At 43.7% G+C, this 1153433-nt stretch overlaps 8 protein-coding genes, 1 long non-coding RNA gene, 2 other non-coding genes and 1 pseudogene across 22 annotated transcripts; 7 read left to right on the top strand and 5 right to left on the bottom strand.

Moving 5' to 3' along the window:
* Positions 1-17979: 17979 nt before the first annotated feature.
* Positions 17980-25160, top strand: SLC30A1 (solute carrier family 30 member 1). The gene is made up of 2 exons (XM_040985630.1): positions 17980-19152; positions 20634-25160. Exons 1-2 carry the CDS (start codon positions 18537-18539, stop codon positions 21536-21538), a joined length of 1521 nt encoding a protein of 506 aa, XP_040841564.1. The 5' UTR covers positions 17980-18536; the 3' UTR covers positions 21539-25160.
* Positions 25161-75603: 50443 nt separating this feature from the next.
* RD3 (RD3 regulator of GUCY2D) lies at positions 75604-77908 on the top strand. Its single transcript, XM_040985295.1, has 2 exons — positions 75604-75899; positions 77617-77908. Exons 1-2 carry the CDS (start codon positions 75604-75606, stop codon positions 77906-77908), a joined length of 588 nt encoding a protein of 195 aa, XP_040841229.1.
* Positions 77909-93394: 15486 nt separating this feature from the next.
* On the bottom strand, positions 93395-111652 carry TRAF5 (TNF receptor associated factor 5). Its single transcript, XM_040985629.1, has 10 exons — positions 110948-111652; positions 109934-109991; positions 108100-108201; positions 106320-106484; positions 105669-105746; positions 105268-105342; positions 103142-103234; positions 99019-99159; positions 97174-97342; positions 93395-95845 (listed from the first exon to the last, which is right to left on the bottom strand). The coding sequence occupies exons 1-10, from the start codon at positions 111163-111165 to the stop codon at positions 95268-95270; spliced, it is 1677 nt and encodes a 558-aa protein (XP_040841563.1). The 5' UTR covers positions 111166-111652; the 3' UTR covers positions 93395-95267.
* A 30775-nt stretch (positions 111653-142427) lies between these two features.
* On the bottom strand, positions 142428-201586 carry RCOR3 (REST corepressor 3). Of its 9 annotated transcripts, none has more exons than XM_040985620.1 (12): positions 201292-201586; positions 200842-200898; positions 189775-189852; positions 186856-186908; positions 182291-182452; positions 180880-181004; positions 180180-180258; positions 170646-170864; positions 164503-164580; positions 154138-154195; positions 145445-145686; positions 142428-144981 (listed from the first exon to the last, which is right to left on the bottom strand). In XM_040985620.1, exons 1-12 carry the CDS (start codon positions 201452-201454, stop codon positions 144637-144639), a joined length of 1659 nt encoding a protein of 552 aa, XP_040841554.1. In that variant the 5' UTR covers positions 201455-201586; the 3' UTR covers positions 142428-144636. The 9 variants fall into 9 exon arrangements, with proteins under 9 accessions (XP_040841554.1, XP_040841553.1, XP_040841555.1 ...); XM_040985619.1 differs by having other exon boundaries at positions 201289-201526; XM_040985621.1 differs by lacking the exon at positions 182291-182452 and having other exon boundaries at positions 201292-201529.
* Positions 201587-201746: 160 nt separating this feature from the next.
* On the top strand, positions 201747-205644 carry LOC121159866. Of its 2 annotated transcripts, XR_005884456.1 has the most exons (4): positions 201747-201812; positions 202449-202579; positions 205077-205229; positions 205618-205644. It is a non-coding gene; the product is annotated as an uncharacterized LOC121159866 (long non-coding RNA). The 2 variants fall into 2 exon arrangements; XR_005884455.1 differs by lacking the exon at positions 201747-201812 and having other exon boundaries at positions 202219-202579.
* A 67543-nt stretch (positions 205645-273187) lies between these two features.
* Positions 273188-585528, top strand: KCNH1 (potassium voltage-gated channel subfamily H member 1). Of its 2 annotated transcripts, none has more exons than XM_040985617.1 (11): positions 273188-273436; positions 292089-292212; positions 296361-296467; positions 307861-307989; positions 314958-315076; positions 337363-337755; positions 400455-400884; positions 495706-495905; positions 501552-501804; positions 518737-518933; positions 584497-585528. In XM_040985617.1, the coding sequence occupies exons 1-11, from the start codon at positions 273358-273360 to the stop codon at positions 585352-585354; spliced, it is 2889 nt and encodes a 962-aa protein (XP_040841551.1). In that variant the 5' UTR covers positions 273188-273357; the 3' UTR covers positions 585355-585528. The 2 variants fall into 2 exon arrangements, with proteins under 2 accessions (XP_040841551.1, XP_040841550.1); XM_040985616.1 differs by having other exon boundaries at positions 273215-273436; positions 337363-337836.
* Positions 486910-487011, top strand: LOC121160133. Its single transcript, XR_005884494.1, has one exon. It is a non-coding gene; the product is annotated as a U6 spliceosomal RNA (small nuclear RNA).
* A 3120-nt stretch (positions 585529-588648) lies between the features above and the next one.
* Positions 588649-846279, bottom strand: HHAT (hedgehog acyltransferase). The gene is made up of 13 exons (XM_040985615.1): positions 846200-846279; positions 831031-831164; positions 824681-824748; positions 814898-815011; positions 803250-803444; positions 798392-798607; positions 789465-789636; positions 753315-753465; positions 706186-706221; positions 650350-650551; positions 633513-633657; positions 591613-593694; positions 588649-589855 (listed from the first exon to the last, which is right to left on the bottom strand). Exons 2-12 carry the CDS (start codon positions 831119-831121, stop codon positions 593603-593605), a joined length of 1482 nt encoding a protein of 493 aa, XP_040841549.1. The 5' UTR covers positions 831122-831164; positions 846200-846279; the 3' UTR covers positions 588649-589855; positions 591613-593602.
* LOC121160019 lies at positions 770868-771133 on the top strand (annotated as a pseudogene).
* On the top strand, positions 822736-822851 carry LOC121160127. Its single transcript, XR_005884488.1, has one exon. It is a non-coding gene; the product is annotated as a U5 spliceosomal RNA (small nuclear RNA).
* Positions 846280-920369: 74090 nt separating the features above from the next.
* Positions 920370-926384, bottom strand: SERTAD4 (SERTA domain containing 4). The gene is made up of 3 exons (XM_040985294.1): positions 926210-926384; positions 924958-925073; positions 920370-922853 (listed from the first exon to the last, which is right to left on the bottom strand). The coding sequence occupies exons 1-3, from the start codon at positions 926382-926384 to the stop codon at positions 922116-922118; spliced, it is 1029 nt and encodes a 342-aa protein (XP_040841228.1). The 3' UTR covers positions 920370-922115.
* A 53501-nt stretch (positions 926385-979885) lies between these two features.
* On the bottom strand, positions 979886-1141925 carry SYT14 (synaptotagmin 14). 2 transcript variants are annotated; one of them, XM_040985292.1, is made up of 9 exons: positions 1141879-1141925; positions 1127528-1127575; positions 1079738-1079902; positions 1070295-1070510; positions 1026672-1026943; positions 1021715-1022164; positions 985144-985333; positions 982639-982695; positions 980976-981410 (listed from the first exon to the last, which is right to left on the bottom strand). In XM_040985292.1, the coding sequence occupies exons 1-9, from the start codon at positions 1141889-1141891 to the stop codon at positions 981097-981099; spliced, it is 1725 nt and encodes a 574-aa protein (XP_040841226.1). In that variant the 5' UTR covers positions 1141892-1141925; the 3' UTR covers positions 980976-981096. The 2 variants fall into 2 exon arrangements, with proteins under 2 accessions (XP_040841227.1, XP_040841226.1); XM_040985293.1 differs by lacking the exon at positions 982639-982695 and having other exon boundaries at positions 979886-981410.
* Positions 1141926-1153433: the final 11508 nt, after the last annotated feature.

The raw sequence follows: 1153433 nt of genomic DNA, 5'->3' as shown, positions 1-1153433 counted from the left end.
ATCCAGCCCCCTGCTTATGCTCCCGGAAAAGCAGCAGCAGTTTCCCTGCTCTCCACATGGGAAAATCTGAACGAAATCCAGGCTCCTAGCTTCGGCCTGGTCCTCATCACCATTTGTGGAATGAATCAGCAGATGAAGCTTCCTTTCTTTCTGTCTGTCCTTCTCTTTTTATAACTCTTTCAAAGTAATGAAATAAATCTGGGGGCCAGTGCTACGGCATAGAAGCTAAACCTGTGGTGCTAGCATTCCACATGGTTGCCGATTTGAGTCCTGGCTGCTCCATTTTGGATCCAGCTCTCTGTGAGTGTACCTAGAAAAGCAATGCAGGATAACCCAAATGCCTGGGCCCCTGCAGCCATGTGAGAGCCCTGGAAAAAAGCTCTTGTCTCCTGGCTTCTGATCAGCTCAGTTCTGGCTATTACAGCCATTTGGTGAATGACTCAGCAGATGAAAGATCTTTCTCTCCATCTCCTCTTCTCTCTGTAACGCTGCCTTTCAAATTAAAATACAATAAACCTTTAATAAATAAATAAATAAAACATTGGAAAAAAAATACATCCAGGAGCCCAATGTTATAGCCCAATGGCTAAAGTCCTCGCCTTGCCTGCACCAGGATCCCATATGGGCACTGGTTTGTGTCCATGCTGCTCCGCTTCCCTTCCAGCTCCCTATTTGTGGCCTGGGAAAGCAGTCAGGGATGGCCCAAAGCCTTCGGAGCCTGTACCCATGTAGGGGACACAGAACAAGCTCCTAGTTCCATCTTCTTGGTTTCCTCCCTGGCCAAACGTTATCTTAGTTTTACCACCATTCTCAAGCCACAGGTGTCTATGAGACCTTCTAGAGAGCGAGCACAGGATGAGAGAAGCACTGTGGGTGGAACCTTCTTAATAAGCCCAGCCCAGCCAGGTGCTCTCTCAGATACTCCCCTTGGAGATTCTCTCAAGCTGGAGATGCTATCATGAAAAAGAGAAAATAGGCACCTTCAGCAGATTCCACTAGAGTAAGGATAACCCATGAGGTCATGTCTGGTGATTATAGAATTATCTTCATTATTTATTCATGTATTCCAGGCTTGAGAGCACTGGTATTCACATTTTACAGGATAAACTTGCAGAATCAAGCCCAAACGACTCGGTGAAACCACGTGATGAGGCTGCGAGCCCCAGACCACACCTGAGATGGAGGGTCTAAACTGGGAGCGGTGGTGGACTGACTACCCACTGCACAGAGAGGAGGCGCCTGAGTAGAGAGGAGAACCCAGCGCCTCTTTGGGGTGCACAGCAGCAGCCCCTGGGGTGCCTTGGCTAACCTTACCAGTCCAGTCCTCATCATTGGACACTGATTCAGGAGGTAGCAGACCTATCACACCAGTTAAAGCTGGTGCCTAATTGGCTGATGGGGATTGAGATCCAAGCAGAGAAAGTGAAAGCAGCTTGCTTAAGGTGACAATGATCATTTGTCAAAGACCTGGGACTAGAACCTGGGTTTCCTCATCAATCCAGTGCACTTTTTGCTTTATGAGTGAAAGAGCAAATAAATAATTATTCTTGCCCCAGCTACCAATGTCCTGATGGTCCAGGTGCCCACCTTGGAGATCGGGCTGGGTGCAGGCTGCACCTGGGGACATGGCCTAAGGTTTAGGAGCCACTGCCCACATGCCTACCACTGAGTGTGTGACGGCTGCAGACAATGTCTGTGTACCATTTGCCCTGTGTGTTCCACAGTAGGAGACAGGAGAGAGGGAAAGGTGTGATCCACGTGACTCTGCTGCACCCGCACTCTTCATGCTCTGGGGTTTGTGATTGGGACAGAACTTGGCTCTCAAAGTCATGGTCAGCCCAAAGCCTTTGTTGAAAAAACAAAAAAACACTTCACCATTTGTGATCTAGCTTCCCAGGAGGGGACACTGCTATTGTCAGTTCCTCCCCAAGCCACCTCATTTTCACTGAGCTCAACTTTCTTGGTTGAGCCATCTGCTATCATCAGCCACCTCAAAGGTGTTCCTTGCCTCAGCAGAGATCTGCAAATCTCCTAGAGTCCTGGCCCTGTGGACTTGCTACCCATTACAGCTATCTCTGATTTATAGCTGAGGAAATCTAGCTGGAGTGATGAAAGCTGGGCCTAGGTCACTCCCCTGGAGTTCAGAGTACAATCAGAGTGGAAGGGACATTTGTTGGGTTTCTAGAATCAAAGGATACTACAGTTGAAAGGGATTTCAAGAGCTCCTTTGGTTTGCTTGCTTTCCTGCAGCTGACCAATAAAACCATCCCCAGCTAATGAGAGTCTGGGAGGTAAAGTCTCCACTATGCTCCCACCTCTTGCTTCAAGTTATCACTTTTGCATAGCTCTTTCTCAAGCCTAAGTCAACTGCTCCGGCCAGTTACTCTTCCTAAGATCCCAACCAGGGCTGTCTCGGTCCTGGGGCTGTCCTTGTTCTGTTTCAGAGTGAGCTCCAGAGGGGTCTCTCCCACTGAGGGAGGCTCTGCCATGGCCAGCCAAGCCCACTGCTCATGCTCTGTCTGTATGCCAGATAGTTCTATTACCTCGACTCACTCTCCACCAGGGTTGTTTTCCATGCATAAGGAAGTCTGAAAGACAATCCAACAGAACCGAAACAGTATTCCTGATCATGGTAAGCAGTGGGATCAAGGGTTTCAGGGTAGGCTGTGGATAGATTTTTCTCATTCTGATGGTTGTTACTTAAATGGAACCTGACCCTGCAGGGGCTGTTTTTTGTGCTTCCCAGGAAGACTCACAGATGGTGGGGGAAGCTTTCAGCACAGGCACAGGTTCAGTGGGCTCCCCAATGGGAAGAGAAAAATGGAGAAACTTCTTAATTCTCTCCAACTTGATGGCGGTTGGCCTGAAAAGCACCAGTTGCACGTTTCGAAAGATGAGAGTGATTAAGGAAACTAACAAGCAAACTACAGCTAAATGAGATCGCCTTTGAATTTGGCTCTCACCCTGCATTAAACCAGCATGGGCAAGCCTAAAATGAGATGGTTCTTCCATGGCTCCCCAGGCAAAAATTTGGAAACTAACAACTGACATTTTCTCCTTGATATTTTCCCACCCTACTGCTGCCTTCAATTAGATCGTGCAGTGGGAAGAGAGATACAGAGCTCCAAGATGATTCCCACGTCCAGGGTTTTATGTGGTTGAAATCTCCTTTGGGAGTATGCTGTGCACTGGCATTTGCATCCAGTGTTCTCAAACTGCTTCCTAATAGGAAGCACTTCAGTCAGAAGTGTTTCTTCTTATGTTAGTTCTCCCTCCAGGTAAAATGAGCCAGCTCAGATGCTATGTCCAAAAGCTTTAAATAAAAAAACAGAGCAAGTCAACAACCTGTTCTTGATACTGTCAGAACTCTGTCATCCATCTGCCTATCCCCCAGCAAGTGTGTCTACCGCTAGAAGCACAGGGTTCAGCTCTATGCCAGCCAGTGTAGGGTTTACCCCAAAGCTTAACATGCCTAGGTGAGTGGAGCTACAAGGCAAACTCCCAGGAGACCAAGGGGAATGCAAGGAAATACACATTGAGGATCCAAGTGGTGTGCAGCAAGACCCACAATAATTAGAAATTCTGTGATTACAGGTTAATGAAAGCAGTTAGGCAGCTTCTAGTAGCGGAAATGCAAAAAAACTGAGCTGGCTTTCAAGAAAGGGCACATCTGGACAGTAAAAAGCAAACAGAGGGAAACCAGAGAGGAGAAAAGAGATCCTAGAATTGTGACTGTTTAAGCTAGCACTGAAAGCACTTGCTTCAGCTGTGCAGAAGATTCTGTGGCCACAGATAGAATCTGCTGCCCCACCCCATCCACTCTGGACTAATCTGGCTTCATCTCTGCTCTCACTCTCTCCCTCCCCCTCACCTCCTGGATGATTTGGAAGCAAATCCCAGACACCATATCATTCCATCTGTAAATATTTTCAGTATTTTACTAGCATTTTGATGTAAGCAAGGTCAAATTATACAGGTCAGAACGTGTTGCAAAAAATTACGCGAAACTGAAAACCTTGGCACAATTAACTGATTCCCCTAAGACTCACCTGAAAAAAAAAAAGGCACGTACATTTCCAGGTCTATTTATTTTAGATTTATTTTTATTTTGCTTTTTATTTGAAAGACAGAGTGACAGAGAAAAAGATCTTCCATCTGCTGGTTCACTCCCCAAATAACTGTAACAGCTGGGCTGATCTGAAACTGCTGGAGCTTCTGAGTCTCCCATGTAGGTGCAGGAGCCCAAGGACGTGGGTCAACCTTTGCTGCTTTTCCAGATCACAAGCAGGGAGCTGTTTGTGGAGCAGCCAGGACATGAATCGGCACTCGTGCGGGATGTTGACACTGTATGTAGGTGGAGGCTTAGCCTACCATGCCACAGAACCAACCCCCAACAGGTCCATTTTGTACAACAATATTGCCGACACTTAGAACAATTTCTAACATTTTCTTGGAGGATATTAAATATATATATATATTATTTTTCTGGATATATATATATATTCAGAAGCTCATGGTTTTGCTGTTTTCATGGAATGCCCGTGGCATATGGACATACACTGGTGCCTGTACATCTGCTATAAGTGAAGCATATTTCTCCGTGCTATTTTCAACACAGAACAGAGTGATATTTCGAGAAGACACGCCTTCCTCCAGAGTTTTCCCCCTCCAAATAGTGACTGTGGAATCTGGGGGTGGTGGGACAGTCTGGGGCAAGGGAGTAGAAGCACAGCTGGGGACACAGACGGGGGCAGGAGTCGGGGGGCAGATGGGACTCAGAGATTCCTGAGGCTGTGGTGGCATGCGAAACTGAGTAGGAGGCGAAGAATGAAAGTGGAGCATGTTAATCCTGGAATGAGGATGAGTCATGCAGAAAATGAGATGCTTTCCCACTGATGCTCTGAATAACACTCCTGGATTGGCAAAGGAAATCACGCAAATGTCACTCTTGATGGCAGATGAGATAGGCTACAGCAGCAGACGAGGGGGCTGCTAAAAGTCTGTGGGAAATGCCGATCGTCAAACAACGGCGCATGGAGTTCGAGCATTGTTGGCACCAAACTAAAGTTACATTTTAGTTCCACAAACGGAAGTGCCCAAGTACAAAGCACAGAGTGGAAGATTCCGTGGCACCTCTGCCATCTCTTTCTCCCAGCTGAACCCAGAGGGCAGCCAGGCTGGAGGATCAATGGGTGCCTTGACACCTACAACAACCAACACTGCAGTTCATCTAAGTGCGTGGTCAAGGGCAGGCAGATGTGAATGTGGAGTGACTTCTGGATAACGTTTGAAACAAATGTGCTTTCATTAGGTTCACTAAGCCATGCATCAGCAGTACAGTGGGAAACCAATATAACGCCTCCCCCCATGGGTTCAAGTACTTCTCTCTCAGTCTGCTGAGCAGTTTATATCATCTAACTCCTTCCAACAATGGGGTGGGTTCTAATGTTGTACTGCTGTCAGGTTCCAGAAACACGAACAGGCAAATCATCAACTCAAGAAACATTCCAATACAGAGCAAAACCAAGAGTGAATGTAGATGGGCCAGGGTGCTCAAAAAACTATTAGCATCTTGTACTTTATCCTGCAATCAAAATCCAGAAGCATTCTTTAGGCAGCAATTTTTTTTTTTTAAAGATTTACTCACTTTTATTGGAAGGGCAAATATACAGAGAAAAAGAGAGACAAAGATCTCCCATCTGTTTGTTAGCTCCCCAGGTGACCACATGGCCAGAACTGAGCTGATCAGAAGCCAGGGGCTTCTTCTGGGTCTCCCATAGGGGTGCAGGGTTCCAAGACTTTGGGGTATCTTCTACTGCTTTCCCGGGCCACAAGCAGGAAGTTTTTTGGAAAGTGAAACTGCTCAGACACAAACTGGCACCCATATGGGATGCTGGCATAACAAGAAAGAGGATTGGCCATTGAGCTAGTGCAGCCTTAGATAGCAATTTGACAGCTTGAAGGGGTACCCTTGGCCAAGTCTGGGGCAAATTCAACCTCAAAACTAAGTTCACTAATGAATTATCAACATCTGGAGAAATAGGAAATGTTCTTGCTGGTAATAGGTACAAAACACTCAAAACTGTCTAGTAAGCGTGCATTGGAGATAGAAAACCATCGTTTGGCAATCACAGTAAGGGTAGAGTGGGAGGGAATCATCATTTCTGAGGAGAAATATTGGCCAACAAGATGTTTGCATGGTTCTCCCCAGAAACTGCTTATTAACTTAAAGGTGAAAAATTATTTAGAGGCAATTGTTGTGACACAAGGACTAATCCATTGCTTGAGATGCCTGCAACCCATATTGGAGTGCTGGTCAAGTCCTGGGTTCTCCACTTCAGATCCAACTTCCTGCTAATTCTCATTTTGACAGATATTCCATGTCATCCACATGGGAGACCCAGTTTGAGTTCTGGGCTCCTGGATTTTCAGGAGTTGGTGCAATGGCTCAACTAGCTAATCCTCCGCCTGTAAGTGCTGGCATCCCATATTGCTGCTGGCTTGTGTCCCTTCTGCTCCCTGTCTATGGCCTGGGAAAGCATCAGAGGAGGATGGCTCAAATCCTTGGGATCCTGGCTCACCTCTGGCTCTTGAGACCATTTGGGGAGTGGAATCAGTGGATGAAAGATCTCTCTATTGCACTTTCAAGTAAGTAAACATTTTTTAAAAGATTTATTTATTTATTTTTATTACAAAGTCAGATATACAGAGAGGAGGAGAGACAGAGAGGAAGATCTTCTGTCCACTTACTCACTCCCCAAGTGAGCGCAATAGCCAGTGCTTGCGCCGATCCAAAACTGGGAACCAGGAACCTCTTCCGGGTCTTCCACATGGGTGCAGGGTCCCAAAGCCTTGGACCATCCTTGACTGCTTTCCCAGGCCACAAGCAGGGAGCTGGATGGGAAGAGGAGTTGCCGGGATTAGAACCGTGCCCATACGGGATCCTGGCGCGTTCAAGGCAAGGACTTAAGCCGCTAGTTCACGCCACCGAGCTCGTAAGTAAACATTTTTAAAAGTTCATAGAAAATGGATATTATGAAAAAATGATGGATTTCAAAAATTTTTAAAAAGATTTATTTATTTTTATTGCTAAGTCAGATATACAGAGAGGAGGAGAGACAGATAGAAAGATCTTCCATCGGATGATTCACTCCCCCAGGTGACCTCAATGGCTAGAGTTGTGCTGATCCGAAGACAGGAGCCCAGATCCTCTTCTAGGTCTCCCAAGTAGGTGCAAGGTCTCAAGGCTTTGGGCCATGACTGCTTTCCCAGGTCACAAGCAGGGAGCTGGATGAGAAGCAAGGCTGTCGGGATTACAGCCGGCGCCCACATGGGACCCCTGTGAGTTCAAGGTGAGGATATTAGCTGCTAGGCCACGGCGCCAGACCCAGATTTCAAATTTTTTAAATTGTGGGCTAATATGCTGCAGTAGGTTAAGCTGCCACCTCAAAGTTGGATCCTATATGGGTGCTGGTTCAAGTCCTGGGTGCTCTTTTTCTGATCCTTCTTCCTGCTAATGTGCCTGGGAAAGCAACAGAAGATGGCCCAAGTTCTTGGACCCCTGTCACTCATGTGAGAGACTAGATGAAGTTCCTAGCCTTTGTGGCTATCGGACAGTGAACCAGCAGATTGAAAATCTCTTTTTCTCAGTCTCCCATTCTCGCTTTGGAAATCTACCTTTCAAATAAATAAGTTCATCTTTGAAAAAATTAATTATATAGTAGGGAAATTGGGCAATACCTTTGACAGTGCAGTAAAAGTTTATATTGCCAGGAAGGGCCAGATGGCCACTTTGTGCTTCCATTTGTGACAACCTTAGAAGGACATGCTGCTAATTTTGCAATATTCCAGCCAAGAGTACTAGACGAAACATCTCATGAATGCAAAATAGGAATCTTCTATTAAAAACAATGGTATTCTTAACAAATGTCAACACTATGGAAATGTTCCAAATGGAAGGAGGTAAAAGCAACAAGACAAACGAATGTAATCGTGGGACCCTAGACTTGATGCTGTACAGCAGGAGGGAGGAGTGGACAAGTCTGGAAGAGATATTATTAGATCAACTCTCAATGATGGAATATGGGCAGTACCAATGTAAAGTTATAATTGATGAATTTAGTACAGTTATATGAGAGAATATTCTCATGTTTAGAAACTGTATAACAAGTTATATAAAGGGAAAGAGTCATGACACAGGCAAGTTATCTTCACATGATTCAAAAGAGAGGAGTGAACATTGAGCCTACAGGCTAAGACATGCGCCTCATTGGAGTATTCAGGTTTATTTCCCAGCTCTGAGTCTTAACCTCAGCTTTCCAGGGCAAATCCTATGAAACAGTAGTGATGCCTTAGGTAGTTGGATTCTTGTTACTTACATAGAAAGCCTTGGCTGAATTCTTGGCTTTGGCTTGGCCCAGCCCTAGCAATTGTAGAGTATCTGGGGCCTGACTCAATAGATGGGGCTTTCTTTCTCTTTGCCCCTGAAAGAAAATAAATAGATAGATAGATAGATAGATAGATAGATAGATAGATAGATAAAATTTCAGGGGCTGATGCAATGGCTCAACTAGCTAATCCTCCACCTGTAAGTGCTGGCATCCCATATTGCTGCTGGCTTGTGTCCCTTCTGCTTCCTGTCTATGGCCTGGGAAAGCATCAGAGGAGGATGGCTCAAATCCTTGGGATCCTGACCCACATAGGAGACTGAGAAGTTCCTGACTTTAGATTGGCTCAGCTTTGGCCATTGTGGTCATTTAGGGAGTGAATCAGATCTTTCTCCTTGTCTCACCTTCCCTCTGTAAATCGACCTTTTCAATAAAAGTAAATAAATCTTTTTTAAAAATTAAAAAGTGAAGGAACGCAAAAGCTAAAGTAAATGAGATAAAATGTTAAAAGCAAATTAATTCAGGCGAAGGGTACATGGATATTCCTTGCAATGTTTTGTTATTAGAGAATACAGATGCTCTTTGGTGATAGATTTTGTCTCACTGTAAGTTAAAAAATATTGAATTGAAAATGCATGTGATCCGCTTAACTCACTGCCCTTCCCAGCTACCTGCAGTGTGGCTCATTTCCCCTCTGTGACTACAGGGCTGACTGGGAACTGTGGTTCCTGCTGTGCCAGCATCTAGAGAGAGATCTTAATGCATATCTCCACCCAATTTTTAAAACTGGAATTATCACTTCTATTCAATAAGGACTGAGTTTGTACCACTATAAAGCCAAAAACTGTTTTAAGACCAACTAGCCTAAGTTAGGGACTATCTATAAGTTCCATTAAGACTTTCTGTTTGTAAGTCAAGTTGCTAACTCCTGATCCCATGGATACCACACTCCAAGTTCCTTGCACCCTGTGATGGGGGAGGTGGCCCTCGCTGAGCCACGAGAACCATCTTGATACTGAACACTGGCTCCCTGCAACTTAGGGGTTCACCATCCCACATAGGAAGAGTTGCAAAGAAAGAACAGACTCACACATAAATAATTAACAGAGTCATTCCACTGTGAGGAACTCTAGGAAAATCAGCCTTTCTGTGTGAGTGAAGACAGGCTCTCCAGGCAGGAGACTCGAGTTCACGGCACACCCACCCGGCAGAAAAACCCTCCTGTTCAAGCTCACTGTCCATTTGCAGTTTATATTTGCAATCTAGTGGGACTGGAAGGCTCAGTGGCTGCCGGGAAGAGCACAAGGAGCAAACATCCTGCCTTTGACAAGGACACCATGTATATCCCAGCTTGGCAATGAGAATCAAACTAGTGAATAACTTCTGACATTAGGATATTAGTATTAGCCACAGACTTGAGTCACTACTATGCACTGGGGCCTATATCAAAACGGATTATCAAAAGAAAAAGGAAATGTTCCCTGTCCTGAAGAAGGCTTGGGAGGGGGAGAGAAACCTACCAAAGGAGTATATACCACAGGGCAGCGAAGGCAAAGTGGCCCTCATGAGTGCTCCTGTCACGCCATGTTAGAGTTTGTGGAATAGGATATGTGGCACCAAGACAAATCACCCAGCATTGATTCAGTAATTTTTTTCAATAAGTACTCCCCTTTTTAAGTTGCAATGGGCTATGGCAGTCCCTTAAAGAGAAAAAAATGAGATTAAAAAAAGTACAAAGGGAAAAACAATAAGCTATGTCGGGGATTCACTAATCATAATAGCTGAATGCAATAGGCCCTATTTTATATTCCTAGGGTTGCTGTAGCTACTTACCACAAACCTGATGGTTAAAAGCATAGTAACCTATTTCCTCCTATTCTGGGGACCAGAAATCTAAAGTCAAGGTATTGGCAGGGCCCTGCTCCCCTCAGAGGCCTGGCCACAAACCTGTCTTTGCCTCTTCCACCCTCCAGAGGCTGTTGGCCTTCCTTGGCTTCTTTTTGCATCACTGTAATTTCTGCGTTGCTCTCCCCATAGTCTTCTGTGTAATCTTCCCACGCATCTCCTGTAAGGACACTGTCCTTGGATTTAGGATCAACCTCCAAAAGTTCTGGGAAAACAGAACAAAAGACAAGTTTATTTTTGATGCAAAAACAGTTGAAATTCACGCATGCATATGAGAAATCTTCAAAAAGTTCCTGGGAAATGTGTGTATTTCACCTTTTCTTGTGCCCAAATAAATCTGTCTTCTCATCTCCCTTCCACCCCCAACATATTTCAAAGGCAGAGAGCCTATTCGCTGGCTCACTTCCTGAATGCTTGCAACAGCCAGGGCTCCGGTCAGCTCAAGCAGGAGCCTGAACTCAGTTTGAGTCTCTCACCCAAACACTTAAACCATTACTAGATGCCTCGGAGGATACATATTAGCAGGAAAATAGAATTGAAAGCAGAGCATCACTGAATCCCTATCACTCCAACATGGGATGTGGGTGTCCTAGGTGATATCCACTGCTGTGCCAACCACCCTCCCCACTTTTCATTCCACTTTACCACAAACTTCTAGAATAGCTTCATCGGAATATTAATCAGAAAGCAATATGTGCAGTTGATTGAAAGAGGGGAGAATGATGGCCTTCTTAGAAAATGCTACATTGGTGCCTGGAGGTGTGGACTAGTACCTAAAGTCCTCGGCTTGAACGTGCCAGGATATGGGCACTGGTTCTAATCCCGGCAGCTCCTCTTCCCATCCAGCTCCCTGCTTGTGGCCTGGGAAAGCAGTCGAGGACGGCCCAAAGCTTTGGGACCCTGCACCCATGTGGGATACCCAGAGGAAGTTCCTGGCTCCTGGCTTTGGATCGGCATAGCATTGGCCGTTGCGCTCACTTGGGGAGTGAATCATTGGACAGAAGATCTTCCTCTCTGTCTCTCCTCCTCTCTGTATATCTGACTTTCCAATAAATGAATAAATCTAAAAACAAAAAAAAAAGAAAGAAAGAAAATGCTCACATTGGACCTGGTGTGATGGCTCAATAGCCAAATCCTCGCCTTGCAAGCATCAGGATGCCATATAGGGGCCAGTCTATGTCCAGACTGCTCCACTTCCCATCCAGTTCCCTGCTTGTGGCCTGGGAAAGCAGCAGAGCCTGCACCTGCGTGAGAGACCCAGAAGAGGCCCCTGGCTTCGGATTGGCTCAGTTCTAACTGTTGCAGCCATTTGGGGAGTGAACCAGCAGATGAAAGATCTTTCTTTCTGACTCTTCTCTAAATCTGATTTATCTTTCCAATAAGAAAAAAGTTGACACTATTGCTATGTATGAAAATGTGTATCTGGGCAGGAGCCCAGCCCCTGGAAACAGACAGGAATACTTCATAACTTCTTTTTCTCCCAACAGGTGGAGCCAGATTCTTTCCCATTAGACTTACCTCTCCTCTATGTCTCACTTGCATCCCAGGAGGCAATGGAGGGATAAGACAATCTCCTCTCCGCCCAGGTGAGCAGACACCAGTTTCTCCATTAAATCTGGAAGCACTTGTGTGAACAGTGGCTAGAAGCACACTTCCCCATTATCTCAATTGTGATCACTTTGAAGGCCTTAGCTCCCAGAGGGTCAACGCTGACCTAATGAAGGAGTGCACCTTGAAGTCAAAGGAAGCATAAAGGCAACCAGCGTGAAGGACTTCCAGGAATCGGTCTCCAGAGGTAACCTTCTGAAAGTTGGAGTTTTTCTCTGTGTCCAGAATTAGTAGACAGAGAAAGCAAACTTTCCTTCTCACCTCTTGTCTGCCCTGCCATGAGGGATATTGCTGCTACTCCTAGGACAGCGGCAGTACCAAACACCCCTCGCTCATTTTGCCTTTTAGATCACCAGGAAGAGTTAATGAGTAAGGCCTAACAGGAAAGGCATTTCCTGTTGGATAAGGGAAGGTTTGAGAACAAGGGTCTCCCTGCCGCCCAACCCCCACCCCATGACTGGTTTTCTGAGTCCTCAGCCCAGTCTATTTGTCAGCCTCAGAGGCCATGGATGCTGTGGTGGGAATAATAAGATATTTCCAGAAGCCATAGAGGAACTATTTTTCTCCAACATGATGTGCACAAAAACAAAGGCTTGCTTGTACCTGGAGTTGGATTAATTCTAAGGAGTGCTTCCCTACAAGAATATGACATCTGACTTCTTGAAATAATTATCTGCTAATTTCAAAATAAAACTCAAATGTGCCAGAAGAATATAAAATAAAAATTAAAATGAATGAATGTTTAAGCTTCAGGATATTTGCATTTTCTGTGAAGATCCAAACTGCATTTAGCCTTCAGGGTTAAAGCATGTGGGTATGGAGTGTGCCCAGGAACATGCTCTGAATGGGGTCTGGGGAGTCGCAGCCCCAGTGTTAAGCAGGAGCTTGTTGGCAATGCAGAACTGCGGGTCTCGCTGCGGACTTACTGAATCAAGGCCTGCATGTTCACATGTTTTGCCGGTGACTTTTGGGAGCACCGTTGAGCCAAGATTTTCACTGATGTTGGTAGTCGTATGGCAGATGGCCAGGTTGTTGAAACACAAGGCAAGGGGGAAAAAATAAACTAAAACAGTGGGCAGAAATGTTAACTAAATCATGCCACAGCATTATGTGTGACTAGGACCCACATTTAGAACACATCCCTGGAGACTCAGACCTTGGAAGTGACCTGTTAGAGGTAGTCACTGACAAGTAGGCCACTTCCCCTTGGTCCTTAGAGTAATTACAAAGCGATAAGAACAGCACAGAATGAGCGACTTGGGGTAATACTCAGGACCTGTGAGACCCCAACCTCAGTGTGGGGTGGGTTGCTGGTCCAATCGGAGCTCACACAAACTGCGGAGTCTTGAGCAAATTTCTGAACTTCTTGGAGCCTTCGTCCATCATCTGTACACTCCATCCCGCAAACCTTGTAGGGTCATCGTGAAACTCAAATATTCTGAAAACTGTGTGAGAACCTAGATCATAGAGTTATCCTGGTGGACTTCAAGGGTGGGGTCCTTGGCCCATCCAATTATTTGCATCTTTTAACATGATATCACAACAGGAGGGCCACAGCCTGCCTGCAGTAAAGCAGGTGAGCTAATGAGTGAGAATCTGGCTAACAAATAAAACTGTTTTCTGCTTCTACTTTGTCCAGAGGAAATGGAATGACTGCATGGATTACCGAGTTGAGAAAGGCAATTTATGGGTTTTCATTCATTCAGTGAAATTTACTGATGTTCCAGAGTCACACAGTAACTTTTAAGGGCCAGTTCCCTGAACTTTCCAGGATTCTTACAAAACGCTCTCCCAGCCAACGTCATCTTTATGGACAAGTAAGGGAAAATGTCATTAAAAACATGCTTTTGGATTTCGTTTTACTGTTTTGAGCTCCTTTGCTTTGTGTTTTTATTAGGATCTCCGGTCCCCTAAAAAGGGCTAATGAATGAGTAGGAACTGACTCCATCTGACCACTTGTGCCTTCCACAGTTTCTGCCATTAAGTGACATGGTGCCCAAGGACTCCGCAAGTGCTGTTCATGAGCCTTTTTGGAAAGGTGTGGGTCCCTGTTCAGGTGCCACTTGTTGCTGTCCTGCAGCAATGGACTTGATGCATAGAGCCTATAATAACACGTGTGGACTCTGACTGATGGTCGAAGTTAATTAGTGGCATCAGACTTCATAGATCAAGGGTCATTTGGGATAAGGGACTAGGTACTGAGCTTATAAACAAAATCCATCAACTATTTCTATACTTTTGTTTGGAACTCTTTAGTTTTGTATATCCCACCAAGTCTTCTCATTCACATGCTGTCCACCCAGCTGTTCTCACATAAAAGATATCCATTTAGTTAATGGTACACACTCAGTTGTTTTCATACAAATATTATCCTATCAATTGTAATCCAATGCTCACTGACCATCTAGGGTTGCAATGTCTCTCTATACCTTTAGTTATCTGCATTTCCAAGCATGACTGCAGTTTTCAGTTCAGTTTCTAGTCTCCAAGAAAGATGAGTTCTCATTGCTGCTGGCCCTGGCCTGCCGCTCTGTAGCTTTAACCAACAAACAGAAAGAGCTCAGTGGCAATGCTGCCACTCCCCACACTGCCCTCCCCACACTGTTCCTGTTTGTTCTCTGCTTCCACATGGGCTTCCTGCCCTGACCCTCTCTTTCATATGGTCCCTCCTGTTCCTCTGAGAGCTTTCACCTGATTCTGGCCTTTATTACTGCATTGTTCCTTGTTTATTCTTTATCCTGCAGACTGTTCCTCTGGGAGGAGCTTAAAAATCAAACCTTGGCGCTTGTGTTGTTATGAAAGATTTTGGCCCATATTTTTAATAATGATTCGAGTACATTCCCAGAGACAAACAGAATCCAAATGAAATCTGATTTCCCCCACTATTTTTGCTTTAAAATGGAAGAGCAGGAGCAATTTATGAGCAACTGAATTTGACTGCAGCCTGGTTGTCCCATCGTGTCTTTCATTTGCCTTTCCAAGCAGAGATGAAATTTTGGGCATTCCTGGTGGCTGATGACCTGGACTAGGGGGTGAGTTTGTGTTGTACAGCTTTTACAAAGATCTTTCAGGATTCTTTTTAAACTGTCACTGAGAGCAAGAAGAAAGCTCCTGAGACCTTTAAGATTGCAGGGTTTGTGTTCAGCCCTTGACTTTCATTCAAATTGGCAGTCTCTTTTCAAAAAAAGAGCATAATTCTCTCATCTTTAAAGTATGCCGGGCTCAGTCCATTTGAATACTCAGCAAGTTATCAGGGGACTTCTCAAAAGTCAGAAGGAAGAAGTCAAACCCTATGACGCAACCTGAGGCCACCACCCCCCGGGGTGTTGGTCAATCATGGAGAGGTTCCTTTCATTTGAATCTACTCCTGGAGGTGTTTAAGCCCTGTTAGCACAACCAGCCGAAAAGGGAAAGGATTTGAATCAAGGCACCACATCATTTTGCCTCCCTAAGGCGAGGGGGAAGAGAAGTTTGACTGAAACATTTCACTATTATGGGTCTGGAAAAAAATGTCACCCCCCCCCCCGCCTCCCCGCTCTATCTCCACGGGTTATGAGAGAATAAAACACATCATCTAGGCCTTAAGGGTGAGTTCTCTTAAGATTTGAACATAGAAGCCCATTTTAACACACCTCTCAACATCTTCCAATCAGTTGTTAAGTGATGGCTAGTCTATATGAAGCATACCTGCTTTCTCCATTGGTCCTTTGGTTATCAAACTCTGACACTGGAAAGAATCTATCTTTTCAGTAAAGGGACCCAGCAACTTCCAGGAGGAGGCAAAAATGCATGAAACCTCACCAATCCAGAGTTCACCTCAAATTCGGCACATTAGGAGAGGGAACTCAGGAGGTAGGCGTTGTGGTGGAGCAGGTGAAGTTACCATCTGCAATGGCTGCATCCATTTGGCTCCTCTACCAGGGAGCACATTCGAGTCCCAGCTGCTCAGTCCCACACTAACACATCTGGGAAGCAGCTGATGATGGCTCTCTGACACCCACATGGGAAACACAGATGGGGTCCTCGGATTTGGCCTGGTCCAACCCTGGTTGTTGTGGTCATTTGAGAATTGAACCAGTATATATGGAAGATCCTTCTCTGTCATGCTACCTTTAGAATTAAAAATCTTCTTAAAAAGTGGAACTCAGAGGCACATGTTTGGCACAGTGGTTAAGCATGGTTTGAGACACCTGCATTGCATGTTGGCGTCCCCAGGTTCACTTCCCAGCTCCTCTTGCAATTCAGCTTCCCACAGATGCACGTCTGGGGAGTAAGCAGGTAACGGCTCAAGCACTGGGGTCCCCAACTTCCAAGGCAAGACCTGGAAGGAGTTCCAGGCGCCTGTCTTCAGCCTGGCCCAGCCCTGGCTGTTACAGGCATTTGGGGAGTCAACCAGCAGATGGACGAGCTCTCTCTTTCTGTGTCTCCTTCCCTTCTAATAAAGGGTGGTAGGGGGATGAGCTTAGTGTTTTCCCCTTTAAAATAAGCTCCTTGGCCCTCTTCCCAGCCTCTTTACCTATTAAAGGAAGTATTTTCCTTGCCACATTAGGAACACCGTGACTATCTTGAATTCTGCTACAGTCGTCTTCCTCCTGATACCCTATTAATCACACAGTTCTGTCGATTCTTCCTTAATAACATCTTGGAAACTTTCCATTCTTTCCTATCCCAGCAGAATAAAACCAGAAAACAAGGATCTGGCTCTCCAGACTGGGACATGAGAAACACATCCAAGTGTGTGTGTGTGTGTGGGCGGGGTGGGGTGGGGATGTACTGATGAAATAATACAAAACCAGGTTAATGCCTGTGCAGCTCTGAGGGCAAGGGGCGGGCGCTGCGTGGGGCTGGGGCAGCTGGGTGTCTCCCCTCCGAGGGGCAGCTGCTAGGGAGAGGCCAACGGGGCAATTCCAGCCCCTGGCTGAACCTGCTTGGATCCCAAGTCCTTCATTTCCAGATGAGCTAACCTCCTCCCATAGTGCCCCCGCGTGTTTCTCCAATGTGAACCAGCGTGAGCAGGACGCGTGGTGGACTTGATCATGATTTTAAACTTGCCAGTGTGTATTTCACCCCCGACCTGGACAGAAGCTCAGCTTTTCCTAGACTCTCTGCCCCTCCCCCTCCCCTAGCAACCACCCCAGGGTTCATAAACACCATTCGGCATCACAGAAGCCTCGGAACGCGGCTGGAATGCTGTGAAGGAATCCCGAGTTTCACTCGTCCAATCCTGCACTTGGCCAACGAACACCCGCCAGGGTCTGGAGGGAGTGCACCCATCTGCCTAAACTCACAGGGCCACCAGCAGGGACAAGGCAAGGGCCAGGACCCAGGGTGCTGCTCCCACCCCCCAAGTCTGAACCGTCAGTTGTCCTTGGGTAATGAGTGACAGAAACACCCTACTTTTTACACAAGGCCTCCTGAGGGCGACGGTGACAGGGGGCATTTCACGGTCCTAAAATACGTGCGGAGATTCCCTCCACGGCCACTTGCTAAACTGCCCGGGGTGGGGACGAACTCCTCGGCTCGGGCAGAGTCCCAAATGACGGAGTGGCACTTGTTGTCTGAGGAGTCCGGCGGCTCTGACAGGGCCCCGCTGGCAGCGGCTCCCTGGGCCGCCGGGCTGTCACCCAGCCGCGGCGCGGCCCGCCCCCACGTGGACCCGGCTAGCCCGATCAAAGTCTGTTTGCAGCCCGGCCCCGGCAGGTGTGCGCGGGGGGCTGGTGAGGACCCTCAGCCCGCGACGCCGACCCGGCCACGCCCGACACGGCCCCACCCGTTGCACGCGGCCCGCGCCCCCGCCCCTCCCCCACGCCGCCCGCCGCTGCACCCGGCCGCGGCCCCCGGCCCACGCCCGGCTCCCGGAGCGAGAGGCCCCGCCTCCAGCGGTTGGAGCCCCGCGGCCCCGCCTTCTCCCGCCCCTCGGAGCTGCCGTCCAATGACCAGCGCGGGGGGCGGGGCGGGGCAGCTGTCGTGAGGGAGTCCTGGCCAATGGGGAAGCGTTCCGGGTCCTATGGGCGTGGCGGCAGGGCCTTGTCACGCTCGGGTCCGTGTGAAAACGGGGGTTCCGAGTGCAAAGCAAAGTTTTTTTGTAAACCGTCTGCAAAGGCGGGGGGGCGAAGAAGGCGCCGGAGCCCGGGCCGAGTGCAGCTGCCTCGGCCGCCGCCTCTTGAGCTCCTTGTGCGGTGGGCTTCCTCAGTCCACCCTCCGCGGAGGCCGGCGAGGAGAGCCCTCAGATGCTCGGAGCCTTCCCGGCGCGGAGCTGCCGGTCACCTTCGCCCGCCGCCCGCCTGCTCCTGCTCCTGCTCCGGCTGCTCTTCCCCCGGCTCCGGGAGCCCCAGCTCCCCGCCGCCGCCGCCGCCGCCTCCGCCCCGCCGAGGCTGTGGGGGCTGCCGGCGTTGCGCCGGGCCTGGGCGCCGGCTCGGACGACCGACGCCTGAAGAGCTGTGCGCCGCCGCGCCGCCGGCCGGCCGAGGACGCCCGCAGACCCGGGGCTCGCCGGCTTGACCCCGGGCTCGCCCCCGTGCGGCTGTGGGACTCGGGCGGCGTGAGCCCCGCGCCGGCCTCCCCGCGCCCCACGCCGCCGCCTCCTCCTCCTCCCGGGTCGCCCGGCCGCGCTCGGCGGGCCGCTCCGCCGCAGCCATGGGGTGCTGGGGTCGGAAACGGGGCCGGCTGCTCTGCATGCTCATGTTGACCTTCATGTTCATGGTGCTGGAGGTGGTGGTGAGCCGGGTGACCGCGTCGCTGGCGATGCTGTCCGACTCCTTCCACATGCTGTCGGACGTGCTGGCGCTGGTGGTGGCGCTGGTGGCCGAGCGCTTCGCCCGGCGGACCCACGCCACCCAGAAGAACACGTTCGGCTGGATCCGGGCCGAGGTGATGGGGGCCCTGGTGAACGCCATCTTCCTGACCGGCCTCTGCTTCGCCATCCTGCTCGAGGCCATCGAGCGCTTCATCGAGCCGCACGAGATGCAGCAGCCGCTCGTGGTGCTCGGGGTCGGCTTGGCCGGGCTGCTGGTCAACGTGCTGGGACTCTGCCTCTTCCACCACCACAGCGGCTTCGGCCACGACTCCGGCCACGGCCACTCGCACGGGGGCCACGGCCACGGCCTCCCCAAGGGGGCCCGCGGCAAGAGCCACCGCGCGGGGGGCAGCGACGGCAGCGCGGCCCCTGGCGAGCAGGGCCCGGAGCAGGAGGAGACCAACACCCTGGTGGCTAACAGCAGCAACTCCAACGGGCTCAAGGCGGACCCGGCAGGTGTGCGGGGCCGGGGGAAGGGAGCGGGTAGGTCGGCGGCAGGTGGTTGCTTGGGTTTGGGGCGCCCTGGCCCCCGGGTGGCCCGCACGCCCCCTGGCGCCCGCGAACCTGGCCTCCCCGCAGCTCCGGGACGCGGGACCCGCTGGGAGCCGGGGAGTCCGGGGCGGGAGCCTGCCTGCTGCTGGCGGGAGGGGGCGGCATCCCAGTGCTGTTCGCGCGCGCACTGGGCTTGGGTACCCTGATTTCCTTGGGGAGCGCCCCCGCCCCCCGCCCCCAGTGCGTCCTCAGGTGGGGGTCGAGCCGGTGCCCCTGTCCGAGTGGTGTCTGCCCCCACGGCCCAAGTTTCATAAGCCTGGCTACAGAGCGCATGACCCCGTGGTTAAAGGTTTCGTTTATGAACCATAGTGTATGTTTCAGTTCATGGATCGCCAGTCCTGAAAATCCCAGGCTCAGGATTTGTCTGAGCATGTTAAGCGGGCACTTTGCATAGGACTTGCAGTGGTGGTACCAAAATGAAAGTGGCTGTCATTTATTCAGCGTGTGTGATAATGGATGCTGTTCCCTTTTCTAACATAGTGCTCTGGAAGAAAACTGAGAAAAATAAGGGTTGAAAGAAAATGGAAAGAAAAAAAAAATGCTCTGCTCCCCAAGCTCAGAGATGGGGCAGTTTGGTGTATCCCCTCCCTTACCTCCCATTTATATTTTATCTGATTGCATCGTGGTATATTTTTGCCTTTTTAGTTCAGTAAATAACATAAGATTCAAGCTTATAATTGGGTTTCCCCTCCTCCACCAGGTAGGCTGATATTCCAATTAATCTATACACTGGTGTGTAATTCTGAAAGAACATTTTTGCCTTAAGAGCTTGTGGGACTGATAGTAATAATTGCGTTGCAATTTTTAATGTGTGTTGATTTACATTGTTGATCTGTTCATTTTTAAACCCTTTGGTACCATAGGATTACCATTTTTATTCATGATAAATGTAAATGTCAACAGTTAGGTTTTTTCTGGAGCTGTTGCCCTTGGAGTGAGGAGAGCTAGTGTCAGATCAGATGTGTTGTCTAGGAGACTTGCCCGTGGCTGCATTTGTTGGGTGATAGCATTCCTTTTGGTGTTTTCTTTGTTGTATATGCTAAAAGCTAAAGCAGAAAGTTTACAGGGCCCCACCCCATAGGAGAAGAAAATGTGGCTTGGTTTGGTTTTGTTTTTTTGTTTTTTTTTTTCTGGAGGAGAGGAGGTGGTTGGGCTGTGATTGGAAGACTGAGTGGGAAGCGGTACTCTAAGGACTTGATTTAGCCCTGGCCATTAGATCTTGGCTTGTTCCCAGAATGTTGATTTATGTTAAATTGCTCCTAGCACACTTTTGTTGTGCTTTATGAAAAGATTCTCACTTTCTTCATAAGTTGAAGAAAGAAAGATCTGTTATATATATAAACAGTTTAAATGCATTTGATAACTGAGTTTCTTTTTCTCTGTAGATCCAGAAAAATCTAGAAACGAGGATGCAGTGGATGTACAAGTGAATGGGAATCTTATCAGAGAACCTGAGCATGTGAAGCTGGAAGAAGATGACAGTGCTGGACAACTTAACATGCGTGGAGTTTTTTTGCATGTCCTTGGAGATGCCTTGGGTTCAGTAATTGTAGTAGTAAATGCCTTGGTCTTCTATTTCTCTTGGAAAGGTTGTTCTGAAAGAGAATTCTGTGTGAACCCATGTACCCTTGACCCCTGCAAAGCATTTGTAGAAATTATCAATAGTACTCAGGCATCAGTTCATGAGGCTGGTCCTTGCTGGGTGCTGTATTTAGACCCAACACTTTGTATTGTAATGGTTTGTATACTTCTTTACACAACTTACCCACTACTTAAGGAATCTGCTCTTATCCTTCTACAAACCGTTCCTAAGCAAATTGATATCACAAATTTGATAAAAGAACTTCGAGCTGTTGAAGGAGTTGAGGAAGTTCATGAATTACATGTCTGGCAGCTTGCTGGAAGCAGAATCATCGCCACCGCTCACATAAAATGTGAGGACCCCACATCCTACATGCAGGTGGCTAAAACCATTAAGGACGTTTTTCATAATCACGGAATCCATGCTACCACCATTCAGCCTGAATTTGCTAGCGTAGGCTCTAAGTCCAGTGTAGTCCCGTGTGAACTTGCCTGCAGGACTCAGTGTGCTTTGAAGCAATGTTGTGGGACCCGGCCCTTGGCCCATACTGGAAAGGATGCAGAAAAGGCCCCCACAGTTAGCATTTCTTGTCTAGAACTTAGTGACCATCTAGAGAAGAAGCCCAAGAGGACTAAAGGTGAAAACGTCCCTGCTGTTGTGATAGAGATTAAAAAAATGCCAAACAAACAACCTGAATCATCTTTGTGAGTCTTGAAAAAGATGTGATATTTGACTTTTGCTTTAAACTGCAAGAGGAAAAGACTCCATTGACATTCTAAGTTTGCCAAGTAGCATAATTGAAGTCCTTGTCTGGTCACACAGTTTAACTCTATTTTTGTAAGAACATAATGGGACTGCCTACCAGAGTTCTATATTACAATTTTGTGATGATTAGCACAGAGTACAGCTATGCTGTAACAATTTTGGAAAGCCAGTTTTAACACTATGTTACATTTTTGTTTAAGTATGAACTTTATATAACATAATGACCTTTGATTTCCGGTTTTCCCGTGATAAAAAATTAGGGGGATAAATAAAATTGTTACTGGAATTTCTCTGCTTTTCTTTGCCCCATTGTTACACTTAGAACTCTAAAAAGCGACCAGTTTGTTTCCTTTGACATTTTAGTTCATATTGACCTGTTCTTTGAGATCATCATATGGCATAATGGCAGCATGCTTTTTGAAGTCTCAAGACCAGTGGTTGTTCTTTAAATTGCTGGGTATTCATCTATACAGTGAAGTAATTAGCAAATGGAACTGTACACGTAATAGCATGTGCAGAGTAAGAGCAGGGAAGAATATTTATCAAACCATTTCGATTTTTGTATGTTGGTTTTCAGACTACATTTCTAAATTATTTCAGAGAATTTCAATTCTTTCAGCCAGAGTTAGTCTGAAACATGGATATGATCACCAGCATTACTTTCCGGGAGAGATTGGTGATAGAAATATAGCTGAAAATTGACTGACATGCCTCAGATTTTCATTTAGTCTTAATTTTTCACTAAATACAAGCTATTAATGCAGCCTTTTAGATTGTTGATGTTTTGAAAAAGCTTTTCAAAATGACGCTCGTTTCCTGGTGACCAATCATGAACGGATTTCAGCAGCTTTCCCCACAGCCAGCAGTGCTCGGGCTTTGCCAGGAGCCGCTGACTCGAGAGAGGAAAGATGCTTAAGTCCATTTGGATATTAAATTCTTAGAAAGCAAAATTAATAATTTAGGCAAAATCGGAATTCTGCGAGTGACTCTTCCTCAACACTGGTGAGATCTTCCAACAGCATCTTCTTTTGCAAGATGCCACAATTCACGCAGGAACCTGTTCTTGGCTATCTCATTCTTGCTAGAGAGATCAAATCCAACAGAACATTACTTAAGGATATTCTTAAGTTACATTTTTCTTGATAAAGTTGTGCTTTGTGAAGAAAATGTAGGGTTTGTCCTCAAAAGGATGAATTATTAATATCAGTTATCACGTATAGCTCTATTTTTCTAGAAACAAGGTATTCTGACTACTTCAGTAACTTTTATAGCTGACTACTTTTGGGATGGCTACCTTTTGAGATTTGAAATAATTCATTGTTTAATAGGTCTTAAGGTGAAAGGTTGGAATTTGACAGTGGATTTTTAAAGGGATGATCTTTTGTGGTAGACGGTGTATCTTTTTCGTAGTATAAGCCTGTTGCGGGCAATGGGCCTATTTAAGAACAGCTGATTTTTCCAAGGAGAATGAGATAATTTTAGGAACATAGTTTGTAAGTTCACATTCACTATAATGGGCCAAAACCATTACCTGCCAATTTGTAATACATCTTGATCTTTTAATACTATTACCTACTATTGTGTAACTCAATTCCTTAGCAGTAGTTATTTTGATTTTTGCAAAATAGCTTGAGTTTTGTTTCTTTAAACATGAAATTGAAGAATCTCATTATCTGGGTAAACAAGAAAGCAAGCTTCAAATTGTACTGTATCATGTACATTCCGGAGTTGCCCGTTTGTTAAACACTTCAGCAATGTTACAGCAGGACGACTGGGAAGGTAACGTTGCATTCAGTGGAGTGTTCTTTACAAATACGCTAGCAGGGTCTGTATCTTAAGACAGATGTGTAGAATAGAACCCGGATGAGGATTTTGTTCAGGTGGTGTGCAAGCATTGGGACAAGGGCTATGTTTTATTTTTCAAAAGTGCTTTGAAGAGAACAGCTTTCAGGCTTCAGATATTTCACTTTTCATGATTTATAGGTAGCTTCTACGTAACAGTGGTACCCTGGAACCTTCTGTTTTCAAAGGACTTCATAGCAGAATCAGTGGCACGGACTCACCTTTTTGGGTTATAGCAGCAATTTATTTATTTCTTTACAAATGCACTTTCTAACCCATTTTTTTTTTTTAGCTACATTAGTAATATCTTTTTTGAACCAAGACATGCTTTTCTATTTAAATATTGTGGAATTTGTGTCATTTCCAAAATAGCTTATTCCTTCCTGAGAGAAAATGAGGGAAATATTCTGAATTACTCAGAGAGTTAAACCTGCTATTTAAATCTGCTGTTTTATAACACTGCATCAGTTTTAGGACTTGTGTCTCTCCTGCTGGCTCTCTCCTCTTCCAGCAAGCTCAGTGTACAGTGATGTGTTTAGCAACTGGTTTGCCACCTCAGTTTAGTGAGAAGGAGGTGTTCCAGGTCCCTGAATTAAAGCCAGCCAGCAGCTTTTCCTGATCCAGCCTCGGCAGTGGGAGGTTTAATCCTCAGTTGCCACCTTTCAAAAAGAAAATGTTGAATGGCTAAGGTATGTAATTTGAACAGGAGAAGTTTCTGTCAGGACACCTTGGAGCATCTCAGTCTGTAAACACCCTGTATTTCTGTTAATATCCTTGGTTGGAATTGTTTAAGTTTTGAGGGAAAAATTCCTATGGGACATAATGTGAAGTATTTAAGTAGGTTGGCTGGTATCAAATTCGAGATTTTTTACTTTAATAAGCAAATATTTGATTACTATGTCATGAACCTGCTGTCTTAACGTGTTCACACATACACAGATATGGAGAGTGATTCTATACAACATAAAAATATTTATTTTAATACTGAGTTTCAGTTAAGTCATAAAACAGTGTTAAAACTCGGGAAGGTGGAGAGGTCTTTTTTTGTGTGTGTGTGTGTGTGTTGCTTTTTTCTTTAAGTTGAATCTGTCTTAACAGTGTTTATAGGCTCTGCAGTGGGAAATGTTGATGGCACTATTTTCATGTGGCTCTGCCGAACCACAGCGCTGTTCTTCTGTTGTACTAACAAGCTCTGGAACAATTCACAGTCGTTTTCACTGGCACAAGAGCCTTGGGTATGTTTTTCAATTTAAACTTTGAAACCAAAAATTTTATTGTCCAGCGTCTTTGGCAAAAAGATGCTGAAGGGAATGTAATATACAATTAACATGTGGTTATATATAAAATGACATAAATGGCCATGTTATGGTTCTGCCTTGAAACAGCACAATGAAGTGTATCAGTGTATCCTGTGATTCTTTATGAAACTTAGATATTGTGTTGTTTTTGTGTCTGCTGTTGCCTGTCTTTTGTGCCAGATGTGGCACAGTGAAATGCTGTTATCATCTCATTAAGTGCAGATGCAGATAAAATGTCTTTAGTGCTGCAACATTTTACCTTTTTGTATGTTTTATGACTCTGTTATTTTCCAAAGCTGTTCCTACCTCACCATGAGGCTTTATGGATTGTTATGTATTATAAATGTTCTATATGAGACAGACTACTGTGTTTTCTTCTCATTTATTAAAAGTTAAGTAGAAAAATAAACTAATTTTAATATCTATTTTGTTTCGTGCGTATGGTCGCTTCTCCTTTGAACCAGGTGGGTTATCTGGATAACAGGTAGAAGTGCAGTGTTGGTCACAGGTCACAGGTTGGTGGTGTGGAAGAAAGCAAACATTAGCAGAAGCTGCAACAGAAATTGAGAGGGTAACTAACTTAATGCAAACACTAAGACCAGATGATCTCCCTGCGAACTTTTTTTTTGTAAGCTTTGTCATGGCTAATGTGCTTCTGATACTTGGCTATTTATTTAATAGTTTACTAATAAGGATTACTAAATATTTTAAACCTCTACAGTTATCTGGAAGTACAAACTCAGAAAATGTTAGTAAGTTTAGTGTGGTATGTGAGTCTCAGGAATAGCACAAATGCATTCTCAAAATTTTTTTCTTTAGAGTACTGACACTGTTGTTGAAAAATCAATTGACAGTAAATGAAAGTGTATAAACAGTTAAGAGAACTGATAAATGCAGTGGGTGCTCTAACCACAGGGGGAAGAAATGTCTTTGGAATAGAATTTGTGAGTTAAAATGCAAAAGACAGAGGAGCAGGGAGTGGAGAGGGTAAAGTGTGCCCTGCCAAGCAAGGTGAAGTTGGTTTCATGGAAAAGGAGGAAGCAATCTATTTCATCTATGGCTAGATGAAATGGGGGAAAAAACAAACAAACCAAAAACCTGTATAGACTAGTATGGGAATAGTATTGTAGATAAAGTGAGACAGGAAGACAATCAGTTTACCAGATGTCAATGCGAAGAGCCTGAAATAGTCTCTAAATATGCATCTCCACATCTGCATAGAACATTTCCGCTAGCCACGCACACCCTTTTTATTTTAACATAGATGAAATCAATCAATAGTACCTGACAAATGCTGTTAACCAACTTTTTTTCTTATCTGCATGTATTAGAAAAGAGTTACCTACTGGCAATATGATTTTTCAAAAAGTATTTGTCAACATTCCTTAATATGCATTGCATATTTGCATGACAGCTGTTTTTGAATCAGATGAAAATAAATTTACTAAACATGGTTTTTAAAGAAATTTCAGACATATGTGAACCCTCCACATATGTATTGTAAACCTCCACAACCTTTTTTCTTTTTAAATCAGATAATTTATGAAGCTTTATTGCATTTGTTTATTTAAAAAGTTGTTCCTTTCTAGATTATAAATTCTAAAGACAATGTCCTTTTTTTTTTTCTTTAGGATTTACTTATTTTTGTTGGAAAGGCAAGTTTTACAGAGAGAAGTAGAGACAGAAAGATCTTCCATTTACTTGTCCACTCCCCCAATGGCCACAACAGCCAGAGCTGGGCCAATCTGAAGTCAGGAGCCAGAAACTTCTGAGTCTCCCATGCAAGTGCAAGGTAGGCTTTGGGCCATCCTCTACTGCTTTCCAGGCCACAAGCAGGGAGCTGGATGGAAAGTGGAGCTGCTGGGAAATGAAGCAGCACTCTTGAGGGATCCCAGCATGTGCAATGTGAGGGTTTAGCCACTGAGCCATTGTGCCAGGCTGGTCCATCTTTATTTCTTCAGGATAGAGCACATGGACCTATACCCACCCTAGGTATTTAAAGGTGTTTTAAGGAATGGCAGGAGAGGGAAAGAATAAGTCTGCTATTAACACTTAAAATATGCTGAGTACTTGTGTGACAGACATGTTTTCATTTAATCCCTACCTAGCATTTGTTAGGCATTATTACGGTTCAGACGATAGTTTGAATGCCTCCCCCAAACTTGATCCCCAAATTCTAATGTTAATGGCTAATGGATTATATTAAGGGTGGAGGCTTGATTTAATTGGAGTGTTGACATGGATCCTTGCAGGTAAGGAGGCCCTGAACAGGGCCTGCACAAGGGGTGCTCACTGGACATCAGCCAGCTATTTCGTTCCCTCCCTCGTTTCTCAGCTCATGCTTGTTCCCTGGGCTGCTTCTGCTCCTTCCTAGGCTTTACACTCATCTGCCTTTTATCAGTATCCTTAGTCTCTGCCCCTCCCTCCAGGGAGCTTCCACTGCAAACAAGCCGCTTGGGGGTCGGCAGGGATCCACCAGTGACCCCTTCTCGCTATGGGAAAGGGCGCCAGGGAGGAGGCGCTCGTTGCTCTGGAGAAATGCTGAGACAGTTCCAGCACTCCGAAGAGGCTTGGGGAGGCATGGGATGGGGGTTGGGGGCTGACCCCACTGAAGGGCTTGGGGCACTCACTGATGGCCCTCTTGTTGCTGGAGGGACTTCTGCCAAGGGCAAAGGTGACTCCAGATGAAGGTACGAGACTTGTCCAGCTAGGATGCAGGCTTGACTTTTTGTTTGTTCTTAAGTATTTCTTTATTTTAATTGTAAAGGCAGATCAGATTTACAGAGAGGAGACAGAGATCTTTCATCTGCTGATTCACTCTCCAGATGGCCGCACAGCCAGAGATGGGTCAATCCAAAGCCAAGAGTCAGGAGCTTCTTCTGAGTCTCCCACATGGGTGCAGGATCCTAAGGCTTTGGGCCATCCTCTACTGCTTTCCCAGACCACAAGCATGGAACTGAGACATGAACTGGCAGCAATATGGGATCTTCTTGCTTGCAAGGGGAGGATTTAGCCATTGAGCCATCATGCTAGGTCCTGGGATGCAGGCTTGTTAAGGGAAGTCCTCGGAGAGATGTCCTAGATTGGGCACCTTGCTGATCGGTTCTGATCCTTGCCCTTTGCCTGTCCAGTTATCACCAGGGATCCAAGTTGGCTTTCCTATCAGACTTAGTTTCTGCATTCTCAACATGAGAGAATGGACTGTGTTGTAGTCAGGAAAACTCATCTGTTCTCTCTTAGCAGCCTGTACCATCCAGGAGCAGTCCATCTGCAAAAAGAGGCCAGACCAGACTGCCATGTTGAGGACCGGGTAGGGTAGATCCATAGGACTAGTTGCTAAGAGCCCCAACTCTCGTGTGTACCAGTGGGTGCTGTGGCCTGATTGGGGCAATCCCCAACAACCTCAACCAGACCTGTACCCAGACCTGGCCACTGTGTATGCCTATGGGTGCTGGCCTAGCCCTCCCTCAGATCCAACCGCTACTGTACCAGTAGGTCCTGCAGCCTGAGGACCCATTCCAGGCCCACCTCCCACAGAACCAGTTTTCAAGGATGTTGACAGGTGTTGCAGTCTTGCCCGCCCTGTCCAACCCCTAGCTCTGATTGTCGTGTGTGCCGACAGGCTAACAGCATTCTTTTAAGAAATTAGCACTCTGCTTGGCTTCTGCCTCTAGGAATGATGTAACTGTGTGTGCCTGTGGGTCATGATTCACTGTGCACACGTTGTGGCCTGGGCTATGAGCCTTCCTATATCTAACTGCCTGAATTTGCCTTGAGATATTTTGCACTGTGCATCTTCTAATCTCTCGATTGGATCACCCACCTGAGCCAGTCTCCTGCCTCCTACAGTCCATCCTTCAGAATCCCGCCATGCAGTTTTCCTAGGGCACTGACCTGATTCACTCTTCCAGAAGTGTTTCTTGAGGGGCTACTTTGTGCCAGGCACTGTTCCAGGTTCTGGGTTCTAACCTTTGGGTTAGTAAGATCCTGGTGACAACTGAGTTCTTTCAGCTCTTGTCACTCAGTTTCTCTCTTCCTTCAGTGAGCTCTGGCACCCATTCTGCATTCTGTTCCTTCCACCCTGACCCACATGTGACTCACAGAGTGGCCATGCCATGCCCTGCTCTATTTCATCCCATGGGCTGCTTTTCTATGGGCACTTTTCACATTGCCCCACTCAGACCTCAGCTGATTCCTACTCATCCTTAAAGAATGAGTTTATCTGGGGGTAGGGGAGAACAGAGTGTAGGGTAGCAGACTTGGGGGAGGGGGTTAAGGGAGATTCCAGCATCAACTAAATTGTATTTAAAAAAATGTGTTTACCATGGCAGGTATTGGGGCATGAATTAATCCACCACCTGGCTTGTCTGTAGCCCATAGTGGAGTGCCTGGTTCAAGTTCTGACTACTCGGCTTATCTGGCTTCCTGCTAATATGTCCTGGGAAGCAGCAGCAGATGACCTAATGCTGAAGCCTCTGCTCTGCCACTATGCAGGAGACCCAGACAGGGTTCCAGCCTCTTGGCTTTGACTGACCCAGTCTTAGCTCTTGTGAGCATCTTTCTCTCTCTCTCATCCACCCCCCTCATCTCTACCTGTCACTTCAAATCAAGCCAATAGATTTTTGAAGAGTGAGAAAAAGACAGGAAGGAGAAAGAAGAGAAGAAAAAAAGAGGAGGAGAAAAACGGGGCTGATATGTTGGCTCAATTGGCCAGGATCCCATATGGGTGCTGATTGTGTCCTGGCTATTCCACTGCCCATCCAGCTCCCCGCTTGTGGCCTGGGAAAGCAGTGAGGGACGGCCCAAAGCCTTGGGGCCCCTGCACCTGCACAGGAGACCAGAAGCTCCTGGCTCATGAATTTGGATTGGCTCAACTCTGGCCATTGTGGTCATCTGGAGAGTGAACCAATGGATGCAAGCTCTTTCTCTCTGTCTCTCCTTTTTTTCTGTAAATCTGCCTTTCCAACAAAAATAAATATATCTCTAAGTGATAGAAGAAGAAGAAGAAGATAGGGCAGCCCAAGGGACAAAAATATGGGCAGACATGGATGGCCTTGCTCCAGTCATGTGGCAAAGGTGATCACCTACTCTACTTCCATCCTGAGTCCATAAACAAAGCTCACTTCTGCTTCCATTAAAATTCCAGGAATACTTTCTTACTTCCTTTCCCTCTGGAACCACAGTGGGAACCTGGCTCCTGTTTGGGTTCTTCTGCCACATCCCCACTTTGTCTATATTTGCTTACAAGTTCTCCTCCTCCTCGTGATCCTTCCCTCTTTCCCCCTTTCTCTCTTCTACCCTCTTCCTTTCTCCCTCTCTCTCGTCTTCCAATATTTGCTGAGCCCATGTCTTAGGCTAACTATGGCTATACAAGGGTACTTCAAAAAGCTTGTAGAAAAATCGAATTAGAAGATAAGCTTATTTTTGTAACTCACACATAGAGGTTTTTTGTTTGGCTTCTCTCCCTCCCCCTTTGGTGTAAGAAAACTTGTGCCTTCACAGCTTTCAGTATAGCAGAAACTCCAGCAAGCGTTTCCAAGCAGCAATGCCCAGAGTCTGGGAGCCTCAGAGCAACCACTTCAGCTCACCCCTCCTTTCTCCTCTAGGGTCCTGCCACCTTCATTGCCTTCCTGGGAGCATTGGGTCCAGAGGGTAACAGGAATGAGCAGGGAGGGCTTGTCTGGGGAAGGAGGATGTCTGGGAAGGGATGTGATTCTCCCTCCACCCCTGCCACCTGTAATTCCATAGAGGAGGTCCCACAGAAATAAAGACAGCCACTGTATTGTTTTCTAAAATATTTGCATTTCAAAGAGAAACTGGAAAAGAAAGAAAGAAAAAAGCGCTTCCAAGCCTTGCAACGGCCAAGGCTAGGCTAACCCAAAGCCAGGCGCCAGGAATTCCATCCACGTCTTCCTCATAGATGGCAAGGACTTGAGCCATTACCTGCTGCCTCCCTAGGCAGGAAGATGGAAGCAGAAGTGGAGCTAGGATATGAAACCCAGCACTGCGATATGGGGCACAATGGTCTTAGCCACTGCACCAAATGCCTCACCATTATTAAACAAAAACAAACAAGCAAATGTAATTTCTATGCAAGTTTTCATTGTTGAGACCTCTTGCATGTGCAGGGAGTGTGTGAGCTCCTAGTACATGAGCTGGGTGTGCAGTCTTGAGCTGGCTGCTCAGACTTGACCACACTACACCAGCTGCCCTGGCTGCTTTGACTACCTCCCCAGCTCCAGTGGCTTCTCCTCTTGCCCCATGATGACTTCAAGGCAAGCTAACTCTAAGTTAATGAGTAGCGCAAAAATAAATAATGATTCTGCAGAATCCTCCCCAGCCTGCTGTCCAGGCTCGCTGCGCAGCGTGCACTTGAGAACCGCTAGTTTTGAGGACTTGAAAGAATCAGTGCTCGCCCCACATCCGCCGTTTCCAGGGAGACGCGGGTGCGGGCTCCATCCCATTCGGATTTCCACTTGTTGGCTGCAAACACAGCTCCTGCCTTGTGCCGGATTGCTGGAGCACCCTGAAGGCTTCTCTTTTCCCTCCCTCCTCATTTAAGGCAAAACACTAACATTTTGTAGGTTTGTTGCTGTTGTGTGTGTGTTTTATGCCAGCTCATATGTTGAATGTATTAGGTCTGGGGCTGGTGTTGTAGCACAGCGAGTTATGCTGCAACCTGCAAAGCTGGCATCTCATCTGATCACTGATTTGAATCCTTGCTTCTCCACTCCTGGTCACCTTCCTACTAATGGTTTGGGCTCCTGCACCCACATGGGAGACCCCAAAAAAGTTCCTGGCTCCTGGTTTCAGACTGGCCCAATTCCGGCATCATTTGGGGGAGTGAACCAGTAGATGGAAGATTCTCTCCCTCCGTCTCTGTAACTCTGACTTGGAATAAATCTTAAAAAAAAAAAAAAAAAAAAAGTATGGGGCCTGGCGGCGTGGCCTAGTGGCTAAAGTCCTCGCCTTGAACGCACCAGGATCCCATATGGGCACAGGTTCTAATCCTGGCAGCTCCACTTCCCATCCAGCTCCCTGCTTGTGGCCTGGGAAAGCAATTGAGGACAGCCCAAAACTTTGGGACCCTGCACCCGTGTGGGAGACTTGGAGGAGGTTCCTGGTTCCCAGCTTCGGATTGGCATAGCATGGCCGTTGCGCTCACTTGGGGAGTGAATCATCGGACAGAAGATCTTCCTCTCTTGTCTCTCTTCCTCTCTGTATGTCTGACTTTGTAATAAAAATAAACAAATCTTTAAAAAAAAAAAGTATGAGCTGATTTTGGTGCAAAAAAACTTGTTTCATAATATGTGGAAAATGTATATATTATGAAAAACCTAATCATGTATTTCAAAATTGTTTTTGCACCAAAATAAAGTCATACATTTAATTCTGTGTTTCCATGAGCTTTTTGAAGTGCCTTCATACATGATCTGAGTATATGTTTTCTTGTTCAGCTAAGTGCAGGTTAGTTGAACAAAGATGGAACTGGGCACCTTTGAAAAGTTGGAAAGTGAGATTATGTCAAAAGGGAGCTGAGAGAATAATTTTAATGATTTTTGGACTAACACAAAAAATATTGTTTCCTTATGAATCACTCATTGTATTTGTAACATGGTATCCCATTCCAAGATCAGGCAAAATCCTGAGTTATGGAATCAAAATGTTGGAGCAAAACTTTTGTGCAAAGGGCTGCTGTGGGTGAGGCCGGGCTGGGACGACAGACAAGAGAAGTCCTGCATGGGGTGCATGGCTGCCCCCAAGTCACGGCCAGCTCTACCGGAGGCCAGGTGAGAGCAGGTGTCGATGCGGCATTTTGGTGTCACCATTTCTCCACCCGGGACCTTACTTACATAAGATGTACACACTCACTGTGTGTCCAGGGCAGTGGGCTGGGCATGAGTTTTGGAGACCACCCACTGAGAAAGGGCTGTCTGTCCTGCCTCCTGCCTCCTGTGAATCACCAAGGGCATGTCCCTTAGGTCTCCTTAGGGTCAGCAGTTGAGTATGCGCCGTGCGATTGTTATTTATAACTGGTGCCTTTGCTTCAGTTCCAGGAGACGAATGTTATTCTTCCTTGACCAGTAACGAACTTTAATGTGCTCACATGGCTAGGCTTAGAGTCAAACGTAGATCCCCAAAGCTTTCCTTCTTTCCTTTAATGCTAAACTTAAGCCCAGCGGTTGGGATTGAAGGAGGGGGCATTGCCCAGGCTGTCCCTGTTCTCCTTGTGAGTATAGATGAACACATTCAATCAGCAAACATTTGCCAGTGCCTAGTAGGCAGTCCCTGGCCTGGTGCTGGGATCCATCTGCGGCCCTGGGCCCAAGAGCTGTGCTGGTGAACAGAGCATTCTACGCGTTCTCACAGGGCAGAACAAGACAGGAAGAGCAAGCAATGTGTGGACTAGGTTAGTGATGAAATTCAAGGAGAAACTAACAAAGCAAGGAAAGGGGATAAGTGTGTGTGTGCGCGTGCACACGAGGGGTGCAGGGAGGGGCTTGCTGTTAGTTTAGAGGTACCAACCAGGAAGACTTCAGAGACCAGAACTTTTCTTTCTAAAGATTTGCTTTTATTTACTATTTTTATTGGAGAGGCAGATTTGCAGAGAGGTGAAACAAAGAGGAAGATGGTCCATCTGCTGGTTTACTGCCTCACAACAGCCAGAGTTAAGCCATTCCGAAGGCAGGAGCCAGGAGCGTCCTCCGTGTCTCCCACATATGTGCAGGAATCCAAGGACTTGAGCCATCCTCTGCTGCTTTGTCAAGCCGTAAGCGGAGAGGTAGCGGGGAAGTGGGGCAGCAAGGACACAAACCAATGCCCACAAGGAATTCTGGCACTCGCAGGTAGAGGATTAGCCAGTTGAGCCATTTCACCAGCTCCTAAACAAGACATTTGAACAGGTAGCTTAAGGAGGTCACTGGTAAGGAGCATTCCAGACTGGCCCCCACAGGGGCAAAGATCCTGGGGTCAGAACCCACCAGCTCTTTGAGAACAGAAGTAGACATTGCCAGGAAAGGCCCAAATTCCCTGAAACAAATTTCCCATCCTTTGGTTAGACTTCAAAGTGCTTTCGCCCCCTTCCTCCTTGGTCCCAGAAGAAAATGCTAAGATTCAGATTTCCCCAAAGAGAACAGCCACCAGTCCTGTGTGTTGCCATCAAAACCTGGGCTTGAAGCCCCCTTGAGGGGCTGGGCTGACTTTGCTGCACTGTGGTCAGTGTAGAAACAGCTACTGCTAATGCAAAATCAGTCCCCACCACCTCCCCTGGCAAGGGCAGGCTCTAGTCACAAGGCCTGCAGGTCCCTCGGTGTGCCTGGGGTGCAAGGAGTGCCCAATCCTCACAGCCTGACCTTGATGTCCACATCTGTCTGTCGACCTCCTGGAGCTCTGACACCAGGATGAAGCTCACCCAGCTTGATTTTGCCTCCCTGGAAACATGAAAGGCCACTGAATACAGTAAGAGAGTCTGGGTGCTTGCTCATTCCAGCATGTGTGGGTGATGCAATTGTGAGCAAGATAGTGTCCATCCAGGGCCAGGCAGGTGGTTAGCCTGCATCACCTGGAAGGGTGGTTAAGACATCCACCTGCCACACTGGAGAGCCTGGGTTCTCTCCCCACTTGGGGCCCTGATTCCAGCTTCCCTGGGAAAGTGCACATCCTGGGAGAGAGCAATGATGGCTCAAGTCATTGGGTTCCTGCTTCCTATGACGGAGGCCAGAGTGGAGCTCCAGGCTCCTGGCTTCAGTCTGGCCCAGCTACACCTGCTACAGACATTTAGCAGAGGTGAATCTGTGAGCACAAATTCTCTCTGACTTTGTGGCACAGCAGCTTAAATTTCCAGGTGACGCCAGCATCCCATACTGGAGTGCCAATTCAAGTCCAGGCTGCTCCACGCTCCCCATCCAGCTTCCTGCCAATGCACTTGACAGGGCAACCGAGGATGGCCCGAATACCTGTGCCCCTGTCACCCAGGTGGGAGACAGGCAGGGAGCTCCTGCTTCCTGACCCCTCAAACCCAGTCCACCCAGTCCTGGCTGCAGCCATTGGGGGATTGATCGAAAGACCACTCTCTCTCTCTCTCCCCCTTTTTTTTAAAGATTTATTCATTTATTGGAAAGTCAGATATAGAGTGGAGGAGAGACAAGAGAGGAAGATCTTCCGTCCGATGATTTACTCCCCAAGTGACTGCAACGGCCATGCTATGCCACTCCGAAGCCAGGATCCAGGAACTTCTTCCGGGTATCCCACACGGGTGCAGGGTCTCAAAGCTTTGGGCCGTCCTCAACTGCTTTCCCAGGCCACAAGCAGAGAGCTGGATGGGAAGTGGAGCTGCCGGGATCAGAACCTGTGCCCATGTGGGATCCTGGTGCGTTTAACGTGAGGACTTTAGCCGTGAGGACTTTAGCCGCTAGGCCATGCCGCCAGGCCCCAGATCACACTTCTTTATCTCTCCCTTTCTGTTGCTCTGCATTTTAAAGCAAATAAACGAAGAAATGCATAAACCTTTTTGAAAAAAAACATCACTCTATTTCCTCCCTCTGGTACTCTCCTGTGGGAGGGGGGCCAATGTCTGGGCGAGCGCCCCAGACCCCTGCCATGGCGCCTGTAGGGCACGAATTAAACTTAACCTTCCCGTAATCTGAGGCGCAGCTTTCAGACCCTCTTCTGGAGTGTGACCTCCAACAAGGCCACAAGGTCAAGGGGAGTACACCTAGAATATGACCTCTGACATGACTGGAAGATCTAGAGAGATAGACATGTCACGCAGCCAATTACAGCGTCTTTGGTGGGCGTGGTGTCTGCCGGAAGGCTCCCTCCCGCCCTCCCCTTCCTTACTCTTTTAAACCTGTATAATGAAGCGGACATTCCTCACCAGCTTGTCTCCGGTGGTTCTTGTGGTCGAAGGCCACCGTCTGCCTTACCCTTGGTGACCTCGGGGCCTGCTGGCAGGCCTACACCCCGAGACCATTGCACTGTCCTGCCAATTCCAAATCTTCAGTGACACGTTGCTGTCGTTGTGGTCCTCGGAGTCAGGTGGGTCAGACCATCTCCGTACTCACTGACGGTGAGGGTGGCCGTGCAGCCACAGGGCAAGCTGGTGGAAGGCGGTCCACCCCCTGAAGCAGCAGGGCCCTTCTTTGGGAGACTACCTTCCCTTCGCACCATTCCTTGGATGCCTCACTGCGTATGAACCCTGCTGAGCGGAAATGTGTTGGGAAGGTGGCGCGGAAGCGCCCGATGCCAAGGAAGCCTGTTTTGTGTGTTTGAAGAACTGCTCAGCAATTGACCATTGCCTAGCAGTTTGGTTCACTAAGCGAGGGTTCCAGATTTTGGTGTGTATAATTCTGTGCTAGCAGAATCACTTGCTTCCTACCAGATGCTTCTATGGCTACCCAAAAACTCCGAATCAAAAGCTTTTCATAAGTCTGACTTTTTCTGGTGTTGAGGTTTGTGGGGCCAGAGGGACCCTTGCTGGCCTGGAACCGAACTTTTGCTGGGAAAACCCCGTGTGTGGGATCTGCGCTCTTCTGCTTCTCAGTGTGGTTTAAGCAATTTTCTTTTTGAGTATAGTGAGAAACTATCAGGGCTGGCATTGTGGCACAGCAGGTAAGCTGCCACCTGTGATGCCAGCATCCCATAGAGGTGATGGTTTGTCTCAGCTGTTCCACGTCTAATCCTGAATCCTGTTAATATGTCCAGAAATACAATGGAAGATAGCCCACCCCTATAGATGACCCGGATGAAGCTCTCTGCTCCTGGCTCTGGCCTGGCCAGACCTGGTCATTTTGGTCACCTGCGGAGTGAATCAGAAGCTGAAAGATCCCTGGCTGTGTCTTTCTGTGTTACTCTGCCTTTCAAATAATGAGGCCTGGTGCCATGGTTTAATTGGCAAATCCTCCCCCTGCAAGTGCTGGGATCCTATATGGGCTCTGATTCGTGTCTGGGCTGCTCCACTTCCCATGCAGCGCCCTCCCTGTGACTTGGAAAAACAGCTGAGGATGGTCCAGAGCCTTGGGGCTCCAGTACCTGCATGGGAGACCTGGAGGAAGCTCCTAGCTCTTGGCTTTGGATCAGCTTGGCTCTGGCTGTTATGGCCACTTGGGGAGTAAGTCAGCAGGCAAATCTTTCTCTCTGTCTCTCGTTCTCTTTATAAATCTGCCTTTCCAATAAAAATAAATAAATCTTAAAAAACAACCATGGAAAATGTATGCCTACACAAACATCCATTTGCAAATGCTTATAGTCGTTTTACCTATTTAAAATGTTAATATTGGGCCCAGCACGGTAGCATAGTGGTTAAAGTCCTCGCCTTGCATGCCCTGGGATCGCATATGGTTGCCGGGCGACAGCCCTGCTTCCCATGCAGCTCCCTGCTTGTGGCCTGGGAAAGAAGTCGAGGACAGTCCAAGGCCTTGGGACCCTGTGCCCACGTGGGAGATCCAGAAGAGCTCCTGGTTTCCAGCTTCAGATTGGCATAGCATGGCTGTTGCAGTCACTTGAGGTGTGAACCATTAGATGGAAGATCTTCCTCTCTGTCTCTCCTCTTCTCTGTATATCTGCCTTTCCAATAAAAATAAATAAATCTTAAAAAAATGTTAACCTCTATTATTTTAAAAAAAATTATCTATTTATTTGAGAAGAGACTAAATTAGAAAGAAATTTCCATCTAGTGTTTCGAATAACCGCAACAGCTGGGAGTCACGCACTCAACCCAGCTCTCCTGTGAGAGAGGCAACATCCAATTAGTTGAGCCACCACCACCACTGTCTCCTGGGGCAGATATCAGCAAGAAACTGAGTCAGAAACTGGGGCTAGGAATCCAACCTAAGCATTCTGGTTTAGGGTGCAGGTATTTCAACCAGTGTGTTAGCCACTGAACTAAATACTGTTTTACTATAACCAACAAAAACCGGAAGCAAGCACACACCCATCAGCCAGGGGAGAGACGAACAAATCAGGACACTTTCACGCCATGAGATATGAATTAGACAAAGATAAACAACGCCGCCCAGCCCATGATGCAGCTCACAGACTTTATGCCAAGTGAAAATGTAAAAGGTGCCCCTTTTAGGAGGGTACTTGAAAAAATTCATGGAAAATGGACTCAAAAGATAAGCTTGTTTTGTATACACGTTGAAAAGAAATCCACACATAGTGTCCTACTAATTTGTATTAATGTTTTAGAAAACTGTAAGACTTGCGGTTGCTGCTAGCTGAGGAGAGTTGAGGGGAAGGAACGGGCTGCTCAGGACCACAGAGCACTTTGGGGGTGATGTTGGGTGATTCCCTGTATGCATTTGTCAAAAGTTACAAGTTGCTATTTAAGGAAAGGAGTGATTATACCAAAGTTATGCCTCAGTCAAGTCTGACATTTGCCAGTGTCTCTCCTCACACTCTGATGTGTGGATTTGAGGTGCAGGGGAGAGCCACGCTGTGCCCAGTTGTGCTGGGCCGCCAGCCCGAGATTTCCAAGCAGCTCACAAAGGCCAGGTTCGAGTTCTATTGGCAGGAGCCTCATGCAGTGTTCCCTCAGAGCAATTGGTCTCAAGCTGGCATTCCTAGACAGATTGTGAACTCTGAGGGGGGTAAGGCCTGGGTCATTCTGACTAGCCAGGTTGGCTCCAGCCTGAGTACAGGGGACTCCTGGCATGGGAACTTTCATTGGTGAAACGGTGGAAGTCCTGTGCAAACTGGGCTGAGGTGGCCACCCCTAGCTTAGGACTTTTTAAGAAATTTTTATTTGAGAGAAAGAAACTCTCCTATATCCTGGTTCATTCCTAAAGTATTGGTGACAACTGGGGTTGGGCCAGGCCCAAGCCAGCAGCAGGGAACTCAGTCTAGGTGAGTGGCGGGGATCCATGCACTTGAGCTGTTATCTGCTGCTTTGCAGGGTGCGGGTGAACAGGAAGCTGGAATCAGCAGCAGGGCTGGCCCTTGGACCCCGGAGGTACAACACGGTGGAGGGTGAGGATGGGACCCTCCCAAACTGTCAGTCCTCCTACACACAGGGTCTGGCAGAAGAATAGGCCCAACCCTGGCAACTGATGCATTATTGAAGACGGGTCCAACCTGCTGGTCACCAAGGTTTTGTGTAGCCCAAACCTCCCCACGAGTCAGGACCCACCTTAGCAAACCCCAGATTGCTGGGTAAAGCTGGAGGCTCACTCTGCAGGGCCCAGCTTGGGCAGTCCCTGTATTTTGCTCAGTTTAACATCTTTGAAGTTCAGTTTCTTCTCTTGTTCACGTGGCAACCACAGCTTCTATATTTGATGAAGACAAAGGATGCTAATGGTGTTAAGTCTTCACTATAAAGACTGTAAGGATTAAGTGGCGGCTTCCTTGTTGGGCTCTGCAGAAGCCTGAAAGGAAGGTACCCTCTCTCTATTTTAGTGATGTAGTTCAGGAGACTTGGGGAAGTAAAGTAGCTCGTGTAGAGCCATATGGTCATCACAGGACATGTCAAATTCAAGCCAAGACCTTTTCCTTCCAAGCTCAGGTGCTGGGGTGCTGGAAGGCAGTTTCCAAAACCCCAGGTTGACCCACATAGCACAGTGGATGGAAGGAACTCTCGTGTCAGCTTTGTGCTGTTATATCTCCCTCTTTTTATCTCTTCCCAGAAATGGACAGAGCGCGTTGTCCCCACAAGTGAATTCATCAGCCAATGAATGGAGTTGATGGTGCCGGTTTTCATGAATGGAAAGTGGTCGGGCGAGTGGAATTGCTGGGCTGGGAAGGGGCCTGCTTTCTGCTTGGAATTGCTGATTCTTGTGCCTGTCTGTGACCTCCCTGGGATTGCTCACCTATCCAGCTTCCTCTGTTACTGCCAGCCTCATTCTTGTTGGACGCCTAGTACCCTGTGGCAGATGGCCCAGCAAATCATGCTGCCCCTGCCCTGGGCAGCCCTGCAGCCAGTGCATGCTGGTCAAGGCCCCCCAAAACAGCCTGAGTGGGTAGGGGAGTCAGTGGCTGGCAGGAATTGCACAAGCCAACAGTGAGAAGGCAGGATGGAATTCTTAATTCCCAAGTGCCTGGAAATGGGCATTCTTCTCCGCTAGCTACACTTTTCCCAGCTCTCCACTCCCTTCTGTGGCAAGGCTAAATAATTAGGTACATCTGGGCAACGAAGCCAACATTAATTTTGCTTCTCCATGCAATGAAAGCCCGGCTGAGCTGGGAAGGGAGGGGCCCTTGAAAGGTATTTCCACCTTGGCTTGACTTGTTAGGTTAGCAGAAATGGATTGGTTGTTCACTCTGCTCGCTTATTAAACCCCTCAAGGAATGCGCAGAAGGCAAATTATTTTGAGGAGCCCAGTAGGCCAAGGAGACACTGAATAAATAGTCTAGTTGTTTGGATAGCTGGAGTGCTGGTGAGAGGCAGCTTTTGACTAACCGTTGCCCCTCCATCCCCAGGGAGCTCCCTGCCTTACAGAATACGCTCACTGCTTTGTGGCTGGTGGGGAGAACTGGCCTGGCTCCTCGCACCTTGACCTTGGTTAGTTTCCTCAGGTTGAAGCAGCAGGAGGAAAAAGAGGGATTGAGCAGAGGGGTGACAAGGGCCAAGACAGTGGTACAAGGGGCGTGTTTTAATGCTGGTGGGAGTTAGGGGGAGGAGGCAGGGCTGCAGTCCGGTCCTGTCAGGGCCTTGACTGAGCTACTGCATCAGAAGCGCAGGCTTGGTAACCGGTAAATGCAGCCCTGTGAAGGTCTGAGGTCCCAGAGCGCCTCCTGTGGGTCTCTTCTAAGGAGGAGGGGGCTATCCAAAACACAAATCCCTCCCACCTCGACCTCCCAGAGGCAAGGATCACCTTTCTAGAAGACGGTCCTCCCTCCAGCAAACTTGACTGCAGTCACGGCAACCTGCCCCCAGAGCTTTAGCAAGACCGACAGGGCCTGCTGGACTGGCTCCTGCCCACCTCTGGGCCTCCTCTTGCAGCTGTGACCTCCACACCTAACTGAATAAACGCAACACTTGGTAATGAACAAATGCAATATGTTGGAACTGCTCTGGGCACAGAGGAAACGCCGTGAGCCCTTGTGGCAAATGCATACAAGGAGGAGAGACCGGTCCGGTCCGGTTGACAGATGGCAGTAAGCGAGAGGGAGAAAAGTGAAACTTGGAGCAGCAGGGGCCTTGTGATGTTGATAGGGATGAGAAAAGAACCGAGAGAAGAAAAGCCAGCCATGCACTTGGGGAGAGCACGCGGGAGAATAATGTCCCTAGGCCTGCCAAAGCTGCTCTCCGGGGTCCAGAATGAGGAGGCCAGTGGGAAGCAAGGTGGGATCCCGTGGAGAAGATGGCCAGGGTACTCTCGCAGTCGCTTCTGTTCTGAGCAAGGAGGGGCGAGTAAGTGTTTCTGAGTGCAGTGATAGGTACCATCATCTGTCCTATTTGAAATCAGTCTTCAGACTGCTTTGTTGAGAACATTGGGCAGGGCTGGGGAGACCAGAGGTAAGCTCTGACAGTGACCCAAGATGGGGCGAGAGAGACTCAGGGCAGGGCCAGCAGTGGAGGCAGTGGGACGTGGCTGAAAAAAAAAAGCCACAGGGAGCAACAAGTGCATGGTGCGCGGGAGTTTGATTTGAGATGACTGTTAAGGCTTCCAGAGAAGATTTTTTTAAAGCATGTAATTGAAATTTTGACTTATATGTAATACTTGTACATGTTTAAGGGGTAAAGTGTGAAACTTCAATTCATATTTGTGGTATACATAAAGCAGTCAGAGTGGAGCATGATCACATTAGCGTCTCCACGTCCTCATCTTCTTGCATCTGGAGCCTCCTGGCTCTTCATAAAGCATCTGTCTCGTGGCCGTGAACCCCAGCTAGCCCACTAGACCTAACTCATGGCTGTGAACCCTGGCTGACCCACTTGGTCATGGAGCAACACAACATGTTGCTTCCTGTTTACTGCTTTGGTACTATGTACCCATCCTCCCTCTATCCCCGCTCCTGCAACCCTTCCCAGCCTCTAGCAACCACTGTTCAGATCAGGAAGACTTTCTGTTTGTTTTTAGCTCCCACATGTGAGAGAGAACACGGCGTATTCATCTTTCTGTTTCAGGTTGATTTCACTTAACATAAGGGTTCCTGGTGACATTAATTTTGCCACAAAGGACAGCATTTTGTTCCTTTTCATGGTTAAAGGATATTGCATTGTGATTTCCTTCTTTTAAATATTTATTACTTATTTGGAAGGCAGAGCATCAGAGAGAGAAGAAGAGACAAACAGAGAAAGAGAAAGATCTCTTACCCCTTAATTTGCTCCCCAAATGGCTGCAACAGTCAGGTCTGGGCCAGGTTAAACCCAGGAGCCAAAAACTCTGTCTGGGTCCCCCGGATGGGTCACAGAGACTCAAGTACACAGGCCTTCATCTTCTGCCCTCCCAGGCCTGTTAGCAGGAAGCTAGATGGGAACTGGAGCAACAGGCACTGAGCTGACAGTTTAGCCTGGGGGTGCCGACATCTCGAGCAGAGGCTTAACCCATATGCCACAATGGCAGCACCACCACATTTTCTTCATTCATCAATCCATAAGTGGACAGCAAGGAACTGACTCAGCACCTGGGCTATTGGGAATACTTCTGTAATGAGCATGGGAGGGTGGGAGTCTGTGCCATGCCGATTTCTTTTCCTCAGATGTGTATTCAGACATGGGACTGCTAGATCATAAGATCTTTTTGGAGTTAGTCCCGGGGTGAGCGCTCAGGGAGTGCTTGTGGTTGGGTTAGCATTGCCTGACCTGGGGGCAGGTGCAGCACTGGGTCCTCTGCCAGCCCATCTCCTGTCCTCCCTGTGGCCCTCAGAGCCTGTGTTATTTCCTTCCTTCCTGTTGAGGAAGTGAAAGGGGTGGGGACACAGTACAGCACAGTTGTCTTGGCTCACAAAGCTGGCGAGGGAGGAGTCAGGATTTGAAGGGCATCAATCTGCCTTCCCAGCATGTTGGAGGGAGTGTGTGTGTGTGTGTGTGTGTGTGTGTGTGTGTGCGCATACACCCACTTTCGTGCACACATGCTGGGAATACTCAGGCTGCGGATGCCCAGTGGTAAGGACGGTCAGAAGAAGCGAGCGTTCTCTGTGTGTGTGTGTATGCGGGATGCTGGGGAGGCGCGTGTCTTCCATGGAGCTGCTGGGAGAAGTTACACCAGAAGTGAATGAGAGGAACAGGTCAGGGCAGTAGGTGGGGCCCTCCGCAGGCTCCTGATGTGGGCAGGTTTGGTGACAAGTTTAACTGGGCCCCTGGGGTTTTGGATAAGAGGGCAATGCAGGAGGGGCCACCAAATGCAGAAGTCCTTCTCCCACCGTGAGCAGTGCAGTGGATTATTGTGTTTTTGTTTTTGGCTAGACCAGCCAAACTTGTTCCAGTAGTCTCCTGGCTTTCTAAAGCCTTCCCTTCCTTGTTCCCAGGTCAGTGGGGTAAGAAAATACAGCACATCCACCTGGCCAGTGTCCCAGACAGAACCTCATGGAGAAGTGAGAGGAGAAGGGATTGAGCCGAGTCCGCTTGCATGTCGAGTTTTTCAAGGACCTGTGTGTGTGTGTGAGAGAGAGAGAGAGAGAGAGAGACAGAGAGAGGAAGAGAGAGAGAGAGAGAGGTCATCACGGGCACTTGGGAGACTGCAGTGAACTCAAAAGACAAAGACCTTTGACCTTAGGTTACTTCCAGGGTAGGGTGGGGAGACAGTAAGTAGCACCAGCAGATCAGTGGATGAGACTGGGAAGGCTGTGGGTGGAGCTGGGAAAGAAGGAGACTGATCTGAGAGCAGAGGAGGTGGGAGGGGCCTCCAGGGGCATTCACTACTTCACCAGGGTTAATTTTTCAAGGGCACGAGATTGTGAGATTGTAGATGTGGGAGCAGAGAAGTGATCACAGTGAAGGGGGAATTGAAGAACTCAGCAAGGTCCCCAGGCCAGAGGCTGGAGGACACAGGCAGCCTGGAGGTGGGGCAGATCTCCCCCAGAGCTGCACTCCAGGCGGTGTCTGACCCCAGCAGCTGCAGGGAGGGAGTGGCTGAGATCCAGAAGACAAGGGAGGAGCAGGTTTCAGAAGTGCAGGAAGTCACCTGTGGGTGATGTTGGTGAGACAGAAGCTGCTGAGTCAAGTGGACAGGTGGGTAGAGGAGGCTGGGCTAGCAAAGTCCTGGCCTGGGAATGGAGGTGTGAAGTGTAGGCCTTAGGATATCACTATGAGGTTCCAAGGGCCTGAGGGCGGTGGCAAGGCAAGGTGTGTGGTGGTGAGGGTGGAGGATAGAGGGGGGCTCCTTCCCCAGGGAAGAGAAGCAAGCTGGGCAGGAAGACCATCCAAGGCTGATGCCCTGCAAGCCATACAAAGAGCCAGGAGCAAGAGGAAGAGGGAGAGGCCAAACCAGGCCAAAGGATATGAACCTGGTTGTGCCATCTTTGTTGCTTGAGCTACAGTGCCCCTCCGCTCTGCATGGTACATGGTCCAGCTACAATGGGGTCTTGCCTTGAGGATGCAAGCCCACTGCACATTCTCACCCAGGATGGGGAAGAATCCACACAGACAGTAAATAAATAAACAGAGGCTCAGTATCTGGGTGAGGGAAGGGAAGACACAGGAGACACACTCTTGCCCTTTGATTCTTGCCCACAGGCTGGGGCAGGCCAGAGGGGCCAGGACTGGCTGGGGTAAGGTGGGTAACTTCCCAGAGGCAGGTAGGGGGCTCTGCTTGCAACAAGGAGATGTTCTGCTGAGTTGGGGCTCGACAAGGGTGTGGGTTTTAGAAGAGGGGCACAGTGCTGGTTTTAAGAGGACATTTTTGTCGGAGCCCCACAGAGGAGAATCAGGAGCCAGTGACCTTGCATTTGACCCCATCTGGGCCCTTAGCTTGGGGAAGGAATTCAGGTACATGGAGTAGGGGCAACAAAACACCATCCACTGTATTCAGTGCACTAACATTTATGGAGGACCTGTTTGTTCTCACTAGGCTCAGGGGCTAACCAGAATGAGCAAAGCACAGGTCACCGCTATTGAAGTTCACCATCTGAAGGGTGTGTGTCGCTTGTACTGATGATAACAACAATAGCTGACACAGGCAGTGCTCCTGGGGCTGGTGTGGTGGCACAGCGGGCTAAGCCACATAGCCTACCAGGAGTGCCGGTTCGACTCCCGACTGTGCTTCTCATCTACCTTCTTGCTACTACATTTAGGGAGGCAGCAGCAGAAAGTTCAAGATCCCTGCTGCTCACGTGAGACCTGACTGTTGAACCGGTGGATGTGATGTCCCCACTGTGCCAGGCCCTGTCCTAAGCCACTGCCAATGGTGGCAGGGACCTTGAGGGGCCTCCTTGGTTCCTTTTCCAACCAGCTTTGTGGCAGTGGCCTCTGCCACTGGGCCCCAGTGAGGTTTGGACTCCAGGTCAGCAGGGAGTCAGACCCACGCATTCCATGCAGCTCCAGGGGCTGCCTAGGCTACGAGGCATCTAGGTGTACATCTGAAACTCCAATTATAGCTCACCCTGTTTATTTGATTTCGGTAACTCTGGCAACAGTTCTGACAGCATGGGGGCTTTGAAGCCCCTTCCCCCCACCTCTCACTGAGGTGCACCTGCCTTTCTTCCTGTCTGCATCCTTGGCCTAGTGGCAGGATTAACACTGTAGCGTCTGGCATGAGGACAACTGATATTACTGTCCCTGGCTTGCATCTTACTGCTGGATGACACGGGGCTGGTGTGCCTCCTGCAACCTCTAGCTGGGGGCCCTCCCTGGTCTTGAGGACCCTTGACCCTACAGCTGCCTCCTTGAAGCCAGAGCGAGTGAGTGATTCCCAGTCTGTGAGGCGTGCCTGCCAGGTGTGCTTTAAAGCAAACAGGATGCAAAGCAGTGTATATTTAGTCTGTGGTGGTTGTTGCGGTGTGTGTATGGGTGGGCGGTGGGGGAGTGGAGTGTAGGGAGGTTGTTGGCCCCGTCTCTCCCTGCAGGGGAACCCTCGTGGGGAATGCTTTCCTCTTCCTGGGGAATGTGCCCCCACCCTCCCCGCCCCAGGGAGTGGGTGGAGGTGGGTTGCCATACACAGGAAACCTGGAAACTTCTAGCTTGGCCAGAGCAGGGCACAAGTTCCGTGCATCCTGGCTGGAAGCAGAAGGCCTCATGTCTGTCCTCGAAGGCGTCCCCAGCAGGTTTCATGGACAGATTTATGACAGAGCCTGAGAGAGGAGGGGAGAGGTGGTATTCCTTGATGTATTCATTCATTCATTCATTCATTCATTCATTCAACAAGGACTTATGCTTAGTGCACTAGCTGCTGCGAATACATTGCGGGGAGCGACATGCTTGCTGGCCCTCACCGAACCCAGAGCTTAAAGGGGAGGATAAGCAGGAAGGGACCCCGGCTGCCACTGAGTTATTTTTAGCTGTTTATGCTCTGAAGGCAAAGGCCCTAGACTGTCTAGGAAGGGACAATAAGGAAACAATTTCAGTTCAGGAATTGAGAAAGGCTTTCTGGAGGAAGAGGTGAGTCCTAGAGGGAACCTGAGTCCACCTGGGTGCAACACGTTAGGTCGTGGCCTGCATCACATCAAACAGCACGAGCACTGGGCTCAAGTCCAGCTGTTCCACTTCAAGTCAGCTTCCCGCTAAAGCACCTGGGAAAGCAACAGGAAATGGCACAACGTTTGGCCCCCTGCCAGCTGTGTAAGCGAACCAGTGTTCCTGCCCTGGTTGGTGAAGCCACTTGAGGAGTGCCCCAGCACGCAGACCTTCTCCCTCTCTTCCTCGCCACCCCCAGCTTTTAAACTACATATATGTATATGTTTTATTTCTTTGAAAGGCAGTACAGGGACACAGAACACGAGCTTCCATCTGCTGGTTCACTCCCCAAATGTCCATAATGGCCAGGGCACCAGGCTGAGTTTCTTGGTCAGAAGCTTCTTCTGGATCTCCCATGTGGGCTCAGCGGCCACACACTTGGGTCATCTCCTGCTGATTTCCTAGGTGCATTAGCAGACAGTTGGATCAGAAGTGGAGCAGCCAGGACTCAAACTGGCATCCATATGGGATGCTGGCATTGCAGGCAATGACTTAACCCACTATGCCACAACACCAACCCCAAAACTTCATTATTATTATTGTTGTTATTGTTATTATTATCATTCATTTGGCCACTTTCTGGAATGGGAGGGTCAGAGGGGCTGTAGTCCCAGAGAGTCACACAGGCAAAGAGCTTGAGGAGGAAGGGTGTGTGTGTGTGTGTGTGTGTGTGTGTGTGTGTGTGTGTGGCTCATTGGGAAACACAGCCTACTCATGTCTGCTGGAGAAGACAACATGCTGTCACCGTGACGGTAGCAGCAATGAGCTGCAGGCACGGAGGCTGACACAGACGGGTTCTGGAAGGCACACTCGGGTCTTGAAGGTGGGAGGTGTTCTGATTTGGAGGAGGGTGTAGGGGTTTGCAGAGCCATGCACAAGACTGCAGATGTGGAATGAACATGCTTCGCAGGCAGGGAGTGACTCATTTTGCAGGTGTGTGTCCTGCCTGCCCAAACACTTGTTTCTTTTGTTTGTTTGTTTTTAAACATTTATTTATTTTTATTGCAAAGTCAGATATACAGAGAGGAGGAGAGACAGAGAGGAAGATCCTCTGACCGTCTGACCGATGATTCACTCCCCAAGTGACTTCAAAAGCCGGTGCTGTGCCGATCCAAAGCCAGGAACTTCCTCCAGGTCTCCCACATGGGTACAGGGTCCCAAAGCTTTGGGCCATCCTCAGCTGCTTTCCCAGGCCACAAGCAGGAAAGTGGAGCTGCCGGGATTAGAACAGTGCCCATATGGGATCCCAGCACGTTCAAGGTAAGGACTTTAGCTGCTAGGCCATTGCACCGGGCCCCCAATCACTTGTAATCATGATTATTTATTTCAGAGCTGCCATGTGCTAGGCAATGCGGATCTACTTCATTGAACCCCTCTGATAGCTGTGGGGGACAGAGATGCCCTCTGATTTTATAGATAGGAAGTAACTCAGGGGACAGAGTGACCTCACAGTGACACAGAAGGGACGGAGGGCCAGAGGTACAACATGCCCCCCTCCACCGCAACTCGTCCAACCTCCATCGTGCTAGCCATACCGGGGCCCTGGGCGCTCGGGGACGTGCCCTGCCTTGTGCCGTGGCATTGGAGGTGCTGTGGAGCCCTCGCACCAGCCACACAGAGGAATGGGAGGTGAGAGCAGAAGTGCCACACCAAGGCCAGCATCCTGAGGTGAGCAGGTGAGGAAGATGGCCTTAGACCCACCTGTGAGCACCAGCCCCAGGCCTTGGTGGCTGTCCCTAGACCCTGAGCTCCAAGGCTGCAGGAATTTGTCTGTTCTGTTGTCCCTGGCCCCAGCGTGGGGCTCAGCACTCGTGTGTGGTGGGTGTGGAGGGAGTAAATCTCTGACCGACTCAGAGGGAAGGGGGGGAGCGTCCTACAACTCATGGGAACTTGGAACTGAAACACAAGTCTACCATGATGCAAACTACGTTTGAAACCCACATATCGTTTTTTGGTTTTTGTTTTTGTTTTTTTAGCACATGCATTTTTCAGGAACTTTAAACAATTTTTTTTTAAGATTTACTTATTTTTGAGCCTAGTGCGGTGACCTAATGGCTAAAGTCCTCACCCTGAATGCACCAGGATCCCATTTAGGCATCAGTTCTAATCTCGGCAGCCCTGCTTCCCTTCCAGCTCCCTGCTTGTGGCCTGGGAAAGCAGACGAAGATGGCCCAAAGCCTTGGGACCCTGCACCCACGTGGGAGACCTGGAAGAAGTTCCTGGATCCTGGCTTTGTATCGGCGCAGCACTGGTCATTGCTCTCACTTGGGGAGTGAATCATCGGATGGAAGATCTTCCTCTCTGTCTCTCCTTCTCTCTGTATATCTGACTTTGCAATAAAAATAAAACAAATCTTTTTTTAAAAAATTTACTCATTTTTATTGGCAGGGCAGATTTAGAGAGAGGAGGAGAGAGAGAAAGATCTTCCATCCACTGGTTCAATATCCAAGTGGCTGCAACAGGGCTGAACCAATTTGAAGTCAGGAGCTTCTTCTGGGTCTCCCATGCGGGTGCAGGGTCCCAAAGCTTTGGGCCATCCTTGACTGCTTTCCCAGGCCACAAGCAGGGAGCTGGAAGGAAAGTGGAGCAACCAGGATATGAGTCGGTGCCAATATAGGATCCTGTCACATACAAGGCAAGGATTTAGTCACTGAGCCACCACACCTGTCCTTTCATGAACTTCTGAAGGCCTCTCATATGCACAGATTTCAATCTTTCTGTACCAAAATTAAATTTATCTTGTAATGTCACTTCCCACAAACTTAAAAAAAAAGATTTATTTATTTTTATTGGAAAGACACATCTACAGAGAGAAGGACACACACACACAGATCTTCTAGCTCCCCAAACGGCCACAATGGCAAGAGCTGAGGTAAACCAAATTTAGGAGCCAGCAACTTCTTCATGTAGGTTTCCCACAGGAGTGTAGGGGCCCAAGGACTTGAGTTATCCTCTGCTGCTTTCCCAGGCCACAGGCAGAGAGCTGGAAGTGGAGCAACTGGGATAGCAGAGCCTTGGGGCTGATGCAATGGCTCAGCTGGTTAATCCTTAGCCTACAAGCACCAGCATCCCATATGGGTGCTGGTTCATGTCCCAGCTGCTCCACTCTCCATCCAGCCCTCTGCTTTTGGCCTGGGAAAACACCAGAGGAGGATGGCCTAAGTCCCTGAGACCCTGCACCTATAAGGGATACCTAGAAAAACTCCTGATCAGCTCAGCTCCGGCTGGCCATTGTGACCGTTTTGGGAGTGAACCAGCAGATGGATGGTCTTTCTGTCTCACTTTCTCTTTGTATTGATATGACTTTCCAATAAACATAAGTAACGCTTTAAAAGAGAGAGAGAGAGTGAGTGAGAGCATCTCCTTGCCTCTCCAGGAAACCCTGCTGACCCAACACGTGCCCAAATAGGCACCAAGGGCACAGGGTGAACATTCAGAAGTCATTGTCACAGTCATTGCTACTGTTATCCTGACAAGGTGACATCAGGGAAGGCAGGTGTGGGAAGAGCCCTGAGGTCACTGGGACGCCCTGTCAGAGTTGACCTGGAAAAGGATCAGTGTGTCCTATGGGAGAGACTACTCACCTGGCATTGTCACCTGGCGTTCTCAGCATTGCTGCTGGGCTTAGGGTTCCACGCTATGTGAGTCTGCAAGGAACACCAAGTACCACCATGGGGCTGGCGGTAGGGTCCTTGTGGTGTCTGAGAACTGCCATCTGGGGAGTGGTCACTCGGAGACACTTATTTCCTGTCCATGACAGGCAGAGCCGTTCAGAAGGCATGGCTGATGTGACAGTGGCCACATACATGTGCATACATGCTGGATTAGTAGCTGCCCGGGTCCTGCTCCCTGCTACCCTGGACTCTGTATTCAGCTATAGGTACAATCTGCAGCTCTCTCTACCTAGAGCTCTGGAAGGCCTTGGCTTGCCCAAGGGACACGCCCCAAGTAGCTTCCTTCCCTCGGTTCCTGTGCCTTTGAAACTGGCCGGAGCATTTCCGGTTCCAGTGGAGCCAGGCCCAGGCATCCTTGCACATTTGCTCAGGAGCTGCTGCCAAGCCTGTTGAGTCAGGGCCAAGTCTGAGACTGCAGTGGGTGTGGAGGCCTTCCTTCCAGCCCAGGGCTGGGGCCAAGCTGAGCCATGACACAGACCACGCACAGAAAGGGACAAAGCTCCAGTTCTGACCCATAGTGGGACAGCTAGAGCTATCTCAGGTAAGCCTGGGTTAGCTCCTAGGAAAATAATCAGCTTATAGGAAACAAGTCCAGGTGGTTTTGGGCCCTCTGCCATGTCTCCCAAGGCTACCCCAACCCCTTGGCTTGGTGCAGTCAGTCAGACTCTTGCCCTGCTTCCAGGTTAAAAACAGTAATAGCAGGGACCAGCACAGTAGCATAACAGGTTAATCCTCCACCTGCAGCTTTGGCATACCATACAGGTAACAGTTTGTATCCTGGAGGCTCTACTTCCCATCCAGCTCTCTGCTTGTAGCCTGGGAAGGCAGTCAAGGATGGCCCAAGGCCTTGGGCCCCTGCACCCATGTGGGAGACCTGGAAGAAGCTCCTGGCTTCAGCTCAGCTCAGCTCTGGCTGTTGCACCCATTCAGGAAGTGAACCAACAGATAGAAAATATTTCTATATGTAACTCTGCATTTGCAATAAGAATAAATGATTTATAGCAGCAACAATTCCTACTGTAGTGGTGTGGCCAGGCGACTGGCCAGAGGTAGAGCACACTGTTGCCATTTGGAGCTTCTACCACGGTGCTGACGAGTCGAAGACCTGGAATGGGGTCCCAAGCTAGCCCTCTTTTCCACCCCACCTTCTCTTCCTATTTTCTGGTCTGGACCAGAAAAACAACGGGCCCTCTAGAAGGGGCTGCAGCCAAGACAGCCAAATGCAGAGGGTTAAGCAGTAGGTGGAGATCAGAGAGAGGCTGAGGCTGAGTAAGGCCTGGGGCGAGGGTGGCAGGGTGGGCAGGGAAAGGACCCATGTTGCTAAGTAGGAGCGTGTGCATAATGATTCCTTTTATTTACTTGACAGTTACAAAAACAGAGGGAGGAACAGAGATTTTCCATCCACAAGTTTACTGCCGAGCTGGCTACAAGTCAGGCCAAAGACAGGAGTGAGAAGCTCCCTCCAGGTCTCCCCCATGGGTGGCGGGAGCCCAAATACTGGGACGATTTTCAGCAGTTTTACCGGGAGCATTAGCAGGGAGCTGAGTTAGAAGTGGAGCAGCTGGGACAGGAACCAGTGCTTCTGTGTGATGCCAACACAGCAGGTGGTAGCCCCTACTTGGAGGGAAGAATTAGAAAGCCTTTCCCTCGGTTTGTTGTGGGGTATGGGCCTAAAGCCCGGGTGGGGAATGCCCAACCCACAGGCCATATAAGGCCCAGGAAATCCTTTGGCCTGGCCTTGCTGAGGCAACTAACTGCAGAAAGGATTCAAAAATCATTAAACCTATCCCAGGCTAATTTTTAAGCGGAAATTTTGTAATGGCCTGTGATTGACGTCATAAATAGCCAAATAGCCCTTGGTAGAAAAGAGGTTCCTTATCCCTGGCCCAGAGGATCATGGGACCTTATGGAGAGGAGAGCCACTTAAGTGCCTGCCACAGCCCACAACCTGCACGTGGGATCCTCCCTGCCCCACCTCCTCATCCTTCCTCTCTGAAGGCGGAGTTCCACTCCACCCCGGCTCTGCCAGGGTGGGGGCTGTCAAGGTAGGGAGGGGACCCTGTACCCCGAGTCTCAGCCAAGGAGGCCAGTGTGCCGACAGGCTGGGAGGAGCTTTCCGGCTCTAGGCTGTTTTCTGTCCCAGGCCTCCCACAGGAAGGAAGTCAGCCCAGTTGCCTACTCCGAATCCCTGCAAAGCGGTGCTTCCCGGAGCGCTTCGCATTTCTAAGGGTGCTGCACCCCGGCCCAGCCCGCGGGGCCAGTCCCAGCTTGACACCTGCCTCACAGGCTAAGCCAGGAAGGAGGGCCCTATCGGCCCACGACCTCTCTCAGTGGCTGGCTGGGCTCACAGGGGTCCCCACAGGGATGGGGGGCGGGGGACTCCTGGATAGAAGCTTAGACAGGCCTAAGGGCTGAAGCCTGAGCTCCAGTTGGGGGGCGTCCTTCCTCACCGCCCCCGGGCTGGGCGCCAGGCCTGGGCTATGGAGCTGCCACTCTGCACCTGTTCTTCTGACTCGATTTTCCTTTTGCACTCTCACGCCACCCTGTGTGCTGTTATCATCAACATCATTACCAACTGAAGATGATGCCTCCCTAGCCTTGCAGGTTCCTCCTCCCGTTCTCCCACCCTTCTCCACTATGGGTGCTGACAAGGTCCATTTTTACCTTAACTTCCTGGAAATGTCTTTCCCACGTAAGACCGGGACTAGAGCGGGGGGGTTAGCTGCAGAAAGCGAAAGGGCGCAGCGTGGGGAAGCTGGGAAACCTGGGCACTCTGGCCTGCTGCCTGGGCCCTCCTCATGACAGGTAGCCCACAGACAGGTGATTGCACTGCTGGGAGTGACGTCTCCCCTGGGGGCGGGGCCAGCTGCCGGCACTCCTGTGGGCTTGGCACCCACGAGCTCTTGACTCATCCGCAAAGCACTGCAAAGCACAGGGCACAGCCCCGGCCCTGGGGTGTGGGGTCTGAGTATTCACATAGGTCAACCCTGCGCAGGCCCTGGGCTCAGACCCCAAGAGGACACCCCTGCAGGCTCCCAGATGTGCCTTCCTCTGCTGGGGGCTGGGAGGGTGGACTAGCTGCAAATAGCCTGAGCCCACCCCAGTATCCTCACTGTGCAACCCAGCTCACTGGTCCTAGCATGGGCCTAAGCAGAGAGCCAGATTGAGAACTTGGATATGGTTTCTGCTAAATGGAGTTAGAGAATCATTTAGTTGAATTGCCACCAGCTAGGCACCATCCTTGCATTCATTTTCCAGTGGCACTTTCTTTTCTTGATATACATAGAGGAGGAGAGACAGAGAGAAAGATCTTCCGTCCGATGATTCACTCCCCAAGTGAGCGCAATAGCCAGTGCTGTGCCGATCCAAAGCCAGGAACCTGGAACTTTTTCTGTGTCTCCCACGCAGGTGCAGGGTCTCAAGGCTTTGGGCCGTCCTTGACTGCTTTCCCAGGACACAAGCAGGGAGCTAAATGGGAAGTGTAGCTGCCGGGATTAGAACCTGTGCTCATATGGGATCCTGGTGCATTCAGGGCGAGGACTTTAGCCACTAGGCCACACCGCCAGGCCCTCTGTTCTTTTAAAGGCAAAGCTCCTGAGGCTGGCACCATGGTGGTGTAGCAAGCTAATCCTCTGCCTTTGACACCAGTGTCCCATGTGGATGCAGGTTGGAGTCCTGGCTGCTCCACTTTGAATCTAGCCCCTCTGATAATGGCCTGGAAAAGCAACAAAGATGGCCTTAGTCCTTGGGCGCCTGCACTCACATGGGAGACCCGGAAGAAGCTCCTGGCTGCCAGCTCTGGACTAGCCCGGCTTTGGCTCTTGTGGCCATTTGGAGAATGAACCAGAGGGTGGAAAAATCTCTGTCTTACCCCTAACACCCACGAATTCTTTTACGTAATAATAATTTTTTAAAAAAAGCTATACTCTTTGGGCCCAGCGCGGTGGCGCAAGTGGTTAAAGGTCCTCGCCTTGCACGCACGGGATCCCATATGGGCGCCGGTTCTAATCCCGGCAGCCCCGCTTCCCTTCCAGCTCCCTGCCTGTGGCCTGGGAAAGCAGTTGAGGATGGCCCAAAGCTTTGGGACTCTGCACCCGCGTGGGAGACCCGGAAGAGGCTCCTGGCTTCGGATCGGCATAGTATCAGCCCGTTGCGCTCACTTGGGGAGGAAGATCTTCCTCTCTGTCTCTCCTCTCTGTATATCCGCCTTTCCAATAAAAAAATAATAAAAATAAATCTTTTAAAAAAAAAAAGCTATACTCTTGTAATAATATAAGGAAAACCAATGGGGGGAGAGAAAATGGTGTGTGTGAGGAACTCTCTGAGCCTATGAAATTGTATCATTAAAAAATTAAAAATAGGAACCAGGCCAGTAGCCTAGCAGCTTAAGTCCTAGCCTTACATGCATCCCATATGGGTGCTGGTTCTAATCCTGGCAGCCCTGCTTCCCATCCAGCTCCCTGCTTGTGACCTGGGAAAGCAGTCAAGGACAGCCCAATGCTTTGGGACCCTGCACCCATGTGGGAGACCTGGAGGAGGCTCCTGGCTCCTAGCTTCGGATCGGCGCAGCTCTGACCATTGCGGCCACTTGGGGACTGAATGAGTGGACAGAAGAAGTTCCTCTCTGTCTCTCCTCCTCCTCTCTGTATGTCTGACTTTCCAATAAAAATAAAATGAATACTAAAAAAATTAAAAATAAGGAGTTTAAAAAATGGGCAGCAAAGCTCCTAGTTGGTGCAATGACGTCACCTTTGTGTTCCCACATCCCACCCCTTCTTCTTTTACCTTTGATGAAACTGAAACCAAATGAGGTCAAGTAACTTATCTAACTAAGGCCCGGCACCCACAAAGCTGACTTCCTTTTGAACTGCCTTGTGTGGAATTTAGAGGTGAAGCTATCTGGGGAGTTTGGGGGCATTGGAAGGGAGGGTTTGGCATCCTACGAGCTCAGTCTCTCTCTGAATGTGTGTCCTTGGACGAGGTACCAGGCGCTCTGACTTCACACCTCTATCTTGAGAGTGGCAGTGAAGAACCTTGTCCTCGAGGCTGATACTCGACTTAATCACCGTGAGCACCAGTGACCTGGCACACAGTAGCTGCTTGACCCATGACTGCAGCCAGTCCATGTGGTGGAGGAGCAGTCACCGTGACACCACGTCATGAGGCTTGCCCTGCTGGGAGCTGGAGAGACTTTGGACAACTGGGTGACTTGGCGGAAGGAATGTGGGCTAAAGACAAGATGAGGCAACTGTCTTATGTTCCTGGTGGTATTAAAATGCAGAGGAAGGCATAGAACCCAGATGATGTGTGTGTCTGTGTAAGTGTGTGTGTGTGTGTGTGTGTGTGTAATGGGTGGGGCCAGCAAAAGCATGTAAGACTTCTAGAATCTGAAGAATGAATCTACTTTCTGCATTCAGAAAGAAATGATTTAACCTACTGATAAAGACCCAGAGACTAGGGAGAGAGGGTTTGGAACTGTGTGTGTATGTGTAAGAGAAATATGTCCTTAATTCCTTTCCAATAAAAATAAATAAATCTTAAAAAAAAAAAAAAAGTATGTCCTTGAACCTAAATGTTTAGGAGCCACGGAATACAGCCCTGCTAACACCTGCCAAGTACAGTCAGGAAATGATGGACTTTGCTTCAATTGATTCATGTCTGGTCAAAAGTAATCGCCTCAGTGTTTGCTAGAAAACCTTTGACATCATTAAAGGCCCCTGGCAGTGGACTAGGTGGCACAGGACTAGGTTCTTCAACTAGGTGGGGGCTGGGGTGCAATGGGTTAAGCTGCTGCTTGGGATGCCCTTATGAGAGAGGCTGGGTTTGAGTCCTGTCCCAGATCCCGCTGCCTGCTAATGCGCACCTGGGGAGGCCATTTATGATGCAGGCATCCCATATCTGAGCACCCATGCTTTGCTACCAGCTCCCTGGTAATGCTCCTGGGCAGCACTGGAGGCTGGCCCTGTCAGCCATATGGGAGACCAGACGAAGTTGTGGGCCGCTGACTCCAGCCTGGCCCAGCCTCAGCCATTGCCATTGCCACCGTTTGTCAAGTGAACTAGGGGATGGAAGACTTCTTCCTCCACTTCCACTTCTGCTTGTTTACTTTCTGTTAACTCTGCCTTTTACATAAAAGTAAGCAAACTTTTAAGAAGTGTTTGAGGCAACTCGAAAGCTAAATGAGTGAGCAGAAAGAATCTTATCGGTGATATCGAATGTAAAACCAACCCTCTGGGTCACTCTTCAGAACTGTCGCTGTCGCTAGAGCTGGAGTTGCATTTTGCTTTTTGCTTTTTTTTTTTTTTTTTTCTTTTTAAAAGACTTATTGGGCCCCGGCGCGGTGGCGCAAGTGGTTAAGGTCCTCGCCTTGCACGCCCGGGATCCCATATGGGCGCTGGTTCTATCCCGGCGGCCCCGCTTCCCATCCAGCTCCCTGCCTGTGGCCTGGGAAGGCAGTCAAGGATGGCCCAAAGCTTTGGGAACCTGCACCCGCGTGGGAGACCCGGAAGAGGCTCCTGGCTTCGGATCGGCATAGTATCAGCCATTGCACTCACTTGGGGAGTGAATCATTGGATGGAAGATCTTCCTCTCTTTCTCTCCTCTCTGTATATCTGCCTTTCCAATAAAAAAATAATAAAAATAAATCTTAAAAAAAAAAGACTTATTTATTTTTATTGCAAAGTCAGATATATAGTGAGGAGGAGAGACAGAGAGGAAGATTTTCCTTCCATTTATTCACTTCCCAAGTGACCTCAACAGCTGAAGCTGTGCCAGGAGCCAGGAACTTCCTCCAGGTCTCCCACATAGGTGCAGGGTCCCAAGGCATTGGGCCATCCTCAACTGCCTTCCCAGGTCACAAGCAGGGAGCTGGATGGGAAGCAGGGCTGTCGAGATACGAACCGGCACCCATATGGGATCCTGGCACATGTAAGGTGAGGACTTTAGCTGCTAGGCCACCAGGCCAGGCCCAAGATTTACTTATTTTTATTGGAAAGTCAGATATACAGAGAGAAAGAAAGACAAAGATCTCCCATCTGCTGGTTCACCCCCCAAATGGCTGCAATGGCCTGAGCTGAGCTGATCTGATGTTAGGAACCAGGAGCCTCCTCCATGTCTCCCATGAGGGTGCAGGGTCCCAGGGACTTGGGCCATCCTCTGTTGCCTTCTGAGGCCACAAGCATGGAGATAAATGGCAAGTGGAGCAGCCAGAACATGAACAGGTGCCCATATGGTATCCTGGCACTTGCAAGGAGAGGATTAGCTAGTTGAGCCATTGTGCCAGGCCCACTGGGTTTTGTGCGTGATACCCGTGTGGTGTCTGCCATATTGTAGGTCCTATCAATGAGCCCTGCCTGAGTGACTCTTTGCTCTCGTCCACTGCTCAGGACATGGACTGACGCTCACTCACACTGGTCCATGGCCCACTGTGGCTGAGAAAGATCGGTGGAAGTAGAACTTGGGACATCATCAGGAACTGGGTCATTTGTGAAATAAACAAATACAATGTGGACATGTGGCCATATGGTCTAGGAAGGAGAACTGAGAACAGAAAGTTCCAGAAAGAATAGGCTAGGGGCCGAGAGGTAGCGAGTCATTCTGCAAAGGGAAATCCTTGGGGAAAGTGCCTGTGCCAGCCTGTGGCAAGAAACCTCCATCCCACAGGCCAAACCCTTAGCTTCAACCTCCCTGCCATGCGCCCCACGGCTAGCCGCCTGCAATAGCTCCCCTCGGATGAGGGTGAGGGGTCTGGGTTTCCCTCCCAAGAAGAAGAACCTAGGATGCTGAGGTCAGTCAGGACCCTATAAGGGAAAGGAGAGAGCCAGAGTCAGGACTAGGATGCTTCAAGGGCCAATCTAACATAACCTAGAACACTCCTAACATTAGTGTATGTGTGATGGGGAGGGCTTCCGTCCCCTGCTTTTGGAGAGAAGTCAGGCCTGATTGGGCAACACTTCACTGTGCTTGCAGAGCCATGCTCCAACCTGCTTCCTGGACATTTGAGGACCTGGGAGACATTCGAGGACCTGGGTGACATGGGGAGCTGGGACCAGATCTACCCAACAGGGTGACTCACGAGCACCTAATGGCTGCTGACTCACACATACACATTTTGAGCGCCTCACCGAGAATCCAACTAAGCATTGACATCACAATGGGTCTCTCTCCTGCCTGGCACATGCAAAGCTGGACACCTCTTTTCAGCCTGCTCGTTCTGTCAGAGTGTTTCCTGGTTCCATGCCACGTGGGGCCACCTACACAGTTGAGCCAAGGAGGAAAGCAACAATCTCCTTTGACACACACTTTCTCCCACCTTCCTCCCTGCCCCCATAGCCAATCTGCTACCAAAGTTCTGCTTATTTTGTTGCCTAAATGCAACTCCACTCCCTCTTTTGCTGCATCCTGTATCAACACCCCATGGCAAGCCAAGCCCACCTGTCATATCTTGACTGTCGCCACTGGTCTTTCTGTCATGCCCAAATCCTCCTGGGGCCTATGCAATGCATTCCTCCCAACGCACTGCGTGCTCTTGACAGAACACAAATGTAGTCCCATTGCACATGTGCTGGGGGAACCTCCATGGCTCCCACGTGTCCTGAGGATAAAGACAAGGTTTACCACTGTGACGTCTAGGGCTCTGCACCATTTGGCCCCCACACTGCCACTGGCTCTCACGTTGTACATGATGCCGCCTTTCACCTCCCAGCCACACTGGTCCTCTCTTTCTTCCTCCCTCCCATCTCTGCGGCCACAGTGCCTTTGCCTATAATGTTTTCCTCCTGGCTTGGCCGTCAGATTCCAGCTCAACCCTCATCTCCACAGGAATGCCCACCTCTGTGGCTAGGCCCAGTCTCCTAGGTTCTGCTCTTACGGCACCTGCTACAGCTCATGACTTAGCCTGGTTAGGGCGGGATTTGGTGAATGACTCAGCCTGTGGGAGAGTGAAGCACATGTCTGGTTTGCTCATCACACCTTGAGCACATGGCACAGCACCTGATGTGTGGGAGGTGCTTCTTGCTTACTGGACGAGAGGAGGAATGGAGGCCCCACTTTTTAACTACTCCTTCTATGGGTGACCTAGGGAGAACAGTTGTCATCTCTATCACAGGTAGCCTCATATGTTAGGGACACACATGAGCTGGGTGGTCTCTGGTGATTTCCTCCGTGCGTTCCTAGACAGGATCAATTTGTATGGAGGAGTGTGGAGAGCCACAGACCACAGGGAGCTGCATGGGGTGTCCCCTCTGAGAAAAAGGAACATTAGGGAATACATGTGACCTTCCTCCTGTTTATTCTTTTTTTTTTTCAAGATTTTCTTGCCTTTTAATTTAAAGATAGATTTACAGAGAAGAAAGGAGGAAAAGAAAGAGAGAGACCTTGCATATGCGATTATTACCCTAAATGGCTGTAACAGACAGAGCTAAGTTTAAGGCAGGTTGGTGTTAGGTCAGTACATAGCTGGTGGTGTTTGGGGTGAGGACTTCCCTGGCCCCCACTTTCTGGATTTTGTTTATACTGGCCTGGAGAAGAGGAATAGTCAACATTTAACACAAGAATAGATTCATGAACAAGCACCTGTCAGCGGAGGTAACTCCCGGGGACGCCCCAGTTACTGTTAGTTCCACTTCCAGCTGGAGAGCTGGAGAGCGGAAATGCTGTGCTGGGGCTGGCATTGTAGCATGGTGATGGTGGCATCCCACAAGAGCTCCAATCTGAGTCCTGGCTGCTCCGCTTTGGATCCAGCTCCCTGCTAATGTGCCAAGGAAAGCAGCAAAAGATGGCTCAAGTGCCTGGACTCCTGCCACCCACATGGGGAGCCTGGGTGGAGCTCCTGGCTCCTGGCTTCAGCATGGTTTAGCCCTGGCTATTATGGCTGTTTAAGGAGTGAACCAAGAGGTGGAAGCTTGCTTTCTCTCTTTCTCTAGTCTCTCTCTCTCTTTTTTAAATCAGTACACCAGCTGGCACCAGAACCCTGCTCTCTCCACACCCACCACCACCCCAGGTCTGCACTAAAGCCCACTGCTATTTCTTCTTCCACCTGCACCCTAACAACTACTCCTGGGGTTGCGAGAGATCGGATGGGGCGAGGCCCTGGGATCACTGCTCTGGGCTGAGGACACATCAGGTTCTGGCTGCTATGAGCCCTGTCCACACATCACTAGGCACAGACAGCACCTGGGACCAGGCTGCCCAGGGTAGTGACTGCAGTTGAAGAGAAGCCTGGAAGGTGGGCCACGGGCAGTAACCTTTGACCCACGGGCAAACGGGTACCAAATGAAATGTGAAGTGACACCCCGTCCCACCCCCCCAGCCACATGGCTATGAATTCCCTGGGGACCAGAAGAGGGCAGATGCCCAAACCTCCACCAGGGTTAACAGCACAGAGCTCTGGGAAGGCACCTGCTGCCCTGGGCCCTCTGGGGCACTACCCACCCCCTCCCTGGCTGCTGCCCCGTTACCCAGGGGGTTAATGATTAACGCCTCTTGTGGCAGGAGGAGAGTGGGGCGCGTGGGCCTGCCAGCAGGGGCTGTACTGGTGAGAGTTGGGGGAGAGGGGGAACGGCCTCACGCCGGGCTCCTGGTGGCGCCTGGGCTGGGGAGGCAGGTGGCAAGGAGGGCTTTCTGATCCTCCCTCGGCGCCCTTATCCCCTGCCCTTTTTGGGTGTTCGGTGTGCCTGCAGGTTCCTGTGGTGACGGGTCCCGTCTCGAGCGCTTACAAGAGAGGATCTGAGTGGGGCTGGACCTTCCCCGAAATGAGCTCGAATTTGCCTATATCCAGGGTCACTGAACACGCGGGATTCCTCTGCCCGCCCCCCCACCCCACCCCTGCCAGCCGCTGGCTCCATCCCGAGGCGGTCCCAGCTGGTGTGGGGGCGGCCAGGGTTCCCTCCAGTCCCCACCACCACAAGATGTCGCCGCAGCTCACGGTTAGAGGACAGCGGGTAAGCCCGGCGCCTGAGCCAAAGTGCAAGTGACTCCTACAATTCTCCGGAGCAGGTGGCCAAAGCAACTGCCGTACGTCTGGAATGCCAGCGCTGATGCCTGGCTGGGCAGTGATGCCGCGGGAATTACACAGCTGGCTCGGGGTCCCACCTGCACGCTCCTGCTCCAGTTGGGGCTACACAGAGCTGCCTCCAGTAAGGCCGGTTTCCGAGACCCCCTACTGGGTGGGAAGCAGCGGGGCAGCAGCCTGGTTGTCGTCTGGAGTTTATCCCTTAACGTCTCTGCTGTGGATACGCAGAGTGGTTTCCTTGAGCAATGAAGACAACAAAATACCGTTCAGAGCAGTATGCTTGGAGACAATGAGTTCACCACCCTCCCCTCTAGAAGATGATCCTGGGATCCAGAGAAACAAATGTGCTTGCCCCACCCCCATAAGTACCATAATATCCCTGAGAAGTTGGGATGAGGCTGGAGCCTCCGGGCCAGCAGGCAGGTTCCTATCCTGGCCCCGGTTCCCTGCACCACGCCCCCCATCCCCACACCCAGGACCCTGCCTGTCATCCAGGGGTCCCCGCTTGTGATAGCTTAGCAGCTGTTTCCATCTCAGTAGCCTGGGACTCATGGAGCTGTCCAGAGAGGCTTGGCTGGACCTCCTGGGTAGCTTTCATGCCAAGGCCCACACTGCCTACCTGTGCTCAGCTGTGACTCACACACAGAGCCGAGGCCCCGAGCCCTGGCCAGGGCCCTCGCTGGCATCGGGAGTGTAGTGCAGACACAAGCAATGCTTCTCAGAAGCTGGACTTGGAGTAAGTTCCACTGATGGGCCTTATCTGGTCACTGGGAGTTGTCTATGAACTTGTTTTAAAGGTTTATCTACTTATTGGAAGGCAGAGAAACAGAGAAAGGAAGAAATCCTCCATCTACTAGATCACTCTGCAAGTGCCTATGACTGCCATGACTGGGCCAGGACAATGCCAGATCATCTGCATTGGTGGCAGGGGCCCAAGAGTTTGAGCCACTTTCTGCTGCTTTCCCAGGTGCATTAGCAGGAAGCTGGATTGGGAGTGGAGAAGCTAGGACTAGAACCAGTGCCCGTATAGGAGGCTTAGCCTACTGTACCACAGCACCGAAGACCAAAAGATTTATTTAATTATTTATTTGAAAGGCAGAGTTACAGCTGAGAGAGAGAGAGGAGAGAGCTCCCATTCGTTGGTTCACTCCCCAGATGGCTGCAGTGGCTGAAGCCAGAAGCCAGGAGATTCCTCCAAGCCACCTACATGGGCACAGGGACCCAAGGAATTGGGTCATCCTTCACTGCTTTCCCAGATCAGTAACAGAGAGCTGGATCAGAAGGGGAGAAGCCAGGACTAGAACCAGTGCCCCACAGGTTGCTGACGACAGGCGGAGTCTTAACTTGCTGCATCGTGGTGTTAGCACCTCATTTTTAAAAAGCGGATTTATTTATTTTTATTGCAAAGTCAGTTATACAGAGAGGAGGAGGAGAGACAGAGAGGAAGATCTTCCGTCCGATGATTCACTTCCCAAGTGACCACAATGGCTGGTAATGCGCCGATCCAAAGCCAGGAACCAGGAGCTCTTCTGTGTCTCCCACATGGGTGCAGGGTCCCAAAGCTTTGGGCCATCCTCGACTGCTTTCCCAGGCCACAAGCAGGGAGCTGGATGGGAAGTGGGGCTGCCGGGATTAGAACCGGCGACCATATGGGATCCCAGTGTGTTCAAGGTGAGGACTTTAGCCACTAGGCCACACTGCCAGCCCCCGCCCCCCCCCCCCTTTTTTTTTAAAGAAGCAAGCAAGCACTTTCTATTTTAGAGGAATATAGGAAAGTCATTTGGATTTCCATCTTCTTCATTCATGGTTGATTTGAATTCAGCTCTGCCCTAGAGCCTCTGTCCAGAGGAAGGCCCAACACCTTTGCCTCCAACTGCCCCTTCCAGAGGTGTGTGAGCTATGGACATAACCTTACCATGACCTGAGCCCCCCAAAAGGACAGAGCCATCATGCTCACCTAAACCAACAATTGTGCTGTCTGCCTTGCTCTGTCCAAACAGCAGCATCCCCGGGGACCAGAGGCTCAATCACCCCGCCCAGGCCTTAGGCCCAGCCTGGTTAGCGAGCATCCAGCCATGGAGTTGCACATTGATCAAGACCATGAACATGGGTAATGCTCAGCAGGAAATAAGCCCCAGGCACTAAGAGAAGTACATGGCCATAGGGAAGGGCTGTGACCCTCATGCAGAAAGGCCCAGGCTCAGGTTGGTGTGGCCCCACATGGCTCCACCTCCTGGTGCTCACCCCTGGGCTCTGCAGGTGAGGGTCTCTTCTCTGGGGCAAGCACACAGAGGGGCCTTCTGTCAGCAGCATATCCAGACAAAGGAGCAATGCTCACGGACCATACCTCAGGGCAGGAGGACCAAGCGAGTGTGGCGATGAGACGTTAGCAGGGAGTCTGGTCAAGAAGGATAGGGGAGTTTTAATAATTTACACTTTTTCTTTTCATTTGAAAATTTTTTTTAAAGATATATTTATTTTGGGGGCTGAAACCGTGGCTCAGTTGCTAATCCTTTGCCTGCAAGTGCCAGAATCCTTTTTGGGCAGCAGTTTGTGTCCTGGCTGTTCCACTTCGCATCCAGTTCCCTGCTGGTGGCCTGGGAAAGCAGGGGAGTATGGCCCAAGTCTTTGGACTCCTGCACCCATGTGGGGGACTTGGAATAAGTTCCTGGCTCCTGGCTTTGGATTAACTCAGCTCCAGTGGTTGCGGCCTTTTGGGGAGTGAATGAATGATCTTTCTCTTTGTCCCTCCTGCTTTCTACAAATTTGCCTTTCCAATAAAAATAAATAGATTTTTAAAAATTGAGCAAGCAAAGGCCATACAAGATAATATGCAGTGTGGTTATATTTATATGAGTTTCTAGAACTGGTACAACCAATTTATGATGATGGAAGTCAGAATTGTGCGATTATTAAAGTGCAGAAAACATGCTGAAAATACATGCACTCCACCACGTATATGGCAGGTCTCAATTAAAAAGGAAATGGGGAACATGCATCCAATAGGAAAACATGGCTAGAATTGGGTCCTTGAAAAGAACAGAAGAGGGCTTGGCATGGTAGCGTAGCGGTTAAAGTCCTCGCCTTGAACGTGCCAGGATCCCATATGGGCACCATTCTAATCCCAGTGGCTCCACTTCCCATCCAGCTCCCTGCTTGTGGCCTGGGAAGGCAGTCGAGGACGGCCCAAAGCTTTGGGACCCTGCACCCGCGTGGGAGACCCGGAAGAGGCTTCTGGCTTCGGATCGGCTCAGCTCAGCGGTTGTAGCCGCTTGGGGAGTGAATCATCGGGCGGGAGATCTTCCTCTCTGTCTCTCCTCCTATCTTTATATCTGATTTTGCAATTAAAAAATTAAATAAAATAAATCTTTAAAAAATAAAAACGAAACAACAAACCTCTGTTAATAATGATCATGACAGGTCTCCTACCAAACTGACAGCCCATATCAGAAATTTAAACACATTCCTAGATAAAGCTGAAGATAATAAAAGATTGCTGGTTTTATGCACTTGTGTTATATGTTATAAATTACAATAAAATATTTTGTTTAGGTGGAGAAGAGAGCAGGACAAAGGAACAATAACGGTAAAGTGACAATGATACAGCCACGGGGGAGTTTGGGCAGCCAGTGCGAGAAAGGACTGTGTGTGACAAGTCAGTGTGCTGTGGCCTGGTGGCTGGGAACCTCAGGGTTGTTAACTGTCTGGTGTGCTGTGCTAGGTGCTTGGGGAACAACTATGATACAGGCAAGATGTGAGCTGGCATTCCAGAGCAGATGAAGACAAACACCACACGTGCCGCAGTTTGCGGACAATGCGATGAGAAGATCAACTTCTCTTGGTGCAAAGGATCTTGAAATCGAGGTGGACAATGGGTCTTCACAAAAATCCTGGAAAATCCCTACTGTGAGAAAACGTTGTATGGATTTCAAAATTCTTCACACCAAAGGAGCTTATCTTTTACTCTCATGATTTGGAATGTATCTATAATACCTATCCATTATTTGGTAGCTATCTATAATAAATAGGACCAAAGAGAGATGAGTAATAATACACAAATAGCAATTTTAGATGATGGTGTTAGGAAGAAAATAAGATGTGAGGATAAAGATGTTTGGGAGGCAGATGGCAGAGGGGTCCTGGATTAGGGGGACAAACCAGGCCCCTCAGGGAGATGGCTTCTTCCCTGTGTTGTATAGGGAGCCTGGGACAGGCTAGTGATATCCTGGGTTACAGAGGCAGTAAGAGCAGAGGCCCTCAGGCAGAGCCCATCATGGTACATCATAGCAAAGGCAGGAGACAGAGAAACTCCTGGAGCCCAAGAGGGAGCCAGCAGGTGCAGCTCCCTGGCAGTCCAAACTCAAGCAAATGCATCCTTCCTCCCCAAGCTCCCCTCTGGGTCTAGGCTACAACCCTAGAGAACCCCTCCTTGGAACAAGGTTTTATATGTCCTGAAAGCCTCATAAGTCTTGACTTGGAAGAGGGGCCTGGGTGCCTTCTCATCTCCTCCCTTAAGTCCTTGGGGCCAGATTCTGGCCCAGGGCTCCAGCTTGGTAGGGAGTGTCTTGTTGGAACAAGGCTGGAACAGAGGGAGGCAGGGCTGCTCGCCCTGCTCTGAAGCCCGGGACTACAGTGGCAGAGTTCCCATCTGCACCCGGCGTCTTGTGCTCTGTGACTGCTGGAACAGCACAAGGGCATTCTTAATTTTGGGTCCCAGCTTGGCTGGCTCCTGGTTGAGAGGCTCTCGGGCTGCCCTCAGTGTCAGCTGGGGTGTGTCCTGGAAGCAGCTAGACTGTGAGACAGTCAGCTTCGCAGCTCAGCGAGGGACCAACAGGATTTACTTCCTAGAGGTGGTGGCTCTGCTGCTGCTTTATAACCAAGTTCTATTTATTTGAGTAACAGAGTGACACAGAGAGAGAGAGAGCATCTTCATCTGCTGGTTGACTCCCCAAATAGCTGCAACAGCCAGGGTTGGGCCAGGCTGCAGCCGAGAGCCAGGAGTTCCAGCTGTATCTCCCATGTGGCTAACAGTAGCCCAAGGACTGGGATCGCCTTCCCTTTCTTTCCTAGGTGCATTAGCGGGAAGCTGAATTAGAAGCAGAGCAGCTAGCACTCAAATCAGGCAGAACAGCCAGGACTCAAACCAGCGCTCTGATGAGAGATACTGGCATGGCAAGTGGAGGGTTAACCTACTGTGCCTCAACAGAGGTCCCGCACCCCGGCTTCTTGAGCTGGCTGGAGGCAGGAAGCCACTACCAGCTCCACATTGCTTTTTGTTTGTCTTGACACAAACAAAAAGGTGCAGTACCATGTGAGGTTTCAACATACGCATACGCATGCGGTGTTCTCATCAGGGCCAGCACAGCTGTCTCCAAAAGCACTTACCACTATTTCCATGTGAGAGAACATTGAAAATCCCTTCTTCTAGCCATTTTTTGGGAATACACAAGTACAGTGCATTGGTGTCCACTACAGTCACCCTACTGTACAACGGAACGTGAGAGCTTCTCTCCTGCCTGCCCCTCTGTGCCCTGTCCACATCTTCGAGAGAACACACGCAGTCCCTTCCTGGATGCCACCCCCACACCGCTGGCCACTTATCCTCCCAGCAAGCAGAGTGCACAGGGTGGGCAGGCTAACACTGCGAGGGCTCACATGACAAGGTAACCCAGGAAGGGAGCTGCAAAGTACCCCCACAGTATGCGCTCACCCCCAAACTGTTAAATGCCATCACAAAATGGAGTCACTTTGGTTCAGGCCTGTTCTTTAGGCTTCTGTACAAGATGCTTTGCCAGCTTCCTGGTTTGGGGGCTAAATCATAGGTGTAACATACCCTGGCAGTAGCCGTCGGTTTCATGAATTAATATTGTAAGGTTTACTTCACCCGTTGTTCTCATGGCTGCTTCTTGTGGCTGCCCAACTCACCTGGTTCCCATTGCTACATAACTCACTCTTTCTAGAAAAACTCAGGTAACCCTCACCTCAGGGTCACTCTGAAGGAAAGAAGAGCTGACCCCAGCCAGTTGGTCTGCTTACCTGCCTCCTCGATAAATTGTGGTGTTTTGCAGAGCTGTCTAGGCTGCACTCCCCTGGAGAGGCTTGGGTTGGATGCAACAAGAACATTTGCTTGCCAGACCACAGGCAACAGAACCCTCCAGGCTAAGAAATCACGGGGCCTTGACCTTGCCACCAGCCTTGTCTTGGAAGCGCGCCTGGCTGTTTGCCAGGCAATGGGCTAGGTTTTTCTTACACATTTCTGACCAGACTTGAACTCAGCATCTCTTCCAAGAAGCTTTGAATCCTATTGGAGTGAGTGGCCTTGCAAGAGCACAGCCTGGCTCTCAACACCCTTTTTTTTTTTTTTAAAGCCTTTTACTTATTTTTATTGGAAAATCAGATTACAGAGAGAAGGAGGGACAAAGCGGACGATCTTCTGTCCATTCATTCACTCTCCAAGTGGCCGCAACAGCTGCAGCAAGCTGATCTGAAACCAGGAGCCCAGAGCCTCTTCCAGGTCTCCCACGCAAGAACAGGGTCCCAAGGCTTTGGGCCATCCTTGAGTGCTTTCCCAGGTCAGAAGCAGGGAGCTGGATGGAAAGCAGTGCTGCCAGGACATGAACCGGCACCCATATGGGATCCTGGTGCATGTTAGGTGAGGACTTTAGCTGCTAGGCTACCATGCTGGGCCCTCAGCATCCATTTTTAGAGAGCCAATTTGACCTCATAACGCATGAATGACACCGTGTAAGTGGAGGCTGGATATTTGATACAGTAGGTAAGACACCACTTGAGACGCCCACCTCTCATATCAAGGTACCTGGGCTCAGGACCTGCTTCCAGTTCCTGCTTCCTGGGAGTGCACACCATGGGATGGAGTTCCCATGCGCTAGAACACAAGAATGTCTATCTCCTGTGTGAGGGTTGCTTAGCATGCACCCACGTCTTTGAGAGGCTGCCTGAAGGCCCTCATTGGGGACCCCAATGACATGGCAGTCATTCATCAGACCTGCCTGAAGAGTGTAGGCCAGGTATTGCAGGCAGGTAGGGAATGAAACAACAATGGAAGATCTCTTTCTCTTTGCCTTTTAAATAATTAAATAATAAACTGCATAGGGAAATCACATCATTAGATCATGTAGTGTGATGCAACCAGCCATTTCGGGAAGACGCTATCTATGAACAATTGTTAATTTAATACCAGTGCATCTAGAAATAAAAAAAAACAAGAAGTGGGAGAAGTCTACCAGGGCACTTGAGCAGTGAACCCATCAGGTCAGAGTGGCTGCTGGCTGCTTTCCCTCTCAGCTGGCACCCGGTGCCCCGATGTTTGGCTGGCTGGCAAAGGAGATGAGGAGGCAGGTGACTCTTGTTACCATGGCTGCCAGCTCAGTGTCCCTGGTTACTGAGGGCAGGGCAGGAGGAGTCCAGTTGGGCAGTGGGTGCAAACTCATTTGTCAGCTCTTCAGCAGTGCCTCCCTGGCACCTAATTGGTGCCTAAGTACACACGTATCTCAGGGGTCAGCAGAGGATTCTAAGTGTGCGTGCTATTGACCCTGCCCTGCCCCCAGTTGCTCAAAGGAGCTGAGGTGGCTGACCTGGCCTCCATGGATGAAGGTCAAGGCCAAGCATAGAGGCAGGCAGTGAAGGTTGGACAGTAGCCTAGGAGGCTGTACCCTGAGTCCACGCCAGCCTGGCTCGGGCAGCCTATGGGGCAGTTGCCTAGGCAATGGGACTCCAGTGCTTAGGGATAAGGGATGGCTGCATTGCTTTGAAGAGTGGGAATGAGGCCGGGCCAAGGTTCAGATGCCACAGCAGCCTGCTCCTTCCTGTCTTCCATCAGCCTGAGGCACGTGTCCCCACCAGCTGTCCCTGAGTCCCAGGCCATGGTCGGGGGCCCTGGGGTACCATGAAAGGTCCGAACTCAGCCCGATTTAGTTAGCTCTAAAACAGCTGCCCTTTTGACAACATGGGGGCACTGACGGGGATGCTGAAAGAGCAAAGAGGGTGGAGGCTCCCTAGTGGCAAGAGCTAGGGGTCTAGGGGCAAGAGACCCTCTGTTCTGGTTTCACCTGTTTGTCTCATCCCAGACACTGGGTATGTCTGCACCTCACAAGGAACTGTGCTGAAGCTGGGAACTCTAGCACAATCCGCCCAGTCCCTCCAACCCCAGAGCCGGCAAGTCCCCACAGGCGTGAAGCAGCCGGTAGGGGGCATCCCCAAGCAGAGTCCATAGCCCTGCACTGTCACGTGGGCCTGCACAGGCTGACTAGGGCGACTGGGTTATGAGCCAAGGATAAGGGCAGGACTTGCAAGAAGGCCAAGTCTTACCAACCCCCTAGAACCCCCAGGCTGGGGCCGCGAGGCGGCATTTCTCCATCTGTGGAACAAAGCCTCCAGTGTCTCAGGGTTTAGCCTGAGAATTTGGTTATGGGTATGAGCAGCGAGGCTTCTGGGTAGAACAAGATGGGGGTCTGGCTGCAGCCTGTCAGCAGCCTGCCCCAGGTCTGCTTTGGGGGCATGCTGGTGTTCCACTGGCCCAGGCAGAGGCTGGGGGTGGGGTGCAGCTGTCTCACACCTCCCACACACATACATCCCTATACTTCCACTGACTTCCCCTGTGAGCGAGGGTCTTTGTCACTTGGGTGGAGCCTGAGCAGTGGGGGCAGGGACACATCTCTCTAACTGTTGTTGGGTGATGGGCTACTCATTGCAGGGTAGAGAGCACCATGCCAGAGAGACCTGCATGGCTAAACTTCCACTAAGAGATATTTCCCAACTTTAAATTCCAGAAGGGCCTTTGTGCCCCCAGATTTAATAGTTAAGAGTGCTCCGTTTGGCCTGTTAAGTACACCAAGGAGTGGCTAAGATGCCTGCATCCCATGTCAGAGTGTCAGGGCTCAGGTTCCAGCTCTGCTTCCGATTCCAGCTTCCTGCGAATGCACACCCTGGGAGGCAGTAGGGGAGGGTTCAGGTAGCTGAGTCCCTGCCACACATGTGCGAGACCCCCTTGGTTCTGGCCCAGCACTGACTGCTGCCCGGTGTTTAGGACTCAAAGTAGCAAATGAGAGATGTCACAGTCTGTCTCTTTGCCTTCACGCACGCACGCGCTCGCGCGCACACACACACATACACTTTTTGAGTAAAAAAGCAAAAAAGCAAGATCTCTCTCTCAGTCTATTTTTTTTCTTCAAAGATTTATTTATTTATTTATTTGAAAGTCAAATTCACAGGCAGAGGAATATTTTATTGGCTGACTTACTCCTCAGATGGTTGCAACTGCCAGAACTGAGCCGGACTGAATCCAGGAGTCAGGAGCTTCTTCAGAATCCCCCATATAAGTGCAGGGGCCCAAGTATTTGGGCCATCTTCTACTGCTTTCCCAGGCACATTAGCAGGGAGCTGGTTGGGAAGTGGAACAACCAGGATATGAGTGGTGCCCTCATGTCATACTATGTCACAGTTCTGGCCTCCCTCTCTCTGCTTTTCAAATAAATAATATAAATACATGAAAAATGCTAATGAACAGTTCATGTTTCAGGTTCTCCTTTCCCAAAGGCTTATTTCCTGAACCTAGCTTCTACTTCAGAAAGTCAAGCAGGGCTTCCTACACTGGAGCCCGCCTTGCAGAGAGGAAAGGAGGGCATCTAGGGATGTGGCAGAGCAGATGGGACGGTGTCTGTCTCTGGCCCCCATCCTCAGCACGAGGAGCCGTGTACCTGGGAGCCGGAAGCTCTGTCCACAGCAGGTGTGTGGAGGCCCTATTTAGGTGAGCACTGGTTGGGCGGGAGGATTCCCAGGGTTATCTAGGAGCACAGCTCTCGCCTCATGCGGGTCTTCACCTGCTGCCTGTGTCTCCATCCACAGAAAGGCAGCTCTGGGAAAGAGGATTAGGTGGGTCGCCTGGCAACCAGAGCTGGCCTCACCTCCCCCAGGACTTACATACACACCCCACAAACACCAGCTCAGGCTCCAGTCCTTTCTCTTGTCTGTGATGTTTTCTCTCCAAGAAACTTCTCAGGGGTGGAAAGTGCATTCAAAGAGGAGGGCAGGGAGAGCTGTGGAGGGTCGTCTTTCATCTCTGCCCTGCCCACCTTAGTGCCTTTCCGGAAATGCTTCTGCTTCAGGCGCTCTCATTCCTGGCCAGCAGGATCCCAGCTACAACCACTACCACGGTGTGCTCCAGCAGGGGCTGACCCCAGAAAGCCAGGTAAGAGGGAAGCATGGGCAGCGACTCTTCAGGAGCCCAGGCTAGGCTGGGTTAGCCCTGCTCGTCGCCTGGACCTGGGAGGGCTGGCAGGCCAGGAGCTAGGGAGTACCTGGGGCCAGGGAAGCTTCTTCAGGCCTCATTAGGTGGGCCCTGTAGGGTCCTTGACATCACAAGCTGCTCTTTGTTCATGAACTTCTGAGAAGCCAAGGCTTCCGTCTACTTGGGGACCAATAAGACCCTCAGGGACGAACCAGGCTCCAGCATCCGTTGTAGTGCAGGAAGAAGGAAAGGGAGCCCTAAGCTGCGACTCTGTCATTGGTTTGAGAACCACAGTCTGAGCTCCTCTGAGTGACCTGGCCCTGTTAGAGGCAGGGCACAGGGGCAGGGCTGGGCTGCAGCAGCCACCACGATGTGCAGGTGATGGGGGAGGGACATCCCTTTGACTGGTAAGACTGTGACTCTCCAGTAACATGTTGAGGAACACAGCCAGGTCAGGGCTGTGCAGGCTGGAGCTCCAGAAGGAAGGTGTGCCCAGATTTGTGACCCTCCCCCCCCCAGAAAATCAACAGGAGTCTGAAGTCATGCAAGTGCATAAGGGCAGTTTATTCAGGTTAACCTAGGCTCCCCCATTCCCCCGCCCTGCCCAGCCCAGCAGAGCTGGGGGACAGGGGCAGCTGTAACCAAAGCTGCCGCAGAAACAGCAGGACAGGAGGAAAAGAAAGTGAGGTTGAACAGAACAGAGTTCTTATACATTTCAGGCAAATTCAACACAATTACACAGTCATGATTGGTCAATTTATCTCTTAACTTTTGAAAAGAGCAAGTTGGCAGGCTTCTGTTGTTGGGTCTGAAGCAAGCAACTTCCAAAAAGTACAAACTGGTGGGCTATAGGGCAGTGAGCAACTTATCTAACAAGCAAAATAGGGGTCTCCTTCCTGAGGAATGCTCTGTCTGCGTGACCTGCCAGGTGTCACGTACAGACTGCCAGGCCTGGGGTTCACACAGCTCCCAGCCAAGCAAGCAAGGCAGAAATCACAAAAGCAGAAAACACCTAGGTTCTTCACAGCTAGACTGGGACAGCAAGTCTGGGCTGGGACTATGGGATCAGGCTTGGGTTTCTTGGGGACCAGCTGCTCTCACCCCTCCCGATTTCTCCTCTTCATCACAGTGATAAGGACTGCCATTTTTCCATCCATCCATCCATCCATCCATCCATCCATCCACCCATCCATCCATCTTATTAAATGCACCCTCTGTGCCAGCAGATTCAACAGAGTTCACAGCCTAGCCTAGTTGAGCAGGTGGGGGTGGGGAGTGCAGGGAGGGGAGTTGGGAGAGTGATACAATATCGTGTTGTCCTGATGACAGGCTCTGTGCTGGCCCTGGTGACCGTAGAGGTGAGTGCCACTCCAGTGGGGGCAGATGCAGGGAGGAGTGGGTCCTTGCGATGGGTCCTGGGAGGTGAGCAGGGGTGTCAGGCAGCCAAAGGACCCAGATCAGCCCTAGGGGATGTGGGGCAGGGGGTGGGGATGAGTCAGACCAGGCTTGTAGGATTATAGGGTTTCCTTGATGCTGAAGAGAAATAAGGCTGATTTATAACCTGTGAAGTTAGCCGTGGAGCTTGGAAAACAGGGCGGGGAGGAAGATTAGAAAGACAGGGCAGAGTGGGGGGCACCTACTGTGAGGCCTCTTCCCAGCCAGCCCCCCTGCCCAGGGAAACCTGGAGCAGGTGTGGACCAGCCCAGAAGTCACGTAGGCCACTGGGGCAGTCCCATGCAGACACCAGGCTCCCAGCCCAGCTGTTGGAGCCAACTCCACAGGAGGGTGAGGTGAGAGGGGGGTCCCCTGGGTGTGGGTCCCTTTATACAGAAACATCAGCCACTGCAGGCTGCACCTGTCCCTCAGTTGCTGGCTGGTGCTCGGGCAGGGCCTGGTTGCTCATTAGAGGCGCCACCACTCTCATTCCTCCTGTGGGCATCACAGCTTTGCTTCCAACTCCAGTGGCAACCGCACTTCCTCCCCCACCCCTTATTCCCACCACTGAGACACCTGGTGCCTCTCTGTCCCTGACTGCCTGGAGCCAGGGACACCTTGTCCCTTGGGCCCGGGAGGCTTCCTAGTGTGTGTCTAATGAGCCACAGCTGCTGGGGTGTCACCGGGGGCAATGCACAGGACAGGGATGATCAAAAATAGCTCAAAGTGGGGATGTGAGGCAGGAGGGGGAGGATTGAAGAGGAAGTGGTGGAGGAGAGAGAGCGGCTGAGGGAACAAAGAACAGAGGACCTAGGTTGGAAAGATAGTAAGCAGAGAGGGGAGAAGATGGCCTCATCCTGATCCCTGAGTGGATCTGCACCCCCTCTTGAGATGGGGGACCCGGCTGTCCCCAGGCCGGGACCAGAAGCCTGGGTTGAGGCACCAGGCCAGGCAGGTGGAGCTTTCCCTTTTGCGCTCCAGGTCTCCCTGTGGGACTGTGAAAGCTGACCCTGTTCTCTGACGACACAGCGCAGTTCAGTGAACATAAAGGAACCGGGTTCTGTTGAGATTCAGGGGCGGGGGTGGGGAGGGGTGGTCTAGTCCTCTTTGTTCTTCTGTATCAACATGGAAGATGATAACAGCTCCTGGCAGATCTATCAGTCATCATGATTGTATCTTAGTGAGCAGCACACGTGGTGCTTTAAGGATAACAAGTTCAAAGACAATGATGTGATCTTGGCTGGAGATAAGGGCTCAGGTGCTGGGAGGGCGTGGCCACACCACTGCTGGCTCTGTGGCCCTCCCTCACCTCTGGGGAAACGTAAGTTACAGGTTAGTGAAAGTACAGGTGATATCGCTGCCCCGTGCAAGTTCATAAATCTGAATTCTCCCCAGGACTCCTGGGAATCTGTGCCCAGGCTGCCTGGGGGCCATGCACCATGTTGACTGCACCCAGCACACCCTGGTCCCAATCAAGGGTCAGGGCCTGGGTGCTCTGGGCCGAGTCACTGCCTCTAGAATCCATGTGTCTCACCTTTGCTGCCTCTCGGTGCCTACTGGCCCTCTCTACTCCTCCCTGCCACCATCGCTCCCCCTTCTTTGCCCTTAAGAACTTAATCAGACTGTCTGAGAGCCTCCGGGGGGGAGCAGCTGGCACCAGGGACAGAAATAGCTGCAGCATGCCCTGGCAGGGTGGCAGAAGGGGGGCGGACACGGTTCAGAATGTTTTCCTGATTCTCTGGCAGGGGGAGGGGGAAGGCAGGGATGAGGTCAGTGCTTCTGCCCGCCCCCCACACCCAGGATGCCCGTGGCACTGTCTCCTGGCCTCACCCCCGCTTCATGGCAAGGAGTTCGCCTAAGGAGACTTGTTCACTTTCGGAGGGTTGTCAGTCTTTGCCCATCGCCCCTCCCCCTGCTGGGTAGACAGGGATTAACACCACTCATATACCCCCCCACACACCCAGTGCCCACGCAGGCACTACACCCAGCCTCCTTATGCGGGGCTGACACATCCTCCAAGCCACGCTGGACAGGAAGGGTTCCAACAGCCAGTGGGAGGGGGCGCACCTTGAAGACCCACTCTGGTGTCAGCTGGGGACTGTTGCATCCCTTCCTTTCCTTGAAGTCATCAGTCAGTCACAATTGCATTTCTGAAAGCCAGCCACCAGGGCATGCCGGCCATGGCAGCTCATTCACATATTCATTCATTCATTCACTCATTCATTCACCTGGTCACTCAGGCATTCATGACACCTGCTTGAGCAAGATCCTATGGAGTACGACAACACTCACACCTGATGCTCTCCTGTGTGCATCTCACCTGCTCTCGCCTGGCCCACAGCAGGTCCCCCCACACATACCTGAACCCCTCATTTCTCCCGCTGTCACCCACACAGCTTCTCTGGCCACTCCTGCTCTTCACCCATCAATCCTGACTCTAAGTCCGCAGTCTTCCTCTTCCCCCACCCCAGCCACAGTCCCTTCTGTCCCTCCCACTCGCTTTTCCTCTTTTACAACATGAATGAGTGTTGATAGATGAAGGAGGAGTAGGTTGGGGTTTCCAGGATAGCACTGACCCTGCCCAGCACGAAGTTCAGCAGCGGGCTGGAGGCAGGCCGAGAGCATCTGTTCTATGTGGTGTGTGTGCCCAAGTCACAGGGCTGTGTGCAGTGCTTCCTGCCTTGTTTGCACTTGGTGCTTTTCAATCATCAGATGTTTCTTCATTGCCTTGATGGAGTGCTTGGAGGGCACCACACTTAGCCCCACTGCTTTTGTTCTTCCTACAGTCCTGTGCTGTCTCACAATTAGACACGGTTGCTCAGAGAGGTTAAGCCACCTACCAGAGGCCGCCCAGCTCTGAGGACAAACGTGGATCTCCCCACCTGGATCCTAGTTCTCTTCCAGCCTTAATCTCGAGAGGTCCTGGGAAGAACCCCCTTCCGCCCCAAGGGTCATGTCCCTCCTCGCGTGGCTGGGGTGGAGCGAGGCCCCTTCGCGCCTGTCGTCACGGAGCCCGGCTGACATGGTGCTAGAGACGCTCATGATGGAGCTGGCCGGGCAGATGCGCGAGGCCGAGAAACAGCAGCGCGAGCGCAAGCAGGCGGTACGCAAGGTGTGCACGGGCGTGGACTACAGCTGGCTGGCCAGCGCACCGCGGCCCTCCTATGACCTCAGCCCCGGCGAGCGGCTGCAGCTGGAGGACGTGTGCGCCAAGATCCACCCGTCCTACTGCGGGCCCGCCATCCTCCGGTAAGCCGATTGCAACCCGCGTGCTCACTCGCTTGCTGAGGCGAGGATGGCTGCGGAGGCGCAGACTAGAGGCCTCCAGAACCCGAGTCAGGGGCGTGCGAGGAAAGAGACAGGAAAACGAATTACAAAGAGGTCCCAGGTCTGGGATACCGGTTCTGAGGGAGGCACTGGGCAGCTCCAGGAGACTGGTGAGTTTGGGTGTGTCTGTCCATTGTCCCTTGCACATCCATTTGAAAGGCAGAACTACACACACACTGATCCTCCAGCTACTGGATCACCCTGCAAATATCTGTAACAGCCAGAGTTGGGCCGGACTGAAGGGGGCAGGGAGGAGGGGAGCGGAACTCTATCTGGGTCTCTACATGGGTAGCAGGGACACAAACACTTGGGCCATCATATGTTGCGTCCCCAGCACATTAGAAAGAAGCTGGATTGGAAGTGGAGTAGCTGGGACTCAAACCCATTTTCTAACAAGGAATGTCCACCCTGCAGGTAGATCTTCACCCTCTGTGCCACAACAACAGCCCCTCCTCAGTTAGCATAGCTCCCCCCTTCAGTTCCATCTTATCATCTTAGATCTTCCGTGGCATCTCTCCTCCACTGCTTTCATGTCCCTGTTCCACACAAGGAGTGAATGTGAAAGGCTCAGAAACACCATCCCACACTGGGAGTCAGAGCATTCTCACCTGGGATGCAACCCTGCTCCTGCACTTTACCGTGACCATGACCTTACCATGGCCTGGGCCCCTGTCACCCAGGCTCAGCTAGAGCGACATTCAAGTTGGGGAAGCACCCAAGCAAGCCAGAGTAATTCCTAACCCACCGCAGGCCTCTGTGCACATGCCTCTTTGTAAAGGGGCACAAGGCAGTGTGCACAAGCCCTGCCCAGCCCTGCCCTTGAGCCCTGGCCTGTGCCTACCACCCACTGTGTACCTGAGAGCGCCCGGCCGTTATTCTCCAGCCCCATCCACGCTCCTCAGGGCTTCTCTTGCCTTCTCTTCCTTCTTCCTCTGAGCCGAGACTCCTCCCCTCCCCCATTTGTCTGCTCATTCCCCGTGAAAACCTCCCAGAACCCTGCTGGGGGGAGAGGGGGAAGGGGCGTGTCCGGGGGGGCAGTGTAGAGGGTTTCTTAGCCATCTGCCAGACCTGCTAAGTGAGGGGGCAGGCTGGGCACAGGCTGTAATGCCCCCATGGTCACACTTCCTGCCATGCGTGACCCTCCTGAACACGAATAGATAGACATTCATTCCTCAGCTCTGGGCAGACATCCCAGGACAGGGAAACAGCTTGGGGGCATCCAGGAGAAGTTGGTGCCTGAGGGCTGCCAGGTTTCTGGAGGGGTATAAGCAAGGGGTCCCTGTGCATGGCCCAACAGCTCACCCTCACCCAGAGGGTGGGGGGGTATGGAAGGAAAGGACCCAGAGACCACAGGACCAGCAGGTGGAGAGGTCAGGGGAGGGCCAGCCACAAGGCCTGCCAGGGACCGAGGAGGCTGCCAGACAGCGCACTGCCTCTGCCAAGTGTAGCTGTGACCCCAGATGCAGATGGGAAAGCCGAGGTCCCTGGAAAGCGGAAGACAGTGCAGAATTTGAGGTCCTGGCAAGCTTTTGCAGAAGCTAGGCAGGAGACTGACTCGGGAGCAGGAAGGGAGAGGACGCACACGGAGGGGCCCTCAGGGTGGCCGCGGCCCCACACAGCCCGCTCTCTGCTTGCCCAGGTTCCGCCAGCTGCTGGCCGAGCGGGAGCCTGAGGTGCAGGAGGTGGCCCGGCTCTTCCGCACCGTGCTGCAGGAGGTCCTGGAGAGAATGAAGCAGGAGGAGGAGGCCCATAGGCTGACCCGTCAGTGGAGCTTGCGTCCACGCGGCAATCTGGGCACCTTCAAGACGCGCGCGCGCATCGCCCCCTTCGCCAGCGACATCCGCACCATCTCGGAGGACGTGGAGCGCGACGCGCCGCCGCCGCCCCGCACCTGGAGCATGCCTGAGTTCCGGGATCCCAAAGCCGACTGACTGGGAGACTCCAGAGGGCTCCCTCCTAGAAACCGTGAGGTGCAGCAACCTGGGCCCTCTCCAGGGGCGCTTCCTCTGGATCCTTACCCATCCTCCAGTCCTGCCTTGTTTGACAAGCCCTGGCGCCTCACCCCAATTTCAGGACTGTCTCGCTCACCTCCTCCTCTCCCCAGGGACCTGTGGGATGGTGTCGTTTCTCTGCAGGTGACTTGGCTGACCCACTACTGTAGGTGGCTCCCAGTCCCGTGGGCCCGCAGGGCTGAGAGGGATCCTGGCAACTGTGGGATCAACTGTCCGCACCTAGGGAACAGGGAACCCGAGCCTCAGCCCTGGAGGACATGTTCCTCCAGCTGCACCAAGCAGGACGGGGTGGATCCTGTACCCACAGTCTCCGCCCCAGGCTTTGAAGCCCAGCTGTGCTGGGACAGGGCGGCCCTGCCGAGGGGTGGAGGGCTGATGGGGTGGAGCCAACCTGCCCACTGCCCCACCCACAGCCTCATCACCTGGGCTCTGACCAGCCCTCCCAGGTTCTTCCCAGCCACCTTCTAGACCTGCTGTGCTAGACGCCTGGCTGCACTCCAAGGCTGCCCCTCTCTCTGGTCACACTTGCTCTCTGGCTTTCTACAGAAAGCGATGCCCAAACCTCTAACTGACCTTGTAGCTGGGTGAAATGTTCTAGAAATGGATCCTACAAGCACCACAGAGCCTTCATTTTCTTTCTTTGCTTCCATCCTTTTTCATTCCTTCCTTCTTTCAGAATTATTTTTTTTTTTCTATTGGAAAGGCAGATTTACAGAGAGAAGGAAAGACAGAGAGCAATCTTCCACCGCTGATTCACTCCCCACTGGCCGCAATGACTGGAGCTGAGTTGATCCGTAGCCAGGAACCAGGAGCGTCTATGGGTCTCCCACATGGGAGCAGGAGCCCAAGGACCTGAGCCTTCCTACACTGCTTTTCCAGGTTGTTAGCAGGGAGCTGGATTGGAAGTGAAGCATCTGGGTCTAGAATTAGTGCTGATATGGAATGCTGGTACTGTGGTAGAAGGTTAGCCTACTATGCCGCAGTGTAAGTGGATCTCAATAGCCATCTCAAAAAAGTGTCAGAAGGAGGGTGAATGACAGGGGAAACTTCATATATTCACTGACCGTGGCTAGAGGAGAAAACATCCTTCTATATCGAATTGGTTTTGGATTCCTTTCACTGAGTCTGGATGGAGAATCAGGCAATGGCAGAAACTTCCTACCTGCCACTGTCAGGATGAGTTGATGAACTTGTGAACATAACTGGTGGGAGCTGAGAACCACATAAATAAAAACATACAGCTTAAACATCCTATGTATTTTATTTGAAAACATGAGAGTTCATTTCATCGCCAAGCTTTGGCTGGTGCTCTGAGCTGGCCTCACTTTATGTGGCAGGTCGTTTGATGCGGCTCCTACATTTGAGTTGTATTGCTTCATGTATGTTTTGGAACAATAAGAACAGAGGCATAAACAAGTAACAGAAATCGCTGTTAGGTGACAGGGGACGAGGACAACAGGGGCCTCTAACACGCGCCAGGAGGGTGTGTCAGGGAGGCCGGCAAAGAGGCCCCTGTTGTCCTCGCCCCCTGTCACCTTTCCTGCCCTACAGCAAGTTCACGGGAAATGTGGATCATGGAAAAACCCATGCATGGACTTCAAAACTGCTTTGTACCTAAATAATCCTATATTTAAAATGAATTCTTTGAGAGGCAGAGGGAGAGAAACAGAGCAAGAGAGAGCAAGTGAATATTCACCTGCTGTTTCTCTCCCCAGATGCTGGCAACAGCTAGGGCTGGGCTGGGGCCACAGGCAGGAGCCAGGAGTTCAATCCAGGAGTTCAGTGGCCTCCCACGTGGATGGCCATTATTGACGCCTCATTGGGATACACTGTTACAAGCAGTGGCTTAGCTCACAGCACCACAACACTGGATCCAGACATTTCTCACACACAGCTGCTCTGTCTTCCACTGTTAATCCTAAAAACAATTAAAAGTAATTCATACCATCTGGTACCTAGTCCACACTCACATTTTCTTAACTATTCCGAACACACGATTCTCCCCAACTTATTTTTAAAAGATTTATTTTTATTGGAAAGTCAGATTTACAGAGAGAAGGAAAGAGAAAGATCTTCCATCTGCTGGTTCATTCCCCAAGTGACTGCAATGGCCGGAGCTAAGCCGATCAGAAGCCAGGAGCCGCTTTCAGGTCTCCCTCTTAGGTACAGGGTCCCAAGGTTTTAGCCCATGTTCTGACACTTTCCAGGGCCACAAGCAGGGAGCTGGATTGGGAGCAGAGCAGCTAGCATACAAACTGGCACCCATGTGGGATCTCGGCGAGTGAGGGGTGGGGGGACTTTAGCCACTAAGTCATCGTGCTGGGCCCTGAATAAAGATTTAATTGAACCCCCACTTATAGGCAAGAAAGATGCAATTTGGTCATAGAGTGTTAGTTAAACAATGAAGGATTGTTTAGACAGAGAGCTCATGGCACATGCCATATTATGCTTGTGTTAACAACATGCAGGAAGCTAAAGGCTGCACACCAACCATATGCAGATTAACCTAAAATTGCTGCCATCAGCGTCACTTAATTAGAACTCTCCCACAGCAACCGCAACCCTCTAATACTTTGAAAAAATGTAAAAAAGGGATGATGACAATTGTCTAATTTGATGCTTCAGTTGATGAAGCTACTTGCCACTCATGTTTTATTTTCCGACACATCCTTGCAATGAGTGACCTTTAACCTTCTTCCCTTTTATCAACATTTCCAAATAAAACACTAAAACTTAGGGAAAAAAATAAGTCAGGGGAACTCTCAAGAATTCCAACAACTGGTAATGAAAAATATTTATGTCTATTTCCCATGCCATCCCTCCTCCTCCTCTTCTCATCTCCCCTGCCCTCCCTACCCACCCTCGACTCTCAAGCTCCACCTCCTGTGTGGTGGAGTTGATTATTTTTAGTGTGGTCTCAGCTCCCTACCACTAGGAAAGATAACTGCCGGGGCTCCCAAGTGACCCCAGTTTGGTCCTCCCGACCCATATACATTAAGCCCAGAGAAAGACCTGGTAGGAGGGCATGGTTATGAGTTCACAGAACCTTCTTCATGCTCCTGGGCTCACAACTAGATGGAATTCATGACGATGGCCACGAGACTGAGTGAGGTTGCTGGAAGTTCCACTTCTAAACTTGGCTTATTAAAAACCTCCCCAGAGTGAGTACCTGTCCTCTCTCCCCAGGTGCTGGCTGAATGGGGGGGGGGGGCTCCAAGGTCTGGGAATCGGGGAGGAGAACCCCAAGAGAGAAGTAGCCAGGGTCTGGAATGACCGCCTGTAGGGCCACGTTGACTGAGGTGAAGTCCTGCTGCAGTTCTGTTTGTCTCACAACTTCGACAGCTGCTGGTCTGTAAGCAGCACATCCTTTGCCCTATCCAGGGTGTCTGCCGCCGCTGGAACAGGGGCTGTTGCTGGGGATGTGCACCATGACTGGCCTAGCTTAGGTCATGTGGACTTCTCAGGGCCTGGGGCACCAGAGCACAGACGCAGCGGGATCTCTACAAGAGAAAAGGGAGGTTCTGCTATAGGAAAATGAATGAGACAGTACAAGAGGCAGTGCCTGCTCCCCAAATCAGCTTCCGGAAACACTGAGAACCTCTGAAGCCTGCGTGGTTTACCTTGTGAAGTTCTTGGGAGCTTCCTACTAAGTAAGATAGTTCTTTTTCTTATTGACAGTTGCAGCTTCAACAACCTGAAGTTGCCTTTGCTCCGGTACCAAGGCAGTTCATAGAAGTTTCCACCCCACCTTTCTTCTTGTCAAGGGTCACACAGAAAGCTCCAGGCATAGAACGACTAGAAATTTCCCACAGCTGCCTAACCCCCTGGGCCATCTCATCCTCCACCCACACATAGATACACAGGGAGAAATACAAGCAGTCCCCCTGGTCCCAGGATGCAGTCACTCACTGTCACCTGCTCTCTGGAGGACTTGTCACTTTGAATTTTCTCCCTCTGCCACCCTGTCTTCTCTACCTGGAGAGAAAGAGTTTAACAGTACAGATAAAAATGGCTGCACATGCTGTACTATGTTCTACAAAACATTTCTCCCACTTAGGTCTTCACAAATCATTCCCTCGTATCCGAGATAAGCATGGCCACTCCGTCGACCAGCCAGTATTGTGGGGAGGTCAAAATAACACCAAAGACAAGCTCAAAGGAGCCCTCAGGTGAAGGTCTTCTGGCTGTGCGGGACAGTCTTCCCTTCTGCTGGTCACACTGAGGGTCTTCTTCACCCTCCTTCTGCAGGAGGCCCTGTATTTTTTATTTAATTCCTGTTCTTCACCCCAGTATTTTAGCTCTGATGCTCTCAACATGATGAGATCATCTGGGAATTTTTGTATCTGCAGGCACCCAGAGCTCTACATGGCATCCTGACTTGAGTTTTGCTAAAGTTTTCTGAAGGATTCCGCTGTGCAGCAGAGGCTGAAAGCCATGTTGTTGTTTTTTTTTTTTCTTAAAGACAAATAGAAATTTACAATGCCATGAAGTTGAATAGCATGTTATTAGATATGACAGTCTCCGTTACACAGCTACTATACACTCCCTTAAATGAAAAGCCACAAAACAAAATCAATATCAGGAAGAAAAAAGAAATTAACAACACCATGAAGTTAAATAACATGCTTTTAAATAACTGATGTGTAGCTGAAGAAATGAAAATCAATAACCTTCTTGCAAAAAATGATGCTATTGTATGATCTATGAGTCATTGAAGAATTTAATCAGAAGAAAGCGTTTTGAAGAGGTGAAACTAACTGAAGACATCAAAACCCATGCGATATAGCTGCTACTGATTTTTGTTGGTGAAATGTGTCTCCTGTAGGCAACAAACAGATGGGTTTAATTTTTTAATCCAATGTACTAATCTATGATGTTTGATTGAGCTTAAGCCGTTTACATTCAGGGTTAATATGTATGGATGGTGCTTTGGTCTTGTCATTTTAGGAATGGGTTGTTCATTGGTTTAATCTTCTGTTGTCATTTTGTTGGGATGTTCTTCCCGTTTGCCTTTGGTTTTGTTGGGTGCTATTCCTCTTCTCTGTCAACAGAACATCTTGAAGTATCATTTGTAGGGCAGGTTTGGAAGAGGCATGTTCTTTTAACTTTTCTTTACCGTGGAAGAATTTTATTTCATTTTCAAAGACAAAAGAAAGCTTTGCTGGATATGTTATCCTAGGCCGACACTTTTTTTTTTCTTTTAGAATCTAAAATATGTTACTCCATTCTCTTCTTGCCTGTAGAGTTTTCTGTGAGAGATCTCCTGTGAGCTTAATTGGCATTCTTCTATATGTCAATTGATTTTTTTCATGTGCACATTTAAGGATCTTTTCCTTATGTTCAATTGAAGAGAGCTTGATGATTATGTGTCGTGGTGAAGATCGCTTTTGATCAAGCCTGTTGGGAGTTCTGTGCCCCTCCTGGATCTTGTTTCCCAATTCTTTCTCCAGATTAGGGAAATTTTCCTTTATTATTTCATCAAATACATTTGTAAAATTAGTTTCTCTTTCTGCACTTTCTGGGACTCCCATAACTTTTATATTAGGCTTCTTAATAGTGTCTTTCAATTCTTGAATACTTTTTTTGGCCTGATCCAGCTCTGCTTCCAGCTTTTTGTTTGCTTCCCCCTGGTGACAGGAAATATCTTCCAATTCTGCGATTCCTTCTTCTGCTTGCTTCATTCTATTTTGGAAAATCTCCACTGTACTTTTAATTTGCTTTTCTGTATTCTTGATTTCTGATATATCAGCCTTGATTTGCCTTATTGCTGCTGTTGTTTGTATAAAATATTCCTTAAATTCTTTGAACTATTGTATGTGCTTCTCATTGTTGATCAGAAGCTTTAAAATGAGTTTTCTAAATTCTATATTCCCATTTTCTTGATGTCTTCCTAAGTTAACTCTGAGGTTGGCATAGGGTTTTTTTTTTTTTTTTTTTTTGCTCCTTTGCAAAGGAGTCTTCAGTAATATTCATTGTGCCTTTGTCTCTTCTTTTGCTCTTGATCATTGTACTTCTGGTTAGCAGAGTCTTCTCCTAGGGGCAGGTTTCTAAGCTGTGTCACCCACAGGTCTACTGTTTGATTTTACCTATTGCAGTTGGTACACAGCTCTTTGCTTGTAGCCAATTGTGCTACTCCCTCCAGCGAGTTCCAGGTCTGGGTTCTTATATTAGATTTCCACCATGGTCTCCACAGCCCCAACTCCTGGCTCACCACTCTCCACCTCCTGTGATACCATGCTGAGGCCCGCACCGTTGTCTGTACAACCTTTCTCCCACTTTCGGTTGGAGCAGGTCCCAGGATTAGGGAGACACCAGGTGTCCTATCTAGTTAGGTTGTTGGTGGCGCTGATCTTGCCGGAACCTTCGGACGTTAGGTCTGAGTGGGACACGGACCTATTTTAACCCATACTATGCCACAGTCGGTATTGTGTTCCTGCAGAACCAGTGCAATTCATTGAACTCAGCGAGTTCTCGTGAGCTCAGCACATGCGCAGTTCACTGTTGTCCCCTGTAGTCCTAAAGCTTTTACCACAGTGTACAAAATGGCATCTGACGTACCACTGCTAGAGTTTTTGATCTGCTGGCCATCAGGTCTGAGGGCTACCCAGACCTATTTTGGGTGGGACCTGTAGAATGCCACGTTGATGCAGTTCACTGAGTCAGAAATGAGTTCACTCGCAGCTCAGCATATGCTCAGTTCTTTCCCTTGCCTTTGCTTCCTTACGCAAAATGGCACCCAATTCTATTCTAGGGGGCTGACTGGGCTGTGAAATCCACTCTGTTCTTGCACTGCCCATCTGTGATCTGCTGCTCTGTCTCTGCTCCTGGTCAAATCAAACACACCAGCAGGATGAGCAGTTCTTTGGGCTCACCTCCCAAGCTCCCAGTGAAAGTCCCTTCCCACCTTGTTGTTGGTGGAGTTCAGGCAGCTGGTGGAGCTCAGATCGCTGTTAGCTGAATGCCGCTGGAGTATCCGTCACTGCAACATTACACCGTCGTGTCTACTGCTTTCCTGTGTCTGTCATTCTCCAGGTACCCCTCTGCTGTTATTCTGTCCTTTCCTATTTCCTGGAATGTGTCCTCTCTGCTTCATCCTGATTAAATGTTTTTCTGTCCGTTTAAACGTGTCCTTACCCTATTCCACCATCTTGATTTCTCAAAAGCCATGGTTTTAGATGACGGTTACTGAAGGACTCAGGAATTTTCTGTGGGCACCCCAGAATCTAACACATTCCCAAATGATTCCACTTCACTAGGAGATGATGCAATCTGTAGCCCCTACCATGGCCTTCAGTGATCTTATTCTAGAGAAGGATGACTGCAAGGTGATCACATACATGTTTATTACCTCTGATAGGTGTGTCATCTTCGCAGCAGTCAGATGGCTAGAGATGGCATGTATCCTGTAGAGAAGGCTTCAAATTCCTTTTTATAGCAGCTAGAAAGCTGGAGAGGAGTCTTTGGTCTGAGCTGTTTCCTGTAAACTGCAAGAACACAATTATCTGATGTCTGAGTGAACACTCTTTCGAAAGCACTTGGAGAGATAAAGAGAGCGAAGGAGACAGAATGGTAGGCAGAGGGAGGGGTGGGAAGGAGGGATAAGAAGGGGAAAGTGAAAGTTGGAATTCAGCAGGTACATGTGGCCAACATGGGTTACCTGTATTTTCTTCCGCCAAGTGGCCTCACTGTGAGGCAGCTGGTAAAGGAGAGTGGAGAGTGTGGGTGCTGCCCTTGCACTCATTACAGGTCACTGGCCACGTGCTCAGATCTGCTGGGTCTCAGATCACCGGCAACATGCTGGGCAGAAAGCCATCTTCAAACACAAACCAGTCCTGGCAATTTGCAGAGGCCCGTGGACGCCCCCTGGTGGTCGTGTGCGGCTCAGTCCAAGAGTCCATGTGGCACCCTTATGGACCAGCACCAGTGAAGCCAGCGCCAACTCTGGGCACATCCTGCCTTCCTAGCCAGAGAGAGCCTCCTCTGCTGGTGTGCCCAGCATGGCTGTCGTTGGGATGAGAGGCTCGGGCAGTAGCTGCCACAGCGTCCTTTCCAAGTCACCAACGTAGTGCAACTGCTTGACATCTACAAGTTGTATAACCTGGCCATTTAGCTTTTTTTTTTTTTAAATTGTATTTATTTTTATTGGAAAGTCAGATATACAGAGAGGAAGAGAGACAGAGAGGAAGATCTTCTATCTGATGGTTTACTCCCCAAGTGACCACAAGTGAGCTGAGCTGATCCAAAGCTGGGAGCCAGGAGATTCTTCTGGGTCTCCTACATGGGTGCAGGGTCCCAAGGTACTGGGTTGTCCTCAACTGCTTTCCCAGGCCACAAGCAGGGAGCTGGATGGGAAGTGGGGCTGCCGGGATTAGAACTGATGCCTATATGGGATCCTGGTGCATCCAGGTCCAGTCCAGCTTCCTGCTAACACACCTGGGAAAGTAATAGAAGATGGCTTAGGTGCTTGGGCTCCTGTCACCCACAGAAAAAGCTCCTGGCTTCAGACTAGCCTAGCCAACGCCATTGCAGCATTTGGGGAGTGAACCAGCAGATGGAAGATCTCCCTTCCTCTTTCTATCTCCCTCTCTCTTTGTAACTTTCCTTTTTTCCCCCAGTCTACTTTATGTATTTGAGGGAGCCAGGGGCACTGCAGGGAGGGTGGGCAGTATCATGATGTGCCACAGGAAATCCAGGAAGGTGGTCACCTGCCGCTTCCGGCTAAGCCGCTGGAAGAGCCACTCTGGGCAGTGCAGAGAGAGCAGAGTTCCGTGTGCCTGGGCGCTGTCCCCGCCTGCCCTGTGCACGTTTACCAGTGTAGGGCTGCAACTCTTTTCAGGAAATATCTTTTTTTTTTTTTTTTTAAGATTGTGTAAGAGGTTTGTTATCAACCTGCACTATCATAAACTCTTTAAATTTGGGGGGGTTTTTCTCTAGCTGATCTATTACAGTTTCATATCCCAAGGCCAGTAAATTTTGGTTGCTATTGTGAATTTTTTCCATTTTGATTCATCTTTTAATATCTTAAGGTGCTCTTGGGGAGTGTGTGTGAGAGGTCTCACCTGTGCTGCTGTAATGGCTAAGATAAGATTCCATCCCCCCCCCCCCATCACCCTGGGGAGGCAGCAGGTGGTGGCTCAAGCAGCCACACCCTCCTGCTCGCCCGGGGGACCTGGCCTTGCCTCCTGGCTCCTGGGCATTTGGGGAGATGGTATCCTGCCCATCACCTCTCAAATAAAACAAGAAAAAATTTGAAAACAAAACAGAGAAAACATATGATCTGTTTTTCCAATAAAAAAATAAGTAAATCTTTTTTTAAAAAGGAAAAAAAAAGCTATGAAAACCTGAGTTTTAAATGGTTAGTGATACAGGTCAGCTAAAACAGGCAACAACGACAGGACCAATCCTGAACTCTGCGAAGATGCCGGCTGGGCTGAGGCTCTCGGAGGGCTGGGAGCCCCTGGCCTGATTAGTGCTGTCTGTTTGAAGGCTGGGATGTTATCGCTTTTAGGATGAACAGCTTGCTACCAGTGACCACCGTGCTATTGCACACGTAGCATGATTTTTGTACATTTAACTACAAAAGCCTTGCTTTGCCTCCCCTTTGGCACATTATCCTGGAGATGGTCGCCGCCCTGCTCCACATGAACTCGTTTTCCTTGAAAGGTTGCAGACTCTGCGCTCTGATTCACAACAGGTTGGACTTGGAGACGGACGACAGAAATAAGGATTTATAAAGGATGGGTAGAAAGCACTGGACGTGGGAATAACTAACAGCAAATTGCCTGGATTTGCAACTTGTGAATATTTATTATGAAGGCAAGAGTGTTCAGCAACTTCCAAATCATTTAATATCAGTTAATTAATTATTAGTAGTAATTTTACATCAATGTTGTAATAGTTGAGGCTTATTTGTGAGTTTCCAATCCCCCCAAAAACAAAACCCTGTGAAATTTTTGGTTATCTCTGACTGCATAGTGGACCACATATCTTAGTGGGGTAGAACAGCTTACAATGAGATACAACACTTTGTGCATATTAAATATTAATTCCTATTCTTTCTTTACTTTTTCTCCTTAAGCATGCCTAACTTATTCAGACTTTATTAGTTTTAAAATTTCTACTAGAAACCAACAAGACATGATGGTGTAGTGTTTAGCCTGTAAGTGTATTTCTTCTCCGGCAGAGTTACTGAGCCCAGTTGCCTCTCCCGCTGTCCTGCGGTGGCCTTTGCCGTCTAGACTGGCACCGCTCGCTGCAGCCGGACAGGGAGTTGGACGAGGCGCCTTCCGGGCCCCAGCAGGAAGCAGGGAGAGGGCGCTGCCATTACAGGTGCCCGACTAAAGCCAGGCAGAGCGGAAGCTTTAACTCTGCGTTCAGAACACGCATTGTTACAACCAGAAGGAGAATACTCAAAACTAGGAAATCAGGTTAAGTGGTTAAGGAGTGGCCGCACAACCTCCTAACGTCACGCAAGAGCAGCCTTAAACTTGCTCAGCCGTCAGTTAGCTCCCCGGAAGGTGATGCGTGCCGGAGTGAGGACTGCCAGGGCTTGCTCGCCTGCGTTACTGCCCCATTGGCCTTGAATCAACAATATGTCTAACTTAACAACTTACCTCAGTATTTCTCCCTCTCCCCCAAACTACAAAAAGCAGCCAATTCTTTAATCTGATTACTTGATTTTTTTTGTCTTCCTGGTTCCCTCACTGCATACATCTTTGCCAGAATTGTGTTTTTTTAAGTTGATGTCAATTTTCAGTCTTTGTAAGCCAAGAAGGAAGACATTTCCAGTCAGTAAGTCACTAATTGAATCTGCGTGTCCTGCGGAGTGTGAAGAGAAGAATGAGCAGCGACTCCCAGGACAGGCTGGCCTTGCCACTTTACTAACATGAGGAAATCGGAGGAAAACCCTGCTTTACCCCCTATCTAAGAGCTGCCAAGTCAGAAGCTTTGTTCTTTCACATGACACCGTGGACTCATCCCTGATACTGTGTGTGACTGGAGATTTTAAAGGAAGACAAGTCATTGGGATCATCTAAATCCTTGTGTTCAGTAGGTAGCAAATCTCAGCTTCTCAACTAACAGAGAAGCACACAGAATAAATAACAATTTGTGACAGAATGTTTGTATTGGATTCATGCTGTTTAAGAAAAATTTCCAGGAAAATGACTCTGTCTTGAACTTATTACAAAACAAACATACATGTGTTGTAGGGATTATTCAGAATTTGAAGTGCATACTGAAAAAAAATGTTTTATGGAATATATAAGAATTATAAAATTATATCTCTGCAAATACTGCAAATCTTATGAATACTATTAGAAACAACCTTACCTTTTATCTAGGAAATAGATTCTCTATTTTTAAACCCTTTATCAGACATTAATTATATAATTTGATAAAATTTAATTATTTATTAACTTTTTTCCTGGACTTTGTTAGTTGATTATGTGGCAAATGACACCAATTATATCAGGGAAGTCAATGGTAGGTCACTATCGGTTACTTCCGATTCATCAGAGATTTCTGCTGAGTAAGATAACTTGTGTCTTGCCAAGACTGCCTGAAATCTACCCCTCTCAGTCATCCTGGTGGGGCCTGGGGCTAAGATCCAGACTGAATTCCAGGCTTTGACCTTGCCTAACTTCTAATGTAAATAAATTAATTGTAAAAATAAATGTATGGGGCTAGAGCGGTAGCATAACATGCTAATCTTCTGCTTGTGATATCCCCACTTCTGGTCCAGCTCCCTGCTTGTGGCCTGGGAAAGCAGTGGAGAATGACCCGAAGCCTCGGGACCCTGCACCCACGCAGAAGATCTGAAAGAAGCTCCTGGACATTTGAGGAATGAATCAGCAGATGGACGAGCTCTCCCTGTCTCTCCTTCCTCTCTGTAAATCTGCCTTTCAAATAAAAATAAATAAATCTTTTAAAAAGTGGTGAAATTTAGAAGTGGGTTTTTGGGACTGCACCCGTGGCCTAGCGGCTTAAGCTCTTGCTTGGGGTTCAGAATCATACACGGAATGCCGACTGGATTCCCAGTTGCTTCACTTCCCATCCAGCATCCCTCCGCTCGTGCAGAGCCACACAGGCAGAAGCGCAGCCGCGGTCCCCTGGTCCCAGGATGCAGTCACTCACCGTCACCTGCTCTCTGGAGAACTTGTTTACTTTGCTTGTCTTTTTCCCCTGATCAAAGGTCTCTGCTTCTCTTTTATGGGCAGTACTTTCTCATCTAACCTAAACCTTATGCTTTATAGCTGAGGAAACAAATCGAGCACTTAACCCTTCTGGCCAAAGTCACTCTTGTACAATCTGTTCTCTATACTACCAAGTTGGAATTTACCTGCTATGTCATGTGGTCTGTGACAGACAGCGTGGCTGTTCCTCCAGGCCAGGAACCCTAATCCTGCTCAGAGGTCTCTGACATCCCAATTGCCTTTATTGTGTTATAGAACCTAGCCACCCTCTGCTTGCTGAGACACAGTGACGGTGGCATTGGGGGCTGGTTAGTGAGTGTCAGGGTAGGGGAGTGTTTTTATGGAAACATAAGCATACCTTGGAGATATAAAATATTACTAAGTTCAGAACCACATACATTTAAAAAAATCATTTATTTTTATTGGAAAGGCAGATCTACCGAGAGAAGGAGAGACAAAGATTTTCTGTCTGCTGGTACACTCCCCAAGTGGCCACAACAGCTAGAGCGAAACCGATTCAAAGCCAGGAGCCAGAAAGTTCCTCCAGGTCTCCCACACAAGTGCAGGGTCCCATGGCTTTGGGCCATCCTCGACTGCTTTCCCAGGCCATAAGCAGGGAGCTGGATGGGAAGTGGAGTTGCTGGGATTAGAACCAGCACCCATATGGGATCCTGGTGCATTCAAGGCAAGGACTTTAGCCACTAGGCCACGGCGCCGGGGCCAAATCTTTTTCCTTGTCAAGCTAGGTTCTTGAAGGACAAGAATTCACCAAGCAGAGGAATGGATGAGGATGCAGAAGAGCATCTCAGGTCAACAGATAGGACAAATTCAGATAACTGTCCATGCAAAGTTGGAGGAACGCCAGGAAGGGAGGCTTGCGGGGAGGGCAAGGCTGATTCTTCCTAAGAAACCTCAGCAGGAGACAGTGTGGAGGCTGGACTTAAGGCAAAACTAAAAATCTAACAGCTGTGAGTTTAAAAATAAGGTAGGCCTGAAATAGGACAGAAATAGTACTCAGGAGACATAAGTAGTAGAAATAATTTTCAGAAATTATTTGACACCCAGATGAGTGACGTGTTTTGAAGGTGGGATGGATTCTCAGAATCATGCATAAACTGGCTTAGATGATGTCACACTCTGAGGTAGAAGAGAAGTAAGCAGAGCAGGGAGATTTGTACTTGAGTTATGGTAAAGCCAATCTTTAAGCACCTGAGTTTAAAGATTGGTGCTTTACTGTAAGACTCTATAGCTTAAAACCAAAGCCAGGGCCAGCGAGACTGAGGAGGGAACAGTGGGGGGTGATCCACCTGAGGAGGAGTGGGAGGTGATGGCTGCTCCCAGGGTTGACCCCATCTTCCCACCTTCCCTGGGACTGCTCCCACTTCCGACCCTTCCATCTCCAAACATTAGGCAGGTCTTTCTTTTTCCTCCCATAAACTGTGCCCTGCCCCTGGTGATGTCTCCCCTGGGGTCTCCCACTGTGTGCCTGCATCAAGCCTTGACCTCCAGCTCAGAGTTGAGTAAGATTGAGACCCATGTCTCCAGCAATGTTTTTTTCAAGAGTTTCATCAAGATTTTTTTGAAGATTTATTTATTTCAAAAGCCAAGTTATACAAACACATCACACACACACACACACACACACACACACACACACACACACACACACACACCATCTAGGTGAACAGAAAATGTCAAGTGCCTTGTCAGAGGATGGAAAGCAGGGCAGATTGAACCACTCTCCTGACCAAGCTTTGCAGCATGTTCCTGAGCCCGTGGATGCCCTAAGGTGGACTTGGTCAACTAACAGAGCTTAGATTTTTTTCAACCCTGGTGCAACAAAGCTGACAATGTCTAGGAACTATCAAAATCACTCAAGCAACACCCTTGGAACACTCTTCCCATCAGGGTCTCTAAGACATCATCAGATGACTGTCCTCCCATCCCCAGGTGCCGATGTAACCTAACAGCAAGGAGCAATGTCCTCCCCCTCTTCCCCTGCAGACACAGGAGAAAAAGAAAAAGAAAAAAAAAAACTGAAATATTTGTCCCACCCACCTTCCTCCATCCTCCCATCCTCACAGGAGACCTGCATGGGTGTGATTTCTCTCAACTATGAAACAACGTTAAGAAGTAAATTAACGCACACTCACATGAGACAGACACAGAGAAATCTCTTCCATCCATTAGTCCACTACCCCAGGCTGAGCTGCACTGAAGACAGTAGCCCGGGACTCCATCTATATCGTCCATGCAGGTGACAGGGCCTCAAGTGCCTGGGCCTTCATCTGCTGCCTTTCCAAGCACAGTATCGGGACGCTGGGGGCTCCCACTGGCACTCACATATGGGAAACAAAAGTCCCAAGCCAGAGTTTAATTCACTGTGCCACGGCCACTTTTTTAAGAGCAAAGAGGCAGTTGACAGTTGGTAATACAACAGTTGTTCAGGGACCATGTGACAGAATCGTGCCTTGCTGTTCCATTTACACTCAGGACTGGCACTGTGAACTTAACATAACTTGTTTCTCTGAAAATGTCAAATTTGGAGATCAGACATCAAAATACTGATCTATTAATGTACATGATCTTGCATTCACTACGGCCCTTAAATGCCTTGCTCATGGATAGTAATTCCCCCTTTGTACCTACTGCATTGTTTTCTTTCTCACTTAGACCAAAATGGAAATTAAAATGTAAATCATGTTGCTGCAGAATAACTTCAGATCCTAAAAGAGAAAACAGTTTACATGGACCCAGCATGTGTATGTGTATATATTTTTTTTACAGAAAGGAAGAGAAAGACAGAGATCTCCCATCTGCTGGTTTACTCCCCCGAAGTCAGGAGCTTCTTCCCACATGGTGCAGAGGCCCAAGGACTTGAGCCATCCTCCAGTGCTTTCCCAGCACATAAGCAGGTAGCTGGATCAGAAGCTGAGCAGTTGGGTCTCAAATTAGTGCCCAGCACTGCAGACAGAGGACTAGCATGCTACTACACTGTGCCAGCTAAAGGGATATACTTTTAAAAAAACTCCTTTTTATGTGTGTTAAAGACAAATGGTTCTACTCTAGAAAGTCATAGTCTGTGTGCTTATTTCATCACTAATTTTCATGCTTAAGGGACTCAGAACTCTTAAGCAAACCATGGCATGACACACACCTATGTGCAAAGTTGGTTAAAACATAGTCTTTATTTTGACAGGTTCATTTTAAAAAAAATCAAAACCTAAAGACTCATTACAACAATATGATCTTCCACTCAAAGCAGAACATAAAGAGTGACCTTGAACATGACAAGAAATACACAGAACGTGTGGCCATGTAGGCTGGAGTTATGCTTGCTGAGTTGGTCTGCATTGGCATGTTGACCTCCAACTGTGCAACCGAGTGCACCAGCAGCTCCAGCACAGCCCTGGTGGTCTCTGTCCACTGAGCACTGCACCTCTGAATCCAATGCTCAACATGATTCCTGTGGTCTCAGTCTGTACGCCCTGGAGAGTCCAAGCCAAGAGAAGGCTGCTGTCCATCTTAGAAGCCACTCCTGCACCCCATGGTCCTCCTAAACTAGGGATATGATTGTGACCCCAAAGAGCCACTCTACAGTGACCCTTGAACCATGACCCTTCATGGCATGTTCAGGGGAATCGGGTCACTCATGAACAGTGGCAGATGGCACAACAGGGCATAAGGTCTCTGGAAAAGTTGGTGTTTTTTGGCTTTTGGTTTATTATTCGGCTTTGGCTTCTCAGAGCCTTAGGCCCTCATCTTGACTGCCCACACACGCTTGGACCAGTTCAGACAGACAATTAGAACAGGATCTATTTTTGTTCTTTACATGTACTTGGGACTGGCAAAAAACCTGAAAATGTCCATTTTTAGACCAGCTTATGAATTCAAAACGTTTCTCAAAAAGAGGAGAGTAGCTAGCATTGGCACGTCAAGCTGCTACCTACAAAGTTAGCACCTAGCATCAGATCACGTTCAAGTTCCAGCTGTTCCACCTGTGACCTAGCTCTAAACTTACATGCCTGGGAAGGCCACAGAAGCTGGCCCATCACCCCTGTGGAAGGCCCCAGTGGAGTTCTAGGCTCCTGGCTTTGGTCTGAACCACACTTAGCTGCTACAGTCATTTGGGGTCGGGGTGACCCAATGAATGAAACACTCTCTGTTTCTCCCTCCCTGTGTCACAGTGCCCTTCAAATAAATACATCTTTAAAAACAACAACAAAAAAAAAGGAGATATTGCTTGGAGCAATTTCAGTTTTGAAATTGTAACAGTTCTCTTCTTAGGAGGTTTTAGGGACTCTTTGTCCATTTATGGTGTTTTCTCTATCATACACTAAATTCTGCCCATATTCCTCTCAATTTACTGTTATTAACAAACACCTTCAAGCTATTTATGTACATGTATGTACATGTACATTTATTCCATTAAGTCTTATGGAACTGCTATACCTGACCACTGCTAGTCTTTGAAAACAGGTTTTCACATGGTTGCAGTTAGCAGAATCTAAACTTCAGTTAGCTGGATGTAACTCCTTAGAGGTATGGTAATTTAACATCTAACAACAAGAACAACAAGAACAAAAATGTGGCCCCAACCAGGCATATTGTCTCAGTGACTGCATTGCCTCCTACTTAACCGGGGCAGCCTAACTTGTAAAAGATGACTTCGCTCAGTCTAGACTCATCAAGCCAAACAGCAAAATACCAGAGTGTTTTCAGCTGGAAATTCTACAGCCTCCGTGTCCCCAGTAACATGTACTCTTATCCAGCACCCGAGACACTGTGCGGAGCACCAATGAAAGACAGAGTCCCAGCCCCTGCTGTCAAGAAACTCGCCACTTTCCATGACACCAAAATATATAAATAACAAAATACTTAGGGTTAAGTTTCACACTGGGGCAGAGGAAAATGTTAGAAGACATTTCTAAAGCCCTTCTGAAGTCTTAAACTGATTTCTAATCGTAAGGGCAAAAAAGCCAAATACAAATGTGCATTGAGTCTAAACCAGATCAACGGGATTATCCAGTGTATCCTCCATGGTTCTGGATACAAGCTCCCTTTTCTCCCCCTACAAACAGGAGCTACAGGTCTTCCAGGTCAGTTAAATCGACGGCCACTTTGAAGAACAAGGTATCATCTTTGATGTAGGTGTTCTTGGCATGCTCCAAAGTGGAGTGAGCCACAAAGCGGGGACAGCCAGTGGCGATGTTCATCTCCCCATCAGGTCTTTTAAAGCTGCTGCTGTTGGGGTCAGCTTTGAAGGTCTCCATAATATGGTTTTTTTGGCCACTCTGGTCTAAGAGCATCAAGGTCACCCTCTGCCTGAATGGCCACTGCAACAGTGAGTCAAACTCCCCACGCATCACCACAAAGTACAGAGACAGGTGTGTCCCCTTGCCAGACCCGTCCCCGTTCAGGTATGCTCTGGCACACAGCCGGTAGCCACAGCGGCTGGTGTAGAAGGGCTGGCTGAAGATGGACACCGTGTGCCCGTCCACTGCCTCCTTCTTCTTCATCCTGTAGTCGGTCACCTTCCAGATGAGCTTCCCGTTGTAGCAGGCACCCTCCAGGAGCTTGAAGCGCTCTTCATTCTTATTCAGCTGGGCTTTGTGGATATTAATGTGGGCATCGTGTTTACTGGTCTCCCCTTCTAAAACAACTGCGAGACAAGAAAATGAGATCTCATGAGCCTGGAGATGTGTCCATACGGTTTCCCCTGGTGGAATTTCACTGCGTGAAGAGATCCCACACAACCGTGACGTCCTAAAGGTGAACTGAATTCAGCGTCCACGGACAGACGGACTCAGTGGATATCAGGACTTGGCAAGTTGGCATCAAGGCAGCTCGAAGGTGTACTCTAAGAGGAGGGTCCCTCAAGCACAGAAAGGGAAAACACACCGGGCACTCATCGAGTGGGAACCAGCAGGAGACTATGGTTTTCCAACCAGAATGCTTTTAAATATTGAAACATACATATCTCAAATAATGGATTCCACTGCACCTCTTCCTTTAGCTTTCTTATTATTTACCCCTCTGCTTAAAAGTTTTTACTCCTTGGGCCCGGCACAATAGCTTAGTGGCTAAATCCTCACCTTGCATGTGCCAGGATCCCATATGGGTGTTGGTTTGTGTCCCAGCTGCTCCACTTCCCTTCCAGCTCTGTTTCTGGCCTAAAAAAGCAATAGAAGATAGCCCAAACCTTTGGGATCCTGTACCTGCGTGGGAAACCCAAAAGAAGCTCCTGGCTCCTGGCTTCAGATTGGCACCTGGCTCCTGGTTTTTGCAGCCACTAGGGGAGTGAATCAGGGAATGAAAGATCTTTCTCTTTGTCTCTCCTTCTTTCAATAAATATGCCTTTGCAATGAAAATAAATAAATCTTTTTTTTTCAAAGATTTATTTTTTTTTAATTGGAAAGTCAGATATACAGAGAGGAGAGAGATACAGAGAGGAAGATCTTCCGTCCGATGATTCACTCCCCAAGTGACTGCAATGGCTGGTGCTGCGACGGTCCAAAGCCAAGATCCAGGAACTTCCTCCAGGTCCCCCACACGGGTGCAGGATCCCAAGGCTTTGGGCCGTCCTTGACTGCTTTCCCATGCCACAAGCAGGGAGCTGGATGGGAAGTGGAGCTGCCGGGATTAGAACCAGCACCTCTACGGGATCCTGGCACATTCAAGGCAAGGACTTTAGCCATTAGGCCACATTGCCAGGCCCAAAAATAAATAAATCTTAAAAAGAAAAAGTTTCCACTCCCCTTTCTCAGAATTTCCTGGCCTGTCTCTAGCCCTGGATCAAGACCCTCCCTCAGCCTCTCCACTCCCAACCTGCCAGAGCAGCCAAACTCCTGCTGTTTTTTCAAAAACAACAATTGCAGCCATTATTCATTCTGGAGAGAAGTGATGCTCCACTTGGCCGGGTGTTTGCTGGCCTCATAAACACGTGCAGACTCCCGAGTCACCAAGAGACAAGCAAAATATCAGACATACCTAATCTTTGGTCATGGGCTTCTAGCAGGGTTATCTTCTGCTTCACTGTGTCAATGGCTTCCACCAAAGATCTCAGGTCAAATTTGTTTTGTTGCTGGTTAACCATTTGTAACAACTGACGCACCTGAGCTTCCATCCAAGCGGACTTGTCAATGTGACTGGTAAGAACCTTTCAGTACCAAAACAATTATAATGGAAAAAAAAATTTTTAAAGGCATTTTAGTAATTCATTGAGATTAGTTTTTCAACTCAAAACATTTCAGATGTAATCAATGAAAAGTACATATCCAGAATGGGAAAATCAATGAGGACAGTCGAGGTCCTTTGTTGCTCTTGTTCGAAATCTTTGAACTTGTCTTTATCTGATTTTAATCTCTTACTCTAGTTTTCTTCACTTGGACCTCTATCTTGATGTATCTATTCTCTGACTGATGTTCCTCTTATCACTTGCTTCTCTTCTTTGAAGCTGCTCTTATCCATCCCTACTCTGTTGCAATAACAGATTCACCTGTTCAGGCCTGAGCATGTGACAGGTGTGTGACAGACGTCACAGGCCTAACCTTACCATGGCCCTCTTAGGTGGCTCCAGCTTGCCCCAAGGGCCTTCATGCTAACTGGCTGGTCTTATTAGAAAAAGGTCAGAGTTGAGCGGGTAACATGCAAGGTCAAAATTTCATGGGAAATGAAATTAAAATACATTAACTTTCTGGGTTGATATTGGGTGGCCGTTCTCCATGCCCTGATACTGGGTGCAGCTTCTCTCGTTATCTTCCCGCCTCCCGCAAAAAAACAGGAAGCAGAAATAGAAAATTGGGAAATTTTAACACCCACTTTTTCCTAACTTTTGATCCTTCCACCCTGATCAACTATCTAAGCATCATCTAAAATTAAAAAAGAAAAGATACATTAATTTTGGTTGCTAACATTCTTGAAATCCATACAACTCTTTTATTATGCACATTTCCACGAACTTTTTGAGGACTCCTTATGTGCATGGATTTTCAGTGTTTTTTGTACCAAAATAAGCTTATCATTTAATTTAATTTTTCATTTGGATTTTGAGGTACCCTCATATGGTAATTTTTCTTCCTGGATATACATATTCAGCTATATATAAACAACTATACATTTTATATATACAAATACACACAAATATATATATATACACAATGAATTGACCAAATATGGAAATTATATGGCCTAAATTACTAAATTATCTGGATTAATCTAAATTTCAAATATGTTGCCCACACCACATGTCTTGAAATCCTTCTCACTATACATTTTACAATCATGATATATTATTCATCAGGAATTTATTTATGATTATTTAATGTTCATGATTTACAAAGTAAGTCCTTGCCACCTTTTAGTGATGTTTAAAGCATTTTCCTTCTAAAACAATATAACAGTCTTATTTGTTGGCTACAAAATGCAGAACTATAGATGTGCTCAATGAATCTGAAAGTAAAACTGACTCCCTAGTAATTAAAACCCTGAATTCCATAAATTATGTGAAAGTTCGAGATCAGCATTAGAATCGCTGGTACTGTTAAATGTACTAAGTCATCCTAGGCAATACACACCTGCGTGTGCAGAGGCGGAGGACTGAAATCCACGCAGTAGACTGCAGCAGTTCAGCAAGAACACACTCTTACACTCCCACGGCCCAAAATGCTGACAGTGGGCAAATCTGGGGGGAGGATACACTGGTATTCTTTGCACCAACTTATTCTTACAGCTTTTCTATATATTTGCAATATTTCCATTTTATAAAATCAGAGAAAACTCCCTACTGCCAACTGCAAGCAGATCCTAGCTTTGATGAGAAAGGCCACTTCTCACCTGGATGTTGGAGAGGAAGCTTCCATTTTTACCAAACAACTGTGCAAACTGCTTAAATTCCTTTTCAAATTTCTTCACTGTTTCTGCTAGCTGCTGGATTTTACTTTCTTTCTGCTCCAGGCTCTTATACAACTCAGAAATCTAATAACAGAAATGTGGAGAAGGAACAGTGAGATCACCACAGTGCATGCATACAAGTGAGTCCTGCCTTGGTGGGTAAAACATTTCAAGAGGGTTTCCAGGAAAATGTCTGCAAGCAGATTCCTATATAATTCTAGTGAAATATCTGCAGGTGCACTGAAAATACCAGATCCAGAGAAGTTGCCCTCAGCCTTTCCTACACCTGAGCCACCACGAGTGTCCCTGTAACCAGAGTGGCAGCGCTTGAGTGAAATGCTGCATTGGCTCTCTGCATCCACTCAGACTGCACCTGTTAAACTACCACGAGCACTGACCACCGTACCACATGAGATGTTCTATGTAAAAATGTGCTGAATATCTAACATTCCTTTCATCTACTAGTGCTTCTCAGCCCCAAAGAACAGACTGAGTGCTATGTGAGTAGGAATCCCCACTTTGCAGGTAAGGAAACAGAGTGAAGTAACCTGCCCAGCACAGAGGGATAGGCACAGCTCGTGGTAGTCTGCCGCTCGGAGTCTGTAGCCTACTTAAAGGGAACAACCAGAAAGCTAAGCATGAAGCTAGACAACTCTCATAGTCCCACATCCGTCCAACCTGTAACACTGACTGCCCTTAACGCCTAATATACAAAACAGCAACCTCTCCCCATCTCGCCTAGTTTTCATGCCAGTTTCCATCTTCCTTACTTCTCTTCTGGGCAGCAACAATAGCTCCCGATCTGGTCCTACTCAGTCTGGTCCTACACTACACTTTTCTTTTTAGCCAGTTGACTGTTGGCTTTATTGCTGTTGAGCTAGATGGTTTCTTTGCATTTAATTCAGAGGCCCATACCTTGGAAGGAAAAAATTATATCAACAAACGATGACAAATAATGTGGCCGGCACTCCACTGGTTTATGCTAATACAGCCCCTGCCACTGAAAGATCTTTATTTGTATTTTTTATGATACAGTTCCATAGGTATAGGGATCCCCCCCTTCTACTCCACATTATTCCCCCTGCCCCAGCTGTTGTCCACCATGTAATAGTAAGTCCTTCAGCAAGTCACAAGTCTAGCATTCTGCTGTTTAGGCACATCATGGCACTGCAGGTATAGACAATGGCAGAAAGTTTAGTATCCTATTGTCGGGATATATTTACACAGCTTCACTGGGGGAGTCCTTTTCGTAGAGATGCCTACTGCAATGTGTCTTCACTTCCTGGTATGCTAGTCTCCATTATACAGTTCACCTGTGAGAATATACATATTTACCTACGCCACACTTTCTTTTTTCTTTGCTTCTTGCTTTAGTCTTCATCCTCTACTAAGCTGCTTTCTGAGGCTGCACCTCACTTTATTCTTTATTCTGAGTCCAACATGGTGCCTGCTCACGGCGTTAGAGGCAGGGGGAGGGGCACATGTGGTATCTACCTTATCACTGAATGCAAAAATGGCTACAACAATCACGTGATCTCCGGCTCCAGATCTCTCCATGTATACCCCTGTCACCAACTTTCATTTATATCCAACCAAAAGCAAACTCATGCTCCCTGCCCTCCCCTCACCTCTAACCTGCACCATTCTCTCCGCCTCCAGGCTTATTGTATGCCATCACTATCTCCCTTTTAAAATATTTATTTGAAAGACAGAATTACAAAAAGAGAGAGAGGGAGAGTATGCGTGAGAGAATGAATCTTCCATCTGCTGGTCATTCCTCAAACAGAGACATCAGTCAGAGCTTAGCTAGGCCAAAGCCAGGAGCCAGGAGCTCCATCTCCCACTTGAGTGACAGGGACTCAGGTATTTGATCCATCATCTGCTGCTGCACAGGCACAGAAAGCCGGATCAAAGTGGGGTATTCTGGCCTCGAACTGATGCTCCGATAGGGGATGCAGGTGTCACAGGCAGTGGCTTAATGCACTCCGCCACAACTGCATGCCTTTTCTACCTCAAAATCTACTGTGAAGCCCTCTCCCCTTCCTCTTGACCTGGCACGGGTGGAGCCCTCGCCTTCAGCACCACCACCTCCAGCATCGCCCTTCCACCTGAAGCTGGAACGCTCTCAGTGTGCCTGGGCCAAGCTGAGAATGAACTACATGGAAGAGCGGGGAAGGGGTGTGCATCCTCTCCCAGGCAAGCGCGCGGCCGTCCACCTCCAGAGCCTTCTCCCTCAGCAAGGCCCAGTCTGTCCCCCGTGCTCTTGCATTCCACACCAAGCGGCAGCTGGGTAAGGAGCTTCCTCCCGACACACCTCTACGTGGCTCCCTATTACTCAAAACAGTAGCTCAAACTTCTAATCTTTCAATCCTTTTGGACACAAACCAGAGTGTAAACGAATATAACAGTAACTCACGGGATGGACACTGCTTGAAATTTCATGGCTCACATGGAAGCCTGCCGCTCGCTAGCAGGACCTGGCTCCAGCCACTGTTAGTCTCGCCTCGCCCTGGCACTGGATTCATGCTAAAATCCCACCTCCTTGAGCCCACAGGGCCTTGCGCCTTCCTGGTGGCACACAGAGCCCCTGCCGATGGCCTCCCCAACCCAACCTCCTGATGGGTTTGCCTTTCCAACGCGATACTGCTTGAATGCCTGCCCATGAGCAGCCCTCCCACCATGGCGAGAGCCACCTGCCATGGCCTCTGGGCCCCACGCTAAGCTATAGCACATCTGTGGGTTCTCCAAGAGCAGAAAGGCTGTGTCCTTGCTTCAGAGGCCCCAGCAACACACACAGTCCCTGATACATGGTAGGATTTTATAAAGGAATAATTGGACAAATCAGGTAACTGATAAACCAAAAACTCAAGAACGGCTTCTCAACAGGATGCTTTCTACCAAGTGACTGTTTACATTTTATGATTTTCTTTTTAAAGATTTATTTTCTTTTTATTTGAAAGGTAGAGTTACAGAGAGAAGTAGAGACAGAGAGATCTTCCATCTGCTGCTTCACTCTCCAAATGGCTGTCATGGTCAGAGCCGGGCCAACCCAAAGCCAGGGGCCTCCTCTGGGTCTCGCACTTGGGTTCAGGGACCCAAGGACTTGAGACATGCTCTGCTGTCTTCCCTGGCCATAGGCAGGGAGCTGCATCAGAAGTGGAGCAGCTGGGACCCAAACTGGCACATATATAGGATGTTGGCATCACAGACAGAGGCTTAGCCTATCATCCTACGACACTGGCCTCTACTTTCTCTAATTTTATAATCTTCTCCAAGATGTGACTCTGGACCCCAACACACCTATACCCTGTAATATGGAATCAGATGCCATGCACTAGGCCACGGTGGTCAAATTCAGCTTCCTGTCTGAATGGCTATTTTTCTTCCCTATGTAGACTTGAAAAGTTGTGTGCTCTGAGAAGTTCTAACATACCAACTAAGTCCCATAATAACTGCTCAGCAGAATTGGGGCAGGTCTACTCCCCCGCACCATGGCAGGAGCTGCACTTTTCATGTCCCTAGCTGATCACCACCTGGTGATGCACCCACACACTAGCAGCAGGTGGCAAAAGCTTCTCAAAGACAACAGTTCAGACTTTATCACAAAGTGCATCAAACCTGAACTCAGACTTAATTGCAACAAATCAATCCTAAGGTGCCTAGAGCAGGTAGCCAATGACCATTTCAAGACTGACTTTAAGGATACAGAATGCCAGCTAGGCTCCAGGAGCAGCTGAAAAGCACAAAGCTGGGCTGAGACAGGTCGTTCTGGAAAAACCTGGAGAATGCTGGATGAGAAGGACTCCACAGGCTGGCACTGAATTCCTCTGCTTACAACTTAAACATGTCAGAATTTCTTTAAGGGAGGGGCAGGGTCCAAAGACTTCAAAGGCGCTCTCCAGCCGTAATGTTTACAAGTTCCGGGACCTGGGGGGGCCATCTGGGAGGGAAACACCTGCCTGCAATTGACTTATGCTGAAACCAGAGAAAGCTAAAGACAGCCAGGCTTGCTGAAGACACCAGCAAGCCTGTATCCTGCCTCCGTTCCGGGACTCTGGAGCTTTACCTGTTCTTCCAGCTGGAAGTTCTTCTCTAGCACCAGAAGCATGTGTTCCCGCAAGGCCATGTGCTCGTGTTCATGCAAGCTCCCACGCTTCTCCTGCAGGGCCCAGAGAAACACGCCACTGGTGACAGGTTCCCGGGCATGACAGAAGTCATGGGGCAGAGGCCGACGCCCAAGCATAACCACAATGCGGCTCGCATGGCTGACATGCGCACCTGGCTCTGGCTGGTTGCACCCCCCACCACCCCCGACCATGTTCTCTCGGCAGCCGGAGCCACCTGCAATACTTCGTTCAGCGGCCAGAAGGCCAGCAGCAGGAGCCTCAGAGCTGACTCCGCCCTGGTCCAGCAAGTCCACGCACACGGTTGGGAGTGGTCCGGGTCATCTCTCAGCTCCTCCCTGCTTGTGTGGCCTCCAGCTCGATGAAGTCTACACGGTGCTAACAAGCACGTTTCTGTGGTATGGCCCTCATCGTTAGTCACTCTACTGACACAAGCAGAAGGTAGGAAACCTGACTGTAACTTTAGCACTTGCTAATTTGTGGCCTTCAAAATGACAGGATTGGGGTGGGAGTAGTGGCACAGCACATTAAGTCACCTCTTACGACGCTCATATCCCATACTGAAGCACCTGCAATGGGATTCTGCTTCTGCCGCTCTCTTTTTGTTTGTTTAAAATTGCATTTAGCTAGTTATTTGAGAGGCAGAGCTACAAAAAGAGAGAGGGATAGCAATAAAAGACAGAGAGACAGAGATCCTCAACCTGCTGGTTCACTCTGCAAATGGTGGCTATGGCTAGAGCCAGACTGAAGCCAGGAGCCGGGAGCTTCCTCTAGGACTCCCACACAGGTATAGGGGTGCAAGCACTCAGGTCATCCCCAGCTGTTTTCCCAAGTGCACCAGAAGGGTGCTGGATTGGAAGCAGAACAGCTGGGACTCAAATCAGTGCCTACATGTGATACCAGTGTCACAGCTGCAGCCTCACCCACTGTGCCACAACAGTGGCCCCGCCTCTGCTTCTGATCCAGCTCCCTGCTAACGCACGCTCTGGTAGGCAGCAGCAGGTGACCTGAGTGCTTGCGGCCCTGTGAGCTACTTAGGAGATGTGGATGCAGTTCTGGGCTCCTGGCTTCAGCTGGCCTAACCCTAGATAGTGTGGGCATTTGGGAGAATGAACCAGCAGGCAGAAGAGCTCTATCTCTATCTCTCCATCTCTCTCTCTCTCTCTGTCTTTTAAATAAGCAAATAAAATCATAACATTTATTTACAAGAAGCACAGGCTACTTTTCCCCTGGGCATTACACTTTTGGACAGTTGGTGAATAGAACTTAAACTAGTTGAGCTTAGGTAAATGGCCCACTCTTCACAACATAAGTCAGGCCTCATCCAATCACCTGAAGACCTTAAGAGCAAAGACGAAACTTTGCCAAAGAAGTGGCCTTCCTTAAAATGCAGCGCAGACGGGCCGGCATTGTGGAGAGGAGGGTTAAGCTGCTGCCTGCCACATCTGCATCCACATCCACCTGCTGGTTCAAGCTTTACCCACTACATTTGCTTCCTGCTGAATGTGCCTGGGAAGGCAGCAGAGGAAGGCCCAAGTCTGTGGGTCCCTGCCACCTAGGTGGGAGACCAGGAAGAAGCTCCTGGCTTTGGCCCGACCTGGCTCCAGCGATTGGAGGTATCTGGGGAGCAAACCAGTAGAGGAAAGCTCTTTCTCTCCCTCTGTGTTCAGATAAATAAGTCATTTTTTGTTTGTTTTTTTGTTTTGTTTGTTCTAATTGAGCAACGCAGAGACTCTACACGGATAGCCTGAACTCCCAGGCTGCTGGCCTGCCTCTCAGACTCTGGACTTGCCAGCACTCACAACTGTACAAGCCACTTCCTCAAAATCCTTCTCTCCCTGTCTGTCCATTTCTCCTGATAGACATCACCTAAACATCACAGATTTGTTTCATACACACACAGGCACACACCCTTGGTTCCGTTTTTCTGGTGGCTTCTAGTAATTACAGTTCCACACCAGGACAACACAATCACAATCCTCCCAGCTCTCAGAGCCACGTGGCCTTCTTCGTCACCCAATGAGGGACACAGTGAAACGGACAGGCAGAACCAAGGGGCGTTCCTCACCTTCACGGGGCAGCCATACTGCTTAAACGGACAGTCTTGTTCAGCCTCAGGACACACAGCCAGATGTTGGTTCACCTACAAAATGCACAACCACAAGCTCGAGAGATTCAACACTGCTTCTTCAGCCTGCCTGCTGTAACCACAGCAGGTGGGGCACCAGGGTGGCATGGGGAAAAGGGAGGGACTAGAGAGAGAGCTGGATGGCAGGGTGCAGCATTCAAGGGGAGGGGAAGGAAGGGGAGAGGAGAGGAGGGAAGGGTAGAGAAGGGAAGGGAAGACAGACACAGTTCACCTGGGCATCATTTATGCCTTGGGCTGTGCAAATCTATCAAACACACCTTGATGACTACAAAAGTTTTATCTGACAAGAAATCAACATGGATCTTTCTATTTATAGATACCTTTGTTCTTGGGATAATCTGCAAGCACTTATTGGGACATGACACCGGGTACTCAGGACACAGATTTTCCTCATGATTCTAAAACAGAAAGCACAATGAAACACAGCCCCAACACCCTGTCTGGGCCTCTCCAAGCCCACCCAGACATGTCTTATGTGGCCGCCCCCAGTGGGAAATCACAGCCTCTTTCCAAGAAGGATCAAGAGTCTCTGCTTACTTAGGGCCAATGAATTCAACTGCAGTACTAAATTTCCCAGAAATTCCCCATAAGATCAGAGGACACAGGCCTCAAAAGGGGTGATGGTGGGGGCCCAGAAGAAGGTAGACCAGTTAGCTGGCTCCTCCACACACACTCTCTTCCTACACTGAGGTCTGCCTGTCTCCCTGGATGGACAGCAGGAGCCAAGGGCACCTGTTACAGCTGCCTCCTTGAAACTCAGCACGGCCTCTTCTACATCCACAGCAGGTGCACCAAAAGTGCTGTTACCAATGACAACCAAACAAGCCTACTAACAAGAAGGCTTCGTGCTTTCCACAGAACTTCAAGCTGCTTCTTTAGACTTGATTCTGCATGCAAATTAGGTACCCAGCAGCCTGGCTGTGACTGCCAGGGCAGAATTCAGTCCCGTGAAGTTGTGAGTCCTCTTTTACCTGAAGGTTGGTGACCACCACAGCCTTTTTGCAATAGAGGCATTTTTCCTCCCGAAACTGACAGTAGGCACTCAGGTGTTCTTTCAGATCCTTCCGGAGGACGGGCTCCCGACAGGGGTCATGAGAACACGGCACAATCTGGAACTGGCACTGCTGAAGGTGCTCCTACAACAGAGGCTCAGGTCAGTGGAATGCCGAGCGGGGCTCCCTATTGCTTCTCAGTAATGACCTAGGACGGTATTCACATTCTCAGGTCAGTTCTTGGATATTCTCCTGAGGCTTTAGCTGCCATGAACTTACAGTTCCAACTTGCCACTCTCCATCCTCCCCCCAACCACCTGCCAGTACCCAGCAGGACAGAGGTTCCAAGATGGGGCAGACGAGAGAAATAGAAGGAAGAACAGCACCTCCTAACTCAAGGAAAGGAAGGGAGGGGCTGTTCCTGAAGCCTAAAGAGAGAAAGAGAGAGAGTGAGAGCAAGAGTGAGAGAGAGAGGAACTACAGGTTCACAAGTTTAAGAGAAGCCGCAAATGGTCAGGCTGTGAGAACCAGAGATGCCCTGAATTGGAGGATGTGTGGGTTTGCTTGGCCGCACCTGCACGGTGCAAAGGCCAGCCTCAACTTCTAAGAACAGACAAATCTGTGTGGAAAAATAAACAAGCAAACTTTCTGATCACCCAAGTTATCATGAAACTGACCAGCTTGCCAAATGTTAACAAATCTATTGCCCCGAAAGACCCAGGGCTGTTTTCCTCCAGGCCTGCTGGTATGGGCAAGCCATGAGAAACAGAGACCCAGACCAGTGGAGAGAGGGCCGCCCTGTACTCCGGGATCCTCCCACCCGGCCTCCTCAGAGACCCAAGGTCTTCTTCTGACACTTCCTTCTCAGGCTCTTGAACAACAAAGATGGAAAACAGACCATGCTCCCAGCCCGACTGCCTAAAACCAGTGGCAAAGGACTGCCACCTGAGAACACAGAAAATACTCAGACCCCCCAGAAAAGCCCTGGGCAAAGAGGGATGTGAAAAGGGCAGGAAGAGAAGGTTGACTCAGCTGAAAACCGCTGTGCATATCGCGTGGGTTTGAGGTGACCCTCTCAGACACCTCCGAGCCGTTCCCTGGAAGCCAGCACCGCCTGAGTCCCCCTCATTTCCAGGGAGATCACACCCGGCAGGGAGGCGCCTGCGCACTGCCAGCTTTGCCCTTAGCCACTTCTGCCCCTGCCCGGAAGGCGGCTGGAGCAGCTTCAGCTGAGCAGAACAAAACCGCCTGCACCAGCACTTCCCCTACACCTGTTAGCGATGCGAGTCAGAGCTTCACCTTGAAACCACATCCTCTGTCTATGCCCAGTTGTCTGAAATCAGGAGCCCGGGAGGTCAGGGGCCCTGACTACAGCAAACACACACCCACTGCATCCACAGGGACAGCAAGCACCCTGGTGACGGTGTCTTCTGGTATCAGACTCTGGCTCCACCCTGTCCTTGCTTGAGTGCTCTTTTGCCAGCATGTCCCAACCCCCACTTCTGGCTCTAGCTCCCTAGTCCACAGCTGAAGGTAAGGTGCGGGGTGTATGGCTCAGCCTCCACTCCCAAGTTCCTCTTCCCCACCCCAGCCCCCTGTGCTGTGGCACCATCACTAACCAGGCAGCCACATGGGCACCCTCAGAGGGCAACCCTGGGATGCCCTGCAGCAAGCTCAGCCCAGCAGGAGGCACACAGGGGTTTACCACACGTCACTGGACACATGACCACGGCAGATGTCCACCCTGTGCAACACCAACCTGATACCGTCCCAGAATGACTTTGGCGTTACATCCAGGAGCGTTTGCGCAATAGACATATAAATTGAGGACTTCCCTTTTGCAGCAGTTGTCCTTGAACACCTAAAAGATAAATAAGACAGATCTCACACGTTCTAAAGCTTTACAGCAATGCCAGTGCTATTATTAGATCTTAAAAGTCAGTGGAAAATTCCACATAGTGGTAGGAATGGAAATGTCACATTCATCAGTGCACTGAAAGAAAAGTCTGTCACTGACGAACGGCCAAGCACGTGAGCTGTGCGCTCAACACCGGGTGCAGTGGATGGCAGTTAGGAAACCTCAGGGTGAACTTGACCCCACATACCTAAAGGTCAAGGAGGTGGGGCTGCAGCCAAGGGTGATGCAATATGATCAAAAAGTGATACAAAAGCTGTGACTGCATGCTTATGGGGTTCAGTGTGACAAATTTATAGGGCGCAGGGTGAACTGATCAAATCAGGTTTTTAAACAAATTTTGAAATAGCTTAAGTGACATGAGAAACTGCAAAAGTGGCGTTCCTAGGTACTCTTTCTTGGATTTTTTTTCAACCATTTAAAAATAGTAAACTGTTTTCTTAGCTCACAGGCTTTACAAAGGTGGCTGGCTGGCTGGATGTGTCCCATGACAGTAGTGTGCCAACCCCTGGTCTTGCAAGTGAGACAGACACCAAGTCAGCCGAGCCTGTGGGTGTGTATTTGCCAAAGGCAGCATAAGGAGTGCATAGAAGGGGTGAGTCCATCAGGCTGGCTGCCCAGGAGGCTCCCTGGAGGAGGCATGCTTAAACCTCCTGAAGCAGAGGCTTAGAGGAAAAAAAGGGAAATGAAAGGAGGGTTTTAAAAAGAGGTTAGAAAATGGTTTCCTAGATACAGCATCAAAAGAACAAGCAACCAAAAAAAAAAAAAAAAAAACCAACCCTGAACTTCACCAAAATCAACAACTTTCATGTTTCATTAGGAAAGTGAAGACAACCCACAGAATGCGGGGAAAGTACGAGTAAACCATGCATCTCGTAAAAGACGTGTGGACGGCACGCACACGGGAGGAATGCTCACTGTTCAAGAGTTAAGGACAAACTACACAATTCTAAAAATAGGGAAAAGGGGACAGGCCTTCAGCCTCGTGGTTCAGAACCCAGGCCCCATGTCAGAGGGTCTGGGAAACAAACACCTCTGTTTCAACCTCAGCTGCCTGCTGATGTGGCTCCTTGGGACTGAGGGTGGTGAAGATTCAAGTCACTGGCTTCCTGTCACCCAGGACACTTGGGTTGGGTCTCCAGTTCCCCATTTTGCCTTCAGCCTAACCTCAGTCATTGCTGGTGTTCAGGGGTGAACCAGTGGGTACAGGGTCACTTCCTGGGTTAATGACCCTGACAGCAGATGGCCTACTGGCTGTATACTGCTATGAACCTGTGAGAATTCACTTTGTGCAATTGTACATTTTCGAAGGTGAGTTTCACAGTCTAGGAGTTATGGCCCAATCAAGTCACTACGAGACACGCTAATGACAGGGATGCACCTGACAAGAAGGCGAGCTCCAGGAAAGAGGAGGCTGTACTTCTCCCGGCAGCTCGAGCTGGCTGGAGCACGCCTGAGCAGGGACGGAAGGCAAGGCCAGCAGACCGGGGTGCGGAGCAGGTGTGGTCAGTAGAGAGCCAAGCAAAACTCTCAAACCAGAGGAGGAGCAGGGTGAGAATGGCGCCCCGGCACAAAGAGCACAAACTCCAAGAAAGGTTCCCCAGCCTCACTGCTGCTCAGCCCAGGACAGGGACTCCTCATCACCCAGCGCCTGGAGACCAAAGAGGGACGTCCTTACCTCCTGGGGTCTGATAACCTCCTTGTCTACAGGGCAGGTCGGTGCTGCGTTTAATTCTCTAGAGACAAAGAGGAAAGTAAACCCAAAGTCAGGGATTGACCTTGAACAGCCAAGCATTCTCAGGCTTATTAAACACCTGCCTCTGTACACACTACTTCCTCTGTTTACACAGTACACCCAGCTCCTCCTTCTGCACCTCCCCGAGCATACCAGGGATCTGAAAATGCCCCATTCATTCACCAGGACACACAGTCCACTGCTGGCTACCCAGGCAGGCTTCTGAGTCCCCAGTCTTCGCTTGTCATCTGATGCTGTAACGGGTCTCCTTTCCTAATCTGGGACATTATGGAGAGCAGACACCGGGTGCTGTTCCAAGTTATTCCTCCAGTTCTTCACTGCTATAGACCGGAGGGCTTAGCTGAGCCAAGTGTCAGGAGCACATGGGGCCAAGTGCAGGAGCACGCCCACAGGCAAGAGCATGCAGCAACAGCTCACGTTCAAGGCTTGGCAGGGAATGGCATTTGCCTCACTGCCTCTCTACAGAAAACTGACTCTGCGTCCCTCTCAGCTACCTCCTCCCTTAAAGTGACAGCCCAAACAGCATCTGTGGCAGGCAAGTGCCTTCCAGGTGCAATGTCCTTCCCACCTTGAGGCAAGGCCGCTACAACACAGAGCCCATGAGATACAGGCTCTCCCCACCAGGCCACATGCCCAGGTGTCCAGCACTGCTCTCCCACACAAAACAGGTGTCATCTGAATTCTCAGGAACAGTGAGTATCTATAACTGGGTGGCAAAAAAAAAAAAAAAAAAAAAAAAAGAAGTGTTCTTCTAAGGCTCTGTGCAAGGGACCCTGGGTGAGGCCCTCCTCCTATGTGTGGTTCTGTGGCCAACCACAGCAATTCCCAAAACCATGATTACAGTTAAGTGGTCGCGGCTGCCACTCAAGAGTGCCAAGCACACCTCCACGTGGCTCCAGCCTGTGGTGGCCAGGGCCACAGACCCCGCCCACTCACCTCAGGGACAGGATGCAGTGCTGGCAGAAGCGGTGGCCACACCCAGTCTGGTGGGGGTTGTGCAACACTGAGTGGCAGAAGGCACATTTGTAGCGCTCTTCCAATTGCTCCACGAAGTGGTACTCAGTGTTGGGCTCAAAGTCCAAGGAGATGGAATTGCCCGAATTCTGGCGGATGAAACCAAAGGGGATGCCCCCCTGTTCCTCTGGATAAGCCATCCCGAGGCACTACTGGAAGAGAAGGACAGTTACAGGTACTAGCAACTACAGTCAGCAGCGTTAACTACTTGTCTTAAATGAGTGAACACCCACAGTAACCTGGTTATATAACAACCTATTGCCACCAGAGGGCGCCCGCAGAGGTGGGGAAGGCAGGACAGGATGACCTCCAGGGGGACCGACTGCTTCCTCCTATGGCATCATTGCCTTTTGTTGGATGCTAAGCCATCCTGTTAGGTTGGTCATCTTATGACTAGACAACATGTAGCCAGGTGTTAACCACATGATAAGCACATTATTACAGTTTTCTTCCACTTGAAAGAATTGAAACAACTGTTCAATTGCAATTCTTCAGAAAAAAACTTACAAATAACATTTCACTCTCCACACACCCACACGGATACTTAAAGAAATTAACAGAAAACATGGAATAAAAAAGACATCTATTTGGCTGCTGGTGTTGTGGTGCACTGAATAAAGCTAGCATCCCGCGTGGGTGCCAGTTTGAATCCCGGCTGTTCCAATTGCAATCTAGCTCCCTGCTAATGGCCCAAGAAAAGCAGAAGATGGTCCAAGGGCGCGGACTCCTGCCATCTACATGGGAGAGCTGGAGGAAGCTCCTGGCTCCTGGCTTTGGCCTGTCGTAGCCCCAGCTGTTGCCATCTGGGGAGTGAACCAGTGAATTGGAAGATATCTCTCTCTCTCTCTCTCTCTCTCTCTTACTCTGAAGCTCTGACTTCCAAATAAATAAACTATCTCCACATACTACAAGGTAAAATTTATCCTCCATGTTTGAAGTTTCATTGAAAGTAGAAACTAGTCTTCATTTACACATTTGAATGTATTAGATGAAGTGGATTGGAAACGTGCGAAGAGCAGCTTTGAACCTAAATTTTTCCATATAGAATAGTGAATGGAGACCGGCATATAAGATAACTTGGGATCTAAGGAACTTCATTTTTGCGAGTTTGATTCAGTTGTTTCTGTGTTTGAAATACAATTTTTCCATAGGTGGGAAATTTTGAAGTTGTCATGATATAATTCAAGTGAAGATTAACAAAAGCTAGTAAAGTGTAGATTAAGCATCAGTTTATTCAAAAGGGCCTGAAGATGTAAAAAGTGAAGTAGATGGTTTTGAACAGTGGAAGGAATGGCAATATATGGAATCCCTCAAACAAAAATGTATTAACTTGAAATAATTTTGTCTTATGTTAAACAGTGTATATATAAAAAACCTTTGGTACCTGCACCATGGCACATCGGGCTAATCCCCTGGAGCACTGGCATTCCCTATGGCTACAGGGCCTAGCCCAGCTATTCCACTTCCCATCCAGCTCCCTGCTAATGGCCTGGGAAAGCAGCAGAGGACGGCCCGAGTCCTTGACCCTCTGTACCTGCATGGCAGACCTGGAGGAAGCTCTTGGCTCCCAGATTTGCACAGGCCCAGTTCTGTGAGTCAACCATCAAATGGAAGATCTCTCTCTCTGCTTTCCTTCCTCCCCTTCTTCTTTCTCTCTTTCAAATAAAAATAGATCTTTATGCATATATAAATAAATCTTTTAAAAAATAAACTTCCCACTGGTTTGTAAAATAAAATATTTATTTTGGTGCAAAACAGTTTTGAAATCCATGCATGGCTATTTCATATGTGTTTTCCAGGAACCTTCTGGAGCACCCCCGACACAGGCTGGACAGCCGTGTCCCCCCAGGCCTCCCCAGGCCGTTCCAAGCCTGATGTGATGCAAAGAGGAGGGCCTCGGCAGGTGACATGCTCACGTGGTGCAGCCCTCGTGGGTGGCACCCATGCCATTGCACAGGAGCTCTTGTGACAACACAGAACCCTGCCCAGCTCCCGTGACAGTGGGAAACAGGTCCCTGCATCTGCTGTAGCAGTGTGAACTGACTCAGCAAGCACCCAGCCACGTCATTTCTAACCTGAACTAAGCACTGGCCCTCCGACTACTTCCGCCTGCACTCTGCACTATGAGGGCTCTCTGAAAGTCTGCGGGAAACACAATTCAAGGTTACCTAGGCTCTGTTCTGAAAACTTGATGGATTGATTGATTGGAAAGGCAGTGACAGAACAACAGGAAGAGGGAGACAGCCAGAGGTCTCCCATCCTCTGCTTCACTTCCCAACAGGCTCTAACAGCTGGGGCCAGGCCAGGACAAAGCCAGCAGCTAGCAACACCATCTGAGTCTCCCAACAGGGACAATGGGGGTCCAACTACTCGAACTACCTTCCACTGCTCTCCAAGGCATATTATGTGATAACTGGATGCGAAGCAGAACAGCCAGGAAATGAACCAGGGCTGTCATTTGGGGTGTAGGCATCACAAACAGTAGTTTGACCCACTTAGCCTTTTTCCAGTAAGGACTTCCCACTCCCTTTGTATGCGTGACCTTCACTTCCAGGGCTCCACCCCATCAGATTCTGGGACATGTCTCAGGACCCTCTGCACCCACCGCTGGCCCCTCTCTGTGGGCGTGGAGGGGACAGCACCTGCAGGCTTGCCTCAGGGCACAGAGCACAGTCAACTGCCTCTTTTCAGCAAAGCAGCTTTGACCCGGCAGGGCTTGGCAGACAAGGGCATTTGTTTTTTAATCCTGAGGATTGAGACCCCTTGTGCATGTGTTTCCTGTCAAACCTCAGGGGCAGGTGAGTGCTGTGGCACACGAGTGTTCCCCTTAGCGGACTACTTAAAGCTAAGGGGAAGATGCATAGCCCATGATTCACACACACAGCCCTGACACCCAAGGCTGGAGAGCTCTCAGGGAACCCAAAGGTCCGACGTCGGGTGGTCCCAGGCTGCCCCCATTCCCTTCTCACGTGCTCCGTGCTCCTCTAGTCTCCCTGTGGCCAGGTCCAAGTCTGTTTGACACAGTCGTATGCAGTGGGCAAGTCTGGGTGCTCAGAGCATGATGCAGTGGCCTCCCTCCATTCTAACCTCTTCCACCACAAGCAGCTACTGCACTCCTGTGCGTGTGTGTGTGTGTGTGCGTGTGTGTGTGTGTGTGCGTGTGTGTGTGTGCTGCTGTCTAGAACAACAGCTTCACACCTGTAGTCCAGGCCTTGCCCCCACCCAACGCTAGTTGCTGTGATCAAAACTCATGTCTTGACCTCAAACGCCTTCGCTGAGATCTAAGGTCCAGTTTTAAGAAGAGGTAGGGCGTTGGGGTTGGCGCAACAGCTCAACTAGTTAATCTCCACCTCCAAGCACAGGGATCCCATATATAGGCACTGGTTCAAGTCCCAGCTTTCCCACTTCCCATCCAGCTTCCTGCTTGTGGCCTGGGAAAGCAGCAGAGGATACTCCAACGCTTTTGGACCCTGTACCCATGTGGGAGACCAGAAGTAGCTCCTGGCTTCAGATCAGCTCAGCTCTGGTCCTTGTGGCCATTTCGGGAGTGAACCAGCAAATGGAAGATCTTCCTCTTTCTTTCCTTCTCTCTGTAAATCTGCCTTTCCAATAAAAATTAATATTTTTTTAAAAGAAGAAGAGGTAGGGCTTTTAGGAGATGACTAGGCTGTGAGGCTGGGGTCCTCACCAGCGGGATTGGAAACCTTATGAAAGAGCTGAAGGCACTTGTGCAGGCTGTCCCCTTGTGTGGTCCCATCACATGCGGAGCCAGTAACGAGATGCCATCCTGGAAACAGATGGCCACTCTCACCAGATCGGCTCCTGCTTGGCCCTCATCTTGGACTTCCCAGACTAGAACTCAGAAATAAAAATCCCCCCTTCTTTACAAATTACCTAGTCTGTGGCAATTTTGCTATTGCAGCACAAATAAACTAAGACAACGCCCTTCAAAACTGAAGGCCCAGTAACCCAGAACAGACAACATGAGGACTGAGTTCAAAAAAAGGCATCATAGGTGCTAGCTAGCATTGTGGTGCAGTGGGTTCAGCTGTAGCCTGTGGCGCTGACATTCCATGTGGGCACTGGAGTAGGTCCCAGCTGCTTCACTTTCAGTCCAGCTCCCTAGTACTGCGCCTGGAAAATAGCAGAAGACAGCCCGGATGCGTGGGCCCCTGCCAGCCAATGGGAGATCCGGATGCAGTTCCAGGTTCCTGACTTGTGCCCAGCCCAGCTAGGACTGTTGTGGTTAGTGACCCAGTGGCTGGAATCTCTCTCTCTTTTTTCTCTAACTCAGCCTTTCAAATAATAAATCTTTAAGATAAAAGCAGGAGGGGGGGGGGGACGGTGCCGTGGAGCATTAGGCTAAGCCTCCATGTGTGACACTGGTTCATGTCCAGGCTTCTCCACTTCCCATTTCAGCTCCCTGCTTGTGGCCTGGAAAAACAGCAGCGGTTGGCCCAAGTACTTGAGCCTCTGCACCCATATGGGAGACCTGGAAGAAGCTCCTGCCTTCAGATTGGCCCAATTCTGGCCATTAGAACCATTTCAGGAGTGAACCAGCAGATGCAAGATTTCTCTCTCTGTGTATATGTGTGTCTGTAACTTCAGCTTTCAACTACAAATAAAACAAATCAGAAAAAAAAAAAAAACCCGGGTGCCCCAGTTTTTGTTCATGTGAGCCTATCCATCAATATTTATGATCTTTCAGAGTAAAATAGAACTTGATTTCTGCATTTTAAAGTAATAACCTTTTGTGGGAATATAAATACCATTATAAAAAACAGCTACTTTCCAAAACAGCGTATCAGAGAGGCAGTGTCCCTCCTGCCAGCCCAGCTCAGGGGAAGACTGTGGCTGCTCCAGCACTTGCGGGAGGGAGGGGCTGTGCTGTCACGGGCAGGCAGCTTCTAGAAAACACCCCCGAGCCTCGTCAGAGGGCAGAACCAAGGGAACAATACCAATGACTATTAAGGAAATCAGCTGTGGTGAAGCAGAAACCCTGCAAACCCCCAGGCGGTGCCAGCTGGTAAACATTTGCCACCTGCTGGGCTGAGGGGTTACACGGTTTGATGCAAGAGGCCAGGGAGCTCCCCTCAGGGAGAGACACAGCTAGCTCAGCCAGCTCCTTCTGGAACCTTCCCAGAGTAGGTTGGAGCTGTGGGTGGCCTTCCCAGCACCAGGCTCCCCAGGCACTCTCTGGGAACCCCTGTGCTGGCAGGTGGCCTAAACCTAACCTGCCCCAGGCCCAACCCCTCAGGGGCTTCACCACCTCCTCAGAGGGGGCCTGTAGACTAAATGCCTGTGTGTGCCTTGCTAACACACCCAAGTCATCCACTGAGCCCAGTCAACTCACTAAGTGGTTGCCATCTTGCCCAGTACCTTGAGTCTGTCTCCTTATGCATTGTGGGGGACAAGCACGTAACCTGGCAGTTCCGACTCTTACAGTCCCTGTCTGAGTGGCTGGGTTCAAGTCCAGCACCACTCCTGATCCCAGTGTCCTGCAGATACACACTCCAGGAGGCAGCGGGCAGAGGGCAGTGGGTGGTGGCTCTTGAGTTCCCAGCTCCTAGCTTTGGCCTAGCCCAGTAGGCATTGGGGGAGTGAATGAGCAGATGCATGCTCTCTCAAATAAACAAAACCACACAAATGAGTAAATCACCTACTCTTGGGTGCCGCTGTAAGCTAGGCACTTGGGACATTTTGTATCTCCCCAGAGCTGTGACATCTCCCTCAGACCTGCAACCCTTGTGCCCACTGCCGGAGTGGACACAGCCACACAACCATACTGGCTGATCGCTCACCATCTAATAAACATGCTTCTCCAATTAACTGGATTCTTCCAGCTGTGCCTGCACTGTGTCATTCCTAGCCAGGCAGCTAGTTAGTGGAACTCAGTAATCACTCCACTGCAGGAAAATCTTCCCTCTCTGGAACAGCAAAGCATTTCAGTGCTTGCAAAGAAGAAGAAGAAAAAGCCACCGAGGCTAGGAACAACAGAGCCTGTATGTCGTGCAGAACAGTTAATGCAAAGCAAAGCTGGAAAAGGTGACTCTCAGCCCATGTGCCCTCCCAGAATGAGGAGTTTCTCCCCAACATCATCTTGTCACATCACGAACTTTCTGGATCCTTTCATCCTTTCATGGAAAGCTTTCTGGATTCCTAAGGAAAGCTGTCAAATCCAGGATTTAAATTCTTTCCTCACTGGTCTCTTCTGACCCGTTTATTTCTAGGGAGCCCCTAACACACAGCCTTCACACGCCGAAGCAGCGTGCAGTTAGTCACCAGTCACCACGCAAACGACAGCGCAGTCTTCACCCACACCTCCCTGGCACCTGTTGGATTAATGAAGTTTTGCAGAATTAGGGGATGGTTTTATATAGTACAGCATCATACTTGTGAAAATCTAAGCCCAGGAACTTCCTCTCCAGTTTTCCAATTCAGATGCTCGGGAGTTACTGGTCACCACAGAGCCAATGTCAGTGAAAAGGGCTCCGTGCCAGCTCTGCCAACCACCAGCAACAGGGCCCTGGGTTAAGCTTGAGAATGCAGACGCCTGCAACGCTGCACCTGCCACTGACTTCCAATGGTAGTTACCCCAGAGGCAAGTCACAAAGAAGGATGGAGACCTACATGATCAGACGGGTAGCCACACCTCCTGAGGCAGCTGTGCTGATGTCACAGGAAGGAAAGGCACTCAGCTGGTCTCAGGTAAGGGAAATGAAAGAATTTCTCCAAGAGCATCGTAAAAGTTCTAGACTGGTAACAGTGGGTCAGAGCTGACTGGAACAAAGGGAATGGGCCTGATACTTGCCTGTTGGTTTAGAGCTGCCGCCCACTCTTGGTCACTATGGTCGGCCCAATGAGAAGCGGTGAGGGCCAGGCCCCCTTGGTTTTTGATGCAGGTCATCCAAGGGAAGTCTCCCCACCCCAGGGTGATGAGCAGCATCTTAACTGCACCTGGGGCTCCTCCACAGCCTTCTTCCCCATCCACACAGGGCCCTCACCATGGCCGGTTCCCAAGAGGGTGGTTCCCCAGCTCTAAAAACACCTTGTCCTCTGGCTTCAGTGGGTGGGACGGCTTCCTGCTAGGGTCCTCATTAGCTTCTCAGTTCTTCCTGCGACACTAAATGCCTGGGGTGACCCGCATAGGAAGGTCTACGGACCAATGTGCAGATGGAGAGGCACCGAGGGAATGCTTGGGCAGGAATTTCACTTCTTACGTTCCAGCTCGGGTCCTTCTGGGATGATGGACAGTGAAACCAGGTCCGCCCTGGGTGTTGAGGGGAACAGAGCCCTGCCCTGACCTAGAAGACAGAGATCCAATGGGAGGGCTGAGGATGTCTGCAGAGGTCCAGTGAAGATGGCGCTGATGAGGCAAATGAGCAAGCAAGGCCCCAGAGGCCAAGGGTGTGGGACAAAGGCCGTGGGGCCTTAGGGACAGTCTCAGAGGAATGAGGTGGGTCAGCCCAGCTGACATCTCACATCTCTTCTTTCATATAAATGATGCAACTTTATCAGAATCACCTAATTCCTAGGAACAGCCACATCTCCTATAGCGCCACAGATTTATTGCAAGGTGTGGGCCTGCAGTGTGAATACCCGGCGTGCTGATTTCTGGATGCCCTGCCCTCCTCCTTGGCCACCCCAATGGGACACGTCAGTGCAGCTGCCACTCTGCTGGAGCCCTTGATAACAGCTTTGACCAGTATCCTCCTCTACCCCAGAAAGCTGGCAGGCATGATGGGGAACAGACAAGGAAAACGTGGGGGAGACGCTAGAAGAGGAGCCAGAGGAATGTGTGGTGTGGTGGAAAAAGTTCTTGGCCTCCAAGTTTTAAAGAGCAAGGAGGAGTCCACTTCCTTTGGTGGTAGGCCCACACATGAAACCCAGAAGAGAATGTGGATGGTCTTGACCTTGGTGCTCGCTCTTTCTTTCTTTCTTTTTCTTTGTTTCTTTGTTTCTTTCTTTCTTTCATTTTTATTACAAAGCCAGATACACAGAGAAGAGGAGAGATAGAGAGGAAGTGGAGCTGCTGGGATTACAACTGGCAACCATATTGGATCCTGGCAAGGATTAAGGCATTCAAGGCGAGGACCTTAGCCACTAGGCCACGCCGCCAGGCCCGCTGATGCTGTTTCCACAGTCACAGGAAACAGCATGCAGGACAGAAAAGTTGGAGGGAAGCAACTTGATTCTGATTCTGGGTAAGAGAGAGGAGAGCAAACCAAAGCAGAAAGAAGGGTTGAAAAAGCTGCAAGCCTCTGTCCGGGTTTGGGGCCCTGCAGAGAGCTCTCGTTCCTGACAGAATGGGACAATTCTGATTAGGCAGATCTCACCAGAGGGCAATGTCAAGGGCCCAGAGGTTGCCATTTCCTTCTCTAAGTGAAGGCTGACCTGGCATTCTCCCCTCTTGGAGGACGATGGCAAATAAGATGACAACAGTGACATCTCCTGAGTACCAACCCTTGTCACACACTACCGTGGGTTGCAAATGGCAAAGGAAGTAGTTTAGTTTGTTTCAACATTTGAAAAGATGCCGCTCGAAGAGCTGGCCATGTCTGTGCCCTGCAGTAGTGTTCCCAGCTGTAGAGTTTGTACACCCACCCCAGTGGAAGGGACGAGGGGGGATAAGTTTGAAGGCACCCCACTCTGCACTTTGCTGAGACCAGCAAAAGGCCTCTATGAAGGACAAAGCTTGCAGGAGTGGGTGTATGAGACAACTAAAACATGCTGTTGGTCCTCAAAGAGCATCTCAGCCCACAGCCTTCTGCCCAATAGTGTTAACTCTGCATTTTTCAGTGTGCTATTGTGTGCAGTTTTGACTATGACTGATGCATTATTCTGGGGTGAGGGGGTGGGACAGATAGATGGAAAGGCAGATGAGCTGGATCATCTGGATTAAAATTTGGGGCCTGGTTGGAAAAATGATGAATTTGTAGAAAGAACAACTAACTCATGGCTTGGGTTTACACCCAGGATGTTTCACCTCTGCAAAACACACACACAACTGTCACTGAAGACTGTGAGTGACTGTTTAAAAGCTGTGCATGGGGCCCGGCACAGTAGCCTAGTGGCTAAGTAAGCCCTTGCCTTGCATGCACTAGGATCCCATATGGACTATGGATACTAATTCATGTCCTGGCTGCTCTATTTCCCATCCAGCTCCCTGCCTATGGCCTGGGAAAGCAATAGAGGATGGCTCAAAGCCTTGGGACCCTGCACCTGCATGAGAGACCCAGAGAAAGCTCCTGACTCCTGGCTTTGAATTGGCTTAGCTCCAGCCCTTGCAGCTACTTGGAGAGTGAATCAGGGGAGCAGATGGAAGATCCTTCTGTCTGTATCTCCTTTTTTTCTGTATATCTGCTGTCCCAATAAAAATGCATTTTAAACTATATATATAAGCTGTGAATGCCTGAAACTTGTGAACCAAGCTGTCCTCTGCCCAAGCTTAATGCTCTTCCCCTCCAAAGACCAGTTCCTGAGTTACAACAGCTGCCATGTTGGAGATGGGAACTGGGGAGGGACAGTCTTTATCGGAGAGGTCACACAGCGGCAGATCACTCTGTCTTAGAGATTGGACAAGATCCTATCTCTTCCAGTAATGAAGTTCTATCCACTTAGCATGCCGACCTGGGATGCCAGGTGAGAAGAGAATGGTACAGGAGATGTGAGAGTAGGGTGAGAATGAGCCCATGCCCCCAAGGTAGCGACCTCTTCAAGCCTCAGGGGTTGTTTTTTGTGTGTTTGGTTTCCTCATTTTGATTATGAAAGTAGCAGGGATCCATCACCAAAAGCACAGTGTTCCCGAGGTTCTTCAAGGGGACGATGGTTTCAGCATTACTGGTCTCAGGAGGAGGCTAAGCATCCATACCGGGCAGCGGGTCACTTCTGAGTACCAACAAGCCTTTGTTGTTGTTGTTTTAAGTCCTGAGAACTAACGGATACCCAGATGTTCCACCTGAGATCCATAGGTCCTTGACATGGTACAGATCGGCACCTACACCTACATGGTAACACCTCTTTAGGCAGGCATTAGGTTCTGTGAAAACTTCATCTCCATGTAAACTGCTGCTCACACTACCAGTTTTTATTTTAATACACATACATACACACACAAAGATTCATTTAGAAACACACACACACATATACACAAGATTCATTTAGAAACCGCCCAAGGTTTATACAACATTGTGCACATTCTAAACACCACTGAGTTGAATGTTTTCACAGGGTTAGATGTGTGTTTTATGACTTTCAACTCAACTAAACAAAATGAAACAGTACATTATGCCCATGAACGCAAGTCCTATGGTAGGAGCAGAATCTGCTAACTAAAAGCCAAAGTGTCCAGGCTCTTAAACGATTTTTCCAATATGCGCCTATTGTTTTAGTAATGGAGTTTGATACGATATACCAAGAAGCTAAGATCTGGAGTGAGAAGACACCCAAATAGAGAACACACAAAACTCCTTGGAGCTAGGACCATGCTCTCTAGCCTGTGGCATGCCCCAGCTCCCCCTTAGCCTTCTAAAATCCTTCGCTCTTTGCCAGGTCCACGATGCCCATGAGGAATGACTAGATTACACAAAAACTCACAGGTCCAGGCTGCTTCGGAAGGCAGAAGCACTAAGGGTGGGGACCGGGTCAGAGACACCGTTCTCTCTGGGAGACAAATCAGAGCCCAGGTGATGAGGTGGGTGTGAAAAAGCTGACCAGGTAATCCTAGATGGTCCCGGAGCCAGGGGCAACTGAGAGGCCACCCTAGGGTGGCCAGTGACAGCTGCCCAGTCACAGCATGGGCTGCTAGAGGGTAACTGCCCATCTCTCAGCTCTGCTTAGGGCTGGAGGAAGAGTCAGGAGCCCATTCCCTAACACCCACATTTAGCAGCAGGAAGAAGGAGCAAACAGGTGGCTCCCCAGGGCCTGACTTGGGGTCCTGGGTTCACAAGAGCAGAATGTGGCATGAGCCGGATAAAAGGCAGAATGCCAACCCTGAGGTGTGTTGCCTGGAGGAATGTTCAGAGGAGGATGCCTGATGACCATCTTCCTAGGGATGGGCAGTTCCTGGTCCCAGGTTATGTGTGGGCTTGGATTCCATGACTGTTTCTTGCTTTTTCTACCAGGAAAGCAAAGACAGAAGGAGGAGGGAGCAAGAAAAGCACTTTATTCCCCAACTTGTCCCTGGAGCCTTTGGCAGAGCTAAAACAGGTACCAAGGTGGCGCAAAGCTTTTGGTCCAGCCCTGAGCAAGGCGACCTCGGCAAAAACACAACTCCATCCAAACCATGATTCTCACCAGCCACTGAGGACTGCTACAGCCTGACACAATGACAACAAACCCTTTGCGGCTTCTCTGAGACACCGGTTTTGTTCCCCTTTAGCCGGGCAGATTAGACCAAGAGTAGGGGCCTTTCAGAAATGCAGAAGTGGGGAGGCCACCGCGTTGAGCACAGGCGCCAGCAGCACAGCGGCAGACATGACCGCGGAATGCTGTCTGGCTTCACTGTCCCTAGGGCACACAGGGTGGGGTGGGCCTGGTGGTCTTCACCCTTTTACAGAACAGGATCTTCTTGGAAACTGGACCAAGAATGGCATGGGTGTGATTTGCATTCCTCTGAAAAAAAGTAATTTCTCTCCCGAAACCTCTGGTTCCTCATTCTGGCAAAGAGGGGGCGGGTGTGGAAGGCTTTGGGCTACAGGCCACCCTTTATCTGGCTACCACCTCAAATCTCTCTCACAGGGGAGTCCTGGCGACGTCCACCCATGTCCCCCAACCATTCAAAGATCACTTGGCTCCAGCTGACATCTTTAAAGAAGCCAAGGCACCTCTCCAATTTACTCTCACAACCCAACCAAATGTGAAGGAAAGGCAAAAGTGAAAAGCAAGCCATGCCTCCTGATCTTGCCACACAAAAGTTTTCACTACCAGCTTGCCTTCCTTGGATGCCTCTAGTACCCTCAGCTCCTCCTCCGCTCCAGCTCTGGCCTTGCCCCCACTGCAACATGGGGACCGCCTGGCCATCCTCAGCCAACATTTGGCAAGCAGGAAAGGAGACTGAGGCCCAGTGTGAGGCCACCATGCTGGCATGGTGTGGGGCGGTTCAGACAGAGGCCGGGGCGGGGCATGGAAAGGGTGGATGGGAGAGTAAGGCTGGAATGGGATATGGGTCAGGACACCACTGCCAGGCGTGCTGTGAATTTAGGCTGCATGCCAGCTCCATTTTCATTCTTAAAATAACCCTAGGACACATCCATTATCACTGAAGCCATTCACACAAGGACAGGTCCCATGGCCAGCACTGGTGGAGGTCCTTGGGGTTAGGGGACAGGGAGTCTCCCTGCTGCTTAAGGGTTCATGGCGAGAGTCTGTGGTGCTTTGCAGTGCACCTGCCTGAATCTCAATTGGTGCTCTAAGCCTTCATAGCCATGGGATATCAGCATAATGTCCCCATGTCTCCCTCTCTCCATTTGTAAAATGGTGACCATGAGAATAATAGTCCTTGCATAGCAGTTCTGAAAATGAAGCAAATTAAAACTCCAGCAAGGTTGGGTGGATGGACACTTGGCTTTTTAAAGTTTTATTGGCATGCTGTCACATTCGTTGGCCTGTCCCGTGTCCATGGGTGGCACATTCACTTGATTCTACAGTGTGCAGAGCAGAGCTGAGGAGCTGGGCCCGTAGGCCTAATGGCTCATAAAGCCTGAGGTGGTTAGCTGCTGGTTCCTTACAGAGAGCTTGCTGACTGCGTCCTCACCTGCTTGTCTGGAGAAGCAGCAGGGGTGGTCAGGTATCCAGGTTTCTGCCATCATCGGAGAGACCTGGCTGAGCTCCTGGCTCTCGCCCAGTCAAGTGCTAATCATTGAGGGCACTGAGTCAGCAGATGGGAGCTTTCTGCCTCTCAGATAAAACCAATAAACACCAGTGCAGGACACTGCATGGCAAATGGACCGTGGGGGTCAAGGGCAGCATGGGAGATAGCAAGGAGGTGTACGCATAGCAAACCAGGACTGTGGTGGGGGAGATGACGGCAGATGGGCAAACCAGCTGGATTTAGGACAAGTTTTCACAGCACAGAGGCCTTGGTGATCACAATTAAAGAGAATGGGGAGAGGACTGGCTGACTCGGGAGGAGCCGAGGCTGACCCTCAGGCTTAGGTTCCACACGGGAGCACGTGCAATGGGATGGGGAGAACCAGGGGCAAGGAGAAAGTTGAGTCCTATTCCAGCAGGCTCCCTTCAGTGAGAAAGCCCCCACAGACCCCTTCCCAGCCAGGTGCTGAGCTGTGTTCCTCACCCACTGAGCTGCTTCTGGATCTCTAGCCCCTGACCGGGTCACACAGGTAAGTCCTGTGCCTGATGCACCCAGCAACCGCGTACTCAGCACTTCTGTGGCGCTCATAGTCACAAGGATAAGCTTACAGGAAGCACGACTCTGCTGACTTTTACTCATTTGTGCCCACTGAGCTGGATGTGGCTCAGTGGGCTTTCCAGGTGTACGTGTGTGAGCTTTTTCATCAGACACCTGCCACTCCCAAGCTCCCGCCATGCAGCAGAGCTGCACCTGGGAGTCCCGCACCTGGGACTCCCTCACCGAGCAAGCTGCTTTCCTTCAGTCCAGAACCACCTGGCCATCACCTGTCTTCTTCTTTCTGTCTTCTCCTGGCACATTTTCCTCCTTATTTCGCTCATTTCGCTTATTTCAATGTATTGTACTGAATCCAGGGTTACTCTAGACAAGTTGACTCCAAACATAGATTTACGTGGTCCATCACTCTATGTAAGTCATGTCTTCAATGACAAGCCATCACGTGCGGAGACACTGATAGGGAAGCAGCCCTGTGGGCCCTGGCCACCTTCCACCTTAGCTTAGCATCCTCTCCCTCCTCCGCCTTCCCAGCACTGGCTGCTTACAGCCTTCCTCAGACTGCTGCATGCACCTGACCATCCAATGCTCCAGCAAGGGTGGGGAGCATCCATCCGCAAGATCACCGGTGGGACTCACAATTCACTGGCTAACTTTTCAGCGGACCATCACATACGACCTGCAAATGATGCTACAAAATCCAAACAGCTCCTAGCAAAACAAAGGTTCTCCAACCCCCTGAGTAAAGCACAATCACTTCGGCGGATTTGCCGAGGAGTCTCTGCCAGCCTTCCTTGCGGCATCTGCCACTTCCCTCCTTGAAACTCCCTGAGCCCTGGGCTTTCGGTTCTCCTCTGGCCCTGACCACACCTGCTGGTGACCCTGCTCTCTGCGGGGCTCCCCGCTGGATCGGCCCTCTGCCCTTTCTTCTGACCACAGCTCCCACTTCTCCTCATTGGGAGGGCTCCCTCCCTGCCACCAGACTGCACATCTGATGGCGAGTGTGGGTGGGGGTGGCCCCACCACAGCCAGTTTGGGGGCTATAATCTCACCCACAGCTCCCCTTCCCAGCCATCCCTGGTGCTGTCTCACACACACAGAATACATGCACTAGGCCAGAGTTTGCTCACCCTGGAAACACGGGGACATTGGAGCCTGGGAGCACACCAGACACATGGCCATTCAGGCCAAGCCCAGAATTCAGGCACCATTTCACATGAGGGCTGGTCCTTGGCTGGTCCTGCTGCTGAGAAAAGGGAGAGACCTCAGACCACCCTAGAAAGGCTTCAGCACAGAACTTCCCATGAGTTCAACATTACCCTGCATCCTTGGCACTGCTTTCTGTGGCTTAAATTATGTGCAGGCAATGCTTGTCCAAAAAAATTCAATGAAAACTTCCAGAAACGTGGACACCTTCAATGTTCATCTGTACCCCACTGTGTGAGAAGGGCACAAAGGATACCCCTTTGCCTGGCATATCCACACTGTGTACACTACCTGCCCACCACTTCTCTTGTATCTCAATGCTTGTGTTCAAATAATCTTAATGGCCTAACTTAATAACGGCCTAAAACGCAGGAGTAGTGCCACTGGCAGCTTCAGTACAGCACATTCTAAAAATGCTTCTATTTTAGCATTGTTAGGTGTCTTTCATTGTGCCTAATGAGATGTACCTGTATATAGGAAAAGACAGGGTCTGCAGGGTCCATATTATGGAGGTCTCAGGCACATCCGGGGAGTCCTGGGACACACCCCTCACAGATTGGAGGTGGCTGCTGTACTCAGAAGCCTCAGCTTGACCTTTTGGGGACTTTTAGCTCCCAAAGGTCACCCTCACACTAGCTGTGTGTCTCTGCCCACAGATGCGCATCCACAGCTGCCTGTGTGTTAGGTTTCTATTTCCAAGACTGACCACAGACGGGTGACATACTAACAGCTGCCAGGAATGGTGTGAGTCTATGACGGGAGGGAGCATGCCCCCAGGTTTTGTGAGAGGCAGTGAGGCCAGCTCTGGCAGTGGCCCACAGAGAAGCAGATCAGCAGGCTTTGGGAGGTCCACCCACCAGCGCCGGGCACCACCCCCTTCAGATCCACAAGCCCTCACACAGGCAGCCTGTTGGGGCCGCACCTGTTGCCAGCAGTTGAAACTGAGGGGTTTCACCAGCGAGTCCAGGGTTTCACACTAAACACCAAAACAAAACACATTCTTCAAAACCAAATCTCCCACTGAAACAGCAGCAAGTCAAGCCCAAAGGAAGCAGGGGAACCGCTCTGTTGAAGCAGGGCCTGGTGGCTGGCCGTGATCACCACCCTGCTGGCACTTCTTCTGGGTAACCCTAGGGGATTCACCCTCTGCTTTTTCAAGAAGATGATGATGATGCTGTCACCGCCTTCTGTGTTTCCTGGTCCTTCCCAGCTTGCACCTGTACATCACTGCATCCCCACACTGAACTAGCGGCATTGTTATCAGCATCGTATTGCCAATGAACTATTTCAGCCCTGAGTTGTTAACCAACTTGTCCTAAATCCTGTGGTCTGCCCTGGTGGAGCCGAGTTTTGAATACTATAGTCACCTCGCACTGTCTTCTCACTGGGGTGGAGAAGGATGTTCCAAGACTCCCGGCGGGTGTTTGCAATCTCACTAACACAGAGCCCTGTGGATGTTGCTTCTTGAACCTACATATGTATAAGCTTAATTTCCTTTAAAAATATTTATTTTACTTAAAAGAGTTATAGAGAGATACAGGGACAAAGAGAAAGAGAGGAGGGAAGAGGAAAGAGAGATCTTCCATCTGCTGGTTCAACCCTCAAATAACCACAATGGCCAGAGCTGAGCCAGGCCAAAGTCAGGAGCTTCTTCTTGGTTTCCCACATGGGTACAGAGGCCCAAGGCTTTTGGCCATCCCCTGCTTTCCCAGGCCATTAGCAGGGAGCTATATCAGAAGCAGAGCAGCCGGCACTCAAATATACGCCCATATGGGAGGCTTGTGCTACAGGCAATGAATTGGTATGCTAGGCCACCATGCAGGCTCCAACAAAGCTTAATTTCTATACTAGGCACAGTAAGAGATTAACAACAATAACCAATAGCAACACAAGAGAATATTGACAATGTATGTACAAAAGCAATCTGAATGTGATCTCGTCCTCTTAAAAAATGAGGACCCAGCGCAATAGTCTAGTGGCTAAAGTTCTCACCTTGAAGGCACCAGGATCCCATATGGGCGCCGGCTCTAATCCTGGCGACCCCACTTCCCATCCAGCTCCCTGCTTGTAGCCTGGGAATGCAGTCAAAGACAGCCTAAAGCCTTGGGATCCTACACCAGTGTGGGAGACCCAGAAGAGGCTTCTGGCTCCTGGCTTCGGATCAACTCAGTTCCAGCCATTTCAACCACTTGGGGAGTGAATCAACAGATGGAAGATCTTTCTCCAGTCTCTCCTCCTCACTATATATCTGCCTTTCCAATAAAAATAAACTCACCTACTCTTCTTGTGACAACACAATGATATTTAAAACAAGTACATTGTGGCTTCTCTTTGGTATATCTGAACAGCTGGGACCACTCCCTTACACCGCTGGGCCACTACCAAGCAAAACAACAATCTCTTGAACACAAGCACTTCAGCCACCTGACAGTCACTCTGATTGCTGGGATGGCTACTAAGGGACTAAATGGGTGGGTGGACCAAGAGATGACTTAAGGCCAACACAGGATGGAAAGGGACTGGGCATGCCCTTCAGAATGGGGTGCAATTGAAAACCTGTGAATTGTTTATTTCTGGAGTTTCCATTTATTATTTTCAGAGTGTGGTTGACCACAAGTAACCGAAACTGTGGAGAGTGAAACCACACATAATGGGACGCTACTCTACAGGCGTTCTACCTCCAGATCCAGTGTGCTGGCTCTGTTATGGCTAACAGAAAATGAAACACTTTCTAACCTACATCCAGGAGGGGGTGGTGGTTAGAGACCTGCTCCAGGACTGGACTGCTGGGGCCCATTCCATTACCTGTGTCCCCTTTCCACACCTGGAAAATGGGACAGTAAAAGCACCTGCCTCTGAGCCAAGACATGGTCACCCACATCAGTTAGCAGCACCCAGTGCCTGGCACCTAAATGTGCACCTCACAGCCACGTGTGTCCACTTGTTCCTCCAGCCCACTGACTCTATGCGTGTTCCACATGCAGAGGCCTGAGCTGTACTCTAGAACAGAAGGGGCGCACATGAGCCATCAGAGAGCTCCCGTGCCCCAGGTGGGGACCGTGCTTCTGCACACCCAGAAGTGAGTCACAGCAGTTGGGTCCCAGGACACTCTGCTGAAGAATCTGCTGGTTTGGTGGCTTCAGCCCAGAGGGGCAGACCTGCCTTTTGGGGGACGGGGAGAGCTATTAACTATTTGTCAGGATAGTTTAACTCACCCTAACCAACACACCACAGCAACAGATCTCTCAGCAGCAATTGCAAGTCTGACCTTGTAGCAAGCTCCTAGGACTGGGACAGCAGGAGAAGCCCCAAGCAGATCACTGACACCCCAGGCCTCTTCTCCCAGGCTGCTGGTGGCTGTCCTGCCTCTTGGCCTAGTAAGCGCTTCCAGCTCCTGGCCCCACCTCCCTCGCAGCCTCTGACTGCTCTCTGCACTCTGGGCCTCTTTCCTGAACCCCAGACTCATCCCTCCTACCTAGCTCACACCTCCATGTTCAAGGCACCCCCGTTAGCCAACCTTTGCCTCATCTCGCTCCTCCCACAGTGGTCCTCCACTGCTGATCACCCTGCTGTTGGGCCCAGACCTTAGAGCCACACTCGGCTCCTCTCTTCCTCTCCACATCACAGCCCTTACTGGTTCTTCCTTCCCCACATGTCCCCAATCAACAATTTCTCACTGTTCTCCCGATCACCTGGACCGAGTCTCACCATGTCCCTAGCAGGTGCAACAGCAGCCTTTGTTTGCCTTGCCCACTTCTCACCTGCAACCTAGAAGTCAGATCCGTCCCCTGCCCCTGTGGTCCTCTGAGGTTTCTGCTGTGGCTTTGTGCTGTCTGTCCTCAGGTCCTGGGGCGTTCCCCTCATGCTCTCAGAGCACAGCTGTCTTCTATGCGCTATTCCCCATCCCCTGCCCTGAAATAGGATGGGCCTGCTTCTGTGCTTCTGGAATCTGCTCAGATGTTCCTTCAAGAGCGCTGACCGCCCTGGGGGAAACCCAACATCGCTGGCACCCTCACCCTTCTCAGGAACAGAGGTGGCTCCTTTTGTTTGCCAAGGTCCTGCTGCCTGGCACAGGACATGGGAGAAGTGCTTGGTAAACCCTGAATGGCTGAATTCTAGGTAGTCCATGCTCAGCCTTCTGACCTCCATTTTCCCACATCACCTCCGCGCAAGTCCTGAGACTCTACATCTTCAGCCGGAGAGGACAAGGCTGGCTCACAACAGCTCACCTGGGACAGGGCAGGAGGGTAGGCTAACAGGGGGGAGGATCTAGCTCTGGGAACTGGGACTGTGAAGTTTAGAGTCCCCTATTCAGCAAGTGCCCAGTGGGGGACTCTGGCCTGAGGGTACCTGGGAAAGAGGGAGACATGCTAAGCATGTTATAGACAGTCCAACTCCATTGAATAAACATTTAGGAAACCCTCTGCTAGGTGCAAACACCTCCCCACCACCACAGCAACGGTGCCTGAGATAGAAAATTCCATTGCCCCAAATCCCCTGCTGGAGATGTCAAGAAGCCACATGGTCTAACAGGGCTAGGTGGGATTTCTCCCCCTCCCCCACGCTTGTTTTCTCAGAGCTTTCTCTTCTCACCAGGACTCTTCACTTCCTCCCACAATGGAGATCATAAGTCTGCAGACTGGAACGACCTCCACTTCCTGCCAGGTCTCCCCAGAGTGGGCAAGGGGCAAGCTCTGGCTGAGGTCACTATCCTTCCCTGTCCCCCACCTGACCCGAGCCCTGCCTCCATCCACACACACAGTGGATCCTCTCCCTGTGACTTCCCTGAAACCACGCCATGTTGGCTGGGAAGCAACTCAAGATCACCTTTCTCCCCAGCCTTACAGCCAGCTCCACTGGCTCCTGCCTCCCAGAGGCACTGCCTAGAGCCTCTGCCAAGCCAGCGCATCCGGAACGGGAGTCCCAGCTGCTCTCTCCACTGCACCTGTTTGGTCCAGACTCATTCCCCACGTGGCTGCTGGTCACCATTTGTAGCGATGATGTCTCTTTCCCCACATTCCATTGGTCATTGAGGTTCCCTGACTGTACTGCACACCCTCTACCTACCCCTTCACCCCAGAGCCCACTCCACCCAATTTTCCAGCTGCACCCATTCTGCATCCCCAAGTAGCCACTTCTTGGAATTCCAACATCCCAAGGGCAGAGGCAGGACCTTCAGGGCTTCTGTTTGGTTTAACTGCACTTGCCTGCCTCCGCTCTCCAGGGTCAAGGGTCTCCCAGAAGAGGAGGGGCTCAGGACCCAGCCTGGTGCTTCTAAGCCATCGCTTAGTACAGGAGAATGGAAAAGGCTCTGGCTGGTGACTGAAGCCAAGTCACCTCGCCCTGCTCTGACATCATAGCTGGGCCCCTCCCACCATATGTTCTGCCCATGCTGATAGAGCCAGAGCCAGATTTGCTCCCCAAAAACCTTCTATTTCTCCTGCCCGGTCTCATTGTTGGCTCCCTGCCAAGCTCTGCTTTGCTCCGAAGCCTACACATCTTTCTGAGAATTAGAATACTGCTCTTGAAACAAGAGCCCCGGGCCACCAGCCCTGATGTGGCCCTCCCTCCTCTGCCCACCAAGGGCTCATGACAGTCTCTCCCCACCACACTCGACCTCATCTCAGCTCAGGGCTAACAGGGCTGAAAGTAGCCAAGCAAGAGCAGGAGGTGAGTTTACATGACAAACTTCTCTGGTACATGGAGTTCTCTTGCTTGTTATCAATGTGAAATTCAAATGCCTGAAGCAAGGCATGTTTTTTTTTCCAGTTCCCCAAGAATCTCACAGCTCTCTATTGCCACTAAACATATGGAAGAAAAAAAAAATCCAAAACATCACTGAATATCCAAAAGATGCTAGGCTCCATATGCAAGTTGGCTCATGTCATCCTTCCAGCAGCCTCACATAGGAGATATTAGTACCTCTGTACATCAGTGGGAACACAGACGCTCCTGGAGGTTGGGCAATCTGCTCAAAGCAGGCAACTCCAACCAGCATCCACTCTGGGCTGGCCAGATGCAGAGCACCACATGAGATCTGCTTTGCCGTGAGTAGGAAAAGAACCATGTCTAGACTATAAATTAAGGAGGCCCTTCTGTAGAAGCATGGAGAAAGAAAAGAACACGGGTGCACCCAAGAAGAGCATGGACAACCAGGTCACCTGGGCAAGTACCCACATGGCCCACAGCTGGAACAGGATTGATCAAGATTACAGGCTCAGAGAGGCAGGGCAGTGGGCCTCCTGTAACATGTAGGGAGAGGAAGAGGAGGCATTGAGGGCTCCTTGTGATGAAGCTTGGTAAGCCACCGCATGCAGTACCACCACCCCACATGAGGATGGTTCAAGTCTTGGCTGCTCCACTTCCTATCCAGCTTCTTGCTAACGGCCTGGGAAAGCAGTGGAAGGCAGAGTCCAAGTCCTTGGGCTTCTGCACCCACGTCCTAGCTCCTGGCTTCAGCCTGGCTCAGTCCTTGCTGTTGTGGTCAAATGGAAAATCTTTTTCTGTCTCACCTTCTCTCTCTGTCTGGCTCTGCTTTTCAAATAAATCTTAACAAAGAGAAAGTTTGGGCCGAGTGTCCAAGGGGCCTGAGATTCTGCAGTGAGGAGTCTGAACATCACAAATCAAAGCAACCAAGGAGAGCGCCAGGTGAGAGCAGAGGCGGGAAGGACCTTCCTCGGGAGTGAAACAGCTCAGTGGAGAGGACACAGCCTGGCGCCATGCCAGTCCCTGCAGAGCAGGGGGAGGGCAGGGCAGGGAATGCCCATGGGGACAGACTGGCGGCCTCCAGGAGCCGGGCGACAGCTGCAGCAGGGCTGGCGACAGTGGATTAGCAGGGTAATCTGAGCCGTGTGGCAGGTGTGCAGTGCTGCATGAGGGAGAGGCCAAGAGCTGGCTACTCCTTCCAGAAACTTGTCCCTGAAAGACAAGACGAGCTGGGGTTTAGGGAGGCAGGGACAAGACAGTAGTAAGCTAGGAAGGGGTCACCTGTCTTGGACAGGGAGGGAAGACTTCTTACAGGGGTTGGAAGAGGATACCTTCTCCTTAAAAAACAAAAAAAAGACTGGGGACATTTGGGGGTGGTCTGAATTGACTGGGAGGTAGGTAACAGAGTCCATGCTCCCAGCATCATGCCGATCTGCTGAAAGCCGCTGAGAGAGTAGCTCCTGTCCCCAGTCCCTGGGAGGGACCCTCACTGGACTGGGCCATTCAGTGTTGGGTCCACAGGATGTGCCCATCAGGTGCGTACTGCCCAGCACCTCATCACACGGATGCATCTGCTACAGCACGGCCCGAGCACACCCCACCGCCTGCCTGCAGACACCAACATGCAAACTGGGCTCACCACTGTCACTGTAAATAGACTTTGAGTCTGTCAGGCCCGTGTGGGTTTTCACTTTTATCTCTCTCTTGGCCCTCCACCCCACTTCCTCACAAGAAAAGGTTCCCTGCGGGGGGTGGAGGGAAGGGACGAGGTGAGGCTGTTGTCTGACCACTCCTGGGCAGAGGGTTCAAGGAGGGGGTCTGTCCAGGTATGGCTGATAGAGCAGCACAATGTACCCCGCTTGATGGGAAGAGAATCAGGGTTCCTTCTGATTGATGGGCAGATCTGGCTGGGAGTACAGGGCAGAGACCATGGGAGTCACGTGCCTGGCCCAGGGCAGGGGCTCAAGGGGCAACAGCCACAAGGGGGCTTGCCCCTCACCATGTGGACTGCTTTGGCCTCCCTCAGGAAGGTGTAAGAAGGACAGAAGAAAAATAAGAGTGAGGGGAAAAAATGCTTTACCACGAAAAGAGCTCTGCAAACAAGGAAATGATTTGTTTTTCTCCTATCTGTCCCCCAGTGAAGCAGAAACAATCACAGCAGGTTTGTCTAAGTGCCCAGGCCCCTTCTCCATCCCCAGCCCAAAAGGGCCGAGGCAGGCCGATGACCCCAGCCAACGCGCACTGAAAGGCCCAGGCACCAAGTGAGTACTTACAGGGTCCACCTCTTCCCCAGGTTCTTTTGCCCCTCACCCCAGACACCCCCAACCAGCAGGTCCACGGGCAAAGCTTGTTGATTCAAGGGAATCCAGCCCACCCTGCCCAGCACAGGCCTCAGCTCAGCTCAGCGTGTCTCTTGGGCTGCAGAAGAGAACCCGGGTCCCAACAACAGAGGCAGCACTCTCTAGCATCATCACAATACACATGACATAAAACCCCAAACCCTCCACAGGGGCTGGCTGGGCACTCAACACCTGCTTCTCACAGCCCTCCACAGCGCATTTACTTTCTGCTATTTCCCCAGGCTGGCTGGGCTGGGAGGCCAGGGTTAGTCAGGCTTCCACCCACACCACCTGGGACCATTCACAACCCTGTCTTCCTGCTTTGGGATGCTTTGACAAGCGCACACTCCACCTTTGGCTGATCTCTCTCAGCCTCTGTGTCTCTCACACACACTCCTCGAAGCGTGGAACCCATGCCAGCGCCCGGGATGCCCTCAGAGAGTGTCCCACTACAGGAAGGGATTCTGTAAGTCCTTAGGCCTCCGCCCAGCCCAGGACTCATTTGGCACCTGCACCCTCACCCCTAGAGCAGCCTGGCCCGCCAAGGCGAGACACTCCAGTTCTCATGAAAGTAAATCTGAAATAGCCAAATATGGAAACTCTGAAGGAGGCAGCCCAAGAAGCAGCGAGAAAAGTCTCCCGCCGCGGGCCGGGCGGCTCTACATCCCCGACACATCCCTCAGAGGCCCCGCCAGCCAAAAACCGGGCAGCGACTCGGCTGGGTTCAAGACCCTTGGGGGCGCGCCTTCAGACCAGAACCCGAACGCAGACCAGCTGCCCAGCTCGGGACCCCGCTCTCCGTCTCCCACACCTCTCCCCTGCTTCGAGCACCCGCTCGCCCCGCACCCACCTGCCCCGCGCGCCTCCCCGCGCCGCGGCGGAGTCAGGGGTGAGGGGACGGGCTGGGCGCCCGCCAGACCCAAGCAGGACGGCGCTTTCGGTTTCATAGTCTGGCTCTCACAGGTCCCCCGCTCCCCGCCCCTCCTGAGACTCACGTGTGCTCCGCCGGCTCCGGTGGGCGAGGCGCCCAGCTGCTCGCGCCGCGCCCGGGGCAGAGGGAGGATCCGGCGAGGATACCGGCCCCGGAGCTGGGCCCCGCGGGCAGGCGGCGGGGTGGGCGGGGCCGGCCCAGGAGGGGCGGGGCCGGCCCAGGAGGGGCGGGGCCGGCCCAGGAGGGGCGGGGCCGGCCCAGGAGGGGCGGGGCCGGCCCAGGAGGGGCGGGGCCGGCCCAGGAGGGGCGGGGCCGGCCCAGGAGGGGCGGGGCGGAGAGCTCGGGGGGCGGGGCCGGTCCAGGGGGCGGGGCCGAAGTGCTTGGAGGGCGGACCGGGCGTGGCGGAGAGCTCAGAGGGCGGGGCTAAGCGGGACGGAGAGTTCGGGGCGGGGCCAGAGGGCTAAGGGGGCGGGGCCAGTCCTGGAGCCCTAGGCACTGGGGGACCACTGATGACATTTCCAGTCCATCATTACCTGCGGGGAAAGGGCAGTGCCCCTCTAGCTGCTCCAGCGTGTTTGATAGCCCTGGCTCTCCTTGACCCACTACATCAAACTCCGAAGTCCGGGTTCAGTTGCTCAGCTCCACTGTCTGGCTGTGGATCTAACACCAGCAGTTATGGAGTTGACCCCTGTAGCAGGGCCTTGCTAAGCATCCCAGGCGTCCCTTGCGGCCATCTGGTGAAACAGGTCGTCTGCAGTGCAGAGAAGGGGCATGATGGGCGGTGTCTGGGCTGTGCACACTCAGGAAATGTCTTAGCTAGGACTTGAACCTGGGTCTCCTCACACCTCAATACAGTGGGCTCTTGTGGTCCTTTCTCTCCACGAGCCTATGTTCTGGGTGATATCTATATTCTGGATCAATGGATCAGGACTCCCATTCTAGCTCCTCTGCTTTCAGGCAGCACGGGACAGGCTCTTAGCTTCCAGCTACTCATCAGTATAGGAGAGGATGATATTTACCTGGAGGAGTGAACCACGCAGATGTGTGCCTCACAGCTGGCAGGAGGGGGGCCCAGGCTGGGGTCACAGAAAGAGGCAGCTCTCACATGCACGCATGGGGTCTGGAAGAGCAGCCTGGCTTTGTCTGCTTCTTCAGCAGCAGTCACAAATCCAGATGTAAAAGTGAAGGTTAGCGTGCCCGCTGCACTGGGGAGATGGCACTGCTGGGGACTGTTTTGAAATCCTAGATCCAGCTCATAATCTTCCAGCGAGGCTGGGATTGAGGCATGGTTGTGTGGTTGGCAACGTGGGTGTCCACAGGTGCCCAGGGACCCTCACTCCTTCCTGTCCCTCAAGCCAATACACCTTTCCCATTGGGTGGCACCATCCCCGTCCTGTGGAGTAGGAGTCGGTGTGTTTGGTTGAGGGTCTGTCTCCTGCTGGCTGGAGACTCCGTGTGGTACAGGCAGGCACGGAGGTGTGCCCGGGGTTCTGGACCTAACGGTGACTGTGTTTTCCTTGTCTGCTCCTCCATCAACTGGGGAAAAAGTTTGTTCCAACCATGGTCTTCAAGCTTCAAGTATGATGAAAGCAGGTTTCTGGGAGGAAGCAGGGGCTGTGTGACTGCAGGACTGGAGATCTCGCGTGGAGAAACAGAGGGTATTAGATGGGTGTTAGACTGCAAGAGCCAGCCCTCAGAGTCCTGGGCTCGGTGACTTCCTGTATCCCTTATGGGCGCCATGCCCTGCGTTCACCCCTGTGCTCAGTGTTGAAGCCACATTAATCCATTTAGTTATCAGCCCTCTTGTAAAGATGAGAAAACCGTGTGTTAGACAGTTTTTCCCCAAATTTCAAGCTCTCCGTGTGGGCAAGGTGGAATTGGCATTTGGGAAGTCTGGTTTTGTCGCCCTCTGTGACTGTCCCACCTTCCCCCTCGCCCACCCGTGGTCGGTGTGGACGACAGCAGAACAACTCCAAAGCTGAGATGAATTCTAGCCATGTGCACGTTTAGACCTATTTGGTATTTAGTTCCGCATTACTCCTAACATGACACACAATCCCATCTTCAAACTGAATTCGTCTACAAAATAGTATTTTCGGCCGGACCATCCACTAAATTTTTGCAAAAAGGACTGATGCCTTCATCTGTTTCCTCCCAGCATTGCAGGTGGATTTCTGTCTGCTGGGTAAGCCTGAGGGGATGCGCCCGCGGTGCTGATGGGGGCAGCGCCACCTGCTGGAACAGCCGGCGGATGCATCTCCCCGCTCACACTGCTCCAGAGTGACCGGCCCCTTAGCAGAGCAGAGCTGGGGGTCGGACTTTCCACCACCTCGAGATCCGTGAGATCAGGCGACGAGGGGAAAAAATTCTTCTCCTTGGGTTTTCGTTTACACTGCTAAGTCACAGGGGGTGGAAATTCTTTGCCCACAGTTGCACCCCCCCCCCGGCGTGGAAAATGTGATTGAGCAGGAAACGGCAGAAATCAAACCTCAAGTTCTTGCGCTCCCAGAAGGCTCACTCACTCCCCAAGGTGAAGTTCCATGGAGAAAATAAAGGCTATTTCACTTCCTGACACACTGTCATGTGGTTTCTTTGCTTCCAGCAGATAACCTTGACCCGCACTTTGCCTGCCGATGTTCAGAACGCCACAAGAAGAGAAGCAGGGAGTCCCAGGAAATGGAGAGCTTCTCCTTGGACTGGCATGCATTGAAGGGAGAAAAGGCTTCCTTTCCAGAACTCACATGTGTACGTGTGTGCCTGGCGGCTGGGCTGTCAGCTGACAAGGCTTTCCACCTTGCTTCACGTTCCGTTAACTATTGTTTAGGATCAGCCCTAACTCAAAAATTTTACAAGCATAACTTTATGTAGGCACTTGTAGCTGTTTTCCCTGTTTGTTCTGGGGAGCCCTGCTCCCACCCCCAATAAATACATACACAGTCTTTCTTCTCTACCTAGTTCCACGTAGTCTGTCCATTTGGACAATTCCTTCAGTAACTCAGACATGCCATTCCTATCACTGTTTAGAGAACATCTTGATGAATTAATTTTGCATCATTGACAGGCAATAAAATACCAAGTTATTATTTAGTCTTAAGAATTTCAAGGTAAGGGCCTGGTGCGGTAGCCTAGCCGCTTAAGTCCTTTCCTTGCATGCACCAGGATCCTGTTTGGGCTCCGGTTCATGTCCTGGCAGCCCTGCTTCTCATCCAGCTCCCTGCTTGTGGCCTGGAAAAGCAGTAAAGGATGGCCCAAAGCCTTGGGACCCTGCACCCACATGAAAGACCCAGAAGAGGCTCTGGGCTCCTGACTTTGGATTGGCTCAGCTCTGGCCATTGTGGTCATTTGTGGAGTGAAATCAGTGGACAGAAGATTTTCTTCTCTGTCTCTCTTCCTCTCTGTATATCTGACTTTCCAATAAAAATTAAAACAAAAACAAATCTTCAAAAAAACATTACAAGGTAATATCACATGTTGGATTGGCACTGGTTGATCTTGTAACATTTTGTAATAGGTTGGCGTCTTTTTGGGAGAATGGTGTTTATTCTGTTTGAAGAAGTATCCAGCACTGCTCTGGCAGCCCTGCTAAGTCACAGGCTCTGTCTCAAGGGAAACAAGATCCAAGGAAGGTACAAACAAGGAAGAACGCATCCTGACACCACCTGACAGGTCTAACCAATGTCTGACTCCAGCCACACCTTGCCATGCCATGACTGCTCCTTTTCGCCTCAGAAATCCCATCTCACTGCTACTTTCTGGTGATGCAATGATAGGTTCTCGCTGTGGTGCAGCTGCTGAGGTTGCTAATGGCATTCTTAGCACAACACCTCTGGTTTGATGCCTTTTTTTCCCCTTCACAAACAATTTTTTTTTAATAAAGATTTTATTTTTATTATTTTTTTATTTGAAAGGCGGATATACAGAGAGGAGAGACAGAGAGGAAGATCTTCCGTCCGATGATTCACTCCCCAACTGAGCACAATGGCTGATACTATGCTGGTCCGAAGCCAGGAGCCTCTTCCGGGTCTCCCACGCGGGTGCAGGGTCCCAAAGCTTTGGGCTGTCCTCGACTGCTTTCCCGGGCCACAGGCAGGGAGCTGGAAGGGAAGCGGGGCTGCCGGGATTAGAACCAGCGCCCATATGGGATCCCGAGCGTGCAAAGCGAGGACCTTAACCACTGCGCCACCGTGCTGGGCCCCACAATGTTTATTTAAATATTTTTATTCATCTGCAAGACGGAGTGACAGAGTGGAGAGGGGAGGAGGACTGTCCAATCCTCTGGTTCCCTCTCCAGATGCACACAACAGCTGGGACAAGCAGAGAACTCCGCCCGGGTCTCCCACTTGTGGTAGGAATCTGATCCAAGTGCTCCAGCTACCACGTGCTTCCTTTGATGTGGACACAGGAGCAGGAACTCAAAGCAGGTGTGGGATGCGTGCATCCCAAAGTGCCCAAAGTTTAATTTCATCTGTCTTCCATTCAGACTGTCTTACACCATGCGTGTGGAGAAGTGGTTTTTCCCTCTGTGTTTTCCGAGAGTTTGTGTAGGCGTGGTTTTCTCCTTGTAAGGGATTGAGGGAATTTACCTATAGGGTGAACTGAGCCAGGAGTTTGCAAGTGGGTAAAGATTTCAGCCATAAGCATTCTCAAATGTGCTGGCATTAAATTTCACAGTTTAAACCTAATTTCTGTAGATTATATAGTGATGATTTTTTCAGTCTGTGTTTTTGATAACGTGTGCATTCACTTGTGCTTTTGTGGTCATTTTATCCAGCCAGGTTTTGATTTTCTTTACAGATTTCAGTGATTTTCTGTATTATTTTTGTGGCCTAGTTCATCTCCACTGTGATCTTTATTATCTTTCTCCTGAGTTGGGTAGCTTTCTACGAAGAAAGCAGTTCATTGAATTTAGTCTTTTTACGTAAGAGTTGGATTTCACTTTAAAGCTATAAATTGGTTCCTACGCACTGCCCTGTGGCACCTATAGATTTTAGCATATCGTTCTCATGTTCAGTTCAAGATGTTTTCTAATTTGCGTTGTAATTTCTTTTCTGACTCATAGGTCTCTTACAAGTCCTTCAGTTTCCAAATATTTAAGAACTTCTCTCTCTCTCTCTCTTTTTTTTAACTCATTGATGTCTAGCTTCATTTTACTCAGAGAACATACGTAGGGTGGTTTGAATCCTTTCTTATTGAAACTTGTTTGTGCCACAAAATATGATTTATGTCTGAAACAATTTACATACACATGAAAAGATTGCTTATTCTGCTTTTGTTGTAAGGAATGCTTTATAATTTCAAAGGAGGAAAAGTGGTTATGAGCATTTCCAAGCCTTTTTTTTTCTTACCGATTTCTGGTTTACGCGCTGTACCCAGTCACGGAGAGATGAGTGTCGGTGTCACCGACTGATAGTGAACTTGCCCGTTCCTTTTTGCGTTTCTGTTGGGGATCTTGATGAACTCACTTATCACTACTCAGTGAACAGTTTTATTCCTGATATTGTTTTGAAATCTTTGATGTTAGTATAATTACACATTTCTTTTGATTGTGTTCACATGTTCTAGTGTTGTATAACAGATCACCTACACCTGAGCAGCTTAGTTCCTGTAAGGTGCCTGGATACAAGTTAACTGAGTTCTCCCTCCAGGGTCTCTCAGGGGCTGCATGCAGTCATAGTGGATGTGGGCTCCAGGCATCACAGGGCCTGACTGGGGAAGGATGGATTTCCACGTGTTGTTGGCGGGATTCAGTACCTGGCAGGTTGCTGAATCACAGGCCTGAGCTCTTGGCTGGGTGGCACCAGAAAGCCTGCTTCCCAAAGCCTGCAAAGAAGGCCGAGTCTGCTGGCAGGACAGAAGTCATGAAGCCATAGGACATGATCGCAGAAGTGCCAACCTGTCGCCCTGGTGGTTAGGAATCTGGGCAGCTCACAAGTGCATGAATACCAGGAAGTAGAAACCACCGGGCGCTCCACACCCACATCCTCTATCAGTTATTATGGCATCCTTTTAAGTTTCCTTTCTGCCTTTTGTCTGTATGGTGTTAAAAGGACTGTTTCCATTTTTACACTCTAATACTTCAGCAGTTTGTGGAGGGAATGAAACAAGTAAATGTTCAGTTTGTCTTTTTGAACTGGAATTCAACTTTTATTTTTTTGTACTACCCTTTAAATCTTCTGAAGTATGTCAAAACACACAGTTATTAGGAAGGTGATGATGTTACAGGGACAAAGGCTTCCAGCATTCAGTGGGAAGATGTACTCCTAGTTTATTAATTTTACAAAGCTGAGGCTCAGAGAAGTTGTTTAGTCAGGTGGAACAGACTCATCAAATGAAAGTTTGTGGCAAGTCCAGTTGCCACCTGACCCCAGCATCCCATAGTGGGTTAGAGTTGGAGCCCCAGCTGCTCCCATTCCCATCCAGCTCCCTGCTCATGGCCTTGAAAAGCAGCAGCAGATGGCCACGTCCTTGGATCCCTGCACCCATGTGGAGCACCCAGATGAAGCTCCTGGCTCCTAGTTTCAGCCCGGCTCAGCCCCAGCTGTTGAGGTCATCTGAGGAATGACCCAATGGATGCTAGATCTTTGTCTCCCTCTCTGTAACCCTTTCAAATAAGTAAGTACAGCAACCTTTAAAAAAAGATTTTATTTGAAATGCAGTTATAGAAGAGAGGCAGAGACAAAAAAAGAGACATTTTCCATGTGCTGTTTCAGTCCCAAAATGGCTTCAACAGGTACGAAGTCGAGTTTCATCTTATGTGGGTCTTAGATGTGGGTGCAGTGACCCAAGAACTTGTGCCACCTGATGGCATTCTGGGCCATTAGCAGGGAGCAAGAACATCAATTATTTAAAAAAAAAAATTTTTTTTTTAGGGCAACTATTTTGTTATTTCCCGAGCCCAATAACAAAGGCCTTCAGTGATCCTGTCTCCCAATTTTGGGATAAGTTGAACAGCCAGCACGTCAACAAATGTGGTCTTGGGGGTGAAGCTGTCTTCAAGCCAGCTCATGTCAAACAAGAGAGCTGGTTGGTAACTGAGCTAGACAAACGCCTCGAGAAAAACTCCTTGTTTGTACACTGAACATTGAAGTGCACAGGAAAGAAGCTGGTGTTGTGGCACAGCAGACATCCCTTATGGGCACTGGTTCAAATCTCAGCTGCTCCATTTCCTAGCTGGTTCCCTGCTAATGTGCCGGGGAAGGCAGACAGTTCCTCTCATCCATGTGAGCTCCGATGGGAGATCCTGGCTCCTGGTTTTAGCTTGCCTAGCCTGACCATTTGAGGAATTCCAAGATTATTCTTTTTGAGACTTTGACACCCATATTAACTAGCTAGCTATGAATACTTATGGATAATATTCTTTTGATAACAGGAATGAACATTAAATTAACACAGCTTATTTAATCATTTTGCATTTTAAACAAAGTGTTTGCAACATTCTTAATGCTTTTTTTTTTCTTGTTAATAACAACTACTCAGTTTTTAGATTGTTCTTTATCTGTTCCGAAAAAAGAATGCAGGTCTATGTTAGGACAAATTTTATATTCCTTCCTTTATTTTATATTCTACTTCACTCCTTTGATGTAAACTGATTAAGGACAAGTTTTGATCAGTAACTTACCTTTACCTCATCCATATTATACTGGAATAAAAATATAATTTTACCAGATGCATTATCAGGGATTTGTTATATAATAAGGCCAGTGCAGATTTCTTAGAAACTAACCCTGAAACCGATCAAAGTGATCATTGAAACATTTCTAGCTTTTGCTTTCTTATGAAATATCTAGATTTTTCACAGCGAGGAGGTCCTAAGTTACTCACACAACATGAAATTATATAAAATAGAAGACATAGACATCGTTAAATCTTTAATCCTTTGATAAGCAGCAAGCATTTCAATCTTTCAGGCCAAACACTGCTTAAACAAAAAGTAAAATAATGACGTGCAAAATATTTACAAAATATGTAAAGCACACAATAAAGACATCTCACTATATACATGTGTCATATTCCTAATGAAGCTAAGGTTTTTCTACTGTGTGCTCTGACATACGTAAACCAAGTGACAGCACACCCTTCAGATGCAGCACCTTGGCCCATGTCTGGGATAGAAAAGATTTTTAAATGAATCACAACGTCCTGATTAGCTGTCCGAGATGCTGGTGCTGACCAACCTGACATTCCACGTACTGTGTACTGAAGGTCTACTGACAAGAGACAAGACATTAAAAGCTGTAAAGATATAGTTTGCACAATGCAAGACAATCTAAGTGCTTCAAAAAAATGCTTTAAATATTTTAAGATATGCCAATGTCTCTTGTGGCCTTTAAAGGAAAAATAAGTATAAATTCTTGAATATTATTAATTTTAATCCTTATATTTCATCTGGTTTTAATCCAGGGTGGGAACCATTTAGGATGATCAGATGAGAACGGAAAGGCCCAGGACCCACCCTGGTCATGTTTTAGATTATGCCAGAACTTGAGGTCCATTTGGAAGGAAGATCTTGAAAACTACAGCTCATCAGTGAACTGAATCTACAGCTCTTTAAAGCTATTGAGCCAATGGTGACCAGTTTCCACGACAGTTGGGAATGTATGATCTCTCAGATACACTGAATTAGGGTTTTAGATGATGACTCGTTCACAAAGCAGTTCTGACGAGAATGTGAATGTGCAAACATTCAGCCTTCTATCCAGTAGTAAGGCAAGCCAACTGATCTCTGCATAAATCATGATTCTAATACGAAATTAATCATCAATCATAAAATATAAAAAATATTAGTAACACATTGTTGAAATATCACTTACAAAATACTTTTTGTTGGTATTTAATGGTTGGTCATGTGTTGAATTAAGAAGTCTTGAAACACCTGTTTCTTAATAAAAAGGGGCCTTGCATTTTGCATTAGCAGGACAAGTGTGTCAATATGCTGATACATGTCAGATAACAGATTCTTAAATTTATTTTATGGAATAATGTTGATGAGTTAACCCTAAACCAAACCCAAAAGTACAGGCTGGCTACAAGGAATACAGAAATGTATCCAAACAGTAAAATAGATTTATCAAGAAAACACCCTTCATATTAAATGCAGATCATTTTAATAAGCATGAGGGTAATTTTAAGTTCAGAATCTAAAACATAAAAAAGTACTGTAAATAAATGTTTCCATAACCATCATTGCTACATAACTGACAAAATATAATAACTCTAATGTCCTCAAATGTAGGCAACTACTAGTTAAAAGCAGATTATCATTTAGAAAACATTTAAAAAAATTCCAAAGTAACTCTTTCAAGGAACTTAAAGACATTCTATTTCAACACATTGAGTTCTCATTGGTGTGTAAAAGCATTATTCCAATCCTCTTATCACTGATAGATGAAGGGCCAATGACCTTTAAACAAGGACTTTTCACTCGGACCCTACACTGCACGTTAAAGGGTCAGTGGATTCAGTACATTCTTTGTGGTTTCATACAATTGCTTTGCAATTGATTAAATTGCTTTCTTTTAAAGGAATGTATTTAAATTCCTTTAAGAAAAAAAGCATTTTTTTGGAAAAAAAAAAAAAAGAAAAAGGGATATGTAGCTATAGTTAAATATGCATAAAACAAATGCCAAAATCTGAAATGCAGGCTATTTATTCTTGCTCTCCTAACATAGGAAAATGTTTTTAAAAATTAAATTAAAAAAGCGCCAAATATCCTTAAGAAACTTTCATAACTCCTAAGTCAATGTTCCTGTCCTAAGAGCCTTGACTATGAAGAGGCAAGAATGTGACAAACCTCAATAAATACAGTAAAAACAAAATAAAACCCCGTGGTCTACAGAATACTTTTTTCCTCCTTTCACGCGTGTTCACATTGGTGGACACACACACACCCCAGCAGGGAGGCTAACGGAAGGCTTTCGGCCGAGTAACCTTTTCATCTAGTGCACCTGCCATAGAACTAGTCCGCAGCCTCGGGATCTAGGAAGAGTGTTAGCTCTCTTGCATCAGCCAGATGAGCACTGGTGTAATGATGGGGTGGAGAGTGACTGCAGCTTTGTCCAATTAATCTTTAGTGCAGTGAGGACTGTGAATCTGTCTGAATTCCAATAAGTGATGGTGGCTGCTGACCACCTACTGTGGACAACACCGGTCTTGGGTTTAGACGGGGCGGCATAGAATTAGCAGGGCGAATGAGAGGTGGTGGAGGCTGATTTAAAGTTGGCCGCGGCTGGATGAACCGGGCCTGCTGCTGGAGTGGAGGAGGCTGCCGGTGAAGAGCGGGGGCGGCAGGCAGTGTTGGACGAAGAAGAGGTGGAGGCTGGTTCAGAGTGGCAATGGGGGCTGTTGGTGTTGGAGTGGATGATGGGGCAGGAGGTGATGGACCCAGAGTCCGAGGAGCCTGTGGCGTCTGTGCCTAGAGGTGAGGAAACAAAAATACAGGTATGAGATGTCAATCCTAATGTACTTCACACAATATAGTTCGGGCTGTCACAGGAAAAACAAATCAAAACAAAACAAAAACATAACACCAGTGTTTATTGGAAGCACAAGCTTCTTTTATTTTAAACAAAACAAAACAAAAAACAAAAGAAAAAAAAACAACTGAGAAAGCAATGAGGCTACCAAACAGGCATCTTTATTAGTAAACAGCTTAATACTGGAAATAAAAGTAAGACTATGATGAAAGAACAATACACTCTCCATTCTGCCAGGATCAGAAATTAGCGTGTCATTATGACTTAAGAGTCACGAGACGCACCACGAAGTGTATTGTCAACCTTTCATGCTCATTTAGCTAGTCCTCTGACACATTAGCCTTAGAGAATACCACACAGAATGGTCATTCCTCAGCTCATAAATTCCATACACAAACACACCTCCTCTTCTTCATCAGTGCTCTTCCCTGATGGCACATTAGAAGCACTTTTTGTCTCCTCCCCTAAAGCAGAAGCATCACCATTAGAAGCCTGGGTTCCTTGTTCTGCTTCCCACTCCTGCAATACCTCCTCTAAGTTAAACCGACGCCTGTAGTTTACAAAGAAGTTCTTCACTTGGCCAACAGTCTTGTTGCCAATTACATCTGCAATAGCTTGAAAATCTTTACCATATTTGCGGACACCTGGAAGGCAAAGTAAATAATACACCTGTGAAGGATCAGTAAGGAGAGCCGTGTGTACTACACATCATGCACACACACAAGATAGCAGCAGTGAAAATCCTTTCTGATAATCTGCTCACTTCTGAGATGCAGGCTAAGACATCAGGATCACAGACGAACACTATCAATTATGTCATTTTATTGAGCCCGTCACTTGCCTTCAGCTGAACAATCAGAAACTTACCATGTTTTTACATACTCAGTTATTCTCTCCAATCCTTTCTGGAACTCTCAAATACAGTCCATTATTGTAAAGCTTTGAATTCTTTGTTCCATCCTCAATTCCATATTCATTTATTTCCCTAGTAGCCAGTCACCTAAATTTGAGCAACACCGTTTGTAAACAAAACTGGATGGGAATGAGCCATCTCTCTTATCCCCTCAATGGTCTGAGCGAGTAGCCTTAGAGCTCCCCCATTAAGAAAAGCAGTCCAATTTTGGTCTTAATACTAACTTCAACATGAGTTCTTGCCTACCCACCAGGTTACCAACACACAGAAATAAGAATTTTCATGTAAAAAGCAGGAGAATCTCTACAGTCTGAAGGATCAAAACTGGGAAGGTTTTTTTTCAGTCATTTGGGTATTTAAACTCCAACAGACCTGAGCTATGCTTCACTGCCTTAAGAATAAGGGGAGAGTAGTGACCATTCAAACAGCACTTGTGCACACCATCTTAAGAATGGTTATTTGAAATTCTAAATTTTCACAGAGATGGCATTGTAAATGAAGGATCATGGTTAATGAAGTTAAGACTATCAATTATGCTACAGAATTTAAAATGAGCAATTTTCACTGCAGAGAATGTGAAAAGAAGTTCACCAATTCGTTCTAGGAAGAAATGTACTTAGGGCAAAACAGAAAGTTGTGAGACATTTTCATTTTATAATTTGTTTTAAAAAATACTATTAAACAGCTAATTCTGTCCTTAGTTTAAAATGGGAATTTGGAAACAGGTATTTCTGATTACAAATAAGTTCAATTATGGGGAGTTCCTTTATCTTAGAGGCTTTTGGACAGGAGGTCCAAAACTATAACCCTATGATCATATTTTATTTCTTTATGTAGTTTGGTATTCATAAGTTTTATCCATTTGCTCTGTCTTCAAAAGACATGCAAGACAACAAAGCAAAAGACATTGTTTGCAATGGTTTGTATTCATGAACTGGTCTCCAGTTTGAACTTTAAAGTATACGTTGTCTCTATATTCCAGTAAGGGTTAATTTGGCAATACAATGCTAAAATTATTTCATAGGCGTTCCTGTTAGATATTTAAGCATTTTTCTACTACTTATATTTCCAGATAATACTAGTCTTGGGATGGCCACTATAGCACAGCAGGCTAAACTGGCACTTGTAATACCCACATTCCATACTGGAGTATTGGTACAAGGCTTCCAATATAGCTGTCAGCTAATCTATCTTGGAAGGCAGCAGATGCTGCTGCAAATGCCTGGGTCCCTGTCGCCCACATGGGAGATCTGGGATCCTGGATTCAGGCTGACGCAGGCCTGGTCACTGTGGACATCTGGGGAGTGGACCAGTGGATGGGGACTTGGCTCTCTGTTGTTCCACCTTTTCAGTAAATAAAAGACAACTTATCTATAAAGAAAACGTTAACACACAAAAGAGTTATGTCTGTGCCATTTCTAAGTCTGAAACTGCTGCACTGAAAAAAACGACAAACCAGACAGCATTCTACTGTGTACCGATTTCTGCACTGGGATATTTAATTCAAATTCTAAAAATGCCCCCAATCTACTGAATACATGAGTTTAAAATTAAAATTTTAATTAAGTCTGGGATTAGATCCTAGTAAGAGGTCACACTCTAGATCTGAAGTCAGAATAACCCTCAGGACATATGCCTTTGAAAATATCTTTCCAAACCCTAAGTTGTCCCCAAGTCTGATCCAATATGTAACTGTTCCTTCTTTTACCTTCTTACTTCTTAATTTTCTCTAGCTAAATGGATTTTTACCTTGTTATCAGTATTCTAACATTTTCAAAAATTATAGATTCTAACTCAAAATGATTTCTCATGAGCACTCTAGTTTTCCTTGGGACTTTGACTGCCACCCAGCAATGTTATTGTTAACTCATGGATGCCAGTGTGGAGTCATCAAGGCTCAGAGCTCCACAGTAGCCTGTCCTACTGCTGAGGACACCAACGAGTGTCCTGCAAAGAGCTGTGCCCAGGTAGGAATCCCCTGAGCCTTCAGGCTGCCTCACAGGATCTTGGGTAGCTGAGTTCCTTGGCAGGCCCTCCTGGACAAGAGCAACCTAATCTGCTTGCTCCAATGCACTGTGACAAGTTTCCTAATTTTCTCTGCATAGCATGTTAAAAAAGATATCCATCAACACCAGCACAAACACAACCTATGAAGTTCTCGGCAACTCTGATTTTTCTTCCTATAATCACACAGGTGTATATGGCAGATTTCTTTATCACCTTCCATCCCCAGTGTCACAGCGTGTTTGGGTTAGAACACAATGATCCTTAAGCTTGACGCTAGACTAGCAGGCAGCTAAGCTCCAGTGAAATGCTACTGAATGGAACTTTTCCTTCAGGAGACTGTCCAGCCTGGCTTCTGGAGGATGGGCAGTGGGGCAGGCAGAGGAAACAGCTAGCTTGAAGAACTGACAGCATCATAGCAACCTTATTTTTAATCTGTACCTGGAGGGAAAGGCGGTCCATTTTTTAAATAGTTTATAATAAGCATTGCAATCTGATAGCCTTTTCCAGCAAGAAAATTAAATATTGTGATTGGATTAGTTTCTTCCTGAGGAAGTTAAAGGCTCAGGTGTAATAGTTGCTAAATTAAAGGCTCAACTGTAGGGCAAGAGATCAATTTTTAGGGATTAGGGAATAACCATTCAGACAACCCTGGAAGAGGCAAATCATAAATCTCACAGGGAAAGGTAAAAATTGTTTTTCAAATATCTAAATTTAATTCAAAAGTTATAATGACATACTTTGGATTTCTATGCTTGCAGATGATACCATCTTTAACAATATTTACATTTAAAGTTTATTTGGGAACACAAAACTGTAACTCAGTATGGTCTTCTGTTGCTGTGGCCTATGAAAGACCACATTTTCCAACCAGTGTTCTACACTGCCTGATATAAAACATCCATTTGTATTCTTGCTTACACTTTTTAATTTATATGTCTAAATTGTTCAATGAAATATTTTGTATCAAATGGAAGGATTTTACCATAGGCACTAAACTATCAGAGATTGTGAATTTGTGAAGTTGGTTTAATGCATCATTTTGAACTTTATGCACTATGAAGAAGGGCAAAATATGAACATAAAACCTCAAGGTATTCTTTTCCTGCCCTTTATATAGATATTTCCTCAAGTTAGGATGCATTTTAGCATAATTAGGAAATATTAGTTCTTTCAAGCTCTACTTTTGAAACAGGAATGTGATTCAATCAATAAGACATGAAAAACCATTTGGAGATAAACATTTTTTCAGCCCATGTAAATCTCTTCAGTAATTCAGCATTAAAAGTAGGAAGATACTGGGACAGGTATTTGGCCCAATAGTGAGCCTGCTGGCCAGGATGCCCGTCTTCTGGAATGTCTGGGTTTGAGTTCTGGCTCCCTCTCCTGATTTTAGCTTCCTGCTAATGAGTACCCTGGCAGTACGCAGAGATGGCTCCAACAGCCAGGTCCTTAGTCCTCACTGCTCTAGTCATTTAGGGAGCAAGTCTGTGGACGGGAGCTCTGTCTCTCAAAGAAGAAATATCAAGTGGTAGAAAGATATCAATTCCAGTGGACAGTAAATGGTGCACAAAGGTGAGGACTACATCAGAGCCATGTATTCTCTTTCCAGTATACACCCTCTCCCTTCTGGGTCTTACATTCTCTACTTGACTAAGTTAAATTTCATTACAAAACCCTGGAAATATTGAATTGCTAATTATTTGAAGTAAGTGGACCAGAGGGCTGAGGGTTATACTCTTACCTCCATTCTTATGGCCGTCAGTTAAAATAGAAGAACTCCAGAGCAAAAGGCTGCCTTCCAGATGCAAAGGCAGAATCTCCCTAGCCATTCTAGTTTGTTTGCTTAGTATTTGACAAAACTAAAAAGAGGGCAATTTCTAGACCTGCAACTTAATTTCTCTTAAAGCAATGAATGTAAACTACAGACACATTTTACTATATGCAAGCATAACCTACTACATTTCTACCATTTTGTGTTGTGTGAGATGGCGGTAACAAGAACAAAACAAATTTTGGGCCCAGCGGCATGGCCTTGCGGCTAAAGTCCTCACCTTGAATGCACCGGGATCCCATATAGGGACCAATTCTAATCCTGGCAGCTCCACTTACCATCCAGCTCCCTGCTTATGGCCTGGGAAAGCAGTCGAGGACGCCCAAAGCCTTGGGACCCTGCACCCATGTGGGAGACCCGGAAGAAGTTCCTGGTTCCCGGCTTCGGATTGGCATACCACTGGCTGTTGCGCTCACTTGGGGAATGAATCATCAGATGGAAGATCTTCCTCTCTGCCTCTCCTCCTCTCAGTATATCTGACTTTGTAATAAGAATAAATAAATCTTTTTTAAAAAAACAAACAAAAAAGCAAATTAAAGTTTGATGTCTTTATAAAGACAGAAAACCTATTTTGTTTGGCTTTAATGCAGATTTTAGTTAGGGAACATACTGGGGTTTTTTAGTATCAGTGGCTGAGAAACAAATACATTTAAGAGGGAAACTAAGAATGACAAATATTACAAACCATGCTTCTGCCCTCTATACACTTAAAGAGTGTTCTGTTCTGACATTTAAAGGTATTTCTATTAAAACAGTTAATAACTGTTCTATTTTACATGAGAAAAACAAGACACATACCTAGAATCCAACTCCTTTCTTTTCTTGCTCAACAAAGAATGTTCCTTATTTGATTATGATCTTAGGCTAACTTGCAAAAGCATGTAGATGAGCAAAATTTTACATATGACAAGCTACAAACAGGATGATATGGTACTATCAACACAAATACATGAAGGTAATACTTGGCTTCACTTTTACCTAGCTTGTTACGACAGAAGTCAAGTACCATTCTTTGGTAAATATTTTAAGAGGATTAAACTAGTTGCATTGATGATGTCCCACTTGAAGAATGTTACTGAAATTATAATATAGACAGAAGAACAATTAACATAAAGCGTTAAATTACAAAATATAAAGACATTCTTATTTGATCCGAGTACAATTTTTCCTCCTTCCACGTAAGAAAGAGAGGAAAATGGGTACTTAAATGCTTAGCATGTAGTAAACAACATGAGTAGATGGGATAGAAAAGTTTAGGCCCTGGGACAGGAAATGATCTTGATAGGTTCATTCGGTTTTAAAAGAGTTACAACACAAAACGTACTTGTGAAGCTCAACTGTCACTAGGCCATGACTTCTTTCTCCAGGACACTGTAATACTCTATTACGAGCAAGAAAAAATAGGGCATTCAATAAAGGAAAGGCAAATCAGAATATGGCTAAAATGTGTTAATGTAATGTGCTATACAAGTTAAAACATGTATCAAAATATGACTTATTATTATCTTGTAATAATGTGCATTAGAACAATACCACATAAGGGTGTGCCATAAAGAAAGAATTGAAAAAGAACAAAAAAATCTTTGCCCTCTAAGAGTCTTACTTCTGGAGAAACAATTACACATGTTAAAGCAGGCACTGCAATTACGAACTTTTAACCATGTTGGCTCTTGGGCACAGGTGACATGTCAATACAGTTATAGTGATTGTAAGAATCACTTCTGAGCATTATATAAACATGAAACCAAATGGCATCTTGTAATTCTAAAATAACTATCTTGGACACAATTATCTTTATATTTTTATTTTATGGAAGAATAACAAAATGAAAATCCTCAAAAGGAAAAAAAAATCCAAATAATCAAAATAAATAAGACACGAATGTATTACTAAGAAAGCGCCTTTGAAATGCTGTCAGGACATCATGCATACTGCCATACAAACTGCTACCAGTGTGACTTATTTAAGGGATTTCTTATAAATGTATATAACATGCTTTACTTTAGAAGAAATATTTGGTTCTATGTATTAATATTCTATTTTTAATCTTAATATTTATAAGTTATGTCACATTTGTAACTCAAGCTCAAAGCACAAATCTTAACACTACTTTTCCTCTGCCTACAGCTTTGTATCATACCCAACCAGACCCTAAGAGTCACAGGAAAAACTGTAGAACTGACCCTTAATGCTGTAGACAGAACAGTTGCCCAGTATCCAAGTTGCTCTTCAGCTAACCCTTTCATTGGGTAACTCATTACATTAGAGTCCAGGTTGAATACACTAACCCTTAACCAACTGCTTACTGCAAACCAGAGCTCAAGTCTTGGCAGGATCTCTATTAGGATGGAAGAAGACACAGGCTCTACACAAACAGGAGTAATACCTACTCCAAATAGCCATGTTAGCACTACAAGCAGCAGCTCTAAATGAGTAGGAAGCAATTACTGACAATCCTAATTTTAAAACAAAGGTTAAATGCACCATAGTCCAATTTTAACATTAACTTACGCTATAAATCGACAATTTTGTTCTGATTTACTCAGAAACTTAGTTCTACAAAGGTGGACCTTGCCTATATAGTATCAAGCATTTCCCTGTATGAAACGACTGTATTATGCTCTAAGAGCACAAGAGAAAGATTAACATCCTGCTGGCACCTTCCTATGGTATTTTGAAAGCTTGATAACCAGCTAAATCTTATTTTCTTTAAACTGCAGAACTGTGGCCAGTGTCATGACATAGTAAGTTAAGCCTCCATGTGTTATGCACCAGTATTCCATATGGGTACTGGTTCAAGTCCCAGCTGCTCTGCTTCCAATCTGGCTCTTTGCTATTGTGCCTGGAAAAGCAGTAGAGAAGATGGTTCAAGTGGGAGCCCCAGAACAAGCTCCAAGCTACTGGTTTTGGACTGGCCCGGCTCTGGTCATTGTGGCCATTTGAGGAGTGAAACAGAAGATGAGAAGATCTTGCTCTGTCTTTGCTTCTCTCTTAAATCTGGCTTTCAAATAGAAATAAATCAATCTTCAAGACAAAACAAAATAAAAACTTACAGAGCCATCTATCAACCATTTATGAGAATTATTCTATCAGCCACTTTTATTTGCAAAAGTGAATAAGGCTTCTTCCTATTGTTTGTACTAACATTTCTTAATGAATATTTGAAAATATTTTCAAAAGCGTGTTCAGATATTTTACTAGGGCCTCCCTCCTGTCTCAGAATTGTTAATCTTGAAAAAAAGCTAATAGTTGGTAGCCATAAAGACATTGTTTGGGGTCCCACATCCCACATTACAGTGCCATATATATTAATAATATTCTTATTAATATACACTGTAGGAGGCAACCGGTGATGGCTCAAGACAATGGGGACCTTTCACCTGTGTAGAAGACACAGCTCCGGCTCCTGGCAGCAGCCTGGTCTGCCCTTAGCTGCTGCAGACATGCAGGAATGAACCAGCATTTGGGAAATCAATCTGTTCCTCTATCTCTCAAATAAATCAAATACATAAATCCAATTTTTAAAAGCTATTGGTACTTAACACAAAGAGCACTCAGTCAAGAAACAACATCAAAAAAAGTTGAGACTACACTTTGTTACAAAATCAGCCTTGCTGATAGTTTGAGAAAAAAAAAAAAACCACAACCCTGAATATACAATTTGTCTTTCTTCAAAACATTCAGATGTGTAAAAAAAAATATCAGAATCTAGAATGCTTCCAAGTTGTCTACTTATTTTGGGTATTCAGAATACAAAATATCTTTTGCCAGATAACTCAACAAAGGATTCTTATAAATGATGCATTTAAAGTGCTGTTTGCATATCTTTCAATGTGAATCTTAAGTTTCTTTTCAAAAATATAGTCAGGTTCCTAAGCATTCAGTGCTACATCTCTGGGAAACCAAGTATTGACTAAGTTAAATTTTCAGTACCTGACATTTGCCAAAGCAGAAACACTGTTACACAAAGTGGAGAAACCAGAAAGTATCACAGTATTATCATATACTTGTGCTTTTGACTCTGATCAATGTGCAATATGGTAGGAATGAACCCAACATCAGGAGACAGGCACTGTGAGCCCATGGAGCTGGGTCGTGCTGCCATCACCACCAGTGATCTGGTGCTGAGAAGGCACGACGTGCTGTTCGGGACCCCCAAAGGCACATCAGGCTCAGCAGTCGATCCCATCCACACACAGCCCGATCCTGGTCCCTGGGGCCTGTGGGGTGAACAGGAGAGCCCTTTCTTGATCCACTTCTAAACAAAGGGAAGAACTACGGTCGTCATCTTTCATGACAAGTTCAATCATTAGTAACAACAATAACTGCTTATCTTTAATATACCTTGCACTGCTAGAAGTTGCTCCTCTGTGGTCCAACGGGCATTAATTTTCTGATTTGACTACAAAATTAAAGAGAAGTTTCCTAATGAGGATATGAAGACAGACATTTTACCAAAGTGTTTTTTTTTTTTAACTTTTCACCACATCACAGACATGAGACTACTAAAAGTCCAATTACGAAGATTTCATTTTCAGAAGGATTAAAAATATATATATATTCTGAGTTAGCTTTTACCCCACAAAGACAATGAAATGGATATTGACTTGGGAGAGTAAACAACATAAGTATTTATGCTGACCACAGATTTTAAAAAACCTGAGAAAATCTGTAGCCCATTTTCTGACCACAATGTTCCTCTCACACACCATAGACAGCAACTTTAACTTAGTTTTAAACATTTAAGAATATTTTCTTTAGAATGCATCTCCATATCTAAACTTTTTCTCTTTCAATTTCTGAAGCAGAAAAGTGACCTGCTGACAATACATTTTTTTCTCCCCAAACCTATCAATGTTGTTGATAAGAACAATTCCCAGGCTTAGGATTTTATTATTATTATAGCACAATAGCAAATACCTAAACAGATTTTATTAGTATATACCAGTTGACCTAATAAACTTAAGGATGGGGGCACAGGGGTATAGAAGTAAGTATGCCCGCACTTAGAGGTTTGTGGAAGGAGTTGCCAAGGGGAAGTGGCTTTGTGCAATACTGGGCTACACAAAAGGCTTCTACAGGACACAAATGTTCTGGGGAATGCCAACTTTTACACCATGAGTGAAGAGGTAGAAGTGAGCATTTGTGAAGAAGTAAAACCAAAAATTCAAAGTTAAGAAATATTTCATTAAAGAAAAAGGACAGAGTGAAAGAAGGAAAAACCTAAGCAAGAAATTGCTGAAGCCCAGATGAAATTAAAATTGGACAGAAAGGCAGGGAAGGTGGTGGAAGGCAGATAATTGTCAAGATTAGGATTTTGGCAATGAGGCAAAGGAACAATAGTAACAAGGAGAAAAGAGAGAGAAAATAGAAAAAAAATTATGAGACACACTTCACAAATTAAAGAAACTAGCCAAAGTTTAAAATATTAACATGAGTCTTCAGGAGATTCTCATCTCGTGTCCAAGTGCCTGGGTCTGACCTGGGGCTCTTGTCCCGGACCTGGCTTCTTGCAGCACTGAGAGGCAAGCACTGAAGGTCTGTGTCATTGCCTCCAGGTCACCCAGGAGGACCTGCTTGACTTGTCTGACTTTGGCAGGCTGTTGCAGCCACTGGGAAGTGAACTAACAGTAGTTCTCTTGTCTTTCAGTCAGGCACAAATCTTCACAGTAGTTTTCACAGTACATAGTGAAAAAATAAAGGCTGATTCCGAGTTAATTTAAAATATGAAAATAAAATAGATGAAAATTAGTTCATCACAAGAGATGGGGGCTGGTGTTGTGGTGTGCTTGGGGAAGCTGCCGTTGGATAGGCCTGCATCCCTCATCTAAGCACCATTCTCAATCCTGGCTGGTTCACTTCTGATCTGGCTTCTTGTTAGGACAGCAGTGGAAAATGTCCCAAGTGCTTGGGCCTCCACCACCCACATGGGAAACCAGGATGGAATCTTGGCTCCTGGCTTTGGCCTGGCCCAGACCTGGCTGTGGCAGGCATTTGGGGAGTGTACCAGCGCATGAAAGATGTGTCTGTCTGATGGAAGATTTCTCTGTTTCTTTCACTTTGCTGCTTTTGCCTTTCAAATAAATACATAACATCTCAAAAAAGAACAAAATCATTCAGTTAGTATGCCTTATTATTTTTTTTTTGGCATGCGTTTTTTTTCATCATATACTGATGTAAATCTTCGGGCTCTGAAATTTACAACATGGTCATGAAACTGGGGACTTCATTTTGAAGGTTTCAATATTCTGTTTGAATGATTCCTCTTTTAAGCACGTGCCTATGAATTATCATCTTTTTTCTTCAACTCTTTACCCTGCCAGATAGACATCTGCAACAATTATTTAGGTGACTGAACTTTCCACGCACTTTAACAGTTAACATTGTTCACATTGTACAAAGTTTATTATTTTGACTTAGTTTGTGCTGTAGTTACATTGTATTAGCAAGAATGAAGAGAAGGATATAGAGATGAAATTTAGGAAACAGCCAAAACTAATCAGTCAGAGTTGGTGAACAGAGCCTAACTTTACAATTGTCAGTTTAACAGGCAATGTACTCTTGCTTGGAAACTTTCGCTTCTCAAGCATTCTTTGGATCAGGGGTGGATAATGTCCGGCCTGTGGGTCTTATTGGTTCTGCCAAGGCAACCACAGATGGGATGTGAAGTTCAAAAAATCTATATTAAGCTAGTTTTTAAGTTAATAATTTTGTAGGCTCATGAATGGTGTTATAAATATCCAAATGGCTTCAGCAGAACAAATCCTAGTGCGCGTTCAGATACTGAGGAACTCCTACATGTCTAAATTGCAATATACTTATGTTGCAGATTGTGCTGAGGATTAAACATAATTAAATATGATGATATATTTAGCATATGTTTTTTAAAAAGCAGTACAGTGCTTAGGCAAACACAAAATTGAATCTGAAACGCAGAAATGGGATGGAGAAATATTGCTAATGAAAAGGAAGCAAAAAAAATGAAGGTGATCGGGCCCGGCGCAGTGGCGCAGTGGCGCAGTGGCGTAGTGGCGCAGTGGTTAAGGTCCTCGCCTTGCACGCCCGGGATCCCATATGGGTGCCGGTTCTAATCCCGGCAGCCCTGCTTCCCTTCCAGCTCCCTGCCTGTGGCCCGGGAAAGCAGTCAAGGACGGCCCAAAGCTTTGGGACCCTGCACCCGCGTGGGAGACCCGGAAGAGGCTCCTGGCTTCGGATCGGCATAGTATCGGCCCGTTGCGCTCACTTGGGGAGTGAATCATCGGATGGAAGATCTTCCTCTCTGTCTCTCCTCTCTGTATATCCGCCTTTCCAATAAAAAATAATAAAAATAAATCTTTAAAAAAAAATGAAGGTGATAATGTGTGTTAAGAAAATTTAAAAAGCTTCCCAGAAAGCCAGAAGGTTGGATAAACAAACAACTTCAATAAAAACTTCAAAGTACAGATATAATGGTAAATTAAAGATAATTCTGAAGACAAGAAGAAGACATTCTATGTGCAGGCAACAACACAATTTGTACCAGGAAGCAGAAACAAACAAACTTGAAATCCTGGGAGCACTTAAACTAAAAAATGCAAGCAGGATTGCTTTTAGAAAGACAGAAAAAAATCAACAGTCTTGGTACACTCACACCCAATCCAACAAAGCAGTAACTGTGCTTGTTCTGTGGGGGCCAGGGAGCAAGGCACATCATAAGAAGCAGAACAAGACCATTAGGCCAGGACACCTGAGAAAAGAGACATTGTGGAGAACCTGGGAAGCTAATAAATGCTAATTTGGTAGATGCAGGAAGGCAAATCTAAGATGAATTTAACTTGGAACACACTGAGAACATGGAGTAAGGCAGGAAAGGAAGGGGAATTTGGGGATTCACGGGAGCCTGAAATACACGCATTGATTCAAACACATTCCTGCAGAGCCTGGGAAATCTTCCTAAGGGAAAATAAGAGAGCTGTATCTTACTAATGTAAGGTTATAAAACAGGCCTATTCTTTTAAATGTTAGGTTTTTTAAAAAGATTTATTTATTAATATTACAAAGTCAGATATACAGAGAAGAGGAGAGACAGGGAGGAAGATCTTCTGTCCAATGATTCACTCCCCAAGTGAATGCAACGGCCAGTGCTGTGCCGATCCGAAGCCAGGAGCCGGGAACTTCTGGTTCTCCCACGCGGGTGCAGGATCCCAAGGCTTTGGGCCATCCTCAACTGTTTTCCCAGGCCACAAGCAGGGAGCTGGATGGGAAGTGGAGCTGCCGGGATTAGAACCGGCGCCCATATGGGATCCTGGCGTGTTCAAGGTGAGGACTTAAGCTGCTAGGCCATGCTGCTGGGCCCTAAATGTTAGTTTTTAAAAATTATTCTTGAAATGTTTGCATAAAGGTAGCCATGGAGATAGGCACAAAATGGCTGAATACATCCCCACAGCCAAGCATACTTCCAGCACTGCAATGGACCACTGGTTTTACAGCTGGATTCCAAATAAAACTGTTTCTTTAAATTTAAGGGAGTGTTGTAAAAAGACAGAAAGCAATAAAGGAAAGAAGAAAGGAAGGAAAGAAGGGAGGAAGCAAGGAAAGAAGGGAGGGAGGGAAGGAGGGAGAGAGAGAAAAAAAGAAAGATCTAGATATATCTAGACATTACAATTTCCTTCATCCCAAAGAGACACTTGTCCTCGAAAGCAGAGTGACCTGAGTTACCAGGCCCGAGTGCCCACCTTAGGACACACAGCCCATAGATGGTGCTCAGTAAGGACTGTCAGAACTACCGCCCTTGCTATTAATATCACCCACTCGGCCCAGCTGAATTCAATGTCTAGATTGAACTTCTGTCATTTGAATGTACATGTGATGTGACTTTAGTACAACAAAGTGATGAGGTTGTACTTTTCCAAAAGAAATGGAGACAGAAACAAAATCTGAGGCCAAAAAACTCACAGAATACATGTATTTATGACCAGAAAGAAAAATTACTGCTGAGAAGGTAATGTAAGTTATATAAAAAAAGAGTATTACCTCTTGAAAGTTGAAGAAAGGTAGAGGCAGTAAACCCTGGCTCAAGGGAGCAAAAGGAATTGGAAGTTACAAGTTGTGAAATTAGGACAAATTCACTGCTTTAATGGAAAAATGTCAGAAGTTGCAACTGTCAGTTTATGTAACAGAACAGGGGCAATGGAAGAGGGTTAAGGCAGAAAGGGAAACAGGATGAAATTTTTAACCATACAGAATTTTTTTTTGTATCTTAGGAGGTTTGTTCCAGCGGGGCAGGAACGGGGGTGGGGGGAAGTTGAGGGAGGGAAAGGTGGTGGAGATCAGTGGGAAAAGGGGAAGGGAAGCCGGAAGAAGAGAGAGAACAGAGGAGAGAGAGAGCTGTTGGAGAGGCAAGGAGGAAAAGAGGAAGGGGAGAGAGGCTGGAAGAAGAGAGAGAGAGCTGCACCTGGGGGCCTTTTCATATAGGATTTTTATAAGCTGAGTTTTATAGTATTTATTTTTATGAGATTAACTTAAAGAAAGGACAACTGGAATATACTTATCCTTGAAAAACTGAACTGAACAGTAGTTGAAGTTGGATATGTGGTACTATCTAGTATAGTCTTCCATGGTAAGTTCCAAACTGAAATGATATTGTTTTAACAAGGTAAAAACAATGTAACAATAATAGAAAGGTCAAAAAGAGTCTTCTAGAACAAAGAATTCGGGAGATAGCATGACAGCTCTGTAGCACCAGCGTATCATATGGGCACAGGATCCCATCCTGGCTGCTCCACTTCCCATCCAGCTCCCTGCTTGTGGCCTGGGAAAGCAGTGAGGACAGCCCAAAGCCTTGAGACCCTGCACCCTTGTGGGAGACCAAGAGGCAGCTCCTGGCTCCTGGCTTTGGGTTGGTTCTGCTCTGTTATGGCCATCTGGAGAGTGAATCACAGATGGAAGCTCTCTTTGACTCTCCTCTCTCTGTAAAAATAAATAAATAAATATTAAGAGAATAAGAGTTTGCTTGGCATTGCTAATGAATGTGGCATTTTATTTGTACTCTGTCCCAGACAAATTAATCTGTCTCCACATCTCTCCCAAATTTTTGGTGAATAAATTCATGCCACCTCTGAGCTGGAAATCAGAAAAGGTTTACCAGGTTAAAACTTCTACTTGATGCTGAAATCTCTTCTAATATATTTAATGAAAAAGGATGCCATTCTACGTCACATGAAAACATGCATGTATGGGAAATTCTCAGCTTCAAAAACACTCCTGGGGCCTACCCAATGGCTCAATAGGCTAATCCTCCACCTGCAAATGCTGGCATCCCATATGGGTGCCAGTTTGTGTCCCAGCTGCTCCACCTCCCATCCAGCTCCTTGCTTATGGCCTGGGAAAGCAGAGCAGGATGACCCAAGTCTTTGGGCCCCTGTACCTGAGGGGGCAACGTGGAAGAGGCTCCTGGTTCCTGGCTCTGGAGTGGTTTGGATTTGGCCATTGTGGCCACATTAGGAATGAGCCAGTAGATGGAAGATCTTTTTCTCTGTCTCTCCTTTTCTGTCTGTATAAATCTGTCTTTCCAATAAAAACCTTTATTTTTTTAAAGGAAAAAAAAGGCACTCTTTCTTCCAAAATAAAAAAAGCGTAACAAAGCACCACAACCATCCCCAGTGTTCTCATCTATTTTCAAGGAAACACACTATTTACTATTATGCAAATTTCTGTGGATTTATCACCTGGTACCACTTCCACAGCTACTACCCAACCCTGCCCACAGCCCTTGGCCGTTCATCGTCCACACACTGAGTATGTTAGTACTTAGTTTCCCTAGCTTTAATTTAACCTGCTTCAGGCTACCAGCACATTTCTACAATCAGACGTTTCCACTACATCCTTCCTATGTGGAAGGCAGACTTCTTTGAGCTTCCACGTTACTTCTTGCCATTGGTCCCTGCCCACTATTCCTGTCCCTGCTCAGTCTCATCAGCATTCATGCATTATGCTCATCCCTTTGCCTTTCTAAGTAGACCGTATGTCCTTGAGAAAAGATGACTTCAAACCGCCCCTAATTCCTGCTCAGGAAATCCTTGCTGACTGTATTTTAGAAGTGCTTTTAACTGTCCCCAAGGGACTTCTTTTTTGAATGTGCAGCCCAACAGTAAACCACTGCTCTTATTCCCTCCATCTGTGATGTCCTGCCATGCTTTTTTTTTTTTCTTCACTATTTGCAAAAGTCCCACTGATCCCTCAAACCTCAGATGTAGCAGCCCACCCTCCAAGAGGTCTTCCCTGGTGGTCCTAACTAAAATAAACAACGCCCATCTGTTTCTTTGTAATACTCTGCACACAAATCTATCATTAAACTTTTCTTACAACACCTAGACTCTTCACAAACTTCATCTTTATGCTTTCTCCCTCCCCGTAGCACTCCACCAGTATCTAAAATAGCACCTGACATGAAATGGGTAATAAATACTGGAAAGTGAATGGACTTTCTTCACCAAATTATTCCCTAAACAAAAAATAACAAGTACAGCCAAATGATATATAAAGCTCTTCAGCAACTATTGATTTCCAGTGCAATTACCTCATATAGGTCTATTCAAACTATTCCAAAGATGATTATTATTTTTTGTTTAGGTATAATCTAACTTAAAGGTAGCAAGATGATTTTTTGGGCCCGGCTTGGTGACCTAGTGGCTAAAGTCCTCGCCTGGAACACACCGGGATCCCATATGGGCGCCGGTTCTAATCCCGGCAGCTCCTCTTCCCATCCAGCTCTCAGCTCTCTGCTTGTGGCCTGGGAAAGCAGTCTAGGATGGCCCAAAGCCTTGGGATCCTGCACTCACCCGCATGGGAGACCTGGAGGAAGTTCCTGGCTCCTGGCTTCAGATTGGCACAGCACTGGCCATTGTGCTCACTTGGGGAGTGAATCATCAGATGGAAGATTTTTCTCTCTGTCTCCCCTCATCACTATATATCTTACTTTGCAATAAAAATAAATAAATCTTCAAAACTCTGTTCTAATTTTGTGATGCACTCTATTAAAACTGCTCTACTCCTGAAAGCACTAGGAATAGTAAGAAAAATACACCCTGGGGAATCTTCTAGATGATAAAAAAACATACAAATTCTTCAAATCATGTGAGTTTAATTAATCATCCTAAAATAACACTGGAATTTCAATATACAGACATTAGTGTTAAGATTTGGGGTGGTTTGGGGCTGGCATTATGGTGCCACTCTGTATCCCAGCTTCTTTGCTTTCAATACAGCTCCTTCTTAATGCTTCTAAGAAAGCAGAAGATAACCCAAGTACCTGGGCCCCTGCACCCACGAGGGAGACATGGGTGAAACTTCTGTTTCTAGCTTAGCCATTGTGGACATCTGGGGAATGAGCCAGCAGACAGAAGACTCTCTCTCCCTAACTCTGCTTTTCAAATAAATAAATTTCAAAAGAAAGGTTTGGCGTTCACTTTCGTGGGGTAGCAGGTTTGAGACCTGGCTGCTCCAGCCCCGCTAAGGTTCCCAGAAAAGCAGGGGAAAATGGCCCAAGTGTGTGGGCCTTACACCCATGTTTGGGAGATCAGGAAGAAGCTTCTGGTTTCAGCTTGGCTCATCCATGGCTATTAACAGCCCATCTGGGGAGTGAGTCAGCGAAAGGAGATCTCTTTCTGTCACTTTGCCTTTCAAATAAATAAATCAATTTTGGAAAAAAAAAAAGTGTGGGGGTGTTTTCCAGCCAGAGTTCTATTATTTCTTGAAATGAGTTAAGCTCTTTGGACTCTAGTTTCCTCATGTGAAATAACAGCATCCACTTCCTCCACTTGTACAGGTTTATGGACAGATCACATGAGCTGGTATTTAAGAGGTTACAAAACACTAACATCCTATCTCATCTTCCTTTATATAATATTAATGAGGAATTATTCTATAATTTTATGGAAATTTTGAGTTTTCTGTTCCTTGAAGAATCCTGTAGCCTTTTTCTGTCAAATTGCCTGGATCTGGAGTCTTCATGTGAGAGAAAAATTTTAATTATTCTTCATTTTATTTAGGCTTTCTTTCGCATAGAATTTTGATAAGACAATTTTCCTAGAAGATTTTATATTTTGTCAAAATTCTCTTACTAGTCTAAACTTCTTCCTATCTCCTATATTTTTAATATCTGCTGTGAATTTTTAAATTTATTTTTGAACTATAAATTACAGGCAATTTGCATTTTTTCTCCTACACATTTTAATGCATAAAAAATCTAAATAGCTTAAGTACAATGTTGAATTTGTTGCAATAGTAAAATAGGCTCACCTTTTGTATTATTACACTGCCCTTACATGTACTTGAATGTTTATCAGTTCAGTGGCACCATAGCTTGATAGGCTAATCCTTCACGTGCAAGCGGTGGCATCCCCTAAGGGTGCTGGTTCATGTCCTGGCTGCTCCACTTCCCATCCAATTCCCTGCTTGTGGCCTGCAAAGGCTGCAGAGGATGGCCCAAGTCCTTGGGCCCCTGAACTCACATGGGAGACCCAGAGGAGGTTCCTGGCTCCTGGCTTTGCATCAGTTCGGCTCTGGCCTTTGCAGCCATTGAGGAGTGAACCAGTGCATGGAAGATATTTCTCTGTCTTGCCTTTTCTCTGTAAATCTGTCTTTCCAGTAAAAAATAAATACACCTTTCAAAAATATTAAAATAACTTTCATTATAATAAATTTTCCCTTCTGAAGCAGTCTAATGATTAAGAAGAAACAGTGAGATTTCTGTAGTTTTATTCTCTTGCCTCCCACCCAGCTCCTCTGTAGACATTTTAGTCAACCTGTAAGTGGGGGAGGGAAGTCCTATTAGGACCTAATGAGACAATTTTATTATCACATACAAACCCAGGGTAGGAATAAGAACACAAGAATCTTAAAAAAAGCTTCTTGCTTGGAATTCTTCAGCACTTAAGTCTGCTTGCAGTTACATCGCAAATATCAAAGTCTATTTAAGTTTCAGCTGAAATATAAGTTAGGTTTGAGAAAATGATTTATCAATAGCTTGTTTTTAGTTTTTGATAGATAAAAACATATGAATTTAAGTTTATATCCTAAAAACCCTAGTTGGGAACCCGAGCCAAAAGATGGCATACTAAAAACAAAAATTCTGGAATATAATCCTTTTCCTGTGTTGTTTCTTGATATTTTTTCCAATTGACAAAAGCACAGAGAGCTAGGGCAAGCCACTGCAGCCCCTGGAGTACACTGGGCACTCACTGGTGACCCTCCACTGTCACACGTCGTGCCTACTCCTACAAGTATCTCCCTATCCACTTTGACAGGGGTGACTCAAGACAAGAAAGTTTTACTTATGTACAAAATTAGTCAAGCCTCAAAAGATTAATTATCTAAATCAGGGGAGGGGAACCTTTTTTCTGCCAAGGGCCATTTGGATATTTTTAATATCATTTGAAGTCACCCAGAATCATCAACTTAGAAATTACCTTGCTATAGATTTATTAAAATTTGAGTCCCACCTGCAGTTGCCTTGGCAGGGCCACACCAAACGATTTTGCGGGCCTTATCTGGCCCACAAGCCAGCTGTTCCCCACCCCTGATCTAAACAAAGAAAAAAAAATAGAGATGCAACAAATTATACCACAACTAGTAACATACTTGATCAAAAGAGTAGCTGAACACTGTACAACCTAATGAACAAAGTTTTTTTATTCTGCACTTAATCCCATGTACTCTTCAACAACATACCTCAGGAGGTTTGAATTCTTCAATTCCACCTTCCATTTTCTGTTTAAGTGCACTGTTTACTTGCTTAGCATTCTGAACCTTCAAGAAAATAATCCAAAGAGTGAATCAGATGAGGGACTTAGGTAAATCATTCTGGACTCAACAAATGAGAAAGATATATTCTAAAACTCTTTTAAATTTTATTTCAGGAGACTAAATATACTTATCCCAGGATGTGATACACCACTCACTCAACCATTACACATATTAGCCGGCATTATATACACTTACTAAACTCATGGACATTGAGACTCTGTGAACGTAATAAACCACAGTCTGGATATCTTTGAATAGTGTTTCTTATATCCAAAGACAACATTTACATCAACAGATTAAATTTCATTAACTGTTCTCATTACTATATGTTTAAACTAAATAATAACTTATCTATTAACATGGTGATGATGGTAGTTAATATTTCTTATATATTTATTATGCCAAAAATATCATTCTTAGTGCTTTATTTTCAAGTATGCTTTGCACAGCCACTCAGTGCAGAAAGGACAATCAGTTCTGCTTTAACACAATATATGTGTTCACAACAGTAACCGTTTCATGTGAAGACTCAAATAAAAACCCCAGGTCTTACGGGGCAAAAGATGAGACATAACATTCATACACTTTCACCAGTAAATATGTAAGAAAAAAACAAGAAACTAAAATAAGTATGTATGGGAGCACAATTTCACATATTCTAAATGGTTAATAAATCCATAGATGCTATAAAAAGGTGATAATTTACCTTACGAAACACCTGAGGTTGCTTGTGGAAGAAGACATCAAAATTGTTGCAGCTTGTGAGTTATTATAAAGTGCCAGGAGGAAGGTTATTTGAAGACAGATGAAAAGTTTTATCACCACATGTGTGTGGCTCCTAACACGCAAAGCACTGATGTAGGTGTGTATGCCTGAGGTAGGGGGTAGTGTGGTGTGGTGTGTGTGCACACACACAAGTGTTCACACGGTTCAGCTGGATGTAATTTATTCCTGATTGCTCCTAGTGTATTAACTGCATTAGAACAAATTCCTATTTGCTTAAAGTTACTGCAGAACTTTTTTTTTTAAAATTATTATAACCATTTTATAGATGAGGAACACAAGATAAGAGATGTTAAGGAACTTTTCTAAAATCACAAAGAAAAAACAGGAGGTTCAGACCACAGTATGCCAACTTAAATCATGCTAATTTTTAAACTACTAGTAATACTGTCACTCTCCGTCTGGAATATACAGGGCAGGATTATTTGTTTACATTTTTCCAAGTATGTTCTTTTCCCTTTCTGGATAAATAAAAAACCTAATACATGAATTAAAAATTTTTCTCTTTACCAAAATCTTAAAAACACAGAAATCCAGGGTGGTTCAGAGGCAGTAAGGTGGCCATGTTAGAAAGACATACAGAAATGGAGAAATTAACAAGTTTGATAAATCCTAAAACAGCTAATAAACTTGGCAAGAAAAAGACTGAGACTCAAAGAATGAACACGCTGGTATGTAGTTTAAGGATTTACAGACCAAGGCTCAGAGCCTAGGGCTAGGTAAGGTATTCCAGTAGAACATTCAGGAAGACAAGAATACATTATGTTGTGACAAGAAGTTAAACTGGAATCAGACCAAGGAATTTGAGTTTTGCCTACAAACTGAAAACTTCACAGACTTTTTAAAGAGGCTTGAGCTATGGCATATCAGGCTAATCCGCCACCTGTAGCATTGTCATCCCATATGGACACTGGCTTATTATGTTCCAGCTGGTCCACTCCCAACTCAGCTCATGGCTTATGACCTGCAAAAGAGTGAAGGATGGTGCATGTCTTTGGGACTCTGCACTCACATTGGGGAACCAGGAGAAGCTCCTAGCTTCAGATTGGCTTAGCTCCCACCACTGCAGCCATATGGGGAGTGAATCAGAGGGTGGAAGCTCTTCCTGTCTCTCATCTCTATAAAACTGCCTTTCAAATAAAAATATAGAAAAATAAAAAAAATTTTAAATCTCTCTATGTATGCATGCATGTATGTATGTATGTATCTATCTATCTATCTATTTATCTATCTATCTAAGCAATCTCTAGAGACAATCTTCCATCATCTAGTTCACTCCACAAGTAGCTACAAAAGCCAGGTATGGGTCAGGCTGAAGATAAGAACCAAGAATTCTCTTGGGCATCTCACATGGGGGGCAGGGACCGAAGGTGCTGCCTTACTGGGTGCATTACAAGGACGTTGCTTTGGAAGCACAGTAGCTGGGACTCAAATCAGAATCACAAGCAGAGACTTAACTCACTGTGCCACAATGCTGGCCCCAATTTGAAATTTTTTAAAGCAAAGGAACAACATGACCATATCTACTTTTTTTGAAAGATACTTCCAATACTACGATGTGGAGAACAGAATGGGGTGAAGAAGATGGTTAGTAAGTCAGGCCAGAAATACTGAATACTTAAGAACACTTTCATTAACAAAATGAGACTAATGAAATGGTATGGTGGTACGCACAAACAGTTTAAGAAAAAATCTGGGGGTTGGTGTGATGCCTCAATCAGGTAAGTCTCCACTTCCAAGTTCTGGGATCACATAAGAGCACTGGCTCATGTCCTGGCTACTCCACTTTCCATCTAGCTCCCCGATTATGGCCTGGGAAAGCAGTGGAAGATGGCTCAAAGCCTTGGGATCCTGCACCTGCTTTGGAGACCTGAAGAAGCTCCTGGATCGGCACAGTTTTGGCCATTACAGCCATACAGGGAGTGGACCATTGGACGGAAGATCTTTCTCTCGGTCTCTCCTTCTCTTTGTAAATCTGCCTTTCCAATAAAATAAATAAATCTGAGAGCTGGGCAGAGCAAGAAAACCCAACATCTGCAAGACTGGCATCCCTTCTGGGTGCCAGTTCATGTGCTGGCTGCTCCATTTCCCATCCAGCAATCTGTGAAAAGCAACAGAAGATGGTCTAAGTGTTTGGGGCCTTGCCACTCATGTGAGAGATCCAGAAGCTACTGGCTTTGGCCTGGCCCATCCCTCACTGTTGCAGCCATATGAGGAGTGACCCGGCTAACAGAAAATTCTCCTCTCCTCATCTCCCTGTCTATTCCTTCTCATTTTTAGCGCTGATTTTAAAAAAATAAATAAATACTTTTTTAAAAAGTTTATTTTTATTTGAAAGGCTCAGTTGCAGAGTGAGAAGGAGAGAGATTGTTTTACTTTCCAAATGGCCACAAGGGCTGGAGCTGGGCCAGTCTGAAGCCAGGAGCCTCCTCAGGCCATTAGAAGAGAGGTGGACCAGAAGTGGAGCCACCAGCACTCAAACCAGTGGCCATATGACATGCTGGTGCTGCAGGTGGAGGGTCAGCCTGATACACCTAAGTAAGTAAATCTTTTAAATAATGTTTTAAAATTCATTCTGAATTAGGAAAACACTGAGGAATTATAAGAGGCATATCATGGTCATATTTGCAGCTTACCATTATAAACTTAGAAGTAATATTACCACCTTATGTAAAAGTATAAGAACTTTGCAACAGTGTAATGTAGGAGTAAAATTCTCTAAATCATGTGCAATTTTTTATTCTAGTTATTTGTTTACATCATCCTTCTAGTTCTCTTTTCTTCCCTAGAAATCATCCTGAAATAAACCTATATACATTACTTTTCTCTGCTTCCTTTTAAAAAAAAAGATTTATTTTATTTTTATTGGAAAGTCAGATATACAGAGAGGAGAAACAGAGAGGAAGATCTCTGTCCAATGATTCACTCCCCAAGTGACTGCAACAGCTGGAGCTGAGCCGATCTGAGCCAGAAGCTCAGAACCTCTTTCGGGTCTCCCACATGGGTGCAGGGTCCCAAGGCTCTGGACCGTCCTTGACTGTTTTCCCAAGCCACAAGCAGGGAGCTGGACGGGAAGCAGGGCTGCCAGGATGAGAACCAGTGCCCAAATGGGAACCCAGTGTGTGCAAGGCAAAGACTTTAGCCACTAGGCTACTGTACCAGGCCTCCTTTGTTTCTTCAACACCACTTACTCCCTTCCCAAGCTAATTTCTTTTTTTTTTATTGTTAATAACATTGTATTATGTGATACAGTTTTATAGGTGCTTGGATTTCCCCCGCTTCTCCCACAACCCTCCCCCCATGGTGGATTCCTCCACCTCCCAAGCTAATTTCTGTCCCAGCCCTGTCACTGAAAACTTGATGGTAAGATTATTCATCAGTACTTTACCTGGACTAATACTTCCCCCTGGGTTCTTGCCTCCCTGATTTCTAAGTTGTTTAATATAATCAACTGGTTTCTTGAATTTTCTTTCCCTTGCCTCTTATAATGTCGGTTCTTCAAGAGTTCATTCATATAGGAAAAGTTCAACGAGTTTGTGGAAAATTGGCATTAAAGGTAAATTTTTTTGTTTAAAAAAATGGAAATCTATAGTTTTTCATAATACATATTTCCCCCCAAACTTCTGAACACACCCAGAAGGGAGGCCAGCATTGCAGATGGAGGCTTTTCCTCTATGCCACAATGTTAGATCTCAGAATGTCAAATATCACAACATGATCTTCATATAAATCCTTATCTACCTCTACTGTACCTTGCTGAAGGCAAGCAAAAACTAACAAAGAGCTTTAAAATGCATGACCTTGACCAGACCAGCATTTTAAAAAATAACATGGCAATTGTATACGACATGGGGCTAAATAGAAATAGACAAAAAGAATCAACAAGATAATTTCTGTCAGACAAAAGGTGATTATGACATAAGCAAAAGTGTTAGGAAATTTCAGCTACTAAATTAATTTAACTCAGCTACCATTTGAGTTTACACGTCATTGCGGGAGGGATAATCAGGAAGAGTATAGGAGAGTTGATTTTGATGTTTCAGTACACAAGGAGCAGAGGACAAAGATCTTTTCGGGGAAGCTCTAGTTGGTAGCTGGAAGTATAAATAGGGGATTTGGAGAAATAACACAACTTGAAAAAAAATGACCCAGAAGTTGCTATATTATAATATAGGACTTGATTGATGTGGACCAGGAAAATACAGAGTTAAAAACTTGTCTTATTTGAAAAATAAGAAAAAACAATAATGAAAACTAAAATAAACCAAGCCATAGAGAGAAAAAATAAAAAAGAAAAGACTAAGAAAAACAGACCAAAGACCCAACACTCATCCTCACACGGTTACCACATCAGGCACTGTTTAAAGCACTTACATGTTATCTAGTTTAATTCCTCCCAACAACTATATTATTATCCTCATTTTCACATGAAGAAATGGGATGAAAAGTGAAACAGTTGCCCAAAGGTTATACAAGGAGAAGAGATACCCAAATTCAGAACCTACAGGTTCACTGGCTCTAGGTCCTGACTGAATCACTAATTGATTCTGGTGACAATACTTATAAAATATCATTGCCATTATTACTGCTGATGATGTTGCTGAAGACAGCAGTCCCTAATCACTATGTATTCAAAATGTGACAAACACTACTAAGAAATCAATTCCCAACAACCCACTACAAAAGCTCTTTTAAAATTATTTTCTTCATTATAGATAGAAAATTGAAGCCTAGTGGCTGGGTTTGTGGTATACTGGGCTAAACTGTTGCTTTCAGAGCTGACATCCCACATGGGTGCTGGTTTGAGTACTTGTTGCTCCAATTGTGATCCAACTCCCGGCTAATGCATATGGGAAAGCAGCAGAGGATGGCTCAAGTTCTTAGGCCCCTGCACCCATGTGGGAGATTGGGAAGAAGCTCCTAGTTTCTGGCTTCCACAGCTTCCATCTGTGCCAGCCCTGAACTATAGCAGACTGAAAAATCTGTCTTTTCCTCTTTCTCTGTAACTCTGACTTGCAAACAAGTAAGTCTAAGAAAGAAAGAGGAGAAAAAAAAAGAAGAAAATTTAAGCCTATAGAGCCTACATAATTTACTCTCTATTGCTGAGCTAACAGGCAGCTACACTGGAATTCAAATTTACAACAGGCATCCCATAAATAAGAAACAAGATAAACATTAAAAAATAAAACAATAAAAGGTGGCTGAGAAATTCCACAAGAACTAGGGGTAAAAAGTGGAAAAGCAAAATGGACAGAACTATTACGAACACTGTTGTTATAGAATACCTGACGTTTCAGAGAAATCAACTCCATGTCCAGCTGCCTCAGGATGGTGTTGGCTGCATTGGGACTACAGGACACGGCCACCACATCTTCCTGGGTTAGATACATGCCCTTGGGTGGACGGCACTTGGAGCGCTGAGAATGGTGGCGATGTTGTAAACTTTGATACTCTCTCCTTCCCAGTCCGATCTTGCTGCTTTGCACAGGCTGTTCAGCATTACCCTGAGAGAATACAGGTAAAACAACAGGCCACTGTGTTGGTACACACGGATAAGCTAAAACAGTTTATCATAAGCAGATTAACATCCTGTACAAGTCCAAACACACAAATACAGAGAGAACTCTTCAGAGGGAAAGTACACTATATAATGTGTCCCTGATTAATCCACCTACCCAAGCTTTCAGGCTCAGAGGATAATGAATAAATTAAAAAGTAAGTTGACTATTCCTACTTATTTCAAGATGGGATATGTTTTCTTTGGCAATAAAGTGAGGGTGGGGAAGTATTATCAAATACAAAGTTGTCTTCAAAAAGCAAAAATAAAAAAGGCACATTAGAAATTATGCTATGTGGCAGTTTAGACAGCTGATAAATAAGATAACACTGTATCTTTAAAAATATATTCTTTATTTTCATCTACATGGAAGGGCATAGAGGGAGGGAGACAGAAAAGGGGATAAAGAGATGGATCTTCTATCTACTGGTTTACTCCCCAAACGACCACAGCTGGAGCTGGACCAGGCCGAAGTCAGGAACTTAACACAAATCTCCCACAAGGCTTGCAGGGACCCAAGCACCTGAGCTATCACCTGCCTCCCAGGATACACTAGCAGGAAGCTATATTCAGAGCACAAGGACTTAACACTCAGGCACAGCAAAAATCACAAGTAGTGGCTTAACCTACTACACTCTAACACCCACTCCCATTTTCACTATTGAAAGAACGGGAACTGTGATGCCAGTGTTTAAAAAGGGCAGATAATTAGTTTATCTCTGACATTTCTAAATTCCAGATCTATAAATACAGTAAAATGTTCATTAAGAGATTAAGAAAAAAAGAGATTAAGAAAAAAAATGTTATAGGAAAGCTTAGATCACACTTTATATAGCAGTGTGTGCATGTAATAAGTTCAGCTGCTGAATAATGCCAGACTATGGTTTGAAAAGTGGGCCAATAGAGAAGAGAGATCTTCCATCTGCTGATTCATTCCACAAATGTCCAGGAACAGTCAACACCGGGCCCAGCTGAAACCAGAAGCCAAGAACATCAGCCTGGTCTCCCACGTGGGTGGCAGAGGCTCAAGGTGGCAGAGACTCAAGTTCTTCAGCCATCATCTGTTGCCTCACAGGGTGTATACTAGCACAAAATTGGATCAGAAGTGGAGGTGAGCCTCAAACCCAGACATTTCCATATGGGAAACAGGAAAGCAGCAACTTAACCCACTATACCATAAAGTCTACCCCAGGCAAATTCCAAAAAAGTGACCAGGAAATCTTAAATAGTGTATCATTAAAATGTGCAATATACAACAGCAAAGGATGGCTTAAGTCCTTGGGTCCCTGCACCCATGTGGGTCTCCCACATGGTCCTAGCTTTGGATAGGCTCAGCTCCAGCTGTGATCATATGGGGAGTATACCAGTGGACAGAGGATCTCTTTCTGTCTCTCCTTCTCTCTGTAATTCTACCTTTCAAATAAAAGCATATATTACATATACATATGAATATGTTATATATGTATAAAATTCACACTATTCCTAAAATATGATTTAAAATGCAATGTTTTTATCCCTCTGAGATAGGCATCCATTAGAAATTATGTCTACTAGGTTGAATATAGTTAGCCATCTGATTCTTTGAAAATGGGACTCTGAATAAAACTCCTGAAAACAACTGTATAATGAAGCATAATTTACTCTGCTTAAAACACAGTTTCAAGCAACCAACAATAGGTTTGAGGTTCACAGAAATTTCAGCCAGTATTATCACTTCTAAAATTGCTGGATCAAATATTTTTTAAAGAATCCTTTAAAAATTCATTACTATGACCCGGCGGTGCGGTGGCCCAGCAGCTAAAGACCTCGCCTTGAACACACTGGGATCCCATATGGGCGCCGGTTCTAATCCCGGCAGCTTCTCTTCCCATCCAGCTCTCAGCTCTCTGCTTGTGGCCTAGGAAAGCAGTCAAGGATGGCCCAATGCTTTGGGACCTGCACCCCTGTGGGATACCTGGAGGAGGTTCCTGGATCCTGGCTTCAGATTGGCACAGTGCCAGCCATTGCGCTCACTTGGGGAGTGAATCATCAGATGGAAGATCTTCTTCTCTGTCTTTTCTCCTCCCTGTATATCTAACTTTCCAATAAATAAACAAATCTTTAAAAAAATCATTACTAAATTGATAGGGAGATTCCTCAGAGGCCAGAAACAATGAGAAAGCATAATTTGGGGATAATTATGCAGCAGTTGGCATCTACCTAAAGCCAAGGTTTGAATGGACAACAGGTACAGGGCGCAGGGGACAAAGCCAGGGTCAAGCTAGCGAACTCCATCACTGTATGAAGCAGAAAAAATACCCCTGCTCTGCAGAGGGAGAGAACTACTAAACTGAGTCACACATGTTTTACCCTTGGTTGGCGGAAAGGAAAGACTCTCCTCCCCCCACAAAAAAGTCTTTCCTGAGAATCTCTAACTATAGACCTACACCAACAGGTTTGAACCCAAAATCTTTATATGATCTGTCTAATGTAAAAATCCCCAACCGCAAAATTCAAAATGTTTGAAGTTAACAGTAGTTACAGACTTAGCAGATACAAATGCAAACTGCTCTCTACAAAAACACACTTAACACCCAGGCCTCAGAAAAGTGAATGACAGCTGTTGAAATGAACTTCCAGCAGGGGTTAAGGACATCCAGTCTCCACACCGCAGGAGGCTGGTGGCATCATCTGGTTTAACCCTGTCAGGGAATGCACAAGTGGGCTCAAAAGTCAACAAATCTACAACAGGCTAGTGTGTAAGCTGATGACTTTGTATGGCCTGCAAATTGCTAATATAAATACTCAAATGGTCGTTGGCAGAATAAAAGTTTGCCAGTTCTGGTTCTACAGGATATATTACAGGAAGAAGAGGAATTATTTTCAAAGAAAGGTCTAAGAGTCAAGAAAGACGGGTGAGCAAAGTTAAGTTAATATGTGAGTAAATATAAATAAATGCAGAATATGATTGATTATAAAATATATAAAACCTCCAAGGTATATATCAAAACCAAAAATACATAAAGAACTCAAACAAGTAGAGAGGGAAGAAACTGTATAGAAGATATATTCTTAATTCTAACCAGTCAGCCACTGAAGGAGAGGAAAATTACAAAAACCACATCAAATAAAAGGTAGAAATAACAAAAACCAAAAAACCAAACAGATCAGTGATAATGGCCCATATAAAAAGGTTAAAACTCTTCAAGGTAAATCCCAGCTATATCCTTATATGACACATATTTAAAATGTGAGCAAAATCATAAAAATCATAAAAATATAAATACTTAACAGAAGAAAGATGGTAGAACTACAGCATATAAGACAAAAGAATCTTTAAGGCAAAAGTCATTACAAGAGATGAGAAGGTCACTCAATTTGGTGGCAAGATGTACGAATTCCAGTCTCGTATGCCTAAAAGTGTTACTCCTCAATAATTAATTGGTCTAAATAACTGATCTGATTTAAATGCAATAAAAACCAAGCTAAACAAGCAAGCGAGTTGTAAAAATACATATTTCAAACACAAGACTGACAGGTTTAACTTAACACATATAAAACCATGTGACCAACAGCATTTTATCCTTCTCAAGCATGTGTGTTAGAGCATTTACAAAATTTCATATTCCAGGCTTGGAAGTTAAAACACGGCAGCCAATTTCCTATTATTTTTGTCATGAAAAGTAAGGGTCCACTTCCCCTTATCTTGATTTTGGAGCAATTTCAGTGATGAAACCAACAACATATAGAAGAAGTGACACTGAGTAATTCACAACATTGGGCCAGAAGCAGCTGGGTGGCTCCATTTGGATCCTGATTCCCTGGATGACTGATTCCTTGGGAGGAAATGAGCTGGCAAGGTAAGCAGGTAAATTCCTCAGAGCCCATGAGGCTGGCCGTGTGGAATGACTCACTGATGCTAGTTAGCATCAGCCACCGGCACTGCAACTGAACCAGGAACTCGGTAACATCCAACCTAATGCTGAAACATAAAAATCACTCTCTTTGAAGGTTTCACCTTGCCCCAGGTTACACACAGACTGCTAGGAGTGTGGAACAGGGCCATCCTAGGATCCAGACAAGCTGAAAAACCACCAAACTGTGGAATGTGTCCTTGCAGCTCTCACATCACACTATAAAATTAGAGTGACTCAGATAATACAGGATGGATGAAGGATATCTAACCACCAAAAGGAGCAGAGCTGAGAGCTCCACATTCATGGAAGCCTCAAGTATGATAAAGTAGACACTCAGGGACCAGGTAACAAAGAGGCAACCAGTTCCACAAGAATAATAAACAATGGATTCCACCTTATAATATGAACAAAATTTACTGCTAGATTAAGACCTTAAACACAAATCTTCGGGAACAACAGTTGGTGAGGCTGTGGGGGAAAAGGCACCCTAATCCAGGGTTGGTGGAAATGTAAAATAGTACAACCACTATGGAATTCAGTGTGGAGAGTGCTTAGACAGCCGACAACTGATCTGTCATATGATCTAGCCATCCACCTTTTGGGGATATAACCGAATAAAACTAAATCTGCATTCAAGAGAGCAATCTGCAAGCCTGTGTTTACAGCAGCACAATTTACAATAGCCATGACATAAGAACAGCCCAGACGCCCATCAACAAAGGAATGGATAAAGAAACTCCATCACATTTACTCTATGGAATACGACTCAGCCATAAAAAAGAATGAAATCTTAAAAGAACAAATATCATGTTTTAAGATAGCTAATACACAAAGCATTATACATATTTATACATATACACATATATTAACTGTTTACGGGAAATTAGCACATCAGGAAGTAAAGATACTATACAGTATGCATCTCTACTCCCAAATGAAAGTAGTACTCCCAATGGGACTTATAAATATACCTTTACAATATGCTAGTAGGTTTTCTACTTTTTCTTATACTTATTATGTCATAACACATTTAAAGATCAGAAAGTTAAGATAAAGTTTTCTTTACATTGTGATAAGTAATTTGCACTAAGGTCCTATACTACTGTGAAAACAGGGAGACAAACAGCAGAAGGAGAAAATGAAGAGAGAGAAAGGAGAGGGATAAATCCCTACAATAATAATTTTAAAAAGAACTTAAATATAAAGGCCAGCACAGTGGCTTTTCAGGCTAATCCTCCAACTGCAGTACCAGTATCCCATATGGGTGCAGATTTGAGTCCTGGCATTCAGCTTCGGAACCAAATCCCTGCTAATAGCCCGTGGAAGCAACTGAAGAAGACCCAAGTCCTTGGGCTCCCCAGCACTCAGGTGGGAGACTGGGAAGAAGCCCTAGGCTCTCGGCTTCAGACAGGCCCAGTTCTGGCCTTTGTGCTTATTTGGGAAGTAAGCCAGCAGATAAAAGATTTTCCCCCTCTCTCTGTATTTCTGACTTTGAAGTAAAACAAGTAAGTCTTTAATAATAATAATAATAGAAATCTTAAACAAAATTTTACACACTTTAAGAAAAAAGATAAACATGCAATGAAAAGTAGGTTAAAAAAATACAAACAAGTACTTAAAAGGGATACCATAATACCCCATAAACAAATGGAGCAGCCAGTTAACTGCTACTGCCTGCAATCCCAGAATCCCATATCGGCACTCGTTCAAATTCTAGCCATTCCTTCCATCCAGCTCCCTGCCAATGCTTGGGAAAAGCAGAAGATAGCCCAAGTGTTCGGGATCCTACCACCCGTGTGCAAGACTGGGTGAAACCCTTCGTTTTGGGCTGGCCCAATTCCTGCCATAGAAGCCATCTAGAGAGTGAACCAACAGACTCTCCCACCCTCTCTGTAACTCAAACAAAATAAACAGCACTGTGAAGAATTTCCTAGATAGAGCTGGGAAGAAAGAATTCCAGCAAAAGGAACCAACCAAACCAAAGGGTAAGGCAGGGAACTAGTAAAAAAAACATCTAAAACTGTTCTTACTACAAAAACAAAACAGAAAAACAGGCTGGAGCATGGAGCACCCAGAGCACCCGGCTAGAGAAGTCTGCAAGCAGGGTTTTTTTTTTTCTCCCTAAGAGGATTGTTTCAAGAGTGTGTGTTGTGGTGCAGCAGGTTAAGACATGGCTTGGGATGACAACATCCCATATCAGAGCAATTGAGATGAATCCCTTCCTTTGCTTCCAATCCACCTTTCCTTTGCTTCCAATCCACCTTTCCAATCAAGGAAGCATCTGATGGCCCAATTACTTGGGTGCCACTTACTTGGCCAAATTACATGGATTCCTCCAGGTGGGTAACCAGAATGGAGCTCCTGGCTCTGGCCTGGCCCAGCTCTGGCTCTCAAGGATGTTTGATAAGTGAACAAGCATATGGAAGATCTCCGTCTCTGTTATCGGTTTTTTTTTTTTTTTAAGATTTATTTATTTATTATTGGAAAGTCAGATATACAGAGAGGAAGGTCTTCCGTCCAATGATTCACTCCCCAAGTGAGCGCAAAGGCCAATGCTATGCCGATCCGAAGGCAGGAGCCAGGAACTTCTTCAGAGTCTCCCACGCGGATGCAGGGTCCCAAGGCTTTGGGCCGTCCTCGACTACTTTCCCAGGCCACAAGCAGGGAGCTGGATGGGAAGTGGAGCTTCCGGGATTAGAACCGGTGCCCATATGGGATCCCGGGGCGTTCAAGGTGAGGACTTTAGCCACTAGACCATGCCGCCGGGCCCCCTGTCTGTTATCTTTCAAGAAAATAATCTTCTAAAAGATTGTTTTAGTAGCAAGGTAATCAACGCCCAGAGAAAGGGAGCATTAAGAAGTCTGGAGGCATGGAGAGAGGACAGAAAACACTGTGGCAATTCAGAGGCGAGAACCTAAAAGTAAGGCAGTCAAAAGGAGACATTAAAAAAAACTTATTTGACAGAATTAAAAACAGTAATAAAAAGGAATATACTAATAGAGAAAACTGGTACACAATGGCTAAAAACAGAAATCAAAGGCAGATTTTCACCAAGAATGGAGAATGACAATGGCTTGAGAGTAGAGACCCGTCAAAAAGTGACCTCTGGATGTGGCGGTGAGGGGACTGGTAACCTCTCCCGGCAGCTTCACTGAAGTTGGAGGACAGAAGCCAACTGACTCAGACTCAAGAATGATTCACGCTAAGTAATACAGTGTTCTTTTTTTCTAGGCTAACTAAGACATGATTTTGCTTTCAAATCAAAAGGCTTACTCATTTTGGGATTGTAGTGGACAGACTGAAAATATAGGAGAAGGGATAATGATGGATAAAGTTTCAAAACAGATGTGAAGGAATGGACAGGATCAAACAAGCAGTGCCACGCACAGAACCAGAGCATGAACTTTGCTTGCAATGGGATAGAGGCGTGAGACTGTTCATTCAACAAACACGTACTGAGTATCTGCCATATACTAGCTACCGTGCAAAGTGCTGGAAGACACAGAATACATCATTCAGTCCCTGACTTCAAAGAGCTCACAGCTTAGTGAGCAAAAAATGCAGCAACTGTGATACAATGTTCTAGAGCACACACACTAAGAAGAAAAGGGCAGGGAGGTGGGTGGAGAAGCTGGAATTTCAGGGAGCTGCTGCCTGATATTTTTTCTGTGAAGCAGATGAGTTCATCTGCCAAGAATTCTAGGTGAGGTACTGTCAGGTGATGTGTAGAAAAGAAATAATATTCAAAACAGTCTCCCAGAAAACAAAACAGCAAGTACATTTAAGACTTAACTGGTACAGTAGTAAGTACTTTTACATAAATTTCCTCTTTGATTCTCCAAAAAAAAAAAAAAATCCTAGACTTTTTATTTTATTGATGAAAACACCGAGACTTAGAGGTTAAAAACTGAAAAACACCAAGGACTAGCTGAGATTGGAAACGACAGCAGCCATGACTTCCATAATGATACCATCTTTTCCCTGCTGTGCCTCTCCGACCAAGAACAATGACTGGCCAACATTATGGATTTATAGAGCTCTGAAAGTTTTAGTAGAAGGGGAATGGGTAAAAAATCAACTCAAGTCATTTGTCACTGGGTCCATGGCTTCCAGAAGCTAAGGTAAGACAAGTTGGGGGTGGGAGGCAGGGAGGAAGATTCAAGGACTTTCAGGAACTTTAGCAGTAGAAATACATTGAATATAAAGTTGATGCAGAGTTAGATCTTTAAAACATGATTTATGGAAGAGTTTAAGGTGGTGACACAGACCAGAACAGGCCATGACACTGAGCTTCCTAAGAGGAAAGTACCATGAAGCTGAATGAGGTCACACACACAGTAAATTCATACTTTAGATAAACTCACATCTGTTGCCTCCCATTTCGATGTTATTTTCACTATCCCCCAGCTACCTATACTTCAGAGGCCTCTAGCCATTACCATTCTGCTTGTTACAATTACGCTCATTCCTTGCCTTATTAAATAAAGCATATATAGCAATTTAAAGTTCTAATGACTTTAAGTCATTATTTTCATCACATTGAGGAATATGAATGCCTTTCTCTTTGAGATTCTTCCATCTTGTTCTTTGCAGCAGTGTTCAATTTTCACTGCTGTGCAGACACCTGTTATTACTTTCGAAATGTGGTACAACATATAAGAAATAAAACATTTTCATGAAAAACTGGGTAACAAAACCAGAAAGCTTCATTTCACACCTAACACTGTATCATTAAGGGATGGCTTTACTTCATTTCAATGGATTAACTATCAGGGGTCACAGCAGGACTTAAAACTTCTGAGTAGAATAGTTAAGTAGAAACTTACTTAACCACTGCAAACAGAGGATCCAGGTATTACATTTTCAAAAACATCTAATTAGCACTGGTATTTACTGCATCCTAAATCATTATATAAAGAAGTTTTTCAGGGTTGGCACTGTGGCACACTGGGTGTCATCTGTGATGCTCACTTCCCATAGGAGCACCAGTTCCAAGCTTCTCCATTTTCCAATCAGCTCTCTGCTCAAGTCCCTGGGAAATCAGTGAAAGACAGTCCAAGTCATTGGATACTTATCACCCAGGAAGGGAGGACCAGATGGCATTTCGGACTCCAGGTTTTGGCCTGGCCCAGCCCTGACCACTGCAGCGATCTGGAGATAATTAACAGGAAGATCTCGTACGCTCTCTCTCCCTCTCCCCCACAACCCACTCATCATTTCTACTTCTCTCTATAACTGCCTGTTAAACAGTGAAGAAACAAAACCAAACCAAAACACCAGAGATTAAAAAAAAACTTTTTTAAAATCAAGCATCATTTGTTAATTCTCCGTTTTGTCAAAACATTACAAGTACTTCTTATCCTTACCTCCTTTTTGGCTTCTTTCTTGGGATCATAATCGCTGTCATTCCCATCCATTGGGTGTGCTTCCTCTACATCATCATCACTGCAAAAAGACAAAGATCAGTAATGTTAATTCCCTTCTTTTCAATTCACGCAACTGCTCTCACAAACTGTAACCTATCTTCTAATAATTTTACTGAACAGTCTTCAACAGAATCACAGTTGTTGGGAAGAGGAGTTTTGCAATTTGGATTTCTACAGTATATAGAAATATTTACCCTTCTAGGCACATAAAAGCTTGTTAGATATTCAGTGGGAAAAGGGTTTTAGAAAGAAACATCATTTAGGAAAAAGAAAAAACTTCTATTTTCAATAATAATTGGATGATAAAAACAGACAAAATCATAAAACTAAATGACATATAACCAGAAAGATACAACCACAGTAATGAGGACTTCAGTTAATCAGGTAATTAAAGAAAAATCGTATTCCATAGAATATAATATTTGTGTGGGATATGAAAAGAATCCATTTATGATTAGTTAAAAGGGTTGAAGAGGAGTCTTACTTCTGGCCACTTGGTTCTCCCTGTCAGAGCAGAAACATGAATGGAAGGAATTTACAATGTGTTATGATATATCACAAATCACTGTGCCTTAGGAAATGTAAGCTGTTCAACACAACATCCCTGCAAGTGTAACTATTACAGAGGCATCCAACCTACCTGTCTCCCTGGTTGTGTCTATTGGCTAGTTTACGAGCCTGGCGATCCATCAGACTTGTCCGGGAGCGAGTTTTTTTCCAGGAATAGTAATACTTTACAAGACTTGCAATGGTCTTATCTGGAAGCTTTAAAAAAATCATGTTAATATTAGCAACTGTAAACTCCAATTAACTCCACATATTTTGTCATTAATCTGTGATAAAGGAATGAACAAAATCTCATACATACCTTTATAAATTACAGGGTTGAAAAGTGCTGGCAGTTACAGTAGCCTACCATGCTAACGTCATTCTGAATGAGTATTCCTATTTGTTCTGTGGTGAGGAGGGGCTATTGCTAACTACGAGAATGTCCTCATTCAATGTGTTTTCTTTAAAGAGCCACTCAGTTCTTTTATTTTATTTTGCTCTGTAAATTGGATGCTTTTGAGATACAATGCAAATCATTAAAAAATTCAGCTGTTAAATATACAAGATATTGATTTTCAATACATTCACTAAGCTAATGAGCTGGTACAGCTGCCACTCCTCTCTAATTCCGGAACATGTTCAACCTCAGAAAGAAACCCTACCCCTTCCAGCAGGCACTCTCCATTTCTCCTTTCCCCTGGTCCCTGGCAGCCATTAACCTACCTGTCTCTATGTATCCATTCTGGACACTTCAAACAAAAGGAGCCACATGTTTTGGCATTTTTCATTTTGCAGCATGATTTTAGGAGGAGCCAATCACACTTAAACACTGAATTTTTTTTGTTAGTTTTAAAAACTAAGTTTTAAGATGGCAAATAATGCAAACAAATGCTATCCACTTTTAAGTATTAAAACAACCCATGATCATGCACTGATCCATCATGCCACTAAACAAGGATGCAAATTGCTCATCAAAAATATTCCTTTCAATTATTGAAGTCATATAGATGTATTTGCAAATATCACCTAATTTCTTCCATATATTTAAAGTGGTTTACATGAAGAAACTTTCTAGATTTCTATCATTCTGACATAATACTAAAAGACTAAAAACTAGACATAGCAGTTTTTTTTTGAAAACAAAAAACAGCATATCTGCCAATACTGAAACAATTCAGAAATGTTAAAAAGTAGTTTTCATATCCAAAAAAGTATGAGATAGGAAATAAGATTTTAATTTCAAAAAAATAAAACATTTAAAAGTAAAGTTGCAAGTATGCTTTTTCCCTAAGTACTAATAACTCAATTACAAACTAGCTTGTTATTACAATAAAACAGCACATAACTCTCATGCAGTGGTGACTACATACAAATATACCAATTTCAAAATATTTCTAAGATTAAAACCAAATTGAAATACTTTTATATTTAATTGATAGGGTATATTTGATAACAACTTAACATGTCTTTCATGTATGAATTACAGACCAAAATGACCATACCATTTGCTGGATCCTGTGAAAGCTCTTCCCGTGGAAACTAAACGCTTGTTCAAACAGGACTTTATCTTCCACTGTCCACTCATCCGGGAAGGGAGTGAAATTAGGGAGATCAGCGAGGGACTTCTCAATGTTATGTTTATGCCAGAACAACATGCCAAGTGCCTTGGAAGAGAAATAGCCCTCTTTGGTTTTAATGGACTTATGATCCATCACACTTAAGAAAGTTAAACACAAATTAGATTATAATCTTAAATCTATGACGCTAACCCAGATAAACACAGTTTAAAGAGGACTGCTCATGCAGCATACCTCATTTAACTACTGGCTTAAACCAGGGCCTCAGCACATGTTCATACATGCTGTATTTGTTGCAGAAAGGAAAACCATTCAGCTGAGTACAGTGACTAATTTCTAAAGCATGCTTCTAGGTTACTATCAAGACTTCTAACCATGTCTTATGGTGAAGTTTGTCAATGGGTACAGGGAAACAGGCTACCAAGAAAATATCCAAGGGCCTGGTGCAGTAGCCTAGCGGCTAAACTCCTCGCATTGCATGGGCTGGTATCTCATACGGCGCTTGGTTCTAATCCCAGTGGCCCCACTTCTCATCTAGCTCCCTGCCTGTGGCCTGGGAAAGTAGTTGAGGATGGCACAAAGCCTTGGAACCCTGCACCTATGGGAGACCTGGAAGAGGATCTGGGCTCCTGGCTACAGATTGGCACAGCTCCAGCTGATGGGACAACTTGGGGAGTGAATCAATGGATGGAAGATCTTCCTCTCTGTCTCTCCTCCTCTCTGTATGTCTGAATTTCCAACAACAACAATTCAGTATATCAATATTTGTAGAACACTACCAGTCATAAGAAGCAGCAAAAATGTTCAGTCACTCCTGAATAGACACATTTACAGTTTAATCTATGTTGTAAGTATATTACAAGCTAAGCACTCTCAAGAAGTAATAATACCTTCACTGCAACTTATTTTGTATTTGAAAGACAAATACACAGACAAAGCGAGACAGATCCTCCGTCCATTGGCTCACTCCCTAGAGCGAGGATGGCTTGAGTGGGGAGCCAGGGTCTTCTTCTGGGTCTCCCATGAGGGTACAGGGGCCCAAGGACGTAGGCCAGCCCTTGCTGCTTTCCCAGGTCATTAGCAGCAGGCTAAACTGTTAGTGCAGCAGCCAGGACACAAACCGGTGCTGTTACGGGATGCCAGGGCCACAGGCAGAGGATTAGCTTGCAATGTCAGCATGCCAGCTGCATTCCAACATATATTTTTAAGAGTTCCTTATTGTCACAACATACACAGTTATCACAATAAATATATACAACTTCAAAGACTTGATTATGAATCAAGTCTTAAGAAATGGAGTCTCCAAAATTTTATAACTTGCCCCTCTATAGTAACCAACGCAATTGCAGGTACTGAGTATCATTTAGAGGATAAACTTGCTTTTAGAGAGACATTAACAGTGAGCTTTAATGCTATTTTATAAACTTTGATGCTAGTCCTTTAAAATAAAAATGAAGGTGTCACCTGTGGGCCTCATGTGGACTAGATCAGGGAAAAACCAGGCTGGGTTGATTGTTCCTACTAGTTCAAATTACAATTAGAGTGGGTGAGGGTTGTCTAGATTTAGCCACAGCATCAGCTGGCAGAAGCTGGCACTGGGGGCTAATTTTGTCAAGTCAAACCACAGAACCACCTGGAGAGTGCATAATCCGGGAGTGAGAGAGACCTGGGAGGGAAATAGTGGGCTCTTCCCTCTTGGGTTACCACTCCAACAGGAGGGAACAAAAACTAGGACGGGGCTGGGTGGCTAGACAGAGAGACACCCAACAACCTCCATGAGGACTGGATAGTTGAGCTGGTTAAATGGAACTAGGCTTTAATAACCCACTGACATGTACGAGAGCTGAATGGGATGTGGGACAGACTGGCCTAGTCTGCTACACATACTGGCAAACCAGGGTATGGGGGCAAGCCTGGTGGGGGGTTATTGTGGGTCACCCTGACTAGGCTGCAGCTCCCACTGGTTTATGTGAGGGCTGAGTGTGTGCTAGGCAGAACTAGGCTGAGCTGCAACACCCATTGGTTCCAGTGGAGGACAGGGCTGGAGATGGGTCCAATCCAGCAATTGCAACTACCAGCTGATCCGAGCGATGGATTGTGCCGGGCCCTGTACTTGCTAGTACGTACAAGAATCTCGTCTGGGAACATCTCAGACAAAGTTTCTTTGGGGATTTCCCCAATTGAACTGCCAGACTCAGAACCCTAACAATGAAAGGACAGAGGACGGAATAAGTCAGTCAACCACCTCAGCTATATGTTGGCAATGAAAATACTGGGCAAATGGAGACTCTGTGATGGACTATGTCAATCGGTGGATTCTTCAATGAGTTTGTGGCGAGACTGGCAGCAATTCAGAACTGTTGAACTACCAAAACCACTTGAGCAAGACCCTTGGAGCATGCCCCACATCTGGGACCTGGGGTGGGTAGGAGACTGGGTGGGGCTTCTCCCTTAAAATCCCCCTTTACCTCAGATATATGAAGGAAACAATATGGAAATAATAGTCTTACCCATTTTCCTATAGCCCTTGAATCTTTTTACCCTAATTAACTATGTAAAGATGGTAAAAAATATTATAAAAAAATGGAAAAAAATTTAAAAATAAAAATGAAGGTGTCAGTATTGTGGCATAACAAGTTAAGCCACCACTTACAATGCTAGCATCCAATATAGAAGTGCTGGTTAGAGTTTGGGCTACTGTGCTTCTGATCTAGCTTTGCACTAAAATGTCTGGGAAGGCAGAAAACTGGGACCCTGCCTCCCATGTGGGAAACCAGGATGGAGCTCCAGGATCCTGGCTTAGGGCTAGCCCAGTCCTGGTTACTGCAACTGTTTGGAGGGTGAACAAGTAGATGGAAGATCTCTCACCATTCTCTCTCCTACTCTACCTTTCAAATTTATATATACATATATATATATTTTACATTTGTTATAAATGAACATATGTGCAATCACATCTTTAAAGAATTAATTCTATCAATTTTAAATAGAAAGGACAAAATTTAAAGCAAAAATAGGCAGAGTAGCAGAGTACCCTGGCACGGTAGCCTAGTCCTTGCCTTGGGCACACAAAGATGCCATATGGAGGACAGTTTCTTTCCTAACTGCTCCACTTCCCATCCAGCTCCTTGCCTGTGGCTTGGGAAAGCAGTTGAAGACGGCCCAAAGCCTTGGGACCCTGCACCCACATGGGAGACCCTGAAGAAGCTCCTGGCTCCTGGCTTCAGATTGGCACAGCTCCAGCCATCGTGGCCATTTGGGGAATGAATCAGCAGATGAAAGAGCTTCTCTCTGTCTCTGCTCCTCTCTATATATCTGACTTTACAATAAAAATAAATAAATATTAGCTCCCTGCCAAATAAAATTGACAAAAAAGTTAATTATGTTTACATCCAAAAAAATAAACATCTCAATTTAACAAAAAACAATACTTTATTATGTTACTGACTATAAAATTAGCTCATGGTAACTTAGCTTACAGGTGTTTTCATCTTTTTTATTTCTCTAATCTAATCTTTTATTAATTCCTGCAAAGGTTGACATAATATTTAACTGAAATAAAATTTAAGAATTTTGTTTCATTTTCATTTTTCCATAGTCTCCATTTTCACATGACTAGAGATAAAGAACATTAAGATGGTTCACTTTACATGAAGACTATACTTGAATACATTCTTTCAAAGTTATTTAGCAAAAAAAAAACCCTTTCTGAAATATCTGAAATTTGTCATAAACATTTTTTCATATTTAACTTTCAAATAAAAGATACTCTTAATTTTTCTATAAATTTTAGAATAAAAAAAAATCCTATCCATGTGTATTTACTCCACAATACACCAAAAAAAAAAAACTGCTTTTCATTTTGGTAATACTTAAAACTCAAACTTTGAGAACTCAAAGCAGAACAGGAAATAGGAATAAGAGAAAAAAAGAGGTCAATACTGATAAAAGGAAAATTCTTTGAAAACAAATCCTATTGATCCTATCTTTTTCTTAGCTCTTGGATGTTATTTTATCTATTTGCTTACTTTTCTCCTTTTTATCTCCTGAATCTTGTTTTCCCTTATCTATTTATTTAATTATTCTCTAAAAAGCAGAGGCAGAGAGATCGTACACAGAGGCTCACTCCCCACCTGCTCAGTGCAGTCAGGCCTGAGCTAGGCTGAAGTCAGGAGCCCATAACTCAATCTAGGCTTCCTACAGGGATGGCAGGAACCCGGTGCACTGGCCGTCACATGCTGCTGGGGGGCGAGGAGGAGACTGACCTGAAGCAGAGGGGCAGGGGCTGGAAGCAGGCAACCTGACGTGGAGAGAGGTCCCAAGCTGCACCTACTACGCCGAAGATCTCCCCTAGCACAATGCTGAAGTCAGACTTCGCTGGTTCTGTTAAGCCAGCCAAACTTACGCAGTTTCTTAGAGCAAAAACAATGCTGAGGGCTCTTTAAATGTGATAAGTAATGAAACCAACCTCTTAAAGTTTCAGTACATACCTGTTCCACATTGTAGCCATGTTTCTCCTTCGCAATGGCAATATACTCATCCACTGTAATGAAACAACATGACTATTCTCATTTACTTCAATGTCTGAGGTCTATTTTGTATTAACATCACAAAATAGTTTATAATCAAGCTTTTTTTTGAGTTAAAGCAACATTCCATGAAATGCTATCAAGAAGGGATTTACATGAATAGAATTAGAAACCATCTCATCTAAAATTTTACTTGACATGGTTTATCTCTGTGATCATCTATCACATATTTATTAAAGCTAGTGAAAGGACTATAATTATTTTTGTATGCAGATAAAGGTCAATTGATGGGCAGCCATTAGAACCTAACTGTAGTAGAAAATATTAAGATGTTTTGATTTTTTGTTACAATATTTATCTGAAGAGACACAGCTGTTGAGGATCCTTTGTCATATTTAAACTTGATCTAAAGTCTTACCATCCCATTTCTGGCTGACGCATAAAAAATAGATTTATCTGTAATTGTTCCAGCTACACATAAAAATAACACAGTCAAGTACGCTTCAATATCCCTAAGATTTTCTTCACTTATTCCTCTTTAATATACAAAGGATATTTTTATTTTCATGTACTCTCCATATATAGATAAAGCCAACAGGATAATTTAATGATAATTCTGCTATTCCCAGGCCTCATTGCTGAAAATCTGCCTGCCACATTCAGCAAGACTGCTTTATGTGAAGTTCCTATAAACATTCCTTCTTGATCCTTCAGTCATTTTTACACATAATTAATTCTTCAAACTTGTTTCTGAGATGCAGTGGTTAAGGTTATGGTCAAGATGCTGGCACAGCTAGTCTAATTGGGTTTGACTCTCAACTTATTGCTAGTTTTTTGACCGTGATTAAGTAATCTGACCTTTTCATACCTTGGTTTCTTCACTCCAAATTAGTGATAAAAACAGTTAGCTTCCTATGATTAAATGAGTTCATATTTGCGAAGTGCTCAGAATATCACCTGGCACATTTTAAGTACTTTACAAATATTTGCTGTTTCCTGTAAGGACAGTTTAATATAAGAACATGCTATAACAATAATACAACTTTTAAGTTTTTGGCACTAAAAAAAATAAATCCAACTATTACTGCTTTCTCTGTACGTGTGTTTAAGAATCCTTAACACTTAAATAGATGACAGGTCCAAATACATGTTGATAACATTTAACAAAATTTACCTAAATAGTCCTACAGATAGAAAGAGAATACTAACTGACCTATGGTTTTCAACCCAGGCTGTACATTGGAATCAGTGCAGGAGCTTTTCAAACGGCATGCATCTAGGTTCTATCCCTGGAGATTCAGATTTTATTGGTAGAGAGTAGACTGACATGGAACTCTCCAATTTTTAAAAATGTTTTCATTTTAAAAGTCTTTCTTTCCTTCTTTTCCTTCCTTCCTTTTCTTTTCTTTCTTTCTTTCTTTTTTCTTTTCTTTTTTAAAAGAGTGCCACAGAGAGAGGAGAAGACAAGGACAGAGGTTTTCCATCCACTACTTCACTTGTAAAATGGTTACAAGAAACGGCAGGCTGAAGCCAGGGGCTAGAATTATTTCCATCTTAGTCTCCCACATGGGTGATAGGGACCCAGGTACTTAGAGCATCAAGTGCTCTTTATCAGGTGCTCAAGTAGAGAGGTGCCTGGGAACAGAGCAGCTGGCACTTGAACCAACATTCTGATACAGGATGCTGGTGTCTCAAGCAGTGGCTTGACTTACCAGTCCCCACAAGACTTTTCTGAAAAGGCTTCCTTAGTGAAGTTAACAGAGGCAGGGTTAAATGCCACTGATCTAAACTTTCAATTGGATATTTCAAGTGGATACCACACTTTGAGGAATCACTGGCTTTCTTAATTTTGCTTTCCACTTGGCTAAGATGTGTACTGCCATTACAAAACAAGGCCAACATAACAAATGCAATCAACGGTCCTTGCTTTGTGAATGGAAACTTCTGCCTGTAAGAATTGAACCACAAAAGCTGACAGTCTCTTTCACATTCTTAGTATAGAGTCCTAGGCCAAATGATCAATTTCATATTTTCTGTTAAGAGTGCTTTAAGAGCTCACAATTCCTACATTACCAGCTGAATCTTTTGGTGAGGTTCTACAAGAACTACCACATGTGCAACAGCATTTTTCAAGTTTTAATCTTTAGTTCTCTTTCTGCATCAATAAGAACGATTAGACTTGCTATATACATTTTCATGGACTAAAGAAACCATAATGGGACATCTTAAAGATCTTAATGAATATTTTAAAAGACAAGCTATTTTACAGCTGTTTGGTATTTAATAAAGTCAATGAAAACCAAATGGAGGGATGGGGATCTTAGTGTTGTTACCTGCACGTTTCCTATATCTGATGTGCCGCAAAGGATCAGGTCCGCTACATCACACTGAAGTCTAAAGCCACACATGATTCAAGAAGTGCATGGTCATTGATCCAGAAGGTCTCCGTCCAGAAATGGAGAGCACAGAGATGACCTGGTGGCTGCTGAAGTCAGTTCTTTCCCCTTTCCTCTTTAAAATGGTAATGACTGTGGGCTCTCTGGAGTTTGAAGGCATGTCTTTACAGCTCCACATACTGAGGAAAGGCCTGTACAGAAGTCTACATAGTAACTCCCTCCCCTGATTGAGGATTTAAGCAGCAATGCCATCAGATCCTAGGTTTTCCATTCTTCATGAGCCTGACACAAGTTGGCAAGATCAACCCACTATTTTTCAAAAGGAAAAACATTCTAATAAAACAACCCTCCATTAAAAAAACACAACAAAGTCCCCATCATTTTCTTAGGAGAGTCCAAAAGACTCTAAAAAACAAGTATGTTGCACTTTGAGTTGGCTAACAAATTACTGTCAACAGCAAACATTGAATCTTAGAAAACTTACATTTGGCATCTGGGATACTGTGATATGGAGACCATACAAGCATTCCTCCATTGTCTTTATCTGTGTACTTTGTGGCACCTGAGGGAAAAATTCAGTTACTTTGAATATGACAGATTTTGTTTATATTCAAAACAAAGTATTAACAAAATATGCTTTATTTTTGTTATTGTATAGTTCCTGTAAAGAGAAGTAGGAAAAGCACAGGGGGAAAAATAGAAGACAAATAGATTTACATTAAAGATAGCAAATACTTTGTTTATAAAAATTGTCAATCCTCAGCACAGACTGAGAGTGAGAGCCAGGATGAGTGCAGACCAAGCCAGGTTGGACCTCAATGACCAACAGTTCACATGAGGTCTTGGGGTAGGCCAGGCTGGGCCAGGAATGGACAACAGCTGGACTGGGACAGGCTGGGCTAAGCCAGACTGTAGCAACTACCAAGACTGGGTGGTGGTCATCTCAGGCTGAGTTTCAGCAACTGCTAGAACTGTGGCTGGGAGCTAGCATTGTAGGGGAATACTGGGGACTCCCTTGCTGAGTCACTGCTTCTACTGGTGAGCATGAGAGCTGGAACTGGGGGCAGGCTAGTCTGTCACACCCACCAGCATGCACAAAAGCCAGAACGGGTGCAAGTCAGCCAGGCTAGGCTGCAGCACCAGCTGGAAAGTACAGACACTGAGTGCAAGTCTTGTCAGGCTGGACCTCAATACTCCCCAGCAGGCACAAGGATCAGGGCTGGGAGCAGGCTTGGTAGGAGAACTGTGGGCACTTCCTTACTGGTGTGTGCAATGCCTGTTGGTGAGCATGAAAGCCAGGTCTGGGGATGGGTCAGACTAAACAAGGCAGCAGTACCTATTAGCATATGTATGGGCTGGATCTGGGAGCAGGTTGGGTTGACCTTAGCCATAATACATGCAAAAAACCAGTGCTGCAGGTCAACGGGAGCAGGGAGCTCTCGGGGCTATTGGAGGTCACTCCAACTAGCCTAGGACACCTGCTGGTGTTTGTGAAGACTAGGCCTGTGGTGCACTGGTCTAGGCCAAAGCACCCATCAGTTCACATGAAAGAACTAACTAGATGGCTGTATCTACTGGCATGTGCACAGCACTAGCAGCATTAGCTGCACTAGCTGGAACACACAAGATTCAAGTTTGAGGTCATCTCCAGTAAAGTTTCCTGGTAGACTCCTCAACAAGACCGCTCTAACACCTGCCGCAGGGAAAAATCATCATGTAAATGGTTTGGTCTTAGAGTTCATGCATTGGGACTGGAACTGCTCAGTTGCTGATGCCTGTGCAGTAGACAACATGCCTGGATGTACACAGGGTACTTGACAGCCAGTTCATCTAGGCCAACAGAGAATGCTGTTTCTTGTCAGAGGTTGGAGAGCAAAACAGGTTGGACTACTCTCCTGGACTACTCTCATGTTCCTGGGTCTGTGGATGCACTAAGGTAGACTTTAGCAGCTAACAGCTTTTGGAAAGATTTTCCTCAACTCTGATGCACAACAAAGTCAATGAAGTCTCAGAACTATCAAAAAATCACTCAAGTCTCAGAACTATCAAAAAATCACTTGGAACACCCTTCCCCACACTGGGGTCTCTAAGGCATCATTAAATGACTGTCCCCCATCTCCAGGTGCTGATGTAGCTTGACAGCAAGGAGCAGCCATGTTCTTCTCCTCCCCTGTGGACACAGGAGAAAAAAACTGAAACATCTGCCCCACTCAACTTTCTCCAAGCCTCAGCCCTCCTCACCCTGAGAGACCCATATGCGTGTGCATCCCTCTCAACCATGTAAGCAATATTTAAAAGGAAGTTCAAAAAAGAAAAATGAGGTAATTTTGAAGATAACTGACAGCCTTTAAACTTTCTAAAGTATATCACTGACAAAGTAATAAATCTGATTTAACCTTCTACGTATTACTAAAGATCATCATTAGAAACTTATTTTGGAAGCTGACCTCATGCTCTAGTTGTTAAGCTGATGTCTGCGACACTTGCATCCTATACTAGTGCCAGTTCAAGGCTCAATTGTTTCATGTCCTATCCAGCTCCTTGCTGATGCACCTAGCAAAGCAACAGAAGATGGTTCAAGTCCTTGGGCTCCCATACTCACATGAAAGAGCCAGATGAAGCACCGGCTTTGCCTGGCACACTCCTGGCTCCTGCAGTCATTTGGAAGAGTGAACCAATGGGTAAGAGGTCTGTGAGTGTCTCCTCTCTGGAACTTTTTCAAATAATGATAATAATAATAACATGATTCTTTTTTTTTAAGCCAAAGAACACATCATCTAACTTTTTATTTAATTACTTTGAAGGCAGAGATATAGAGATTTCCCATCTGTTGGCTCACTGCCCGAATGCCCTTAGTAGCTGGAACTGGGCCATGTTACAACCAGAGTCAAGAACTTAACTCAGGGGTTCCCTTTTCAGTGTCAGGGACTTACTTAATCCATCACCTCAGTTCTCTTAGAGTACACAACAGCAGAAAGTGGGACCAGGACTCAAACCTAGGCACTTGGTTAGGAAACGTAGGTGTCCCAAGTGGCCTGTGCCCAATCCCCCTTATGTTCTATATCTATGCCAACCAATACTGTTATAATTTCTAAGTTTTTGTGACTTTTTATTGTTTGGGTTTTCTTAAAATTGTTTATTTAATTATCTGAAAAGAAGAACAGAGAGGGAGGAAGAGAACACTACACCTTCTCAGTCAGTTCAAATGCAGGCAACAGGTCTAGCCAGCCAGAAGTAGAAGCTAGGAGCCAGAAACCCAACACAGGTTTCCTATGTAGATGGCAGAAACCTAACCACTTGACTCATCACTGCTGCCTCCCAGCAATCAAGCCAGGAACTGGTACTTTGGCTCAGCTAGCTAATCTTCCACCTCAAGAGCCAGCGTCCCATATGAACGCCGGTTTGTGTCAAGGCTGCTCCACTTCTGATGGAGTTCTCTGCCTGTGGCCTGGGAAAGCAGTAGAGGACGGCCCAAAGACTTGGCACCCTGCACCAACATGGGAGAACTGGAAGAAGGTCCTGGCTCCTGGCCTGAGAACATCTCAGCTTGGAGGTTAAAGTCATTTGGAGAGTGAACCAGTGGATGCAAGAGTTTCCTCTCTGTCTCTCTTTCTCTCTGTAAGTATGCCTTTCAAGAGAAGTAAGCTTTTAAAAAAATAAATCAAGCTAAGGTATTTAAGTAAAGGACATGGGCATCCAAAACAATGGCATCTTAATTGCTGTGCCAAATGTCCATCCCTCTTTTTTTTAAGTCTTATTCTTTGCAAAGAGCCTGTTAGCTATTCATTTTAAGCATAATTCTACTTACTACATTTTATATTAATATCCACACTAAAATAAAAAGCATAAATGCTAAATAATTTCTTCTTAATGTAATCTGAAAGTCTATTTCTAATCTAGAAGCATAGTAATCTGATTTATTTCTAATCAGTTATAATCAAGAATGAAAGGTCAAGCCTTTTAGTAAATATGTGTAAACTAAGAATTAGTAGAGGGGCTGGCACTGTGGCACACTCAGTTAAGCCACAATCTATAATGCCATTATCCCACAATGACTTGAGTCCAGCCCTCTGCTAATGTGCCTGGGAAAGCAGCAGAAGGTAGACCAAGTCCTTGGACCCTAGCACCCAAGTGAGAGACTCAGATGAATCTCATTTCCTGGCTTCAGCCTGGCCTGGAACAGACTGTTTTGGTCATTTGAAGAGTAAACGGTATCAGATGGAAGATCTCTAACTCTGCCTTTCAAATAAAAAAATCTTATGATAAAAATGAGTAGAATGAGGGCAGGTACTGAGTTAAGCCCCTGCCTGCATGCCCTCACTCTTTGGGAGCGTGCCAGTCAGGAGTCCAGAATCCTATGCTTCCAATCCAGTCCCCTGCTAATCCACCTGAAAAACAGCAGGCGATGTCACCAGTGCTTGGGCTGGCCACCCACACCCCCATGGAGACCCAGACAGGGTCACAGCTTGCTGGGCGCAGCCTGGCCCAACCCGGTGGCTGTGGACATTGAAAGTGAATCAAAGGGTGTACCACCCTCCCGACCCTGTCTTCAACTATATGAAAATAAAAAGTTGGACACAGCTACCAAGACACATATTCTGTCTCTTCATTACTTTAATGGCCCTTACTGGCTTCTACCTAATTCTCAGCTTCATTCAAGTTAATCAAAACTACCAACAAAGCTTTGCCACTACATTGCAAGATAATTTATCTATGAATAAATAGCTGATGTTCATGAAGTAGTTATCTATCAACAGTCAGAATTGCCCAAATTCAACATTAAACTGCAGTCACCAGTCAAAAAAACATTCATTTCCAGGAGTAGGGGACTTATAACCATAATTTCCATTTGGAGATGCTATCTATCAGCCAATAATTTATCGTCATCCAATAGTTTTTACTTTGGAAAAATCATAAATGGGGCCAGTGCTGTGGCATAGTGCATACAGACACCACCTGTGGCATCAGCATCCCATAAGGGCACCAATTTCAGTCCTGGCTACTCCACTTCTGACCCAGCTCCCTGATAATGTGCCTGGGAATGCAGTAAAGGATGGCCAAAGATTTGTAGGCGCCTGAATCCACATGGGAGGCCCAGAAGCTCCTGGCTTCAGACCAGCACAGCTCTGGCCACTGCAGCCATTCAGTTAGATCTCTCGGTGTAACTCCGCCTTTAAATAAGTAAGTCTACTTTAAAATTATTATAAATATTCAACCAAAAAGCAATTCTGTATAGCAAGTAAAACATGAAGCTAAAAATCACTGTATAATTTTACATTTTGCAGTAAGGAAAATCTAAAGCTGGAAAAAAAGATAGACACTATCAAAGGACTTGAAAAACCAAAGCTACAAAATAAAACTTCAAAATTTTATCTTTAATATCATAAAACAGAATTTTTTAAAAATTTGGAAGTTGTTTACCTCAAAACTTACATTCACTGAAGAGACTTTGGAATGTTAGTTTCAGTGAAATAAATCTTTCATTTCTATCCTGTAACATGAAACTTATTCTCTTTTGCACAATGGGTTGAGGCAGTAAGATCTTAAATCCTACTCACAGAACATCTAATGCAACAAATTAGGTCTCAATACTTAGAACATCATGCTTATCAGTTACATGTCGTTCCTTGTATATCACTCTTGTGTTACAGAAATCTGAATTAAAAGGCATCCCCTAATTATGTCTTCCCAATTAAATATTAAATTTTTGTGTATTTCCTCCCAGGAATAACATCAACCACACTTCCCCCAAAATTCTCAGCTTTGTAACTAAGAGCTGATCTGACAGAAACTGGCATCTGAGTTGTGTAGACAAGAGCTCTTCCACTGTGGGGGCCGGAGGGAAGCACTGGGTGTGGGGTGCAATCCTGACAGCAGGGAATGCCTAATTAAGCATTTCAAGGTTCGCTGCCCAACTCTGAACTGAACTCCACTATGTCTGATGATCTGTATGTCATCTAAACTGAAGAAATGACTGACATTGTCCGAAACCGAGGGCGATTTCAGGGTCACGGTTCTGTCACCTGGGAGCTGACTCACCTTGGGTACTCTACTTGAAGGGTCTGTGTCTCAGTTTTCCTCATCTCCAAAAACAGGGATAAGAGAATCCACCTCAAAGAGCTGCTCAAAATCTAAATACTAAACACAGAACCATTATATAGAACTTTAATGTAACTGCTATATGATATGGAAGGCAATTCTTTAAGCTGGGTTCTTTCCTTATTTTAGAAAGGCTTCATCTTCCTGTATCAAAAAACAAATTAAAAAGAGATGAACAGAAATCTCATGGGGCCTTAACTCAAATGACCTCTTTTATCTACCCCCTGAAGATAGTAAATGGCTAAAATGACCTTTTAGTTTTTCTGACCTGATTCATCTCACATAAAAGGAAAAGACAACCTATCTATTAAAAATAAACATCCTCCCTGGGATGAATACAATAGTTTTCCCCTTGCCATTATAAAAAAAATGGACAAAACATATTTAAAGGATATAAACTAAATGGACAATATTTACATTTTTACCTCAAATGGTCTGATATTTTGAAATAATACTGAGACTCAAATCTGACTCACCAACAAAAGAACCGAACCTTAGAAGTATATTAACTTCTGAACAGCTGAGAAACAAAGCAAAACTTAGGCAACAAGTTACTAGATTTTAAAAGGCCACAGTAGGGTGTCAGTTGTGAAAAGGAAATAATTAGTCTTTAATTGTTAAACCATTTAAAAAGCTTAATTCCTATGAAATAATTTATTTAGAAAAATCTGCAGTTGGCAAAGTACATTATAAGATGCTGGTACAAAACTAACAAATAAGAAAAATATATATAATTTGATACACTGCCCTAAGTGAAATGCCTGGCAGATATATAGTAAGCATAGTGTAAGAATAACTGCTGGTGGTTTAAGCTTGTTGGAGACAATTCCTTTCTTCAATTCTTTTTTCTACCCTGGAAGGGTTTCTACTTACCTTCAGATATTTCTATATCAATAGAAAATTCCAAAAATTTCAATAAAAATACGGTACATTTTATATTCTTTTTATTGAAAGTCAGGACTCTGGTGGAGAACATGGAATACATAAAAAAACTTAAATAACTTGAGAATATTAAATTTGCCACCCAGTATTTTTAATTATATGACTTATATTCTAAATCTGAAATCATATAGTTAACAGCAAATTCAAACTAGGAATAGAGAAGACTTTCTTAGAGTCCTGGGCATGACAGCATTCTAGGGGAATTCAGTTCTGATACCTTCAATCTTCCAGGTGATACTGTTCCTATCCTTGTAAGCTATACAGGGTCCACTTTACTCATGGTTTTGCTTTCTGAAGTCCACTATGGCCAGGAAAAATTATATATTAACTGGAAAATTCCTGAAGTAAACAATTCTAAAGTTTTAAACTTCAGACCTTGCTGAGCAGTGTCACGAAGTCTTGTTCCACTGGGGACTCTGTTATCAGACCTTGGAGAACAGCAGTGCCTTGTGTTCAAATAACCCTTCCCAATGGCCCCAAAGCTCAAGCACAGCGATGTTAGCAATTCAGCCATGCCAGAGAGAAGCTATCAGTCAACAAGGAAATATTTTTTGACTTGAGAAAAAATAAAATGTATGCAGGGATGGCTAAGATCTACTGTAGCTACTGCTGTTGATATTTCTGTGTGTAATTTATAAATCAAACTTTATTGTAAGTATGTACACCAGAAAAAAGAAACACTGTGTATATAACATGGTTTGGTCTTATCCACTTTAGGACTGAAATGCATTCTCTTTGGGCATGGGGCACTACGGAATGCTCGCTCTACTTCCACCAGCCCTCTTCACAAACACTTTTCCCTCACTTCAGAAAGCCTTGCCTCTCATCATCCCAATACATGACTCCGAATTTGTAAACCTCCAGGGTTCCAGCCAGGAGGTCACTGCAGTTCACCTCTACCCAGGGCTGAAACCACCAAATGCTAATAAACTATGCATTAATTCAAGCCAGAGAAAATATAGCAACTCGAGGCTTACAGTTACAGCCACACACATGAGGAACAGTATAGAAGTAGAGAAGCAGATCATGGGAAAAAATACTTTTCAAGCACAAAAATGTATTTTGGAAGAGAAAGCTCCATGGGAGAAATGTATGGAAATGATTTCAAAGACAAGACAGAGTGTAAACTTTTGGTCTTTAGGAGATGGCCTGTGTCTCCCAGGTACTAGAACATCACAGTAGTATCTGTATTTAGTTGGCTACATTAGTAAGGGCAAAGTAACTATGTTAAAGTGTTCACATTCTCAATATACCAAAGATCACATTCTTTAGTTATTTAAACTAACAAATAATACAAGGTACATCAAAAAGTTCATGGAAAAATGGAATCGGAAGGTTAAGTTTCTTTTGGTGCTAAAAATGCTTTAAATCAGACCAGTTTTTTTTCTAATCATATCTTCATAGTGTGCATTTTCTACAAACTCACTATTGTATATTATTTTTCACTTCATCTTCTGTCCCTTTTACAAAGAAACTGAGGACTGTAGCGGTCAGGCCATTCTAAGTCACCAGGCCAGGCTGACGTGCAGTCCTGTGAGGTGACTCTTCACCACAACCCCACACAGTCAAGGTCTAGGAGACATTCACAATGCCAGTCAGTAAATGACAAACATATTGCTAGAAGCAATGATGCCTTAATTATGGCAAACTGTCCCTGATCTCCTGACTTCAGAAATTCCAATAAACTCCAATCCTGACATTTTCCAAGGTAATCAGTTGAGCCTTCCATAATTTATGCATTTCATTTCTATTATCACCACCATCATGTCTTCAATAGAAATATCCTCCATAAGGATCTTCTTTTAATTTTTCTCCTGATCATAACAGCATCTAAGAAATTTCTCATCCAAATGACTTGCAGGAATATGGACAGATAATCTCTACAAAGCTCAGCCAAAGTGCTGACACAAGGATGACAAAATGAGGCACAAGAAAGGAAAGCTAAAGCCATTGTTTTCTATCACTAATAAATATTTCTTTTCCACTACTGTCACAAGGCAATGTGTTTTAAATTCTCAGTTACCCACACAGAACTGATGTGAAATAAAAGCTACACAACAACAGTACAACATTTGGAATAAAAGAGCAGCTGTACTAAGCTAAACGGTACAGGGGTTCACTATTTGGAAAAAAGTCTAGTAGCTGATAATCAAGTTACCTAACAAGTCTGACCTACAAAAATATAAAAAGTCTATCTAAGTTTAAGTAGTAACTGGTTTTAGTCATGTCCTTCCACCATTTGGTATGCTTTGGGAGATTATTAAACACAGAGTGAACAAGTGAATTTAAAGAATATTTTTATTCTTATTGTGGTAACAAATATCAATTATAGCCTGACTAGTTAGAGAATCTGACCATTTTAAAAATAGCATTTCCATTCTTTATCCTCTACAAATACACTACTTATTTCATTAAAATGAGCTATGTTTTAAATTTTGAAATATGTTTTATATTTGACTCCGATTATTAAAAGCTGGTCAGGCATGGGTAAGTATTTTGAGACAAAGTAACTCTAAGGCCCCTATCAATCTGCCTGTAACTACCTATGAAGTAAATACATTGTCTAATGGGATCAAGTGTTGTAACCAAGAGGGTGAATCAAGGCCAGTAGGCCCTATGAGCATTGGCTCTTGTCTCGGCCGCTCCACTTCCTATTTAGCGCCCTGCTAGAGACCTGGGAAAAGCACTGGAATATGGCCCAGTACTTGGCCCCTGCCACCACCACAGGAGACCCAGATGAAGGTCTTCTCTTCCTCTGTCTCTGTAACTCTTTCAAATAAATAAAATCTTAAAAAATAAATAAGAGACAGGTATGTCTACAAAATCAGGAAAAAGTCCTGGTTTCTGAGTTCTAACGTGGAAGTAATTTTATCAACACGCCCCAAAAGCGTGCACGGTACTCAGCGAGAATCAGGTGATAATTATCATCAGGATCATTATTTGTAGTGATGAAATTCAATCTTTCCCGAAAAACTGCCACACGCTCATTCATTCCTGATTCAAACTCCACGAAATACTACCTACAGATAGGAAAACTGAGGCTCCGGGAAGGCCAGAAGCGAGCTCAGAGTGCAAAAATAAAAGAGCTTGGGAATGGAATCTGGCCTATCTTAGAGCCAAAGTGTTCTTTCTGAATGTCAAGCTCAACCCTGAGGCAGGACAGATAATGTGGAAGTGCCGCTCGCCTAGCAGCTACATCAGTAAAGAAAATGAGTTTCACAGAACATGTAAAAAGTATCTGAGGCCCAGCGGGACACAGGGCTAGCTTCCATCCACGCATATTCATAGGCATGTCACTTGCAGGGCAGCCCGAATCCGGAATGCTTCCCTGCAACATGGTTCCTTCTGCTCCCAAGGACTAGCTGCTACATTCACAAACTCTTTAGCAGAACTCTGCAGCTGCCTTAATGTGGAGAGCAGAAGCCCGAACAGTCATCTACACCCTAACCATTACATAAGCAAGCTGTGCCCCACCCCGAACAAATGCCGAGTGGCAAGCGCCCCCCCACCCCATTAAAATCTGACAGTGAATTGAAGGATCCTGCAGACACACTGTCTTCAAGAGGGGTCACTGGAGAAAAAAAGAAAAAAAAACTGTCCACTGAAAGGAAAAGGCGGGGGGCCTTTCAAAGCCCGTCTGTCCACAGCCTGAACCGAGCAGGGTGGTCTGGGCCAGGGAGGAGGAAGCGCGCCGCTCCGAGAGGCTCCAGCAAGGGCGCCTCCATATGCGGGAACTCTCGCCCAATCCCTGCGCAGCCTGCGATCCCGTGACCGCCGGGGGAGCCTGTTTGGAGAAAAGTAGACAGGGAACCCGCAAGCTGGCTTGGCAGAGGCCGCTGGAACCTGGCTGCTCCGGGAGAAAATGTCTCCTTGGCAGCCGCGGCCACTGTCCTGTGGCCTCACTACCCGGGGCGGGCGAGGCGCGCCGCCCCGCGTCTGCCCCGCCGGTCCCCACCCCTTCTGCACAGCGCCCACATTGCGCCAGGGATGCCACCGCTGCCGAAGCCACCCCACCCGGGCAAGAAGGAAAAGGAGAGGAGCCCTGGGTCCGCGCGTGGGGCGGCTTCTGTGGCCATGGACATCTTAAGGTCCATCCGCACACAGCCCACACAGCCTTCTCCTGCAGCCCTCGGCCCCCTCCCCCCTCCCGCAGCCAATCCTCCCCGCCCTGGCCTCGGACCCCCGACCCTACACGGCAGGTCGCCTCCCTCCACTCTCCCCGCTCCGGGCTCGGGATGGAGGTGGCGGTGCAGACAGGCGATGCCACCGGCGGGCAAGTGGCCTCCAAAGGAAACCATGTTAACCTTGCAAAGCACACATCTGCCCACACGCCCTGTGTCACAGCCCGGCCAAGCCTGACAGCCTTCCCGGCCAGAGATGCATGCCCAAGCCCGGCCCCCGTTCCCCCGTCCCAGCCCCACTCCACGGACACCCCGACCCAGCTCAGACAGGGAGGGGTGAGGGGAGGGGGGGGAAGGAGACAGGAATTTGCTTAAGCAAATGTATCTACCTGGATCAAATTCAGGGATCCGAGCTTGGTATTCAGCCCCGACTCTCATCCCAACATCTGCAAAGCAATGCCAAAAATATATATATAAAAAAGGAAAAAGGAAGGGAGGAGATTTAAAAAAAAAAAGGCACACTTAATAAAAAATAAAAATCGCAGGAGGGAAGAGAAGAAGGAGCGGCGGGCGGATGGGAGAGATACTAACTCCGGGCGCTCCAGGAGGTGGCAGCGGTGGGGGCGGGGAGCGGGGTGGGGGGAGGCGCGGAGGGCTGGGCGCGGGCGAGGGGCGGGGGTCGCGGGGGTTGCTGCTGCACTGCACCGGGAGTTCGCGGCTACCGCAGCGCCCGGGCTCCGAGGGGAGGGAGGGCGCGAGCGCGGCGCGGGGAGGGGGCTGGGGGAGGGGTGGAGGGAGGGGGGCAGGCGGGCTGGCGGGGAGGAGTTCGAGGCTACCACCGTGCTCGTCGTCGCTGCTGCAGCCGCTCTCGGGCTCCGAGTAGTGCAGCCCGCCGTTAGTGGCCGAGGCGCCGCCACCGCCGCCCGCCGGGCTCTTGGCGCTGCCGTTGGCCGACCGGTTCTTCCCCAGTAACTCGGGCCCTTTCTCCATCATGCCGGGCATGGCAGAGCAGGGGAGAGGGGAGCGGGGGAGGGGGGTCACTGAGGGGCAGAGGTAGGCGTCAGGGTGAAGGGGGCGAGGGCTCGCGAGCGCGGGCGGGAGGGAGAGGAGGAGGAGACGGCGGCGGCGAAGGAGGAGGAGGAGGAGGGTGTTAATATGGAGCCGCCATGACCGCCCCGGTCCGGCGGTAGCGCAGTCGCCTCACAACAACCCGCCCGGGCCCCGCCCCTCTCCCCTCCTCCCTGCGCCGCCGCCGCCGCCCGCCCCGCGCAGTCCCGGGCGCCCCCCGCGGCCGCGCCGCGCTCTACGCCGCCGCCGCCGGGATCACTCCGCCCCGCAGGGAGGTTCCGGCCGCCGGGAGGTGGGGAGGCGGCGGCTGAGGGGACTGAGGGGGCGGCGGGCCGAGGGGGAGGGCCGGGGAAGCCCGGCTCGCCGCCTGCCCCGAGCGCGTCTGCCATGGCCTCCGCGGCGGGGGCCCGGGCGGCCTGCCTGCCTGCCTGCCTGCCTGCCTGCCTGCCTGCCTAGGGGGCCCCGGGGGCTGCGGGACTCTTTGCCCGCGCCGGGCGGAAGCAACGCGGGCAGCCTGGAGCAGGGAGAGCCCTTGGCCACCCGGGCGCCGAGTCGGGGCACGTGGGGGCTGCGGGCGCGGCTGCAGGGCTCGGGTGGCCTGCCCGGGCTTGGGCGGCGCGCGGCTCTCCGTCAGGCGCTGCGGCAGCCCGGCTGCGTGGAGCTGGGTGCGCGCAGCCCGCAGGGGCGGTCGACGGGGTTCTGAGGGCCAGAGCAGGAAACGCGGCCCTGATACCCTGGGCGTTTCTGCCCCAGGGTCCCGGGGCACACACGCCTTCTTCCTCTTCTCCCACCTTCCTTTCCTTCCCTTTTCTCGCTGCCTTGGAGCCTGTGGCTCTTCTCGGAGTGCGTGGCCCGCCCGGCAGACAGCGGTGCTGACCCGGAGGCCACGGGCGATCAGCTCCCGAGATGCTTTACTGAATTGCTTTAGGACTCAAGGAACTGGGGGCTGCATTTATTTATTCCGGATTTTGTCTGGCCTTGAGGGGTGATTGAAGCTCTCCTGCGTGAGGACGAAACCAGAGAGGCAAACAGTGGAAATGGAGCATCCTCCCTGCCCAGGTGCAAGAATTGTCTGGTCCTGGAGGTGGAGATGAGCTGTCACAGCTTGATGTGGTTTTGTAAAATATGGGCTTCTTACAACTTCCATTCTGTTTCTCCACAAATAATCTTATTATTTTAATTCAATCTAGTTTTTCTGCAAGGAAATGAATAGCCAGTTCCTTCCACATTAGGTTTTCCATTGTAAATGAATACGTTGGGTAAGCCTTTATTATTTATTCTGATTGGAGAAGCAGATTTACAGGGAGTAGAAGAGACAGAACTTCCATCTGCTGGTTCACTCCCCAGAGGCCACAATGGCCAGAGCTGAGTTAATCCGAAACCAGGAATCAGGAGCTGCTTCAGAGTGTCCCACTTGGATGCAGAGTCCCAAGATTTTGGGCTGTCCTGAACTGCTTTCCCAGGCCATAATAGGCAGGGAATTCGAAGGGAAGTGGAACAGCCAGGACATGAACTGGTGTCCATATGAGATGCCAGCACTTGCAGGTGGGGGATTAACCAGCCCCCTGGGTAAGTTTTTTTTTTTTTTTTTAAGATTTATTTGATAGGCCTGAGATGGATCTCAAGTGGATCTCCTAAAGGGGTGGCAGGGGCTCAAGTGCCTACGCCATCTTTTGCTGCTTTCCCAGGCACACTGCCAGGGAACTGCAGTGGAAGTGGAATAGCCATGGTGAGAACCTGGATGTTGGATGCCAGCATTGCTACTGGCAGCTTAACATGCTATGCCACAATGCTGGCTGTGGTCATTTGTTTTTCATACACAAGCTTCTAATTAGCATAATTCAGCTTCTCTGGTCCTTGACATAAAAATCAGATCCTGAACTGAGGAAATTCATCAAGGTAAATTTATTTCTAGGGCCACTGCTGTGGCACAGTAAGCTGTTTTCAACTTTGGCAACACGATCCTGTGTGAGTGCCAATTTTGTGTCTGAGCTGCTCTGTTTCCCATCCAACTTCCCGATGATGGCCTGGAAAACAGCTGAGAATGACCTAAGTTCTTGGGACCCTGTATCCAGATAAAATACAGGCGGAGGCTCCTAGCTGCTGTCTTCACATTGGCTCAGCTCTGGCTGTTGAGGCCATTTGGGTAGTCAATGAGGATGGAAGATTCATTCTCTTTCTCCCCTTCCCTGTCTCTCATTCTCTCTGTAGCTCTGCCTTTCAAATAAAAAATAAATCTTAAAAATTTTTTTTTCCTTCACTGAAGTGTCCCAACCAACCTACTTTCTTTTTTCTTTTTTTAAGATTTATTTATTTTTATTGGGAAGTCAGATATACAGAGAGGAGAGGCAGAGAGGAAGATCTTATATCCGATGATTCACTTCCCAAGTGACTGCAATGGCCAGAGCTGAACTGATCTGAATCCAGAAGCTGGAGCTTCTTCCAGGTCTCCCACGCGGGTGCAGGGTCCTAAGGCTTTAGGCATCCTCAGCTGATTTTCCAGGCCACAAGCAGGGAGCTGGAAGGGAAACGGGGCTACTGGGATTAGAACCGGCGCCATATGGGATCCTGGTGTATTCAAGGCGAGGACTTTAAGCTGTTACAGCGCTGGGTCTCACCAACACACTTTCTAATGATCCAACTTGACAACAACTGCCCATTGTCATTTCTACAAAAAGAAATCTGCTCCACAGATCAGGAAGGAAAACATTGTAAAGATTCAGGGACTTTTGTTACTTGTTTCTATATTGTCTTTTTTCTTTTATAAGACCTTAAAGGTCTTATAAAAAGTGTGGAGATGGGAGTGGAGGGACTTTAAGGGGTGCAGTATAGGTCTCTTAAAATTTTGTCTGTTTGAAAGGCAGAGTTACAGAAAGGGAGACAGAATCCTCCATCTTCTGATTCGCTCTCCCAAGTAACCACAACAGCCAGGGCTGGGCCAGGCTGAAGCCAGGAGCTCCATGCAGGTCTCCCACGTGGGTATGGGCGTGGGCGGCTAAGCGCTTAGGGCGGCTAAGCCTCTGCTGCTGCTGTTCTCAGGCCATTACCAGGGGCCTGGATTGGAAGCGAAGTTGCTGGATATGAACCAGTGCATATGTATATGATGCTGGAGCCCCAGGCAGCAGCTTTATCCACTATGCAACAAGACTGGCCCCAAAGTACAGCTTAAAGGAAAAAAAAAACACTTTAAAAAAGGCTTCTGTTTTGCTTCTGAAGGAAGTTCCTGAAGCTGGCCTGGCTCTGAAGAATGAGCCTTAGGTGGTTTTCCAATGGGTAAGAAGGACATCAGAGAGGTCTAAGCAGACACTCTTGGGAGTGCCTTTCTCTGAGGAGGGAGAGAGGAAGCAGGCAAGGGAAAGCTTCAAGAAAGACTAAGAAGCAACATCAGGTGATGCAGTCACAAGAAGGGGTTAAGAAAAAGCTTTTGAAATGTTACCTAGAAGGATGCTGTTTTGAATGTGGGTGTTTTTGTTTACTGTATTAGCAACAGTTTTTTTTTTTGTGGGGTTTTTTGCATTTTCATCACTTTATTTATTTTTCTTTCCTTGCCTTCTAGCCACCAAATTTCCATCACATTTTAAATAAGGAACAAAGAATTCTTTCTCCTAGTTACCAAGTCAAAAGATACAAGAAGATATAATTCAATATTGTACTACAGATTGCAGAAATTGTAAAAAAAAAAAGGCCAGGAAAAAATATATAAGGATTGGTAAGAAATAAATCCCGGAGGTGGGGGAGGGCATGATGGTACAATTGGCTAATCAATCCTCTGCCTGCAAACACAAGCACTCATATAGGCACGGGTTCATGTCCGTAATTGTAATTGTCACATAAAGTTCAAGTAATCTACAGACTGTTAGTACATTCAATAAGTTGTTATATATAGTAAGTATATAAAAATCAAGTTTTTTGTTTTTGTATATTAGCCTTAAATAATTAGAATATGAGTTTCTAGAAAAGTGATGCCATATACAAAATGCATTAACACTAAGCTCTGGGGCCAGCCTGGTGCCTCAGTAGGCTAATTCTCCACCTACAAGTGCCAGAAACTCATATGGGCATTGGTTCATATCCCAGCTGCTCCACTTGCCTCCCAGCTCCCTGCTGTGGCCTGGGAGAGCAGCTGAGAGTGATACAAAGCCTTGGAACCCTGCACCTGCATGGGAGACCCGAAGAAGCTCCTAGACCCTAGCTTTGGATCAACTTAGCTCTGGCTGTTGTGGCAACTTAGGGAGTGAACCAGTGGATGGAAGATTGCTGTGTCATCTTCTCTCTGTAAATCTGCCTTTCCAATAACAATAGATAATTGTTAAAAACAACAAATAGCATCAAGCTCTTAATGTTGTTCATTTTCTCTGGTTGCTACGGCACATTACTGTAAAGTGGACAATTAGGCATGAATGACTGGGGAGTGGCTGTGAGCCCCTGCGCCAGAAGAGAATCCAGGGATCCTGTCATGTGCCAGGCCCCATCTGAGACTGCTCATTGGTTTAACTTACATGTGATCCTAGCCCGGGCAGTGCTGCCAGTACTGCCCAGGGCCTTGGACCTGGAGCCTCTAGGGTGACTGGGCCTACCAGCCCTTAGCCTTACCCCTGCCAATCTCACCCATCAACCAGGTGTTATGGGTTCCAAAATGCTGCCAGCCTGCCTTGCTGGGTGGACTCTGCCTACCTGTATATTTTCTCCAGTCTTCAAGCCTAACTGGAAAAGTCTAGTTTGCAGCCAGCAGCACAAGGAGCTCAAAGGAATGCAATTTGCAGCTGACACAGCAGGTTAAGCCACCTTCTCAAAGCCAGGCATCCCATGTCAGATTAATATACTCAAGTCCCTCTAGCTCTGCTTCCAAAGCAATTCTTTGCTTAATGTGCCTACAGAGGAAGCAAAAGATGGTCCAAGCACTTGGGTAATCGGGATGGAAAATGGTCTCTTAGCTACAACCTGGTCCGTGGCCATTCTAGGAGCGAATCAGTGCATGGGAGACTTCTGTCTCTGTTTGTCTTTCAAATAAATAAACAGATCTTGTTTTTTAATAATCACCACGTGCCAGTTATAAACGTAGCAATCATTGCAAGTCAGTGCCCCTTCATGTTTTAGGGATGTAAGTCCCAATCCACAGAGAAAGGTTGCCATGTTTTTTTCTTTTTTCCCAACTGACCCCTTCTCCCTTGGGACAGCCTTCCCTTTACTCTCCTTGCAGGAGGCCCTGTGCTCTTTTCAAGGCCTTTTCTTCCTTTGCAATGTGTTATTATAATAAACTTTTCCTTTATTACCCTTAACTTTCATCTCTCTAAACTGTAATTTATTACTCCATCAGAGGAAAGGAATCAGGGCGAGCCAGCCACTGCTGGTGACATTACCACAGCCAGTGTTTTCCATCCCAGTTCCAAAGGCCCCGGTCTGATGGTCAAGGAGTCCGTGAGGTTGTGCACCCTCCAGAGGTTGTTCCTGCCCTTTGCCACTTCCTGCTGTCTCCTGGCACTTTTTTGGCTTGAAGCTGCATCACTTTGGCGTGTTTCTCATTGCCTGCCCTTCAACCAGTCTCCAGGAAGGATAACCCAAAGACATTTAGATCCACCTAGATAATCCAGGATTATTTTCTGTCTCAGGATCCTTTTATCTGCAAAGACCCCTTTTCCAAATAAGGTAGCCTTTGGAAGTTCTAAGGATTAAGACCTGTTAACTGTGGTAGTATGACTCAGCCTACTGCACCTAGGAATACATTTTATAAAATATGCATAAGAATTCAGTAGCGAAAGTACTCATGGATTGGAAGATTGAATATCATACAGATAGTTCTATCCAAAGTAATATGTAATTTAATCGAAATTACAATCACAATGGGCTTCTTGTGGGTGTTGACTAATTTTGAAAATCACATGGAAATCAAAAAGGTCAATGGAAGTCCAGTCTGTAAGAACAAAGCTGGAGGATTTATCTTGCCAGATACTATTTTAAAAGCTGCGGAGATTATTTCATCATGATAGTGTCATAAAAAAAGTATATAATGAAACTGATTAGAGTTCCCAAGCAGATACTTATGTGGATGTTTTGTTTACACATGAGGGACACTGTTGCAATGTGGACAAAAATGGATGTTGCAATATGTGGTGTTAGGGCAATGAAATATCCATGTTGGGAAAAAGGCTTTGATCCCTACTATAGCAAAACATGTAAACAAGCACAAACCAGTTTCAAATAGGCTGCAATGTAAAAGAGCAGTAGTGCTTTTAACTTTGAATAGTCAAACATTTCCTAAACATTTATAAAAGTACTGAGTATCGCAGATACAGGAATTAGTCTAGGAAAGGCAAAGAACTTCCAATGAAGATGTTGTGCCAAAGAAATAAAAATTGTTCTGTATTCCCAGAGCATGAAATGAACTCAGGTGGACAAGGTCTGAGCCACATAAAGTCTTTGCTTTTACTCAACAGCTTAGACAACTAATATGCAAAGAGAAAAGGATCAAAGAAATCTAAGTAGGACAGTGATTTGGTCCAGATGGTATTTTAGGTGGAAATAGAATTTGGCAAAGAAATAGGCTTCTGAAGCAGCCAAGAAATGATGAGGCTTAAGTCATAGCAGTGGTAGCAAGTCTAGAGGCAAATAGAAATATTTAGTAGGGAATATTAGCAAAATCTGGAAATTGATTTTATATAAAGTAAAATGTTTGGGGCAGAATTGTAGCATAGTGGATTAAGCTGCTTGAAGTGCCAATTTACATATGGACACCAATTCAATGTATGGTGGCTGCTACACCACTGATCCAGCTCCTTGGGAATGTGCCTGGGAAAGCAACAGAAGATGGCCCAAGTGCTTGAGCCTCTGCCACCCACATGGGAGACCCAGATGAAGCTCCCTGCTCCTGCTCGAGCCTAGTCCTGCCTGGCCATTGCAGCAATTTGGGGAGTGAACCAGCAGATGGAAGATCTCTTTCTCTGTCTTCCTCTTTGTGTAACTCTGTTTTTCATGTAAGTAAATAAATACATACATATATATATTTTTTTAATAAAGACAGTAAAACCAAGGGAAGGAATGTAAGCCAGTGTTGGAAATTTGGCTCGAGTATTGAGGTGGATGATTGTGTCAACAATTGAGATGATTTATATTGCAGAGTTAGTAAGTTGAAAGATAAGGGGGAATAAAATCATTTCTGGATGTATTGGATACTCTGGGGGGAGATTATAAGCAGCAAACATGTGGATGTACAATTACTGTCAGAGTTGCACTGGCTTGATGGCTAAATTGGCAAATTCTCTGTCGTATAGCATTGGTACCCTATGTGGGCCCCAGTTCCTGTCTGGCTGCTCCACTTCCCATCTAGCTCCCTGCTTGTGGCCTGGGAAAGCAGTGAAGGAAGGCCCAAAGCCTTGGGGCTCTGCAACCACGTGGGAGACCCAGAAGAAGCTCTTGGCTCCTGGTTTCTAATCGCCTCAGCTCCAGACATCACAAACATTTGGGGAGTGAACGAGTGGATACAAGATCTTGCTGTCTTTCCCTCTCCCTGAATTCCCCTTTCCAATAAAAATAAATTTAAAAAATCTTTTAGAAGTCAGAGCTAGAGAAGGCTTTGTTAGTGATTGCTGTTTACAAAGGTCACGAGAGTTGTCTTAGTCTGTTCTGGCTGCTATAGCAAAGTAACCTGCTGCTGGATCACCTAAGCAACAGAAATGTGTGTGTTCGAGTGCTAGAAGGTGGGCAGCTGAAGTCCAGGTCCCAGCAGGTTGTTGTCTAGTAAGGGCTCTTTGCTTCACCAGTGGTGCCTTATCGCTGATCCCTCATCAGATGGAAAGGGCATAAACACCCCTCCCATCCACTGCCAGGAGCTTTATTCATCTCCTCCCATTCGTGACCCTCACGACTTTGTCACTTGCCTGAAGGGCCCCACACACTTTTCTTCCCTTAAGATTTACTTCCTTGTTTGAAATGCAAAATTGGAGAGAGGGAAAGAGAAAGATCTTCCATCATTGTTTCATTCTCCAAATGATTGCAGTAGCTGGGGCTGGCCGAAGCCTGGAGCCCATAACTGAGTCTCTCACATAGGTGAAGGGTCTCCAGCACTTGGACCACTTTCTGCACTTTCTGATGCTTTCTCTGCTGGCTTAGTGTGGAGCTAGATTTCTAGCAGAGCAGGAGTACAAACCTGTACTCCAGTATGGGATGCCAGCCTTACAGGCAGTGGATCAACTTGCTGTGCTACATACTGGCCCAGGCCTCACTTTGAGTATTAAATTCCACATTATGAATTTAGGGAGGAAATATACCTTAAGATCATGGCAAGACCAAGCTAGGCCAGGAAGAGCATGCAAACTGAAAATCTGGGGAAAACACATTGGAGGGCTGAACAGAGGAAAATCTTTTAAAAAGCAAGAAAAGAAATAGAAAATCAGGGGGGCCAGCACTGTAGTCTAGTGGCTAAATCTTCACTTTGCATGTGCTAGGATGCCATATGGGTGCCAGCCAGTTCATGTCCTGGCTGCTCCACTTCCAATCTGACTCCCTGCTTGTGGCCTGGGAAAGCAATGGAGGATGGCTCAAAGCCTTGGGACCCTACACCTGTGTGGGTGACCTGGAAGATCCTGGCTCCTGGCTTTGCTTTGGCTCAGCTTTGGCCATTGTGGCCACTAGGGAAGTGAACCAATGGACAGATTTTTCTGTCCTCTCTCTGTAAATCTTCCTTCCAAAAACAAACAAACTAAGAGAACTAGTGATTTTAGCTTACTAAAGCCAAGGTTATGCAGAGGTTCAATGATGAGCCATCACCAAGGGTCCAGAAAAGTCAAGGAAGGTAAGAGTCAAATGCTTATGCAATTAAGAGGTAAAGAAAAATTCTGGTGGGTTAAGCACTGTGGTGTAACAGGTGAAAGCTGCCACCTGTCATGCTGGTGTCCGATATGGATAGCAGATCGAGTCTCAGTACCCCCACTTCCAACCCAGCTGTCTGCTAAGGGTCTGGGAAAGCAGTGGAGAATGGCCCAGGTATTTAGGCACCTACACTCACGTAGGAGACCCCAAAGAGACCTCTGGCTCTTGGCTGGGATAGCTTCCACTTCTGTGGCCATTTGGGGAGTGAGAACCAGAGGCTGGAAAATCTTGCTGTGCATCCTTCAATCAGTAACTCTGCTTTTCAAATAGATAAATCTTTTATAAAAAGTGATCCTGGTAACAGCAGTTTTACTTGGTTTGATGGGCTCAAAAGCCCAACTGCAGCAGACTGAGAAGTAAAATAAGGAAATGGATCAAAGGGAGACAAGGGAGCCTTCTCTAGGGAAGTAACTCATGGATGAGCTAAAGGAGAAATGGGACTGCATTTAGTGTTGTCAAGTAATGCAACTATGCAGCTACAGCCAATATGTATACCTATAACATTTAAGAGTTGGAATACAAAAAGCTATTGTTTCTGCCTATAGCCAGATGCTTATTTAAAGCTGTAGCTTCATGCAAAAAAAAAAAAAAAAAAAAAAAGAGAGAGAGAGAGAATGAAAGTAATCTGGGTCTATGTATATAGTGGATACTTGCAAATGCTGAATTAAACAAAATTGTAAATTCTCAATTAAGCTCTTAAGACTTTTTCTCTCTGTGAAAGATACACTCTGTATTGAAATGAGTTTTTTCCCCCTCCCTTCTGCCTTCTGCTAGTGCTGTTAACGGTGCTTTAACTCAACACACATATGTACATGTAATGGAATATTTGCAAGAATGAAACATGAACTTGTACCAATGTAGAGAGATCTTGAAGATAACTTTCAAAAGTGGAAAAAGTCAATATGCAAGCAGTTAATGCATTCATGAATATTTGTATATTTTTGTGAGTTTTTCACATCTATATACATGTATATATTAGGGAACTTCAAGATGTTAATAGAAAACGAAATTAAAAGTTAAGCTTATTTATGTGCACAGAATTTTCAAATCCGTGCATAATTGTTTCATAATGTTCATTTTTCATAAGTGTTTTTAAGATACCTCATATGCATGAATTTCAGTGTTTTCCCCTATTTAAAAATTTTTTTCTTTTTAAAAAAGATTTATTTTTTTTTTTATGAAAGGCAGATTTACAGAGAGAGAGAGAGAGAGAGAGAGAGAGAGAGAGAGAGAGAGAAATCTTCTATTACTGGTTCACTCCCCTAGTGGCTGCAGTTGCTGGAGCTGACCCAATCCAAAGCCAGGAGCCTCCTCCAGGTCTCCCATTTAGGTACAGGGTCCCAAGGCTTTTGCTATCTTCTGCTGCTTTCCCAGGCCTCCAACAGGGAGCTTATGGGAAGTGGAGCAACTGTGATGCTCCATATGGGATCCTGGCGCTTGAAGGGGGAGGATTAGCCAATCAAGCCATTGTGCTAGACCATTCTGAAAACTTTTTGAAGCATCCTTGTATATATCCTTTATAATGTAATACCCATGTAAACCATGTTTATATATGTATAAACATATATAGCTGCTGCCTATACATGATCAGAATAGTTCTCAAAGAATACATAAAGGGGTTGGGATTGTGGTACCGTAAATTAATCCACTGCCTGTACCATCAACCTATGTGAGTGCTGAATGGAGTTTTGCTTGCTCTATTTCTGATTCAGCTCCCTGCTAGTGTGCCTGGGAAAGCAGCAGAAGATGTCCCCAAGTGCTTGATTCCTGACACCCAGGGGAGGCCTGGATGAAGTTCCTGGCTCCTGGCTTCTCTCTTGGCCAGCCCTTGTGGCCATCTGGGTAGCGAACAAGTAGGTGGAAGATCTCTCTGTCTCTCTTCCTGTCTCAGTCTGCATTTTCAATAAGCAAATACGTTTTTAAAAAGAGTACATAAAAGATAGTTATGTCTGGGAGGAGGCATGAGAGTCTGAGATGGAAGGGAGGTTGTTATCTTCCTGTGGAAGCATAAACCCAGCAAGGGAGTCCCCAGAGTTCCCCTAGCAGGCCCAGTCCCAGCTCTGGGTCTTGTGTGAGCCAGGAGGTGCTGTGGCTCAGTCTCAGATGGCTGGACCCAGTCTTGGCTTTCACCAGCAGGTACTAGAGCCTGGATAAGCCTGGTCTGTCCTCAGTCCCAGCTTTAGCCAGTGGGTGCACAGCCTAGCCCAGCCTGGCCCACCCCCAGACCTGGCTCATACCTGTACCAACAGGTGCTGCAGTCCAGTCTGGTCTAACCTGCTCTCCAAGCCCTGGTTCTCATACTCATGCTCACCAGTGGGATCTGTGCCTAGAAAGGGAGTTCCCCAAGCTCCCCTATCAGGCCTGCTCCCAGCAAAGGATCTCATGTGTCAATAGATGCTGTTATCCAGACTGACATAGCTAGCTTCCAGGCCAGGGATTCACCAGTGGGTGAGGGTTAGGCTTAGCAGCCTGGCACGACTGGCCTGCACCCATTCCAGCTATCATTGGTGGATACTATAGTCTAAGCTAGCCTGGCCTACCCTCAGATATGGCTCTCATATGACCCAGCAGGTGCTGCAGCATATCCTGGCCTGTCCCATACCCATTCTGGCTCTCTTGGGTGCTGCAGCCTAGCCCAGTGTGGCTGCTCCCTGACCCAGCCAACACACATGCAAATAGGTACTGCAGCCTTGCCTGGCCTCACTTGTCCCCAGCCTTGGGATCTGGATCTTGTGCTCTCCAGTGGGAGCTGTGGTCAAGTAGAGAAGTACCGCAAGTTCTCCTACCAGGCCTGTTCTAGCACCAGATCTCACATGTGTCAGTGGGGGCAGCGGCGCTGCTTGACATGGTCTGCCCTCAATCCTGACCCTTGCGTGTGCTTGCAGGTGCTGCAGTATGCCTCTGCCCTGCCCCAGGCCCAGAGGCTGGGAGAAGTCAGATGGGTTCCTGACAGGAGAGTTCTGTGTCCAACCTGGCTTAGCCTTTCACTGCCCACAGCTCACCGCAAAAAACCAGCAGATGCTGCAGTCCCACAAAGGTGAGACCACAAATCACCTACAGAATCTGCCTCCAGATCCAGTTTTGTCTCATTCTGGTGCATGCTGTGGCCCAGCCCAGCCTGACATGGCCCAGCCCCTGCTTTGACACTCAAGGCAGGTACCGAGACCTAGCACAGCCAGGCATGCCCATAAACCGAGCTTTTGCATGTGTCATTGGGTGGCATTTAATGGTATTCAGCCCAGCCCAGGTTTCTCACATGGGCAGGTGCCTTGGCCTGACCTAGACATGGCCCTCTGGGGTCCCCTCTCTAAAGCTCTCCTTCTCACTGCCTTGCCTATTTGTGAGTGCAGTTGTCCTATCCATGTAAGACCCCAGAAATCATTTCTTGCCTGTCAAATATACCCTCAGCCACTCCCACTGTGATATCCCCCCCCCCCGGATTTCTTCCCCAGACAATCTGCAGCGCCCTCACCTGGAGGCCAGGGTGGCATGTTCTGGCTTGTAATAAGCAACTCTGCTGTCACTTTACTATAGTTAACACAGATATGGCATTCAGAATGCTCAGAATGCCTGCCAGCTGCTGGCTGCTCTTCTCTCAGCAGTGTAACACTTGCCTAGGTACGAGGCAACCTAAGCAGTTGCCTATGGCTAGGGTAGAGTAAATTAAACTCCAAAACAGAGAAGTGATTCTAGAGGCCTTCCCTGATGTTAATGCAGTTCATATTGAGTCCAAACTGGTACTGAGAGCTTCAGCATATTTTTGATAGAATTTTTGAGGCTTTTTCTTAAAAGGAGGGGGGAAAAAGCTGGTTTTTGTTGTTGTTGTTGTTTGTTGTTTTTGTTTTTTGGTTTTTTTTTGTTGTTTTTAAACACAGACAGAGAATTCATTCACCCATTGGTTTACTTTCCAGATGCCCACAACAAGCAGGGATGGGGCAGGCTGAAGTCAAGGAGCCAGGAGCTTCTTTTAGTTCTCCCATCTGGGTGCAGAGGTCCAAGCACTCTTCTATCCTTTGCTGCTTTACTCAGATTATTAGCAGGGAGTTGGATTGGAAATGGATCAACTAGGACATAAACTGGCACTCGTAGAAAATACTGGTTTCACCACACTGCCAGACCCCATATAATTTGATTTTTTTAAGATGTAATTTTTAGAAAAATCTATCTCCTTTTGTTCTCAAAACTATAAGACATTTAGATACAACAGAAACTCTATCAAATAGTTGCATCTTAAGCAAAATGAAAATTCATTTCTCTTTGTGTAGGGAATAGCCGGAGGTAGCCAAACTGAGCTGAAATGGCAAGGGCCATGGATTTAACAGGGACCTAGCCCCCCCGACCTCACCCTCTACCCCCAGAGCATCCCTTATGCCCTAGCAAGGAGGGTGGCTGTTGGAGTGTCAGCTGTGATCATGCCACTTGCAGCAGCACAGGGAAACAGGCAGAAGGGCAGAGCTGTCTCTGGAAGCCGACTCTGAAAGTGCAACACTCCATGTATAGCCATCTATCCATGTCCCAAACTTGTCACATGGGTGCCTTAACCTCAGAGGGGGCTGTAAATTGTCACAATGCCCTGCTGAAAACAATGCTTCCATTGCTAAGGGCAGAGAAGGGAATGAGTGCTGAAAAGACAGCAATTACTGCTACACTAGCTCTTTAATATTTCAAAACAGCAATCACAGCCCACTTAGACTCCTTTTGCAGACTCAACATCGTTATTCCTTTTGACAAATCTTGAATGATACACTTTCAGATCCTTCACCTTTCTGATTGTCCTGTGAATATACTCTAATTTGTACATAAAATCAGACCCCTTCAACTCTAAGAGCTCTGATTTGTGGAATATGCCCCCTTCTTTGCATATTTTATTAGTCTATCCTAAAATAAGCACTCTTGGCATCAGCTGCACATGGTTACTAAATTTTGAAATCAAATGGATTCTCTGATCTGTTTTATATCTGTTTTGTCTGGCCTGGTCACTCCCACTTACACTCTAGCGGGTTTTTCATCTCCTCCCCACCTTTATCATCTTCTGAGTGTGAATGTATTGCTATGTCATTTCACCTGGCTTGCTTTAAACTTCTCTGAATCTTCTGGGAATTAAAAAAAATTCTAGCTTTTTAAAACCACTGTATTTTATATCTTACTTGTGGGTGTCATCCGAATTTCTATTTGAGGGCAAGGAGGGACATATTCTTAATGTGTATGCTCAGTGTCAGGTACAATATGGAATGCAGTGTAGTTGCTTGGTGTTTGCTAATTAGATAAATACTTTAATTAGAAATAAAAGAAATATAGGACCAGCACCAAGGTATAGTAGGCTCAACTTGGGACAGCATACCATATGATCATCAATTTGAGTCCCAGTTGCTCCACTCCTAATTCAGCTCTGCTTATGGACTGGAAAAGCAGTGAAGGATGGCTCAGGCCGTTGGGCCCCACACCTGTGTGGAAGATCCAGCCAAAGCTTCCAGATTCTGGTATTGGATCAGCTTAGCTGTGGTCATTATGGCCATTTGGGGAGTGAACAAGTGGATGGAAGATCTTTGTCTCTTCTTTTCTCTATAACTCTGCCTTTCAAAATAAAATAAAATAAATCTTCAAAAAATAAAGGACATTTAACAGAATATATTTTTAAAATTCTAGAATTACTTAGGACAGATAACTGAAGTTAACTCTTCAAAAGCATTTACTTTATTAAAAAATTTTTTTAAAAATAAAATATTGCTGATTCACTCTCCAAACGCCCACAGCAGCCAAGGCTGGGCCAGATGGAAACCAGGAGTGGGGAATTCAGTCTGCATGAGCAGCAGCAACTCAACTACTGGAGACATCATCACCTGTTGTCTCTCAGGGTGTGCACCTGCAGGAAGCTGTGCTGGAAACCAAGGAGCAGGAGCTGCCAAGGCAGAATCCTAACTCTTGGCCAAATATACACCTTTCCTCATCTCTCTCTTTTTTTTCCCATTAAGGTTTATTTATTTTCATTGGAAAGGCAGATATACAAAAAGGAGAGACAGAGAGGGAGATCTTCAGTCCGATGATTCACTCCCCAAGCAGCCACAATGGTTGAAGCTGAGCCAATCCAAAGCCAGAAGCCAGGAGCTTCTTCCAGGTCTCCCACACAGGTGCAGGGTCAAAGCTTTGAGCTGTCCTTGACTGCTTTCCCAGGCCACAGGCAGGGACCTGGATGAGAAGCAGGGCTGCCGGGATTAGAACCAGCACCCATATGGGAACCTGGCATGTTCAAGGCAAGGACTTTAACTGCTATGCTATCATGCTGGGCCCTCCCCATCTCTTACATAATGAAGATATGTACCTACCTGGAGAGAATTATCTTGACATATGTATATAGTCTTCTAAAGAGGTGGTTTAACTGTCTTTGATAATTTGTTCCCATTGTATCATTTTAAAAAATGATTTTTCTGGCCCGGCAGCGTGGCCTAGCAGCTAAAGTCCTCTCCTCAAACGCCCTGGGATCCCATATGGGCGCCAGTGCTAATCCCAGTAGCTCTACTTTCCATCCAGCTCCCTGCTTGTGCCCTGGGAAAGCAGTCGAGGAGAGTCCAAAGCCTTGGGACCCTTCACCTGTGTGGGAGACCCGGAAGAGGCTCCTGGCTTCGGATCAGCATAGTACTGGCCGTTGCGCTCACTTGAGGAGTGAATCATCGGACGGAAGATCTTCCTCTCTGTCTCTCCTCTCTGTGTATCTGACTTTCCAATAAAAATAAAAAAAATCTTTAAAAAATAAAAAAGATTTGTCTAAGTATAGAGAGAGATTAGTTGATGAAAATCTTATACTTGTCTCTTCTTCCTATGGCTTACTGTATCCTTTGCTCACGCGCCCTCTTCTTTCCCATCAGTTTCACACATCAAATAGGATTTGGGCCAGCATTGTGGTGTAGTTGAATTAAGCTACCACAAGTGATGCCAGCATCCCATTCCAAAGTATCTGCAATTAAATCTTACCTCCACTTTTGATCCACTTCCTGCTAGTGTGCCTGGGTCCCTGATCCCCACATGGGAGACCAGGATGGAGTTCCTGGCTTCTGGCATTGGCTTAGCCTAGCCTTGGCTGTTGTAGCCATCTGAGCAATGAACCAGTGTATGAAAGTTCCCCCTTGGGCCCAGCACGATAGCATAGCAGTTAAAGTCCTCGCCTTGAACACACCGGGATCCTATTTGGGTGCTGGTTCTAATCCCGGCAGCCCTGCTTCCCATCCAGCTTCCTGCTTGTGGCCTGGGAAAGCAGTCAAGGACAGCTCAAAGCTCTGGGACCCTGCACCTGTGTGGGTACCCAGAAGAGCTCCTGGCTTCTGGCTTTAGACTGGCTCAGCTCCAGCCATTGCAGTCACTTGGGGTGTGAACCATCGGACAGAGGATCTTCCTCTCTGTCTCTCCTTTTTGTAATCTGACTTTGCACTAAAAATAAATAATTTTTTTTTAAAAAAAGTTTTCTCCCGTCTCTCTCTCTCTCTTTCTCCAGCTTTCCCCACTCTCCATCTTTCAAATAAGGAAAATATTAAAAATTACAGGCAAACAGATAGCTCCATTCTGATCCTCTGAGTGGGATACTTCTTCCTCTTTCCATGCCAGGACAGGCTTCCTAGGCCAATCTTTGGCTGCTCAGACCTGATTTAGATTTCTGAATTTTTAGAAAGACAGAGTGTGGTTTGTTCACTTTTGTTCTTTTTCTTGTGGCATTAACTTGATCATGCTACTGTTGTCAGTGGCTTTCCTTTGAAAGCATGGAAAGTTAGTTTCAAACTTATTTTAAATAACAGAGAACACTTAGCACTCCCACCCTCTAAACATACACAAGTAATACTGTGACAAATTTTAAGTCTGAGAAAACCAATATATATATTTAATTTATATTTAAATATGAAGAAGGGCTTTATTACTCACCAGTAAAAGTTGTTTCCAGACCTCAGAAACCCTGTAGGTACAAATTTAACTTGTTTACAGTTGGAACTTAAAGAGTGTTTGTGTAACCTAATTCCTGAATTTCCCTTTTGTAAAGATGCTAAGTCAATATCCTAGTAGCAGTTAGTCTTTTGGTAGACCACTTTACAGAGATTGGTTCTTGGTCTACTCACTGTCATTGCATCTCCTGGAGAGTAGTACCACATATCTAAAAAACGAAAAGCTAGAGAAAAGGTTTTCTTTCAAAATTATGCTAATTATTGGAGTTTAAGCTGATCACCTTGATTTCTACACAGATAACCGAACAATCAAAAAGTTGATTGATCAAATCTCATGATTAAGGTTCTCCCACAGCAAATATGGATTGTGCCATGTATTTTTCACTTAACAGCAAGTATTTATGGGCTGTTCACTACAGCACACAGAAGGTGCTGTGAAGACAGAGCCAGTGTGGCTGACTGGCAGACTGGGGCTGGGAGGGTGAGGCAAGCAGTGGAATCAGAAGTGATTCCAGGCTGTTTATTCTGCGCAGGTGGAAACATGAAAATGTTATCAAAAGGAGATGGGGACCACAGATTTGGGGAAGGAACTTAAGGAGTCCAATCTTGGCTTTTGTGACACTCAGGTTGGGATGTGTAATGGACAGATGAGTGCACAAGTGTGGAGAGACATTTGGGAGAAGGGTAAACACGTAGTTCCCAGGGACCAAAGAAAAATGGAAATGAAGGCCTCTTGTTTCCAAACTATTAGGGATTCCAAATTGGTGCCAACTGAGCATTAAGCCAAGAGCAGGACTCTTCTGGGGGACCCTGGACCTCACAGGTCACATGCCCATGAAGTTGGTCTTGTTTGGAGTCATCAGCATTAGCATACACATGATATTTAAAGCCAAGAAGTTGGACAGGATTGTAAGGTTAGTGGATGTTGAAGGAGAAGAGGACCAGGCACTCCCCTTAGGGGGACTCTGACTTTAAAATACTGAGAAGATTAGAAGAGTCAAAAAGAAGGCTGAAAAGTTAGCAGACAATCCAGAAATTACAATGTTCTGGAAACCCAGAGTCAGAAGAAGGTGGGGCTTTTGTCTGCCTGTAGTGTTGCTGTTTCCTTAGCAAAGATGAGCATGAGGAATTTACCATTACTTTTAGTAACTTACAGACTTCTGGCAATAATATATTTTAAGGTATTTTATCATTGAAAAGGTTTGTAAGCATTTCTATTTGAGAAGCAGAGAGCGCACGCTCCCATCTGCTTGCTCACAACCCAAATGCCCACAATGGGAGGGGCTGGGCCAGGCTAAAGATGGAAGCCAGAAACTCAATTCAGGTCTCCCATGTAGGTAGCACAAACCTGACCATTTGGGCTGCCACCACTGCCCACTAGGATCTGAGTTAACAGTAAGCTAGAGTTACAACCTGAAGCTAGGAATCAAACTCCAGTACCATGATGTAGGTTAAATGCAATCCAGTATCTTACCTGTTAGCATGCTTCTATTTATTTTTAAAGGTTTGTTTTATTTTTATTTGAAAGGCAGAGTTACAAGAAAGGGGGGAGAGAGGGGGAAATAGAAAGAGAATGAGAGAAAGAGAGAGAGACAGACAGACAGACATAGATTTTGGATTTGCTGGTACATTCCCCAAATCGCTAAAATGGCTGGAGCTGGGCTGACCAGAAGCCAGAGCCAGGAGTTTCTTCCGGTGTCCCATGTGGGTGTCCAAGGCACTGGACCATCTTGTGCTGTTTTCCCAGACCATAAGCAGGGAGCTGTATTGAAACTGGAACAGCTGAGGTGGGGCCTATATATGATGTTAACACTTCAGGCTGAAGCTTAGCCTACATGCCATAGCACCAACCCCTAATTTATTTTTTGTAAAAATCTACGTAAAGCTAGTGAGGAGATACTGTAAACTCAAAATTTGTAATCACTGAAAATGACATCTTGTGATTATGGTAGTAACAAAGAGAGTGGGCCATATCTGAAATATATCATATATTCCTGTAATCTCTGTTATATGAATGGCATTCTTATTTTTAAATTTATTTACTTTTTAAGATTTATTTTATTTTTATTGCAAAATCAGATACACAGAGAGGACGAGAGACAGAGAGGAAGATCTTCCGTCCAATGATTCACTCCCCAAGTGAGCGCAACGTCCAGTGCTATGCTGATCCGAAGCCAGGATACAGGAACTTCTTCCAGGTCTCCCACGCAGGTGCAGGGTCCCAAGGCTTAAGGCCATCTTCAACTGCTTTCCCAGGCCACAAGCAGGGAGCTGGATGGGAAGCGGGGCTATTGGGATTATAACTGGCACCCATATGGGATCCCAGCGTGTTCAGGGTGAGGACTTTAGCCACTAGACTACACTGCCAGGCCCCTGAATGACATTTTTAAATCATAGGTGATTTGGAGCATATAAAATAATATGCTTTAAGTGAGGTCAGAGGAGAATTTTCTTTTTTTTTTTTTATTGTTGTTTACATTGTATTATGTGGTACAGTTTTATAGGCGCTGGGGATTCCCCCCACCCCTCCCATACCCCTCCCCCCATGGTGGATTCCTCCACCTTGTTGCATAACCATAGTTCAAGTTCAGTTGAGATTCATTCCTTGCAAACACATGCCTAGCATGAAGTTCAGCGTCTTATTGTCCAGATAAGTTCAGTGGCCTCTTGGGGAGACCTTCTCTGGTCTGAAGGTAGGGCTAACAGAGTAAAGATCCGGTCAGTTAAAAGCCCCAACAAAACCTCAGTATCAATATACAACATTATGGAATTAATTGACATAGTATTGGGTAAACAATATGTTAAAAATAATGCAAGTTCCATTCTTTGAAACATCTGGGTTGAGACAGTATCAATGACAGGTTCAAAAAAATAACAAACAACCAAACAAAAATTACAGGTTAAATCAAGGCAAACATGTGGTATCTAACCTTTTGGGATTCGCTCATTTCCCTTAGCATTATAGTTTCCAGTTGGGCCCATTTAGCCACAAAGAACTGCATTTTGTTTTTTTTAATAGCTGAGTAGTATTCCATGGAGTAGATGAACCAAAGCTTTCTTATCCAATCTTCTGCTGATGGGCATTTCGGTTGCTTCCATGTTTTTGCAATTACTGATTGTGCTGCAATGAACATAGGGATGCATGTTGGTTTGTCGTAAAACAGGTGTTTTGGATATATTCCTAGGAGTGCTATTGCTGGGTCATATGGTATGCAGATTTTGAGTTGTTTGAGTGTTCTCCAGACTGATTTCCATAAAGGCTGTACCAATTTGCAGCTCCACCAGCAGTGGAGTAGGGTTCCCTTTTCCCCGCATCCTCGCCAGCAAGCGTCGTTGGTGTTCTTGTTTATGTGGGCCAATCTTACTGGTGTTAGGTGGTACAGAGGAGAATTTTCTAAAATTTTCTCCCTATTTTTGGAAGTAACTTTCTTATTCAATATCAATTATTTATGAGGTCTAGATAAAGTGCCTTAAAATAATGTTTTACAGAATGCTAAATCTCTAAAAAAGTAATTACTTCAGATATACCAGGCACACCTCCTTTTCTCAGTTTGCATTTCTCATCCTATTATCTTAAGGTGCTATGAGTGGGCATTAAAACAAGAAGAAAAGTCCTTCCCAACTTGAACTTGAATCTACAGGTGTCCAGGGTGTTGTTTCAGAACAAAGCTTCATCTGTTGCCTGTTCTTCAGCATTTCAGTGTGCTGCATTGTAAGTGTACAGGAAGAGAAAAAAAAGGCTTAACAAGCTTCTGACTTTGATTAAAACTCTATTGGAGAGCTTTTCACATAAACATTTTATAATCCAGGAGTTAAAGAAAGATGTTGTTTTTATAAGAATGAACTAAGCTTTGAAAAGCATTCCCCCAGTATCCTCAAGTTCTGCCAGCTACTTCCAGGTTTTAATCCATTTCTGCAGTTAGCAGGATGTCACAGTAGGGGGTATCAAAGAGATGGAAAGTTTGCACCTAGAAAACAATGGCATTTTTGTGTTGAATATTGAATGTGCTCTCACTAAGAGAATGCATTTACATTTCAATGAGCAATCAAAATTCTGTTAAGGACCTCTTCCACTCTCCGACTCGGATGGGGATGGTTGTAGCCCATCACCTCCAGTGACTCTTCCTTCAGTTATGCTGTCTGTGTTGGGGATCCTCTTACCGGGCCATTTCTAGGGTCACAAGAAATACCTGGTTAGCGTTAGAGACGTGCGGTCTAGAATATGACAATTGTGGATTATGCCCCTGAGATACCTTTGCATTGAGCAGAGATTGTGGCCATGAGAATGACATGAACGAAAACAAAGAGGGGAGGGAAAGGGGAAGGAGCCCAGCAAACGAGGGACTGAAGCCATGGTCACTGGCTCCCACCTGCCTTGGAAACCTTGGCTCATGTCACCCTCTCCTTTGCTCACTGGGTCCAGAACTGAGTGCAGTTTCTGTTCTCTGGTATCCCAACTGATTTCCTTGGAAGCCCTCTCTGTTACTCTATCTAAAGGACACCTCTACAATCAACCCTCCTTTGTACATTAGAACATTGTTTTCTTCATTTAAAATTTTTAAAAAATTCAATTGGAGGCAGTGGGAGCAGAAAGAGAGATTCAACTCACTGATTCACTCCTCACATGTCTGCAGCGACACACTAGTACTGAAATTGAAAACCTGAAAACTTAATCCAGGCATCCCTCATGGAAATGGATGGCAGAAAACCCCACTAATTGAGCCTTTACCATTGCCTTTCAGGGTCGACACTTACAGGAAGCTGGGGTCAGAAGCTGGGACTGAGAGTCAAAGTCAGGTTCTTAATTGGGAAACATGGGTGTCTTTAAAAAAAAAATGGAAAGGCAGATTTGCAGAGAGAAGGAGAGACAAAGAAAATGATCTTTCTTCTACTGGTTCACTCCCCAAATGGCCACAATGCCTGGGACTGAGCTGATCTGAAACCAGGAACCAGAAGCTTCTTCTGGGTTTCCCATGTGGGTGCAGGGTCCCAAGACTTTGGACCATTTTCTGCTGCTTTCTCAGGCCACTGGCAGGGAGATGGGTGAGAAGTGGAATGACAGGGTCTCGAACAGCGCACATATGGGTTGCCAGTGCTTGCAAGGCGAGGATTTAGCCATTGAACAATTACACCAGGCCCTGAAACATGGATATCTTAACTACCAGATCCATTACAACGTTTGTGTAGAATTCAGTTGCAGGACACAGTCCACTCTGCAGGCACCTCGTGCATTTGCTTCTCAGTTGCATAGCCTTCCAATCAGAACCTGTAGCCTTGGGAACGTGATGTGTATTCAATTGTGTGAAACGTCTGCCCACTGCCTTGAGTGGCAGCATTCTTTGCTTTGTTCAGGAAGAGCTGCATCCAAGTTTGCAGAGTTTCTTTAGAGGTTGTTCCCCAGTCATTTCAAGGCCCTCTTCAAAAGACTTTCTAGACTTTATGGTTAGCTGGCTTCAGTGACCATGGAAAATGTAAAAAAGGCTAAACTGCCTGAATCTTTGTCACTGGAAACTCATGGTGGGGAAAAGAAAAACCTGTTTGGAAACATCTTAGTCCATCGTCTCTAGTCTGAGTCAGAATTTGCTGATAGGGGTAAATGGGAACTTACATTCCTTTATTGATCCACTGTGGAACCAGAAGGGAGGGTGCTAGAATTCTTTTAGCTTCTTCTAGATTCACTGTTGCAACCTTGGCAAGTAGGGGTGACTTTTTGGACTTTCATTGTATTATCTATGGTTATGAATTTATAGGAAATATTTTCTTGAGTTTTATAGTAAATTGTTCCATATAAGTAGAATCTTACTAAGAGAAATCAAAATTTTACTAATATCACAGCATTTAGAGCTTGTCCTGATTATAAAAATAAAGCTCGTACCAGAGTAAAAGTTTTGAAAAGACAAAGGGAAAAGGAAAGAATAGATTGCTTTAACTTAACCCTCTCCCCATTTTCATGTAGGGTTTCCTTTTCTTTTAAACCAGGTTAATCATTTATTATTTTTATTAATCCCTTTCTTCCTCCCTTCCTTCTTCCTTCTCTATCAATTTTTTCTCTCCTGAAAACCCATTATTTATGTAATCACCAAAACCAATATTATTTGCACCCACTTTTTTCTGGGTTCATCTTCATTTTGCCAAAGATCATCATTTAGTTACTTCTTCGTTAAGAGATTATTAGTACTAGATTTTCATATTTTATCTATGATTAAAATGTCTTTATTTTACTTTCATTCTTGAAAAAGTATACTTCTCCCAGCACACATATCCACCTTTATTGGTGTCAGTATCATACATTTTATGTATTTCTTCAATCTTTGTACCTTGTGTTGCTGAGTTCAGTCAGGTGCTATGCAAGTATTTCTTAAGCTCTACTGAAATTAAATTTTCCCCAAGTTTTGTGTGTATGCAGTTTTTAAAATTTCACTTTTACCTTTGAAATGTTTTACTGGATATAGCTTCTAGGTTCTTAGCACTTTGCAGATTTCACTATATTGTCTGTTGGTGTCTATTTTCTACTGAAATGATAGCTAGCAATTTCATTGCTACTCTTTTTGAATCATGTATCTCTCTTTCTCAGCCTCCTTTAAGATTTTTTTCAAATTACTGTTTGTTTAACACTTATTTTAATATGTCCTTTTTTGTGTTCATTGCTATTTGGATCTTTAGAGCTTCTTAGTTTAGGATCTTTCCCTAATTTTGGAAAATTCTCAAGCACTTTACTTTGAAATACTATTTTGCCCATTCTCTTTCTTCTCCTTTTATGACATCATTTATCATTTACTCTTAAGCTGAACTTTTTTTTTTAAAACCATGTCTTATAAGTTTGACAATTTTTTTTTCAGTGCTTTTTCTTTTAGTGTTTCACTCTAATGACCTATTTTTCAGTTCACAGGTCACGTTTTTTGCAGTTAGACTCTCTGTTAACACTATATTGAGTACTTTTTTCTGGAATTTTATTGTTAATTTCTGTGAATTCTACTTAGTGTTATTTATTTATATGAAAAGGTGGCGTTAGAGGAGAGAGAGAGAGAGAGAGAGAGAGAGCTCCCATCTACTGGTTTAATTTCTAGCTGCTCATGATAGTTGGAACTGGGTCTGGAAGTTGCTGGGGATAGGAACTTAATTCAGGTGTCTCACATGGATAGCAGGAATCTAATTACTTGAGCCATCACTGCTACTTCCCAAGGTCTGCTTTAACAAGAAGCTGAAAGTAGGAGCCAGGTCTGAGTGTCTGGGATGTGGGATCTTAACCCGTATCCTAATGACTAGGTTAAATATGCTCCCCAGCACAGCATCTTTTTTTTTTTTTAAATCAATTGCTATACATTGTATATAAGGCTATTTAAAAGCAGTGAATGATGTGTCCTTCTTTCAGAGAGATTTGTATTTTCTTCGTGTCACCATTTAAAGAAGCAGATGGCATTGGTTCCCATCAGCCAGTGTGATGATTAGAGATTAGACTATACGCTCTATAAAGGTTTATGCATTGCTTTTCTGCCTTTCAGACCAGGTGAGATTCACCTAAAGATTGCTACCAAAGACCTCACATATTGTCTGTAGCTCCCTATCCACTACAGATACTAAACTTCAGTTTTTCTGTTTAGCTTCATGATTTCCTAAATCTCTCATCTTTAAACATCCTGAAAATCATGGGTTTTGTTTATTTTCACGGTAACTGTTCCTGTTCCTCTTTTTCCTCTTCACCAGAGATTTAGGATTCAGAAAATTCCTTCAGTTAAAATCCTTACAAAATGCCATAGTCATTTTGCCACAAGTCTCTTATAGGATCCTGGCTGCTCTAATCCTCACTGGTCCTCATGTCTGACACCCCAGTGCTTGTCTTTTCACCCACATGAGATTCTTTTTTTTTTTTAATTTATTTTTTTTATTGTTATTAACATTGTATTATGTGATACAGTTTTATAGGCACTGGGGATTCCCCCCACCCCTCCCATACCCCTCCCCCCATAGTGGATTCCTCCACCTTGCTGCATAACCACAGTTCAAGTTCAGTTGAGATTCCTTCATTGCAAGCATATACCTAGCATGAAGTTCAGCGTCTTATTGTCCAGATAAGTTCAGTGGCCTCTTGGGGAGACCTTCTCTGGTCTGAAGGTAGAGCTAACAGAGTAAAGTTCCAGTCAGTTAAAAGCCCCAACAAAACCTCAGTATCAATATACAACATTATGGAATTAATTGACATAGTATTGAGTAAACAATATGTTAAAAATAATGCAAGTTCCATTCTTTGAAACATCTGGGTTGAGACAGTATCAATGACAGGTTCAAAAAATAACAAACAACAAACAAAAATTACAGGTTAAATCAAGGCAAACATGCACCCACATGAGATTCTAAGCCTCTGAACCGCTGCTTCTGTGTGGCCCTCATCTCTCAGTTATGAAATGGCAAATACTCTGGCAGCAAACACTGTGAAGAATGTTAGATGGATTCCAATGGTCACCCTTCCTTGTAGGATCTTGACTTCCCTTGGCCTGGCTCCCACGGTTATCCTTCAATCACCTTTTGTATTTTTCATCCAGCTTTATGAGAGTACTTGATGATAAAATTATAGTTTATTTTTGTAAAGACTTTATTTATCTATTTATTTATTTGAAAGACAGAGTTCCAGAGAGAGAAATCTGGCTCACTCTCCAAATGGCCACAAAGGCTGGGAGGGGCTAGGCCAAAGTGAGAAGCCTGGAACCCATGCGGGTCTCCTTCATGGCTGGCAGGGTCCAGGCACTTGTGCCATCTTAAACTGCTTTTCTAGAGGCACTAGCAGGGAGCTGGAGCAGAAGCAGAGTGGCCATGACTCAACCAGCACTCACATGAAATGAGAGCATCCCAGTCAGTGGCTTGGTGTGCTGAACCACACACTGGCCTTTAGAAAAGCTTATGTTAAAAAACCCAGCCTTGGGCTTAAAAGTGAAAGTTTAAAGACTATGCCTTTTAATGATCAAAGAACTATTTTAATTTTAGTTTCCACATGTTAGGCTCTCTTAAGTTGTCAGTATTCTCTAGAGTCACACCAAAGAATAGATGGCTTTTATAATTGTTCTTTGTAAAGTAGATTTATATGAAAGGCATGGGGTGGGGGGGGGAGGAGAGAGAGAGAGAGAGAGAGAAAATGTCAGAGAAAGAGAGAGATCTTCCATCTGCTGATTCATTCTCCAAATGGTAGCAATGGTCAGGGTTGGGCAAGATGAAGACCTGAGTCTAAAACTTCATCCTGGTCTCCCACATCAGTATTCGGGCCATTCTCTGCTGCTTTCCCGGGCTAGTAGGGAGCTAGCTTGGGAGAACATCAACTGGGACTTAAATTAGCACTCTAATTAGGGATGCCAGCCTTGTAAGTGGCACCTTAGCTTGATGAGTCACAATGCAGACCCCCAAATTGTTCTTAAGCCATCTCATCTTCCCATTCCATTTGTGAGAGGTTCATTCGATGGTTCATTACGTTTCTGTCTTTTCCACCACATCAGTTCCAGCAGAAGGGTCTTTGATCATCAATGAAACAAAAACTACCAAATACCTTAGTTGAGAAGAAAAAAAAATACAATTCCTTTTTAAATAAACATTGTTAAGCCAAATCCTGACTTTTTGCCTACTGGGACTCATTGCATCAGTGCATTTATGTTTGTAAGGAAGTAAGTCTCTGATCCTACCTTCCATAGCCACGCCTTCAAATAGAGCTTCTTGTAGCAAGGACCTTTCTTAATGTAATTAGTTTATCCCTGCATTGCCCTTGGAATATGTTGGTCATCATTTTTAATACTTTCTGTAATTTGGCATCAAAGTGGTTATGTATGATTCAGTGATTGAACATCTCTCTTATTCCGGGTACTGAGCATGCGGTGCTGAACAGATGCTTGAGTGTTCAAGCCTATGATAAAAATGACAGGCTGCATTATGATAAGGCAGGTGGAATTTAATCCGTCTTTCTTCTGAACTGCCAGGCTGCTGTACTCTCTTGTTCCACAGCTGTGCTGTCTTCCCCCTGACCAACACCTCTGAATTCATGTGCTTTGCAGGGCTGGGTGCCTTCGTGTTGCATGGTGTTACGCTGTTTTCAATTGTGATAGCGTCTCCTTTCTGGTTGATATCTGTCTTTTCTCATGGTTACTTCTTAAAGCTGCAGAATGATGTAGCTGCTTCTTCTCTGCCTCTCTGCTCTGCTACTCCTGCACTGTTGCTAAGGGAAACCAGATAAGTAAGTATTAAATGTAATATTAATTTAAATGATTTGTGTTTAAAGTGCATGGCTTTTATAACTTCAGGCTCTTCCTACATTTACCTTGTGCTTTTTATCAGGGTCACAGATATTCCAGAGTTGAGGTTCCTGCAGTTTAAGCACCAGAGGAAAGAATCCAGATAACCCTCTTAGAAAACTTGGGGGAAGGGCATGAATTATGGCATATCTAAGAGTTCTATTGAAAAAAAAAGCAAGCAGTGTGCCTATGAGGCTGGCATTGTGTTATGATGGGTCAACCCACTGTTTGTAAAACAGGCAATCCATATAAGCACCAATTGAGTCCTGGTTACTCTGCTTCCTATCCAGCTTCCTCTAGTGGGCCAGGGAAAGCAATGGAAGTGACCCTAAATCCTTGTGCTCCTGCCACCCACGTGGGAAACATGGATGAAGCTCTTGATTTCAGTTTGTTACAACCCTGGCTGTCACAGCCATCTGGGGTGGGAACCAGAAGATGGAAGATATTCTCAAGCATATGCTCTCTCTCTCTCACTATACCTTTCAAACATCTAAGTAAATCCTTTTTTTTAAAAAAGATTTATTTTTATTTTTTATTGGAAAGCGGATATACAGAGAGAGGAGAGACAGAGAGGAAGATCTTCTGTCTGATGATTCACTCCTCAAGTGAACGCAACAGCTGATGCTATGCCGATCCGAAGCCAGGAGCCTCTTCCGGGTCTCCCACGCGGGTGCAGGGTCCCAAAGCTTTGGGCCGTCCTCGACTGTTTTCCCGGACCACAGGCAGGGAGCTGGAAGGGAAGCAGGTCTGCTGGGATTAGAACCGGCGCCCAAATGGGATCCCGGGCGTGCAAGGCGAGGACCTTAACCAGTGCACCATCGCGCCAGGCCCATTCTTTTTTAAAAGTGAGTGGAAAGGAAAGATGAGCAGTATAGTGAGTGGAGTTTACACAGTGAGTGATCAGAGCTTCTAATTCTCGTTGTCTCTACCTGGGTAGCTTTGGTTTGCTTTTTCATGTTGTGATTGTTGTTTACTGATTTCTGTCCTAAACCCATCATTCTCTTTCATGCTTTGAGTGGTTGGACTCTTGCATACCACCTGTTTTTCTTTGCTTGCTGCTCACTGACAGTAAGTGATGCTGGAAAGATGGATATTAAAGGGGCTTGCTTCTCCTCTTTACTGTCTTTGCCTTCAGAGCAATGGATCTTCACTTTGGCAGTGACAGTTAATTGCTGTAGTGCCACTTGGTTTCTGTTTGCAGATTCCGCACACTTTTAGTACCAACTAAAAGTTGGTACTTTTTAGTGCTGCACAAACTCTGAGGACTGACACCTGCTGATTGGTGTCCTTCTCAAAGGACTGTCCTACTCCAGGGACTCTTTTGATCCTGTACATTTTAATAATCCCAGTATGTTGTCTCCTTGCCAAGCTCTAGTAGCAGTAATTGCTTCCTGCAGTTACTGTCTTTGTGATATCTCTGATTCCACTTTTGCCTTTTCAGTTTTCTACCAATGACTCACAATTGACTATGTTAAATTTCTTTTTTGAGATTATTAGGGTAGTTTCTTTCTATCTTTAAAAGATTTATTTATCTATTTGAAAGGCAGAGTTAGAGAGAGTAAGAGAAAGAGAGAGAGAGAGAGAGAGAGAGAGAGCAAGAGACACACAGAAATAGAACTTAACATCTTCTGACTTATTTCCCCAAATGGCAACTACAGCTGGAGCTGGGCAGATATGAAGCCAAGGTCCAGCAGCTTCTTCCAGGAGCTATACTGTTTTCCAGACGGGAAATGGAGCAGCCCCTATGGGATGCTGGTGCTGCCGGCAGTAACTTTGCTTGCTGTACTACAGTGCCAGCCCCAGTTTCTCTTTTTTGAACTAGACTCAAACTGATGCACAAGTGCTTCCTCGCTTCCTCTGTAGGGGTGTGTAGCTCCTGTGTTTCAGCAGGGTGGTAGTGGGAGAAGTGGCAGGGGGAGGTTGTGCTAGTGCAGGAGCACAAGGCTCTGCCCTCTGTTGTCCAGACAAGATTAGTGCTTAGTTGAACATTTCTTTTCATTTGAAAGTGTTTACTTTTATTTATTTGAAAGTCAGAATGACAGTGGGAGGGATGAAAAGAGATCTTCCATATGCTGGTTCTACACCCTAAATGGATGCAGTGGCCAGGAATGGGCCAAGCTGAAACCAGGAGCCCAGGACTCCATCTGGGTCTCCACATGGGTGGCAAGGGCCCAAGCACTGGGTCTGTCTTTGTGAGGAAAGCAGTTAAAAATTATATATATATGTATATATATATGTGTGTGTGTGTAAAATCATATATATAATTTTGAATTTTATGGTACAATTCCAAAGGATCTGAGAGTTCCCCACCCAACCCCCAAATTCCCACCCTCTGACTAATTTTCTCCATACCATTACAATAGTATAGTCCTTCATAAGCAATCATAAGTCCATCAGTCTGTATTTTAAGTGTGCCCCAACATTGCTGGTACAGGCAATGTCAGACAGTTCAGCACCCATTGTCTAGATTTGTCCCACAGTTTCATTGGGAGTCCATCCTTGATTTGAAAGTAAGGATGCATACTGCATTGTATCTTCACATCTGAATATAATAGTCTCTATTTGCCAACTCTATACATTCCCTTAAATGAGAAGCCATGAAATGAAGTCAACTATGCTACACATTTTGCAATAGCTTCTAATCATTTTTCTCCAGAGATTACAATACGTGTCATTAGCTTTTCACAGACTATCCATAGTTAACATATCATATTGGATAAAATGTCTAAACCTTATTTATCTGGTTCTTTTTAATACTCTGCCATAAGTTGCTATATTTACCATTTGTATCACATACCTATATTATAAATTTTAAAAGGTAATGCTGTATTTTTTTTTTTTTGCTTTAAAGAATTACAAGTAGGGCCCGGCGCGGTGGCGCAAGTGGTTAAGTCCTCGCCTTGCACGCCCGGGATCCCATATGGGCGCCGGTTCTAATCCCGGCAGCCCCGCTTCCCTTCCAGCTCCCTGCCTGTGGCCTGGGAAAGCAGTCGAGGACGGCCCAAGGCTTTGGGACCCTGCACCCGCGTGGGAGACCCGGAAGAGGCTCCTGGCTTCGGATCGGCATAGTATCGGCCCGTTGCGGCTCACTTGGGGAGTGAATCATCGGATGGAAGATCTTCCTCTCTGTATCTCCTCTCTGTATATCCGCCTTTCCAATAAAAAATAATAAAAATAAATCTTTAAAGAATTACAAGTAAATTCAATAAATTATCAGGAAATATAAGCATATGTAATTATCCAGATACTTACCACTCCTGATGATTTAAATTTATTCCTGAAAGTCTGAGTTTACCTTTGGTGTCACATTTTGTTCAATGTAATGAATTTCCTGTAGCATTTCTTGTAACGCACAATTAATTCTCTTAAAGTGCCTTTGTTTGAAAATTTATTTAGTTTTCTTTCACTTTTATAGATTATCTTGGTTGGGCATAGAATGCTGAATTGATGATTTAATTATTTCAACACTTGAAAAGATTGTCCCCCAGTAATTCGTAGGCAATGGCCTAGGTTGTGTTGTACCTAGGTAAGTGTTACACTTCTGGGAAAAAAGCAGCTAATAGCTAATGGGTATTCTGGGCTTGAATAATGCCAACGTTGTGTTAACTATACCAGTGTTCCAGCATAGATATCACTTTTCTTCTTCTTTTTAAAAGATACGTGGTAGGTAGATGCCGCGGCAGATAGGGTCTGGGGCTGCACACCTGAGCATATGTGGACCCTGGGCAGGTGGACAGGGCCCCAGGCCAGCAACACACACCATCAGACACCTGGCCTTTGGGATCTGCATGCTCAGGGTTCAGGGAAAGGGTCTGGGAATGCATGGTAGGGAGGACTGCTGAGGGAGAATGTGAGAGGTAAGGAATGGCTTCTGGGGGACTTCACCAATCAGTTTACTGTACTTGCAGGTAGATGAGGGGGCTGAGATCAAGTGGTCCAGAGGAGGGAAACCAGAGGATCTTTTCATAACCATACCAATACATATGCCCATGTGAGATTGGAGCTGTGGTTGTTGGTATCAACCACCATGTACTGGTACATGTGAACGCCATGGCTGGTGGGGTAAGGGACCTGCCTAGCAGAGCTTGACCACAGTGCCTGCATGTAGGTATCAGGGTAAGGTGTTTACCACAGCATGCTGTGAACTAGTCAACCTGTGAGAGAATGACTCTGGGAGCAGATTCTGTGAGGGATTTGTGTGCTCAGGCCATTAAGACTGCCATACCAGCTAGTTTGTTTGAGGGCTGCTGGTGGTGACAGACTGAGGTGAGCTACACATGACATGGAACTCACCAGCACTCATGGGTACTGGAGGTGGGAACAGGCAGGGTTGGTCCAGGCTGTAGTACCTACAGGTGCACCCAAGAACTGGATGTGGGGTGGGCCAAGCTGTAATACCCATCAGCACACAAAGGCTGACATTGGGGGGCAGACTATGCTGGGTAAGGGTCTAGCGTCCACTATCATGCATGAGATCTGGGTCTGGGAGTGAGCCTGGTGGAGAAACTTGGGGAATTTTGCTGGTGGGCTGTTGCTCCCATTGGTCAGTATGTGAGTCAGCTGGGTGTTGATCAAGCCAGGCAAAGCTGCTTCACTTGTCAGCAGGTGGTGGGTTGGTTCTGAGGCAGTGGACTGAGCAGGGCCAGGCCAAACCATAGTACATTGGCTTGTGTGGAAGCCAGGATGGGGTTTGGGTCATGCTGGACTAGGCTAGGCTCTCACACCTGTCACACCTACTGGTTTGCATGAAAGCCATTGATGGGAGCAGGTTGGGCAGGGCTAGGCTGTAGCACCCACCAGCAAGAATTGGAACTGGAGGTGGGCCAGCCAACCTAGGCTGCAACATCTGATGACAAAGGCCAAGTCAGGGGATGGGTGATGCCTGGCTGGGTTGAGGCAACCACCAACACACATGCAGGATCTGTGGCTGGGAATAAGCCTGGTCATAGAGCTAAACGGATGCCCCAGCTAGACTGCAGTTCCTGTTGGTGAGCTTGAGGGTCAGAATGAGGGCAGTGAACTGGATTGGACATGGCTGCAACATCTTTCTGCATGGGTGTGGACTGGGCCTGGGTGTACTAGACTGGGCTAGGCTCCAGTATCCACTGATGCTGCAGGAGCCAGCGAGGATGTAAGACAAGCTGGGTTAGGTCTTGGTACCTGCTGAACCACTTGAGAGCTGGGTCTAGGGGTGGATTGGGTAGAGTTGTGCTGTAGCACCCAACAACAAAAGACAAATAGGTGTGGACTATTCAGGCAAGGCAGTTGTCCCTGCCAGGCAGAAGGTGGGCCAAGTCAGGCTGGGCCAAGAGCCCACCAGAATTCATGAGATCTGTGAGTGGAAGGTGACCTGCTAGAGGAGCTTGGGGAACTCCTCTGTCAGGATGGAGTCCATGTAGGTGAATGAAAGAACTAAGGCTGGAATTGGCACAAACCAGGCTAATTATACTACCCACAGTTATAGTACCCACTGGCATATGTGTGGGTCAGGTATGGGTTGTGGGCCATGATATGCCAGGTTAGCACCCACTGGCAGATGTGAGAACCATGATGGGTGCAGGACAGCCTGGGTTGGGCCACACAGCAGCTGATTCACATTAGGGCTAGGACTAGGAGCAGGCTGGCTTGAGCCAGGCTGCAGAACCACAGGTGAACACAGAAGTGGGGTGGGCCATGCCAGATTGGGCCTCAGCACCCACCTGCACCCATAAGATCCTGGATGTGAGAGTGTGAACCCAGTAGTGGATCTTCAGGGTCTCCCCTGTTGGGCTACTGCCCCTGCTGATGAGCTTGAGGACTAGGACTAGAGGCTGACCAGGCTGGGCAGGGATATAGATAGAGCCTGTTTGGCCTGCATGTGAGCTGGATTAGGGGAGAGCCAAGCTGGGCTAAGTGACCATATCCACTGGTGCATGCATGAGCCAGGGTATGTGTTGGCTTGTCAGGCTTTGTTACTGCATTGACTAGCAGGTGCTGGGACTGAGGGCAAGTCCTGTTAGGCTAGGCCACAGAACTACCTGAAAAGTATAAGATCTGGGGTTGAAATAGGCCTCGTATTGAAATTGTTGCCATTACTCTGATGGGCTGTAGCTCCCACCAGTGAGCATGAAAACCAGTGTCAGGTCTGGGGAGGTCTGGCTGGACAGCCTGTAATATCTGCCAGCAAGAGTGCAGGCTTGAGGGGGTGTTGGTTGGGTTGAGCTAAGTTCCAATGCCCACTGATGTGTACAAGAGCTGAATGGGATGCCAGACTGGACGAGTCTGGCATGCACAGGAACCGGGGCTAGGGGTGGGACTGGTGGGAGTCATCAAAGTCACTCTGACTAACCTCGATTCCTGCTGGTGTGTGTGAGGCAAGAGTGTGTGGTGGGCAGGGTTAGCAGGGCCGCAGCATCCCTGGTTTGCGTATGAGATGGAGCTATTGACAGAACTGACCCAGAAACTACAACCACCAATGTGTGTGTAGGTTGTTGTGAGTGATGGACTGAGCCAGATGCCACAGTGGCTGGCTGGCACACAGGAGTCAGGTTGGCATCACCTCTGGTGCGAGGGACCCTCCCCCAGCTGTATCACTGGACTCAGCACTCCAACCACAGGGAAAATCACAAATCTGGGGTCTGATCATGGAGTACATGTGTTAGAACTGGGACTCCTCAGTTGCTTAGTCCCATGGGGTGCATGGCATGTCCAGATGCTCACCGGGGACATGATAACCAGCTCACTGAGGCCTGCAGAGGACATTTAGTACCATGGAGGGCAGAACAAATTAGACAGCTCTCCCAGACAAGTTTTGGCAGTGAGTATCTGAGCAAGTGAAGGCGCTAAGTTGGACTCTGTCAGCCAAAGGACCTTGGAAGGATTCCCTCAACCTTGGTGCAACAAAACTAACAGCATGTCGGAATGATGGAAACCATTTAAGCAGTATCATCAAAGCATGCCCAACATCTCAGGAACCCTGGGATGAGATTGTGTGCTATTCCCCCATTCCCGGGTACTGATGTGGTTGGGCTGCTGGGAGTGGCCCTCTTCCCTTTGCTCCCTGCTCTCCCCAGATACAGGAAGAAAAGAGGAGATTGGAGGCAGTTGTCTTATCCACTTTCCTTCATTTCTCGGTCCTTCCCACCGTAATCAGTGGTCCAAAATTCATTTATCCCTCTCAACTATGGTTTCATTGTGAAAAATAAAATGAATTACTATTTTAAAAATCAATACAAAAAGATTTCATCTGTTTTTTTATTTATGTCGAATTAATTATCTCAATCTCATTTGAGTTTCCTTAATTCTTCTACCATCTCAAATGGAATATTGAGTCTGTCTGCTGAACTTTTTATTCTTATCATAATTTCCACATTCCTGTTGAGATTTTTTTAATCTGGTTAAACATTTTATAAAAAGATTTATTAAATGGAGTCAAGAGAGAGGAAGGGAAGGACAGAGAGAGAGAGAGAGAGAGAGTTTTTCATTCACTGTTTTCTTTCCAAATAGCTGCAGTTGCAATGGCTGATGCTAGGTCTGGTCAAGGCCGGGAAACTCCATCTAGATCTCCCATGAGACAACAGGGGCCCAGCGCTGTGGGCCATTGCCACAGGCAGAAACAACCTTTTAGGAACAATCCACTGCTAGGACATTCTGCATGGAAGGCAGCAGTCGGCCAATAGCCAAAGCCCTCAGAAGCAGGTGTTCTTAAAATAGTGAGTTTAGATGCAGGAAATCTCACAAAGAGTCCTCAGGAACCAGAGAAAGAGTGAAACAGACCAGTGCCAGGTGTCCGTAAGGGATGATGCTGCATTGACAAGGTCCCTGGGTGGCAAGGCCAGCGCCTCAAGTGGCACTTGTGGCTCTCCTCTTTTGTCCAGGCAGGTGATTATCCGTCTGAGGTCCTTCTGGCCAGGGCAGTGATTAGTTAGGAAACAAGAGCCCCACAGGCTGAATATGATTCCTCTAAATCAATCAAAGTGTCCTGCATTGGGTTGTTCATCTTGTTTTAAAAATCAATACAAAAAGATTTCATCTGTTTTTTTTTATTTATGTCGAATTAATTATCTCAATCTCATTTGAGTTTCCTTAATTCTACCATCTCAAATGGAATATTGAGTCTGTCTGCTGAACTTTTTATTCTTATCATAAGATGTGTCCTACAGCATGCTACTTTCAAAGTTTTCTCTACTCTGTCTTTTCTCTGTTCAGACCCTGGTTTGTGCTGCACAGGTTGCAGCAGGCCATCTTCTGTTGCGTTCCCTTGTGCATTTGCAGGGAGATGGATTAGAAGTGGAGCATTCGGGACTCGGAATGGTGTTCCTATGGGATGCCTCTGCTTGTATGTTGAGAACAATGTTGTCTTTAATCTTGTGCATACATTTTACTTCTTTACAAAAACTGATTTAAAGTCTCTGACTTCTGTATACAGTAGCTGCACCCATTGGGTGTAGTCTCTGTCCACTGACTTCCTTTTTTTCTCTAACATGGATCATGCTTTTCTGCTTGTTTGAATGTCAGTAATATTTGGTTGGTAATTGAATTAGTGTAGGTAATATTTTATAGCAATACCAGCTAGTTAGTCTTATGTTCTTCATCTGATTTTTTTTTTAATGTTAATAGGATACTATCTTACTGAAATTGTTGTTTCCTTATCATTGTGTCCCGTGCAGTGATGATTCAGCTATCAGCCAGGGATATGAGAAAATTTCACTCCCATTTTGGCCTTCTTAAGTTTCTAGAGTTGTCCTGCTAAATTTCTGGCCTCCCTTGGTGTAGCACTGGCCTATGGCATGGCAAGTAGACAGAGTTCCTGCTCCTGCAATTACAAACTTCAGGGAGAATATCCTTAGGCAAAGCCACCAAAATAATAATTTTTAATCATTTTGCTTTTGTATTTCAAAGGGTAAGCTATCCCCTGGTTTCTGCTGCTTTTGGCCACTTTTCAAAGCCTTTATATAGTTGATTTCTTTTTAAAAACTATTTTGTTTGAATTTGAAAATTTTCCTTTGTGGAAGGATTTGTTTAAACATGTCACCCCATAATTGTGGAAAATGAGTCTCTCACTTTGAAAACGATTTTACTTTTTTATTTTGTTTATTTATTTTCAAAGATTTATTTATTTTTAGTTGAAAGGCAGATAAACAGAGAGGATGAGAGACAGAGAGGAAGATCTTCCGTCTGATGATTCACTCCCCAAGTGAGTGCAACGGCTGGTGCTGTGCCGATCTGAAGCCAGGAACCAGGAACCTCCTCCGGGTCTCCCACATGGGTGCAGAGTCCCAAGGCTTTGGGCCATCCTCGACTTCCTCCCAGGCCACAAGCAGGGAGCTGGATGGGAAGTGGAGCAGCAGGGATTAGGATCAGTACCTATATGGGATCCTGGTGAGTTCAAGGTGAGGACTTTAGCCGCTAGGCCACCGTGCTAGGCTCTTGTTTATTTATTTTTAAATATTCATTAATTTATTTTTAATCAAAAGGCACATTCACAGAGAGAGAAGAAAAGACAGAAAGATCCTCTGTTCAGCTGGTTCACTCCCAAGTGACTGTAATGGCCAGAGCTTACCTGATCCAAAGCCAGGAGTCAGGAGCTTCTTCCAGGTCTTCCACTTGGGTGCAAGGTCCCAAAGCTTTGGACCATCTTCTGCTGCTTTCTCTGGCCATAAGCAAGTAGCTGCAAGGGAAATGGAGCAGCTGGGACATGAACCAGTCCCCATATGGGCTCCTGGTGTTTGCAAAGCAAGAACCTAGTCACCAAGCCATCATCCTGGACCCAATTTTTTTTTTTAATGTGTATTTATTTGAGAGGCAGAAAGAGAGAAACAGAGAAAGAGAGGGTGAATGCAAGAGATATGTCTGTAACAGGGCCTGTGTTAGGCTGGAACTGGAACCTAGGAACCCAGTGTCTTCCCTGTGGGTAGCAGCGACCATGTCGCTTTGTCTCCCAGGCTCTGACTTAGCAAGAAAGCTGGAATTAGGAATGTAACCAGTACTCAACAGGGATGCAGGTATTCCAATTGGCAGCTAAACTGCTAGGCCAAATGCCTGGCTGGAAAGATTTTTTTTTAATGGTAAAAATTACATCTTGAGTTTTTTTTTTTTTTTTGTTACTTCTTTAATAGGTACTCATTATTTTCTGAACTTTATGCTGCTAATGAGAATTTAGCTGTAATTCTTATCATTGTTCCCTGCATTTAATAGATCTCGTTTTCTCAGGCTGCTCAAGAATTTTGCTTGGATCTGACTTAGTGGCTCAGTGGCTTAATCCTCACCTTGCAAATGCCGGGATCCCATGTTCATGTTCTTGTCCTGGCTGCTCTACTTCCCATCCAGCTCCCTGCTTGTGGTGGGAAAGCAGTCAAGGACAGCCCAAAGCCTTGGGACCCTGCATCGATGTGGGAGACCTGGAAGAGGCTCCTGGTTCCCAGCTTCGGATAGGCGCAGTACTGGCCGTTGCGCTCACTTGGGGAGTGAATCATCGGACAGAAGATCTTCCTCTCTGTCTCTCCTCCTCTCTGTATATCTAACTTTGCAATAAAAATAAATAAATCTTTAAATAATAAAGGACTTTAGCCACTAGGCCACGCCATCAGGCCCTCAGCATAGGATTTATAACAAATATATAAAAATATATCACGAAATAGTAAAAAAGATAAAGAAATGAAATTATACTGTCTTGGATTTTATGTGTGCAGCATTAACTCTAACCAAACAACAATAAATCCTAGTTATATATCTTAATTTTTACAGTAACCACTGAAAGTTTTTCAAAGATGTGTAGCTAAGAAAAGAAGAAGAGTTAAATGTAATGTTAGAACTACAAGATTAAGCAAAAAAAGAAAGAAAAAGGAGAGAGAGAGAGGAAAGAACATATGGAACAGAGAAAACTAAAAGCAGGATGCTAAACCCAGTTCAAAAGAGATCAATAGTTACATCTGCGTTAAATGAGTTAAGCTTTCCAACTAAAAGGCGAATGCTGTTAGATTTGATTTTAAAACCCAAGGGTCTATAAGATAATTTGCTTAAAACACCTGTGCACAGATAAGTTCAAAGTGAAACGGTGGGAGAGATGTACCAGTTGACCAACAAGCATAAGAAAATAGTCATGATTGCATCATTGCAAACAACATAGACTTCAAGACAGGAAGTGCCACCAAAGACAAAGATGGTTATCTTATAATGACCACAGAATCATGTCTGGGCTGGGCATTTGATCTTATTCTTACAATGTGGGTTAGGATGCCAGAATTTCATTTTGGAGTACCTTTATTCAGTACCTGGCTCTAGCCCCTAATTCCAACCTCCTGGAAATATAGACCCTGGGAGGCCAGGGTGATGGTTCAGGCATTTGGGTCACTGTCCCTTGTACAGAATATCTCCCCTAGCCTACCACTGCAGATATTTTGGGAAGTAAGCTGGCAAATGAGAGCTCTCTCTGTTGGCCCATCTCGGTCTTTCTGCTTCTCAAATACATAAATAAAAATTCAGAAGAAAAGCTCACTCTTCAGGAAGACATTAGAATCTTTAGTGTCTTTTGCTTAGTAAGAGAACTTGGAAACAGTATTGGTTAGAGTGTGAAACTGAGGTAGGTTGACAGGGTGAAGGATTCCTCTGTGCAATAGGAACCAGGCTTGGGCTAAGAGACAAGAGCTGTGATAGATGCAGGACATCTCAGCAATGACTCAGGAAAGCTAGAGCAGAGGCACCCAGGGCGGAGCTGATTGCCAGGCTGACAATCTGTGATGAGCATTTCTCAGGTGTGCCCAGTCTCAGTGGCACCGTGAAGAGAGGCAGCTCCCCCAACATGTCCCCAGGTAAAGTCCCAAATCACGTATGTAAACGCCCAGCATGAAAACATAGTGGAACTTTCCCCTTCTCAGATGTATTCACAGCAGACCATGTCCTTCTTTTTGATCATAATTCTTTGCTAAACCTCGCCTTCTAGGTTGTTCATCTCTTTCATACTTCAGCATGAGTAGAGCAAGTTCCCAGCGTCACGCTCACCTTTTATAATATATAGAGTAAAACTGAGGGAACAAATAGCAAAAACATACAAATCTACGGTTTTCAACACCTTTCACTTAGTAACTGATATAACAAAAAGACAAACATCATTAAGGATAGAAAAACTAGGTTAGGAGAATCAAGATGGCGGAATAGGGTAAGGACACATTTAAACAGACAGAGAATCATTAGTCAGTGTGAAGCAGAGAGGGCACATTCAAGGAAATAGCAGAGGATAGATTGACAGCAGAGGGACACCTGAAGACTGACAGACACAGGAAAGTAGCAGATACAAGAGTGTGCTGTTGCAGTGACCAGATACCCCAGTGGCAGTCAGCAAGTGGTGATCTGAATTGTACCTTTAGCCAGAACTCCACCAGCAACAAGGAGGGAAGGAGAGTTTGCCCGCAGCTCAGCAGGTGAACCCAGGCAAAGAACTGCCCATCCTGCTGATTCGTTTGATTCAACCAGGAGCAGAGAGAGACAAACAGGCTGTGCAGGAACAAGGTTGATTTCATAGCCCAAATACCCACCAGAGCTGCATTGGGCGCCATTTTTGTGTGGGGAGGCTAACACTTTAGGATGGGATTGTGCATGCACTAAGCTGGGAGCAAACTCATTTCTGGCTCAGTGCATTGCACCAACACGGCATCTTACAGGTTCCACCCAAAATAGGTCTGGGTAGCATGTAGACCTAATGACCAGGAGATACAGATCTCCACGAGTGGCACATCAGGTGCTATTTTGTATAATGTGGCAAAGGCTGTGGCCAAGATCGGAGGGACAACAGTGAGTGTGCATGACCTGAGCTCGACTAGAACTCACTTCTAGCTCAGTGCATTTCACTGGTGCCACAGGGAAAATAATACTGACTTTGGCATCGTTCAGGTCAAAATATGTCCGTGTGGTCAGACTGAACAGTCAACAGGTTCCTTCAAGATCAACACCACCAATAGCCTAGGTATAAAGGACATCTAGTGTCTTCCTAATCCTGGGAACTGCTGGAAGTGGAAGTGGAAGAAAGGTCCAGGCTCAGCATGGTATCACAGGAGGTGGAAAGTGGTGAGCCAGGAGCTGGGACTATGTTGACCATGGTGGAAGACCATGTGGTAGACCTGTGGGTAATATAGCTTAGAAACCTGCCCTAAGGAGAAGAATGTGATAACCTTCAGAAGTACAGTGAACAAGAGGAAAAGAAAAGGCAAAGGCACAATGAATATCTCAGAAGACTCCACTGCCTTTGCTAACCTCAGAGTTAACTGAGGAAGAAATGGAGGATACAGAATTTAGAACACTTGTTAGAAAGCTTCTCATCAACAAGGAGAAGCACATAAAGCAGGCGTTCAAGGAATTTAAGGACTATGTTACACTGGGAATGAATCAAATGAAAGCTGATATATCAGAAATTAAGAGTACAGTGGAGCAAATTAAAAGTACAATGGAAAAAAAGTACAGAGGAGAGTCTCTAAAATAAAACGGAGCAGAAGAAAGACTCAGAATGGGAGAATATTTTCTGTCACCAGGGGGAAACAAACAAAACCTGCAAGCAGAACTGGGTCAAAAAAAAAAAAGTATTCAAGAATTGAAAGACACTATTAAAAGGTCAAATATAAGAGCTATGGGAATCCCAGAAGGTGCAGAAAGAGAAGCTGGGAGTCAAAATTATTTAATAAAATAGTAATAGAAAATTTCCCTAATCTGGAGAGAGAATTTGGAAACAACATCTAGGAGGGCACAGAACTCCCAAAAGGGATGATCAAAAGTGATTTTCACCACAGCACATGATAATCAATGTCTCTTCAGTTGACCATAAGAAAAAGATCCTCAAATGTGCACTTCTAAAGAATGCCAATTGAACTACAGGAGATCTCTCACAGGAAACTGCAGGCCAGAAGAGAACGGAGTGACACATTCCAGATTCTAAAAGCAAAAAATTGTCAGCCCAGGATAACGTACCCAGCAAAGTTTTCCTTTGACTTTGAAAATGAAATAAAATTCCTCCACAGTAAAGTTAAAAGACTTTGCAGTTTCTAAACCTGTCCTACAAATGATACTTAAAGTTGTTCTCTTGACAGAGAAAAAGAATAGCACCCACCAAAAACACAGGCAAACATGAAGAATTTCCTGGTAAAATGACAACAAAGAACTAAACTAATTAACAACCCATTACTAAAATGATGGGACCAAATTACCACAAATTCATATTAACCCTGAATGTAAATGACTTAAACTTATCAATCAGTCATTATAGATTATTAGAGTGGATTAAAAACACAAAACCCATCTATTTATTGCCTGTAGAAAACATCTCATCCACAAAGATCAGTGGAAACTGTATCTCATGTATTTGAATGTTTCTATTTTTAGTTTCATTTCTTCAAAATGGTTGTTTTCTCATATAAAGTTTTTCACTGCTTCATAGATCATACAGTAGCATCATTCTCTTCAAGAAGGTTCTTGATTTTCATTTCTTCAGCAACACTTTAGTCATTCAGAAGCGTGTTATTTAACTTTATGGCATTTTTAGGTTTTTTTTTTTTCTTCCTGTTGTTGATTTTGTTCTGTGGCTTTTCATTGAAGGAGATTTACAGTAACTGTGTAATGGAGACTATCATATCCAGTAGCATGTTATTTAACTTCATGGCATTGTATCATTTCTATTTTTCTTCCTGTTGTTGATTTTGCATTGTGGCTTTTCATTTAAGGGGATGTATAGTAACTGTAATAGAGACTATTATATCCAGACATGAGGCTACAATGCAGTATACATCTCTACTTCCAGACCAAAGATGGACTCCCAAAGAAATTGTTAACTCTGTCTTGACAATAGGATACTGGATTCTGGCATTGTCTGTGCCCACAATGATGTTCATAAGACTGTTTTTGAAGTATTATACTATAGAAAAAATACAGGGGTACCCAGTGTGGGTAGGGAACTTAGGGAGGAGTAAGGAAAATCCCAGAGCCTATGGAAATGTATCATAAAATGATAATAATAATAAAAGTTTAAAAAATTAGGCTAAGAGATTTGAAATCTATAGACAACTGCACTCAATAGTTACAGAATGCATACTGTTTTTAAAAACAGCTTTTTAAAGGCAGAATGACACAGAAAGACAAAGAGATCTTCTGTCCATTGGTTCACTTGTCAAATGGCAGCAACGGCTATAGCTGGGGCAGGCTGAAACCAGGAAACCAGAACTCATCTGAGTCTCCCACATTGGTGGCGGGGGCTCAAGTACTTGGGCCACATCTGCTGCCTTCCCAGGCACATTAGCAGGGAGCTAGGCCCTAAGCTGAGCAGCTACAACACAAGGCTGGTGCTCCAACATGGGATGCTGGCATTGCAGGCAGTGGCTTGACTCACTGCACCACAGTACCTGCAGACTATGTCCTCTTTTAAAAGCATGTATAGAAAGATTTCCAATGGGCCCGGCACGGTGGCGCAGTGGTTAAGGTCCTCGCCTTGCACGCCTGGGGAAGATCTTCCTCTCTGTCTCTCCTCTCTGTATATCTGCCTTCTCAATAAAAATAAAATAAATCTTTAAAAAAAAAAAAGAAAGATTTCCAAGGTAGACCATATAGCTGATCATAAGATAATTTCCAACAATTTTTGAAAGTTGAAATCTTATGAACAAGAGGAATTAAACTGGGAAGTCAATCACAATGGAATGCCCAGAGAATCTGCAGGCAATTTGAAAACCAGACAACATGTTTCTATATAACCCACATGTCAAAGAAAAAGATCATAAATGAAACTATAGTATTTTAACCACCAAGAAACACAAGAGGCAAAACTGTTATGGGAAAGTGTTTAGAGAACACTTTGTTTTATAAATTCTTTTAAGAGCGTGGGAAAGATCTTCAGTCAATCCCAGTTTCAGCCCTAACAAGTCAGAATAAGGAATGAATTATACCCAGAAATATTATTTAAAAAATAGTGCAGAGCAGAATTGGTAAAGTAAGAACTATATAAACTATGGAGAATCATTAACTGAAACGATTTTTTTTAATGAGCAAAAAAATTGACCAAGAGAAAAAAACAAACTGCTAAAACCAGGGCTGAGGGAGGTTTATTAATCTATGGAAACTTCAACTGGTAGTGAAATTTCTGTGGTGATGTAACTATTGTCTATAGTGATTGATATATTGCTACATGTGTATATATATTTGTTACAACTCATTCACTTAAAGTGAAATGCATAAATCTTGTAAGATTTATTTATTTATTTATCTTATTCTTATAAGATTTATGCATTTCACTTCAAGTGAATTTTTAAGTGGACCTTAAAAAAAGCAAATTGAATGCATTATGTTCTCAGTTGGCTTCCTTCTTTCCTTTTGTGTGTGCTTTTGTTCAAACCAGTGTTTAGGTCGGACTTGAACTTACTTAAGCCATTCTCTAACTTGCAAATTTGGTCTTTGACCTACTCATTTTGTAGTTACTGTAATTGTAGGCTTCTATGTCTTTTCTTCTTGGATTATAAGCTCTTTTAAGACGAGAACTGATCCTTCTTTACAGCATGTTCCAAGGACTTCATGTGGTACCATGAACTTTGTGGGCATGTGATAAATATGGGGATTATTTCTCAGCTCTCAGCATTTCATTGTAACTAAAGTTGGTGAACTAAATCAAGAAGAACTCTAAGGCAAAATACCAGGCATCCAAAGGACAGAATTAGAGTGTGCGTTTCTCTCTCTCTCTGTGTAGACAGATGAACTCATTTCACATCAACTACTTCTTCTCATTGTTGAACACTAGAGATTTCCTGTTTGTAAGGTAGCCAGAAGGTTGCCTTTAAAGGCTATTTGGTTGCTAATTTAATTTAAAGGTAACTGTGATCACACTTCCTTGCTGGGAGCTTTGTGAACAGAAATGAAATCACTTAAGATACACAGGAAAGAAAATCCCCTAATGTAGTCAAGTGAGTAAAAAGTACGTAAAACATGGGACCGGTGTGGTAGCCTAGTGGCTAAAGTCCTCACTTTGCATGTGCCAGGATCCCATATGGGCACCGGTTCTAACCCTGGCAGCCCCATTTCCCATCCAGTTCCCAGCTCTGGTTCCCACTACGTTGTCCTCCCCATGGCCATGCATACAAAATTTTTCAGAAAGACAAACGGAACAAAAAAGAAAAAAAAAAAAATCAGTGGATACCCAAATCCTGCCTAAAAACATGGTGCTTGTTCAGAACAAATCACCAGAAGCATTTGTTTCAAAATACACAGTTTTTAAAATCAAACAATTCAAAGCTTCATTTGTTTTAAAAATGAAAACAACTCAAACAATGAATAAAATGATTATTTCTCATGAAGATCCAGTGCTGGGTTCATCCTTGTGCAGCCTCTGGGGATTCCCAAGGACCCCTTGCAGCCACAGGCCTGAGTCAGTGGCGCTAGACACTTAGAGACAAAAGTGGGTTCTACCCTGAGAGAAGTGCTCGGACTGGGCTCCAGTCTCCTGGCACAGCCCAACCACATTGTGCAGGGGAGCCTGCCCTCTAGGATGGCAGGGAGGTAAGAAGTGAGCCTGTCCTGCCCACCTGTGAGCCCCTGTCACCTTAAGGCCACCAGAAACGCAAAGTTCTCCATTGCAGGACCTCTGTGTGCCTCTCCCCGCTACCTAGCAGGAAGCAGGAGAGGGGTCCTAGGCTGCCCAGCCCAGTCTGAAGCCTGTCCCTGAGGATTCCCTGCACTCCCCCAGTACCAGCAGCAGTGAAGAGCAAGACCAGGCAGAGGTGGCAACAGCTGGGCCTGTGGATGCTGGCACTCCAGCTCCTGCAGTCCCTGTGCACTCCCATCTCCAAGAGCAGTGAAGACCAGGTTGTGTTAGAGGTTTCTGCACCTGTTTCTGAGAAGCCTGAGACTGTAGCTGCCAGGGCTGCCAGGGCTGGACAGGGCTGGACAGGGCTGGGCAGGAGGATCATCAGATCCCAGCTGCGAGCCTGCTGCACCCCTTCAGTTCCAGACACTGGTCCTGGCATCCTCAGCTGAAAGGTGACCCCTGCTAGACTTGGGGGCAACCCAAGAGCAGGGGTCCCCCCAAGCAGAGCTGCTTGAGGCTTTTTCTTTCCCTGAGACTTGTGTGGGCTTCTTGTGAATAAACAATGTAACTTTATGTTTTTTTTTTTTTAAACCTGCATGGATTTCAAAGATTTTTGCAACAAAATAAACATCTTTTAGTTTCATTTTCCATCATTTTTTAAAAAAAACTTCACATTGTACTCCATAAATATAGACAAAAAGAAATGGCAGAGAAAATGAAAGGAATTGTGTGTCTTGTAAGGGACTGGCAGGCACACACAAGCAGAAGCCCACATCCCATACAAATACTGATGAGTACTCAAGTTCTGAGGCCTGACACGGACTGCTGAGCATGGAGTTTATTTCTACATTATTAGAGCAGAAAATAGCATGTGTTTCTGCTTGCTAAGGCAGAATATCGCAAGTGGCTGCATTGCTAATTTATTGATTGGTTCATCCTGGCCCTGTAAGATGGGGACAGGTGACTTAGTCTCCTTGTGGCTTTGTTCCCTAATATATGTAAAAGAAGGAACAAATGCTCATCTTATAGGTTCTCAGGGCATAAGTTCATCTACACTGCCCAGTGCAAAGCTGCAACAAAGTGTCAGCTCTTTCTATTGCTATTATTACAATGACATTCACCAATAGGATCATTTACATCTTTAAAGATTAATAATGCAATGTGACTGACTGTTCATACCTCGACAAGGAGGTGAATGAAATGTCTGCTGCTCTGTCCTCAGTTCCTGTCTCCTTAAAGACAGTGCCACTGACCACCATTCCTGGATCCCACGCTATGATCTGGCTATGGAGTGAGCTTATGTTCAAATTTCATCCCTGTTGTGAAACATTAAGAGGGTGAAAACTCCATGTGAGTGTGATGTTCAGAAGTGTAGCGTTTGGGAGCTGCGGGGGATGAGAAAAATCATTAGGACGGAGTCCACTTTATGGAATCCTGGTGGTTTATCAAACCAGGGAACACTCTCTCCCCACTCCCCCCCACATGCTGCCTGTCTCTTCTTGGTGTGATTCTCGGTGTTGCCTGGGACCTCTGCTCCTGATGCACAACTTGCTGGAGTCCCTTTGCCTTGGACCTCCTGTGCCATAATCAACCTATTTTTGTAATTTTCCCAAGCTGTGAGAGTTGATCCTTAGCACCAAAAAAAAAAAAAATGAACTGGTAATCTCCAGTCTTGCAACCTAACCTAAGACTCCACTTGCTGATCTATCTTGGTTAGTATACTGAGAACGTGTCTTATGTTTTCTGGCAAATATTTCATTTTTTTGTTGGTGTTGTTGACTCTGCCTTTAGGGTTTTTGCTTCTTGTACTTCCTTCTAAAACTGACCAGGCTGTCATGAACTAATCGCCTTCCCTGTTTTGCAGAGGCCGTTCTCCCAAATCCACTTCGAAGTTAGATCAATGGATTCCGTGAGTTTAATACGTAAAGACTTCTGCATTCTTCTTTGATGTCTTGTGTATTTTTCGATAACCAGTCAGTGCTCAGGTCCTAAAGCCTCTGATCATGACCCAGGAGAGCCTGTGTGACTGTCTTGGGTTCTTGTGGACAATTTCAGGCTTTCCTTGGTGTTATCAATCAATACTCAGGCTTCCGTTCTTGTTTGTTTGTCTCTGTTTATGGGATTCATTTGGGCAATGCTTTTATGGTCTGTGACTCATTTATTTATGTGTTTTCATTGCTGTATCATTGTGAATAGCAGATGGCAGTAAATACATTTTGTCTTGATTTAAGGACTTGAGTTTTTGTTGCTTTTTTTTTTTACTGCCACCTCATTTTCAAAATTGTTTGCCTGTGAACTTCTGAGTAAATATAGTAAAAGCCCATGCTTCTTTAATCTAGCACTTATGTTTAAATATAAATATATTAGTAGATAGATTATTAACTTCAGAGCTAGCTACACCTGGGTTTAACACTTGTCTCTTGAAGAAAGTAGCTCATAATAGCTGCATGGGTTTAGACAAGTTTCAATTAAAAAACATTAACTGTGAGCCCTCTCAAAGACCACCAGATATGAAAACTTCAAATCCTGATGCAATGAATCTACATATATTAGGTTTAGTGAAGTAAGGGTAAGTATCATCTGGACAGAGATTTGGGAATGTCACAAAAGGGAGACACCAGGGGAAGATATTTCTAGGGAGTAGAGTGAAAGCTGGATGATTTTTAAGATGAGAAATGGTTAGGCAGAAACGGTCACATGCAGTTTTGGTTTGGTGGGCTCACGCTGGGCAAGCAGGTAGTTGTTACATAGGCACTACCCTGAAGTTCCGCTGTGCTGGTTTTATGATTACAAAGCAACCACTTACTAACATTAACTCACTGAATTAAGGGAATGGTGCGGCCAGCCATACAAGGTCCCTACATCGGAGTCATGTGGATGTTTATTTCCTCTAGAGATAACATCTTGATGTTCAATCTTGTCTCCAGGACAATTCAGGGGTTTCTTGTCCAGGACCTCCAGCCCTGAGCATAGAGGAAATCCCACTCATATGAAACCCCTAGACAAACTGGCTTCCAAGCCACTTGGCTATCATTAAAATTCTGTAAAGAACACAGTATCTTAGACCACTCAAAAGAAGGCTGTGGGCATCCCTAGCCAACCAATGACCTGGGCATGTGCTGAACATGCATCTCTCAGCCCCAGCTCCCATCTGTAAGAACTTTCATCCTTAGTCACTTAAGCAGAATAGAAATTAAGCAATAACTGCCTGGATCCTGGCCCTATGCTTTACAACAAACATCTGCTTTCTTTCACAGCTCCAGCGGTAATCATTGGCTTGGTATGTGTCAACCAAGTGAATCCACTTTGGGAAGTGCTATCGCAACTCCTCCAACCAGTTTTTGGGAGCATTCTATGACATAGTTAATTCTGGAATTAACCTATCTCAGCTGACTCAGGGTTTTTTCTTCCAGGAGCAAGGAGCTACATTATTTCTGCTGGTTAACAGTATTGGTTAACAAATACGTATGTCTAGTTCTGTCCCGGGGCTATTTAACACAGAGAGGGAGCGCGTTTCCCAATGATCCTATTTAGCTGTTAGTTTTATTAGTATGAACTAAAATATTGTATATAAACGAAATCGAAAGCAAGCATTTATCACAATGTTAATTTGTTACTCTTCTATCATAGCTGTTCTACCACCTTTCTACTTTTTAAATATGGGAATGTTGGTTTCGTTTAATAGCATCTTCACCAGTGTTATGCCATAGAAGTTGTACCCAAAAAATGTTGTCTAATGATTAAATAAAAATCAAAAGAGAAAATACCAAGGGTGTGGCATGGATGGTTGAGCCACCATTTGTGACAGTAGTTTCCAATGTTAAAGTGTCTGGTCACTCTGCTTCCGATCCAGCTTTCCATGAGTGTGCCTGGAAAGCAGCAGCAGATGGCCTAAGTACTTCGGCCCACATGGGAGACCAGGATGGAGTTTCCAGCTCTGGGCTTTGGTCTGGCTCAGCCCTGGATCTTATAGCCACTTGGGTAATGAATCAGCAGGTGGAAGATCCCTTTCTGTCTCTCCCTCTCTCTGCCTTCCAAGTAAATTAGCAAAATCTTAAAAGAAAAAATCAAAAGAGAGCACTAAAAAAACAAAGCCTAAGTACTTTACGGAATTTTAATACCAATTTAAGCCCATGAACTTTGTTTCTTTGAAGCAAAATGTGTCTTCTTACTTAGTGCTACTTTCTTATTAGCTGCTACTCCGAGACAGGTGAGTTCTAAAAGCTTGAGTAGTTAAGAGAAAGCACTTGAATAGTGATCCAAAAAATATCGGCAAATTATTAGACTGTTATGATTCTGGGAAAAAGTTACTCAAGCTAGTTCAGAGTCAGCACTTAAAGCCTATTTGAAGATGGTACAATATCAGAGTAAAGTGATCTAGAAATCAGGTTTCCTTAGGTATTTTTTCCCTCTTTGCTTTTAACCACTTTCACTATGAAACAAAGTTAGACATTTCTCATCCAGTTTGCCTTTGCTTTTATTAATAAAGGCTCTTACATTCCTAATGCCCTGCCTGCAAATGACAGACACATGTACTGAAAATGGAGATCTTAAGAACACTCCTGGGGCCAGTGTTGTGGTCTAGTGAGTTCAGGCACATCCTGGGTGGTGGCTTGAGTCCTGGCTACTCTGCTTCTGAACCAGATCTCTGTTAACATGCCTGCAAAGCTGTGGAGGATGGCCTGAATGTTTTGGGCCCCTGCACCCAGGTGTGAGACCCAGAATAAACTCCTGGTCCCAGGCCCAGCCCAGTCCATTGAACCAGTGGGTGAAAGATTTTCTGTGTGTGTGTATCACTTTCTCTGTGTAACTCTGTCTTTTAAATAAATAAGTAAATCTAAAACAAAGGAGCACTTTTGTCCAGAACTTTGGTTTCAGCAAGCCCTGAATCCTCTGAGAGCCATTTACACACAGCAGGTTCAATTGCTTGGTTGTTTTTATGTTCCGCCACTATTCTGATTCCAGTGGAGGCTAGCAGGCACATTTGGCTGTATGGATGCTTCATTAACTTCAAGGTTAATATACAGTTGTGACTTTTTTTCTTAGAGGTAGCAGGGGGGAAATGAAGAAGAAATGAAATGCAGTAGAATTTCATTCTTCTTGTATGAACTATATCTCCCTTCACTCATACATATTCACTGAACATCAGGAATAGGGAGTCAGCTGCCAACTGACAGTGGAAATCTCACCAAGAATCGTCTACATTCCTGCAGCATTTTAGACCCTGGACTGACGTATTTTAGTTTCTAGATAGGAGATAATTCTTATGGCTCCTGTAGGTTTTTCTCGCTTTTCTATGTGATATTGGACTAATCACAGCTACCATCTTTCAGCAGCTACTGTGCATTGAGAATAAATTCAGTGCTTTCTCCCACCTAAGTAGCAGCCAGGTCCAACCCTGTGTAGTTTCTGAGATCAGATGAGATGGGGTACTTTCAAGGTGGTAGCAATAGATTAAATTCAATACTTTCTCTGCCCCTTTTTGTTTAGTCCTCATGGCAACACTGAGCTTGTTATCTTCATATTGCAGAAGAAGATACCGAGGCTTGGGGAAATGAAATAACTTTCCAAAGACCACACACTGAGTAAATCGCACAGCCAGCATAGATACTCAGCTTTTAAACTCTTATGACATGTATCCTGAAGGTTAGACAAAAAGTAATTAGGAGCTGAACTTGGAGCTGTCCTGCTTGGACTTGTCTTCAACTGTGTAACCCTGGGGCAGTTGTTGTTGAACATCTCTGAACCCCATAAATTCATCTGAAAATGGAATTGCCAACACTCCATTTTAAAAATGGGCACAAGATCTAGACTGATGGTTCATAAGTATATAAAAGATGCCCAGTGTCATTTGTCATTATGGGGTTGCAAACTAAAATAACAATGAGATAACCACTATGTACCTACTGGAGTCAAGAGAATTCACTGAACAAAGAATAACGAGACTTGAAATAACAGCAACTCATTCATTGCTGCTACAAATGCAAACTGGTCCAGCCACTTTGGAAGACAATTTGGCAGCTTCGTGCACAGCTAGACATACTCTTATTATATGATCCAGCAATCATACTCCTTGCTATTTGTCCAATTGAGTTGAAAACTAATGACACCTTGTGAGTGAATGTGTTCTATCAGCTGTTCATAACTGACAAAACTTTAAACCAACCTAAACGTCCTTCAATAAGACCAGTGTTGTAGAATAGGAGGCTAAGCCGCCTATTGTGATGCTACCATTCCGTATTGGAGTGCCAGATGGAGTCCTACCTTCTGCACTTCTAATATATTTTCTGCTAAAACATCTGGTAAGGTAGCAAAAGACAGCCCAAATTTCTGAGCCCCTTCTACCCATGTGTGAAATCAGGATGGAGTTTCTGGCTCCTGAATTTGGCCTGGCAGCCTCAGCTGCTGTGGCTATTGGGGAAGTGTACCAGAAGGTGCAAGATCTCTCTCCTCCTCCTCCCACTTTGACCTTTCAAGTAAATAAATCATTTGAAAAAACGGATAAACAGTAAACAGACTGTTACTTGCATATTCATCCATAAAAGACATGGAAAAACATTAAGTATAATTGCTACTAAGTGACAGAAAACTTTGTAAAAAGGCACATATGTATGATTTCAACAATGTTATATTATGGAAAAGAATAACTATTGAGAAAGTAAAAGGATCAGTGGTTGCCATGAGAAGAGGAAGGAAGAAGGGATAAATAGATGAAATGGCAGGCAATGAAACTGTGTCATGGGACACTGTACTCTTTGATACATGCCCTTGTGTATTTGTGTATTTGTGGAAAACACAGAGTGAACCCTCAGGTTAGTTGATCATAATGTATCAACATTTACTCATAAACTGTAATGAAAGCATGGCACTAATGTAAGATGTGGCTAATAGCAGAAATTACACGTGTGGTGAGGACAGGAGTAGAAAAAGCCAGGGAAGTGGGTACTTTCCACATGAGTTTTCCTATAAACCAAAAACTTCTCCAAAAAGTATGTGAAGTCCATTAGTTAAAAAATAAAGTATCTTATCAAGAATTTGATAAATCAATTTAAATAAAACTCTTGGCAGATGTCAAGCAGTGCCTACACTACTGTTATTATTGATATCTCTGGTGTCATTTGGAAGTCATCCACACACTTACCTCTTCGTTCATGGACCAATCTGAACTTTGGGTGGGAAATGTAATTTACAAATAATGTGAACTCTTAGTCATGCAATCCCTCCTCTCTGAAACAGCAGAGGACCTCTCTTAGATTATTGTCAGTGAAGTTTAATGTGAATGCATTCAGAAGATAAGAACAGTGTCTGAGTACCAGTGTAGACTAGATACTAGCTACTTCCGTTGCTGTTTGTACATCCTCACCCAGTTGTTTGCACTCCATGAACTATGCTCAAATGTACCAGTTAATTGTTGGATTGCTTGCTTTTACGTGTTCTCATTCCAGCTTGCGAATGCTTGACTACTTTGGTGCTGTATTTCTGGCCTAGGTATAGACACCACCATGAAGAAACTCAGTATCTGCTGGAAAATTGATTGGAAAGAGCTGTGTTAACTGACACCCAAACATTTCCTGCAGCATTTAACATCATGGGAGCATGTAAGTTGTAGGAATCATGTGTGATGTGAATGATAAATAGATTTACTGACTGCATCTAGCATTCCTTTTTAGGCTTCCTGGGTGATTTGAACATTCAGGCACTTTTCCTGCAAGTTTTACCTTCCATCTTCTTGCCCTCAGATTTACTACCTTGACTTTCCTGCAATGGATCTCAACACTGAGATGATCATGGTGGTCATTAGTTCATAGCCCTCTGGTTGAAAAGTACCTTTTTCTGGTACAGTCACCTCCTTTCTTCAGATAAAGTTTATCTATAGTTCTAACATCACACTCTGAGCAGGATTCTGCATTTCAAATTATCTCTGATATTTTTAGGGACAGAATTACATGTCTATCACTAGCATGGAATGTCTTTTTCAAGAACCGTTTATCTATGGTATGAAAGATGTGTATATGTATGTCTACAGATGTTTAAAATACATAGGTTCTGTACATTTTTTAAACAATAACTTTTGTTAAATGAGTAAACTTTTTGAGATTTAAAAAAATTTTATTATTATTATTTTTTTATTGGAAAGGCTGGTATACAGAGAGGAGAGACAGAGAAGAAGATCTTCCATCCGATGATTCACTCCCCAAGTGAGCGCAACGGCCGATACTATGCCGATCCGAAGCCAGGAGCCTCTTCTGGGTCTCCCACACGGGTGCAGGGTCCCAAAGCTTTGGGCTGTCCTTGACTGCTTTCCCAGGCCACAGGCAGGGAGCTGGAAGGGAAGCGGGGCTGCCAGGATAGAACTGGCACCCATATGGGATCCCGGGCGTGCAAGGTGAGGACCTTAACCACTTGTGCCACCGCGCTGGGCCCTAAATGAGTAAACTTTTAAAAACAGCTTAGGTGGGGAGAGTGAAGATGGCGGAATAGGGTAAGGACACATTTAAACAGACAATCATTAGCCAGAGGAAGAAGGGAGGGCACATTCCAGGAAATAGGAGAGGACAGGCTGATGGCAGAGGGGCACCTGGAGACTGACAGACACAGGAAAACAGCTGTGAAGACAACAATGTGCTGTTGCAGTGACCAGATACCCCAGTGGCAGTCAGCATCGCCAATCTGAGCTCCACTTGCAGTAGGACCTCCTCCAGTAGCCAGGTGGGAAGGAGAGTTTGCCCGCAGGTCAGCAGGTGAACCCAGGCAAAGAACTGCCCATCCTGCTGATTCGTTTGATTCAACCAGGAGCAGAGAGAGAGCAACAGATCCCAAACAGGCTGTGCAGGAACAGGGTAGATTTCATAGCCCAAATACCCACCAGAGCTGCATTGGGCGCCATTTTTGTGTGGGGAGGCTAACACTTTAGGATGGGATTGTGCATGCACTAAGCTGGGAGCAAACTCATTTCTGGCTCAGTGCATTGCACCAACACGGCATCTTACAGGTTCCACCCAAAATAGTTCTGGGTAGCATCTAGACCTAATGACCAGGAGATACAGATCTCCACGAGTGGCACATCAGGTGCCATTTTGTACAGTGTGGCAAAGGCTGTGGCCAAGATTGGAGGGACACAGTGAGTGTGCATGCCCTGAGCTTGGCTAGAACTCACTTCTAGCTCAGTGCATTTCACTGGTGCCACAGGGAAAATAATACTGACTTTGGCATCGTTCAGGTCAAAATATGTCCGTGTGGTCAGACTGAACAGTCAACAGTTTCCTTCAAGATAGCCTAGGTATATAGGACATCTTGTGTCTTCCTAATCCTGGGAACTGCTTGAATCAGAAGCAGGAGAAAGTTTGTACAGACAATGGTGCAGTCTCAGCACAGGATCAAAACAGGTGGAGACTGGTGAGCAAAAAGCTGGAGTTACAGAAGCCTAACACAAGAGTCCAGACCGAGACACTACTAAAAGGTCAAATATAAGAGTTATGGGACTTCCAGAAGGTGCAGAAAGAGAAATCGGCTTTTTAAATGCATTTAATAAAATAATAAAGGAAAATTTCCCTAATCTTGACAAAGAATTAGGAAATAAAATACAGGGTGGAGACAGAACTCCCAACTGGATTGACCAAAAGCAATCTTCACCACAATACATAATAATCAAGCTCTCTTCAATTGAACATATGATCCTTAAATGTGCACGTGAAAAAAATCAACTTACATGTAAAGGAGTGTCAATTAAACTCATAGAAGACCTCTGACAGGAAACTCCACTGGCAGGAAGAGAATGGAGCGACATATTCCAGATTCCAAAAGCACAAAATTGTCAGTCCAGGATAATGTAGCCAGCAAAGCTTTCCTTTGTCTTTGATAATGGAATAAAATTCTTCCATAGTAAAGAAGAACATGCCTCTTCCAGACCTGCCCTACAAAGGATACTTAGAGATGTTCTCTCGACAGAAAAAAGGAATAGCATCCACCAAAACAAAGGCAAATGTGAAGAACCTCCTAGTAAAATAACAACAGAAGACTAAAATCAAACAATGAACATAACATTGCTAAAATGACAGGACCAAATTACCACATATTCATGTTAACCCTGGATGTAAATGACTTAAATTCATCAGTCAGTCATAGATTAGTAGATTAGCCTTGATCATTACATTGTTCTGCTGAAAAATTTCCAGTGGCTCTGCGTTATTATATACTGAGTAGATACAAGATGGAAGAATGGTTGCTAAGACATTCTTCCTGCTGCCAGGTCAGTAGGTAGCGAGTCTAAGGATAATAGATCATTGCTATGCACAGAAGGTCATGAGGCAACTTCCAGCCCTTCCTACCCAAACTTTTATTGACTCCAAATTCACCTGTAAAAAAAAAAAAATGGAAATAATGTGACCTTGTGCCATAGCCTAGTGGCTCAAGTCCTAACCTTGCATGTACCAGGATCTTGTATACAAATCGGTTCATATCCCAGCTGCTCCACGTCCCATCCAGCTCCCTGCTTCGGCCCAGGAAAGCTGTAGGGGCAGCCCAAATCCTTGGGACCCTGCTGCCATGTGGGAGACCCAGAAGAAGCTCCTGGCTCCTGGCTTTGGATCAGCTCACCCTTGCCATTGGGGCTGTTTGGGGAGTGAACCAGTGGATGGAAGATATTTCTCTCTGTCTTTCGTTCTCTCTGTATATCTGTCTTTCTAACAAAAACAAATAAATAAATTTTCAGGTAAATAGCATTTATTGATAAAATATGGCAGTCTTGATATAAATGCTTTACATACATTATATCATCTGTAAATGGGGACTATAATAATGCCTACATCATTGAGTTTTTATGGGGATTAAGAAGTGTAAAGTGTTTTAATGTAGTGTGGCAAATATCCAGTATTCTAACCAGCTATGACTGTTTTTGAGTGCTTAACCATTGCTATTGTTGTTGTTACTTAGTCCACAAGCCTCTTTTTTAATGCTGTTACTGCTGTTGACTTTAATTTAAAGGGGAGAAAAAGATGCACCGTGAGGTTAAGGACCTTGTCCAAGATCACAGAGCCAGCATAGCAGGGAGTTGGTGTGATACCACATTCCATTTGACTCCATAGTTCATAGTCCCACCCGTTAAGGGGATCTGACAATTCTGCTTCGCTCTTCAACGCAGAGTTTTATGACAGCTGGGTCCTACTGTGTTGATTCTCTAGAAGTGTTTGTGGTGAGTGAGAAACATGGTCTTGTCATAAACGATTTCTGAAAAAATGTCAATACTCCCTAGGACGCCGTTCACACATCATTTCCCATTTCTCCTGCACTGATGCTAATGTGATTTTTTAAACGCTGACAATATTTGAGAATCTAATTTTAAACTTTCCCTTGGCTGAGGACTACAAGTGTGAAACAATGAATCAGTGAGCCAACCTGCTACCTGGCCTTTCCCCTACTGCATTGTCAATCACCACATGGCTCTCTCTCCCCCAGGTTTTAGGAGTCTATTTCTAAAAATCCTCACGTGTAATAATTTTTCCCAGACACAAAATAAGCTGCCCTGCCATTTGCAACTCTTCTACTGCTGCTCATTGTGTTCTTTTTTTGTGTGTGTGTTGTTTTCTAAGCTCTAAGAATGGCCATGGGGACACACCAGCCACCCAGTGGCATTCTTGTATCATTTCCAAGACTCAGCTGAAATCATGCGTGGCGTGTGGAACGCCAAGAGCTGAGTGAAGTCAGCTTGAACTCTCCAGCATCCACGTTCCTTGGTAAGATCTCTGTCTCTGTGGGGAGCCTTGTCTGCATTTCCACTCCCATTTGGGGTGCAAGTTTCAGTGGCCCACGTCTCTGTTAGCAACTCAGATAAGAAGTTTTATGGAATGAGTTACAGGAAGCTACTTTTGGAAGGGTTCTGTTGCACCACTACAAATGATTTCAAGTGGAGTGCCAAGCATTCAGTTTTGAAATGCTTTCTGGGCTACTGTAATGCTGAATTGTGGTACTGACTCTTGAGCGTTATGTGGCCTCCAGCTGCACAGTAGAGTCCTAACTTTTCCCTCTTTGGAGGAATGAAAGAAATTTTCTTCCTTTGTTTGGGGAAGATCGTGTTAGCTGTCTCCTTGAGGTGCTTTCCTTGGTGTGACTGACATTCATACCTTATGTTGCGTTACCCACCAGCACTCCAAGTATTGGCTCAAGAGATACCAGAGCCTCCCTAGGAGGAATTTTAATACCAGCGGTTAAGACAACACATTTCACTTCCAGGACATCACTAGGCCCTTTCAACCCAGCTGTTACTCCTTTAACCTCACCTCTCCACTACTTCTGGGTCTCTTCTACTATTACCACATCATGTTCTTTTTAATGACCATATTTTATGTGGCTATCATTGCTGCTTCTAGATAGAGAGCTCCCTTAACCTCTTATGTGAGAAGACTGAAAGGCAAAGAGACATGGTGAGAGAGAGAGAGAAAAAAAGAGAGAGAAAGAGAGAGAGAGAGAAAGTCTTTTATCTGCTGCTTTTCTTCCCCCAGATGGCCTCAACAGTCAATTTTTGGCTAGGTTGAACCCGAGAGACAGGAACTCCATCCTTGTCTCCCATACGATTTGCAGGGACCCAAGTACTTGGGTTGGCCTCTGCTGCCTTCCTAGACATATTAGCAGGCACCTGGGTTGTAAGCAGAGCAGCAGCCAGGACTCAACCAGTGTTCTGATAAGGGATTCTTGTGTCTCAAGCAGCAACTTAATCTTCTATGTCACAATGTTGGCCCCAAGGACATACATTTTTAAAAAAGATTTATTTTATTTTTACTGGAAAGTAAATCAGATTTACAGAGAGGAGAGAAAAAAAGATCTTCCATCTGCTGGTTCACTCTCCCAAGTAGCTGAAATGGCTGGAGCTGAGCCAGCCCAAAGCCAGGAGCCAAGAGCTCATTCTGGGTCTCCCACATCGGTTTAGAATCTGAAGGCTTTGGTTCATCTTCTATTGCTTTCCAAGGCCATAAGCAGGGAGCTGGAAGGGAAGTGGGACAGCCAGGGCATGAACTGGTACCCATATGATATTCTGGCACTTGCAAGGTGAGCATTTAGCCATTGAGTCATTGTGTCAGGCCTAGCACATAACATTTTTAAAGTACACATAACATGCCTTACATAAAGATAGAATAAACACATGCCAAAGATGTTTAATTTATTAATGCAGGACCCAATAAGATTCTACCAAAAATGGTTCAAAGGATTCAGAACAGACACAAATACACTGAAGCCATGTGAACCGAGAATATTTAAATAAATTTACTTTTTTTAAAGCAGCAATGAGTTCTTCAGCATTGAAGGAGAAAAATCAATTGAACTTCCATTGGAAGGTTTATTTATATATCTCTAGAAGAGTATTTTTTTTAAAAAAAGATTTATTCACTTTTTATTGGAAAAGCAGATTTACAGAGTAAAGGAGAGACAGAAAGAAAGGTCTTCCATCCACTGGTTTACTCCCCAAATGGCTGCAACAGCTGGAGCTGAGCCAATCTGAAGCCAACAGCCAGGAGCCCGCTCTGGGTCTCCATGTGGGTGTGGGGTTCCAAAGCTTCGGGCCATCCTTTACTGCTTTCCCAGGTTACAAGCAGGGAGATGGATCACAAGTGGAACAGCTAGGACACGAGCTGGTGTCCATATAGGATGCTGGTGCTTGCAGGTGGAGGATTAGCCAATTGAGTCATTGCACAATCCCTCTAGAAAAATGCTTTGCATTGCCACTAGCTATCTACATCTTACAAAGCTGAGTCAGCAACTCAAAGACCATGAAAAATACAAGGAGAGCACACAGTCTGGTAGCTTTTAGAGACTCGTTTATTTGAAAGGCAGGGTGACAGAGAGAGGAGACACATACATACTCACTGGTACTCACTGGTACAAGATCCACAAAGCTGGGCTGGATCAGGCCAAAGCGAGGAGCCTGGGACTTTATCTGGATCTCCTAGCTGGGTGGTAGCGGCTTGAGTACTTGGGTCATCACCTGCTGCCTCTCAGGTACATTAGCAGAACGCTGGATCAGAAGTGGAGAACTGAGACTCGAAGCAGACACTTTGATAAGGGATGTGGGCATTCATGTGGTGGCGTAACCCCCTGTGCCACAATGCCTGTACTGAACAAATGCCTTGGAAATACGTGCTGGACACTTTCTGTTTTCCTTCGATCACATCATTAATCTTTTGGGCCTAATTCAAAGCAAAAACAATTTGACTTCATATTCTTTATTTTTTTTTCATATCTTCATCTCCTTGTTTTCGCACTGGATTTACCCATTTTAGTTTCCGCTGGTTAACTCTTTCGTTCTCAGTGCTTTCAGCTCATCAATTTTATAGGCTATCAGCAATTTTTCCAGGATGAGCATCAAGCTGCACTTGTTTTCAAAATAATTCATCTTGTTATTCTAGTTGAACAAAATCAGAAAAACATTTCTTTTTCTGAAGATTTATTTATTTTTATTGAAAATCAGATTTACAGAGAGAAGGAGAAACAGAGAGAAAGATTTTCCATCCCCTGGTTCACTCCCCAAGTGGCTGCAATGGCTAATCCAAAGTCAGGAGCTTCTTTTCACATCTCTCACAGGGGTACAGGGTCCCAATGCTCTGGGCCGTCCTTGACTGCTTTCCTAGGCCACAAGCAGGGAATTGGAGCAGCTGGGATGCAAACCAGTGCCCAACAGGGGAGGATTTTAGCCACTAGGCTATCACGCCAGGCCCAAACATTTCTGATTTTATTCTTTTCTTTCTTTTCTTTTATTTCTTTTTTCTTTCTTTCTTTCTTTCTTTCTTTTTTTCTTCCTTTCTTTCGTCAAGGGACTTGAAAGTTTGATCTAACATAAGTGGCACAGTTTCCATTAAAATTTTTTTTGTTTGTTTGTATTTAAAATTCCAGATTTTTTTCTTCCTAAGTAGAAAATGGAGGTCATTCAAATATTCTTAAGAAAGAAGATGAAAGGGATGAAGAGTTCCATGTTCCATGCCATTTATTCTATTTTTCTGCCTGTATTTTCTCCTAATATGAGGTAGATTAGTCAGCTTTGCCTTATTTTAACTATAGTCTCTGAGGTGTTTATTTCCTTCTTAGGAGACAATAGGGTTTATTTCAGCTTACACTCTTGAGGTCACAGTTTAGAGTGGGCTGGCCCCATTTCTGGTGTCTTGTGGAGGCTGGCAATGGTGGAGTGGGCGCACAGGGGTAATCATATGGGAAGCCAGGATACAGACAGAAAAGCAACATCACCTGGGCTCTTGCAAGAACCGCCATCCGAGAGCACGCCCGCAGGGACCGGAAGTCTTCCCACCAGCCCCAGCTCTCAGGCATCCTGCTCGCGGTCAGCCTTCAGTCCTCGGCATTAAGACTTGACAGCCTAAGCAACTCCGTAAGTTTTGGGGAGCCAATTTTTCTTCAGTCTGTAACATGAGGGCACTTTAAGTGAGTTTGTGGGAAAGTAAAATCATAAGAAAGTAAAAGACAAGTTCATTTTGGTACAAAACACACTGAGATCAGGCACAGTTTTCTTTCTTTTTTTTTTTTTTCCATATAACTCACTTTCCAGGATGTTTTTGAAGATCCCTCATAAGTATGGTTTTCAAAAACACTTTTTTGGTGTCAAGATAAACTTAACTTTTAATTTCATGTGCAATGTTTTGAAGTACCCTCGTAGTGGTCCTATTCTTTACATGTGCTTTGGGATTTGGGTTGGAGCATTTTCCCATGATTCTCAGTATATTAAGGCAGTGATAGCCTGGTATTTGTTTCACACTTTGATACAACGATTTGATGTTTATTTTCTTCTGTTGCTGTCCCCAGGTCCTTCTGAAGAGGAACTATTTGGAGATTATCTCCCATTATCTGGAAGATTTACACTACCACTTTCAGAAGCAGGCTGTTATACTCAATGACTTCTTTACACAGGTAAATTCAATTGTGGGTTTTGAGCATGTGTTCTAGGTGCTTACTAAAAGGTAGTTTTCTATGTGACCTTCTGAGGTCACTGTCGCGGGGCCCATTTGTGCAGACACAGCATTTGTAGAGAAGAAAAGCCACCGTGAGTAAACAAAATGAGCGTGTGTGATATAAACAGGCCAACGCTGTCCAAACAGGTTCACAGTGATTCCCCAACAGCTCTGAAGTCCAAGTGGAGGTTCTTGTTGGGCTGGATTTACAATTCTGAATCTTGTCCTCAGGTAGGCACAGACAGGAAACATCTTCCACGCTGCTTGCCTGGATTTTCCAGGTGCAGCAAGACGACGTGTGGTTTCGGCTGGAAAAGCTGCCCACGCCCGCTGTCCCCACAAAGCTATGGGAGATTCAGAATCTCTGGTGTTGGGGCCAGGATGAAAGGAAGACCCAGCCTGAGGGAAGTACTGGGTTGGGTGGAGAGCCTCTGCCTACCTCTTCTCTTGGGAGGCCTCCTGCTGGAAAGATGAAGGAGAAGGGGAGAGGACGTTCACTCCAAAGACAAACTCCTGAAATTCCTGTGGTTTTTTTTTTTTTCTTTTTCTTCATCTTATCACGCAGCAACCTTCTCTCTCAAACACCCCTGAATGAGATGCAGTATTTTTACAACAGTAGAAGGTAAAGCATGAGGTGTATGACCAAAAACAGTAAGTCAACGATGGTGCGTCCAACATTGCCCTTTCTGCTTTGTGTTAATTTATTTCACCTCTCCTCTATAAAGCCAAGTGAAGGAGATAATTGTCCTATCATTCTCATTTGATGGATGTGTTGGCTATGTAAGTTCACATTTGTTATCTTATGTTTTTGAGTTATTTAGCTTTGCAAAGCAGCAATCTATCACACAAAAGACTGTCTTGGGGCTGGCATTGTGGTATAGTGTGTTATATGGAGGCCGAATTAAGTCCCAGCTACTTCACTTCCACTCCAGCTCCCTGCTACTTTGCCTGCTAAAGCAGAAGTATATGGTCCAGGTACCTGGGCCCTTGAAACCCACATGGGAGACCCCGACAGAGTTCCTGGCTCCTGGCTTTCCCTGCTGTTGGGGCCATGTACAGAGTGAACCAGAGGATGAAAGATCTGTTTGTCTCACCTCTGTCTCTGTAACTCTGCCTTTCAAATCTCTGTCTCTTGCTGGAGGAGAGACTGTTACTGATTACTGGAGTCCACTGCCCTTGGAGTCTGTTCTTTTTCTGATTCCTCAGCGAAAGGGTTGCACATGTGAAGGCTGACTCTGCTGGTGCAGTTGACCATAGCTAGACATGCAGACTTCATATTGAACACTCTTATTTATTAAAATCACATTGAAGACAGACCAATAATAAGATAATAAAGGCATCTGACATCATCTATGGGAGTTTCAAGTACCCTGATGTGTCCAGTACTAAGAGCACTTTAAAAATATTACTGACTTTGATGTTAGGAAAGTTATTGATGGTCACTTGCTCTTTGCCTAAGGCCGAGAAATGAGAGTAAGAACCACTTTGGGAGAGAGGCAGGAGAGGAATCAGATGGTCTGGACTGAGGAAAGAATGGGAAGAGGGAGCTGGAGGTCAGAGTGGGACTGGGGGATTTTATTATTTTATATTATGGTGAAGGATTATGGGTGAGAGATTAAAAACCACAAGATACAGAGAGCTTGATTACCTTCTAAGAAGGTGGCCGGGGGACGGGTCTCAGAGCAAAGTACTATTCTAAAAAGTGGGAAACAGGAAAGGATGGTAGCTATTGTAAACAGGTGTTTGTGGTAGAAAGTTGAGGAAAACTCCCAGCATTGGTTCATGTTGAACGGGAAGTGGAACTTAGGGAGGAAGATTTAATGAAGGTTGACAAGCTGATGAGAGGAGTGTGGTGCCACTGCTGGGCACGTTTGACAGTTTTGATGAGGAAGAAAACTATGCAGGTGTAACAGTGGCTGTACAGTCTATTTTGTAGCTTCCTTCAGCAATGGTGTAGCTGCCAGAAGAGGCACAGAGAGGGCAGACAGTGATTCACCAACAGATGTGGTCCACATTGGGTATCGTGAAAAGATAGAAAGCAAAGTTCAAGGTACTGGTGAGTTACTAGCAGGTGAGAAAATGTCATCTAAGCTGAAAAACTTGGCAAGTAGAGGCCACAGTTGTGACAACAGTATTCATGAATAGGAGAGCTCAGGGGCCTGCAGTTGAGTTCAATGGACAGCGGTTGAATAATCCAAATAGGAAGACAAAATTTAGGGTCCCAAGTCGGTACGATAGATGGCTTCTAGAGAAGTTTGCAGTGAGCCCTAATTTTTAATGTTTATGCCTTTGTTATAATGCTCTCCCCCTTGAGGGAGGATTCAATTTTTCCTGAACAGAATGTAGCAGCAGGGATGGGGATGGGATGTCACTTCTGAGATGAGATCATAAAGACTGGCTTCCATCCACGACCCTCAGGCTTGTGCTCTTGTACTCTGTGAGAGCATACCTGCCATGCTGCAAGCTGCTCTGTGGAGGGGCCCACATGGCAAGGAACTAGAAGCTTCTAGCTGACAGTCTTTCTGTCAGCTCTCTTTCTGTCGGCTCTCTTTCTGGTTTATTCAGTTATTTATTTGAAAGGCAGAAAGAAAGAGACAAGGAGAGAGAGACAAGAAGAGAGAGAAAGAGACTTGCCATCCATTGATTCATTTCCAGGCAGGAGCCAGGAACCAGGAACTTATTCTGGGCGGCAGGGACTCAAGCACTTGGACCATCTTCCACTGCTTTCCCAGGCACATTGACAGGAAGAGCAGCTGAGACTTAAACCAGTGCTGTTATGGAATAACTTGGTGCATCACATTGCTGATCCCAACAGGGGAAGAATTAACTTTTGCTAGAAGCCACATGAGGAAGCTTGAAAGCAGATCCTCCTCCAGGTGAATCTTCAGATGAGACCACAATCCTAGCTAACTGCACCCTCAAGGGAAACTTGTATCCAAAGCACTATGGCTAAGGCACAGCTGGATTCCTGACACAGGTGAGCAGTGAGATACTATGAGGAGTTTCCAGCAAGTCCATGGTAAATATATAGTATGAAAAAAACTGCATAGGTTTCAAAGTTTCTGTACTCAGTATTCTCTCGGAGGTTCCTGTGTTTACTTGACTCTGCCATCAGGAGGGAGCTGGATCAGAAGTGGAGGAGCCAAGGCAACTGGCACCCGCATGGGATGCCAGCGCTGCAGGTGCAGGATTAATTTGATACATCACTGTGCCAGCCCCATTAATATTTTCTTTATTCCCATTCTCACCTTCCTTTCTTGGGTTGAAAGCTCTAGATTTGTCTAACAAGATCTGAAAAACAGAAGTGTTGCTGTATTAAGACACCAAGATAAGGACTTTTGAGTGCTTCTATTTTCATGATTTATTTTACCTTTATCAAACATTTTAACATGACCATATTTTCAACATATTAGTTTAAGTCTATCTGTACTTAGATTTACTAATTTTTTTTACCAGTCCCTTTGTTCACATATATTCCATTTTATATTCTATTTCTTTCTTTTGGTTATATATATTTTTCTTTTTCTACTGAAGTAGATTTTAAGTAATTGCATCAGAAAAATAAATGAATTTTGGTAGCATGATGTCTGAAAATGTACTTCATCTTGCTTCTTAAGTAGTCAATTAGACAGAAGAAGAGAATTTTGAATATGTAGAAAAGTTGAAACTTGAACAGTGAACATCTTTATAGTAAACCTGTAGATTCTATAGTTGTTAACATTGCATTGCATTTGTTTTATCACACATTTATTTGTTCATTTTACGTTTTTATGCATTTCAAAATAAGTTGCAAACATCCATATAGTTAGTATCTAAATGCTTAGCATGTAAATGATTTGCTTGGTTCTAATATGCATTTAAGTTACTTTTTAAAATAAAATGTGTTTAATGTATGAAACCTAAGTGTGTGTGTGAGTTTTGAGAAATTCTAACCCTTGTATAATTTATACACTTCCTGAAGAGCAGAATGTTACCATTACTCCAGAAAGTTCCTCTAGCGCCTTCACAGGCAATTCTCAGTACTCCGGTTGAGAAACAGATATTCTGCTCTTCTTCTTTTGAACTACACGTAGTCTGCTTATTCTGGATCTCCAAACAGAATCGTAGATCATATTCTGTTTGTCTGAGGACTTTTCCCTCAGCGTAATGCTTCTTAGATTCATTCATGTTGCTCGCATCTGTAGGTTGTTTTACTATTGACTAATACTCTAAAAATTTTTATTAATTCATTTTCAAAGTCAGACAATAAGGGGGAGAGAGGGAGGGAGGAGAAGATCAGAAAAGAGAGAGAGAGAGGGAAAGAGAGAGAGAGAGAGAGAACGAGAGAGATCTTCTATCTGCCGTGTCACTCCCCAGATAGCTGCAATGGCCGGTGATAGGCTAAGGTGAAGCCAGGAGCCAGGGGCTCCCACATAGGAGGTGGGGCCCAGCTACTAGAGCCATTATCTCTGGTTTTTAGTCTGTTAGTAGGGGTCTGGACTGGAAGTGGAGTGGCTGGGACCTGAACCAGCACTCTTAGGAGAGAGAGCCAAGTCAAAGTTCAGAGAACACAGCAGAGTCTTTCAGGAAGGTAAGCTGAACCATTATTCCTGTTTTTATTTTTACAACAAGATGTGGGTGTACACCAAAGAGAGGAATGTGGTTGAAAGAAGAGAAATCATAAAGAACAGAAGTGTTGATTAAATATCTGTTGAGTTTCTTGAGGACAGGTGGCAATCATAGCTATCTTTTCATCCTTAGAATCCCCCTCAGTGTCTGGTACCTGCTGGACTGTAGGATTTTTGTTATAATGAGACTCTCAGAAATGATGTTTAATTATTTTTTCCCAGGGGGAGCAGTGTGGTAAGAGATTATTTTCTCTTTTGATAAGAACAAATGAAGGAGAAGTGTAATTGTTTGCGTACTCAGAAGATGACAAACCAATTCTAAGGCACTCAGCAGTGTCTACTGGGGTGGCCGCAGCTGGATATGGTACCCACATCAGCGTAACTTTTGCCATCATCAGTTGCATTTACAGATCAGATTTATCTTCCTTGATGTTGATTTTTTTTCTCTCCTAGCTTAGGGGGCACATCTGTTACAGAACAGGTTTCTTCAATTGTGATGGCCCACCTGGTGTTCTCCTGTAAGTATTAGAGGAGGAGTCATGTTAAATTACATTTGGTAAAATAAAGTCAGTCATTTATTTATAGAAACTGAGATTTTGATGCTACAAATTCCTCTACCACTAGATATTTCATTCTTGCTGGCCAAGTAATAAAGCCCCGGTGTGTTCAATTTTTCCTTCACTCATCAAGCTAATGGTGCTGCATCCCATGCCTGCCCCTGCTGGCTCCCATGCCAGGCAGAGCTCACAGGCAGTCCTCCTATGCAAAGGGGCGCTTGGTTTTTGGAAATCTCCCCACATTGTGGTGGAATAAAGTTCCTATGTGTTGTGTATCCCTGCCTTCCTTTTCATTAGATCTTCAGATTGCTGTTGGGCAGAGTCGGCTCCTGGGCTGTTCTCTCCCTGTCTGCAGACTCCTGGGTCCCTGTCCCGTCCACAAAGGGAAGAGGTAGCGATGGAGATGCAGTGCTGCAGACAGGACAGCTTTAACTGCGTCATGAAGACAAAACTTGTTGAAGTTCGTTTCTGTTTCACAGTCCAGTGTGTGACAAAGATGTAACCATGGGAGATAGCTGAGGGACAAACTGCTGAGGAGGAAGACACTGGAGTCAATTATATGAGGTTTTATTTTAGTCCTTGTGTATCTTAAATTTTTTATAATTTTAGTATTGTTCACATAGTTGAAGAGGGATGCATGCTCACGTGGGCCTCTGATTAGGGTGAAGAAGGTCAATGGAGGTGTTGCATCCAACCCGAGCCTCTCGCCAGGAAGTGCAGCACAGTCACCTCTGCCAAGCGGCAAAGTTTATTGAGGAGGCAGGTACACCAACAGGCTGGGGTCAGCTCTCCTTTCCTTCAGAGTGACCCCAAGGTGAGGGTCACACGGGTTTTTAAGAGTTATGCAGCTATGGGAACCAGGTGAGTTGGGCAGCCACGGGAGGCAGTTATAGGAACAATGGGAGAATAAATCATACAATATTGATTTCTGTAATCTTGCTGACAGGGCATGTTACACCTTGTGATCAGGCCCAAAAGGCAGGAAACTGGCAAAGCATTTTTTACAGAAGTGTAAAGAGCAGGCTAGCAAACTCACGCAGGCCTGAACCAAAGTAACTCCATTTTGTGACTGGATTTCACAATGGAAGGTGGGTGGAACATATGTTTCAATTTTTTTTCTTCTATGCCTGCAGGGGAAGATGGGGAAAAGGCCTTTCCTCGCTGTCAAACTACATTAGCACCTGGGGATGGGAAAGGACCCTTTGATTACACCCTAGAGACCCTATTGGGGGGAAGAGTGTTCTGAGGGTGTTACTTGAGTGGTTTTAATAGCCCTGAGACAATGTCATTTTCATTGCTCCAGGGTTGACAAAATCTTTCCAAGGTCTACTGGCTGAGAAAGTCTACCTTAGTGCATCCACAGACCCAGGAACATGCTGCAAAGCTTGGCCAGGAGAATTGTCCAGCCTGTTCAGCTGTCCATCCTCTGACAAGGCAGTCGATACCCTCTGCTGGCATAGATGAGCTGGCTGTCATGTCCCCCATGTGTATCTAGACATGCTGTCCATTGCACAGTCATCAACAACTGAGGAGACCTAATCCTGATACGTGCACTCCAACACTGGACTACATAGTCTGTTATTCTCCCTGTGGCAAGGATCTGAGCTCAGCAGTCTAGTTGGGGAATCTCCCAAGAAACCTCACCTGGGGTGACCTTGGACTTGTTTCTTATATGCATCAGCCAGTGCAAGGTCAGGTTTGGTCTGTCACCTGTACCAGCCAACACACATGCTGGTCGACGCAGGTTGGTCAGTTCCTCTCCAGATTCACAGTTCGTGAGGTATGATGGGTGTTTTGGCCCAGCCCAGCCAATACCAACCAGCCTAACACAGACCCAGACCTCATGCACACCAGAGGGTGCCAAGTCCTAATTGGAGTGGCCCCCAATAGCCCCCACCCCAGTTTCTGCATGTGTCAGCCTCTGCTTCAGCTTAGCCGGGCCCAGCCCACAGCCCATCTGGCTCTCATGGGTGCTGTAGCTTAGTTCAGCCCACTCTGTTCCCAGGCATGGGGTGCTGCCTTTTCCAGCCTGACTCAGCTGCAGCTCTGGTTCTTGTGCTCACCAGCGATCAGAAGTTTAGCAGGGTATTGTCCAGAGTTTCCCTGCCAGGCATGTTCCCAGCCCTGGATCTCGCAAGGCCTTGTGTATCTTTTCAAGTAGAACTTCCAGGCAGTTGTGGTCCACTTTCGGTAGGAAAAGACAGAGACTCTGGTCAAAACTCTGGTCAGTTTATATAGAGTTGTCTCTTTGTTTTTTAATCTTTTAAAAGATTTACTTATTTGTATTTGAAAGGCAACCACACAGAGAAAAGGAGAGACAAAGAGATCTTACATTTGCCAGTTCATACCCCACGTGCCCGCAGTAACTGGAGCTGAGCCCACATCAAACCAGGGGCTCTGTGGACCTCTCATGTGGGTGCAGAGGCCCAAGGACTTGAGCCGTCCTCTACTGCTTTCCTAGGCCATAAACATGGAGCTGGATCAGAAGTGGAGCAGACAGGACATAAACCGGTGTCCAAATGGGATACCAACATTAAAGGCAGAGGATTAGCCTGATTTGCCACTGTGCCAGTCCATTTATTTGTTTATTTATAAATCATTTTGAGCTGAAATTGTGGCACAGCAGGTTAAGTGACTGCCTTTGATGTCAGCACTCCATTTTGGAGTGCTAGCCAGACTCCCAGCTGAGCCGCAGTTGCTTTACCTTCTATCTAGGTCCTTGCTAATGCTTCTGAGAAGGCGATGGAAAACAGTCCACGTATGTACGTGGCCCCTGCCACACACATGGAAGTGCAGTTCTGGGCTCCTGGCTCTGGTGTGGACCAGTCCTGGCCTGTGATGCCATTTAGGACATGACCCAGTGAGTGAAAGCTCTCTATCCCTTTCTGTATATGTTAACTCTGCCTTTCAAATTAATCAATACATCTTGAGAAAATATTTATTTTATTTACTTAAAAGGTGGGGGTGGGGGAAAAGATAGTGAGTTTGCCTATTTCCCTATTGACTGGTCCACTCCCCTCAGGCCAGGTCTCCCCCGTGGGTGGCAGTGACCCAACCACTGCAGCAGCATCAGCAGCTACCTGCCAGGGAGCACATTAACAGGAAACTGGAATTGGGAGTAAGAACTGGATGGGATATAGAAACCCCAAGGGGTCACTTTATCTGCTAAGCTGAATGCCCAGCTCTAGTAACCCCTTTCAGGGAGAGGCAATGTCTGGCCGTATAAGATCCACAGAATTGTTTGGTCCAACCATGCCAAGGCAACTGCAAGCAAGACTCAAAATGCAATAAATCCATAGCATGCTCATTTTCAAGTGGATCATTTGCATGACTGTCAAATGATGTTATAGATGTTATAAAATATCCAGGTGGCCCTTGGCAGAAAAAAAGTTTATCCTTTAAGGTGGCTCTGTTACGTTAAAAATACAGGATCTCAATTGGTTTGTCAAGGCACCTGGCATGCTGTGGATCCTTCCCAAGCATGTTACTGAATTTTGAGGATGCTGTAAGATTGAAGTTGGGTCAAATGGACATTCCTGCATCTCAGTGAGAGCTTTCAGACGGAGCCTCCGGTTGAGCTGGAGCTGAATGCAGAGGGCGGACGGAGGCGGCAGGTGAGAGGTGAGGAGCACACTGTCATGTCGACCCCCCAGCAGGAAAGACGGAAGTCTCTGGCAGCATGGGCAACCTTCGCCTGCTAAGGACTGAGTGCAAATGGAGCAGAATGCAACTGTTGGTGCAGCCAGATGGGTTGAAGCTCAGGAGAAGGAGCGGGACATGGCTGTGCTTTCCTAGCCCTGTCATTGCTTCTCAGTGTTGACTTAAGTTCTAATTTCTTCAAGTATGCCATCAAAAATTGAAATGTTCAAGAGGTACACACACACACACACGTAAAATGGCAAACATCTTGTTCCATTGTCTTGTCAGGTAGCTACCAAGCATCCTTTCACATCACTCACCTCAAATGAGCATCATCTTGTTCTTTTTTATCTGAACCACACAACATGTGAGCCCACTAAAATCTGAGGAATTGTATGAGCTCTTCAAGATAGCTTCCCCCTTTCCCATGCTTTTCCTTATCTTTCTTTCATAAGCAGGATTATGAGGTTGCTTAATAGGGTTTTAATATTGTCATGAAAAACTCCTCGTGTGGCCATGCTCGTGCAATAGATAACACAACTCTAAGAGCCTTGTTCATATGCCCTGATTTGAATGAAGTGGACAGACACCAAGGCAGCGTTTCAGAGGTCAGTTCTCCTTCACCTGTTATCGCATTTGCAATAGACAGAATGGCCACTAGGCGGAGCTAGGGTTTAAGAAATCCCAGCCCTCAGCTGGGCGACGGATGCCAGGGGAGTTTTCAAAGCTTCTGCTGGCCTTCCCTGCCCCTCTGCTAAAAACACTCATCTGTTTTCTTTGTGTCGTCTACATGATCAGAGACAAAGGGTGATATTTGTGATGAATGCAGTCACCCCACGACAACAATGTCTGACCTGAGTACAACACTTCACAGCTCACAGTGCTGTTCCTCCCATACCTGGTTTGATCTTCCTGCCTGGCAACTCTGAGAGAAGCCTGGCCAAGGATTTCCTTTTCTTTGTTTGAGATGAACCGACTGAGACACGATGTCTTCACAATACAGCAGGATGTGTCAGGAGGGTGAGCCTAGACAATTGGGGTTCCAGGATCCTGTTTGTTCTTCCTCAGGGTTTGAGTAGACACTTGAGGCAGTCTGAAACAGACATTCAGCTCACCGCTTCTGTGCCGGCTTAGCCTCCTGCCAGCATCCCGTGGGGAAATAAAGTGAGGAGGCAGGTGCACAGTCTGTGTGAGAGCAGAAAGCCACCACGACAAGTGAACAAGCCAGTGCTGTCTTAGCTCAGAACCCCTGGGTGTGTGCGGTTCTCCTGCTGCCTGGGGCAGCTGGGATGACCAGCACTTGCAGTCCAGGCTGACAGGAACTTAATGTGGTTTGGGAAGCTGGTCCATAGGGCACCTGCCTTTAAGTCTGTTAGGCAGTTTATCCCTCACTTTCCAGCATTATACACTGATCTAAGAGGTGCTGGTGCTGCTGGAAACTTCCGTACACAGACACTTTCTGGGCCTTTTGGCAACCCATTTGCTGGCCAATGGTATTGAGGCAAGGGAGGAAATTGGTCAGACACCTGTGCCTGTGGACAAATGCGATCCCTGCAGCCTCCACTGCGGTGAGCCCTTTGCAAATACGCCCTCTTCTGTTCTTTTTTCAGTTAGTGTAGCATCTATTTCCAGAAGTCAGCGCAACGGCGAACTCATGTATAGCTCACTAATATTATACTATATATAATAATTATAACTCAGTAAATCTTTCCCGAGGAATCCATTTTTAGGTTCTTTGATCAAAGCCTTGTCAGCTCTCAACAGTCTATTTCCAATAAAACCAAAGATATGCAGGTTAGATTTTTCTGTCAATTAACATTTCCTAAGTCTTAGCAAAAGCGGAGTGTGGAGCCACTAACGTGCAGAAGAAAACTTACGCCCTGGACAGCGACAACTCCCAGTGCCAAGTTGGTCCTCCTAGGAGATAAGTTGGAGGATGACGGGCAAACACACACACTGGCTTCAGAGCCCAGGGCGGGTCCACGTTCATGAGTCAGACTTTGGAAACGAGCTGCTCTGGGGGCTCCCGCGGTCCCAGGGCTCTGACTGACACCCCCCCTCCCCAGGCTCGCGGTGACCTTGCCGGGGCGACTCAAGGCGCGGCGTGCACGCGTTTCCCGCCTGTGCCCAGAGGGGGCCGCTGCGCCCCGGCCCCGCGTCCCTGGGCCGCCGCGGGAGCCCCCGCTCGCTCTCCCGCAGGCCGGCGGGGGCACGCACTCGGCAGGGGGCGCCGGCAGCCCGGCCGCGGCTCCCTCCGCCCACCCCGAGGCGGCTGCGGCGAGCCGAGCCCCGCGCGAGTGCACTGCGAGGCGGGCCGCGGGCAGGCAGGCGCGAGGAGGGCGCCAGGGGCAGCGCGCGGGAGCCGCCGCCCGTGCCCGCCCGGGTCCCCGCGGGGGCGCATGGGGCGCTTGGAGCCGGCGTCGCGCGCGGGCCCCGCGCCCAGCTTGCAGCTGCCGTGAGGAGCCGTGCCGGGACGCCCCCCCCCACCAGCCCGGAGCTGCTGGGAGGATGACCATGGCGGGGGGCCGGAGGGGACTGGTGGCTCCGCAAAACACGTTTCTGGAGAACATTGTCCGGCGCTCCAATGGTAAGGGGCGCATGGGGTCACGCTCACCCAGGCTTCTCATCCGCGCCTTTATTATTCCGGACTCCCCGGAGCCAAGGCGCGGGTGCCCGGGTCTGCTCGGGAGGCTGGGAGAGGTGGGCCGGGCAGGGTCTGTGGGAGCCCCAGCCGAGGGGAACGGCTCTTCTGCGGACGCCTTTCGGGCCTTTCCCCGACGCTCTCGGTCTCACCTTCAAGAGAGCGTGGCAACCGAGGAACAAAGTCCTGGGAAAAGTGAAGGGGACCCGGGCGCCGCGGGCGCAGGGGCGCGCAGCCCGCGGTACTGGCCCCCGGCAGTCTGCGGAGGCTGCGGGGCTCTTGGGCGGCTCTTGGGGCGCCGCCTCTGCCCTGGGGCCGCAGCATGCTGGAGAGGTAGGCAGCTACCGCTCCCGCACCCGTGCCCGTGGGACTGGAGGATGCAACTGCCTCCACTTTGCGTATCTCTGGCTGAAGAGTCCGAGGGGCAGGAACATGGAGATGCAGAGACTCGCTGTCAGCTGGGCTGCCTGATGCCATCTCTTTGCCTGTACACCCACCCACTTTGAGGTTGAGCCAGAGCTCGCGAGGGGCAGATGGTTTTTCCAGGCTTGGGGCAGGGAGGTAGCGGGGGGCGCAGAGCGCAGGGCTGAGCGGTCTATAGGTACGAACCTGATCGTATTTCTTCAATTCCACACTCACACCTGTGCTTTATGCCACGCGTAAAATACCAAACTCGCCAAGCCTTATAACCTCTGCTCGACACTCCCGTCTCTCCAGGGGCCTAAGAAGGGCAGCAGCGTGGAGTGCCCGGGAGACCAGGGCCCCGGGGACGGGGCTGGAAAGGGAACAACTTCAGGTGTGCCTGTCGGACCCACGTCGGGAGCACTTGGCATTGCAGACCCAAGTCCTGGCTGCTGGGAAGGTGTGGCTCTCCCTGCTCACCGCAGGGACGGGGCAGCCCAGCCCGACACGCTCTGTGCGCGCTGCGAGACTGCGCTCTGTCACAGGTGCCCTTCTTCCGCCTCTGGGAGAACGTGAAGCGCTCACTCAGGAAACGGGCTTTACTGATGAGTAAACATCACCGACTCAGAGCCTTCAGGACCTTGTGTTTAAATAAAACAACGAATTTCCATCTGGATTGAGTAAGAGCATGAAAAGTGACTTCTGCTGCTAATAAATATTCTAACAAGTGATTCAAGTTTATCTTGCAAGCGTGGTCGGCTGGGATAGCAAGTCATCACGCACTGTTTAGCACGATAGGAGCCTTTCTTTATCGTGTGCCTCAGTAGAATGCTGGGGTTTCTGGTCCGTTGGGGGAAAGGCACTTGGATGGCTTTTAGAGCAAGGTCGCAGCCATTGCCCAAGGCTGCCAGGGAGGTGACAGTTACCAAATGAACAGCCGCAGCGAACCCCTCCTGCCTGTGAAGGAGCTGGAGGTGTTCATGGGTGTTAACACACAGCCAGGATGTCAGAGTGACCGTGCTGTTGTTGCTGATGCTGTTGGGTTCTTAGGGACTGTCTTACAGATCTGGGCAGTCATGGTCGGTGGCATCAACTTTGGCAGAGTTCTCTGTGCCTATTCGGTGTTTTGGTGGCGAGGTGGTGTCCTCTCCCGGGAGAACGCCCGTGTGTAATGCGTGCTGTGCAGGCAGGGGAAGGAGCAGAGTATTCTCCCTGTGACCGTGCGAGGGCTCCTGGGGTGTGCAGACAGGAGAGCCCAAGGCAGGTTGGGGCTGGGGCTGGGATGAGAGAACACCTTTTAGTTTCCTGGATGTCTTTGGGCCACTTCCCAGCTGTAATTACACACAGACTGGCAATAGAGTAAGTCGCTGGGGTTATTTTTAGCAGTGGCATTTTCATTTTAGCACCAGTTCTCACGTCTTGATATAAATTATTTAGCCAAATAACATCAACAGTGTAACATCTTGGGAGAATTGGATGAACTTTTAAAAAATCATTTCAAATGATTTAAATATTGAAATATGGATTTTAAGTTTTTATGGATCCTTTTCATAGTATGTTTTCAGCACAAATGGAAAAAAAAAGTGAACTCTAGAACCACTGCAGTGTCTGCATGCATTAAATTATTTTCCTGCGATGGGAAAAGTCCATTTCAAAATATTGATTGGCTCTTTCTAAATTCTACCACCATATTTTCAGACATTGCAGTATTTAAATACCATTTTATCTTTAAATAGAAATGCTTTATGATCATTTTATTAGTGATTTTCTTCCAGGGGACCTTATGGGATTATTATTCCTTTTACAAAGTAGAAAATTGGGCCCGGCACGATAGTCTAGTGGCTAAAGTCCTTATCTTGCACGTGTCAGGTTCCCATATGGGTACCAGTTCATATCCCAGCTGCTCCACTTCCCGTCCAGCTCCCTCCCTGTGACCTGGGAAAGCAGTGGAGGACGGCCATTGCCTTGGGACCAAATCTGTGGGAGACCCAGAAGATGCTCCTGGCTTCGGGTCAGCTCAGCTCTGGACATTGTGGCCACTTGGAGAGTGAATCAGCAGATGGAAGGTCTTCCTCTCTGTCTCTCCTTCTCTTTGTATATCTGATTTTCCAATAAAAAGAAATAAATCTTAAAAAAAAATAGAAAACAGAGTGCTAGGAGTGTTAAGATATCCAAAGGGCAGAGGTTGTTCTCGAGGAAATGTTGTCCTTGTGTTGGTATCGTTGTTTCTCGAGTCCTCACGACTCATTCTGACGCTGCTGTCATCATTCTAACCACCCCTCCACTCATGTTACATGCAAATAGAGCTGACTGCATTTCAAGTGTTTCAATATCTGATACCTGCACTATTACAGAACTGGAGGAGGAGATGAACTATAGATATTATGTCATTTACATTTCCTTTCCCATCATTGTGGATAAAAAGAAATTGATGATGGGGCTGGTTGTACCATATCAGGTTAAGCTTCTACCTATGACACTAGTGTTACATTTGGGTACTAGATCAAGTCCCAGCTCCTCCACCTTCAGTGTAGCTCCTGGTAAATGCACCTGCAGAAGTGGACCACGTGTCTGGGCCCCGAGATCCCCGTGGGAAACCTGGAAGAAACTCGAGGTTCCTGGCTGTGCCTTGACACAGCCTTGGCTGATGGCAGTCATTTGGGAGTGAACCAGTGATCGGACTCTTATCTCTCCTCTCTCTTTCTGTAACTCTGCTTTGCAAATAAATTAAAAAATTCTTTAAAATGCACAGACATTGATGCAAGCAACTGTCCTCAAATATTTGAGGGCAGGACTGCTGAGGCCCGAAGCTACTTGACTCCAGTGTCACATTCTTTACGCTGAACTACGCAGCAACATTCCTGTGTTAGCATGATTTTCCCTCCAGAAGCTTAATTTCCCAGTGGAGATTAAATAAAATGTTATAACAACAAGAACAACATCCATTTTGGCTAGCGGCCACACTACCACATCCAAGCAGACGAGCAGGGCAAAGGAGAGGCTCATTACATTTCAAGGAAGTGCTATCTATCCACCTCTGTGTGTGGTTAAGGCTATAACGGACACTTGGTATCTGTCTGCCCTGTGATGAAGTGCCAAGTCACTTTTCAGAGAGTATGAAGTTTCCCATAGGTCAGCAGAGATGCAGTGCTGCCATTTTATATGTTATTACCATGTAACAAATAAATGTATTTGAAACAGAGGAGAAAAAGAGGGAGAGGAAGAGAGAAATCTTCCATTTGCCACACTACTTCTTGGACACCTACAAAAGCTGGGGTTGGACCAGGCTGAAGCCAGGAGCTGGAAATTCCATATTGGTATCCTATGTAGATGGCAGGGACCCTGCTTCCCCGGGGAGTGCACTGGCAGAAAGCTGGGATCAGAAGCAGGAGTGGGACTCAAACACAGTCATGCCACCATGGGGTGCCAGTGTCCCAAATGGCATTGTAACTGTTATGTCAAATGTCTGTCCTGTGTTTGCCCTTTTAAAATTTAAGAAACTAAGAACTGACGGTTTATTGGCTTGCCTACAGTTAGTAAGAGGTAGAGTTAGAAAAAGGCAGAGGTGGATCAGGGGCTTTATTTATTTATTGTTACTGCTTTATTTATTCCACAAAGATTTCTTGAACATTTCTTGAACATCTAGTTGACAGAGATTCTCCTTCCCCTTAGGAAGTTATGTTCTGGTGGATCTAGGTTCATGGTGTTTGCTGCTGTTTCACCATGTGGCATTTTATTGAAAAATATTTTAAAGGGGTTTATTGATGATGTTGGCATAGAGGTCTGGTTTAACTTTCTTTGGTACATTTGGGTATCATTGGAAGGAAAGGTTTGGTCATTATTTGTGCTTGTATTGTTGCTAGGTAGTCAGCAGGAAGGATGAAGGCCCCAGAAGTGACTTGATTTTGCTGGTGGTCTTGTTGGTGATCATTTTTAGCCTTGTTGGTTCTGTGACATATAGGCAGAGTCAGCCTGTGTCTCCCTGTATTCCTGGTTGGAAAATGTTGTTTTGGAATATCTTCTGATGGTTGCTTCAGCCTGCAGACTCTCGTCAGAATGCTCGTTGAAGTAAATAGGAGATCTGTCTTTGGAAAGCTGGCAGACCTGGGTGCCAGGAAACCGCAAAAACGTTGCTCTAAGTGGTCCCATTCTAGGCAGAACATATGTTTTAGTGCTCAGGAACCTATATCAAACAATGATAGGTGCCAGTAGGAATCCATGCATATTAGTAGGAGAGACACGTGGCACACCGTGGCACAGATTTATGTCCATGTATAATTTACAGATTGCTAACTCAGCTGTGTTTTCATACAGTTAAGTTGGTTCAGGGTGTTGTTGATGTAATTAGTAGCAAACAGGATGAGAGCCGCAGGGGATGTTGTGTCTCCTGGTAGGTGCGTTGAACCATGATCATATTTATGAAACACAAAGCTGGTTGCAACCTTCATGGCTCTGAAAGGGGAGTGCAGGGTGATCTGGGTTACTGCCAGCTCAGTAGTCCTGGCTTTTTCTTGCCACAGGTTTTGAGCTCACCTTCAATTGGGCTCTCTCTCTCTCCATATCTGAAAAAGATATGAAGAGGGCTTGGTGATGAGATCCATGCAACCCAACTTCTGAACCCCGTGGCTTTTGTGAAGTGAGTCTATTGATATGATCTGTCGCCAAAGAACTCCTGCATCTGAAGGGCCTGGCAGACCAGTTGAATCCATGGCTTTGTATTTTCTAACACTGGAATCTTCTTTGATAGTTGGACTGCATTTGGCAAGGGCTCCTTGAGCACAATCTTGAAGCTCCTCAGTACTTCTCCTCTCCTTTCACTTGATCTTAGCCAAAAGGCTGAGAAGTGATCCCCTCTCCTTTCCTTTTGCTGAGCTCGTGTCCTCTGATTCCACATTTAAAGCTGATTCAATTGTTCATACAGAGGAATCCTTTTCCATATAATGCATATTTGTTTTAAACACTTAGGACACTTAGAACTTTCCCATCTCAGGAGGCACACCTGTAACTGGCGAGAAAGAGAAGCAACCACAGGCTCTTGGATCCGAAGGGATGTGGCTTTGTAGTTCACCCATCTAGAGCATCCCCTAATGGTTGCACAGCAATACTCAGCTAGCTTCAATGAGGAGCACTGTACAAAGAGTCTGGTTTTTGTTTGTTTGTTGTTGTTTGTTTGTTTTCCCTATCATTTATTTTATTTTTATTTGAAAGACAGAGAGGAGAGACACATAGAGAGGTAGGTCTTCCATGGATCCTTCACTCCTCAAATGGCCACAACAGCTGGAGCTGAGCCAGTCTGAAGCCAGGAGCCAGGAGCTTCTTCCAGGTCTCTCACATGGGAGCAGGGGCCCAAGGACTTGGCTCAACTCTGCTGCTTTTCCAGCAGGGAGCTGGTTAAGAGGTGGAGCAGCCTGAATAAGAGCTGGTGCCCATTTGAGATGCAGGCACCTTGTGTGGAGGCTTAGTCTATTATGCCTAGCCTTTGCCCCTGCCTCGTAATAGTCTGTTCTTAACTGACTGTGATTGTGAACTGGCTTTCTTTTCTTTCCTTTGCTCCAATCCTTCTTCTTTCTCTTTCTGTTGCTGCTTTTTGTGCTCATGAGATCTGTCATCTTGCATCTAGCACTTGAGGTCTGCCCTGTGGAACAAGTTTCTCCTAGTCAGGTGCTTTCTCCAGATATAAACTGCCTTCTCCTTCCTACGCTTTAATAAGGTTATATTGGCTTTATTCTTCTCCCTTGCTTTTTCGAAAAGCCTTTTAAATATTATTAAATATTGCAAATATAAAAGCACATAGGACAAATTCATGCAGCTTAACATATTAGTGTGAAGTGAACGCCATGTCATCAATATCTGCCTCATGAAATATAACCTTCCCAGCCCCTTGGAGCGCCCTGGGCTTTCTCCTGGGCCCAGCATCCTCCTAGAGGGAGCCATCTCTGCTTTCATGGTGGTCACTTTCCTGCCTTTCCGTTATAAAGATCTTCAAAGGAGAGAGAAGAGGAGACAGAGAGGTCTTTCATCTGCTCTTCACTTGAGTTGAGCTGATCCAATGCTGGGAGCCAGGAGCCTCTTCCTAGTCTCCTGTATGGGTGCAGGGGCCCACGTAGCTGGACCATCCTCTGCTGCTTTTCCAGGTCGTAAGCAGGCAGCTGGATCAGAAGTTGAACAGCTGTGCTCATTGGGTGTGTGCCCAATGGGGTGACAGTGTCAGAGGTGGAGGGTTAGCCTGTTGAGCTACTGTGCTGGCCCCTCTTCCTTATTTTACACCTTATTATTATTATTTTTTTTAAATTCTTAACTGCTGCACTTTATCTTTGCCCTTCAGGATCTTTAAGTGTCTGGGATCCTGTAGCCTGTATTCCTTTGTTAGATGGTGATTCTTCCATGTTACTGTGTAAACTATAAATCTTCATTTTCACTGCTGCATAGTACTTCATGGTTTGACCAAATCATAGATTCCATCTCTTCACTAAGATGTTGACAAACAGTTGTTTCTGGTTTTGTGCTACTTGTGCTTCTGAAGACACACCTTCACTGTCTTTTGGCCATGTGGGCATCTCTTTCTCCTGGGTGTATACCTACAGAGACTGTATATGCTTAACTGTGATGGAGGCTTCCGAAAAGTTTTGCCAAGGATTTGCTTCAACTTATACTCCCACCAGTAGTAGATGGGAATTCTCATTACTTTGCTTCCTTGCCAACATTTAGTATTTTTTTTTCCTTTTCATTGTGACGTTACACAAGCAATCGCGTAAGTAATAAAGCAGGGTCATTTAAGGCTATGTGAGTTATAAGCACATGATCAAAATGAAATGAAAACAAAACTTGCTCTTGTCCTCTGGGAGGCATCAGAATCTCCTGTGTGTTTAAATGTCCTGAGTGTGCAGGCTCCATAACACATGATGGTGAATGATATGAAAGACTTACCCTGGTGAATTATGTGCAAAAGGCGCATGCTGTGGTGGTGTGTTTATATGTATGTGTGTGTGTGTGTGTGTGTGTGTGTGTGTGTGTGTGTGTGAGAACAGCTTCATTTTTCTTAGATTTAGGAGCAATAAACCCTGGGGGCAGAGACGATGTCAAAATTAGAGCTGGAAGGTAGAAAGAACTAGGGAGTGAATGATTTATATTTGTTACAGTGAAAGAAAGAAAACAAAACAATAGAAGGAAGACTACAGAATTGTGGAGGAATAAAAAACCAAGAGACTGAAAACAGAAGCCTAGCATGCTTTGTGGTTCGGTTTCATAAGCCTCGTGGGTTTTCCACGTGTCCAAGACCATGCTAGAACCTGGGACTGCCAATGCAAGTGAGGCCTTGTGTCATCGGGTCTCACTGAGGACTCCCGGAAGAAGAGCAGTGTGCACTGGGGACATCTGCCAAGATGCAGGACATGCTCTGTGGGCTCAATGCTTACTTCCATTTTCCCTTAGGAACACCTCACTCTGAAATGTTCTTGGATTGAAAGTGCTTTTGCTTTTTTTTGAGTTGATTACAGGAGGAGACCACAGCACATGTGAAGCCTCGTTCCGAAGTGGTCGAAGCATTCGCTAGTGCCTTGGGGTAGCAGGCTGCTCTACTTCCACTTGAAGTGTGCCAGTTCGTGTCCTGACAGCTCTACTTCTGATTCTGTTCCCTGACGATGTTTTGGGAAAGCAACAGAAGATGACTCAGGTCCTTGGGAGATGTGGAAAGAGCTCCTGGCTTCGGACTTTCTCAGTTCTGGCCATTATGGCCATCTGGGGAGTGAACCAGTGGATGGAAAATTTCTTTGTCTCTCTTTCCCTCCTTGCTCTCCTTCCTCTGGGCTCTCTGTTGCCCTGCCTCCCTTGGCGTGCTGTCTTGGGCCGCTTGGCCACAGTTGTGAGTTTGCAGCATATCCTAGATGCTGGAATGTGCTGATGTTCTGATTGTTTTTATACAAGCGTAGTCTTGCTAAATAGATTGCAATCTGACCAACTCCAGCTTCTGCGCTGGTTCTCGTGGTTGCTGCTCTGACAGGCACTCCTGTTAATGAGAAAACCACTTAAGGTTCTTCTGGTTGAGCATTATATAGAGTTATGCCAACAGTCACTTTGCTTACTCATATGAGGATTGCTCATTATGTAAATTAAAACAATTCTTTTGATTAGCCCTTGGTTGCATAAAACTGATATTCTAAAGTTAATCGAGTCAATCCTATAATTATTACTGTAATGATGGGCCTAGAGTGCCTCAGAACCATTGTTTCTCAGGGCTATTTTGTAAGTTCTGCAACAATATCAGGTGCTTCTGTAAAGGGGAGAGATGCCGTCTCAAGACAATGGTGTGGGCATCCTGCACTGGCGTTTGCTGGAGTCAGTATTGGCAAATTTTACTGACATTTATCTCCTGTTTACATTTGGCTTGTCTTTAAGAGTAAATTTGGAAAGCGGCTTATTCTCAAGCCTCACAATTTTGAGTGATAAGATCATATTTATTTCAACTAAGTGGATTTTTAAGTTTCTAAGTTTATTGCACTACCCACCAGCATCATTGGGGCGGAACGGACTGGAGGTTAGTGCTGCTTTTTTACAGCTGTGTGTTCAGCCTTTGCATGAGCCACTGTTCTGCATGTCTCCTGTTGGCATGTCTGGAACTTTTCTCCTTTCTTCTTCTCCAGCCTGTGTGTTTCCTGGGAGAGCGGCCCTTGTGCTCAGAGGTGACCTCTGGAGGCTCCTTGGCTTTCTGGCTCTGGGTTGCCTTCAGCTGGTGAAGACTCCCACCTGAGATGGGAGGGAAGAGAGACTGGTATTCCTGTTCCCTTGGTCCCTCTGGCGAGGCCACCACAGCCTGGTTGTTTTCCCTCGGGGAAAGGTGACATCACAGTTTTTGGTTGAGAGGCTTCAGGTTTCCAGCTGTTCCTAACTGAGGCTGCTGCAGTGTGGACGGGAGCTTCCTCAGTGCTGTAGCTGGTTGTGAGGCCGGCAGGCACTACGACGGCTCAAGATTATGCATACCTTTGCCCTGTTTCTCAAGGTCAAAGACTTCAGCTTGGTGCTTGAATTCTGCCATCCAGGGAATAGTCGCACCTTGGAAATAGGCAGATGCCATAAATTAGGGCTGCTTTTCCTCCTGAGAATACACTGCTGCCTGTATCTCACACGTAACTTTGTAAATAGTTCTTTTATTGAACACTCCTCAAATTGCCCATTTCAGTGTGTCGGGTTTTCCCACTGATGGAGCCCATTATACATTCTCTGGAGGAAGTAGTGTCTCCGCCCTTCTCTGATCAATGGGAGTCATGGGGGTGAGCTTGGTGTGTGTGTGCATTCTTTCTCTCAACATGCAGAAAGCCTTGGCGTTTGGCCTGAGGACAGCTGTAGAGGCCCGCCCAGGCTTTTCAGTTCCTTGAGTTGTTTACCTACTGGATGCTCCATTTTCATCTTTTCCTTTTTATAGTCTCACAAGAATGTGTAATTTATAAAGGAGATTTATTCAATTGACAGACCGAATGATGAAAGAGAGAGAGGCGTGAAAATGAGAAAGCTCTTCCATCCTCTGGTTCACTTCCCAGATGGCTGCAGTAGAGCTTGAACTCCATCCAGGTCTCCCGCATGAATAGCAGTGGCCCAAGCACTTGGGCCACCATCTGCTACTTTCCTGGGTACATTCACAGGAAGCTGGGTTGGAAGCAGAGCAGCTGGGATTCAAACCAGCATCATAAGTGGTAGGTTAACGTGCTGGACAACAATGCTGGCCCCAAGAAAGAGCATACCTTAGTTGTGAATTTATCAGAGACATTAGAAACCAGAAAATACTGGTTATAAACACCAGTTATAATCATAACATTGTGCAAATTAAACAGCCTTTCTCATCTGCGTGCCTGCAGTCCTATTCTGTACCTACTCTCTTTATTCTCATTTTACAAATGAGAAAATCAAGGTTTACAAAGGTTAAGTAAATTGCCTTAGGTTAAAATTGCTAGTGCTGGAATCTCTAGAAACCTATTAGAAGTACACATTCTTCTACCTGACTCCACGCACAGTGAGTCTGTGACTCTGGAGAGAGGGCCCAATTCTAGGCTTTAGTTAGTCTTCCAGACATGTCGCTGGATTTTACATTTGCAGATCCACTGCTGTAGCCACAGCCCCACTTTATTTGGGAGGTAAACGTGTGACTGCTAGGCACGTGCATGGGAGGAGGGTGAATGGAAGTGTGTGAGACCTTTGCTGTATAAACTCTCAGTTTCCTAGTCTTTGTCCTGACCCCACTCCTGCCTCATGGAGGAGCCTCCACCTCCTTGGGTTGAGTTCATGGATGCACCTGCTAGGCTTGTTAGCTCCTTGCTTGGCTGAATCCCTTTGGAATCTTACAATTATGGTTTGCTCAGCAGCACATCATCCTCCCGCTGCCTTTCCTTTGCTCCTGCCTGGTGACAGCTCCCTTCCCTTTGACGTCCTGACTGGATCTCTCTTGGCTTTGCAGCTGTCGCTTCAGGAATGAGGAAGTTAGGGTACATGTTCAGTTGGCCATTCTGAAATGACACCTGTCTGTCTTGCTGTCTGTCTCTGCCTGTTGCTGTCTGTATACCTGAGTCGCTGCCTGTCTGTCCCCTGTGCCAGCTGTCGTCATCGCGATCTCTGTTGTCTCCCACCATGCGTCTGTCCCTGTGTTTTCTGTCTGGCTGTTCCTGTCTGCCCCTGTCTGCCTGTTTCTCTCTTTCTGACCAGTTCTCCTGTCATGTGACCTCACAGCTGCTCCTCTAAGCTTCCCATTTTTTTCTCAAAATTTTTTTTCTTCCTTGAGGTACCTGGTCAGAATTGTCTACTCAGCTCTCCAGAGCTGACACAGCCTTAGCGCCTTCCTTTTTGTTCCAGAAAGAGATTCTAATTGACCGTCTCTGGCTATTGGAGATTTGGCCAGTAGAACCTTCCTGGTCTAATCTTTTGTGATGAGAGCCTGGGTGGGGAAAGCATGATATAGAATTTTATGCTGTGTAGAGTAGGGCAGATAAAGCTGACATGGGAAGTTGAGTGCAGCTTCCAAATGAACAGGCATACTTCCTGCACGCTACTGTTCTTGGGATTCTACTATAGACACTCCGTTACTTGTTATATTAAACTAAGATTCCTTCCAGCTATCTTATTGCTATAGTGAATCTTTTCTAAGAAAATTCTGAAATAATACTGGAGGCAAATGTGAAAAAAACGTATTTGCAACTTTTCCCTCAGGCACAAGTTAATAATATATTTACCTTTTTTTTAAATTCTGGGATTTTGTTGTTGTTCAATGATAGTCTAAGACATTTTGTTTAAAGTTGTGTGATAGTCAGTGACTTTGTTCAAAACATGTGTCTATATATGTATATATATGTATATGTATATATACATGTATGGAGAGAGGTGTGCATTACTAAATTATTAGAACCATAAAATGACAATGAAAATTCTTGATTAACTTGCTGAACTGTTTCAAGTGACTAACCACAGAAACAAATGTTTCTTAGTAGTCATTCAACATATCACTGACCTCATATTCATTATGTAAAGTAGCACTCAGCAACGAAAGCCTCTTTATTTGGAACACATTTTATGTGTACTATTGTTTTGTTGCATATTGCTTATGAGATGGGTTCTTCTGCTTTCATTGTTTTGAAGACTTTTACTGGATGCTGATGGAGATGAAGGTCATGCTTTGAAAGCCTGTTCTTAGAGACAACTCCCCTGTAAATGAAGAGTTTGAGTTTGCTTTTGAAATTGAAATCTCTCTCCCCATTGTAATTTACTGATTTAATCAAAAGTGTATTTTTGTAGGATATTAAAATCAGAGACAAAGCAAATAGCTATTGAATCTCTTGGGAGCTTAGTTTGTTTTGTGCAAAGATTGGGCCCTTGACAATTTACAAAAGTCATTTTCATGGAAGTTTATTGTTGAAAACACAAGAGAGCTGAAAGATGAATTTGGCTGATATTAAAATTTGGGATGTTTTTCTTAGGTGTTTCCTACTGTCTTAGCCTCTTGCTGCTCTTCCTGTCTTCTCCATTCTCCCAAATCTGATCAAATCTTGTTTTCATAAAAATGTAATTTCTGGTATAGTTTTTATTTGGGTTTAGGTATATGAAAACATTGCTTGCTGGTCTTTGTCTAGTGTTGATATACATAGCTCTTTTCTCATTTTTTTTTTTTTTAATATTTTGTCTGTTTGAAACAGTTGTAGAGAGAAAGGCAGAGACAGAGCTCTTCCATCTGCTGGTTCATCCCCTAGATGGCCACAAGGACTAGGAGTGTGTCAGGCCCAAGCCAGGAGCCAGAGCTGCTTCTGGGTCTCCCATGTGAGTGGAGGGAATCTTCTGCTGCCTTCCCAGGAGCATTTGCAGGGAGGGCGCTGTCTCAGAAGTGGGGCAGCCAGGACTCTACCCAGTGTCTATGTGGGATGTTAAGTGTTGCAGAGGACCACTGAACCCACACAACACTGAATCTTGTTCACCACTTTTGTCTCAATCAGTATCTTTCTATTGTTTCATTGTTTTAAAAGAAAGAAAAATAGAGTGTTTACTTAAACTTGTCTTAGTAAGAGCACTGATATTCTTGATAATCTAGAACATTAAAGAGTCAGAAAGACATGTTCCCTTCTGTGGAACCAGCCTCGAGTTATTAGGTTTATACTGTGAAATATTTGCTGTAGCCCTCTATGTAACGGGTGCTGGCTGGGAACAATGTGTGTGAACTGCTTGCCGACTGTAGCTTTTATCTGTGTAATTGCCAAAACTGAAGCACTTTTCTAAGGCATTGCTTTAGTTAAGTTCTCCTTTGTTATTTGTGGTAATTATGGTGAAAAGCAATTTTCTAATAATTTCTTTTAAAATATCTCTGTTATGCTTTATGGGCAAATGGTAGGCTTGGGATGATTTTGCCACATTTGACTACTGTGGTGTAATTTGGCTCCTGCCCCATCAGCTGAAGAGACTTTGCAAGGAGGGGAGTCTCATATTTTTAGAGAATGCTTGTTGTAGTCTGTGAATCAGAGGAAAACCATGTGGGCCAAGGAAGATTGAATTCAGGAAAACCTTGCTTTTCATTGTAGGCACACCTGCAGGTACAGACCCTTAGGGAGTGAAAAGGTGTCCCAGGGAGGGAGAAGAATCTAGCTCATTTGCATCTAAGATCTGGGAACTCTTGAGAAGAAAGCTGATGAATAATTCATAGCAAGGACAGTAAGGTGGAGCCAGCATGTTTTACTGAACAATGTAGGAGGATCTTGATCAATTTAGAACATCTGAATTTGGAAGCCGATTACAACACAATGGATTACATCACAATGGATTATTATCATTGACTGATTGGAAGTTACACATTCGATATGCAAAAGATGTCTAGTAGGCCATCTGAATCCATGGGTCCTGCATGTGGCCTAACAACCATTAAACTATTAAATTTTATAAGAGAGTTAGAGGTGATTTGAAATATACTGGAGGATGTCCACAGCTTCTAAGCAAATCTATGCCATTTTATGTTGGGGACTTGAGCATCTGAGGATTTTGGTGTCTTTTGGGATTCCTGGAACCAATTCCCTATGGGTGCAGAAGGGCAATAATATATGTATTTTCCTCTCTGGCGCTTACTGACTGCAAAGGCATATTTAGACATTTGCTACATGTAGAAATGGACAGCTCCCCTCCACCTCCCCAGTGTGTGGTTTATTTACAGTGTAGAAATCTTTGGCAATATTTACATGCATACTGTGCATCACAATCCAAACCTGAATAATTTCACTGAGAAAAGCTTGGCATCCATGACTCATTTGGAATGTGAATAGAAAAGTGTAGAGGGCATTCCTGCTGTTTTTCAAGTGACCCAAGCTGTAAAGTCCAGCCTTTAGAGAAGTGACATTTCAGAATTATTTCATGGGCATGATGACTTGCAAGTTAAAGTGGTATAATCCGATTTCTTATTTGTTATGAATGCCAATACTTAGAGAGATGAATTCTGTTACTTCTAAAAGCACAGAGATGTGGTTCAGCTCCCAACCTCTCGTTACTCATAGAGCTGCAATGTATGGGTAACATATAGCTCTTAGGTGGCCATATCATGACTAGAACTCTACTTGCTGTCCCCAGCAGATTTGTTTAGATGGTGCCCTGGGATGCTAGGGCTTGCTGGGGAAGGAGCAGATAGATAATAGGATGTCTGTTACCTTGCAGTCCTCTGTTGGTTTTCAAAGCTGGTGAGACAAAGTGTGGAAGTCAGGAGACAAGAATTATCCTGGGACTTGAGTTGTAGCCTCAAAGTTCAGAGTGATGCTTTGACAGTACATACCAGCTGTCATAGAGGGGAAACCCCCAGGTCTGCGCTAGTAAGAAGCTGTGTCTTCTGAAAATGTTTTCTATAAAAGAAGAAAATTTAAAAAAAACACGTACACACTTCCAGAACCCAGCAAGTTGACCTCTCAGTACCCAAAGAATCTTGGAGCTTTGAGTCTTGGTGATGTTTTGGAACCATTTCACTTTTTTTTTATCACCTGGTTTTTAATCAATTTCAGACCGTCTGAAAGAGCCAAGTGAGGGTCCGGTGACAGTATCAGTTCTGTTCTTCTCTAATCTTTTTTTCCTTAAATTATTTAAGTCAGAGCTACAGAGAGAAGGAAAGACAGATAGATGTCTTTCATCTTCTGACTGACTCGCCAAATAAGCACAACAGCTGCGACTGGGCCAGGTTGAATCCAGGAGCCAGGAGGCTCTTCCTGGTGTCCCATGTGGGTACTAGGGACCTGAGATTTGGGTCATCTTCTGATGTTTTTCTCAAGCTGCCAGCAGGGACCTGGATCAGAAATGGAGAATGGTGTTGCTTGCTACATCACAACATGTACCCCAACTCTGTTACTCTTCAACTAGAGTAGAGACTATTTGTTTCCTCCTCCTGGGCATTGGCTCTGAATCATGAAGTCTGACCAACTGCTAAGTTAGGAAGCTGGATCTGACTGAGCAGATGTTGAGCAGGACATGTAGGTGTCAAGGGTGACCATCAATCTAGTGATTCATGACTTCTCTCCCCCAGCCACGCTGGGGCATTGTCCTATCATAGAGGCCCAGGCATATGATGGGCCTCGAGCTCTTGCGATTCCTACTGATCTCCTGATTTATCTGATTGTGGAGGTGTAAGTGAAGATATTCATTGCAGAACTTCTGTGTAGGCTTGGTTGGGTACTCCTTCCTCTCAGTGGGAAGCTCAGATGGTACTTTCATAAAAGCTCTTGATCATTCTGGAGCTTTGTTGCTGTACTCTATCTTGCCAACCCTAAAGTCATGCTAGGGACTTGGAGCAAGTTGATGAATTTTTAAATTATTGCTGTCTTGGTTGTATAAAAGTTATTGTTAGAAGCCATACAATTAATAGCATTTTCTTTGGTGCCTGTGGTGGTTAATGGTATGTGCTAACTTGATTGAGCCATGAATGTCCATGTATTTAGTCAAACATTGTTCTGGGTGTTTTTGGATGAACTCATCATTCCCTATGAATGTAAGGTTTTTTTTTTTATTTCTGTGAAAAATGTCATTGGAATTTTGGTAGGGACTGCTTTAACTCTGTAGCTGTCTTTGTGCGGTATTGGAATTTTGACAATACTCATTCTTCTAGTCCATTAACATGGGATACCTTCCCATTTGCTTCAGTGTAAAATTGTGTTTTGATGTTTTGTCCAAGCATTGGGTTGCTTTCCTAATTAAATTTTGCTGGGCTTTCAATGAACTTTCCATTTACCAAGCACAGAAAATAGCAAATATTTCCAGAATCCTTTATGTTTGGATGTGGAATGCAAGTCTCTGCATTTGGCTAGAAATTCTGTGTTGTTTTCCTGGTGCTCTCTTACATAGTGTTATCAACCATTGGGAGTATGGCCAACCACTGAGAGGAATGAAGTCACTATGGTTGTGCAGATTTGCTGTCCTGAGCTGTTATAACAGAATGTATGCTTTTTTTTTTCCAAGGTAGTCTCCGTTGTTTGAACCTGTCATAGAACAGACATACTTCTAGAGGCATTGAGCAAATTTATTTGACTTATCTATACTTGCCTCTCTTTTTAAAACTTTTAATTTCAGAGTAACTTTAAATTTATAAGACAAACATTGCATGGTACAAAGATTTTACGTATATCTGATGTCCAGCTTCATCTGTTAACATCTTATGTTAGTATGAGGCATTTGCCACTATTTGTAAATCATACCCAGCTTCCCCTAGTTTTTAAAATCAAACTTGGGCAAACTAGAGGATGTCATGTTAAGTGTAATAAGTCAGACACAAAAGATAAATACTGCATGGTTTCCCTGACATGTGGGATCTTAAAATAAAAGCTTCTTCTTCTTCTTTAACCTGCCCCACAGGCTTCTACCCCAGTGAATAGCAAGGGGAGTCTAGTTAAGGGGACTCTGAACTTTGCATCTAGTGGCATCTCCTACTCCATCAGTTTAGATAATCTTTGGGGAAAACTCAACCTTCTCGATTCAGATTCCCATTCATCTCATTCGTTTTGCTTCTGTTTGAGATGGTATGTGGCATGGAGACAAGAGTTATGCATGGTCCGTGGACCCCCAGACCATGATATGAGACTTTATTTTCCTGATTAGTGTCTTAGATACCTGGAAATGAGCTCTGGTCTCCTGGTCACTGGGTACCTACCTAACCTACCTAAATGTGAGGTTCAAGTTTGCAGGTGGCAAGCTTATATTCCATTCTCTTGGATTGAATAGGACTTCTGTCTAAACCCAAATCCATGATTTGTGGTCATTGATTCTCCCTGAGTGGATCTGGTCTAGCTTCTCTTGGCCCACAGCTCATCTCTTCTGTTTCCTGACAATGAGTCTAGACTTGGGCAGTCTGACCCTCAGCCCTTGGCCATTGACTCAGCTCACTCACAGTGATAAGAAGATGCTTATGTAACTTCATCAGCTTCAGGAAAGTTTTAAATTTTAGGTCCTTTTCAGACCCATAGGAACCATGGGAGGCTCAGGAGTGCTCACGTAGCTAATTGGCTACATTGCTGTGTCACCAAGAGGTATGATCTGTCTCACCTTTTTGTGTCCAATGAGGAGCCAGACTCAAAGTCTTTCCACTTCTCCTCTCCACTCCCTCCTTCTTCTCCTCTTTTGCTTTTATTTTAATTAGTTAATTTGTTTGAAAGGCAGAATTCCAGAGAGGGAGAGGGAAAGGGAGGGATACACACAAACATACAGATAGATATTAACTGATTAATTCCACTGAAATTTCCGCTTTACCTTGACATAGAAGGTTGTAGTACCTTTCTGGAGAATTAGTTTGCTCATGAGTGAAATGGTGAAATCATTGACACTTCCTTTAGTGTAGTACTACTGGTTTACAAAGATTGTTGTTATCACCTCACTCTTGTTAGGGTGGCTATTATCCAAAACGAAACAACAATTTGCAACTTTTGTTGAGGTAGGTTGTGGAGAAAAGAGTATCCTAATACATTGTCTGTGTAGTAATGTTTCTGGGAATGCAAATTGGTACAACTATTATGGAAAGCAGTAAGGAGGTTGCTTAGAATACTAAAAGTGCAGTGTAGCTTGGTATTCTGTGGGAGAGCTTAAACATTCAGCTCTGCACTTGCTCCCTGCAGCCTCAGTGAGAAGGTTCTGTGGTGTGAGATTGTTATGAACTTGTGCCCGACCCCAGTGCTCACGGGGCAAGGCACTGTCTCTTCCAGGGAGAGCTCCCTGTTATGGGGAGTGGAAGTGGGTATCCTAGGAGGCAATGGGAAAACTCCCTACTTTGCCTCTCTAAGAAGGTTTTCTCCTAGCGTGGGCAAAGCCAATTAGGAACAGGAAGATCCATTTGTAGCTTTTGTCCGAAAGACTGACAAGGCTTTGATGCTTGGCAGACTTATGGGTTTTGTTTTGCTGTGTGTTCTCAGGACTCTGCTAATTGGATGAAAAATTAGGACTTCAGTATGTCTTCTGTGAACCCAGGGATCTCTATGGGATTCATTGGTTGTGGGTTAAGCTTACTATACTAACTTGATCTTGGAGTACAGCGACTTAACCTTTGTATTCAAAATGTTTCGTTGTAAAGCACTGCTCTTTTCTATGTCTCACAGGGTCATAGTTCCCAAGATACTGAGCATTGGTGGGAAGCAGAAATACCTGGATTGCTTGGTATTGTTTATGTCCTAGTTGAATCTCAACAGATGTCTTGCCTTATGTGCCTTGTTCTTACTGCTTTCAACAGACACGAATTTTGTTTTGGGGAATGCCCAGATCGTGGACTGGCCTATCGTGTACAGCAACGATGGATTTTGCAAGCTGTCTGGCTATCACAGGGCAGAAGTGATGCAGAAAAGCAGTACCTGCAGGTATTTATGTTTGGGCTTGTTCTGGTGCATGATTTGTTATGGTGTATTTGGGGAAAAATAGAATCACCTTGATGTTGTTCAGTATTTATTCTAAATATTGGTAGCAATGTTGTGTCTAGTTTATGCCCTATGCTGGGAAAATTGAAAAAGATGTAAAACATGGTTTCTAGAAAATGACAAAATAGGGGAAAACCCAGGAAGAGCCATTTTATCTTTGAAACGTGAGCTCCAAAGTTTATGACTCTTTGAGCTAAGTGTCCAAGTTAAGAGGCTCAAATAAAATGAAAGGGAAATGAAATTTTATGTGATTACATTTATTTTTTTAAATTTATGAATGTTTTAGAAGTGTGACTGCAGTGTTGGAAACAAGGGCTTTGTTCATAGAGCCTTCCTGCCATCAGAATTCTTTCAGAGAGAGAAGAGAACCACTGTTTTGTTGCTTTCTAATTCATGCTGTGACATTTTCTCTCTGATCTCTTAGTAATTGTGCTAATAGCACAGCTTGTGCATCTGACAATATCGCTAACTAGGCAGAACCCTTGGGCCACTGGGTTCAAAAAGTGCTTTCAAAGTGCTGTCAAGGTGTTGAGCTGGGCCTGTGGCCTGGACCCTGCCTGTCATCCCCATGCAGCGCCCTGATGCACTTGTTTTATTGTAACCTTGGGTTCCACTCTTTTCCTTCTTCAGTTGTCAGGAGGGTTTGCATGAAGTGGAATCAGTTCCATAGACCTGGAAAAATCAAGGACTAAATCCATCTCTGAAGTGTCTAGGAGTTCATCTCTGAGGCCAGACATCGTCTTGTATTTTCAGAAATCATGTTTCATATTATTAAATCAGTTAAGAAACTTTAGTTTGGCAGAAAATATTAGGTGTTTGGGAATTGCTTCAATTTTCCTAATTTTAGATTTTGGGGACTGAGAAATGGAAAATTAAAAAAAAATTTAAAAAGAGATTTATTCAAGTCCAGCACTATGACTTATCAGGTTAATCTTCCATCTGCAGCATCAGCATCCCATATGAGTACCGGTTCATGTCTTGACTGTTCTACTTCCCACCCAGCTTTCTGCTTTGTTGCCTGGGAAAACAGCAGAGGATGACCCAAGTCCTGGGGCCTCTGCACCCACATGAGAAATCTGGAGGAAGCTTCTGGCTCCTGGCATTGGATTGGCTTAGCTCTGAATGTTGTGGCTGTTTGGGGGAGTAGACTGGCAAATGGAAGATCTCTCTCTTTTTCCTCTCTGTAAAGTTACCTTTCAAGTAAAAATAAATGAATCTTTAAAAGTCTCATTAAAAAGATTTATATTCATTCATTTTGAAAATCAAAGTTAAGGAGAGAGAGGGAGAGACAGAAAGAATCTTTCATCTACTAGTTCACTCCCCAGAAGGCTACCATCGTCAGCATTGGTGTGGGCTGAAGGTAGGAGGCAGGTGCTTCATCTGGGTCTCCCATATGCATTGCAGGGGCCCAAGCCTGCAGACCACCCTCCTCTGCCTTTCGCAGGCCAATCACAGGGAGCCGAAGGGAGTGGAGGAGCCAGAACATGAGCCCATATGGAATTCCTGCACTGCAGTGGTGGTTTTACCTTCTATACCACAGTGCTGGCCTTGAAAATTTGAGATTTGCCCCCACACTGCTTAAAGTTATTATTATTTTTTAATTTTTATTTTTCATGATACATTTACACAGCCTCAGGGATTTCTCCTTCTACCTCTGCCCCGTTTACCATTGCCCCCTGCTCAAAAGTTTGGAAGTTATAATTTTGAGGTAATTTTCTTATGTTCTTGGTGTGTATTCTCCTCTAGGTATCTGTACATGTATACATCTGCCTTTACACCTCTTTCTATCCATGCATATACACAGCCAGGACAATTGGGGAGAGTTATTTTCACTATTTAGTGTGACTTAAACAGCTCTTGTTTTTAACCTTCTTTTTTGGTGTTATAATCAGAAACAAAATCACATAAACAACTTGTTAGCTTAGCCAATGTTATATGATATTTCTAAGCAACTTATTTGAAGACCTGAATGAAATCTTTCTCTGGACATGTATCAACCTTTGGGCTGGCTAAAATCCTAATAGCTCAGGAGCTGTTTTTACTTCTTTTCTGCATTGAAGGCATTGGCAATCTAATATATGGGTAAAGGAAACTTAAACCTTTTGCTAACTGTGGTTTGAAGAAGCATGCAGAATGGATGGATACCAGGTGTTATAATGACAGTTCATTTATTTGAACTCTCCACTTTTAAGGGATATGTTTTAACTTATAAGAGGAATTACAAGCATGGAACTTAAAAAACAGAGTTAGAAGATACTTTAAAATATTGAAATCCATATTCCATGAACTTTTGAAGACCACCTTGTGTGTATACATTATTTCACTTAGCTTGCCCAGAAAACTAACTCAGAAAGAGAAAGAGGAGAAATCCTTGTGTCAGGGCTACGTTAGTCTTGATCAGTTTTTCATCTTAAAGATAATTCAACCAGCTCAGTTTTCCAATTTCCTGGCTTATTTGAGGTAGACTATAATCATAGTAGAGTACTATATGGGAAACACGTAAAAACAAGCAGGAGTAATCATATCTTCCAGAGGGCTCTGATGACAAGATCACAGTGTGATGCAGAATGCATTATGTCTACAGCCTGGGCTAGTTGATGGAGTGCTGGAGTTTGGAAGCCTGCTGGGAGCCCAAGGCTGTTCCAGGATCAGGTGTGATTTGGTGGTTCAATTCTAAATCTGGAATTGCACCTGGAAATCTCTGAAAGTCTTTGTAGCTCTGACATCCTATGACTCTATAATTCAAGTCAACCAGAAGAAGTTGCACTATGTTGCATATACTTACTTTGAGAATATGGGAGGGGTGTCTTGGAGCCTGTGCCACTGCGCTTGCACTTCCCAAGACTTGAGGGAGTGACCCTTGCTGTCCTTCCTTGTTGTCTGAAGGCCCATGGTGGGCTGAGGAAGTGTTCTCTGGGTTGGTGGACAGCCTTGGTCTGAGAGCTGGTCTTCCTAGCCCCATTGAGTGATGACTTTTTTTCCGTGGTGTCTTGTCGGTGTGTTGGGCCATGGTCCATTCTGCTTAGTTAAGGGTATATCCTGTTTCCAGAGGTGCAAATGTTGATCTTTAAACCAATATAGTGGTGGTGTGGGGCGGGAGGTCCAAGAACCTAGACAGTCCTGGGCAGGTCTCTGCCTGTGCTGAGAGCCAGTGTTATTAGGTAGAACTTTTACTGTCCTTAGATTGGCTCTCATTTTTTTTAAAAAAATAGTGCTTATATATCCTTGTATAGCAAGAAGGTGTGTTCCTAAAATGTTGGATTTTATTCTCAGTTTGTTTTTAATCTAAAGTGTTTTTTCAGAAGTAGGTGGTGGGGGACAGGAAAAACAGTTGCCTAGACAGTAGCTGAACTTTCGGTTTCTTTCCTTAGTTATGTCTTAATATCACTTCGTTTTTAAAGTGGGTGCATTTTTCTAAGTTCTTGGGGGTTTATTTTTATTGGGTTTTAGAAGAGGAAAACTTTGTGGTCCCAAATTACTTGGTTATCTTTACCAGAATGTCTCTTACAGTTGTGTGTTAGAAAATGGAACCTGGTTTATTATGCCAGGTCTGTTCTGTGACCTGGTCTCTCTGCTGGCTTCTCTAAATTGCCTGCTGCAGATTCCCTCTTGTGTGTGTTCCTGCCCAACTGAACAGAACTGCTTCCGGGTTCTGGGATTACCCTGACTCCCACCTCTGTGCCTTTGCACATGCATATCTTTGGTTTGGAATGTTCCCTGCCATCCTTCTCAGCTGCTGTTCATCCTCAGATCTTGTTTATCCTTCCTCCTGAGAAATTTTCTCTGACCAGCCAGAGAGTGATTTGGGAATTCCGTGCTGTTTTCTGGTCTTCCATTTTCTAGCATAAATCTCTTGTTAGACTTAGCTTCTTTGGGATGTGTTTGTCGAGGGGAGGGGAGATGTAGAGGTGAAGATAGAGTCTCAAGCACGGTGAAATAAATCTTTTTAAATCTAACAGATAAGTTTACTTTGTATATGTGTATGTTCCATGGTGCCTGGCTCAGAGCTGTGTATAGAACACAAGCTCAAAATGTGCTCGTGGAATAATCCCTCCTTGTCAGACTAACTTGGGCTCTTTGATTGGTTTCAGTTTTATGTATGGGGAGCTGACAGACAAAGACACCATCGAAAAGGTGCGGCAAACTTTTGAGAACTATGAGATGAATTCATTTGAAATTTTGATGTACAAGAAGAACAGTGAGTATTCAGGCCACTCTGTCTCGTTTCTATGTATGTTTGGAAAATAGTAAAATGTGTGCGCTTCGTTTTTGTTTAATACATTATTTTCTCTCCCATCAGCTAAGTGTAGTTACCAGGTGTGTCATTGTGTATGTCGGGATGAATGATGCGGATTCCTCAGTTACACTGTTCCTCTTAGAAGTGCCGAAGGAGGTTCTGATCACTAACCAATGAGAACTTTTCCATTTATGTTGCTTCTCAGAGTTAATGTTTCTTCTGTTAATTTGCTTCTGACAAGTTGCTGGCATAAGCCACTGTGACTTTAAGCCTTTTTGCTGTGGGGACTGAAAAGAGGTAGGACAGAAATTCTGGCCAGTTCTTGTTTGTAGCTGCCTCCCGCAGCACTAGCTCAATGCCAAGTGGGGCCCAGTTATAAGTTTCTGAACAAACTTTTCCTCTCCTGGTGAGCCCTCAAAGTAGTATCAACAGAATTGCATTATTAATTTACCTTTGTTTTGACTACAATTGCCTCTACAAAGTATGTTCATGAGATGTCTAACTGTAACAAGCATTAACCCATTGTCTCCTAAGAGGCTTTGTAGTTGAACTGGAGATGGGTTGTTGCAGAGGTCTGGAAAATGGGGCTGAGGACCTAGCAAGGCTGCAGAGGCACTGATTCAGAAATTCTTATAGTTTTTGTCAAGAATCCTGCTCAGTTTATGTAGGACCAGTGCTCGATGATTGGTTCCATAAAACACTGCCAGAGTGGCCCAGGTACCGTCTGAGGACAAGTATTTATTTTGATAGTGTTCAGGCCTGAGTGATGTGTTTTGTTTGGGAAGGCAAAGGACATATGTAGATTTTATCTGGAAGGAGCTAGGACCTTTTCTTGAATCCAGACTGGTGTGTTGGAGCAGCGAACTGAGAGGACGTTGGATGTTGGCCTGGTGGCCGATGCTGCTCTTTTAGGGAAGTGTGCTGGGCCATCAGCAGGTCCGAGCAGGTTGTTCCTGCACCTTCATGCCGGTGTTGCTGCCTCGCTCCTGCTGATTCTCCAGCTGAGAGGTCTAGAGCCTAGCCTGCTGTTGGCTGCAGGAGGAAGGAGGTGAAAGGCTCCAGGGCTCCATGCCAGCTCTACTCTGGGGACATAACTCTTCCTGGGAGCACAGTAGCATTGGCCGTCTCCTGGGACACACACAATCTGCACACGTGCCCTGAGTTCATGCAGTCAGCTAGCTGCCTTTCACCCTGGCAGCTCTGTGTACTGTGGCTTCCCCCAGGACACAGACTGCTAGCAGATTCGGTGCATCCCACAGAGATGCCTAGCATTTGGATTTTGCTTCAGAGTTTTAACTTGCCCAAATTCAACTCTATGGGCTTGACAGCACAGAGAGAAAGAGGAAGAGAAGGAAACCTAGATTGAGTTAATGATTTCAGTTTCCATCTCTCTCAGGGAGCATGCGTCCCAGTGTGAATGAAATGCAGGAGTGGAATGTACTGGCACAGCTATTCCCGGGCCCCCAAACCCTGTATTGTGAATGAATCACTACACTGGAAGTGAATTTGGTATTTGAAGTTCTGTACTTGACGTAGATATGTACTATCCAGGTCAACAGCTAGTTCATCTGATGAACTAGCAAGGGGTTAACATTGCTTCCCTCCCCAGAGGGAACTCTCTTTTATATTCTCAAAGATCTTTAAAATCATATTCAATTTTTGCCTTAACCCTCAACTTTAGAAAATGAAGTTTGCATAATGATGGCATGACTGTTTTCAGTTTTAAATGATCAGTTCCCTTTGAAGTACTGAAGTAAGTCAGTTAAAGTTCACATCCAAGGTCGTGCAGCATGTGCCCACACATGGGCAGCTGGGCAGAGGACGGCGGCCCGGTCTGCTCCTCACCTCTGCCTAGGCCCAGGCGATAGCCTTGTCCTAACTGCTGGCTTCCCTGAAAAGAAACTTGGACCTTATAAAACTCTGAGTCCCTTGAGGGAAAGTCTCCCTTGTGTTGAGATTTTTAAAAGGGAAAGGTCACCATCGAAAAAAGAATGTTTGTTTTTCTTTGCTCTGATTTTTACGTTAATGCATTTTGATCATGAAGAATATATGAAGAAAATATGAATAACAAAAGCAGTCAGTGAAAACACTGGGAGGAATGCTGGTACTATTACATAATGCACGTGCTGTGGTGTTTCTTCGCTTTTTGTCTGCGCACAACTTTACAAACTGGAGATTTTGGCATGTTTTCAGTTTAAAATCATATGTGTATTTATCTTTCACCACAAAATATTCCCGTCATTAAATTCCTCATAAATATAATTTGGAAATGCATTAATGTATCTTCTAATGTTGTACATTTATGAGGCCTTAGGTTTTTTTCATTACCAATGTCGAAGTCAATATAATTGTGCGTTGTTGACATTGTGGGGTGTTTCTTAGAGACTCCCAGTTGTTGTGTAAAGGAAGTGAACTGAGGTTCCTGAGATATTTTGCCAAATAGGCTTCTAGAAGAATTGAATCTCTTCTGAGTTCACATGCAAAAATGTATGTTGGACCCATTGAACCTCATCAGCATTGAACACTATCACTTTTAAATGGCTAAACAGTCCACATTAGGTTCTTTTGTTTAGTGAAGTTTTAAAAATTATTAATAAGATTGAGTTTTAAAGATTTTATCCATTTAAAACTACTTATCATAACATTCTTTGCCCATATACTCCAATTTTAGTGATTTTTGTTACCAATTTTTATAAGCTTTTGGAAATTAAAAAAAAATTTCTCTGCAGTATTTGTATAGGTATTCCTTAGTGTTTTATTTGAAAGGCAGAGAAGAAAGAGAATTGGAGAAAGAGGAAACAGAGGCAGAGAGATACCTCCTATCTTCTGTTTCACTCCTCAGAATCCTATAGTAATCATGGCCAGGCCAGGTTGAAGCCATGAGCCAGGAACTTAACCTGAGTGCTCCACTTGGGTGGCAAGAATCCAGCTATGTAAGCCATCACTTGCTTTCTCCCAGAGTTTTCATTAATAGGAAACTGCATCTGGGAGCAAAGCAGGGACTCCAACTAAGGCAGTGTGGTACAGGATGAGGGAGTACAAGCAGCATCCTAACTGGTGCATCAAATGTGTGTTCCAGGGATTTTTAAGTGATGGACGTTAATGTTTGTCCTACCTTTTGGGAAGTTGGGAATAATGAACAGAAGGTTTCCTTGCATGGTTTGGAAAAATATGTGGAACACTACTACATTTCTTGAAGGATGGATTACTGGAAAGATTTCTTTTTGGCCAGTCTGAAGGGTTGGTGTCTCTGTAATGGGATAGATTTAAAAAAAATTGTTGCCTATTTTATATTCAGCATACTATATGAAGTTCTTATGTCTACCACCATTGTCATTAATGAACTCTTCTAGTAAATATTTGCCCGGTCATTCTAATGTTAGTGGATTAGCTCTTCCAGTTTTCAAGCAAGACAGTTCTAATCAAGAAAACAAGAAGTGTCAGCTCCGAGTTAAAGCAGCATGCCTTCTGGACACTCCCTAGCGCGTGACTCTGCAGTTTATGGTGTGGCTGGTAGCCCAGCCTTTTGGGAGGTCCATTTCAGCTTCCCAGGCAGAGAAACCCAGGAAAGGCGTTGTGCAGCAGTTCTCTTGGGCTGGCAAGGAGGAGCTGTTGGCCAAGCGTTGCTGATTGTTTACTGTTGTGGCCTCAGCCCTGGACCGGGCCTCCTGGCTGCAGAGGGACAGATGTGGGGAAGGGATCTGCCTTTGAGGACATTACACTCCCAAGGAGACAGGTTTACTGGGTAAAACAATCATATTTTGCCTATTTTCCTGATGGGTTATTTTTTCAGATTTGTTCAGTGGCAGGAGTTTTTTCTATATGGGATCTTCTAGAAGTTTGTGGAAAATGTATAGTATAAAAAACTGTGCCTAGATTTCATTTTTGCATCAAAATAAAATTATTGTTTAATTTGTTCTTATACATCCTGAATTCCCATCATATGCAATAGTTGCTGATCCTCAAACACGTGTCTATTGAAAAGTAGCTCCTATATTTTAAATTACTTTCCTATAACATTTTTTTAAAATGGAGACTTTTTCCCATATAAAAGTGAAGTGAACAATTTTTTGATCATTATTTTCCTTAATGGTCCTAAGTTTTGTGTAATACTTAGGAAGCTGTCCTTATTACCTAAATAATAAAAACACTCCTTCTTGGGCCCGGCACGGTGGCGCAAGTGGTTAAACGTCCTCGCCTTGCACGCCCGGGATCCCATATGGGCGCCGGTTCTAATCCCGGCAGCCCCGCTTCCCTTCCAGCTCCCTGCCTGTGGCCTGGGAAAGCAGTCGAGGACAGCCCAAAGCTTTGGGAACCTGCACCCGCGTGGGAGACCCGCAAGAGGCTCCTGGCTTCGGATTGGCATAGTATCGGCCCGTTGCGCTCACTTGGGGAGTGAATCATCGGACGGAAGATCTTCCTCTCTGTCTCTCCTCTCTGTATATCCGCCTTTCCAATAAAAAAATAATAAAAATAAATCTTAAAAAAAAAAACACTCCTTCTTTATTCCTTCTTGTAATTTAATAGTTGTATTAGAATACGTTGCACATTAATCCATTTGGAAGTTTATATGGAAATAACAATAGCAAGGTAATGATTTATTTTCCATATGGGCTGGTTCACTTGTTCCAAACTATTTATAAAGCAATTCAGCCTCTCCTTTCTGATTTGAAATGCCTTTTCATATATTAAGTTCTCCTACATTTATGAGTTGATATCTGTCTTCTTCTTGGCTAAGAATCCTATTGTAAGTCACTAGGTTTATGGAACTTTGATTGAGATACTTACCAGCTTGGGTTCCCTATATTTACAGTGCAAATACTATCATAGTAACTCTTTGACTTATACAGTTATTATGAGAAGTAAACCACAGTGTGTCAGGTCTGGACCCATTGTAAGAATTCAATAAATGACACTCCCATTGCCATTTATTTCCAGTCAGTACCAGTGATTCGTAATTACTGTAGCAGATAGTCCCTGCTATTTTTTCCAGGAATTTAAAAAACTTCTTGCGCATGCTTACACCTTTATTTTTCTATTTGAATTGAATTTTAATTCAAGGCTCTGAAAACACACACACAGGAATAATTAAAATCCAGATTGAACCTTTATTCAATTTATCCATTAAACAGGAAGTTTTGCATCTTATAAAACTGAATTTTTTCATCTACAAACAATGCACTGCTCCATTTGCCTAGTGTTCTGTGTGCTTCAGTGTACTTTGGGTAACACTGAGGCTGTAGTGTTGAGCCTTCCGCTCTTCCCTCATGATGGCTGCATTTGGCACTCTTCCCTCAGAACAGGTGGAGGCGGCTTCAGAATTATGCCAGACACCTTGAGATAGATTCTCAAGTCTTGCAAGCCTCTGTGCCATGTGAGACTGAATATTTCAATCTTGTAATTGAAGAATTTAAAAGTAAGGAAGGAAAAAAGGAAGCAATGAAAGTACACATTTTACATTAAAGCCTATGTATCAGATATATGTGTGTGTGTTTACTTGCTCCTAAGCAAGTCTTATTTCTCTCATTTTGTCAATAAGGAAACAGATATGGAGAGAAGTTAAAATGATGAAGCCAAGGCACACAATGATGAAATGATAGGGCTAAAATTCAGGGCTCACGATTCCAAATCCAATAGCCAGTGCCCATGACTCCCTGGTTCTGTCTCGTTCTTTTTGCACTTGTCATTTGTCTCAATCAAGTTGGCCCTAACCCAGTCTGTTTCTTGGTCTAGTCTTCCAAGTCTGCTCTTTGAAATTACCAGAATGTTCCAACATGACACAGCTTTTCCCAGGGACCAGTTTCTGTGGCTTGGTTAATTCTCTTGAACGTGGCCTGGTTGCCCAGAAGTCTTGTTATAGAGAGTACTTGTTAGGAAGACTAGACAAAGGAAGAAGACTGATGGTAACCAAAATTTTTCTCCTACACCTGAGGCTTTCAGTTTTGTTATCTGGCCACAGAGGATGAGCAATTCCAATGTCCAGGTTAGGTTGTCAGGTTCATCATTGTATGCCTAAGGGAGCTGCAGGAAGGATGAGCATCAGAGTGGACCAGGGGAGGCATCTGGTTTGGAACTGCCCTCCCTCTGGGCTTCTGCAGCCAGGAGAGAGCCGTTCTCCCTGCTGCAGCAGCCTCTGCCATCAGTGGAGTTGTCAGGTTCCTGAAATGTTGGTCATAGGTCTGTTTTTAAAAGGAGATTTATTCTGGTGTCTTGTCTTTTTCTCAGAATGAGGACATTGAATGCTTGCCCTTTTCAGCTATTCCACAGTAGACCCTTGGGTGAGAAGATTCAATTTTGACTTCCTCTTCCTGATTTTGTATGTATGTGTACAAATGTTTGTGTAGTTATTACCACTCTATTATTTCTAGCAACTGGTGTATTGCAGCTGAATCTGAGTTTTGGAGAGACCCCCTGTAGACCATATGCCCCAGCCTGTGTCTGAGAGAGTGTCTGAATGGAACCACGAGGTCTTAGTTTTCCTTATAGCTTTCAGAGGGAAGTTGGATGGATGGGCTTCAGGTTCTAGATAGCTTACATTTCACTTAAAACCACTATTTCATAGACTGATATTTTAACTACTACCTCATTAGATAAATTCTTTGCTCTCCAAAGGAAATGGTTGAAATCATTGCTTTATACGGCCTATGATGGACCAATATTCTCTTTTGGAGAATTCAACAAATGAAAATGCAGGTCCATCCTATTTTCTTAGATTGTTTGAGTAGTGGTCGTTTGCAATAGAAAAAGGTCAAGGTTGTACAGTCCACAATGGCACCACCTAGAGTTAAGCAATGCAGTGACCTTATATGGCCCTGTGTGTTAGTACTGAATGTCATTGGAGGTTCAGGTGAAAATGCAGAGAAAGTGCATCAGGTGTCTTACTACTGGGGTAGACTATGTTTTATTTATAGAAGCATTTCTTAGTTGTTAGGGTGTGTGTGTAGGGAAGGGGCAATACTTCCCTTCCCTGACTGTGATCACAACCAATGGAGAGACATTTAGAAATCAGTTCAATACAGTATACTTCCTTTGGGACTAGAGAGAGGAGCTTTCTCTAGTTCTTACTTAGTTCCAACTTTGGATTCCCACCCTCTCTTAAAATGGCCATCAGGGTTGTTCCGGAGGACCCCCATCCCCCCAAAACGAAAAAAAAATTAGAATAGATAAACAGAGAACAACAAGGAAAGCTTAGAACCAGACAGGAAACGGTCAGCGTGGATTCACATATACCTTACTAGGTGGGACACAGAGATTAGTTGCTCCTCACTGGGGTATTGAAGATTTCTCTGCACACCCCTCCTAAAACTGTTCTACACCTCGACTGTTGACATATGCCTTGTTAGAGTTATAAGCCAGTTTAGACTATCCTAAAATCTGCCAAGTTCAGCAAAAATTATGCTTCAACACTATAAACCGCTAAATGCTAAAATGAAAATAGACATGAGACAGCTGAATAGTACCCTATAGCCATTTTAAGGTGTACAGCAGCCAGTTCTGTATATAAACTAAAATTGAAATGTCAATGTCAAAGTAGTCACAGGATGTGGTTAAGAACTTGCATTTTTAAAAATATATTGATTACTCAATACCATGTCAATTAATTCCATAATGTTGTAAATTGTTGTTGATGTTGTGTTGGGGCTTTTAATTGATCAGGATGATATTCTGCCAGCTCTACCTTCAGACCAGAGATGGTCTCTCCAAGAAACCGTTGAATTTATCTGGACAATAAGATGCTGGACTCTTTGCTTGGTATATGTTTGCAAAGAAATAATCTTGACTGAATTTGAACTGTAGTACTGCCACAAGGTGGAGGAATCCACCATGGGGGGAGGGTACGTTGAGGGGTTGGGGGAATCCCAGAGCCTATGAAACTGTGTCACATAATGCAACGTAATTAATAAAAACAAGAAACAAAAAGCAAAAAACCAAAATCAGTTCAATAGAGATTCCAGTAACGTCTTTAAGAGCCAAAAAGCTGATCCTGAAGGAAGTGGTTTATATCTGTAGGAAAGTGAATTGCTGAAAGTGATTAATTCTCAGAATTATACAGAATTACTCCCTGGCCATAGGCAATACCGGAGAAGCATTGCAGGCTTTTTCTTCCACCAACCTCTTCCCTACCCCCTGCCTTTTCCTTCCTCCTTAACATTTACATAATGAAGGGGCATGACAGAGAATGGGCTTCATCTAGTTCTTGTCTCTCAAATTAATAACTCAGGGCAAAGATCCAGAGTGTTGCGTTGAAAGATGTCTCTCCACAGGGGAACCCTAGATTGGGTGGTTCTATCCCTCAGTGAGTCCCCAGGAACATACTGCCTGAGGTTTTGGTAGAAGATATGCACTAGAATTCGGAAAGGGGATGATCAGAGAAGTACTGTCTGTTCAAGTTTCTGGAAGGAGGTGATGGACATTATTTGGTAGAGAGCAGCACATAGTTTAAACAGATTGACGTGAGAGCTCATGATTACTTGAAAGTATGGAAAAGCGGAAAAGGCCTCTCCATATGATAGGTACAGTGGTCTCAGAGATGTGGGTCAGCATTATTAGTGCCAGAGAGGCAAAAGTGGAATATGAAGGGTAGATCGCATAGTTCCAGCTCGGCAAGCTGCCAGGTTCAGTCCAGCTGGTGCACTGCTATGAAAGGGCTAGAAGGTTGCAGCTGTGAAGGGATATTCTGGGTCTCCCACAAGATGATACCATATAATGGGACATCACTCATCTGATGACATTTGACGCATAAGGAGTGCTTCTGGCTTACCATCTAAAAAATGACTGTTTTCTTTACAACAAAAAGGGGTTTGCATGAGCCCCAAGGGTGGGGGTCCCGGAGGAATCTGGGTCTCCTGCTCCAGGTCATCAAGCCTACCTGTGTGGTGGGGACTGGGCCCATGAGCCCGGGGATGGAGGGGTTCAGTGGGTCTCAGGTTGCATGATCTGGACCTTGAACCTAGCTGCACAGTGGATGATGGAACCATGAGCCTCAAGAGTGGGCAGTCCAGCATGGCCCAGGTTGCCTGGCTTAGGTCTATGAGCCCAGCTAGGAGAACTGGTCCTTCCCAGTGTAGAGAATGGAGTGCTGGATGGCAGACCATGGTGCATATGGAGGACATGGTAGCTCACCGGGCCCTGCAGAGGACATCTGGTACCATAGCAGAGAATAGAGAATAGAACATATGGATAGCTACCCCAGCCAAACAATGATGGCAAATATCTTGGCGATTGGAGACTGTAAGGTAGATGGTGTCAGCCAATGGACATTGGAAGGGATTCCTCATCCATAGATCAGTGACATCGAGAGCAGTTTGGAATTATCACATCTGCCTAGGCAGAACCTTTGGAACATGTGCCATTGATACCAGGTGGCTTCCCCCCATCCTTGGGTACTGGGATGGTAGGGAGGCTGGGTGTGGAATATCCCCTTGTCTCTCTCCTTCCCACAGAATAGGAAGAAGAAATAGAAAGCTTGGAAACAATGATTGCATCCACTTTTCCTTAATCCTAGATCCTTCCAGCCTGATCGACTGTGTAAACATCATCTAGAATAAAAATTTTAAAAGGGGTTTTTTATTTGTTTGCTCTTTGTCTTATGAGTTAGGCTGCAACCCAGAGCTGACAGGCTGTGTGATGAATTCCTATGATGCTTTTTTTTTCTTTTGAATTTCCCTTTGCTTAGTTGAAAATGGCATATTCTGAGTCAGGAGCTAGAAGGAATGGTTGTACAGTCTTTTCAACAAGGATAGATGATCCAAAGGTCATATACTTTTTGATTTTGAGATACTATAGTGATTTTTGTATGACCGATTTTCCTTTCAAAGTATTTCTTTCTTAAAATAACATTAGAATCTGTTACTGTAAGTGTACCCAGAAACTTATAGTTGAAAATTATGCAAAGAGAAATAAGATTAATTACAAATGAATACATAGATAATTAAGACTTAAGGAAACTGCATTTCCAGTTGGTCTATTTGATATGTATTTTTACATTTTTAGGATTTTTATATGTACAGACAAGTGGTGTAGCCAGATCTGTAAGCCAGTATTGTCAAGTTAGATTGTTTAATCCTAGAGACATAAGTCTGCCAATGTTGAATGGTGTAATGTTTGGTGTGATTAGAGACTCAACTGATATTTTGGGAGATACATTTTCACCTCCAAAAATCTTTGAGTTGTCTGTGTTATGTTTGATAACATAGAGCATGTAAAATGCTGAACACTGGACCTGGTACATAAGAAGTTCTCTAATACTTAACAACATGGAGAAATGGTGACCATTTTGGTTTGAAAATGGTCTTCAGTAGTATGTAAAGTAGTATCCCAGTTGTACAGAATTCAGCAAATAGTTAGTTCTTATGTTCTTATTGCTCTTTTAGCAACTGGGATGTAAGAACTAGGTGGGAAAGAGCATGCCATTGCTTGGTGTCTTATTTTATTTTGAATCACAGAACAGACCTCTCTCATGTCCTCCGTGAACAGAAAATATTTGTATTTCCTCTAGTTATTTCCTCAGAAGCCAGAGCAAGGCTGTATGGATAGCTGGCCAGAGGTAGCAGAGTGGGGTCCTCTTTGAAAAAGAGGCAGCAGAGCTCTGCCCACCTCCTCCTGCACAGGAAAGCAGTGTTCGAGAGGAGACAGTTTTTGTCCAGCTGCACTCCAGGAATAAGGATTGTAACATTCTCACTGAGCTTACTAAGGGACCGACGTGATCCCACATCACATTGCAAATGCTTCTTGTCTGAGGTGCCTTTGCTTGGGGAATCATGGTGATTCTTTCTGTGCTCAGTGTCTTGCCATTTGCTATTGTGTTTAGACCTTATAGATTTTTTAGGTTAGGGAGAAGGACTTAGAAAGATTGTTTGTGGGACATGCCTTCTTGAGCATATGAGCCAGTGTTGACAGACTCACATATAGAATCTGAATGCTCAGGACTCTTTGGCAGTGGATGGAGTTTGACGTTTGAGTTTGCATGATCTGCTGGCCTTGGTAGGCAGTGCCCATCTTGGCCCCATACTCTTTACTGTCCACTCTGATCTAAGGTAAGTCTTTAAGTCTCCCTGCTTAAGTTCCTTCTATAAGATCAAATGAAATTTTCAACCTATTTCCCAATTATAAGGGGTAAGAGGCTTGAATTTACAAAAATTATTTGAACAGGAGCAAATTCCCACTGAGTAGTCTTTGTGAAAGTTTTTATTCCAGCAAGAAGAGAAATTAATGTTATACTATCTTGGCATTTGAAAGAATGAGACCATTTAAAATTAGATGAATATCTGTACCTCTTCATTTGCAAGTTTTGCATTCATTGTCCCTCAAATCAGCATGCAAATTACTGACCAATCTTTTGATATTTCTTTCAGGGACACCTGTGTGGTTCTTTGTGAAAATTGCTCCAATTCGAAACGAACAGGATAAAGTGGTTTTATTTCTTTGCACTTTCAGTGACATAACTGCTTTCAAGCAGCCCATTGAGGATGATTCATGTAAAGGTTTGTAATTCTGATTTGCAAATGCATTACTGTCTTTTTGCCTTTAGTGTGGCTCTTGCTACAGGGAATTTGAGGTTGCTAAGGCAGTCTCTGCACAAAGTTCAAGAGTGAAACTTTAATTTGTGTTGGGTAAAGTACTGCATGATTATGGAACATATTGGCAGAGAAGAAAGGGAGAACAACAATAAAAAATCCCTTTGTTTAGAAAAGCTCTTGAATTTATTTCATCCCTTTTTAAATGAATACTTCCAAAATGAGTACAGAGAAGATAACTGGCCAGTTGTGAACCATCAAGGTTTTCTCAGGATTTCCAGTGATAGATGTCAGTCCTCCAAATGGTGCAGTCCATGGCCACATTCATCTGATTTATAGACAAATTTAGATTTGACTGAGTTCTGGAGTTTGTTAATACAAACACACACACCTCTCTACTTCTGTGGTTAAGTCTGAGGATGGTTAATTGGTTTGGAATACAGCTTTCATGAGGCCATGGCCTTTTCCAAGTAACATTGCCAGGTGGCTCTTTGATCAGCTTTATGATCACATGTTAGCACTTATCTCACTGTATCATATGCACATGTTGTTTGAATAACATTGAGGACCTAGGGAAGGATATCATTCAAGATTTCTGGAACAATGGCCCCTCTCGTCAGGAGATGGTGTGTTATTCCCTGAGGTTTTGGAGTGGAGGGTGTCTTAGCACCTCTTCATCTCCCTGGCTATAGTTTGCACTCTGGAACACGCAGGAGACCAGGAGCTATTTCATGTTGCAGTGCTGTTTGGCTCTGTGATTGGCTTTCCAGCTGGACCTGACAACTTGCTCCTTTTGGTTTCTGGAGATGCAGCAGAGATGAAGTGGCGTCCAGGGGACAGACTGAGGCAGATTATTGTTTGTGTGCTAATGTTTTGGTGGTTAAATGGATATTATAGCAGGAAATCAAAAGCATTAGGTGGAGGTTCTCTGGAGTGTATCTCCTCTGAGAGTAATATCCTGGCTCATTTAAACACTCATTTTAATAGTCATCAGATACATCAATGTATTCTGTTAAAAACTGGTAGCTCAGTGAATCCATTCCAGCCTGCCTTTTGGTTTTAGGATTGCAGCACAGTATCTCACAACAATGTCTGAGTGTCCGAAAGCTTCCATTTTCCTGCAGATTTATGATTACCCTATTTCTAGTTTCTGAGTTTAAGATTTTTCTTTAAATAGTAGCACTCAATGATGGACACAGTCATGATGAAATGCCAGCCTATCACCATGTAAAAGAGCTGTCTGTTTTTTGATTAAATAAACTCATAAATAACAAGGCAATTAAAGGCAATCAGATGTCTTGATATATATTTTTAAATTTTCCCTTAAAAATGTAAATCATGTGATTTGGTCAAGCCCTCATGCTTGCATTTTATCATTGCTAGAACCTTTTTACATGAGGTGTAGGTATTTGGTGGGACAGGTATACCTAATAGAGAATGCTCATTATCTACCACCCTGATGTTTGAATCTCATGAAACTTGAAAAGATAAGTCAGTAAGATCCATGTAGGTTTATTTTCCAGGGATAATAGATTTCACTTCATTTTACCTGCCTTACTGTTGTCTTTCATTGTTGGTAAGAGTTTTGGCACAACACACACACACACATTCATATTTTCACACTATTGACTGTTAGCCAAAGTATTCTTTTCTTTTGTGAAATAATATGAGTAACATGTGGCTTATAAAAATCTAAAACACATGCACATACACACACTTCAGCATTCAACATAGAAACCTTGCTAGTGGATCATGCTTAATGTCTCCTTGAAGACCTAACTTTGTTGCCCATTTCAAGAGCCACAGCAGACATGTCAGACCTTCCTATTTGTCATGTCACTGTGCCCCTGGCCCACTCTGATTTGATGATCTGCTTGGGGTGAAGTCAGATTTTATATTTGTTTATGAGGGAGTAGTGTGGTGATTTGCCAGGCCTCGTTAGTTTTAAACCCATGAACTTCCAACCTGGTTCTCAGGATGAACTCTGGATGGGAACTACACTGTCCTGTGTATGGACCTCTTTGTTGACATTTCTGCATTGTCCCAATTGCATTTAGAGTCATGAGACTTGTAGACCCTGGCTTGTTCTGAGATGTAATGGAAGGAGGCATGACTCCAATCCTGGAAAACTCTCATATAATTGCTCTTTAGTGTAGCCATCGGGGATACTTTTCCAATCATCGGATTAGTCTTTGGAGTCAGTTGTGCTCAAGTTGTCTTTATAATTAACCCATTTTTCCTGATTATGCAGTGTCTAACTTGGGGACTGAGGAGTGGGGCAAATGCTTCTGATAATGATTGGAGAAGCCATTTTGCACCCTATGGTTTTTGTAAACGACCCGCAAAGGAGATGCCCAGCATCCTTGACAGTAGACCATTTTAGCCTTTGACACAAAGAAATTTGCCTCCTCCCAGAGTTTTAAGTGCAGATGAGGAGTGACCCTGGGAAAGCTTTCTGAGTTCCTTCATTGACTGTCGTTCTCATGATCCTTTAATAAGGTATCCAGGTTCCTGACTTGGTTGTCTTTATTTTGCTGTCTGCATTTTTTGGAAGGATTCTCTTACCATCTAGCAAACAGTGCCCACACATAGCATGAAGCAGGGAATGCAAATCAGGGTAGATTTGCTGTCCACAAACAGCTTGTATGTATGTGTGTATGCATGTGTGTATATGTGAGTATTGTGTGTTTTAAAAGCTGAATGAGTGGAAATTCTTGGGCTAAAACGAGCATCTGTGATATGCTAGGGAATTTTGTTTGCTTCTTGGTTTTCATGGATAATGAAGACTGAAGGATTCCTAAAAATCTCCTCTAGAGTTTTACATTCCTTTTGGTGTCTGTATTTGGCTCAAGTTTAACTCTGAATTTAGAAGGAAACACATGGACCATTGAAAATGAGTTTGTTTCTTTAATAGGAGGTTATTTGGTGGAATAAGAGAGAAAACACGAGAGGTGACTCATCCTTGGTGAGCAAGATAGAGAGAATGCTCTGAGCTTTACTTTCTCATCCTTGTCTGCTCTTAGCAAACCTTCTGATGCAGCAGGGAGAATGGGAGAGAGAAAAGGATCCTGCTTTGCTGTGAGTGCATCATTGATCTGAAATGTCAATATGATTTCCCACTAGTCCTCAGGTTCTCTTCCCCTCTGTCTCACCTGTAGTTGTCATCCCAGTCATCCAAGCCAGAAGCTGGGGAGCTCCCACCAGAGCTCCTGTCCTTCACCTACAGCTATTGCTTGCTGAGTTTGGTCAGTTTGCCTCCTGCTCTCATGCGTTCCTCCTACTCTGGGGGCACTTGTCCACGCCTACACAGTCTCTGACTCATCTTCTGCCTGTCCAGCATTTTTGTTTAGTATACTTTCTGCATTGCTCTTTTTCTAGAATCTGTCAGTGAATATATCTCCTTTCCAACCATCTTCAAGTTCCGTGTGAGTTTAAGTTTTTTGACTTAGCCTCCAGGTTCTCACTGACTACAGTTTCCCCTCTCTGGTTCCTGAAATTCTTCAGCATCACTTCAGGCCATTCTGTGTCTTCCACCTGCCCTGTGTGCCGGAGTCCAGCTCCAGCCGAGTTCGGAGCTCGGGAAGGGTGCGTGGAGTCGGCGATAAAGAAAGACACAGACACAGACAGTTGGTGCGTTCTCACCACAGCTCAGAAAGAAACTGTCCTTTTTTTTTACTCAAAACCCTTCTCAAGCTTCTGCACAAGCAACTATTCTATTTTTTCTTTTCAAAATTAAGGGGGCATGTACAGACATTTGGTCACTCCGTCTGCACTTCAAGGCTAAGCAGGTGCTCCTAAAGATAATTTTGCAAAATACTGTATTCATATGCTTCAAAGCAAGCTATTGTTTATCCTTCAACAGTAGCCATGGAGCAACAGCCAGGACTCCAAGGCCAAGGCACATGCGATTATCTGCTAATCAGTAATACTTTCCCACCTCATTTCTACTTCTACATTTTACCCATCATTTAATGGGAAAATAAGTTACAAGGGAAAAACCTAAAATCTAAAACAGAACTTAAAATGTTAAATCCCCCTACAACTACAGACCCCTACAACCCCATAAACAATAAAGCAATAATCAAAAGCATTTTTTATTAGTAAAAGCATCCTTAATTCCTCTAGCTAAAAATTATAAAAGTGGCTAAAACAATTACATTTTCTATGTCCCAAAAAAATTGCAAAGACAGGCTAGCCTTTGAGATAACAATAACTATATTTATTGCCATAGCAGTTTCAGCTCTCACTCCCATCACTTGTATTAATATTTAGGATGTTTTCAAGCCCCTTCCCAGAAGGTGTGCTATATGTCTGGGCCCGATTTCAGGGCAATAGGTAGGTACACAATAAGGTGTCCAGAAATGGCATGGGTTTAATTGTGCTCCTGTGTGTAAATTGTCAAAGGCCCACTCACCAAGACATTATCATTGACACTAACTCTCAAGCTCACGTTGGTGATAAAAGCCATCCTACAGGGGCAAACAATGCCTCAATAGATTACAGAATTCTTAGTGGGGTGCTTGAGTGTCCATGCAGCCAGGGGGTAAAACAGCATCAGGGTGGTCAGAGAGAAATACGCCGGGCCCTGCCAAACAGCTGGAAGCTCCCCCGGGCCCTGCCAAACAGGGGAGCTGTTCTCTTCACACCTTCGTGCCATCCACACCTACCGCACGGACCCCAGCACCTGTGAAAGCCATGCATCACTCCTTCAGCCATGTAGAATATCTTGCTCTCTGGTGACATATTGACCTGCCTTTGTAGATGTTATACTGTCCATGTGGAAAGTCCTTTCTTTCCTTCTTGAGACCATCTAGTTTCTACTCATCTTTTAAAATTTTGCTAGACTATCCAGCACTGTGCCTAGTGCATGCTGAATAGATGTATAGAATCAGTACATGAATGAATCTTTCTTTTATTTGGCTAGGCTTGATGATTATTATGCAGTATCTATTTTCCAAAGAGGAAACAAGGCATTGGGAATTTGAGAGAGTTTCCTTCCCTTGAGGCAAGGAGAATCTGCCCATCTTGGGGAGAAGATCCACTTCCCATGCAGGACATTCTTACCTTGTGGTACACTCTGCTCAGGCAGGTGAGAGCAGCTCCTTTACGAGCCACATTCTTGGAAAGAGAATTAGGGCTAAGCCAGAGGGAGTTAGGAGTTGGCTTGAACTGGGAGAAATGCCTAGAGAGGTTCTTGGTTCTTTCTGTTCATCTGTTCATCAGCTGATGGACCAGGTGGAGTCTGGTGTACCTGCCCTGCCATCGTTATTCCCATGGTCAGTCATTGGTGGTGAAGATGGTGGTAAGGTAGGTGTGAAGCCTTTGCTGACATTTGCATGCACCACTCTTTTCTACCTGATTGAGAGACATGGTACCTGGAGCTGGTGTTGATAGTGGCATCCCATATGGGTGCTAATGTGTGTCCCAATTGTTTTCACTTTGGTTTCAGCTCTTTGCTAATGGCCTGTGAAGTATAGAAAAAGATGGCCTAAGTGTTTGGGCTTCTGCTGCCCACAAGGGAGACCTAGAAGGGGTTCCTGGCTTCAGTATACCTGCTGCTTGTCATTATAGCCATCTGGGGTATAGGCCAGTGGATGGAGGTCTCCCCACCTCTCTCTGTAGCTCTTTAAAGGTAAATAAATCTTTCTTTAATTAAAAATGAGACATACTTCCTGCTCTTTTTGAAAAGCTTTGCAGAATTCAGTTCTACTTTATTTTGAGGTAAAGACTCTGAAAAGAGACTTTAAAAGTTCTGGTCCACAGTTGCTACAAGCACATTCTGGTGAGCCTGTTTATAAAAGGTGCCTTTGGGGAGATGTCAGAGACTCTGCAGAGTCTTGGCCATCCCCAGCAGTCCCACATCTCTGCTTCATGGCATCGGAATGGATGAAAGTGCCACTAGCATTTATTAAAGACCCTTTTGCCATGAGATTGAAAAACAAGCTGATTTGCTATTCTTGCTATATTGGGTAAGATTTATCCAGATTATGATGCTTAAAGATTGTGCCAAAAAAAGTCCCTTTATCTGTTTAGCTCCATTGTCTTCTGGATATTAAGTCTGTTTTGGAAAGGAGCTCCAGGTGAAATTTGGGGTCGTGCTGGAAGATGCTGCATACTTCTCAATTCCAGAGAATAAAAAAGTGCAATCTTTTGGTGGTGCTTTTAGCTGCCTGGTTGCAAAGGTTGTCTGTTTATTTGCTATACATCTAATGTACCTGTTTTTGGAGCTCTTGAAACCTGAGCTTGTGAACTTTGAAAAGTTTTCAGGGGTCCCATGGGGACAACTGTTACAGTCAATACCTTGTTCAATGTTGGAAGATTGTCTTTGGGGGTCTTCGGAAATAGTCATCTTCATTCACACATCTTTGACACTCAGCGAAAACCTCTCACCAACTGTCTTTCCGCCATCTCAAAGTAGACTAAAGTCTGTTAATGCTTTTTCTCTTCCTACCTTGGAGTATTTGTTCCCCTGGCCTTGGGTAACCATTTGAGTGGCTCAGCCATTAAAAATCCAGAACCAGCTCCTTTCCTGCAAGATTAGGCAGTGTGGGATTAGAGATAGTCAGAACCTTGAGTTGAGAAACAGTTTGATTGCCTGATATTTGTGGGTAGAAAGATCCGTGGGGAACTGCACTCTTAATTCTTTCTCATTGTCTGCATGCTCTGTCCTTAGTTTCCTTGTTGGTAAAATGGCACTACAACCGGCCCTACACACTTCATAAGGCTGTTGCCAGGAGGAAGTGAATGTGCTTAGGAAAATTCAATTGCTATCACATTTGCGTAGGTGCTGTCCTGAGGAATGAGTGTTGTTTGTGGGGAGTGGAGTGAGGCATGGGAGCTCAGGGGGACAGTGGGTGCTTGTTTCTGACTGACTGTGCACATGTCCCTTTGGGCATAGTTGACCTTATCTTTTTTTACTTTTCCACATGCTTCAGGCTGGGGGAAGTTTGCTCGGCTGACCAGAGCCCTGACAAGCAGCAGGGGGGTCCTGCAGCAGCTGGCGCCTAGCGTGCAGAAGGGCGAGAATGTCCACAAGCACTCTCGCCTGGCAGAGGTAAGGGCAAGGGATGGCTCTGCTCAAAGCTCACATCTATGGGGTGCTGGCCAGAGGACAACTGTTCCAAGCTGGTGAGCTGGAGGGGAGGGAGCCTTGGGGGTCCCCACGCTCTTGCCTTGACTGGGCTGCCTCTCAAACTGGATGACTTTAGGTAAGTGATCCAACTCCTTTGAGTTTTATGGTTTAATGTCAGTAGCAGCTGGCTTGGAAAACTGACTCCAACTTGCTTGAGTTTTTGGATATTAAGTCATTTTTTTTTTTGAAGTAGGTAAAGAAGGAACTAGAAGTGCCTGCAAGCTATAGACGGTTTAGTTATTATTGCAGTTCATAGTATTATGGACAAAAATGACAAAGGAGGTATAAAAAAGAAAATAGAAATCACTTATAAACCTGCTGACCATATGATGTTGTTTGTTTTTTTGTGTGCATTTACCTAATTTCCATGCATATATTGTATGTCCTAACGTCTTAAAAAAATTACGTTTCTCATTAATATTTATGAAATTGATGTATGCTTGAGAAGCAATGTGTGTGTACATTGAATATGGTTGTGTTTTTTTTCTCTTGCGTTTATATAATCAGGAACATTGCTTCTTGGCCTTTTGGCTAAGATAAAGTGTAGTATGTAATCAGGAACATCTTTCCATGTTAATAAATATACCTAAAATGATTATTTTGATAAGCTTTGTAGTAAGGAGGATTTGTAATGATGGTTTTCTCCCTTTTGTTAGGGCATATGAGAGGTTGGGAAGTCTCTAGAATGTGCTTTATCAGGTTTAGTAACCCTGTCTCTAACTATGGACCTTTTTTACTGATTGTTGCCAATGAAGAGAACGAAACACTCCACTTGGCAAACTTCCATGTTACCCACATATGGCAGTGTAAGCTGTTCCTCTGCCTGGAGGTAGCCAGGTTAGTCCTGGATCCAAGCTTGGGTGGTGAGGCCCTTTCTCATCCAATGCCTGGCTCTTGTATTGCTGAGGAAGAAGCTCCCTGTGTGCTGTGCCCCTAGCAGGTGCTCTGCATGTGTGTAGGAATGAATGCAGCATGAGTCAACTCCTGAAGCTCTCTTTGCAGCAGCAGAAGCGTTAGCTGACAGTGGGAGTGTGGAGTGCTTGAGTGTGTCCTGTTGGAGGAGAAGGCAGTCAGATAATGGCAGCATCAGTTTTGGTTATGATGTGGCTCATCAGCCTGTGGGTCAGGAAGACTAAAAGGGTCTGATCCACTCACAGGCTGCAGTTTTCTTTGCCCCTTCTATGGTTAATCACACAACCTCCTCTCCTCTTTCTCTCCTCCCAGCTCTCTCTTACTTGGCTGTACTGGCCTCCTTCCTGTTCCTTTAATTCATGACTGGTACTTCCCACACTTTCTGTGGGACAGTTCCATTGGGCAAATACCTTTTTCTCTATGTGGCTACTCTTATCAGTGGGGTTCTACCAGAAAAACAGAGCCGGTGGGATACATATATATTAAGAGATTTATAGCAGAGAATTTGCTTATATGACTGTGAGTGTCAGCTACACAGCTCCAAAGTGTATGGGACTGGTTGGCAGAGTATACCAGCAAACTTCTTCAACCCAGAGAAACCTCAGTTGTTCTCATAAAGCCTTTCGACTGATTGGATGAGGCTTATACAATATACAAGAATAATCTCTTCTGAAAGTTAGCCAGCTGTAGATATTACACACACAAAATACCTGTATGAGGACACTAATCTAAACACTAAATTTTTCTTAAATAACTGTGTGTCATGACACAAATTGACATCCAAAACTGACCTTTATGGTTCACTTGTTGTCAATAAGACACCCATCTACATTTCCCTAAGCCATGCCAAATCCCCAAGTAAATTAAAGTTGAAAATCATGCATCTGACTACCATAAGGTAGGATCATGGTGTCTAACACATAATAGAAGGTGCTCAGTAGCGGGTTTTTTAATTGATTGAATTGAAAGAAAAAGACAATGTTAATATTTTTGCCCATTAATTGTCGATATAAGGCAGTCACCTGATTATTAGGTTATTAGGTTCCAGGTAGCTCGGCTGTGGTTTACTGACTTGATGAATGTTTTCTAAGATCCACCTTGCACCTTTTGGTTTTGTTGATTTCTCTCTATTGAGTCCCTATTTTTAATTTTCATTGTTTTTTGCTCTTAATATTTGCCTTTCTTTTGCTTACTTTAAATTTAATATGCTCTTATTTTTCTAGTTTCCTAAAGCAGAAGTTAAAAATACTGATTTTTAAAGAAAGGTTTACTAAGTACTTGGGTAATGCCTACCTTGAGCAGGGCCAGGCCAGATTAAAACTGGAAGGCAGCAATTTGATCTACTAGAGCCATCATCTGCTACTATCAGAGTATGAGTTTGCAGGAAGCTGGGACTGGGAGCAGAGCTGGGACTGGGAGCAGAGCTGGGACTGGGAGCAGAGCTGGGACTGAGAGCAGAGCTGGGACTGAACCCAAACATTCTGACATGGGATGAGGGTATCAAACCAACCCCAGCCTTTTCATTTTGAGGGGTAATTTTACAGGGTATAGAATTCCAGATTGGTGGTTTTTTCCCCTCTCAAAAATTTGAATATCTCCTCATCTACTCTTCTTGCTTAGGCTGATAGTATTTCTGCTTCTCTGTAGGTTAGGTCATTTTCTCCCCCCTCAGCTAGGGAGTTTTCATTATTTTTTTCTTTTTTTCATTTTACTTTGAAAATATGATATATTTAGGATTTTTGTTGTTGTTGCATGTTTGTTTTCTTTCCTGTGACGTTTATTCTGGTTGGTGTTATATGCTTTGAGATCTGAGGTTTGACAATTGGCATCAATCTGGGGACATTTCCAGTGATTATTTTTTTCAAAGATTTTTTCTGCCTTTTCCCCCTCTTTATTCTCTCTGGTATTCTTCATATAAACGTTTCTGTTGCACGCTTTGTGGTTATCTCACAGTTCTTGGACATTCTGTTACTTCCTCGTAGCCCCTGGCTTTCTCTCCAGGTTTGGAAGTTTTTGTTGGCAAATCCTCAGGCTCAGAGATTCTTTTCTCCACCATGTCCAGTCTGCTAATGCACCTAATGAAAGCGTTCCTCATTTCAGTTACTCTCTCTTTCTTCTTTTATTTTAAATCTCTAGCGTTTCTTTCTGGCTCTTGGAATATCCAATTCTCTGCTTACCTTGACCGTCTGTTCTTCTTTGCTGTTTACTTTGTCTATTAGAAACCTTAGCATGTGAAGTATAGTCCCTGTAAAGGCCCAGTTGGATAGTTCCAGCATCCCTGCTCTGAGTCCGCTTCTGCTGCCTGCTCGGTGTCCTCAGACTGTGCTTTTGCCGATTGGTTTGTCCTGTGATCTCTGTCTTTGAAAGGTAGATGTACTAGATTAAGGGAACTTGGGAATGACTAAAATGAGCTAATGAACATGTCATCTCATGTTTGCTTTTCTTATGGTGAGACTACTTAAGACCTGCTTTCAGCAGTTTTCAGGAACACAATGTGCTGTTACTAACTGTGGTCACCATGTTGTACGATGGACCTCTTGAAGTTCCCCTCCTAGGTAACTGACCAACAGCTCCCCATTATTCTCTCTTCACAGCTTCCTGGTAACCCCTTCTCTACCTTGAGTTCAACTGTAGTGTGACTTTCTAGATTCCGTATGTAGGTGAGATTATGCAGTGTTTTTCTGTCTGTGCCTGCGTTATTTACATAACAAAACATCCTCTAGGCTCATCAGTGTTGTTACAGATGGCAGGATTTTCTTCTTTTTGAAGACCAATAAGTATGTATCATATGTAATGATAACCAATTTAAATTTTAACAGGTTGAAGTGTTTCATTTTGCATTTTCTTTATCTGTTTACCTGTTGATGGACACCTGGGTTGATTCTGTATCCCAGTTATCATGAATAATAATAATCTGCAAGTGCAGATCTCCCTGACATAATGATTTTATTTCCTTTGGATGTATAGTGAGTAGTGGTGTTGCTGGATCATATGGTAGTTCTATTTTAAATCTTTTTAAGGGTACCTCCATCCTGTTTTCTTTATTGGGTATGCTAATTGATAACCCCACCAACAGTGTGTAAGGATTCCGTTTTCTGCACCTCCTCTCCAACACTTATATTTCATCCTTTGTGTAATAATCGTTCTAATGGATGGGAATGCTATGTCCTGGTGGTTTTAATTTGTGTTTATCTGATAGTAATGGACAGTTCTCCATATGGCTGCAAGCCATGTCCTGTGTCTTCTTTTGAGAAATGTCTACTCAGAGCCTTAGCCCACTTCTTATTGTGATTTACTTTTAAAGATTTATTCATTTAGTTGACCTGTTAAGCCCTCCACTCATTAGACTGCTTTGGGTATTCAGATGCTGTTACCTATGATAGGTAAATGCATATGCCAATAATAGCAAAGCATTGAAGATCAACTTTTTGGGCAAGCATTTTCTCATTCTGGAGTATAGTTCAGCCAGCTCCTTGTGTCCCAAATGAACTGGGGAGCCAAAGGATATACACTATGGAAAATGTTTGCAAAGTGCTCTGAGCTCCAGGGTCCTTCTAATCATTCCTGAAAATATTGGCATATTTTGACATTATAGTTTTAATAAATGCAAATATATACTGCAGATGCTTATCTGTTTCACATTTGAAAAGTGTATCGATCGTGTTAGTTGAATTAATGGTGCAAGGTTTTCATTGGACGATCAGGGTCAGGAAGCTGGATAAATGATAAGCTGAAGAGCTGTTTTATTGTCTACCCCCTGGGCACTAATGAGATTATCATTTAAGGTCATTTTGCTTCTTCTACTGATTAAAATACTATGATTTTACAACATCGAAGCTCCCTTTTTTTGAAAGATTGATCTTATTTTTTATTTGAGAGGCAGAAGTACAGAGAGAAGGAAATAAAGAGAATACCTTCCATCTGGTGATTCACGCCCCAAGTGGCTGCAGAAGCTGGGGCTGAACCAATCTAAAGCCAGGTGCCCGGAGCTGCTTCCAGGTCTCTCATGTGGGTGCAGGGTTCCAAGGCTGTGGACCATTTTCTACTGCTTTTCCAGGCCACAGACAGGGAGTGATGGGAGGTGGAAAGCTGGGATATGAGCTAACACCCATATGGGATCCTGGCAGATGCAAGGCAAGGATTTAGCCACTAGGCTATTGCACCGGGCCCATGTATGAGGTTTCAGTTCAGAAACTTTTTCAAACTGTAGGGTACTAGAGATTAATTTAATAAAGATACATGGTTTAAATACTATCTAGGAGTAGTAAACATTGACAATGTATCACTTTAAATTCAATTGTAAAAATGAAAATATTACAGGTAATAGAGTGTCCTTTTACAACTTATTTTTAGAAGCAATCACTGAGACATGTGACTCCTTTTTACTGATGTTTATATTTTGTTACTTCTGTATTTGTCCATAAAACATAGTTGCTGTATAGCTTTTTTTTTTTTAATTTACTTGAACAAATGGTACTGCATAGTGATATTTTACAACTAAGATTTTAAGAAGCTTTTTCACTTGGTAGTGATTGTAGACTCCCAGGGAGTTACAAAACGAGTTCAAAGAGTAGTCATCCAGCAGTTCTCCTCAGTGTGATGTGTTCCGCAGCTCCAGTGCAGTGTCACAGCCGGGGGACTGACACGTGTGACACACTGTTCACTGAAGACCACATTCAGTTTTCAGCATGCGCACCGTGGCTTGTCTGTGTACAATCCTATGCAATTTTATTTTGTGTAAAGATTTGTGTTACTGTCACTACAGTGCAGACTCAGATTTCTTTGTTTACTGCTGTGGAATTTCCTCACACAACCCTTTCCTAGTTAAGCCTTATCCGTAGCCCTGTCCCTTAAAGAGCATTAATTTGTTCTCCACAGCTGCAGTTCTTTTTCTGTCATTTTGAGAATGTTATACATATGGGATGATACTAAATGAACCCTTTGATAGTGGCCTATCTGTGATATTATGCCCTGAACATCCAAGTGCGTTGTTGTGTATTTCAGTGGTTTGTTCCATTTTCTGTTGCATAGATATAGCAGTTGTTGCAAGCATTCATCCAATAAAAGATACATAGATTGTTTCCTATTTTTGGTTATATGAATAAAGCTGCTTTGAAAATTCATGTTTTTCTGTGACAGTGTTTTTCTTCTCTGGGATTTCTCAGGAGTCGGACGTGTGTGTCCCCATGGAATCATATATTGATCCTTTAAGAAATTATTGGGACTGGTATTGTGGTGTAGCAATTTAAACTGCTGCTTGTGACGCTGGCATTCCTAATTGGCACACAGGTTCAAGTTTGACTGCTCAGTTTCTGATTGAGCTCCCTGCTAATGTGCCTGGGAAGGCAGTGGAAAATGTTCCAAAGACTTGAGACCCTGCCTCTTATGTCAGAGATCAGAATGGAGTTCCTGTCTCCTGGCTTTGGCCTCTTCTGGCCCCGATTATTGCAGCTGTTTGGGGGAGTAAACCCAAGAATAAAAATTTCTCTTTTTCTCCCTGCTTCCCTGACTGGTACTTCACTTTATAAATGAATGAATGAATAAATCTTTTAAAAAAGAAAATGTCAAACAGGTTTCCAGTAATAGTTGGCTATTGTATCAGTTTATATTCCCACTAGCAGTGTATTCAGATATCCAGTGATCCAGCATCCTTGTCAGAATTTAGTGTTGCTACATTTTGATTTTATTCATTCTATTACGTATGTAGTTTTATCTCATCCTAGTGTCAGTTTGCATTTTATTAATGGCTGAAAATGAAAAAGAAATGACAAGAGGATGCTGGCCTCTATGCCATTGTCCATGCCTGCAATGATGATCGTATGACTGTTTATGAAGAACTGTACTATAGTAAACGATATAGAGGAACTCAAGATGGGGGGTGACTTGGGGAGGGGGTAAGGGAAATCGCAGGACCTATGGAACTGTTTCATAAAATGATAGTAATAATAATAAAAAGAAGTAAAAAAATGGCTGAAAATGCTGATCATCTCTCCCCTGAGCTTATTTTCAACTATTATTCACTATTTTTCATGAAATGCCACTTCATATCTCTTGCCCATTTTCCAGTTGAGTTTTCTTTCTCGCTGTTTTAAAAGGCTGTGCTGTTTACACTCTCAGCACTGCCTGAGAAGCTCCATGTATCATCTGCTGTTACCACTCGGCAGTATTGAAATTCTAAAATTTTTCCAAGCTAAAGAATGCTAATATTTTGTTTTGGTTTCCATTGGCTTTTTAATTAGGTTCAATGTTTTAAAAGTTTATTAACCTTCCAAATTCCTTTTGCTTTGTATTTCCTGTTTGTGTTCTTTGAAGAGTTGTTTGTCTTTTCCTGATGGTTGGTTCTTTTTATTGCTTAGTGAAATTGTTCTGTTATCTGCACAAAACTTTTTTGCTTTAAGTATGATTTTGGACAGCCTGTTTCGAACCGGCATTTACCTGGTACACTTTTTCCATTCTTTATTGCATTTGTTTTGTGTAGTTTTTAAGGATTTATTTTATTTTTATTTGAAAGGCAGAGTTACAGAGAGGAGATATAGAGATTCTCCATATGCTGGTTCTCTACCAAAATTGCTGTAACAGCTGGAACTGAGCTGATCCAAAGCCAGGAGCCAGGAGCTTCCCCTGGGTCACCCACTTTGGTGCAGGAACCCAAGGGTTTGAGCTATTCCCTACTATTCTCCCAGGGCATAATCTGGGAGCTGGATAGGCAGTGGAGCTTGAATTGGTGTCTGCATGTGATGCCAGTGGTATAGGCAGAGGCTTAGTGCACTACACCATGGCCCTGGACCCTGATCTGTGTATTTCTTTAAAACTCTTGCGTTTAGTTTAGTAAAACAGTAACAACACCCAGCTCTTCTCAGACTCATAAACTCTGTACCACTCTAATAGTTTGCATGCATAGTGCTAAGTACATAGAAGCAGAATCTGTATGACAGAAACTACCACTTCCAGGGCTATTGAAAGAATTTATTACACTGCCTATGTAATCCCAGGTCCTGGTCTGTCACCACTTTCCAAATTCAGTACTATCAATTGTTTTGCTCAGTTGTAAGCTCCACTATTGTAATATATTACAGGGAGAGTCTTTCTCTGTTAGGAATTGCACGAGATGTTGTCCGTTGGCATAGAGGACCCCTCCTTATGTGTGCACTGTTGTTCACCATCTCTGAGCAGGGCATGCCTGAGGAGCAGGTGGGTAGACTACACCAGTTAGCTCTGTGGAGACTGATGCTGTCATGGAGTTTCCTTCTCATCCATGTGCACAGTCAGTCTTGCCCCTGATTTGCCTGGCGATGAGTGGGTGCCATGTCCTGCCATTGACAGGGAGCTTGGGACAGCCAAAACCAGCTAGAGTCAGCCCTAGGTCCTTCATCTTCTGGTCCCACAGGCCTGTATCAATGGAGGCAGCCGGAGTTTACGTGAGCAGAGATGTTATCTTACAGAAACAAACTCTCCTATTTCTTACTCTTTGAACTTTCGATTTCCTGCTTCATGTTTTTATTTTTGTCTTTTACCGTTTGGGTGTTGACTTCGCTTGGCTCCTTTAAGACTGAGGGGGAAAAAGCATTCAGGTAACTCTTCATGACATGATCCTATTGCTTCAGAAAGGAAACCCACTTTGGCAACGGGAACTTGTGTGTGTCCCACATACCTAGGACTGGAGCTCGTTTTGTAGCTCTTATCTGTGTAAGTCCTCCCAGGTATTTCACTGTGAACAACATGGCTTCACCTGGAGGTGAGAAGTTTGCTCTTGCTGGAGGTATTTGGGGTGTTGTTGTCACCTGCTTGTCACTTGGCACTTGTCACTATATTTGTGTGTGCAGGCTGCGTGTTCCTTCAGATTCTCTGCTTTGTTCCTGGGAGAGCTGTTGTGTGTGTGTGTGTGTGTGTGTGTGTGTGTGTTTATTATATCTGAATCAACTTTGCTTACTTGGGTCAGGGATTGGAGAAGGGAAATTGGTACGATGCCAGGGATCGAGCCTGCACTGGAATTTGGTCAAGAGGTCATGCTTGATCAGTTGAGGTGAGGTTTAGGGATTCTCCACAGCTTTTTTCTTCTCTTCTTTCCCACTCGCCTTTAAGACAGAATGATGTAGTGGAAAGAGAAGCAGACTTGGAGTCACACTGACCTGAATCTTGCGCCAGAGCTCCTCTATATTCCAGCATGTGACTTTGTAAAGGTTATTTAGCCTCTCACATCTTTGCTGAGCCTCATTGAAATAAGGAAACTACTGACCCCGTGAGATCATTGTCAGGATTTGTGATGCTTTAAAAGACAGGGCTGATCTAATTACTCTCTGCTTAACAATCCTTTTGCGTCTTTTCAGTGCATCTTTGGGTACATTTAAAATTTACAGTTACTGCAGATGCAGCTCACCTCTCTCGCCTCCTCTTGCAGCCTCTGGGCCCGTGCCTCTCAGCCTGGTGGGTACTCACACATATAGCATCCTCTCTGGCCCCTGGGCCTCAGGACAAACCCTCCCCTGGCCTGGTCGCTCTGGCTCCATCTCTTGACTGGGCTACTCACTACTCATTCTGCAAGTCACATGTGGATCTCATGCGTCCTCTGCGGATCTATTCCAACTGTTCCTGTCCGCTCTTCACTCACCACCCCAAGCCTCTGCAGCTCCCCTTTCAGAAGCACCTTGACGGTTGCTGTCTCCTCTTTGAGCTGCTCTGACATTGTAGAGGCTGTGGTTTCATATTTGTCTCCGGCAGATAAAAGCCCTTGAAGGCAGGGATGGTTTCTGTATTGTTTATGCTTTACCATAGAGCACAATGCTGGCTCATGATGAGTGCTTGGCATGTGTTCATTCAATCAATGAAGAAAGAAGCAAGCCCCTGGGTCCCTACCTGACTCTCCCTGACTCTCAGTGTGTCCTGAGTAAATGTTGGTTTTCTTTCCCACTAATCCCTTCCTCCCTTCATGTCAGTTGTGTAAATTGACTACAGATCATGGGAAACTGTGAGAGATGGGATAATGGTGGCAATGCTTTTGAGACCCAGTCTTATCACTAATTCTTAGTAATCCTGGAGTTAAATAATACAGCTGACGCTTTCAAAATAAAAAAAAAAGTTACAAGAATACAGCTGAAGCACTTCTCAAACAAAATAGAAAAAAAAATCAAGATTGTTGCCTGATTACATTTCACTATGTCATGTAGCTCAGGGCTTGATTGTAACATAAAGTGTATGGGTTAATACTTTTAATTGCTTCCCACTACCTTTATTTCTTCCATTAAAGATCAAGTGCATCATGGAAAAAGTCCTAAAAATAGCACCTGCCTGGTTTACGGAGAAGAGTGTTTATGGCAGGAATTAAGCAGCTGTTTGGCTTGGGCTGTCTGGGGCTCCGGATTAGGCTTTATTTTGTGACTTGAGCTGCAGCAGCCTCATTGACATCCAGCTTTCTGTCTTTCACTGAATGCAGGGACCGAATTTGTCCTCACCGAGCAGTCAGAAAAGCCTAAGTCCGCCTTAAACAGGGGGTGCTCTGGGGAGCTGTTCTGGGGAAGTAGAAAGAAGCACTCTCCAGGTATTCCTGGAGTGAGGACTTCGGAGAACTCCCTTTCTGGTGCTCCTCAGGGGAGGGAGTTTGAGGCAATGGTAGTAGATGGTGGTGAGTGGGATGTTTTGGGGATGGGGGTTCTGTTCACGGCGGGTACTCCATGCCTCCAGATGCCTCCAACCATGCAGTGGTTGGAATAATGAGACCCCGAGGCCACTCTACAAGAAGAGGTTCTTGTGGTTGATGGTTTCATCTGCTTCCCACCAGTCAGTGGGGCTGATTTCAGAGTGAGTGACCTGGAGGTCGCTGGCTCCTCTGACCCCGGTTAGTGCTTGTGATGACTAGTGGATGGGCCTAGTCTTCCAGCTCCAAGAAAGTCTTTGGCGTTTGCTCGCAACAGTTTCATTGCTGCTCCCCAGCTGAAGCCTTCCTGGACTCCTGTGGTAGTCTGCTAGCAGGCCTCCCTGCCTCCACACTGCAGCCTGGTTCCTTTCACCAAGAGTACTTCAGAATTGTAAACCCCCCCCCTTACTTAAAATCCTTACCTTTGCATCAGAGGGTATACTATTTCTGTCCCAACCTGAAAGCCAGCTTCCATTTCCCACTGTTGATTCTTTCCAGACTCCCCAGGACACAACTGCAGAGTCCAGGATTTTTAAAAAATTTTATTTTTATTTGCTTGAAAACCAGAGTCAAGAAGGGAGGGAGGAAGGGAGGGAGAGGGAGACAGAGGAAGGCACAGAGAGAGAGAGCAAGACTCCAGTATTCCATCACACCAGCTTTCATAGTGAGCTCCTGCTCTGTCTTATTTTGACATCTGAGCCTTTGCATCTAGTTTTCCATCCTGAAATGCCATGTGTGAACTTAATTTTCTTAGATCTTGTCCTTCAGGAAAGAGGTTAACAATCACCTCCCATCTAAGACGGTTCTGACTGCTCCCCCAAGTCAGTTATTGGCTTTTTCTCTGTTATTCCTTTTTTGTGTGTATTTCTTTCCGCTTGCTGCTGTATATTTTAGTCACGTGTTTACACATCTCTCTTCTGTTCTGATCTGTGGCTTCCTTATAGGCAATTAGCAGTGGCTGACCATCTGACCATTCCATCAATGGTTGTTTTTATTAGACTATAAAGATTTGTAGAAATGATGGGATCTGTCAAGCAATTTTCTCTTTTTTATGCAAATGATTCTACTTATCAGTCTCTCTTAAATAATTATAGTTCTGCCATTGTTGGCCCCTGGTCTTTGGGGAAGGCAAGGATCTTCCTGAACTATCCCAGGTTTAGATAAAAAATGCATTCCTGCAAGATTATAGGCTCTATGAACTCATCACTGATGCCTTCCTGATTCTCATCCAGATTTTCCCGTGCTAATAGTATCTCTTTTATTTATACAAAAGTATTAACTTTTGCAAGCTGCTTAAACATTTGCAAGAAAATATGTATTCCAACGGACTTCAGAAAGTTCATAGAGATTGAATTAAAAGATAGTATGAAGTTTCCATGAACTTTGAAGCTCCTGTGTGTGTGTGTATGTATGTATGAACCCATATCTATATTATGATCTCTGCTGTAGGGATGGACACTTTGCTTTATCCAATGTTGAGCAATTACGAAGCCGGGCAGGGTGTCTGGGTTGAAGCTGTGTCAGTTTGAGCCTACAAAAGTTGTGACTTGATCAATTTCTGTGTTTGCAGCTCCTTTCCTTTTTTTTTTTTTTTTTAAGATTTATTTATTTTTATTGGAAAGGTGGATATACAGACAGGAGTAGAAACAGAGAGGAAGATCTTCTGTCCAATGTTTCACTCCCCCAGTGACTGCAATGGCTGCAGCTGAGCCAATCTGAAGCCAGGAGCCAAGAGCTCTTCCAGGTCTCCCACATGGGTACAGGGTCCCAAGGTTTTGGGCCGTCCTTGACTGCTTTCCCAGGCCAGAAGCAGGGAGCCTGATGGGAAGCAAAAGCCACTGGGATTAGAACCGGCACTCATATGGGATCCTGGTGAGTGCAAGCCGAGGACTTTAACTACTGTGCTATCGCGCCAGCCCCTGTGGCTCCTTTTCTAATGGTTTTCTAGGCATTGCTTTGTCTTCCTCCTAGCCTCCCAATTCCCTGTCACACGTTTATGTGGACACACATGCCTGTGATTCACACTACAAATCCCTTTATTTGTTGTCTGGTCCATAGGAAGTTTATCCCTCACAAATCCACTTAAGACAGCAATGCCTGTGTTTATGGAATCTGGCTTAGGCTATTATTCTGGCACAGCACACCTGTGCCGACTAATATGATAACCACTGTCTGGATATGATATTATATTTTTGTCAAGAATCATACAAAGTAATTGAAAAGAGAATCTCAAAGAGATGCCTACGTGCCACATTCTTTGCAGCATTATATATAAGAGTGGAGACATAGGAGCACCTAAATAGCTGTTGATAGATAAATGGATGGACAAACTACATCACTTTGTTGTAAACATGAGCCATATGCAATAGCATATAATCCAGTCTTAAAAAAAGAGCCAAATCCTGCCATTTGTGGCAGTGTGGCTAAACCCGAAGAGCATTATGCTGAGTGAAATAAGCCAGGAACAGATGGACAAATGATCCCTATTATATGAGGAATCTGAAATAATCAAGCTTACAGAAGTAAAGAGTGGAATGGCGGTTCCCAGGCAGGTTTGAGACAAAGGGTGTGAAGTTCCAGTCATAGAGGAAGAATGAATCCTGGAGACTTGCCATGTAACATAGTGCTTGGAGTAAGCAATACTGTTACCTATTGAAAAATGTGTGAAGGATGTAGGACTTAGGTTAAGTGTGCTTGTCACACACATACACAATAATAACAAAGGCAGGTGGAAACTTTTGTAGGTGGTGTCTTTATGGCATAGATTGTGGTGATGGCTTCATGAACTTACCTTCGAACTCACTAAGTTCATATATTAAATGAACTTTACTGGATAATTATGCCTCAATAAAGTAGTTTGAAAAAGGATTAGAGGTGGCATTTGACCGAACAGTGAATAATTAAGATGCTTGTGTTCTATCTCAAAGTGCCAGAGTTCAAGTCATAGGTCGGGTTCCCCATTGTTTTTTTTTTACTGCCAGTGCACACCCTGAGAGGCAGCAGGTTTGGGAGGCCCTACCACCTATGTTGGAGACCAGGCTTGGGTTCACTGCTCCTGGTTTTAGCATGGCTTAGTCCTGGCCATTGCAGGCACTTGGGGAATGAACCAGCAGATGGGTACTCACTGTCTTTGCCTCTTAAATAATTTCTTTTAAATGAGCAAAAAGTATATGATTATCTGTATCTTCTTTTCTTCCCTCTTCTTTAATTTGTTTAATTCCCCCTTCATTTATTGGAGTGGTTTCTATGATATACTCACTGTGTGTGTGCTGAGGACAAAGCGTGCGGTGATGAGCGGGGAGATGAATACACCTCCCTCTCAGGAACAAATCCATGTGTTGTGAGACTTCTGATGAGCACGAGAAGAACAAACCTGGTGTTAAGCAGAGAACAGTAGAGGAAGCTGGTGAGGGAGACTGCATGACAGATGTGGTCAGAGAGGCCTCTGGGAGGAGATAACACCTTAGCTGCGACTTAGAAGTTGACGGAAACTGGCCGCATGTGGAGTGGGTGCAGGGCATTCCCAGCACCTGTACTGGGGGAGTTTGTGTTTTTTTGCGGAAAAAGCCAATGCAAGGTGGAGTGTGGCTGTTGAGGGAGGTGGGGGCTTGAGTGATTTGGAAAGAATAGGCAGGAGCTTGCAGGTCACAGCACAGATCTTGCCAGAAGTTCAGTGTATAGAGCCTGAGGGTTTTCATGAGGGAAGTGACATGGTAGAGTTCAAGTTGCTGTGTGGTGGATGGATCTGACATCAGTGGGAGTGGAAGAGGAGAGAGGTTAGGGAGGTTCTGCCATGCTGCTGCTGTGAGAGATGATGATGTACTGGGTGGGGCAGCAGACATGAGCTGGAGAAGAGTGAATGGATCCTGAGGTTTGTTCATTTGATGTTGGAAGCAGCAGAACAGCCTGGTAGATTATTTTTTTTAAAGATTTATTTACTTATTTAAAAATCATGGTTTCTCAGAAAGAGAGAGGAGTCAAGAGAGAAAAAAGAAAGAGAGAAGTGTGTCTTCCATCCACTGCTGCACTCCCCGATGCCTGCAGTGGCCCTGGGTCAAGTCTGAAGCCGGGAGTCTGGAACTTCTGGGATGCCCGCTTTGGTGAAGGAGCCCAAGAAATAGGGCCATACTCTGCCACTTTCCCATGTACATTAGAGACCTGAATCAGAAAAGGAGCAGCTGAATCTCAAACTGGCGCTCATATGGGATGTTGGCATCCCAGACAGCAGCTTTATCCACTACACCACGACATCATTCCCCTCCCCATGAATTATTTCTAAAGATGTTCCCCAAGGGGGTTCTGAGCTGCATGACTCAGGATACCAGTGAATGAGAGCCTGGCATGAAGAATGGGAAACCAAAGGAGGGTGTTTAAAGACAGAAGAAGTGTCAAAATCTGGCAAGAGAGTGAATTAGATCAGGATTGAAGGGTATTGGATTGCACAGCATTAATCTTAGCAAGATCCATTTCATTAGGGAGCGGAGACTGTGGTCACACTGGGGACGTGTTGAACGTCATTAGAAAAGGTACAGACATCTTCAGAATTCCTTTCCAAAAAGTCTGTTGGTGGCAACAAAGGGAAACAGTCAAAGGGGCTGTAGCAAGAGAGGGGAGCATCTGTACGTCTAAACGAGCTGATAAAATGACCTAATATCCACAGGGAAGTTGATGGGAAGAAGACAGGTAACTTTAGAAGGGATGGGTGTAAGTACAGGGCAGAGAGTGAAGGGAGAAAGATGAGGCTCCGATCACACTGGCCTTCGATGGAGGAAGGCCTTCCTGTCTTGAAATGGGATGAGTTATGTGGGTGAGGATGGAGGATGATTTGTGCATTTCTGACCATTGGAAGGCTCTCTCTCTGGTCTGTGTTTTCAGTGACTCTAACGAGCGCAAAGTGGGAGAGGTAGCTGAGAATAGGACTTAAGAACTCAGAGTAACATGTTGTGATCTCTTATCTCCCTCAGCAAAAATGACTTTGTAACATACACTCACTGGACACGACACAGTGTCAGGGTGAGTGTAGTTCTGCTTCTTTTTTTCAAAGTTTTTTTATTTTTATTGAAAAGTCAGATATATATAGAGAAGGAGATACAGAAAGATCCTCTGTTCGTTGATTTACTCCCCAAGTGGCCGCACGGCTGGAGCTGAGTCAATCTGAAGGCAGGAGCCCGGAGCTTCTTCCAGGATTCCCATGCGGGCACAGAGTACCAAGCCTTTGGGCCATCCTCTACTGCTTTCCCAGGCCACAAGCAAGGAGCTGGATGGGAAGTGGGGTCATTGAGATTAGATCCTGGTGCGTACAAGATGAGGTAGCTGCTAAGTTACCACTCTGGGGTCAGTTCTGCTTATTTCTTAGCCTAGAGAGTTGTGGGAGGACTAGAGGAGGACCTATTAAAAGGTACAGGATCTGTCCAGTGTAGCTGGTTTAGGATTCAAATTGGAAAATCCTGGAGAAGATCTATAGTGGGATATGGTACCTCTGGCCAGGAGATGGTTTCTTAAGATGTCAGGATGACATGTTGCCATCAGTTGGGAGTCTATAGAAGAGCAGTGGGTCATTAAGAATCGGTACACAAAGGAAGAAAAGCATTGAGCTAGGAAATTGGACTTGGGCTTTAAGGTCCTGTTTTGTCATGTGCAGTATGGCCATGTGCAAATCCCTGGGTCTGTTTTCCCAGTAAGTTCAATAAAGAGCATGGCAGCCTTACTGTCTCGTGAGTCTGTGTGAGATGTGATGATGTGTGTCAGTGTGCTATGAAGGATAATTCAGACTGTGCAGATGGATGAGTGAGACTCTGAGTCTTGGAGCTGGCATGCTAGCTGCTGCTTCCAGCTTCTCTGCCTACTCATCCCTCATATGAGTCAGGGTGAGTCACTTCACCTCCATTTTCCCATCTGTAGAACACCCCCACAGGGTGATTATAAGGATGCAAAAATGCCGTAAAGGACTTTGCATGCCCAAGTGCCAGAGAAATGTGATAGATTAGGTAGTCTGATCTTCTACTCTTCAACAGAAAAAGCCCAAATCTATTTTTCCTTCCAGAATCAATCTTCAAGCTGAATCTTCTTGACCTCGATGATGGTCTGATGTGAGCACTTGCTGTTAGCAGAGAGGGCTGGGGAGAGTGTGAGATGTGAGATGACATTAGTCCTGGAAGAGGAACAGCTGCCTGCAGGAAACTCCCTGCCTGGGGGAATGGGACAGATATAAGCCCATTTCTAGGGAGTGCATTCTGAAAGGACACTTCTGTTGGGCAAGAGACCAGACGTGTGGACTCCTACTGATGAGGGCAGAAAAGAGGTGGAGGAGAGTCCAGTCCTGTGATTAACAGACCACGAGGTCAGTTCAGTCTCCAGGAGGACCTAGGGCCCACCCCTGGTAAAGCTCAGCTGCTCTGCAAAGCTTTTGAAACATCACAAAGCATCCAGCATCTAGCACAGGCCCTGTCCCCATGCCTTGATGAGTCTGTAATCCTGCGCTTTGACTCTGTACCCAGAGCTGCCTGCCTTTGGAGGCCACTAGCTCCTTTCCAGAGAGTGAACTGCTTGAAAAAGCTCCTTCTCCTGTGGTGGTCATCACTGAATTGTCTTCCTAGTCTCAGTCCCTTCCCCCACACACTGTGGGGGAGGAAGGCAGTTGGTCTTGTGGGATTCCTTGGGATTGATCTGGAGAATTAGCCATTTGTCACTGGACTCTAATAAGACTATTGAAATCAGAGTTAACTGGAAGCAAAATAGTGTTTTGGTCAGGACATTTTTCTTATGGTTATTGATATTTCTGCAATAAAAACTTGCTCAGTAGAATTTCCGTCTTTTTCCCATCATGTTGTGATCATTTTTAAAGAGCTCATATCAGAGTGAAATATATTAGATCTTAAGGCTGACTGTAAAAGCTTGGTGTTACAGAAACCATTTATAGCCTTTTCACATAAATGTCTAGAAAGAAATTGTGCCACATGTATCCTGACCACATGTCCTTACTTTATAATCTGCTTCTTGGGTGCTGATGCCCTGTGGTTTAAATGTGAAAGGCTACAGTCCAGGCATGTGAAGAGAGAATTTGAACACAGGTTCCCCTTCTCTCCAGCCTAGGGCCTCTGCCATTCCCTCTTCAAATGTCTGTTGTAGGAACTGCAGTGGGGGCAGAGTTAATGAACAACCTGGTGTTTTTAGGAGGTACCAAGATATTGTAGAAGTAGGCTTCACTCATGCAGGGCCCAAGAGTATCCTGGAAAGAAACAAAATGGGAAATTCATTTAGAAATAATTATCGAGAACATCAAATTGCCATAGGAACAGCTGATTTTCTCTGAAGGGGCATTTCTCTTGGAGAGTTTATTAAAGTACCATGGAGCTGCAGGCAAATTTGGTCTGTAATCTTCTAGTGGCTGCTTCCTGCAGCTTCTTTTGAGTTCTAGCTTAGTCACTGAGACCATGTCTTGCAGATATTCAATCAACTCCCAGATAACTCCCTTGTCCTTCCCCCTGCTGAATGCTCAGGGCCCTATTTTCCTACTAGTCACACTTCATCTATATTCACTTGGTTTACACATGAAGCTTCTTAATTTGAGGGAACTATAGCTTCACCTGGAGTTGTGAGAAACAACCTGAAATGATCCCAGGTGCCCTTTGTCCAGTTTCCCCTGAGACAGCTTCCTGCCCAACTGTGCTACAACATCAGAACCAGGATACATGCTTCAAAAGGCAGGCACACACACACAGAGCCAGGATGAGCTCAGTTTGATTCTCCCGTGTGTGTGGCAGGGAGCTGTTACCTTCTGTTGTCCCGGAGTGTCCATTAGCAGGAATATGGAATGAGGCCCTTAGATGTGATGTGAGGGTGTCCCCAGCTGTGTCTTAACCCCTGTGCCTGACACGTGCCCCGTCACTAGGAGATGGACTCTCCTACAATCCAGGTAGAGAACATGTCCATCACTACAGGAAACCTTGTGTTTCCTTCTTATAGCCACACCCACATCCTTCCTGCCCTCCATAGTCCCTGGCAGCTGCTATGATTTTGTCATTTTAAGAAGGTAATATCAATGGAGATTTATCGAGGCTGTTGCATATTCTCAATCGCTTGTCTTTTATTGTTGAGTGGTGTCCTCTGGCATAGATGGCCCAGTTTGTTTAACCATTCATCTGCTTAGGGATACTTGGGTGGTTTCCAGTTTTTGGCTATTATGAATAAAGCTGTTATAAATATTCATGGATAGGTTATTGTGGGAACCTAAGTTTTTCATTCTTCTGGGATAAACGTCTAAGAGTGTAATTGCTGGTTCATATGGGAGTTGCATATTTAGGTGCTAATAAATCTGAAACTCTTCCGATTGGCTGTGCAGTTTTGTGCTCCTGCATCGTCATCAATATGTCACTCGTTTTCATTTTAGATCTTCTGGTGGATGTGTAGTAGTATCTGCTTACAGTTTTAGCTTGCGTTTTTCTAATGATATTGAGCACCTTTTTTCAAGTGCTTCTTTGCCATCTGTGTCTTTTTTGGTGAATTGTTTGTTCATACTTTCTCCTTTATTTTCCATTTTGATTGTTTTTTAGCTGTTGTGCTTTGAAGTTTGATACCGTACTGCATGTAGTCTAAATGCTGTTTCTTTGTTGGGCCTGTGGGTGGTGGACATTTCCTCGCAGTCATGGCTTGTCATTGCATCATCTCAGAGCCTTTTGCAAAGCAAACTTGAATTTCAATGATATCCAACTTTTTTTTTAAAGATTTATTTTTATTATTCCTTTTTTGGAAAGGCGGATATACAGAGAGGAGAGACAGAGAGGAAGATCTTCCGTCCGATGATTCACTCCCCAAGTGAGCACAACGGCCGATACTATGCCGATCCGAAGCCAGGAGCCTCTTCCGGGTCTCCCACAGGAGTGCAGGGTCCCAAAGCCTTGGGCCGTCCTCGACTGCTTTCCCAAGCCACAGGCAGGGAGCTGGAAGGGAAGCGGGGCTGTCGGGATAGAACCGGCGCCCATATGGGATCCCGGGCGTGCAAGGCGAGGACCTTAACCACTGCGCCACCGCACAGGGCCCGATATCCAACTTTTTTTAAAAAAAGATTTATTTGCTTCTATTTGAAAGATAGATTTAGAGAGAGAGAGAAAAAAGATATACATACAGAAAGATTTTATATGTGCTGGTTCGCTTCCCAGATGGTTACAATGACCAGAATTGGGCCCGTCTGAGTCAGGAGCCTAGAGTTTCCTTCAGTCTCCCACATGGGTACAGGGTCTCAAACACTTGGCCATCCTCCACTGCTTTTCTGGGCACCTCAGCAGGGAGCTGGATCAGCTGGGACTCAAACTGGTGCCTATATGGGATTCCAGTACTGCAGGCAGAGGCTTAACCTACTGTACTGTAGCACCAGCTTCAATTTGTTTTTCTTTATATTAATTGGGCTTTTGTTGTCAGTATTAAGCATACTTCGTTGAGTTTTAGATCATGGTTGCAGTCTATTTTAATTTTCATACAAGGTAAGACTTAGATTGGAGTTCTTTTTTTGGCCTATAGGTATCTACTACTGTAGCACTGTTTGTTTAAGAATCAATTCTTTTTTCACATGTTGCTTTTGCACCCTGATTAAAAATCGGTTGGGAAGGGGCTAGTGCTATGGCATAGCAGGTAAAGTTGTCAGCTGCAGCACTAGCTTCGCACATGGGCACCAGTTTGAGATCTGGCTGCCTCAGTTTGATCCAGCTCTCTGCTAATGTGCCAGGGAAAGCATCAGAGGAAGGGCCAAATGTTTGCACCCCTGCACCCACATGAGAGACCTAGAAGAAGCTCCCAGCTTCTGACTGGCGCAGCTCTGGCTGTTGTGACCATTATGGAGTGAACTAGTGGATGCAAAATCTCTCTGTCTCTCCTTTTCTTTCTGTGAGTTTGCCTTTTAAATAAACTTTTTAAAAAGCCTTTAAAGGGCCTGGCGGCATGGCCTAGCGGCTTAAGTCCTCACCTTGAACGCGCCGGGGTCCCATATGGGCTCCGGTTCTAATCCCGGCAGCTCCACTTCCCATCCAGCTCCCTGCTTGTGGCCTGGGAAAGCAGTCAAGGACGGCCCAAAGCCTTGGGACCCTGCACTCCTTTGGAATACCCGGAAGAAGTTCCTGGATCCTACCTTCGGATCAGCATAGCACCGCCGTTGCCTTCACTTGGGGAGTGAATCATCGGAGGGAAGATCTTCTCTCTGTCTCTCCTCCTCTCTGTATATATGACTTTCCAATAATAAATAAATCCTTAAAAAAAAAGCCTTTAACAAGTAACAGGCACATTTGAAGTTCTGTATTCTCTGCTGAGTTCCATTAATCTGTTTATCTGTTCTGTCAAAATCATGCAGTCTTCATTGCCGTAGTAACACATTGTTTTTAAAATCTAGTACATGAATTCCTCCTACTTTCTTTTTTTTCCTTCAGGTGATTTTATTAAGGTATAATTAATACCCAGAAAATCTAACAAGCACAATATATGCAATTTGATGAGTCTGAACCAATGTATTCTTTTGATTCAAAACTATGTTAACTATTCTAATTCCTTTGCCTTTTCACATAAATTTTACAGTGATCTTGCATTTATCTACAATTACTGAATTCAGTATAATAATTTCCCAGATATCCTACCTCCAAACATCATAATTGTATGACATATCTAGCTTGCTTCCTCCTGGGCTCATCACTCCAGTTGATGTGCTCCCCGTACGAGTCTGAGTGGCTGGTGTTTTGTTGTTATTCAGGCTTTCCTTCAAACATTCTCCCTCCGCTGACACCTCAAGCAACATTTGGACAGGTCGCTGTGTCTTCCCCAGCCCTAGCCTCTAATTTAGCCCCTTCTGGTTCATTTATGTACTTATTGTTTTGAGGGAGAAGGGGAGGAACACAGAGAGAAAGAGAGGGAGAGAGAGAGGGGACAGTAAGAGAGGGAGGGAGGGAGGAAAGAGAAACACAGAGATGCGTCTCTTTGTTCACTCTCCAGTTACCCACAAGAATGAGGAGTCTGGAACCATTCCAGGTCTCTCCCATGGATGACAGGGACACGGGTGCTCGACCCATCACCTGCTGCCTCCCAGAATGCACAGAGGCAGACAGCTGGAGTTGGTTGGGAGCAGAGCCAGGATTTGAGTCCAGGTGTCATGATTTGGGATGCAGATGTCCCAAGTGGCTTTGTAACTGTTGCACCAAATGCTTCTCCCTCATATCCCAGTGTCAGATGGGTGTGATATGCTTACTAGACCGAGCTCCAGAAGAGCAGATGCTGTGCGGGTTCCTTCATTGCTGTACTTTCAGGGTCTGGAATAGTTCTGGCAAAGAGCAATCTATATTTGTGGAATAAAGTTTCTGTATTCCCTTTGCACCTCAGTTTCTCGCCTGTCATATAAATTAACAAGTAGCCGAAAATACCAGGTTGTATTTAGATTTAACGGAGATAATAAATTCACGTGGACTATTGAGTACACTGCTGGGTTCATGGAAAGCTAAATAGCAGTTTGTTTCAGTATTATTATTATTTCTATTACAATGTTTACTTCCATTCTTCCACCTGCCTCCAGTACCTGTGATTGTACCTAATGACCAGTCTGGAGTATCATGTCAATTTCCAATGTTGACTCATTAGATGCTTGCAATTAAATTCTAACTTTGTTATCTCCTGGCCATGTTTTTCTGAACAGGTCCTGCAGCTGGGCTCAGACATCCTTCCCCAGTATAAGCAAGAGGCGCCGAAGACTCCTCCTCACATCATCTTACATTACTGTGTTTTTAAGACCACGTGGGATTGGATCATCTTGATCTTGACCTTCTACACAGCCATCTTGGTCCCTTACAATGTCTCCTTTAAAACCAGGCAGAACAATGTGGCATGGCTGGTTGTGGACAGCATTGTGGATGTCATCTTTTTGGTGGACATTGTCCTGAATTTTCATACCACCTTTGTTGGGCCAGCAGGGGAGGTCATTTCTGACCCCAAACTCATCCGCATGAACTACCTGAAGACGTGGTTTGTGATTGACCTCCTGTCCTGTTTGCCATATGATGTCATCAACGCTTTTGAGAACGTGGATGAGGTTAGTGCCTTTATAGGTGATCCAGGGAAGATTGGTTTTGCTGATCAGATTCCACCACCACTGGAGGGGAGAGAGAGTCAGGTACATCCCTCGAATCTTGGACCTTGTTGTCATGTCTTTAAAGCTGAACTAAATGTGGGTGGTCAACTGAAGAGTGGTTCGGTGGGTGGGAACTAGCATGACTGATATCCAGAACAAAGGGAGCTTGCTTGGTGGATGCCCCTGCCTGCTACTTCTGCCCTTTGGAGGCTCAGAGGCCGTGCATGTCACTGAATGGATATGAAAGAGACCAGAGGCTTCCTCTTCCTCCACACGGAAGGCAAGCCACTGGCTCAGGGGAGATGGGGCTGCTGAAGCAGGAATGCATGGCCATGGCATTGGTGAATCTCCCATTTGGTTTTCAGCTGTGGAATGTCTAGCTATTGATTATTCTAATTATGGGGATTTAAAAAAAATCTGTTGTTGACCTTTGCCTGTTTCATAAGCAATTACCTCCTAATAACGTGAATGCTATTTTCCTCCAAGTTTGCCTTATGTGTTTATTTTTGTAAATGTTGGCATGATTTATTTCATTGCTCAAGTGAGTTTGGAAGGTAACCATTTGGTGAGATAGGCAGGCTGCAGCTTGTGGCTCAGAGCAGAAGTGTTGGTTTTGGATTACACTGCTGTGGATTGTTAATCCTGCAGGCAACGGAAGGAATTAAAGGAAGATAAACATGCCGTGAATGTGTTGGAACTAGAACATGCTCTAACAGTTTTTGTGTAAATGGGTGCCTGGGACACTTTGTGGCAGGAAGGGGCTGCTGGGCTGGTTAAAGTGTATTTGTGCTTTGAGGAGGCAAGGATGTCAAGTTATTGCAAAGGGAAAGTGTCAGATTCTTATCTGGTTTGTGTTCTGTGGTAGTAGTTCTTACTCTTTCCTGCTGCTAGCTGACACTGTGGTGGATCAAGAGGGAGCAGTTCTTTTGGAAATTCTTCAACCTCAGTCAGACATGGGTTCCGTCTGCCCCAGTATGCAGAGCGTCCCAAGGGTGTGTCTGGCTGTATCAGCTGGGTTCGTGATCTCGGACACCACTGGGAGGCCAAGCTGTGAGACAAGACACAGTGTCAGGGTTGAGGGCATGTCGGCTCAGCCTTGGCCAGTTGTGAGGCACAGGGTGCTCATTGACAGGGCACCAAGATCTACTCTATGTCTGTCTTGCTGGTGGCTGAATGGTGCCTTTGCCTTTGGATCAGTGCCTGTGGCAGGGAAGGATGCCAGTCATTTTCTCTGGGAGAATGAAGCAAGCTATCCCAACATGATTCAGTGAAGAACAGCTCCTCCCACAAAATGCTGCTAAATGCAGAGCAGGAAGGAGACAGTGTGGTGCTCAGCTGGTCTAGATTCAGAGCCATCCTTACATGTGCGCACTCATGTGTGTGTATGTTTCAATAAAACTCAAAATCCTAAATGCTTACTCTCTGGTGGCTCATGTGGATATTGTAGGGGGATTGAATGAGACAACAGTGATCATTCACAAGAGCAGAATCCTCTCTAAAGTGAGTATTGAGATTTTTAAATGTGAATTTAAGTACAAATGAGGAATGACTTTTTTCTCTGTGAGCACATTTCTGAAAAATTTTGTTAAGAAAATATGACTTTTATAGCTTAGGTAATTCAAATAAATTATCTCAATCTGAAGAAGTGAAATTTGACTGGCTGGTTTTGTGATGCAGCAAGTCAGGTTGTCTCTTGGTGTGCTCATAGCCCATAGGGTCAGAGTGTTTTGGGTTGAGTCCTTCCTCTGCTTCTGGTTTAGCTTCCTGCTGATTACCTGGGAAGCTGCAGCTGATGTGGTTTATGTCTGGAGTCCCAGCCACCCACAGGGAAGACCCAGAAGGAGTTCTTGGCTTCTGGTTTTAACTTCAGACAGCTCTGGCTGTTGCAGGCTTTTGAAGAGTGAACCAATTTGTCCTGGCACGATAGCCTAGTGGCTAAGTCCTCGCCTTGCAAGCACCAGGATTCTATATGGACACCGGTTTGGGCTGTGACGGCCTTACTTCAAACTCTCTGCTTGTGGCCTGGGAAGGCAGTAGAGAATGATCCAAAGCCGTGGGACTCTGCACCTGTGTAAGAGACCTGAAAGAGGCTCCTGGCTCTGGCTTCAGATTAGTTCAGCTCCGGCCATTGCAACCATTTGGGGAGTGAACCAGTGGGTAGAAGATCTGTCTCTCTTTCTCTCTGTAAATCTGCCTTTCCAATAAAAAAAAAAATAATAAATCTTTGAAAGTGTGAACAGTTGATGGTCATTCTCTTTGCCATTTTGTCTTCCAAATAAATAAGACATGAATAAACTCCTTTTCGAATACTAACTGAAAAATCACTGATGGGTAGGCGTTTGTCTCAGTAAGATGCCTGCTGAAATTCCTGCATCTCAAATAGGAGTGCCTGGTTTTGAGTCACGTTTTGTTCCTCATTCCAACTGTCTGCTAATGCACACCTTGAGAGATAGCAGGTGATATTCAAGTAATTGGGTGCCTGCTATCCACATGGAAGACCCAGACTGAGTTCCTGTGAGTGCCTTTGATGGTGCTTTCTGATATGTAGACATGAAATAGATTGGTACCTGCAAAATATTCACTGTCTGTAGCTGCCTCACTGGCAATGGGCTTAATATCAAATTACTTCTTAACACCTCTTATTCCAAAATAATAATGTAACTATTAGGAGATTATCACTGGGATTTACTTCTATAAAGACTTGATTTTAAAATTTTATTTACATTTTATTTGAAAGGCAGAAAGAGATATTCCATTCACGGGTTCACTCCCCAAATGCCTGCAACAGCCAGGGCTGGTTCATACTGAAGGGAGGATATCAGCTTCAGTCCAGGTCTGCCACCTGGGAGGCAGGGACTCAATTATGTATGCCATCACCTGTTGCCTTTCAGAGTACACACTAGTAGAAAATTGGATCAGAAATGAAGGAACCAGGGCTCGAACCAGGTACTCCAATATGGAATACAGGCCTCCCAAGTAGGTTAATCATTGTGCCAAATATGTGTCCCTGGTCTTGACTTTTACATTTGGTCATTTCTTGTGAAGCTTCAGCTAACGCCTGAAAAAGTACCCACTTGTCACAGCTGTGGTGGTATGGGCAGCAGGGTGAGGATGAGTGTGAAGAAATGGAAAATTTGGCTTCTAATCCTCTTATCCCTCATTAGGGCAGCAGGGAACTTTGTTCCTGTCACTTAGCCTTTCTGAATCATAGTAGTCCTACTTCCTGATGGGAATGATATTATATCATCTTCCTGAGGGCATGGCATGGGGCAGTGGGTTATTTGAGGCCCCCTTCCCCTCAGCCCCGAGGGCTAAAGTCTGTTGAGTTCTAAGTGTTATGTGCTTTACTTTCCCATGCAGAAGCTGAGTATAAAAAAAAAAAATGAGATGCCCAGCCACCTCCTCCCACCCAACCCCTCACCCTGACTCCTCCACAACTGCCTGTAGAGGGTGTGGAAGGGCAACCAGTAGGTGATTGCATAGGTCTTCTGGAGGCCTGCTAGTTCAACTTCCGAGTTTGCAAGTGAAGAAACAGAAGAGGGGTGCCTCACTGATGTTCACACAACAAATGGGAGAATCACAGCCATGACCCGTTCCTTTTGACTCTCGTAGCGACAGATTTGGTAAACTACAAAGGACAGATTACTTCTTGCAGGGTACAGCTGAGTCAGCACTGACTGGAAAGCTCTGATAGCCGTGTCTCACCTCTTGGGTTGGCTGAATGGGAAGGTGGGCACTGGATGTTGAGGTGGGCAGCTGTATTTTCTCCAAGGCAGCAGACTTGGTGAGGGGCAGTTTAAGATGCTTTCAATCACCAGTCAGTTAGTGGGAGTGACAGGCCAGCTGATAGTAGTTGCAGGGTAGGAGAGGCCTTGACGGCAGTGCGTCTGCTAATCTTGGATCTGGCTGAAAGAAAAATTCCCTTCAGCAGGTGGTTGCAGACTGATGGCTTGGTGCCTTCTTCGTGTTCACTCCTTGTTCTCTTATTACCCATAACCTACCATAGAGTTGTTAATCTAAGATCACAGCTCCCCTTACTCAAGTTTCTTTCTCTGGGGAAGTGTGGGAGATAAATTAAAAATTATTAACTCATTGCCCATATAAATACATGGAACTGAATGGTCCCTAGTGTCCTCCTAATTGTGCCAATGAAGGCTACCAAATAAGAGGAGAGACTGGGAGAGGGCAGTGGCTTTACTGTGTGTGTGTGCATGTGTAGTGGCGCACAGACCTGTGGGACTCCTGAAGTGAAAATGTTGAACCTAGCCAAGGCCTGGGTCAAGAGAGAACTTGAATCTCAAAAGAGATTTCTGAAAAGATGAATTGAATTGCTGAAGCCTGCAGTTTTGAGTCCAGCCCCTGTGTGTGTAGCCACCTCTGTGGTTTTAGTCATACAAGTGATCCCTTTAGCTCAACTTGTTTCACTTATGTAGATGGCCTGCATTTGCGTCATTCCCAGTCTGTTGGTAATAATATTTTTGGGAGGCTGTTTGGGAATGTGTTTGCACATTAGGTTAATCTGGTTATGGGACAGTCTGGAAACTGAGTGAACTGAAGCTTGGAATGGGCATGTGAAAGCAAAACCCCATGCATTGCTTTCAAGCATTTAGTAGATGATTAGCCTGTGTGCTTGGAAGATAGAATTATTGACAAAACAGATTTACTCTTCTAAGGGAATCTTGCTGCTGCAGGAGAGTAGAGGTGCAAACGGGAGAAGGGAACCAATGATAATATCACTTGGTCAGAGTTCTGGCACCCTGGGGGTGGCCAAGATTGTCTTTCTGTCCCTGATTCCGTAATGTCAGCTAGCAGCACAATAGCCTGGGTCAGGGACGTGGGCCACACTTGCCGAGAGCCCACTCTCTGGGGAGATGCTCACCATAGCACGAGACAGAGCCAAGGCACAGCTTCCTTTGACCTCCTCCTGCTTGGAACCTTGCAAGACATTTGCACACAGATCACCTGTGCACTGACTGTGGCAGTGAAGAGGTAACACTGAACTGGATGGCGATTTGTCATGCCTGCATGGCTCTGTGTCCCAGCTAGACCGTCTCTTGTGGAACACTCCCTCTCTAGGACTTGGTTTGCCTTGCCTGTGCAGTGAGTCCTTCTCTAACCTGTGGCTCTAGGGCTGGTGCAATCCTTGATACACATGAGGTGATGGGGTAGATTGTTCTTTTTTCTGATGGCTGCTACCTTGGGATGGTGAGACGGAATACTGGTCTCAGACTCCTAGATTTGTGCTTTATCTGGGAGCTCCTGCTGCCTCCTCAGAGAATCTGCAGGCTGAGGGACCAAAGCAGTGCACTGCTGATCCCTGGGCCTCCTCTCCTCCCTCATAGTGAATCTCCGCTCGCTAGAAGCCACCCAGGGCCAACTTCCTGCTGTTAGAGGTATGGCCTCCATCCAGTGGAGAGCTAGAGGGAGGTTGACTACTGGGTAGCTACTGTTAAAGAGAATGAGCGCATTCCATAGCTGACTGTCACGGTGATTTGTTCTGTTTTATAAAGAACCAGAAGGGAGGAGTTTGAGGACTCCCAATGCAGAGAAGAAATGAATGTTAAGGAGATGGAAATACTAATTACCCTGATTTGATCATTACATCTAGGATACCTGTATTGAATTAACACATCACTGCATAAACATTTATAAGTATTACATGTCAATTAAGCATTTTAAAAAATGGGACCATGATTGTAGCATTGTGTGTTATGCTGCTGAAAGCAACATTGGTGTCCTATATCAGAGAGCTAGTTGGAAACTGTTGTTCCTCTTGCAATCTATCTCCCTGTTAATGTGCAGTGAAGGCAGAAGAAGATGGGCTGAGCGTTGGCCGTGAGCTCATGTAGGAGACATGGATGACGTTCCAGGCTCCTGCTTCTGCTTCTGGCCCATATCTGAATGTTGTAGTCATTTGGGGAGTGAAGTAGTAGATGGAAGACTCTCTCCTCTCTCCCTCTTCATTTTTCCCTCTCTCTACTCTCTCACCTCTGATTTTCGATTAAATAAATGTGCTTTTTAGATTTATTTATTTTTGTTTGAAAGGCATATTTGCAGAGAGAAGAAGAGAACAGAGAGATAAAGACTTTCCATCCTCTGGTTTACTTCCCCAAATGCAATGGCAGGAGCTGAGCTGATCTGAAGCCAGGAGCTTCTTCTGGGTCTCCCACATGGGTGCAGGTTTCTGAAGCTTTGGGCCATCTTCTGCTGCTTTTCCAGGCCACAAGCAGGAAACTGAATTTGAAGTTAAATAGCTGGGACACTCTGGGACCCACAGGGAAAGCTGGTGCTTGAAGGTGGAGGATTAGCCTGTTGAGCCACAGTGTCAGCTCCAATTAAATAAGTATTTTGCTGAAACATTAAAAAATGCTCCTCCAAGTTCATTTGTGTACTCCTGTATGCATGCATACACACACACCCCCCCCCCAAGTCTGATCATGATTCAGATGCCTGTGGAAGGCAAAGCACCCATGCCCCAGTCTTCCATGGAGACAATTGAATGACAGCCCTGTCACTGCCACACAGCACAAGTCAGGAAGACCAATGGAATGGTAAATCACCACCACCAGTGAAGACACAAGGATGCCAATGCACAGAAGTCTGGCTACATTCTCCCTTTACCAAGATAACTGGGTGGCAGAAATTACTCAGCACACACAAAAGAAACACCAAGTGCAAGAGCCTGGGAAGTGAGGGCACAATGGCTGTGTTGTGGCTTTTCCTCTCAGGGTTCCATTGGCCGCGGCAGCTCGTGTGTGACTGTCATACTTTTATTTGGGAGCTGCTGCAGGTTGCTAAGGTGTGCTGGTCAGCATTCCAGAATCTTACTTGCTGTCTGTCTGAGGAAGGAGGAAGTCCCAAGAGAAGGCCAGGACTGAAGTCACTCAGGCTACTTGATAGTGACGTTACCACTGCTATTCCTAAATGAACAAGCTATGGAATAGCCACACCAGGGCATATGATCCAGTCAAAAAGAAAGGGATAAAAGGAAAATAAATGAGCTATGCCTCAGAAAAACATAGCTGTGTGTGTGTGTGTGTGTGTGTGTGTGTGTGGTGCGGGAAACTCAACATGCATGTTGTTAAATAAAAGGAGCAATTTCAGATGGGATGTAATAGAAAAGGCAGGGCTGCAGAAATGGCAAAGACATCAGTGGTTGCCAGGGATTCAGGTAGAGGGGAAGATAACGTTTGGTTGTGATACCAGATTAATGAGCACAGCTGTAAACATTTGTCCAGCTCCATAGAATGTCAATATAGTCAACCTCAGCAGATAATTATTGACTAATTGCAGCGTATCGGCATTGACCCCCTCCAGCCTCACACACAGCACATGCCTGTGAGATGATAGTGCTGCAAATCCAGAGTGGGCATGTCCCTGAATTTCCTGCTTTGCTTTTCTAGAAAACTGTTCTGAAAGAGTCACCCCGAAGTCCGCAGTGGTTATGCTGAGCCACAAGGATTGCCTGAATGCTGGCTCTTAGGGAAAGAAAGGCCTCGCTCGTCTCATGTTCTTCTGCCAACAGCTTTCAGCTGCACAGCAGAGGGTTCACCTGTGTGGAGATGGAGAGGGTGGATCATCCTCTAGCTGAAGAGAGAGCGCAGGTGAGTGCTGATCACCATCCATTACCTGTATGGTCAGCACATGTGGGTCCAACAGGCTTCCAGCCACACATAAAAGGAAGGCCCGAGGAGGGGGGCAGAGCGAATCTAGGAAGATCTGCAGCAGAGGCTGCTCACCAGGAGCGACCATGGCGTCAGCTGCCTGCTGCTCCCTCTGCGGACCTCCTCTTTCCTCCAGGCACTGGTGACCTCAGGTAGGAATCACCCTAACCCCTCAGCTCTTAGTGGAGAGAGAGGTCCACCAAGGGGCAGGGAATGGGGGGAGCTGGGCCCGTGATATTAGTGATGTTGTTAGCCTTCTCTCCTGACCTGCTCACTGAGTGTGCCTCTTGTCCAAATGGAGGCTGGGCTGCAGGTGCTGTGTCCTAGGTGGACACTCTAGAATTGGCCAGTTATGTGGGAATAAGAGGATGACTGGCAAGCATTAACAGTAGAAAGTTAATTTTGAGTGGCTTCTGACAAAATAGTGGCAGTGAATTTATGGTTCCAGAGTAAAAGATGCAAGACTGCCTACGCTCCAGGGCAGTGCAAGAGCTTTGCACGATGGAGAAGTGTGGGTTCTGCTGGCTGACCTCATTCTCCTCTACTGCTTCCCAGATCCCCCTGGCTGTTTTCTGGGTTTGCCTGAATATGACTTTTCATTTGCCACTAGCTTTTTTAGGTCTGTGTGTGTGTGTGTGTGTGTGTGTGTGTGTGTGTGTGTGTGTGTGTGTGTGTGGTCGTGGTGGTGGTGGGAGGGAGGAGTCTTATGGATTTAGATGATAAAGGTGAGGGTGGAAATCTATACTTCCATAGGAGCCACAGATATAGACATTGGCAGACAGCGTGCCAGGTGCATCGCAGAGGTCTGCTCATGATATTGTGGCATACAACGGGGAGTTCTGAGGCTGGTGAAAGAACCCCTGGAAGCTTCCCGGGCAAAGTGGCTGTACTTTGAAGACAAGGCATTCCTTGGAGAGGGAAGGACATGTGCAAAGGGCTGTGCTCTTAAGGATAGGCAAGGTTCTAGTTATACCCAAAGCAGAAAGTTGGCCTTGGGAGAGGAGGAAGGATCCAGGGTAAAGAATCCCAGGGCTTTGCCAAGGCAATCTGTTTTCTCAGGTAAACAAAGAACCAGCAAGTATTTTCATTTAAAGATGTGGTTGGACTTGTTTCTGTGGAAGGTGCACCTAGCAGTAGGAGTTAGGGAAGCAATCCATGTTCCACTTCAATTCCACTGGCCGTCAAGAGCTCACCTCTGAGGTACACAGGGCCTACTCGCCGACCACCCTCCTCCAGCCCCTTTCCCCTGCTCCTTAGTCCTCATGCCTGGCCAACCCCCACTCCAGTCAGACCCAGTCCTCTGCTGCTTCCAGGCTGCACCTGAGGGTGCTGAGCAATTTACCTGGACTTTCTGCAGAGTTTTCTTGGGGGAGAGGCTGTTAAGGCAGTGTGGAGAGATGTGCCTTCCTGTAAGGAAGGCAATCTCTTCGAACCAGTATCACCTGGCCTCATTGTTGTGTGACCCCTTTCCTAAATGTCAGACGAGGGGAGAGATGTGCTGTGTACTCACACCGACTCATTTTCTTCCCTGCATCCACCCCACCTGCTCTGCCCTTCTCCCTGTTGGTGGGATAACTTCCAGGCAAGGTTCAGCTCCCCTTGCCTGCTCAAGGACTCAGCTGTGCCACTGGCTTTCCTCCTTCACCCTAAAGGAGTCCATCCTGTCTTGATAACACACTCTAGTCCCTGCCCCATGTTCCCCCTTCTCCTTGCTGAAAGACTTTGGAAGGTTTGCTACACGTGTGGTTCCTGCTTTCACCTCTTTCTTGCACCTATTCACTTGTTTCAGTCAGGGTCTCTTGTCTAGTGAGAGTGTCACAGCTCTCGTCAGGATGCCAGTGATGTGCACATAGCCCCATCAATGGTCAGATCTCGGTTCTGGTCTGACCTTTCCTGGGAGAAGTGCTACACCGAGGAGCTTCTCTCCTACGGGACAACCCATGATCCTGTTCCTAAAGCTGCTTCTCGGTCTTTGATGCTTTATTCTGTTCCAGGTACATGGGCATTTTTATTGCCCTTCAGAGACTCACTATCTTGTCTGCCTTTTCCTAAACGTTCCTTTCTCTTTCCTCTCACTTTAAGTGTCTGCCTGACTACCTGACTTAGATTCTCCATTCCTTTGCAATACTTCTCTGCAGCAATGAACATAATTTGATAGCACATTCGCAATAACAAAGACTCTTAGAATTTCTTAACTTTAAAGGTATGAAGTGATTGTGAAATATAATTGCATTAATATAAGGTATATGGCTTAGTGGGTTTTAAAAAATGTATACTTGCCTCTATCCCTTTTTCTATCCAAGTATAATTTTTTTCTAGCCTACCCTGCTGTTATCACAGACTGCTTGCCACTGAAATGACCATTCTGACTTCCATCACCATAGATTAGTTTTGCCTGTTCTTTAAGTGTAGCCAAATGGAATGACTCAGTAATCAACTCTTTGTGCCTGGCTTCTTTCAGGCAGAAAAATGCCTATGATATTCACCCTTGTTGAAGGTAGTTTGTTCTGTTTGTCTGGAATGTAATAATGTTTGGCTGTCTGCTATTTCACAGTAAACCATCCCAACGCTTTATCATTTTTAATGTAAAAACATTGCTTACTATTCTGTTAATTTGGGTTGGACTCAGCGGGGCAGTTCTTCTGTTGACCAACCTGGATTTCTCTTACAATGCAAGTGTTTGTCCTTAGGTGAATTTAGCATTTTGTCTTTACAACTCATCCAAGTGCTATCACATCCTTTAAAGGCTGACTAATCTGCCCTTGATTGTAAAGACAGTATTTGTTTATTCATTCATCCATACTGTTTTTTGCAGTGGCTGCAGTTACTTTCTTACCAATAGTGGAAAAGTGTTGTAATTTCTCCAAATCCTCACCAGTGCTTGTTTTTTGCATATTCATCCTAATGGATACAACATGGCTTAAAGATGGCATCTGAGCACGATCGGGCCATTCTCTTTGAAAGTGTTTCTTCCTCACGCATTCAGTCATGGGCTGGGGTGCATACTAGAGGCAGGAGGACGGAACACTGGAAGTCGTAGATGCTAGAAAGTTACAACAAAGGAGGGATGCTCTGAAAGCTCTTTTGTGGCTCGTAAGAAATTTCAGAAGAGGGAACTAAATATAGGTGTTCTTTGGTGTGAAATTTTGAAATTGATACTTGAGTCTTCACAAAAGCTCTGAGAAAATATACATTATGAAAAATAAGCCTGAATTTTGAAACTTTCATCACACAAATAAACGTGATTATTTTCTCCAAGAACTTTTTGAAGTACCCACATACAGGCTGAGGAAGCTTCTTGTGCTTTTGAGTTGGGTGAATTGTAGGAGGCCTCCAGAAACAATGCAAACAACTGTTGGGGGTGGGGGAGAAGGAGGCCCAGGGGAGAGCAGGGCTAGTGTGATTATTGTCAAAGGCAAATATTGGTGACAAATAGCTGGAACCAGTCGTGTGTTAATGAATCTTAACTCTAGAGGGGCATTAGAGACCTGTTGGGAGCCCGGTTCCTTCCTTTTACTTATCTGCAGTGCTTAACTTCAGAGTCCACGTGTGTGAGTTTACAGGAAAGGGTGTTTTAGGCTTTGGAGGAGTAAGATTCTGCCACAAAGATGTGTTTCCAAGCAGAGTCGGAGTCTAAGCAATCGTTGGAAAAGTTGCATTTCAACGTTGTGTCTTACCTGTAATTTTAGAAAATACAGATGTAAAAGTAAAGTTAACTATGGTTTTTAGTCACATTTTGGAAAATGTTTTGGGGCAAGTTTATGTGCATTTTTATGTACATTGAAGTGGAATTACACTACCTGTAGTGAATAATAGCAGATTTATTGTCTAAAAGTTGACTTTCTCTGACTTATAAAGCTTTTACAATCTGATTTAAATGATTTTGTGATAGTCCATTGCATGGATATTTTATTTAGTAAACATTTTGGCTATTTCCTATTTATAAATCATAAGAATTTCTTTAAAAATTGTCATGTTCTTGATTCTTATGTAGTATAAAATATAGGAAGCATTCAAAAAGTCAATGAATGTACTTTTTCTGAAAAATTATGCATGGACTTCAAAAAACTTTGTACCAAAGCATACATTTCAATTTTATTTTTCCACATTTCTGAAGCTCTTTCACATTCAGGAAAATACTCAGAATAGGCTGCTCAGTGAATTCTAACACATCAAGCATGACTGTAATTGAGTTTAAGAAGTGGAATACAGGAACCCATGTGTGGTATAGTGGTTAAAACATCCCATATGGGCAATGATTTGAGTCCTAGCTGTTCTAATCTAGTTCCTGTTCTCACACCTGGGATAATGAGTGGCAGATGGCTCGAATGTTTGGGGTCTGTCTCCCATGTGGGAAACCCAGAAGAAACTTCTGGCCTGGGAGTTTCCCTGGCCATTTTAACCATTTGGGAGTGAACCATCAGCAGATGGAAGATTATCCCTTGCTCATACTTTCAAATCTTTTTGTTAAAAATCTCTTTCTGGAAGTAATCACTGATCTTACTTGTAACACTTGCTATCTCTTGTCCATTTCTGGACTTCATTGAGATGATATGAGACATGAGATAGTAATGTATGTTGCCTGATTTTGTTTAGTACTGCTTCTGAGACAGGCATGCTTTTGCGTGTATCAATGGTTAGCTTATTGTTGCATGTAACTTGTAATGTGTACAGGTTGAGTATTCCTTATCTAAAGTATTTTAGATGTTTGGATTTTGTAACATCTGCATATATACAGTGAGACCCACAATTCACTGTCGTTTCATACATACCTTATGCACGGAGCCTGAAGTTGCTCTTACATGGTGTTTAGTGTGGTATCACTAGGACCTATCATTAAGGAAGTTAATTTCCCAACTGTTGGTATCATTAAGTGTGTTTTGAAGCATGTTGGATTTTGACTTTTTGGATTAAGAATGTTTAACCTGTACTTCATTTTATTAATCTGGTCTGGTAATATTTTTAATAAATGCTTGTATTCACACTCAATATGCCCACATCTATTGGAGGGTGGAATTGCTGTATTTTATTTGGTAAATATTGCCACAGTTCTCCAGGGTGGCTGAGCTGAGTGTTTGTACGAGCTGTTTGCTATACATGACAGTTTCCACTGCTCTACTTTTTTTTTTTTTTGCCAGCATTAGTGTTCTCAGTCTAATTCTGCCTAATCCAATAGGTTTTTCATGATTTCTTACTGTAGTTTTGATTTTGAATTTCTCTAAAGAGGTTTAGCAACTTATTTTTTTTGGATGGTTGCTTCTGGTGATTTTTTTTTTAAAAAAGTGCCCGTACAGTCTTTTTTTCTATTTGCTTTTAAAAAATTATAAATTCCTTAAATTGGAGCCTTTTATGTGTTGTATATGCTGCAGATATTCCCACGGCACCCATCCAATCTGCTCTTCTTAAGAGTGTTTTTTGTATCACATCTCGGCCTTTTGGCTAAGATAGAGATAGTAACAAAAACACTTATACTTAAAAAAATATTGGGTGAGTAATGAAAAAAATAGTTGTAGGGGAAAGCAGAGAAGAAAGGAGGGAGGGAGACTGAGAGACTGACTGCCTCAATATTCCTAATTTTGAATTTTATGGAACAATTCCATGGAGTCTGGGATTTCCCCAGACTGACTCATCTTTGATCTACTGCTTTACTCCCCAAATCCCCACAGTAACCAGGGCTTAGTCAAGCTGTAGTCAGGAGCCGGGAACTCCATCTACATCTCCCACATGGGTACCTGGGACACAAGCACTTGGCCTATCATTTTCCTGGCACATTAGCAGGAAGCTGGATTGGAAATGGAATCACTGGGTGTAATGGGATGAGGATATACTAAATGCTAAATATAGCTTAAATTCACCCTGCCACAATGCCTTTCTTTCCCTAAAAGTCTTCAATTTTTGTCAAAATAATTTAGCACTGTTTACTTAAATGCCTTTGAGTCTTGTTTGATAGTCCCAAATTTAAGAAGATAGTTTTCTATATTGCAGAAATATTTTTTCACTTTGGTCAATCTGAAATCTACTTGTAATTTCTTATTGAGTATGGTGTGAGATAGGGTTTGGCTTTTCTAAGATAGGCTTGGAGCTTTTCCTGAAATTTTTTTATTCAACTGCTTGAAGCTATATCATGATGTGTGAATTAATGTAGCTTTGTTATGTTTTTAACATTGGTTTTCTATGAAATATTCAGTAGAACTCATTGGTGGGGCAACTTGGCCTAAATTTTTTTGTTTTGGAGAGTTTTATCAGATCCAGAATTGGTGATTTTTTAATAACAGAAACCTTGAATGTCTTTGATTACTTCTAGAGTGACTTTTTGAAACATGTATTTTTCTCTTACATCAAGATTTTTTAGAATTACTGGTAGACACTTCTACACATTTTCTACTTATGTGCAGTGTTATTGTCTTCTTGATATTGGTTATATTATTTAATCCTCATGTTCCTATCATTTTTTCCCTCCTTATCTAATAGGTATTGTCAAGGGGCTGACTGGCTTTATTAAGTGTGTTCAAAGAAACAACTTTTGTTTTGGAATTTTTGCATTCTCAAGGAACTTTCATTTTCTGTTTCTTTCGGGTAAAGAAACTTAAAAGAAGAGAAAGAGTTAGTTTTCATCTGTTGGTTCATTCCCTAAAGAGCTGTAATGACTAAGGCTGGGCCAAGAACCTGGAACTCCATTCAGTCCCCAGTGTGGGCCGTATGGTCCCAAGCACTTGGGCTGTTTCCCTCTGCTTTCCCAGGCATATTGGTGGACTGAAAGCAGAACTTTCAGCACTCTGACCAGCACTCTGTTATGGAATGTTGGCACTGCAAGTAGCATTTTACCCCACAGCACTGCAACGTTACCCTGACTTGAATCTTTCAGCATTATGAAAAGTGTGTGATCTTTATGAAAGGTCTACTAGGATTTTAAAGGTTTATTTAATTGGAAAGGCAGATTGACTGTGAGAAGGAGATACGATGATCTTCCATCTGCTGGTTCACTCCTCAAGCGGCTGCAATGGCTAGAGATGAGCCAATCCAAGGCCAGGATCATCTTCTAGTTCTCCTGCATGGGTTCAGTGTCCCAAGGCTTTGGGCCATCCTCTACTGCTTTTCTAGGCTACAAGCAGGAGGCTGAATGGGAAGTGGAGCAACCGGGACTAGAACCGGCGCCCATATTGGGATCTTGATGTTTGCAAGGTGAAGATTTATCAACTGAGCCATCAGACTCTCCACCCCTGTTTCAAAATTTTATTTTTAATTGTAAAGGCAGATTTACAGAGACAATACAGAGAGGAAGAGTCTACTAGGATTTTAATAGTTGCATCAGCTTTTTATTTCTAACACTTGCTATATTGTATTTGAGATCTCTTCTAGGCATCATTTATTTACTGCGGTCTAGTACACTTGTCTTTAATTTGAAGAACATGACTCATTGCATCATTACATTGGATGTCATATTTTTGTTTCTACCTTCTATCTTGCTGTGTGTTCACATTTGTCCCACTTGCTCTCTGCTCAGTTCCCAACCTCCATTCTCTGGGGATTGTTCTGTGTTATTCCACTTCTCTATTAGCCTTGTATTTTCTTTCAGTAAGCACCCAGTTAGATATACACACTGGGTGTACTTTTCATATTCTGTTGTAAGGTGGTACTGGTGTCTCTTTGTAGATTTAACTCTTAGTACTTGTTCACCTTTTTTGTCACTCACCTGCTGTTGCTATTCAGTCCCTCTGCACTTTGTTTATCTTAGGATAGTTTAATAGGCACTGGGGTCTCCCCTTCTCTTCCCCAGGTTCCTTCCCCTCTCTTCTCTCCAGTCTTACAATGTGCATTTCCATCATGCTGCCACTGAAGTGTCTCCCATAATGTAGGAGATTATCAGTCATTTTGTTGAGTCCATCCTTGTAGTGCATTCATGAGGACTTGTTTCCACCTATGCACATATTAATTTCTGCTACATTACCATAACTTAACTCTTTAAGAAAATATAAATATAAATAAAAATAGAAAAACTCCTGGAGAAAAATAAAAGCAATGAACCTTCATCCATATGAAGTTAACATATAATAAAGGTATCGGTGTGATGCTAGGGTGGTGAAAGTGTCCAGCATCTTCAGGAATAAATGCCAGCATGTGACACAAAGTGCTACTGAAAGTACAATGAGGACTAGATCCTCATTACTTATGGGCAATAGCAATATCAGTGATAAAAGGGACATTGACAATCTCAGGCCTGCACTCTCTTCAGGCAGCTGTGCCTCATTTGTGCCACAGCCTTCATACCTCTCACTGTGCTATTGCTTCCATCTGGCCGGTTTTCTTCTGCCTGTCCATTACCTTTTAGTATCAAAGCTGGCTGACAAGTCGCTCATTTTGTCTGTCTGAAGTGTTTTTAAGTCTTGACAGATGTGTGCGCTGGTTGTTGAATTCTAGATGGTCAGCTTTCTTATTGTTTGAATGTAATGTCCTAAACCATTTGGTTTCTACTTAAGAATTCAGCTCTTGGTCTAATTGTTCCATTGTGGAAATTCAATTTTCTTCTTGTGCCTACTTTAAAGATTCTGTGTTCTTCTTCCTCATCTCCTCACTCCCCTTCCTCTTGACAGTTTCATGATGATACACCTGATATGGCTTCTGTCTATCAAGATGTGGGTGACAGAATTAATAGACGGTTTACAGAAGTGTTGGCAAAATATGGTGGACATGGTGAAGACTTGAGGTCGTAACAGTGGGAGTGTGGATCTGGAGTCTAGCATGAGGGGTATGAGGAGCTTATACCAAAATCTGAAGGTGGAGAGATCACGTGAAGGTTGCATTATAGGGATTGTTGTCTTTCATTGAGGGGAAACAGCCAAATCAGTGCCTGCAGAAGGCAGCTGGGAAAGGAACACACCCTGATCCCTTTTTCTAAAAAATTCTCTTAAAAGATTTATTTTTTTTATTTGAATAGCAGATTTTATAGAGGGAAAGAGACATAGAGAAGGACTTCCATCTGCTGCTTCACTTTCCAGATGGCCACACAGCCAGAGCTTAGCCAGTCTGAAGCCAAGAGCTTCCTCCAGGTCTCCCACATGGGTGTAGGGGCCCAAGGCTTTGAGGCATCCTCCACTGCTTTCCCTGGCTAGAAACATTCTACGACTTCTCTTTGACCTGGGACAGTGAGGAAGATACAAGGATCAACAGGGTTCTAGAGCCTGTAGCTCCTGAGTCTGCAGACCTTTAGAAGATAGGAATTTTAGGTTGTGTGGTAACATAGGACCTTCGCTGCGCCTTTTCCTCCTCCTCCTGTGACATCATGAATGTAAAAACCATCGATGCCTCACAGGTTGTGCCAAAGCAGGATTCTGGCTAAATTTGGCTGACCCCCTGTAGTTTGAGTGTTAGTCTCAGTCTCTCTAATTGTACCTGTTTTTTTTTCTTTGCTCCAGAATATCAAGGATATGCAGAAACTCTTTCCTTTCTGTCTTCTATGTACCTTACATTTTCTTTTCTTTTCCCACCTTTTGTCTTTCCATGTTTCACTTTTCACTCTGGGTGTGTGTGTGTATTCCAAGTTCCAAAATCACTCTTGAAATTTACCTATTCATTTAAAAACTTTATCATGTTAATTTTGGTTATTATGTTTTTTTAGATTTAGAATAGTCATTTGGCTTACATAAGTTTCCGAATCTTTCCTTTGATCTCTCTTAACTGTGTTAAGGATACTCATTTTAGCACGGATAATCAATAACTCTAAGCTGGACTCTCCATAGGTCTCATTTTATAATTTATCTTAGGTTTTTAAAACATATTTCTTATGTGCTTGCTAGTTTTTTTTTGTATTTGATATTCTATGTGAAAAATTTTCTGGAAAAATTCAGAATTCAAATTTCTTATTGATAGCTCAAAGCACTAGCAACTTGACTCGCTTGGCTGTGATTTCAGGGACTAAGGTGACTTGAAGCTGCCTTGCAAAATTTTGTCTGGTTCCCTTTTTCTAGAGAGGGGTCCTTGTGGGTGTGACTGAAACAGGATTATCAGAGCCCCTTGCTTTGGCCTCTGGACTTGTAGTTTTGCATCCCCCAAATCTAAGAGGTTGTCCAGAGGCTCCCTGCTGCCTCTGTGCCCCAAGCAGCTACTCTAGGGAAAAGCAGCTCCTGAGGCTGGAGGCATTGCAGGTTTTCGTCAGCTCCTGAGGGATCTGGATTTTGCAATTCTTCACGGCCTTGCCAGCTTACTGATGTATCATGCTGATTTTCAAAAATAATTTGTCCGTGATTGGTAGTTACTCTCAGAGGGGGAGCTCATCTGAATTTATTAGTCCACTATTACCAGAAGACTTTGATTTTTTCTCTTTGGGAAAGAAAATTATTAGAAGTAGAATTATTAGAGTAGAAAAAGTACAATTTTAAAAAGACTGTTGATAAATGTTATCTGCTTCTCTGTCAAAATTCTGTGGATTTTCAAAGGTTGATGGATTTCTTGTATTCTACAAGTAGTAGGCATCAATTTCAAAAAATTATAAAGGTTGGAATCTCATTGGGTGTCAGAATGATTTTTACTGTCTGGGTTTGAATTCCATTACCAGTTGTATGACCTTAAGCAATTCTATTGTACTTCTCTGTGCTCAGTTGCTCATCCGAAATGTTGGGATAATGACTGGAATTGCCTCCTGGGATGTAGATGAGAATCAAATGTGTTAATCCTGGTGAGATGAGTACAGCACTATCTGGTATATCACAATTTAAGCTTCAGCTCTAATTTCATTTTCATTGTTACTATTTATCTTTTCTTGAGCATAGTGTTCTTGAGGTCTTCACTCGTGTAGTTCTTAATTTACATATCTGTATCTCAAAATCTTTTGATTTAGCTCAGATGTTCCTTCCTCTAACACCTTTTGTGATTTCTCAGAGCCAGGTATATTGCGTTTTTCCTATTCAGATGCCATAGCATATTGTTTATAAGCAGATGACAGATTCTCTCTTGTGCAAAAAGTCCACAGTCCAGTATTAAAAATAGTGCAAGGAATGAATTTCCTGTAACCCTTTTATGTATAGTCTCCACTTGTTGCTACTATAGGAGGCTCACTGCTTATGATATTCACGTATTTTGGTGTGAATAGCCACACACTGATTTGCAGAGAATACTTCTGAGCTTGGGAACAGGGTGCTGCCCAATCTGCTTAGATGGCAGGCTCACTCACATAGGCCCAAATATTGCTATCTGAATTATAAAATCTATCAGGGCACAGGGGATTTGTGTTTATCTGAGATACTGGTATGTATTTAAAGTCCAGAAAGTATGTCTTAATCCTCACAGATCTCAGTCCAGTTTCTTATTCTTGCATGATATATGTGTGCATTCATTTTAACAAATTCAGGAGAGAGAAAGGAATAACAAAATAGCTATCCTTTAGGAATTTATTTGGCTAACAGAAAATCCATCCAGCAGTGGCCAGGAAATAAGGGCTTACTTTTCCTTCACACCATTGGAAGTCCATTGCTGACAACTGCTGACACCAATTTAGAAGTTAAAGTTGATCTTTGAGATTTGTGTGATTTTTTTTTTTATTTCCATGTTGTCACGTGTTGTCACTGCTCCAGGTTTAGCCATCGAGTCCATGTTTCAAGTTGGAAAATGGGAGAATGATGAATGGTAAAAGTGTGTGGTTCCTATACTTAGTCTTCTATGAAGGCTTTTTGATGGGAAGGGTGAAAGCCTATCTACTAACTTGTTTGTCTCTTTGGTCAATATTATATCATATTAACTTTCGGAAGAGGTGGTGTTTTTAGGTTGATGAATCATTCTTTAACAAAAGTAAAGTCATTAAGAAGAGATGACTGGGTAGAGTTGTTACTGTCTAATTTTTTGGGAGCTTCAGTGTTTAAAGTGCTAGGTATTTTTGCATACCCTATCCTGAACTCTTCACAAGAACATTATGAATTTGACATATCATCCCATTTTTATGAGAAAAGTGAGGCTCAGAGATTGGTCATTTGCCTAAGGATACCTAGCAGTCTTGGATTGGAATTTGAATATAGGTTGGTGTGACTCTGAAACTCGCTTTCAAGCACATCTAATGGGATAGAACATCAAAAAATTAGATGCCAGATTGTGAAGAGCTTTGTGTAAAAACAAAATAAATTAAAAGGTGAAAATTTAGGCTAATGCTTGACTCATGCCATTATTTTCTAAATGGTTACAGTTTGAATTCCAGCCAGAAGCAGTGAATTCACACTGTGCAGTTGCTTTGCCTTTTCTCTAGCAAGAACTAGGAAAGGATTCAGTCTCTTTAAGACCCTGCAGGAATGACTCCTACTCTATGAAGTCTCTTGGTGATGTAATTGTATTCAATATTCTATACACACAAACCAGTATCTGTGCTGTGACAATGATAATCTTCATATATGGTTATCTATAAAAGAGAAGGGATCATGTCTTGTTCTTGTGCAGTTTGCATCTCTGAGTGCAATTTTTGGCACAGTGCAGGCACTGAAATAGTGACAGGGTGAAGAAAACAATGGGTGACTCAAGAATGTATCCAATTATGACTAGTAAGAAAGTCATATCTGCAGAAAGTCTGCTTTTGATTTAATTAAAATGCTGACCAATTGCTGTCATTGGATGTGACTGACGCCAGTTGTTGATGAATGGAGGCCTGGTATGTTTACAGAAGCAATTCTGTTCTGTGTTAATTAGCATACTCTTAAATCACATCTTTTAAAGTTTAAGGGAGTTCCTTCTATATGAAGATAATTTCTTCATATTGATAAAGCACTCTGTATGGTTCATTTTTTTTTTTTACTTTTTATTCTCTGCTTTGAATACCACTAAGCTCCTATACATACCTGTTTGTATGTGTCACTTTTTGTGTGTGAAGTTCAAGGTCAGTGAGGTTGGTGACTTTGTCAAGATGGGCCTAACAAGTGAGAAACGGAACAGGTCTTATTTTCTCACTTGAGGTTCCAGAATTACATAGTATTTGGATAATGACTTGTTCAACCTGAGTTCTCTGCAGGCTAGGGTCCAGTTCTGCTTTAATAGTTCAGGTTTCTTTGAGATTATTCAGTCCTTACAAACCACTGCCTGCTGTGGTCTTCGGCCATGAAGTAAGCACAGCACAGAGTCTGGCACGATGGCTCAGTGACTAAATCCTCACCTTGCGTGTACCAGGATCCTATATGGACACTGGTTTGTGTCCTGGCTGCTCCATTTTCCATCCATCTCCCTGCTTGTGGCAGTAGAGGATGGCCCAGAGCCTTGGGATCCTGTACCCACATGAGAGACCTGGAAGAAGCTCCTGGTTCCTGTCTTCAGATTAGCTCAGTTCTGGCTATTGTGGACACTTGGCACAAACCAGCAGGCAGAAGATCTGTCTCTCCTCTGTGCAAATCTGCGTTTCCAATAAAAATCTTTGTATAAAAAGAGCACAGTACAAAGAATATAGAAACTGTTTTAAAGGGTTTTAAATGTTGAAACTTCTCTGGAGGAATTATTGTTGAACCCATTTCTCCAAGCACAGAAAAATGTCTTGAAGATGTAGGTTTGCAGATCAGTGTATCTCAGGGTGTTGGGTAGGAGAAAAGAACACTGAGAGGCTTTAAGAACAAACATTTCTTTCAGAAGCAGCAGTGTTTTCTGTGTTCAAAAAAGATTCAACATATTAAGATGGTAGGATGGAAATTAGTGTTTATTAATAAACCACATGAGTTTCAATGTGCACACTGGAAATTGGAGTGTATTACAAAGATTCAGATGGACTTGCTTTATCCTGGCTGTGGCCTGGTCCAGCCTATGCTGTTAAGGGCATTGAGTTTTTCAGTCAATGGATTGAAGATATGTTTCTTTAAAAATATTTGTCTATTGAATCACTTGAAAGAGTTAGAGGATGAGGGAAAGAGCTTTCTATCTGCTGGTTCATCCATTTGATTTTATCCAAATGGCTATGACAGCCAGGACTGGGCCATGTTGAAGCCAAGAACCTGATGTGGCTCTTTGACCTGAGTAGCAGGGGCCCACGCCCTTAGGCCATCCTCCCCGTTTTCCTAGGCCATTAGCAAGGAGCTGGGTCGGAAGTGGAACAAACAGGGAACAAACAGGGTACAAACTAGCCCCGACATAGGATGCTGGTGTCACAGGCCATGGTTTTACCTGCTACACCACAATATTGTCTCCTTCCTTTGCTTTTCAAATAAAATTTAAAATTATGAATTTATTAACATATTAAAGTATATAAATGAAAATAGGAACGCATACACTGTTACGATTGTGAGAAGCAGCAGGGGATGGATACACACAGGCAGGGCTGGGCAAGCCTTGAGTGAGAAGAGCATGGCCACACTGTCCTCTTGTGACCCTAGGTGGTGGGGACCTTCGTGTATGTTGGCGGCCATGAGCTTTCCTCCTAATCATCTGAAGATGGTCCCTGGAAAGTAATGCAAGCAGTGATTGTTTAGGTGTGGTGTTGGCAAGCTGGAAGACCCACTTGAGGTTCTTATGGAAAAGAGGAGTCCTAATTAAGGAGAAACATAAAGGAAAAATAGTGAAGTGTTAAGTCATGGAGGGAGACTTAGAGTTGTGTCTTGCACAGCAAGATTCCTAAGAATGCAAATGCTTATTTATATGGAAAAAGGGTCAAATAGCATGGTAACAGTCAGAAAAGACAGAACTTTGTAGATAATGTCATTTTAAATGTTTCAGAGCCCCTTATTTGTCAATCTGATCAGTGTTGTATGAACAGGGCACCCTGTAGACTAGGTGGGATAGTACATGTGTGTGCTATGTTTACAAACATTGTCGCACTGATTCTTATCAACTGTGTAAGATGGCAGCTATCTGCTTCACTAATAAGGAAACTAAACAATCAAAATAAAATGAGTACCTCTCAACACAGACCCAGGGCTGGAGGCAGGCTTAGAAATTTTCAGATTTTTTAAAGATTTGTTGATGTGAAAGAGTTACAGAGAAGGGGAGACAGAGAAAGTGATCTTTCATCCACTGGCTCACTTTACAGATGGCCACTGCAGTTAAGGCTGGGCCAGGCTGAAGCTGGGAGCCAGGAGCTCCTCCTGGGTCTGCCATGTGAGTGCAGGAGCATCAGCACTTGGGGGCATTTTCCACTTGGTTTCTGAGGTGCATTAGCGGGAAGTGGATCAGAAGTGGAGGAGCTGGGACATGAGGTAGCCCATAAGCAATGCTGATGTTACAGGTAACAGCTGCCCTTGCTACACCAGAACGCTGATCTTTGCTTTCCTGTGTTGGTGATGGGTACCTGAGATAGAAACTTGCCTAGGAGCACTCCTGGAATGGAGAAACAGTGGCTTGTCCAGGTGACCCTTGAATCTCTTCTGAACCAGAGAATGCTCTCTGGCCATGGGGTCTTTCTGATGTAACACTTGTAACCCAGGTCCCCTGGGTTGGAGGAATATTCATTCTTACCCACTTTTTCCTGTTGCCATCATGTTGGCAGCTCAGTCATGATGCCCTCTTTCCATCTCGACAGTTCACGTAACCCTGCTGTGAGATATGGACTGTCTCTTAAAGGGCTCTTTCACAGTGCTGTCTCTCGAGCTTGATCAGAGATGCCTCTGATTAGTTGGAGGTTAGCTAAATTGGATGTAATCCATCATACTTACTAGATGTGGTGGGGGGATATCTGCACTGTGAAGGACCATCAGGAACCCCACGTTAAATATGGATGAGCTGAGACCCTATAGCAGGGCAGTGTGTGCCTAACGTAGTGGCTTTTGTGCAACAGCACAAAAGACGGTGGAGAGACTGGAGCAAAGCAGGCACTTGGAAGCTTCAAGAAGCTTCTTGTAAGTCACCAGTTGCTGCTTATAAACATCTAAGCACTAAATCATCAAAGCAGATATTAGAAGTGACTCATGAAGTAATTTTTAGATTTTTGGGCAAAGGGAGACTTCCTTGAAGCCCCAGTGCTGTCGGTCACATTCAGGAAAACTCTGTTCTCCTGAAGCCATTTATGGTGCACTGTAGATCCCAGTTGCTAGGCAGGGTTGCTTTTTCTCAGTTTTGTTCCTGAAAACTTTAGAAGGGTCTTAGTTTTAAGAGTGTACGAGGTCAGTGGCTCTTTTTACTTGAGAGAGCGAGTCTTATGAGTTTAGGCTGACTGAATAAAGCACAGAAGTTGGCTCACCATACTTTATTTTACTGCTTGTGGACTAGCCCATTATCATGGGGTTGTGTAGAGAAGATGTGAAAACGCTCATCTTGGTTCAGCTCCCTTCTGGAAAAGCAACATAAATTGTATGAAAATTCTTTTTCTTTTATTGGAAGAGATGGACATGTCTTCCACCCACGGATTTGTTCCCCAAATACTGGCAATAGCCAGGGTTGGGTCAGGTCAAAGCCAGGAATGTGGAACAAAATCTTGGACTTCCATGTGGGTAGCAGGGACCTAAGTATTCCTGCCTCCAAATATTTGTTAGCAGAAACCTGGACCAACAGCCAAGAAGCTGAGACTCACAGCAGCTGAGTATTATGTGGAATGTAGGCCTCCTAAGCAGTATCTTAAGTGCCAGTCTAAATGCCTGTCCTAGGATTACCAGTTTTGGTGGAGACAAACAATAAAGAAGTAGTAACCTAGATTTTTTTTTTATGTTTCCTGTTGGATACTTGGTCTCATTGACTTGACTTTGCATCTCACGTCATGGAAACTAAAAGCTAAGGATATTTATTGACCATTTTATATTTATACTGTTTTTTGGTAAGGATTATTTTTTAATGTATTGGAAAGTCAGAGATGAGAGACAGTGAGGAAGATCCTCTGTTTGTTGACTCACTCCCCAAGCAGCAGCAATGACCAGAGCTGCGCCAATCCAAAGGCAGGAGCCGGGAGTCGCCTCTAAGTCTCCTATGCAGGTACAGGGTCCCAAGGCCTTGGGCCATCCTCTGGCCACAAATGGAGCTGGCTGGGAAGCAGGCCTCTGGGATTAGAATCTGCACCCATATGGGATCCCTGCGCATGCAAGGTGAGGACTTTAGCTGCTAGGCTAACATGCAGGCCCTGTATATTAGTTTCTAGGCCACAGTAGAGGCGGTCAGCACCCCTGTAGCAATGAATGAGTTACTTGCCGTATTGAAGGGTGTCAAGTCTGTTCTCCAGCAGAAAACACTACATACGGAAGCTTCCATCTTACCCTGTGTTCTAGGGTGAAGCTGAGTCTTCTTTGTCTTCATGCTACTAGAGCATGCACTCTGGCTCCCTGCTGGGCCTCAGATTAAATAGATGCACTGGTACAGGTGCTTATAAGTCCTCTTTTCTTACAGAATCCACTTCCAATTCTGGCTTCTAAAATGAATCATTATGTTCATTTGTTAAGTACTCGGGTCACACTTTCAAATGTGTAACTTCTAAATATTTATCCTCTATCATGAGGTGGATTTCCTGGGTGATAGCTATTACAGTGGATGTGATTTGTGTTGTTGCGGTTTGTTTATTTTAGGCTCACCTGAATTTTTAAACAGTTCTCAGTATTTCTTGCAACAATAAAGCTTTCAGTACTTCTCACATCCTTTTCCTAGCTATTTTTTTTTCCCAACATCTCTGTGTGGGTGTTAATTTTTTTGTGAAAAAAGATGGGGATCAGGAACAATTGAGTAGTTCAGACTTATCGTAGGTGGGTCTAAGGAGAAGATCTCTCTACCTTTAATTCTTAACACCTTCTCTAATTCCTGTGTTTTGGACTCCTTAACCCTGGTTTGATGACAGACGAATTTTTCTTTTGGCATCCTCTCAAATCATACCCTTTCCAACCTGTACCAGACTTGGAAGACGCATGTGTGCTAATACGTGTCCACACCATTTGTTTTCCTGGCTCTTACTCCCTCCATAAAACCTACAGAGTTTTAGGTCTTCACTCTCTGCTTCATATACTAAGTGGTGAAGGAAGGCAGTTGGAACAAGGGAAATAGTTTCAGTGAGGGCCAGAAGTGCGGTGTATACGTCTTGGGAAGTTTCTTGATAAGTTTTGTAAGTTTCTGGAATGCTGTACCCATTTCTGCTTTACTTTGACAATACAGCTGGATTTTGGGTGATTTGAACATAAATATAAGGAGAGGAGAACCTGGTATTGGAATAGATCATTAGTTAACAAATTTTTGTGTTGGAAAATTTCCCCTGTATGAATGACCTGATTCACTTGGGACATGCCTTTACCCGGCTTAATTGTGAATAAAATCAGTGACACTTTTGTTTCTGTATTTTTTTTTTCATAACTACAGCATGAAAGTATGAATCATCACTTTTTTCCCCTATGACTCATTCTTGTTCTGAGGAGTTCCTTGGACTACAGTTCCTGAAATGATCACATCTCTCACACTGCTCTGGTGTTTCTTTTTTTCCACTTTATTATATGATACAGTTCCATAGGCTCTGGGATTTCCCTTACCCCTCCCCTGACTGATTTCCCCCATATTGTCACAATAGTATAGTTCCTCCCAAACAGTTAAGTCCGTCATTATGGGCATGGACAATGACAGAGTCTAGAATTCTTTTATCCAGATATATTCAAGAGTTTCATTGGGAGTCCATCTTTGATCTGGAAGTAGAGATACATACTGCATTGTATTCTTACATCCTGATAAAATAGTCTCCACTAAACAGCTACTATACATCTCCTTAAATGAAAAGCCACAAAACAAAATTAATGGGAAGAAAAATTTGCAATGCCATAAAGTTAAATATAATTCTACTGAATGTGGTATTGGAGAAATGAAAATCAAGAACCTTCTTGAAGAAAATGCTACTGTATGACCCTATGAGTTAGTGAAGAATTTAATGAGAATGAAAAGTATTTTGAAGAAATAAAACCAAACATTAAATTCATGAAAGTCAGTTTCTGCTGATCTTCATTGGTGAGATTTGTCTCCTATAGGCAACAAATAGATGGGTTTTGTTTTTTGATCCAGTCATTTAATCTGACATTTCATTGATTAAGTTATTTACATTCAGGGTTAATATGAATAGGTGGTAATTTGATCCTGTAATTTTAGCAATGGTATATTCATTGGCTTAGTCTTCTGTTGTCATTTTACTGGGATGTTCTTCACATTTGCCTTTGGTTTTGTTTGTTGCTATTCCTCTTCTCTGTCAAGAGAATATCTTTAAGTATCCTTTGTAGGGCAGATTTGGAAGAGGCATATTCTTGTTACTTTTCTTTACTATGGAAGAATTTTATTTCATTTTCAAAGACAAAGGAAAGCTTTGCTGGGTACGTTATCCTGGGATGACAACTTTTGCCTTTAAATCTGAAATATGTCACTCCATTCTCTTCCTGCCAGTAGAGTTTCCTGTGAGAGGTCTCCTGTGAGGTTAATTGGCATTCCTTTATATGTAAGCTGATTTTTTTTTTTTTACATGCACATTTAAGGATCTTTTCCTTATGTTTGAAGAGAGCTTGATTATCATGTATGGTGGTGAAGATCACTTTTGGTCAAGCCTGTTGTGAGTTCTGTATCCCTCCTGGATGTTTCCCAGTTTTTTCTCTAGGGAAGTTTTCTTTATTTCATTAAATACATCTGTAAACCCAGCTTTCTAGACCTTCTGGAACTCCCAAAACTTATTTGGCCTTTTAATAGTGTCTCTTAATTCTTGAATGGACTCATTTTCCTAAAGGCACAGCCCAACATGGTGGGCATCTAGGTAGGAGGACATATGTTACACTCCTTTCTTGCTTATGGTCTAAATAGGCTGTAAGTACTTCTGTGTGGACCAGAACTGGAGTCCCTTTATCTGGGTGACGTTGCCACAGGTGACCCCTCTTTATGAACTGAGCTTGTTGCTGAAAGTCAAAGGATTTTTAAATGGGATGTTTACTAATCTTTTAAAGAGAACTAATGAAAATATTTATAGTTGCTCCAGGGGGGAAATGCATAAGTTCTGTAACTAGAAGGCTGAGCTAGCATCTATAAGGCTTAGTGTATATTATCTACAGGTACAGTCTTGTCACATGTCTGCGCACACATACACAACTGCAGATACACGCATTGCCTTGTTCATTGGGATGCCCCTCTCAGCTTCTTGTTGCTTCTCAACATGCATCAAGTGATGCCCCCATTGTTCTCCAAAGAGCCTAGATTTGGAGAAAAGAGCTGTAGGGACTCTGTTTTCCCATCACAGCTCATAAAATTCTCATGATAATGCTGCTGCAGTAAACTCTTGCCAGCCTTGGATTGTATCAAAAGCAACACAAGTTACTCTCATTTTCTTTAGGCTTCCTACAGATCTATTAGTTGATTTGCATGTGTCTTTTATGCATCATCTTCCATCAGGTTACTTTGGTTAACCTTGCAAATTCTTTAGAAGAATTTTAGCCCAGTAACCTGCTGGGTTGATGACCTCATTATAGTGCAGTGGAGGGCAGAGGCCTCAGGCACTAAACAACCTGCTGACTGTGAATCTTGCTGTAGGGTGAGTTGGCTCTGGGAAAACTATGAGGCAGCTTGTCTGCTTATCAGTGTGTAGGCTCTTGTGAATGCTCATCACAGATGGTGTTTGCTGATGACAAGCCTTACCTGGTCCTGGCCGGTACATCTGCCTCAGCGTGTGTTGACTTGTATCTGAGACTCACGTTTACATCTGGGCTCACGTGCCTTGTGCAGCTTTCAAATTCATGTTGAACATACTTAGCAGTTTCTTTAATCAAAGCCATCACAAAACCTTGATAGCCATGAAGGAAGCCATTCCCAGGGAAAATGAAATAGAAACAGTTGACAGAATATAGAATTCCTGACCTAACTGCCATTTTGTTAGATTCAATGTGTTGCTGAAGTCTTAGTATGTTAATATTGTGTCAATCTTTTGATAGGATCTAGTCGGAGGCTGAAGATCTTGTGGTAAATTGTGCATGTTTTGAAACTTGAATTGACTAATTGATATAGTCTCATTAGTATTTACTCTCCTGTAAGAATTCATTGAATGCATAATGAATGTCTTCATGCAAGAAATGTCCTGTTTCTGTGTAAACATAGCATCAATAAGCTCCTAGTGGGAGTGGGCTAGGAGTGGGAGCCACTGTGACTGCTATCAGCAAGGACTTACTGGAGAATCTGATGCTTTAAGGACCAGAAACACCTCAGTGCTCGAAATAACCTTCTGAGGAAAAATGACTTAAAAGAAGTTTTAACATTTACATGTACAGACATGAGACAACAAGGAAAGTGGAAGAATATGCAAAAAAAATCAAAGGGAAATAAGAACAACAATGTTCATTCATGAATTAAAAATGCCAAATGAAGCAATCATGAGAAACTTAAAATATGGATTAATTGTATTTTAAAGTTCTGAAAAAACTTCTCCCTGAAAGAACTTTAAAACTGGATAGAATGAATAAAAATGAAGACTTCAGTGCTCTAGAAATTGTCTATAAATGCTTCTCATACTGTTACATAATTTATATTTAAAGTACTGCAGAGATTGCAGTAAACTTGTGGGAGTCTGTGATGTTCTTGTCTGGGACTCGTCTCTGTTCCTCTTTCTGCAGCTTTGCTGATAGGGTTGTCCTGCCAGGAGATGCACACTGTGAGGCCCACCAGCTGTCCTCCTGGTTTCGGTTGAGTCCAAGAGGCTGCCCACACACACCAGTGTTGTCTCTAGAAGCCGCAGTCAGAGGCGGGGCAGATGGGCAAGGGGATAGGCCTGCCGTGGCAGCAGTAATGATGGCAAGCATATTCCTGACTGAGAAAGAATCAGTGAAGGGACATCCTGTGCGCCTGTGCTCCTAGCCAACCCTGAGTCTGTTTGCGTGTGCAGAGGAAATACCAAGGGGGAACTGGAGGAAGCAAGTCTGGGCAGACTTGAAAGTATCTTACACTACAAACGCACTTCCTTGCTCACTCATAGATCGATGGACAGAGAACAAACACTTTACAGGGCTGACGTGCTTGGTCACATCTTCTAAGCGTCAACTGACTTCGAATCTATATACCAGGTTTACTCATAAGAATTGACAAATTTAAAAATAAAAATAAACCTAACAATAATAGACCCCAAAACACCCAAAAAACACTCAGCAAACATAGTCTAGCAACATATACCAAGGGCTTCCCCCAGATCTGAGGCAAGTTATTGAACAGTAATCCTCAAGGAAAACCACTTTTAGATTTACCAAAACATATCTCCAAGATCCAGGCTTCAAAAAAACAGAAGGAAGCATATAAAGAATCCTTTCAGGGTCGAAGATAGGGATTTGACAGTCCAAACCCTGAAAGAAATTACTACAAACAAGTGGATAGAATTAAGTACAGCTATATCTAAATCACTAACGACAAGTATGAAAATAATAAGCTAGAGTATATGACAGAACTAGAATTGTAGTTTGGAAAATGCAATAACTGAAATGAAAAATTTACTACAGAAGCTACACAGATGGCAGAAGAAAAAAAAGGAGTTTGAAAATGAAAGGAATAGAAATGACCTCATCTGAAGTACAGAGATTAGGAGGAGGTCTGTAGAGCAAAACAAGTAAATTGTGAAAGATGTGATAGAAAATGACTAAAGGGCCTATTGATTCTATTAAAGACTGGCTTTCATCTAAGTGGAGGCCAGAAAATATTGGAATAACCCATTCAAAGCGCTAAAACTAATGGAAAAATATTCATATCATCCAAGAATTCTATAATTCATTCTTCATAAATTTGGAGTAAAATAGAACCAATCCTCATAAACAAAGAATGGGTGGCCAGTGTGCGTACCTTATGAAATGTAGCAAATTAAGTTCTCTGGAATGAAAGGGAATATTAAATATAACTCTGGAAGGAATATGTATAGTAATCTCATAATCCAAAACAGGCAGTAAGATCCATGTTGCTGTAATTAAACTATGTAAACTTGTATACACTGGAAAAGGAATATTACCTGTAAGGTTGAAATTATGGATAAGTGTTTTTTTTTTTAAATTTCCTTTTAAAAATCTTTATTTGAAAGAGGGAAGAGACAAAGATCTTAAATCTGCTGATTCACTTCTCAGATGACTGCAACCGTCTGTCATAAGGGATGCTAACACTGAGATGCAGCTTTACCCACTTAGCCACAATGCTAGTCCCATGCCTTTTCCCCCACTTGTTAAAAGCATCGTATTACTCTTATCATAGAATTATGAAGACATGACTTTGTGAGGGGGGAAAAATGGCAAGTAGAATTGAAGTCACTTTGAAGAGAAAGGAAGGGATGAAGTGATTTATGTGAGTTTTGCTTCATAGATTCAATTGATAATATTTGGTTGGTTAAAGATGGGGTTCAGAGTCTCTTGACCCATGAGTTCATCTGTCTTAGCAGATGTTGATACCATTAGCTAGGCCCAAGGCCACACGCCTAATGGGCAATCTTGAATTTTTTCTTCTTTAGCTGCAGTTTATGCTCAAAAATGTAGCCAATCATATGTCATTCACTACTTGTTTGTACTGAATTTTAAGGGGCAGTATGCTTCCTGGTTGCAAGAAGCAAAGGTCAGAATCAAATTAATGTAGACATTTGGAGAGAACTGGGCTAAAAGTAGATGTGATCATTTGCATGTGGGTGTTAGAATAATTTCAGCTCATCTGAATTGAGACAAGCAGATGGAGTGGAGTGATGAATGCCTGATGTGGAAGCAGAGGAATAAGAAGTGAGGTGGGCAGCCAGGCTTGCTGTTCTTCTGAGTGTACTAAATGGAAGAGTGGTGGATAACACTCCAGTCGGGATCTACTCAAGGCTCTAGAAAGGACTTTTTGGTAGTGTGTGTGTGTTTCTTTAAGATTTTAGCTTGATGTTCCTGTTGCTCTAAGAACTGCCTATACTCCTTAGTGCTGTGAATGCACTCGAGCCTCCCTCTAGCCTGGTGGACAGAGATCTCTGCCAAGGAAGCAAGCGTGATTTCATTTTCAGTAACTGGAATGATTGTTGTCTTAATAATTTGCTTCAGATGTGAGGGATGAGTTTTAAAAATCTTCTATTTTATGTCCCTGATGATGATGATTGTCTTCATTGCAAAACTGGTTTTCTACTTTAGACAACTTCATTGTTAAGCAGGATTTTTTTCTCCCAGTGTATAAATAAGCTATTGAAAAAAGAACTTCAGGATGACTGAAATCATTAAAAAAATGAAGGTTCCAGATGAGGACCGACAGATTAAAAACTCCTTGGTTGAGAATTAAAACGGTGGTACAGGACAGATTTGAAGTCGAAGTTGACAACCACTAAGAGGATACTTGACCTAATGAGCATGTCTCAGACGACAAACGGTCTTGTCTAATACCTATTCCTGGGGTCTAAGGATTCAGAAATGCTGTGTTTAAAAAATGCTCTCTGATGCATAAAGCATTGGGCAAATGTTATTAGAACTTGGTGGGTGGCATTTTGGAAAGATTAATAGGAAAACAATATAAAGTTGGGTAGAAAGCTTGAAGCAATACAGCTTGAATATAACTAAGAGTACTTAGCTCTGGTCGCAGACATTTATACCTCAGTGGTTAGTCATGGCAAGAATTTTCTTCTGAAGACTTAAGCCATTGATAAGAATCCAGAAAAAAATAAAGTATGAACAAAACCCAGGACAAAATCAAGGCAGTTCATGAATGTAATAGAGATTTGGAACATAGAAAATTAAGGATTTACAGCAACATGTTTGCAAAGTTTAGGAGAAATAAGTTTACTAGGGGATAGAAACTAGGTAAAGATAAATAGTAAATCTGAATTGTCCCATAGCCACAAATGATTGAAATAGTATTTAACAAACTTCTAGTAAGGACAACACAAGCACAATTGATTTTTTTTTTTTATAGGTGAATGCTAGTAATTTTCAAGATCCGTGTCATTGTAGTCTTACGTAAACTTTTCAAAAAATACAGAAAATAATAGTTCACTTTGTAGCATCAGTAAATTGCAAGACCAAACACAAGTGACGTGGGAAGGTGAGATTCGTAACTAGTCAGGAACAAATGAGAGTGCTGTAATGTATATAAAGAATAATGTGTCCTAATTCAGTCTGGTTTATTCTGGGAATGCATAGGCAGTTTATAGTGTCAAGGTTTATGCATGCAGTTTATTGCATTAGCAGATGAAAGGAGATAATCCATTTAATCAGTCACAGAAAAGACATTTTATTGAAGTCGATGACCTTTCACGATAAAAGCTCTTAGCAAATTAGGAATAGATTGGGATGTGCTTAACTTGATAGGGTTCAGAAGTTTGTGGTGGATATGCCCTTCCTAATGGAGCCATTTTAGCAATATTTCCTTTAAAATCAGGACTAAGGCAATGCTGAGCTTGAAAGCTTCAAATCAGTGTTGTACTGGAAAGCAGCGCACTAAGAGAAAAAGGGAAATAACAGCAGATGGAAAGGGAAGAAATAAGTTCAGTCATGTTCTGTAGTATATATCAAGACTTTTAGCAATATCACAATTGAGAAATGTAGTCTTGATGTAGGATAAACAAAATGATAGAATGGAATATAACAGGCCCTACACGCACACACAGTTACAGTAAAGAATGGGGAGAAGGCAATATTTTAGTTTAGTGTGTGAAACTGCTACTTGCAACACCAGCAACTCCTATTTGAATGGCGGTTCAGGTCCTGCCTCACTGCTCTGGTTCTAAACCAACTTCCTGCTCATGTAGCTGAGAAGTCAGCAGGTGATGAGCCAAGTACTTGGACCCTTTCCACCTCTATGGCAGAACTGGAAGAGTTCCTTAGCTTGCTCAGATCTCGCTGTTGTAGCCATTTGGGGGGAGTAAACCAGGAAACAGGACATCTTTTAAAAAATATATATATTTTCTTTTAGTCTACCTTTCAAACAAACTTTTTAAAAAAAAATGAAGGCAGCATCTAGACTCCCTGGGCAAGAAGGAACACTTGGCTAGGATTCTAAGATTAATAGTTTGCATGGATCAGATGATACTGGTTCTTGTACACACGTAAAAGTAGAATAATTCCAGGAAAATTAACAACTCAAGTTTGAAAGGCAAAGCTTTAAAACTTTGGATATTAAAGGGTTTCCTTAGATAGCCACCATTAGCTAACTATAAGTTAGTTGCATTTGGTCACATTAAAAAATTTGTATTCAGCCAAGACAAAGACAGCTTACCACTTGGGAGGAGATATTTGTAAAACTGTTAACCCTACAGTATAAGTAGCCAGAATATATCGTTTAGACTCCTACAAGGGAATAAGAAAAAGATAAACAGCTAAACTTATAGGCAAAATACAGGAGTCGTGCTGGAAAGGAAACAGAGTGAAGAACTTAATGATGAGAGAGCAGGCAGCCTCTGACAGTGCTTCCTGCTGTTCCTTTGCAGTGTATGGCAGTGGCATCAGCTCCCAGCTGTCCTGCCTGCTACTCTGCATCCTTGCAGTGTGTTGAATAAATCTAACCTTGCTCCAGCAAATAAAATGCTGCTTCTAATCCACTCGTAACCAGAGATGAAAGACCAGAGCAGATCACAAAGATTTCAGAATCCTGACATGCTCAAGGAACAGTATTACAGTCTAGCACCCACTCCAAAGTATGTACCCTGGAATCTCATGCAAAAGTGCATCAGACATATTCATGTATGTTCATGGAAGCAGAAACAGCAAATGTTCTATTAATGGGAAAAATAAGGGTGATATAATTACCCAGTGTTAGTCAATGGTATAAATTAACAAACTGCTGTTACTTGTGGCAATATGGCAAGATGTTAAAGAGTAAAATCAGAAAACCATTGCAATATACTGTAGTATTCATTGTGTTTGTAAAGCTCAGCAAGCTTTATAATCCACGTACTTGTTAAAAAAAAAAAACCATGAAGAGTGAAGTCTCCAGACTCCATGTCTATCCAAAATGAAGAAACTGGGGCCAGATCTATCTATTCCTAAAGTGACTAGAAAATGTATGTGAGGTAAGTTTTCCAAATATTGGACAGGAGATGACAGTGAAGAATGATCTCTGGGAGATGAAAAACGGTGTAGGTCCTGTCATTGCCCAGGCTTACTGCCTGAGGAGTCTGAGGGTTGTGTTGCAGGAAGGGAGGAGTGTGGCAGAGAGCAGCAGGATTCTTGAGTGGAGAGATGAAACCAGGAGTCTACTTCAGTCTGCGTGGAGCATGGGAAAGAAGCAAAATGATCAGATCTGTAGGGATACAAAATGCACTCCCCTGTCCACCTTACATTGCCAGTCATGTGTCACAAGTGCAAACATGAGAAGAGACTTCTTGAGGTCAGGGAAGGAGCCACCAAAAGGAATTACAGGGAGTGATGCTTGGAGCTTATACAGGCTGGAGCCACTTCCCATCAGCTACTACGAAAAAAATCTCATAATTTGGAATACTCAGAAGTGCCATTTCAATATTGGGGCAGTATTTGCCCTAGGCTAAAATTGCTCTGGTCCTTCCCAACATCTTGAATGCAACTTGCAGGGATCAAAGCATATTAAACTAAGCTAGTGGTGTTTCAGATTGCAGTTTAAGAACATTTGTAGTAACAGTGTTCAACATCCAGTGAGATATATTCGTAGTGTCTGACATCCAGGAAAGAGTAACCCATTATGCCCAGTATGTGGAATGATGAAAAATAAAACTGATCCAGAAATTGTACAGATGATAAAATTAGCAGTTAAGACCCTATGCCTGTTATAGCTGTTCCATGTGCTCAAGAAGTAAGAACAATGGGTATTTGCTGTAGTGGTTAAGATTTTCTGATGTCTTGGTTAACATGTCGGAGTGCCTGGGTTGGAGTTCCAGTTCCACCCTGACTCCAGCTTCATACAAATGCAGACTCTGGGAAGAAGGTGGTAATGGCTCAAGTAGTTGGATCCTTGCCACCCGCATGAGTAAACCTGGGCTCCTGTGTTCATCCTTCCCTAACCCTGGATGTTGCAAGAATTTGAGAGGAGAACCAGTCAATGTGACATCTTTGTTTCCCTGTGGATGTCTTTCTCTGCCTTTGAAAATAATACTGAAGTCTAAGCAAAATAAAATGGGAGTCATGATATGAGAAGATGAGCATCACAATTCTGAGGATGAAAATTACTATGAAGTGTGAAAAGGTGCTGAGCTGTCTTCCCAGTGGATTAGAAGTCCTGGAAGGAAGGTTAATAAACTTGAGGACATTCCATAGGAACTGTCCATTGTAGAACAGAGAAACAAAAGTTCTGCCTTTTGAAATATAAAGAGAATACACAAATCAATGTGACCTGTAATTATTTCCAGCATATCTAATGAAGAATTTTGACCAAAAGAACTCTTAAACTCAAGAATGTCCAGTTAAAGTTTTAACAGATACTTCATCAAAGCAGATATCAAGAAAGCTAGTGAGTTACATGCAACATTCCAAAATCATGAGTGATTAAGAAATTACATGAAAATCCTGAGAGTCATGACACACCACTCAGAATGGTTAGAATCAAAGGCTGACTTAGCAAGGTTGTTTTGCTGTGAAGAACTGCAGCTATGAGTAGGCGGTGTGTAATGAATCTGTGTAACAGTTTTGAATGCATTTTATTTCATTGAACAATCCAAAAGCCCATCTGTAGGTAAACAAATTGTGGTACAAGCATAAACAGGCTACTCAGCAATAGAGGATGAACTGACTGAATACAATAACATGGATAAATTTTGAAATACTAAAATGTAAGAGGAACTAGAGTATACATAGGTATTTCATTTATACAAGACTTCTAGAAAATATACTCATGGCAGAAAACAGATCATGGCTGACTGAGAAGTAAGGGGGCTGTGTGTGATGGTAGATCATGCATGAAAAGAAATTTTAGTGAGGGGTTAAAAATGACACCTTGTTTATACAGATGGTTTGACCATGCAAAAACTGTTAACTACACCTTAGTAAATTGTGTAAAGCAAAAAAATCAGGAATCTCAAATATAGTAATAGTTATGGAGGAGGGTGGGAAAGAGACAATAGGCAGATGTAATTAGAATTGGTAATTTTCTCATTCTTGCATTGGCTAGTAGATGTGTTGTCTTTAACAATGGCTTAATTCATGTATGTGAATGTTCAATAATTGAACAGTGCTGGTGGCATAAAGAACTCCTGGCAGACAGAGCCCCTTAAGCTAAATTAGAGTAAGGAAGACTGTAAGTAGTTCAGTGTGTCTGGAACTGGGAGAAGAGATCAGTAGGAAGAGGTAGACAGGTGCCAGGGAATTGGGGGTGTTTGAGTGCCATAGCAAGGGCGTGGATGTGACTAGCAGACCCTGAGAAGTCACAGTGAACAAGCAGGATTCATTCAAAATTTCAGAAAGAATGTGTTAGAAGTTATTTTGTCTGATCTCCCTTGCTCAAGTATAAGTGAACTATGCAAGAGCAGGTGAAGGGATGTGAAAGTGGAAAGAATGATCACACAGATGGAGAAGAACTAGGGGTTGTCACAGAAGCCATGGGAAGAGGGGATTTTAAAATGTTGTCAAATGTTCTGTTTTGCAGAGAAGGAAAATACACAAGGATATAAATGCTCCCTCCTCACTCCCACTGGTAGATCTGAACAAAGGCCAAGGGTGGATGCTGGCATGTCCTGGATTTAAACTGGTAGGAGGTGGAGATGCTGGCGAGAATTTGTTTCCAGAAACTTAGACTGCCCCTACAGGGAAGAAGTTGAAGGAGCCACAGATAAGAGGGGAAGTGAGAGCTGCTTGAGTGCAATGTAGAACAAATAGGCTCAGCCTGAGGGTGAAGAAGACTCCTCTTCCAGAGTGAAAGGGAGCTGTGGGGATACACTGATTGGAGCTTGAGCATCCCTAATTCAAAACCCAAGATGCTGTGCAGTCTAAAATTTCTTGACGCCCCCCACCCCCAGACATTTGTTACTTATGGATTTGGGAGCATTTCAGATTTTTAGATTTTAGGTATAGGGATGCTTATCTAGTGAAGTCTATGCAAACATTCCAAAATCAGGAAGATTTCTGATTGCAAAGCTTTATATCAGATACCCAACCTAGTAGTGGCATGGGAGTAGGAATTTGAGGGCATTGGTGTTTGATAACCTTCATAGTGTGCATCAAGTAAGAGCTGTGCTAACTCTTGAGATTGAATCTGGGAGTTTAGAATAGCTGTAGTTGCATATTACAGAATAACTTAAAGCAACTGAATAAAACTGCCCACAAACATAGTCTTCAAAAAGAAGTTAATGTGAAATGCATATTACGAAAAGCAAAGTAAGGATTTCAAAGATTTTTGTACCCATGTAAACTTCTAATTCATCTTTTCTCTGTAAACTTCCTGAAGACCTTCCCCTCTTCTTATATTGATGTGCTTGACTATTGTGTGCAGTTGCCTGTCCTGTTTCATGCACAAATCTAGGAACACATGGTCTCATCTCAGAGTAGCCTGGTCAGTTATACCCTGGAGGGGTGTGAAGTATACAACCTACACAACCACTTGTGGAAACGTTAGCCCCAGGTTAGTGAGATTAGAAATCATATTTGCAATAATGATAATCAACAGCTTTGTCTGATTTTTTTTTTTTTTTCTGTGAGTGAATCTTCAGGTCGATCCCAAACAGCAAAAAGTCAGAGGTTTTGGAGCATGGCTTACCAAGACCCAGTGACTGGATGTTGAGTGCTTGTTACAGGGAAATTATGGAAGTGAGCTTTCCTCTTCTAACACAGATCTCCATGTGTTCTCACCTCATCCTCACACTAGGAGTATTTGTCCTTTCCACCAAGCCATAAGCTCCATAAAGAACTGACCAATCATCATGTCTCCTGTATCCCCAGTCCCAGGACAGGATCTGCATGTACTAAGGACTCCTTGAATGCTTGGTAGGTGGCCTGATGGAAGGATGAAGTTTTGTAAGAAGTTGAAGCATCAAAGAGTCATGAACCAAGGGAAAATGAAGGAGGCGTGTGCATTTGGTGGGTTTGCAGGACTGTGGGGTTGCAATAAATGTGCCAAGGAGCTGGAAGGAGTTAGGGTTAGAGACAGAAACATCCATGGTTGAGATTTTAGTCACTTAACCCTGTGAGATGGCAAGTGGTTAGACATGGCCTGGACAGCGGGATGCCGTAGAGAGGGGAAGACCACATGCTCAAGTGCTGGGTACCTGATGGAAGAAATGCCACACTGGAATATGAAGGGATTTGGAGAACTGTGAACCCTAAGCAGGGTTCCTCAGGGAATGACAGCTGACCCCATCAGGGAAGGCTCGGAGAGCCTTAGATGAATCATGGCTTATACTCCGTGGAGGAAAGAACTTGTGCCACAAGGGCAGTGGGGGAGTGGGGCGGAGGGCGGGGCAGAGAAGAACAATATTCTGGAAAGTACAGCAGTGTGGCAGGGAGCTGCTTTAGTGAGGAAAGTGAGGGGAATTAGTGTTGGTATTGAAGTGGTTGTGTTGGTTGCTTTAATCATTATCAATATGAAAAGTTACAATAAAGCTTTGCCATCTTAAACTTTACAAGTTTATAGAAAAAATAGAATCTACTGAATTTCATCCCATTACTGGTACATTTTTCTATGCTTGAGGGAAGCTTATCCTATTAGCCCTAGAATGGCCCAGAAGATTTTAAAAGAAAATTTCCTGCTGGGCAGCTCTGTAAACTCAAGCCAACAAGCTCTGAGCACATCACACAGTTCACATTGGCCCCAGAGGGGCATCTTTACGGCTGCTTTGTTCCATTACACAAAGTCCAGGTTCCACAGGCTCAAGTGCTTTGACGACATTAAGAACAGCCTCTTGGAATATATCAGCTTAGGTGTATCCACCTTCTAGCTCCCACCCTCACATTGGGACCTATGCTTCTATAAGCCCTACCTGTGTTTCTCTATTTTTCCCAGTTTCCCAGGATACACACAGGTTCCCAGCCCTTCATCCCTATCACCCTGAGCTCTTGTACGGAGGGAGTCTGACTGAGAACAGAACATGCAACCTGGTTTGGAGTGAGTGTGCATGCTTAGGCTGAGGCTGTCTGGAACAACCCCCATCCCTCACTGCCTCATGTAGAATAAATTCACCCATTCAACCTGTGTAGCAGCAGGGCCTCTGGCTGGGCTCATGTCAGGCTCTTTCTCAGCATAAGATGTACAGGAAAGTAGGATTTACTTAAGAGCAAAGTAAGCATGCTCACTCAAGTGAGAGAATGACTGGCTTCTGCGACCACTAGGTTCTAGAGACAGAATGAACCCAAAAGTCCCAAGAATCAAGTCTGAGTTGCTCTTTTATATTATCTGGAGTCAGAGGTTGTTGGCTTTGGTGCAGCATAGTTGAATAATCAGAGAAGAGTTTGGTTCAGGGTTTGAGTATTGCTTGTTTCTGTTTTGGAAATCTTGGCAGTGCCTTGGTGTCAGGTACATGATGGGATTGAGAGTGCTGGCCCATGGTGATTGTGTTATGATGACACTATAACCACCTACAGATCCTGCTGGGGGATGCAGCCTGCAGCATACTGGATATTTACAGCTGGTGCTGGTTCTAAGCTTGCAACATTATGGAACTTTCAGGCCCGGAGGCCAGCAGCAATTGCTACACTGGCCAGCCAGGGTTTGTGCTTGTGTTGGCTGGAGCAGACTCACGGGCTGTGCCTGGCTTCACGCTTGGCTAGGACTATCCAACCTTAGCTCTTCTTTTTGGCTACCCACCTGTCCACAGCAAACAATTTTGTTTTGTAATACTTTCAAATTATCTTTTGCTTATTTTTGTCCTTCCTTACTAGAAGACAAGTTCGATGCCAGCAATGATTGATCTGATTTGCTTAATGTTGAATGCATGTGGGCCACTCAGTAAGATCTCTAATGCCAGTGTTGGTCAGCTGTTCCTAGACCTTCATTAAAATAATGAAAGATCTCCTTCCTAGTTACTGTGATAATGCATTGCAGCTAGAACACTTGTATCATGTGTCACATGAGCTTTGATTCTATAAGGGGCAGGTAGCAGCTATAAATTCTGGAGCCCTTATCAAAAGACCTGTCTGAGGCATCTGAGCTGAGAAACAGCCATCAGCTTCCTGCTGTCCTCCCCGCTCCTGAGCAGTAGGTGGAGCTCTAGAGGGAGAAGAGCCAAGGGCCTCTTACCTGGTGTTTGGAGCACACACACATCCAGACAGAATCGACCTCCTACTTATACGTCTGTTTTTGTTCTTGCTCTTTGTGTCTGTGTTGCTTGGCAATCTTTTCTTCCCTGGCTTCTGGTTTCAGAATACCATGTTTGATTACAGTGAGTTTCACATGGTTGGTTCACTATTCTTTTCCCATTTTTTCCTTTTTCAAATCCTCCTTCTACCCAGCTGATTGATTCGTAGCATCTTTGTATAATGTTATCTCACAATGTTAAGGCCTGTAATTGGGGTGGGTGGCTCCATACACAGAACACAATTGCTTTTACAGCAGCTTAGCATGTGCCAAAATGGTGACTAGAAGAGCTGGTGTTGTGGGCAATGCAGCCTTAAAAGGGACAGATCTGCAGAAAGCACTGTCGCATCAGTGAAACCAAAGGCAGAAGCCTGGACCATCTCCCAGGAATCCTGCCCGTTGACTGGTGTTTCTTACCTCTTACTGGAACATCATTGTAAAGTGCTGTGCTCAGTGCACTGTGGGCAATGGAATGTAGCAGAAAACATGGGTCTTGCCCTTGACATTACTTTTTGTGGAAGAGAGATATTCTATGATGTAGTAATTGAGTATTGTGAAAACAAAACAATCATCCTGGGTTCAAATTGCTTGCTAAACCAAAGGGGAGATCTGTGTTGGTAGGTAGGTAAGGAAAGTTCCTCGGCGGAAGTGAGCTTAGAATTTGTTCAGTGGATTCAACTTTTAGTCCAGGAGTTACAGTGACAGGCAAGATTCCCACATCTCACATCAGAGTGCCTGGTTTGAGCTTATCTTCCCCCTGGAAGTTCTTCCCATCCACATGGGAAACCCAGATGGAGTTCCTGGTCCCCTGGCTCGGGTGTTTAGGAATGGAACTGGAAGATAGAAGAGCTCTCTTTGTCTCAAAATTCAGCAAAATTGCATGATATAAAGTCAATGTACAAAAGTAAGTAGTGTTATACAGCAAAGGAGAATAATTTAAAAAATTGAGAAAGCAATCCCACTTCCAGTAGCTACACAAATATAAAATAACTGGAAATCAGTTTGGCCAAAGAGGTGAAAGTTCTTCTCAATATGTCATTGATGAAAGAAATTGAGAACACAAAGAAATGGAAAGGCATCCCATGTTTATTGGTTAGAAGAATCAATATTGTTAAAATGTATATTCTACCCAAAGATACTTAGATTTACAGTGCAATTCCTATCAAAATCTCAATAATACAATATTGAAATTTGCATGGACCCACAAAATACCCTGAAAGCATTTTTTAGCAAAGGGAAAAAAGCAGAAAAATATGGTATTGTCCTAAAAGCAAGACCCACAGACAAGTGGAACCAAATAGAGAACCTAGAAAGCAAAACCAATCACCTATAGGTAACTAACTGATCTTTGCAAAGATGCTGAGAACATGCTTTGGAAAAAAGATAGTCTTTTTAAAATGGTGCTGGGAAACCCAGATATTATGCACATTCAGAAGAATAAAACTAGAGCCCTTTCTCCATTTACAAAATTCAATAGAAACTTGGGTGAAGGAATAAATTATGAGACTTGAAACTGGCAATGAGAGAAAACATAAAATACTTCAGGGCATTGGAATGGGGAAGGATTTTCTTAATCAGATCTCAAAAATAATAAAAGGCAAATTGAATTTTGTCAAATATAGATCTTTCACACAACAAAGGAAGTAGTCATTGTAGTGTAGAGACCTCCTGCAGAATGGAAGAAAATATTTGCAAGTTATGTATCTGACCAAAGGTTAATATCCAGAATATATAAAGAATGTGGTACAGATAATACAGTTCAATAAAAATGGGTAATATGAACAAACATCACTAATCCTCACTAATCAGACTTGCAAACCAAAATTGCAATGAGATTACATCTGTCACAAAGATAAATGATGAGGAAAGGACAAATGATAACAGGTGTTGGTAAGGCTGTGGAAAAGAATCCTTGCACACTGTTGGGAATGTAAGTTTGTACTGTCATCATGCATTATAGATGGAGGCTCCTCAAAGGTAGAACCACTCTATGATCCAGCTACCCCACATCTGGGTGTTTACCCAAGGGAAACAAAATCACTTCATTGCTTATTGCACCACTGTCCACAATAGATCAGAAATGGAAGCAGCCCAAGTGTCCATCCGTTAGTGAGTGGATGAAGAAAATGATGCATATACACAATAGAATATTACTGAACCTTAGGGAGAGGAAGTCTTGTCATGGATGCAGCTACAAGGCAGAATGTTAAGTGGACTAGGCCAAACATAGATATTACATGATCTTACTCCCATGTGGAGGTTCTTAAAAAATAGTGATTATCTCATGGAAATTAAAAAGACACTTGTGGTTACCAGAGGCTAGGGAGGGACTGGGGAAGGTTGATTGAAGGGTGCTGAATTACAGCTATGTAGGAGCAAGAACTTCTGACGTTCAATTGCACAGCAAGGTGAAGAGAAATCATGTTAATATACTCTTTTTTTTGCCCCCCAAGACCTAAAAATTTTTAGGTGTTTAACTATACCAAAAGCTGACAGGGTAAATGCTTTTGTTCTTTTAAGTTTTTGACTGACAGGGCTTAAAACTTTAGGAACTTGAAATGCCAAAGCTGAGGACTGAGTGAATCATGTGCTGGGGTCTCCATGAAGAGAATGACACTTGGCACGTGGGGCTGTGACAGCTTGTTAGGGTACAAGGATGTGTAGAAGATGTGAGAGTTGGTTGATTTGTATTTGAATCCTGCTTGATTAGTTTTGTATGGCCCCAGCAGCCCCAGGGGAAATCATGGTGTCATCCTTTCCCTCTTTAAATATAAAAGCTATTGAGTCAAATGAAAGAATAAGAATTTATTTCACATCTTCCTCACCCATGGGTCTGTCAGTAAACTCTGATCTCAGGGCCAATACTGCTTCCCCTCCTTTATTTTGGTATATCCAAAATAAAGAACTAAGAACAGTTTTAGCCCTTAAAATAGTTAAAAGTCAGTAGAGAAGAATAACATTTTGAGACATGCACAATGATATGAAATCCAAATTTTAGTAGTTTATAAGTATTTTTTTTTCTCTTAAACACAAGTTTATCCCTTCATTTCCATATGGTTAGTCTGGGACCACAGTGGCAGTGTATAGCAGTCTGTTGTCTCCCAAAGTCTGAAATATTTACTGCCTGGTGCTTTGCAGAAAGTTTTCTGATCTTGTCCTACCTCAGTAATTGTGTATTTCTGTTTCCATGTGATTCTTATCTAAAAATGTGATCCTAATTTATGTAGACATACAGCTTGGTACACAGCTATTTTTACTGAGATTTTTCTGTAATAGTAATGAGTTTTTTACAAATGCTCTTTTATCACAACTTGTGATAAAGCATTCTTATCTCGTGGACCTTCATACTGAGTGGTATGCCCAACATCACTCACAAAGTGAGCAAGTAAAGCCAAAATTTCTGACTCTGAATCCCTCATTTTGCTTGATTGATAATTACCTAATGCCTGCCCAAGTTTATAGTCCTTAAAGTTTTTTCTGGAAGGCAGATAAATAGAAAGAAATGCTTGTTAAAAGCTGGGGATGGGCCATGCTGAAGCCAGGAACAAAGAACTCCATCCAGAGCTGACTTAGATGATAGGATCCAAAGTATTGGGGCGATCCCCTGCTGCCTCCCAGGATGTGCCTTGCCAGGCAACTGTGGCTGGGACTCGAGTTTGGTTATGACAGTAATAGTGGTGTGTGGCACAGTGAAGGAGCAAATAGGTTAGCTCTGATATCAGACAGTGATATGTTCACAACAGGATGTGTGTTGGATGCTTGGAAGTCTGACCACTCTAGGAGGTCAAGGAAGTCTTTTAAAATGGAGAAGTAAGGAGTTGGCCTGCTGGAAGGGGAATGGGAAGAGAGGGAGAAGAGGTATCCTTTCAGGTGTGGGGCCAAGCCAGTGTGAAGAACTGTGGTCCATCTGAGGCCTGGAGTTGTCAGTGTGACTGGAGTGAAGGTGAGTGAGAAGGCAGGAGAAGCAGGTAAAGGCTGAACATGGGACCCTCCAGATGAAAGCCAGGCATGTGAGTTGGGCACAGGTGGAGAATAAAGCATGCATCTGGGGCCAGGATGCACTCTTGCTTGTGGTGAGATGTCTTACATAGTGCTGTAAATGCCCCAGAGAAGGTCGCCCTCGATCTGTTTGCAGCTAAAGTTGGATGAGTGATAAAGGGGTTTCCAAAACCAGAAGCATCTTGGCAACTCTTCACAAACAAGTGCCCTAGTTTTGGTTGCAGAGTGAGGCAAAGGATTTCTGACTCTGAAATGTGATTTCTACTCCATTCTCTCACGTGAGGAGGGACAGCTTATCTCAGCTCTCTCGGGCAGGTTGTGGGCACTCCCAGGCTTCCAGTGACAGGGAGTCCGGGGGCTCTTTTCTGTCGCTATGATTCCTGAGTACTTCAAGCCACCAGGAACTTGCCTGGGATCAACAGGACACAACAAAGCTAACCTGCACAGTGCAACTCCTCCAAAGCATTAGCAGAGATATTTTATGAAGACCCATTGTGATCTGTATCAAGGTGGAGCTTTGTAACTGAGACCTAGCTAGATGCTGATGTGTTCCTTTACTTGGTAATGATTCTCGTGGACTGTTCCATGGCCGTGGCTGGGTGCTGAGCATGGAACACAGAAGTGGGGCATAGGGTCTTCTGAACTTGGGGTTTCCTCCTCCTCCTCTTTTTAAAAATTCATGATTTTTTTTTAATTGAAAAGGCAGTTTTAAGAGGAGTCTGAGAGGGAAAGATCTTCCATTCACTGGTTCACTCCCCAAGTGGCCACAATGACTAGAGCTGAGCTGATCCAAAGTCAGGAGCCAAGAGCTTCTTCTGGATCTCCCATGGTCCCAAGAACTTGGGCCGCCCTCCATTGCCTTCCTAGGCCACAAGCAGAGAGCTAGATGGGAAGTGGAGCAGCAGGGGCACGAACCAGCACCTATATAGGATTCAGGTGTGTACAAGGCAAGGCTTTAGCCACTAAGAACATTGATCCAGGCCCAGGGTTTCAATTTTAAATTGGGCACTATAGGAGATCTCCATGGGGAGTGAAACATTTCAAACATGACCTTAAGGAGGCAAGTGAGTACCAACAACGACTATTGCAATCCAAACATGGCAGGCAGTGGAGAACAGGTGCGAAGGCCCTGAGGCAAGAAGCTCCGGCATGTGGGGGCAACCAAACTTCTGCGTGACTGCAGAGGAAGTGAACGTGATGGTAGGGAACCAGGTTGGAGGCCTAGATCAGGAGAGGGAGAGCTGTGTAGGATGCAAGGGGACTCAAAACAGTTCATGGGACATGGAATGAAGAGAGAAATTTGTTTTGGTATGAAATTTTTTGAAGCCCACACATGGTTTTTGGGAACATTTTGAAGATCCATTGCATACATGGTTCTTGATTTTTCTTTAAACGGCAAAACATCTATTTTAGTTCTGTTTCCTGTGAACTCTCTAGCCTGGGCTATGGACCACTGGCAGGGCTTTTGTGCTAAGAGAAAGCCATTGGAAGGCTGACCTGTTAGGCACCTTTCTCCAATTCCCTCTTCTAGCCTCCTGGTCTCCCTAACTCAAGAAACTGGAATCTAAATTTGCCTCTTCCTCACTTTGTCCTCTTGGACACATTGCTTAACCTTTCTGTGCTTTACCTTGCTTTGTAAAACAGGAATAAGAATAGTTCTGACCTTATAAAAGTTACAAGGCTTGAAGTGAGGTCATGCTTCTACCATGCATTTCACCATTGTGTAAGAGTTTAAGAAGAAATGTGTTAGACATAGCAGAGCCTTGAGAAGCAGGTATTTGGGCACCAATGTTGGCAACAGTGTATAGAGTAGCCAAGAGATAGAAACAACTCAGGTATCCATCAGTGGATGAATGGTTAGAGATAATGTGATAAAAGCACATAATGGGATATTCCTCATTCTGAAAAGGGAAGAAATGCAGCCAGACAGCAACACAGATGAGCCCTGAACATGGTAGTGAGCCAGACACAAGAGAACAGATGTTGTATGATTCTATTTATATGGGCTTTCTAAAAAAGGCAAATTCATACAGGCAGAAATTGGGCTAGAGGTTACGGGTCTAGGGGAGGGAGGAGTGAGGCATTGTTTATTGGATGTGGTGTGTCACTTTGAATTGACAAGATAGTTCTGAGTGATGGTGGTGTTGCTTGCATTTATAATATGGTTATCCTTAGAGGCACTGAACTATCCACTGAAAAATGGTAAACCATATATGTGTAAGAATACTTCAGATGATTTGTGGAGATGTGCATTACAAAAAAAGGCTGTGCATGGATACCAAAATTTCTTGCACCAGGTTTATTTTCCATGAGTTTTGAAGTCTTGCCATATTTTTTAGCAATCGAACAAAAGTGCAGCCTCGTTTCTTCAAGATATAGCCACATGGAATAATTTTTAGGACTTAGTTCTTTGAGGGGCAGAGTTCTCCTATTCCTAGGTTCATTCTCCAGATTCCTGTATCAGCTGGAGCAAGGCCTCATGGGAACTGGGTAGATGGGAATACCATCCACATCTTCCATGAGAGGGGCAGAATGCACATGAACCAGAATCTGGGGTCAGGTGCAGAGCTGGGCCTCAAACTCAGACACTGTAATATGGGATGTGAGCATCTCAAGAAAGATCTTAAGTGTCAAACCCAGTACCCACCCTATCATGTGATAATTTAAGGTGCAGTCGATGGAGAATCAGGAAACCAGATTTTGTGTCTTGGCTTTGTCATTTGCTGCTCTGTGCCTGGAATGGGCCGCACTTCCTTGCACCTGTTTCCTTAATTGCAAAATGACAAGTGTAGGATAGGTTCTCGTTGGGGTGCCTTCATGATTCAAAGTCCTGTGATCTCTGAACTCTTGTGCTGAGGCTTCTGTCCTCCATATGCAGCCAGGCTGTTTAGCAGTCCCACCCCTTGGCAGCCTCCTCTGGCCATCTGCTCTCTGGGCTTGGCTACTGTGGCTCTGCTTGCTTGCCTGCAGGGCCTTTGCAGCAGAGGGCTCCCCTCTGTAAAAAGCATGAATTGTATCTTGGTGTCAACAGGGGGATTTAAATTAATGTCCATATATCATGTCTTAAGTCTTCTTAAAATTTAATTTGTTATTTTTTGATAGTTCTATAGGCTCTGGGATTTCCATCCCCCATCTTCTTCCTCCCCCACCCCAATTTACCCTGTATTTCGATAGTGTAGTCTTTCATAAGCAGTCATATGTCCATCATTATGCTATTTAAGTGTACTCTGACATTATAAGTATGAACAATGGCAGAAAGTCCAACATCCTATTGTCAAGATATAGTTAACAGTTTCATTGGGATCCCACCTTTGATTTTGATTTGGGAATAGAGATGCATTTGATTTGGAAGTACTGCATTGTATCCTCACATCTGGCTGTGATAGTCTCTATTACACAGTTACTATACATTCCCTTAAATGAAAAGCCATAAAATAAAATCAATAACAGGAAGAAAAATAGGAAGTATACAACATTATGAAGTTAAATAACATGCTACTGAATGTGTCTTAGAAGAAATGAAAAAGAAAATAAAAATTCTTGAAGCACATGATGTCTTAAACCCTGTTAAAGTAATACCACCACTGAATTCAGTTGTGGAACTGCTGGAGTTGAACTCCCTCCCCACTAGCCCTGCCCCCAAAGTCCATGTGAATTACTTTGTAAACTCTGAGCCAGGTAAGGATTGGGGGACCTGTAGAGTGGACCCAGTTAGGCCCTGTATTTGGATTGCTCTCCTCCCCTCTCTGGGTGGGCATCAGTGGCCTCCTTTGGAGTTAGGTTGGGAGTGAAATGATTTGGTTACAAAACAGCACTTAAAGCTGAATCTAGCTTCCTAATTCTGGAAACACATTTCTACTGTGACCCCTTGGAGTATAGGTTACCTTTTTCTTTTTAAAGATATTTCGCTGTCCTTCACCTTTCAAAAAAAAATTTTTTTTTTTTTTTTAAAGAGAGCATGTGGACTAACTCCCATCTGCTGGTTTGCTTTCCAAATGCCTGCAATAGCTGGGTCTGGGCCGGGCTGAAGACGGGAACCAGGAACACCATCCTGGTCTCACACATGGACAGTCAAAATCCAAGTGCTTGAGCTGTCAATCATTGCTGCCTCCCAGGATGAGCATCAGCAGGAAACTGGGTTGGAAGCAGATCTGGGACTTGAAACCACACATTGGGGTATGGGATCTGAATGTGCAGTCAGCTGCTTATGTTGTACCAAACTCATACTCCATGCCAGCTTTTAAGAACCTAGTAAAAATCTGCAGCTACAACAAGGACCAATTCTAATTGTTTTTGTGCCATTAATCTTGGAGTGGAAAGAGCATCAGTTTTTAATCAGACCTTTGCTTTTGAACAATTATTTCCATCCTGTGCTTGCTGTGTATGCACAGCCTGCTTATTACTTACAATGAGGCAAGACTCATCAGTTCTGTTCTCCCATAGTAGGGTTGCTTTAGGAGGAAATTTTTCTAACTGAATGTGGGAAAATAGTAGTCTGATTTGGCTTGAATTGTTAGCACAGCCATGAGTGATTTTGTTGCCTATTTGTAAATGTCTGATTGTAATCAACATGTAACTCATCTCTTCCAGCTGCTTGACTCATGAACCTATTGCTTCAACAGTTGATTTAAGTCTTAACATTCATGTACAATGGGGAGGATTTTAGCTCTTTGTGGAATAGAGTAGTTGTGGAAATTGAGACCATTCATGTAAGATGAAGAGGACTAGCTGGCACATTGCAATGCTTAATGGATTATTGTTGGGACAGGTGTTGTGGCACAGAGTCAAACTGCCACATGGAATGTCCATGTGGCATCAAGTGCTGGTTCCACTTCCTATCTGATTCCCTGTTAATATGCTTGGGAGACGGTAGCTTATAGTTCAAATACTTGTGTCTCTGACACCAAGTTAGAATGTTTGGAAGGACTCCCGGCTCTGGGGTTTGATCTGGGTGAACTGTATTAGTGGCCAGTAGGTCTGTGAACCAGTGGATGGAAGATCTCTCTCCCTCTCTTCCTTTCCTTCTCCATCTCACTTTGCCTACAAATAAAGTGTTTAAAAATTATTTGCTGCACATGGTGCAGTAGCCTAGTGGCTGAAGTCCTCACCTTACGTGAGCCGGGATCCCATATGGGTGCCAGGTCTATCCTGGCAGCCCCACTTCCCATCCAGCTTCCTGCTTGTGGACTGGGAAAACAGTTGAGGATGGCCCAGAGCTTTGGAACCTTGCGCTCATGCAGGAGACTTGAAAGAGGCTCCAGGTTCCTGGCTTCTGATCAGCTCAGCTCTGGCCATTTCGGCCACTTGGGGAGTGAATCATCGGATGGAAGATCTTCCTCTCTGTCTCTCCTGCTCTGACTTTCCGATAAACAATACACAAGTCTTAAAAAATTATTTGCTGTTACTTTGTAGGATTGGGTTGATTGAAATCTGTACACAATATTTCGATTAAAGTAAGTTTCTGTCATGTTAGTTCAAAGAAGTAGGCTATGTCTTTAATACACATTTAGAATACAAATAGATAGGTGTAAATTGTACCATGATTTCATTGTGTATAAAAGATTCTTGATTTTTCTTAGCCTTATCAGATAGAAATGATTTCTACATAACGCCTGGGCTCTGTGGGCCCAGGGTCCCCACCACCTACTTTGTTGCAATGTATCCAACTGCTAGTGGAAAATACTTGTGATCAAAATTTGTGTGACTTGCAACCTTTCAGAAAGGGGATATTATTCTTTGCTTTGTGACTTCTTCTAATTCAGATCCTGTGTCATCTTTGGGAGGAAGTGGGTTCTTTCTCTCATGACTCTTCTTGTTTGAGTTGATTTTTACAGCAGGAAGAACAAGTCGGTCACCAGTTGTATGCCAACTCCTGATATTTCTGTGAGAATTAATCAAGAGTGTTTGCATGTCCCCCACCTTTTCTGGGTTAGGAGTGAAGCTCTGAGCTGGTAGCAGGGCTGTCCCTGAGTCTATGGTCTGAACTCAAACTGAATCTCACCTGCGACCTTATTTCATGGCTGGGACTCTGTCTAGTGCCTTCCCTCCCCTCCATGACCCCACACTTTAAAAAAAAATGAACAAAAACTTCTTTTCTCTGTGACTTCCTTGATTCCCCAAAATTGTTGTTTCAATCTGCACAGAATGAAGAATATCATTATTACTGTTTCCAGAAACTGGAACTATGTGCTTATTGGAAGCTTCTTACAGGAGCCAGTCTTTCTCTTGAACATTCCTGCAGAGATGTGTCCTCCCAGGGCTGATGGTGAGAGAGTAGAGCTCTGTGTAGTTGGTTGCTTGACACCTTGAAAGGATCCACTGTGACTAGCCTCTGCACAGCTTCATGCTCACTGCTGCCCTGCAAGGAGGAGTGGTCCCAAGGATTTGGATTGTATTTGTGAGGCTGGGATGTGAACAACAGTAGAGGTCAAGCACCGACCCTCATTCTACCTGCAAGGGAGTTCCTTGTTTCCGTTCATGTTGGGACCTACAAGTGAGGACTACAGACTCCTAGAGTCTTCTGACCCTCCCTGTCTTCTTCCCGCTCACACTGAAGAGTCATCTTTCCTAATCACAGAAGACTAACTACCTGGTGGCATTCTCCAAGGAAAATGCTTGTGATTTCCTTATGCCCAGTGACCCACCAAGCTCCATCTCTGAGGGTCTCAACCTAGGCTGTGATTTGCCTAGCACAAGTGACTGGCCCCTGAGCATCTGGGAAGAGTTTGCACACCTCCCCTGCTACCCCAGCTATAAGCCCAGCCCAAGTGTTTTGGCTACAGACCCATACCGGGCTGCCCAAGTTCCAGCAAACCTTTTGTATACCTACTTTCATTGCTTGAGCACCCCCTCCTTGCTGCTCTGCCCTCTTGTTACCTGCAGTAGAAGACTAGAGCTGTACCACAAAATCTGGGTGCTTGTCAGGAGATGATTTATTCCTTTAGTAAGCAGAATGATAAAGGGAGAGAGTTTGCATTCTGTCACTCTCAAAATAGCCAAACTGCTGGGCTGTTTTAAAACCATCTTGGTTTCCCACATGGCTGACAAGGGCTTAAGCAACATTTGGACCATCATCTGCCACTTTCCTAGGCTTGTTAGAAGGAAGCTGGAGTGGAAGCGGAGCTGCCTGGACCAGAAGCAGTGTCCTGATGTGGGATGCTAGTGTCATAGGCTGCAGCTTAAACCACTGAGCCATACATGGTGCTCCTGGGGCTTTTACGCTCTTACTAAGCTTGGTTTCAGATCAAGGTGAGACTGAAGCATATTAAGTTTGGAGATGAGAGTGGATCAAACTGCAGAGGTACTTACCTGTGCTTCTCCAGCGCATTGAGTAGCAAGCATTATCACAAGAAGTCAGGAGGTGCCTCCTCACTCCCTTGACTCTTGCTAGGCCAAGTGGTGCTTGGCTAATGATGGTGCTGCTTTGTATGAAGCCTCCTGGCCAGGACAGATCAGTGTACTGGTGCTCATGCCCTAGTGTCCCAAGCTTCGTGACAACCACTCGGATTTTTACCTGTGCCTATCCCTGTCACACTGTCCTCTGAAAAAATTTAAATCAACTCAGAGCAAATGAAAGGGCTTGGCTATCCTTGCTTCATTTATCAGAACTGTAGGACTTAGGCTTTTATTTCTTGTTCCAGTACATCAGAAAATACATTGTAGAGTACTTAAATCCATTATACTTCCTTAGAGGGAAAAGCATGGAGATTATTATTCTGGGATGATCAAACCACATTATCTATTCATATACTCATTATTTTCTTTGACTAGTGATAGATATTTCAATTTTTGGAATCTTCAGAAGGAAAAAGATCCTGATAATATAGAGTATCAGAAGTGAGCACATGCTTTATTCGTGATTTGAATTGCAAACAAAAAGGGAATGGATGGTAAACTTGCTTCGATGATTGTTTTCTATGTTGTCTGCAGATGTGCCTTTTGGATACATTGTTGGAGTAAACAAATGGAAAGTTGCAAGCTATCCCCTTTTTGGTTAAAAGCTCCCCCTGTACTCAGTAACCACAAGTATTCTTCCCTTGAATATGGTTGCCAGACCTGTGAAATGAACTAGCAGCAAATTCCCTTTCTGCACAGCTGCAGGCACGGTGTGGTCTGTGCACAAGAGCGCCCCCTATGCCCACTGCTGCTTGGCAGCATGCAGGCTGAGGCTGGGTGGCAGGCAGGGTGAGGGCACGGAGTTGCTGCTACTTTTTTTTTTTAATCACTAGCAGCTCCTGGTTATGTTTTCCTGCCCTAGGTTTTCAGGAAAGGCTTGCTGAATTGAATTAAACCAGCTGAAAGTAAAATATTGAAACAATGGAAGGGAAACAAATGATATTTCAGCTTCAGTGAATTACTTCCAATAAAGTCTGGTAAGGCAATTTATTCCACTAGGTGGTTGAAATGGCCCTGCCATCCTCACAGTGGTAGGATCTTCATGGAACATTTATTCTTGAAATCATCTCCTTTTCAGAGGCAACAAACAAGCCAACCTCTGTCAATAAAGTAGTAAATCCTTGTAGCCGTCTGCTGGATTTACTATCAGCAAGGCTCAGGTTTCCATTCTGCAAACACCAATGGAGCATTTGCCGAGAACAAGAAGTTAAGGATGCAAGACCTGTATGACAGAGGATTGAGCCTATGCTTGGGAGTTAGTTGATCTAGGTTCAAATTCCCGTGCTGCTACTTGCTACCTGTCAATCCTGGAAAAAAAAATGATACTGTGTGTGTCTCTTTCCTTATTTCCTGATCTGTAAATTGGCTATGTGATTAAATTATTTGGCTAGTGATAGATTTCAATTTTTGGAGTCTTTAGAAGGAAAAAGAGAGGATGTAGAGAGAATGCATGCAAAGTCTTTACTGTGCCTAGTCCCCAGGAAGTATCCAGCGGTGATAGTTGTTGTCCTCACTGAAGGTGCTTCCTGACCATGAGGCTCTGCCAGCCTGGTGTAAAGATGATGTGACCAGTGGCAGTCCTCCTTCAGGGCAGTCTGTTTGCTGATCCTTCTGACTGGAGCATGTGTCATGCTCTCGTGCCTCACCTTCTCATCTCTAGGGGGCCATTGCCCAAATCATGAGGTGTCTTCATGGCTTTATGTAACACGGAGCCCTTTTCCTGGCATTCCTTATTATTACTTCCTATTTTTCCACTTATCACATAAGATTACATTTTACTTTTTTATTTTATTCTCTACCCCTTTATTCAAGTGAAAAATTCCAGAAGGGTAAAACTTCTTATTTAGTTTGCCTCTAGTCAGTTATCAACACTTGAAGTTATGCGTGCCTCTCATTAGGTGCTTAATGCATATTTGATGAAAAAAATGAATGAGGGATCATTCTTTGGAATCCAAGAGAGGGCATGTTCATCTTTGCCTCTGAATACCAGGAGAGGCTTCAGAGGGAAGTGGCTGTGTTGAGTTTCAGTTTATTTGAAAGGCAGAGTTAAGGAGAGACAGACAGACATACAGGGAAACAGGTGTTCCATTTGCTGATTCACTCCCCACATGGTAGCAATGGCTAGAGCTGAGATGATCTCAGGCCAGGAGCCAAGAGCTTCTTCCCAGTTGCCTGTGTGGATACAGAGGCCCAAGGACTGGAGCCATCCTCTGTTGCCTTTCCAGACCTCAAGCAGAAAGCTGAATTAGAAGTGTGGCAGTCAGGACATGAACTGGTGCCTTTATGGGATGCTGGCACCTCAGGCAGAGGCTTAGCATACTATTTGCATGGTGCTGGCTCCTGTGTTGAGTCTGGGATCAGTAGTTCTTAATGTTTCTCCCACTAAGATGCAAATGAAGGGATGTACTTCTGTGTGTGGCATCTGATTCATGATGTAAGACACTATTATACCCATATTTTTATAGGTTAATAAAGCCAATTAAAACTCAAATGAAAGTGATAAAATTACTAGGATATGGTTGTATCTACGATAATATTTAGTTTATTTGAAAGAGAGACAGAGATCTTCCTTCTACTGTTTTACTTGCCAAATACCCGTAAAAGCCGAGTTTGGGCCAGGCCAAAGACAAGAGATGAGAACATAGTCCATGCCTCCCATGTGGGCAGCCAGGATCCAATTACCTGAGCCAACACCTGCTGCCTCCCTGGGTGAACACTGATAGAACACTGGAGTGGAAAACCAAGCTTGGGCTTGAATCCAGGTACTCTGATAAAGGATACAGTCATGACATGTGTCATCTTAACCAGCAGACCAGACGCCCATCTCTCCTATATACATTTTGAAAGATAAACTGTTTGCATATACTTGATACAAGAGTAGTTTCTTTTTTTTTTAAGTAATGTGTTATGACTTGTCCTTGGGGTATTGAGAAATGCAGGGAGGATAGCTATCAATTTTCTAGGCAGCCAAGAGGGGGCAGTGGTTGAGATAGGAACAATATTGATCAAAGCATGATTGTGGAACTACAAATACTTTTGTGTGATTAAAGCAGTGAGAGATGAGGTTATTGAGGAACAAGAAGCAAAAGGCTTTGTTTGCTAAAATAATAGAATTTAGTCTAGAAGGCAGTGGAAAATCTTGGTTCTAGGTAGGGCCATATTAGATATTTAAAACTTATTTTTTATAACAGAATTTTAAAAACAGAATAATCAATTTACTTACAAAGTATTCAAAAAAGTTTATACAGTAAAATTTCCCTGGAAACGGTCAATATATTTCTATTATGTACATATGTAAGAAAATGATTTCTTGTTTTTACTCAAATGGTAGTTAAGTTACACATGACATATCAACATGCATAACCTTCTTAAAAGAATGTTAAGGAATATTTGCATAGTCCCCCAAAACGATACATATTTTTCTTTCTAGGAGACTATAGACCTCGAACATTTCTCCAAGTTTAGGAAGAGGAGAGAAAGGCTGAGGGTAAGACCTGCCAGTGTTAAGGACATGCCAGTGATATAGCAAGGCACATTTGATACAATGTTCATAAAGGTCTTAAGGTCCTCCTCACAGGAGGAATGTGTGGATTGAAAGGATTCATAGGTCGTTAGTGAATATATGGTGATTAAAGCTTATTAATGGATGCAGCTGCCCAGAGAATTGAAGAAAGTTAGGACCAAAGTTTTAGGGAACAGTTAGATAGTAAAAGAGATGTACTGTGGGAGCCAAGCAAAGAAAACCTTTCTGGTTGTTGAAGGACTCAAGGTTCAAATCTAGTTAAAGTAAGGAAGAAAAGTGTTAGTAGATACTCAAAGATGTTTTGGAAAAATTGGGAAATTATTTGGAGCCTGCAACGGGAAACATTTTTCAAAATCATAGTACAGAACCAGTAGCATGATTGTATATCACTGTTGCTGCTGAACATGGATCTATAACATGTACTGATAACAGCCCTAAATGTGGACGTGGACACAGAGAGCTGCTGTCAGAACTTATGTCCACTGCTGCTGGGCACTGGTAATGCTGCCATGCTAGAATAGAAGGAACCATAATGTTCACTGAGTGGTGCGTGCCTGATAGGCTGATTCTAGGTCATGTGCTCATACTTTAGCGGCACGGGTGCCTGAAGAAGCAAGCGTCCTGGATTGTTTAGCCTTGAAGTAGAAATTACAATCAACCTTTTAGGAGACAGTTCTCAAACACAGAACGATGAGTAGGACATTGTGTGGCTGGGTAGAATGTCAAATGTCCATTGTTCATGTAAAATACTGAAGGTGTAACAGTTATAATGTCATTGATGACCACAGGCATGGAAGGTTCTGGGATGTGTTGGGAGTGGGTGTCTGACTGCAGTGGATTGAGAAATAGATGAATGAGGACATTGAGTCACCTTGTGTTGATTCTGGCTTTAGGGAAGAGGAGTAGGAAGTTAATGGGGGAGAGGAGTGGAGGAAGAGTGGGAAGAGGGTATTCGCAGTGATGTAATGAATAGTCTAGTATTGTGAGGGAGAAAGTGGAATATGGAGAGTTTATGGGTAGCTAGGATGGAGGTGTTAGAGGGGTGGGGAGAAGAAATGGGAAGTTGTATTGTAGTTTAAACTGCTAAATCTAGAAGTAAGATTTCAAAAGTGGACTGGTTTCCATTGGTGGAATGGAGAGGAGGCGAAGGTCACGGACACTGAGGAGGTCAAAGAGTAGTGTTGAATGGCTCTTCTCTAAGGGTATTAAAGTGATTCGTGGTGATAGCAGAAGATGGGGAGAGAACAAGATGCAAAGACTCAAGTGATGCAAGGGAAGGGCCAGGAAGTGGATAAACCAGATAACCAATGAGAATGTTAAGCCCAAGTTCCAGCATTTTTGTGGTTCAGTAGTTATTGTCCATCAACACTTGTGTGTGCAAGCAAGTGAGCTCACATCACTCCCCAGATACCGACAGCAGCTGAGGCTGGGCATGTCCAGGAGCTGAGATCAATGTCATGTCTGCCCAGTGAGTGGCAGGCATGAAGAACTTGAGTCATGGCTAGTGACTGTCCCCAGAGTTGGCTAGAGCAGGAATCTGGAATCAGAGGCAGAACTTGAACCCAGTTACTCTAGTGTGGGATATGGTCATCTGAATATCTGAAGTGCTGTGTGAAACCTCCTTCCCACAAAGAAAGTTTGTAGAAGGTTAGCTGAATGTGCAGTGGGTGTCATTGTGTTCATGTTGCCTTGTGGAACTGTCTAGAAACTTGAAAGACTAAACAGTTTTTCAATAATAGATATGTCCTCAACCTGTGACTTTTATTTTCGGGGCTATACCTGAAAACAGAAAATGGAAGGGAATTAGTAAATCTGGTCAGATGAGAAGGCCAGGAAGTGGCACATTTAAGGGAACGATTTCTTGGCTTGGGCCTATAGATCAAACATGATTGCTTGCACACAAATGAGTGTGATCATTGCCAAGGGTCCATTTCAACTTGCATTGCATCAGGGTCACTTGAACTGAGGTCCTGGAAATGTGCAGAGCCTTCCCTACAGCCATCGTTGTTGGCTTTTAGGGATGAAACTCACCAGCCCAGGTTGTCACTGTCCTTTCACCCATGTTCCCTTAACTTGGAATCCTTCATTCTCTATAATCTCAAGGTTGCAATAAAGAACTCTCTGAAACTACTTGAAATGTAAGGTGGGTCTCCTGATGGAAGAAGTCAATGGTGGAAGTGTGATTTTTTTTTTCTACCATATGGTACTGTCATGTTTTTAGTGTACCAGAAAGATAATATTCTGGAGTATCTTATTTATCCCATCAGCTGAACTTAAGGAAGGGACAAAAACAAATTAACAGCTTGAAATGGTTTTAAACAGCTAGAATTCCAGCTGTTAGTGCAATGAAAGAGAACTTACACAATAACCGTGTAATAGGGAATCACTGCAGGCATAGATAAATAACACAATGAAGAAATGCTTGTTTTGTGTAGTCCCAGGGCGCCCCCCCCCCGAACACGAGTAAGAATCCTTTGATCATTCAGATGCTTCAATTTAGAATATCTTCAGGAGTCTTTGGAGAAGTCGCTGTGCTTTAGGTCTTACGTGGGTGTACTTTGTTTCCAAGGGCTATTATAACAAATGACCACTAACTGGGTGTGTCAGTCCAGTAAAGGTTTATGCGCTCTCAGTTTTGGAAGGTAAAAGTCTGACAAGAAGTGTAACTAGGGAGTAGGGAAAATCTGCTTCCTGCCTTGGTCTTTACTTCTGTTACTGACAGTCCTTGGCTTAGAGCCACAGTCCTCCATTCTCTGTCTGCTTCTGTGCCACAGTGTTCTTTCTCTGTGTTCACCTTTTCTCTTTTTGACAAGGATATTTGTAGTGCTGGATTAAATGCCTATTCTACTCCAAAATGACCTCATCTTAATTATGTTCCCAAAGGAGCTTACCTTCTGAGGTTCTGGGAAGGACATAGATTTGAAACCGACTATTTAATGTGGCATAGAAAGTTTCTGACATGAGCAACAGGTGGCTTCTTTGGGAAGTTGAAGTTCCTGATGTTGTTGAGGAAATGGGCACTAGAAGCTGATGTAAGGTGATGTGTTCAAGTGGTGGTGGCTACAGAATACTGTGCCCATGAGGAGTCAGTGATTGGTTCTAACTGCTGGGTAGTCATGGAAATCTGCAGGGCGGAGGGAGTAATAAGCCTAAAGAATAGTTAATAGGCCTCTCAGCAGAAATTGGAAAGCTGTGTAGAAATAGGAAAGACTGATGACCCCGTCCTAACAGGCATAGTGGTACACTGTTGTATCCTCCATGTGACATGTTTGAGATAGCTGAAGTGTGTTGATGGAGGGTAGCATGAGTTTTGGGTGATGGTTGCATGTCTGGTGGGAGAAGGCAGGGGTAGTGAAGTAAAGAGGTAAAAAGGATGATGAGCCAGCCCCTCACAGTTCACCTCCATGGATGAATGACAGTGAAAATGTTCTGGGGGCTGTGTGGAAGGAGTGGGAATGATCAGAGAGGCTACTTAGCCATCCATTCAGGAGACTCTGCAGACATGGCTGAACTCAGAAAAGTTGGATTAAGTGTTGAACTAGCTATGTTCCTTCTCTACTGTCCAGTTCTGTGATTAAACATTTTTATTTGATAGAATGCTTACATCAGCTGCTTCACTGCTCAAATGCTGGCTAACAATCAGAGTTGGGCCAAAGCCAAGACACAATTCAAGTCTGCCACATGAGTACAGAAACTTAGTTCTGTGGGCCATTGCTGTTTGTGCCCGGCTGTGGAATGTAGGTATCTTAACTGCTAGTCTGAGTACCTGCTCACTGTTCTGTGGCTGTTGGGTACGCAATATCTGTTCACTAATTATATCCTATCTCCCTCACTATACTATCACTTCCTCCCTCCTTTCCTCTTTGCGAGTGCTTTTTTGCATGCCAGGCACTGGGGATACCCAAGTGAATAGGAAGACCAACTTAGTGCCTTTTTCATCTCCTCCTATTAGTATCAGCACACAAAAGACATAGTAGATTCTCCAGGAATGCTATTTTGAATTGCATATGAGTGAGGAAAAATGACAAGGTAGTTCCCTCCTGGGTGTTAAGCCCTGCTTCACAGTAGAACTGCTTTAAAAGATGATTGCAGAAACTTGCCTATGAGGAGTGGAGAGTAGGTGGCTGCCTGCAAGGCGTTTGATTTCTGAGTCATCAGAAAGACTGCTTTGCCTCCCAAAATATCTCCTTTATGCAGGCTGTGGTTACTTTTGATTCTACCATTGGAAATTGGCTTCCTAAGGTTTTCTCCTTTTGTTAGAATGCAAATGCCCCGTGTTGAGACAGTGCCCATTTCCTTCCCCCCATCGCCCCATCAGTCTGCACCTTAATCTGAGGCCATGCCTTAGCCCTGTGTGCACAGCAGGTGACTGAGAGAAGCCTGTGGAGGGAAAAGATACCCAAGGGAAAAATACTAGACAGTCCAGAGATAACCTAGGTCAAAGTTAACCATTTGGATGAGCTGGGGATGTGTTCCCTTGGCCTAGAAAATCCGTTTCAAAGAAATTATTTATTTGAACAGCAGTTTGAGAGCTTGATCTTCCATTGGCTGGGTTGATCTCCAATGTCTGCAGTAGCCTGTGGCTGGGCCAAAGTGAAATCGGGAGCTTCATCCATGCATGGGTGACAGGGACCAAGGACTTTAGTCATCTTCGGTTACTTTTCCAGGTGCATTAGCAGGGAAGCTGGATTGAAGTCAGGTGGGACAGCTGAAACTTGGACTTACACTCATGAATCTCACCCCTCTCCTCTTCAGCCAATCACAATAATTTGAGTGACAACCTGGTCTGTGGTCTGTGTAGACAAGACACTGCTGCACATGTGCTTTTTGTGTTCAAGTGGCAGGTTTCTGCCAGGAAAGGCCCATGCTGACTACTGCAACAGATGTCCCACAGACTGTCAGTGGCTGCTTCCTCGTTCATTCTACAACACAATTCAAGTTGACTTGTGGTGTGGGACTTAGCGGTGTGTGTTCCAGAGTCCCTCAGGGACCCAGACTTGTCCATATGGTAGATTGCGGTCCTTAGCATATGGTCACAAGGTCACACTAGCCTTTTCTGGAAGGCATGCTTAGAGAAGGTGTAAGCATGTTGAGGGTGGACTGTGGAGGCCAGAAACTGACATTTTTGTCTCATTCCATTGGCTGGAACTCATCTTAGGACCCCCACCACGTGGAAGGAACCTGGGAAATTGAGTTGAGCTGTGTGCATGGGGAGAGGAAACAGCCCTGGTGTTTCACTCATCAGAATGCATTTTTACATTTTAGAATTTTCCTTCTGTCTGGCATAACTTGTCCCTTGGGGGGTGGCATTAAAGGGACAGTGAGTAAGAGTTAGTAGTGACTTGGAAACTTCTAGTGTCTAGAGGAGTGAAGAGCCATTCAGTCATACTTGGGAAAAGCTATCAGCCTTTCTTGGAATTTTGCTCTGTCAGGAAGATGAAGTCTTAGTTCAAAGAAATCTTTGTTTTGTTAGCTTTTCCTGCTTCATTTAAAAGCTAATAGATGAAAATTTCCCTTGTATACATCCTGGAAGTAAGAACAGGAATGATGGAATTTTGCATCTTTTGGCTTCATGAATGATTTTTAGTTTCCTTTGGAGATGGGAAGTGTGGTGGTATTTGGAGATGATTCGGAGAGTATAGTGCACCTCGTTTCTTGTCTGGATAAGGAACTAAGAGGTAATTGATTGGTCCCAATTAATAGCAAGTTAGTGATTGCTATGGGTCCAAGACCCCCTTTTCTTGCTTTCACTTTGGCTTTCTTTCCACTATCACAGTGCCGTTCCATAGAGAACTGCTGTTGGGTGAACTGGCCTGGCTTGGTGAAGTTGGTGAGCCCTAGCGAGCTCAGAGCTTCCTTCTAGTGTTCAGCTTTTTCTCCTGATGATGCTTACATAGACAGAATTGAACTGAAGGAGAGCTCTTCAAAAAGTTTTTGGAAAATGCGTATTATGGAAAAATGCACAGTTTTTAAAACTTCTTTTGGAACTAAAATAAGCTGCTTTTAATTCCATTTTTATTTTATACCTGAGTGTAATCCCTGCCCTGATATAAATTCCCGAAAGGCTATATCATTTCTAACTTTCATAAAAAAAAACCAAACCAGAATCTTCATTCTTTATTTTTTCAGTGATTTTTTATTTCTATTTTAACTGCTTTTCAATGCGTTTTAAATGAGTGAAATAATTTGAATTATAGATACATGTAAGTGTACCAAAAAAGTATTCTGATGTGACAAAAATTGCCTGTCACTCCACAGTATGACAATGCAGGAAGAATCACTATTGATCTTTCTGAGGGCTACTTGGGTATTTCAACATACATAGCCAAGGGTGCTTTAAACAGTTCATGTAGTAATGGAATTAAGATAATTTTATTTTGTTATGAAAACTTGGATCCATGCATATAGAAGGTTTCCAAAAAGCTCATGGAAAATGGGTAACATGAAAAAAACCATGCATGGATTTCAAAATTTTTTGCACTACAATGAATTTTTAATTGTAGTTTACCATGAATCTTTAAAGGTACCCTTGTAGAACCATGCACAAAACAATGACAGTGGACTGTTACCCAAGTAGTATGCAATGCAAAATACATATATGCAACTCTTAAAGTCTTTTTGCATATTATACAATATGAAATATTAAGCCATCAAGATTTATTTAGAAATAGTTAATGATCTAAAAATGATACATGAATGGATTTCAGAAAGTTCATGGAAAACATGCACCGGGAGAAGCTATGCATGCATTTCAAAATCTTGCTTTATTTTCATTTTCTGTGAACTTTTTGACATATCCTTGCATTTTATACTTTTGCACAGTATCATTACAATTCAGTTTTGTTCACTTATCTGTTTTATAATGGTGATGGAAAAAGTTAATGGAAATCTCCTTTCCATCCATCATGGAATAAAATTCTAGTTTTATACTCTTAAGTGTTGTATAATATTGCATCCTATAGAAATGCGCTATGCCTGAAATAGTGGGCCAGGAAGGCAGAAGGGAAGGAGTAAAACCCTTGGTTCTTGGCCCTGACCCTGAGTTCCTCTTCTCCCAGGGAATCAGCAGCCTGTTCAGTTCTCTGAAAGTTGTGCGGCTGCTCCGTCTCGGGCGAGTGGCCCGTAAGCTGGATCACTACATTGAGTATGGCGCTGCAGTGCTGGTCCTGCTGGTGTGTGTGTTTGGGCTGGCTGCACACTGGATGGCCTGCATCTGGTACAGCATCGGGGACTATGAGATCTTTGATGAAGACACCAAGACGATCCGCAACAACAGCTGGCTCTACCAACTGGCGATGGACATTGGCACCCCTTACCAGTTCAATGGGTCTGGCTCAGGGAAGTGGGAAGGTGGTCCCAGCAAGAATTCAGTCTACATCTCCTCACTGTATTTCACCATGACCAGCCTCACCAGTGTGGGCTTTGGGAACATCGCCCCATCCACAGACATCGAGAAGATCTTTGCAGTCGCCATCATGATGATTGGCTGTAAGTACGCTGGCACTGGGGGCGGGTGGTGAGGGGCACATTGGTGGGCCATCCCAACATTGTGCAAATGAGGCATTGACTACTGGTCAATAGGACCAAGTGTGTAAGACAAATCTTACAGGAAAGATTTTGATTTTAAAGACAAACTTTGCAATCTTCCTGGAAGTGGAAACAGCTTGTGCTTGGCACAAAAAGCTTTTGAGACTACAAAAGCGCTTGAAACAGAAGACTATCCATAATTGTGCCTTGTCGAGATAACTGCTATCTCTGGTGCCTTCCCACGCAGACTTTTTTTTTATAAACTTACATAGTTGATTAGGGTACAGAGGGTCAAGGGCTTCAGGAAAGTGGGTAAGAGCATTGTTTCAGGGGGAAAAAATGATATTAGTGTGAAATCTGGGGTCAGGAGAGAAACAAAGGGAGAAGCCCCACCCAGCCTCCCTCCCATCTCAGGTCCCCAACGTGGGGCATGCTCCAAGGGTCCTGTTCAGGCAGTTTTGATAGTTCAACTGTTCTGAATTGCTGCCAATCTTGCCGTTCCAAGCGTGATGAAATCTATCCAGAATCCACTGGCTGACAGTCTCTTCATGGTTGGGATTCTGAGACCAGCAGTTCAGGTGGAGGGATCTCCAAAGAAATTTCGTGCAGGCTGTTTTTAATGCAAATTTGAGCACATTCAGGTTTTTACAAAGTTGTAATTTAATTGTACTGCACATATAGCTCATCAAACTGCTCATAGGATAGTGTATTGTAGGATTGTTTTCATGTCAGCATTTTTTTTCTTACTAAAATGTTGAAGATACATCATCTGATGTTTTGATATGAAGGTACTTCAAAAAAAATCATGGAAAGTGAAATTAAAACACAATTGATTTGGTGCAGAATTTTTGAAGTTAATGTTTAGTTCTTAAAAATGTGGATTTCCACGAACAGACATACTCTCATAGGTTATCTATAGTGAAATCATTTCTATAGTGAAGCAAATTAACAAATCTTTCTTCACATGGTTACCTTTTTATTTTAGTAAGAGCAACTGAAATCTCTTACATCTTACAATAGTTGTGACTTTGATCCTGCTACATGTCTTTTTAAATATAGCTATAGATCTATACAGTACAGTACATGGGAGAAAAGATATATGAAAAAAATTTAAAACTTTAATTATCAATTATATGTCAAAATGGTAGTGTTTCTGACTAGTGGGTTAAATATTCTTTTGCAATTAGTCTGTTTCTTTTTCCTTCTAAATCCTCTGTTGGACAGTGATCATTATTTTTGATGTCTACTGGTTGAGAAAAATTTCCAAATTAAAAATAGAAGAAAAGAGTCTTGCTCAGTTGAGGAGTAGTTATTGGATAACTTAGGTAGATTTTTAAAATAACCTTAATTCTTGAGGGAGACCCTTAAACCTGACTCATTTACCCACTACCCCATGGGTTGCTGTTACTGTTGCAAAATTCAGTGTAGCTTTTGACTGTACACAATGGGACTTTCCTTTGTTGAAAGGAGTCAGAGGGGATGAGTAGACCTAAAAGGCCTGAAGAGGTGAGCTCAAACAGACTGGACTTGTCGTTGAAGTGCCAAGGAACTCTGTTGGCATGTCACTGGCCAATTGTGGCAGGGGACAGTGCTCTGACAGCATCTCTTGGGACTGTCCTGCACGAAGACTCCTGGACTGTGGCACCTGCAGGCAAGAACTCTGTCTGCTTGGTATGTTCCTTCAGGGTGGGGATTTGAATTCACCATTGTCACAAATAACAGGAGCAGCAGCTGGTCTGACAGAGGCAACATCTTGCTCTGTGTGTGGGTTTCCTTGCCCCAAATTGTCACACTCCTGGTTTGCCACCTCCCTTTTTGCAACTGCCTCCTCAAAGCTGAGGAGGCTGTTGTCTGCAAGCGCTCCCTGCAAGCAGAGTTTGCCTGAGAGTACTTGCAAAATATGTCAAGGAGGGTAATGGACTGGGGAGATGTGTGCCAATGCAGCTTTTCGTTTGCTCTTCTCTTTAGAATGGGTTTTAATGGAGACGATTGCTGGGCCATGGGAAGCAGTGTTAAGGAGCTGTGGGGAGTTAATTGCTTTAGCCTAATTAGAACTTGAGGTGCTTTTCCAGAACAGGATTTACAACCTTTGCTCTTCTAGAGCTGTTTCTTGTCTATCAGTGCACCTGAGTGCTAGGCTGGACTTGTGGCATTTCTCTGAGTCTTGGGCCTCCTAATCAGAGACCAGAGGTGCTGTGCTTGGGATTCAGCTCCTTCTCAGCCAAGATATTCACACAGGGTTTGCTGAAAGGAAACCAGTTAGAAAACAGGCACCATGACAAGGACTCTCCAAAGTTTTTTTTTAAATAGGAAGAAATTTCTTTGCAACTTCTTGGAAATAAAGAACAGATCTGATGGTATATAATAAGGATAAGTAATTTTCCCCCAAAACTACTTTTCAACGGAGGGTACAATTTCCTGGATATAGTCTCCAGGGAAAAATCTTAGTTATTACTGCCTCTTTTCTCTTCTACATTCTCAGAGTTCCTTAATGTTTCTATCTAGCTTTTTAAAAATGTAATAACCAGGTGTAATAAGTAGTAGGCAGCCTAGTGTGATAACTCCATTAAGCAAGTCTATTAGCACCGTTTCCTAAATGCCTGTTATTTGCCAGCCACTGCTTCTAACAACATTATGTTATAATAAGGTGTTAATGTTAGAGGTTACTATTTCTGGTTTATAAGTGAGTGCAGACTCAAGGAAGTGAACTCTGTCTCCCAAGAATGCAGGGCTGGCATACAGGAGAGACAGGATTCACCTAAAGGTCTCCTGCTCCTGGCAGGTCAGACCCAGGCTCCCTGAACACACATATCCCAACAAGTTGGAAATTCTCTCTGCGAACTTCTGCCAGCCAGGACTTCTGCAGTGGAAACGTTTTTCGTGCTTGTGTGTTGTTGTTATTGTTTTAGGACGACTGCTGTAGGCTTGCTGGGTCCCCTTGCTTTGTTTGATACGGTCACATACTCCCCTCTTTTCTGGAGGGCTCAGGGCTTGGGCTGATCCCAGTAGTGGGATCTCTGGAAATGGGATGGTAGCTGCATTTGTGTCCAGGGATTGGGGCTGCCTCTCTCCCAGATCATGCTGGCAGTGGGGCCTGGTGTTCTTTTACAGAGTCAAACATGCAAAATGAATGTGAATGGGGAATGGTTGAATTGGAATTTTTTCCTCTTTGCATTGAATCTGACATGACTTGGTAGCGGCAGCCTTGGCTCTTCTGTTGCTATGTGTGAGCTGTAATATACATCATCTAGGCTTTCTCTTGACTCTGAGCTCCAAGTTTCTCATTACAGCTCGGCTGATTCCCCAGAGGGAAGCAGGCAAGCTAAATATTTTCCAGCTATTTCACCTTTCTCAGGGTTGATGAAGAGTTGCATTAGGAAGGAATGAAAACTGGCTAAAATGAGTTTTTGTGCTTAGCTGTGTGGTTTGGTCATCTATAATGTCTCCAGCTACCTGGATTTTGCATCTAACCTGTGCTCTGGGATCTTGGCCTGAACTGGAGCAAGCCAGCCCCTGCCTTCCTGTCCCTGCCCGCTTCACAGAAGTCTTCGGCAGCACCCTGCTAGGACTCACTCCAACATGTGGTGAGGGGACTCACTTACTTTAAAAATTGACTTATTTTCAATGCAGATCGACAGGAATGGAGGGAGACAGATTGTTCATCTATTGCTTCACTTCCTAAATGATGGCAGTAACTCGGGCTATGCCAGGACAAAGCCAGTGACCCAAGCACTTGGACCATCATTTGCTGCCTTCCCAGGCTTGTCAACTGGGAACTGTATCTTGAAGTGCAGTAGCCAGGACTGGGACTGGTAGCTCAGTAGAGGCCACCCATAGCAAACAATAACTTAACCTACTCCCCAACCATACCAGGATTGCCTTTTTGGACATCCTTTTGATGGTGAGGGAAGCACCAGGTCACAACAGCCCTCTGGTACTTGAGGGAGGGTGTCTCCTACCTGACAGGAGCAGACTGAGAGAGTCCCCTAAGGTTGAATGCTGAGGGTTTGGAGGCTTCTGCTATAGACCATGTTCCCAGTGAGTCTGGTGGTTGGGGAGACAGGTGAGGACCTGAGAAGCAGACCCTACTAGTGCCCCAGCTGGTGACAGTGGCCTGGAGGTGCTATCTCCCCTATGGCTGAAACTTGTCCTAGCATCTGACAGAACCCCTCAGGGGAGGAAGGCATGTCTGGGGAAGTGCCCCTTTTATCTGGGAGGTTCTTGGTCTCAGCTGGGGACACAGCTTGCGCTGTGGTGCCTTCCGTAGGAGTGTAATTGTGCAGAAACATTTCCCATTTTCTAAATCGGGGCTTGCACTTTGCTGCTTCTTTGCTCTTAATGTCACTGCTGTCATCTTGTCATTTTCAAAGTAAGCCATTGTTCATTCCCTTTTTGTCTGATAGTGGCAGGGGTTCCAGACATGGGACTTCTGTTGCAGACTCTCCACTCCCAGGCCTCTCGGGTGGCCTCCTCCCTTGGCAATGCACAGCACTCATGTTTTGGAATTCATTTTCTTCTGTGGTCCTTCATATCAGCTCCTCCAAATGCCAGCAGAATGCCTATGCCTTAGGGATTGTGGCTTCTGATTAGTTGCGCATGGCTCCTCCTTCTAGTTGTGCTGTACTGGACCCTGTTCTGCTCAAGGCTTCAGATGAGCAACTCAGCTGGGTCCACCCCTCGTTGTTTCCTTGAGTCACCTTCTTGTCTGTTAATCTGCATCCCTGGACGTGTGACCCTACTAGCTAACCCTCTTTTAGCCTAGCAGTGTGTTGTGGCTTCCTTTCAGCTTGGATTGTCGTTTACATTTGAATATGGACCACCCCCCCCCCACCCCATGCAGCCATAGTCTCTCATTTCTGTTTGATTTATGCTGAATCAAACAGTGCTCTTTGAATTTGAACCAATATACTCTTTTTCTTTTTTTTTCTCCCAAAATGAGGGTTACAACTCCCAAGAGGCTGTAGATACACCCTTAGAGGACTTCAAACACACAGTGGATACTGTCAATACACACAGTCAATACTAACTTGCTGAATCTGACTGATTGAGAAGGCCCTGGAATTTTGAAAGGGGTCTGAAGCACTATTGACAAAGCTACTGTAGTGTAGAAAATGGGTTTGTTGGTGGAGAGAGACCCAAAGTATATTTCCTGAAAGTTTAGGCTTGATCTGGCTATTCTGCAGTCATTAGCCAGCCAAACTCCTCTGCCGTATTCAACATATGACTTCCATATTGGGATTCCATATGCCTCTTCCAGTCTCAGCCTTATGTTCTTTTTCCAGGAAAGTAGAAAGAAGGGGAAGTGGGGCGGGGAGGTTGGCCACACTGCTTCCTTTGAACAAACCATATTGTTTTTGTTCTCAGCACATTAGTTGGTTCTTGCAAATCTGGCCACATTTAGCCAGGAGGTGCTGAGAAATAGTATGTATTCTAGATGGTCTTGTGCCTAGGCAGGTGCACCAGAGGTGGCATCGTGCTGGGTGTGCTTATGACAGCAAGAGGTCACATGGCAAAGTGGGACACCAGAGAGCAGGGAGGGGTCAGTGTTGCTGTAACAACTTGCTCTTGGAGAACTGAGTGGAGTTTAAGGAAGCTATATCATTCCTTCCAGGATGTGATCACCTTCAGCAACCTAATCAATGCATTTTGGCACTACACACTGGGGTTAGAGTTCCCAGCACATGAATTCTGAGTGACATGCTCGAACCGTAGGAGGAGCTAAGAGCCTCACCGGACAATCTGTTGGTGGATGAGAAACTGTAAGATGATCTAGGATAGCTCTTTGAAAAAGTTGAAAAGGTTACAGTGTCATGATCTTAATGATGGCAATTAATGATGTTTAATGATGGCGATTGATCCTTATTCTTTGCAGTTAATGTTTTCTTTCTCAATCTTAGGAAAAAGAAAACACAAATAACTTCTCCCTTCTTAGAGGCACGGGGGTTGCTGTTTCACTCCATCTTCGCTTGAATTTTATTTCGGAAAATGGGGCAGTGCTCAGGATGCTCTGGGAGAAATCATTTCTCACTCTTTGAGGTCTTTTCTAGCTGCAGATGAGCTTGTTTCTCTTCTGAACATGAGGGTGTATAAAGTTCTGCCTGCCTTACACGCTTCGGTTGTGTGTTCACATCTTTGATCCAACTTGAGACCACTTCCTCACTTCTGCATCTGTTTCTCCTTCCTCCAGCTGGTTGCTTCCCCTCTGTCCTCAGCTCTTAGTTTGGGCTACTCACTTGTCCTTGCTTTCTAGTGCTCTTTGCATATTCTTAGTATCTTAGATTCATCTTGCACACCTACCTTGTGTTTTCCAGTTCGACTGGGTCTTGAAGCTTCCACCGGGCACAGCCTGCGAGTCTCCCTGCTCTATCCTGCCTCCATTGTGCTTGGGCTCATGCTGCTGGCATATAGAAAGACAGCAGCCTTTGAAGCTGGTTTGTAATGACTTCCAGGCCCACTTTGAGCCTTGACAGATACTTTGACCTTGGGTAGTTCCTCACATGAAAGTGGAGAAACCATTTGTGAATGGAAAGGCAAAATGATTGAAAGTACCTGACGTAGTGCTTTTCAGTGGTGGTATTCAGACAACAGTGTCTCACTCTCTAAACTTTGTTTCCCCTTCATAGAGCATGTCTGTAGGATGAAGCAGGCAGATCTTTCTCAACCATTTGCTGGTCCTTTGGTTATACTTCAAGAGGGTTTGAACTTGCATAAAATATTAGGTGTGTTTTGCAATGTTTTATATACAGGTTGTTAAATACAGGCACCTCTCAATATGTTCTTGCATTTAAGATACAAGTTTCATTTGTAAACTTGCTCCCAACAGATGTTATGGCACAGAGGCTTAAGCCATCGCTTGGGATATCCCCATCTTCTATTGATGTACTTGGGATTGAGTTTTACCTCTGCTCATGCTTCAGTTCCTGCTAGTATGCCTGAGAGGCTGCACATGCCACCCACATGGGAGATCCAAATGGAGTTCTTGGCTCTGAACTCTGGCTTGATCCATTGGCATTTGAGGGTATTGAACCAATGAATGAGGTGTCTATTTCTGCTTCCCAAATAAGTAAAGCTTAAAAACAATTGGTCTGGGACTGGTGTTATACTGCAGTGTGTTAAGCTGCTGCCTATGCTGCTGGCATCTCATGAGTACTGGTTTGAGCCCTGAGTACTCTACTTTCGACTCAATTCCTCACTAATGCACCTGGGAAAGAAGTGGAATGTGACCCAAGGACTCGTGTTCCTGCCACTTACGTAGAGAGCCTCAGTTGGAGTTTCTTGCTCCTGGCTTCAGCCTGGCCCATCTCAGGCCTTTGTCACCTTTGTCACCATTTGAAGAGTGAGCCAGTGCATGGAAGAGCTTGCCCTCTTAGTCTTGGCCTTTCAAGTAAATACATACCTTCTTAAGAAGAGGAGTAGGCCTGACTGCAGAGCAGTCAAACAGGATGCCTGTGAATGAGAAGTGATTTCTAGTATTGGGGATGCCTCCCAGGCGTCAGTGTTCAAGCCTGGCAGGGCAGAGGCCTGGGAGCAGCAAAGGAGGTCCTTCTGCAACAGTTGAAGAGTGTCTAGGATTAGCCAGGCATTGAGCACCTGACATGGACCAGCTGTTCTGCTGGGAATGTGTCATATCCCCCATGCTGTGCTTTCTTATTCCTGTGTTACAAATAGGAAAACTGAGGCTCAAAGTCCCCAGTAACTTGCCCTACATTATGGTATAACAGGTGGTTGACCTGGGTGTGACCCCGGTTTCTCTGGTAACAGAGTCTTTCCCTTTGTCTTGGTACTTGCCTTGCAATGATTTTGTAGTGAAGCAGGGAAAATGTTCTTTGAGGGGTGTGTGTGTGTGTGTGTGTGTGTTGGGAAGTGCAGTGCTAAGAGTCTGGGACACTGCAAAAATGGCAGAAAGGGGGTCCTTTGCATGGAAGACAACTATTTTGAATAGTGATTCTAATGAACAGGGGGCTTGTATGCGTGGTGGGAGGACACTGTCTTCATTCACAGGTGCAGAGGTCTCCCAGGGTGGCTCAGGTGGCTTTAAGATGGAGTGCCTATTGCTAGAGGAGTGCTGTCTCTGATGTTATATGGCTTCACAAGACCTGCACATCTCTTCTTGCCTAAAAATGCATTTCTGTCTAAATGGAAACTGTTGTGTGGAAAGGTTGCTGTAATTCAATCTTTCATTTCTGTTTGGATCCTGTGTCCACTGCATCCTTTGATTCTCACAACTCCTAGCACTGGAGCTGTAGTCTAGTGGCTAAAGTCCTTACCTTGCACGCGCCGGGATTCTGTATGGGTGCCAGTTCTAATCCTGGCAGCCCTGCTTCCCATCCAGCTCCCTACTTGTGGCCTGGGAGAGCAATCGAGGATGGCCCAATGCCGTGGGACCCTGAATCTGCGTGGGAGACCTAGAAGAGGCTCCTGGCTCCTGGCTCCTGGCTCCTGGTTTTAGATCGGTGCAGCTCTGGCCATTGCAGCTGCTTGGGGAGTGAATCAACGGACAGAAGATCTTCATCTCTGTCTCTCCTCCTCTCTGTATATCTGACTTTTTAATTAAAAAAAAATCTCACAATTCCTCAGACACAGATCTTGGTGTCTCCGTATCATGGACAAGGAAGCTGTGGAAAGAACCTTGCCAGAGGCCTCACAATTGATGACCAACCTTAGTGGGTCATGCAGGTAATGAGAAGTGGAGCTGGACTCATCCCTCAAGCCCAGCACTGCCCTTACCCTGCAGATCACCGTGTGGCAGTCAGAGCTGGTAGCCAGAGCCCAAGTTATACTAGTGGATGGTGCTGACTAATCTCTTTATCAGGTGTCCCCAGAGTTTGAGGAGAAAGGGATCAAAGTGGGCACTTGGGTAGTTAAGGTCTCCGTTCTGCTTTCAGCCAAGGAACTTGATTCCTTGATGCATGTTCTCCCTTCTCCCACTGCTTCTTGTCAAGCATTTATTGCAACTCTCATCCCCTGGCCTTGACAAGTGCAGACACCCAGAAAGAATTTGCACAAAGAAGAAAAGAATTTTCCTTTTCTTCAAGATTAGTGGGAGGAAAAAGCCCATCAGGGAAATCGTTTCTAAGAATATACAAGTGAGTGTGGTTTCTGAAATAACAAATGTTAGATTTATCTGCCATTCCCTAGAACCTCAACCATTCGATGGTTTACCTGAGTATATCTGTGTTGACTTGAATGCCCACCATGTACCAGATACTGTGTGAGGACTGACAATAAGCACTGCACATGGTACATGCAGCTTGGCGTTTCCATTACTTGTAGTAGGACAGGGGAACCCAAACGAGTAAGTGGGTGAGGTGAGTGTTCCCGGGATCATGGGCAGGAGTCTGTCTCCAAGATCAGTCATGAAGTGTAGAGCCTACAGGTGAGGGAAGAACCCTGGGCCACGCACCAACGGCCTTCCCAAGAGAAGGCACATTGCTTGTGTTTGTAGCTGTCTCTGCAATTAGACCTCTAACTGTCTTAAGCCAGAGGCCATGGGAGCCAATTCTGTTGCTGGTCTATAGAATGCTTAGTAAGTACTGAATGATTGAAAGAAAGGAAGAAATAAAAGACAGCATCCTCTCCTCCATTTGCTTATAATCCTAGGCTGGGAAACACAGATGCAGACAGGACAAAGCAAATGAAGCTAGAAACTACCAAGTATGCATGGAATGAACTTTCAGGCTTATGCTACAACATGGGGGTGAGACAGGGAAAGTTCACTTAGCCAGGGAATAGAGGATGAGAGTCATGTCACTTGTAAAGAGGAGGAAGAAGAATATTATGATGGGCGATTGAGCATATATTGCAAGCAGAGTGTGTCATACATATTCCCCAACTCTCCTAAAACCCCTGTGGCATGAGTGTTAGCTTCTCTGGTATATAGGTGAGGAAATGGAGCCTCTGAGAAGCTGGTTGTCTTCTCCTGGGTCAACAACTTGTGACTGCTGGAGCAGGAGAATACAAACTAGCATGTTTGATCTTCAAGCTCAATGTCTCTTCACTAGTCTGTGCTGCCATCTGCTCATTGAAGGCAGTGGGATGAACGTGGAACAGGCAGGCCTGGGAATGGAAGGCTGCTCAGGAAGCAACCAGCCTCTTAATCGTAGTGATGGTGAGAAGCAGCAAAGATGTGCTGATCAGGGAGAACCTGGGTCCCTGCTCTGGCCTCTTGGCCATCAGTCTCTCAGACTCTTCCTGCACTGGGCCAGAACTTGGTAACTATCTCCAGCTGTCTTTCATGTGCCAACAGGAAGACCTTGTAGCATGTAGTAGGTTAATTTGCTGCGTTTGAACACACAGATGTGATTTGTAGTCTTCTGCCTAGACAAGTTGCTAGGAGAAAGAGTTTTTACCTGAAATATACTACAGGTCTTATCCTAGCTAGCCCCCTTTTGGAATTGATGCCACCCAGACAAATTACCTAGATGATGAGAATGGCTTATGGGAGCCATTTCTGCTTTCAATAAAACTGGTCAAGCAACATAGGCAACTGATACTGGGTTGGGAGCAAAATTCCCATTTTTGAAATCACAGAGCATAGAAAACCTGTGGGATTAGAGGGGCAAGAGAATAAGTCCTGGCTTCACTACCTACTGTGAGGTGAACAAGCTGTTTAATTTCGGAGAATGAGAATGATACAAATGAAATGACATCAACAAATGCAAAGATCCTGCCCTTTTCGTAACTCTGTGTCAGCCTGGCAGCCAGTCCAGAGCCATGGTGACCTGGTGGTTGGTGTTGATGCCAGTCTTAAATTGTCCTTTGTCTGTTTGCTCTGTAATTTGGCTGGCTCATTAAGTAATTGCACCAGGGACTTTGGTAGGTGTTGGATGAGGGTTTAAGGGCAGGAAGGAGGTACTATGTACAAAGGTGACAGCAGGAAATAGGACAGCACCGTGGTTTGTGTCAGAAGAGCTTGATAAGGGTTTGTCTACAGAACTAAGTATCAAGAAGGAAATTTTCCATTGAGGATGTGACATAACAAGGAGCTGTTAGGGCCAACTCCATAAATCCTTACCTGACTGTGACTTTGCAGACTCCGAGTGTTTCTGCTTTCACTTTTCCCCATTGTGCATGTGTGAGAGAGAATAATTTTAGCTCTCAACGGCTAGAGGTCTGGCTCTGAATCATAGCTGCATGGTGATAAAAACCCACCATCACTGCAAGAAAGCTTGGCAAGGAGAGAGGTCTTGGTAGGAAGAGCAAATTGAAAGAGCAGAAGGCTTTGAAAAAAAAATCAAGCGAGAAAAAACAGCAGTGAGTTCTGCAGAGCTGCAGGTGCCCTGTTTGCAGCGTTCCCCATGGTCAGAAGGATGACCCTTTGTGCCTCCTTTGGAAGAGGGAGATTGGAAGAGAAATTGGGCTAGGCCAAGGGTAAGGGAAACCTCTTCCTTATCCCAACTGTGAAATCGAGGGCCAGATCCCCTTCTTAGTTTTGGTCTGAGGGAAGCAGCATGTGCTCATTAAGAAACTACTGTTAAAAAAAAAAAACCACTATCGTTTATAAGCAGGCCCTCCTTAGCCACGTGCAAGTGTGCAAATTAGCACAGAACAGTTGGGTGCTGTTCTGTACAGAAATTGCAGTGATAGAGTGGGGATTGGGACAGGCCATTGGGAACACCTGCTGCCCAGCCTTGCAGGCAGGGTAGTGGGGAGAAGGTGGTAGCCACAGGTACTCCCCTGGATGTTGTTCTGGTTCCATCTCTCCTGGGAAGCACAGGTGTTTAATTACATTGTGCTGTGCTGTGCAAGCAGATGCTGGCATTCTTGGCTGGACTCCCGCAGTTTAACAAGGGGAAGAAGACAGGTTTTCTTCCCCCACCCCCCTTCCTCCTCCTCTCTGTAAGGCAGAAAGAAGCAGAAACAGATCTGCCTTCTGGTCTACTTCCCAAATGTCCACAGCAGCCAGGGCTGGACTTAGCCAAAGCTAGGAATCTGGAATGCAGTCTGGGTCTCCCATATGTGTTTGGCAGAGAGCCATCATTTTCCTGTGCATCCAGGACTTCAGTATGGGGATAAGGGTATCCCAAGTGCCACACTACCCAGGAAGCAGGATTTCAGGGCAAAGACCTTTTTAGATATATGGCTGAATGTGTGCCAAAGCCTTCAGCTTTTGCTTCCCTGTCCATCCTACCCTTCTACAAATATTTGCCAATCCCCTGTTATGTACCAGCTACTAAGAAATGATGTGAGGACAGATAATCAACAGTTCTTTAGGGGGGCTTATTAATCACATCTCATTATGTTCTAATGGGCATTCATTAAGTTTTGGGATTTAGAAGAAGCTCAAACTCATTTCCTAGGTTGTCCTGCGAACCATATTTCTATCATTTGCTTTTGTATTTGTCCTTCGGACCTGTTGACATTTATCTAAATGCGTCTTGCAGTTGTCCTTGGCTATACCCACTTGGGAAGACACAGAATGGAGTACCAGTTCAACAACAAAGGTTGCTTTTTCTATCAACAAGATCATCATAACCTTACTTAGGAGTTAAAGAGCATTGCTGATTCTCAGGTTGACCTGAGGTGGCTATAGCTGCCCCCTTTCTCCACCTGGTGGCACCTGTTGTTTCCTGGCCACCGTGACCCATCCTGTGTAGTTCCTTAGTGACTATGTAAATGTATCCTATGGATGTGAGTCTTTTTCTCCATTGATGTGCTGATGTTACTCCTTCCTGACGTGAGCAAAATGTCTTCCAATGTGGCAAACTCTGGCACCAGGACAGGCTATGTCATAATGCCTGTAATGAACTAATTCTTTCACTTGATTCACTTTTTTGTTGTTCCATTCTGTTTCCATGGACCCTGACTTGAGTTTGGTATAGAAAGCACCTTTTGGTGCTGTACTCTGTCTTTCCCACTACTCTGGCAGAATCTCACTTGGTACCAACATTCCTCGACACAGATTATTCTAGGTGAGCATCTGTAGGTGAAGTCATGTTCCTCCCATCCTTTGCTTTAGCAATTTTTTTTTCTTTTACATGGGGGAGAGCCCAAATCCACAATTCCTGCTAGAATGAACCCTTGTCCACTGGGTATAACTTCGTGGCATTCAAGAAGGGATGCAGTTGTCTCATTTCTTAGAGACAATGGGCATTTGTTTCCAGGTACCTTTCTCATTAGAATTGTTCTTGGGGGTTTCTCAAAGAAATTTTGGCATTTTTGCCTGTACATGCTTGGATTTAACTCTAACAGAGTTATACTTTAAATTTTCTATTATTTGTCTGATGGATGATTTTGCTAGTATTTCTCTTCATTCTGTGGGGCATTACCTTTTCATTTTCTTGCTGATATTTTTGGATGCTCAAAAAATTAAAAGGTTGAAGAGGTCTAATATCTTTCATGTGAGCCTCAGATGTTCTACTTAGGGATTTTAATTTTTAATAGTCTTTTTTTCCTTTTTTTGTTATTCTCCTACCTGCCTCACTTACAAATTTGATCAGTGTTAGTATCCATTTGAGGGTTTTCTGGCCAACTGAATCATTTCTTCCTGTGAAAGCAGCATATACCCCTGCAAGCACTGTTCCTCTGTCCTCACATTACAGAAAAGAAGGTGTGGCTTGCTAGGTCTCAGCAAGAGATGAGGAGTGGGAGAGGATGCACTGGTTGGTCGTGGAGACCATGGCTCATAAATCCCCAAATTCAGTATGGTTCTGATACTTAGACATACCTGCTTTAAAAATATTGTATCCACTTTGTCTCAATGTGTTAGTCAAGAAGTATGGGGTAGATGTTTGACAGTGACTGGCTTACCTGCATCCCATGTCAGAGTGCTTAATTTGAGTTCTGCTAGTATGCAGCCCGGGAGGCAGCAAGTGATGGCTCAAGTATTTTGATCCCTGCTACCTGTATGGGAGACCCAGATTAAGTTCCCAACTCTTGGTTTTGACCTGATCCATCTGTGACTATTGCTTACGTATGGAAATGTAATTTGATGGCAGATCAATAACATATTCTCTCTCCCTCCCTCTCTTCTCTCTCCTTGTCTTTCTTTCCTAAATAATTAATTAAATAAGTGACATATAAATATCTTCATTCTTCTGCGATAATGTAGAAGTGGGAACTAAGGTTGTGGAATGACAAGATGTACTGTTCTCCAGTCAGCATCCTGAGAGAGGCATAAGACACATCTGGAGAAAGCCACATGGCATTGACCAGTGAAGCAAGACCCATCAGTATCTGTCCTCCCTGCCCCTGGTGCTCTGTCTACCATGATGCCCTGATGTCAGTCAGCTGTGTCCTGGAGATCTGGTTTCCATCCCTAGGCTTAGAAGCTGAGCCTGAGGCTTGGGGCAGGCAAGGACTCCCACAAGGTCACAGGCTGACCTTTCTGCTACCAGCCATGCTGAAAAATAGAACCATGGCTTCAGGCTCTGGGGATTTGGATCTGCCTCTTTGTTGGACAACCCCATGCCCTTTCAGCCAGCTACTCTCTGGAGACCCCAAACCCAGCTGAGAGGGGAGGGGAGGGGAGGGGACAGAGATAAAGTCTACCATGAGAAGTGCAGGTTTATCCTGGATTAGGGAGTTGGCCTGGGGAGAATGAAGCTATGCTAATTCCCTACACTGACATTCTGTGTTGAGCAAACTGTGTGTCATACACATGATGTCATTCGTTCTCTACTGTCACAATTGAGGGAGTTAAGGAAATAAGACCCAGAGAAATTGATCATTTTTCCTTGCAATTGCACAGCACTGGGTACAAGCCCAGAGCACACTTGTGTGTTCTGAAGTGTGTCCTCCTGCACCATATGACTACTCTTGGAGAACCCCACTGGAGAGAAGCACAGGGTAGATCAGTTCCACCTGCTTTTCCTTTATTGAGCTGAGGGACGTGAGGCTCACGAAGCTAGGTTGTCGGTGAGAGCCATTTACCCTTGACTACAGTCTTGTTCACTGGACTCAGGGCTGCCTGTGCTGTGGCATTGCAAATAAAGCCACTGCCTGAGATGCTGGTATCTCATAAGGTGCTAGTTTATGTCCTGGCTGCTCCACTTCTGGATCAGCTGATAGTGGACTGAGAAAAGCAGTGGAAGATGGCCCAAGTACTTGGATCCTGACTATTCATGTGGGAGACCCAGGAGTCCTGTTGTGGCCATCTGGGGAATGAACCAGCTGTTGGAAGATCTCTGTCTCTCGCTCTTCATGCATAAATGTGTGTGTGTGTGTCTGTCTCTTCGCTGTCTTTCTGACATTCAAAGAGACAAATCTTTCTAAAAAAGAGTTGAGGCTCAAACAGAAAATAGTGGATAATTCTAGAGTGACACACATGGCAAATGGCTGGTCCTTCTTCTAGAGCAGGAGGACAGTGAGCAAGGAGTATTAGTATTTGAGCTTGAGTCGGAGGGGTGGGGGCAGGATTAGCGGCAGAACAAATAGGTGATGTTTGCATTAGTTTATGAAAAAATGATGGTCTGAGCCAAGATACAGTGAGGATGGAGAGAATGGAAGGGATTCCAGAATATTAAAGTAAAGAGCAGTTCTTGGCAACCTACCTACCTGGCAATAGGGACACAATGTGTCACTGCTCTGTGGAGGGCTCACATTATGATGGGCTCCCTTCCCAGGTTGGCAGGTAGATATGGCATTTTAGCCATGCCCGGAAGCACCACTTTCAGCCATATGGCAGGTCTGTGGGCGACTGGGCAACAGCACTGGGGACAGATGGGCTGGCCCATAGTAAGAATGAATAAGCACATCTCCCAAAGTTGAGACTTCCCTTTTAGTCTCGAAGTAGAACTGCTTTCCCACCACCATCACCATGAGTGCGGAGGTGCAAGGGCCTGATGTCACTGCATGGTGTTTTGGCCATACCTGTCCATGCAGGGAGACCCGGGTCAGCAAGCAAGCAGCATCTTTGTTGGCTCTTCCCTGCAATGCCTTGGCTTGAGCTCTGAGGGAAGCTTAAGAAATACTCTCTCCTAATGAGTGTTTTAGTAAAGGAACAGTTGTTCAGATCTTTCGTTTCACTTCTCAGTGATTACCACATGTTGATTTTTTTTTTTCTGCTTTGGGTCTTCCTGCTCCTGGTGAGTGATTGTGGTGTGAGGGTGCCTGCTCTCCTGTTTTCACTGGTTCCTTGTCCATGGTAACACATCTTTGGGAGCTGATCATCAGTGGGGTGATTAGGGTGTCAACCTGCCTCTGTTTAACTCCACTGCCATTATGAAAGGCCCTTACCTATGCTGTGGGTCCCAACAGGGGCAAAGGGTGATGCAACTCTTCATCTTGGCTTCAGCCCTTGTGCCATGGACAGCTGAGAGTCAGCTGCATTGAACCAGCCAGGTGCAGTAGCATCCTCCTGCCTGTCCATGAACTTGAATGGATCATGTAAACAGCTTCCTCCAGTCACATACTTCCTTTTACCCCCTTCTTTCTAGGTCATTGGTGATTTGTCCTGAAGTTGGTTCTTTCCTAGTGGGTAGAAAGATGAAGGGGAAGTAGTGAGAGGACCTAGACCCTTGGTGGGCTTTACCTGCCTCATTGGTGCCATTGGCAGAGGACAAACCCATGGGTTAAACCCTTTGTGGTGTGCTCTTCTTGGTGGTTGTTGTTTGTGTTATGGGATCATCTCATAGCATTCCTTCCAAGCTGTACACACCACTCAGAGCTATCTGCTGATTGTGCTTGCTTCCTTTATTCACTGATCATGTCTGCATGGAGCTCCATATTCCCGGAGTCAGGCTGTGGGGAACCCCAGGATGAACTATTCTGAAAGCCTGGCCTCAAGGAGTTTATAATTGGGTGATCCTGAAATACTCTAAGGTCAAGTGTAATCAGTGCTGCAAAACAGTTCTGAGAAGGCGGGTCACGCAAGGTTAGAGAGTGATGGATGATTTTTCAGAAAGAAATGTCTTCTACATTTTATGAACAGGCCTCTGAAAATATTGGGTTCATGGTAGCTTCTCTTCAAAGGATTTTTAATATCATTATTGGTAGACTGGGCATTGATTTGTGGACCATGTGGTATATGATGTACATCTTTAAAAAGAATATATATAATTTTGTAGGGATCTATCTGATCCAAGAAAATGAAAATGGGCAATGGATCTTAAAGTTCCAGAACAGGAGAAAGGGAGGCATTCTACCAGCTGGAGAATTGCTTGTTATTTAGTGAACTTGGAACACACGTGAGGATACTTAAATTTATGGAAAATATAAAGGTAAATTTATTGGTACAGAAAAATGTTTTCAGGCCCAAGAAAGGGTGGGGATGTTTTCAAAAATTGCTTGAGAATTGCTCATTATGAAAAAGCTATGCATAGATTTAAATGTTTTAGAACCAAAACAAGCATACCTTTTAATTCTTTTTCCACAAAGTTATTGAGCAGATCTGGGAGTGCTGGGCTGGAAGGATGCTGTGAATGGAGCTCTGCAAGAGAAACAGGCAAACATATTTTGAATATGAGGCATGGCCTTCAGAGGTCATGGATTCAATGTCATGGAAGATGTGTGGTTCTGGCCACAAGCAGCTCAATATTCAAGTAACTACTAAGATTCCTTCATGTAAATCATATAAATGGGACATAAGAACTCTGTCTTAGTGTCCTCATCTGACCCCCAAAGTAGTATTTCCTCTGCCTTGCTTACCATTCTTAGCAGCAGGACTGTATACCCAGCCACTAAAACCCCACTCTCAACCACTGAGGTTTTCTCCCTTCTCTGCACATCTTGTGCCTGGAGGGCCAAGCTCCACAAGCTGCTTGCTGTCTGCTGCTTTAGGCTTCTGTTAGTTGGTCCCAGATCCTGATCCATGTCACTGTTCATGCAATGTAGAGAGTTGAATTATGGGACTGGGGCTAAGGAGAGGTGTAGACTAGAAGTGTTAATCTGGAAGACACTGGTGTAATCCCAGTTAGAGCAGCATCTTAGTTGGTTAGGTATTGATATCGCAGGTGGCAGCATAACAGCTGGGTTGAACCCCCATTTCTTCTAGAGTAATGTGAACTATGTGCAACTATTACAGGATGACAGAGCTGATGTCTTTCTAGTGGCCATGATTGCAGAGAAATAAGTTGAGAGCATCAGAAAAAGGCAGCATCCGAGTTTGGGGAAAAACAAACAACAACTTGTCAATGATAGGTTCCTGCTGCTGCTACAACCCTTGTATGCAGATAACTTGCCCTTCTGTTAGTCTGAAGGAGAGACAGACAAGTCATGTGAGTCAAACGCTGCCCTAGCTCCCTGTGACTTGGGTTCAGTGTTTGTGCACCAGAACTAGCAATGCTACAAATTGCAGTAAACTTGCATCAACACTACCCACTGGCCTGGTTTTGATCTTTGCTCTGCCCACAGTTCCACTCCAAAGGTCTCTGAGCAAACCAGATATACCAAGTGCTTTGAATTTTTCCCACTCTTCACTAGCCTGCCAGGCTTACAAAACACATTTGTCCTTCCACTTGAAACTCACCTTCATTCATGTAGATCCAAAAGTCCAAAGATGACTGTAGCTGAAAAATAAACAAAACATCCAGATGCCCCTCTTTTGAGAGAAATTAACTGAACAGCCCTGCTCAAGCTCTGACAGGGGCACCAGTGATATTTGTGCCAAATGTTCTGCTGCTCTCTGTCATGTCTCCTTCTGTGAATGGGGGCTGCTCTAAGGAAACCCAGTTTCCCACCCAGGCATCACTGTAGTTTGAAACTGCTTTATGTTGGAGTGACTGTTTAAAGTCTGCTTCTGCTTTTCTTCCCCTTCCTATGAGATCCTCAGTGGAGATTTCCAGCAGTGGAGATTTGCCAGCGGTAGGCAACCTTTGAGTATTTTTCAGTTTGATGCAGTTAACAGAGAGAAAAAAAGAATATAGTGCCTTTGAGTTGTTTATAAAGGCATTAGACTGAGCCAGTTGGAGAGGCAGCTGGAGGTGGCACTGGCCAGCCACCACAGCAACATTTCCACCTCTCCTTTGGGCACCTTGTCATCGCTGAGCCCCATGTGGACTTCACTCTTCTTAGAGACCACAGATGTGTCCCTCTTCCTGTCCTCGAACATCAAGGACATTGCTCTTGCAATCTTGCTCTCTATGCTTCTGTCCCTCATCTTCCTCTGGACCCTATCTTTCTCATACTCAGAATGGCAGGAAATACAGGCTCAGGAGCAGAAACTGTCTGAAGGTAGGCTTGACTTGTTGCTCTGCCAAGGACCACTACCTCTCCATATAGCTCCAAAGACAAGCAAGCAAGCAGGACCCATTCCTTCTTGGAGCAGAAAGATAGCTGGGACAAGAGCTGGGACAAGTGCACATCTGCATTAAGATCTCGGTAAGGTCTCCTCTCTCATTTGAGCAGGGATCTTGTCTGATCTCACTCTCTACAGGAGTCAGTAGGAGCTGCCAGGATGTGGGGCAAGGGTAGCACAGCCATATATGCAGGGGAACACAGTTGATTTCATTGCCCACTTGTGTAGTGCATCATGGAGTGACGGATGGAAGGTCTTCTCTGCTGTGGATCCTATCTAATCCTCTGTCTATCTAATCCTCACTGGGTTTACAAGCCCAGTGAGAATGGGTAATTATGTGTCTTGGTTTTAGATGTTTAAGCCAGACACCCCACAGTCACCCTTGCCTTTGTGTTCAGTCTATCTCCTGCTCTAATGCAAGAAACTTTGCATGTTTCTGTTGAAGGAGGCACTGCAGGTGACACCTTTCTCATCATGATCCTTTGCTGACCTTGTGTCATTCCTCAGATCTCTGTCACGCTGCCCTGTGCCATCCAGATGTTACTTCTAGTAGCTCAGGCTGACTGGGAGCCAGTTCTGATCCTGTCATGGGCAGCATTGCTCTGTTGGGCCATGGAATGCTTCTCCTACGAGATTACCCATCTGTTTTAAAGGTTCGGAGCCAGTTCCAGGCCAGCATTTATGGGCCAAGGCCAAATCATCTTATGTGGAAAGGCTACAGGGACATGCTGCAAGGCATATCTTGCCTTACTGCTTTTTGTTTCTGCTACAAGAACCCAGGAGCAATAGTATTATTTAATTATATGTTCATATACAACCTTCTCCTCAGGGTATTAGGACATGAAGACCTACTTTTCTCCCCTTTTTGCTTTTCCTATTTCTGTCTGCATTCTACCTTCCTCCATCCTATCTTTTTCTATTTCAAGATTGACATGAATTCTTTTAAGGTAAAATGGAGCCTCCCTGCAGGGTGATGGGCCCCTGGAACCAAGCATGCTGTAGTGCCAGGTTGCTAGGAGGGCTCCACCTTGCCTTCTGGCAAAGGCCTACATTGTTCAGCCTGACAGACTTGGTTCCTGTGGGAAATAAACCCAGGTCTTGAAAGATTTCACTGAGGGCCTTAAATCCCACACCTGTTTCTTTCCCATCTGTTTTCTGATGATTCTACTTATAAATGTGACCCAACTAGAGATGAGATAGGAGGAACACTTGTAGCCTTTGGGGGCAGTCTTGGCTTTAAGGGTCTTCAGCACAGCTACTCTCAGACTAAACGCTGGTGAGATTTCCTCTGGGTTTGTTTTTTATGGTAGGGATTTGTCAGACACCATTAAAAAATATCCCACAGATTGATGGTATCAGCTTCATCAGATTTCTGTAATTTGTGTATTTCAGGTCAGGGTTTTACAGTTTTATTTATTTGAAATGGAGGGAGGGAGCTGTTCCATTTACTGCTTCCCCTTCCAGATGCTTGTAGCAGCCAGAACGGAGGCAGGCTGAAACCAGGAGCTTAGAATTCCTTCTGGGTCTCCCATATGAATGGCAGGGACCGAAGCACCTGAACATCACCTACTGCCTAGCAGGAAGATGGATTGGAAGCAGGGACTTAAACCAGGTACTGTGATATGGGTGTCTCCAGCCATGTCATAATTGAAGTACCACATAGCTGGGAAAATGGACAGAGAACACCAGTTCTGGGCTTTGCCATTGAATAATTTTAATTAAAATTCCCTTGGAAAAAGAGGAGCATGTTCCTGTCTTTAAAAAATGTCCAAGAACAGGAAGGGTTCACTGGGATAGACAGAACACCCTTCATGTTGTTGCTCACTTTGAGTTTGTTTCACATTCCTGGCTTGTGACAAGTTGTATTCGTAATGATGCTAGACAGCCTGAATTATCCAGAATCTCTGGTGCTTGTCTGCGGTATTACTGTAGGAACGCTTTTCTGGCGATCTGTCTGTGTTAATCGCAACTACTCAGTGTAGTCAGAATGAGTGCAACAGTCTGCACATGCTTTACTGGGAAAGTAAAGCCAGGGAGGAGAGGTGGTCTGTTAAGCTGGTAAAGTGTGACAATCAAGTGAGATTTATTTGAAGTTGGGGAAATTAGAAGGAGTCCCTGCCTTTTTTTTTTCCCCTTAAGATCTATTTGCTTGGGGCCTGGCATGATAGCTTATTGGCTAAAGTTCTTGCCTTGCATGTGCTGGCCGGAATCCCGTATGGGTGCTGGCTCGTATCCTGGCAAACCTGCTTTCCATCTATTTCCCTGCTTTTGACCTGGAAAAACAGTAGAGGACAGCTCAAAGCCTTGGGATCCTGCACCTGCATGGGAGGCCTAGAAGAAGCTCCTGGTTCCTGGCTTTAGATTGGCTCAACTCTGGCCGTTGTGGCCACTTGGGGAGCGAATCAGCAGATGGAAGATTTTTCTTTCTTGCCTCTTCTCTGTATATCTTACCTTCCAATAAAGTAAGTAAAATCCATTTTAAATGATTTATTTACTTGAAAGGTATACACATACACACCCAAATAGCTGTAGTGACCTGGGCTGGGCCTGACTAAAGCCAAGAGCCAGGAACTCCATTCAATCTCCAACATGGTGGCAGAAGCCTGAGCTCTTTGTCCATCTGCTGCTCTTTGCCCAGGAGCATTAATAAGCAGGGAGGCAGTTCAGAAGCAGTGCAGCTGGTACTTGAACTGGCACTCTGATATGGGTTAAGAGAGTCATATAGCAGCTTAAATCAGCTGTGCCACAAAATGCCAGCCCACCTCCTTTCCTTTTCAGTAGCAATCTCCAAAATTCTGATCTTTGGACATACTTTTTGTCTACTCTGTTGTTTATCTCTCAACTTTATCCATTCACTTTGTTTTTCTGGTCCTAATATCATTGGCTCCAGGCCCTTGTTGTCAATGGGTGGGTGAGGGGAGATAATTATAGGACAGGCAAGTTTTGTATTGCAGAGTATTCAGTATACGGATGAGACCTGACACCTCTGCTGTTGTCACTCTTGACACTTTGTGCTTGAGGCAAAGGCAGAATGCAGCATAAATACTTGAAATGGTATCTGCAGCTACACAGTATGCTAGACACGTGTGAACATATGATGAGTAAAGCACAGACCCTAGTTTAAGGAACTTGGAGTTGAGTAGGAAGACAAATGCATGAACCAAGTGTTAGAATTCTGTGTTAGGGTCCACCAAGGTTGAGTGTCAGTGGCTGGATGAACCCTCTGATCTGAAAAACAAAAACCCAGGCAAAATACATAAAGCAAATACTTTTAGCAAAATGGATCAAGCTCCAAAGACCAGTGATTCCTAAAGCACAGGCATTAGCGAAGTTATCGCAATGGTGGCTGCAGCCCATTGCCTTGGCATGACTCCTTCCTACTCTGCCACAGGAGTGGCAGAGGACCAAGAACAAGAACCATCTTCCCCTGCGTTCTCAGGCACATTAGTATTAGTGAATTGGAAGGGGAGCATCCAGGATAGGGACCTGAGTTCTGGTAGGGGATGCCAGCACTGTAAGCAGCAGGTTAACTTGCTATGCAGCAACATCAGCCCCAGCCAATGGTTTTCAGGATATACCAATACCAAGGATATTTTCAGAGAGAAAGCCCTGTGCACCCAGAACCCAACTGGTTCTGTTGGTGATCGAAGCCAGCATGCATGTGACAGACCAGGTTAGCCTCACACGTTGGCCAGCGAAGAGCTTTTCTCTAACAGAAGTGAATTCCTGACGGCCCCCTTTGTCTTCATTACCAGACATTTGCTGCTCCTAGGTGCTGAGTTTACCACCTGTGACTGAATTCAATTTACATTCATTTATTCTGAAAATGCCTAGACCTGCAATTGGACATTCCCTAAATACCCCCTCCCCAACATCATATCTTGGCACTTGTTTCTGGTCTGTTGAATTTGTAATTTAGGAACAGACTTAGGTGGCTTGGTTTTGGAGGGCAAGATTTATTCATCACAATCCCTACACAGCTCTTGCAACTATTACTCACTCTGTCACCGGCTGTGCTCAGTGCTGGTGGCCGCATGCCCCACGGGCTTTCTCCCTTCTCTGTGTCAGCCTGGGTACTAATGACTGCTTTTTGCAGAGTGATAATGTGGCAATGCCTTTTCTTTTCGGGTCTGAAAAGGTGGAGAGAAGCTGCCTGATGTGGTTTCTCATTAGGATGTAGTTTAGATGCAAGCATCGATTTGTTCTGTGCAAGGACACACACCTTAGTCACCCTCCTGCTAACACACTCAGCCTGGGAGGGAGCCATCTCCCCTCCCACTCCTCGGCTTCTTGGGGTGTGTGTGTGTGTGTGTGTGTGTGTACACGTTAGTCACCCTCCTGCCAACACACTCAGCCTGGGAGGGAACCATCTCCCCTCCCACTCCTCGGCTTCTTGGAGTATGTGTGTGTGTGTGTGTGTTCTCTCCTCTTGGATCCTCACAAGTGCACCAAAGCTTCTCTGACTCATGGCAGAGGAGCCAGAAAGTTCCTCCCTTACCCCTGTCAACTCCATCTCGTGAAGTAACTCGGGGTTGGTGGTTGTGTTCAACAAAGCCATGGGGACAGTTGCAAGCTCGCATCTGAGCTCTGCAGACTCCCTGAGAACTGTTTGGCATCCTGAGGTCAAGCAAAAGGCTTAGGTCTTGTCCGCAGGTGCAAGGGTGAGAGGCATCCTTCTGAGCAAACTACCTATGAAACTGCCAAGATTCTATTTTTCCTCCACAACAGTTTAAGTTCTTTTTCCTAGTCAGATGAGCATGGGCCTTCACCATTCAACATTTTGTAAGAATTTCAATGTCTATGGGAACCAAATTTTTGGTTCTATGGGAACCAAATTTTAAATTTGTTAATATTTTATATTAATAGACTTGAATTTTTGAAGAGTAGTTTTAGGCCCCAAGCAAAATGGGCCTCACCAACTACATTATCAGCTTCCCACCAGCATGATCCATTTGTTAACAATTCCTGAGCCTTCACTGCTGTCACCCAAGTCCGTGGGTCACAGCAGGATTCACTGTTGCTGTCCTGTGTTCTATGGTTTGGTCAACTAGGCAGACAATGTCACTGCAATTACAGAATCATACAAGTGTTTTTGCTACTCTTAGACTTTCTCTATGCTCTCTCAAAGTTGGGCTGAGCCAATCCTCTCTCTCTCTCTCTCTCTCTCTCTCTCTTTTTTTTTTGTTGTGTTGACTGTTTTGGGTCTTTGGCCTATCCATAAAATCAGTTTATAAAATTATAGCAACAGTTTATCAACATCCATAGAATAACTTGATTGGTATTGTGATGAATTTACACACAGACGTAATGACAATATTGGATTGTCCTATTCATCAGCATGAACTATCTCCTCGTTTATTTAATTCTTTGATTTCTTTCACCAGTTTCCAAGTTTTCCTCATATGGATCTTATACATAATTTAGTAGATTTGCACCCAATCATTTTATCTCTTGGGGTGCTAATGTCAAATATATGATTAATTTCAAGTCACAGTTTTGTGTGAATGAGATATAAGAAAGTGGTTGACTGTGGTGTATTGAATATTATCGTTACTGCTTCAAACTTTATAATTGCCAATAGATTCTTGGAGTGGTGTTTTTTGTTTGTTTTTAACAGCTACTTGAAAGGCTGAGAGAAGGTGAGAGTAAGAAAGGGGGAGGAGGGAGAGAGAGGAAGAATGAATCGATTTTCTGTATACTGGTTTACTTTTCCAAAGGCTGCAAGACCCAAGGTTAAGTGCTGGTCCAGCCAAAGCTAGAGGTTTGTCAGCTCTGAATGAGTTTTGTCATATATATATGTTGACATAATCGTGCATGCCTGAAATAAATCCCACTTGGGGTATAATTTTTTTCCTACATATTTGGTTTCAGCTGTTATTTTATTGAGGATTTTTGCATCCATGTTAGGAGAAATTGGTATATAGTTTTCTGTGGTGTGCTAGTCTGGTTTTGACACTAATGTAGGTCTGGTCTCAGAATGAGTTAAGATGTATTCCTCCTGCTTCTGTCTTTGGAAAGAGGTTGGAAAGAACTGGTATGATATATTCCTTAAATGTTTGGCAGAATTAACCAGGGAACACATGTGGCCCTGGTGCTTTCTGCTTTATGAGGTTATTAGTTATAAACCATGTCTTTAATAGCTGCAAGCCAATTCAGAGTATTTGTTTCTTCTTTGATCTTTGCAAGGAATTAATCCATTTTAACTAAGCTGTCAAATTTGTTGACAGAGAATTGTATTTCTTTATCTTTTGACTGGTTATTAGGTTTTTAGTGATTTCTTTCATTTTTTTATATGAATACTTTAAACCTTTTAAGAGGCTTGTCACTTTTATTGACCTCTTCAAAAAACTAGCTCTTGGTTTCTTGATTTCTCTATATAGATTTTTAATTTCATTGATTTCCATTCTGTTTTTCATTTAGTTCCTTCTGTTTGACTTCTAGTTTGCTCTTTTTCTGGTTTTCATAGAAGTTAATTTAGTTGGTTTTAAGCCTTTGTTCTTTTCTAATAGATGCACTTGATTTAGTTCAAGTTATTTTAAATTTCTCTGAATTTTTTTTCTGTGATCTGTGTATTGTATAAAATGTGGTGCTAAATCTAAGTATTTTAGGATTTCCTTCCCTCTTTCTGTTACTGATTTCTCATTTAATTCCATTATGATCTAAAAACAACACCCATTGTGCATTTTTAAAGAATTTTTAAGGTGTGTTTTGTGTCTGTCTTGATGAATGGTGTACATGAACTGGAGAATATGTGCTGTTCTGTGATTGTGTCAAGCAGCCTATACATGTCCATTTATCCAGTTGATAAATGGTGGTGCTGAGTTCAGCGGTGTTCTCACTGCTTTTCTGCCTTCAGATCTGTCCATTTCTCAGAGGGACGTTAAAGTCTGCAACTAACATGACCTTATCTGCTGCTACTTTCAATTCTAGCGATTTTTATTTATATGCTTTAATGGGGTGTTGGACACATGCTCATTAAGGATTGTTAGGTCTTCTTAGAAAATCGATCCCTTTCTCCTTATGTAACTTAACATTTTTTTTAATATTTAAAGAAGTTTTTGTAGCCTAATTCTTATTTTATTTATTTTTTATTTTTAATTTTTAATTTTTTTTATTTTTTTTATTGGAAAGGCGGATATACAGAGAGGAGAGACAGAGAGGAAGATCTTCCGTCCGATGATTCACTCCCCAAGTGAGCGCAACGGCTGATGCTATGCCAGTCCGAAGCCAGGAGCCTCTTCTGGGTCTCCCACGTGGGTGCAGGGTCCCAAAGCCTTGGGCCGTCCTTGACTGCTTTCCCAGGCCACAGGCAGGGAGCTGGAAGGGAAGAGGGGCCGCCGGGATTAGAACCGGCGCCCATATGGTATCCGGGCGTGCAAGGCGAGGACCTTAACCACTGCGCCACCGCGCTGGGCCCTGTAGCCTAATTCTTGAAGTGGTCAACATAGAGAAGTTATTGAGTACAATGTTGAATTCGTATGCCAGATTTATAATACAGGAACTGAATGAAATGATTTCTTATTTGTGAAGTAATGTCTTGCAATTGTATGTTTGGCTTATGCTATTTATGATAAAAGAAATCATTCAGTATAACCATGTATCAAGCAATTTCTTGATAGAAATGCGTTGCTGAGCAAGATAAACAAGTTCCCTGCCATCTGGAGCTAATGGTCTAATGGAAGAAATATAAAATTAAATACATAATACCCATCCCAGTGTTAGTGGAGGCATGGAGTACACAGAATGTGGATACCATTTGATATCTTTTTCCAGAAGGTAATGCAATAATATTCACATGGCAGTTGTTGTTATTTGCAAATAAATGCATTGGTATATTGTATGCATCAGAGTAGTGATAAAATGGGAGCAGATCAGGGGTTTTGGGGTGATGTAAAGTGATGCCGGCATGGAAAATGGAGTGGAATATGACTTCTAGGTGAAGGAAATGCACAGTTAACCCTGCAATGTGAGGACTTGCCCAGTTCTCATGGTTGCAGCTTCATCCCTCTTCCTGCTCTGAGCTCTGGGACCCACAGCCCCTTTCTTGGATGATTTGTCCACTGGTAGGACTTGCCTGTAAGACTGCCCTCAGTTGCTGCTTCCAACTCCTGCAGCACAATCTCTTCCCATGCCCCCACGGCCCTGCCCTTGGTTCCTGCTCTCGCTTCTTCATGCAGATGATCACATCATTTACACCTCTAATTAGGGGCAGTCCAGCTAGATTTCTAGAAAGCAACCATCTGCTCTTCAGAGCAAATAATGCTTTTTGCAAACAAGTCATTTATCCTGGTCATTGAACTGTGGAAATCAAGTTTTATGGGACTGCCTTTAAAAAAAAAATTCAAGGGAAAAGCTGTACCTGATCTAGACCTAAGTAGACCTGAAGAAGGAAAGAATTACATGTGAATTATCTTTTATGGTGACAGCAGAATTAAATTCTGGGGAAGGAGGGGTGGGGAAGGCAAGCTATTGCACAAGTCCATTTTGAGTTGAGTTATACCTTGACTTACTGGAGACAGAATAAATCAGATCTGCCTTTGGCCATGCATTTGGAAGGGTGTAGTGGTGTTAAGTAATGCTATAGGTGCTAAGAGACTGTATGAGAACCACGTTGCTTCTTCTTGCCTCAGACAGAGTTGGGCATTTGTGCTTCTCATTGCTTCAAAGAATACGGATTCTGCTTGTTGACACAAATACTGCCTTGTGTACATGCCTCTCTGGAAAAACCTCTAAAATTATAGGTCTCAGAGATGGGAGAGCCTCAGGGGACCTTTGGAGTTGTGGAGAAAAGAGAAAAAAAAATCATTTTTTCCCATAGACCCATTTATCTCCAGCCATTTAGTGTAATTTCAGGAAATGTGTCATAATGGGATCCCATTATAACGGAGTGAGGACTTGACTCCTAAGAAGATGATCAGAAGCACTTTTCTTCCCATTAAAAAAAAAGATTTATTTATCTTTTGAAAGGAAGAGTGACAGAAAATGATGGACAAATTTTCCATCCACTGGTTCACTCCCCAAAAGGCCACAATAGCCAGCCGTGGGCCAGGATGAACCAGGAACAAAGAACTCCATCCTGGTTTCCCACGTGAGTGCAGGGGTCCAAGGCCTTGGGCTATCTTCTGTTGCCTTCTTAGGTACATTAGCAGGGAGCTGCATTGTAAGTGGAACAGCTGGAACTGGAGCTGGCACCTGATACTGATGTCAGTAGCAAATGACTACTTAACTCTCTCAATCACAATGCTGATCCCTGTTCCATTTTAAATCACTGGATTCCAGATTGTCATGTGAAATGCGTAAGACCCAAGAGTGAGTTGAGTGGGAGTAGGAGAAGAGTAAGGGTGATGAGGGTTTTAGTTTAGAACCTAAGTTTGAGAAGGCAAGCCAAAGTGTATCCAGAGTTTTCAAATTTGATCTACTGTTCTATTTTTTTATCACTTGATTATTATAATTAATATAGCTATTTATATATTTTAATCAGTAAGCCATTTTTTTTGCTCTTTAAAAATTATCAGTCATATAATGTTATTCCAATATTTAAGTTTTACATTAGTTGAAGTGCTCTAAAACTCACAAGAGTTTTTTGGAATCAGTATTTGATACACATAACAGTTTAAGAAGAATTAACATTTCAATGGTATCAGGTCTATAATTAATGATTAATTATCCAGAAATTTGTGCAAATTTTCTGAAGAAACAAATAATTTCCTCAATAAAATTTTAGAAATGTCTTTTAATCTGGCAGATAACATTATACATATTTATCATTGTAATTCTTAGAGGTACATATATTGTGGGATGGTTAACACTAGCTAGGTAGCAAGTATATTACCTCATATACTTTTGCAGTGTTAACACTCAACAATCTCTTTCTTTGCACTTTTCAAGGCTACAACATATCATTAACTGTAGTCATCCTATTGTATGATGGCCTTTTGAATTTATCTTTTCAATGCAATATGTAATGTTGATCAACTTCTCCCCAGCCTACTCTCCCTTCCCTTTATCCACCCCATATTCTAACATCACTATTCCACACACTACTACTTATGAGAACATATAATCATATACATCCCCCATATGAATGAGTACATATAGATCCTATCTTTTAGAATTTGGCTTATTTCACTTAACAAAATATCTCCTAGATTCATTCAAGTTGTGACAAATGACAGGATTTCCTTCTTTAAGGGGACACTTAGGTTAATTCCTTCTCTTGTGAATGTTTCAATAAGTTTGAGAGTGGAGACACCTCTGTGACATACTGATTCCATTTTCCTTGTACTCAGTTGTGGGATTGTTGGATGACATAGGAGTTATATTTTAAATTTTTAAAGGACACTCTATATTGCTTTCCATAATTTATTAACTAATTTGTCTTCCTTTTTCTCCACATCCTCGTTGTTCTCCATATCCTCCACTTGTTGTCTTTTGTGTTTTATAATAGCAGTTACTCTGGCTGGGTGAGGTGACATCTCACTGTGGTTTTCATTTACATTTCCCTGGTGGTTAGTGAGGTGGAGCATGTGTTCCTGCACCTGCTGACTATTTGTATGCACCTGATGCTTCTTTAGGTTTATTCCCAGGCAATTTTCACTGTTTACTACTATTTTAATTTTTTCTTTCTTAATAAATTTTGGAGTTGATTATTGCTTCTCAAGATAACGCTGTTGGTTTTTCTGTATAAACTGTATATGCACAAGACTTCTTGAACTTCTACTAGTTCTAAGAAAATATTTTTTTCTGATTCTCCTATATTTTCTATGTAGATAAATATATACTCTACAATTACATTTTTAATTACTTATTTTATTGGAAAGGCATATTTACAGAGAGGAGAGACAAAGATTTTCTATCCACTGATTTGGTCTGAAAGTGGTTGCAATGGTTGGAGCTGATCACTGAAGCCAGAAGCGAGGAGCTTTGTTCGGGTCTCCCACATGGGTGCAGGGACCCAAGGCTTTGTGCCAGCCTCTACTGCTTTCCAGACCAGAAGCAGGGAGCTGAATGGGAAGTGGGGCAGCTGGGGCAAGAACCTCTGCCCAAATAGGATGCCAGTGCTTGGAGGTGGAGGATTAGCTAGTTCAGCCAATGCACCAGCTCCATATGCTCCACCCTTATACTTTTAACTAGTGTTTTCCAATCATTAACATTCCTTGTTCTTGTAGACTTTTCAGAATATTCAGAGAAGCAGTGTTACTTTCTTGTTCATAACATTAATGGGAATGCTTTAGAAATTTTGCCATTTATAATATTTTTTAAAGATTTATTTACTTTATTTATAACTCTATCAGAGTTACAGGTACAGAGAGAGGATAAGATAGGCTATCTCCCATCTGTTGGTTCACTCTCCAAATGACTGCAATGGCCAGGACTGAGCCAGGCCAAAGCCAGGCCCCAGGAACTTCTTCTGGGTCTCACATGGATGACAGGGACCTAAACACTCAGGCCAGCTTCTGATACTTTCCTAGGTACTTTGTCAAGGAGTTAGATTGGAAGCAGAGCAGCCATTTGAGCTAAGACTCAAACTGGTGTCCATATGGAATGCTGGCATTGCAAGCATAGACTTAACTAGCTATGCCACAACACCAGTCAAAAAGTAGTGCTTCTCTAATTTTGATTCTTACAAATAATTCCTATTATGTTCTCTCCAATTCTTCTGTGTGAGGAAGCAGAGATAGATTTTGCTCCTGTTTTTAATGTGGCGGATTGCATTTTTTTGGTGTCTGCTTCCCTTCCTTTCTTCCCTCTTCTCAGATAGAACCAATTGGATTAGCAAATTTCTTAGTTTTCATAGAACCTTCAATACTGGCCTTTTTCTTTGTTGTCATTTGATCTTTAATCCACTATTTTACCTTTAGTTTTTTGTATGTAGAGACATATGCAAGGGTATTTCACAAAATGCATGGAAAATGAAATTCATGAAAAATGAAGTTAAAGGGTAAGATTATTTCTGTGCAAAACAGTTTTGAATTCTTGAATAGTTTTTTTTGTAATATGGATATTCCTTGCATGTTGAAGGCTTCATATATATATACATACATGTATATATGTGTGTATATATATGCATATATATACATATATATATATCCTTGAGAAATATACAGTGTATTAGTAGTTGATATGAAAGTCATTGTGCTCTGAATGTTTTTTTTTGTCCTAGTCACTCTTGTGATTTGGCATTATATAGTGAGTCCACATATAAATATAGAGAAATCTGCCATGTTGTGTCTGACATGCTTTTGTACAGAATTTAATGCTGGGCAAATCCACCACTTTGTACTGATCTAATCCCCTAGTGATGGATGTCGGTGCCCTTGGATACCTTACTGCCCCCAGCTCTGCTGTGGTGAATGGTTCAGTGTTACCATAGGTCCTCTAGTCGAGTTTTCCCACATTATATACAGAGGTGATAGATTTTCTAATATTGGGCAATTTTTACATTTCTAGGATAAGTCCTACTTATAGTATCAGTTAAGATTATTTCTGGTGTGAATACTGGAAATATTTGCCTTCAGCTGGTTTAAACAATAGTTTTATCATCCCACATGATAAAATGTTCTTCGGTAGGTTTCTTCAACACTGCTCAATTCAGTGGCTTAGAGATGACATCCTGTTCCTTTTGTGTTTCCTCTTTGTCACCTCCACATTGGCACTGCCTTTGCCAGATTCCCTGGGGTACAATGTTCATATTAATGACGAGCTGGTACAGGGCAGGAGAAGAATGTGTTCGTTATTTGTGAAATATGAGAAACGTGGGAATGTTTAATAACAGGAATGAAGGGAGGTGGTTACTGTTCAGCTAGGAAGTTAAGGAACAACTGTAATCCTCAGGTCAGGCGACAGACTGCTTGGAAGAACTACCTGTACTCACCACTGTTGTCATCAAAAGTAGCATTTATCTATTAAGCATTTCCTTGCTTCATTGAATTATGTAAAGGTACTTCCCATACATTAATTTTGGCTAATCCTTAAAATAACTCTGGGAATGTATTAGACCTTTTCTGCAAGCATGAAAACAGCCTTGAAGAGAGCAATACATTGCCTAGGGCTACCTCGGCTAATAAGAACTGGTAGTAAACTCCAAGTGTTGAGGTGGGATGAGTTGACCCTCAAACCTCATGCTCTTGCAGTTATGGAGTGTATTATTGATGAATAGGAAGAAAGTCAGCTGTGGTGGGAAGGATGTTTAAGTACCGTTGAAGACTAGGGTGATATCAGAAAGAGTCACTCTATTATACATCAGTTCTCATCCCTGTCTGTCAGGGATCTTTAGCATGACAGACGAAAGAAAATGGAAAAAAATGAACTGACATTTTAGATTTGAGGTGTGCACTACTAAGGCATGACGAGTAAGATGCTGGGACCAGGGTAAGAACATCAGTGGAAAAACTTTCTAACAAAGCCTGCAGGTATTAGGAGAGAGGTGAGTCTTTAACGTAGGAGTTGGGAGGATGTCTCGTAAGATTCTTGGCACAGAGAGCATCTGATACCTTTTCATCCCCATTGCAGGGCTGGAAATTTCAGGGGAAATTGAGACCTAAGTCTTGGATGTTGTACATCACAGAGTATTAAGGTGCGAAGTGGGAAGTGGATGTTTCCTTACATGACCATGGGCAGCATCCATGACTTTCACTTTGAGATGAGTTAATGACTGAGATTGCATTTGCTCTCCTAGTTTAAAACAACAAGCTAACCAGAAAGACTCTGAAGGAATTCTTTTCAGCTATCAAGTAACAGGCATCACTGTTCTAGGACCATTCAGAAAAGGGAAACAAGTGAGATGAACCCTGTGATTGTAGCTACTTTCTAGAGATCATCTTTGGACCATACTGTGTGTCTAAGCAGAGCAGGGTGTTGTCGCTGAGTTATAGAGATAGGATTTTAAATTTAGAGAGACCAAGGTGGCCGGAATGGGCAAAGTAGAGAAAATCCTCAGTCATCACCATGGAGTTCCTTGTGTGTTCCACAGCTGAATATAAAGTATAGGATGAAACTCTGAGATCTGAGCCAAGAGTGGCTGGGTCAATGTAAGCTGATTCCTGGTGACAGAGCAGGGCTTGTGGAAGTTCGAGTCGGGCTAGCCAGAGTGGAAGGTCCTTGATGAATATCAAAGGTAATCCAAACAAGTTATGGCTTAGTAATAGGAATAAATAAGCTCTAGAGTACAATCTACCTAGTAAAGTTTTAGTGAAGCTTAAGATAAGGCTGATAGGAAAGTAAATTATTTGCCTGTTAGAATACAGCCTGCACCTAGTGCGGTAGCCTAGCAGCTAAAGTCCTTGTCTTGAACATGCTAGGATCCTGTATGGGTGCCGGTTCTAATCCTGGCAGCCCTGCTTTCCATCCAGCTCTCTGCTAGTGGTCTAGGAAAGCAGTTGAGGACAGCCCAAGGCCTTGGGACCCTGCACCCGCATGTAAAACCAGAAAGAAACTCCTGGCTCCTGGCTATGGATTCAGCTCCAGCCGTTGAAACCCCTTGGGAGTGAACCAACAGATGGAAGATCTTCCTCTCTGTCTCCTCCTCCTCTCTGTATATCTGCCTTTCCGTCTGATGATTCACTCCCCAAGTGAGTGCAATGGCCAAGGCTATGCCGATCCGAAGCCAGGATCCAGAAACTTCTTCCGGGTCTCCCAACGTGGGTGCAGGGTCCCAAGGCTTTGGACCATCCTTGACTGCTTTCCCAGGCCACAAGCAGGGAGCTGGATGGGAAGTGGAGCTGCCAGGAACAGAACCAGCGCCCATATGGGATCCTGGTGCTTTCAAGGTGAGGACTTTAGCTGCTAGGCCACGCTGCCAGGCCCAAAATAAATAAATCTTAAAAAATACAGCCCAGTTAAAGAAGACAGCACAGTCTGGTAATTAGCAATGTAATAACACAATGTCGAACATCCAAATTAAAAATGTGATCCATAACTAAGACAGAAATGAATTAAGAGAAGTAGATCCAAAGTGTGAGTAGATAGTTGATAGGGTCTCTGAAATAGCTGTTGTCAATATGGAGTCCTAAAAAATAGAGAAGGGAGAAGATGATAGATACTTCCTAGATTTTATGAGAACTGTAATCTCACAGATCCAATCAGTTCAATGATCCCAAGAAGGATTAGCGTAAAGAAAAACACACTAAAATGAATTCTTCATCACATTACAGCGATGAGTTGGTAAGGAGAAAATGTTAAAGGTAGGGGAAAATTTCATGGAGACAGGGACACATATGTAGAGGAATAAAGTATAGTAAGAGTCACATTCAACTTATTGGAAGAAAATGAAATGACATCTTTAAGTTACTGAAAGAAATCAGAACAATAAACCTAAAATTGTGGATCAGATATGGGTATTGTGGCACTGTACAGTAACTGGTTGTTATGCCCACACGCCATATTAGAGTGTTGGTTGGAGTCTAGGCTACTCCACTTCGGGTTGGTCTACATGCCTGGGAAGGAGCAGATGATGCCTCACATACTTGAGTTTCCTGCCACCCACGTGGAATACACAAATGGGGTTTCAGCTTCTGGCTTTAGCTCGATTCAGCCGCAGCTGCTGTGGCCATTTGGACTGTATGAAAGAGCTCTACCTCTGGGTCCCTCTCCATCACTCTGCTTTTTAAACACTTACATACATATATCTTCCAAAAATTCTATATCCAATAAAATATTACTCAGAACAGATGTGAAATCAGGTAGCTTTCAGATAAAGGTTGAAAGACCTTCATAACAGACCTCAAATGCAAGTTCTTGAGATGCAAGGAAAATAATTTCAGTGAAGCTTAGATCTACACAAATGAAGGAAAATAATTGTGTATTATATATATATAAAACCAATACACAATCTTTCTTCATGTATATATGGAAGCTTATGTTATTTTTTGTTTCTATTTCATTTGAAAGTTTTGATTAAAGGTAATGAAAAAGTAAAACAGAAGAAACATGGTTGCCTTAGTTGCAGCTATTATCTTGCATAGCTGCCTGTCCCTCTGTTGCTTTGTTTAATAATTATTTCAGGGCAATTAGTAAAGAACTATAAAAAAAAACTAGTTCTTTTCAAAGCAAAGAACATTTTTTGTTTTTCCACTATTCCATATAATTGATAAAATCTGTATGAACTTACAAATTCATACTTAGAAAATATTTTCTAATATACGTTTAAAATTAAATCCCAATTTTAAAGTGTCTTGAACATATCATTAATCTTCTTGCATTTACAATCTATAATGCTTTTTTCCTTTTTATCATTTTATGACATAGTTCCATAGGCCTTGGGATTGCTCCTATCCCACCCCCCACCCTCCACTGAGTTCTCCCATACCATTACAACAGCATAGTTTCTCATAAACAGTCATAAGTCCATCATTGTGGACATGAACAGTGGCAGAGGGTTCAGCATCCCACTGTCAAGACACATCCAACAGTCTCACTGGGAGTCCATCCTCAATTTGGAAATAGAGATGCACACTGCACCATATTCTCACATCTGGACATGTCAGTCTCCACTACACAGTCACTGTAAATTCCCCCTAAGTCACAAAACAAAATCAACATGAAGGAAGAAAAACAGAAGTTTATAATACCATGAAGTTAAACAACATGCCACATGGTGATGGTCTCCATTACAGTTACTATACATCCCCTTAAATGAAAAGACACAAAACAAAATCAACATGAAGGAAAAATAGAAACAATGCCATGAAGTTAAATAACATGCTACTGAATGACTGATGTGTTGCTGAAGCACTGAAAAAGAAATTCAAGAACTTTCTTGAAGAAAATGATGCTACTGTATGGAGTCACTGAAGAATTTACCGAGAAATAAACATGTATTAAGAATTGAAGCTAAAAACATCAAACTCTGCGAAATATAGTTTCCACTAATCTTGTTGGTGAGATGTGTCTCCTGCAGGCATTAAATAGGTGAGTTTTGTTTTTTAATCCAGTCTGCTCATCTATGACATTTGAGTTTAAGCCATTTACATTCAGGGTTAAGATGAATGGGTGGTAATTTGGTCCTGTCATTATAGCAATGGATTGATCATTGATTTAGTTTTGTTTTACTAGGATATTCTTCACATTTGTCTTTTGTCTTGGTGGGTGATATTCCTTTTCTCCGTCAAGAGAACATCTTAGGGAAGAGCCCAGTACCAACTAAATTGTATTTAAAAAAAAAACAATAAAAGAACATCTTTATCGTTTGTAGGGCAGATCTGGAAGAGGCATATTCTTTTAACTTTTCTGTGGAATTTTATTTCATTTTCAAAGACAGAAGAAAGCTTTGCTGGGTATGTTATCCTGGGATGACAATTTTTTGCTTTTAGAACTTCCTCCAGGTCTCCCTCATGGGTACAGGGTCCCAAGGCTTTGGGCCATCCTCAACTGCTTTCCCAAGACTACAAGCAGGGAGCTGGATGGGAAGTGGAGCTGCCGGGATTAGAACCGGCACCCATATGGGATCCTGGTGCGTTCAAGGTGAGGACTTAAGCCGCTAGGCCACGCCACCAGACCCTAGCAGTGTCTCTTAATTCTTGAATTCTTTTTTTGGTTTGACCCAGCTCTGCTTCCAGCTTCTTGTGTTTCCAAATTTTGGCAAGACACATCTTCTAATTCTGAGATTTTTCTTCTTTCTCATTCATTCTATTATTGAGACTTCCCACTGAATTTTTATTTGATCTATTGTGTCCTTAATTTCCAATAATTTGGCTTGATTTTGTTTCAGTGTTGCTATTTCGTGTGTGACATATTCCTTAAGTTCTTATACGTGTTTCTTGCTGATAAAACAAGTGTTTTGAATTCTGCATAGGCCATTTTCTCTATGAATTCCTCGGTTAACTCTGAGGTTGGCCAAGGTTGTTGTTGCTTTTCAGGTAGTCTTCAGTAATATTCATTGTACTTCAGTGTCTTCTTTTGCTTTTGATCTTTGTACTTCTGGTAGGCAGATTTTTCTTCGTGGGGCAGGTTTCAAAGCTGTGTCATCCACAGATCTGCCATTTGATTTTACTTTTTGTAGTTGGTACATGGTTCTTTCTTTGTAGTCACTTGTGACACTCCCTCCAGCAAATTTCAGATCTGGGCTCTTCTGTTAGGTTTCCACCATGGTCTACAAGCTCTAACTCCTGGCTCAGCATTCTACGTCCTGTGATCCCGTGCTGTTGTTGCGTAGTTATCTGTACAACTTTTCTCCTGCTTCCGATTGGAGCAGGTCCCAGGATTAGGCGGACATCAAGTGTCCTAAATAGCTAGGTTGCTGGTGATGCTGATCTTGCTGGAACTTGCTGTCCATTAGATATGATGACCAGCACAGACCTATTTTGACTTGTAAGATGCCAAAGTCAGTATCTTTGATGTGGGACCAGTGCAATGCACTGAGCTCTGTGAGTTCGCTTCCAGCTCAGTACATGTGCGGCTCACTGTTTCCCTGCAATCTCAAGACTTTGCCACACTGTAAGAAATGGTGCTTGATGTGCCACTCGTGGAGTTCTTGATCTGCTGGCTGTTAGATCTGGGAGATACCCGGACCTATGTTGGGTGGAACCTGTAGGATGCCACGTTGTTGCAATTCACTGAGCCCAAACTGAGTTCTCTCCCAGCTTAGTGCATGCACAGCCCTGTCTCATAGCCTTTGCTTCCCTGCCTAAGATGGTGCCTGATTTGGCTCTACTGGGAGTTTAGGTTGTGAAAACCTCCCTGTTCCCATGCAGCCTGTTTGGGATCTGCTGTTCTGTCTTGCTCCTGGTCACATTTAACAGACCAGCAGGATTGGCAGTTCTTTCTGGGTTCACCTGCTGAGCTCTCCATGAACTCTTGTTCCTACCTGGTTGCTGGTGGAGTTCAGATTTCTGCTTGCTAACTGCTTCAGGGAAATCTGGTCACTGCAACACCATACTATCATCTATGCTGTTTGCTGTTCATCAATCCTCAGGTGTCCCTCTGCCATTGGATGTCCCCTCCTATTTCCTGGAATGTGCCCTCTTTGCTTCACACTGGCTAGTTTTTTTTTTTTTCCATCTAGTATCTTCTCTGTAGTGTCCTTACGCTATTCTGCCATCTTGATTCTTTGACCCATTTGATTCATTTCTATAATGAAAGGTTATATCATTTGCGATTCTGTCAAAGTTTCTTAAAGTAACAAAGTTATAGAAATTGGGTAACAGATTACTGGCTGCCAGAGTTGAAAGAGGATGGGAGAAGAGCGAGGAGACATTAGAAACTTGAAGGAGCTGTGTGAGAGGCACTAAGAAGGTGTTTCAGGTGGGACATAGTGCTTTCAATAACAGGTGCTACAGATTCAAATACGTCTCAGCTCCAGAGTGTGATGAATAATACAGAACAAAGCTGTAAAGCTTCAAGAGGCTACAAGAAGTTTTTTTGTAACCTTGGTGTAGGTAAACACCAAGTTGCTTTGAGTATAGAAAGTTTGAAGGTATAAAGGGCAACTTGACACTTTCGGCTTTGTCGAAGATATTATAAAGGAAAAGACCATTAAGACAATGAAATAGCTGGACTTTCTACCATGTCTACCTACAAAGTCATGATACATTTAAATAGCAGGATGGTGGACTTTTTTGACTAGATATAAGGTTTGGACAGATGTTTCACAAAAGAAGAGGTATGACTGTCCAAAGCACATGAAGGGCCATCTTATTCCTGTTCTTCCTTCTTCACTTGTGATTGTTGCTGAATTTTAGCTATCCTAGTCAGTATCTCATTGTGATTTTAAATCGCATTCCCCTGATGACCAATTAAATGGAAATAGGCTTATACTGTTAATTATAAAGTTAAGCATATGCTTTTCAGAAGACCAAATGTTTCCCACTCCTATTCATTTGCTAAAAAGCAAAGGAAAACATATGTCCACAGAAGTAATATATAGAAAAGTACATTCGTGGTCATAATGATACAACCCAGGAAAATTATGAAATTCCATAAGCAGAGAAATGGACAAGCGCATTTTAATATATTAAGACAGTGGAATACTATCTACAATCAAAAGCAATGAAGTAGAAAAGCACATATAAATGTAGTTGAATAACCTATGTGCTAAGCTGAGATTTGAATAAATTCAAACTCCTAATAGTATATACTTTTAATTTATAGAAAAAAATCATAGAACAGAAGTAACTTATGACAAAAAAAGCAAATCAGTAGTTTCTCAGGGCTGGGCAGTGAGGGAACAGACATAGAGGGTCCAAGGAAACCCTTTGGGTCATAAAAGTACTTGATATCTTGATTGTGTCACTGGTTATATTTGTTGACATTCATCAAGCTATATGCTTCCTGAGGAGTGTAGTTAGCTGAGGGGACGAGCACAGAGGCTGTCCACTCAGCTTCCATCCTATCTAGAGAGAACGTTTCCTAAAATCTTCCTGTTATGCAAAGCATGTATGCTAACAAGAAAGATCACGTGCATAACAAGGCTTAGCCACACTGTTAAATGTGTACTGTGACCGTTCAGGCATCACATGAGTCATTTCTGATAAATAAAGGACTGCCTTTGTTTCCCTTTGTTCTTCATGCCCTGGAGCCCACAATCATTTAGTTTTCAGCACAATGTCTTTTGAACACTCTAAGCTTTGAATTTTGGTACTTTGTTAGCAGATTTAGAAGTGGATCTTATGTTTTTTTTTAATGCCTGAAAATGTATCTTGGGCAAGTCATCTAAACTCTGATAATACCATTGTGAGGATTAAATGAGTTGTCACAAGAAAGTACTTATGTAGTAGGTTTAGGTGCCAGGTTTACAATTAGAGTCCAGGGGCTCTGGTTTAGACATTGATGAGTGGAGCAGGTTGGATATCCAGTGATGACTTCAATATTACATCCTGTCCTGATGTTACTTTTCCAGTGTGCCTCTGACTTGTTCAGTGCTCTTGAGTTGTTACAGCTTGTGCCCATGCACGATGTGATGTCTTGTGACTTCCAAGGTCTTGCAGCTTCAGCTAGATTCACCTGAGATTCCTGCTCTTAGAATCCAGCTACTATGACGTGGAGGAACCCTCCCAGCCACCTGGCAGGGCCATGTCCATGTGAGGATCCGGCTGGGAGCGTGGGCCAACTAGCAGCCATAGGAGTGAACCCACTTGCAGATGGTTTCAGTCAGATCATACTCTGCATCATCTCAGCTGAGGTTCCAGATACAAACAAGTTGAGACAAACCTTGCCTTCTGTGCCTTTTCCAAATTGCTGGACACAGAATCCTTGTCAAGTACTTGTTCTACATTGCAGAGGATCTATGTAATCATAATGAGGTTCCTTTTATTTCCTGCTATTTCCCTTGACCTCTACTTCGATTCCCTTATTGTGCCCCACTTCCAGAATAAGGAAGAGGTTTTGAGCACCAGTGTGACAGCGTTGCACAACACAAAGCACAATAGCACAACAGTTAATCCTCATGGCAGCACAAAGGGCCGTCTTATTCCTCTTCTTTCTCCACTTGTGTTTTACTGAGTCAACACTGAGTCAACCAACACTGTTCTTGAACAAGTCATGGGAGAAGTGGGCCTAGTTCTGCATGATGGTCCCTTGGAGTTTTCTACGCCTAAGCTGCATGTGGCCTCACACATCCTCACTGCCCTGTTCATGCTGAGGGGCCAGAACTGTTCTTCTGGGGTCACACATGGCTTGGCAGTGGAGGTAGCTGCTCTGATACATGTCCCAGGATCATCCCTGTTAAACCACGGGCATGTAAGATCCAGTGCTCAGTTGGCTGCAGAACAGAGCCAGCCAGCTGCTCAGTATGTTCCCTGTAAATTAGCTTTGCTTCCTAGAGGCTCTCTGGAATGTGCTGTGTTATCCTGCACTGCCATTTGGCACAGATGCTTCTGATAAATAGGTTCTCTAGTTACCCTCTCCTGAAGAGGGTGTGTGTGTGTGTGTGTGTGTGTGTGTGTGTGTGTGTGTGTGTGTGTGTGTGTGAGAGAGAGAGAGAGAGAGAGAGAGAGAGAGAGAGAGAGAGAGAGAGTTAGTTTGTGCTTTTCCAGAGCTTCAAAAATACTATCTGTAAACCTCCCCTTGCATGGTAGACAGATGAGGCAAATGGATTGGCAGAGTTTTTCATGTGGAATATCTGGTGTTGCAGAACAGAAGGTGAGCCATGCTGGACATTAGGATCTGCACTGAGAAAGTCAGAGTCCTGGCTGCAACCCTTACTGTGGGAACAATGGCAAGGCCTGAACCCTGTAAACCCTGGCATCTAACTTTCCTGCTCAGCCAAGGACAGTTGTGAAGAGAGGGCTCTGATGAAACCTAACTATAGTGCTAGTGCTGGGAGCCCACTTCAGATTTCTTCCACAAACATGGAAATCTCACATAAACTTTGTCACCTGATCCCTGGCTAGAGATGTCCTTTACTGTCTGAAGGGGAGAGTTACTTTGACTTAGCTAGTTGTCTGCTTTAAAGCTGCCAGGGCCTCTCTGTTGCCTCTTGGGATTTCAGGCTCTGCTGAATTGGCTTCAGTCATCTTTCAGTTGTCATGTTCTTGGCTTCTCTAGACCTGCGTTTTGACTTTGGTAAAATGAATAGGTTAACTTAGTCTTGATCTCAGAGCTCAAAGGGCTTTTAGAACCTTTGTCATCCTCATTGGCCTAGCACTAGGCATACTGATCAGCCTGAACTTGACAGGCCTGAACTTGGAATTTCTTGTTGAGAAAGGTCTCCATAGATTCAAGGAGGTTATCTTGGCCTGCTCTGCATGGGAAATAAGTGATGCTGCCATCTTCCTGAATTTTTCTATACAAGCCACAGAGCCTGACTCAACATGTGATCCGATCCTGAGGTCTCTGCCCTTCTAGGACAGGAGAGAGCCCTTTAGTATCATCTCCAGCAGTCCACTGACTAGCTGAGGAGATTGAGGGTATGCATATCAGTTTATACATCTGAGGTTCAGCTGTGAACAGAGGCCTTCCAGGCTAGGAAGGACCCTTTCCTCTGTGTTCTCTGAGTAGTTCTGATCTTACATTTCCGGTCAAAGCTAGAACTGGGTCTGTAGGTCCATCATAGAGTATATTTATCATTTAAATGGATTCTCCTGTGTGTTTTTCATCAAAGCACAAAGGAACACTCTCCAATCCTATCTTTTACTTTTGAGGGCATCAAAACCAACTTTCTTGCATGTAGACACAAGTCTCTGAGTATGGCTCCGTTTCATCCAGTAATCTGGCCTTTTGCATAAATAAAGTAGGCATCCACCATCATGGCAATAATTCTGAAATGCTTCTGGGTCTTCATATCCCCAGGTTCTGCTCTCAGATACTTGAAATTCTTGTTACAGTGGTAGTGTCTTTCATTATAAACAGTGCTCAATGTTGTAGTTGCTGCTGTGAACAATCATTTATTGACCTATTGTGCCCAATGCTAATGTGTCTGAGGCTTTACTATGTGTTCAGATAACCAGGGGACCTTGTGAACTTGCAGATTTGAAACAGTAGGCCTGTGGTGTAGGGCGCATAGCTCTGTGCTGCCTGTAAGCCCCTAGGAATTGCTGCTGTTCCTCTCCTGCGTACGGATTGCACATTGAATGGAAAGCTTGCAGCGAGGACTTCTCAGCTTATGGGGCATTGGAATTACTTACAATGCTGTTAAAAAGATTAGATTCAAGAACACTTCCAGAGTGAACACCAAACATGTCTGTTTTATTTATTTTAAGGTTTCATTTATTAAAGAGAATAAACTCTTCTAACTATGATTTCATCCCCACTTATCCACTTTGGTTCCTGAAAAGGACTAGAGCCAGAAGCAAGGAATGGGGACTTCAATCTGGGTCTCCCATGTGGTTACTTGAGCTATTACCAATGCCTCATGGGGTCTGCCTTAATACGAAGCTGGGGTCAGGAGCCAAAGTCAGGTATCAGACCTGGACTTTCTGATAGGACAGGTACACATCTTAACTGCGACACTAACCACCTGTCCAGACAGGTGAATTTTTGAAAAGATCAATCAAGATTTTGATGTGCTACCATGGATAAGGCTGTTCCCCAAGATTGATTTCTATTGATTGGAAGCTCTGGTGTGAGAGTAGAAGTGCGGTAGGACTCCTTGGTGATTACTGCAAATTCTTGAAAAGTTAATAATCTGAAGTGAAAATGTGCCCACGTGGGTGACTTGTCTCTATGGCTGAGACCTTGCCAGGGAAGGTGTAAGTCTAAGCCATGACTCTTGTCTCCATCTGTGCATGATGGCTTTAGTGGTCCATCCTGCTCTACATTTTTAATCCCCTTACCCTCCGAGTAGGCTGCCTAGGGGTCAGAAAGGAAAACCCTCTGGGATGGAGGGTCTGCAGCAGAAATCCCCCTGAAAGCATATTTAAAATGCAAAGGAGCAGTAGGCATTTACATTCTTTTCCAGGGCCAGTGGGAATGAGGAGTACACTGGACAGGCTCTAATTTTATATACTCGGGAATCATCCTTCACAGTCTTTTAAGAGTGACTGGCACACTAACGATGAATTCAGTGAAAAATTTGGACTCTCATTTAAATGTGGAAAATAGGGGTTTTAGGCGGCAGCTGCCTGAAGGGTATAGCTCTTTCTCTATATCAAGTTAGATCGAGTATGCAAGATTAAGTTGGGAGTAGCATTTGAAAGGGTCTTGGTGATAGAGATGAATTGACTTGCAAAGGAAAACGCCAAGATGATTCCAGAATATCAACATCATTGCCTCGGGCAAGGGGGATCACCCGCCAGCCAAGTGGCATATTGGATTAAGAATGAGTTAACTGTTTCATGTTTTTTTTCAAGCTTCTGAGATTGTTCTTTGGAAAAAAAGTTATCTGACTGCCATTCAAACGCTTGGAGATGTACTGAATCACTGTTGGAAGAAAGTACCAAGGGGAACAGTCGGTTATAGTAGCACTCGGTCCTGGGACCAAGTGTGAATGCTTCGGCTGCATTCCCAGCTGAGCCCGGAGGCTGCCATAGCCGTTGAGTACGAGGACTGAGCAGCCTCTCAGTAACCCCTGAAACAACACTTTGTTCTCCATGGTTCCCAATGGAGCCGCTTGGAGCACTGTGGCTAAGTGATTCTCTTGATGCTGCTACCGGCTCTGTTGATTTGGGTTTTATTTTCAGTCTAATGGAGAACATGATGAAGGACACATCTCACCAATAAGATGGATTTTGCCTTTGTCACCAGGTACCTCCTGATGGGTGGTCTGCTTGGCTGCTTGCCAGAGGAGTATTCCTGGGGAAAATCTACTTTGTTTAGAAGCTTGCAGTAAATAACGGGGGATTTGAGAAAGGGAGGGTTAATGTCTCTTTGCTTTTAAAACCCTATTTGTTTAAAAAAGTTGAAAGTCTCCGTCATGGTCACCTTTCAGCAATCTTTATTCCTTCTGACTGTGCTTCCTTCCTCTGGCTGTCTGTGAGGGGTTTTGCTTGCAGTTGACAAGGTCCTTGTCCTGTGCTATGGACTACTTAGGAAGTGAGTGAATCTGAAGCCAATGCTCTTGCTCTGAAGGTTCGAGAGCTTTCCCAAGTTCTTGAAATCTAAATATTTTTTTATTTATGTGATGTTGGGTTAAAATGAGTAAATGAAGTAGCCTTTTCAAGAGAAAATGTATTGCAAAGAATGGACTTAGGGAGAACCCCAGGCATGTTTAATATCAGCTAGCATCTATTGTCTGAATTACCTCTTTTAGGGATTGTCATGATGTAAAGCCACAGTTAAGGACAATTGGAACCATTATGTCCTGAATACATGGTGCAAGTTATACCTTGGTGAGCCATCCCCAAGTGGTGGATGATGGTTGTTACCATTTATGACAGGCAGTGACTCCCACTTGATGCTTTGACTTCCAGACCTCCTAAGTATAAGTTCTGTCATGTTCTAACCTTAGATGCTGCTCACCTGGATTTCATATCATGGGTAAGAGTTGGCCACGCAGATGCTGGTTTTGAGAGGTTTCACTTCTGGCCGTGGATTATCCAGGTCCCTTTCCGTGTGTGTGTGTGTGTGTGTGTGTGGCCGTCTGTCTGCCCTGCTATCTATGTGTGTCTGTCTGTCTGTCCCTGACCAGATTGAAGTCAGGTACTCATTTATCCCTAGCTGAATGATCTGAGGCAATTCATTCCCTGAGGCTTTGTTTCTTCACTTTCTAATTAAGGTGATACCCCTTCTGTTTTTGCTGTTCTGTGAAATGAACTATAAAGCTTCTCATTACATCTTGATAGTAAGTAAAGATTGGGAAGAGGAATCTATTATATTGTAAAATAAGGCTTGTGGATTTAAATTCAATGGATGAATTCTAAATGTGAAGGCTCTTTACCTCTGACAGTTGATCATTTGCTGAATTTTTCTTCTTTTTTTTTACTTAAAGATTTATTTATTTTTTATTGGAAAGTCAGATATACAGAGAGCAGGAGAGACAGAGAGGAAGATCTTCCATCCATCCAATGATTCACTCCCTAAGTAGCTCAAATGGCCGGAGCTGCACCGATCCAAAGACAGGAGCCAGGAACCTCCTCTGGGTCTCCCAACATGGGTGCAGGGTCCCAAGGCTTTGAGGCATCCTTGACTGCTTTTCCAGGCCACAAGCAGGGAGCTGGATGGGAAGTGGAGCTGCCAGGAATAGAATTGGCGACCATATGGAATCCCGGGCATGCAAGGCGAGGACTTTAGCTGCTAGGCCACGCTGCCGGGCCCTGCTGAATTTTTCTTAACCTAGTGTAATAGATGTGAGGAGTAGCATGATTCTGGAATGACATTTTTGATCCTTGATATTTCATTTTTGTGACAAAACTCATTGATCAAACATATCAACAGATAAAACACTGGTCTCAGTTTTTTTTTTTTTAATTATTTAATAGCCACTCGTCTTCTCGGGCTAGTGAAAGATCACTTGACTCAGATTATTCAGGCTCTTAGAATTGAAATTCTCAACATAGAATTCACAAGAAGCAGAAGTGAGTTGGGCCTATCAGCCAGGGCAATTTGATTCTATAAGTAGAAGTTAGGTAGGACATTGGTCAGAGAGATTCATGCTTGGAGCAATAGGTCTCTGAGAAAAAAATATGTGTTAGAATCATGGCAAGACTTGAGATATTTCCCAAAGAATATGTTTCTGTGAGTCAGGAGTAATTTAATTGGTATTTTAAGCTTTTAAAGGTGAACACTTACCTGGTTTGTTAGTTCTTCTCAATCATGCTGAGTCTAGACTCAGAAGAGTTCTAGAGTTTATTTCTAGAAAAGAGTTCCATGGGGACTGCAGTCAACTCTGACCCTCTATTCTTTGTCTCAGTGGCCAAACCTCTAGGTAGCAGCCTGGTAGCAAGGATTTTGCTTCATTCCAAACTTGGGCAATATTCCACACCTGGCTTTTGGTTATTTGGTGCTCATTCTGCTGCTTACACTTGCCTAGGGACTTTAGATATGAATCTTTCCAATGACAGAGGCCCAGGCAGGCAGTTGTAATCTCTGCTTGACAAGGCAACGAGAGTGAGACTCAGAAAGGAACAAAAGTTCACGTGGCCAGGCTGTGGAAAAACTAGAGGCTACATCCAGGCCCATCTCCCATCAAATCCCTTTCTCTCTTTATTGCAGCTGCCAAACATCACCTTGAAAAAATGAATATTTTAGTGGTTTCTGATTTTTTTTTTTGGTATCTTTGTATTCACGCTCTATTTCCATTGGAAAAGCCAACCTTTGCTGGAAATGTGGCTGAGCAAAGATAGAAGACAGAGGTCTCAAAAGAAAACACATCACTCAGAAAAGATGTAGCTGTGAAACCCAATTCTTTGGAGCATAAATAAATGGCACAGTTGTACCTAGAATTCCTAAATTGACTTTGGTTATATGGGCCATCTTAATTGGATCCTTAAGGAATTGTAGCATCTTCTCTTGATGAATATAGCTAGTATTTGTTCTAGAAAGAAATGGAATAGTGAAATTAAAGTGAAAATTGTTTATGGATGTAGGGGCACTCTTAAGTTGGCTCAATTATGTTTGCTTAAACGGTTGTTAAGTAGTGTATCTTCATCTTTGGTGGGTAGGATGGAGAACTAAATGTGAAATTTACTTCCCATAGGGGTTCTGTTTAATTTGGAGTTCACAAAAGGACATTGGGCATCTTAAATTCATTATTTTTTTTCTGGCGGATTAGAATGATTAAAATAGAAGAAATCATAGAGAATACTTAGATTATAAACTTTCTGTATTGACTAAACATGTTCTTCAGATGCAGTGCATGCTAATTAATTGCCTACAATGTGTTAAATATAATGCTGGAGCTTTTTAGAAGTCTCCTTACTTGTCAGTCATCTTGACAGCCTTCTCTTTCTCACTAGTTCTGCTCGCTCCTTTTATTAGTCAAATTTTCATGACCATAACAAAATACCCAAGGCAACCAACTGGGTAAATAGAGCCTTAATTAGCTTGTAGTTTCGTAGATTGAAACTTCAGATGGGTCTAGCATTGTGACACAGTGAGTTAAGCCACCATCTTTAAAATATTTTTATGTATTTAATGATGCAGTCAGTCCCATAGCCTCTAGGATTTCTCTCTTCCCTCCCCATTTCCAAATCCCCTTCCTCTCTCCCCAAGCCCTCTCCCCCTACTGATTTCCCTTTATATTATTACAATAGTGTAGTCTTTCAAAAACAGTCATTAACTTCACCATTCTGCTCTTTATCTTGACACTGTAGGTATGAACAATGGCAGAAAGCCCAACATCCTATTGTCAATATATAGTTTCATTTCATTTGGAGTTCATCTGATTTTGGAGTAGAGATCCATACTGCTTTGTATCTTGATATGACTGTCTGTGCTATACAGTTCCTCTGGATGACTATACATACATGCCTATTTACCTGTTTATGTATTGATCTTGCATTTTGCACAAAGGTTGCCTTGTATCAGAGAACATATGACACAAGGTACCATATTTGTCCCTTGGGGATTGGCTTATGTCACTGAGCAAAATGGTTTCTAGCTAGGACCATTTGCAATCTAATTCCCTACTAATGTGCCTGGGAATGTAATAGAACATGGCCCAGGTGCTTGCACCCCTGAGATGCATATGGGCTCAGCATCCAGGTCATGTTGTCATATAGAATAAGCTTACAAGAACTTGGGCAGGCTTGCCCTTGTAGCTTAGCCTGTTGTAGTCCACATGGCTGTTCTCTGGGGCTGCATACAAATGTCCCTAGCTTCCTGAGGCTGATGTGGTACATTGCTGGTTACTCTGCTTTCTCCAAGTGTCTCCTCTGTAGTTCTCCACGAATGCCACTAAATACCACCTCATGTGGGATTCCTAGTAGGGGCTGCAACAATTCAGCACAGCTCTGCCTGGCTTCCAGACTTTCCTTGGAAATCTTGGTAGGAACACTTGACCCTGTAAGTCTTGGGATTAAGTGCACCTGAAAAATCACATGGATACTGCAAGATGTACTGACAGCCTAGGCTGTGCCCAGGTCATGCTTCATCCATGGCTTCAGTCACAAAGTACTTCCGTGGCTGAATGAAGGGAAACAAATCCCTGGGCATCTTGGGCAAGCCTGTGAGAAGTTGCATGGGAGTCCATGCAATAATTCTCTTCCAGGCCTGTGATGGGAAGGGTGGCTCTCTAAGGTCTTTTAGCTGGTTTTCACATTTTTTCCCCATTTCAGGCCAATGAGCACATGGCTGACTCCCTTTACCTGCACTTTTTCTCATTAGGGAGTAATTTCTTCTACACCTTCTGTCCTTGAACCCACATTTCTTTTGCTGCCTTTCTGGTCTGGCCATGAATTTTTCAACTATTTCTGCTCTCCTTATCTTCTGGTACTATGTTACCGATGATAGCTGGGTTGCCCCTGAATGTTTCTGTTCTTAAATTTCCTTCACCAATTAGTTAATAACCATCAAGTTCAGCCTTGCACAAAGTCTCAGGACATGTACATGAGACAAATTCTTTGCTGTGGTTAAAAAAAAAAAAAAAGGGTCCCTGTATTCCAGTTCTGAATAGAATCCTCATTTGCACCTAAAATTTTATCGGTTTGATGTTTCCTATTCAAATTTTCGTGAGGGTCCTGGCCTTCTTTTTCTTTTACTTTTTCCTTTTCTCTTTCTTTTTTTCTTTCCTCTTTTCTTTTCTTTCTTGAAATTTGTAAATTAGTCGTCTTTTATTTTAGATGATGGTTACACAGTTAATCAGGGTGGGAAGGAGCCAGGGTGAAAGAAAAGCATGTGTGATCACTGTTTCTAAACTAGAAAGTTTTTCTTCCCATTTCTGGGGGGGGGGGTGAGGGAGATAAGGGAAGAAGCCATTCCTGGCCTCTCAACCAGCTCAGTATGTGAGGATGGATAATAACCACCTTTGGCCCGGAATCATTTTTCCATTATTTTGTTGGTGACTTTTCCTCCTCCTGCACACTTAGCTCCCATTATGGTTTGTCTTCCTCCTCTCCCCTTCCATTCCTTGCCTTCCCCTCCTCTTTCCTAAAGAGAGGGAGGAGACATCTGGAACATTGTCTAGAAAGTAAGCTTTTGATGTCCCCAAGGATACTGACAAAGCCCATTCTCCTTTCCTCTGAGGGAGGCTTCATTGTGGTCTTGACTTACTGTAAATCATGGTGTTAGCATGGCATTGTGCTGTCTCTAGCTTTGCTGTTGGGTTTGCTATTGCATCAGCCCTGGGTTGCTTTCCCAAGATCCCTTAGGAGTTCCAGCTCTGATAGGAGTGAGCTAGCAGGTATGACAGTGGAATAAAAAACTTGTTCCATTCTGGATTCCACTTTGAACTTTGCAGTTAGAATGAGTTCTGTGCTTAGTATGGATCCACATGACTTTTACATGGAGGTAAATGGTTTGTTTCACCTTTTTCTGCTGATGAGTTTACTTCTAGCTCGTGCTCTTTCCTCTAGTGAAAACTTCATTGAGGTTTTTCCCTTTGCTCAAAGCCCTCTTCCTGGAACAGACTAAACAACTACCTACCTTTCTTCCTTCTCATGTGTGTTCAGCTTGCTTGGTCAACTACAGTGAGTGCTCCCCTGGGGAAAGGTCAAGGTGTCATTGGATGTGCTGTTCTTTCTAGACCACACAGTGCTGTCCTCCTGGGGTGCTCCATAGAGACAGACTTGAATCATGGACTGTGCTTGCTTTATCAAGGGATTTTCTTTCTGGGCTTTAGGGACACATGTGGGAAGAATACAGGGCAGAGGTTTCTTTCCCCTCCCATATGTATTTTATTTAAAAGGTTTCAAAGAGTAAAGCAGCATTTATTTGAAAGAGAAAGTAAAAAAAAAGAAACAGCTAGTTTCTTGTGCTGGTTTATTCCCTAAATGCCTCCAGTGGTTGAGTTTGGACTAGGCTGAAACTGGAAAACATGAAGTCACTGACTTCGTGGTCTCTTATGTGGGTGGTAGGGACCTAACTACCAGACCCATCACCTGTTGCCTCTCAGTCTGTATTAGCAAGAAATTGAGACAGAAACTGGAGCCAGGAATTATAGTCCAGTATTATAAGATAGAAGTGTTTCAACCAGGGTTTAATATGGTAGGCCAAATGCCCACTGCTGTATTACATATTGAACTTCTATGTAAAAATGTTGCTTGATGAAAAGGCTTTTGCCTTAAAACCGTGGCTTTACAAACTCTAGATAATATCTTATGGGGAGGCAAATCTAGGTCAATCCTTACAATTTTTTTTTTACCCAAATGAAACCTCTAGAGGGCACCTGATTTTTTAAAAACTTGAACACGTTCTACCACATGGATAAATTACGTTAAAAGGATTCTACATTGAAAATGTAGGAAATACCCTGCAAGACCTAGGAGTAGGTTCCGACTTTCTAAGAAGGACACCAAAGCATACGCAGTGAGACAGAATAAACAACATGGGACTCATCAAACTAAAGCACGTTCTGATACAAGCAAGGGGAAAACAATCAAAACGTAAAAAAAGCAACCCAAGAGTGGGAGAAGATCTTGCCACGACATAGGCGATAGGGGGTTAATTTCCCGGATATACATAGAACTCAAAACAACCAAAAAATACCAAAAACGAACAAGGCCACTCAAGAAATGGGCACGGAGGAAATGGGAAACATTCACAAAGGAACAGTCCAATGGCAACAAACATATGAAATGTTCTAGCTACTAGCAATAAGGGAATCCAAATAAACATCGTGAGTGTTCACTGTAACACAGCAAGATTGGCCCACATAAACAAGAAACCAAGAGCTTGCTGGGCGGGATGTGGGGAAGGGAAACCTACTCCTGTGGTGGAGCTGGCAAATTGGTAAGCCTTATGGAAAAATCAAGTTGGAGAAACACTCAAAACAACTCAAAATTGCAACTATATGACCAGCATTGATCTAAGGAATATATCCAAAACACCTGTTTACGGACAAACCAACATGCATCCTATGTTCATTGCCAGCACAATCAGTTGAATTGCAAACATGGAGCACGCTAAATGCCCATCAGAGAAGATTTGGATAAGAAAGCTTTGGTTCATCTACCCTGGAATACTAACTCGCTTTAAAAAAAAAAAATTGCAGTTCTTTTGTGGTAAATGGGACAACTGGAAAACTATATGTAAGGAGATGAGTGAATCCCAAAAGATTAGTACCACATGTTTGCCTTGATTTAACCCTGTAATTTTTTGTCATGGTTGTTTATTTCTTTGTAATTTTTTGAACAAACCAACCTGTCATGATTACTGTCCAACCCGATGTTTCGAAGAGAAGAATGGATCTTGCATTATTTTTTACATATTGTTACCCAATACTATGTCAATTAATTCCCAAAATGTTGTATATGATACGAGCCTTGTTGGGGGCCTTTAACTGACGGATCTTTACTCTGTTAGACCATTCTTGACCATAGAAGCGTCTCCCAAGAGGCCACTGAACTTATCTGGGACAATAAGACGCTGAAACTTTATGCTAGGATGTGTTGCAAGCAATGAATCTAAATCTGTAACTTGAACTATGGTTATGCAACAAGGTGGAGAAGAATCCACATGGGGGGAGGGGTATGGGTGGGTGTGGGGGGAATCCCCAGCGCCTATAAAACTGTACTACATAATACAATGTAAGCAACAATAAAAAAAAAAAAAGAAAAAAAAAGGATTCTACATAAATATATGAGTAAGTAAATATGACCATAAGGTATGTGTACACAAATTGCAATATCCGTATTTTTAAAGAAGCAGTATTTAAAACACTCATTCTTCCTCACCACAGTTATTTCACTCTGTTTTTCATTGTAAGGGGCCACACACACACTTCTGTCTGACTGGATTCTAAATTCTTTAAGGGTCAAGACATTTAGCTGTTTAACTTTGTAGCCCCTGTAATATCAGGAAATGCATTCTGCGTATGAAATTAAGAAATTAATGTTTCATATAAGAATTATAATACAGAAAACTGTGAACTATAGAGCACAGTTGATAAGAATATAGTATATCACTATGCAGCTGGAATTTCATGCTTGGGCCCCTTAGGGATATACTTAGCTTTGCCTGTAGAACACTGGTATTTAACCAGCGAATACAATGTACCCTAGACAAACATCACACAGATGCATGCTCTTACTGAAAAGTTGGGAGAAAGGGGACAGATAGTACTGATGGCTTGATGAAAACAGGTTTCCATCACTGTAAAAAATGTTAGCTGTCAGGCCAAGAACATCAGCATTGTATGGAACTGCACATGGGCAGGAGGCCTCTGGGGAATGTGATTGGTTCTTGACAGAACCCAACTGAAATGAATTTAAGTGGAATTGATTAGGACAAAAATGAGGGAAAGCAACTATAGACATAATCTATAGGAGATATATATATATTGGTAAAAGGGGACGATATTAGGACAATTGGTTCCTAGAATTATGGTGAAGACCCATGATGTCAGTAGGCTGCAGAGTCTAGAATGTTGGTTAACATGTCTAGGTCAAAACGCAGAGGCCTCAGAACTAAGGGATGGTGGTGACTATATGTTCAAGGACTATAGTTAGAGTACCCAGTGAGGTGGCTGCTGGAATCCAAAGGCCACCAAGCCCTGAGTTCTCATGCCCAAGGCAAGAGATGACCCAATCTCATCTTTCATGAAGAAATGCCAATTTTTCTTTGTTCTCTCTAGGCTGTTGGTCTACTGGATGAAAGTCTTCCCCACTTTCTTCACTAAGACTCACACAATAACTTCCTCTAGAATTATCCTTGTAGCATTATTTAATCAGTTGGCACCAAAATTCACCATCACGTTGACCTTATGACCATCCAGTGCAAGAGGCATGAGTATTGGCATGTTTGTGTGGTTCATGTTCCAAACGTTGTGGTCAGATAATCTTAAATTATAAAATGGTAAGATTTTTACCAGTGTAACTAAAATACCTGACATAGATACTTATGAAGGAAGATTTGCTTTGGCTCATAGTTTTGTAGGTCCACAGTCCAAGATTGGTAGACCTGTTGGAGTGTTTTATGAGGGTGATGATAGTGTCTGAGGGTCATGGATGTCTCAGTGCATGCTAGAAGAGTCATTAATATGGCAAGTCGGGAGCTGTTACTGTTCGTCTTGAGATGATTGGCTTGAAAGATCTGTCACAGCTTGTCTTTCAATCTTGCACTCTTCAACTCTGGTCTGTATACTAAGAGCTTGAGGATGGCTCCATTACATGTAGTGTATCACATGGTAGCTATGGTCACTAGGAAGACACTAAGAAAAAACTTTCTAAACAAATTAATGGGGCTCAGAGGTTTGTGGGTTGTAAGAACTATTGTGCAAAAACTTAATTTAGTTCCTTGTGGAAATTCTTACAGGTAAAATTTAAACATAAATGTTATAATTTCATGATAGCTACTAATGATCATAATGAAACTAAATTTCTAACCATTAATTATGACTTATGGTGGAGTTACATGACCCTAATTCTAGAGGCAGCCTTACTTCTTAGCTACAGCATGAGCAGCAGGTATTCTTTCTTTTGAGGTTGCTTGTTCCTCCATACACAGATGTTGATATTTTGCTACCTAGCGTGTTGTAGGTATAAAAATATTGTATTGGAAAGGCAGATTGACAGAGAGAAGGGCAAACAGAAAGGTCTTCTGTCTGCTGCTTCACTCCCCAAGTGGTCGCAATAGCCAGATCTAAACTGATCCAAATCCAGCAGCCAGGAACTTCATCCAGGTCTCCAATGTGGGTGCAGGGTCCCAAGGCCTTGGTCATCCTCAACTGCTTTTCCAGGCCACAGACAGGGAGTTAGATAGAAAGCAAGGACACTGGGATTAGAACCAGTGGCCATATGGGATCTAGGTACATGCAAAACGAGAACTTTAGCTGCTAGGCTACTGTGTTGAGTCCTCTCAATATGTTTTGATGATATCAATTACACTCTTGACCTGGAGTGTAGGCATTCATTCATTTTTCTTTCCTGGATCTTTCCAAATGTGCATATGGAAGTTGCTTCCCTGTGGCTTTGTGAGCACATGGGGGAAGGTCTGTGTTCTTTCTTCTCGTGGTTTGGATATTTAATACGTTCTTGATAAATGCTGAGTTGAATCCAGTGGGTAAGGATAGAGTTAAAATCTGTAGTGGTAACTCCAGTGGCTTGTGAAGTTGTTCTACAAGTACAATGAATGTTTATATTTGCCAGATCGTATGGATGTTGTCCATTTTGCTGCATTAATAAAGCAAAACAGCAATATACAGTGAAGTAATAAATAGAAGAAAGGAAGATGTCTGTCTCAAAGTTAGTTTTATTCTAGGTTGTGTAAGAAAGTTTCACACAGGTTCTTATCTGCAAAGCTTTGGTTCCCTTGCTCCAAGAGGTTGCTTTTAACAAAAATCTGGCTGAAGCCAAAAGGTAATGTGGCTTGCTGGAAATCTTTCAGGACACCAGATGTTGCTGAAGGGGGTTGATAAACACAGGTCACCACAAGCATATTCCTTTATGTGCTCATCACTAAATCAACATCTAATGAGGAAGGTTTTTCTGGTCGATAAACTGACAGCTAGCTGAATGAACTACCAACTCCTTTGATTGCTATTCACCTGGGTTAGGTGGCTGACTTCCTGACTCAGGACTATCTTTAAGATAGAGATGGGAAGCAGGCTGCCTAATTGGTGTCTATGATGTTTTTAAAGGAGATGAACTGGATGACACTGATTAATGTATTCCTAAAACAAAGATGTTACTACAAATAATAAGCAGTTGTCCCTGATCCCTGACCGTGAATGTGAATATTAATGCTGTGCTGCTTCATACATAAACATGCATTTAATGCACAGGATGATCTGTGACTCACTGGAATATGATACATATTGATCGGTTATTGTTAGTCTAGCTTGGCCTACCCAATATCAAGTGTTGGGAGATTGGATTTTGAAGAGAAAAAGTTCTACCTCCAAAACCTACTAATCATGATGTGGGAGTAGTTACATAATGCAAAGATCAGCAGTTGGCGCAAATAGGAGAAGCATCAATATTTGTCAGATTATCCTTCCACCTTCTAGCGTAGGAAGATTAGTGGTTGGTTTCTTAATAAATTATGCAACAGGATGCTACAGTGGTCTGTTTCCTGCAGGCGATGGCTCATTGTAAGGAGCACTGAGTACTGCTAGCACCATTAATGGTCTCTCAGAATGGTCCAGTGGTCTGGAAATACCAGTCCCATATATCTTCATAACATGAATTTAACCAAAGAAGAGGCAAAGCTGTACACCCAACAGTGGAGCCCCTGTAATATAATTCCCCCCCTTTTTAGATTGTTATAAATGAGTTTGGGCTACCTTCTGCAGATCTGGTGGTGGGTCCTTCTTAGGTGACTTGGAATCTTCTGCTGGTGTATTCCTTATTTGCTTGATTCATGGAATTTTAGAGACAATACTGTTCCCATTGGCTTTGGTGTTCTGGCTCATTCATATATGGAGTGGTTGAGACAGGGTGATGGGGCTCTTCTCACCACTTGGGGAACAACAGCCCTTTAGTTTCTGGAATCTCTCAGGGGTGTCAACTTTGTCACTTTGCATGGGGTCTCAACCTGTTTGCCTTAATCATTAGCTGTTTGGTCACCTGAAATCCAAAACTAGTGACGTTCATACAGGGGTGATGAGAGTCATAACTGCCATAAGAGCCTAACCCTGTGCCCAACACCTCGTAGCCACCTGGTAAATAAGTTTCTTTTGAATTCCCCAGCATCCCTAGCTCATTGTCTCATTAGATCATTGAACCTTTGGCTCCCATATAATGGTTTTTTTCATCATATCCATTTGTTAGCTCAGTCTCTTGCCATCTGTGTTCCCTGTTTATCTGCCATCCGTGAAAAATCTTCATGTGTTTAAATTGAGAGCTTGATTTTTTTTTTTAGATAGCCATTTTTTATATTTGGAGACTTATTAAGCTGGAGTGCTATGGAGTGTTATTATTTCCAAGGAATAATTTAGTATGTTATCAAAACAATTAAGACATTATGTAATTTGCAGTGAGCTTTCCATAGCCAATGTTAGAGGAAGAGAGCAACATGCTTTTGTATCCTTCTGCTATTTTTGGCTACCAGAGCCAGTGGGATATTGTCTAAGTTTGTGAGTTTGATTGAGTAGGTGCATGCTGGGTCAGTGTCCAAACCTGAGCCTGCTATAGGTCAAGTTTGAGAATGCAGTGGTATTCCTGTGGAGGAAAATTTGTTAAAAAGGAAAGCATTGTTATGTCCAGTTTAAAACCTGCTTTTCAAGTATTGTGACTTTGTGTGACTTTGAGTGTCAGAGAGAGAGAGAAAGAGATTGATTGGAAGATAATACCAAGTCCTTCTCTCTGGATCCATACTCTGTTCATAGACAGCTTATAGTCCAGTAGTGTTCATGATCTCCAAGGGCCATTTGGAGGTTCATTGGTCCCTAGAAAAAAAGACAAGTCTTTAATATATGCAGGTAGATAGTCTCCTATCATCTATGAGATTGTAGACGCCTTGATAGTAGAGCATGATGGAAGTTACTCTGAATCTCTGTGACCCTGTCACCTTTCCCTATGTGTCCCTATATTGTTGGCATGTTAGGTGACAGATGTGTGTTCATTCCTTCAGAACATGTACAATAGTCTTATGATTATTTCTTTTCCCAGCCTGAATAATTCTGTAAAATACTAACTTCGTTGTGCACAGTAGATTTCCCACTCCCAGCTGGTTCTCTTTACAATACGGAGGACCCCAGAAGGTGAGGGCTGGAAGGAATTAGTAGAGAGCCAGTGAGGTCAGATTTCTTACGTAGTAACATGCCATAGCATCGCCATGGGTCCCGTTTAGATGAGGGCAGGTATAGCTGACAAAGGCTGCTACTGACTGAGACAAGAGTATCAGATTTGAAAGGTGAGATATTCTCTTAAATCTGTTTGGCAATCACAGGAAACAGCCCCATGTGTTGCTCATTACTGACTTACCATGTTGGGAGCCATGTTTGGGGATTGTCAAATAGCAAGAACAGACTTTTGCAGATGCTAATACTCTAATTTGTGTGAGTTCCTTTTGCCCACATGTGTGGGGCAGCTAGGCTGGTATCTGTGTACAAGGGTGGAGGAGGGGGAAGGCAACAGTCTGACACAGGGATCTTGACCTTGTTAGAAATGTGCTTACTAATTATTTAAACAGTGTCATCTTTGCTCCTGATAGCTTTGGTGAGTCTTGTCTTTTGAGTTTTGTTTGAACAGTAGCAGGCAGGCAGTTGTAGCCAAGGAGCCTGAGGGCCTTTAGGGTCTGAGCATACCTCTCCATGGAAAAAGGGAAAAGTACCGGTGAAGGTCCCAGACCTTCCTGCCATGCCTCGAACCAGACTTGGCTTTCCCTTAAACATCTTTTGAGAAGACTCTGGAACTTATGCAACTGTGCTTTGCAAAATGCTAGATACAAGTTCTACCAAATAGCTCTGTCCAGACCCACCTGTTGGAATGTTACTGGTGCTGTTCTGTTCTTCTCTGGTGGGACGCTTAGCAGCACCTCAATGGGTCCCTGTCGCAGCAACAGTCGCTTTCTGCCTGTCCCCAGCATCGGGCCAATGACTGAGTGCGGTAGCCCAGTCTGTTAATTTTTTTTATGCTTCTTATTTTCTTCATTTTTACCCTTTGATATATTTTCTTTTCCTGAATTTTCATCAAATCCCCTCTGACTGGAAACATTTAGGATGGCTACTGGTTTTGATTCTCTGCTATTCAACTCTAGCCTGCTTTTATTGAAAAACAAAACAGGTGCAGAGTCCTTATCTGAAGTGTGTACATTGTCTGAACTGAAAGAAGGATGCCCTCCTGTAGTTCATGTTAGAGCTAAGAAATTTCTAGCTTTGAGTCTCACTGTCATGAACTGAGAAAAATAAATAGGTGATCAGATACTTTCTGGAGAAATGTTTCATAATGAAGTCACATTTTTTCTCTGTGTCTGTTTCCCTCCGCTTTCCCTGGTGCTCAGATACCAGGGCCATTCCTTTATTCCAGATAGATTCTCCTTTGGACAGGCAGTCATGCGAGTCTTCATCTGCACCAGGGAACACAGAATCCAGCCTGAGAGTGCTCAAGTGATTCCTTCCACCATGCATACAAATTGTATATTCTGAGTTTTGTAAAAGATACACACAATATATTCGTAAATGAAATTGAATAAAATATTGTTTTCAAACTGAAGTCAAATTTATCAAAGCTGTTTCATTCCTATAACCTCAGGAAGCTGATGCTTTGTAATCTTGAAAAGGTTGTTTTATTCATAAAAAAAATACTTGCAGATTTTGTATGGCACCTCACAAGACATTTTCATGAAATAATAATGGCAATGATACTTAGAATGTATTAATAGTTGACTGTGTGGCAGGTATTTTTCTAAACACTTCCCTAGTATTAGCTCATGTACCCTCTCCCTCTATCTCTCCTTCCCTCTCTCCCTCTTATTCTCTCCCTACCCCTCAAGATTTACTTGTTTGAAGGAATTATTAGGGAAGGAGAGGCAGAAAGTGAGAATGAGCTTCCATCCACTGGTTCACTCTCCAAATGGCACAACAGCTAGAGTTGGGCCAGTCTGAAGCTGGGAGCCTTGTCTGGGTCTCCTAACATGGGTACAGGATCCAAATATTTGGACCCCCCTCTGCTGCTTTCTTGGGGTATTAGCAGAGAGCTGGATCAGAAGTGGCTCAGCAAGGACCCAAGCTGATGTCCATATGGGATGCCAGTGCTCCAGGTTTTATCTGCTAGACTACAGTGTTGGTCCCCTCATGCATCCTTTCCAAAGACTATTAGATAGCCATTACTGTTACTGCCACTTTCACATATGGAAACGTAAGCATCACATGTTGCTAAGTGACTAAATCACACAGCCACTCTAGGGCCACATAGATATGGATGATTCTAAGGTTCTTGTTTTTGTGAAAGCTCTGTCCTTACTGTTGGTGCCAAATCAAATAACAATGGCAGTTTGAGAGCAAAGGGAAGAGAATGGTTCAGTCTGCCAACAGATATGGGGGTAGCAGAGCTCAAGTCTCAAGTACTGCCTTCCTGAATGAGGATGCTTTGGCTTTTTTTAAAGAGATTATGCATGTTCTCTCTAATATAAGGCAATCTTCAAGCAAAATATAAATTATATTTATAGGTAAGTGTGTATATACATATGTTCTCATAGATGAAGTGTATAATAGAGACTAGTATACTGGGAAGTGAAGATACGTTGCAGTATGTATTTCTACTCTTGAATAAGAGGAGAACTCACAATGAATCTGCTAAATGTACCTTGACAACAAGACACTAGACTTTTGCCAATGCCTTAGCACACTAAATATCAGAATGTTAGCTTTATGTTTGTTGCTTAAACACTATACTATTATAGTATGAGGGAAAACAGTGGATGGGGAATGATAGAGAGGAAGAGGGGAGATGGAAGTGGGAATCCTTTTATCTATAAAATCATATTATGGAAAATAATATAAATAAAAGAGACTACACAGAAGGGAATGTATAATAAATAAGGAAGTATACAAAGGATTGGAACAGTTGCATATTGGCTTTTTAGCAGGTGATAAGGTGCAGGTTGCAATCATGGTGGTTATCTCATCCAATTACATGTTTATTTCATGTCCACATTTTTGGTTTTGTCAGCAATGTCACATTTTTCAAGGAAGGTTCATGATGGCCAAATGGTCTTCAGTACTTTCTGCCTTTGGCTGAAATTCTCCTGACACAGCCTCCTTGAGCCAGAATTGACTGTGAAGATGTTAGCTGTTGGAGAAGAAAACGAGCTCATGAGCCTGGTGACTAGAGTCCTGTAGAGCTGGCTACATCATTCCTCACTTCAGTGAGTCAGGCTAGGAGACTGGGGACTGGCGTTTGCGTTGAAAGTGTTATGGGGGGCTCAGCATCACACTTTTTATTTCCCTGTATGTTGACTTAGTCATTGTGGTCAAATGAGAATTCTGAGTTGCAGAGTAACTGAATGATTTGATTCCAGTTCCGGATACAACAGTATAAGAGTTAGTATTTTCCCCCTTTACTGATTTTTTTCTCCTTCTTTGTAAAGGGTATTTAAACCAATGTGTAATTGAATTCCAGACACTCATTGAAACCCTGTTATGTGCCAGATACTGCCCTGACCTTGGATAAGGCAAAGATAATGAACTTCCTGTCCTAAAGTAATTCACAGTTTGAGTTTTTGGAGTTACAAAGACAAAAACACCAGTAGAGGTGCCAAGCAAAGTGACATTATAGTTGAGCTCAGCACAGGATGCCATGGAGATAGAAGGAACAGGTGGCTAAGCTAGCATAGGGAGTGTCCTGAAAAAACTTTGAGGGAATAGAGTCCCCAGGAATCAATGACATGTGCCAGATTGAGGCTAGGAATACATGTTGTTCAGAAAAATACACATGCAAGGGCCTGGATATACTTGAGGACATGGAGCATTTGGGAACCTCCAAGAACTTCCATGTGACTTCAAGTTTAGAAGCAAGGAAAATGGAGAGATGGGTAGGATTTTGATCATAAAAAATATTAAACCCATGATAAGGTTTCCGCAGCAGGCTTGGAGCTACTGAAGGATTTTCAGTATGTGCTGCAGAGAATGGGCTTGGAGAAAGGGCCCCCATTTAGAAGATATTAGAACTACCTAGATAAGAAATGAAGACTCCAACCCAAGGCAGAAGGGTTAAGTCAAGCTTTTCCTGCTTCCGTAGGTTCTGCTTGTTGATGGTTTCTTGTGTGCAGCACTCAGTACTTCTGCCTTGCTATCTTGCTATCTGTGCCTCTGTTAAATGTTCACTCCCTTGTCTTCACTTAATTTGCTTTGTTTTGTCTCATGTTACAACAACAGACGCAGCCTATCTCTTCTCTGTGATTCCCAGCAGCCACTGTATCTTCTATGCATTTTCTGCCTGATTACTGTGCCTGATGTATGTCTTTCAGGCTCATGATGGGGCTGGTATTGGGATTGCATTAGTGGTTGTCATCTATAGCTTTTGGAAATTCTAGGAAGAAGAGGTGGCTAGAAGAGAAGGATGAAGAAGTATTTTGTTTCATGGTAACTTGAGGGGGTGTCAACAGTTGAGAATTTTGCAAGAATCCACTGGGACTGTACCAAAGTGCACCACCTTTCTTCTGAGACTTAAAGTAATTTCCTGGTGGTCTTACTGTTTACTTTAAGTCATATGACATATCTTGTGCACTATCTATTAAAAATAAACTAGACTTCAGAGAGGTAGGATTCACTTTTGCCAATTTTCTTACTTATATCCCAGTGTACCAACCAGCTTTTCAATGGAAGCAAAATCTACTGTCTCTCCATATTTAGGTCAGAGGCTTTCACAAATTGCTTAAACAAAAGCTTATATGGAAGCCCAGAGTGGAAATCAGATTTTTCTAAGGTGCTCTCAATTTGGCCAGAAGCCAGCTGGGGTCCAGAAAGCCTGTTCAGCTTCAGTCTTGACCATACAATCCCTACCTCGAAACAAAGGGCTATGAAAACTACTACCTAAAATGATCATCCTTCTTCCCCATTCCCCAAAGTGTTCACTTTGATCCAGTTTCTCTTAAGTGCCTAATAAAATTACACAGATCGGTTTTTCACAGATACTCTGTGGTTTTTGTTTGAGGTCTAAATTGCTCCAGTGCTGTTTGGTTTCTAGTACTTTCCAAGAAGAGGGAAATCTGACTTTTCCATTCCCGTCCTTCCTATACTACTCTTCTGGGGTTTTTGATAGATGTCCTTACTGTTGGCCAGAGATGCCTGTAGAGGGCCTAAATCAGAGGTGCTCACGTAGATAAACGCTTTTCTTGAAAGGAAAAGTGTTAAGAAGGTAATGTTTCCCCATGTATTCATGCAACTTAGCATTCTGGTTGAAATTTAGTTAAACCTTGTGGAACTCTGGCACATGTGAATAAATTTAATGCTGTTTGTGCTTTTACTAAGTATGTTAAGATTAATATGTGGCCTTAGAAAATAAGTGGCTAAACTGTATGCCTAAAGATTTCCAAGATAGCTAAGAGAGAGACATTAAAGAGATCTCAGCTTGTTTGTGTCTACATGTGAACATGTAGTCAATTATTTTTATCGAACACACACAGAAAAGATTTGACTACATTAAATTTGGTGAAGGATTACTCATTAGAAGAAATGAAAAGCATTGTGTGGGTGTAGGGTTCTCTTCAGAAAGCTTTATGACTCACAGACAGAAGCTTACCAGGTTCTGTGGGGTATGTGTGGAGGTGGGAGGTGGATCGTGGCAGTGGAGCTGGCCTCTGTTGGCTATATGGAGTGGCTAACTTAGTTGTGGCTGCTCTTTTAAAATATTATCATCTTGCATGCTCTGTCTCTCCTTCTCTTTGTAAATCTGCCTTTCCAATAAAGTGAATAAATCTTTAAAAATATATATTATCACTTGGAAGGCTTGTAAACAACACTCTGGAGGTGGAAGCCCATGGTCAGGGTGCCAGCAAACTTGGTGTCTGGTGAGACCCCGGGCCCTGTTCCTAGGAGGCTGTCTTTGTGCCCTTATGGCAGAAGAGCATGGGCACTCTGGTGACCTCTTCTGTGCAAAGAGCATTAATCCCATTCTGTCAAAATCCACTCACCTATGAAAGCCCTATCCTCTAAATGACATCATTTTTCAGGTCAAGATTTTAATACACATTTTGAAAGAATACCAAGATTCAATGAATCTGTAATGAGATCTTTCCAGCAGAATAATTCTCATGTTGTGCCCTGCTTTGAGAAACTTATAATCCTAATGTATTCTGTAATTCTCAACTCTATCAGTGTTGGTAAATAGATGCAAAGGTCTTATAAAGACCAATGTTCTTGGAAGTAGCCCCCTCTTTGTTTCCTAGGGGTTGTTTACAGATTAACAATCTGCAATAAGGAGGAGAAAAACTTAAAACTAAGACATTCAGAGATCTGCTGGCTGTTTGGCAAGCATTTCACAATGGTGATAAAGCATTTCTGATAGCTTACTCCAATTCAACTTGTATTTTTAAGAAATGCAATATCTGTTTAAGGGATTGTCTAGAAGAATATAGCTGATGATTAACTTTACAGTGTATAAGACATTTCAGTGTGCAGAATATCTGCCTCATCTGGGATGGTTTCTGCTGCTGAGAGTGAAGAAGGGTCCTGTCCCATCAAGCACATAGGATTTCACTTAGCTTGGTGTCACTTTTGATCTCTGAAGGGAAGTGTTAATGTAGAAGATTCATTCTACAGGCAACACTGACTTTGATTTGGGAAGATTTTTGTTATCTACTCAGAGAAGATGACCAAAAAGTTCTGGTTATTCTTAAAAATATATGTTTAAAATTTTAATGTGTTTTACAGTTTTTGATGGAGGGGTATCTAATGTTTCAGAGATGCAAAAATCTTTAACAAAGCATATCAGAGGGGCCCGGCACGGTGGCGCAGTGGTTAAAGTCCTCGCCTTGCACGCCCAGGATCCCATATGGGCGCCGGTTCTATCCTGGCAGCCCCGCTTCCCTTCCAGCTCCCTGCCTGTGGCCCGGGAAAGCAGTGGATGACGGCCCAAAGCTTTGGGACCCTGCACCCGTGTGGGAGACCTGGAAGAGGCTCCTGGCTTCGGATCGGCATAGTATTGGCCATTGCACTCACTTGGGGAGTGAATCATCGGACGGAAGATCTTCCTCTCTGTCTCTCCTCTCTGTATATCCGCCTTTCCAATTAAAAAATAATAAAAATAAATCTTTTTTTAAAAAAAGGCATATCAGAACAGAAGAAGGAAATACGGTAGAAAAGCTGAGGAGTCTGAAGAATTAGGGGAAATGGGCTTAATATATCATAGAAATCTGGAGCCTTCCTGTCTTGCTAAATGACCATCCTTAACCAAATAAGATAGAAAGAGATGGGGCCCGGCGCGGTGGCGCAAGTGGTTAAGGTCCTCGCCTTGAACGCCCGGGATCCCATATGGGCGCCGGTTCTAATCCCCAGCAGCCCCGCTTCCCTTCCAGCTCTTGCCTGTGGCCCGGGAAAGCAGTCAAGGATGGCCCAAAGCTTTGGGACCCTGCACCCGTGTGGGAGACCCGGAAGAGGCTCCTGGTTTCAGATCGGCACAGCATCGGCCGTTGTGCTCACTTGAGGAGTGAATCATTGGATGGAAGATCTTCCTCTCTGTCTCTCCTCTCTGTATATCCGCCTTTCCAATAACAAAAATAATAAAAATAAATCTTTAAAAAAAGAAAAAAAAGATAGAGAGCATTAACCAGTATGCGAGTTGCCTCAGGTAAGAGGCCGTGGTCTTAGAGGCATACCTCACCAGATCTCTGAGGATGATTGTTTTTCTTTAATTTTTAAAAGATTCATTGATTTATTCATTGTGTTGGGAAGTCAGATCTACAGAGATACAGAGAAGATACAGAGAAATATCTTCCATCTGCTGGTTCACTCCCCAACTGGCCACAACAGCCAGAGCTGAACTGATCCAAAGCCAGGAGCCAGGAGCTTCTTCTGGGTCTCCCAGATGGGTGCAGGGTCCCAAGGCTTTGGGCCGTCACGTACTGTTTTTCCAGGCCCCAAGCAGGGAGTTGGAACAAAAGTGAGTAGCCAGGACACAAACTTGCGCCCATATGGGATCCTGACACATGCAAGGTGAGGACTGCAATCACTAGGCTACTGCGCAGGGCCAAGTTTGTGTTTTTTTTTTTTTTTTTTTTTAAGATTTATTTCTTTTTATTGGAAAGTCAGATACACAGAGAGGAAGATATTCTGTCTCCTGATTCACTCTCCAAGTGACTGCAGTGGCTAGAACTGAGCTTTTTGAAACTGGGAGTCCACAGCCTCTTCCAGGTCTCCCACATGGGTACAGGATCCCAATGTTTTAGCCATTCTCCACTGCTTTCCCAGCACACAAGCAGGGAGCTGGATGGGAAATGGGGCTGCCAGGATTAGAACCAGTGCCCATATGGGATCCCGAGCATTATACACTAGGCCACTAGGCTATTGCACAGGGTCCTGTTTTTTGTGTTTTGTTTTTTTTTTTTTAATTTTTAAAGATTTAATGTTTAGTTGAAAGGCAGAGTTAACAGAGAAAGAGACACCAGCCACTGCTTTACCCCTGAGGTGGCTGCAGTGACTGGGGCTGGACTAAGGTGGGTCCAGGAACCAGGAGCTTCTTTCTGGCCTCCCATGTGGATGCAGGGTTCCAAGCACTTGGGCGGTCCTCTACTTCTTTCCCAGTCCAGTGGCAGGGAGTTAGCTGGGAATTGAAGCTGCCAGGACTCAAACTGGCACCCTGTTACTCCACAATGCTTGCCCCTCAGATCTCTGAGTACATTGTACGTATTTGACAAAAAGACCCATAGAAAATTGAGTGCCTAGGGAAGGTCCTGGTAGTTATTTTGCTGTGAAACTGTTGAAAAGGTAGGCAGGAAGAGGGAAGATTCTTGAAAGTGTGTTCACAAGAAATATGTGTAAATCTGAACCATCCAATTTGGAAGCCGCTAACCAAGTATTGTTAAGGATAAATAAAAATTTAAAAACTTACTTAGTTGTCCCAGCATATTTCAAAGGCTTTAAGCTACACATGGCTCATAATTATTATTCTGGACTGTACACTTAATACATTTCCATCATCATAGGATGTTCTGTTAGATACCAATGCTCTAAATACTTGATGCGTTTCATGTAAGAGCTAAACTTTTCTGACAGATACACTATACTCATTGGAGAAGAGCTAAACAAGAAATGTTTCCATCACGTAATATTCACTCTCACTGAACCAAGCCAGATGCTATAGGAGGAAATACAAGATGATTTCTAAATCTGTGAGACGTTATGTACTTGTCCCATGTCAAGTTCTGTGCCACAACCCACCTGCCGCTCAGAGCACCTGTGCATAGCCCTCTCTCTGTAACCTGCTCCACTGATGAGAGGCCATACCTGGTGGTGAACATTGGAGAGTGAACCAGTTGGAGGAAGTATCTGGTGGCCTGGTGAGGATTCAGTCCCTCTGTTAATCTGTCCTGATCTGATTTGTATCTTCCCTGGGAAGGGTGATTGTTTATAATGCGTATTAAATGGTTTCAGTGAATTTATTCCTAGAAAGAATATTTCTGGAAATCAAAAGTAAATATTTTATGAATATAAACCTGTATGAATAATTAAGAATAGTTAAAAATCCTCCTTGTCTGACTCTATTTAACTGGAGTTATCTAAGATTGCATATATGCAAATACTTGAACTTGACAAAAAGGAAATCTCAAAAGTTGGCAACAGTATTTTCCTTGGATCAACCACAAAGCAAGTAATTGGCCTGTGTGTTTCCAGGATACTTTATGGTAAAATCAGCTTTCTCAAGTTCTTGGTTGGATTTATGAAGAACTGAGGGAACATTATTAGTATTTATAAAGATTTTCAGAAGCTTTTAAAGACTGTGCCTGAGAATTCAAAGAATTATTTCTGGAAATCTAAAACCAGGCTTGGTTACCTGAGCACATTTCTTAATTGAGGCTTGATGATGCTATTCTTTATTATAAGATCAACTCTAGTCACACTTGAGCAATTTGGCCTTTTGGAGTTGTGAAATGCCACCCTCAAACCACATCAGAGTGTGAGAGAAATAACGTGTATTATGTACGTGAGGACAGTGCGCACAAGAGATGAGGCAAGCAAACGCAAAATAGTTCAGGAATTGCTGCGGGCAGATTGTGGTCTGGACACCTCAGACATATTACCTTGGCGTTTCCAAACCTTCGTGGGAAGTCATTGTCTGCATGTTTTGCCATGACTATTCATTTTTAAATGTCTTTTTAAAATACTGTTCATAGAATTGAGAGGGATGCACTCCCATGTGGGCATCCAAATAGGGTAAGGAGGATCGAGGTATAGAAGAATGTGGATGAAATCAATGTTTTAGTTCCTTTGTTTTCTCCTGTGTCTGCTCTGGGGAAGTGAAGGGGGAGCTACTCCTTGCTGTCAAACTACATCAGCATCTGGGGATGGAGGACCATCATCTGATGGTTCCTTACACATCTGTTTTTTTGGGTAGTGTTAGATAATGTCCACCGACCGACCGCCTGCTTGGTGAAATAATATCGGCAAGTTGTTCAGAGTTGAGATGGAAGCTTTATTGGAAAATCCGCTCCTGGGCCCCATTCGCGCAGAGGGGAAGGAAGAGGGAAGCGAAAAGGGTGTCTGAGATACGTGTCTGGGAGTTTTATACCCATCTACACACGTGGGAGGGCAAAGGGGCTGTTCGTGTCCCAACTATGCAAGGAATGTCCATTCAGGTGTGCCATTGGTCAACTGGAATCCCGCCAGGTAGGTGACGTAACCGGCTCCTGTGGCCCCTCCTCCTGTGGGGGCGGGGCAGACCCGCCCCTAGCCTCCAGTGCCCTGGGGAGCCATCAGGTAGTACAGTTGATTTCTTTCTTTCCACTTCCCCCTGATCCTATTCAGCACAGAATAAAATTTACTCGTGGATGGATCATATTACATTCTAAGGAAGTGTTTGTTCTATCATGAGGCATTCCAACCTTTTGTGCTTGCTGGTCAGGTGTCAGTGTTGTTCCTTGTCCCTAAGGGAAATGTTTCCTGAAGAAAAACACAGATGCCTTATTTGCCAGAGCTGTTTCTTCAGGAAAGCATCTTTGATATTACCTGGCTGCAGTGAGGAAGGAGCTGTTGAATATGCACACCCTGGTCAAAGGAAGATTCTCATGGGATGTGATGCTTGGATGAGGTTCAAAGGGAAGGCATTCCAGGTAGAACAAAATGCCTGTGCACACTGAAGGAATATAGAGCTTGGGATGTTTACAGGATACGTAAGGCTGATTCCATGAAAGGAGGTGATAGGAAAACCACTTGTTTATTAACATTGATTAAATATCCATGGTGTGTTAGGCACTTGTCTAGGCAGCATGGATCCATTAGTGAGTTCCCACAAATACTCTGACTGTAATAGAACTGATACTTGGTGGAGACAGGCCATGGGAAAATAATACACACAAAGTAATATGAAATTCATTACTTCTAAAGGACTTTGTATAATCTTTTCCATTTTCTAAGAGCTATGTCTATGTGAGTGTTTGAAGTTAACTGAAAAATGTACTTGTTGGAAGGCTATGGGGAGTGGGAGTGGCCATCATTTGGTAAAGGAAATTGAAAGTTTCAAAGGGGGTAGGATTGGGAGTGAGATGTGCACAACCAAGCCATGACCTGAAGGAGGTGCCTCCGTGGGAAATAATTTGGAGAAGGAACCTTCCTGTGAGGGCATAGCCAGTGCAAAGGTCCTGAGGAAGGAGTGTCTTCAGGGGACAGCAAGGAAGCCAGAGTGGACAGATGAGGTTTGAGCAGAAGAGGGGACTTAGAGGCACTGCATCATCAAGATAAGGAGTTAGGCTTTCATTCCAAGTGGATTGAAAGTGGATTCCAGTGCTATACCTTGATGCAGGTTTTAAAGGGATTGCTCTGACTGTTGTCTTGGGGATAGACAAGGCCACATTCACTTTCCACAAACAACCAGCCTGGCAGCTACATCCGTAGAGATCACCAAGCCTTAAAGAACCCCGAAACAGTCTATGAAGTAAAAGAAATGATTGCTACCCAAATGCATCTTCGGGAAGGTACTGTGTATAAGAAAGGCAACAGCTCAGGGACGTTTAAATCAGTAACACGTGAGCAAGGCACTTCAAAAAGGTTTTGAAAAATTACATGTAAAGAGTATTTAGGTGTAAAAACTTTTGAAATGTATGCATAGCTTTTTTGTAATATGCATGTTCCATGAGCTTTTTAAAGACCCCCACATGTCTAATGCTTTCAGAGGAGAATGGACTGGCTAGCTGCAAGGTTTTATTTTGTTGAGTTAGAATGGCAGTTTCTTCTCTAAGAAGAATCCAGACCTCCAGGAGACTCTGGGTGTCACTTGCATTGCTCAAAGAAGTAATGCAGGGGCCAGGTTTGAATGACCTGGAAAGCCTTCTGTCACAGATATAGCAGCCTAAGCTGTGCTCACATGTATGATGCCCTGCATTTCCTACTTCTAGAACCACGGGGTGGGGACTGTGTAATCCTTTGTCCTGGAAGCAGTTTTATTCTTCTGATCAGTAAGGGTGAATATTGTACGTACTGATTCAGCAAGACACAGCAGGTCATTTCTTCAGGGGCCTGCTTAAGGTGAGCGTGGCACCAAGAATGAGCTGCTTCTGTCGTACAAGATGTGGACCCTACCTGAGGGTGGAACTGGGGACCTACAACAGGAAGGAGTAACCCCCAAAACCACACTGAAGAAGGGACAGATCTGGTCAGCAGCCACTCATTTAGCACACCATTGCCTTAACTCATTCGGGCTACTCAGACAAAATGTCTTAGACTGAATAATTCTTCAGTAACAGACATCTCTTTCTCGTAGCCCTGGAGGGAAGTTCAAAATCAAGGTAACAAGAGATTGGGTGTCTTGTGAAGCTTCTTCCTGTACTCCATAGTTGGCACCTTGTTGCTGTGTGCTCATGTGCCAGGACTGGTGGAAGAAAGGGAAGTGGGCTATAGATACTTTGAAGCGGTCTTAAGGGCTGTACCCCATTTGTGAGCATGGAGCCCTCCTGACCTCATCCCCACCTCTTAAAGACCCCACCTCTTGTACTTTTGCTTTGGGAGTGATGTTTCAAGGTGAATTATGCAAATACAAACATTGAGATCACAGTGCTCATACTTTGTTTTGAGTGCCTACTACATCAAAGGTTCCAAGGGACAGAATCATTTGTATTCTAGGCTCTGATTCGTGGGCTTCATAGTTTGCCAGCACCTGTACAATAAATAAAACTTTTTTAAAAAAGGGTAAAATGTATCTGGTGCTCACATACATGGGGGAAGGAGGCAGGTCACAGACCCAGTCTTATAGTGACAGTGACAGCAAGTACAGTAAGTGCTATAGGGTCTCAGTGAAGTGTTACTGTGAGGTCACGAATCAGGGAGCCTCACCATTGCGCTTGATCCTTGTATTGCATGGAGAGTTACTGTGTCAATGTTGTATTGTGTATATTGCAGTACGTGGGAGTTCAATACAGGAATTTCATGAAGCCATAATAACTCACAAGAAAACTGAGGCATAGGAAAGCTATTTCACCCTAAATAGCAAGCCAAGGTGAAGACAATTAGAGCTTGTATGTGAACCCAGATCTGTCTGACCCCAAAGCCAAGCTGTTAATAACCGTCATGTCCTGGAACTGCCCCCTTGCGGCATGAACATAAGGAACTAGTCCCCAGTTCCTATCTGGGAAGGTGAGAATAATGTTTCTCCCACCTAGTTCCCAGGGACAAGGGTGGTGGTGAAGTCTAAACATAAACTGATCCACAAAGATGAGATACAAAAGTAATTTCTTCACTAAATAGTGCTCCTTCAGCATAGCATCTTATTGAGTTTGCTAATTGTTACCTCAGATCCTTGCAAAATAGTAGTCCTCAATACCTGATATGTTATCATCATTAAGAGATTGGTAGTTTTGAAAGATTGGAATTGTAGCTGGGCTCTCATATAGGGTAAATCTGTATCCAGTCAGGCTTAAGAAACCAGTGCTTTTTCAGGGGAACTTGTTTGTCACCAGGCTCCCAGAGCCCATGTGTGGCTCCACAGGCTGAGAGCAACTTTGTTGTAGGTGGCCACAGCCTGGCCAGGATGGGCTAGGTAATTGCTGCCTTGGTTCTGCATATGAAGGCAGATTTGACAAAGCTGTTTTCTTCTATTTTTTTTTTTTTTGGCCTGTCATCATTTGGAAATGTGACTTTCCAAGTGTGAATCATTTTAGTTTCTATGTATTCAGAACAACTGCAGAATCGCTTGAGCAGATCATTTCATGGTGAGAAGGAAACTGCTTCTTACAGATGCTCTCAACTGAAACACTAAAAGCTGACCTGGAGATTGTCAGCTTTTTTCTTTGCCATCACTGTGGCCTCTTTCTACAGAAAGTGAAGGAACAATAACCTTAAATGTCTCCATGTGAAAGGTAAGGTTTCATCCCCCATATCATTCGGCTTTTCCTGACTTTTATAGCTGGCTTCACTTTTTAAAATACCCTGGGCTTGTGTGAGGTGCCATCTTTATAAATTTTTCGGTAGTCATTGTGAGCAGCATTACCAACTTCACAGGAACCATCCGGTAAAGTCAGGGTCATAGGGTAGGAAAGGACAAGGAGAGCAGGTGTAGGTGGCTCCCCATAAACCCATTGTTGTGAGTGAAAGGCCACTGGGAGCTTACCTGCTGTGGATGGATCCAGACTGACATCCACAGAGAGAGAGCAGTACCCTGGGGCTTATTTTATACTCCTAGTTGAACGTTTATCAAACTGCCTGTGGTGAAGAACTACTTGGCAATTTTTTTCACCAATATCCAAAATATCCCAGTCCCATGTTTTTGTCAAAAATATAGCAAAAAATAAGATTAGAAAAATCTAAAAATATGACTAAGACACTCCAAATTTTTGGTTAGAGTCAAAAGATACAAATCTATACTTTCGTAAATATATTTGGCACAAACAAAAAATAAGATATAGTCTATATTAATTACCTGTGTATATACAAAGAATATAGAGAATCGCTATTACATTTGTACTTTTTTCCATAAACATGGTCACAAGTGAAATAGCAATTCCTCACCTTTAAATTAAAAAAAAATTCCATGATACAGTTCTGTAAAGTAGGGATTCCTCCCTCTCTTGCCTTTTCTCCCTCTCCATTTTACCTTCCCACTATTTTCCTCATATTTATTGCACATTAGGTATGAACACCATGTACACACGAGCTTCCCTCTTGCTTGCTCATCTGCATATGGATTGACAAAACTGGTGTTCTTGGGGCCAGACAATAGAGCCTCCACTGAGCACGCAAAGGCTGCAAGGCTGTGGTTCTGGCCTTGGGGTCTTGTTTGATCAGGACTCTATGGATGTAGATTGGGAACTCACTGGGAGCTATCAGTCCGGGATCTTTCTTTCCATGAAGGCTTCTCTGTGGCTGTGTGTGTTTCCTCATTGTGTAGTGGTTGGGTTCCAAGGATGAGATATCAAGGCAGAAATACATAGCTCTTCAGAGACCTCCCTCTTGAGCCATATAGCATCTTTTCTGCCATGGTCTGTTGGGTTGATAAAGTTTCAAAGGCCCATCAGGTCAAAAGCAAGGGAGTACAGGCCTTTTGCTGGGGTAGTGGCATATGTGGTGGGACACCCTGTGACCCGCCCCCCCCCCATGAGAAGATACATTTTGCTATAGAAGTTATTCATTCATTTGCTTGTCAATCACTTCCTTTGTGCCTGGCACAAATAGGGCATGGTTTTGCCCTGAGGGACCTGACAGCTATAGAACAGAAAGATGCTATAATAACTAACTACCAACATTTTATTATGCATACATGAAGGTATACAGGATAGCAGTCCTCAAAGGGTAATCTGTGGATCCTTGGAAGTCTCCAAGACATCTAGAGTTAATTCATGAGGTCAAAATTATTGTCAGAATAATGGTGTTATTTACCTGTTTCTCTGTGTTGATGTTTACACTGATGGTTAATGTAAAAAGCGTCCCTCAGCGTGGATAAAAACAGTGCAGCAGTTCCAAAAATTCAGTTGTCAGTGATTCTGCACTGCCATATGCATGTATTAAAAGCTATTTTCACCTAAATGATTACATCTGATTCTGGCATATGACTTAATAATCTGTGTGACAACATGGAAAGTATTTGTGAAGCACCTCAACATGCTGACATACTGCAGTTGTTTGGAGGACAAGTGTCTGTGGAACTGGCTTGCAAGTTGAAGTAGGTGCTGTTCTCATGGATTACCAGCTTCCCATGAAAGAGTGACAATCACTATCTTGAGTGTTTGTCAGAATATTTTATTGACTGGATAGAGTGAGTCTACCACTTCAAGGAAGACATAGGATAAAATTAAGACTTTCAGGCAAAGTTTAGAATTATGAAAAAGCATATCTGAGTTAGTTTCTGAAACAAATACCATTTTGATTAAAATTGATAACAATACTAAATTGGTTTCAAAAATATTGTTGAGTGAAATGTGTTGACATTTATAGGATCTGTGAAAGTTAGCAAACCTGTATTTTCCAAGTTAGCAATGTGTAATCTTACAAAACCAAATAGACAAAAGACCTATTTGAAGTGTAAGACATAGGAATGGATTAGTGTAGAAGAATGTAGTGCATGTACTAAATGCATTGATAGTTTCAGATTGTATGTTTTACTAAATTGTGAGATAGCCATGTTGGGGGCTGCATTAGTGGCACAGTGCGTTAAGCTGCCGCTTGGGATTTCAGCATCCTATAACAGCGTGTTATTTCAGGTCCCAGGTGCCCTCCTTCCAATCCAGCTCCTGCTGATGTACCTGAGAGGACAGTAGAAGGTGGTATTTATTTATTTACTTGAAAGTGAGAGGGAGAGTCTGAAAGATCTTTCATCTGCTGGTTTGTTTCTCCACTTACCTCGATGGCTAGGGCAGGGCCAGGCTGAACCCAAGAGCTTTCTTCAGGTCTCCGATGTGGGTGGCAGGGGCCCAACATTGGCCATCTTCTGTTGCTTTTCCCAGGCCATTAGCTTGGAGCTGGGTTAGAAGTGGAGCTGCCAAGAAAGGAGTTAGTGCTCATATGGGACGCTGGCATTGCAGGTGATGACTTTACTAACTGTGTCACAATATGTCCCTCTAATACATATTTTGATCATTAGAATCCATATAAATGAAACCTGTTTGTGGTTCTCAATGTTTTAAAAGAGGAATGGAGTCCAGAGACAATAATTTCAAGATCCATCTTTTAAGGGGAAATGAGTGCTTAGCAATTTTCAAACCAGTCATTAAGGAGTGGGGTTTAGGAGCATGCTGGAAGTGCTCAGCTTCAGTGGAACGTGTCCCCCGCCCCTACCCCAGGAGCACTGTGCTTAGTACTGTCTCAGTGAAGAGCGAGAGGCGGGGTGGGTGGGGGAGAGTGTGAGAGCTGAGGTTGACAGTTGAGTAAGGACCAGTGCAGTGACAAGAGGCTCAGGCCTCAGATGGTGTGAGTTCAAATCTTAGCTCTGTATGTGGCAGCTGTGTGATGTGGAACAAGTTACAGACCTTTTGAGTCTTAATTTCTACATATTTATTGTTAAAAAGAACAACTTAGAGAAAAAATTATTTCCAAGAGCTCTTTTATCCGTTGGTTCACTCCCCAAATCTCCACAACAGCTGGGGCTGGGCGATGCTGAAGCCAGGCGTCTGCTGAGCCAATCTGAAGCCAGGAGCCTCTTCCAGGTCTCGCACATGGGTACAGCATCCCAGGGCTTTGAGCAATGCTCTACTGCTTTCCCAGTCTACAAGCAGGGAGCTGGATGGGAAATGGAACAGTTGGGACATGAACCAGCACCCATATGGGATCCTGGGGCATGCAAGGTAAGGATTTTAGCCACTGAATCATCACACTTGGCCCAGCTGTGAGGGTTTCATAAAACAACTTCTAAATTATTTGGTCTAGTGATTAGCAAAATGTGCTTAATATATGCTAGTTACTTTAAGGCATTTGGATTCTGTTCTCCAGTAGGAGTTGGAGGATTTTCAGAAAGTAAGAGGACCAAATGGATGAAGATGTGCTGTAAAAACAGGGGTGGAGGGCCCAGTGTGGTAGCCTAGTGGTTAAAGTCCTTGCCTTGCATGTGCCAGTTCATGTCCTGGCTGCTCCATTTCCTTTCCAGCTCCCTGTTTGTGGCCTAGGAAAGAAGTCAAGGATGGCCCAGAGTGTTGGGACCCCGCACCTGTGTGGGAGACTCAGAAGAAGCTCCTGGCATTAGATCAGTTCAGCCCCAGTCATTGCAGCCACTTGGGGAGGGAATCAGCAGATGGGAGATCTTTTTGTCTGTCTCCTCTGTGCCAATCTGACTTTCCAAAAAAAGGGGGGTGGGTGGAGTGCACATGGTGGGTGGGCTATGTCTTCAGGCTCCACAGGCCTCGGGGTAGAAAAGCTACAGCAAGTTCTGCCCAGTTGCTTATGTGACCCTGCAGCCTCAGGAAGGCTCCCGGGCATCTCAGGGCACCACTCGTTCAGGGTAATTATATACACACCTGGGAATCAGCCTCTTTTATGGATATTTTCCAAATTTCCCTGGCCTATTGAGTTTTAGATATGGTTTGATTCTTTTTTCCCACGCAGACAGCTCTTCAAGTGCATTACCACTGATGAATTTACTTACTCTCCTTACACCAGCCCCTGCCTGGGACCCGTGTTAACATTGTGGTTGTTGCTGAGGTGGTCAGAGTCACCGTGGTTACAGTCAGGACCACGGGGTGGAGGCTGGGAGCATTGCATGCACCGAGGGGACACCACCGATGGCTGAGGGATTCCTGGGTCTTCTAGGGGGTGAAGTTTCAGACAACGACAATGCACTGACCTTTGGCTCTGTGAGATAGTTATAGAGAGTGCCAGGACATCTGCAGCAATTGTGTATTATGACCGGATTCCTTTGTGTCTTGTTATTGAGTGATTTATCAAATGGATGTGAAAACCGTATTGTACGGCTCCACACAGGTTTGAAGGTTGTTGATTTAAAACAAACAAACCCCCTCAATTTCTTCTGCGTTGCATGGCTGAATTCTACTTGTCTCTTCTCCCAAGATAACCTTGAGTGTCAGGCACCCAGTGATTTGGGCCAGAAAACCCCTCCAATGCATCCCAGTAGGTACTTGAAGCTTGGCTGTGCAAAGCCTTAGGAAGCTCCTTCCTCCCTCCTGACACTTGGCTAGGTTTCTTAACTTTCTGTCTTCCTGAGTCCAGAGCCACACATTCTCTTTTCACCCCACTGTATGGACTGTTCTTCATCTCTGCGCTTTCAAATTAAAAAGTGGGGGAGGAGTGGGTGGGAAACTCTATTTCCCTGAATGCTCTAAAACCTGCATCTAGCCTGTGCAGTCTTTCCTCTCAACTAGGAAAAGGTTCCTGTATCAAATTAGTCACTGATTTCTTCAATGAACTCTTCCTCCTCTTGTGTTTTAGTTTTTAATCATCAGTATCCAATTAGCCTTAAGCACTTCTTGGGCTAAGCCCGTTACTGCATAATCAGTTTCATAATAAAGCCACGCACTTCTCTCTACACACTTGTTTTCGTTGAGTTGAACATAGACTTTTTCACATGAGGACATCCAGTGCTTACTTTCAGAATGAATCAGAAGCTTGTAACTTATAAGGATATATTGGTGGATGTGAGAATCATGGAGAATTTTAAGTTTACATGTTCATCCCCTTTTCACCTTACCTCTGGGTATGGATGAACCTGAGAAGATAATTTTTTAAAACCTCACCTTGTAAGTCCTATAATAGAGCATTATGGTTGTGGAAGTTCAAGGTAGGTATGGCCCTGGGAATAGAGAAGTCAGGTGTAATGATTCTAGGAGGTTCTGGAAGAGTTAGGTTTTGAACTGAATCTTGAATAATAACACAGTGGAAAATTGACGCCTCTGTTGAGAATGTACCACACAGGGCACTCCATGTACATTATCACATTCATCTCTTATCAAATCCTACTTAAGGCCGATGACATTTTACCCTTCTATGGGTAAAGCAGAGGGTGGTGGTGCATTTGAACTGGTTCTATGACTATATCAGGGTAAGCCACCACCTGCAGTGGCAGCATCCCATTTGAGTACTTAGTTCTGGTTGCTTCACTTCTAATCAAGAACCTGTAGAAGCAGCAAAAGATGGCCCAAGTGCTTGCATCCCTGAATCCATGTGAGAAACCTGGAAGAAACTCTAGGCTCCTGACTCCATCCTCGCCCAGCTTCTACTGCCGTGGCATTTCAGGTGTGAAACAGTAAATAAGAGATTTTGTCCTCCTCTCTCTCTCATTTTAAGCATCTACACGTAGTCAGGAGCCAAGTTCTAGTCAAGCCATAACATAAGTAGTGTTTGATCAGTATAACTAAGCTCTGGCTACTGGGATGTGTCAGACTGAGTGGAAGGGAAGCAGTAGAGATATGTGGGTAAGTCATGGCAGGACAATCATTGCCTACCTAATCAGGTCTTTAAGAAAGGTATATTTCTGGTCTGATAAGAAGCCCTGAAAGTCAGTTTGCAGCACCATTAGTCAATAGATTGTTTCTGTCTATCTCCAAGATGATGAGAAAGACCCAGATTGCTAGGTTGGTTTAATCACGAAAAAATCTTGTATGATGTCATCCCCACCACTTTTGCTTTCTAACTCATTAAGCATACTTTGTAATCATATATATACATATATATGTATGCCCAAATACATACAATGACTGGTGCTAAAGCTGGAGTGGCTGGGAATGTAACCCTATCTCACCTTAACCAGGACTGCAACCTCGGGATCTGCATGAATGGAAATCTAGAATTAGGGATCTGAGTCAGCAGTCAGATCCAGGAGTCCCTTTGTGGGACGTGGGCATCTGAACTGCTAGGCTAAATGCCCACTCAAAGGAATGTTCTGTACTAAGGAGTGTTGCTTCCCATCTGATTCCCTTGTTTGGCTGGTTTGTTCTGGGAAAGGCAGTAGAGTAGGAAGCAGTGGTGTTCAATAGAGGGAACCTGGTTCTCCAACATATATATGGCAAAGTCTGGTGACCTTTTTTGATCTTGTGGTTGGGACATGGTGCGGATACTTAGTGGGTTGAGGCCTGGGATGCTGTGAAACATGGTGTAGTGTACATGACAGTGTCCCAAAACAAAATTATCTGGTACCAAATATCGATGGCACTGAAGCTGATAAACCCCAGTAAAAAAGGTTCCTGGTGTGGGTCTTGCTTGGAGGCTTGCCGAGTTTTAATCCAACTCTACACTTGCTAGTTGGGTGATGTTGACTGTTAGCCTCTCTGTATTCCATCTGTAAATGGGACTTCAGATAGTCCCTATTCACAGAACTGTTGAGATTCCCAGGAGTCCATGCAAATATAGTATCTGGCAGACAACTGACCTGTGTGTTTAACATTTAGAGATATGTTTGCAATTTCCAAGCCAGTATGCCTAGCTGGGTGGCACTAGATGCCACTGAAAAATTGTGGTCTTTGTTGAGTAAAATGAAGATAATAGCATCTGCCATTTGCAAACTGTCTTTGCAAAGTTGTCAGACCAACAACTAACAATACGTATGCACATATAGTGTATGTGTTGTATATGTGTGTATATGTGTATACATACACACACATTAGTAGTTACTATTACCCATTTATTTCATTGAACACGTGTGGGCCTCCTATACCCAAAGGATCACTTGCCTTACAGTTGACAACAGAGCCAGGGCACTCTACCCATGCTAGAATAACTGTTGGGGACGGCAAGTTTATACCTCTTGGCATACTGTGTAGTGGAAGGGTTAAGATTCTGTCATTCTGGGTGGTGATTATTCTGAAGGCAGCATGGAGAGGTGCACTCTGACCCACAATATCTGTCACTTAGCAACTAAATAACCCCAATTGTGCCTTTGAAAAACTGAAGACTGGTTGTTCAGGGTAGAAAATTGGAAAGTGCTAGGGATACTGAGAATCTAACTTGTCAATAGGCAAAGTGATTTTAATTTCTTATTATTACCATTGGAAGATGCATTTTTTAAAAAGCCACCCTCTGTCCAGTCATGATGTTCCAGTTTAGTTCAACATGGTGATAGCAGAATCTTCTGAAGTATTCACTTTTCTTCTTGAGAGTTAGAAGAAAAACAAGTTTGAGTTTGTGTGAGCACTTATAATTTTAAAAGCAGTCATTAACCACTATTGGAAAATGAACCTAGTTAAGGTTAACATACTTGTTTAAATGACTTTTAAAATTGTGTGTTATTTTAAATGGCTTTGTTAATTAGATTCTTGCTGATGACTCATATCAGAGAAATAGGAATTTTGGAGTCTTATTCCAAAATAAAGCAGGACCTGGGTTTGCAAATCTGCAAGTCAGCCAACCTTTTAGCCATATGTGTTGTGTGCAACGAAGGGGTCCTCTCTTTGCAATCAAAAACTCAGCAAGCACAAAATAAGCAGAAGTAGCAAATTATTTGAAGACCTTTTCAACCTGTGTCTGACCTTCTTGATTCATTTGCAGAAGTAATTGCCTGTAGAAATTGCTGTGCTTTTATCTGTGGTGCTATTAAAACACTGGTTGAAATGAGGTAGTGCAGACTGCATTGTTAATGGGCTTCTGTGGTGCAGGAGCTGTTGTTTTGTTCGACAGATGAGAGGTAGCTGGAAATAACCTCTGTCTCCCCTGTAAGAATTGTGCTTGTTAAGTGACGTTCACCAACACGGCCAAGTTTAAATGTGGTACAAGAATGTGTGCTATTATTAACAGGATATTAAGTGCAACTTTTCAGGCTTTTCTTGGTATAAAATAGGAAAGGTATGCGTGTTTTATATTTGCTGTTTTTGAGAGGCTGTTTTCTGGCTCCAGGACTGTGGCTGATGAGGTAATGAGGAAGATGAGGGTGGGGCTGGCAGGAAATGAAGAGCTGAATGTGGTCACTTGCAGGTGGAAATGCACAGAGGAGTCTCTAACCTGTGGCATCTCATGCTCATTCTCCCTCACCTGCAAGGGCAGTCACCTGCACAGCCTCCTCATCCTCAGGATGACCCACTATCTCTGGGCATGGGTAGCATCCTTAAAACTCAGGAGAAAGTGTTGAGAATAAGTATAAGCATAGAGCAGAGCTTCTCAAACTTGGACAAGTCCCCACAGTCAGTTGGAGAATTTCAAGAAACTCAACTGCTGGAGTTGAGCCCCAGCGATTCAGATCCAGGGAGGCTTGAGCAGGCTTGAAAATGTAGTGTTTTCTCCCAAGTGCTTCAGTAATGATGCCACTGCTTCAATAATTGAACCCACACGAAATCACTTCTTGAAGTTACTGAACACTTGTTGAATGCAAAGCAAGATGCCCCCTGAAGTGACTCCTCTACAAATTGTGCACCCAGGGAAGTCTTTTAAAGGAAAAGCACAGACCAACCCATCACAAGGCATGTCCATTTTAAGGCAAGAGCTGAGGGGCCAGGCCCTAGCCAACGGTTGATGGACAAACACTAACAGTGACTGACTCGGAAGGAAAGGAAGGCTTAGTGTGGATCTATCCAATATACCAGCCTTGGATCTGTCATTTATCATGTTAAACCTTCTCAGCAACCTTGCCAGGTAAGGATTATCCTTCCCCTTTTATGATTGAGCAAACCAAGGCTCTTACAGCTCAGGGGCCCTGCCTGGGACTTCTTTCTATTCAGAGGCTAGGGTATTTGGACTCCACTCTGTTGCTTCCCAGCTCAGCACGTAATCACCTGGCTGGTCAATGAAAGTTGAATGAATTACAACATCTAATGATGACATTAGAGAGGTCACATTCCAGGAAATGCTACTGCTAGAATAAATCATCTCCAGTTTTGAATCATCCGATTAGTTAGGGCTGTTATTTATTAAGGAGTTATTATGACTCTGAGATTGTGACAAGCCTTTTGTAGACATTATGCCACTTTAAAAAGAGTAAACCTGTGAGATGATTTTTAACTCCGTTGGGGGGGAGGGAAATGGAATGGCTATCCTGAGGCTGGTAGTGGAGTGAGGATGCCAGATGGCAGCTTTTGTCTCCTTAGCTCAAATTTTCAGGCTCCCATGCCTCCCTCTTTGCTGGATTGATTAGTTGGCATGGCAGTGAGTAGTAACTACTTTGTGAAAAAAATGTCAATCTTCATCTTATGTGAAAGACAGATCTTCTATCCTTTGGTTTGTTATCCAAATACCCACAACAGCTAGGGCTGGACCAGTCTGAAGTTAGGAGCTGGGAACTCAGTCTGGGTGGCTCTTGTGGGCTGCAGGAACTGATACAGGATGAGGCATTCCAAGCAACATTTTGCTCATAGCACTAAATGCCTGCCCCAGTTACTTTTTCTTCCCATTTTCGCTACCCATTTTTTTTTTCATAATTTCCTAGCTGTAGATTTCAAGTCTTAGAAAATAAAAATTCAAAAGTTAGTTACCAGTTACCATGCCAGTGTAAACATTAGTCTCACACCCTTTCCATAATGATATTAGAGGAAGCAAAGGCAGAAACAGCAGTGAAAACCAAACATGTTTCGGCATCACAAAATTAAAATGTTGCTGTTGGTGGACCACATAAAATGGGTTTGGAATTAAGACTGGTCTTCCACATACTCTAACTGTTCCATATTCATCTTCATGATGAGCAGCTCATCAAAAATTCAGTCAGGGAGCTGGTGTTGCAGCATAGCTGGTTATACATGGGTGCCACTTCCACTTACAGCTGCTCTGCTTCCAATCCAGGTGTTGGTTAAATGCTCCTGAAAAGGCAGCAGAAGATGGCCCAAGTACATGTTGGTTCCTGTCACGCATCTGAAAGACTAGGATGGATTTCCTGGGTCCTAGCTTCAGCTTGGCCCTGACTTAGCTTTTTCAGCTAATTGGAGATTGGATCAAAGGACAAGTATTTCAAAGTATTTTATCTGATATTTAAACTTATCATCATTTGCGAATTTTCAGAAACTTCTTTGTAGTCCTCTGTGTATATTGAGCTAGGTTAAATCCTTTTTTCTTTTGGACATCGATGTTCTAATGATAAATTCTGGGTCTATGCAATTAAAAGGCAGTATTCTTCATTCAGGCCAATGTTCCAGGTTACTGTCTTACCTAATTGCTGTCTGATGTCTGGCAGTCATCTTGACAGCTGCCTCTGAGGGAATTGGCTGAAAAGGAAGACATTGAGTATGTGTCCAAGCTCACTGTTCTGAGAACTTTCACATGGGATTTCATTTCCACCACCACCCAGCAAAAGTGATCAAGGAAAAAGAGGAAGTTGGCCTCTGACCACACTATTCTAAGTAGCTGAGCTGGAATTTGAGTTTGGGAGAGTATAACTGAAGATGCCACCACCCTTTCCTTATCATTGTGGGTACAGAAACCTGTAGGGATTTTCTGGGCTTGCTTTGTTAAATGTGGAAAATTCTACTGTTGAGCTGGCCTTGTCTTAGACCCCATTTTCTCTTAATCATGAATGACTTGGGAATGAGCGTGCCTTAGAGCCCTTGAGTTCTTAGTGCCAATGTGATGTGTGTTAATGATACCCCCAGCATAGCATCATGACTTGATGAGCTGTTCACACCATCTGATGGCTGGCTAACATGAAGGTAAGGATCAGAAGATTAGAAGCTTTGTTTTTTTCTTTTTCAGCCAAAATCACGAAGAAGTTAATTCTCCTTAAAATAAGTAGCAGTAAGGCATATTGTTAATGAATGCTGGAATTTAGTGGCTTTCTGATTTTAACCAGAGATTGAACTCCTACAGTTCTTGCTGGTTGGTGCCTGTGAGGCCTCAGGGTAACCAAGTTATGAGTTGAAGGAAGGGGTAGGCGAGAAACAGAAAGAAAATCTTTGAGTCCACATTTACCAAAAAGGTTTTAAATAGATAAACATCCCTTTCCTGTGATCTTTCTGGAAAAAGTAATTGGTGGACAGTCCAACCAACCTCCTTTTGGAAGACTCAGTGACAAACTAATGTTGTGTTCACATGGTTGGAGAACATATTCTATGACCGAACAAGAACTTTGAAGAAAAGGTGGAAAATCATAGTTCCTGCCTCTGAGTCTCCAGCAGAAACAATGTCACCTAGAATTCTCTGGTGTTGTAGTGCGAAGAGATAGGTTACCACCTGCCACTTGGCATCCCAAATTGGATCCCCTGTTGAGGGCTTGCTGCTTTGCTGCCAACGTGCCTGGAAAGATAGGAAAAGATGGTCCAAATACATAGACCCATGCCACCCATTGTGGAGATATGGATGGAGCTCTTGGTTCCTAGTGTTAGCCTGGCCCAGGGCAGGCATTTTTTGGGGAGTGAACCAAAGAATGGTAGGTAGGTAGGTAGATCTCTGTCTCCTTCTCCCTCCTCACTCTCCTTCCCCCTCCCCTCTTCCCCCTTTTCCTTTTTTGCCTCTCTCCCCTTCTTCCTCTCTCCCCTCTTCTTATTATCCCTCTCCCCTTTCCTTCTGTCTCTCCCTTTCTTTCTCTCTCCCCAGCTCCTTTTCTCTCTCCCCTTCTCCCTCGTCCTATCCCCCCTCCCTCTTTCTCTCTTCCTGTAACTCTGCCTTTCAAGTGAAACAATTTTTTGAGAGAGAAAAAAATAAACACAATCTCTGTGAACCTGCTCAAGACCTGCCGAACCACACACCATGGAGGCCAGGCCCAAGGACTGTTTTGCAGGTCCTCTCCTCTGGTGATTCTGAGACATTTGAAAGCAGGTGATTCAGTGGATGTAATGTGGTGCTAGAGTCATGCACGTCATGCCTGGGTGCAGGCTTTGCTGTAAACTGTTTTTACATATCTTGTCCTGCAGTTTCCTTATCTGCTAGATGGAGATTACACCTACTCAGATATGAGGCTATTATTAATTGTTACTATTTGGCTCTGAGATCTTGAGTTTGAAGGCTTGGAAATGATTTTTTCAGTCTGAGATGGGCCATAGCTAGTGATTCTAGGCTTTGCAAACCATTACCATTGTTCTTGTTAGGCTCAGCTATCTGAGCTCACATGTTTGCATCTGATCCCTCCTGAAACCCCACTAAAGCCACAGCAAAGCACGATTGCCTTGGGGTGCAAATCCATTTAGACAAAGTTGATGAGAAGAGAGACATCAGTAAAAAAAATAAGAAAGCCGGAGAGCAGTGATTGACTGGTAGATTCAGTGAGGCTGAATTCTGGGGTGACAGGAAACATCTGAATAATGTGCTTTACTCCAGAACTCCTGGAAGATGCAAGCCCCAACAGCGTTAAGGACTTCTGGAAGTGAGGGTGAAGATGGGACTAGGACAGGTGGGCTGGTTGAACATTAAAGAAGCATTTTAGACCCCAGGTGTAGTTGTTCTCCCATGTGTCTGTGCCACTGCCCCACTCCCTACAGATAAAGGTGGTTTATTCTGCAGTTCCTCTAGAGGGACAGAGAGGAACACAGCAGTCAGTGGGAAGTAGAGGTTGGGTCAGGGGAGAGGGTTGGGGAAGCCAAGCCCTTCAACCTTCTCCTTCCTAATTGCCAGCTGTTGCAAGCATTCTCTGGACAGGAGAATGAGTCTTAGGTAGGGAACCCCAGCAGTCCAAAAGGACATCCTAAAGTGGATCATCTCAAACTGCAACACAGCCCTAGACCTCCCTAAGTGAGTTTTCAGAGTTGACAAGACTTGTACATTCACAAGATTCTCATCACTAAGGCTTCACCTTTAAGAATGAGCAGGCCTTTCAGGATTTATATGTATTTCTTTTAAAAAGTGTATTTATTTGAAGGAAAGAGCCTCTCCTTGTGTATGTGTGTGGAAGAGAACAAGAGAGTGCTTCTATGCATTGATCAACAACCTAAACAGCTACAATGGCTGGAGCTGGATGGGCTGGGAGCTCCATCCAGTTTGCCCCATTCTCCACTGCTTTCTCAGGGATATTAGGGATCTGGATTGAAAGAGGACCTTCTGGGAGTTGCATCAGCACTCAGATACGGTATGACAATGTGACAGAAAACGTCTTGGCTTATTGAGTTACCATGCTGGCTCCAAATTTCCATGTCTTTCCAATGTAAAAGACAAACATGAACGTAAACAAGGAAAGACCAACCAAAGAGAAGAAACCTTTAAAAATATCCATATCATCGATAAGCCTCAGAGGATATGAGAAGATATTATATACATAAAATAGAACAAAATGCTGGGCCCAGCGTGATAGCCTAGCAGTTAAAGTCCTTGCCTTGAACGTGCCCAGATCCCAAATGGGCATTGGTTCTAATCCTGGCCAACCTGCTTCCCATCCAGCTCCCTGCCTGTGGCCTGGGAAAGTAGTCGAGGACGGTCCAAAGCTTTGGGACCCTGCACATGCGTAGGAGACCTGGAAGAAGCTCCTGGCTTCAGATTGGCTCAGTTCCAGCCATTGCAGCTGCTTGGGGAGTGAAGCATTGGACAGAAGATCTTCCTCTCTGTCTCTCCTCCTCTCTTTATATCTGACTTTCCAAAAAAAAAAATAAATCATTTTAAAAAAATAGAACAAAATACTACTAAAAAGGAACATTCTGAGAAAAAAAATTAAAGTTATAAATATTATGGAAATTAAAAATGAAAATACTTTAAAAAAAAAAAAACTGCTGGGCCCGGCACGGTGGCGCAAGTGGTTAAGGTCTTGCACGCCTTGCACTCCCAGGATCCCATATGGGCGCCGGTTCTATCTCCGGCGGCCCCGCTTCCCTTCCAGCTCCCTGCCTGTGGCCCGGGAAAGCAGTCGAGGACGGCCCAAAACTTTGGGACCCTGCACCCGTGTGGGAGACCAGGAAGAGGCTCCTGGCTTCGGACCGGCATAGCATCAGCCGTTGTGCTCACTTGGGGAGTGAATCATTGGATGGAAGATCTTCCTCTCTGTCTCTCCTCTCTGTATATCCGCCTTTCCAATGAAAATATAATAAAAATAAATCTTTAAAAAAAAAAACTGCTGTGCTTGCTTTGGCACAGTATTGAAACTGGAACAATATAAAGATTAGCATGGCCCCTGCACAAGGATGACATGTATATTTGTGAAGCATTCTGTATTTTTGTAGGTAAACATGCATGAACATATAGTCATCTAGAGAAACTGTATAATAGATTAGCATATTGAGCTGTGAAGATACAATGCAATATGTATCTCTACTTCCAAGTCAAAGATGGACTCCCAATAAGACTATTAAATGTATTTTGACAATAGGATCCTGGACTTTATGCTATTGTTTACACCTACAATATCAAGATACACTTAAACCACATACTGATGACTGTTGCTGAAGGACTATACTATTGTAGTAATATAGGTAAAATCAGTAGGGCAAGGGGAATAGAAGGTGGAAAGGGGACATCTCAGAGTCTTTGGAACTGTATCCTAAAATAAATTTGAAAAAAATATAAAATAAAAAAACTTATTTTTTACTTGACCTCGGAGTTAGGGAGAGACAGAGAAATCTTTTCTTTTTATTGATTACATTGCATTATGTGACACAGTTTTATGGGCACTGGATTCCCCCCACACCCCCCACTCCCCTCCCCCATGGTGGATTCCTCCACCTTGTTGCATTACCACAGTTCAAATTCAGTTGAATTTTCATTGCAAGCATCTACCAAGAATAAAGTCCAGCATCTTATTGTCCAGATAAGTTCAACGGTTTCTTGGGGAGACTATCTCTGGTCTGAAGGTAGAGCTGGCAGAGTATCATCCCGATCAATTAAAAGCCCTGACATTACATCAGTAACTATTTATAACATTATGGAATTAGTTGACATGGTATTGAGTAACCAATATGTTAAAAGAGAAAAAAAATGCAAGTTCTGAACCACATCCTGTGACTTCTACATTGACATTTCAATTATTAGTTTATATACAACCAGGTTCTATACACCTTAAAATGGCTATGGATTACTATTCAGCTGTCTCATGTCTATTTTAATTTTAGTATTTAGCAGTTTATAGCATTGAAGCATGATTTTTGCTGAACCTGGCTGTTTTTTGGGTAGTCTAATTCTATAACTCTAACAAGACATATGTCAACAGTTTAGGTGAACAGTTTTAGGAGGGGTGTGCAGAGAAATCTTCAATACCCTAGTGAGGAGTAACTAATCTTTGTGTCCCACCCAGTGAGTTATAAGTGCATCCTCGCTGACCGTTTCCTGTCTGTTTCTAAGCTTTCCTTGTTGTTCTCTATTCTAGGTTGGTTGGTTTGTTTGTTTTGAAGGGTTTCCGGAGTGATCGTGATGGTCATTGCCAGTAAGGGTGGGGACCCAAAGTCGGAACCAGGCAAGGACCAGAAAAAGCTCCTCTCCGTAATTCTGAAGGAAGTTTACTGTTTCTGCAGACAGCTCAGTGCTCCTGGTTTTCATTACGATGACCTTGGATCCTACAAGGCAGGAGTTGGGCTTCTTCTATCCCATGTGGTAGATCCAAATGGGGGTGGGTGACCACAGAGTTCTTGGCCTCTGAAGGCACTCCATTTCCCCGTTGTCTCCTTGGCAGTTGGGATGTAGTCCTCGGTGCTCCTTGGTGAGGATCTGGCAGTCTTCAGGGTTGGGATACAAGCCTCCTCCGAGACAGAGAAATCTTTCATCTGCTGGTTCACTCCCTGAATTGCCAGAATGGCCAGGGTTGGGCCAGTCTGAAGCTGGGAGCCAGGAGCTTCTTCTGGATCTCCCATGTGAACTAAGGGACCCGATGACATAGCCCTCCTCCACTGCTTTCCTAGGCCATTAGCACAGAGGTGGATCAGAGGTGGAGCAGCTGGAAGTAGAATGGTTGTCCTATGAGTGGCTGTTGCCACAGGCAGATTATCTTGCTATGCCACTGTACTGCCCCTTGAAGAAATACAAAGTGATCAAAAGCTAAGAGTAAGAAATTAAAATTAGAATCTGTCCAGGAATCCAACACCTGAAAAACAGGAAGCTTGAGGAAAGGAAATAGAGAAATACAGGGGAATAAATTATCAAAGAAATAACCCATCAAAATGTTCTGGAAATAAAGGGCTCACATTGGCAGATTAAAAAAACTTGCTGAAAACCTAGTACAACAGATAAAAATGGAGCCATAGCAAAATGGTCATTGTGATTAATTTTCAGAACTCCATGTAAAGAATTTCTATATGTGAAAAGCCAATGTGAGATGAAGAGTGTGACTGGTTCTGACCTTTCAAATGCAGAAGACTGGAGAAATGCTTCCAAAATGGTCAGCAAAGTGATCTCTTATTTACCATTCTACACTCAGTGAAGCAAATAACTGAATAGCCAATCTGTTAAAATGTAAAAAATATGATCCCATACATCCTTTTTCTAAAAGCTGCTACATGATGTCTTAACATCAAAAAGGAGGAGGAAGGAGGAGTAAACCGGGAAGAGAAACAGGAGAGAGGCACTAATAAGGAACTTTGTCCTGAATAAGTGAAGCAAGTCCCTAGGATGTGGGTGGGAGGAAATTTGCAGCTAGCAAGGAGCAGTTCAGAACCCTCCAGGAAAGATTAAAAAGAATAACAATTGGTAAGTAAATGTTTTAATATATTGGCAAGAGATTTATTTAGAAGAGACGTTGGAGTCAATTCAGTGACAGCAAATCAAGTAAATAAAAAAAAATTGACCATTAAGAATAGGAGGAATAATTGGAGAGAAGGGGATATAATCAGCATATACAATGTGAATACCATTCTTAGTCATGACAATATAAATACTGATATTGATCAAATCCATGACAGACCCATGTTGGAGGATAGACCCCTGGGAAAAGGGATGTGAAATGAGAGTGCGGTGGGAGGTAAGGAGAGGGAAAGAGGCCAGTTCTCAGGGGACAACTCATAATGCCTCAAATTGAAACATTAAACCATAACAATTGGAGCATGATATTCAACGATGGCAATAAAGAGTAAAATAGTCAATGATTCAATGAAAACCTGGTGCTTCTGCAGAGCAAGAAATCAGATTAAAAAATCAGTGAAGGGACTAAGTTTTTACAACATCAGGCCATTTAACTCCTTCAAGTGTGTTTGTCATACAGATTAAAATACAAACAATTTAAAATGTGGAGCAATGCATTTTGCAGCCCCTACTCCCTAATAGTCCCCATATCTCATTCTTACGAAAGTCTATGGAATAAGATTTTATTTTTTCAATTGGGTAGGACCAAGAGCTTTTGCAGTGATACCATAAAAATTCTAAATCTCTTACTAAGGACCAAAGAAAGCGCCTCTCCCGAGTCCTGCAGGAAGTTTACTTTTGCTTCCCACCCTCTCTTGTAATGACCGTCAGGGTCGCTCTGGAGCCCCCAAAATTAGATCAGATACACAGAGACTAATAAGAAAAGCTTAGAACAGACAGGAAAAAGCCAACTTAGACTACCATATACCTTAGTAGGTAGGACACAAAGATCAGTTACTCCTCACTAAGATATTGAAGATTTCGCTGCATACCCATCCTAAAACTGTTCTACTCCTCAGGTTGTTAATATATGGTTTGTTAGAGTTATAACCCTATTTGGACTATCCTAAAATTTGCAAAGTTCAGTAAAAATCATGCTTCAATACTATAAACTGCTAAATATAAAAATGAAAATAGACATGAGACCATTGAATAGTACCCTAGAACCATTTTAAGGTTTATAGCAGCTGGTTGTGTATATACTAAAATTGAGAATTAATGAAGTAGTTACAGGATGTGGTTAAGAACTTGTATTTTCTAACATTGAGAACTCAGTACCATGTTAATTAACTTCATGATGTTGTAAATTTCCATGTTTCTTCCTATTGTTGGATTTGTGTAGTGGCTTTTTTTGGGAGGGGATGATATTCTGCCAGCTCTACTTTCAGAACAATGAAACTTGAATTTGGTCAATAAGGTGCTGCATTCTATCTGGTGCATGCCCACAATGAAGTAATCATGACTGGTTATGAATTGTACTACTGTAACAATAAGGAGGAATTTAATATGGAGGGAGGCTTTGTGGAAGGGTTGGGGGATTCCCAGAGCCTATGAAACTGTCATAAAATGAAATTTAAAAAAAAAAATTCTAAATCTCTTTAAAAAAAAAAAAGCTTTCTCTTGTCCAAACCAGTATTTTGCCTTGGAATCGAGAGGTTGTCTTTCCCCAAATGGAATAATTCAGCAAATCCAGACTGAAGCATTCCCTCTACTCTGAGCTTCAGTCTGGTTTTGCATTCTTGACCATGCCAGTCTCATTGCCTTCCTTCCCATACCACATCATACTTCTTGAGGTGACAGCAGTCTTTCCTAGTTCAGTTTTGAACATTTAAGGATAACCTGCCTTCTATAAAGATTCAATAAATGTATAAATCAGTAATTCCACACCCTGGAGGCCCAGGTTTCTGTGAAGTAAAAGGGGTTGGTGTAGCAAATAGGAGGCCTTCGTCTCCTATCGGAGTACTTGGGCTCAATGCTGAGCTGTACCTCACAGCTCCATTTTCCTGTTGGTGCAAATGCTGGGAGGTATCAGTGATGATGACTTAAGTGACTGGATTCTTGCCCCCGATGTGGGATACCTGGATTCAGCCTTGATCCACCTAAGACCACATCTAGCAACCAGGCTAAATGGCTGTTGGAACTGAGACTGAGCATGTTTCTATGAAGAAAAGTTGGTGGAATGAAAGCGTGAATTGTTCACCCTGAACTTAGATGGGATGTACTTTAGGGGCTGAATCATGCAGAGCGAGGATTGTATGTAGGAAGAAGTACCTGTTGGGGTCAGTAGTCTAGAAAGTTTATACATCAACTTGGAGGCAGTGGGTATGGGAATCTGGCTTTTACATCAGGGTTTTTAACAGTTTCAGAAATGTGGCACCAGTCATTTGCTTGGTTTCAGCCAATGGATGTCAGCATTTCGAGTTTCCTGGTCTCTTCCTGCCTCCCACCCTCTGGCCTTTGCAATTAAATTTAGAACATCTCAAAATTGTTCCTTTCCCAGCACATAAAACATGTAATCCTATTACATATAAAACCAAGCAAGGAGCATTGAGAGCTTATTTGTCCAGTTTTAAAGTAATGACAGTTCATGGTAGTCATAATCATTGAATAAGTCTCTCTTGAGGACCTGTACCTTTTGAGAATGCTTTAGAAGCAGGCTGGGACAGGAGCAGCCCCAGGCTTGACGTCACTGCATTGGCTGGCTGGCTGGCTGGCTGGCTGGCTGGTGTGTCAGTGTCTCAGCCTTATTGCCTGGCTTTCAAATTGTGGACGAGAGAGCTATTCTTACCCTATTGATCTGGTGTGAGTATTGTTTTAGACTTGAGATTAAATTAGTTTTCTGGCAGCCATCCTAAGAAAAGAACCTCTGCTCCTGGCCTGTGAAGTGTGCTCCATTGTGGATCAGAAAGTAGCTGAGACAGGACTTGCCACACAGACTTCTGAGTTGGGCTCAGAGTTGTTGGGAACAAAGCAACCCCCTCATACCCTGGGAGGATGGGGTCGGGGTGCTCTAGAGATTATTACTGCCTTGGAGGAGGCCAGAGCTCCCACCCCATTATGTGATGTTCTTTTTAAGTGTAGAGGAGCTAGCTGAAATCTGTATTATTCAGGTCTTGCCTATGTCTGAATTCCTTTGTTCACAACACTCCCTGATGCCTAGGACTGTAGCTCCCTTTCTGATCCTCATTTACAATCCTCTACAGGTAGATTTATGCCCCTTTCATGGACCCCTAGAATCTTGCCTTCTTTTGTTTTCCCTTTGCAAAACTTCAGTAAGATAATCTGAAGGAAATGACTGATTCATTCCCTCTAGCAGGAGAGTATTTGTCAGTAATAAGATAGGAACTATTGATATGTGCAACAGCTTGTATGGGTCTCAGTGGCATTTAATAGAAAGAAAAAATCTATCTCAGAAGTCATGGTATTATAATGAATCTATTTAAATGCATTCTTTTAATGAGATACTAAAGAAGGCCATTGCTCTTGTGGGGACTGGGGTCAGTGCGATACCACAAAAACACAAAGGAGGTCTTTGTGACGATGGAATGGTCCTGAATTTTTATTTTTTATTTATTTATTTTTTTTTTTTTAAAGATTTATTTTTATTATTTTTTTATTGGAAAGGCGGATATACAGAGAGGAGAGACAGAGAGGAAGATCTTCCGTCCGATGATTCACTCCCCAAGTGAGCACAACGGGCCGATACTATGCCGATCCGAAGCCAGGAGCCTCTTCTGGGTCTCCCACGCGGGTGCAGGTTCCCAAAGCCTTGGGCTGTCCTCGACTGCTTTCCCAGGCCACAAGCAGGGAGCTGGAAGGGAAGCGGGGCTGCCGGGATTAGAACCGGCGCCCTATATGGGATCCCGGGCGTGCAAGGCGAGGACCTTTAACCACTTGCGCCACCGCGCCGGGCCCGGTCCTGAATTTTTAATGTACTTGTTAAACAAATGATATGGTGATACGGTAGAACTACATTTCAGACGTCATCACAACGTGAAATTGTGATTGTGACAGGTGGTTTAGTTCTAGGATGCAACTTACATAATGGGGATGATTATTTGATGGATAGACAGAATCTATGTGTATTTTATGAGTTCCTGTGACTTCCATGCAGAGCAAGAAGCTGTGCCCTCTCACTTGATCTTTTGGCTCCTAGAAAAGTTACTTATATGTTGAAGTTGGGTTCTGAGAGGTGCATGGTCAGCTTGTGTTCAAGTTCATGGTAGGTCTGTGATGCTGGTGGCCTTTCTTGACTGGCTTTGTTCTTTGTAATGGAATGGGCTTCAAAAGGCCTGTGGTTACATGCCTGTAGCAGTTACCTTCAGCTCTGGGTCTGGAACTCCCATATGTTGTTGGAATTTCCATACACTGTCTATTGGAGAAATAAATGACCAACAGAGTCCCAGTGATTACTATCCCACTGCTTTAATTCAGTGAGCTAATTTTAGGTAGGAGGTTGATGTACAATGTAAACAAATGAGCAAAAACTAGGGCAAGGACTCCTTTGACTGAGGGAGGTAAGGAAGCTGAGACTTGGTGGTATTAGCTCCTGTGTTATAGGTTCTGCATGAGAGCTTGTTTGCAGGGATCTGTGTTATACAATGTTTAAATTACATCTTTAGTAAAGATGTTTCAAGAGAAAGAAAATACTAGATTCTTTATATATAAAATCCTGGAAAATGCTAGTCCAACTGGGAGGACATAAGAGATCAGTGGTTGCTGGGGGATGGAGAGTGGGGATGAGGGAGCTGGAAGATTTCAGAGAGGCATGACAGAACCTTTGGAGGTGACAAATATGTTCACTATCTTGATTGTAGTGATGGTTTTATGGGTGTACGTATTTGTCAAAATTTAACAGATCATATACCTTAAGCATGTATAGTTTATCAACTCATTAAAAACAATCAAAGCAAAGGCTTGTGAAATTTACTATTTTGACATTCTGTAAGTACTAGGATAGAATTACAGCCTAGGGATATGATGGCAAGGAGAGAATGGAGTCAGCTTTCAAACTCCTCATATCCTCAGGAAACAGACAAAGGAAGAGGGGTATTACTGCAAAGGTGTGTGACACAAACTCCCAGAAATGTGCCTAGTGAGTCACGAGTACCCTCGTGGTGACAGATGGAAAGGAGAAAGCAGTGGCCCTTGAAGTCAACATTTGACAACAAATAAGAGGGACAGGAGGTGGAGTTTTGTGATATCCTGCTTCTCCTTGCAGACAAAAACATAAGGGATGCAGCGGTAACAATTGGACCAAGTTTTTATGTCTCAGGGGAATCCTGAATTTATTCTCATCATGTAAAAGCCATGCTTCTTCCCCCCAGGGCCACAGCACTGTGAAGTAGATTGTTGTATTAACAGAAAATACGAAGCAAGGCTTTATCAAAGATGTAATCATAAGTACCAAGCAAGGACTTAGCAGAAAGTGAAGAAGGGGGATAACCCATCCTTCTTTGCCCTCTGCAGACTTGCTGTTGTTTACTTGTGATTATGCATTCAAGGTCTGTCAGCCTACTGCAGAAGGACTGAGTGTCTTATTTGCCATCCTGTCCCAGGGAGGTAAAATAGTGTTTGGCATGTAGCAGAGCTTGATAAAGATTGTTTGCTGATCGATTTGGATTTGTGGGAAGCACAAGGGCACACATTTAATGGGTGGTTCCAGGCATAGCTCAGATCAGGCCAATGAAAAGAATATATAAACCTAGTGGTTAAATATAAATATTTAACCTAGTAGTTAAGATGTGTGTCCCATGTCAGAGGGTCTGGATTTGACTCCTAGTTCTAGCTTCTGACTCTGGCTTCTAACTGACTGCTTAAGTAATTGAGTTCCTATCACTTACATGGGAGATCTGGATTAAGTTTCCAACTCCTGGCTTTGGCCTGACTCAGTCCATTGTTGACTAATGCGGGCATTTGGAGAATAAACCAGTGGATGGGGGCTTACTCTCTGCTTCTCCTTCTCTCTGTACATCACTCTGCCTCTCATGAAAGAAATAAAGAATAAAAAAATTATTATACAAAGAATGTATAAAATGAAGCAGTATAACCCCCACCATCTATACCCTAGCTCTGCCCCCAACCTTTTGCAGCTTTGCGTTTTCCCATCCACACAATGTGTTTGCACTACAGGCTTCCTCTTAGGACACCTTCTTGGGATCCCCTTCCCAGAGGCTCCAGGTAGGAGGTTGACCTGGGAGGGTCAGGACAGTCTGCCCTGGGGACTGCTCTGAACAGGTTGGTCCTTTAGGGCTCCAGGATCAGGCACCAATCACATGCTGTCTCTTGTCCTCCTCCTCACCTCTAGCACTTCTCTATGCCACCATCTTCGGAAACGTGACGACCATTTTCCAACAGATGTACGCCAACACCAACAGATACCATGAGATGCTCAACAGTGTCCGGGACTTCCTGAAGCTCTACCAGGTGCCGAAAGGATTGAGTGAGCGGGTCATGGACTATATCGTGTCCACTTGGTCCATGTCCAGAGGCATCGACACAGAGAAGGTAAGGAGGGCAGGAGCTCAGATCAGATACTTGGCGCTGCTGTCCCAGGGTGGGCTGTTCTCATATCTGGCTGTGCCTTGAAGATCTGCTTTTCCCGGTCTCTGTCCAGGGGGTTAGGTGGCTTCTAAATTAATCTTACTCCAGGCTAGCTAGCAATGAAAAGCCATTATTTAAGAAACTGGAGAGGCAGCTGTGTCTCCTAAAGAACTAGCAGGCCAACTGTCCAGGGCAGAATTTTCCAAACTTAGATGATGATAGACATTAGCTTGTGACTAGGATAGAGTAATAAATATTCCTGGTTTTCATTTTGCCCCAGGCTCTACTGTTGTAACCATGATGTTCATCTTGTCTTTGTTCAGACTTTTGATATCTTGTTCCTCATGAATTTTTTGGCATGAACTTGAATTTTTTAAAAATGCAATAACCTATGATTTATCTTGATACCGTGTTTTTTGACATTCCTTTAAAATATATATCCAAGGTGATTTCCTTACTCACCTCACTTGTTCCATCTAGATTACATTGATAGTGTGAGAACTTGGAGAGGCAGGGAGAGAATATTTGGATTTATTTTAAAAGATTGTTTATTTACTTGAAGAAGCAACACAGAGAGGGAGACACAGAATTTCCAGCTGCTGATTCATTCCCCAAATGAATATAGGGCCAGATATAGCCCAGACCAAAGCCCAGAGCCAGAAAATCCATCCTGTTCTCCCACATAGCTGGTAAGGGCAGAAGTCTTTGGTCCATCTTCTGCTGCCTACCCAGGTATATTAGCTGGAAGCTAAATTGGAAGTTGAGTAGCTGGACTTGAACTGGAACTCTGATATGAAATACCAGTGCTGCAAGTGGCAGCTTAAGTTGCTGCCCCACAGAACTGGTCCTGCAGAAAGGTATTTTAAACAAATGCGCAGATAATCCCATTCCTCACATTAGTTTGGGAAATGGCAATCCATGGTTTGTGCTTTAGTCGTTAATGGACTAATAAACTTGACCCTGGCTTTAGCTTATTGCCCTTGCTAGGCATCCAATTTCCTGCCTATAAAATGGAAGGAATGATAAAACCCTGTTACTATACACCAAATTGCATTATTCTAGATATATTTTAGTGAGCTAAAGAAAATTTGGAGATACCAAAAAGAATAGAGAAGAGAATATTTTTCTCTGCCTCTGTCTTTTTAACCTCATCTTCTTCCTTTATTTGCAGTCTCCTTTTGAGAGAGTGAGGAAAGCTGTGATAACACTCTGGCAGAAACCTACGAATTCATGCAATGTCAAATTCAATTGGCTTGGGAGTTGGCTATCCATGCTCCTGATCATCTTCTAGTAGAACAGTTGGTTGAGAATATTGAAAGTCTAGAAGGAAAAATTGAACTAAGTTTAATTGATCCTCAAAAGGGACATTATTTTTTCTTGCTGAATCTTTCCTGTAACACCAGTGCCACTTGAACATGCAATAAAAACAAATATGAGTGGTCTTCCAAAAGGTCATGGAGGACAGGTGTTTGACCAGGTGGATAAGACACATATTAAGAGGATTGCATCCCTGATTCTAGTTCCTGATACCAGCTTCCTGCTAATAGTAGTGGTAGCCCAAGTAATTGTGTTCCTGTCATCACTGTGGGCCATATGTATTGAGTTCTGGGACCTAAGTTAGGCCTCAGCTTGGACTGGCTTTTGAGGATATTTGGGGAATGAACCAGTAGATGGGAGCATTCATTCTCTTTCTCTGTCTCCCATTCCCTGTGCCTGTCAAATAAACAAGTTTATTTTTGAAAAGTTCATAGAAAACATATTTTATGAAAAAATGACACACGAATTCCAAATTTTTGTGGCACAAAAGTAAACTTATCTTTTAAAATTCATTTTTCCATGATCTTGCTGAAGTCCTTTTGTATTTGGCTTCTCCTACTTTTCTTGGCCCCTACCATGGTTCCTGTTGAGGTTTTAGAAAAACGTTGGGGAAGGGGTTGACTACCAGGTCTTTGCAGGGCTGAGAACAAGAAACCTAATTCATTTTACTAACTGCTTCCAATCAGAAGTAATGGCAAACCCTGGCTTCGAAGCCAGTTTTATCTGATTTCCAAGATAGTGCTTTTTTTGGTTGTTTTTTTAAGTTCCTTTATGTCTGATTTTAAACATGTCCTCAAGGGGAGAAGGATGAAGCCAAATGGAGCTGTACTAATTTTCCGGTGGGCAGGGCAGCCTTGGAGCTGGTCCTAATTCCTGGCTTTGCAGCCACCTGCCCCAGCTGTGCCCATTGTTTCTGCTTTTCCTCTTCCACAATGCTTGTAGATTTTGTGGGTTCCAAGGAACTGGTAGAGCAGAAAGGAACTTTGATCTCTCTCTACCCTGGGGCTCCTCTTCCCAGGCACTAGGATGCCTTTATAAATCTGATTTTCTGGCAAAAAGCCTTTCACCACCCTCTTTAAAAGACTGGGCGGGGTGGCTGCCCATGGGAGACAGCATGGTCATCATGCCCTTCACCCATGCCCTCTGCTGCCTCACTTTCCTGGCAGGCTGTGGGAGTTGTTCCCTCTCTTGATCCAAATGGAAGAAGGAGTAGCCATGAACTCAATTGTGGCAGACCCCCTGCCAAGCCCTGCCAGGCTGGAGCTGGCTGCTGCTCCAGCAGGAACCCTGGCACGCAACTGCTTGGCAGAGAATCAGTCTTGTAGTTCCCTGCCTCTCCCTGGCTTCCCTCTTATCCATTCAATAACAGAATGGTTTGTTTTGATCAGGGGCCCAGTGCTGGGATGTTCTGGTTTTATCAGTAATTAACTGCTGACCTTGAATACATCATTTGTCTCTCAAAAATCAGTTTCCATGTCTGAAATACAAGAAAGCTGGCTGACCTTCAAGACCCAGTGACATCCAAGAGTCTTTCAGCTATGACCTTATGACCTTCAAAGCCGGTCGTTTCTTTGAAAATATAAAAAATGAGAGGTCACAGGCATGGAATCCCAGAATTCTAGAGTCACATTCCAATTGAAGACCCAAGGAAAGAATGGAATATTGCCTCAGGTGTTCTGTGTAACGTGGGCTGAAGCTTGGGCCTGAACACTGATCTGCCCTTCTTTTAGCTCTGTCTCTTTCCCATTCAGCCTGGGGGAGGTTCCACTAGCCTGCTCTGCAGATTGTTCCTGTGGCCAGTGAAACCACTGGTGAATAACAAGGGTGGTCCCTACTTGGAACTGGAGCAGAAGGGGAAGGTGACGCAGAAAAGCAGGGGGTTTGCAGAGCTGAGCTCCTTCCTCCTTTAGTCTGAGTAACCCACCCACCCCAGAGTGGAGCCAGTAGGTGGAAATGACCGATGGCCATGACAGTGTGTGGTTTGTCCACTCCCAATATCCTGGCTGCCTCACACAGCACCATCAGTCAGCTCTAGGGGCAATGCCATGAATAAAACATTGTGTTTGTGCCAGGCCTCAATCACTCGCAGCAAAAGCCCAACCCAAGGAAAACCAAACGTTTTTAAAGGTGAACTCACCTGGAGAATAAATCTTGGTTCCCAACTGCTAGGCGCTCCCTGAATATCTGCCTACAAACAGTAAACCCAAATTTTATGTGCATTTATGCAGGACCCTTGATTTTTATTTTAAATAATGTGTTTATTTTCATGAAATGTAGAGTGATAGGAAGTACATGCACACACTTTTTGTATCTGGCTCACTCTTCAAATGCCCACAAACTCTCGGGCCAGGGCTAGGCCAGGCTGAAGCCAAGAGCTTGGGACTCCATCCAGGTCTTCCACATGAGCAATAGGGGTCCAAGTACTTGGCCATCATCTGTTGCTTCCCAGGTACATAGTAGAGGGCTGGATCAAAAGTGAAAAAGAAAGGGTCTTAAACAAGCACTCTGACATGAGATATGAATGCAAGCTATACAAGTGATGGCTTAAACCATTATCCCACAAGCTTCTCACTTTTTCAGAAGATGAGACACCTGTGGCCTTTCAGAGTTCCTATTTTACTTAGGAAGGTGATGCCAGTCAAATTACAAGCCTATTTGTTTTGGCTGGAATCTAACCGAGGCTCTGAGTCAAGCTCCATACTGTGAGATCCCAGCTTTGCTGTTTTCTACGTGGCAACTTGGCAAGCTTAGCCAGGTTTGAGTTTTTAAAATGCTCAAATTGTGGTCCTTCTATAGCCGCCTTTTCTTCCTTATTATTTTTCTTCAACAGCACTAAGTCTTGGTTATTCTTATTTAAAATTAATTTTTACTTGAAATACAGAAAGGAGCAGATACAGGTCTCCTATCTGCTGGTCAGTCGCTCCCTAAATACCCACAACAGCTGAGACTGAGCCGGGCTGAAGCCAGGAGCCAGGAATTCCATCTGGATCTCTCACGTGGTTGGTAGGGGACCAACTAGTTAAACTATTACTTGCTATCTCCCAAGAGACAAGAAAGAATCAAGAAAAGAAGCAGGATTTGAAGCCAGATACCTCAATATGGGTGCGGGGGTTGGGGGGAATCTTAACTCTGTGCTGAAACCCTCCTCCTATTCTTTCTGTGCTAGGTGGTCAGTTATTTAAGGACAGAAAATTTTTCAACACAACATCTTCAGGTCCTAGAATAATGCCTTATATGGCATAAATTGTTCTGTACTTTAGGATTAATTGAGAAAAGGATTTTAAAGTGCTTAGGAGTACCTAGCACACAGCAAGTGCTCAGGAAAATTGTTTCTATATCCTATGTTCCATATTCTGTCCATCAATGGATCATGTCATCAAAATACACTCTCTAGCTTGCAGTCACCACACAGCACAACATGGCACTAGATGTTATTTCTCCTAGGTAATGAATTTACTTGTCTAATCTGTCAGTTGTACAGAAGAGAGCCTTTGAATGTCCCCAACACAAGGAATTGATAACTGTTTTGGGTGATAGACATGCTGATGCCCCTGATTTGATAGTCACACAGGTATCATGCATACATCAAAATGCTGCATCCTATAAATAGACTCCTGCTATGTATCAGTCAAAATTCTTTCATTCACTCTGCATTTGGCCCCTTCTCAAAGGCCAGTATCCAGAGTGCCTTTCTTGCCTTACCTGGATGAGTGTGGGAAGAACCTGCTGGGCTCCTTGCTCTGTTCTTGCCATGCTGCAGTCAGAGCTGTGTGAGCCACTCTTTGGCTGTTGCTCTTAATATCCATCAGCTCATACTATTCCCTGTTGACAAAAGTTGTCCAGTATGTCCCTGTCATGATCAGAATCAAACCAAAGGCCCCTCATACCCTGAATGTCTCTGGTGCTTGGCTTCCTCTCTGAGCCTCATCCATTCTGCCCCTCAGAGCCTGTATGTGTACTTTGCTATTGTAATGACACCCTTTCACTCTGGTTCATTGGGCAGGAGTCAGCTTGCAGGTCACCTTCTCAGTGAGGCATTCCCTGGCCACTTGTCTGGAGGTATTCCACAAACTTCCAGCTCCAATTCTGAGTTCCTTGGCCTAAGCATTTAGGTTGGACTGTTTCAGACCCTTTTCTCTCTTCTGTGGAATGCTCCAGGCAGGTAGGGGCATTGACTTGAAGAATTCAGTCTGTCTGGCTTCCCAGGTGTTACATCTGCCCCCGGGAGGCTGAGGGCATTGGGCTGGGGTCACAGTGAAAATCCTCATGCTGTCTCTTCTTGTGCTTGGCCAGGTTCTGCAGATCTGCCCCAAGGACATGAGAGCTGACATCTGTGTGCACCTGAACCGCAAGGTGTTCAAGGAGCACCCGGCCTTCCGACTGGCCAGCGATGGCTGCTTGCGGGCCCTTGCCATGGAGTTCCAGACGGTGCACTGTGCCCCAGGGGACCTCATCTACCATGCAGGAGAGAGTGTCGACAGCCTCTGTTTTGTGGTCTCTGGCTCCCTGGAGGTGATCCAGGATGACGAAGTGGTGGCCATCCTAGGTAGGTGCTGCCAATGCTGCAGAGACTGTACTTGGGGTCGGCTTAGCTATTGGGCAGTTCACTGTCACTGCCACCTTTAACCAGAAATTCCTCATACCAGGCAGGGACAGTTGCTTCATCTATTCAGTAAACAAATATTTGAATGTCTGTTTTGTGTTAACTGCTATTTGAGGGATGTCTCAAGATGACAATAGTGATGACAATAACAACAAAATGGATGTTATCTTCAGATGGCTCTTAGTCCAGTGGGGGAGATAAATACATAAATATTTGCATACAGAACAGGAGAGGCTTTTAGCCCAGTTCTCAGGTGGGAAGACTTCTTCGAGGAAGTAGCACCAAAGTTGACACCTAAAATATGAGAATGAGATAGCCGGCAAAGAAGAGATATAAAGGCATATTCTGAGAAAGGAGAAGCCGTATATGTGATCCCTGCAAAGGGAAGGAGACGTGATTCATTGATGAGCTACAAGTTGTACACTATGGCTGCAGCATGGAGGACAAGGATACAGCTGAGCGTCAGGAATCCATAGCAGCCCCATGACTTAGGTTACATTTGGGGGGACAAGAGGAATTGTTGGAAGTAAAGGAGAGGCATGATCATGTTTGTGCTATGGAATTATGACTGTAGCTGCAACTGGGAGGGTGGATTGCAGAGGGAGAGCCTGAGGGAGGGGCGGCAGGTTGGGAACATCTTTTCTAGGGGCTGGTTAATGGTGGCCTGAATTGATGTTATAGCAGGCAGATGGAGTTAAGATATTTAAAAAGTAGAACAATAGAACCTGGTGCTGGATTTGCTAAGAAGGGTGGAGGAGGAGTCAGTGAGAACAATAGACTCTCTCATTTCATAAGGGAAATTCGTTCAGCACGCACAGTAACAGTGAATATGGGAGGAGGAGGTGGAAGTTGCCATGAAGGGATGTTTTGGTTTGTGGGACATTGAGTATCAGAGACTTTGGAGAAATTGATCTGATTTTCTCAGGCCACTAGAGTTGCTCTTCATTGAGACCTGTCTTCATGGGAGCAAACCATGCTCATAGTAATAATAATAGTCACCATGATAGTCATGTAAACCTTGCCAAGCATTTTACCCACAAATTCTCTTTTCTTGCCCATAGTATCCCTATTAGACAAGTTTGTCATCCACAGTTTGACCTTGGGATAATCCAAGTTCAGATAGATTCAGGAAATTTAATCATGGCTGAAGAGCTCCTTGGAGTCTGAAATCTGGAATCTCCCTGCCTATGAAAGCTTTCCTCCCATCCATGTTGCACTTCCACAATCCTGACAAGTGTGATTGCGGTATGGCAGCCGTTGAAGTTGTCAGGCACTACTGGGTAGTATAGACATGTGCTATGATTTCTTAGAAAACCGAGACACACATGAAGTTAGACTAGAAATAAGATTGATATACTCAAGTTATGTAACAACACAGAAAGACGTTTAAACAAGGAAGAAATCCATAATCTGTTCCTACTTGACATCAGAATAAACTTTTATCCAGCTTCCTTCTGGCTTCTCTGGTCCCAAGGCAACTCACCTGCTTGATTACATTTTTTCTCAGGTTAACATGAGAGTAATTTGTATTCCTGCACTGTGAGCTGACAGATGGTCAGACAGAGATGGGGGTAGAGATTGCGGGAGAGGTAGAGGTGGAGCTGTTAGCTAAAACAAGTGTTCTGCTTTCTGTAGTGGCCGCCGACCCCTGCAGGCCTGTTACTCAGTCCTTATGGCCTTGTTTCTGAAAAGTGAGATTCGACTGTGTGAGGAAGGACACATGGAGGTTAAAGAAACTGCTCTGATGTATGTGAAGAAAAAAAAAGGAGTGTTGGTCTACCTTCAGTACTCATTTGTGTCCTTAATAAAGAGGGCTTCTATTGGTCAAGACTGTTAGAGTATTTTGATGAGAAGAGTCACCAAGGACTGGTGAGCAGCAATCCTTTGGATCAGAATTAACCTTGGCACTAGGGTGTCTTCCATCAGATGCTTTTCCAAGGAAACTAGTCTAGTAATGAGCACCATCTTCCATTCCTATCTATGCTTGGTGCATCTTCATTGTCTTGCTCCAGCCAGCTGCACTCTTAGGAGTTGGTTCGAGTGGCAGATTGGGCACTGAAGTAGGAAAGAGTTGGAGAGGGATGAGGAAAGCAATTACACCCTGGCTCCTTCTTGTTGCCCTCTCTGCCTAATCTAATGGCAGTCAGCCAAGACTCACTTCTCTGTTGATTCACTTGGCCAGACCACTTCTCCAGATCTAGCCTCCTGCCTCCCACCCTTCTGGGTGTCCTTCCTCCACCAGTAAGTGAAGTGGAGATGGGATCTTGGAATAGCCCAGAAGCTTTGGATTCGAACTGGTTGTTGCCTTCTAGTTGTCCAAATTTTGAAATCATATCCCTGTTTTATCCCTAGAATATAGCTGAGGGTCTAAAAAGTTGTTTGGGCTTAGGGTTATGAGAAAACAACCATAGTTCAAGTGGTTGTTATTCTATGGAAAAGTGAGTCTTATGAGTCAATCTGACCTCTGGACCAAGAGGTATAAGAGATTCCAGGTCATTTGTTCCTGTAAACATAGGCTTTGAGTATTTTTGTTGAAAATATTTGTGGGTCAGTGAACTGGCATCAATGTTTTTTCTTGAAAAAGGGTTCCAGCATCAGTTGGGCAGTAGCATTAGATCTTTATTGTCCTTTGATGGCCTTTAAATGTTTACTGAATAGCTACTCTGAAGGCAGGGTGGGGATGCAATAGAATACCAAACATAAGCACAGCTTTTTAAGAAGGTGCAACAAGTAGAGGAGACTGACCTTAGGAAGACGAGCCTCACTCTGACAAGTGTTACTCTAGAGAGCATCCACCTGTTAATGATGGATCATAGGATGAGCATTATTGAGTAGCTACTCCTGTGCTCCAGCCACAAAGGAAAACATCCAAGGACTTCTAGTTAATCTAAGCAGGAGGCATTATAAGAGCCCAGAGCTTATCTGTTGCATTTTTATGCACCCAGGTCTCTTGTTAGCAGTGTTCAGCCATTCAGATTCTCCTAATATGCATCCTCCTTCCAGTTCCAATATGTTAGCCTCCCCTGCATAGTCTGTTTAATTTTAGCACAGATTCCAAGAACGAGGAAAAGGGCCAATATTCCAAACTGAATGTGTTTCATATGCATCAAAAAATAAAGCCCTTTCTAATGAAAATCTTCTGTTAGAATGCTTTGCAAATATTTGTGACTGTAGCCCATCATATAAAATGCATAATACATTGCTAACAAGTACACATAGGTATACAAAATTCTACATATAATACAGTACTTTTATTGCTGCATTAAATTCCACCTGGTGCTTTCTATCAAGTTGTATCCTCTTTCATTAAAGAAAAAAATTGAGTACCATGCACCACTAAATTGCTTTCTTGACCTGTTCACAGCCCGTAGTTCAAAAACTTAGTCTCATAAACCTAGACAATATCTTTGTTGGATTGAGAGCTATGCTGTCCCCTGAGGACAGAGAGCATTATAGAAATCTCTTACCATCTCCTGTGCCTCTGCTGTTCGCTCTGCCTTGATTTTGGCATGACATCCTCCCAATATCCTCTTTGGAATTCTTTCAGCATAATTTCATGGATTGTCAATGTAGGTTATTGACTCCTTGAAATAAATTCATGTTTTTCAAGATGTGCATTTTATTCATGAATATTTTTTATCCATTAGATTTATAAAGAGTAATTTTTTGTGATTTTTAAATTAAACATTGGGAGAAGAGCTTGAGTGCCATTTTGCCCCTGGTCAGAAGCTATCTTGGTTTTTCTGTGTTACAGGTGAGTCACAGACTGGAGTTAGGACTGTGCTTAGGTGTGTGAAGTACTTCATGTATCTAATAAAAGTGTGGCATTTATGTTTTTATTGCACTATAATTTAGTGTTCCTGTAGTAGCTTTTATGGGTTTTGCTTTTTCATATTTACTTTGTGTGTTAATCATAGTTCATCTTGTGCCTTCTTGTTCTGTTATATTTCTATTGGACAAGATAGAAATTTTGTGGCCAGGTCTGCTGAGCCACAGGACAAGCCCTGAAGGAGAAGATTTAACTGCAGCTTGGCTCTGCACTGACTATTTATAGGAGTTAATCACTGTTTAAGAGTCCCCTAGGTTTCTACTAAACTCATCACATGACAACAGTTGTGTGCTTACTCACCTCTCTCTACACCAAGCCTGACAGCTTTTGATACGCTGTCTCTGGCTTCTAGCACATGCCCAGTAACCAGAGGGCACCAGGGAACAAATTGGAATTGAAAAGAAGGCAGAGGCTGATCTGGGAATGACCCTGGGGTCTAGACTAAAGTCCTGGACTTGATCTTACAGGGATGAGGAACTCCGAATTTCAGGCAGGAGAATGGCAAGCAGATTTGGATTCCACAAACAGGTGTGGAGACTATAACAGGGAGGCTTGCAGCAACAGCGAGGCCCTGCCTCCGCCTTAGGCAGGGAGACAAAGCTGAGGTTCACAGCTCTCCGGAGGGAGACTCTTCGGGATATGGGGAGAGCCAGTGGTTTCCATGGTGACTGCAGAGTCTGCAGGGCCAGAGGAAAGATAAGATTGTTCTGTTGATTGTATAGATTGGAAACAGATCTGGACATGGCTCTCAACTCAGGGGAACCCTTTGCTATTTGTACAGGGGCCCCAACCTTACAAGGAGGGACAACAGCCTTGAGGGGAAGTGGGAGGGCCTGGCTTATGTGCCAAAGATTCCACTCACAATACTGTCATTGTTGAGTTACGGTTCATAGGAAGGGGGTTCCAAAAAATTGATGAAATTGCATATTCTGAAGAAACTATGCACGAATTTCATTTTTTTTTGCATCCAAGTTAACTGATATTTTAATTTCATGCTCGTTGAAGTCCCTAACATGTATGTGTTCTCCCTAAATGCATAGCTAGATGCATAAATGCTTGTTCTGAAAGGAACTTTTGGTTTAGTAGTTTTTGGAGTGCCTCCTCCTTAGAGTCCCCAATTTAGAAGTCACATTTGTTTTTGCTTAGACGGTTAGCTTCTTTGGGTTCATGGACCTTGGTTAGAGAAGGAAGAAGCATCTGTTCATTCAGCAATTGCCACAACATAACGTGCTGCTGGTGTCTCTGGGAGTGTAGAGAGAATCCTCATTTAGAGGAGAGTGCCCTGTCACCTCAAGTGAGACAAATTCATTGTGACAATAGTCACACAGATACTTCTCTTTTAGGCTTCCAGCAGAGAACAGGGAAATGTCCATGGGGGCTGTGGCTGTTGAACTGGCTTGGGAAGGACCAGGATGAGTTTGATCAGCTGGGTTTTACAGGATGAAGAGGAGCAAACGGCTCTCAAGGCTTTAGGGCTGGGGTTTTTGGAGCCAGGATCAGTGGAGTCACTGAGCAGGAATTCCCTGGACCCACGGGCTCTCAGGGTAGTGAATGCAGGACTCAGCTGGGCACTGTGCCAAGTCCCAGCTGCTTCCAACAGATGCAGATTCTGTAGCTGAGGCTGGAGTCATGGGAGCTGCGGTGCTGGCAAGCACTGGAGATGACTCCATGCATCTGGTTAGAGAACAGCACTTGGAGTCGCGTGGCTGTAAGGTATTGTTGCTTGAGGTTTGGGCTGGCATGGAGTGATGATGGTGGTAAGCTAGGGAGGCAGGAAGCACCGAGCAGGGGACCTTTGATTTTGTTAACTTTTGGAAGTGGGGACCATGTAAGCATGGGCCATGTAAGGCCAGTGAAATCATTTGATCTGGCCCTGCCAGGGCAACTGCAGGAAGAGCTTGAAATTTAGTAAATCTGTGGCAGGGTGACTTTTTAAAATTTATTTTGAAAAAACTATCTATATACATATATACATATGTATATACTTATATCTAATGTACACATTTATAAGTATACACACATATATATACATATGTGCACATACCTACAAGTGTGTGTGTGTGTGTGTGTGTGTGTGTGTGTGTGTGTGTGTGTGTGTATAGATGGATGGATGGATAAGGTGGGAGAAGAGGGATAGAGAAATATCTTCTATCTTTGGCCTTGACTTCCCAAATGGTTGCAACCACCAGGGCTAATCTAGGCAGAAGCAAGGATCTTGTAACTCCATCCAGGTCTCCTGCAGGTGTGGCAGGGACCCCAGGTCTTGGGCCCACTCTGCTACTTTATCAGGTGCTTTAGCAGGGAGCTGGACCAGAAGTGGAAGCAATAAGGACTCGGAGTGGCTCTCACATATGGGGTGCCAGCACTGGAGGTAGCAGCTTAACTTGCTACGCAATGATACTCGGCCCATCAGGCTAATTTTTTTAAAGACTTTTTATTTTTCATTGGGAAGTCAGATATACAAAGCGGAGGAGAGACAAGAAGATCTTTCATCTGTTGATTCACTCCCCAAGTGGCCACAACAGCTGGAACTGTGCCAATCTGAAGCCAGTAGTCTGGAGCCTCTTCCAGGTCTCCCACAGCTGGGATAAGAACTGGTTCCCATAGGAGATCCCAGTGCAAGGTGAGAAATTTAGCTGCTAGGCTACGGTGCTGAGTCCATCAGGCTAATTTTTAAATTGATCATTTTTTTATAGCCCGTGAATGATGCTATCTATATATAAATAGATCTTGGCAGGGAGCCACAAGCTCTTGAGCAGGAGTTCAGGGCCCCCTGGATGGTAGTGGGACATAATGGGGGCTTAGTCTGTGGATAGTTCCAGACCTGGGAAACTAGAAACAGAAGTTTCTTTGCCATTAGAGCTATGACTTGTGAGGATGAATGAATTGGACAGGGAGACAGGGAGACAGGGAAGCCTTAAGGTAACTATGACTTAATGATAGAAATGAGGAGCATGAAGATGTGGAGACAGGGTAAGTTGGTCAAAAATGAAGTACAGAACAACCAGTTGAATTTGACTTTCACAGATAGCATGTAATTATTACTGTTAAGCTTCCTCTAAAATTGCATGAAATATGCTCATAAACAAAATTATTCACCTAGGCAAATTTAGTTTTAACTAAAAACCTGGCTTTTTATTTGCTCAGTGTGCCATCTCCAATGCAGGGGACAAGGGGAGGAAACCTCAGGCAGATAAAAGGTGGATGGGAGGAGCATATGCAGGAAAGGAGAGAGGGGGAAATTTGAAAACTGGGTAAGTGGGGAAGTGAGGTAAGTGGGGAAGTGAGGCAACGGGGGAGGAAAAGCTAAACCACAAGGGAGAGAATGAAGGAGGATGGTGTGGGACTCTTTTGGTTCTGGTGTGTTTAAACTCCCAAGAGGATATCCAAGGGGCAAGGCCAGAAGCTACTCGGAAGGATGGGCCTGCCACTGGAAAAGAGGAAAGAAACCAGAGCTCGAGTCACATTTCAGATTCACAGGAATAAACAGGAATTAACAGGGAGTGGAGGCAAATGGCAAATAAAGAGTATCTGACTGTGGTTTCAGAAGGACTATTTCAGAACCTTTTAAAATAATTGGACATAGAGCCACTCAATTGACTTACAAGGAAATTTAAGATATATTTAAAATTCTTATGATAGGGGTTAGGATCCCTGCATCCTGCATTGGGGTACTTGGATTAAATTCCTGGCTCTGTCTCCCAACATGAGCTTCCCGATCTAAGGCAGAGGATGGGAGCCATTTGTTACGGCTCAGTTAGCTGGCTTCCTACCATCCACCTGGGAGACCCAGGGTGTGTTTGCAGCTCCCAGCTTGGGTTCAGCCCCAGCCATTGTAGATTTGGGAGATGAACCAGAGGATAGGGGCTCTCTCCATCTGTTGGTCTTTCTGTTTTCAACACTTATTCACCCCTAAGTGCCTACAACATCACTGGACAAGGGGCTGAAGTCAGGATCTGGGAGTGCGAGCTGGATCTCCCAAATGGATGATAAGGACACAACTACTCAAACCATAACCTGTCATCCTCCCCATCTCCTCCCTGGGTGACTTTACACATAAATGCACATTAGCAAAAAGTTAGATTTAGGAGCAGAGCCAGGACTCGAACCCAGGCACTCGAATATGGGATACAAGTGTCCCTGTTAGTGGCCTGACTGGTAGGCCAAATGGAGAGCCATTGAACAAATTTTATAAAATGGTCTTTGAATACAACATCATCCCTATTAATGGTAGCAAATTAATACATAAAAGCACATTCTTACCAATATGTTGTAGAGAATATCTTGTTCATGAGATTGGAGCACATTTCATTTTCATTTTCATATTTGTCTTTCATTTCTTCCTCAAGAGAGCATGTGCTACTTTCAAAATGAGAAAAAGGTTTAACTTTTCAAGTAGGTCTTGAGAAAGAACCTTGTTTCAAGTTTCTCATTCTTTTGAAAAGATGTAATTTAAAAGAAGATATTTTCATTTTCAAATAAATGTCTTGACCAATTTTTTTTTCCTTTTTGGCCACTTCCAGGTGCAATCTGGCAAAATAATGGCGTGTATTTTCTTTATATAACACCCAAATCCTCCTGTCATTCTTGAAATGAAACATGGCTAGTGGTGAGGACAGAATAACTTCTCTTTTAACAAAAGTTAAAAAAAAAAATTTGTGCAAATACTTGTTACTTTACACATGAAGAAGCCGAACCCTTCACAAAATGCTTCCCAGGTTCTTGTGAGGTTGTGTGAGGGAAGGTGGGGTCCTCTACTGCAGTGTGCACTGCTTCCTACTGTCCCAGGGATATGGTGAAGAGGTTAGTGGAACATGATTGCCACTGGTCCCATAAAAGCGTTAGTTCATTGTCAAGGGATGAGCTGCACTGGGGAGTTTCTCGTTGAACACCTCAGTGTGGTGTTGATAGTCAATGGCCTTTCCATCAGCTGGAGCAGTTATGTTAAACTTGCACTCCTAACAAGGGGCTGTAGTAGGGAGGATCTGGAACTTGAGCAACTCAAATATGTGCATGCATTGTCCACAGGAAAAAGGTGTAGACAAGGTTGTTTCTTTTAATTCTGCTTTTTCTTAACCATTAAAAAGATTGGCTTGCAGAATCTTTAGCAGAAGATGGAGTTTTAATAGGAGTAACAACAGAAAGTTTTATGAACTAGGAGGAGCATCTGTCCCAGACCAGTCATGAGATGTTGAGGAAGGCTTCCAGACAGAGGTGATGTCTGAGCTGAAGGCCGCCAGGTGCTACCATGACTTTGGGGTTTAGGATGGGAGAGCCAAGTGTGAATGTTCCTTCCTCTAAGCGTCTGAAAAGATTGGGGAGATGGGTGTGGCAAAGAAAAGTAATTTGGTACACCCAGAATCCCATGTTCTCAAGAGTTGGAAAGTGGTGGATATGGCTGTGCCTTTGGGACAGTGGGAAGCCAGAAGAGAGTAGCCACCCTGGCTGCTGATTAGAGGGAGCCAAGGGTAGAGACCAGGGGAACAGCAGCAAAACAGGCTGAGAAGTGAGAGGTCTGACATGACTCCTGAGTCCACGGCTGCTCTGATGACCTGGTTGGGACAGGCAAACTTAGCTGGGTGCAGGACCAGTTCCATCTTTACTCCTGAGGGTTTGAGCTGAGGCAAAGTGGCTGTCCAGAACCAGGGGAGGGGAGTGCTGGACATTTTCAGGTGTTAATGCATCCGATTTGATGAAATGAATTGTTGATGACACCAGTACTGTATGGCCCATTAGCAAATTATGTGGCCAGTGAAACGGACACATCATTGATTTCAAGACACAATCTGATTACAGAGATAGAAAGTGCTGAACATAAGTATATGCTAGAAGTAAAGAACTGTAACATGTGAAGGACTAGAAAAGTGTCTTTCAGCTTTCTCAGCCAGTAGAGTCCGGTTGATGATGTTGATGATGGTGAGAGTAGCACCAGTGGAGTATGGGGTGAAGGGGATAGAGTTGGGTTCAGGGTACTCAATAAGCTACCTAGATCTCCCAGACTTCTGGACTGAGAGAGAGAGACGGTGAGACCGGTCCAGGTCCAAACCTCTCCCTTTATTTCCCAGATTTGCCTGATATTAGAGAATGTGCCTTGTGAGGGAGGCCTAAAGGGCTTCCCAGGGTCCAGCCCTAGAATTAGAGCTGCTTTGGCAGGCTGAACAGCACAAGACTCAACCTTGTGGCATGACAGGAGAAGGACACCATGTTAAGGGCAGGCAGGGAACTGAGAGCAAGGGTCTGTCCTATTCACACCAGCACATTGTTGGAAGATAGAGGTTATGATGTTCCAGGAGCCATCTTCCCATGGAAGGAAGTATCAGGAGCATGGGTCCAATTCCACCCCTGTCTGCTTCATAGCACGGACATAGAGGTGGTGTCAACAAGACCATCCAGAGGTCTAACTGATGAGGGAGAGTGAACACAATCCAAGCATCCTTCTTCGTGCCTTACCACCCAGCATTTTGTACTGCTGCTTGGAGAACTTTCCTGTTCTTTCCCCACCTATCTAAATTCTGGTGCCTTACCCTGTAAGACTGGCTTGGTCCCCAACTCACCTGTGATGTCTCCATGATTCCGCTTAGTGCAGCCTTTGAGGGTTCCAGCTCACAACCTTTCTGTTGATGCTGTCTTACACTCCATCCTTCTATACATGTGTAAGTGTTGGCATTAGGGAGGCAATGACATGGAGCCAGAGTTCACAGACCACCTGAACTCATCCTACATCCGGGTATGTTAAGTCCAAGTCTCCTCTTCAGTTCTCAGAAAGACATGTAAGACGCAGAAAGCTTCTGTCCAACTCTTCCATAGTACTGCTCCCGGCACAGGAACCAAAAATTTAATTATCCACTCCTGCAACTTGAATTTCAGGACTTGACAAGCTGCCTACAAGTCCAGTTTCAGCTTGTTGGGGGCTTCCACTGCTAACATAGGACCCTCCTCCTCTTTAGTCACAGAAGAATTCTTTGAATCCGTCTGTTCCTGGCTCCCGTCTAGCCTGTGGGTGTCTCCAGCACTAACTTGGACACTCCACCCTGCTTGGTGAACTGGAAAACTCTTGCTCATCCTTTGAAACATGCTCACATCTCATCTTGCATCCCTAGCCAGAGCTATTCCCAATTGCAAGCTCCCTTCTCAACATGTTTCCCTCTTGGAGTTGAGCATCTCCAGCCACATGTGTCTCCACCACATGGAAAGTACTCCCTGGCTGAATGCCATCAGTAGACAAAATGGTATCTTAACAAACCTTACCCAGCTGTAGTTTACCTTAGTTTACCTGGGTAATTTACCTGTACTGGGTAGCAATACCCATCTTAGGGCTGTTGGAAGATTTAGGTGACTGAATACAAGTGAAGAACTAAAACAAGAACTCAATAAGTAACAGATACTATGAAAGGAGAATCCACTTGAATTCAGTGCCTCAAGTACCCCCAGGCTCAGTTTAAAGACAGGAAATGGTTCCAGGGCCAGGATTCCCTGATGTCCCTGGGAAGGAAGAATAAGTAGTGTAGAGAGCAGCCTTCTGAATACACTGCTTCTGGTACCTCTCCCAGCTGCCACTCTATGGGAGTCCCCAAGAGAGAGGATAATCCAGTGATTTAAAGAGCTACTCAACCAGTTAGGAGTGTGCAGAGTTTGCAGGGTGCATAGGTGAGTCCTTAGCTGTATGAAGAAGCGGGGCACTTTTGTTTTTGATGATTAACAAATACAACACTAGTACCACATGTCTCCCTAAGGAAGTGAAGAAGCAGGATATTCAAGATGTGGAGTTATCCAGAGGCTTAGGAATGACTTTCAGTTTTCACAAAGAGCCAGTGCCTTAAGCCTTAGGGCTTTTGCATATGCTGTTCCTAGAATCACTCTGTGCCTGGAATTATCGCCATGCTGCAGCTTGGTGATTAACTCAGTCATCATCCAGGTCTCGTCTCAGACATCAGTCATACCTTGGAAGACGTCCCTTACCTTTAGAGCAGGATACGCTTTGCACTCTCTCCTATTCTAGCCCCTATCATGTTAAAATCACTCGTGCTGCTGTCCCTCTCATTACATGCGTTGTTCCACTATTAGACCTCAGTACTCCAGAAAGTGCCTGACAAAAGTTGTGTGAATGACTGAATCCTTCTGAAATTATTTGGGTCTAGAAGTGGTTAATGATTTTTAACAGATCATTACTTTAGAATTCTGTTTTTACAAAGTACAGGAGGTACCGGGAGTCTTTCAAAAAGCACATTAGCCCTATGTGCACAATGGAGCATTATTCAGCCATAAGAGTGAAGTCCTGTCATGTATAGCAATATAGGTGAATCTGGAAGACTTTGTGTGAATTGAAATAAACCAGGCACGGGGAGACAGAGATACTAAATACTCTGCCTCATGTGTCACAGTTAAAGTTGATCCTGTAGAAGAAATGAGAAATGACTACTAGAGGCTGGGACATGGGGTGGGAGATGGAAAGGGGTTGCTTAGTGGGCACAAAACACAGGTAGGTAGGATTAAGTCCTAGTGTTCTGTAGCACAGCAAGGTGACCATACTGAGTCATAATTTATTATGCATTTCAAATTAGCAGAGAATATTTTGAATGTTCTAATGCAGTGAAATGGTAAATGTTTGAAGAGATGTGAGACTAATCACCCTGACTTGGTCATTATATATCATATATGTCAGAATGCTACCCTGTAGCCCCCACAATTATATACCATTGCTATGTGGCAATTAAAAAAATCAAGCCCATAATAGGAAATAGAGAAGAGAAGCAGTCAGACATTTCATCTTGGTCCTGATTGCCCTGGCCTGCCAAGTGCTCTCAGAGCCTGTCAAACTATGCAGGCCTTCTCTGGAGGGTTCCTCGTGCTGCTACAAGGTCTGCGTAGTTCCTCCAGGGTGCCAGCTTCAGCGCCTCTGGAACCTGCCCCAGTCCACACCATTAGCCTCTTGGTTCCCACTTGCTTACCTCCTCTGCCCTCCCCCAAGCACTCCACCACTGCCTCAGGTGACTGTTCCAGTCTCTGGCTTTGGTTTTCTGCTGCGCGGTGCCCCTGCTGTAGCTCTCTCCTCCCTGGCTCTGGTCCCCTCAGGCCCATGTCCTGCCTCCCACAGGTTTTGTGAATGTTCTCAGTCCCCTGCCTATGCCTGCCCAGGCTGTTATTGGCCCCTGGAAATAATGTAGAGGGTGATTTTTACTGTAGTGGTTTACCTGCAGTTTTAGTTAGATGGCCAGTCCTGCACTCTTACCGCTGCCTGCTGTCACCCCACCCCTCGTTCCAGTTCAGAACATCCATTTAGAATGTTAGCGTTTTAGAGGCTTGGAACATTAGGTTTTCATATTCTGCACCCAGCGCCTCCATGTGATAAATAAATCAATACATTTATTGCTTGAGTTGTTTGATTGCAGAGTGTATGGGGGTACCTTCTGTTCTTGAGTGAGTGATCATGTATTTCGCATTAGGCAGCAAGAGACCAACGTGGGTGGAGGACTCGCCCTGGTTTCCAGTTCCCGATCCTGACGTAGGAAGTCATTGTTCCAGCCACGAGGCTGACTTCCAAGCAGCCTGCCGACTGTGTTGTCCCCTTCCCTTGGTTTCTCTAAGTCGCATGTGGCAGCAGTCTCTTACTTGCCAGAATAGTCTGGGCTTGTTTGGAATCTGCCAGGTCCTGTGACCCTACATTTTCAAGTCTAACAGAATTTATACTAAAAATGCTGTCTTGAGTTGGAACGAAGATTGCATGATCTTCAATCTGGGTTGAAAATCGTAACACTGAGTTATGGCAACACTGAGTCTCATATACCTGCAGGTTAACCATGGTGATCTTATTGTGGCCTATGTTTCACCCTTAATTATTTCTGCTAAAAAAAAATCACTGATTGGAGAACTTTACAAGGGTAGTGATGTCTTTTCTAAAGGCTTATTCATTTCTTGCTGAGTTCCAACCTCAATGTAATGGTCCTTGGTTTTATGCAATAGGTAAAGCCCTGAACAGTTTTTATGGATAAATCCATATGTTTACTGCACATAAGAAGCTTTTATTTTACTTTATGCATTTCTTTTATAAGTAGGAAATGACTTGCAGATTCACTTGAGCAGCATAATTCTCAAACATTAGATCTTGTTTAAATGAGGTAATCTTGATATGAATCAGACAAGATTACAAGTAGGCTTCTGTTCTCAGTATTTCTGGCTTAGTTACACCACACTTCATCTCAAGAGGAGACTGCAGGTTTTTGCAAGTACTACATTGTCTCAATGATACTCAGAAGGCTTAACAAGAAAAGTCTGTCCCTGTTGGAGTCATACCTTGTTCTTTCTTGCCTTCTTGTTTCAGGGCAGGATACAAAGGGGCCAGCTGAATACTGAGATCATTTGTGATGTTCTGAAATATTATGTATCCTGTTGGGTTGTTTCTCTTGAGCATTTCAGGCTAGCATCTTACAATTCTATGGACTCTTGTTCTATAATAGCTGTGTAGTGAGTCACCCCTGAGTTTAGTGGCCTGTGAAATGTGTTCTCGTCTCATCCTGCTGTGTGTTGTTGTAGCTCAGCTGTTTGGTTGTCATTTGGACCATGCATAATTTTTGTCCAATATTAGCGAGGTTGCAGCCATCCAAAGGCTGCACTGGACTGGAAGACCAAGATGGCATGTTGACATGACTGACACTTGAAGCTGCTTGTGAATTGAGAGCCCAAGTGTACACATACTGTATTCACAGGCCAACAGCATATCCGCATGCCCTCTTGTGTGGCTTTTGCATCTCATGTGTATCTTGGATCCCAAGAGCAGAAGTCTCAGGAACAAATGTTCTAAAAGACTTGGGCATAAGATGTAAGGAAGATTGCTTCTGTCCTATGCTGTGTTACTAAGACAAGTTTAGATTCAAGGGGAAGGGGACATGGCATTGCTGCTTGATATGAATTGCAGCATGTGCACAGAGTGGGAGGTGGACCGATCAGATGCTTTTCTTAACTCAGAGGAAGAGCTTTCTCTAGGGGAACATGATTACGTAAGCAAGAAGGCCACAGAGATCACTGTGGACTGTGTGGAAAGGTCATAGAATGCTTAATAGGTACAAACAGATTATCTGTCTTGTTGAGTACTCTGTACTAAGGAGCATATTTGTAATGAGCATATTTCTGTGGAAGCCAGTTAGTTTCCCAGAAGGATATTATCCCATGCAGTGACCCCAACCCTAAAGGAACTCACTCATATTACAGAAGTTTGAAAACAAAGAACTTTCTAAGGAAATCTAAATAGCATGCCTTTAAAAGCATGTTTATGTAGAAGGTACCCAAACATATTTCCCACTTAACAGTAGTTCTCATCTTGGGAGATTAGAACTACAAATGCATGGAGAACTGTGAAGTAATGCATCCAGTCTGTATGCTTTGCAGGTTGTATTGTTGGAGATATTTAGAAAAGGCAATACCTATGGAGTATCTTAAATGCTTTCAGTGGACATGTTTTAGCATTTAAGAAAAAGTCAAGTTTTGCCCATGTGCTTGAAAGTGTAATTGCCCCCCTTAGCCTTAATCAATGTAACAGCTGCCCTGTTAATCACACTGAGCTACAGTACTTGGATCCCAGCTGTGGCTCCCAGCTGATCTGGATGTATAGGCTGACAACACCCATGAATATATTACTTATCAGCCTTTGTAGCATTTTTCCCTTTTCCCCCTGCATACGCCTTTTTGGCTCCCCAGGGATTCAAATTTGTGTTTATTTGTGCTAAAACAGAGGCAAGATAAACATTTTGAACTATTTATAACCAGAGGATGTGCCGGGAATGAATCAGGCTTTGCATTAGACATATGTTAAAATGCTGATGACTGGGAAGAAGAGGCGCAGTCTCCCAGGTGTGTGAAGCAGATGTTCAGAGAAGACAGAAGTTTCACCCAGGACATGTGGGACTAGTGCTTGTTTTAGTTTGTGCAGAATACTATAGACAGAATACCACAGACCAGGCAACTCATAAGCAATTTGTTTGTCACACTTTGAAGGCTGCAAATCTAGGTGTGACCAAGGTCTGGAGAGGTGGCTCTTGGAGGTCACATACAAAGACTCCATCTTTGTCCCTACATGTTAGAGTGCAGGAGATCTGGGGAGTCCCTATTGATAAAGACACTAATTTCTCATGTAAAGGCTCCACCCTCATGCCTGAACTCCCTCCCAAGTAATCTTAATCTACCTTTTTGTACTGCTACTTTGAAAGCCAGGACTGCAACATAAGATTTTGTGTTGCACTGGGAAGGGAAGGGGGCACAAATATTCATTCTATAACACACTACTGATTTACCAAGCTTGTCTCTGTGAAGCTCTTAGGGTAGAGGGTCTGGGTGTATCATTTATACATGTTCTGCACTTTTATGCTCCCAGGAGGGCATGTAGAAAGGGTAGGGAACAGGCTCTAGAATAAGTTGGGGGGGACATTTTCGGGCACTGGGCAGCAGAAGTGAGGAGAGAGAGACCCACACTTGCCAGACTTTTTCCATGTAGATCAACCTCGATAGAGGAGGCCTGGTCTTGTTGGTCAGCAGCCCTGGGAAGAGTCCACATTCTGTCCTAAGTACTTCCCTCTCGTGTAGACACACAGTTCACCTGCAAATACGGTCCGAGCTCCTACCATGTGGAAGGTAGCTTGTGATATTGGGGAATAAGGCACATGAGTTCTCAGGTTGGCAGAAATAGAATAACCCAGCACTCAGTAATTTAATTCCAAGTTGTGATTAGTGTTATGTGGAAAAGGTGGTGTAGTCAAGGACATTTGCAGATGGCAGTTCTTATTTGGGATGGGATGATCAGGATCGTCCTTGGAGAAGCTGGCGTGAATAATCTCAAATCTGTTGGCTAAACTGTGACATATATTCTGTGTCATTTCCAAGTTTCTTGCATTGCACATCGTTAGGTTCAAGCTAACATCATTTTTGCCTTTTTGGAGCCCAAACTGTAGAATGAGGCAAGAACAGCCATTCTGGAAAGCAACAGGAAGCTGGAGAGCCAGATCTTTCCTAACTGACACTTTCCTCATAACACTTTTCTCTTCCCGCTTTCCCCATAGGGAAAGGAGACGTGTTTGGGGATGTGTTCTGGAAGGAAGCCACCCTTGCCCAGTCCTGTGCCAACGTTCGAGCCCTGACCTACTGTGACCTGCATGTGATCAAACGAGATGCCCTGCAGAAAGTGCTGGAATTCTACACAGCCTTCTCCCACTCCTTCTCCCGGAACCTGATTCTCACCTACAACTTGAGGAAGAGGGTGAGCTGATAGTTTTAGTTCTTACCTGCAAAGAACAGTCCTTGTGCACTGTGGCCAGGAAAGTCTGTTTGCTGTTTAAGCAAAGCATTTGGTCCTAAAGAAATGCTGTTAGTTCCTTGCTCTGCAGATTCTGCTTTAAAAAAATGGAGGTGAGAAGGAATTTGTTGCTAGATTAGAAGGTAGATCAATGTTGATACAAAGGGGATTTGTTTAGGATTGTGTCTGTGGACTTTTAGCCAAGCAATATCTACATGTAGCATTTTGAAAAGTTGATGAAAATGTGAGGTTGCTAGTCCGTGGAGTGGCTGTGCTGAGCCACTTAATTAGTGTAAACCAAATTCTCCCCAGTGACTGGGACCTGCTGGCCAGTGTGAGGCCATTAGCCAGCCACCTGGTAACAATTTTTTAAGATGTAAAAATGACTTAGTTGAGTCCAGAAAATAAGACAGATTTGGAATTTGAAAGAGTTGGGATTTGATTGTCTAAAGAATGGTTTGTATCCAACTACTGACTTAACTGGTTAAGTGACTAGTGGTTTAAGAACCATAGAATTGCATATCTGAAGTTGTTGTTTTCACCCCTCAAATGATCAAAACTGTTCCATCTGTCTCTGGGAGGATCGAAATATTTGTACTCTGCACCAAAATCAATGATGAGATTCTGAATTTTTGTCTTTTGAGTTAAATCATCAGTAAGGGAATTCTGAAACTAGAGCGAATCATCCAGAAAAACTGTCCCAGAGATCTTTCCCAAATTGATCTGATGATCATTCCTTCACCCTTTTCCCATCTTGTGGTCCCTGTGGCCTGGATCCATCCTGGGATTTGTGTTAGAGGCACTGGCATCAGTGTGGAGTTTCTCCCCTCTGTTCTGTGCCTCAATGCATTCTGCAGATCCTGTGGGTTCCACCTGAGCTCTCAGATCTGAGTTCATCCTTTGCTTCCGTCTCGCACAGTTTATGGGATGCAGCACCCTTCTTTGTAGGGTTCCCTACCCCTGCCCTGGCTGGATCATGCCCATTCCATTTTTCCCCTTCTTCCCTGTGTCTGGCTGCAGGGCAGTACTAACCTTAAATGTGACCCAGCTGACTGCAGGATCATGTGTACATGTTTACAGGGCTTATGTGGTTGTCCACCTCTGGCTCAAACTTAAACCCCAACCTCAGTGATTTTTCTCCTCTCCCTGCTGCTCTGAATTCCTACTGACAGATTTCCACAGGCTCCTTCAAGCTCACCACACCCTTTGAAAGAGCTATGTCTTGGCTTGTTGCTTCCCTAAGCTGGAATTCCAGTGAATCCTGTGAGTGACATGCTCTGTTAATTCTTATCACTCTGCTAACATCCTTATTTATTCAGTTATCAACCCATAATAACTGTGCCAACTGGACTAGAAGTATAAAACCAAATAATCAGTTCCCTACAACCGAGAACGTGAACTCTAATACAGAAAATGGACACAGAGAGGATACTGGCAGTACATGATGCTAGGTATAATAGCTGATTTGTTCAAGGTATCATGGGAACTTGAAGGAGAAGGGTAGCTAAGAAGGGAGTTAGAGAAAGTGCAGGAGCATGGAGTTGAGCTGAGTCTGAAAAATGTGCTTGCCAAACAGGTGCTCGACTTTCAGGGGAAGTTTGAGCCAAGTCTTAAGAGAGGAAACAACTTTTTGTGAGTGCTTTGTTCAAGACTGCAAGTACTTGTCACAGGATTATAGAGCAGTTTTTGTCCACCTGTTTTGAATTACTTGTGTAGTGTTGGGAGTCATTGCTCAGAGCCTCTCTAGAGCTGAGGCTTGGTATCTTGATATCTACAAGTGTGGCTGTGAACTGCGGTACACAAGTGATTGCAGGGTACCTGCAATTTAAAAAGCTTGGAGGATGATGATGAAGCAGGGTTGGGAGTTGTGGGTCTTGACTTTCACATATCTAACGTGTAAGGTAGTGGCAAGATGCTTTTGATGGTTCTGTGGTTTGAAGCATGGCTGTTTTAGTTCTGGTTGAACATGGTCACTTCTTCCTGGATTTCCTGTTGGCTGGGAACTTGGGATGCTTGCCAATCATACTGTTAGCCAAGTGGATATTCCTAAAGTTTTTTTTTTGGGGTTGTTTACTATTTCTTTGCATGAAATCAAGGTGATTATAATCAGTTTTCACTGTTATTGCTACTATACTTTGAAAAATTACCTGCTAACCATGGTTTGGGTCATCTGGAAGAGTAATCATTCTCACAATAATTGTGGATCAAGGAAATGTGTCTTAAACTCAGACCAATATCAACAACTATTTCAGGAGTCAGAATATAAGTACAAAATGACAAGTCTGAAGAAGACTAGACCTGGGGCTGCATTTGTTGTTACTGTTTCTCTTAAATATTATATATTTGGGTCTGACACAATGGCTCAATTTGCTTATCCTTTCCCTTTATGTGCCAGGATCCCATATGGGTGATAGTTCATGTCCTGTTGCTCTGCTTCCCATCCAGCTCCCTGCGTGTGGTCTGAGATGGTAGTAGAGGATGGTCCAAACCCTGAGACTGCACCCACATGAGAAACCCGGAGGAAGCTCCTGGCTTCAGATCAGGAATCAGATCTTGAGTCAGCTTTGGCTATTATAGCCACTTGGGGAGTGAACCAGCAGATGGAAGATCTTTCCCTCCTTCTTTCTGTAAAATCTGCCTCTCAAAAAAAATATTTTAAAAAGTTATATATTTAAAAAGTAGAATAACAAAAATTCCTTCTACTGGTTCATTCCCCAGAAGCCTACAGTAGTGCTAGGCCAGGCCAAAGCAGAAGCCAGGAACTCCATCTGAGTCTCCCTTACAGGTTGCAGGGGACCAAGTGTTTGAGCCATCAGCAGCAGTCTCCCATATACATGAGGAGGAAACTGGATTGAAAACAGAGTAGTCGGGATTTGAACCAAGCACTCCATTTTGGGACACAGGCATACTACTGGCAACTTAACCCACTGTACTACAACTCCCACTCTGGTGCCACACCTTTGAAGGACTGATGTGGGGGAGCCTGCACAGCTGTAGGGTGCCAAACAAGTAGTGCTATAGAAAGACTTGGCCACAATCCAAGGTTGTCCTTTGGAAATATCAGAAATCCCAAAGAATGGAATCATCTGCTTTGAATGGTGTCAGGTTTATGGCTCTTGGGGTACATAGGAATTCCTTTATTTAAGGGATTCCTATGGCTCAGAAACATTACAGAAGGGACTTCATCCAAGGAGAGATAAACCTAGCTGCCCTTCAGTTGTCCTTCCAACCTGAAATGCTTATGAGCCTGATGTACATCCAAAGGAATTTCCATCAAAGCTTTTGTGTAAGGAGGCAGCCATCCTTCCTTTCTTTGTTTTCTTTTCTTTTTGGAAAAAAAGAGGCTTGTCATTCTGGTATTGCCATTGTAGTCTCACATTATGTCCCTCTGAGAATTAATTCACAGTTACACAGGGCATAGAAGACAAGAACATTACATGCATGAATTGTTCTTGTAGCTATTTTTTTTTTCCACCAGTAAAGGGAAGTATTTTCTTGTGGTTATTTCTATCTTGGCAAAATCAAGTGTGTTATTTGTTAAGGTTCCTGAGAACACAGTGCCTTGGACATCTGTTTTGGTGGTGGTTGGATCTTGGAGATATCCAGGATGTAGCAGAGCCCGAGCTGGAAGGTGCTTCAGTGGCCATCCCATCTCTTCCACTTCCCCCACTACCCTTGGGTCACATATGTGACGTTTTATAGAAAGGCTGTAAAACCAGTTTGGCTTCAGAATTGGAGCTGGACTCTTTCACGGGAGCCTTCCTGCTTCTCAGTTTCCTGGCCCCCTCCTTCTGAGCCTCATTGCTTTATCCCTAAACCCAAGAGTGTGATCTCTTCCCAGTGCTATGCTTGGGATTCGACTCAGGAAGGAACCTGTTGCCTCCCTTCATTTCCTCCAAAGTCAGGCACATGAGGTCATGGGCGAAGATGAGAAGGCTCAACCTGGAATCAGTCCAGGATTTTGACCTTTAGTTCTTTTTTTGTTTGTGAGGCCTGAGCCAGATAAGACCTCAGCTTGGGTGTTATCTCTATCTCTTGGTACTTCTGTGATTGTGTACAAATTCTCAAAGCTTCGTCATCTGTAAAGCAAAGGTGATGAAAATGTCTACTTTGTAGGTAATTTGTAAGGATTAAAAAAACTGATATGCTATGGAATTTTGCATGCAAAGTACAGTAAGTGCTCAGTTAAGGTGTGAACTGTTTTCCTTTTGGGAGGTCTGCTGAGTGGTACCCTACTCTTGATCATTTTGTACCTGCTGAGAAGTAAATAGAAGACAGGTCTTTTTCTCTTGCTCAGACAGGACCCCTGCTCTGCAGAATCGTCCTTGGGTGAGTGTTACCCCTGGGATGACTGCCATTTTTGTGACAAAGGAAGAACCAACTGACCTGAGCATGGGACCCATTGCTGGCCTTGCTGAAGACTAGTGCTGCTGATAGAGGGACCATCATTCACTCACTCTTTAGGCCAGTTTCCTTGCAGGGAAAGCTCTGACTATTTTGAGATCTCAGCTTGGTCACCAGAGGGAGGCACAGCATCCTTGTCTCTTCTGAGGGAGGCAGCTAATGGCTATTCATGGAAGCCAAGGGAAGTAGAGCCTTCCTTACCCCAAACTCTGGGCTCTCTAGGGTGCCATCAGGTATTTTCCTCTAGGCCCTGAGTCATCTTCCGTCAGTAATCAGAGCATAGATGCTATTAATAGTGAAATTATCTCCTCCAGATACTGCACAAGTGATGTCACAATGTCACTCTGTGTAGTGTGTCACCTGTTTAATCCTCAGAACAGCATTGTGATGTTACCATCTCATCTTCATATCTCAAGGGAAAAGCTAGGACCCTGTGGAGAGAAGGATCCCTTCTCAAAGATGACTCAGTTAATAGGTGGAGAGTGCCAAACCTGGAAGTGCTTGTCAGTCTCGGCAGCCATCACATCCTGTGGCAAAGCATCCAGGAAATGTGGCACTCAGCCTTTCCTATGTTGCATTCTTTGGCTTGTTTCCAAACCATTGAATTTTCTGGGGCAGCATTGGTTGTCTCCTAAATATCCCCAGTGGCTGTCACTGCACCCTACGCAACTGGAAGCTTATACAATATCAACACAGTCAATGGAAGGCTAGGGACATGAGAAAGTTTACCCTCATAGTGACAGTCCCACAAATGGCTGAATGTGGGAGGTTAGGCAGGGAGCCAGTCTGGCCATGATAGGCTAGTAACTCACTTGAAGGAATACTGCTTTAAATCTCAGGCCTAGATTAGAACATTCATGTCACTTGACTGTGTGCCCTTGGCCAAGGTGCTGAACTAGTGTAAACCTCAGTTTCTTGATGTGAGAATACTTCAGAATGTTCATGAACTAATAAAACAAAGGATAATTTATAGGATGGATGTTTAGCATAGGAGTTAGATGTTGCTTGAAAGGTTTACATCTCATTTCAGAGTACCTGACTTCAGTCCTGGCTCTGGTTTCAATCCCAGCTTCCTGCCAACATGCTAATATTCAACATGGTAGGTGGTAGATCATAGCTCAAGTATTAGGGTTGCTTAAGCCATGTGGGAGTGCTAAACTAGGTGCTAAAATTCAGCTTGGACCACCCCAGCTATTGAGGGCATCTGGGAAGATAAATCAGTAAATTGATTCTTCTCTCCCCTCTCCCCACACTCACTCTCTTTCAAATAAAAATGAAAATAAGCCAAATTAATTAGCTTATTTTGGTGCAAAAAGTTAATCCTTACATATAGTATTTTCATTATATGACTTTATCAACTTTTTAAAAACCTCCTGTATGTACTTTAAATCTTTTCCACAGGAATAAATAGCCTTTTAATAAAGCTTCTCTTTATTTTATCCTTGCAGTTTTTAATCCCCTCATACAAGTCTCTTGGTTAAGTTTATTGACAGGCTTGCATATATTAAACTAAAAATATAAAGGTAACAGAGTACCCATAGGAACTATTCAATACACATTTGTTTGTCTCTCCTCCACATCTCCCATCCCCACCTCCAGTTGGAAGAGTACTGAGTGCCTGCTTTGTTTCCTTGGTTTGTAGGCAGACTCATTGTTTTGGTCAAGGTTCCCTTTGGACAGTCAACCTGAGATGAGATTTTACTGTCCAGATGCAGGGGGATTGAGTCCTCCTGCTGCTCCTCGGGACAGTAGAGGAGACGTAGCATAATTTAATGATGTGCTACCAACAGGCAATTAGATAATTAACAGCAGCCAGTGCCTGGGATAATTGGCATGCAGGTAATTGGTGGGGTTGTTCTCAGTCTCTGTATTTAGGGCTTGATTTTAAAGCCAATATTGTTGTGTACTTGAATATGTTTTGCACAGTGTTTGCTCATATTAATTTGTTACAAGGTAAATTTTTCTTAGCTTGATTTATGCCCTAATCTAGTGAGTTTGTGAGAGAGCTAGAACTATAGATACTGGTGTGTTCAAGCAGGGGCCTTGTAAAGCTAGTTTTCCAAATCTGAGGTTGCCATAGTGAGCTGTCTTGAATGCCATGTTGTATGTTTCCAGTTTACTTTAACCAAGGGACGTTTTATTCTGGAGAAGAGATCAAAGTACTGGAAGCTCAGAAAGTGCTGTTCCTGAGTGCACTAGAAAGCCTTTTAATTTTCTCCCTGAACAAATTCTTGCAGAAAGATGGTAAGATGAAAAAAAAAAAAAAGACCACAATGTTAGGTGCTCAGAAATGTCACCCGTTTCCCCACTGAGTCATCCTAGCCTACGTTTTTTAAATGATCTCTGTGTAGGCCATAGTTTGCTTGTCATCCTCCAAAGTGAGGGCTCCTGTGAAATTAAAATCATCTATTAGGCTGTCAAGCCAAAAAGATAATAAAATCATGGTGTTGGAATTAGGGGGTGGGCAAAGTGGACAGGTGATGTGAGTGACACAACTGTGACTATTTCAGAACGTTCTCTCAGAAAAAAATATAAACAAAAAAAATCATTTTCTCTGCTCCCTACAAGGATCAGAGAGAGATGTTGTCAGATGCCTAGGGAATCTTCCTTGAAGCCTCAGGTGGTCTCCCCAGTAACCCAGGAAAGGCCTTAAAGAACTTCATTGTGATCCAGAGGGTGGGAGATGGTGAGGGTACTCCCTGCTCCATTATGTGTGAGTCTGCTTAGCCTGCACTTGGTCAGGCTTTGTCTGGCTATTTCCAGAGAAGCAGTCACTTCTGAGAAAGAATTGGAGTTTTAAATCTAGTTCCTTAAATCTGGGGACCTGCTAGCTCAAGTGGGGAGTGAGAGATGTACATTGAACAAGAATGGCCATTTCTCTTCTATAGATTCATCCTGCCTACACTAATGGGTGCTTGTGGGAAGGAATGGTAAAGGGCCAAGCATGTCGTCTTTCGTGACATGGGTGGACAGATGTGTTACTGCCTCCCGTTGTCCTTGGGCCACAGGACAGCAGAGGAATAGGAATCAGAAGATCTGGCTCACAGAACAGTCAAGTAGAGGAAGCAAAGAGTGGTGGTTAAAACTCCACAGGAATTCAAATCCTGGCTCTACTTAGTGACTTAGGGCCAATCTGTGTATGTTAAAAACAGGTGCAAGATAGAACTGTAGATTCTTTAACATTGTGGCAAATTCTCAATGTGTCTTGCTGTCATTGTTGTCCTTGATGAGTACATGTAAGATGAAGAGGTAGATGATAATGGTCAAACCTACTTGGGGGTGTGTGTGTGTGTGTGTGAGAGAGAGAGAGAGAGAGAGAGAAAGAGAAAGAGAGACTGACTCACTGACTCTAAGATCCAACCAAGCAACACCACAGCGCCAGGCAGTACTCTTGGAGAGGAGCATCTCTTAACACTTTCTGAGACCAGTGTGTTTGGGTTATAGCAGATATAACAGAGTAGTGTTGGCAAGTCCCCGGTCTTAGGTTCAGTCCCAAAATGAGAAAGCTGCTTCTTGATGTCTCACATATGCAGCCTGACTTTTTTCATTTCTTTGGTTGCTGAGCTTTTTTCGAGCTTCTTCCACTGTTTTTGCAAGCACGTAAGCAGGGAGCCGAGTCAGAAGTGGAGCAGCTAGGACATGAAGTGGCACTCATAAGGGATGTTGGTGGTTGCTGCTGATGCCTTTATTCCGCTGTGCCATAATGCCAGCCCCAACCCCTTCATTTTGTAGTGAGCTGACAGCTTTATATTTCCAGAGAGCATTTTGTTCCCATTTTGGCAGCACATGCACTAATATCACAAGGTCGTGAAAGAATGTTTCTAACTGACGTCAAAGTCCTTCCTGCAAGCTACTTTCTCATTCTTTCATTGCTGCAAGCAAATTTCATGTTTATCCCCATGTTTTCATGACCCCTTGTTCCAGTTAAGTGCTCCTTCCTCTCTTCAAGATTTGCTTCATGGTTTAGAACATGTCCTTATAAATTTGATCTGGCACAGTTTTGTATTCTATCCCTTGTTTTTGGAATCTGAACCCAATCTGCCCCTCTGAACTTTCATAATATTAAATGCCTTCTGCAATAACAGATTTAATACAAGTTAATCTTAACTCACCCCCTCCAAGGCGACTTGGAGGACCCATATCAGGAGCTTATGGACAAAATCTAGCCCAGGTCGGATGTCCATGCAGACTGCACTCTTTATCTTGGGCCCACCCTATTTTGATGCTTCTCACTGCAAACTTGGTTAGTTGCAATGTTTCTGGTGACACTTCATTGGTCTTGCTGTGGTTCTGCTTTATTTAGACTGCCCTAGTGGAAGCCTGACTCTGCATTGCTTCTTTTTGATCTCACTAGTCTAGGTGAACGCCTTTTCTTTTAAGTCGGTGTGCACTGGTCTACTTCTGGTGACTTATTGTATTCCATGGTGTACTCACTTTTGGTTCCATTACCCCTTACCCCTACTGCTGTAGGGTTTGAAAGGATGAAGCCGGATGGGTCTTCCCTGCTGTGCAGAAGCTATATGAGGACTGGCCCATGTCTGCTTGATTCACTTCTTTGTCCTGCACAACTCTATTAGAGCATGGTGCAAAATGAGCATTCAGTAACTGAATGAACAGGTAAATGGATGAATGAATGAATGAATTCATCAAAAAACCAATCAGATATAAAAATCTGCCAGCTGAGGCTCGTGATATAACCTAGCAGTTAAGAAGCCTGGATCCCAAATTGGACTTCCTGGGTTTGATTTCTAGCTCTGGCTCCAGACTCCTGTTTCCTACAATTTCAGTGATGTCTCAAGTGATTGGGTTCTGTCTACCTACGTGAGACACCTGTATTAAGTTCCTAGGGCTGATCCCAACCCAGCTGTAGCTAGAGGGGCATATATGGAGGAAATAAGCAGATAGAAATCTCCTTTTCCCTCCCTCTCCCCTCCAATACAAACAAAGTAATCTTTTTAAAATCCGCTAACTGTAATGAGCATGTGCCTATCTCTTGTTACGAGCTTTAAAAGCCTTGACTACAAGATCATGTGTGAGGCAGCCTTTCTCTTTCTCAGTCTTTGCCAGAACATCTCCTAGCATCTCTCTCCTATTGTCTCCCCTAGGCCCTGCATAGAAAGGTCCTTCAGCCTCTGCAGGTATCACTGATGGTAAGCATGTATCTGGAAGCTTTCCCACTCGTTGGGTACCTGCTCTGCAATTTACATAGAAAACACTCCATAGGCATTTTAAACCATTGAGGTGCAGAGAAGACAGAGCCCCAGAAAGGCTGAATAATTGCTACTGATCAAATAGGCTACATTGGAGGTAGAACTGGAGCACAGATATGACAATCAGCAAGACCCTGCTCTTGGTTTTGTGCTCCCTTTTCCATATCACTGGTCCCTGGAGAACACTCCAGTGACACCGTAGAGGCTTTCTCAAGCCCTGCCTGTCTGCTGTGTTTCCACAACAGCAACAAACACTTGGTTCCCACTTAAAGGAAGAGGGGCTTTTGATGACTGATGGCATTTGAATGTATGTTGTTTGTTCAGAGAAAGGGAAGGGCTTTCATAATCCAGTGGTGGAGTAGAATGGGGCTGAACAAGCCAGCAGTTTCTCTTTGGCATGGGTCTCCACTCTGGCACTGCAGTGGTAGCATAAAAGCCTCGTGTGGTCTGTGGCAGGAATGTTCCAAGCTGCAATTTGCTCCTGTCCTTCACTGAGAGCCCAGAAGAATGACCTTGAGCCCTCATTTAATAGGCTGCTTGGAGCTTTACAGCCAGACCTTGAAGAGTTTGGTGAGATCCAACCCCCAACCAGAGCAGGGAAGAAGCTTTAAAGTGGCAATATGAATGTGATGATGGCTGTGAGGTTGCAACCTTTCTTGGGCCTAGAGGTATCTAGGGAGCGTTTTGAGAAAGTATCTGTTGAGCTGTGTCTTGATGGAGCGACCGGACGGAGAAACTGCTGGCTTGTTCAGCCCCATTCTACTCCACCACTGGATTATGAAAGCCCTTCCCTTTTCTGATACCTGTACACCTTGTGGAAGGCACCAGTCACAGAGATGGCTGAGTAAGTGTCTGATATTTAATCAGGAGAGTGTCCCTTGTGTGCAAGCTGGTGTTGACATGAAAACAGTGAAGTTGCTGATCAGTAAGAACGTAAGAAGAAGAGCCTTCTGTGGGAAAGCCACTGCTTGTTTCCCCATCCCCGACTTGTGTCCAGCTCCTTCCCTCTCTGGCCTGACCCAAGTGAAGGTTGGCTGAAGACTGCAGAAGGGAAGGTCACAAACTTTCAGGAGAAAGCAGTCTCCAGGATTCGCCTTCCCTGGAGATACAACGACACCCAGGATAGTGTGTCGCCATGGGTTAGGAAGTGGTGAGACCAGGGAACAGCAATGAATGCACCATCTCTTCCACCCTGATGCTCACCACACCTGCCAAGGGCATGGACATCCGGGGCCTTTACATGCCTCTCACTGTGCATGCTTCTACAACCACCTGGTTGTCGCCAGGTTTTTGTGGTGGTTTGCTACTTAAAAGCCCCTTGCTATAGGCTGAATGCTGAAGATTGTGCCTCATCCTTCAAAGGTCACTTTGCAGAGAGCTCCTGTATTCTGCTGTTTCCTAGCACTTTTCTGGCAAATGTGTATTTGCTTCTGGCTCAGAGTATGAATTTTTTTTTAAAGGAAGACACGTTTGTTGTTTTTTATAGCAGCATCTAAATTCCTGCCTCTCACTCCCCTAGACTGGATTCCATCAGTATTTGATTCCTCCTACTGGTGAGGGGTGACATTGCACCATAACTCTGCAGGACTTGTCACTGAATGCATCCAATGTGAAGCTAGTTCCAAGTGCTGTAAGCCAGTGGAGTTTCTCTGGGCATAAGACAAAGCCTATAGAAGATGAGAGGTGGTGATAGGATAACCCATTGAGGGACAGGAGAGAAACTCCTTCAGAGTTAGGAAGTGGAAACAAAAGATTGAAAGTCTTGACCAAGAAAAGCATGCCTCCACGCAGAAGCACATCAGCAACTTTCCCTTCCCTCAGGTCAAGCATGTTGGGAAATTTTTTCATTGGCTTCTCATTCCCAAACAATATGTTGGGATTGTTATGTAAAACAGCATATGTGAGCACCACTGCTCTTCTCTGATACCTTCTCTATCTGATTTTCATTTGGCTTTGGGGAAGATTCCTAAGATTTGCTTGGATTCCTAAGATTTGCAAGCTACTTTCCCCTGCCTTAGAAAAGTAAGGATGTGAAAGAAAGAATGAGGTACATGGAAAAGAAGAGCACTGAGAAGAGAAGATACAGTAACCCCCCACTTGGCCAGATGCAGGCCAGTTGGTTCTGCTGTTATTGATTGAAGATGGGAACCTGGTGCCTGTTCTACATGGCCAAATTGCTTGTCCAGGGCTGTGGGTGATTTTGCAAACAAAAACTGAGCAGGGAAGGCTAGAAGGATCGAGAAAAGCACTTGTGCTCTGAACCCAATGTTCCAGGTCCTTCCACCTCCTCCAGTGAATCTAACAGAGAGCAGCTTTGTTTTTTCTGCAAGGCTGCATGTAGAGGCAGGTGGGGACACTACCAGGGTTTCCAAGGCCAGGTAACAAGTTAAGCACTTCCTAATTCCTCCCTGACATTTCTCTCAGGCTAGAACTTGTACAGAGAGATTTGTAACATAGCTCCTTGACTCGTCCTGGAGGCAGTTGCTTATTATCTGTGGTCATGGGCAGCACAACTCATTAGAATCCACACAGTCTTCTTAGCAACACTCACATAACCGCCAACCAACAACAGAGCTGTCCTTGGCATCCCTCAGCAGGGCAGCCTTGTCATGCTCTCTGTACTTTCTATGCCTCTATACTGCTGCTGCTGGCTTCTCCCAGTGCCCAGAGGCCACAGAGGGGACTAGAGCTTGCTCAGCTACCCTTTTGTCACTGCAGGAGCTCTGCTTACTGCTGATTCCTCTGTAGAGTCAGACATCATTTGCTCATGTGTGTACATGCCCCTCCTACCCCCAAACTTGACACATAGCTTGCTACCATCCTGCACCAACCTGCCAGCAAGTTGCTGCCGTGTGTGTGTGTGTAACTATGTGTGCACATTTCCAGTGTTTCCTTTTGATTAGTCCTGAAGGAGACAGGCTTTAGGACCCATTCCTTGGATTCAACCTTGGATTCAAGGGGTCCTGTTCCTTTGCTGCATATGGGGTGGTTTTCTGGGGTCAACTGTGCTTAGCTATGGAAGGTTGTGTTCCTTCTTTGGGTCAGAGGTGAAAACCCTTCAATGTGCCACATGAGATTAGCTTGTGTTTGTGCATGTGTACACTTTATGGAGGGTATATATGCCCATTCAGATTCACTGGAATGGGCACAAAATCCTTCCTAATTACAGTGGGCTGGGCATAGGCATGGGAAGGGCCCAGCAAGATAGAAACTGTTGGTGAATTCTGGGAGTGGGACCTTTTAGGGCAAAGTTAGAACCCTACTCTTCCCCTTGGGAAGTTTGCTGTGAATTGTTCATGACCTCAAGGCTTTGAGAGGAGATGGTAGGTGTTGCTCCATTGGAATGTGGGCAACCATACACAAACCATGGCCCTGACCTCAGAATCAGTGTCCAGGGAAGACCCTGCTTCCTCCTGGCACCCACTGGAGAGTGCATTGGAGAGGCTTGACCTCTGGACTTTGTTAGGCTGTCATTGTCACTGACTCCACATCTCAGCTTTGGTTGACATCAGCTTTTAATTATTTGTATCTATAGTTGCATCTGTCCTGTACTTTCTGGCAGGCTTGTATTTTTCTCATCAGTGTTGAGTTCCCTGGGGAAGGGACAGCATCATGGTGAAGGTGTCTCAGGTGTAATGCTGCAAGACCATCCTCCCCTCCACTCTGAGGACAGGGGGACTCCCCTGGGTTCGTTTCCTATGAACACTAACACATTGCCACACAAGTTCATGCTTAGAAAACAAGTTATTTTTTCAAAGTCCAGAGGCTGGATTTGGAAGATTAGGTATTGGGGTTACCCTTCTTCCTTATGGCTCTAGAGAAAGTTCTTTCTTGCTTGCCCATTTTTCAGTGGCTCCTGGCCATCCCTAGCATGTGACAGCACACCAATGTCTTTTTTGAGAGCGCCTTCACCCCTGTGTGTCCAGGTCAAGTCTCCCTCTACTTCTTCTTTGAGGACACCAGTCATTGGGCTCAGTGCTCACCCTAAGTCCAGGATGCTTTCATTTCTAGATCTTAAATCACTTGCATCTACAGTGACCTTCCTTCCAAAGAAGGTCCCATTTACCCATCATTTTCTTATTCTAGAACCTCTGGTTCCTGATTGCCTCAGAATCAAGTGAAGACAAAGACATCTCATAGGAACTTGAATTTGCAGTTGTAATTCACATAATATCTTCATGCTGCTGCCAGACTCCCAGCCCCACTGGGCTGTGACAGTTACAGAACATGCTGTGTACTCCTACATTTGTTCCCCGCCTTGGAATGTCCTTCATCTGCCTCACCACCTCCTGCCTAACTCAGCCCAGGCTGCAAATCCAGCTCAGATTCTGCTTGCTCATAGTCCTTCTCAGTCTACCTCCAGCTACCTTTGGTCTCTTTAATTTGTGTTTCCATGGTATTTTGTTTGTCCTTTACACCAGGTATCAGATAGTTTTCAAAGATCACTAAGCACATGTCTAATTGACCCTCTGGGTTTTTAGGTCTTTTCCATAACTTTATTCCCTACATTTCTTTGTGTAGTGCCTGCCACTGAGCAGACAAGAACTGAAGCTTCTAGATTCACAACAAAACTGCCAAATCATTCAGCTTTTCAGGTGAGCAGAGATTCCAGCCCCAAGTCTGCAATCACCATTTCTTTCATTTTTGCCCAGAAAGCACCCTCCTGCCCAGCTGGTTTGCCTCCCCTGTGACTCATGTTTGCCACACTAGGGGGACTAGCTGCTGCAGATTCCTGGGACTTTTCAAAACCCAGACTTCCTGGGTTTTGGCACTTAAAGTCCCATATCCTGGGATCAGGGATGGTCTTCCCCAATACTCATCCTCCTCCGACTCGTGATAATTCCTTTGAATGCAGTTGTCTCCACAAGATTGTTCTAGTCATTTGTCATACATGAAACATTCACCAGCAGATTGACATCTGACCAGGCCCTGCATGGACTCCTCACATGTTTCCCAAGATACAGCAGCCTCGTAAATGTGACTACTGAGCTTTCCTTCTGCTCATTGGCCTTCTGACCTGATCTTTGCAGAGGTGACCCTCCCAGTTTCCTGCATTCTATGAAGGAGAACCTGGCAATGCTGGATCCCAGGCACAGCTCTTCCTAATGCAGTAGAATGCCACATGCAAAACTATTCCTCCAGAAAGTTCTCCCTGGGAAGCTCCTACCAGCTCCTCACCTCTCTCTCTCTCTCTCTCCTCACCTCTCTCTCTCTCCCAGGAATTCAGTGTGCCATGATCTCTTGGGAGAAGAACTTACTACTCTGCATGAGATGATGCATGTTAGGTTCTAGCTTAGACTTGCCACGAGAGCAAGTCATGAACTTCAGTCTTGTTCACTATGAAGTAAGAAAGTTAGATGAGCCCTCCTATTTCTACAGCCTTCCCAAGAAGAAAATATAAGTGTCTTCAGCAAGATGGCAGTGGGAAGAGGCCTCTAAAATCTTGCCTTGCATTGGCTCCTTCTCCACCACCTGTCCCTGCCTGACTTGCAATTCCTATCTTTATCCTTTGATTCCCCCGTAATCCCATCCTGGCCCAGCTCAGACAGCCACCACCTACCTACGAGCCCAAAAGATGTAAAAGCACAATTAGAAAGCTAGGATTCCTTTGCTGTGACTTGGCTCGCAATGCCCTGGTTTTCACAGGAAAGGTTTAACTCCTGAGCCCTGTTTCTGCACACCCAAAGCTATGTATGGTTCCCCCTACCCAGTGCCCCGGATAACCTTGTCCTCACTTTCTTATTGCTGCCCTCCCATGTTCTGTTTTTTTCCAGATTTATTTATTATTGAAAAGGTAAATGTGTGAGAGAAGAGACACAAAGGGAGAGAGACATATTCCATTCTCAGGTTTACTCCACAAATAGCTGTCAAAGCTGAGCTGATCTGAAGCCAGGAGCTGCTTCTGGATCTCCCACGTAGGTGCAATGTCCCAAGGCTTTGTTCCACCCTCCACTTCTTTCCCAGACCAGAGAGAGAAATGAATGAATATATGTGTACATGGTGTTGTATTCGATGGTCAGAGTTTGACATGAAGAAGTGAAGGACATCATGGATTAAAGGGGTCAGATATCCCCAGTCCACCCCCCATGGAGGCAGCCACCCACCCACATGCAGGAACAAGCCATTGGGCTGCATCCTTGTTGGTTTTTGTGTCTTACTCATTGTTCACCCTGTAGCCTGGCCTCACAACCTCACAGGTGTGCCCCCTGATAACATGAAACAAAAGCACAGGGCTGGCAAAGCCATTGTGCTGAAACACACACACACACACACACACACACACACACACACACACACACACACACACACACACACAGAGTCTTCTGGAACTGCTCCATTTACTCATCTCTTGCTAAGGGATCCCATCTCAGGAGTTAGCTGGATTTTCTCCCTCTCAGGAGGGCTACTGACTTTGTGGCCACCATGGATGCCTTCTTGACTCCTCATCTCTTTGCCATGAAAATCCTTCAAGACACTTAGGAGAGGAGGTAGATGTACCCAGAGGCCAGGCTGATCCAGGAGTGCTGGGGTGGGATGGGTACAAGTAACAGCAGGTGTGTTTGACCAACTTCAGAGCGGTAGAGGATGCTGATTCCTCAGTAGGACTTGAAATTTTCCAGAACAAAATAGAGATGCCAGGAGACCTTGGACCACATGACTCCTGCTTTGTGTCGCATCAAGCTGGACGGGTAGTTTTTAGGTCCGATGAGCCTATTTTCATAATCAACATTTATTGTCAGAGGGGTTTGCAGCTACTCTCAGAAGTAAATGGTAACCTGGAAGCATATGTTTGCATTCCTAAATATCAGAAATTCCAGATTAAAAACTGGAATAGAATAAATTGTAGGAGAATCAAGGGTGTGGAATATATCCCCAGTCCTTTTCTCAGGACCTTCCCTGACTCATGCTCCCAGGGCACCTCACTTCCTACATGCACCTTTATTATCTTCTTAGCATGTAAATAACCTTTAGTGTTTGCTTCTCAGCACATCTTTGGTCCCTGCTATATTCCTGTTGTCAGTGGTGCTTCTTGGCCTCTCAGGCTTGGTCTTCAGCATGGCCCCTGATCAGGAAGACCAAGTCCTGGCCCTTCTTTAGTCTTCATGACTAGTCCACCTTAGGACAAAGCTGGCACCCTGTGTTTCACAGAAATGTGCAGGTAACTTCAGTGAACTCTTGACTTGTAGATTGGGACAGTTCTGGTGCAGCACAGGTTAAGGAGTGGCTATTTGTGAGCTGAAGGTTAATGAGAGAAGAGAGAATGGGTCCCTAGAGTCTGTTCCTCAACTCTTAGAGGGTCTGAATTCCAGTGGAGGGATCCCTTTCTCACCTACGCTCCCATTGAAGGACCAGGAGATAAGGAAGTTGTTCGTGAAGGGAATGGCAAGCCACAGGCAGGCAGGACTTGGGCTGCAACCTGGTTATAGGAATAGCTGGGAAAGCCAGTTATGGAGCCCGGAGGAACTAGAGACCACCCAGCTCAATGGAGTTTGGCTGCCTTGAGCTAGTTGTAGATGCAGCTCCTCCTTTCGGAGAGAAGGAAAAGTTCCCAGTCTCAGCTGGCTGAGGGTCCAGGAAATGCAGAGTGTCCACCCATGGTCCTTTGGAGATGCTGTGTTTGTAGTCCTGACACAGAACATGTTCTTGATTCTCTCAGGTGTGAATGATGAGGGCCACCTGCAGCTCAAAGTTTGGGTGGCTCACTTACACCTGCAGGCTCAGTCATTGAGGTTGGAAAGGTCTCCCTTGACAGTCTGTCTCCAGACCCATGACCAGATGCTCCTGTGATAGACTACATGGTCCTCAGTCTCCTTCAGTATGCTTGGCTTTCCAGGGCACTTCTCAGCTGTACTGTCCAAACTGTGCCGCTGCTCAGTGCTGGGTGGCCAGCCTCTGCGGCTGCCAGGGTAAACTGGTGACATGGTGTGCTTGTCTCCACCTCAATGAGACAGCTGACTTCATCCCTGGAGCCTTTGGGGCCCTCTTGGAAAACTCTTGTGACATGAACTCCACTGTCTCACTCCCAGTACCTTTCCAGCCCACCCTGCGTAACCTTGATTATTATTCTTTTTTAAATGATTTTTACTGTCATTATTTTCCACTATACAGTTTTATATGTGAGAGCTTCTCCCCTTTCTCTGCCTTTCTGCTTTTCCCATTCTCCCTGTCTGCCACTGTCTTCCCCTGTATTATTACAATAATATAATACTTCAGCTGTAATCACAATTCCAACATTCTGCTAGCTACAAGTCTCATGATATTATAGGTTTAGGTAATGGAAGAAAATCTAGTATCAAATTGTCAGGGTGTGTTTACCAGTTTCATTGGTGGTCCTCCTTTTGTTTGGGAATAGAGATGCATAGTGAAGCATTTCTTCATTTCCCATTTGAGTAACCTTAATTCTTCACTAAACAACCCCTGAAAAACTGAAGGGAAACTGATTTCAGGTAGGCTCCCCTGACAGAAAGAGCCAGCTCCTGTCCCTCTGCACCAGGCTTGGCTCTGGGGCCTCCCATTGCTTCTCTGTTTCTTGTACTCTCCATGCCCTTGCTCAGGGCAGAAACTCGCCTCTCTTCCCCCATCTTTTGTGAAGCACCCTCTGTTTGATTTATCACATGAAACATTTACAAATAGCCCCTTCCTGGACTGTTTGCTGCTTCTCAGAGCTTTCATCTTTATCCTCTTTGTCTTCTCCCTGCCTGCTGAAATACATTCTCTGGACCTGCAAATAACACTACTGAGGGTGCTTTGAAGTTCTTTTCTAGTATCCCGGAGACATGGACAAACACAGACACCACTCACAAGCCCCCTCGGTAGACAGAGCTCCTGCCCTCTGTTCATCTATCTAGCATCCTGTGGTGTATTAGCAGCCTTTCTCTCGCTCTGTGTTAAGCCCCTGGCAGCTGCCAGGTGAGCCTACCGTCCAGACACTTTCTCCTTGTTCTGTTGTCCAAAGGTGAGCTCTGGGATGGTGGAGCATTTGGAACAAGATCAGAGTTTTTGAATTCGCTGTGCTTGTTTGGAAAAGTACCTGAGTCAGCAAGCTCACAGTCAAACCACACATCCTCACTGAAATTCAGCTATGTTTATGCAACACAACTGTGTGCCCAGCACTGAGCCGAGAGGAATCCCAGAGTGTGGCGATCAGCATGCTGCCTCCTGGAGCTCACAGGAAATTGGAGGCTGTTCCTGCCGGGCCAGGAATCCTACTTTCTGCCTGGAGGAGTGCATAGTGATTTTCCTAGGAATTTAGAGTTAAAAGCTTTGGTCCCCAGTGCATCATGACTCTGGTTGAATGAAGACAACTCTCTTGAAGGACAAATCACTTTACTGACCAAAGGTTCATATTGGACAAATGGCCCCCTTTTGTTATAGCTTCTTTCAGACAGATTCCCAGAAGTAAAACAAGATTTCTTCTAGCAAAAAATGCCAAGAATAAAATAATGCCTTCAAACTCCATGATGACTAGATTTGATTCACAATGGCTTGCTTCACTGTTTGTTTTCTTGGCCTTTCTGTGATGTAACTTGACATTTGTGAGAAGGCTTTTGGGTGTGTTGTGCCATTGCTTCTGCCCTGAGCTCCTGCCAGTAACTTCCCAGCCCTGATGACTTACCCAGTTGCCTTCCAGGAGTTAAGAGAGCACAATCTGATGAGCTGGGTTCCCACAGATAAACAAGATATTTTCTTGCCAAGAGTCCTATTTGCTCTCTTTAACTGTCTTTTTTTTTTTTGTCTACAATTCCTTCCCAGCCATTTAGAAAACTCCCTCACTTATGCCATTGCTGCAGACAACACCAAGGGCCATGGGCTGGGCCTATATTCTGATAGGTTGTTGACTGTTTCTTTTGTTTTAAAAAAATGAGTTACCTATTTGAAAGAAAGAGTGATCTCTTCCCTATGTCAGTGTGGTCAGCAAGTGGCTGCAACAATTGGGACTGCACCAGGCAGGAGCCAGGTACTTCAACCTGATTGCCTGTGTACTCAAGTATGTGAGTCATTTTTCTCTACTTTTCCAGGCACATCAACAGGAAGAGGCACTGGAAGTAGACCAGCCAGGATGTAAACCAGTGCCCACCAGAGATGCCAGTGTCATAGGCAGCAGCTTAAGACACTGCACCACAGCACTGGCCCCTGTTGACCATTTTTGCTTGGTACCCAATTCAGGGCAGTTCTCCATCCCAACACAGCTGGCCTCTCAGTTTGAGATGCACATTCTGCGGTGCAGGGCTTTCTATAAGGACTCTACTCTCACCTCCTGTACCTCCATCTGCCACATGTATGCTTCCTGTTTACATGACTTGAGTAGGACAATCACTTAAGTGCTGCCTGATGTCAAGATGCCCATGAAGGAAGACAGTTTGAGTGTAGCTTCAGTTTTCATGTCTGTCTTGCCTTCCTTTAACAGCCACTGTGTTTTCCCTGTATTCATTCCTTCCTTGTTCATTCCTCACTTTGCCTTTCTCACTGTACAAACAGAAGGATGAGGAAGACTATCAAAGAGGAATCTATTAGGCCTGGGTTCTTACAAACACTGGTGGTGGTTGTGGATTTTCTCGCATGTTTTACTGACCGATGTGTTTCAGTTTAGTGTCCAAATTTATGCATCTCGAGTAGGCAAAGTCTTTCTAGAAGCCAAATGAGAGAGAATTTTTGTGGTTTTTTTTTCTTACTTTGGTGTTGTCATTGTGGATCACATGATGAGATGACCCAGACTGACAGCATTTCAAGATCCCCAGGACCAAGTCCTCATGGCTTACAAAGTGCATGTCTCTTCCCAGGTGGAGATTTCAGAGACTTGGTTTCATGTAAGGGGAAGTCAGGCACCATGATCTCTCTGGTTTAGAATTGTTAAAGGGGTTGATTTCAGTTCTGATGTGGAGACAGCTCACTTTCCCCAAATCAGAGGGATGATCTATGATTTTTCCTTTTGTTGACTGTCAGCAAAAACAAACAAAAATCTGTATCTCCTCCCTTCTCTTACTTCTCTTTGCTTGTCATTACTATGTAAGAGACATGATGAATGACTTTTAGTTCTTGCAAGCCATGATTTGCTTCTGCCAGAGGCTCTTTTAATAAAGAAAAACATTTTAATAGAGTTTTCTTTAAAGTACGGATAAAAGAAAAGATAGTGCTATTTCAGGTTCACTGAATTGAATCTCAACTGGTAAATAATTAAGGGTGACGACACTTTTTGTAAGACAATGGCAACCTCTAAGTCAAAGTTATAAATTTACAGAAAAGTCCAGATTCTGGCAGAATGTAGAATTGATGATCTAGGAAAACAAGAAGAAAAAATAAACCCAAAAACAATAGAATTAGGTTATCAGGAGAGGTGGAAACCTGACATGGCTGACATTTCTTTGAGTTTAAATATAATTCCATTGTTAGAAGGTAGGAGTCCATTTATTTAAAAATAGGGAATATAAAGACTTTATCAGAAAATTGATTTGATTATTAGATTTGCAGAAGATCGGGGTTGGGCCTTCTTTCTTGGCATGGCATTTCCTGGTGTGGGACACACTTTGAATGCCCTGATGGAAATGAGTGTTCAAGACTAGATGGTCTTGTTGGTCTTTATCTGTCTCTGCCTGCCTGCCTGTGTGTTCTACCCTTAACCCTTTTAAACCCAGTACTTTCCTCCTCATTTCCCCCCAGAGCTTTACACTTTTCCTTGGCTGCTGCCCCTGCAGCAGCCCATATTGAAATCTGTGGAGTTATAGCTATGTAAGTTTTTGATGAATGTGTTCATATGTTTTTTCCCCTGTTGTCTTAGATTGCCCTTTAGGACAAAGACTAAGATAAATGGCTGGCTTCTGTCCCTGCTGTGTAGATCTGCCCTCCTGGGGTTGGGTCAGGATGCAGAAGAAAGCTATTATGCTAGTGTGTGCAACAGGTGCTGTCCATGGTGCTGATATAATGCTTCTTGGTGCAGTTAAGGCACAGATCTTAGTCTGAAGATTCATTTTGTTTAAAGCCCTATGACCAATTTCCAAGTGAAAAAAATTAAAAACAGTTTTAGTTGAAGTTGAAAAGGTTGTCAGAGGTCCCCCAAGCCAAACTACAAAGGAGATTTGCAAGCTATTCTTCCCCCATATTCATTCCCCCAACTCCTCAGTGATAACATACCTAGTGTTGTTAGTGACAAAAGATACGGCAAGCCCAACAGTAGGTGCTCATGGTGGTTTGAGTCTGGACAACTTATTATCAACACTGAAGACTCTTCATGGTCTGGTATGATCATTCAAATGCAGATCCACAAACTGTGCAGTTAAATGACATCATTGATGTTTGAAAGCTACCTGATTTCAAAAGCTACAGTATAGGATGAAGGCTTTAATTCTTGGCAGTGTGTAGAAGATAACTAGCCCTGCTGTTTTAGTCCCTTCTAGAACAGGCAGCAAGCCTTTTTTGAGCACAAGGCAGGTAAATCAATCTCTGAATTTTGAACTCTTTTCATGCAATCCTATATGTCTCAGACTCCTGTTTCCTTTTCAGTAAAATGTGGTGTTAAATTGTATTTCAGACATGGAAGAACTTAGTATCCTGCTAATTTAATCTTAGTAGGACAGTATAATTTTAGGGTGAGGGGAGTTCTTATATTACCGGTAGCAAGATAAACTGTCCGTGGCTATGACTCTGTTTTTGAACACAGATAAGCAAGAGAACTGGGAACGGAGGCACCCCATCACTTAGAATGAGTATCTTTCAAGCACCACTAGAAAGTAACACTGATTAACCTGAGGATGGGATGGTGGGGTGGGAGTAGATTTATTGGAAAGAATTCAAATCCCTCACAGAACTAGAGGTAAAACTGGAGATTCAAGCTAAGAATAAGTGGAATGAAGAATAGGCCAAGGATCTAGATCCAAGACTGCCAGGGCTGCACAACTGGGATGGCTTTTTTCTAACTGCCTTCTCCCTATTGTCTTCCCTCATGATTCACAGGCCAAGGGAATGAAGTCCAGCTGAATCAGGGTCATGTGCCCAACTTTCTTCATTTGTTTAACACATCTGCAATGTGAGTGTCTAATAAATCAGGTTGTTCTGTGTTTCAGGGGCACTGCCATGAACAAAATCTCTGCCTTCATGGCATCTGGGTTTGCATTAGTGTATTTCCCATGAGAAGCAGGGAAGGAAGAGGGTGCTCACTGGGCACCAGAGGACACAGAGGTATCATTTCCAAGGAGCTGGGGTGGAGAGGGTAAGAGGGGGTCAAGGTTAAGTGGGTCAGTGACTAAGCAGTGATGAGGGAGATCCTCAAAGGGAAGAAACTGAGGGAAAACAAGTAAATTTTCCAGTGATTAAGCGAAAGGTGTCCATTTTTAGGTTAGGCATGTATTGTGACACTTTTTGTTCTGGAATAAAAGACTGCACTTGTCTGTTGTCTTAGCATTTGGCATTTAGAACTATGCACATTCTCTTTGTCCTTTATTCAATTAATGCCATTGAGTCAATTAACATTTAAATCTCACTGGTCAGGATTCACACCTCTGATCTCTTCCATTTTCTGTCCACATTTATTCTTCAGATCATTTCACCCATTCTCATGGTCCTAAATATCACCAACATACTGATGACACCAAAATTTATACAGCCAGTTCATAACTCCTCACTGATGGTTGATTCTGATATGTTGTTTCCCATTTCCAACTCCCTCATGTACTCATCAAAGTTGGTCCTCTGAAAATCCTATTCTTCCAGCTAATTAGGCCGAATATCCACTCACATACCTAAATATTGATGAAGTGTGTGTGTGTTTGTGTATGTGTATAAGACATGGAGTGATGAAGTTCTTTTCCCTAGAAAGTGAACATTGGAACGGTGACCAGTGTAAACAACAGTGTGCAAACAGGACATTGAAAGGTGCTGCCTTGTGAAGCACCCAACATCTGGAGAGGCGGGAGGGAAACAAGTGCCACTTCCTTCAAGTCTCTTTCAATGAGGGGGAGTTCACTAGTGGAATAGGAATTGGTGAAGAGGATATTGCAGGTAGAGAAATCTGCGCGTACAAAGACCCCCAACATGAGAAAGTCATCTGAGATCAAACCATGGGGTACAAGGCCTGAGTGCTGGAGGAAGGGGAGCAAAGCAAAAGTGAGGCTTGATTTCCTTTCCTTTGCATACATGTATATGCAGCAGTAGAATTGCTGGATCACATGGTGATTTCATTTCTGGCTTTCTAAGGGACCTCCCATCATTTACCTTAATGGCTGCTCTAATTTACATTCCCATCAACAATGTGCAGGAGTTCCTCTTTTCCTTATCCCCACAAGCATTTATTGATTTCTTTTTCTTTTGTCCTTCTGAATAATAGCCATTCTAACTGGAATGAGTCTGGAGTCAGACAGTGGCCAGTTGCAAAGGACCTTGTAGCCTCAAAAAGTCAACCAGGGGCCTTAGTAACTAAAGGAAGACATGGTCAGTTTTTTAAATTAGGAGAGGAAGAAATGCAAGAGTACCTAAGGGAAAAAACTCATGGAAGAAGTTGAATTAAAAGATAAGTTTATTTTGATGCAACATATTTTAAAATCCATGTGTAGGTTTTTAATAATACGTATTTTCATGGCATGTGTCCTGATGCCAAAAAATTTTGAAATCCAGGCATTTTTTTCATATTGTGGAATTTTATAATGCATATTGATACAAAAGGCTTTGAAGGCATGTGCTTTTTTTTTCTAGTACCTTGTTCACAATACTAGTTTCATAAAATTTTGAAGATTCAATAGCTAGTATTTCTTAAGTTCCTAACAGAGCATTTCACATGGCTTGTTTCCCTAAATCTTCTAGACAGACAGTTAAAGTTTGGTGTTCAAAAGGGCACCGTCTCCAGGCACCTAGATAGAAGGGGTAGAGCAGAAGGTCAGTGTTACAGAGGCAGATGCATGCAATTCATATTGTTCCTGCTGCTGCAGGCTGGCCAGCTTCTCTCTGTGGCTCCCAGACTCTGAGCCCCTCTCTTCCAAAAGCTGGTGTTTGCTAGAGCATCTGTCTTACCCAAAGACCTTGCTGTTTGGGAGAAGAGAAATCATTAGGACGTAAGCAAAAGCCATATGGACTAGCATACAAGCAAATCTAGCTGCAAAGTAAAGTGTAGGACTTGTAGAAAGAAAGGTTGCATTTGTTAAAGGCCCTAAGCTGGACCTCTACATCCCCTTGCTTCCTGCCTCTTCTGGAACACTTAGGTGACAATGTTTGAAAAGGACAATAAACCAGCATGGTGATCCCCAAAGTGTGACAGGATCCCCAAAGTGTGACAGGATCCCTCAGAATGGCGGAGTTCTATTTAATGGGGGCTCTACAAGAAATCCATTCTTAAAATTCCCCCCAACCAACTCACTTGCTTTATGACTTCATCTCTAACCCTTCAGAACTGGAGGCAGTATCCATAATGACAGGTATGAGAATTTGAAGTTGAAGTCGGAGTCCCTATTTCAAGAGTTTAGAATGTTGTCAGCTAGTATAATAGACAGAATTACTAGACTCTAACCTGATGTTTTCTCTATTCCAAAAGATATCAGTCTTGTTTCCATTTTAAAAAAAAATACTTTCTTTTCATTTTATTTGAAAGAGAGGGAGGAACCAGAAATTCTGTTTGAATCTGCGTGTCAGTAGCAAGGACCTAACTTCTTGTTACCTCTCTGGATGCACAGCAGCAGGAAGCTGGATTTGGAAGCTCAGCAAGGACTCTAAGTCAGGTACTCTACAATGGCTGTGGTCAGCAGGCTTCATACAACTTCCCCACATGCCCACCCCAGAGTGTGACCTCTAATGTGTGTGAGAGATTAGTTGAAGAGTCAGACATTAACTTGCTGGAAATTCAAGGTGAGAGGAGACTCGGGAATGAATTGGCCTAGACTTGTGCTCCCAGTCTTTCTTCCCATGCTCCCTCTTTTTTTGGCAGATGCCAGCTGCTCTTTGCCCAGTGTCCTACCCTGCCCTTCACAAGCAGCTGTCAGTCACAGAAAGTCTCCTGTTAGCCAGCCATGTTTCCAGAGTGCCCAGTGCCGGTGCTGCTTACCTCCACATGGGAAAGTATTATTTTAGTAACTAGGGTGGGGACTGGCATTATGGTGGAATAGGTAAAAGTGCCTCCTGTGATTCCAACATTCCATATGGGCACAGGTTTTTGTCTCAGCTGCTGTACTTCGTGTTCAGCTCCCTGCAAATGGCCTAGAAAAAAGCAGTGGAAGATGGCCCATGTGCTTAGGCCCCTACCACTTAAGTAGGAGACCTAAATGAAGCTCCTAGCTTTGGTCTGGCCCAACACTGGTTGTTGTGAACAACTGGGCAATAGATAAGCAGATTAGAAGATCTCAACATCTCTCGCTCTCCTATAGCTCTTTTAAAATCAATCTTTGAAAAATAAAATGATATGTGGAAGTTAGTCAAATGAAGGCATACATGTTAAGTCATATTCTCATCAATTAATGGTGTCATTTTAAATTGCAACAGGCTTGTCTGGAAAGTAATTGGAGGTGAGGGACTTCTGAGGATCTGTGACAGCCCTACCTTACCCACAGACACCCAGGAGAGCCTTGGGCTACCTTGTCTGGCCCACCACCCTCCAGTAACCCTCAGGTAAACTCTAGCCTGCAATTCCCACAAGCTTTGCTTCCTCTTTCTTAAGCCTGAGCATTTTCCAAAGTGAATCTAACTGGACTGGTGTTCCACTCAGAACGTCTCTGCCACTTTGCACATTCTCTCTAATAATTTCAGACAAGACTTTTTCCCATTTCACTTAAATGAGTCCCTAGCTTGCTCATCCAGTTCTTCTGTCACTAGGAAGCAAGGAGAAGGACACCTCTCTCTTTAACTCCAAGAGACTGAGGAACCCTGGTGTCCAGCAACTCACCTCCAAGAGCCGCTGGGTCCTGGACTCAGAATGACCCATTGCCTAATCCCGAAACATCCTGCTATGACCTGATGTTTGCATCCCCCTAAAATTCATGTTCTGAAAGCTAATCATCAAGGTGATGATGTTAGAAAGTGGGGGCTCAAAGTACTGTGCCTTCACACAGGGAATTGGTACCCTTACAAGAGAAGCCCCAGACAGCTGCTGTGGCTCTCACCAAGTGAGGTGCTACTTACAGAGCCAGCAAGGTCCCCACTTGACACATTGGCACCTTGACCTTTGACTCCCAGGCCTCCATAGACTTCCTACTGTCTATAAGTGACCCAGGCTAAGGTATTTGATCTAGAAGTCTCTATATACCAAGAAGGGGCCCTTCTGTGCCCTGGAGAACACAGTGAATGAAACAACCAGCTTGGGCCACCATCAAATCAGGCATATCTACCACAGAAGGCAGAGCTTGAAGTGGAACCCAATGGTGGGAAAGAGCCCTTGAGCTTGTACATAAATTGTGCCCTTGTCTTATCTTGCCCACTGTCGCCCAGGTACCTGATCAAGTTGTTCCTGGCCCCACCATGAGCGCCTTGGCTTTTGTATGTGAGGCTAAGCTAATGCCTGAACTGGCAGTCCATCCAAAGTATGCCAGTTCTGCCAATATCTGTGAGATTTGGGACATTGTGCCTGCATGAGTGATGCATCCTCAGCCGCTCCCTGATCTTGGAGCTGTGTCCTGATGACACTGATTTCGGATGTTCTCAAGGTCACAGCTGGCCATGCCCCCCTCTGATATGATGGGCCCATAAATGACTTTTTTGGAATGCCTGGGAGCCTGCCTGCCTCTGACACACAGTGAACCTCAGGCTACTGGAGAGCACTTATTGACTTCACTCACAGTCAGCATTGCATGGAAAGCCAGCAGTGGCTGAGGGGAAGACAGAAGCTCTGTGTGGGTGGCCAAACTTCCTGCCGAGCTAGGAAGGGGGATTGGGCAGGGCAGAATTTCCATATATTGATTCTTTGACTTGCTCTGTGTTTGCTCAGGTAATAGTTTGTGAGCTTAGAAAAATATACCTAGAGCCCTGTTGCTTCACCTGAAAAAACTATCAGACCTCCTGGAGACAGCCATATATTTAACCTGCAGCATACATGTGTTTTTTAAACATTTATTTTTACTGGAAAGTCATATATTTTTAACCAGGTGATTTCACCTGGATTCATACCAATTGTTGCCTTTCTTTTTAAAGATTTCTTTATTTGAAAGGTGCATTCCATCCGTTGGCTCACTTCCCAAATGCCCACAATAACCAGACCTGGACCAGGCTGAAGCCAAAAGCTTGGAACTCCACTTGGGCTTCCATGTGGCTGGCAGGAGCCCAAGTATTTGAACCATCTTCTTTTAATGCTTTACCAGGCACATTAGCAGGCAGCTGGATCCAAATTGGAGCAGCCAGGACTTAAACTGGGATTCCAAAGCAGGCTTAACTTGCTGGGTTAGCCCTGTCATTGGTTTTCAAAAAACAGGTGACATATCTGGAAATTTTACCTCCTTCATGAAATTTCCCCAGGAACTAGAAAATAAACTCTTGAATTCCTCTCCCTGGGTTTCTGTAACAAACCCTTTTCTACTCTCTTAAATTGACTCATACCATTGTAAATAGTTTATTTTTGCTTTCTGGAGAGACTGTTTTAGGATAAAATTAACAGTGGTCCAATCCTTGTGGGGACCACACATTAATGGTCAATGGTGCACTCCTGAGATCACGTGACCTCAGTGCAAGTTTGTTTTCTAATTGCAGACCTAGAATGCTTACTTCAAATGTAAAGATGCTTTAAAACAGAAGAAAAAGGGCTTGGCACAGTAGCCTAGCAACTGAAGTCTTCACCTTGCATATGCTGGGATCCCATATCGTCTCCGGTTCTAATCCTGGCAGCCTTGCTTCCAATCCAGCTCCCTGTTTGTGGCCTGGGAAAGCACTAGAGAACAGCCCAAGGCTTTGGGACCCTGCACGTGTGTGGGAGACCCAGAAGAAGTTCCAGGCTCTTGGCTTCGGATTGGGTCAGCTCCAGCCATCGCAACCACTTGGGGAGTAAACCAGTGGATGGAAAATTTTCCTCTCTATTTCTCCTCCTCTCTGTAGATCTGACTTTCCAATAAAAATTTCAAAAAATAAATCTTAAAAAAAGGAAAAACTGCCCATACATTTGTAAACAGCATGTGAATAGGAAGTTCATGAAAGTGATTATAAAAAAAAATTTAGCATCATTTTTGCCCTTCAAAAGGAGGAAGAAGGTAACAGGATGGGGATAATTTTCATAGCTTCCGTCCATTCTCTCACTGCTTGTCTCCTTCCCTTGTTATAGGTTCAGCTGCCATGGGAACAAAAGAGTTCTTACCCTGAATAAGGAAGAGGAGAGTTAAAAGGAGGATAGGAGTGGTTACTGTGGCCCAGCAGGTTAAGTTGCCTCTGGGGGCCACTGTATTATCTATCCAAGGACCACTTTGAGTCCTGGCTACTCCTGGTACAATCTTAGCTCCCTGCTAGTGAGCCTGGGAAAAGCAGCAGATGATGGCCCAATCACTGAGGTTGTTGCCATCCATGTGGGACACACAGAATGGAGTCCTTGGTTCCCAGTGTTGGCCTGGCTTAGCCCAGGCTGTTGCGTAGGCGTTTGGGGAATTAACTAGAAGATGAAAGAACTTCCCCTCCATCTTCCCCTCCGTGTGTCCTCTTGCCTTTCAAAGAAATAAAAATAAAACCAGGACAAGTGAGGTAAGAAGCTTGTGCCTGCCAGGATAGTGTCTGGAGGAGAGGGTTATAATGGTGATGGAGTGCATTGCAAATGTTGGTAAAGGGCAGAAGAGGCACTTGGTTGGATTACAGTTGAGGCTGAGTAGCAACATGGGTATTCCAAAACGTCTCAGTTGCGTTTGATAAGGATGATGTGAACACAGTGGAGAAATGGGTCTGCGCTTTCTCCTGGAAAGAGCCTTTCTGCAGGGCCAGCAAATCTAGAAGTTTCTGGTCACTCTTGGTTGCTATGTTCTCAGCTCCTGTTTCCACCTGTCCCTTAGCTTTGCTCAAAATAATGCTACTTACCTAGATAAGGTTAGAAAAGCAAGGGTAATGGCAGGTTTCGTTGGTGATTATCAGATACTCTCAAAATTATAGGGGATCAGAGGTAGGGCCTGTGGCCGGTTATCCTCTAGCTGCTTCTCAGCCTGATGCCAATTTGCTACCCTGAAAGAGAAGACTTGTTAAGAAGCCAGTGTGGTGTCCAAGGTCACCCAGCAAATGGCATGAGCCGTCTCCAAGGGCTTCCAGGAGCTCTTTCTGACATAGATGAGCTGAGCTCTGACCCTGGGGCTTAGCCCTGACCTTGTCCCTTTGAAAAATGTTGACACCTGAACTCTGGGTCTCATTTTCCTTTCTAGCCTTAGGCAGTAAATTCTCAGCAGCAGCTTTGAGATGTCGTCATCCTTGTAATAGCAGATGCTTAAATAGCATTTCTTATGGGCTAGGTACTATCCTTAGCACTTTGCAAATGTAACTATTTTAATCTTATCCATGTTTCGATGGCTATAGAAAACAAGACCCCTGCCCAGTGCTTTATTTAGAATAAGAATTTTGGCTTTACGGATGGCTGCTTGCTGCAATGAATGAGGAAGGTCAGACAGCAGCTGTGAGACCCTCTAAACTCCACTCCCCAAGTGACCTCACTCAGGAAAGAGGGTGGGCGGGCAGAAAAGATAATGGTTATTCTTGAGCTATGTTAACTCTGCAAGCAAACTGATAGGGTGAACCTGCACGATTGCATAGTTCTGATGCTAATTTAAACTTGGCTCTAGTCAATTTTGAGAACTACTTGTAGAGGACCGATACCATATTTGTTAAAGAGATCAAAATTGTTATCCAGGTTGAAAAAACTTATCAATTTTCCAGTTTTTTAAAACCAAAAGCCTGAGGAATATCTCTATCAATGAGCAGGGTAGATTGATTTCTTTTACATTAAGTGGGAGATTTTCTGAGAAAGTTGTTATCCATAAAGTCAACTAAAAATGTGTTCACATGGGCCCAGCACAATAGCCTAGCAACTTAAGTCCTCGCCTTGAACACGCTGGGATTCCATATGGATGGCAGTCTAATCTAGGCAGTCCTGCTTCTAATCTAATTCCCTTCTAATCTAACTCTCTACTGGGAAAGCAGTAGAGATTGACCCAAAGCCTTGGGACCCTGAACCCGCGTGGGAGACCCAGAAGAGGCTATGGGTTCCTGACTTCGGATTGGGCTCAGCTCCGGCCATTGCAGCCACTTGGGGAGGGGGGTGTGAATCAGTGGACGGAAAATCTTCCTTGCTATCTCTCCTCCTCTCTGTAGATCTGACTTTCCAATAAAAATAAACCTTTTTAAAATGTGTTCACATGCTTTGCTTTTAAAAACTGCATTGCATTTACAGTTATCTATAGAGTAATTTCATTCTTGCTCATGTTTCCATGTGCTTTCTGGAGTAGAGAAGGTGGAGCTGTAGCTCACAAGCTGGGCAGCGCCTGTGGCATTGGACAGTGTGTCTTCTGTCACATGTTGGGCTGGACATGACTCCCTGAAAATATTTAGTGCTAGAAGTTTCCCCTGAATTTTGAAGCATGAGAAAATGACAGCTGATTTTATTTCCCCTGATATTCTTCTCTTACCAAGCTTGAAGCAGAAGGAATAAAGAAATAACATGAAAGAAACCCTGAAGAAGTCACTTGTTATGACTGATTTTGTATCCTGGTTTGCAAACATATCCTGTATTCTACATTGTTTTCCCCTCTCTAGCATGCTGAAAACTTTTAAATGCAGAGATGCAGGTGTTTAGTGTAGCAGTCAAGACACATATCAGAGTGCCTGAGTTCAAGTTTCTATTTCCAATTCTAGTTTCTAGTTAACATGTTTCTTTGGGGGAGGGAGTAGCAAATGATGGCTCAAGTGCTTAGGATCCTGCCACCCGTGTAGGAGATTTGGAAGAAGCTCTGGGCTCATGGCTTCAGCTTAGCCCAACCCTGATGCTATGGGCATGTGGGGAGTGAATCAGACAATAGGAGACACTTTTCATCTTTATCTGTTTCTCTCTTCCCTTTTTGAGTGAATGAATGCAGGATGGCTTGAAGAGAAATGATGACTTCCCCTAACCCTTTTATCCCTAAATGCAAGTTTTGCTTTGCAGTCTTATCCATAACTCAAGCCCAGCCGAAGAACAGTCCACTCTGCATTTCTTGTTTCCTGGTTGGGTTAAGTTCTTGCCAGAAACTGTTTGCTTTGCTCTGTGAGTTTCAGGTGGCAGGGTCACAATGAATTGCAGTGCGTTGAGCAAGATTTGTGCCTAAGGAAGGGCCTTTGCCACTTCATTTGAAGTGTCTGGATCAACTGGTTTCCACTGAAGCATTTGCTAGCCGTGTCTTTGCACCCTAGGTGAACTAGCCAGGCCATCAAAGGCAGAACTCCACTTTCCACCTAAAGGCCTAGCTGGCTGGCTGGCTGACTGGCTGTCCAAGGTTGCTTTTCCTTTGTAAATGCATTTGAGCTGGCTCTTCCTGCTGATATGGTCAGTATCGAGTATGGTGGCTGGGTCCCTGGGTTGCACTTGGTTTATGTGAGTGCATGCTTGCTGGAACGCATTTGCATGCATAACTCAAACCCATGGTTTCCACTGTTTCCTTATTTTAAGGGATGTAGAATAGCCAGGGAGAAATGTATGTATGATTTCCATGACATCAAGACCTGTTCATGGTTGACAGTTGCTGTATTGAAATGTATTGTTTCTCTGCTAACCTGCATTTATTCTTGATGTCTCTCCAGTCACCTGTCCTGCTATATGCTCTCTTCCTATAGCTCATTTATGCGCCTAATCCCTGTAGTGTGTCTCATGTGTCCATCTGCCTATAGACCATTCACCCCCTACCATCCAGCATTCATTAATAATCCCCATGTGCTAGGCTCTGGAAATGAAAGATATAGCTTCTTCATTTGGTCTTGGATTCTGAGACCACCACTGAAGTGGGCACAAGCAGAGTCTGGAAACCCGGAGCTCTCGAAGCTTGGGCAGAGAAGTCAAGGGTCTTCTGACTTTTGAGTTTGATTCAGTCTGGCCTAGAGAAATTAGCTGCCAACTTTGCTTCCTCAAGAGCTTATTTTCAAATGCAGACCATGGTGCTAACCCCTAGAGATTCCATCGATATTTGCTGTTCCACACGAGTCTGCATTTAAAGAAGTATCAGGTGATTCTGACGCAGGTGGTCTGTGGACCACAGGGAACACAGGATTAGCACCACCATGTCATTTGTCCTGCTTTAGCAGTTTGTCCACAATTATTTCACTTTGCTTTGCAGTTTAGATCAATCTCCTTTGTTTAGAAAATCATTGAAGTCCTTGTGGAATTAGCTGTGCAGACCCCACAAAGATGGGAGACAGGCTTCATGAGGGTTTTGCTTTTAAGAGGCGTACTGCTTTGTGTTCCACCAGCCTTGTGCACTGTTATAAGTGCCAGTGGTTGGATGAAAATGTGCCTAGCTCATGCATGCTAGCCAATGGTTGACTCCAGAGAAAGCCTCTAAGTCATGTCCAGCAGCCTCCACTCCTGCAGTTTCCATGGAGCTTGCTCGTTTGAGGTCAGAATACATTGGGTATTTGACAAGACGCATGGCTCAAGATGATCCATGTCTCATCCTGTTCCTGATCCTCTGGTTATACCCACCCTTTCCATCATCTTATTCTGGACAGTGGGAAGTGAGGCAGAGGCCTTCTCCTGTGGGCTGCTGGAGTAAGATCAGCCCCTCTGTGCAGTTGGAGCTGTCGGGTAATAGACTTAATGGTGACCCAGTGAATGTAGGGCTGTCAGATATTATACTTGAAAGAGACCCATAGGTGTATGCTTTGCCTTGTTGATCACAAATGGGGTTTTCTTCTTCCAGTGCATTCTTCCTCCTCTGACTGGCAACCTTCTACCCTCCCGATCGACATAGTTTCTCCTGCAGTGTGAGGAACTTGGGATTGAGCATGTGTGTTCTTTATTGTACTAAGATCTGAAAGTTGTTCGTGATCTTGAGCAGTTGTTGACCTTCTACTACCAGCCAAGTAGTGGCACCGGCTGTTTAAAAGATAAGAGCTCAGCCTCTAGTTTCCAACTGTATTCATAGTGAACATCAGACAGGCAGGGTTTCCATAACCACCTTCCACCCTGTGAAGCCTGAGGAGGGCCAGCTGCATGGCTCTGAGACATGAGATGGACTTCTCACTTGGACTTACTCTGGGGTTTCCCTGCACTTCTTGAACAGAAAGAATTTTTGTTAAATCTGTTTATTAAATAACCACCTCCTGAGCCTAAAGCTGCTGCCCTTGGTAAATACTGGGGTGAATGGCAACAGCAAGGGGACCTTGGCTTATATCGCAGGAAAGTATACTTCACTGTGCTCAAGCCTGGACTTGATCCTGTCATCATTGGATCTGAGGAGTCGAGCTGACCTGCCTGAAATAATTCACCATGTACCTGCCCAGGCTCCCAGCAACCATGTCGGGTCCTGATGCCAGCCTCGCAGTTTTCCCTTCATCCTCCACATGATTCATTACAGGTATCTGAGACAGGCCTTTCTTGAGCTGTAATTGGAATTGTGAATAATCCATTGACTCGCCAGTCTCTCCATTTGTTTCTGTTTATTTGAAGTATAACTGGGCAGAGACAATGTATCAGTGGAGTGTTCTTTGCATAAACTGGACAAGTGCTACTGCCTGGCTTGTTGGGAGCTGATACCAGGTACCTGTTCATTTAACCCTAGAAGCCTTACTGGGGAGACTCTGCCTTCCACATTGTGCATTTATGTAGTGTGGCTTTGTTCTTTCGCTTCTTCACCAAAAGGCCTACAATGCACCTCCTGACTGCCAGATCCTGGAAAGGATGAGTTGGAGGCCGACCTCCTGTCCAGAAGCTCACAGCCCACATAGGCCGAGATCGTGATCATACAAGGCTGCAGCAGCAAGTGTGTGTAAAAGTGGAATTCAAGGCTATCTTTACTTAGGTGCCTCGAAATTTCATGAGAAGGATGTGATGCGATCAACAGCCAGCAGGAGGCCTGGAGAACTGCAGTCATTGGGTGGCAGTGATTGGCTCATGGCTGAGATTAGCCAAGTCTTTAGGTTTCAAGCATAGTGTCTCGGCTCAGGTGGTATCTGGTGGTTCCTAGCCTCCAGAAAACCAGCATTGAAATGGGGCAAATAATTCTCCATCATTTCCTCATGGTAGGAAACACTGGGGAGATGTGATGTCCTCTTCCTGATGGCAGCCTGTGAAGATGCTTCAGTCCTATGAGGCATTTTTTTTAGAAATGAGGGTTACTACAATTACAGCATTCGCTGCACCTATCTGTCTGAACAGATGAGGTCTTGGGGTACCACTGGCCACAGATGCCCTCTGTCAGTTGGTGTGTCCCTAGGGGCCCCAGAAGCTGGTGTGAGACCTGAAATCACACTCCAGCTGACCTCTGCAGCACTGAGCTGGAATTTGAGGGTAAAGAAGAAAGAAGTGAAATGTCTGGGGTTCCTGTTCTCAGGTCCAGGGCTGTGCTGTCAGGGTGTGGTGGGGAGTGAAGCAGGTAAGACTCCTAGCCCTCAGCTGTTGCTCTCCTATTGCTAGAGGAAGTCAACACTATACTAAGGAGACTTCCCCTTTCTGAATCCCAACTCTCCTGTACCAGGTAGAAAAGCTATTTGATAAACATTTCTCTAAGTCACTGGGTTGCTCCTTCAGGATTGACAATGCCACAAAGGAAAGTAAGCCAGGAATCAGATTCCTATCCTAACTCTGCTCTTCCCAGTCAGTCCTCTCCACCCCAGAGATCCTGCTGTGAGCAGCCTGGTAGGGAGTGAAGGCTGGGAGCAAATGCAAAATGCTGCCCTGGAAAAGTCGCCCCACTCTTTCCCTCTTTCTTATACATGTGGCATTCCTGTGGGAATCTCACAAAATTTTAAGGAGAAAGTTGATGCAGGTCTTCCCAGCTAGGGATGACTGTCACTACCACATTTTTGAAGATGGAATCTTCAGAACCCTGTAGGCTGCTCACTTGGGCCTCCCATATGAGTGGCACATACCACAGTCCTTTCCCAAGCAGGACCCTGAGCCAAGAGGAAACAAGGAACCTGAAAACCAATGAAAAGATCTTAATTTTATATTTTCACTTTGTTTCAGCTCTCTGGGTGAGAGTCCCCAGCCCTTGCCATCTGAAGTCCTTTCATTGTTCTGATGGGTCTTCATGGTCACCAGTGAGCTTTGTTTGAAGGTGGAGGGAACATCAAGATGTAATCAGCAGGGTGGACCTCTCGCTGAGGAGTGGCCGGATGGGTATGGGAGCGGCAGGGGCCAGCACAGTGGCTCCTGGGTTGGGTGTGAGGAGCCTTAGGCAACTGTGTGTGTGTGTGAGTGAGACTGGGCACTCTGGTGACTGCTGGGACTCTAACAAAAGAATGCTTTCTTGGTAGCTGAGGGCTGAGAGCTCTGATTTTACTCTATGTGACCTATTTAAAAAACCATAAGTAGATAAACTGTAAGCTATCATAATTGTTTCTTTGAGGAAAGAAAGGAACTTGAGAGCTGTCAGGAGGTGCCAGCTATGGGAGAGGCCAGGCAGGTTTCCTGTTGGGATTTTCTGTCTGACCCGCCCTACTTAATGAGGGTCTTTGGTCAGTCATCCTTACTGATTAATTCTCCCCTCTGACTTGTGCATCCTTCGGAAGTCTGTGTACAGCTCCATACACTGGTGCTGATTTTATCAGGTCAGATTGTCTTCTGTGACATCCAAGCGCCAGGAAACGGAAGTGCACTCATCCCAGCACGACAGGCGGGGACCTTCTTCAGAATACCTCTGTTCCCCTACACAAATGAAGTTGAAACAAACAGTGAAATTTCCAGGAGGCAATCCTCTGTCCATTCATTTCATCAATTGCATTTCTCTTTTTCCGATCCCCAAGGAGGGTGGGGTGAGAGGGCTTTCGATTGCTGGGCACAATCCAAATGCAGTTTAAAGACTCGTTAAGAGGCACAAGCACTCCTTCCTCTGCCTTGATTGAGTCCATGCAAAGGCTTGAAGGTCAGTCAGCCGCTATGGTACTCAGGTGGTTGAGAGGAAACATAACTAATCTCTTACGCTTGTCAGTAGCCAGAGCACCGGACAAGGTGCAGAGGCTGAAGAAGTGGGGTGCAGAATTCATCAGTGCCATTACCACCACCAGACATCTTAGCCGTTAGTATATTCCTCAAAGTATCACTGTCAATCAAAACTGCTGCAAGCTGCTAAGCACAGCTATCCTATCTAAATGAGAAAGTAAAATGCAGAACACAACAGCCAAATAGCCTCTGGAGCCTCAGGAGAGGCTGGCAATGGAGCAGTGCCCGCTCTTTTAGGAAAGCTTCAGTTTTTTTTTGCAGAATACCTGCTTGTGGACTGTAAACATCACTCCTGCTCTGCGAAGGAACACAGTGCAGAAGGTAGTTCCATTTGACATAGGACATGGAGGAGACTGCTTGGCTCTTAGCGGGGATTCTCTGCGTCTTTGTGAAGCTTATGCTACCTTCTGGGGGTTTCATCCAGCACCTTGGTATGTTATGGAGGCTGGAACCTACTGGAGAACTAAGTACTCTGTGACAGAAGGATTTGGCAGTACAGGGAAGTGGTAGGGTTTGCAGGCACAAGCCTGTCTTCTGCAGGCCTTGAGTTAGTTTAGAAGCAGCATAAAAAAAACTATATCTGGTCTATGGTCCCCTCCCTCTGACTCCCAACAGCTTGTGCAGCTTCTGACCCGTCCCACGAAGCAGTGAGGGCTGAGACAGTCTGCTTTGGGCCTGGGAATGATTTCTCTTCCACTGAAGGAGATTGAGTTTTGTGCTAGCCATCCACTTCATTGCAGTCTCTCATTAGCCTCACAATTATTTCTGAAATATTATTCTAAAAAACAATGTAAAAATACCTCAAGGGAAAATGCTTTCTATAAGATCTAAAAATTTTATTAAAAACTGCCAAGTGTGTAGACAGCTGGTGGCAGCCTGTGTGAGTGAGCCAGAGTGCTTGCATTTTCAACAATTAAAAACACTCCGATGATCAGACTAGCTTCTGAGGTGTGGCTAAGAGCCAGGGCAGTAGGGCCTGGGTTATACAGGTGCAAGTTGGAGCCTCCAGTCACCAGAAGGGTCAGATGCCTACTGTTTGTGCTAACCAAGCAGCAGGCAGAGAAACCCTGAACTGCAGCAGGAGCTTGACCTGGGTTCCTGGCCTCAGCCCCTAAGTATTCTAGCCTGCTGTGTAGGGACTTCTCTCTACTGAGTCCCAGCCATAGTATAAGAAGGACTTGAACTTGGATGTCTTAGATCCAGAGCTCGTGGTGAAATGCTGTGGTTTCTGAGGTGATGCAGAAGGAAGAGGAGACAGCGGCTGCAGAGCTATGTTCATATCCTTTCCTTTAAAATTTTTTATTATTATAATTTTATGATATAGCTCAATAAGCCCTGGGATTTCTCTTACCATCTCCCCAAGTTCCCCCCACCACCAAGTTCCCCTATATTATTATAGTATAGTTCTTCATAAACAGTCGTATGTCCATCATTGCAGGCATAGACAATGGCAAAGAGTCCAGCATCCTATTATGAAGATACAGTTAATAGTTTCATTGGGAGTCCATCTTTGATCTTTTCTCACCAATTCTGGCCAAAAATGGTATGAGTCATCACTTATATAGTAGAGTCTCTACATTGCATCTCCCGCTGTTACTGGCTGAATCACTGCCTAGGAAGACCCTGGCCTGGAAAAGAGGGTAGAAAAGGCAATGGAGCTATATTAATTCTCATTATTTGGGAGCAGTTCAATTTAACTCATTTCAATAGATATAACTGAAATTTCTGTCCTATACTTTGTCCCATGTCTTTGGCACAAATCCCTTCTGCATTCCCCACAGCTTATTTGACCTGGGGTGACTCCACCTTATTAACTGTCCAGGTCCTTGTAGTTTTTCTTACTCAGATATCAATGCCATGAGATGAGGTTTTGTTGACAGGCAAGCACTAGGTCAGCCTTCACTGAATTTCCACCCTTGACCTCTCCACTCACTTCATGGTTTTAGGACACAAGACTATTGAGAATCCTTCAATATATACCCTCTTTTGTACACACCCTTGTTATCTTTTTATGTCCAAAAGTAATGACCAAATTATTTTGATTTCTTCTAAAGCCTTTGCTACTCTATTATCTATAAACCCCTTTTTACCTGTGAATTCTGCTGCTCAGCAGCTTATAATCTGAGACCTCACAGATCTTGCAAGACCATGGCTTGTGTGAGGTGTTGGAGAGGTGTTTCCAGGGTAGTGTGATAAGATCCTTGTTTTCAAGGAAGTAAAAACTTGCTCCCCCATTTAAGAAACATGGAGGAAAGAAGAGTGGGCAGACAGGTGCATTTATAGGCCAAGAGGTAGAGAAGAGAAGGAGCCAGACGGGACAGGCCTAGGATTGGATGTTGGACCACCTTTGTTTATGTTGATCCTTGTACTGCCTTTTGAGAAGATCTGGATTCTTCTAAATGAAGCAGCATGCTTCAAGAGTTAAAAGGAAATGGGTCTGAAAAGCTAAAAACAATTGTGCAGCTCATTCCATATATTCAATTATGTAAGAAAAATGTTTTTGGCAATTCAGTCAGGTGTGATTACAGATCCCCATGCCCGCAAATGGCAGAAGCTTTCCCCATTTTTCAAAGGTTGATCTAAGTTTTAGCTACACTGTTTTACACAGAACTTTCTTTGATGATGGAAATATATTTGCATCTGCACAGGAGCCCCAAACCATGTGAGCTAATGAGCCTTTGAAATATGGCTATTGCAACTGAGCCGATTTGTTCATTTTATGTAAATTAACTTGAATAGCTGCATGTGCCTATAGGCTATCATGCTGTAAGGTGCATAGTGCAAACAATTTTGGTAGGAAATTATTGGAAATTCATCCTAGGAACTGGGGTCAGCCACATTGGGATCCCTAAAAGTGATTTTTTGTTCCCATTGAGTTGTTCACATCATTGGTCCCCACCCCACAAATGGCTGCATCATGCCATCTTTTCATACTTCACCAGCTCTGGGGCTGCTTGGGTTGTCTCACCTGGTTATTTGTAGCCACGTGCTACTGCTGAGCCCTTGAAATGGAAACTATCAGAATATAGATGTGCTATAAGTATGAGGTACATAAAGCATTAGTATTAAGAATATAATGTATCATTAATATTTGAATATGGACATTACATATTGAAATATAAATAATCGCTTTTTCCTAAGTTTAGGTGCTGTGACACTCAGATGTGTGGCTCACACATGCACCTGCTTTGTATTCAGATTGGCCAGCACTGTTCAGGGAACCACTTGACAGTACCTGAGCTCTCTAGGGAGGTGCAAATCCATTGCCAACAGTTAAGCCTACAGGATGGGGCAAGTATTGGGGTGGTTGATGGTGGTTCATGGCAGTACCAGAGGAATTTTTGCATGGTTTATGGAAGGAAGACTCCCAAAGTTGGAATCTATGACTCCAAGCCTGGGGCTCTGGTCAGAAGTGGGTGGGGCTCAGCAAAGAGGAGGGAAGAGCAGGAGTCAGTCTCAGCCTAGTGCTGAACCTGCCTTATTAGAGAAAAATTGCATTTCTGAGGGAGCTGTGGGGCCATGTGGAGGTGCTTGCATACCCAGATCCATCAGACACCGACTGCATATGACTGCACTACATGCACCTCCAGATAATGCATTCAGTCCCCAAGCCAGAAACGGGGTCTTCTGTCTAGGTTCAGACCCTTCCTGAGGGTCTGGCTCTTGAAAATCTCTTCAGAAAGGACAAGCGAGGCAAACAGGGCAGGTTTTTCTTCCTCTGGAGTCATGCACAATCCTGGAGGCCTGCTGGGAGCTGCAGAAGGGCAGTTCATAAAGCAAGGTATTTTAGCAATCTTGAGTCTAGAATCGGAGATCATGTTACACAAGTAGAAGGCACAGACTCCTTAGGTTTGTTGCTCAATCAGCCGGTGCTCAGCAGTTATGTTCTGCAAAGCTTCATGGACACCAAGAGCTAGAGCACAGAGAGCAGGATTGTGGAGAGAGCCAGGTGAGAGACAGGACATGTGACCAGACTCAGCATGGTTACCAGCCCAGTGGATTGGGCAGATGGCTGCAGGTCAGCTTGGGCGGCTCCCTGAAAGTGGTAGACGTGATTGAGGTTAGGTCAAGTTGCACAGATTGAACATCATTGTCATAACAGAGTCCAGAACTTTCACTGAGCCTTCACAAGTCTTTGCAGCTGGCACATAGTGCCCTCACCCTTACACACACACACACACACACACACACGCATACATCATGGGAGCAAACCCTTCCTGTGAATTGGACCTGCAGCAGCTTGGCTGTTCGCATACTTCCCCGGGCCCAACACCAGCTTCTCATGAACAGAAGTCACCTTGGATCAATCCCTTTGAGAAGCTCCTGTGTCGAAGGAGCTGGTACATGCTGCACATACCCCATCAGTTAGGCGCTGCCCACACCAAGTCCAGAGCACATTGCTCATCTTTATTGGCTGTGCTCTCAGGGGTGTGCAGCAGAGCTGGCTCTGCATGACAGATGAAAACGAAGGCATGTAGCACATGCCTTGGAGGGGGCCATGCCAGTGTCATGGTTCTCTGCATCACCTGCAGAGGGCATGGTACCCACTGTACCAGAGCCACCAGTTACAAGAAAGCATGTGCAGAAAACACAAGGATAAGTTGATCTTGGTGCTGTGCCAGTTTTAAATCTATGCCTGTTTTTTTCATAATATTCCTTTTGCATGAATTTCTTGAAGACTCCATAGATATGCATGGATATCAAAATCAACTTACATTTTATCCTGATTTCTGTGATCCTTAAGTATAGTCACATGTTGAGTGAGAGAACACATGAATTCAAACTATTGTCTATGAGGGTGCTGCACAGGTGAATTCTGATCCCTCGTGTGGGTGCAGCACACTCAGGGCCTACCTCACTGTGTTAATAGGTTTCATCAAATCCTGCAAAGCAGCCTTCCCTACTGACAGCTGGAGCAGCCAAGGTTCAGAGAGGTTACATAGTCTATCCCAGATACACACTGCCAGGAGTCATCGTTAAAGAGGCCGAATGGTAGCCAGTGCTTGGTTCTACAACCAGTGCTCTTTTTGGGACTACTGATGTACTGAAGATTGAGAGAGCCTCATACTCAGTGCTCCCAGCAGGAAGAGAAGTGCCAACAGCAACACCACCATGGAAAGCAGTGTGGATGTTCCAGCCTGCTGTTCAGAACAGCCCTGGGAAGCCCCCTACTTGAGTGGCAGAACGTGAGCCCTTGGAGGCTCCCAAAACAAGTTGTTGCTGAGTCCCTGCTAACACCATCCAGGGTAGCCTTGGCCTGAATGAAATCAGCTTCTGGGTGTTTGACCCCTGAATGTCCCATTCCATGATGTCTGATTATCTTCAATGCAGTGTGAACAGAAGTAAATCAATTACTGCTGATGGGCCTGGCCCTGAATTATGAATAAAACAGGCTGGAGGGAAATGATGTCTATGTCAGAAGGAAGAGTGTAACAAGTGCCAAATTGAGGCACTTGTCATTTGCTGTGAAGACATGGCTTTGGGGAAGACTTCCTGGAGCGGGAGGCATTTGCATTGGGTTGTGAAGAGCAAAGGGCTTCTCTGGGAAGACGATGAAAGATCTGCTAAACACTGCAAGCGGAGGAAATAAAAAATGAAAGACAGAGGGGTTCCCCTCCCTCCTGCCAACATCTACCTAACCATGACATCATGGGGTTCTTGACCAGCAAGCCCCCATGACCACCGAGGGCATGAAGTGTCAGTGTACCCCAGGACAAACCACCAAAGACGATCTGGTCAAGCATGTCTGTTTATTGTAAAGCAAGCACAATCTTTACTAGCCCAAGAAAAGGGGAAGGTAGAAGGTTATTTCACAACAATCCTGCCACCCACCAACAGTACTATGATTGCCTGGAATGCATGTCTATCTCTCTGGACAATCCAATCATTGCTGCAGGTCATGTACAACACGTGCAGCTGGCAGGTGATGTGGGACTACACTGACTTCTGAGTTGCTTATCAAAAAGGTCCCAGCACAGCTCTACCAAGGACAGAAGAGAAACTGGCGTGCAGTCCACTGTTATTGCCTGTATGATCAGTGATCAGGTCAGGTTGAGGTCTCTTTGTGCAAAGACCATTGCCAGGGGCTCCTCTGGGGACATGGTGTGTTGTGGCCTTACGTCCTCCCACATAGGCCACACAGGTGGAGATCCAGGGCGATCACCCACACTCACACCTCCGGACAAAAACTCAGCAAAATCATGTGCATTTACAGAGGTTAAAAACTGGTTTTTATGGATAGCAGGGATAAGGACCATGTCTTGATAGGTAATTTAGCCACAGACCATTTCTCTCCTCCCAATTCTGGCAGTTCGAAAAGGCTGGCAATATAGAGGAAATGGAGAGATGAGGAAACATTCCTGCAAGGTCAAACAGAACTGCCTCTTCTGTGTTGAGCTGGAAGCATGATTGGAGGATGACCTCTGTGAGTTAGGGACTCCTGATTTTGTCTTTTCATCTTTGCATTGGCCTATAGGAGACTCAGTCCTGGATTCTCTCAGAATCCCACAGTTGGCTTTGGCTGTATGTCTTCCCTACCTTTATTTTCCCACTTAGCCTATTGTTATCTTGTGTTTCATGAATCTGTTTTCCAAACCAAGATGAAGACAAAAAAGTTTTAAGTAAAACTGATTGGCAACTGCAAAGCGAAGCTCACACTATCGCACTCCTCATGAGGGAGAAGGGAGCAGAAATCACCTGCAGGTCTGGGAGAGGGGCCGGGTGGAATGGAACACAGTAGGTGCCCTGTTGCAGGGTGGGAGTGAGGAGGCCCCTGTGTGTGGCCTCTCTGAGGCGTGGCTGCTGCAGCTAGGCACCTGGAGTTCAGTCACAGACCAGAATTCAGAAGTTGCTGGAGGCCACAGCTTGTTAATGCTCAAGAATGAAACCCAAGAGCCTCCAGTGTCGGGAATGAGTGTCAGGCAGGCCAAGCTGGGAGTCTGGAACAGATGTGAGCCAGACTCTGTGGCACAGCAGCAGGTGGTTCTGCTGCCCCCTACCCCTGCTGCCTCCTGCCTCTGCTGCCTACTGCCCTGTTTCTAAAGGACATGACAGCTGTGCGGCTATAGGGGAAAAGTCCAAACAAAGCAGGTCCAGCACTGTGAGTCCCGCCCCACCCCACGTGCTAGAAAGACTGAGCTCACAGAGCTGCAAATGGGCTGATGGCTGTTTTTTCTCCTTCACCTATTCTCCCTGCTGTATGGCCTGCATTCCCTCTTCTCACTCTATGCCAGAAAGAGCTTTGCTTTCAGCTATCAGGAATGGCCAGCAAGCAGCCCAAGGAGATGTTGGTTCATTGTGACAACCTTACACAGGCCGCTACGTGATCCTTTGTTTTGCATGTGGCCCTCAGAAGTAAGGTGCCTGTTTGTGTGTGGTTCTAAGGAAAGGCCAGTGTTGGTCTGGACAGGTGTAGCATTGCCCTGCTCCTTCCATGGCTTCTGGAGGCTTGGAATGTATTTGTAGGGACAGTGCTTTGAGTGGTGTCTTCAGCCCTCCTGAGCTCTAGGCTGGCAGCTGAGCAATGTACAGAGAGTCTGTGCTGGCTCATTGTCAGGAAGGGGCGCTGAAGGTTGTCAATCCAGCCGGGGGACAGAACAGTGCAGTGTCCCTGAGAAGCTGTACTTTTGTCTCTGAGGACAACATAGGGAAGTCCATGGCTGCACAGGTGAGAGACATGTTCCAGGCCTGGGGTTCAGGGGCTTCCTTTAGAGGAAGGAACTAGCCTCTGAGGTTCACAGAGTCCCACCTGGAGCCTTCCCTTTATCATGCCCTCCTTCTCTGGTTGTTCACCCCACCTTTGCTGTGCAAAGATCCTGAGGTCACACTGTGAGGAAGGCAAGCAAGGTCCTTGCCACCTCAAATCACAGGCTGGTCCTGGCTACAAGGCCTGAGAGCTTGGGGAGTATTGTGATGAATATGGCCATGTTGTAAGGATGCATAAGAGAGGAAGATCAACCAAGGTGTGGGTGAGGCCAGAAGAGATGGCATGTAGCCTGGAAGGAGGTAGCATAGCTGGGTAGGCCCACAGGAGGAGGAGGAGGAACAAGGCAGGCCAAAGGAACCATGTATGAGATGGCTTAGAGGGCCCAGAGGATCTGGTGTGGTTGGGGAGTGGTAGGAAGGATAAATTCATCTGTGTGCTGTAAGTGTATATTTTTAAGTTAATAGGATCATTAGTCTGACCCTTAGTTAACTTGGCTTTACGATGTCACCATCTGTACAGTGTTTCTATGTCAGTTGCCAGAATTTGTCATAAAATGCTGCAAACCACATGGCTTAAATGGCAGAAATTTATTGTCTCACAGTTCTGGGGTCTCAGAGTACAAGATAGGGTTGCCTGTGGGTGTGGTCCAGGCTTCTTCCTAGCTTCTGGTGTTTGCTTGCAATCTGTAGCATCCTTTGGCTTCTGTTGCACACCCCAATCTCTTCCTTTGTTACCATATGGTGTTCTCCCTGTAAGCCTGTGTTTATATCCCCTTTCTATGAGGACCTCTTAATATTGGATTAGGGGTTTATTCCACTCTGTATGCCTCTGTCTTAACTAATTCTATCTGCAGCTACCCTGTTTGATACAGTCACATTCCAAAGTACTCAGTATTAGAGCTTTAGCACAAATTATTCAGGGATACATTTCAACACACAGCAGTCCCCCACTCTCTTACCCAACTGTGAGTGCAGTTGTGGCATGCCCATATAGAATCATGTCAACTGCAGGTGGAATTGGGGGATTTAGAGTTGAATGAACACCTAGAACTTGAACCCACAGCCTTGACACTCTACAACTTAGAAGTACACGGTTACTTCCTAGACATTGTCATTTTGAGTTCTTGATGCTTCCCTTTCTGCTGGGTGTAAATAAATGAGGTAACAGGGCATCCTCAGATTGCATATCCTTCCCATCAACACCCCCCACACCCCACACACAAACCAGCTCTAAATTTGCACCTCAGATACAAATCTTTCTTCCAGCTTTCTGTCCTCTTCTCCTTCCGTGGAAGTGAGGATTGTGGTGGGGTGAGGGAGGAGTCAGGGACTGTGAAAGAGTCCAGCAAAGATGTCGTTTTAGAATAGGGAATTTCCATGTCGTAAGTCCAACTGAGCTTCTACTGTGTTAGCAGGAACTCTTCCCCCAAAGTAACCTGACCACTGCAGCTAAAATGACCCCTTGCTTACATCTTCACCTTTGTTCAGTAAACTGCTGTGTGAACTAGGGAGTGTCTGCAGGAATGAGTAAGATAAGCTCTACTGCCCGGGGCTCAGTCTAACGTAACCCAGGAAGAGCAAAGGAGCTGAAGACATTCTTAGAGTGATGGACCAAGTCAGAGGGTCATGTGACCTGTGACTGCCTAAGTTCTGGTTACGTTGACAGTTTTACTGAACCTGCAGGCACAGAGAGGAAATGTGCTTTGGAGGCCCAGGATTCCTGGACAGTGACAACCTGCTTATGTGGAGGAGGCTTGTCATGGAGGCCAGAGCCTGCCTCCTCCTGTTAATGCAGAGGCTGCTTGTCTGGGGGCCCCTTCTCTTACCTCCAACTCCTTTCTGACCCTGTTCAGCCCCCAGCCTCCTCCCAAGAGGACTGGCTTTCCATCCGAAGGGCAACACCAGACTTATTAGTCTTCTAATTGAGCAGATGCCCAACTTCTCATGTCTTAAGAAGGAAGCATCTACTTAACTCCCAATCTCTTTGTTAAGATTTATTTATTTTTATTTGAAAGGCAGATTTACAGACAGACATAGAAATCTTTTCATTCGCTGGTTTACTCCTCAAATGGTCACAATGACCAGAGCTGAGCCATTCCAAAGCCATGAGCCAGGAGCTTTCTCCAGATCTCCCGTATGAGTTCAAGGGCCCAAGGACCTGAGCCATCTTCCACTGCTTTCCCAGTCCAAAAGCAGAGAGCTAGATGGGAAGTGGAGCAGCTGGGATTAGAACCAATGCTTGCAGGCAGAGAATTAGCCTGTTGAGCTACCATGCTGGCCCCTTCAATTAAAACGTTTTTTTAAAATGTGTTGAGAAGGGAGAGAAAGAGCAAAAGCAAGCTAGAGCACTTCCATCCTCTAGTTCAGTTCATTCCCCAAGTAGCTGTAGTGACCAGGGTTGGACCAAGCCGAAGTTGGGAGCCAATCCAGGCCTGCCAAGTGCATCACAGCATCCCAACTACTCCTGCCATCAGCTGCTGCCTCCCAGGATGACCATCACAGGAAGCTGGAACCCAGAGCATAGCTGGGGCACAAACCCAGGCACTCGGATACGGAAGGCAGGCATCCTAACTTTCCCTGTAATATTAAAATTCACAGATTCATTGTGAAAAGGAATGTGGGCAGGGATCCATCCACCAGGAGTGAGCAAGAAAAGGAACCAAAGAAGTGAGGCTGCCTCCTGTGTGTACATCACATGCATCTAAACAAGAAGGTTGTGTTTGTTCATTTGAGAGCTAGGTTCTAGGAAATGCCATCCACTGAACTCTGCCCAATGGAGGATGCTGGCATGAATCAAACATGAATCCTGATCCAGGGAGCTAAGAGATACCAAGGGACTCTGCTGTATCTAAGACTAATTCAAGATGTAGGGTTGTAGTCAATTACTAGACAGGAAATGGAGATCATGCAATTTCCAGGAAAGGATTGTGCAACTCTGGCTTGGGGTATCAGGGAAACCTAGTAGAAAAAGTGGAATTCCTCTGTTCTTGGCATAAGATGGAGGATTTGAATCAGTGGAAATGGTATATGAGAAGGGAAAGGTGGCCCAAGCTAATGACAGCATGAGTGGGCTCTCGTGGGCACGAGGTATGTAGAGTTAGACAATAAATGGGCTGTTGCAAGCATGCATGACGCTCCATGTGTGCTGTGTTTTTCACCTGCCTGACTTGTTCTGTCCATGTTCACATCATCAGGTCCCTTCCCATACATGCCTGAGTCATGCATGCTTCATTGCTCAAGCACTCTTGCAAGGCCGTGGAAGACAACAGTACTGTGAAAGTCAAGTCTGTCACTTCCAGGGAGGGCAGGGAAGGCTGCTTTGCTTTGATCTGTCTGTAGGACCAGACTCACTGATAGCCCCAAGGGGAAGCAATGGCCCACTTGGGGCGTGTCACCCTTAGAGCTAAAGGGCCCTTTAGAACCAGCTCCTTCAGGCATCCCCCAGCCTTGCCCTGGGCAGAGGCAACCAAGGTGCCCAGTTCAGCACTCATCCCCACCACGCAACTGGCCAGTTTCCCAACTGAGCACTCAGCCCCTCAGCTCTGCTGACCAAGAGTGCAACTTGGGCAGCGATGGGTGACAGGGAGTGGAGCAGAGACGGCTGGGGCTGTGACTGCCCGGAATTGCTCATGTTGTCCCTGTCCTTGAAGAGTTCTTGATGGAAATAGCTCTCTCTGGGAGGAGGCCGGGTCATGCGAGGGTAGATGGCCGCATGCCTCCTTACACAGACTCTTGGGGTGCCTGACAAGGACAAGGTTTGGTGCTTCTCGGTACTGGAGGCACTGAGACAGAAGCAGCACTGTAGAGCTGTGGCAGGGCAGGGAGCACAGACTCACGAGGGCTGACTCTAAGGGCAGTCTTGCTGGTTCCTGGCTGTGAGGCTTGGGGAGGTCATTCCTCTTTTTCCAGGTCCATTTCCTCACCTGCAAATCATTAGGCATCTAAGATCAAACAGGTTCTGAAGTCACTATCCATGACCCTCACCACCACAGCAAGTCAGTTAGATTGAATTTCCAGACTTTTTTTGTTAGTTTACCTCCCATCATGCATGTTGTTCCCACAGAAATTGTTTTTTTTTTAAGATTTATTTATCTTTATTACAAAGTCAGATATACAGAGAGGAGGAGAGGCAGAGAGGAAGATCTTCCATCTGATGATTCACTCCCAAGTGAGCGCAACAGCCGGTGCTATGCCGATCCAGAGCCAGGAGCCAGGAACTTCCTCCAGGTCTCCCACACGGGTACAGGATCCCAAAGCATTGGGCCGTCCTCAACTGCTTTCCCAGGCCACAAGCAGGGAGCTGGATGGGAAGTAGAGCTGCCAGGATTAGACCCGGCATTCATACGGGATCCCAGCATGTTCAAGGCGAGGACTTTAACTGCTAGGCCATGCCGCCAGGCCAGAAATTGTTTTCTAAAGTTTTGCTTATTTTATTTGAATTGCATGTGTCAGACAGACAGACAGACAGACAGAAGCTATCTTCCACTGACTTGTTCACTTGCCAAATGGTCGTAATGGCAGTGCTGAGCTAATCCAAAGCTAGAAATCAGGAGCCTCTTCTGGGTCTCCCATGTGGATAGAGAGGTGCCAGAACTTGTGCCATTCTCTGCTGCTTTCCCAGGCTATTGGCAAGGAGTTGGGTGGGATATGGAGGAGGCAAGATATGAATCAGCATCCACAGGGATGCCAGTGCTTGCAGGCAGAGGGTTAGCTTACTATGTCACTGTGCCAGCTCCGTTCTGAAACATCGTAAAGGCCATATCCCTCTTGCAGTCATTACTGGGAGTGAGGAGGGATGATGGCAAGCCCTCTAAAGATCATCCCCCATGCCAGCACAGTCTGCAGGCTGGATGCCCAGGTCTAAGCTCTGGGGAACTGTTGGCCTTGGAGACCTGGTGTGGAATAGGCGGCTCCTCTCCTGTTTGCCTCAGGCGGCTTCACAGAGGAGGGGGAAATTTCAGGACAGATAATTTCAAGACTAGGAGGAGCAGAATTAACTGGCACTGGGGCAGAATCTGGAGCCCGAGTCCCTGGGTTTGAGTCTTGGTGCATCTTTTAATCTAACACTCAAGTTCTTCATCTGTTAAATGGGGCTAGTCATAGCACCTCCTCTTAGAGGAAGGGTTAACTATGATGGACAAAGGATGTAGCATACCCCCTGATTCTAGCATTCATTGTTGCAGCTGCTGTTTAGGATTACAGTTGTGGGGAGCACTGTTTATGGGGGACAGTAAGGAAGCAGACTGGTTAATTGTGAGAGGAAGAGCCTGACTTAGAACTCCAGAGCGAGGGGAGAATGCTGATGCTGCAGGGGGCTGGGGGAGAATGCCAGGGAGGAGGTAGAGAGCTGAGAGTGCTCCCTGTCCACAGAGCACTTCCCCCGTGGTGGCAAGGGTGGGGGGTCCGAGCACCCTGCCCCTCGCTTTGGACTACAGAGACTGCAGCCAAATAGGTTCTCCCTCTGTGCTGGGTTGGTCCCCTGACCTTCTTGGGATTTAACTTGGGATGCATCCTCCCGCTCTCTACAGCCAGCCCCAAGGTTCTGTCACCATCATCAAGGGAGCCTAAAATTCACATACCTCATGAAGTTTGCGTTCTTTTTTCTGGCTCAGCAGTGCCAAGTGCGACGTGGGTGGAAGGTGGCAGCCCCAGGAAAGAGATGTAGAGGCCTGCACTTGTTCTTTATGAGCTATGGGAGCACCTCAGGCATTCCAGCAGGCTGCAGGAGAGCTGGGGTCAGGAGGCCAGAAGGAGGAGACTTCAAACCATGGGCCAGAGCCAATAATTCCTTCACCCACCCCTTCTTGACTAAGGCTGCTAGGCCTTGCCGGTTTCAGGTGCTTGGCAGAAGGCACCCTGCCATTTTCCTTAGCCCCTGGGTCCAGGGAACAGCAGGTGCTGCTCGAGTCCTGCCCTCCCATCGCTGGCACTCCACTGTGAAAACTTCAGCCAGACTCTCCTGCACCCACCTCTAACCTCACAGACCATCACTAACTGGGTTGGCTTGCAGACAGGCCAAGAGAAGCCTCTAGATGAATCTATCTGTGAGCCTTGACTATGCAAAGTGCAACCTGATCAGCCCTCTGTGTGAGACAGAGGGGGCAAGTAGAATTGGGTTTAGATGAAAACAGATGCAACTCTGTGTGTGTGAGATGATTAAATGGGGAACTGGCTAATGAGGGTGTACATAGACTTTTAACTCAATAGACCTTCAAGAAAGAGGATAGCTTTCTTGGCTTCTTTCTCTTTATTTATGCAGCTCAAGGGTGCTCATCTCACCTATAGGCCCTACATGGCAGCCACAGAGCAGGATCCCAGGCCTATAGACAGGTTGTGAATGATACAAGGGTGCTTGCTGGTCCTATGAACCCACTGGTAGGAAGAGTCACAGGTCTAAAGCCAGGATGGGCCTAGGTGACACCCCCCAGTTCTAGCATCATTTTCTGGCTCATATGCCTTTGTTATCAGCGGAAGCCAAGGAGGTAAAAGGGAGTGGGCTGATGGGAAGGTGGGGTCAGGTCTGGGTCTCTGATCTGGCAGCCAGAGAGGTTGTTATTAGAAAGGAGAGTGATAACCTAAACATTGACGTGGCCAGGAAGGCAGGGACCCTCCTTGTGTTAACACAACAGGGCATTGTGCTGCTCAACCCCCTCCCTTCCTCTAGACTTCCCAGCCAGGAGCAGGAAGGGTCTCCCCTCCCTAACCCATCCCCCTCACACCACCTTTGAGAATTATTTGCAGGTGGCAATGGAAGTGTTCCACACCTTTGACCTAGGGAGATTACCTTGAGGCATCTGACCTGGTTCTGGGTGCCTCTCCCCATATCCAGGCATTGCCTGTCTACACCAACAAACAGCTGGATGTTAGTGACAATTCTGGAGCGATGGCTCATCTCTCACAGGGTTGACAAGGTACACTTTGCACTTCAACTGGAGACACCACTTTTAAACTATGTCGTGGTGGGGTTTCAGTTGTTCCTGTAGCTGCCTGCCTGTGCCTTCCTGTTCTTGGCTGGGCCAAGAAACAGCCTAATAAAAGACCAAAAGCCTAAGGTTCCAGGGTTAGCCTATAAATGAACTGTTACACTACAGAATCAGGTATTTCATGGCCACACACTCTGTACACCATGCCTGGACCTAGCAGGAAAGTGGAAGTAGACAGTTTCTGGCAGTTTGTGGGATGATGCCATGAGAAGACAGTTACAATCTTTGAGTTTTTCAGAGCCCCCTCATATGAGATAATTTTCGTCACTAGAGACCACATGGAGCTTTAGACAAACAGTATTATTGAAGAAGACTGCAATTTGATGAGAAAATATATGCTACCAGTACGAATTAGAGACATTTAGCAAATGTGTACTATTTATGAGAGGCCTTCAAAAAGTTTATAGAAAAGTGGAATTACAAGATAAGGTGCAAAAAATTGGAATCCATGCCTTTTTTGCCATAATACTAATTTTTTAAGATTTATTTTTATTGCAAAGTCAGGTATACAGAGAGGAAGATCTTTTGCCCATTGATTCACTCCCTAAGTGGATATAACGGCTGGAGCTGAGCCAATAAGAAGCCAGGGACCCGGATACTCTTCCAGGTCTCCTACACGGGTGCAAGGTCTCAAGGCTTTGAGCCATCCTCAACTGCTTTCCCAGACCACAGGCAAGGAGCTGGATGAGAAGCAGGGCTGCCAGGATTAGAACTGGTGTCCATATGAGATACCAGCACATTCAAGGTGAAGACTTTAGCCTCTAGGCTATTGCACCGGGCTTCATTTTTTTTTTTTTTTTAGGTTTATTTATTTTTATTGGAAGGTCAAGTTTACCCAGAGGAGAAACAGAGAAAGATCTCCCATCCACTGGTTCATTCCTTAAGTGGCTACAGCGGCTGGAGCTGAGTCAGTCCAAAGCTAGGAGCCAGAAGATTCTTCTGGGTCTCCCACACGGGCACAAGGTCCTAAGGCTTTGGACCATCCTATGGTGCTTTCCCAGGCCACAAGAAGGGAGCTGAAAGGGAAGTGGAGCAGATGAACTATGAACTGGTGCCCATATGGGATCCTGGCACATGGCAAGGCAAGGACTTTAGCCACTAGGGTACTGTGCTGGACCCCATAATACACATTTTCCTATGAACTTTTTCAATATGCCTTCATGTGTGCCATGTCAACAAAGTGGGCTGCTCAGCTGCTGCATTTTTAGCAGTCTTATCATTGGGGAAAAAGACACCCTGGGGTAGTTTAGTTTTCTTATTATGAGTGAGATGTTTGACACTCTTTCGGATTCTTAACAATTTCTGTGACTTCTCTTTATCTCGTTTAAAAACTGTAGTATTGGGAGTTTTGTTCTTATCATACTAAAAAGTATAAACCACTCTCCCCCCCCCTTTTAAATCTTGGCATAAAGAACCTTTAAGAAGGTCAAATAGAGAGTAAAAAGGTACCTGCACACTGGCTCAACTGGCTAATCCTCCACCTCTAAGTGCTGACATTCCATATGGATACAGGTTTGGTTCCTGACTGCTGTACTTCTAACCCAGCCCCACCATGAGGCCTGAGAAAGCAGCAGAGGATGACCCAAAGCCTTGGGATCCTGCACCCATGTGGGAGACCTAGAAGAAGCTCCTGGCTTTGAATCAGCTCAGCTTCGGCTGTTTTGGCCACTTGGGGAGTGAACCAGTGGATGGAAGATCTTTCTCTCTGTGTCCTTCTCTCTGTCAAATCTGCCTTTTCCATGAAAATACATTTTTGGGGGGAAAAGCAAACATGAGAAAAAAGAGGTGAGGGAAAGTTAATATCAGTGCCACTTATCTCGGAGAAGTTCAGAGAAAGGCAGAAAACAGAAGAGGCAGAAACCTATCAAAGAAAATAAACCCCCTGCAGTATGGGAGAATAAGAATCCTAATTGCAATGCTATCAGGTGTCCCAGCTCCTTTAGTGAGACCCATATCAAAATGTATTGTTGTGGATTTTACAACTTCTATATGATGTAACAAAGGATTAGAAATCAGAATGGACATCTTGATCACACAGCTGCTAGATAGGAGGGATTTTCAGAAAGCTCATGGAAAATGCACATTATACAACATTACATATGAGTTTCTATATGCGTTTTTGCATCAAAATAGTCTTTTCTTTCAATTCAATTTTTCCAAACACTTTTTAAATTATTATTAATTACATTGCATTATGTGACACAATGTTATGGGCACTGGGATTCCCCCACCCCTCCCTGAACCCTCTCTCCATGGTGGATTTCTCCACCTTGCTGCATTACCACAGTTCAAAATCAGTTGAGGTTCTTTCATTGGAAGTATTTACCAAGCATAAAGTCCAGTGTCTTATTATCCTAGTGGGTTCAACGATTTCTTGGTGAGACCATCTCTGATCTGAGTTCTTAATGCTACAGAGTATATATGCTAGGTCACAGTTTGAAAATTATGCTGGAAAACAAATTTCACCCTAAAATTCTGTACCTATTGTCAAGGATGATGCTAAGAACATTTTTAGGAATGCAGGGATTTCAGAGTGTTCTTTCCTGGGGGAACCACTAGAGGGTGTGCTCCAGCAAAACGAGGAAAAAAACAGAGAGACAGCTGGCTAGCTGCAGGACAGCAATAAAAGGAACTCTCCATCCTGGAAAATAGTCAGACCAGATCAAAACAAAGGGACAGAGGACCCAGAAATGATGTCCCCATGGGTAATATAGAACTGAGGTGCTGAGACACATAGAAAATGTTACTGATGGGCATGTCATGGAGGTATTAACTCATGTAAAAAAAATTAGTGATGGGTTCATAGAAAGAGGAGGGAAAGAGGGAGAGGTAGGATAGTAGGCCAGGAAAAAAGGGATTGTGATTAGTAGAAGTTTGTCTGAGTCTAGCTAACAGATGATAGCCAAAATTCAAAGCTGAGGCTGTCTGGTCTTAAAGTGGGAACTTTGGGATCTTGAGAGTAACTATTTCTGCAACAGAAAAAAAAAAAAAAAAATGTGGTCTTAGTGAATCCCTCTTCCTCTCCAGGCTCCAGGATCCTCTTTGCTGTAGAGTGAAGGGGGGAGAACCTGAAGTGCAAAGACCAAAACCCAAACCAAAACCAAAACCAAATGAAAACCAAAGCCATGTGATCATATCAAAGTACTTGGGTATGATATGAGGCCACCAAAAAATGACTAAAAGGCCAGCTATGGATGAGGATAGCAGCTGACATACTACGGCCTCAGCTGAAATCTGGCTCACCACCTGCTTTAGCAAATGAAGTTTTATTGGAACATATCCATCCCCATTTGTGTACATGGTGTCTGGATGTTTTTGTGCTACCACTGACAAAGCTGAGTAGTTGCAACTGAGACTTGGCCACTGGGCCAAAAGTATTCACTGTATGGCTTTCCACAGAAAGCCTTTCCTAAATGTTGTACAGCAACAAATGAAAACCTAAAGCATATAAAAAGACGAGAGAGAGAGTAGAGAGTGAAAGTGGGAAGAAAGGAAATATATAGTGGAGCTTTTGGATCTAGTCACAATGCCGTTAAAGGGGCAGAGGTGTGCTCAGCTAAACACAGAAGTGCTTCTGTCCCCAGCTCAGGACCTTTCTCACTGTGGTCACAGGGGCTGCTGTAACAGCAAGCGACTGGCTTCAGGCACCCCATACCTGTGGCAGCAAATGCAGTAGCAACTTGCAGTGGACAGTAAGGTGTCTGTTCCCCATGCCAAGGATAGAAAGTGGCATATCATCCCTTCTCAGTGCTTCAGGTCTCTGGTGTGCTGTTCTGGTGGTCTGGGAAGGTGGTCTAATTGTTGCCACTGATGCTTATTTAATAACCTGTCATTAGCCATATCTTTGGCTTATCGCTCCCAACCTACCTTATTTGGTTCACCTCTTGATTAACAGATTTTCAAGGGGCAGCAGCAGGAAGAAGCAGAGGGACCATCTACTTCCCTACACTTGCAGTCCCAACCTATTTAAAGGTCCCTACCTGTCACCAGAGAGAAATCACTGAGCCCTTGGCAGCTGTGTACACATGTGTGTCTTTTGAACATGCGTGTGGCAGGTGGAAAGCAAAATGGGTTTGTGGGTTCACACCTTGGTCTGGATTCCTCCTGGTTCTACCACTTGCTAGTCAAGTTACCTCTGGGCCCTGCTGTCCATTCATGACCTAAACATGGGCAAGTTATGCCCAAGTAGATTGGTTGACTATTTGTTAATCCAAGAACAGGTTATGTTTACAACATGGTCAATTGGTAAAATATCACTGAAAAATGGTATGGGACGGGTGGGTGAATGGAGTACAGCAAGGCACATGACGAATCATGAGCCCTGTTGGTAGCAGGCAGTGCAGCTCTTCTGCCATCTCTTCCCACCTCTCCTATGAGTAAGCACAGTGGCATTTCCTGATGTGTGGGGTTATCGTTTGTTCTGAAGATGGCTTAAGGGAGTCCCTGCTACATCTGAACACTTCTGTATCCACACTGTGTCCAAGTCTGTCAGCTGCAGCTACTTTGGCTGGGTGGCAGGGCTCTTCCTCCCATTGAATCAGGGGCACAGGAGGCCATATTCTCAGTATAAGGAAGGTGAGACCTAAAATTCCAAGAAGAGGGGGAACAGGAACTACACTGAGCACGGGTCAGTATGGGGGTAGTATGTGGGTTACACACACTACATCTGGCCCAGTTCCCATGTCCATCTCACAGGACATATTTTTCTCTTTCTAATGAGTAAAAGGAGGGCCCAAAAAGACCCACTCTAGGGAGAGTAACCCGAGCATGAAGGCAGAGTGTCGGGAGAGACCCAGCCTAGAGAACTGGGCTTTATTTACATGGGCTTATTGTTCATGTATCTTATATCTTGTGTATTGGAGGGGAAAATAGCAAAAAGGAAAATCAGCTCTGACTCTGGAGGAGCTTGGCTTAGCATGTGCTCATAGGATGAGAGCCTGGGAACTGTGCCCTGATCTGGGGTACACAGCTGGAGACCAGTGAGGCTTGTACCGGGGAGCACCCACAAATATGGCTGAAGATAACCATGGTATGCTGGAGCCTAGGCTGTAGGAGCTAAAATCAGGAAGTCATCTCTTTCCTCCTTCAATTTCAAGTTAGAGTGGCCACTGGCAGGCCCTCACAAGAAACTAGCTGGCAAAGGTGACTGGGACATCAGTGGGCTATTTTCTAGTGCTGGTGTCTGCAAGTGGAGTGCAGGGGGTAGATTACATGCTAACAGGTGATGTGGAAGCAACTGATGTGATCTGCTGTCTTTGAACAAGGACCAACCATCCCCTCCATCCCTCCATATTCGGTAGCCATTGAATGCAGAATTTCTGAATGATTGATCAGAGCTGTGACCTTTTGGAATGGGCTTTTGGAGAGAGTGTTCTTTATAGAAAAGAAGCCAAGCCTCAGGTAGCCCTTGGGCAGAGTAGTTGAGCTGCTACTTGGGACACCTGCATTCCATATTGCATGGCCAGGTAAGAAGCCCCTACCAGAGTCCCTACTTTGCTTCTTACCCAACTTCCTGCTAACATACCTTCTGGGAGACAATGGGTGATACTTCACATATTTGGGCTCCTGCGAACCCACTTTAGGAGACCTGGATGGAATTCCTGGCTTTGGTGTGGCCCAGCTTGAGCTTTTGCAGGCTTTTGGTGATTGAACCAACAGATGGGAAATCCCTCTGTATGTGTGTTCCTTTATACTTCTCAAGTGATGCTTTTTAAAAAATGGCTTGAGAATTAAACCCCAGCAGGAAGTTCCAGCTTGGAGGAAGATAGGAGGGACAGAGCTATGGACTCCCAGCACAGCAGCTCTCCTGCAGAGGCCCTGGGATTCACATAGGTCCCTGGCTGCAGTGGAATGGCCTGTGTGGTTCTTGTTCTTCCCCATCACTAACACCTCAGCACTTAGCTGAGAGTTCCTCCCCAGTGCACACAGGCCCTACAAGCAGAGGGCTCCAACAGAGCAGATATAGATAACGTAGGTCCTGCAGAAATATTTTTGTCTTCAGATCCAATGCCTCATACCTCTGGCCAGGATGGCACCAGGGGTGGAGGCTAGAGATCCCTTGTGGAAATACAGGGTGACAGGGAGAACTGGTGTGAGGATACGTGTGTTCTTAAGTACATGGGTACCGAGCAGAGGCAGCCTGTCTGCTGGGCATGTGCACATGCATGTCCCCTGAACATGAGTGTGAAATATGTGTGTGACAGTCCTGTTCCATTTCCCAGGGTGTGTGCTTAAAGGCATCCTCTTTGGTTCTGGGCTAGGGTCATGGTTCTCAAATGGAGGTGGAGGTCAGGGTAGCAGAAGGGATGCTTGGGGAGGAGTGCAGAGTACATATTTTGAAGAAAGCTCCCTCTGTGATTCTTTTGCACTTCAGACATGTTGCTGGTGCAGGCAAGTTGGAAACTCCAGGCTTCTTCTCCTGGAGCACTGCCAGAGTAAAGGAGCAGAGGGACAGCAGCCCCAAGGGCCAACCATCCGTGAGTTGTGGGCTTTGGATGGAAGTGCGAGATTAAAAGCTAGGAGTTGCCACTTTAAAACTGAGCTCCCGAGAATTCTTCTGTAATTGATTTTCCTTCTGTGAGTGATCACATGGGGCCGCTTAGGAGTGGAGTCATGGACAAAAAGACTACGATAGCAGCTTCTGGAAGGGTTTTGGGATGGCACGTGGTTAATCCAGGGTTCTCTCTGCTTCCTAGGGCAGGGGACAACCATGGAGGAACTGAGTGATTCCCAGTGCTGGTGTCTGCAAGGACGCCTGTGATCTTGTCTGTGCTTCTCGGGAACCTGGCCCATGTGCGGCCAAAGGGCAAGGCCGAGTGTTGATAGGTAGTTGGGTTCCTCAGTGTACTGAGAACTGGCATATCTGCCAGAAGCAGGTTGTGTGTATCATCCATTCCCTCTGCTCCCCTGGGCCATCCCTGACAGTGTGTCACTAGCCAAAGCCTTTGGCTTGGCCTCCTTCCCACTCAAGCCCAGGCTCTGGTCCTCTTGGACTGATGGATGACTTCAACCATGCTGAAGGAGGAAAGGGTGAGAACAGAGTGAGGGGCTAAGAGCCATGGCTGTAGCTGTGCACAGCGTGGGGTTGCTCCAGGTTAGAGCTGGGGCTGGAGGGAGCAGCATCACTAGGCACTGTGCAACTAGGGGCTCTTCATACTGCCATGGTGTTGCAATTCCACAGTAAGGCTGGACACAGGCATTTTGTACTGCAGACAGCTTAATCTTGCAAAGATCACGTTATCTCCTCAGAGTTGGCAACAACAGCACACCACAGGTGGTATCTGTACCATCCTGCCACCCCCTCTGCTGGCTCTCAGCTCTGGCAAGGTGATTGCAGAAGCAGCAGGGTCCTGTGAGAACACCTGGCAGAGCACAGAGTGCAAAGTGCAGGCTCTGGACCAGCAGCTGCTAAGCAAATTTGTGTCCTGGTTTCTGAAGGCCACTGCAGCAAATGGCCACAAGCTTGGCAGCCTAACCCAACACAAATCTCTTCTTATGGTTCCTGGGGGACGGAAGTCTGAAATCACCTGTTGGTTCCTTGTAGCACTTCCTAGGGTAATCCCATTCGAGGCTTTTCTCAGCTTCCGGTTGCTGTCAGCCATCCTTGGCTCATAGCCAGAGCCCAGTCTACTTCTGTCACCCTATAATAGCCTTTGCCTCTGCATTTTTTGTGCTCCCCTTTCTTTAGAGGAGCAACCATTACAGGATTTAGGGCCCACCTTAATATATGGCCCTTTTACTTCTTTATTTCCTCCCATCTGCAAAGACCTTCATTCCAAGTAAGATCCTACCCAGACATTCGGGTAGATGTGTCTCTAGGGCACATACTTCATTCCACTACCCCAAGAGAATGCAAAGCCAGGACAAAGTAATGAATGTGGTTCCTTGTGGTTCCAATGCCAGTCACTTCTGCAGGTCAGTGCTTTCTCCTCTTTACAGAAGCCACGGGCCAAATCTCATTTGAGAAGGAAGGATCCTCATCTATATTGGTCTTCAATCTTCGGAAAATCAGAGGAGCAGGTGGAAGTCTTTCAGGCCCTAGATGAGTTGGTACAAAGAAGACCTTACACATCTGCCCTCTGTGCTCATCAGTCCATTGGGACCCTTGCCAGAATGAATGACAGACAAGTCATGCTTGATTAAAGGCAGCAGAAAGCACAGGTGCTGTGTGGTAGTGGGAGGGACCAGTCTGTGAGCAGCATGCTAGAAGCCAATGGACCACTGACAGCAGTGCAGCTCTGACCTGTAGGTTTTTTCTGAACAAAGCCCATTGGGACCTCTGTGTAGGGAGAGCCTACTCCTCCCACCAGGGCTGTGGCCAGTAGGGTCATCTATAACCATAACCTCAGGAGCCCCCAAAGAAGCAAGATTTTGTAGTTATCGAAATACCAAGCCATGTGTTGCATAGCCCCTTTTACCTGCCTTGATCAAAATCTGGATTTTTTCCTGGTGAATTAAAAGACCTAGCAGGCCATTTTTCCCTTAAATGTGTTGGGAATCCTGGCTCCTCAGCCCCTCATGTGCCCTCAATCAGCTCTTCTGTTTCACAGGGCTGTTGCTGAGTTAGAAAACACAATGCCAGGAGGAGTGACAGGGCAGGGACAGAAGTCATCAAAACAGACAGGAAAAACATTGCTTTTTCCTAAACCCGCAATATTTTCCATCACAGAATGGCTTAGAGCACAGGCCCAGAAGGGGGCTTAGGTTACTGGCAGTGGGGTGTGTCTTGTATGGCTTCATCCCTTGGATAATTCACTTACCCTTTCTAAGCTCAGTTTGTGCATCTGTTAAAATGAGTTTGAGAAGTCTGTGCACTTGCTGGAGTTGCTGTAAGGATGGCATTAGTGAGCCTGTGCTCAACCTTCAACATGGTACCTGGCCTAGGGGAGCTGTGCATTGGTGTCAACCCTAGGACTGCTACCTACCACAGGGACACAGTTCCAAACTAGATGGCCTTTTTTTTTTTTTTTTTGCAGGGGTGGGGTGGCGGGGAGAGGGGTGGACTGTGTGTCTTGACATGTACTGCTTCCTGCCTGGATCATCTTCTCTGCCAAATTCTTCACCTTTTCTATCTCCCTGATTCCAGTTGATGCTTCTTCCAGAATCAGCTCACTCTGAGGGGGTTAAGTGACCTTTTCCTCAAAGCCTTATTCTATCAGCCCCTCTGAAGTTTCTTTCCTTGTTTACAACTTGTCAGACAGCTCAGTTTGTTAGTCTTTGTTTTACGCTTTGCCATAAAACCAGGCAGGGTAATTGGTGGGTGCAGACGCAGGAGCCAAGGACAGCCACGGCACCAGGGCCTGCAGGGTCCCACATTCCAGATGCTTTCTCTGACTCCAGCATGGACTCCAGTGCCTTGAGGAGACACAGCTGTTTCTTTCCCATGTGGAGTGCTCTGCATACCACAGGTTCTCAGCCGTTTGGGCTTGGTGTTCCCCACTCTACATAGCTAGCTATATGTGTTGGGCCTAAGGAAGAAAGGGTTTCAAGACCCCATCAATCATCTGTCAGGGACCAGGGACTGAGACTGCTGGAGACCACTCCCTGCAGGTGAACAGGTGGGCTGGAATGGTATGTGCAAGCAGAGTGGTGCACAGGTGCTGGGGAGGTATGGGGCTACACTGCTGCTACATGGAAGACTGCAAATGCCACTGGCCTCACCATTCTCCAGGCCAGAGAGTTCCAGACCCTACTTAACACGCTAGATCAGCTGCCTACCTCTGAGGGACCTGTTTGCCCATGTCTCCTCTTCACTCTGCCATGGGGAATTCTCTCTCAGGAGGGGAGACCCTCACCAGACCTAACAACTGTGGATCTGATCAAGGAAGGCCTGACTTGCCCAGGGTCATGCAGTGGCTAGGGTGTAGCCCAGTGGGCCTCACACCAGAGTTGAGTGTATGTCTGAATCCAACAGAAAATACTGCAGTTGTTTCTGGGTTGGTCCATGCTTCAGTTCTTGCCTATTCAAACCTGTGAGGAGTCTATTTAGATGTATAGATTTCAATTCCACAGTCGGGCTCTTTGAAGTATCTGATCCCTCTTTGTGATGTTGCCATGTCTCTGTGCATTTCCCCTCCCAGACCCTCCTTTCCCTGTGTGTCTTGGAAACCCTCTTGTTAAGGGACTCCTGTCTCCCATGCCAGCCTCATCTTGGCTGGAACTTGAGGATTGGGCCCTCTTTCAATGCTACCCTGAAGAGGTAACTGATTGTTCTGACTCACCACATATCCCAGGGGAAACTAGCTTTTCAAGTACAGTTGAAAACAGTGGCCCAGAAAGCCCTGTAGCATAAGGATCTGTCAGATCTGTTGAGCTCAACCTCATTTATGTAGGTCTTCCAGGCTCAGGGCCTGAGGGACACCAGTCTGGTAAGCAAGGCAGAGCAGCCAGCCATGCACTGGCCCTCTATTTTGGATAAGTCATAAGCTGAACAGCATCATTATTTTGATAGACAAATCTTGAAATCCACACATACTTTCTCCATAATATGCATTTCGTACAAACTTTAGAAGATGGTGCTTGTATCTGTGGACTGGCAGGACTTTGGCTGAATCCAGAAAGGCTCTAGGCTCACCTTGCCCTGATGTGCTGACCAAGGTCAGGGTCAGAGAAGTGGTCTGTCTCAGGGCTTAGCCTTTCTAGTGGGTGAACTAGAGGGCTGCTTGAACAGTCTCTCCAGTCAAACCTGCTGTTCCCCTGATGGAATGGTGCCTGCCCAGGAATCCCTGACGTGATGGCAAGAGCAGCAGTCCATATCCTGAAGTCTTACCGCTGACCAGCTGTGTGAGCGTGAGCAGGTTATACTACCTGCTAAGCTTTAGTCTTCTCAACCATCCAATTGTGATGGAGACCCCTATTTCTTTCATGAGAAATTTGGATTCTGTGCTTTCTGGGAGGGCCCTTCAAGATGTTCTTTTCAGGGGGGACTAGAAAATCCTTCCCCCAAATGAAAACCTATAATGAATCTATGTAACACAGAAAAGTCATAGCAAGCAAGCCCGAGGCTGTCTAGATGGGAGGCGGGGGCTGTACCATCGAGCAATGGATAGACAGCCCTGCCCTGAGTGGCATCAGGGCTGCCACAGGCTCTCCAGTCTTCACTCTGCATGCAGGCTCTTCTCTTGATACCAGATTGTGTCAACTTAGATCTTCCTATGGAAAGCAAAGAAAAAGTGAGCAGTTCCCCTCGCTGGCGGAGGAGGCGGGGGGGGGGGGGGAGGAAGAGGCTCATCTCTGACCTTCTTTAAATATCAGTTCTCTGGGCTTGTATAAGAACCTAAAAAATGAAATCAGTCAGAGATGATCAATAGGAGGGCAGTGTGTGAGGAAGATGAATGAAAATGGGAGTCCTTTAAGATTTTATTTACTCATTTCCCTTCTTCTGGAGCCAGTGTGCCGTACATAAGTAGTCCACCCGTGAGCTCTTTCTCTGATTTAATCAGAAGTCGATGTCTGGGGCAGGGTATGTCAATTCTTTTGCCTACGTCGGGCCACAGAAATAGGGCCTTGGGCCATTATATACTGACCCATTATTGATTTCTTGTCCATTTGTTGAGTTCAGTGGGCACCCAGCAGGTGGCAGCAATGAAAAAATCACAGGGTGGGCCTTTAGGGAGCCTGATGCCACATCAGGTGGTAAAGGCCTTGGAAGTCTTTGTGGCTTCTCCAGGAAGTGGGAGTCTGTTTGTTAAAGCAGATGCTTCCTGAAGGTCACAAAGGAAGAGGCCAGCCATGCCCGTGTTTTGGCATAGTGTCCTGAGTTAGGGTCTGAGGTCCTGACCATAGTTCGTAGACTGTGGGGAACTGCAGCAGAGATGGCTGGTGGCATCAAACTCATCGTCATGAGTCCCATAGCCACCCTACACACTCAGATCTGGAGCATTTGTCAAAATGCCTGGATCTGGCTGTTTTGAGAGAGACTCCATGACTAACTGCTCAAAACAGAGCAGGTGGAGTAAGGCAACAAAGCTGTCAGAGCTCAGGACTGTGCACAGGCTCCGAATGCTTCATCCCCTGGTGGCCGCTGAGCATTTCCTGGTTCCCAAAGGAGGGTGTAGGCATTTCTGCAGGGACAGAAAGCTGGTTCCTGCATCCCTGCCTGCTGAGATGGCCGTGGAACACAGGATATGACATCCTGGGCAAAGCCAAGAGGCTTCAGGAGGGGTGGCACCCCAGTCAGACTCTTGTCTCCTCTCAGCGAGTACCTGGACAGACCCCACTAGCCAAGCAGCCAGAGCAGCTGAATGTATGTCACTCACAACCCAGGGGACACAGGGCTGGCAAGCCCGTGAAGCCACGCCTTCAAGGAGTACTGGTTACCCTCGTTAGTGTGTGCGTGTGGAGTCTTGGTAACGCTGCCTGCACTCTGTTGGGTCACTGCTCAGGATGCCTTTTGTGTGACTTTCATTCTGAAAGGTTCCCTTTCACCTTAGAGCATCCCATTCCAAATCTCAAGGGCTGCCCCAGCCCTCTGATGTCCAGATGTCATAAAAAGATGGCATCTGTTCTGAGCCAAACCGTTTCATCCATAACGTGGAACTGCAACCGCTGTGCTTTCACCTCTGTACGCAGAGCTAGCCTGGTGTGGATTCACCAGCTGCTCATTATGCTGGTCATTCATACATTCTTCCCACAGATACTCGGGCAGGGTCCCCCGCTACCAGGCTGGGAGTAAACAGAACAAACTAGACAACATAAAAACACTTGTTTCCTTTGAAAGAGCAAGTGTAACAGGTGGAATATGGCAAATATTGTTCTAGTTTCAGGTCCTGGAGAAGGGTTAAGATATGCATGGACATAACTGGGACCCTGTTCAGAAATAGTTGCTCACAGAAACAGAAACTCCACCTGGTTCAAGTTAAAGGGGGTCCATGAGGGGGCAGGGACCATACCAGTCAGCTGTAGTCTGACCTGGGGGAGGTGGGAGAGCGTAAGAGAAGGAAGGAATTTATCTTCTCATCCATTTTCTCTCTTTCCATCCTTCTTCCTCTTAAAGAATGGCTGTGGACAAATGGTTGCCTCTTTAGTTAAAATGTTGTACTCTTTAGTTCAAACCAGCAAGGCAAATGTGAGCACAGCAAAGAATGCCAGCGGTAGGAGACAGGAGGAGAACTTACAGCACAGTGGAATCATGGAAGACTTTCTGGAGGAGGTGCTGCTTGAGCCAGGGGTCAGTGTGAGGAGGATTTGGATACAGAGCAGGACCATTCTTAGACCAGAGAATAAATAGCATGCACAGAGGTATGAAGGAGAAGACGGCCAGTGAGCCCCCTCAGAGCACTGGGCAGTGGGAAGAAGGGATGCCGACCGCTCTGCTCTCATCAGTGCGCTGTTCCTCGGATGCCTTCAGCTGGTTTCTCTGGCTCCCTTCAGGGAGGGCAAGATTGTCCTGAATCCGTAGCGCTTAGATCTGGGAGAGGACAAGGAGAGGCACTTACAAAATCACGGCTGCCATGGGGCAAGGAGGAGGCTGTTCAGTGGTGTCAGGAAGCCACATCCTGGGATTCAGAGAACTTGGCTTGAAGATGTAGCCACCTGTCCAGCTGTGAGTGACCCAAGTGGAAGGCACTGCATTCCACCTTGCCATTTCACTAACCCTGAGCAAGCCAGTGTTGGTTGCATTTCTCTGGGCTCAGCCGCAGAAAATGATCCCTTCACCAAGGTTGTGCTGAGTGGTCCCAGCAGGAAGTTGAGATTCTTGTCTGAGGTTACATGGCTAGATGGCAGAGCTGGGGCCAGCACTTACATCCGTTTGCTCTAGCTTGGGGGTCAGGGCCAGGAGCCCCTGCAAGGCGTAGGTCTAGAATTGATTCCATCCAATCTAGGAGCCGAGCCTGCAGGCCACCAACCTGGAGGTGAAGCACAAGCTGAGGTCACTGAGGCCAGAGTTCTCCAGGACTTGCCCGCTGAACAGTCCATTGGAGAAGGTGGGCGGGGTGGGAAATGCTTTCTGAAAAGCTCTCCATGTGCTGCAGAATTGCAGTAAGGACAGTGTTAGAGTGTGTGGCAGAGGCCAGGACCATCTGCAGTAGGTGGCCTCTGAAACGCCCCGTTCGTCAACCTAGGGAAAGAAAATGAGCATCAGTCAGAAGCTAAGGGTTCATGAGCAAGGTGGGGATACAGGGCTGAGGTTGACTGTCAGAGCCCTGCCCAGTTAACCCCGCGTGTACGTCTGTTCCCTCCAGATTGTCTTCCGGAAGATCAGTGACGTAAAGCGGGAGGAGGAAGAGCGCATGAAGCGCAAGAACGAGGCCCCGCTAATCCTGCCCCCCGACCACCCTGTCCGGCGCCTCTTCCAACGATTCCGGCAGCAGAAAGAGGCCCGCCTGGCGGCCGAGCGAGGCGGCCGGGACCTGGATGACTTGGACGTGGAAAAGGGCAGTGTCCTCACGGAGCACGCCTCGGCCAACCACAGCCTGGTGAAAGCCAGCGTGGTCACGGTCCGAGAGAGTCCCGCCACTCCCGTGGCCTTCCAGGCGGCCTCCACCACGGCCGTGTCGGACCATGCCAAGCTGCACGCTCCTGGGTCTGAGTGCCTGGGCCCCAAGGCAGGCGCAGGTGACTGTGCCAAGCGCAAAGGCTGGGCTCGCTTCAAAGATGCCTGTGGGAAGGGGGAGGACTGGAACAAAGTATCCAAGGCTGAATCGATGGAGACACTCCCGGAGAGGACGAAGGCGGCAGGCGAGGCCACGCTGAAGAAGACGGACTCGTGCGACAGCGGCATCACCAAGAGCGACCTGCGTCTGGACAACGTGGGCGAGGCCCGGAGTCCCCAGGACCGGAGCCCCGTCATGGCGGAGGTCAAGCATTCCTTCTACCCCATCCCCGAGCAGACGCTGCAGGCCACAGTCCTGGAGGTCAAACACGAGCTGAAGGAGGACATCAAGGCCTTGAACACCAAAATGACCACCATCGAGAAGCAGCTGGCCGAGATCCTCAGGATATTAACATCCAGGAGGGCCTCGCAGTCCCCGCAGGAGCTGCTGGAGCTATCCAGGCCCCAGTCCCCAGGGTCTGAGAGGGACGTTTTTGGAGCCAGCTGAGAAGTCTACTTAAGCAGCAAAGTCAAGGACAGAACCCCACACCCTTGCCCAGACACCACTCACCACCCATGCCCACACGTGTGGCCAACAGTCTTCAAAGCAGGCGGCTCTTGACCAGAAATCCAAGTGGGGCTAGTGGCTTAGGCACGCTCATTCTCTCCGGAAAAAAGAGGGGGGTGAGGGGCAGCGTGTTCCCTCCCTCCCAAGCCAGCAGGTGCATCTGAGGTGTCTTCGCACAATTCCAGAAGGGGCAAGCTGTCTGAAGGCACACTGCCTTCATTTGTAATTTTTTACTACCAAGGTAAGATCCTGACTACCAGAGCAGAGTAGCAGGTGCCTGTGAGGGCAGTGTGCAGAGCTGAGCTCCATGGGGCCCCAAGGTCACCCTAGCACTGCCCGGCCTTGTACAGCTGTATCTGACGTTGCTGTCTGTTAGCCTGTCCCAGGAAACGAGGCGCCCAGCCTGTTCCCAGGGGACAGCAGCTGGGCGGCTGCAGGGGCTCCAGGTGGGCCGCTCTCTAGCCTTGCCAGGCAGGTTGCTTTGCTGCTTGTCCCTCTCAACCTCTTCCCATGTGTCCCCGTGGCATTCCTCAGGGTAGGGAGCACCGCCAGGAAGGGCCTGAGCCCCAAGATGCTTTGGTAAAGCATACACACACACACACACACACACCATTGGGAAAATAATTGGAGCAAGTGCTATTTATCTTGTTCTTCTCAGTGGGATGGCCCTGTGGAAGTTTGTATTTTCTTCAGCATGTGTCCTTCAAGGACACATGGGAGCCATGCTTGGCCTTACTTGAAAAGCAGCCTCTCAAGTGCCCAGTTCAGGGAGGAACCAGAGAACGAGCCTAGGGCCAAGGGTCATCTTTTCCTTGGGAGCTGGAAAAGGAGGGTGAAGCAGCAGGTTTTTGAGCCCTCTAAGGGTCTAGAGAGGTAGCAGAAAAGTCTGAGCTCAGAGCTTGTGGGCCAAGAGACCTGCCACCTTGCATGGACACTTACATGGTTTTTCTAGGTGACATCTGAACAAACAAGTCTCTTCCAGCAAAACGAGTCTGATCCAGGTATGTGGCCAACGAGCAAGGCTGGAAGGGCAGCTGTGAGAGCTTGGACTCCTGCAGGCTGACCTCCGACCCTTCAGTAAGCCCAGCTCTGGCCCCTGGGCCTGGCATGCTGAGATTGAATCCCAGTGTCCTTGGGAAGCCCACCCAGTCAGGACCCCGCCCTACCAAAGATGCTCAGCATGTCTGCCAGCCACAGCACAGACCGGAGCTTGGCCTGCAGTGGGCTGCATGGGGTTCACCAGGTCAGCACAGGTGGCCCAGGAAGCCAAGTGCTGCCGATGCTCTGCATGTGCACACACATTGTCTCTTGTGTGAGCCTTGCAAAGGTGGCCTTCCTGGGTGCCAAGAGAGAAGGCTGGATAAAGCTAGGGGGCTACAGCTTCTACAACCTGAGAAGCTTCTCTGTGGCAGAGGGTAGCAGGTATCAGGGCTCCCATCTGCCAGCTTCCCCTAAACATTCCAACTGATCCTTCTTTAAGCATGCCCTTGAACCAGCTTCTAAAGTGTAGGACTGACTTTTAAGGCAGGGATCCTACAGCCCAGGATCCAGCTTTAGACACACCTGCTGCTGGCGCCACTGCCTCCCAGCTCCCTGATGACAGGCCCGGTCTATCCAGCTTGCCCCTGGCCAATGTGGAGAGGCCCTGCTTCTTCCCCAGGTGGGGAAGGGACCCAGCCGTCAATTATTCCCCGTCTAGGCCCCAGGGGCCTAGAAGGCCAGGATTCTTTGGGGGAGAACTAAAGTTTCAGAAGTGCACCCCCAAGTTAATACAGAGGCCAGTGACTAGAAGCCCAGGGCCTGCTGTGGGAATCTGCCTATCATGGTGGCAGGGCCCACACTGGCAGTGTCAAGAGTGTGATCCCAATACAGTTGTATTCTTCTCCAAAGAAGAATGGCAGGGATTTTTTCTTTTTGGTTGTAAAGCAATTTTGTTCTTTAGATGAGCCAAATCTTTTCTCTTTGCCTTTGTATGGCTTGCACTGGGCCATAGGCTGCTTTGTGCTAACTACCTACCATTGTCCCAACACACCCTGGCTCCCTAGGCAACAATCACACACTTCAGAAACCACAGAAATGAGCCTTCCAGGATAAGGTGTTACCTGGTCGCTGAACAGAGTAAGGAAACCCAGTCACAGGTATTACACTGAACCCTTGAACTTCCAAACGAGGTTGAGATCCACACCTTTGTCTGGAGGTGTTTTTCTCTTTTGGTAAGCCAGACAGCTTAAGGGATAGTAAATGCCTTTCTTTGAATGTCATGCGTAGGGAAGCTCTGTTCCCCAGCCAGTCAGGGCAGGCTGCTTTGAAATGATGAGGTCCTGACCTTGGCCATTTGTTGAACATGCTGTCTGCTGCTCGTGGGGAGTGGGAGTCACATTCCTAGATGCTCAATAAGCACTGACCACCCCCCCCCCCAAGCATCAGGCACTGCCATCTCCTCTACTCCTGCCCTGGGCATGATGCAGTGCCCAAAAGGAAGGAGAGAGGGGCAGCCATTTGGGTGAGAAGCTGTGGTCTGGTGCCTACTTAATGCACCTAATTGCATTAATACATTGCTACATGATGCCACTAGGTATTTAAAAGCTATTCTCATCTCAGCAGAGTTCCAGCAAACTTTTGGAAAGACATTTCTCTGCTTGATGTCTGATTCCTGGGATCTGTTTTCTCCTCCACCTCTTTGAGCCTGTATGCGGCTGCAGGCCAAGGCCCTTTCCTTTACTGAAGTGGGGAGAGCTGAGCAAGGCACACAACAGTACTTCACCCTCCTCCATCCAGCCTCTCCATGATCTCTGCAAGTGGGAATGCACAGTCATAGGCCATTGGACATACTTTCTGTCCATGCATGCAGGGAACCTAAATGAACTTTTGAGGGATTCTAGGTCAGGGTTGAGCCTCGTCTCCCCCTCGCTGCAGTGACCGCATCCCACTTTCACACTCTGGGAAACTTTGGAACCCTGGGCGGAGGTATAAGCCACTGATGTGCCCTTGATGAATAGATTGTACTGTTTTGCAATAAAGATGTTTAGCCTTAAGACCCGTGAATGGAACTACAGCTGTGACGGAGCTGCCACTGCCCCTTCCTTCCTCCCGCCTTACCTACTGTTGCTGAACAAGGAAGCCGGCTGTCACTGGAACGTTGTGATTGCTGCAGACACTCCCTTCACCAGCTCCTGTGTCTTCCACCTGGAAGAGACTCCACTGTCCTTTCGACATCCACTGCAATCATCAGAGGAAGCACTGGTTTCTCACTAAAGGTGTTCATGGTTTGAAGGGATCAATGTGAATTTACCTACACCTTAAATTAGTTTCAAGTGAAACTTCATTCTCATAAGAGCAGATCAGACTTAACGCTGGAATCCATAGAACTGGACCCAAATACTCTGCAGGTGCCAGACGTGGGGGCAGGGGGTGCCGGCCCACTGCCCACCATCACACTTAGGAGCCATTGCCTCTCTTACCTGTGACTTCAGAGTCCTCCAGTGGACCTCTTCGTTGTTCAATGAGACGTTCACAGGTCTTGCATCAGGATAGGAATGGTTTCTTTTCTGTTGAACAAGGATGCACCCCTCCCTACTGAATGTATTCTCTTCCTATTCAGACCCTGATTCTGCATCCATTGGAGACTGTCCACTCCACTTTTCACAGACATTGCAAGGACAGTCCTTATGAGTGGTTCGTCATTCTGGGGCTTCTCCCTATGGTAACACTCTTTCCATTAAGTCCTGCCAAGTCCTTTATTGGGTTTTTCTTTTGCATCTGTAATTTTGTTCAAACAAGCATGAATAAACAGAGTGCAAATGAGCTGATACTATTGCTGTGGTGAGCAGAGAATGGGGCCAGGAACTCCACTGTATGTCTGTTGCGGGAAAAGTTAAGAGGAATGTGTGGGACCCTCCATTGCTATTATTCCCTTCTCTACATTTTTAAACAAGCACAAATCATATTTGTAAAAAGGAAAAAAAAAGTTTAATTTTATTTATTATGGTAATAAACTATTTTATACATGATTTTGCTTTTGTCTTTCCTTATGTAATTCTAAGTCATTGAATTGGGTGTTTGACCTAAAATGTCAGAATCGGGAAATAACATCCTCAGGAGCTTGGGAAGCACTGGTTGGGACTGCACTTATGATTGTAGTTTTCAGAGAACTGAACATTTCAGAGATATCAAGGTGATGCAATAGTGTATGGTGAGACAATCGAAGGGAGTGCTCTTATGGCACAGCAGTATCTGCTATTGAAGGGTAGGGAGATCCCTTCAAACCCTGTGCCTTAGTCCTCTTTCTGTTGATGTCACAGAATACCTGAGATGGAGTATTTTACAAGGGAGAGAGCTTTACTTTGGCTTACAGTTCTTGGCAAGTCCGTGACCAGGTAGCTGCATCTGGTTAAGACTGTGTTGCTTCATGCCAAGGGTGAAGACAGGAAGTCAAACAAACCTGTGCAGAGAAAATACAACATCAGGGGCAGCCATAGAGTTGAGGGGGTGGGAATGAATCCTGCTTCTCCAGAAGGAGAACCTGCCCATTACTGCAGCTAACCCAGTCCCACCAGCAAAAGACATCCCTCCCTGATCCACATGACCTCTTAGAGGCTCCCCTTCTCCAGGTCACAAAATGGCAGGTTTGCAGCAGGGGAAGACCAGGCTCAAATAGGCAGCACTAGGAAATTGTGTAACATGCCGGTTTAACATCTGAAGTCTCGATCCCCCCTTACAAGTGAACTTATTTGGAACAATTTAGATGAAAATTTCTATTAAATACATAATACTTCACTATCTTTTAAAAAACATGGTATAAAGGAACAGCATAATCTTTCCTGAATGCCTTGGTGTTAATAATATTAATTTTAATCTGTACTTTATTGGTAGTTTCAGCAGCTATTAGGTATGGGATTACCACTCTTAATTAGTCTTATACTCTGACATGGTTTCAGTTCTCTAATTATTTGAATAGATATTGTTTCTTGTTCATGGCAAAACTACATAATACTGCCAGCCTGAATTCCTTCTACTGATTTATTTGAAAGGCACAGGCAGGCAGACACAGACTCACTCAGAGAGAGGGTACCACATGCCTGCAGTGAGGCTGTGGCTGGAGCCAGGACTCAGCTCAGGAACCTGCTTGAGCTAGCACCTGCTGCCCCCTAATACACACATCACCATGAAGCCTGAATCAGAGGTGAAGCCGGAACTCAAGCCCAGGCATTCGAATATGGAATTTGGGCTTTTTAGCTGGCATTTAAACTCTATGCCAAATGTCCACTCATAACCTGAATTCTCAATTTCCTGTGGGCCATATTTCAAAAACAGCACTTCTAAAGACATTGCAACTTTAATTCAGGAAACCCTGAGCAAGAGGCCAGCCCCAGACCTCTGCTTGATGCTAAGGGCCATCGCATGAGCATACAAATTTTTTAAGGACCATTTTCCCCAATCCCTGTTATTTAATGACAATGCAGAAAAGAATAAAAATTATTTGAGTGATTTAGAAATTACTGATGTTCATTTTTAAAAGTCACCATTATAAAGCATTATTAAATATCATTCTTTATCTCTCTTCAACAATGAACCAAATTTCACATGAATGCAACCTCTGTCATTAGTCACAAGGACTGGTAATTCAGAACTAAGTGTTACTACACTTTCAAGGCCAAGGGAGTTGAACATTTTTAGTACATGTGGTGCCGGAGAGCACACGGGATTCAACTTTTTAAAACAGCTTTTTATGGATGTGCTTTAAGAGAAAACGGTTTCTCTGAAGAAAGTTCTTAAAGCTTTGTCAAGATGAGCAGGTATCTTACTCTGGTCACGGTGAAGTGAGGCCTGACATCTGGCTGCCCCCTGGGACCCATGCAAGAGGCAAGCTTACCTTATTAGGCTTAACTCCTTCTATGCAGTCAGAAGCTCCATTATTTTAAATGAGCTAAATGAGCAGCCTCAATGCCTCTAAACTCCCTCCCCTCTAAACTGCTCTGTTCCCATTACAACAATATGTTTGTGTGTGAAAGGTGGGGGAGGGGGGCAGGGGGACAGGGAGGGAGGGAGGGAGGGAGGGAGGGAAAGAGAAATGATCTAACTTCACTCTAGGCTTATAGACATTATTAGAATAGAGCTGTTCTGCTGTTAACTTCCAACAAATCTAAGACATCACCTCCCACCCCGGCTGCCACAGTTGCCTTGTGCGGGATAACTGACCTCCAGTTGTCTTGCTTCTCCCCTTGGGCATCACTGCAGCGATGATGGTGCTTGGAGTTCTCAGGCTTGTTCACAAAACTAGGTCAAGGTCCAAGGATCCTGGGGCTACAAGTGACCTTGGGCCCTGGTTGAGTCTCAGTGCCATGCCTGGAGCTGCCCGGGGCTGCTGACACATCTGAAGTTTCTCAGTTGGTACAGTTGGTGTGCCCAGGAAGTTCAAGAGTCTTCCAGTTAAAGCAACTGCAAGAGTTTGTTCACTTACATGAAGTAAGCAGTATTGCCATTCTCATCTTGGTGCTAGGGAGCAGGTGAGAAGTTAGAACCGTGATCCTGGGTAATCCTATGGTGGTTAGCCAGGCCTCACACACAGAGCTAAACAGCAAACTCTGACCAACTCCTCAGAACCATGCTAAATCATAGAGTACTGTAAAAGAAAGGGAGGATTATTCCTGGCAAATACATCCACGGACTCTTTCAATATACTATAGTGAATAAGTTTTAAATAAATAGCATCTTGGGAAAGCTCAAAATATTTATATACATACATACATTAGATATTCCCCTCCAATCATTTTTCCTAGGAACCCCTCCCAAGGAAACTTCATCCAAACTCTCTCCCTCTGCCCATAAATCCTGACCCATGGCAGTTCATCAAGTTTTGCTGTATTCATCTGAGCTGCCACTCCTCACCAGCTATTCATTCCTTCCAGCACTCTGGAATCACCTATCACACACCTCCCTCTTAACTTTGCCAGCTAGTGTGGTCCATGTCTACCTGTCCCTCACTGGCCTCTGTTTTTGCTTCAGCTGACACACAGTGTGTATATCTCAGGCAACCAACCTCTGGCCCCCTCCCAACTCTCTCCCCTAAGCAGAGCCATCAGGAAGAAAACAGTTAACAAGATGATCGGTCTTGCACTTTAGAAGGTAAATCACACTGAGTTGATACCTGTGGCAGAGACAAATGTACTGTCTCATGTCATAGATACGAGATGCAAATACAGCCCAAGTAACTGTCACACTCAATGACAGCTTAATTCATGTGCCTGAGATAATATAAACCTGTCATTGGATACACTATGGATTTGAATTTTTAAAGATTTATCATCCCTCCTCTCTTTCAAAAATCAAACAAAATACCCAAAGCCAAATTTTGAGTTAGTGACCACTGGAGACCATTGGTAACCTGTTAGTGTTGTCCATTTTCATAAGTATGATTGGATTTTAAACATTTCTTCAAAAAAATACTCCAGACGATTATTAAAAATGTGAATTATCTATGAAACATAAGATTTATTTTATTTGAATACAAACAAAGCAGTATAAAACCACCGAGGAGACCATGACTGGACTTGCATGGCAGACAAGCCCACAGCAAACTTCTTGCTCATCACCTTTTATGACTGTAGATCCGTTCCTGCATGCAGGAACGCTACTGGTAAACAGTTGTCTAAATGATTATTACTGTATGTATTCTTCACTGATGGTCTCAGGAATAAGCAGCCAGAGTTCAAATATTAGGATTCCTACAAAGTCCACAGGACCCCACTGCTGTCTTCTTGGACCAGGCCATGAGAAATAGCTCTGTCACCTCCCTACTGAAGGAGCTAGCTGTGTGAAGCAGCTAGGATTGGTTCTTGACATCACACCAAAATAGTCTAGAAATACTGCCTAGTGGAGTCCAAATGTCCTTACATTTAATTTTGGATGAAAGCACCAGTAGCCTTATGTTCTAGACTAAAATAGCATTATGTGCAACCACGTACAGTGCCCTATTGCCCTGGGCTCCATGTTACTCAACAAGAAAATGATGGTGCTGGTACCATATCTCTACAACCCCAATATGAGCAGACTGGTTGCACATTTCCTATGAATTCTCAGGCTTCTGTCTTGGAGTGAGGCAAGTTCAACAGAAGAGGAGCAGACCAAGCACTGGTCTCTTGGAGCACAGCCTAGAGCAGATCAGGCTCAAATGCCATTGCTAGCAGCATTAGTCCACAGTGTATGTCTGGGCCCAGGCAATGCCCACGTGGGCATAGCAGTACAGGAATCCCAGGACAGAGAGGGTCACCCACGGCCAGCCTGTAGAGAGAGCAGAGATGCAAGAACAGTTAGCAAGGCCTGGGACAGGACCTGGCACACTGGAGATAATGTTCTGCAAGATCTGCTCTACCCAACAGGCAGAGTCCTACATTCCTACTTGGAGCAGCACGAAACACAGGATGCATAATCCCAAATGCAAACATACTTAGAAACTGGGAAAACTGTTTCAGAATGTGCATTTGAAGGCTAATGCAGATAATGACCAAAAAAAGAAAAAAATGCATGAGAACCTCAGAAAGTCAGAAAATACTGATTGACCTAGCACACTGGAAGTACACAGACCCCAGACCAAATAACTGACCTCCAAGCACAACACTCCTAGTGGTTCCTTCTAGAAATATGTGCCTTAGATCACCTGTGCTTTTCATTCTCAACAGTCCTTTCATGCTATTTATCACTCACTCATCTTCCTGCTGTCAACGTGCTTCACTCATTCAAAGATTTACACTGAGCACTTGGGAGAGCCACAGAGTCAGAAACCAACATTGAAACCCAGTCCTGTGGCAAAGAGACTCCCACTCACCCCAGCACAAGTATAGGATTTGTGTTAGCGAATGGAGGGTACAGAATCCATTTATACTGCACAATGTGAGATGAGCAAGGATTTGTCAGATGGGAAGGGGCAGAATCAAGCTACTGGAGAAACCACCTGTCACATGATCAGCACAGGCCATTCAAACAGCAGGAGTCACGTGATGTGGCTGCAACCCCCAAGGGGCATAGCACTCTGGAAGGCTCTCTTCTTGCTATGTCAACCATTAGCTGCTACTGTTATTAACAACACTGTAGGTTGCTACAGCAGCGGGATTAAGGGTGTGCGGGCTCCCAGGTGAGATGAGGTACAAGTCCAAATCCCGGCTCTAGCTCCTACCAGCACTGTAGGCAGCCTTGAGCAGGTTAACAAATCCAGGGATAGAACAATTCCCTCACTAATCCGTCCAAGATCTGAGTGAAAGGATGTGAAGGCTTACACAGTGCCTGGCATACGGCGGGCACCAGTGAAAGGTGCAGAAATCCCTGGCATACGGTGGGCACCAGTGAAAGGTGCAGAAATGGTGGTAAGGAGACAGAGAAGCCTCTCTCCAGCAAGGTTGGAGGGATAATGGGAAAGTCCAACCCAGGTCTTCTTCCTAACTCCTGTTTTCAACTTTCCCATACACACTGGCTCACTACAGACTCTCCCAGACCCGGCAGGTGAGAGTAAAGGGGAACTCTGGCATTTTGGTCCCAGGACCAGCCATGTGTCCCCACCTGCCTGTCCTATAACCACACTCACAGATCAGCAGACATAATGGCTTCAAACAGCAGACTTATTCTCTCAGAGTTCTATAGGCATGAGTTCTAAGCTGAGGTGTTGGCAGGGCCACGCTCCCTCTGAAGATATGGGACAAACCCTTCCCCATCTTCTGGGGCTCCTGACTGACCTGAGGTGCCATCGCCACAGTCACTGTCCCCATCTTCATGCTGCCACCTTCTCCACATTGTTCTGTCCTTTCCTCTCCTCACTTTAGGTGGATTCCAGGATCCCAGATATGGAGCTCACACTCAATCTAGGATGACTTCTTTCTAAGCTCAGTAAACAATAATATCTGCAAGGATTATGTTTCTAAATGAAGTCACATTCTGAGTTTCTGGAAACATAAGCCCAGGACAGACAGTTCTCTTCTTCAAGCTCCAAGATGGAGCCAGCCACCCCAAGGCCTTCTGACCGCCTTGCATTGCGGCTCAGAGGGCAGGATGAGGGGAGGGGCTACAGGCATAGGAAGTACCTCCTGGACGTCAGCTGTGTTTGGGGTGTGACGCCAGGATGTGTTTGGGAAACACAGAAAGGTCAGATGCAGAGGTGGGCAAATGGAACAACTTCCTGTCACAAAATGGGGCCTGATGTGGCTGTGCTTGGCATCTGTGAGTGTCCTGGGGATCCCCTGTTAGCCCCTAGCCAGGAAAGCAGTTGCTGAGTACATGATACTGAAGAGTGGATGTTCCCAATACCTCCCGAAAGTGAGGCAGTCATGTGTCTTGTGGGCCACAGCCAGACCCCTAAAAGTATCCCTATACTTACTGGAAATGCTCTCCAGAATTGGATCTGGACAACAGTTAGGAGACTGATGATTCTGACTGCACTATGACACTCTAGCAAGCCCTGGCTTCCTCATCTATAGAACAGAATCACAGAAAAAAAAAAAAAGCATGTGAATCACAGACTTGTTTTGCTCTCAAAAGTGTTTTAGAAATGCAAGGGATTCAGGCTGGCAATGTGACTTAGTAGGAAAGCCACCGCCTACAGTGCCAGCATCCCATACAGGTACCAGTTCAAGTCCCAGCTGCTCCACTTCTGATCCAGCTCCTGGCTAATGCACCTGGGAAAGCAGCAGATGATGGGCCAACTGCTTGAGCCCCTGTATCCTTCTGGGAGACTCAGAAGAAGCTCTTCACTCCTGGCTTCTGCCCGGCCTGTCTCTGGTTGTTGCAGCCATTTGAGGATGAACCAGTGGACAGATCTCTTTGTCTCTCCCTCTCTGACTTTAGAATCAACCAATCTTAAACAATGAAATGGAATGAAAGGGATTAACTCAATGGCACCTGAGAATTCTACTGCATACACACAGCTTACAGTGCATAAGTGTTCCCACAGCCAGCAATCCTGATGTGTCCTGGATGGTTGCCAAGGACTCCTTGTCCCTTCCTGACCTCAGACGATGACAAGAAAGACACACACCCCCAAGTCACCTCTCCACATTTCCCACCCAACACTTTGTAAACACTTGCCCCATGCCTGGGCCTGTCCTAACCTTGGCCTCACCCTCTTGGGGTTTTTGGCTGTGGCCATGGAGCACTGATGGGGCCCAAGAGAGTGGTTGGGCTCGGGGCAGCACCTCCTCCTTCTCAGGGTTCAGTTGAGGATAGGACTGTAAAACTGAAAGCAAACACAATGGTCTGTCCTTCTGGCAATGGTCCCAGGGCTGCTGCCATGATGAGCTGTCAGGCAAGCTTGTCAGATATTAACAAAAAAGATGCTGTCAAAAAGTGTGTGTCCTGCCAAGGAGCACCGGCCTCCCACCGCAGCCCTCTCCCCGCCGGTCTTTCCCTGCTTGTCTTCCACACCCTCTCTCACGCAGTTCCACCATCCCCACTACTTTCGTGCCTTCCTTCTCTCTGCCTTTCTCTCCCTCTCCTCCTAGTCTCTCCCCCCTGCCTTACTCTCCCTTTCACACCCTTCCTGTCCTGCTCCCTCTCTGCATCCCTCTCCCCATTTCCCTTTCACTTTCTCCTCTCTCCTCCTCATCATCTCCCCTCCCTCCCTCTCTCCATTCCCCTCTTTCCTCTCCCCCCTCTCCCTCTCCTTTCTGCTTTCTCCCCTCCTTCCCCTCTCTTCCCTTCTCCCTTTCTCCTTTTCTCGCCCCTTTCCTTTCCCCTCTCTCCTTCTTTCTCCTCCTCTGTCCTTTCCCTCCCTCTCCTCCCCCTTCCCCTTCTCTCACCAATCTCTCCTTCTCTGCATCCCCCTCTACCCCCTTTCCCATATCTTCCTCCTGCTCTCTGATTGCTCCCTTCTTTCTCCCTCTCTCATTCCCTCTCATCTTCTCCCCCTCTCTTCTCTCTCTCATCTCCTCTCTCCTTCCCCTGCCCCCTCACTTCAGCTTACAGCCTGATAGGAATTAGGATCTTGACAAAAGAAATGGTCCTTCTGAAGGAGGTGATTTAGGACTGGAGACCCCCAACCCCCCCTCAACTCTGCACATTCAAAGCTGGGTCTCTAAAATCAGCAACATGCCCAACTGCCTGCCAGGTTTCTGATACCAGAACCTAACAAGATCCTAATGGAGATCAGTTTTAACAGATCATGGCAGGAAAAAAAAAAAAAACGATGAATTGGTTGCTGACAAGTCAGACAATCTTCCTAAGAGATTAGGTTATATAGTAACTGAATGGGTTATTTGACAGAGCTAAACACATAGAAGTAGGATGCATGACAGACTCAAAGGGACCAGTGTAGGGGTAAAATAGGTAGAGTTAAAAGATGTAGGTAGTTGCACTGTGATATTGCTAATAGGATGTTGGTGAGTTGCATTATAACTAAGCTAATGAGAAACAGGTAGTCATAGAGGGAAATGGTTAGAGCTAATAGGAAGCAAGCAGTGTAATGGTACAGAGTGTCACAGATGAGCAATTCTCTGTGCAATTGCATCACCTGAGAGGACTAAACAGGAAGAGGTTCAGGCTACTCAGACAGAAGGCTGGAATTACGCAGCTCCAGGAGAAGCCAGAGGATGCAATTTCTGGAGAGCAAGAGACAATCACACCAAGAAGCAGGTCTGAGGAAAGGCTTGAGGCAAAAGTTAATATGGTGAAATGATGGAGCCACATTTTGTAGAAACAGTGTAGGGTTCCTCTGAAACTTACACATAGAATCACCACACACATATCCAGAATAATTGAAAGCAGGAACTAGAAGAGATATTTGCACAGATGGTTCAAAACAGAACTATTCCCCATAGTCAAGGGAAGAAAACACCCCAGAGTCCATCAACAAATGAGAGAATAAACAGAAAATGAGATACATGCAATGTGACTGCCTTTAAAAATGAAATCCCTGGCATATGCTATAGAACTGACTGACCCTAAAGGCAACATGTCAAATGACCAAAGCCAAAGAATATTATGATTCCACTTATACAGGACACCAAGAAGAGTCCAATGCAGAGGGCCAGGAAGCAAAATGGTGACTGTCAGGGCCTTCAGGATGCAGACCTGGGAAGTTCAGGTGTGACAGGTCATAAAGTGGCACTTGGGGAGGGTGAAAAATGTCCCACAGCTGCACAGCGCTGATGGTTGCACAACAATGAGAATGCACTCATTGCTACTAAGCATAGTGCTATCTCAAAGTGGCTAAAATGAGAAATTCTAGGAAAGTTGTCCACCAACAAAAATTATGCTGAAGAAGACCTTGTCAAACTAATACACCCTGTAAGATTCAGTTTACACAGAATGCAGACTATCGCCCTGGCACAATGGTCCTAGTGGCTGGATCATCTCGCCCATGCCGGAATCCCATGTGAGTGCCAGTTTGTGCCTTGGCTGCTCCACTTCCCATTCAGCTCACTGCCTGTAGCCTGAGAGTACAGTGGAGAAGGTCCAGGGCCTTGGGGCCCTATACTTGTGTTGCTCCTGGCTCTTGGTTTCAGATTGACTCAGCTCTGGCCATTGTGGCCACTTAGGGAGTGTGCCAGCAGACCGAGGATCTTTCTGTATTTCCTTCACTATATGGATTTGCCTTTCCAACAAAAACAAATGAATAAATAAATAAAATGTAGACTACTTTCTAGTCACAAAAGCCTCATAAGCAGTTGCTGGGGTGCTGGGATAGGAGAGAGAGGCTGGTAAGAGGCCCAAGGGATGTTCGAGGAAGTTGATGCTTTGTGTCTTATCTGTAGGAAAGGTTTCCAGGCTGCACAGTAAATTCATCCAACTGTATACCTGGAGTTGATGCATTTGAATTGTGCATGAATTATTCCTCCATGAAGATGGCCCCACAATATTTTGCAGGCAATACTGAGCTATGAACAAACCACAGACTTGCAGCCCTGGCCTGCATGTCCTAGGCTACATATGCTCCAAAGTGTTCAAATATGCAAGAGACTTCAATTCAGTTTTCCAATACTAATATGTCTGCACTCCATCTCCTTACCTATAGTGGGACTTGCCAGGTGCAGAACTAACTGGGTGCTCCCATTGTTACACCACCCTTTCTTCCACCTGGGCCTCTGGGAGCTCTGTCTGAACCAGGCAGAAGCATTCAGCAGAGTGGCACCTGCTGCAGCTGAGTCACACACATCTCATGCTGGGGAAGAAACCAATCCCTCCCACAGGGAAAGGAGTTCCTTGAGGTGCCGAGTTCTGTCAACTGTCAAGCACCCCATCAAAGGATCACTTTGTTCTCAGGCTGGGCAACACTTCGGAAGCTGTGATCACCATTTTGGCTCTAATAACACTTTTCCCCTAGTAACCACTTTTTAGAAGAAAACGGCTGATGACCAGTGTATGAACACACTTTGCAGGGAAGTCTTCTTCCCACCCAGCATCACAGCACCTTGTCCACCTGCGGACACTTTAGAAAGACTATGCCATCTACTCAACAAATCAGTCACAATCCTGGTTAACTCTCACCTGTCTCAGAGGTAGGCACTACTAGTCTGGTTTTAAGAGGGGACAAAGTGAGGTCCAAACAGGCAAAAATCACATCAAAGATCAGGGAGCCAGCAGATTCTCAGAGTGAGGTTTAACACCCATCCCAGTATTTCTGCTTAAAACCTGAGCTTGCAAGCTTTCCTCCATAGTTCAACTGGGAGAGTTCATCCTAACCAAGCTGCAGACCAGGAGCCTTTCTGATCAGAAAGGGATCTGGTCACTTTGTCAAAGGCTACAAGCAAGAACAAAGCTGTAAAGTGTATTGACAGTTGGGTCTACTTCCAAACCCTTTGGGGCAGGTGTTGGGGTTCTGAAGTGCAGGCCCAGGACGCCTTAGGATTCTCAATAACATCTTACTTGAAGAGTCTACCAACTTGGAACTCTAACTCCAGAGTTTCAAGCCATCATGTGTGTGTGTGTGTGTGTGTGTGTGTGTGTGTGTGTGTGTGTTTTAAACAAATCAAAACACAAAACCACTCAGCTGTCTCTTTCATTCTTGTACAGCTCACAGGGCCCTAGCCCAGCTGCTGCCCCAGCCAGACTGGGCTGGGCCTGAGAATGTGCATTGCCGACCTGTTCCTGGATGATGCATGACATCACAGCTGGTCTGAGAACACCACTCTGGGGCCTGATATTCCAGGGCAGCCCTGTCGGCAGGTGGGGGAGACGCTGTACACTGGTGGGGCTGTTCACAAACAGAAAATCAAATTCAAAGATGCTCAATTTAGAGCAAAAAAGATGCTGAACTCCTGGAATAATTTTGCTATAATCCACATCTTCCATGAAAATTCTAAAGATTCCCAGTAGGCATGGATTTTTACTTTTTTTCCCACCAAGACAAGCTTATTTTTGAATGTCATTTTCTACAAACTTCTTGAAGCACTCCTTCAAGGTTGGGCTTCTTCATGGAGCAGAGGAGAGAGACATTTCGGCAAAATTGCATGTTACCATGGACACCTGCGGGGCACATGCCTCATTCTCACAACCACCCTATCACGTGGGCATCATTAGTCCCATTACACAGGTACAGAACAGAGGCTCAGAGGTGGAAAGTAATTCACCCAAAGCCTAAAAGCCATGCTTGGGTGAGATAATTCCAAAGGATTTGGGGTCACCTAGGCCAGAGAGCTGTAACTTGCTTCTGGTCAGGTACTCAAACCACAGCCACCTGTTTCCTGGTCAGGCCTTTTTCCCTTTAAGTCACTGGCTTTCAGAGCTCCACTCACTGGCTACTCCAGGTGCCCAAGGTCAGAAGGAGGGCAGGAAGCAGGTTATTGCTGACTCTAGCCCTGGCTAAAAAACATGCCACCCCATCTCCATCTCTCTAAAGGGGAAGCATTCATGAGCAGAACCGATGCCCTTGGTCTCAACCCATTCTTAACTGAAACTGGGCAGCAAGGAGTCTGCCTCAGCTACTGTGTGATCCTTTAATAAAGCCATCACAGCCATCATGATTTGGCCCTGTCTGTGGGCTACAGGGGGCTCTGCAGAGGAGCAGGAGGGGCTGGGACACCCTCAGAGAGCTTCTGGCCACCCCTGGTCATATTGGCTGGTGAGGTGCTGGGTGCACATTCACACCAGCACCACCAGCTGTCTTTAATCAATCACATTGTTCACAGTCAATTTCACATGCTGATGAAGCCAACCTCTGCTGCATTTTTCATCCTTCTGCAACTCCTGGTGCAGGCCCTGCAGGCAGGTGCTCACCGCAGCACTCACTACCGCAAATCCAAATCATTTCACGTGGAATGGGAGGAAGCAGGAGGCAGCAGCCAGAGCTGCTTTTTTCTTATTCTGACAGCACAAGCAGAAAGCAATGCTGAGAAAAACATATGTATATATTTTCTCCTTGTGGGGTCATGTGGAAGGGGATCCTGTATCCCAGAAAGTTGTCTCCTATCCTTGGGGTCCAGGGGCTGCAGGGTGCAGACAGTGGGCATGGTCTTCCCCAGCTGTTGCTCTCCCAAAATCTGTGCTTTTAAACGAGCCTAATAAAGAGCATGACTCATTGTTAATTCAAGACCATGCAACAACACACAGCAGAGGCTGCCTGGCAAGCAAGCCGATGAAAATCTTGGAACACAGAAACAGTGTGCTTTGAGTCCGGCTCCTCAACAGAGGGGCCCACCTCTACCCACCACACTGTGTCCAACAAGCTCCTACTGCTTAGCACTTGGCCAAGCAGCCTGGTCTGAATCTTCATTTGAGGCCTCAGGACCATGTGTCCCTGAAGGTTGAGCCCACCAGAACCACCAAGCTCTTTACCTATAACTTAGATTCAACTTCAACAGCTCTGCGAAGCACCTCACACTGAAGGGAAGCTCGGAAAGAACACAGATGCCCATCATAGTGTTCATCCTGCCACTGACAGGTTGAAACTGAGCAAGACATCAACAGCTGAACCGGGCAGTGTTTGGGCTCCAACACAACTCTCCACATGGCAGGGGTGAGGGGTTAAGGGAACCCTCTTCCAGGAGGAGCGGCAGATGGAACTGGTGCTGGTTACACCTGCAACCAAAGAGACTGCGGAGAAGAACCACCACCACAAACACATAAACATGATGGTGTCTGAGTATCCTCGAGGGCAGGGCTGGAGAACTGGGGAGACACCAGGGAAGTGGGGGGTACTCCTGGGATAGTCAGGTGAGCTAACAGGGAGCTAGGGTTAGAACCCTGTTGGAATAAGAACAGGGAGAGTTTTTAAAAGTGTTTGAGAGGCTTGTTCCTGCCCAGAGGTTGTCTTTAAAAGCAAAAACCACCAGCTCCCACTCCTGAGCTTTGGCTGAGTCATGAGAATAGACAGCACGCAGCGGTCCCACCCTTCTGAGTTTGTAGGTTATCACAAAAATGGAAGTTACCAGTCCCACTCTTCTGGTGCCTTTCTGTTTTAAGTAAAGCAGGCAGGATTACCCTTTGATGAGTTTTGTCAACACTTTCTAACTGATAGCTGCTGTTGCATTTCCTTTTTTCCCCTAAAGTTCTGCTTAAAAGATGCCATCATCACCACTTTTTTTCTGGATTTTTTCCTCTTGGGGCCCCCTCCTGGCCTCTGCAGCAGGTTTTGGACTTCAACAAATCTTGCTTTGCTCACTGCTTTGTCAGCATGGAGCCCGGGCCACCTTTCTCATATCCTTTCACTGGTAACATGTCTGCAGTTGGAACCTTCTGACACTGGCTCAGGATCCTGTGCCAGGGCACCTGGGCAGGAGCAGGACGTCTTCTGGGAATGAAAGGTCCCAGGTCTGCATGTCACAAATCCGCTGCTTTCCCCGGACAAAAGGACACAGTCAGCAAGACTGCAGACATCCTGTCGACCTTGGAATACCCGTTCACAGGACACCACCACCACAGCCACTCCTAACCCCTGGACAGGAAGCCACGCCCTGGCCATCCAGTTGGCCCCCATTTCCCAGGACCTGAAGCCCACTGATGGAAAAGCCCAAAGTCTAGGCACCACCTACACTTGTGGGCATATCTAGGATGAGGCTGAAAAGGTGAGGCTCCAGGGATGTACCCACCATGAGCCCCTACGCTTGGCACTCACCCTATGACCAACATTTCCAAATGAAAAGGGCAGAACGGGAGAGAGTGAAAGCAAGACTGAAACTGCATGAATATGTGATACGTTGATGTCAGCCAGCGCAGCTGACATGTTCCTGTCTAGAAGCAGCTGTTAAGACAAAGGACTCAGAATTATCTGACTTGGATTTGGGAGTAGAGCACAGAACAACAAGGCCAGGCTTCTGGTGGCAGCAGCACAGGAGGCTCTTCCCAGAGTCTCAGGAGCGACAGCCAGACACAAACCCAGGGAGCCCTCAAACAGGAAGGGGAACAAAGCACATGTGTCCTCATCTAAAGGTCCACTTGCTCACCAACATGCCGAGGGAGGAACAGTGTGAGAGAGGGCCTGTGTGGCTCACGAGCTATCACAGGCACTGGCTTTTAGCAGAGTCAGGGGAGGCTGGGCACAGTTATCCTCCCTCCCCGCCTGTGCTCCTGCTGCTGGGTCCCAGGTAGGCAGGCTGTGCCCAGGAGGCAGCTGGTGGCAGTGGGCATTCCCTTGCAGGATGTGGAGCTCATAGGTTTGTATACCTTAATGCTCATTTTCACCTGAGCTGCCTTGTTCAGAGATTCAGAGTTCAGAGATTTGTATAGAAAAATGCAGCTTCCACATTGATACATGCATCTGGAAGAGACATTGCATTTCCTAAACCCTGGTGTTAGTAGGGACATGGGTGGAAGGTCAGGAGCTTGGGGGTGATGTCATGGCAGGTGCAGTTGGAGCAGCCTGCTTATCACTGCGGGGCTCAGAGCAGTTAGGTAGCCTTGGGCACCAGGAGGTGGGAGCAGCATCAGAGCAGCCCACGGACAAGGCAAGAGCTATCCCAGGAAGGGAAAAGGAAGAATGCAAGGCCATATGGATCTATCACTGTACATTCCCGATTTTGTTAAGACTCTGTACCTTGGGTTTTGCTCTGTATGCACATATTTACTGCTGCTTATAAAGGCTATAAAGAATTCTGTTAAACTGACGTGACAATGCCTCAGTGAATATCCTGGTATATTTTTCATTCCATGTATATGAAAGTCCATAAATCTCAGTCTATCCTGTACCTGAAAGAGTTGGGTCACTGTGGGGCGAGCCTGCCAAGCTGCTCTCTGCTGGGGAGACCCGGAGTCCGTAAGAGAACCCTGACCAGCACCCATGTGGTGCAGCACCATGAGTCCTGCTTACTCCTATTTCTCTTAAAAGTGAACAAATGAAAATCACATGGAGGTTCCACCTAACTCCAGTCCTACATTCAGAACTCTACTACTACCACCTGCTGGTGCGGATATGGGGGGAAAAAAGTACCCTCCTTCACTGTTGCTGGGAGTGTAGGTTAGTACAGCCACTATGGAAGTCAGTATGGGGAGTGCTAAGAGAACTGCTCATTAACATGCCACATGACCTAGCTATCCCACTGCTGGCTATATATCCAAAGGAAATGAGATATGCACATGAGAGAGGGATCCGTAGTCCTGTAGTTACTGCAGCACAATCTACAATATCAAAGACACAGAAACAACCTAGATGCCAGCCAAAGAAGAGTATATAAAGAAACTGTGGTACATCTACTCTGCGGAATACTACTTAGCCATTAAAAAGAATGAAATCCTACCATTTGCAATCAAATGGTCCTAATAGAGACCATTATGGTCAGTGAAATAAGTCAATCCTAAAGGACAAATACCATTCTCTGAGAAACAAGGCAACTTTCACGCAAAACACAAGATCAACAGCCCTTTCAAAATTCTTTCTGCTGTTACCTCATGGGTTTTGATATTTTTGTTTTTATTCAAAATAGTTCCTTTTATCAAATTTTTCACTGACTCACAGGCTATACACTAGCATCATTTTCTTCAAGAAGGTTTTTATTTTGTTTTCCATTTCTTCAGTGACACACTGATTATTTGGTAGCATGTTAATTAATAACTTCATGGCATTGTAAATTTTTAAACTTTCTTCCTGCTGTTGATTTTGTTTTTATGGCTTTTCATTTAAGGGGATGTATAGTAACTGCATAATAGAGACTATCATATCCAGATGTGAGGATACAATGCAGTATGCATTCCTACTTCCAAATCAAAGATGCACTCCCACTGAAACTGCTCAATATATCTTAACAATAGGCTGGCTGGACGCTGCCTTTGTCCAGATCCACAATGTCAGGATACACTCAGATAGCAGAATGATGGATTTATGATTGCGTTTGAAGGACTATACTATTGTGATAATATAGAGGAAATCAGTGGGTGGGAGGGAATTTGGGGAGAGGGTTAAGGAATCTCAGAGCCTATAGAATTGCTTCATAAAACAAAAAAATTAAGAAAACAGGAGGACATTCATGAAAAAGAAGAGTGAACTTGATCATCTTCCCATTGGTATTCTGGAAATTTCTATTCACATATTTTTCCTTTTTTTTTTTTCATTCTACCACCCTGGTGCTTTCTTCTTCTTCTTAAGATTTACTTATTTTTATTGGAAAAGCAGGTCAACAGAGATAAGGACAGACAGAGAAAAAGATCTACCATCTCCCACTTTACTTCCCAAGTCGCTGCAACAACCAGAGCTGAGCTGATCCGAAGCCAGGAGCTTCTTCCAGGTCTCCTACACGGGTGCAGAGACTCAAGGCTTTGGGCTGTCCTCAACTGCTTTTCCTGGCCACAAGCAAGGAGCTGGATGGAAAGTGGAGCATCTGGGACACGAACTGGTGCCCATATGGAATCCCAGTGCATGTAAAGTGAGGACTTTAGCCACTAGGCTATGGCACTGCTTTCTTCTTGCAAACTTCCAGGAATGAGGTGGCTATGACTATGCCCAGCCTATAAGGTGTCCTGCTATCATCAACAGGAGCTTGAAGCAAAGGACACTTGAGTCCTGGAGGAGTTACCCCAGACAGGCCAGGCCTGGGGATAGTCTGAGTCATGAGCAGTTTATGACAGCTGGTCACCCTAAGCATCCCAAGGGCCATTCAGAGCTACCCAGTCCTTTCCTGCTTCTGAATCTCCAATAAGTGAAGAAATCAAAACAAATTATTTACTACTGGAGTCTCTTCTGCAAGGAGCTCACAGCAAGCCAGGGAAGACAGCTTGTGTCCTGCTTCCATTTTCTCTTTGTCAGACTTCTCAGCTAGAGAGCAAGGGCCAAGGATTTACTTCCATCCTGCCCTCATCGCCCCCTACCCTCCACTCCCTCTCCACTTCCATTTATCCATTCACCCTTCTTTTTAATTCCGATTGCTAGGGCAAGGCGGGGCCTTGCTTCCAAAGCCTTCTTTCAAGGCAATCTCACAGTGAATCACTGAAGTGTATTGAGCATCTGTTCCAGTCTTCCCTGGCTCCTGACCACAGACTGTCCTGAAGTTCAGAGCCAATTGTGATGGGAAAAAGCAGGAACAATGTTATCAACCTCAGCCAAACCATTCAGGGTCCCTCAGAGCCAGGGCTCAGGGATGCTACTGGCTCCCTCTCTCCAACTCCACCACTCCCTTTCTCTGGGTCTTGCTCCTTGTCAACCAAGCCCTGGCCTTGAGGTCATCAGATGCCTGCTGTCTACTCTGAAGCCCAGGCTTCCTAGGTTCTTCTCCAAGATGATCCACAGCCCATCCCCACACTTATTTTGCTCTTCAGATTTGAATAATTCCTATAGGAATGAAGGAAGGGAGTGTGTCCCTGCAGGACCAGAGGGAGAGGTGGTCCCAGCCCCCGGCTTCTATCAACACTATCCCCTATCACAGCAGTGCCCACCTAGTGGTCTCAGAACCAGCGGTGTGTCATGACCTGGGTGCAGGTTCAAGCACAAGTTATAGAGCACCCCCTTGGAGGTCTGGGCACAGCCTGGAGGATTCTCCTCTCCAAGCCCATTGGTCCCACATTCCTTTGTTGCTTCTGCAGTTCCTTGCCTCAGGCTCCCTTGAACTCTCCGCTTTGTGATGCCTGTCTCTTCTCTACACGAAGCCCTTCTTTGGAAATACCCAGCATGCTCTCTCTGCTCCAGACTACTCTTTGATCTATACCTTGTGCAAGAATAACTTCCAGAGAGACACCAGTGGCTGACCAGTGACCCCTATGCAGCAGGGAGGACCAGAAAAGGAGAGACAAACATCATGTTGAATCTGTAGAGACAAGTGGAAGAGGTAAGCATGGCCTCAGAACTTGGGGGTTCAACCTTTTTGGAAATACCACCAGAGAAGTACTCACTACAGTGTTTTCCTAATCAGTTCATAATCAGAGCCATGAACTGATATTAGGAAACCATGCCAGTCCCCACCGAGAGCCTGCTTGCCCTGTCTCCCAAGGAATGAGATTCTATCTCTCTAGTCAAATATTCAGGGCTTTGTAATATGGTATTTAATCAGTAAAATTCCATAAAGCCGTTAATTTTATAATTCCCTTTCTGAATTTTTCATAGGAGAAAACTTAAAGACTATTCTATTTTGTCCTCTTGGACAAACTAGAGAAGGAATATGCCGCATAGCAGGTAAGTATATCCAAGGCAGGGTTGCCTAGCACCCACAACCCCTCATGAGCTGCCTTCCTTCCCATTGCCTTGTAAGGCTTGTGTCAGCTAAATTAACAGCTGTGCAGGGATAGCCAGCTGACCTGGAGAGCAATTACAAATGCTTCTATGCAAGGGCTCCCAAGTGTTCTGATGAAGAGCCTGAGCTGTCTCCGAATCCCCTGAAGTGTGTTTATAGCTGGCTCCATTCCAGGCCGGCAAATAAAAGGCCCGTGCATGATGTTTATCCTTCCAACAAAAAGAAAAATTAGCTAGAATGCACTTGCACTTCAGCCCTTTTTTATGGAACCCTGAAAAAATGAACTTTGGGAAATCATCTCTTTCTTGTTCTCCCCCTCTCTGCTCTTTTGGATGAAGAGCCACAGAGAGTAAAGGAACTTGATTTCCTACCTCCGTGGCTGGAGCCAGCTTCAGACACAAGAGTGGCCAGCATCACGCAATACAAGCAGCCTGCCCCAGGGTCTCAGGAGTCCTTGGCTGCCCTGCTTTGCAGCTCTGTACACACACTTCTCTGAGTCTTGAGCTGGAAATCAGGAATGACCAACCTCTACTTATAAAAATCACTGAGAATTGGAGTCATTTAATTCTCCTGTTGCTCAACCAGATGCATGCATAGGAAATAGTAAGACACCTGGAACCCAGGCAGGAAATGAGCTGTTTTGGAGCCCGGGGTCCCTGACCTTCAGCACCATGCAGGATGTTCAGTTTTCCTCCCCCTTTGTACAGGGCTAGATGGAGGCAAATTCGGGCTAGAGTGTGCTTGGGCACATCTCCATTACAGACCAAAGACTTTTCCTGTGGCTGCTGTTGTACAACAGCGGGCTAAGCTGCTGCCTGTGAGGGTGATGCCAGCATTCCACACTGGAGCACCTGTTGAATCTCATCAGTTCCACAGCTCATGAGGCTCTCTGCAAACGTGCCTGAGAAAGCATTAGAAGATGCTCCAAGTTCATGGGCTTCTGCCTCTCCCACCTGGGACCTCAGCAGGATTCCAGGCTTCTGCTTTCAGCCTGACCCAGCCTCAGTCTTTGTAAGCATCTTGGGAATGAACCAGTTACAGATCTCCTGTCACTTCTGTCTCTCTTTGCAACTAATAAATGAAATTTATCTTGGGACAAATGGCAAAAAGCATTCCTTGATCCTAGTATTTGCCCATTTTTGACTCTCAACATTACTAGTGCCCTCCAGAGGTCAGGACGCACATACTCAGAATACACTCTCCTGAGGTGCACAGCCTGCTGTTCTCTTTGGAATCCCCACATGTATCTCCATCCCTTAGCACTGCTAGCATGATCTTTGTCAAACCAACTGGGATCCCAATCTACTTTCCCATCACCCAGAAGCCAGACAAGCTGGGTACACCCCCTATGCTGGCTTGAGTTTGTTCTTCACACTTAGCCCCACACAGTCCTTCCTAGAGATGCCACAAACCAAAAATAGGTATCTCCCAGCCATGATATAGACAGGGAAGTGAATTCATATGTGTTCACTTAGACAACTGAAAGGGTACAGCTGGTGGTCAGAGGGGAGTCACAGTGTGATCACAAAGCCATTCTGCAGACAGTCATGTGTCTGAGGATAACCCCATGCATGACACGCTGGAGGCGAGTATACAGCCAAACACATTAAATACCTCTGCTACCTGCTCAAGTATTCACTGCGGCCAAGATGATACAGTTGGGCCTATTCCTAGAATTTGAATTACAGGATGTTGTTTTCATATACACCAATTGGATTACTCAACACAAAATTCAACAGTGCTGGATGTCTGAGTCTGAATAAATTACGGAATCATTATGCTGCGAATGGTCTGTTTTTAACGGGCTCAATCCTGGTGTCACTTAAACCGAACCACAAATTCCCTGAGCATTTCTGCAAGCAGGCGTATGAATGAAGACATTCATAATATAACCAGTTCCTGCATTTTGCATAATACACATTCAGACCTCTTCAATTTTCAAATTAATCTTGCATTATGCATTAACAGATGAACATATACAGCTACTAATTCCTCGATAGAACAAATAAATCCTCACCTGGAGAAAAAAATAACCTCTGCAAAACGTATGTGGTGTTGTGTATTATCAATCAGCTTGAGGGGTTTTACCACCAAGTGTATATGAATTTAGAATTGGATAATAATAACCGAACAGCAATGAATAAGCCAACTGGACAGTGGAGGCAAGTTTCAAGATCTCCACCAAGGAATAATGACCTAGAGCAATGTGACAGCAGAACACACACAACAAGGGCTCCCAAAAGAGTTCAAGGAGCATAGTGAAGGGAGGACAGCCTGAATGATGCCTGCTTGGCTTCCACGCCCAGGCCTCTGCCACACCCATACTGGTCCTGTGTCCAAACTGGTCCCCGATTTACAAATCACCTTCAAGTTCCTTCCATAGTTTCATGCATGGTGGTCCTGCAGGCCCTCTTGCCTACGTGGTTCACACGTTGAAAGAGATGGCATTGCATATGTACCAAGAGGTTTTGAAAGACAGCTCTTGGGGGACAACAGGTGTTCAAGCCACTCCAAACTGTCTCCAAGCAAAGGGACAAGAGGCTTTGGTTTTACTGGGACTGGGGGGTATGGCCCGCAAAAGCAGTAACTAGGTTTGCAAAACCTTGAATTTCCCGCCAGCATTGAGAGAAGTCCATTTTCTTCTTGGCACAAGAGGATGGGACTTGAAAAGCAACAGCAACCAAGCATCAAGCATGGAGCCAGGCTCTTTGATTTTCTCACGTTTCAATGGCCACAGAGGGTTTCAAAATCCTATCCTGACATTTCCCTGTAGTGTGACTCAACCTACCTGAAACTGGCTCCTTGTTAGGAAAAGCTGTGTAACATTAAAAAGCATCGATGTCACACAGAGGAAAGGACATTGGCCAGAGGACAGAAAACATGAGATGCTGCGTGTTGAATTGTGGTCCCTACACAAAAAATATATGCAAGTCAAGAATCTTAGAACCTTGCGATGTAGCCATATTTGGGACTATAGTTTGTGTGGAAGTAACTTTAAGATGAAATCACACTCAGTCAGCATAGGTCTTTTTATTGAATGAAATGGTGTCCTTTCTTATGAATGTATTTATTTAACTCAGTGGTGAGGAGCCAGGGGAGAGATACTCCCATCTGGTTAACCCCTCAAAATGCCTGCAATGGTTAGGGCTGGGTCAGGGCTCAACAAGGAGCCAGGAGTTCCAAACAGCTTTCTTGCGTGGGTTACTCCAGCTGCCTCTCAGGATGTGCATGAGTCAGGAGACAGAGGCAGAAACTGAACTCAAGCACTCTAATGTGAATGCCTTCACTGCTGAGTTAAATGCCTGCTCCTAGACCAGCATGCTTTATAAGAATAGAAAAAATGAAGACACAGAAACAGGCAGATAGGAAGAATACCAGGTAACTGCAGAGGCATCTGTGCACGCAGCTGCAAACCAAGAGATGCTACGGCTGGAGGAGACAGATGGCAACCACTGGAAAGAGACATGAGGGATACTGTCCAGTTTCCCCCGTGCATGCTTGGGCCATGGCTTTCCAGTCTCCGGCAAGTTGGGAAAACAGAATTGTGTCCAACAACAGCTCTAGGAGGCTAATAGAGCAGGGAAGCAAACAACTACTTTTACCTGCAAGACTTTAGTGTGTAATTGATATTCAATTACTCAAAATTATTGTTAAAACAGTGAAGATATTTTCTATAAAACATTCAGACTTGAAGGATGGTGCTGTAGTACAGCAGTTCAAATGCTGCCTAAAGCACCGGCATCCTATATGGGCTCCAGTTCAAGTCCACTGCTGTGGTTCTGATCCAGGTCCTGGCTAACGCACCTGGGGAAGCAGCAGAGGATGGCCCAAGTACTTGAATCCCTGCGCCCGTATGGGAGACCCAGAAGAAGCTCCTGCTTTCAGCCTGGCCTGTTCCAGTCCTGGTTATTGCGGCCATTTAGGATATGAAGCTGTGGGTGAGAAATCTCTCTCCCCTTCTCCTTCTCTGTTTTTCCACTAAATAAAATAAATTTTCCAAAAGAGAAACCATCTGAACTGGTGGCTCATTAGCTTAATAAGTTTATAGGCAAATTTGTGAATAGAAGACAAATATGTATTTCTGCAAGATGTGCAAAAAAATGTTAACAGTGATTATCTCTGGGTTATGGGATTATATGTCCTTTTCCTTTCTTGTTACTGCCAAATCTTCTGCAATGCAGTGTCAACATTGTGGTCTCACTAATAATACCAATGCCACTGTCTCTGACACAGGCACTGGCTGGAGTGCTGGCTGTTCCACCTGTGATCCAAAGGCAGCAGAGAATGCCCAGGTGTTCGGGCCCCAGCTACCCACATGGGAGACCTGCATGGAGCTCTTGGCTTCAACCTGGCCTGGCCCTGGAGGTTGCAGCCGCCTTGGGGGTAAACCAACAGATGAAAGATCCTGCTCTGTGTCTCTAACTCCTTCAAAATGAATCAATGCATATTTAAAATGTTTTTGTACATTCTAGTAATAAATATTTTAGAAAGAAACAGTTTTCTAAGGGCTATTATCTTTTATCAAAACAAGAAATGGGATTCAGCGCCTTCTTGTCCTAGGGTATTCTGTCCTAATATTTGACCCAGGGCTCATGGCATGTTCACGGTCTTTTAGGATAGAACACACAGTCACAGGAACCCCCATGTGTTCCTGTAGAAATTGGGAATGATGAACCTCTGCTGCCAGGCCCAAGGCTCTGGGCAGGGAATATGTGAGTAACTCTTTTCTGATTTCGTATACTAAGACAGTTCCTCTTACCCTTAGTTATCACAAACACAAGTAGACCTCAAAGCACAGTGTATTAGAAGTCTCTTGTAACCAAAAAACTGAAATACATTTACAATGCAGCAGAAAGTTCTGGCTCTGCTATGCTGGCACACACAGCAGCAATTTCTATCTGCTGCAACTTACAGCTAAAATCTGCATAAAATATGCAGAGTAACAGCCTGAGTCCTAAAAAAGGTCATTAAAAATCTGAACTTCAGAGTAGTCAAAATAAGGTGAAGGGGTAAACCTATGGCCTAACAGTTGTCTGTGCCCCACACTGGAGTGTTGGGGTTCAATTTCCAGTGCCAGCTCTGGCCTCCTGTTGCAGATCCAGGAAGGCAGCAGCAGTGGTTCAGGCAACTGGGATTCTACCATCCACAGGTGAGACTTGCACTGAGTTCCCAGCTCCAGCCCTGGCCTAGCCCAGGCATTGCAGGCATTTACTAAGAGGGCAGAAAAAAAGCGTTCTCCGTGGTCTCAAATGTTAAAAATGGAACATGTTGGTGAAGCACAGGTGTGAATTTCCTACTTTCTCTTTCCCCTTGGCCCAGAGGGCAGGGAGCAATTATGAAACTGCTAGGTGGGATGGCAGTGTGAGAACTAGGATTCGGATAGGACTCTTGTCTTTCTGCCCAGAGCAGAGGTGAATGTAGAGGGGAGCAGGCAAGGGGAAGAGCTCTTGATAGACAAATCCCAGTTTCAAGAGAGACCCATCTGTCTCAGGAAGGCTTAGGCAGTTGCACTCACACCTTGGTCACAGCCAAGTGCCAGACAAAACCTGAGTGGGCCAAAGCAAATCCAAAGCAACACAGGGAAGGCTTCAAAAACTGGGCTTAGAATAAAAGCACAGGACTTCTCGGTTTTGAGCCTCCCCAGGGCTTTTGTCCTATATTTGATGTTAGCTGTGCTGACCCAGATATAAACACTCAGTTCACGGATCATGAAACTGTTCTTTAAAGTTGACTTTCAAAGAGAAGAGTAGTGACACATACTAAAGTCTTCAAAATAATGAATGTAGAATCTGGGAAGGAAAAAAGCAGGTATGAGGGAACACATATCCACCTGCTAAACTGAGTGGGCTTCCACAAACTGTCCAACCTTGTGGATTGTTTGTTTCTTCTGTCAAATGGAGATTCTAATTCTCCCTCTGATGAATTCTGTGAGGACTAGATGGTTAGTGTAAGAACAGGGAACTGCTAAAAAGAGATGTGAGAGGACCTCACCTCCACATGGCAGCTATGCAGACAATGCCATGGGCAACAGACCCAAGTTCCTGGGAGCAGCTTCCCTGGGGCACGGTGATAAGCAGAGCATTATCACCTGCTGCTGTAGCTTTCCTGAGTGCCTGGGCCTCAGAATGACTTTGCCAAAGTGCCACCCTATATGAAAAAGCTCCCTGAATGATTTTGCCAAGGAGTCCTGTTCCCAGGAGCACCTCACTCTTCCAAGGCTATCCCAATATGATGGATTATCCATTGAGAATGCATTGGGAAATGTTGGCCTGCTGAAATCAGCACTGGGCTGAGAATGGAGAGACCAAGCCCAGAGTTCAAGTCATGTGCAAAAATTTCACCTCTCTGAGTGTCATAGTCCCTGTCAGCACACTGCCAAAGGTTAGGCCAGAATCTCTCCTCTAAGATGTTGCATGGATCAGTCCAAGTAATTCTTCCAAAAATGTCCATCTTTGAGCTCTAAATCTCATAAAGAGAAAAAAAATTCCCCAAGGGATGAAAATTTCCAGAAGCATCACATCTCAGTTCTTGGCAAACAACTGTATCATTTTCCACCAACTCTAACCACCACTGTGTAATGCTCATCTGTATAATGTTTCCAGATGCTTCTGCAATTGGCTTTGTTGTATTTAAATTCTATCTATTACATTGAGTAAGATGTTCTCTCTTCTCTTCCAACAAAGCATCTACTGGGGAAAAAAAAATAACACCAGGCACTAATGAGGACAACACAAAAGCCACTCTCTGTGGGCAGGTGGTTCACACAAAACCTGTGAAATGATGCATTTTCCAATGCTAAATCATGATCTCTCTATTCTTCTGCATCTCCAACTTCAACTGGCATGGCTGCAATGATGCCTTCCATAAGACAAAGAAGATAAAGAGAATATTCTGGAATATAGGAGCTATTTTTCAGGCTATCTAAGCAACAATCACTTGTGATTTAGCAAAGGCTGGCACTGACAACTAATTTAATATTTGCTTCTATAGTAAATCAAGAGATATGCCAACAGTGTAGAAATGTCCATTCTTATTACCTTGCAGATATTCAACCAAATTCTAGATTAAAGCTAATCAAGTTGTTGTTTTGAACAGAAATTGCCAAGATGATTGTCAAGTCAAAGATCCAAGAGTAGCCAGAGACATTGTCTAAGAATGAAGCTGGAGGAATTACATTAGCAGTCATAGGAATTCTAAAACTTCAATAAAACAGTACTTGCCTCGTAAGAGAAAGATAGATATACCATTGGACATTTGATTTATGATAAAGACTGCACTGCACATCTGGGAAGAAACTATGATCTTTCAAGGAAGGTTGCTGAATCAATTGGATATCTGATTAAGATCACCCCAAAATCTTGATTCCTGCCTGGTATCACATACAAAAATTAATCCCAAGGACTGGTGTGATAGCCTAGCAGCTAAAGTCTTTGCCTTGCATGTGTCAGGATCCTATATGTGCACCGATTCTAATCCCAGAGGCTCCGCTTCCCATCAGCTCCCTGCTTGTGGCCTGGGAGGGCAGTCGAGGAGGCCCAAAGTTTTGGCACCCTGCACCCATGTGGGTGACCTGGAGGAGGCTCTTGGCTCCTGGCCTCTGGAATGGCTCAGCTCCAGTTGTTGCCGCCACTTGGGTTGTGAATGAATGGATGGAAGATCTTCCTCTCTGTCTCTTCTCTCTGCATATCTGACTTTCCAATGAATATAAACAAATCTTAAAAGAAAATTTAAAGAAAAAAAATTAATCCCAAATTTATTACACATCTGAATGAAGAAAAAAAACTGCTAGGAAATAATGTATACTATGTGACCTTGGGATAATATTTCTTAACTCGGGCATGGGAAGCACTAACAGTGAAAGAAACGACTGATAACTAAGACAAAAGCAAATATGTTCATCAAAATAGAGCACAAAAAATTAAAGTCACAGAAAGAGAACATATTTATATTCCATAAAACCAGAAAAGACTTTCAGAATATATATGAATAGATATAAATCAAGGACAATGAATTCCGTTTCTAATGGTCAGAAGGCTTCTAAAGACATTTCACAAAAGTGCCTAATAAACATACAGACTCTTAAGCTTTAGTCACTAAGGAAATGCAAATGGGATGCAAACACACCTGCCAGCATAGCTCAAATTATGAAGACAGACAATCCCAAGTGTTAGCAAGTGTTCAGTCACTGGAATTCTCATGTTCTCTTTTGGGAGGATGACCCTCCATTGGAGCTGAATGTATATATATCCAGAGACCCAGCCAAGTTCACTCCTGGGAGCAGAACCAATAGAGCTGTACGCAAATATGCTCAAAAAACTGAGTAAGATTCTGATTCATCCCAATCTGCATAACCTACAGATAATCAGTAGTTGCATGTTGGGGTAGGTAATTGGTGCAGCAGTTGAAATGCTGCTATCTGGGTTGCTCACATTCCAAATTACAATGCCTGGGTTCAAGTCCCAAAACATTTAAAAAGAAGACTGAATGTAATAAAGATGGCAAGACACTTTTACATACATAAAATGACTAAGGAGTGCATGAATACTAAGATAAATACAAACTTACGTTAAAAAAAAAAAGAGCTGAAATTTCCTTTCTGAAAGGTTTCAGCGTGTAAGTGAAGTGAGAAGTGGAGTTAGCTGAAGTTGGATGGAGTTTATCGCACCAGCAGCATGGGTGTGGCTCCAAGCTCATGCCAGTGACTCCACAGGCTGCTAGAGGTTTGAGGTGGGTCGCCGTGTGTATTGTGTCTTCCTACCGGGCTCAGTGGGATGCCATTCTCTGCATTCATTTAAGAGTTTCTTAAGGACAAAATTACATTATGTTCACATTGTTCCCTCATGGAAAAATCATGATGGAAATTTGCATTTTCCAAACAGAAATTATAATTTCCAAACAGGAATTATAGCAGAACTGATAACACCTTATTACTCTACTCAAAATATAAATGCAACCAACATTTATTCTAACAACATTATGTTGTTAGACAACGGGATGTTGATGGTCCCAGAAAGGGTAAAAATGGAGAGATCTCAGAGATATGTCCAGACTACTAGTATGGGCTATATAGGTGTGTCCAGTTTGTAAAAAAAAAAAAAAAAATTGATCAGGTTTAAAACCAAGCAGTTCCTAAATGTACATTATTTTTCCTTAAATTCAACAATGAAATGCTACTTCTAAAAGAGGAAACAAAGCATCTCTTTTAGGAAGTCTTTCTTGGCTTTTAAGACATGAGATTTTTCTCCCTGTCTGCCACACACACATAGACACTCAGTTCTTCCTCAAAACATATACAAATCACTGTCACCCATGTCACAAACATTCATGTAGTTCTTCTCATGTTGTGTTCAGTATCTTATCAACTGTTAAGAACAAAGCCAGATGCCTGAATATCATCAGATCCAGACAACTAATCAAAGCCCAATATCTTCTTAGCAGTGCGATGTATTAACATATCAGTGAAGAAGAAATTAGATGACATGGGTTCAAATATAAGCCTTCCCATGATCCAAAGCAATAGAAAGATTGGCTAGTGTTCACCTAAATTTTCATTGACACCCTAAATTTTCATTGACAGTCCCTTGTGCACATGGCTTCCACAAGAACATTTTAACAGAGAGGTGTTCTGAATGATCTATCTCCATCAGCAAGCACACAACATCTTGAGACATAAGCAGATATTAGAGACATCACAAAATCTCCCGCACACCCACCTGGAGTCAGAACCCACCAATCCTTGTTCAGAAAAAGAGTTCAAACACTGACATGGCAGTTTACTTCCTCTTTATCACACTCCCGTGTTCCACCAATTCTCTTCCTAAGGCCCCTTTTGTGGAAACTCACCTTTTGTTTCCAAATAAGTGTATTAAACAGTGGCAGCATCTGGTATCAAACAGTAGGCTTCTAAACTCTGATGTGGATTATTTAGATAAATTCATCTGGATTACACACCTCACTGGAGAGCGGATAGTGGCCTAGAGCTGTTGAGTCTACCAACTAAACTCAAAGGGAGGGGTTATCACCCAGGACAATGCTGGCTCCTCTTAAGCCTTACATCATCTCTCCAGAACATAAGCAGTCATTCTGGGTGGCTGAGTCAGTTTCCCACAGTGCTGATGAAAACTGTGTAAAGCAATCGATCATAGTGGAGTACCTCAGAGTGATACAAGAAACATTTCAATCAGAGTCCCCATTAGTGACATTAAAAATGTATGTATTTCTTTGGAAGGTGGAGATAAAGATCTTTCACTCTCTGACTTCTTCCCCAAATACCTGAAACAGGCAGAGCTGGGCCAGTGAGAAGCCAGCAGTCTCATCCAGGTCTCCCACATGGGTGGCAGAGACCACTTACTCTCTTATTGTGGTGTTTTCCTGGTACTGGTACATCCCCTTAACAGAGGACATGTGTAGTGGCTACTTTCTTTTTCCAAACTTCAGAAATTAATCTATGGTAACCTATAGAACTTGAGCTATCATATGCTGCCTCGCAGAGGCAATGGAAAAAGCTGGGCCAAAGGCTGATACATGGACATCTCAAGCAGTGGCTTAACCCACAATGTCAAAATACCTGCCCCATTACCAGTGGTGTGTAGAGTAACTGGGTGTTACTCTAGAGTCCAACTGAATGGAATCCCTTACCATTCCTGGCTCCTGAGTTTGCATTTTAAAATAAACATTCCAGGTGATTCAGATGCAAAATAAATTTAGGATACAATCATACTGGAGGTTAGGCAAAAAGAAGAGCTGACATCACACGGATTAAAGATGACACAAAAGGGAGCAATCTCATTAAGAAATCTGTTCTAGACCAGGTCAACCTTGAAATCACTCAACATTGTGCTCATAATGGGCAGTGCAACTCCAGACATCAATCCTGCACTGAGCCACAGACAGGAGGCAGGGCTGTCATACATATTTAACACTGAACTGTCAAAGCAAATAAACAAAATCAGAACATTTCCTCCATGCCTTTCTGTGGATTCAGCAGCACCTATGATCCAGGTGTTCCTGCCATTTCAGCAAGCCCCTAGCTACATATCAAACTCACCACCGCCCTAACTTCTACACATCTATCTGCTGGCTATGTAAACATAAAGCATTTCCTTGGGACATCTTGGGAAAGTGACCATATGCTAAGCTGCAAAGTCTAAGGACACCAAAAATGCCAAACTAGCATTATGGAAAGCAGAGACTAGCACGGTTTCTAAAAGATGAGTAATGAAGTATTTCCTTGGATTGAAAGTGATGAAGGAAGGAGAAAATGAAATGGAATAAGTCAGGAGGATGGAAGCAAGGGCAAACAGATACAGGAATGAACTAACTGAAATAAAGTGGCTGACAGACATATAGGAAAATGGATGAACAAGAGAGAAGAACCATGTTAGACCAACCATCCTTTCACCCTACACTCGCTATAACTATTTATTGAAATACAATTCTAATATACAAGTTGCCTATCTAAAACATGCAATTCAATGGCTTTGGGTATATTCACAGGATAGTATAACTACCACCACCATTTTATATCATTTTCAGTAACAAATCCATAACCATTAACTATAATCCTACAAACCTCTAGCCCTCTCAATTCTCGGCAACTCCTTCATAGTCTATTCTGGAACTCTTACAGAAATAGAGTTATAAAGTGGCTGATCTCTTTGACGTAGCATATTTTCAAGCCTAACTAATTACGTGACATGTATCAGTATTCCATTTCCATAGGGCCCATGCCATGACCAGGCCACACATTATTCAACCACTTAGCAGCTGGTGAACATGAGAACTGTTTCTACTCCACTCTTCTGCATAATGACATCATGAACATTCATGTACAAGATTTTTCTCTTTTTTAAAGCATATGCCTGCAGTGAAATTGCTATGTCATATGGTAGCTCTGCTTAACTTTTTAGGACTTACCAGACAGTGTCTTGTTTTTCTTGTTAAATTCTTACCAGCAATGTATTTGGAATCCAATTTCTTCGTGTCCTTTCACATGCTTATTATCATAAGAGTATAAGACTTTTCAATGATAACCATCTAAGCAGTTATGAAATGCTATCTCATTTGATTTACATTTTCTTTTCAAAAAATATTATTGTAAAGGTAGATTTACAGAGAGACAGTCAGAGAGGAAAAAAATCTTCCATCACTGGGTCATTTCACAAATGGCCACAATGACTGGAGGGAGTTGACCAGAAACCAGGAGCTTCTTCCATGTCTCTCTTGTGGGTACAGGATCTCAAGGCTTTGGATCATCCTCTGCTGCCTTCCCAGGCCACAAAGAGGGAGCTGCATAAGAAGTGGATCAGCCAGAACACAAACCAATGAACCAGCACGTTATCCCTACAAAGTACCACTTATCCTCTTATTGTGGTGTTTTCCCGGTACTGGTCCATCCCCTTAACAGAGGACATGTCTAGTGGCTATTCTCTTTTTCCAAACTTCAGAAATTAATCTATGGTAACCTATACCTGCTACATACATAGATACATACATACTAGAGTTAGTCAGGAGTATGTAGCCTGTTTATCTATCTCAGGTACCAAAACCTTTAAACTGAACCAATCATGAAGATTTAGACGGTACCCTAAAATTCTCAGAGAAAATTCTGAAGATTTCTTCTTCATCTTTCCTGTGCTTTGGTATCAGGCAGCTATAGCTCAGGCCCTTGTCATCCCTCACACTGGGGCACAGCCTCCTCACTCTCCCCTGCTCCTAGTCCTATTCTCTTCCAAATCAATCTCCACATTGTTTCTTCACAAACTTTCAAAGATGACAACTGTCATCTCCCTGGCAAATGTCCTTGCAACCTCTCCCAGCCCTGCTTATGAAGGATGAAGCCCACACTCTTTAGTGTGGCAAATGGAGTGTCTTCTGGCCTTCTGATTATCTTTCTGGTATCACAGGTACATCCAGCCTATGCAGCCATGTCACACCTGATGTCCTTCCCTGCCATGACACCAAGATGCTGAATTCACTATTTTATGGTACTAGGCCTTTGTGCCATGTCAAGTTTGGTCCTTACCCTTTAAATCCACCTTAAGAACACAAACATCATGGCATGTGGTAGTTGGTTGTTTAGATTTGTTTTAGAATAAACTTACTGCTGCATCTCTGAAGCATTCACCTTTGTGTCCCCACAATACATATCAAAGCATTATCTCCCAAAGCACTGCAACACATTTGGCCTGCACTTCAAGCACACTTGATTGTCATTATAGCCCATGCACCCAGTACAGCAGTTGCAGAGGTATAAGGAAGTTTTCCCCCTCTAGCAATTTTAAAAATAATCTTAGCCTCATACCCAGACGCTCTTTCCTGGCTCAGATGATCTCAGACACTTCCCACACTTCTTATTTCCCAACCGTATACTTTTCGCTTCTTTTAGTAAAATCCTTGCTGATGATAGCAATTTTTGTACAATGCACGATGCAAAAGTTATGACCTAACCCTCCATCAATCTTGCTGAGGCAGCCATGAGATGAGAAAAGTAATCAAGAATCGAGCTTCTCATATGAGAAAACTAAGTTATGAGTAACGGTGGACACAAACAGAATGTTAAAGCCAGATCAAGAACAATTTTGTTAAGATATTTGGTTTCCTCAAGCTCACTAACAAATGACTTTTGGGCAAAAAGCACAGTTCCACACATGAGGCTCTGTGACTGGAAGATGTTCAGGTACAGCTTGGCTATGACACCCATTACATTATCCGACATCTTTCAAGTTTTCTGCAATAGACAGATGGCAGGACATACATGGTACCCTCCTGGCACCTAACCAAAAATCTGTTAAATGACCTTTTCATCAAGGAGACATATAGGTGGTCCTATCCACTCAACATGCAAACAGATAATGGGAGAAATGGAAATCAGGTTTACCAAGCTAAAACCCATATTCTTTTGTCATAACTGAGTGTGCCTTGGCTTCCTGCAAGCGGACCAGAGATGTCTTCCTACAGCCCTCTGGGCAGAATATTCTAGTCCTTTTTAGCTCTGCACTGTCTGTTTTCCTCTCCCCTTGAAAGCTGCAGTTACAGCTAACTCTCTCCAATGCATACTCCTGACTCCTTGGAAGCTTCTATGAGCAAAGGGACACGAATGCTTTTTAAAACAAAATACTGCATTTCCCTTTTCATTTGATGGATAGGTGAGTCTTGCCAATCTTCCCCTTCCCAACAATGTCACAAGAAAATAAAACCAGGGCCTGGCACAATGGCATAGTGGTTAAAGTCCACACCTTGAACGTGCCGGGAGTCCATTCGGGTGCCGGTTCTAATCCCAGCAGTCTTGCTTCCCATCCAGCTCCCTGCCTGTGGCCTGAGAGGGCAGTTGAGGACGGCCCAAGTTTTGGGACCCTGCACCCAGGTGGGAGACCTGGAAGAGCTCCTGGCTCCTGGTTTCGGATTGGCTCAGCTTTGGCAGTCATGGCCACTTGGGGAGTGAACCATCAGATGGAAGATCTTCCTCTCTGTCTCTCCTCCTCTCTGTATAACTGCCTTTCCAGTAAAAATAAATAAATCTTAAAAAAAAAAGAAAGAAACCCAGCAAGATTAAAAAAGGGGAAAAAAAATCCTGAATTGTGCTGCCTGGAGACTAACTAGAGCTAAAATTAGTAGCTGCTTCCTTCTTTGCGTGAGAGTGGGCAGCAGCTGGGGTGTTACATCTGCCAGAGGAGAGCAAAGCAGGGCAGAGAGGTGCTGTGGGCATGGCACCCAGCTCAGGCTGGCCCTGGGGATGCAGGCTTTGGGCCTGAGGTCAGCAAGAAACCAGGTAGGCTCCCATATGGATCTGAATCAGCACTGCCCACTATCCCAGGCATCTTCAGCCTTCCAGCCCAAAATAGGGGCTGGGACACAGATTTTCACGCATGTTTTGATCAGTTGCTTCCTTTAGAATCAAAGTCACAGGTTAGAAAAGGATCCATTGGATGAGATGACCCACAGGAAAGCACATGGTGGCTGGAGTTTGACTTTGCTTAACATCAGCTTATTGGTGCACGGTTGGATGGTCACTAGGGGTTCCTATTTCTGCTCACCCATCTCTACTGATCATATCACACTCTATAACCTGACGGACCCTTGTTTGGGTAACCCAGGAGCTCCCCAGGAACCAAGCTGGATTTCCTCATTCTGCACTTCCACAGGGCCCTGGCTGGACCTCCCCTACTTCTGGATGGCCACAGGATATCAGTGTGATGGAGTCACCCCTACCACCACTTCACACTGTGGGAATCTCCATCTTTTGGCCATAACCACGCAGCACAGCCTGTGTCTAAGTACAGTGTGGACGTCTATAGTGGAAGTGACTGCTTCTAACCCTTTAGCCCCTGGGCTGGTGTTCTGAACTGTATTTCTTCAAGTAGAGGAGCCATCAGTGCCTTCTCTGCCTCCATCTACCCAGCCCACGTAATGCCAAGTTCCCTGTGCCAGTTTCCTAGGACTTTCACACAAGCGCCCCCAAACCACCTGGCTCTGAACAACAGAGGTGCTCACATTTCTGGAGCTGGAAGTAGATCACTGTGTCAGCAATTTCTTCTCCATCCGCTAGGGGAAGATGTTTCTGGTCTCTGCCAGCCTCTGGGCCGCCTCACTCCAGCCCCTGTCTCCATCTTCACACAGCTCTTCTGCCTGTGACTTCCTAGCACCTCTGAGAAACTCAGTCGCTCAAGATTGTGTACAAAAGTTTCCCCCTTTTTATAAAGACACTAGTCCTGCTGGACTCCATCTTAACTTGTCACCTTTGCTAAAAAAAAAAAAAAATTAAAACAACTAATTTCCAATCAAGGCCAAACATGTTTTTGAGGTGCTTGGAGACAGGACTTGAACACAATTCAACCCATCACACTCCTTTTGCTTCAGTTTATTTTCCTAGGAGGTGCCTTTGCAAAGCATGTTCCATAGCAGCAGGAAATGGGCTCAAGGTAGGTTGCAAGAACCCCAAGCCAGGACAGAGAAATTCACCCAGACGAGGCTCCCCACCTGCAAGCATGCACCTCTGTCCTCCTGAGAAATCCCAAGGGGCGCGGAAATGCTGCTGACCACACAGGACTCACTTCCTTTAAGAGATGGCGACTTTTTGCTTTATGATTTTCACTCTCATTTCAGAAAAGTCACTGAAATGCTTGAGTGCCTTCATTATCCCCAAGAGAGGTGACCATGGAACCAGATAGAATTCCTGAGGCAAAAGCGAAATCCCTCTGGATTCCACTTTCTGATCTCTACTGCAAAGAAAAGGGCCGCCAGCAACCCACATTGCTGCCTGCAACTGCCTTGGCAGCACTACTCGGCGTAGGACGTCAGTGCCACGGCCTTTGGGCTATGCCACAGCCACCTCGGGGTCATTGTGTTTCTCTGGATATTCAAACACAATACAAAACACAGTGACCTCTGTGATCCACTGTTTCCTGGGGCTGCAAAAGGGGATTATATTAGAAACAAGGTTTTATGGGTAACCCAGTGCAATGTCTCAACAAACTAAAGAGGGAAATTCAGCATCCTGAGCACTCATTTGTCAGCCTGCCAGAATCCTCCACCAACTGGGCAGGCTCAGGATAAAACAGGGATGCAGAGCGGCCTGTGCTCAGCTTGGCTTGAAGGCGCCGAGAACTGCAAGTTCAGATTCTTCTCCCTCTCACAATCCCATGCACATACACAATAAGAACTGGAACAACAAAACGTGCCCTGCAGACTCTGACAGTGACATCCAGGGCTGGTTATGAGCTAAGCCTCGCAGAGGAGGTAGAGAAGAGTGTTACAATATGAAGGATACGGGCGTTAGAGGCCAAGGCCTGCTATCACATTTTTCTGAACAGGTTTCCTGGCCTCTCTGAGCCTCACATTGATGATGTCTGAGCAAGCTGTCTCATAAAGCTATTGAGATCAACTAAGTGGGAACATCTCTTTTTCAAAAGGATTTATTTCCAAGTCAGAGAGAGAGAGAATCTTCCATCTGCTGACTCATTTCTACCTGCCTGCAATGGCCAGGCTGAAGCCAGGAGCTCTATCTGGGTTTTCCACTTGGGTTGCAGGGGCTCAAACCCATGGACCAGCCTCCACTGGTTTCCTCAAGCCATTAGCAGAGAGCTAGATCAGAAGTGGAGCAGTCCAGACACAAACTGAAGCTTCTATGCATCACAGGCAGCAGCTCTACCTGTTATGTCACAATCCCAGCCTCAAGGAAATTAACAAACAATGAAGAGTTTTTAAAAATAAGTGCTACCATTACTACTAAGGAACACTAAATTATAATCTGTTAGAGGACTTGGGAAAGGTTTCATGACAGGAGTAAATATCTTTGCAAAAGGAAGCCAGAGCATATGTGGTTATTGGCTGGCCTTCACAACCTATGTAGAACTTCACCTGGTCAGCCTGGATCACAGCCAAGCAGGTCACTTTAAGCCAGATCAGCCTGAATGTCCTAATGCCTCATGCCTCATCTGTATGAATAGCTCACACAGAGGCAAGAACACCGACAACATCACTGCTCTAGATAACATTGAGCCCGCAGATCAACTCAACTAAAACAACGAAGGAATCTAATAGTCCCATGGGAGACAGAGAAAGCCTCTACCAAGGGGCAAAGCAAGGAAGAAGGCAAGAAGAGTAGAAGGTAAGGAGAGAGAGAACAAAATAGGCCAATGTCACTCCCTTACCTCTCGAAGTTCATGGGGATCACCTATGCCTGGTGACTGGTGACAAGGACATGTGTGGGGCCACCTCTTCTGTCCCCTCTGAACACACCACTGATAACAGCCTGCAAACTGTGATTATGCCCAGTGAAAAATTGGGCAAACGGAGACTCTAAGGTGAACTATGTCAATCAGTGGATTCTGCAGCGACATTATTGTGCTTGGAATAGTGAGATTGGCAGCAATCCATAACTGTTGAACTATCAAAACCACTTGAGCAAGACCCTCAGAGCATGTCCCACATCGGGGACCTGGGATGGGTGGGAGACTGGGTGGGGCTTCTCCCTTTGTCTCCCCCTTTACTCCAGATACAGGAAAAAAAACAACAATGTGGAAATAATGGTCTTAAAAAAAGGTGTGATTATGCCCTTTGCTCCTGGCTTTATCAACACATCCTTCTCAACATGACTTCAGCACTCTCTATCAGGAGAGGGAATGTTTTTGGCAGACTTTGGTCAAAAGAGTGCTGCAGAAGTAGTAGTGGATCAGTTCTGAGATGTTATGAGTTTTTTCTTGGTGAAATCAATATAATCACAAGGGTTTTTCTAAATAGAGACACGGAAGGAGCCAGAGTAAGACAGAAGGAGAAGTGATGATGGAAGCAGGGGAGCAGGGAGAACAAGTTTTGTAGATATGACACTGTGGCTTTGAAGATGGAGCCCAGATGTCAGGGGGCAAAGGAAGACAGCCTCTGTAAGGTTGGAAATGGCAGAGAAATATTTTTTTCCCTGTGAGCCTCCAGAAGGAACTAGCCACCAACACCTTGATGTGATTTCTGGAGACTCATTTTAGACTTCTGGCCTCCTGAACCATAAAGGAATAAGCGCAATATCATCCTAAACTGTCAAATTTGTCACAGTCTGTTATAGTGGTTATAAAATAACTCAAGTCATTGATCAGTGCCCAGAGCACCTGAAAAAAGAAATTTAACAACAGATCTTGCTAAAGATTTCCTTCCGAGGGAGACACCTGATGCCTCTGAATCATACTAGATATATCCTTGTGTTTACAAAAATATTGAGTGCTTTTAAAGTATTCCTGATTTGTACCATTTTTAAAAGATTTATACAATCTGAAGAGAAACTCTCTTGGGAATGAATATGTCCAAAGAAAATCAAATCAGCATATGAAAGAGTTACCTCCACTCCCATGTTTGTCGCAGCTCAATTCACGAGGGTTGAGAGCTAAAATTAACCTAGATGTCCAACAACTGATGAATGGATAAAGGAAACGTGGTATACACACAGGATGTTGAATTATTTAGGTATAAAAAAGAATGAAATCCCAATATTTGCAAGGAAATGGATGCAACTAGAGAACACAATGCTAAGTGAAATAAACCACAACCAAAAAGACAAGTATCACACCTCTTAGTTGTGGTAGTTAATATAAACACAGAATATAAAAATTACATGAACATATCATTTGCCACACAGTTCTAAATAATGCTTCATCAAACCAAATCAGTTGAACAATATATTCATCTTCATGTGTTTGAAAAAAAAAGGAAATGGAGAGAAGGGAATAGTGAAAAATTTTGGCGTGATAGTAATACTTTGGTCTTCCTCTGGGTGTTGGTTATGAATGTGACCAGATGATGGAAATATAGCTGTACATATAGGTGAATTTCTTGATATGTATATTTTAAGATGTTTAAATAATGTTCAATAGTGATTTGGAGAGACAGACTGATAGAAGGGATTCTCTGGTCACTGGTACACTGGATAGAATTGAAAGTAGGGTTTCCATTTCAGACTTCCTTCTGTCTTCAGCCACCAGTCCCATATCAGTACACATATGTATGCCGGGGCAGGGGATGGTGGGAGAGACAGGTCAGTTATGGGCTAATGAGAGACCCATAATAAGAACAGATGATGAGACTTCAAATATTACATGCCCATAAACTGTAAAAATACAAAAGTATTTCATTTGTATTTGGTCAACAGTGTCTAAGCTATTCTAATTTTCTATTTAAAGACACTAAAATATTCCCACAGCCCACGTAACTCTTTTCAAAATAAATTATGGAAACGCCTAATTAGCAGGAAAAAGTTTCACATAACCCCAGAGAAAATGAGGTTTCAACACACTCTGATTCAAAATACTTTGTAGATGTTTTAGAAAGCCTGTTAGCTTTTTTAAAAATTAATTAATTTTATTATTTTATGATACAGTTTCATAGGCTCTGGGATTTCCGTTCCCCGTTCCTCAAATCCCCTCCTCCCAACTGATTTCTCTTATATTATTGCAAGAGTAGAGTCCTTCATAAACAGTCATTAAGTCCATCATTCTGCTATTTAAGTGTATCCTGAGATTAACATGCCTGAAGTACACTGGTAACTTGCCCTAAGATGAAAAATAGATGTCCTGGTCACCACAGTGATCATCAGGCTTAGAAGAAACAAAGACCTCCACAAGTCTTGAGAATCCCAAGCCAGAAATGAAGGAATATACAGCCATGGATAAAATCATGCGTGCTTCATTTACACATACACATCAACCACACCACTAGACCAATGGGTGGGAAGTTCCTGCTCCCCAAACTGGTCTAGAACTTTCAAAGGATCCTGTGGAGAAGAATGCAGGGCACAGCAGTAACTCCATTTAAAGGCAGGGATCAGTGTAGGTGGTGAAATGAAGAACTCAGAAAGCATGGCTTCAGACACTGACACCTTTCCTCTGCCCTCTCTCACCAGACATGAAATTTTTCACCACAAGAATTCAAGAAGATGTGAAGAGAATGGATTTTTGTTTAGCCACAGTCCTCCAGAATTTGCAGTGTTATGACCTGCTTCAGCTTTAAATAAAATACCTGTCCAGAGCCATTGGAATCAGTGGACAAATAAACTTCCCAGACAAGTTAATAATCAGGGAGAAAATATACTTTCTTCTCCATCAGCTAGAAATAGCAAGCAAATATGGGAATATAAAGGTTCTGACCTGCATACGGAAACTACTAGTTCTTTCTTCACTGCAGTCTAGAGAGAAAAGGACCAAATTCTCTTGGTTCCAGTATTAGGACACTCCAGGAGCTGGGTGTTGAGGAGAGGTTGGCCAAACCATATCACACAATATGGAAGAAAACACAGGCATGCATGGTCATGTGCTAGTACATAGATGTTGTGTGTGTGAAACGAAGAGTTGATGGTGAATGTCAAGTCTCCGCCACCCCTCTGAAAAGCTACAAAAGCCTAGGTGCATAATCCAGGACCCCACCTCTTGGAAAGCATTTTGGTTCCATTGGAACATAATGAAACATAGCCCAGGAAGAAAAGTAAACTTCACAAAGAATATCATCCCTGCACCTGATGAACACAAGGCCCTCAGTCCTCTCTGGGTCAGGGACCCCGATGTAAGTCCATCTCCCCCAGTTCTGTCCTAACCCCATGCAGTTACAGATGCATGGAGACAGCAGGGCAGGGATGCTGAGACCAAGGGTGTCATCATGACTGACCTTGCAGGTGTGCAGTCACAGCACACTGCTATCTTTGAATTACAGAGCAACAGTCACTGTATTGATGAAATCAACTTATGCTTCAATCTTGTAGATTTAAAAGTAGATATGAAAAAGCTCCTTCCATCAGGAAATACTTTTGAGGGCCAAAACCAAGTTAGGACCAACTTGCACTTGTCTCCACAGAGCATAACAAAGTGGAGCCCCTTCAGCTGTGGGCCATGTGGACCCTGACTGTGTCCATCTCAGACTCACTGACTCATACATTTGCAGGCCTACACATCCATATTCCCCAAGCAGCTTGAAGTAAATTTGAACAGTAAAAAAGAGCAAAACCAAAGATTCCTTATTCTCTGTGGAATTCAGTGGCAGAGGTAATATGTGTTGACAAAATGCTTTGTGCATGCAGCACCCCAGAGCCCTAGGTCTGCTGCTCTGTGCTTCTAGCCCTTCACTTGCATTGTTGCTGACAATACCTTTTCTGCTGGACACTGGAATAGGGGTATTGCATAAGGGGAAGGGCACGATATACAGAGTCATATCACTCACAGAGACCACAATTTTTACAGAAGCTACCAAATAAACATTGTCGCTTAAGGCCAACAGGCAGCTACATTCAATGCACTCAGGATAGTGATCTGATGATGACTGCCTTAGGCCAATCAAGGAGATGCTTCCAGGAACATCAGGGATGACAAAAAAAGTTTCCCTGAGAATTAGGGAGGCTGTATTGTCTAAGACACCCACGTACCTCCACCTTATTAGCCATGAGGCATATGCAAACCTCCCCTCATCCCTCCCTCCTCCCTGACACATGTCTGCTCCTTTTCTTATGTTCCAGCACTCGGAGAGAGGCAGCCCAGTACCTTGCCTCTGTCATAGCAACAGACTCAGAAAGTGGGGGTCATCTTTCTACAAAACCTTTAATTGTAGACACTGAGTTGAAACATGATTCATTCTTCACAGTTTTGTTTCCTCACTCACTTCATTGCAATTCGCTCTGTGTTGAAGCAACAGGAACTGACAACAAAGTCAAAGGAAGAGAACCTGGGGTTGTGGGTCTTGGTCCTTTCATTAGCAGCTACACATGTAAAAGTGCTTCCAGTTAGCACACTCAGGAAGGTATCAAGTGATGGCTCAAGTACTGGGGTCCCTCCCTCCTCCATGGATGATGAACCAGACTGATTTCCAGGATCCTGGAGTTGGCCTGGCCCACCCTCAGCTGTTGTGAAACTTGGCAAATGAACCAGCATGTGAGAAATCATCCTTCCTATTCTCTGCTCTCCTCTCACCTTCCTTCCCTATCAACCCATATATAAAATAAATACATAAATGAAAATTTTTACAGGATATGTTTAGAGGCAGGCATTTGGCCCACCTGCTAGGATGCCAGTTCAGACATCCACATTCCACATAGGAGTATTGGGATTCCATATCTGGCTCCTGACTCCAGCTTCCTGCTAATGAAGACCCTAGAAAGCAGCAGTGATGGCTCAAGTGTTGGGAATCTGCCATCCACATTAGAGATCTGGATTGAATTTCTGGCCCTTGGTTACAGATCCAGTCCATTCCCAGTATCTGAAGGCCTGCAAAGAGTAAACCAACAGGTGGATGCTTATGTCATCTCTATCTGCCCTTCAAATGCATTTTTAAAAATAAAAATTAAGTTCATTATGAAGTGAAATCTTTTGATATATGAGGTCTTTAAAATGTTTATGGAAAATATATATTATGTATATTTTTTCATTATTTTTCACACTAGAATAAAATTTAAAGATTTATTTGAAAGGCAAAGTGATACAGAGGGCAAAAAGAAAAGATAGAGAGGAAGAGAAACAGAGATCTCCATTTATTGGCTCACTTTCACAATGGCTGGGACTGGTCCAGGCCAAAGCCAGGAACCCAGAACTCCATCCTGGTCTCCCAAAGGCAGTGAGAGGGGGATCAAGTACCTAATCCATCTTCTGCTGCTTTTCCAGATGCACTAGCATGGAGCTGGATCAGAAGAGGAGTAGTATTGGACTTGAATTGCTGCTCCAGTACAGGATGATGATGTCCTAAGTAGCAGCTTGACCTATGGTATCATAAATGCAACCCCAAGACTCAACTTTTGAATTTCATTTTTCCATGAACTTTTTGAAGTCTCTCCATATAGGCAACCATTTTTTCTCTGAAGGCTCTGGGGCCAGATGAATTCCAGAAGTTAAATTTCCTAGATTTTATTTTAGGAAGCTAATGTATGAACATTCCCAGCACAGTCTCAGGAAACATTCCTGAGACTAAGTGATCACTTTTGTACCAAAAATATAAATATGCATATGAATCTGCTTTCAGGTTAAATAAATTACTATGAAATGAAATCCAGTGGTCTCACAATGGGAGATGTGGCATCATGTGGCATTCACTTTTCTCCAAGACAGTAGTCATTCGGGGACAAAGATCCACAGCAGAGGACAAGTGACACAGTGGTCCAAAAACCTCAGAAGAAGGCCCACACCCACCTCAGGAGTTCCTGAGCACAGACTGCTGGGATCTACCCAGTTACCTTCATCTGAAACACTGCTTCCTTCCACATGCAAAAGAGAATGAATTCTGAGACGGAGAGATTTCTACGGCAAAAACTCACTGAAGCTTTAGAGTTTCTAACTAAGCAACCACTATTCATTCCCGCAGTGCACCTGCCTTCTGTACACCTGATGAATTCCTCATGATGACTCCAATCCACCTTGCAGCCCACTCCTACAGAAAGGCAGCCACCACTCCATCTCGTGAGCTCTGTAAGTCTCTTATACACATGTCATGCTAAGTCTGCTATCACATTTTTATTTCTACATTTGGCTCCCACATTTCCATATGCTTTTCTTTTTTACACTCCTCTTTTCTCGGGGCCTTACAAGCAGCAGACATTAAATGTTTGGATAACTGAAGCAAGAATTGGAGCCTTGTCATTGCAGAAACAAGCTACCTTTGAGCCAGCATCACCCCGACTCACAATGTTTTCAACACTGTACTAAGTTCTTTGGTGGGAGGTGAGATGAGTGGGAGATATTGTCACCCATCTTTAGATTTTCTGAGCACCAACCTCCACACATATTGAAGTTCACCCTCCACTTGAAATGCACATGGTCTTTTCAGGAATAACCAGTGAAAAAATCTCTTTTAGAAAATAAAATCAAAAGGGCGATTTTAGTGATGAGACTGAAGTGGAGCAGGGATCTCTGTCTCCTGGAAGCCTGGCTCGCTCAAGCTTGCATGGTTGAGACCCATGACCTGCCTGTGAAATCCTGCAGTTGTGTTGGGGCCTTTTCTGGTGTGAAAAGAGCTTCAGGGAACATGTTCTTGGCTCCTTGGAGACACAGATGTGGAGACAACAGCCCACAATGCCTAGCAAAATCTCTCAAAACTGAAGGACAAGATCATGTTGCTAATCAGAAAAACAGGAATTTTTCTTTTAAAACATAATTTTAAAAAGTGAGGTGGCTACAGCCATGCACACTGCAGTTAACTCCAAATCTTCCATTTCTCTTAAGAACATGATACAACACTCACTTTATCCAAGAATAAAAAGGCCGATGTTCACCAACAAATGATGATCAATTATTCATGCAATAATGTTTTCAGTGTTCCCACATACTAGCATTGTGTCTGCTGCAGGTGTAGCTCTCCTGTGGACTTTGAGATGACCCACATAATATACATAACGTAGTGTTTAGACAAAAATATACAAAACCAAAAGCTATGGCAGGTGTTTCAGTACAAAAGATTAAACTGTTACTTGGGATGCCTACATCACCTTAAAAAAGTGCTGGTTCAAGTCTAAGCTATCCTGATTCTGACTCAGCCACTGCTAACACGTCTAGGAAGCAACAGATTATGATTCAGGTACTTCAGTCCCTATCACCTAAGTGGGAGACCTAAGTGGGGAGCTTCTGGCTCCTGGCTTCAGCCTTGCCCAGCCCAGCCAAGCCCAGCTATTATGGCTTAATGCTGGTGAGTGAACCATCAGAAGGAAGAGTTCTCCCTCTTTCTGGTTCTTCTTCTGTCATTATGACTTTCAAATAAACAAATATTTAAAAAGTAAAATCAAGAGCTATAACAAACACACACACCATGCCCACAGCTAGGTATAAGGAATGCAGAATTTGGAAAAGCTGGGATAAGGTGCTGTGATGTTAAATAAGTATCGCACATGGCAGGTATGTGGTACCTCAAACATAGGGAACACTCAAAGTCATAGCTAACCTTGGCAGTCTATTGCTGGTTGGTACTCTTGTAGGTCATTTATCAGGTATCCAGCAACAAATGACTCGCACAAATCCCATCTCCATTATCAACACCACACATGAAAAATAAGACATCAACTTAAAACAGTACTATCAGGCCACGTACCTTGTATGAAGATCCTATTCCAGTAGGTTTTCCCAACTTGATTACCCCCAAGAAATACCAGGTTGAACAGGATGAGCATGGAAGTGGAGCAAGAGGCCAGGGCAGCATGGACTCGGCGGCGAGCTTGAGGGGAGAGGTGTCGGGCCTGTGGGGAACAGGGTAAAAGTGTTGTCTGAGATTAGGTAGAAGAAACAGGGTTCAGAGGTGACCTTGTCACCAACTAAACCAGCTCATTATTTAAGCAGCTCTCCAAAGGCCTAGCCCTGCAGCATTGCCCACTCTAGTCTGAGCAAATAAGTACAGACCTCAGAGCTGCCACTTCCTCCCGCCACAATAGGCTCCCCCTTGACAGTGAACACAAGCAAGCAAGCTGGCTTAATGAATGAGGAGCCCTCCTTGATCCACAGGGGCGAGGCCTCCATGGGATCTCTGCATTGAACTCTAAAGGGGCAAGAACTTGCAACTGCTCTCTATGAAAACAAAATAGACAGCTCCACTTGTCCAGGTCCAGATCAGAATGATCTTTGAGCCAGTTGGCTTGACCCTGGGAAGCCACCCAGGAAGAGGCCCACAATAAGCAAACAGCAAAGCTGGAACAGCCCACTGCTGAACACACAATGTGGACAGCACACAGCAACACTAGAGCACAGTGGTGTGTCATAAGGCCCGAGTCTCCAGAGCCAGGAGGACACTCTTCAGCATGGTCCAAAATGCTGCTCCTCCATTCCCGCTCATCAATGCACCATGTTTTCCACTTTTAATATATTTGGCGATTTCATAAAGCCAACAAAGCCCTTAGTCCTGATAGCTGAGGGCTCTAGGGACCCTCAGAGTGAAAGGTGCATGGCCTTGGGGACTCTCCTCTGTGACTGCAGATTTGGAATGACAGCCAGGTAGAGCACCATAGCCAGGCATGCAATACCATGGGGTTCTTGACAAATACTTTGGCCCAATCTGAAGACAGGGAGAAAAGAGGGCAGGGGTTGAAGATCCTTCTAGAACATCCAGAAGTGGACATACCTCTAGGGTTGCAGGTGTCCTTATTTCCATCAGGTTCCCATTACACAGAGAATTCTGAAGGACCCAATGGCAGCAGCCTGTGCCACTCATGTCAAGTTGGAAGGATTGAATGACACAGACTCCACTCAGCCTGCTGTGGGTCACTGGTGGCCACACTGTAAACCCTGGCCAGTGTCCTAAATGCAGGAAAACAAATTCCAGACTCCTCCCCTTCTTCACATGTACACAGCACAGTAGACACTGAGCAGACTTCAAGGACAAGATTATTCTGGAAAGCTCTCCAGCAATGCTGTTATGTCCCTACTCAGAGGGTTGTAGACAAGATGGCCTCTGTTCTCCCCTCGACCCTGCCCCTGCTCTAAGAGGCCACCAGCATGCACAGGGAGGAACACAAGAGAGGAACAGATATGTGATAACGACCTGGTGTGCAAACGGCTAATGAGAGTGAATTGGGGCCAAAGCAGGCTTGTTATTCAGCATTCTTTCCCTTTGAGACCAGGAGACATTCATCCCTGTATCTGCATTTTAAAGCAGGGGAAGATATTCTCTGGGTATAATTGACTCAATTAGCAATGACTCTGGAGGCAGTTAGGAGAAGGGAAAGAAAGAATCCAGAATAATAAATCAAATAAATATGAATCATCATAATTGGCATAACTGTGTCTCAATACTTTTCTCCCGGTACAGGAGTCACAAATAACATATTGGACTTCTTTTTTTTCTTTCAATACTTATTTTCCATCTATTTGAAAGGCTGATAGATAGAGAGAAACAGAGAGAGACAGAGAGAGAGAGAGAGCAAGATCTTCAATCCTCTAGTTCACTTCCCAGATGCTCACAATAGCCAGAGGCTGAAGCCAGGAGCTCAGGACTCCACCCTGGTCTCTCACACGGGTGACAGATGCCCAAGGACCTGAGCCATCATCTACTGCCTCCCAGGATGCATTATTAGGAGGTGGAGAAGCTGGGACTTGAATCAGCACTCTGATATTGGGGATGGACCTTGCAAATGGTAGTTTAGACTGCTAAGCCACAATGACTTGTTTTCTAAGAGATTCCGTGAATCACTTTGTCACTTCTATTCCAAGCCCAATCAATCAGGCTGTCCTACCATCACGCACAGCTGAGGTAGCCTTCTAATCCCTCTGAGACCTTGGTCTCTGACAGAGGATCAGACAGGACAGGGAACATATACAGCAGTCTAGCAATGGCTTTAAAGTTCCCCCAAGACCCTGTCTCCTACACAGAGAGGGACTAAATCTTATAGCCAAACTACACTTCCATCAGATGAGTCTGTATCTCCTGGGAGGTATCCTCAGTTTCTGTTTATTCCTGCCGTCTCCATCTTTTCCAGTTATTATATGTCCTTGAAAGTCATGAGATTGGTTGGAGCACACCAGCCAGGGCATGGAGGTGAGGGTGGGCAGATCTGGGTCTGAAGTGAGGTGGGAGGGCCCAAACTTTGTGGGCCCCTCACTCATCCACAGAGGAGCTGCAGGGGGAGAATTGTACAACAGGGAGGAGAGGGACAAGCTGGATATCTTTTGGGGGTAAATGGCTGTGGGGAAATGGTTGCTGGCAACTGTGACAAAGACTTGGCAAGGGAGGCCCGAGACTGTGTATTTTTAAGTGGAAGAGAAGCTAAAAATAGAAACTGGGTGGGTTTGAGCAGTTGGACACAGCTCTTCCCCATAATCACTGAAGTTTTTCATTTTCTAATAAAAATGCTAACAGGACAGTAAGAGGAGATGAACATGAGAAGAGAGGAGGGTGGCAAAGAGCGGGGATGGCAAGCGAGGAGTGCACACCACGCTGGCAGCAGACAGGAGTCTAAAGAGGGCTGGCCAGAGGGGAGCAATCAAGGTCAGGAAGATTCAGATCTCAATGTCATTCCAAGGTCCCCCTGGCGCTCCTCTATATCAACCACTAGCACACTGTTCCCCTGGCTATTGCCCAAAACATGTGGACCATTTTCAGTTAGAAATCTGTGTTCTTGGGACCAGCATAATGGTTCAACAGGTTAATTCCCCAGCTGCAAATGCCGACATCCTATATGGATGTCAGGTAGAGTCCTGGATACTCCACTTCACATCCAGCTCCTTGCTTATGGCCTGGAAAGGTAGCAGAGGATGGCTCAAGTCCTCGGGATGCCGCAGCCCCAGAAGACACTCCTTGGCTTCAGATTGGTTCAGCTTTGGTTGTTGCAGTCACTGGGGAGTGAAACGGAAGATCTCTCTCCCTTTCTCTTCTCTCTGTAAATCTTCCTTTCCATAATAAAACAACAACAACAACAACAATAAATGTGTTCTACCAGCTTTCCTTCCTATAAAAACAATAAATTCCTTAAGTATGGAAGAGGGCCCACTAACCCATGCAAAAAACCTGTGTGTGTGTGTTCAGTAACTAACATCCATACCTATTTCACCACCCCCCCAATAAGTTACAGAATCTCCTGAGTTCCTTAAAGTTCCATTCATCTATAAACAGCCCAAATGAAAACATGAAAACATCAAGAAAATAACAGCTCCTTTGTTTTATCAAGTGTACAGTCCCTGATTTATTATGGTTTGATTTAGGATTTCTTGACTTGACTGTGGTGTAAAGCAACATGCATTTAAGAAGAAACAATAAGCTGGATTTTAAACTTTGATCTTTTCCCTGAACCTGCAGTATGTGGTACCATCCTCTCTCACCAAGCTGGACAGCAGCAGGGATGCAGCTCCCAAACAACCCAGGCCAGAGAACTTGGCCTTGTTTACTGGTGCCACAGCTCCACTAGCTCCCCATACACATGGCCTGCGCTTCATATCCCTGCACCTCTGCACAGAGATTCTCTCTACTCAGAATGCCCTCCTCCTCCTCTCTTCAAACCACAGCACAGCAGCTCAGGAAACAACTGCCTTTGGAGCAGCTCAACTTGGGTTCATACTCTGGATTTCTACCTTTACATTGTGTTGTCCAGGGCAAGTTAGGCTTTTCAGCTAGCCAGCTCATGGTTAGTATTTGATAAACAAGTCCTTGGCAGCAGCAACCACCTACGTTTTTTCAGTTTCTGGAACAGATAACATCAACCTACATTTTTGAGCTAACTACAATTTGTGATACAAAAAATTCACTATGTGGGAGTATTACCTATAAAGCATATATTTTTTAAAAAATCTGTATTTTAAAATAAGGAAAGTTGAAGAGCAGAGAGCTTAACTGATACCAGGTACTATAAACTAGTAAGTACAGAGAAGGGACTCACACATTTCACCAGTTCTACATCTTCATTCAAACTACATCTGTGACGCAAAGTATTCTCTCCCTCTGGACTGGAATTTTCATAATCTTTGCCTCTGTGGTGTCAGGTACAGAAATGTGTGCTCTTACATGTGTTCTAAGAATGGTTGCTAGATACTCAGCAGTGTCAGTTTCAGGAGCTTACTATTTCCAAGAACAACTAGCTTACAATGACATTGACATTTTGAAAAATACCAGTATTCATAGCTAAGTAAGATTCAGCCTATCTCCCAAAAGATATGACATCTAACAGAACAAAGAATATAAAGTATCATCGTAACATCTTCACAATAAATGAAGAGGAGATTTTAGAATATTCATGTACTTATACAGAGTAGTAAGGAAATGAATACTACACTACAAATGAATAACTTAGGTTTCCTTTTAGAAGGAAGGGAAAAGGTACATTTGCTGAAGAATGATTACCTACAAGACCTTGGGTCTTATCTACATATTTAAAAGATTATAAGTTTGGAGCTGGTGTGATAGCTCAACTGGTCAATTCTCTACCTATTAAGTGCAGGAGTCTTATATGGGTGCCAGTTCATGTCCTGACTGCTCCACTTCTGATCCAGCTCTCTGCCTAGGAGCTGAGAAAGCAGTGGAGGATGTTGCAAACTTTTGGGACCCTGTATCCAGGTAGGAGAGCTGGAATAATCTTATAGCTCCTAGCTTCAGATTAGCTCAGCTCCAGCCATTGTGGTCATTTGGGGAATGAAGCAGCAGACAGAAGATCTTTCTCACTGTGCCTCCTTTTCTCTGAAAATCTATCTTTCCAATTAAAAAAAAAACCACTTAGATTAAATGTCATAAATGCCTTTATAAGAAAAAAGGAAGTTTTTTAAAAATAATTTTGGAATCTTTCCACTAAATGGATTCAGATCTGCAACTTTCCCTAAGCATAAGGACTCAAAAGCCATACAGGTGAAAAGACGGATGGCTTATGGCCATCACGCTACATTATAGCTGTTCAGTGTACTGGGGGCCTCTCTCCCAAGGCAACACTGAGGTACTACAGAACTATAAACACACATAGGACACGGCAGCTCATGGCCTAAACTACACTCTTTTCAACAGCAACAACTTAGGACAAGGACTGCCTTTTAAGTCATCCAGATATTTAAAAAATGCAACACTGAGAAACAGTCAAACATTCCAAAAAAGATCTACCAAGTGATAACACAGGACACTCTTCCAGGGGCGTTTGGTTAACCACCTCTGTTCCCTTCACGAACCCCATTAAAAGCAGAGAAAACTCTTAAAAAGATAATAACCGTGGACAAGCAATAGAAGAAAATAGCAAGTCAGCAAAAGGCACTTCATTCATACCAGGTAATCCATGGAGGACTTAGAAGATCTGGTATACCCGAACACTAAATATCAACAAGAAAAAAAAGTCACTCCTACCAAAATCTCCTAAGGCTCAGGTATAGTGGCACCACGTGCTGCAGAGAGGGTGAAAAGAAACAGGGAGACTGTTGAAAAGTCTGACTCACAAACATAGAAACTGTTGGATTTCTCTTCTACTCCACCCAGACAGTATTTTTCAAGGATCAGCTGCACCAGGGACAAAATGTACAGTGAAATTTCAGAGTACCCAAGAGATCTCATGAAAATTTCTAAGAAAACAAAATTGGTGCAAACAAAAGTCCATAATGAAATTTCTCAGCAGTGAACTAAAAACTAGAAAACTTATCTTTAAAAACAGTTTTCCCAAATTACTTTCAATCAAGTGTGAAGGCAAGATAAAACATACATGGAAATACTCAAAATTATGCATCCTTAATTCCTTAAGAAAGCAACTGAAGGATGTGCTTCACTAAATCAAGGGTGGGAAGGAACAAGACCTGGTGCACAAGAAGCAACAGCACGGCAGAGAGAAGGAATGTTTCAGGACCACAGCTGAAGAGCAGATGTAGCAAACAGCAACCCAGGTGGGAATGGAGGATGGTTGTGTTTAAGAGAGACTAAGAAAAGCAGAGCATTCACAGCTTACCAGAAACATAACCATGTGGGAAACACCACCTGAAGGACTTTTTCAGTTCTAGAGATTTTTGTAAAGGAGTGGTGATAGTAAATTGACCAAACAAACAAATAAACAAAAAAAAACACAAGGCAAGAGTTAACCAGAATGAATGCAGAGTTATACAAGAGAAATGTTAGTATACAAAGGCACTTCAAAACATTTCTGCAAGTGGAATTAAAAGTTCATTTTGGTGCAGAAATTATTAAGATTTATAAACATTCTCTTTGCAATACATATTTTTCCATAAACACCTTGAAGACCCCTTGTACTAACTGGTTTGATAATGAGCCACACTCACCATGGTAACAATAACACACACAGAGAGCATTGAATTAGCCAAACAACAGAGTTCATACTGTATTAGGAGGAGAAACAGGAAATAGGCCCAAGATGCTAAATCCTCATATAGAGTAATTAGTGTTTACAAATTCTAAGCGAAGAAATGTTAGAATAAGCATGACCTTGAGGGTGAGCACAAAAGGCTCACCTTTCCCAGTAACCATTCATCAGACACACTACAGTGCCGTAAGAGTGTGAAAATGTAAACAAAACACAAGACCTGTCTATCCTACCAGGAAGAGTTAAGCAGTTAACAGTGTAATCTTTCACAAACTAGTTCTTCAAGCTTTTAGTGACTGAGAGGCAGAAGGTGGGGAAGGGGGTGAATGAAAATCTTCCACCTGCTAGTTCACACTCTAAATGGCCCCAAGGGTTAGGGCTGGGTTTGGCTTAAGCCAAGAGCCAGGAATTCCATTCAGATCTTCCTGGCAGAAGTCCAGGCAGCTGGCCATCCTCAGCTGCTTTCGCAGGTGCATTAGCAGAGAGCTGCAAAGCACAGCAGCCTAGATGAACCAGTGCTGTAACATGGGATGCAAGGGTTGCAAGCAGTGGCTTAACCCATTGTACCACAATGCTGGCCCTTATGTTTTATAACTACTGTGTTTTTTTTTCACCTAATATGTGATGGACCTATTTCCTCACAATCGCATTATTTTACACTGTCACATGCTATAATTTCATGGCTGACCTGATGGAGATTCCAGACATTCCACGCTGCCCTTTTTCCAGCCACCCTCAGGAGACAGTCAATGGTGGCTCAAACAGGTGCCACAGATTAACTGGCTGAAGCAGGATGGGCAGCCGAGAAAAAAAACTGGGTATTGCAATCTATGTTGGCAATCACAAGCACATTGGTAATAAATGCAGCTCCTCTCCAACAGGGCCAGCAGCTGCTCAGTGTTCCTTTTAAAGCAGAGTTTATTTCTGGGTCTTGGAATAAATGTGAAATACTTTAGAAAAATGTTATTTTAGATGTCCTGAACATCTCTGATTTTGCAGAGCTTTAAAAATGAACACACATGCTATGCAGTCACAGCATATATATAAATAATATATATATACACATACACATATACATATCTAAATACACATTGTAGGAATTTATCACATCAAGGGTATGCATAATTATTTTGAGAAGAAGCAAAAGATCTATTTCCTACACTGGCAGCTCAAGCTCTGCCACCTCCAGTGGGTAGTTTGAGTTTTCTGAGCAGAAAAGACCCAGATTTGGAAATAGGCATCCTAAGCTTCAACATGAACACTTTTTTTCCTTTTTTCCTAAATTCATCTGTTCAGCCCCACACTGTAATTAGAGTGCCCACCACTCATCTGTGCCATTGAAGCAGAAACCAGGTTCAGATAAAGACTAATTCCACAAGCTGCCTGGAAAAGCCCATCCAACCCTTATCAGTTAAGCCATGGCTCTCATCTTTGGCTTAGTACTGCTGTCCTGCGATTGCAGCTGCTCAGGTGATAGCTTGTGTCATGCATTTAGCAGGAAGAAGCAACAAGAAGAAGCATAGGAACAAAGTACCCTGATCGTGGCAAATAGCAAGAGTGGGGCACCTGTCTTACTCCAGCCTGAGCTGAGCAATAGGAAACACAGCTGACCCACTACAGCCAGCCAGGCTCAGGACTCATGACTGTGAATAACTGAAAAATGGACATTTTAAAAACCTTTTCTCTTCCAGGTAGCAGATTCTAAAACTAAGTTAAAAATAACTTTAAAGGGCAGGTGTTGTGGTATAATGGGTTATGCCATGCTTGGGGTGCTAGCATGTCATATCAGTGGACTTATTTGAGTCTTGGCTTCTCCACTTCCAATCCAGCTTCCTACTAATGCCTGCGAAGCAGCAGATAACAGTGTACGTGCCTGAGGTCTTGCTGGGTGAGGTGGGGACCCTGCACCCAGTGTTTGCTCATGTCACTCAGTGCTGAATGGGGAGAGATTGTTGCTTCACTCTCCAAATGTTTGCAGCAAATGAGGTTGAGCCATGATTTGCTGCTTCACTTCCCATTCAGCTCCTTGCTGATAGCCTGAGACAGCAGCAGAGGATGGCCAGTGTCTAAGGCCTCTATATGCACATGGGAGACCCAGATGGAATTCCTAGCCTCAGTCTGGCCCAGCCCCAGATGTTGCAGGCATTTGAGAAGTGTATCAGAGAAAGAAAAATGTTGGTCTCTCTCCCTTCCTCCTCCTCTCCCCCACTCTGCTTCCACCCTCTCTGTCACTCTGCCTTTCAAATAAATATTTTTTTTTAAGTTGCTACTTTTCCCATTCTAAACATATATGTACTAAAAGGTAAATTATTTTCAGAATTCTACTGCTTTAGACCAGAAAGGTTAACACTTGGTCTTCAGATCCCTACAGAGAAGAAAATATATAACCAGAATTTCCTGCCTTGCTAATGATCCACAGGAGTGGGAGATGACAGAGGGGGTGCCTACAGGTCATAATCCACTGAGGTACACACTGTTCATAACAACCTCTCGCTTTTTGCACACCAAGAAGTCTGGGTGAGCGCTAACAAGCTGGCACAACAGGATAATTTGACATATGGGATTAATATGTTAATTTAAAGCTCTCCTGTTTGGTTAAGTAGCTTGCATTTCTAGATTTCTAAGCCATGCATTCAACTTGTTTATATGGGAATCAGTGGCCTTTCTAACCTCCTCTTCTCAGTGCCAGCCTCCTGACCTGGGCACAGTGTGCTCCTTTCTAACTGCAGGCTTTGTGTGCACTATCTTTCTGGCTTGAAATGGCAGTCTTCCCCTTCAAACAGACCTAGCCAAGTCCTACTTGAAGTCCTTCCTGGGTTAACTCAAGACCTAGGTCTTTGCTAAGCCATTGCCAAAAGCTTGGCTCACAGCAACCACCAGCCTGTAAGAGGCTACCTTGATGCTTCCTGGTCATTCAGCTTCCTGTGATCCTCAACTGGCCTGTACACATTGTGCCTCACCAAGCAATCACCACATCCTAGGGGGAAGAAGCGGAACTCACAGGCTCTGTAAGCAATAGACTTTCCTGCCATTTCTTGGCCCTCCTTCCTCTAGCCAACTTCTTAATGTTTATATTTTCCCAGATTCTGCCCTAGCTGTCTTTCCTCTTTCATCCACAAACCATCCTACTTTCTCTACAAGGCTTCAGATGTTACCACAACTCCAAAATGTCCACACGCTCACAGATGTATTTCTCTCTCACGTGCACTCACACACTGTCCAGGACGGCTAGGGCAGTCAGTAAGATGTCTATGAAGTCAAGGCTACATAACATACAGATCACTCAGCTCTTCACCAAGAGAAGCTGTTCTTCCATTACTGTATAGCCTCTTCCACCATAAAGATGATTGTTGTAATGTAAGGCAAGACACCTTCATTCATGGAGGAAATTGGCTACCGACAGGTGCTAGAGTTACACATTGATAGGCCAGAGAAGTATTTGCATTGAAACAATGAAGGCAAAAAAAAAAAAAAGATTAAGAGGGCAGGATAACATTTTCTTCAGGCTAGAGTTCTCTAGTGCCCTAAAAAATATCTTTCATCACATAGGATAATGATTTTTTTTCTTTTAATGAATAGTCAGGTTGACTATCTAGGTAAACTCAGTTTAGGAGAGTATGGCTAATGAGCAATAAGCACTTGATCTCTATTTTTTGAAATGAATTTAAGTGGAAGAATAAAGACCATGAATCATTGTCAAACAGCACAACTCCTATCAGACAACCTTGCTTTATATTCCTTCCAGAGTTAGTTGGGGCTCTGGCAACCAGATCCTTGTGAAAAGGTTTTCTAAACTAGGTAGTATTAGTCTATTTCCTTTTACTATAATGAAGTACCTGAGGCTGAGGACCTCATAAATAAAAGATGTTTCATAAATAAAGACACATTGCTGGGTCACATCCAGTGATAGTCTTCTTGCTGGCAGAGTTCTGAGGTAGCACATGGTATTACAAGGCAAGATATGGAGGACATATTTGTCTGAGTCCTCTGGTCTCTCCTCTGATAAAGCCTCTAGGGTCAGGCACAGGGCTCTACCCTGCTGACCCAACCTAAACCTAGCCACCTCTCAACAGCAACCTTGCATTAAGTTTCCAACCCTCTTGAATCTCATGACAGGGACTAAGTTTCAACACATAAATCCTTGGAGGACACACTCAAACCACAGCACGGGCTAACTGACATGTATGCCTTGTCTATGGCGAGTTAGGATTCTACAGAATTAAGGAACCATAGTTTTGATTATATCGACTATTTTATAACTAACCATCCGTTTAAACTGAGGTCTCCTACTTGTTCAACATCAAACTAACAGAGCCAATAAACTCCACGGGCAATACTATGGAGTCTCAGTCTCTGGGTTATGTCTGACATCAGATTGTCAAATCCCTTTCACAAGCATTAGACTGGACCCTGATAATTTTCACTGGAGGCAGGTTTTCTCAATTCAGTCTAGAAGCACAAATTTTACTGCTCCAAAGAGGACATAAATCTCCACCACGGGGTACCTCTGAGGCAAAGAAGAGGGGACAAAGGCTGGGAGAATATGTTTAAATCATTCAATGAAATAAATATGCATGATGAGAATGTGTTATAATTTCAACGTGATTTGCCTCCCTAACTCAGACAACAAAACCCAAAGTCCTAAATTTTCAGTCATTTGAGAACTCACCCTCAGAGGACAGTTCTTATAAGAGGGTTGATTATGAAAATTGAGCCAAGTCCAGTATCTGTTTCTTGACTCACTGGGTGACTATTCTGTATGAGCTCCAACACTACCAACCGCCACCCACACCCCAACATCAAACCAATGGTCCCACCGACTGGACTTGAACTCCCAGAGCTGTAAGATAAATAAACCTTTTCTCCTTGCAGAGTTAGCTTCTTCAGGTATTACATTACAAGAATGACTAATCCACAGTGGGTGAATTATTTGAGACATAGATTCTCCTTTGTGTAAGACTAGCTGACAAACAGGCTGACGATGTCTTCTTTCCCAGGGAGGATAAAATCAAGAACTGGCAAGAAATGGTATCACTATTGATCCTTCAAAACAGTTCCAATTATTTAAAGATTTCAGCGCCAAGTACAAATTGTGGCTTCCTGGAGAGTACTTGAACAGGGAAAAAAGCATGTTGCTGCAGCAGTAACTCCTCTGCGTCCACCCAGCTTGGGTACTTTGTGAAAGTGTCTTTTGTTAAGCTTCCTACGGTTCTGTGCCTGGTTGAATCACAACCAATAATCCCCCCTTTCATAAATCAGCAGGGTACCAGGAAAGTGAATGCCTCCCTACTTGTTTCTTCGCACGTTATCTATGGGAAGAATGTATATAGAATGTATTGAGCATTAACACAGTATTTTTCATCATTGCACCTATTAGTATCTACATTGCTACAAAATAATCTCTGGGAACAATGCTCAATTATTCCCTGGCTTGGTAAATTCTTTCAGTATTCTATGAATATCAGTATTTTTCATGCAACCGCATAAGCCCATTTCCTCTTGTATTTCCCCGAGTGAAGTCAGAAAATATCATTCATTCCTGCTTTCACTCAACAAAGCACTAAGCCTGGCACTGCTATATCAAGGATACTGTTATCTTTGATCTATGAGGCTTACAGTTCACTGAGGAATAAGTTATTATTTATGTGCTTACAGCTATGATAAGTACACCAGAAGAGAATACACACCAGTTGCCTAGAGTGAATTACAAAACTTGGATCCAGATTGTGTTACAAAGGCTAACAAAGAGTTCCCAAACAAAACACCATTCAAGCTGAAATCTGAAGGATGAGAAAGAAAGGGAGACAGAAGGACAGAGTGCATAGCAGAGGTCAAAGGACCTATTGGGGAGGCTGAGGCTGGAGGGGTCAGGTGTGTAAAATAGCACAAAGGTGTACTGAGTCAGAAGACAGGAACAAGGAATGGGAAGAGATCTCCAGATAAAGATCCGACAGGGCCTCACAGGTGATGTGACATATCATGGATTTGATCCCAAGGAAATGCAAAGCCCCTACAGGATATTAAACATGTGTTTGAGTACTGTGTATTACAAAGATGTGAACTAAAGGGAGCAGAATCAGGAAATGCCATCTGGTGGACCAGGCAAGAAATGAGAGCAGCTTGGATTAGTGCGAGAAAGGTTGTAGAGACAACAGTGCTGCCTCAGCACAGCATCACAGGAGGAGGAGAGTGGTGAACCAGGAGCTTGACTACAGAGACCATGGTGGAAATCTAACATAAGAACCCAACCTGGAACTTGCTGGAAGAAGTGGCACAACTGACTGCAAACAAAGAGCCATGTACCAACTGCAATAAGTAAAACTGAACTATAGACCTGTGGGTGACACAGCTTAGAAACCTGCCCCAAGAAGAAGATTCTCCTAACCAGAAGTACAATGACCAAGAGCAAAAGAAGAGACAGAGACACAATGAATATTACTGAAGACTCCCCTGCAAAGGCATAAAACCCTTTGCCAACCTCAGAGTTCACTGAGGAAGATATCGAGAAAATGGGGGATACAGAATTCAAAACACTTGTTATAAAACTTCTGATCAACAATGAGAAGCACAAAAAGCAGACATTCAAGGAATTCAAGGAACATGTCACACTGGAAATGAATCAAATGAAAACTGACACATCAGAAATGAAGAATACAGTGGAGCAAACTAAAAGTACAATGGAGAGTCTCCAAAATACAATGAAACAAGCAGAAGAATGAATCTCAGAATTGGAAGATATTTCCTGTCACCAGGGGGAAACAAACAAAAAGCTGGAAGCATAGCTGGATCAGGCCAAAAAAAGTATTCAAGAATTGAAAGACACTAAGAAAAGGCCAAACATAAGAGTTATGGGAGTCGCAAAAGATGCAGAAAGAGAAACTGGGATTAAAGGTGTATTCAATGAAATAATAAAAAAGTTTTAATAAAAAAATAATAAAAAATAAAAAAATTTTCCCTAATCTAATCTAGAGAAATTGGGAAACAACAACCAGAGGGCACAGAACTCCCAACAGGCTTGACCAAAAGTAATATTCACCAAGACACATGATCATTAAGCTCTCTTCAACCAAACATAAGGAAAAGATCCTTAAATGTGCATGTGAAAAAAATCAACTGACATATAAAGGGATGCCTATTAACCTAACAGGAGACCTCTCTCAGGAAACTCTACAGGCAAGAAGAGAATGGAGCAACATATCCCAGAGTATAAAAGAAAAAAATTGTCGCCTAGGATTAATGTACCCAGCAAAACTTTTTTCCTTTGTCTTTGAAAATGAAATAAAATTCTTCCACAGTAAAGAAAGGTGAAAAGAACATGCCTCTTCCAAACCTGCCCTACAGATGATGCTTCAAGATGTTCTCCTGACAGAGAAGAGGAATAGAGCCCACCAAAACCAAAGGCAAACGGGAAGAACATCCCAGTGAAATAACAGAGGACTAAATCAATGAACAACCACCCATTCCTAAAGTGACAGAACCAAATTGCCACCCATTTTTATTCACCCTGGATGTAAATGGCTTAAACTCATCAATCAAACATCATAGATTAGTAGACTGAATTAAAAAAACAAAACCTATCTATTTGTTGCCTACAGGAGACACATTTCATCAACAAAGATCAGCGGAAACTATCTCATGGATACTTCTGATTAAATTCTTCAACGACTCATAGATGGTACAGTAGCATCATTTTCTTCAAGAAGGTCCTTGATCTTCTTTTTCATATCTTCAGTGACACATTAGTCATTCAGTGGCATGTTATCTAATTTCATGGTGTTGTTAATTTCTTTTTTCTTCCCGACGTTGATTTTGTTTTGTGGCTTTTCATTTAAGGGGATGTATAGTAACTGTGTAATGGAGACTATCATATCCAGATGTGAGGATACAATGCAGTATGCTTCTCTACTTCCAAACTAAAGATGGACTCCCAATGAAACTGTTTACTATATCTTGACAATAGGATGTTGGATTCTCTTAGCCATTGTCCATGCCCTCAATGATGGACATATGACTGTGTATGAAGAACTATACTATAGTAACAATATAGGGGAACTCAGTGAGTGGGGGAGTTAATTGGGGAGGAGATAAGGGAAATTCCAAGGTCTATGGAACTGTATCATAAAATGATAATAATAAGAAGAAAAGAGGTTAAAAAAAGATGAGAATTCTGCCTCTGTCATCTATTTGCTTTTCAAATAAGTAAGTAAAAGATTAGCAAAAAAGGAAAATGAAACACACTCAAATGTATTCTTTTGGTGGGTCATATAGATGTAAATGGGAGAATTTAGTAACAATCATTTTTCCAGTATTTTCTTTGGTGTTTCACAGTCTGTCATGAACACTGATGCTAGTATATTTCTTAGCTACTTTCTTCAATGTTTAACAGGATGTTGCCCTATATTCAGAAATTATAATTTCCTATAAGATTTTTGTCATACGCTACACTTGAAAGATAAAAAGAATACCTATCACTTAAAAATGTGTATAAAGCAAAGCACTTAAGTTTCAAACTCATTTTCCTTACAGAATTGAAATGTGTGTTAAACCCTTAGCTGTTTTTCATGCTTCTTTATAGTACCTACCAAATAACAAAAATACTAGTACTGTGGTGGTGACATGGTGTGCAGGTTGAGCCCCCACCTGTGGTGCTACGTCACCTATGGGTGCTGGTTCAAGTTCAGCTGCTCCATTTCTTAGCTCCACGCTAATGCATCTAGCAAAGCAGTGAAAGACGGCTCGAGTCCTTGGACCCCTGCACCCATGTAAGAGAGTGAAAGAAGCTCCATGCTCCTAACTTCAGATAGGCCCAGCTCTCCATTGTGGATTTGGGGAGTGAACCAACAACGGAAGATTTCTCTCTCTTTCTCCCTCTCTCCCCTCCTCCTTCCCTATGTGTAAACTTGCCTTTCAAATAAAAATAAATAGATATTTTAAAAAGAAAAACCACTACTACTCAACTTAGGCAATGGAATTCCAAGTCACTACTGAAACGATTATAAATTGTTTTATTTTTTTTTACAGGGTAATTAAGTGTTTTCATTCTAATAAGCAGTATGTATAGTGAATTGTAAATACGAGAAACAAATTTTTAGCTTGATAATTCTGAGAATTTATCCTAGTTACTGTGTCTATTTTAATATGATAGTGGCAAAAATAGAATAATAGGAGAATAAATACAGCATACCCATATGATGAAATTTTAAATAGCCATTGGAAAGGGATGTTACAAGCATAACCAATGACTGCAAAAGAAGGTCTGGCTACAACCTCGGAACAGTAACATCTGCTTTAGACGTGTATGCGCACAATGCAGGCACATCAACAAGATCACAGAAAGTGGAACAGATGAATCTCTTCTTATGCAAACACTGAGTATGCATATGAAGAATCCAGAAAGTTCATGAAATAATGCATATTATGAAAAAAACTGTGGATGGCTTTCCATCTTTTTTTTTCACCAAACTAATTTTACCTGTTTTATTTGTGTATCTATTTGATAGGCAGAAGGTCAGAGAAAGAAAGTAACAGAGGCAGACACCATCCACTGGTTTATTCACCAAATGGTCAGAATGACCAGGGTTGATCCAGGCAGAAGCCAGAAGTCCCGAATTCCATCCAACTCTCCCACACAGGTGAGAGGTGCTCAGGCATTGGGGCCAGTCTTGGTTGCTCTATCAGGTACATTAGCAGAGAGTTGGACAAGAAGCAAAGCAATCTGGACTCAAACCAGCACTCTGACATGGAGTACTAACATCACCATTGGCGACTTAGCTAGTTGCACCAAAAATGCTGACTCTCTCTAATTCCAGTTTCCATGAACTGGAATATCTGAAATATCCTTCCATATATGTGATGTGTGTTTATGTGTTTACATAGAAACAATTTAGGAAAATGGGTGTTTCCACAACTTGTGTTAAAGACATATTAATCTGGATTTTTTATCATAAACATGTGGTACTTTTATACTCAAAATATTGATTACCTGATTAAAATATAGCTCTTGATTAAAAAAGAGCAAGCTCTTCTGGCTGTTTTTCCCCCTAGACCCGTGGACTGGAATCAAATTAGTAGCACTGTTGCATACTAGGATGAATCTGATGACACTGCCCCTGCCAAACCTGGTCCCCCTAGTCCAGCTGCCCACTGACCCACCACAAGAATCCTGCTCACCAGACTATCCTGGACACACGGCATCGCCACGAGCTTCCGGATGCTGTTCTCCACGGTAATCCCCAGCCAGTTGAGTGCTGCCCAGCACCAGAGGTAGTCATAGCCGCCATGCCAGTAGCTCACAAGTGCAAACGTCATTGCAGTGGAAAACAGAGTCCCCAGCACGCCACGCTGGGATCCGCCCAGGGGAACATACACGTACCTGGAGAAAAAAGAGGCTATGAGAGCCATGCCCCAAACTGCCCTGCTCCACACCCACTTCAGGATTGATTCTCCTACCTCATGTTATTGGTCACAGCATACAAAAACCCTCCCTGCCTCCTCGAGGCCACAGGCCACCCTTAGTGTCTCCATCACATGCAAGCTAGCAAAAATCCAGGACCCTGGGGGAAATAGACACTCCAGCCTAAGTGCTCTTATTACTACTATGAAATAACATTTAGAAAAGGCAGGATGAATTCAACTTCCAAGAAATATGTGCCCCATCACTGCATGCCAGTGAAACTTGCAGCTACTTCAGGCCTCTGGGTTTCAATGCAGGTGTGCGATTTATGGCTCAACTCATCATGTCTATGGCAAACCCATGGTTGAGTTTGAACTACTGAAGGAAAAAGTTGTGCATGGGAGAAGGGCACCAAGACCAGTTGCCCAGCTTTCAGGTGGCTGCCCAGAGCCTTGGAGAATTCACAGAAAAGTATGGGTGCTCCCTGAGCAGTTCAATTGGCACTCAAGATGCACTGCCCTCACCCTACTGTGCTCTCCATTTGGCTGGGGTACATAAGGCTGGACTAGAACCTTCAAGCAGTGTTTCCTATTTGAGTGGCATGGCACTCACACTTCGTACTCTTCAGACCTGAAGAGCTGGGAGCATATCCAGTGGGGATTTCAGTCATTGCTGCCCGACACTTCTCTGTTCCTCCCTCCTCAGACAGGAAAAGCAAAGATCATTTCCTGTGTTGCAAGCACAAGAGATCCTTTACCTATGTCTCTGATTCTTGGGGGCACTTGATGGTTTACATTTGCTGTCTCAGCAGCCCAGCCAGCTCAGAACCGGGCTGGGCCGACCTTACATTCATTTTTCTCCAAGGAAATTGGAGCTTAAATTTTCTTTGAATAGAATTACTTATAGGTAGACAAAACAAAACTCCATAAACTGAAGAATCAGTAAGGAAATATTTAAAAAGCTGTAGGTTGTAATTATTTTGAAATGTCATCCTTGATAGTCTGTTTCCTTGACTGAAGTTTACCAGGCTCCTGGTCGACCTGGTGTCTGTACTTTTTGAGCTTGCTTCACCTAGCTGAATAACAGGGATCCTGGTAACTCACACAGGCATAAAGTTTCCCCATCACATCAACATCTGATCACCTTCCTCCCTATCTGGCTAAATTCCTAACCGACTGCCCTTGGAATCTGATCACCCTGGCCTGCCTTCACCAAGGATGCTGGTGGTCTGTTAACAGAAGCCCCTATTCCCTGAAGTTTCTTCTTACTGATTCTCTGACCGCCACCCTGTTCATTGGCTGCATCGTCTCTGTCCATGCTGTATTTGGAAATGAGCTCAACGTTAGCTTTTTTTGTTTTTTTTGTTTTTGTTTTTGTTTTTTTTACCCCATTGCTATAGTTTCTGAATAAAATCTGCTTTTATCACTTTACTGGTAAGCTCTGGCCTTTAGCATCCTTTACTCTCAAATGCTCTCCATTTTAAAAGATAAATTATCTGGGCACCTTAGACAAACCCCTATTACAGGTGAGCAAACGAAGGCCAACATGGTGGCTTGGTTTAAACATTCACACCTGGGAAGGAAAGGGCCCAGGGTTAGCCTGTGCACCTGCAGCACCAGCATCACTGCCTCCCATCAGTTCGGATGCCCTCTCTCATTCACCCAAGTCAGAAGCAAACTAGAAAGCAGCTGAGAATGTAACCTTTTCAGAAATAAGTAAAACAAAGAGTAATTTCTCTTGTAAAAAAGCAAGATTGTCTTTCTTGTCGATCAAAGTAGCAAGGATGAATCAAACACCACAGACGAGGGTCCCTCCACCTACTATCAAGCATTTATTTAGGCCTTCAGGGTATCCCTGGCATTGTGGACAACATGTAAAAACAAGAGGATGCTCCCACCCTAAGGACTAGTAAACTGATGGTGAACAGCGGTGAACAAGTCTCATCTTTATACTACATTATTGTATACCACAGATCATGTTTTGAAGTGTGAGCAAGGGGATGCATGAAGACAAATGAGGCACAAGAGGCATACTGACCAGTGTTCTCACCCAAGCAAGGTACAGTGGGTGAGCTTCGCTAGGTAAAAGGGAGAATGACCAGTCCTACACCAAGGACACTCAACAGGTGCTGGAGATCAACCAGAAAAGCCTGACCTCCTGGGCACAAGACCTTATTCAGTGTTCTGCTGCCCCCTAGAGGTTGCTTGGTCACTGGTGTAGAATAATCCTCAGCAGAGGTTTCGCTCCCCCCCTCGCCCCCCAATTCTCACCCCCAAAGAGGGGGCACTCTCCTCTACTGCCTCCTACCCACTAGAGGGTAAGCACTGCCCTTCAATTCACACAATCATTGCAATGACCTTTCCTTTTTTTTTTTTTTAAAGAAACCAACTGGGGCAAACAAGACTGCAGTTTTACAAAACGAGTTACCTAACACTATCCTCACTCAACCTGTTCCATGTTGAGGCTTTTTACTGTGTTTCACTCCACAACAGTGAGCTTTGCAGTGCATGTGAGAAAACCCAGGAAAAAATAAAAACCTCTCATTCTCCAAGCCAATGGACATATTGGCCTGATACTGGATCCAATTCCAAGGACATGTGCCCAAGCCTGCGATGAGGAGGCATCCAGTCCCCTAATTACATGCACAGCTATTTTAGGCACCTCCAAGCAGTATGGCTGTTTCTTTGAAATGACAGCTGGCAAAAAAATCCCTGAGAATTCCTTTTATTCCAGAAACCCATACATGACAAGGTGTCCAAGGTCATGAGATTATTGGTTTCACATCAGAAGGTATCATTTCCAGACTGGAAGATACAAACCCTTTCTTCACTCCAAATTTCTAAAAGATAGGATAATAAGGAGAGTGAACTGGAAATATTTTTTCCCTTTTATAGATTCTACCAGTTTGGTATTCATTCTGTTATTAACAAAAATGATCTAGAAACTTAAGGGAAACAACAGTTGAGCCCACACATAGAAACTACACAGGCAAGCAGGTTCCCAGAGAAAGGCGTCAGCCCCCTTGCTGAGCAAACAGAAATGGTTGAGGGTGCCAAGCCCTCCCCTGCCTGGACAGTTTGTGTGCCATTTGGGAAGGATAGAATTCACCTTCAGCCATGTTCTCAATTCTGAGGCATCTTATGGAATCAGTGCGACACAGCAGGTGGGACCCATGTGCAACATGCATGGTCCCGATGCTCTCTCTCCTTGCCTGAATGCCTCTGCACTAGGTGTTCAGTGGAAACCATTTCTAAGCACTCCCACAACTCTGTAAGGGCATAACGATGGGTATCATCTCACATAGAAGAGGGAAAGCCTAAACCAGGCCTGGGAGCATGTCCTGGTGACATGTGATATTTATGTAACTAGCTTTTCAAGTCAGCCTCCACAGAAATATCCTCCAGTACTGTATGAACGACAAAACAGTCCTTTTTAGGCAAAGAGTCTTGCTCGGAACAATGTGCACCATGTGTGAATGAGTTTGAGTCAGTGAGCTCTGTTAGTTGCCATTCAAGGCCAGAAGGTCAGAGGTGTCAGTTCTACATTTTGGGACAGAGTGAAGAACTTCTCTCTGCAAGGAAGGAACCCACTGGCTTAAGAGCTGGCACCTTGCAGAAGTCCCGCTGCCAGAGCTGGAGCACAGCAGCCAGCCTTTGAAGTGTCAGTGAGAATCCCAACTGCTCTAGCACCCATCCAGCTACCTGTGGATGCTCCTGCGAGGCAGTAAAAAGATGGCCCAAAAGTTTGGTCCTGGCCCAGGGAAGACACAGGTGGGGTTTCCAGTTCCTAGTTTTAGCCTGACCCAAACATGGCTATTGTGGCCTTCTGGCAAGTGAACCCACAGATAGAAGACCTATCTACCTCTACCTCTCTCTCTCTCTCTCTCTCTCTCTCTCTCTCTCTCTCTCTCTCTCTCTTCCCACCCCTCTGTTGCTTTACCTTTCAAATAAACACACTATTATTTAGAAAGAAACAGAAAAAGCTAACTTATTAACAACCAACTTGGTTAGTTGCATGGGTGCTGCCTGAGTAGGCGTATGCAGAAGAAAATGGTATATGCCTACTGTGAAAACAACTCAAGAATGCACCTACAGTGGAGACACGGTGGTGGGAATCTACAGGGTAAACACATTCATCTTAGAGAGCACCATGCTGCTTCACCCAAAGCCCCACACAGTAGCTCTGTCTGCTTTGCTGTGTTATCTGCACGCCTTGTGCCACAGGCAAAGGCCAGACCCATTAGGGATGAAGCACTTAAGCCACTGTTGCAGCGACTGCCCACAGTGGGCTTGCAGATTCCCATCCTTCACATCCCTTGCAGCATGGCATAGCCAGGGCAGCAGCAGCTGACAACCCACCCCAGTTCTGCCTTGTCTTTCCCCTCAGCTCTTGTGACAAATCCTAAACTCACAAGCAGGGGGACGGTCACACCTCCATGCTGTTGGCCACATATCTACACTCTAAGTATGGATGGGGGGTTGCTGTCTAGATGTTACAGAGTGAGCTACAGAGCTACTTAAACACACATTTTCAAGGAAGATACATGCAGAAAAGAACATAATTTACTTTTAATATGTTCTGCTCAATACAGACCATAATGGAATTTTAATAAGTAAAAATCAGCAGTTGGTTAATGGGCAGCCATATATTTTATCACTTGCAGAAAGGTCTACTTTCAATGTAGAGAGGATATTTTGAGCTGGACTAATTCTCCAGCTCTTTCTACTAAAAGATGCTGGTTTTAAATTTCAAACACAGCTCTGAAAATTACATATTAAAAATTCTATGTCCTACTTGGCAACAGGAAAGTGTGGAATTTATAAAATACAAATTAAACTTAAGCTATATTTAGTCTTCATTTAAACTTCTGGGTTCATGTAATTAGATGCCAATTTAAAAAATAATAATCATCTTTCTTTTCATCCCACAAAGCTTGCAGCTCAGGTTGAAGTACTATGCCAGTGAACTGAAGCTTGCAGCTTTCATGCTAGAAAAGGATTCAGTTCCAACTTCAAAGTCCCATTTCCCAACTCTAGCTCCCTGAAAGCTCATCTTGCAGCCTGCCTCTCTTTCCCTCCCTCTCTTACTGTGGGCGCATCTGAAAGGTTCCACTGACCCAGCCCAGACATGCTTACGACCGGGACCCAGCTCAAGCAGCGACAGTGAAATGCAGGAGAGAGGCAATTCTTGGAAACTGCAAGATCTGGCCCTGGTCCTGCTCCATCACAGACTGACCTCTGGAATCCAGGGCACTTCTGTTACGTCTGCCCCAGGTAAATGTAACACTACTGGGAGCACTGAGACCTTCCTGGGACACCAGATGGGGACAAAGCTTGTTGTGTTGGGCATCTAGAGGTCCCACTTTTCAACTGTGGCCAGAACATTGACTATGACATCAACCTTCTTCAATTGGATGTGTACAACACAGTATTGTTAACTAGAGGTCAGCACTGAATTGCAGATTTCAGAAACCCATTCATCTTATGTACTGGAAATTTCACAGCCTTTGGTAATTAACACCCATTTCCTCCCCAACCTAGCCCCTGACACTCACTCTTCCTTGCTGTGCTTCCATGAGCTAGACTGCTTTACATCCCTCGTGCACGGAGCACTATGTAATGCAGTGTGTGTCCTTCTGCGGTGGGAGCTTATTTTACTCAGCATAATATTGTCCAGATTCATCCATGCTGTTACTTATTGCAAAATTTCTTTTTAAAGGCTGAGTTATATAATTAGGTTACATATTATACACTTTCTTTATCCATCCACATTCAGGTTGTTTTCATTATGTGAATCATGCTGAAATGAACATGGAAGTGCAGATATCCCTTCAAGACCCAGATCTCAATTGTTTGAGACACATCCTCTTCTGTATTATAGACTGCCTTTTTTTTTTTTTTTTTTTTTTTTTGCTTTTTGAAGAACTGTACTGTTTGCATACAATACGCAGGGTTCCAGTTTCTGCACATCTTCCCCAGGACCTATTACCTCTTTTGGGGAGTACATAGCAGCTATCCTCCCACACATGGGAGGTAATATCCTGTGAGGTTTGGGTTTATATTTCCCAGATGATGCATTATACACAGCACCTGTTCATATGCATGTTGGTAACATACCGCCTACCAAGACAGAAACATCAAAGTCTAAACAGATCAATAAGTAAGGAGAGGGAACCTGAAATCAAACAGAAAAGCTGAGGAGCAGGCAGTGGCAAACTCTACTAAATATTTAAGGACGAAGCAACACCAACCCTTTTCAATTTCCCCAAAAATTGAACACTTCCAAACTCATTCTGTGAGGCCAACATTATCCTGACATCAAAACTAAAAAATGGGCCTGGCATAATAGTGTAGTGGTTAAGCTCCCCACCTTGCATGCACTGGGATCCCATATGGTCACCGGTTCTAATCCCGGCGGCCCTGCTTCCCATCCAGCTCTCTGCCTGTGGCCTGGGAAGGCAGTCAAGGATGGCTTAAAGCCTTGGGACCCTTTACCCATGTGGGAGACCCGGAAGAGCTCCTGGTTCCTGGCTTCGGATTGGCTTAGCTCCAGCCATTGTGGTCATTTGGGGAGTGAACCATCGGATCAAGATCTTCCTCTCTGTCTCTCCTCCTCTCTGTATATCAGCCTTTCCAATAAAAATAAATAAATCTTAAAAAGAAAAACTAAACAAATGCATCACAAAACTATAGGTCAATACCCCTGATGAGCATTAATGCAAAGATATTTAATAAAATAGCAGCCAGCTGAATTCAGCAGTCTATTAACAGGACAGCACAATATGACCAAATGAGCTTTAACACTGGAACACAAGGATGGTCCGACACACACAAATAAATGCTTATGCCATAACAAAACTGTATCATCTCAATTAAATGCAGAAAAAAAAATTTGACAAAATTCAACAACCTTCATGATAAACCAAAGTTTCAACAGGGGTTGGAGTTGTGGTGCAGAGCATTAAGCTACCACCTGCAATGCTGGCATTTCATAAGAGCACCGGTTCTAGTCCTGACTGCTCTGCTTCCAATCAAGCTCCCTTCTATCGCGTTTGGGAAAGTAGCAGAAAATGGTCCAAGTGGTTGGGCCCCTGTGACACAAGGGACAGATGGAGTTCCAGTCTCCTGGCTTCCAGCTGGCCCAGCCCTAGCTATTGCTATCACTTGGGGAGAGAAGCAGTGAATGGAAAGTTTCTCACTCTGCCTCTCTGTATCTCTACCTTTCAAACATATAAAACAATTTTTTAAAAGATCTCTCAACAAGCTAAGTATGGAAGAAATATGCCACATTGTAGTAAAGGTTATAGGGAATAAACCCATAACTAACACAATTTAAAAGGAAAATAAGTGAAATCTTTTGCCTTAGGATCATTTACAAGGTAAAGATTCCACTGTCACTACTTCTGTCAGCCTCGTAGAAGTCTTCACTAGAGAAGCAAGGCTATAGAAAGAAAGAAAGACCTCTATGTGGGAAAGGAAGAAAGTTATCTGTTTGCAGATGGAGTGATCTTTCATGTAGAAAACTCTAAAGACTCACAGACATTAGGGTAAGTTTAGTAAAATTGAAAGATACAAAATCAATAGACAAAAAACAAAGTTCATTTATAATCACATCATAAATAACAGTACTTAGGAACAAATTAAGAAGGAGAAAGATTTATGCAATGAAGCCTAAAATATACCGACGAAAGAAGACACCAACAAACGGAAGGATAGCTTAATTCCATGGATAACATTGTATATAAATCTCAGACTGTACTTAAAAACAATGGGGCAGCAGCAGCATACTCGAGTTCAAGAAAAATCATGTTACATGTTCTTAGCACACACACAAAAGACAAAAAGAATAAAAGGAAGATTCTGGAGGTGATAGATATGTGTATTACTTTGATTACAGTAATGGTTTCATGTTTGCACAAAAATGTCCAAACTTATCAAATCGTACACATTAATGTGTGTAGTGTTTTGCATACCAATAAAACTATTTTTAAAGGCCATCATCATAACAATTAGTAAGCCTGTATCTTCCATAAGCATTACAAGGCAACAAGAGCTCTAACCTGCTCACCCAAGAATATTCTCTACTTAAAACCGTTTACTTTAAATATGCCAACATTAGATCCAGGTCACTTGGTGTTAAAGGAGTCAAAGCTATGGAATCATAACACATATAGACCTGTTGGTCTTATTACCTAGATACAGCCAGCTGTTCTCCACACAGCAGTTCTCCACACAGGCTACAAAACGGTCTGTAGAAATATGTGGGTGGGTCAGGGTAAGGGTGAGCCTATCAAAATTTGGCCCAACATACCAACATTTTGTCACCACACATGGCACCTTTCCATCATGCTTCCCTTACCTACTGAGCACAAAAGTCACTTGAAAAAGCCATTTCCTTGCAGTGAATAGCTGTTGCGTGCGCAAGGCCTAAAGAGAATCCTTGGCTAGGTAAACTCATATTATCTATTTCAACCAACCTTAACACTGGTTAAGAAGCTCAGAGTCTCAGTGACAAGTGAGTGACTGTGGTGTTACAACCCACACTCTACAAAGACAAAGCAAACTGAGTAACAGCAAACAACTTGCCTAACAATTCCACCCTTCAACACCAACTGCCAGTCACAAATGGGGGTAGAGGAAGGCCTGAGTGAGGGTGGACACTTGCAAGGGGAATGCATGGCCTCCCTACTTGGAGTCCAACCCTCCCCTGCCTGAAGCACATGGCAGCAGCAGCAATCCCCAGGGCTCCCAGGCCCACGTCTATTTTGAGTTATAAATAAGCACCATATAAAGTGAAGTCTTTGGAGGTTTGTGCATAGGAGACAGAGGGAGTTAATACCCGTTAGCTCTGTGCAGCTGAGCCTAATCGCTAATAAAAAGGACCTCGAAGCCTCAGTTTAATAACCACCAAGATTTCCTGGCTGCCTGCCTGTCTTCCCACCTTCCTCCCAAGTGGATGCGAACAGCATTTATAAGCTTCCCTAGGCCAGATAAAGAGGGGTGGGGGGGGGGAGGGACAGGTGTTGTATGAGAAACCAGAAATCAAGGGGCAAACTTGGACATGTGTGTGAAAGAAGCCTCAGTCTCCATACACTTCCCAACCTTTTCTTCATCAGCTGACCCCAAACCCAGGGATCAGAAATTACAGTTGTCTCGGGTATAAAGCTCATCCTAGGAGCAACCATCCTATTGGTTTCTCATGGACCTTCCTCTTTAATCTTTTCCTTTCACTCACTTCCTAGCCATCCCTGCTGTTCCTAACATTCAAACTCACTCACTATGGCTGTTAGGAAACTGCTGCTATAAAATGAGCTTGTTATGACTTAAAAGTTACTGTGCTGGTACAATGCCTTGGGGATATTCTGAAGACAAGTATGATCCAGGCAGGCCCAACTGAAGAATGAAGCATCTTCTTTCTCTTTCTTCATTTATACAACACTGAGTCTGACACAGCCCTTAAGAGGGGTCCCCGGGAGGCAGGGCCCACGGCTCAGACAGGTGTGGATGCTGGGTTCCCATGGCAACACAGGGCCTCTCCTAGACCGTCCAGTCGGTTGGTTAGGCAGAAATAATAATAATAATGAAATGAAATGCTGTGGAGGTGTGCAACTGGAAGAAAAAGAATACACAAAGCTTTTCAAAAGTTCTTTGTCCTTAGGAAGCACCCACTCTGATGAAGGCAGTCAAATCCTTACTTCTCAGGGGGTCCTATAAATAATGGATTTCCACTACATTCTTTCCTAAATTAGCACTCCTGAGCCTGACTTTTCCAGGTCCCTCACCATCTGGCCCCCTCCTTCACCATCAACTCCATCTCACAAGTCTCCAAAGTAATTCTCCACTGCTCCCCATAACTCCACTCTTGTGTAAGTCTAGGCCCTGCCAGTATTACCACCATTCTCCAGCCACAGAAGGCCCACTGCCATCTTTTCAACCAGTTGGTCTTTCAAAACATGTTCCACAGTCAGTCTCCCTCCTCAATTCTTGGATCCCTGTAGGACTTACGTATTCTTCTCAGCCTAAGCATGTCCTCAGACTTGCTGATGTTCTTCAGGACTTCTGAGCTGCTTGCTCATGTCTGAGAACAACCAGGATCCCTTACCTCACAAACAAGATAGGGCACAGAAAACCGTAACATTTCCCTTCTCATTTCCCCCCACTCTCATTTGACTCCAAACACAGGGGATGCTCCATAAATCCTGACCAACTTCCTTCTTTGCCTGATCTTTTCTGCATCCTCCTTCATGCCTGGATTCATGCTCATTTTGTCTTTTCCTTGACTGTCACTTCCTGTAAACAAAAGATGATCCTCCAGCTAGAAACAGTGGCTTCCTAAGTAAATGTCATTGTTCACATCTGCTACTGCTAAGTGTTCCTGGGGAGCGCACTGGGGTTCAGAGGGTGACATTTACAAAGTCCGACTAAATCACAGACTCCAAAAGGAGATGCCCTGAGCTCTGGGGGACAGCCGTCAGGGGTCGACAGGTGAGGCACCTGCCAACGCCAACCTACCCATGGAAGCAGCCAGAACTAGCTAAAGAAAAGAGAGAGAAGCCAAAAGCAAAATTCACAATGTTTAAAGTCAAAGCACTCAAGTTGGAATACTTGCCATTTGTGACCTTAACTATCAAAGATTCTTATCAAACAGTGGAGAAGCTGAACAGGGTTAGATCTAGCCAAGTGGCTGATATTCATGAGGCCACCAGAGTATGGCTCTGGCCCTCAGGTTAACAATCTCTTTCCACCAGAGAAGTCACTTTCCACTCCAGGGCATGAGTGAGCCATGAAACAAGTGGGTTTAGGGCAGCTTATGACTGTGAGCACACAGAGGCATACCATCGGAAAGTGTCTTGCAGCACAACGTTGCATGGAAGTGGGTATGGGTTAGTCAGGTCACAGATTCCCACGGCAGCTACTTTCCTGCAGTTTGATTTACAACTGGGAACAACTGAAGAGATAGATGAGAATTAGGAAACAAATTCTCCATCAAGACCTTTCAAAGGCCTTGCACAGTTAGGACACAAGCACTAGTGCACTTGCAAAGTTCTGATACAACCCCCAGGGTCCTGTGTTACTACTAGTTTCTCTTGAAGCAGAGAGGATCTGTCTTCCCTAACCAAGAGATAGAACTCCTAGAGTGTTTGCCTCTGATTCCAAAATGCTGCTCCTTCCCAACCCTTGACTGCCAGGAAGTTCACACTGCCTTTTAGCCAAGATTGAAATGCCCAGGAAGTATGCCATGCACAGGGAAGGGAAACTGTGCAGACTTTTTATTCCAAATGCCAAACCCTTTCCTGATAGCACACTCCCACCCCCTAATTCCTTGCTTTGACAGTTCAGACACTCATATTTTGGGCTTTTTAGAGGGCACAACAGTAATGACAATGTGACAATGCCTGGCTTGCGGTGGGGAGGGAGGAGAGTGGAAGAAAATGCCAGCAGGCATCACATGGGCAACACTCTCAAAACACTGCCATTCAAAACTCATCAAGAGGAAGAAAAATAAAAATCCAGAAGCTGAAATGATTTTTCCAAACATAATCACAGTGAAATGGTTGCGGGTGGTAATGATGAGCCCACTCCCTCCCTGGAAGCAGCCCAGCACTCTGACAAACCAGCACTGGCAGCGCTGTCTCAGTGGCCTCACATTTATCATAATTACGATCCACAGCCCCATCAGAGAAGATACCTTTGAAAGCCAGTCACTGGAAGAGAAAACTGATACGGCTTTGGTTTGGCCATGAATGACGATAATTCTGCAGCAGTGTCCAACGTAAGCATGGCAATGCAACATTTACGGAAACAAAGCCACAGCCATCACCCCATGCTCGGGAAATGGCAGCCGGGTAAGCAGTTTTCCCTTAAAGCAGTGATAGCTGTCCGGATGCTGGTGCTTATTTAAAAACTCCCATGGTAATTGAATGAACTCTTGAGTGCACATTAGAGATTAATATTTTAGGAGCTGGCATTTTACAGAAGCAGGCAGCCTAAGGATGACATTAAACATGTGTCACACAAGGCAAAATCTTCTGCAAATGAAAAATGCCATCCCTCTTGCTGGAAAGTCACGAGAACTTCAACGATGTCAGCCTTGGAAGTGGGTATCCACATGGTAATCCATGCTGGGAAACAGCTCAAGCATCATTTCCCAAGGGCTGGGGGAACAAATGGAGTGCTGATGGAATCTCATTTGCTCCCTCTCCTCCAGGCTCCCTGTCATCAGGAGTTAGGATGGAGGACACTGTATGGCGTGGACAGTACTGAGCTGGACTTTTATCCCAAAGCAATGCAGACAGAGAACAGGAGACCATTAATCAGTTCCCAGTCACAGGTGGCTGACAGCTGCAGATAGAAGCTGCAGACAGATCTTGGGTCTGGGGAAGCAGAGCAGCACCTGGGTCCACCCCAAAGCAGGGCTCTTCCAAGCTCTTCCCTCTCATACCTGTCTTTCAAGACTATGGTAGGTAAAGTTGTAGACTGAGGTATCACCCAGGCAAAAAAAAAACAAACGGAGGAGAAACAACACAGACATTCCACTCTCTACCTGCCTATAGAACTTTGTTCACCCAGGCTACAATTATTAACCAGACTCCAGGCCCAGGTCTGCATTTCCAACACCACTGGCTCTCCTGACAAGAAAGGAAAGGGGGCACAAGAGATGCAACGCATCAGGCTTAGAGGCCCGAGGACCAAGTGGAGGGCAGGAGACAGCTATCTGAGTTTGCAGTCTTTGCTTCTGGTGACACAGATCAGGCAGACGAGCTTGAGAACTCAAGAAACAGGCCTGATCTCAGATCCATGGTCAAGGCTAGGAGATAGAAGTCCTCCTTCAAGAGCATCCACTAGTCGCCCAGAAAGGAAGACCCAGGGGAGTGGGCTGCTGGGGACACTGAGATGCAGCCAAAGGCTTCAAACATCTATTCCTGCATGGCACCTGCAGCCCAGAATCATCCAGATGAAGATATGGTAAAATGGGCCAGAATAAAGGGTAACCAGGTCACAGTTCAGAGCTCATTGGTAGAGTCAACATTCCCAACTCATCTGGTTAGCAACACTGATCCTCTCTGAGCTTCAACTTCCTAATCCTTCGAGTAGAGATAATAAAATCCACAGCATAGAGAGGTTATAAGGATTAACTAAGGAATCAAACATACCTGGCATATGTAAAGGAAGTGCTAAATCAATGTCAGATCTTGGCTGGAACAGAGAAAGCACAGAGAGGAAGCAAGGAGTAAGCAAAGGATTCTGCTCCTCTTGCCAAAGCATCAGCATCCTTACATGTACAGCAGCTGCACAATACTTTACCCATCCCCACCTCTTGACCCTTAAGGAATTTAATTTTAACATGAACTTGTGCTAAATACTTTTCTTTATAATCATTACACTTCTTAATGAGCTGTGTAAGTAGAAGCCTCCAATGTCAACAATTGAGATTAGGAAAATAAGCATTATTCCTAAGTACCTTCCCTAACTAGGGTTTGGGTGATTTGTCCTGCTAATAGATGTGGCACTAAAGGGTGCTCTCAAAGGGTAGGCAGCCAGCTGTCTATCTCCTACATGTTCAACAGCTATCTAAAATCAAACGGGAGTGTCAAATGGTATTGGTGAGCTCTAGTACAGTTAAGGCTTCATCAGTGCGATACCAGCACAATACAACTCGATGTAACACCAGCGTTATAACACAAGTTCACTTTGTATCCAGTTCGTCTCTGACAGACTTGTCTGTTATGAATTCTACACCTCTGAGCATTCACTATGCCCATGCATTAAGGATTTATTAACTGGTCCTTAGGCAGCAGGAAAGATGTTGGACACAACGAGAAACATCAAAGTGCTAGAGACTCAACCCTCACCTTTACAGAGTTTATCATCTGGTTGAAAAACAGAACAAACACTGAGGATGCTCCACAAAATAATAATAATAATAATAATAATAATAATAATAATAATAATAATAATAGAGAAGGAACCACAGCATTGATCTCCCCAACCCCAAGTACTGCTGCAGGATGGTGCTGTCGAAGCCACACTTCCCTAGAGGACAGCAGCCCTAGAGCTCAGACAGTCCCATGCACATGCACAAAAGGCAGCTTCACAAATCCAACAATATAATTCGGAGTCCAGTGTTAAGTCAATACTATGCTGCACTACAGGGGAGGAACAGTTCAGTATGGTTGGGGGTGCCACCCACAAGCCCTGATGAACCAAGGTGTTTGCCCCCTGGGACGGGGAGCCCATTCTCCTACACAGTTGCACCCACCCAGTGCAGCCAGCACAGTTGGCACACATGTCATGGCCGAGACAGAGCAAGGCTCTCATCCTTTGTCACTCCTACAACCTACCTCCTATGCAACCATTGGGTCGGGGACCTACTGTGATCCACATCTGAATTTTCACCTTTGGCAAATGCCATTGAGGTGGGAGACTGAAAGCATACTCCCATGGTTCTCCCCAATACTGGCACTCATCTTTGGGGGACAAGATGACTGAGCCATCACTGCCCACACCTGCATAGCTGCCAGTGGCACTCACTCAAGCAGAAAATGTACCTGCCTTGGTCCACAACATCAATGCAACTGTTTTTATAGCTAGAAGCCCTCCCAACAGTGGGGCTCCCCCCATGAGTACTGGGGGGATGCACCCCACACTCCATGCCCCTGACATTACCAACCAATCAAGGGTGCACTCTCAGAGCTCCACAACTAAGCCTATTCTCAGACTTAGATTATGCACATGCCAGTGGTTGCTCTGACCCAGTTGGCTTAGCCCCTCACCTGTCTCAGCCTTTGCCTTCAATGCCGTGCCTAGTATCTCTGGCTCATGCAGACCAGTCTGTGTAAGAGCCTAGTTTGGCATGACCTGTGCTCCATCCTGATTTCTGTTCTTGCTTGTGAGTTGAGGTTTGCTTGGCCCTGCCCGGTCTGCCCCCTTCCAGTTGCAGCTTGGCCCATCCCACAGCCTGTTTTAGGATGTACATTTGGGTGCTGTTGCCTTGACCTGCCCAGACTGTTGTCGGTTCCTTTACCTGTAAGTCATGACAGGTTCCATGGTCACACCTAGCTCAGCCTTTCACCACCCCAACTCACGAGCTAACCAGCAGGACTTGTATTTCCACAGGGTTGGGCTCACACTTCCCCCACAGAATCTACCCCCAGACCTGGTTCTCTCACATGCTGGTTAGTGTCTTGACCCTGCCAAGTGTGACCTGTCTACTGTTCCACTACCCAGTTAGATATTGGTACCTAGCCCTGTCACACAGGCCCCCATCCATAGCTTTCGTGTGGACTGGTATGTGGCAGTAAGTGATGCTCTATGCTAACAGCCCATCTCAGGATTCCCATCTGAGCTGGTCAATCAGTCTGGCCCAAATAGATCTTATGGACTCTCCCCAAACCACCAGGTCTCAGTCCCCACATTTGCCAGAAAGTTCCATGACCCGTTGCTGGGAATCACCCAGAATTCATCCCTCACCTACACTCACACTGCCCTTATTCATGCGTGCCCTGAGGCAGCAATTTACATATTCTAAAAACCCCAGAGCTTACTGCCATGCGGCCAGCAGGCAGAACCTGGGGCCCAGTAGGAGCACTGGCCGCCCAAAGCCTGTGACTCGGTCCTAGTGACTTTGGCCTGAGTCCCCAGTTTTGGGTTCGGCCTGCCTGGGGCACCCCTCTGCCATAGCCACCACACTGAAGAGAGCCGATTTTGCCCCAACCCCATGGCGCGAACCCTGTCCAAACTCTTCTTGCCACAAGATGTTAGCCGCAAAGTGGAGCCAGGGCCTTAATCCAGTTCTCAAGTTTCACTCATGGAGTACTTACCCTGAGGGAAGAGATCTCTTGGGCCTGGAGAAAGCCTAGGACTCAGTCACTGCCTTTCAGTGGTGACTTTGGCCTGAGTCCCCAGCATTGGGTCTGGCCTGGCTGGGGCACTCCTCACAGCCGCCATACTGCAGGGAGCTGCTTTTGCACCAACCCTAAGGCCTGAACCCCGCCCAAACTCCTCTATGATTTTTTGAAGTTCTCAAGCACAATCCAATATTAGGAGAACAGTACACAATATGAATGAGAAATTCAGCAGGTATCATGAAAAAGAACCAAGCAGAAATCTGTGTGGTGGGTGCCAGGTCCATGAGCCCTGGCAGTGGGGGTGTCCAGTAGTGCCCAGGATGTCTGGTTTGGATCCTTGGGCACGCCTGTGCAGTGGGTGTCAGTTTCATGAGCCCCAGGGTTGGGGGATCTGGCAGAACCCAGGTAGCCTGGCTAGGGTCCTGGAGCCTGCCTGCATGGTAGGTACCAGGTCCATGAGTTCTGGAGGCAGGAGTCTGCCAGGTCTCAGATTACCTGGCCTGAGCCCTTGTGCCCACTTGCAAAAACTTGTCCTCCTCAGCGGAAAAGAGAGCAGTGGATGGCAGGCCTGGATACCAATGGAGGTTATGGCAGTCCACTGAAGCCTGCAGAGGGCATCTAGTACCATAGCAGAGGAAGGAGAACAGAGCAAATTGGCAACTACTTCAACCAAACAATAACAACAAAAATTTGGGTGAATGGAGACTCTAAATTCGACTGTGTCAGCCAACAGACATTGGAAGGGTTTCCTCATCCTTGGAATGGTGAGATTAACATATTTCAGAACTACTGAAATCACTTGAGCAGGACCCTTGGAGCATGCGCCACATCGGGACCCTGGGTTGATATTGGGAAGCTATTCCTCATCCCTGGGTACTGGGACAATTGGGATGATGGGTAGGGCTTCTCCCCTTATCTCCAACCTTCCCCAAGATACAAGAAGAAATAGAAAATTTAGAAACAATGATTACACCCATTTTTCCCTAACCCTCTATCCTTCCCACCTGATCAACAATGTAAACATTATCAAAAATAAACATAAACCTTTTTAAAAAGAAAAAGAACCAAATAGAAATTTTGAAACTGAAGAACTAAAAATAATCAACAAAAGAAACCTAAGAAATTATACTAATACATGGAAACTAAACAATATGTTATTGAACAAATAATGTTCAAGCACAGTTTATGTATGAAGGACTTGAAAAGGCTTATGATGGGGTTGGGAGGGGGAAAAGGCACTTGATCTAGTGACTAATATACCCACGCTCCTTCCCTATAGAACATCGGGGTTTGATTATGGCTCTGGGTATTGCAGACTGTTGAGAGGCAGTGGTGTAATTCACATAGCTGGGTCCCTAGATTGCATTGCAGCTCGAGACTTCAGCCCCTGCCATCACAGGTTTCTGGAGAATCAACTAGTAGTTGGCAGATGTCAGTTTGTCTTAAATAAATTTTTTTAAAATAGGAAAAAAACAGTCCATGAGAAATGGAACTAAAAAGTTTCTTTTGGCATAAAATTGTTTTAATCCATGCATACAAGGGGTCTTTTTAAAAATCCATGGAAAATATCATCATGCAAAAACTAGGATGGATCTCAAAATTCTTTACACCAAAGTACACTTATCTTTTCACTGCATTTTCCCACACACGTTTGAATCATGTTTGCATTCATGCACCTAACAAATCACTGAGGTCCAACCAGCCTTGAGAACCAGTGGAAAGCAAGAAAGACTGGGCTCAACCTACAGACCATTTTCTTAGTTTGCTTCATGGTTTTAAGAAAGCCTGGGGGTCTCGGCAGCGTGGCCTGGTGGCTAAAGTCCTCACCTTGAACGCACCAGGATCCCATATGGTCACCAGTTCTAATCCCGGCAGTTCCACTTCCCATCCAGCTCCCTGCTTCTGGCCTGGGAAGGCAGTCAAGGATGGCCCAGTGCTTTGGGACCCTGCACCCGTGTGGGAGACCCAGAAGAGGCTCTTGGCTCCTGGCTCCGGATCGGCACCAGCCATTGCGCTCACTTGGGGAGTGAATCATTGGACGGAAGTTCTTCCTCTCTATCTCTCCTCTTCACTGTATATCTGACTTTGTAATAAAAATAAATAAATCTTAAAAAAAGAAAAAGGAAACCTGGGAAGACACGACTTAAGGGAGACGCCCTCCTGAGGTCAGTGAGATGGCACAATCTGCAGGGATTGGCAGGATTGTGACCACACGCTGTGAAGACCACAGTTCTGATTCTTCACCAAAATACCTTTCCAAATGAAAACTGATGTTAAAAAAAAAATCATCATCTGGAGGGAGACAGTGTGATAAAGAACAACAGTAGCTGCTCTCACAAAATCAGGGACTCCACCCATCAATATTAATAAGCCAATTGATTGGTAGGAGAAATTCCAATCAATTGCAATCAGACTCAGCCAGTTCCCTCCTCCTCCTCCTCCTAGGGCTTAGAAACCCCACCCAGCAGCCCTTATATGATCAGAGTCCACACACACATATACGAATGCTCAGAACTGACTGCTCAGCTGCTGAGTTGGCCGAATGGGCCCAATTTCTGCCCCCAAGTGCCTGTCAGCTAATAGCTTGTTGGTTAGTCCCTAAAGGTTCCATCCACATGATGGATGGCCGCACACGGCTGAAGCCTGTTATCCAACGGTTCCAAGGAACGGAGCTGAGAGACAGGCTGGACTGAAAGGGCACAAAATCTCTTCTGAAAGCCTCTTCTTGAGACAGTGACTTAATGAGGGCCTTGCCCTCCATTACCCTAACTGCCCCCCAGCTCTTCTGTGCCATCCCAGCTCTCCAGGCACTTCCAGAGACACTGGCTACTCCATTCACAGGAGTGGGGTCCAGGCCCAAGCCTGTTTCTCTCACAACTCCAGCCCTATTTGTAAAACAACAAGACTTCATCCTGGTCCTTTGCCAGCCTGGGGACAAGGAGAACAGATTCTACAAGTTGCTGCTTCCTCTTCCTGCCCAGCCAGGTAGCACTCTGGTGTCATGTGGGGGTCTGGGAAAAGCAACACTCCAACGTGAGGTTGATGGGGCAGAGCTTGTCCACTCAGGTGACTGTGTTAAGGAGGCAGTCCCTTTTCCATAAGTTGTCCTTACTTCTTCACACTGGCTGGTTGTTCATAGCTCTTAATGGCAAATGTTCCTAAATGCCAGTCTTCTGTGGAAAGCTTTTGCTGGTTTCCTAAAGAGGGCTGCATCCCCAACCTTCAGGATATGTAACATACCCACCTCAAGCTCACCACACTCCCCCTCTCTTCTGGATTCCCTCAGTTTTTTGCACTGGGGACCTCCTTATCTGGTGAGCAGCCTTTCTGGCAGGAGAGACACACGAGCAGAAGAAAGTCATCAGGGAGATGGCTGCAGCCCGGCCACCATTCAGAGACCCCCTCCACCGGGGTGACCCTTGTGTACTCTAACCTTGGCCAAAGACCTGAGGGAAACTTCTCACTCACAAATCCCCTTCCAGATTCTCTCTCCCCGTCTCTCCTGACCCTGTCTCCACAGCAACACTGGACATTTTGACAACTTGGTGACAATGTTCAGAGGCAATACAAAAGCTAGTTCTAACTTCACTAGTAGAGAAGAGTTTAGGCATCCCCAAAGGTTATTCATTATGCCTTTATGTCTTAGCCCTTTGTATTGTCCTCACTCCACCGAGGAAAGAATTCTTTCTGACCACCAATGGATGGCGAATGGTAAACACCTGCCTTCCACTATTATCATCCCTGAACACTCGTTCCAATTTAAAGGCCAGGAGGGACTGGCAGAGTGCTGGTCACTCAGGATGCTCCAGGAGCCCTGGAAGCACCTCTCTCACTTAATCCTATATTCTGGGGGTTATTACCTCTTGTCTTGATTTTCCAGAATAAGAAGAAAAAAAAAACTGTTGACATGTTCCAAGTTATCCATCCTTAGCTCAGTTCTCAAAGGCCATACAGGACACACCTTGAAGAAGACTGGATGACTATACACACACACACACACACAGACACTTCGACGGGGTTGGGAGCAGCACAGTGTCTGGTCTCCAGATGGCTTCTCACTCCTAAGACCTTACGATGAACGCCCCCTCATGTGTCCCTCCACTCCCAGGTCTGTACCCACATATTCTCCCAGCACTTCCACAGATTCTCTCTCTCTCTCTCTCTCTCTCTTTCTCTCTCTCTCTCTCTCTCTCTCTCTCACACACACACACACACACACACACACACACACACATCCACAGGCAGGAGGTCCTGATTACTGGGTAGAGATTAGTGTCTTCATCTTCAAGCTCAAATCAACCTTGGAGTATAAGTTCCATGTAGAGTTCTGGCCAATGCTCATTGCTGAGTCAGAAAAAAAGCAAAAAAGTGACACTATTGCCCTCCTGGAATTAGAGGAGGGGAATATGGGGCTAAACGTCTACTTGTGGTGCCATCATCCCATATTGGTACTTGTGCTAGTTCCAGCTGTTCCACTTCTGATCCTGCTAATAACCTGGGAAAGCAGCAGAGGATGGCTCAAGTCCTTGGGCCCCTGCACGCACACAGAAGACCCAGAAGAAGCTTCAAATTTATGGCTTCTGACTGGTTCTGTTCCAGCCACTGCAGCCATTTGTGGAGCGAACCAGTAGATGGAAGATCTCTTTCAAAGAAAAAAAATCATAAAAAATACTGACTGAACCACAGAGGGCACTGAGGCTGCAGTGAACAAAACTGCAATGATACAATTGTAATGTGTGTGAGGGGAAGTCTCAGACTAAAAATATTGTTATAGGATTTATTGGCTGATTTACTTTAAAAGAACAGAGAGAAAGAGAGGGAGGGAGGGAGGGAGGGAGAAAGAGAGAGAAAAAAAAAGAATGAATTTTCCATCCTTCAGTTCACTCCCAAATAGAGCAGCAATCAGAGTTGGGCCAGACCATAGCCAGAAACCTCGAACTCCATCTGGGTCTTCCAGATGGGCAGCAGGGGCCCAGGTACTTTGGTCATCATCTACTGTCTTTTCAGGTACATTTAACAGAGAGCTGTATTGCATGCAGAGCAGCTGGGACTTGAATCAATGCTCTAATATGGGATATTGGCATTGCAGCCGGCGGTTTAGTTCACTATGCACAGCACTGGCCCTTCATGAACCTAACTGGTTCATTGCCCACCACCATCATCAACATAATTATGATCTCTTTCTGAAACTCATCTTGGAAAAAATCACTAGCATCTGCCACCCGCCTCCCTGGCCCTCCACACACAGTGTTTCTAACCCCATCAGCCCTCAGCCCTGCTTGTTCACTGCAGGCTTGGCGTACCATGATATATGACAACATAAACGGAGCCTGCTCCACTTGAAATTTTCAATAAAAATACAGCTCTAAGTGATGAATATTTTATCCAGGGAAGAGAACAATTTCGGGGCCATTTTTAATAACACATTAATGGGAGACAGGATGGGAGGGAGCTGGAGAGTAATGAGGCAGATAAGTGGAAGGAGGAGTGAGGGCCCCCACCAACACAGGCGAGAGGGCAGGGGAGCATGGAGCTTGCGCAGTAGGAGCTGAACAGCACTGAGTGGGGACAGGGTGCATGCAGAACTTCTGTCTCTGAGCTTCCTCTCCCCTCCCCCAGCCCTCTCCTAACAGATCACTGTGACAGATGGATCCAGGGAGACCAGCAGGTAGCTGTAGTCATGCCCATAAAGGGAGGACTTCTGTGCTCCCCTGCTCTGCTCACACTGTCTGCACCCAGATACTGTGCTAAGGGCTGGGGACCTGATATGAAGCAGATGTGCTCCTCATCCTCACAGACCCCCACAGCCCAGGAGCAAAGGTGTCCGGGGAGGTCGGGGGAACGGAGGAGAGGAAGAGAGCAGAGACAGGAAGCAACTACCCACATCAACACAGAACCAGATAAGTTCAGTGGCCTCTTGGGGAGACCTTCTATGGTCTGAAGATTATCTGGACAATAAGACGCTGAACTTTATGCTAGGCATGTGTTTGCAAGCAATGAATCTCAACTGAACTTGAACTATGGTTATGCAACAAGGTGGAGGAATCCACCATGGGGGGGAGGGGTATGGGAGGGGTGGGGGGGATCCCCAGCGCCTATAAAACTGTACTACATAATATAATGTAAGCAACAATAAAAAAAAACAAAAACACAGAACCAGACATAAAGGCAGGCAAAACATTAGCCTATGAAAGCAGAAAGCCAAAGAAGACTTCTCCAAGTGGATGAGTGCACGATCAGCAGACAAACAAAAGGTCATTTCATTTGCTTTCCTGGCAGAGAGCTGGCACTGACTGCCTCTCCAGGCATCATCCTCCATCATAGACAGTTGCCTCACTCCTGGACCCACTTTCCTTGGAGATAGCTACACCAACAACTGGGCCAAGGGCAGACGGCGGTGAATGTGCAGCTCCCTAGTCTCCAGCAAGGATGACAACACAGGAATTTCAACCCCAGAGCACCCTGAGGTCAAATGCACCAAGACCTGTTACCAAGCGCAGGGGTTGAACTTTGTTTTCAATGAATCCTACACCTCTCACTTCCTGAAAGGTGTCTGTGCCCTTCCCAGGGTCTGCTGCCCACAGATCTGCAACTCTAAGTCCACTTCCCAAGTTGTTTCAGCCAGTCACAAGGTACAGTCACAGATTCTCAAATCTAAATGACTTGCAAGTTAGGCAAGCAAAGGACTGATTACTTGTGGAAGATGCAAACTTTCTTCCAAAACCCCTTTGAAAGCTCCTGAGGAAGCTGCAGTGAAAATTCCAAAGCCCTAGGGGGCTTTCTCAAAACATACTCCTGCCACCTGCTTGCCTGTGTGCCATCCCCATTCTTCCCAAGGCTGTCTATTCCTGGAAATGAAATGTTACAGCTGACAGCAGGAATACAAATGGCGAGAAAGCTATCCCTAAGACATCAACAATGAGGGAACCATGTGATTGCAGAACTCTTGTATGTAAACTGCTCTTACTGGATTATGGAGCAGGAAAAAACTTGACTCCAAGTACTGTCTCTGGCTGAAAGTAAAAGCAGCTCACTTACCTATCTGATTCCACTTCAGCCACTTTGAAAAACAAAACAAAACCAAAAGCTATAACTCAGGCAGAATTAAAAAGGCTTTGATAATTTTTTTTTTAAGTCAAGGTTGCTTTTTGAAATCTCCACATCACCCAGCGTTTGAATGGAGCTGCTCCAGGGTACAGGTCATGCATGCCTGCTGGCAGGAGGCAAACACCCCTTGATGTACCTTGGTTACCAAGACAGGCTAGGAGCTGATAAGCCAATTTGTTTTCCCTTCAATAAATCGTTCATTAATGTTGCTATGACATTTAAAGTTTAAATGGTTTTATAACTTGAGATTAAAAAAGAATCGTTTCAATAAATTTCTTATAACCGAGAGGATTCCTGGCATTTTGATGAAGTGGTTCCTTGTGATGATAAAGTTTTATCTTGAATAGTGAAGGGGGGAAGCATTAATCACGTTAAAGTCACTGCTGGCTGCTCTCTGGAGCCAGCAGCCCAGCTGCCTCTCCTGGGGGACTACTCAGAAACACAATTAAAAAAAATTTAACTGACATAAAAATTATACATATTTATGCAGCACCATGTGATGTTTTGATACATGTATACATTGTGCAATGTCCAGATCAGGATAAGCACACCCAGTACCCAGTCCCTCAAACACTCATTATTTCTTTAAAGGGGGAAACTCAACATCCTCAAAAAAAAAACATTTTAAAAACAAAAACAAGCACATAAAAACCTAGGAATCTTCTGCTACAGGCTCAGAGCTCTCAGGATAATTGCTAATTTGCACTGTTTCTAAAATGCTGCAGAATCATCAAAACCATGACAAATAAGGCAGGGTCCCCTCCTTCTAGCTGCTCAGAAGTTGGGAATGGGGACATAGTTTCAGGGCTTTTCTTGTTACTGACAACTCCCTTGGGTCTTACAGTTGGGCACCACAGCACATCAGTTTGAGTTACTGGAATATACAGCCCTGCCCGCAAAGAACCAAAAGACACTGCAGAGAGCTAAGACATCACCACTGAAACTCCACGTCAAGCTGATGTTGGGACTTTCACACCCCTTGTGTGCATGAGGTTTGTCCCAGTCTTAGAAGCCCTCAGCCTGGCTGGTGGAAGCACAAGCTGTGAAGAGCAGGCAAACCGAAGAGCTCAGTGCTGGGTTTCAGAAGGGTTCAAAAAGTTTCTTAGTTCTTCCCAGCACGGAGAAGTAGGGGAAGGAAACACCCAGTGCCTATCCTGTGCTCATCACTGTGCTTACTGCATCTGATCATTTAAGTAGTGCAAGGCTCCCCAAGTAGATACTAATTAATATCATCATTTTACAGTTGAGAAAATTGAGTTTCAGAGACTTTCAAAAACTCCCCTAAGAGCACACCAACAGTAAAAGGCAGAGAATATTCCAATTTCACCCAAAGTGCTTCTACTCTAGAGACAAATTTCTTCTCTCTTGTGTCTACCATAGATGCACATCTATTAACTCGCCATAGCGTCCTAGTGGGATTAGAAACCCCAGCCAGCTGAAGAATAAGTTCATGCTGATATGTGGATTGCACAGCCACACAAAAAAGAACTCTTTTTAGCTGTAATAACTAAAGAGCTTTAGGGAGGGGGTGAGTGAATCTAGAATATGGGCTGTAAGAATAACACCACAGTAAACAGCACGAGGACCTACAGGTGGGATGCGCCATGAAGTGGGGGGAGTTTGGGTGGCAAAGGGTAGGTGCAGCTTACCAACATGCTCCTCTCGGGCCCTCACAAGCTGAGGTGTATGTGTCGCAGGATAGATGATAATCCAGGTATGTTTTGCAGTTAAAATGCAAGCGAGTCATGGGATCCAGTTTAACAGCAATAATGATTGTATATAGGATATATCATATTTTCAAATACTTGTTCACTTTGTCCTATAACAATATCACAGGGTAAGCAGGGCCTCTGTAAGGGCACTTCTTAAAGTTCATACAAAATGAAATCGAAAAATCAGTGTATTTTGGTGTTACAAATTTTTTTCAAATCCATGCATATAAAGGGTCTTCCAAAAGTTATTTAGAAACATGTGTGATAAGAAACTATGTATAGTTTTAAGTTTTTCTCCAGTATTATCATTCTACTTACTCTACAGACAACAAATGAAGTGTTATGTACCCACAAATCTCCCAAGTCAGTCATGAGCTCAGGACATGGGTCCTCTTTCCTGCCAAACTCTGCTGGAACGCATGACTATCCTCTGAGGACTAGCCACAGCTAAGGCTTTACCGTCCTCCCCACACATTTTTAGGAGCTCAGGGAGACCTGCCAGGCTACCTGAGGCTTCCTACAGGACCACAAACTCAGAATATAACCCCCACCCACCCACAAGATCATACTCAGCCTGCATCCCCCTGCAGACATCTGTTGATGAAATACATTCCCTAAAACACCTCACCGTCCATGGCTTATTGTGGGTTAACTATGATCATTCCAACCTCATTCTACCTCCAACAATGAAATACCAATGATTACAAAATTCAGCAATATCTACCTCAGTACTTTACCTGCATTATGCCACTTGAGCTGCTGCACTATGCAGCAGATACCAGGATTGCCCTTGTTTCACACATGAGCAAACTGAGAACAGAGATTAGGTGATTTCCACGAAGCAGAAAGTGGCAGAGCAATGGCTGAAACCTAGGGGTCAAGTTCCATGGTCAATTTTCTCAACAATTCTCTACACTGCCATTGGCCACCCAGGGAGCCCTGCTGGGCACTGAGCCAAGGACAGCCTGGCTATGACATTCAGAACATCTTCCTACAAAGGAGTGAGATGTGTTACCTGATCCCAATGTACCAAGGAGAGAGGAGTACACATCAAGCCACAGCTGTGCACCTGATCACACCTTCTCTACCCACATGCCTTGGTGGCTCCACCAAGTCTCCTGACTCCTGACCCAGGACCTCAGCTTGAACCCTGATCCATCATTTCATCCGTTCTTCATTAATTCAAAAAACTCAGAAGTAATTATTAAACACTGTTTTCTGGGCCTTGCAAACTGAGGACACTGCCTTTCTCAGCAGCTCCTACCTTTGTTACCCCTTGTATAAGCCTGAAACCTAACTTCCATGAAGAGCATGCCTTCCCTTTCTACAGACACCAGCACAGATCAGGATCTGACCAGAGTCATGGCTGCCTGTTTGGCTTTGGTAACCATATCGGTCCCTTCCTCAGGTGTTCTTGGGACTTGTCCCTGAATCTTCTTTGCACTGGTGCCCATGGATGAGCATTGAGGACAGACATATTTTCTATAACAATGACTCCCGAAATGAATATCACTTCTCTGTCACAATGACACTTGTCACAGTGCATGGTATAGTGTGAAATTAAAGAGCAGGTCATGCAACTGTCTCATCATTGTCCCCATAAACATTCATGCACATTTGCTTACATACACCCAATGTGCACATTTCCAGATTCTGACTTATTCATGCCATATAGCTCTCCAAAACTGATCAGCTACACTCCCCACCTGTAACCTACAACCCACCACCGGCACAGCACAGAACTCTCCATCACACATTTCGGTATGAAAAAGGGAGAGCGAAATGGGTCCAGGAGGGAAATTCTGTAGTCACTGGGAAACTTGGTGAAATCACACATTAAAGCTATTTAGAGGGACACTTAGGAGTCGGAATTACCAGAGGCTTTAGAAGAAATGAGATTTTTCATATGACTCACTCAATCACACTCCTCACAGCTCCCAACATTACACACACGACGGGTGCCCACTATGCTTAAGAGAATAAAAATAGTAACCAGATTATTGGAATATTGCCACATAGAGGCCCTTCAGGACTTGCCTTAATGAGCAGATAAAAGCAATAAGCCCTTATCACCAGGATAAGGGCCACTCAGGGTGTAGGGGTTCGTTTCTTAATGCAATGACACATGCTTCTGCAAGACTCTGCTCATGCTGCAGATGAGCCCAGCAATTCCCCTTGGATGGAGAATCAACTCCCAAGGCGCTGCAGAAACAATGAACACAAAAGGTTTTCCCTGTAATCTCCTGATTCTCTGTACCACAGTTTGGCCCACCCTGCTACCATCTGACAGCTAAGGCCATCTAAGGACATGCAGAAGGGTCTCTAGAAGCTTCAGTGGCCGCCTTGGTTCAAAGCATCCTTTTCTGTCACTTCATCCCATCCAGCCACCCCAAGCCATTCTGGCTCCACTCTTCTCTCATTCCTTTTCATTAGGTCTTGCCACTTAGACTTCAGTGTCAGTTGAGTCATTCCGTTCTCCTCATTCCCACTTTTGTGGGGGACACAGGCTCTTCTCACTCACTGCCCAGCTCATCACAACCCCTACCTTGCTGATTCCTGGGCTTGCATCACCACCAACAGCAGTTCAGTCATTCCTGTGTTTGAGGCCTCACAGTGGTTTGTTGTCGCCTGAGGAGGATCACATCCCAGTTTTCTGGCCTGGCCCTTGAGCCCTCCCATCATCAGAGCTCTCCTCTCCTGACAGTCCCTGCATGGGTCTAACACCTCTGCGCAGCCACACAGGATCTATTCTTTCCCTCATCTTGCCACCACTGGAGAGCTGTTCCTACTGTTTACTCCTTAGCAATACCCTCTTTCCTTCACCCCTTCCAGATCTGCTGAAATCATGAGCAAACGTCCAAGGAATATTTTCTGGTTTCTTCAGATCAGGCCGATGGTCCTACTTCAACATTTTCTCTCACTTCATTCCCAGCTCCCAGCACACAAACACATCACATCCTAGTTAGCAACAGCCTGCTTCATATCAGAGAAATGTTTCCATTTTCATGCCCACCAGACCCAGTGTGTTGCCCGACAAACAGCAGAGCCCAACAGAGTGTTAGCTGAACTGGCTGGCTGAATTAGAGTAGTTCACACAGATAGGTGAGGGCTAGGAGAGTGCAATCTGGTGGACTTATTAACATTGCACCTTAAGAAGAAGGAAGTGGAGTTATAGTGAGGAAACAGCATGCGTGAATGTATAATACCTATTCTTTTTCATGACCTTCAACGAATACTTAAAGAAATCTATTAAGTCCCAGGAATGGTTCTAAGTGTTAATGATACAAAATGAGCAAAACCAGATATGAGACACACCTAATACAGCTTACACAGGTAAAAAAAAAAAAAAACAGCTACAAGATCATTTTGCAAAAAAATGAAATGAGATAGTGAAAGAGGCAGAAAGAAATAACAGGACAATTTGGAATAGACATTGCAGAGATCTCTGAAGAAGTGACGGCTATTCTGAGTAACCATCCTGAAGGCAGAATTTATTAAGTAAGGCACAGGGAGTAGTTGGTGCATACGGAACAGCGTGTATAAATGTGCCATGGCACAGAGAGAAAATGTGCTCTGAAGTGACCAAAAGAAAGTCATGAGGCTGAAGTGCAGAGTAAGGGATGCATACTGTAAGGCCAGGGCACAGGTAGCCTTCTCGGTCAATTCAAGGATTTCATCTTCCTCCTCATAGCAATGGAAACCAGTGTAGTACTTTAAACAAAGAAGTCATGATCAGAATTGTATTCCTAAGAGTCATTCTCACTACAATACAGAGAATGAAACAGGATCTTAATTAGATAAGAAACTACCTCAGTTATCTAGACAAGAAATGAAAGCTTCAGTGGCTTTTTACAAACAGGCAAATTTCAGAGACCGAGGTTTACAAACTCAACAGTCCTGGAAGTCAGGGCTGAGGATATAGGAGGTATCAGACATGCCAGCAATTTTGTAACAGAAGAGGAGGTATTGCCAACTGTCTCCTGAAATAACAACTCTGGGCAATAGCAGACATTTTTGGATGATCATAAAACATGGCTAATAAGTTTGTTCTGAATAAACTTGGCAGGGGAAGTTCAACAAAACCAAACTCAGGTAATTGCTAAATTAGGATCATCTTTGAAACAATGGTATTTTGGAGTCTATTAGAATAGTCTTTCTCTAAATAAAAATATTTGACCAAATCTCTTGGGAGAAAGCCACAGTCCCTAAGACAGAATGCATCAACAACCATAGCCCATCCTAGTGGGGATTCTGCCCTGGGAGGACACAGCGTTTGGAATGGGCAGATCATTATCTTTTCTGTCCATGGCAAGAAATTAGAGTCCTCCTCTCAAGATGGGCTGTGTGAGAGTGCCCAGAAGCAATGCCCACATGTCTTGAAGCTTACAGATAACTCGCAGGCCATCTGAAGCCAAGAACATAGAGGAGAAAAATCACCAACAAATGAGGTCTAAAACTAGTTAATCGTTTCAGATGCCTCAGCTAAGTGGAAGATGGACAGAGCTGGTAAAAGATGTATGGAAAGGAGAACTGGGGTTACATGAGGATATGAAGGCCTTGACTGGAATGCCTGGGAACCTGACCTTGTAGGCCAAGAGGCACTTGCTTCTGAGTAGGTCTGGAGACTCGAAGGAGGGAAGGAGGCCATGAAAGGATACACTTAGATGGCAAAAGACCATGGACAGTAACACAGAACACAATGCAAGGGTCATTGGAAGGGGCCTTCAAAAACATTACTGTGGAAACCTCAGTAATGAATTCAGAAACACGAAAAGTTAAAGACCTCAAAAGATGGAATAACATCCCGTGCTCCTGGATAGGCAAAATCAATATCATTAAAATGTCTATACTACCACAAGCAATATACATTTTCAACGCAATTCCAATCAAATTGCCCAAAACATTCTTCACGGAACTGGATACAATGATTCAAAAGTTCATCTGGAAACACAAAAAACCACGAATAGCTAGAACCATCCTGAAAAATAAGAGGTTAGCAGGGGGAATCACAATCCCGGACCTCTGGACATACTATAGAGCAGTGGTTATCAAAACAGCCTGGTACTGGCACAAAGACAGAAAGGAAGATCAATGGAATAGAATAGAAGCACCAAAAGGGAACCCACACAAATACAGCCAATTAATCTTTGACAAAAAGACCAATGATAGCTCAAGCAAGTGGGAAGGCCTCTTTAGTAAATGTTGTTGGGACAACTGGCTGATAGCCTGTAGAAACAAAAGGATAGACCCACATCTATCACCATACACTAAGATCCAATCTACATGGATAAAAGACCTAAACCTACATCCAGAAACCTTCAAACTCTTGCAAGAAAATGTAGGAAATACACTGCAAGACCTAGGAGTAGGTTCCGGCTTTCTAAGAAGGACACCAAAAGCAATAGCAGTTGAGAACAGAATAAACAAATGGGACCTCATCAAACTAAGAAGCTTCTGTACAGCAAGGGAAACAATCAACAAAGTAAAAAAGCAACCCACAGAGTGGGAGAAGATCTTTGCACACGATATAGGCGATAGGGGGCTAATTTCCAGGATATACAAAGAACTTCAAAACAACCAAAAAACCAAAACAAACAAGCCACTCAAGAAATGGGCAAGGGAAATGGGCAAACATTTCACAAAGGAACAAGTCCAAATGGCAAACAAACATATGAAAAAATGTTCCAGCTCCCTAGCAATAAGGGAAATCCAAATTAAAACATCGATGAGGTACCACCTAACACCAGTAAGATTGGCCCACATAAACAAGAACACCAACGACGCTTGCTGGCGAGGATGCGGGGAAAAGGGAACCCTACTCCACTGCTGGTGGAGCTGCAAATTGGTACAGCCTTTATGGAAATCAGTCTGGAGAACACTCAAACAACTCAAAATCTGCATACCATATGACCCAGCAATAGCACTCCTAGGAATATATCCAAAACACCTGTTTTACGACAAACCAACATGCATCCCTATGTTCATTGCAGCACAATCAGTAATTGCAAAAACATGGAAGCAACCGAAATGCCCATCAATAGAAGATTGGATAAGAAAGCTTTGGTTCATCTACTCCATGGAATACTACTCAGCTATTAAAAAAAACAAAATGCAGTTCTTTGTGGCTAAATGGGCACAACTGGAAACTATAATGCTAAGGGAAATGAGCGAATCCCAAAAGATTAGATACCACATGTTTGCCTTGATTTAACCTGTAATTTATTGTTTGGTTGTTTGTTATTTTTTGAACGTGTCATTGATGCTGTCTCAACCCAGATGTTTCGAAGAATGGAACTTGCATTATTTTTAACATATTGTTTACCCAATACTATGTCAATTAATTCCATAATGTTGTATATTGATACTGAGGCCTTGTTGGGGCTTTTAACCGACCGGATCTTTACTCTGTTAGACCTATCTTCAGACCATAGAAGGTCTCCCCAGGAGGCAACTGAACTTATCTGGACAATAAGACGCTGAACTTTATGCTAGGCATGTGTTTGCAAGCAATGAATCTCAACTGAACTTGAACTATGGTTATGCAGCAAGGTGGAGGAATCCACCATGGGGGGAGGGATATGGGGAGGGGTGGGGGGAATCCCCAGCACCTATAAAACTGTACTACATAATACAGTGTAAGCAACAATAAAAAAAAAAAAAGAAAAAAAAATTTATTTATTTTTGTTGGAAAATCAGATATACAGAGAACAGGAGACAGAGAGGAAGATCTTCCGTCCATTGATTCACTCCTCAAGTGACCGCAATGTCCGGAGCTGTGCCGACCTGAAGCCAGGAGCCAGGAACTTCTTCCAGGTCTCCTACATGGGTGCAGGGTCCCAAGGCTCTGGGCCATCCTCAACTACTTTCTCAGGTCACAAGCAGGGAGCTGGCTGGGAAGCAGCGCTGCTGGGATTAGAACCAGCACCCATATGGGATCCTGGCATATTCAAGGTGAGTACTTTAGCCACTAGGCCACTGCACTGGGCCAAAATAATTTTTTTTAATCCAAAGCATAAGGTTTCAAAAAGTCACAAGAGATGATCTTAACAAGCCCTTTGAGTGTCCAGATGAAGCCTGCAGAACCATCTCACTAGTGACCTCTTGTCCCTCTCCTGAACCCTCATCCTCTCCCCAGGACCCTGTACTCACGGGATTTGCTGAAACAGTTTTTCTTCAAAACATGCCTGCTTTTTCAAAGGAGTTTCATGGCTTCTGATGTGGACCCCTTAAATGTGCTTTCCCATTCCCAGCAGGACTGAGGTTGCATACATGCTTTGGAACAAAAAACCTAAAAATTCTGTTTAATTATGCTCATTTCAATGAAGAGCAATGCATCTATGATGCTTCCCTCAGCAGCAGGTGCCATATCAACCCCCTTCTGCTGGTAGCCAGTTCCGAGAACAGTCCCTACCCCCTAGAACCAACGCAAAATAAAACCAGCCAAAAGATATACACCCCATATATGCAAATATACACATAGGCACAGGGCGCTCAAGAAGTATGTGATAAAGTAGAACGTGAAGTTGATATATTTTTTCTGAATATCTTATTTTTATGCAAAGAAAGTTCTGAAATCCACGTGCAGTTTTTTGAAACCAAAAATAAACTTATCTTGTGACAAGCTAATGAACTTCTTGAAGTACTTTCATGAGGGTACAACAATATACAACACACACACACACATACACACACACATAATATGGTTTAGGAAGATGATTTTTTAAAAATTGTAAATACTTAATTCCAGAGTTCTGTGAATTTCCTAACCCTAACATTGAAAGGGCAAATCCAAAAAAATAAACAACATATTTGTTGGGTTGAAGTAGAATCAAAATGTGTATTTCAAATACAGTGACACCAGGGGTAGATCCACGCCCACGGCAAAGCAGGAGTGACAGGATAGATGACAGCAAGAAGTCTGGGCAGTCAGAAGCCACCCTCCTACCTCCATCTGTTCATTCCTCACCAAGAGGTGAGGAGACACAGGCAGATAAACAAAATAATCAGAATTTGTAAGCATGCAAAGGCTTCATCTTTGTTAACAATGACATCTTCCTCTCTTGCTGACCTTGAAACAAGTTGAATGTCACATACTTCTGCCACTCAAGAAGCATGGCTAGCAATAAAGAAAAAAGTCAGGAACACATCCAGGGGAAAGAAAAGAGAAAGCAGGGACAGAGAGAAGAGGTCCTGCCCACTGCACGGTTATCCCGTTTGGACACTGGGGTACTATAGGGCCATCCTTTGGGATAAGCCCTGGAGGGATTGCCCGGACAGCACAGTAGACATTCTCTAAGGATTGGTCACACTGACATGGCTGGTCTGGAAGGCAACAGAATTCTTCCCAGGACCCAGGCTGAGTTCCTCCGATGGTAATAGGCTGACAGCCCCATCTGAACTCTTAAATACCCTGCATCAGGCATAGGGCCGAAGACACACCTGAGATGTCCTATTCCATACCAGAGTTCCTGGATGAAGCCCTAGCTTTGCTTCTTCTCATCTAGCATCTTGTTAATATACACCTTGGGAAGGTGGTAATGATGATCTTCACCTATAAAGGTGTAGAAAATGATGGCGCAAGTACTAGATCTGAGTTCCAGGCTTTTGATTTCACCCCAACCTTCTTTCAGTTTGCTATGGGCACCTGGGGAATGTTGGTTCCAACAGATGGAAGGTCTGTCTCTCTTTCTCTCTCTCTCTCTCTCTCTCTCTCTCTCTCTCTCTCTCTCTCACACACACACACACACACACACACACACAATGCAAAAGAAAGTTCCCTACAGAAATAGAATTATTTTCTAAGACAGTCAATCTACATGTGCAATACACATTTTCTCAATAGGTAGCTTCACTGATCTTGTACAAACACACATTTTAACTTGGAGGTTTCATAAACCATCTTCAAAAGTGCACAAACACACCCATCTGCAGCTCTTCACTCCCAGCCGCATGCGCAAGGTGACCCGCTGGACCTCCCACCTGCCTGTGTGGACTTGATCGGGGCCATAGAGACTAAGAACTCAGGGCTGAAGTGGAATTGCCTGACTGAGTAGCAGACTGTGTAATCTTGTGCTGCTACTTAAACTCCTCAAGTTTGTAACTTTCAATCGACTTCCTACCCTTCCAAAGCTGCTGTAATGTTTAAGTGAAATATAAGAGGGCTCCACAAAGCTTGTGGAAAATGCAAATTATCTTTTAATGTCATTCTTTTCATGAAGTTTTTGAAGTTTCCTCATAAAGTGTATAAACTCAAAGCAGTATGTGGAAATTCCTAAGTGTTCAGCTAAGACAGTCTCTTGCCATCTTTGCTGTACATTTTATTGGCCAATAGAAGTCCAGAATTCTCTAAAAAGGGAGGAAAAATAATAAAACATTAGATGTTAGAATAGACAAAGTTAAACTCATTTTCGAGGCCTGAGAGGTGAGTTTTCCTGGTCACTTTCAGGCAGACAGGTAGGGCTGAGTGCCTGGTCCTGAGGCCATTATTCTTACGTGCACGTGGGAACAGATGTGTTCGAGTACATAACCAGCATAAAGCTGGGATAGTCCTTTGTGATTCGGTCAGCTAGCCCACAGTAACAATGTGAACAGTAACAATGTGGAGGTGTTCATTGGAGTACATGTTATGATTTTGGTTCAGAAGGCATAAAAATTCTAATGAAAGTGTACAACACAGATAAAAAGAGTAATGCTGTGTTTCCAAATCACTATTCAACCACTAGGATACACTGGAGAGTTAGCAATGCTTTCTGGACTTCAACCACATGCTTTATAATTAAGCTGTGCAGTACCACAAAACTTTGCCCTTTTAATTTTAAACATTAGATTTTATTATTTATTTGAAAAAGATGAAGCAAGTTTTCTATCACTTTCTGAAGGTTAAAACAGCAAGGGCTGAGTGATATAGGAGCCAAAACTCTATTCTGATCTCCTACAAAGCATCAAAGACCCAAGCTCTTGGACCATCCTCTGCTTCTTTCACAGGCATCTGAGCAGCGAGCTGAGGCAGAAGTGGAGCAGCCAGCATCCCAAGCAGCTCAACCCACTACACCATAACACTGGTCCATGACTATTGGTTTTTAATAACCAAAACAGAAAAAAAATGCAGCAAAGAAATAATCATTTCCACTTAGCTTGCCTGCTTAAATGAACTCAACAATATTAGGACTATAGGATTGAGCAGGCCAAAGCCTACTTTCACAAGCTAAGGGACACTTTGCTCCAGATAAGGTAAATAGTAACTTCTCTACATTATCTTCGTTCAAACACACAGAGGTAATCCCTGAATTCTTCCCAGCATTCACTCCTCAACATGGTGATTAATCCCAGTGCTGCGGCACTGCGAGGCCACATCCCATACCAATCCCTCGCTTATTCAACAAGCATAAAGTGAAGTAGAAAAAAAGACTGCTTATAAAACAGCAAACACCATATTCTTTCCATTTGGATTATGGAGAAAGTTGAGGAGACATTTCTACAAGCAGCCTAGTACCTCACATGTAGCAGCTTCTTAGAAAATGCCTGCCACTGTTTTTTTTAGGAAACACTGCTCAGTATTATCTCCCTTTTAAAACTATAAAGTCTATCTTTTTTAAATAAAGACTTATTTATTTGCAAGGCAAAGTTACAGAGAGAGAAGAAGCAATTGAGAGGAAGAGATTTCCCATCCACTGGTCTACTCCCCAACAGGTACAATGGCTAGGGTGGGACCAGGCTAAAGCCTGAAAACTTCATCTGAAGCTCTTATGTAGATATTAGGGACCCAAAGACCTGAGCCATCTTCCATAGCTTTACCAGGTACATTAGCAGGGAGCTAGACAGGAAATGGTGCAACTGGGATCTGTACTGACACCCATATGAGAAGCCAGCATCTCAAGTGATGGTATACCCTGCTTATCACAATGCTGGCCCCTATCATTAAAAAATTAAATTAAAAAAAAAAAAGAAATCATACTCACTGAAGCAAATATACCCAGAGAAAACACACATAAACATATTTTATGTACTCTGTGTGTATGTGTACAGGTGTGTGTGTGAGACAGAAAGACAGAAATGACCTATGCCTCCAACAACCAAAGAAAAGTACATCAACATTTTGGTCTACTTCCCAGTGTTCTTCCTAGGCAACATTACATGAATGTTCACATGTCTGTGCCTCACTGTTGTCACTACACCAAACTGCAATTATAATTCTGATGATAAATGCTGCCCAGGAGAGAGGCTGTTCCAGAACATCGTTTATGATTATGGGATTATTGTCTAAATTAGGAAGAACAATCCCTAGCAACACATTCTATTTCTAAGCTTTCTCCTGACGCCCTTGGGAAAAGCAGCAGTGGACCTTCTCTGGGCTTGGGGTAGCCTAATCTTAGAGGGGCTCCCGGACAGCCCTCAGGGCTAGGGGACATATTCTGTATGAAAACACAGAGCCACCAAATGCTCTCATCTGACTTCATGACTTGACTGTTTCTATTCAACTTCAAGCAACTGTTCCAATAAGAGGTTGCAGGTAGCACACTTCCTTTCTCTCTGTTCATCCGAGATGGCCCTGGTAAAATAATTTCCCTTCTTTGGAGGGAACAGATACATCCTGTGTGTAGAAGGAAGTGCTGTGAGGACACAGGACAACATGCAGAGGCTGAGGGAGCTTCAGGGGCCCAGGAAGCAACTGAGAAACGCTCTGTATCCCATCTTGGTTTCCCTGTTTCTCTACGAGCCTACTCTCTCCCCAGGCAGCTTCCTCATCATTTAACTCACGGTATTGCTCCCAATACCTCTGTATCCACGACTTCCATCTCCAAATCTTATCATCAATGGCTCATCTCTGATGGCTGGATCTTAAGCCACAGGTTATATCCATTCCCAGTCCCACTGGATTGGCTGGAGATAGCACAGTTAGGTGGTTCCAAGGCCTACTTACTCCACCGGTCATCTCAGTTAATCAATTCATGAGAAGGTGTGGCCAGGAGAGGTGCTTGCCAGCATTTTAAGAGCAGTCCTAATGTAGACCTCATACATTGAAACAACTAAACACATTCCTGAGTAACTTCCCAATAATGGAAGAGGCCTTGTTTCACTCTTCTGGTTTAATAAGCTGATGTCTGCCATCTTTTCTTTCTATAGAGATAACCGTTCTGGCCATCACAGAGCCTTGTGTGGCTGCTTTTTTTTTGTTCTACTATCTACAAGCATAGCAGAATGAGCCTCCATATGGCCCCTATTACTCATGCTGTGGGGTCACAGTTAGTCCTTTGAAGTCAGGTAAGTTTTGTTCTGTATTTTTGAAATTTCTTCTAATCTATTATTCACTTTCACCTCCAGGATCACTAATAATTCAATAGACATTCCTAACACTTATTATTTTCTCTCAGCATTTTTTAAAAGTTTATTTTTATATGAAAGACAGACTTACCAAGAGAGAAGGAGAAAGAAACCTTCATCTGAGGTGCACTCCACAAATGACTATAAAGGCCAGAGCTGGGCCAGTCCAAGACCAGGAGCTTCTTATGGGTTTCCCACATGGGTGCAAGGACCCAATGACTTAGACCATCTTCTGCTGATTTCCCAGGCCATTGGAAGTGGAACAGCTGGGGATCGAACCACTACCCATATGGGATGCACGCCCTGTATCAGAGGCTTAACCTGCATGCCATGGCACCAGCCCCTTCTCAGCATTCTGCAATTTTCCCACAACTGTGGATTATTCTCTCAAAACTGAATTCAACATGGAAGTCAATATCCCAGAATGCCAATTCTTTTTACTGTTTATACTCTCCAAGTGAATGCTAATCATATGGTTCCACACTCATTTGTCTTAAAATCCTTTCTTATTTCATTCAATTCCACTTATTTGCCTTCTTCTCTACTTAAGATCTTATTTCATAAATGCTACATCTTCCATCAAAGAGAGGAGAGTAGAAAATTTTAGTGATGAAACAACTCATTTTTATGACATCCTATAAAAGTCTGTAGGGAGGAAAATACAAGATATATCCAACTGTTTAAAGGGAAAATAAATGCCTCTTGATATAAGGGATACTCTACTCAGTATCTCTTATCACTAAAGTTTTTAACATTGCTGAATTACTAAAAGACAACAAAAAACTCAGAACTACAACTCTCTATAAATAATGAACAATTTTACAATAGTATCTCAACATTTTTCTTCCACGCACAAAATGTAATGAAACAGGCTGTCATCACCTTTCATTTTGTTCTTTGTCCTGAGCAAAATCTCACTCTTAAGCAAGACAAAGAAAAAAAGAGGTACTTATATCCAGTCCAATCTCTAGTTTCCAGAAAACGTTCTATGATATGGCTCTTTTTCCTTGGGGGCACTTCCTCCTATTCCATTCCTTGTCTGACACATTAAACAGGACATATTAGAAAACTCATTCCTAATGCGGTGGCAGGGCACTTCCTGTCTCCACCAGCATCTATGGTAACTGCCTATGAAAATGTGATAAAGAAATGTACCCGGCAGTCCAACCTCATATCCCCAAATCCTGTCTATTAGCATTCATACTAGAGTCTCCACATTGGTGCAGAAAGAGGGTGCCCATGCAGTGAGGAGCGATACAGCTGCAGGAGAACAAAACACAGCAACTAAGTAATGTGAAGGCTAGCTCACTTTTCTGGTTGGAAAAGGCTGCATATTTCTGAACTGGTTGGAAAGACAACAGGAGGGAGACACAGCAGTACCAAATCTCCAGCCTGACTAGGTTCCAAGTGCCAAGCCAGAAAAACAACGGCAAATATTGTCTTGAAGTTATCCCCTGGTCCAGGCACAGTAGCCTAGTGGCTAAATCCTTGCCTTGCATGCACCAGAATCCCATGTGTGTGCCAGTTCATGCCCTGGCTGCTCCACTTCCCTTCCAGCTCCCTGATTGTGGCCTGGGGAGGCAATCGAGGACAGCCAAAGGCCTGGGACCCTGCACCTGCATGGGAGACCCAGGGGAGGCTCCTGGCTGGGGCCTTGGATTGGCTCAGCTCCGGCTGTTGTAGCCACTTGGGGAATGAATCAGTGGACAGAAGATATTTCTCTCTGTATCTATTTCTCTCTATAAAATGCTTTCCAATAATAATAATAATAATAAAACAAATAAATCTTTATTTAAAAAAAGCTATGCCCTGAGCTGGGTATTCAGCATGGCAAATTAGCACTTTTGACACCTGTACCCCATACTGGAGAACCCAGGTTCCTGTCTTGGCTCTACTCTTGCTTTCAGCCTTCCAGGAGGCAGTGGGTAATGACTCCAGTGGCTGGCATCCAGCCACACACATCTGAGACCTGGACTGAGTTCCATCTGACCCAGCCGCAGTGATTGAGGGCATTTAGGGAGTGAACCAAGGAACAGGAATTCCCTCTCTGCTACACAAATCAATAAAATTAACATTTTTTTTTAAAGAATGAAGGTATCACATTCCCCACATTCCATTCCCAGTTAGAACGTATTCTTCCCTTGGTCTTCCACAACACTTATCAGAGTCCTTGGTCAACACATCTCAAAGAAGCCTAATTCTCCTGGGTTGTGTCATATGTTCTTGCATTCCCTCTTCAGTTAAACCACAGAGGATTTGTTGCAGTCTCCTGCTTTCCTGTGCCATTACTGTACGGAGTTTGGAATTCTGAGCCTGGTGCTGAAGGAAGCAAAAGATCCAGCACCTTCAACTGCAACACAGGGTCTGGAACAAACCACTGCTTCCGGGCTCTCCTGTACTGTCTGCTCAAAGATGTCCACCATTAGAGAAGGTTGGATCTAAGGGGGATTTGAAATCACAAGGTAGATTACGAAGGAGTGATCAATGCTCAGACACAAGAAGTGACTTAACCAAGACCATAAAATGACTAGCAAAGCCAGGACTAGAGTGCAGAGCCTTTAAAGTGGTATGAATTTTTTTTAAATCATAGAAACCAGAGATAGAAAGAGAGCAGAGGGAGACAATATGTATTTGCATTTCATTCCAATAGAACATACCTATGTAATCAGATGCTCTACCTCAGCTAAAGGCTTCCTAGTTTATTATTTCGTTTAAAGATGATTAAAAAGCTCAAAACCAATTATTTGTAACCATTTCTAAAATGGGCTGCACTGCAATAGACTCAGTGTTTCAATGAACACATACAAATGTCACATCATGAAGAACATATTGTCTGCAAATAATAACCTTTCAACTAGGAACACAATCTGTGAACTTGCAGATTCTCAATTTTTTTTTTTTAGTTTAAATGGCCTGGTTTCAAGTGGGACCAGGCTGGAAGCTAATTGCTCTTTCTACTTGGTATAGTCTGTAGATCTGACCTCCCCTTGGGATTACACATCTCTGCAAAGCACCCTGGAATCCTGGTTGGATATTCTGACTTGTCTTCTCTCTAAAGAGTATTCCATGCTTGTCACCAATCAGCACCCACAATGATTTGGTGCAAAGAAAGAAAACAGATTCTGTTGCAGTCTGTATGAACATTGCTCATAGACCTAAATTCAATATCCATGAACTCCCATCAAGGGTCAGACCCAGGAGAGGAACTTCATATGGATTTTTCTCTCCTTTTCTGTGAAGCAGATGGAGCTGCAGACTGGACTTGGAGGTCACTGTCACCCATGGCAGTGGCCATCACTGAGGAAATCACCATAGTAACATAGTACCTCCATTTTACAAATGGTCAAACCAAGGTCTGGACCTAGTGTGTTTAAAAACAAAACCTGGTTCCCCTCCACAGCTCTTGCTTCTGCCTGCTGAGTCATCTCACATGTCTGAAACCTGTATTGGGTCAGAGAGCCCACTCCCTGCCTGGAGAGTGTCTCTCCCCTTGAAGCCCAGTTCTTTTTGTCCAAGAGGGTTCAAAAGGTACTGAACATCCAGAGAATGAAACACTGAATACAATTAGGAAGAAAATAAATACAAATCTCAGCAGTTTTGATCACCTGGTCCTAGGCAGAGGCCCTACCAGGCTTCTCCCCCACAGCAGGCCAACCCCTTTTCTCCCTAGCCCACACAATTCACCTAGCCCTGGTGTAAGGTATACCGTTTACCAGCATGCATCTTCTTGATCTTCTATGTTGTTAACTAACATGTGGAGCCAACACCAGGGACCCAGGGCTCATTTACCATAGAGTGATGTCCAAGGTGGTGACATAGCCCCATGAGCAGATGGGGATTTTGACAAGCCTCCAGAACAAATGGAGACTCACAGCATCACATTTATTACCTGCTACATCATCACCAACTCCTTATTCCTGCAGACCGCAGAGCAGTGGAGCTCACTGATTGTTCTGCCCTACAGTCTGCTCATTCAGCAAAAGGGATCCAAATGCAAATGAATCTACTCTAATTAATGCAAACATGTACATCCCGTGAACACTGTCACTATCACTGCTTACATGTTAGCGATAATTTTCCTACACAACCTTCTATCCAGTATATTAAGTAATAGACTGTCCTACACATTTTCTAATAATTTCTCTTCTCCAATATGCTACTTTGACTATCTCAGTGAGAACTTTAGGCATACCAGAACACATGTGCATATATAGTTTTGATGACAACCGTGAGATCACTTCCTTATTAATCTCTTCAATCACCCATTTCCAAGTTGCTACTTAGATTCTAAGCCAGATTTTGATCTTTACAATGGCATTCAAACTCTCTCTTGGTCTGGTGCAAGACCACCTACCAGCTTCCCTATTTGTCCTGCAACCACTTCTTTCTGTAATCCCCTACAGTGCAACCTGCTCCTGCTCCCAAAGGCTTTGCGTATGTTCTCTCCACCTCTCTGCCTGAGCTTGAAAGCCCATTACTTTCTCAAAGGTCAGTCTCTGCCCCATCCCTGGGTAATGTGCCTTGTGACAAATACCTGTACAACCTTGCATCTCTCACTGCTGGCACTACTGGTTAAATATCTGTAGATATATGTATGATCCTGTGGTGAACACCCCTCTGCTAACTATAAGCTTCATGACAGAGGAACCCTATCTCCTTTTGCTCATCACGGTATCTCAATATGCATTTCTAGCACATTGCAGTAAAAATCACCTGATGAATAAATGAATGGATTTGCAGATTTAGAGTGACTGACCCATCCATCTGGTATTTACTTGCCATAATTCAGACTGCCAAAGGGTCTGACTTTTCTCCTAAAAATAACAAAATGCCCACATTTCACAGATGGAAAACCTGGGGCAAGGATGTTCAATAATTTACTAGTTAAGTCCCCTAGCAAGTTTGTGTCAGAGCTGGTTTGGAGTTCGGGCACAGCCAACTCCATTCATTGGTGTCCGTATTCCAGGCACTCCACCCACTATCAGGTCTTCAAAGAACATTGTACGAGGAAACAAGTACAGTTTTGGGCCTGGGCACTTATCTATAAATCACCAAACCTTGAGGGAATGTAGAACACTGCATTTGTTTTAATGGTGTTACTGTTCAGTCTGGCAACCTCCAAGAGGATGACAAGTAACAAGGAAGAGTAAGGTAACAACAATGATAATAACATCTAACAATTAGTAAGTGCTTCTGCTGAGAAATTTTTTTTTTAAAGATGCATTCTTTTACTTTGAAAGAATCGCAGGGAGAGAATCTTCATCCATTGGTTTACTCCCCACATGGCTGCAACAGCCAAGGCTGGGCCAGGTGAAAACTAAGAACCAGGAACTTCATCTAGGTTTCTCATATGGGTGGTATGACATCTTCAAAAAGATTCATGAAGAGGATGTTACTCATCTCCATTTTACAGACTGGCAAAGTAAATCACGGAGCTGCTATGTTAGACACAGTGTCTATAGCAATGCAGCCAGAACACAGAGCTGGGCAGTGAACCCCAGAAGACCAAACTGCAAGCTGTGGAAAGAAGACACCTGACCCCTCCAGAAAACCAACTGGGAACACCTGTGCAGAAAGAGGTAACACAGCATGCACAAAATGCATGAGCACAGCTCGTTCAGGCAACAGAAAGATGCGGAATGAGACTGCCCATGGTATGGAAAAGATCTGCGAAATCTGCATGAAGCAGCTGAGTATATGAATGGGAAGAGGAGAATGACTGATTCAAGCTGCCTTTGTCTGTCTGCTCTTCATTCAGTACTCCTGGGGGACATTGAGGGGAGGAGCTAGAATGAGAGTGAAAGTAAAGGGCAGTTTCTCAACAGGAGGGCATGGGAGACATGTGACTGTTCTTGGTTACAGTGACCAAAGAAGTGAGGAAAACAGGACAGGCCCAATTAGTAGTTAATAGGAGACACTGATGCAACTAGAGACCAAAATGTGTATAGGGAGGTAGAGAAGGAGGAAATTTCCAGAATTCCTAGCTTCCTGCCTTTGTGGGTTTAAGCAGGGCACCACTCCTGGAAGAGGGGAAAGAGCAGGATGGGGGTATGGTGGGAAAAGGACTACATACAGTATTACGCTAGGGGCAAGCTAAGTGGCTAACAAGGGGGGGGCGGGCTGCAAACAGGCAGCAAGAACCACACCAGAAGCACCACATCTCATCAGGTGAAGTGGACAGATGATACCTCATCTAAACCAGTGCTATCCAGGGAAATTTTCTCTGATACTGGGTAAGCTCCACGTCTACAGTAACCAATTTGACATACAGCAGCTCCATATGGCCTTCACTTATTTAAAATGTGACTACTGGAGTGGATGCTGGTTAAGATACCCACAACCCAGTATACCTGGGTTCCATATCCAGCTCAGCTCCCAACTCCAGCTTCTGGAAAATGTGCACCCTGGAAGGCAGTGCTGATAGTTCAAATAGTTGGATCCTTGACAGTTCTGTACTGAGCTCCTAGCTTCTGGCATTTAGGAAGTAAACCAGCAGGCAGGAGCTTCCTCTCTCAGTCTCTGATCCTCTGACAGTCAATTTTTAAAAATTTATTTATTTCAGCCCAGCTGTAGGCAACTTCCTAGGTTGCCTTGTACCTATGCAAATGTAATACTACTGAGAGAAAAGCAGCCCAGAGCTGTCAGACATGCTGGGTATGGTTAATGCCAAATTTGTGTTAACAATATGCCAGTATAGTTGCCTGTTCTAATTTTTTCTTTTAAAGATATATATATATATATATGAAAGGTAGGGAACACCAGGCCAGGACACATCACCCCAGCTTCCAACAGAGGCTGGGGTTGGGAAGAGGATACAGACTGCCAAGAAAGGGGACATATTGGAGTGGGGTGGTTGAGGACATGATGGGGGGGAAGGACTTCTGGGGTATTCCACAGACCAGGCTGCCACACTCACAGGTAAGCAAGCAAGTTGAGACGGAGTGGTTTAGAGGTGGGATACTGGAGGGCATGCCTGGGTCAGGCCAAGACACCTGCCCACATGGAAGACTGGGGTTGAGCTAAATAGCATCACACACTACCCGCTGGTGCAGGCAAAAGTTGAAGCTGGTGGCAGCGTGCTGGGCTGGACTAAGCCACAGGACCCACAATAATGCTAGAGAAGCAGATCTGGGGGAAGATTTTGTAGGGGAATTGTTGGCTTGCCTCTGTGGAACTGCAGCACCCACTGGTTTGCATGGAGAGCTGGGGTGGTAAAGGGCTGAGCCAAGCTGGACCTTGGAACTGATGTGACACTCTTGGGAGCCAGAGTTATACCAGGCTACAGCACCTGCCAGCATATGTAAAGGCCAGGACTGAGAGCAGACCATGTCAAGCAGGGCCATGGCACCCACCAGCATGCATGAGATCTGTGACTGGGAGTGGGATTGTTGGGGAACTTGGGGAACTATCCCACAAGGCCCACTCCCACTAAAGAGAACAGTTGGCTGGAGGTAGGCCAGTCCAGGCAAGGCTCCAACACTCCTCAGCATTTGTGTGGGCCGGGTAGGGGCAGGCCAGGCTGGGCAGTGTACAGCACTCACTGGCATGCATGAGAGCCAGGACAGGGTGTGGGTCACACCTGGCTGGAATAGGCTGCAACACCTGCCAGCAAGAGCTGAAGCTGCAGGTGGGCCATGCCAGGTTGGATTGAAGCACCAGCCAGCACATTCAAGATCCAGGGTTGGAAACGGGCCTGGTAGAGAAATTTGGGGACTGCCCTGCTAGAGCCAGAGCTGGAGGCAGGGCAGGCCAGGCCTGCCGTGCCTATCAGCAATTGTGTAAACTGGGTCTAAGGATGGGCTGGGTTGAGCTAGTCCACAGCACATAGTAGTGTGAGAGCCAGAACAGGATACAGGCCAGGCCAGGTTGGACCAAAACACCCACCAGCTCACATGAGGGCTTCAGATGAGCCAAGGTAGACTAGACTGCTGCACCCACTGGCAAGAGCTGGGATTGGGAACAGGCCAGACTGAGCCATGCTATAGCATCTGTTGGCAAATGCCAGGACTCGGGGGGGTAGACCATCTCAGACTGGGTCACAAAATCAACTGGCACACATGAGATTTGGGGCTAGGATTGGACCTGGTAGGGAATTTTGGGGACGACTCCCTTGCTAGACCACTACTTCCATGGGCAAGCATAAGAGCTGAAAATAGGGGCAGGCTAGGCTGGACTAGGGTAGGTTAGCACACATGAGAGCCAGAATGGATATGAACCAGCCGTATCAGGCCCCATCACTTGCTGGTAAGTGCCAGGGTGTGAGTCATGTCAGCCTGTACTGAAATATCCCTGACAGGTGCAATATTTGGGGCTGGGAGTAAGCCTATTTGGGTAACAGTAGATAGTTCCCTGCTAGCCTGCAGCTATCACTGGTGAGCATGAGAGCCACTGATAGGAGAGGGAGAGGCTAGTCAAGACAGCAGCATCCAGAGGCATATATGTGGGTCATGCCTGGTGGTGGGGCAGGCTGAGCTAAGCTGCAGCATCCATGAGTGTGCACAAGAGCTAGATGGGATGCGGGACAGACTGGGCTAGGCTATGGCACATACTAGCACATGCAAAAACCGGGACTAGGGTGAGGCCTGGTGAGGGATACTAGGGGTCATCCCAACTAAGCCACAGCACCCACCGGTGTGAGTGAAAGACTGGGCCTGTGGCTGGGCTGGGCTGGGCTGGGCTGGGCCACAGCAACAATCTTTTCACATGAGAGATGGGGCTAGGGGCAGAACTGAAGAGCCAACCACATCCAACAGTCTGTGTGTAAGCTGGTGTAGGTGAAGGACTGTGCCTGACCCTACACCGGCTGGCAAATACAAGAGTCAAGTCTCACCTAAGGCAAGTTTTCTTGAGGAACTCCCCATCCAGACTACTGGACTCAAACCCCAGTCACAAGGAAAGCAGTAAGATATATGATCCAACCTTGGAGTGCATATGCTGGGACTGGGTTTCCTCAGTCACTGAGGCCTTTGCAGTGAGTAGCATGTGCAGATGCACACCAGGACATGACAGCCATCTCATCTAGGCCAACAGAAGACATCAAATGCCTCATCAGAGAATGAAAAGCAGCACAGGTTGGACCATTCTCTTAGCCAAGCTTTGCAATATGTTCTTAGACCTATGGATGTACTAAGGTACACTTGGTCAACCAAAAGACCTTGGAAAGATTTTCTCAACCTTAGTGCAAAGAAGCCACTCATGTCTCTGAACTATCAAAACCACTCAAATAACACCCTTAGAACACTCTTCTCCACATGGTGGTCTTTAAGGCATCATCAAATGCCTGTCCTTCATCTCCTTGACAGCAAGGAGGGGCCACCACCCTTTCCTCTCCGCAGACATAGGAGAAAGAAGAATTGAAACATTTGTCCCTCCCACCTTTCTCAATACCTCAATCCTCTGCAACATAACTGGAGATCCATCTGGGCCTGCATCCTTCTCAAATATGTAAACAATATTAAAAATAAAACTGAAAATAAAATTTCTTTAAAAAGATTTATTTATTTACTTGGAAGTCAGCTAGAGAGGTTGAGATCTCAAACATGCTGGTTCACTCTATAAATGACCACAATGCCAAAGCTGAGTCATACAACAGCCAGGAACCTGGGACTCCACCCAGGTCTCACATGTTGGTAGCAGGGGCCCAAACACTTGGGCCATCTTCCACTGATTTCTCAGGCACATTATCAGGGAGCTGAATCAAAAACTCAACAGCCAGGACTTGAAACAACACTGATACAGGATGCTGGTACCACAGGAAGCAGCTAAACTGGGTGTGCCACAATGCCAGCTTCTCCTTAATAAAATTTCTATTAAAAATTTACAATGTGGCTACTTCTATTGAAAGACTGGATTTGGATGATAGAGATAGCATTATAAAAAGGGTACTTACGCTCTTACACATAACATAGAACACTTCTATAACCAAATCCCACACACTAAGTAGTCAGTTCTTCAGCAGACTCATTCATTATCCGGAGGTAATGGCAGATTCCACAACTCACCAAACTCCCCCAACATTGATGCCAATCACAAGCTCCAGGCTTTTTCACCTGTTCTTTGACTGACTGGTTATAACCTGGGGGTTCTCACAACCACACACTCCCCTCACCTTGAATTCAATTAATTTGCTGGGACACCATACAGAACTCAAGGAAACATATGCATGGATTATTATTACAAAGGCTGTTGAATAGCAGATGGAAAAGCTGTGTAACACAAGATACATGGGAGAGGATGCAGCAAGTCTACATCCTCTCCAGTAGCACTGTCCTCCAAGCACTCCTTGGAGGTTTTACGGAGGCATCACTGGTCATCGATGCTAAACTTAATGTTCGGTCCCTCTCTCTTCCCTGGAGTACTGATCCCCTTCTCACAGGGTCAGTCCTCCTGGCAACCAAGCCCCTTCCTGAGGGAATAAGAAAGCCTGATTAGAACAAAAGCTTCCCCCATAATCCAAGAAAGGATTTCAGGGGCTCTGTGTCTGATGCTCCCATCACTCAAGAGAGTATCAATGTCTTAGCAGCTCTGTGCAAGGAAATGCAGGACAAGGGACAAAATGATATCTTGTATTACATCACAAAAGCACAGTAATTCTAATGAACTTTTAATGGATTTGCATTAAAAAGCCACATTGAATTAACAGCAACTGCACTGGCTGGCACAGAGCTGGACAACAGAAGCTGCTCTGTAATATTGGAAACACTAAGACTGCTTGCCAGACATTGCTAATACAGGAAGAGATCACAGAATGCATCTGGTAGAAATCTCTCACTTTGCAAATGGGAAAACTAAGACCCAATAGGAGGAGTGACTGGCAAAACAAAAACAGAAACAACAACAAAAAAAACAACATTGCAGCAAGAGGAAGGTAAGGCACCTTAGCATTTGGTGCCTTGTGTCTGACCCAGTGCCCTTTCCACTGTACAGGCTGCTTCTACTGGAGATGCAAAACAGCTGCAATTTTGTTTCATTCCACTGTGTGGAATTGCTGCAATTCATGAGCAAAGCCAACCAAGGATCATACACTCCCCTGTCATGCAGCCCCACTGCCCATCCAGGAAGTAATTGCATTCCTTATTGGGAGATGTAAGTAGTAGAATGCACTGATTTATGAAATCATGAACAGAATCTACAAAGGAAGGTTATGTCATTTATGCAACCTGAGAAGGTCTTAGAGGCAGGCTTGGAGCAATGTAGGCAGGAATTGGTGACAAATTGTACCTCCACTACCAGCATTCCAGAGGAGACCCTGCTATGTCTATCACTGGACTCTGAAAAAACAGCTTCCCATCACCAGTGCTGTGTGTGGGACTCCAGCTCAGGACCTGCAAAGCTGGGCATCACTGTTGCCCCGCTCAGAGCACAATGCACTCCAGGTCGCATGCATACCCACCACATGTCATTCTCTGCAAGATCCAAGTCTCAGCCATAGAGGATCTGAGGGCCTAGCTGTAAGTAAAAAGCAGAGGTTTCTGGCCTCTACCCTGGACAATGCAGTTAGAGCCCAGGCATTAGGAAGAGAACTGAAAAGGGAGGTCTCAGGGCAACCTCCCCAGCCAAAAGGCCTGTCACATAAACAGCCATCTGCACAGGTTTAAACCTATCCTGTAAGCAGAATCTGACTCACAGCTTCTGCATTTGCAAATGTGGCTCTACATTGTAAATGCCTCAGTTAGGTCACCAGGACCTCTTCCTATTTTTTTTTTTTCCTTTAAGAGGCAGAAGGGCAGGGGGAAGACAGAGAGAAAGGCAAGGGTGGGGAGTGGTCAGAAAAACAGATATAGAGCTTCCACCCACTAGTTCACTCCCCAAATACTGCAATATCCAAGTCTGGATGAAGCTAAAACACCAGCAGCCTAGATCTCCATCCAGGTTTCCTATGCAGGTACCAGGAACCAAAGTACTTGAGCCATCACCTGATGCCTCCCAATAGGAAAACCAGAGCAGAGCAGAGCTGAGGGGCTGGCTTTGTGATCTAACAGGTTAAGTCCTGTTTGCAATTCCAGTATCCCGTACAGGTGCTGGTTCAAGTCCTGGGTGCTCCACTTCCAATCCACCTTTCTGCTGATGGCATGGGAAGGCAGCAGAGGATGGCCCAAGTCCTTGGGCCCATCTACTCATGTGGGAGACCTGGAAGAAATTCCTGTTTTATTTGGGAAGAGCCCAGCTCCGACCACTGCAGCCATATGAGAAGTGAACAAGCAGATTGAAGATAGCTATCTTCCTATCTTTGCTTTTCAGATACATAAATCTTAAAGAACAAGAGTGGTGCTGAGATCCCACTCTGATATGCGATTTAGCTGTCACAGTGAAAGCTTAATCACTAGACCAAATACCAACCCTGCTTAATTTCTTCAGAAGATGCATTTATTCACAACATCAGTACTGACAGAAGCTATGGACAGTGGGAGCTGAAGTTTGCATCTCAACTTTCAGAGTGTGGGCAGTTTTCTTAAGTTTTTAATGTTTTTTTCCTCAAATCTGGATTTCCTAATTAACAAGCCCAAATATAGCACAATCATGGAGATGAATAATTCTAACAAGTTCTTCATCAAATATAGTAGCAGTAGGCTCAGAGTGAGGAGTAGTTGTGAGAAATCTCTACTGGACAGTAACGAAACGTGAGGCCCTGCCATGCTAACAGTCCACAAACCAAAGAGAAAAAGTCACTCTAAGAGTGTCTGGGGATGAGAAATGCCATCTCAGGCATCAGCAACTGTGGGGAGATGGTATCTCAGGCATCAGCAACTGTGGGGAGATGCCATCTCACACATCAGCAACTGTGGGGATGGAATCTCAGACATCTGCAACTATGAAAAATGCCACCTTAGACATCAGCATCTGTGGTGATAGACAAGTCAAGAAGGGCATTCAACTTTTTATGTGAAGAGACAGAAAACACCAACAACGTGCCAGCTGGGGCAGCGATAATGCACTCGGGCAGGAGTGCTGAGAGCTGAGACTTCAGGGGCCCATTAATAATGGTCCAAAAAACAGAGAAGACTGCATGATTATGCTAAAGCGTGGGACTGCTGAAGGTCAGGAAACAGCATATTCAGAGCTGTCATAAGGAAGCTGTGCCGCTCCATCCCAGCAGTCTTCCAGGCCCCAGTCTCAACTCATCCAAACTGCCTGAGCACTTGGGATGCACCCACTACCACGATCCACTGTCCCTGAACTTCATGCACATTAGTGCTCACATGTCTTCATTTTTGACACCACACGAGGCCAATAGAAAGGGACCACAGGATGGTTTAGTCACTGCTACCCAGCCCTGCCAATTAGGGGGACTTCCCTAAGGAGCAAGCATGCATCTGGAACTTGGAGCTCCAGCTCATGGCAGAGGAATACAGCAAAGGCCAAGGTTCAGCAAACTATTTCACCAAAGTCCAGCTAAGATAACTGTCAAACTAGCCATTGAAAAGTGTCAGTCAGTCCAAACTGCTCCCCTTGCTTTATACCATCCTACAGAGACCAACCCCCACCACAGGCTGAATGTCCTGTCTTCCTCCATCCTCACCTTGGACCCCTTGTGTCTCCTCCAACCAAAAGGGGCTTCCTTTCTCTCCATTTGCACTTTAGGGTCTTGGATATTGCTGCCATCTCTGCCTGGAACAATCTAACCTGCCTCCCCTTCCCTGCTCTCCCCCTGCCACCACTGGTAGCCTCATTCTCCTCACTCACAGCTCAACTCAGCAACACCTGTCATCTTCAAGGAGTCCTTCTTGGATATTCTATCAACAGCACTCATCCCTATCCTCTTTTTTACCTAGCTGGACCCATTGTTCTTGCTTACATATTTATTTCCTCTTCTCATCTGCTTTTGAACATTTCCTTGTGGTGGGAATACCTAAGATGCACCCTCTTGCTATGATTTGAACATGATTTGGTCCCCAAACTCAGAAACGCCTTGAACCTCAGAGTCCTAAGTAAATGGTTCCGAGAGAGTGGAAATGCTCCAATTGTGGTGTTTAGGAGGCCCCGAGAATTAAGCCATCTTCTGCTGCTTTCCCAGGTGCATTAGCAGGGAGCTGGATCGGAAGCATAGCAGCTGGGACTGCAACTGCCACTCTGATGTGGGATACTGGTGTCATAGGCAAAAATTTAACCTGCTGCACCAAAACTAGTCCCTAGATCCTCACCTGAAAATATATATTTGAAATGGATGACAGGGTTAAACATAAATCTAGAAATTCAGATCAAAATGCTTTTCTGATTTTTGAATTTACAAAAATAAGCTTAAAGGCCACGAAAAATTCAAAAGGAGATGGTGACAAATACGCTTCAGAGAGATGAGAAGAATCCTGGTTTTAGATCCTTTCTTAAGACACAATGGAGGGCAGGCCCTGGCATCACAGTGAAGACACTCCTGAAGAGGCCCACATTCCATTTCATCAAGCCTAGATCTCAGACTCAGCTGCTTCCCTTGTTGTGCCCCTCTGTCCCCAACCCATCCCTGGAAGCACAAAACGGAGCATGTCCTGGGATGCAGCAGCTGATGGCTCAAGAGCTTGGACATATCAGAACTGGACTGAGCTCCTGGCTCAAGGTTTCTCTGTCCTGCTTTGAATTTTGCATCATCTGGAGAGTAAGTCAAAAGATAATTTCTTTCCCACCCCCACCATCTCTTCTTGTTCTTCCAAGAGATTAAATAAAAATTTTTAAAGGGTTTTTAAAGTAACAACAGCATTCTGTATCGCTGAAAACCATCCCCCCACCTGAGGCATGCAGAAGAGCATAGTGCTAGTACAGTTCTGGACAAGGTGAAAAATGTCCCAGTCAGCAAGAATCAAATCCCAAATCCCAAGTCTATGTGACTTTTCTGCCAAAGCTAAACTAAGCTAAATTTAAACAAGCCACTCTATTAGCTATAATAAAACAAAAGTGCTTTGTTGTATAATCTCTTCCCCAGGCTGGTCACCTTTTTTCCCATTTTCTTGTCATGTCACACTGGGGACTCTGGCTGATGGTCGTTTTCTGGGGCCTGTCTTAGGTGAGTGGCAATTACTGCTTCCCTAAAGTCTCTCCTTTGATTTCTCAGATGCAGAATTTCCCACAGTCATCATAAAGCAGCAATATCAAAAGCACTCACATTTCATCCACCGTGACAGCTCCTTCCTGCTCTCCCTCCTTCCCACCGAACTCTCTGACAACTGAAAAGGAAGTAGGGTCCTCCTTTGTGGTTGTCTGGGCCAAGATCACAGATAGCATTCCTGGGCTTTGTGGAAACTGAAATCACTCCAGAGAAGTCCACATTACCTCCACCCACTCAAAAGATGCAGCTGATAAACCTCAGGCAGGCAGCAGCTTCCTTCTTACACTGGATGCAGCATGACAAGCCAGGGCACACATTAAGAGCTTGTTGAAGCCAATAAATGTTGCCATCATAGAATGATAGATTCTTCAAGACCACACATTCTCTTATCCTTCCGACCCTCTAGGGTTTCCTCTAGGGATAAACACACAGGAAAACCATATTGCTCTCTGACAACCATACCCTGCCTCTCTCTCCCCCACAACTGAAACTACTCCCTAGAAGTATAAAGGGCACTGAAGACTCTTGAGTGATGAAATATGGATCCCTTCCATTGCCAAGTAATAAAATTCCTTCTCAACCCACTCTTCCACCAGCTGCCCCATTTTTCTTTGTGTCTCTTGCCAGGTTAACCTCTGTAGACTTGTCACTGTCATTCCTTCACTATCCAGTCCACCGCAATTGCACCTCCTTCAACCTAGCTTCAGGGTCGCCATGCCAGCAATATGGTTCTCAGCAATGCGCCCAGTCAACAGCAGTTTTCAGTTCCCATCAGGCTCAGCTTCCAAAGGTGGGAGCAGAGAGACCAACTTTTGTAGAGAAAGCTGCCCATAAAGAGATTGTACACACTCCCCAAGCTGCAGCTTTACTCAGATGGAGAACTCACTCCACATTCAGCAACCACCTCCACTTCTGCCTCTCCCAGGGACTCATCTGCTGGGAAGAGAAAGCAAGGGTACTCCTTGAAATCTTTTCACTGTTGGTTTACCAGGGAGTGTTATCACAGGTGGTTCTCGTGAGATAGAGCACATGTCTGTTCCTCCTCCAACTGGATCAGAGATGAACAGATGTATGTTCTCTGCCCCTTCCACAGTAAGGGGAAGAAAAATTACAGAGGAGGGAGGGAAAAGAACAGCTTTGGCCCCTCTTCTCCCCTCCCTCCTAATTCTTCCTGCTTTATAAGAACTGGTTTACTAGTTAGAACATCCTCCAGTATCCACCTGCAAAGGCCTCCCACAAGGTGAGGGGATGCGAGCATCAATGACATCAGAGCCACTCTGACCCCTCTCTCCCTCCTCCAGACCCAACATAGTAGAAATGGTTGGAACCAGATAGGAGGAAGAGGAGGAGGGATGCCAGAGGAAGACCACTCTTCACTCAAACCACAAGTCTAACAAGTGAGGAGTTCAGAAAATGTTTAAGTTACACTCCTATTCAGGCAAATGACAGCTTTTCCAGACACATTTGAGTGTCATAATAGGAGTCCTTGCTGTTTGCTGAGTAAATGATTAAACTGCTTCTCAATCTGCTTCACACCCATGCTGCTTTAAAAAAAAAAAAAAAAAGATTATTTTTATTTGGAAAGTCAGATATACAGAAAGGAGGAGAAACAGAGAGGAAGATCTTCCATCCACTGATTCACTCCCCAAGTAGCTGCAATGGCCGGAGCTCAGCCAATCTGAAGTCAGGAGCTCAGAGCCTCTTTCAGGTCTCCCACATGGGTGCAGGGTCCCAAGGTTTTGGGCCATCCTCAATTGCTTTCCCAGGCTACCATCAGGGAGCTGGATGGGATGTGGAACTGCCGAGATATAAACCAACATCTATATGGGATCCTGGCATGTGCAAGGAAAGGACTTTAGCTGCTAGGCTACCGGCCCTGCCCATGGTATTTTTTTCCACTTTAGCATCCACTCCTACCCACAAATGTCATTTGAAGGTTGATTCTATGCTAGTTTCTCAATATCCTCATTGATAGCTGGTTAAAACATGATTAATGCCCTTATGAGTTGCTATAAAAGATAAGGAAACTGCAAACTTGCATTCACCATGAGGCATATGTGAACAGCATCATGGGAAGAGTACCAAGTACCAATACTGTCAACTCAAACATTGTCTACTCCTCAAGGAATGCCAGGATGGCTTTCCTAATCTGTTGAGACAAGGAATTTTTGTGCTTGCTGTTTCATAGCCATTGGTCTTCTATCTCGCCTGATAAAATGCATTTGCCTGGCCCCAGCACAGTAGCCTAATAGCTAGGGTCCCTGCCTTGCATGCACTGGGATCCCATATGAACGCCAGTTCACAACCCCACTTCCCATCCAACTTCCTGCTTGTGGCCTGGGAAAGCAGTCGAGGATGTCCAAAGCCTTGGGACCCTGTATCCACCCAGAAGAAGCTGTTAGCTTCGGATTGGCGTAACTATGGCCACTGCGGCCATTTGGAGAATTAATCATCAGAAGGATCTTCCTTTCAGTCTCTCCTCTTCTCTGTAGATGTGACTTTCCATTAAAAAAATATATCTTTGAAAAAAAGTATGTTTGTCCTTGCTTTTTCAAGTCTAGTGACCTGCACACCATGGTCTGTGTTTGAAATTCAGGACAATCCATGTTCATTTGGGTCTGGGGTTGATCAAACAGACTCCCCCGTGTGAACCTGGGTAAGGGCTTGGACCAAAGGAACAGGTCCATATAACTTCCCCAGGATCACCATAGCATGCAGCCTAGACTAAGAGAAAACACTGGTGGAAGATAAAGTTGGTATCACAGACAGCATTTTTCCAGTAGATATAATGCCTGGTGAGAGCTAAGCCACGCAACACCTACCCATAAAACACATCTGACCTACAGACTGCTTATTGGCACACTAGTAGATTTCATTGGCATTTAAAGTCACATATTTGCAGAAGGCAAATCTATTATAATGATTTCTAGTTTCCTTGTAAATTTTAGTTTATGGTCTTTCAGCCACTACTATTTCTTCCATGATATATTTTGACAAGCATATTAATAATCTCCTTTAAGCATTATTAGACTAATACATGCTCAATATTAAAAATTTAGAAAGCACAGCAAAGCTGACAGAAAAAGAATCAAGTATATTCTTACCAACATGTTAATATTCTGGTATATTTCTACTTAATTTCCACTTAATAGCTATTTTAAATTAATATGCCCTGTAAGCCAACTCTAATAAAAATCACTAATAAACTGGGATATAAGCTGTCATCTGTAATCTCTTTCAATTATGAATAAGGTTGTGTCTTCGTGGCTAGACAAATCAGTAAATTCAAGTTTTTAAAGATTAAGTTGACTGGAGAGAAAACTGGGGTTGTAAGTTGCTGAACATCTGAATACAAGTTGGCAGTGCGGTGCTGGGAACTGAGCTTATCACTACTTTAAGCTTGGATTCCTTCAATGTTTGATCATGCATGCTTTTGTACGAAGTACAAAACACAGTGTTCATGGCATTTTTGTGACAAGTATACAATTACCATTATTTATCAAGACATTTTAAAAAGATTTATTTTCCACTTCAGTCTTCCATAGCAGATATGCTATCCAATGACATGTAAGGTTAAAAAGTATTGGCATACCTGATTAAGAAATTATGTAGTCCAACATCAAAATACCTGTTCAAAAGAGATATAAACAAACATGTCAATAAAAGATGTTCATAGCATTGATGAACTTGACAATACACAACTGTCTGAGTATCCACAGGGGATTGGTCCCAAGACCGCTATATATATCAAATCTCTGAATAATCAAGTCTTTTGTATAAAATGGTGCATTTGCACATAACCACATACATCTTCCAATATACTTTAAATGATCTGTAGATTACCGTTCTCCCACTGGGAGAAGTCCCATAAAAAGAACAAGAGCTCTGCATACTGGTTTCCACAATGTCTGCACTAACTTATATTCCCACCAACAGTATATGTGAGTTCCCCTTTCCATAGGTCCTCACCATGCAATGTAAATGCTATGTAAATACCAGTTGTTACATTACATTGTATAGGGAACAATGGGGGTGGGAGGAAGTCCATGATACTTCAGCACAAGCCCAATATTTTTTTCTGAATACTTTTAATTTATAGTTGGTTTACAGGATGGGCTATAATGTCTAGTCTTAGCGCATGGCAAATAAGTGGCCCCTGGAGCAGCAGCAACACTGGAGAACTTGCTGGAAAAGCCAGTTCTCAGGCCCTGTGCTAGACAAGGTGTATCAGAAATCCTGGAGAAGGGCCACCACTCAAGCCCTTGAGGCCACCCCTAGTCTGAACCACTCCTGCTTGATAGCAGACATGTCTCAGGAAAGTTAAGTCCTCTCCAGAAATGCAAACTGTGCAAATGGATTTCCAGACCCTTCCACCTTCTAAGGGGGTGAGTTCTTTTGCAACACTGGCTAGTTCAAGTGTTCATTGTCTCAAAAGTGAGGCACACTAGCCACAGAGGTGAGGAGGGAGTCGGCTCTGGTCTTCCCAGCCCCACCTGTTAGGGCTGTGTGAGAACAGCCCTAACCCCTCCCTGGGTCTGAGAAGAGCCAAGGCCCCTGCTACATGCTCAGAACACATTGTAGACATCCAGCAAGCCCCTTTAAAATCACAGCCTTCCCCTGATGCCACCAAACTGGTGCAGTCTCTCTGAATGGCACCGCCTGGGTTTCCTTAATGAACTTGTCTGTTTCCCTCAGCAACCACCAACACCTGTGAGAGAAAAGCCAAGGTGGCCCAGAGTGTGCTGCTACCCACTCAGCATCACTGTGATTCCTGACATCTGCAGGGTGGCTCCTGGGCCCTACCCACACTGGTCTTCTGGGTTGGCGCAACCAGCCAGAATGGAGCCACAGCTAACTCTGCCCCTTCACATTACGTGACCCCCTGGGAGAAGTCCCATAAAAAGAACAAGAGCTCTATATACTGGCTTCCACAGTGTCTGCATTAATTTATATTACCACCAACAATATATGTGAGTTCCCCTTTCCATATGTCCTCACCAGCATTTGCTACTTTCTGTCTTGGATAGCAGTCACAATGGTATCTCATTGTGTTGATTTACATTTCCCTGATGTCTAGTGATGTTGGGTATCTTTCATGCATTTTTTTAGCCATTTGTATTTATTCCTTTTAAAACTGTCTGGTGAGGCCTTTTGCCCGTGTCTTAACTGGAATCCAACAATTCTGCTACTAAGAGACATGAACATATTTTATCAAAGTGATACTGACACCACTATGTTTATGAAAGCACTGTTCCCTGTAGGCAGAGCATGGGCTTAAAAGGTGTGCATCAGCAGACTGCAATATAATACAAATGATATGCATTTTACATAGAATGGACTGTAACTACTCAGCTATAGAAAAGGAAATTATATTGTTTGCATCAAAATATCTGCAACTGGAAGCCCTTATGCAGAGTGAAATAAGTTGGACACAGACAGACAGATACAAAATGTTCTACTTATATATGCAAGCTAAACTTGAAACAATTTAAATATGAAAAATGAATAAATGCTTGCATGTATAAAGGTTTTCCTACAAATATAGTGTTTTATCAGACCTAATTTTCCATCTCTGTCAAACCAATGAGTAAGAAAGAAATTACTAGTTTCAATGATTTGTGACTGTTTCAAAATTTCCTTCTATAAACAAAATAGGCATCTTTTCATTTGGTTATTGCTTATAGCCCTTGCTTACATTATTGCTGAACTAAGTCCTTTATACTTTTTTATTTGTTGAACTCTTTATTTAGTGTAGCATTAAACCTGCTACCATAATGTAAATTGAAAGTATGTAATCTCAAAGAATAGGGAGAAAAAAGTACAAGAGATGCTTCACAAAGCAGCCCAGGAAGCAAGCACCTGTGCTGGGCTCAAGCAACAGGGAGGTCAGTACGGGAGGGACAGGGCTGGGGACACAGGCAGGAGAGAATGGAATCCAAGGAGTTGCCCTGTGAGAGCAGGTGAGACAGGCTGTAGCAGAGGGAGGGCCCACTCTGCTCCGCGTCATCTGCCAGTGCATGCTCTGCACACCGTTTTCCTGATACAGGGCTTTAAAAGGTTGAGTCTAACAGCACTGAAGTAAGGGAGAATGCCATGGGCTGTTTCCAATGGCTTCTTCTCATACATGCGCTGTGAGGGGAAATGGGGCCAGAGCAAGCCTAGGGCTGCTCAGAATCGGCAGCATCTTCCACAGTGCGGGCGGCAGGAAGGCTTGGCAATCGCTCAGAAATGGGGTGGACTCAAGAGGCTCTATTAGCATCAGAAAATATGACAGGGAGAACGAACCAAAGCTTCCTCAAAGAAACAAATGTCTTACATCTCTGCTACATTGTGTCACCAGTGCTGACATTCACCTGCTCAGTCAATATTTGGTCAGTGCTTTCTGTGTGACCTGGGGTGCAGAACAAGCCTCCGCCCACCCAGCTATCCCAGCATTCGCACTGTATTGGAAGAGCCTGAGCACCTGAGTAGATAGTATAGTAGAGAAAGCAAGCACACGGAAGGACAGAGTGGAACGTGACCCTGGGGTTGAGATCTGTATAAACAGCATGGGCCAGTTACGCATGCACTAGAAGAACAAAGTTCCAGACAGGATATCTGGGGAACAGACCGGAGGAAAGACGAGTGTTGTATAAGGAGAAGGAAAAACAGGACTACATATGATAAGTAAGTTGAAATTGTTGCCAAAAAAGGGGAGCAGGGACCAGATTTTAAAGGGTGGGCATGGTAAGGAATTGGCTTATCAATAGCAAGCATTAGCAAGTTCAATAGAGGTGTACTTTTTATTTGTTTGAATTTCATTCTTGAGGAGTGTAGGGGATATCAAGCCTTAATTTACAGAATAAAATTATTATTCAGAGGCATACTGAGCAATGATCAGAAACAAGGCAGAGCAAGACAGTGCATTACAGGTAAGTGCAGGCCCGGGGAAAGAGGACGGGGACATGGCGGCGGGGAGAGGAGAGCTGTGAATGGACTCAGTCATGGTTTCACGGTCCAGTTGAGATCTGTCAACAGAAAACTTGGGGCTACAAACTAGGGAAGGAAAGAAGGCCCTGACAGCCAGCCATGAATACCTTGTCTCTTTCAACTTCAAACCAAGCAAGCTAAAAGCTTCACCGAGACCTCATCTTCCGAATGCTGGGTGACCCACTCTCAGAGAACAAAAGGGTACAATGGTTTGGCTGGGAAAATCATCAACTGTTGGGAGTGTCTGAACTCATGTCTATGTTTTTTAATTAATCTTTGCAACAAAATATGAATACAACAAGCCATCTTAATCATTGTTAATGTACAGATCAGTGGTATTAAACCTGTCCTCCTCGCTGTGCAGCCATTACCACTGTCCATCTCTAGAACTTTTTCCCTTCCCAAATTGAAGCTTCATATGCCTTAACACTGAATTCCCCTGGCTCCTCCCTTGATCCTTGCAGGCAACATCCCATTTCCTAACAAAAATTCTCAACACTTCGGGCCCAGCATGGTAGCCTAGCAGCTAAAGTCCTAGTCTTGTACACACCGGGGTCCCATATGGGTGCTGGTTCATATCCCAGCAGTCCCATTTCCCATCCAGCTCCCTGCTTGTGGCCTGGGAAATCAGTCAAGGACGCCCAAAGCCTTGGGACCCTGCACCCGCATGAAGACCCGGAGGAGGCTCCTGGCTCCTGGCTTTGGATTAGCTTAGCTCTGGTTGTTGCAGCCTCTTGGGGAGTGAATCAATGGATGGAAGATATTCTTCTGTCTCTCTTCTCTCTGTGATTCTGACTTTCCAATAAAAATAAAATAAATCTTTGTTTTAAATTCAACACTTCATAGAAGTAGAAGCGTACAATACTTGTCTCTTTGTGTCTTTACTGCTACAAGTGTTTAAACATAAAATCCACTCAATTCATACCAACACTATCATTGTCACTAGACCCAGCCACAGCCTCTGGACAACGGTGTAGTTTAAAGTCATTGTTGATGGTCCTGTCCTACAGTTGAGGTAGCTAAAATCCTTTTCTTTCTCCTCCTTCTGTGCCATGCAGCCTAGCTACTGGACTCTAAGCTTTAGCACCTCAGCTACTGAATACTTTTAAGTTAAACATATTCAAAACTACATTCATATTACAAAATATAAGAATTCCTGAAAGGCAGTATCGTCTTCCTTATTTGACTAATGGCAGGAAATTACCCATTCTTACAACATGTCGTCAGATGTTCATGGCAAAACACATTAGGGGACTTTAAAAATAGTTCGCTTTGACAATTCTGAGTAATCAGCCCATGCATAAGAGTCTCAACATGTAGCATCCGGCTATGTAAGAACTAATAACTGTAAGTCAAGGGCTGAGCCAGACATTAGGCTTCTAAAATCAGCACCAAGAAAAGAGCCTTCACAGAGACCACAGGATAGTGGAAGAACCAGACAAGCTGGCACTGACTCCTGTCCTCGACTGCCTTGGATGATATGGTCCTACAAAGCAACATTTCCTGGCAGAGAGGAAAGGATGGCAGCTGTTCACAAGGCAGGCAGGGCACAGCACACACCAGACTCGGGAAAAAGAGGGTGTTAATAGACAGCCAACTCATACCTGGGATCACCATGTGCCACGCTATGCCCTTTCCACACTGCACACACAGTTCTGACAAAGCCATGGAGTCCCCCTGGTGTTCCCACTTTGTAAAGGAAAAAAAAAGAAAAGCCAAGTGTCCAGTCTGGGGTCCATGCAGGAGTGAAGCCATCACCTGAACCCAAGCAGTCTCTACGAGCCAGAAAATCCCAAGAACGTAGAGCCTTTTCTTAGTTCTGTAGGGTAGAACTCATGTGCAGACACAACTCTACCTGACATGCCTGCTGCTTTAAGAGGCCTCAATACAGTAATCCAGGTGGGTTCTCTGTCTATGGGCCTGTCTGGTTGTAATCCTGGCTTTTATTGAAAAATGATCAAGCATTTGGGAACCAGTCTGCCTTCCAGCTCTTTTTAGTATATAGCTAAATAGTTTTTTATAACGAGCTTTGCCCAGAAGTGCAAGGGTGGTTTGATATTAGGTACCTCAATACAGTTCATAATCATAATAACAAGACAAAGAGAACAATCATGTGATCATTACAGTCATAAAACCTACACTAAGAAAATGACACAAAAAACGTTAGTAGCAAATGGATTAACTCATAGCATGAAAAATGCAGCATAGTACTTCAGACCCCAAACCAGTATCATATTTAAGAAGAAATTAAAATTTTCCAACTAAACTACAAGGACGCCGTCCCTACTATCACACAGGTGTTAACCAACAAACTAAATAAATCATTAGAAACAAAAGGATGGGAAAGGAACGAGTCACACTCTGATGTTGTTATACATAGGGAACATGGAAAAGAATGCTGGAAAACCAACTAAAAGGAACTTAAATGACACATGTTAAATATCAACATATAAATTAACATCAACAGGCAAAACAGAAATATCTAGATATAAACACAGCAAAAATGTTTAAATCTCTATGAGAAACTATTGCACATACCAAAAGACACAAGATAATCTTGGAACAAACAGAACAATATAAAGTGTATTCAGATAGACTTAATAACATGGAAATAAATACCAGTTTCCTCAAGTTAGTTAACAAATTAAATATAACCCCAGTAAAACTGCTAGAATATTTTTCTTTCTCTATATTTTTGGTGGGTTTACTAAAATCACTTGGTAGAAGAAATATGCGAAAGTATCCAGGAGGATCCCAAGAGCAAAGCGCAATGAAGGAAAACACACCTGTTGGGTACTAGAACACATTATGGAGAGCACATCGTTAAGGCATGTACCATGCTGATGCATGAATGGAAAGATCAAATGAAACAGAATGGGAAAAATCTACAAAGAGAACTGATTGCATAAACTTAGCACAAAGGCAGCATTTCACAGCAATGAGGCAGAAATGGACCTGAACATCCAAGTTTGAAAGTATAAGGATTGCGCTCTCACACTCTATGCCATGCTAAATTCTAACAGAATCAGATATTTAAACATAAAACATTCAAGTATTGGATCATTTTTCAAAAAAAGGATGAACTTCTTTATGGGAGGAAGAAAATTTCACTCAGAATACAAGTTGAGGTTGCTGTGTGTCCAAGAATTTAAACTGTAGTTGGGACTCTCACATCCCAGACTGAAGAGACTGGGTTTGAATCACAGGTCTAGTTCCTGACACCAGCTTTCTGCTAATATGTGCCCTGGAAGACAGCAGGTGGTAACTCCAGCACTCTGCTCCCAGACACTCATATGAGATCTGGATTGAATTCCTAGCTCTTGACTTCACTCTGGCCTGGCCCCAGTTTTGGAGGCATTTGGAGAGCTAACCAGCAGACAAAAGTTCTCTTCATGTCAGTTAATCTGATCTTCTCCCAGCAGATTTTTAAAAAAGACTTTATTTTTATTGGAAGGTTAGATATATAGAGAAGAGGAAAGAGAGAGAGAAAGATCATCCATCCATTAGTTCACTCCCCAAGTGACCATAATGGCCAGAGCCAAGCCAATCCAAAGCCAGGAGCCAAGAGCTTCTTCCAGGCTCCCACACTGATGCTGGGTCCCAAGGCTTTGAGCCATCCTCAACTGCTTTCCCAGGCCACAAGCAGGAAGCTGGATGGGAAGTCAAGCAGTTGGGATATGAACCAGCACCCATTTGAGATACCGGTACATACAAAGTGATGATTTAGCCACTAGGCTACCATGCAAGGCCCTCTCAATACAATTTTTAAAAATAAAAACAAAATTCACTGAATATTCATAAAGTTCCCCCACTAAAAAAAAATTCAAAAAACACCATTAACCAGGTAAATAGACAAATTTGAAAGTTGTATGGTCTGGTTCCTGGACCTTAATGCAAGGTATTAGAGTAATCCCAAAAGTAGGTGGTGGTGGTTTCAGTAACAAAAGAATAGAACCCAAATAAAAATGGGAACTACTGAAAAAGTCCCACATGGCAGAAAACCTTAAAGCCACTAAAAATAATAGTAGTGAGATGATCTCTTCTGTGTGTATGAGTGTGTGCAAGGTTAACCTTTAGCATATAATGTTAAAAACAATAAAGAAGAGCAACTTGTAGATGGCGTGTCTGCCATTGGATCATATGGGAGAAAATCTTGAAAAACAGTAACTACAGAGGCTATCACCAAGGTGTAGTAAGCTAAGCCTCAGCCTGCAGTGCCACATCCTATTCGAGCCCTAGTTCTGGCTGCTCCACTTCCAATACAATTCCCTGCTTACGATCTGGGAAGGTAGCAGAGGACGGTCCAAATCATTGGGCCCCTGCACCCGTGTGGGAGACATGGAAGAAGCTCCTGGCTCCTGGCTTTGGACTGACCTAGCTCTGGTCATTGCAATCATTTGGGGAATGAGTGAGAAGACGCAAGATTTCTGTCTTTCCTTCTCTCTAAAACTATGCCGTTGGATATCTTGAATTTTGGAGGATGAAAAGGCAAGAAGGTGCTGGTACCAGGCATCAGTAGCTCAGGAGTGAGGAACTTCCCCTCACCATAGTAACAACAGGACTGTCCTGGATATGGAACTGGAATTCGAGGTTGCAATGTTGGTGTCATCATTTACTGGGATTTCACCTAGAGCAAAAAACTCATCCCCTTATGTCTCATCATCCTTAACTGTGGCATGGAAATTGTGATACAACAGAAAAAAAGAACAAATGTAGCAGGCACAAGTGCTTTAAACATTTAACAAAGGCTTGAAGTTATTCTTCCTCCTTAGACCTTAAATTCCTAACAGATTCTTCTTCAAGCATTAATGTTACATTCATTTATCCAGCAAAGCTACTGAGAACCATTTTAAGCTACTGAGACATCAGATGCTGTGCTATGACAGACGTTTAGGATTCAACAGTTCACAAGAAAAGTAACTGCCTATCCTCATGAATATTCTGAAACAAGAACTTGATCAGATGTATGCTTTGTAAATATTTTCTCAATCTGTGGCTTGTCTTTCCATTTTCTTAAATATGTCATGAGAAGTGCAAAAGTTTTGGATTTTGAAAAATCAGGATCATTTTTTTTTCTCTAGCACAGCTCACACTTTTGTTATTGTAGCTGTAACATGTTTGTCTAACCCAGGAGCTTTCAAGGTTTTTCTCCCAGTTTTCTTCTACAAGTTTTATCATTTCTTTCTCACACTGAAGTCTCTGGTTCATTTTAGCTCATTTCTGTGCTCTCAGGTAAGGTAGGTACCATGTCTACATTGTCTCTGCTCTTATAGAAATGTGTCTACTGTTTATGTTTTCCACAATAGGGAGGAACTTGGCAAGTCTGAGCAGTGGAAAAGGAAGTCAGGCCAGAGCCAGTGTCAGAGTGAGGGGAAGACAAAGAAGCAGAAGCACTGGATGTGGATGTGGATGGAACTGAAGGGAACAGCTAAGGAAAAATGAGGCACATGATGGTTTTCTGATTATTTGGGATCATTTTACCCAGTGATAAATACAGAATATTCTGTAGCAGTGGGGGAAGATTTTCAAAAGAATTCCAGGCAAAGCCATCCATTGGGAGAAACTTGGGTAAGAAATGTGAGTATGTGACAGGCATTTGTTCTTTGCTCACTTCCTTGCTTTGAGAGGTGGCCTGGCTTACTTTGGACACTCACACCTCACCCACTGCGTCCAACTCTAGTGGAGCAATTCATCCTCACCCCTGTTTTTCCTAGGAGAATGGACAAGGCAGGCAGGCTAAGCCCATGGTTTCTTTTCCTAGGATTACATTTCTGTTGTGAAGGTAACCTGGAAGCAAACAAAAATCACTGAGGCTGATTCATCCTGGATGCTGCACCTTGATAAAATCATGTCATCACTTTGTTGATAAGGTTATAAAATTCTGTTAAAGAGGCAGTTATAAATGCAAACTCACAAGTCCATTAAAAAAAAAACAATGTTTTAATGGGGCTTTAAATTTAAAAAGCATTGCTCAAAACATTTCTTGACAAATTGTAAGGAAAGGAGACTTGCATAATGTATACTTTTAACAGCTACTACATGCAGAGGGCTCATATTCCATATTCTTTTAACTAGCACATGACACCTGTAGCACTTATTATGATCTCAATAAATATGTGCAATTAATTAATGAAGGGCAAATTATCTGCTTATAATTTCATAGTCATTAAGTGATCCAATTTCAACTTGTTCTCAGATTTCCTCACTAAAATATTCAGGGATTTTTAAATGACTTACATACTATAAATTAAATGAGACTGGCTTCCAAAGAATTATGTTTATTATGTCTAGACCCAGACAGTTTGCTATTATTGTTTGCTACTATTACTGAGATAGAATGGTTTTGGGAATCAGATATACAGCAACAGGGATGGTAACTGCTGAGGCAGGCCTATGGATGAGGGATGGTTCCCTTGTATTTATGAAATAACAACAGCTAAAGGGGTAGGAAGGGACTTATTTAATGAAAACTGTGGTATCTAGGCAGCTTGTGAGAGGTGTCAGATGATGCAAGAAGGAACCTAGACATGCCAAAAATCTTTCGTGGAGTTTTCTCAGCACCACCTGTATTCAGGAGTAAAGGGCTATAAATGAACACATCTCAGCTTCCTTTCTCTTCAGTTTCTGATTATGCTATCCAATGATAGACACTCTTGTAAGAACTAACCGGGAACTCACCCATGGACATGGGCTGGTGGCAGTCTCTACTGGGTGCAGTGGGTCACCAAGATCAGCCTCCATAATCCTCTGTCTGAGCTCTGTCAGATCACATGTGCATCTAGTTCCTTCTTTTTAATCCCCATCACTCAAGGTCTTTACAGGAGCCTCTGGTTTCCTGATCAAATTCCAAAGCAATAGATGAAAGGAGGGTAGAAGTGCCAGAGGGATAAAGGGTAATGACAAAGACATGAGTGTCAGGTAAGATGAATCCATGAACCAGAATGAAGTGGGAAAGAAATTCACTTATTTAGTGGCTACTACGTGCCAGGCATTGTACAAATTGTTGGTAAAATAAAACTGAAGGCAGCAGGGTGTAGTCCTCTAGGACTCGATCTAACAGAATAGATTTAAGTGGCATGATGAATACAGAACAAAATGGTAACTGCCAAATAAAAGATGTGCATGGGATACTGTGGGGACTGTGACAGGAGTATTTCCATTACAGCAGTGTAGGGGCAGGGCAGGAGAGGCATGGAGAAAACACTCCCCAGATGAGGTGCTACTCTAGCTACGTTTTGAAGGATGAACAGAAATTGGACAGCTTTCAGGGTGTGGGGGAGACTTCCTGAACAGTATGTCAATTCCATAGCACATAGGGATTACCCTCTGGAAGACAACTGGCATATACCCCAAGGAAACCCACTTACATTGCAATCTGAAGTATTTCAGAGAGATGAGGATAGATGTTCTCTCTTTCCCTACCAGCAACATCACCCAGAGCAACAAGCAAAAGGAGCAGAAATCTGCATCCCTGAAGGGTCCTGCTCACCTTCCTGCCCTGTTGCCCTTCACAATCAAACTCCTGAGTACTCCACACAGAGAACCAAGGATATGTGACTTTCACCTTCTTCTTACCATCAGAAAAACCATACAGAGCCAGGGATCTCAGATACGCTGAAAAAGGACACAAGATATCCAAAGCTTCAGGGACCAAAAGAAATGAAGCCAGGCCTCAGCTGGTTGGCTTCTGGGAGTTGGGTATTTAAACAGGACAATATTTGCACACATGTACATACAAAAAAAAAAAATGCCACCAGGTCAGAAGAATCTAGCACAGAGCAAATGTTAAAGCTGTTATTAACATTCTCTTAAAAGCTGAATAATGTCTTCTCTGCACATATTTATCGACAAGCACTCATCTCATTAAAAACCCATTCCTGCCTGCAGCCTATCACGTGTGAGCACATTACAGTTATTACTCATTCGTGTTGGACGAATCTATTCATTATGACTTGAAAAATTCCTTGGCACGTTCCCTTCCACCTACCTTTACCTCTTGCAAACGCCTTCAGCCCTGCTGCTGTCAGGAACCCAAGGCCAACAGGTTTGAAAAAACAGAATGAAAACTGTGTTTAACCAGGATGTGGTACACAAGTGCTCCCTCAACTTTATACCAAAATCAAACACTCTTTAGCATAGCTAGGATTCAAAGAACAGTAGTCACTGCATCTGAAAATGATATTAACAGACTTTTAAAAAAATAAAGTCAATATAATTCATTTTTACCAATTTGTATCCATTCCCATCACAGCCTATCTTCATAAGAAATATACACAGCAGCCTTGGGAGAATAAAGATGGCCGAATAGGGTAATGACATTTAAGTGGATGGAGAAATACTAGCCAGAGTGAAGCAGAGGGCACATTCTAGGAAACAAGACAAGACAGAACAATGGCAGAGGGGTACCTAGAGAGTAACAGACACAGGACAGCAGCTGACACAACAGCATGGTGTTGCAGTGACGGATACCCCAGTAGCATTTAGGCTAGTGGCAATCCAAATTGCACCAGCAGCCAGAACTCCACCAGGAATCAGGTGGGAAGGGATGTTTACCAGGAGCTCAGGAGGTGAACCCAGACAAAGCACTGCCCATGCTGCTGGTCTGTTTGGTCTGTTTGATTTGACCAGGAGCAGAGGCAGAGCAGCAGGTCCAAAGTAAATTTCACAGCCCAGTCTGCCCCCGACAGACATTTTATTTTAGGAGGGAAAGAACTAAGCATGTGCTAAGCTGGGAATAAACTTATTTTGGGCTTAGTGAATTGCAACAACATGGCATCCTACAGGTTCCACCCAAGACAGGTCCGGGTAGCCCTCAGACATGATTGGCCAGCAGTGTGGCAAAGAATTTTAGATTGCAGGGACAACAGTGACCTGCTCAGGTGCTGAGCTTGGTGAGAACATGCCGAGTTCCATGCATTGCACTGATCCCACAGGAAATGAATACCAACAATGGCATTGTATGGGTCAAAATAAGTCCTTGTGGCCCTCAGACCTAATGGCCAACAAGTTCCAGCAAGATCAGCACCACCATCAACCTAGAACACCTGGTGTCTCCCTAATCCTGGGACCTATTCCAACTGGAAATGGGAGAAAGGTTGTACAGACAATGGTACAGCCTCAGCACAGCATCACAAGAGCAGGAGAGTGGTGAACCAGGAGCTCGACTACAGAGACCATGGTGGAAATCTAACATAAGAACCCAACCTGGAACTTGCTGGAAGAAGTGGCACAACTGACTGCAAACAAAGAGCCATGTACCAACTGCAATAAGTAAAATTGAACTATAGACCTGTGGGTGACACAGCTTAGAAACCTGCCCCAAGGAGAAGATTCTGCTAACCAGAAGTACAATGACCAAGAGCAAAAGAAGAGACAGAGACACAATGAATATTACTGAAGACTCCCCTGTAAAAGACATAAAACCCTTTGCCAACCTCAGAGTTCACTGAGGAAGACAGAGAAAATGGGGGATACAGAATTCAAAACACTTGTTATAAAACTTCTGATTAACAATGAGAAGCACATAAAGCAGACATTCAAGGAATTCAAGGAACATGTCACACTGGAAATGAATCAAATGAAAGCTGATACATCAGAAATGAAGAATACAGTGGAGCAAACTAAAAGTACAATCGAGGGTTTCCAAAATACAATGAAGCAAGAAGAGACAAGAATCTCAGAATTGGAAGATATTTTCTGTCACCAGGGAGAAACAAACAAAAAGCTGGAAGCATAGCTGGATCAGGCCAAAAAATATATTCAAGAATTGAAAGACACTATTAAAAAGGCAAAATATAAGAGTCATGGGAGTCGCAGAAGATGCAGAAAGAGAAACTGGGATTAAAGGTGGATTCAATGAAATAATAAGGGAAAATTTCCCCTAATCTAATCTAGAGAAATTGGGAAACAACAACCAGAGGGCACAGAACTCCCAACAGGCTTGACCAAAAGTAATATTCACCAAGACACATGATCATCAAGCTCTCTTCAACCAAACATAAGGAAAAGATCCTTAAATATGTACATGAAAAAAATCAACTGACATATAAAGGAATGCCAATTAAACTCACAGAAGACCACTCACAGGAAACTCTACTGGCAAGAAGAGAATGGGACAACATATCCCAGAGTATAAAAGAAAAAAATTGTCAGCCTAAGATAACGTACCCAGCAAAACTTTCCTTTGTCTTTGAAAATGAAATAAAATTCTTCCACAGTAAAGAAAGTGAAAAGAACATACCTCTTCCAAACCTGCCCTACAAATGATACTTCAAGATGTTCTCTAGACAGAGAAGAGGAATAGCACCCACCAAAACCAAAGGTAAATGTGAAGAACATTCCAGTGAAATAACAGAGGACTAAATCAATGAACAACCCATTCCTAAAGTGACAGAACCAAATTGCCACCCATTTTTATTCACCCTGGATGTAAATGGCTTAAACTCATCAATCAAACATCATAGATTAGTTGGCTGGATTAAAAAACCAAAACCCATCTATGTGTTGCCTACAAGAGACATATCTTACCAACAAAGGCCAGCGGAAACTATATCTCATGGATTTTGATTTTGTTTCATCCCTTCAAAACACTTTGATTAAATTCTTCACTGACTCATAGATCATACAATAGCATCATTTTCTTCAAGAAGGTTTTCTTTTTCATTCCTTCAGTGACACATTAATCAATCAGTAGCATATTATTTAACTTCATAGTGTTAATTTTTTTTCTTCCTTTTGTTGATTTTGTTTTGTGCCTTTTCATTTAAGGGGATATACATTAACTATGAAATAGAGACTATCATATCCAGATGTAAGGATACAATGCAGTACACATTTCTACCTCCAGACTAAAGATAAGCTCCCAATGAAACTGTTTATTATATCTTGACAATAAGATGCTGGACTCTCTGCCATTGTCCATGTCCACAAAGGTGGACATATAACTGTTTGTGAAGAACTACACTATAGTAATAATATAGGGGAACTCAGTGAGGGGTTCAGGAGATGGATCTAGGGAAATCTTAAGATCTATGGAACTGTACATACTGCAGCCTTAATAAAGATGCCTGTCCAATATTAATTTGCCTAGATTGCTGAACAGACGTAAATGAATATTGACTATTTTTCTTCCCATACGTTTCTCTCAAATTCTCTACTGAAATCTAGAAGGCAAAATAATTAAGGATAAATAATTTTCCAAGGTGTATGAATACTCACATCACAATACAGTGTATACAGAAAGAGAGTGGGGACCGAGACCAGAAGGACAAGCCTGGGTGCACGAGGATCAAGTTCTGCAGGACTACGTTAACAAGCAAGCCGGGATTAGACAGGATACTGCGTGAGGCTGATCAGGGCAGAGGCAGCCAGGGATGAATTCTGAGCATAAAAATGCTCTTGGCCTTTCATGAACCACTACATGGATGCCGGCTATTATTTTTCATACTGATGATGACAGCGTCAGGCCATCCTAGAGCACCTGCAATCACTAGCCACTCCATGCAGCCAAATCCTGATGTTACCCATCAGCGAAATCTATGGTGTTTCATGCGAAAACACCTTTAAAGTTCTCTAGCTCGGCAGGTTCCAGCCTATCAGAGCCCCACATCCGTGTTATTAAGTCCCTCTCTCATGAATGTATCCCAAAATGAAAGCAGCTTCAAAAAAAAAAACGAGTAATCTTTCTTTACAAAATAATTACATCATAATTTATTGAACCATGAAAACTGCAACATTTATGTATGTATTTCAAAGAAAATCTACTAAATTTAACAGGAGCACTGGGGAAAGTATCATACAAACACCACATCACAGCCTTGTTCTTTTGAATGTAAATCCACCAAGAACTTAACCTCATCTCCCTTTCAGCATATGTGTCTGGAGTCCTATCACAGTCCTGGCAGGTGCTAGGACAGACTGTTCTGGCTCGCAGGAGCTGAGAGCTGAGGGAGCCAGTTTGTGCATGAATAAAACAATCACAGCAAGCCCAGCACTCTGGGAGCACCTGAGTAGGAGGAGGGCTCAAGAGCCCAGGAGGCTGCCTCAAAGAACAAGCCCTCCCCAGTCCTCCACTGAGACTGGCAGATGGAGAAAAGCCCTGTGTTGGTGCCAAGATCCAGTCAAGCCAAAAAGATCCATGGCTGCAGGGCTAACACACGGTATGAAGTGACTTCAAGGAGTTTCTGATCAAAATGGAATTAAAAGACAAGCTTATTTTGGTGCGAGAACTTGCAAAATGCCTACCTAGTTTTGTCATAATACACACTTTCCATAAACTTTTTGAAGATTCCCCTCTGAGGAACATGCAGAGGCACAAAGAGTCAACACCAAACCAGGAGGGTTTTAACTATTCCTTTCCAATTAATTGGTTAGCAAGAACTACTCTCTTATGAAACAGCTTTAAGTTTAAAACCAGTAGCCATATGTTTTTACTTCATATTGTGCTTAACTGTTTAACAAGTGACTTCCAGCATGCTTAGGGTCTATTAGCACTTCAAAGATTTTTTTTTCAGTTTCCTAAATATTAGTAAAAACAAGACAAAATCAACTAGGAAAACTAAAACAGATTTGCTTTTCATAACAGGATAGGAAAAAATATATTAAAAAATTATACCTATTATAGAGGATGCTTTAATACAACAAAACTATATCATGTGTAATATTGACAAAATTAAAAAATTAGTTGCAGGATTTCCCCAAGCTCATTACCCAGACCACACTCCAACAAACGTCATGTGGAAGAAAAGGAGAAAGTATAATTGCTTTCACAAGTCCATGTACTGTGCAAAAAAACACAGATTGGATGAGAAGCCACCATTCACAGATGTATTTGGCAAATGACCAGAGAGAAAAAAAGAGGCAGGCGTATAGAGCACCAGACAGGAGGACTGTGAGAGGACACGGTAGTGCATGCTCTGCATGTTTAGGCACAAAAATAGTCTCATACAGCCCCCTTAAGACTCCTACTGTACTGTAAAAAAAAAATCATTGCTGTTCATATTCATGACCTGAGGACTCACTGGTAACTAACCAAGAGTAAAAGGAGTTTCGACAACACAGCTATTTTAAAAAATAGTTTTATTTATTTAAAAGCAGACAGGAAACAACAGAGATTAGATCTTCCATCTGCTGACTCAGTCCCCAGTCGCCCATGACAGTATTCAGAAACACACAGAAGCTGTGGTAATCAGTCTACAGGATGAATATCACCTCCTGGCATTCATATCCTGGGAGAGTACCCTATCACAAGGGGTCTGTGGGACTAACAGCACAAAGAGAACCAAATCAGAAGGGGTACTACAGGCAGTGAGGAGTTGGTTAGGATATAATACTAGTTGTTTAGGTAAATATCAGTCTAGCTAAAGCACTGAAAGTACTTTCAAATTGTGGGTTAATATTAAGTCAGTAGACTATGAGTGAAGCAAATCACCCTCCATAATGTGGGTAGGACTCAGCTAACTAGTGGGGAGCAAGGACCAAAGGACTTCAAGGAGGAAATAATACAGTCTCAAAACAGCCTTTGGACTCAACATCGCAATATCAGCTCTCACATTGTTCTCAGGTCTGTCTGCCCTGCAGATTTCGGGCTGACCACTTCCTTAAAATGAATACACAAATACAGATGCAAATGTGCGCATGCACGGGGAGAGACAGAGAGAGAGAGAAGGAAACAGATGAGAGCACATACGTCCTATTGGTTCCCTGAGGAACTCTAATACAACACCAATATATATCCATACTCTCTGAATACCACTATGTGGATTTCTAAAAGAAATTGCAAGGTTAGAACTCCAAAAGCAATGTAAAGAAAACCTGTGTTTCAGAGAGCTGGCTCAACTAGGATCAAGATACTTGACGATCCCTTCAATCACTGATATTCTGTGAGCTGTAAGGTACTTGTAGAAAAATGAGGCTTTTAAAAAATTCTATAAATTAGGAAGGAGAAAGTAGTAAGAGTCAGTCCAGTGACCTCAAACATTACATCCAAAAAACCTGATAAAACATTGGAATATGTCCATCCCCTAAAATACAGACAGAAATGATGGCATGGAATGGAATCAGCAATCACTTGGCCTCCTCTTCCTCTACAGTGTTTTGCTGCAATAAAGCAGCAGAGAGTTCATCTTTAATAAAAAATGACATCTTATTTTAAGCTGAAACTGGCCTTTAATCCCCATCTCAAACAATACAAAGTAAACATACCCTTCTACATTTCAACTATTTCTGTATTCAAAGATAGCTCTTAACACTCTTATACCCATGCCTCATTTTAACAAGTGATTTCTCAGCTGAGTAAGTTTCCAGACCCCTAACCATTCCAACTACATTAAACACACTCTGGTAACATCTCTCAGATTATCACACATGCATCCACCATTCATAACCACACAGCAGACAAGTAGCAGATCTATAAAAATGACTAAGATATTGCCCTTCGTTCATGAGGGTCAAGGGAGTAAGAATCTTAACTGGAAAAAACTTTTCAAGCAAATAGACTGCTATTGAACTGTGTGATACATGACTGAGCTATGGGAACCTGAAAGGAGGGCTGTGTGATATCCCCTGGGATGAAGCCCGTTTCTGAGGAAAACACTGTCCAGAGGTACAGCGGATGAAGGCAGAGGATGCCAAGTGAGTGAATGTGTGTGCACACGCACGCATGGGTATGTGTGTAGTATGACATTCCAGAAGAAGCAGCAGCTTCCAAGAACTAAGAGACAAGAGGAAATATCACCCAATGGTGAGTGGGGGACAGCACAACTGAGAACAAAAGCACAGGGACAGGGGTAAATTGACCAGAATGTGTGATCGTAGTAATAGTTTATAGGGTCCTTGCTGTGTATTACAACTCAGTCCTCTCAGCTACACTGGAATGCTTGTATTTATAACCCACATGTTACAGATGAAAAAACTGGACACCCCGCCCCAGAGAGAAATAACCTGCCTGAAGGTATTCAGCTGGTACCTGGTGGGGCAAAGCTCTGAACTACGAAACAAGGCTCCAAAGCTCCCAGCAGGAATGCTTCCTGTCTCCCCCGTCACCTCTCTGCACTGTTTGTACGCACAAGCAAGGTAGCAGTTCATCCAAAATGAGCTAGCAGCCTTTGAAGCAGAAGATGATTCTGTACCGGTTTGTTCTCTAGGAAATTCCCATCTGGCTGCAGTAAAGAAACAGACTGAGAGGAGTAAGGGCAGACCTCATAAGAATGGTATCTTTGGGCAGTGGGTGAGAAATGGTTATGTATCGAGGACACTTAAACCAAGATGGGCTTTTTCCAATTCCAGTATAAAGAACTATTTTTTCCTATGTTCTTTGCAATGTTTCATTTTTGTTTCCTGGTGGGGAAAAATCTTCTCAACTTCATGTTTTCAGTGTTTTTCCTAATCAGAAGTCAAAAACCTCTGCTTCGGACTGTTTCTCTTGCTGGGTGGAAGCCCTCATCATCTCTTCCTATGACTGAGTTTATCCTTGACAAAATTAAAAGATGAAAACCAGGTTAAATAATACCAACCTCAATGTAAAGTTCTGGCAAAAAGTCACCAGCAGCTCAGCAGTCCCTGTGTCCTGGCCTTTGTGAGAACATCAGTTTTGACTAATAGTTTCACTAAAGGTGTTTTGCCTTTGAGAGTCAGGGAATGTAAACTTGGAAGGTTCCTAGGGTGTTAGATTTGATGAGAAGACCACTGCTGAGTTGGACATGAAAACTCTCAGGTTTCATTTTTGAACTTGAGTTTTCATGTCTAGATGGGCTCTCACTTAAGGGTGAGCATTTCTATGCTTGGGATGGCCAAGGAAATGAGCAGAAAGCACACCTCCATGCACAACAATTTGTGATCCTCCCTTCTGGTAGAGACTGCCAGCAGCTGAAATTCTCTGCCACGCTTTTCTTGCACTGCATCAACAGCCAGGACACTTCCCTGATTTCACAGGTCTCTTTATCACCCCTTTCCTGGACATTCCCTGCTTCTAACTCAGTCCTTGCCTGATGGAACTTAAAATTCTTTCTAGCCCATAAGCCAGGAGGAGTCCAGAGCCGTGCATTGGTCACTGGACAACAAAGCTCATACATCACACCTGGGCTGATTCGGAGGCCTTGGAACTGGTGGCCGGATCTGAAAAATGGGCATCTCTCAAATACCAGGAGATGGCTGAACAGGAAAAGACATGCTGATTTTGACCAGGTGAAGCTTGTCAAAGAAAAATAGATGAAATGCATTCCCAGGGGTGTGTTAAGGAAAGTCTGCCATAGACAGTCTGCAGAAATCAGAGACACTCCCTGGAGAAATTTGGAAAGTGTAATCATAAAGAAGCAAAAAAAGATGCCAGACAGTGGACTGGAAAAGACGCAGATCTGGAGAGAGGTGAGAGCAGAGTGTTGCAGATAGAGTCACAGAAACGGTGCCTGACACAGAATCTCACGAACCACACAGACTCTGTGTTCAGACTGCTGTGGAAGGATGAAGAGGGGCACAAAGTTCTCTCGGATCACTGGGAGGGAAGAGCACACTTTTCCCTCATTTCCCCCACAAAATTATCTAGACCAGTACTGAGAAGCGCCTTTATAGAGGGTGAGGGCAGTGCCTGGACCAGCTGGGAGATTGTCATCTTGAGATCAGAGGTGTGATTTGCAGTAGCTGTGGGGCATGGCCGGCTCAGCGCAGGCATACAGGACTAGGTAAATTTATTGAAGGGACAAATATGTGTTCCTTACTGACTTTGAATCCAGGCTGGTGGCCTGGTGGAAGGGTATGCCCCTATCTAGGACCATGAGATATACACACACTCTCTCTCTCTCTCTCTCTCTCTCTCTCTCTCTCAGGCTCTGTGGTGTAAAATGCAAAGGCACAGCACTCAAGTATAGAGCTGGTACTGGGAATGCTTCTGCCCTCCCATTGGGTGGGGCAGGCTCCTGGTGCTGAGTGGATTCCCAACACTCTGTGATCATGGGAGTCTTGCAAGCAAAGAAATGTGGAAATTCTGTACACAATAAGGTGTTGTGTTTAGCTAGGTCTCTGGGCATTCAACATGTCTAACATCAGAGACTAACAGATCCCTGATGGCCCAAGAAGGATCATTACAGGTACTGCAATCACACAGAGGACTGCATTGATTTTTTGTGTGGTACAACTACTGGGCTGGATGGGGATGGTACCCACTGTGGGTTAACCTGGGTGTTGATCATCTTGAAAGACAAGAGATAAGGCTTTGATTACACTAGTAATCATGATCCTTTCCTCTCCCACTCTGACAAAAGAGATGATCACAGCCCTCACCCCACATTGAAACACTGAAGAGAGTATGCTGTCCAACCCAGCATACATCTTTGGATATACACTTAAGAATCAGTTTCTCCACCAAGTCACAGAGGCAAGTTCACCAAGTTCAAACACAAAAAACATCACAGAGGAAAACCAGAAATGATGAAAAATAAATGTATAAACACAAGACATAAATGACCAAAAGAAATACAACTTGTAAATATTACAATATGAAGATAAAAATATAGACAAAATTCCTGAAAGTGAATGGGAAAAATAATCACAGAATTATTTAAAAGCACATAGAAACAAATTACTCAAAGAAATCCATATGTAATATAAATGAAAAATGTTTATAACAAAATTAAAATACTGAAGATTCTCTCCCAAGTAGAAAACACTGTGGAAAGCCTCAATAACAAGCTTAGTGAGGCAAAGAAACAATATCAAAGCTAGAACACAAATCCTTAGAAGCAAAGACACACACAGATCGAAAGCAAAAAGATACAAGAATTCTATACAAACAGAAAGAAAAACAAGCAGATGTGGCAAGTTTAATATAGACAAAAGACTTTAACACAACAAATGTTAAAAGAAACAAAGAACAGCATTGCATCATGAGTAAGGGATCAATTGAACAAGATGATGTGACTATAATAAATGTATATGTACCTAAAACCAGGACATCTGGCTATTAATAACAGATATTAATGTATCTCAATGGAGACATAAACCCCAACACAATTATGAGACTTCAACATCCCACTTTCATCAATGGACAGATCAACTAGACAGAAAATCAAAGAAACAATGGAGTGTATCTGTACTATGGAACAAATGGGCCTAATATCTACAAACCACTGCACCCCACAGTTGATTAATATACTTTTTTTTCTGCCAGTACATGGAACTTACTGTACAATAGAGCATTTGCTAGCCCATAAAGCAAGCCTCCAAGTCTCAATAAATTGATAACACCATGGATTTTTTTTCTGACCAATCACAATGGAATAAAGCTGGAAATCTACAACTTGAAAAATTCTAGAAAATTGCCAGCACATGGAGTCTGAGCAACACACTACTAAATAAGCAGAACTGGGTCACAGAAGAAATAGAAAGAGAAAATGAAAAATTCCTAGAAAGAAATAAAGATGGTAGCAAAACATATCAAAACTCATTGGATTTAGCAAAAGTAGTGTTAAGAGGGAAAGTCATAGCAATTAGTACCTAATTATCAAATAAGTGATCTATCAATGCATCTCAGGTACCTGTACAACAACAAACCAAATCCAAAGTTAGTAGAAGAATTAAAATGAAAGAAATTAATTGAAACAAAAAAATGATACAAAAAAATCAGCAAACTGAAGAACCAGTTCTTTGGAAATAAATTAAAATCAACACACCATTGGACCAACTTTAAAAAAAAAAAAGACTCAAATCAATAGAGAAATGAAGCAGAGCTATAACACACATTACAGATATACAAAGAATCAACAGAAATTACTATAAACAGCTATACGAAAACAATAAAACAACTGAAACAAAATAATGAAAACAATGGAAAATCTAGAGGAAATGAATAGATTTCTGAACATATACAATCTAAGTCAATTGCATCATGATGGCATAGAAAACCTAAATAGACCAATGACTAAGAGTTTGAATCAGTAATAAAGACCCTTCCAACAAAGAAAAGCCCAGGACCAGATGACATGATCCACTGTTTAATTCCACCAAACTTCTGAAGAATGAATCCCATCCTAAAACTATTCAAAACAACTGAAACTACTCAAAAATAATTTCCCAAAGGATTTGTATTTCAAACTATCCAAAACCATTAACTCCTTCCAAATTTCTCCTGAGGACAGCATCACCTTAACCACCTCCCCACAAAAGATAGAACAAAAGAGAAATATAGACCACTATTCCTGATGAATACAGATGCAAAAATCCTCAACAAAACAAATAGTTAACTGAATTAACAACACATCAGAAGAGGTACTTAACCCGGCATGCAGAGATGGTTCAGCACAGGCAAATCAATATAGTCCATCACATTAACAAACTAAAGAATAAAAATATAATTTCCTCAATAAATGCAGAAAAGCATTTCAAAAACATAGCATCCTTTCATGATCAAAACCTAAAAGGTCATTGGATATAGAAAGAACATTCCTCAACACCAGCGAGGCAATGTAGGTTAAAGCCACAGCCAGCAATACTGAAAGAGAAAAACTGGCATCATTTCTACTAAGATCTGGAACAACACACGGATGCCCGCACTCACCACTGCTCCTGCGTGTAGTCCTAGAGGTTTTAGTTAGAGTCATTAGACAAGAAATCAAGAGAATACAAATTGGGAAAGAGGAAATCAAATTGCCCCTGTTTGTACATGACATAATGCTACATATTGGGTAACCAGAAGACTCTCTTAAGAGACTGCTAGAATTCCAAGGAGTTTGGGAAAGTTGCAGGATAAAATCAACATACAAAAACCAGCAGCCTTTGTTTATGCAAACTCTACCATGACTGACCAAAAAAAAAAAAAAAAAAAAAAACCCAAAACAAAACAAACCAACCCTTGGAACAAAAATCTCATTCACAATAACTGCAAGAAATTTAAAGATCCTAAAATAAATTTAATCAAGAATATAAGGCATCTCTATGATGAAAGTTACAAAATGTTAAATGAAAAAACAAGATGACACAAAAATGGAAAAGTCTTTCATATTCATGATTGGTAGAATTAGAATTGCCAAATGTTCAAATACCAAAAGAAATTTGCAGATTCAATGGGATCCCAATGAAAATACCTATGAAATTCCTCTCAGATCTAGAAAACAATACTAAAATCCATATGTAAATATAAGAGACCCCAAATATCTGAATCAATCTTAAAAACAAAATTGAATACATCACAATCCCATACTTCAGGCAGAGCTATAGGGTAATTGTAATCAAAACAGCTGGTATTGGCACAAAAACAAGCCAACAAAAACCTGCAGGTCAATGGAACAGAACAGACATCTCAAAAATTAACACACACATCTACAGCCAACCAATTTTTGACAAGCTAATTGAATTCAATCCAGGGAGAGAGGACAGTGTCTTCAACAAATCGTGCTGGGAAAATTGGATTTATGTGTGCAGAAGTACGAAACAAGACCCCCACCTTATACTTAATACAACAATTAGTCCTAACTGGATAAGACTTCCAAAACTACAACCCGACACCACCAAATTAGTAGCATAAAATATTAGGGAAACTGCAAGAAACAGCATAGGCAAAGACTTCCTGGGAAAGACTACAGAAGCACAGACAATTAAAGCAAAAATAAGCAAATGGGATTACATAAAGCTAAGACACCTCTGCACTGCAAGGGAAACCGTCTACAATGAAGAGGCAACAAACAGAATGGAAGAAAATACTTGAAAATTATGAACTGATAGGGGATTAACAGCTAGAATGTATAAAGAACCCAAGAAATTGAATAGCAAAGCAATCCAGTTAAGAAATGAGCAAAGGACATAAAGAGGCTGTTTTCAAAGGAAAAAATACAAATAACTAGAGACATGAAAAAGTGCTTAAGTTCAGCAGCTGTCAGGAAAATGCAAATTAAAACTGCAGTGAGTTCACCTCGTGCCAGTTAGAATGGTTATCATCTGAAAATCCAACAATGGTAAGTGTTGGTGATGACATAAAGGGGAAAGTATCCTACCTACTCTGCCATTGGCGAGACTGTAAACCATTACAGCCATTATGGAAGGCAGTATGGACAGTCCTCAGAGATCTGAAAATAGATCTGCCATATGACCCAGCCATCTCACTGCTGGGCATTTGCCCAAATGAAATGAAGTCAGCATCCAACACAGTTATCTGTACACCCACATTCTGCAGCCTACATATATATACACACACACACACATACACACAATATAGTCTGTATGTGCATACATATACATACTATGGAATACTACTCAGCCAAAGACTGAAGTCTTATCTTTTGCAACAAAATGGATACAAGTAGAAGCCATTATGCTTAGTAAAATAAGCACAACTCAAGACAAATATTTTTTCTGGTTTGTGGCAGATAATACAGAACACACACAAAATGTGTAAGAGTGAAATGGTCACTTTGGTATAGGCTTGTCGTGTTTAATCTATATGCTCCAGGGAAAACGTGGTCATGCGGATTGAAATTATGACTCTGCAAACACTGCTGAAGAGAGGAGAGCTATTGGGGAGAAACAAGACAGTGGGAAAAGTCTTCTTGAATTGTACTTTTTGAATGTATAAAATCTATTCTCTTTGTATTAACAAAAATTGTTTAAAAATTAAAAGATAGGGCCTGGTGCAATAGTCTAGTGGCTAAATCCTCATTTTGCATCCACCTATATCCCAAATGGGTGCCAGTTCATGTCCTAGCTGCTCAACTTCCCATCCAGATCCCTGCTTGTGGCCTGGAAGAGGAGTGCAGCATGTTCCAAAGCCTTGGGACCCTGCACCCAGATGGAAAACCTGGAGGAGGCCCAAGGTTCCTGGCTCCTGGTTCTGAATCAGCTCAGCAACTGCGGCTGTGACCACCTGAGGATTGAACCAGTAGATAGAAGGATCTTTCTCTCTGTATCTGCCTTTCCATTAAAAAAATAATTTTTAAAAAATGAAAAAAAGAAAGCCATGGAACTTTTAATAAAATGGGCTCACAAGGCTCTTTGCCTCCTTCAGTGACTCTGATGGGATATAAAGCACCCCAAAAGGCAAACCCACTCAGCTAATCCAAAATAATCAAATTATCATGAGTCATGGGGGCTAGCATTCCTGAAGCACAGTAGAAACATACTTACCAACAATACAACCTTTTGCACACCTGTCACATTTATAATAACTTACATTGCATTTAAATGAAGGTGCACTAGAAATATACACTATCAACATAAAGACTTTCTATCTAAGACATTGAATCTGGAATGAACAGGTACAGGTGAAAAAATATACTACTCAGGAGGTTATAATGAACAGAATTTATTAGGAAATATTCATTCTGTTGTTGACATTTTCACATGAAAGTATTTTTTTAAATAACAGAAAGATGGAGAGACAGAAATCTTCCATACACTGGTTCACTCCTGAAATGGCCACAATGACCTGCGTTGAGCCAGACTGAATTCAGGAGCCTACAACTCCCTCTAGGTCTTCCATGTGGATGCTAGGGCTCTTTGTCTTTCCCAGGAACACTAGCAAAGAGCTGTATTGTAAGTGGAGCAGCTAGGACCATAGCAGCACTCGGATATGGGAAGCCAGCATTACAAAGAGGGACATATCCCACAACACCAGTCCATGTATATTTCCCCTTCCTCTTAAGCCATGTTGCGAATGGGATTCCTCCAAACCTCCATTTTGACTTATTTGTTCTATCTGCAAACATTTGCCTCACTCATTCATTTCACAATTACCACTGAACCACTAGATGCCAGGCATGGTTTTAGCTCTTGGCATCCAACTGCAAACAAAACAGATGCCCATCACCACTATCATGGAGGTTCTGTTCCAACGGGAAGGGAGAGACAGCCCAGAGCATATCTTGCAGATAATCCAAGCACATGGTGTCTCAGAGTATGGTGAATGTGACAGGAGGAGAGTGCGTTATGGGAAAGGTGGCAAATGAGTTGCAGTGTTAACCAGAATGACCAGGGCAGCTCTCATGGAGATTGCATTCAAGAGTAGGAGACTGGGCAAACTGTGGTGCAGACAAGCGAGCAAAGGGCACACCCGGCAGAACAAAGCCATACGATTTTTTTTTTACAGGTCTCTCTTCTGTATTTGGAGCTTTGTGCTGAACCTGCAAGGTCTCCAGGCAAACCTTTTTCATTCCTTGGCTTCTCCACAGATTAAATTGCCACAAGGCATATTAACAGGAAAAAATTATTTTAATTACACGATTCATTCTGCACAAAATAAATTATCCTGTCATCCCATTTTGCCATGAGGTTTTTGAAGTGTGCCCCTTCCATCACCTTGAGCTACAGAAAGAGGCAGGCTGCAGGGCTCCTGGGAGTAGGAGGAGTAACAAGGAGAGGGGAAGAAGTATGTGGTACTGAGGAGTAAAAGCCTCTGAGGTGACAGAAAAAAAATTTCCCATGAGCTCTCTTCCTACTGTAGATTGATTTAATCATACAAATTTGCTTTATAAAATGTAAATTTCCTTTACAAAAGGAAAATGTATTTTTAGTTTCAGGCAATTGAGGGGGAGGTATTGTACTTTTTTTTTCCATGTTGACTGTTTCTCAATCTCTTTTGCCTCAAAATAATCAAAATGGCACAGTCTCAATTTAACACATTTTGAATTCCTTTCCCAACATCTCCTGATTACTCCTACAAGTTATTCACTACCCGACCCTCTCAGTGTCTCATCACATATAGGGAAATATGCACTTGCACAACCAACATGGAACTGAAGGGTGCTCTGGCTAACTACCAAACCCCTCTCTCCAAAACACCCCTGACGCTCATCTGGATGTCCCTGAAGACGATCTACTTGAAATCCAGGGAAAAAAGACATCACAACACTGTGTGGCTCTGCCCGATACATAGTTTGCCCTCTTTCACAGCTAACACTCCTCTTGGTTGTCTTTATTTTTAAAAGTCAACCAACTTGGGCCTAGTCTTCCTAACTCAGCCTTTCCATCTGCACCCCCTCCTCTGTGATCCTCACCCCAGTTTTGCTATGCTAATGAGCTGACCCTCAACCCTGCAGATCACACAGAGGCAAGGACAGCAGCCCCCATGCCTTCCCATGCTCTCCCACCACCCCGGCCCTCTGCACCAAGATTGGGCTTCTTAGGAGTGAAATCTGAGCCACAAAAATAAAATCCCCATCTTCAGGATGAAGTGTAGCCAGGGAAAAGAATTTAAAATAACAGAAAGGCTTGATGTTGACAGCACCCGGGGACCTCATTATCCCTCCCTTTCACATTCTTCACAGATATATTTTCTTCCTGCATGCTGAAGAGCACAGAAGCAGCTTTCAAAGCCCTAGTATAATCAGCAAATCAAGCTTTCCTTTAGGCAAGCAGTGTGTCAGGCCCTAACAGTACAGGAAAGGGATACACGCCTATCTGTTGCCATTTACAAAAATCAAACCAAGACATACGATGGCAGGATGGCAGCGACCCCTGAGATGAATGCTCTTGAGTTTCTAGAAGTTCTTGGCTCTCTAAGTATAGCAACAAGAAAGGTGATGAATTGTAAATACTGGAGACAAATCCTTTCTTGTGAGGAGCAGGTATCACAACAGGAAATACGCTAAAGGTCCATGTGTGGGCTCTAACTGTCCACATGGTTGTCAGTCCTACCCTTGTCTAACAGATAAGAGCACGAAATGTCCAGATGAAAGCTCTAATAATTAATAATGTGAACAGTACTTTCAGCATCTCTAGCATGATCCTTCAAAGTGAATGAAGAAGAGAGGAGAAGCTGATTGGAGAGGCTTCATTATGCTTAAGCATTAATTTAATGTAATCTTAGGAGGGACTCAGAAATATGCCATTTAATAGCCTGTTGGAGAAATCCAATTCCCTAATTGAGACTATTTCATGTGTCTTCATGTCTCCATGCCACAGGATATAAATGTATTAATTAATATCTTGATTATACTTCTATCATGAAGGATAATTGGAAGAATAAGAGATTATTAAAGCAGAAACCCCATGAAAAGTGTTTATTGTTGTTCAACACAACAGCAGAATCCTAGGGTCGATAGGCAAGACAAATAGGAGAATAGAAGTTGAAGAATGCAAATTTCCTACCCTAATTTTCCAAATTAGAGAATTTTAAACCTAAAGAGAATCTTAAAGGTCCTCATTTTATTACCTCTTCAAGCATTAAAGGAAACTGGGGCCCAATATGCTAGCTTACCAAATGCCTTCTGGAAACCCAAGACCACATGGGCACACTCAGCCTGAGATCCAAAGGCCCACATGGGTGTGGGACTTGAAGAACTGCAGGTAGAGGAAATCTGTGCATCAATTCTGCCGCAGCCCGCCACGGACACAACAGACCCTGTCAGCTGAGACAAGGCAGGGCCCAGCTCTTACCAGGGGAGACTAGTGAATGAGTCTGCAGCACCTGACCTGGAGTCCAGAGGACTTGACTTAGAGGAATCGGACAGTGGGACTGGGCTCTGCTGAACCCAGAGGGAGACGTTGCTATGTTAACAAGTACAGGTATTTTATTCTCCTTTCCATCGAGGTCCTGGTCAACTCTTGCACAGGAGGAGATTGGGTCTCCTTGTTCTTTTTTTTTTTTGATTCACATTCTCATGTGTTTTTTTTTTTTTCCTCTCTCTTCATTCTGATAACCACCTGACCTAATGCAAGATGCTGAAGTTCAAGAAGGCAGCCAGGAGGCCCCATGAGCCTCCAGCCCAACCTGACCTTACTGGTTCTCCACATGCAATCACCCACCACCTAGTGCTCATGAACAGATGCTTCAAAGACCACAAAAGAAAGGAGGATGTTTGGTTGGACTAGATTTGTAAATATGGAGTCTGTTTTTCAAATGTCAGCTGTGCACGTTCAAGGACATTGAAGAGGTCCCTACTGGCTAAGATCAAGACAACTTGAGCACCAAAAAATCAGGTACCACAATGAACTATAAGCCACTGAAAAACAGAAAAATGGAGGATCAATATAGATAATAAATCAGGATTTTTTTTAAAATTCACAGACCTACCTCTTACATAACATATCTTATGCCAAGTTTGATAAAAATAAACAAAATTATCCTTGTCCCTGAAGATGAGCTGCCAGTCAACTACCATCCTGTTTTGCCTCTGGGCTTCACTTCTCAACTACCCTTCATTTTTTTTTCTGAATTCTAAATTACAGCTCTCTGAACACAGCTTTTGCTCTACAGCAACAAATGGATTTATCCTTATATTAAAGAAAGACTTATAGGATAGAAATGGATTTAGAGTTACATTCTTCTACCTTGGTTGCTGGGCCTTTAATCCCTTTCCAATTCAACTCTCAGAAACACAGTATGTTAGGAGATACACAGTACATATATTAAAAATAATGAGCTGCCCATAACTGACTCCAAGACCTAGTTCATTTACAAAATAAAAACACATCACACGATGGTATCTCTTTCACTTTGTACTGCAGGCACTATTTATTTGAACATCGTTGTTAGACTCAGTCAGAAACTGATCCATTTCTCCATACTGACTTCCCTTATCCCACTTATAAAGACAGATGGACAATGGCATGCACACATGTGCACACAGACACACAGCCTAAAGTCAGTGAGAAAAAAATTATCTTAAGATATTGGGAACCCATGTCAGAGGAGGCACTCACGGCTCAGTGGCTGCCCAAGTAGAGCCAGGTAAGCAGTGACAGCGAGTGAGTGAGTTAGGGCACCCCAGCAGTGCAGAGCAGTGTACTCTTTAACAAACGCAGAATATTCTAGAACAGACAGAGAACAACAAGGAAAGCCTAGAAACAGACAGGAAGCTGTCAGCGTGGACTCACTTATATCTTACTAGGTGAGACACAAGGATTAGTTACTCCTCACTGGGGCATGAAAGATTTCTCTGCACACCCCTCCATAAAACTGTTCTGCACCTAAACTGTTGATATATGTCTTGTTAGAGTTATAAGCCAGTCTAGACTTCCTGGGGGAAAAAAAAAGCCAGGTTCACCAAAGTTACGCTTCGATGCTATAAAAAGCTAAATATTACACTGAAAATAGACACGAGACAACTGAATGGTAACCTGTAGCCATTTTAAGGTGTATAGAATCCGGTTGTATATAAACTAAAATCAAAATGTCAGTGAAGAAGTCATAGGATGTGGTTAAGAACTTGCATTTTTTTTTAACATATTGGTTACTCGATACTATGTCCACTAATTCCATAACGTTATAAATTGTTGCTGATGTTATGTTGGGGCTTTGGGTTGATCGGGATAATACTCTGCCAGCTATGCCTTCAGACCAGAGATGGTCTCCCCAAGAAGCCATTGAACTTATCTGGACAATAAGATACTGGACTCTATGCTTAGTATATGCTTGCAATGAAAGAATCTCAACTGAACTTGAACTGTGGTTATACAACAAGGTGGAGGAATTCACCATGGGGGAAGGGTTTAGGGAGGGGTGGGGGAATCCCAGTACCTAAGGAACTGTATCACATAATGCAATGTAATTTAAAAAAACAAAAACAAAAATGCAGACCGTTACCAAAACACTACGTTTTCTTGTCTCCCAGGCACACACTCAAAACCACTAATATGCTGTGATTAGTTACAATGAATTCATTACCACCTGACTAGTCCCCAAGCTCTCCTCATTGCAGTAGAAATAAGTTTGTGGATTTGAGGCCAAAGTAACAGCAGAAAGATTCCCAGGGGTAAGGGGATCACTGCAGTAGAAGACAGGGCTAGTATGATGCATTAGTCACGTTTCCTGGAAGTCTAGAGAGGTGCACTCACACCGAGAAGTGAGAATAAACAACAACCCTCCCCATCAGCCCAGCTTCTCCAAGCACGAAAGAGGCTTCATTTACACAGCACAGGGTCTTTGGAAAATAACCTCTGGCTTTGGAGCCAGGACGGAAGCTGGGATCTGCACAGGAGGCAATAAGAGTGATGAAAGGCTACTGTCATGCACATATTACACCTTTTAAGCAGTGAGAAATTCATTTAATAAATCGATTGAAGCCTGAAATCTAATTAAATCTAAAAGAAGTATCAACCTGAAATGCTAATAAGTTCACGCTCAGACTGTACACACGGAAGCTCGGCTGAGCATGCCTTTAATAATGCATTACCTAAAGCATTTTCTGGATTCATTAAAGTATCATGGCAACGTGACAGGAATTATTTCCACACTTGACTTCGGATGCAAATACCCTCACTCAGCAATTTGTTCAGCCATAGTTCCCTTCGCAGCCATGGTGAATGATATTGGGACTGTTAAGGGGTAGATTCATGGCTGCACAAAGCAAAGCCAAGTCAGGAACTACAGCCACGCACGTGACTTTGATGCAGGCTAACCATCAAGTGAGTCTTTTAACTAACTACCTGGATGTGCAAGACTCAAAAGGCAGGTCAGATGGCTTTGTGGAAACTAATACTTTAGGTCAGTTCAAGTGGGAGCCCAGCTGCAGAGCAAAACTGGTGGTACAGGCCATGACAGACAGTTCCATTCTTTCTCATGCTGCTAAAAGGCAGCCAAGTCCCTGGGGACCTCCACTGAGGACCCTGGAGCGACTTAGCACAGTGATTCTTTATGCAAAGGTGAGCAGACGAATGGGTCAATGTTTGCCTACGGATAACTCCACAACTCCCTAACCTCATTTACTACTCAATCTCCACACAGCACAGTACTGCCTCCCACCTTAAATGCTTCCCAGAGCCTCCACCTCATTCTCACAAATGAGATCAGAACAGGGGCATTGCTCCCTCTGTTCCCTACTGCATACCAGCGTGCAGCACCATCAGTGGCACATGAAAGGCATTTAAGTCCAAGTATTTTCTGCATCAGGGAGCAGAAAGAAGACAGTTGTAGCCAGAACTTCCCCAAAAGCAGTGGAATTGGATGAGTGCATTCATGAAGGGTGTCACAGTCTGATGAGAGTGCAGAGGCAGGTCAAGGAAGCACTTTAGAAGGAGGTGAAGGCCAGATGTAGCAGAAAGAAATTAGCTGCAGGCTCTCAGGCTCAACCAAAGGGCAGTTTCCAGGTTCTAAGAGGCAGAGTGGATACATGGGAAAGTACAGGCCAGCGAGTGGCAAAACAGGCCATGACTCTACATGGAGGAACATGGGCACAGAGCCATAGGGTTTCTATCAGTCCTCTATAAATATAATCCCTGATATTACGTCTCCTGGAGTAAGCTTCATAGTATGGTCCATGTGAAAAGCAGAGACTGCAAAAGAAACTAAAACCGAAGGAAGTTGAGTGAGATGACCAAGAACACAGAACTAGTTAGAAGAAGTGGCCACTGTCCCACGGGGCTTCTGAGCTCAAGCTGTAATCTATACTGCCACTCCTTAGCTCCCTTAAATATTGAGTCAATTGGTGAGAAATGTTCTGCTTTTCCAACAACTTTAAGAGACACTGTTATTCAAATAAATCACTTGTTTCATAAAATTTTCAGATTTAGCATAGTTTTTGTGTCATGTCCATTGACTCTTACATTTACATTTTAAAAGCATGAATGTTTTAAACTAATTTTTTGCTAGCACAGTAAAGTAGCTAACATTAAATGAGGCCAGTACTACTGAGAGATGACATAATGCTGCCACAGCTTTGTTGCTTGCTACATTGGGAGAAATCATTTAGCTCCTCTGGCTGAAGGGGAAGTCAGACAGAATGATGACAATACATCCTAACTGACCTGAGTTACTGCTGCTACCACGACTCTGCCAGGCCTTGGTGCTCCATTCCCTATAGCAACCTTCTCCTTACCCCAACCAAAGGACCTCACCTGACTGCCTCTAATTCACCAATCACAACACAGGCGGCCAGCTCCAAGGATATCCTTTTTCATTAACTTCTTTGCAAACCCTTCATACACTGCAGCTAGCACCATTTTCCAGAAATGCAATGTCTGCACACACCTGTCACCTCTTTCAACAGTAAAGCCAGACCTGGCACAGTTTTCCAGAGATCAGTAGGTCAGCTTTGCTACATAAATAAGATCACAGATGGGCTTCCCCACTACAGGAAATGATGCTGTAAAGTCCGAGAAAAGTCATCTGCAAGACTCAGCCAATGACTAGGAAAAGTTGGTGTTCCTTCCAGCATGGTGGAACCACTCATTTGGGTGCTTCTTACATGCATGGAGCAATTCCAGCAGAACCATGGGAAGAAGAAACACTACGAAGCTAAAGAAGCTAGGCAGCAAATACATCCTGTGACAACTGGAGGCAACTTCATTTCTCCCGTTTCTGTGGCTATCAATCAGTGGCCATCATCTGATTTGAGTGTCTCCAGTCTGGCTGTCCAAGAGCCATCCTCCAGTGCCTACCTTTCCTTGGAGCTAGTCGAGTTTATTTTCCATTTCTTAGTCCATAGTTGCCCTGTTCCCCTGAACAAGTAAAATGTCCCATTTAGGTCCTCTTGGGGTCTGGTCCCTGTAAGCCATGTAAAGATAACAATGAATACCCTAATATGCTTATAGTCAATCATGGCCATCTTCAGAATCATCCACACAGCAAGAATCCTGAAGAGCAATCCAGCCCTGTACCTCTCAAACTCTAACATGTGTACAACATCTCTGGAAGATCTTAAACAGCAGATTCTAATTCAGGAGCTCTCAAAGATTCTGCATAAAACACCCCCAAGAGAGTTATTATGAACTTTATCAGACCTACTTGGGGTAGTATGGATCTAATCCAAGGCTCTCAGTAGAGACAGACACATTCACTGTGTTAAAACCAAATGCCAGGCCCGGCGCTGTGGCCTAGTGGCTAAAGTCCTCACCTTGAATGCTCCAGGATCCCATATGGGTGCCAGTTCTAATCCCGGCAGCCCTATTTCCCATCCAGCTCCCTGCTTGTGGCCTGGGAAAGCAGTCAAGGATGGTCCAAAGCCTTGGGACCCTGCATCCATATGGGAGACCCGGAAGAGCTCCTGGCTCCTGGCTCCTGGCTTCAGATTGGCACAGCACTGGCCGTTGTGGTCACTTGGGGAGTAAATCATCAGATGGAAGATCTTCCTCTCTGTCTCTCCTTCTCTCTGTATATCTGAATTTCCAATAAAAATAAATAAATCTTTTTTAAAAATGCCAAACACAAAATAAGGACGGGATGGTCAACTCTGGCTTCCAAAGGCTCAGCCATGGGGCAGGCACTGTGCTATGTTAGGTCAAGCCATTGCTCAGGGCATCACATCCTATATCAGAGTGCAGGCCATAGTCCTGGTGTCTCTGCTTCTGACCAGGTTTCCTGCTAACATGCCTGGGTGTTATTGGCTCAAACTCTTGGGTCCCTGCCACACACACGGTCACCCAGGTAGCCAATTATGTTGCAGTTATTTGGACAGGAAAGCAGTAGATGTAAAGATCTCCATCGTTCCACTTTTCTAATTGATAAATTTTCAAAAAAATATAGAAGCCCTGAGTGGTCCTTCACCTGATAGAAGAAACCAGAGAGTGAACCCTGTGGTTCTAGAAAACCAGCACCATGGAGGTTCCCAAGCCATGGACCAGCTGTATGAGCTGCCCCACGATAACCTAAGATGAGTGAGCAGAACTGAGAATGACAGGCCAGGGCAGGTAGCCACTCATGCTGAGTAACAGTTAGCTCCAGGCAGGACAACCGGATGTTCCAGGCAGCTGGGACAGAACCAGCCCCTGTGAGGGAAGCTGATGTCACTGGCAGCAACTTTACCCGCTGTACCACAATCCTAGTTCCAGTACCTGCGTTTCTTGGTGATGATGATACTATCTAAATCTTTAACAATGCCTCACAAGAATAAATAACTCTAAAAGGAATTTTTATCAACCAACCATGTGATTATTTCTCAGCAATTCTTGGTTCCTGGTGGTTATCTAGCCTCTCACAAATTTAGAATCACTTCTCATTGAGGTTATATTCATCATGAATGCAGAGTCACAGGTTTCCTCTCAGAGAGGGAAGAAAGAGAGAAGAGAATGAAATGATTCAGACCCATGTTCTGGTTTCCCTTCCCCTGAACTGACTGCATGCCATCTTGAGAGAAGTCTGTTACACAGGCAGAAGTAGCCCTGATCCCTCAGCACTGGTATTCTGGCTTTACTCCCTGGTCAGGACTCCAACAGTCCAGTATTCAGTAGGATACACTCTACTGAACAGGGTAGCCTTATCAGAATACACATAGTCAGGCAGAGCACAGGAGAGGGCCTCACAGGCACTGCTGAGCCTTCCTCTAAGCAACCCCATGGCAAGAAGAAAGCCAGCTAGCTGGCACCGTGACACAGCCAGTAAAGCCGCTGTCTGTGGTGCCAACATACCAACATGGGTGTCAGTTCGAGTCCAGCTGCTTCACTTCTCATCCAGCTCCCTGCTAATGTGCCTGGAAAGCCACAGAAGATGGCCCAAGTGTTTTGACCCTTGTACCCTAGTGTGAGACCTAGAAGAAGCTCCTAGCGTCTAAATTCAGATCAGCTCAGTTCTGGCTGATGGAGCCATTTGGAGAGTGAATCAATGGACAGAATATCTCTGTCTCTCTCTCTCTGACCAGCTTTCAAATAAATAAATATTTACTTTAAAAAAAAAAAGAAAGAAGAAGAAAGCCAGATGGTCCTGTATGGAATGCAGAGAAATGACTGCTAAAAACCCTAGCCAAGGGCCCAGCTGGGACCTGCAAAGTTCCACCCACTCAGTATGAGCAGTGATGAGGTTACATCAGGAAGACAGGACGAGTGGACCCCAACCAAGCCGTGTCTACCACTACGCCCATCAGATCCACCTATATCCGCTCTGTGCCCAACACAGGAACACTTTCCTGGATCCCAGTGCCAGGTCACTGAACATAAACAATGGATGTACTTATATTTCAGAGAGGCACGGAGTCTACATTCATGTGGTCTGAGTTTGGGCTCAGTCTCAGTTCAACAGAGCAAATAAAGAATATGACAAAGCAAGGCATTTTATGGCACCATGAATGCAGGCTTGGATGGCAGGGTCACCAGTGGAAATAAGCTGCTAAACCCACACTTCATACATAAGGCAACAACTGTCTTTCTTCTTCAGGGAGCAGAGGAAGCGGTGGGTCACTGATTATTCCCTCCTATGTGGCAGGCCTGGTGCGAGGCAATGAGGAGGAGTCTATAGAGTTTTAAGATCATAGAGAAAAACTGTTTCCACAGCCATGGACCCAGCCTGCCCTATATCAAAGTGAATAAACCTCAGATGGGGTGTTGAAGAACTTGCTCAGTGTTATCACCAAAGGCTAGAATTGTACAGGATAAGAATGAGATTAAACTACATAATGAAAGACTGATATCCCCACCACACAAAGAAATTCTACAAACACTTACTAGCAGGCTGTACTATGAATGTAATTCTTCCAATCAAGATGGGTTAGAAAGCAACACCATTCCGAAGGCAGGGTCTGGATTAGGATGAGCACACTGAGAGGGTGGAAGGGAGTTATCCTGAAGTGAGATCAAGAACAGAGGAGAAGCAGAAAACCATCAAGGTGGCCATGGAAGCAGGAGACTCTGGCAGGAGAGACACAGACATGCTTCTATGGGAACCCCAGAGGGAGTCCCTCCTTCCCCTCCACAGGCAGCTGTGCCCGGACTGCTTTCTATGGCATAAGGGAGATGACATCAAACAAGCCCATGCCACACGCCCCTGAGGGCATGGGGGCCAAGCTCTGCCCAGCTGTACCCTGCTCCCTAGAACCACCTGAGGAGTCAGCAACTGAACCATCATCACACCCAAGTGCTCCTGATCCCAGTTCCTGGCGTGCAAGCCTCATGCCCCAGACCAGGAGGCAGGGCTATGTGTGCCTTGGCTCCATCCGACTACAAGGACTGGTAAATGGGTGGTGACACAGAGCACAGCTGCTAGGACCACGTTCTTCAGTTCAAATCCAAGATCCCCCCGACTCCTCCACACATACACATAACCAGCTGCGTGATTTAAGGAAAGTCACTTAACCTCTCACTCTCTCAGTTCCATCCCTTGTAAAGTGGGACTATCAGTCACACTGATTGCATAGGGTTTTGTAAGAGATGAATAAATTTGGATCTGCAAGAGCACTTAGGATAGCTCCAGCTGAATGTGGGCACTGTTGCTGCTGTTCTTGGCATGTTATTATCAGCACCTGGGCTGCTCTGAGCACATGTTTTAGAGTGACTTCATGCTCAGCCTGGTGTTCAGGATTCCCCCCCTTCCTCTGTAAGACATGAGTGCTGCTTCTTTCAGGATTGCTCCCAGAAAAATTCCTATCCACAAGCAGAAACAGCCGCAAAACACCTGTCCCAAATCCCAGCCTGAACTAAAACCCTTTTCTTCCCTCCACTTTGTAACTTTCTTTTTCATCCAAGATTTAAGACTCAGCACAATGTCTGATAAAATAATGACAGTAACTAAATGAGGAAGTTACTTGTGCCTCACTCTAGATACATAAAAAGGCAAATTCTCAGGAACATTGTGGGCAGACACATTATTCTGGCACAGACATTCTAACACTTAATGAGGAAAACGGGGAGACAGAGAGGACAGAGTGTCAATAGAGGGTGCTACAAAACACCTACAACGAGGTCAATGCCTGCTCCAGGACACATGGCCCAGCTCCAGACCCAAGCACACGGCAATGAACATTTCAAGCAAGATTGTTCTCTATGCAGTCAGTGTAGATTTGCTGGAACTCCATTAAATCCTGGGACATGGAAGAGGATGCCAGGGAGGAGGCTGCTGGGATGCAATATTAGACAAGAGCAAAGTTACTGCTGCCCTCAGACACCTCACAGCCTGACGGCTGTGACCATTGGCATGGTAGGCCCAGAACACCATAGATCTGTGTTCCATGGCAGTATCTCCATTCTCGGAGAAGCAAATTCAGACAGAGGTCACCAGCCAACAAGCAGGGGAGCCAGCCTTCCAACCCAGGAATCATGGCTCCAGATCTGCACTCTCAGTCACTGCTTGGTTGACTGGTGACTAGCACGTACCACCTGCACATGCCCCTGTGCTTCTTGTTTCGGACTATTTCTTACCCTGTATGTCTTTCATCTAGCAGCTTCTTGGAGACTGGGAGCTGAAGTCTTCCACCCAGGGAGAAAATAAATCCAGGATGCAAGGTGTCAGGATGGTTCACACAATTTGCCTCAACTCACTATTTCTTTTCTCTTTGATCTATGGAGGCTCATGCTTGGAGGCAAATGCAGAAGGATTTAAAATGTGAATGTCAAGAGAAGGAAAGTATGTTCTCAGAGCCTGCTGAGAGGCGATCGTGAGAGAGAAGCATTGACTGGCAGAAGTATAAAAACGTGAGGCAGGGCCCGGCGCGGTGGCGCAGTAGTTGGGGTCCTCGCCTTGCACACCCGGGATCCCATGTGGCACCGGTTCTAATCCCGGCGGCCCCTCTTCCCATCCAGCTCCCCGCTTGTGGCCTGGGAAAGTAGTCGAGGACGGCCCAGAGCTTTGGGACCCTGCACCCGTGCGGGAGACCTGGAAGAGGCTCCTGGCTTCGGATCGGCATAGCATAGCATCAACCGTTGCACTCATTTGGGGAGTGAATCATTGGACGGAGGATCTTCCTCTCTGTCTCTCCTCTCTGTATATCCACCTTTCCTATAAAAATAATAAAATAAATCTTTTTTAAAAAAACGTGAGGCAATCCTACATATCTACTATCTGGAAACTGTACAATGCCTCCTTCCTTAGTACCGAGGCAGATTCTGGGGACTCATACATGTCCACTTCGAAATCTTCATCTGTTGTGCTTGGCTGTAACACCCAACAGTAAGAACCAGAATGGGTGTGGGCCAGTTGGACAAGATCACTGTTCCTGCCAGTACAGGAGGTGGACTAAGTTAGGCTAGTTCAAGGACCCATCAGCGTGTACAAGATCTGCCACTGGGAGGGGAGCTGGTAGAGGAGCTTGGGGAACTTCCTTGTCATTAGGCAGTCTCTGAAGCTGAGCATAAGAACAAAAACAAGGAACAGCCCAGACTGGGCCAGGTCACAGTATCTGCTGGCATAAATGTGGGTCAGGTATGGGCCTGTTCCTACATCCACTGGCAGAACTGAGAACCAGGATGAAGTACAATACAGGCCAGGTCAGGCCACAACACCAGCCAGTTCACATTAGGCTGGGGCTGGGAGATGGATAGCTAGACTGGGCAGCAGCAGCCCCCAACAAATGCTGAGATGACAAAGACCATGCCAGACTGGGATGCAGCACCCACCAGCACATGTGAAATCCAGGGTGGGGGTAGGGTGAGTGTGAGCTCAGGAAAGGAGCTGCAGGGGACTCCCCTGTTGGGTCATTGCTCCTGCTGGTGAGTGTGAGAGCTGAGATGAGGTAAACCAGGCTGGGCAGGGTTACAACACCTGTTGCCCTGCATGCGAACTGGGTTAGGGGAGAGTCAGGCTGGGCTAGCTGACTGTATTCATGGGTACTGGCAAGAGCCAGAATAAGGGGAGGCTGGTTGAACTTGCCACATCATTAGATGGCAAGTGCTTGGACAAGAGCTAGACTGCAGAGCTGGACTGCAGAACCACCTGGAGAGTATAAGATCCAGGACTGGTAGTGGGTCCAGTAGGGAAACTAGGGGCACCTCCATGATGGGCTGCAACTCCCACTGGTACACACGAGAACCAGGACTGGGATGGGCATAGTTACAGGTGGGGCACCCACTGGCATGAGAATGGGCTGGGGGGTAGAGTTGGTTGGGCTGAGCTAGGCTTCAATGTCCAATGATGCATACAAGAGGTAAAGGAGATGTGGAACAGTCTGGATGAGTCCACTGTACATGCTGGCAGGCACAGGAACCAGTGCTAGGGGCCAACCCAGTAGGGGTTATTGGGGATCACTTTAACTGGGTTGCAGTTCCCCCTGGTGTGCGTGTGGGCTGAGTATGTGGTGGGCAGGACTGGGCTGGGCCACTGCACCCATTGGTTTACATAAGAGAGGGGGCTGGAGATAGCTCTGACCTAGTAATTGCAACTACCAGTGTGTACGTAGGCTGATATGGGTGACAGAATGAGCATGACCCTGTACTGGCAGGAGCACACAAGAGTCAGGTCTGGGATCACCTCAAACAAGATTTCTCTGAGGGTTCCCCCCAACTAAACCACTGGACTCAGATCTCCAACCGTGGGGAAAGTGGCAGGACCTGTGGTCTGACAATGGAGTGCATGTGTCAGAGCTGGACATCTTTAGTGGAAAAGATGGAGCAGTGGACAGCAAATCCAGATGCACATGGAGGATATAGCAGTTCACTGGTGCCTAAGGAGGACATCTGGTGCCATAGCAGAGGAAAGATTACAGAACAAAGCAGTCATCTACTGCAGCAAAGCTTGACAGCAAATATCTAGACAAATGCAGACTCTAAGACTATTTCAGTCAATGGACCCTGAAAGGATTTCCTCAGTCTTGGATCTGAGAGATCGGCAACATTTCAGAACTATCAAAACCACTTGAGCAGAACCCTCGGATCAGAGCACACTACATCAGAGACTCCAGGATGACATTGGTTGGCCACTGTCCATCCCCAGGTACTGAGGCGGCTGGGAGGCCTGATGTGCCTTCCCACCTTATTGTCCCTCTTCCCCAGATACAGGAGGAAGAAAAAGAAAAGGTGGAAACAATGGTCTCACCTACTTTCCCCTAATCATCGAACCTTCCACCCAAATCAACTATGTAAACATCATGAAAAACTAAATTAAAGTAAATTAAAAGATATCCCCATCTGCTACATGTGCTCACCCCTACTGCCACTACCTCATCCTGCAACTACTCATTTGCAAAACTATTTTATGGGAAATTAAAAACAAGGAAATGGTGTGAGTTTCCTCTGACATCTTTCAACTGACTCCTGACCAACTCCAGGTGCCTGCCTATAACATTCATCCATTTTCAGTTGCTGTAACTAACCTGAAGCAGAGTACAAAGAGGAGGTTGGGGGAGGTGGACTTCAAAGTGGAAGTACAGGAGTTCCCAGAATCTGCCCCAGAACTAAGGAAGGAGTTTCCTTCATCTGTTTGGCTCTGCCTTCTAGCTGCATCACAACATGGTGGCTGGCATTAATGATGCACAAGGGAAAGATTATATAAGGTGAGAAGCAAAGAAACTTATAGGCCAGACACACTCTTAAAATAAATCACTCTCATGGGAAATGACCCAGGTGCTAAGACATTAATCCCTTTCAAGGACCATGTCCCCACTGACTTCATCACCTCCCAGTATCATCCACCTCCTAAAGGTTTTGCTTCCTCAACACCACATATTAGAGACCAATATAAAGTTATGGAACATGAACCGTGGGAAACAAAGCAAAGCCAAAGTACATTACTTGCACTCAGGACTTTAGGCCATGATCTGAGTAAAAGCAGTGAATCAAGCCCTACTTGCTTTCCCAGGAACTGAACATGGAGAGGTTAATTACCGCTCGATGACATGGGTCATTAGAGTGAGACTATTCAACACTGGGATACCAGTGGTCATCCCAACTCAAGACAGCTGAGGACGACACAGTGAAGGTGGACAGGCATCCTCTGGTGACAAAACTAGTCTTCATCTAGCAAATGAGGAAACAAAGGAACATGATCATAGCCCCTCAGAGGGCAGGGCCTGTGACCTTCACAACCGTCTGTCTGAATCGAGTCTCTGGCACAGAATTGGACGGAGCCTTTGCTTAGTCCATTTCACCAGTACTCCTGACTCCCTGCATCAGCCCATCAGGGACCAGATCCACCTTTGGTGTTTACCCAGTCTTCACTGTGCACCTGATGACACAGATATAAATCATATTTCACAAACTCTGTGCCTTCTAGCCTGCCCTACAACTGATTCAAAGTTAGAATTAATCCCAAGTCATCACTTTACAGTGTAGGCTTTATCTTCTACCACAGACCTGGACCAACATGCCACCCAGGGACTTCAATTCTTCTGTTGTTGACCTAACAGCTAATGCAACTTGTTCCCCCAAAGAAATGACACCCCATATATTCAGGTCCAGCAGCCTCCAACTGCTCTGAGATCCCACCGGGATAAGCAATGATGCATGAGTTTGCTTGTGAAGACCTGAGAACATTGTATTTTAAGAAATGCACAGGGCAAGCTGAGCAAGATTCCTGAGATAATTGAAATTGACCAATAACTCATGAGCCACCATAAGAAATTCTATCCCTTTGCACACTTTGCTTTCATAGCTAGAAATCAAATCAGGGGAACATGACCAGATTTCTAATTTGGAACCTTGGGTTTGCAATGTCATCTTTAATGACTCTTGGCAAAAGAAGCTCATTACTGGTCTCAGCTCACTTAAATTAAAACATGAAACCTAAAAATTAAACAGAACATTCTCAATTTCTCAGGCCTCTAATGACCACAGGAAAAAAATTAACCCAGTGGGCATACACATGCTCCTAAGGGCTTTATTATGCCTGCAAATATTTAAGGAGGAATTACATCAAGAAGAGCTGGGAGAGGGGAAAATAAGCAAATATGTCACATTCTCATGCTCAAGTTCAGAACGTGTGGGTGAAGAGCAATTGTTCATGGTCAATTTGAAATATCATGCGAGGGAAGATTATCTCTCTGCTGATGGCCAATTTTGTCTTTTCTATGATGTACGATGCAGATGTCACTGTTACAGCCACTGCTGGCTGCAAGGCTGCTGTCAGTGTTAAACAGTCAGTAGAGTGTTCAAGGGGTGTAAGGTGTCTCAACACAGTGGCTAAAACTTCATCTGTTATCGTCAGTTCTTACTGTATGAGCAGTCATTACACAATCTTCCAAGATTGTTTCTGAGCCTCTTCCCTCTGTGTCCACCCACTCAGGACTTTGTGTCCCTGCGCAAACAGTTGTCAAGGCCCAGCAGAATCATTTGCTTCACCAGCTTTTCCACTTGCTCAGGATCAAATTCCTCTTGGCTTTAAATCCAGACAGATGGAGCCATCTTCTGTCTGTGGCAAGGCCTCGGGAAAGGGTTCAGAAATATGAATGTAAAGTAAGTTGTGGACAAGACTGTCACAACTGAGAATGTATTTTCCCATTCACGCACTTTCTTCCAACAAAAAGTTCAAAAATGGGAACCTGGACTCATGTCATGTTTGTGTACTAGAAACAGGGCACGAAGCATGGAAGATCTCCTGCTAGCAATGAAGGAGCATCTCCCAAGCATACAGGAGATGAGACACAATCCTTATTCCTTTTCAATTGCAAACCACTTCCAAGCCACAAAGAGTGCACGATAACCCAGAATTCTTCATCTCGAGATTCGGCTTGGTGCACAAAGAGCCAAGTGCTGCTAAGCATAAACAGTAAACTAGAGAAGCTTGCAAGAAGCTTCAATGACATAGAAAGACCGGGGAAAGCCTATACCTATGCATGCTGAAGGAGTTAAGGTGGGTCACCTCCAGAAAGACGCTTTTGTTATTTCAACAGATGTCCTGATGCGTGTCTTCTTTGGAAACCACCTGTTTCTAAGGAGACACCCCAGCACTTCCTCCTTAAATTAGCTTTTCAGTATTACTCTCTTCCTCACATTTATCTTGATCTTAACTGGGAGGAAGAAGACAGCCTGGAATTGAATAGGTATAGACCCTCTACCTCCGTGGTTTATATAGAACTAAGGGTCTTCTGGGCCCAGTGCAGTAGCCTAGTGGCTGAGTCCTCACCTTTCACGTGCTGGGATCCCTTATGAGCATCAGTTCTAATCCCACTGGCCCCACATCCCATCCCACTCCCTGCTTGTGGCCTGGGAAAGCAGTCAAGGATGATCCAAAGCCTTGGGATCCTACACCCACATGGGAGACCCAGAAAAGGCTCCGGGTTTCTGGCTTCAGATCAGCGCAGCTTCAGCTGTCATGGTCATTTGGGAAGTGAATCATCAGATGGAAGATCTTCTCTGTCTCTCCTTCTCTCTATATCTGATTTTCCAATTAAAAAAAATAAATTCTTTTTAAAAAAAGAACTAAGGGTCTTCTTAGACCAAAACTTTAAGTTTCAACTAGTCAAAATGAAGATGATCAGCCTGAGTGTGAAATATGGCCAACTATCTAAAATGCTTTTGGGGCCAGCACTTGGGCATAGTGGATAAAGCCTTGACCTGTGATGCTGGTTTCCCATCAGAGCACTGTGCCAGCCCCCTGCTAATGGCCTGGGAAAAACAGAGGATGACGACCCAAGTGTTTGGGTTCCTGATACCACCCGTTGCGAGAGACCTGGATGAATCTCGTGGCTTCAGCCTGCCTCAACACCAGCATTTTGGCCATCTGTGTAGCTCACCAGATGATCTGTCATTCTGACATACAAATAAGTCAATAAATGTTTTTCGAAAATAAAAAGCTTTCTTGTGACAATCAATGGATTTGTATAATGCAAAAGGAGCCTGAAGCCAAGATAACATCCCTGTCTGGGAATCATAGTTTTTTAGTTGAGTCAACTAACACTCCAGATATAAGCTAGAAAAATGTGCTTCCCAAGAAATCCATTAGTTGGAGTGTTCACACAGAGGCGGCAGTGGAACTGTACAAAGTTCATAAAGCCTTGTGATGTGCCCCATATCATGTTGGGTCCTGACCCACCGATTCAGAAAAATTACTTTTGCAAGAAGGTCAAACACTGACAGGGTTAAATATCAACTACTCCTTGGCCTTGTCTAGTCAGAGAAGGCCCTTTCGCTAGCACTTCCCAAGCCTGTCATTCAAACAGGGCAACCCAGGATATTTGAGAAAGGAATTAAGGCTAGATCTAAGCAATTACATGACACTCCCTGCAATAATCTTTTGAAAAGTTTAACCCCAGAAGCCAGGATGATCAAATATAAAATGTGTTTAAAGGATCTCAGATAAATTAATCTTTTTTACCAGGAGAAATCAGGAGATCGGATGCTACCCACCTGCTTTATGTAACATTAGTTACATAGAGCAATATTCTCAGACTTCTTCCCTACCTATGTCTAAGGTCTTCTGTCCACAGGGATGAAATATAAGACTGAGTCAAATGAGTCACAAAATTCTGAGTAGAGCAAGCCTAGCAAGAAACAAAAGAGGAGCAGGCTAAGTATCCCTTAATCCAAAACACATGGGTCAGAAGTGTCTCAGATCTTGCTGTTTTCAGATTTGGGATTATTGATATAGACTTTACTGGGAAAGCATTCCTAACAAGAAAAATCCAAAATCTTCAATGTGTTGAAATCTGAAAGTATCTCTGTAGTTATATCACCTTTAAAACTTTTTTTTAAAGATTTATTTTTCTTGCAAAGTCAGACATACAGAGAGGAAGATCTTATGTCCAATGATTCATTCCCCAAGTGCTTACAACAGCTGGTGCTGTGCCACTCTGAAGCCAGGAGCCAGGAACTTTCTCCAGGTCTCCCATGAGGGTGCAGGGTCCCAAGGGTTTGGGTCATCCTCGACTGCTTTCCCAGGCCACAAGCAGGGAGCTGGATGGGAGGTGGAGCTGTCGTGATTAGAATCAGTGCCCATATGGGATTCAGGCACGTGCAAGGAGAGGACTTTAGCCGCTAGGCTAGGCCACCATACCAGGCCCTATAACACCTTTTTAAAGCTCCAACAGTTTTATGGGTGGCCCTTGTGGCACAGCACATTAAATCATCTGGGAAAGCTACACTCACATCAGAGTGCCTGATGAGAGGCTTGCTAGTCCATACTTAGGATCCATCTTTTTTCTAATGCCCCTAGGAGGCAGCAGAAAATGACCCAAGTTCTTGGGTTTTTGTCACCCAGATGAGAGACCTGGATAGGCCTCCTGGCTCCATTGGCCTGATCAAGCTCCAGTTGTGATTGGTACTTGAAAGGTGAACCAATGGCGAGAAGTGTGTTCTCGTTCCCTCCCTCCCTCCGATTTTAAGTATATGAAAATAAACATTTATGTTTCCAATTTGTGATTTGGACTTTCTGATGAGGCAAAACTCAACTTGTTACTAGAGTACAAAATTGTAACAGAGCACTAACCTCCACTGTTGCATCAAGACCAGCCCTGAGTCTCGTACAATTATATTGTAACTATAACGTACAATGCCTATAGTCATAAAAGCAATCCTGCTGCCCATCACATACCAGGAGTGATTGAAAAAACACAGCAGCAAGCTAGTCTGTTCATAAACAACTATCAGGATGGGTAGGGATGAAACAAATATTGTAGGCCAATCATAAGTGCATGAGACAAAATCAAGAGTAATAAGACCAACAAAAATGCATCTCTGTATGCACACGAACATGTAGGGTAAAGCTAGCATTCATCAACAGCTGTTATGTGTCGGTCATTGCCAGTGGAGACAGGTGTAGTTATCATTAATAACATTATTGTCACAATGCAGGTATTACATGAGTAGTAATATACCTCCATGAGAGAAGAGATAGGAAAACTGAAGCTTGGATTTAGTAAAGTGACCCTAATCTGAGAGTAAGTGACCACACTGACCTGTGTTATTATCTTGAAGGTACATTTTTAAACAGTCTCAACTGTACAGATGTCATTTCCAAGGAAAATAGAAAGTAGTTAAAATGATTAATATATGGATCATTCCTGAGTTGGTATGAAACCACTTTGCATGTGACCATTTGCACACCACTACACCAATTTGCCAAGAACCATGCTTGCCTCATCTCTCCTTATAGCCTGGTGGTAACTTTGAGGAGTACAGCACACATATTTTGCCATACCTATGTCAGCTTAGAGCATCACAGTTCCAGTGCAGGGCAGAGGAAGGAGGATGGCCAGTTCTGTGAAGCCAGCCTGGACAGAGCTCCTCCCACCAGACACCTCAGAAAGGAAGCCTCTTTAAGTGACTGACCTCCACATCCCCGTGAAACTGAACATGGTGCTCACACAGCGGGGCAGGGGTGGTGGTGTGAGTCCATCCAGGCGCATGAGCAGAGCTGGAACACCAAAAAGGACCAGGTACTTCACATAGAAGAAGAGCACATGGGCCAAGGCCAGTCCTCCTGAAAGCAAAGGCACCTGTTAAGACACACTGATAAGAAGCCAAGCAGTCTCCTGGAAGGGATGTGACACCCCAGGAGCTCTTATCACACACCCTGCTTTCTACCCAACCCTCCTCCACAACTCCCCCTCAACTCCCACATTAAGGATAGTATCTCACATGGCTTATACCAACAAAACCTTTAGGTTAAGAAAGAGTAAAACTTCCTTTACCATTGTGATGGGAAATAAGAACTCTTGGTAGCCATGCCTGTATAGTTAATAGCAAAGAGAAGACCTAAAAATGTACACTGCACTTTACAATTATTTGGAATAGAAAATCTTTCCCAAATCATTTTAAACCCTACCAGCTCACACCAACTACAGTGGCTGATGTCAAAAAGTCACATCAGCAAGTGTTGATGAAAATGTGGGCAAGGTGGAGCCACCAGAAACAGCAGGTAGCAACGTCTGGCAGGCCAGCTACTTTGGAAAATAGAGTGGTGATTCTTCAAATGGATACCATGGAGTTACTGCAGGACCCAGAAATCCCACTTTTCGATACATTCTCAAGAATGAAAATATGGCAACACAGAAACCTTTACCCACATGTCAACAGCAGTGTTACTCCTAACACTGAAACAAGGAAACCATCCCAAACCAACAGATGAATAAATACAATGGGCATATCCATACAATGCACTATGACTCCACCGTAAAAGGGAATTCAATCTCAACTCATGCTAGTGCTGAGTAAAGAAGCCAGTCACGGGGTGCTCTTCTGTGATTAGGCTTTGGAAACCAGACCATGGTCATACCTGCCAGAAGAGCTAGCTGTAAATATTCAGTGTTTTTAGATTTGTCTGTTCAGAGCCAAAAAGTCAAGAGCCAAAAAGCTAATGTATGTGTGTGCAAATGTGTATGTGCACAGATATGTATGTAAAACCACACACATCAATCAACAGATATATAAGGGGTCTTTAAAACGCACATGAAAATGAGTATTACTTCAAAAAACTGCATGTACATCAGACATTCTTTGCACCAAAATACACTTCTCTTTTCATTCCATTTTCCATGCACATTGTAAAGTACCCTCCTATGTGTGATGTCATCCTAAAAGCCTTTGTGAGAAGGACTTCTTTGAGTAGTGAACCAGTCAGTTCTACTGGTTGACAGGGCACTGAATGGAGCTCTGAACTAGCCTAGACTGAACTGCCAGGTTCCACTGAGAGAATCCAGGAACCAGTAATGGTGGCACAGAAGCCAGGTGGCTGACCAACGAGGACAAGGTTTCCTGCGCTGAACACGACTGACCTGGAGAACTGCAGGGATCAGGTGACCCGTGAAAGATCAGCCATGGTTTAGGTCATCCTGCACCAGCTCTCTCTCATCTACTTGATGCATCAGAAGTATCTTTTCCCTATTAGCAGGATGCCAAGTCAGGACAATGAAATACTTTCTGTCTTAAGTAGTGCCTTTACTTTTGACATGATTTTTGTAAATTGTCATATCTGAGGCATAGGCATTAAAATCATAATTCTGTCTATATTTTGAGTCATCAATTGTACAAAAGCTTCATCATTTGTTAGTAACTTGGTGTAGAACCAAACTGGAGAAAACGATTGATTTTGTGTAGGTGTTAATGTCACACTATTGTTGAGGCTAACAAAGCAAGGTATTTGAAGGTTTTTCTTTAACCCAGTAAGGATGGAGAAAATAAGAATTCCACCTTTATTCATACATAACTAGCGTTCTGCTTGCCTACATATTTCCTGTGGATAAGTTGCAAAAGATTCAAATTTCCCCATTAAATTTTAGTAATTGACTCACAAGCTTATAGAAAAAAAAGATACATAATGATTTCTAATGCATTAATACTTCAGTGTTACTTTTTTCTATTGTGTTTGCACCCCTGGGTTTAGTTACTGTTTTTTGCCATTAATTTTCATTATCTCTATGGAAGATTAATGCCTTATTCTCTTTCCCCTTGGCCTTAAAAACTACTCTTTTCCTTATAACATTTAGTCAAATATTCAGGAGATACTCTAAGGATCTTTTAGACTTGCAACAGTGAGGAAGGCAGCACAAGAATGTAAATTATTTGAACTCACTTTCATTATGTTCAAAAATACAAAACCTGACTATTTTTTCAGTACTTAAAATTTCCTTTCCAGGGGTTGTATTTATAAGATTTTCTCAATTCACAAAAGAGTTCTGACTTTAATCTAACGCCGACCACCACAAAAATCTGTAAATTCATGTTTTGGGGGGAGGGGCCTTGGCATTCATTTGTCCAACAAGAACATGCCAATTTTGTGACTGTTGGAAGCCCTGCTTATGGACAAAAAGAAACAGCCTAGAAGTCAGCTGGGATCCAGCCCTCAGGAGCCCACAGCCAGCCTCACTGCCAACTCATCTGTCCTTCCCGTTTGCCATGTGGTATTTTCTTCTGCCTTTCTGTCCCATCCCTCCTACTCTTCATGGAAAAACCACTTATATTTCAGATCCTGGTTCAAATATGGTCTTGTCTCATTCATTTAAAATACAGCTATTGAGCCAACTCCTTGCTAGGCACTGTGCAATATAGTGGTGAATCAAGAAACAAGATGTTTGCCCATAGGGAATATCACAGTCTGTTAAAAGGGATGGACACAACAGCTCACTGAACCAATATTCAATATGCACTGTGCACTATTGTGACAAGCATTATTCAAACTATGTGCTGTGCCTCAGGGGCTATACCCCTGCCTATTGGGGATTATATCTTATCGGGCCAACCAAAAAAAGACATATTCAGAAATCTGTATTCACATTAAGTTATTAAAACAATCAAACAGATTTTCCAATGATGGCAACAACTATATCTCACATCCCATAAGTTCTTCTGCAATGTGATCTTGCTACCTCCTCAGCACAAAGCACACGGATCAAGTGAAGCAGTACCACATGTAACTTGTCACTGGCCTGCCGCATTTTGTTTCTTACCCCTTAAAATGTTCACTTTTGGTACACTTTGTGGAACCCAATAACCATGCCACAAGAAGCTTAAGCCATGTAAAGAAGCCACATGCTCTTGTCACCAGCAGGAGCTGAGCTCACTGCTGACAGCCAAGCTCAACTGTCAGACCTCTGAGGAGCCAAAAAAGGCCACTGCCAACTAGGGTTTGGGAGACTGTAGCCTCCATGATACATGAGGGCAACTGTATGAGGAACTTCAGGCAAGAACTACCCAGCCAAGTGCAGTCAACCAACAGAATAGTGAGATACAGGAAATCACCACTCCAGCCATTAAATTTGGAGATGGTTTGTTACTCATCAATAACCAAGAAAGATGAAAGCAAGAAAGTCCATGGATAAAGCAAAGCTGCAGAGCTGGGAAAAGGAGATGCCATGGTTCAAATGTCTCCCCTAGGGTTCACATCTCACTGACTGTCCCCAGGGTGGCAGTACTGCATAGTGTTAAGTATGTAAAGAAGTGGGACCTTGTGGGAAGTCCTTAAGCCTTGGAACATTACCCTCAGAAGGGAATACAGGCCTACTGGATTGAGTTTTTGGAAGACAGGTTGTTATAATAGGCTAAGCCTGGCCTACGCTCTCTATTCTTTCTGGCTCAAAATGTGCCCCTTGGTCCCACAGGTGCTTCTGCCATTGCAGTCAGCCATGATGTAAGAGGACTCTTATCAGAGTGGAGTTGACACAGACACCATGCCCTTGGACTCCCAAAATTGTGAGCTCTGGTCGTCTTAAGTTGCCTGTGTTGGGCATTCTCTTATGGTGAAACCAGGCTAATAGAGGAGTGCAGAAGTGCTGAGGCAGCAGGGGCTATATTTCAAAGAGGTGTCAGGGCAGTCTTCACAGAAATGAAGATATTTCATGGAAAACGTGAAAGTGGGTGATGGGGCCAGCTGGGCAGCCACCAAGCTCCGTCTCAGTATCTCAATAAGCTTTGGTCTTAACGTTCTGGTCAGTCACTGCCACATCAGACCATAGCTGCACACATGTGGCTGTATCCTTCAATGAGGAATGGTGTCTCATATCTCTTATACTCCAAGCATCTAACACCTAGTGTAGAGTTGATTCTTGAAAAGGTTTCTTTGAAACCCTGTATCACTGAAGATTATCCAATCTGTTCTCCTTATGGGAAGTGCATTGATAGACACTCTTCATCATCTCTGAGGACTGTTAGTCACTACTCAAGTTCAGACCTGCCCCCAAGTAACAGTGCTTTGGGGGTATGGGATCCTGTATTTCCAGTATCAACAATGTTTGTGAAAGGGGAGAAGAAAAAAAGAACCCTTGTACTACCAGGCATCTTCAGAAAGCCCATGGAGGGGCAGGTGTTGGTACCACAGTAAAGGCATCACAGCCCCTATGTTCAAGTCCCAGCACTCTTCCCAAAGTCCAGTTTCCTTCTAATCATGCGCTCTGGGAGGCATAGCTCCTTGGGCCCCTGCCTATATGAGAGACTCGACTTGAGTTCCCACCTACTGACTTCGGCATGACCTAGCTCTGGTTATTACAGGCATTTCAGTCTGGAGTGAGCCAGTGGACAGAAGGTCTCTGTATGCCCCGTATACGTGTGTGTGTGTGTATGTGTGTGTGACACAGAGAGAGAGAGAGACTGTGTGGCTGTCTGTACTCAACATCCCTACAAATAAAGGCTTAAAAAAATCTTTGAATTTCAAGGGAAAATGTGTATTATGAAAAAAGTAGGTATGAATTTATATTTCTTGCATCAAAATTAATTTCTTTTAATTATGCATCTCCACGAGCTTTCTGAAGTATCCTCACATTTGCTGCTGCCTTGAAGTTGCTAAACGAGCAGTTAAATTCTGCCAACCAGAAGGCCTTCTCCAATTCAAAGCACTCTAAATTCAGCATGGCCAAAACAGAATTTAGGTTGCCACCCTCAAAACTAGAAACAGAGCAGACTTCCAAGGCAGAAAGAGATGAGTGTGAAACTTTACAAAGTTTCAGGAGGACCAGCACTGAGAAAAGGCCCAGTGAGCTCAGCACCTCCCAGACTAGCACACCTTCCGACCCCCTCTCCCTTTGGTATCTTCCCACCACAAGGTTAAAGGATATAAAGCAGCTGGTAATGGGTGCTGGCCTAGCCTACCACTCCACTCAGCTTTAGCTCTCATACAAATGGTTGAAGAGGGCTGACATGACTGTAGAGGAAAAAGGAGAATGCAAGCTCAAGCTCAATCTATTTTCGTGCCTAACTTTCCTACCTTCATTGGATCCTCATTTTACTCAGTTACCGCCTTTGTCTTGACTCAGTCATTCCTCTGCCTAAAGGTTCCCCATCCTTTTCCATTTTACCTGTCATGATTATACCCTTAAGGCCTTACCTAAACAGTATCACCCCATAAGACTTCCTGAGTGCATCAGTAAAAGGCACATGTTACTCTATAAATACAAAACACGGTACAGGTTCCTATAAAGTCGTTATCTATAAGCTCTGTAGGACAAAACTTCTCTTTGAGAGGTATAGAAACACAGAGAGAACTCCCATCCAGTAGTTTGGTCCCCAAATGCCTACGTTTAATAGCCAGGGCTAAGTCAGCCTGAAGCTAGGAGATGAGAACTCAATCTAAGAAACCTATCACTTGATCCATAATGTGCTGCTTCCCAAGGTGCCCATTAGAAGAAAAGTAGAATGGAGCCAGGACTCCAATATGAGAAACAGGTGTCCAGTTGGGTTCTTAACTGCTAGACCAATGCCCATCATTTTTACCTCTATCATCTTAGCACCAAGTAGTACCTGGCATATCACAGATTTCAGCATTTTGGTATTTCATTGTGTGAATGTGTGGATTGAGAGAATGAATACGCCTACATGCATATCATCCCACTGTCAATATTTATAGAACCCTGTGTTGGGAGTACAGACCCCCACATCAGATTCAAAAGCAAATATTTAAAATGATTAAGCGCCCTTCACAAGTCTTAGGGTTAATCAACAGTTGGGATTTTAACTCCAGTCTCTTGGCTGGAGAAGTAATGGCATCTTGCCCACCAATGCACTGGTTTCTTGGCCCTCTGGAAATATTTCTATGAAGACAAATGCCCTACAGCTTGACAGACTGGCTGCTGAGCTGCCCTCTTCATGGATCTGAGCCATTCTGCCATCACAGTTCTCACAGCAGGGTAAAGCACTTGCTCCAGCTTCATTATCAGGCAGTTCAGTGCTACACTGTTCTGTCTCCACCAGCTTGTGCCACCCGCATTCCCCACACCCTCAGCCTATCCTGGGATCCCAGCTCACTTCAAGGCCTGACCTCTTATCTGGCCCTTTTCATCACCAAAGTAAATGACTCCTGTCACATTCACCTTGTCTGTATCTATCCTGTTCTAAATTTTTGCTTCATTGCTTTGTGATTAAATCTGTCAGATTCAGGAGACACAGCTGTGATACTCTGTTTCTTAAACACATTTCTTTATGACAGCATCTCATGTATAATATATATGGTAAGTACTAGAAAGAAAAAAAGAATCAGGAAATCTACAGACCAGGAACTACAACATAATGTAGAGTTCTACCAGTGAGGCTTGGAGGTTCCCTTTCAACTGGGTGTAGGTAAGAGAAGAAGATAAGGGTGTAGGAAGGTCAACACCAGTGGTCAACATCATGATGTTCACAGGCTCCTATGAAGTCACTAACCAAAAGATGGCTTTTACCTTACAAGACTTAGTGCATTCTTGGCCAAGATGAGGAGATTCATCATGCATTAAAAGCTTGGTCCCCAGCGTGGCCGAGTGTAGAGAATCTTTCAAAGGTGGGCCAAATGGGGGATGATTACACAAGTCATGGCAGCAGGTACCACTCTAGGAAGGCATAAGTGCTTCTCTCACCAGAGTGCAGTGATTCCAGGGAACTGGAGTAGTTCCCTGACATTGCCATAAATGAAATTTACTCCACGTGCCCGACTTCTTCCACACAAGTCACTTACCACTCCTGTTGGGTGATGCCATCCGCCATGTTCTGATGTAGCAGACACAGCTGCCCAAACTTGGACTTCTCAGCAAAAATAAACCTCTCTTCCTTATAAAGTACTCAGTTTTGGATGCTGTGCCATAGCAACATAAACAGACCAATATAGCCAGTGTCAGAAAGCTGAGAGTCAGTAAGTGTGATGGCTGAGGGAATGGAGTGAGCTAACAGGCACTACTGAAGAATGGCTGCCAAGAATGCCACATTAAATACTAGACTGCAGGGCCCTGCGCAGTGGCCTAGTGGCTAAAGTCCTCGCCTTGAATGGGCTGGGATTCCATATGGCCTCCTGTTCTAACCCCTGAAGCTCCACTTCCCATCCAGCTCCCTGCTTGTGGCCTGGGAAAGCAGTCAAGGACAGTAGAAAGCCTTGGGACCCTGCACCCGCGTGGGAGACCTGGAGGAGGTTCCTAGCTTTTTGTTTCGGATCAGTACAACAATAGCCATTGTGGTCACTTGGGGAGTGAATCATTGGACGGAAGATCTTCCTCTCTGTCTCTCCTCCTCTCTATATATCTGACTTTGTAATTAAAATAAATAAATCTTTTTTTAAAAAAAAGTACTAGATTCCAACATTGTGCTGGGGTGAGATGCAGATGATGACTCGTGTGAAGCCAGCCCAATCAGAGGATTTGGAGAATTAATGACTGTAGTCTATGGTGTCATTTCAACCTGTGGAGCTGGCAGTTGTGCCTGTAACCTACCAGGTAGAGTCAGTGTTCCCACCTACTGCCCTTGGCAGGAGGGGAGGGGAGAGATTGATTGGAATCCAATAGTTCAGATTCACTACAAGATCCCAATCCCAGTTCCTAGCTGAGGTGAACCACCTGCAACTTGTCTACCTGTGAACAGTCGATCACAAAATTCTGTATGCTCAGGCATTAACATGCTTCATCAATTGTTAGTACATGTGGATGACAAGGAAACCCACATCCAGCAGTCAGCTCTCCAGTACTCCGAGAGGAGGATAGTCCGAGGACCCCAAGTTGCCTCTGCTCCCGAGCAGGTCACAGCAGAAGGTTCTCACATTAACTACTTCTAGGAAATGGAAATACTGAGTCTACCCTGAGCTGTGATTTAACTTTCCATGGTTTCAGGCACCTGCAGCCAAGTACAGTCTGAAAAACTAAATGCAAGAATCCAGAAGTAAGCAATTCATATTTTAAATTGCACAGTGTTCCACATAGTGTAAAGAAATCTTATAGCATCCCACTCCATCTTTACTATTAGGACACAGGACATATGTTCAAGAACCTTACAATAGTTACACCACAATGCCTAAGCTCACTTCCTCTTATCATTTGCTACTGAATCCTCTGACACCATCTCAAGAAGTAAGAAGAACACAATAATGTATGTAGAAAGACAGAAAGAAACATATAAGTTTTACTACACTATATGTTAAAATGATCCATTAACTAATGTTAATCCTATTCTGTACCTAATTTATAAATTAAACTATCACAGATGTCTACGTATATAAGGAAAAAGTGTTTCACATCGGATTTGGCTCTTTCTATAATTTCAGGTAACCCCTGGGCATTTTTTAACACATCACCTGCAGGTAAGCGATTGGGGGCGGAATGATAGCATTCACAGTAACACTAAATCGAGGAAGGGCAGAGGGAGAAACAAGAGCTGGCATGGTGGTACCACAGGGCAAGCCACTACTTACAATGCCCATATCCCATAGTAGGGCGCCAGTTGCAGCTGTTCTATTTCAATCCAGCTCCCTGCTAATGCACCTGAGAAGTCACCAGAAGGCAGTCCAAGTGCTTAGCCCCTACCACACATGCAGAAGACAAAAAGGGAGTTCCAGGTTTCTAGCTTTAGCCTGGACCAGTCACTACCACTTTGAAGTGAACCAGCAAATGGAATACAGGTCTCTCTTTTCTCTCTCTCTGTCTCTGTCTCTCTCTTCCCCATCCCTCTGTCATGCTGTCTTTCAAGGGACATGCAAAACAGGAGGCCGGGCAAAAGATGAGGGTAGGGTTGCTCAAGTTCATTCAAGAGCAAATTATGGGGACAAAGTTGAAGCTGCACAAGTCCTGTCTTACAAAAGGACCGTGAGGCCAGGCTGTGGTCTGTGGGCCATTCCCTAGCCCAGGACATCACAACAAGCAGCAGGGGTCAGAGCAGAGGCTCAGAGATATCCTGAGCATGCCAGAACTTGGCTCTCCTCCCAATGGAGAGGACGACATCCCTTGCCTTCATCTGTGGATTTTCAGGCACTCCATTTCTCTCTCATGAATTGCCACGTAAACAGTGGGTGAAAGTACAAAGAAATGCATAAGGACAAAAGAAAAAGTTCAGGATACTGATTATATGGTAAAATAAAGAAATGCTTTAAAACCAAAAGCGATGCCAGTAGTGTAACACGACAGACATATGGATTAAGAATTTAAGTCTGCAAAGGCCCTTTCCCAGCTCCACTGGGGTGTCACTCAAGTCATCAGCCTGCTCCAGATCCACAAAAGGGAAGATGATCCCACCACAAACAGCTACACGGGGCCTAATGAGGCAGTGTGAGGAATGCAGGGAGCTTCATGTGGGGACAAACAATCTGAAAAGCAAATTTTCAGGTAGTGACTCCACCTCATTTTGTCTAAGAGATGTTCTTATAAAGTGTATGTGCAAAAAAGAATTGGAAATCAGGTATTAACAAACTCAACTGCGAATCTCACTGGAGCAGAAAACTCCTCTCCAAACTAATTGCCTCCCCAAAGTATCCAACAAACTCAGACTCACACATGCCAAGTTGGCTTAAAAGAAAGATACAGCTATTGTGTGTATGTGAGAAGTGATCTGCACACCAAGTTTCACAGGCACAATAACATGATAGGTAGGGATGAGCAAAGATTGTGGTATTCTTTAAGGGGGTCTGGATTGGTAACAAGGAATGGGTGATGCTTTCAATGACCATGGTTCTACCCTTCACGATGCCACATCAAGCAGGCATCTCTTCCATTCCATAAGCATGCACCATGAAATTAACCTCACACCACATGGAATATCTATAATTGAGCAGTCAAGTTCCACAGTAGTGAATCCCAGAGTAGCTTTGGGCTCTCACTGCATTAATTTTAAATAACCTCAGGATTCTAATCCAAGGAGAGAGCTTCTGAAAATTAATTTTCTAGTGTATCTTAAACTTGATAATGTTTAATGACTCAAAAGTGTGGGGAAAGGATTGTATGCTTTCAGATGTATGTGTGTCCCCAATTTTCTAAACAAATATCAAAAGCCAAACATCTTACCCCTGGTCTGTCCTTGCAATGTTGTGGAATGAGCAAGAGTAACTGGATGACTGTCTTGGGACTTGATTATCATTTAGATGGACACAAAGACATTATTTCAATCACAGCCAGTATGTCAGACATGGCAGTAGAAAATCCTCAGTATCTTCCTCTCCCTCCAAGCAGAGATGGTGGCAGGGCTTGCAGGGTCAAGGCCAAGATCAAGGCTTGGGACCCTCAGAGAAAGAAGGGGAGTTGCACAGACAGTATGACAACCTGAAGGTGGCACTGCCCCAGCTGCATGTCCCCAAAGTAACAGGTAGCACAGGGTCCCTCCCAGCTCTCCAACAGCTTAATTGTCTGCAAATACGTCACCCTTAGTCTCACTGTCATTCACCAGACGTAGAAAAAAAACCTGGAAAATTCTACAAGGACACCCAGCATGAGATTCAGGCCCTGCGGCTTGAGAAGCCATGTGCCACCAGCTCAGCATCAGGAGAATTTGCAGACCAATCATGAGCACAGACGGAGCAGCTCTTCCCTCTGCCCAACTGCAAGGTCAAGATCTGAGCCCCACAGCATCAATAAAGTCAGAAAACAGACACAAACCCTCTTTCCACTTACTCTAACCCCCAACAGTGAGCATTAAGGTTTTCAACAAGGACTCTCTAACAGATCCCCAAAAGCTTTGCCTGCCACCTAAGAACAGCTTCAAAGCAGATTCACCTTTCCATCACCTCGTGCACTCACACCTTACAAGAGAGCTCTGCTTCCCAAACCCCACACACCTGTGTTTCCCCTGGAGCAAGCACACTCAGAACCCAGGAAAGAAAAGCCTCAAGCTGTTTTCCATTTCTCCATTCTGGGCTTGAAATAGGCAACTGTGCAGTCAAGGCTACTGTAGCTAACATTCTTAGAATATTCAGGACTTCAAAAGAAAAAGGTTCTTATCTCTGAGATGCTACTAAACATTAAGGAATGATAAGATGCCTAGGACTTGCTTCAAAACTTTTTTGAAGGACTGTGCTATCGCAACAATATGGAAGAAATCAGTTAGAGGAAGGGGAGAATGGAAATCCCTGAGCCTATGGAACTATATCACAAAATTACTTTTTAAAAATAAATAAAAATTTGGGGCCTGGCATGGTGACCTAGCAACTAAAGTCCTCGCCTTGAACGTAGTGGAATCCCATATGGGCACCGATTCTAGCCCCAATGGCCCTGTTTCCCATCCAACTCCCTGATTGTGGCCTGGGAAAGCAGCCAAGGACAGCCCCAAAGCCTTGGGACTCTGCACCTTCACAGGAGACCCGAAAGAAGCTCCTGTCTTCAGCGCAACTCTAGCCATCGTGGTCTAGAAGTGAATCATGAGACAGAAGATCTTCCTCTCTGTCTCTCCTCCTCTCTATATTTATAACTTCCAATAAAAATAAATAAATCTTTAAAATAAATAAATACATTTTTTAAAACCCACTATGGAGAGGGAATACATGAAAAGAAACTGGCCTTGGGCTGACTGGTAATTGCTAAGCCTAGGTGATGGCTACAAGGGGCTAATTCTTGACTTTTGCTGTTCATTTCCCCAAATGCAACAGTGTGAAGGAAGCATTATCTAGACAAAGAGAAACCTTAAGCAACGGCATGGACGAGGCATGAAGAGCTGAATCGGCCAAGGAGATCTGGGGGCCAGGGATGGATGCAGGAATGGTGACACGACTTCAGACCCAGGTTGAATAGGATCTCGACATATGGTCTATGTTTCTTATATACACAAAGACCTCATCCTAAATCGCTGTGCTCTGTGGTGTGTGGTTGTAGGAATACATGTGTGTGTGAGGCATGATGTGCATGTACAAATTAAGAAGAAGTGTGTGCCAACCCAGGTGATGTACAACAGGCACAATGAGATGGTGCCCGCCCAGAACAAACCCACAAGAGCAGCAGGTGAGAGGCAGAGCGGCCTGTGAACTGGCCGGTGCAACTGAGACCTGGGCTCTGCTCACCCAGAGGACAAAGAGCCGAGCCCATTCCACCCCGAAACTAATGGTCCAAGAGATTGTTGCAGCTGATATCCAGTGGTAGTCTCAACTACACCCTACCTATGTATAAACACGTTCTACCCAAAAGCTGAAAACCAAAGGAAAGTGAGAAACTGTTTCTAAATTCACAGGAGAATTCATGGAAAAGGAGCTCCAAGTGCTAAAGGGACTTCAGGTGAGCTGAGAGGAACATGGCTCTCTTGGTAGCCCACCTCTCCACTCAACAAGTCCACCCTGTCCCCTCCGTTCCCTTCCCTCATAAATCACCCAGGAGGGGCTGAATTTCAGCCCAAGAAATTTTGCCAAGTTTGTGTTGCCCAAATGACTAGCTAGCTCTTACTGCCACCTCCTGGTGCTTTCAAGTAGCACTATCGTGAACTGCTAATAACCGCACACTTACACACAATTCAATCTAAGAATCTCCAGCCAGATTTTTTTTAAAGGGGGGAGGGGAGCAGGTAGGAAAATGAAAAAAGCATCATATGAAACCAGTATCACAAATTCAAAGTGATGGTACTGCAACACCAGGCAGAGTGTCTGGTCAAGCAGCTGGGCACCCAGACACATCCTCTCAAAGTAGCTTTGTACTGATGAAGTCCAGCTATCCAGGGCCTGGTCCTCAGCCTTAAGTATCAAGAGCCTAATCTGTGAGCACCCTGAAGGCCGATCGGTCTGTAGTCAGACACACATTAATCAGCTCATGGAGACTCATCCATCACACCAGACTGTCCATTTGCCTGTTTTGAATAAGTGTTACTACCTCAAAGGTAACTAAAGGGTCATAGCTTTTATATCACCTCTTTGATCTCTTGATCAGCCACTTAGGAAATAAAATCATGTACTCAGGGTTTTTCTGATAGAGCAGGAACCAGGACCATGGCAGTGGCCAGTGCACAAGACTCTTTCAGGACATCAAGCTCTGACAGATGAAAGCTTCCATCTTCATGACAGAGATGGGACAAAGCATCAGACATGACACAGGAAGCTGCCAAACCAGGCTGTCCCTCCCCAGGCAATGCCTAAGTGGGAACTGGCAACACGTGTCTCTTGGATGCTCCCTTGCCTAGCTCTGGTCAAGCCAACTCCCCCTTCATGGGAGCAAGCATATAATAAAACCCCTAAAGAAGCTATCACATGTTGAGTTTTGACCAAAACATGTGTCTCAGACCCACGATGTAAGAGTCCACTCTGAAATGGGCTGTACTTCCCTACAGCTCAGCTTGGAACCCATTCCATCCAACTCCAACAAACGGAACAACTTCCATGTGTGAATCAAAAACTTACAAATAGCTACATATCCTTCATCAGAGCTACTCCTTTCAACTATCATGTGGGCAAGGTTTTCTTAAATAGAAACCACATTTTTATCTTATAAAAGCTATGCTATTTTTCCGAGGTCAAACTATTAGCAACTCTATCACTAAGATTAAAACTCAGAGATTCAAACCCCCCAATGAGTCTACTAAGGATATCTGCTCTTACCAACAAATTATAAAAGAATTTTGCTGAAATTACTGCATTAGGCATAACTGAGCAAAAGTCTCCAGAATGCCAATTACCAGGTATCTACAATAGCAGTCACTGGAAAGCTACCATGACAAACACTTCCAAAGGATCCCGAGTTCCACGGACTATATATTCACTGGTAGCAAGTAAACAGGAAAACATTCAGATGGTAATGAGTCCTTGCACAGAATAAAACAGGGTCAGGCGAAACCCTGGCAGGCTACTAATACTTGGGCCACAGGAAAGCTTCTCTTAGGATATGGCAGCCAGGCATAGATGGGAATGACAATAAATCATGCCACAATAAAGAGCAAGAGTGCTCCTGCCTGACAGGATGGCTAATAGGCACCCTCCATGATGAAATCATCTGTGCCATGACTAATGATGACCAAGATGCTCCTGTACTGGATGGAGCCTATGTACGTGGCACAGGAGAGGGGGCATGGGACAGGTACAGAAGGTGGGCAGCAGCCCAGACGCACAGAAGTTTGTTAAGATTTGTCAGTTCACTACTTGGTGAATTCTTGGTTCAATGGAGTTAAGCTTGTAATGGGTTCATATTCCCACTGGTGAGAATGAGAGTAGGACCAGGTGCAGCAGGTGTGAGAGTACATGGCTACTGACTGCACCAGGGCGGAGGAATGACAGATTGGGCTTGACTTCAGCACCCACTGGAACTCATGAGAGCCATTTTGGGTGTAGAACTGGCCAAACCAGGTCTTGACTCCCGCTGAACTATGTGAAAGCTATGTCTGGGTGTGTACCAGGTAACGCTGGGCTGCAACAGCCAACAACAAGAATCAGAATGAGTATGGCCAGTTGAGCAAGGCCACTGTTCTCGCCAGAACAGGAGGTGGACAAAGTCAACCTGGGCCAACGATCCACTGGTGTGTGCAAGAAATGCCATTGGGAGGAGACTCAATGGAGTAGCTTGGCAAACTCCATTGGGACACAGACCCCACAGGAAAGCACGAGAAGCAAGGCAAGAAGCAGCCCAGACCATGCCAGGTTACAGTACCTGCCGGCATACGTGTGGATCAGGTCTGGAGATGGATGAATCTAGGCCAGCATATGACATCCATTGGCAGATCTGAGAACTAGTGTAGGGGGCAGATCAGGCCGCAACACCAGCCAGTTCACATTAGGACTGGGGCAGAAATTAGGCTGGGCCAGGATAGGCTGAAGCACCCACCAGCAGGAGCTGGATTAGGGGGCAGTATAGACTAGGCCAGGCAATGTAATAAGACTGCGGAAGCTCAGGTGAGGCGAGTCATGCCAGTCTGGGCCAAACAGTGGCCAGGTACATGAATCCCAGGGACAGGAGGTCTGATATGGTTGGGTAGATTGGCTCATGTCATGGGGTCCACACTGTGGTGGGGGGATGGGTTCCTGAGCTCCGGGGACAGGGGGAACTGCTGGGGTGTGGGTCACTTGGCCCAGATCATGGAGCCCACCTCCTAGGTGGATATTGGCTCTGTGAACCCTAGGGTGGGGAATCTGGCAGAACCTGGATCTTCTGGTACAGGTCTCAGGACTGGCATAATAGGTGGGTGTCGGGTTCATGAACCCCAGGGGTAGAGGATCCAGGGATGCTTGAGACATCTGGTCCAGCTTCTTGGACTCGCCTGCAAGAACATGCCCTACTTAATTAAAAAGGTGGAACAGTGTACACAGGCCCTGAGGTAAAACGAGATTAAGGCAGCACATGTGGCGCTGAGGCAGAGGAACAACTAACTGGACCCCAAGCAAACAAAGACAGCAAATAATTTCGGTGAACGGAGCCAATGGACATTGGGAGGGTGACATCATCCTTGAATCGGTGAAATCAGCATTTCAGAACTATCCAAACCACTTGGACAGAACCCTAAGAATATGTACACATCGAGACTCTGGGTTGATATGAGGTGGTGGTTCCTTATCCCTGGGTACTGGAGTGTGTGGAACGTCATGAGTCGTTTTCCCCTTTGTTTCTCCCATTCCCCCAGGAACAACAAGAAATGGCAAATTTGGAAGTAATGAATTCACCCAATTTTCCCTAAACCTTGATGCTTCCCACCCTGATCAACCATGTAATAATTATTTTTAAAAATAAAATTTAAAAAAAGAAAACTAAAAGTGTATCACTGTAAACAATAAAAACAAAATAGGAAGAAGAGGAAAAACAGCAGTTGAGGAAAGGCGAACCAGCAAAGATGGAAGATATTCTTTGTCAATCTCTCTCTCTGTCTCCTTTCCATGTCTGAAATTCTGCCTTTCAAATATATCTTTTAAAAATATTAAGAATTTGTTTAAAGTAAGTTGTAAGGCAGGTGTAGGGCCATCAGTAAGTACTGATAAATGACAAGACAAGGCATAGAAGGAAAACAGGGATAGGGAACAAATAGGGGAGATCATTTGTGTCACAACTCTGATTCCTTGCATTGTTCTCTATTCACATTCTCTGCTAGTATGTGACCACAGACTCATTTTGTGCTACACCAATGTATTCATCCATTTCTCCTAAAATACATTTTTATCCCATGTTGGAATATTACACATATTTGGGGGCCTTTAATTACAAATCTGGAAGATGTCAAGAATTTTAGAACTTAAAAAGGAACAAATATTTGTTCCAGCTGTCAACCGCCAAGCTGTCACAGTTTCATGTCCATGCATAAACTTAACAGATACCACTAAAAACAACAATTTGAACAATGATGCCCTCAATTCGATCTTTATCAAAATCCAAAGTTAGGATTGATGTTCAGACCTTGAAATGCAAACTATTTGAGAAATTTGTAAGTCTACAGAATAATAACACAAAGGGCTCACTGGCACAGCAGATGGCTACAGGACAATGCAGAGATCCATAGCAAAGCGAGCAAGGTCTCCTAGACAACCAGGGCTACACCTCAGGGAGAGACATTACTGAGCTTTCTATGAGATGGGCATAGCATGCTTCACATTTCCTACTGAACCACCCTTCCCCATCACCCTGTGTGTATACACATACACACACACACACACACGGCCTTCTCTGTAACTCAGCATCTCGGCCCAGCAACAACAAGCTACTGCTACCTAAAGCCCAGTCTTCACATGAGAAACTCCAGTGCGGGCCCCGCCCTACTTCTCATTCTCTATACCCCTCACCCACACCACAAACTCCTTGACCCACAAGGCAAAGAGATTAATGGGTTCTCCATTTGATGTGCTTCTCCCTGGACACTCCCTACACAAAAGCAGAACAAAACACCTCTTTATCCTGCACTGGTGCACTCCTTACTGTTCAATTCCACAGCAGCTGCACAGAATCCTGCACAAGGAATACTTCGCACCCCCGCCCCAAGGACATTCCATCCTCCACTCCGGGAAGAGTACCTATACTCGCCTTATCCCATCAGGTGTTCCTAGAACAGCAGGACTTCTTTTATAACCAATAAAAGGTGAGAAAGGGGATTTCTCAAAGTAAACAACAAAAATTAAATGAATGAGGGGGGGAAAAATCCATTACTTTGGGTCCCACGGGTGTGCAGAAGCCAGACCAGGCTGGCCTGTCAGGCTGCTGCGGGGAGATCAGGCCATGCCAAGGACTCTTGTATCCTAGCCTCACTGACCTAGCCACACCCAGAAGTTCCTAGCCAGGAAAGCCCCCAGCACTGACCATGACTATAAGGGACCACAGCCCCACTGTGGGTCCAGCTACTGTTGTCGTCACCCTACTACCATCACTCTCCTGGGGGCCTTGCTCCTGGGCTGCTGGTGCTACCTGCATCTACAGTGCACCAGTCAGTCCAAGGATGAGAAGAGTGTCATGTGGGATGGTGAGACCAAGGAGCCCTTCCTGCTGGAGCTGTATTCAACAAAGGGACAGTATATGGAGAGAAAGGCCAAGCTAATGACCCCCAACAGCCCAGAAATGCACAGCTGACCTAGGATGTGAGGCTCCTGGTCCAGTTTGTAGGCCATTGAGGGCACTGGGATGGGCAGAACCACATGCATAAGCACAAGGGTTGACACGTGCTTGCCTGGCCTCTGCAGGCTTCATCGTCACATGTACTGACTCCTGGCACGGGAGCCGGCTGCCCTGGGCATCCCCACAGATTCCAGTAGAGCTGCCCATTGCAGGCAGTGGGCAGGCCTGACCTTGCCAGAGCTCAAGGCCCCATAGTTCTCTTGTTACTTGAATATTGAGCTGAACCTATTTCTGGCTGTTACTAGAGTAACATGTGAACTAACAAACCTGTGAATTGTACATAGGCCCCAGCAGCACATGTTTCAGCCTCACATGTTTCAGGATTTTGAAATTCCTGCATTCTGCACACACACACACACACACACACACACACACACACACACTCCATTGTTTTTAACATCAAGCCATCACCACACCTTATTTCTCTTCATCACAAATGCCCCGAAGAGGACTATCAAAAAGACAAACCATGTAACTCACAATTTGGTGGTCATCCAGAACGCACTTGTTCACTGCTAGATTGCTTTGACAAGTATATGCTGAGCACCAATTTCATGCTAGGTAACCACATGACATGTGCTTACAGTCAGCTGCGCATTCAAGGATAGTCAAAGCATTTTATCAACGTTTGCTGAATGTGCTTACCCCTAATAAAAGTATGAATTATATCACTCTGAAGATCAGAGAAAAACAAGAGTAGTCACAGACTATCCCGATGTTTATCTCTTCCAAAATACTATCCAGAGGAGCTGGGCACTGGGTCTTTAACCCTTCAGAGCCTGTAACACCATGCAAAGTTGATCTGAACATACCAAGTGGGACCACAGAGAAAAGAATGAGGACAGAGGAAGCCGTTCCGCTGCTTTTGATCAACCTACTCCGTCCAGGCACCCTTCGGAGTCACCATGCCAGCAAAACACAGAATCACCTGCAGTAGTGAACTCACACCTACTCTCAAATGAAACAAAATCAGAGTCAGGAGCAAAAGAAAAATAAATGTCCAGGATTCAATTTTGAGAGGTTCTCATCATGGCTCTGCGAGAGAAAGACACATGCAAGCAATAGCCAGTCAACAGACAGAAGATGTGCATTCAACAGTAGCACAAACACTCACACAGCCAACTCATGAGAAGCTAACAAGGTGACCTTCAGGCACAACTGGCCCCAGGAGTGTTGGAAACTATGACTCGTGGTGGGAAGGGCCAAGGGCAGAGCTGCAAATGCTGTAGCTTAGGGACGGGTGGTACTTCTCCCACCAGTGTGTGGCACTTCAGCCTTCATCCCTGACTGCCATCACCCCTCAACTTCTCATCAAGCCTCCTAGTAACACCAAGTCAATTCCACCCCACAAATGTCCCCAGATTTGTTTCCCATCCATTAGCATCGGCCACAAAACACTAGCTAGCTTAACTCAGGCTGTATCACATCTTGTCTTCAACCTTTCTTTTTAATATATACTTTGTTTTGAATTTTTGAATTATGTGATACAATTTCGTATAGATGGGGATTTCTAACCCAAACTCCTACCCCCCGACAGATTTTCCCCATTTTACTACACAATTCCATCAGTCTCTTATTTAAGTGTACCCTGACATTGCTGGTACAGACAACGTCAGACAGTCCAGCATCCCATTGTCTACACATGTCCAACAGTTTCACTGGGAATCCATCTTTCGTCTGGAAGCAGGGATGCATGTTGCATAATACCCCACATCTGGATATGGTAGATCCCAGTACTCATCATTATACATTTCCATAATTGAAAAGCCATGAAACCAAGTCAACAACTGGTATGAGTTAGAACAGCCACAACAACCACAATGACAACAACAACAACAAATTACAGCTCCATGAAAAAACACACTGCTGAGTAACCAACACATGGGTGACAAAAAGGAAATACAAAAGTCTCTTGAGAAAAATGATGCCACCATGTAATCCATGAGCCAGCAATGATTTCGTCAAGAGCAAACAAAGTATTTGGAATAAATAAAACTGAAATAAAAAAACACTGAAACATGTCAGATTACCTCCTAGCCAACACTGCCTCTGAGAAGCTTTCCCAGGCTCCTTCAATGCTTTCCTCAAGGCTCCCCTGGCATCCTGGACTCCTGCCACCTCAACATCTATCATAGCACATCACCCCTGCATTCTTCTTTATCTAAGCTGCAGTGTACACTGTGCACTCTGCAGTGAGACAGGCTGTACTTGCCTTGTTCTCCTTTACATTCTTGCCACCCAAACCAGAAAAGGGAGACATCAACCAAGTCTTCTGTCAGTGAATGAGTATGCCTGCGTTCCTCTCCCTACCTCCAGCCAGACTCACAGATAGCACATACCATGACCTGCACTAACACACAGATGAGCACAGCCTCCAGAGGTGGCTTACATAGCTGAGCCAAAGATGGCCTCTGTATACTGGGCCCTACATTATCTCTTCCAAGAGATTTGTGTCAGGCCCTAATCTTGATGTACCCTGTGTGCCTTTAACATAGCCCATGTAAGACTTTGTAGCTACTTGGAACCTTCCTATATGCTTTGTATATTTCCTTGAAATGGTATCCCATACATATTAGCCCCTCTAAGCATTCTGCTCCATAATTGCCCCTGGCCTGTTGCTGAGTGACGTCATCAAACCACAAAAAGACCCTGGCTCCTCCCTTCTCCTTTACAAGCTCCTTTCCTGTCCTCTTCTGGGTGGTGGCTCCCAGACCATAGCCTTTGGAGAGCCTCATGTGTCAAGGCACTGCCTGTTCATGGAACCCATCACAGTGTGACCAAAGCAAAGCTGTGTACGCCACTGCTGCCTTGTGTTCATGCTTCTCTCCTCAATCAGCCTTGAGGTTCCTCAAACTGCTGGAGGCAGAAACCTACAGAACTCTGTATTTATGACCCAGTCTGGTGGCTTTTTGTTCTGACTCCAGGTTTAAGTACATCACCTGGCTTAGTCAGCATCACTTCTCAAACCCTGCCATCACATCAGTTGTAACCCTTACAATCTTTACCATGACAACAACTTGTACACTGGCTTCATCAGCGCCACATCATGGTTTGTTTGCTTTTGGAAAGGCAGAATAAAAGAGCAAGAAAGAAATCCTCCATCCACTGGTTCACTCCTAAACCTCTCCAACAGCCAGGGCTGGACCAGGGAATAACCAAGAGCCAGAACTTCAATCCAAGTCTCCCACATGGGTAGACAAGACCAAAGTATTTAAGTCATCACCCACTGCCTCCCACGATGTGCATGAACAGGAAGCTATATTGGAAGCAGAGCTTGCACTTGAACCAGGGTACTCTGACACAGGAGGTGATCATTCCAAAACAGCAGCTTAACTGCTAGCCCATAACACCCACCCACAGATCATGTTCTTACACATGCTCCAGGTAAACAACTCTGGGGCTTTAATTAAAAAATAAATAAATAAATAAAAAGGTCTTTGATGCAAATTCTAGCTTCAATTTCTTAGAATCTATAGTTCTATCTGCAACAGAGCTAACACCATCAAAGCTACGGAGACAATCAAAGATAACATACACAACAATGTCATTCACGGTCTTGCTTGTAGGTAGCAAGAAGGAATCCTCTGTCTTTATGCTTTAAGTTGCTTGCTATGACACTGAGTGAGCCTGAGATCCTACTAAGAAATACAGGAAGGAAACAGTTGATCTATTCTACTGAAGGCCAAACATATTTTCTTTAGTAAAGTTATAACTATTCAAAAATGAGGTCTCACTTCACACAAAATTGTGCAGCATAAAAAGGCTGACACCTACTTATCTTGCAGCTGGTAGTCCAAGTTTTACCCACATATAACTCATAGCTTGAAGAATGATAGATTATGTGAGGAGAATGACATAGGAAATAATGTGAGAATTAAATGGAACTGCAAAAGGTAGAAGTCCTAGTTACCTTGGGTTTCTCTTCCTAGGGGTCTGTTACCTTGTGTGGCTCTTATGTATTTCAGGCTCTGTAAGAACTTTACACAGAACAAGGAACCCTCATCTTTGCTTCTTCTGCTTCAGAGGCATCAGTACCCAAAACATCATGTGCACAGAAGGGTCCGTGGCTGCAGGAACATTGTCAGGCATGTTCTATCATGCCTGCCCTAACGCCCCTAAGCTGCAACTTCCCAAAGAGTAAAGAGCCTCCAGTTTTCACAGGAAACTCACTTCCATCTTTTCTAATGTCCAGGATCTAGGAACAGCATTGGGTAAAGGGAGCTGCCCTCTTCCCTGAAAAAAAAAAAAGCCTCAGAAAATTAGAGGAAATATTTCTCTGCTCCCCATAACCTTACCATTATCTCTGTTGCCCCAGATGAAAAGCCTCAGGGGATACCCACATGGTTCCACAGTCAGGACACAAAGATGTTCTCAGCATCCTGTGGGTTTGCTTGCAATAGACACACCAGGACAAGCATTCGAGGATGATATTCAACAGCCCATACAGAGAGAGAAGCAAGTGCACACACACAAAACACAGCCATAACACTAACTTATGACAAAGCAGTGGCCTAGAACATGACAGATGAGTTCAGTTTTGACATTTAAAAAATGGGCAAGAAAGGACAGGATTGGGAATGAGGATTTGAAAAATGAAAGCAAAAGAGTTGCATAAACAAAGTGTGAAAAGAGCCAATAATTCTCCAACTTCAGTTACTGGGACACTTAACAACGGTTGAGGACCTTCAAAGGGACAAGGTTGATCCCTGCTTGAGTCCACTTGAGTCTATGATATTTTCAAAAAGAATTCACCCAATTTTATATTCAAAGCCACAAAAATACCAAGATTTTTAATTTCTCACACTGATGTCTCTCAGTTAATCCCGCATATCTATTTTTACAAGTCTGTGCTCAGCAGATGGGTACCTGGGCTCCTTGAATGCTTCATTCTTCATCCACTCACACACGCTTATATGTCAGACACAGTGCTTGCTGTGGCTGACACCACCACATGCCTAGACAATACCCACTTGCCCTTTCTTCCTAACAGGATTCTGCTCAAGGTGCAATGGGTCGTCTTTAAAATATGTGCCTTCCTACGTGCTTTGCATGTGGAAGAGGCCATGACCCAGAAATGGCCAGTAAGAATAAAAGCAATTGGGCCTGGCATCATGGCCTAGTGGCTAAAGTCCTCCCCTTGAATGCACCGGGATCCCATACGGGTGCTGGTTCTAACCTCGGCAGCTCCACTTCCCATCCAGCTCCCTGCTTGTGGCCTGGGAAAGCAATGGAGGACAGCACAAAGCCTTGGGACCCTGCACCTGTGTGGGAGACCTAGAGGAAGTTCCTGGCTGCTGGCTTCGGATCAGAGCAGCACCGACCATTGTGGTCAATTGAGGAGTGAATCATCATTCAGAAGATCTTTCTCCCTGTCTTTCTTCCTCTCTATATATATCTGACTTTGCAATAAAAATAAATAAATCTTTAAAAATTCTAAAAAAAAAAAAAATACAAGCAATTATGCCTTCCATGGGCTTCTGGGAAAGTCATTGTTCCTCCAGCAAAAGGAAAGAATGATTTGACAGTTTGTCTTCCCATGTTTTCCCTCCTAGGTTGCACAGATGACACCTATGGGGAAGAAGCCATCCTGAGACCACAAACCATGAATCGTCAAGCAGAAAGCTGAAAGGAACATTGGGATCCTTGTAAGGAACCGCGCTAAGGTTGATGGACTCACCGTCTCACCTCCTATGGGCAAGAGAAATAACCACGTAATGTGGTCTCCCCACCGTGATGAGCCTTCAGTTACACGCAGCCTAGCTAGAGGGTCAGGACAGACTGCTTCTACTCCTCCTACCCTCCCCCGGGGATGAATGACCAGGAGTTAGCAGGCATGTGTTACCATGACAGACAGACATGAACCAAAGAGGTATCAGGAACTTGGAGAGAGGAATGAGGCAAAGAGAAGCAGCTCTTCCTCTAGACATGAAATTAACACCACCAGTAAGATAAAACAACCTGATCCATGACAATGTAATTACACAAGACCAATATTCAGAGAATAAAGGAGCTTTAAAGAATTAAAACCAGGAAAGTCCATTTTTTAAAATATTTCATTATTTTAAAAGTCAAAGTTTAGCAAGAGAAAGACCCTCCATTCACTGTTTCACCACTCAGATGTCCACAACAGGAAACACGGGGCCAGGCTGAAGCCAGGGGCTTCACCCATGTCTGTCACAAAGGTGGCAGCACATGGGCCATCTTCCACTGCTTTTCCGAGGCCATAACCAGGGAGCTAGACTGCAAATGGAGCAGCCAGGACAGAAACTGGTACCTATAGAGACCACCAGCATCAGAAGCAGTGTGACCCACCTCTCCACGATGCTGGCCCCAAATGTTTTTAAAAGTATTAAGAGACAGGTTGGAAAAGATAAGTTTGGAAAAATATCCCCCAAAAAACTTTTAAAACCTGGCAACATGTTTCATGCATCAGATAAGTTGCCATTTGGGGTGCTCACATTCCACTTGGGGTTCCCAGTTATGGTTCTGCCTAGTCCTCTTCCAATCCAGCTTCCTGCTAATTTAACCCCTTGGAGACGGCGATGATGGTTCAAGTACATGGATCCCAGCTACTCACATGGACTACACAGACTCTGTTCTAGAATCCCGGCTTCAGCCTGGTCAACCTTGACTGCAGCAGGATTTGGTGAGTGAAGTAACAGATGGGAGATCTCAGTCTATCTGCTTTTCAAATAAAATGAACATTTTTTAAACATTGTTTTTTTTTAATTTGAAAACCAGAGTAGCAGAAAGACAGAGACAGTGGTCTTGCAACCACTGATTCATTCTCCAAATGGCTACAACAGCTAAGGCTGGGACAGGCTGAAGCCAGGACCTCAGAATTCCATCCAGCTCTCCCATGAGCGTAGCAGAGGCCCAGGCACTTGGGCCATCTTGTCTTCTAGGATGAGTTAGTAGGAAGCTGGATTGGAGATAGAAGAAGTGCGACTCCCATCGGTACTCCAAAATGGGATGCAGGTTTAGCATGCAATGGTTTACCCCACAGCACCACAATGCCTACAATACCATGATACAATGAAACAGCGGATTGTTAAACTTCTGTTATTAAAGGACTATACTACTGTAGTAACATAGGGGAAAATGAGGAGAAGGTAAAATGGGGAGGAAGGAAAGGGAACTATAGGGGAAAAATCTTACAACTGTAACATGCAAGATAATTTTTAAAAACTTTTTAAAGAAAGAAACAAACATACCTCACCAACATGAAAATCAGGACAAGAAAGCATTGACCATCATTCCCTCCAGGGGATCCAATAATCAAAGGAAAGGCATCATAAAGAAAAAACTTACGGGGAGATATGAAGGTGAGAAACTCATGAACAAAGTAATTCCAGAATACCACCCAGAATTGCAGAAATTTAATTTCTTTATTGTGACAGCAACAAGAGGATTCATGCATTCTACCTCTCTTTCTGCTTCTCTTCCTTCAGGGTTAATCCCAAGAGAATTCTAAGGAACATCTGCAAACTACCCTCCCTAGGAAACCCAGCCTTCAGCCCGTCAGGGAATGGTGTCTTGAATTCCAAGAAATGTGGCACAGGTTGGTTGCTTCAAACTGCCATGGAGAGCTTACAGGGGAAGAAGAGAATATTATGCTCAAATTTCCACATCCTCAGCTCAGGATGTACACTAAAAATCAGAAACTATTTACAACTTTGCTTTGTTAAATTTAAAAAAAAAATCAGTAAGTTTACTGATTTAAAATTACTCCTCGCCTTTTCCCTAAAAATCAAACTCTTTCTGGAGCCTTCTCTTCCTGAAAAGTAAAACTAGAAATGTAGCTAACTCAAGCAGATATCCTGCACTATTGAGCCTTAGGGACCATTGCTTCCCAACAGAAGCAGCATCTTCCCCTCCCCTTGTGTAATAGGCAAACCTGGTCTTGTTGACAGATGCTTTTATTGAAGCCACTTGAGGGAATTACTGTGCAAGAAAAACCAATTCTCTTCCCTCCTGCTAACCCTCTGGAAATGGACCCTCAGCAAACCCCCAAGGGACCTACTACAAGGCTTTTGCTCAAAGAAATGTGAGGCTTCACCAACAAGCTTTGAGAAAAATCTCTAATACGTGTAGGAATGAATTCCAAGAATCCCAGATGGAGACAGAAAAAAAAAGTGTTAGAATGGCTGAAAGGAGTGATATGGGGGCATCTACTGGCAATCCAGGATTCCAGATGTCAGCTGCAGCAGCTGAAAGAGGTGGTATGTTGTGAGTCAGGACACACAGGCACCATAGTTCCCCATCCATATGAGACTGAGTTGCCAGAAATTCCTTGGGATGTCGTTTAAAAAAAAGTAACAGGATGATTCCACAGGATAACAATGTCACAGCATATTTATCCTGTAATATCTACTAACCCACCTCAACACTATGTTCCCCAAGAGTATAGATGACACTCCTTCCACCAAGACTTTGAAAAACATCTATGAAGTAAGCACAGATACAACAGATATGGTCGCCAAGACTCTCCCTGTCAACACAGAAAACAAATCCCTTATACAACAAAGATGAAATCGTGGCACCTAGCCCCAAGACACAGTTCCCCAGGAACTGCATAGCTAGCCCAATAACCAGAACACACCATGAGGGGAAAACTTTGCATGAAGGCTAAGGTTCCTAAACTTTAAGTAGAGAACTGAAGTTGCTTAGCTTAGACCAGTTCTTATGCTTCTGTCTCCATTTCCATATCCAAAATGCAGGTGTATCAATAGTGATTAAACTGCCACCTCTACTCAGAGGGTTGTGAGAACTTCAAAAGCCAATCATGCAAAACTCTTACAGCCATGTGTTGGCAACGATAAGGTATTCAGTATATGATAGATATCAATATTATGACTATGATTACTATTACATGAGAAGTGGAACAATGTCCAGTGTTTGGTGAACAGGGCATAACTGAGGGTACCACAATTATTACAATCCTGTTCCCAACTCCAAGACCTGAGTTAAGCCGCAGATCTAGAGCCCCTTGACTAACGGGAGAGCCAAGTAACCACAGAAAGAAAATCACAAATAAGGTCACAGAACCTGGAAAGTGAGAATTCTAAGAATATCAGATGCCTTAATAAGAGGAACAAACCAGAAACTTAAATTACACAGAAACTATCTAGGAATATAAGATCTGAAGAAGCAACAAATAGTCCATCTTGCGCTGCTGTCAGGTTGATAGCACTGAATCCCTTCCATTTGGGAAGAAATACAGCCTCACTCTGGATGTGGACTTGGCTTTCCACGCCTACCTTGTCTCTGCCAGCACCACCACCATCCATGGAACTGCAGTCAGTTACTGCCATGTTATGTGTATCATTGCTCCTGTTCAAGGCACTCACACAGTAACAAATGGAGGAACACAAAGGGCAATGAACATTAGATTCACTGCTCTCACCATCTAGAAATATCAGTACCCACGGGATAGTCTATCAGTGGTGCCAGTATGGCCCCATTTGAAAGCCATCCTCTTGTGATGCTGGGATGACAGCCCACAGAATGTATAATGTGCTGTAAACCAACAAACTCATATTGTACTATTATCCCATTTACGTATGTGAGATACCCAAGGAGTAAGAGCAGTGCTTCTCACTATGACAGCTTCCAACCACTCCTGAAATCTTTTTTTATTCCTGAACTGTAACTGGCTTCCTTGGAGGTCTTAGTACCTTGCAAAGAAACATTTCCACCAAAGGACAAAACAGTCATGTAGCACATTCGAGCTCAGCCCTATCGGGCTGGCTCAGCAAAAAAGTAGGTAAACAAGTAAATGAGGGCTCCAGGGGATATTAACCATTTAGGCAAAAGGGAAGCTTACTTTTACCTGACAGAGGAAAGGAGTACCACTGGAGCCCATAGGATCTTGTCAAGGGCTGGAAAACCAGAGACTACAGCAATCTAAAATGTGTAAGACAAACAAGGCTTTACAACCCCTCAGGAATAAAGATGTGATCCACACTACCAAGCTGAGAACACTAAGCAGCAAAAGGTTTAACTGAAGGTGAAGGAAGGCAGAAAGAAAACCAGAATGATGGAGAATGAAGGGAACAAGTCAACTCCCTGATCAGACAAAACACAACTCAAGCTTTCACTCACACATTCCTGTTCTTTCCATCCTTGCACCTAAGATAAAGTACACTAGTGGTAATCAGCTCTATATATGAATCCCTGGCCAGGGAACACTAATATTAGATCCGTACTAACTCAAGGAAGCATGAGTACCCCTAGACAGTCTGAACCTAGACACGGTTTTATCCTGGAGTTCCCCCTCCTGGGGAAAGCAGCTGGGATGCTCTCAGCAGCTATGAGCAGCAGCTATGTAGCTTCTTGAAGAAGTCAGTTTGCAGTATAATCCCTGAGCAGGGATCTAATAAGGTCTCTTGGCTTTCAGTTAAATCTTGAATTCAGCAAACAAGACAGGGGTTGCTCAGTATCCCTCTTACACAAAGTTCCTGCATATGAACAGAATTCGAACTCCTGCAGTCCTTCCAGAATCTGGCTTATACCCCTGCCAAATGAGCCAAACATCAACCATGACCAAACTATATGAAAGACTCCCTGGTGTCCTCCTAGCTTCATTCCAACTTGTTCGCACATGGAACACTTCTTGAAACCTTCACAAAACCATTCACTTTCTTCATCACAAATATTCCTCCTCACTCAGTGCTGGCTCCTCTTTGCTTGCCTGCCTCCTATAGTTCAGAATCCTCACAAGTTCTAGCCGTCCAGGTAAGGCAGGGGCATGGCCCCCAAGGGGGCAGGGTAACCCCCCAAAGATGGTAGGACCCTGGTGTAGGCAACACCCGTGGTGTCCACGCCCAACTCTCTACTCAGCTCTGCAGAGGCACATCTTCCTGCAGCCTGGCTTCCACCTGTAGCACTGGAAATTGAAGTAGATGGTTAAAGATAATCATCCTGAAAGAGATAAAAAAAAAAACATACAAATGGAAAAAAAAATCTTATTTTGACACCTCCAGGAGAGGATTAAAGGGAATGGAAGAAACCCAAATGTCATCCAGTTGCCATGGAGCTCCTAATGCCCAGTTCCAATGAGAAGCACTGCAGCACAGAAGGACAGCTGGGCCCCACGGCTTTCCCTTCCACCTGGAGAGGAGTTAGCACCTCCCACAGAACTCATGACTATCTCCATCGCCTGATTAACTGTGCCAAACAAGCCCCAAAGAAAACCACCTCCGTTTACATCCTTGGCATCTTTCTAGTGAGCCCCACCTAGAATGATAATGTAAGGCATGCTCACCCTTTGACACCTTCTGCAAGTTCCTGGCTCTATTATCCCCTAGAATCCCTGCTCGCTCACCAAATGACACACCTGTGATGCCATTCTTCCCCTGAGCCTGCCCCAGAAATGTTTAGTGCATCTTCCGTGAACACTAAGGAAAACAGACACATGGCTGGCAACAGTGACTCCCCCAAAGCAGCTCTCAACCTCCCAGGGAGTGTCCTGAGCCAGGGCCTCAATTCCAGCCAGGGTGGAGAATCACCCAGTCCCGAGATGTGTCAAGATGGAAGCCCAGGTGTGACGCAGAGAGGCACCTTTTACTCAGGAACTGCTGCTTCAACTCAACTGCAGCTTCAGAATGCAAGGATGTTGCGCTTCCCTCTTTCAAATATTTAAAACTTTAAAATAATATATGTAATTATGTTTAACTTATTTGGAAACACATATGGGCACCAGTTCATATCCTGGCTGCTCCACTTCCCATTCAGCTCCCTGCTTGTGGCCTAGGAAAGCAGTAAAGGACAGCACACAGCCTTGGGACCCTGCACCCAGGCTCAGACCAGCTCAGCTCACCTCCTGGCTTCAGTTCAGCTCAGCTCCAGCCATTGCGGCCACTTGGGGGGGTGAATCACCAGACTGAAGATGTTTGTCTTTCTCTTTGTCTATCTGCCTTTCCAATAAAAATAAATACTAAAAAAAGACCCTAACCGGGCCCGGCGCGGTGGCGCAAGTGGTTAAAGGTCCTCACCTTGCACGCCCGGGATCCCATATGGGCGCCGGTTCTAATCCCGGCAGCCCCGCTTCCCTTCCAGCTCCCTGCCTGTGGCCTGGGAAAGCAGTCAAGGACGGCCCAAAGCCTTGGGAACCTGCACCCGCGTGGGAGACCCGGAAGAGGCTCCTGGCTTCGGATCGGCATAGTATCGGCCCGTTGCACTCACTTGGGGAGTGAATCATCGGACGGAAGATCTTCCTCTCTGTCTCTCCTCTCTGTATATCCGCCTTTCCAATGAAAAAATAATAAAAATAAAATCTTAAAAAAAAAAAGACCGTAACCATTCATTAGAAATATCGGGGGGCGGGGTTGGGGGGAAGCTACCTCTGTACTGAATGTGTCCAGACTTCATTATGACTATGCAATACAGTCTAATATCTATTTACATAAGATTTACATCAAATCAGGCATTGTAAGCCATCCAAGAAGGGTTTCACATATATGGGAGGATTGTCCAAGCTCTATGTAAGTTCTGTGCTGATTCATAAGATTTGAGCACTTGAAATCTTGGTGTCATAGGAGTTCCTACAACACCTTATATATATAAGGGGCATATATGTGGGGACAAATGCACAGGAAAAGAACTACAGAGCAAAGTCTTGCAAACATACAAAAAAGTGACAAAGTTAAAGAAATAAAGATACCATAACAATTGATCAATTGAAAACACAAAAGCAAATCCAAAACTAGGAAACAAACTAGTCTCATCAACTACCCAATCAGGAGCATGAGCACACATTTCCAAAGGCTTTTCAGTCAAGTATCTGCTTATTTGGCTATTCTAAAAGCAAAAAGAACAGAAAGGATTTCTTAGCTGCCATCCAGTGGTCTTGCTTTTCAATTGTAATATGGAGTAGCCTAATTGCGAAACTTGGGCATAATGTAAAACAGAATGTGAGCATGTCTTTGAGACTAAGATTTTCACTGATAACAGAAAACGGGAACAAATATATATTCAAAACTATTAAGAAGGAACAATGAAGGTAAGTTTGACTTTTTAAATCTCCTTTGGAAACCATGTTTTGCCAAAGTGTATTTCCTAGGTCTGTATTCCATGAACAGGAATAGCACAGGCCACAGCACCTCTGCCAAGCCTCAGCCCCTGAACACAACTCCCCAGTGCAACAGGGATTGACTGATTCCAGTTCTGAGTTGAAGAAAATATAAGGTAGGTGTCAGGCATATCTTAGTCCCAGAAAGCAAGAAACTATTGAACCAAAAATACAACCATGTTAAAAGAACACAGAAGCTGACTTCATCAGCCTTTGTACAATTTTTGAATAAAAAACTACAAAGGACTTGAGACCATTTTATGCTCCCAGTGCACAGAAGCACTTCACAACTTCTTACTCCAAAAAAATAATATGTAGATAGAAGCTATGTCACCTGTGCCTGCCTTCTGAGATGAAAGCGTATTCAAGCTCAGTTTGTAATAAAAAAAAAAAAAATGTTTACAGAAGAAGGCCAGCTACCAAATGAGGATATAATAATAGATTTAAGGAGCCAATGCCCTGTATAATAGGCTAAGCCTATGCCTGAGGTGCCGGCATCCCACAAGGGTGCTGGTTCGTGTCCCAGATGCTCTGCTTCCAATCCAGCTCCCTGATTTTGGGAGCTGGACCATGCTTACGTCTTACCATCTTCTCTCTCCAGCACCTGCCCCTGCTGTTGTGATGCGACCTACTGCAGGCCCTAACCAAAGGGCAAGCTGAGGGAGCCGTCCAGTCCTGGACTTTCAGCACTGCAAACCATGAGCTAAATAAACCTTTGTTCTTAATACATTCCCTGGTAGACTCAGGGATTTTGTTGCAGCAACAGGAAATGAACTAACAGAAGGCTACTAACAAGAGCGTTGATTCAGTGCCGTGTGAACTACAAAGGAATAAATGTACAGTTAGAAGGGAAAGATCTGGCAGTGACCACCTCCTGTAAGGAAGGAGACCAGCAGGGACAGCAGGACATGCATCTCACAAAAGCAATATGAGGTATACAGAATCCTGTGTGAAGCAATTCTCCAAAATTATTTTAGCTGTACTAAACCAAGCCTCATTTAGACTTAAATTTCAGTTTATAGAAAACTGAAGTGGGGGGTGCATTGTGGCAAAGGCTCAAGTCCTGGCTACTTCACTTCTGATCCAGCCCCCTGGCTAATGCACCTGGAAAAGCAACAGGAAATGGACCAAGTACTTAGGCCTCTGCCACTCATACAGGGCACCCTGATGGAGCTCCTAGCTGTTGCCTGGTTCAGCTCTGACACTGTAGCCATTTGGGGAGTGAACCAGCAATGGCAGATCTCTCCCAGTCTCTCTCCATCCTCCTGTATCTCTACCTTTTAAATAAATAAATGTACATTAGAGCAAAGTGAAAATAGAAGGACAGATTTAAGAATAATAGTAAAAAAAAATCAGAGAAAGCATATATTTTTCCTTCTGTGATTGGCTTATTTCACTGAGCATGAGTCAGCTTTCATGTAAAACTCAAGATAAATATATAAATAGGCATATACATATATTCTCATAGATGAACCATATAATGGAGCCTAGCATACAAAGAAGTGAAGATACGTTATGGTACCTATGTCTACTCCTGAGTAAAAAGAAGACTCCCAATGAAACCATTCAACATCCCTTGACAATAGGATACTAGACTTTCTACCATTGCCTGCATTTGTAATGCCATGATCTACTTGAAGAGCAGAATGTTGAACTTGTAGCTGTTGCTGAAGGACTATACTACTTCAATAATATGGGGGAAAGCAGTGGAAAGTGTAGAAGAGGTGGAGAAGGGAATCCCTACACTTGGAAAATAATAGATTTCAAAAAAAAATTTCCAAAAAAATAAATTTCAAAAAGAAAATTAGAACCCTGACCGTAATAAATATTTTTTAAAATAATTTTAAAAGGAAATTAACAAAAAATAATTAAAATCCAAATATGAGTGCAGCAGGGGATCATTCTACAACACATCTGGACTCTTCATAAAGTCAGTGACATTTTCAAAAGTGGGTTAACAATTCTAGACTAAAGACAACTAAAGAGGCATAAAATCCAGGTGGGCACTGTGGTGCAATGTATTAAGCCACCACATTGAATGTCCCTTTCCCACATGGGAGTGCCAGCCAGTGTAAGTCCCAGTTACTCCCCTTCTGATTCAGTGTCCTGCTACCACATCTCAAGAAGCAGCAAATAACGACCCAAGTGCTTGAGCCCCTGTAACTTTGTGGTAGACTCTGATCGAGTCCTGAGCTCCTGGCTTCAGTATGGTCCACATCCTCACTGTTTAGAGCATCTGAGGGCTGAACTAGTAATTGGAAGACAATTCTTTCTATTTCTTTGAGTTTTGGTGTATGAGAAATACATTTTAAGAATCTACAATATGGGGGAACCCCAGAGCCTATGAGACAGTGTCACATAATGCAATGTAGTCAATAAAAAAAAAGAGTCTACAATAAAATTACTAATTTGACAATATTCTGGGGAGACAAAATAGCTTGAAAACTTATCTTAGAGCCATTTGAAGAAATGTGAAGATACCTAGAAATATTAGATCTGGAATACCTTCAAACTTTCAAGATATTTGAAACTTTTCCATAAGACCATGGGAAAAGCCTAAGCACACAATCTCATCTATGAGATACTGCAGCTTTAAATAACTTTTATCCCACAAAACTTAACTTTTAGTTGACAAAAAACATAGGACATGAGAATATGCTAAATGTCATCGCGAGGAGCCAGATGGTAGAACATCCTGCAAGACAATTGGCCTCATCCTGTAAGACAGCTCCCTCCAACAAGCCAGTGCCATGAAAAGGGACGAAGCTAAATTAAGACCACCTCGAGGGATGAAACAACCAGAGAGAATGCACGGTTCCAGCTTGTATATTGACTTGGCCAATCCACTAGAAAGGCTATTCGGGGTCAACTGGCAACATAGGATTATCATCTAGGTATTAAATTTCAGGAACATGGAAGTGTAGAGATTACTGATAGAAATAAATTCCAGGTTGTACAACTACACACACCTACAAGAACATCTGTGCACAACTTTGGATTACATGCATTCACATGACCTCTTGTATGCACGGATTTTAATTTTGTTGCACCAAAATAAGCTTACGTCTTATTTTCATCTTGCACAGATTCTTGTATAATACTCTTGTATAATATAAGCTCATTTGGGGAAAACCATATATGGGCATAAGGAGAACTGTAGGGATAAAATGCCCATTTATAAATCACACTTATCTTGGGGCAAATGGAAATGCAATAATTCCATTTTTAAAGCAGTGATGACCTATTTTTTTTATTTTCTATCATAAAAATGCAAAACACATTTTTTAATCATTAAAAACCTCATAAAAAAATGGAACAGAGAGTATCTTTATGACCTCGGGGTAGGAAAATATAAACCATAAGCAACAATGTATAAATATACCTACATGAAGAGAAAATCTACATACAAAAATGTAACATTACAAAACATTAAAAATCAAACCACAAATCAAACTAAGGTATTAATATTTTCCACAGGGGCTGTTGCTAAGCTGCCACCTGCAGCACGGGCATTTCATATGGGCTCATGTCCCAGCTGCTCCACTTCTAATCCAGCTCCCTGGGAAAGTGGTTGGAGATGACTCTAGTGTTTGGGCCCCTTCACTTATGTGGCAGACTCAGATGAAGCTGCTGGTTCCTGGATCTGGCCTGGCCCAGCCCTGACTGCTGCAGACATTTGGGGAATAAACAGACAGATGGAAGATCTCTGCCTGCAAGCCTTTCTGTCTCTAGAACTTGTTCAAATAAATTTTCTGATAAAATTTCAGCAACAAAGAAACAGAAAAAAAGCATGGCAATAAAACGTAAATAATCCTATGATTCAATAAAAAAACAATTCCAGCAGAAAAAGCCAAAGTTATCTACATTTAGATCTCTAAAAATGATACATCAGTGTTCTGTAAACCTGTGAAAAGATGTTCAAACTTATTAGTAACTGGCAAGATGCAGGTCCGTATCATAATGCACAGCTAGGACCCATTGCATTTTCAAAACTGAAAACCACCACCAGATGTTGATAAGCATTTCAAGCCAAAAGCTCACACAATGCCAAGAAGAGCAGGAATGGTTTCAACCAACTTAAGCAATCACTTAGCATTACCCTGTAAATCCAAACACGTATGCTGACCAAAATGCAGCAACTATTTGTAGATACTCAAGTATGAAAAGGGCAGTGTTATACAAACTCTAGATGGCAACTCACCCAATTTGGTGACTTCCAATCAGCATTTGGCAATAAAATAACATGGAAGAGAAAAAACTATCAGAGAGTACACTACCAGCAGATTAAAGTAACTACACACACACTGCATTTTTCTTTGCTGAATCATTTGTCAAAAACTTTGAAGTGACTGGCTTATGGGAAAAATAAGCAGCCACCTGCAGTGTTGGCATCCCAGACAGGCTCCAGTTCAAGACCTGGCTGTTCTGGTGCAGCTCCTTGCTAAGGCACCTGGGAAAGCATAGGGGGATGGCCCAAGTGCTTGGGCCCCTGTGCCCACACAGGAGACCTGGAAAAAGCTCCAAACTCCTGGCTTCAGCCCAGCACAGCGCCAGCCACTGTGGCCCTCTGGGGAGTGAACCCACAGATAGAAGAACTCTCTCTCTCTCTCTATCTCTCTCTCTCTCTCTCTCTCTCTCTGGCTTGCTTGCTCTCTTTCTCCTCTGTATGTGGAGAGGGCTAAGGAGAAAGTGTTTCTGTACCTTCTCTCTGCAACTCTGCCTTTCAAATAAATCAATCTTTTGTAGGCCCCATCTCCCAAGGGTTACCTCCACAGCTCAGCTTGTTTCTCAAGGTGTAACAGGATGGGCAATCTTGGCCTGACACATTTAGCCCCTGGCTTGACTGCAAGTTCCCTCTTCCCTGCTTCCCCTTTTTAAAGATGCCCTCGGGGGAGCTTAGGTGTCCCTTGAGCATTGGGAAAATGCTGGGAGGGGCCAAGCAGACTATAAAAGATGTGGATGACTTTGAATAAATGACACTCTCTTCACAAGAATGACCCACTGTGTGTTGTCTGTTTTGTAACCCTAGTCCCTCAGCTCGGCTCAGGGTATGCTCCTGGACCAGCTCCTCTCCTGGACCCAAGAGGATGAAGGCTTTCCAAGGCAGGAGACTGACGTGTGCTCCAGATCACAATGTCCCTGTCCCCTGCCCAGCCCACCCCACCACCGACCGCAGCTTCACTCTGATGCTGACTGCTTACTGTCCACAATTACCTAAGGTCCAGCAGGAGACGGCCTCCAGGAGAGGGATGCTGCTGTAGATGGCGTGCATGTACATGAGGCGGGCCATCAGCTCAGCCAGCGCCCACCAGCACAGGAGGCGGCCCAGGCCCCAGGCCAGGATGCCGAGGCTGGTCTTCCACAAGCCGAGCTCTTGCTGTTGCATCTGCAGTAGAAACAAAGGAAGTCATGGGATCGCATCTCAGCTCTTACATCTTCCAACAGTCCCCTGGACAGCATTCTTAATAAACCCTGCACTGGTGTTATGGCCCTACCTACTAACACAGCTATGGTCTGATTTCCCTCGGGAACTCTCCATGGGCTTGAGTGAAAAACCACCATCTGACCTCGGACATGGCCTGAGAACAGACCAAGCCCAGAAGCTCACTACTGCTGGGAATCACAGACACTTTCGACACAAGGCAAAGTTCACACAAAAGCAAGTGTTTTGCTTAGCAAGCCATCTAGTGTAACAGCTAACAGCATTGATTCCAGAGTCCAACAAAAGCACCATCAAATTCTAGGATAAAACACGTGGCTGTGCGATCCTGAGCAAGTCATTCAACCTCTCCCAATCTGTAAATCCCTCCAGATTTACGGATAGAGAGAAATATCTTCCATCCACTGATTCACTCCGTAAGAGGCCAGAATGGCCAGATCTGAGCTGATCTGAAGCCAGGCACTTCTTCTGGGTCTCCTTCATGAATACAGGGACCCAAGGACTTGGGTTGTTCTTCCCTGCTTTTCCAGACCACAACCAAGGAGCAGGATCAGACATGGAGCAGCCAGGGCACAAACTAGCACCCACACAAGATGTCAGCGTAAGAAGGTGGAGGATGAGCCACAGCACTGGCCCCAACAAAAAGTTTTACAATGACCCAATATGATTAGGTGCATGACATACTCAGTATCTGGTCCATCACTGGCAAACTGGAAGAGTCTCTGATCATTGCATTCCTGCTATGTGTATCATTCCTTCCTCTTGGCATCCCATACCACCAGTAACAGGGCAGCATCAGGAGTCAGTTCAGAGCCAAGCATCAAAAGGAAACTAGGAGGCATTTCCATCGCTCATGGGTACAGACAGCAACCCCTGAGAATAAACTGAGTCCACAGGAGCACCACAGACAAAGCAAAGTTCTACCCAAACTGCCAGAGTCTATGGCCTCACCCCACCACTGGCTGTTTAAGGATGTACAGTAACTTAAAACATGCACATTCTATATTTCACAAACATGCTGTGAAAGAAGGCATAGATGTGATTGCAATCCTACACCACCAAACAGAAAAATATTAGAGAAGTGTTCATTTTCTGGATCATACAAGGGTAAGATTTGATTAGGCTGCGTGCGAATGCTGAGTTGAAGCTGAATCTACAAACCTTCATGGTAAAGGAAATGGCATGGCTGAGTTTCTATTAATTGGAACTCGTAACAGTAAAGCCAACTTCTTAGGAAAAGACCCCTGCAGTGTGGCAAGACTACCACAGTGAGGACAGTGAGTGCCCTGCTATGAGCAGCTGCCAGGCTGACAAGTGCTGGGCAGCTTGGTGGCATCACAGTCAGTTACACAAATGGCTTTCCCTTCCGCCCTCTGCATCATTCACTCCCATTATCTCTGCGAGCTCATGCAGACACCTGAACCCGAGTCTTATGTTAATAGGTAATGGGCTAATGGCTGACGCATTAGAAATGACACCTGGTGCTTGAAGGTAGAAGTTTTCGGAAACTGTTGCATGCGGAGCCTAAAGGGGAGGCCCCAGGATCCAATCAGGCTGCACTACAAGGAGTGACCACTAGGAGGAGAGCGGAAGCATGCACTCTTGGCATCTCTCCCCTCCACCCATCCTCCAGCCTCGCCCATGCCTGCACCCACGGGGCTCCACACTCCCAGACTGGGACTTTCCAGGCTGTCAGCTGCAGTCTTCCTTCCTAAATGGCGCCTCTTGGGTATTTTCATTAAACAACAAGAAGCTAACACCAGCACGTGCGCACAGCACGCATGCATTTTTAAATGTGGAATGAGCAAATAACAGGAACCTTCTCTTCCCAAAGTTTACATCTATCCAACTCAGGAAGATATCTTACCCAGCAACGCTGAGCAACATTGCCAGAAAACATCAGGACTGCTTGGAAAAACACATCTGGCAGTTTTGAAAAAGGTAGCATAGCTTGGGGAGGGGTCTCTGAAAAGGAGGATTGGACCTGTTCCAACCATAGCCAGCCGCAAGGGCAGGTGTACAACAATGACAACGCACATCCCTTCCTCAGCATGCCCGCTGAACTGTCATTTGAATCCTCACCCCAAGCATGCATGCTCACTCTGAACAAGCCTACACAGTCTGTCGCAGAGGATCTAGCAGCGAGAGGGTCACAAAATCCTCAGTGCAGGAGCACCTGCCAAACAGAACACTTACGTCTGTGTCGCTGTGATGTGCAGAGAGAAAAAAAGGAATGAACTCACATGCCTAACAGCAGAGGACTGATTGAATGCATCAAGTGTACTTCAGTGTAGTCACGAAATCTACATGCAATGTGCAAAAACCACTGCCAAGTTGGAAAAACACACGAAAACATCAGAGTGATCTTTGATGATGGGATTTGGGTTATTTGACAATTGAAAGGAATTTTTTAACAGTATTTATTAATTATGTGACAAGGGTATCAATGGCTCTTCCATCCATTGGGTCATTCCTCCCAAATGACAGCTGGGGCTGGGCCAGGCCACAGCCAGGAGCTCTATCCGGCTCTCCCACAGGGCAGGATCACAAGTACCAGCAACATCACCTGCTGCTCCCCAAAAGCATCAACAGGAAGCTGGATCAGAAGCTGAGATGGAACTCAATCCCAAACAACAGAAGATGTGGGTGTCAGAAGCAGTGGCTGAACCTCCTGTGCCACAACATTTACTCCTAAAATGGATTTCATGATTGGGGAACACAAATCACGCTGTGAAAACTGTGGCCCCCTCTACAGGGCATCAAATGCACCTATCTGCACATCCTCCTCCAAGGTGCCTGGATCAGGACTTCCACCAGGAAGCCCAGCACCCTCTACAGGCAAGAATTCATCTCTCTTTTATGCTGACCTAATTCCTATGTCTCCTCACCTCGCCACCCCACTCTGCACTGTTCCTATGACACATTCACTCCCCCTCTCTGTTCACACACGTTCTTTCCAGTTCTCTAAAGTCAGCTCTTTATGACCCAAACACCATCAGCCAATAAGCAAACAGGTATGAATGCAGGGCTACACATCCATGTCCGCCTGCATTCCCATGTTGAAATCTAACTCCTGGGGCAACCATGCTGGAAAGGGGGCTCTGTGAGGTGACTGGTTCCAGGGGCAGAGCCTCAGGCCTGGGATTAGTGCCCTTGTAGGAGGGACCTCAGAGTCGGCCAGTTCCTGTCACCATGGGAGACAGTGAGAAGGCCCTGGTCTACAAGCCAGGAGATGGGTCCTCACCAGCTCTGGAACTTCTGGTTCCCAACTCACCCTGCAGAACTAGAGGCAGAATGTGTTGTTCACAAGCCCCTCGGAAAACGGCATCTTGTCTCCGCAACCCAAGAAGGGACTACAACACACACACACACACACACACACACACACACACACACACACACACACCAGCTCACCTGTGGTGAACGCACAAGATCACATCCAGACAACTGTCAAGATCAAGGCAGCCAAAGACCCCAGAATCCTTCCAGGTCAGCAGCCTTTCATTCAGGTCCAGACTCTTGGAAAGCAGCAGGTTGGCTGAATGAGATAAAGCCCTCAAAACAGTTTGACAGAAGATAAGCAGCTCACACCCGAACATTTCACTTCTAAACAGGCAACCTTGCATGTAACCGGCAGGCCGGTGGCCAGGAACCTACCCCAGGCTGCTCCACACCACGCCCCACTGGCATCTAAGGCCTCACAGCATTCCTGGTGTGTTGCCCTTCCAGAAGAGGAGGGACAACAGCCAGACTGGAGGGCAGCAACCCCTGCTACACAATGGGTGCCCCTGGTCACCTCCCAGCTCCCTGCATCCATGTGGCAGGGCCCAGTCAGAGGCCCCCAGGGTCTTTTCAAACCATGTACCATCTGAAATGATGCAAATAGTTGTCATCAAAAAGAACAACCAGGCAGCTCACTGGCTTCCTGAAACAACTACTATTTGCAGCCCAAGCCTCGCTTGCCACATGGACCACAACATCATCAGGTGTCACCACAGGACACAAGGGCCTGACTCTTCTCCACAGGACTCCCTGTCTGATGCTACATGCAAGAGAAATGTGTACACCCTAGCCACACAGATCAAGGAAAAGAAAGCAATGCAACGTCTCGTTTATTCCCATGTGTCCAAAACCAGGCAAACCCCTCATCTGCCTTTCCACAGCACGTGTGATTATGACAGCTCACGTACACCTTGAACCTCCCCGACTCCCTTTTCTTTAAAATGATCTCCGCATCCCTGGTCCTGTGGACAGGGCCAGAAGAACAGAGAGGCCACGCTCAGCTCTCCTGGCAAGGCGGGCCACTCTTCCCCACATGCAAAGTATTTTATTTGAGATGTTCCACACAGAGGGGATTGCCAACCTTAAGGCCATCGGAAACTACCAGCAGGGGAAGTTCAGACTCCACTAAAAAAAAGTCACATTAACTCATCTGCAAAGTGCATTTGAAAACACATTACATTTTAAAACTTCATTTCATGCAAATTGCATAAAAAGAAATGGCCAAGTCTTTTTCTCTCAAAGATGCTCTGAGGCCCAGAGATGAAAGGTCCTTTCTCCTCACACACTAATGATGCTGATGCTTAAGTGCACCTGACAGGAGCCTCACCCAGAGCCAATTACTCAGCAGCTCCAGCTCTGCCACTAACTTCCTGCTTCTCTCGGCTTGGGCTAGCTGCCTCATAGCAGTACAGGGCGATTTTTCCCATCCCATTGTCAAAAACTACTGCCCTAACCCCAGCAAATGATCCCCTGATCAGGCCCCCACTGCCCCTCTCCCCACCCCCAGGTGACCCAGGCCAAAGCAGGCTGACACCACATAGTGGAGAATCACACAGCACGTGGGAGCTGCAGTCAGGGCTGCCAGCCCCAGGCTGCCACCTGCAGCCCTGCGTGCCCAGCAGGCCACACACCCTCCACTCACTCCTGTTACGCTGGTCAGCGTGCCCAGACTTATGTCTTCATCGCCTCACATATTCTGTTTTCTGTTAAGTTTCCTTTCCCTCTATGTTCCCATCTGTGAAGTGGGAATCACTATCTCTTTTGTGGCACTGTGGGGATTAACCAAGCTAGACCATGGCCATCTGGTTCAGAGCAAGCTCTCAGAATTTGGACTCACAATTAGCATGATTCTTGCAGCTCTCCAGAACCACAGCCAACCCAAGCCCTGAGAACTCCTGGAGTGCAGGACTGCTCCCAGAGCTTGCACACCTCACTCGGGAGTCAGCCACGCCTCTGCACCTGCACCCGCCACCTGGGTCTCTCACCAAGCAGACGAGCCAGCACTCTGGCCTCTTCTGAGAGCACATTCCAGAACACCCTGCTACTGTCTCAGTCTGGACTGAACCATTCCCTAGAATTGCTGAATGCTCTCAGCCAACAACAGTAAACAAGCAGCAATATTGTTGTGTCAAGTCCCATTACCATTAAATCATTTAATTCGTTCTCACATCCTTGGGGAATGGGTATTATTAGTCTGCTCATTTGACTGATACACAAACTGAGACATAAATTCTGCAAGTAACTTGGCAAAAGCTCTCAGGGGCCAGACAGCAGGACCTCAGACCCAGGAAGTCGGGCTCCAGAGCCTCTGCATTTAGTCCCTATGCCGGATTCCCTGCATGAGGCCTGGCTCAGGACACAGCCCCACCACCCATCACTCCTGAGCTGTCTCCCCACACCAGCTCGCATGGACAAGTCAATGCGTTCCAGGCAAGGCAGGGCCACCCAGGCTCTCAGCCACAGAAGTTAACACACCTTGCCCTGCCCTTGAACCTGTGGATTCTTGCCTCACCCAGCTCAGAAACACAGGTAGAAAGCACACACCTATCTGGAATCTATGCTAACACCCTAAATGGCATTAGGAACCAGCATAAAGGGTAAGGCATTTGGTCCAGCATTTAGGACTCTGGTGAAGCCCCCTACATCCTGCAGTAGAGCGCTTGGATTCGATTCCTGGCTCCTACCTCCACTTGTTAGCAATGCAGACCCTCGGAGGCAGACCCAGACTGTATGCAGCTCCTGGCTTTGGCCTATTCCAGGTCACTGCAGTCATTTAGGGGCAGTGAACCAGCAGAGAGAGAGGCGAACACACATATCCTAACAGCATTCAAGTTAAGGAATAGAGTCCTTTTAAAATGTCTATGTATGCATGATTAATGTACACAAATGCCACTTGCCTTTCATTACACAGGACATCTATAATGTGGAAATGTACATGCTGAAATTACAAGATGCACCTCATCTTGTCATTTTATTATCGGGATTTTGTAGATTTCCAACTGGACTCTGCTTTTCCAGCCTAGGTTGATTTCCATCACAGGGCTCTGCTGCCCCCTGGTGGTGTAGCGTCATTCTCCAGCCTGAGCCGCTTTCAAGCATTATCCAGACAATCCCACAGCAAATGTGAATTCCATTACCAATCCTTGCAGCCAAAGGCACCACATGCGTTCACTCACCCAACTCCATCATAGTCAGCCTTGCTCATCAGCTCTTCCCGGTAACAGCCTTCTTGCTTTCCAGCCCTTGCCTTCCTGGCCTCTTCACAAGAACTCTTCCACTATAGTAGAGCTGCTTTTTGCCTCACCCTCCCTTCAAACTCCTCTCGCCCATCGAGGCAACCATCCCCTCCCTCAGTGTTGTGGGGACTTTCTGTATTTCTCTGCCCTGCAGCCAAACTGGACAGTCTTTCTATTCTAAACTGACATTTCCATGAATATTTTCAGACCATAAAGATTATTAGTTGCCTTTCCAAGTTCCTTGTAGTCTTTAATTGCTAACACTTTTGGAAGGGGGTTTAAAAAGAGACTAAGACAAACGCGGGACCCAGAGTCTCTAACCCTGGCCCCCACTAGAAGCCCCTTTTCTTTCTCAGACTGACACTTAGGAAGGTAAGAGCTCTTGGCTGAGAGTTTAGGTGACCAGTCATCTCAGAGCCATCTTGTCCATGTGGATCAACATGCAACGTTACATATGGGAGGCCTCTGACAGCTCTGCTAGCCCTACACAGCACCAGGTGAAGGGCAGGAGCTGTGACACGGCAGGTTGAGCCAGTGCCTGAAGCACCAACATCCAGTGTGGATGCCGACTCGAGTCCTGGCTGCTCCACTTCCGATCTCACTCCCTACCAATGCACCTGTAACATGGCCCAAGTGCTTGGGTCGCTACATCCACACAGATCTAGAAGCTCTTGGCTTTGGCCACGCCCTCGCCCAACCCCAGATGTTGTGTCCATCTGGAGAGTGAACCAGCAGATGGAAGATCTGTCTCTGATTTTCAAATAAATGCCAAAAAAAAAGTGGGATCCTCTATTTCTTTTTTAAAATGGTACCTATTTGAAAGGAGATGAGAACTTTATAAAAAATCATTGTTGCATCATAATAAAATATAAATCCTATGCAGCAAATCCCCTCCGGATGAGAAAGTTGGGGAAAGAATTTGTTTCTCCCTAATAGATTTCTTCATTTTCTGAGAACCGTTATCAGTCCTCTGGAAGAGGAGATGGATGCTTCATACCTAAAAGTTCTTGGCTGCCAAATCGAGAAGAGTTTAATATTTACAACAGTTACAGGACTGTAGAGTGAAGAGTGTACCCCACCCCAGCCCACTCTCTGACTTAGAAGTTCAGCTGCCACCACAAAACCACCTCTGCCTCTAACAACCATTCCACATGCAGACCTGGAATTACTCCAGGACAAAAGCGTGACCCCTATGGAGTCCAAAGGGAGATCTAGGAAACCGGATAGCAACAAACAGCGGCCCAGCACAGCCGTAAGTTACATGCTTTCCCTGGCAACTTCAGAGCCTTAAGCTAATGTTACAATGCAAAAGCTTACTTCTGAATCCAATACATAACTCTGTGGTGTCTTTCAGACAAAAGAAAATTTCTAGAATATTCCTAGTCTCTTAAGGCACAGCATTCACGTTATTCCCCCAAAATGTGCAACACTGGGCTGGCCCTCCCTCTGAATGCTTCCATATGCCTGCGTGTGTGCGAGCGCACACGCACGTGTGTGTGTGTGTGTGTGTGTGTGTGTGTGTGCGTGCATCCACGTGTATATGTGCAGTAAGTGAAAATAGTGAAAATATCAAATGGGGGAGACAGAAGCAGCTTTCAAATAGGGATGCTATCTGCAGAAGGCCAGCAGCGGCCTAAAGCCACATCACTCCTCAGCCAGGCCACCCAAGCACTCCCCGGGTCAGGAAAAGACTGGTTCCCAAGCACATAGAGCGTGTCTGCCTCCTCCTGCAGTGAGCGCCATCACCATCACACTCTCCCCAGGGACTTCACTGCAGTGGCCACAGACTCCCAAGTCCCTTGCTATGCCCTGGTCTCATCCCCTGCTTACAGCAAGCCCACTGAGAACCTGAGTGCAGGGACCACGAGAGCTCACACAAGGGCATCCTTCAAAAGCACATGCTTATGCTTATTATGAAAAATCCATGCATAGATTTGAAAAAATCTTGCCTCAAACTAAACTTACCTCTCAATTCCATTTTCCGTGAACTGTGGGAAGTCTGCTCATCCAAAAGACAGACAGACTGCGGAGCCTGATTTCCCCAAACTATTTCAAACGTTCAAGGTACCAAATCGTTTTACATCTGCAGGTGCACTGGAACACAAAGACCCCAGCATCCCAAAGGTACAATGCAACAGGGACAGACGCTGAACTGATGGGACGCCCCGCCCAGCCCACTTTACCTGTGTAATGAACTCTGGGAAGCTGAGGATGGGCCCGTTGTGGAAGACTGGGTAGTAAAAGACATAGGCCAGCATCCAGGGAAAGGAGTAGGCAGCCCGGGCCGCGGGCAGCTGCTGCCAGCAGAACTCAAGGCTGAAGCTGGTGTAGTACAGGCAGCGGACCGTGAGCGTGAACTGCAGCAAGTAGTACTCGTTCTCCGTCTTGTACCACCTTCTCTGCAAAGCCAGAAGAGAACAACCTTTGAGCCATTCAATCCCAACACAGGTGCTGGCCCACCTGGCCACCTCTCAGAAGCCTGGGCAGCCCTGCAGAGCGGCTGTCTTGCTGGTGTACACCACAACGGGAGTCAACAATCAATGAGTATTAGTAAGGCCCATTGGTCATCAAAGCAAGCGACCAACGAGCAGCAGGAAAACAGCATCTCCAACCTCATCATCAACTTAGCGCTAGGCCTGATGGCAGCAAAACGAAGGTCTTTCTGGATGCACTTCTATCAGTGTACCCAGGGGACAACACGAAGCTTGGCTGTGCCGATGGATACTCCGGCAGTTCCTGTAACGCGTCTAATGACAAACAGACCCTTACAAAAGTCGTCTGGGATTTCTGCCTCCAAAGTACTTTCCTTTTTGCCCTTCTGTTATTAGGTCAGCTCCATGTTAGTTGGGTATTCTTGGCCAAACTTTAGAGACAAAAGATACGGTCCCTGCTCTGGGTGACAGGTGCACAAAATGTGGCTCAAGACAAGAAACAGCAAACGTGGATTCGTGGGACAACAGCAGGAAATGAGGGCAAGAGCCAACCCTGGACAGAGTAAAATGGCAGATTTAAAACCCTTTATGATGCTACAGTTTCCATGTTTTCAGCAACAGGTATATATTTCATTGCAAGGAAGAAGCAATTTGTGAAAATACATACATAAAACACAAGTAGGAAATTCAATAACATGCAAGTATTTGCAGACTGTAACACATAGAAAATGCAATCACCACACGGAGTTTTTACTCGCATCCAGGAGGGCGACAGCCACAGCCACCGAGAGGAAGAGGGCATTCAGACAAGGGAATCACTTAGGCAAGCCCAAACTGCTCCGGGGACATCTGTCCCCCTGCTATGGCATCTTTCAAGCCACCAAAAATTCACGCATGTCAAATACTATTGATCCACCACAAACACGGTTAACTGACAACCATCCTTGAAGAAATGATAAAATGCAATTATCATTTTGATGCAGCTGTCAGCTTCCCAAAACCTCAGGTGTGGATTTATTTTATTTTTATGGCAAAGTCACATCTAGGCAACACTTTGCAGACAGGACTGCCCGATTAATGGCTCTTGGAGGTTAGGTATGTTTGGCTTGGAGAGCTGCTAACCTACAGATTCTTTTAAGCCCAGATTTTGACATCTGTGCTGAAAGCATCAGAACCAGTTCCCTGGTGAGAAGACAGAAGAAAAAAAAAAAACAAAAAAACAAGATAACCTAGCAATAGCAGGCATGCCAGAACTTTCACAGTCCTACAATGGCCACACCATCACTGAACACAGCCCAACTCTTCCAAACCCCTGAAGGAGCAGCAGCCACAACATCCTTTGTCCAAATGTGGAAATGGAGGTTCCAAGGTTAAATGGCTGCTTCCAGCTTCAAAAGCAGAGGCGACAGCAAAGAACAGAAACTGGCCACCTGACTCCTCTTCCCCATCAAACCAATCCTAAGAGTGGCCACCCAAACCGATGAATGAATGAATGAATGGCATCGTAGCCACTCCTAGGACATCTGTGTCCCCTACCGGAGTACATGGCTTTGAGTCCTGGCTCTTCTTGAACCCTGCTCCCTGATAACACACATCCCAGAAGGCACCAATCAATGGTCACTCACATCAAAGGCCCAGACTGGGTTCCAGGCCTCTGGTTTTCATCTGGCCCAGCCCCAAATCCTGCAGGCATTTAGGGAATAAACCAAGGGATGGCACAGGTGTCTCTCTGCCTTTCAAGTGAAAAAGTTTCGTAGTAAAATAAAGACTAGAGTTCTATCCTGACAGTGAGGAAAAGGTATCACAAATGTCACAAGGCTGCCTGACACGGGAGGTTAACAGAATGATAATCAGAAGAGTCACAGAAACCTGAGCTCAGTGTCAGAGCCCACTCGGCCAGCCGCTTTCATGAACGGACACAGAAGTCATGAGAAGCTTTGTGAGATATTTCACCTGTTAGGCAAACTCCTTAGCCCAACTAAATTGAGATTTCATTTGAGCAAAAAATAACAAAGCAAAACAGAACCTGATGGGCCAGTCAGGAAGGCCTGGTAACTAGAGCCAATGATGCAGACACACAACACAAGAAAACAGAGACAAGCTCTAGAAAGCAGTGTAACTGGTGACAGCCCAATTGGTGACCAATTGGTCAACACACACATACAGTAAACAGGATGGGGAGGAAGCAGATTAAAGAAACAAAATCAAAGTGTGTGCATGGGACAGGGAGACAGATAAACCTGGCTGTCCCAGCAGCTCCGAGGGAGCCCATTTGGGTAGGCTCCGAGAACAGGCTGTGGAAGAAAGGGGACAGTGCTGGGGGTCACGGTGGTCCTGCACAGGTTCATGACTCCAGAGGTGGCTGACACCTCCAGGCCCACAACCCCAGATCCGACAGCTGCCTTCGATGACAAGCCTCAACTTCCGACTTGAGAACAGAAATGTGTGTCCAACACGTTGGCAAGACAGGGACACCTGCAAGCAGCCTTAGCCACACCAGCAAGCACGCCCTGGTTTGTAGGGCTAAGCCCTTCAAATTAACAACAGCAAACAAATCAGTCAGGAGGGCGCCGCACGGTGGCCTACCTGCTAAAGTCTTTACCTTAAACATGCTGGGATCCCATATGGGCGCCGGTTCTAATTCCCAAAGCCCCACTTCCCATCCAGCTCCCTGCTTGTGGCCAGGGGAAGCTGTAGAGGACAGCCCAAAGCCTTGGGACCCTGCACCCACGTGGGAGACCCAGAAGAAGTTCCTGGCTCCTGGCTTCAGACCAGTGTAGCACCGGCCGTTGTGGTCTCTTAGGGAGTGAATCATTGGATGGAAGATCTTCCTCTCTGACTCTCCTCCTCCTCTCTGTATATCTAACTTTGCAATAAAAATAAATCTTAAAAAAAAAAAACAGGAGCCACATACTCCAAGAATGCCTAATGTTGCCCAGGAGAGGGCTGGAGAATGCACAACAGGAAACAGGGTGCCAGCAGAGTTCACAGATGGCACCGACTCCTGGACTCCTGGGAGGTCTGTCAGCAGATACCCCCTGGACCAACTCTGGTGTCCACTCAGAAAATAAGAATGCACGGTTACTGCAACTAAGAAAATAAAGGATGGGGATGGCCTGGAAGGAAAACAGTGGGCTCCTTCCTCTTGGGTTACCACTCCCACGGGACGGCACAAAAACCAGGACAGAAGGGCACCCAACAGCATGTGTGTGGGCTGCATAGTGGAGTTGGTTGGGTTGAACTAGGCTTCAATGTCCATAGACATGTATGACAGCTGAATGGGATGTGGGACAGACTGGACCGGTCTGCTGTACATAATGGCAAGCATGGGAACCAGCACAGGGGGCGGGCCTGGTGGGGGTTATTGTGGGTTACTCCAACTAGGCTGCAGCTCCCACTGGTTTATGTGAGGGCCGAATGTGTGCTGGGCAGAATCAGGCTGGACTGCAACACCCATTGGTTCCAGTGGAGGACAGCACTGGAAACAGAACTGACCCAGCAACTGCAACCACCAGCTGATTGCATGATGGACTGTACTGGGCCCTGTACTTGCCAGTACGCACAAGAACCTGGTCTGGGTTCACCTCAAAGTTCCTTTAGGGATCCCTTCAATAGAACTGTCAGACTCAGATCCCCAACCATGAAAAGACAGAGGACAGAATCAAATCAACTACCCCAGCCACATGTTGGCAGTGAAAAACTGGGCAAACGGAGGCTCTAAGATGGACTAAGTCAACCAGTGGATTCTGCAGCGATTTCCTCATGCTTGGAATGGTGAGACTGGCATCAATTCACAACTGTTGGAATATCAAAACCACTTGATACTCACGGAGCATGCCCCACATCGGGGACCTGGGATGGGTGGGAGACTGGGTGGGGTTTCTCCCTTTACCTCCCTCTTTACCCCAGATACAGACAAAAAATGCGTGTGAATAGTCTTACCCACTTTCCTGTAGCCCTTGAACCTTTGCGCCCTAATTATGTAAAGGTTGTCAAAAATATAATTTTTAAAAATGGAGAAAAAAGAAAGAAAATAAAGGAAAGGTAAGATGGCCAGTGCCTGCGAAAGGGAATTTAACTCATTCAAATAGAAATCAGGCCGAGGCAAGGTCTGACGCCACATCTTCCTCTGAGTTTTGCACAGGAAGTGTAATCTGTGCCCTGGGGGCCAAACAGAGCTTTCACTCCCTAAATTCACAGCCTCCGAGGGGGGCACATGAGCACACAATTCATCAGCTAAGGAAAAAACACCACCGACCTCACGTCTCAGGGTCATAGGGGCACCAAACAAGGAAAGGAACCAGAGACTTTTATTAAATGCCTTGGGGAATATTTGGCATTGTTCCCCTTTTCTTTCTGAATGTGTGGTACCTCGGGTATCTGCCCTCTTCCATGCCTGTCAAAATTGGGGGCGGGGCTGGGGGGTAGGAACAGGTGCCACCCTGAGTGGCCTCACAGAGAACTGGTCTTACATGCACCTACCCTCTGTGGCCACGAGGGGGTGCCCTTCAAGAGTCTAGAAGTCGGTTCCTCCTATCTGAACACAACAGGTGAGACCAGAATCAGGGCTAAGCCTTCAGGGGCGTCTTCCCAAGGATGAGGCACTTACCTTAATTTCCTCCACACCGTGCAGCCTCAGCGTGGAAAGCAGGAGGAGGGAACAGAGCCACGACAGGCCCAGCGACCGGAACTGGGCCACACAGTAGGAGATGAGGGTATGAAGAAAGACCATGGCCACACCAGGAGCGCCCAGCACGCTCCAGCAGGCCCACATTCCATAGGCCATAAGAACCCAGGGTCTGTGCTGCAGGGAGAGAGAGAAAGGGGAGAGGTGAGTTCATCTGCATCACAGGAGATTGCTTAGTCACGCAGTGACAGAATCCTGTTTCCCACTGCGGTTGGCGATGAGACAGGATTCAGAGGGAGGGGCTGCCAGATCCACGCCGCAGCAGGTGGCCACCCTCCTCACCTTCAACCAGAGCCACGTCAACCACTGGGTCCCCCAACCAGGAGGGACCGACGTTCCGGCAGACACTAGAAACTAGAAACTAGAAACTAGAGACCAGAAAACAGCTGGATAAACCACCACACTGCGCGACTGAGGCACACACTCACCTCAGAAACCCAAATGACCAGCAGCCTTTGTACACATGTCTCAGCCACTCCAAGCTCTGCGGCCCTTCTCCAATCCAAGTCAGACACTCAACATGAAGCATCAGATGACATTTGTAGCATGTTGTTTATGGTCAGATTTATGTAATAAAAAATCTATCTGCCCTATTTAATGTAATACTGAGGACTCTGCATCATCAATATAACTGGTGCTTTTATTCCCACTTTAGAAAAATTAACAGAACATGTCCTATTTTCCATTTTACAGTTATTATAAATAAATGGGAAAAAATCACATGCTTCTGCTTTTAAAAATATACGCTCAAGTCATAGCTGACTGGGAAATCCTTATTTTAAAACTGCAGTGGTGGGGGGTGGGGAGGGCAATGGGAATCGTAGCACAGTGCACCAAGCCGCCACATGAAAAATCCTTCTCCCACGTTAGTGGGCCTGGGGCCAAGTCCCACTTGTAGCTCCTAACAGCTTCCTGCTCATGCGCCTAGGATGCAGCCTACAATGGCCCAGGCTCCTGGGTTCCTCCTGTGCAGCAGGACACCCAGACTTCCTGGCTCCTGGCTTGAGCCTGGCCCAGCCCCAACGGCTGCAAGTATTTGAGGAGTAAACCCGCGATGGAACATCAATACCTTTCCCCCACCTCCATCTGACATGAATGAAGAACACTTCTGAAAACTAAATTAAAACCACAGGAACGTTTGAACACTGAGAAGCAGCATACTCTCGTGGCTTGGTGACTCGCACTCGACATCCAACCGCCTAACCTCAAATGCTGGTGCCCTGTTTACTAGCTGTGTGACCTCAGGCCAGTTACTGAATCTCTGTGCCTTCGTATCTTCCTACAGAAAACTGGGATAAGAATAACATCTCCTTCGTGCGGTGGGTGTGGGGATAGACAAGCTAATGCATGCAGAATGCTTCCAGCAGCGTCTGCAGACACAGGCCTGTCTCCTGGGACACATGCTGTTACACCTAGGAGGGAAATGGGATACCTCCTGACGGGCCCTTACACAATGTGTTTCATGTGCAAATGGGGCATGCCTGGACTCCATTCTGGCCAGAACAACAAGGCTTCTTTCAAGGAAAGGCAGCTGCAGGATGTGAACTGTGACTCCTGCCCTCAGACACTGAATCTTCCAGATCATCAACCGAACACTGTTCTTTCCTAAGCCTAAACTCTAGCCCAAGAGAGCATTCTAAATGCGACACTCGGCCAAACACCTTCAACTCCCAAGGAAACCAGAAAAATCTCAAGTTCATTTATATATTTTTCCATCCTACTAATCATGGGAAACAGACACATAAATTTACCTCAGATTTTCCCCCACTCACTCACTTCTGGGCAGAGTCCAGTCAGAACGAGGGCGGCAAAGACTATTTTAAGAGGTAATTTTAACAAATGAAGAAAAAGGAGGGGAGGACTCTTTTTCAACATAACCTATAGCATTTAACACTGGAATTCTTTTCCATGCATGTATGGCTATGGACATCTACACAGGGACATTTTTATTAAGTGTTATTTGATTCCTTCGGAAAAAAGTCTGTTTTCTGGGATCATTTAGGCACATACCACAGCCCGCAGCTGCTTCAACTTGGAAAAGGCTGAAAGAACCTTCAGGAAAGACTGGTGCTTGTGTGAGCCACATCTGCTTGAGACATGCCATGATGATCTGAACAGTGGTCTCAAAAAAACACCATGAGAGCAGACCACCTTCTCCCCTACTCTCGCCAGCAGCCAACACTGAACCCTGCCGAGAGGACCACAAAGAATGCTCAGCCTCGGGGCTCACACTCACTGCCAGCCTCATTATCCTCCAGAAGGAGCAGTGGCAAATCAGCCTTAAACACTCCTGGCAGACGAGGGGTGTGGGGAGGAGAGAAGTGGCTAATGCAAAAGTCATCACTTCCACACACCTGCTGTACATCAGCACCTCGCTCCAGCACTGGTTCCCATCTCTCATCGACACACGGTGCTGGAATCCTGCCACGGCTTCACTGCGTTTCTCTCCCTAATTTCACGCAGGAGTTTAGCCACATATTAATAGTAAACGGGTGAAAACATATTAGGAGAGAAATGACAAGGGCCTTTGGGAAGCAATTAGGATCAGATCATCATTAGGACCAAGGACCATGACCACAACCTGGTGGTCTTATTGGAGGGGGAGGGGAAAGAAAACTTTCAGACACACAGAGAACACATGCAAGCTCCCTGCCCTGCCTTAGTACTGCCCTGGGACTCTGGCGGCAAGGGCTGTCACCAGTGCGGCATCTCCAGAACCATGAGCCAGAAGACCCCCTTCCCCAGAAAAAAATAATCCCCCTCTTCTATCAAGGAGCTTGGCCCAGGTTTTCCAGCAAGCTTACATAACAAGGGACTAATACAAATTCCATCTCCACAAACACCATTGAAATCTCAGTTGCGCAGTTAGCCTGCCATGCCCCATTCTCCAAGTAGCAAGGCAGCTCCCACAGTGGTCACAACCCTGGGACATACCTGCTTCGACTACCATCCCTCCCACACGTGCCTGGAAGTGGAAGCAGCAGGAGAGAGGGGTCTGGGAATGGCGGAGGATGAGCGGCGTCACAGGTGGTCTGAGCTCTGGGCGAGTGTTCCCAAGCTCAACCCGCACACGCCAAGGCTTTACCCCTGGCCCGTGCCCCCACCACTTTCCACTCCACAGTGCTAATGGGTTTATCAGACTTTTGTCTGCCTCTTAAGTTTAAAAGCTTCAACGTCAATATGAAGCTTCTGCTATCAACTAAACCACTTCTTAAACTTTTCACAAGTAAAAAAAAAAAAACAGCATGTCTCTTTTTATCAGAAAACAAAAACCCTGACACATCAATTGAAGAGTTTAAGTATTTCCAAGTTCACATGGAGATCCAGTAGATATACAGAGCATGCTCACAAATATACAAAAGTTTGGCCACTCTACATCAAGCTCAGGTTTTTAAAGTTCACCTAAAGTCCAAAAAGCCCAATTCTTCTAAATTAAGAGGTTCAAAGGAGAGTTATAATTGCAATTACTGACCACTTACTAAGAAAGCAGAAACTCACACAGACCAAGTCTAGTGTACAAATAAAACCCAACAATAATTTAATGTTGTACTACAAATGGCACCAATGAAGAAATTTAAATGCTAATCAGGTGCAATGTTTATGCAATGCTCTTTTTTTGCTGTTGAGATAGCTAACTATTATAACAAAGAAGATAGGTTCTTGGAAACCGGACCTAGTTTCTGCCAATGGCAACAATTGTGTAAAACCATAGTTGAGACAGCAACATGGCTACAACTCACCCAACTTACTTGGGTTGCAATTTCACTTGCACTCACTTGTGCATGTGTGTGTTCATTTCCATACATTTTCATCACTTGATTCAAGATCCACCACAATAAAGGAAGAATAATTTCAGGACCACAAAGTAATGTCTTTGCCCTAACCCTCTGCCCCTGACTTTGGCAATCACTTCTCCCTTTTGATTTGCAAGTAGTTTTCCATGGTGGGGAAGTGTAACAGTTTGTGAAATCATAGACATTTTTTGAAGGAGACTTAGGCTGCTTTCAGTTTTGTCCTGTTGCAAATCAAACACATACACCCATACACACACAGGCTTCATGTACCTACTAGGTACACAGGCAGGTTCCACCCTGTAACAGACGGCCAGGGCTACAGTCCCAGACACTGTGCCTTTCCCAAGCAGGAGATGGGTGTCCCGGTGTATCCACACCCTCACACCCTACAGCAGCATGCAGCGTAGCCCAGAGTTCTTCTGAGCCATTCTGCTACATGTGAAGTGGTATTCATGGTCTTTATTTGAAATGTACAGGGTTGTTATATAGGGGGACTCAAAGAATTCATGGCAAAATGCAATTAAAGATAAGTTTATCTGGGGGACAAAAAAACTTGAACTCCACAGTCTTTTCCTGGCATACAATTTTCATGAAGTTTGTGAAGACCACTGATCCTAGTCATCAGAACAGAGGTGATTAGAAGCTTCGGGTTGGATGGGTTGAGAGAACTTGGCTCTAGCACAAGAGGAGAATTACCCGGACCCCTAACTTACAGTCCAGGCTCTTCAGTGTCCCATAGCAGATGGGAAGGACACCAGGCAAGAATGGAACCTTTTTAAAGTCTAACAAAGAACAAGACAAACTGTATCTTCCTATAGATAGCGACAACCAAGCATAGTGCTAAAGCCTTCCCGAGGAGACAGATCTCACTGCCCCCGATCAGGTGAGGATCCTGCCCAGCACCCCTGCTGTTACCCACGCTGACCTCAAACCAAGCTGCAAAAGGGACAGGACTCTATCCAACAGTCTTTCCTAGCACACAAAAAACCTCTTATCTTGCAGTGACATGAACCTAAATCTAGCATGATTCCTACCTAGCATGCTTCAAGTCTTTAATGTTAGAATGGCAGTCCACTGGGAGGGAGGTGGTGGACGTGTGGATGGACGCACAGATGCGTGTATTTCCCAGAGTCATGGGATTTAACCTACTATAATCACTAAGCGGTAACAGGAAATTGGTACCAAGGCTTTGGGCTTTTGGTCCCACTGGCGTGAAAACCTACAGTCATCCTGTGAACACCTCTACCTGTTGGCAGAGCATTGGCAGAGCAGATCAAAGAGAAGCAAGCGTTCAATGCTGCTGACTGCCTGTTCACCCATAAGGGCCTCTTGCAGCCCTGCCAGTGTGGGTGGAAACCCGTCCCAGTTAACAATGGAGACACACCCATCTATGGAAGTAGGCATCTACCTGGAACCTGCCACTCATCACCCAGGGGGAGACGGCTCCTGGGACACAACCAACTGAGCTGTGTCCATGGCCAAACCAAGATTTCCTATAGAAAGACTAAGGGACTCACCCTCCTTTGTTCTGGAATGAATGCAAAGGAAGGAACTTCAGAAAGCTGACAGAAACATGCACTGTCTGAATCTCACAGTGCTGCGAACTTTCTGAAGCCCCCTCATACTCTACAAGCCTTGTTTCTGGGGAGTCAGAACCCAGTCGCAGGCCAACACTGGTGGACACAGCCCCTTGTCACACCATCTCCACTTCTCCTTTAGCCCCTTCCATGCTGGGGTCAGTGAGTGGCAGCAGCAACCTCCCTCCTTAGCTCACCTCTGCAGGGAAGAGCCGAAGTATAAAAGCCTTCGGACTCGGCAGAGACCTCGCAGTATATTCTCTGTTCACCTGCCAAGAAACAGCTCAGAACAGCACAGCTTAAGAAACAATGGAAGCCAATCAATATCCTATGCAGGATTTATAACATACTACATAATTAATGAAATATGTGTGTGTATGCAAGAAAAAAAAATCGAGGACTATTCACACTAAGGGATCTTCAAAAAATTCATGCAGGGGCAGGCATTCAAGCTAGCCATTAATAAACCCATGAGCTGCATTAGAGTTTGATACCCAGATCTGGATCCTGACCCAAGCTTCCTGCTCAACTAGTCATGGAAAGCAGCAGTGGTAGCTGAGGTGTTGGATCCTGGATACCCACGTGGGAGATCTGGCTTGAGTTCCTGTCTCTGGCTTCGATCTACCCCAGTCCCAAACACTGTAGGCACCAGACAGGAGTGTTCTGCCCCTCACAAACTTCAAGGTAATAAAAATGCATACCATTTTAAAAAAAATACATGGGTTCTACAATGTTTTGCACCAAAATGAACCCATTGTTTCATTTTCATGTCCAGGGCAGCCTCCACTTCCTCAGTCACTCAGAGAGGCTGAGCAAGAGCACCAGTACAAACACATGTCAGGGGCACAGATTTGCGTGCCTGGCAGGAGTGTCTGCTACCCAGGGCCATCTGGAAACTCCTTCATCATCCTCACCCACCACACGGGGTTCAGGCCACCCCACCAGGCTGGTGTAATTATGAGGGCCAGAGGTCCAGAGAAGAGTATTCAGCAGCCAACACAGGACCTGTCCTGGGCTCCCCACGCCAGGCCAGCCATCCTTCTCAGAAAGTTCACACCGGGATATTTTTAGGCAGAGAACACGGTGTCTTAGGTGGTGGTGAGACCGCAGCAGTGGAGAGGCAGGCGGCTGTCTAAGCGGCCACCAGGCCATCCAACCATAACAGACCTAACAGCAGCTGCTCAGGGCTGTGACTCACACTGCCTTCCCAGGCAGCTGGCTGCTGCTGCAGTCTCGCCAAAACCCAGGAAAAGGGGGCTTTCAGCTGCGGCCAAGCTTGGTGGAAAGTTTTACTGTTTGTCGTGGCAAAAACGAAAATGTAAAACGTCAAAGAAAGCAAAAAAGTCAGAGTTTGGAAATTAACCTGCCACCCTCTGGAAAACATGGTGGGGAGGACAGCCAGGAAGAGCTGAGATCAGAGCCCCCTGGAGATCAGAAGCAGCCTGCAGGGTTCACAGGTGTAGCTGTTCTGGCCTGGCATGGCCCGTGGTGCCACACAGAAGGCATGACAATGGACAGCTGCAACACACCCTCCCACCCTGAGTAAAAACAAACAGCAACCCTCTCCCTCCAGCACCAAATGCAGTGTTCCATCTGGAACATTCAGTCCAGGTGGTGAAAGCCTGCAGCTAGTGAGGCCAGAACTGTGGTTCCCACATCTCCGAGGCCAAGTGGGCTCAGAAACAGCACTGCGGCTCAGCCACAGACACAGCCCTGCCCAGCAGCTGGCTCACAACTCAAACCTGTGCTCATGCCAGGGAGAGATGAGAGAGAGAGGCGGGGATGGTGAAGGAGGGAGGAGGGGAGAGAAAGGGAGAGAAAGATGCAGCTTCCTACTGATGTGCCTGGGAAAGCAGCAGCAATGCTTGGACCCCTGCCATCCATGTGAGAGACCTACATGGAGTTCTTAGCATGACCAAGACCTGGCTGTTGTGGGCATTGAGGAATAAAGCCATGGGTAGAAGATCCTCTCTATGCCTTTAAAATGAATAAACCTTTGAAAATACATATGTGTGTGAATTATTAAACACAACAAAAAGAGCATAAATTTTGAAGAGTATAAAGAAAAATGAAATAGCAGCTACGTATGTTACATCAGCTTAAGACAGGCTACCAGTTACGTTTTTGAGATACATCTGAAAGGCAGAGAGGCGGAGAAACAGAAAAAGAGGAAGGAGGGAGGAAGGCAAGGAGGAAGAGAGGGAGAGACACAGAGAGAAGGGAGAAGAGGAGAGAGAGAGAGAAATCTTGCATCTGCTGGTTCAGTCCTCCAAACACTCCAAATAGTCAGGGAGTCAGAGCTGGGCCCAGATGAAGCCAGGAGCCTGGGATTCCATCTGTCTCCACACGAGTGGGAGGAGCCCAAGCCCCTGAGCCACAGGCACATCCGTACGAAGCAGGATGACAAACAGAAGCCAGAACTCAAATTGGCCCCCTGATATAAAACACAGAAGTCCCAAACAGTGAGTTAATCCTCCGTTCCATAACTTGTCACTTCGTGTGCATACTTGCAAGCTTTCTATCCATAGAACCTTATCCGAAATACCCCTCCATAGCTCACTCTGTCAACTCAGTGTCCTCAGATTCATTCATATTCTCAAGTTATAGTGCACTACAGTTTGCCCATTTCCCACATCATGAACTTGCGGGCGGCTTGCAGCTCTCGTTATCACAAACGTCACTGCCATGATGCTCAGCTCAAGTGCCCTAGCTGGCAGGAGAGCGCCTCCAGGGAGTACGTCAGGATTAGCACTGGCAGCTGTGCAGTAGGACTCTCTTCGGATTTCTCAGGTCATGTGCTAGGGAAGGAGCTTGTACCAATGTAGGTTTATATCGTGTGAGCTCAGGCAGCCAGTACTTAAAAATAATCACAGAATTTGTCTTGTTTCTGCCATATTAGAAATTATGAAATCATATCTTACTGTAAAACGCTTGTTAGAACATGCTCTTCCCAGTAGACTCTTGGCATGTGCTTGTACGAGTTCTTCCTATTTCACACCATGTTTTAGTGAGCGACCGTTTTCTTCTCCAAATTCTGAATACACTGCGTGTACTAAACATTTGTCATCTTGCAAGTAACTTAACTAATGCCTTCATTTTTCACTGTACTACGTCATCAGATGAACACAAGTTTTTAATTTTCATGTAGCTATTTGTACTGCTTTCTTTGTACCTCGTGTTGTACAAGAATATCTTTCTCCATCCAACATTGATTTTCTCCTGCATCGTATTTTCCAGGACTACAGAGCTTGGTGGTTTATTACCTTTGATACAAAAATTTATTTAGCCATACTAAATAAATGCTAACAGAACTTTCTGAAAGATCAATATAATTAGTCAAATTGCTATCCATGTGTATTTTCTGTAGTCTAGATAACATATTTAGTACGTCTTTGTAATGTATTAAATAGACAAATTGATTTTTTCTAAAAAAAAAAACTAAGAACTCAAATTATTTGTTTTTGGAAGAATTGGTTTATTAGACTAGTGTAGTTGTTTACTAATAGATTTTTTTCTATATTTTCCTGATTACAATACTATTCAGTCTTTATGAGTCAGTTATGTTTTCTACAAGTCTAGCTGTTATGCCAAGGTTTTTGGATTTTTAACTATCAGTAACAATGTCCTTTCAGGATAGTTTTCATCCTTTGGGTAACTATAGATAGCTGCTCTCCTTCCAGGAATCACAATGTCCTTCAGTAAGTTGCATCTACTTTTCCACGGCCAATGGTATTTGTGCATTCTTTTTCCCTGCTCAATCTTTCCATTGATTACTTCACTAATTTCTGCTCCTCTTTGTTATTTTCTTCCTTTGCCATTTATGATTTGTCTTAGTTTAAGCTATATGCTAAGCTCATCAATTTCACTTTTTCATTTTTAATATGTAGTTATTGTTTCCAGTTAAGTCTTACTCCAGCTGCATCCCACACATTTATACTTTTTCTGGAATTTTCCCCCTATTCATTTATAAGTATTTTCAGATTTCTACCAGGGTTATTTGTGTGACATGTGAGTTAAGAAATAGGCTTTTATCTGCATTTTCAGATGCATCAGAGTTTAAGTCATCTCACTATTACTTTGCCAACTTAATTGCATTGGGATTAGAGAAAGCGTCTATAAAACACCTTTTGAAATATGTTCAAAATTGCTTTGTGGCTCAGATGTGTTAATTTGTATAAATATTCCATGTTCTTACAAAGAATATGAGTTTACCAATGGTTGAATTCAATATATTCATATTGCAAATATATATATTCTTTATATTTTGCTCATTGTTTTGTCCAAGTTTTCTTCTGCTGTATCAATTATTGATGGAATCACAGTAAAATCTCTCCCTACAATCACACATTTATCTGTTTATGGTTCTGTCCATCTTTCTTTTACCCATTTAAGTAAACTTAGAATTATAGTATCTTCCAAGAAATAAACCCTCTCCTACTAAATTACTGCCCACCACTAGCAGCGCTCTGTATTAAAACTGCACGATATTTTTTTATCTTGCTGAAGGGAGGGGTTTGATTTGTCTAGACCATCTTATTCTTTGTGTCCTACTTAAAGCGTAGCTAAATCAGAAGCACATTTCTAGATTGTTCTGTGCCTGGCCTGCCTTGATTTCTGCTTACTTTTACATCTAGTCTAACAGTCTTCATTTTTGGTTGTTTGAGAATTCATTTTTATTGTTTCTGATGACTGACTTATTTCCACCGTTTCTTTTGGGCTTTCTCTCCGTCCCACTTTTTCCACATTTCACCTTTGTTTTTAATGGATGAAAATCCTAACTGAAGCTCACCATATTTTAATGGGAAAAAAAAAAAAGATAAGATGCACTGACTCCTGTTTCACAGATGATAAATCAAGACGCAATGGTAAAAAACTTTCCCAAGACTAGAAAGCTAATCAGCAACGAACCAAGGCCCAAACACAAGTAATACAACACCTAGAACTCGCCACTGTACAACTGGCCCTTAGCCACACCGCCGTGGTCAGACTCGCTGTCTCACTGCAAGACTCTCTCCATGTTTTCCATCTGCCCCTCCAGAGGTTAGAAAAAAATAAGCTGGCAAATAATCCATGATCCATATGGAAAAAACAGATTTAGGGGAAAGTCCTTTTAACCTGGCGACAGAGAAAAGCATGTTGTTGTAAACTTAAAACGTTAAATGTCTAGAGACGTTGAGGCCTTGAAAAAAAAAAAACCGCACAAAAATTTGTGTAAGAAAAATTCATTTATAAGACTGAGGTAACCACTAGCTTGGGAACACACACACAGAGTATTATTTATGATTAGGCTTACTCAGAAAATTATATAAAGCCTGGAAGCTAGTCAGACCTGACAACACTCAGTTTGGGCTGTGCTACATTAGAAGACAGCAGTAACCATGTGGGTTCGGGGAACTCACCAACATCATATTTAATGGGACCTATTGGGCTACTGGGATTTCCTGGCTGCAGAGTGAGAAGTCAGCCCAGAAAGTATTAATTTTCAGGAAAGAACTGAAAAATGATGCCTGCTGGGTACCCATGTCTAAACACGTGTACCCGAGTTGAGGCCCACTCTCTGGTTTCTCCCTTCCTGGTGCTTCTACTTTTGTCCTCAAGTTCCCTTACCTCCATGAACCTCTAAAAATCGAGCATGTTTCCGGGGTTGATTTCCAAGCCAGAATAGGGCTGTTCTTTATTTTCACTTAGCCGATTTCCAAGCTCACATTCATTGTATTGATACTACGGATTGATCCTGTGTAGGATGCTTCAATTCTACCCCCGCTTGAAAGCACTTTTCAATTTTCACTGCAAAGAATCCCATTCCATAATCCAATCCTAGACAAGAGCAAAGCACCACTGGAATTCTGATCTCAACAGCTACAGCTGTGTCTGTCACTTCACACTAAGATTATTTCTGCTTCTTAAGGAAGTCATTCACTGGCTTCTGAACTAGCAAGTGAAATCACACATTCAACAAGCCAACTCATTACAAGATCATGAAGAATGATCTTAACACCGCTTCAAGTTACTCCATGCTGAATGGTTTCAAAAATAACCAGGAAGAAGCAAATGTGGGATGAGAACCATGAAACTGTCATGTTTAAGGTCACAATGCTTCTCTTTTCCAGGCTTCCAAGGGTGATATTCATGTTCTGATTCCCAGCTCTGGGCTCTTTCGCCACAGAGACTTAACAGGGAGTAAGCCCTGTGATCCTACCTTCTGGACAAGCAGGGTGGCCATTTGAGACACCACCATGTGGCCAAGGAGGAGCCATGCCAGCTTCTTCTTCCCCCATTCCATCCAGAAGCTCCACTCAAAGTCCATTGGGTCCTAAAAGAGAGCAGAAGAGGCATTCAGGGCATGTCTGGGTCAGGACACGTACCCCAGTTAGTAATGTAAGCAGGAAAGGCAGAGGGAGAAGAGACCTCTCCTCATCCACTGGTTTGCTTCTCAAATGCCCACAACAGTCAAGGTTAAGCCAAACCCAAACCACATGGCAGTGAGACACAAGTACTTGAGCCACCATCCACTGCCCCCAAAGCATAGTAACAGGAAGTTGGGATCAGAAGTATGAAGTGACAGGACTCAAATCAGGCACTAATACAGCATTGTGGTCTCCTCATTAACAGCCTAACCCACTGCACTGCAAGATCCATCCCATGATTCTGTTTTTTGTTACTAAACACTGATTTGAGAGAAAGAGATGAATCTTCTATCTGCAGATTGATTTCCCAAATGCTGCAACAACTGGGGCTGAACCAGGCCCAATCTAGAACTGTGCAATCTCATCCAGGACTCCTAGGCGAGTGTCAGGGACCCAGGTTCCTGGGCCATCATCTGCTGTCCTGTGCATCTGAAGGGAGCAGGATAGACAGTGGAGCAGCCAGGCCTCAAACCCATGCTCTCAGAGTATGCCACCATTACCAGCGTCACGTAATCCGCTGCACCACAATGCCAGCCCCAGAATACTGTGTTTCTAACAAACCCCCAGGAGACGTGCCCTGAGCTGGCCCAGGGTCTGCAATTTTGTGTGGCAGGAATCTTTATGACTAGTTACCATCCCCACAGCTGGAGGTCCAGAAACCCAGAAACTCCTTCACAGCTCAGCTCACCCCCACATCATCTCCAGGCAAGGACACACAGGGGACTCACAAAAGCTCATAGAAGAATCGAATTGAAACATTAGTTTGTTTTGATGCCAATTTTTAAAAAATCGTTGCATATTTTTTCCACTAGATGCATTTCCCAGTTTTCACAGCCCTTCCAACACTGCAGTGACCCACCCAGCTAACGCACGCCCAGAGCCAGCACCATCCTGTTCACCACGGCATGCTCTCAGCACCTGCAGCTTGAGTCTTACTGAACTGAATGAGTGAACAAGCATGGCTGTTTATTACAAGGTTTTCAATTCCAAAAACTCTGAGGGACACAACAGGACAGGGTCTCTCAAACAGTTACTCCAACTTCCTGTTGAGATGTTGCTTTCCTGCTTCGGTATAATGGAAAAAAGCACGGTGATCATAATTGCAGAAGGAAAATGCAGCAGAATTCCTCACCCACAAGAAGTGTCAAGTCTCCCCGGAAAGATGCCCGGCACACCACCACCACCACACAAACACACCAACACCCACTGCATGGCTCCGGCCACCACTAAAAGGTTTATAGCATCCAGGGTACAGGGTACCCTGTAACTACAGGGTGTTGACAGATCTGTTCTTCCATCACGCTGGGTGAGTGTGTCTTACTCATCACACCGATCGTTAAAGTAGCCTTTGGTGGTTGTTTAATAGACTTTACCTCCAAGACCAGGTTTACATTCACAGCAGGACCGAGCATGAAGAATAGTTCCCATGTGAGCTTCCATCCCCCCACCTGCTCAGCCTCCTCTCATTACTGTCCTGCACCAGACTGGTATAACGGTGATGACTGAAGGACCTGCACTATCACAGCCCAGGCTTTTGAAGCTCAAGGCCCACGCTGCCGCATGTGGCGTGGATTTGGACACACCAACAATGACCTGTACCTTCCTACCCCCATTATGGTACAGGTTGTTGCCCCTGTCTGCGCTGCTTGGCACCAGAAGTGTTTCAGTTTCTGGATTCGGGGGCTTCTGCAATATCTGCATGGACTTTACCAATTGGACAGCCCTAATCTGAACATCTGACACTGTTGCACATCATGTCAGTGATTAGGGATGCTCACCGATAGCACATAGAACAGCTCCACTGTCTTTCATGGTCAAGTTCCACCTGCTCCTTCCCTCCCTCCCAACTCAGCTCTTGCCCGCTACCAACCACTGACCATTGCACTACCTCTATGGTTTTGCCTTCTCCACAATGCCATGGGGATGGGATAAAATTGTCCAATTTTGTTTTTTTGTTTTCACTCTCTAGTCCAGATGAGTTACCTAGAAGTCAGAGACGGGAAATTCCTTGCCCAAAGCTACAAAGCAGCACAGCTACATTTTAAATCCAGGCATGTAGCATACTAAAGAAAAAGAAAAAGTTCCTACTTGCACCAGCCCTTCTATACACTCACCCATTTCAGCAAATTGTCTTCCCGCTAGAGCGGCTCATTAACACCCACTCCTACAAAGCAGTCCAGGCACATGCTCAAAGTAAGTGCTCCATCCATGGCACAAACCACATGACAGGTCACAGATAAAGCCTTCCTGCTTCTGGCTCCCCAGGCCAACCTGAACGCAATCCCTAGCTATCGAGTATTTCACAGGAGGGTAGTTACACAGTGCAGATACAAAGAGGTAATTCATGTACCCAGCTGATGAGAGAGATTTTGTGACACTACCCACAACAGTACACAATTTAAAACATCATTTCTGGAATTTTCCACTTAATATTTTTGGGCCATAGCCAAGCACAAGTAACAAATCCCTAAAAGGAAAACAATCAATAGGAAACTACCTATCAACTACTCTCTAGAAATGTGGACAAAGAAAGCCCTGTTAAAAGAAGGATTTTATCTTGCTTTAACTATGAATGAAACCAATATGAAAAACACTTGAAATAACACCTATTTTTATGTACATGTTTTGTTATTTAAATACATAAACTATTTTACTTTGGTTGTCCTAGAAACATAAAACTGAGCTGTCTGGGTGTATACCTGGGAACAGAGGCAAGCACAGGTAAACCTTAAGTTAAGCCGTTCAACAGCCAACTCCACAAAAAAGTTCCAGAGTCGGTGGACTAAGAAATCCACCTGCTTTAAGGAATATCAGGGGTGACCACTGTGGCACTGCATGCTAAGCCACTGTCTGGGACACCTGCGTTCCACATCTGGCGGCCTGTGATTTTCAAGCTTTGCCTCTGCTTCCAACCCTGCTTCTTGCCAGTGTGCACTCCGAGAAGTAACAGATGACAGCTCAAATGCCAGGTCCGTGTCACCATGTGTAAAACCCATTTGAGTTCTGGGCCTCCGTCTTTGGCCTGGCCCAACCTCTGCTGTTGCAGGCCTTTGAGCAGCAAATCAAGGGCATGCAAGATATCTTTTTCTCCCTTCCTTCCTACCTCCTCCTTTTCCTTCCTCACTCCATCCTGTTTCCTAGTAAATAAGAAACTGAAAAGAACTTTTACAAAATGCTGCTACATTTAGAAGGCCAGGGGAAAGTAACCACCATTAACACTCTCATCCAAAGAGAACACCTTCTCTGAGTGGCAGAGCCTACAGATGGGTGCATTTTACACTGTCTCAATCCCCTCCCAGGATGACTTCTTAATCCTCAGAGATTAGAAGATGGAAGACCACACAACCCAGAAGTCCCTGCAGCTGGCACATCTGCTATCCTGCTACTGATAAGCAAACACAAATGCTACCGCTTTTTTGCAATGTTTAAAATTACTTTCATTTTATTTAAAAGGATGGTGGAGAAGGGGAGAGAACATCTTTCATTCCATCGGTTCACTCCCCAGAGTCCCACAGCTGCTATGGTTGGGCCAAGCTAATAGTGCCTGGGGTCTATTTGGTCTCTCCTTCTGGGTGTCAGGAACCCCCAAGTACTTGAACTATCACTGTTGCCCCCAGACTATGCATTACCAGGAAGCTGGACGAGCAAAGTAGGCAGACTTACACCAAGCTCTCAAATGAGGGACACAGGTGTCCCTGGGAGAATCTTAACCACTATGCCAAATGTCCTCTCTGACACCTTGACCTTGAAAGTCACAGCACATGACCTGGGACTCTTCTGAGCAAATGGAAACAAGTCTTTTGGTTGTTCTGTAGCAGCCACGGTGGGGCCTAGGGTCCAGCAAGTCCAGAGGAGCTGTGGCTGCCTGTTGTAGCAGGTGCTGTCCACACATCTGGCTTTGCATCAGCAGCGGTCTGGGGCAGTGGCTCCAGGAATGGTCCTAGGAGCTCCCGTAGTGCCTCTCCTCTGGCATCTCAATTGTTCTCAAATATCCTTAAGGTTCTGCAATCATTCTCCTTTTTAAGATGACAGGAGTAGAACCTGGTGTCTGCCATGGAACTCTGATTAATGTAGCATGAAGAAATGCTCCTTCTAACTGGATTCCAGCTCTGGGTTTACAACGGAACACAACTCATGTTGAAGATCTCTAAGTCAACAGAGGAATCCACAGCTACGTCACCACAATGAGCGTTCAGCAGGGTAACCAACACACTGAGCTCATGCTCAAACACATTCCACAAAAGCACTTCATTATGCATTTCAAAACCAAACAGAAAACCACCACCCTTATCCCCTGTGAAGTTCCTTCTCTCTCCTGATATAGGAAACACCAATGAAACTCCCTACCCTCTTGGCCAGCAGGCTGCAGAAGCAACACACAGAAGCTGACATCTTCGCCTATCCATCTGTTATTTGCATCCTATTTGCTCTCAGACTAACCCGATAGCTAAGTACATGGGAGTTACCCGTCATCTGAGAAAACCTTTGCTACATTATCAAAATCATGTTTCCCAGGACGTTCAAAAGCAGCAAACTCCCACCTGAACGGCCTATAAACCCCCACTCATAGACACAAAAGCAGATTGATTTTGTCGGAATTCTGCGCCAAAGAGATTCTGCTCTCTGGATGAACTCGAGCTAATGATTCATTGAGCAGTGATTGGAAGGGCTGGTTTTTTTTTTTTCCACAGCTGCTTTGCTATTTCAAAAATAACTTGAACTCAATCATCTTACTGCTCATAATTTCCAGCCACAACAATCTCTCCCAACCAACATTTCCTAAAGATAAGATGTTCTCCCTAAGTAAAACTTGCTTTTGCAGACATACCAGAGTGTCTGCTAGGCTATTTACCACCTGCATGGGTAAAGCAGGAGCCTAGCAGGTGGAAAGGTTTGCCCAGAACAGGGACAAAGGGCACAGTTCACCATCAGATGCATCATCTACGTGCGGCCCCCTGGACCAGGGTGTCATCACAGAGCAGAAATGTTTCATGGGAGAAGAGGACTTTATTAAATTGCTAGCAACCAATCAAGAGAAAATTGTCACTCAACTCCATGACAATCTCTTCTTATAGCTCTCCATGTATCTGTTTCCTAGCAGTCTCTACATCATGCAAGACTCTACACAGCAGTATGGCTCAAAAAGTTAGCAGGGAAAAAAAAAAGCAATGATAAGGTAAGTTTATTCTAGTGTGCAGCAAGTTTAAATCCATGTATGTGAAATGTCTTCCAAAAGCCCACATAGGGGTGTGTGTTTTACCTGAAGACAGCTGCAACCCCCAGTGGAGTATCTGGCCTGGATTCCAGGTTTGAGCTCTTGACCTCATCTTCCTGCCACACAGACCCCTGGAGGCAGCAGGGAGGGCTCCAGCACTCGGGTCCCTGGCGCAGGCATGGGAGGTCCAAAAGGTGTTCCAGGCCCCAGCTTGGTCTAACTCAGCACTTGCCCTTGCAGACATTTGGGGAGTGAACCCACAGAACTCTCTCCCCCTCTTTCCCAAATAAGATGAAGATAATTAAATTTAAATATTTTAAGTGTGGAAAAAAAAACATTTTTCTTTTTGCCATCAATGCTGGCGGAGAAGAGGGCAACCCTTGTGAACCTGCATTACCATTTTTCTCCTTGAATTTTTCCCCCTGCACGACAGGCCAGATGAGGGCACATCGGAATGCCGAGGATGGAAGGTTCTTGGTATTTCTTGTTTTCTGTTTATTGGAAAGCAGGTATACAGAGAGAAGCAGATAGAGAGAGGAAGATCTCCCATTAGCTGGTTCACTCCAAGTGGCTGCAACGGCTAGAGCTGAGCTGATCTGATGCCAGGAGCTTCTTCCAGGCCTCCCACATGAATGCAAGGACCCAAGGCTTTAAGCCATCTCTATTGCTTTCCCAGATCACAAGCAGAGAGCTGGAAGGGAAGTGGAGCAGTCAAGACACGAACTGGCACCCCTATGGGATCCTGGTGAATACAAGGCGAGGATCTAACCTAGGCTATTGTGCTGGGCTTGGATACCTGAAACTTACCTTAAAACATCCCAACACACGAGCTCATTGTTCCAGGCAAGCTTTTAGGCACATTTCTCCCAACCCACATCATTAAGGACAGCTAAAAACCAGGGAGACCATCAGTTTCAATAAAACATACAATGACGCTGAAAGCACAGAGGGCAGGTTGGCTAGGGAACTACAATCAGCAGATCAAAGTTAACTGAAGCCCATAATTCATTAGATGGATTCAACAGCACAAGTAGAAAACAGAAATTGCTGAACCTAAAGACAGAGCAACAGGAAATGCACAATCTAAGAAACAGGAAGACAGACAAGAAGTAAACTGTGCCAGAGACCTGGGGCATAGCACCCCAAGTCCCAGCATTGTGTCACTACATTTTCCAGAAGGAAAGGAGGGAAAAGTATAGAGCTGAAAAACATTCACTTAATAATGGTAAGCTTTTCCCAAACTTGGAAAAAAGTCACAAACCTACATATTCAAGAACCGGAATGAATGTCAAATGAAACACATTAAGTAACACATTAGTTAAATGGATCATAAAGTGACCTAAGTCCCCACTATCTACAAGCAATTCACTTCCAACACAACAGTCGGGAAGCTTACGAGTGAAAGGCTGGATAGGACACACACGCAGACATTAACCACATGAGAGGAGGAGCAGCTTCTTATCACACAAGGTGCACTGCAAAGAGAAATCACACAGAATCTCCACCAGGAATCACTGCTATAGAAGGATAACCGCTCACCAAGAACACACAACAGTCCCAGTATCACATGTGTATCATCTCTACACAGTGGTTGCCAGGGTTACAGGGGAGGGTGGAAGTGACTCCCAAGAACACAAGGCATTCTGAGGCTTTGTATCTTCCTAGTGTTGCTGAAGGTGTGCATCTAACCACGTCATCCAACTGCAGTGCCTGAGTGGGTGCTCAGTCTGAGCAGCTAAGTCTCCAGGGTCCCTTTCCATTGGTGTCCTTGGGTCTAGTTCCCAGTTCCCAGCTAATGCAGATCCAAGAGGCAGTGGGGACGGCTCATGTCATCAGAAAACTTGGGTTGCATTCTGGCTTTCAGCTTCTGCCAGGTCCCAGGCACCTGTGGACACTTGGGGTTTGGGGGAACTATTTCATTTGCACTCTGCCTCACAAATTAAAAGAAAGCCCTCCATGACCACCCACACAAATGAGCACCTGTAAAACTGGCGAAATCTGAATGAGGTCTGTGCATTGTACCAATGACCAGTTTGAGATTAAGGAAGCTCAGTGAAGCCCTCTCCGCCCTACACTGCTACCACTTCCTTTGAATATAGAACTATTTCTTCTAGTCAGACCTCTGTCTCGCCCCCTAGTGGTAGCTCTCGGGACATACGTCGTAAATAAGGCTTGTGGAAACTCCAGGGCTAGGCTCAGACCTCATTTGCATACCCATAGTACCTTACAAGTAGTACAACACTTTCAAGCTTCAAAAAAATATTTATTTCAACTCGACATTCCTAACTATATAACAGTTATTTTCAGAATTTGCTGGTACGAACTTCAAGCAGTAAACAGAACTTGGTGATCAAGCCACCATTGGTGAACTAGCAACCTCAAGTCTCTGGGGAAGGGAGGTAAGGTTCCCAACCTATACTCTGGTTTCTCTTCAGAACGAATAAATCTTTCGCCTTTTACTAAAGATTTCCGTGGAGAGAAACAAATCTGAGTTGTTAGCTAATTTTTTGAGGTCTTGCATTAGCAAGACTGATAATTCTGTTGCAATGAAAGATCTGAAAGAACAAACAGGTTCTAAGCTTAGGCCTTTTCTGCACAGTTACGACCGTGCCACCCCAACCAAGACAGCCTGGGTTGGATTGCTGCCTCTGCTCCCAGCAGCTTCGCACCAGAACAAACCCAGGGAGACTGAAGTACTTGGAGTTCCTGCCACTCTGTAGCAGCCCTGGATTGCATTTCTGGCTCCAGGGACTCAGGGTATTAGGAGAGTGAACCAGCAGAAGAAGGAACCCGCAAACATTGTTCCCCAGGCAAATTATACATTCCCCCAGTCCCAGGCTGTGGATCTCAGGTGCTCTGCACAGAGCGGAGAAGACAAACTGTTGCCTCAATTCTGTGCAAGACGCACAGCTGTCGAGGTGGGAAGATGGCAATGCCCAGTTGGAAACAATAGTGGGCTGGGGGCTCAGACCTTAGAACATAAGCTGTATTTTATGGCCCAAGCTACCCAAAACATCTGATCCAATTAATGATACATCAGGTCCCCAAAATACTTAGGAGTAAGAGCAAGGAAAAAGAAACCTTGCTATCACTTTAGAAATATGCTGAAAGACTAAACAAAAATAAATACACAGTGCAAAATAAACCTCAAATCATAATCTGGGCCTCTCAGTCAAGTAGTTATGAAAACGGTGACCAGGAACAGGGTTTCTAGTAGAAAGATGATGTCCACAAAGCAGATCAAACTGCCGCCTGTGGTGTCAATGTGTGCCGGTTCTAATCCCAGCTGCTCCACTTCTTTTAAAAAATAAATGAATAACAACAAAACCCTAACCCTTTTTTTAAAAAAATAAAGAACAAATAACTTAAGGGCAGAGTTATAAAGAAGGGGGGGGGGGGGCTTCCATCCACTGGTTCACTCCACAAATGGCGACAGCTGACTGATCCCCAAAACCAGGAACCAGCAGACTCCTTTGAGTTTTGCACATGGAGGCAGGGTCCCAAGGCCATAAGCAGAGAGCTGGATCAGATGTGGAGTAACAGTGGAATCATCGGTGCCTCTATGTGAGGTCATCAGGGCAAGTGGCAATTTAGACTACTATGCGACAGTGCCGGCCCCCAGCTGTTCCCCTTCCAATCTAGCTCCCTGCTACTGAGCCTTGGAGAGCAGACGATGGCTTAAGTGCTTAGACCCCTGTCACCCACCTGGAAGACCCAAGTGGAGTTCCAGACTGCTGGCTTCCACCTGACCCAGCCCTGGCCATCACAGCCCTTGGGGGAGTAAATCAGCAGATGAAAGATCTGTCTCTGTTCCTCCCTCTCCCTGTGTGACTCTATATTTCAAATATACAGATTTTTAAGGAATGAAGAACAGTGTGCCCCAACAGCAGTCCACTGGAAGCAGGGCCTTTGGGACCACCTAGGAGAGTCTCTGAAGGGCACACAGTACCTGGCCTGTCCCACTGGAGCAGCCAACAGGAGCTGTGGTGAGCCAGCCCACTAGCCAAGAGTGCAAGGCGGAAGAGGGCCCGGGAAGTCCCAGGCTCCATGCAGCAAGAGGAGAGCCAGAAGCCCTGGAAGGCCAGAGGACAGTGTCCCTGCAGTGTCACCCATACCCCAGGGCCACAGGAGGTCCTCAGAGGCCCGGCTAGATCAGAGTGGAACTTCCCAACTTTCACAGAGTGTAGCAACAGTTGAGAAGGTCACACAGTCAGATTTCTGGAATCCTAAGGAAACAGGACAAGAGACAGAGGGACAGCCTAGAGGGAGTGCCTCGTTCAACCCCCACACCGACTGCATTCCAAACACACTGAAACTGGGTTTGCAAACGAAGAAGGGTTATCATTTGTCTGCTTAGTACCTTCTTTAAGCCTCCAAATAACGCATCCGTCTCCAGCTCAAATTCTTGGTCCAATTCCTCTTCGTGTTCTGACAAGAGAAACAAGCCCTGTTAGTCACAAACGCAAACAAAATCAGCCTGACTGAAGGGCAGAAGCGCAACGGAAGCTGGACAATGTCCCAAAAAAAAAAGCTACCAGCGGAGCCAGCAACAGGTAGCAAAACGGGTTACACCCGACCTCGCTTTCCTGCGACCCCAGTTCCTATAGAGCCACACAATAGAAATCAGCATGTCCTGAGAACAAAAGGTTTCACAAAACCAGCAACCAAACCCTGCTTGAGGATGTGCAATGAGCAGGCATGGTGTGAGACCAGGGATGAGACAGAACTGGAATGCCCTGGGCTTTGCCCCACCTGGGGCTGTCCCTGCACTGGGGAGGACAGCAAACCAGAGCAATGGGCAGTGGTGCAGAGCAAGTAAGGTCTCCAGCTGGATGGGCATGGGCAGAACTCAAAGGAACCTCCTAAGCTGGAGAAGATGGAGGGAGCAGACCTAGCAAGCGGCCAGTCTGGGGGTAATGGCAAAGCCCCAGGACGGCTCAGCTTCTCCCCCAAAAAGGACAAGGAGTAGACAGAAAAGAAAGGGGGAAACCAGTGCTTCTCCAACCAAAGCTCTAGACCCACAGCAAACCCAGACGGCAGCATCACTGACACAGAGGGCAGGAGCACCCCCGTTAGGATGCCCCCAGCCGCCCCAGCTGCAAACCACAGGCCACGTGGCTCGCAGCAGCGAGAGGGGAGGGAGGATACCGCAGGGCACACAGGGAGTCCTGTTCCCAGCACATTCCCAGCGCTCCTGCAGAGCCATGGTGGTGTGTGGTTGCCATGGCCACCGCTGCAGCTGCACACAGCCGGCAGTGTGTGTGTGTGTGTGTGTGTGTGTGTGTGTGTGCGCGCGCGTACCATGCGCACACCCAAGTCAAAGAGAACAAATTCATGAGCAAATGACAAGTTACGGCAATATGCAAGGAAGTCACAGACACCCCTACCCCTTCTCCTGTTTGGGCTTCTTTCATACAACCTCCGAAACCAGAATTATACAAAATTAAAGCAGGAGGCCCGCATTTCAGTGCAGTAGATAAAGCCACTGCTTACAACAGCAGCATGTCACGTGGGTGCCGGTTCACATTCTAGCTGCTCCACTTCTGATCAGCTGCTCCTTGCTGGTGGACTCAGAACGTGTCACAAGACAGTCCAAGTGCTTGTGTCCGTGCTTGTGTCCCTGCACCCACGTGGAAGACGGGGCGAAGCTCCTGGCCTTGGCCTTCCAGCCCTGGCTGCTGTGGACATTTGGGGAGTGACCCAGTGACTGGAAGATCAACCTCTCTCTCCTTTCTTCTCCATCCCTCCCTCCAGTCCTCTCCCCTTCTCCCTAGAACTCTTTCAAATAAATAAGCCTTTTTTAAAAAAAAAATCAAAATGATGGGCCCAGCACTGTGGCCTAGCTGCTAAAGTCCTCATCTTGAGCGTGCCAGGATCCCACATGGGCGCCGGTTCTAATCCCAGCGGCTCCTCTTCCCATCCAGCCCCCTGCTTGTGGCCTGGGAAAGCAGTCGAGGAGGGCCCAAAGCCTTGGGACCTGCACGGGTGTGGGAGACTAGGAGTAAACTCCTGGCTCCTGGCCTCAGATCAGCTCAGCGCCAATTGTTGCGGCCATTTGGTGAGTCAGTGAATAGAAGGTCTTTCTCTTTGTCTCTCCTTCTCTCTGTAGATCTACCTTTCCAATAAAAAGTCTTTAAATATGATTTTTTTAAGAGCACACCCATAAGTAGTAGAAAAATTAAGTTCCATAGTTCCATTGGCTTAAAAAAAAAAAAAAAAAGCAGTTAACTGGTGTTTACAGGCTACTCCTGGATTCCCTGAAGCTGACACACATCTCCCTCTAGTGGGGAAAAAGGAGACATGCAGACAAAAGAATTACGGACTCCTGCCCAGCACTGTCTGATAGAAAGATGTGAGACTCACTCACAAGTGGGGTAGGGTGAGAGTGTAGGGTACTAAGTTTCATTTTCTGTAAGCCAATATATCCAAAATATCCATTCAACATAGAATCAGCACTAAGCTACGATGAATGCATAATTTTACATTCCCTTTTTCTTATCACTTCTTTGTAAGTGTACTACTATTCCTGCCAGCACATCTCAATCCAAACTAGACACATGGAAATGCTCACTATCTACGTGTGGTTCGTGGCCACAATGTCAGCATAGCTCTGCCCAGACCGAAGTCCTCCCTGACCTTTTATTTTAGATAGATTTATAGAAAGAACGTGACATTGTTTCACAGTAGCCAGAACTGAGCCAATCTGAAGCCAGGAGCTTTTGCCATGTCTCCCTCACAGGTGCAGGTTTCCAAGGACTTGGGCCACCCTCACGGCTTTCCCAGACCACAAGTGGGAAACTGGCTGGGAAGCAGAACAGCCAGGACACGAACTGGCACCCATATGGGATGGCAGCACTGGGAGGTGGAGGATTATCCAGTTGAGCTATCATGCCAGCCTTTCTCACTGACCTCTACATTCCTACAAATTGCCCTTTGTCCAGCTTTTTAGCACCAACCAATGTGGCACTGAAAGTGAGCCTTTATCCCAAAGGCCTGAGACACAACCTTCACCTGACCCCAGCCACCCTCCCCGGTTTGCACTTTGATGAATGCAGCTCCTTACGACCAATTCACTCCATGAAAAGAATAACTTCCCCGGCTCCTAGGGCAAAGCCACCTGTTCCAGACCAGGAGCAGAGGCCCTTGTTCCCCTCCCCTGGGATGGGACACTCTGGTCTTACCAGCCCGTGACAGTCACCAAGTGAGTGGGAGAGACTCACTCCGTCCTAACCCAGCAGCAGTTAGTGTGGGACACAACAACCTAAGGAAAGAGTCATCTATCCACAAACGATATTCTTTCCTCACAAACGGTAATAAGGGAGCCCACAGGAATGAACAGGAATGAACAAAAGGCTGAGAGAAGATGAATGCATTCAGCTATGGCTGCATCCCACCTGAAGAACACCTATTATGGGGAAAACAAAGAAACTGGGGCGGGGATTCAACTAAGTACTTTACACCAGAAAAAAAAAAAAAGCCTTTTAAAATACTAGGGCCTATAGTAAAGGGGAATTATTTAAGGAAACATTAACTACAGATCACTGAAAATTACAGAAATGGAAACAAAGCACCTGTGAAATGAAAACACAAATCAATAGGAGGTACAGTTCCATTTACAAAATCCCCATTCACGTGGTACATGGCAGGAGGAAGCCAGAGCACAAAAGGTGGCCCGGATGCTCTTTGGGGTCTAGAAAAGCAGCTGCTACCAGAATCTTCAGAGAACAGAAAGGGCCAGGATGTATCCAGTCCAAGAATTGTTCCTTGAGAAAATAAGAGTATGATGAAGAAAGTTTTGGTAAATTTTTTAAGACAGGATTGAAAACGTAAGAAAATGACACACAACCAACCCACATCCAAGACTGGCCACACGGGCTGCAGCAGCTCAGCTCTGCACAACTTGTACCGGCTCCCTGCTCATGGCCTGGGAAAGGCAGCAGAAGATGGCCAAGCGCCCGAGCCCCGCCACCCACACGGGAGATCCAAACGGAGCTCCTGGCTGTGGCCTGGCTGGCCCTTCCCTGGCTACTGCGGCCATCTGCAGAGTGGACCGGTGGCAGATCGAAGATTCTCTCATTCTCCCTTTCTATAACTATCAAGTAAGTCAACAAATCTTGTTTCTTTTTAAATGATATGCAACTCTAGGTCAGCATATTTTGAAATTGTCAATGAAACAGAAAAAAAAATCGCCCACATTGACTTTAAAAAGCCTAAATAAATCAACAACCCTGAGCAATACCAAGGAGTTTTCAACAAGCTACTCCCAAAGGCAGCCAGCTCTGTGGTGGACAGGTTACATTGCCACCACCTTACAGGAACTGGTTTGAGTTCTGAGTGTTCCACTTCCAACCCAGCTTCTGCTGACGTGCTTGGGAAAGCAGACAAAAGGGTCCCAAGAACTTACGGCCCTGCCACTCACATGGGAAAACCAAACTGCATCCCAGGCTCCTGGCTCCAGCCTGACCTAACCCCAGGCATTTGGAGCATTTGGGGAAGGAAGCAGATGGGAAGATCTTTCTTCTTTCTTACCATGCAACTGTGCCTTTCAAATAAATCAAGCACTGCAAAAGAGAATCCATGCCTTCACAGACTTACAAGTGAATGATGTAAGGCTGTGATACACACATTGCATATAGAAGCTAAACCTATCCTGGCTCCAGCTCCGGCGCTGCACACCGCCTAAGTCACTGGGTCTGCAACACCACGTAAGAGACCTCAGCTGGGCTGTGGGCTCCCAGCTTTAGCCCCATCTCCATCCAGCCCCACATCCCAATCCCCACCCCGTTGCAGGCATTTGAAGAATGATCTAGTGGACAGAAAGGAACTCTCTGTGACTCCTTGCCTCTCAAAAATCATAAGATTACCTAACTCAAAATGAGATGAGACAGTTAATATTATTTATTTGCAAAAAAAAAAAATCTAATGTTTCATATCACACACACCAAGGGCATGTGAGATGGTTCCAGAAGCAAGGACCAGCTCACCGAGAGCAGGGTGGAGTGGACATGCTCCCACGGGGGACGTGCTGACACAGGCTCCTCGAGTGCAGCCTGAGTCAATCGATCAGGAAGCTGAAGAATGTTCCTGCGGTTTCCCCCATGATTCTGTTTCTGCAAATCCTTCAGAAAAAAGATACAATAATGCCAACGCATGCTTTACAAAATAAAGGAGACAAGCACTCAACTCCTGAGGTTGAAACAAAGAGCAAGCAAGCACAACCAGAAACACAGAGATCAATGAATCGGAGAGCAACACCACCAACAACAAAAAGATTGAGAAATCTAACAAAGCCATGAGCTGGAGAGATGAATAAGCTTGCTGGCATAGTTGACAACAGGGGAAAGAACAGCAGAGAGAGAGGACTTGGGAAGAATTTAAGATGTAGATAAAATGTACAGAACAAACAATGACCAAAGGAACAAAAGTGAAAAGCAGGCTGATGAACCCCAACATACTTATCAAATTGAATAGGTACATAAAACAAAGATTCCCAGAATGCCAGCAAATGTCAAAAGAGTGGTCCCTCATTTTAAACATAAATGAGTAGGGAGCAAACTGGAACGAAGGCTTTCCCTCCCAGACTTCCGACCACCCAATCCTTCACTGACGAGAATCCCACTGTTTTCCTATGGAATACTGCATTACCTTGACTTGACCACAAAAATTCATGGCCTTCAATTTTCCCAGTGACCTACACTATGCAAGTCAGTGGCACTTAGACATGTGACATGGAATCAAGGAGACTCAACCTCGTATCAATAAAACATACTTTAGCAAGGATGGGGAGCTGAACTGGCCAAACTGTTCTAAGATGAGAACGTGCAGAAAAAGAAAAGTGTAGGGGACAGTGTTGCGGCCCAGCGGTCAACCCTTCAACTGCAACAATAACTCCCCGTAGGAGCACTAGTTTTAGTTCTGGCTGCTTCACTTCCATTCCAGGTCCCTGATAATGTGCCTAGGAAAGCAGAAAATAGCCCAAGTGCTTGGGGTCCTGCCACCCATGTGGAAGACATAGAAGAAACTCCTGGCTCCACCCAGGCTCCACCCATGCTGTTGAGGCCATTCAGGGAATGAACCAGAAAATAGAAGATCTGTGTCTCTGTAACTATCAAATAAATAATTCTTAAAAAAATAAAAACTAGCATTTTCCAGCCTCCCAATTCTGATTGGGTGCCAACAAAGTAGGTGAAAGCAGGAGTAACAGGTGTCAGATGCCAATGTACTCAATAGAAACAGCAATCTACTCACAACAGAAACAGAAGTTCCCCTATTCTCCTTACTACGGCCTGGAATGCAACCTGGGGAGGATTCCTCTGCCACCCACAAAGGAAACACATTGAAACTGGTAAAAGGAGCAAAGGAGTGTGGCCCTCCAACACCACCAACCCGTCTGCCCTGTCAGATACAGCTATCTATGAGGACCAGGAGTATAAAATCCCAGAGTTCACTTTGAAGTAAACCCCTACCATGACTGTCAGCAGCTGCAAAAATGATGAGTCATAGAAAGGGACCCCAAATCACCTAAGAGACCCTGGATTGAGATAAAACTTCACGGATTCATGTCATGGATCTGAACTATCCAAGATTCAGGGAAGGCAAAGCGGGCCTCCAGTCATCTCACCCCAGCTGGACCAACTTCATGAATCTTTCACTTCTGAGTACTCCCTCCCCACTTCATTTTTTGGATAGGAAGTTGGATCTGGGCCTTACCTCTGGACACTTTATAAACTTCATAGAAGGAATAGAAGTGGAAGCCTAGTGAAGCAAGCAGGTAGAGGGACAGCTCCCATCGGGACAGCATCGTGCCTTGCCACCAAGATTCTCGATGCCCACGCTCACAGCTTCTAAGAATAACAACAAAGACACAAGGTTAAACCATGATCATGACAGTTCAGCCAACTTACACTCCCAGGGACCTACTCAAGGCAATTCAGACAGGACTCAGCTCATGTGACCTTATCCCACCCTGCATCCAACACAGGCCTTTGCCTGCACATGCCCCACCTGCCATGGTGGTTGGGTCTTTCACCTGAAGCTCCCAAATGCAGCCATCTTTCACAGTAGGTATCAAAGGGTTCCCCACCCATCACATGCACACCTGGCTCTCCCTGTGCAGAAGCCTCTAAGACTTCAACACCGAGCACAGTAGCTGGAGTAAAGCAAGAAGAGACTGCAAGCCTGGTTACAAGAAAACCACAATCACTTTCCACCCTCGGTCAATAGCTTTCATCTCCTGATTCTCCTCAAATGTCAGTCCCAACTGTTGATCAGGATGCATTAGCAAAAATGGCTTTGCCTTGGAGTCAGCATGGTGGCCTAACAGGCTAATCCTCTGCCTGCTGATGTGCCAGTGCTGGCATCCACTTCCCAATCCAGCTTCCTACTTACAACCTGAGAAAGCACCTGGAGGATGGCTCAAGTCCTTGGGCCTCTGCACTGACGTGAGCGTTCCAGATGAGCTCTTGGCTTCAGACTAGCCCAACAGATGGAACCTCTCACAGTGACTTTCAAGTAAAAAAAAAAAAGTAACTATAATAATTAACCTTTTTTAAATGGCCTTGCTTCCCTTGCATCTGTGTACTTCCTCTAAGGGAGTTGACACAACTCTAGCACCTCTGATAACTGCTAGCAACCTTTGCTCATCCCCCAATACCTTTCCTACAAAACAGTTGAATTTTTAGCTGAATCCACGGATATTGGGCTCAACACTAGCCTGTAGTCCAGTATGGACACTTCGAATGGTTCTAGCCAAAGGATTGGGAGTGAAGGGATGTGAGGCTGTGACCAGCCTCTTTAGCTCCTGCTGGCCAGCACTGGAAGAGCCGTCATGAAGTAAAAGGTCAAAGTCATGTAAAACAAGACAGAAGACATCCAAGTTCCTAACTCCCTATACCACTCCCACTCACGAGCTGCCCATGGCCAATGCTATTTGGATCCTTTAAAAGGTCTGCTTCTCGGCTGTTTAATCCCCAGGATTCAACACCTCTATCTTGGCAGCCATGTCGACATTCTCGGTGGAAGACATGGAAAGTTACCCTTCACATTCAGCATGTTAAAGGATCCCAATTCTTTCCCCAATGACAGATCACCTTAGCTGAAGCCCTTTTGTGGGCTTTACTGCTTTCCTTATGCCTCTCAAATACATCTCATTGCGGATGCTAAATTAATAAAAATTTCAAGTCCCAAGTAATCAAGCACTTCTAATAGGTGACAAAAATGCCAAAACCAGGATTGACACATTTTCTCACTTTGTTTTCATAAATTCCCAATGAAGTGATGAGAACAAAGGAGGTAAGCATTTTATGGGTGACAGAAATGAGGCCACCACATAGGCAGAAATAGATGAGCCAGAGGCGAAATCCAAGTGTAAGCCAGGAGACTTCTACCCTCCTCTCGGTCAGTCAGCCAGTCACTCATCCTTGGAGCCCGACTCAGGCTCAGCCACACAGACTCCTGTCTTCAGAGTTCCACGAGAGAAATCAACTCTGCTCTCTGAGACTACAGGGGTCAGGGGCCTCCACCCAGAGTGTCACTACCAAGAAGTTGTCCAGGGGTGTGGTGTGTTTTCTACCATAACCAGACACCCACACTTTCAACCACAAGCCTCACTAAGCCCTCGTGTTTTTGCTCCACACCCTTCCACTACATTTTATTTTTATATGCCAGGCATTTCCCAGAATAACTCAAGATTCCTTTCTGTAACTTAGCAGGAATACTGATGTCTTCCTTTTAGTGGTAAGTTAATTTTAACTTGCTGGTTTAATAACGGCTCTTTCATCAAAGGATGCTGGTATTATATTAGCCTGACCTCATTTCCTTAAAAATCTAGGACTAGCAAAGAACTGGGGCTCCCACGAATGCTGCAGAAATGTTAAGATAACCCTGTAGGTGAAGGTAAAATTCTAGAAGCCTTTCTCTTTTTCGAATTTTTTCAGGAACATTCTACCCAGGACAGTCCTTTTGCTCTTTTGAAGCTTTTCAGGAACATTCTACCCAGAACAGTCCCACTGCATTGAGGATTCCAGCCTCAGGGACTTAAAAGGTTTTATAATACTTCCCCTTCTGTTGCAGCTCTTAAGTGTATTTTTTGTTAGCACATCCATGAAGACTTATTAGTAGGGTCGGGTATCTGGCCTAATGGCTAAGACACCTCTGCTCCAGGAGTCCCTGGGATCAATTTCCAGCTATGGATTCCAACGTCTTCCCAATGCAGATGCTAGAAGGCATCAGATGGTGGCCTAAGCAGCTTGGCTCCGACCACCCTGTGAGAGCTCCAGTTTCTGACTCCTGACTTTAGCTCAGCCCAGTCCCAGCCACCACGTGCACTTGGGAGTGACCCAGGGATGGCAGCACTCCTTCCGTGTGTATATACCTGCATGCTTTTTTATGAAGATGCTGTCTACTGCACACCTGTATTTGGGAATTGGACCAAAAAGCCTCCAGTGACATCATAGTGCAAAGTTCTGGGGAAGGGAATTCTGGCTCTGCCACTTACTGGTGCAGGCCTGGAGCAGATGGCAACCACAGGGCTGTTGAATGTAGAAAGGGTGAAGTGCTTAACCCAGATCCTCAATACACAAGATTTGCCCAGGCTTTATTTAAGAGACCTGATACTGCCTGGGACAAGGCCAAGCTACCTGCTTCTACCTCCCTCTCAGATCCACAGGCCCAGGAACTTCCTTAATGTCTCTTCCTCCTCATCCTTCCCAGCCCTGGCCACCATAGAAAGCGGACACACTGTCCCTGGGCATACCCGACGGCTCTCTGTCCAGCGCCTGGTTCTCACCCCAAAGGAAGTACAGCCTCTTGGCTGTCTCATTTCATTACATGAAAATGCATGCACAACACCACCCAACGATGGGTGCAAGTATCCTTAGCAGGCCTTCCTTCCTCACCCCCTCCCACTTCAACTCCTGCCTATTTATCTCAGGAAAATGACTCCTTGCATTCCTATTTTCCTCTACTCATTTCAGCTGTGTACCCTGAAATCAAGCCACAGTCGATATGCTTTAAAGGACTTAAAGACACAACAGCATTAGAAGAAAAGTCAGATATTTGGGGATATAGCTAGGATGATTTTAAATGTACAAGTCCTTAAGTGCTTCCTCAAACTGTTGAAAAATTCTAACTTCTATTTTTCTTTCTCTAAATAGGCATGCTCTTCTCTGGGCAGTTATGATGAAATTAATCAGGTTCACACTGCAACATGTACCAAATTTTTCTTTTCTGGTTTGAGCTTTTTAACAATTATCAATAATTTTTAAAAATGTTCACTTACTTATTGGAGACAGTGGGAGGAAAGATGAGAGAATCTTTCATTTGCTATTTGACCCCAAGTGCCCACAAAAGCCATAGCTGTGCTGGCCAAAACTTAGAACCAAAATTCCACACCCATCTGCCACATGAGTGGCAGAGCCCCATGCACTTGGACCATCAACCAGAGCCTTCCCAGCTGTGTTAGCAGGAAAGTGGATCTGAAGCGGAGCAGCCTGGACTCAAACCAGCAGCATTCCAATGTAGGATACCACTGTTGCTGGTGGAAGTTTAATCTACTGTGCCATAGCCATTTCTTTTCTGCTTTTTGCATAAGGGTCAGCAACTTATCAGCAAAGCAGTAAGAGCCTGGAAAGTGCATTACCATTTCTAACAGCTTTGCTGCAGGAAACAGCTCATCTGTGGAGACGCAGCCTGTTTCAAAGCAAGTGCAAGCCTGATCAATGTCAATAAACAAGGTTGCACCATTAGTATGCCAACACTGCAAGGACTGCTGTGATGTACGGTAGAGTGCTGTGTCTAATTTCACATCTGCCAGGGTGGGAATACTGATCAGGACCAGGCAGAAAAAATTTCCAAGACTGCATGAAGGGACGAGCAGGAGCCAAACAGTACGAGGACCTCAAACATACATACAGAGGGCTCTTCATGGAGCTCAGGGAAAAGGAGCATTACAAAGTAGGCATGGATTTCAATAGTGTTCTGGAGCCAAATAAGCTTGTGCTAACTTGTTATGACACATGTAAACAGGATCTGTTTGAGACACAAAGAAGGAAAAGACATCTGCTTGAAAAGAACACCTTTGAGAGTAGCACGAATTCAGCGAGAACAAACATCAAATTCATGTCGAAGCTTGGGTGGAAGAATAATGAAGTCACTGAAGTTTCACACCACACACTTTCTGGGAACAGGGTAGGCATTGTGCCACACCAGACTGAGCCACCCACCTGGGGCACCTGCATACCACATCAGACCATGCCCAACCTCTACTGCCGATCCAGCCTCTTGTTATTATGCACCCTGGGAGGTAGCAGATGAGGGCTCAAAGATTCACTACCCAAACAAGAGACTCAGATGGAGTTCTCAGCTCCTGGTTTCGGACTGGTCCATCTCTGGCTGTTGCAGATACTCAGGGAGTGAATCAGCAAATAGAACATCCATCTTTCTCTCTCTCCATTGCTCGGCTTTTCAACTGGAGATAAAACAGAAAAACCAGCGCAAAGGTCTTTTTCCTCTTCAGAATTTCAAGTAGAAGAGTCTCAATTCATTCTTTTATTTTAATTGGAAAGGCATATTTACAAAGAAATGCAGAGTCAGAAAGAAAGATGTTTCATCCACTGGTTAACTCCCCAAATGGCCACAACAGCCAGAGCTGAGCCTATTCAAAGCCAGGAGTCAGGAACCTCTTCTGGTCTCCTACACAGGTGCAGGGTCCCAAGGCTTTGGGCCATCCTCTACTGCTTTTCCAGGCCACAAGCAGGGAGCCAGATGGCAAGTCGAGCAGCCAGGACATGAACCAGCGCCCATATGGGATCCCAGCATGTGCAAGGCAAAGACTTAGCTGCTAAGCAATCACGCCAGGCCTTTAATTCATTCTTACTGCATAGTATAGCAACTTAATAAGCTGATTTGTCTTTCCTTACTAAGTTAAAAGTGTTCATCTTTACACTTAAAAGTAGTACTCTATGGCTTCTCTTTGGAATTTCCAAATTGCTGGTATTGGTACTCCTTGCACTTTGACTATTTTTCAATAAAATCTGGGCTACCCAAGTACAAACATTATGATACCACAACAGTGATCTGAAAACAAAGACATCTACTAAGTGACTAAAATGCAGGTGGTGAACACAGGGCATGATTTACATCCCAGGCAGGATGGAGAACAGTGAATTTAAAAACTTCAAAACTCTTTACATATGAAGTGGGCAGCTTAATAATGTTTCCAGAGTTGACCACAGGTGAGTGAAACTCTGGAAAGCAAAATGGCTGATCCAAAAGGACTACTCTAAGGAGCCAGTACTGTGGCTTGGTGAGTTAACCACCTGCAACGCCAGAAACCCTGTTGGTGTGCCCGGGAAAGAAGAGGAAGTTAGCCAAGTCTTCAAGCTTCTCTTGCCACGTGGAGGACACAGATGATGCTCCTGACTTCAGCCTGGTCCAACTTCAAACACTGAACATTTAGGGAATGACCCAGTGAAAGGAAGATTTCTGTGTCCTTCCTTCTTCTAAAACGAACTTTGAAATAAAACATTTACCAAAAGAGATGACTACACATTTAATTATTTGAGTAAAAGTCAGTCATAGAACTTAGAGGCAGAGAGTCAGCCATTTATGTGCTCAGTGGAAAGCAGAGAAACTGCTGGAACAAAGCCACACAAATGAGAGAAAAAATAGGCTTAACCTGACATGCAACTAGTACAGGAGTCAGTTGCAGAAGACAAAATAAGAAAGCAAAACAAACAAAAAACAGTAACTCCAAAGTCATGCAGAAGACTGTTGGATCTCAAAGCTAGATGCCATGGATGAGAGTGAGAAATTCAAGACAAATGAAGAGAAAGAGAAACATCAGGCGTTGGAAAAAAATCCTGCATCTCCCTGTAAACAAAGAAAAAAAGGCACACCAGAATAATGGAGTTTTCTCAACCTCCATATTGGGTACAAGAGCCTTAATGTTGTATATTTAAAAAAAAAATTGACAATTACAGAATTCAAGAGGATGACAAAATCTTAATCATAAAATGGCAAGAATCTCTGGGCTAACAGCATTTTCTCTACTGCAACAGTTTATATTTGTGTTTGCAAGTTAATCCTCCACCTGTTGTTAAAGATGCGTGAGCCTATGAGACTCACAGGAGGCTAACTTGTAGCTTTTGTTGCTCAACCATCAGATTCCTGCTCAGGGAAACAGACCTGCCCAAGGATACAGGGAAGCCAGCAATGGAGCAGAAAAAAGAAAAAAATTAAAGCCCATTTTCCCAGCTCCCACTCTCACAGCCAGAAACTATGTCTTTTAATCTTAGAAAAAAAACACGGCTCACTGGGGCAAAGGCCTAAACGTGCATAAACGTAACTAGTGTGAAATGCCCCCCAACCAGTTTCCAATACCATTGCAAGAGCATTTCGTCTTATCTCTGATGCATTCAACAAATGGATCCTGACACTACTGCAAATTTGTCTGCATCTAGATGTTTATAGTAAGCAGTAACACAGCTACATCTATAAACACCTGTACAGACACACATCAGGGGACCTGGAACCAGCAGTTCTTGCCATCCTGTCCACCAACCAACTTTCAACATCCTAAAGTAAAATTTGCCTGTACTGAGTTTTCTTGCAATTGCATAACACGTATCATTTATCAGTATTACTATACAGATCACTTGTATTGGTTCCTAGTAGTGTCTTATTTAATCCTCAATTCAGCCCTCTAAGGTTGGCACTTCTGTTATTTTAACAGAAAACCAAGGTCCCAAGAGATTAAGAAACGTGCCCCAAGTTATAGACAGTGAGCAGCAGAGCTCAGCCCCACACCCCCAGCTCTACCAGCAGGGCCTTCCCTAGGCACCTCAGTATTTTTAACAGAGTGTACTGGATTCATTCTGACCCAAACTTGGATGGAACCAAACCATTAGAAAGATAAAAGCTATCTGAAGGTTAAAAGGGCTTTTCTTTTTTCATTAGTGAATTTCAGATGTTTCCTAAGAAGAAAATTTGAAAGTCAACAAAATGTGATCAAAATACTCATGAAATACCTAACAAAAAAAGGAGCACATCACCATGACAATGACAGACAACCACTTTGAAGAAAGTGAAGTAGTGGGGCAACATGCTAGCAAACTTGGACAAATCAGTATGGGAGAACTTATTTTGTAGGGCCCAATCTGACACCAGCAAAGCCAATTTGTAGGTGATGATAGGATATTCCTCCAGGAAAATCAAATATAGAATCATGGTGTCCTCTGTTTTCTTGAAAACCTTCTGAAGCATCTTACAGATTCTATTCATCCATCCACACAGGACAAGGAAAGATTCCTCCAAAAGCAATGAAGCATCACTGTGCAGAGGAACAAGTATCCAACTGAGAGAAGGGCCAGTGAGAGAGGCAAGAAGCCTTAGTGTATCCCCAAACACACAGCATTTCCCCATCTTCATCACACTCTTACGTGCCAGTTAACATGCCTGCTCAATGAACAGCCCATCATGTACAAGTGTTAAATTGATTCTTCCTTGGAATTCTATACAATGGCAATGTATGTGGATTTTGTGAGAGCATCACCCTCCAGAGGTTGCTGACATGACTATGGTCATCATACAGCTACACAGGGCTGGAGAATGCCAGTGGCCCCATATACTGCTGGCACTGGGTACCAGCTGTGGGCTCCGCTGCTCCTCCATGTTGGTGTTTATCCTTCAGCAGGTTAGATTCAGCTAATCTATCACGGCCTGGGGGGCCTCAAGTTCCAACAAAAGCATAAGTCAGCACAGATCCACAGGGAAGGCAAAACCAGCTTCTGTCTCATTAGGAAGGAATAGCAATGCCACCTACAAATGGGCACAATCAACTGCAAGTTGTATATCATAAGTAGATACTGATGCACAAATTACATTTCACAATGAATTTTTAATCACACAAAACATAACCAAAGTTGTTACATATATCATACATCCTCATAATGTAGGGTACCTCAAAAAGCTCATGGAAACCACAATTCCAAGATTAATTTTGGTGCTAAAAATTTAAAATGCATACATCTTTGAAAAGTTCATGAAGATGAGTATGAAAAACACAATGCATGGATTTCAAACAATGCTCACACCAAAATGTTAATTCCACTTCTCAAATATTTTCAAGTACCTTTCCACACACACACACACACACACACACACCCCAACAGTCATGCACCATACATTTCAGATGATGACAAACCACATATACAGCAATGGTCCCATTGATCATACCGCTGGGATGTTCTAGTCATGGTTTTGTAAGCACACCCTTTGGTGTTTGCCCAGCTAAGTCACATAAAAAGAACATATACCCTTGCTTACAGCAATGCATGACTGTGTCCATATTTTTATAGAATCTTGACAATATTATGCCTCCAAATCAATGGGGGACTTCACTGCCATCTGGTCCATCTAGAATGGGGATTCTTCATAAGATAACCCCCTATCACTTTCAGCAATATCAGAAAGCAAAGAAACACTTTATCTAGATCGTTCTAATACCATGCCCTTAATTTGCACCCTACTCAGAAAAATAAATGTCTGCCTCTATTCCTGTTTGACCTTTCCAGAACTAAAGACTCAGGTCTCGGAGGACACCACTGGAGTCACGATTGCCAAGTTTGCCTCCCAGCTTTGCCACCTTCCAACACAGGTTGCATAACTTCTCTGCAGCTCCATCTCCTCCATAAAACATGGATAATAGCAGCACTCAGGAGTTAGACTGCTGTGGAGTCAGAAAGTGACAGAACAGTGTCTTGGGCACAGCAAGATGTGAAGTGCTTGTGCTGCCTGCTTTCAGTGTTCCCACTATCATGAAGTGTCACAAAGAGGCAGAAATAATGGGGAAATAATGGCAAGAAAAGTCCATACACATTTAGTACACTTTTCTTCAATATTTTAAGACTTCATTCATTTGTGAGGCACAGAGACAAAGGGTGGAGGGGATCTTCCACCCACTGGTTTATGCCCCAGATGGTCACAACAGCTAACTTCAGACCAGGCCCAAAGCAGGAACCAGGAATTCCTTCCTGGCTTTTCACATTGGTACAAAAGCCAAGTACTTGACTATCATCCACCGCATTTCCGGGGGCACAAACTGGAAGCAGAATTGGAACCAGCACTCTGATAGGAGATGCTAGCACCGCAAGCGGCAGCTTAACCCATGCACAGCCACAACACACCCCTTTAACTATTTTCAACAGAAGTGGAACCCACGAGAGCAGAGCTGACTGCACCATGCATTAGCTGTCTCTCCCTGGTGTAAGAACCTAGAACTAAGCCAGGGACCTGCACAGTAGGTAAAACCACTGCCTGTAAGGACAGCAGACCACATGAGCACTGGTTCCTGTCCCAGCTGCTCTACTTCCCACCCAGTTCCCTGCTTATGCACCCAGGAAAACAGCAGAGGAGGTCCTTGGGCCCCTGTCACATATGGAAGAGCCAGAAGAGGTTCCAGGTTCCTAGCTTTAGACAGTCCCAGGCCCAGCCATTGCAGGCATTTGGAAGGTGAACCAGCAGATTGAAGACCTCTCCCTCGCCCTCTTAATTCTTTCATATAAAAGGCAAATAGTGCAAGATCATCATTTGTTTCAGAAATTGTGTGTGGATTACATGTGGTGTCAGAGTTCAAGCCTAACGGGTAAGCACTCTGTCTACAACGCCAGCACACCACATGATTACCCATTCATAGCCCAGTTGCTCTGCTTCCAGTCCAGCTCCCTGAGAACATGCCTGAGAAAGCAGAACGATGACCAAGTCATTGGACCCCTGCACCTAGATGGGAGACCTGGATGAAGCTCTTGGGTCCAACCGGACCCAGCCTCAGCCCACCGGGACCATTTGGGGAGTGAACCAACGGATCAAAGACTTCTTTCCCTGTCTGTCTCTGACTCTGCATTTCAAATACATCATTTTTTAAAGGTTCCTTTTTTTTTTTTTTTCAAGCTGAATTGGCTAATCCTCTCTCCTTCAAGCACCAAGATCCCATGTGGGTGCCAATTCGCATCCCAGGTGCTCCACTTCCCATCCAACTCCCTGTTAATGGCCTAGGAAAGCGGTAGAGGAGGATTCAAAGCCTTGGGACCTGGAAGAGGCTCCTGGCTTCCGATCAGCTCAGCACCAGCTGTTGTGGCCACTTGAAGTGAACTAGTGGATGGAAGATCTGTGTCTCTGCCAAGTCTACCTTTTCAATACAAACAAATCACTTTTTTAAAAAAAATGATGTTTCACCTGATGAAATCCTGTACTCATTTCTTAAGTATCAAGGACTTCCCATTGAGAAACTGTGTTTGTGACAACAGAGTACAGAGATCCCATCAGTGGATCCCCAAAGGCAGGTCCCCGAGCATGCCCAGGTCCTAATTCCAGGAACTATGGCCCTGCTGTTCTCCCTGGCAAAGCCCACCTGGCAGATGGGATCAACTGAGAATCTGACCATGGGGAGAATACCCTGCAGCAGCCCAGTGGACCCAATGTAATCACACAGTGCCTTGCAAGAGCGAGGTGGGGACAGGGTGGTAGTCAGAGGGGAGACAATGCCAAGATGGAAGAGGCACCCAAGGGCTGGGAATGAATACACTAGACCCGCCCTCAGTTCACTGCCTCAACCAGAACAGTTTATGATCACACTGGTTTTAATCTGTTATCAACATTAAACTTGAACTGGGAGAAGATTCGTTCTGAAGATAAAATTTTACATTCAACACTGGCCTTTGCAGTGCTACCTTCTACTCCGGCTGTATGCACCGCCTAATCAAGGAGAACTTCAAGGCTTTTTAGATGAACTTCCTGTAAGTCAGATCTGCTATTACAACCCGGGGGGGGGGGGAGGACAAAAGAGTCAATTTCATAAGCCCCTAATTCATGAAAGCTACCGTTGCGTTATTCCTTTCTTCCCCCGCAATGCTTCCACCCATTTTAAGCCTTTTTAAATCACCGTGAATCATGCCCACTGCACCTTACATCCCCCCGATTAGAGACAGCTGAATAAATGAAGCTTTTTATAATGATATTTTAGGTAAACCCTTTATTAAAATAGACTACAGGGAAAAAAATTAAGGCTTTCAAGAAATGGAGTCCCATATAAATGGAGTCGGTGAAAAAAAAGACCCAAATGCCTCCAAGAGCCCCTTCTGTCCCTCCTTAATTCCTCACTGCCTCAAAGGTGGCCACTAGCCTGACTCGAGACCAGCTTGCGGTTTTCCAGTGTCTGAATTTCTTACAAACGCAATCAGACAACACTTGCTCTTTTGGGTCTACTTTTTTTTGCTCAGCTTTACGTGAGACTCCTCGCAGCGATCTGTTCACTCTTCAGGCTGTCGAGGCCAGCATCACAGCATTGCCAGATAAGCCACTGCCCATGATGTCAGCAACCAATACGAGCACCAATTCAAGTCCCAGCTGCTCCATTCCTGCTCCCTGCTCGTGTGCCTGGGAAAGGAGCAGATGACAACCAAGCGACGACCTAAAATGAAGCTCCAGGCTCCAGGTTTCGATCTGCTCCACCCTGGCCATGGTAGTTTGCAGCACAAACTAGTGGATGGCACAAGTTCTCTGACTCTTTGCCTTAAAATTATATGGGAAAACTAACCTATTCCATTTTAATTTAAATGCATTACCATAAAATACTTAATAACATCTTAAGCTTTGGCAAGAGTCTAACTTGAGAGATGTGGAAGAATAGCTCCCTTTTTTTCCCCTGATCCTAGTACAAGTTGACCAGTTCCCTTCTCCCAAATGATCAGGACCAGAAGCATTTTAGGTCTTATAGGTCTTCATTTGGGGATATTCACACAGATGTCAGTGACTGAACACCCCTAATCCAAAAACCCAAAATAGTCCCAAAGCCAGCATTTCTAAGGTATTTATCCGCTTATCTGAAATGTAGAATAACAGAGACAGAGAGGGAAAAATACCTTCCATCTGCTGGAACATTCTCCTACTGGCAGCCACAGCCAGGTCTGAAGCAGGCCTAAGCCAGGAGCCAGGGACTCCAGCTGGGCCTCCCACAGAAGTGGCAGGAACCCAGGCACTTGGGCCATTGTCTGCTGTCTTCCTAGGTGCATTAGCCAGGAGCTGGGCACACACAGAGCAGCTGAGACCCACACTGGTGCTCTGGTACGGGGCGGCAGTATCACAAGCAGCGGATCAATGCTCTACCACCACACTGACCCCCCAAATCCTGTCATTTCTGTGCACTGCACCCAGGAAGGGTACAACACCATACCCCACTCAGATTCACCCACTCTCCAAAATAACAGAGGAAGAGTGGGCCTGGTATGTACATGACACACACCCAGTGTCACAGAAGTGTCAATCACCCAGAGCAGGTACAGTGCAGGAAGCAGCTATCCGCAACCCGCCAATCCCTCTTGAAAGCTCTGATCACCGGAAATAACCGCAAACAACAAAACCTCAGCCTGGCCCGCCCCTGGCCATTGTGGCCACTTGAGAAGTGAACCAGCCCCCTTAACTCTCACAGAAAGCAGCAGAGGCAGAAAGATCGTCCATCTGCTGATTCACTCCCCAAGCAGCCACAACAGCCAGAGCTATGCCGATCCAAAGCCAGGAGCTTCTTCTGGGTCTCCCACACAGGTGCAGGGTCCCAAGGCTTTGGGTCATCCCCTGCTGCTTTCTCAGCCACAAGCAGGGAGCTGATGGGAAGTGGAGCAGCTGGGACACAAACCAAAACTCATTTGGGATTCTGGTACTTGACATGGGAGGATTAGCCAATCGAGTCATTGTGCCAGGCCATCATATTTTCATAATATGCATAATTCATGAACCTTCTCAAGACCCCCTCTTAGTTATTACAAAATTCAATCTTGTACTGACACATATCATAAGTTCATTAACATTCACCACACATTTTTAAACTATGGTAATAACTTTGGTTCCATGTACTATATTCCCTCTCCATTTGCTAATATTTTCCTTGGCTTCAGTAACTGGCAGAGAATCCTATTAAATAAAAAAAAAAAACTCCAGAAATAAGCAATTCCTAGGTTTAAAACTGTATGTCATCTGAGTTTTACATGATGAAACCTGGCACCGTCCAGTTCCACCCTGCATGGGACAGAAACCACCCTTACAACGGTACAATCACAGTGTGCACACTACCTGCCCATCAGCCACTTGGCCATTTGTCATAGCATCCCAACGCTTCTCTACAGGGTTCCCCATTTCCAGGGGTTTCAGACACCTTCCTCAAATACCCAAGGATAAGGGACCCTGCCATGTCGCATAAACCTACACATTTTAGTAGCTCTTAAACTGACTTCAAGAATCCAAAGGCCTCAGAGCCACTCTGACCAGCCCCTGAAGTTTCCTAACTCCCACCCTTTCCGCTGCAGGGTGTCCATTAACCTGCTTCCCCAGGAGGGAGCAAGTGAACACCTGGTGAGGCTCTGATTCGAAAGAGGAGTCCAAAACGCAGCCTGCCAGGTGCCACTCTGACCAGGGTAACGCTACTTCTCCTGGTTACTGCAGACTGTATCGGTGTATCTAAGAAACCTCACCAGCACACAGTCTGCTGAATGGTAACTGGATCTCCTAGGTCAAAACTGCCCTTACCCAACTTTTCATCACGGTGAGGGGATGCAGGGAAGTCATAGGCAAGTTGGGTCACCAAGAACGCACAGGAAACAAGCACGCTTCCACATACAGCATGGAAACCACCACCTCCTCTGGGCTTGGTGCTCCCCCAGCATCCATCACACCTAAGTAGGTGTGCAGCTTTAAAAACGAATGAATGACTCTAAATGCAAAGGGACAAAAACTTGGGCCTCACCCCACATGCTGCAAATCACATAAGTTGCCAAACCCTAGCTGCCCAGCCTTCCTCATCCAAGGCATTGAACATGGGACTCAGAACAAGGGGCATAGCACCTCCTTTTCTCCAAGCCCCCCACATACACACTTTAGGTGAGGACTGGGAGTGGGAGGGCTTGTCCACACAGAGACCGGTGTCTCCAAAAGCTGACTTCAAAAGAGAGGTAAGGGAAACCGAGTTCCGAGAGTAGCAAGGCAAAGCCACCTCCAACTCTGTAGTGGCCGGAGCCGCCGCAGGCCGGCCAGGCAGCCGTGCCTCTAACCCAGCCAGAGTTTGGAGTCCGCAATTCCCACCCAGCACAGTCAGAAACTGGGAACCAAGCCACAGGAAAACGAAGTGAGCAGGAGCGCGCGTGGGTGCTCGGCGGGGAGGGACGGGAACCGGCGTCCTGGCCCCGGACCGCCTCCCCCACCTCCTCCGTGGACACTCGGCGCGCCGCCCCCGCCGCCTTTGTCTCCTGGGGACCGGGAACTTCCTCTGTCCCGCCCTCGGGCGCGCACACGCCAACTGGGGCAGAAACGACTCTTGAATTTCTTTTTCTCAGCAAAGTAAACCGCAGCTCAAAGGGTCAGCAGCTAACCTTTCCCCGGGACCCCCTAAGGTCACCAGCTACCAACCTCCGGGCTGTCCCGGGCGGCGGCGACGGCGACGTTCCCGCGCGCCGCGGCTTCCCAACACCCCTCTCTCGGCACTTCCGAGTCCCGGCGGCGGCGCTGCGGGCCCCGGCGGGCACCGCCCTCCTTCCCCGGGAGCGGCAGCCCCGCGCGCTCACGTTCCCGGAGCACGCCCCCGCCGCCGTGCCCGCGCGCCCTTGGCCCCTTGCTGCAGGCCCGGGCAACCGGAGCTCTGCCTGCGCCCGGGCTAGCGGGCCGAACCGCCGATCCCTTCGCCCCCTGCAGCCGGCGGAGACGCTAGACCCCGGGCAGCAGCCCCTGGCTCCCGGGACCTGCAAGCGCACAGACCTTAAACCCTACCCCACCCCCGCCTCCGGTGCGTGACTGTGTCCTTTACAAGCCCGAGGCGAGTTAATGACAGAGTGAAAGTCACCTGCGACTCGAGGGGGGGCCCTCAGTCCGATCCCAGGGGTCCACACATACGTGTAGTTCGCGAAAGGAGGTAGCTCGGTGGGGTGGAGAGAGGGCGGGCTCTGCAGCCGGGGCAGCTTCAGGAGCTTGCTGCATGAACTTAGCCCCCGGGAGTCTCCCTGTCCGCCTCTCTGGGATACAAAGTGAGCTGCCCAGTGTTTCCTCGCAAATTAGAACCAAGACCGGATGGGCTGAGTTTTATGCATTTGTAAGGCAGCTTTACAGAGACAGCCGCGCTGCAAAAGAAAAACCCAAGGATCCGCAACGCGGGGTGACCAGGGGAGTCGGTTGGGGAAGACCTGAAGGTACCTGAGGAAGAGGCAGGCTGCTTCGGTGACTTCAGCCCTGCGGAGAGGCGAGGCCGAGCCATCTGAGCCGCACCGGGGAGCGGGATTTATCGGAGCGGAACCACCTGGGCTCTCGTTAAAACCACGGGCTCCTGGCTCCTACTGCAGATAAAGCAGGTGAGCCTCCCCAGGAAAGAAGTGCTCCAGGTGGTCCTAGGCTTTAGTAAATGAGTTTAAGCCCAAGAACAGGCAGCCAGAAAACGCAGAGGTTGCGCTCGAACAGGTTTATAATCTAGCGGTAATTATTACAGCCCAGGGATTTTTTTTTTTTTTTTGATTGCAAAATCCTGTGGGAAACACGAAGTATATGTGAAAACTGGAACTGGCTGTTCTGTCAGCTTCCTCTCAGCCGGGTCCCTCCAACAACTGGTCCAGGGTGGAGTTCAGTAAGCAGGTGTCAGTAAACTGGTCGCAGATTTTGCCAATTTACTGGAAACCCAACTGAACTGCAGAGATACGTACTTTTTTTTTTTTAACTTAGTGTCTACATGGCTGTGGGGCAACTGGAGTATATACTTCATCGCTTTTTAAACGTACCTGTTGTGTATCTGAAATCAAAATGGAACTGGGTATCAGGAAATGAAGCGGACCCGGGCCTTTAATCTAGCAGCTCTAGCTCCAGAAATTGAGATGCAAGAGGAACTCAGGAGCCAGACTCAGGGAAGGTGGTTCAGCTCCTACTTCTTGTAAAGACTGACCTGTTGGAAAGGCAAAGGGACAGAACAACTGTAGGGGCCTCAGACACCCTACTCACACTCCCCTCCCCTGCAGCCACCGGTAACTCCACCCTGCTCTCCCACTTGGTGGCATCTTTTGCTGCTTTCCCAGGGTGCAGCAGTAGCTGGATCAGAGGCAGAGCAATGGCAGCTCCAGCCAGCACTCTTTGGGGATGTCGGCGGTGAAGCAGGAGCTTAACCCACTGTGCCCCACCACCTGCCTGCCCCTAACACATATATTATCACAGTCTCACATATGTTGGAGCTGAATTGACCTGAAAACACAAAGCAAAATAAAACAAGTCTCACCACAGGTAAACAGCAATTACAAAAAAACAGCCAACACTTAAGAATAAATAATAGACTGGCTCCTCTATGTGGAGCAAATATGCAAAGTGTTTTGTTTTTATTCTATACAAATTTAATCAAAGGAACAAAAAAAAAAAAAACAGAAGCCATTTGTTAGATGGACAAGACACATGAATAGACAATCCACTAGGAAAAAAGAAGAAACCAAATTAGGGATCAAATATATTGCAGAGAGCTCAGAGATGTATAGTTAAATAAGAGCATGCCATGTTTCACAATAAAATTGGCAACAAGTTAATAAGTGACATTAAAAACTGGCAAGAGTTCCATCGGATAGCACACATAATTGTCAGGCAGACAGGCAATTTGGCACTATCTAAATCCCTAACATGTATCAAAACTCTTAAAAATGTTCAACAACCATTTTGAGTTTTGAATTCAGTTTACTGGAATAAATCCATAGGAAATAATTCATTATTATCCCTTTTTCAAAATATCCCTTTTTCACCTCTACTAAGGTATAAGAAAAAGTTGGATACATTCAGGTGTACAATGTGGTGTTTTGATATTCCTGTACAGCATGAAAATGATTATCATGGTAAAGTTGATATTCATCACTTCACAGTTACCTTTTTAAAACTTATCTATTTGAAAGGTGGGAAGAGAGAGAGACAGATCTTATCTGATGGTTCATTTCTCAAATGCCTGCAACAGCCTAGGCTGGGTCTAGCCACAGCGAAGAGCAAGGAATCCCATTCAGGGCTCCCACATAATTGACAGGAACACAACCACTTGCCTCCCAGGGTACACAAGACTAGGAATCTGGAATTGGTAACCGACCCGGATCCAATAGGGAATGCCGATGTCCCCAGCAGTGGCTTAACTGCTAAGCCAAATGCATGCTCCGTAATTACCTGCTTACTCTGTGTGTGTATGCCAAGGATACTTAAGATCTACTGTCTCAGGAAACCTCAAGTATATAATGGGCTGATATCAATTGTAATCACCGTGCTGTACACTAGGTACAGAACTCATTTATCTTAACTCCAAGTTTGTGCACTTGGATCAATGGCTTCCCATGTCCCGTGGTATCACAGCCCCTGGCAATTACCATTCATTCCTCTGTTTCTACAAGTTCAACTGTTAGATGCCACATGTAAATGAGATGTGCAGTGTTTGCCATCCTATGCCTGGCTTATGCCATTTAGAATAATGTCCACTAGACTAATCCACAATGTCACAATATTGCAAATGTTCCATGTGTTTTGAGGCCAAATGTTATTTCATTGTATGCATTGTTAAATACATAAAGGCCATTGATTTAGACGGTACACCTGGACCAGGCCCACTAGCCCAGCCTGTATGGAGTTCAGTCAGAGGATCTGAGCTTTGCTTGATTGCAAGAAGCCCTAGAGCCGATTATCCAACTAAGTTGTAACCAATTGACAGGTTCATCAAATAAGCTATAATCAATTAAGTTTATATCAATGCTTCAATTCCATTTTTCTGTAAATGCTGTCTGAGCATCTTGTTAGCCAAGGTTCTCACCATCTACTCTGGCTTCAGAAGCATCCCACTGTGTGAGTCAGTTCTGTTTTGTTTTGCTGTAATAAATTCTATCCATTTAACTGGTGTAAGGAATTCTCTTTAATAATAGATAAAATGACTTCTTCACCATTCATCTGTTGATGGATGTTTGTGTTGTTTCTATTCCCTGGCTATCGTAATAATGCCAGGAAAATGCTCTTTATAAACAAAGAATTTAATATTCATAAATGTTATAACAATTGTAACAATGGCCAAAATTATTAATACAATGTACAAGATCGTAATTTGTACAATTTAGATCATCATGGAGAAAGTTTACTGCAACATGTCAAAACATAGCAAATAACCAAAACAAAAACCAAACATCCTGGAAACTTTACAGTTTAAACTCTAAAAGGTACAAGTTTCATAATACAGAAATCTTTTTTTAATTTTGTAATAAGATACATAAGATTCATTATCCTCACCACTTTATGTACACAGGTCCACAGTGTTAAGGTCTCATTCCTTCACAAGGTTGTAAACCCCTAGGCTCCTCGTTTTGCAAAAGTGGAAACTGTCTACCCATTAACAGCCTTCCTTCCCTCTTCCCTCCAGGTCCGGACCACCACACCACACCACACTTTGTCTCAATGAAATTCACATTAGAGCTTTGTTTAAAGTGCAATCCTGCAGCATTTCTCCTTCCCGACTGGCTAGCCTCACTTAGCAAAACTGCCCTTCGGTGTTTCCTTAAGGGTGCAGCATGTGGCAGAACGTCTTCCTTCTTATGGCTTGTCATACTCCATTGTGTGGCATTACTCATTCGTATGTGTTCAGCCGTCCAGGGTCTCAGGTTACGTCCACCTTTTGGCTATTGGAGATAATGTCGCTATCAATAACATGGGTACACAAATGATTCTTTGAGACCCTGCCTTCAGTTCTTTTAGATATATATCCAGAAGTGGAATTAATGGGTCTGTTAAATTCCACTTTTAATAGTGATGGCATCATTTTACATTCCCTCTAACAGTGCACCAGAAATCCAGTTTCTCAGTATCCTCACCAAGACTTTTCATTTTGTATTTGGCTGCTTACTCCCATGGTCATGAGGTGATATCTCACTGTGTTTTGATTTGTGATGAATGATCCTGATCATCTTTTCCTGTGTTATTGACCACTTACAAATATACTGGAGCAATAAACCTGATCAAGTCATTTGCCCATCTTTTGCTTGTATTGTTTGGATTTTTTGATAATAACTATCAGAAACTGAATATGATTTGAAAATATTTTCTGTAGTTCTGTGGATTTCCTTTTCATTGTTGATTGTGTCTGTTGATGGAGAAAAGTTTTGAAGAAACCCAATTTATCTGCGTTTTCTTTTGTTACTGATACTTTTGATGCCAACTAAGCAATCACTGTGGGTCCAACACAGTGGCCTACTGGCTAAAGTCCTTGCCTTGCATGTGCTGGGATCCCATAAGGGCGCTGGTTTGTATCCAGCTGCTCTACTCCCCATCCAGCTCATTGTTTATAGCTTGGAAAAGCAGTCGAGGATGACCCAAAGCCTTGGAACATTGCGGCCACTTGGGAGACCCAGAAGAAACTCTTAGCTCCCACCTTCTGATCAGCTCAGCTTCAACCATTGTGGCTGCTTGGGCAGTGACCAGCAGATGGAAGATCTTTCTCTCTGTAAATCTGACTTTCCAATAAGAATAAATAAATCTAAAGAAGAAAGAAATCATGGCCTAATTCACTGCCACCAAGGTTTTTCCCCCATAGGTGTTTTCTAAGTTATGTTTTAGCTCTTACATTTAGGTGTCTGACTCATTTTGGTTAATTTTTGCATATGATATAAGATAAGAATCCAACTTCATTGTGTTATCTGTGGATATTTGGCTTTCAGGTATTGTTGAAAAGCAGAAATATCTGCTTTTGTGTATGCATAATTTTTTATTTGCACAAAAAGTTTTTTTAAAGATTCATTTATTTGAAAAGCAGAATGACATGGAGACAGAGAGACAGAGAGAGACACACAGAGAGATCTTTCATCCACTAATTCACTTCCCAAATGCTCGCATTGGCCTAGGCTGGGCTAAATTAAAACCAGGAGCCAGTAATTCCATGTGGGTATCCCATATGAGTGGCAGGAATCCAAGTGTGTGGGCCATCCTCTTAGCACAAAGTTGGATTCAGGACTCAATCCTAGCTCCTTAGATAAGGGATGGGGCATCCTAAGCAGTGGCCACGCTCTGCACCACAGAGCCCACCTGCAGACAGTTTTTAAGAGCAGGATTTGGAGTTGGAGGAGTGGCCAATAAGAGACTCAGTTAGAAATCAGAGATGAGATCTGTGAGAGTAAACAAGTAGTAAAATGCAAACATACATTTTTAAAAATAGGGTTTAGGGAAGAGAGGCAATGGAAGAATAGACAAAACAAAAAAGGATTTCTTCCCCTCCTTAGTGCCACACACACAAACACACTCACACAGCAGAAGTGTGTGGCCTTCGAAGATTTGTGCTCTGAAGCTGCCAGGCCCTGGGGCTCGCCGACTTGGAGCCAGAGCAGCCAGCCCCGCGGCCAGACGTGCCTAGAGCTGCCTTGGCTTGGAAGATGCTTCTGTTCTGACGGTACAAGCGAAGCCAAGGAGTCCGCCTGCCGATGAGAAGCACGCTGGGAACACAGGCAACTGAGCCAAATGGATGATAATTGAGGCTTGAAAGAGGGAATCAATTTGTCCCCAGGGACTGTATTTCTTTAAAAGCAAAAATATCAGAAATTAGTATGTAAATGTGGGTAATTAATGGTCAGCCACTCTTTATGCCATTATTTTAATTAGTCATTAATCAGGCGCCTGCCCTGGGTGTGTTTTCTCTCTGGCACTCCTAATGATCAGGATCTGAGTATCCCAGCAGACAGACAGCCCTCGCTAGCACCTGGCAGCAGCTCTCCATGCTGCAGAACTGCTTAGCAGGGCTTAGCTGGGACGGCTCTTCTTTTCAATTCCACCATGACTCAGTCACAGAAATCATACTCATTCAACACAGACACAAATGGTCGTTAAGACTTAAAGACGCTAAGACAAAAGAGTAAGATTTCTAATTACAACATTTCACACCCAGAAAATAACCGAAAGTGGTTCTGCAGGCGTCCCCGCCTGCTCCACCTGGTACAGGCTGCTGTCTGCTCTACCTATGAGAATGTCGGCCTGGGTTCCAGGGGTTCTCCACAGCCCTCATCAACCTAGCCTTTGTCCAGCTACCCAGATTGTACGTGCTGCCTAAACTGAGCGCTTCACTTCACTGCATTCCAACGTTAAAAGTGAAGTTACATTCTAGCTGGCGATTCACCAAATCTACAAAAATGAACAAATGAAAAAACACAATTATACCATAATCCTGGGGTGGTCCCTTGGATTAGTGATGAAAATGCTGGTTGTGGGTACCTGCAACACATTATCAGGGTGCTTAGGTTTGAGGCCCAACTCTGCTTCCTGTTCCAGCTTCCTACTAACAGAGGCAGAAGTAATGGCTCAGGTATTTGTCCTGCTGATGATCACATGGAAACTTGATGCAGTTTGTGGCTCCCAGCTGGTGCCTGGCACAGCTCAAACCCTTTTGAGAACCTAGAGATTGAACCAGACAATAGCACTCACTCTGATCATTGTGTGTTTGCCTCTCTCTGGTTCTCTGATTCTATGCCTCTCAGATAAATTAGAATATATAAATGCTTAAAACATATTTCAAAGTACCCATAAGTACTGAAGAATACATTCCTATCAGCAGCATAAATATGAAGAGCAAAGTTCATTGTCACTTTCTCCAAGAAGCATTCCTTGACTATCCTGGTAAAATTCATCCCAACCCAGTGAATCTATCATTCTACCATTTACATTCTTTGATATTTTCCCAGAGCACTTGCCACTCTATGAACTTCTCTCGTTTAGTTACATATTTATAAGTATTACTCATGCTGCCATTATTTGGACTATTTGCAAGACACAATGTATTAAGTAGATTGAAATAAACTTGCTGATTCACAATTACATAGATAGATTGATCGATTAAAAAAACAAAGTGACAAAGTGGATAGAGAGAAGCAGAGAAAGAGTTCTTCCATCCACTGGTTTACTCCAGCAAATGTCTGCAATAGCCGGAGCTGGACCAGGCCAAAGCCAAGAGCCAAAAACTCCATCTAGGTGTCCCAGTAGTAGCAGGAACCTGAGCATTTAGACCATGATCTCCGACTCCCAGGTATATCAGCAAGAGCTGGACTGGAAGCAGAGGTGGGAATTTGAGTGCAGCCATCCCTATATGGGCTGTGGTTGTCCCAAGCAGTGTCTTAACTGGCTCTGCCACAGCACCTAGGAAGTGGATGAATCCCATCACTGGACTTTTAAGATTTGTACACAGTATTGGAAGTACTACGTCCAATCACTCTGAACAGGTTTATGAAAGATTGTAATGAATATCAGTTGATTAAGACAAGTCATAGATTTGTTTCATTCTATGACGTGAATATGGCCATCACAAGCCAACTAACATTTATATTGCATATGGACATTAAGATCTCTCCTTACTAATAGAAAAAGAATGATAAAATAAAAATTATGGGACTATTAAAATTCAATCACCAGTTATTCAGAATTATAAATAATGATGTTAAAAAACACTGAGTCTAAGTAATAAGCTCTAACTTCATTTGAAGTACATTTCAAAAAGAGAAAGAGGAGATAGACTTTATGGGGCATTTTATTTAAAATATTTTTGGTGTATAAATTCCAACAAAAATTGCAATCAACAATACTGGTATGCTACTTGTAATGGCACTTTTCAAACTAGCAGGATACTTGAACACACAATATCTGGAACTTGTCAGTAAGCCCCTGAAAAACTGTTAAACAAAGGGCAAGAAATTACTGGAACAATTTCTTTTTTCCTGATTCTTATTAATTTGGGAGGCAGAGAGACCAAGTGAGCGCTAACCCACTCATCCACTTCCTAACCTGCTTGTGACGAGCAGGACTGGATGGACGTCAAAGCTGGTGCCAAGAACACCACCCAGGTCTCCGACATGGAACCCAGTCACTTGAGCCATCACCACTGCCCTCAGGGTAAGCACTAGCAGGAAGCTGAAGTCAGAAGCCAGAGCCAGAAATAAACCCAGGTGTTCTGCTGTGCTTAGGGGTCAACTGCTAGGCTAAAAGCTCTCCTTCCCAGCGCAAGGTCTTATTGGTTCCCAGAGCTATTCATGAGATTTAGTTGCAAATGACTTGGCAAAAAAAAAAAAAAAGTGAATTGCACAAATAGATGTAATACATGTACTATTGAATGTTATGTTAGCTGAAAAATTAAAATATATAATTCTTTAAGACAATACTAGACCTAGTCAAATGCACATTGCTGCATGACTTTCTAGAACCATGCTTCTCCTGTGGTTAAAATCCAGTATAGAGCTTGGAATCCATCCCTCAAGGAGGTAGATACTGAAAAAATTGTTCAAATCTTCTAGGATTCATAAAATAATAAAAATCTGTGTGTTTTTAAATTCTAACCCCACATACAATGGATTAGATGTATTCACAAAACTGGAAGAAGGGAAGAATGCTGTGCTGGTCAATATTCTGTAAACTGGAAAAATAACAATGATAACAATGGTAACAATGGTAACATGGTAGTATGAAAAGTAAAACCAGCACACAGGGCTTAACAAAGCTTTTAAAATATTGTTTAACACTACCAATAACTGCTACGTTTCTACATCAATAATGTCATCTCTAAAATAATTTTTCTATGTCTCTTGAAGTGAAGGTTGTGAAATGTATTGATAAGGACTTGTTAAATAGCCAAAACATTAATGGGTTTTGTTCAGGTTGGAGCTAAATCACGATCAGGTTCACTAGCCATCCCAAAGGATTGTGTTAAACAGAGTGAAATAAACTCAAAAATGTTCATCATATTTTTCTAGTTGAAAAGCAATCTTGGGGTTAGGATGCCTCTTGGGATGCCTATACATCATGTCAGAATGTCTGGTTTGGGTCCTGCTCCTCCACTTTTGATCCAACTTCCTGTTAAATGGCACCATGAGAACCCACAAATGACACTTCCATTACTAGGGTCCCTGTCACCGACATGGGATGTGCAAACAGAGTTCCAGACTCCGTGGCTTTGGTCTTGTCCAGAACAGCTATTGTAGGCATTTAGAAAGTGAATCTGCGGGCGGCCACTTCTCTCTCCTCTCTCTCTGTCTTCTCCCTCCTTCCCTCTCTGCCTCTCTTTATCCCTCTCTCTCCCTCACCCTCACTCTCTGTCTCTCTCATTAGAAATAAAAATGAAAATAACTTTTTTAAAAAAGTGATCACTCTAGTTTCCTTTTGTTTGAAATATTGTTGCAGCCTATTGAAGAGGAAATAAAACGAGGGATATTGTTACATTTCACTGCTCAGTTTCAAACTTGTAATCACTATTTGCCAGAAGAGAAATTATAAATATTAGAGAAAAATTTCAAATGAAAGAACCATTTTCTTTTCAAAACCATGAATCAATAATTGACCTAAACTTGGTGCCCAAAGCAAGTGAATGAATTATTGCAACTTAATTTTCCATTTGCAGCAAGCAAACCATGATTACAGGACAATAGCGTCATTATCATTTTATAGTAAGATTGAAGAATTTCCTTTTCTAGGGAAAAAAGAATTCATCTTATTCATCTTTATTATTACCATTCACAAGGGCCTATTTGTATGAACCAAGATTTTCAACCTTTCAAACAGATTACAACAAAAGAGAGAAAGAAACAGGCTTATGAGTATATGTACATAGTATTGTCCTTGTATATTCTGGGCTGGAATACACTTAGAAGCAGACAAGTACATTTAGTGCATTAAATAAAACCTTGCCTGACTTGTTTTTGCAGTGCTTCCTTAGGCCTCTTTTTCTATTCTACCTTCAAATATTGAAAGATAATTTACTGCTATATTTTTAGTTCTTTACAATAAAGGCAAGCATTATTCTTTAAAACTTTCGGTTCTATTGTGTGAGAGAGGGAGGGAAGGAATAATGTAGTATGTTGCCATGCAAAATAGTATTTCCTAGCAGTAGGTCTGATTTTAAAGGTTGAAAATCAACAGTTTGTACCCATCCTCCTCTAAAACCAGTCCCTGTAGAATATAACTCCAGAAGGACAAGACTTTTGTCTTGCCTTGCTCGCCAACAGATCTCTGAGAGCATCTGGGTCAATGCTTAGTCCTTACTGAGTAAATAGTTGCTGGGTAACTCAAAGAACTCACCATAGTGTTGAGGGAAAATCAATAGTTTGTCATTTTCTTTTTGTTCTCATTGTTAGGGTCTCTTTTAGAAAAGAGAAGTGACTGTGGGCATTTCCTGAGAAAGCCTGCAGGTTTGACCTTCAACCCCTGCTGGGTGGACAGAAAACTGTGAGTGATCTTGGACTTTAAGTCTAGGTACCCTAGCTGGGGCATGACTGAAAGCACCAGGGAGGATGTGAGCAGGTCGCATTGCAGCTTTGGGCAATAAGACCACCACTGTACAAGGTTGGTAGAAGCAGCTGTTTGTTGGGAAGGCTGCTAAGCTCTTTCTGAGGTGCCAGAAATAGTTCTAGTCCCCAATTCCTCATTGAGTTGAGCTGAGAGGACAGATGCAGGAAGCAGTCTCTAGAAGTAGAGGAAAGGGGCAGGGACAAATGTAGATTAGTCTCCTTTTTATAAAATGGGAATGATACTCATATGATAGCATATGGATGATATAAAGATGAACTAAAACACAAAGTGTGAAATCCCTGATCCTACAATATGCACTCAGTCCTAATGGGATATCCTTACTACTGCCAATAGAATATACATCATGTGGAAATATTGGCCAAGATATTATTTTTGTATTTCTTCGTATTTATTACTTGTTTTTATTCTGCCAAGTTCCTTACACATTGTTCTCAGGCAGAGAGTAGGTAAGGCAGAATTTTGAAAATCTGTTGAATGTCTAAATGGGTTTGTTTTGAACCTGTACTAGAGACAGCAGCTTGAAAGACAGGGCTTACTTTTATTCTGAGAGCTGTACATTTTGGGAAAGAAGAAAACAAGTGTGGAGCTATTTCCTAATTTTTGGGATGAGGCCCAACAGCCACTTCCTGAACCAAATCAATTTACTATTGAGGTAGTGTTTTTTCCAACTGTGGGCTTAGACCTACTCTTGGACCATAAAATTAATTTACTGAGAGAAAACCAGCACGAAAAGACACTAACTACATTGGAATAGAAAAGATCAGAATATATGACAAGGTACAGGTAAATATTGTTTCCCAAAGCTCTGGTTTATCTGGTTGTATGCATGTACTTAGCCATGACAGAAAATATATTTCCTATTGTGGCCACAGCCAAAGAAAATTGGCCATCAGTGATAACACATGTGTCTCCTTTCAGACCGGCTAGGGAGAAAGCACAGCTCCTGCAAGGATTTCCGCATTCAGAGTGGTGTTGCCAGAGCTGAGCAGCCGGGATCCACAGCAGCTGCACAGAGTCCCAGCCCCTTAGAAAGGTGTAAGATGCGAAATACCTCTGCTCACCAACAGGAATGCCATGAGGCTCTGAACACGCCAAAAAGGACTTGAAGGAGATGGAGGCTGCACGTAAGGATGTGGACAAAGAGATGATGTGGACAGGTGGACAACAGGAACTGTGACTGGCTCAGGACAAGAGGTCCAAGCAGGAAGTATCATCCAGTAAAGATCCAGAGCCTCACAATCAACCAGATGAGAAAGAGAGAGAGAGAGAGGAAAAATATGCCACTCATCAAATGGCCTCAACAGGCCAGGCTCCAGGAAGCCAGGAGCCAGGAATTCTACTCAGATATCCCTTGTGCATGACAGAGATCCAAGCACTTGGGATCATCTTCCCCTACCTCCCCAGGCACATTAGAGGGAAGCTGGATCATAAGTGGGACAGCTAGTTCTCAAACTGGCAAGCCTTGCAGTGGCTTCACCAACCTGCTTCACAACTCCAGGCCCAAAAAATTCTTACAATTTCAGGGTTTTTGCTTGTTTGCTTGTTTGTTTGTTTTACGTTTCACAAGGATTTTATACAGTATCAACTTGTAATGACTAAGTATTTATGGGATATGGTATGGTATCTCAAGACCCAGATAAAATCATGGCAATTAGGCCTCTGCCTCATCATTTTTTTATATTTAGAACTTTGGAATGCCTTTCTTCTCATTTTACAGAAAATAAATGACAGGTTATTGTGAACTACAGTTGAGGCCATGATTTCATTATATTTTAAAACAAAATTTGCCAAGTTTAATCACAAATTAGGAAAACTTCTGGATGTTGAATTTGTGATCTGAAGTCAATTCTAAACAGTTACATCCTTGAATACCAGGGCTATGACTGTTTGGGATAACAAATCTGATATGTCATTGTCTACAATTATTCATTCATTTATTTGAGGGGCAGAAAGAGAGAGGCAACTCCCATCTGGTGATTTATTGCCTGCAACAAGGCCAGGATCAGGAACTCAGTCCAGGTTCCCCCCCATGGGGAGGTGCAAACCCAAATACTGAACCATCATTACTGCCTCTCGGCCTGTGTTAGCAGGAAGCGGCACTCAGCAGCCACAGGCTGGCATTGAACCCAGGCCCTCTGCTGTGGGGTTTGGGTATCTTGCCCACTTCTGGCAGGTTGTTTCTAGTGAAGCTTTCAGGCTTGGCAACGAGAAAATTCTGAGCCATCTCCAGAAGGGAGAATGGTTAGGAATGGGCCACAGCTGTATGGCTGGAATACACTGCTCTTTGGAGATAATGGGGTGCATGAGTATAGACAAGATCTTTAGGGAAGTTTTGTTTGCTTTGCTTTGTTTAATAAGGAAAAAGCCAAGAACTAATGGCCAGAATCAGCAGATAAAAAGGGCTTACACAGAACTGCATTGGGCAAATCTAAAGATCTGTGCATACCAGAAACATACTTTTAAAATTTATTTGAAAGGCTGAGTCATACAGAGAGGGGAAGGGACAGGGGAGATGTTCTACCCTCTGGTTCATGTCTCAAACAGCCACAGCAGCCTGGGCTGGGGCAGGCCCAAGCTAGGCGCTTGGAGCTTCACCGGATGGCAGGTGCCTAAGTACCTGAGTCATCTTCTCCTGCTTTCCTGGGAGCCTGGCCTCAAGCTGGCACACATCATGGATGCCTGCATCATAGGCAGAGGTTTAACCCATTCTGCCACAACTCCACTGCACAGAAACATGTTTATCCAGGTGAAAACTGCTCAAATTAAGGAACAGAAGGGCATTCTAGGGGTCACTCTCATGCCACAGTACCACTTGCCCTGGTGCCTGTAGGGTGGCGCATGGGATGGCAAGCAGGTGTTCCTAATGCTGTAGGTCTAATCAGCTCTGGTCTTTTATTGCCTTCTCCCGGGCCACCTTCTTCTCAGAGCTCAGAATCTGGGTGGGACCTGTGATGACTGAGCCACATGGAGAAGCGCCAGAGATTCCTCCTCCTAGGAACCTCAATCCAGGCTGTAACCCAAACTCCTCCTCTGGAGACCCCAAGGTGCAGATGGCGCTGACCGGCCCTGGCCCCTCACCTCTAGGCGCCGCTCACAGTGACCCTTCTGAGTCCTGCACAGTCGCTCCAGCTTCTTCACTGTCAGGTACTACCATTCCACAAAGGTGTTAGAGTGCAGAGTTTGACATTGAGGCGAGGGATGTTTGAAACTTGACCTTTTCCCACAAAACAAGGAATATTTTTGTCCTACCCTGGCACTCACTCCTCCACACCCTCCCTCTTTTCAAAGGCGCCGCTGAGTTGGGCATCATGACATCACTTCCTTTGGGTGGCTCCAGCTCACTGACCCCAGGAAGCAGAGCAGCTGAAAGAGCCGGCACACGCTCACTCACCCTCCTTCTCCCGCGGCTCACCTTCGGGGCAGGGCCCGGTTGGTCGCCTTGAGGAAGTGGCCATCTTCAAAATGTTCCTGTCCTAGCAGCTCCTTCAAACAGCTCCTTCGAAAGCTACGGGTCCCTGCAGGCGTGAGGACCCACCACTAGGTGGCCACACGAGACCTTACTTGTTTCTGTAGCTCCCAACCCAGTGGCTAAAGACCAGACCCCGCTTGGGGAGGTGGGGCGGCGCACGAGTGTGTCAGTATGTGTGTGCATTAGACAAAATCAGGAGCTCAAGAAAAACCCATGTTACAAAGTACCAATTTTCAGAAGAGGCAAGTTACAGGCTTTTCCTTAATGTTTATAATGGAAGGAGTTACACTTGTTTAGGCCACCAGTTACTTAGCAGCCCACAAGTTACTTAGCAGAGAAACTAAAGTGTTAGTCTACTAACGTTGCTAGCCACTGAAAATGAACCAGAAACGAGGTCACTGCATGAGATCTGAATTTCCCTAAGAATCTGTCTCAGAATATGAAATCTCATGAGTGCCTACCATGCACCGTGGCCTGGTCTAGGTACCAAGGCTGCCTCCCTGCACAGCACCACCAGGCCACAGACAGTCCTGGAACTTACATTTAGAAAAGTATAGATACATAGAAAACAATCAGGACAATTGCTCCAGCTCCATCATTCTCGCTTTCTATGACGATACCCTTCCTTTACCCAGCCCACACATGTAGAAAATATGAAAGAATAAGACACAGTTTGGGTTTGAGTCCCACTCCTGGTACACAAATAATTTCATTAATCTGCTAAAGTGAGATGCCACACAGATCTCCTGAGTTAGGATGCAGTGTAACTTCCAGTACATGGTGACTTTACCAACAGGAGTTCCAGGAAAACTTGGGGCCGTGGAATTTCCAAGTCTTTATTCTTGATCTGTCACCATCTTAGGTAACACAGCCCCCAGGTTAGAGAGAGCAATATGCACGCTGAGGACCAGAGACAGCAGTATGCAGCAGAAAATAGGAAGGAAAAGTATCCAAAATTCAGAACACTGGGAAGATTATGGGAAAGCTTGGAATATGAAGGTGCGGCATTTCAGTGCACTGCCAAGTTTATTTCAACAGCCAAGTTAAACATGACACAATGGAAGCTAGCTTCCAGACTGCTCACACGAGAAAGTAGATTCCAGCCCGTAAACCTCAGGCACATCTGGGAGGTGTCTGTCTTGACCTGCAGGAGGGTAGCGAAGGCCTTGCACCTCTGTGTGTGCACATACAATCATGTGTAAGAGCGAGTTAGGAGAAAGGCTGTTCATGTGGGAACAGCAACAGAGCCGGGAAGGACTTTATTGTAATGGAATCCATCAGACAGTTGGCAAAGGAAAGGGTCTCTCCCAAGATCCTGGAGTTACTAAGATGATAACATCACAGCTTACTCCCCAGTTCACAACTCCAGCCTAGTCTGTCTGCTCTTAAGGCAACACACAGGTGTTCATTGCCTTTCTCTGGATTTCCTTTGTTTGTCTTAACATGAGCTGGTTGGATGGTGCTAGCCCCTCACTCCCTGGAAGAAAAATAAGAAACTTATAAATGTGATTTAATTTGGAAAAAAGGGTCCTTGTACACATAATTAAGTTACAGGTCTTGAGATGAGATTCTTCTTGATCAAAGTGAACCCCAAATCCAATGGCAAGTATTTTTATAAGAGAAGGCATGTCTTTGGTGCAATGGTTAAAACAATGTCTGGGAACTGGTATTGTGGCTTAGTGGTTTAAGCTGTAGCTTGCAATGCTGGCATCTGAGCACCCATTCAAGGCCCAGCTGCTCCACTTCTAACCTAGCAAATGAGCTGGGGAAAGCAGTGGAGGAAGGCCCAAGTTCTTGGACCCCTGTCATATAAGAGACCCTGATGGAGTCCCAGGTTCTTGTAGGAGCAGTCATCTGGAGACGAGTGGATGAAAGCTACCTTTATGTGTGTGTCTCCCTCTCTGACTCTCCATAACTTCTTTAATTCTGCCTTTTAAACCGATCTTTGGGGCGGGGGGGAGGGCTGCTTGGGACACCCTGCCCCCACAGCAGGGGTGCCTGGCCTTGAGTCCTGATTCCACCTGATCCCAGCTTCCGGCTCCTGTGCACCTCAGGAGGCAGGAAGTGATGGCTTGGCAACCTGAATCCCCGCCACTCAAGTGGGAGACCTAGACTGTGCTCCCTTGTCTCTGTCCTGACCCTGGGGACTGAACAGGGGAGATGAGATAGAGATCATCCTCTTTGCACCCACCCCTCCCACCCTGTTGTCCTTCAAGTAAAATAAAGAGAAGGTGTCATCTAGGGAAGTCCAAGAGTGGAGTGAGGCAGCTACAAGCCAAGGCATGCCAAGATCTGCCAGCACCTGAAGCCAGGAAATAGACACAGGGTGTATCCAACCTCAGTACTTCCAGAAGGTTCCATCCTGCAGGGACACACTGATTTTGGATTTACAGCCTTTAGAACTATGGGAGAATAAACTTCTGGGCTTTTCTCTAATGTTGTTGTGAACTGCAAAGTTCATGTCACCTTGTCAAGCCAGTGGTATGAGTCAGGAACGAACGAATACACACCTGTGGTTCTCGTGTCCTTACACTGCCCTGGTTCCATCGCCTCCTCACCAGGAAGAATTCTTTTACAAAGGAACACTTCCCAGTTGTGTGAAAGCTCTTTGTTATTGGCAAGAGGATTGCTTAGGGATGGTCTTCTTGGAAGGTGAAAAGGTGGGGTTCTGAAAGCCCCTGACTAGAATCAACCTTGAGCAGACTCCAAGAACTTCTCAGATGCCGCAGTTCTGTCTCCAGGATGGCCCAAAGGAAGAGTCATTGGGAGCAGGAGATGATAGGTTCTTCCTGACTGTGATGTTCAGGGTGGCCATGACTGGCTTTTACTGGAATTGTATTCTCTGTCCTGGCACAGGAGTCGTGGTGTGGGGTGAGCTACCACCTGTGATGCCAGCATCTCATATCTCCATTCCTTCTCCAACTTTGGCTACTACATTTCCAATCTAGCTTCCTGCTAATGGACCTGGAAGACAGTAAATGAAGTCCTAAAACTAGCTGGGCTCCTGCCATCCACATGGGTGATCCAGAGAGTTCCTGGATCCTGGCTTCAACCTGGCCCAACTCTGGCACTTAAGACCATTTGTAAAGCAGTAGACGAAAAGATCTCTATGCTTCCTAAATAAACAAATCTTTTTTAAAAAATTGTGTTCTCTCTGGATATGAGACCATATTAGGGGATCATTCCTTTATCATCCAAGTATGTGAGTGATTTTGGTGCTGAGCAAGGGGTTCATACCTCAAGTGAATTTAAATAGAAGTGAGTTATAAGTAGTACTGCAAGACAAATCTGTTGCTCAATACTGTGCCTTCAAGTGTATTTTTCTTTTCATGTGGTTGTTGGCACATATCTGGGCTGGGAAACAGGATCATCCATTGGGGAGGCTTTTTTCTTTGTGTTTCTCACGTTGCAGAAACACACACACACAACTTTAATTTGTTCTCCCAAAGGAAGGGATAAAAAGATACTCAAACTACTCAAGTTGCTGTGAGAGCCAGGATGTAACTTTTGTGGTTTTGTTTGTTTGCTTGCTTGCTTGCTCTGCTTCATAGTTTGTTTTGTTTTTTAAGGTCTACACAAAACAGAAAAATAGCTGCCCTTCTGGTAACCCATTCATTCCAGGGACCAAGTGGATTACTGTTTTTGCAAAAGCTTACATGTCCTGGCATCTCTTTGCCTCTCCCTCTCCTTTTCTCTCTTAGCTCCAGGCTCCCCAGGCCGGGGTAAGAGGTCTGTGGAGTCGCTCTAAGGAAAGTAGGACAGCTCATTCCACACTTGGTTAGAACCATGTCATTTCAGGAATTCCACTCTGACTCCATCTAAACTAAGGTTCAGCATCTCGGAGAATGGACTAAAATTGCTGAGGAGGCAAGAATAGGTAGCTTGTAGGTGTGTTTTATGGACTAGAGCCAAAGGAAGGATGGATGTCCAGGGGCCATCTGGCGGGGTGAAAATGAAAGGCTGGCGTGAGATTTGTTTCCTTCTTGAAACATTAGTTTGGTGTCTGAGCCCTATAGAAAAATGCTCCATGAAGCAGGTGTTGAAGCACAGCTGGTTAAATCATCCCTTGGGAGGCCTGAATCCCATATTGAAGCTGGGATCAAGTCCTAGCTTCTTTCACTTCTGATCCAGCTTCCTGCTAATGCACCCGGGAGGCAGCAAATGAGGGCCCAAGGCTTTGGGTCTCATCCATCCTTGTGAGAGATTCAGATGGAGTTCAAATTTCCCGGTTTTAGCCTGACCTGGCCCCAGCTGTTGCAAGCACTTAAGGAGTGCCCCCAAGCTCATCTCTCTGTGTGTCATTCTGCCTTTCAAGTAAATGAATCTTTGTTAAAGAAAGCGGTGGGGGGAGGGGGCGAGGGAAGGGGGAAACCAGTTTTCTGGGAGGTCTAAGCAAGAATGTTTTTTAAAACAGATTTTTGTTTTGAATTCTGAATGATGTGGTACAATTTCGTATAGGCTGGGATTTCCCCCCAAACTCCCACCCCCAGACAGATTTTTCCCATTTTGCTGCAACAGTGTAGTCCTTCATAAGGAATCATAATTCCATCAGTCTCTTATTTAAGTGTACCCCAACATTGTTGGTATAATGTCAGACAGTCCAGCATCCCATTGTCTACACATGTCCAACAGTTTCATTGGGAATCTATTTTTCATCTGAAAGCAGGGATGCTTGTTCCATTATACCCCACATCTGTATATGACAGACCCCAGTACTCCATCACTATATATTTCCATAATTGAGAAGCCATGAAACCAGGTCAACAACTGGTATGAGTTAGAACAACTATAACAACAACATCAACAACAAATTACAACATCAACATGAAAAAATGCGCCACTAAGTAACCAACACATGAGTGACAAAAAGGAAACACAAAAGAATGTTACTTTTATATGCCCAAGGAACTAGCACTATTAGAATTCCTGTACAAAGGGCTTGGAACACAGCACTTCTGACCCTCATGTTGGAGGTTTTGGTCCCTGGGTTGATTGTTGTTGTTGCTCTAACTTGCAGCTTGAGCAATCAAGAGATACCCCTAATAGACTCTATAAAGGGCATGGTCTTGGTGAATCTGTGTGTTGATTGTGATAGCAGAGTCACCTATCACAGGCGTATGTGAAATGTAATTGATAAGGTCTGGATAGGACCTTATTGAAACAGGTAAAGAATCCCAACAGAGCACATGGTAAGAAGAGCTGATAAAACTTGGTTTACTACTACTAAGTTAACTCCCCTGTATCCAAGGAATAGGGGAGTTAAAATCACACCTCACCAGGGACAGAGTGGTTTTTAGGCTGTGCTCACAATGGCCTGGGTGTTCTGAGGAGATGCCTTGGCATGGTGGGAATAGCCCACAACAAGTTCTGAGACTTGCCTCACTAGCTCAGCCACAACAGTCGTTATTTCATCTATCCCACCAGCAGTAAGAAAGGTTCCATAATGAGCAGAAACATCTTCAAACCTTCATCAGAAGATCTCATACACCCCAGGCACAGGGTTTCCTTGACAGTCTAGAGATTTCATAGTGGGTTTTCAACAAATTTCCTATCTGCTAATACACACAACTTACCCAAAAGAGGATTTGAAACAATAATCACTTTTTAAAAAAGATTTATTTACATATTATAAGCCAGAATGACAGAGAGAGAAGAGACAGAGACTTTCCATCTGCTTGTTCACTCCCCAAATGCTTGCAACAGTTGGGATGAGGCCAGGCTGAACCCAGAAGGCAGGAACTCCATCCAATGCTCCCATGTAGGTGGCACACCCAAGCCCATAGGCCATCAAATGCTGCTTCCCAGGCACAGCAGCAGGAAGCTGAATCAGAACACGAAAGGGTCAGCACTTGATCCAGAGCACTCTATCCAATATGGGAAAAAGATGTCTCGAGTGTCAGTTTAATGTGCTGCACCACAAAGCCTGCCCTGCTGCAGTAACACTTCACTAATGGGGGAAAACAACTGACATCTCTCTAAAATGTACTGAGGACAAAGCAGCTGAAATACTAAATTGGAACTGTACCCTAAATCACCACGAATAGAAAAAGGCTTCGAAGAAAATCCTGCAAGTCCTAACCTACAGATAATACATAATGAAAATACAGTGTACTTGCACACATCAGGAATGAACAAAGACAAATTTGAGACATTTATATTGCTTTTATCTACTGGAAATGAGCAAAATAGTGAGCGGCCATGGATGCATTTGCCACATCTCAGTGCTGCTTGCACAGACCTGTTTGACTAAGTTTCCACAGGAGGAAAAAAATAGTTGCCAACTCTTAGGTTCTACTTCCTTACAGAGATTATTAGTTTTTAAAAAGGAAATTTGAACAAAATTAAAGCCCCATTAATAAATAAAATCTGTGTGGATGTTGCTAACAGATTTGAATGCCACTAACCTAGTACTCCACAGCACACAGATCAACAAGTCTTTCCCTCCAGGCAGAAGGTCTCAATTGGAAATAGATTTCAAAGTAGAAATATACTCTGAGACATAACTAAAAGCCAGGCTAATTGTGTTTCTTTATGGTGAGTGGGTGGTGGACCATTTGCAAGAGCCTACCCATTTGTGTAACTCTGTCAGACCAGATGGACCTGATCCAGGGTGGAGCATTCTGAGGGCCAAAGCAAACTCGATCAACCCAAGCCAGATCAATGCATTTGCAAAGGACCTCCTCGTAAATCTATCACATCCCCCTCTGACTTGAGCTAAGCTGCTGAAGGGAAAAAAAGTAATCTTCTAGAAGCTCTTAGGAACTTTACTTGGAAGGCTTCTGAAGGCTGATAGAGTTTTCTGGAAACCTCCTGGCTTGATAACATTTCTTTGTTTAGCACAGTCCCTAGCCATAAGGAGTGATTCCAAAAGCAGGGTCAGCATTACCTAGCATTCCAGATTAGTGCCAGTTGCATGACAAGCTGGGGCAAGGGGATATCATGAATCAGAACATATGGACCAGACGCAGCCCTTCCTCGTGCAGCCACAGACAAATCCAAGGGATGTGGCACAACCGCCGTCTGTTTCCAAGCAGGCAAAGTGATCCAGGAGGGTCTGGTGAGAAAGAGCCAAATGGGAATCCAGTTTCATGAGTTCTTGGCAGCAGCAGTGTGCGCTGTTAGGGGCAGACTGCAATGCTAACAGAAACCAGCAAGCTCCATGTGAGGCGTGAGACTGGGAATAGGCCCAAGTCCTGGGAAACTGAGCTGGCAACAATCAGCTCAGCGGCTGGAACACAGGCGAGGCCTACCTCAGATGCCAAAAGGCCAGGACAGAAGGGACCCAGCAGACAGCCTGGCTTCTCCTGTGCCCGGCAGCCAGCTTCAAGGCTGTGCTTACAACGCCGCTGCCGGGGACAAAAGGCAGCAGCAAAGTCTCTACTCTCCAGCCATGATGGGCATGGAACACAGCTTCTGAGTGGGGCTTCCGTAGTCCCTCCTGGGCCCCAGCCAGGACAGGGTGGAAAAAGCTGAGGAATCATTCCACAGCACTTGGCCATGAAAAGGCTAGAAAGTCCAAATCAGACAGGGCACTTTGCCCATCAGGTTTACTTCTTGGTTGGTCACCACCAAAGCCCTCAACTCTATGTCTGCATCTCAAAAACGTGTTTTTACTATAAAACCAAGAGCAACTTTTCTTTGGCTTGAATGGGTGCAAGTGAATTCCACATTCAAGAGAGCTGAACCACAGTTCTCTGAATAATGGTGGAATTCAGGGAGAAGCTGGCGGAGGTAGAGCTGGCTTTCCCATTTTCTGCCATAAGTGGACCACATCTTTGCTTTTGTGCATTTTCTCCAGAGACTGGGAACAGTGCCAAAAAATGTTGAAAGAAAGGGGTTTCTAATTGGAAACAAATCCAGGTTCTCATTTACACAACTCTAAATGCAAATGTGCAAAATCATGTCACAAGTCTCGTTCGTTCTTCATTTTTATCAAGGCCAAAAAAGCCAAGTATCCAGAAGCTGCTCCAGGTCCCAACATTCAAAGCAAGTACTTTTTGCTGTCTGGAACTAGTTTACACCATGCCACATAACCCCCTGGAAGCTTAGCAAAACCCGCTTTCAACTTACTACTTGCAGCTGTTTGGAATTCCATGCGGCTGCTCTGCTGAGCAGCAGAGCTGAACTGGGCGAGCTGTACAGTAAACAGAGGAGTCTCTGCCAGGCCTGGCATCTCCCAGCACCGTGATTTGCAAACATGTTGAATTGCTATTTTATTCAATAAACAGAACTTACAATAGAAAATAGATTTGGAAGTTACATCAAACTTGTTTATCCTGTTGCAGTGGGCTGGGGAACGCTATTGTGCTTGGGTTATGCTGTTGGGAGGGAGTGGGCAGGGTTTTCTGTCAGTCTCTCCCAGCCGTGTACGAGGCCTTCAGTGGACGCCTAGGCCTCGATCAACACACAGCTGGACAACAACTCTTTCTCCAGTACTAGTTCCATAACCCTTAAGACCGCGCATGTCTCGTAGTCTCATGGTTGTTCTTCAGAGGCCACTTTTCTACATGTGTTCCATGGTGCCCATGTATAGAATAAAAGACCTCTAAAAATTCATGAAAAAGGAAAATATAAAAGTACTTGCCAAAAAAGGTTGAAATCCATGTACTGACCCATAATATGCATTTTCAATGACTTCTTGGGAAGATGCTCCATGTGTGTAAGTTTCAGCGCTCAAAACTAAAATCAACTTACTTTTTTCCAATTTTTTTTGTTTATTTTCATTTTATATTTGAGAGGCCAGGACACAGAGATAGAGAACTGTTCACTGGTTCATCCCGCAAACAGCTACCATGCCTACAGCAGCCGAGGCAAGATCAGGCCACGGCCAGGAGTTCAGAACTCAATCCAGCTCTCCCTCACAAGTGGCAGGGACCCAACTCCTTGCATCATTACTTGTTGCCTCCAAGGGTGTGTCTTAATAAGAAGCTTGAATTAGAAGCAGAGCTGGGTATGGATACAGGCATGTGACACCTTAACACTGAGCCAAATGGTCATCCCTAAACATATCATTTAATTCCAATGTTCACTTTATTTGAAAGGTCAAGTTAGAGAGGGAGCGAGAGATCTCCTACCTGCTAATTCACTCCCCAGCTGGTGACAATGGCTGGAGATGGAAAGTCAGGAGCATCTCCAACCAAATTCACAACCTAGGTGCTAAGCATCCAAGCACTTGGGCTATATTCTGCTGCTTTTCTAGGAGTGTTTGCAGGTTTCAGAATCACAAGCAAAGCATCCTAGGACTCCAACCAGCACTCCTATGGGGTGAGAACCTTGCTGGTGGTGGCTTAACATGCTAGGTCCAGTCACTGGCCCCCTGGAGCTTTCGGAAGTGCCTTGGTATGTAACTTTGCTCTTGTGTTAATCTCCTCACTCAGTCTCAGAGCCTCCACGCTCTGTCACCAGGCCCTCTGTTTGCAGACCCTGATCAAGAGGACTCCAAGGTGAAGGTTTAGTGCCTTTGTACATGTTCTGGGTGGAGAGCACACAGCACAACACAGAGGAGGAAGCAACTCAAGGGTTTGCCCACATAATAAGCTGCACTTAACTTTGCCAGCTCTTTCCATCTGAGTGAGTGGGTGTGGTCATTAGAGTCAATGCTGATTCCTGCAAGTAAATAGGGCTTGCTATTTGGAGGAAAGGGAAATTGTAAGAGAAAGTGTCTCATTCTGCAGTTTGAAAGCAGGTAATCTCTGTAGTCTGGGTTTCTATTTACAATGCTTTTCAGCAATAAAGGGTAACATTACCTTAACAACCCACTCATCAGAAGCACGCAGGATACTTAAGGCGTCAGAGAAAGAGGCATTTACTCTGATGAGCCACTTTCCCCAAACAGCACCAGATCGACACCATTCACCCAGGAGAAGGCTTTTTTTTTTTTTTTTAACATTATTTCTAAAAATATTTCCTGGTGTGACATGTGATGTCACACACAGGCGCCCCTCATTGGCTTCGAATACAGAGCCTTGGGACGCCCCCCCTACACACACCCTAGTCAGGGGAGATGAGAGAATGGATGTAGCACTAGACTAGACTTTCAAAGCAGTAAGTTCTACAAGTTAAATCCCGACCAAGTGATTGTGAGGTAGAAAATGGTTTAGTAATTGGATCTGGGTGCTTCCAGAAACACCTCTGGGAACTTGAGCAATCAGGGGAAGGGAGGGAGCAGCTGAACTTCCGGACCTGGGGACTTGGAGGACCAGGGAAAGTTGGCTTTCTCTTTCCAGAGTTCCGACCTGGGTGCTGCACCCCCGAAGGCTGACTTCAAAAGGGCCTCTTTTTGACACCTGTTCAAAAGCTCCAGTGACAAGCCACACCCACCCCCACACCCACAGCCACCAGGCATTGTTCTCTGGAATCCTCCCGTCTCAACTTGCAAGTAAGAAGGATCTGAGGACAGATTCTGGGAAGATTTCTCCCCTCCCTAGATATGGCCTAAGGCATACAATGGTTTTGGGTTTTTTTGTTTGTTTGTTTGTTGGAATTTTTTTTTTTTTTTGTATTTGGTTTTTGGTCATCAACAACTAGTACTTACAAAGCAAGCAAATGCCTTTTCTTTGACTGAAAAAGCTTAGCTGGGCACCTTGGCATTAATGGGGACCAGAAATCTGAACAGTTAGAACTCTCATGAATTCAAAGTCAGTGACACCAAAATTTGATCATTTGATATCTTGACCATTGAAGAAAGGATTGGGTTTTTCTACACTTTCTTTTCACTCTGTTAGACATTGTCATCAAAGCTGCATTCAGGGCCCAGCATGGTAGCATAGCTGCATAAGTCCTTGCCTTGAACGCTCCAGGATCCCATATGGACACCGGTTCAAATCCCTGCAGCCCCGCTTCCGGGAATCCAGCTCCCTGCTTGTGGCCTGGGAAAGCAGTCGAGGACGGCCCACAGCCTTGGGACCCTGCACCCGGCTCCTGGCTTCAGATCAGGTGCAGTATTGGCAGTTGTGTTCACTTGGGGAGTGAATCGTCAGAAGGAAGATCTTCCTCTCTGTCTCTCCTCCTCTCTGTATATCTGACTTTCCAATAAAAAGAAAATAAATATTTTAAAAAGAAAAAAAGCTGCATTCAAAGATTCTAAGTGCTGCTTACTAGCCTGGAGATGGACTCTGCTCCATGCGCAACAGTCTAAACAACCTCTGGGAAACCCTACAAATGGTTAACTCAGATGTGATGACGAAGCTGAAATTCCTTACAATGGACTCAACAGTCTCAGAGTTTGGAAGACAGGTTGTGATGGGAGGAAAGGTCCGGGTTGTGACTTCAGAATTCCTGGGTTCAAATCTTAGCTTAGTAAATGCCTAAGAAACATTGGCTAAATCCCTCACCTCCTCAGAGTCTGAGCTTCCTCCTTCATTGGAAGAAGTCCTTCTTTTATGGGATACTGTTTGTCAAACCCATCTCATTGAAAATAACCTGTTCGTAGAAGATAAAACTTCTGAATCTAAGTTTCTTCAAATGAAGCCCATGAATTTTTAAAAATATTATTTATTATTTACTTATTTATGTATTTATTGTGGCAAAGAAGAAGAAGCAGAGAAGATGGGAGAGAGAGAGGAAAAAAAAGATCTCCTTTCTATTGACTCATTTCCTAAATGCCCAAAGTGACTGGGAGCTAAACAGGGAACAGGGAATTCAATGGGAATTCCCATGTGGGTGGCAGGAGCCTAATTACCTGAGCCATCAGCTGATGCTTCCCTAATTGGGGACCAGCAGAAGTTGGAGTCAGGGGCCGGAGGCAGACGTGGAGCATCTCAGCTGGTAGACCAAGTGCCTGCCCCAAACACCTGTGTTTTTGTAAGGATTATTTATCTACTTGAAAGATGAGAGACAAAGAGGACAGGGGTACGGACAAGGATAAGAGAGACACAGATTGTTTTTCCACCTGTAATTCACTCCCTAAATGGCTCCAATGGTCAGAGTTGGGCCAGGTTGGAGCAAGGAATTTCATCCTGATCTCCCACATGGGTACAGGAGCCCAGATACTTGGAGCATCTTCTGCTGCTTTCCCAGGCATATCATCAGGGAGTTAGATTGGCAGCAAAACAGCCAGGGCTTAAATCCGCACTGCACTATGAGATGCCAGCATTGCAAGCAGTGGCTTCATAAGCTGTGCCACCACACCAGCCCCAGGAGTCTGTACTTGCAAATGCCATTCCATCAGGTATCACCTTGGACCAGCACACCTGCACCACCTGGGAACTTCCTGGACATGTACCTGCTTGGTTACAGCATACTTCCTGACTCAATCGCATTCAGGATTTAATAAGCCTGACCAGTGGTTGTGAACCAGTCACATACTGAAAGCCACTGCTCATGGGAATCACTCCCTGTCCGGAAGCTCACACAGGTCCCCTGGAGGCCTTGTTAGAATGCCTGGGATGTGGGCTGCAGGAGGGTGGGGCGCTTCTATATTGCTGGAGTTCCGAGATAATGCTCTTGGGGCTAACCACATTTTCAATAGTGGAAAGTTGAGACACAGGAGAATCCTCAGCAGAAAGCAGCCCGCCCGGGCCAACACCTGATAAGACTGCAACAGGAGAGAGCTTCTCCCAGTAATACTGCCATGTCCCCTCAAAATTGTTTCATGTCACTCCCTAGCACTTGGTGCTAAGTACAGACGCATGCATTGGGAGGCCAACTGGATGCTGGGGAATCTGTCTGGGGTAGCAACTTCCAACCCTTACCAGAATGGAAGTCTCCAACTCAATATCTTCTCTGAAATCTGTTGGCCAGGATGAGTTTTGGATAAGAGGGAAGAGGATAAAGGAAGACTGGTCCCCAATTCCCACCCCCTGGGATGAGTTGTTTTGAACCCTACAACCTAAAGCAGTCCTCTTGGTCGCCTCTGGGGGAAGACTTGGCTAAGAAGGGGAACGATATTGACCAAAAACCCAGAGGCTGTTTGCAAAGGTGGAGAAGCAGCTGTGAGCTCGGCCTGTCCTCCTGGTTCCCGGGGCCCGGGCCGGCCTCACGGATGGACGTGGCCCTCCTCCGAGAACAGTGGCTGAGAGCAATTCTCCTGAAAGGGGAGGGGAGCAGCATCTTTCTGGGTTTTAATGAGATCATTTATTGTCTCTTTGCTCTGACGAAGATGGTAAATGTGACGGGGGAAATATAAAGGATAATTAGTCCCAGAGGTGACTCCATCCCCTACAATCCGTCTTGTCTTTCCCCTCAGCCTGGTGAAAAGTTTACTGCTTTCCAGATGCGCCTGGTTTCAACAGTGAGGGGAGCCGGTTCCTTGGGAGCGACAGGCTTGTCAGGGGAAAGCTGCCTTCTGAGGAAAAAGCCGGAAGCTGGGGAGAGGATTCCTGAAGAGAGGGTTGACGCGGGGAGGAAGCCGGGGACCCCGAGTGGAGTGCTGCTGGCTTTGGTGGGGTTGGGGTTGAGGTTGAGGGCTGACCCCATGGGAGGAGGTAGAGGAAGGCTGGGGTCAGCCCCACAGTGGGAGTGACGGGTTGGTAATTAACTGCTGAGGAATCTGGCAGCCTCTGACAGAGACCGGAGACATGGCTGAGGAATGCTAGCCTGCAGCAAAGCCTGCAAGCCCCAGCCCCAGCCCGGCCTGCCTGCCTTGCCTGCCCACAGGGACTTCCTGCTTCATCCAAGGGAGGGAGCCCAGGGCCCAGGGCCCAGGACAGGCCTTGGCTACTACCATGTGCTCTGGAGCCCACTCAGTGGTCTTCGATAAAAGCCAACCATGCCCATTTTAGAAGCCTAGATGTCTTGGACCCTGCCTGTGGCCTCTGGTAGCTTGCAGAGAATCCAAGGAGCCAGGAGTCCCTTGGGCAGCATGAGCCAGCTAGCAGAACTACTCCTCTGAGGGCCCCCCTGGAAGCCCCCATGGGGAGGTAGGTGGTGGTTTGGTGGGGGGAGGTGAGTAGGAAACTGTGTCTGCCCTGAAGAGGGAAGATGTTGATCGGGCATGGCTGCTGTCCCAGCTGTGGACCCCAGGAGGTGACAGGGCAGTTTAGTAACTTCACCCCCAAGGCCATGGCGTTGGACAGTGGAGCTGGGTCATGCAGTCAGCAGCGGATTCGTGTAGTCATCTCTGCAGTGGATCAGTCACGGAGAGCAGGCCCTTAGCACAGCCAGCTGTGGCCCTCTGGCCTTGCCTCTCACACCTGCAGCTCTCCTCCTGCCCATGCTGTGACCCAGCCTTGGGGGCCATGTGCCCCTGCACTTGCCAGCTTCCTTTCTCCAGCAGCAAACAAGCCCGTGCTCATGATCCATGGCCCCAGGTGCAGGGTTCTGTTACAGTAACAGAAAGCACACTAGGACGGGGGATCTAGGGAAGGCTAGGCCGCTCCCTCTCCTGCCCTGGGCAGGCGCACAGGGAGTGCAGACTGAGGGCTGGCAGTCCAGCAGTACCTGCAGGCACTGCAATGCCTTGGAGGATGGCAGGAGGGGGTGCTGAGTTTGGGAAAGCCTTCCCCACGTCCCCTTTCCTCCCTCATTATGCTCTGTGTGATGGTTCCTCGCACTAATAAACACACCCTGTGTCTCAGTTCAGTCCATCCCAAAGCAGACCCTGAGCTGGGGTCCAAGTGGGGCTGAGTCAACCATGAGGCGCAGCACTGAGGGCCTACAGTCCCAGTACAAACAGAAGAGAGAAATCAAATTTCAAATTAAAAAGAATTTACTCCATATTATCAATATATTCATTGTTACACCAGTGCAGTCGTAAAATACCATATGGATAGAATGGGGAAGAGGGAGTGTGACAGAGAGCTTAGAGCCACAGAGACCAAAATGCCTGGGTCTCTCCCAAGGCACCGTGTGGCCCCAAGGACAAGGACAATGCCAAGCGAGTTATGCGTACCACACGAGCCCTGCTTACACTGCTGCCTCAGGGTAGCAGTTCAAGAAGCTGAGGCTTGCAGAGGTGGTCAGACACGGAGAGCTGCAGGTACTGGGCTGGGCACCTAGAATCCCAGCTGCGTGGTCTCACTCCTGAGCTCTGGCTGCTGCCCCTGGCCAGCAGAAGTATGAAGGACCTGGGTGGGTGGTGTGGATGCCAGGCGGGGTATGAGGAGACGTGCCTTCTCTCCCACTGTTTCTGTTCTCCCTGCTGGGGACCAGGACGGGCACAGGCCTCCAGCAGCTCACCATCTGCAAGCAGCCGTCTGGAAGCATGGCTGTGGTTCTTGGAGCCGCTCCGGCGGCCTCCGCCAGATGCGTATTTGTGGCTTTCCTCCTTGGCTTGTTTCCCCGGGTTTTCATTCCTTTTATTCTGAGTTGGAACTGAAGGTTTTCCAACAGGGTCCATGGTGGACACCCAGAAGTCAGTAGGGACTCCAAAAGGAAGTCAAGACCAGGGAAGGGGGCCAGGAAGAAGTGGGGGTGGGGATGGGCCTAAGTACACAACACTCAATCTGTTATTACTCACATGTGGCCTGACCGCCGGTGGACCAGCTCCAGGAAAATCTGAACCCGGGCTGAGCCTCCCGGCGGGCTGGCCAGGCCAGGCCTGGATGCCCCCACCGCCCCCTGCCCCAGCCCAGCTTGTGTTTTCCAAATCCTCGTTACAAGATGCACTGAGCTGGGGCTCTCTCTGCCCCTCGGGTCCCAGCCATGCTCAGTGAACCAGAGCTGTGTCACTTGGAGCAAAACGCAAAAACCTTTCTGCTTTCCAGCTCCTTCCTCTGGCACAGCAGGCTGCTATATACCCTTTGCTTCTTCCCTTCCCTGTCCCTTCCCCCGCACCCCCCCCCTCACCCCCGCTCCCATTCCCCAAACCCCATGGCTCACAGGGTCATTTGTAAGTTGGTGAGTCTGGAAAGGTATGTCTGTGGCTAGAAATAAAATCAATCCCCCAAGTCCCCAAAGGACGTTAGGGTTGCCTCAGGCCACTGCCCTGCTGAGGAGGACTCTCTGGCCGACCTGGCCAAACTACCCTGGCTGCAAAGAGCACGCACCCTCTCCAGACACCTGTGCCTGGCCTGGTCTGCAGAGCTCTGGCGGGGGAAGGAAGATCCAGGCAGTGCCTGCCACCAAGACGGGGCAGGGTGGGGTGGGGGGGCCTTGCCACAGAGGCTGCGTGGTCTCAATCGGTTTGTCCACCTTCCCCAGCCATGAGTGGAGCTGAACTCATGGCGGGGTGTCTCAAGAGGCTGTCATACTCGGGCACTCTGGCTCCCAGATTCAAGGGGGGCATGACTGCTGGAGAAACCCCGGGTGGGGAGGAGTGTGAACGAGGACACCTCGGGGACTGGGGCCTCTTTGTCTCCCGGCTGCCGGCAAGGGGCTGGCAGAGCGAAAGAGGGGGAATTAATTGCAGGGGCGGGGAGGGGAAGGGGGCCCGGTAGGGTAAGCCGAATGACACCTGACAGCTCTGCAAGAGCCCCCAACCCCCACTGCTGGGGGGTGGTCCTGCGGATCCCCTTCACGAAAAGAAGCTAATTGCTGCAGCCGGGAGAAGGCAGCATAAAAGGGAGCAGGGGGCCCACACCCACCAGGCCTGGAGTCATGCTATTTGCTGCTAAATTAATATAATTATATTACCTAATGCAAAAACCACGTTAAGAACGGCTTTCGGCTCCAGCTAGGAGCTTCTGATGGGTTCAAGGCAACATCTTGGTTTAATCCTCCCCCTTTTCCACCCTCCCCCCCATCAACTACAAATGTCAGAAATAAATTATCGAAACCAGATGTGAGGTTTTGGGTGCACATTTTCAGGCAGTTCTGCACTCACAGATGCCTTGTATTAATAATGTACAGTTGTGACAGGAAATATGGTTTAGAGTCCTGGAAAAACATGAAAGCTAATTCCATTAGCCCTTTTCATGGTACCTACTTCTTCTCAAATGCTCAACTGGTTTGGATTACAGTGAAACTCGAGAGGAAAAACCGATTTGGTCTGCAAGGGTAACGCGGCTCTGGTCTCCAGCCTCGGTCCAGAGCAGCACCACCTTCCCAGGCACCTGTCGACCTACGTGCTTTAACGCGAAGAACCAGAAACATCTGGGCCCTGTCACTGCTCAGGGGAGATGCTTCCAAACGGCCCTTCCTTTCTTGCTCATGGAGACCTGGTAGACCAGAGCCCAGCCCCAGATCCCCACTTCACACTCACCCTGGACAGTCACTGTACACCTGGCCTGTCCCTTCACACTTTACTTGGAACTAAGGAAAAAACAATAAAGCACTTTTATGCTCAAGGAACCAGATAAATCCTGGTAATTGATCTCGGGAGAAGGATTATTAAGGGGCTAAGTGCAATGCTTTGCAGAACTGGGGGTGTAATAAGCATGAAGCCAAACAAATGCACGATTTGTTATCTGTATTCCATCATTTGATGCATTGCAAGCAACTGGCTTGAAAATGGCTTTTCTCTAGGAAGGGAGAAGGCTCTGAAAAAGCTGTAACACATCCACACAGTTATGCTCTGTTGCTAAAACATGTCTGCACACTGATGTGTTACAAAGGCCGACACAGGTGGGAGGATGTTCTTACTGGTCTCTTCTAAGATAGGGATTCTCTTCCCTTCCAGATTATGCCAATGAACAGTGCAGAAAGCAGGAAAGAAAAAAGGAAGAAGAAAGAAAGGAGAGAAGGAAGGGAGGGAGAAAATGAGGGAATGATGAAAGAAAGGAAAGAGGAAGGAAGAGAAGGAGAGGAAGAAAGAAGGAGGGAAGGAAGGAAGGAAAGAAAAGAAAAGAAAAGAAAAGAAAAGAAAAGAAAAAAGAGAAGAAAGCAAGCAGGGGGGGAGGGAGGGAGGGAGGAAGAAAGGAAGGCAGGAAGGAAGGAAGGAAGGAAGAAAAAAAAAGAAGAAAACGAACTGTCCCTCATGCCAGCCTCCACTTGTGAGGAAGGAGCAAGGTGACCAGCAGGGCCGTCTGACTAAAGGCTTTCCCACCCAAAGAGTGACTTTGAAGGAATAGCATCTGACAGTGATCACAACGTCCTCAACATCAACGTGTAACGTTTATTCAGAAGCTACTACACACCAAGCACAGCCCTGCCTGATCTCCCAACTGTGTCATCTCGTCCTAATGCCACCCGATAAGGCAGGTGTTGTACACTTATATTCCTAATTTGTAGATCAGGGGAATGGGCTTAGGGATGCTTGAGTAACTTGCTGGAGGTCAGAGAATTAGCAGCAAAGTGAAACCTGATTCCAAACACTGCTATCGTCTCAACACAGTTCACCCTGATGGGAAAGAAAAGTGCATTGTGAAGAATGGACAGATCCAAGTTGTACTATTCTGTTAATGAAACTCTAATTCCCAGTAAGGTACACAGTTAATATTAAGAATATTAACAAAAGGCTGCTCTGTAGACATTAAATGCTAATGGTGCCAATAAGCCTGGGAGTGGAAGAAGCTACTGAGGAACAAAAATCAAAAGTTCTGGCTTTCAGCCCTGGTCTCAGCCTTCATTGGCCATAAAATCAAAGCAATTAGTCTTTCTGGCTTCAGTTCCTCTACCTTTAAGGTTGACATGATAATACTTGCCCTGCCTCTGGAGATCATTGGCAATAAAGGCCATTCAGATTTTTTTTTTAATAGCACTAGGCAAACAGATTTACCTTTCTTACCCTCCTTTGTCTTAACTGTAAAACTGTGGCACTAAATTCAAGACCATGCCCGGAAACTGCACAGCTCGAAGCATGCCGTGTTGAGCTGGCTCACAGGAGCCGGAAGGCAAACAGGGCAATGCCTTGTAAGACAGAAGAGCTGAATACGTCACCGCACAGCCACACTGATTTCCAGGAGGTGTTGGAACAACAAACGTAAAAAGTAGAAAAAAAGGTGCATCAATGAGCCCACACTTGTTAAAGACAGATCACCAGCCCCCTCCCGCCCCCAGAATATGTACAGGAATATATCCTACATAGAGAAGACTGGAAATATAGGCTCTGTGTTGTATATAGTGGATAGGAAACATAGGGTAAGGGTTGACCACAAGCAAGGAAATGAGGTAGGGAGAGAATGACATATGTTTACTGAAGGTCTGCATTTCTGTAAAGATCTGAGTGTATGGGTATTAGCTGTTTGTAAGAAGATGAATCAATCATTAGAGTTTCCAAATAAGACATGCTTCCATTTAGACAACTTGAGATAAGTGCCACCCATCACTATTGCCATCACAAGTGGAGTGGACAGTTCCTTAACACAGGCAGGTACCTTAGGTGGTCTGAATCTCTCTCTTTCCTTTAATCATGTTTTTACTAACATCTGCCAAACAGATCATTTCTCACACCTAGTCAAGTGCTTCATTTGTATTCGTTTTTTAAAAATTTATCTATTTTTATTGCAAAGTCAGATATACAGAGAGGAGGAGAGGCAGAGAGGAAGATCTTCCATCTGATGATTCACTCCCAATGTGACCACAACAGTCGGTGCTCCACGTGGGTGCAGGATCACAAGGCTTTGGGCCATCCTCAACTGCCTTCTCAGGCCACAATCAGGGAGAGGGTGGGAAGCCGGGCCGCTGGGACCAGAACCGGCACTCATATGGTATCCCGGCACTTGCAAGGTGAGGATTTTGGCGACTAGGCCACAGCTCCAGGCCCTTGTATTCAACAATACCTATTCAGGATCTGCTAGCAGCCATTGGCCTGGAGGTCTGACACAGCAGTGAGCAAAGCAGAGTCCCTATGCCTGTGGAGTATACTTTCTGGGGTCTGAGGCAGCATAAGGAACAAAAATAAGTAAATAAAATACAAATTGGTCTTTAAAAATTCATAGACTCCATTTATCATTGAAAAAACTATGTATGGAGTTTGGAAAAAAAAGTGGTTTTTTTTTTTTAAGATTTATTTATTTTTATTACAAAGTCAGATATACAGAGAGGAGGAGAGAAAGAGAGGAAGAACTTCCGTCCAATGATTCACTCCCCAAGTGGCCACAATGGACGGTGCTGCACCAATCTGAAGCCAGGAGCCAGGAATTTTCTCCAGGTCTCCCACGTGGGTGCAGGGTCCCAAGGCTTTGGGCTGTCCACGATTGCTTTCCCAGGCCACAAGCAGGGAGCTGGATGGGAAGCGGAGCCGCCGGGATTAGAACCGGAGCCCATATGAGATCCCAGCATGTCCATGGTGAGGACTTTAGCCACTAGGCCATGCCGCTGGGTCCTAAAAAAACAGTTTTTATTTTAAGATGTCAGAGGGACCGAGACAGAGGACAAAGAGAGTTCCCATCTGCTGATTTACTCTCCAACTGCCCACGACAGTGGGGCTGGACTAAAGCCTGAGCTGAGAGCTGGAAACTCAACCCAGGCCTCCTTGGTGGATAGAAGGAACCAAGGACCGAGGCCATCACCACTCGCTCCCAGACTCTGCAGTAGCAGAAGGCTGGAACCAGGAACTGAACCCAGGGAGAAGGCAAACTAGGCTAAATGCTGATTCCAGATTTCAAAATTTTTGCACAAAAATGAACTTATCTTTTGATTCTATTTCCATGAACCTTTTAAAGTTTCCTCACTTAAAATCAGGGATATAGAGTTTGACCAAGAAAAAAGCAAGGAAAAGGCAAGGAAGTAGAATACACACACACACACACACACACACACACATAGATAGAAACACAAACCACATTAAAGCAGGCGGTCAGGAAAGACCTTTGAGGAAGTGATATTCAGGCAGAGACCTGCATGAAGCTCCTGAGTACGTGATATGCAGTCTCATCCATAGGAATAACCAGGAAAATGTGCAGGGTTAGCAGGAGACCTGGTATGACTTGTTCCACCCCCACCACACACACCAGCCTGGGTTCCTGTCTCGTGCCTGGTTCCCTGTTAAAGCACCAGCCAGTCCCATTTTCCATGTTGGATTTCCCACAGAGGCAGCCTAAAGGAACCTTTGAAAATGCAAACAAGATCTTGTAAGAACACTGTACAAAACCCTCTGGAGAGCTTCCCAGTGCTCAAAGCCACAGCCCAAATCTTTATCTGCCTGACAGCATCTCTGGACCGTGGGCCAGCTGCCTCTCTGACCTCAGCTCCCACCCTTCCCGCCTTGCTCGACCTTGAACAGGCCATGCACATACCTGCCCAGGCTGCTGCCTGGGCTGTGTATGGGCCTGGAGTTCCAATAAATGGACCATGATTCATCCAACTGCTCTGGCCAGGGATTTTTTCACACCCCACAATCCCTGGGCAAGTTCTGATAGGTTTTCTTTCTAAAAAGACCTGAAGCCAGATCTACTTCTTGCCACTGCTATCCAAGCCAGCACCATCCCTCCCTTGCAGGACAACAGCCACCTTTGCTTGCTATCCTATCCTGCACTCAGGAGCCAAAAAAGCCTTTCAAAAACTTGTATTCAGCACTCAAAAAAATATATGTTGAATCTAGCCATGCACTAGGGATCACTTCTGGTGATTCAGCAGTGAACAAAACAGAAACTGCTCCTTGCCATTTAGGGGAGCAAGGATTTTGGGGAAAGTAATGAAGAAGAGCTCTGCTTTGCACTTGTTCAAATAAGCAACTGACTGGGTGAAATCACACACACACACACAAATATGCTTGTAGGCACAGACACCAGTAGCCAGGGACACTCGCTTGTTTTCTGTCTAGGAGTTGAGTTCTGCAAAGTCAACATTCAAGATGCTCTGTTCTTGCCGGAATTGGAATGCTTCGCACCCAGCTGCTGAGAGATGCCTTGATTTCACATTCCAAATCACAGTATGTGTGTTGTACCTTAAGAGCTTGCTGGAAATGATAGAATTTCTACACATTTCAAACGTGAGAAGTATAGCTTTTGGGTAATTCCTATGAACATAAGCACTCCATTTGGGTGACACGCTCGTGAAGCAAGCTTTGCAATAAAATATGTAGGCAAGGAAACTGCTTTGCTGATACGTGTCACTTCCAACAAGGACTTGAGGACAGCCATGCAGAATTGGGTGATTTTATTTGGTTTGAAAGGCAGAGAGACAGATGGACACAGAGCTTCCTTCCACTAGTTTGTTCCTCAAATACCCACCACAGACCAAAGTCAGGAGTCATGAACTGAGTCTGGATCTCCTACATGGGTAGCAGGACCCAAGCACTCGAGACCCCATCTGCTGCCCCCAAGAAGTGCCTTAGCATGAAACTGTATCAGAAGCAGGGTATCCAGCACTCGAGCCAGGCACTTAGTGGACTGTGGGTATCCCAAGCAATGACTTAACTCTTGCACCAAATGCCCACCTACATTTTAACTGTCATCAACTATAATTTTACTTTGGTTTTGATTAAAGTGCATCTTCCAAGTGAGACCTGAGTTTTACTTTGGATGTTTGTCTTCAAGCACCTGAAGTGCAAGAATTATAGTGTATTCCTCATTTGAACTCAGTGACTGGTAAAAGCACAGAATTCATGTCTGTTGAATGCATGGAAGTCTCATGGGGCAACCTTTAAATCTATGTCTGCTAACCAAATTGGAATGAATATTGCCACAAAAATTCATTTCTAGCTTTTCGTGAGCTTTTCAGCAAAAACTTAATATGATTGACACTTTTCCAAGGCCAACTGCTAGAATTTTGTTCTATTTCTCCAGTTCTTTCCGTCTTCTAAAGTCTCTGTTTCAAAATAGTTCAGTTTCAGGAAATAGAAGTCTTGCCACCCATTTAAAATATAAATAAATGTCTCACTTTGGACTTTAGGTGCTCAAAACAATGTTGGCAGGGCCAATGCAGTAGACTCAAAACTGTACCTCTGGAATTGCCCTAGAACAATACCTTAGAACAGGCCACACATGGGACTGTGCAATCTAGGTGGAGTGAACTTGAAGCTGATGAATTTTTTTTTTTAAATCCCTATGGCCATGGCCATAGTTGGAATCAAGAATAAGAACTCTGTCACCACCATCACCATCACAGCCACTGCCTCCTGACACCCGAGGCTGCTGACACACTGCCTAGCTGCCACTGAAAAGTACAAGTCCACATCGTGGTGTTTCCTGCTGGATCAGAGGATGGCCCTGGACAGGACCCTGTGATACGAAAGCTCAAAGCCTGGCTCAGGGCTAGATGTTCCACAGCTGCAGGAAGAGGCCTTCCTCTCTGCACCCAGCACATCCAACTGTCACCAAGAGCCCTAGCAACAAAAGGGTCTGAGAAGCATCAAGTCTCATTAGCCGATGTATGTGAATCATGCAGGGATCATACCTGGGGATGGAGTGAGAGGGTCAGTGCTCTGGTGTAAGTAGACTAAGCCTCTGGCTGGGATGCTGGCATCCATACAGGCTCTACTTCATGTCCTGGTGCTCCACTTCTGATCCAGCTCCCTGCTTAAGGCCTAGAAAAGCAGAGGAAGATGGCTCAGGTCCTTGGGCTCCTGTACCTATGTTGGGGACAGAGAAAAGGCTCCTGACTTCAGCTTGATTAAGTTTGGGTCATTGCAGCCATTTGAGGAGTAGATCAGCAGATGGAAGATCTCTCTATCTCTCCCTCTTTCTGTAACTGTTTTTTAAATAAAATAAATCTTTTTAAAATGGAGGAAATAAAACTATTGACTTAGAAGGGTGTAGGAAGGTTCAATGAGATATTATTACATTGATTTTGTTATTAGTTTGGAGACCAGCAATTAAGTGCCAAGTGAAAATTGTCAGATAGTATTGGGTTTTGATGGATTCTTTTCAGAAGTTGGAGATCACGGATTGACGAGAGGCAGACTGTGGAGAATCTGAAATAAAACAAGGAAAAGAGATCGAAGGGGCGAGCCACTAAGGGCCTTTGGCAATGAGCCATTAGAATAAATGTCAGAGTTGACCAGCCAGATAAAATAGAGCCTGGAACAGTAGAGGAGAATCCAGTTAGCAGGCAGAGAAGTGGCTGGTAACCATATGGATTAGGATGCAAATTTAGCTATCCTATCAATAGCAGAATTATGGCATCTCTACAGTCTTACATTCAAGTGTGGGTAGACAGTTCAGGGACATCATGGTAGTTCTGCAGTGTTGGAAATCCAGGCTTCTTAAGTCAATGAAGGAGACCACATTAAACTTGAGTTGGAAGAGGTGAGTCTGGTCTCAAAATAGAGGCTCATAACCCAAAGGAGCCAGAGCAGCTGAGTTGGTGAACTTGAGCTTTGAACTACAGATGACAGCTTGAAAAAACATTTTGAGAAATGGGGCACACTCATAGATTTGTGTGGTAATGAGAGACACTCAACCTTCCCCTCCTGGCAGAACAAAAAAAAGTTCCATGAGGGTTGGTTTTGTGACTCACTATTATGTTGAAGCGATGGTGTAGAGCAATATGTACAAGGCTGATGGGTGTGTCACGGAACCAAAGATAGCTGTTTCTAGAGAGAATTCTTTAAAGCCTAGAGCCCATCTAACAGCGGGGAAGACTTTGTTGATACAGAAGAATATAATCTGAGAGACCACATTGAGAAATATGGCAGGATTGGAACCATAGAAGTTGTAGAAGATAGGCAAAGTTGCAAAACAAACAAGGACAAAGAAGATTTGCTTTTGTAACTATTGACAATCATCAACCATGATACAGTTCTTTAGAAACACCAGACTATTAGGGGCATAGCTGTGAAGTGAAAAAAAACCCTTTCTAGACAAGAGATGCATTGCGCTGCTGGATCACCAAGAGGCCATTGAGGTAGAACTGGCAACTTTATGGGTCATGGAGGGAACTTTGCAGGTGGTGGAGGTAATTCCAGCTGTGGTGGGAACTTTGCTGGAAGAGGAGACTGTGGTGGTAGAAGTGGTGGCAACAGAGGAAGTTATGGAGGAAATGATGGTCCTGGTTACAGTAGCAGGGGAGGCTATGGTGATGGTGGACCAGGATATGGAAACCAAGGTGGTGGATATGGTGGAGGAGGAGGATATGATGGCTACAATGAAGGAGGAAATTTTGGAGGCAACTATGGTGGTGGTGGAGGAAACTATAGCGGGCAACAGCAATCAAATTATGGCCCCATGAAAGGAGGCAATTTTTGGTGGGAGAAGCTCAGGCAGTCCCTATGGTGGTGGTTATAGATCTGGTGGTGGAAGTGGTGGATATGGTAGCAGAAGGTTCTAAAAACAGCAGTAAGGGTACGGTTCTTAGCAGGAGAGTGAGCAAGGAGTTGTCAGGAAAGTTGCAGGTGACTTTGAGATTCTCGTCCCAAATGCATTAGAGGAACTGTAAAAATCTGTCATAGAGGCGATGATGAGCCACAGTCAGAAAAGTTACTACAGCTTAGACAGGAAACCCTTCTTGTTCAGGAGTGTCATAGCCAGACTTGACAAAAAGCACAGCTGTTGATTAACGTAGTGTCAATTAGAGATACATTCCTGAGGTCCTTAAAAGAAATAAAATAACAAAGGAGAGTCCAGTTGCTTCTGTCAGACTCTGTCATTCTCAGCTTCAACTCCACCTCCTAGTCTAAGATGGCTGCTCCAGATCCTGCCATCGCTTTGATCTCCTTATCGAGTGCGAGAGGAGGAATGCTATGGTGGGCACCTCCTCTGGGAAAGGAGTGACCTGGAGGGGGCATGAACTCTTTCTCAGCATATCTGATTAGTCAAAACTTAGTCACATGTCCATACTGAGCTGTAAACAAGGCTGGGAACATGGTCTACACTGAGTAACTAATTTTGTACACAGCTACATCTTGGTGAGGCTGTATCAAAGAGAGGATGGGAAATGCACAGGGGGCCTGCTGTAGGACTGATTTATATTTTGGGATCCAAATGAACTCTTTAGTCCTAAGTATTTTTGAACATTCCCAGCAAAGTCGTGCTATATTGTTTATGAACAATACTCAAAAGGCCAAACCATATGCAGAACCAGAAGCGAAAAGCTTCTTACATTGACCAAGATGCTACCTGAGGACCAAAGCCTTAACAATGTCCATGGAAGAGACACAAACTGTCCAATGCCCCTCTGGGAAAATATTTTAAAGAGCAAGTCAATAGCTGTTGCATTACTAAACTTTCTGTCTTGCTGATCGGTTCCATCCACTACCAGAGATTTACAGCTCAGCCTTCCTTCTCTGAGGAAGGATTATTAAAGGACTGAACAGGCCAAGCCCTTTCAGTCTGATGAAAATACTCAAATGATTATTAGACTTCGAGATATGCAGTGGAAGTGATGAAGGAGGGCTTTGGAAGAGAGCCAAATGCTAATGTTGATTTCAACAGCGGAGCGAGGTCGGCGCGCACTCCAGGCACGCTCCCTGTCCCTCCCCTGCTGTTTAATGCCTAAGACACAGGTTTGCATATGTTGAAGTGTTTCCAATTGCCCCGAGACCTTTAGGGAGGAAAGTGAGATACAAATAAACTATAGGCTGGATTTCCTTACTTAGAAAGGGAGAATGAGGTCATCGCCTCCATGTTTCTCCATGCTCTCCCCTGGTGAGGGATATAAAATTTTTAAACAAATATGTTGAAAATGGAGAAGAGCTTCATATTAATGTCAGTAGGATTTTGTTTTTTGTGTCTTGCAACTGCTCCAATAGAAAAACTGAGAAAGGAGCTAGAGAAAGGGAAATGCAAGGAAATAGAGAGGCATTTGGTTCTTACACTTTTGAATTTTCTTGGTACCAGGGGCACTTGGATAATTGTGTGAAACCTACAGATCCGTTCTTTTTTTCATATATAAGGTTTATTTATTTATTTATTTTCATTGGAAAGTCAGGTATACAGAGAAGGAGGAGAGACAGAGAGGAAGAGCTTCCATCTGATGATTCACTCCCTATGCAGCCGCAATGGCTGGACCTGAGCCAATCTGAAGCCAGGAGCCTCTTCCAGTTCTCCCATGTGGGTGCAGGGTCCCAAGGCCTTGGGCCATCCTCGACTGCTTTCCCAGGCCACAAGTAGGGAACTGGATGGGAAGCAGGGCTGCCAGGATTAGAACCAGCATCCATATGGGATGCCGGGCATGCAAGGTGAGGATTTTAACCACTATGCCATTGTGCCGGGCCCTGGATCCATTCTTTAAATAACATTTCCAAGCATGTAAAGTAGATTAGACAGGCTCTCCAAGAAAGCCAGTTGTGTTGAGACAGGGCTCTTCCTGGGACTTCTCAGATGTGGAACACTATTAAAGAGATCATCTTGGTTGATGCAGGTGAGCACAAGGTAATACCACAGGCCCTTATAAAGGAAGGTCAGGGTAAGAGAGGGGAGACGGACAGGTCTCTGAACATGGAGGAACTGGCCACACTGGTGGTCTGAAGAAGATATAAAATAAGGAGACACTTGGCAACAGATCTTTGAATGAGGATGGCCCTTCTAACATCTTCATTTCAGTGAAATGGCATCTTTCAGCCTGTCACAATGGCTCAGTGGCTAAATCCTCCCCTTGCATGCACTGGATCCCATATGTGCACTGGTTCATACTCCAGCTGCTCTACTTCCCTTCCAGCTCCCTGCTTGTGGCCTGGGAAAGCAGTTGAGGACGGCCCAAAGCCTTGGGACCCTGCACCCACGTGGGATACCCGGAAGAAGTTCCTGGCTCCTGGCTCCTGGCTTCAAACCAGCACAGCATCGGCCGTTGTGCTCACTTGGGGAGTGAATCATCAGACGGAAGATCTTCCTCTCTGTCTCTCCTCCTCTCTGTATACTGACTTTCCAATAAATAAATAAATCTTAAAAAAAAAAAAAAAGAAAATTTTGAAACATCTCATCTCTTCAAAAAGCCTTTAGACCTTTTACATCTGAACCCTAGCCCCCATACTCCCCAGCCCTAAGAAACCACACATTTGCTTTCTGCCTTGCAGAATTCTCAGTTCTGAAAGCTACTTACGACTGAAGCATTCCTTTAGGAAGCACTGACATATGTCACAGCATGGATGCTATGTCATAGCATGGATGCTATTTGCAGTGAAAAAAATCAGTGACAGAAGATTATATGTCATGGATGAGAGTTTCACTTCATCCACATTTTCCCCAACACTGGTTGTTATCTGTCTTTTTGACTTTTGCCAGCCTAGCAGGTACGATATGCTATCACCTTGTGTTTTTCATCTGCATTTCAGGGCCTGGCACAATGCTTAACTGGCAAATCCTTTCCTTGCAAGCACCAGGATCCCATATGGCTACTAGTTTGTGTCCCAGCTACTCTACTTTCCATCTAGCTCCCTGCTCGTGGCCTGGGAAAGCAGCAGGGGATGACCCAAAGCCGTGGGACCCTGCACCCACATGGAAACACCCAGAAGAAGCTCCTGACTCCTGACTAAAGCCAGCTCAGCTCTAGCCATTGTGACTGTTTGAGAAATGACCAGGGGATGGAAGATCTTTCTGTCTCTCACTCTCCATAAATCTGCCTTTCCAAATAACTCAATCTACATTTAACTGTTGGCCAATAATGTTGTGAAACTTTCCACGTGATTATTGGCCATTTCTATGTCTTCCTTAGAGACCTATCAGATCCTTCACGCCACTTTACAACGTAGTTTATTATGCTTTCTCACTTTGTTCGGAATTCTTGACTTGTGATGAGATTACCTCCTGGTAAACCCATTATAAACGAAAGTACCATCAGCTGAAAAAGAGATTTTAATGCATCTGACCTATTGCATATCAATGACTTAGCCTAGCATATCCTAACATGCTCAGAACACTTATGTTAGCCTGTAGCTAGACAAACTGTTTAACACAAATCCCATTTTACTATAAAATTTTGAGGATTTCATGTAATTTATTGAATATCTATATACAAAAAATGCTGTCAGCCCAGTACGCCATAGCATCTTGGTTGATTACTTTTGAGGTTCACTTTCATGGTCCAGCAAGAGAGGGGATCACACTGCATATACACAACTAGCCCAGGAAAAAATCTGGTTCAAAATTTAAAGCATGATTTCTACTAAATGTGCATCACTTCCACATCATAAATCAAAAAAAAAATCATTAAGGAGAATAATTATAAGCCAAGTATTATCTGTACATTTGGTTACAAGTCCCTTCTCAGAATAAGACTTGCAAATATCTTCCATTCTGTGGGTTGTCTTCGCTTTCTTGATAATGTCTTTTGAAGCTGTCAAATTTTTAACTTTGATGAAGTTCAAATTATTTTTTTCTTTTGTTGCTGATACCTTGGTGATGTAAAGAGCACTTTGTCATGAAGATTTCTCCCTGATATTATGGAAGAGTTTTATGATTCTAGGTTTTACATATAAATGATCGATCTATTTTGAGATAATTCTTGCATATGGCATGAAGTAGGGGTCCAGTTTCACTCTTTTACATATGGCTATTGAGTTGACCTAGTACCACTTGTTGAAAAATCCATCTAACATTTTGTCATTTTTGTTGACAAAAAAAAAATCAATCATTTATAAACAGCTGGTTTGATTTCACTACTTTCAATTTTATTCAACTGAATGTGTGTCCACCCTCTACCAGTACCACAACTGTTGCCCAGTGTTGCTTTGTAGAAAGAGTTATAATTAGGAAGTGTGCATCCTACTTTATTTTTCTTTCTAAAGACTGTTGTGGCTCTTCTGGGTCCTTTGCAAATAAATTTTAGAATCAGCATGTCAATTGAAAAAGCAGTGCTGAAAATATCATAGATTATTGTTTTTGCTTAACAAGTATTTACAGAATTTTCTTTCTTATGATTTATTTTATTTTTATGGCAAAGTCAGATATACAGAGAGGAAGACCTTCTGTCCAATGATTCATTCCCCAAATGACTGCAATGGTTGATGCTGTGCCGATCTAAAGCCAGGAGCCAGGAACTTCCTCCAGGTCTCCCATATGGGTGCAGGGTCCCAAGGCTTTGGGCCGTCCTCCAATGCTTTCCCAGGTCACAGGCAGGGAGCTGGATGGAACCGGCGCCCATATGGGATCCTGGTGCATTCAAGGCGAGGACTTTAGCCACTAGGCCACTGAACTGAGCTGAGCCCTACAGAATTTCCATAATAAATGCCTCTTTGCTAATATTCACTTATCATTGAGAGAGCCTTTAAATGTCTGGAACTTTGAAAAAATAATTGTCATCTTTTTCACTGGGGAGTGTTCTGTAAGACTTTGCCCTACCTAAAGCCAGCCAGTCTCTCTGGCAAAGGAGCACATAAACAAACAAACAAACACCTCCTCCGTGCTGGTGGGATAGTTCAACTGGCTAATCATCTGGCTTGCAGCACCAGCCAGCACATGTCCTGGACGTTCCACTTCACACATTCTGCTCCTTGCTCACTGCTGGGAGAGCAGTAGAGGAGGGCTCAAAGCTACCTGGCTTCCAATTGGCTCAGCTCAGGCTGTTGTGGCCATCTGGGGAGTTAACTAGCAGATGGAAGATCTTTCTGTCTCCCCTTCTCTCTAGAAATGTGTCTTTCTGCTAAAAGTAAATAAATCTTTTAAAAAGAGAGAGAGAATAAAAGAAAAAGAGAAAAGAATTTCTTGCCTAAGAGACAAACAGTCCAAGATTGATGAGGATATGGAATCACCAGAACTCTCATATATTGCTTGTGGGAGTATGTAAGAATATAACCATTCTGCCTAGCACAATAGTCTAGCTGTAAAATCTTTACCTTGTAACCAGATCTCATCTCTCAGGTGGGCACAGGTTCTGTCCCAGTTCCCATCCAGCTCCCTGCTTGTGGGCTGGGAAAGCAAAAGAGGATGGCTCAAAGCCTTGGGACCCTGTACCCACATGGGAGGCCATCCAGAAACTCCTGGCTCTTGGCTTCCAGTTGGGTAAGCTGCGGCAATAGTGGCCATTTGGGGAGTGAACCAGTGGATGGAAGATCTTTGTCTCTCCTTCTCCCTGTAGATCTGCCTTTTCAATAAAAATTAAAATAAATCTTAAAAATGTTTCTTATAAACATTCTACCTACCCTATTAACCAGCAATTATACCCCAAACTGGAAGCCAAGAGAAAACAGAGTTAATATTCGTATAAAGGCTTATGTTAGAATGCCCTTAATGACTTTATTCATCATAATCTGGAAACTACAAATGTCTATTGAGGAGAAAACTGTGTAAGGAAGCAATGATATACGTATTCAGTAGAAAATTCCTCAACAATAAAAGGGAATCATGAAATAAGGATGAATGTAGCACCATGGACTTTGGAGTAAGATTTTGAAATTATTATGAAACAGTAAACAGGTTTAAATAGCACAAAGAATTAATTTTAACTAAGTACATTGAATGTTAACCAGGAAGTGATGCTTCGGGGCTGGACTGGGTCTTCCTGCTTGCCCATGTCCTAAGGCACACATTGCTTTGTTCCTTATCTCAACTCCTTCTGCAGACACCCAGGGCAGGATGACCTGGTCAGGCTAATTCTAATCTCACTACCTGTGGACCTCTGGATCCTCACTGTGACGAAACCCAGAAGGAATGTATTGCCTCAGCTCTCAGAAGAAGCCTGGACCCCTGACATCAGCAATCAGGCTTCTGGTAATTTCTCTAATCAACCTTCACTTCCTTGTAACTTCTTTAAAAATCTCAAAACATCGTTGTTGATATTCTCGAGACCCAGAAGTCTGCTACTGCCTCATCTGTTGACAGATTAAACTTTCTCTTTCCTTCATGCTCAAGCCTTGTCCTTGCTATCTGTGTTGGGGGCAGGGGTGGGGGTGGGGGTAGACAGGGACTGAGCTCACAGAAGTATGAAATAGGGCACCTTACTTGTCCTTTCAGAGTCTCTATTGTATTTTTCAGTAAGTAGGATTGCTATAGGTTTGAGTTATGTTCCCCTAGAAAATTCATGCGTTAGTGTCCTGATCTCCTTAGTAACTCTGAATGGTTCACTATTCCTGTGGTTTGGAGGCAGTCTTTTTAACTGGTGATGAAGTTGAAATGAAGTCATTGCGTGGGCTCTCATCCAATATGGCAGGTGTTCTGGGAAAAGGAGGTGAGGACCCAGACACAATCCTAGTTCATTTAGGCTGGTATAACAGAGCACCACAAGGATTATGAACACTTACTGCTCACGGTGCTGGGGAATGGGATCTCCAAAGGCAAGGGACCATTAGACTGGGTACCTGGCCAGGGCCCATTTGGCTGTGTCCTCAGATGGCAGAAGCCATGAGGCAGCTCTGCGACTTTTGTAATTATCCTGCCAAAAGCTCAGTCCTTGTTCCCGGGACCAAGTCAAAGTAATAAGGATGGGCTTGCAGGTAAAGGAAAGAGAAAGAGGAATCTGTTGGCAAATGAGGGGGAAACAGATCTCCAAGTCAAAGGAATGACTGCCTTCCTGAGGATTCTGGGGACATTTAGAAGGCGACAAGGAAGGGAGAATCAGAAGAGAACAAAGGATAGAATGGGCCTCTGGCCAGGAGATAAGGGACTGCCTGGCGTCACAGTGCCTATCTAGTCTGGTTACATGTTTAACTTGTGTCCAAATTTCTGATTGGTCAGCAATGCCACATTCATCAAGGAAGGTTTATCCCTTGCCCAGCCGCCTCGAGACAATACTGGCCACCAAGGTGTTATCTATTGGAGAAGAAAATGACCTCGTGTGTCTGGTGATTAGAAGCTCCTAGAGCCAGCTGAACCACTCCTTCAATTCCTTGAGTTAGGCTAAGGGAGGATGGCTAGGAGACCAGGGCTTGATAGTGTCTGTCATCTGCATTCAGGAAGGGAGGACTTGGTTTCATTGGGGTCTGTGATCCCACAGAGGAGGGCCCTGCCCCCATGACCAAATCACCTCCCTACACCATCACACTAAGGGTTGGGTTCTTGGGCAGGTGAACCTGGGGAGGACCCAAACATTCAATCCAAGACAGACACACTTGGAGAAGATGCTATGAAGCAGCAGCAAGGATAAGACAAGTATGCACCAGTCAAGGAAAGGGGCTTCTAAAGACCCCCAAGTCTGCCACACTATGATCTCGGAATTCAGCCTCCAGAGTTGTTGGGGGAAAAAAAATCTCAGTTGTTCAATCCTTGTGGTATTTTGTCAGGGCAGCCCTAACACACTAAAAGTACAGGAATTCTAATTTTTATGGATGGGACTGTTGAGAGGATGACAAAAAGGCATGCAGAACACTGAGCTTGGGGAAGCCCGATCAAGGATAGCTGAATACTACTCTCCAAGGGGACATACACTGCCAGGCCAGGTGGGGAAGAGACCTTGGCTTTGGTGTGTGTGAGTCTATGAGTATTTGTTGTCAGTCACACCTGTGCTTATCATGGCAAAGCCTGGAGGAGAGTATAAACTGACCAAGGACAGCACTCTTGACAGAATAATTGGATGGCTCATTCTGCCAGCCAGGCCAGGGAAGCACATCTAGTCCTTGGTCTGTTAACTGATAGGAAGTTGTATTGGGGCAGCATGGGTGCAGCAGCTAAGTCGTCATTCAGAATGCCCACACCCCACATCAGAGTGTTTGCTCCAAGTCCGGCTACTCTGCTTCTGATCCCGCTTCCTGCTCATCTGCACACTTTAGGAGGCAGCAAGCGATGGCCTCTTTACCTGGGAACCAGCCACCCACATGGGAGACCCACACTAAGTTCCAGCCTTCAGCTTTGGCCTGGCCCATGGTGGTGACTACAGGCATTTGGGGAGTGAATCTGTGGATACAAGATTGCTCTCTGTCCCTCTTCGTTTCAAATAAAAGTAATAGATACTACCTGAATGAAGTTTTATCTTGGCAGACATGCTTACTGGCTGACGACCTGCACTGCTTTCAGGCTGCACCTGCAGAGCTGGGTCACTGTGACAGAGACACTTGATCCCTGAGGCCTGGAATGTCTGCCATCTGCCCCATGTACAAACACTTGACTGCCAAGACTGTCGAGCCTGATGCAGTCAGGACTTTGTATACGCCTGAGTTTTCTCTGTGTCGTAGAAAGAGACCAACAAAAAGGCCAAGAAGTGGAGCTGAAGGATGCCTTACATTCACCTTGCTGATCTCCTTGTATAGGCATGAGGTAACACAGCCTTATGCCAGGGGGCAGCATGGAAGCTACAGCTCTGCCCCATCTTCTTCATCTGTAACATGCTATTTGGAGAAGGAAATGTCTTTGTATTTAGAAATCAATCAGAGCAGGTGTGGCATGTAGTTTTCGCTGGGATTCTTGCTATTGTTCACTTCTTGTCCTCTCTGCCCATCTGAAAGACTCATCCCTTCCTTAGTGTGCGTGTACACAGCACGCACGTCCTCCCTGCAGGAACCACGGCAGAGCAGGAGTCAGGATGGGGAAGGCACAACCAAGCAAACGAAGGTGCCTGCTTGGCACCACAAGGCCTGCTCGCCTGCCCCTCACCCCCTGCTCCCCATTTCCTCCTGCTAGCTCCCCTGCTTGCCAGCTTGTTACAGCCTGGTGCTAATGAAATGCAGGAGGTAACACAATCCCCAGGCTCTGAATTCCTGGAGAATCCTGGCCAAAGGCTACCAGGAGCTGGCAGGAGGCCGGGAGGTGAGGGCTCTGATAAGGATCAAGTGCCCGTCTTAACATGGGCTGCCGGCTTAAGCCCGGCCTGTCAGCCTGGCCAGCACATGGTTGCAGATCTCACCCAGCCCCGCCCCCATGGCTGTCTGGCTTCCTGGGGAGAAAGTGCTCAAGCCCAGAGAGCCTCAGGAATGGGACTCTAATCAGACCCATGTGTGGAGAAAACCTCATGTCCTCTCTCCTCGTTCTTGCAGCTTCTCTTCTCACCCCTCCTCCCCCCGGGGAGGGAGGGGACAGGAGCTGCCCTGAAGTGGGGGTGGGGCGCCCTGGTGATCAGGGTCCCTCCCACCTCCTGAGCCAGAGCCCTCCTCTCTGTCATCCTGCCAGGGAGCCCCATCACAGTCAAGGCTTTTGTTTCTTTTCCTTTCCCTCACCCGCCAAAGTTGAAGCAGCAATTGAAATGCAAGATGCTTGGGACAGAGCAACGGGCAGAACACACAGAGAAAGTAAGAAGCAGGTGTCTGCAGCCCCCAGGCTGCTGGGGAGACAGAGCCCTTGCCGGACCCAAGAGGACAGAAACATTTTGCAAGAATGTCCAGTTGTGGTCAGTGCTGTGGCTAAGCCTCCACCTAGCCAGCATCCTATATAGGCGCCAATTCAAGTCCTGAATGCTCCACTTCTCATCCAGCTCCCTGCTAATGTACCTGGGAAAACAGCAAAGGATGACTTAAGTACTTGGGCCCCTGTCAAGTGGGGGACCTGGCTTGGGACTAGCTCAGCTGCAGCTGTTATAGTCATTTGGGGAATGAATCAGCAAATGGAAGATTATCTATCTATCTATCTATCTATCTATCTATCTATCTATCTATCTATCTATCTTAATCTGTGTCTCTCTGTAACTTTAAAATAAAAATATATCCTGGGCCCGGCGCGATGGCGCAGTGGTTAAAGTCCTCGCCTTGCACGCCCGGGATCCCATGTGGGCACCGGTTCTAATCCCAGCGGCCCCACTTCCCTTCCAGCTCCCTGCCTGTGGCCCAGGAAAACAGTTGAGGATGGCCCAAAGCTTTGGGACCCTGCACCCACGTGGGAGACCCAGAAGAGGCTCCTGGCTTCTGATCGGCACAGCATCGGCCGTTGAGCTCACTTGGGGAGTGAATCATCGGACAGAGGATCTTCCTCTCTGTTTCTCCTCTCTGTATATCCGCCTTTCCAATTTAAAAAAAAAAAAAATCTTAAAAAAAAAAAAAACTATCCTTTAAACCAAATCCAGTCAGTATTACAAACCTGAGAATCTGCATCCACAGACTTACAGGGCAGATCAATGATATCCAGGGAAGGGACTGGAATTTGGTGCAGTTCAGATACTGCATGGGCCCCTCACATCACATAGCGGACGGCCTGGGTTCCAGCCCTGGCTCCCCATCTGATTCCAGCTTCCTACCATGCACTCTGGGGAACAGTGGATGACAGTCCTAGCCAGCCATGTGGGAGGCCCATATTGAGTTCCTGGTTCCTGATTTCAATCTGTTCAAATCCTGACGGTTGTGAGCACCTGGGAGTGCACTTTAATAAAGAAATTATTTAAAATACAAGAAGAAGTACACAAGTTCAATGCAAATATGATGCCATTTTAGGGACTTGGGCATCCATGGATTTTTATATCCCTGAGGGTCCTGGAACTATTGTCCTGTGGGCACCAAGGGCCGGCTGTGGTAACAGTTGAACAGAGCAGTAAGGGATGATCAGGACCTTCTTCTCAGGAAGACCAAGAATTTGTGCTTCCCAACTGCTGCATGCCTGCACCACATGTGTCCATTCTACTGGTATACAGTGGGTACGTGCCAGGAATTTGTTTCAAGCCCTAGGCCCCCACTCCTTTGGGTAGCATTAGATGAGGTTCCTGGGAGCTTCTGTGGCAGCATTTTCATCAAGTGCTTCCTGTAGCCCCTCATTTTCTGTGCCTCTGTTGATCTAACACACAGCACTCTGCTAACACAGAACTTACCAATGGTGGTAGTACTCATGCATGCACGAAGGTTATCAAATACATTTATTTTCTCTGTATGGCTCACAGCAGCCTTGCTGTGCCCAGCACCATACCCACCACTTCAGCACAATGCCAGGGGACCACTCTAAACAAGGAAACACAGAACTTCCAAGATATGGCCCCACAGGAGCTGCCAAAGGAACCCTGGGTTACCGTCTGAGAACTGACTCAAGAAGGCCAAGTGTGCCTTGGTGGCCTCAGCAGGAAGCATGGATGATGGGTGACTCAAGCACTGCTCTGTATAGGACCACAAACGACCCCATCCAAAAGAAAGCTTGAGAAATGTCAGTTTAGGAGTTACAGGTATTTGTAAATAAGCAAATTCACAGAGTGAATTTCTTGAAATTAGCCCACTGCCTTCTTCTAACAATTCCATGTGGTGGATATTATTATTGCCAAATAATAAGCTGAAACACCAAGGCTCCAAGGGGTGATGCGGATCATACCGGGTGATACAGCTAACCAAGTCATGCTTTGTGTCTCTCCCACATACAGCACAAAACAATACGCAGGCGAGGACTATTCTGCGTCCTTCTACTTAAGCACACAAGTTCAGCTCTTGTCACAGGTTGGCATATTCTGTCCCCTTTATTTGGGTATGCTTCTAGGAATCAGGAACCATATCCCTCATTCCCGTGTTGAATTCTAAGCACTTGTGCTGTGTAATTCCCAGGGATTCTGTAAACATTGTTGGGGGAAAAAATCAGCCCATGTCCCTATCAAGGGAGTAGCTAGTGCTTCAGGGGCTCAGATGACATGTGGTCTGGGGCACTGAGTCACTCAACAGATCAACACTTATCAGGTTGCTGCCATTAGCTAAGTGCTAGGCTCTGCTCAGGATCATAGAAGACATATGTTGAACTCTGGCCCTTTTTCTAGGAGGTTACCTGTACAGTGGGGAGATTAAACATGACACACAGATCATGACCCAACCAGAACCATGCCTGGTGCTTGAGAGAGGGTGAGGGCTGCACAAGACAGTCCTTTCACAGAAAGGGAGTCTTGAAACGGACCTCAGACAGCAGGTAAGAGAGATGGAGAGATGGAAGCAAGTCCAAGCATGGGGAAGGCAGGAAGGAGGAACACCCAGGGATGAGTCCGGGTGGCCAGAATATGGAGAAGAGATCAGGGTGCATTCTGGAACAACCAAGTAACACCCATGAAGATGAATGAGACAACAGAGCCATTGAACAAGATTTTGGGGGGCAGGAGACACCCAGGGCAGCACCTTCTCACTTACCTCCCAGTCAACCCTGGGTGGAACTCAAAAGAAGCCCATCCAAGTCACAGGGAGGCCTCAATCACTTCCTGCATGGAGTTTTGGGCATAAAACCTCTCAGGGAACATATGACAGGGAAGACAAAAGGCCCTGCTGGAGGTTCTGCCTCAGAGACCCAGAACCACATCCACTGGCTGAATCCTCAGCCCCAATCCAGTCCTCATCTCACCCCAGGCCCCATTTCTCAATAAAATCCTTCTCATGAAGGTCATTGTTCACCTTCATATTACTACATGCTAGGTACATCCTTTTCAGTTCTCAACTAACTATGTATTTTCCTCATAGAATGTAGTCATCCTAGATGCAAGAAATTGTGTATTTACTATTGCATTTCTAGACCCTGGAACATCCTGGCAAAATGGCTCTTGATAAGTACTCCAGGAATGAGTAAATGAATTTGATTCTGTTGGCTTCTGTGAGCCTGTTTTCCCTACCCTATCTACTCTTTCTGTTCCATGTAGATTTGTCTTTATCTTGCCCCGTAGGATCACTCCAAGCCACTACCCTCGGCTGTCCTCTCTTCCTATCTATACTTGCTTTCCCTGGAAAATCTTATTCGTTACCATTTAAAAAAAAATTATTTTCAGGCCTGGCATGGTAGCCTGATGGCTAAAATTATCACCTTGCGTGTGCTGGGATTCGGTATGGGTGCTAGTTCGTGTCCTAGCTGTTTCACTTTCCATACAGCTCCCTACTTGTGGCCCAAGGAGGCAGTAGAGGATGAATCAAACCCTTGGGACCTGCACCCACAGGGAAGACCTGGAGGAAGCTCCTGGCTCTTGGCTCCTGGCTTCGGATCGGCTCAGCTCTGGCTGTTGTAGCCACTTGGGGGAATGAACCAGAGGTCGGAGGATATTTCTCTCTGTCTCTCCTTCTCTCAGTAAAATCTGACTGTTTAACAAAAATAAATAATAAATAAGCAAATAAGTAAATAAAATTATTTTCCTTGGAAAGTCAGATATACAGAGGAGAGGAGAGACAGAAAGAAAGATTTTGCATCTGCTTGTTCACTTCCCAACTGGCCACAATGGCCATAGCTGAGCTGATCTGAAGCCAAGAGCCAGGAGCTTGTTTCAGGGCTCACATACAGGTGCAGGGTCCCACGCCTTGGGCTGTCCTCCACTGATTTCCCAGGCCACAAGCAGGGAGCTGTATGGGAAGTGGGGCTGCCAGGATATGAACCAGCACCTTTATGGGATCCCGGCGCATTCAAGGTGAGGACTTTGGCCACTAGACTACTATGCTGGGTCCTAAATAAATCTTTTTAAGATTTATTTTTAAATCTTATATTTAAGATTCTTATTTTTGAGATTCTATCTTTAATCTAATATTTAAGATTTATTTTTTATTTCATTTTATCTATTTTTTATTGCATTGCATTATATGACACAGTTTTTTAGGCACTGGGATTTATTTTTAAAAAAGATTTATTTTCACTGGATAAGCAGATCAGGAGAAAGAAAGAAAGATCCCAAATCCACTGATTCACTCCCTAAGTGGCCACAGTTGCTGGAACTGAGCTGATCTGAAACCAGGAGCTTCTTCCCAGTCTCTCACATGAGTGCAGGGTTCCAAGGCTTTGGGTCAGCCTCTACTGCCTTCCCATAAAGGCAAGGGAAATAGAGCAACTGTGACATGAATGAATGTCCATATAGGATCCTGGTACTTACAAGGTGAGGATTGAGCCAATTAAGCCATAGTGCCAAGCCCTTATTCATTACCTTTAATTTGTATCTGTGGCAGATTGTGTTGACAAGGATGACCATACCTACCTAATTATCCCATCCCATACCTATATATTTGTCTCCTCTTCTTACCATCTAACTGATGGCCCTCCCCACCAAGAATTGGTGTCTAAATTGCCTCCCTCGAATCTCAGTGGCAGCTTAAGACTAATTTTGTGAATGAAATATGGTAGGAATGACATTCTATGACTTCCAAGGTTAGGTCATATTAAAGGACAAAGATTCTACCTAATTGTTTCTCTCTTTATCTCACTCTCTCAATTCCCATTGCTAAAACCATTCCTGTTGTGAGGGAACCTAGGCCACATGGACAGACCACATGTGGGTTATCCAGCCAGCAACTCCAGCTGAGGTCTCAAGAACCAACATTAACATCAGATGATTCCGATTCCCAAGCATTCAGTCTTCTATCTGAGACCTCAGACACTGTAGAACAGTTAAGTCAACCCCTCTCCTCCCTGTTCAAGATCCCAATACACGGAAATCATAAGAGATAATAATAAGTGATTGTTGCTGTCTTAAGTCACCAAGTATTGAGGTCATTCGTTACTCAGCAACAGGTAACCACTACACAGTCTGCAAGCTGCCATCTCCTAAAAGGAGAGACAGGAAGATCTTCCAACTGCTGTTTTATTCTCCAATGGCTGCAATGGCCAGAGCTGAACCAATTTGAAGCCAGGAGATTTTTCTAGGTCTTCCATGTGGCTGCAAGGTACCAAGGGTTTGAGCTTGCTCTAACGCTTTCCCATGCAATAAGCAGGGAGCTGGATGGGAAGTGGAGCAGCTGGGACATGAACCAATGCCCAAATAGGATCCCAGCACAGGGGAAAGATCAGTCAACTGAGCCATCATGTTGGATCCAGTTCCATTTGTCCTTTGATCTCTGAATCCACTTGTTTACTTGTCTGCTCAACATCTGCTTCTGGATAACTTGTAGGGGGATGTGACCTCATCATGTCCAAAGCTAATCTCTGACTTCCGTTCAGACCCAGTGCTTTCAAAGTGTTTTCTTTCTTGGTAAATGGCTCCATCAGCCAATGATTCCTTCTAGGCAGAATTTAGGAATTGTCTTTAGTGCTTTCCTTCCCCTCACCCCGCCGGCCTTCCTCAGGCCACATCAAATCCATCAGTAATCCGATCAGTCTTATCTCAATTTCTGCTTCCTCACTCTCATCTGCTCCCATCCATCATCACTCTCTACCTGCCTCCACTCCAGCGGTGGTTTTCCCCATCACCACATGTAGCTTGCTTTTTTTTCTCTTTGCTTTTCACACTGCAATCAAAGCAATCCCTGTTTAGTACACCTCAATGACTTTTCCTCTTAGGTATGGTCATCCTTGTCAACACAATCTGCCACAGATACAAATTAAAGGTAATGAATAAGGGCTTTTGATCTCAAGATGTGAGATCCAGCTCTTCTTCACCCTTCCCTGGCTCTCGGCTTTGCCACTGTACTACCCCTGGAAAGAACTGTGCTCGTTCCAAGGGTGGTGTGCACATGTGGGCAGTGTCAAGGAAACCCCCTGGCTCTTGTGTTTTACCCAGGACACTTTAAATCATTCCCTAGATCTTAGCTCAAGCAAAGGAGCCCTCCTGTTGTGTGCTGTCATTCCTCCATGGGCTTGTCGATCACGATACATCTCTGCTTACATTTGCACGTCATCTGCGAGATTAATTGATTCGTGCCTCCCTTTCCAGTCCAAAAGCTCAGGGTTGGCAGGAATCACATCTGTTAGGCCCCTAGCGCCAGGAAAAAGCATTTAATAAATGACTGTTGTTTGGTTAAAAGGGTTGGATAAAAAGTGGGCAACCCAGCAGTAAATTCCACCCAGAAATGCACGTCTCAGGTTTCTAAGCCCAGCAGCACAGGGAGATTCTTTTGTTGTTGCTGTTGTTCTTCTTCTTTTTAAAAATTTATTTTTTCTTGGATAATCAGATATGCAGAGAGGAGGAGAGACAGAGAGGAAGATTTACCACCCAACGATTCACTCCGCAAGCGGCCACAATGGCTGGAATTGAGCCAATCTGAAGCCAGGAGTGCAGAGCCTGTTCTGGGTCTCCCTAATGGGTACAGGGTCCCAAAGTTTTGGGCCATCCTTGACTGCTTTCCTAGGCCACAAGCAGGGAGCTGGATGGGAAGCGGGGCCTCCGGGATTAGAACCAGTGCCCATATGGGATCCTGGCGCATGTGAGGCAAGGACTTGAGCCACTAGGCCACGGCACTAGGCCCAGTAAAGGGAGATTCTGTTGTAAAGCCACAAAGGCTCCTTTCCCTTTTCCAGAAGACACACTACTTTCTAACAGAACATAACCTTTGTCCAGGTTTCAGGTCCTCTACCCTGGGTCAGGCTATGGATGGCAATGAGAAGTCTTAGTTAAATTAATCACATGATCCTTTCGCCTAGGATGGATGCAAGACTGAAAAAGGGCAGGAGAAAGCTATAGTTGGAGGCCTTGCAGCCTCTTATGGCCTGAGGGGGACCAAGACTCCACATACAGTAGTGGCAGGGCTCCACAAATGGCTAACAGAGTAACCAGCCTGCAGTTGCTCACTAGATGGGGCAAAAGTTGTTGCTTACTGATTTAAGCCTTCCACTCAACATTCCCACTGCCATGTGGAGCCAAGGAACTCCTTTCCATGAGCAGCTATCTTGTGCCTTATACAATGTTGAACAGTTCCTCTTACCTCTAGCCATTAGATACCAGTGGCACCCCCATTCCTGCTGTGATGATAAAACCATCTACAGACCTTGCCATATATCCTTTGGGATGTGAAATTGTTCCTAGTGGAGAGCTATTGGTGTAAAGACAACTGAGCTTGAGTTTTTCTTACTTTCAGCCAAAAATGCCTTAACTGACATGGCACACATGCATGCATACACACACACACACACACACACAAACTTATTTACTCATAGCAGATAAATCTCATTTTTATCTTTTCATATCCTTATCTGCCTACTCTCCCAGACATACAGACCCATTCATACCATTATGCCTTTCTACCAATGCTTTCCTACCTGTTTCGTACTAAGTCACAGTATCACTCACTTCCCCAACCACAAATCCAACTCTCTCTGCTGCCACCATGTCCTGTCACTTGCTGTGGGAACTGACAACACTCTCCGTTACACAACCTCGCACAGTCTTTTGTAACTTCTCCCCGCACATTAGAATGAGGTCAAGAGAAGTTTCCTTCAAACTTCTCCTCTCAAGGCTTTTCTCCTACCTCTATCCCTCCCTCACTAGTTCCCTCTGTCCACCCACCCCCCTGTTATTCCATCCATCCATCCATCCACCCATCCATCCATCCATCCACCCACCCGTTATTCCATCCATCCATCCACCCATCCATCCATCCATCCATCCATCCATCCACCCACCCACCCATCCACCCATCCACCCTTTTATCTATCTGTTCATCCATCTAACCAGACATTCATTTATCCAACCATCAACCTATCCATCTATCTACCATTTATCCATCCATTTATTCATTAACCCACATTTATCTTGTGCACTTTTGTGCTAGGAACTACAATAGGCACTGGCTAGTTAGCAGGTAAGACACAGAACTTGTTCTTACAGAGCATACAGTTTGTCTAAGAAAATGGCTCACTGAGCCGGTAAGTATAACTAGTGAAGTTATCTGACCTAGTAAGAAAGTGTGTTTTCACACCATGAGTAGCCTTCACATTTAATAAGGTATTTAACATGATGACCATAGATGAGCTTCATCTATTCATGTAGCAAGTCTGGCAGGACCATATCTGATGACATGGTTAGTGCAGCTCCAGTAACTGGATGCACTTAGGAAAAGTAAGAAAACCCAAGTTTAACTGTTTTAAATCAGACTTTCCTTCCTCTCTGGACTTTACCCCAACTGGTCTGAATTACTGAGGTCTAACTGTTTCTATTTAAAGAAAAAGGCAACAAAATCTGAGGGTGTGCCGCCCAAAACCTTGCCAAAAGACACACACACATACACACACACACACTCTCTACCATCACCAACTCCGACATCCAAACACTCTGCCCTCAGGACAGGGACGCACATGGACATACATTGTCAGGAAGTTAAAGAAAAAAATAATAATAAAACAGAAATTGGGCACCAGTTCAAACAGCTTGAAGCCAAAGAGGTGGAAGGATGGCCACAGGAGGGGCAGGACAAGGGGCTGGCGAAGAAACTGTTCCAAACACAACAGCAAAGGTCTCGTCTGAAGATTTTGGATTTCCTCTTTGGGTCTTTCAAAGAAGGAGTCTCTGGTTCGGTTTGGCTGGGGGGGCCAGCACTGTGGGGTGTGGCCTTGGGCTCCGTCTTCCCTTGCACAGTAACTCCATTGTTCGAAGACTGCAGCCAATTTATGGAAAGAGGTGGAATGTTTATGTAACTGACTCCGCTTTAGACAAGAAGTTTGAAAAGGGAAAAAAATGACGGATGGAAGGAAGCCAGTCCAAACAGGGTTTTTCTTCCTTTCTGGACACAGATGTTGGGGGAAAAAAAAAGAAAGAGAGAGAGAAAGAAAGAAGGAAAGTAAGAAACGGAGGAGAGGAAGAAGGGAGGGAGCAGAGAAAGAGAGAGAGAAGAAAGTCAGGGCAGACAAGGAGTGCCAATGTCCAAGTGGGCGGGAGACAGCCTGAGTCTGTCTTTGTGGCCAGGGGCACAGCCTGGAAGCAAAACCTGGATTTTTGGAAGCCACTGCTTTAATTAAATAGGTCAACTCCATCAGGACCACTCTGGTGTGGGGTCTGGACCTCATTAGTCCAACATGGGTGCGGTGGGGTTGACGGGCGGGTGTGGGGGGAGTGGATCCCCTGGTGTGTACAGAGGGGGTGGAGGCCTGAGATGAGGGAACTTCTTGACTGCTTTCCCCAAAGCCAGGCCCCAGGCAGCTGGAGCTGCCAGGAGGGCCAGACCACAGATGGAGAATGCGCTTCATTAAGCACAAGGCCAATCTGCAGCCCGGAGGCCCAGGCAGACTGGAAAAATCAGAACTGCTGTGAGGGGGAGTAGCAGAGACACATCTCACCCTCTAGCCAGCCCAACTGGGGAGCAGCTGGGAGAACAAGCCTACTTCCTGGACTCCCTGAATGTTCGGGGCTAACCCTGGACATGAAGGGCAAGCATTCCTGTCCTTGGGACCCTCATCGGGTAGGGGAGACAATCTCAGGTCTTTAAGGACCTGAAGGTTTGATGGGGGAAGACCTAAACCTGCACTTGAGAATGCCAGGTAGAGTCTGACCCTGGGATCGTGTCTGATGGCAAAAGCAGTACTATGGTGAGCAAAGCAGTCATCCAATGCACCCATGAAACTGACATGAAGATAGGCTCCAGTGAATTCTACGCGAAATGAGGGTGTCACACACCCAACACTTCAGTGGTTGGGTTTAGAGATGATTCCTACAGGAGAATTTGGGGCCCTGGTTTGTGTCTGTACTTGCATAAGCTCTGGGGGCCAGAGCCCAGAGGGCTTGGTGTGACTACATTGGGTAGGGGAAGATGAGGCAGAGTTGCAGTGTCTGAGCTCTTTTCATAGGAAGAAAAAGGTGAATCAACTGATGATCTTGTTTTCCCTAAGGCAATCAAATCCAGCCATGGGATTTCTGGATCAGATTATGAGGACATCTCAGTGGGCACATCCCTAAGTCCAGCAGCCATCAGGTGTCCCCCAAGAACAAGGTTACCAAGTCAACTGATCACCTACATGGGGGTGCTCTGGAGCTGATCATAGGGCCAGGTCCAGAGGCACAAACCAGGTTCTAGACCAATCAGGAGGGTAAGCCATGTCTCCTGCCTGATTTCTCCAAGGGTCTAGGTGTATATGCTGGGAGTTCTGCTTTAAATACTCTCTCAGCCCCTCAATCCTTCTTGACGAATTTCTAAGAAATATGGATATTATGAAGCAAAACGCATGTATATACACATACAGGGCGTGACTTACACAAAGTATGAGTATGCGTAGGCTTACATCAACATCTACAAAGGCAGCCAGCTGCACACACATAGTTCTGCACGCCTATGTTACGCAAGTCACATGAGCTTTGTAAGTCTTTAACGTGAGAGAATCTGTGCTTTGGATCAGCGCTTAAGACACCATTGGAAATGTGTATTTTTCATTTTAGGGTCCTGGGTTGGAGCTTCAGCTCTGCTTCTCATAGCAGCTCCTCCTAATGGACTCCTCATGAGAGAGCAGGTGACAGCCCCAGGACTTATGTCTCTGCTACCCCTGTGAGAGATTCACATTGAGTTCCTGGCTCCTGCCTCTTGTAGACATTTGGAAAGTGAAGCAGACACATGGCAGATTATCTCTTTTTCCTTTTCAAATATGTAAAATAACTTTTTTTTTAAAGAGAGAGACTTCAGAAAGCCATTGCTGTATCAAGCCTCTGGGGGCCACGTCCCCAGGCCGCCAAGCAGCACTGTAACAGACAGGGAGTGCCCATATCTTGGCAGTCCCATCTTGCATTGTGTTCTAGGCAGTTCACCTTCCCAGTGAAGGGTGAAACAGAACAAAGCCACCTCCATCTTCAAGTTTCCTTTGTGTCTGCACAGGGAAGTCATTTCCGTTTGACCCCTCTGAGTCCATCTGTGACTCAGAACAGAGCTACCTGGGGACAGGGGCACAGCAGGAAGGGGTCAGCACTCTTACCGAGGCCACAGCTCACAGCAGGCTCAGCGGGTCTTAGAGCCGGCAGCTTCTTGCTCCCAACAGAGGCAATGCTCCATGGTCCATGGTCGGCCAGGTCTGCAGTGTGGCTTCCTCCGAGTGGCCCCATTGTTCTCATCCCCTCAATATGCTTAGTAAATTCCTTTTATGCTAAAACCAGATGGGTAAGTCTCTAGCCTTTTTATGTTTGCTTCATTTGATGCACAAAGACACTGACTGGTTCAGAGGATTCAGGGGCACTGTACCTGCGGTGTGAATGATGGGGAATTTTATCCCTGACAGGGGAGAGGGGTGGAACAGCAGTAGGCAATCAAGTACTCACTTGCTCCCCTCTCTACTTCCTCTTCTCCTGCCCCATATCCGTGATTATCACATTTCACATCCCTGCATCCATGCACTGGTTCCCTAGAAGCAGGGAGGACATGGGGACTGTTCAGCAATTCATGTCTAGGAGACCAGGATCTCAGCCACGCTTGTGGCAGTCTAGGGGTGAAACGGGGATGACATATCCATTCTCCATCCTGATCCCTCCATTCAGGGGCTTGATGCTCCCCAAGCTGGGGCTCCCTGGATCCAGGATGTGCTTAGTCCTGAAGCTGGTACCTGGGCCAGGCCGGTAGCCTAAGTCAGGATTCCAACCCTACCACTCCTTTGATGCTGGAATGAAACTGGCTGACTCTCTGGGCTACAGCTCCCACCTGCCAGATAGGATTGGGTCAGGATACTTTTTTTTTTTCTTTAAGATTTATTTATTTGAAATTCAGAGTTATAGAGAGATGGAGAATAGAAGGATCTACCTGCTGGTTCACTCCCAAGATGGCTGCAACTGCTGGAGCAAGAAGGATCTGAAACCAGGAATCAAAGCTTCCTTAGGATCTCCTACATGGATGCAGGAGCCCAAGGATTCAGGCCATCTTCTACTGCTCTCCCAGGCCATTAGCAGGAAGCTGGATTAGAAAAGGAGCCGCCAGGACTCAAATCAGAGCTCATTTTGAATGCTGGCACTGCAGGAGGTGGCTTTTCCTGCTACACCACAGAGCAGGCCCTGTGTCACTTTAAGGCACAGTGGAGTTCATGGACGATCTGATCCTGGGGGAAGCATCTGGCTTAGTGGCGATGCTACCACTCAAGACACCTCAATCCCATAGCTCAGTGCCTGAGTCTGCATCATATTTCTGCTCTGGTTGCAGCTTCCTGCTAATGTAGATCCTAGAAGAGAGCAGCTGACAGCTCAGGAACTGCATTTCTGACATCCATTTGAGAGACCTAGAAGGAGTTCCTGACTCTTGGCTCTGCCTCCTGTGGGCATTTGGGGAGTGAACCAGTGGAGGATAGCTGTCTGTGTCTGTTAGTATGTATACGGGGGTGTGTGTGTGTGTGTTTTTATATGTCTCTCAAATAAATATATAAAACTTAAAATAAAAAATGAGATCCTCTTTCTTGTTGTTCCCAACATCTCTTCACTTCCAAAGAAAGGCACGTGAGTCCGCTGATGAAGATGGTGCCAGTTTTCTCATCAGACCCCTGCTCTGGGGCGTCCTTGGGTCTCAGGGAAAAGCTTACCTGCTGATCCTGGCTCTGCCCTCAGAAGTCTTAGCCCTGCTGAACTACAGCTTCCTCACCTGGAAAATAAAGCCAGTGATGTTATGCCAACTCCGCAGAACTGTCAGGAGGATCACATTATGAGGGGGACATTATTTTGCTTTTTGTAAGCTGTCAAGTGCTTTACACATGAGGGAGGTCGGTGATCCAGCTCTCTATCTCCCTCTGAAAGCCCATGGATGAGGAGGACAGTAAGCCATGGCTGACAGAGTCCAGCCTTTCACCACTGGCAACCCTCTCCTGACTTGTGGGACTTGGTGGAGGCCACATCACGCCCTGCTATTCCAGCTTTGTGAATTTCACTTTCCCTGGAGCACCCTGCACTCAGCACACTGACCGTGGCTGTCTAGATGTCCGTCTCAGTCCCTGGCCCTGTCTGAAACAGTCCCCTATTCATTCACCTGCTTCAAGGTAGCAGTGAACACTCAGGGCGAATCCAGGACCATCTGTCCCAGCCCATGTGTCCTCTGTAGAATCCTGTGTCTCGGGCTTCTTGTCTAACTGTGGGATGCAGAGCACATGAGCCCAGGACTCTTTCCCCCTCGGGATGCTTTCAGAGAAGGGACAAGTGGAGACAGGCACCTACAGCCAGACACTCACCCAGACACTCCCCCTGTGCAGGGCTGTCTCTGTCACAGACCAGGCCTACGCGGCACCGAGCAGCACATCAAAGTGGCTCGGCATGTGGCTCACCTTCCTGTATTTTCTCTGGACAAGATTTTACTTGCCTCCCACCTTCTCCTCCCCATTTGCTGGCAATGGCACGGATTAAAGGCTCCTTCCTCTGAACAGGAGCTCTCCTTGCTCTGGGGGCATCAGTGTGTGCTGCATGACGACCTCAGCTCCTGCACCTGACGCCTCCCTTCCCCCACCCCACCGCCAAACCAACCGCTTCTGCAGTGTGGAATGATAGGGTTACCCCAAGATGTTGACTCACAGATCCCATGGGGGTTTTCCCTGGGCTGTTTTGGGAGTAACAGTAGCTCCCAGTGCCTGCCTTTCTGTGTGTCTTTGGTCTTGAACTAGAATGCAGCTAAGGGGGTCACAGACACAAAGCTACGGCTACAAAGAGGAGAAAGGATACGGCTGGGAGCCAGATGGAAGCTATCAGATCCCAGTGTGAAGGGTCATGGGCAACAGGCCTTGACCTTTCCCATATGGGAGCCTGCAGCCACATGTAACCAGTCATGAATGTGTCTTGTCCTGCCACATGCTGTCAGTGTAAGCTACACACCAGATTTCAGTCAGCACAAAGCCAAAACAATCCCATTCATAATTTCTGTATTGATTACATGCTGAAGTACCAATAATTTGCATACATGGGGCTAAATAAAAATGTATTATTAAACTTGGTATCTCTTGCTTCTTGGAATTTATTTTTAATGAGGCTGCTACATTTTAAAAATTCACATTCATGGTTCTTAAATTAAATTAAGTTAAATTTCTACTGCAGGTGCTGGCCTAGCAAAAGCAAAGAGCCTACTTGGGGCGCATTTGTGACAAAACTGACATCCATGTCCCATACCCGAGTACCTGACTCCCATACCCAGCCCCTGCTCCTGCCTCCAGCTTCCTGCTGATGCACATCTTGGGATGCAGAGGTGCTGGCTCAAGTAATTGGTCCTGTCACCCACATGGGAGACCAGAATTGAGTTTCTGGTTGCTGGCATCAGGCCCAGCTCAGCTCCAGCCTCTGCAGCTATTCCAAGGTTCAACGAGCACATCAAAGTGCCCCCCCCCAGCCTTGCTCTCATTTTTTTTTTCAAAGAAGGCAAAAAGGCACATCCTGAGCTCTCTCATGGAGACAGGGACCAGCTAGGCAGCACCTGCTACATCTTCACAGTCATTATCTTCCATTGAGACCAGGAGCCTCTGAACAGCTTTGCCCAGGAGTGAGCCAAACCTGGATTGGAGCTCCCTACCCTCCTCTATAGCATCTTCCCTCTAAGCGAATCCCCCTCACTTGCAGGTCCACGCAGATGACCTTGTGGCTCCTGGTGGAGGGCAAGAAGAATGCTGAGTGTCTAGGGACATCTGCCGAGTGCACTGAAGTTTTGGGGACCAGGGGCGGTAGTGATGGTGCCTGCTCCTTCCTGGCAGGAGGGCTTGTCACAGCCTCCAAGCTTCTAGAGGAGAGATACCCTTCCAACACAGGGCATGTTCTATTATTTATGAACCCCGAGGAGGCCTGCTCACGCTGGCCTTCCAACTGGTTAATTGGATTTCATGACAACTTTTTAAAAAGGAGTGTTCTGAGGAGCAGTGTTGTGTCCTGCCCCAGGGGTCCTGTGAGGTTTCCTCCGTCTCCTTGAAAATGCAGCCACCGCTGTCTCACACGGAGCTTTAATCATACATGTCAGGCTACCTCCAGCCCCGGCGGAAGCTGTGGTGGAGCTGACACAGCCACGGAGGCTTAAGGTTGGTGTGTAAGAACCTTTCTGGGCTGCGATGGAGAAAATAATCCCTGTATATGATCGCGGGGGGCTTCTGGTGCTGTTGTGGCTCTTTACAGTCCCCTGATGACACAGTGTGCAGCTAGGCAGGTTCAGAATGTCACAGGTTTATTTCCCTCCAGGTGGACAGGGTCTTTCGATAACAGCTCTAACGAAGGCAGTGGAGACCAGGCAACTGCATACCTGCCGTGTCATGGGGTCCGCTTGCTGCCCTTCCTCTGTGATCGGTTTCACTGTGGTGGGTCAGGTCCCTCCTAGGCATTCACTGTCCCATGGCCTGACCAGATACAAGGCCTGCTGTATGACATCTGCTTGTATTAAGTGATCTCTTTAAGAACAGGCAAGTGTTCTGGTGCTCTGGGGGCATGCGGTCGGTGCAGCACGTTAAGCCGCTGCTAGCCACACCCACGTCCTGTGTTGGAGTGCCTGATTTGAGTCCTGCCTGCCACAATTCTGAACCAACTTCCTACTAGGGCACATTCTGGGAGGCAGCAGAGAAGGGCTCGTCTCGCCCATGTGCGAGGCCCAGGTTGGGCTCTTGGCTCCTCGTTTGAACCTGACCCAGTCCTAGCAGTTGCAGACGTTTGGTAAGTAAACCAGCGGATGGAGGATCTCTGATGGAAGCTCTCTCCTGCCTCTCTCTCTCTGCCTTCAAATAAAAACAAAGAAAAAAATTGAAATTTTTGGTGTGATGGTAAGATTTCTTGCAGAGTTCTATTAATTTGCTTTATTCCTGCTATTATGGGTTTTTTTATGAGGCTTCCTAGGGACAGAGGTTGGGAAAATTAATATTAGAAGACAAGGATTGCCCCGTTCCCCCATTCAACACCTTTCTCCCTCAGTGTTTTGAAGCTGGGTGCTTACAGGAAGGACCCAGATCCTAAACGGAAAGGCTGACAGGTGGGTTCTTGGGCTGATGAGGTTAAGAAAGGAAACCCTCTGAGGGACTCCCCCTTTTTGGCAGATCATGCCTACTCCCTAAATTGGTCACATCAGCAAGAACAGCCATCATAACAGTAGGGCACACCAGATACTGTGAAAAGTGACATATACATCTTACCTATTTGCATATCCCAACAACTTGGTTCTGGGGGTATCACATTCCCTTGGCGTTGCTCCCAAGGAAAGCAGAACTTTGAGAAATCAGGGTCTCCTTCAAAGTTGTGCGAAGGAAGCTTATAGCTGAATTCTTTGATTCTGAACCCCACCTTTGATTCCTACTTCACCATACGTTTTTAAAAAATGTTTCATGTATTTATTTTTTGCATTCATGGAAGTGCCTCAGCGCACTATGTCTTTCTAAAAAACCAAAGATTCCAACCACGATTCCAGTTAGATCTTACATTTGAAATGTCACAGAACAGGCACAGAAGTAGCCCCAGAACTCTTCATACAAAATGTGTGTGTGATTGGCCTTGAGGGATGTGACTCTTGGCTTAAGTAGGGGTAGGGAGAGGTTACCCCAGGGGTAAAGTATGGGAAATAGCTGGTGGGCAGGGGAGGACATTGGAGGACAGAGAGAGATGCAGCAGGAGGCTCACCACAGGAGGCAGAGGGTAGTCTGGTTTGACAGCTGGAAGGCCTTGCAAGTCAGGCCTGGTGATGTAGAACTATCAGCCACTGGATGGATGGGGAGGCAAGGCATGGGCACCAAGGGAGTGATTCTGGGCAGAATCGGAGCAGGTGCAGGGGGCACAGGTGCATGTCAATTCAAACATAACTGGAGGACATGAGCAGACTGACAATGGGAAAGGCCAGGGGGCTGCAAGCCTCCAGTGAGCGGATGTGCTCGTCAGGTCTTCCCTGCAGCTGACCATGAGTCTGGGCCTTGTGGCCCACATACTGAGCACTGGCCCTCCAGACCTGCCAGAGTGGCTCAGGTCTTCCATCGCACCCACCTGCACAAAAGCCAAGACAGCCCCCCATTTTTCCAGTCTCTTGTTTCCCTAATTTTATGATTGTATGAAAATAAGGTTCCCAGATTGCCTTTAATTAGCTTTAATAAGGCAGCCTTTTTGCTAATTAAAACTATTAAGAAACCATTTATTGAGAATGAACACAGTTGTTAGAACCTATGAGAATTTTGAACTAGTATCAGCAGCCACCCAGCCCATCCGGACCCCCGCCCCATGCTTGAACTCAGGACACAGCTCAGGCTGCAGCCTGGGTTCCTTCAGGCTCCCCAGGGGTGCCACCAGCATTCTGGAGGCCCCTCTTTTCCTCAGAAGCCAAGTTCTCTCTGCAGAGCACACTGGGCCGGGGCTGAGCAAGTCCAGCGGCCAAGGCTAGGCCCAGGCTGCGAAGCCTTCAGGGTCACTTGCCTCCTTGCACCTTGGTCTCTTCAGTCCTGGGGGGGGTGGGGCAGCTGCACCTGGGTGACATAAAAAGCCAGTGCTTCTCCAGATGTGGTGACACTTGAGTAGTTGACCCGGCTTGCAGGCTTGCATGCGCCTAAGGCGCATCTTTGGGTACTTGGCAGGGAGGGGAGAAGGGTAAAAGCCCCAGGCAGGTGTTTCACCTCTGGAGAGGGAACCTGTAGCCACGTGGGTAAGCAGCCTCTGCTGTACACTCCTGCCGCTTGCAAGCCAAGATGCTTAGTGTGGTGAGCAGCTGGCCTGAGACCCAAGGCGCCGCTGACCTGCAGGTCCTGTGGGTGGTGGGCGGGGGCTAGGTACCTGCTGGCAGCTTTCGGGAGACCCACGCACAGCTTGTACAGCTCGCACTTGCACTCTTCCTGTGGTTTGGGGTTAGAGCCAGATTCTGGGGGTGCGGGTGGCATTTTGGGATGCTCGAGGCAGAGCCTGGAAGGGAGGTGTTCCTCGCCCTCAGCCCGGCTGTCTGCCTTCTCAGGCCCTGCGTCCTTCCTGGAGCCTAGTCAGTGGGGGTGGGGTGATGTGGGGTGGGGTGGGGTGGGGTGTGTGTGTTGGATCAGAGGACTGTGCCCTTCACCTCTGCTGGAGAAACGAAGGAAGAGCCCCAAGGCCCAGCCTTCTTTGCCATCCTCAGTGTGGGCCCGGCGCCAGGCTGGGACCAGAGCTAAGGGCTTGGTGAAAGTGCTCCCAGGGCGGTGGATGGGCAGAATCCTAGCGGCGGCCACGACTGGGAACAGGTGATGTACAGTCACCTCTGTTTGCTGGAAGGAACAAAGGGACCCTCCAGGGCTAGGAGCTGGCATTTGCAGGTGGCCTCCTATCACAACTGCACTCCCAGGCCCAGAGCACCGTGCCCCACGTGCTCTGCAAGACCCACCTCCGCACTCCTTGGCCCTCTTCTTCCCGCACCGATCTCCCACCCCTTACACGCTGTCTTCTCAGGGCGAGCTGCTCCAAGGGTCTCTGAGTCCGGCGACCCAGGATGCGAGGCTGCCACTGACTGCGCCCGCCCCCTCCCCGAGCTGGGGGCGCTCACCAGAGCCCCCGCCGGGCCGCGCCACGCTTGCTCGGGCTCTTTGTTATGCTAATTCGCCTTCCCAGCTGGTGCCAGCTGCCAGCACAAAGAGCGCCCGAAGCCCTCGCCAGCCAGAGTGGGGGCGGGGGGCACGGTCGCGCCGGCGCCCCCCGGATCCCCGCCCGGCGGCCCCGGCTGTGCATGGGGAGCTACCCCACGTTCAGCCCTGCCCTACCCCCACGGCCTGCAGGGCACCCCCTGATTCACGGCCTGGGCTGCCCGCTCAGGTGCCAGGGCCTGATGAAAAGTAAAAGGGGGATGAAAGAGAAGCAGCCGCCCTGCAGACCACACAGCTAATCCTCCCATAAACCTGGAGCAAATGAGGGGAAAGGAAGCACGGGCCAGCTACAGATGTGGAGGGAGCCTCCGGGGATCCCCAAATTAAAACTCGTTGCAGGGAAGCCCTTGGACCACCACCAAATGACACTAATTGGGTTCTGGGACCATAATCTTGGCTGGTATGGGGCGGGGGAGCAGTTTAGTCACAGCTGTGAGGACTGTCTTCATAAAAACAAGCGGGGGGGGAAGTCTGGTCTTTTATTAGGCATCAACCTGGGGGAGAAGGGGTCTCAGGGATCCCCGCCGAGGTGTAGGCCTGCTGGCTGCTCCAGGCAAAGCCAAGCCCGTACCAGGAGGAGCGATGTAGCTCCTGGCTGGCTCCGCGCAGGCATGTGCGGGAGTTAATGACCCAGCCTTGGTGGGAGAGCTCTTGGGATTGAGGGTGAGGAGTGTGCGGATACGGAGGAATGTGTTTCAGACAATAGGTTAGCAGCCATGCGCAGAAACCTCAGCAGCCGCGCCAGTGTCACCCCCGTGGGGGGTGGGGTGGGGAACAGCACCCCGGGGAAGAGGAGGAAAGCAAGAGAAAACCTTGAGAAAGAGCCCAGGCTGTTAAGATCACGAATGCTTGGGCCAGAGGCCCTTGCAGGCCAGCCCCATCTCAGGGGTGGGAACACTTCAGATCCCCACAAGGTCAGGGAGCTTGATGGTGGTGCGGCAGCGGGAGGAGGGCCGGGCAGAGCTCCGCAAGAACCTCCCACTTGGTTGTAACTTCGTGGTTAGGACACAGCATTTACCCAGCCACCAATACAATTGACTGTAAGAGGACAAACAAAATCTTAGCATGAATCTCTGTCTGATCTGAAATGAGTTGGGTAATTAGGTACAGGTGTTTCCCTGAGTGGCTAAGAAGCCGTGTTCCACATCAGCGCAGCTGCACTTGGTTCCTGGCTCTGACTTCTGGCTCTGGCTTCCTGCAAACACGATGCAGAGCCTGAGCTGCAGAGGGGAGGACTCAGATTGGGTTCCTGCCAAGCACATGGGAGATGGTATTCTCGGTTCCCAGCGATGTCCTGGGTCCATTCTGCAGTCAGTCACTTTGGCTAAAACTGGCTAGACCAAGACTGGACTGATTGAAAATCCTAACTGGTCATCCTTACTCCTGGGACTTCTAATCACTGGATACAAGTATTGACTCCAGTGGCTGGATTCCCCCCACATTAAGAGGCCAAGGGCCTGGAGATGGCAGGCCTAGCTATCCAGGCTTCTCGCTGTTTCTCCCAGCTGACTCACCTGGAAGCTGTTGTGCCAATGAGGAGATCCTGGAACCTCATGGTGCTGGAGGAACACCTGTTACACAGAAGTCTCGGGACCCCAGCATGGTATCGCCTTTGTCTGAGCCATGCTCTGGTGGCCAGTTTGCATTCCCAAACCACCTGGGTCAGTTTTGTTCTCATTTTATAACCTATCACTCAGCAACCATCACTGCAAGCACACCTTGCCTTGTAGAAAAACATGCTCCTGAAACATGGGAAGCGATGCACATATAATTTTGCAATCCTACTTTGAGACCCTGCACCGGGGACAAGTTTACTGGCAGGATGAAGTGATGAGTGCAGCAGGGACAAGTTCTTTCTAGGTGATCTGGTTTTTGAACTTAGAATTCATCAGTGAAAACTATCCTAGTTGCTTCATGATCGGCTATGCCCTCAAAGTTGTAATTATCCAGAAAATTCTGCTTGGCTCAGAAAATCACAGAAGGAACATTGCTGAATCTAAATTAACACCCACCATCACCACCACCACCATTTCTTTTGCTTGCTACTGCACTTTCTTCCAAGTAAAGACAAGATCTAAGAGAATCATTCAATACAGTAACAGTGAACTTTGGCAAATCCCAAGAATGAGTCAGAGGTGAGTGGCTTTTCATCTTTTCACTTGTAAGGGACACCTCTTCATTCCTTCCACACAGCTAGTTTTCTGAAAGATTCTTCAAAACAAATTGCAGTAATTAAAAATAATGCCTTGGGGCCAGCATTGTGACGTATTGGGTAAAGCTGCCACCTGCAATGCTGGTATCCCATAGGGATGCCAGTTCGAGTCCTGGCTGCTCCACTTCGGGTCCAACTCCCTGCTAATGTACCTGGAAAAGCAAGTCCTAAGTATCCTACATTCATATGAAAGACCCAGTTGAAGCTCTTGGCTTGGGACAGTCCCTGTCTACCACTGCAGCAATTTGGGGAGTGAACCAGTGGATGATCTTTCTGTCCTTTCTTCTCTTTCTGTAAACTCTACCTTTCAAATACAGAAAATAAATCTGTTCGAAAATGCCTTTATTTTTTCAGAGTTCCTTCTCAGGTGGTGATAAGTGTATTAAAGTGAAACTGATTTCATCCAAGCCACAGATAAGGAAATCTGGCATGGGTCAGCCTGTGTAGCCACTTGTAAGTAACATTGTGGCTGCAGTGGGCTTTGGAGAACATTAGTCTAGACACACCTCAGGGGTGACTACTTTTCTTTTTTAAAGTATTTATTTATTTGAAGGACAAGGGGTAAGGAGAAAGAAATTTGCCATTTGCTAATTCATTCCCCCAAATGGCTACAACAGCCAAAGCTGGGTCAGGTTGAAGCCAGAAGCCCCATTCAGGTCTCCTGTGTAGATGGCAGAAGTCTAAGAACTGGAATCAATCTGCTGCTGCCTTCCCCAAGCACATGAGCAGGAAGCTGGATTGAAAGAAGAGCAACCAAAACTAGAAGCAACATTCCAAGATGGAATGCCAGGATCCCAATTGGCAGCCAACCTCCCAATGACTACTACTGTTTTACATACCAAAACAAACAAACAAAAAAAACCAAACAGGGTAAAGGGGATTGGGCAGGGGGCGGGGGGGGGGCAAGTTTGCACAACTTCAATGGCAGAGCTTGGATTTACATGGGGGCTTTCTGACTCCAGACCCTATTCTTGGTTCTCTACTACATGTCAGGCTCAAGAAATCCTCTGCCTCTGAGTCTGAACTAACAGGAGCGATGCCCTGGACAACGGCCTATGCATAACCATGAAGACGGTTTGGTGGGTTTACTGCAAAGCACAGCACTAAATAAGGACTTGGAGAATGAAAACAAAAAAACAAACAAAAAACCCGCCCAACTCCAAGAAAGTACATACCATTTCTCTGCAACACTTCAGAGAAAATGCTTCAGTTCCCGAAATGCTATTTCCTGTCTTTAGGAAGCTTGAAAAAGAAAAATACTTCTTGTCTTCTTACCGTTTTAGTCTTCACACTTTTCCTTAGAGAAGTGAACACATGCTGCTAGATCCTCAGGTTTCTTCCACTCTACTGACTCCGAAAGCAACCCCTAACCTTTGGCCCAAATCCCTTCCTTAGCTTGATATTCTCCAGCTTTTCCTTCCTCTTCATACACGGGTGATTTGAGTTTTGAAGGTAGTTTAGATGTTTGAGTGCTATGCCAGGTGCATTTCAGAGTCATCTACTCCCCTCCTGAGAGCAAGGCCAGGACGACCCACACCTGAATTTCATTCCTTGCAATTGTTTCAGGGGTATCTGTAGAGTCAACCTGTAGGATATTAGAGCAGGGCTCCTGGGCGAGCTGGGGGATGCGGCCTCCTCAACTCAGCTGCTTCCATGGAATGATCTGGACAGTCAGTCATCAGCTAGCTCGCACCTGTTCCTCCCCAAGTTCTCATACTTGCCTACTGACTTTGGGTTTTTTACAGGAAGCAAGATTGCAACATCTCGCAAGTTCTGCTCGATGTGTATTCTCTTCCCAATACATGGCACTTGATTTTATAATTTTAAATTAAGGAAATAGTTATTTAAATGGATTGGAAAAATAGGGGGAGTTTCATGAGACATGACTAATAACCTTCCTATCGGTTTCATTGTGGTCAAAAGCAGGTGTTTTCAGGCTATGGATAAGCAGCTTGTATCTTCAAAATTAAATGAATCAACAGCAATGGGGAAAAAAAACCTCAGTCATAGACAGCCCACCAGAGAATTGTTTACCAAAGACGACGAAGCTCATGGCGGTGGTTTGCAAACACCACCAGACTAGCTTGTATAAATTCCCTCCGTTTAGTCATCCTTCTTCAGCCTGTCACAGATACTGAAGGGAAATGCAGAAACAGGAAATTACAGACTATTTTAAACAGCATGTTTTATTAAACTCACTTGCTGATGCACTTTATGGCAGGATGCGAGCTTCAAGTGTTCATAACTTACATCTTCACAAGTACTTTTGCTATTCTCCCAGCTAAAATATGGCAGGAACCCAGGCTGGAAACAAGCTCTAAACTACTCTAAACTAGCAACTGTTTCACCCCAGGTCATGTCACTCTAGCACATAAAATGGAGATGTTTTAGAGAGAGGCTACCATGCTTACACAATGTTGACTCTTCAGGAAGTAACAGAGGCATCTTGCAACTTAAAAAAAAAATCCTAATGCATTTATTTTAAACCACAAAATCAAAGCACAGCATTCATAAAATAAATGCCTAAAACACATCACCTTTTCTTTTATTATTTAAATACTGACTTTATTCTTCTAAGCACAGGACAGTTCGGCATCTATTGCTATCGCCTTCCTGAATCCTTGTCTTTGAGGAGACCTAGTGAAACCAGCAGAGATGCGGCAACCTTAACTACCAACAGAAGGATTTTAAGTGCAAAGGGCCGTCATAAAGATGAATTTCAAAACTCATTTTACCCCCAAGAACATGTCCTGTTCAACTACTGGAGACTCGTAAAAGCTGCATCACATAAGTCCTGCTGTCTTGGATGTCTGCTGTGAAAGATGGTGTCTCTTAACTCCTATGCCTTCTGTGAGTTGTTTTCTCCTGTCCTGATACACAGAAAGGAAGTGATCAAGTTCATGCCTGGAGGGGCGGGTAGCCATGCCTTGCCAAAGTTAACTACGGGCTCTAAAAATATATGCCTTCATCCACTTGCTTCTGTATTTGTTTAGCAAAGTAGCTTGTGAAGCGTTCTAAATTTGTATTGCCTTCAAAGGTCAGGCCAAAGCATGAAAAGGCGCTTCACTGTAACGGTGGGTCGGCTGTCAGAGAGCAGCTTCTGCTTCTCCAGGTGTCTGCTTTCCTCCTGCTTCCCTGCAAGGCTGCTCCAGCCCCCTTCAAGGTGAACAGCAGACTCCCAGGCTTTGAGGAGTGGGAAACCTGGGATGGTTCCTGCCCCCTTTTGACATGTGTCTGCCATACCACCTTCTGTGAGCAGCCACTTTAAGACAGAAAGGAGACGGAAGAGAAGGAGCTAGTACTGCTGGGAAGCAGGGCCACTTTTAATAAGCACAGATTTCCCTTAATCTACATGGAAGTTTGGATCCTACCACACCAAATTTTACCTAAAGGATGACACAGCAGTGAGGGGAGCTTCTTGCATAGATGGTGGTGAGCAGGGTAGGGTGGAGGGTGTTGTACCTTCTCCAAGTCTCTGCAGACCAAACCAGAGCACCAAATTGACAGGTTCCACCTGCACCAAAGGGATGCCTTGGCCACTCTTCAAGAATCTAACTTGAGATGCCACGAATAGAAATGACAAGGCTGGGCACTCAGAGACCATATAGTTAGGAGCCAACATAATTAGCATGGTGCTTCATGGTAACCACAGGAAAAGGTTTGTAATTGAGTGGGTGTTTGGGGATGACTTTTTGAGGAAGGAGAGAATGTCTTTCAGTGTGTTGGTAATGTCCTGGATACAAAAACCTGAAGTGCAAAATATGTTTATATCCCTGGATTCAAAGGCACCACTTGTTCGCCCACAGATGCATTCTAGTAGCTTCTGCTGAGCAGAGTCCATGTCTCCAGTGGGACCTGTCCACCATCAGCAGCCTCTCATTAGGCAGCTGAGGCCTTCCAGGAGCACTGTCATAGCAGCAGGGCTATTAGAAAGCAAACGGGCAAGTCTTCCATACTTAAATCTCCGTGAGGTGTGAAGCACATGGTAAGAGTGCTGCATTTGAACTGAATGACCTCTCAACTTGCTTTCTCCCATTATCAAACACAATCGTGGCCTCTAAGAATAACGTGAATACAGAATGGTTTGGAATGCCACTGGCAAGCTCTGGCAGCTGCTGTAACTGTTTATGCTTGGGTCCTAGTCTTTCAAAAGTCTGCCACTTCAAAAGGGAATCAGTTAGGATTCAGTGTTTACAGCTTTGGGCTATGCATTTTTTTTTTTTCAGAAACTTTGTAAAAAAGGAAAATTCCCACATCCTTAGGATACAACCTTATTGATCACCACATCATCCCTTCATGCTGTGCTTCTTCACAGAAATCTAAATCTATACAACTAGGACCATTCCACAACACATGTGGGATTGCCTCTTAAAGGACTTTTAGTTTGAAACTCCTGTATGTCAATTGTCTACAATTTCAGGATGCTTTAAGGTTTTTTTTTTTTTAAATGGGAAACAAAAATGGAAAAGAGAAATATAGCCAACAGCCATTAAGACAAACCTTAATGAATTTTGATCATTTTAATAAATATATATCAAGAAAACCTCACTTTATTACAACACATTCATATACAAGCATCTATCATCTAAATTGTCAACATCAAATGTTTATCAAATATTGAAAATAAAGGACAAAACATTACTAGGCTATTTCGCTATAACACAAGAAAATGTTTCAAAAATTGGTCCTTGTGGACAACTGCCCAAATGATCCGACTCATACACTGTATGAATGAGACCTATATTTAATAGCAATAATCTTAAAAAGCTTTATCTTGGAGAAACCGGGAGGACTCACTTATTTCCTCTGTTTGGCATTGAGTTCTTACGAAGTTTAAAGAGGCTCAAGTCAATGAGTAGCCTTGGCAACCGGCACACAGCCTAGCAGGAACAGTTGGCTGGAGTGGACGGAAGGCAGGCAGAGGGCCTCACCACACACTCCTGCAAACGCACAAATTAAAGACATCATTGCAGAGAATGTTGAGTAAATACACAGTAACTGTTACGGATGAAGTCCCATTTCTCCAAAATAACTTCTCCACGAGCTAAAATCTTCTTTAAGAGAAACCTTATTGATCACCACATCGTTTATTAACATTGTGCTTCGTAATCAATAGCAAAAAGTCATATAAAAAACCACATGCTTTTATAATCTAAACAAGTGAAATGATGCAAAACAGATGAGAGGATAATGCATGCCACTGGTTCATGAACTTCATTGGACAAGAAAACAAACCAAAACAAAACAACCCAAAACCCAGAAAATCCAAACCCAGCAACAGATGGTTGCCATAGAGAAGCCCAGGCAGCCCGTGCTGGTTTCTCTTGGCTCTCTCCTTTGTCCCTCCATTCCCTATCCAAAAATGCCAAAGCCAAAAGCAATCAGGCATCGAAAATAAAGAAGAGAGATGTCGACTCAAAAGGTGAACACAACAGTTCAAAGTTAACAGTTTCCAAACCATACTGATCCACCCTGTTTTATTTTTTTTTCTCCTGTTTGTTAAATCCCTGCTGTAACTCTGATTCATCCTTAATTTTCACATTGGCAAAAATTAAGATAAAGTAAGGCACCAAGAATCGCCCTGTATACCACCTCTCTCAAAGCCTCAGCACCCAACCCACCACAGGCAAGCCAGGAACTTGCAGGGATCATGGTCTCCACGGACTGTGGGCAGGTGCACTTTGTGACATCACGTCCCGTTTGCACATCACATGAGGCTGCTAAATACGAATACTTAACAGCACCAGGAAGCCATTTCACCTAGCTCCCTGTCTTCAGTCTCTTATGTAGAAAAAAAATAAATGCATCACATAGGAAACGCAGACATCCTTTGCTGGTTACATGGCTTGGATGACCAAATAACCGTCTACTTAATTGGCAAACGCGTTGAAGGTTCTTAGCTAGTGTCAGGCTCTTTGGGGGTTAGGGGAGAACAGGGGCACTGGAGATGCCACAGGGACACACTGTCCCCCAACCCAATCTATTGATCTTGTCTGTAAGAAAACTAAGACTCTTCAGCATCAAGTCAACTGTTTTCTTGGGAAAATCATCACATTGATAAGTAGCTTGCTGATGCCTCTGTATAGATGTTTAATGCAATCTGCTCTCCAGGCATTACAACGACACGGCATGTTCATAGCATAATTTTTACCAGTTGTACAAAACTAGAAAATCCATTCAAAATAAAATTTATGAGAGCTAATTGATCATGCTGGGCATGCATCAAAGTTTCAGGGAAAAAGATGGCTCATATTTTACTTCCTTTGCTGCAACACAGTTTATTACCCGGTGAAGGTTCCTTTTTCCTTAAAGACTTTTTCCAAGACTCACTGACATTGTGTTTTTCATTGTATCCAGTCTCAAAATAATCATAAAATTGGCCTTTGCACTCAAAAGCAAGGTCGTGTCCCACAGGTTCATGGCTGAGGGGGCCACCATCTCTGCTGATGTCATTTGCTTTCTCATCACTTAGTGACCTGACATTGGTGACAAAGATTTCATTGGCAGGTATGTGGCCATCGCTTTTGTACAGAGGTGCACTGCCTAGGTCAAAATCCACCTGATGGGAACAACTTGGTAATGGTAGAGGGGAAGAGGAAGAAGATGAGGAGGAAGAGGAAGAGGAGGCGGTGTTGGAGGCACTTCCGACATTAGCATTGACAGAGAAGGGTAAATTTAGGTAATGACCACCACATTCTTGGTAGAAGCAGCAGGCATGAAATTTCTCGCACTCCTCCTTGGCCATCCGCGGTCGTTTCCGGTACGGACAGTCTTGAGTCATAAACCACTCCTGGGCCGAGGCGCCGCTGAAGGAGCAGGCAGGGAGGCACCAGTTGTTCTGCATGATGATCTCTCCATGGATTCTTTTCATCAAGTTGTTGATGAGGACAGATCTTCGTAGGTACACTTCTGGGTCATCAATGAACTTGAGCTTTTCTAAAGACATATAAAGGATGTGGGCTCGTTCCTCAAAAATCGAGATGGTCTACAAGTCAAAAACAGAGAGAAAGCTTAGGGACACTGGCAATGTACGGCTACTGGCATTGACACATTGCTTTCTGGGCAGTGAGTTTCGGAACGCTGAGGCCTAGCTTCCTCCAGCTTCACTTGCAGATGCTGTCCCCAGTCCCCAGGGAGGCCGAAATCCCTTTCTCTCACCCACAGGTGCTCCTGTCCCCTTCCTGACTTATTGTGTGCTCAAGCACTTGGGGACTGACCCCAGGACAATGTGGAGAGAGGTTGGCAATGGTGGCACCCAACTGGAGTGTTCACTCTTTTTTTAGGCCAATCAAAAAGATGTCAGAATTCACACTGGATCTAAGCTCTTAGAAGTCAGGAGAGCTGTTACTTAGGAGAGCAGAGGGTTGGGACTAGAGACAGGTGCAAGAAATGATTCTGGTTGTTGCTGTGTTTTAGTTCTTGACCTGCCTGTTTCGTTATTAGGCAATGCTCAATTCTGTCAAATTCACCAAGCTGCACTGAGATGTTTGCATTTTTAAATACATGCGTAAACAGGCACACATGCACGTGCAGACTGTGTACCAGTAGACTTTTTTTTTTTTAAGATGCCAAGCTGCAGGTCATACTAATCATTCTGTATGCCTACTCCAGCCTTCAAAGAACTGACTTCAAGTGCTGCCCCTTGTTTCACCCTCTGGGATACAATCACCCTTGCTAAAGAACAGAACAACAGAAACCATAAAGGAGACCTGGTCTACGAGTCCTGGGGACCACTTCTCCCAGGTCCTGGACAAACCAAGCTGGAACTTAGTCTGAGGAGCTGGGAACCAAACTCAGTCAAGGCCAGCCCAAGAGAAGGGACTCCATCTGCAGGGAAAAGGCCAATGGCTGGGGAAGTAGGCTGGTGTCTTAACAGCAGCATTTGAGGGATGGGACGTGAGGAAGGGGCAGGAGCAGAGAGGAAAAATGAACTAAAAATTCTCTCTAAATTTCAGGTAACCACAGACTGGGGTTAGACTTCCCTTGACTTAATAATTTTTTTTTTTGGTTGTAGGATCTTTTTAAAGGGAAGTATCATTGTGGGAAAAAAGAGCTATTTCAGAGGTTTAGTTTCCCATTTTCACAATCCTATGCACTTTCCCCCATTGCATTACCTTCCTACTATATAAGAGAGCTTCAGAAAGTTTGAGGAAACAGAATGAAAAAGCAACACAGGGACATGCATTTGGGGTGAGGGCGAAGACATCCCACACTGGCGGGCCTGTGGTCAAGTTCCAGACTTGCTCTCTGTCCATTTCTCTGCCAGCGTGTACCCTGGGAGCCAGCAGGTGATGGTCCCAGCAGCTGGGTCCTTGGTACCCCCATGTGGAAGGCACAGACTGACTTTCTCTCTCCTAGCCGTGGACTGCCACAGTCCTGGCTTGCTATGGGCATCTGAGGAGTGAATTGGTGGAGGGGAGATCTCTCTTTTGTCTCTTTCCCTGATCTTGTCCCTGTCTCTGTCTCAGACTTTTTAAATTAAAAAAATAATTTTTAAAAACAATTTTCATGAACTTTTGGAAGTTTCTTCACATATACCAGTTAGTTCCACCCCCCCCCTTTGGGAATAATTGTGTATTTCAACAAACTTCACATATGCAATGAATGCACAGTGAAGTACCTTTCCCCACTAGGAAGCTCACATTGAGGCAAGCCTGCCTGCCAGCAGGGCAGAACAAGGCCTGAGTAACCAGTCCCACGTAGGCAGGCGCAGAAGCCCACCGGGTTCAGGGCTCGGACCGGGGACAGCAGGTGAGAGGAAATGAGCGCGTTCCCCACTCGTGAAGGAGTTGAATCACCATAACCCTTAGTGCACCTAGGAAAATACTAAGTCATACGTAAAAAAGACACTGTTGGCTTATATAATTTTGTTATTTCTAGGAGGAAAAGATCTCTTTCTGGCTCTTTCTCCCAGTACTTATGAAAAATAACACAAGACCCAAGAAAGTGACAACGATTAATGCGGCTCTGCTGAGATATGGCTCATGCTCATTGCTTGGGTGAAACAATTTAATTTCTGGAACTGGATCAAGCAACTGTTACTTAAGTATCTTAAACTCTTAATAAAAATGACTATTAAGAAAACATACTTTATGGCTACAGCTGCTGAGTGGTGGGTGAAAATCCTCTTCTTCCACATACTTCCTCTTAAAGTATGTGATCTTGGATGTTGTTATAGGATTTGAAATTCCCCTGTAATGTGATCCTGTGGTAATAAATCAGATACGACAAATGACATGCGGTTTGCCAGAGGTTCTCCAAACAAAATACTTTCACTTCCTTTCCTTCTAGAGGGTAACTAGTCTGCATATTTGTCTGTACATGCAGTGATTAAAAATAAACACTGGTCTTGATAGGTGCTATCAAGAATCCTGACCCAGGCCAGGTGAGGACGGCTGGGCAATGACAAAAGAAAATGACACATTTCAACGTTTACTGCATTGACTTAATTCCAGGCACTGGCATCAGCATTCGTACAGGGGAGGAGTGTTTCCAACTCTGAAATCACATTAGTGCCCGTTCAAATTGTCTAGGTGAATCCATGACAACATAACATCACTGTGCAAAGTACACACATGCTTGACCACACCCACTGATGACGCAACAAGCTCCAAAGATCACTGACTCTGGGCTAACAGACAAGTGATTGTCTGCCCGTTCAAGATGCAACATTCCCTCTTTGAAAATACAAAGGTAAAAATTATAAGGTATCTAAGATCCTTTCACTCAAAAATGCAATAAGTCAATCATGAATAAAAGTAGAGTCTGTTAAAGACCACAGCTTATAATACTTTCATTTTTCATCAGACAGGCTCTGTTAAGAACTCACTTTATATTCTTTTTTGTTTAAATAGCCAAGGATACACAAAAATCCAAAGGAATTCATCTTAGACTTTGAGAATAACAAAACCAGGAATAACAAATTTCTTAGCTTCAAAAGTGTTCCCCTACAAGAACCAGCACTGAGTGTGTCCTACTAAAAAGAAGACACACAAAGCTGTTGGCCCAAGGGCAAGGGCTTAATGTCTCAGGGGATGCAGACTGCTTTGCCACGCCCACCACCAGGGCTTACATACCTTGAGACAGGCTTAACATCCACCCTCCGCAGGGTAGAAAACCCAAATACAAATACTCCACTCCGCTGCTGGCAGGAGAGCAGGTGGATGTAGCAGATTGGACTGTGATTTAAATATCGCCTGTGATCCTCTCCTTGGAGCCCTGGGCTGACTCTCAGCCCTTGAAGCCTGAACACATTCGTTCTGGGCTCAGAAGAGCGCCCCTGCCACCACCTCCCATCTACCAGCCTGGCCCAAGAGGGCAACAGAAGGCCAAAGGGAGTACCTGCCAGAGGGGGCCCGGCACCCCGGTCTCCCTGCAGAGGGGCCTGCAGTGGGCCAGGGGGGCTCGGGCCTCTGTAGCTGTCAGCCTCCCATAGTGTCTGGTACCCGGCAATTTCAGCAGCTCCTTCCGAGACAATGGGCTCGCAGAATCTATTCATGGACAGAACCAGAGTCATCTCTGACAGCCTCAGATCTGCGAAGAGAAAAGAAGGAGAATAGCCCTGGTCACAAGCAAGCCAGGGGACGGGCTCGGAGTCCTCATTCCTTCGCTTTGGGAAACTTTGACTCCCTGTCCAACCCCTTCACCCTGCAGCATTTTGAATTTTTTTTTCCAGAGAAAACCTCAGCGAAGTCTTGCTGCCATTAGCTCGGCCTCTGTGTTCAGCAATCTGCATTTCCTGGGCGGCTTTTGAAAGCCCATTTCTTATTGTTCTCCGATTCCCCTCGGCCCTCTTCCAGGCAGCTGCTTTGCCTCCTAAACACAGTCTCCTCCTGACCTTCCCACGGAAAGTGTACCGCGAAGAGGCAGGGCCAAAACCCTTGCGCTTCTTCCCTATTAATAAAGCAAAATCAATTTTCTAGTCAATCCCCTGGGAGTCTCCTTTGATGAAATCCACTAATCAATCACAAGAAACTGGTGGGGGGAGCCCAACAGATGCTCAGGGGTTTGGTGTATTCCGCAACCCCCTCACCCCCTTCCCCCTCCTCCTCGGCTGGCCAAAGCCAGCTCCTCTCCAACACTCTGGGGCTCCCTCCACCTTCTCCTGGGGCGCAGCCGATTCTGAGACACTTGGTAGTTGTTTCTACCAGCCCTGATCGGCCTGAACTGGATCTGCCTCCAGTCAAAACACTGCGAGATGAAGACAGAAAATTGGCTCCAGTTTCAAGCCCTGAGTTGCAGTCCCACAGGAGCCAAGCACAACATCAGCGGAGCAGGCAGAATATTAAACAGGAGCCAGGGCTCTGGGGCCAGAGGCAGCCAACAACTCTTCCCACAGCCAAAGACCAGACACCAGGCAAGAACTTTCCAAGAGGCAACACCTCCTGGCCGCCCTGCCCTCCCGTTCACGCCTTTCCTCTGGTCCAGCAGGGAGATGGGAAACTCTGCCCAGAGCCAGGGCAACACCTTGTATGGAGTGGGGGTGGGGGTGCTCCTTGTCTTCACCTGGTCCTGGGCTGGGCTCAAGCTGGGATGCGGAGCTAAGTTCAAGGGCGATGGGAGCCTGCCATCAGGGCAAAGCAACTTGGGAGACCATGCCTGGATGGTGGGGACAGCAAAGCCGCCTCCCAGCCTCGTTAAGCAGCCAATTACTTAGGAGACCAAACAGCCATTCTCTCACTTGGCGGCTTCCAGAACTGTCACCGGAGTGACGTGGGCTTGCTTTCTGAAGATTGACTGTCTTTCAACTCGGCACTAAGGGTCTTATTCTGCCTTTCTTTTCCCAATTACACAGCTCGTGATGTTCTGCGGAAAGGAGCAGCTAGGGGGAGACCATCATGAGACCATCATGAGCTACACGCCAGGACAAGGGCCACTTCCAGGTGAAAGCAGGGGGACCCGCCGGGAAAGAACAAACAGCTTCATTAAAGTGACAGTGGCCTTGGGGCTGACAGAGCGGCTCTTGGCAGCAATGACTCCTGAGGTCTCCAAGCCAGGCCTTCTGACAGGCAGGAAAGCCATGCAGGTGGGCGGGGCAAAGGGGCTGCTCTGAGCCGTAACCCACCATCACCTTCTCTTATACAAAGCGCTTCCCAAAGCCAACGGCAAGGACTCATTAGGAAGCCTTATTAACACAGAGAGAAACAGGTTCAATTCACCTCTATAAAGAAACAGAGTGGATCATGCCACTTATTTTTCTCTTTGAGGCATCAACCAAGACATTGAACCTATGTTAATTGAACAAACTAAGCTATTCTAACTTAAACTCCAAATCCAGGCAAGGCATCAGAATCTCGTGGTATTTCATTCTCTGGAAGATATTCCTTCAGTAGTTCAATGTCTTCATCTATTCCTAGAGATAACCACAGCAGAGAATGCTATTGCAGGGAACTTTTATTACTCAGTAGCCCTCTGCTACTGAAGTCAGGATACTGCCAGCTTGCAATGTGCACACATTTCGTGCGGACTCTGGGGTAAGACCCAACAACTGCCTGTGTAGAACTTTCTTGACATACACACAAAGGCAAGGTGAGCAGCCCCCCCTCCTTTCAGGAAAGCATCGCACCGTTCCTAGCAGCAGTGACCTGGTTGAGCAGCACATCACCTGAGCCTCGTTCTGCTTTATAACACGATTGTTTATATTTTCATGACTTTGGAGGAGCAGTTTTTTGATTGTTCACAATTCCAGTGTTTGTATTTGTTAGTCTTGTTCCCAGCATATGAAATTCTATCATTATGTATTGGAACTTGAAATGTGACCTAATAGTTTTTATCCTGGCTATTTCTTTTGTTTACAATGTCTAATTTGGGTAAGTTTTTTTTTTTTTCTTGAATTGGAACCGGTTACACACAACATCCTAAACTGGAGTGGCTGGGTTCTGACAGTGATTTATGTAAATCTGAATAAAACATGAATGAGTTGGGATTACTGGGGAATAGGGAGGAGATTTTTACCAAAGTTTTCCTAGTCTATTTAGAATTTACAGTAGGATGTTAACAAATCAAGAAGGCAAGTTTAGTGCTCTTGAAAAGCTGGCCTATACAGTAAGTCCTAAGCATCATTGTTTCATGTGAATTTTTATCTGTAACACATGTAGAGATAGAGTTGGCATTCCTCTCTGTATGAGATTTCCATTTTAATTCTGCTACTGAATTCAGAAGTTCAAGTCCATAAATTCATGTGCTACTGATTGTTAAATTTTCAATGTGCTAATAATATTAAGTACCGCCCCAGGGATACAGATGGTAGTAAAACTGGTTTCTTTACCACCCCTCAGAGAGGCACAGATTCAAAAGGAGGGCGACCAAGGTGTGTTTTGTCCGTACTGGGACACATCAGCAGGAGCTTGCACCATCTGTTTTGTCACCCAAGTGGACATCCTGGGATGAAGGACCTTTCAAACATCCCCGGAAGGCTGGGGGCAAAAATGTCAAGTGTTTCTGCAAATGTTCATAGTAAAGTTACCAGGCATTTCTATACACATTGTTTTTTTTTTTTCTCAGTTGAGTTGGGCTTGTGGCTTCTTTCGTGCCATTGTGATGCTAATGCTAATGGGAGAGGCCAGCACACCAATGGGACAGCCCGGGGCTCTATGGGGACTCCGGGTCACGGTCCCCCTACTGCCACGGCTGTGGGGAACACAGCATTTTCTTTAAAGCACTACAGCTGTTAGAGGACTGACTGTGCTCTGCAGCCCAGGGGAGTGTGCCGGCTGGACCGCAGGCAAGCAGCAGCCATACTGCCAAGTCTCACGGGTCCTGCCAGGTGGAACCAGGGCCCTGATTTCCACATTGTCCCTAACAAGATCTCAACAGCTTGTCTGGCTCGGGAGGGTGTTGGAAGGATCTGGGTGGGTAGAATGAAATTCTTCAGCCCTTTAAGCAGGCAGATGTCGCTTCTCTGCCGGTCCCTGCGGTACACCTGCCTGGGAAGTACGTGTCTCAGCCGCGGTCTCTCGAGGCTAAGGGTTTTAGTTTGGGCCGTGGAGTTGGGAACGCTGGTGCTGGGTGCGGGGAGGGCGCAGCAGGGGAGGGGGAGAGGGGGTTGTCGGGGTGTCACTCGGTGCTGACTTTGCCCAGCAGAGGCCGGAGGAGGCGACTGAGGGGATATCTTAGGTTCGCAAGGTCGACCCCCTGCAGGCGGGCGGCGGCTGGCGCACAGAGCTCCAGGGGCAAGCGCCACAATCCCTGAAGCCCCTTCCCCCGCTGTGCTCGGCTAGCCGTGGGAGAAAGTCAACAGCACCCCAAGTGCCTGGGAACAAAGGCAAGTTGTCTTTCCACGGGGCCAGAGCCCTGCGCCTCTCCTGCAGAATAAGAGCTATTATTATTCTTTCTTTTCGTCTTCCTTTTTTTCCCCCCTTAAACCAAGTTTCCTTCTAAGGGAAATAAACACCAAAGGTAGGATTCCAAGGAAGTGACTCACGGCGGTTGGCAGGGCTCTGGCGAGGCTGGCCCGGGCCCCGCGCTCCAGCCCGCAGCAGATGCCCGGCCCGGCCTCCCGGCCTCGCCTGCCCGTCCCACCCGCAACCGCTGCTGCCCGAGCGCCCGGTGCGCGCGGGGGACCCGAGGCGGGAACCCGGCCCGCACCTCCCCGCCGTCCGAAGGCCGCCTCTGCCCTGCCGGTGCGGCCGTAGCCGGGCGCTCGGGAAAGTTGCTGGGACCAAGAAGGCGGGAGGGGAGGAAGGGAGGAGAGAGGCGGAGGCGTGGACCCGGCGGCCAGCAGCCTCAGCCCGCCCGGGGAGGTGAGCTAAGGACAGAAGAGCAGCCGCCGCCCGCAGCGCGGCTCGGCTGCCGGGGAGGAGGGCGCGGGGGCGGAGGTGGCGGGGGGTGGGGGGGACAGAAGGTGTCAGCTCCCGCAGCGATTCCTTTTTCTCGCAACCGCGCGCCCCTGACATCCACAACCCTTCCCTGCCCACCTGCCGAGCGCCGCGGCTTCCAGTTCTGGGGACCTCTCTAACGCAGAGCCCCCTGTCCCCGCAGAGGAGAGACCCAGCTGCTGCCCGGAGCTGCTGGCCGCACCTGCTCCCCGGGGTCCGTTCCGTGCGCGCGCGGGCGGCAGCCGGAGCGGCCCCAGCAGCCCCGGAGGCGGCGGCGGTTCCCGCCCTGCGCACGCCAGCCCCGGGAAAAGCCCGCGCCGCCTCCGCGCGCAGCTGTGCCCCGACCCCCAAGCCATCCCGGCCTCGCTCGGGTCCTCGCCAGGCCACCCAGTGACCCCGGGGCCGCGCGAGGACGCCCCTGGGGGGCACCGGCCCTCGCCCTCCGCGCGGCCCGGCTCTCCGCCCCCGCGGCCCGCGCTCAGCCCGGCTCTTACCGCGGGGTCAGCGGGGAGGTGGCGGCCCCTGGTCCGCTTCGGGCTCGGCTCCAGCGCGGCCGCCGGTGCACAGCGGCGCGGGTCCCGACCCGGCGGCCCGGTCGGCGGCGGCGGGCGAGGGTCCCGACAGGTCCCCGCCGCGGCTGGGGCGCTGCGCCGCCGTCGCTGCAGACGGTTATGGTAATGAGCGGCTGTGTCTAGCGAGGAGCGCGTGAAACCCGTCAATCCTGTTTGCCATTTCCCCGTGGATTTCCGAGGAGAGGCTGTGCAGGATGCCCCCGGGGCGAGAGAGGGAACATGACAAGCGCCCGCGCTCCCTCCTCCCTCGCTCCCGCCGCTCCGCCGCCGCCGCTCTTCAGGAAGCACACGGGGCGCCTTCCCCTCACCCCCACCCCAGCCCGCCCCTGCCTCCTTCCCGGCTTCCCGCCCGCCCTCCGCCGCCCCTCCCCGCCCCTCCTCTCGCGGTGCCCGGGGACACGCGGGCCCAGCTCCAGCCCGCAGCCCAGACCCCACGCGCTCTCGGGCTCCCGCCCTGGCCCCGGGGGCTCGACTCCAGCCGAGGAAAGGATTCGCACCGCAACCTTCAAGAGATGTCTTGTCTGTCTTTATTTGCTGTAGTTTTGTTGCTGTTATTGTGTGTGCGTGCGATTAAAAAAAAAAAAATATATATATATATATATAATATGCCTTTCCCACCCTTTGCAAAAGGGGGAAAAAAAAAAGACTTTCTTCTCCTTTGCCACAGCAAACCGAGATGGGAAACAGATGTCCGTGCAAGACCCAGAGGTGGTTCTCCCGCCCCTGGCCGCCCGCCCCCGCCGCTCCCCTCCCGGGCTGCATCTCTCTGTGTATATATACATACAGAAAAGCAGTCTCCGTCCTGTGGCAACTTGAATTGGCAGCTCTTTCTGGGCGGGGAGCCTCGGAGAAAACCTACAGGAAAAAAAAAAAAAAGTAATAGAGGAGCTTGTCCTTGGTCAAGATCAGGTACCCGAAGCCCTGGCGTCGCGTTACTTTACTAATGGTGATTCCCGCTTCCCCACCCCCACATGGGGCTCCATCGGAGTTTGTGGTTTGAAACGTTAGTTCCTAACTTCTGTCTGGGGACCCCTCCAAAGACGAGATGGGTCATTTCAGGTGTAATGAACTCAGAGGCGTGGAAGGCTTAGCCCTAATAAAACCGGGAGATTGGGGGTGGGTAGGGAAGGCACCTGCGCGAACGTGTTACAAAGGCTATAATGTTTGTTTACTGCACTCCGCCAGATGTGCTAAATATAACAGTGCTTTAAAACAGTGATCCTCCGGCTGTGAAAAGCCCAACCTCTGGCTGCCTGGCTCCCGAGGCACCAAGCAGGCAGAGCCGCAGTATCAGGGAGGAGAGGGTGAGGATTAGCATCTGCAAATTGAACTGTCTAATTTGCATGTTTATTTCTTAGAATTGTAATTAAATTTGTGTAATAAATGTTTTCTATTTCATTTGTACACTTAAAATTCGGGTGACTGACATGCAGTTAAGTGAATTTCCTTTTTTGGTTAAAAAACACGGTATAGTTTATTCAATAATATGAGTATTAAACATAATTAGAAGTAATCTGTTCTGAAGGTGTTTTGTTGAACTTTGTACATTAAAGTCTCTTGGAGGGTTGAGGGGTATTAGGGAGCTGAGAGAAGGCAATTATGCCGGAAACAGGCAAGCCTGACAGACTACCAGGAGTGTTACTTCATTTTTTCCACAAGACATTCCAGGGTTCTGTGCCTAAAACTGGGAGTTGGCATCCATCTTGGCTTTATTCTAAACCATACTCAATTGCATTGGCCTGGGCACCTTATGAGCAGGCCATTACAATGGCAAGTTAAGAATTGTAAAGATGCTATTTTTTGGTAACGTGGTGGAAGCTGCATGTCCGGGTTTGTGGTAGAAGAATTTTCACTTGGGTGGGGAGAGAAGGTAAAGAAAGGTGCAAGGGCATTTAAAATAGAGCAAGTCCTTGCCAATCTAAATGAGTATCTAAAACTGGTTATTGTCTAACTCAAATAAAGAACTAAATGGGAGGGCTTGGAGGCATGGCTTATTATTGTTTTTATCTCCCTATATTAAAGTTTTATAGCATTTAAAGGACTATGGGGAAATCCCCCCACACACTTGGCTGTGTCAAAATACATAAAACCAAAAGGAGCAAATTAAGCATAAAATTGAGAAATAACATGAGACCAAGTATCAGCAGGGCTGCACTGGCATCTTTGGAGCTTTGGCTCTGAAAAAAAAAAAAAAAAAAAGAGCCTTCTGGGAACCTGCCACTGCCCTGGGAGGAGAGGACTCTTTCTGTTAGCGCTACCACCAAATGAAATTCCAGTACACGTATCCAACCATCGTGTTGACTCTGCACTTGACCCTCTTCTGTTCAGACACTGGATTCATATGCCTTACAGACAGCTCTCCCTACCCTGCTTTTAATCCCAAATGCCCAAAATATTACCAAAAAATAAACAAACAAATAAAACACACACCTGTGTCTACAAGTAGCAAAGGCAGTCAAATGTCTATGGAATGAGAAACATTTAAAAAGTTAGGTTGGTGAATGCAGCAATGGCAGCAGAAAAGAAATAACTGTAAATCAACAATATTCGGAGTATTATTTATGATGCATTACAATATTCAATTGAGAAGTATGACGTTACTGTTTGGGGGTGTGTGTGTGTGTCCAAAGTTCTAAGACAGAAGTTTGATTTTAAAACTTAAAATACTATGCGCTGTAAAGTCACTGAAGGCAGTGATTGCTGTTTTTCAGTTAGAGAGTCAGACTTCCAACTGCTGAGGCCCTTTTCACAAAAATGTTTCACTTTTGGAAGAAACTTCTAAAGAAAAATTGGACTTTTTCAAATTACCATGGACATAGTGCTTATTCGGATGAATAAAAGTCTACATTACTGGTTTGAAAAAACATGCAACATTTTTATAGTAAAAGGAGTTCAGCTCCCCCAAGTCCTCTTCTTCCATCCCCAAATCTTCTGCATCTAGCTTTTCCTCTTTCCTCACCACTCCCCTGAAACTGTCCTTGTCGATGTCAAAGGTCATTTCTTAGCTCTCACCTTGCTTTGCCTGTGAGCAGCATCTGGTTTAGTTGCCTTTTCATTGGCCACCAGGACAGCCCTCCTTGCTTGCCTGGCATCTTGCTTAGTGTTTACTCTCTATGGCTCCTGTGCTGGTTTCTCCTCCTTTCTGTGAGCTCTGAACGCTGGGGTGCCTCCAGCTCACATCTTGTGTTACCAACCCCAGGTTCTTTGGCTCCACTGTAATCAGAAATTGAAAAGAGGCTGACCTGCAGCCCAGGCACATTTCACCGTGTGCTTAATGTTTGAACGCATCGGAGACAGCACAATGGGAAGAGATTATATGGATGGTTCTTACACAGGAGCTGAGCAGTTGCTTTTATGGGTCTGGGGATCTGTGTTGGCTCCCCATTGGCACAAGGCATTTAATTGACACTCAGTTCAGTGTTCTGTGCAGGTGCTATTGATTTTTGGGGGGCATACAATACACTTCAAGTGGCTGTGCGGTTCACTAAAGTCACCCCAGGAAGGTTACATATCAGCGGCATTCGGCTGTTCCGGTCATGTGTACAGGCTGGAGAGGTCCCTAACAGGGCAGTAGGGGGCCTTTTGAGGTTAGGATTTGGATACTCCTTACCCTTAATTGGTTTGGAGCTGGAAATGGATGCCGTGCCTAAGGAGGTAGACAGGGGCTTGGCTGAGTGGGTCCTGACCCTCTCCCAACTGGGTCTTCCTGCTGCAGCATTTCAGTCCCTCTACAGTTCAGTCAAGTTCCAACAGCCAACAGCATCAATTTTTGTTAAGACTTTCCCTAGGACTCTCATTTCAAAGTAAAAGCTGGATCCTTGTCTTGATTTACGAAGGCTAGAAGTCTGTTTATTTCTCAGTCTCAACTGCTCCAGCCACTCTGGCCTCCTCTCCATTCCTCCACCATCAGGCTTTGCTTATGTTCAAGACATCTGCTGGACTGCTCTCTCTGCCTGGAGTGTTCTCTCCTAGCTTGCTGAGGATCAATGCTCACCTTTGTTCAAGAATCACCTTCTTCTTTCATCAAATTTTACCTATGTATTTGAAAGTCAGAGTTGCAGGGAGAGAGAGGCATCGACACAGACAGATTTTCCCTCTGCTGGTTCACTTTCCACATGGCTACAACGACTGGGGTTGGGCAGGGTTGAAACCAAGATTCTGGAGTTACATCGGGATCTCCCACGTGGGTGCAGAGGCCCAAGCATTTGGGCCATCTTCTGTTGCTTCCCCAGGCGCATTAACAGGGGGCTGGATCAGAATTGGAGCAGTCAGGACTCGAACCAGTGCTCATATAGCATGCTGCTATTGTAGGTGCTGGCTTTTACCGAGTAGGCCACGCTAGTCTCCTAAGCATAACAAGCCCCGATTGTTCTGCTCAAAATCCTTGCACTCCTACTTTCTTTGTGGCCAGATTGATCACATTCTAATAAGCTCTATATGTTACAGATGCATTCCATTGATCACTTTTTCTCTTCTACTAGAAAAGTGAAGTCCACGAAGGCAAGGCTTTTTATCTTTGGTGTTTACTCCTGATCTTCAGCACCTTACCTAGTACCTGGGGCATGGAAAGCACTCAAATATGTGTTGAACTGAGTAATTCACTGCTGGTTTCATTGATGTATGGAAACCTGAACAAGGCTAAAACAGAGCTATTCTAGTCTACTGCATGTAGAATGGTGAAACATGCAATTAGTTTCATTAGCAACTCATTTGCTCCTTCTAGAATTCTGGCTCAGTGTTCTCATTTGCCCTGCAGCATTCCAGGACCTGAAGACATTCTTAAGACTTTTGGCACCCCGTTATTTTATGTTACCCCGTCTGTCTGAGAATTCCCAGTACAATATATTGTTCATTAAAAGCATGCTGGATTGGGAAGGAGTGGGGTTGTGGCGCAATGGGCTAAATCATTGCTTTCAACACCAGCATCCCATATCAGAATGCTGGTTCGAAACTCCATTGCTCTTCATCCAATCCAATCCTATGCCAATGTGCTTGGGAAGGCAGCAGATAATGGTTCGCAGGCTTGGGTTCCTACCACCCATGTGGGAGACCTGGATGGAGGTCCTAATTCCTGGCTCTTGTACTCAGCTATCATAGTCATTTGGAAAGTGAGCCACTGTATGGAAGATCTCTCTTTTTCTCTCCCTCCCTACCTTCTGTTTCAATAAGTTAAATATTTCTGTTTTAAAAAGAAGTTTGTCCCTCTCTTCACAGATGTCTATTGCCAAGACATTTGTCTCAAGTTGCAGTCTTGGACAAAGGTCCAAAGTGTGAAAGTTTCTCCACGATTCTGTCATATCATTTCTCAGCAAAACCACTCTTTCAGAAGCCAGGTACAACTCTACCTTCCTTGTCATTCCCTTCCAAAACTTGCTTAGCAGTGATTCAATAACTATGTGCATTTTCTATACGAGATTTAAGGTAGGCACTGTAGGTGAGACAGAGATGAATAAGATACTGTTCCTAGACTTATGGGGTTGTCAGTATAATTAGTAGCATACAACAAGCATAGACGTAGTGGTTCTATTTAGTAATGCAAGACATAAGAGATGCCAGGGGAATTCAATAGTGAAATGATCATTTGGCATTGGTGGAGTAGGAAAGGAAGACTTCTTTAAGAAAGTAAAATCAGATGCTGCTTTGAATACAGGTAGCTCTTAACAGGTGGATGTGGGGAAGAGTGGTGGGAGCAATTTGAGGAAAGACCCACAAGATTGAAAATCAGGGACATTTTTTGAGAACAGAGAACCAGCTTCACTAGGGTATAGGAAAGTAGAGATTGATAAAGCACTATTATAATATATGCTGGAAAAGAAGATGGATTTGAATTCAGTAAGCAATGGGGAGCAGTTATAGGTTTTTGGGCTGAAGAAAGATGTGATCAAAGCTGAGCCGGTGGAGAGTATTATCAGGATACTGAGTAGGACACTCTTTGATTAGCCTCCCAAGGCAACATGCAGAGGGATGGCCTATACTTGAGAGCGAAACAGGAGTGACAGAACACTGAGGTAGGCTCTTTAAGACATACTCCCCAGGGTCCATGGCAATGGCTCAGTGGCTAAATTCTCTCCTTGCATATGCTGGCATTCCATATGGGAGTGGGTTCATGTCCCAGTTGCTCCATTTCCCATTCAGATATCTGCTTGTGGCCTGGGAAAGCAGTTGAGGATGGCCCAAAACCTTGGAACCTTGTACCCATGTGGGAGACCTGGAAGAAGCTCCTGGCTTCTGGCTTTGGTTCGGCTCAACTCTAGTAGTTGCAGCCACTTGGGGAATGGACCAGCGGACAGAAGATCTTTCTATCTTTCTGTAAATTTGATCTGCCTTTGCAATAAAAATAAATAAATCTTAAACAAAAAGAAATAAAGAAAAGAAAAGAAAAAGAAATATGGGTCGGGATGAAGGAGTCCAGGCAGTAAGCAGTCCCTCCTAATTTCCCTGATAGCACAATACAGAAGCAACTACAGCATGTGCTGTGCTTCCTTGTGTGACTGAATTGACTCATTTGCCATCACAGGTGAAACTGATTTGATATTTCATCAGCTAATCCTAAAACAATCCCTGGAAAGATGTAAATCATTGATAATGAGCTTGGAGTGTTGTCTCTCTCGGGGATATTTGTATTTTAATAAGAGTATCATAATACTACAAAAATTAATCAAAGCAATGAATAATTAATAGCACAGTTTCAGATGTAATATCAGCCCATGAGTATTATTTCCAAATGGAAATCCTGCAACATGTGCGACCCCTTGCTTGGAGGACTGTTTGAGGAAACCTATCTTGCTGAACAGACAGGATGGCTTACAGAAAGTATACCACTTATTTCTAGAGTTGTTTTTCTAACATATTTGATGACTATTTCTATTGAAATACTTTTAATGCTAATACTGTATTAGCCAAAGCAATATGGTAACCAGGTAACATTCATCCCAAGCTTGCATAGTAGGGGGCATTTCAAGCTGGGTATGAAATATGCATGGGGCCTGGATGATCAGAGAAGAGAAAGGGGCCCTGTCTGGTGATTCAGGGATAATTCACATCAGACCCATTTGGGAGGGAGACAGGCACAGTCATCAAGGAGTAAGGGTGCTGGAGAATCCAGGCCCACATTAAGCATTCCACAGGTTTACATTTGGGAGGTGAGAAGGGCTACTGTCAGAAGCCCAGCTGGTAGAAGCAACCACTTGACCAAAGATGGGGAAAGTGTGTGTGTATAAGACGGGTGGGTTTCAACTTTCTACACAAAGAACTAAGAGAATAAAAGAAAATGGTAACGTATATTTTCTGGAAATATTCTTTTTTTTTTCTTTGCTTCATCCATGGAGATATCCCTGTATTCCCTTTTCCTTCTTTTTGGGAGGAAGAACCACATAGCCTTTACTGAAATCCTAAATACTGGGGGGCAGGAAGTGCACACACGTACACACACACATACACACACACACACACACACACACACACACACACACACACACACATACAGAGTATTGATTGAGAGTGAGATGACCACAGAGAGGTGCTGTGTTTCAGCTAAAACACAAAGACAGCCTTGGGTGCAGCCCAGGAGAGATTTCCTAGGAGGGACACAGAGCTAGCCAGCAGAACGCACCCCAACTTAAGCCTAACCATAACTCTGTGCACCAAGAAGAAGCTCCAAGAATTCTGTCATCCTATTTCAAAAAGATACAAGGTCAAGGGAATGCATCCCAAAGGGGGCAGCCTATGCAGGATCAATACCTACAACTAAGTTAACTTCAAAACTGGTTTCCTTCTCTATTTACCCCGTCTGTACATTGCTATAAAACAGGCAGGTGAATGCAACAAGGTGGCATGGCGTGCTAAGCTCTCAGTTGCAATGCCAGGATCCCACACAAGTGTTGATTCTAGTCCCTGCTGCCCCTCTTCTGCTCCAGCTCCTTGCTAACAATGCACCTGGGAAGACAGTGAAAGATGGCCCCAGGACTTGGGCCCCACTACCAGGTAGGAGACCTACATGGCATTTCTGGCTCCTGGTTTCCACCTGGTCCATTCATGGCTATTGCGGACATTTGGGATGTGAACCAAGGGATGGAATATTTCTCTTATTTTCTCTCGTATGCTCTGCCTTTCAAATAAATAAAACTTGGGACTATTTACGAAGGCTGCTGCTTTTTTTTTTTTACCTCATACTAACATAATTTCAATTAGACTTTTTTTTTATCTTAATGTATGACTATAGTCTATTTTTTGAAGAACTAATGACTTCAAAAAGAGCTTTGATAGCTGACAAAGGCAAGACTATATTCCAATTAAGTAAAAATCGAGCTACATAAAAATGTATTGAGGTAGGTAGTTGGCTTCACGGTTAACATGTTGGTTGAAACACGTCATCCCATTTTGGGGGTCTGGGTTCAGTACCTAGCCCCATCCTTGATTCTCCAGGAGGTAGTAGCTGCTAGCCCAGGTAGTTAGGTCTCTGCCACTTATAACAGAAGCATGAATTTGAGTTCCCAGTTCCTGGCTTTGGCCTAGTCCACTCCGGTCATTGTGGCTATTTAGGGAATGAACCAGGGGACTGGGGATTGGAACTCTTTCTCTGCTTCTCTTTCTGCTTCTCAAGTAAAGAGAAATAAATACATTTTTAAACAAAAAAAAATGTAGAGATTTAAGTGGGATTCCAAATACGGAAGTCTTCAAAAAACATCAAGGAAAAGAGCATTGTCTTTTAACTGCATTTTCTATGAAGTTCTAGAAATACCCTTGAACTTATTAAGCATGATTACCTTTGTTTTTAGTAGTATGCTTTCTTGACTTATAATAGTTAGCACCAGATTTCAGTGTAGCATTGTATTTTACATCACTGCCTTTGATTTCCATAGGTCAAACACTTCACTGTGAAGACCTGACACTGGGATGCCAGGACTGTGAAGCCACTGTGCCCTATTGGGATGCAAATGTAAGAGAAACAGCACTTGAAAATCATTCTTCCCACCTGCAGGCAGCAGCCAACTTGGTTCAGAGTTCTTAGAGGGGATGTACAGACACACAGCATGAGTGAACTGACTGTCTCATTGCCCAGTGGCAGGAACGAGGAACAAGGAATCGTGCCCTGGCACAAGGACATCAGTGAACATGTTAATCTTGAGCATTCATTCAGTGTTCCTGCCTGCTGGATGTGCAGGTATGGTGATAGGCCATTTGGCACAGCAGTTGAGACATCCCTTGGGACATCTGCATCCCATATTGAAGTGCTTGTGTTCAAGCCCTTGCCCCACTCTCGATTCCAACTTCCTGGAGATACACTCCCCAGGACGCAGCTGTCTGAGTCTCTCCCACCCACACGGGAGACCCAGGAGGAGTTCCTGGCTTCAGGCTTTAGGTTGGCTCAGCCTCAATTATTATGGACACTTGGGGAGTGAGCTAGTGGATGGGAGATCTGAATCTCTTGCTGTCTTCAAAATAAATTTTTACAATGTACAAGTATATCAAAGTTCTTAAAGAAAACTGCTTACATGACAACATACACCATAACAAAGGTGTATTCTTTTTCAACAATGTAAAGGCAAAAGCATACAATTGGGGTGATTGGGGTGGAAGAGAGTGAGACAGAGAAGAGAATAAACCTGCAGCAGACATCACCTGAGCAGGAAATTACACATCCTGCACACACAGGCAGGCTCTGCACACACATGCACAGAATTCATCTCTGACAATTTAATTGTTTAATGGTAGGACTAACAAGGAATCCTTTCTAAAGTAATGGCATATAAAGGCTTCCCAGTGAAGTTAATATTCCTGTGGCATTTGATGGGTGTTTCCCATTTGTGCCCTAACAGACTCCTGGTGTCTGACGGGGGAGGTAGGAAGGACGGGAGCGTGTGTTCTACAGCGAGAGCTGGAGAGAGCCTCTGCCTGTGACCTTAGCCATGAGAGCCATAAATTGGAGGTTTTGATTGGCACTAGAGCAATGGCTTATGTCGGTTGTAATGTCTTGGCTTGCAGGCCTAAGGATCTGGTCTTCCTGGACTGGCGGCTGGGCGTTTTAAGTGCATAGTTGTCTGTTTTCTCTCAGTTCAGTGGAAGCAGGGTTTGGCAGCCATTTGCGCTCAAGTTGCAGGACTTTGCCTTGATCTACTCCCAGATAATGACATGCATGATGCCTAGGCTGCTGGGGTTTGACTTCTTATCCTGAGCTGCAGTCTTTTCTCCTGTTTCCTTGTGGTCCAACCTTGCTTGCATCTGTGCTTTAATTGGATCACTGGGTGGCCTACCTATTTCAACAGTGTGCATAACAAGTCTATTCCAGGGCAGAGTAACAGTCTCAGGAAACACAAACTTATTCTCATTTTATAGTCTCCCTTCTTAAATCCATACAGTCTTGTATTTATCACTCTGATGACTTTGGGTTTAGGTGGAACATGGGAGCAGTTTGGCTGCTGATGTCTGAGTGGAGAAGTTCCTTTGGTATGGTGTCCCTTTGGCTGGGGATCGCTGCCATGCTGGATTGGCTCCTATCACTGAGGCACTGTCTGTGTCTTTCAGTCTTAGGAAAAGCCTTAGTAGGCAGACTTGAAAATGACAAGCTATTTTTAACATGAGCTTTCTGCCCCACAGTTCTGGTTCTTACTTCTATTATCATTACTTATTCATAGGCTTTTATTCCCAAATATCATTACCCTTTACAGTAATAGGATCAGCAAAGCAACCACTTAAAACCAAACAAACAAACGCAGGAATCCAAGTCCCCACGTGGAACATGTCTTCCATTTTTGCAAGCTTTCCACTGGCTGCTCCCTGCCCACCTGGGGCCAAAGCAGTCCTTCTCAGTCACCAAGCAGGCTGGCTGCTTCAGATGTGCCAGAGTAATAAAAGGGCTTTGCCCCAGGGAATGGTAGGAAGGCACTGACAGTCCAGAGAACAAGAAGGAGTAAAAACAAGGGAAAAAGAAAGGTGTAGGGAGATGGGAAGTCAGCAGAAAATGAAGGAGAAGGCAATATGAAAAGCTAAAGAAAATGTGTGACATTTAAACTAGACACATCTTTTCCTTTTTTTTTTTTTTAAAGATTTATTTCTTTTTACTGGAAAGTAAGATTTACAGAGAGAAGGAGATACAGAAAGATCTTCTGTCCACTGGTTCACATCCCCAAATGGCCGCAACGGCCAGAACTGAGCTGATCCAAAGCCAGGAGCCAGGAATTTCTTCCAGATCTCCCATGTGGGTGGATCCCAAGGCTTTGGGCCATCTTCTACTGCTTTCCCAGGCCACAAGCAGAGAGTTGGATGGAAAGTAGAGTAGCCAGGACAGGGCCCATATGCGATACCAGTGCATGCAAGGCAAGGACTTCAGCCACTGGGACACCATGCTGGGCCCAATTTCTTTGTATGTGTGTGTTTTTAAAAGATCTATTTGTTTGAAAGCCAGAGTTACAGAGAGAGCACAAGAGCAGGAGAATGGGAAAGAGGCAGGGGTGTGGGTAGGGTACAGAGAGAGGGGAGGGATAGAGAGAGAGAGACAAAGAAATGTAAAAATCTTCCACTCGCTGGTTCACTCCCCAAATGACCACAATGGCTAGGGCTGGGCCAGGCCAGTGCAAGGAGCCTATAATTCTATCCTGGTTTCCTCCAAGTGATGGCTAGCACCCAACTATTTGGGATATCATTATCTGCTGTGTTCCCAAGCACATTAATAAGGACATGGATTGGAAATGGAGCAGCTGGGTCTTGAACTGGCACTCATTCATATGGCATGCCAGCATAATAGGCTATGGCTTAACTTAACCCATTAGGGCCCAACACAGGCCCCAAGACATGGATTTCAAAACAGTCTTTCACAAAAAATATAACCACCTTTTTTTCTAATTTTAAGTTTATTTAATTTCATCTACTTGAAAAACAGAATAGCAGAGACAAAGGAAGTTATTTTCCATCTGTTGATTCACTCTAAATGTTCACAAGAAACAGGGCTGGGTCAGGCCAAAAGGCAGAGGCCAGAAACTCACTCTAGTTCTCCCATGGGCAGCAGTGGCTCAAGCACAAGAGCCATTATCCACTTCCTTCCAGGATGGACCAGCAGGGAGCTGGGTAGGAAGAGGAACAGCCAGGACATGATCTGGCATTCCTACACGGCATGTGGGCATCCCAGGCAGTGATGTCATCTGCCCCTAAAAGACACATCTTGTAACCTGATTTTCCACAAGCTTTTTGAAGTACCTGTGCACACTGTGCATTCATTAAAAGCAGTTTCAACAAAGGAAAATCCATCTTAAGCAGATCCATTAAATGACATTGGCTCTAAAGTGGGAATAATTAGTTACTTGCTGCCAAATACCTACAACATATAGAGGACCTACTATATTTCCTGAAGTTTCTATTTGCTATTTCATCTGCCCAACTTTCAATAGTGAGTATGATTATGCCCATTTCACAGGGAAACTGTGTTTTCAAAAGTCCAAGTTGTCTAAAGTTGTATGCCTTAATTCAGTGGATATAAACTATTTTTTTAAAAAAAGATTTATTTATTATTTTTATTGTAAATTCAGATTTTACAGACAGGAAAGACAGAGAGACAGACATGTGTTGCATCCACTGGTTCACTCCCAAGTTGCTGCAACAGCCAGAGCCGAGCCAATCCAAAGCCAGGAATCAGGAGCTTCTTCCTGTCTCAAGCGTGAGTGTAAGGTTCCATGGTTTTGGGTCATCCTTAACTACTTTCCCAGGTCACAGAGAACTGGATTGGGAAGGAGAGCAGCCAGGACAGGAACTGGTGCCCATATGGGATCCCAGCACATGCCAGATGAGAGTTTAGTCACTAGGCTATCCTATTAGGCCTATGAACTAATTTTTAAAAAAATTTATTTATTTGAAAGCTCAAGTTAGAGAGAGGGACACACACAGAGAGAATGAGAGAAAGAGAGATCTTCCATTGGCTATTGAATTGGAACAAGACCAAAAAAAAAAAAGTAAAAGAACAGCTTTATCATTGAGTAACCTGACAAACATTACCTGAGCCAGGTGATCAAGGGAAAACTCAAGCTGACAGCACACAGGAAGTACTGAAAATGGTACTTTCCATCTATAGTCTTCCTGTTAATACTGATTTGTTAATGGTGGCAAATGGACCATGCTAGTGTTAAGAAGATGGCTAGGGAAACTGAGGCATGGTTTATGGGAATTCTTGCTCTCGTCATCCCTACTTTGTAAACCTGAGACTGTTCTGAAAAATTTACAAAATCCATGCAAATATTTTGGCACACACAAACAGAAACGTTAATTGACTAAGATTAGTGAATTAGTAACATGCCTAGATACAGAAAATATGTCCTGTTATGAAAATCAATCTAGTCACAATGAAGAGATTTTTCCTTAAAAGAATGCACCCTTGTTTCCCGTTGCTGCCTGGGTTTTCATGACTGGCTTTTGAGTATCTGAAACTAGGACCAAATTGTTGAAGAAGTATGCACTCCCTTCCTGGTTTCTACCAAATAATTAGTGTTGAGAGAATGAATGTCATTGCACCATACACTTACAGTGTGCTCTAGGGTTCAAACCACCTAGCTTGGGTTTCAGAGTTTTCAGTGACAGAACTCCCTGTCCCTACACCCTGTCCAATAGCAAGCTACTGGGAAACATCAACAAATGATAATGCAGACAGGATGTTGTACTAGGGTTTTGAATTCAGACAATTATTTGATCAGTTTCAGTAGCAATTTTAAATTTGCAAGACAAAGAAGCAAGAGAGGCAGAGAGAGAGTGAGAGAGAGGAGAGAAAGAGATAGCGTGTTTCCATTCACTGGCTTACTTTCCAAATGGCTACAAAACCCAGAACAGGGCCAGACTGAAGCCAGAAGTCCGGAATCCCATCCAGGTCTTCCACGTGGATGGCAGGAACCATGGGCTATCACCTGCTGCCTCTTAGCAAGCACATTAGCAGGACACTGGAACAGGAAGTGAATTTAGGTCTCAAACCCAGACCCTTCAACATGAGATGTGGGTGTCCAAATGCTGGCTTAGCTGCTTTGCTAAATGCCTTCCCTGAAAACATTTTTCTGTGACTAGATCCAAAGACTTCCCCAAATTACTAGAGAGGCTCATTAAACAAACAAACAAACAAAAACCCTCTGAATTAGTGGAAAGAATACAGAGCCAGGACTCATGAGTCTTAAAATGTGCAATCTCCATCTATTTCCTCCACCTCTGGGATTCTCAATTTTCTTACCAGTACCAAGCCCATAAATGGAAGGAGTTGCAATTATTTGTTGTGTTTGGCCATTAGATAAAAATGACTCTTTACTAGTGTTTTAAGTGTAGTTCATTGCTAGGAATATTTCTCATCCAGTGATTTAGACCATGCTTACATGAGCAAAATGAAATGGAAAATGAGTCAATTCTCTGGATAGTAACTCACTCTAATAGATTCTTACATTTGCCTGCAACATCCAGATAATCAAATAAAATGTTTTTACCTTGAATTATCAGCATAGCTCTATCACAGTCGTCACCTCTACTCTGAAGGCATAGATTCAAGTGTCAGAATTGAAATCCTTAATCGTAATAAGAGGAACAGGACTTTTCCAGGCCCTTATTTCAAGTGGGCATATTCAGTGTGCTCACATCTGTGGTTCAATCAGCAGCAAGACACACGCACACCATTGATTAGAGATGTTTTCAAGCTAGGCAGACATTTCCAATTCCACTTGATCTCTGAACTGATCAGACTTCTGTGTACTTACCTTAGGATCATGTTGTCAGTTCAGACCCCCAGCAGTTTGCCAGCGGGAAATGTTTTCAATAGGAAGGCAGGCTGGCTGTTGTCTTAGAGCATACATGCAGGAACTCAGCAATCTGTCCACGACTCTGTGTGTTCAAGAAAACTTATACACCAAATGTAAGCTGGAAGGAGTTCAAATAGTTAGCAAAGCAAGCAAGGAATGAAGGAGGGGAGACTTGGTGGATCTTTCTGCTCCCTGATGGAAAAGTCAGTTTATTAATTTAGTCTAGGAAATCAGCAATTGTATTTTTTCTGCTAACTCCGTGTACAACTTTTCACACCTAACTATGCATAGGTCATTCTAAAAGAGAATTTAAGTCAACTGATAATGTAATTATACTGAGAAGACACACAATGACTACTCTGACTCTGGATACTTTTTGTGACACAGAAAAATTCGCCCGGAGAATGGCCCCATCACTCCTTAGAAAGAGCACCTGTCATGCTCTGTTAGTTTTCTAGGGATACTGCCATGCAGCACCACAAATTGGGTGACTTAGACATCAGACAGGTGTTGTCCTAAACTTCTGGAAGCTGCAATTCCAAGGCCAAGGTGCTGGCAGGGCTGACTCTAAGGGCTGAGAGGAACAACCTTTCCCTTTAGTTGGTCTTCTTTGGCTTTTAGTCATCACCCCTCTCACCTGTCTTCATCTTCACATGGTCTTGTCTCTGTGTTTCTCTGTGTGTATCCAAATATCCTTCTATTGTGTAAAATAACACCACCAATGTCTACATCACCATCTCCCTAATATGACCACACATTCTGAGATCCTGAGAGTTGGACATCAACCTGTGAATTTAGAGGGGGACAGAGTACAGTCCAACACACACACACACACACACCCTTCAATAGCTGTTTATACTGTAAAGAGCCAGCAGCTTGCATTTCTCGAGGCAGAGACAATGTCCTCAAATGCTCAGGTGATTAATCTTTAACTTAGCAGCTACAGCAATGCAAACCTCTTTTCATCCTTAATTCCTCTTAGCAGTAGTTCTCAGGTTTTTAAAAAAATTTCTGAAATCACTAAAAGCAAGAAAAAAGAGCACATTCCTCAAAGTTTCCTTTACAAATGTATCTGAATGTGCCACTGTCCTCCACAATGTGGGAATGGTTTCTAAGACATTGAAAGAACCTTCCGGGCAGGCATTTGGTCTGTGGGTAAAATGCCAACTGGGACATCTGCATCCCATATTGGAGTGTCTGGGTTTGAGTCTTGGCTCCCCTCCCAATCCCAGCTTCCTGTTAGAGAGGCAGCAGGTGATGGCTCAAGAACTTGGCTCCCTGCCACCCATATGGGAGACCCAGATTGAGTCCCTGGCTCCTGGCTTTAGCCTGGCCCAGCCCCAGCTGTTATGCACAATTGGGAAGTGAACTAGCAGATGGAAGATGTCTCTTCCTCTCTCCATGCTCTCATCTCCTTTCTTTCCTTCTTTGTTTTCTCTATTCACTACATCTCAAGCAGATGAAAATGAATTCTAAAAATAAAAATGAGAATCTTTCTCAAATAAAATTGTAAAATGACCATGGTTTAATAAAAACACACACATAAGCAACATAGCTATTGTCAAATTGAATATTATATGCTATAGCTATTGCATGTGCTTTATTTCTGAGACTGGCAGAGCACATGGGCTTCTATCACCTTTGCCACCCACACACGGGAAGGTCGTCTTCTGCTATGATGACTATGGTGTCACTAGGGAATAAAAATATTCCAGCTCTGTTACATTCTCACAGGTCTGTCATTGACCAAAATGTCATCATGTAGTGAGTGGCTAGTTGTGCCATGATTTTTTTGGTTAGTTTGATATTTTGTGTTTGGATTCTTAACAATACACAATATTTTCATGATTAGGCATGTAATGAGCACAATTACATTTCCTTTTCTGTTAAACTTTTTATTTTCTCTGGGATAAATAGATGCCAGTTTTGGTACAGACATTTGGCTTTATAGTTAACAATGCCAGTTGAGATGCCAGCATCACATATGGCAATGTCTTGGGTGCAAGTCCCACGTGTGTTCCTGACTTCAGCTTGCTGCTCTGCAGACCAGGCAGCAGGTGATGGCTCCTGGCTTCCGACCTCTGAGAGGTCCAGTCATGGTTGTTGTTGGAATTTGAGGATTGAGCAGCTGGCAGATGGGCTGTCATCTCTCTCAAACAAATAAAAACCAGTGTCAGCCTTTTATTTACTTAGTTTCTATAATCTATCAGTAATTTACCTTGAAACTCATGTCAGAATATAAATCTCCCACCAACATGTTCCAACATATTCTCTTGTTCCTTATTTCCTTGTTCTCCTCCTCCCTTCCTTTCTCCTGATCACTTGTGTACATACATATTTTCTCCTTCTTTTTGGAAGTCTCACTCTCACAACCCTCTACCTTTCTGTCCAATCAGAAATACTGGCTGCTTCTTAGTCTGTAGTCTCATCCTGGATCTTTTATTATCATTATTATAGCATTCATTTCACCACATTCCTCTGGTTCACCCCCCTCCCTTGTTTTTTAGAGCTCATATACTCATGTTTCCTAATTGACTTCCTTTTTGTGGATTGTTAATTGTGACTGGCTTCCTAAGAAAAAGTTCAAAGATGATATATTTTCTGAGATTTTTGTGTGCCAATTACCAATTTATTGTCTCTCCATTCTTGACTTTCTTCATGATGTTGGAGCTGGACATTTTTGCTTTGCCAATTGGAGCAAAGTACAATTTTGCCAAAAGAGGGTCTTGCAAAGCCATCACAAGGCACAACAGAGAAAGCCTCTCTTCCAGGTTGCTGTGTGCAGCAGCCAGCAGGTCTGCACAGATTCAGTGTCCCCTGGCCTCCAGCAATGTTTCTCCACTCAAACTCCATTGAGTCCCTCCACTTCTGCAGCAGACAGCTCCAGGTCTTTCCAGTGTGTTGCTTGCTGAACACTGATGCCAGCTCACCACTCTTCAGTTGGACCAATTCCTTCTCAGAACTAGTAGGAATAATCCTAGAATTCATATAGAAACACAAGAAGACCTGAATAGCCAAAGTGATCTTCAACATGAAGAACAGAGCTGGGGGCACCATTCCATCAGATTTCAAGAAATATTACAGGACTACTGTAACCAAGACAGCATAGTATTGGCATAAAACAGACACATAGACCAATGGAACAGAATTGAGATCTCAGAAATGAATCTAAGCATCTATAGCCAACTGATACTTCCCCAAAGCATAAAAAAATAAATAAAACCCACAAGAGGAAAGATTGGTTCTTCAATAACTGCCACTGAGGAAACTGTGTATCTACATGCAGAAGATTGAAGTTGGATTTCCCTTCTCAACTTCTCTTTACAAAAATTAACTCAAAATGGATGAAAGACCCAACTATTACGATCTAAACCTTGAAATTACTAGGAGGCATAAGGGATGACTTCAAAACATTGAGCATTGGAATGGGCAATGTATTTTTTGCTAAGACTTAAAAAATGTATAGAACCAAAGCAAAAATGAATAGGATAACAAACTCAGAAGCATGGCAAACAATCAACAGAGTAAAGAGACAATCTATAGAATCGGAGAAAATATTTCCAAACTATTCATCTGATAAAAGATTAATATCCAGAGTATACAAAGAACTCAAAGCATTCGACAAAATAATAACAACTTCCAAACCACCTAGCACTGAAATAGCCAAGACTCTGAGCATTTTCCAGAAGAAACACAGATGGCTAACCAACACATAAAAAACTGTTCATTATCACTAGCCTTCAGGGAAATGCAAACCAAACTGCAATGATGTATTATCTCAGTCAAATCAGAATGACTACTGTGAAAAAGACAAAAAATAACAATAATAATAGATTGTGGTAAGGATGTACAAAAATAGGACTCCTTATACACTGAAGATAGGAATGCAAATCAGTGCAGTCAGAATGGAGCAGACTATGATGATGCCTCAAAAAAAAAAAAAACCTAAAAATAGATCTACCATATGATAACTATTCCACTTCTGGGTATGTTTCCAAAGGAAATGAAATAGCTTATCAAAGATACCAGCACTCTTGTGTTCACTACAGTGCTAGTCACAATAGACAAGATATGGAATCAACCTAGATGTCTATCTTTCAGTGGATGGATGGATAAAGAAAATGTGTAGATATACAATGGAAATTATTGATTCGCTAAAAGAATAAAATTCTAGGGTTAGCATTGTGGTGCAGTGGGTTAAGCATCCCACATGAGTGTTGGCTTGAGTTCCTGTTGCTCCACATATGATCCAAGCCCCTGCTAATGTGCCTGGGAAAGCAGCATAAGGTGTTCTGACTGTCATCTATGTGGGAGAACTGGAAGAAGCTCCCGGCCCAGCCCACCCAGATCTTTTTGGTCTCTTTCTGTCTCTCCTTTAGTTTACCTTTCAAATAAATAAGTCCTAAAAACTCCTAAATAAGTCCTAAAAAGACTTCCTTAATTCTTATTTAAAATGGCTTTTTGCCTTTGTACACTTGTGAGATATAATAATTTTGACAACTTTAAACCCAAGTAGTTAAAAATTTCTCTAAAAGTGTGATGCTGCTCTGTTGTCTTCACTCAGGAAATCAATGTTTCATTGTTTCATAGAGATGGCGGAAAGCAGCTGGAATAACAAGCTTGCTGCTCAGGTCTGTCTTTTTTGCATCCTGAATGAAAGAAAACGTCTTGAAAAGCAGGCTTTGTTGTGAGAGAAAATGTCAAACCTTCCCTTCACTTATCAAAACCAAAGCTTGGAGAGCTGAAGTTAAATTTTTACATTTAGCGAATAAGAGACCTTAGAAATGAGATCAAGCAACATCCCCTTGATGGAGGGGTAGCGGATGGTGCTTTTGGGTGAAGAAAAGAGTGGCAGGAAGGAAGATGATTCAGGGGTTTGACTTGATGCAGGCTCCCCTAGGTCACCTGGTGATCCTGGACATATGGGAACACAGGAGCCCCAGAGAAAGTCCAGGAGGTGGGAGGAGCCTCTATAACATCCAGGCTTTTGTTTCGGGTTATGAAGGCTAAAGAAAGGTAAATAAGGAACACCATTTATAAGTCAATATCATTTGGCAGCTTTTCTTCTATTAAAAAATGGGTATCTTAGACAACAATAGATCATGAAGAAAAGGTTTCTTGGCCTAGCACTATGCTAAGTATTTCTCATGGATTACCTCTTTGCTTTTTCATAGTGGATCAATCAGAGCCTATTACATAGAGGCCTAATGGAGATTGTAAGAAGACAAACCCTTTGTTCAGGGTTTCTGGTAAGGGTTGAAGCCAGGACAGGATCCTAGATCTGGCTGTCCAAGTTGTCCGAGAGGCTGCCTCATCTTGGTACCCCTCCACTTCATTTCTACCATCATTTCAATCCTGCCTGCTAGCCCCATCTCTCCAAACTGAAAATGGTAACTCCATAACTATACATTCTGATTTGAAACTCATTCACACTGAACTGTTATCTCACCCAGACACTAGAATTTTTAAAGTTTTATTTTGGTATGATTTACATATCATAAAATCAAGTATTTTTCTTTGAGTAAAAGAAATTCGGGGGCTGGTGTTGTGGGGTGGCAGGTAAAGCTGCCACTTGTGATGTTGGCATCCTATACGAGTGCCAATTTGTGATGCAGATGCTCTACTTCAAATCCAGTTCCCTGCTAACATCCTGGGAAAAGCATCGGAGCAAGGGCCAAGTGTTCAGGTCCCGAGCCCACTTGTGAGATCCAGGTGACTCTCCTGGCTGCTGACTTCAGCTAGCTGTGGTAGCCATCTGGGAGTAAATCAATGAACGATAGATCTGTCTGTCTCATTCTCTCTTGCCCCATAACTCATTCAAAACCAATCAATCAAATCTTCTAGAAAAAAAGAATTTCAAGCAGGGATAAGCAATGAAGTGAGTTATAAAGTTGGAGGGAGGCTGGGTCCTAGTAAAAGAGAATTTCGGTTTTGATCTTTGCCCTCACAGATGTGTCCTGTGCTGCCTGTATCAGAAAGCCCCTTGTTATTTTGGGAAGACTGGCAGATGTTGCGGGGAGCAAAGCTACTTTCTGGTGAGAGTTGAAGAGAGCTTTTCTTCCACGATTCACACTCTCCGACAGATCTGCAGGAAGTCTCCTTCTGGACAGTCAGGCTGCCAGTCTGTGGTTGCACTACAGCCTGGAGATTCATGATGTTGGTCTGCACAAAGTTTGGCTTTTTTACCTTTTTAATTTGCAAAATTATTTTATTTATTTGGGAGGGAAAGCACACAGAGAAAAGGAGAGCTCTCACTTGATGGTTGCATTATGCCCATTATGGGCTGAGGCTGGGTGAGGCCAAAGCAGGAGCGGGGATTCAACCCAGGTCTCCCACATGGGTGGCAAGCATCCAGCTGTCTGAGTCATTATCTGCAGCCTCATAGAATATGCATTAACATGAAGCTGGAATAAGGAGCATGGCTGGGACTTGAACCCAGGTACCCCTATATGGAATGGTATTATTCTAACCAACATCTTCACCATTGGGCCAAATGCCTGCCTCTGCCCCTACACAATGTTTTAAAGATGATACCCGTTCAAACCACATTTCCCAGTAGTCCCTGTTGGTTAAGATAAAGCAAAAAGGATGAATTTCAAGATGTGCTGTCAATTTTACAGTCATTAAGACGGTGGTACTTGATGGACACAGAGACCAATGGGGAACAACAGACAGTCTAGGACTCACACCACTGTTATGTAGTCACTTGATTTTTGATAAAAGTACAAAGATAATTTAGTGGCAAAAGATCCCAGTCTCTCTCTTTAATTTTTTTAAGATTTATTTATTTTATTGAAAAGCCAGATTTACAGAGAGGAGAGACAAAGAAAAAGCTCTTTCATTAGCTGGTCCACTCCCCAAGTGGCCACAATGGCCAGAGCTGAGACAGTCTGAAACCAGGAGCCAGAAGATTCTTCTGGGTCTCCAACACGGGTGCAGGAGTCACAAGGCTTTAGGCCGTCCTCTACTGCTTTTCCGGGCTACAAGCAAGGAGCTGAATGGGAAGTGGAACAGCCTGGACACAAACTGGCGCCCATATTGGGCCACAGTGTGTACAAAGCCAGGATTTTAGCTCCCGAGTTATTATGCCAGGTACAAGTTCACAGAGTTTTCAACAAATAATTATGGAGCAGACACTGTACTGCAGCACTTTAGAACACTGCTTGGGGTGCAGGTATCCCATAGTGGACAGAGTGCCAGCTAAAATACTACATATGCCACACTTCTCATCCTATTTTCTGCTAACACACCTTGAGGCAGTTGATGATGGCCCAAGTATGTGGGTTTCTGTCACTCATGTAGGAGACTGGACAAATTTCCTGGATCTTCCTGGCTCTGGTCCAGCCCAAGTCTTCCTGCCTGATAAGAGCATTTAGGGAATAAAGCAGCAGTAAATGGGTCTCTGTCTTTCTCTTTCTCTCTGCCTGTCACACAAAGGAACATTTCAAATAAACAGACAAACCTTACAAAAAAACAGTGACAGTACTGCTTGATTCCCATAAGTAAAAAAACCTCACAAAAACAAAAGTAAAAACCTCTATTCTTAAAAAATGATATTGAGAAAGTGAAATGCAAGCCATAAAACATGTATCTCCAATACCTCCCCAAAGACTGGTAAGCCATTAGAACCAGAAAAAGAAACAGCACACTTTAAAATGAGCAAGAATCTGGAATATACATGACATCAAAGGACACATACAGAAGATGGCAAAAAAAAAAAAAAAAAAGCCCAGGAAAAAATGCTCAACATTATTAGTCACCAGGAAAATGCAAACTGAAATCATGCAGTCAGCACTTCACTTACCAGAACGGCCAACACTTACCTGACACAACAAAAACAATTTTGGGACCAAATGCTGGAGAGGATGCAAAGCAACTGTTGGTCTCACACATGTTGTGGAGATGCAAAAATGGTTCTTTCCCTTCAGAAAACATTTGGCATTTTCTAATAAACTAAAACCTACGCTTGCCCTAAGACCCAAAAACCTACTCTGAGATACTACCCAAGTGAAACACAAACTATGTGAGCATACAAAAATGTTAATGCTTATTGCCATTTTCTTCACAATTGCCCCAACCCAGAAACAAAATTCCATCAGCTGATGAGTGGGTGTATAAACTAGTACATCCATCCATGGGAACACTACTCTGTAATAAAAAGGAGCAGATCTCTGAGTAACACAATCAAGTTGAATCTTAAGATGCTTTGTGCTGAATGGGAGAAACCAGATCCCAAAGGGGATGCATGATTTGATTCCATTCACATGGTATTCTCAGAAAGGCAAAACAACACAAAAAAGGCTGGTGGGTGTTGCAGGTTGCAAGAGAGGAAGAGGTTGAATAAAAAGCAGCATGAAGGCACATTTAGAGAGCTAGGATTGTTTTGTTACCAACTCTAGGTTGTGACGGATGTTTGGCAAACCAGAGTTTATCAAAACTCATAGAGCTGTACAGTATGTAATGAATACATCTTCAATGGTGTATAAAATGTTCCACAGTGAGCCCAAAGAGCCTGCAAGACTAATTCCAACCTTAAAATAGTATCCTAATGGTTACTAATTGTTAAGTATTAATTATGGGAAAAAGTAGTTTTCCAAATTTAACTTATAGAGAAAATACAGTTGTAGAGTATTCCCTTAGCATGAATCTAAATAATGTTTTTCCGATCAGATTTACAGACATGCTCACATTCCCCCCCTCTCTAACATAGCTGTTAAGAATATGAAATCCTTTCAGTTTCTACTTCAACTGCAAGCACTTCTCATTTAGATTTTCTGGTGTGCCAGCAGTATAAATTCTGTTGCATCCCTGTACGGCTTTTGTTGTTTCTGTCTGCAGCATTTGCAAATCATGTTTAATTTTGTTTGCCCAGAATAACAATGACATGCTAAAAAATATCTATTCCATTCACACTTCACATTCTTATAGTCACAGAAGAGGCTTAATGCTCTTCTGTCCTCTGAGGAAGCTTGTGATAAAACAGGAGAAACGTGATGAATAATTAAAAATGGTATATTTACTCCTGAAGAAAGACAAATCTTTGAAAAACCTCTGCCAGCAGAAGAGCTTCCCAATCAGGTATCATCTCCTTACACATAAATCGCTAGTGTTTTCAGGTGTCAAGGGATTTTAGAGTCAGATACTAATGAGCTAAAGATGCTCAACTTGATCACTGAGAGTAGGAAGAATGAGGATTGAGTTACTTTCTGTTAATTCTTATCATTCTTCCGTGTTAACAAGTAGACACCAGATGCTTAGCATTGTGCCAGAGATATGAAAGAATAAGCAGATCCTAGAGAGTTTATTCAGAAAGACTTCATTGCAAAATACTCATATCATAGAAGTAGACTTCATTTGTTTTCATCATAGAAACAGATTTGACCCAGCACTGTTTTATATCTTATAATGAAAACATCTCTCAAAACAATAGTGAAGGTGAGGAACTGAGCATACTTGACAGAAGTGTCACTCACTCACTATGGTTAATCAAAAGCTATACTGATTGGCTACGAACTTAAGACTCAATAGACTTTGAGACCCAGCGGCACAGAGACAAAGAGCTGGCTCTGCAGCTCTGGAAATGTCACCACTTTTGTCCAACCTCAGTTTAAGGTACACAATGATGGTGGCTGACTTTGACGATCTCTAACATAAATTACGGCTCTGAAAGCAGCACTGATTCTGTATGCAACACCAGTTCTCAAATTATGTTAATACAATCTATAAACCTATATTACATATAATTAAATCACTGATAATTCATAATGCACTTCAAAATACTACATACTTTAGAGTCATTACTATGGATTTAGCAAAGTTCTAGTTAAGCAGAAATTTCAGACTAATGGAATCCTCATTAGATTGGCTTTTACAGACCATTTACACAAATATAAAATTCTAATTGTGGTGAAAATCGTACTACCATTTTAATAAGACAAAACTCAATTCAGCAATTAATCAGAAAACAAACACGACGTAGGGATGACTTTCTGACCAAGTGCCAGCAAGTCCTGACCTCTCTGCTGATGGGAGCTGCACACAGATCTGCTGGTGTTTATAGAAAACTGACCAACAGAGTATTTTGTGCACACTGTAAGTATTTGCAGTGAATTTCAATATAGATTTTAATACAGTCAATTAATGTGTAACCAATAAATTAATAATACGGTTAACTACCTTTAATACTTTGCTAAGTGAAATTTGTAATATTGGGAAAGGACCAAGTCAAAGTTTGCACTTCCTTCCTCATTTCTTCCTTCATTCTAGATTTCCTTCACCAACCAATTGTGGAAAAGTTACTATGTAACCTCTGTAATTGCAAAATCTTACATAATTTATCAAATAAAAAATCTCTGCCCTTAAAAAGGCTCACAATATATCAGAAAACATATAATTTTAAAATGATGTGACAATGAAGTGATAGAGATTTTAGAGAATCATTCTTAATTTGTTATTCAAACACACACACACACACACACACACACACACACACACACACAATCTTCCCCCTTGATTGAAATGAACATTCTATATTAAGTTTCAAAGAAAACCCTTAAACAAATTTAAGCATTTTCTAAGCACCAGTTTACACACAAATAACATCATTCTCTCCTGTTCCTGAAAGAAGAGGCAAAAACCTACACTTAAAAAAACACTTTCGCAATTGCTCTTCGTAGGAAAAATCCAAAATAAGAAAACTACATTGAAAAAGTATTTCAGATGGTAAGGATGGTAAGGAGAAAGTCTATATAAGCTGGTCTAGAGGATAAATGAGAAACTCCTTTTGAAGGGCTACATGGATGACTTATCAGAATGCTTTAAAATGTACACATCAATAAAATTCTTCCACAGTAAAGAAAAGTTAAAAGAATTTGCCTCTTTCAAGCCTTCAAGATGTTCTCTTGACAGAGAAGAGGAATAGCACCTACCAAAACCAAAGGCAAACAGGAAGAACATCCCAGTAAAATGGTAACAGAAGACTAAACCAATGAGCAACCCATTCTTACAATGACAGGACCAAAGTACCACCCATACATATTAAACTATGAATGTAAATGGCTTAAGCTCAATCAAACACCATAGATTAGTAGACTGGATTTAAAACAAACCCATCTGTTTATTGTCTAGAAGAGACACACTTCACCAACAAAGATCAATGGAAACTATATCGCCTGGGTTTTGTTGTTTTCTGTTGGTTTCATCTCTTCAAAACTTTCTTTTGATTAAATCATTCAATGACTCGTAGATCATACAGCAGCATCATTTTCTTCAAGAAGATTCTTAATTTTCATTTCTTCAGCTACATGTTAGTCATTTAGTAGCATGTTATTTAACTTCTTGGTGTTGTTAACTTCTTTTTTCTCCCTGGTGTTTTGTTTTGGGGCTCTTCATTTAAGGGGATGTATAGTAGTTGTGTAATAGAGACTGTCATATCTAGTAACATGTCATTTAATTTCATGGCATTGTAAATTTCTATTTTTCTTTCTATTGTTGATTTTGTATTATGACTTTTCATTTAAGTGGATGTACAGTAGCTGTGAAATGGAGACTAACTTCCAGATGCGAGGGTGCAGTGTAGTATGCATTTCTGCTTCCAGACGACGATGGACTTACAATGAAACTGTTTACTATATCTTGACAATAAGATGCTGAACTCTCTGTCATTGTCCATGCCCGCAATGATGGACATATGACTGTTTATGAAGAACTATATGTTAGTAATAATATAGAGGAACTAGGTGGGGGGAGGGAATGGAGAGGGGATAAGGGAATATGGAACTGTATCATAAAATGATAATAATAATAATTAATAATAAAATGTAAAAAAAAAGAAAAAAATGTACACATCAGATGTAGCGCATTTATCTCAGAACATAGCTGAGGATGAACATAAGATTCCTTTATTTGTTTATATACATTTAGAATTGCATAGCTGAAGATGAACATAAGATTCCTTTATTTGTTTATATACATTTAGAATTGCTATGTCTTTTGGTGAACTGGCACTTTTATTATCATATAGCATTCTTTATTCTCCAGTTTTGTGGTTGGAGTTAATTTTTTTTGGAGGGGGGTGCAAAGATTTATTTTTATTGGAAATACACATATACAGAGAGAAGGAGATACAGAGAAAAAATTCTGCCTGCTGGTTCACTCCCTAAGTGGCAGCAACAGCTGGAGCTGAGCAGATCTGAAGCCAGCAGATTCTTCTGGGTCGCCCACACAGGTGCAGGGTCCCAAGGCCTTGGGGTATCCATCTACTGCTTTCCCAGGCCCTAAGCAGAGAGCTGGAAGGAAGTAAGGCAGCTGCTGGGACACAAACTGGAACCCATATGGGATCCCGGCGCATGCAAAGCGAGGATTTAGGCACTAGGCTGATCATGCCAGGCTCTGGAGTAACATTCTTACAGGTGGCTAACAGAGCAATGCAAATAAAGCAGCTGTTATAAGAAGTAGAAATCAGGAAAAATATATTCCTTAACTTACTATGTCAAATAATTACTTGGATTGTGCTTGAATCTGAGCAGGTACGTGCTAGCTAGCAGTAGCATGTATTTGTAGAAATAACTTTTGGCTGTTAATAGTCTGACATGCATGATTTCAAATTGAGCATTAAACAAATAGTAAATTTCACATATTACTCATAATTATGCTGGGGGCTTACTACCATATAAATTGTGTTATTTATATTTATATTTATAATGATACAATCATACTAGATGCTTTTCATTATTTTCGATCATTTTGGATTTGGCCTTAATATTATCTCTGATCACCCTTTTGAGTTTATATTGCAGCATTTAAAAATGGTCAGTATTGGGCCCGGCGCGGTGGCGCAAGTGGTTAAAGGTCCTCGCCTTGCACACCCGGGATCCCATATGGGCGCCTGTTCTAATCCCAGCAGCCCCGCTTCCCTTCCAGCTCCCTGCCTGTGGCCTGGGAAAGCAGTCGAGGACGGCCCAGGGCTTTGGGAACCTGCGCCCGCGTGGGAGACCCGGAAGAGGCTCCTGGCTTCGGATCGGTATAGTATCGGCCCGTTGCGGCTCACTTGGGGAGTGAATCATCGGATGGAAGATCTTCCTCTCTGTCTCTCTGTATATCCACCTTTCCAATGAAAAAATAATAAAAATAAATCTTTAAAAAAAAAAAAGGTCAGTATTAAATAACCAAGCAGGCTGCTTAACACAAAATAAAGATGTTAAGCTATATTGCCATCTATGGACCAAACCCATCTCACCCAATCATTTGGATATTCACAGAAAAATTATTGGAGCTCAAGGTTGTGCTGACACCTTGTGTCTAAACACATCTGAGAAGGATTTTGTACAGTTCTCAGAATTCAACTGTGAAACCTAATGTGTAGCCATCTCCATGTCACCATTCCTATGGCTTGAATTTTTCTTAGTTGTATTTATGTCTCTTTCCATTTGCTCTCCTAAAATATGTCAATGTTCAGTGTGCAATACAGAAAACTCTTCCTGCTCTACATAATTTAATTTGTATTATAAAGGTGAAGTAAAAGGTGTTACACTTTTCACTTCTATCCCTAATTCATTAACTGTTTAAAAAATAACCATTTTAAATGTTATTTATGTGTTGGTTTAGAGGCTCACTGAGAATATGAACTATACCATTTATTACAATCTAGTACAAATTTTTTTTTTTTTGCAGTTTCACAGGCATAGTTATTTTCATGGGGAAAAAAAAGATTCAGGAAACTGACTTTTACAGGGTATTTCCCATACGCCAGGCATTGTTCATGCATTCTATAAACTTTACCATTTTATAAACAAGATTCCTAATACTTACAGCTGTCCTGTGTTGGTCCCATCATCAGTGTCCAAAGAGCAGAAATGGAACCTTTCCTGGGTTGGTCCCATTTTGAACTGCCCCAGAAGTGATAAACAGTCTTGGCTCACCTCTGTTTGAGGTCTTTGACACAGGGAAATCTTGGATGAGGATTTTGTTCTCCAAACACTCCTGAGAATTCTCAGGAGTGATTATATACATGTATCTGCCACTTCATCTTGGATTTTACTGGGTGGAGATGGAGAAGGCTAGATTCCATCTGGAAGCTCAGCTCCCATCTGTGATGTGCTCAATGCTCTCTTCCAAAGTCACTGGTGGTTAACAGGTTTCAGTAGAGCTCTATCCATGTTCTAGTGACACTGAATTCATTTGTGCTGCTGTAGGTTGGCTCCCAGTTATCCGGGCACGAATAGTCTACAAGATGCCAGAACGTTCTTCAATCACTTCCTACAACAAACTTGGCCTCTAAAGAAGCCTTCAATGGTACACCTCTTTCTGTTCACACACACAGAAATACACATGTCCCAAGAGGGGAACCAAGCACCAAGGAAAATTGGAGTGAGAAGTATTCCTCTGGGTGAGACTCTCTATCATTCTGTCACAGTGCGGCAGCATCCTTCCTGAAGGTCAGCAGGTGACTTCTTCCAAGGACTTACCTGATGACCAGGTTAGGCCCACCCAAGGTAATAATCTTTGCTTAATTACTTCAGTAGCATTTGTAAAAACCTTCACAGAAGAATAGTGTCTTCCTGAACAATGGGGAGAAGGTTACCTGCACCAAGAGGAATGGCTCTTAGGAGCCTTCTTAGAATCAGCTTAACACACTGCCAGTTTAGCTGCATCCACAATGTACACCAGATAAATAAAAGGATACTTCATATCTTGTCACATCACTTGATATACTTGGTCTACATCTGTAAATCTAACAGTACAGAAAACTTATCTTTGTAACCTCTACAGTAAATGATGACCATGCACCAAAATAAAGCTTAAAACTCTTTAGATGAGTCAAATGTTCCTCGCTCCCCTTTCTATGCCACACACATATCTGTAGTTTCCAGGGCACTTGGCACAACTTTATTAGGCACTTCATTTTCGTGCCATGAACCCCAGTTGGATATTTTGAAATGTAGCCAAATGACTCCTATCTTATTTCACCCAAAGGTTTTCTGGAATATATATCCTTCTCTTAATATTACTGCATTCAGTGCTCCAATCAATCCAATTTGGCAGGCATTTTATTTCACAACCATCATATGGAGCAATTTCCCCTTCAAGACATTTCACTCTGTTGCTGTCAAAGGGAGACTCATTTAGAACAAAATCAAAATCAAGAGAAAATTAGAAGTAACTTTATTGGAAACAAAGAAGACAGTAGCAATCATCTACTCTGGGATTTTAAGAAATAAAGACTGAATAACTCCAAGTAACAGAAATTACCAAATCCATGCTCACCGTCTAAAATTTTCTATAGACTATCAATAATCTATACAATGCTGAATGTTTCTTTTCTAGAAAATGTTCTTAGTAAGTAAAGAATCAACCAAAGGTCAATGAAAAGAGACTACATGACTTTACAAAGGAAGTTAAAGCTGGAAGCTGGGTGGTGGTGAGGAACAGAGAAGTTGCCATAGCAACCTTCCTAAGAATGGCCCATATAATGTAAACAGGAAGAAAACTTTGTGAATTTTCCTCTGAAATCATAAACTATCTTTAAAAACAAATCCATGTATCTCTCTACAATTATATTGGTAAGTCTGACACCCAAAAGGTTATGTCTCCTTTCTTCCGTAATTAGGATCCAGCAACAATGGATGGTGGTGAGGCCTCCACATGGTCACAAGTGAAGGCTGTCATTTTAATCGTGCCTATTTGACATATGAATATACAATTGTTCTTTGAATATCTGGTTTAAAAGTTGAACCTGCCACTATTGCAGATAAACACAAAATACTGCATCTACCTGGCAAGCATGTAAACACCCAAATAAAAACAGCTAATTTTTCACTATGCATAATAATTCACTTTGAATAAGACTTCAAGTGTTTTTGTTTGTTGCTTTATTTATTTGAGAGAGAGAGAGAGACAAAGAAAGGGGCGAGGGAGAGAACTAATTCACACCTGCTGGTTAAATCCCCAAATGATTTGGACTTAGGCCAAAGCCAGGAGCCAGAAACTTCGTCCACATCTCCCAGGAGTGTGGCAGGATCTTAATTACTTAAGATATCACTGCTGTTTCCCAGGGTCTGCACTGGCAGGGAGCTGGAGTCAGAAGCTGGATCCAGACCTCAAACCAAGGCACTGTATTGTGGGACATAGGCATATAAACTGCTGGGCCAAATGCCCACCCAAGAGAAGTTATTTATTCATTTGAAAGAGAGAAAGGGAGATACAGAGACAGATCTTCCATTCACTCCCATAATGTCCACAACAGTCGGGGGTGGGCAAGTTGAGACCAGGAACTCTTTGAGGCTGCTGTATGGCAGGCAATGATGCACTTTGGTCATCACCTCCTTCCTCCAATGTGCATTATCATAAAGCTCGACTGGAAGCAGTGGTGAGACTCCTCCCAGGTACTGGATATGGGCTGCAGGTGTCCCAGGTGGTGGCCTCCCCAGTCAAACTTAAAAAAAATTACATCACCCAACTGATGACTGTTTGTTCTAAACTGCAGAGAACAGAATTTTCCAAAAGTTAAAAAGATACATTTAACTTGAAAGGCAGAATGACAGAGTAAACAGGGATCTTCCATCTACTGATTCACTGCCCAAATGCTCACATCAGCCAGACCTGGACAAGTCCTAACTCAAGAGCCTGGAATTCCATTTGAGTCCTCTATATGAGTGACAGGAACCCAACTACTTGAGCCACAATGTATACTTAGCTGCTGATTAGCAGGGAGCTGGATCACAAATACAGTAGATGATATGTGAACGAGGCACTGCACGGAGTCCTGATGGAGGCTTAACTTGCTGAATCACAACACTTGTTTTATAAGAAACATCTTTTTAACTCACTCCAGTATTTCAGTTCTTGTTTCTAAGAAAGAGTTTACTTGGGTCCAGCACAATGGGATAGCGGCTAGATCCCTGTGTTGCATCTGCTGGGATCCCCCTTGGGTGCTGGTTCGTGTTCTTGCTGCTCCGCTTCCCATCTGGCCCCCGGCTTATGGTCTGGGAAAGCAGTAGAGGATGGCCCAAAGTCTTGGACCCTGCACCCATGTGGGAGACCTGGAAGAAGAGGCTCCTGGCTTCGGATTGACTCATCTCAGGCCGTTGGAGCCATTTGGGGAGTGAACCAGCAGTTGGAAGATCTTTCTCCCTGTCTTTCCTCCTCTCTGCAAATCTACTTTTCCAATAAAAATAAACAAACCATTAAAAAAGCATTTAATTATTTGAAATGCAGAGTGACAGAATGAGAGGGAAACACAGATTGAAATCTTTCTGCTGATTCTCTCTCCAAATGGCTTCAATAAGCTGCGTTGGACTAAGCCAAATCCAGGATCCAGGCACGCCATGTTATTCTTTCATGTGAGCGGCAAGGTGCCAAGCACTGGAGCCACCTTTCACTGCTTTCCTCCATCACAATGCCAACCTCTCCAGTTCTCTTATTTTTCAATTGAAAGACCTACCAGCATGAGTGCAATGTTCCTTTCTCTCCGCAGTTGCCTTGGCAGCCAGCTCCCTGTGCTCATTCTTCTTCTGCAGTCAGTATGCTTCTTCTGTGATTGGCTCCAATCAGTAAGATGCAGTGAAATGGCTGAGCTTTATTTACTTATTTATTTGTTCACTTCTTGCCTATTGTAAATGGCAGCAGCAAGGGTAGAGTGGGACAAGACAAGTTCTTCCTCTTTGACTAATGGTTTAATTATAGTTGGAGGTTTTCAAGAGAAGAGGCATCTTCACTATACTTATAAAGCATTCTTGATCGAGGTCAGTGTCAGATATTTAGCAGAAAGCTGAAGATTTCCTTTACTTAGCAAAAAAGATATTTAGGGCCAACTTCTCAAAGACTACTTCTTGGAATAATTATGTATGTGATTAGATTGTCATAGATTCTTTGGTAACATTCACAGACAATATATAGGAGCTGATTGTTTTCAGAGAAATATGCTAATGGGAAAGAACAATCAAGCATACTATTAATTAGCATTACCAAAGATCTCATAACATTTTCACAAAATTGTTAAGTGTTGGGAAGCTTAAGAGATTAGTCTACTCCTTGCTAGCCAAATTTAATTCTCATCTTGATAGTGGTAATTTAACTATTGTAACTGATAGTCAAAGTAGACATTGTATTTGATTACACATATAAATAAGCTACTTTAAAGAAATGGTAATTGAAATTTTATGTACGCTCTAACAGTATTTGCAAAGTGATAATTTCATCCACAGTATTTTTAAGTTTCTATCTATTTAAATTTTCATTGAAAGGCAAAGAGACAGTAATCTTTTGTGTGCTGCTTGACTAGCCAATGCCTGATAAAGCCAGGACTGGGCCAGGCTTAAGTCAAACCCCTCAATCCAGGTCTCTACATGTGGATGTTAGGGGTCCAAGAACTTGATTCATTGTCTGCTGCCTCCCAGCTGGATCAGAAGGGAATAAGCTGGGACTTGAATCAGGCACTTCACTATGGGACATACTTAACCACTGTGCCAAAGGCCTACCATTGTTTAGTATTCTGGAACTTGTTTGGAATTCGAAAACTTTATTATTCGAAAACTACATTATTCTCAATGTCTAAATGATAATTCCTTGAAAATGGATTTGACTTTTCATCAATATAAACATATCAGCTGGCATCTAGACTTGTGACTAGGATATACATGAACACTACAGGTTAAACTAAGCAATATCCCTCAACAGAAATGTGGCAGATTTTACTTCCTAGAGATAACCCATTATATCCCCTGTTCTTGCACCTCTGCAGATTGTTGTGTGTTAGACAACAGAGAACAGAAGTGATGCAGGAGGCTGGGTTGTGTAACTGTTACACATTTCCACCTTGTTCTCTGGGGATAACATAGTGCTCTTGGGACCCAGGCATTATGCTGCAAGAAAATGAACCCAGAGAGTTCACACATAGGTGTCCCAGCTGACAGCTGTGTCAACTGCAACTGTGGTTAAATGAACATTCAGGTGACTTGAGCTTCTACTCGCACGGGCATTCCCAGTGAGTCATCCCAGCTGACACAAAAGGGAGCAGCAATGAGGCATCTCTGCTCAATTGTACATTCACCAACAAAATAAATGATTGTTGGTTTTTGAAGCCACTAATTGCAGGCCAATTTGTTACTCAGAATACGAACTGGAACAGACTTTGAAAACTAGACATGGGGAGATCCTGAAACAAAAACCTATAACACATGGCATTAGCTCTGGGTCCAGCTAGTAGGTGCAGTTGGGGATATGAAGGGATTTCAAAAGGTGATAGGAAAGTGCAATTAAAAGATGAATTTACTTTTGGTGCAAAAATGTTAAACCTATGCAGTTTCTTTATAATACACATTTTCCACAAACATTTTGAAGATCTCTTACATTAGCAGGAATCTAAAGGACCTTGTGAAGGTAGGCAATGAAAATTGAAAAGTGGAGGGAAACATTACTAGAAGCTGGCCAAAAAAAAAAATTTTTTTTTTTGCTTCTTCATGGTGAAAAGTTGGCCCTAAGGTCACCTGCAATGATACTGAAAATAAGAAATGTACTAATGCAGTGAAAAATCTCATTGAGAAGAATTGCAGGCAGAATTTTGAAAACAATACCTCATCTCCCACTGGCAATGTATCAGAAGAGAGGTAAAAATAAATAAACAAATAAATATATTTAGGCATATATATATATGTGTAGATTTCTATATATATTTTAAAGAAGAAAGAAAAGTTAAATGTAGCAGCTAGGATTCACTACATGCAAAAATTCAGCCAGGAAGCCAGTTTGTTTCTCATTTGTAATGTTGCTTCTAGTCTCTCTAGATGGTAAATGAAGCTCTAGGAAACAGCTTCTAGGCAAATCAATGGCACGGTGGAAAAAGCAGCCTCCATATAAGGCCAATGGACTGGAAATCTCTTTGCTAAGACCTTAGAATGTCTTAAGGTGAAGTTTTATGGACATTTTCTTTTCTTCTTTTCTTTTTCTTCTTCTTCTTCTTTTTTTTTTTAAGATCTATTTTATTGGAAAGGCAGGTTTACAGAGAAAAGGGGAGACAAAAACATTTCCATCTACTGCTTCACTCCCCAGAGCTGAGCTGAGCTGACGCCAGGAGCCAGGAGCTTCTTTGGGGTCTGATGTTTTTCCAGGCCATAAGCAGGGGGCTGGATGAAAATTAGAGCATCCAGACACAAAGTGATGCCCATATGGGATGCTGATGTTTGCAGGTGGAGGATTAGCCAATTCTGCCATTGCATTGCCCCCTGGATATACTGAAACAGGCAAAAATCCTTCCAAGTATTTTAAGGGAGTGCTTCACAGCCTCTTTTATGAAACAACAAACATTTGCAGATCTTGATGTGCTTGTCCCATGGAAGCTTCACAGATTCCTAGGTAGAAAGGGCTTATCTTGGAGTTATATGTGGGTGTAGATTTTGTCTAATGGTAGAAAGTTAAGACTTTCACGTAAAGCCCACAGTGTGGGGTAGGCATTGTGTACAGCAAGTTAAAACCACTTTATGGGACACCTACAGATCTTAACAAGTGCCTAGTATCAACCCCTACCTGGTTCCAATCCAGCTCTCTGGTAATGCACTGTCAGAGGGCAGATATGATGGTGTAAATATGTGGGTTCTTGCCATCCATGTGGGAGAGCCACATGCAGTCAATGGTTCCTGACTGTGGTTGACTTGGCCCAGCTGTGACTGTTGTTAACATCCAGGGAATAAATCTATGCATGGGAGACCTCTGCCAATGTTTGAAGAAAAAGCCCACAAGACCTAAAAAATTTATATTGCTTCAATTAAAGGGAAAAGAACAAGCCATTGGATTCCCAAATGTCTACAGCCAAGGTGGTAGGCTGAAATTGCCCAGTTGCATACATGACCTACATTTTGTGAAAAAGGCATGCAGAAGTCTTTCTACAGTAGGGTTTACAGTGGTTAGCCTCTGTCTGTTCATCACTGCCTGGTGAGTATAGGTCAGTGAGCATGGAACTTGTCTCTAGTTTTATAGAGTGTTACTCAAGGAGCTTCACCCATACTTGGATCTCATTGACATGACACGTTTCTGAACTTTATGTTAATACCACACTTGTAAGAGACTTAAAGTTCTTGAAAGAGGGCTTTCAGAAGATTCTGTACATGGAGAGATGTGCACCCTTGTGACCAGAGGAGATAGTGGGCAGAGAGCACTGGCAGAAATGCCGGTCTAAGATAACCACGGTGACACAAGCATTCATAACATGGCAGTCATATTCCTTTCCGTGAATTGTAGAGTCTTTGCTTACTTCTTTTGAATCTAGGGAGAGCTTTGTAATGGTGTTGACTAATCAAGTGATGCTCTGTGACTTCGGAGGACAAGCCACTATGGCAGGTCTGTTTTCTGAGTATACTCGTTTCTTGGAGTCTAGCTGCCAGACTGGGAGGAAGCCAGGCAGTAGAAACGCTCAAGCCAAGACTCCCACTGACCACCAGCATCAACCACAAGGAGTGAGTGAGTTTCACTCTAGTTCCAGTCACATGGCCATAGTCATCCCCAGCTGCTGTCACCCCTAGTAATACCATGTAGAATAGATAGAAATTTTCCTTGCCATGTCATGTATAGATTTGTTAATAAAATAAATGGTTGCAAATTTTTGAAGTCCACTTAGTTTGAACTGGCTTACTATGAAACAACAACAACAACAACAAAAACTGAGTTACTGAGTTAAGGAGAATGGAAAATAAGATAGCCACATATGATAGAATTATATTTAACCATAAAAGGGATTAAGTATTGAGAATGCAAAAACACAGAAGAACCTCAAAGATTGTATGTTTAGCAAAAGAAGCCAGGCACCAAGGTTTCTATTTATTTGAAGTTCTAGAATATTCACCTATAATGAATAATTAAATACTGGTTGCCTTGGATCTAACTAAGGAAGGATAAAGGGAAGCATCCTTGGTAAGTGGAACTAGTCTATATTGTACAAAAGGAGTGGGTCACACAAGTACAATCATTTGTCAAAATTGTACAAGTGTATTTATGCATTGCATTGTATGCAAAATTTTCATAAAATGAAAAATGTGAAAATTAGTTGGGGACAGGCTGGAAATAGAACATACAAAACTGACAAAATGTTCATTGCTACAAAAGCTGATAAATGGTACCTAGATGTTCTTTGTTCTATTTTGTTTACTTTGTAGATACTTCAGCTTTCTCATAAAAGCTTTAAAGAGAGAAAATACTGATTTTTGTCAAAAGGCGTTACTATAAAGCAGTACAATTTCTTACATGGCTGCTAAGTAGGCTGAAAAATAATACCAAATGGATGTTTGTTGAATGTTTTAACTAAGGTAGTATTTTATAAACAGGTAAATAGATAGCAAACACTAAGACTGCTAAAGTGAAACACCCAATGTGACTTACAATTACTTGTTTCTAAAAAAAATTTTATCATTCTATATGGTTCAATCTTTAAGTAGCATGTACATTTCTCACTATTTATTTACTAATTACTGTCCAACACCCAACATTTGTAAAGCATTAGTGGTAGAAACAAGTTCCAAAAATAGAAGTCACTACACAAAAACAAAACTAGTTCTGAATAATTGACCTGACAGAGGAATGGCACTAATTTAAGTTACCAATAATTAAGATAGTTTATTAGCTTACATTTTCCCAGGAAGAACCCTTTAGATGTCAATTTATTTTCAGCCTCTTCCAATTATTTATTAATGTTCTTTACTAAATGGGGGGAAGGGTAAGGATACAGAATCTCCAGTATGCTATCTTCATGTTGTGTTCAGTCTTGTGCAACTGGTTTTTTAAAAAGTCACCTATTGTAATTATTTTGGTTAAGGTGTACACCACAGGCATACCACAAATCTCACCTATACATAGTAAACAAATATGAAATTTGATGAATCCCAAATTCATACTTTCAGTTCATATTTTCCTTCTGAGCTCTGGGCTTATATACACAACACACTGGAAATCTTACCTGGAATCTCCTGACGGGCATCCAAAACCAAGTGACAATATTCTTCTTTTAAAGAGGCTTACTCTGTGTGAGTAGATGGCAGCGTCCTATATTAAACCGCAGAGCCGGGAACTGAATGTCTGCCTGAATTTCACCCTCTCTCTAATCTCCATGCTGCAAAAGCTCTGACTTTCCACTGTTTCCTTTTCTACATTCTTTCTAGAAACAACTACCTATGCTAAAACGTTTCCAACCAAGATGACTGCAACAGCAAGACCAAATTTTATGAGGAAACTGCAGATTGGCATATCTCATGAAGAAGCTGTGAAGACGCTCCAGAAAAAAAAAAATCAGTAAACTGAATTCAACAGTGTCTAACAAAAATTATTTACCAAGTAAGATTTATTCTAAGTGTGCACGGATAGATCAACCATTGAAAATCAATGTAATCTACCAAGTCAACAGGCTGAAGAAGGAAAAACCTAGATGACCATTACCAACCAGAAATACATGTGCCAAAACTCAACAGCTATTCACAACTAAAAAAAAAAGGCATTCAGCAAGCTAGGAATAAAGGGGGGGGGGGCTTCCTTGACTTGACAAAAACCATGTACAAAATATTTAAGCCAACATCACACTTACTGGGAAGAAACAATACACCATCTCCTTAATACCGAGATCATGGCAACAATGCTCGCCGTCATCATTTCTAATCAACATCCAACAGGAAGTACCATTTGGAACATTGAGGGGGAAAAAGCAACTTAAAGGTATATACACAGGGAAGGAAAAATAAAAGGTATTCATTATTTTTTGTAGAAAACATGATTGTCTATCTAGAAGTTTCCAAAGAATCTACAACCAAACCATCCTGAAGGATACAGGACATAAGATTAGTGGAAGACGGGGCTGAACTGTGATGTGGTGGCTTAAATTGCTGCCTGCCATGCTGGTATCCCACTTCAAAGTGAAGGTTTAAATAAATGGAAAGATATTCTGTGTTTCTGGAATAGCGAACCCAATCACAACTGCGTCATTAAAACTGCAAAACACTATTTCATAGATACCAACCAATCGGCTTTCAAGTTTATATTGATAGGCAAATGACATAAGATAATGTTGAAGAACAAAGTTAGGGTATCAGTGCCCATGCTCCAACACAGCACTACCTGACAGTCAAGGCAGCGTGGGATCAGTGAGGGAACAGATGTGCAGATGAATGGAATACAGAGCCTAGAAAGACTCACACAAGTCCAGTCAACTCATCTTTGACAAAGAAGTTAAGGCAGGCCTGGTGTGATAGCCTAGTGGCTAAATCCTTGCCTTGCAACAGCTGGGATCCTATATGGGAACTGGTTTGTATCCCAGCTGCTCCATTTCCCTTCCAGCTCCCTGCTTGTGACCTTGGAAAGCAGTAGAGGATGGTCCAAGGCCCTGGGACCCTGCACCCATGTGGGAAATCCGGAGGAGGCTCCTGGCTCCAGATTTCATATTGGCTTACTGGGTGGAAGACTCTTCTCTGTATATCTGTCTTTCTAATAAAAGAGAAAAAAAAAAGATACTCTTTTCAGCAACTGGTGCCAGAACCAATGAATAATCAAAAGCAAAACAACAAAACCTAGACAAGCCCTTATATCTCCCAATTTTATTTTTTACTCAAAATAGTCATAGATACTAATGTAAAATGCAAACAACAAAACTTCTAGAAGAAATTCTAAATGACCAAGTATGTGGTATTGAGATTCGTGGTATGACATAAGAAACACAACCTCTGAAAAGAAAAAAGGGATAAATCAAACTTTACAAACACTAAACACTTCTTTCAGTCAGACACTGTTTAGAGAATGGGAAGACAGGCTGCAGGCTGGAAAAAACACTTGGAAAACACGTAGTTGATTAAGGACTTGCATATAAAATACACAAAGAACTCTTGAGTCTCACATTAAGAAAACAAACAAACCAATCACAAAAATGGGCCAAAATTTAACTAGACACCTCACCACCAAAAAAGATACCCAGATGGAAACATTATATCCCATCTGTAGGAAACTGAAAATTGTAACAGAGTGAGACACCACTACATACCTAAACACAAAGAATGGCAAAAATCCCAAACAAAAACAAAAAACCCTTCACAGTTTCATTTGCTGGCAGGCTGTAAAACAGTAAGAATTTTCATTAATTGCTGGTGGAAATGTAGAATCTACGCTGAAAAACAGTTTAAAAACATTTATTTGAAAGGCAGAATTATAGGGAGAGAAAAAGCATCAGGGAAAAGGAAGGAGTGGGGGAGGGGAAGGGAGAGAGAGGAGAAAGGAGGAGGGAGAGAGAGGGGGACAAAGAGTGGGGGGAGGCAAAGGAGAAAGGGAAATGGGAGGGAGGGAGGGAGAGAGGGGTAGAGAGAGAGAGAGAGAGAATAACTTACACCTGTTGCTTCATTCTCTAATTGTCGCAAGGGACAGGGCTAGGTTCAGTTGAAGTCAGGAACCTAATATTCCACCTGGGTCTCCCACATAGGTATAGGGTTCCAATCATATGAATTATTTTCCACTGGTTTCCTAGGCACATTAGCAGGGAGCTGGAACAGAAGTAGAGCATCCTGGACTAGAGAGAATACTCATACAGAATGCCAGCAGTGATAGTGGCAGCTTAACCCACAGTTCCACATATTGGCTCTATTCTTTTGAGTTGAGCAGTTACTTCATGGCAATGGTAAATATGCCCAGTAATGTATTTCTCAGAAAGTATCCTAGTCAGTTGATGATTCATGATTGTGACTTGCACCCATTGATTTGGTATTTAATCATACAGAAGTAGTTGGAGTATCATACTTTAACAAATCATTATAATGTGTTAACCAAAAGCAATATTCTACACATTTTACTGAGATCTTTTATTTTTAGATTGGAAATGAGTTTATTTTCAAAAGGGAAACAATATGGAGCGTTTTGATAATTTATGAGGAGAGTTGATATAAATATTATTTTGCATACTAGAGATCAAATCAGTTAAAGCCAATTAGTAATTAAAACACAATCCTAACACATTATGATGAATAGCTACCCAATCTCTGTGAAACAGAAAACAGCTTAGTGATTTGCTAGCAAGAATGCAGATGTGATTATCTCCTGGAACTGCGTCTCAATTAAACTTTCTCTGAAAGACAAAACAAGCCAAGACCAAGATGGAAGTGCTTTTGTTCAAAATATTCAATAACAAATAAATTACCCCAAATAGAGACATTGCCTAGAATTCAGGAAAAAAAAATTGTGAGTAGTCATAAGCAAGACTATTTCTTGCCCCAGTGGGAGATGAAAATGAAAATTCAGCAGCAAGTACTAGAAAGGATGTAGGTCTCACCTTATGAACCCATCTCCTTGGAGCAATAGTGGCATTTCATGTTTTTATTGTGTTTCAGTAAACTTTACAAAAAGCAAAAAACAAGAGCAAAAACCAAAAAACCTACGCCAGCCCAACTGGGCATTGATATTCTCCCCTTTCACAAAGTTAACAGAAAATGCTCTCATTTATGGGAGTAAGGATTCCAAGACAACCAGAGATTTGATGATGCAGCAACTTTAATTTCTGTCAATTTTAGAGCACCATATGTTTAAATTCCTTTTCATATGCAAAATAGTACTTGTTAAGTCTGTCGTTATAAATCTTTGTTGCTGGAAGTAAAACTGTCCAAAAAATGAGATGGGAAAAATACATAAGTCCAGCGTCTCTGGGAAACAACACAACTATCTAATGAAACAAAAGTAAAAATTAACAAATTATCACTTTCAAATGGAAAATTACTTTGCTAAGCTGAGTGGATATGAGTGACAACGATGTCCCATTAAAGGAAAGCTAAAACTACTTAATTTTGTTCTTAATTGATATCAATGTTAAAGAAGACTACTTAAAATGTCAGAGATGTCTGTAAGTTTATTTTTGTGGGGAGGCCAGACTTGACTTAGAAAAAAATAAAATGACCCAAACATTTTGATAGCAATATTTCATATCACATTTAAACAAGATTTCTTCTAGACCCAAGATTGTATAACATTTGCATGTAACCACTTTTGCTAATGTAATTGATATTTTATTTTGCATAACAGTCATATTAATACTTATTTGTCAGTGATAAGAATTAGGGCTCATTTTTGTATATTATTATTAGAAAGATCAGATGTTTATCTATTCCACGTGAGTACTAAAGTATGAATTGATTTCTTACATAAAGGTGAAGTAAAGTAACTTTTAACCCACACAAAAATTTATTCTCTGAAAATTAAAATCTCCTTTGAATAGTAATTTTGACATTGTTTACACAGAAGTCAACAATTTCTTTATGTAGTACAATTATACAAAAGGAAAAGGCACCGAGACAATCGGTGTATATATAGTAGAAAAGTAGTTAGCAGAATAAAATGCAACATATAGCACAGATTCAATTATATGAAAAATGATCAGATAGATGCTCATTCTATAAAACAGGTTTTTCACACACTCGTCTGTTTATATTTTTGATCCAAAATGCAAACCACTATGTGACAATAATACAACACCCGTTGATAATCACACAGACATCTGTATATATTAATAAGATCCACTGATGGTTTAGAGTCACTAGCAAATGTGTTAGAGACAATTCAAGAACAAGGGAGACGTTATTCAATAATGAATTTCTTCAGGTTGTCTGAGTTTGCTCACAGAGCATTTAGACGTCATCATACAGTTATACCCATTATTAGAAAAATAAGTAAGAAAGCTCTGTAGAAACTATATTATTAAAGAGGCTTTGTGCCTCAAAAGATGAGAGGGAAGAAAAAAGAAAGGCAGAAAGGGAAATAGTAAATAAAAGACCTGCTAATTGAGTTGTCCCCAAAAATCACATTATTTTGAGAAATAAAACGTATGAACTGTTGAGCAAGGATGAGCCTCATGAGTTCTAGAAAAACAATAGATCAAGACCTTTAAAGCTCACATAATGATCATTCCTCCTCAAGACGAATTTAACTGAAAAGTAGTATTTATGTACTTGTTTACCTCAAAATTCTAATAAAAATCAAGCCAAGTTTGGCTGTCTCTTCTAATATCTTTAAAGATTCCTCAAAATTATTGTCACTATATTATTTTGCAGAAAACGTATTTAAAATAAGGCTATGCAGAAACATAATTTTGTAATGCAAGCTAATACTGAAAATTTTCTCCTGATAAATATTTTAACACAAAGCATGGATATAGTATCACAATTAGTTTCTTGCTGGGCTTCTAATAATTGTTCAAACAGATCTAACACTAAGAAAGTCAATTTTTGTGCCAAAGCTAATCTGTTCTTCTCTCATACAACAAATGTGATGTAATTGTGGGAAATTGTGGAATATTCTCAATTTTTATCTAAGATGATTGCTCAAAGGAAATAAAATTTCTATATTCCTCCACCAAAAAAAAAAAAGTGTTTTTCTATACTCCATAGTATTTATTTCAATTTGTTTCTTTTGGAAATAGATTGGTTAAAAAAAACATGAAACTTTAAAAACCAGGATTTAAAAAAAAGGAATATACAAACTAGAGAGGGAAGAGAGAAGATCAAAAGAGATGACACAAGGACCTAGAATTCTTCACTTCACAGTTGGGGCTTTAATATCCCTAGGATAGCATGTCTTCTACAGGTGCTTGTTGATTGCTCTCATCAACATTAAGGGGGCGTTTACACAGGAATGATGCTGAAGATCTACCCTGATGGTATAATGCCTTGGTCATTCCTGAAAATTGCGTCTTCAAGAGGAGGCTGGTGGCTCAGCAACGGACAAGAACCAGTTGGGAAGGGCCTCACGGCAAATAGCAAAGAGAAGCAACGAACTAAAAGTTGAGGGGGAAGTAAAAGCCTCACTTTCTCATTCAATAAAATATTCCTACTTTGCATTAACTGCTCCAACATTACCTGAATATAAATGAATTTTGAGAATATTTTAGAGGAATATTTCATCTCATATATGGGGCATTAATTTTTGAGCACATTATCAGATGAGAGTAACAGGTTTACGGAATTATCAGAAAGATGTTAAGATTTTTCTTTTAAAAGTAGTCTTGAATATTTAAAAAATTCAAAAGTCAAAGACTACAAGTTAATAATGAAAATAACAAAAAAGATAAAGGAGGGCCCCTAAAATGCTGTCAAACTGATGTTGCAATCATATCAAATATTTTGCACTATAACTAACACAGCCCTGACTTCATCCTCATAATTAATTATTTAGACATTTCTATGTACTAACAGGTTTGAATTCCACAATAAAAGCAGAACAAACCTTTGTTAGATTAATAATCAGGAATCTTCTCCAGTACCAGTCCACATAATATGATTTTAGGGTACTTCACACCGTTCAAGATAAGTAGATGCTAACAATAACTACGCTAACAGCAAATGTCTTCGGATTAGAGAACATCACTCTGCTTTATGTCGTCTCTGAGAGAGCCTGCTTGTTCTCCCTGCTGGCTGGTTCTTTGGAGAAATGTATTATTCAGCTTTGATGCACAAACTGATACCTAGTGTGAATGTGTGTGACTAAGAGTGGGTAGAAAGGCAGGGAGGAGGAATGAAGCAGCTGAAAGGGGTACATACTGGCTCAAGCAGGGGGGAGAAAAGGGTAAGTATCTCAGATTCATTTTGATAATAGACTAATAATCCCAGGCTACTGAACTCTATCATTTTAGGATTATATTAACCAGGTCTCAGATTATAATCAAATACAGAGATACCCAGCAGTTACAAAACTGTCTAATCCTCCAACAATATTATTTTAAAACTTCAATTAACTTCACATCTCAGTAGGCTGAGACAACTTTCAAAATGTAGAACATATTACTATAAAATATATCATATAAAGAAGAGTGACTGCATTTCAAATGAAAACATAGATAAACTTTATCCATAATATGTGTTCTTGCTTGTTCAAATAAAGGACCCCGAGAAAGGACAAAGCAATGAAGTAACTGCATGAAGTTACAGCAGAAGTGATCTACAGAGGTCCTAATGAGGAAGCCAGCACTGAAGGTTATCTGATTAGTGCAATGACAAGGAAGCCACTCGGGAAGATGCTGAAGAGAAGCAAGAAGGCTCAACCCCACACAAGAACACAAAAATGCCACCACCCATGGCTGCTTCCACTCATGTGCTCAAAGTCCAGTCTTACTCCATTTAGAACACTGACACAAAAGCTAGCTCTATCACCCCAGGGATTCTCCTTGCTTAATAACTATCACTATATAATTACAAGAAGATAGTAGTAATTCAAAGGAATATTCAAGAATCATAAAACATAGCATATATTTATTTTAGCAAGAAATAACTGAAAAGCTGTATTAAGTGTGAATGTATAGGAACCTATGATTAATTCTTATTTTCCACAAATACTTTTCCTTTGAAGAAAACACAAGACAAACATCCTTAGCACTACTCCTGATCTTCATCTCTCTCTCTCTGATTTAGCTATGGTCACATCTAAAGATCTAGCCTATAAGGTACTGGAGCATTGCTATCCATTTTTCTAAGTAGCAAGCTCATTATTCTACACCATTATCTCAGGCAGAATTTCCTGGGGTGCATGTAGCTCCTTGGACTTCGCCCCAGACCAAATGAAGCAAACTCTCTGGAGGTGGAGTTCAGTATATGAAATAAAGCTCTCAAGAAGCACTTGCTTGTGGTTTGTTCCTGGGAGGCACAAAAATCTGGAGTTTGTTGTGAGTCTAACTTGTTTTCATTCTGTCAGACTCACCTCAGGAGTCACCGTCTCCTGGTGGGCTAGAGAGACACATGCAGCAAAGCTAGCTGTCACTCCTGTGTCTCTTTAAGGGGAAGCAGGAATATACTGCAGTGAGAGTACCAAGGCAGGCAAGAGGCCTCTGGCCAGGGGCTTGAGGTAAGACACGGGTCTGACCGTATGGGTTTTCTGCTTCCTAGGGTAGGAAGGTGCTCATGCACTGTGAGGATACTTCGGATGCCCAGAAGCAGTGAGAAAGCACAATCGACTGATTAATGCACCTCCAGAATATTAGCATATGTGTAAATGAATCTCAAATATTTGGGAATCAAAGTCATCTACAAATACCATTTGTGTCATAAAAGAATGAACTCCTGATCCTTTTTTGTCATTTTTTTTATACCTAATTTTGTCATTCATTTAGGGTGTACAGGATTGTCATTTAATTCAGTAATCTTTTAGAGATACTGTTTTTGCAAGCGGTGATGTGGAATGCAACCTGCATGTGTGTAGTACAGGTTTCACAGTAATTTACAGTTGGGTTGTGAGCCTGGTTCCATTTAGGTACTTACTGACTGATGACCTCGGCAAAGTTGCTTAACCCTTGAACGGTGAAAAAAAATCACTGCAGCTTCTTCATTGATAAAATGTTCATAAATACTTCCCTCAGAGTACTGTTGGAAGAATCAACATAATAAGTTATGGAGCCAGCCCTTAGTAATTTATAGCTCATAGTAATATCATCTCTATGACATACTTTGGAGGGCCTAGCTGATATTTCAAAATCAGCTTTGGAAATTACTTGTAGCTCGGTTACCCTTGCAGTCACTACTAACTCTGGCTGCCTTCAGTGTAGACTGCATGTGAAATAATGTAATTATAATAACCATCAACCAATATGAAAACCTTCTAAGAGTCATCTGTAGACAAATGGCAATTTTGTGCAAATAAGTCTATACCATTTCTATGCACATCTGGATACGTATCCTGAGAAAACATGTCAGTGACTATTTCTTTAGGTCATATGCTACCTAAAATTCATACCTTCCAACTGCCTATTTTTAAGTTAGTTTGAAACACTGGTATCATTCGATCTCCACATCCATTCTCACCTTGAATAACATCTTCAGTTCTATTCCTTCTCTCTCTGTGTTGGTGCAATCTTATTCTGCAGTCACTGATTATGCCCAGTTGCCTATGATAAGTGACCTGAAAATGATGATGGTCTTAAAGAAACCACTCAATGGGTGGCCCTGGGCGTCAGCATCATGAAGTTCTTCTACCAGGCTGCAAATGTAAATGTGAATTTAATCAATATTTTACCACTTGATCAATTAGCTTTCCCCCTTTTTAAACTGTGGTACAACTTGTTATTTTTGTCAGCAAATACGATGCTATTGAGGATTTACTGACTGTATGCAGTGATGGTCAGTTGGACTTCAAGCAAAATGTGGACAGTACTGAAGACACAGCACCACCCAACAAAGTTTCTGAAAGGTAAGATGATTATCTTACCACACCAATACTTTACCAGCCTGAAATACTCTTCGTTATCTGTGCAGTAATAAACATCTACACTTGGCAGTTCATTTGGAAGACTGTGATTCTAGGCCCAGAAGCTCTCACAACTGCCAGTCAACTGTCACCTTTAGACTGTTTCATTTTATTATAAAAGTGATGGGATTTTAACAGAACAATAAAGAAGTGAGTTGTCTTTCTCAACTTTCTCAGTCAACACTTGCAACCCACCAGTGGGTCTCTATTTGTTACAATTACTGACATATAAAATTTTGTCTCTAAGTTTTCATGCAAATTTAAAGATGTAAGTATTTTGTCATATATCAGACTCAGTAGATGGAGCCTTTTCAGGCCAATGCAATCTCTTCCTAAGAAAACAGACAATTTTGGAGAATAATTATTTTAAGTGTGTAAAAATCACAGGACAGTGGCAGCAAATATCACTCCAAACTAAACACAGTATCTGGCAAGTGTATAGAGGGAGAAAAAAGAACCCATAAGGTAGGAAGTGTTTTCCATTCAGTTTTCTGAGAAAACCAGGATTGATTCACCTTGGCCAATGAACACTCACACACACACATTATTTAGGTGTGTATGTATGGGCATGTGTGTGCACTGTACAGTCTTTGAGAAGCTGAGATGAAGAAAGGATCCTTCCTATGTAAAAAACAGTTGATTAATTTTTAGGCCTTATAGTGCTTGATCATTACACTGGTTTAACTCAAGTTATAACAAACCATACACCCAATTCTGGGCATAATCGGAAGAAAATGGTGCATTTGATAACGAATTAGGTCTTTTCCTTACTGAGAGTAAAAGCACCAAACTGGTCTTACTAATGTGTGCAGCAGCTACAGTTCACTTCCTAATAACTCTTATTTATTAGGACAATATCAGTTGTCAGCAATACAGTCAGTTGTTTCAAACCTGGGAAATACCGCTCAAGTGTCAAATGCCTACGTCCCATTTCCTATGAAATCTATAGCCCACTTTTTAGCCTTGTCCCCTAGTGCTACTGAGAAGACAAACATGAGATATTTATTTCATCATTTGATGCATGTTTCAACTTTACAGCCTAATTTATATTTTAAAAAAATTGGAAAAAGCTCATTGATATAACTGGAAAAGCATGGATTTTCCCTTTTAATGCAACCCTAAACTCACATCTCTAAGTTCCATGTTACCCAATATGACATTTGCATTTTAAAAATTGTTTTTGTGTATGAATGCGTACAGCTGCCATTTTATAAATAAAAAAGATATAGAATTTTGATTTTTAAGGCCTTTTAGTACAGCCAAGCCAGAGTAAACAAATGATTTTGTTATTATGGTAATAACAAGTTTTAGCTTACAACTAAATCTAAATTCCTATGAATAGGAATAGGAACAATAACACACTGCCTTTTAGTAACAGGTAAATATATGGTTCTATATAATTTAACCAAAAATGAGAAAGAAAAAAATATTTTTCATATATGTACACACAAAACATACTCTATTTAGTAGAGTATATATGCATGAAATTATATACTAGGTAAGAAACAAAATTAAAAAGAAAACAGCTTATAATATTTTTGATAAACTGGAATTCCTAAACATAAAAAGAATAAATCAAAGTGTGCTGTCATTTAAAAAATTAGTACAACCTTTACATGTGTCTGAGGAAATAAAGATTTTTGTGACATTGTTCTGAGGAATCTTTATATTTATAAAAATTGAAGGCCTAATTTCGCAAATACAACTTTCAAGCTGTATGAGCAAATTTAGCTTACAAGAAAGGCACAGGATGACGTCACGTAGAAGCACGTTGTTTGTAAATTTCATAAAATCTCATCACAAGTACTAGAAACTTTGTGAATCTCAGAAGTGTTAACAGGATGTTCTGAATCAAACTGAGAACTGATAGTCTTTATATCACAAATACAAATTGAAGTAAAAGTCAAGATTTAGAGAGAACAGTTTCTCATTCTGAGTGCTACCTGCTTTATGCAGTGTTGGTTACTAAGTACTCAGAGCAGACACTTCTCTAATTTGAATTGTTTTCAACTTTTAACAGCTTATCTACTGTATTTTTAATTTTGTAAGAAAAAGTATTTTCAAATTACTATAGTTTTAAATAGTTAATTACTGAAGGGAATTTTAAAGTAAAGGCCTGCTCTATTAGCTTCCTACATTGGAATACAAGAATACAGGAAGTGCTTTCAACAGAAAGTTACATAGTTCTACAGTACAACCTGTCTAAAAGACTTGCAAGGGACCAGTACAGTGACTGGGTCTCTTTGGATCAGGCAAAAGCAGTAAAGGAAGACATGAAGCTGAAAAAAAAAAGTGACACATTCAGAAAACTCCACAAAAATGAGTACTTATATGCACTTGGATTTAGTGTTACTAAAAGAACCAAGTGCACAAAAGGAAAGTAGCTGAAATAGAAGTTTTCAATGTGATTGCGACCCTTCATCATTAGATGTAGCTTGCGATGTAGCTGGAGAACTGATTGTTTCATGTCAAGAGCACATTACAAACACCAATTATAATGGATGTTATGGGTGATACTCAAATACTGTTACAACCAAAATTCTGACTTTGAGAAATACTGAAAATTTCATTTTGCTAAAGTAAAACTAACTTCAAATCAAAGGCATGTATCCGGAGGACTGTTAGTTTAACAACAACAGTGTCAGTTCTCAGTTTCCCAAACAAGCTCTACCATATAGATTTTTTTTCTTCATTAATGTCAGTGTTAGATGTTCTTTCCATTGGATTGAAAGCATTTTGGTAGATCGTTGAATATGCTTCTTCAGAGTACAGCTCTTCTAGTGATGATTAGGTAAAAAGCAAGATACGGTAATCAGAAATAACACGCACAGCCTTGGGCTGTCATCGGCGCGGTGTCCTAGCCATCACGACTCTAGCAACGCATGCCATCTACACACTTGCTGTCCTTTCGACTCTTTCATTTTAGTCCAGTGATTGAGCTCCTCTTCTCCGGAGCTGTTGAGACCTAAAGAAATCCAGCCTATCATCTCTTTTCTTTTCATGCTGCGTTTGTTATACACAGAAAGTATGAGTGTCACATCAGAAAGTTGAAACAGGGCCACTTGAAAAACAAAAGTCTCCTTATATACTGGGTTGGGCTGTCCTCTGCGGATGGATGTCTTGCATTTGGACATCTCTTGACCCATGGAATTCAGCAGAGTTAACTTAACATATGTATCTGAAGAAAGAAATAACATACCACAGATATCACTTGAAACAAACTCAAAATCATTTTCTTGTAACATACGCTGAGAAGATTAAATAAACTTCACAAGGATATGGTGTATACCATGTTTAATGGTAATTCCAGTGATTCCATTTTAACATAGATGCTTACAAAATGTAATAGAGAACATTAAGTAGGCCAAAAATACTTTGGGGGTAATATAGCTTAACCTCACTATTACTCAACAATAACTGGAATTTAAAGGTATACCTCATAATCCTTCCTTCCCCGTCTCCTCCTCCCCTGCCCCCACCGCATCCCTCACCACCCACCACCACCCATGCCAATCCCATCCCCTTTAGCTTCACTAAGCAGGACGTCATAGCATTAATAAACACTTAGCAAGCTCAATTAGCCACAACACTGTAAAGCATTCCACTGTGTTTTCAGAGAATAAGAATAAACAAACAAATAGAAATGAAGGCAAATGGAGAGGAGGACAAATATGCAAAAGATGACATCGAAACAGCTTAGGATGAAATGTCAAAAAAATCTCTGCATGGATGTGGTTTTAAAATATATCTTAAAAACATCGAAGTGCTAAAATGAAGCCAAATGCATTAAGAGTTCAAAGTTTAACAATAAAACTTTCTCTTGCTTTCATGCAACAGTACATTTAATGTGCTTTAAATAAATATGACAGAAATTCTTTTAAGCACAACTGAACATGAAATCTTAAGTATGATAGCTATTTTCTTGAATTAGAAAAAAGAACCTGATGTGATGTTTAGTGTACGAAGTGAACGTAATAGCTCATTGCCTGATTATTTGGGGAAAATTCTCGCTTTAAAGATTGTGCTTTCAAGTTCAGTAGATCCATGCAAATGATCCTCAGCATGTTGATCCATCATGTGTACTTCGAATCAAAAGTCAATTCGTTTTAATGAAAGTTGCAATATTTCTCATGAAATATCTTTCTATTACATGAATCAAAATACAGATAGATAGAAAAATAAAAACTTCCATTTAAAAAAGTTTTGCCTGCTTTATAGATAATCCAAATACCATCATCCATAATCAGAGATAAATTCTACGTTAGTTTTTATTTGAAGTACCACAGATAATAAATGTGCATTTTTTCAGAAACCAACATGGTGGACAGCTTCACTGCTGGCAAGTTTTAGGGGATTTTGTTTTTGCATGAAAAGACAACATCCAATTAGCCTCTACAGGAACTCACCTCGGATTATATAAACCTGTCCACCTATCAAGTGTTTTAGACAACAGAACAGTCCATCTGACAACAGGGGGTGGAAAGCAGTAAAAGAAATAATGACCAGATGTCAATCGTTGGGTGAAAGAGGGTCAAAGGTTAGAATTAGAGAGGAAACACTGTTCACTGGGGTGGAAGAACACAAAACTTCAGCATTTTAATTCAGGCTGAGGGTTGAACAAAAGGGCCGTCAGGTAAATTTCATGGAATGAGAGTTTTTACGGTCATTGTGTAATCTTAAATAAAATTACACTACTTTAAAGGGGGCATCTTTACAATGATATCTTCTTGGTATAAAGCACATTGAACATAGAATCATGCAAATTACCAGAGTATAAAAGACTGAACAAAAGTCATTAAGGGTCATTATTATTATGCAAATGCTAAGTTTGTCCATGCAATATTTGATATTTACAATACTTTCATTACTCCCAATGTGATATAAAATTAAGTTGCACAAAATAAAAGAGTTATCAAAATTTCTGTTCTTGAATGTTGCTATTGTTTCTTCAGCTAATACTGGGATTATTCAGTATGTAGCATAATTCAAACCTTAGATCTTTCGTGTAAGTAAAAAGCTACAATTTTATATAATTTATTCAGTTTGTGAAAAACTGCTCCAACTGTTTTACATTTATGTTATAAATATCCTACTTTTGCTTTATAAATCCTTTGTGTTCAAGCAATTATTTTTAATGTTGACTTGTATTTACTTCCTAGTTACCTCCCAGCTAACACCATTAATCATCTTTGTACTGAAGACTGAATTCTAAAATCACGGTAATTGCAATCACTTATTATTATTATTTTTTTAACCAAAAAGATTGGCTCTAGGTTGTAGATGCAAATCTTTCTTAATCGTTTTATTACTTGCCCCTGTCCCTGCCACATTTCATTTTAGTTTGTGGTTCTCTGCTTTCATCAGACTGGCTAAAGTAGAGATAAAAAAAAAAAGCAAATCAACAATTACATTCTCCTGCTTTTCAGCTTCTCCAGTGAAATACTTATCAAAAAAGTAAACTATTCACCAATGCATGATGGTGAACAGGTAGCCAGTACTGCATTGGAGCATTTCCCAACCAATGTCTTACACAGGGTGTGTACTCCTGTGTCTGCCACAGGCCTCTCCCGTTCCTTCTCCTTCAGGGATGATTCACTCATTTACTTCTCAGTCTGCACTCCGAGTGCACGTTAATGACGATAACCAAGTCACACTTCCAAATCCGTTTGTTCTAAAACTGTTTCTTTTCTGCTACTAACTTATCCTTCTGAAATGAGGAAGCAGACATCATAATCCCAGCCTTCTCAGACACCTTTCTTTGATGTAAGCCTCATAATTATGCTGAGACACATGGTATTTATTTTACCTCTAAAAAAACAGACTTAGGTCATTCATTTAAGGATAGAAATATGAATATTATAGTAGCCTTCAACTTTTTAATTCAGGGATAGATGTATTCCATGATATACCAACGAAGTGAGCTCTCCAATAATACTTGGGGCAAACCAAATATATATTTATGACTTTTCATTTCCTTGAATAAAGAACTTCCATGACATTTAGAAGTAAAGGCAATTTAATTCAAAGTCAGAAAAAAAAACCTGAAACCTTTCCTTTTTCTTTAATAGCTACTTATACTTGGAGTGAAAGACTGCACAAAGCAAGTCTGTAGGGAATCTTAAACAAATTTAAGGCTGTATTAGTATCCAGGATTTCCTTTCAAATTTTCAGTTTAGGGTGTTGACAGATATAATTTTAGAAAAGTATGAAGACATACATAGACGGTTTAAAGATCATCACATGAGCTTCTCTGCACTCACTCACCTATCCCCACCCCAGGGACCTGGAGCTGCACAGAGAGCAGGGCACAGGGTACCCAGTTCCCATTCCTGTCTGGCATCTGAGGTAGACAGCAAAGCAGAACTTATTCTGCCACAGGTAAAGCCCATTCTGTTCCAGACAAGGCCCTGCCAGCAGGACTGGGTTGCAGTTTCACAGGAGAAATGTGAACACTTTCTTCAATCGTTAACGGGCAAAAAGGGGAAGACTCGGAAGCAAATACATCAGTTCATAGTACTGCATGCAGACAGGAAACAAAGTAGTAATGTTTGGGTAAAAACAAAAGCTACACACAATTCTAGTTCATATTTGGGTGTACTAGTTGCTTTTTTAAAACACTGAAACTTTTTCTGGCATTAAAACATAATGGTCATGATAGGCTTAACTTATTCTGTAGACACTATGAAAAATTAAAAGTCCTGTCACCTTACAATTAATATTTTGAATTTCAAATTTTTCTACTTCCCAAATGACTAGAAATAGAAGACACGAAAGAGATTAGTTGATGATTATAACTTTTCATTTTGATTGGCTAAGACTAAATGATAGGATTGAAGCTCCTAACGCTGAGAGTTCCGTAAGTACAGAAAACATTAGAATAAAAAAAAATAGATGTTTTTTTTTTCACTCACTGGGTGGTCTGTTTGCTGCCAAGTTTTTGAAGTGGCTGCCTTTTATCACTTCTGCTGATAATCTTCCAGTTGTGGCATTATAAAGCAGGCCGACGAGAATTTCGGGAACTGAGCCGTGTTCGAGAGACTGACAGGAGGATGCACTCCCACTACAGGACATCTCTGACATGCTCATTTGGGAGTCACAGCCCTGGAATTAAAAATAAAATTTTTATAGTATCCTATAAAACAGATGTGTTAACAGAGGTATGTTATGTTTTTTGGACTTAGGTAAATCACAACCAAAGAGCTACAAACCAAATTCCCTCAACTTCTGCTTAGGAAGCTTGTCCTTAGCAATATTTAGTCCCTGGATCTTTTTTCATTATGTAGGAGTCAAAGAAAAGGAAATGATGACCTTCATAAGCTCCTGCATATTAACATACAAATAAAGAATAAAATTTTTCTTAAATTTATAGGTGTTAATGAACCATTTTCTAGATGGATGTGGAAAATTTTTGAAAGACTTAACCTATGAGGCTAGCATTGTGGCACAGTGGGTAAGGCTGCCACCTATGACACCAGCAGCCTATACAGGCATGTGTTGGAGTTTCCTGTTAACAAGCCTGGGAAAGCAGCAGATGGCCCAGGTGCGTGGGCCCCTGTACCCAAGTGGGTGATCCTGGATAACCTCCTGATTGAAGGCTTCAGACACAATCCTAGTTGCTCTGACATTTGGGGATTAAACCAGTGGACAGTTCTCCCTCTGTAAATGCCTCTAAAATAAATAAAAATAAATATTTAAAACTCAAAAAGTAGGACATTAACTAAAAACAAAACCAAAAACAAAACCCAAACAAATCACTTTCCGACCCAAAGAGACTGATAGAGATTAAAACTTTAACTGGACTCTCAAAGATATAGACACACTTTAACAAAATAAAATTCTCTGTTATTTACAAATCAACACGTAAAATACAAAGATGCCTAGATGTTTTAAAGGATGGAAAAAAATTTTGCCATGCAATCAAGAATCAAATTAAAAACAAAATAAAAATGGATACAGCTAAATTAATATCAATCTGCGTTGGCTTTAAGGTAATGACTACCATTAGAAATAAAAAAGTATATGTAAAAATAATAAAATATTCAATTTACCAGAAAGATAAAATAATTCTAAATCCAAATTCATTTAATAACACAAGAAAGCAAAAAAATTGCCAGACTAGAAAGAAAAGAGAAGCCCAAGCTTGAAGGAATGTTAGCACACTTCTCTCAGTAACTGACTAAACAAGCAAATATGGTAAACTTGGAGAAAACCTGAATATCATCGTGAGCAAAACCTGGTCTAGTGGCCACAGGTAGAATGTTATGCTCAACAACTTCAGAGCAGACATTTCCAGGCAGCAAGCAAGAGGATGCTTTAAAATCCTGCTAAGTAACCATGAAATTTAAATGATGAAAATCATTCATATTTTTATTGATTAAAAATGCAAACTTTTTTAGAGAATAAAAATTTCTATATTCCTGGAAATTAAGACTATATTTCCAAACAACCCAAGGGCAACTAAATGTTAAAGACAATGAATTGTTTGAGAAGACCAATGCAAATGGACAGGAATTTGATAAAGAAAAAAAAGGCACAAAAAAAACAAAAATAAAGAGATTCAGGGATGACTGTTGTGGTACAGTGTGTTCACCTGCCACTTGGTATGCTTGGATACCATAAGGGAGGGCCAGTTCTAGTCCCAGCTGCTCCACTTGCAATCTAGTTTTCTGCTAATAGGCCTGGTAACTCAGGGAGTGAACAAGAGGCTAGAAGATCTGTCTCTCTTTCAAATATGCAACTAAGTAAATAAGTAAGCCTTTTAAAAAGATTTATATATTTGCTATTGAAAAGGCAGACATACAAGAGAAGGAGCAACACCTTGAAAGATCTTCCATCCACTCCCCAAACAGCTGCAAAGGCAAGAGCTAAGTCGACCTGAAGCTAGGAGCCCAAGGACTTAAGCCATCCTACACTGATCTCCCAGTGCATAAGCAGGCAGCCAGATTGGCAGTGGAGCCAATCTGTGTCCATATCAGTGTCGAACTAGTGTCCATATGGAACGCCAGCACCAGAAGCAGTGGCCCAGCCCACTATGCCATTGCACCAGTCCCAGTAAATAAATCTTCAACAAAATAAAAATCTAGCAAAAATTTAAAATAAAAACCAAACAAGAACATTACAAAAAAAGAACTACATGAATTTTTCATTCATAAACCTAGATTCAAAAGGTCTTTATAAACTTTTAGCAATCCAAATCCAAGAACATATAATGTTATACTTGCAGAAAAAGAAATGGTTAAGCTTCTCTTTTGATGCTGCCAACTACTCATAGTGTTACCACTTTAGTCAACATTCTGGTGGAGATAACAGTCAGTGAAAGTCCTAGACTTAATTACAGGCAATAAAATGAGATAAAAAATGTTGAGGGACAGGCAGTTTGAGCTAGCGGTTAAGATGCTGCGTCCCATCTAAGAGTACCTGGGCTTGACACCTTGCTCTACTCTGCAACTTCCTGTCAATGTAGGTCCTAGCAGGAAGTGCTATGACTGGTCACTGATTTCCTGCCACCCATGTGACAGACACAGGTTGAGTTCCTGGCTCCTGTATTGGGTCACATCGAGGGGCCATTTCAGGCACCTGGGGAGTAAACCAGAGATGGGAGTACACGGTTGCCAACTCTCAAGTAAACTAAAGAAAAAGAAATTAAAGTATGATGATTTAGAAGGGAAGTAGAGAAAATTGTCTTTATGTGCAGATGACATAAGTATGTACTCAGGAAGTCAAAATAAATCTATACATAAATTACAGTTTTTCACAAAAGTAAAATTTAAAAATCCAAAATTACTATATGTTAGCAATAGATCGTACCACAAAATTGAAATAGCAAGTATTCCAGTGTAAAATGTAAATATCTAGGAACAAATATAACAAATGATATGCAAGGCCTCTGTCCATTCATAATGAAATAAATGAAAGGCAGCCTAGGCAACATTATTCATGCTGATCCAAACAGCAGATAGATAAAAATTCTGCAGTGAATTTATAGAAAGGTGTATTAGAAAGCAGTGAAAATCAGTTTTAACTACATTTATGCATGTCATTTTGAGTGGACAAACACTGATCACAAAAGGATACCATTTATATAAATTTCAAGCACACACACATAAAAAATGACAACAACAGCAAGAATCTAGGCAAACCAAAGCACAGTGTTCCAGACACATGAGCAGCTGGCGAGATGGTAAAGAAGAGCACAACAGTGCCCCCATCCAAGTGCAAATAGAGTTTACAATATCAGGGTGGGGCGGGATGCGAGTTTTGGGGTGGGATGAGGCAGGTACTGGCTACATGTTTCCTTGTTTTTTTTTTTTTAACATTTATTTATTTTTATTGAACGGCAGATATACAGAGAGGAGGAGAGACAGAAGGATCTTGCATCTGCTGGTTCACTCCCCAAGTGGCCACACTGGTCAGAGCTGAGCTGATCTGAAGCCTGAAGTCAAGAGCCAGGAGCTTCTTCCGGGTCTCCCAAGTAGATGCAGGGTCCCAAGGGTTTGGTCCATCCTCTATTGCTTTCCCAAGGCACAAGCAGGTAGCTGGATAGGAAGTGCAGCAGTTGGGACTCAAACTGGCAACCATACGGGATCCCGACATACACAAAACAATGATTTAGTCACTAGGCTATTGTGTTGGACCCTACATGTTTTTTCTTCACATGTATAGCAGTTATGTTATTTATGATAAATAAGTGACTTACATCTCTAGTTTTTTTTTTTTTTTGCACTTTTCTAATGGGAATTGGGTTTTACAAAACAGAATGACACGATGCAAGAACACAATCTATGCAAACTAACATACAATGGTAAAAACACATGCTGAAGACTTCCTCACTTCCTCTGAAGATTCCTAGAAGGATTCACTCTGTGAGTTAAAAAAGAAAACTTCACATTGAAAATTTTGAAAGTTTTTATAAATCTTCAAGGTTAAATCTACTGCTTTCTATCTGAGTAATGACGGAGGACTACTTCGTAACTGGGAACTGAATTAACTCATTGGACTAATGTTAAGGCTAGAATCTCTCAGACCCAGAATGGAGAACCACATAGAAGACACATCTTACAGTTCTAAATCATAGAGCAAACAGCATAGTTTGGTATGATTTCAAGATACCTGGAAAAGACGCAATTTTAGCTCGGTTCAGTTCAGATCTATCATCACTTAGGAAAGCAGTGTTGCAAGCGTGCTTCCACACATGTGGGGCATTTGTGACATCAGCCTATTAGACTAGCAGCATCTGCTTAGATACTGTAACACACGTTTTTCATAATTCAGTATTCCTCACATTGGCTGACTGCCAGATAATAAGACTTGACCCCAACAGCTGCTTATCAATAGGACCACATTGTCACCTTAAAGAAAGCGAGGGACACCCCAAGAAAGTGATGGTAAAGGCCTCCCCACTCCTAAAGGGAAATACCAACTTCTCTTCCTGACTCCAATGCTGAGGAAATTCTCATCTCTGAGTTGAGCAAAACAGTGAGAGCGCGGGAGAGCGCGGGAGAGCGCGGGAGGATCCTTGGTGGTCACATCCTATGTTGGGGAGATGGTAGACACAGTGTAGAACCTACTCAAAGAGTTTCATTCTGAGCTCTACCTGAGACATCGTGCTAATCTCCCAGCCTTTCCAAAGAGACCATTGCAGCTGCCTGCCCCAGGCTGGCCGTGTGGAGCCAGTCCAAGGAGGCCTGGGCTCCAGCACACGCAGGACACACCAGCCACCTCAACGGGGGAAGCAGTGGCAAGAGCAAATTAACTGCAGAGGCTCTGAGCGACACTGGCATCTTTCCTCAGACTATTCCTCAGGGCATGCTGCCACTCCATTCTGCGTGGATTCAGGAACATCTGCCTACCCCCTCCGCAGATCCCATCATTAATTTATAAGTGGGGTTCGCCTGGGCGGCAGGAACTGCAGGTGATTAACCCAAAGTCAAACAAATTCCAGTCTTAACTAGGTCTCCTTAAAGGAATAGTCCCACAGGCTCCCCAAAGTGAAAACTCTTCCCTTCTTGCATGATATTTTATTTCTTTTTAATACTTCTCCTCCTTCCCCTGCTGGGTCTTTTGCTCCAGGGTGTAGGATTGCATGCCATTCTGTGAGAATAGAGAAAAATCGATTTAATTTTTCGGAAAAATGAATAAGCGTGTAATGTTTACCGTAGCCAGAATACGAGCTTTAATTTCTTGATGGTGTAACTAGGTTAAGATTGGGTGGGAACTTGTCAGCACAGAGAAAATGACCATCACATGAAAAATACGACCGAATTTTTACTAACTAAACATGGTGGGCTTTTTATAACTATTGAACTGATTCCAGCTTACTGAAAACTAGTTATACTGGGTATTTTTTAAGGTAAAACTGCTGAACGGCACAATGACAGTTACTAGACACTGGGAGAGTTTCTGTTGAATGCTCTCTGATGGTGGCTGGTGGGGAGTGACTGCTTTTTAATTTTATTTATACATGAATTCCCATTTTTCTGAAAATGAGCAGTGTGTGTGCAGAGGGACTGAGCAGTTGCAGGAGAGAGTCACCTGCTGAATGGCTGCAGCTGCCACCCTTGCCAGGCTTCAGCTCAGCGGCAGCGCTGCCCCTCGGGGCCCTTCCTCAGCCCCAGGGAACTCAGGGAGGAGACAACCAGAGGCAACCTCAGCAGAGGGAAAGCCAGAGCGGCAGAACTCCTCCAATCCCCAGCCTCCCACACACTGCTCTGCCAATCCAGGAAGGAAAGTGTATTTCCACAGGGCTTTGTTAAAACACCCTGTGAATCAAATAGCCACTTGAGCTGAGCAGTGGGTGAAAGGGCAGTTGGAGCTTCAGAGCACTCCTGGAAGCTGGTCCACCTAAAGCAGTAGGCTTTATTAGGATCCTTCCAGTTACAAGACACCGAATATCTAACAGTTACTGGTTTAAGCAACATAAGGGAATCCAGATGCTTACAGAACACAAGAGCTTATACAGAGGCAGTTTCAGCTCCCTGGGAACCACTGCCCCTTTATCCATTTCTTGGGTTTCCTCCCTGAATCTAGCTTCACTCTCAGGCAGGCTCTCAGAGTTGCCAACTGGTTTTCAGCAGCTCCACCTGTTGTGGGTACGAGGAAGGTGGCTTCCTGATGGCTCACATCAGACTCCAGAACTGGCTAGCCAGTGCCCATGAGATTTACTTCTAAGGCTTTGAAATGAAGTTGGACTCATTGGAAGCTCAGGGAAGGCTGGGTCCTAAGAAAAACTGGGTACTGCGGACCTAAGAAAATAGATGGCTACAACTACAGGAAAAACAAAACAAAACACAAAAACAGATATAAACTGCGCAGTCCCTTCAACTGAGCTGTCTGTCCTGGGCTTCCCCGACCCATTAGCCTTCAGTGAGGACTGTTGCACTGCCGTGCTAATTGGGATTGTCTCCTTCAGGCTTTCCGCTGAGCCAGCGTGCAGACATGAGCCCTGCAGGAGCCACGCAGTGACAAGGTCACTCAGTGCAAGAGAATGTCACTACACTTTCAGCACAGCTCCAACACTTAAGGGGAGGGATAGTAAAAAATATAAGCAGAGAATTCTCACTCCTGCGTGTGCTGGGGCCTGATACTACACCTGCGTATTATCACTGAAAAATTAATGTATCTGATAGTTTCACACAGATGAAAAATTAAAAATTGTTTATCCTAGAGGAAGAAAGAGGGAGCTAGAATCTGAGAGAGAGACAGATATCCCTTATTTGCTGGTTTACATCCAAAATGCCTGCAACAGCGGAGGTGGGGCAAGGCCAAAGCTGGGAGCCGGGAACTCAACCTGCATCCTCCCAGGTGGGTGGCAAGGGACCAACTGCTTGAGTCATCAGCTGCTGCCTCCCTGGGTACGCATCAGGAGGAAGCTGCAATTGGGAATGGAGCCAGGACTCAAAGCCAGGTACCAGATTTGATATGGGACGCGGCTGTTCCAGCTGGCATCTTAATCACGGTGCCAGAAGCCTGTCCCCAAAATAATTTACAACAGTAGCATTTGATGATAGCATCACGGTGAAATAATTTTGAAAAATCCCTGCTCTGATCCAAACTTTGTCTAACAGGGTATATCAAAAAGTTAATGGAAAGTGAAATTAAAGGCTGCAAAAATTTTGAAATTCATGCATAGTAGCTTCATAATATGCATTTCAAGGGAGTTTATAAATTAAAAATATTTTAACTAGTCATTAACACTCAAAATAGTTTGTAGATATAATTCTAAGAATAGAATATTATCTTCCTCCATCCCACTCACCCTTCCTTCCTCTCTGTTTCTATGAACTTTCTGAATAATCTGCAGATAGATTTCCAAAATCTTGGATCAAACTTTTCCAATAAAACTTTGAAATACATATATATACATATATATGTGTGTGTGTACAAATACATATATATATATATACCACATATATATATACACACACACATGCATATGTGTGTTCTTTTGGGCGACTTTAATAATAAAAAATGATCTGAGAGTCCCAGCATATATAAATGGGACTAATGTGTAATTTCTCTGCTTCTCAAAGTTATACAAATCTCCCATGAAAAGCTGGATGCTTTCATTTTCTCAAATAGCTTACGTGGCTCAGGAGTTACTTGTTTGGCGCACTTACATGAAACTAGGCCCTAAAACTTCACCATTGCTTTTTCTCTCTTGAAGGTTATCCTCTTGGCTACTGATTAATCAGGTTTTTTTTTTTTAATTTCTTGTGTTTTATCATTCCTAAACTATTTTTAAATTTACTTTTCCTAATTATCTTGAAATGTCTTAAGTTGGTGATTATGCCTTCCTTCTCCCTTTAACGTACGTGTTGTATTTCTTTCCTGAAGTGTATCCATTTTACAAATAATTTCAAAGAACGAGATTTTAAAAATCTTTTTATAATTTACTTTATACTGGTTTCCTTTTCTAGCTTCCTGAGTCAAAAGATGCTTAGCTGATCAATTTGCTCTCTATCGCATCCTCCCAAAATTTCTTCCAAATTTATAATATTGTTAGAAATGTTAGAAACCCCATAAACTTGCTTTCATTTTTATTAGAGTCTAAATATTTCAAATTTCCACTGTTTTATTCTCTGGCCCTCAATTGAATTAGAAAACATTCTGTTTGCGTGAATATCTCTAAAATGTACGTTTCAGGAGATGGAGGGAGGGGACTGCTTCTTTTATTTCCTACCACTCCACTCTTCCATCACTGAATTCTAACTAAATGTACGTCCTTGGACACAACATGATTGCTCTAGGTTCAGAGAGGTCTGTCCCATTCTGCTAACAATGTTCTTTCCCCACACGCACACATGGCTGAGCTTCTTGCATCTTCCAATATCTGCTAATATTCTTTCCAAAACATTTTATTTGATAAAGAGATACTGGGGCAACAGGGAAGGTGGGGGGAGGTACCTCCCATTCATGGTTTGACTCCTCAAATGCCTTCAGAGCCAGGAATTCAATACCTTGCACCAACCACTGAGCCATCACCTGCCTCGGGCCAGGATATACCTAAGAGGGGAGTGGGATCTGCAGCAGAGCTGAGACTTAGATCCAGACGTTCTGACATGGCACAGTGACCTAGACACTGCCCTCTGCCAGCATCCTTGGTTCTCTTCACCTTTTTCCTCCCCATAGTACTTATCACCTTGTTACACATCATACATGCATTATGCTTATCTTCCATCTTCCCTCTCCTACCTAGAATTAAATTCCACACAGGTTGAAATGTTTCACTCATGCACACAGAATATCTAGAACAATGTCTGACAAGTATAACAAGTACTCAGGGGGCCCAGTGCAACAGCCACATGGCTAAAGTCCTCATCTTGAGTGCATCAGGGTCCCATTGGGCGCTAGTTCATGTCCCCACTGCTCCACTTCCCTTCCAGCTCCCTGTTTGTGACCTGGGAAAGCAGTAGAGGATGATACAAAGCCTTGGGACCTTGCAGTCACATGGGAGACCTAGAGTCTCCTGGTTTTGGATCAGCTAAGGTCTGGCCATTGCAGCCACATGGGGAGTGAACCAGTGGATGGAAAATTTTTTCTGTGTGTTTCTCCTTCTATCTGTTTATCTGCCTTTCCAATTAAAAAAAAAAAAAAACTTAAAAAAAAGGAAGTCCTCAGAAAACATATATATGGAAAACATATATTATGAAAAAACGATCCATGCGGTTAAAACTTTTTCTGCACCAAAAACTATCTACTAATTCAACATTTTTATGAAGCATTTGAAGTATTGTAATATATGCTTAATCAATATATAATGAACTTCTAATTTTACTACAGTGTGGTCAAAGAATGAAGTTTACATGATATAGATATTTGGATTTTTGTTTTAAAAAATTATTTTTATTGGATAGGCAGATCAGATTTATGGAGGGGAGAGACAGAAAGATCTGTTGATTCACTCCCCAAATGCTCACAATGACTGGAGCTGAGCAAACCCAAAGCCAGGAGCCAGAAGCCTCCTCTGGGTCTCCCACACAGGTGCAGGGTCCCAAGGCTTTGGGCATTCTCTACTGCTTTCCCAGGCCATAAGCAGGGAGCTGGATGAGAAAGAAGGGCAGCCAAGACATGAAAAACATTGCACATATGGGATCCTTGGCTCTGGCAAGATGAGGATTTAGCCATGAGCAATTGCACCAGGCCTTGATACAGATATTTATACAGAACTCCTTTGTGGCCTCACATATGGTTGATGTTATTTTTCTGTTATCAATTCTATACATATGCTTAGGGAGACTGCTTATTTTAAAATTTACTGGACCATAGTTCCACAGGTTTCCATTATGTCAAACCATCCACATATTTACTAGTAGGTATTCAGCTGAGTCTATCTCTGCTCATTTAGATTTTGCACATGATGTTTCCGCGTCTTTAACAATGCCTGGGCGTAACAACCACCTCTCTAATTTCAGTTCTTCCCATTGAATTCAATGTTTGGCTTAAAAAGGCTATGTTCTAGGAGTGATTTGTACAATGACCTTTGAGTGGTAATTTTTCTTGGTCTTTTCTAACCAGAGGTCTGGTGTTCGCCCTCTCCAAGCAGGGGTGACTTAGGTGGCATGTTTCATGCTGGTGGTTATTTTGTCTTAGTAACTTACAGACTGTAGGCCACTGCTGCTTCTTTGTGGCTACTGAGAAACCTGCAGTTAGTTCAATCACTGTTCTATGTGGTTGTTTCAGTCATTTTACCTTTGGTGTTTGACTCTTTCACAAATTTTTAATGGGTGTTGATTCATTTGAATTATAAAAGCACTAATTTATTTTAAAGGATGAGAGACAGAAAGGGAGAGAGAAAGGTCTTAAATCTGCTGAATCACTTCCCCAAAAGTCACCAAATTCAGATCCAGTCCAGGTCGAAGCCAGGAGACAGACACTCCATTCATGGGTGGTCTGGCCCAAAGCCTTTTGGCCATCTCCTGCTGCTTCCTCAAGTTCATTAGCAGGAAGCTGCTTTGCAAGTAGAGCAGCCAGGGCTTGAACTGGCATTCTGATATGAGATGCCAGTCTTGAGAGTGGTGGCTTAACCCAATGTGCTACAACATGCCCCTCTGTGGATTATTTTTAATAATCCTGTTTAGGATCTATGCTTTCTCAATTTGATGATACATATATTTCAAATCTTATTTCTCATTTTTTTTAGTTTCTCATTCTTGAGTGGTCATAGGAAAATAGGTTTAACAAACTTTTCCATCCCTCAAATACTTTATATTTCTCACATTGTTATTGATCTTTGTAATTACTTTATTTTTCATTCCAGAAATTCCATGTGGTCATTACTTAGATCTGCCTCTTTCTCAGTATTATCTGTTCTTTCCCTGTGATTCCTAATACTTTCCTTACCTATTCTTTTAACACATATTTTTATAATCTCTTTCATAGTGTTCTATTGGCTCTACAGTTGCAAATACATTTCTTTTTAGGTTTGCACAATCTCATTTATGGCCAATCAGTTCTTCATGTTCAGACTCTTTCAAATGTGACTTCAATGGTGAATTTTTTTTTTTGTAGGAATTCTGTATGGCCTACGTTCGGCTTCCTGAACAAAACAGCATTTTATTTAAGGAAAGCAGTAGTGTATACAGTAGACTGGCAGAAAACTGCAGTTTCCATTGTACTGTAGTACACTACTATATTTATATATTCAGCTTAATACTTTAAAATGTATATTCATGCTCATATCATAATCCTAATTTATTTTGTGGTTATACTTCAGGGCATTCACAAAAAGTAATTAATAGATCACATATTGTTTTATCTCATTCAAGGAAACAGAATCAAAACACAGCTGTTTAACCTCTCAGAGGCATAAGAGCGGATAGGATGCTTGTTCTTGACGAGGTACTACACTTGAAAACAGATGAAATGCTTTTGAGACAGACTACAGCAAAATTTACTGAGCAGTTTTGTGGAAGAAAAAAGGCAAATCTGATTAACTCTGGTTAGTAAAAACAATATTCAGGAGAAGCGATACTCGAAATTGGATTTCAACAGGTATACCAAAGAACATTTCAGACAGAGAAAAATGAACTCCGGCACTCTGACTGGGCAGCACATTTAGCAAATGTAAATTGATCTGGGGTGGCTGCTTTACAAGTGGCAAGGGACAGAAAACACAGCCACCTAGGAAAGCTGAAGCCAAACTTTGCTCACCCAGCACTGTGGCAGCTGTTTCTGTCAGAGACCTACTGCGTGGTTCTGGATTGGTGCCTAGTCTCTCCCAGCAGCCTGCACATCCCCGAGGCTTCAGTGTTTGTTTTAGTCATCTTTGTACACACTGAACGACCACAGTCCCTGTCACTCGGCAGCACACAACGCCTACTGCTGAATGAGAAGAGGAAATCAGCAAATACATGAATGTGGTATGGTAAGAAAAACTGGATCTACATGCAGTGGAAATGAGAGGAACATTTTGAAACAGGCGGTAACATGCTCAGACTGATGTCTGAAAGTAAGAGGAGGCAAGACTGAGTGCAGGTCGGGAATCCGTATCCTTAGTTGTGCTGGTGACAGAGTTAAGTCTCTGTGAGACCATACTCCTTGTCTCTGCATGAACTGCCTTAGCGAAAAATTGCAATTTGATTGCAGAGTAAAAAAATAGATTCAAAAAATGTCATCTTCCTATAGCCAGTCTTGGAGATCGCAACATAACATAATGGTAGTAATCCTGTAAGATTTTGGTCATCGGAGTAGGAGTTCGGCCCACAGTGTCACAGAACCTGGGTTTGGGTCCTGACTCCACTCCCAAACTCATTTCCTGTTAATGTGCACCCTGTGAGAGACTTGAGTCCCTGCTTTCCATGTGTCAGACCTGGACTGAATTCCCAACCCTGCAAGCATTTGAGGGCTCAAACAGTAAAACAGAACTCTCGGTTTTTTTTTTCTTCTAACTCTAAAATTAAAATGAAAAATAACAACTCTGACTTCCCTGACTTCTTATTGGTCTATCACATTTCTGAAAATGGCAAAAGCATTCTTTCTGGCATATCTGAGTCACCAGTGACACATACTGGGTTGTAAAGTAGTAAAGACTCTGCTAGAAATGTTCTCACATGCGTGGTACAAGTTTTTAAAACTGGTCACTAAGTTAGAGAATGCTAGAATCAGTTATTGCTGTGCAAAGTGGTATATAACAAATGCGTCTTCCCTTTAATAATGAATTTAAGTGGAATTATTTGAAGCCATTTTTTCAATACAAATACCTATATTTTTACTATTAGGAAATGATTGCTTATTAGAGTGTAACAAGCCCCATAGTACTTCTAAATACTACCCATGCTTTAGCTTAAACTTCATTGTCCACAGACTATTTGTATTCCAACTATAGTTAAAGGAATGTTTTTCAATTTTACTCTTAAGACTTAATTTTAACTACTTAAAAGCTAAAATAAGAGAATACAAACACAAAAGTGAATGATCAAATACACGGGTAACTGAGTGCCGTGGTAAGGAAAGCAAATTTTGGAGCCAGGTTTCTGGGGTTTGTTAGGTCCAACAGGATGAGTTTGGTAAGTGTTTAGTAACTGTAGGCTTCTAAAAAATGTGGAATAACTGCGTCTGCTTCTTTAGTTATAATAGTTGCTAACGTCAGAGAATACTAATGCATTTATTTGGATTGCAAATTTAAGGTATTATTTTTATACAGATTCTCTAGATATCCATTTAATTTAGAAATTAATTTAAAATTAGAAGTTGGAAATTGCAGAAAAGCTATATTTTTCAAAAAGTTACAATTCATAATTCCTTATCTATGCCGGATCAAAATTTTCTCTAACTTGCATAAAACAAAAGAAATGAATTGGATTGAATTGTAGAGCTATTGCAAGAATATTATCAATACTTCTATTATAGTACTGGTGCTTTGAAGACAGACAATTGAGTTTATGTGGAAGTTATTTTTTAAATGTTTAATTTTTTATTACTATCTGAAAGGCAAAATTACACTGAGAGAAGGAGAGGCAGAGATACACATATTCCATTTGCTGGTTCACTCTCCAAATGGCTGCAATGGCCAATGCTGGGGCAGGCTGAAGCCAGGAGCCAGGAGCTTCTTCTGGGTTTCCCATTTGTGTTTAGTGGCCCAAGGACTCAAGCCATCTTTCACTGCTTTCCCAGTCCACAAGCAGAGAGCTACATGGGCAGTGAAGCAGCCAGAACACAAATGGACCCCAGATGGGATGCTGGCGCTATGAATGGAGGCTTAGCCTACCTACTACACCATGGAGCCCATCTTTTTATGTGAAAGTTTCAAAATTTTGGTATCTTGGACCTTGGGCATGTTTTAACATTCTTTGGGACTTCAATTTACTCATTTACAAAAGGAAGATGCTAACATAGTACAATTTCTTTCTCTTTCTTTCTCCTTCCTTTCTCCTCTCTCTCTTTCTCTCCCTCTTTTTCTCTTTCTCTCTTTTTGGAGGGGTAGAGACTGAGATCGTGTTTCTGTCCCACAGGTCACTTCCCTAATAAGCAGGAACCAGGCCTCCTACATGCACAGCAGGCACTCAGCTACCCAGGCCTCCCTGAGGCCACCCCTCTCAGGCTGCATATCAGCAGGAAATAAGAACTGGGAGCAGAGTCACAACTTGAATACAGCCACTTTGATACAGAATGTGGGAGTCCTAAGTGATGTCTTAACTGCACCATGCCAACCCCTAGAAAATAGTATTCACAATTTTTTATTCACTAAAAATAATCCCTACTGATTTCAGTGTTTGCAGCTACAAGTAAAATTTTCTCTAAAAATATGACTTTCATCTGCTTTGTATTTTTAGGCTGTAAGTACCATTTAATTTGAAATAAAAGGTTTGAATGCTTGAAAGTTGGAAAATTCACACCATACTATCTTTCCTTGTTCTGAATGGTCATTCCAATGACCAAATCTAAAACACTGTAAGATTGTGCTGCCCCCTGCTGACCTAGTTTGTCTAAAATATTTGAATCTGAGAAGTCAATACTTTCGCTTTAATATTGCAGTTAAGGAATCCAACCCTGTATGCTAGGATAGCTAAAATGAATGTGGTTCTACAAAACAGATGACATTTTCCAGGATACCACAGAACAAACAATCGGATGGTGGTAAGAATACAAAATATCCTCAACTGTACAAACATTTAACAAATCAAGACACTAAATTCCAAATAACTACCACCATCATTACTATTGTTTAAAGTGTTGCTGACACCTGGTGGAAAATTAGCAAAACATATACACTGCTGCCAAATAAAATCTCCAGTAATTAATTCCCTGATGCTTTCATTGTATCAATGGCAATTTGATCTGTATTTTCCCAAATCAGAATAGCAGTGCCATTTATCCTGGCAATATTTTGTTAACATGTTTCCTAAGCATTTCACTTTACAATTCTGGTTCATCTCCTCCCATTCAATCTTACATAACCAAATCAGTCATATCGTGGTTATTTTCCCACTACAAATCATTTTAAAATTGAATTTTTCCCCTTACTGCTAAAACTCCTTTAGAGAATCTTACCATCTAGTGGTGTAAAGTATTTACCAAGAAAGCAAAAGAATTAGGAATAACTCTATCTGTTGTAAGCCTTGGGGTAATTTATCTTTTGATAATCTAATTTTCTCTATTATAGAAGGCAGATTCTTGCTCACACCCTTTCCGATCACAAGGTGAAGGAAATGAACCTTTATGTAAACAGATTGCTACAAGACAACTTGCTCCTCTTTTAGAATCATCTTAGTCACCTCCTTTCCAGCCAGTGCTTTCTGCACACCACTGTCCAGTCACTCTGCCATGGAAGTGTGACGAGATAGTGGGTCCCAGACCCATCTCCTAGACTCAGATAGCCAGGCCATCTTCCACATTCACTTGATGTTACTCACTTCTGATCCTGGAACTTTTAGCCTTTTAACCTTCTTTTGATAATCTCTTTAGGTCTCTCTTAATTGCTGGACCATCTTAGATCAGCTCATCACACCCAAACTTACTAAGCTCCAAGTCAGTATTAGATGTTCATAAAATTGACTGATAGGGTAAAATGAGGACCTCTGAAAGGGATTCTTTGTAAAGTAGTCACAATGAATGGCAAAAACAGTAAAATAAACTTTTTTAGAACTCTGAGTTTTTTAGAACTCAGAGTTTGCAAAAAAAAAAAAAAAAAAAAAAAAAAACCTCATTCCCATTCTCTAGTTCCATGGTATCCTAGAAATACAAGCAACTTCCTAACTGTGGAAGCTGCAGGAATCTGCTGCCTAGCTGACACTGGCAGAACCATGGGTTAGAAATGTCCAGCAGCTCTGCTTCCAGAGAAGTCATCACTTGACTTGTCTGATAGCTCCCTGAAAAGTTCCCTTCTCATGCTCCATCTTCACTCTACTTGACACAGAATTTGATCTATGTGAATGGAACAGCTGTACACTTAGGACACTTGTTGTAAATAACTAGTGGCAACAGTGAGGAAGTGATATTAGTTGGGGCTAATGAAGAGCTGACGAAAACATACAACTTTGTCTTACTAATCGTTAGTAAAGAGAACAAATGAGTATGTTAAGCAATATTGCAGCAAATGTGATTGATATACAAGACTCAGTTACATTTTTTTCTAGAAATAAATGACAACATCTTGAAAAAGAACCACAAAGTTAGAGGTCTCACACTTCCCAAATTTAAAACTCACTACAAAACTGTAATCATCAATAGTGACAGGCTGTGCACACATAGATCAACGAAATACAATCGAGAGTACAGAAGCAGAACTGTACATTAATGTTGAAATTGTTCTCAGCAAAGGTCCCAACACATTAAAGGAATACTCTTTTCAACAAATTATATTGGGACAACTGGATATCCACATGCAAAACAACTATTTTTAGCCTTCCCTGACACCATATAAAACTAATTTTTTTTGGTTTTTAACAGATTCAACACAGTTCACAGAAACATTCCAAGAACATGATATTCTCTTCTTCCCTCCTCCCATCCTTTTTCTCCCCTTTTTTTTTAAGTTTTTGAGATAACATTTTTAAAATTCACACACACCACAGTCAAGAGCTTAAAGTTCCACCAAATAAGAAGTTTCAGAATATAATTTAACAGAAATATGACCATTTTATCCACACACAGTAAATTTTAGAATAATCACAGATTATGAAAACTGTAATAATATAACATTCTAACATTCTTCTTTTAAGGATTTTTTTTTAATTTGAGAGACAGATTTAGAGAGAGAAATCTTTCACCAGCTGGTTCATTCACCAGATGGCCAGAACAGCCAAAGCCAAGCAGATCTGAAGCTGGGAGCCAAGAGCTTCTTCTGGGTTTCCCACCTGGATGTATGGCCTCATGAAATTAAGCCATTCTCTAATGCCTTCCCAGGCCATAAACAGGGAGCTGGATCAGAAGTGCAGCAGCCAGGACAAAAATCAGTACCCATATGGGATGATGGTACCACAGGCCAAGGCTTAGCTTACAATGCTATAGTGCTGTCCCAGGAGTATATAACATTTTAAATCACAGAGATAAAGATATAAAACAAACATTGACATACTATATCTGCAGGAATATTGATATACATTTTTTTTGAATTTAGCTCTCAAATATAAGGGAGAACTTTTGGTATTTTCCTGTATCCAGCTTATTCCATTCAACACAATGTCTTTTAGTTGCATCCATTTTGTTGAAAATGGTAGGTTTTAGTTAAACAATATTCCATTGTATATATACACTACATTTTCTTTATCCATTCATCTGATGATAGGCCTTGGCTGATTCCATATTTAGGCTACTGTAAATAATGCTGCTACAAACATGGCGATGCAGTTATCTCTTTGATGTTGTATATGCTCAGAAGTGGAATTGCTGAATCACATGGCAAGCCTATTTCTAGTCTTAAGAGACATCACCATATACTTTCCAGGGTGGCTGTACCCATTTGTATTCCTACCAACACAGTGGAAGTGTTGCCCTTTCTCCACATCCTTGTCAGTGTTTCCTACTGTCACCCTTCTGACAGGGGTGAGCTCATGTCTCGTTGTGGTTTTGATTTGCATTTCCCTAATCAATAATGATGCTGAACGCCTTCTCTCTCTCTCTCTCTTTTTTTTTTGCCATTTGTGTTTCTTCTTATGAGAATTGTCCATTGAGGTTCTTTGCCAGTTTCTTCTGAGGTCCTTTGCCAGTTTCTTCACTGGACTGGCTTGTTGTTAAGTTTTAAACATTGGTGATACATTTGAAAATGTTTTCTCCCATTCTATTGGGTGTCTGTTGATCACTTACTTTGCTGTGCAGAATTCTGAGTTTGAAATAATCCCGTCTGTTTAGTTTTGCATGTATTGCCTGTGCTTTGAAGATGCTGACCAAGAGGCCATGGCCTCTACCAATGTCTTGAGGTGTTGCTCCTGTATTTTCTTCCAACAACTTCTTAGTATTTTCTCTTTATTTCTGTCTGACTGGGTTATTTCCAAAATATTGTCCTTAAGGTCATAAAATCACCAGCCCCCAACTTGGTCTCTTCTGCTGTTAAAAGATCTCAATTTTTCTTTTTATTCCTCTGATTTCTTCTGCAAACTTTGTATCTAGTTCATCTTAATGATTACTATCTGCTCAGGAATACTTCATGGTATCCACTGTTTTGTCATTTCTCTAATCCACCTATCTGCCTTCTTTTACATCTCACTGAGTGTCCTTACAATTACTATTTTGAATTCTATCTCTGGAATTTCACAGAATTCTGTCCCTTCAGGCGCAATTCTGGAAACTTTGCTCCTCTGGAGAAATCATTCCAGCTTGTTTTTTTGTGTCTCCTGTGTCCTTAGCTGGACATCTCCTGTGTCCTCTCATTTTTATGAAATAGGTTCTATTGCAAAAGAGTTTATGGTTTAGCTGGCATGCAGGGTACCATCTGGCTTGTTGCTTTGATTTTGGTTCTAGATGAGCCGGGGAGTGTAGTCTGAGTGATTTATTTTGATCAGTTTCAACTGTGTCTACAAGTGCTACAGTGGTCTAACCAGATGTAGTTTATAGGTACAGAAGTGTGGCTTTCAGACGAATATGAATTTTTTTGGTATCTATGTTTAGTCCACAGGGAACCTGCTGTCAGTCTCCCTAGGGACTGGAGAAGACTGAGAGATACAAAGGTGGTTGTTACCTTGCCCATTGGCAAGTCTGAGTGATGCTAGGATTTTTGGTACCAACTGTGCAACAAGGGTGGGCTCTTCTTTAGGTGCTCCTAGGAGAGCCCAACTCAAGTGGTTTGTTAACACCAAGAAACCTGGTGATGGGACTAGCGGATGTGAACCTGCTCCAGTCCCACAGGGTGACTACAAGGTATGCAGATCTTGCTGTGGCAGATGAGTCCAAGACAGTGAAATGCAGGTAGACTTCCAGTGGGACAGAAGAATTAGAACTAGTTTTACAGTTCTGCTTTGCTACTCCCAGGGTGGGACTGGATTTTTCATGGGCTACACTGGTTAGCCCCTAGAAGCTAAGAGGAAGTCTCCTGGCTCACTGAGCTCTGGGGTCAAAGTCCCCAAACTTGGACAGCTGCAGAATTCAGGGAATCCGTCCTTTGTCCTTCAAGTTGCCCTGACTCTGCCTTTGTCATCAGTCGAACAAACATCTGCTATGCGGCTTTCCACATCTCAGCCTGACGCTCTTCAAAAATGAGGGAAGCGAGAAGAAAAAGGCAATTGGACTTCTCTTCTCCAGTTCCAACAGTTGCTCAGACCTCATTAGCTCCCCAGACTGGAATGAAAGTCTGTGGTAGTCCCACACACCTGACGCTGTGCTCGCCGAGGTGAGTGGCAATTTCTTTCTACCTTGAACTGGTAAGATGATAACTCTCAACTGGCAGCTGGCTGGGACATGTACTTGCTGCAACAGTGTCTCTGTCCTCTCTTCTCTTATTCCATAAGATCCTGTACTACTTTATCACTTTGCACAGAAAATTTTTATCAATAGACCTCTGGAAACACAATCTTTCCTTTATTCTTTTTGTTTCCCATGGCAGCTAAAGTCAGTGTGGCTATATTCTATTCGGCCATCTTGGATCTCAGGTCCCATATAAAAAATTAATTAAAAATGGAGCTTAGCTTTTTTTAAAAAAAAAAAACAAGATTTATTTATTTTTTTATTGTAAAGGCAGATATACAGACGGAAGGAGATACAGATAAAAGATCTTATGTCTGCTGGTTCATCCCCCCAAGTGGCTATAAAGGCTGGAGCTGAGCCTATCCTAACCCAGGAGCTTCTTCTAATTCTCCCACATAGGTACAGAGTCCCAAGGTTTTGGGCCATCCTCTACAGCTTTCCCAGGCCACAAGCAGAGAGCTAGATGGGAAGTAGCAGAACTGTGGAGACAGGCAGCAGTGATCTGCTGCCAATAGGTACGAGATTTTCTCTGGGGGTGAAAAAATATATGGATTAAACAATGGTGATAGTTACAAAAGTCTGTGACTATTTTAAATACCATGATTTACATATTTTCAAAGGTTGGTTTTTATGACATTTGAATAATATCTCAATAAAGTTGTTCTAAAATATTTAAAAGTTTCCTACTGTAAAACAGTAATATTGTAGGAAGAACTTCACTGACAATTTAATATTACTTTTAAAGCCACTGGGGCCCATTTTGTGGCACAGCAGATAATGGCACTGCTTGTGATGGCCCCATCACACATAGGCACCAGTTGATGTCCTGGCTGTTCCACTTCTGTTAATGGCCTGGGAAAAGCAGGAAAAGAAAGCTCAAGCACTTGGGACTCTGTCACTCCCATGAAAAACATGAATTAAGCTCCTATCTGGCTATTGCAACCATCTGGATATTGAAGATTTCTCTGCGTTTCTCCCTTTATAACTGATTTTCAGATATAGAAATCAATCCTAAAAGTAAACTTGTAGTAATAATGCTGTTTAGAAGACTAAAATCTTATATTAATTTCAAATATAGAAGATTATAGCAATGTATGCATTCATTATTACACTGAAGTTTAACACAGGTTATTTTAATATAAACAAAATCTGATATTTAGGTTTATGGGTGACAGCTAAAGTTTTACATTAACTTGGCATGCAGTGTGCTTGGTTTTATGTACACTATGTGCATATTAATGAATACCTGGCAGAATGAACTCCCTTGCCTCATAATGTCACTGAATTACTCCACTGAACTGACCAAGTTAAATTACTACCAATATTTAATAACTTTTTTTAAAGAATTGTCCTGAATTTATAAATACATAGCTCAGAAAAGCTCAATGAAAACCATATGAAAAGATTGGACCTATGTGATGTGTTTAAGGCTCCTGGCTTTATTGGGTATTGGCATGGCAGTGTTGAAAATGACACAGGAAGGGCCCAGCGGTGTGGCCTAGCAGCTAAAGTCCTTGCCTTGAAAGCACCGGGATCCCATATGGACACCAGTTCTAATCCTGGCAGCTCCACTTCCCATCCAGCTCACTGCCTGTTGCCTGGGAAAGCAGTCAAGGATGGCCCAATGCTTTGGGACCCTGAAGCCATGTGGGAGACCTGGAAGAAGTTCCTGGATCCTGGCTTCGGATCGGCACAGTATCCGGCGTTGCGCTCACTTGGGGAGTGAATCATTAGACGGAAGATCTTCCTCTCTGTCTCTCCTCTCTGTATATCTGACTTTCCAATAAATAAATAAATCTTAAAAAAAGAAAGAAAATGAAACAGGAAATGAAGGCAGAGAAGCCGTTTCAGGGGGAGGGGCAGAAAGTTCAATGCTGTGTTCGGTGAGCTTAAGGTGTCATCAGTACTAAAAGGAATGAAATTTCAAGGACACTTATTATATCTAAGCACTTTTCAGCCAGCTAAATTGTTTTACAAATGATTTAAATACGTGTTTCACTAAAGCAGTAAACATTAGAGTCTATTTACTACTAATTATGTGCAGTAAGTAACTTGAGACAAATGCTAACCTGAAATGCATAAAACCTAGACACAGATGTTCAAGTAAATAAATTTAACGCTTAATTAAAAATAACATAGTCAGATGAGACTAACATTACATTTTGGAGTAGGATTTCAAGGATAAAACCAAACAACTGCCCCATAGCCAAAAGTTAGCAGTCAACCTTAGAATCTTTAGAAATTTTTATTTCCTCCACCAAACTCTAAGGAAGATCAAAAACATACTTTACAAAATACAGAGCTTTGATTGTTTTCTAATTCTGTGCCTAACTGACTAAAACATGAAAAGCAAGGGAAAGCATAAATTAAATACACTGTATAGCACCACCAGTGCTGGCGTCACTATTGACTGTCACTTGTTCAGTGGTACTCATCTATTGAAAGGTACAAAACTAAAAAAAAAGCTGCAAAACTATTTGCTATACAATGCCTGTTACTAATTTATAACATTCTAAATATTTTTAAGATTTATTTATTTTTATTGCAAAGGCAGATTTACAGAAAGATCATCATCTTCTGGTCCACTCTCCAAGTGGCTGCAATGGCCGGAGCCGAGCAAATTTGGAGCCAGGAGCCAGGAACCTCTTCTGGGGATCCCTCGCGGGTGCAGGGTCTCAAGGATTTGAGCCAACCTTTACTGCTTTTTCAGACCACAAACAAAGAGCTGGTTGGGAGGTGTAGCAACCAGGACACAAACTGGCATGAGATCCCAGCATCTGCAAGGAAGGATCCCAGCGCATGCAAGGCCCAACATTTTCTAAATATAAAGAGCAAGACATAAATCTGAGGATGTCTTCAGTAAATGCAACTTACCATCCCAGTAGCTGCATTATTATATGAATATATTATAGGAATATTGAGAAAGCATTATAGGAACATTGAGCTGAAGAACCTTACCCCATTGGGATAGAACAAAATTACCACTGTCCCCTAAATTGGGTCTGAATATCTAGAGAATTTCACCTGGAAGCAACTACCAAGAAGCTTTAATAGAAATAAAACCTCTTAGAAAGCTCTTTCTAGAAGGTGGTATAACCTCAATACATGGCTTGTATCATAACTAAGACCACACATGTATTCATTAGAAGATAGTACCTTTTAAAACCACCTAATCTTCAGCTGGACTATAGAAAGGCCCTCTTCCTAATGAAAAGGAAAAAAAAGAACAGGATAAGATAGTACAATAAATTCAGAGAATGGCATCATTTATCTAAAAAACATACAAAAGCCTTTACTGAGTTAAGATGTAAGAATGAAGTCAGGATTAATAGGTCTTAATCTTTCAACAAGATTATTAGATATATGAAGTAGATAAGATTCAATGGCATGGTGTAGTAGGTTAAGCCTCTGCTTATGATGCCAGCATCTGGGAGAAGGCTGGCCCAGGATGTGGGCTCCTGTACCCACATGGGAGACAAAAAGGAACCAGACTGGCCTGGGCTCCCAACATTGCCACCATTTGGTGAGTGAATGGAGCTGGAAGATTTTCCCTCTTTCTCTTTTTCTCTCTCTCTTGCATATGCTGTAAATCTGTCTGTCAATCTTAAAAAAAAAAAGAGTAAGATTCAAAATGATTAAATTCATAGCAAACCACATTACAGCCCACAAAAGGGGTCAGGAATGTATGAGCACCATGGACAACTCCATATTTGACCAGTTGCTCTTTAAACCCAGGTAACCAAAAATTACACTGTAAATTTATACGGGGCCATTTTAAAGACACTAGGAGAAGGAAAGTGTTGCGATTATTTGTGACAGCATATGGCCACATCTGTATTAGTGGTAAATGTAGGCTAGTGATTATGAGTATCAGTATATATATGCATAAACATTATTTATATCACCTTAGATACAGCAATGTGTATATTTCTATAAACTTATTAATAATAAAAAGCGAATAAATATATCATATTTTGCCTCTTGAAAAGTATGAGCCATGTTATTTTAGAGCCATGCTATTTTATCTCAAAAACTAAGAAAGAAACAAAAGAGAAAGAAGGAAAGCAACAAAAGGAAGAAAGGAATGTCAGACTCTCAGGGCTGTATCTATGAATTACATGGAATCCATTCTTGTTGCATCAATAGCACATTAACATGAAAAAATAACACACAATTTAAAATGAAAGCCATGAAAGACGTTCAGCATGATCAATATAATAATGTAAAGACTTAAAAAATTAATCCTGCATATTTATAACAAGTTTTACTTCCCTATTAATAAGACTACACAAAAAGAAACATAATTTTAAAAATTATTCATGTGCCATGTTAATAAAGGCAAAATGAATTATGAACATAATGAATTATGAGTTCACGCTAATGGGTGATGGTGGAAGTAATGGTAGGGGTGATGATGCTATAAGCAAAACTAATATTTATTGAATACTTACTAAGTCCCAGTTACCGTACTAACTACCTTATACAAATTAAACTCTTAAATACACTCTCACTAAGGAATTAACACAATGATGATTTCAGTTCAAATTTATGAACACCCTGAGTTTCAGATTTCCTTCCTTAAACTTTAAAATGGTAATAAAAATTCTCTTATGCAGACTATTTGAAAATTAGCTTGGATTCAAATTTTCAATGTTACAACTTACTGACAAATGGAATAGCAAAATGTGATTTACACATTCATTAAATATGGAGATAAAAGAATATTTCTGAGAGTCTTAATGCAACTTCACAGAGAATTCTCTAGCTACCTGAGTGATTTCATGCATTATTACTGTTGTTTTTGTACATATCCTCATAGAGCATTAAAAGCAGATCCCAGGAAATGAAATGATAATAGCTATAGAAATAGCAATGCTTTTCATTTCACATGATAAAAATGTGCTATTTTGGAACAAATCTTTTAACACTATCTCCATTTTTTATGTCATTTTACAGTGTGGATTTCAGAATTGTCCAGGTGTGACTTCATTATGCAATATGACCTTGAGGACATTCAATGAGCTACTTGGTGTATTTTTGTAAATTTATGTTCCTAAAAGAACAATGAAGCCCAGGAAAGGATCTTTGTTTCTGGGAATTAGTTCTCATGTCTTCAATGCTACAATAAACCTAAATAAACTGTATCCAAACAACCTTGTCTATAATAATCAAGATTAGAGGTTGGCACAGTGCCGTGTCAGGCTAATCCTCTGCCTGCAAGTGTCAGCATTCCATCAGGGCATGGGTTCTAGTCCTGGCTATTCCACTCCCAATCCAGCTCCCTGCTTATGGACTGGGAAAACAGCAGAGGATGACTCAAGTCCTTGGGCCCCTGAATCCACATGGGAGATTCAGAGGAGGATCCTGGCTCCTGGCTGCAGATCAGTTCAGCTCCAGCCATTGTAACCATTTGGGGAGTGAATCAGCAGATGGAAAATCTCTCTCTTTTTCTATGTGTGTATGTTTGTGTGTGTGTCCATCTCTGTAGATCTGCCTTTCAAATAAAGATAAACACATTAAAAAATAAAAATAAAAATTAATCAAGGTTAGGGGCCAGTGAGGTTTTACAAGCTACTCCTCTGTTTGCAAGTGCCAGCATCTCTATAGGCACTTGTTGATGTCTTGGCTGCTCCACTTCTGATCGAACTCCCTGCTTATGGTCTGGGGAAGCAGTAGAAGACCCCTGGACCCGTGTGGAAAGGTGGAAGAATTCCCTGGCTTCTGACTCCAGCTCAGCTCAGCTCTGGCCATTGTGGTTATTTGGAGAGTGAACCAGTAGATAAAAGACCTTTCCTTCTGTTTCTCCTACTCTCTCTGTAAAAACATTCTGCCTTTCAAATAAAAACAAAATCTTAAAAAAAAAAAAAATCAAGGTTACATACGATAAATGCTAGTAAAAAATAATTTTCTCATGTCCATAAAAACTTTAATCCCTCTTAAAATACTTTTTGTCTTTTTCTGTTCTTAAAATATGTCAAAGCACATCCCATACTGGAGTGCCTGAAATTGAATCCCACCTCTGACTCAGATCCAGCTTCCAGGTAATGCACCAAATAGACAGCAGTTGATGGACCAAAGTGTGTGGGTCCTGCCATTCATGTTGGAGACAAGAATGGAATACTAGCTCCTGACTTTGGCTTGGCTCAGCCCTGGCTCATTACTTCTCTCTCTTGCTCTTGCTCTCACTCTTCCATTCAGAAGAAAAGTAAATCTTTTTATTATTAATTTTTTTATTAGAAAGGTAGATATACATAGATAAGGAGAGACAGAGAGAAAGATATCCCCAGGGGGCCACAATGGCTAGAGCTGAACCAATCCAAAGCCAGGAACCAGGAGCATCTTCTGTGTCTCCGACACAGGTGCAGGGCAAGGCTTTGGGCCAGCCTCTACTGCTTTCCCAGGCCAGAAGCAGGGAGCTGGATGGGAAGTGGAGCAGCCAGAATACGAAATATCACCCATATGGAATCCTGGCACGTGCAAGGTGAGGATTTAGCTACTAAGCTAATATGCCGGTCCCAAGAATTAGCCACTAAGCTAATATGCCGGCTTAATTAGCCACTAAGCTAATTTAGCCACTAAGCTAATATGCTGGCTCTGTAGATTGTATCTTTACATCTTATTTTTCATTGCTATTTGCTAGATAGCCACAGGACAAATAAATAAAAATATTCAGGCTACCATTTAGAGCTGCTGAATGACTGATGAGACATGAGTGTATTCATTGAAAGTTCTGGGATGGGCATTGTGGCACAGCCCATCCGAATATTTTTATTTTTAAAAACTACTCCCATGTCATGTAAAGTTTAATCAAGATTAAGGATCATAATTTTGAGGACTGAGCCATTTTTCCAAGTTAACAAATAAGACATGAATTTTGTGTAACACAGAACTCAAAATTCCTAAAGGGATGGGCAAGAGGTCTGCCTAATCCTGATGTAACATCAAAATGATTAAGATAGGATTTTCCATAGCAGGTCTAAAACCTAAAGCTTTACTGATCTTTGTTTTCACAAAACTGAAGTAAACATTACATTAGACATTCAGTGGTTGCCTCCCTGGCATCCATCCAGTCCTTACTTTCTCCCAGTTGTTATATCATGTGCTACTCATTGTCAGCTCTCATCAAATGTGATTTGGAAGTGAACCATCACCTAGCATGGGGTAATAAACTCATCAATGCCACCATCCTTGGAGCCCGTGATCCATTCTGAAAATGGACACATAACCCTGGGAGCAACCTGAAGCTGATACATGGAAGGCAGGAGTACCAGGAGGATAGAGGAAATCCCTTTGGTGCGTGTATTACTTAAATGATGCCTGTGGAAGGAAAGGCCCACATTCTGGGACATCCATTATTGTCTAAGCCGCTTTGAAATGGCTTACATTCACCTGAAACTGGCAGAATCTTAACTGTTGCAAACATTTACTCAATGTAATGACTATGAGTACTGCAAGTTAATTACAAATGATGATGTGGGATTTTCCAAGGAAACTTCTCTTCATGTTTTTATTAAAATTTTCATGTATACTTCTTTATAATTCTATTTACATTATTCTTTGGCTTTCTAATGAACAAATATTGCCAAACATTTTAAAAGGAAAGCAAAAACAACAAAAGATGGAAACATATGGACCACAGAAAATGAACCAAATATATCCTCAGAACTTAATTCAAAATGTACCCCAAAACTCACAACACAATGTTCTTTGAGAAAACACTATACATAGCAGTGGCTCTAGTATCTGCAAATATCATTCAGGCAACTCGTCTAAAATAGTCTTAAGCTGCTTCTACTACTTTTTATTCAGTGCTACTTGTCCAATGCTGAGCCCGAGGAGCTGACACCATTTAAAATCGGCATTTAAAGTAAGTAGTCAGACTGGCCATTATGCTGCTGGTTAATACACATGTAGCCTGTATAGCAGTGTCTGTTTTTAATTCGTGTCTCTGACAACTGACTCCATTTTTCTGCTAATGTGGCTCCTAGAAGGATCAGGTTCTTGCCACTGACATGGGAGACCTAGACTGTGTCCCCAGTTAATGGCTTCCACCTTGGCTTAGCCCTGGAAGTTGCTGACATTTGAGGAATGAACAAGCAGAGGGGATGCTCTGTCTCTCTGAAAGTCAAAACAGAAATTATTCCAGAAGATTCTAATGCTGATAAAACTCACTCTGAGAAACAGTACTTTAAACCACAGGAGAGAAAAGGGTAGTCGATCTTCTCCAGAATATTTAAACCTTCAATTTTGCATTTTAAATATTGGGTTTAATTATTTTTTCTTTATCCGAGAAGCAGAGAGAAAAGAGACACAGGGATTTCTTATTTGCTGACTTACTCCCCAAAAGCCCACAACATCTGGGGCTGAGCCCAGCTAAAACCAGGAGCTGCAGACTCAACCCAGGTCTTTTACAAGGGTGGCAGGGACTCCAGCAAGGTGAGTTGTCACTGTTACCTTACAGTGTCCGTATTTGCAGGCAGCTGGAATTGGGAGCCAGAGCCATGATTGGAACTCAGGCACTCTGACTTCAGATTCAGGCATTCTAATCACTAGTCCCAATTCATGCCCCCAAACACTGCAAGAAATTCTGAAATAAGTAAAATGAAAAAAAGGGAGGAGGGCAGCATTTGGCCTCACGGTTGGTGATTGAGGTCAGGGTGCCTGCAGTTCACACAGGAAAGCTGATTGGTTACCTGGCTCCAGTTTTAGATTCTGCAGTGGTGCTGGCCCAAATAGCTGAGCTCCTGGCACTCATGTGGAAGACCTGGATTGAGTTCCCTGTTTCAGGAGCCTGCAAGGGTACTGCAGTTATTTGCAGAGTGAATCAGCAGACAGAAACACACATACTCTTACTCTGCCAAATACATCTTAAAAATGAAACATTGTTTCCTAGAGGCAACAAAAGCCTACTGTCTTTTATTTTGTATTTATTAAAAGATTTATTTTTTTTTTTTAATTGGAAAGGCAGATTTACAGAGAGAAAGATCGTCCATCTCCTGGTTCATTTCCCATGTAACCACAACGGCCCGAGCTTATATAAGCTGGAAATTTTTAAGTTTGAGGTTTTGCTTATATGTTATGAAAACTTTATGGAAGAATACACATAGAATGAGTTATTTCTACTTTTCAAGTGTGTAACATTTCGTGTTTAAAATAGGATCATCACATCTAATACATTCAGGGTGAACACAACACATATAGTCTGTTCATTGCTGAACCATATTATAAAACAAAAACTTACAATTCATGTTGTGTTTGATTTTCCCCTTCTATATATTAGTCTTTTCTTGCCTTTTAAAAACAGTAGGTTTTGGACCCAGCATGGTAGTCTAGCGGCTAAAATCCTCATCTTCTATGTACCAGGATCCCCATATGGGTACCAGTTCCTATCCCAGCTGCTCCACTTCCCATCCAGCTTATGGCCTGGGAAAGCAGTAGAGCTGACAGCCTAAGTCTTGGGACCCTGTACCCATGTGGGAGACCCAGAAGAAGCTCCTGACTCCTGGGTTCAGATTGGCTCAGTTCCGGCCATTATGGCCACTTGAAGAAATTAACCAGTAGATGGAAAATCTTTCCCTCTTGAAGGGATCTCCGAGAACCATTAAAATACTACTACATGCTCTGCCGAATCCCTCAGCAGACTTCCCAGCAACTCAACTCCCGACAATCCCCATTTCCAGATTGCGCAGAGCCACTGCCATGCATGTGAAATGTCTTCAGTGTTTAAGTGGGACATGAGTTCCCCTAGAATCCTTAGTGCTTTTTTAGTATCTAACCTTAGTTAAAACTTGCAGGCACTGTATTACAAATGAACTTTTGACCTATGAATGAATTTAAGAACATAACACATTCATTACATGAAGTCTGGCCTATGAAACACACTTTGTCATCTTTCCCATTTGAAATATCCAAATCCGTGCTTTGATCATCACATTCACTAAGGAATACAGCAGCATCAAATGCCTCTCCTTCTGTATATATATATATATATATATAACAAATTCAGCAAACTGTTAAATTATATCTCAGTTACGAGATTTTAGTATTGTTAATAAATTAACACAAATTACAGTCAACGCCAGGAATTTAGGGCTTGGACTACCTAGATACAAATTTTCAAATCTAAAAAAAAAATCTCAGACCCAATTCTAATGTTAACACTAAGACTTTAAACTGTGAACAGTGTCCATCAGGGTTTAGTAATGTAAACAAATCACTTGGTGCACTTCATTTATTAAAAATTTTTTTACAGATTTATTTTTATTGGAAAGGCAGATTTACACAGATTTACACACAAAAGAAGAGAAAGATCTTTCATTCACTTTTCACTCCCTAAGTGGTCGCAATGGTCAGAGCTGAGTCAATCCAAAGCCAGAAGCCAGGAACTTTTTCTGGGTCTCTCACATGAGTGCAGGGTCTCAAGGCCCTGGCCCATCCTCTATTGCTTTCCCAGGCCACAAGCTGGGAGCCAGATGGGAAGCAAAGTGGGTACTCGAACAGATACCCATATGGGATCTCAGCAAGCTCAAGATGAGGATTAGCTACTGAGCCATTTGTGCTGAGACCACTGGTATATTTTAGAAAGACAGATTTAATTTAGCAAATTAGAGGCTTCCAAAATTGTTGGAAGAATTGGAGAAGCAGCACCTAGGCTGGTTCTATGAGAATGACTCCTAAATACTGAAATACCTAGCTGCCAAAAGAGCTACTATGCTTACCAAGAATATGGGGAGATGTGAGTTAAAAATTACACTATCTTCACTTAATCAGGGAATCAGGAAATCTTGGCTGCCACAGCAATTACCTCTTAGCATTCAGGAAGCTGAAAACTAGCTATTAGAACGTTGCTGGAGGGTGAAGACATCTCTCCTTGAACTTGCTTGCCTGGAGCAGTAAGAAATAAGTTTCTACCTCACTTTCACCTCACAAACCATGAATAGATGTATTTCATTATGAAATCTAATTAGAAATGCAAGAATTTTTACTTATAGACTACCACTAAATTGTGATTATCACAAAATTACATTATCTTCACTAATACATGAATAAGACCAAATAACAGCAAGAGTTACTTTGTGCCCTATGACACTCTAAGTACTCACAAAATTCTATGAAGCAAATATCATTATACCTATTTATAAATAAAGAAAGCAAGGCACTGAGACGTTAAGTATTCAACCAAGGACACACACTAAGCATGGAGTGGGGACCCAAGATGTGAATCCAAGGGCTACAGATCCATTATATTCCCAACCTCTAACCTATGACCAAATCTCCTAAAAGCAGACATAAACTTGATCTTGAAAACCAAAAAATTGTTGGCAATAAAACTATAGACCTGTGCTATATGGATGATTAGTACATCTGTAATGAAGAACAAACAGCTGGCACAAATGTTTGTAACTGGAACACAGCTGAAAGGACAAGGTTTACTTCCATTATAGGGAGAAACATACTCTTCAACATAAGACAACTAACATGAAAAACATACTTCTAAAGATGTTGTTTTCCATAAATATAGCAGCATCGAACTCCCTTAAAAGGGTAAGATATACATATTTAATTTTATTATACAAAATTTATTCTAAAATATTTGCATATCAAAATCATGTGCATTAAGCCCTCAGTTTCTACAATAGCTTTTGTCTAGAAAAAAAACAATTTGGTATTATTGTATTAATCCATTGCCCCGAAGTGATTGGCTATAAAAAAACACAGCAAAATGGTAAAGACACAATCTATACAAACAATTCCCAATATAAGAGATATAAGAAAAATAATCATTGCTGATGAGATGACTTTGAACCAGAAAGATAAAATTATTCAAATTATAATAAGAACCGTTCTTATATTATTATATTACAGCTTTCACATATATTTTCTAATTTAGTGATCATGATCTTGCAAAACATTAGAACTGTGAGTTTTATTTTCAGCCCCTCTGCTGATATATATACTATAAAAATGATCCTTTCTACTAAAGCATCTTTGCACATTCAACATTTTGCACTGACAGGACTCTTGGTATTGACTAAGGATGCATGGCAAGGGTGTTATCACATTCTTTTCCAATAATGGACACTGAAATCCGTCTGCTTAAAATCAGCAACAGGGTATTTATTAACTGGCTTTTCTGTGCCAAACAAAAGCAAATAAAAGCAAAATAACTTTCAAACATTTTTCTGGCTCCTGCAAACTCCCTACAGAGTCCATAGCCCAGGTGTGATTATGAATTGGAAATCTACTAAACAATTTCCTTCCATTTTAATTTTTAAGATTACATTTTCTTGTTCTAAAGCTGCATTTAGTCTTTAAAAATATATATAAATTCATATAGTTGTTTGATTTTAAGACATATAAATTTAAAAGATATATTTCTATACCTCAAAAGTAGAATGACAGGGGAAGAGAGAGGATCCTTGGCCTCCTGATTCACTCCCAGATGGATGGGCCAGGTAAAGCAATGAGCCTAGATTGTATCCAGGTATTCCATATGAGTGCGAGGGGCCCAAGAATTTGGCTCATTGTCCACAGCTTTCTCAGACACATTAAGATCCATAGAGTTAGATCTTAAGTTGAACAGCCAAGACTTACAATGTCCCTAGGATATGGGATGCTGGTATTTCAAGTGATTGAGTAAACTACTATGCCACAACACCAGCCCCAGAAGTGCTTCTTTAAAGGAAAATATTCATAGCTCTTGGTAATAATGAAGAGGGCATACTCAGAATGTCGTAATTTAGATCCTCTCTAAAGGAATATCTTAAAAATAATGGTTAGAGGCTGGTGTTGCAGTGAAGCAAGTTAAGATGCAGCTTGTGACAGAGCATATCCCCATTTCAATGCTGACTTGAATACTGGACACTGCTTTTGATCTGCTTCCTTGCTAATGCACCTAGGAAGGAGTGGAAGATGGCCTAAACATATGAGGCTTAGATGGAATTCCTGGCTGCTGGCTTCAGTCTGGCCCAACCTTGGTTGTCCTGGCTATTAGTGGAAGGAAAATGCAGCCCCCATTCAGTATTTCTTTTGGAAATTAAGTACAACAAATAGCTGAGTTTTTACATAAATATTTCTTCCATACAAGGAGATTATTTTCTAAATAATCCTCCTCTAAGTTAAATAAAGGAAAAGTTATGACTAGGAGGTTTGGCTCAGTAGCTAAATCCTTGCTTTGCAAGCACCAGGATCCCAAGGGCACCAGTTCATGTCCCAGCTGCTCCACTTCCCATCCAGCTCCCTGCTTGTGGCCTGGGTAAGCAGTAGAGGATGGCCCAAAGCCTTGAGTCCCTGTATCCATGTGGAAAACACGGAAAAAGCTTCTGCTTCCTGGCTTCGGATCGGCTCAGCTCCAGTTGTTGTGGTCACTTGGGGAATGAACTAGTGGACAGATCTTTCTCTCTGTCTCTTCTTCTCCATGTAAATCTGCCTTTCCAATAAAAATAAACACATTTTTAAAAACAAAAAGGAAAAGAATTATGGGGTGCATTGTGGTGTAGTGAATAAAACCAGTCTTTAGAACAGTGAATCAGAGGCTAGAAGATCTCTCTCTCCGACTCTCCTCTGAATCTGCTACACACACACACACACACACACACACACACACACACACACACACATATATATAGAGAGAGACACACACACACACACATATATACACACACACATACATACATACATAGATATATAAATCATTATATATAACATATTATATATAATATATAAATATTTATTAAACATTATATATAACACATCATATATACTAATATTTAATATAATATTCAAGGTTGCTTCAGCCAAGGTTATATGTTTTCACGGGCAATGTGCAACCACTGTCTGACTGATGCAGGTATCAGCCAACTGGCGACAACCTGGAAGCACGATGTTAGTTCCAAAGCCCTGCACAGGACTGGCAAAGGCTGTCACTCTACTGCCTGACCCCTTTTCTCATCTAGCATACAACCTTCTCCCTTAACATGTTGCTCCTCTACTCCACAAACACTGATAGCAACAACATTTCTAATAAGCATCTGGCACACTCAACTCCCCCTGCTTCCCAGAGATCCAATCTGTATAAATAACCTCAGCTTTTCTCAGAAGAATGTTATTAGTCAGCTTCTGTTTGGTTTCTCTGCCACTGAGGTTCACACACATTCCTTAGTCAGAGGAGCAAACCTTGTATCTGTGAGGCCAGATTTTGCTTTGGGAACAAATGCCTGCACATTCTGAGCAGTGTAATAACACAATTAGTGCCTTCTTGCTTACACAGCAAATCTCTTTCAGGTTGGCAAGGGAGGCTCCTTCAAAGCTTGAAGAACCCCCATTTTCACACACACATTTCCAGGCACATCAGAGGAGGATAAAAGTAAGTCATTGTGACCACATCTGAGCTTAAAAGGCTACTAAAGTCTGTGTGTTCCACAGAGAGGGATAATAGAATATGTGTGCACAGTAAGAAATAGCGCTAACACTTGTTCCTTCTGGATACCAAACACTCAGACCCTCATTCACCCACATGTAGAGCCCTGTCATCATTCTCTAAAGAAAACAAATCCCAAATGCTGTTTAGTTCTTTGAGATCAAAGTCAAGGATCTTTGGGTATAAATCCTAGTCTTTACATTAGTGTAAATACTACATTAAGTCTCTATGTAAAGGACAAATGTCATTCTCAAAATCTGAAGATCCAAAAGTTAAAAAGCTAAATTGTCACACAAACACCCAATATACAATTGTGAACCAGAGACAGGGCAATCACCACACTTTCACTCAGGAACTACATAATCTAAGTGGCCTGTTATGATTTTCAGCAAGCAATTATTAAGAAACTAGCAAAGTAAGGGCCGAGCGGCGTGGCCTAGTGGCTAAAGTCCTTGCCTTGAATGCGCCTGGATCCCATATGGGTGCTGGTTCTAATCCCAGCAGCCCTGCTTCCCATCCAGCTCCCTGCTTGTGGCCTGGGAAAGCAGTTGAGGACGGCCCAAAGCTTTGGGACCCTGCACCCATGTGGGATACCCAGAAGAAGTTCCTGGATCCTGGCTTCGGAACAGCATAGCATTGGCCGTTACGCTCACTTGGGAAGTGAATCATCGGACGGAAGATCTTCCTCTCTGTCTCTCCTCCTCTCTGTATATCTGACTTTCCAATAAATAAATAATAAAATCTTTTAAAAAAAAAAGAAACTAGCAATGTAAATAAATAATTATGAGTGTATGTCTTCACAAATACTATTACATCCTAGAAATGCAGAGCAAAATCCACCCAGGTAAACTATAATCTCAAGATTTCTGCATAAACTTAATATTAAAACTTAAGCAAAGAGAACATTATCATTATAGTATATATGATACACACAAATGATCTACTGGCATAAATTCTTTTGAAAACTGATAGATACAATGCTGAGCATAAGCCTCCTGTGGCATGTCAAGATATTTTTGACAGTAAAGCTGAAAACAAATATTGAGAATGTAAAAAGGCAAAGACTGAAGGAAAGTAAGAGAGGAACAATTAGAAGTCTGAAGAGTCTGTCAACAGAGGACAAACTTCTTCTAAGGGCAGATAATGCTATTCACATTTAAACATTATACTTTAAAAGCCACTCATCTAGCACATATTTCTTTAGTGAATATTACTCAGAAATTCATCATTCTTGTTGGATGGTAAAAACAGATTGCAGAAACAATGATGACCAGAGCTAACATGTGCTATTTGGGTGAATATACAAATTATTTAGTTTGCCCAGAGATAAAAGCACATTATTTTCTATGATTTTATTTTTCTTTGTGAAACGAATATAATTAATATAGAGTTGGGAAACATAATTTGAAATAGACAAAATATACTCCTCCTGATGATACCCTATTTTATCTTCTAAGTAAAATCAGTTATTCAATATTAGGGTATTTTTTGCACAGAACAAGTAGTGATCAAGCAAGGCAAATATGAAAGAATATCAATTCTTGAAGAATATTCAATTTTATAAAGATTTGTTCTCTTTCCCCTGAAATAATGTCTGCAGGTTCTTTTCTGACCTCTCCTCTAATAACTGCTGATACTATTTTTAAAAAGCATTTTCAACAAAATGGTAATTCTGAAAATTTATGTGATCAATTCTTCCAGCAAAGATGAAATCTTATAAGGGTATATTATACTTACAATCAACTCCCTGTTTTTAAAGGCGCTGAAATCAAGCCAAAATGGTTGATTGAATCACGAATGAATGAAGGTCCTGCGAGATCAACTGCTGCCTGGTATTAAGGCAATGGGCTCCTAACCACTGGCTTATGCTTACACAGCTAAAACGATTCTAAAAAGCTATAAAATAGGATATCTGTTTTGAGATAAAATGTATTTAAAAATAGGTATGCTTACATTAAAATGCTTTTATTCAAAATGATCAAGAGAAATTAAGCATATCATAATTTATACTTATTGCTCAATCATAGATTTTTCTCAAAATATAACTATGTGGCTTAAAGTATTCCCCTGGTTTAAAAAACACTGCAGACACTTCTCTCATGATTGGAAGCACATTGTGAGAATCTGCTGAACGTATAGAAAATGAGACAGTTCAATGTGATTATAGCCTGGAGAAAAGAGAAAATTGTCTCTAAATATTATTTTACCAGGAATACTTTAGAATCTCATTTTTTAAAAGTGGAAAGTATGACCAAACTTTTTTTTTTTTAGCATTTCTAGGACAAGAACCAATTAGGACCGAAGAACAGTACACATTCTGTTAACAACAACTAATTTCTGGAAAGCAAGTAAAACAGGACTAGATCATTCTTAATATATCACCTAGAGTGTTAGCCTGGAAGGAAGCCAGTAAATTCTATATGAAGTTCAGATGATGTCATAATCCATCTTTTACAAGCATTCAACAAAAAAGCAACATGTTAGATCTTGGGCTAGAACACTGCAAAGGATAAAATAATGCATTCATAAAGCATTATATTCAAGGGCAACTTTTATAAACATAAAAACAATATACCTACCTGCTCAGGGCTTAGAAATATTTGCAAAGGTGTTATTAGTAAATAAAAAATAGAATGAAAAAGTTGTTGGGTAGATTATAGGCTTTTAAAATTGTGTATTTCATATACCATGAATATAAACTGTATGCAGGCCTTCTATGCGATACTCACAGAATGATTGTAAGAAGGTTCCAATATCACAGGTAGTGACATTTTCCCTTGAAGATTCAATTTTGTTAAATAAAAAATCTTTTCCCCCACAATCTTTTCTTTTTTCATGCGATGTACACCATACAGTCTAAACCGAACTGCATAATTTCCAATCATCTCTGATTCAACATGATTAAATTTGAATGTTTCTGTGAAGACAGGGCATGGTCCTCTCTGGATGCTGGTTTTCGCTCTCTGTTTCTTTATAGGTAGAAGAACAAGGTGTACTTGCCATGAGTTGCCACCTGTCCTGTTATATGTTGGGATGTCTGTGACAGCTGTCACTGTTACCAGAAGCTTCTGTTCTTGTGAGTCATAGTCAAAAGTCACATCCAGTGTGCCATATTTAGCTTCTGGCTCAGGATCGAAAGGCTTAGGAAGCTGTGAAGACGATCCTTGAGCTGACAGATCCTAAGAAAAGCAAATTGAAATGTTTCAGTTTTTAACCCCATTATTTAAAATAGCATGTAAATAAATACATGATATTTCATCAGAAGATGTGAAAACAATTTTCATCTGCTGCCACAAAGAAAATAATAAACAATCAATTACAATCAAAAGCTACTCTGTGGAAGCAGAGTACTATGTACATAAGTGTTAGGCTAAGCTAAGAAACTTATAATAAAGACTAACTGGAAATTTAATACGTGCCACTACAAATTTTTGAGAAACTTGGATAAATGTTTTTAATAATAAGAATTTAAAATTCATACTTTAATATGCAAACTTTACCTTCAACGTTAAAAAAATACAACTGACAGTTTAATATGAGGCTAGAGAAAAAAAAGAACAAAAATAAAGTATAGTGCTATTGACAAACATGCTTCCATTTCCAGGGCTTGTTCTACAATAACCACACATCGAATAGATAGTAAACATATATAGGTTTAAAAATCAATGCAAATGTAAAATATCAAAGTCAAAATACAAATGTCTCAAAATACTTGCAGCCACATAACCTTTCTTTTTAATACAGAACATATTTCCTTTAAAATCAGAATTAAAGGTAATATATTATTTCTAATAATAATTACTGAAAACAGCATAATGTGCAGTTAAAAAGTTCAATATCCAGTTGTGAAGATACAATGCAGTATGCATCTCTACTTCCAAATCAAAGATGGAGTCTCAATGAAACTTGGATATACCTTGAAAGTAGGACGCTGGACTGTCTGCCATTGTCTGTACCAGCAATGTCACGACACACTTAAATAAAGACTGAGGGACTTATGATTGCATATGAAGTGCTACTATACTATTGTAATAGTATGGGAGAAATAAGTTGGGGAGAAGGACTATGTGGTGGGGGTAGAGGAAATCCCAGAGCCTATGGAATTATACCATAAAAGTAAAAATAAAATAGAGGGGAAAAAAGGTTCAAGAAAGACTGAAACCATATATACTAACTACATAATTAAAAGACATTTTTTTACCTGTTTTCTAATTGTCTCAATTCCTGTAAGTTTAACTATCTGGGAAAATCGGTTAGTTATTGACAGACCCAAATCTAGACTTCTGAACTTTAAATCACACTATTTTTTTCCCTTCAAACACTCTGATATCCGGTGATTTCCATTTTAAAATGAGGGCCAATTTCATAATTTTCTATTTAACACCCCCTATAGCATTGTTACTACTGACCCTGAGTTTTCCCTCCTTTCATCTACTTGGAAAAATTCTGTGAGGATTAAGTGGGCAACATAGTGCCCACAGGGACCTGTCCATCTGAAGCCCCATTCTGGCTGTGCCCAAGTGACTGACTTTGGCCAAAGGCATCAAACAGGAGTTATGTGTGAGACATCCACATCAGGTTCACACTAAAATCACATGCTCCCTACTATCTTTTGTGCCACTTTTCCTGTAAGCATTTCAGTTTGAACCACATGGACTGGAAACAGCAGAGTAATGAAAGAGAAAAACATTTCCCCTGAAATATGCTGTAAAGCCATCTACTCACACTGGACTGATGTTAAAGGAAAGAGAAAGCAAGTTCTGTGTTTTTAAGGTGAGCATCTTCTTTGCCTTAACAACTGCACCTACTACATGCCAAGCCTTATTTTTTTTAAGGTAGGAAGAATTCTTTATTCTACAGAAACTTACCGGATGTGTGAACTATAGATAGTGAATATGTGACTTGTGAGACAGAAGTAAATGTGTAAGATATATTAAATGCTAATCACAAAGTTAACCTGTAGGACATGGCAAAAACAGGCTAAGCAGGAAATACAATGGAGTAAATGGATGGTGCCTAGAGAAAGAATCAGAAGGCCCAAGCCATGATCACGATGAATCTGTGATGACTGCCTTACCATTCTTTCGTTCTGTTAAGAACTGATGATCACAAGTTAGAGCAGTTCAGCTGACTTAACTGGTAAGTTTCAGGGGTAACCTGGTATGTTTTCCACTATGTCTCTCCCATAAGACACACACATGTGTATTCAAATCTCATTGTTGTCCTGATGATATTGTAAATAGACTAGGGAACAGGATATGCAGGCACTGGGTAAACCATGACTTAGAAAGCATAGTTCAGCCACCTGTACACTTTGACGTACTATGGTAAGGGTGTTAACCTACCTCATCTCATTCCTATAATGTCTGTCTTTGTATTTGAAATAGACTTGCACACACACAATTTGAACACCCTAATTTGGTCTGCGAATCCTCTGGGATGGTTTGCCTGGTGTATACTTGGAGTTTACCTCTGTAACGATGTAATCAAGATGAAGAAGAGCAACTTAATATAGCTGCTACAAATTACTATTAGTTTTTTTGTTTATTTTGTTTTTTGTTTTTTTCAGTTAGACAGACCTTGGTTTGAATTACAGTGCCATTACTTGAGAGTTTCATGTACTTGGGCAAAGTGCGTAACTCCCTGAGTCTGTATATTTTGATTTGTAAAGCTGAAAAAAAAAGCTTCCTAAGTAAGTTGCTGCTGGTATTAAGTAAGCTATTATTAACAGTTGTTAATCCTACAACCCAGGTTTCACTGTTAACTTGTTGGCTATCTAAACAGAGGCTGGTGCAGTTGCATAGCATCCAAAACCTCCAGCTGCAATGCCATCATCCCATAAAGGCACTGATTTGAGTCCTGGCTGCTTCACTCCCAATCCAGCTCCCTGCTAATGACATGGGAAAGTAGCGGAGGATGGCACGAGGTCTTGGAACCCTGAACTTGTGTGGGAGACACAGAAGAAGCTCCTGGCTCCTAACTGGATTTGCCCGGCTCCAGCCACTGGAACCATCTGGGGGAGTGAACCAACAGAGAGAAGAGTTCTCTCTTATGTCTCCTCCTCTCTCTCATAGAAGTCTTTCAAGTAAACTAAACAAATCTTCAAAAAAATTTAAAAAACAGTTTGTAAAACTATAAAAACTATAAAATATCTGATAGAACACTGAGAAACAGTTTTGTGAAAAATCATAAAATACAGACATTTATATTAAAATATTAGTGTAGTCTTTTCTTTAGTTCAGATACCATAAGGTGAGAAATAGAATTCCAGTAATACCATGAAATGTTTTTTAAAATTACATAACAAAAAACCTAAAATTAAGGAAATCCTATTGACAGCTTAATCGTTCTGTGTATTAGGAAACCATGTGTAATATTTACTTGGGAAATTCATCTAGAAAGAACTTATCATTACTTGGAATAAAAGTTGTAGAAATTTACAATCTAAAATATCAAAGGAAACTAAATCCTAAAAATCAATACACCTTAGGGAAGTCTGTAGGTCACCTTTATTGTCTCTGTCAGAGAAATGAAGCAAATCCTCGGTAGAACATGGTAATATTTAGAAACTGAAAAACAACTCATCTTGATGCCATTTGCACCCCCAAAAAGGAACTTAAAACTAACCACTCGGAATGCATGATATAATTAATCCAATTTTCATTAGTTAAATTGACCATTTACTGCTTTCATATCCTATGATACAAAAAAGTAGTAAAATTACTTTCAAAGACTTGTAAAACATTAATGAGGAAACTTCCAAGAGCAAAAATTCACTACAGTAAAAAAGTAACTTCAGTGAAGACATGGAAACGACCCTGATGCCCATCAACAGATGGATAAAGACACTGTGGTGTATCTACTCTATGGAAGACTATTCACCCATAAATAAGAATGAAATTCCAACTGCAAACCAAAAAGCTTAGTGAAATAAGCCAGTCTCAAAGAACAAATATCATATGTTCTCTCTGATATAAGACAGCCTTTATGCAAAGTAGAAAGTAATAGATATAGATCATCAGGTAGAAAAATACATTTTCAGAGATGAAATGTCAAACAGAGGCTAGTATACGAGGGAGCAAGCATACACTGCAACATGTGTTTCTACTCCCAAATAAGAACAGGCCTTCCAGTGAAGCATTTAAATATACCTTACAGTACGTTACTAGATTCACTACCTTTGCCTACATACACGCCATGATACATTTAAACAGCAGAAAGTTAAACTTGTTACTATAACTAAAGGACTATAGCACTATGAGAATTTGGGGGAAAAATGGCAGGAGAGTAAAATAGGAATGGAGGGGGGAACCCTATATCTATAAAACTATATCATGAAAAATAATAACTCAAAAAAGATTTAAAAAAAAGTAACCTTAAGATGAAAGAAAAAGGCAGACAATTCAAGAATACCATCTAGAATGTTTATTATTATTATGTTTTTTATTATTATTATTATTATTATTATTATTATTATTTTAAAGCCCCACTTAGCTTTGCATCTTTCTTTGGTGGGGGAAGAGCTGGAAGACTAGTTGGGACAGCTCTCTTATTGCTAGATCGAGATTAAGAACAAAAACCAGTACCATAAGCCTCCAAGGGACAAAAACAGTGATAAAAATTCCTCTTCTTACCAAGAGAAGTGCAGGACTGTTATCCTTTCCACTCTCTGTGTTCTTTACTTACTTCAGGGCTCAGGACTGCAGTGCTGTCACTTGGAACATCCTCTTCATATCCTTTATTGGGAAAACTTTCTACTTCGTGACCTGTGCTTCCTTCACTTGGACACTTGTGGTATGAACGTCTTGGACTGTTGCTGCAGTGGGAAAATTCACATTTACTGTCTCCGATTTCTGAGGGTGTGCATGAGAGATGGGGAGAACCACTGTCATCATGATATGGTGGTGGCTGCAATTCATCCAAGGGGGGTGTTCTTCTCATTCTCTGTATGCAGTTTCCTGATAATAATTAAGAATCTGGTCACTGTTTCCAATTAGCCTCAACATGCAGTAAGTACAGTAGTCTACAATAATCACAAGTAACTATAAAAACTAGATTAAAAATGTGTTGGGTTTTGTGTGTGTGTCTGTGGTGATGTAACTATTTGATTTCTTGACAAGTTTTTTTCATCCCTAGCTCAGAATATCAGTATTCTCTCCCCCCTAGACAGTAAGATTAGCCATATACCAAGAGAGATGCCGCTGTACACCCAAAAAAGGGAAGCTTATCTATCCGTCTTCTTTCTAACCAATTCTATAGCACCGGCATTTCATCTTTTTTTTGTGATCTGTGGCTTCACTAAGCAAAGCAATAAAAATACGATAGGTAAAGCAACATAACAAATATATCTCTTTACAATTACTAAGATGAACTTAAGTTGGCATTCAGTTTAGCAGTGGCAGAACTGTTTTTTCACTCCTGTCTTGTATCCAGAATCCCAAAATGAGGAGCAGTACAAATTAGAACTCATCTCAGCTGGCCATCATCCACCATCCATCAGTAAATATTAAAAGCCAGACCGTTTCTTTTCGATTACATGGGCCTCCCGATGCCATGCTGCAAGTCTGTGCCTTCTGAGGAATAGCTCAATTGGTTTAGATGAAGCAACTCCAACTCTAGCAGTTAATGTGAAACCCATTTTCTTTCACTCTTAAATGAACTTTTTTTTCATATCTCCATGATCTATTCCAAAGATCATGAATACCCCAGGGGTGGGAGATTTGACAGGGCTCAGGTCACCTGGCCTGGGTTCTGGGGCTTACCTGTGAGGTGAGTGCCAGGCTTATGAGCCTCAGAGGTGGAGAATCTGGCAAGGCTTGGGTTTTCTGACCTAGGTCATGGGGCCCGCCTACTAGGGAGTACTGGGTTCATGAGCCCCAGGGGAGGGAAATCTGGCAATGCTTGGGAAGCCTGGCCTGGGTACTTGGACCCGCCTGCAAGGACATGTCCTACTTAATGAAAAAGGCGGAGCAGTGGACACAGACCCTGTTGTAAAATGGGAATATGGCAGCTCATTTGGTGCTTTAGCAGGAGGAGAACAGAACAAACTGGACAACCACCACAAACAAACGATGACAGAAAAAATTCTTGGTGAATGGAGCCAATAGACACTGCGAGGGTGACATTCTTGAATCAGTGAAAACAGCAGCATTTCATAATTATCCTAACCTAACCACTTGGACACAACCCTCGGAATATGTGCACATTAAGAATCTGGATTGATATGAGGTGGGGGTTCCTTACCCCTGGGTAGTGGGATGTTTAGAAATCATGAGTGGTTTCCCCCTTTGTCTCTCCCCCTCCCCCAGAAACAACAAGAAGAAACAGCAAAACTGCAAGCAATGACTTCACCCAATTTTCCCTAAACCTTGATCCTTCCCACCATGATCAATCATGTAATCATTATTAAAAAATAAAGTTTAACAAAGATTATGAGTAAATACTCTGTGAACAAGGAGATGAGGGGTGTAGAGTATAGTATCCAATTTATGAGTATCTAAGTCTATGTGGATAAATTCTGAATGCAATTATGAGGTATTAAATTTATACACTGTTCATATTTTTTTCTTTTAATGGACTGCATCTTATTTCCCAAAAAGGATTCTGAAGAGGGTAACTTACGTTATAATTGCTACTGAGTTCAATCCAAGTATTCAATAATTTCATTGCTTTTTTTGAAGACAGAAACATTTGAAGCTAATGCCACGGCATGGTGGGTTAATAAGTCTTTGCCTATGGTGCTTAGGACCCATATGGATGTGAGTTCGTGTCCTGGCTCCTCCACTTCTGATTCAGCTTACTGATTATGACCTGGGAAGGCAGTAGAGGATGGATCAAGTCCTTGGGCCTCTGAACCCACATGGGAGAGCCAGAGGAGGCTCGAGGCTCCAGGCTTCGGATCAGCTCAGTTCTGGCTGTTGTGGTCATTCAGAAGAATAAAACAGCAGATGGAGGATCTCTTTTTTCTGTCTCTCCTTTTCTTTGTAGCTCTGCTTTTCAAATAAAAATGGAATAAGGATCTGGCACGATGGCTCAGTGGATAAATCTTCACTTTGCAGCCACTAGGATCCTATATGGATACTGGTTTGTGTCCCAGCTGTTCCACTTCCCTGCTTGTTGCCTGGGTAAACAGTCGAGGATGGGTCAAAGCTTTGGGACCCTGTACTCACAAGGGAGAGCTGGAGGAGGCTTCTGGCTCCTGGCTTTGGATCAGCTCAGCTCCAGCTAGCCACTGAGGTCACTTGGAGAGTGAACCAGCAGATGGATCTCTGTCTCCCCTTCTCTCTAAATCTGATTTGTCTTTCCAATAAAATAAACAAATCTTCAAAAAAAATGGAATGAATCTTCAAAAAAACCCCACCTACATAAAACTACAAACTTCATTCAAAAATTTCCACAATGACTAATTCAAATGAAAAACATCAATTTTCATGAACAAGATTAAATATTTAATCAGAAGCCCTAATTTTGAAAAGAGAAACTAAAGTTCTTACTTTGTAATTTTAATATACTAACTTTATTTTATAAAACATAAACAAAGCGTTATTGAATTAATAGAACTGAAGTTAGACCAGCAGAAATGGATGGCAAGGAATAGCCAAAACACCTACAGAATTCCAGAATAACAAGGAGACAGGTGGCTCCACAAGCCTGTGTGGTTTAGCCCTGTTGCATGGAAGGTAATTGCGTGGCTGGCACAACTGGTAGGCTGGCTGAATCCCATCCATACTTGCTCTATCCCAAGCAGCAGGCTATCTGAGCTGAAGATTTCACAGTGGGGTTTCTAAGAAAACTTTTATTTCACTGACAAAAGCAGTGAGATGTAACTGGCAGGTCCTCTGCCCCTTCCTTCTGATGACAGTTGCAATAGCCACTTCAAGGCCATAAAGTGACAAGCATGAGCATCAAAGTTAAGAATGGAGAAGCAGAAAAAAAGTATCTCAAATGCCGCTAACGAGGGAGATCCACAAGTCCTGATGCTCAAGATAAATTCCTTCTAAACAAAGTGAAACTTAGTTTGATTTTCTATTATTTCCAAATTCATTCCCAGATAATATACTTAGTAAATGACTGAATAACACCCTCTTCTTTAAAAATACTACGTAGGGCCTGGCACTGTGGCCCAGGAGCTAAAGTCCTCACCTTGAATGCGCCGGGATCCAATATGGGCGCTGGTTCTAATCCCAGTGGCCCCACTTCCCATCCAGTTCTCTGCTTGTGGCCTGGGAAAGCAGTTGAGGACGGGCCAAAGCCTAGGGATCCTGCACCCACGAGGGAGACCCGGAAGAGCTCGACTTCAGATCGGAGCAGCACCAGCCATTGCAGTCACTTGGCAAGTAAATCATCGGATGGAAGATTTTCCTCTCTTTCTCTCCTCTTCTCTGTATAACTGATTTTGCAATAAAAATAAAATAAATCTTTTTAAAAAGTACTATGTAATTTGCCACTGAAATAAAGCTAAAGTAACATATAAATAATGTGACAGAGGCAATACAGAAATCTTCTCAATGCAGCAGTGTTAGGCATCTGGATGCCATCTCTGCTGAGTGGACCCCTTCCCTAGCAGCCTCTCAGCATCCTGCCTCACAGATCACACCAGACAGAGCTGCGGCCTCTGTCTCGTTCCAAACCCACTACAGTGGAGAAGCAGCAGTATAGATATAACTGGTGTAAAGAGACGCCATGAAAATCTGAAACTAGCTTCACTGTTTTGTTAACATGGGCTGCCTGCTTAGAGGGAGCAGGAGAGGGTGTATACGCAGGTTAACCTAACAACAGATGTAGGAAAGTTAGTGATAACCAGGCCACTTGCTACTGGAAGAGGTAAATATATGGAAAAAAAAAAAAAAAAAAAAACAGAACAAATTCTGTTGCACTGGATTAGTTTTGTGTGATGCACACATAATATACATATGTATATATTTACATTCAAACCTAACATAAATTTCTTAGTTTTGTCCACTGAGAAAATTTGTCACCACATTAATAGCAGTTAGCATATTCAGTACTCAGATCCACTTCTAAATGAATTCTACATTAAGAGGAACAAAGACTTCTTAGACGAATGGTTTATTTCAAGGCAGGTAAAAAATGTAAGATGAGGCTAGAAAAGCTTGTTGTATTGGACGAAATGTTCAATGAAGATGAAAACAGGTCAAAATGAATACAAAATCCAGATGGAATGGGCTCCCTCAGACCAAATCCCCCTAACAATATCAGCTTCAAAATAAATAACTATAGTAACTCTGGTGAAAACAGGAAACTTTGATATAAAATATCAATAAAAATATGAACAAATTGAAAGAACTGCTAGGAAGAGGCTACATATATAAAGAGGGTTTTCTCAAAAAATACTCTAAATTTACAATGGAGAAACTGAGTAGGAATAACCTCAGTGAAGATATCAAAGTGAACATTATGAAGAATTGAACAAATTGGTTTCTACTACCTGATAAGATACAATGAGAAATACCTCTCACAAAAGAGAAATCTCTACAAAACAACTTCACAACCTATCAAAATTTATCCAAGAAGAAACAGGAAAATTACATTATCTTAAATTTATTATAGAGACTAAATCTTTATTGTAAAATTTCTTCAGTAAAGATAAGTCTAGTCCCAAATAGTTTCATTGATAATTACCACTGTTGGAAGAAAAAAAATTGCCAATCATGCACAAAAATATCTCAAATGATATAAAAATGCTATATTACTTCTTAGTTTAAGAAGCCAGCATATACTTAGCATCAGGACCTGAAAACTTATATAATAATAATAATAATAATAATAATAATAACATAAATAATCCCCCCATGAACATAATGTGGGCTACACAGGCACTTAGTCGGGAGAAGGGGAAGGAGGCAGATAAGAGGTTTCAAGCAGTCTCTGCGTTAGGCCCGGGCCATTAAAAACTCCAAGCTTTTTAGTGGCTCAGTCGTTGCCTTGCTGGGCTATCATGTGTTTGCTGAAACCCCTGTGGAGAAACCATGCAATCTTATCAGAGATGTATATAGTTCCCCGTCCAAACTCCACTCCATTTGTATATTCACTTGGGGCAACACCTCCCTACCCAGTAAAAGGGGTGACTGAACTGGGGTGGGGTATGATTCTCCAATTGAAGCTATTCCTATTCACTTCTAAGTGTGCACCATACCTTTAAATGAATCCTGTTCCCATTCTGGCACTATGTCTGCTTTGAATTTATCCCTTATATCTAGACAAGAACTTAGAATGAATCCAAGCAAGAGCACAGTATTCCCACAACAATCATAGACACAAAAATTCTATATAAAATATCAGCAAATGAAACCCAGAGTTTTACAAACAGGGAGCTATTGCAATCTACCTGGATTTACATTAAGAATGTAGAGTGATTCTATAAAAGGAAAAACAGATTAAATATTCAAAAGTTAATTTAAGTCATCATATTGAAAGACTAAAAGTAAAAACGTAGTATAATTGTAGATTTTTAATGAACATTTGATAAAATTATGCACTATGCATTCATGATAAAACCTCTGAGAAAACTAGGAATAGAAGGTAATTTCCCTTATTTCAGCAAAGATATCTATAAAAGTCCTATAGCAAACATCATACTTAATGATGAAACGTTGAAAGTTTTACCTCTGAGATCAGGAATGAGACAAGGGTGCCTGTTATCACCACTTCTATTCAACAATGTAGTGGAGGTCCTAGCCAGTGCAATAAGGCAAGAAAAAGAAGATGCAAAATGATTGGAAAAAAGAAATAAAACTATCATTACTTTCAGATGATGACTGATGTAGAAAGCCTAAAGTAATTTAGAGATAATACATTACACTTAGTTAATTTAACAGTCAGTGGACATGAGATCAATTTTTAAAAAATTAACTGGATTTATATACATATGCAAGGGTGTGTTACAAAATAAAATTCAAAACAATCCCACATATAAAAGTATCAGATAACATCAAATATCTAAGAATAAATCTAAAAAAAAATCACATTGCTGTTATTTTCCTAGCTACAGGGCTTATAATTAGAATGTATATTCTTATAGCAATTGGTAGAATTCAGACTTTGGCTTTTCAGACATTTATGCAGGAATGGATGGTTAGAACCCATCAGAGCTTCCTTTGCTCAGTAAGAAAGCATCCCAAAGGAAAAGGGGATTGGTTTACCATCAGACCCGAGAGTGCAGGTTTGGTTAACACCCTTTTCTTCATCTGACCACTGGAAAATTAACAGGTTTGACAAATGATGACAGATCATCATTTAAAATATATTTAGACAACGATGTTAATTACAGTTTTAACCCCCAGATGGAATATACTGACTGAGCAATTTAAGAAAGGATTATTTTCTGATGTGTAGTTTTAACCTAGAAAACGGTTTTCCAGACCCAACACAAAAGCCTAACACTGAAAGTCCTCACCTTGCACGCTCGGGATCCCTTTTGGGTGTTAGTTCTAATCCTGGCAGCCCTGCTTCCTATCCAGCTCCCGGCTTGTGACCTGGGAAAGCTGTTGGGGACAGCCCAAAGCCTAGGGATCCTGTAACCATGTGGGAGATCCAGAAAAAGTTTCTGGTTCCCAGCTTTGGATAAGCTCAGCTCTGGCTGTTGCAGCCACTTGGGGAGTGAAACAGCAGACAAAAGATCTTCCTCTCTGTCTCCCTGTATATCTGACTTTGCAATAAAATAGATAAATCATTTTTAAAAAGAGAGAATGGTTTTCCTTTTAAAACAATACACAGAGAACAAAATTTAACAGAAAGTTTACAACTGGCAAGGAGAGCAATATCACTATGGTTCTAAAAGCAAAGTGTTCTTGTTAAGAGCTCAATTGCTTCAGTATTTCATACTAAGTTTTCTCCCTCTTCAGATGACAGCAAGCTCTTAAGATTTTAACAGTAGAAGAGCTGAGAGTTGAAATACTTTGATTGGATACATATTTCTGACAGAATTAAGAACTAAATCCTACACTTAACATTCCTAAGGACCCAAGGATACATTAGACCAGTCCTCTCAAGGGCAAAGAGTCTACTATTGATTGTCTGTCTCACATCAAGGAGATAAACAACTTAGCTGGCACTGTATACATTAAAGTAGCATATTCCATATTTGACCATATAACTTTGACCAAAGCTATTTTCTCTGAGCAATGCTCAGTAAGTCTTCACAGATGATGAGAATACAATGGAAGAATATCTATGTTTGATTATTAATAAATACCCAGTGAAACAAATGGTGCTCAAATATAGTAGGTCATGATGCTAAAAAGCATTAATGGAAAATTCTGATGGTAGAACTGCAGTGGAAGTGTCTTGATGTTTAAAAATTAACTGCTTGTGCAATCCACTGTGGTGCAGAGGGTAAAAGCACCACCTGGGATCCTTTCATTCCCGTACCAGAGGCCTGGGTTTTGGGTCATACCTCTACCCCTACCTCTACCAACACCTCTACCTCTGATGCAGCTTCTTGCAAAAGCATCTAACATGATGGCCCTAGTACTTGGTTCCCAGACACTCATGTGAGAGACCTGAGTGGAATTCTTGGTTCCTTACTTTGGCCTGGCCAGCTTTGACTGTTGTGGGGCTTTGGGAAGTGAACAGTGGCTGGAAGATATTTCTCTTTCTCCCTTTTTCCCTCCCTTGCTCCCTCCTACCTTCCTGTCCTGAAGCAATGGACTTGGTGCACGGAGCCGATAATAACACGCATGGACTACAGACTGACTGATGATCAGTAGCCGAAGTTTATTAGTGGCATCAGACTTTATAACTGAGAGTCATATAGGATCAGGGTAGAGGTATTGAGCTCATCAACAAACCCATCAACTGTTCCTATGCTTTTGTTTGGAAGTCCTTTTGTCTTGCATATTCCCACCAAGTATTCTCATACACATACTTTCCACTCAACTGTTCTTATACAAATGATATCCCATCAGGTATACAAAAGGTAGTTATTCAGTTGTTCTCAGGCAAAGGATATCTAATCAGTCTCACAAAAGGCACCCATTCAGTTGTTTATCATACAAATATTGTCTAATCAAATGTAATCCTGTGCTCCCTGACCTTCTAGGGTCACAACGTCCTCCTACAACTCTGCCTATCAAATAAGTAAGTTTAAAAAATCATCATCTTTTTTTATACCCTCAAACACATTTTATTACAAAATATAGTCAGATTATTTTTGTACCATGCCCTCAAACTCTCATCTTTGGTTTGTTTTTCTGATTCATTGAAATAAACCTGATTCAAACTATTATCCATATATAACAACTTTCTGTTAACACAATCTTACACACCACATCTAGCACTTGGGTGAAAAAAAATCAATTAATTGCCTCTCACTTCTTGACCCCTATCGTTTGTAAGGCAGGTTTGGAAGAGGCAAATTCTTTTAACTTTTATTTACTGTAGAAGAATTTTATTTCATTTTCAAAAGACAAAGGAAAGTTTTGCTGATTATGTTATCCTAGGCAAACAATTTTTTGCTTTTAGAATCTGGAATATGTCACTCCATCCTTTTCTGGCCTGTAGAGTTTCCTGTGAGAGGTCTCCTGTAAGTTTAATTGGCATTCCTTTATATGTCAGTTGATTTTTTTCATGTGCACATTTAAGAATCTTTTCCTTATGCTCGGTTGAAGAGAGCTTGAGGATCATGTGTTGTGGTGAATACTGCTTTTGGTCAAGCCTGTTGAGAGTTCTGTGCACCTCCTGGATCTTGCTTCCCAATTCTTTCTCTAGATTATTTCATTAAATACATTTGTAAAACCAGCTTCTCTTTCTGTACCTTCTAGGATTCCCATAAATCTTATATTTGGCATTTCAATATGTCTTTCAATTCTTGAATTTTTTTTGGCCTGATCCAGCTCTGCTTTCAGCTTTTTGTTTGCTTCCCCCTGGTGACAGGAAATATCTTCTAATTTTGAGATTCTTTCTTCTGCCTCCTCCATTCTATTTTGGAGACGCTCCACTGTAGTTTTAATTTGTTCCACATTATTCTTCATTTCTGATATATCAGCTTTCATTTGATTCATTTCTAGTGTGACATATTCCTTGAATTCCTTGAATGCCTGCTTTACATGCTTCTCATTGTTGATAACAAGTTTTATAACAAGTGTTTTGAATTCTATTCCCCCCATTTTCTCGTTGTCTTCCTTAGTGAACTCTGAGGTTAGCATCAGGTTTTGTTCCTTTGCAGGGGAGTTTCCAGAAATATTCATTATGCCTCTGTCTCTTCTTTTGCTCTTGGTCATTGTACTTCTGGCTATCAGATTCTTCTCCTTGGGGAAGGTTTCTAAGCTCTGTCACTCACAGGTCTACAGTTCGATTTTACTTACTGCAGTTGGCAGATGCCTCTGTGTTTGCAGTCAATTGGGCCACCACCTCCAGCAAGTTCCAGGTCTGGATTCTTATGTGAGATTTCTACCGTGGTCTCCATAGCCCGAGCTCCTAGATCACTACTCTCCACCTTCTGTGATACTGTGTTGAGGCTGCACCATTGTGTGTACAACCTTTCTTCCAAAATACCAAACTTCAAGACATACTGTAAGACAGTGATAGTTAGGAGTCTGGTACTGGTACAAAACCAGGGAAGATGATTAACACAACAGAATAGAGACCTCAGAAGTGAGCTTACATATCTGTAGCCAAATAATATTTGACCAGAGAACTATCAACCTAGGGAGAAAGGATAGTTAGTATCTGCTTGCAGAAGAAAACAAGACCTCCACCTTTTACTTCACATAGAAATCAGCTCTAAATGGATCAGAAATCTAATCCTACATCTAGACACTATCATTTATTAGAGGAAAACAGAGAGAACACTCACAAGAAATAGGTACAGGCAAACACTTCTTAGAAAAGTCATCAAAAGCACAGGCAACCAAAGCCAAAATAAACAAATGGGACTACACCAAACTAAGAAGCTTCTGCATAGCAAAGGAAATGGTCAATAAAGAGAAGAGGTAACAACATAATGGGAGAAAATCTTCCTACCCTACACAACAGATAGAGGTCTAACATGGAAGATACATAAAGAGCTCCAGAAACTCAACAACAGCAAAACAACCAACCCTGTTAAAAACTGAGCAAAGGACATGAACAGATATTTTGCAAAATATGAAATGCAAAAGATTAATAGCCACATGAAAAAATGCTCAGGTTCACTAGTCAGTAGGGAAACACAAATTAAAACTACAATGAGGTTCCATGTAATTCCAGTGAAAATGGCCTACATACATAGATAAACAATCATTGCCAAAGATGTGGAGAAAAGGGTAACCTGATTCAGTGTTGGTTGGAATGTTAACTACAACAAACAGTTCGGAAGTCACTATGCAGAGTGCTCAGACAACTGAAAACTGATCTATCATATCACCTGGTCCTGGAACTATATCCAAAGGAAATGAAATCTGCATTCAAGAAAGCAGCCTGCAACACTATATAGCAGTACAACACAAAATAATGAAGACATAGACTCAACCTACACACCTATCAACAGAGAAATAATAAAGAAATTGTGGTACATCTACCAAAGGATTACTACTCAGCCATAAAGAGGAATTAAATGTGGCTGTTTACAATAAAACTGCCCTAATTGGAAACCATTATGCTTTATGAAGTAAGCCAGTCCCAAAGGGACAAATATCATATGTTTTCTCTGATATAAGACAGCAAACATGCAAAGTATTGAGTATATAAAAGTAAACATATACATATATATGTATAATGTGTATATATTCATATACATGAACTGCACACTGTATGAATGCAGACTGGGAAGTAAGGTACTATGCAGTATGCATCTTTACTTCCAAATAAAAGTAGAATTCCTAAATGAAACTCATAACTAAACCCTCTACAATGCAATACTAGGTTTCTATCATTGCTTGACATATGTAAATATCAGACACTTAAACTTGTAACTCATACTGAGGGATTATGATATTAGGATAATATGGGGGAAAATGGTGGAAGAGGAAAATGGGAAGGAAAGAAGGACAGGAAGTGGAGGGATGAACCCCCATACCCACAAAATTTATTGTGGAAAACAATAAAGAATTAACAAATATATTAAAATTAAAACAATATTTAAACTGAAAAAAATAAAATGTTGCATGTTTCATGTCTATAAATTCCATTTGCATCATTTTACATTTTTTTACACTTTTCCTGTGTTCACGATTCTGTTTACATCGTGAGGTTTATTTATATCATCTCTATTAGTTGCTTCAAAATCCTTACTTGCTAATTCTACCATATTTGCCAGTTGTGCTTCTACTGATTGTTCACAAGCCCAGCTCTTAATTAAGTATTTAAGTTTCCTGTTAATGTTTTATGCCTGGGAATCTCTTTAATGAGATAAGATTTTTCTGGTTCCTGCATCGCTGTAGTCCACCCAGGGGTATTTGACTTTACCCTGGCATGTCAGTACATTTCTTGAAGATCAGTTTAACCATTTTCAGGTTTCCTTTTAACCTTTGTTAGAATGATTCAGGGAAGCCTTTACTATAATGCAAAATTATCCCTACTACTAAGGCACAGTCCTTCCAAGGACTCTGTTCAACATGGTATTTAATTCAAGAGCTGTCTGCTCTGGGTAATGGGAATGCACATTAGTTTCATTTTTATTTAAGTAGTGAGAATTGCTTTGTGTATTGCTTTTGGGTAGTTCTTTTCCTAGTTTTGGGATCAGATTCATACAGCAAAACTCAGTCATGAGTTTTGTTTATGTTTGGGCAGTTTATGTTCATATTTGTTTATGTTGGGCAGTTTCCATTTTCCAACACTGTTCACAAACTAATCACCTTCCGGCTCTCGAGCTTCAACCTCTGTCTGTCTTCTCAACTCAGGACACTGCCAACTTTGATAATGACCTCCCATACTTAGGCTACAGCAAGGCCTTCAGACAATGCCTCATATGTGCCTTCTCTCACAGGGCACAGTGCTGCCTCATTTGCCGGCCCATGACTAAAAAATAGTTATTTCTTCCTTTTTTTTTTTTGGTATTCTAATTATCTATGGCAGGTTTTATGTCTAATTTATGAAATGGAAAACGTTTTTTTCCAACCAAAAACATACAGCTTCATTATGGCTTGTACAATAACACAGATTTATACTGTTTGATGTAAACAATATACTTTGTTAGGGAGTTATAAGCCAGTGAAGCAAAGAAGGAGGATTGATGAGCTTTTAGTTATGACATAAAGTTGAGATGTGATCTCAATTCTTTGAAGATAAAGCAATAAAGTTTCATTCCCATTTTGTATTAAAAGATTTCAGGCATTTCAAGAACTTTTTCCCCTTCATTTTTATAATATCAAGTAATAAGACACCTTAAAAATAGATGGTTGAAATAGTAGCAATTTAGGATTATGAAGTCGTTAAGTGCTTCACAATGTTGCTGCAATATAGCAATTACAGACCTTTGTAATTCATCAAAAAGGTTTTTGTTTTCTTGTTGTTCCTACTGAAATTTTACGGTAATATTTTCTCCCTATTTTCAATGAAAAGCGCTCACATTTTAAAAAATCTTTGCATTGTTTTGACCACTGTTACGAACTCACACCACTGAAATTAATTATTTTGTAACTAAAAATAAAATAAAGCACTAAGGGGGAAAAGGGTTGTATAATACTAGAATTTTGATTAGCAATCACAGCTGCACCAGAATTAGTTTCTATAGCAACAGGAAGAAATAATGTGTTGAACTGCAATGCAATACAAGATTATTCTTTACAGACGGCAATTCAAAAAGAAAAAAATCTTTGAAGAATTTGGTCTTAAAAGAATTATTGTTTTTTTTAAGTATATAATTTTCTAACAAAAACACTTAATTATTCTAGTCTGCTTTTTGTAACCTTGTTTTATCTCATTTAAATATGCTTCCAAAAAAACCTGAAAATTTAATATACCTGAACAGTAAGAATTTTGGCTACAATCTCATTTGCATTTCAAGACAAAAACACACAGAATCACCCCTGCACGTGGTGTAGAAGTACATTTCCTGAGTAGTTTAGAAACTACAAGGAAAAACCTAAGGGATGTGCTTTGAATAAATTACGTTGTAAGGATAAAAATCAAAACTAGTAAGCAAATTTTATGTTTATATTAGCCAAAAATAAAGTCTCCCTTTTATCAATATACTCTCCATATCTATATTATGAGTAAGAAACCACATTATTATGAATATTTTGATTGAATGTCTCCTTGCTTTAGTAAGAGAATGGATAATCATTAAATTTCAAATGCTGCCCATAATATTTCTAACGATAAAAAATATGATTTCACTGCATGCTCTCCAGTTCTAGCTATTTTTGGCAACTAATTAAAAGCATATGCCTGAACCTTTTATGTATTTTGCCCTTATAATGAGATCTATTACTGTGGCTTACACTATGCCTCTGAGTTCCAAAGTATCTTTGGAGTTTCCATGGATACCAATGACAAGCACTCTCCCACAACTCCTTTATGTGTCTCATCAAACACACAAAAAACTGACATGGCAGGAATCAAGGCATTTAAACATTATAAACTGCTCATTGTTTGTTGCACTATTAATGCTTTTAAAATAATGTATCTATATATACATATCTTAATTAAATAAACCAGTAAATTATTTTTTAGAATCTGAATAAACATCAAATCACTGGGTAGGACATACAAGTTACTATAAAAAAGGTATAAACATTAAAATAAACCAATATGACAACCCCTCAGAATTAAAACTGAAGTCCAAAATGAACTAGGGTTTAAAAGATCTTCAATAATAAGAAATATAACACCCTAGAAGAAATAATACATCACAGGAACACTGATTTTATACTCCATAACACATAAACTACAGAAAGTTCTCATATGAGAACACATAGATTGGTAAGGATTAATTGCTGGCTTATAATAAAACATTATTACAAATGGGCTAGTTTTCTTGTTACCAACAGACAATGTTATCAAATAAACTTATTTGGACTATGTAGGAATTCATATCATTTTACACATTTTTTTCTCCTAATTGTGACAAATATTTAATTATGTAAAATCTTTAACTATACATAAGATCCTCTTCAAAAAAAAAAAAAACCCAGAAATAATGTATCAACTTCCACAAGAGATCTTTTCCAGTATTTCTTTTTTGATATGTACCTTAAAGATGTATAACCCAAAGACCATATATGGGCCCGGGGTGATGGCTCAGTGACTAAATCCCTCACCTTGCAAGCAACAGGATCCCATATGGGCACCGGTTGGTGTCCTGCCTTTCCACTTCCATTCTGCTCTCTGCCTGTGGCCTGGAAAAGCAGATGATCCAGGGCCTTGGAACTATGTATCTGCTTCTGGCTCCTGGCTCCAGATTAGCGCAGCTCTGGCCAATTGGGGAGTCAAACAGTGGATTGAAGATCTTTCTCTCTCTCTTCCTCTCTGTAAATCTGATCTGATCTGCCTTTCCAATAAAAAAAAGTAAATCTTTTTTTAAAAGACAACATAGATTGGTTAAACTGAAACATACTTATTGCTTACTATAGGATCATATAATTCTATACAAAGAGCTCTTGAATGTCTTTCTTTCTTTCTTTCTTTCTTTTTCTTTCTTTCTTTTTTTTAAGATCTGGCCATCCTCTACTGCTTTCCCAGGTTACAAGAAGGGTACGTGATGGGAAGTGGAAGGGCCAGAACACAAACTGGCACTCATTACAGGATCCTGGATGTGCAAGGTGAGGATTTAGCCACTGAGCCATTGGGCTGGTCCTGAGCTCTTGAATTTCTATGCAGCATCTAAAACATTTAAATTTAGAATGACAGTGAATTCTACATGCAAGTTCCAAGTCAAAACTCACAAGGCCTCAATTTCTCCACCTGCAGAACTAGAAAGCATTTTCTGTAGTTACTGAAGTAACACCAAAAGCTTCTAAATAGAAACTGTGATAATAGTTAAAGGAAACAACACTAATCAGCTTAAATGTACTAGCTGAGGGAAAAATAATACAGCTTTTAAAAATCTTATCAGAACTCAAAAGAGAGGTTTAAATTTGGTTTTTCCTCAACAAAAAGGACTGCTGCAAAAGTCTAGGGGAAAATCACACACAAACTATCCTTGTTGAATTGAGTTAATTAGCAGAGAAAATTTTCCCATCTAAATCAGGCTCTTGCATGATGGCCATTGGAGATCCAATGCCATGTTCTGTCAGAGTGATTTTGGGAAATAGTATAGGGACCTGCACTAACAAGCACCCATTGGCCCTGTGTGTGCCCACATACGACAGTGTATGAAAATTCTGAAGTAGCAATGCCAAACTTACCCTTCTCTCCCAGGACATGATAAACGAAAGGAATTTATTTTAGGACTGTTTTACTAGGTATTACGTGAATTACTAAAACTTCATAGGTCTTCAGAAGAAAAGTGAGTCTGTGAAGATTACCTTACAAAGATAGGAAAGTTAACACAGAACATTCACAAGGGAGGGAGTAGAGCCACTGCCTACAACTGAGCAGGTAAATGAAACTTTTTTGGCTTATGTCCATAAGATGAATTCAACAGCCAGATCGCCAAGATTCTTGCAAATTTAGCTAATATGAATCTGAAACACTTAATAGTTCCATTTTAGAACTGGAAGGCAATAGGGCATTAATTTTCATTTCTTAAAAGTTTTTTTTTCCATTGGAAAGGAAGACTCATGGAGAGCAGACACATAGAAAAAGATCTTCTATCTTCTGTTTCACTCCCCAAATGAGCACAATGGCTGGAGCTGAGCTGTTCTGAAGCCAAGAGCCAGCAGCTCCAGGGCTCCCACATGGGTGCAGGGTCCCAAAGATTCTGCTTTCCCAGGTCATAAAAGCCGGAAGCTAAATGCAAAGTGGAGCAGCCAGGGCATGACTTGGCATCCAGATGGGAAGCTGGCGATTGTAGCTGCAAGGTCAGCCTTTTGTGACATGTCACGGGCCCCAGGGATTAACTTTACAACAATGAAAACTGCTAAACGTATAGCAGATCATGAAAGGGAATTAGAGAATTTTCTAGGTAAAAAATCTACTCACTCTAACTAAACACTATCTTTTGAGATGTAGGCCTTCCTGCACAATTACATAAGCTCTCAAGATTCTACATAGCTCTGTGATTCTATAACTAAATGTATGATCATTGCACAAAGAATAAAAAAAAAAAGAAATTGATTGGGGGCTGGAGAAGTTGTGTGTTAAGGTCCATAGATGAAAAGAAGAGGATTTTTTTTTCCCTGCTAAGATGTTAACACCAAATACTACTTAACGACCACTATATTTTACAGATATATTACCTTAATGCAGGTATCATGATACAACTCATACATAAACTCAACACTACTGTGAAAATGTTTTGTTTCAGTTTTCCTCAATTCCTAACATTGCTTGGAATAATCTTTCTGGAAAATATTTCTAGGAACACCATCAAAACCAAACACCATTAAAAAGGCTGTTCCAACATCAGACAAAATAGACTTTTACGCAAAAACCATCAAATGAGATAAATAAGAGCATTACAATATAATTAAAGGATTAGTCCAACAGAAAGAAATGAGTATAGCAAATGTATATTTACCCAATGCTAAAATATTTGGCTATTTAAAACAACTGTTAATCGATTTAAAAAGAAACACAGAATCAAATATGATAATAGTGGGGTATTTCCACACTCCACTATCATCAATGAAGAGATCAATGAGGCAGAAACTCAACAAGGAAGCAACAGAGCTAATCTATATCATGGGTCAAATAAACTTAGTTTATACCTACAAAATATTTCATTCCAAAGTTGCAGAATATACATTTTTCACCAGTTCATGAAACTTTGTCCAGGATAGACCACATGACAGGCAAGTCTCAGCAAGTTCAAAAGAACTGAAGTGGTAATCATGTTTTCTTTTTGATCACCAGGAAACAAAGCTAGAAAGCAACAACTTCAAAATACCAGAAAACATACAGACACGAGGAGACTAAATAACAGGCCTCTGATGATCACTGGGTCACAGCAGAAATGAAAAATTAAACAAAAAAAATTTCTGGAAAGAAAGTAGAAGACAATACAACATAAGCAAAACATATGGTATAGAGGCTAGTACCGCATAATAGGCTAAGCTACAGCCCAACGCAACCTCATCCTATGTGGGTGTCAGCATCCTATATTGTCACTAGTTAGAATCCTTGCTGTTCCACTTCTAATCTAGCTCCCTGCTTATGGCCTAGGAAAGCAGCAGAGGATGGCTTAAGTCCTTGGGGCCCTGAACCTACACTGAGATCTGGAAGGAGCTCCAGGCTCCTGGCTTCACACCAGCTCAGCTATGGACATTGTGGCTATTTGGGGAGTGAGCCAATGGATGGAAGATTTCTGTGTGTGTGTGTGTCTCTCCTTCTCAGTAACTCTGCCTTTCAAAAAAATATATGGGATACAGCAAAAGTGGTGCTAAGAGTGAAGTTCATAACAATTAGTGCCCAGATTAAGCAACTGAAAAGGTATTAAAAAAACAAACAACTTATCATTGCATCTCAAGGAGCTAAAAAACAAAACAAATAAACAAAAAGCAAAGAAACAAAAAACCCCAGCAAACCAATCCCCAAATTAGCATAGAGAAATTATTAAAATTAGAGAAGAAACACAATTGAAACAAAAAATTAATAAAATTGGTAAACCATTGGTATTAATAAAATTAATAAAAATGGTAACGAGACAGGGAGAAGAGTCAAATCAATATAAACAGAGATGGAAAGGGAAATATAACCATAGAAATACAAAGAACCATCAGGAATTACTACAAACAGTTTCATGTCAATAAAATGGGAAATGTAGAAGAAACACAAAGATTTCTGGGTATAAACACTTTACTGAAACTGAGTCATGAGACATTGAAAACCTAAATAGAGCAATAACTAGGGCAGAGATGGAATCAGTCATAAAGACTTTCCCAAAGAAGAAAAGCCCAGGATTGGTTGGCTTCACCGCTAATTCTTTACAATCTATTCTAAACAATAGAAAACAAGGCAATCCTCTTGAACTCCTTCCATAAGGCCAACATCATTTTAATCCCAACACTTCAAAAAAAATTCCAATAGAAAAAGAGAACTATGGAATATCCCTGATGAAGATAGATGTAAAAATCCTCAACAAAATACAAGCTAACTGAATCCAAGAACACAGCGGAAAGATCATTCACCCAAGACTAGGGGGGATTTATCCCTGTTGTACAGGGATGGTTCAACTTATGCACATCAATAAAAGTGATATAACACATTAAAATCGGAAGAATAATAATCATATGATTATCTCAACAGATGCAGAGAAATCATTATGTAAAATACAGCATGCTTTCCTGCTAAAAATCCTAAGCATCCTGGGTATAGAAGGATCATTCCTCAACACAATCAAGGCAATATACAAAAAACCTACCACCACTACCACCATATTGAATGGAGAAAAGCTGGAGGCATTTCTACCAAGATACAGGACCAGAGAAGGATGACCACTCTCACGCTTACTCATAAAGTCCTGGAAGTCTTAGGCAAAGCTATTAGACAAGAAAAAGAATCAGAGGGATACGTTTTGGAAAGAAGGAACTCAAGCTATTCCTATTTGCAGATGACATGATACTCTATATGCAGGAACCCAAAGATTCTACTAAGAGACTACTAGAATTCATAGGAGAGTTTGGAAAGTTTGAAATATATAAAATCAACACACAAAAATCAGTGGTGTTTGTAAACACAAAAAACTCCACGGTTGAGAAAAAAAATTATAGATCAGTCTCATCCACAATAATGGCAAGGAAACTTAAATATCTTGAAATGAGCCTAACCAAGGACATGAGGAATTTCTATCACAAAAACTACAAAACAGTAAAGAAAGAAATAGAATAAGACTTCAAGTCATGGGAAAACCTGCCATTTTCATGGACTAATAGAATGAATATCAAAATGTCCATATTACTGAAAATAATATATAAATTTAATTGGATTCCAACATAAATACCTATGACTTTCTTCTCAGAACTAGGAAAAAATCTATATAGAAACACAAGAGGCCCTGAAGAGCCAAAACAATCCTAAATGACAAAAATAAAGCTGAAAGCATCACAATACCAGGCTTGATGATATACTACAAGGCAATTATAATCAAAACAGCCTGTTTTTGTCACAAAAACAGATACAAAGATCAATGGAAAAGAATTGAAATCACAGAAATAAATCCATAAATACATAGTCAATTTATTTTTGACAAGCAAACTGAAATCAATCCAGGGAGGAAGAGTAGTTTATTCAACAAATGGTGCTGGGAAAATTAGATTTATATATGAGAAGAAACAAGATTCCTATCTTCATCTTACATAAAATCAATTCTGAATGGATTGAGGATCCAACAAATTACTAGAGGAAAACATTGGGAACACTCTGCAAGACACAGGTGTAGTCAAAGCACAGGTAATTAAAGTAGAAATAAACAAATAAGATTACATCAAGTTAAAAAGCTTCTGCACTGCAAAGAAAACTGTCAATGAAGTGACGAGGCAGGCAACAGAATGGGAGAAAAATATTTGCTAACTATACAACCAACATAGGATTAATATCCAAGATCTACAGAGAACTCCAGAAACTCAACAATGGCAGAGAAAACAATCCAGTTTAAAAAAAAAATGGGCAGAGAATACGAACACTTTCCAAAAGATATAATTCAAATAGCTTACAGACATGAAAAATGCTCAAGTTCTGTAGCTATTAGGGAAATGCAAATAAAACCCACAACTTGGTTCCACTTAACCCCATTGAGAATGGTTATCATACAGAAATCAAAAAACCATCAATGCTGGTAAGGATATGGGTACTGATACACTACAGAATACTACTCAATCATAAAAAAATGACATCTTATCATCCACAACAAAATGGACATAGCCAGAAACTATTATGCTTCGCAAAATAAGCCAATACTAAATAGGCAAATATAGTTCTCCCTGATCCATGACAACTAATACAAAAAGCACAAAAACATAATCTCTATAAGTGAGCACACTGGAATCTAATTGCTGTATATAGCAACACTCTATACTCATGAGCAATGGCAGGGCTATGAGTTCATTTTAGTTTGTTATTTATTTAATATTAGTTATTTATTATTATTTTATTTTGATTTTTTTTCTCCTTCCTCTACTAGCTATGTCATAATGTCTTCAAATACTCATAAGTTAAGTTTGTTGCTATAAGGCAAATGAATATTGTAATCATTTGGGAAAAATAGTAATGGGTGAGTTAGGGAGAGAGAAGAGAGGGTGGAACACCTACACATTTAAATATGTATTATGAAAAATGTGAAATTTAAACCTACTCATTTTATATTAATTAAAACAAAGAAAAAAACATAAAAAAGGAGTTCAGACCATCTTGAAAAATCTCTGGCAGGTCTAATCAAAGAAAAGAATGTTCCTTTGGCCTACATTGTGGGTTCAGGTTAAACCACAGCCTGCAATGCTAGCATCTCACACTTGCCCTGCTTAGAGCTTTGACTGCTCCACTTCCTACCCAGCTTCCTACTAATGCACCTGGGAAAGCAGCAGAAGATGGCCCAATGCTCAGGTCTCCATATGCAAACAGGAGACTCAGATAAAGTTGTTGGCTTCTGGCTTCTAAGCCCAGACCTAGACATTGCAACCACCATCTGTGGAGTGAAGCAATGGACAAAAAAACTATCTCTTCCTCTTTCTCTCTGTAACTCTGCATTTCAACTAAGTAAAATATAATGTTTTTTTTTTTTTTAAAAAAAACAAGTATGCTGTTAACAACTTTATAACCAAAATATTATGAAAACAGATGTAAATAATTTCTGGAAAAATATATCAAAACTGACTCATAAAGAAATAGATGACCCAATTAAAGCCTTAACATACAAAATCATTAAAAATTTATGACAAGAAAATCCTCAAAATCTAAAAAATTATTTTAGAAATTGATTCTACCAAATATTTAGAAAATAGATACAACCTTATGCAACATCCCAAGGAAATGACAGATAAATGACACAAAATGCAGTCAAAGATTTTATCAAACTCTTGATTCTGAGTTCAAACAAATAAAACAGGAATTGAGAAAAGTTCATAGCAAGCCTCCATAGGACCACAGTTAGAAAAGTCCTAAATTAAACAAAAGAATAAATCAAATAATATTATGAAAAATCTATCTTTATCTCAAGAATGCAAGATTGGTTTAATAAAAGGACTATCTGTTTAATATAATCTGGAAGACAAAACATAAAAACCATGTAACCTCAGAAACATCAGAAAGAACAACAGGTCAAAATGGAACATCAATTTATGATTAAAAATAACCTTCAGCACACTAGGAACAAAGAACATTATTCCATTTCAGCAAACAGTATCTTACAACTACACAAAGCAAAGATTATGAAAGGGAAATATGAAGAAGCAATCCCTTATAAAATATCCACTCACTAATATAAAACATGACCCTGCTATCCCACTTCTAGGAATATATCCAAAGGAAACAAAATCTGCATGTTAGAAAGTGACCTGTAATCCTATATTCACAGCAGCACAATCTACAATAGCAAAAATGTGAAAACAACCCAGATGCCTGTTGAAAGAGGAATGGATAAAGAAACTGTGGTATATCTACTCAACGGGATGCTACTTAGTCATTAAAAAGAAAGAAATTCTGCTGTTTGCAATAAAATGGTCCCAACTAGAGACCATTATACTCAGTGAAATAACCCAATCCCAAGTCAAATATCGTGTATTCTTCTAAGGCAATCTTTATGCAAAATACAAGATCAACAGATATAGAAGTAAACATGCATATACATATATTTATCTAGAGGAACGACACAGTGAAGGCATGTATACCATGAAGTGAAGATACCTCACAGTAGGCATTCCTACTTCTGAATACAAGATAGACTCCCAAGGAAACTGTTCAATATATCTTGAGAACAGAATGCCTGACTTCTCTTTCATTGTCTACACCTTCGATGTCATGACACGTACTTAAATAGCGCAACAATGGACTTTGACTGTTGTTGAAGGACTATACTATTGTTATAATATAGGGGAAAACAATAAAGAAGGGTGATGGGGAGAGTAGAAGGGGACATTCCTGAGCCTATGGAACTGTATCATGAAATCTTTTTTAAATTAAAATTAAAAAAGAAAAGGTAAGTGAGAAAGGCAGGTAACTCTAAGCTGGGACACACCACTCTGGTTCCAAGGAGGGGAAGAGTGCTAATAGATTGCTTGGAGAAGGGGTCTGGTGACATCTTGGAGCGGGAGCAGCAAAGGACATGTCTAATAGGGAAGAAATGATTTCTGGGGGATTCCACAGACTAGGCCATTCCACTCACAGTTAGGTGAGGGAGCTGAGATGATGTGGTTTAGAGGGGAGAAACCAAAGGCCACGTCAGGCCAAGGTACCCACTCATGTGAGACCAGAGCTAAGCTAAAGATCATCAACCCCACCCTGTAGAACTTGTAAAAGCTAAGGCGGGAAGGCATACCTAGCTGGACTAGGCCACAGTACCTGCTTGTTAGTGCTGGAGAAGAGGATAAGCCACAACAGGCTGGACCACAGCACCCACCAGAACATGAGAGAATTGGATCTGGGGGCTGATATGGAAACTTGGGGAATTCCCCCTGCTAGTCTACAGCTCCCTCTGGGGAGCATGGGTGCCAAGGCTGGAAGCAGGCCAGGCCAGGCCACACTGCAGCAATCATAAGCATTTGTGTGGGCCAGGTTTGGGCTAGGCCAAACCTTAAGCATCTGCTAGCACACCCAAGAGCCAAGACCAGGTGGGGGCCATGTATGATTGGGCTAGGCTACAATATCTGCCAACAAGAACTGAGACTGTGGGTAGACCATACCAGTTTGGGTCAAAGCACCTGCCAGCACAGAAGACCTAGGGCTGAGAACAGGACTAATAGGGGAAGACGGGGGACTCCCTTGCCAGACTGCAGCTTCCGTTGTTGGGTGTGAGAGTCAAGACTTGGAGTGGATCAGGTTGGGCAAGGATAAAGCTTGCGTCAGTGTGCGCGTGGGCTGGGTCTGAGGGTGGGCCAAACTGAGCTGGGCTCCAGCACCCACTGACAAGAGCCAGTTCAGGTGTGGAACAGGTCAGGCTAGACTGTGGCACCCACCACGTTACACAAGAGCCAGCAGCATATTCCTATGTCTGTGGATGCACTAAGGTAGACTTTGTCAACATTAGACCTTGGAAAGACTTTCTTAACCTGGAGCAATGGAAGGACCATCTCCCTTCCACAGTTGCTGATGTAGTTTGACAGCAAGGAACTGCCTTCTCCCTCTCGTCCCCTGTAGACACAGGTGACAAAAAGAAGGAAACATGTGTCCCACCAGCCTTCATCCATACCTAACCCTCCCCATCCTAATCAGAGGCACACTTGGGCTTGCATCCCTCCCAGCTATGTAAGTGAAACTAAAAATAAATTTTTTAAAAGGAAGAAAAGAAATAAAGGGGAGGGGGGAGCCTGACAATTGCTGATTCAGTAATTATACTCCATTACAAAAAGGGTTGAAAACTATTATTCAATCAGAGATTTGTACACCAACTTCCATAGCAGAATTCACAATAGCTAAAAAGACAACAGTCAAATGGAACAGGTAATGTTGTATATACACAGGAAGTACAAAATTAATGAGTCATAAAAAGGAGAAAGTTTAGAACCTAGGAGACATTATGCCCCATTTAAAAAATATTACATGAAGACCTAAAAGACAATATTGCATGTTTCTATCCCTCTTTCAACCACATCTTTTTTTAAAAAAAAGAGTAACAAATGATAAATTTTATGTTTTGTAATTTTTCCACAACTAAAAGAAACAGTAACAGATTAAAGGCTCTTAAAGAAGGTGTTAAGATAAAAATTGATAAAAATCTTAATACATGTCATAACATGGATAAGCCTTGAAACTTTACACTAAGTAAAATAATCTAGAAACAAAAATCAAATATTATAATTCTACTTCTATAAAATTCCCTTTATAGAGGGGAACTTATGCCATGAACATTTTATCACAACAAAATATTACAAGATTACACTTGAGAGAGAGGATTTTAATCTAAAATTCCAGTGATTTAGATTCTGAAGATGGAACAGCATTATAAACACGCCTTTGAAGAAAATCTATGAGAAAAGGAAAGAAATTCAGAGCTTAATCCTATTAGCTTGATTTTTAAAAATACTTTATAAAACACTGGAGCACATTGTTCATAGAGAAACCTTGGAGGATTTAAGAATAGAAATGAGTGAGTTACAGACAAAGCATTGCCACGTAACAATAAAAACAAAAGGATAACTGACTGCTGACAATCCCAGCTACGATCAAACGAAGAAAGTGACAAAGACAGGAAAATTGTTTGATCTCTAACAAAGTCGAGATAACTGATAAAAATAAAGATATTTTGAAATGGAAAGGAGAGATACAATAAAAGCCTTCATTAGAAACGAAAACCATCATCTAAAAGTAAAGTAAAAAAAACCTTGAATCCATCATGATCACAATCAAAAACAACACCAGAACCATTCAAAAATTCCACAGAAGAAACTGCTGTGCAACAGCACACAGTAAAATCTAACAAAAGGGGCCTGGTGTGGTAGCCTAACAGCTATAAAGTCCTCGCCTTGCACATATCAGGATCCCATAAGGAAGACAATTTGTGTCCCGGTGGCCCAACTTCCTATCCAGCAAACTGCTTGTGGCCTGGGAGAGCAGCAGAGGACGGCCCAAAGCCTTGGGACCCTGCACTCAGTGGGAGACCTGGAAGAGGTTCCTGGCTCCTGACTTCAGATAGATGTAGTACCGGCCATTGCGGCCACTTGGGAGTGAATCAACAAATGGAAAATCTTCCTTTCTTTCTCTCCTCCTCTCTGTATATCTGCCTTTCCAGTTTAAAAAAAAAAAATTTAACAAAAACAAAATGCTGCATTGTTAGCATAACATAAAAATCAAAACACTAGAGTTACCATAAAAAGCCAAAAGATGTTTACACATAATAAAAGCAATACTTCAGATCATTGGTTGGAAAATTAAAATTTTACACTATATTACATAGCGACAAATGGCCAGCAATTTGAAAAAGAGGAAAACTAGATGTCTACTTCATCTTTGCAGCAAAATAAATCATCACTGGGTCAAAAATAAAATGGGAGGCTGGGGCCAAGTTGCTGTAGGCTTAGTTTTTGCCTGCTGTGTCAACACTCCATAATGGCATTGCTTCAATTCCTAGTGGCTTCAATCCTGATCTAGCTCTCTGCTGATGGAATGGGAAAGTAACAGAAAGTTGGCTCAAATCCTCGGGCCTCTGAATCCACGTGGAAGACCTGGAGGCAGCTGCTGGCTCCAGGCTTTGGAGCAGCTCAGATCTGGCCATTGCAGCCATTTGGAAACTGAACTAACAGATGAAAGATTCTCTCTCTCTGCCCTCCCCCACCCACGTCTGCTTTTCCTTTTCTATCAATCTGCCTTTCAAATAAAAATAAGCCTTAAAAAATGAAATCAGTTTGGTATTGTGGCACAGACTGTAAAGCTGCTACCTGCAATGCTGATTCTCCATATAGGTGCTGGACCAAGCCAGGGCTGTTTCACTTCCAATCCAGCTTCTAGTTTATAATCTGGAAAACAGAAGATGGCGCAAGTGCTTGGGCCCCTGCACCCATGTGGGAGACACGGATGAAGCTCCTGGCTCTTGGCCTTAGCCTGGCCAAGAGCTGGCTGTTGCACCATATGGGGAGTGACCCAGCAGATGGAAGCTTTGTCGAACTCTTGACTTTTCAAGTAAAATAAATAAATCTTTTAAATATATACAGTCAATAAGAATATATACATATATATTCTTATATATATACACACATGTATGTGTGTGTGTGTCAAAGATGCAGATGATACTAAGAATTGACTGTTTCCCCCAACCCAGGTTGAAACAGAAGGGGAAAGTATGGAGTTTAACAAAAATAAAAATGTCACATTTCATTTGTAACTAAAAGTTCAGTTGTACCCATTGCAATTCCAATATTCAGAATGGATGTGGTTCATGGCTATCAAAAACTTTCTGCCTATTTATTTAAAAATATATTAGAGTTGGCATGCCTGAACAATCAACCCATACTCTGTGAAATATAATCCTTATTCACTTGCAAAATACTGTGTTTTTGTTTTCCACTTTCAAAAGTTCACGAATTAGGAAAATATGCACCGATTTTATCAGACACTACCTTTTATGTTTGTAGAATACAAGACAAGTTATTATATTTGCAATCAACCATTTGCAGAGATCATTTCCGTATAGCCTTACACTGTAAGAATCAAATTTCCAAATATGCAGTTGGTTATTAGTTCTATTTTTAACCTGCCACTCATCTACTGTCACTTACTTAAAATTCAGAACATGTTTACATTATCCATCCAGCAGGCTAATGCAACTGCACACCAGACAGTCATGCATAATTCAAATCAATATCCTCAGGCTTGCAACTCCAAGTCAAAGCTGCCTTTAAAACAGCCAGGGTGTGACTTTAACATGAATAAAGTATATCTAATTTTTCTTCTTATGTGACAAATTGATACTTTCTGCAATGGAATGCCAAAAATGCAAAGCCACTGTATAATAGATCTTTACACTATTGAAGAAAGAGATAATTGAAAAAAATAAGGCAATTATAATAATCTTATAAAATTAATTCTGAAGAGTGAAAGAGAGTAAGCTAAGTCAAGTAGCAAAGATCACAATGCAACAATAGATTATATGAAATTTTTCATCAGCCAAAATGTATTTAAAATTACAAATTCAAAGCTCTGAATTACACTGCGAATTGAGCCTTCGTCCTATACTTAAACTCAGAATACAGTTTCATATATGTCAAGTCAATTTCACTTATAATTTCTTAAATATAAGCTCCACGACTGAATTTCTTTTACTAATAAGTCTATAAATGGCCCAGGTTTAGAAAATCTTGAGTTCATCAACTTGAACTTGAGGCTAAGCATGTCAAAATACACCACAAAACATCATTATGAAAAACTCCAATCTTTGTCACATTTACAAAGTATATCTGCTTTTAAAAAAAGAAATGAGATAATTAGGTAATAATTTATATAGAAGTCTATTTTTGAGGCTACTAAAAATATTTACTCATAACTTAAAACATGACACACAACTGACTAGTTCCTGCATTAAAATTCTCATAAGAATGAATGCATATATTTTGATCATTTTTCTTCCCAGATGCTTCAAATTTGACTCATTGCTTAAAGAAACCCTCCAGATATGAACATTATTGCTCATGCAACACAACTCAATTATGAAAATTTCATATTACTCCTATTCAATATTACAGACAAACCAAACATAATATCCTCTACAATGACAGTCCATTAATGTCAAGGTGCAGTAATATGAAGGATCAAATTAAGGGGATAGAGAGAAAGGATTCAACAGTATCAGAGATAATGAAAAAAAAGATTAAACGGCAAGCCTTTGGGAAATACAGTAAAGGCATGAAAGTCCGTTTGAGAAGACAGAAAATTTAGTTCAGGTACACAGACTATATCTTTAAAGTTTTCTTATAGAAAGGGAAAATGTAAACAAACATTCAAATGACAGAGTGGATAAATCTAAGCTGTTGTCACAGAGTATGAGCTGAATTTAATTAGATGCTTATAAGTAATGCTATTGATCAAATCTATTCAATAAAATTATCAGAAACATGAGTTTTATAGCAATTTCACTAGCAATCAAAGCTAGATAAACTGATGCACAGAAGTTCAAAATTCTAATAAAACAGCAAATGAAAAACTGCCCTAAAAAAGGCAGTCCAGTCCCACTTAGCAAAAACAGCAGCAGCATAAATGAGCTGAATATACTCTCTTATTAGAATATTTCCCTTTATATTTCCATAATGAAGTACAACAAAATAATAATTTAAAGTTCTTCAAAGATAAGTTATTAGCTCAGAGTTTCCTTTATTTATAAAACTACTTTGGACTATTTGTAATATAGCATCAAAAATTCAAATAGTTTAGTATTTTCATATTTTGATACAGAGACGAAAGTTTTAGAAAAGTACCAAACACAGAAGAACTGAAAGAAAGACTTTAGAACATAAAATGCATATTTAAATTATTTATTTTTCTAGATAACTTTACCTTTAATACTGGAAAGTATAATGGCAACACATTGGAAATTTAATGGCTTGATTTAGACACATGCAATTAAGAACATGAGACCTGATTAGTGTTATTAGATCATACTGCCAAATTCTATCATTTCTTTTTTTTTTTTTATTGTTGCTTACATTGTATTCAAAAGGAAATGTAGGGAGTCTGTGACAGGCCCAAAATAATAGTTATAGGAAGGATAAGATCAGAAGCTATATTTGCCACTTACCCTGCTGCTGAGAACAGATATGTACAATCATACATGGCAACTCTAACTACTTTAAAGATTTAAGGCAATGTTGATACTGAATACCAAGTCACTTGGAAATTCTGGTGTAGAAGCAGTCAGAGAGCTGAGATATCTCAACAGGAAATTTTATGACCACTTTATCATAACATAGTCTACCTCCCAGTTACCAACCGACCACTCATTTCTCTGCTTCCTACTCTTTTGTGTATCTGTGTCCACTATTTCACAAAGGAAGGCATTAAGCCTCCATGGAAAGCATCTCAAGCCAGGACAAAAAGTACTTTTTGAGGATACTTCAAAAAGATCTTGAAGAAATGGAATTAAACGGTGAGCTGGTACCATGACTCAACTGGCTAGTACTCCACTTTCAAGCACTGGTGTCCTACATGGGTTCTGGTTCACATCCCAGCTGCTTCATTTTCCATCTGGTCCACTATTCATGGCCTGGGAAAGCAGGAGAGGATGGTTGAAAACCTTGGGACCCTGCACGAGAATGGGAGACCCAGAAGACACTCTTTATTTTTGGCTTCGGATAAGCTCAGCTACAGCCATCGAGGCCATTTAGGGAGTGACAATCTTTTTTTCTGTCTCCTTCTCTTCATAAATCTGATTTGCCTTTCCAATAAAAATAAATCTTAAAAAAAAGATAAGCTTACTCAAGATGCTAAAAATACTGAAGCCCATGCATAACTATCATCACAAGCACTTCCCTTGAACTTTCTGAGGATCACTAATACAATTCTGAAAAAATTATATGCATATGTGGAAAATTAGAGGAGTAAGTGAATTTAAAAATTCTAATATTTGAAAGGAAAAAGAGGGATTTTGACACTTACAATAAGGAATAGAGATATCTCTCAAAGAAAGCCATTCTAAGCTACAGGGCTTAAGGTCAAAGGAAAGTAGCTAAACCAGTGCAAGGTGACAGCCACAACAGGATTCTATGTAGCAAAACAATTCTAATAATGTGTTCATACCCTGGGAAAAAAAAAAGTGCTGCACATGAGCTGAAAGCAAGGTTTAAAACTGTTCAGACACTGAAGCCTCTGATTCTGAAAAAAGATTCCCCAAACTAAGTATAATGCAAAAGGAGGATTCTTATTCTTACTTGCAAAACAATGCTTAAGTAGTCATTTCTGAGCAATAAGTCAGATGTCATTATGATACAAGCCAAATAATATATTTTAGAACAATAGTGACAAAGTATCCTAGATGGCAGAACTGGCTAAAGAAAATTTTCAAAAGGAGTAGCAGCCTGGGCTAACTTGTGAAATGGGAAGTGGTATCCCGACAGCTTTCCTTAACACATAAAGTAGGCAGTACAAGGGATTGAAGTCCCCAGGGAAGCAGGTAACAGCTTTATTCAGAATTGTTTACACTATTAGGACCCAATGTTTGGGAATTAATGCTAAGCTGAACTTATTCAGGCTTTTAAGCTGGGGAAACTTGGTGATTTAGGTTCTGTATACATTATAGGTGTGTATATATAGGTGTGAATATGTATACACACACATATGCATGCTATTTCTTGCATGCAAATTCTAGGGTACTTCAAAATGTCCATGAAAAATTGAATCCAAAGACAAATTAATGTCAATGCAAAAAAGTCTAAATTGCCCTGCCTATGGCCTGGGAAGCACAGATTTTTCCAAATTACACATTTTCCGTGTGAATTTTCTTAAGTTCTCATGTAAATATGTATGCTTGCATGGATAACTTTTCTTAATTTTGTGAGCATAACTTATTTTTAAAGATTTATTTTTTTTCTAGGAAATGTAGATCAGATTTATGCCGTGAAGGAGAGACAGAAATATCTTTCATCTGCTGGTACACTCCAAATGGCCACAACGGCTGATGCCTGGAGCTGAGCTAATTCAAAACCAAGAGCCAGGAGCCTCCTCCAAATTTCCTACATGAGTGTAAGGTCCCAAGGCTTTGGGCCATCCTCTGTTGCTTTCCCAGGCCATAATCAGGGAGCTGGATGGGAAGTAGAGCAGGCAAGACATGAACCAGTGCCCATATGGGACCCCAGCTCTTAATGTCTTATTTTTCACTTATAAAGTTAATTAATTTTTATTTATTTGAAAGAGTGACAGAGACAGAGTTTTTCCATCTGCTAATTCACTCCTCAAATGCCTACAACAGTTAGGGGCTAGGCCAGGATGCAGGTGGCAGGGACCCAAGTACTTGGAGCCATCAGCTGCTGACTCCCAAAGTAAACACCAGCAAGAAGCTGGACCAGACGCAGAGGCAGGACTCGATCCCAAGATGGGAGCATCCCAAGCAGCAGCTCCCAACTACAATGTCTGTCCCCAAGAATCCCCCAGTTTCTCTCTCCTACACCAACTTTTCCCTAAATTAAAAACTTAACTATCCAACTGTCTTCCAGACATCTTTTTGTTTGTTTGTTTGTTTTAAGATTTATTTATTTCTGTTGGAAAGGCAGATCCAATTTACATAGAGAAGAAAAGACAGAGAGAAATGCCTTTCATCTGCTGGTTCACTGTCCAAATGGTTGCAGTGGCTGAAGCTGAGCCGTATCCAAGCAAGCAGACAGGAGCCTTCTCCAGGTTTCCCACACAGATGCAGGTCTCAACGCTTTGGGCCATTCTCTGGTGCTTTCCCAGGCCTTAACCAGGGAGCCGGCTGGGAAGTAGAATAGCCAGGACACAAATCAGTGCCCATATGGGATTCTGGTGCTTGCAAGGTAAGGATTTAGTAAACTGAACCATCATGCCAGGTCTATGTATAAGTTTTCTTAATCAGGTTAGCCTGGGTAAATTTATCAATTCTTAACCACCAAATTTATTCCCAATTTGCTAAATATTTTCTATATAATTCTGGTCTTAATTTATTATAAAATTTTACATATTTTATAGTAATAGTAAGAAGATGATATAATATGCTATCAGCAAGTATGTTTAAATACTTAAAACCATCAAAAATTGATTTCAATTATGTGAACACTTCATTAGTCTCAACATAGTAGAGTGTAACATTAAGCAGCTTAACTTTTACTCTACTCTCTTTTAATTGTGTGGCACTGAATTTGCCTCATTCTGTCCTTAATCTGAACCTAATACAGGGTTCATTCATGCTGAGTCATTTTCTATTTGTAAAAATTCAAACTATCAGAATTTAATTAAAACTTCATTCTCAGATCTACCTCAAATTTCTTCTGTTTCTAGCTTGTAAAACAGAACTAATAATAGTTCACAGTCCATACAGCTGTCAAAACATTAAGTAAATTAATTAAATTAAATTAAAATGTTACCTGTTGTAATATTATAAGCACTATTCAGTATTACTTCCTCCCTCCAATGCTAGCCAACTCCACTTCCATTCACCCAATTCTAAGTGGAAGGATGGCAAAGTGAGTTCTGTATTTTAAGCCTACTTCTATTCCAGCACCTTAGTGTTTTAGTGCTGGGACACCTTCTCATCTCTCTTCCATTTGCGATATTTTGATGTGTTAGAGAAAGAAAAAGGAACAGGAAAACTGATGGCATTACCGCTTGGCTGCCTATTGGGTGGTAAGAGAAATTTCAGTCACATTTCAGTATGGTTGGCTGGGTAGCTTTTGTTGACATGGTAGTTTTTTCATAAATGATGCACTTAATTCATCTGAATGAGGTTTAGCTTCATCTCAGCCTTCACAGTCACCAAGGAATTTCCTTGAAGAGGACAGTCAAGTATGGCTTCCTTGTGGTCAGCTGTTGATGCTTTCACCCGTCTAAGTAGGTAGGGTTAGCTTCTGACTAGCTGATGGCCTGATTAGTTCCATTGCTCTTCTCTCCTCTACTTTCCCACAATACTATACATGGAGTCTCGAAAACAACCATCACCATGCCTTCCAAGAATTTCAAACACCCAGAGAATTAGGATGGAGTAAGAGAACTGTCAAACATACCACTGTCTAAACTTCCAACCTCAACTCTCTTTCCATTCTTGGAAACAGAAAGTTCAGTCTGTAGGACTGTCAATAAAACAGCTTCATAACAGGGCTTTGCCTTACTTTGGCCTTGAGATGGTAAGCCCAACAAGCAAAATTAATTATAAAGTTTTAGATTAGAGAAAGATACCAACAATGGTACCAAAGTCAGAAATAAGCATAAAGACTACATGGAACTGGCCAACTACAGGTTTAAAACAGAGAACAAGGATAGTTTAATGTAAATACACTACCTCATCCTTCAATTCTATATTTTCTATGACCAATAGTACTAATCAGACATTTTTACACACACCAAAAATCCACCCATTTTTATAGAATTGTGTTCAATTCTATAAATTCAATTGTTATTTAAACCAATAAATTAGTACAAAGCTAGATCTTCACTAATTTTTATACTCTATCATTCATTTATTTTAAAAATTTATTTCTTCTTATTTGAAAGGCAGATTTACAGAAAGAAGTAGAGACAGAAAGATATTCCATTCATTAGTTCTCTCCCCATATGGCCACAACGGCCAGAACTGAACTTGATCTACAGCCAGGAGCCAGAAATCTCCTGTGGGTCTCCCAAGTAGACCAGGGTCCAAGGACTTGCGCCATCTTCCACTACTTTCCCAGTCCATAATCAGGCAGCTAGGTTTGAAATTAGCATCTGGCACTAGAACTGTCCCCTATACGGGATGCCAGCACTGCAAGGCAAAGGATTAGCCTGTTAAACCATCATACCAGCTCCATCTTCCCTTCATTTTTATCTTGCTCTTAGAGAAAACCTCTGGTATAGGTCCACAGATCCTTTCCATATAGCACAGGCTTAAAATCACAGTTCTCTACCATGTTTTAATAGGTTCAGTTCTCATCTAAGTTCATATCCTATAAATTCCTTCTCTCAGGGTTTCATCACAAGCTCTTAACAGCTTCATAAAAGTAAGAAATAAACTTAAGTGTGTACAGCTTTTGAACCTTATTTTCAGTGTACACTGAAGAATATAAACTTGAGATCAGGGTTAGGGTGCAGAGGGCCACTGGCAACCCACGTGTGTGCTGAGTTGACTCCTGGCTGCTCTGTTTTTCATTCAGTCCCAGCTAATATGTCTGGGAGGATACCTCAAATACTTAGTCCCCCACTAAGGATATGAAAAGACCCGGATAGAGTTCAGGCTCCCAGCTGCAGCATGGCCAACCCTACCACTACAACAATTTGGGAAGTGAACCAGCAGATTGGAAGACATCGTTTTCTCTGTCTCTCCCTCTCTTTGTCACTCTTTCAACTATATCAAAATTCAATAATAAGAACATGAACTTATGAGCAGAAGGCATTGGGTGCTAACTGTTATCAACAATTTAAGCCAATTTAAACTAAACAAATGTTGCCTCTCCATATATAATTACAGAGTTTAAATCCAGGATTAGTGTTAAACAATATATTACTTTTCAATTCTAGCACCAAAAATCTTATTAATACGGTTTAAGTGTTTTGTAAAAACAGGTATATTTTGTTTAGAAATGGCTTGTTAATATAAAAGGGAAATCATTTTAATTTAAATTATAATTGATATGTACCCATTATTATAACCAAAATTGACTTTCTGTAAGCAGACAGGTTAAATTTCTTAATAACTTGTTTATTTACTTATATATATATTAGAAAGAGAGAGAAAGAAAGTCTTGCATCTGCTAGCCCATTCTCAAAGTGGCTGCAATGGTCAAAGCTGAGCCAGGCCAGTTAGGAGTCAGGAACTTCTTCCAGGTCTCCTATAGCAAGTGTCAGAAGTACAAGCACTTCAGTCTTATCCCCACTGCTTTCTCTAGGCCATTACTGGGGAGTTGGATCAGAAGCAGACGAGCCACAATACAACACTGGTCTTAACAACTTGATTTTTTAAAGATGTATTTTTTATTTGAAAGGCATTTTTATTGAGGAAGAAGGAAAGACACACACACAGAAAGAGGGAGGTCTTTCATCTGCTGGTTCACGCCCCAAACGGCTGCACTAGCCAGAGCTCAGGCAGTCCAAAGTCAGGAGTCTAGAGCTTCTTTCAGGTTTCCCACATGGTTTTAGGGTTCCAAGAGCTTGGGCCATCTTTTGTTGTTTCCCAGGCACATCAGCCAGGACCTGCATGGAAAGTGGAGTAGCCAGGACTCGAGCCAACGCCCAAATGTGATGCTAGTGCATCAGATAGAGTCTTAGACTACAACCCCACGACACTGGTCACAGAAGTTTAATTTTGCAGAGTAATACCGTGTTAGAAAGAAAACAGTATTTTCCCATTTTGACTAAAACTACTAATAAAACAGTTCTAATTTTAAGATAGTTTGATGTTTATGAACTTACTTTTTGTACAAATTAAATTAGTAATGTGTACACCTATGTGAATTACTTTTATAAATAGAAAGCTTTCATATGTATACTTGTTTATAGCCACAAATGTATTCAAAATCATTACACGCCAGGGTCCATGGTCTCTCTGGTCCTTGCAGTACTCTTTTAAGTAGGTAGTATCAGCCACATTTCATATTTCAGAAAAGTAAGACTCAGAACGTGAGGCAGGCATTAGTGTACTGCAAATAGAGAGAGGGTCTCCATTTCTGATTTCCTGGTTTTTAAAATAAATACTGTAAACATTTTCTAAAGTACACAATAATGAATAACCTTTAGATGTTAATTATGTCACACTTAGTAATCATCCAAGATGGGATCTGAATTAGGTTTGTTCATAGCTGTACAATGGCTCAATTGGCTAATTCTCCTCCTTCAAGCACCAGGATCCCCGATGGGCACAAGTTCATGTCCTGTTTGCTCCACTTCCCATCCAGCTCCCTGTTTGTGTTGTGGGAAAGCAACAGAGGATGGCCCAAAGCCTAGGGATCATACTCCCACGTGGAAGATCCAGAAGAAGCACCTAGTGCTTGCCTTCAGATAGGCTCAGCTCTAGCCTTTGTGGCCATCTGGAGAGTGAACCAGCTGATGTAAGATCTTTCACTCTGTTTCTCCCTCTCTCTATAAATCTGCCTTTTCAAAATAGCCTGAAGTGGTTCAGAAAATGTTTTTAATTTTAATATACAGTAAAAATAACATTTTTCAGCTGTCTTGCCTGCAAAGTACAGTTACAGAATTTGTCTTTTAAGGTTAGTGTGATAATAGCCAATGTAGGTAATGTTTAGGAGAGTTCATCACATAAATTCAATATATTACATATATTCTCATTTGTAGAAAGATAATTAACCTTTTGGTGTTATAGCAAAAGTTATTTTTTCAGATTTACAGAATATTTTCATTCATCACCTATGAAACGCAGTTCACCATGAAATTAAAAAAAAAAAAAAAAAAACACTGAAGGGTCTTGGCTGGTGTTTGGTATAGTGGTTAAGGTCCAGCTTGGGATCCTTGTGTGCCCAGCAGCAGGCCTGGGTTGATGCAAGCTCTGAGTTCGCAGTTTCCTGCTGCCATGCTCTCTGGGCTACAGCAGTGGCAGCCCGAGGACCTGGCTTTCTGCCACTCCCTGGAAGACCCAGCTTGGGTTGTGGGCTCAAGCTTCAATTTCATTCATTCTTGGCTACTGCAGACCTTTCCGGGGATTAAACCAGAAATGGAAGGTCCTTCTTTCTCTCTTCCAAAATAAATTTTTAAATGATCAATTTTTAAAAGGTAAAAGGTAAAAATGTTTTCCTCATACATTGTTGATGCCTAGTCAATTTTATACTGTGACACAAAAGTATTTCAAATCCTTCCCCAAAGTTAACATCCCATGTTTTCCTCTAAACTACTAGAAGGAGGTAAAATTAAATAAGGTTTAAATTATTTAACAACAACAACAAAAAAAAACACAAAGGACTTTTATCGTAACTATCAACTGCACCCACATGAGTGCAGGGGCCCAAGGCTTTGGGCCATCCTCCACTGCCCTCCCAGGCCAGAGCTGGGAGCTGAGCTGGCAGAGCTGGAGCAGCAGGGACACGAATCTGTGCCCACAGAGGATGCAGCACTGCAGGCAGAGAAATCAGCCTGCTATACTACTGTGTCGGACCTAGAAGAGTCGTTTTAACAATGGGAAAACTAGATTGTCACATGAAAAAGACTGATGTTATACCTTTATATCATATATATAAATTAATTTAAAATGTATCATGTCCTAAAAGCAAAAAATTAAACTCAAAAAATCTGAGAAGAAAACAGAGGAAAACCTTCATAACAATGAGTTTGGCAGTTCTTGGATATGATATCAAAGGCACAAAGAAAAGAAAAAAATAAATTGGACTTGATCAAAATTATTACATTTTGTATATATAAACTACACTACCAATGTAGTATTAACACAATCTACAGAAAGAAAAGATTTTCAAATCATGGATCTGATACTACCTAGAGTATATGGAGAACACCTAATACTCAACAACAATAGCAACAAAAACCAAACAACTCAATGCAAAAAATGGGTAAAAGGGGAGGAGCATTTGGTACAACATTTAAGAAACTGCTGGGAGTGCGGGGTAGGGTGGCATAGTGGCTCAACAAGCTAATCCTACACCTGCATTGTCAGCATCCCATATGAGCACCAAATTGAGTTCCAGGAGTCTGGGTTGAGGCTGGCCCAGCCCTAGCTACTGTCAGCATGTGGGAAGTAAAGTAGCAGATAGAATCTTTCTCTGTCTCTGTCTCTCACAGTCCTTCATATTAAAACAAAACAAAAAATGGGTAAAGCATTTCAATAGACATTTATCCAAAGGTGATATTTCAATGGGCAATAAGCACATGAAAAAATGATCAATATAGCCAGTCATTAGAGAAATACAAATTAAAACTATAATGAGATACGACCTCACATCCATCAAGATGATTATTACTGAGAAAGGAGGGGAGATATCAGGTCTTTGGTACAGCTGGTAAGGAAGTGCTTGCGTGGGATACTGGATCCCGTATCACAACGCCTGGTTCACAACAGCCTTCTCTGCTTCTGATCCAGCTTCCTGCTAAAGTGCACGCTGGAGGGCTGCAGCAGAAGGCCAAGGACTTGGATCCCTGCCACTGCTGTGGGAGGCACAGAGACCTGGTTCCCTGGCTTTAGCCTGACTTGGTCCAGCTCTTGTAGGCATTTGGGGGAATAAGCCAATGGATGGAAGCTCTCTCTATCCATCTGTCTCCATCTCTTTCTGTGTGTCTCTTTAAATAAAATGAAATAATAATAATAATAAAAAAACTGGCCATACTCTAAAAACATGTACACACAATATGGAAAACTTCAGAAGAGATCTGTTTATGATCAAGAATGTAAAGTCAAAGAGAAGCTTACCAGAACTTTGAAACATGTAAAGAAGGAAGGGAGAAAGAAAGGCAGGAGGGAGGGAGGGAAGGAGGAAGGAACTTTGTTTATAAAACAGTTGAAATGAACTTTGAGAAAATTTAACTAAATTTGTTTCTCTTAAGCACTAAATTAAAAGTATGATTTAAATAAAAGAAATAAAGAAATGTCTTAGTACTCCTAATCTTAACATAAAATTAGGAACATGAAGTTTCCAATACAGTCATAAGAGAAGGGAGTAACAGCCTGGATACCTTAAAAACACCTAATGATGTTACTTATTTTCAGATAGTGTTTTAACTTAATTTTCCTCAAAATAACATTTAATTTGAATAATAATATATCTTTCCGTAATATATAAATGCAGCTTTTTAATCTCTATGGTAAACAAAGAATAAAAAACTATAGATATCCTGATAATCTCACACTACGTTTCATTCTATATAAAATCATCTTAAGGTCTTTTATTTACTATAAAAACGAAAAGTATTCATCAATAAAATTGGAATTTCAGAGTTTGGTTTAGCTAACCAATTTATACAAGATACCCATAAACAACATTTAATTTTGATGTTTTTAAAATAAAAAGTTTGTCAGAAAATGTCTTTAATTTCAATATACAGTAAAAATAACATTCTTGAATAAAAAGAGTTTAGCAAGTTATTTCACTATTTATATTTCCTAGAACAATTTCTTATCGATACCATCTCTTTTTTGTAGTTCTGAACTCACAGAAGATTAATATGGCCACCTAGAGGAGAAAATATGATCAACAAATATGCTATCATATTTTTTATTTCTAGAATATCTGAATTTCAGATCTGTAAACCATAAACAGCTTTAAGGGACCAAAGTAAAGAGGACCACCATGTGTTGGAAAGGCTGAGCAGCAGTGACCACCTAATAATGGAAGCCAAACACTTAACCTGTAGTGTGCTTGTCAAGTATAGTTTTTATAATTTGATTTGTGAAGACAGATTAAAAATTATTTAGTTGATCTACAATTTGTCCTTATTTATGTAAAGTGGAACTAACCTTATCTATTAATCTTATCAAGTAACTGTAATGAATAATAAAACTCGCATGACAATGTGAACAGAAACTAAATAAAAAGCAAGCAGAGTTCAGTTTTGGTGGTTCTAACTACCTAGTCAAATTCTCCTGCACCAATGTGCCCTGGTCCCTATAAGGTTTCCTCCAACTCTTTCTGCTCTTGCACATGGGCTTCTAATTTGGCTATTCTAACATTCCTTGGTGGAATTCAGTAAGTCTCAATATGTGGACTTATATAACTAGTGAGACAATATCACACCATGTAAACAGTGAACATGTTGAAATATTTTCCCTTCTATCTTAAAGTCCTCTTTAGTTACTTTGATCCATAAGATTCACGTCTAGGTAACCTTTATAGTCATGTGTGATGCAAGATGAGACTCAAGGGTCAGAGCATTGAGGGAAGTGCAGCCCCCAGGGTTCAGGCATTTACTTGGACTCAGGGAAGTGAACAACTATTTTTTTTTTTTTTGCATCTTTTTTATTGTTAGTAACATTGTATTATGTGAAACAGTTTTATAGGTACTATGACCAGTGTCTGCTTTGGGGATCAGACAGGCAGGGAGCAGTGCGTGCAGAGGCAGCTGCACAGAGGTGCAACCACTTGGGTAGATGCAGGCTGTCTTACAAGCAAATCCCTCTCCTTCCAAATATACAACAGAGGAGGACCACTATTGGTGGCTGAGAGGAAGGGGGTGAACCTTTGGTTAAAAATACTTCAGCTACACCTCTTTCTTGACTCTGAAAGTTGTTAAGGAGAGAGTAAGTGAGCAGATGTTAAGTGCCATTGACAAGTACTTTGTTCTGACTATTTCCTTAACAACATTCAATCTGACTTCTTTCCTTATTATTCTACTATATTAAAACTAAAATCAAAAGTCATGGATAACCTTCAATTGGACAATGGAGCTTGTTTTGAACTCCTATCTTCCCAACATCTCCACTCTCCTTCTATGGTTGATAAAAATACAACATTCTCCTCACTGCTTGCTTTATTTATTTACTGTCTCTTCTCTGTTTCTTTACAGGACACTCTGGTTCTCCTGTCAAAGGAAATGGCACTCTGCTCCCTTCTCTTTATATATTACCCTTCACCAATTTAATCCACTCCTACAGTTTCTCTTCTCTAAGTAGACATAATTGGAAAACCTATAACTTAATTCATGATAACAAGTTCAATAACTATTGCCAAGTACTGAAACAGCCTGCTGCATTTCACACATAAAATCATTGACCACAGTCCTCCCTTAACTGCAGGTTATGTCCCAGGACCTCCAGTGATGCTTCAAGCTACAAAGAGCACTGATATCTACCATATTCCCTTATGCATACACACATATGAAACATTTTAATTCATAAATCAGACTCATTGTGGTATTAACAATGCACAGCACATGAAACTGCCTCCTGCAACACAAACACTCCAAATGAACACAGTCTGGATGCTCCACTTTTGGTCCAGTGCCCAGTCAATGTACCTGATAAATGCAGTGCCACCCATGTGGGAGACTGAGACAGAAATACAGGTTCCTGGCTTTATCCATTCCTAGTTTCAGTCGCTACTGCCACTTAAGGAATGAACAAGTAGATGGAATATCTCTCTCTCTCTCTGCCTTTCAAATAAACAAATCTTAAAAATTATGACTAACAGCAGTAACCAAAAATAGAACAAAATAGTTGTGACAATATACTCTAATAAAAGTTATGATTGTGGTCTTCTTTCCTCTCTCAAAATATTTTACACTATTTTCACCTTCCAACTTGAAGAAGGCTCTTGATGGCTCCTCTTTGCTATTTCTGAATTTCCAGCATGCTGCTCTATATCTTTAGGGTCATTAAGTAACAGAAGGGGACTTTGAATACAACTCTCCTTCTGTTCTTCCTTACTCCACTTAACCTACATTAGGCTTCGATCTTTCACGATCTATGACACAAGTTATTTTCTCAATCTGCTGTCATTTCCCATGATACCTTGGTTCTTTCCCTATCCTAAATTACTCAGGTAGCATTTTAACATGAATATCCAGTTCTGCTCACCTAGACAGTCCACAGACACACCAAACTCAACATGATAAAACAGAATTATCTTACCCCATAAACTTACCCCTTGGATACTCTCACAGCTAATTAACAGCCTTGATTCTTCATTCATTCTTCACCACAGACTTTCATCATTCAGGAAGAAACAAAGAACCTATCCCTAAATCTACATATTCTTCAATTTTAAATCTTAAAAAGAGCTAATGAGGATCTCATTACGATCCAACTGGTTCTTCTGGTAGCTCCAGCTTCCACTTCTGCTACACTAAATGATGTTTCTTAAAAGCACTGATCTGAAAGTGTCACACGCTCCTGCTTAAAAACCTCCTAGGACTCTATTTTTTTTTATTAAAACAATATGAAACTCCTCAGCACTGCATTTCATCTTGTTACCTCGCCCCTCTTTAAATACAAATAATAAGTGCGCCAAAATATAGTTTTCCTTTGCCTCCATGAGCTCAAGAGCAGTTTCACTGCTTGCTGACACAATTCTCCAGTACTGCAGTGAAGGTTCCATTGGACTGCTCCATATTTCTCTGCACTCCCATACAACTCCATTTGCCTGACAGACCTTCAATTAGATTTCCCTGGTTTTGTCCTGCAAACTGGAAGGCTTATTAATAAGCTTATTTGTATTCATATTCATGCTCACAACATCTGGTGTAGTATATAATCCATTAAAAGCTTGTCTATGAAATAAAAGAACATATTTCATTTACTTGAAAACATAAAATCAATGCCTCCTATGATTTCATCAAATTACCTTAGGTATTTACATGTAGAAAAGTAAAGACTGGGTCCTAAATATATAGTCAAATGAAATTAGAAGGTGATTCCAGGACACCTGTACAAGTTCCAGAGGTTAAGTCAGGACACAAGCACAAGATAAGAGCAAGCATGGTTTCATCTCTCTCCTCACTGCTCTTTCTCTTGACTACACAGCTGTGCCAGTAACAGTGGACTTCAGGGTTGAAGCAATCATGAGATCAGAGGGGTATGCATGATCTTGGGAAGAAAATGTAAAGAAAAAAATCCTCAACTACACCTACAGAAGTGGGATTGTCCAGGGTTACAGATTACAAACTCAGGACAACCACCACAATGACTGCTTTCACTACCTTCAACTGTACTAACTGATCATTTACATATGAGGCACCAGATTATACACTCAAATCTGTACCACAGATACAATTTTGTTATCATGATGACTCTGCCAAATTGGTATTTTCCATATTTTGGAAACAAGGAAAGAAACCTAAAAACAATAAACTATCCTTTCCAAGGCTTCATAGTAAGTACATTAAGAGACAGAGACAGAGGATCAGTGGATATTGGGTTCCAAAATGTACTCTTTCTTTTCTACAATTAATGTGCCAGTCAGAGGTATACAGTAGTTGGGGACTGTCACTACTGTTTTGTTCAAAGATTTTCTTTGGAAACACATGTCTGATTTTACCCAGTAAAAATAAAGTATTTTTGAGGGTAAAGTCACTGGCTAATCCTTATTACTTTGCATCTCATAATGAGCCTTTTCTAGAGTAAGTAATTAATATTTGGTTGAATTATTATCATATATATGGACAGAAATGAAAATGACGTAATCAACCTTTAGTTGATCTGAAGCTAAATAAAAAAGATGGTTTGGTTTCTTTAAAACTGTACTGGGGCAAAGTTTTAAGTCAACAGAACTAATGGATTCTAAAACACAAAACAAAGGTAATAATCTGTCAGTAAAACGAAAACGATATACTATTCTTCAAAATCTGAGTAAAAATAATTACTTTGAGTAGTGATACATTCTGTTGAACAAATAAATAATGTACTTAAATGTAAAAGTAAACATAATTAAGGGTAAAACCTCTTAATTTCATTAGGAAGAATATAAGAACATCTGAGATTAGACTTCAATCTTCCAAGTAGGTTGAGTTTTAATGTCAATACCAGTACAGGAGGTAAAATCAGAGACAAAATAATCCTTGAAGTCACTGAAAATAATTCTAAAGAAAAAAAAAACAACTTTGGAAATCTCTGCTGCTGCTTTTTAGCATAATACAGTACCAGCTCTGAATGAATCTGTCTCACTATTTCCTCATGCATGGAATATAACATTTTTTTCTGTTGTTTGACATGTGAAGCATTTGGCTGATGTTTGGAGACCATATTGAAGGAGAAAGCATTCATTTACATGGATCATACTCAACACTGTGAGATATTCAGGCTCTTATCTTATAACAGGTATACAGGAAATGATTTCATGTGAGAAAACAGGAGATTCACATCTTCCAACTCATGCTTGCCAGGTATGTGCGCATTATGAAATAAGAGCTCCAACTATCACATTATTTAAATTATCTGGTGTCTTTGCTTTTCAGTGTTTTGGTATTGGCTTTCATGTTTGGCTTCAGCCCAAAGACTTGGGTTTCTATAAAATATATTCTCAGAAATGTGAATCTTCTGTATGTGTTCTCATTTACTGTGTAACTGAAGACGCCTAACATTTGACACAAATGCTATAAAATAGTCTATCTTACCTTCATCTACTGATGCTTCACTACTATATCCATCATATTCTGCAGACAGGGGACTGTACTTCTGTCTTGTCTCCCAAGCGTAGTTCTTTTGTCTAGAATCTGCCAGAGGCAATCGAGAATTATGTGTTCTGGATAAGGCCTCATGATATTTACCCAGTGCTTCATCTTCACTTTCAGAGGATGAACCATGTTCATCTTTGTCCAGGTAAGAATGATCTATTTGGAATGATAGGGAGAGCAAATGATAATTTTAATGCAATAAAGCATAACACACATGCTAAACTGTAATTCAATAAAGTCTAACACGCGTACACACAAATATACACTTATATATACATATATATACCTACAAAGCCCATATATATGTATATACACACACATATCAAAAAAGAACAAATATATGCCCACATAAAATGTATTTATGTACATATTCACACACAAATTTGTAAACTACATAAACAAATAACATTTTTAGCTCTAGACAAAAATTTTTTCACATATGAAGCCCAAGCTTTCTATATGTTTTAATAGAATAAGGGCTGATTTGAATAATTATGTAGATGTTAGCCACAGAGTTTTTTCAGCCTAGTTTTACATAAAAAAAAGAGTATTTGCCATTTTACCCAATTTTTTTTCCAAGTACCAGTAACACACACATTAAGCTGTAAGTTTTGCCAGTACATATGGAACTAATTCAAGTAATTCATATTAGAAGACACATTTTTGATTCTCACTTTGGTTAAAATTTTCAAAACTGGCAATGCTCAGTGCTAGTAATGGAACAGAGAAATGGGCAGACATAATTATTGGTAGAATTATAATTGGTACAAATTTTCTACTGAGCACTTTAGCAAAACATATCAGGCTTTTACATCTGTTTGTCTCTGATCCTTTCCTAAGAATTTACCAATTACATTTCTCTCCTTTTTTTTAATTTTTTTGAGATTTATAAATTTACTTGAAAGGCAGAGTTACAGAGAGAAACGAAGCACAGACAGATCTTCCTCTGATTCACTGCCTCAAGTGGCTGCAATGGTGAACCACAACACTGACCTCTATTTGTAAGAATTCAACATTGGGCACTTGTGTTGTGGCACAGTGAGGGAAGTTGCCATCTGGATACTGACATACCATATGAGCTCTAGTCTGAGTCTCAGTTATTCCATTTAATCCAGCTCCCCGATAATGCATGTGGGAAAGAAGCAGTAATGGCTCACTGTTTGGGTCCCTGCCAGCCCTTTGAGAGATCAAGATGGCATTCCAAGCTCTTGGCCCAGTCTTTTTTGTTGTGGATATTTCGGTAGTGAACCAGAGTAGAGGATCTCTCAGTCTCCCTGTATGTTTCTCTCTCAAATCTCTGTAACTTTTTCAAAAAATCCTTAAAAAAAAAGGAAAGAAAGAAAATTTAACCTTAGAAAATAATAAATAGGTCAGGAAAGATATGTTTGGGGAAATCCATTGCTCTGTATTAAATGCAAAAGAAAACCAAAGTATATAACCAAATGTCCATTACTGGGCCTTGGTTAAGTAAATTATGATATATCAATGCCACCGAGTTATTGAGGAGGTAACCTACAAGTATTCACAGGAAAGAATAATTAAAACATTGAATTAAGAAATAAGAGAAGGATATAATACAGAAAATACAATTATATTCTTACTTTAAATGCACACACACATATATAATATATATACACAGTATGTATATATGCAGGCACATAAAAAGTGTCCAAAAAGAGAAGTATCAAACTGCTAACGCTTATTACCTGTGAAAGATGGAATTGTTGGGAACCCCTCACTAAAAGCTACTGAAATTGCAAATTAAACTTACACAAAGTTCCAGTTTCATATTACCTTTTCTATTTTTTTTAAATTTCATTTTTCATGATACAGTTCCCTTTCCGCCACCCCCAACCTGCTGTTTTTCCCCATATTATTACAATAGTATGATCCTTCAACAACAGTCACAAGCCCAACAGTCTGCTATTTAAGTGTATCATAGCATTACAGGTATAGACAGTGGTTGAAAGTCCAGCATCCCTGACAATAGGATCCTGGACTTTATATTATATTTAAAAGCATTAGTTATCACTGTTTTTAAAAGATTTATTTAAACTTAGATGCAACATCTTTAGGATTACAAAACAGCTCTAGAAAAACAGATATATCAGTAGTTAAAATCCATCAGCTCAACCTCATGAAACATCCCCTTTATGCTCAGTGGCTGTAGTATGTTGTGAAGGAATCAAGGTTGAGATTTAGATGGAGAGCACAGAGGACTAATATCATTTTCTATACTTCCCTACATGTAGCCAATAATCAAATACAGTTATCTGAAATCACTCTAACATTAAACAAAATTTTAAAATCAGTCCCCCATGATGCTAACCACTTCCCAAATGTTCAGTAGCCACATGTGGCTAGGCAGGAGAGCCAGCATGGAACCAATCCCTGCTAATTCCCAGTTCAGAGCTAGCCGTTAGCACTTTGTACAAAACCATGGTAGTAATGTGTTAAGGCAGTAGGAGGGCTCTGAGCCCTTTGAAAAAGGTAACAATTTTCTTTTTAAATTTTATCTGTTAAAAAGTGTTACCTGAATTTGACCCCACATTCAGAAAGAAAGAAGAGGGGCAGGCATTTAGCCCGGAATTCAATAATGTCAAGATGTCCAGATCCCACTCTGAAGTGCCTACGTTCAAGTGCTAAACCCAGCTCCAGGTGATGCTCAAGAAACTGGGATCTTGCCCCATGTGAGAGAAGTTGCTGAGATCGCTGGCTCCAGTCACGGCCCAGCTCTAAGCACAGAGTGATCCAGCAGATGGGAGCACTATCCGTCTTCAGCTCTCTCTCCACTTGCTCGTTCATTCCCAAAATGTTCACAAAAGCTCAGCTAACCCCAGCCCAGTAGTTTCATGGCTGAAGTCCTTTCCTTGCATGCACTAGGATCCTATGTGGGCACCAGTTCTCTCCCAGGTGCTCTGTTTCCCATCCAGCTCCCTGCTTGCGGCCTGGGAAAGCAGTAGAGGATGGTCCAAAACCTTTGGACCCTGCATTCACATGGTTGACACAGAAGAAACTCTTGGCTCCTAGTTTCAGATAGGCTTAGGGAATGAAATTGGGGAATGAACCAGCGGGCGGAGGATCTTTCTCTCTGTCTCTCTTTCTCTGTAAAATCTAACTTTCCAATAAAAATAAATAAATCTTTAGAAGAAAAAAAAAAAGCTTTGGTTTGGTTTGACTAAAGCAGGGAGCCTAGAACCCAATCGAAGTCTCCCACGTGAATATAAGGACTCAACTATTTAAGCCATCGCCTACAGCTTCCCAGGGTGCACATTCACAGGAAGTGGAGTGGTGAACAGAATAGGACTCAAAACAAAGGCAGTCTACTATCAGATGTGGTCTTTGTCTCAAGCAAGGGCTTCACCTCTGTGTCACACACCTACAGCCAACCTCCACCCACAGCAACAAGCTGCTTGATGTAAACACATCAAAGTTTAAAAATTTGTCTTAACCTACATGTATTACTAGTGTCCATTCTACTGAGTGTTAAAATAAATAAGGCTACCAGAACTAAATAAAAAGTACCAAAAGCTGCTGAAACTGGCATGCAAAAAACTACCAGAATAGACTCCAAAACAGATACATTTTCAAAAACTGGCATTTGTTTTCAATTTTGGATCAGCTTCTTCTACATCATTTGAAAACCATTCCTGCAATCAATAAGCAGCAGATTCCCATTATGTATGCAGTCATGTAGTGAAACTAAAAAAAAAAGTTTTTCTGATTTCTACTGCTACTCAGTATTATATGGGATTTTGAATTTCCAGAATAGCTCCATGTGTATATATCAAAATAAAGCCAGTGCACTCTTGGCCTTATGATCAGATCAGATATATGGAAATGACTAACAGATTTAGAAGTAATTGCTAGCAATATGAACATGTTATGTTTTGAAAATATCACAAATATTGTGGTTGAAAACTAAATACTTAGAATCTTAATTCTGTACAGAGAACTTATGAGTAATTACGAACTGCTCATATATGCTCACTATAAACTAGAGCAGCCATACATATTCTTTAATGTAAAGCTAAATGAATAAAAAATCTACCCAGAAGCACATTATCCAATAAAACAAATATTGCTCTCAAGGGAAAATATAAAATGTGATGTATATATAGAGAGTGTGATTTGAAAAACAACAGTATATAAATAACTTAGCAGTTAGTTACAAAGATACAAAAATTTTTAATGTAACTATAGCACAAGAATAAATTACAACTAAAGTATGCATGCTATTTAAGAAAATCATGGAGTTTCCAGTCATAACATAAGGACCTTAAGGAAAATTAGAAGAATTTGACAAAATAGTTCAGGGACCAGGGACAATATTTAGTAACCTATAAATAACATGCATACTCTTGAAATGATTGTGAGAGGGAAAAAACAGTAATTTTTAAAATCTCTCAATAAAAGGATTCTAGAAATTCTTAGGTACACAGATATGTATAAGAAAGCTTAAAAATTTGGATGACAGCATCCAAATTTTTTTAAAAATCAAGAAAAAAATTAATTACTCATAACAACAGTAGGAGACCTCACCTCGTTCTGGTATTACATTAAAATATTTTTCCTCTTTACTCTTTTTTGTTCCATTCTTGGCCGAAATCATTTCATTTTTCTTGGATTTTAGGTCTCCTTTCAATCTGAAGTATTTTGCTGCACTCCTTTCTTTGCCTTTTCCCAGTAACTTCTCTTTAGAATAAACTGCAGGCTCTGGATACACAGTTTCCTCCATGATGGGTTTCTGCATGATGAGCCTACTGCTTGTCAAAATACCTTGTGGAGAGTGCTCATTCCCTCGGGATCCTTTATTCCTGCTATGTTTTTCAGCTTTCTTCAAATGATCAGAATGCCCTGTATCAACAGTACGCTTATTTTTATTCAAACGTCCCACTCTCACTTGGTCTTTTCCCAAAGACACATGTTGAGATTCGGCATATTCTTCCACTTCATGTGCAGCAATGTGTTTCTTTTGCACAAACGCTGAGTTTCTTCCATTTGTGGTATTCTGATTTCCTTTCACTTCCTGACATCTCATCTCTTTTAAATCACTCTTGCCATTACTAGAGATGACTAATCCAACACTATTATACTTACTAGTACCTTCTTGTTCTTGACAAGCAGTTCTAGCTTTTGTATTCTGTCTGATAACAGATATCGCACTATTACTTTTGCATCCTTTCAAAGAACTACCAGCATTACTAGTTTCTTGATAGCCTGACAGAATCTGCTGCCTGTCACTGACACATTTTAATACCTCTTCTTCATGCATTCCTTGATCAAGCCTTTGTGAAATCGAAGGATTACAATTCATTTGCTTTGCTGTGTGCTCTACATTAGCTTGTGTTTTCTGACCCTGAGTGTCTTTGGGGACTTCTGGTAACACAGCATTGCTTGGTCTGGAAGTTTCTACAGCTTCTACTAGTGCAGAACTCTCCTCTTCTGGACGAAAGCCATTTAGCATGCTTGTTACCTGCTCAGTCACGGAGTCACTCAAAGCATAGCTGACCTCCCCCACTGCAGTGGTCAAGTCTTCCATGGCACTACTGATCGTGTCCACAAGAGAGGACATCGAGGGCAGACTCTGCTGAAAACTTTTTAAAAATGCCATTTTCTAACTCTTTGGTCCTAAAAAGTGCAAAATGGAATTTTTCTCTTCTCAAAATACCATTTGGGACTTGAACTTAACATTTATTTAAATGTTGCTGTTTCAAAGCAAAATAAGAATATTTCACAACGCGGCTTTTAATCTTTCCGTAAAGGCATTCTGACTGGAAAAAAATAGGTTAAAATAAACTCTTCCAAGAAAAAAAAAAGCAAATGACTTGGTTTACATATAATGACACTTGGCAGCAGCAAGACAATGTTTTCCCATTCAGTTCTATCTTTTACTCTATACCTGAAAGAAGCAGTATAAAACGGGATTTCATTACATATTCCTAGCTGATTTAGAAGTCTATTGAAGGAAGCTGCCTCATTTTCTTAACAAATTATCTATACTATTCAAAATAACAAAATTACTAAGGGGAAAAGAAATAATTTTGCATATGGATTAAGACTAGGAGAAAGCAGGCTAGCATGATGGCTCAACTGGCTAATCCTCACCCTTGCAAGTGCCAGCATCCTATTTGAGTGCCAGTTCATGCCCTGGCTGCTCCACTTCCCATCCAGTTCCCTTCTTATTGCCTGGGAAAGCAGAGGAGGAGGATGGCCCAAAACCTTGGGACCTGCACCCATCCGGAAGAAGCTCTTAGCTCCTGGCTTTGGATAGGCTCAGCTACAGCCACTGTAGCCATTTGAGGAATGAACCAGTGGGTGGAAGATCTTTGTCTCTCCTGCTCTCTATAAATCTGCCTTCCTAGCAAAAATAAATAAACATTTAAAAAAAAATAGGGGAAAGTGAATATAAACATCAGCTGAGTGACTGTTACATGCAAGACACCATAATGAAACAGTTTTCCATATCTGATCTTGCAATAATACTAGGAGATAAATATTAACCCTACTTAATAAGTAAGTGAAAAAACAGCAAGGCTAACAAAAATTAAGATCTTGAAGATCTTCCAGTGGGGAATATTTAACTTTTTCACTCTCATTTGCTCACACATTATCACTGAAGTTTTTCTGAGGCTAGATGACTAACTGCATGTAGAAGCAGATATGAGAATCCAGCTGCCTCCTATTAGGCCAGTCATAAAGGAGACTTGAAAAAATGCAAAACAGTATCTCACTTTTCATCAAACATTTTTATTTCAGAATACACTTGATTTTAAAATTACAAAGTATTTATGCATAATAGCTTTTTTAAACAAATGGATAAAACATTTTTTAACTTTGTCAATTCTAACTTCTAACATACTACATAACAACAGACATAACCCACATAAGCAAAAGCTCTTTGGGGTCCTCAATAATTTTGTAAAGGATCATACTGGTCACTAGGCCAAAGGAAAACAAGGAATACTGAACTAGAGAATTAGTGAAGGCTGATAAAAGAGGTATTTTACCATTTCAATCTACACAAATGATCAAAGACCAGGACTGGAGTCCAGTTCAAGAAACACTAAATTTAACCTCATCAAAATCGAATGAAGTTTTACAGTTTCCTAACACAAAAGTCACAAACTACAACTAAGAAAAAACTAACAGATTTTTCTTCATGTTTCAATTTTTTTTTTAATTTGAAAAGCAGATTTGCACAGAGAAAAGAGAGAAAAAGTTTTCCTTCCATTGTTTATGCTCCAAATGGCCGCAACACCAAAGCCAGAAGCCAGGAGCTGCTTCTGAATCTCCCATGTGGGTGCAGGATCCCAAGGACTTGAGCCATCCTGCATTGCTTTCAGAGGCCACAAGCAGAAAGCTGAATGGGAAAGTACAGCATCCAAGACACAAACCAGCAACCATACGGGATCCCAGAACATATAAGGGGAGGATTAGCTAACTGAGTTATCACACTATTATACCCAACGAATTGATTCTTTTTTAAGTATTGGGATTATAATCTTTTTTGGCGGGGTTATAATCTTTTTTTTTACATGATCGCTAGGTTTAATTCAATTACTATACCCAATTATGAATTGTAAAAATAACAAAACATCCTTATCAAAATGACACTATGATGTTAAGTATCTTTTTGTTTTGATATAGCTCTAGAAATGCATTGGCACTGAACGCACTTATAAAGTTTTAAGGCTTAATAAACAGACTAGTAATTTCATAACGCAGCTTAGACTTTAAAAACAGGATGCTAACAGTATTTCAGCTTTCAAATACAGGCATCCGTCCCCCAATATAGACACAGCTTGCAGGTTCCTCCCAGTGCTCAGCCTTAAGAATGCCAGCGGCTCTGTTACTGTCCAGGGGCCACTGCTGTGCCTCCTTATCTCCCAGCCCAACCTTGCTGGTGGATAGAACTAGAGCCCTCCACCACCTGCCTGACAGCGGGGGTAGGGGCAGTCACAGGGTAATCCAATTGGGAATTATCAAATTCTTTCCTCATCTCCATCATTACAGCTACACCTGTCAGTGTGTTTGGGCTCCAAGCTCAGCAACATTTAAAATGCCCTCCACACCCTACCAAGAAAATGCTCTTAATTTTAAGCAGCTTTCTTACAGATATCCGAGCACAGGCACCTGCAGCCCTCCCAGGGTGACTGAAAGATGCATGTTGGTCTTCAGTGGACAGACCTTTGGTGTGCCAGAACAGAAAGTGGAATGTGGGATCAGGCATTTAGGTAGGTTAGGGTGAAGGGAGCAAGGCTGAACACAGCTGAGGTTCTTCAGTTCAGTAATGATGCATGTGTTTCTAGCACCTGGTGCTAGTGTGTAGGAACTACCCGGACACCCCAAACACGGGAGGAAGCCTGGCGCTGAGGCAGCCCTCCGGGGTGACTAGGAGGGCATCTACCTGACTCGAGCTGGCTCAGGGTCTGTGCTGGAGAACTACCTCATTTCTGGTCCCTCCTGTGTACGATGTATGAGGTTGTGCCAAGCTCTGCCAAGGCCACCCTAGCGCTCTCTCTGGCGCTTTCTGGAAAGGTGTTGGATGCAGACCAGAATAATCTTCTAAACTGTCATGGAAAAACATTCCTCCAACACACATACATACACAAGAAAAGGAATTATTTCTCTGTAATAGGTCCTCAAAAATGCTTCTATATTCACTTTGCTTTTATAAGTCTCAACTTACTCTTACAATTATTTACATAAATCAAATCTGGTAAATAGCAAATAAAAACCCTCTGTAATGAACTTTTAAAATTTTCTTTCAAGGAAACACTTCCACAAGAAAAAGAAACCTATCACAACCAGCTATACTAGGTCTAGTAACATGAAATATCATGAAGCTTAGTGTCCTGGGACAGAATGGAACACTGCTTTTCAGAATCTGAATTTGCTTACACACTAAATTCCTGGGGAAAACCATCTCTTCCAAGCAATAAAATTATCCTTCAGTTGAGACTTTAAGGAGCAGGAAAACAAAAAGGGACAATAATTTCTAAAGCTTTGTAGGGACACAGGAAAGAGCTCTTCAGAGTTGGCTGGACGATGGATTTTAAAATGCTATCCAAGGTATTAAATTGTTTTCTTCTTACTAATGCATATCTGCTCATCTTGTATTCTCAAAAGTGCATGTTATATACAAAAAACAAAAATAACATTTTGTGATATCAGACAATTCATCTTTATAAGATATAGTAACAACTTGTAAGCAGTAGGAGGATAACTATATATGATTTACTTAATAGATCTTTTATTCACAGTGAAGGCTCAAATATTTGTTTGTTATATGTCAAAACCAACCTTTTCATTCTACTATTAAAATAAATAAGAGTACAGATTAAAGGAACAAACAAGGGAAGCAGCAACATGATACTTACAAATTTTATCTTGTGAGTTCCTCTTTGTACTGTATTCTGAACCAAGATCTGGAAACCCGCCAACATTTTCAAAACAGAACTTCTTATTAATATACAGAAAAAGGAGCAGCATCAAGATAATAAACACCCCAACAGCTGACAAAAATCCAACTGCCTCTGGAGATACTAGAGAAAAAAAAGTTACAGCTGTAAGCATTTATTTTTCTTTAAGCTACAAATAAGAAGGAAACCCCCATAAGTTAGATTACTTCTCTATTTAGATTTAATTTTCATAGTTTACAAAAAATAAACTGTAAAGTTTAATGCTATTTGTTCAGTTCATTCAGTGATATTCGTTCACATTTAATTTCTAAAAGCTTTCCTATAAATTATACAGAAACGGCCTAAAAGAGAAAACCATAGTCTGCAAATCAGGCATTTATCATGTTTAATCCATTGAGAATGCTATAAACATTTAACACAAGAATTAGGAGGAAAAAAACTATCTCTCATGCACACTACTTAACTTCATGACATGTATTGAATTCTGTCCTTAAACATCAACAGCCTTTGTTTAAAAACATAGGACTCCTCAACTTGGCATTTAAAGCTTCAGTCTCTCTTTATTCAATATTATAGTCTGGTCAAATGGCATTACTCACGGCCTCTACAGCAGGAATATTCAACACCGCACTCCTAGTTTGGAATTATCCTCCTCCCCTGGCTTGGAATAATGAACCCTTCTGTATTAAACCCCACTCACGTACTCAATCAACAAATATTTTAAAGCACCCAGCCATACAACAGATATTGTTATATTTACAGTTCCTGTTTTCCTTGAGCAATCTGTGGAAAGCCATTAAAATAAAGTGCAACGAAGGCAACAACTGGAGAAAAGGGACCATGAGAACCACAGAACACTTCCTCAGTGTGAAAAGCCCACTGCTTTCTGAAAGTTCAGTAGGGGCGTTTGGACTGCATTTGAACAACCAGTTCTCATCCAATTTAACTCTCTTCCACAAAGAATAACATGTATGAAGTCCCAGAATTGGGAGATCATTGTTCACTATAGAAACTGAATGAGACTTCACTCTGATAAACTGCTGGATTCTTAAGAGAATTTGGTTTCAAGAGAATACATGAAATCATCCAAAGAGACACTGTAGATAAGAATAAGCCATTTCTGTCCTTAAATCTTGTTCCTTATTTGTCATTACCATTGTTTGAGACCAAATAAGAATGAAGTTTTGTATCTCCAGCATCTTGCACATACTATTCAGCACAAATTGAAAATGAATCCCATGCCTCAAAACATCACCTGCTCTTTCTCCATAGCTCAAGCAGTAACCTACAATTATCCCCTCCAAGGTTCTTCAATCAGAAGAGCCAGAGCAATTTAGCATCCAACTCATTTGTCAATAGTAAGGTCACTTGTTGTGTTGCCTAACAGTGGATTAAGATACTGTTTGTGAAGCAGTAGAATTTGCCTTGAGTGTTGAGTCCCTGCCACACATGCAAGAGACCAGGATGGAGTTCTTGGCTCCTTTCACCTGTCCAGCCCTGCTTGTTATGGCCATTTAAGGAATGAACCTAGTGGATGGGCCAACTCTGTTTCCCCATTTTTATCGTCCATTCTGTCTTTCAAATAAATACATTTTAGGAAAAAAAAAAACATGTAAAGCATGAGGGAGTTCATGCCTTCCCCTCTCTGCTGGAAAGATAACTCTGCCAGCCCCAGGAGAGCTCTTCCAAGACCTTGCTGACCAGCACCCTGGTCTCAGACTCCCAGCTTCCACAACTATAAGAAAGGTCTGTTGAGAAAGAAAAATGTCCAACTGGTTAAGGAACAGTGCTTTAAATGTCACGGCTTGTCATTATTTGTGAAACCTAGGCATACCTTGTGTGTAGATGGGAAACCGAATTATGACATTACAGACTACTCAAAAGCTGGGCCAACTGTGCTGTTGCAGAAGAGGGAGCAGAGCATCATATTTAAAGGAGGAACCCTGAGTAGAGAGAGAAAGACAGGAGAGAATGGCAGAGGCATCGCCTGGATACCAGGCTAGTGCTGAGAAATGAGCCTCACTGTTAGCACCAGAGGTTAGTCCCAGACACCAGCCTGGACTCTTCTGCCATCAAAGTGGAGCATAGGCAGCCAGGAGAGAAAACAAAACTGCTAACAAAGAAGCTATGTTTTCTGATGTACAAATAGTGGTGTGCACCAAGCGAGAAGTTGGGGTAAAAAATGAAAACTGCAGGTTTATCAGGAGCATTTCGAACAGGCAGTAAGGCCAGAATCAGGATGAATCTAGTATGAAGAGGCCAAAGAAGGCAGTATTTCAATATTACACTGCATTATGGCAAATGTATGCAGGGGTTCCTGAGTTTATGCCCCAAACACACAGAGAAAGCTAATGCCTAAAGGATTGTGTGTTATGCAACCAGCAAATCTCCCATTCCTTGAGAAACTAAATGAGGACAAACTAGCTCATATTACTTTAAGAAACTAGCCACTGCTAAAAAAAAAGAAAAAAAAAGTTTAAAAAGAAAAAAAAATTTAACACACAAATGTGCTACTTACTGTTTTAAGCATTTTACAACTATTAACTCATTTAACCTTCACAACTATACTACTGTTATCGCCATTATAAACTGAGATATAGAAGTATGAAACCACATGATTACTGGAAGCCAAATCCTCCCAGGTTTTGTGCCATTGGGACAGACAAAGATGTGAAGAGAAGGGCTCCCCGCTGGCAAGCCCACAAGCAGCTTCCAGCTATACAGCAAAACCTGATAGATGCCCGTCCCTCCAGCTACTTCAATGCAATTTCACTCAACTACCACTGAAATCTGTTGATGCATTGCTGTTTGCCCTTGTTAGATGGTCTCTGTAACAGATGTGAGCTTAGGAACTAATGTCATTAACAATGTCTTGGTAAGCAGACCTTTAACAAGTTATGCTGCCTTGGTCATTCCTATGACCCTTTGGCTGGAGGAGCTCAAGGATGTTTGTACTAACATTATAAAACATGCTTTCAAACTAATTAAAGAGTTGCCAAGCCTGTAGTTGTAGCGGTAATTTATGTTTAAAGCTTTTTGTTTCTGATCTTTATGTTTTTCCCTTTGCGATATATATTTTTCCCTTAATGCTAAGTTGCAGAAGGAGAAATGTAGTAGGAGCGTATTACTAATGTGCTGCCAGCTGAGGCATTACTGGCTGCAAGGTCAGAATGGCTAATGGCCTTCTTTGACACAGATGTAGAATTATCTTTGGAAACACCCACTTGACCATGATGTAAAAAGTCTGTGCAAAAGCTTGTGAGTTTTTCTGTACAAATAAAGAGGACAGCTTTCTTGCATTGTCCATTATGATCATGAAATTATAGTGATCCATCTTTTCTCTTTATCTCTTAAGAAAAAAAAAGCCTACTCCACACATCTTCCGTGAGTTCCGAAGTCAGCTGGAGCTGGTCTCCTGCACATGATCCTTTTCTAAGTGGATGAGTCAGGGTTCACACCCACCTGGTCCCTGTCTGTCCCTAAGCAAGACGGAGTCCTAGGCTTACTCACTCCTCCCCTTACCTCTTCTAATCTGCTGTCTCAATCCTCATCTGTGTTTCTCTTTTGGCTTCCTACTTCCCATCTTAATAGAGCTAGTGGAAAGGGTCAACTACAAATAAGTAATTATAAATGTAATATAGTACTTATGATGTTAATATAAATGTGAGTTATAAGAAACACAAAAAGGAAATACTACCTGAGCAAGAAATACTACCTTAAATGCTTTAAGAAGATGATATGTAAGTAGTATATGAAAGATTAAGAAAAACTTTATTACATTTAGAGGACAGGTGACACAGCCTGGCCACAGAAGAAGCAGTGTGGCACCAGCCATAGCCTTCGCATTGAGTCCCCGTCCTCAAAGTGCCGAGCACGGAACCATGATCTGCATGTAAGAGGGCATGTCAGCAAGCTAGTGGAAAATGGAATTTAAAACATTTGCTTTGGGAAAAAAAATCTAAAAACCATGCAGAGTATTTTCATTATACATCTTTTCCACTGACTTTCTGAAGACCCCATATGAACATTCATGAATAAAGGAATCAATAGGAAAAATCAAGTATATATAAGAAGTATAAGTAGAGATCAAAGCAAGTTCCAAACCACCAATAAACCTTGAGTATCATCCTGAGGGTTTTGTTTGTTGGGCAGTAATGTGACTGTAAGGTTACTTTGTAGAACTATACTGGTTAAAAATAGAGGGGCCCCATTGTAGCATAGAGGGTGAGATGCAAGCATCTCCTATGGACACCAGTTTACGCCCTGGCTGCTCCACTTTCAAACCAGATCCCTATTAATGGCTTCAATAAACACAAGAGAATGTGCCAAGTTTTGAAGCCCCTGTACCTACATGGGAGACCCTGACGAACCACCTGCTTCCTGACTTCATTCTAGTCCTCCCTGGCTGTTGCTGGCCATTTGGGAAGTGAACCAGTAGGTGTAGACATCTCTGTCTCTCTTGCCTTCTCTCTCAATCTGCTTTCATATAAAAGAAAAAATATTTTTAAAGAGCAATTAGAAAATTTGGCTATAACAACAAAATATGATGCACTACTGGTGGCAGAGGAGTGAATGTTAGTCTTAATGAAAACTGTTAATAACAGAATCAACTTGAACTAAAGGATGAGGAAAAAACAGAAGTATTTTAAAGTTTCTAATGTGAATGACTGGACAATGGTAATATCATTAATATTATTAAGGAAAAGGAAAAAACTAAAGAAGGTATTCTGTTCAGGGTATAGAGAAAAAAGAGTGCTACGGAAGGTGAGTAATATAGAATTAGTTTGGTTTTTGACATTTGACACAGGAAATGACAACAGAGCATTTCAGAGAAGGAAAGATGAAGAAGGTATTTTTAAGTGAGATTAATTAACAAAGATTTGGGATTTTTCCCTTCTGTTCCTTTATCCCATGTGAAACACTTCATTCACAAAATCAAACTGGCAAAATAGGTGCTAGTTTTAGTAATAGTATGTCTCTTAGATTAGACATTTTTAGATAAATATATATTGTGACTTGGAACAAATTTCTAAAAAGCCTCCCTCACTCAGGAAAGAAACAATGTGCTTTCTGTAAATCTATTAGCCATATGGCTCCCTCTTTATTCAACACCCAAATGCCAATTATCTACATTCAATTCAAAGTATTTTATGTATTTATAATCTTAAAACAGTAATATGGTTATGGGTAGGAAGCAAAGTAACATTTCCAACAGCATAGTCAAAACCAGGTTGGTATGTGTGGAGCGGTGAGTTAATGCCCCCTGCAATGTCCTGGCTGCTGCTCTTATGATGCAGCTCCCTGCTAATGTGCCTGGGAAGGCAGTGGACACAACCCAAGTGCTGGGAGCTCTGTCACCTAAATGGGACACCTGGGTGGGGATTCAGGCTTCTGGTTTCGGCTTGGTCCAGCTCTAGACTCTGGCCATCAGAAGAGTAAATCAGCGAATGTAAGATCTCTGTCTCGCCCTCTCTAACTCTACCTTCCAAAAAAACAATTCGTTTTTTTTTTTAAATAAACATTCCAATGTTTCATCTTTATTTTACCTCAAGGGACAAGACACAAGCAAATGGCCAGTAAACAGTTCTGAGTATAAAAGCAATTGATTAATCTCACCTGTGCACAAAACTACAGAAGAAAATACAGTAAAATTTACAAGGACACAAACTGCACTGCAATAAAAATTAAATCATACTAATATAAACTGGCTAATAAAAAACATATTTTCAATCAGTTTAAGATGGGACTTTCTCTCTAGTCTCCTACTTCCAGTATATATTTTCTTATAAAGACATCATGCATAAATATTTCCAAGAATATGGCTAATTTATCTATCTATAAAGCTAGCGCTATAATGAATTAGATTATTCACTGTGGGCAAGCAAATTTATTTAAAACATATACTACTCTTTCAGGAATGCCTTTAAAGTATACATTTAAAAGCACAATCAATAATTACTTCAGGTTAATACTACATATGTGAAGAGTTAAATTTATTGAATGTAGGTAATAACTCCAATCCATTAAGGCGCTGTTTTTCTATCACCTAAGTTTACAAACTGTAATATGAACGATAAAACTAAGACCAACTTATAACTATATTAAGAAATTAAAACTGCAAAAAGTGTTTATTATTGGGCCCAGCGGCATGGCCTAGCGGTTAAGGTCCTCGCCTTGAATGCCCCAGGATCCCATATGGGTACCGGTTCTAATCCCGGCGGCCCTCTTCCAATCCAGCTCCCTGCTTGTGACCTGGGAAAGGAGCGGAGGACGGCCCAAAGCTTTGGGACCCTGCACCCGTGTGGGAGACCCGGAAGAGGTTCCTGGTTCCCAGCTTCCGATTAGTGCAGCACCGGCCACTGCGGCTCACTTGGGGAGTGAATCATTGAATGGAAGATCTTCCTCTCTGTCTCACCTCCTCTCTGTATACCTGACTTTGTAATAAAAATTAATAAATCTTCAAAAAAAAGATTGTTTATTATTTACCACAGACAGTTTCAAGTGTTTCACAACCACTATCTCATTTACTTTTTACCACAACTGAATTTCACAGACAGAAATATTAAGGCTCTTAAGAAAGGGTATTTTAAAAGAAAAAGAAGAAGAAAGGATAAATAAAATGCCCAAGATCTTAAAATTACTTCATTACACAATCTAGATGTGAATTGGGTAAATGAATCCTGAGCCACACTATTACGTGCTGGCCCCTGCTTCCCACATCATTTTCATTTTAAAAAAGAAATGTCCAAAAGCACTGTAGCATTATTATCTTATTCTTCGGATTGGTGCAGTGTGCCCCAAGGAGTAATTAACTTGGCCAAAGTCATAAACATTTGAGAAGAAAAACCTGGATTTGAACTTAAACATTTCAACTCTAGAGGTCATGGTCTTAAATACCAAGTAATTCTACTTCTTACATCCAACCTGCATATAAAAAATTAAGGGAACTTAGGTCACACAGCTTACTACATATCTTATAAAAAAATATTTATCATATGTTAGATGATTTCAGCTTACTTGAAATCATAAAACTGAAATCATAATTTCCTTTTAGATCCTTTCAACAACTGTAGTGCTACATCTAGAAACAAAACAAAAAATCAGTAACACATCCTGTCATATGCCACATTAGGAAAGTTAATAAATGATCATTTAAGAACTGAAAGTATTTAGAATAGTAAGCTTAATATTCAGCCACATTGTTCCACATAGAATAAAACTGAGCTCTGAGCTATACGATCCACATGAATTAACCAAGGACCACAGTGCAAAGTCAAAAAGAGCAGCAGGTATAACGTCCACCAGGAAATACAGAAAGCTTAGTTTGTTCAAGATTAATGCGTGTATCATACATATTAAATTGGCGTTCCTAGTTATCTTTATATTTAGAAATCAATATGTATTATAAATACCAAACCTTTTTTTAAAAACCGAGCTTTACTAATAGTGGTAAAATTAATTTTAATCTCTATAGCTAAGGTGGCCATTAAAAGAAAATTATAAAATTATAGTCCTATAAAAGCCAAAGCGAGAACAAATCCATTTTGACTTTGAAAGCATTACAGAATCCATTTAAGTTCTACATTAATTCTATAACAAAAGAAGGTTTCTGGGAAAAATACCAAAAAATTATATTAAAATAACTATATGAAAGACATTTCAGTTTTAATTTACTTTTATCACAATAACACTTTAAATTTTTTCTGTACCAAAACAAGTTATAGTACTTCTAAAATTTAAAGACTATCATACGCATATTTTAAATGTAAAATTAAACAAAAGTATCTGTTTCACACAACATTTTTTTTATATAAAATAAAGGATAAAAAGCAACAACTTACAATTTGTGTTACAGGGTTGTACTGCTGATTTGTCCTGCTTGGCATGAAACACTAGGCTTCCATTCCATGTCATGGACATTTTAATAATTCATTTAATAGATGAAATTCTACCTCTTGACCAAATGTGAACTAGATGAAAAGTCACTGTTCATTTAAAAGAAACATCTGCTTTCTTTCTAAGTTTTAATTACAAAAATTTAATTAGAAAAATTCTAGAATTTGCTTTACTTTACTTTGGATGTAGATACTTCTTTGTGACTTTCAGTTATGAACATAAAAGATTAATTTGATATGTTTAAATGTCTATTTATATCATGTCAATTACTTCTACAAATAAAAACTCACTTCAAATTTTAAATATTACATAAAAGGAATGAAGCATGTATCATTTCAAAATACACTATTTTAAGCTGAAATCACCTGATGAACTCTTCACTTCAGAAAGAGTCATTTGGTATGTCTTTTCCTGTGTGCAAAAAGCCATAAAATTTATTCTGGGCCCTCCCAGAATAAATTCTGGGTCCTTTCCCCCTATCAGAGCAGAAATCACTACAGACTGATAATGGGGCTGAAATAAATCTCAATAAATAAATTTACTGCAGTTACCCATATGTTATAATACCTTTCTCACCTCCAGTACAGCTCTTAGTAAAATTCCTAGAATTTATTACCACAGCTCAGGGTTCCATTTGCCTTGTTACTACTTCACAAATGTATTGTTCTTAGCCTTAGAAAGCATAGAAGATTGGGACTCTAGTCTCTTGGAGGATTCCCAGTTATATGCAACATTTGTGTGCTTCTTTTTCTTCTTAGTCACCCTTGCATTAATTTGGTTCCTAGATACAAAGAGTCTATACATGAAATAAGGGATGATAAAAGGGAATTAATAGAAGAATGGAACAAAACTGGAAAGATGAAATAAACATCAAAAAGGAATACAATAACATGGATATTAACTCTGGATTATAAAAAATCAACCATAAAAAAAAAGAGTTTTTTCCCTGAGAAGTGACGTTATTCACCACTGAGTAACAGAGAAAAACCAAACAGAGTAGACGACACAGACGGCAATGATATGGAAGATAACCTTTGATTTTAGGGGGGAAATGCCTTCAGTGGAACAGCTATTCAGCCAGAAAAATAAAATAGATGCTACACAATTTGTTCCACATTTCAAACCGCCAACAGATTAAGACTATATTTATAATAAGTAATGTAATAAACGAGTTTCACTGAAATATAACAATAGAAATCTAAATCAATCTGAAATAAATGGGGAAAAAAAGGAACAGGTTTTTTTCAAGTATGGAAAACCAAATACATATTTAAGCTATATACTTAATATAAGCAATTAATATTTAACTAAATGCTTAATATAAAAATGCTATCAAATATCTTCTAGAAGATTCTTAAAAGACAGTATTCTCTGAGGTTTTAAAATTTCAATTCTAATAGACCTTGGACCAATCTTTAGAGCAAAGCAGAGTCAGTTTTTGAGCAAAAATTACAGTAAAGTGACTGAACCTTTCCTGCTTATTCAATGTGTATATATGAGTACAGAACTACTGAAGTAAGAAATGGCATGGATGACATCTAAGGGTTTTACTTTCTCTCCTTTAATTTTCAGTGATTTCCAGTCTTCCTTTTCAGTAGCTTCTTCATTGTGGAGCCACTCTAACATTTTGAAAATTCAACACCAGCTGCTGGACAATTTTCTAGTTAGTCAATCTGTAATATTAATCACAGTTTCAGATACTGTTATTTCAGGATTAAGTTCAAAATCTTTAGAATTATGACAAACGGAAGCAGGTCCCTTCAATATCTCCTTCCTCCTAAGGGATGACATTATGCCATCTAACTCTCTCGAAGAGATGCAAATTTTACTCATTCTAGACACCTCCCTCCGCTTAGTCCACGCTAAAAAAAAAAAAACAAAAAACAAAAAACAGCTTTTCTGGAAAACACTGAATGGTTCGAGATTTAACATGCTTGAACACATAGACTCACATACCTCAACAATTGATCTTGTTTTCTTCTCAAATAAACAAATGGATCCAGCAGACATGAGTTAATGATGACAAGCCCGCAACTCATTTTGAACCCCTCTTGAATATAGCAATTTGAATGTTAAGGATTTTTCACTTGTACTCTTGATGCATACTATATACAAAATGCAAGGCATCATTTATAAACTGGTATCTTTCTTTTTTTAAAAAAAAGATTTTATTTTTATTGGTAAGGCAGATTTACAGAGAATAGATTAAAAAAAAAAGATACCACTTTATACTCCTTCTCACTGTAAAGTGGTTCTTCTTTTCCCCCCTGATTCTATGCCAGATATAGTGAGAGCAAACATATTTCAAATGTAATGAAAATTTATGTTAAAAGCTTTGTGAAAGAGTTACAATCCTCCAGTTGCAACTACAGAGAGAAACTGAGTGACCAATAAACACATGTGATAGTTCTAGAGCAAAATCAAGTGGGTAGAAGTTTATGTGTTGGTCCTTAGAACTGTAAATGCAAGTTTTAAGTTAATACAATAAGGCATAATTTCAGAAACAAATTTTTCTTTGCAAAGAAACTGCATGTTAAGGATCACTGGCAAGCAAATTATCATTAATCATTCAGCTAAAGAAATAATTTAACAATCAGAAAGAAACACAATAAGCAATGAAATGATGAAACAAAAGTAAAATTGGATGTTGTGATGACAGATCTTAGTTGGAGATTTACAAAGATAATACATAATTTAATAAGGGAAATTTTATCTTAAGTGAATAAAATTAGAACATTTACCGAAATTTTAGAAAACAAAATGCAAAACTTCATTATCTTTGTGCTATCACAGGCTAAGTGGTTTTTTTTTTTAATATTAGTGAAAACATCTGAAAAGTACTACCTGCCCACAAATTTATTCAATAAATACTAAGAATCAGGAAACAGATCAAGGCTAATGTGGTCTCTGAACTCAGGAATCCTGACCTGGAAGATCAGGGAATATTTCCTGGAAGAAAAGACTTTTAAACTGACCTATAACAAACCTAGATGAAGAGGAAGAGGATAAGATAAGGGAACAGAATTAAAAGAACAAAATAAAAATAATAAAACATGGGCAAAAGATAAAAATAGAGGGTGAACCAGGACAAAACCATGAAAGATATTCTAACACTTAAGGAGTATGAATTTCACAGTGAAGGTAATTAGGGATCACTAAGGCATTTTAGGCACAGGAAGTAGTAAGGTCACTACAATGGAGAGATGCGGTTCATAAGAAAGAGTTTAGAAATCACTGCAACAAAATAATTATTCCAACTGGACACCATTACGCTCAATGAAATAAGCCAATCCCAAAAGGACAAATACCCTATGTTCTCTCTGATATAAGGCAAACTTTATGCAAAATACAAAAAAATAGACACATAAATAAACATGTATATACTTTTATTCTCATAGATGAGCTGTAAAACAGAGACTAACAAATCGGAAAGCGAAGATATCTTGCAGTATGCATCTCTACTCCCGAACAAAAGGAAGACTCCAATTAAACAGTTAAGTATACCTGGACAGTATGATTCTAGATTTTCTACTGTTGCCTACACCCAAGGTAAACTTAAATTGCAGAACATCAAACTTGTGACTGTCACTGAAAGATTATACAATTGTAATAATATGAAGGAGGTTGGCAAGATGGTGATATAGAGTGAGGACAGGTTTAAACTGACGGAGAATAACTAGCCATGGTGAAGCAGAGAGAACGGATTTCAGGAACTAGGAGATGACAGGCCAATGTCAGTCACCCACCGGCACCAGGAAGCATCAAAGACAACGGAGCAGTGTTGAGATGACCAGACACACCAGCAGCAGTCAGCTGTCGGCAATCAATGATCAGTGTTCTTCCAACAACCATGCTGGAAGGGGAGTTGACCAGATCAGAAGGTGAACCAAGGCAAAGAACTGCCCATTCTCCTGGTTTGTTTGATCTGATCACAAGCAGAGAGGGAGTAACAGACCCCAAGTGGCAGTGCAGGATGCCAATGCCAAACTGGGTGCCATTTTGTGTACTACAGCAAAGGCTCCAGTGAGCTGTGTATTGTACTAAGGCAGCAGCAATTAGGCACAATTCTGTGCACTATGACAAAGGCTGAGAGGACTAATGAGCTGTGCATGTGCTAAGTCAGGAGGGAAATCAATTCTGGCTCAACATATTGCATTGGTCCCACAGGGAAATTAGTACCAGGTTGGCACCCTACAGGTTCCAACCAAAATAGCTACAGGGAGTCCTGAAACCTAAAGGCCAGTAGGCTCCAGAAGACCAAAACCAGGTGATTGGATAGCTGGTGTCTCACTAATCCCAGGGTTGCTGGAGCTGAGAGTGAGAGAAAGACTATGCAGGTAAGGGTGAAGCCACAGAGTAGAATCACAGGGCTTGGAGAGTGGTAGGTGAGCTAGGAGCTGGGTCTACGGAGAACATGGTAGATACCTAGCACAAGAGTCCAGTACTGAAACATGCAGGAGAGTGTGGCACAAGTGACTGCAAACAAAGAACCAGGAGCCAGACACAATTAATAAAAAATGACCTGTAGACCATGGGCAACACAGCTTAGAAACCAGCCCTAAGAAGAGGAATCTGCTAACCAGAATAGCAATGACCAAGAGAAAAAGAAGAGACAGGGACATAATGAATATTACTGAAGGCTCCCTGCAAAGGAGCAAAAGCCTCTGCCAACCTCAAAATTAACTGAGTAAGACATTGAGAAAAAGGGGGATAATGAATTGTAAAAATTTGCTATAAGCTTATCAACAATGAGAAGCATGTATAGGAATTCAACGGATTTAAGGTATATGTTATTCAGGAAATAGCAATGAATCAAATGAAAGCTGATGTGTCAGAAATGAAGGATGCAATAGAGCAAACTAAAAATTCAGTGGAAAGTCTCAATAATACACTGAGTGAGGCAGAAGAAAGAATCTCAGAATTGGAAGAAATTTCTTGCCACAATGTTAAAAAAAAAATCAAAAAGCTAGGAGCAGAGCTGGGTAAAGCTAAATAAAGTATTCAAGAATTAATAGACATTATTAAAAGTACAAATATAAGAGTCATGGGAGTTCCAGAAGGCAGAGAAAGAGAAGCTGGGTTTAAAGATGTGTTCAATGAAATATTAAATGAAAATTTCCCTAATCTAGAGAAAGAATTGGGAAACAACAAACAGGAGAGGCGCAGAACACCCAGCAGGGTTGAACAAAAGTGATCTCCACCACAACACACAATAATCAAGCTCTCCTCAGTTAAACATGAGGAAAAAATCCTTAAATGTGTACATGAAAAAAAATCAATAAACATTTACATGAGTCCCAATCAGACTCACAGCTACCTCTCACAGGAGATTCCATAGGCCAGAAGAGAATGAAACACCATATTCTAGATTCTAAAACGAAAATAAAAATTGTCATTTCAGAATAACACACACAGCAAAGCTTTCCTTTTTTCTTTGAAAATGAAATAAAATTCTTCAACAGTAAAGAAAAGCTCAAAGAATATGCCTCTTCCAGACCTGCCCTATAAATGATACTTACAGGTCTTCTCTTGACAGATACAACATAACCAAAGGCAAATGTGGAGAACATCCCAGTAAAAGGTCAACATAAGACTAAATCAACAAGAAACAACTGATTGCTAAAATGACAGGACCAAGTTACCACCTATTCATGTTAACCCTGAAAATAATGGCTGAAACTCATCAATCAAATGTCCTAGATTAGCAGATTGGATCCAAAAACAAAACCCATCTTTCTATCCCTACAAGAGACACATCTGGTCAACAAAGATAGGTGAAACAAAGTGAATGGATGGAAAAAGATATTCCAGGCTAACGGAAAGGACAAAGGAGTTGATGTAGTCTCAGATAATACAGACTTGACATGAAAAACATTACAAGAAATGAAAAAGGACACCACATAATGATCAAAGGATCTTTTGAACAGGAAGGGATCACCATAATAAATGTATATGCACCAAATGTCAGAGCACCTGCTAAGTGAAACAAATATTAATGCATTTAAGGGGAGAAATAGATTCCAATACAATAATAGTGGGGGACCTTAATGCCACATTAACATCAATGGGCAGATCAACAGGACAAAAACTCAGCAAGTAAACAACAGCGCTCACCATGACACTAGAGCAAGTGGACCTAACTGGTATCTGCTGAACCTTTCATCATACCAAAAGAAAATACACCTTTTTTTTGTATCAGTACACGCAACCTTTTCCATAATTGACCATGTTATAGGCCACAAAATAAGCCTCAGCAAACTTACAAAACATGAAATTACACCATGTATCTCTTCAGACCATCATGGAGTAAAACTGGAGACCAATAAGTCAAAATAAACCCAGAAGACATGCAAAGAACTGCAGACTGAATAATATGCTACTAAATGAACAATGCGTTAGAGGAAATTGAACAGGAAATTAAAAATTCTTGAAACAAATAAAGATATCAACACAACATATCAAAACCTATGGAACACGATCAAGGCAGTGTTAGGAGGAAAGTTCATCTCAATCAATGCTTGTGTCAAAAATTAGAAAAGCACCAAGTAAATGAGTTAACCACACATTTGAAGGAACTGGAAAAAAGCAGTAAAGCAATAAAATATTAGCAAGAAAAAAGAAATAACCAAAATAAGGGAGGAAATAAATCAAACAGAGATCAAAAGAACACCACATAAGATCAATGAATCAAAGAGCTGGTTCTTTGAGAAAATCAACAAAATAGTCATCCTATCATCCTACTACTCCAACCTATCAAAAAAAAATGAAGGAGAGGATACAAATCAATAGGATCAGAAATGAAAAAAGAAATGTAACAACAGATACATTGGACATACACAAAATTATTAGGAATTATTACAAGCAACTATATGCCAACAAATCAGAAGACCTAGAAGAAATGGATAGATTTTTGCACACATACAATCTACCAAAACTGAATCGTGAGGCAATTAATAATCTAAATAGACCTATACCAAGGACTGAAATTGAATCAGAAATTAAATCCCTCGCAATCAAGAAAAGCTCTAGACCATATGGTTTCAAACAGAATTCTACCAAATGTTTCAAGAACTTACCCCAATCTTCCAGACTGCTATTTCAAACAATAGAAACACAGGCAATCCTTCCAAAATGTATGAAGCCAATATTACCTTAATACCAAAGTTAGATAGAGATGCAACAGAAAGAGAATTAGAGACAAATATCTCTTATGAACACAGACACAAAGAACCTCAGCAAAATATAACAGCCAACAGGATTCAACAATATATGATGCAGATTATTCACCTGGACCAGGTAGAATTTATCTCAGGCATGCAGAGATGCTTTAACATTCGTAAATCAATAAATACAACTAATCACATCAACAAATTGAAACATAAAAGCCATATGATCCTCTCAATAGATGCAGACGAGGCATTTGACAAAATCCAACACCACTTCCTGCTAAAAACCTTAAGATAGGCATTGTGCCCGGCACGATAACTAGTAGCTAAAGTCCTTGCCTTGCATGCACCAAGATCCCAAAAGGATACAGGTTTGTATCCTAGCTGCTCCACTTTCCATCCAGCTGTGGCCTGGGAAAGCAGTAGAGGACAGCCCAAAGCCTTGGGACCCTGCATAGCAGAACCAAAATATTCAATCAAGAGACTATTGGAACTCTTAAAATAATTTGGCAGGGCCCAGCACGGTGGCGCAAGTGGTTAAGTCCTCACCTTGCACGCCCGGGATCCCATATGGGCGCCGGTTCTATCCCGGCAGCCCCACTTCCCTTCCAGCTCCCTGCCTGTGGCCTGGGAAAGCAGTGGAGGACGCCCAAAGCTTTGGGACCCTGCACCCACGTGGGAGACCCGAAAGAGGCTCCTGGCTTCGGATCAGCATAGCATCAGCCATTGTGCTCACTTGGGGAGTGAATCATCGGACGGAAGATCTTCCTCTCTGTCTCTCCTCTCTGTATATCCACCTTTCCAATAAAAAAATAATAAAAATAAATCGTTAAAAAAAATTGGCAGAGTAGCAGGATACAAAAATAATCAACATAAATCAATGGTGCTAGTATACACAAGTAATTCCATGGCTGAGAAAAAACAAACCAATGCAATAATCCAGGCAATAAATAATGATGGTCCAAAGGCTGATGCCTCAGTGGAACAGGTTGCAGGAAGGATGTTCTTCTGAAGCACCCCCCCCTCACTTTCTTTTTCTGGGCCTGACTCAGCCCTGCAGTCCTCCAGAGAAACATCTGGGACTTCAGACACACAACAAGTTCTAACTGCAGTCACAGATTATATAATGATGCCTCAGCCAGCAAGGGATGGTGTATGCCAGGCTGGTTTAACACACTCCTCAGTATGTAGCAGTAGGTGGAAACATGTAGGTTTGGAGCTGGCACTATGACAAAGCAAGTCAAACTGCAGCCTGTGGTACCCACTGCTCAACTTCTGATCCTGCTCCCTGCTAAGGTGCCTGTGTATGTGGAGGATGGTCCAAGTGCTTGGGGCCCTGCACATGTGGGAGACCCAGAAAAACCTCCTGGCTCGTGGCTTTAGCCTGGTCCAGCCCCAGCTGCAGCAGCCATGTACCAGAGTAAACTAGAGCACAGAAGATTTCTCTCTCTTTCTCTCTCAAACCCTGTATTTCAAATTAAAAAAAAAAAGAAACTTAAAAAAAAAAATCTAGGGCTTGGCAGTGTGGCCTAGCAGCTAAGGTCCTCGCCTTGAACACACCAGGATCCCATATGGTTGCTGGTTCTAATTCCAGAAGCTCCACCTCCCATCCAGCTCCCTGCTTGTGGCCTGGGAAAGCAGTCAAGGACGGCCCAAAGCCTTGGGATCCTGCACCCACGTGGGAGATTCGAAAGAGGCTCCTGGCTCCTGGCTTTGGACCGGCCATTGTGCTCACTTGGGGAGTGAATCATTGGACGGAAGATCTTCCTCTCTGTTTCTCCTCCTCTCTGTATATCTGACTTTGTAACAAAAATTTCAAAAATCTTTTTAAAAAAATCTAAGCCTGTATAAGCATACGCTGTGATATTTTGTACACAATGACAGAATTGCCTGAGGACACATTTTCATGACTTACGCTTGCCATAAAGTTATGTGTGATATTATATATCCCCATAGTGCCCTGAACATGCATTTTTCATGGTAATGTTAGCCTTCCCTAACTGAGAGGTCCATGATGGCAGAGATCTGCACCATGGGTGCCCTTCTAACACCTGGCACATCACCTAGAACAAGACAATCTTCAAGGACTGCTTGCTCTACCAATCAGGAATAACTTTGTACCACAGTAATATTATGCACTATACTCAAAAATGTCATATTTCAACAACCCCTAACCTGCTGCATAATATAATGCAATGGTTTAAAGAGAACAGGTCAGCGTTGCCACTACGTGACTGGGCAGCAGACGCTTCCGAGAATGGCGTCATCTGCTGAGTGCATCACTACTACGTTATACTCACTTTAGGAAGTCCAAAAGCTACCCATTTTTAGAGTGCAGAGGGCCTAAATACAGAAGGAAAAAATGACTTTAAACAGAGGGCTGGTTCATCTAGCTATCATGTAGATCCTATTACACAGGAGACTCAGCTTCAAGCAGAAGAAACCTTATGAACAACTTTATAAATCTACACTGTAGAAAACTTAGAATAACAGAAATGGAAATATTAACACGATGTCCAATCAGGACATACATCTTCTCAACATTAGACCACCTGAAGAGCACAATCAGTAATTAAAAGTTTGCTTGGTGAATACAGAATAAAAACTAGAGGAAGGCAGCTCCTCTACCCAATGTCAAGAATTATTTTTGAAACAAGGTGATACTGACACAGGCGCAGACAACACACCAAAGGCCAGAAACAGACACGTGTACACATGATTCTCACATGATAAAAAAAAAAAAGAAGTAGAGCAGGGAAAGGGGGAAGATTAAGTTATCATTTTTTGACTGTGCTAGGAAAATTAGAAATATAATGGGAAAATACATCTATAAACAAATCAGTTTAACATACAAGTCTAAATATGAATGCTTTTGTCAGCACATCTTTTATTAAAAACAAAAACAAAGTCACAATGGGTAAGCTGTTATCTGCCAACACTGCCATCCCATTTCAGAGCACAGGTTCACATTCTAGATCTCTACTTCTGATCTAACTTCCTGTTACCTGGCGGGGAGGGCAACAGCAGATGGCCTCTGCCCAACAGCATCAGAGCCCCAAATGAAGCTCCTGGCTTCTGGGTTTGGCCTGACCCAGACGGCGCTGCTACAGCCATTGGAGAGCAAATTAGTCTCTCCCTCTTTTTACGCCACTCTGCAATTTTTTAAAAAATATTTTTCTTCATGATCCAAGGGTAGATAAAAAATATCTTACTAAATGGGCCACAAAACATACTAGGCAGAAAAGAGAATGCTGGCAAATTTGAGTAAAATTCAGAATTTCTAATCATCATTAGCAAGTATCATATAAAAAACAGACAAACCAAAGAACAAAATAACATATTGGCAACATATAAAAGGAAAAAAAGTTCACTTATAGAATATGGAAATAATATGTCCCCTTTGTTAAAGATAGCACAGTAAGGGGCCAGTGTGTAACCAGCTAAACCTCCACCTGCCAGCACTAGCATCTCATATGGATGCTAATTTGTATCTTGGCTGCTCCAATTCCAATCCAGCTCTCCATTTATGACCTAGGAAAGGAGCAGGGAATAGCTCAAATCCTTGGGCCCCAGCACCCATGTAGGAGATCCAGAAGAAACTCCTGACTCCCGGCTTCAGATAAGTTCAGTTCTGGCTGTTGCAGCTATTTGGGGAGTGAAACTGAGGATGTTTCTCCTTCTCTCTCTGTAAAATCTTTCTTACCGGGCCCAGCACGGTAGCCTAGCAGCTAAGTCCTCATCTTGAATTCTCCAGGATCCCATACAGACACAGGTTCTAATCCCAGCAACCCTGCTTCCCATCCAGATTCCTCCTTGTGGCCTGGAAAAGCAGTCTAGGACAGCCCAAAGTCTTGGGACCCTGCATCATATGAGAGACTAAGAAAAATCTCCTGGCTCCAGGCTTCATATTGGCTCAGTTCCAGCCTTTGCAGCCGCTTGGGGAGTGAAATCAATGGACGGAAGATCTTCCTCTGTGTCTTCTTCTCTATATATATCTCACTTTCTAATAAAAAATTTTAAATAAATCTTTTAAAAAATCTTTCTTACAAATAAATAATAAATTCTTAAATAAATAAATAACAAAAAAGCACAGTAAAGTCTGGGTTATCACAAGGAAAAAACAGAGCATCAATAAACAAATGCAAGCATGTTTAACTTGGTCATTAATTTGGAAAATAAAAATTAAACCTTAACAAAGACCAGTATTACTATTCAGAATGATCAAAAATTAAGTCTGTCAGTATCAAGTATTCATGAAAAAGTTGAACCATGAAAAACTTTGGACCACTGGTAAAAAATAAAATGAAATAAAATAAAATAAATCTCATGGGCTATTCATACAACATAATCCTATACAGCATAAAAATTAGCAAAGCACTGGTACATACAACAAAATGAACCATGAAACCTTAAGGCTAAGCCAAGCACATCTACAAGATTCTGTCCACACTACTAAAACCTAATTCATTCTGCAGTAATGGCTACTTATATAATACAACTAAAGAAAAGAAAGGAAATTATTTCCATAAAACCAGGCAGAGAGGGGGTAGTAATAAGGAAAAATACATAGAAGTTTCTACAGAAATGATAGTACTGAGGCTGACACATGCTCAACTAGCTAATCCTCCACCCTCAAGCACTGGCATCCTATATTGGCACTGGTTCATATCTCGACTGGTCCACTTCCAATACAGCTCCCTACTTACGGCCTTGGAAAGCAGTAGAGAAATGCCCTAGACCTCAGGTCCCTGCGCCCACGCCCACGTGGGAACCAGAAGAGGCTCCTGGCTTCAGATCAGATCAGCTCCGCTCTAGCTATGGCAGCTGTTTAGGGATTGAATCAGCAGACAGAAGATCTTCCTCTGTTTCTCTTTCTCTCTGTAAATCTTTTTCCCAATAAAAATAAAATAAATAAGTCTTAAAAAGGAAGGAAGGAAGGAAAGAAGGAAAGGAAGGAAGGAAGGAAGGAAGGAAGGAAGGAAGAAAGAAAGAAAGAAAGAAAGAAAGAAAGAAAGAAAGAAAGAAAGAAAGAAAGAAAGAAAGAAAGAGAAAGAAAGAAAGAAAGAAAAGAAGGAAGGAAGGAAGGAAGACAGAAGGACAAACAGAAAGAAATGGTAGCATTGTACCTTTATCTAGGAGGGGGTACAGATTTGTTTGGTTTAAAAAATTATATATATATACATATACATATATGTATATGTATATATATAAAACATTTGATGATATTTACTTGAAAGCACAACGAGCTCCTGTCTATTGGTTCACTCCCCATCTGTCCACAATGATCAGGGCTCAGCAGCCAAAGCCAGGAGCCAGCATTCAATCAGATTCCCCACATGGGAAGCAGGAACCCCACACCTTGATCCACCAGCACAGTACCTATTAGCAGAGAGCAGGAATCAGGCAGAGTCAGAACTGAAATCCAAGCCCCCTGACAGGGTATGCAGGTGACCCAACTGGCAGCTTAACCACTGTGCCAAAGCCCTGAATCTGAAATTATTATTTTTCTATTTTCTTTCAAAACTTAAAGAATTTAAAGGTTGGTTGGTTTTTAGGAGCACTTCATCTCTCTTCTGATGGTATCAGGTGAATTATTTAAGCTCTGCAAGAACTCTAATCTGCACTACATTCTCCAGTCCTGTCCCTCTCTGTCAATTCTCACAACAGGACCCAGAATAATCCCTTCAAGAGCTCCTTCTAATCCGCATGCTCTCAGCAGCTCCTCATTTCAACTCCTCCGACCTTATTCCAACCAGTCTCTTCCCCGCTCATCTGCTGTATGCATCACCAAAATACCAGTCAGGCTGTTTTCACTTGGTTTGGATGGCAAATAGCTAATTCGTTCAGCTCCATCAAGTCCATGTTTAAACATGATACCTTTGTAACAAGATCAACTCTGCCCAACCTATTTAAAAATGAAGCCTATTATCACCCTGCTTCTTCCTTTTCCTAACCTTTCCATTGGAAGATAATTAAAATGGAGTAGCAGCTGGATCAGGATTCAGACACATCCACATACAAGCCACCCTTTAAACGGGGCCAGACTAGAGCTTTTTGAAACCGTCACTGCTGACCTGCTCAAGGAAAGCCTTCAACCAATTACCTAATGGCTGAGACTGCATCCCTTCTTACAAAACAGCTTACCTTTCGCCAGCATCAATTACAATTCTTGACAAACCTGAAAAGAAACTACTAAGCCCCTTGCAGTGTTAAACACTTAAGATAACTTGAATTTGTCTCTTCCAGGTTACAATTCTAAGTAGCCCATTTTCAACCACACTGATCATATTCTTTGTTAACACAGAATGTCAAAGATGCATTTATCAATTTTTAAATTAACCATCATGTCTTTCTATATTAGAATTCAAGTTTCAAAATGCAGGAAGCTAGCTTAACCTCAGATGTGCACAATACGTGTTTACTACCAAGTCACTGACCTTTGGAATGGACTGACATGCAGTATTACTGCAGTCATGCTTGGCCTCTATAAGCATGAATCTGCATGAAAAAAATTAACATTAAATACTAAATGCAGGTGCAGGTATTGGGTCCAGCGGTTAGGCTGATGCTTGGGATGCCCACATTCCATGGTGCAAAGCACCTGGGTTTGAATCTGCTTTCACTCTTGATCCCAGCTCCCTGCCAGTGCACACCCTGGGAAGTAATGGGTGCTGACTCAAGTGGCTGCGTCTCTGGCAGATGTGAAACCTGGAAGGAGTTCCCCACTCTAATCACAGGCATTTATTCAAACAGAAAAAAAAAGCACATGAAATCATAATAGCCATCTATAATTTTAAAAATTCTCTGCAAATATGGAATAGATGCTAATTTTCTTAAAATATCTAAACTAAATAATAGCAAAACTAATGAGAATATAACATAATTCTAAAGCATTCACCTTAAAATTAGAATTTTTAAAAGGCTGTGTGCTATTACTGATTTTTAGCATGCAAATGAAGTTTTTGGGTTTTCGATGATTCAAAACAATATTCAATTTATAGTCTCCAGGAGTCTCAGTGATAATAAGAGTGTTACTTTTTACTAACAATAAATCTTCATTATTCAGAGGCTAATGAAAACCAAATTAGTCCTAAATGCTGTATGTTTAATTATAAAAAGATGACAACTATAAAGCATTCGATGTCTTTAATCAAATAAAATAAAATTGAATATGCTTATTTTAAAAATAAGCATACAGTAGGATGACAGTGCCGAGGGGCTGGTGTTGTATCACAGCAAGTTAAGCCACCACATACCCATTATCATAACAGCAGGCCCTGTTGTACCACTTCTGATCTGGCTTCCTGCTAATGTACCTAGAAAGGCAGGAAATGAAGGGCCAAGTTCTTGGGTCCCAGCCACCCACTTGAAAGACCCAGAAGTTAAATTAGCAGATACAAGATCTCTCTGTCTCTTCCTCACTTTCCCTGATTTTTTTTTTTTAAGTAGAAAGGTGATACAAAAATAAAAACATCAGCAATTTAGGTAAAAACAATAAAAGAACTTCAACTTAATTTTATATGTGTTTGCATGTGTGTGGGTGTGTGTAACGATAAAGCTATGAAAGGCCTATACCAAGCCTAATCAATAATTACAATAAATCCAGTATTAGTGACTAATTCAGTGTTATGCGCTATGACAAGAATTTTATGTGGGTAAGAGTACTTCAAATAAAAATATTTTTTAAGCTATGGAAAAATAACAGATAATTTTGATGCAAAACCTTTCATTGAATTTTAAGCACATTATTTCTATATAAATGATATTTCTGAAGAGTCATCCCAACAGCAAAAGACCATGTAAGATAGATTTCCCTGGCCAAAAAAGACTGAAATTTGGTTAAACCTTGGATTACAATCCAGTTGGTAATGACAAACACAGAAACCACCAAATAAAAATCACTTAGATGAAGTACTGACTCACTGTCTTTGCAGTCTCAGCTCTGAAGCTACAGACTTCCAGAGAACGCAAAGAAACTTTGAGATCACTGTGTGACACCTGAGTTGGAAATTCAAATCCTGGACTCATCATTTTCTTTCCATGCTAGGACTAGCTAGCCAATCTCACCACCATTGTCAGTTTGACCCATAAACATATTTCAAATGGTGATACTTTACATATCATTATTGCCACAATACATACGATACGGTCTATCAGTTCTCTCTTTAGTACTGAAAATATGGTCACAAGTTCTTTTAATGAAAACCAGCTCATGGGCCCGGCGCGGTGGCGCAAGTGGTTAAAGGTCCTCGCTTTGCACGCCCGGGATCCCATATGGGCGCCGGTTCTAATCCCGGCAGCCCCGCTTCCCTTCCAGCTCCCTGCCTGTGGCCTGGGAAAGCAGTCGAGGACGGCCCAAAGCTTTGGGACCCTGCACCCGCGTGGGAGACCCGGAAGAGGCTCCTGGCTTTGGATCGGCATAGTATCGGCCCGTTGCGCTCACTTGGGGAGTGAATCATCGGACGGAAGATCTTCCTCTCTGTCTCTCCTCTCTGTATATCCACCTTTCCAATAAAAATATAATAAAAATAAATCTTTAAAAAAAAAAAAAAAAGAAAACCAGCTCACAAAACCAATTACAGAAATCCCAGAACCAATTCAGAAAATCCATCCTCAACACCCTGTTCCTCTAAACCACTCATTACCAAAACCTGTATTAATGATGGAAAGATTTGCCTTAAGACATTAGCCCATGTGTATCTGGGGCTAGAAAATCTGAACTCCACTGAGCCAGCTGGAGGGTGTTATAGTCTCTGGCGGAAAGGCAGTGCAGAGGGAGAATATAACCCTTCTCAGACTTTTCTATGACAACACCGAACTGAGTAAAGGAAGCTCACTCACGTTATAAACAGCAATTTCCTTTTCTACAAGTCTACTGACTCAGGTGAGCACTTGGCACCCTAGTGTTGCATAAGATGCCTATACTTCAAATTTTATCCCTGGCTCCTCTCCTGCTTCTAGCTTCCTGCTAAAGTACACCATGAGAGGGAGTAGTAAAGACAAAACAAACTGGGTTCCTATCACCCAAATGGAAGACCTAGACAGCATTACTGATTCCTGACCCAGTAGACATTTGCCAACTATCAGAGAAAATAACTTAGATACATTTAAAAAAAAAGTTATGAACATAATATGTAACTTAAAATTTTCACATACAAATGTTTGAAATTTTTCCTATACAGAAACATGGAAAATCTGCGCATTAATAATACCGAAATCCAAAAGTTAAACAACAAAGATGATTGCAATTATGGAACACATGGGGCCTGGCGGTGTGGCCTAGCGGCTAAAGTGCTCGCCTTGAACATGCTAGGATCTCATATGGGCGCCAGCTCTAATCCCGGCAGCTCCACTTCCCATCCAGCCCCCTGCTTGTGGCCTGGGAAAGCAGTTGAGGACGGCCCAAAACCTTGGGACCCTGGACCCACGTGGGAGACCCAGAAGAAGTTCCTGGATCCTGGCTTCGGATCGACATAGTATCGGCCGTTGTGGCTCACTTGGGGAGTGAATCATTGGACAGAAGATCTTCCTCTCTGTCTCTCCTCTCTATATATCTGACTTTCTAATAAATAAATAAATCTTTAAAAATAATAATAATAATAATAATGGAACACATGGTTGAACAAAATGAAACTCTTAACATAACCTTTTTTTCTATTAACATAACTTTTTTAGAGAATTAATAAACCTCCAAGAGTAATTTCCAAAGAAAAAACAAAGAACTGTCATTAATTCCTTATTGTTAAATCACTGGAAAAGCTGAAATAATATCCAACTTTACAGTCTCAGAGAAATGCAATTAAAAACAATAACATGTCCATGTAACAACTTTTTTCAGACACTTAAAAACATAAGGGAAATAGCCTGGAATCTACTAAGAATATGAACTGCCATGAATGTTGTAAAAGGCCTTATGGAAGATATTCTTTGACCCAGAAAACCCAATTAAAATTTTTTTTCCAAAACAAAAGATTTTCTAAGAAACTATTCAGAGTCATTAAAAACATTTTAACATTTTTATACTCACCACATTGTGATTAGTGATAATAGGGCTATTTATATTTTAAAACTCCAGGAATAGCAGATCAACTGACAAATAACAGGATATAATCAAATATCATACTGTCATTTAACATCAGATAAATACCAATAAAATAAAAGCAGTTAATAACATCACAAAATACTCATATTAGCTAAGTAACACTTCAGAATCAAAGCAAATAAGGCCTCCATGTTGTTTAAATTTTGTCTGTATGTATGTTTTATGCCAATTTCTAAACATTAATAGTTATCTGTGGAAGGTGAAATTGTGTGTCCTAAGCTTTCAGAAATGTATGGATTTTCCTAATCTTTGATAAGCAACAATATTATATAACCAGAAAAATGTATTCCATTAAAAACATACACAGTTATAAGAATTCCCTCTCCTGGATACTGATACTAGACTGCCTTTTACAAGACTGCTTCCCTTGGATGCTCTACAAAAGACTCCTCAATGTGCTTCCATATTCTTTTCCTGAAAATTGTCCCCACACTATGCTTTAACTAAGGTTCTGACTATGTATTTTCACTGTCTGCCTTTTAGAGCATGGTCACTCGTTCACAGGGCATCCAGGCAGGAAGGACAGCATTGGCATACACAGAGGGAAGACTTGATGGGAGTAACCAAATCAGTCACAGCAAATCTGGAACCTGAGTACTCAGGAGCCCTTTCAGAAACAAGGGGAGTCCTCAAAATGGAAATCAGAAACTAAAAGTTCAATTTTACATGCTACCCTGAACCTAAGGCTTTTCCACTCAAGATTTGCCTTGTGGGCATTTCTGCAAAGCAGCTTCCCCTACCTAGTCTATAGACCTTTCCTCATCCCTCACTGGTAAGGTAGATTTGAGCCATACTTCTGCTGTTTGATTACTCTAGAACCTTTCTGCCCTCAAAAGCTGGTCCCCACCACCAGAACATGATAATAAAACAATTTCCAAAATGAGGTCTTAGGAGCTCATGTGCTTTATAAAAAGGAGTGGGGAGTAAGGCATTGTGAAACAACAGGTTAGCCATTGCTTAGGACACCTGCATCCCCCAGTGGAGTACCTGGTTTGAACACCTGTCACTTCTATGGGAGACCAGGATGCAGTTTCTAGTGGCTGTCTTGGGCCAAATCCAGTCTCAGCTACTGTGGGCATCTCGGAGTGAACCAGCAGTAAGAAGAGTCTCTGTTTGTCTCTCTCCCACACACACTTTAAAAATTTTAAAGTTCCTTGATAAAAGTAGTCAGGAAATACTAGGCTATGCAGAGTTGAACCGTTTTCTTCAGCCTTCAACATGCTATTTTTCTAACTTTAGTCATCGCCATAACAAGCAGAGAACCCTTAAGAAATATTCAGTGCCAGTAAAGTCTAATCAAATATTCTCACATTTTAAATATATTTTATAAAATGTACAAAAAGAAGACGAGAGAGGAAGGAAGAATAAAATCTTTTTCTAATAGAACTGAAATTCCTCAGGGCACAGTTTATAACTGTGCATTAAGACTGAGAGGATGAAACAAGAACTAAAAACATAACATATAGGAGGTTTACAAACCTGACTTTATAATTAAAGTGGCTTTATATTTTACACATTTACTTATTACACATTTTAATAAAACATGATAATGACGTATGTATGATTTTAAAAGTGACAAAAAATCAGATATTGACATGGTTGATTTAAAAAATACTATGAATTAAAATGAAATACTATGAATTAAAATGAAAATATAAGTTTCAGTGTTTAAACAAAAATTGCACTTTGCCATTTAATACAACAAAGATTTCAATAACAACGGCCATCAGCACATATACACAGTCAAGAATTACACTATTTACTAAATAAATTTTCATATTAGCCATTAGATGGCACCATATATCTACTACACAAAAATTTCCCACATGTTCCGGATAAAAAACTATTTAACTTTCATTTTCTTTTTTTAATTATTATTAATATTATTTATGGAACAGCTCCATAGTCTCTGGGATTTCCCTTACCCCCTTCCCACCATATTGATTTCGTCTATATTATGCTCTTCATAAATAGGCATACATAAGTCCATCATTGCAGGCATGGACAATGGCTAACAGAATCTAGCATCCTATTGTCAAGATATAGTTAACAATTTCACTGGGAATTCATCTTTGAAGAAAATGATGCTACTGCATGACCTATGAGTCAGTGAAGAATTTAAAATGAGAAACTGTTTTTGATGAAAATTAAAACAAAAACATCAAAATCCATGAAATATAGTTTCCGCTGATTTTTGTTGCTCAGATGTGTTTCATAGAGGCAACAATAGCTGGGTTTTGTTTTTGGATATTTGATTGATAAATTTTAGCCATTACATTCAGAGTTAACATGAATAGGTGGTAACTTGATCCTGTCATTTTAGCAATCAATTCTTTCTTGTTTGATTCAGTCTTCTGTTGGCCTTTTACTGGGATGTTCTCCACATTTGCCTTTGGTTATGGTATGTGTTACTCCTTTTTTCTGTCAAGAGAATATCTGTAAGTATCATTTATAGAGCAGGTCTGGAAGAGGCACATTCTTTGAGCTTTTATTTACTGTTGAAGAATATGTTGTTCCATTCCCTTCTGGCCTATAGAATCTCCTGTGAGAGGTAGCTATGAGTCTGCCACTCCTCTATACATCAATTGATTTTTTATCACATGCACATTTAAGGATCTTATTCTTATGTTCAACTGAAAAGAGCTTGATTATCAAATGTCATGGTAAAGATCACTTTTGGTCAACCCTGTTGGGAGTTCTGTGCTCCTCCTGGATGTTGTTTCCTATTTCTTTGCCCAGATTAGGGAAGTTTTTCTTTATTATTTCATTAAATACATTTTTCCCTTTTTTTTTAAACATTCATTTATTTCTACTGGAAAGTCAGATATACAGAGAGGAGAAGATACAGAGAAGATCTTCCATCTGCTGACTCATTCCCAAGTGGCCACAATGGCTGGCACTGAGGCGATCTGAAGACCAAAGCCCAGAGCTTCTGGGTGCACGATCCCAAGGCTTTGGGCCGGGCTCAACTGCTCTCCTAGGCCACAAGCAGGAGCTGGATGGGAAGCAGGGCTGCTGGGATTAGGACTGGGACACAGGATCCCAGCACACACAAGGCAAGGACTCCAGCTGTTAGGCTAAATGCGGGGTCCATTAAATACATTTTTAAACCCAGCTTCTCTTTCCACACCTTCTGGAACTCCCATGACTCTCTCTCTCTTTTTTTAAGGATTTATTTTATTTTTATTGGAAAATCAGATATACAGAGAGGAGGAGAGATAGAGAGGAAGATCTTCCGTCCGTCCAAGTGAGCGCAACAGATTGCTGTGCCAATCTGAAGTCAGGATCCAGCAACTTCTTCCAGGTCTCCCACGTGGGTGCAGGGTCCCAAGGCTTTGAGCCATCCTCGACTGCTTTCCCAGGCCACAAACAGGGAGCTGGATGGGAAGTGGAGCTGCTGGGATTAGAACCGGCACCCAAATGGGATCCTAGCACGTTCAAAGCGAGGACCTTAGCTGCTAGGTAGGCCATGCCACCAGACCTTCATGACTCTTACATTTGGGCTTTTATTAGTGTCTGTTAATTCTTGAATACTTTTTTTTAGCTTGACACAACTCTGCTTCCAGCTTTTTGATTTTTTTCCCATTGTGATAAGAAATATTTTCCAATTCTAATATTCTTTCTTCTGCCTCTATTATTGAGACATTCTACTGAATCTTTAATCTTTAATTTGCTCTACTATATCCTTCAATTCCAATAAATCAGCTTGATTTTGTTTCAGGGTTGCTATTTCATGTGTGAAATAATCCTTAAATTCCTGCATGTGCTTCTCATTGTTGATAAAAAACTTTATAACAAATGTTTGGAATTCTTCATCCACCATTTTTTCGATGCCTTCTTTGGTTATCTCTGAGGTTAGCAAAGGCTAATGATTCTCTGTTTACATGTTTCCCTACCCTATTTTGACATGTTGATTGTGTCAAAAATATATTTAAGTAAAAACATAATCATTCTTAAAGTTTCAGTTTTAAGATGAATAATGGTACAAGTGATTAGATTTATGCCAACATTCCTGGAACATTAATTTTTTATTATTTAACAATCTTTATTGAATACCTACTATGTTCCAGACAATGGGCAAGACCCTGGGGATGTAATAGTGAAACATCATCCTTTACATCAGGAACTCAGTTTATAGACTACAGAGAATTGAAATAAAGAGCGACACAGACATTGCAATATGTCATGAAGTCATTTAGTATGAGACTCCCAAACAGAAAATCACCCCTCATTGTTCCAGCTATACTGATGTACGTCTTCTTTGACAAGATTTAGAGTCTATGCCCCTTCACATTAGCAAAATATGCTAGTCTCAAAGAGACAAACATCATTTGTTTTCCCTGATCTGCAGTAACTAATACACTGAATACAAAAAAGTAATATGACCTGACGAGATAGCCTAGCGGCTAAAAGTCCTTGCTTTGCACATGCAGGGATCCATATTGGCGCCAGTTCTAATTCCCAGGCCCCGCTTCCCATCCAGCTCCCTGTTGTGGCCTGGAATAGCAGTCAAGGATGGGCCAAAGCCTTGGAACCCTGCACCCATGTGGAAGACCCAGAAGAGACTCCAGGGTTCCTGGCTCCGGATTGGCTCAGTTCCAGCAGCCACAGCCACTTGAGGAGTGAATCAATGGACAAACGATCTTCCTCTCTCGCTTTCCTCCTCTGTAAATCTGTTCCAGCACCAACAAGAGAGCCTCTACTGTTTCAGTGGAAGTTATTAAAGAGCACAGTGATTCAGGTGAATATTGCAAATGTGTTAAGACAAACTGAGAAGAGCTTTATTTAAATTTCCAACATAGGCTCAGACATCATTTGGCAAAAACAGCACAATGCTATGCTCACAAAGCTCCAATATGACCTTTAGAAAAGGAAATAAGAAGAAAAGAGAAAAGGGTCCTTTTGGATCAGAGCATTTCCAAGAAAGGCAAAACTAAGTAAGGTCAAGCGCTGCCTTTCCCAGTCCTCATCACCCAGCGTGTTCCAGGTTGATTATGGTAACTACAGACCTCACACTCCTATGACCTTCACAATGTATGCCATTTTCCTTCACTCCTGAACTTCACTCCCTTCAAATACTCAGGGGCTGCTTTACTCACTATGTGCTTATAATAACTCACAGCAGCTCCCATTTAGAATATAACACTAAAAATAACAAGCGTGAGTCAGTGCACTGACTCCTTCACTCTGGGTGTACAGAAACCTCTCATTCAGAAGTTCAAGGAAGCTGAGGATGAATCAAAGAAAACACTGCTCTACGATTTCCACCTTCTGTTAAATTGTAAATGAAAGTGTCATTTTAATTATAGTAGCAAAAAGTTCTATTATTTGATACCATCAAGGTACTATAAATTCACAACCTAATTGAAATTTCTGAAGCCAATAAAAAAGCTTAATATGTACTCCAGTAGAGTACTTATGAAACTTCATTTGTCCCTCAATTCACAAATATTTCTTATTAACACTGCGTTGATAGTGAGACAATGAGACATTGAGCTATGTCAAAGGCAAAGATATCTACTCCAAGAATCAGAAAAACTGAAAACAGCACAAGTGAAAGAGCTAAATTACATCGCTAGATATATTTTTCAAATGAATTCAAACTGAATTCTATGTTAAGAAAAAGAACACGTTATTCAGCACATACTGTTTAGTAAAAATGAAGAAGAGGAACAGGACAGAATTATAATTTTTACATAATTTTTTACCAGAGCACTTCTCTTACTTTGGGGGATACACTTCAATACAAAATCCCAGATAGTACAAACCCTACAGATACTACACTTTTTCCTATACAGATACAGATTCGATAAAGTTTAATGTATAAATTAGGCACAGTATGAAATTAACAAGAGCAATTAATTATAAAACAGAATAATACGCACATTGCAATAAAACTGTCAATGTCTCCACTCTTTGGCTTTTCAGAACAATATCAACAAAGACAAAGGGTTTTTTTTAAAAAAAAAAAAAAAAAAAAAACATAGCAGTCCTGCAACAGCTGCCCAGGATGATTTAAGTGACTATGGGGTCCGCAGTATGAATAGCTTGATTACATGGAACAAATAAGTCACTCCATAAGAGGAACGGAGCAGGCCAGGAGGGAACAGAATGATGTAAAATTTCATCATGCTACTCATGACAGCACACACTTTAAACACACAAATTGTTTATTTCTGGGACTGTCCATTTTATATCCAACCACATCTGGGCAGAGATAATTAAAACTGCAGAAAGCGAAACCACCAGATAAGGAGGAACGATAATTCATATTCAAGTGATATAACAACACAAGAATAGTTTCATTGGATTGGCATAGAAGTTGAACAGAGATCTACTTCTACACTAACAGTCAAAGATTATGGTCAGAATTTTCCTATTAGGACCCATTCCCTTGTTGAGAGAGCAACAATAGCTTCCTACATACAAATGGCATTACTTAAATGAATTACTGAAACATTCTAGAAGGATCATATTAACAACTACCTATACTGTTCTCATATATTCAAAATCCAGAGTACCATATCACGTCAACAGTCAGAACTACCTTATAAAATTCACACCTACTAGGCTGCCAGCACTGCAGCACAGCAGGTGAAACTGCCAGCATTCCACACTACAATGCCAACATCACTCCACTTCCTATCCGTTGCCTGCTAATATAGAGACTAGCAGAGGAGATCCAAAGTACCTGGGTCTCTGCCCCCCACCCCAACACCTGCATAGGAGACCTGGATGAAATTCTGGACCCCTGGCTTCAGCCCGGCCCTGCCCTGCCTTTTGTGGCCATTAGAGGAATGAAATTAGCACATAGAAGGTATCTTTTCTTTCTCTCTCTCTTCTCCTCCTCCTCCCTCTTGCTCTACTTTTTAAACAAAATAAACATTCAAAAATAAAATAAAAATCATACCTTCAGGGACATCTGACTCATCTACCTTCTTCAATATATATTTACCAGCTTATGGACTACAAAGGTTCTCATATGCAACCATCCCTCAGTATTCAGGAGCTCCAGTTCCAGGACACCTTTCCACTTCTCAGGGGACACCAAAACTTACAAGTATCCAAGTCCTACTCCTTGTATAAAGTGGTGGGTCTGTAAAACCTACCCTCAGCCTGCCATCTCTAGATTAATGATAAAATCTAATTCCATGCACATTTAGTGTTTAGTATTACTTAGCAGAAAATAACACAGAAAGCATCCACATATGTTAATTATAGCTACAATTTTTTCTCAAATATTCTTAATCCAATGTTAGCCCAGTCATCAGAGAAGCCTTGTGAAATTAGTATAGATACAACTAGTATTGTCACCTTCTCACACTCAGAGAAATAGACAATTTGGTGAATATAATAGTTCATCTTCTATTGCTCTAACAAAACACATGAAGCTAAGTGTTACACAAAGTGAAGCAGTCTGAAGAATGAAGCGTCCAAAACATTTTACTGCATCCTAGGAGGGTGTGCTGCCTGGGAAGCGACCCGTGGCTGCACCACACCACAGCAGAACAGAAAGGGGACTGGTCACATTACAAAGGGGCCAAGAATACAGGGTGGCCTCACTTTATAATAATTCGTGCAAGGCCCCATTTGGCAAAGATTCCACTCACTCTCAACATTCGTCACACAGGTAGCCAAGTCTCCAATGCACCTAACATTGGGAGACAAACCACATCCAAATAGCAACAACTTTCTTAGTTACTCAAGTTGGATGAAACAAACTGAGAAACTTAATCTGTGTCTCTGGATTGCAATTTTATAGAATCACAAGTACTAGGAAAAAAGAAACGGCAACTTACATTGTCCTAATCTTAATAATTAATATTATAGAAAGTTTCTGAGACAAGTTTGGTCACAAAGTACAAAATTCCAACCTTACTCCATCACCTAAAATAACAGAATAGTTCTACAACCTTAAAAATTCTATATACAATATTATCATCTATACTTTCAGATATTTAGCTAAATATGACCCCCAAAAAGAGATTATTAGAAAATACCACCAACAGTGGGAAGGGCCCAGGATGTATATGAAGAGGGTTAGGATGAAAGAGAACCAATCTCCCACTCCACCGAATCATGAGAACACACACAGCCAAAGATGAAAATCTAATTGGCCTTCTATTCTTCACAAGGCAGCAGCAGCCAACTCCATGGCAAATGCATAGTTTACATAGAAACATTCCTTTGGTTGTCTTAAAGTTTGAAAAAACAGCATCAGGTTCATCCTCTCTTCCTAGCTTTTCTGAGCAGTAGCTACTGCTTCCAAATTCTCATCCTTTTATTCTTGTACTTTCTTACAATATCACTGCTCTATAGCTGAGTTTCAGGATAAGAACATATTAGAATTGGACAGATACGATAAAAATTCAGTGCTGTAATCTATACATCTACCAAAACCAAGTTTAAATCCTTTGTTCTCAGAAGAGAGCATTCTCCAGATTAGTGGTGATGATTGCACGGTTCTGTGAATATTGGTGGGGCTGGCCTTATGCACAGTGGGATAAGCCACTGTCTGATGCTGGCATCCCACATGGGAATCGGTTTGAGTCTTTGCTGCTATGCTTCCAATTCAGCTCCCTGATAACGTGCTTGAGAACACAAAGGAAAATGGCCCAATTGCTTGAGTACTACCCACCCACATGGGAGACCCAGATGGAATTTCAGGGTCCTGGCTTTAGTCTGGCCCAGTCCTGGCTGTTGCCACCATATGGGAAGTGAACCAGCAAACAGAAATCTATCTCTGTATCAATGCTTCCCAATAAATAAATAAATCTTTGGAAAATAAATAAATAAAGGGATGGGGATTGTGATGTAGCAGGTTAATGTACCGCAATGCCAGCATCTCACATGGGCAGTGTGTGTGCTCTGGCTGCTCTACTTCTGGTCCAGCTCCCTGTTAATGCGCCTTGGAAGGCAGCAGAAGAAAGCACAAGTGTTTGGGTCTCATACCCACATGGGAGACTGTGATGGAGCTCCCAATTCCTGGCTCCAATCTTGCCCAGCCTTAGCCATTGCGCCCATTTAGGGATTGAACCATAGATGCAAGATCAAATTCTCCCTATGTCTCTGCAACCCTGTCTTTCAAACAAATAAATAAATAAACCTTTAAAATAAACAAAATGTTAACTGGTGAAATTTCTATCACATGAGACATTACTAATACATCTCAGATTCTTGGGCATAGCAGGCAACTATAATAAACTGGCTAATTATTTCCCACCAAAGAAAAAAAAAAGCCAAAATTGAAATTCCAGAGAAATGAGATATATGCAAATCAATCAAAAAGCAAAACAATGCTTTATTATTTTACTATTTTATTGTTATCATTGCAATTATAATTTTATTATCATTTGCAATAAAATGTTAGGCATTTATATGTATTGACTAGTTTAAACCCACAACAAGCATCATGTGAGAAAGACAATAGTGCTATTAGAGTTCACACACAGATGAGGACAGTGAGATATATAAGGACTAAGCTACCCACCCACGGTCAAACAGTTAACACATCTGGCAGAAAGACATTATTAGAACCTAGAAATCCTGAATCTCAAACTACTTACCTAACCCCATGTTCTCTATTAAAACTAAATCTTAATCAACCATAGAATGAAATCAACAAATGTCAAAATATTTTCAAAGACCCAGAAATAGCAGAGGACTTTAGAACATAAAGGAAAGCAGGAAGAAAAAAAATACAGATAAAAGAAACAACCACCTTAGTCTTTGGGAGAGCAGGGCTGGTGTAGAAGATGAAAGGGCTGTGGGGAAACTCTTGTTACTGTGGATCATTCTGATTTGAAAATCAAAGCTCTTAGTTTTAATGAAAAGAAATAATTAAGATAAATATATGCATATCATAACTTGCAGTCCGGATGTGCTGAGGCTTCACTTTTCAAAGTGGATTTAACAAAAACCAATGCAATATCAAGAAAACTTTGGAACAGAACAAGCTGCAGTAAATTTAAACTGTAACTTTTCTTCTCTCTCTTAGTACATAGACTATATACCTCCTGCTATGCTTACTCTCTAATCATCAAAACCTTAACTTCTAAAAGAACCAGTATAATAAAATCAGTTGAGAAGATAAATGCCTGCAAGGTGGTTTTAGTTAAGAAAATCATTTTTAAAAATCAAATCATTATCCTTAGTACAAGAAAACCAATAGTTCTTTTTAAAATTAATTCTACAAAAGAGATAATGAAACTATTTTTTGTTTGCAAATACTGAAAGACAAGCATGTTTCAATTTGTAAGTGCAAATCCATATTAGTCTCATGGTTTTAAGTACAATATACATCTCAATGTCCTGTTTTTTACTTTTAAAGCTAAACTAATAAAAGAGTGACAGACACAGAGTTTTTCCATCTGCTAATTCACTCCTCAAATGCCTACAACAGCTAGGGGCTAGGCCAGGATGCAGGTGGCAGGGACCCAAGTACTTGGAGCCATCAGCTGCTGACTCCCAAAGTAAACACCAGCAAGAAGCTGGACCAGACGCAGAGGCAGGACTCGATCCCAAGATGGGAGCATCCCAAGCAGCAGCTCCCAACTGCAATGTCTGTCCCCAAGAATCCCCCAGTTTCTCTCTCCTACACCAACCTTTTCCCTAAATTAAAAACTTAACTATCCAACTGTCTTCCAGACATCTTTTTTTTCCAAGATTTATTTATTTTCATTGGAAAGGAGATCACATTTACATAGAGAAGGAAAGACAAAGAGAAAAAAAAATCTTCCATCCACTGGTCACTCCCCAGATGATCACAACAGCTGGAGCTGAGCCAATCCAAAGCCAGGAGCCAGAAGCCTCCAGAAGCCTCCTTGAGGGTTCCCATGTGGGCATGGAGTCCCAAGGATTTCCGCCATACTCTACTGCTTTCAAAGGCCATAAACAGAGAATTGAATGGCAGATGGAGCAGCTAGGACACAAACCAGCACCCATACGGGATCCTGGCACTTGCAAGGTGAGGATTTAGCTATAGAGCTATCTCATCAGGCCCCCACCTGCCCCCAGAAATCTTAAAATAAATCTCTGATAAGCATCTCAAGCTCACCATCATCGCTTATATCTCCAGCCCCTTGTGTCTTCTCAGCTTGTTCAGTCAGCACAACCATTCAGAGAATGTATCAAAACCTAACTGTTCCTCTCTTGTCCTTACCCATCCCAAGATTAACCTATCTTCAAATATTTTGAATTCTAATGATGAAAATACATCGTAAACCAAGCATTTATCAGCTTTTCTGCAATTAACTATGCCAATATTTTACTAGTCCCCTTACTTTCTCTTTTTTAAAATATATAATGTCTTTTTTATTCTTATTAATATGAAGAGAACATATTCCATGTATTTCTTATATTTACTTTCAGGAAAATAACCATACTTTTCTCCCTTCCCTTCTCCCTCCATCAATCCCTGTCCTTCCTTCCTATCACTTTTTTCTTTAAAATTCGCAAAGTTATAATTTCAGTCTACTCCATAACTACAGGGTTAATTTCCCACTGACCATAATGTTCAACAAGTTAAAAGTAAGACAGCCAGTTTCACAGTGATGTAAACAAGAACTGAAAACAACTGGGGCCTGTGCCATGGCTCAGCTGGCTAATCTTGCACCCACAAGTACTAGCATCCCTTAGGGAGAGTCAGTGAGTGTTGCGGCAGCTCTACTTTCATAAAGATTTTTTGAATTGTTATTAGAAAGGCAGATTTGGGCCCGGTGTGGTGGCGCAGTGGTTAAGGTCCTCGCCTTGCACGCCCGGGATCCCATATGGGTGCCGGTTCTAATCCCAGCAGCCCCTCTTCCCTTCCAGCTCCCTGCCTGTGGCCCGGGAAAGCAGTCGAGGACGGCCCAAAGCTTTGGGACCCTGCACCCGCACGGGAGACCCAGAAGAGGCTCCTGGCTTCGGATCGGCATAGTATCGGCCGTTGCGCTCACTTGGGGAGTGAATTATCGGACGAAGATCTTCCTCTCTGTCTCTCCTCTCTGTATATCCTCCTTTCCAATAATAAAAAAAAAAAGGCAGATTTAAACAGAGAAGGAGGTACAGAGAGAAGGATTTTTCATCAGCTGGTTTATTCCCCAGGTAGCCACACAGGCCTGAGCCAAGTTGATCCAAAACCAGGAACCAGGATCTTCTTCCAGGTCTCCAAGCAGGCAATGCCTTTGGTCCCTTTACTTTACTTATAACCCCTACAGACCACATACTACCAGCAAAGCTTATCATTTCTCTTCTTTTTACATTCTCTCATAAAAATTCCATTGTGTTGCGCCCAGCGGCGTGGCCTAGCGGCTAAAGTGCTCGCCTTGAACGCCCCTGGATCCCATATGGGCGCCAGCTCTAATCCTAGCAGCTCCACTTCCCATCCAGCTCCCTGCCTGTGGCTTGGGAAAGCAGATGAGAACGGCCCAAGGCCTTGGGACCCTGCACCCATGTGGGATACCCAGAAGAAGTTCCTGGATCCTGGCTTCGGATTGGCATAGCATCAGATGTTGTGCTCACTTAGGGAGTGAATCATTGGACAGAAGATCTTCCTCTCTGTCTCGCCTCCTCTCTGTATATCTGACTTTCCAATAAATAAATAAATCTTTAAAAAAAATAAAAAGAACTTGCATTTAAAAAAAAATCCATTGTGTTTACAAGCAAATATAACCCCCTCACCAGAGCCTGTGATATCATTCATGTTCTAGATCTCACTCACCTCTTCTACTACATTTTGTGAGACTTCCCACGATCATCACTACTTACTTCCTTGAGCTGCATGGGAGTGCAAAACTCTTTAAGGTATCTGCATCTTCCTCCAGGACCTTTCCCAATCTTTACATCCTGCCCCCAAGCACCATGCATAAGTGTTATCTCTTCATGAAGCCTTCCCTGTCCCTTCTATCTGTGAAACCTCTCCCCTCACCACCTCATTTCCACCCTAAGAGATGTTCACCCTCACACATGTGCACACACAAAGCATACTCATCATCCTCCTCCATTATCTTCAAGGGACTTATAGATATCTACAACAACTCATTCTTCACTATTTGCCATAATACTCAACAATATAAGCCACAGAAGATCAGGTAAGTTATCCTATTTACCTCAATATCACCAGCACCTAGAACAGTGCCTGGCACTCAATCACTTGCTAAATCAATTCAATATCCAAGAATACACAAACACACAAGAGAAAAGTATCATGAGAAATCCATCCTCTATCTCTACAATCTTCATGCATTCTATCACCTTTTGGTTCCCACCAACCTGTACAAAGCAAAAGCTGCATACATCTGCCACAGTTTCTCTCCAACTGGCTCCCTGCCTGCCACTCCAACCTTGTATTTAGTGGAAACCTATAACCCCTATAATCTCTTCTTTTATGGGGAAAAGGTAAGTTAGCATTGAAGAAACAATAGAGTAGTCATAGGAGCCCATTTTAAAAACAGAAGGTGTGGGCATTTGGAGGGCTGTTAAGGCACTTCTTGAGATGCCCACAGCCCACACTGGAATGCCTAGGTTCAAGTCACAGCTCCACTTCTGATCGCAGCCTACTGCTAACCATGGAAGGAAGCAGGTGATGGTGAGGCCTTGGGCCCTTGCCACCCACATGGAATACCCCAATTGAGTTCCAGACTCCTTGGTTTCAATCTAGCCAACCATGGATGTTGGAAGCATTGGAGAAATGATCCAGCAGATTAAAAACACTCTCTGCCCACATCTCTTGCCTTTCAAATAAATAAGTAAAAATTCAAAAATAAAAAAGAGGGCAGATATTGTAGCACAGTGGATTAAACTACCATTTGATACTGCTATATTTCACACTGGAGTATTAATTGAAGTCCCTGCTACTTGGCTTCCAACCTAACTTTCGATAATCCAGCAGATGATGGTATTAAGTAAAGCAGATGATATGGAAAGGTTTCATTTATCATACAACAAGTGAGACCTCATATTACAAATATGCTTTATGTTATGATTTTAGAAACTTTCATTCATTCAAAGGGGCTTGGGACCATCTAGAATAAGGGATTGTTTTTAAAAGAGATGATGTTAACCAGCTCATAGAAAACTATAAAGTATATGTAATTTTTTTCTTAGTGCTCTATGAACAGACCATCATTGGCAACTAAGATGTACCCATTCTGGACAGCATCCTAGACTATACCAGTTCAGCTTTTACAAACTACCCAGGCCATCCTGCACAGATTTCAAGTTGTTCTGCATGTCATGCCTTAAGTCAATGATCTCCTGCCTTCCAGTGTGCAAGTGAAATAACTGATGCATTAGAACAATGTACTTAGATGAGAATACTGGATGAATAACTCTACTCTTCCTGTCAAGTTATATAATCTGAAATTAATTTCTAAAGATCAGATGTATCCTAATCATAGTGGATGTCAGAGAATGAGAAATCATGGAATACTTAAAGCAGCAACATTTAGGAAGAATCAAGATAGCGGCAAAGCATGAAGACGTGTTTGAGATGACAGAAAATTATTAGACAGTGTAAAGAACAGAGAGCAGATTACAGAAAAAGATAGGGGCCAGAAAGTCAACAAGGAGGGACCTGGAGAACCCCTGAACACGGAGAAGAGATGACAATGGTGGACCAGTGGTACAGAGAACAGAAAACCCAGCAGCCACCCATGAACTGTGATCAGGACTCCAGTGACAACCAGGGATCCAGAGAGGGCGACAGATCAGCTCTTGCAGCAGCCAGGTGGAAGCTTGGGTTCGCACAGGGAGCTCGGGAGGTGAAGACATGCTGGAACAGGCCAATCTGGCCAAATACTTTGGCCCAGCAACGAATGGAAAGGGAGCTTCGGACTCAGAGGGGCTGACTGGTGGTAGCTCGGAGCTAACAGCACAAATGCCAGAGTGGGCACATTTCCTGCTACCCACACCCGGCTGATTTCACAGGGAGGACAGTGCCAGCTTCACGTCCTGCAGGATCTGTGTGGTCTCCGGGTTGGAAAACCAACAGCCCTGGCTCTCTGGTGTGCTCCCCTGGGCGCCATCTTGCGTGTATACATAAAATCAGTGCTGCTGATAAACCAGTTATCTGGGACAGTTGGCATCTTTCTAATCCAGGACACTGATTGAATATAAAAACTGACTTGTAGATCTGTAGGTAATACATCATAGAAAACTGCACTAATGAGAAAAATACACCAAATAGGATTGCAATGTCAAAAGTTAAAAGAGGAGACAGAGGCACAATGAATGTTACTGAAGACTCCCTAGTAAAGGAACAAAAACCTCTAACACGCTCAGAGTTAACTGAGGAAGACATTGAAAAAAACGGGGGACACAGAATTCAGAAAACTTACTATAAAGACCAACAATGAGAAGCATATAATACAAGAGTTCAAAAAATTCAAAGAATTTGTTACACATGAAATGATATTTCAGAAGAATACAGTGGAGCAAATTAAAAGTACACTGCAGAGTATAAAAAATAAAGCACAAGAAAGAATATCAGAATTGGAAGATATTTCTTGTCACTAAGGGGAAACAAACAAAAAGCTGGAAGCAGAGACAGGCCAAGCTAAAAAAAATATCCAGAAATTGGGCCTGGGGCAATGGCCTAATAGCTAAAGTCCTAGCTTGTACAAAAAAACTTAAAAGTTTCATGCACAGTTTTCCATAACATATATTTTTCCACATAGTATGAAAAAGAATATTTTACCCCAAAAGTCTTGCACCAAAATAAACTCAGGATCTTTGTTCCACTTTTTTAACAAACTTGAAACTGTGGTGAAGATTCTTAGTGTTTTGGACTTTTTTGATATAATTACGATACTTATTTAGAATGTATGGTGATGTGTATCTTTTGAAATATATATGTGTGTATCTATATATATATAATTTGGTATAAATATTCATCATCTTACAAAATTATTCTGTATGTGAATACACATGTAGTGTCTTCCCAAGTTTAACAAATACACTGCTATTAACTACAATCACCATTCTGCTCAATAGATTTTTGAACTCATTCCTCTTATTTAATTAAAATTTCGTAACTTTCAACCAACATTTCTTTAATCATTCTGCTGCTGACCACCTTTCTAGTCTGAATTCTTATAATTTTAGCATTTTTAAGACTCCATAAACAAGTGAGATCAGGTCTTTCTGGGTCTTGTTTATTTCACATAACACAATGTCCTCCAGATCCAACCATAATATTGCAAATGACAAGACTTCATATACTTATACCATTTTTATGATTCACTCATTTGTTAATGGAATATGTGGGTTGAACATGAGTTGTTGTGGTAACAGTGAACATTATCTCTGATATTCTGACTTCATTTCCTTTAATATGTTCAGTAGTAGGATTGTTCATGTGGTGGTTCTACCTGTACTTTGTAGAAGAAACTCTATACTCATTTCCACAATAATTGTAGCAACATCCATCAACAGTGCTCCTTTTTTGCCACCTCCTCTCCAGTGCAACCTTAAGCCCTTTTGGTAATGGCATTTCTGACAGGTGAGAAGTAAGCCCTCATTTGTTCTTTTTTTTTTAATTAATTAATTTATTTTTATAATCTTACATAGTTGATTAGGGTACAAAGGGTCAAGCGCTACAGGAAAGTCGGTAAGACCAATGTTACCGTTTTTTTTTTTTCCCCCTGTATCTAGGTCAGGGGAAAAACAAAGTGAGAAGCTCCACCCAGCCACCCACCCATCCCAGGACCCGATGTGGGGTATGCTCTGAGGGTCCTGCTCATGCAGTTTTGATAGTTCAACAGTTCTGAATTGCTGCCATTCTTGCTGTTTCAAGCATGATGAAATCTATTGAGAATCCACTAGCTCAGAGTCTTCATGTTTGGGGTTCTGAGACCAGCAATTCAGTTGGAGGAATCTCCAAAGAAACTTCGTCTAGGTGATCCCCGACCTAATTCTTGTGTGTGCTCGCCAGCACAGGTCTGGCACCATCCGTCACCCCAATCAGTTTATGCACATGCTGGTCATTGCATTTGCTGGATCAGTTCTGCTTGCAGCCCTGTCTTTCAAGTGAACCAAAGGTTGTTGCAGTCTAGCCCAATCCTGCCAACTTCATACTCGACCCTCATGTAAACCAGTGGGAGCTACAGCCTCGTTGGGGTGACTCCCCATAACCCTCGCAGGTCAGCCCCCTATGCTGGTTCCTATGCTTGCCACTATGTACTGCAGACTTGTTCAGTTTGTCCCACATCCCATTTAGCTCTTGAACATGTCTCTGGGCTTTGAAGCCTATCTCAACCCAACCAACCTTCTATCCAGCCCACAACATAATGGCGGGTGCCCTTCTCTCCAGCCACCACTACCCCTGTCCTGGTTTTCATGCTTTCCATTGGGAATGGTAACCCAAAAGGGAGGTGCCCACTATTTCCCTGCTGGGCCACTCCCACTCCGATTATGCGCTCTCCAGGTGGTTCTGGAGTTTAATTTGACAGATTTAGCCCCCAGTGCTAACTTCTGCCAGCTGATGCTGCGGCAAAGCCCAACCAACCCTCACTCACTCTAATTTTTGCTAGTACCAGTCTGAACAGTCAGCCCAACCTGGCTTTTCCTTGATTTAGCTCACATGAGGCCCACAGGCATTGTAGCCCTGCCTGATCTGGTCTGCCCTTATCCCAACTCATGCTCTTCAGTGGGAGTGGTTGTTCAACAGAGGAGCCCACAAGCCCTCATTCGTGATTTGAATTTATACTTCTCTAATGACTAGCAACTTTGAGCATTTTTTCCGTTGGCTATTTTTTTTTTTTGAGAATGTGTTCAAATTCTTTGTTCATTGTTTGAGTTGTTTTCTTACTATTGAGTTGTTCCAATTTCTTGTATTTATTTGAACTATCAGCACCTTGTTGGATACATGGTTTGCAAATATTTTCTCTCATACTGTAAGTTACTGCCTCACTCTCCTGACTACTCATTAATAGAAGCTTTTAGTTTGCAATAACCACACTTCTCTATTTTTGTTTCTATGCTTTTGTTTCTATATTGTTTCCTATGCTTTAGGGTTCATATCTTTAAAAAACTTTATGTAGACCAATGTCTAGAGTTTTTCTCCAAGGTTTCTTAATAGTTTTATAGTTTCAGGTCTCATACTTAAATCTTTAACCCATATGAAGTCTTGAACCCATATCCAACAATATGGACCCTAACTTCATAGTGCGAACAGCATTTCCTCTTTCATGGTTTGTCTTTTTCACTCCACTGAGAATGCTTTAAGTGCAAGCTTTAAACTTTAAAAAGGTTTTTAAAAATTATCAATTGTTTTCTTTATAGTTTCTGTTATGTATAACTTAAGGATTTAAAGCCCATAGTGAAATCATACAGCATCCCAAATATTTTTCTCAACGTTTCAAAGGTAATCCAACTAGATTTTGCCTGATAGTATTTATAGTACAAGCCATAGTCCTACTTTCTTTTCCCACATGAATAAGAACTTTTCCTGGTACCACTTAATAAGAAGTTCAGTTTTATTTAACTGTGATACCTTTCTTACGTAAATTAAGTTTCCAGGTATGTAAGTATCTGTTTCTATTCTATTTTGTTTCTTTACGGTTTTTTTGGCAGAGGGTCAATATCTGGGTCAATTCCATATTGTCGTAATCACCGTGATTTTACAACAGCTTTGGAGAATATCAAGGCAATATCTGCCTTCAGAGATTGCTACCTCCCCATATCTACCCTCTTCCTCCATTTTTTAGTTATAATATAAAGCCATTCTCACTTCTGCAGCTAGGGATATCCACACGACTAAGTTCTGGCCAACTGCACCCAGAGAGAAATGACTTGCTTGCAACTTTTGCATCATATGCTTTAAGGAAAGCTACTTACATGTTTCCTCCGTCCCTCTGGTAGCCACTGGAATGTGGACATGCTAACCTCAAATACACCAAGTAAGACCAAATCCTAGGAAACACTGGATAAAAGGAACTCACCAAGAAGAATCACCTAACTCCATTCTGTGAATTTGGACCTTTATATAAAAGAGAAATAAATCATTCCTGGTTAGTCACTTGTGCTCTGTGATGAAGTAGCTAAATGAATATCCTAATTAATGCACAATCTAATCACCTCTTAAATAAAAAATACTTATTTGGGAGGTAGAGTTACAGAGAGACAGAGAGATCGTCCATCAGCTGGTTCATTTTCCTACTAAAAATTATGTAATTATATAAATGATCATTGTCAATAGATGTTAATAAATTGGGTGACATCACTGTGACAAAGATGGGAGGGGCTACTTTAGAGGTGGCTGGTAAGGAATGTGTGCATGAGAAAATAACATGTGCGATGAGACCTGCAATATCAGTGTCTGTAGAGAAGACAGACTGTGAAAAAAGTCTTTAACCAGAAATAAGACTAGTGCAGTTAATGAAGACGAAAAACCAAAATGGCTGAAGCACGGGGTAAGAATAAGCACATAGAAAATAAAAAGTGCAAAGTACAGAAGGGCCAGATTATGCAAATGTGCTCATCTAAAATGGTACACTGTCCAAATCTCCAGAACCTATAAATGTCATCTTCAATGCAAGAGGGACTTGGCAGATTTGGTTATGTTAAGGATTTTGAAGTGGGAAAACTGAGTTGGTTTGTTCAAATGGACCCAGCTGTAATTGGAGGAGGGCAATGTGAGTTAGTGGTAGAAGATAGACAATGGAATCACAGGAGTGATATACTTTGAATGCATACAGATGGCCTCTAAAAGCTGGGAAAGGGATTCTCCCCCTGAAACCTCTAGAAGAAGAGATTATGCTAAGCTCAACGATACTGACTTCAGACTTGTAATCTACAGAATTACAACAGAACAAATCTGTGTTACTTTAAACCATCAACGGTGTGATAATTTGCTACATCAGCCATAGGAAACTAAAAATTTTGTACCTAGAAGTGGGATGTTGGAAACAAAACCTAAAAATGTGAAAGTGGCTTTGAAATTGGATAATGGGTAGAACTTTGGAGAATCTTGAGATGATTAGAAAAATCCTAAATATTTCTGAACAGACTTACAATAGAAATATGTATGGAACTACATACTTCTAAGAAGGAAATTAGATGCATAGTGGGAAAGGCCTGTATCATGCTTTGTTTAAAACACCTAAACCATCATGAACAGACCATGAGTAGAGACGCTGGTATTAAAGGTGCTGCTGAAAATGAAGACTGTGCTATGGAAATCAGAAGAAACGGGGTCCCTATGACACAGTGGCAGAAAGCCTGGGTGAGCTACATTCCACCGTTCAAAACAGCAAGATTTATAAAGACCAGCTTGGATATATAGATGAGATTTCCAAAGAAAATGTTAAAAGTACAACCTGGTTAGTTTATGGCTGCTTTAAGTAAAATGGGATAGGATTCAAAATACACTGGGTAGGTGAAACTGACATAACTAACAAATACAGGAAATGAGAGAACGTGAGAAATAAAGATGATTCTTAAGGTAGCACTGGAGCAATTGCTATCCACTGACATAGATCATACTGAAGAAAGAATAGGTTTATATGAGAAAATAAATTTGTTATTCTAAAAGACACATAGACAGAAGTACCAAATATATAGTCTGAAAAACAACAGGTGTTCAAAGACAGCCAGAGTTGGATGTATAAATTTGTGTGACATTTAAAAAACAAAACTAGAAAAATCAAACAGGGGGCAAAACTACAGAAATAAAGTAACGTATGATCATTCTTCACAAGTCAGATGGAGAGGCAGGGCCAGCAAAGGAGAAAGAGAAACAGCAAACAGGTAAAAAGAAATTGAGTGTGATGATAGAGATGTCACTTACAGAATCACTGATATGGATTACAATTAGTATTTTACTTTATATAATTATCACATGCTGGGCTATATGCAAACTCTAGCTTAAAATAAAAAATTTTCAGCCCTGAGCATTAATTCTGCCAGTATTCAAATATTAATGGAATATCCCCTAGGACACTAGGCTACAGAAGGTTGAAGACATACACAGATTCAGGGACTTTTCCATGATACAGCTGGAGTGTGAATAGAGAAATGTTAATCACAGAACTAACTTCCTACAGAAAAATGGAAGGAAGTAAAAGCATTGGGCCAATCTACAGACCTCTGGGCAAGGCATACTCTGAGTACTACCTCTACAGGAATAGTGGAAGCAATAAAAAAAAAAAAAAAACAGCAACAGGAAAAAAGTATTTTCAGAGCATCATCAATATCCTTCTCTTTAATTTCTCCAATGCAGCTTTCTGTATCCACAGGAGAAACAAACAAATCTCTGTATATTTTAGTTTCTTTTCTTCAAGCTGTTGCTATACTTGGTTGTCTCTTCACCTGAACAATGCTACAGCAGTGTTTGATCCCAACTGATAATAGCTTCTTACTGTTCCATCAATCAAAGTTTTAAAGTGTTTTAGTTGGACAACATAGTAACCATAATTTATAAAATTCTTAATAATTCTGTGTTAACACCGAAGAGTAAAATGTTTACAAAGAGGAAATACTAAAGTAAAAAATGCATACCCCTCTCTCCCTCCCTCCATCTCATATCAGCAGCAGAAGTCAAAAAGGGAATGGACTTCGATGTCCTTCTTTGTGATTCCAGAGAAGTAGCATGGAATAGATAAATGACACTTCAGTAAAGGGAGAAGATCATTTTTAAATGATTAGTACCTGCAGGTTCTGACACAAGGATAGGCAATGACATAAGGAAAAATTTGCATGGCCATGTCAGCAGTAACAGTCACATAAATTCACTTGAAAGGGATTAAAACATTTTTCAACTCTAAAGAAGCTGAGGCTCTTCAGAGTTGTCGGAGTTACTGAAATCATGCTGTAGTTCTCCTGGCACGCCAGTCACATCCATGTGCTACAAATCCTGACAGTGCTCCAGCCCTCCTCAGGATGAGGTGGAGTGGGGAATGCGCACAGTTGACCAGACTCAGGAGGGCCAAGTGAGTTTTCAAGAGACATGGAAGAAAAAGAAAATGTTCCAAGCATAAAAAGAGACAGAAGTTGAAGTTTATAAAGATTCCTCCCCCTGACCTCCCCAAGCATGTCTTGTCTTTATACCGTTTCACAGTTTTTATAATTACTGAAAAGGAATTGTGGGGACTCCCAACATTCTCCTGAATCTTCCGAGTCCAGAGAGCAGCTGGTTGCTTGCCTTGCCTTTCCCAGGCCAGCTTGTTGAGCTGCCCGGGGTGTCAGGCGGCTCGCTCGGAGGGTGCAGACAGCTGTGCTGTCAGAGGGCACTATGCTCTTGGGACATGTATCCAATCTGAATGTCAACCAGCCCCATCCCCCTCATGAAGTACAGAACAGAACGGAAGAGGACAGCAGCATGCACTGATTCCAGAGTCCAAGCCTCCATTCTTTGCCTCTTCACAAGGTCTCAAAACCAATGTGCTAAACACCAGCCTTTATCAGCGCAAGAAAACTAAACATGAAGTAACAACTCCTAGTACTCACACTGACAAACAGTATGTGCTTTAGGAACGCTTAAGTCAACAACACAAATAACAAATATAATGGCTAAATTAAATGCCTTATAAATACAATCTAGCATCTTACTAAGTCATTGTACACTATTAAGATTCCATCATTAAGATGTCCACAGCACTGGCTTACCTTTTCTAATACAGATAAGTTCATGTACTCCACAGGTTCTTTCTCCACCTGTTAGAAACATGTTCAGAAGTTAGGAAAATGGACTGACATTGACTTCTACAAAGAACCATTTTAAATTGGCACCTAGAATTGACCTCAAAAAGAATTCCCAAATTCTTCAATTTTAACTACAGGACTATTACAGCCTTTCATCAGAATTTTCCTGAAACCTTTCTTGCGGAAGTCTTTGCTTAACTTCAGTCAGGAATGTTATTCCAAAAGGCAAGTTTCTCTACAGCACCAATTCTATTAGCCATTCCCCAGCACCTCCTCACAGCATCGAGAAGAAAACATCGAGAGAAAGGACTCATTTCTCTTCCTGAACATTTACGTGTTAGGTAAGTTACTATCAAAAATTCAACTGCAAGAGTACAACTTACATTTTATCACATATATTCATATGGAATAAAGTAAAATGTGACCCTTTCCACATTCTCCAGCTACCCATTGTTTTAAATTCATATTAAGACGAATATGAAGATAAAACAACCTTTTTAAAAATGGTTTACTTTTTAAACTACTTGGCAAAAAAAAAAAGAGAGAAAGAGGGAAATGTACAGATTTATCTTTAAAATTCCATGCAAATAGTTATCACAAAGTACGCAACCAAGCTACGGCAAACCACAGCAGCCACCTACGCGATACAGAGTGCTTCTTTATAGACCCTCGCCTAGCCTCCAGAAGTGACTGGTCTCCTGAGTGCTACCAACGCATCTTATTTTTTTTTAAGATTTATTTTTTATTTTTATTGGAAAGGCGGATATACAGAGAGGAGAGACAGAGAGGAAGATCTTCTGTCCAATGTTTCACTCCCCAAGTGAGCGCAACGGCCGATGCTATGCTGATCCAAAGCCAGGATCCAGGAACTTCTTCTGGGTATCCCACGCGCATGCAGGGTCCCAAAGCTTTGGGCCATCCTCGACTGCTTTCCCGGGCCACAGGCAGGGAGCTGGATTAGAACCGGCGCCCATATGGGATCCCAGGCATGCAAGGCGAGGACCTTAACCACGGTGCCATCGCGCCAGGCCCACCAATGCATCTTATTTGGTCTGTTTATAAAACTGATAATATTGGGCCTGATGCATGGTAGCCTGTCAGCTAAAGTCCTTGCCTTGCACACCCTGGGATCCCATATGGGCATTGGTTCTAATCCTGACAGCCCCGCTTCCATCCAGCCCTCTGCTTGTGACATGTGAAAGCAGTCAAGAACGGCCCAAAACGTTTGGACCCTGCACCCATGTGGGAGAGCCAGAAGAGTCTCCTGGCTCCTGGTTTCATATTGGCATAGCTCTAGCCAATGTGGCCACTTAGGGAGTGAATCAATGGACGGAAGATCTTCCTCTGTCTCTTCTCCTCTCTGCATATCTGACTTTCCAATAAAAATAAATCTTTTTTAAAAACTGATATAAATGGAATCACGGAGGAATTTTTGAGTCTTGCTTCCGTCTGTAGAATCAACCCACTGTTTCACCTATGACTGTGACTTCACAGCTTCATATTGTCTTGTAGAATTGTACTACATAGGGCCCAGCAGGCCCGGCGCGGTGGCGCAGTGGTTAAGGTCCTCGCCTTGCATGCCCGGGATCCCATATGGGCGCCGGTTCTATCCCAGCAGCCCCGCTTCCCTTCCAGCTCCCTGCCTGTGGCCTGGGAAAGCAGTCGAGGATGGCCCAAATCTTTGGGACCCTGCACCCATGTGGGATACCCAGAAGAGGCTCCTGGCTTCGGATCAGCATAGTATCGGCCATTGTGCTCACTTGGGGAGTGAATCATCGGACAGAAGATCTTCCTCTCTGTCTTTCCTCTCTGTATATCCGCCTTTCCAATAAAAAAAATAATAATAAAAATAAATCTTTAAAAAAAAGAATTATACTACATATAAATACACCCACATATGCACATATATTTGTATATACTGATACATACATGAATTTCAATTCCACTGCTCATAACATTTGGATGAGTTTAAATCTGAGTTTTTTATAAATAGTTTTTCCAAGAACTTTTTCATACACAACTCTGCAATTAGATGCCTACCCAGGAGAAGTACCACTGGCTCCCAGAATGAGTGTATGTTCAAAGATAATAGTAAATGGTGAAAGGAAAAAAAGAAAATGTGGTATTTTTACATACTGGAATAGAATAGTCTTTAAAAGGGAAGAAAGTTTGTCATTTGCAACAGCCTGGATGAACCTAAAAGACATTATGTCAAGTGAAATAAGCCAGACACAGAAAAACATTACAAGATCTCACTTCTATGTAGATTCTAAAAATGCAAAATTTACTATGCAGACAGTATATATGGCATGATTACCAGAAGTTGGGAATGAAAGACAGGGCTGGGAATAAAGTAGATGTTAGTCAAAATTTCAGACAGGAGAAACTGATTTTAGAAATCTGCTGTGCGACGTGGTGAAAACAGTGAGTACTAACATATGATATATTTCAAAATTGTTGTAAATGAGATTTTAGGAGCCAGCAAAGTGGTATAGTACGCTAATCCTCTCCCTGCTTTGCCAGCATTCCATGAGGGCACAGGCAGGTGTCCCAGCTGCTCCACTTCCCAGTCCACCTCTGTACTTATGGGCCTGGGAAAGCACCAGAGGAGAGCTAAAGTCCTTGAGTCCCTGTACCAACGTGGGAGAACCATAGGAGCTCCTAACTGCTAGCTCGAGTCAGCTCAGCTCCAGCCATGTAGCCTTCTGAGGAGTAAACCAGTAGATGGAAGATTTCTCTCTCTCTCTCTCTCTTTCTCTCTCTCTTTCTTTATAAATTTGGCTTTGAAATAAAATAGTAAAAATTTGTTTTTGAAAAAACGAAGAGTAGATTTAAACTCTCCTGTCATCACCAAAATAAATAAGTAGATGAGGTGATAAGATACATTAACTACCTTGATTTCATCATTCCACAATGTAAAAATATATTAAAATATCACACTATATTCTATATATACAAGTAAATTTTGATTATCTTAATCCATCATGAGTAATTTTCTCTAAGTTACTCTATACATACATAATGGTACTACTTTAACGTAAAGTAAACTTCTACAGTATTTCAAACATGTGCAACTTTATAAATACACTGTGAATTACTTTTGGACTTTGCACAAAAATATTAATCACTTGATGTTATCAACACTGCAGTTATATGACATAGAAATACCTTACAGCAATAACGTGAGAACTAAAAACTACAATAGCCACTAAAAAAGTAGGTCATCTGGGAAGCAAGCTACAAAACTAGAAAACAGTATTTCTATCACCAAAGTAGGTTAGAGCTACAGTCTAATTTGATTGTAACAGCACTACTGCTTCTTTATTATCAATAACACATATTAACCACTAAAAGGGAGACAGGCTTAACAAGAATGCTTAAACTAAAGCTGGGGCCTAAAAAATTATTGTTCAGAAAAAAATTCTGATATAAAATAATATTGCAATACTACCAACAAACAACCACAGATCACCTGCTAAAGAACTAGGGTACAATATAACTATATATTACAAATCTCTAACACAGGAAGGAGACACTAGTCAAATGACAGGATATTTACCAAATTTTAAGAAAACAGAATTTTCAAGACAGAAGAATCATGTAATTGCAACAACCCAACTACAATGTATATTAAGGACTATGATGTTTTCATAGGCTATATAAAAGTATTTTTTCTATATAATCATTAAGATATTCTGCATATGCTACTTCTATAATTTAAGATTTGAATTGTGTACTTAATATAGGTAACAAGGTGGTACTTTATTAATTTATTTTTATTGGAAAGGCAGATTTACAGAGAAAAGGAGACAGAGAGAGAGACAGAGAGAATCTTCCATCCGCTAGCTCACTCCTCGAACGGATGCCACAGCCAGAGCTGAGTCAATCCAAAACCAAGAGCAAGCAGCCTCCTCCAGGTCTCCCACATGGATGCAGGGTCACGAGGACTTGGACCATCCTCCATTGCCTTTCCAGGCCATAAGCAGAGAGCTGGATGCAAAGTGGGGGCAGCCAGGACATGAACACATGTGGCACGCATATGGGATGCCAGCCTCCGCAGACAGAGGTTTAGCCAGTTGGATTCATTGCACCAGCCCCAAGGCCGTACTTTTAAAAGCCTGTAATTAACACTAGATTCAACCTCATATTTAGTTTAAATTGATTAGGTCTTACTATATACAGATATTCTTAAATACAAGCATAATAGCATAATAATTTTTATAAGGCCTAATGTTAACAGAAACATTAAAAAACATTACATTTTAAAACTTTTCTCAAAAGTACAAAATGAGGGCCTGGCAGCGTGGCGTAGCGGCTAAAGTGCTCGCCTTGAACATGCCAGGATCCCATACGGGCGCCGGTTCTAATCCCAGAAGCTCCACTTCCCATCCAGCTCCCTGCTTGTGGCCTGGGAAAGCAGTCGAGGACAGCCCAAGGCTTTGGGACCCTACACCCGTGTGGGAGATGTGGAGGAAGTTCCTGGCTCCTGGCTCCGGACTGGTACAGCACCAGCCGTTGCACTCACTTGGGGAGTGAATCATTGGACGGAAGATCTTCCTCTCTATCTCTCCTCCTCTCTATATATCTGAATTTGTAATAAAAAATAAATAAATCTTTTAAAAAAAAAAGTACAAAATGACAATGAAGGCTAACTTCTACTTTTGAAAGCATCCTACTTAGATAAAAGAACCTCATAAAAAGCCAGTCAAATAATTACTGTATTTTAAATATAATCACTTGGCCTGGCATGGTAGCCTAGCAGCCAAAGTCCTCGTCTTCCAAGCACCTGGATCTCAATATGGGTGTCAGTTCATGTCCCAAAGGTCCCACTTCCATCCACCTCCCTGCCTGTGGCCTAGGAAAGCCTTCAAGGACAGCCCAAAGCTTTGTGACCCTGCACCCGCATGGGAGACCCAGAAGAAGTTCCTGGCTCCTAGCTTCGGATCGGCTCAGCTAAGATGTTGTGGCTACTTGGGGAGTGAATCAGTGGACAGAAGATCTTCCTCTCTCTTTGTCTCTCCTTCTCTCTGTATATCTGACTTCCTTCTCTGTATATCTGACTTTCTAATAAAAATAAACAAATCTTAATAAATAAATAATCATTTGATAACTGTCAATTTTGTCAAAGTACTCACAAAAAACGGTAAGATCATGCTCTGCCACTCTTGATATATATATCCCTAAATTTCTAAACATCACATAGGACTCCACTGATGTAAATGTGCAATTAAGAGCCATCACTACTATCAAAAAAGGGAAAGTGAAATTAAAGACAAGTAAATCCCAATTGGTTTAAACTTTTTAAAAATCTGATTTTACAAATACATAACGGAAAAAAATACACAAGAGGAGGGCCAGTGTTGCAGCCTAACAGGCAAAGCCACGACCTGTGGCACCCACATTCCAGTGGATGCCAGTGAAGACCCAGCTCTCTGCTAACACACCTTGGAAAGGAACACGAGATGGGCCTCGTCCCAGGAGCGTTGCAAGACTCTCCTGCCTCCTGCTCAAGTGCTGAGAACTCTGCCATGCATGTGAGTGATCAGAATGGAATTCCTCCCTCCTGGTTTTGGCCTGGTTAGGACCTGTTATAGCCATTATATCTAATGCACAACAGGGAATGATTATTTCATGTAGTTGATTAGCCAGCATCTTTAGAAGACAGAAATCTTCTACTAAAATAAATAATAATGCCCATAATAAATTGTATAAATGCAAATTTTCAGACATAAAAGTTAATGAAAAAAATGAAGATCTGAAGACCATTATCAGCATAATAAAACATGAGACCAGAACTCAGAAATAAAATTAGTCTAGCTCATAACCTCACAGTGTAAATAACCAAGACATTAATAGATAAAATGGCCCAGGACCACTAGTTAATTGTCAGAGGGAAAAAAATTAAGAACATTATAGTTAATGTAGTTAAGAAAGCAAAACCAGATCTTGTTTTTCAAGAAAAATTACAATATTATTTTTAATCCTTTTAAAGCAGTTTAAGTAAAAGTGGATTTTCCAAAATCCACAGATGAGAGATAATGCTAGCATCACTCTTGAAATAATCACCTCCACAACATGGAAACAAGAAACAGAAAATGACAAGCTTAGTCCTACTTATGGTCTCCCCTCAGGCAAATGCTTGTAGCAGCAGACGTGCACTGGCACCATCCGGCAAGGCTGGCTTACAAAAGGCACATAAGAAGAGACAGGTGTACACAGGAACACCTGTGCTGCGTTTGTGACCATGTCTGCTTATGGATGTATAAGTGATGGGGAACATGGCTGGGAACCGGAATTCTTTTCAAAAAGTTCACAGAAAATAGTACTGAAAGATAAGTATTTTGCTACCAAAGATTCAAAAGTACATGTATAATTTTTTTCACAAGGTGCTATCTCCATGAAATTTATGAAGTCCATTGATACTCATTTCTTCTTGACAAAACAGTCAATGGTTGTTTTAGTAATGTCTTGTTTTCATTTCATCTAAAACTTCTCTTCAAAAGTGTGTCCACTGAATTTGTCACAATCTTTCAGTTAACATCTAGGGACAGGCACTGTGGCACAGCCTGTAACTCCAGCCTGCATTACCACCCTCAGTGTGAGTCCTGGTGGTTCCACTTTTGATTCAGCTCCCTGCTAATGCAGCACCTTGGAAAAAGCATCCATGTGGGAGACCTGGAGGAAGCTGCAGGCTTCCAGTTTCAACCTGGCCCAGGCACTGTACCATTTGGGGAGTGAACCAGCAGATGGAAGAGTCTCTTTCTCAGCCTCTTCTTCTCACTCTCTCTTTCAAGTAAATAATAATAAATTTTTTAAAAAATCTGTAAAAACTGTGTAGTAAACAAAAATAAGTAAAAATAAATCTTTAAATTATTATAGCTAATTCTTAGGCCTGGAGCTGTGGCCTAGCTAATTACAGCTAATTCTAGAGTAAATGTCTATAATGGCAAATCACCATATGACAAACAGAAAATAACAACAAAGAACTAAAACAAAACAAAAAAGCAAAAAACCTACTGACCCTCAGGAGTACAAACAAGGCTATCTGTAATAATCAATTCCCAGAAGGTCCCTGTGCCATCCTGCCCAATGGCACTGGGGGAAACATGTTCAGCGCCACTCCACCACCACCACACAGAATAGCCAACCACATTCACAACAATAGGTTAGCTTGAACACTTTAAAATTTGCAAAGCAGGCTAATACAGTAAAACATTTGAGACACACTGATTCCTATGTCTTTAAAATTTTTCTATCATAGATTTTCACGTTATAAAATTAAATGTATTCCTTCATAAACTAACCAGTTTTTCCAATTTTTGGTCATTTTTAATTGTTTTAATTATACTTTTGATTGTTAGAAGCTCATTAACACCACAAAACCTTGAATACTATGTGCCCACATGAAGCTCTATTTAACTTAATTTTCTACTTAACTCTTTTGACTATTATTCCAGATCATGTTTCTTATTTTTTAAAAAAAATTATTTATCTTTATTGAGTAAGCAGATTTACAGAGAAGAGAGACAGAAAGATCTTCCATCCACTTGTTTACTCCCTAAATGATCTCAACAGCCAGAGCTGAGCTGATCTGAAACCAGGAGCCAGGAACTTCTTTGGGGTTTCCTATGTGGGTGGATGGCCCAAAAACCTAAGCCATTTTCCATTGCTTTCCCAGGCCAGAAGTAAGGAGCTAAATGGGAAGCAGAGCAGCCAGGACATGAACTCACACCCCTATGGGATCACGGCACTTTGCAAGGAGAGGATTAGCCAGCTGTGACATTGTACCAGGCCCCAGATCATGTTTTTAAAGTTACAAATATGCATTACTGCATTGGTAAGTTCAGAATACTAAACACAATGTTTCACTAAAATATTGAATCCCAAAATGATTCCAAAAAAGAATATCAATTCTAACACAGTTCTAAAAATATAAAAGAAAATTATGTTGTATATACCTTTGGCTCTTACAAGTTTGTGAATAAATTCTTAATAAGGGCTTGCTCTGTTGTCACTAGTTTCCCCTTCTAAACAATGATAAATTAAAGGTTACTTTTTAATAGGTTTCAATTAAGTAAGACACTGCTAAATACATATAAAACTTCAAATGTTTATAGTAGTTTGTCAAATCTTATGTTATGTGTATACTAGTACTTTGATGTTCAAGTATTAATCAACTAGGGTATGGGAGGAAAAGAATAAAGCCAACTAAGAAGATAATATAGGGAAATCAAACCCAGGAAGACAATCTACTGCTACACATATACTACGCACAAACATACTCTACTATACTGCTAAATATACACTATGTTCAAACATATCTTCTTAAGGGAAGTGATCATGTAAAAAGTATTAGAGTCAACATTTAGTTCTGCTTTCACCACTGATATACACAGTGCATTTTAATACTACTTTAACATAACAAAAGTTGAACAATTGCATCTTTCATGTTGCCTTTTAATTTTGTTTATTCAGTTAGAAAAGGAACCTTACTCAACCTGTAAATTGCTTAAAAGTACTTCAAGGGCCAAGTGCAATGGCTCAGTGGCTAAACCCTTGCCTTGCAAGTGCTGGGATCCCAAATGGGGGCTGGTTTGCATCCTGGCAGCTCCACTTCCCATTCAGCTCCCTATTTGTGGCCTGGAAAAGCAGAGCAGGATGGCCCAAAGCCTTGGGACCCTGCAACTGCATGAGAGACCTGGAAGAAGCTCCTGGCTCCTGACTTTGGATCAACTCAGCTCTGGCCATTGTGGTATTTGGGGAATGAATCAGCGGATAGATCTTTCTGTTTCTCCTTCTCTGTGTAAATCAGCCTTTCCAACAAAAATAAAATAAATCTTTAAAAAAATAGTACTTCAAAAGGTCTCTAAAAAATATCTAAACAAACAAGCATGTCTTTGTAACTTTGTAAAACAACAGAAACTTTATCCCTCACCTATGTCAAAGTGTCACTTTCAGGAATATCACTAATTAAAATGAACTGCAATTCCTCCAAGAGTACACTATTAACAAATTATGTCACTGTACCAATGACTGTGGATAGATTTTATTTCCTCCTACACACATAACAATGATATCTCTGTAACAATAACATGGAAAGCTGGGAAAAGATGTGATACTCTCTCGAGACTAATAATATGAAATGCTTCTCTTGGTTGTTTTTTTCTTTGAATGAGTATCTCCTTTTTTAAAGATTTATTTTTAATTTGAAAGGCAGATTTACAGAGAGGAAGAGAGAAAGATCTTCCCTCCATTGGTTCACTCCCCAAATGACCACAACCGCCACAGCTGAGCCAATCTGAAACCAGGAGCTTCTTCTATGCCTCCCTAGCGGATACAGGGACATATGGACTTGAGCCATCCTCCTCTGCCTTCCCATGTCATAAGCAGAGAGCTGAATTGGAAATTGAGCAACCAGGACACAAACTGGCACCCATACAGGATTCCAACACCACAGGTAGAAGATTAACCTGATAGACCACTATGTTGGTCCAACCTTTTTTTTTTTTTTAATTTATTTGAAACAGAGTGACAGAGAGAGAAGAAGGAGACACAGGGAGACAGAGATCTACAGCTCTCTGCTGGTTCACTCCCCATATGCCCACAATAGCTGGGGCTAGGCCAGGCCAATGCCAAGAACCAAAAACTCCATCTGAGTCTCAGGCATGGGTAGCAGGGAACCACGTGCTTGCTTGAGCCATCACCTGCCATGTTCCCAAAGATCACATTAGCAGGAAGCCCAAAGGGAAGTGAAGATTGGACTTGATTCCAGGCACAGTAATATGGATTGCAAGTATATCACAAAGATATGCACCAGAAAGTTGCGGCTCCATAGATTAAACTTATGCTAGGGAAGAGATAGAAAAGTGCAGACTGGATGAAGGAAGGTCACAGGCCAGATTACTGATGATCAGTTTAACACTGGAATTTTATATTAAATTTGCATTTTTAAACTAGCACTAGTTTGGAAAATGAATGGCAAGGAGACTTAACAACAGAGAAAAGACTATTTAGGAAAGTACTGCATATCTCCTATTGGGACATAAGGGCAGAACTAAATGAAACAGCATAAATTAATTCACAATGTAGACTTGGTAGAATTTAGTGATTAACAAGATGTGAGGAGTGAACAAAACTTGATTCCAGGTTTCGAACGCAATTATCTATTTTTAAATATTTATTTACTTCTATCAGAAAGGCAGACTTTATAGAGAGAAGAAGAAACAGAAAGATCTCCCGCCCACTGGTTCATTCCCCAAGTGGTCACAATGGTTCAAGCACAGCTGATCTGAAGCCAGGAGCCAAGAGCTTCCTCTGTGTCTCCCATGTGGGTGCAGGGTCCTAAGCCTTTGGGCCATCTTGCTCTGCTTTCCCAAGCCACAAACAGGGAGCTGGATGAGAAGTGTAGGTGCCAGGACATAAACCAGTGCCCATATGGGAATCCCAGCATTTGCAAATCAAGCATTTAGCCACTGAGCCATCATGCTGAGCATAGGTCCAGATGCTTGGAGGCAGATGATAGCTCAAATAGTTGGGTCCCCACCACCCAGGAGGGAGACCCAAACTGAATTCTCAACTCTCTGGCATGGTCTAGCCCTGACCACTGTGAGCATTTGGCAAGTAAACTTGCACACAGGAAATCTCTGCTGATTATCTCTGTCTTGAAGCAAGAGGATGAAGAAGAAGAAAGGATAGGGGAGACTAGGACAGGAAAAGGGAAAAGAGGGGAAGGGAGTGGAGGGGGGGGACAAAGGATGTAATCCATGAGCACAATATAAAAATTCATCAAACAATTTGAGAAACGTGGATCGAGTGTATATGATCTCCAGGTATTGTACAAACCCTAAGGGATATGAAACTTTGTCATTAACATTATTCTCTGGAAATTTATAGTTAGACTGGGGAAAAAAATGTGAACAACTGATTTGGAAAGTGTTCACTATGTGCAATGATAGCCATAGGATAGAAATGGCAGTGGAGGGCCCGGTGCAATGACCCAGAGGTTAAAGTCCTCGCCTTGAATGCGCCAGGATCCCATATGGGTACCTGTTCTAATCCCAGCAGCCCAGCTTCCCATCCAGTTCCCTGCTTGTGGCCTGGAAAAGCAGTTGAAGATGGCCCAAGGCCTTGGGACCCCACACCCACATGGAAGACCTTGAGGAGGTTCCTAGTTCCTGGCTTCGGATCGGTGCAGAACCGGCCGCTGTGGTCACTTGGGGGGGTGAATCATCAGATGGAAGATCTTCCTCTCTTTCTTTCCTCCTCTCTTTACATGTGACTTTGCAATAAATATTTTTAAAAAAAAGAAATGGCAGTGGCACTGACAATGTAAGCATAAAGAACTTTAGGTCAGGTAGGCAAGGACTAAGAAGTATGTCACTGGGAGAGGACACACTTGACAAAGACAGGGACAGCTGATGATGTCACACTAACAGAGGCCAATACTAGAAGCATGAATATGCTAGATAACAATTTCATGTCTTAACCTGGACAGATCACTAGGTAACGATAAGGATCTGGAAACTAATATTTCAAAACGCCTTCTGAAAATCGTACCTGTACCTAACATGGATCTAATTTCTTTGCCTCTAACTGGAATTCCATTAGTTCAGTATGGCAGCATCATCATCTTACATTTGTGTGAAGTCTTGATTAGTAGTTACATATCTAAGAAAAGAAGGTAATGGATGACTAAATAAAATTATATTAAAACTTAGTGCCATTAATGAAGGGTTTTACATAGAAAATAAAATAAAAGGTTTCAGCACTCAAATGTCTAGACTCAAGAGCTAACTCATTGGACTAGAGATAATAGAAGTGCATGTAATAAACACAGATGACCAGTTCTTCAAGTCCAAACACTGGTTAGTTACACATGCTTTGAGACTGGTTTGGCTGACTGCAACCTCAAACCCCAGCCAACATGAAGCATCAAAAAGCCTACTCTAATATTAAGCTACATTGCTAGAACTAGTACAAGTCAGGAAGAATACAACATTTTTCAGGATGCTAGACAACAGTAAAATTGGATTAGAGTAATCCTTGCTACATTCCAAATATTAAAGTCTGTAACTGCAGATCATCCAAAGCAGGTAATAGATGTATTGTCTAGAAAGAAAATATTCTTCAAATGCTTGCAGGAGTCTCGTGTACATACAAAGCCACACGCTTCTGATTTGTTACCAGAGAGGCAGACACTGGCTAGGTAGACGTTTCTGAATGGATTTTTCTGGCCAAACACAAAGACCATAAAAATAGAAAATCTTACTGCCCCAACACAATCACCGAATATTGCTATTTTAAGTAAGAACATTCTTCCTTTTTACCCTATTTTACAACTGGATGCTTGCAATTATGTCTCCCCACTGGACCTGTGAACTCTGAGGGGCAAAACAGTCTCACTCATCCTACTGGCCTGACCAACTCTAACACAGAATACTGAATACAGCTTGTGCACAATAAGTTGTCTACTGAAAGACCCACAGGTTTTAACAACCACATCACTGAGAATGCTGGAGGCAACATTCTTGGGGTCCCTGAGATTTGCTCAACACAGAGGTTCATCTACAGTTTAGTTGACTGTATAACACAATTGTGGAAGGGTATCCATTACTTCATTACATGATAAGAAACACAATTAGACATGCTGATTCTAAATGTAATTATCAACTGTAGCTGCTTCAACAAACTAGAAAAGACAAAATTCCTGATGTTTATATTTAAAAAAAAAACCTTCGACAAAGGCTTATGTATGAAAATGTCTATGAAAGTATCTGAAACACAAGGATCTGAAAAATATAAGTATTGTTAAAAACCTGCTCCTTAAACATGCAAGCAGAAAAAAAAAAAACCATGCAAGCAGTAAGCAGAGCAAAATGCCATTAGTTGTCACAGCAAAGGCTTCAGTAAAACTGACTTCCAGAGGAAAGAACAGAAGGACTAAGAAAAAAGAAACTAGAGTACACTTCTGAGAAATTATAAGTTACAGCATCGTACCTGAATGCCCTCTGGCTAAACCTTCCTCACATTCTGCCTAAACCTCATAAGAAATCCTGTCACAAACTGATTTTGGAAAATAAAAGTGCACAGCCATCAATGACTGATTCTTAAACCTCTGGCAAAAAGCACTGAGGAAAAGGCGTCAAGTGCTGCTCCAGAGAGCCGGAGTACCAAAGGTCAAAGGGGCCCTTACTCTCCATCAGTTTCACCAAAGCTCCTGGAACCATTTAACTGTGCCACTTGCATTTAACAGGTACTTCGTTTCTTAAATACGTGAGGTAAACAACACAGCTAAAGCTATTTTGGAGCTCACAGTATCTGACCAAAGCACATACCAGATACGTGTGCTCCCGGTGATGGGTGACCCAGATGGAAAGCACTTTTAAAAGTTTTACCTAGGAGACACACATTTCAGTCTAGACAAATAACGACAGAGCTACAGGAAGCTGTAACCTATACAGAGGAATACACGTGCACAGACCCACGAGGCAGTTTCACAAATCACTTTTGCTGCACCTGAGTTCATCACAGAGTCAGAGAAGGTCTGGAAGGTGCACTAGTCTGTCCCCACAAGTATCCCAGATGCACGGTACCAATTTGCACACTATCTTCTTTAAAAGCACCGCAAAATACTGACACCACACGAATTTAGGCCAAAAGAAAAAAAAATTGACTTGAGTGCCAACTTAATTTTAACTAAGCTGGTTCTGGAAAATACGAGTTGTGGATACTTCAAAGGTTGATGTATGCCGGATTCCGAGAGGGTGCGTTTGTGGTAAACATCTATTTACTTCACCCCCCATCCCCCAAAGAAGAACAGTTTTGAGTGTTGAGGAGCAAAACGAACCTCACCGTCCCTCCACCCAGCCCTATCTCCCCGGTTCCCATAAAGGCAGACAGCGGAGGAACGGGTGGCGGGCGCAGTTCCACACCAGCCCCAGAGCAGGGACAGGGAAGGGTCAGGAAGGGGACAGCAGCACCGGCTCTCGGCTTGGCAGGAGGCGCAGAAGGCGGGAGCTCGGTCCGCTGGGGCGGGGCCGAGAAAAGGGGTCCCTCGGTAGCCCTCGCCCCTCTCAGGGAGCCCCGCTCCGCGCAGCCGGAAAGAGGCGGCGGCCCCAGCCCTGGACCCGCCGGGGCCGTCCGGCTCTTCCTCCCGCGCGGCCACCGGCCCAGGCCCGGCCAGGCGTCCCCGCTCCGCCCACCGCCTCCTGGGACGCTGACAGGACCCCGCGCCTCCTCAGGCGCAGCCCGGCCTCCCCGGCGCCCAGAGCCGCCCCGGGCAGCGGGACGTTCCGCTGCCGGCGGCCTCCGCTTACCTTCAATCGCCATGATGAGCTCGCCATGGACCGCACCAACCGAGGGGCGGGGGCGGCGGGCCGAGGACGCGCCGAGGCCGTGGCCAGAGGGGCGGGGCCCGGGCCCGGGGTGGCGGGGCCTGCGCGGCCGCCGCGGAAACCACGGGAGGGGCCGCGTGCGCCCGGGCGCGGGCCACCGATCGAATGGAACCTTCCCGGGCCGCCGCCGCCGCCGCCGGCAGCACGTGACGCCGCCCCGCCCCCACCCCGCCGCCCCCACCGCGCCTCGCGCCGGGATTCGAAACTGGAGCCGGGGAGGCCAGGGCCGCGCCGCGAGTGGGAAGGGTGCGCTCAGCACCATGGACAGGGCCGCCAGGGCCTGTTCTCCACCCAGCGACTGCATCAGATCTGGCTATCTGGAGGCCTCTTTGGGGGTTTGGTTTGCCTTTGCCTGAATCAGCCAGATGCTTGCCCCAGATCTCAGCTCTGGGATAAACAGCCACTTGGCAGGAAGCAAGCAGGCGAGAGGCATCCTGAGGACAGGAACTTCCCGCTCCCTACGTTCGTGGTCTTCTCCCCCATCTCCCCACCCTTTCTTCTCTCCTCCACTGTCACACACACTCAGGTTCACACACGTGCACCTCAGCCTTGAGTCTTGCTGGGTCTGGCTGCCACCCCGCTCTTGGGGGTTCCTTCAAGCAGGCCCTGCCGTGCGTCACATGGCAAACACGCATTTGAGACCGCACAAATAGTGGGAGTCAGACCTTGGACGGACACATGGCCTGAGTGGCACAGCACATGCAGGTGTTTGGAGTTCGCATGTGCAATTGCAGGATGCGTAGTCGCAAGCCAACCCTGAATACAGCAACAACTGGCTGCTTTTTTTTTTTTTTAACTGGGTTTTGGCTTTTTAGTTGAACTACCCCCTGAAGGCCGTATGCTGAAGGTCTGCTCCCATGGATGGTGAGGTTGGAACATGATAAGACCACTGGGAAGTATAGCCTGATGCGAGGTCCATAGCCCCGTGCCCTCAGGAGGTAGTTCTCCCCAGCCCCCTTGAGCCGTGCCAACCTGCTTCCTGGTTCAAAGTCAGAACCTTCCTCTGCACCTGCTCCAGCACTGCCATCCTCCACACTTACCAAAATCTGCCACCTACCACCTACCATGAACTAGAACCTCCAAAACTGAACTAAGTAAACGTTTTCTCTTTATAAGTAGCTGCCTCTGGCATTTTATTGCAGTCATGAAGAGCTAAGCAATACATCATTTACCCAACTCTCAACTTCATTTGACACTGCAACAAAAACAGGAACAACATCAAGGAATACGGAGTTGGTGATTCTCCCTTATGGCAAAAATCAATGTTAATTCCTAATGCAAAATAGCTGTGCTGGAGATTGACACAAAGAAAAAAGATGTTGTGCTTTACACTTATGTAAGCGAAGTTGGGCTGTAAATCTGGAACATCTGCGTTTACATAACGTCTCCTTTCATCACAGTTTATGTTCAATAGACTACATTCTTTACCATGTTCGTTGGTTCAGTGGCTGCCTGTTGAGCCAGGCACTGTGCTGAAAGCTGACTGGAAGCCAGAACTGTTATTGAAGGATCAAATGAGAAACTGTTCTATGAAAACATTAAAATGCCCATAGGTTAGCCTGAAAAAATGTGTGTGTGTGCATGTGTGCATGTGTGCATGTGTGTGTGCACACAAGCACATTTACCATAAATATCTATGGGATGGATTCAGTTAATGATGTTTTTCCCAAGCAGTTTCCCTTAAGACAGTTTTGAAATTCTAGGCAACAATTTAAAGTTGAAACCACAGTCCTGGGTTTCTGGTTTCTGGCTGACTGATAACATAATTATTCAGCCCTTTTTAAGAATTTAATATTGAAAGCCAGAGAAATTTAATCAACAATTATACAAGTAATTATATACATGATCAAGTTGTGTGGGCTTCCGTTACCTAGGTTAATATAACCAATGCTCAGAAAATGGAGGACGGTGCCAGAGGTAAACCACTGCACCGAGGTTGTCAAATCCTGGAATTTAAGGCAAGTCTATTTAGAACAGATACCATTTTCCCCTAAGTCAGAATTGTATCTACCAACGTTGCCACTGAAAAGCACAAACAACAACAAAAACTCATTCTCTGAAAATATGATTTAGAAAGCTTCCTTGAGACTAACAACACTGAAAACTACATGGATTGTCTCAAAGCCCAACATTACACTTTGCATCTGAATTTGCTGAATGGCGACTTGGAATTAGCTTCTTATTTGGGCTGCTTATATACTCATCCTTCTAAAGCAACAGCCATTATGTAGAAAAGACATATTTCATTTTACTAATTATAAATCATGACTAATGACAAAAGTATTTCTAGTCTTGACCTAATGCCTCCAAACCATCTTTATTCTATACATCTTTACACACTAAGGGATTTTCGAGAGCTGCTTCATCTTTGTAATGAATTATTTGCAAAATAATTTGCAAACATGCAACTCAACCAATTACTAATTTTCCCATCATGTATTGTGAGCTGTGAAAGAAAAGAGCATTTTTTAATGTCAGAGTAATTTTGTTCTTGTGATTATGACATGTAAATATTGTTTTTCATAGAAATATTATTCTCTAAAAATAGTTTGACTTCCAGGAAAGCCACAGTGGTTTATTTCTCAGTGACATGACTGAAACATTAGTCAAAAAATTAAGCACTGAAGGTGAATCATGTGGAAAGATCAAGTCAAAGGGGAAATTAAAAGTAACTTCATCTGAATTAGTTAAGTGGTTTTCATGTGCCAAACAAAACCATTAGTAGCAATATTATCTTGATAGGAAAGTATATTCCAAATTACAAAACTTCCCAGTGTACTTTTAAGAGGTCTGCTTTTTAAAGGCTGGAAGTAATCTTTATTCATTATAAGGTATTCAACCTAAAAAGACTAAAGTCACTAGAAGATGGAGAATATATACCTTGCACCAGTATATAAATTCTAATCTTTCCAACTAACAGGTTCCACCAACTTTCTGGACTCATATTCCATAAAAAAACTAAAAAGATGCAGTGTCATCCACTCAAAGGGGTACCTAGTGCACCCAGCACTGTAGCCTAATGACTAAAGTCCTCACCTAGCACGTGCTGGGATCCCATATAGGTACCTGTTTGAATCCTGGCAGCCCAGCTTCCCATCCAGCTCCCTGCTTGTGGCCTGGGAAAGCAGTCGAGAACCCAGCACCTGTGTGGGTGACCGGGTGGAGACTCCTAGCTCCTTCCTAGCTTGGAATTGGCTCAGCTCTGGCTGTTGCTGCCACTTGGGGAATGAACCAGTGGATGGAAGATCTTCCTTCCTGTCTCTCCTCCTATCTGTATATCTGACTTTCCAATAAAAATAAATAAAATCTTTAACCTAGTAGGTGACCAATCAGAAAGCCAGGTATAAAATTAGCTCACCTTGGGTCAGTTGCATGTATCAAATCAAAAGCTCCGTGGCCCTGATGGCAGGATCATGGAAGAATACAGTTCTCAGGAGCCCTACAGGGACAGAGCTGGGAAGTAGGGAGTCATCATTTTAGTGATGACAACACCTTTATAGTTTCATTGTTTTCCAAACACTTGCCTGTCAGCACACATCCCTGAAGTTCCCTTTGAGCAGAGCTGTCCAAAATTATTGTTTTCAATAATGAAAGCATTCTATATATTTTCCAACACAATAGACACTAGCCTCATGTAGCTAATGAGTAACTGAAATTTAGTTAGGATGAATTGAGGAAATGAATTTTTATTTGTACTTGATGTTATTTAATTGAAAGTTAAGGGACTGGCCTTGTGGCATAATGAGTTAAGCCTCTATCTGCAATGCTAGAATCCCATATGGGATCAGGTACGAGTCCTGGTTACTCCACTTCTGATCCAGCGTCTGCTATTGTAACTGAGAAAGTAACAGAAGATGACCCAAGTACTTGGGCCCCTGCAGCCACATGGGAGTCTTAGATGAAGCTCTTGACCCAGTCCCACCAGCTACAGCCATTTGAGGTATAAACCAACAGATTATTCTCTCTCTCTTTCCCTCTCTCTCTCTCTCCATTTCTGTCTCCTCTCTCTGAGACCTGGATTACAGTTGTAGGAGCCAGGACTTGAACCAGCACCCATACAGAATGCTTAATATGCTGTGCCTTTTAGGGCACCAGGGCCTAAAAGGATCTTCAAAAAAAAAGAAAAAGTTAAATAGAAGCAGGTATTGTGGCATTTGTAGGTTAAACTGCTTCTTGGAATGTCCACATCCCGAATCAGACTATCCATTTGAGTCCCAGCTCCTCTGTTTCCAATCCAGCTAACGCATCCTTGGAGGCAACAAATTATAGTGTGAATTCTTGTGTTCTTGCTACCCAGGTGCAAAGCTTGGATGAAGTGTCAGACTGGTCATCATACAAACTCTCACCCTTGATCTCACTGTCCTCTCCCTCTACCTTTCAGATAAATGAAAGTAAACATTCAAAGAAGAACTGTATTAATTTTTCAAAAAGTTAAATGGCCACATGTGGCTAGTGTCTGCTGTGTTCGCTAGCATAACTTTAGGACTACAAAAATGAAATTGTTGTGTACCGGAAGGAACTATCAAAGTAGGTTATGTAATGGTTACTTGGGAGAGATAAACTATAAAATCTCCAGGAAGAAGAGAACAGTAGGAATCTCCTATGTGTGGTGATGCTACAAGACGACCCGGTACAGTGGAGGATACGTCCATGATGCTGTGCAGATCATTAAAGCTTGAGACGGGAAGAAAAAAAATAAACAGAAATCAGATTAAATTATTTTTCCTCTTGAATTTCCTCCAGCATTTTCCCCCAAGGTCTGTCACTTATCCTACTGTAAGCAGCACAGTAATCAGCAATAGGACTACCAGACACCGAGCACTCTGGAATTGTTTTATTCATGTAGATCAAATGGTAGGTTTTTTTCCTGACATTTATAGCTTTAGAAGTAGCTTAAACTCTTCCCGAGATAAGAAGAGAGCAAATAGCACAGACACTGGTTTATTAAACTGCACTTTTCTTTGTATTATATCTTCTAAGCCTTTCATATAGATAGAAAGGGCACCTGCACTTCTCTTCCTTTTCCTCTGTAATACAATGTTCTTCTTGTATAATCTGTTATAATTTCCTTCTGTCTCAGTGAGGTCATTGCTATTAGCTAATGGCATGGAGCAGGACACCACAGTGAGAGAGCTGTAACACAGCATGCCACTGACCCGCCAGCAGTGAGCAGAACTTGAAGCCTATAGACCAATTTGACACAAAATGATCAACAAGTCCGTGCTTAGTATGACACAAGCTACAGTAGCTGAATGTTCTTATTCATAACAAAGAACTGTATCATTTTGTTCTAGGTAGGAGTATTTAACTCTATTTTAAAATCCCCTTTTACAGCTGAATGTTTCCACAATAATGACATGTGACATTTATATAATGACTTTCACTCAGAGGTCAAAAAAGTATGCTAACAACCATTCAAACAACAAAAAAGTGTCGCCTCTCAGTGTAGCCACCTATCATGTGGAAAACAGGAAGCAATTTTTAGAAGCCCCCATTACATATATATGTAGGAAGAGAATGAATTCTATGTTTAAAGTAAGGTGATAATATAAGTGAGAGAAAATGACCTTGTGCTGCAATGAAATCAATCCAATTTCCTTGGTTTCTATGGCTGTAAAAGTGTGGGTCTGACTCAGTGCAGAGACTGGATGAAGGTCACTCTGAGCTGCAATTACGTACATTAATCAGACACAAAAATGTCAGCACCAGAATTTGCACAAACTTAGATTCTCCATACACTTTTTGTTGAACAAATTGTGATAGGTTTGGATCCTTCATATTAATAGTTCTCAAACAACGATATGTACAATGCTCAGATAAAATATCCATCATTGACTGTGATTAGAGAAACTAAAAATGAATCGATAACTCTTTATGTAGAATAATATTTCTCATTATCATCTTCTTAATCACTTCTTCTAATACAGAATTTCCCATTACTTTACTATTTACTTCCTGTAATAAATGAAAGGGAAGTTTTTCCTAAAAGTTTAATATGGTATAATATGCCATCCCCTGGGTCCAGCATGATGGCTCAATGGCTAAATCCTCAGCTTGCAAGTGCCGGAATACCATATGGGTGTCAGTTTGTGCCCTAAATACTCCACTTCCCATCCAGCTCCCTACTTACGGCCTGGGAAAGCAGCAGAGGATGGTCCAGGTCATCAGGACCCTGTACCCACGTGGGTGACCCAGAGGAACCTCCTGCCTCCTACCTTCAGATTGGCTTAGCTCTGGCCATTGCAGTCATTTGGGGAGTGAATGAGTGGATAGAAGCTCTTTCTCTTTGTCTCCCCTTCTCTCCATAAATCTGATCTGTCCAATAAAAATAAATATTTAAAAAATAATATGGCAGATCCTATCATTTTAAAATTTATTGGTATTTTTAATTTTAAGATGGCACAATTCTACATACTCCTTTAATAAAGAAATCTTTTCTAAAAATTCTTTTTTTACAAAACATTCATCTTGTGACAATTTAGAAAGATGGGCCATACAATCAGTTATATAACAATGATTCATAAGAATGCAAATTTTGAATATGAAATAATATGCATGCTTTGGAAGTGAACTGGAAGAATCTAAGCCCAGTTTGTTTTAACTACTATGATTTTCACTTCACAAAGATGCTTATGAAATTTTAAAAGCAATTTAAAATCTGACTTTTAAAAATCCAAGTAAAATGTAATGTATTTTTTCTCTCCTGAAACTATCTACATACTTTCCTTAGCCTTCAGAAAAAGATGATCTATAATAGAAACAGCTATTAGGAGATTTACTACTTCTACAGCTTTCCATTCCCTGTGTCACACCATGCCAATATACAGAGAGGGGAAAAACACTCCTTTTTGAGATGGTTAACCATGTCTTTTTACTTCTTCACCTAAATTATAGACAAAATTCACTTTATTGAATATATTCCACCATCACAAAATATCAATATAACTAAACTCAATCATGTTTATCCACTAACTTAAGCTCTCAGTCTGCAATATCTTAATGTATTGCATAAAATTCACTGGGTTCCAATTTTAAACCTTTTAAGCATCAGACTATTGCTTTCAATTGCATAATGAGATAATGTTATGCTAAATAAATTAGGTGTAGCATGTCTACCAAACTCATTACATTCTCTTTAAAATAAAAACTTCCTCCTCCTTTATTTATTACTAAATTATTGATAATGCTGCCTACCAATCAACTAAGTTAAAAGTAGTCAGAATTATCCATATGTCCCTCTTTTTCAAAACTATAGTCTACCATATGTAAATATTGACTCAATAACCTAGTTTTATCTCCTTTTCCTAATTGATGATTTTATCATCTCTTTTTCTAGGTTATAGAGTCTTAAAGTATCTCAGTGCTTTGGTTCTATTCCTTCTAGCCGAGCTTTCAATAATTTGTCCCAATTCATGTTCAATTAAATTAATATTGTATTTCTTTTTTTAGGATGTCTTTATTTTTATTGGAAAAAAACAATTACACAGAGAGGAGAGACAGAGAGAAAGATCTTCCATCCACTGGTTCACTCCCCAAATGGCCACAATGGTTGAAGCTCAGCCAATCTGAAGCCAAAAGCCAAAAGCTTCTTCTGGGTCTCCCACATGGGTGCAAGGTACCAAGGTCCTAGGTAACCCACTATTGCTTTCCCTGGCCACAAGCAGAGAGCTGGATGGGAAGTGTAGCATTCAGACCATGAACCAGTACACACATGGGACGCCAACACTTGAAGGTGGAGGACTAGTCTATTGAGCCACAGCGCTGGCCCTAGCATTATATTTCTAGAACACATACTAACTCACAGCATTCTCATATTTAAAATCAGACTGTGTCAAGAAGCAGATGCAGGTACATCAGTGGACCACAGACTTTGAACAAATCTCTAGAGAAAAAATTATAGATTTAGCAGCAATAGGAACATCAATACAGGGAAGCATGAGCCCAGAACACACATGGAAGAATGCTGAAGCAAGGATGAAAACAGCCCTTCCTAACAGAGTGCCAAATTCACTTCAGACTCAAAGCGGACAGAAATTAAGTCAGAAACCAGGTTCTAATGGAAGGAAAAGCAGAACTTAAATAAAGGACTGTCAATAGAATCAATGGTCCAATTCAGATTCCCCCATTCTCCCCAAATCCAAAAGGGTGAAGAACTGCCAGAAAGAGGTGGAATTTGCACATGGGATGGACTCAGGAACCATGAATGAAGCCAACATTTTCCTAGGAAAAAAAGAAGGGCTCCTAATACGGACAGCCCAAAATAAAGCTATCTCTGTGGCGATACACTCCATACATTATTCGTGGCAGCCCTTTATTTTAAATTATGTATTTTTAAATAACCTCTTAGATATTTGTGAGGAACTTAAGTGGGTAATGAGACAAATGACTCCTAGGGAAACTAAGAGTTTCAAGAAGATACAGCAAAATTCTATGTGATGACTTCTAGTCAAAGGCAATGGGGGGCGGGGAGGGGGGTGAAGTGTAAGACTAAGGGAAATGAGCCGAGCCTACTGGCTAAATCTTTACCTTGCATCTGCCAGGATCCCATATGGGCACTGATTTTAATCCTGACGGCTCCACTTCCTGTCCATCTCCCTGCATGTGGCCTGGGACAGCAGTGGAGGATGGTCCAAAACCTTGGGACCCTGCATCCGCATGGGAGATCCAAAGGAGGTTCCTGGTTCCTGGCTTGGAATTGGCTAAGCTCCAGCTGTTGTAGCCACTTGGGGAGTGAACCAACAGACGAAGGATTTTTCTCTTTGTCTCTCCTTCTCTATATATAACTTTTCTTTTCAATAAAAATAATAAAATATTTTAAAAGAATATAGGAAATGTATTAAAATGTAAAATATGATTTGTGAAATAGCACATTATTAGAAATAATGAAAATGGCATCAAACAATTTGGCAGTCTCATAAAGTTGGACATGCCATATGATCTAGTAATTTTTCTCTTAGATATTGGTCCAAAAGAAAAGCATACTTCCTTGTAAAGCTTGCACTTGAGTGTTCATAGCACTTTTATTCAAAGTTGCCCAAAATGGGAAACAACCCATAGATTCTTTGGAATGGATAACAAACATATCTCAGAAGAACACATCATAGGCATATTATTAAAAGGATTAAGAGTCTGTGTTGTGATTTAGCTGCTGCTTGCAATGGCAGTATCCCATATGGATGCATATTCAAGCCCGGCTGCTTCACTTCTGATCTAGCTCCTTGCTAATGTCCCTGGGAAAGCAGTGCAGGATGACCCAAGTATTTGAGTCATATGGTACCCATGCGGGAGACCTAGATGAAGCTCCTGGCTCCTGACTTTGGCCTAGTCCAACTCCAGCCATTGTGACCATCTGGGGAGTGAATCATAACTAAAAGGTCTCCTTCCCTACTCTCTTCCAACTCCTCTATAACTCTGCCTTTAAAAAGAAAAAAAAAAAAAAAAACCTAACAAAAACCATAAAACTACTTAGGCTTCACCACCACTCAAGAGAATACAGCCAAACAAAATATAATCCAGGACTCCCATGTTTTTTAAAAAAAAAAGGAAACTATTGATATACACAACATCATACGTGAATTTTAAAATAATTGTGGTGTATCAATTGGCCTAGCAGTTAACATGCGAGTGGAGACACCTGTAATCCCGTAACAGAGTGCCTGGGGTTAAGTCCTGCCTTGGGTCCCAGTTCTGGCTTCTTCCTGATGTGCTGCCTAAATGGTCGGTAGCAGGTAGTAGGGTTGAGTAGCTCAAGTAGCTCAAGCCACTGACACTGGATGCCAAGTTTGAGTTCCCAGCTCTTAGATGGGCCGAAATCCAACTATTGAAGGCATTGGAGCAGGAAACCAGCAGAAGAGAATTCTGTTTCTCTCTCTCTATCTCAATAAAAATTTTGGTTATTGAAATTAGCCATAGAGAAAAATGACTAATTTATTATTCCATTTATTTAAAAAGATGTTTAAAGTTGTAAAGCATATAGCCTATACTTTAAAAAAAAAAAAATAGAGTGATAGGGCCCAGCAGAGTGGCCTAGCGGCTAAAGTCCTCACCTTGAACACACCAGGATCCCATATGGGCGCCAGTTCTAATCCCGGGAACTCCTCTATCCAGCTCCCTGCTTGTGGCCTGGGAAAGCAGTCAAGGACAGCCCAAAGCCTTGGGACCCTGCACCCATGTGGGAGACCCAGAAGAGATTCCTGGTTCCCAGCTTCAGATCGGTGCAGTACTGGCCATTAAGGTCACTTGGGGAGTGAACCATCACACAGAAGGTCTTCCTCTCTGTCTCTCCTCCTCTCTGGATATCTAAGTTTGTAATGAAAATAAATAAATCTTTTCAAAAAAGTCCTAAATTGAGCGCAAGTTTTACTATATGTTAGAATTGCTTTAAATAAACATTTGGACACATTTATTATATGTTTAATTGTATTTGTAGCAAGAAGATATGGAAAATAGTACATGTGAGAAAAATTTCATAACCTGGGGTCAAACAGAATTACAACTATTTTCTTCACAATTAGGGCAATAATTGCAAGAGCTAAAAACAGAAACATGTGGTTCCCTCTTAAGAACATGGGGGTATGGAGGAATCTCCACGAAAACTATTTTCACTTTGTTTTATATCATTCTGCACTGAACTTGTACTTTTATTAAAAATAAAAACATAAATTAGGTGGCCTCCACTTTCTCTGTCCTTAAGATCCATATCCTTAGTGTAGCTTTCAAGACCTTTCACAGCTTAATCCCAAATGGTTTCCAGCACATTCCTCAGAACTTACGCACGTGATCGCCTCACGCTTTCTGAACCTGCCCTCAACCTTCACGCCTTCTGTCTTTTGTGTAGGATTGACTTTTTGTTTATCTTACTGTGGAAACAGAAATCTTTTCTGGAGAAATTTCTTTAAATTATTTGAGACCAAAATCAGTTAGAAATAATTATTCCAGAAAACAAAGGATAAATATGGTTGCCTAAAAAGTTGGACTTGCTAGATGGAAGAAAGACAACAAGAATGAAGTTTAAAGATGGTTAGAAATTGGGGAAAGAAAGGAGTGCAAGGCAGTAGAAACTCCAAGTACACTGTGCGTCTGTTTCTCCAGGATGAACCAGACATAATCGCAGCATCAGCTTGGTCGGTTGCTTTTGAGGAATAATTGTGTCAGTACATGGAAAGCATGTAAAATAGCATCTGGCATATACTAGATGCCAGTATTACTATAAAATATAAGTGTTTGCTATGCTATGCTGTTCAGGATTTAAAAAAAAAAAAAAACTTAAGAAAATAGCACAATCATATACAACAGAAAAGGAATTGTGGATATGAATAGGCAATTAACAAAAGAAAAATTACTAATAGACATTAAGCAAGTGAAATTTCTTGTTTACCATTTGTAAAAGCAATGAAAATGAAAATAAATGAGCCTTGGGCCCGGCGCGGTGGCGCAAGTGGTTAAGTCCTCACCTTGCACGCCCGGGATCCCATATG

The sequence above is a fragment of the Ochotona curzoniae genome, unplaced genomic scaffold (genome assembly GCF_017591425.1).
Source record: "Ochotona curzoniae isolate NIBS_2020 unplaced genomic scaffold, NIBS_Ocur_1.0 contig_430, whole genome shotgun sequence".
Classification (NCBI taxonomy): domain Eukaryota; kingdom Metazoa; phylum Chordata; class Mammalia; order Lagomorpha; family Ochotonidae; genus Ochotona; species Ochotona curzoniae.
The sequence above is the reverse complement of the archived record's forward strand: the minus strand, read 5'-3'. Positions and strand labels throughout refer to the sequence as shown.

Bases quoted from the DNA above. Each gene is read 5' to 3' on its own strand.
- SYT14 (XM_040985292.1), bottom strand. The intron at 1,022,165-1,026,671 runs GTAAGTAAAGAA...TGCTTTTCTTAG, and splicing joins CTGCAGTCCTGAGCCCTGAA to GATCTGTCAGCTCAAGGATC. The intron at 981,411-982,638 runs GTGAGTTCCTGT...TTCTTTCTTCAG, and splicing joins ACAGGTTTATATAATCCGAG to ATACATATGTTAAGTTAACT.
- RCOR3 (XM_040985619.1), bottom strand. From the start codon at position 201,454: ATGCCCGGCATGATGGAGAAAGGGCCCGAGTTACTGGGGAAGAACCGG. The intron at 189,853-200,841 runs GTAGATACATTT...TTTTTCCCTCAG, and splicing joins GATCCCTGAATTTGATCCAG to GTGCCACAAAGTACACAGAT. The intron at 144,982-145,444 runs GTGTGTTTGTGT...CCTCACCTCTAG, and splicing joins GCACTGATGAAGAAGAGGAG to GCACAGACGCCACAGGCTCC.
- HHAT (XM_040985615.1), bottom strand. From the start codon at position 831,121: ATGCTGTCCCGATGGGAGCTGTCCCTCTACCTGCTTGCTTCACTAGGC. The intron at 798,608-803,249 runs GTAAGTGCCTCA...CTGGCTTTGCAG, and splicing joins ACGGTGTGGAGGAAATTAAG to AGAAGGTGGTACAAGACGGA. The intron at 789,637-798,391 runs GTAAAGTGGGCT...TTTCTACTGCAG, and splicing joins TCCCAGAGTTCATTACACAG to ATGCAACAGCAAGAGCTCGG.
- SLC30A1 (XM_040985630.1), top strand. From the start codon at position 18,537: ATGGGGTGCTGGGGTCGGAAACGGGGCCGGCTGCTCTGCATGCTCATG. The intron at 19,153-20,633 runs GTGTGCGGGGCC...TTTTCTCTGTAG, and splicing joins GCTCAAGGCGGACCCGGCAG to ATCCAGAAAAATCTAGAAAC.
- TRAF5 (XM_040985629.1), bottom strand. From the start codon at position 111,165: ATGGCTTATCCAGAGGAACAGGGGGGCATCCCCTTTGGTTTCATCCGC. The intron at 108,202-109,933 runs GTAAGGACGTCC...TTTATCTTTTAG, and splicing joins AGGTTATCAGACCCCAGGAG to GTGTTCAAGGACAACTGCTG. The intron at 106,485-108,099 runs GTTGGTGTTGCA...CCTCTGTTGTAG, and splicing joins TCATTCTGGGACGGTATCAG to GAGCACCTTCAGCAGTGCCA.
- SERTAD4 (XM_040985294.1), bottom strand. From the start codon at position 926,384: ATGACTCTGGTTCTGTCCATGAATAGATTCTGCGAGCCCATTGTCTCG. The intron at 925,074-926,209 runs GTACTCCCTTTG...TTATTACCACAG, and splicing joins TGCCGGGCCCCCTCTGGCAG to GATCACATTACAGGGGAATT. The intron at 922,854-924,957 runs GTATGTTTTCTT...TTTGACTTGTAG, and splicing joins TCAGCAGCTGTAGCCATAAA to ACCATCTCGATTTTTGAGGA.
- RD3 (XM_040985295.1), top strand. From the start codon at position 75,604: ATGTCCCTCCTCGCGTGGCTGGGGTGGAGCGAGGCCCCTTCGCGCCTG. The intron at 75,900-77,616 runs GTAAGCCGATTG...CTGCTTGCCCAG, and splicing joins TGCGGGCCCGCCATCCTCCG to GTTCCGCCAGCTGCTGGCCG.
- KCNH1 (XM_040985616.1), top strand. From the start codon at position 273,358: ATGACCATGGCGGGGGGCCGGAGGGGACTGGTGGCTCCGCAAAACACG. The intron at 307,990-314,957 runs GTTTGTAATTCT...CACATGCTTCAG, and splicing joins TGAGGATGATTCATGTAAAG to GCTGGGGGAAGTTTGCTCGG. The intron at 501,805-518,736 runs GTAGGTGCTGCC...CTTTCCCCATAG, and splicing joins CGAAGTGGTGGCCATCCTAG to GGAAAGGAGACGTGTTTGGG.